This window comes from Rhinoraja longicauda, chromosome 2 (genome assembly GCF_053455715.1).
Source record: "Rhinoraja longicauda isolate Sanriku21f chromosome 2, sRhiLon1.1, whole genome shotgun sequence".
In the NCBI taxonomy this organism is placed as follows: Eukaryota; Metazoa; Chordata; class Chondrichthyes; order Rajiformes; family Arhynchobatidae; genus Rhinoraja; species Rhinoraja longicauda.
This window is the reverse complement of record NC_135954.1, coordinates 89453798-90607230: the sequence shown is the minus strand read 5'-3', so window position 1 is coordinate 90607230 and position 1153433 is coordinate 89453798. Positions and strand designations below refer to the sequence as shown.

The window sequence follows — 1153433 nt, the reverse complement described above, 5'->3', positions numbered from 1 at the left end:
GGTCAAGTCCTGCTGAGCATTTTGTGTCTATCTTCAGTTGAAACCAGCATCTGCAGTTCCTTCCTCTATCCTACTCACTTTATCTCTAGTTGGAATTGACGGTTGGAATTACATTACTACGGGACTGCCTCTGCTACTTATCCAAATGAGTTGTCTCGATAGATTGGTATACAACATTATAGCGTTTATTATATGTAATATGACTTCACTTAATTGTATTTATTCCACCCAAACACCCACACATTGTCAATAGGAAGTTCAACTGGTATTTTAGTCAATTGCTATAATTTGTTGCTGTGAACTAGCACTAGAATTTTCAAATATATTAATATAAGCTAATGCAGTTCTAATACCTGGCTATATTTGGATAGTTGGTAATTTGTATACTGACTATGTGAAAACCCAAGGAGTAATGAAACAAACTATTAGCTTTACTGCACTCATGACTGAGATCAGTTCACGCACATGCAGAAATAGGACAGAAGCAATTTTAATGGGTCATTAACATTCCACAAATTTTGCAGCATTAGTACTGCTCAGCCTTCCCGATCCAAACACGAGTTAAAATTCCACAGGATTTCTTTTGAAGCAATTGTGCAAACTAACTCACAAAGGGGGCAGTGGTGGAGCTACTGTCTTACAGTGGCAGAGACCCAGGTTAGATCCTGACTACGGGTGCTTGTCTGTACGGAATTTTTACGTTCTCCCCTTGACCTGCGTGGGTTTTCACTGAGATCTTCGATCTTCGGTTTCCTTCCATACGTACAGGTTTGTAGGTTCAGTCTGAAGAAGGGTCTCGACCCGAAACGTCACCCATTCCTTCTCTCCCGAGATGCTGCCTGACCTGCTGAGTTACTCCAGCATTTTGTGAATAAACAGGTTTGTAGGTTAATTGGCTTGGTATCAATGTAAAAGTTTCCCTAATGTGTGTAGGGGAGTGTTAATGTGTGGGGATTGCTGGTCGGTGCAGACCTGGTAGGCCAAAGGGCCTGTTTCTGCGCTGCGAATCATGGTGGAATAAAGGGCTGGGCTGGTGGCTAAGCGGCAAATGGAGAGCCAATTTTCTGAATGTGTGACCCCCACAGAAGGTTTTGTCTATTGGGAACACACATGGGAAAATAACAGTGCCAAACCCTTTATTCCCTCCATTCATTGCAACGGAGTGAAAATGAGGAAGTGAGCCGTGATTTTCTTCAATACTGTACATTGCTGATAGATAACTTCCCATTCGGGGGGGGGGTGCACATTCAGAAAATCATTTGCCTGTTGTTTGCCTTAGAAGTTCTTCTGTTTCTTTGGATGGGAAGTTCCAACAACTTGATTTCAAAAGGAAGATTCAGCTTGTGCGCGTATGAAGATGAAGATGATGTTCAGGCCATGCTAGAACAGGATTGAAACATTCAGCAGAACCAAACATTTGCCAGCTCAGGAGATGTCAGGGGTAGAACCCTTCCTAGAAACAAAGAGGCATTGGACCGTATTATTGACATATCCTCTCTTTAGACTTTAGACCTTAGACCTTAGAAATACAGGACAGAAACAGGCCCTTCGGCCCACCAAGTCCGCGCCGACCACTGATCACCTCGTACACTAACCTACACACACTAGGGTCAATTCTACAACTTACCGAAGACTGAACGTCTTTGGAATGTGGGAGGAAACCGGAGCACCCGGAGAAAACCCGTACGATCACAGGGAAAACATACAAACCCAGTACAGAGAGCACCCATAGTAAGGATCGAACCCGGGTCTCTGGTGCTGTGAGGCAGCAACTCTACCATTGCACCACTGTGCCACTCCAAATCCTCCTTGAGGATTCAGTAGCGTGAAAATGCTCGAGTGAATTAACCAGAAGAGTGTCATTTCATGTGGATCGAAAGGGACACGGCTTGCTTGAGTTGATAAAATGTTTGCAATCTCTGGACAGTTCTCCCCCTGGATCCAAAAACTATCTGAAGGCCCACTCAAGGAACACAGTGCTGGAGTAACTCAGTGGATAAGGCAGTATCTGTGGTGGACATGGATAGGTGATGTTTCGGGTCGGAATCCTTCTTCCGACTGATTGTAGTGTGGGGGAGGGAGAGAAAGCTGAAAGAGATGTACAATCGGGACAAAGCCTGACAAGTGATGGATGGACACAGGTGAGGTTGCGGGGGGGGGGGGGGTTATTGGCAAATGGATGTACAACGGCAACAGGTGAAAAGGAGGCAAATGGATTGCTGGTCAATGCGGACTCGTTGGGCCGAAGGGCCTGCTTTTGCGCTGTATCTCTAAACTAAACTAAATTAAGATCTTTCTCTTCCTTGAGTTGGTCCACAATGATGGGGTCCATGGAAGGAACTGTCCAGAGATCCAGATAATTAAAGACATCAACTCAAGCCATCCTCCCACTGATGAGAAGCTGCACTTACTTGATTTCCACTGGAGCCTAGTGCTCGTCTATGTCAGTTACACGAGAACATCAAAGGTGAACATGGATAAAGAATGTATAAATGCCAGACATCTGCTGGAACCCAGTGAAAGAAACGTGATTGTCAATTAATTCAAGAGGGCCCTTTAAACGCCAAGGTTTGTCCTTGAATAAGTTTCTCAGAAGACATCTGCTGAATTTATTTTCACAATTTGTTCATATCTTAAAGGGTTAAACAATGAAGAGGGAAGAAGCTTAGACATTACTGCCTTCCATCACGGTGAGGAATGTGGGGAATCCACTGTCGTGGATGTTTATGTTAACTGTTATGTAGTTATGTGCCTTGTAGCTTTTTTTTAGTATGGCTGTAAGGTAATTCGAATATCGATGACCCTTAATTGGTACACGTGACAATGAAAGACCTTTGAAACCGTTGAATTTTGATAACCATACATTTAGATATTGTCAAAATCTCCTGTTTCCCATACGTTGCAAATATTAACGTATTTGCTCAACCCTCATTGCTTCAATTATTGACAGACACTTTAAGCATGTGTGGAAATTTCCATTTGTAAGTTTATCTGGAACAACCTGTGTTTGCTGCCAAGTGAGCCCTTGCCTGCTATTCCTCTTAAGTGCAAATTCAAAGCAGGGGAGAATCATGTTCAGAGTTTCCCTCTTCTCACTCGGACAGCAGCAAGCCTTAAACTGTGTTCAACGTTAAGAAGTGGTCACATGCAAGGGGAGCACGTGTCAGCTTTGTTTCCCCATTCCAAATATGGAGAGGCCCTCACCACGGGTTGTCTGCTGGTCATGGTCCTCCATTCTTGTGCCTTGTGATGTAATGGCTGCCAAAGCCTGCTCGACTGTCTGTGGTGATGTATTTTTAGGAGCAGTGGGTGATATTCAATTCCACCACCAGCTGCCTTTTATCACAAGTTGCCTGGAGCAAAATATAGCTCCAGTAATCCTTGGCATGTGGTTGAACTGAAGATGTGAAGTAGACCCAGTACCATCGAGAAGTCAGGAGAGGATCTGACGTTCTCGCATTACAGCACAAGACTACTGGTGACTGCTTTCGCAAAGTTAAAAGGAAAATGCTCTTGCCTATAGGCTGGTTGCCTCATGTTTGCTATTTTATGCGCTGATTTCCATCTCCTTTCCTGAAGATGGTTCCTGAAAGTTAGCTAATGTGGCCAATTTGTCAATGGATTTCTCATGGAAAGTTTTGTCCACAGCTATTTGCATATGGAAATATCAAAGTCAATTGTGTTCTTGACCTCAGCCTTCAATGAACACTTTATTGATTGGAACAGTGACCCTGATTATTTGATTAATATTTCACAGATCCTGAGATTGAGGGCGGCACGGTGGCACGGCGGTAGAGTTGCTGCCTTACAGCGCCAGGTTTGATGCTGACTATGAGTACTTGTCTGTACGGAGTTTGTACGTTCTCCCTGTGACCTCCAATTGTGTTTTCTCTGGGATCTCCGGTTTCCTCGTACACTCCAAAGGCGTACAGGTTTGCAGGCTAATTGGCTTGGCGCCATTGCAAATTTTCCCTGGTGTGTAGGATAGTGTTAGTGTGCGGGGATCACTGGTTGGCACGGACTTGGTGGGCCGAAAGGCCAGTTTCCGTGCTGTATCTCCAAACTAAACTAAACTGAATTAGAGGGATTGCTTCTCACTGCAGAGAATAATCAACTACTTCAGCTTGGGTCAGAGATCAAACTTGAGACCTTCCCTTCAGGTGTGGCTCAGCATGTATTCACGAACTGGGATTTCAGAGAAACACTAACATACTCTGAACAAGCAGACTCACAGACTTGACAGACAGTCACCATGCTCGTCCCGCCAGTGTGTGAACAGGCATTTTATATTTGTACTCTAAGACCTCTTCATGCACAAACAATAAGACACTGGCCTGTCAGCAGATCAGTGGCACAGATTTTAGATACATTGAGTATTTACCTCAAAGTATTTCATGGTTCAAATTCCATGGTGATAAAAATAGTAACTTTTCAATGATAAAGGTTTAAAGGGGACTAGACGACCCATGGACCTGTTGGGTCCAAACCTCTCCTGCGGGCCCGGCAGCCCTCCCCCAACTGACGACCCGTGGACCCGTTGCCGGCCGGGGAGTCTCCCCCCGGGCTGGGGGTGGGCGAGGGGGAAGAGGAAAGGGGAGAGGGAGCCACTCACCCCGGCCCCGGGCGGCCATCGCGGCGGCCAGCAGTAGGAGAGCGCCCGCAAGGCAACCCTCGCACAACCGCACACTCGGGGATCTGGCGGCCATCTTACCATTGTGATGCAAGATGAACACGTAAGTATTAGATCAACGGGCCCCAACTGCAGGCACAGCTGCCGGACCTATTCACAGTATAAAGTTTATAAATAATAATAATAATAATAATAATATATTCCTTTATTTGTCCCACACCGGGGAAATTTGCAGTGTTACAGCAGCAAAGTGGATAGCAAGAGAGCATTCATCATAAATAAAAATAAAGACAAGGATAAATTGTCATAATTTACTGCGTATTCCTTTACTGTTACAGTTGACTGGTCTGCTAGTAGCGCTAGTTGTGCAGTCTCACAGCAGCGGGAAGGAAGGACCTCCAATATCTCTCCTTCGCACACTTGGGGTGAAGGAGTCTGTCACTGAAGGAGCTACTCAGTGCAGTAACAGTGTCCTGCCTGGGGTGGGAGTCGTTGTCCAGCAGCGATGTTATCTTTGCCATCATCCTCCGCTCTTCCACCGCCTGTACTGAGTCGAGGGGGCAACCCAGGACACAGCTGGCCTTCCTGATCAGCTTGTTGAGTCTCTTCCCCTCCGCTGCTGAGATGCTGCTACTCCAGCAGACCACTCCATAGAAAATGGCTGATGCCACCACAGTGTTGTAGAAGGTCCTTAGGAGTGCCCCTTGCACTCCAAAGGACCTGAGTCTCCTCAGCAGATAAAGTCTGCTCTGGTCCTTTTTGTACAGTGCATTGATATTTTCGGTCCAGTCAAGTTTATTGTTGAGGTAAACACCCAGGTACTTATAAGAGTTCACTCTCCCGATGTCCATTCCCTGGATGTTCACAGGTGTCGGAGGGACATGGCTGCGCCTGCGGAAATCAACCACCATCTCCCTGGTTCTCCCCGCGTTGATCCGGAGGCGGTTCCGCTGGCACCAGTCCACAAACTCCTTGATCAGTTCTCTGTACGCCCTGTCATCGTCGCCTGTCATAAAGTGAATTACTTTAAAAATAGCGCAACAATTTGAACAAAACTTGCTACTGAACACCGCAGGGCAATGGTGAGTAAGGTGGGCCTAAAATTGTTGCCCTATCATATACCGTTTTGGCTGTATTTCAGGAACAACATACATGAATGCAAGATGAGAGATTTAGTAATATATAGATAGATGTGCACGGTAAGTCTTTTACACAGAGGGTGAGTGCCTGGAACGTACTACCAGGCATTCTGGCAGAGGCAGATACGATAGTGGCTTTTATGAATTTTTTAGGTACGCACATGGATATGCAGGGAATGGAGGGCTATGGATCAGATACAGGCAGAAAATTATTCGTTTAACTTGGTGTTTTGTTTGACACAGATATTGTGGGCTTAAGGGATTGTTCCTGTGCTGTACTTTTCCATGTCCTATGTTCTATGTCCCCAGTATGAAGGACATAAGCACATTTTACGATATTACTATTTTTGCCACCCAACTAGAATGAGGCAGAGAGTGGAGGGGACTATTTCAGTGCTGCCTCAGAGTGAGCCACTTCTTCAGGTTTCTCTGATGTTTGAGGTGCCTGTGGAGGCAAAGTGCTGCAATTTTTCCTTGCCAGAGCCACTGCCAGCCATTTGTAGAAAGCCAGCTTTTGCTTCTTTGGCCACCAGCACACCCGGTGCCGAGGTGTGGTTCCAGTTCCCCATCATCTGTGTAAAAAAAACAGCACTGGACGTCTCATTTAAAATGTTATCAATCATCTAAAACGTACGATTTCTGTCATGATGGTATTTGAACCTGAAATTCTTTTGTAGTAAAATTCGACTGTCATTTACTAAGGAGCATCTTTTGTGAGCATGTTTGGGGCAGGTGAGGGGGCACTCTGAGAGGGCGAGGCCCACCAGGAGTTGCTTAAGTTCTTATCCCCTGGATTTCATTGAAATAAATCAATGGCGGCACATTGGCGTAGCGGTAAAGCTACTGCCTTACAGTGCCGGAGACCCGGGTTCGATCCTGACTACGAGTGCTGTCCGTACGGAGTTTATACATTCTCCCTATGACCTGCATGGGGTTTCTCTGAGATCTTAAGTTTCTTCCCACACTCCAAAGACCGTACAAGTTTGTAGGTTAATTGGCTTGGTGTAAATGATTTTTTTAAAATTGTCTCTAGTGTGTGTAGTGTTAATGTGCGGGGATCGCTGATTGGTGCGGACTCGGTGGGCCTAAGGGTCTGTTACCGCACTGTATCTCTAAACTAAACTATATTCCAGATAGTCTCTTTGCATGAAGTTAGATTGATAATAATGACAACAGAATGAATGACATTTTGTGTTTGCAACGGAGTATTTGCTGGTCCTCATAAGTTTCATTCACCTGAAGATAAAAATGTTCGGCAAACACAAACTAATTGGTCACTGTTTAGATTAGTGTAGTTTAGAGATACAGTGTGGAAACAGGCCACCGAGTCTGCACCAACCAGAGATCCCCACACACTAGCATTATTCTATACAATAGGGACAATTTACAATTATACCAAAGTCAATTAACCTTCAAACCTGTACGTCTTTGGAGTGTGGGAGGAACCGGAGATCCCGGAGAAACCCATGCAGGTTATGGGGAGAACGTACAAACTCCATACAGACAGCACCTGTTGTCAGGATCGAAACTGGGTTCCTGGCGCTGTAAGGCAGCAACTCTACCACTGTGCCACTGTGCCGCTCTGATCTCACTGATCCTAAAGATGTCTGTAGGACACTGGTGCATGCGCAATATCTGCCAATCAGCTCATGGCATTGCCCTTCATTTTAAATGAGGCACTTTGAGAAACGTGGAATGACACATTATTAATGAGATTATCTGTTCATTAATCCTCAAATTTTAATTAACCATGAGATCAGACTATTCCTTCAAATTTTACAGGAAACCGCCTTCACTTTGCATGGAAACCAATACGGTCAGAAATCGCATTGATTATAATTGCCTTTGGCTATTTGATATCTTCCTGCGACTGTCTGACCAGCTGACTCTGCAAACAATTTCTACCAACATAACAACGTGCTTCAAGCCATGTCATGTCCCTCCCTATCCCCATCACCAAATGTATATGCAAATGTGCTGGCAAGTATACTCAAGTAGAGCATCGCCCCACATTCACTGAAAACACACTTTGTCAGTGAACCAAGGAAGTTTGATCCTGATTAGCACTAATTCAACAATCTGGTTTACAGATAATGGAGACATCATCTGAGCATCTTGGGAGTTCGAGGGACATTGTGGTGTCATTGCATGCAAGATATAAGTGCTTGACTTATACCATTCCTGATGCTTTTGTGGGGCACTGGGCGATTTAAAAAAAAAATCTAATTACTCAGCACTTTGTGTCTTTTTGTGTATTAACCAGCCTTTGTAATTCTTTGTTTCTGCATCTTCACTGCTCTGCAAAATCGCCTCAAGATATGCCTACCTTGAAGAAGTTCTCCTCCTCTCTCTGACAAGAGTTCTGTGAGAACCTCTCCCACTGCTTCTACCGGAAATATTCAACAGGTCAGGCCTCGTCCACAGAAGAGAGAGTCAACATTTCCTTATTTCCACTCAAAATATCTAAATTATTTTTTTGACTATTCAGAGTGTATTTTTGGTATGTTTGCTAACTTTTCATCTTCCGATGACAATCTTACACCAGATGGAAGAGCTTTGATGCTGTTACCTGGGGACCTGATATATTTAGAAACTTAAATTGATTTGTATATATTAAAAAGAATGTCCCTTGCCCCATTACACCCAATTAGTAAAGGAACAAACAATGGTATTTTGAAGAGAAGGATTGCTAACAGATTTAAGATGAAGATAAAATATGCCACAACTCCTGAGGAAAAGAAAATGAGAAAGCAGACTGCATGCAAGGGGCCTGAGGCAATAGCAGCATTGGTGGTGAGAGGCTGTTGCTCCTGTGTGTGTGTGTGCGCGTGTGTGCTGACAGCTGAAGTGAATGATCCGCATGATCAGCAGGAATAATAATAATAATATATTCCTTTATTCGTCCCACACCGGGGACATTTACAGTGTTACAGCAGCAAAGTGGACAGCAAGAGATCATTCATTATAAATAAAAGATACATAAATTGTCATCAGTTTTCTGTGTGTTCTTAGCTGTTATTGTTGACTCATCTGCTGGGAGCAGTGCTGGTTGTGCAGTTTCACAGGAAGAATTAATGCAGGGTGAACGTGGTGAGGAAAGCAAAGGTAATAAGAAATGCAACAACCTGGCGGAATGCAACATCAAGCATGAATGCCCCAAGATACACAAATGCTCTATTTGTTCAGTCGACGGATATCAGAAAAGGAGGGTAGAGAAGTACTCCAGTACCTTTAATACTAGAAAGAAATTCAGCTGCTGAAGATCTGAAATGAATATGAAATAACTGGCTTGTTCTGAATCTCCAGCTTGTTTATTTTTTTCTCGCTCTACTGCCTTCATTCCTCATTCCTCTGTCTCTATTTCAGCTTCTCCAGGCAGATCAGTTCTCTCTCCTGGAGGGCACCAAAAGCAATTGTGTCACTAGGACAACTGTGGTCTCCATCTTTGCACAAACATTCTTCCTGTTCTCTTTGCTCCCCCTCCCTCCCCCTCCCTCCCCCTCCCTCTCCATCTCCCTCCCCCTCCCTCCCCCTCCCTCCCCCTCCCTCTCCATCTCCCTCCCCCTCCCTCCCCCTCCCTCTCCATCTCCCTCCCTCTCCCCCTCCCTCCCCCTCCCTCCCTCTCCATCTCCCTCCCCCTCCCCCTCCCCCTCCCTCTCCATCTCCCTCCCCCTCCCCCCCCTCCCTCCCCCTCCCTCCCCCTCCCCCTCCCTCCCCCTCCCCCTCCCCCTCCCTCCCCTCCCTCTCCATCTCCCTCCCCCTCCCTCTCCATCTCCCTCTCCCTCCCCCTCCCCCTCCCTCCCCCTCCCTCCCCCTCCCTCTCCATCTCCCTCCCCCCCCTCCCTCCCCCTCCCCCTCCCTCCCCCTCCCTCTCCATCTCCCTCCAATTCTTCCTCTGCAACTTAAAAAACACTTCTCTTCCCAATTTTGCAGTTCTGAGATAAGCAATCAACCCTAAACATCTCTCTCTCTCTCTCTCTCCACAATGCTGCTTGACCTGCTGAGCATTCTCAGGATTTTCCCTTTTATTTGCTGTTGTCATTTGTTCATTGGACAAGCGACAACAGGACATGCATTTAGTTTAAATAGGACATTTAAACTGGAGGTTTTTTGTGCAGGTTTTTTTTCCAATATCCACTTAAATAGGACATTTAAACTGAATATTGTGGAACATAATAACTGAATATTGTGGAGCATAGTTAGCCAGAAAGAAACCATATTATAAAAAATATTTAACATTCCTTTTACGACCTGTAGCTGAGAGAGTGAAGGCAGTTGATGTGATGACAGAGATTGTTGGCTGGGCTGAGTTGGGTTTTTTGGAGTGGGTTTTTCGTCTGAAGCTGCCATAGTGATGATGCTTTTCCATTCACATTTTGGGGGCTTATGTGTGTTCATTAAAATGTTTACAGTTTACATTTTTGGAAGCATATGTGATTTTGTTGGAGTAGATAATTGGAATAACCAACCTAAGTTTGTAGAAATTAGAATGACATGATCTGAGTTCTAAAAACAGTTTACATTTAAAAACACAACGTGCTTTGTGGTACAAGAGTAACACAGCGGGTCAGGCAGCATCTCTGGAGAACATAGAAAGACAATATTTCAGGTAGGGACCCTTTTCTTTCGACAGTTTTCATTGTTGGATCGTCAGCGACATATCTAGCTTATGTTTAAGGCTTGGTATTTCATTGAAAATTTTAATAACGCCTACATTCAGGGCTAAATTCTGCTCTGTTGATGCAAAGGCTGTGTGCATTATTGTTTTAATTACCAGTTCCATCCTTCCCCATTTATAAACGGCAACTCATTTGAAAGCAATTTGTTAACATTGCTTCTTTTCTTCGAGTCATTTGACTGAAAAATCAAAAGTGCGCAGCGTTTTGGAGTAAGCTCTTTGCTCTCCTGTGTGTGTGTGGGGCGTGGGGTGGGAGGGGTTCTTGCATGCAAGGCATGTCAGGGATCATATTGTGCAGATGCCATGAATCCCAAGTATTAAATGCAGTTACAGGCAGTCACTGTGCATTATTACATCAAGGGCCACAGTAGAAATGCAAACTATTGATTCAATTTACTCTTAAAAAAGCAGTTTTTAATTGGGAACCATGTAGCGGGCCACAATGAGAATGCCCAAACCATGAGTGGCGGGTTAGAGAGAAAGGCAGACACTTGTCCAATGCATAATTGGGTTTTTTAGAATCTGACGTAGTGTTAGAGTATTCTGGACTGTTCACCTCCTGCACCCACTCCACCCCACCCGGTCTGCTGACTGAAATCCGTTAAATGAAACATCAAAAACAACTGTATCTATGCTTCCATCGCCACAAGCAGTGACATCCAGCATATACTGCGCATGTACTAGCCTTCCATGCGTAGGTGCATTGTGGCGCAGAAGCCAGGAACTGAGTCTCCCAATATGCGTGCATGGAAGTGTGAATTCATTGAATCTAACTATTCATGTCCGAGTATTCAAAAAGTAAATACTAAATGTTTTAAATTATAGATTTTTAAAAAAAATGTTATACTACCCAGGGTCACAGAAGGTATATTAGTAACACTAGAAACAAGTAATTACCAATACTACATTAAATATTTCCAAATATCTACAATTACTTGCAAAGATATTATTAATTTCTGTTAATACTCAGCTCTGGAGAGTAGCCTGAGGAATCAGTAATCCAGAGGAAGATACAGAGGAAGATACAAATATTTCATGCTTACTTAAAGCCTTTGCTTTTTGACAAAACAACTGAATCATTGCTTGCTGATGGTGTAACATTAATGAGCCATTTACTATTTTCCAATGAGACACACTTCATTTCCAATATTTAAATACATTGCTCAGCTTGGAATCGGCACTAGAGGGGAACATTCAACTTTGTTGGGGGCATAATCTTGGGAATTTGGACTGACTTCCAATTGGATCACAAAAGCAACAGTTGAAACAATTTTTATCACCAAAAGGCCAAGTCTCAATCGAAAGATAACCTCTTTGAAAATTGTAGCACCCCCCATGAAATCAATATAACTTGGTGCTTTGTCTTGAAGTCCTGAAAGCACAAAGAGGGAAATGCAAGTTTATTTCTGGGGATACCAATGAACCTGGTAGATAATGTTGGATTTCACCTTGCTCACTATACAGGAGTAAAGTTGGAAAAACATGGGCCAGTTTTAGGGACACGTTTCTGCACCATATAGAAGCCTGAAGGAAATCAGGCAATATGGTGGTGCAGCATTGCAGTTGCTGCCTGACAGCGCCAGAGACCCGGGTTCGATCCTGTACGGGTGCTTGTCTGAATGCAGTTGGTCCTCCTCTGTCCATTTCCCTCTGCAGATGCTGCCAGGCCCATTGATTTCCTCCAGTGGGTTTTTTTTTTGCCCAATTTTAGAATATGCTTTGGCTGTTGGTGCATGGTGACTCAATGATTCTCTGTGAGACTAGATATCTCTCTTTGTAGCATATTATGATTATGAATATGTCAGTAGTGAACCCTCCTCAAAAACTGCGATTCACTCATAGTCTTAGCAGGTCATACAGCATGGAAACAGTCCATGTGGCCCACCACGTGGCCACCCATCCACATCCATCTCATCTTCCATCACTTGTCCCATAGTCTTCTCAACATGGGCGATTGAGGTGCCCATCCATATTTCATAAATGGTGACATTGACTGTACTTCCACAACACTCTCGGGCAATGCCTTTCAGGTACTCATTACTATCAGATCCCTTGTAAATCTTTAACCCCTTACCCTAAACCTATGTTTTAGTCACCTAAGGGGAAAAAAGTCGTAGTCTACATAATCTACACCCCTCATCATTTTAACACTCCATCTTGGCAAACATCCTGGTGAATCTTCTTTCCGCCTCCTCCAGCACTATTACATGTTTCCTATTGTGACATTCTTCCTCACTCTCAGTCCCTTTCTGCAGGATAGATACCCAAAGCCAAATGTGCAAATAATTCTGTTGCTCAACCTGAGTGGGATCATCTCTGCCACTGATCATCGTAACCTTTATTCCCTGCTCCTGGGTATGTGTGAATGAAGTTGGATCATAAAAGCCAAATTTGCTCCGAGAGGAAACAACAGAATTGAAAGTGAGGAGAAAAGCTGTTAAATTTGGCAATGACTTAAACGTTGGGATGGATTACACTTTGTCTCAAGAAGTATTCTCTCCTCAGCCCTGCTCTATGCATTTAGTGAAGCAAAGAGTTACTCAACCTGTTTCCTCAAATATTTTCTATTTCATGTCTATTGCTTTTGCTTTCTCAGTTGAAATTCTTATTGCTTCTTTTTATTAAGAACAACATTTATTGCATGCAGTTCTGGTAGTCCCAATGCAGGAAGGATGTGGAGGCTTTTGAAAGGGTTCAGAGGAGGTTTACTAGAATTATGTGTAGGAAGGAACTGCACATGCTCGTTTAAACTGAAGATAGACACAAAAATCTGGAGGAACTCAGTGGGTCAGATAGCATCTCTGGAGAAAAGGAATAGGTGACGTTTCGGGTCGAGACCCTTCTTCAGACTAGAATGATGCTTGGTTAGAGGGTATCAGCTGCAAGAAGAGGTTGTTCAGACTTGGGCAGACTTATCTGGAACAACATTCCACTTTTGGAATTTAGCAAATATTCTCAACCTGTTAAAAACTGTCCATTCAGGCAACTATTCAGATGTGCTCAGTAAATGATGCTTTCCTCAAGCTGCATTACTCATTCCGTTGTTTTTAAGCCATCCAGGTAAGGGAGCAGAGACTTTATGTGTAGAGTGTATTACAATGAAACAGTAGTTCAGAACCAACAGTCAATCTATCCCAAGTTCACACATCTATGGATATTGTTTAGGTCTTCAGAAGCTGTGGCCTTACTAAGATCGAGCTTTGAAATCGGCAGTTGTACAGATAGGAGTAAAGGGGAATGAACGAAAGGAAAACTACTCACTAGTCAATAGACAATAGACAATAGGTGCAGGAGGAGGCCATTCGGCCCTTCGAGCCAGCACCGCCATTCAATGTGATCATGGCTGATCATTCTCAATCAGTACCCCGTTCCTGCCTTCTCCCCATACCCCCTGACTCCGCTATCCTTAAGAGCTCTATCCAGCTCTCTCTTGAATGCATTCAGAGAATTGGCCTCCACTGCCTTCTGAGGCAGAGAATTCCACAGATTCACAACTCTCTGACTGAAAACGTTTTTCCTCATCTCAATTCTAAATGGCCTACCCCTTATTCTTAAACTGTGGCCCCTTGTTCTGGACTCCCCCAACATTGGGAACATGTTTCCTGCCTCTAACGTGTCCAACCCCTTAATAATCTTATACGTTTCGATAAGATCTCCTCTCATCCTTCTAAATTCCACAGAGTCAGTAAGTGCATAGGCACAGAATGCAAAGAAATAACACTACGTTGGAAATAGTATATTTAGTTTAGTTTAGTTTAGTTTAGTTTGGCGATATAGAGTGGAAACCCTCCGAGTCTGGGCTGGCCAACGAAGACCCACACACTTCTTCTATCCCACACACCAGGGACAGTTAACCTACAAACCTGCATGTCCTTAGAATGTGGGAGGAAACCGGAGCACCCGAAGAAATCCCATTCAGTCACAGGGACAACGTACAAACTTCATACAGACAGTATCGTTAGTCAGGGTCGAACCAGGATCTCAGGAGCTGTAAGGGAGGGAGCATCTGTGGAGAGAGAAACAGAATGAATGTTTCAGATCACTGAAATGTTTTCTCCGTTTCTCTCTCCGTATATGCTGCCCATCCTGCCAACTACTTACAGTATTACCTGTTTATATTTCAGATTTTCCCCATCTGCATTCTTTTTATTTTCAAGAATAAGTTATCTTCTTCCAGAAGAATCCAACATGATGATGCAAAGGAGATCTGTGACAGTTAAGGAAGTGATCACCTATTTGTGACTCATTCCAATGTATACATTTCACATGGCAATAAAAATAAGCTTTGATTGAGATTCAGTTATATCTGCAGCTTCACACAATACCAGCGAGGACATTGGCCATCAGTCGGAGTATTGAGTATAGAGTAAGAAGGAACTGCAGATGCTGGTTTAAACGGGTCCTGACCCGAAACGTCACCCATTCCTTCTCTCCAGAGATGCTGCCTGTCCCGCTGAGTTACTCCAGCATTTTGTGTCTATATTGAGTATAGAGCTTGGGAGGTCATTTTGAAGTTGGAAGAAAGATATTGATGAGGCCACCTTTAGAGTATTGTGTTCAGTTTTGGGCATCATGTTATAGGAAAGATGTTGTCAAGCTGGAAAGGGTGCAGAGAAGATTTACGAGGATGTTGGCAGGACTCGAGGGCCTGAGCTATAGGGAGAGGTTGAACAGGCTGGGACTCTATTCCTTGGAGCGCAGGAGGATGAGGGGTGATCTGAGAGATGTATAAAATCATGAGAGAAATGCTTCGCGTAGACACACAGAGCCTCTGCCCAGAGTAGGGGAATCAAGAACCAGAGGACATAGGTTGAACGTGAAGGGGGAAAGATTTAATTGGGGTAACTTCTTCACACAATGGGTGGTGGGCATTTGGAATAAGCTGCCGGAGGAGGTAGTTGAGGCTGATACTATCACAATATTTAAGAAACATTTAGACAGGTACACGGACGGGCCAAACACAGGCTGGTGGCACTAGTGTAGATGGGATATGTCGGCCGGTGTGGGCAAGTTGGGCCGATAGGCCTGTTTCCACACTGTAAGACTCTATAACTCCATGGCTCTATGACAATTAAATGAAAATCACAACAGAGTTAATGTAATACATTCCCCAATAATTGACTAAATTAATGTTTTTCTCTGTTGAAATCTCATATAATACACTTGACGTCTGAATAGTCACTTACTGTTTGCTCGAATCTGACATTGAAATTAGGAAAAATTACGGAGAAATCATTGCAAAAAATGTATGTCATGGGGGACTCTTATCATTCCACGCAGAAATATTTATTAAATATTTCCCTAATTTGTAACATCAGAGGGGGAGGGCGAGTTAAATCTCTTCAGTTTAAATCATTAATTTACATTTTCACTGGCATTTCAAATTCTTTTTCACTGTATAATTAACTTATACAGGCGGCGGGTGATGGAATCGTCATGACAACGTGGTCAGATGCTGACAAACAGCACAGTACCAGTAAACACCAGCAAGGTCTGAACAGCCCAAAAGCACATAACACTCCTATTCAAAATAGCACCTTGTATCTCGGTACAGAATAACTTTGTTGAGGATACTTCCAACAAACTGGGAATCTCTTGAATTAGATTACCTAGATTTTCAGAAAAATTACCTGGCAGGTGTCCTAAACAACCCATAGGACTTGATACAAAACTGCTCAAAGCAAAAGAGAATTTGTATGTAGTTTATGAGACTGTTGAGAGAGTTGTGGGTGCTCTCCAAATGCAACTATGGAATCTTGTTGTCTTCCTTCCATATCCGGATAAGCATGACAACAAACTAGACAACAAAACATACCTTCAAATTAGGTAGGAAGGAACTGCAGATGCTGGTTTACACCGAAGATAGACACAAAATGCCGGAGTAACTCAGCGGAACAGGCAGCATCTCTGGGTAGAAGGAATGGTTGACGTTTTCGGTCAAAAACCTTCAAATTAGCTCTTTATACCAAAGTAAGAAAAATGTTGATCGGCAGATAATTGGCCAAAGATTAAAACTGACGACAAAAGGATTGAAGAGCTGCAAATTGTGAAGCCATAGGATGAAGGGGAGGGTATGGGTGGAGGGATGATGATAGAAATAGGTGCGAGTCCAGGTGGGTGTGGGGGAGAAAGTGGTGGTACCTCCTGCTCCACTCACATTCCTTCCTATGACTTCATAGTTCGCAACTCTTCAAACCTTTTGTCACACACCTTCCGTTTTAATCTCTGGCCTTTATCCAGCCACCTGCCTATCAAATCCCCCTCTGCTTGTGTTCACCTACTATCTGCCTACTATCCTGCCTTTCCTCCCTCCCACCTCCTCCCCCCCCCACACAATCAGTCTGAAGAATCCGACCCGTAACGTCACCTATCCGTGTTCTACAGAAATGCTGCTTGACCTACTGAGTTACTCCAGCACTTTGTGTTCCTTTTAGTAAATCAGCATCTGCAGTTCCTTGTTTCTACAGCTCACTATGCGTTGTTAGATCTTCGGTCCACTCATCAGGGAGCTGACCCCTTCCCCATGAAACCCACCTTCTAATTCTTCAGTGCTTCAAAAGGTCTACTAAAGCAGTGCCATTGGGTTCTCACCAGCTCAGTCCACTTCTCCCAAGAGCTAAGTTTTAATATGTACAAAGCCTGGGCGTACACCTGAGCGAAGGTGTTAGCTATGTTTCAGTGAGGAACTCTTTTTAAAGACTCATCTTTGAATTGTTAAGGCTGATGATTTTGCATCCTTCGGTCCACTATAAAATGGACATCTGGAAGTCCAATTTTGGAAGTCATGTTAACATTGGACACATCACGACTGTCTGCCTATCATTGCACGGGGCAAGCCCCGGTTCTCTGGGTGGGATATGATAGGAGTTAGGCATGTAATGATGGTTCCATGGTCGATGTGGGAGGTCGAATACAATATGGGAACCCTAACGTCAGCAATAAAACTGGTGCGGATGAGTGAGCAGAGTGAAGGAAACACCAGGTAAAATACCTCTGTGGAACCTACCGGCGCGAATATCGACAGCTCGGACTCCCAGATTCACAACCAGTTAAGCATGGCCTCCTATAACTAAACGGAATCACTTTACAACCCTTCATTCGTGGACTGTTTCTGTGTTCAATGTCTCGGCTGCGCGTCCACCTCACAGATATATATAAATTCCTGGTGATCTCCACATCAAACACAAAGGACAAGAGTTACTTTTGGAAGCATGCGACCCGATCCTATTTCCTAGTCGTGTTTCACATTATCTTCTTTCATGTAGTACAGTGCTTTTTGCAAGAAGGCGTCTGGCATGAGAGCATTGCTACTTCACCCGCTGAGAGGAGGTAAAGCTTTTCAAACAGCGGGTGGCGCCGTGGCGCAGGGCTTGTCGCATCAGGCTGTTGCACTGGTGAGAAACTGCAAAGCCCAGTCGCTCTCTGTGCCATCAGAGTGCAAAGGGTATCCCAGGAAAAGGCAGGCTTCTCCCACCAGGATTGGAGTCAGGGTATTATCACCCTTCCTTTCTGCCAGTGGCCTGTAAAAGTGATAACCACCCTCCTCTTAGCGCAGTGAGAAAATCGCACGGAGGCCCTTAACATAAAGAGAAAATAAATCTGCAAACAAAATAAAACCTGAGCAGATGGAGGAGCAAAGACCTCCAGGTCTAGATCGCATTGCAACATTCGGATAGCACTGGGAGATCAGGTGCAAGCCATGACAAAAGTACAGAAAGGGCATACTGTTTGTTGTCAGTGATGGTGAGGGACTAGGGAGGGAATGTTGTGGTGATGATGGCGAGCCTTCAGTGTTTTAGTTCACTCTAGAAAGCCTAAAGAACACAGAAACATAGAAAATAGGTGCAGGAATAGGCCATTCGGCCCATTGAGCCAGCACCGCCATTCAACATGATCATGGCTGATCATCCAAAATCAGTACCCCGTTCTGGCTTTTTCCCCATATCCCTTGATTCCATGAACCCTAAGAGCTAAATCCAACTCTTTCTTGAAAACATCCAGTGAATTGGCCTCCACTGCCATCTGTGGCAAAGAATTCCACAGATTCACAACTCTTTGGGTGAAAAAGTTTTTCCTCATCTCAGTCCTAAATGACCTACCCCTTATTCTTAAACTGTGACCCCCTGGTTGTGGACTCCCCCAACATCGTGAATATTTTTCCTGCATCTACCCTGTCCAATCCTCTAAGAATTTTATATGTTTTAATAAGATCCCCCCCCTCATCCTTCTAAATTGCTGCGAATACAAGCCGAGTCGACCCATTCTTTCATCATACGTCAGTCCCGCCATCCCGGGAATTAACCTGGTGAACCTACACTGCACTCCCTCAATAGCAAGAATGTCCTTCCTCAAATTAGAAGACCAAAATTGCATCCATTACTCCAGGTGTGGTCTCACCAGGGCTCTGTACAACTGCAGTAGGACCTCCTTGCACCTAAACTCAAATCCTCTCGGAATTAAAGCCAACATGCCATTAGTTTTCTTTACTGCCTGCTGCACCTGCATTCTTACTTTCAGTGACTGATGTACTAGCACACCCAGGTCTCGTTGCACCTCCACTTCTCCTAATCTGACACCATTCAGATAATAATCTGCCTTCCTGTTCTTGCCACCAAAGTGGATAACCTTACATTTATCCATGTTATACTGCATCTGTCATGCTTCTGCCCAACCTATCCAAGTCACCCTGCAGCCTCATAGCATCCTCATCGCAGCTCACACTGCCACCCAGCTTTGTGTCATCCGCAAACTTGGAGATGTCGCATTTAATTCCCTTGTCTAAATCGTTAATATACATTGTAAATAACTGGTCACTGCCTGCCATTCTGTAAAGGACCCATTAATTCCTACTCTTTGCTTCCTGCCTGCCAACCAGTTCTCTATCCATGTCAATACCCTACCCCCTATACCATGTGCTCTAATTTTGCACACTAATCTCTTGTGTGAGACCTTGTCAAAGGCTTTTTGAAAGTCCAGATACACCACATCCACTGGCTCCCCCTTATCCATTCTACTTGTTACATCCTCAAAAAATTCCAAAATATTAGTCAAGTATGATTTCCCCCTCATAAATCCATGTTGACTTTTACCGATCCCGTCACTGCTTTCCAAATGCGCTGCCGTAACATCTTTAATAATCGACGCAAGGTAAAAGAGCCATTAGGAGGCAGTGATCATAATATGATATGTTTTAATCTACAAATTGAGAGGGAGAAGGGAAAATCGGAAGTGTCAGTATTACAGTATAGCAAAGGGGATTACAGAGGCATGAGGCAGGAGCTGGCCAGATTTGACTGGAAGGAGTCCCTAGCAGGGAAGACGGTGGAACAGCAATGGCAGGTTTTCCTGGGAATAATGCAGAAGTTGCAGGATCAATTCATCCCAAAGAGGAGGAAAGATTCTAAGAGGAGTAAGAGGCACCCGTGGCTGACAAGGGAAGTCAAGGACGGCATAAAAATAAAAGGGAATAACATAGCAAAGAAGAGCGGGAAGCCAGAGGATTGGGACTCTTTTAAAGAGCAACAGAAGATAACTAAAAAGGCAATACGGGGAGAAAAGATGAGGTACGAAGGTAAGCTAGCCAATAATATAAAGGAGGATAGTAAAAGCTTCTTTAGGTATGTGAAGAGGAAAAAAATAGTTAAGGCAAATGTGGGTCCCTTGAAGACAGAAGCAGGGGAATTTATTACGGGGAACGAGGAAATGGCAGACGAGTTGAACAGGTACTTTGGATCTGTCTTCACTAAGGAAGATACAAACAATCTCCCAGATGATCCAGTGGCCAGAGATCCTAGGGTGATGGAGGAACTGAAGGAAATTCACATTAGGCAGGAAATGGTGTTGGGTAGACATGGGACTGAAGGCTGATAAATCCCCAGGGCCTGATGGTCTGCATCCCAGGGTACTTAAGGAGGTGGCTCTAGAAATCATGGACGCATTGGTGATTATTTTCCAATGTTCTATAGATTCAGGATCAGTTATCCCACTTTTTAAGAAAGGAGGGAGAGAGAAAACAGGAAATTATAGAACAGTTAGTCTGACATCAGTGGAGGGGAAGATGCTGGAGTCAATTATAAAAGATGAAATTGCGGAGCATTTGGATAGTAGTAACAGGATCGTTCCGAGTCAGCATGGATTTACGAAGGGGAAATCATGCTTGACTAATCTTCTGGAATTTTTTGAGGATGTAACTAGGGAAATGGACAGGGGAGAGCCGATGGATGTAGTGTACCTTGACTTTCAGAAAGCCTTCGACAAGGTCCCACATAGGAGATTAGTGTGAAAAATTAGAGCACATGGTATTGGGGGTGGGGTACTGACATGGATAGAAAATTGGTTGGCAGACAGAAAGCAAAGCGTGGGGATAAATGGGTCGCTTTCAGAATGGCAGGCAGTGACTAGTGGGGTACCGCAAGGCTCGGTGCTGGGACCGCAGCTATTTACAATATACATTAATGACTTGGATGAAGGGATTAAAAGTAACATTAGCAAATTTTCAGATGACACAAAGCTGGGTGGCAGTGTGAACTGTGAGGAAGATGCTATGAGGTTGCAGGGTGACTTGGACAGGCTGTGTGAGTGGGCGGATGCATGGCAGGTGCAGTTTAATGTAGATAAGTGTGAGGTTATCCACTTTGGTGGTAAGAATAGGAAGGCAGATTATTATCTGAATGGTGTCAAGTTAGGAAAAGGGGACGTACAACGAGATCTGGGTGTCCTAGTGCATCAGTCACTGAAAGGAAGCATGCAGGTACAGCAGGCAGTGAAGAAAACCAATGGAATGTTGGCCTTCATAACAAGAGGAGTTGAGTATAGGAGTAAAGAGGTCCTTCTACAGTTGTACAGGGCTCTAGTGAGACCGCACCTGGAGTACTGTGTGCAATTTTGGTCTCCAAATTTGAGGAAGGATATTCTTGCTATTGAGGGGGTGCAGCGTAGGTTTACTAGGTTAATTCCCGGAATGGCGTGACTGTCGTATGTTGAAAGACTGGAGCGACTAGGCTTGTATACACTGGAATGTAGAAGGATGAGAGGGGATCTTATTGAAACATATAAGATTATTAAGGGTTTGGACATGTTAGAGGCAGGAAACATGTTCCCAATGTTGATGGGAGTCCAGAACCAGGGGCCACAGTTTAAGAATAAGGGGTCGGCTATTTAGAACAGAGATGAGGAAAAACCTTTTCAGTCAGAAAGTTGTAAATCTGTGGAATTCTCTGCCTCAGAAGGCAGTGGAGGCCAATTCTCTTACTGCATTCAAGAGAGAGCTAGATAGAGCTCTTAAGGATAGCGGAGTCAGGGGGTATGGGAAGAAGGCAGGAACGGGGTACTGATTGAGAATGATCAGCCATGATCACATTGAATGGTGGTGCTGGCTCGAAGGGCCGAATGGCCTACTCCTGTATCTATTGTCTATTGTCTATTGTCTATTGTCTATTGACTCCAGAAGATATTCAGAATGCAAAAACGCAACCTTTTCAGAGAACCACTTTTTTTTAGTTTTTAGTTTTAGAGATGCAGCGCGGAAACTGGCCCTTCGGCCCACCGGGTCCGCGCCAGCCGGCAAACCCCAAATATTAACACTATCCAACACACATTAGGGACAATTTTTACATTTACAAAGCCAATTAACCCACAAACCTGTACGTTTTTGGAGTGTGGGAGGAAACCGAAGATCTCGGAGAAAACCCGCAAAGGTCACGGGAGAAGGTACAAACTCCGTACAGACAGCACCTGTAGTTGGGATCGAACCCAGGTCTCTGGTGCTGTAAGCGCTGAAAGGCAGCAACTCTACCGCTGCGCCCTCCACTTCACACCACAGAAAGTGGTATATGCAACGCACAAAGAGAATAAAATCACGAGTGATTACACAGTTACTCAGAATAGGGGAATCATGAACCAGAAGACATAGGTTTAAATGAGAGGGGAAAATTGCAATGGGAACCTGAGGGACAACTTCTTCACTTAGAGGGTGGTGGGTATAAGGAATGAGCAGCCAGAGGAGGTAATTGAGGTAGGTACTATAACCGCATTTAAAATAAACTTGGACAGGTACATGGATAGGAAAGGTTAGATAGAGTGGGGCCAAATGGGGCTAAGTTAGATGGAAGGTCAGCATGGTCGAGTTGGGCAGAAGGGCCTGTTTCCATGCTGTATGACTCTATGATACCGTCTATCAACACTCGAGGCACACAAAAGTGATTCTAAAGATATCCACAGAGGTCATACAACTGCTCAGTCTAATTTAGAAAAAAAAAAACTGAACGGCATAATTTGCTAATGGTTTCAGTGTTGTTTAGGTTTCGACGCTCAGTATTCTCCAGTTCTGCAACAGATCTACGAAACAGATCCTCCCCTTGGCTGGGCTGATGAACATACTAAATTAAAATAGCCTGGCTCATAATGTTTGAGGTGCACGTGGACCTTAGGTGACGTAGGCAGGTACCACAAATAGAAAGCAAATAAAAATAGCCTTTGTCTAAACGTGGAAGGGAAGTAAATATAGTAGTAGTATCACCTTACCACAGGAGCACTGACATGAAGTTGGAGAGAAGCTTTTTATAGATTTGCACGCATCACAGTGCTGGAAAAGAAACGAGTGCTAAAATTAACATTAGAATTCACAGTGAAAGAAATGCAATTCGTCTGTATTTTCCAGAAGATAGTGAGAGGGGGTGGCCTGGCTGGGTTTTGAATAGCATTTGATTATGTAAAGGATACTTGAGAATACGTGTAGGAAAGAACTGCAGATGCTGGTTTAAATCGAAGATAGACACAAAGTGCTGGAGTAACTCAGCGGGACAGGCAGCATCTCTGGAGAGCAGGAATGGGTGACGTTTCGGGTCGAGACCCAAGGGGTCACCCATTCCTGATCTTCAGAAATGCCGCCTGTCCCGCTGCGTCACTACAGCATTTTGTGTCTATACTTCAGAATAGGTGCCTGCTGCTCACAGAAGGCTGCTGAAGCCGTCCAGCGCCTGACGTTGCATGAGCCGAGAGTGAGCATTGTCGTCACGAGAGAGGGCGTAAACAAAGGCAAGAGATGGGGACTGGCAGGTTCAGAAATAATCACACAGGCTTGCCGAGTAGTTATCACATGTTACAGCCGAGTGCTCTGCTGGATAGACTCGGCTTGTACTCGCTGGAATTTAGAAGATTGAGGGGGGATCTTATAGAAACTTATAAAATTCTTAAGGGGTTGGACAGGCTAGATGCAGGAAGATTGTTCCCGATGTTGGGGAAGTCCAGAACAAGGGGTCACAGTTTAAGGATAAGGGGGAAGTCTTTTAGGACCGAGATGAGAAAGTTTTTTTTCACACAGAGAGTGGTGAATCTGTGGAATTCTCTGCCACAGAAGGTAGTTGAGGCCAGTTCATTGGCTATATTTAAGAGGGAGTTAGATGTGACCCTTGTGGCTAAAGGGGTCAGGGGGTATGGAGAGAAGGCAGGTACGGGATACTGAGTTGGATGATCAGCCATGATCATATTGAATGGCGGTGCAGGCTCTAAGGGCCGAATGGCCTACTCCTGCACCTATTTTCTATGTTTCTATGTTTGTAAGAATAAAAATTCAAATTTTGTAAAACACCCAGTCTGAATCCTGTGCTGTTCGTTTTCATGCCTATTGTAAGGGCCCGCTTCTGTGCTCTACTGCTGTATCACTCTATGGGTTTAATTACAAACAACCTACTGCCTTACACTAATGTAACAGTTTTGGGAAATCGTCTGGCTGGATACTGTATGAATAAGCAGTTTTGATAAACACTTTTGAATCTGTAAAGTTGGAAGCAAACATCGGCTCTACGGAATTGCAGATTTTTCTTTTGTTCATAGCAAGATAGCTGCAGACTAGACTCATGGCAAAAAGCTGATTTCAGGCAACATTTTTTAGCCGAAGATAGACACAAAAAGCTGGAGTAAGCGGATCAGGCAGCATCTCTGGAGAAAAGGAATGGGTGGCGTTTCGTGTCGAGCCCCTTATTCAGCATCTGCAGTTCCTTCCTAAACATCCTAGACATTTTTGAGCCCTTTAATAATTCCAAAGAAATGTCCTACATGAACCTAAATCACTCCTCTTCTTCTAGTTTAATTGATGGATTGTGTGGGGTGTGTTGGCCTGTCAGATTTGTGTTAGTCTTGGGGGAGGATTGAACAAGACTTGTGAAGATATCATTTCTTCTTAACTGTATGGTGCCTTTGATTTCATGAAGGTAACGTGTCGGATAGGAAACCCCCTGCTCGTTCCCCCAACCTTCCCTTCAGGTTAGTGCAGTCGTTCTGCCAGTTGCCCTCAGACTCACAGATAAGAGCTGATTCAGACACTGCTCAGTACTGGCAAGAAACGTAAAAACCGTTGAAACATATTTGTGGAAAGGAACTGCGTGGGTTAGAACAAAAGCACTACAATCAAAGCATTGGTCTATTTATAGAAAACTATGTCGATGGTGTGATCTATTCTGGTGTTAAAAATTCCTTTCAGGAGATTAGCATCTCTTCAGTGCCCTGCTTTGCTACTTTAAGAGCAGCAATCTCTATCAAGAAAAATCATACCTGCTTATTTTTAATCCGGTGCCGGTAGCTTTCAAAAAGTCCCAGCAAATGTTAGCGGATGGTACTCAAAGCAGAGACTGAGACTTCAGTTGAACAAGTCCCATTCAGGGGCTGTCCCCACAGTACAATGAGTCAATGCATCACCTAGAAAGGGAACTGAGCTGCAAAGGACCGATTCCATCCAATTCACCACTAATCTGAGTTGGAAGCATTAACGTTATACTCAAGGCCCACAATCATAGAGGTTGTGAGACAGTTTATTTGTGCACCGTCTACTGAATCCCACTGGTCAGAGTTTCGGATCAGATTGACTTTGTGTGAAGTCACTGTATTCGGTACGTCGGCAAATACTGCATTGGACGTCTACAGGTGCACGGTAGGGAACATTCTGAGTGGTTGCATCACTGCCTGGTTTGGTGACTGAAACGCCCAGGAATGAGGGAGATTGCAAACAATTGATGGGCATTGCCCGGTCCTTCTCGTGTCCTGGCATCCCCACCATTCAAGGGATCTATTGGAGGCACTGCCTCAAAAAGGCAGTTCATAAGGGTGACATGGAGGCACAGTGGTAGAGTTGCTGCCTCACAGCGCTAGAGACCTGGGTTCGATCCTGACTACAGGTGCTGTCTGTACGGAGTTTGTACGTTCTCCCTGTGACCTGCGTGAGTTTTCTCCGGGTGCTCCGGTTTCCTCCCACACTCCAAAGATGTAAAGGTTTGTAGGCTAGTTGGCTTGGCAAAATTGTAAATTGTCCCTAGTGTGTGTAGGATAGTGTTAGTGTGCTGGGGATCGCTGGTCGGTGTGGGCTTGGTGGGCCAAAGATCCTGCTTCCACGATATATCTCTAAACTAAACTAAACTAAAATATCATCAAAGACCCACATCCCCCTAGCCACACTCTCATCCTCCTAATACTAGCAGGAAGAAGGTACAGGAGCCTGAAGACTGTGACTTCCAGGTTTAAGAACAACTTCCCAACAATCATCCAGCTGTTGAACACTGCACAACACTAAATACAATCTCAGCAACTATGACATATTATGGACTGTGTTTGAATTGCATTATGGACTTTGGTCTTGTACTACTATGGTCTGGTTACCAAGTATTACTGATCATTCATTTTTTTGTATTATTGATTATAGTATAATTATTTGTATAATATAATTAATCATTAACGGGCCCTGCAAAGCTGTACCAAGGGAGCCCCTCCTGGTGGGGGATGGAAGTGCGGAAGGACTGAACGCCCATGGTAAAGATGAGTTAAAGGGTGATGTTTCTTGGACATAGGTGGGAAGGGATAGGACAAGTGGGGATAGGATGGTATTGGATAGAATAGATAGATTGAATAGGATAGATCTCACTATCTCCTTCACAGGCGACAGACTATTGACTGACATCTATTACAAACCATAGCTATCTAGACTACACTTCTTCCCACCCTGCTTCCTGTAAAGACTCTATCCCCTTCTCCCAATTCCTGTGTCCATGCTGCATCTGCCCCCAGGATGAGGTTTTTCATACCAGGTTATCGGAGATGTCCTCACTCTTTAGGTAACGGGGGTTCCCCTCTTCCATTATAGATGCTCTCACTAGGGTCTTCTTTATATCCCGCAGCTCCGCTCTTGCTCCCCCTCCCCTCATTCGTAATAAGGACAGAGTCCCCCTTGTCCTCACCTTCCACCCCATCAGCCGTCGCATACAGCATATAATCCTCCGATATTTTTGCCACCTCCAACGGGATCCCACTCCTGGCCACATCTTCCCATCTCCACCCCTTTCTGCTTTCCACAGAGACCGTTCCCTCCGTAACTCCCTGGACAACTCGTCCCTTCCCACCCAAACCAACCCTCCCCAGGTACTTTCCGCTGCAACCGCAGGAGGTGTAACACCTGTCCTTTTACCTCCCCCCTCGACTCCATCCAAACACCCCGACAGTCTTTTCAGGTGAGGAAGAAGTGTCAACTCCTGTATATCGGCAAGACCAAGTGCAGTCTCGGGGATTGTTTCGTTGAAAAACCTCCGCTCAGTCCGCCTAAACCTACCTGATCTCCCAGTTGCTCAGCACTTTAACTCCCCCTCCCATTCCCAATCTGACCTTTCTGTCCTGGGCCTCCTCCATTGTCAGAGTGAGGCCCAGCACTAATTGGAGGAACAGCACCTCATATTTTGCTTGGGTAGCTTACACCCCAGCGGTATGAACATTGACTTCTCTATCTTCAAGTAGCCCTTGCTTTCCCTCTCTCTCCAACCCCTCCACATTCCCAGTCCCCCCACCAGTCTTACTGTCTCTGACTGCATTCTATCTCTGTAATGCCCACTGCCCTGACATCAGTCTGAAGAAGGGTCTTGACCCGAATCGTCACCCATTTCTTCTCTCCAGAGATGCTGCCTGACCCGCTGAGTTACTCCAGCATTTTGTGTCTACCTTAGGATAGTATTGAGATATGTGGAGATGAGTTCAGTGGGGCAGGAGCAGACAGAAACGATAGGCCTGCCAGGGCAATTCTGCTTGTTGATTTTCAGGAGGAGGTAGAGGCAGGCCATGCAGGGCTGAGGAAAGTTGGCGTTGGAGGCTGTGGAGGGCAGATCGCCAAAGGTGGTGATATCCGAGATAGCCTGTGAGACAATGGTCTGGTGTTTGACTGTGGGGTCATGGTCAAGGGGTAGGTATGAAGAGCTGGCAGCTAACCTCAGCACGGTGAGGTCAGACTACAACAGCACCTGCCTTGTCAGCGGGTTTGATGATGATGTTGGGATTGTTGCAAAGTGAGCGGAGGGTTGGCGTTCAGAGGGGATAGGTAAGGGGAGTAGAAACGTCAAGATGGCTGATGTCTCGCAGGCAGTTAGAGATAAGGGCAAGTTAGAGATGAGGGCAGCAAGAGAGGGTAGATGGCTGTCAGGAAGAGTCCAAGAGGAGGGGGAATGTTAGAGATGGGAGAAGGTGTCATCACTGGGTGATGAGGACTCCTCCCCATAAAAGAAGGCACTGAGTCGGATCGACGGAAGAAAAGCTCTACTTCATGGCGAACGCGGAACTCGTTGAGGTGATGTTGTAGGGATACAAAGGTACAAAGTTAAGGCCTCTATTGAGGGCAGACCTTTTTGTCTCGGTAAGGGGGAGATTAAGGAGGGGTGGTGAAAACACGGCAGGGGTGATGGCTGGGGTCAGGGGAAGGCAGGGGGGTAGAAGGAGGCTTGGGTGAAGTACTGTGGATGGATGATGGGGGTTCAGAGAGGAGGGGGGGCGTGTGGAGGAGTAGTGTACGGACGAGGGGCAGTAGTGGTAACGTGGTTTAAAGAGGGGGGGAAGGGTAGCGAGACCCAGTGGCACCATTACTGAGGTTCCCTCAATAAATGCCTGTTTGTCTTCCTCATAAACAAAAGAGGGGTTTAAACAGATTTCCACAAAATATTCTTCAGAAAAGGGACCAAAGCAACAAGCAAAGGAGAAAAAAAGAATGGTGATAGAATGGTGCTTTCTGACTGACAGTAGCTGTCACCCAGAGAAAGGCATCAAGTCGGATTAATTAAGAACTGGGAATGGGGGTTGTATAACAGCAACCAAGACAGCTCAGGGCACTGTGCAAGCGAATATGCTCCTGCTGCTAAGGGCAATGTCAGTCACACTACACTGAGGTGTTATTTAAAGGAGCCCACGTCTTCTTTCTCTTAACTAAGATGCCAGACAATGAAACCCAGAAAATACATTATTTTAAACAAGAGATGATCACATGTCAAATTATGTACAAAATTAATCGTAAATGCATCAGTGCTGTAAAAAAAAAGTGGAATTGCATAACGATCGATGACTAGGTGTGAATAGGAAGGAAGGCCCGTCATTTTAAATTAGATAGTGAGTAATATCAAAGAAACGCCAATTAAACCAGCTTAGGTCAGGAGTCGTTCGTATATATGAAGCCCAAGATTAAATCTCACAATTTTTTTTACTTGTGGCCATTAGTGACAATCAACCATTATTATTTTTTATAACACAGTATACTAAGGCGCAGCTTGAAGATAACAGGCTACATGTAGAGTTTAAGTAGCATTGATCGATAACCAGGAACTTTTATGAGTTCATCACATTCAAAATCTTGCCACATGGTTCACAGCGGGTTATGATGCAGGGAATAACACATAGCATGGAGTGTGTTGAAAGCCAGAGGGGGTTCAGCTGATATAACAAAACAGAAGATCAAAACTCAGGAGGTGTATTAGCTTTACCTGAACCCCAGATATCATCCGTCCTTCAAACAATATTAATCAATTTTAGCAAGTACTTTTGTACTCTTTAGTTTGAACGTCAGTGTTTTGGGTTCAGTTATCCCTCATTTTACAAGACACCTTGTGTACATCACAGAAAGAATAACAGATGGTTGGGTGTTGTTCCAAGAATAAAATAGTCTTGATGGATTTGCATATCATCAGAGTATCATTCACTTCAGTGCATTATGAACGTTATTTAGTCATCAATGCACTAAGAATGGATTTTAGATCTAGAGTCGTCCTTTTATTCGTTATAATATTCATGACCCTTTATGGTCCTTCGCAATATTTGGGGTTGCAGTAGAGCTAGTGCCTTACAGCACCAGAGACCCAGTTAAATCCTGACCATGGGTGCTTGTCTGCACGGAGTTTGTACATTCTCCCCGTGACATGCGTGGGTTTTCTCCAAGATCTTCGGTTTCCTCCCACGCTCCAAAGATGTACAAGTTTGTAAGTTAATTGGCCTGGTATAAAATGTAAAATTGTCCCTGGTGTGTGTAGAATAGTGTTAATGTGCGGGGATCGCTGGTCGGTGCTATTGGTGGGCCAAAGGGCCTGTTTCCAAGCTGTATCTCGAAACTAAGCTAAATATTACGTTTTTTCCCACCACTGTGATTTATATTACTGGTTCCAATTCTGACTGGGTCATGAATTGCCACCATTGTAAATTGCGCTGTCTTGTGCCAGATCGTGGCAGGGTGGTATGTATTTTTAAGGTTAAGAGAATTGCAATATCAGGAAGTGACAGGGAGACAGCACCATTAATACTGATTTATACAAATTTATGAGAGGAATACATTGAGGTTTCTTTTCGCTCATAAAATAAATGTTATGATTTACATTATATTAAAAAATAATATATTAATAACATCTTTACTGTACGTTAGATTGAAGGTTGTATACATTGCTACTAAGGTTATGTTCCCTCCAGAATCCCTTACTAAGAATAAGCTGACGTCATGGGTCATTATCATGCAATAACATTTGATGAAGAAGCTGATTTTAGGAAATTAAAAAAAGATTGTGTTTAATCAGGCCATCTCAATGTCAGAACTGTCTGCACAGTGCTTTACAGCACCAGAGACCTGGCTTCCATCCTCACCTTGGCCGCAGTCTGCAAGGTTTGCACGTTCTCCCCATGGCCACATAGATTTTTCCTCTGGGTATTCCAGTTTCCTCCCACATTCCAAATATGTGTGGGTTTATAAATTAATTGTCCTCCGTAAATTGTCCTTTGTATATAAGGAGTGGGAAATTGGGACACCATAGAACTCGTGTGAATGGGTCATCGATGATCAGCATGGACTGAGTGCGCCACGCTGTATAAAAAAATACTGTCAGCCAACTTACACATAGCAAGTTCCCATTAACATCAATAATCAACAGAACTGTTTCATTGTAATGTGGACCAAGTACTGGCAGGATACTGCATGTAATTCTTATTCAATGCATTGGCATGGGATTGTTTATTCCCATCTAAGAGAGAAGTCAAGGCCTTGGTAAAACAATTACTCAAAATGATTTACTTCAAGAAGTATAGCATTTCTTTGGTACTGAACCGTGTAGTCAACCTGAATTGTTATGATTTAATTTTTATCGTAGATACACTAAAAGGTACAAAGACATTAAGTGCACGATGGAGCAGGATATACATGACCTGTGGAATGGCATGCTTAAAGGCCAGTTAGCCTTTTTTTCTCAAATATTGTGTGGTTTTGCGATCAGGAAAAACAAATTCCAATGCAAAATGTTAGAAATTGAATAAATATCCTAACATCCAGTACAATTTCAGTTCGTAATAATTTTTGCTGCTAATTTCAAAGAGTTTTACCCAAAAATAATGCTATCCAGGAATAGCATAGATAGGTACTCACTATGCAGCAGGGTCCTGATCTGAAATATCACCTATCCATGTCCTCCAGACATGCTGCATGACCGACTGAGTTACTCAAGCACTCTACGTTACACGCATGATACTCCAGTACTACACGCAAAATTCCAGTATTTGCTGTTCCTTGCATCTGCACAGATTAGTGCTTGACATGTACATGGACCAAGGACTCGTGTTGTATGATTCTAACACTATTATTGTAAAACTCCACTGCAAATGCCACATTGAAGCAGCAATATTCTGAACTTCAAGGATGGCACAGTGGCACATCGCCAGGGACCCAGGATCGATCCTGAATATGGGTGCTGTCTGTGCAGAGATTGTACTGTATGTTCTCCCTGTGATCAAGTGGGTTTTGGCCGGGTGCTGTGGTTGCCGCCAACAATCCAAATACATACAGGTTAGTAGGTTAATTGGCTTCTGTAAATTGTCCCTCGTGTCTAAGATAGATCTGGCATACAGGTGATCGCTGGTCTGTGTAAACTCAATGGGCCAAGGGGCATGTTTCCATGCTGTATCTCTAAACTGACTCTTAGTGGAGCGGACTGAAGTAGGTCTTGACACGAAACGTCACCCATTCCTTCTCTCCAGAGATGCTGCCTGTCCCGCTGAGTTACTCCAGCATTTTGTGTCGACCTTCCATTTGATTCTTAGTCTTTTGTTGAGTAGATAATAGGATGGCTATTGTAGCACTTTGCATTTACATTGGTAGAATTCAATGCAGCATGCTAAAAACTAAACTAATGATCTTCGTAGTTAGCAGTTATTAATGATGTTAGGCACTAGCACATTAGGTAGCAGTCCAAAGGTCTTGCATCATATGGGCCATTTCACATTCTTGGCTATTGATATTTTGGAAAGTGAGTAATCCAGTCAATTTGAAGTCAAGGAAATGAGCAAATTCCTACACAAGAGAATTCAACCATAAACTTGGTTGATATTCCTGGCGTATTTTTACCCCATAGTTTGTCCTACTCATTGCTCCTTTTGCTTACAGATACATCACAACTCCTCCCATGTCCATGACTCGAAACAAGCCTCATTTGCCTCATGATCACATTGAATGGCGGTGCTGGCTCGAAGGGCTGAATGGCCTCCTCCTGCACCTATTGTCTATTGTCTAGTGTCATTAGAAGCAGTCAATAAAAAGTATTCTCCAGTGACACATTGAAATTCATCCTTTTCATAGTTTCACTGAGTTGGCATAATATTGGACTAATATATGAATGCTCACATGGGCCATTTGGCTACCCAAACTGAACGGAGAGATTACTCCAAAAAATGTTCATCCCGAGAGTTAATCAAATTTGGGCAGGAGTCACTGCGAAGAATTAATGTTTAAATGCTTTAAAGCTTTTGGCTAATCTTTGGTCATGTTTCATGTGAAAATAACTCAGTATAAATGTGATCACACTTGTGAATTACTCAGTTTGACCTAAAGGTCAATTTTACCTAAAGGTCAATTTTATCTATAAGTCCTCCAGAGATGATCCAAGAGTCAAGAGTTGTTTTATTGTCATGTACTTCAGTCATATTCTTGTCATATTCTTTAGTCAGAGGGTGGTGAATCTGTGGAATTCCTTGCCGCAGAAGACTCTGGAGTCCATCAATGGATATTTTTAAAGCAGAGATAGATAGATACTTGATTAGTGCAAGTGTCAGGGGTTATGGGGAGAAGGCAGGGGAATGGGGTTAGGAGGAGAGAGATAAATCAGCAATGATTGAATGGCGGAGTAGACTTGATGGGCCAAATGGCCTAATTCTGCTCCTATCACTTATGACCTTATATGTCCCAAACAGAACAATAAAATTCTTACTTGCAACAGCACAACAGAATATGTAAACATAGTACACTGTAAATAACATAATAAATGAGAAAAAAAAGTTGGATACATGTGTACATATACACATACTGACATATATACACACACACGCACACATCCGTAGACATAAAAACAAACAATAATAGTGCAATAATAACAATAGTAGACTATCAAATCAGAACTTATTTGGAGGTTGTAGTGTTTAATAGCCTAATGGCTCTGGGGAAGAAGCTGTTCCTGAACCTGGACGATAGTTTTCAGGCTCCTGTACCTTCTTCCCGATGGCAGGGGTGAAATGAGTGTGCAGCCAGGTTGGTGTGGGTCTCTGATGATGCTGGCTGCCTTTTTGAGGCAGCGACTCTGGTAAATCCCTTCGATAATGGGGAGGTCAGGACCTGTGATAGTTTCCATTAAACAACTTCAAAGCATCCAGCGCTAACAATACAAATAAATTACTCAGAATTCACCGTGTGGCAGAGGTCAGGCTCCAATCTGTGCAAAGGCACAATACTGCAAATCCTGCAAGCCTGAAATAAAAGCAGAACATGCTGGTAAATCTCACCAATTAATCAGAAAGAAAGGGAATTAAGTTTCAGGCCAAAGAATTTTATCAGAATTCATCAGCCTCAAATATTAATTCTATTTCTCTCTCCACAGATGCTGCCTGATTTGCTGAATAAAGACAAATGCTACTCGACTTTCAGAAAGCCTTCGACAAGGTCCCACATAGGAGATTAGTGGGCAAAATTAGAGCACATGGTATTGGGGGTAGGGTACTGACATGGATAGAAAATTGGTTGACAGACAGAAAGCAAAGAGTGGGGATAAATGGGTCCCTTTCGGAATGGCAGGCAGTGACCAGTGGGGTACCGCAAGGTTCAGTGCTGGGACCCCAGCTATTTACGATATACATTAATGACTTAGATGAAGGGATTAAAAGTACCATTAGCAAATTTGCAGATGATACTAAGCTGGGGGGTAGTGTGAATTGTGAGGAAGATGCAATAAGGCTGCAGGGTGACTTGGACAGGTTGTGTGAGTGGGCGGATACATGGCAGATGCAGTTTAATGTCAAGTTAGGAGGAGGGGGAGTTCAACGAGATCTGGGTGTCCTAGTGCATCAGTCAATGAAAGGAAGCATGCAGGTACAGCAGGCAGTGAAGAAAGCCAATGGAATGTTGGCCTTCGTAACAAGAGGAGTTGAGTATAGGAGCAAAGAGGTCCTTCTACAGTTGTACCGGGCCCTGGTGAGATCGCACCTGGAGTACTGTGTGCAGTTTTGGTCTCCAAATTTGAGGAAGGATATTCTTGCTATGGAGGGCGTGCAGCGTAGGTTCACTAGGTTAATTCCCGGAATGGCGGGACTATCGTATGTTGAAAGGCTGGAGCGATTGGGCTTGTATACACTGAAATTTAGAAGGATGAGGGGGGATCTTATTGAAACATATAAGATAATTAGGGGATTGGACACATTAGAGGCAGGAAACATGTTCCCAATGTTGGGGGAGTCCAGAACAAGGGGCCACAGTTTAAGAATAAGGGGTAGGCCATTTAGAACGGAGATGAGGAAGAACTTTTTCAGTCAGAGAGTGGTGAAGGTGTGGAATTCTCTGCCTCAGAAGGCAGTGGATGCCAGTTCGTTGGATGCTTTCAAGAGAGAGCTGGATAGAGCTCTTAAGGATAGCGGAGTGAGGGGGTATGGGGAGAAGGCAGGAACGGGGTACTGATTGAGAGTGATCAGCCATGATCGCATTGAATGGCGGTGCTGGCTCGAAGGGCTGAATGGCCTACTCCTGCACCTATTGTCTATTGTCTATTGTCTATAAGTGTGAGGTTATTCACTTTGGAAGTAAGAATAGAAAGGCAGATTATTATCTGAATGGTGTCAAGTTAGGAAGAGGGGATGTTCAACGAGATCTGGGTGTCCTAGTGCATCAGTCACTGAAAGGAAGCATGCAGGTACAGCAGGCAGTGAAGAAAGCCAATGGAATATTGGCCTTCGTAACAAGAGGAGTTGAGTATAGGAGCAAAGAGGTCCTTCTACAGTTGTACCGTGCCCTGGTGAGACCGCACCTGGAGTACTGTGTGCAGTTTTGGTCTCCAAATTTGAGGAAGGATATTCTTGCTATTGAGGGCGTGCAGCATAGGTTCACTAGGTTGATTCTCGGAATGGCGGGACTGTCGTATGTTGAAAGGCTGGAGCAATTAGGCTTGTATACACTGGAATTTAGAAGGATGAGGGGGGATCTTATTGAAACGTATAAGATAATTAAGGGATTGGACACATTAGAGGCAGGAAACATGTTCCCAATGTTGGGGGAGTCCAGAACAAGGGGCCACAGTTTAAGAATAAGGGGTAGGCCATTTAGAACGGAGATGAGGAAGAACTTTTTCAGTCAGAGAGTGGTGAAGGTGTGGAATTCTCTGCCTCAGAAGGCAGTGGAGGCCAGTTCGTTGGATACTTTCAAGAGAGAGCTGGATAGAGCTCTTAAGGATAGCGGAGTGAGGGGGTATGGGGAGAAGGCAGGAACGGGGTACTGATTGAGAGTGATCAGCCATGATCGCATTGAATGGCGGTGCTGGCTCGAAGGGCTGAATGGCCTACTCCTGCACCTATTGTCTATTGTCTATTGTCTATTGTCTACTAAGAAGATTTGTCTCAAGCAATTAAATTTGGCTCATTGGCTATAGATAAATCTATGTTCCCTAGGAATGCCAACGTAGGCCATAACATTCAGTTTAGTTTCGTTTAGTTTAGAGATATAGATCCTTCAGCCCACCGAGCCTTCGCTGACAAGCGATCCCCGCTCACTAACACTATCCTACACACTCTCGTGACAATTTACAATTATACCAAGCCAATTACCCTCCATATCTGTACGTTTTTGAAGTATGGGAGGAAACCCACCCAGGTCACGGGGAGAACGTACAAACTACTTACAGGCAAGCACCCATAGTCAGGATCGAACCCGGGTCTCTGGCGCTGTAAGGCAGCCACTCTACCGCTGCGCCAAGGTGCCGCCCATCTGGTTAATTGACCATGAACACCCTCACAACAGAGTGTGATCTGATGGAATGGATCACCCATCGTATGGTAGATCATAATGGATTTTTAACCAATTGAAATAAATGATTTGCAGTCTCAATATTGGCATTTAACATTACCGAAATAACACCCCTCAAACTGCGGCTGTTGGCTCGTATGTAAGGTTACCCAAAGATCCATGAGCACTTCTACAAAAGCCGAGGAGTCATAGTTCTCCTTTGAAAGAATTGTTACCATGTCACTGGAAAGACCTGGAGTGTTGCCAATCAGAGTGCCTTTCGTAATACATCAAGGCCTGCAGAGAACGAATGAGAGTGCCAGTGTTGAGGGGAAAACATAAAGCTCGTCTCATTTACAGACTAGGTTGCAGCTGGCCTTTCACCTCTGGAACAAGGATTTAAATTCAGTATAACATGAAGAGAGAGAAGTCTTCACTCTTATAGTCATAGAGTCATGCAGAGTGGAAACAAACCCATCAGACTAACTTTCTCATGCCGACCAATGTGCCCCATCGACACAAGTCCCACCTACCTGCACTTGGCCCACATCCCTCCAAACCTGCTCTGTCCATGTACCTGTCTAAATGTCTTTTAAATGTTGTTATGGAACCTGCCTCTACTACTTCCTCTCATATATACCATATACCCATCATGAGAATTTTATATATTCTGTGTTAAATGAACATGCATCTCTCAAGGAATTTCTAGTGGTTGCATGGTGTGGGAATTGCAAAATTCACGATAGTGCAGTGAGGTAGGATTTTTAGGATAGACATAGATTGGTTTAGTTCAGTTTATTATTGTCATGCATACCGAGGCCCAGTGAAAAGCTTTTTTGTTGCATGCTATCAAATCAACGGGAAGACTATACACGATCAAAAATCAAGCCATCCACGTGTACAGATACAGAATAAAGGGTATATTATTCAGTCCAAGTTAACTTCCAAAATGTTTGATTAAAGACAGTTCAAAGGTCTCCAATGTGGTTGATGGTAGGTTGGGACCGCACGCTAGTTGATAAGAGGTGGGAAGAAACTGTCCCTAAATCCGGAAGTATGAGTTTTCAAACTTCTGTACCTCTTGCCTGATGGGTGAGGGGGAGAAGAGGGAGTGACCGGGCTGAGACGTGTCCTTGATTATGCTGGTGGCCTTGCTAAGGCAGCGTGAAGTGGTGATGGAGTCCAGGGATGGTTTGCGTGATGGTCTGGCCGACTTCCACAACTCTCTGCAATGGAGTGGATGGAGTTGTTCCCAAACCATGATGTGATGTATCCTGATAAAATGCTTCCTATGGCGCATCCGTGGAGGTTGGTGAGGGTTGTTGGGGAGATGCCAAAGCTCTGACTCATTCGATGGAAGTAGAGGTGTTGGTGTGCTTTCTTAGCCATTGGTTCGATGTAGCTGGTCCAGGGCAAATTGCTGGTGAGATTTACTCCTAAGAACTTGAAGTAGAATAGAAGGAATTCAGTTCACTCTTACCGATTTGTCCACAACATGTGTGTTGCAACTCTGGATTAACTTAGGTAACTTAGGTACATTTACATCACTGATTATTATTATCTCCTGACTCTCAGTCTAAAGAAGTGTTCTCGACCCGAAACGTCTCCTATTCCTTTTCTCCAGAGATGTTGCCCGATCTGCTGAGTTACTCTAGCATTATATATCTATCTTTGGTTTAAACCAACATCTGCAGTTTCTTCCTACACACATGTTCAGTTAGAAAGTATCGGACTTTATTTTATTTCTTCTTTTTCTCTTCTTCTTGTCTCACTACCCATTGATGCCAACATTTCCCGTGGACGAAGGCAGCCAGAACACTTATTCCTCAACTGTTCCTAGACCTTTGCCAATTTACATTCAAACTAGCACTATGCTGTGTGTTATTGGACTACTTACAGGTTGTTGGGACATAGGTGCAATATTCAGCCTCACCGGACAATCGTGCAGTGATAAAATGACTCATTGAAGGCTATAACATTACTCACAAACACATTAGTGTAGCTAAACTACCATAATAAAAATCTTATCATTCAGCGCTAATAGGTTCAACCATTTCCAGCAATAAGTCATTGCACCCATTAACTCTGCAACTTCAATTATAAGCTAATAACCATCAGTACAGAACCAGTTGTCACCAGTCAACTCCTGTTTACTTTGTTTGATGATAGGGCAAAGTATCAATGGAAAAGAGAGAAGAGGGGACAACAGCAAAATGCTTCTTGTGTTTTAAGAAGTTTTCCAAAGAACATAATACAGAGGCTTCCTAATATTTATTAGGGGCCGTACATTCACATTACTAATAATAGATATTACTTAATAGAGTCATAGAGTCATGGAAACAGGCCCTTTGGCCCAACTTTCCCACAGCGACCAACTAAACTAGTCCCACCTGCCAGCTTTTGGCCCAGATCTCTCGAAACCTACCCTATCCATGTACTTATCTAAATATTTCTTAAACGTTGCGATAGTACCTGCCTCAACTACCTCCTCTGGCAGCATGTTCCATACACCAACCACCCTTTGTGTAAAAAGTCAGTCTGAAGAAGGGTCTCGACCCGAAACGTCACCCATCCCTTCTCTCCCGAGATGCTGCCTGACCTGCTGAGTTACTCCAGCATTTTGTGAATAAATCGATTTGTACCAGCATCTGCAGTTATTTTCTTATACCCTTTGTGTAAAAATGTTACCCCTCAGGTTCCTATTAAATCTCCCCCCCCCCCCCCCCCCCCACCTCACCTTAAACCTCTGGTTCTCAATTCCCGTACTCTGGGCAAAAGTCGATTCCCCTACTCTGTGCGTTTCCAGATCTATTTCTCTCATTATTTATGTACACCTCAATAAGATCAGCTTCTTGCGCTCCAAGGAAAAGAGTCCTAGCCTGCTCAACCTTTCCCTCGAGTCCTGGCAACATCCCGGTGAATCTTCTCTGTACCGTTTCAAGCTTGACAACATCTTCCCTATAACATGGTGACCAAAACCAAACACAATACTCTAAATGTGGACTCATCAACGTCTTATATTACTGTAACCTGACCTCCCAACTTCTGTACTCAATTCTCTGACTGATAAAGTCCAATGTGCTAAAAACCTTCTTGACACCCGTATCCACCTGTGACACCACTTTCAAGGAACTATGCACCTGCACTCCTAGATCCCTCTACTCTACAACACTCCCCAGAGCCCAACCATTCACTGTGTAGGTCCTGCCCATGTTAGACTTCCCAAAATTCAACACCCCACATTTCTCGGTATTAAATACCATTAATTATTCCTCAGCCCACCTTGCCAATCGATCAAGATCCTGCTGGAATCTTTGACAACCATCTTCACTATCTACAACACCATCCACTTTAGTGTCATCAGCAAACTTGCTAACCATGCCATATATGTTCTTATCCAAATCATTGATATAGATGACAAACAGCAATGGGCCCAGCACCAAACCCTGAGGCACACCACTAGTCACAGGCCTCCAGTCCAATAAACATCCTTCCACCATCACCCTCTACTTCCTTCCATGAAGCCAATTTTCTATCCATTTAGCTATCTCTCCTTGGATCCCATGCGATCTAACCTTCCAGTGGAAGGTTAACACATGGAACCTTGTTGAATGCCTTGCTGAAATCCATGTACACATCTACAGCTCTGCAAATCATCAATCTTTTTGGTCATATTCTCAAAAACTCAATCAGAGACACGACCTCCCATGTACAAAACCATGCTGACTATCCCTAATCATCCCTTATCCTCTAAATGCATGTATATCTTATCCCTTAGAATACTCTCCAGTAACTTTCTGACTACAGATGTTAGGCTCACTGGCCTGTAGTTCCCAGGCTTTTCCCTGCAGCCCTGCTTGAATAGAGGCACAACATTTGACACCCTCCAGTCTTCTGGCACCTCATCTGTATTTAATAACGACTTGCAAATCTCATAAATCTTTATGTTTACCATTTTGAAAGCACTTTGTTGCCAAACTTTGACTATCCAAAGCTAAAGATTCAAGGACCTGATGAGTGGTGCATGTATAAACAGACAATGTGCTTAATGTAAAGTCGGAATAATACTTAAATTGCACCAAATAATTATTTCATCATGACTGATTTCATGCAGAATGACGCAGAGGTCACGGTGAGATTAATTTTCTTTTGTTAATGATGCAGTAAAAGAGCCAGATTCCAAAGTTTGTTAATTCATCCGGAACCACTTGTAATTGGTGTTTTATTTCATCAGAATCCAGAGTTATGCTTCTTTAAATAAAAATCCATAAACAGCTTTGTTAGAATTTGTATCGCTCCCACCAAGGATTATGGTGAACACAGCTTCAATCTAACTTCAATCATTTTCCAGAGGAGAAAACAAAACTAGAAAGGCCACACTTAACTTTCTGGCTGTTGTTTGTGTGCAGCTGATGAGGCAAGAGTCCACTGTCACAAAGCACACACTGTTTTTTAATGGAGACAAAAATAAATAAATGATATATATATAGTTGTTGATATGTTAGTAGCCCTGAAGGTTCCCTCATATTCTGCCTTGCTTGGAATGTGTAATTACTTTTAGCTTAAAAACAACTGGAGTAACTCAGCGGGTCAGGCAGCATCTCTGGAAGGTGTGGATAGGTGATGTTTCGGCTCAGGACCTATCTTCAGCCTGATTGTACCCTGACTACAATCGGTCTGAAGAAAGGTTCCGTTGATCATCTATTCACACTAGTTCTGTGTTATCCCACTTACTCATCCACTCCCCACACATTAGAAGCATTTTGTTTTACCGACAACTATTCACCTACAAACCCCTACACACGTCCATGGGATGTGACAAGAACCCGTAACACACACAGGAAACCTGTGTGGTCACAGTGAGAATGTGCAACAATAGCTGCCAATGTGATTATAAATTAAAGGTGTCAAGCAAAAAAGGTGTCCACGTCACCATACATGCAGGAATCTTAGATTTTATCTGGCGCTCTGTAAAGCTGCTGTGATTTTTATAGAGAATCACTGGTGTTAACCCAGACCACAACGATCTGTTCTGCCTTGCCACTGTCTGCAATAGATTCTTGTTGCTGTCATTCCCTTTAGCAAAAAGAAACACAAATGCAAAGTGGAATAAACAGATATTCTCTCCAATGTTTTTACAGATTTCCCTAAAACACCAGTTGACATGAAACACCTGCAATGGAAACCATTGTGAAATAATTGAAGTATTTCTAAGAAACAAGATGATAAAGTAATGTTCATTTTGAAAAACACTAAGAGAGTTTACCAGATACAACAAGAGAATCAAGTGCACTTGATTTTTTGGAAGTGGTTACAAAAATATGATTTCCTAAATTCCTTTCTGAAGAATGGCCCCGACCCAAAATGTCATCAGTCATCCCGCCTACTCCCAGCCTTGGTGACTGTCTCCACGTTTCTCTCCATCACATGGATCATCTGCCAATCAACCTTCCCACGATCCACCTTTCATTAGAAGATATATGCAACAAGCTGGAGTAACTCAGCGGGTTAGACAGCACCTCTGGAGAAAAGGAATAGGTGACGTTTCGGGTCGAGATCCTTCTTCAGACTGAAGAAGGGTCTCGACCCGAAACGTCACCAATTCCTTTTCTCCATTGATGCTGTCTAATCCGCTGAGTTGCTCCAGCTTGTTGCGCCTGACTTCAGTTTAAATCAGCATCTGCAGCGTCTTCCTCCACCTTTCACTTGTCAGCTCTTGCCGTACTGCTTCCTCTCACCCATTTCTACCAACTATCTCCCCTCTGCTCCAGCAACCTGAAGAAAGGTGCAAACCTGAAACACTTCACGGTGGAGCAGCGATACAGATGCTGCCTTGCAGCGCCGGAGACCCAGGTTCGATCCCGACTATGGGTACTGTCTGTACAGAGTGTGTACGTTCTCCCTGTGACCGTGTGGGTTTTCTCCGAGATCTTCGGTTCCCCCCCCCCCCCACACTCTAAAGACGTACAGGTTTTTAGGTAAATTGGCTTGGTATAAGTGTAAATTGTCCCTAGCGTGTGCAGGATAGTGTTAATGCGTGGGGATCACTGGTCGATGCAGACTCAGAGGACCAAAGGGCCTGTTTCCAGGCTGTATCTCCAAACTAAACTAAACTAAAAAACAACATATGTCCATTTCCCTCCACAGATGCTACCTGACCCACTGATTTCCTCCAGCAGTCAGTGTTTTGCTCAGGATTCCAACATCTGCAGTTTCTTGTGTCTGTTTTCTCTTGTCCTGTTGAAGAGCTGTTTTCATCCCAACATTGTACTGCGTAACTCAATGGCAATGTCAGGTCACATTAAGTTATTTGCCGAGGGTTCTAAAATCTGATGTTCTCTATAGGTTCCTACAAGCAGCAGGTTGCAGGAACCCATGACCAGCTTCAACCACAGCTGACTGCAGCCCCTTAGCTCCTGCTCCTCCACTGATTATCACTGCCAGAGTTGTCGTCAGGCCAAGATCAAGCTGGGGTGGCACTTATCTTCATCTACATGAATTCCATTACAATTATTAGTCCACAAATCATGGGTTCCAAACTACGGGTGCTACGTTTCCCCATTGTTTAGGGAATTCAAATAACAAAACATTTAAACAATATCACTGATACCCAGCGCTCTGGTCCCACATAAAACCGTGAATGTGTGAGGGAGCACCTGGCAGCAGCTCAAGAAGATGCTGAAGCATCACCTTCACCCGAGGAGGATAAATACACTCAGCATTACAGTCAGAGGGTGGTGAATCTGTGGAATTCTTTGCCGCAGAAGGCCATGGAGGCCAAGTCACTGGATATATTTAAGGCAGAGATAGACAGATTCTTGATTAGTATGGGTGTCAGAGGTTATGGGGAGAAGGCAGGAGAATGGGGTTAGGAGGGAGAGATAGATCAGCAATGATTGAATGGTGGAGTAAACTTGATGGGCTGAATTCTGCTCCTATCTCTTATGATCTTATGATGATCTTACTCTCATGGGGCAGCTGTTAGAAAGGTGCAATTAGAAAGACATTCATTCATTTTGATTTTATAACTGACTTTTTTTGCTGCATCGTCCCAAACAAAGTAGAGCAACCTATGTTTAAACTATTCTGTAGTCTGTTTAACACTGCCTAACCACCCTCACTGCTAACATTTTCCTGATGTTCATACATCTGGATATCCCATTTCCTTTCCCCATCGCTCTTATGTGCATAACTTGGAGCAAGATCAGAGGTGGAGATTGCACTGTTTTTTGACTCTGGGTAAAACTGTCCGTAGTATTTGGAAAGACCATCAATTATGAATAATTGAAAAGCCGTGGATCGTAGTGCAAATGTTCTCAACTCCTGTTCCACTTCCAGTGATGTAGTAGTACAAGGCTTTAGCCTAAAGTCGACTCTCATGGCAAATCACTGGGATGGGGTTAACTGAGTGGTCAGGCAAGTGACTTGTTCCCCCAAGGCTAGAAGTGAGGCCCCTGTAGGTAGTGAATGAATGAATACATTATTGTCACACATGACAAGTCACAGTGACATTCCTTGCCTGCATACCCAAGGTACGCAATAGTCGCCACATAAAGGACGCCAACAAAGTTACAAACATCCGCGCCAGGTCCTCCTTTGTTCTTTCCCCCCCCCCCCCCCCCCCCCGCCCCATCGCCTCACGGCGGCCCCCCATGCCGGGTCCTCCATTGTTCTTTGTTCTCTTCCCCCCCATCGCCTCATGGTAGGTCCTCCATTGTTCTTTGTTCTCCTCCCCCCCATCGCCTCATGGCGGGTCCTCCATTGTTCTTTGTTCTCTTCCCCCCCATCGCCTCATGGCAGGTCCTCCATTGTTCTTTGTTTTCCTCCCCCCCATCACCTCATGGCGGGTCCTCCATTGTTCTTTGTTCTCTTCCCCCCATCGCCTCATGGCAGGTCCTCCATTGTTCTTTGTTCTCTTCCCCCCCATCGCCTCATGGCGGGTCCTCCATTGTTCTCTGTTCTCCGCGCCCCCCCCCCCCCATCGCCTCATGGCGGTCCCCCCACGCCGGGTCCTCCATTGTTCTTTGTTCTCCTTCCCCCCCTTGCGGTGGCCATCCCCTTTGTTCCTCCCCCTGGCAGCGGTGTCCTCACTCCCACACGGTCCGTCTTCATCCGTCGGTCTATCCGGAGGCCCGGAAATCTGAAGAATAAATCCTCCTGCAAAATCTAATTTCTGCCCCTCCTTGTAGGTCAGGTGTGGAGATGTAGAGGACTTTTACCAGAAGCAGAAACATCGAAGAAAATGTCCCTCCTGTAGCCACGTAATGCACATTCAATGAAGTTCCCACAATTTGTACGTAAAAACTACACAGATGGGAAACATGCCATGGGAAATAGCACTGAATCCCAGCAGCACATGAGATTGAAGGATGAAGTAACTGAGATATTTTAAGTGATAGAGAGGACTCAAGAGTCAATATCAAGAGTGTTTTTGTCCTGAAACGGAACAATGGTGAAATTCTTACTTGAAGCAACACAACAGATATGTAAACATAGTACTCTGTAAACACCATAAAATAACAACAAAAAGTTCAGTATATACATTTTTTTTAAACTATAATAGTGTAATAATAGGGATTCTGTGAGATAGCTCCATTTATTCTTTGGTAATGATCACAAAATAGGAGAACGTTTTCTTAAAATTAGCAAGTCTGTTTGCCAGTGCCTCACAGCATATTTTGTACTGCTAATCAGTTAATGAACTGCCAGGCAAAGATTCTCACGTAATATTTATTTATAATCTGGAAGCCACTCCACCAAAATTTGATGAAAGTGGGGTCGAAGGTTAATTGGCTGGGTAAATGTAAAAATTGTCCCTAGTGGGTGTAGGATAGTGTTAATGTACGGGGATCGCTGGGCGGCACGGACTTGGTGGGCCGAAAAGGCCTGTTTCCGGCTGTATATATATGATATGATATGATATGATATGATAACTCAGATTGTTGGGTGACGTTATTAAAGAGTGTTGTTCAAAGGTTGGTCAATGCATTAATCTGCACATCAGCCATGATCTAACTGAAAGATGTTACAGTCACGATGTTCCTGTATTTCTTGAATATAGTGCAACATTATTATGAAGTTGGGTCAAATTACGGAACTGACTTCTATTATCACTGTTCACTTATTTTTCTTGTTGTCTAACCTATTTGATGACCTTTGTAAATTATCATTAATTTTGCTCGTTAACTAATACTATTTTTACGACATCGTAACTAGGGCAGCATGGTGGCGCAGCGGTAGAGTTGCTGCCTTACAGCGCCAGAGACCCGGATTTGATCCTGCCTACGGGTGCTGTCTGTACAGAGTTTGTATGTTCTCCCCGTGACCAATGTGGGTTTTCTCAGAGATCTTCGGTTTCCTCCCACACTCCAAAGACATAAAGGTTTGTAGGTTAATTGGCTTGGTATAAATGTAAAATTGTCCCTAGTGTGTGTAGGATAGTGTTAGTGTGCAGGGATCGCTGGTTTGTGCACCGAAGGGCATGTTCCCACACTGTATCTCTCAAACTAAAAACCAAAACTAAAATTGGTTGACAATTCGACTCCAAATCTGCCCCAATTGTGGGTAATAAATGTTCTTATATGAAGTAATGTTGAATCTTATATCAGAGAAAAAGCTGCAAGATACGTCAGATAAAGAACAATATGCTACAATGGTGTGGATCAAAAACAGAAAACAGGAAAGCGTGTTGGAAACATTTAGTAGATCAACCAGCTTCAGAGAGTCAAGGCTGTGCACTTCAGATGGAAGATAGACACAGAAAGCTGGAGTAACTCAGCGGGTCAGGCCGCATCTCTGGAGAGAAGGAATGGGTGACGTATCGAGTCGAGGCCCTTCATCAGACGGAAGATGCAGACTCAAAGTGACCCAGCATTACCCACTGAAAACTTCTTTAAAATTTTTGTTTCAGAATATAAATATTTGTGGTAAGACCTGCTGACAAACTTTTGTGTACGTCAGATCCAAAACCAAGCAGTTGCAGTTCACCGCTGCAGTTGACTTGTGCTACCACGAAGCAAGTAATCAGGTTCATTTCAGTTAGCTGTTCTGTTTAAGGAGTCCAGATGCAGTGCTGCAAAGCTGCAGGGTACAATGTCACTGAGGTATATTTACTGCCCACAGATCCTGCAACTAGTCCACTGGTTGTAAAGCATGTGAGAAATATCTTAGCCCAGCTGTTCTCAGTGATTCACCCTGTGAATGTGTTAGCTTATGTTGAGAGTTGGGGAAGCGATGGCTTTCAGTTCTTGATGCTTTTAAATCCAACTTCTCTTTGAGAGAGCCTGTCAAATAATTTTATTTTCCTTTGACTCCCTCAGTGACTTCAAATTCACTAATTGTTCTCATTTGGGAGAATAGCTGCAGCCAGTAAATGGCAGCATTGACTCCACAGTTAAAATACAAAGCCATGCTGAAGCTAATTGAATGTAAGTCAGAGCACAATGGATTAGTAAGGTGATCTGTGGCTGCCTGGGCCCGGCCATTGCCTGATTACCTAATTTACTTCTTGCATGGACAATCGCAGCACTTGTTTGAATCACAAAAAGGTTTCATGTGTTAAATAAATTCATAAAGCTGAGAAACTGATTTAGAGCTGAAGAAATGTTTTGTTCAATTGTACCTAATCTACAGGAGAAAATTCAGAAATCCTTTATTTAAGAGAAAATGTTAGTTTTGCTTTAGTTCATGTTTTAGATGAAGTCAGAATTACTTTCACAAGTCTTTTAATTCCAGTTCAAATACAATTTGTTTGAAAAAGTGACCTGCTTCTTATTTTCTTCTCCTCTTAAATTGCACTTCTATCCACTGTGGTTCTCCAGGGTTGAAGATCCCCACAAATGTTGGTCAAACTGCAGGCAACACAAAGAGACAATGCTGTCCACTCTGCTCTTTCTCTCCTCCCAGATAGACAAGTGGAGACTAATTGAACTCAGCCTGAAGGGAAAGTCAGACCTTGAAATCTCCGGGAATTCTACAATAAGAAAGCATGCTTTTTTTCTCCGTTAAACAGGAAGAGACCTGCGGGCATGTTATTCATGAAAGACTTCAAACAGCGTGGTTGTTAGGTTTGCAGCAATAGCTACTTCACAACTTGTGTTTGGTTTAGTCTAGTTTAGAGATACAGCGCGGAAACACGCCATTTGGTCCTGCGAGACCTCACCGACCAGCGATCCCTAGCGCATTAACGCTATCCAACACACACTATTCAATTATACCAAGCCAATTAATCTACAAACCTGTTTATTCACAAAATCTGGGAAGGGCCCAGATCTCCCTCTATCTTCCTGTCTCCACCTATATCCTTCCTTTGTCCCGCCCCCCTGACATCAGTCTGAAGAAGGGTCTCGACCCGAAACGTCACCCATTCCTTCTCTCCCGAGATGCTGCCTGACCTGCTGAGTTACTCCAGCATTTTGTGAATAAATCGATTTGTACCAGCATCTGCAATTATTTTCTTAATCTACAAACCTGTACGCCTTTGGAGTGTGAGAGGAAAGCGAAGATCTAGGAGAAAACTCACACGGTCACGGGGAGAATGCACAAACTCCGTACAGATAGCACCCGTAGTCGGGATCGAACCCGGGTCTCTAGCGATGTATGTGCTCTAAGGCAGCAACATTCATTACATTCATTTTCAGACATGGCAGCTGGTAAATGTTTCAGATTTTTGTTAAAGGGTCCCATGGTTTGCTTATTAATTTCATGCTAAGATAAGAGCTTTAAATGTTAGCACATCTTCTTATTCTGGCACTTTCTGATATTGTTCTCCAGATCTATTTGGGTATAATGTCCCGAATACGGAGACCTTGATGGACATACAGCCAAAGCCCTGGTGATCTCTGTGGCATGGATTTCACCTCCCTCTCTGACATTGGATGTAGCTGGTCATCAGTTCATGGAGATATCTGTCAATTGCCAGCGGGACGTCAGCTTTTTTCTACAGAAAATCACAATGAATAATTCTCAGACGTAGCGAACATGAAAGGCAAAGGAAAGGTTTTAATTTTATTACCCAACGAAGAGTTATAGAGTTGCACAGCATAGAAACAAGCCCTTCAGACCACTCTGTCGACCATTGTGTCTATGTATTCTAATCCCACTTGCCTGCATTAATTCCATAACCCACTATGCCTTGCTCATTCAAGCATATGTCTTAGCTGCCTCTTAAGTGTTGTTACTGTTCCTGCCTTCACCACTTTCACCACCTACTCTGGAAGCTCATTCCCGATACCAACTGCTCTTTGTGTGAAGAATTTACAGCTTAGATCTCCTTAAAACCTCCTTCCTATCACCTTAAACCCATGTCTAGCTTTAGAAACTCTACTTTATTTATGCCTCTCATAATTGTTTAAACCTATGATCTCTCAGTCTCCTTTGCTCCAGCGAAAACAGACCCAGCCCATGCAATTTATCCTGGTAACTCAAAGCTTCCATTACAGGTAGCATCGTTGTGAATCGTTTCTGCACCAACTCTGCATGAAACACATCTTTCCTCTAGTCTTGTCGACCAGAACATGGAGTAAACATCTTAACAAATGTCCATGTTTAAAGTGAAAGGCAACACTTCATAACTAAATAATTTCTTAAACAATTTAAAATTTTAAATCCATTGTTTTATGAAATATTAGTGTGAGAGAATCACAATCAACATACTGAAACATTTTTCTTTTCCACCCCTGCAATTAGTCTGAGGAAGAACGTCATCTACCCATATCCTCCACGGATGCTGCCTGACCCGCTGAGTTACTTCAGCACTTTGTGTCTTTACTGGAACATTAGTTTATTATTTTAAAGATTAATACATTGCGAAGCAAATATTACAACTTTCTTCATAATTACAAACTCACTGAGATCTCAGACTACACATTCTAACAACGTCAAGGTATTTTTCAGCAATCCAATTTGTAAATAGTGGAAATGTTGACCAAGTGGACAAATGTTCCTCTGTTGTAATGTTGGAAAACAGCCTGTGACAGAGGCTGGATCATTGTCACCAATTTGGGAATCTCCACATTTAGTTACACATGTGTGGAAATCCCAATGTTGTTGGCAATTTCACAATGTAATAATGGCAAATACCAATAGTTTTGCTCTCTGGACAAATCTAAAACAACCTGGGCTGTCCCATTGAAAGTAGGAAAGTGAGGAACGGAAAGAAATGACTTTTATTTGTATGAACACAAAAAGCTGGAGAAGCGCCTCGACCCGAAATGTCACCTATTCCTTCTCTCCAGGGATGCTGCCTGTCCCGCTGAATTTTACTGAATCTATCTTCGGTTTAAACCAGCATCTGCAGTTCCTTCCTACACACTTGTATTTGTATAGTTGACTTCTAAGCTCAGGATTTCCCAAAATGCTTATGTCCCAATGCCATACTTTGATGTGTAGGCGTATTACTACTGTTGTAAATACAAAGACTATACCATGTGTACTTCTACTGCTGTAATACAGAGAAAGTGTAAGTTGTTAGTCTCAACCAGTAGAGCACCATTTTTATTGCAGCATATCTGGATTCTAAAATTGAGACACAGTCAGGGAAATGCTCTCAGAATATTGGAACATGTGTGGGCGCTGCTGATGTGAAGCTACAGGTGAGGTTCCCACACAAAAAAAAACATTTACATAGCCAAAGTTGCTCCTGTAATTCACCATAACCAAACATGCTTGATTTTCATCTGCAAAGGAACATTTTGTGACTTAAATAATAGACAATAGGTGCAAGAGTAGGCCATTCGGCCCTTCGAGCCAGCACCGCCATTCCATGTGATCATGGCTGATCATTCATAATCAGTACCCCGTTCCTGCCTTCTCCCCATACTACCTGACTCCGCTATCTTTAAAAGCTCTCTCTAGCTCTCTCTTGAAATCATCTAGAGAATTGGCCTCCACTGCCTTCTGAGGCAGAGAATTCCACAGATTTACAACTCTTTGACTGAAAAGGTTTTTCCTCATCTCCGTTCCTACCTCTAAATGGCCTACCTTCCTCATCTCTAAATGGCCTACCTCTTATTCTTAAACTGTGGCCCCTTATATGTTTCAATAAGATCCCCTCTCATTCTTCTAAATTCCAGTGTATACAAGCCTAGTCACTCCATTCTTTCAACATACGACAGTCCCGCCATTTCTGGAACCTAGTGAACCTATGGTGCATGCTCTCAATAGCAAGAATGTCCTTCCTCAAATTTGGAGACCAAAACTGCACACAGTACTCCAGATGCGGTGTTGAAATAAGTTGAAAGGGATGGTGTTCCACGATGAGACATTTTCAGAAGCTGATACAAAATACTTCACTCTATCTCTCTGTAATCTTTTTACAGTCACATGTTATGCCCAGCCCAACCCTACCCTGTCTTTGTAAGAACAACAATCTACAAACTGTATTGATTCAGCGTTCCCCTATCTGCTAGTTAAGTCATTGACGGCAGTGGCTGACTAGCAGTCTGTCCGTCTTTTTTTTCCCTTTTTTTGTTGTGTGTCGGTGTTGGGATGGTTTTTATATATATTTTTTGGTTGTGTATGTGTGGGAGGGGGTGGTGGTGTGGGTGGGTGGGGGGAACTTTTCTCTTCCTCACGGCGCGGGGTGCGGCTCGGCTGCGGGGCCTAACATCGCCCGCTGCGGCTCGGCCGCTGGACTTTACATCACCCGGTGCGGCTTGGCCGCTGGACTTTACATCCCGGTGCGGCTTGGCCGCTGGACTTTACATCCCGGTGCGGCTTGGCCGCTGGACTTAACAGTGCCCGGTGCAGCTCGGCTGCGGGGCTTAACATCGCCCGGTGCAACTCGGCTGCGGTCTTGACATTGCCCGGTGAGGCTCGGCTGCGGGGTTTTTCATCGCTGGTGCGGCTCGGCTGCGGACTTGACATCGCCCGGTGCGGCTCGACCACGGGACTTAGCTGCGCAAGGCTTGGTCGCGGGCCTTTCATCGTCCGGTTCGGCCGCGGGACGTTTCAGCGCCCGGTGCGGGGACTGTGCGGGTCGGTCGGGGACGAGCTGTCTGTCCGTGGGCGTGGGGAAGAGAGTGGAAGTTTTGTTGCCTCCATCACAGTGAGGGGGTGTTTGGAGTCACTGTGATGGACGTTTGTGTTGGGGTTATGTGTCTTGTGTTCTTTTTTTTTTCTATGACTGCTATGTAGTTTCGTTCGGTACTTCGGTACCGAACGACAAATAAAGCTCTGTTATACCTGTTATAAAGAAAGAGCAATGGAAATCTATTCCGTGAAAGTCATGATTTTTCATCTCCAAATATGCTTATTCATAAAAGTGAGAATCAAGCCAAGAGTAGGACTTAGATCATTCTCAATTATACTCCTTTGATGCATTTTTTTTAACTCAAATGAATGTGATTACCTTTAAAATCTAATAGTTTGCCTCTTAAAATGTTATCAAAGGGGTATTGTTCAAAGGCCGGTCAATGCATTGATATACACGTGAGCCATGATCTAATTGAAAGGTGTAACAAAGTTGCCACAAAGGTTGCCATCTTCTTTACCCTCCTCCTGTGCATCTACCCTAGCTCATCCAATTTGTTCATCCAGATCCAACCAGATCCAAAAAACTATTTTCAACAAGTGCCAGAAACATAAGTGGAAAGGTCCGTAAGATGGCATTGCTGCTGGAGTTGTAAGTCATTGCCTCCATTTTCCAGTTCAGGAGGGCCATGAGATTCTCCCGGGATGTTGCTGCTGGTCAAAGGTGAAGAGCACAGGCACCGAGGGGACGGAATGTTCCTGTCAACAGACACTGAATGTGAAGCAAACAGCCCGATGTTTGTTTATTAACGATTACTATCGGGATCTCACAGTGCAGTCTGTGCACTCCCAACTCAAGCATGTGGAGGACAGTAGGCTACTACTTCACCGTTCCTATGCCTTCCCTTAGTTTTCACCATGGAAACGGTGCCATTGCAAAAATCAGAGGAATGGATAGTTTTCAAGTTCATGCATACAGGTCACTCTTGATCTGTTGTCTCTTTACGACACCCACTGAAGGGACTCCCCGTGGGACCCTATCTGTAGTTTTCCTGCAGATATTATGTAAGAAGGCTACGATTTCCTTATAAGGTCATGTATTCCATCAGAGGCCAAACATTGGCTCTGACTGCAAAGGTGACCACCATTTACAAATTGAAAGTGACACGATGTTTACATGTAGCGTCATTTAAATCAATTAGGAGTAAATAAAACAAGTAATGGAGGCCTTGATTACTCGGGCTGCGGTCTTTCTAACACAGAGTCCCATTGTCATCAGCGATGAAAATTCCTTCTGGACATTGAATAAAATATTCTTCTTGACTGAGATCTACTGATTTAACGATTTTGAGATATAAATGGTGCCAGGAATGTTCATTGCACTGTTAAGGCATGGCAAAGGCTTAAGGCATTCTCATTATGACAATCATAGCGAGCTTCTGGGTGCCTTTGTAAACCACCAGGGATGGCTTACTGGTCACTGCGGGATCTATTTTGGGCTGGCAACAGCCCACAGGCAAGTCATGCAATAGAGAGAGAGAACAAGGGTAGATTTAGCTCAGTCTTGCATTAGGTCCCATTGCTATTTTATTTTGTAACATCGACGTGCAACATTTCTTGTGAAAGAGAAATAAATGCAAATAAATAGGCAAAACATAATTTGAAGCAGTCAACAAGATTTTAGAAAAGTGGATTGTATCTGCTAAATCATACAGTTTTATGAAAATAATGGGCAGGGTAGAAACATAGAAACAGAAAAATAGGTGCAGGAGTAGGCCATTCGGCCCTTCGAGCCAGCACCGCCATTCAATATGATCATGGCTGATCATCTAAAATCAGTACCCTGTTCTTGCTTTTTCCGCATATCCCTTGATTCCTTTAGCTCTAAGAGCTTAATCTAACTCTCTCCTGAAGACATCCAGTGAATTAGCCTCCACTGCCTTCTGTGGTAGAGAATTCCACAGATTCACAACTCTCTGGGTGAAGAGGTTTTTCCTCCTCTCAGTCCTAAATGGCCTACTCCTTATTCTTAAACTGTGGCCCTGGTTCTGGACTCAACCAACATCGGGAACATTTTTTCTGCATCTAGCCTGGCCAATCCTTTAAGAATTTTATACGTTTCTATAAGATCCCCCCTCATCCATCTAAATTCCAGTGAATACAAGCCCAGTCGACCTATTCTTTCATCACATGTCAGTCCCGCCATCCTGGGAATTAACTTGGTGAACCTACGCTGCACTCCCTCAATAGTAATAATGTCCATCCTCAAATTAGGAGACCAAAATTGCACACAATACTCCAGGTGCGTTCTCACCAGGGCCCTGTACAACTGCATTAGGACCTCCTTGCTAAACTCAAATCCTCTCACAATGAAGGCCAACATGCCATTAGCTTTCTTCACTGCCTGCTGTACCTGCATGCTTACTTTCAGTGACTAATGTACAAGCACACCCAGGTCTCATTGCACCTCCCCTTTTCCTAATCTGACACCATTCATTAATAATTTTCCTTCCTGTTCTTGCCACCAAAGTGGATAACCTCACATTTATCCACATTATAGGAGCCAAGGAGCAGGAATAACTGTTGTACTTGTGGGAATGTGGAATTCATTGCTGGAGATGACATCATCGCACGCCATGAAGAGAGGTAGGTGGTAGAAGAAATAAAGAGTAAATGAATATAGGAAAGAGACAGAGATGTGGAACTAATCATAGGAAGGATAGGCATCATTGTTTCTAGACGTTTATTCTGTATGTATTAAATATTGCTACCAAACAATTATAAATGATGACCAAGTCTTGCCTTCTCATAACATCATCGGTGGGGGACTTGCTGTTAGGCCTCCATCAATTCTGCTTTATAGTCCCTAATGGGAGATCTGTACAAACATCTCATTGAAACTGGGCCTTTGATGCTCCCGCTCTCTGTAGGAAACACCTGGCTCCACTTTCTGCTTTCCTTGGAAAACAAATTGAGGTCGTGAACTTACGTGTAATGTGCTGTGTCATGAAGTAGTTCTTTAAAAGCTGTCTGGGATTTCCTCATTCTTTTGAACGATTCCATCAACAAATCATTGTGCTTCACGTCAGCTCATTACATGACTAATGTCCTTTGTTACAACATATATCCAAATTATTCCATGTGAATGTCTATATCATTGCAGTCTGTAACAACTCAACCCTCATATGTTCCCATGTATTTCGCAACTTTCTGTGCAAGTTACTTGTTCTTCAGTAGTTTTTAGATTATTCATGAGTCCAGACTGATGTTGAGTTCTTCTTTCTTGTTAATCAGAAGGGCAGGTAACATGGACAGAACGTCTAATTTATTAATAGTGAACACCATTTAACTAACATCAGCCGCTAATGTCAGAAATAGTAACACATGGAATGTAATTCTTCAAGATTTAGACACTATATACTACACAGCTTTCTTTTTAATAAATGTAATAAATCCATAACAACAACTGCCCACATATATTGTTTTTGTCGATTTATGTTTTACATCCACATTTTTTTAAAATGTATTCAGTCTGGAGTCCCTAAATACGTCTGAACTGAGGAGGCAGTTAAGAGGCAATGTAACGGCCAGACCACGTGAGGATGGCAGATTTCCTCTCCTGAAGAACAGCAATTAACCAGACAGGGTTTTTGCAATTCAGTGGTCCCAGTAGTTTCATTCTTTCTACTACTGCAACGAGATTTTCTCCGTAATTCCATGTTGACAATTACCTGAATTTAAATTCCCCCACTGCGGTGCTGGCTCGAAGGGCCGAATGGCCTCCTCCTGCACCTATTTTCTATGATGTGGAAGGGATTTTAACTCGTGTCTCTGATGCGCCTAGAACTTAGGCTGCTAGGCTACTTCATTGCCTACTCAGATAACAGCAAACAAAGTATCTTGCAAACAAACATATCAGTGTAACCAAATATAAATCTACTTATTGTACAATCCTATCCACTACAGACCCACAACAAACATTAACAACTCTACAGTGTATATTTTTGATATTGATAAATCCAATGATAATTTCTAAATTAATGTTTCCTCAGTGTTTTCCATTTTCTTGGGAAATGTGCCTTCATACACATTGTTTCATATTGCAGTTGTGAATGTGTGGAATTCTCTGCCACAGAAGGTAGTGGAGGCCAATTCTCTGGATGTTTTCAAGAGAGAGTTATCCATTTCTCAGATGAACCTTTTAAAATAGATTCCCAATGTACACAATTCAGCCAATGTGATTCGCAGCCTCTCTGAATAGGCATCAGTGCGTGCCAGTCCGTGGAAACATCATGATGAGATCTTCAGATGGATTAAATCGTATCCACCTTGCAACACAATCTTCCCTGAAGACATTCCTCTCCAAGATCTGCATGTTCCGTTCCTCTCCATAAAACAAACTCCACCTCTCTGTTCTCCGATTTCAGTGCAGGGATGGTATTCCAACAGGATCATTCTGCAGCTTTGCAACTTTGCACCAAGACAAAAAAAGACCGACATCCTTGCCTCCAGTTCCTCGTGGAATGTGTCCTTTACAGAGGCAGTTGAAACAATGGACCTTTCTGAACACAGATTATTGGGTCTGCATGGCCTCCACAACAGCCATAGCATTCCTTTTTTGACATCTCTGGTCCCACTATTAGCAATAGCATTGCTTTGACCTCTTCATATGCAGCCATGCTGTTCTGTTTCTTAGTTTAGTTTAATTTAGTTTCGTTTGGAGATACAGGACGGAAACAAGCCCTTTGGCCCACTGAGTTCGCACCAACCAGCAATCCCTGCACATTAACACTACCCTATGCACACTGGGGACATTTTTTACATTTTACACCAAGCCAATTAACCTATAAACCTGTACGTCCTTGGAGTGTGGGAGGAAAAGGAAGATCTCTGAGAAAATCCATGCAGGTCTTGGGGAGAACATACAAACTCCGTACAAACAAGCACACGGAGTCAGAATCAAACCCGGGTCCCTGACGCTGTAAGGCAGTAGCTCTACCACTTCGCCACCGTGCCGCCCTCCTCTATCCTCCTCTGCGTCCTATAATTTTCTCCCAGGAACATCTCCACCTGCTCAGTGTAGAGATCATCATCATCGGTGGTCACTCGAAGCGAGCATGACTGTCCTCTCCATGGTGGATGCCTGTGCGTGACTTTGTTTAACGTGGGCAACTGGTGCACAGATAGCCACCACAGGGTCCTTGACAGATCTGGGTCAGGATCCAGTGAAAGTTGAAAATATTTATTAATGGGAGACATTAAACATGATATGTGTCAGTAGTCCTACATACCTTTTTCAGCCAGAGAGTTGTGAATCTGTGGAATTCTCTGCCACAGAAGGCAGTGGAGGCCAATTCACTTGATGTTTTCAAGAGAGAGCTAGATTTGGCTCTTGGGGCTAACAGAATCAAGGGATATTGAAAAAAAGCAGGAATGGGGTGTTATCATATCATATCATATCATATAAGAAATACAACATGGAAACAGGCCCTTCAGCCCTCCGAGTCCACGTCGGCCATCGATCACCCTAGTTCTATGTTATCCCATTTTCTCATCCACTCCCTACACACTCTGGGCAATTCATAAAGACCAAATAACTCACAGACCCATATGTCTTCGGGATGTGGGAGGAAATCGGAGCACCTTGAGAAAACCCCACGCAGTCACAGGAAGAACATGCAAACTCCACACAGACAGCACCCATGGTCAGGATCAAAACTGGGTCTCTGGAGCTGTGAGGCAGAACCTCTACCAGCTGTGCCATTGTGCCGCACTATGGGCCAGTTCATTCCAGTGCAACACAACTAGGAAGTCAGGGCCAAGCTGGAATATTTCCATCCTCCTGTCTTGCTGCTGCAGCCAAAGCAGATCTAGGACAGAGTTGAGTTGGGAGCAGTCCACATCTGACCCCCGTCACTATTTTCGGGGAACTAGGTATTTGTATTCCTTTGGTCTCTCCATTCTATATATACTCTCCAGGGATCTGCCAGTTACAGCGTAAGACCAGCCTTAGTTTAACTTACTAAAATGCAACACCTCACACTTGTCTGTGTTACTTCATTTGCCATTCTATGTCCCACTTTCCCAGTTGTAATCTCATATTAGATTCAGTTATAATATCATATCATATCATATCATATATATACAGCCGGAAACAGGCCTTTTCGGCCCTCCAAGTCCGTGCCGCCCAGTGATCCCCGCACATTGACACTATCCTACACCCACTAGGGACAATTTTTACATTTACCCAGCCAATTAACCTACATACCTGTACGTCTTTGGAGTGTGGGAGGAAACCGAAGATCTCGGAGAAAACCCACGCAGGTCACGGGGAGAACGTACAAGCTCCTTACAGTGCAGCACCCGTAGTCAGGATCGAACCTGAGTCTCCGGCGCTGCATTCGCTGTAAAGCAGCAACTCTACCGCTGCGCTACCGTGCCGCCCTTTGATTCTGGATGATCAGCCATGATCATATTGAATGGCGGTGCTGGCTCGAAGGGCTGAATGGCTTACTCCTCCACCTATTTTCTGTGTTTCTACAAACTACATAAGTGCATCCTTCTTCTCAGACAATCTAGTAATCTTATTCTGCTAATTCCGGTACAAGCAGCTGAAAGCATTCACTTTCAATGATGGGCTTTACTCATTTCCTTTAACCTAAGCTTTTTAAGCTTCTCCTCGCAAAGATAAACTCCAACACTCTTGCCTCATCTATAATACTAAAACTCTCGTTTGTTTGTTCCTGATCTACAGCCAAAACGGCAATTCTAGGCCCATCTTACTCACCGTCGTCCCTTTGGTGCTAATGGAAGAAGTTTCATTGAAATCGGTTTTATATTTTTAAAGTTATTCACATTTTAAAGTTTAAATCCATCTCCTAGGGAGGGAGGTAGGGGATGGAAGGAGGGGGGAGGGAGGGAGGGAGGAGGGGTGGAGGGAGGATAAGGGGGGTTGAGGGGTATGGAGTAGGGGGGAGGGAAAGCGGGGAGGGGAAGGAGTGGAGGGGAGGGGAGGGGGGTGAAGGGGAGGGGGAGGGGAGGAGGGAGGGAGGGGGGAAAGGGGAGGGGTAGGGGGAGGAGAGGGTGCTGCACCAATGCCATGTGATCTTCCACTTAAAATATCCATCGCCCTGATTCATCGAGAAAATCACTAGATAATGTTTGCCACTCTGTTTCCAACTGGTTGACTTCATGTGAAAGCAATGTCTCTCCACAGAATTAGAGCCCTTCATTGCCTGAAAACAAAGCAATAACAATCAGCCACACCTTTAAATCCATCATCATATCTAACTTATTTAACAGAAAAATTAAGACATTTCAGGAGGGATATTTTATTTGTTTATTTACCGCTGATTAAAAAACACATTGACCTCTTTGTTTGTCACCTTCGCAGTAGGTCATAAGGTCATAAGTGATAGGAAGGAGCAGAATAAGTCCATTCGGCCCATCAAGTCTACCCCGCCATTCAATCATGGCTGATCTATCTCTCCCTCCGAATCCCATTCTCCTGCCTTCTCCCCAAAACCCGTGACACCTGTACTAATCAAGAATCTATCTATCTCTGCCTTAAAAATATCAATTGACTTGGCCTCCACAGCCCTCTGTGGTAGGCCAGTAGGTTACAGGCGATGTCAGTGAGCTTCTTATATTGTACTGTGGCGATAACATAAGCTGAGGCTCTCCATTTCCCCACCACAAGGCAATTTCACTGTGTTGCTGGTTTCACAAGCTGTTGGCCTCTCCTGGAGTAGAGGGGGCAGAGGACAGGCAGGTGAGTATGGGAATGGGAAGGGGAATTAAAGTGACTTGTAATCGGGAGATCCAGCTGGCCTTGGTGGAAAGAAAGCAGGGGTTTGGCGAAACGATCACCTATTCCACACATGGTCATACCCTTGTAGAGGAGGTCACAGCAAGAGCACCGAATGCAGTGGACAAGGCTGGAGCAGGTGCATGTAAACTTCTGTCTCATCTCGAAGGGTCCTTGAATGGATGTGAGGGTGAGGAGGGGGGACAGGTGTCTCCCCCATTACTAGAGTGAGGCCACATGCAAACTGGTAGGACAGCACCCCATATACTGCGTGGGTAGCCTACAACCCAATGGTGTGAACAATGGATTCACCAATTTCAGGAACCCCCCTCCCCCCTTCCCTCTTTCTCAGCTGCCAAGCTGGCCCTCCACCCCCACCCCCTCCCCATTACCACCACCACCACCACCATGCTGAACTATCTTTCCACCTCCCTTCAGCGAGTTCCTTTCCCTTCCTGCACCTCAAATCACTCATCACACACTCCTTCCTCCAGGTGCCACGTTTATCTTGCTGTTTACAAACCAGCCGTGATGGCTGTTTCCATCCTCCTCTCGCTCACATCAACCTCTCCTTTCAGGTGAGCTGGAAACGTCATACATCTGTTTCACTCCACAGATGCTGCCTGACCAGTCGGTGTTTTTTTTGCTCAAGTTTCTGCAGTCTCTCGAGTCTACATTTATTTTGTCTTTGTGATCTGAAAGCCCCCGTTCAAAAATCGACCGAAGCTCATGTAAATTAAAATGCCGGCTCATTAGGAATGCATGAACATCCGTGGTGTTCACAAGGACCCAACCATTTTAAGGTACATCATTTTGCAAATATTGTATTTAATCTCCTCATGCCACAGGTAGCATTTGTCATTTTGCGAGACCAAACACAGAATTGTTGGGGTGTAGTGTGAGAGGGCTAACAGAAGCAGAGGAGACATACCAGCATCTCATGTAAATGGAAAGAGCTCGCACCTTTTTTTTAATGATGATCAAACTGCTGTCATCAGCATCCCTGTTACATTGCATCACATCAAGAATGTACCTGTGGCGCTTGTACATGATCTGCAAGGTTGCTTTTGGTGATTGAACCCTCAATCTCTCCTGGTCACATGAATCCTGGTCCATGTTTTAGGCAGCTTTATGCGCGGAGGCCCTTAGAGGGAATGTGCCACTGCGAATTATGAGTCACCAGTTCTTGCTCTGCCCAAGTTCTTGTCTTGTGTGTGCCTGTCAAGATTCATCTCCGTCTTCATTGCCCCTGCGGCAAAAAGTCAAATTGTGTTTTTTGCTCACTTGCCTGATTCTTAGCATATCGCCCTCCCGTAAATCATTGCTAGCTTCTATCTTGAGACCCTTGAAGCACTGAATTGTAAGGTGTTTCCTCTACGCTCCACTTAAAGCTCAAATCTGTTATTTCCTTCCGCAGATCTCTCATCTGCCCGCTGAAATCAAAATGTAAATGAATTTCACCTCAAAAACATCCAGCCTCCAGATAATAGCATGGGTTCAGGATTGTGAATTATATGTCTGCATTTTAAATTAAATGCTCTTTACTTGGAGCTGCATTTTTGTCGTGTTTATTTTCATCTTTTTTTCTGAGATTATTGGACAATTCCAATCTCCCTGTAGCTAATAAGGAAGCTGATGGGTTATTGATAGCTGAGGCTGCAAGCAAATGGATGTGTGAGCAGATGATAGTGAGGTGTGAGAGATGGCTGATTAACCGTGCTCTGGTAATGAAGGAATTAGTCAAATGTATTAGGGGGCTGAAATTTTAAATAGATGTACTGCATATTTATGGGAAGGCAACAATTTATAAATTAAATCACAAATTTGTAACCGGGGTAGAATTCGCACGGTTTCTCCACTCGGGGCCCCTGGCAGTTTACTTTTTTTTGCCCCTCATCCTTCAGTTTTAGAATATTGTGGACTACAAGTTGCTGAAGTGTGAGGTGAGAGAGGGGCAAGAGGGACTTTAGTGAGCTATCAGACTGATCGTTTCTTAATTGAAGGATAGAGAAATAAACAGAGCCAACAACAGGGGGAAATGGGGACACGAGGAACTGCAGATGCTGGAACCTTAAGCAAAACACAGAGTGCTGGAGTAACCCAGAGGGTCAGGCAGCATCTGTGGTGGAAACAGATAGGTGACATTTTGGGCCAGGACACTTCTTCAGTCAGATTGTAGTAATGGGGGGAAAGTTGGAAAAGGGAGGACAAAGCCTGATAAGTAATAGGTGGATATATGTGAGGGAGGGGGAGGGGGAGGGGGGGGGGTGAATTGGTGGATGGATGGAGTGAGGGACAAAGGCTAGAGATGAAAAGGAGACAAAGGGTGGGACAGATAAGGAGAGAAGATGAGTGAAATGTATAGCCAGAGAGAGGCACAAAGGTGGAAAACTGAATTAAAATTGCATTGAATTAAGAAGAAAAATAAAAAGAAAATCAAGGCCAAAAGAATAAAAGAAGCAGAAACCTTTTTCAAAAATAATTTTAATTTTAAAGTCTCTCTCAAAATTATTACTTGCAGGAGTGAAATTTCATGATTTCATTTGTTCCCTTTCTGGGTTGAATGCCTTGCAGTAACATACATTCAATTTCTTTAAAATATCCGTGCAATGTAAAACACCTCCCCCATTTCTGTGGAGAATGTAACCATTTTTAATGCTGAAATGTAGCAATTTTTTGAATCTCATGAGGAAATTAATGGCAGGCTTGTCTAGTGGCTAGGATAAAAGTGGAATGGTGTGTCCTACAGCAAAAACTCACTTTGCAGTTTTTCTCATCACAAAGCATTGGGTTATTTACATACAAATAACAACTACAGCCTCCTGAATATAGACCACCTTCTCTGAGAGGCAAAAAGAAAATAATCTACATGCAACAGACTTTACCCAACACATAGAAGAATCAACTCTCAATAACACATTTTTTCTTCATTTATACTTTAAATTCTTCCAAATGTCTTACTTTAGAAGGATGTAGCTTTATTAACAATCAGGGTTCCTCTTCCAAATAGTTCCCGACCCCACTGAAGATGAGAAGGAAAGTGAAAATGAAACAGGGGCTTGGAAGAAATCTCTGGTGCTCCTGTTTGAGGTGAATTTATTAGTGCTACTTGGCACTAGATAAAACTAGTCATTTGTAGGCAGATGTGCTGTCTTCATCCAAAATCCTTCCCTGGCCCCCTAAGAAAAATGTTCATTTCTTTCATACAGGCTGTGGTGTAGTTAGTGTTAAAATACGTGGTTTAATATGAGCTAGAGTTGACAGATTGGATAAATGATGACGCAGCCTTCAGGAAACTTGTTTCTGACATGTCTTTTCACAGATTTCACATAAGGAGTTTGAATGTTTTACACAGAGTCTGCCATCAATGTTGATGTACAAACCCATTATTGTCCCTTTGAGATCGACCATGAATACATGATGATAACAGGTCTTTTCATGCGTCTTTCTCATTTTGGATGAGAAAGGTCACCTGATAGAAATTGTAAAAATATTACTTCGACATCCTGCATGCTGGAAGAACTGCCAGAACTCTCAATCAAAATCTAAAATGATGTCTGTGGTTAGTATCTACTCTATTTTCAAGGAACACATCTTTAAAGTGTCAAAGAGAGGTTTCAGGATGAGCGGGTAAAGGACCAGATGCAGAAACAATGTGTGCTGAGGAGGAGAAGAAGCATCGGGCAAGGCCTTATTGTTCCTTGAGCTTGGTTCACCATTCAGCTAGAATGTGATGAGAGAACCACAGAAACCTTGATGATTACCATCACAGGTTTCTCTAAGAAGGCAAAGAGCAAGTGGTCTAGATGCACAGTCAGGAAATGGAGGGATGCAGACCATGTGTTGGTAGCTGCGAATAGTTTAATTTGGCACAATAGTTTAATTTGGCACGATGTCGGCACAGATATTGTGGGATAAAGAGTCTGCTCCTGCGATGTATTGTCTGTGTCCTACCTGCAGGAAGCTGCATTCAACCCATGAGACCAACAGGCAAGACTCACTGTTTCAAAAGCATGTTTGGCGCATGGACGTGCGGAGTCAAAGAGCTGTGCAGCACCGACAATGGTCCCTCAGCCCCTCACACCCATCCCAATCTCTTTGCTCATCTGAAATATAGAACACTGACAATACAACACAGACACCAGGCCTCTTAAATCTCCTTCAAACTTTTCTCCTCTGAGCCAAGCCCATTTCCATGGATAGATATTGCTCTATCTATGTCTCTCATAATTTTACAGATTTCTATCAGGTCATACCTCAGCCTCTGACACTCCTGGAAAAATTATCAATTTTTGTCCAACCTTGTGGTACTACTCTGTAATCCAGGCAACATCATGGTGAACCTCTTCAGCTGCTTCTCCAAAGCCTCCATGTCCTTCCTGTAATGCAGGCCACAAAGTCAAATTTTTATACAAATCGACTTCCCAACTTTTATACTCAGTCCCCCAACCATGGAAGGTAGGTGTGCCATGGAAGGTACGTTTTCTTTACCATCCTCACCACTTGCCTTGCCACTTTCCAGGAGCTACAGACTTGCACCCTAACATCCCTCTGTACACCAATGCTCCTGAAAGTCCTGGTATTCACAACATATATTCCTTTTACATTTGACCTCCCAAAGAGCACTTCTCCAGGCAGGCTTGAGCAGATCTCTGCAACCACCACATTAGGATCTGATACCTACTGGCACAGGAACACACATCATTCCGGTTGTCTTCAAAGTTACAAAGAGTCCGAATTTGTAGTGGCATGTTAAAGTGTATATCAGCTACAATTCACAGTCCACAATTGACTGCTGCATAAAGCGGATGACCAGCGCCTCTTTCACCAGGGTAAACAGTAGGACAAGACTCAGCAGGAGAGACGTGTGGCATTTCATGTTAGCTGGATACCCCGACATGCAGGGTATGATTGAGTATACACATGGCTGTCAAAGCACCCGAACACAAACCAAGAGCAGCGAATAGGAAAGGATACTCCTTTACATATGTGCAGTCAGTGGCTGAACAGAAGAGCAACATGGTGCAGGTTGCTCAGTTCAATGGGAATATGAATTTGGAGAGATGTAAGTAATGTGGGCTGCCACTTCACCCTCAACCACTTTCGCTATCACACAAAGTCAAAATTCCCCCCTCTGAAGATGTCATTCTGTGTTAATGTCCACCTAAACAATAACAAGCTCAGTCTTACTGCCTGTCATTGTTCTTTACGTTCAGACTTGTACCAATCCGTGAATTTGCATTTAAGAAGAACTGCCCTCAAAAAACATAGGGCCATTTATATATTTGTCTGTAGAACAAGAGAAGACATTCATGGTAGATGTACGTTGCAGATAATTAAAATATGGCAGCAGCTTCCCTGAATATCTTTTTTTTTAAAAGCACACTGTAAGCTGTTTGAAATATAAGCTATTTCTCTGTGCTCTTTTTGTAAACAGAAAGGTGCCGGTCGTATATCGTTCCTTGCTGTTGGTATTTATGGCAGGTTGTCCTATAAGCTTCTTAAGTTGTTTAAGGGCCTGACTGTCCAATTTAATTAACACATTTTATTTTTAAATGTTAAGTAATCTTGACAATTCTAAAGATTTGAACATTTAGAAGTGCCGTTACACCGCACCGCAGGTTTGGTTTAGTTTAGTTTAGTGATACAGTGTGGAAACAGGCCCTTCGGCCCACCGAGTCCGTGCCGGCCAGTGATCCCCGCACACTAACACCACCCTACACACACTAGGGACAATTTACAATTTTACCAAGCCAATTAACCTACAAACCTGGAGTGTGGGAGGAAACCGGAGCACCCGGAGAAAACCCATGCAGGTCACAGGGAGAAGGTACAAACTCCATACAGACAACACCCGTGGTCAGGATCGAACCCGGATCTCTGGGGCTGTAAGGCAGCAACTCTACCATTGCACCTCAATAGACAATAGACAATAGGTGCAGGAGTAGGCCTCCTCATACATCACCTCATATTTCGCTTGGGCAGCTTACAGCCCAGCGGTATGAACATTGACTTCTCTAACTTTAGATAGTTCCTCTGTCCCTCTTTTCCCCTCCCCCTTCCCAGTTCTCCCACTGTCTTCCTGTCTCCAACTATATCCTTTCTTTGTCCCGCCCCCCCCCTGACATCAGACTGAAGAAGAGTCTCGACCCGAAACATCACCCATTCCTTCTCTCCAGAGATGCTGCCTGACCTGCTGAGTTACTCCAGCATTTTGTGATACCTTCGATTTGTACCAGCATCTGCAGTTATTTCCCTACACTCCTCAGCAAGCTTGCTCAACTCAGAAAATGACCTGCGGGTTGGTTCTATTTTCAGGACCAGCCTGCAGGTCAGCACCAAAAGAGGGAGACAGAAAAATGTAAGGGAAATGTAAAAAATGATTCTTACTTCTAATTGACTGGTTCCATCAAAATGCAGTACAGAACGCTACAGGAGATCCTACTTGCCTGTGGCTATCAAACTGTACAACCCCTCCCCCTTCTGTCGTGGGATAGACCGACTCACCTCCCCGCCGCCCTCCACGATCTTTGCACATCCCCAATCCTTTCCACTCGTCACTTTAATTTCATGTTTCATGTATTTTGTGCTTTATGACTGTTGGCAAATCAATTTCCCTCCTTGATAAATAAAGTTCCGTCGTATTATATCGTAACGTATGGTAAAATTGATTCAAATCAATTTTAAAGCTTATGGAGTTGTGATCACTATCCCCAAAAGGCTTTTGGCACATTGGCCTTCATTAGTAAAAGTATTGAGTATAGAAGTTGGAAGGTCATGTTGCAGTTATATAAGATGTTAGTAAGGCCACATTTAGAGTACAGTATTGTGCTCAGTCCTGGGCACCATGTCATAGGAATGATGTTATCAAGCTAGTAAGGGTGCCGAGAAAGTCCTAGCCTGCTCAACCTCTCCCTATAGCTCAGGCCCTCAAGGGCCATAGGTATAGGGAGAGGTTGAGCAGGCTAGGACTCTATTCCTTGGAGCAAAGGAGGATGAGGGGTGATCTTATAGAGGTGTACAAAATCACGGGAGGAATAGATCAGGTAGATGCACAGGGTCTCTTGCCCAAAGTAGGGGAGAAATTTAATAGGAACCTGAGGAGTAACTTTTTCACACAAAGTGTGGTGGGTGTACGGAACATGCTGCTGGGGAATGTAGTTGAGGTCAGGTCTATCGCAACGTTTAAGAAACATTTAGAAAGGTACATGGATAGAATAGGTTTTCAGGGATAGGGGCCAAACGCAGGCAGCTGGGACTAGTGTAGATGGAACATGTTGGTCAGTGTGGACAAGTTGGGCCGAAGGGCCTGTCTCCACTCTGTATGACTCTATCACTCTACGACTCTACATTGCTTCAGTGGATGAACTCTTCAGTGCGTCCTCTCTGAGTGGCAGTCTCCCTGATTAATAGCACAAATCCTCCACCTCATTTGCCTTCCTCTCATCGAACCTTCAAAACTCCGAAGCATTGAGTTGCCAGTCATGTTTCTCACAACCACATTTCCACAATAGCCACAACATCATAGTCCCAAGCACCGAGCGAGGCTCTAAGTTCATTATTTAAAATTAAATATTTTGTCTTTTTTTTTCCAATCACTTCATGTGCAGCACGTGAGGCATCTATATACCCATTAGTTCACATCTCAACCAGTTACGAGCCCGCCATGCTGTCTAGCTCTTCTTTTGTCACCTCCTCCTCTGTGCCTTGTTCTCTAGCAAGGAGTCCTGGCCCCCTAGTGAAGACCCCTTCTCTCATCTCCAACACTCCTTCTCCTTGTGGACTCCCCCCCCGCCGGCCTAATGCAATCTTCCAAACTGAGTCTGAAGAAGGGTCCCGACCCGAAACATAGTCTGTCTATTCCCTCCGCAGATGCTGCCTGACACACAGTTCCTCCAGCACATTATTTTTGCTCAACATTCCAGTTTTTGTCGTTCTTATGTCTTTGCAACTAATAATTTATCATAATATTATTTATTGCGCATTCATTTGTTAATGCACCTGTAAAGTAAGACTTGCATTGTTCTGGCCCTGGTGTATGTGCCAATTAACAACCGATATTCTTGTTTCCAGCCCGGGACATGTTGAGCATAATTAAACGATGGAGCGTTCCAACTAATCCCTCAGCTCATTCGCACAGACCCCAAATCTTCCTACCTGCTGATTTGGCAACTTATTCTGCTTTTTCTCTTCTTATGTGGCGCGTCGAGAGAGGCCTCCTCCTCAAATGCCCCGAAATACCCGGCTCCTCGCCTTTATTTCGGGCCTCTCTCGACGCGCCACACTTACATCCAAACCATGGGTTAACCCCTGTGCTGAAGTCGCTGACTAAAACATAGGAGTTGAAGGCAGGAAATGCTGCACCACAAGTCGGATGAGTGACTTACAGTCAAAAGTGACGGAGCACCCTTGGCCACTTCACCATCGGCGCAATGGTCCGTTTATTCTATGGGGCATTGTTTGATGAGGATCAAAGACATTCTGCAACGTGTTGCGTGGTGCGGAACAGTAAACGATCATTCCCCTCGGACCTTTGGCGATTTAAGAAAAAAATTAATTTGCGCTCAAGGGAACGATCTGGGCTGCAAAAATTATTGTCACTGACACTAAATAAAAAAGATTAATTTGTTCACAGAATAAAGCAATCACTTATGAGCTGGGGGTCATCATGGTCATGACCTCGCCTGAGGTCATCATTAGGAGCCCAAATATGGGAGCACCATAATGAGACTCACAGGTTGAGTGCCCAATGTGCCCCAATAAAGAGATTACTAATTCTAATATTAACTAATCTTAACCACGCATTCATTTATGTAGGTTAATTGGCTGGGTAAATGTAAAAATTGTCCCTAGTGGGGGTAGGATAGTGTTAATGTACGGGGATCGCTGGGCGGCACGGACTTGGTGGGCCGAAAAGGCCTGTTTCCGGCTGTATATATATGATATGATATGATATGATTTCCTCCCGCCTAGACTACTGCAACTCCCTATACACTGGGATCAGTCAATCATCCCTGCCCCGCCTGCAATTGGTCCAAAATGCCGCAGCGAGACTCCTGACGGGTACCCGTAAAAGAGACCACCTCACCCCGATTCTGGCCTCTCTCCACTGGCTCCCAGTACAGTACAGAATCAACTTCAAGCTCCTCCTATTCACATACAAAGCCCTAAATGGGCTTGCCCCCCCCCCCCATATCAAAAATCTTCTAACCCACCACTCTATCTCCAGGTCCCTCAGGTCGGCCGACTTGGGGCTACTGACTATCCCGCGGTCTAGGCTTAAGCTCAGGGGTGACCGCGCTTTTGCGGTTGCAGCTCCTAGACTGTGGAACAGCATCCCTCTCCCCATCAGAACTGCCGCCTCCATCGACTCCTTTAAGTCCAGGCTCAAAACCTATTTCTACTCCCTAGCGTTTGAGGCCCTCTGAGAGGGCGCTGTAAATTGTTTATGTATGTGCTGTTATGTTTGTGTGCCATTGTAAGTTCTTTCTTCGTACCTGAACTGATGTACAGCACTTTGGTCAACGTGGGTTGTTTTTAAATGTGCTATACAAATAAAATTGACTTGACTTGACTTGACTATCTTAATACTGCAGAGTGAATGACTAATAAATGAATAAATTACCTTAATGAATGTAACCCTTAAAACCCCATGGTATTGAATTGTTTTCATTAAAATTGAATACATGCAAGAGATGATGTAGCAATTTTGTTAAATTGCAATTTTGAAAACTTTCACATGTGAACATTTTGTTGGGTAAAAGTGCTAATTCATTGAACAGGAGTCAGTGATGTTAGGCCGATACCTCGTGACGGGTCCTGTAGCCATGATTTTTTGTTTAGTCACTAATGAAACATCTGAATATTTTGTGATTGGAAGTCTCAGGTGAGTGTTGGTATAAGTGACAATATGGATAACCTGAACAATCTGTGAACTATTCAGAGAGCAATATTTCATTAGCATGAAGAGATCTCAGGCATAAAGAAAAGAACTACCGCCCAAGAGAAGCTTCGGAAATTCGCAAATGGATGTGTTACATGTCAATAAAAAAAATGTAATCTACATTTGCCGATATCCATAACATATCAGGCAATTCTTCACCGATGTATAACAAAACATCTTACACTTATTCTGTGTCTCGACTGTAAACAAAAAAAAACATTCCGCAGCAGTAGAGTTGCCGCCTTACAGCGAATGCAGCTCCAGAGACCTGGGTTTGATCCTGACTGCAGGTGCTGTCTTTACGGAGTTCGCACGTTCTCCCCGTGACCGCGAGGGTTTACTCCGAAATCTTCGGTTTCCTCCCACACTCCAAAGACGTACAGGTTTGTGGGTTAATTGGCTTGGTATAAATGTAAAAGAATAGTCCCTAGTGTGAGTAGGCCAGTGTTAATGTGTGGGGATCGCTGGTCGGTGCGGACTCGGTGGGCCGAAGGGCCTGTTTCCGCGCTGTATCTCTAAACTTAACTAAACTTCACGTTGTGAACAGATTGGATCAAAATAATTATGGAGCCGAAGAAAATTACTTTGGGGGCAAGGGAATGGAATTTGTGGTGGGCTGAAGTCTTCCCAACGTTTCACTGGCAGTAATGGTGACTGATCTTTCATTGGGTGCTGCACCAATGCAGTGGTGTGGATGAACGCCTTGCCTGAAAGAAATTCACACATTGCATGTGGCTTTTCACTGTTCTACTTGTGGCCTGGATTTTATCTTTTGTGATCGGCCGATTGCCTCCGTGGTGATGAATCACCTGGTCCCAACAAGGCCGTTGGCTAGATGATTAGGTGAAATGAGTTATCAGCCTTGGGATGTTTCATTAGCAGCTGAACAAGTGGGTAAGGGAAAACCTCATTTATTATTAGTCAGCAGATTGATAATTGGACCATAAATGGACTCAAGGTGTGTTTATTGTAGCTTTTAGTGCCAAGGGAATTATTGGTTTCCGCAAGAAAGGTTCGAGAGTAAAGCAGCCCTGGCTTTGCTGTAAATGAAAATTAAACAAACTAAAGATGCTGGAAATCTAAACTAAAATAAGAGAGAAAATTGCCACCCTACTAGGTCGGGTGGCAGGTAGAAGACCTCTTGAGAAAGGACATTCTTGCTATTGAGGGAGTGCAGCGTAGATTCATGAGTTTCATTCCCGGGATGGCGGGACTGTCATATGATGAAAGAATGGAGCGACTGGGCTTGTATTCACTGGAATTTAGAAGGATGAGATAGTATTGTGTGCAGGACTAGTCACATTCATTACATGTGACAATAAAGTACCATACACTCATTGAACAGGTAACCTTGTATTGCTTGAGTAAAATACAAAGTGCTGGAGCAACTCAAGAGATTGATGCAATGGACAGGTGAGACTTTAGATTGAAGCCCTTCTACAGATTCAAAAGGGTCTGAAAAAACCTATAAAATTATTAAGGGATTGGACACGCTAGATGCAGAAAACATGTTCCCGATGTTGGGGAAGTCCAGAACCAGGACAGTTTAAGAATAAGGGGTAGGCCATTTAGAACAGATGAGGAAAAAGCTTTTCACACATGCAGGGCTGTTTGCATTGAAGTTCCTATCGTTAAGCCTGTCACTTCTCCTACGCTCTCTCACCAATCTCTGGTTGCTCTCCCCATGAGACCTGCCTGCTCCATTTTCTACTTATGCTTCTCTCTCCCTTCCTGCTACACCGTCATTTTGGGTCACTCCCCAACCCCCCTATCTCTCGCGTGTCTAGTTTAAACCATCGTGAGCAGTACTGGGGAATATCCCTGCCAGAGTATCAGGTTCCCCTTAAATGCAGCCTGCAATCCACAGGTCACCTCTGCCCCAGAAAAGGTTCCAATTCTCCAAATCGCTGAAGAACTTCCCCCTGCAGTTCTGTCTTCCTATTTCTAAACTCACAGGAAGTTTGCGTTTGGTTTCTGCAATGTAGAGGAGACCACAATGAGAACATTGTACACAATGAGAACAAAAATAGTACAACCGACTGGCAGAAGTGCTAGTGAATCGCTGCTTCAAGTCATGTTTGGGTTCCTGGATAGCGGAAGGGAAGGACCAGTGTTGCATCACCTGTGGTTGCAAAGGGAAGTGCAGTAGGAAAGGTAGAGGTGGGTGGGTGGGAACGAGCGAGTGGACCTGGGAGTCCTGCAGGGAGAAGTCTCTGTGAAATGCTGAAAGGGAAGAATCTCTTTGGTGGTGGAATCTCTTTAAGGTGAGAGAAACAAAGTTTAAAGGAGATGAGTGGGGCAAGCTTTTTACACAGAGGGCGGTGGGTGTCTGGAATGTGTTGCCAGGGATGTGTGATGGAGACAAGTAATATAATGGCATTGAAGAGGCTTTTAGATAGGCATCTAGATATTTTGGGAATGGAGGGATATGGAACACGTGCAGGGAGAGGAGATTAGTTTAACATGGCATCATGTTTGGCACAGACATTGTGGGCTGGAGGGACTGTTCCTGAGCTGTACTATTTTATACTTTTAATGTTCTATGTATTTTATTTCTAGAATTGCCTACTCTGCTAATTTAAAAGATTATAAAACATAAATTAAAAACAGGTACATGGATAGGAGAGATTTAGTTGTATATGGGCCAAATGGGCAGGTGCGTCAGGTGTTGATGGGGCATGGTCAAGTTGGGACAAAGGGCCTGTTTCCATGTTGTATGACTCAATGACCCTAAGTGGAGAACATGTCAGGGGTCATCCCGCTCTGCATTTCCCAACTCCTGTGATTTTTATCTCTGTTCTCATTCTTTAACTGCTCCATTGACCAGATAGTCTTCTTTACAGTTAACCCCCATGATCACCTGGGTTTTTAACCCGACCAGAGACATCCCCTACTCCCACCTTCCCCACAGATGAATAAGATCGTAAGTGATAGAATTAGGCCATTCGGCCCATCAAGTCTCCGACCATGCCGAACAAGAAATTTACTCCGCCGTTCAATCGTAGCTGATCTATCTTTCCCTCCCAACCCCATTCTGCTGCCTTCTCCCCGTAACCCCAAACACTTGTAAGGGAATAAGCTTCCTTTCTCTCCTTCCCGGTTCTGACGAAGAATCTATGAACTACAAACTGTTTTTGTTGCACTGAAGACTTTGGGTCTTTTTGCAATAATATTGTGGGTTTTTAATTCATTTAATTGTTTTTTCTTATTATGCTACGAGTACAGGCCTGTTATTCTGCAAGTACGAGTTTCGTCGTTCAGTACACACGACAAATAAACACTCTTGACTATTGATCATCTACCTGAAATGTTAACTCTATTTGTCTTCCCACTGATGGGGCCTCACCTGCTGAGAATTACCAGCTTTTTATTTTAAGCAAACTCTGAACAAGGTAAACAAACTTATTTGAATTCTTGTGCTAGCAGCTGACTGTGAATATATAGATATGCATTTCCATTTATTTTTAATTACATTTTTGTTCAGTTATTTTCAGCTGCTCGCTGTGATTCTCTTGATTCCACAGCGGCAGCAGCAGTGGTGGCTCCATTGCAGAACAATGGATGCTTCCGTGGTTTGCAGGGAGGATTTAGTTCATTGAGCGTTTAAACAACACTTTTCAGCTAATCAGAGCCCTTCTTAATCCTCGTTCATAATTCAATTAACAAGCCACGCTTGGGGGCCTATCATGCAGGCTAAGCTGGGAAGGAAACAGTGTTGGTGATAAGCTAACCATGCCTCCTGCAAGATATATGAATTATGACAGGTGTTTTTTTTCCCTGACTTTTGTACATCTGTCACATGAATAGATTTATTCTTATTGTTTTAATCCTTGATCTAACATGGGTCTACAGGCAAATGGAAATGTGAAATATGCCAATGGGCATATTGTTGTCATGGCAGTAAGAGATGAATTCAATATTAAGACCTACTTATATTTGAACAAAATAATTTTAAGCATGAATCACATTATTTTATGCATTCAATTTGGTGTTCAATATATTTCCTGCAAACAAAATAAAACATTAAGATTTGTATTTTTCGTGACGCTGTGGCTGATGTCAGTAACGCTTGTTCAAGGTGCCAGTTGACAAATGCAATATTGCAATGTGATTTTATACAATGTAAGTTAGAATTGCAATTAGAATTAATGCATTAGTTGTAGGATTTCAGAAACACAGCCACTTGACCCACCGAGATCTTCCAGCGTTCTGGTATTTGTTCCAGATTCCAGCATCCGCAGTCTCTTTTTCCTATAAAGTTTATCTGTAGTATTCAACATTATGGTCAAATTAAAGTGGATAAATTGTTCACCTTTTGGCAAAGGTTGCGAATGTCGGAAGATTAAGTTAACAATGAGGAAACGGGGAATAAGAAAGCAATTCAGAGTATCTTTTTGTTTCGGAATGAGGTTGTGAAACATTAAAGGACATAAAATGCCGGAGTAACTCAGCAGGTCAGGCAGTGTCGCTGGAGAACATAGATAGGCAGCATTTCGGGTCGGGACCCTTCTTCAGACTGGTTGTTGGGGGAGGGAATAAAAATAGAAGAGAGGACAAAGTGTGACAGGGAATAGGTGGACACAGGCAATGGGAGATTTGAAAGACAGATGGTTGGAACAGAGGCCACAGATAAAAGCAGAATGTGTGAGATAGGATTGAGGAGTTACAAATTGTGAAGCCAGAGGAAGGAATACAGGAAGAGGGTGAGGGGAGATTGGGTGATTGTGGGGGAGAAAGGGGGGGGGGTTGTTAGAAGCTACAGAAAACTGTCCAAATGGGTTTTTGGGTTGATCAGTTATGTTTCAGAAGACAGCAAATTATAGAACATAGTACAGCACAGGAACAGGCCCAATGATGCCTGGACCAAATCTAATCTGCCTGCACATAATCCATACCTCTCCATTCCTTGCATATCCATGTGCCTATCCAGAAGTCTCTTAAATGCCCCTATTTTATCTGTCTCCCCTACAATCCCCAGCATCTCATTCCAGGAACTTACCTCTCTATGCAAAAAGAACTTGCTCGACACATCTTTGAATTTAGCCCCTCTCGCTTTGATGCTCTCTCGTATTCGATATTTCCATCCTGGAGAAAAGGATTTGCCTGACGACACTATCTGTGTCTCATAATTTGATATAGTTCTATTAGGTCTCCCCTCGTACTCTGGCGTTCCAGAGAAAATCATCCAAGTCTTTCCAATTTATCCCTGTAGATAGTATCCTCTAACCAAGGCAACATTCTGGTAAACCTACTCTGCACCCTTTCCAAAGCTTCCACATCCTTCCTGTTCTGGGGAGACTAGAGCTGCATTTAGCACAGCAAATAGAACTGCATTTAGTAGTTTACCAAATAGAGTTGCATTTAGCGGTTTACCAAATAGAACTGCATTTAGCAGTTTACCAAATGCAGCCTAACCAAATTCCATGATAAAGCTATATCATGATTTCCTGCCTCGTATAATCAATGTCCCGTTGTAGGCAAGCATACCATATGCCTTCTTTACCACGTTATCTACTTGCATTGCCACTTTCATGGAGTGACTGTGGAATGGCGAGAAATTGGCTGGTTACAAGGTAACTATAGAAATAGAGCAGGTTTAGTGAGCCTGAATGCCTTGACTTTTCTTTAAGTTTATTTGTGCTTTGTTTGTGTTCATTATCGATTTTGCCACGCAGAGCAACCTGCTCTACTCTCCTTATACTCACAACTGTGTAGCCCCAATGCCACTTAGAAATTTGCCAGTGACACCACAGTGTTTGGATAAAGCACAGGTGGTGATGAGTCTGTGTACAGGAGAGAGATAGAACAGTTGAGTGATGTTGCCCAACCTCTCACTCAAAGTCAGCAAAACCAAAGAATTCATTGCTGACTTCAGAAAGGGGATGTCAGGAGACTGCATGTTAGTTTTCATTGGTGGATCAGCCCACCCCATCATGGCCCATCCTCTCTACCATTGAAAGCATCTATGCGAGGCCGTGCATCAAGAAGGCAGCACCTATCATCAAGGATCCCTACCATCCTGGCCTTGCTCTCTACTTGCGGCTACCATCAGGCAAGAGGTGCAGAATGCTGTTCCACACCAATAGGGCTTTATTATTTGGAGCGCAGGAGGCTGAGGTGTGATCTTATAGAGTTGTACAAAGTTACGAGGGGAGTAGATAGAGTGAATGCACAGACGAAGTTCACCCAGAGTTGAAGAATCAAGAACCAGAGGACATAGGTTTAATGAGCGCCAGGAAAATAATCAGAAATGCAATAGCTGGGCGAGGAGTTGAAGACGATGACAAGACTAAAAGGGGATGTTATTTCATTTAGTGATTTAGCGGTCGGAAAAAGGCCCTTCGACCCTGCAAGACCGCACCGACCAGTGATTCCCACACATTAACGCTATCATTCTTTAACAAAACACACACTCAAATGTATTATCCAAAGAAATTAGTGTTGGAAAATAACTGCAGATGCTGGTACAAATCGAAGGTATCACAAAATGCTGGAGTAACTCAACGGGTCAGGCAGCATCTCAGGAGAGAAGGAATGGGTGATGTTTCGGGTTGAGACCCTTCTTCAGACCTTGTGATACCTTGTGATATCCAAAGATATTAAATCTTCCATTGGCCTCAATATCTTTGCGGTGGAAGAGGGGGGAAGTGGGTAATGGAGTGAAAGCATTCACTTCTGCTGAATATCAGTCTTCATCCCCTTGCCCTGCACTGGTTAACGCAAGAGCCATTAAATGGAAGGCAAATTATTTTACTCAACCTTTGCAAAGGAAATAAAGCACGTTAGAGAAGTCCTTTGCATTTAATTCAGGCCTGTTGTTCTTAAATAAATTCTACCAAAATGTAGCAGAAGAGCATCAAACATATGTTTTACTTTGTCTGAGGCAGTACAAAGCAGCCAAGAGTCGCAAGCAGCTGACTTAATTAACACAATTGGGCATCATTTCTGTTAGAAAGAATAATTATGATGAACATTGCTATGATGGTATATAAATCGTTCAGGTACTTTTAAAGTTTTTGTTTTTCCTCAATTGGCAGATTATTTCAATGAGGCCAAGATAATAAACGGAGAGCTGTGCTCTGAAATCACACTGATACTTCATAGTACTACCTAACCTATTAACAGCAGCACACATCTGGAAACACCATCTCTGGAGCCTTCTATTCCTGCAGAATCTCAGGAAAAAAACATATTTTTTAATGAATGTTTATCGCCCTTGTTTCTCTGGAACAAGGTACAAATTTCATATAGACATTAAAAATGAATAAGAAGCGGCTTATCATTTTCTTGATTGCTTACTAATTAAGATGATCTCTTTGTGTGGTGCTATTTACCCATATCTTATAATGAGTAAATGTACATTAAAAAAGCATTATCCACCACGCCCCCTTAAGTTTCCATTTACCTTTCTTGCTTCTATCCGGGGCTGGCACTGTGGCGCAGCGGTAGAGTTGCTGCCTTACTACGCCAGACACCCGAGTTCAATCCTGATTACGGGTGCTGTCTGTAAGGAGTTTGTACGTTTTCCCTGTGACCACGTGGGTTTTCTCTGAGTGCTCCGGTTTCCCCCCATACTCCAAAGACCTACAGGTTTTTAGGTTAATTGGATTCTGTGGACTGTAAATTGGCCCTAGTGGGTAGGATAGTGCTTGTGTATGGGATGATCGCTAGTCGGCTTGCACTCAGTGGGCTAATGAGACCTGTTTCCATGCTGTATCTTTAAAGTCCATTGAATGATCTCTCTAGCAGTTTATTACAACCCTCTCTTGCTTCTGTCCTAAATCCACCCTTGTCCTCTCCTAGTTCATTCTGTGATGTCTTTCAGTGCCATTCCTAACTGCCCAGCCTACCATCTCAGCCCCCTCACTCACCCATCACCATTAGTTGGGCAAAGCTGTCCTTTCTTTGAAAATTGTTGCCTCCACCCTGCCGCACAAAATAATCCTGCCCTCGTCCTTGAGAAAAACACAAAGTGCTGGAGGAACTCAGTGGGTCAGGCAGCAACAGAAGAGGGAGGGAATGGAGAGACGTTGTTTCAGGTTGGGACCCTTGAATAGGACTGATCGTTGTCCTGACCCCAAAACGTAACCTATCCATTTCCTCTACAGATGCAGCCTGACCTGCTAGGTTCCTCCAGCACTTTGTATTTTGCTCAAGATTTCCACCGTTTGCAGTTCTTTTTGACTCCGGCCCTCAACCTATCTGGACCTAAACCTCTGGCAGTAGATCCCGTATCTCTGTTGCTTGAGGAGTAACTGTGCCTCAGTTACTGGCCTTCTTACCTTGCAATTGGAAGCTTGTATTTTCTTGTCTCTCCGAAGGTTTGAGCACAAAACCTCAGGCTGCAAATTAGAACTACGTTGAAGGAAATGGTGCCTCTTGAATGACACGGTAAACCAAGGCCCTGACAGCTTACCTTCAGTGGATGTAAATACTCAACATGCCGCTGCTGCTTTGACCTACATTTCAGTGTTACTTTGCCCTTTGTCCATCTTGCTGTTGCTTCCAAATTTCTAACATCACAAAAGTAACCTCAGCCCGAAACTGTTTCATTGGCACTGAGGCAAGTCGAGATATTCTGAAAGAGGAGAAAAGGTATTTTAATAAATATTAGACCAAGTGGACACGTTGGGTCCAAACCTCTCTCTCCTCTCTCCTTCATTGGTGCAGCACCCCCTCCTCCCACACTCCCCCTTCCCCTCTCCCCCCCCCCCCCCCACTGCCCACTCCCCGTCCCCTCTTCCCACCCCACTCCCCATCCCCTCTCCCCCCCTTCCTCTCCCTCCCCCCTCCCCCTCCCTCCCTCCCTCCCTCCCCCCCCTTCCCCGAGACCTCCCCCCCTTCAATAGACAATAGACAATAGGTGCAGGAGTAGGCCATTCGGCCCTTCGAGCCAGCACCACCATTCAATATGATCATGGCTGATCATTCTCAATCAGTACCCCGTTCCTGCCTTCTCCCCATACCCCCTGACTCCGCTATCCTTAAGAGCTCTATCTAACTCTCTCTTGAAAGCATTCAGAGAACTGGCCTCCACTGCCTTCGGAGGCAGAGAATTCCACAGATTTACAACTCTCTGACTGAAAAAGTTTTTCTTCATCTCTGTTCTAAATGGCCTACCCCTTATTCTTAAACTGTGGTCCTGGTTCCGGACTCCCCCAACATTGGGAACATGTTTCCTGCCTCTAACGTGTCCAACCCCTTAATAATCTTATATGTTTCAATAAGATCCCATCTCATCCTTCTAAATTCCAATGTATACAAGCCAGTCTTTCAACATACGACAGTCCCGCCATTCCGGGAATTAACCTAGTGAACCTATGCTGCATGCCCTTCAGAGCCGGCAAACCCGCCCCCAAGAGACAGGCGGCCGAGCCCTGCTCCTACCCGAGATCAATGGGCCCCAACTGTGCAGGCGCAGACACGTTTGTTCTGCACATACGCAGATGCAGTGGTCCTTTTACGTAAGTACCAGATCAACGGAGCCCCAAGTGAGCATGCGCGTTTTTTTAAACTTAAAAATGTGAATAACTTAAAAAATATAACACCAATTTCAATTAGACTTCTTCAATTGGGACGACGGTGAGTAAGGTGGGCCTGAAATTGTCACGCTACCGTGTACTGTTTTGGCTGTAGTTCAGGAACAAACAAACTAGAGTTTTAGTATATAGATGTAATTTTACCTTTAAAATTCCATTTACGTGTTCCTCCTAGATCCTAGATCACTTCTCCAATTAGATTTCTACTCCTACGATAGAAATGAAACAAACCTTACCAGTGGGCATTCTCTATAACTTTCCTACCCTTCCAGTCCACCTTGACTTCCCCAGTGCTCTGCCAAAGGTACATCATCCTCCCTTTTTGTCTCTTTCTTTTGGCTCAGTTTTGTAAGATTGCTCCTGGTTTGTTATGATCATAATTATCTAATGGCCTAAAGTGAGAATGGTTTATCTCCCAGCCCTGGGGCGATATATTTATAAACTGTCTTTCCTTCTCTTTCAGAATATCACAACACACCTCAGAGCCAATGAAACAGTTTTGGGCTGAGGTTACTGTTTAGATGTGAGAAATTTGGAAGCAACAGCGAAATGCACAAAGGGCAAAGTAACACTGATCAAATAATGGGTTTCTTAAATGCCTATTAAGGGATCTATGTCGGTCAGGGCAGCATAAGATCATAAGTGATAGGCGTAGAATTAGGCCATCCGGCCCATCAAGTCTACTCTGCCATTCAATCATGGCTGATCTCTCTCTCCCTGCTAACGCCTTTCTCTTGCCTTCTCCCCATAACCTCTGACACCCTTCATGGATCTCCCTCTCCCACTCCTGCATGCTGCAGGGCTGGGTGAAGCCAATCTCACTCAAAGCCATTAGATAATCATTATCATAGCTAAGTGTGGTGTTGGGGTTCGGCACTCGCAGTGGGGTGAACTCACGTGATGTGTTTCGTTTAGTTGCAGCTACAAGAATGTCCAGGACCCCATGGGGCACTGTCTGGCATCATCGGGGCGCATGTGTGGCAAGGCTGTTGATCTCAGACTTGTCCCAGCAGCCCAGTCATGGCCTCCAAGGAGAAGGCGTGGTGATCTCAGGCTGCTCTCTGCAGTTCACCCTTGCCTCAGGCTTAACCTGGCCACTCAGCTCTGGGCTTGAAGAGACAGCACTGGCGGTCTCTGGATTATCCTGGCGGCTCAGCTCTGGACAGCACTGGTGGTCTCTGGCTTATCCTGGCGACTCAGCTCTGGGCTTGAAGAGACAGCACTGGCTTATCCTGGCGGCTCAGTTGTCACCTCTGTCTGTGGGCGCAGTCCCTCACTCAGTCTTCGCCTTAGTAGAGGTACTGGCTGTTTAGGGCATCTTCCTGGCAGTCCAGTCTTGATTAAGTGGTGGCGCTGGTGATCCTGGGGTTATCCCAGTGCCGCAGTCTTCCTCAATCCTGCAACGGGGCAAAGCTGTGCCTCACATTTTCTCCCTTCTTCCCTCTCATTTATCTTCCGCCTCCCCCTCTACCACTCCTTCCGCCCACAGGCTTCATATCCCACCCGCCCACCACTTGGTTCTGGTTCCATCTGCAATCCACCTCTCCCCTAATGGCTTCTACTTTCATGGAGATACAAGAAACTGTAGATTCTGGATTCTTGAGTGCTTGAGGAACTCAGCAGGTCTGTTGAGGGAAAGAAATGGTTGACATTTTGGATCAAAACCTTACAATCAGCAGGAATCGCTGGAGCGTGAAGAGAGCAGAACATGTCCTCTAGCTTCCCTTTTCCCAAACTCAAGGAGACTGACACTTGCCCAGAGTAGGGGAATCGAGGGCCATGGGACATAGGTTCAAGATGAAGGGGAAAAGATTTCATTGGAATCTGAGGGGTAACCTTTTCACACAAAGGGTGGTGGGTGCATGGAACAAGCTGCCAGAGGTAGTTGAGGCTAGGACTATTCCAACATTTAAGAAACAGTTAGACAGGATAGGACAAGTTTGGAGGGATATGGACCAAACGCAGGCAGGTGGGACTAGTGTAGCTGGGACATGTTGGCCCGTGTGGGCGAGTTGGGCCAAAGGTCCTGTTTCCACACTGTATCACTCTATGCCTCTATCTATGACTCTATGACACATGCTGTACTCCCTGACTCATCCCCATGCCCCACTTCCTCTCACACACCTTATGCAGCATCAAACAAGCTTTTCTCAGCTGTTTGGTTCAATTACCTATTTAGATAAATTCAGAGCTTCAATAAACAACTCCTGTTGTGTTTTAAACATGTCCATGTTGATCTTCATAATTTACTGACCACAATGATCTGATGAAAATGAACTTTCGGTGAAATCAATTGCTCCACTTGTTTCTTTCTCAACAGTTCTGTAATAGCCCATGCTTCTCGCCGTATCTGCAATGGGACATTGTGTGTGACGGCCATTACTGTTGTTGGCTGGAAAGATGAAGGTGATTGTATTGCTAGACATTTGTAAAGTGCACCCTGGGTTCGTGTGATTCTGCAGGTCAATGTGTCAGTGTTTTATCTCCCATGCCATTAATTCGGGGAAGTTGATAATACAAACTTGTACATTTTATAGCTTGTGGTCTTGTGCCAACTGGGTGATGCAGCTAATTTAGCAAGACTTTGGTGCACTGTGTAATGGAGCTGAAGACCAAAGTTCAAACCTCACCCTCTCCTGACAGTCACACTCAGGTTGGCTTCACATATCCAGATCTCAACTTGTCTTTAACCACTGCACAAATCTCAAAACTCACACTTTGGGTTTAACAAATAACTTGGAGAGAGGAAACTAAAAATAAACTATTGAAACTGTCTGTGTCACCAGCGAACGATCCCAGTGAACACGCTGTTGTTTTAATTAAAATTTGGTGTTTTTGTTCTGGAAACTATAGGGTGGTTTACAGATTATTCCCAGCCAGCCTTTGACCCAGGGTTCCTGCCTTTCAGAAAATCAATAACACTAAAGCTCTCTCTAACACAAAGGTTATGACTAGCACATTGGAGAGACGTGGCCATTAAGTCAATGTCAAAAATTCTAGTTCAGTATCATTCATTTCCTATCTCCTGTATACTTTGTATAATATCGTTGGATCCTGTCCTTCCACAAGATTTTGCGTTGTATGATCAGTGGAGAGTGAACTTTTAAGTGAATCTCACTTTAGTATCGAATGTAATTTTTGACTCTTTACATTCTTTTAAAGGCCTTACACCTACCTCCTTCTGCTCTTCAATGACAAAGCTGCATCCCTGGGGCTCCAGGCTGATCTTAATGAGAATACTGTAAGTGGGTTTGAAGCTAGTGTCTTTCTGGCAAAGTGCTCATTAGCTTTCTTGGCACCCTTGCTTCCTGCTGGTTGTCTACTGACCAGATGATAATGCAGCCTACAAGTGAGTGTGCACCTGGTGGAGATTAACGCGCAGTGCCTTCAGTGGAAGACTGCACCTCCCCCAGTATTGCAGATTATTAAGCAGAGCAGGACTGAGTACAAAGGCAGACATTCAATCATTGTACATTTCTAATGCTGTGCTTATACCGACCGCCTTGCTTGTAAAGTAACATTTCCGGATGTTTTCAAAGCCATTAAAAATTTCATCTGCAGCAAAAATCAAACTGCTGGGAGAACTCAGCGGGTCAGGTAACATCTGCTGGGGGAAAGGAATGGTCAACGTTTCAAGTCAAGACCTTGCATCAGGACTGAGTGGAGAGGGAAGGTAGCCAGTAGGAAGTGGTGAGGCAGGGCCCGGTACCAAGTGGAACAAGGTGCGGGGGGAGGACGATGAGCAGATGAAGCTAGGTGAGGGAAAGGGAGGAGGACGGAGTTAGGGGACATTAGTTGCTGGGTAATAGGTAGAGACAGATAAAGGAAAACATGGGCAGACAGAGCCAAGTTGGGGAAAGGACGTAGAGACAGCAGCAAGAGTCAACAGTGTTTTATTGTCATATGTCCCAGATAGAACAATGAAATTCTTACTTGCTGCAGCACAACAGAATATGTAAACATAGTATGCTGTAAACAATACGATAAATGAGATAGAAAAAAAGTTCAGCGTGTATATGTACACACACTCACAAGTACACACTTATATAAACGTACAAAATTATAAAAGGACTGGACAAGCTAGATGCAGGAAAAATGTTCCCAATGTTGGGGGAGTCCAGAACCAGGGGTCACAGTCTAAGAAAAAAGGGGAGACCATTTAAAGCTGAGATGAGAAAAAAAAAATCACCCAGAGAGTTGTGAATTTGTGGAATTCTCTGCCACAAAAGACAGTAGAGGCCAATTCACTGGATGAATTTAAAAGAGAGTTAGATAGAGCTCTCGGGGCTAGAGGAATCAAGGGATATGGGGAGAAGGCAGGCGCGGATTACTGATTGTGGATGATCAGCCATGATCATTTTAAGAAATGTTTAAGAATTGGTTGCTTGAAATGGAATCATTCAAAGGTGGAGGAAGCAGGAGAAAATGTTTGACTATAAGAAGCATACTTACTCAACCAAATGCTTAAAGGTGGATTGCAAGGTTTCATGATATTTTGCTGATAAAATCTTCCTGATCATAAAGTCCTGATATTGATAGTCATTTCATGCTTCGTGAAGCTAACTAGTGAAGTAATTGCCATTTATCCAAGTGTAGAAAGTGGGAAACCTACGTTGATTTAATCAGAGCAACTTATATGAATCACAGCGAAAATTGTTTTACATTTTTAATAGGGTGAGTTTTAGTTTGTTGGCATTGGATCCAATGGCAACAAACTAAAACTCACCCTATTAAAAATGTTTCGTTTAGTTTAGAGATACAGCACGGAAACAGGACCTTCAGCCCACCGAGTCCACGTCAACCAGCGATCACTGCATACTAACACTATCCTACACACACACAATTTACAATTATACCAAGTCAATTAACCAACAAACCTGTATGTCTTTGGATTGTGGGAGGAAACCGGTGATCCCGGAGAAGACCCTCGCAGGTCACGGGGAGAACGTACAAACTTTGAATGGACAGTACCTGTCGTCAGGATTGAACCTGAGTCTCTGGCGCTGTAAGGCAGAAACTCTACCGCTGCGCCACAGTGCAATGTGTACTATTATTTATGAAATCAAATCAAATTTTAACGAAAGCTAAAATTACAATTTAAAACTTTAAACTTTCATGTTTGCATATTGAAAATTTCTATCTGATTTTTTTTCTGTTCTTCTGGCCAAATTATTGAGTGATGGTGCATCTCGGCAACTGAGGTTTGAGGTGTTGATTCACTCCACGAGGAAGAGAATATAAAGCTGAGTTTCACATCGGGGAATGTTTCTGTGCCTGCCCCTCTGTGCACTGAGACAGAAATAAACTGAAATCTAGACAGTCAGACAGGGCCTTCACAATAGTAAAAATGTGCCGCGGCGGAATAGATCATTTATACATATTGAAGAACTGAAGTGCATTCTTTCCATTCACACCTCCCCCAAAATGATGGCCAGGCACCAATAATAATATCACCTGAACGCAGACAATAAATAATTGGTCTTCCTCTCCACTCTTCTTAAATAACAGTGATGCTATCGAATCATTAGCAATACAGAAATACAGAAAATTATGCAGTGGTGTTGAACTAGCATATGGAGGTTGGACAGATGAGGAGTTGATGAGAAGCCAACAAAAAATGGAAAATTCACATTAATGCTTACAGTATGAACTCGGCAGTGCCAATGGGGAAAATAAGGCATGGATTATCTCTCATGTAGTATATTAGTTTTAATAGACTTACATCACTAACAGGCTGTCCCTGGTAGTGAGATTTGCTAGGAGTTACACCAACCCACCAAAGCGGTTACAATTTGCAGTGGTATACACAGAAATGATGTTACTGCCTCATATGAATCCAGCTTTTCAGGCTAATAGGTTTATTTCCCTTTAGTTTATCTTGCTTTGCCCAGTAATAGTACCAACCTAAGATAAAACAATTTCCTCAAGGACTAGGGAGTAGTCACTTTTGCCATTAGTCAGATGTACAGGCATTTAATTTAGATTAGTTTAGTTTAGAGATACCGTGTGGAAACAGGCTGACAATACAATACAATACAATACAATACAATACAATATATCTTTATTGTCATTGTACAGGAGTACAACGAGATTGGGAATGCGCCTTCCACACGATGCAATAAATTAATTAGCTAATCAGTATAAATTTAGACAACCCAGTGAAACAAAATTAGAAACAGTTTTAAAACAGATTAAAGTTCAAGTAGGTCTGTGTCGGTTCACTGTGCGATGTGACCATCCCGCTCAGCAGGACCGGTTCATAGCAGCTATGGCCCCGGGGATGAAACTGTTCCTGAGTCTGAAGGTGCGGGCATAGAAGGCCTTGTAGTATCTGCCCGATGGTAGAATTTTGAACAGATTATTGCAGGGGTGTGAAGAGTCTTTGTGAATGCTGGTGGCTTTTCTGAGGCATCGTGTGTTGTAGATGCCCTCCAAGGCTGGTAGCTGTGTTCCGATAGTCTTCTGAGCTCTGTGGAGTACCCGCTGAAGAGCTCTCCTCTCTGCCTCCGTGCAGCTGAAATACCACACAGGGATGCCATGCGTTAGGATGCTCTCTATGGTGCAGCGGTAGAAGGTCATCAGCAGCTGTTGGGGCAGACCAGACTTTTTCAGTGTTCTCAGGTAGAATAGTCGTTGCTGTGCCTTCTTGACTAGCGCAGTGGTGTTAGTGGACCATGTGAGATCCTCTGAAATGTGAGTGCCCAGAAACTTGAAGCTGGACACTCTCTCCACACTGTCCCCATTGATAAAGATCGGAGCGTATTCCCCATTGTGTGATCTACGGAAGTTGATGATCAGCTCCTTGGTCTTGGTGGTGTTTAGGGACAGGTTGTTATCTGAGCACCAGTCTGCCAGGTTCTGCACCTCCGCTCTGTAGTTTGTTTCATCACCGTTGGTGATCAGCCCGATCACCGTTGTGTCGTCTGCAAACTTGACAATGGTGTTGGTGTCAAATGCAGGAACACAGTCGTGTGTGAATAGGGAGTAGAGCATGGGGCTCAAAACACAGCCCTGCGGTGTGCCGGTACTCAGGGTGATAGAGGAGGACTAAGTGTGTGCTGATCAATGATCACCTGTACACTGGTTCTATCCTACACACTTGGGACAATTTGCAGAAGCCTACAAACCAGCACGTCCTTGGAATGTGGGAGGAAACCAGAGCGTCCGGAGTAAACCCACACAGTCACAAGGAGAATTTACAAACCTCACACAGACAGCACCTGAGGTCAGGATCGAACCGTAGTCTCTGGTGCAATCAGGCAGCAGCTCTACCGCTGTGCCACTGTGCCACCCTTGTGAATTTAAATGTATGAATTGTGCATTTGTCTCCTATTGCAGATTCTTCCAGCAGTTTATTTTTTTGTTTGTGAATTCAAGTAATTAAATAAATCTGCAAATAAACTACTGAACCGCTGTTAGAAAACCATCTGGTTCATGTCATTCAAGGAAGGAATCTGCCATCCTTAACTGGTATGGCCTATCTGTGACTCTGGCCAAAAGTGATATGGTAACTGACTTCTGAAATGACCTGGGAAGTTGATTGGCTTGGGGGTGGGGAGAAGCATATTTAAAATCAGGCAACAAAAGCTGCTCTTGTCAGCAACATGCACACACATCGGGGTGTTGAGGGAAGGTGAACATTTCTGCATAGGGTATGTCAGGCTGAGTGAAGTCAGAATGGAGATTAGAGACAGACAGACACAGACAGACACACACACAAACAGACAGACAGACAGACAGACAGACAGACAGACAGACAGACAGACAGACAGACAGACAGACAGACAGACAGACAGACAGACAGACAGACAGACAGACAGACAGACAGACAGGCTAGGCAGACAGACAGACAAACAGACAGGTAGACAGACATGCAGGCAGGCACACAGAAAGACAATCAGACAGACAGACAGACTAGGCAGACAGACAGGCAGACTAGGCAGACAGTCAGACAGACAGACAGACAGACAGACAGACAGACAGACAGACTAGGCAGACAGACAGACAGACAGACAGACGGACGGACGGACGGACGGACGGACGGACGGACATTATCTATGTGCATTGTGTTTACAGGTCTGTTATTCTGCCGAAAGTCATTGTTCTGTTGTCTGTACATATGACAATTACACCCCCTTGACTCTTGAGTCTCCCTTGAGAGCATGCGAGGTTGCTCTATGATTGTATGTGTGGATTTGAGTGTGCATTTGTGTGTGAGTGTGCATCATGCGTGTGGGTGCATGTGTGTGTGTACGTGTGCGTGTGTTATAAACCAGAGCTTGGTCTGCAGGCTTCCTGAATCTCCTTGCCTATGGCCCAAGACTGTGTGGGTGCTGGCATGAGCGGCTGCTCCATGTTGAAAGGGTTTTGCACTGCATCTTTCACTCCACAGAACTGGAATGGAAACAAACCATCCTCGACCCCAAGGGAGAGATGCCTCAGAAGAGAAAACCAATAAACCAAATTTATTATCAAGGAATGAACACTTTTGCAAGGAAATCATCCAGAAACACGAATCAGAAATTTCCAACTTGCATTACTTTCCACCGGTGATGACTGCTGACCTTTGACCCACTCTGGAACAATATTCATGGTCGCAACAAAATTGATTTTTTTTTTAATTGATTCACATCCAGCCCTGGAACTGGAAATTGCAAATTGTTTGACGTCATTCATGTGGATCCGCTTGGGAATTTGCTGGCTGCCAATGAGAACTGGAAGAGTACATGCGATCTGAACTTGGGATGAGGTCCGTGCTGCTTCACGTCATATTTATGGCTCGAGTGCCCCATGAAAGTGTAATTCAGCACCAGCAAAATGGAGAACTATTGCTTGAAGTTTGTGCCTGAGGTTTTCCTCCGGTTTAACTCCTAGAGTAGGATACAAAGATAAGTCCCACCCACAGCCATGCTCTACACTCATCAAAAGACCAGCCCCTACTTTGGCTCCCAACGAAGGATACTATATGTATAAGAAAATAACTGCAGATGCTGGTACAAATCGATTTATTCACAAAATGCTGGAGTAACTCAGCAGGTCAGGCAGCATCTCGGGAGAGAAGGAATGGGTGACGTTTCGGGTCGAGACCCTTCTTCAGACTGGCAGTGGAGGCCAATTCTCTGGATGCTTTCAAGAGAGAGCTAGATGGAGCAGAGTCAGGGGGTATGGGGAGAAGGCAGGAACGGGGTACTGATTGAGAATGATCAGCCATGATCAGGTTGAATGGCGGTGCTGGCTCGAAGGGCCGAATGGCCCACTCCTGCACCTATTGTCTATTGCCTATTGTCTAAATATATTTGGGGGAAACAGCTGGAAGATGTGGATGAACTAGACTATCCATCGGTGTTGAATTTCTCCTGGATAGCTGGAAAATCAGTGTCAGCAGGGACCTGTGCTGTGTCCACTGTGTCACATCATCTATATTAGTGATTTGAATGCAAATGTAGTTGGCGTAAGTCGCCGAGAACAGGGCACAGTGGCGCAGCGGTAGAGTTGCTGCCTTACGGCGCCGGAGACCCGGGTTCGATCCTGACAACGGGTGCTGCCTGTACGGAGTTTGTAAGTTCTCCCCGTTACCTGCATGGGTTTTCTTCAGGTGTTCCAGTTTCCCACCTAGTGTGTACAAGATGGTGTTAGTGTGCAGGGTTGGCTGGTTGGCGCAGTCTCGGTGGGCCAAAGGGCCAGTTTCCGTGCTATATCTCTAAACTAAGCTAAACACCGAAATTGGAGGTGTAATGGATAGTACTGAAGACTAACATGAGATAGGGCGGCACGGTAGCGCAGCGGTAGAGTTGCTGCTTTACAGCGAATGCAGCGCCGGAGACTCAGGTTCGATCCTGACTACGGGTGCTGCACTGTAAGGAGCTTGTACGTTCTCCCCGTGACCTGCGTGGGTTTTCTCCGAGATCTTCGGTTTCCTCCCACACTCCAAAGACGTACAGGTATGTAGGTTAATTGGCTGGGTAAATGTAAAAATTGTCCCTAGTGGGTGTAGGATAGTGTTAATGTGCGGGGATCACTGGGCGGCACGGACTTGGAGGGCCGAAAAGGCCTGTTTCCGGCTGTATATATATGATATGATATGATATGATATTATAACTGAATCTAATATGAGATTACAACTGGGAAAGTGGGACATAGAATGGCAAATGAAGTAACACAGGCAAGTGTGAGGTGTTGCATTTTAGTAAGTTAAACTAAGGCTGGTCTTACGCTGTAACTGGCAGATCCCTGGAGAGTATATATAGAATGGAGAGACCAAAGGAATACAAATACCTAGTTCCCCGAAAATAGTGACGGGGGTCAGATGTGGACTGCTCCCAACTCAACTCTGTCCTAGATCTGCTTTGGCTGCAGCAGCAAGACAGGAGGATGGAAATATTCCAGCTTGGCCCTGACTTCCTAGTTGTGTTGCACTGGAATGAACTGGCCCATAGTGCGGCACAATGGCACAGCTGGTAGAGGTTCTGCCTCACAGCTCCAGAGACCCAGTTTCGATCCTGACCATGGGTGCTGTCTGTGTGGAGTTTGCATGTTCTTCCTGTGACTGCGTGGGGTTTTCTCAAGGTGCTCCGATTTCCTCCCACATCCCGAAGACATATGGGTCTGTGAGTTATTTGGTCTTTATGAATTGCCCAGAGTGTGTAGGGAGTGGATGAGAAAATGGGATAACATAGAACTAGGGTGATCGATGGCCGACGTGTACTCGGAGGGCTGAAGGGCCTGTTTCCATGTTGTATTTCTTACCTAAACTATAAGGAGAATGTCACTGACAGTTCCCTGCCAGACCGCTAACAAAACATAAAGGCGTCCAGGCCCATCACTGGCAGTGATCAGCATAATGAATAGAAAATCTTTCCACCTCTGCTGATGACAGAGTCCAAGCCAATATCGAGCGGTTTCAAACATGAAACCTGGGCCTGGATCTGAAAGACATTTGATACAATAACATCAAATGGCTTCATCTTTCTTCAAATGTGCTGGTGAGATTCGGTTATGGCTGCTGATGTAAGAAATTTAAATAAGCAAAGGCCATATTATTAAAAGGGACTTGCAACCTGCCCTTGCAGGCAAAGATCAACAAATCGTTAATTATTAACAAATTGCTGAGGTGAGAGTTTGAAATTCAGAATCCTAGAAAATGTACATTCACAAAGGGGCTGCACCAATAACTGAGAGTGAATATACACATCACAACAAATCCAAACTACTGCAAAAATCACACAGTCGGTCGGGTCATTTCTAAGATCTTGCAGCATTTCCCAGCGTCCCTCGAAGAAAACCTAAAATGTTCAAAGATGGAAGGTTGTGTATTTTATGCTTACCATTTTAGCATTCATCTAAAGAAAGAAGCACATCAAACCTGTGGGTTGCAATGGGGGTTCCCGCTCACAGCCTGTCAATTAAAAACAATTGGATTGGGTGGAGGTGGTCATTTGAAGACCGTTGAAAATACATATTTCATTGAACGGTTCATTTTAGTGGCATAACAAAGCCAGAAATGCTAACACAGAAATGGCTAACAGTAGTACTCTCATCAATAAAAGCCATGTTTGCTCCTTTGTATGTTGATTGCGTGCATGTTATCCACATGTAACACAAGACGTTGCTGGCTCTGTGCACTTTCAAAACAACAAACAGCCTGCAAGTGAAAAGTTGCAATCGTTCATTGGTTTAAATTTGTTTGATTGTTTTCTTTAATTTCTTTTGGAGAAGATTGCATCTTAATTCTTATTCTTCAGGGTTGTATTTAGACAGATCATTGTAGCCGCTTCAAGGGAGAGTATGTATTTTAACACTGGAGGTTATTCAGGACTTAACTGTCCCTATGGCAACATGTGAGAAAAGATGTTGCCGTGGGGACAGGAGAAGCCCATATAAAACTTCAGTCTTTATTAAGGTACATTTTAGAAAGGCGATTTAGCAGTTATTAATCTTGTTAAATCTGTCACTGATCATTCTCTGATTTCTCTGAAGCTCCTCAGCTACAGGTTAATTCAGCAGAAACTTTTCTTTCAGGGCCGAGGGCAGCCTTCCAGATGACTTGTTCGGTAAACGTGTTAGGCTGGTGTGTGCAGCACTCTGAGTCTACCGCACCTAATGCACAGACCTCCTGCACACTGCCTTGGCAGCAGCCTCCCGAGAGATCCTTAATCCCCACCGTTGGATTGTATCCCCACAGCTCCATTTTACTGGAAGCAACCTGTCAGAAAGGATTTCTGAATTACATGTTATAGTCACTCCTGCACAAGGATATGAAGGGCAAGGCATCCCTGCCATCAGAATCATGAAAGGAAGGAAAAGATAAAACCTCACATGTAAATCTTATGTATCTGGAATTATTTTAAAATCTTGTAAAAATTGGACCTAAGATAATGCTCTAATTTGTTTTGTCATTTTATTGTTTTTCACTGCTGGATAACTGTTCAGATATTGGAAACTAGGCAACGGGGATAACATCTGACATTGAAGCTGTGCACTAAGGCGTCAGATTTATAGAGCTATACAGCATGGAAACAGGTCCTTTAGCCAACCCATCCATGCCAACCAAGTTGCTTTTAGAAGGATGAAGAGGGATTTCATTGAAAACCCACTGGGTAATGAAAGTCCTAGATTGAGTGGATGTGGAAAGAATGTTTCCAGTAATGGGAGAGTCTGGGACCAGAGGGCACAGCCTCAGAATAAAAGGATGTATCTTTAGAATGGAGATGAGGAGGAATTTCTTTAAGCAGACGGTGGTGAATCTGTGGAATTCATTGCCACAGGCAGCTGTGGAGGCCAAGACATTGGGTATTTTTTTAAATGGAGATTGACAGATTCTTGATTAGTAAGGGTGTCAGGCATTATGGGGAGAAGGCAGGAGAATGGGGTTGGGAGGAAAACATAGATCAGCCATAATCGAACAGTGAAGCAGACTCGATGGGCCAAATGGCCTAAATCTGCTCCTATGCCTTATGGTCTTAACCAAACTAGTCTCACTTGCCTACACCTGGCCCATATCCCTCCGAATATTTCCTAACATGTCCAAGTGTCTTTTAAATGTTATAATTGTATCCCCTCGCCCACCTCCTGTGACAGCTTGTTTCATGTACATATGTGAAAGACAATAGCTCCGCAGATTCCTTTTAAATCTTTAACCTAGTTTTAGACCCCAGCCATTCAGTTTTAGACTCTCCTACCCTGGGGAAAGGACTGGGGTTGTTCACTTTACCTATGCCCATCACAATTTTATATAAGGTCACCACTCAGCCTCAAAAGACCCAGCCTCTCCTTAGAGCTTACAGCCTCCAGACCCAGCAACATCCTTGGGAATCATTTTGCACTCATTCCAGTTTAATGACATCCCTTCCATGGCAGGGCGACCAGAACCATACATGGCACTCCAAATGTGGCTTTGTCAATTATTCGTAAAGCTGTAATAGGATGTTCTAACTTCTGTACTCCATACCCCGGACCTAGCTTGCCAAACACATACTTTACCACCCGGTACAACCATACACCTTCACTGGAACACATAGCAAATCCCCCGGAATTTGCTATTCTTTTATGCTCCCTACAGCTCTACCATTTACTCTTTAAGCCCTGCCTGGGTTTATCCTACCTAAATGCAATTTATTTGCAATTTGCAATTTATTTGATTGAACTCCATCTGTCATTCTCCAGCTCATTGGCTCAGTTGTCCAAGTTTCAGTTGTAATCAGAGATAGCCATTATTCCACCGATTTTAGTGTCATCTGCAAAGTTACGAACTAACCATCCCACCTACAGTATATAAATATAAATAATGAACGACAGGAGACCCAGCACCAATCCCTGTGGTACACCACCCACTACAGGCCTCCAATTTGAAAAACTCCGCTCTATCGCCATCCATGTACTTAGCATGGCTAAAATGAATGGAGCCGTTGGTTTTCATGAAATTAAACTGTGTACTAGGAGACTTCACTGAAAGGAGATGAATACAGTTTATGGTACAGGTAGCTGATCAGAACGTTCAAGTGCTTAGATCGCGCTTCTGACAATCTTTCTTTATCACCAAATATTTTCTGACAAGTCTGTATATAATTGAGCAATTACAGTTTTCCATAAATAAAGGAACTACAACATGTCAAGAGTCAAGAGTATTTAATTGTCATTTGTACCAACAATAGAACAATTAATTTCTTACTTGCAGCAACTTGAAAAGCATCCACACACAATACGTGCAGATAATACACAATAAACAAAAAAATGAATAAATTAATAAACACAATACTGGTGCAGAAAAACCCAGACAGTCAAAGACAGTCCAAAGAATTTCATCTGTTGGGTTGGGAAGAAACATAGAAACATAGAAAAATAGGTGCAGGAGTAGGCCATTCGGCCCATCGAGCCATTCAATATTTATCATGGCTGATCATCTAAAATCAGTACTCCATTCCTGCTTTATCCCCATATCCCTTGATTCCTTTTGCCCTAAGAGCTAAATCTAACTCTCTCTTGAAAATATCCAGTGAATTGGCCTCCACTGCCTTCTGTGGCAGAGAATTCCACAGATTCACAACTCTTTGGGTAAAAAGGTTTTTCCTCATCTCAGTCCTAAATGGCCTACCCATTATTCTTAAACTGTTCCCCCAACATCGGGAACATCTTTCCTGCATCTAGTCTGTCCAATCCTTTAAGAATTTTATATGTTTCTATAAGATCCCCTCTCATCCTTCTAAATTCCAGTGAATACAAGCCCAGTCGACCCATCCTTTCATCATATGACAGTCCCGCCATTGTCTATGTATCTGACCCGATGAGCAAGAGGTACTGGCTGATTAGAATGATGACTCTTGTGTGGTCTAGAATCTGCAAATGAGTGTGCTGGGTCTATCCATACCTTTGAATATGTTCTCTGGATTAATTGCATAGGCTGCAGGTCCCAAATGAAAACATTTAGTCTCAAGAAGGATCTTGACCCAAAACGTCACCCATCCATGTTCTCCAGCGTTGCTGCCTGATACGTTGGGTTACTGCAGCATCTGCAGTTCTATCTTTCCACACGAGAACATTGGTGTTTGAAGTAAATTTGTATCATATACTGTTCCTCACTGGTGCCTGAGGTGTTGACTATGGCAGAAGTACTCATCAGCTGTTAGGTAAGCCATTGGCTCCATAAACCGCCCACTGTGGCCCCGAAGTTCCTGGACTGTGGTGTGACGCTCCATCTCCAACTTTATCCAGCAGAGGGGAGACTCAAATCACAGTCTATTTTGCAGAATCCATTCAAAGATTTAACTCTGGTTTGGCTCACCATTCAGAGTCAATGAGAATTTGAATTCAGAGCTGCAGGTTCCCAGTTTGGCAAAATGTCATGTTCTAACCTTGTAAACTAATGTAGGTCACTGTATATGGGAGTGAGGATTAGGTGAGACCTGAACAGAATTAAGGGAGGGACAGAATTTTTAGATCAGTTTAGTTAGGGGTTGAGTTTGGTGTTGTCAGCACACACATAGAACGTTATAGTTTTCTAATAATGTCGCTGAGGAACAGCACATGGGAAATAAGAGAGGCCCAGCATAATTCCCAATGGGTCCATGGAGAGAGTGATATGGGACTGTGAAGTGAAGTTACTGCAGTTGATTCTCTGCTTCTAACTGAACAGGTCAGAATAGAGACACAAAAAGCTGGAGTAACGCAGCGGGACAGGCAGCATCTCTGGAGAGAAGGAATGGGTGTCACTTTGGGTCACGACTTCCACATCCCTATCAGAATACGTTCTACATTCTATCAGAATAGAGGTCTGGAAAGAGAGAAGTAGAATAAATGTTTCAACTTGATGACCTTTCCACTGCAAACAAGGTTTGTTATTAGGATGCTGGTGCATCTCTTGACAGAGGGAATGAAGGCTGTTCTAAAGCAAAATGTAAACAGGTGTGATGTCACGACAACAGTTTACTGAAGACAGGAAGTAGAACTTACACCTCCGTCCTAACATTATACAATATCATCTTGTTTAAAATATTGAACACAAAATGAACGCATTTGTTTTTTCTTAATTAACAATGACATTTTTACCCCATAAATACAGATGCAGGGATAGGAACATATTTTGAACCAAAGCATTTCTCCTTTGATATTCCTTTTAACGTCTGTATACGTCAGTCAAATGTTTTCTCTTTTTGTGGAACATTTGTGTGCCCATCCAAATCCACGAATCCTTAAGTTTGGCATGAATGTGAACTCAAGAAAAATCCTGTGAACTAATAGCATCCCATGCCTTAATTAGAAAAAATGAATCCAAAATATTTTAGAAGTTAAGCTGTGAAAAGATAGATTATAAAAATACGAGGTTTATGAAACTGGAAATATATAATCTTTAAGGAAATAAAAGTACTAGCATGTTGTAAAAAGCATACCCCTGGAAGTGTCTCGACCCGAAACGTCACCTATTCCTTTTCTCCAGAGATGCTGTCTGACCTGCTGAGTTACTCCAGCTTTTTGTGCCTGTCGTTGGTTTAAACCAGCATCTGCAGCTCCTTCCTACACCTACCCCTGGCTAAAATGCTTTCAGTTCTTTGCTTATGTGAAAAGCACATGTCAACAGGTTTGGTGCTATTGATGAAGTTATTAGCAAGTATTTTACACTGTATGCATGGTTCCATTGGAATGCTAAGTCTCTGTGCTTTTTCACTTGTGGTTACTGTATGATAGATTAGAAAAGGAGCTGTCAAATATTTACACATCAGCGAAGCAGGAAGGAGCAGGGCTGAAGTAATGAACTGATTCCTTCGGACAGACACCATATGAATTATGTCATGGTAAATGGCTCACAAATCTGAACTGTGCCAGACGTGGGCTCGGGAGTTTGATAACTGTTTATAGATACCCAGACAAGGAATCCTCCACACATCAACAATAAGGCTGTGATCTAAATATTGACTTAATCCTGGTTCTTCCTGTGGGCATTGTGTTATTTATTTCCTTGCTTGCAAGCAAATAGAGGAAATCGTCACTGGGGTAGGACAATTCATGAACATGCAATCAGGTCAAAGGTCTGAGCATACCAAGATTTACAAATGTACAACAGTCATAGAAATTCTATCAGAGGGCTTGTGTTCAATGAATTCAATACAAATTCATTGTGAGACAGTCCGACTGGAATAAAGATATCAATCATGTTTGACTCTTTAGTGACTCCGAACTGCTGGGCTGAATGTTTTCATTTCCATTGCTATGAGGCAAGATCACTGACATTAGAAACAGCCTGAGCTCCTCTCAGAAGAAAGAGTGCTTTCATTTCAAGTGTTGGGCCCTCTACTTGGAATCTGGAAATGTTGATATTTGCATAATATTTCAAGGGGTGTCAAATATTCTGTGACATACTGAAAGGGATGTTAACAGCGCTATGTAAATACAAGCTTCTCTCCTTCCTGTTCATTGCTCCGCCAGTTTGCAATTGATGCAGACACCCCTTCACGAGCATGACTCGGGTAACATCCACCTATATCATTCCTCTACACAGGTTAATGCAAATGCAACAACCACTTGAATCGCAGCGGGTTAAACTATGCCTCCACTCGATCCAGCATCAAATGTACATTCTGCAAAATTGAGTTGTGGACATTCCACAGATAAATTATGTTTCTCCTGGTCAGCTTCTGCCTCCAAAACATTTACAATCCATTCTTTGAATGAATTTTTATAAAGCCTTCCATAGTTGTTCGGAATTGTCTATATTTTCTTTTGCAACAAAACGATCGCAGTCTGAAGGAAACCAGCAATCCCTTGAAGTTCCTTCCCCACTTCCTCTGGGAATGCTGCCAACAAATCACATGCTGAATTTCAAACTTCATAAGGAGATGTCCTTATGTCTCCTTATCTGAAGAGCAAAACTGATTTTGGATTTCACTATTTGTGATATTATATAGTCTTAGAGTGGTAGACTCAATTTGCCCATGCTGATTGTGCCATCTTCGCTAGTGCCACCTGCCTGCATTTGCATATCCTTCTCAACCTATCCTATCCCTGTATCTGACCAATGTCTTGATGGACAGGCTTTAAGAAGGAAGAGAAGACCAGCTGTTATGGCATACGCTTTGTAAACTAAGAGCTTTACAGCAAAGGAGCTGCTAATGTAATGTAGGAACAAGCCCAGTTGATTCCTGGAATCCTTCGCCCATGTCCACTCAAAGCCGAGATGGAATATTGAGGGTACTGAGAACCTTGAAGCCACACATCAGGAGAACAGTGGAAGAAGTGCACCGTCTCACAAACTAACCCCCTCCAGTCTTGCCATCCACCTCCTGTCCTATCTATGACAGAGCCTGCAGTTCCCACATCAGCCTCATCAGCCATTTCAGGGTAAAAAAAAAGACTGAAGATGAAGAGGAAACATGTAATCCTCAGTCCCGAAGGACTGCCTTAGAATGTAAGAAGGACAGCAATCTGGGTAGTGCTCTATAGCTCTTCTTTGAAAATAATGTGGGCTCTTACCTCAGTTGAGATGGTAAACGAGCTATTGTTTGAAGGCAGCACCTCACAGAAGGGTCAGCCTACTGCATGAAGCAGAAGAGGACATTACATCACAACCTTCTAACTCAGAGCAGTGTGAAACAAGTTAAGCTGGTAAATAAATAGTCTGAAGGGTCCCGACCTGAAATGTGCCCCATACATGCTCACCAGAGATATTGTCAAGTGTTTTGTGTTTTTTGCTCAATATTCCAGCAAGTGCAGTCCAGTGCCTCCAGTTAAATAAATAGGCATATTCATTTTAAAAGACATTCCCAAGCAATGAAGTTGCAAGCACAGAGATTTGGGAGGATTGTAGACATTGTGGGAAAATACCAAAATAAGGCAGGTGACACCATGATACTATGTGACTACAAAGAAGAAAACTTTAAAATTGCGTGTTAGCAGCGCAATAAGCTAATGTAGGTGAGCAAGAAAGTGGGTGGCAAATGTGGCAAATGAGTGGGATTTGAATATAAACAGCAGTGTTCATATAAGCTGAAAGCAGGCATCAGGCCCTTTAGATGAAGTTCCTATCTTTCATTGGCATAGATTAACATTGTCCAGATTCTCTACATCATTTCATATCTGGTGAGAAAAAAATGTGTCCAGCCGAAGGCTATAGGTCATAATTGTAAGGAGAATTAGCTGAGAGGAAGATTCTAGTTGTACAATGGAATAATATCTACATTTTATAGATGAAGTGCTACAAAGGAAAACCACAAATCTCTAGTTGGAGATCAGACTGCCGATGATGCAGTAAAGTTATTTAAATCAGAGCTGTCCCGAGCTTTTACATCTTTCACTGGTTTGTTTTGAGTTCTTAGCTGAAGAATACAAACAAAGAACTATTGTTGCCTTGCAAGCACACAGGCTGTTCTGTCATCACATTGCACAGTGCTTACAACTATGCTTCTTGTGATAGATGGTGAGCTTGGGCTAAACTGAAAATAGTATTATGAATACCCTTGTCTGGAAAGAACTCATAACGTAATACCATTACCCACTTTAATCTGATTTATTTCTGAGGTATCTCCTGTTTCTGCAGTCTTAAAAAGAATCATTAATTCTGTGTGTGTGTGTGCGCGCATGTGTGTGTATATATATATATATATATATACACACACACACATGCACGCACACACACACACACACATATATATATATATATCTGAAGAATATATATATATCAATCTGAAGAAGGGTATCGACCCGAAACGCCACCCATTCCTTCTCTCCAGAGATGCTGCCTGACCCGCTGAGTTACTCCAGCACTTTGTGATACCTTCGATTTGTACCAGCATCTGCAGTTATTTTCCTATATATATATATATATATATATATATATACAGTATCAGTTAACATAATAATTGGAGACACAAGAAACTACAGATGCTGGTTTACAAAAGAGGCAGAGTGCTATATGCTATACTGTACCTCAGCAGGTCAGGCAGCATCTCTGGAGAACATGAATAGGTGACGTTTCGGGTCAGGACACTTCTTCAGAGTGGGAGAAGGGTCCCAATCAAAAACATCACCTATCCATGTTCTCCAGAGATGCTGCCTGACCTGTGAGTTTATCCAGCACTTTGTGTCCTTTTTTTTAACAAAATAATTGAATAGCCTCAGGTTTCATCAGAGAAGAAACAAAAATCTGAGCGCTGGAAGAATCCGCAGCATCAATGCTGGTATGAATCAACATTTTAGGTCAAGCTCCTAAATCCTACATCAAGACTCAATTTTAGCATCTGCAGCATTGTTTCTTTTCATTAGAGATTGCTTTTGAATTGTATTGAAATAATTCAAGTGTGTTTACTTTCTCTAAAGTAGTTTCTCTGTAAAATTGTTTACTGTTTGAAGTTTAGATATTCCTTGTAGCTCCTCTCACAAGAAAAAGCATCATTGTATTAAAGGGGACTTTTTCTGGTTGGCTGCCAGTGACTAGTGGAGTTCCGCAGGGGTCAGTGCTGGGGCTGCTATTCTTTACGTTGTATCTTAATGATTTGGATGAGTGGATTGAAGGCTCTGTGGCCAAATTTGCAGATGATACAATGATAGGCGGAGGGGCAGGTAGTGTAGAGAAAGCAAGGACTCAGGTTGGGTTGGGAGAGTAGGTAGAGCAGTGGCAGATTAAATACGGCTTATTTGATGGGCCAAATGGGCTAATTCTGCTCCTATCACTTACGTACATAAACTTATATTGGCAGCACAGTGATGCACTGGTAGAGCTGCTGCCTGACAGAGAACCGGGTTCGATTCTGACCTTCGGGTACTCTCTGGAGTTTGTACGTTCGTCCTGTGACTGCATGGGTTTCCTCCGGGTGCTACAGTTTCCTCCCATATCCCAAAGATGTCAGGGTTTGCAGGTTAACTGGCTTCTGGAAGTTGCCCCCAGTGTGTAGAGATTGGATCTGAAGGTCAGATAACATAGTGTGAACAGGAGATGGATGATCGGTGTGGACTCGGTGAGGTTAAGGACCTGTTTCCATGCTATATCTTTAAATTAATGAGTCAGTTTGCTTACGTACCTGTTAATGAATAGGTGGTAAAACTGTAGCAAATGGAAGCAGGGGGTAAGCCATGAGCCTGTTGGTCCAGTTGATGAGTCAACCCATGCTATCAGTTCCCTGTGACTCCTGGATTGCCAAAACTACATAAAACTCATACGTGATCTTAAACCATAAGAACATGATAACATAAGAGAATAGGAGTGGGAGTAGGCTAGCCAGCCGTACAAGCCTGCCTCACCGTTCAATATGATCTTGGCTGCTCCGCCCTAGGTCTCATTTCCTAATATATTGTCATATATTAAACCTTGATACTTATGGCTGTATGTAATGTTACATAGTTACATATCTAATGAACCATTTTAACCCTGGGCAGTTTATACCTGCTAAACACTAGTGTCTCCCTCCATCTGGTTTGATAGGAACAGGGCAAGCCTTTCAGTCCTCGAGCATCCTCGGTGATAATTGCTCCTTCCTGTCTTTGTTCTCTATCCCTTGACAAACTTGCTACACAGCAAAACAGTGGGAGTGCCTTCACTGCAAAGAATGCAGCGGCTGAAGGTGTTGACTCGGCACCACCTTCGCAAAAGCAGTTAGGGAAGGGCAATAAATGTGGATTCTTGACAGCTATACCCACACCCAGTCAATGAATAGAAAAAACGCAAGTCATTACAAGCCTGGACCACAGGTTGTCCTCATAATTTAACCCTTTGGTCTCGATATGTAGAGAATTACACATAGCTTATTTTGCCTTCCTTATACAACACAATACAATACAATACAATATATCTTTATTGTCATTGTACAGGGGTACAACGAGATTGGCATCTGCATTGATTATGTATCTGCATCGGCAGACCCTAGGAGGAGATAGCAGTGGTGAATGCAGTGGCTATAACACAGGTTCCCTATGTGTACTGACCACTGCATGATAGCGGTGCATCATCCCCAGGAGCAGTGGCACTCAACAGTGACTGGTTGTAGATATTGTAACAGGGTCAGGTTTAGTTTTAGCTTTAGTTTAGTAATAGGGCATGGAAACAGGCCATTCGGCCCACCGAACAGGCCATGCCGGCCATCCATCATGCGTTCACACTAGTTATCTATTATCCCACTTTCACCAACACTCCCCACACCTTAGGGTACATTTCTCACAGAGGCCAATTAAACCCGCACGTCTTTGGGATGTGGAAGGAAACCAGAGGACCCGTAGGAAACCCACGCGTTCACAGGGGGAACGTGCAAACTCCACACAGATAACCGCAAGGTCAGGATTGAACCCAGGTCTCTGGTGCAGTGAGGCATCACTCTCCCAGCTGCTCTACTGTGCTTCCTTGGTGCTTTCCCAGAATGGTAGGTGAAATCAAAAGATAGGTTGTCACCCAAAGATTCTCTTGTGAAGCTCAACGTAGGTGAACTAACAACACTCTGGGCCAAAATAACATCTAGAATATACAATATCAGAAATGAAAGGAGGGGAGTGCATTCGAAGTAATAAATTTAAAAAAAACAATTGTATGATTTTTTTTCCTTTTTCTGGTTCTTACTTCGAGAGAGGAGACTAGTTCTCTCTTTTGAGGCAGATTCTCCTGAGGTTTCATTAAATGCATTTGCCCGTTTCTTCTTTGATTAAGGCCAGATTAGTGCTGTGATTGGGACTCTCAACCCCACTTCATTTCTGACCTTTACAGCCAGCAAAGAGAGGTATTATTAATCAGTGCAGTACCTGGTGCACAGACCATGGTAGGTGCAAGCCTGGTCTGCCTCTGTTACTGGGAGTATCAGCTCCAAGCTCCTTCATATTGGCAAGGCCAAACGTAGACCAGGAGACCGTTTTGCCAAACACTTGCGCTCAGTCTACCACGGCCTGATGATCTTCCAGCTGCCGACCATTTTAACTCCCCTTCTCAATCCAATATCGAACTTTCTGTCCTGGGCCTCCTTATATACTGGGTAACACACAACCCAATCATTGAGCATTAAATTCTTCAATTTTAAGTAACAGCCCCCCCCCCCCCCAACTTCCCCCTTCTCTCTCTCCTGAACCCCCACCGCAGTAAGCAGCCATTTCTCCCATTATTCACCTCCCTGTCCCCTTCCACCTATATATATCCCTCCTTCTGGTTTTACATTTCATCTGCTTCTCTCCTTATCTGACAATGTTTTGTCTTCTTTCATCTCCAGTGTTTGTGCACCCACCAAATAAAACCCCCTCACCCGTATCCACCTGTCACTTCCTAGGTTTTTACTCACCCCCACTTCTTTCCCAGTTTTTTCCACTCTACTACGATCAGTCTGAAGAAGGGTCCCGACCCAAAACATCGCCTATCCATTCCCTCCACAGATGCTGCCTCTCCAGCAATTTGTGTTTTGCATCTGCAGTTCCGTATGTCCCCAAGTTAGAACATGGTGGGTTAACATCCACCATGGACCTGACTACACTGACTATCTGCACTGTACTGCTTTATCAGAAGGGCTAACCTGTGGCTACAACCGCCTACTCGAATAGATGCATAAAATCAAGAGAGGAATAGATCGGGTAGATGCACAGAGTCTCTTGCCCAGAGTAGGGGAATCGAGAACTAGAGGATATGCGTTTAAGGTGAGGGGAGAAAGATTTAATAGGAATTTGAGGGGTAACTTTTTCACGCAAAGGGTGGTAGGTTTCTGGAACGAGCTGCCGAGAAGGTAATTGAGGCAGGTACTATCGCAACATTTAAGAAACATTTAGACAGATACATGGATGGGACAGGTTTAGAGGGATATGGGCCAAATGCAGGTAGGTGGGACTAGGATTGATAGGACATGTTATCCGGTATGGCCAAGTTGCACCGAAGGGCCTGTTTCCACGCTGTAATACTCTATGACTCTATGACTCTTTGTAAAATTCGCATCTCAGTACCTGCCTGCACTTATTTTTAAACAAGACTAACAATTCTAGATTGTAAATTGCAAACACCTCCAATTCTCATTCCTTTGTACCACTCAACCATTTTTATGTTTCTCAATGTGCCATGAGGGAGAATGAAACCTGTGGCAGTCTGAAGAAGGGTCTCGACCTGAAACGTCACCCATTCCTTCTATGCAGAAATGCTGCCCGAGTTACTCTAGCATTACTCCAGCATTTTGTGTCTATCTTCGTATTCTATCCGATCTCATCTGTATTTGGGCAAAGCAGAGATCCAATGAGCATGCATCCAGAGTGCTGCTTATTTTTTAACATGAAAAGCCCAGGATAAAGGGACAAACAAACAGCAGGGTTTAAAAAGATGAAGCGAATCATGGGGCGATGAGGTGACATCAAACATGAGCTTTAAAAACCTGTAGGAGGAAAGTAAGTGGAAGTAAGATGAAAAGCTTGCAGTTTTGACTTGTCAACTTCTGTGAGTGAGATTGACTTAAGAGACTACAAAGAGTTCCTGCACTAGATAACTCCTTTTATTCATTAAAGTGTGAATGGTGTCATAGTGGTTACTTTTGATATCAAATCACCTTTTCTCTGTAGGCTTTATGCTAATGGATTTCGGCTGATTTCGGCAAAACGGTGAACCGTAGCGCCACAGTTTTTGCACCGCCTTAATCATCACGCTGAACGCTGGTGGAAAATGATATTTTTATTTAATTTGGTTGTATATTTTTTAAGTTACAGAGGTTTTAAAGTTAAAACTTTTTTTTTCTAAGCGCTTTATTGAAGGCCTTCAGCGTGTGACGTCACAAAGCCCCTGTGAGATGAGCTCGCGCTGCCCCCCCTCCTACTGATTTATTGAAGGTTTTCAGCGTGGCGCTGCTGTGCGTCTGTGCGTATGACGTCAGCACGCACGCGCGTCCTCTCCTCACTCGCACCATCAACATGGACGCCCTTAGTGGAGCCGCCCGCTCCCGCGATCACCGGCTCACCTCTCCTCTCTCCCATTGCTTCTCTCCTCTCTCCCACACCCTGGAGACCCTCTCCCCGCTATCGCACGAACCCAGCGCGGCGCCGCCCTATCCGTCTCCAGTAGTCCGGGCTCGGCCACGCCACAGTAACGGCCGCGCTCCGCAGCTCCCTCCTCTCTGCACGATCCGTAAGTGCTTTTCGCCGGGACCACAGGGGGGAGGGGGGTGGGGAGAGTAACGGTGGGGGCTGGGGGGGGGGGGCTGGTAGGGAAAGAGGGGGGGCTGGTAGGGAAAGGGGGGTGGGGGAAAGGGGGGTACTGGGAAAAGGGGAGGTCGTGGGGAAAGGGGGGGTGTGGGGAGAGTAAGAGTGGGGCTGGGGGAGGAGAGAATGGGGGGTGTGGGAATGGGCCCAATGGGCCCGCTTTACTAGTAGACTACTAAAACTCTCATCTTGTTTGTTCCTCCGTATGTTTGTGTTCCTCCGTGTGTTTGTGCCGTATGCTTGTGCCGTTTTTTTGTGCCGTTTGCTTGTGTCCATTGATCCGACAGACAAAACAGTACACGATAGCGCGACAATTTTAGGCCCACCTTACTCACCATTCTCCTGGGGTCTGTATTACCCAAGTTTCATTTAAATTGGTCTTATATTTTTTAAGTAATTGACATTTTGAAGTTTAAAAAATCACCTTCCAATTTTACCTGGCCGTCAGCCGCGTTCAACGTCACAATGAGACCTACCTGAGTGACAGGAGGGGGTAGGCCAATGTGGGAGGGGGGCAGCACCTCCTTTTTCCACCTGGCCTGCCCGTCAGCCGCGTTCGACATCACAATGGGACCCGCCAGAGTGACGGCCAATGAGGGGGTGGGGGGGGGAAGCTGAGCCGTCAAGCTAAAACTTAGACAAATGTGCTCCCCCCACCCCGGCAGTTGGACTGATACCCATCCCGGCGTGCCCTGCACCTGGCCTTCCTCCTGTGGTGCAGCGCGGCGGCAGAGGGTTAAACAAGATGGTCGTGGCCGCCAAGAGCTGCCACAGCACAAGAGGTTTCTACCCAATGTGCCCAGGGCTCGCTCTGGCTGACGCAATGGCTGCCCGGGGCCGAGGTGAGTGTCTCCCTCTCCCCTTTCCTCTCCCCCCTCGCCCGTCTACGGCCCCGGGGGACACTCCCCGGTCGGCAATGGGTCCACGGATCGTCAGTTGGGGGAGGGTTGCCGGGCCCGCAGGAGAGGTTTGCATGGAGTGTTGCCGGGCCCGCAGGAGAGATTTAAAAATCACTTTTTAAACTTTACGTAAGATGGCCGCAATCACTTTTTAAACTTTAATACTTATGTAAGATGGCCGCCGCATCCGCGCATGCACAGCTGGGGGAGGGCTGCTGCTCGGAGGGGGTGGGGGGGGGGGTGAGGAGAACTCCCCTGCTGCTGGCCACAGGAGAGGTTTGCACGGAGGGTTGTCGGGCCGCAGGACAGATTTGGGCCCAACGGGTAGTATTAAACTAAAGACAGAACAAAAAGCTGGAGCAACTCAGTGGGTCAGGCAGCATCTCTGGAGAAAAGGAATAGGTGACGTTTCGGGTCGAGACTGTTATTCAGCCTATATGTTTCTGTGAGATACTGATTGATCTGCTGAGTGCAGATAGCAATTTCTCTGGTTTATTGTTACTGAACACTTTTTTTCAAGGGAACTCAAGGTGTGCAATGACAATCTTTCCTGACCTCTCCCACCCCTCTCACACCACTTCAGTTTACATCAAAGCAAATTTCCAAATTAATTGTTACATTAATTGTGTCAGAGATTTTGTTCCATTAAAAATCCTTCATGCAGCAAATAGAGGAAGGAGACTGAAAACAGCAAATTCCTTCCGAATCCCTCCTGAACTTTCCTCAGTTGAAAAATTAATTTGTTTCTGAAGGTTGGAGTGCGTTTTCCACAGATCCACGGTTTAAATCAGTATTTTCTCATACGCTTCTACTTAACACATTGAACTAAAACTTGCAATAAGCTGCACATCAACGGATATTAGTAAAACAAACAATGAGGTAAAAAGATGTCCATGGTCAATCATCAGTGATATATTCCATTGCATTTGTAAAACCGCTAAATTCATATATCTTGTTTAAACAAAACAATCTATGACAAAGAACCGTGCTCTCTGGTGATCCACTGATGCTTTTTCATTAAGACGTGGGCTTTCTGCCCATTCATTACCGTTAAATAAACAGTAAAAGCATGGATGTGACAGATTATGTCAGCACTTTTGCATAACTATGAATTTAGAGCAAAGCATAATCACAATCTCCAGTGTTTTTGCCAGTCACTAGCTGCGTCAGATTCACCTTACTTTGCCATCATCATTTCATGTTGTGTTTTCAAAGAGGGAATCAAAGAGCTCTAAATATAGAGCCTGGGCAAACAAATGACTGAAGCAATCAAATGACTGTTCAACTGGTGGTATTCACTCACATAGCCACAGTGGGCCTGTTATAATCACTGAGAAATATTACTCCTCATTATCATTAAGCCAACAGATTTGCCACTGTCTGTGTGTGCGAGAGATCAAAGACATTTTTTAATATGAGCAGTTGTTTTTGCTAGTGTGAGCTAAATTTTATGTTCCCTTTATGGTTCACGAGACTTTTTTACAATTATCCTCTCAACCAGTGGCAGTAAAAAAACAGTTCTAAAATCTTACATTCTGAAGTGCGACAAACGATAAAAATATTGTTTGGGATGTCATGTGCTGCCATTTCATGAAAGCTCACACTGAATTTTCTGAGAAAAAACCTCAGGATGTTAAATATATTTGCGAATTGCACAATCTAATGCCTCACTTTGCCTTCATTCTCGACATTACCAATAGAACTATACTTAAGAAATAAATTCCCACTATAGCCGGGAAAGATTTTTGAGTTGGCAACTACAAAGATCCTGATATTCTTATTGACCTGAAATTTTAGTGTGCAATTGAAGCACCTACTGAGGTGAGATTCATAATCATATCACCAATAGTCAGGGGGTACGGGGAGAAGGCAGGAACGGGGTACTGAGTGTGCATGATCAGCCATGATCACGGTGAATGGCGGTGCTGGCTCGAAGGGCCGAATGGCCTACTCCTGCACCTATTGTCTATTGCCTATTGTCTGTCGTCTAATATTTAACGAGAATTTTACTTAGGAGTTCTACTTATTTTGACTTAGGGTGGCACACTGGTGCAGCAGTAGAGTTGCTGCCTTAGAGTGCCAGAGACCCAGGTTCAATCTGAATATGAGTTCTGTCTGTATGGAGTTTGTACGTTCTCTCTGTGATCGCTGAGCACTCTTGTTTCCTCCCACATTGCAAAGCCATGCAGGTTTTGTAGGTTAATTGGCTTCTGTAAATTGTCCATAATGTGTAGGATCGGACTAGTGTATGGGTGATCATTGGTCGACATGGACTCGGTTGGTCAAAGGGCCCGTTTCCACGCTGCATCTCCAAACTAAATAAAGTGTAGACAGGGGAGGCTATTCGCTTCCACTTATGTTATGACTCAAGGGGGAACTAACAAAAAAAAATCCAATATTCCAGCAATCATCAGAGTATGAAGAAGGCAAGCAGATAGACATAGCTGGGGGTAAGATATACATTGGACTTTTCACTTACAGTTTTCAGTCTCCCAATATTCTCTGAATTATTTTAATAGTAAATGGAATTGAAATCATTGGAAGCAAATTGGTATTGTACTTTCTTAAAGAAGATCAATAGCAATTTAATACTATCAAAATAATGATTTGTACATTTACATGTGATCAGATATAATACAGCTTGAGATACTGAGACACTTCCTTCACTCTACACGTTAACATAAAAGGGAAAAGGACTTTCTACTGCAGAAATATGACGTATCTTATCTCATCAATCTGGGCTGAAATACCAAAAACGCAAACAGAACTCTTGGTTCCTGCTGCAATTTCCACTTCCTTCAAGCCTATAACATCATAAGAAATAAGAACAGGAATAGGCCATTCAGTCCTTTAAAGCTGCTTCACCACTTTGTAGGAACCAGATTTCCTCAGGTTTCACTTACTGTTCGAGTAATTATCTAACCTCTCCATCTTAGCTTCAAAGTGATGCAAGGTTTCAACATCTACCATTTTCTGAGGCAAGGAATTCCATCTGAGAGATGATATTCTGCCTCTTTTAAGGCTGAACTAGCACCCCCTTATTCAGATTTCATGGTCTCTGGTCTCATGTTTCATGAGAAGAAACATCCTCCCATCATTTACTCTGTTCGGCCCCCTAAGAGCCTTAAATATTTCAATAAGATTGCCCGCGTCCAGATAATACTAAGCCTTGGCTCAGAATCCACAATGACCACAGTTGGGATCAGGTAGGGAATCCTTTTGGGCTAATGTGCCCCCTGATATTACTAGATCTTGTGTAACGTTATGGGAATTCCCTTACAAGCAAGGCCACATTTGGAATATTGGGAAGGATGTACTGGCTTTGGAGAGGATCTAAAGGAGGTTTAGGAGAATGATCCTGGGAATGATTGGGTAAACGTTTGAGGGGTGTTTGAGGGCTCTGGGCCTATACGTGCTGGAGCTTAGAAGGATGAGTAGGGGTCTCATTAAAACCTACCGAATGATGAAAGCCTAGCAGATGCGATGGTCCAAATGGCCTCATTCTGAGTTTGTGTTCACTTTATTGTCACGTGTACCGAGGTACAGTGAAAAGCTTTTGTTGCTTCTATGTCTTCTGGTCTTGTGGTCGTACAGTACAATTAAAAAAAAGGAGGACATGTATATGGATAGGAAAGGTTTGAAGGGATATAGCCAAATGCAAAGGCAAATAGGAATAGCTCAGTTGGCAACTTGATTGGCATGGACAAGTTGGGCAGGACGATCTGTTTCTGTGCTGTGTAGCTCAGTAACTCTATGACTAAATCTATTCATCTTTTCTTTATCATAACTCTTTCATAATGTTAGCAGTTGAATTCCAGAGATTCACCACCCTCTGTAAAAAGAAAGTTCTATATTTTTTTAATGACTCTTCTAACTTTTTTTATGACTCTTCTGACTTTTTAAATTTCTCTTGAAATGAAAGTCCCCTCATTCAAGACCCGCTTTTGAAAACATCTCGATATCTACCCTGCCATGCCCCTTAGCATCTTATATGTTTCAATAACATCATCTCTAATTTCGCCTCTAACTACCCTTGAATGCTCATGGTCAAGGCAGTAATGTGATGATGATGATTTACTTGGGCAAGGGACTGGAGACTGGAGACACTAGGCGCCAAAGGAACAGATCTCAGCACACCAGTGCCTGGAAAGAAAGACTGGAAATATAAAACGCAAACTACTATTAATAAAGTTTTAAAAAATCTTTGCATTCTCCAACAAATCTTTGCATTCTCCAACAGAAGTTTTTTTTATTTCAAAAAATGTTGACCGTATCTGTATTACAAGGCAATAAATACTATGCTTCTGTCAGTTAAGTAGCATATAAGACAGATACAATAATGGCATTTGAGAAGTTCTTGGATAGGTGCATGGGCAAGCTGGAAATTGAAAGGTATGGATCATGTGCAGGCAGAGGAGATTAGTTCAACTTAACATCTTGTACAGCATAGACACTGTGGGCCAAAGGGCCTATTCCTGCGCTATACTGATCTATGATCTATGTTAAGTAATAGTGAGGAAGTTACAGCTACATTTAACTGCTACATTATAACCCATATGATCCACTGACAGCACAGCAAGTTGTTAATAGTGGGTTCCTGCTTCGGTATTTTTACACCATTCATATTTCCTGCTTCACGATACCTATCTTGCACACGCTTGTGCTGAAGAGTTAACATTTAAAGCAAATTGAATGAATTTTATAACTTTGTGCACTGGTCTTCCTGAGCCCGAGACTGCTTGACTCATTCTTTTACTATCATAATGGAACAGGGGCTTGCTCAGTGAGAATAAGTTCTCACAGTTGCTCAATCTTCCGCATTCAGTAATCGAACTGAGAGCTGAGAGTGGGTTGTGACATCACCAGGCTGGGTATTGGATACATTTGCCTGCCGTACGACCCACAGCCTACACAGAGAGGAAGTGGTTTAACGCAGCCTGGACAGATTAAAGAATGACATCAGGTTACGCTCGTCACTGCTGCTTCCAATTCCTTGGTTTTAGAGGAACTCGGAAAATAACATTAGTGTGTCACATGGCATGGGCATCACTTTCCGTTCACTGAAGAAAATAATCGTCTGCTGTGTATTCAGCTGTGTGCCGATCACAACCCAAGCTCCCCAATGACGGCACGGCAAGTTATTAATAACAGGTTCCGTACCAGTGAGGTTTTCACACAGATAGCTGTCAACTATTATTCCATCCTAAACGGCCTTTTGCAAATAATTTTAAAAGTCTCCAACCCCTTGAAAAGTGAATGGTTTATTTTCCTGATTTCTGAAAAAGTTTTCCCATTGCGCGTTTATTCAAAGTTTCATTTTGTGGAAACGACACATTGCCCCTGATAGTCCCTCAGCACCATTCACCAACCCACCCCATCCTCTCCTCACCCCCAACCCTCTGGGATCACCACCTATGAAAAAGGTGGTGCTGAAATGGGCAACCGTAGCCGGTGATTCAGTGTGGGGTTATCCACAGATTTGAATCCTGGACCTGACTCATATCCAGGTTTACTCAGCATTTATTCACAAAATGCTGGAGTAACTCAGCAGGTCAGGCAGCATCTCGGGAGAGAAGGAATGGGTGACGTTTCGGGCCGAGACCCTTCTTCAGACGGGTCTGAAGAAGGGTCTCGACCCGAAACGTCACCCATTCCTTCTCTCCCGAGATGCTGCCTGACCTGCTGAGTTACTCCAGCATTTTGTGAATAAAAACCTTCGATTTGTACCAGCATCTGCAGTTATCTTCTTATTTACTCAGCATTTGATACAATGAGCTGTGGTTTAGTGGAATCACAAAGGGCTATGGGGCAGTCCCAGGGCCGTTTTTACAGCATTATGGGCCCCCGGGCAAAGCAGTGTACTGGGGCCCCTACCGTTACTCTCCCCCACCCCCCTTTCCCTACCAGCCCCCCCTGTCGTGCCGGCGAAAAGCACTTACCGAAAAACACTTAGCGATGGACTTAGGGTGCTACATTGTTGCGAAAAGCACTTACAGATCGCTGTGAGAAGCACTTAGTGACCGAAAATGTTGCGAAAAAAGCACTTATTGAACCTACATTTTTAAAGTAGTATTTATTTATTGCAAGTCACTTAACATACACAGATCAGCATGGGGCCCCTATGCTCGTGGGCCCCCGGGCAAGTGCCCATCAGGCCCATGCGTTAAGACGGCCCTGGGCAGTCCACTTGTGCATCTCTTGGAGATGGTTAAACTGACTGGCCCTGTAGAAGCACATATCCTGTGTGTCGTTTAGGCCAAGGTGCAGAAGCTGGCTCTGAAAGTGACCAGCGCCAACCCTGAAGGAGTTATTATAGTAATAGGAAGTGGCAGGTGTAAACTTCCCCTAATACTCGATACTTAACATGCAGTGATAACAATTACACCAAGGCATGGATGGAACAAATCAGTATAAAACGGCTTTGACTTCCGAGAAGGGAGTTTTTCAGACAGACTCAGTTGCTGGAACTGTCTGCAGTGAAATACCCACATTTTAGTCACGTTGATGTAATGCAGAATGTGAATTAACAATCTCAACCCATTGTGTGCAGGTTCATGGCTATAAAACAAAACTGGAATGAATAATGTAATAAATCTCAGGGTGGCACGGTGGCACAGTGGTGGAGTTGTTGCCTCACAGCGCCAGAGACCCAGGTTCGATCAGACTACGGGTGCTGTCTATTCGGAGTTTGTACGTTCTCCCCGTGACCTGAATGTATTTTCTCCAGGATCGCCGGTTTCCCCCCACACTCCAGAACCTGGGTCTCTGGCGCTGTGAGGTAGCAACACCACTGCTGTGCCATCAAGCCACCCTGAGATTTATTACATTATTCATTCCAGTTTTGGCTAATTGGCTTGGTGTAATTGTAATTTGTCCCTCGTGTGTAGGATAGTGCTAATGTGCGGGGATCACTGGTCGGCGCGGACTTGGCGGGCTGAAGGGCCTGTTTCCGCACTGCATCTCTAAACTAAACTAAGATTGCCAAATACACGCACTAGAGGCTAAAGGATAGCACCTTGGAGGAACAGAGCAAACGGAAAAAAGGAGGGAAAGAAGCAGATAGAGAGATACAAATATTAGAGTTTAAGGTATTGCCGCCACCATGGATGAAATTTAAAACAATAGTAATTTTCAAAAATCCAGATTTGACAGCAGGAGATCATCTCAATGGGACGTAGAGTTCTGCCACACTAACGTGGTGGTCTGAGAGTGGGGCTAGGTTTCATTAAGCACCATTAAGTCATTTCTGTATCCAAACCCTACCTTCAAACTGAATCCCAACCACCAGGCATTTAAACTAAGCAAACATAGGTTCAAAAAATCACAAGCAGTTGATTAGTTGGGGCGAAGCAAAAGAATTGCAAAGTAATCAACCCGGTTTTCTCTGGCTGCTCTGGTTTCCAATCCATGTTTCCCTTTACACAGGCCCTGGAATCGTATAAAAGGAAGACAGGTTCTGGCAGGGTGGCCACTTTAGAGCAGCCATTGTGAGGATGGCACAACCAAGGAGAGCAGCTGGAGGAACTCGATGGATCAAGCAGCATCCGTGGAGGGAAGTGAGTAATCGTTTGCTTGGGTCAAGACCCCACTTCCAGTCTGATGAGTGGAGGGGAAGTAGCCATTACAAAGAGATGGGGGGAAGGGGTGGGGTAGGAGCTAGCGATCGGTGGGTCCTGGTGAGGAGGGGTAGTTCGGCCTTGCTATATTCTCCATCCACTCTCACAGCCCTAACCTTTATGGTATCACCAAAAATCTCACAAATGTGACATTTGGTCCTTTCTGCCCAATTATTAATACAAATGCGATCTCTGCAGTACTCTAGTAGTCACCGCCTGCCATCCAGAAAATAATCAATACATTCCCATTCTTGATTTCTGTCTGAGAAACTATTCTTAAACCGTGTTTGTGTGGTGCCTCCAACTACCTACACTCTAACCTGTTGACCAAACTCCTGGTGTGGAATTTTATCATCAGCATTCTGTGGGTCCAAACATATCATATCATATCATATCATATCATATCATATCATATATATACAGCCGGAAACAGGCCTTTTCGGCCCACCAAGTCCGTGCCGCCCAGCGATCCCCGTACATTAACACTATCCTACACCCACTAGGGACAATTTTTACATTTACCCAGCCAATTAACCTACATACCTGTACGTCTTTGGAGTGTGGGAGGAAACCGAAGATCTCGGAGAAAACCCACGCAGGTCACGGGGAGAACGTACAAACTCCTTACAGTGCAGCACCCGTAGTCAGGATCGAACCTGAGTCTCCAGCGCTGCATTCGCTGTAAAGCAGCAACTCTACCGCTACGCTACCGTGCCGCCCATAACACATCCATTGATACCCCGCTTATCTAATCATGTTCTCAAAGAACTCCGGTAATTCAGTCAAACACTATTTGTTTTTCGTAAGTCCATGCCACACCGTTAAGTTCTTCTGCTGCATTTTTTGTTCGCGTTTCCCACTGGCTCGACACAAAGTGCTGGGGTCAGGCAGCATCTGTGGCGGGATTGACAGGCGACATTCCCTCCACAGATGCTGCCTGATCCGCTGAGTTACTCCAGCACTTTGTGTTTTGCTCAGGGTTCCAGAATCTGCAGTCCCTTGTGTCTCCAGCAAGATAAATATATAAGGGAGATTTTGGATGTAATGAAGTTTAAGCAGAGTGCAAAGTGGGATCAGGCAGGGGAACATTGGGTTGTTGAGACAAGAAGGCACAGCAGCATGGGCTGAGCCACTGTTGTGGACAGATACTCTATGAGTTGATTTGGTACCAGCACCAGAAAACAATATTAAAAACTAAGGTAGAAACAAAGAACTTCAGATGCTGGTTTACAAAAGGAGACGCATGGATAGGTGACATCTGAAGAAGGGTCTCAACCCAAAACGTCACCCATTCCTTCTATCCAGAGCAGCTGCCTGACCCGCTGAGTGACTCCAGCATTTTGTGCCTATTTTTGGATGTGACTCACCTGAAGAAGGGTCTTGACACAAAATGGCACCTATCCATGTTCTCCAAAGATGCTGCCTGACCTGCTGAGGTACTCCAACAGTTGTCTTTTTGTGTCTTTTTGAAGATTACTTTCCAATTCCACATCAGCTGTGTCTGCAGCAGATTTCACTGAAATGAGTGGTTGTCTATTACAACACTTAACTTTCCATCTTTCCACCCCCAAGACCAGTATAGAAAACCTGCAAGATTTTGTTTTCCACTGATGGCAGAGTAAGGCAGATCAGTAAGAGAAATTCATACTTGCCACGGCTTTTAAATGTAAAAGTAACAAGGGGCCCACACACTTCTGTTGAACTCAGCTTGCCAACATATTTGCCTACCTCCCACAACAAAAGGCACCTCCTGGTAGCAGTCTTTTAGCCAAGAGGCATATACACAGTTTGCTCCACTCTAAATACATCACAATGTTCCTTATGTATAAGAAAATAACTGCAGATGCTGGTACAAATCGATTTATTCACAAAATGCTGGAGTAACTCAGCAGGTCAGGCAGCATCTCGGGAGAGAAGGAATGGGTGACGTTTCGGGTCGAGACCCTTATGATGTTCCTTATGATCTTGAGTACTAAGCCCTGGGAGCAGTAGCCAATAGTAATGTGTAGGAAGGAATTGCAGATGCTGATTTACATCAGTTAGACACAAAATGCTGGGGTCTGGAGGGTCTCGACCCGAAACAACACCCATTCCTTTTATGCCTGTCCCACTGAGTTACTCCAGCATTTTGTGCCTATCTTTAGCAAATAGTAATGTGGTCTCTAACTTTGTGTAAGAAGGAGCAACAGATGCTGGTTTAAACCGAAGAAAGACACAAAAAGCTGGAGTAACTCAGCGGGACAGGCAGCATCTCTGGAGAGAAGGAACTGGTGTCGTTTCAGGTCGAGACCCTTCAGACCCCTGCATTTTGTGTCTATCTGGTGTAAACTAGCATTTGCAATTCCTTCCTGCACATTACTATTGGCTACTATTCCCCGGGCTTAGTACTCAAGATTATAAGGAACATCGATCGTCTCTAACTGAGCATCATTGCTCATGTGCTGAAGGTAAGAATTGAACACAAGAGTTAAAGGACAAAGAGGAAATATGAGTAAGAACCAGAATATGCAGACGAAAAAGCAAGAGAGATGTGTGATGATAGGAAAAAAAATGAGAAAGGGAGGTCAAAAATAGCACTTAAAGGGAAGAAGTGAAGGAGGTGGAAATGATGCAGTGAACGAATTCAAGAAATCAGAATAGACAAGTAATTGTACAGGGTGTTAGCCAAATAACCACATGATTTTAATTTAGTTTAGAGATACGGCACAGAAACAGGCCCTTCGGTCCACCGAGTCCGCACCGACCAGTGATCCCCCAACATTAATACTATCCTACACACACTAGGGACAATTTACACTTATACAAATCCAATTAACCCACACGTGTTTGGAGTGTGGGAGGAAACCGAAGATCTTGGAGAAAACCTACACGGTCACGGGGAGAACGTACAAACTCGTTACAGACAGCATCCATAGTCAGGATCAAAACCGGGTCCCCAGCACTGCAAACGCTGTAAGGCAGCAACTCTACTGCTACGCCACCGTGCCGCCCGACTAGAAACAGATACGGACCATTTGATTCAGCAGCAATTTAATCAGATGCAGGCTACTCAAGGGTCATGCCAGTTGGATTGGTATGACCTTTGAAAGTGACCTAGAAAGTCTGGAGCCAGGTCCAGACCTAGTTGGGAGCTATTATGTCTGGCTTAAATTCAACACAGCCAAAGAGAAAAGAAATTTTCATTCTCCACTGATAGCCTTTACCTTAACACTCATCTCTTTAGAAAGACCACAAATAAAAGAGCTGGCACTTGAAAACTGTATCGATAGGCATCAAAAAGAACATTGGTGATCAAGAGTTGCTTGAAGGATCAGGTACAGACTAATGTTGGAAATTATGGCAAAGATTAAAGGAGTTGTGTGGGTCAGGTTTATTAGACAGAGAGTGCACTGCCCGAGGTGGTGGTTGAGGCAAGCAATGGCAGCAGTTAAGGTGCTTTATGATAGAAACATGGATATGCTGGGAATGGAGTGTATGGATCATGTGCAGGCAGATATGACTAGTTTATCTTAACATCATATTCAGCATGGACAGTGTGGGCTGAAGGGCCCGTTCCAGTGCTGTACTGTTCTACATTCTAGTGATGTTGAAAACTGAATAGGAAGTCCTCATATCCCTTAATCTCATTCATATCTAAAACAAATTAACCTACTCCTGTTCATTCCGTGTTGCTGTTCTTCATCCAAATTACATTTTCCTATTGAAAACCTTACGCGAATCTGCAGAAGCCTTCAGTGAGAGCACCTCAGACCTGCACTTCCTACATAGAAACATAGAAAATAGGTGCAGGAGGAGGCCATTTGGCCCTTCGAGCCCACACCTCCATTCATTGTGATCATGGCTGATCATCCAAAATCAGTAACCCGTGCCTGCCTTCTCCCCATATCCCTTGATTCCACTAGTCCCTTGAGCTCTACCTAGCTCTCTTTTAAATTCATCCAGTGAATTGGCCTCCACTGCCTTCTATGGCAGAGAATTCCACAAATTCACAACTCTCTGGGTGAAAAAGATTCTTCTCACCTCAGTTTTAAATGGCCTCCCCTTTATTCTTAAACTGCGACGCCTGGTTCCTCCATCATACTGCCTGCAAGCAAGAGCAGTCCAGAATACCACCACTGCCAGAAAAATATTTTCATAATTACACTTCTTGAAACCTTCCCTCAATTAATTTTCCATTCCTCAAAAGCATAAGAATTAGATATAGGCACGGGCCATTTGGTCCAGTGCTTGCTCTGCCATCATTGATCTTTTACCTCAACACCACTTTCCAGCACTAATCTCATATCTCTTGACCCCCATATCACATGACTATGCAGACCATGAAGCCAAATTAAACTATGAATGAACGAATGAATGAATGAATGAATGGATGAATGAATGAATGAATTAATATTTTATTGTAATATGTGACAAGTCAAGGTGAAATTCTTTGCTTGCAGAGCAAAGGTATGCAAATAGTCGCCACATAGAGGGTGCTAACAAGTTACAAAGTACCTCCGCACCAGTTCCCCCTTTGTTCTCTCCCCCCCCCCCTAATCTGGCTGTACATGGTCTGTATCCTTCTATTCCCTGTCTATTCAATGCCTCTTGAATGAAGTACTATTGTATCCGCTTCCACCAACACCATCTCACCTCCTACAACTCACCAACTTCCCCAGCTACCAGCAGCTTGTTCCAGACACCTAATACTGTTTTACAACGTTGCCTCACGTATCTCTTTAAACTCCCCCCCCCCCCCCCCCCCCCCCCCCCTCCTCTCACTTTCAGGTGATGCCCACTAATATTTGACATTTTACACCCTGAGAAGAAAACTGACCATTTACCCTAACTATGCCTCTCATCTTTTTATATACTTTTATTAAGTTGCCTCTCAGCCTTCACATCCTTCCTGTCATGGGGCGATCTTGTGATAAAAGGCCGAAACACCCAGTGATGTTGAGGTAAACAACTGAAGATGTGTCGGAATGGTAGCAACATTACCTAGTGGTCACCCCCAAGAACAACACCAGTCAATTGTAGTGCAAACCTTAGGGATTGTAACATCTAGTCCTACTAATCAATCAGCTTCCTCTGGTCATCTTCCCATCCAGTTTCTCTCCCCACAATCCCTAACACCCAATCTTTCCCTCTGATTAAATTCTCCACTCGATTTTCCAATCTTTTTTTCTGATATGTGTAGGAAGGAACTGCAGATGCTAGTTTAAACTGAAGATAGACACAAAAAGCAGAGTAACTCCAGTAATTGGAGTAACTGGAGTCAGACAGCATCTCTGAAGAAAAGGAATAGGTGACTTTTCAGGTCACAACGTTTTGGGTCTGAAGAAGGGTTTTCGACCCAAAACGCCACCTATTCCTTTCCTCCAGAGATGCTGGCCGATCGCTGAGTTACTCCATCCTTTTGTGTCTATCTTCTCTTTTCTAATATACTCTCCAATCCTTTAAGTGATGATGATTGTTGGGAAGCTAAAAAATTACTTTGACTCTGAACCATCTGAACTCTTTCAGAGCCACAAGTTTGGTTCTCGTTACCAGATGGCAAAGGAGCAAATTGAGGGATTTAGCAAATGTAATCTTGGCACGCTCCTAGATGGAACCCTAAGGCACAGGTTTGTGTGTGGGTTATGTGATGAGAGAACACAGGCCAAATTCTCCACTAGACAAGACCGTAGTTTTGAGAAAGCAATGAGTGGTGTAGCTGTAGCTTTGACAGGGAGATTCGAAATTTCAACGAGTTTCACACCAATGTCAACTTCCTCTCGCCGCTCAATTGCAAATGTGAAGTTGGTGGGCAAGGACACAGGGGGCACTCTTGTTCACATCAACCCTGACAGACTTCCCCGTCACACAATCATTTAGGGCAACGTCATTTGTGGGAAACCAGCTAACCAGGGGAACATGAGAGGTTGGAAATCCACGCATGTCATCACTGCGAATGACAGGAGGCTCTGTTAATGATGTCATGGAAAGCATGCAGCCACCATCCACCTCCTGTTATAATGATAATAAGATTTGAGATCTGGCAGCAGCTTTAGAGGCAAAGAGAACATGGCTGAGAATTGGAAGTTAACAATGATGCCATTAAGTAAATGGTCTACGTCCGCACCCGGGTGGTGTTGGAGAGGGACTGTGCTCCGTCCAGGATGCATCCAATCCCTCATGGATACCCGCTGGGCACCACGGGGGATTGGATGCATCCTGGATAGGGATTGTAATATAGGTTTAATTTGGTATATTTGTTTGTATTGTATTCTGGTGGTGGGTTCAGTTTTGTTTTATTGCATTGTAAATATTGTTTTTAAATAATTCAATACATTTTTTGATATTTTTTTTAAAAAAATGGTCAGGATGGTGTAACGTATTGAGATTGCACTGGCCAACTCAGTAATGGAGCCAGGTTTCCACCGACATTACTGTGGACATGTGCTGATAAAAATCAGTAAAGCCCTGTGAGCAGGGAAAGCATTCAACATCCTCATCCAGTGGAAGACAATGTTGTTTCCTCTCAAGAACAGGCACTGTGAACCACCCACAGTGAACCAGCTGCTGTGCAGATACCAGCCACAAAGCTGAGACTCCTCTTCCAGTTGAAATGTGATAACTGCAAAACTTTATATTTGAAAATAAAAGCAGAAAGACTCTGTGGCTGAGGTAGCATCAGAGGAAAGGGAGACTGTGCCAACATTTCAGATCAGTAGCCTGTCAGCAGAGTCTTTCCTCAAAATGTGCACAGTTCTGAGAAAACGTTTCTATTTCTTTGTATTACTGCTAATGCCTTTCATCACAGAGAAACCTTGACCCAACTCATCCATGCCTACCAAGATGTCCCATCTAAGATAGTCCCATTTGCCCATATTTGGCCCATATCCCTTTACATCTTTCATACCAAGTAGCTGTCCAATCGTCTTTAAATGTTGTTTTTGAACCTGCCTCAACTATCTCCTCTGGCAGCTCATTTCATACACCTACCATTCTCTATGTGAAACAAATACACCTCAGGTTCCTATTAAATCTTTCCCCTCTCAGCTGAAACCTATGTCCTCCAGTTCTTGATTCCCCCACCCTCAGAAAAAGACTGCCCTTCACGTTTTTAAACACTTCTATATGCTCACCCTTCAGTGCCCTGTGCTCCAATGAATAAAATCCTGCCTTGCCCAACCTTTCCCTATAATACAGGCTCTCTAGATCTAGCAGCATCTTCATAAATCTTCTTTGCACTCTTTCCAGCTTGCTGGCATTTTTCCTATGGCAACGTGAACAAAACTGAACACAGTACTCCAGGTGGTGCAGCGGTAGAGTTGCTGCTTTACAGCGCCTGAGACCCGGGTTCAATCCTGACTATGGGTGCTATCTGTACAGAGTTTGTATGTTCTCCCTGTGACCATGGGGTTTTGCCAGGTGCTCCGGTTTTCTCCCACACTCCAAAGACGTACAGATTTGTAGATTAATTGGCTTCGGTAAGTTGTAAAATTGTCCCTAGTGTGTAGGATAGTGGTCGTGTACTAATGTTAGCGATCACTGGTCGGTGTGGACTCGATGGGCCGAAGGGCTTATTTCCACGCTGTATCTCTAAAATCAGGTGCTGCCTCAGCAATGTCTTGTACAACTGTTACATAATGTCCAATCTTCTACATTTAAAACCCTGACTGATGAAGACCATCATACCTAGAGCCTTCTTCACCATCCTATCTACCTGCACAGAAAAATACACAGCAGGAACAGGCCCTTCAGTCCACAGTTTAATCAATCTAACCTGTGACACCACTTTCAGGGAACTATATGCCTGTACTCCTAAATCCATCTGCTCGACAACAATCCCCACGGCCCAACTATTTTAATGTACAAGTGCTGCAATGGTTTAACTCCCCAAATTCCAACACCTCACACTTATCTAAATTAAACTCCATTAGGCATTCACCATCCCATTTGCCCAACTGATCGAGGTCTTGCTTTTTGATAACCATAAAACTTCCAATAAGTTTTCTTTGTCTTATTCTGTCAATATAATTTATCTTTTCTCATTCTTTAAAAGACCCATCTTAATGTGAAAGCCATTTTCTTTTTACATGCCTGTAAAAGATTTAACCATTTGTTATTATGTTTCTCACGGGATTACTCTCGCTTTCTGCTTTCCTTATTCACCTCTTAGTTAAAATCTGAAAATGTCCTAATCCTCATTTTTATTGCTTTTTCAGGTGATGTTATAAGTTTTTTCGTTTGATCTAATACTCTCTTTAAGATCTCTTGTTCGCCACAAGTGGACCACATATCCTGTCGGGTTTTTGCATCTTAAAAGGTATATATTTGCTGTGTTTACCTGCTACTTATGTGCTAATTCTTTCAATTGTTCATTTACTGGCATATCATTTAATTTAGCTTAATTTAGCTTTCCAAGCTACCATTCTTAGCTCAATCCTCATACCATCATTTTTTTACATTTAAATTTAAAAGACTCCCAAATACCTTTTAATCTTCATAGAAAAAAGGCACTAAAAAGATTTTATGATTACTTTTCCCAAAAGACTTTTTGGCTCCTAGGTTATTAATTAACCTTGTTGCGTTAGTCAATAGTATAGGCTAAACCCAGACAATTGGGTTTAGCATGATGAAGCATCTTGGTCAGCTGGCTCTATGACTCTACGACAAGATAATAGTACTCTACGACTAGATAATGGTTATGCTGCACAACTACCCAGTAAAACTGTGACACATTATATCCGATGATTGTTCATTAGACAATAGACAATAGACAATAGGTGCAGGAGGAGGCCATTCGGCCCTTCGAGCCAGCACCGCCATTCAATGTGATCATGGCTGATCATTCTCAATCAGTACCCCGTTCCTGCCTTCTCCCCATACCCCCTGACTCCGCTATCCTTAAGAGCTCTATTCAGCAATGAGGGAAAGACTAAATGAAGACTAGATAAGGCATACATTTTAATTAGTTGAGTTACCAACTATGTATTTAATTATTTTGAAGAGTCCCTAGCATTTTATTTATTTTTTCTAATTTATTAAAAAAAAGTGAATTGTTTTAATTTTATGATTGATTTTTGAATGTTTCTGCATATTTCAATGTCAGAAACGTTCACAAACATGAACCAAGAGTCAACGGTCAAGTCAAGAGTGTTTATTTGTTGTATGCACGGAGACCAGAACAATTACATTTTTACTTGCCACTGCTTTACAAGCACATTAATGCCACAGCACAACAGATGCAGTAAACAACAATAGGATTAATTATCAGTTCGACCAAGGCACCGGACAAGTAAAGCGAGGCACTAAGTGCTGGAGTAACTCAGCAGGTCAAGCAGCATCTCTGGAGAACATGGATCATGTTCAAGTCGAGACCCTTTTGAAGGGGAGAGAAAGCTGGAAAAAGCTTTCCAGCACCAGCAGTTCTTTGTTTCAACAAATAAAGTGAGGCCATTTCCTATGGCTGAGGAATGGTATCTAGAGCCAAGATAAGGGGCAGAGTGAGATTAATTTTTCAACCATCAAGTTATTTTAACCTGTGTTTTGAAAAGAGAGTAAACTGGGATTTAAATACAGAGAAATGCGAGGTGTTGCATTTTGGGAAGTCTAACATGGGCCGGACCTGCACAGTGAATGGTGGGTCTCTGGAGTGTTGTAGAGCAGAGTGATCAAGGAGTGCAGGTGCATGGTTCCTTGAAGGTGGAGTGCAGGTAGAGAAGGTGGTCAAAAAGGCTTTTGTAACATTGACCTTCATCAGTCAGATTATTGAGTATAGAAGTTGGGAGGTCATGTTGCAGTTGTATAAGACGTTGATGAGTCCACACAGTGTATTGTGTTCAGTTCTGGGCACCATATTATAGGAAATATGTCATCAAGCTAGAAAGGGTACAGAGAAGATTTACGACGATATTGCCAGGACTGGATGGTCTGAGCTATAGGGAGAGGTTGAGTAGGCTGGGACTTCATATGAGCACCAGAGGATGAGGGGGTGATCTTATTAAGGTGTATAAAATCATGAGAGGAATAGAGTGGGTAGATGCACAGTCACTTGCCCAGAGTACGTGAATCGAGGACCAGAAAGCCTTCGACAAGGTCCCACATAGGAGATTAGTGGGCAAAATTAGAGCACATGGTATTGGGGGTAGGGTACTGACATGGATAGAAAATTGGTTGACAGACAGAAAGCAAAGAGTGGGGATAAATGGGTCCCTTTCGGAATGGCAGGCAGTGACCAGTGGGGTACCACAAGGTTCGGTGCTGGGACCCCAGCTATTTACGATATACATTAATGACTTAGATGAAGGGATTAAAAGTACCATTAGCAAATTTGCAGATGGTACTAAGCTGGGGGGTAGTGTGAATTGTGAGGAAGATGCAATAAGGCTGCAGGGTGACTAGGACAGGTTGTGTGAGTGGGCGGATACATGGCAGATGCAGTTTAATGTAGATAAGTGTGAGGATATTCATGTTGGAAGTAAGAATAGAAAGGCAGATTATTATCTGAATGGTGTCAAGTTAGGAAGAGGGGATGTTCAACGAGATCTGGGTGTCCTAGTGCATCAGTCACTGAAAGGAAGCATGCAGGTACAGCAGGCAGTGAAGAAAGCCAATGGAATGTTGGCCTTCATAACAAGAGGAGTTGAGTATAGGAGCAAAGAGGTCCTTCTACAGTTGTACCGGGCCCTGGTGAGACCGCACCTGGAGTACTGTGTGCAGTTTTGGTCTCCAAATTTGAGGAAGGATATTCTTGCTATTGAGGGCGTGCAGCGTAGGTTCACTAGGTTAATTCCCGGAATGGCGGGACTGTCGTATGTTGAAAGGCTGGAGCAATTAGGCTTGAAAACACTGGAATTTAGAAGGATGAGGGGGGATCTTATTGAAACATATAAGATAATTAGGGGATTGGACACATTAGAGGCAGGAAACATGTTCCCGATGTTGGGGGAGTCCAGAACAAGGGGCCACAGTTTAAGAATAAGGGATAGGCCATTTAGAACGGAGATGAGGAAGAACTTTTTCAGTCAGAGAGTGGTGAAGGTGTGGAATTCTCTGCCTCAGAAGGCAGTGGAGGCCAGTTTGTTGGATGCTTTCAAGAGAGAGCTGGATAGAGCTCTTAAGGATAGCGGAGTGAGGGGGTATGGGGAGAAGGCAGGAACGGGGTACTGATTGAGAGTGATCAGCCATGATCGCATTGAATGGTGGTGCTGGCTCGAAGGGCTGAATGGCCTACTCCTGCACCTATTGTCTATTGTCTATTGACATTGGTTTAAAGTGAACAGGAAAGGATTTAATAGGAATCTGATGGGTAACTTTTTCACACAAATGGTGGTGGGTGAATGGAACAAGCTGCCAGAGGAGGTAGTTGAGGCTGGGGCTATCCCAATGTTTTGAGAAACATTTCGATAGGTACATGGATAGGATAGGTTTGGAGGGATACGGATCAAATGCAGACAGGTGGGATGAGCGTAGCTGGGACATGTTGGGTGGTGTGGGCAAGTTGGGCCCAAGGTGGTGGTTTCCACGCTGTATCACCCTATGACTATGACTCTATGTAACTTTCAAAAAAGTTCTGGATATTTGGAAGGGAAATTTGTTGCAGTCTCGGATGATGGGGCATAGGACTGGGATTCATTATTTAGTTTGTCCAAAATGCTGGAACAAGTAACCTCCAATGATGGATGAAAAAAGTATGCTTGAAGTGATTTATAAAGAAAAGGAGAAGAGTAATAATGCAATGGGGAAAATGGAGAGTAGTTCAATTACTCATCTGTGATTGAATGAACCATCTGTGATTGAATGAAAAGAAACACAACGGGGTTGCAAAAGAGTCCAGGATGGTTGGAAACATAGAAAATAGGTGCAGGAGTAGGCCATTCGGCCCTTCGAGCCAACACCGCCATTCAATATAATCATGGCTGATCATCCAAAATCAGTACTCTGTTCTTGCTTTCTCCCCATACCCCCTTGATGGAGGTTGCTGAGATGGAGAAGAGGAACTGTGGAGAAAATGGTAAGACATTTGACTTGGGGACGAAGAGCTAGTGGCAGCTCTTCAGATGAGAGACTCACCTCGGATTGGCAATAACCTCCCAGATCTGAACTTTCTGATGTAAGTACCTTTTTTGCTTTGTTCATGGTCAACTCTGTATTAACTCATTGTGGGCTCCACCTTTCCTTGATCTTTGGTGCTGGCTTTGATTTGTCCCTTTGCATATCTTTCATTCATTTATGCCATGGACCTTTTCATCTCTCTTGTTTCCCTCTCCTCTGACTCTCTTATCTGAAGAAGGGTCTCGACCCGAAACGTCACCTATTCCTTTTCTCCAGAGATGCTGCCTGACTCGCTGAGTTACTCCAGCTTTTTGTATCTATCATCTGTGTTGAGGGACGTTAATTAATTGAGGCTAAAGATTAAGTAATTTATCTACATTAGAAAATCTGCAGTGCATTCAAATGAAAGATATTGTGTGAGTTGGGAAGGGGCAGTTGTCATGGCAACAAGATACATTGGGTATTCAAATTTTGAGATCCCCATGGAGGACATGCATGACAGTTTCTGAGCAGAGGATAAATCATGAGGCTTTAGTTTAAGTGCTGTGTAGAAAATGGCACTGAACTGAGACAAACAATATCCTCTGTCTCACTGTTGCTTCCACCCTTATATCCAGGAGCCAAATTCTGCTTTTCCAGGTGCATCCTCACTGCTATCCTTTCCATCCTACTCCCAAGTCTGCAATACTCCATTCTCCATGCCTACCATCCGAGATTGCATTTGCTCCTTCATCTCATCTGAAACAATCGTAAAGACGTCAACTACTGTATGTTCTTTGTCCCATCCTAGGTTCCCAAATCACATGAATGATCATATATATTATCTTACTGTACATTATGCATTATACATTATTATCTTATCTTTAGATATCATTTCCTGATGAAAGTCTCACCTTTCTTCTCCATTTGTATCCCATCCAAAATCATCCTTCTGTTCTTCCGATTCTCTGTGAGGTAGTTCTCTGGTTACGGTACTGGATGAAAAAAAACCCACAGATTGTGAATTTAAATCGCATCATGTCTTGTTATGAAACTGCATTCATCAAATCAAGTAATTCATGAATTGATCCCAGCAGGAAATGAACATGATCGTCAGATTGTCAGCCTGCCTGTGAGATTGTCAGAAAGATTGTCATAATTGCATGGCTAATTGCCTTAGTAAAATGCCTTACCTGCCTTCGCCTGCATGTGACTTTAGTTTCATATATGTGATGTGTAATTGATGCTCCTAGCAATCAGGGATGGGCAATAAAAGCTACCATGTCATTATTTACTACAAAATTATTGTTTTAGAACTGTTGTGTCAATACATTGGAAAAGTATTTTTAGAGCCTATCTATTTCATTGTGCCACAGGCGTCTGCCTTCAATTCCCAACATCCTGTTGGTGTTAGCCACGCTCCTATGAGTTTTAGAATACCGTGTCATATTTAGAATAGTGGGTAAGTGAATGCATGCAGTTCAGCCACTGCTCTCCAAAGCAATATGCTTGCTTTCAAAAGCAAATATAAATACAAAAATGTAACACATTATTTATGAACTGTGTTTATGAACTAGGTAGCATGGAGGTGCAATGGGAGAGCTACTGCCTTACAGCGCCGGAGACCCGGGTTCGATCCTGACAATGGGTGCTTGTCTGTACGGGGTTTGTACGCTCCCCCGTGACCCGCGCAGGTTTTCTCCGATATCTTCGGTTTCCTCCCACACTCCAAAGACGTACAGGTTTGCAGGTTAATTGGCTTGGTATAAAATCTAAATTGTCCCTGGCATGTGTAGGGTAGTGTTAGTGTGCGGGGATCGCTGGGCGGTGCAGACTTGGTGGGCCGAAGGGCCTGTTTCTGCGCTCTATCTCTAAACGAAACGAAACTAAATTAAATAAACTAATGGGATAAATAGATTCACTGTGCTCTTAATTGGTCTGGTATAAAATGCTCCCTGGATTCTGCGATGCTGTGATGGGAGTTTGCCTCCAAGCAATAGGAGAGGAGGAAAAGGCAGAGGGAATGTCAGCTAAACTGACTGGTTCACACTTACTGGGAGCTCATCTCCACACACCAGGTTTCAAGTTATTTCCTCCATCCTCTGACAAGAGTTGCAAAAGGAGGGCCAACACAAAATATAATAATAATATTCTGTTTTAATTTCATATGATTGTCTTTATGTGAGTTTATTGGGAAACGTCACATCTGTGCACCCTTTTAGTTTAAGATTTTATGCAACCTATTAAATAAAATTGGCCAGTATTTACATTCATTTTCCATCAGCAACACAAATCTGAGTTGATTACCTTAAAAATTGTTGTCATTCTTCAATGCCTAACATACATTTCCCTTACTGTTTGTAATCTACATTAATGATCTGGATGTCAACGTACAGGGCATGATCAGCAAGTTTGCAGATGACACAAAGTTAGGGGGGGTGGTGAATAGTGAGGAAGGGATCTGCAAGCTGCAGGAAGATATAGATGAGATGGTCAGATGGGCGGAGCAGTGGCAGATGGAATTTAATCCTGAAAAGTGCGAGGTGATGCAGTTTGGCAGGAATAACTTGGAGAGGGAGTACACCATGAATGGAAGGACCCTAGGGAAGACAGGGGTACAGAGAGACCTTGGAGTACAGGTACACAAGTCCTTGAAGGCAGCAGGACAGGTGGACAGGGTGGTCAAAAAGGCATATGGGTTACTGGCCTTCATTAGCCGGGGCATCGAATATAAAAGTAGGGGGGTAATGATGGAATTGTACAGAACACTGGTGAGGCCACAGCTGGAGTATTGTGTACAGTTCTGGTCACCACATTATAGAAAGGATGTGATAGCTTTGGAGAGGGTGCAGAGGAGATTCACCAGGATGCTGCCAGGGATGAAGGGCCTCGGCTATGAGGAGAGACTGAGCAGACTGGGGTTGTTTTCCCTGGAGCAGAGAAGGCTGAGAGGGGACATGATCGAGGTGTACAAGATCATGAGGGGCATAGATAAGGTAGATGGCGGGGAACTTCTTCCACTGGTGGAAGGTTCAACAACGAGGGGACATAGATGCAGGGTAAGGGAAGGGAGGTTTCGGGGGGATGTGAGAAATAACTTTTTCACCCAGAGGGTGGTTGGAGTCTGGAACTCACTGCCTGGGGTGGTGGTGGAGGCGGGAACACTCACAACGTTTAAGAGGCATTTGGATGGGCACTTGAAATGCTACAACATTCAGGGCTACGGTCCAAATGCGGGAAAATGGGATTAAAATTAGACTGTGTTTGGTAACAGGCGGCACGGACACGATGGGCCGAAGGGCCTCTTTCTGTGCTGTATGACTCTATGACTCTACGACCATTGTAATTTGCAAGATGTTTTTATTTGCTTAAGGCTTCATATTCTTAATTTTATACCACAACTGAAGTCAGTATTTACTCAGCAAGTGGGTTCGCTGAATACCTCCGCTCAGTCTGCCTTGGCCTACGTGATCTCCTGGTTGCCAAGCACTTTAACTCCCCTTCCCATTCCCATACTGACCTTTTAGTCCTGGGCCTCCTCCACTGTCAGAGTGAGGTTAAATGCAAATTGGAGGAACAGGACCTCATATTTTGCTTGGGCAGTTTGCAACCCAGCGGTATGAATAGTAACATAGAAAATAGGTGCAGGAGTAGGCCATTCGGCCCTTCAAGCCTGCACCGCCGTTCAATATGATCATGGCTGATCATCAAACTCAGTATCCCGTACCTGCCTTCTCTCCATACCCCCTGATCCCTTTAGCCACAACGGCCACATCTAACTCCCTCTTAAATATAGCCAATGAACTGGCCTCAACTACCTTCTGTGGCAGAGAATTCCGCATTCACCACTCTGTGTGAAAAAACACTTTCTCATCTCGGTCCTAAAAGACTTCCCCCTTATCCTTAAACTGTGACCCCTTGTTCTGGACTTCCCCAACATCGGGAACAATCTTCCTGCATCTAGCCTGTCCAACCCCTTAAGAATTTTGTAAGTTTCTATAAGATCCCCCCTCAATCTTCTAAATTCCAGCGAGTACAAGCCGAGTCTATCCAGTCTTTCTTCATATGAAAGTCCTGCTATCCCAGGAATCATTCTGGTTCCCCTCGCATCCCCTCTCTCTCCGTCCCTCCCCCACCCTAATCGGCATATTAGTTTCACTTTTGTCCTGTTGAATTTCACTGTTTGTTCAATTTGTTATCACCTTGCCCACAATCAACATTGGATGGACCATTGTGGGCTCCACCTTTCCTTGCTCATTGTTACTTTTTGCATATCTTTCATTCAATTGTTCTATATCTCTCTATATCCGAATATATCTCTCATTTCCTTTTCCCCTGACTCTCTGTTTGAAGAAGGGTCTTGATCCGAACCCTCACTTATTACTTTTCTCCAGAGATACTGACTGACCCACTGAGTTACTCCAGTTTTTAGTGTCCATCTTCGGTGCTAAAATAAAGAGCATTTGAAATTGGTAGGACACAATAAGTTAAAAAATATATTTGGGGTCAACTCCGCCCTGCACGATCATTGCAATTGTTAACAACTTTGGATGTGAACTGCACTCAATGACTGGAATGAATACTTATCAAATGATGTCTCTATTTAAATGCAACTATTATTTTTATTTCTGGAGTCAGATGCCACAAAACATCACCATGACAAAGTAACAAAGTACAATTTCACTGAGTGCAATTAAATCAACACGAGTAAAATATTCCACGTGGGAAGTCTTAATGGTCTGTTTTGTAAAACTTAGCAGTTTTCTCTCAACAGAACCTTGTGTTGTGCTAAATGCAAATGCATGGTCTCGTAGTCTAACAGCGCATTAAATTTCAGAAAGCCTCATGTGTCCTATTGGAGAGGTGAATAGCATTCATTTTACAAACACTACAAACAGACATTGGACATTCGCTTGTAAGTATTGCAACAGGAACAAAACTGCTCTGTGTGTTTCGCAGTCACCATAGTAATTCCATTGTTTGAAAATCAACAGAGTGCAAACATCCAGCAATGCCTTTGTTAGATTTCAGGTGGGGAGCTCTGCAGGGCAGGAACAACGTAACAAAGTCTGAAATTACAACGGATCTACATGCTGATGTCACTCGGAGCATGTGTGACATCTGAACTCCAAGGGCCGCATTGTGTGTTAGTCGGTGACTCATTGTTTCACAGCCGATAGCAGATCTGTGATGCTGTGAAGACTTGAGCTCATGTCACTGCTGTATAAAAACCTTCTTCCCACATATGCTGCTAATCCGCTCATGCTCTTCTTTTAGGAGCTACATACTGTCTCATTAAAAATGAATGAGGCACTTGAAACTCTGTGACTTCAGAGTGTCCCATTTTCTCAAGCACCTTCATCAAAACAACCCTCACCCAGTCAGTAAATCTATCAGGGCGAGAAGCTGAAGAAGGGTCTCGACCCGAAACGTCACCCATTCTTTCTACCCAGAGATGCTGCCTGTCCCGCTGAGTTACTCCAGCATTTTGTGTCTATCTTTGGTGTGAACCAGCATCTGCAGTTCCTTCCTACATGGTAAATCCATCAGATTGCACTTTGGTTTATGAACTGGGGAAGGGTGGATTTTTTTTTGTCATTAGAAGAGAGCAGTAAGGCTTTGCTCTATTTGGAGTGAGATTGTATCTGTGAATTTATGGAGTCATCAAGTCAAACAGAAACAGGTCCTTCAGCATAACTTGTCCATGCCAACCAAGATGCCCCATCTGAGCTAGTCCCATTTGCCTGCATATCCCTTTGGCCCCATATCCCTTTACACCTTTCCATGTACCTATCCAAGAGCCTTTTAATTTTGCTTGAATATTCTATTATTTACATAGTGAGTGTCATTGCAACTGCTTTGGCGCTTCCCCTGCCCATCCACTCAGGCAGGAAGACTTCAGAATTGGGGAATAAATAAATAAATTGAAAATGTACTTTGCCTGACGCACTAGAGTGCGATCTTGCAGCTAGTTTAACAGCAACCGTTTTACATTTATTATTGATGACAATAGACAATAGACAATAGGTGCAGGAGTAGGCCATTTAGCCCCTTGAGCCAGCACCGCCATTCAATGTGATCATGGTTGATCATTCATAATCAGTACCCCATTCCTGCCTTCTCCCCATACCCCCTGACTCCACTATCTTTAAGAGCTCTATCTAGCTCTCTCTTGAAAGCATCCGGAGAATTGGCCTCCACTGCCTTCTGAGGCAGAGAATTCCACAGATTTACAACTCTCTGACTGAAAAAGTTTTTCCTCATCTCCGTTCTAAATGGCCTACCCCTTATTCTTAAACTGTGGCCCTTGGTTTTGGACTACCCCAACATTGGGAACATGTTTCCTGCCTCTAACGTGTCCAATTGCTTAATAATCTTATGTGTTTCAATAAGATCCCCTCTCATCCTTCTAAATTCCAGCATATACAAGCCTAGTCGCTCCAGTCTTTCAACATACGACAGTCCCGCCATTCAGGGAATTAACCTAGCTGCACGCCCTCAATAGCAAGAATGTCCTTCCTCAAATTTGGAGACCAAAACTGCACACAGTACTCCATGTGTGGTCTCACTAGGGCCCTGTACAACTGCAGAAGGACCTCTTTGCTCCTATACTCAACTCCTCTTGTCATAAAGGCCAACATGCCATTAGCTTTCTTCACTGCCTGCTGTACCTGCATGCTAACTTTAAGTGACTGATGAACAAGGACACCCAGATCTCTTTGTACCCCCATTTCTTAACTTGACTCCAATCAGATAATAATCTGCCTTCCTGTTCCTACCACCAAACTGGATAACCTCACATTTATCCACATTAAACTTCATCTGCCATGCATTTGCCCACTCACACAACCTGTCCAAGTCACCCTGCATCCTCATAGCATCCTCCTCACAGTTCACACTGCCATCCAGCTTTGTGTCATCCGCAAATTTGCGAATGTTACTTTTAATCCCTTCATCTAAGTCATTACTCAAGAAGAGTATGGTGGAGAAATATGGTGGAGAATGTTTAAAGGAGATGGGAGAGGCAAGTATTTCACATCGAGGTGCCGGGAATGCACTGCCAGGAGAGTTGGTTGAAGCTGATGTGGTAGCAATGTTTACGAGGCATTTGGACAGACATGAACAGGCAGGGAACATATGATATGGGCCATTTTCTGTTTTAGCTGTTTCTCTCCTTTCAGATGTTGGGCGTTTCCAGCATTTGTGTCCTGATTTGCTCGGGGGTCATGGTTGGTGCAGACACGGTGGTCGCTCAATGTTCTTTGCATAATTTTCCAGCCCATCTCAACCCCAGTCATGTTGACTTCAGCACATCACTTGGCACGTTAACTCTATCATGTGGGAGTGTGGGGAAGGGGATGAGAAGAGCTTTTTTTGTGATGGCATGCGTCAGTATGGCAAACCAGCAGCGCTAACAAGATAAAAAAGCAGATTGCAGTAGGCATTAGCGTTGTGTGAATTGTTTATGCCTATTGACCTGCAAAAAAAGCGCTGGGGAGATGGAAAGATTTGCAGTTGCTCAAAGGTAGGCACATGGCGTTTCTCACAACTTTGGGAGGCTTGAGATTCAGTTCTTTGACTTCACACGGAACTAGTTATCGGCAATTATCCTCTGACATTTCCGTCACATCCTACTGCATCCCACTACTAATTACATCTTTCCATCTCCCCCCTTTCTTCCATCCGCAGGGACCACTTCTCTGCAACTCCTTGGTTAACTCAGCCCATCCCACCCAAACCACCCCCTCCCCAGTACCTTGCCCTGCAACCATAAGGGATGCACAACCTTATACCTCTTCCCTCGACTCCATCCAGGGACATTGACAGTCCTCAACAGGTGGCACAGAGGTTCACCTGTACCTCCTCTAATCTCAGCTACTGCATCCGCTGTTCATGATGTGGACATCTGTACATCGGCGAGACCAAATGTAGACTCAGCGACCGTTTTGCTGAACACTTGCGCTCGGTTAGCCAAGGCCTACGGGATCTCGCGTTTACCAACCATTTCAACTCCTCTTCCCAATCCCATACTAACCTTTCTGTCCTGGGCCTCCACCATTGCCAGAGTGAGGCCACACGCAAATTGGAGGAACATCTCCTCATATTTAGCTTGGGTAGCTTACAACCCAGCAGTATGAACGTTGAATTCTCTAATTTTATACAACCTCCACCTACAATCCCTTCCCTTCCCCACTCCCCCCTCCCCCTTTCCTCTCGCCTCGTTGTTTAACCAGTTCCTCAGCTCTCCACGTTGTATTTGTGGCTGGCCCACATTAGTCCTGGTCCTTTCTCACCTCCAGCTTTTCAGCCTCCCCCAACGCTTCTTTCAGTCTGAAGAAGGGTCATAAGTGATAGAAGCAGAATTAGGCCAATCGGCCCATCAAGTCTGTTCCACCATTCAATCGTGGCTGACCTATCTCTCCCTCATAATCCATTCCCCAAAACATCACCTATCCTTTTTCTCCAGAGATGCTGCCTGGCCCACTGAGGTACTCCAGCACTTTGTGACTATCTTTACTTATTAACCACACTTCTGGCTCGGAGCAGTTTTAGTTATTGGCTGGCAAATGGAATGGTTGGATGAGGACAGACATCAAGCAGTGGAGTTGGCCAAGGCATTCTGACCATCCAAGGAACTGCATTGCATCAGCTCAAGTTAGGAAGGGGAGGATTTGTTATCCCGATGTCTGATACATTGGTGGGTAAAAGCTAAATGAACATCACAGCACCTCGAGCAACCAGAAGCAAAACCTCCCATTGGAGTCAAACTGCACGGAAGCAGGCCTTTCGGTTCACCTCATCCATGATGATTCTTGCATGAGCATCATCTCCTTCTCCTCTTTCTCTTTCAGCAGATCAGTTAAGGCACGTGACAAATCAATGCTTTGCCCCTTGGGAATTCTTGGTGTCGAGTGAGTTTGATTGCCTTATCCTGAGCCTGTTTGGTTGTGTCCTGCAAGGGTGTTTCCAAGCAGGCAGTCAAGGGACCTGTCTGGAGATGTGAAAAGATTGGGGGTGGTGGCGACCAGAAAATCACCTCTCTCTTGCACAGGTTTTTAGATCTTTTTTAGATTTAGAGATACAGCGCGGAAACAGGCCCTTCGGCCCACCGAGGCCGCGCCGCCCAGTGATCCCTGCACATTAATACTATCCTACACACACTAGGGAATTTTTTAAAAACATTTACCCAGTCAATTAACCTACATACCTGTACGTCTTTGGAGTGTGGGAGGAATCCGAAGATCTCGGAGAAAACCCACGCAGGTCACGGGGAGAACGTACAAACTCCGTACAGACGGCGCCCGTAGTCAGGATCGAACCTGAGTCTCCGGCGCTGCATTCGCTGTAAGGCAGCAACTCTACCGCTGCGCCACCGTGCCGCCCACGCTGTTAGGGAGCAGGAGTTACTGTTCTTTGTCATCAAGCCTTCCTCCTCCTTCCTCCTTCCGCAAGAGAGAGGAATAGCCACAGTGAACTCCTGGATCCCAAGGAATAACAACGCACGATGCATCCCAACGCACGATGCATCCCAACGCACGATGCATCCCAACGCACGATGCATCCCAACGCACGATGCATCCCAACGCACGATGCATCCCAACGCACGATGCAACGCTGCAATGTGGAAGGAGGAAATGCACAGCTCCAATGATTCAGAGGTAGCCGACAAAGTTCGCAAACATTAATTCCAACAAACTTCCTGCAGAGTTTTCTACACAAACTCCTGGCATAACCCCTTTGATAAAAAGCTTTTCAGGGAAAGCAACTGCATTTAACACAGAATATAGAACATCACAGCACAAGAACAGGCCTGGGTCTGGGCTAAACGTAGTGCCAGGATGAATTAATTTATTCTGCCTGCCCATGATCCATATCACTCTATTCCCTCCATATCCACGTGTCAATCTATCTGCCTCCATCACCACCCCTGGCAGCACATTCCAGGCACCCACCGCTCTATATGTATAAAACGTGCCCCACACATTTCCTTTAAGGTTTACCCCTCTCACCCTAAAGCTACGCCCTCTGTTCTTTGACATTCCCATCTTGGAAAAAAGGTTCGGGCTCTACCATATTTATGCCTGTCATAACTTTATATACTTCTGTCAGGTCTCCCCTCAACCTCCTGAACTTCAGAGAAAACATGCCTGGATTGTTTTCTTGCCTAATTTTGTAGCTGTATCCTTTCCCCTCCTGTTCGGTATTGCCACACTTTCACCTTGGTTTCCCTAGTGAGCTCTAGAACCATGCGAGATGAACGCTCACCAAATTAAAGTTGCAGTCTGATGTTAATGTCTCTCATAACCAGTGACACAAAATTGCCAATAAACGTTCCTGAGGGATTTTCCTACGTACCATCTGCCACTTGGTTTAAAGGGGTCGAAGAGATGATGAGAAAAAGCAAGAACGAGCAAGGTAAGGTCCACAAGAGGTGAATTAAAACAGATAGGTCTAGTGGGGAGAGGCCACATTGGGGTGGTCATTTTGAGACCAGCTGCCTCTGAGATTGAAATGCAGTGACGGAGGTCAAAGTGCAAAAGCTCTGATTCTGAGTGGCAGAGAAGGTAACGCAAGGCAAATGTTTCCTTATCCCTTGCTAGAGGGTTAGTAATGGCAGTCAGCAGAATGGTACACTCTTCCTGTGAAATATAGAGGGTCAGGGAGAACTCAAAAGACCCTGGGGACTAGGTCTGCAGCAACTGCCCAGATGCAGTTACTCTCACATAGCATGGTTGAAGTGGCAGTTGGATTCACTAAGCAGCATGCAGGAGGCAGAGATTGTTATAGGTGGGAGCTTCAGTGGAGGTGGTCACACCTCAGGTTCATTGAAGGAAGATAGGTGACCACCAGGAGGGACTGGCAGTGCAGGAGTCCACTGCGGTTATTCCCCGCTCCAAAACTTTGGGTATTATTGGGGTAGGGGAGGGGGGGGTGGGGAGAGGATGATGGCCTCTGAGGGAAAAGTAGCAACAGTCAAATCAGCCAAATCAATGGCTCTGTGATTGGATCTGCAGTAGAGGAAGGAAAGTCAAATTGTAGATGAGCAGTGGTGGTAGGGGACTCTGTAGTTGGGGACGGGCAGGCATTACTGTTGGTACGAGTGAACCTCCGGGATGGTGTTTGATCTTCATGGTACCAGGGCCCAGGAAATTCATTACAAGGCCTTATCATTCAACCTCTTCCCCAAAATCAACCCACCCACATATTAATTTCACAATATGAGAAGCGGGAGGGGGGGAGGGGGGGCATTTTAAGATCAACAACGTGTACAGAAAGAAGCAGCAATAGGCCATTTTTAAACTGTGAAACAAAGATTTATCACATTCCAACAGCAGAGCTAATGCATGTGGTTCTTGAATACAAATAATGTATCAACACACTCCTGTAGCACAGTTTGTTTTCCAGTGTGGCTGTAAAGCACAATGAAATTGCTTTAGTCTGAGAGTGGCATCATTTAAATGCCAGTCTTTCTTTCATTTTGCATGCGAACAAGAAATACAAATGACAAAATCTGACCTGATTTTATTTACCGTTTCTCTTTCGACGTTGAAAACAATGGCCTTGTTATTAAAGTTCTCTCACCAAAGTGCAAATGAACGTTGCAAATCAATGAAAATCGCAGATGCTGGAAATCTGAAATAAAAAGCAAAAACTACTGGAAATACTCATCAGCATCTGTGAAAAGAGAAACATAAATGTTAATATGCAGACACAAGAACTGCAGATTCTGGTTTAAACAAAAAGATATGAAGTGCTGGGGTATGTCAGTTTGGTTTTATCCTGCCCCCACCTCTCGTCCAGTTTTCTCCCACTTACCACAGTCTGAAGAAGGGTACCGACACAAAATTAGACTCTATTCATGTCCTCCCGAGATGCTGTGTTATTTCAGCACTTTGTGTCCTTTTTTAACAGAGATGTTAACTCCGTTTTTCATTCCACAGATGTTCTCAGAGCAACTGAGTGTTTCCCACGGTATCTGTTAAGAACAAAGACCAGTATAGCACAGAAACTGGTCCTTTGGCCAACAATTTATAGAGTCATAGAGTCACAGTGATACAGTGTGAAAACAGGCCCTTCGGCCCAACTCACCCACACCGGCCAACAATGTCCCAGCTACACTAGTCCCACTTGCCTGCGCTTGGTCCATATCCCTCCAAACCTGTCCTATCCATGTACCTGTCCAATTGTTTCTTAAACAATGTGATAGTGCCAACCTCAACTACCTCCATACACCCACCACCCTTTGTGTGAAAAAGTTACCCCTCGGATTCCTATTAAATCTTTTCGCCTTCACCTTGAACCTATGTCCTCTGGTCCTCGATTCCCCTACTCTGCGCAAAAGACTGTGCATCTATTCATCTCATGATTTTGTATACCTCTATAAGATCTCCCCTCATCCTCCTGCGCTCCATGGAATAGAGTCCCAGCCTATTCAACTTCTCCCTATAGCTCACACCCTCTCGTCCCGGCAACATCCTCATAAATCTTTTCTGAACCCTTTCAAGCTTGACAATATCTTTCCTATAACATGATGCCCAGAACTGAACACAATATTCTAAATGTGGTCTCACCAACGTCTTAAACAACTGCAACATGACCTCCCAACTTCTATACTCAATACTTTGACTGATGATGGCCAGTGCCAAAAGCCTTTTTGACCACCTTATCTACCTGCAACTCGACCTTCAAGGAACCATGCACCAGTACTCCAAGATCTCTCTGCTCTACAACACTATCCAGAAGCCTACCATTTACTGTGGAGGTCCTGCCCTTGTTCAACATCCCAAAATGCAACATCTCACACTTCTCTGTATTAAATTCCATTAACAATTCCTCTGCCCACCTGGCCAATCGATCCAGATCCTGCTGCAATCTTTCACAACCATCTTCACTATCTGCAAAACCACTAACTTTTGTATCATCAGCAAACTTGCTAATCTTGCCCTGTATGTTCTCATCCAAATCATTGATGTAGATGACAAACAGTAATGGGCCCAGCACCGAACCCTGAGGCACACCATCCACACTAGTCACAGGCCTCCAGTCTGAGAAGCAACCTTCCACCATCACCCTCTGCTTCCTTCCATGGAGCCAATTTGCTATCCATTCAGCTATCTCTCCTTGGATCCCATGTGATCTAACCTTCCAGTGCAGCCTACCATGCTGGAACCTTATCGAATGCCTTACTGAAGTCCATGTACACAACATCTACAGCTCTGCCCTCATCAACCTTTTTGGTCACGTCTTCAAAAAAATCAATCATATTTGTGAGATATGACCTCCCACGTACAAAACCATGGTGACTATCTCTAATCATCCCTTGCCCATCCAAATGCCTGTATAACCTATCCCTCTGAATACTTTCCAGTAACATTCCAACTACAGATGTTAAGCTCACCGGCCTATAGTTCCCAGCATTTTCCCTGCAGCCCTTCTTGAAAAGAGGCACAAAATTTGCCACCCTGCAGTCTTCCGGCACCTCTCCTGTATTGAAGGACGACTCGTAAATTTCAACCAGGGCTCCTGCAATTTCCTCTCTAGTTTCCCACAATGTCCTTGGATATATCTGATCAGGCCCTGGAGATTTGTCTACCTTCAAACACGACAGTACCTTCAGTACTTATTCGGCAGTAACACTGACTGCTCTCAAGACACTTCCAGTGACTGCTCCAATTTCCTCCGTCCTACTGTCTTTCTCCTCAGTGGTTAGTCCACTTTGATTCCTGAGAGGTCCCGCTCACTCTCTAGTTACTCTTTTCCCCCTTATGTATTTATAAAATCTTTTGGGATTTTCCTTAATGCTGAAGAAGGGTCTCGACCCAAAACATCACCCATCTCTCCTGAGATGATGCCTGGCCCGCTGAGTTACTCCAGCTTTTTGCATCTCCCTTCTTCAGGTAGATTGTTAATCATTCAGTGGGTCGGACCCGCTGAGTTCCTCCAGCATTTTGTGTTTGCTCAAGATTCCTGCATCTACAGTTCCTTGTGTCTCTGTAATCCAATGTCATTGAAGACACATTGTGACATTGAGGTATTTTTGAACTGTGACAGAACTTCTCCACACACACACACACACACACACACACACACACACACACACGTGTATTTTTGCACACTTTTTGTTTTGTACCGATTTTTTAATTCCGAATAATAAAGTTGATTTTTGAAATGAAAATATTCAAGTTGAAATCGACACCCTTCCAACTGCCTCTAAGGAAACAAAGTCACCCACACGTAAGCATGCACACAGAGCTCTCTCTGGTACTGGCCTCTGATTTATAGGCGACTGAGGTGTTGCCAACTACACTGAGGTGTTGCCAACTACACTTCACATTCAGCGGCTTCCCTTCTGGACAGACCAAAGCAAGAAATACGTCAAATTAGCCTGGTGACCATCCAGCAGAACCGATCCGTGCTTGGCGCTAACACATACCTTCCTCGCTGTTTTTAAGTGCAATCTCCACAGCTACAGGTTGCCTTTTGGAAATGGCAACTTCAACTAATGCACGTTTTACAAAGAAGGCTGCAGGCGATCACACGGGCTCTAAATATGCAGCACCCAGTTCAAAACTGACAGGATACGGAATAATTCTAAGTGAATGTTAATGACAATGTTTTACAGCCTCTGGTGTTTGCGGTGCCGTCGGATAAATGCGCACTCGCTGGAGTATTGTAGCAGTACCACATACTTGCGAGTAACGCTGGGGCACGCCGTGAGTCATTTACACTACCTTCAATGCTCCTGTTCCGAAACAACACATCACTCAGGCCAGTGTACAGAAACAAGATAGACACACAAAACTGGAGTAACTCAGCGGGACAGACAGCATCTCTGGGGAGAAGGGATGAGTGAGACCCTTCTTCAGACTATGACTTTGTTCCCTTCGTGGTAGGGTGTCTATTTCCTACTGATTTTTTTTTCATTTCATAAAATCAACTTTATTCGGAAATGTTATTAAAAAAAAAAAGATTGCATTCCAGACGTGTATGAGCCGTAATCCAGAAGCAGTTGGCAGAGGGAACGGAGCCCTGGCACATAACAACGGGCTTGGAGTATTTTGCTGACACGCTCACTTTAATCTGCTTCACCCCACGCACACTGGCGAAGGCAGCAGCAGCTGCCGCACTGTGTGTTATGTTCATCAGAGCCCATTAGCGGGAGCGCTGTGTGAGTCACAACCAATCCTTCATGTTGTTTGCTTGGCTGCGGCAGTCCGTGAGCGTTTGGCCAAGACAGGATCAGATGATCTCCAACTAGTGGCTGTGCCCAGAGGCCCCTTCCCTTCCCTTCCCCACCCACCCACCCACCCACTCACTCACACATGGACCTCCAGCGCTGCGCTTCCCATCCCAGCCAACTCATTTACATGCGGCTTCCCTGCTCCAGCAATACCAATGAGTAAGGTCCCAGGTTTAGGAATCCCCTGACCGATCAGAGTCAAATCTAGGTCAGATTTCAAACTTGACAAGGGAGGCTTGACTACAGCTGTGAGTCAAACGGCTCAGCTTTTTTTTTCCACATGAACTGCAGTCAAGGTGGAAATCCCTCTAATTCCCATCCCAGGCAATTCTGTGAGAGTCTCTCACCCCCCCCCCCCCTCCCCTCCCCTCCCCCTCCCTCCAATCAGTCTGGAGAAGGATTCCAAACCGAAATGTCATCTGTCCATTTTCTCCACGGATGCTGCCTGACCCACGGAATTACTCCAACACTTGGTGTTTTTACAAAAGCCTCATTCAGTACAGATCCTCTGACATTTCGGACCATTCCGAGCTGCCAGTCCCAGTGACGAGAACGTCTGAAAATGCATAATCAATCCTGTATTGGAATGAATAGTGAGAGAGGGAAGTGGCAGCTGGTCCATGGAAAAAAATAGTCATTTATGTTTGTGCTTAATAACTGTAAAAGAGGGCTGGGAACCCAGGGTGGGGTGGGGAGGGAGGGAGGGAGGGAAGGAGGGAGAGAGAGAGAGAGAGAGAGAGAGAGAGAGAGAGAGAGAGAGAGAGAGAGAGAGAGAGAGAGAGAGAAAGTTGTTGCTATCAAAATATAGTTTTGTTCAAACCTGCACAAAAGTCTGCCGTATGATTTCTTGTGTTTTGGAATTCTGATCCCTTCTAATCATTTGCCAAATGTGGGCATGGCTGGCAACATGCATGGACCAATGCTAAGGTACTTCATGAGTTATTTATGCTGCCTTTAATGCTCCAGCTCTGAAACGATAACATTACTAAACCCAGTGAACAAACGCAAGATTGCATTTCAGACATGTATGAGTGGCATCATAAAATGGTTGGCAGAGAGAATCAAGAAGCCCTGGCACAAAAATAACAGTCTTGGAGCATTTTGCTGACACACATTTACACCCACCCTTAATTGTTCTACGACTCCTGCAACCTTAAACATTGGAAGAGATTTCACTGAATTGCGGAAATGTAACTGAGTTCACATAGTTGATGTATTCCAAGCCAGTTCATTGTTGAGCACCCTGTGGATCCCATTCTCCCACCTTTTTTCCTATTACCTATAAATAATTTTTCCCTCGTGCCGATCCAATTTCCTGTTGAAAGCCCTGTTTTTGCCATCCTGTCTGGCAACAAGTTCCACACCTATCACTGACCTCTGGGTAAAAACATAATCCTTTTGTCAGCTTCAACCATACTTTAAAAGTTCAATACCATCCGGGACAAGCCACATCCATCACTCTGAACATTCATTCTGCCCACTACTCTCACATTGTGGCTGCAGTATACATAATTTATAAAATGTGCTTTTGTTACTCACACAGGCTATTCCAGCAGTACCTTCCATGGCTGAAGTGCCAAGATGGACAAGGGCAGCATGCACATGGAACATGATCAGCTACAGACAGCATGTCTGGAGAGATGGAATGGGTGATGTTTCGGGTCGAGACCCTTCTTCAGTCTGAAGAAGGGTCTCGACCTGAAACGTCACCCATTCCTTCTCTCCAGAGATGCTACCTGACCTGCTGAGTTACTCCAGCATTTTGTGTCTATCTTTGGTTTAAACTAGCATCTGCAGTTCCTTCCTACACATAACCAGCTACAGATACCTCTGCAAACTATTGTGACTTGGAAACATGTCACCATTCCATCATCACCACTGAATTTAAATCCTGGAACTCCCTACCCAAAAGCACTGGGTGAGTACCTTCACGAGAAGGGCTGCAGCAGTTCAAGAAAATGCTCACTACCATTTTCACAAAGGTAGTAAAGTCATTATATGTTTGCCTCGCCAGAGATATCTGCATCCTAAAAATTGAATAATATCCTGGCATGTTATATTCGTCATTTTAAAACTGCATCCCTCGATCCTTGAGCCATCCAATAATGGGACACAAGAAATTGTGTTTGCTGGTTCTCTCTATTTCCCCCATCTAAATCACTCGTTGTCTTGTACACTTCAAAAGAGTCTCCTCTCAAACTTCTTTACTCCTTAGTGTGTAACTCTAGCTTCACCAGTCCAACCCTGAGGTGGAAATTCCTCTTCTCTGGAATCATTCCAGTAAATCTGTTGTGTGAGTGGGCAGATGCATGGCAGATGCAGTTTAATGTGGATAAATGTGAGGTTATCCAGTTTGGTGGCAAGAACAGGAAGGCAGATTATTATCTGAATGGTGTCAAGTTAGGAAAAGGGGAAGTACAACGAGATCTGGGTGTCTTAGTTCATCAGTCACTGAAAGTAAGCATGCAGGTACAGCAGGCATGAAGAAAGCCAATGGAATGTTGGCCTTCATAACAAGAGGAGCAAAGAGGTCCTTCTGCAGTTGTACAGGGCCCTGGTGAGACCACACCTGGAGTATTGTGCGCAGTTTTGGTCTCCAACTTTGAGGAAGGACATTCTTGCTATTGAGGGTGTGCAGCGTAGGTTCACAGAGAGTTGTGAAGCTGTGGAACTCTCTGCCTCAGAAGGCAGTGGAGGCCAATTCCCTGGATGCTTAGATAGTTAGATAGAGCTCTTAATGATAGCGGGGTCAAGGGATATGGGGAGAAGGCAGGAACGGGGTACTGATTGTGGATGATCAGCCATGATTACCGTGAGTGGCGGTGCTGGTTCAAAGGGCCGAATGGCCTACTCCTGCACCTATTGTCTATTGTCTATTATAAATCTCTTCCATTTTTAGGAACACTGTGGAGGTTCTGAAAGTGTGGTGGTACCACATTTAGTCTCAGTACTTAAGTTGTGGCCTAACAATACATTATAAAAGTTCAACAATACTTCCTCTGACACAGTTAAATTGTTTGCTAGGTAATTTCAGTGTACTGGGTGGCACGGTGGCGTAGAAGTAGAGCCTACAGCGCCAGAGACAAAAGTTCGATCCTGACTACGGGCACTTGTCTGTACGGAGTTTGTACCTTCTCCCCATGACCTGCGTGGTGTTTCTCAGAGGTCTTCGATTTCCTCCCACACTTCAAAGACATACAGGTTTGTAGGTTAATAGGCTTGGTATAAAATGCAAAATTGTGCCTAGTGTGTGTAGGTCAGTGTTAATGTGCGGGCATCTCTGGTCAGTGCGGACTTGGTGGGCTGAAGGGCCTGTTTCCGCTCTGTATCTCTAAAACAAAAAAACTTTAAAAACTAAATAGACAATAGACAATAGACAATAGGTGCAGGAGTATGCCATTCAGCCCTTCGAGCCAGCACCGCCATTCAATGCGATCATGGCTGATCACTCTCAATCAGTACCCCGTTCCTGCCTTCTCCCCATACCCCCTCACTCCGCTATTCTTAAGAGCTCTATCCAGCTCTCTCTTGAAAGCATCCAACGAACTGGCCTCCACTGCCTTCTGAGGCAGAGAATTCCACACCTTCACCACTCTCTGACTGAAAAAGTTCTTCCTCATCTCCCTTCTAAATGGCCTACCCCTTATTCTTAAACTGTGGCCCCTGGTTCTGGACTCCCCCAACATTGGGAACATGTTTCCTGCCTCTAATGTGTCCAATCCCCTAATTATCTTATATGTTTCAATAAGATCCCCCCTCATCCTTCTAAATTCCAGTGTATACAAGCCTAATTGCTCCAGCCTTTCAACATACGACAGTCCCGCCATTCCGGGAATCAACCTAGTGAACCTACGCTGCACGCCCTCAATAGCAAGAATATCCTTCCAAAAATTTGGAGACCAAAACTGCACACAGTACTCCAGGTGCGGTCTCACCAGGGCCCGGTACAACTGTAGAAGGACCTCTTTGCTCCTATACTCAACTCCTCTTGTTACGAAGGCCAACATTCCATTGGCTTTCTTCACTGCCTGCTGTACCTGCATGCTTCCTTTCAGTGACTGATGCACTAGGACACCCAGATCTCGTTGAACATCCCCTCTTGATGTGCCCTCCATAATACAGTGCAATACATAATAAGCAAAGATACAGTGCCCTCCATAATGTTTGGGATAAAGACCCATCATTTATTTATTTGCTTCTGTACTCCACAATTTGAGATTTGTAATAGAAAAAATCACATGTGGTTAAAGTGCACATTGTCAGATTTTATTAAAGGCTATTTTTATATGGTTTGATTTCACCATGTAGAAATTACAGCTGTGTTTATACATAGTCCCCCCATTTCAGGGCACCATAATGTTTGGGACACATGGGTTCACAGGTCTTTGTAATTGCTCAGGTGTGTTTAATTGCCTCCTTAATGCAGGTGTAAGAGGGCTCTCAGCACCTAGTCTTTCCTCCAGTCTTTACATCACATTTGGAAACCTTTATTGCTGTTTATCAACATGAGGATCAAAGTTCTGCCAATCAAACTCTAAGAAGCCATTATAAGACTGAGAAACAAGAATAAAACTGTGAGAGACATTAGCCAAACCTTAGGTTTACCAAAATCAACTGTTTAGAACATCATAAAGAAGAAAGAGAGCACTGGTGAGCTTACTAATCGCAAAGGGACTGGCAGGCCAAGGAAGACCTCCACAACTGATGACAGAAGAATGCCCTCTATAAGAAAGAAAAATCCCCAAACACCTGTCTGACAGATCATAAACACTCTTCAGGAGTCAGGTGTTGATTTGTCAATGACCACTGTCTGCAGAAGACATCATGAACAGAAATACAGAGGCTACACTGCAAGATGCAAACCGCTGGTTAGCCGCAAAAATAGGATGGCCAGGTTACAGTTTGCCAAGAAGTACTTAAAAGAGAAACTACAGTTCTGGAAAAAGGTCTTGTGGACAGATGAGATGAAGATTAACATATCAGAGTGATGGCAAGAGCAAAGTATGGAGGAGAGAAGGAACTGCCCAAGATCAAAGCATACCACCTCATTTGTGTTAGGTTAGGTAAGGGGGAGGTGCAGCGAGACCTGGGTGTCCTTGTACACCAGTCACTGAAAGTTGGCGTGCAGGTACAGCAGGCAGTGAAGAAAGCTAATAGCATGTTGGCCTTCATAACGAGAGAATTTCAGTATAGGAGAAAAGAGGTCCTTCTGCAGTTGTATAGGGCCCTGGTAAGACCACATCTTGAGTATTGTGTACAGTTTTGGTCTCCTAATTTCAGGAAGGACATCCTTGTAATTGAGGCAGTGCAGCATAGGTTCACGAGATTGATCCCTGGGATGGCGGGACTGGCATATGAGAAAAGATTGAAAAGACTAGGCTTGTATTCACTGGAGTTTAGAAGGATGAGAGGGGATCTTATAGAAACATATAAAATGGACTGGACAAGCTAGATGCAGGAAAAATGTTCCCAATGTTAGGCGAGTCCAGAACCAGGAGCCACAGTCTTAGAATAAAGGGGAGGCCATTTAAAACTGAGGTGAGAAGGAACTTTTTCACCCAGCGAGTTGTGAATTTGTGGAATTCTCTGCCACAGAGGGCAGTGGAAGCAAAATCACTGGATGGATTTAAGAGAGAGTTAGATAGAGCTCTAGGGGCTAGTGGGATCAAGGGATATGGGGAGAAGGCAGGCACGGGTTATTGATTGTGGATGATCAGCCATGATCACAATGAATGGCGGTGCTGGCTCGAAGGGCCGAATGGCCTCCTCCTGCACCTATTTTCTATGTTTCTATCTGTGAAACACGGTGGTGGGGGTGTTTTGGCCTCGGCATGTATGGCTGCTGAAGGTACTGGCTCACTTATCTTCATTGATGATACAATTGCTGATAGTAATAGCATAATGAATTCTGAAGTGAAAAGACACATCCTATCTGCTCAAGTTCAAGCAAATGCCTCAAAACTCATTGACTGGCAGTTCATTCTACATCAAAACAATGATCCCAAACATACTGCTGAAGGAACAAAGGGGTTTTTCAAAGCTAAAAAATGATCAATTCTTGTGTGGCCAAGTCAATCACCCAAACTGAACCCTCTTGAGCATGCCTTTTATGTGCTGAAGTGAAAACTGAAGGGGACTGGCCCCCAAAACAAGCATAAGCTAAAGATGGCTGCAATACAGGCCTGGCAGAGCATCACCAGAGAAGACACCCAGCAACTGGTGATGTCCATGAATCGCAGACTTCAAGCAGTCATTGCATGCAAAGGATATGCAAGAAAATACTAAACAAGACTACTTTCATTTACATGACATTGCTGTGTCCCAAACATTATGGTGCCCTGAAATGGGGGACTATGTATAAAAACCGCTGTAATTTCGACATGGTGAAACCAAAATGTATAAAAATGGCCATTATTAAAATCTGACAATGTGCACTTTAACCACGTGTGATTTTTTTTTCTATTACAAACCTCAAATTGTGGAGTACAGAGGCAAATAAATAAATGATGCGTCTTTATCCCAAACATTATGGAGGGCACTGTAGCTAAACAACTGGAATCATAGGCATGATTCCCTCACTTTTGCTGATACTGGCCTTTTATTTCCATTTTATTGGTACTGTGGTCTGTGGAATATCAATATAGTAACATGACCCCAACTTTACTGTATCCCTTTTACAAAGCATTAACAATGGGCATCAAGCAGAGACTATCTTCGACTACATAGCAATCCCTCTACTTAGCAAATATTCAGTCGGAAGCCAAGTTCTGAGCAGCTGTATAGTTACCCAACCATTCCATGGGATTTTGTGACATGTTTTTTCACAGAAGCACTTAACTGAAGAGTCAGTGCTTAGTGCAACATGGTGCTGAGCCTGAGTTGATGTATATACATTTCAGTATTGAACCTATTTAGCCTGGTGATTAAACAGAAATTGTGAATGTGGAAAGAAGATAGTTCAAAGGTGGCAATAAAAAAAAAGCCGTAATGCAATCTAGAAAATACAGCAGTAAGAGAAATTTTACTCCAGCACTGACCAAGCACTTCCTCTTCACTTCCCATGCTTGTTGATTTACTATTTGATTTTTCAGTCTCTTTGAATATGAAAATATTTTGAGTCAAATATTTTGAGTCAAATGGGTCAAGATAATTGCCAATCAAATATCAATAAAAAAACTGCATGGAAATTAAAGGCTTTGTTCAAGGATATTAGCACAGGAAGAATTAAAAAAAACAAAGGATGAAATAAGCAAGGTCTCTCATACACAGTTGTCGAAGTGGTCAGCTCCTGCATGTGATCAGAAAATAGGGGAAAGTTATCCACTCACTATTTTAGTCAGGTTTAGAATTATGACGAAATTAATTTAAAGCAAAATAAAAGATATTCTAACATCTCTGATGTAAAAAAAATGTCTGTGTTTATTCCTTCATAGATGCTCAAAACAGGTACAGGATTCCCATGAATCTTTGACGGTGCCAAGTGTCACATCTCTCCAAGCCCATACTACTGAAACCAGCCACAGACAATAAAATCACTGTGTGTTCTATCTTTTACCTATTGGAAGCATTATATGCTGGGCGGCACGGTAGCGCAGCGGTAGAGTTGCTGCTTTACAGCGAATGCAGCGCCGGAGACTCAGGTTCGATCCTGACTACGGGTGCTGCACTGTAAGGAGTTTGTACGTTCTCCCCGTGACCTGCGTGGGTTTACTCCGAGATCTTCGGTTTCCTCCCACACTCCAAAGACGTACAGGTATGTAGGTTAATTGGCTGGGTAAATGTAAAAATTGTCCCTAGTGGGTGTAGGATAGTGTTAATGTACGGGGATCACTGGGCGGCACGGACTTGGAGGGCCGAAAAGGCCTGTTTCCGGCTGTATGTATATGATATGATATGATATGATATGCTCAAAATTGCAATTAATATCAATTGTTTTTTTCAACCTATTATCATCATTACAAAAATTCTCCAAAACAAATTTATCACAGATAGCAAAAAATTATGCCAATCGAATTGTTAAGGATGAGTATGGCCTACAAGCTAATATTTTATAAATCAGGAAATCTCAGGATCCATTTCTCGCATTGAAGTTCTTTTTGAAGAAATCTAACAGACATACAGAAAATTAATTTCAACATGATAAAAATTTTAACAAACTAAAATGAAATCATTTGCAATATGAGTCGGAATGCACAGCACAATTACAGTTCTACAACACTCAATAGACAATAGACAATAGACAATAGGTGCAGGAGTAGGCCATTCAGCCCTTCGAGCCAGCACCGCCATTCAATGCGATCATGGCTGATCACTCTCAATCAGTACCCCGTTCCTGCCTTCTCCCCATATCCCCTCGCTCCGCTATCCTTAAGAGCTCTATCCAGCTCTCTCTTGAAAGCATCCAACGAACTGGCCTCCACTGCCTTCTGAGGCAGAGAATTCCACAACTTCACCACCCTCTGACTGAAAAAGTTCTTCCTCATCTCCGTTCTAAATGGCCTACCCCTTATTCTTAAACTGTGGCCCCTTGTTCTGGACTCCCCCAACATTGGGAACATGTTATCTGCCTCTAATGTGTCCAATCCCCTAATTATCTTATATGTTTCAATAAGATCCCCCCTCATCCTTCTAAATTCCAGTGTATACAAGCCCAATCGCTCCAGCCTTTCAACATACGACAGTCCCGCCATTCCGGGAATTAACCTAGTGAACCTACGCTGCACGCCCTCCATAGCCCTCGAGAGATTAAGTCTAACCACGTTGCATTGGAGCAAGGACTAAAATGTTCATTGAAACAAAATGATCTGTCTAAAAAAAATAAACAAGTATAAAAAATTTAAATGTAAGTGCTTGAAATGCACACAGTTCAACATTTGAGAAAAGTTATGTCAACATGCATTTAGATGGACAAGGGCTGATTAGGGATAGTCAGCATGTTTTTGCACGTCGGAGGTCATGCCTCACGAACATGATTGAATTTTTTGAAGATGTGACCAAAAAGGCTGATGAGGGCAGAGCTGTAGATGTTGTAAATATAGATTACAGCAAGGCATTCAACAAGCTTCCGCATGGTAAGTTAATCTAAGGAAGGTTAGATCGCATGGGATCCAAGGAAATATAGCTGGATGGATTGAAAAGCAGAGGGTGAGGGTGCAAAGATGTTTTTTGAACTGGAGGCCTGGTGTGCCTCAGGGTTCGGTGCTGGGCCTATTGCTATTGGTCATCAATATAAATGATTTCAATGAGAGCATATATGGCATGATTAGCAAGTATGCAGCTGACACAAAAGTGAGTGGTATTGGAGGTAATGAAGATGGTTGTCAAAGAATACAGCAGGATCTTGATCTGTTGAGCAGGTGGGCTGAGGATTGGTTAATGGAATTTAATACAGAGAAATGTGAGGTGTTACATTTTGGGAAGTCTAACATGGGCAGGCCCTACACAGTGAATGGTAGGGCTCTGAGGAGTGTTGTAGAGCAGAGGGATCTAGGAGTGCAGGTGCATAGTTCGTTGAAAGAAGTGTCTCAGGTGGATAGGGTCCATTTGGCTTTCAGAAGAAGGCAAGAAGTCTTTCGGCACATTGACCTTCATCAGTCAGTGCATTTAGTATAGTCTGAAGAAGGGTCTCGACCCGAAACGTCACCCATTCCTTCTCTCCCGAGATGCTGCCTGACCTGCTGAGTTACTCCAGCATTTTGTGAATAAATCATTTAGTATAGAAGTTGGGAGATCGGGTATATACAGCGTTGGTGAGGTCATATTTAGAGTATTGTGTTCAGTTTTGGTCACCATGTTATAGGGAAAATGTTGTCAAGCTTGAAAGGGTTCAGAGAAGATTTACCAGGATGTTGCCAGGACTTGTGGGACTGAGCTATAGGGAGCGGTTGAGCAGACTGGAACTTTGTTCCTTGGAACGCAGGAGGATGAGGGGTGATCTTATAGAGGTGTACTAAATCATAAGTGGAATAGATCGGGTAAAAGCACAGTTTTTTTTTGCCCAGAGTAGAGCAATCAAGAAGCAGAGGACATAGGTTTAAGGTGAGGGGGGCAAGATTTGACAGGAACCTAAACTTAAACGGGTAACTTTTTTTACACAAGGAGCGGTGGATGCATGGAACAATCTGCCAGAGGAGGTAGTTGAGGCAGAAACTATCACAACGTTTAAGAAACATTTAGGCAGATACATGGATAGGGTAAGTTTAGGAGGCTATGGGCCAAAAACAGCCAAGTAGGACTAGTTTAGCTGGGGCATGTTGGTCGGCATGGGCCGAAGGGCATGTTGCCACGCTGTATGACTCTATGACTCTAACTTTTTGCAGGTGACTGTTTGCTGAGTTAGATTTCTACAAACCATAATGGAGCAAAGAAAATACTGGTCGACATTATTCTACAAATAAATCAGTGATAATTCTGCAATAAGATCATGTGAATCATTTTACACCCATTTTACAAATGTCTGTTATAGCTGTTCTTGAACCTGCCAGTAATGTATCTCAGGCTCCTGTACCACCTTCCCAGTGGTGGCAATGAATAAGGGGCATGGCCAGAGTTGTGTGGGTCGATGGTGATATTAGCTATCTCCTTGAGGCTGTGCTTCCTGTAGATGCCTTCAATGGTGGAGAGGTCAATAGCAATGATGGACCGGGTAATGTCCACCGCATTTTGCAACCTCAACTAGTATTCAAGTGAAGTGCCAGCTTAAATTATGAGTTTAAATATCTATGTTGTCATTTATTCCAAAACATTCTGATCCAGAGGTGAGCGTACTACTACTGAACCGACAAAGAAATAAAGGAAGAGAAAGTTTGAGGTTTTAATTAGTAACCTACTGACCATTGCATTTAAAAATGATAAATCACAATGGGTTTGCACCTTGGCCATGTAGCTTAAGTGTGTAGTATTGGTTGAAATTTGAAATTGGAACAAATTCTGCTCTGTCTGCGAGGTGTAAGAGTCTTAATAAACAGAGACTTATCATTGGCATTTTCATTCAGAGTCACCATAAAATGGTTGAATTGTAAAAACACAGTGGACAAAAGGTTAAACCCACATCTCAGGAATGAAGAGCCAGTGTGCAAACTCATAGAGTGTTGTCACTTTTAGAGCTGTTTCGTACAATAATCAGTAAACTCTCCTTTTCTGTGTACATTTTTAATTTGCCCTTTTATGAGTGAGAAAGGACGTTCTCAAAATCTCTTTGAAAATGTGTAACATTCCTGTTGGCTCCTGGAAATCCCTGGTCCCTGACCACTCAAAATAGAAAAGCGGACAGACATTCAAGAAGCTTGAGTTCATCCTCTGGGGGGCATGTAATTGGACAGCAGAATGGATGAAAAAACACACTCCCTCACAAATTACCCCCCCCCCCAATCTTTCTATCAAGCACTTCTTGCACCCCTTCCCCCACCCAGGTTTAGTTTAGTTTAGTTTAGAGATACAGCGTGGAAACAGGCCCTTCAGCCCACCGTGTTAGACAATAGACAATAGGTGCAGGAGTAGGCCATTCGGCCCTTCGAGCCAGCACCGCCATTCAATGTGATCATGGCTGATCATTCTCAATCAGTACCCCGTTCCTGCTTTCTCCCCATACCCCCTGACTCCGCTATCCTTAAGAGCTCTATCTAGCTCTCTCTTGAATGTATTCAGAGAATTGGCCTCCACTGCCCTCTGAGGCAGAGAATTCGACACCAACCAGCGATCCCCGCACAATAACACTGGGGACAATTTTACATTTATACATTTATACCAAGCCAATTAACCTACAAACCTGTACATCTTTGGATTGTGGGAGAAAACCGAAGATCCCAGAGAAAACCCACGCAGCTCACGGGGAGAACGTACAAACTCCATGCAGACAGCACCCGTAGTCAGGATCGAACCTGGGTATTTGACACTGTAAGGCAGCAACTCTACCGCTGTGCCACCATGCCACCCTGCCTGCAGGTCTGTGGGTCCCACATTAGTCATGAAAAACTCACACAACCGGAGTAGAATCAAGTCATCCTTGATATCGGGAGGTCATTACCTGGTCGATCTGATAGGGCTTCACACTCCCAGCACTAATTCTATCCTTAGCTTCTACACCAGTTTTTGATGCCAATTCCTGTGGTCTGAAATGACAAAATACTTTACTTTGCAGCAATGACATTCCAGGGTATTTGCCCAGGGTGCAAATGTGAGAGTGCTTTATTGTCATATGCTCCGAAATACTAACAAGCACAGCTTTAAGGTGAGGAGGGCAAAATTTAAAGGAGATGTACGGGGCACATATTTTACACAGTGGGTGGTGGAGGCCTGGAACATGATGCCAGAGGTGGTGGTGAAGGTGGATATGATAGTGGCGTTGAAGATAGGCTTTAGCAAGGCACATGGGTATGCCGGAAATGGAGGGATATGGATCATGTGCAGGTAGAGGAGATTAATTTATCTTGGCACTATGTTCAGCAGTGATATTGTGGGTCAAAGGGACTTGCTGTGCTGTGCTGTTCTATGTTCTGCATTAGTTCTATGTTCTGAATGTGCACAATTCACCAAAACAGTGGAATGTATTATAAATGTTGGAAACGTGGTTCTGCAAAAGGAATGACAACAAAATAACAAGTACTTTTGCTGTTGACTTTACACTGGGAGTTTGATATCGGCTGGATGTGTAATTCCTCCAACAGAACAACGGATATGCATAAATCAGTGTGACGTGTTTGCTTTATTTCAGCTGACTAAATCTTCTCATTTCTATTTGCATAATTGAAATGATGTAGTGGCTCCTATATTTTCAGGTGCAGACTAAGGTTTGGAAATTAGGATCTTGCATTACACCACACATGAAGTCATAACCAACAGCTATTTCTGTATTTCCTTTTTGCAACTAGTGGTAATAACTGAAATTGTAATTGTTAATCTGTGTGTGTGAAAGATACATCTTCTGGATGCGCTGGGACGCAACCTCAGTGATGTGACCTGGGGTCATCGGGTGTTTCGGGTCTCACAACATCAGACACCCTCGCCCAGGCGACCCAGCCGGAGTTGATCAGGCCCCGACTTGCGTCCCAGCAGCAACCGCCCACGGATCAGCCCTCTTAATCCAAAGCCATCTAGTGGCTTTCTCTGCGGCTTCACTTGCGGATTGAATGGCCCTCTTCTTTGCCGGCCCCGTAATGCCCAACTGGTTGAGGACTTTGCAGAGTGAGCGTCCTGCAAAGCCTCCACAGCCCACCTCTGTGGGTTCATAGTATTGCTTCCAATCAATCAATCCATCAATACATCTTTATTGTTGTTGTACAAGTACAACGAGATTAAGAATGCCACTTCCATATCGATGCTATAAAATAAATAAAACACGGCGAAAACAAAAACAACAAAAAGAAGGGAAAAAAAAAGAAACAAGGTAAAGTGCAAAAAGGTTCCTGCAAGGATGTTCCAGCCTCTGTGCCGGCACATCTCCACCAGCTCCTGGTACTTTGCACGTTTCCTCTCATTAGCTTCTTCAATACGCTCTTCCCAGGGCACTGTCAGCTCCAGAATGATCAGCTATTTTGTCACTTCGGAGGTGATGATCATGTCCGCCCGGAGTGATGTTGCTGTGATGTGCTGTGGAAATTTCAGCTGTTTGCCCAGATCGATGTGCAGCTGCCAGTCAGTGGCCGTGTAGAGGAGGCCCGCCCTTGTTTTTGGTTGTGGCCGAGGTTTCTCTCCAGCTTTGACAAAAGTGATTGAGTTATAACAAAACAGTTCCTACTTTAACCAGATCAGTGCAGCAAAGTTTGTCTCTAGATGCCACAACTTCACTTGGCATCGGGACAAATAACGTCAAGAAAACCTCATGCAGACTTATTACCTGTAAGGATCATATTACCTGTGAAGATCATATTCACGTCATTATGATTCAGAAGTGACTCAGCGAGACAGGCGGCATCTCTGGAGAGAAGGAATGGGTGACGTTTCGAGTCGAGTCCCTTCTTCAGACCTTTTCTGGTCACCCATTCCTTCTCTCCAGAGATGCTGCCTGTCCCATTGATTTACTCCAGCACAGAGCCGTCTGTACTTTCTGAGGAGGCTCCGTTCTTTCAATGTCTGCAGTAAGATGCTGCAGATGTTCTACCAATCGGTGATCGCCAGTGCCATCTTCTTCGCTGCCGTGTGCTGGGGCAGCAGGGCAAAGGCCGTGGACGCCTACAGAATTAACAAGCTCATCAGGAAGTTTGACTCCATCCCGGGGATGGAGTTGGATTCACTGGAGATGGTCTTGGAGGGTCATCTTGAACAATACAGCTCACCCCCTCCATGACACACTGGCCAACCTGAGGAGAAACTTCAGCAACACACTGGTTCCAACAAGATGCAGCACAAAAGGTCACAGGAAATCCTTTTTACCTGTGGCTATCAAACTGTACAGCCCCTCCCACTTCTGTTGTGGGGTAGAGTGACTCCCCTTCCCCTTCTCCTCTCCCCACCCACCCCACCCCCTCCCCAATCTTTGCGCATCTACAATCCAATGTATCTTGACTGTTGGCAGACCAATTTCCCTCCGGGGATAAATAAAGTTTCTATCGTATCGTATGGTAAAATATTACAAAGCATTTTTGTGGCAAAACGATTGATAACTGTACACGAATCAATTATAGACAATAGACAATAGACAATAGGTGCAGGAGTAGGCCATTCGGCCCTTCGAGCCAGCACCGCCATTCAATGTGATCATGGCTGATCACTCTCAATCAGTACCCCGTTCCTGCTTTCTCCCCATACCCCCTGACTCCGCTATCCTTAAGAGCTCTATCCAGCTCTCTCTTGAATGTATTCAGAGAATTGGCCTCCACTGCCCTCTGAGGCAGAGAATTCCACAGATTCACAACTCTCTGACTGAAAAAGTTTTTCCTCATCTCTGTTCTAAATGGCCTACCCCTTATTCTTAAACTGTGGCCCCTGGTTCTGGACTCCCCCAACATTGGGAACATGTTTCCTGCCTCTAACGTGTCCAACCCCTTAATAATCTTATACGTTTCGATAAGATCCCCTCTCATCCTTCTAAATTCCAGTGTATACAAGCCTAGTCGCTCCAGTCTTTCAACATATGACAGTCCCGCCTTTCCGGGAATTAACCTAGTAAACCTACAATTATGAAATACAACAGAAGATCCTGAACTTGCTCTGGTGGTGAATCACGCAGATACATTTTGATTGTCATCAACTGTACTCTTAGCACTGACTCCACTAGCATGGGATGAGTAGCTTCACATTAAGTTGCTCTCTAAAACCCACTGCCTCAAACAAACAAGAACGTCAGTCTCCTCTGACACTCAGCACCATTTCAACAAGCTAAACAAAGGAAAACTTTCACCCAGAGAGTTGTGAATCTGTGGAATTCTCTGCCACAGAAGGCAGTGGAGGCCAATTGACTGGATGTTTTCAAGAGAGAGTTAGATTTAGCTCTTAGGGCTAAGGGATTTGGGGGGAAAGCCAGAACGGGGTACTGATTTTAGATGATCAGCCATGATCATGTTGAATGGTGGTGCTGGCTCGAAGGGCCGAATGGCCTACTCCTGCACCTGTTTTCTATGTTTCTATGTAACATGCAAGGACTTTCCTTTTTTATTGCCACCACATTGAATGCACGCAGTGCTTGTTTGACTAGATCTTAACCACATCCCACAACACAACCTTTATTCACATCGCATCTTTAAAGCGGTCAAACATTCCAAGACATTTCATGTGAGTATTGCTAATTAGAATTTGATGGTGGCTCACATAAAGTTACAGCAATACAGGTTAGCAAGAAAACAAAGTGCAGGAGGAACTCAGCAGGCCAGGCAACACCTGTGAAGGGAATGGACAGGCAACATTTTGGGTTGGGATCCATCTTCAATGGTCAAGCGTCAAGGGTGTTTTATTGTCATATGTCCCGAAATGGAACCATGAAGTCGGACTGATAGTATTAGGGGGGGAGAAAGTTGGAAAGGTTGGGGTAGTATTAAGTCTGGTGTTAGGTGGATACAGGTGAGGGGGGGGGGGGGTTATTGGCAGATGGAGTGAAGTATGTGACATGTTCTATGGGTGAAAAGTAGACAAAGAGTGTCAGATTAGGAGAGAAGAGTAATGAAATGTCAAGCCAGAGGGAGGGATATAGGTGGAAGGGGGACAGGGGAAATAGGGGGTATAAAGGGGAAATAAGGAACACAGGGAAGGGAGATGAGATTGAAGGTTTGATCCCATGGGATTCAAGGAGAGATAGCTGAATGGATAGACAATTGGCTTCATGGAAGGAAGCAGAGGATGATGGTGGAAGGTTGCTCTACGGATTGGAGGCCTGCGACTAGTGGTGTGCCTCAGGGTTTGGTGCCAGGGCCATTGCTGTTTGTTATCTACATCAATGATTTGGATGAGAATGTACATGGCATGATTAGGAAGTTTGCAGATGACACTAAAGTGGATGGTATTGCAGATAGCGAAGATTGTTGTCAAAAATTGCAGCAGGATCTTGATCAGTTGGACTGAGAATAGGCTGATTAAATTTAATGCAGAGAAATGTGAGGGGTTGCATTTTGGGAGCATTAATGTGGGCAGCACCTGCACAGTGAATGGTGAGGCAGTGATCGGTGTTGTAGAGCAGAGGGATCTATGAGTACAGGCACATAGTTAGTTGAAAGTGGCGTCACAGGTAAATAGGGTGGTTAAAAAGGCTTTTGGCACATTCTCCTTCATCAGTCAGAGTAATGAGTATAGAAGTTGGAAGGTCATGTTGCAGTTGTATCAGATGTTGGTGAGGCTGCACTTAAGAGTATTGTGTTCAGTTTTGGGCACCATGTTAGAGAAAAGATGTTGGAAAGGGTGCAGAGACGATTTACGAGGATGTTGCCATGACTCGAGAGCCTGAGCTATTGGAAGAGGTTGAGCGGGCTTGGACTTATTCCTTGGAGTACAGGAGGATGAGGGGTGATCTTATAGAGGTGCACAAAATCATGATAGGAATAGATCGGGTAAATGCAAAGAGTCTCTTGCCTAGAGTAGGGGAATCGACAACCAGAGGACATAGGTTTAAGGTGAGAGTGGAAAGATTTAATAGGAACCTGCCGGATGAGGTAGTTGAGGCAGGCACTATCGTGACATTTAAGAAACATTTATACAAGTACATGGATAGGACAGGTTTAGAGGAAGATGGGCCAAATGCAGACAGGTGTGACTAGTGTAGATGGGAGATGTTGGCTGGCATGGGCAAGTTGGGCCGGAGGGCATGCTTCCATGCTGTAAAACTATGACTATGAGTGTAGAAGGCGGGGAAAGGAGCAGGTGACTGGGGTGGTGGCGGTGGGTGGGGGGTTGGGGAGTAGGGAGGTGTTCCTGGGTCTCAAAAGTTAGTATTAGGGAGTTTCTTTATAGAGCAGAGAGATGGAAATTTAACTCAAGTTGTAGGAGTCGGGCTAATTAAAGCAGACTAAACAACTAAAAAGGTTGCAAAAGAAGACAGGAGTGTAAAGATGTCAGGAGTGGGGACAATCGCAGAGGTGAGGAGGCTCAAGCCAATGCAACGGTTTGAGCAAAAGGGCAAGAATTTTTAAAACAAGATGTTGCCCAGCTGGTGAATCAGCAAATGGCGAGTGGGATCTGGTGTGAATTGTTTTAAGAGCAGCAGAAGGTTTGTTCGGTTCGGCACCCCTCTTCGTGCTGTATCTTGAACACCAGGGCCATATTTGGAGAATGAGCTTGAACAAACTGAAAGTTTGGCATTTGTACAACATTAAAACAATGGAGCAGGAGAAGCAATAATGTGGATTGTTGCCCGGGGTAACTGGACAATCGCAGACTCCCCTGGGACTCTGTTCATGCCTCCTGGGGATCCAGGCTGCGGCCCTCGACTGCTGAGCATATCTCTCACTGCTAGTTGCCAGATGACTGCCCTATGCAGCAGGCAGCAGTTCCTGTTCCTACCAACCAAGTATTCCATGTCAATAGACCGAGGTTAGCACAATAATAAAAGACATCTTTACCTGCAGCCAACTATCCCTGGACATTCTGCTTTTGCACTCTTATATTTGCATGTTGTGCAGATATTGCAAATTCCTTGACCTTGATGCCTCCTGCTCCTTCATGCTGCTGCTTTTACACTCACTGGGTCCACCTGCATTGCCAGAGTGAGGCCACACGCAAACAAGAGGAATAGCACCGATCACTTCACTTGGGTAGCTTACAAGCCGATGGTTGAACACCAAGATCTCCAACCTTCGACAATGAACCATCTAACCCCGCCCCAGCCCCCATCCACCCCCGTCTCCCCTGCATCTTTTTCTCTCCCCTCCCTTCCCTGTGCTCCACCTGGATGTACACTCGTTGCTCTGACTAGCCCAACCCCATTGCCCTTCCTCCTGTTCCCTTCCATCACTGGCCTCACAATTCATGCTTTTCCTATTCTTGTCTCACATCCTTTTGCCTTCTTTCCATCTCTGACCCTTGTCCACCCATCTGCCAATTAAATGCCCTCTCACCTGTATCCACCTATCACCTATCTGAAGAAGGGCCTTGACCCGAAACATCACCCATTCCTTCTCTCCAGGGATGCTGCTGCCTGTCCCGCTGAGTTACTCCAGCATTTTGTGTTTATCCACTTATCACTTGCCTGGCTTTGTCCAACCAACACCCCTTTTCCCAATTCCTCCCCCCACTACAATCAGTCTGATGAACGTTTCCGACCCAAAATGTGGCCAATCCATCTTCTCCACGAAGCTGCCTGACCCACTGAATTACTTCAGCCCATTGTGTGAATACTCTGACTGATGAAAGCCAATGTGCCGAAAACCTTCTTGATCACATGATGACAAAAATCAGTGGGGTTCCATTCTGACCTTTCCAGCTACATACCCATACCCAATTAATGTAGGCATCAAAAATATTGCTCCTTTATTTCCCTAACAAACATCTCACCACAGACAAAGTTCAAACATTTTGCTTCATCCATTAAACCTGTGCCATTGACTGCAATTGCAGAGTAATGCTGATAAACCTTGTGTTTGTGTACTGATTTTGCAAACATCATGTCATCAGATTTTATCCTGACCTCATGGAATGAGGATGGGAAGTAAGAATTTCCAAATGACACAATTAAAACTTGCCAATAGTACACTAGGGGTGTGGATCTGCTGGTCTCCTCTCCTGATTTGTATGTTTTCTGCAGGATTAGCAGAATTTGGAGAAGCAATGCTATATTTAACATCTTCTGCTATTTCTCCAGTTAGGCATTTGCCAGAGTTATTTGCCAGAACTGACCAGCCTGTAGAAGGATCCTGACCCAAACGGTCAGCTATCCATGCTCTGCAGAGATGCGGCCTGACCCACTGCGTTATTATTTCACTTCATGTCCTTTTGTGTAAACCAACATCTGCATTTCCTTGTTTCTACATGTTGAAATACTCCAGGAGAATCCCAAAGCCACCACTTGTCCATTCCCTTCACAGATACTGCCTGACCCACTGAGTTCTATCAGTTCTTTGTGTTTTGCTCAATAATCCATAATCTACAGTTCCTTGTCTCTTCCATCGTTAGTTTCCTGTATCTGCCATACACTTTCTTTTTTTCTTTTGATCTAACCTGACATTTCATTTACAGTAACATATTGGCCTTGAACCTCCCATTGCCCAGATGTGTACTTACCAGCAAAGGGATGGTCCGAAACTACATTTACAACACTGTTCCTTATGTTAATAATTGGCCTCCACCCAATTTAACACCTATGTAATTGATCCATCCCTATCCCGTTCCATTATTACTTTAAATGTACAGACTTCCAGACATTATTTCCAAAAAGATACACCACTAACACTACCTCCACAAATACTACAAATCCCCTTTGCCTGTCACCTCAGTTTAACCTTTGCCCACCAATACCAGCAAGCCTCCAAGTAAGGACATTGTCCCACTCTGGTACAAGTCCCACCTTTCCCAGACGCAGACCCAATGATACTGGAACCTGAAGTCCATCTTCCTGCAACATCCTTTCAGCCACACATCTATCAAACCTGTCCGCCTTTTCCTGCACTCACCAGGACTTGTGACACTAGAAGTAGTCCAGAGATTGCAACCTTTGAGGTCCTGGTCTTTAAATGGTGGCCTAGCTATCTGCACTCATGCTGCAGGGCCTCATTCCTTCCCCTTCTCCTGTCATTGGTACTTACATGCATCACTCCTTCAGGCTGCTCACCTTCCTGACATCCTTGGCCCTCACACTAGGGAGGAAACGTACCAACCAGGAGTCCCTATTGCAGCTACGGATACATGTATCTTCCCCCTAGAATCTCCTTCTCTATCGTTCTCCCAATCCTGTTCTCTACTGTACAGCACCACCGTGATGCTACAAAAGGACTGTTGCAGCCCTTCTCCTCTGGGACCATCCCCCTCCACAGTACACAACACCATATACTTGTTAAAGAGCAGAATGACCCACAAGGAACTCCTGCACAACCTGCCCGCCCTGATAGCCTTTCCTGGTGGTCACCCATCTTCTCTCTTTCTGTACCTGCACAGTGCAAGCTCACTAAAGTTCCTCTCTACTACATGCTTTGTGTCTTGGGTGCTCCACAGCAAATCCTCCTGCAGCTCCAACCACTCTAAATGATCGGCAGGAGCTGCAGCCGGAAACACTTCCTGCAGGTATAGTCATCGTGATCTTTGAAAATATCCACAATTTCCCATCTCCTGCAGAAGCAGCACACCACTGCTCTATCTGCAAAACAATTATGATTACACATTTTGTCCAAGGCAGCAAGAAAGAAGGATAAAAAATCAACTTTGTCACTAAAGCCCGAATCTCACCAATACCCACACTTTGACCTCAATGGCAGCACTTCCACTTCAAGACAGCTCCTTTCAAAATGGCCACTTCAAAATGGCCACTCCCACAAGAGCTCACCTCCCTTTTATATATTGCCAAGCAGACCAAGGCAAGAACATCTGCCAGACAGTGATTTAGAATTTTCAGCAATGGGAAATATATGCAATCATTGACAGTGAGCAGTTCTGATGAAAGCTCTGCAACAGGCTTGGGAAAGGCCTGTTCACCAGAGCATCAGAACAATGGTGCTGTCAACACAAAAATCTACAGATAAGATAGCAGGCAAAAGGTCAGCAAGGAGTGCTGCGGCAAGGTAATTATAATTGAGTACGGTGATGACAATATTACTGCAGAACATGAGTCTGTCTGTGCCAGTTCTGGCGGAGAGTTATGTCCACAAGGCTTTAACAGTGTGCAGTCTTGCTGAATGGCCTGAATTATGAACTGACTGAGTTGTAAATTTTAAGAAAGGGTCACAGGGGAATGTGGAGATAGTTCAAAATGTCTGAAGATCCCATGAGGATGTTACAGTAAATATTGACTCACAGATGCCTGCCCAGTACAGTGTTGTGATAATCCTCTCGACACAGGAACTTTGATCCTGCCTCGATGCGGCCCTTCAGTAACGTGCTGCATTTTCTAATTATGCTTTTGTACAAATATCTTGTTTTTTGTATAACATTTTTTTCTTCTTTTTTTTTTAGATTTAGAAATACAGAGCGGAAACAGGCCTGTCGGCCCACCGGGTCCGCGCCGCCCAGCGATCCCCGCACATTAACACTATCCTACACACCCTAGGGACAATTATTATTTTATTTTTTACATTTGCCCAGCCAATTAACCTACATACCTGTACGTCTTTGGAGTGTGGGAGGAAACCGAAGATCTCGGAGAAAACCCACGCAGGTCACGGGGAGAACGTACAAACTCCGTACAGACGGCGCCCGTAGTCAGGATCGAACCTGAGTCTCCGACGCAGCAGAACATTCTTTCTTTTAGAATTTTATGTGCAATTTGTGTCTGATTTTTTCTGTGTTTCTCTGCGTCTATGTGCCTATATGATGCTGCTGCTGCATGCAAGAGTTTTCATTGTGCATTTTTAAACACATTTCCACATTTGACAATAAACGAAAAACTTGAATTCATCTCAGCCTTCTAGATTACAAAAACATACTCTGGTTTACCGGGGCCTGTTTTCACCACTCGTTTAATTAGGAAACACTTACATTTTTTTCTGTCCAAGAGGAGTAGTATATTGACAAGGAATGCTGCTGGAGTAGAGGAAATAACAATCCAGTTTTGGTAACATTCCTCAGAATGGAAGTCATAGTCTTCTTATCAGTAGCACAGTGGCGCAGCTGGTAGAGCCATTGTCTCACAGCACCAGAGATCCCAGTTCGATCCTGACCTCGGCTGCTGTCAGTGAGGAGTTTGCACGTACTCCCTGTGAACGTGTGGGTTTCTTCTGGGTGCTCCGATTGCCTCCCATATCCCAAAGACTTACAGGTTTATAGATTAACTGGCCTCTGTAAATGGGCCCTCATGTGCACTAAATGCGTGAGAAGGTGGGATAACATAAAACTAGTGTGAATGGGTGAGAGATGGTCGGTGTGGTCTCGGCGGGCTGAAGAGCCTGTTTCCATGTTGTATCTCTAAACTAAATTAATCTAAACATTAAGTTCCCTGTCATCTGCTAAGAGGTTTGCTAAGAGAGGCTTGTAGGTGTTGGATGGTTTTGGCTAAGCCACAGGATTCAGCTATGTGGACACTGGGATCTGTTTGTAGGTCATTTGGGAAAGCCTGAGGAAAAAGACTTTGAGACTCCATCCATGATCTTGCACCTCACAGTGAGGTCAACCCACAGCCTCCTATGCTCCAAAGAAAAACTGTCTCAGCCTATCCAACTTCTCAAGCTCTCAAGCCCAGGAAACATCCAGGTGAATCTCTTCTGCATCCTCTCCAACTTAATCACATTATTCCTATAGCTGAGCAATCAGAATTGCACAGAGTACCCCAAATGTGGTCTCACCAATGACTTGTACAGCTGCATCATGATGTTCCCAATTTTGCACTCACTCACCTTCACAATGAAGGCTGGCATGCCAAAGGCCTTGTACAAACAAGGAACTGAAGATGCTGGCTTGGCGTCTGAAGAAGAGTCAGAACCCGAAATGTCACCTATCCATGTTGTCTAGGATGCCGCCTGACCCGCTGAGTTACTCCAGTATTTTGTGTCTTTCCATGCCAAAGGCTTCTTTCGCTACACTGTCAACCTGACTTGTCATCGCTGATTTTTAAATGGGACCTATTCTTTCTCCAGCTGCCCTTTTACTCTATTTATACCTGTAGAATCTCTTGGAATTTTCCTTGCGGGGTTGAGGGATAAAAGCTGGATTGCTCAGCAAAATGGCTTTGCAGCACCGACCAGAGTTCCTCCATCTCCACTTCCTTACCCAACCCCAAGCACACATGCCCTCCTGCAACCAATGAAACTGTCTTCCAATGGCAATAATCAGACCCATCCGCCCACTCATCCCATGATTGCAATCACCTTGTTCTGCAGTTGTCATGGAAATTAAAAGCTACAATTACTTGCCTCCAATCTCCTCCATTTCCACAATCCTGTGCTATTCGCCAATTAAGACCTCTTGCCACTGTTTGTTTTCTTTTGTCCCGCCATTGAGAACTGTGCGTACAGCTGCCACAGCCTTGTACAACCCACCCTGGATATTCCATTGCAGTAACATAGCCTTGCGCAATAATTTCATCCAGAGATAAAAAGAAGAGCCCGAATCTACAAATGGAATGGGACATGGCCAGCGAAAGGAATTGTAAAAGTACATTTGGACTTTTAGTAACTTAACTTGAAACTACAAATGACTTTGATAGAGGAAGAGGGAGTGGTCTGGCTCAGTTACTGTGCATTCCAGGCACTCAACACCATTGCAAACAGGGCAAAAAACAGCTTCAATACTTCACTTTTCCCATATTCTTAGCATAGAGCTCTGATATTTTCAGATAATTCCTCTTCTCCATTTCATACTTCTTCCAAAACTACAGATACTCAAGGCAAGCCAAGTCAAATTTAGTGTCGTATGCACAAGTATGGTGAGATGTAGGTATAATGAAACTCTCTTGCAGCAGCATCCACAAGCACATAGACTCAGGCAATACACAAATATATATTATACAGACATTTTACGTCTTTTTACAAAAGACTGCGCTCAAACAAGACAAGACATTCGTGCAAGACACAATTAGAAACCATGCCACTGGTAGGGTAAAGGGTGATCCATGGTGTTCCCTTCCGGAGGTAGGATTAGGGTTGTACAGATGGGTTCAGTTACCTGATGGTTGTAGGAAAGTAGCAGTTCCTAAACTGGTGGTGGAGGCCTTCAGGCTTGACCCTCTTGTCCAAGGGTATCAGCGAGAAGAGAACATGGCCTGGATGGTGGGAATCCATGATTATAGATGTCGCCTTCCTGAGGCAGTGGCTCATGTAGATGCTTTCCATGTGTGGAGGACTGTTCCCATGATGAATTGAGTCCACCAGTCTCTTCCGTTCCTAATATTCCTGCACATTGCAATTGCTGTACCAGACCACGGTGCAACTTCTGCACTATAACCACTTTTGGCATGACAAGGTAGACATGGAAAGGATGGTTTCCCTTGTGGGTGAATCTATGGATGAATGTTTCAAAATAAAAGGTAGGCCATTTAAAAAAGTAATGCGGTAAAAAAAATTATCTCTCAGATGGCTGTGAGTCTTTGGAATTCTCTCTTGCAAAAGGGTGATAGACCTTCCTTTGAATATTTTTTTAAGGCAAAGTTGGATGAATATTTGATAAGCCAAAAGGTGAAAGGTTACTGAAGCATAATTACTCAGTTCTGTCAAATAAGAACCAACTTGTTCATGTTTTATATTTCATTCTTTTATTTATTCAATCATAGTAAGCAGACAAGGCTGCAATGCCAGCACCTATTGCTCTGTACATGAGGAGGCAGTGAAGTATCAACTGGATCTGTGGCCTGGATTTACTAAAAGACCAGAAAGCATTAGTAAATCTGATGGTTCTTTTTCTCAAAAATCCACTAGCTTTAAGGTTACATTTAATGAGACTCTTTCCTTTAAATTCCAGATTTAATTAATGACTTGAATTTCAATTCCCCGGGTGCCAAGTTGGAATAGAACATATTTGTGGATAAATAATCCAAATTAGCTGCTTGTGCCAATAACTCAACCACAGTACTACTATTCTAGCATTCAGGTATGCGTTACACTTATATTAAACCCTGAACATCCTTCCTATAATCTACTGAAATCTTAACTGAAAGCATGTTGGCCTTTATATTGGCCATTATGACAAGAGGAGTTGGCCTTTATGACAAGAGGAGTTGAGTATAGGAGCAAAGAGGTCCTTCTGCAGTTGTACAGGGCCCTGGTGAGACCGCACCTGAGGACTGTATGCAGTTTTGGTCTCCAAATTTGCGGAAGGACATTCTTGCTATTGAGGGCGTGCAGCGTTGGTTCACTTGGTTAATTCCCGGAATGGCGGGACTGTTGTATGTTGAAAGACTGGAGCGACTAGGCTTGTAAACGTTGGAATTTAGAAGAATGAGAGGGGATCTTATTGAAACATATAAGATTATTAAGAGATTGGGCAAGTTAGAGGCAGGAAACATGTTCCCAATGTTGGGGGAGTCCAGAACAAGGGGCCACAGTTTAAGGATAAGGGGTAGGCCATTTAGAACGGAGATGAGGAAAAACGTTTTCCGTCAGAGTTGTAAATCTGTGGAACTCTCTGCCTCAGAAGGCTGTGGAGGCCAATTCTCTAGATGCTTTCAATAGAGAGCTAGATAGAGCTCTTAAGGATAGCAGAGTCAGGGGATATGGGGAGAAGGCAGGAACGGGAACTGATTGTGAATGATCAGCCATGATCACATTGAATGACGGTGCTGGCTCGAAGGGCCGAATGGCCTACTCCTGCACCTATTGTCTATTGTCTATTAACGTTTTATAGAGGCCCTCATCATTAACCAAAGGTTTTCATACTTTCTGCCTTTTGGTGATAAAACCTAACAATACATGGAGATTTCAAATATCCTTGTTAATTCAAGTTTTTCATATCCCATGAACCTGTATCCCACCATCCCTTAAAGCACTCCCCAAATTCCTCTATGAGTCCTTATCACCAAACCTAATTCTGTTCAGAGTACAAACACTATTGTTTTCATCTGAACCAAAATGCATCACCTAACACCGAACTGAATTCTGTCTCCTATCATTTCCTTCAATCTCCCGTCATTTTAGTACCACTTTGTGGACTTTTGTTTTTCTAAATAATTAACTCTTCCTTTTTATTTGATACTATCTGAGAGTTCTGCCTCTCTAAGGACCATATGCTCTGGCTCCCTAAGGACTATATTCAAATCTCCGCTGCTTAGAGCAGGCACCCCAATCCACTACAAAGATGTCATCAATGCTTTCTCTGCAAAATCTCCCAGATCCACTGGAATGATGAACAAGCCAACGCCTCCTCCCAGGCTAACTTCCCCAAGCATTATGGTTCATCCTACTCTTGGTCAACTCAGTTGGACAGGTCATGCCATTCACATTCATGATACCACTCTTCCAAAGCAGACACACTATTCTGAGCTCTGTCACAGGCAGATATTACCAAGCAGATAAAGGAAAAGTTCCAAGGATATGTTCGGTGTCTTTCTGAGAAAAGCCACAATCAAATTTACTGCTAAGAAGGAGCATTAGGAATTGGTACTGACAGCCTGCAGATCATGTACTAGGAGCGCACAATCCCTGCATATGTGCAAACTACCCATCACCACCCTCTCCATCAGGTATGTCTGATGCATCTGTGGAAGAATTTGCAGTTCCCATATTGGTCTCGGTGGAGTGGAAGCAAGTCAGCCTCAACGCTATGGACTGGTTCAGAAGATATCCAGTTAGAAAGAGTTTCAGAAACAAACTGTGGCAGATTCCATTAGCCACAAACTACACTGTAGTTATGCAAAACGGTTCTTTTGTCCTATACAGTTTCCTCCTTCTAAACAATTTTAAACATAGTTTGCTATCTTCCCTGATTGCACCTCACTATTCTGTTTTGGTAAACTCCCGTAAGCTCCACTTTCTAAGCCTTTCCTACTATACTGACGGATTTATGCACAGATATTGAACACTGGCTCTGCCTGGTGTAAAATCCTCCATTTACCTGTCTGCTCTGCTCTCAGTTTTGATAAAGGTCGTGCTAGCTTAGTTAGTTTAGCTTAGTTTAGTGTCACGTGTTCCAAGGTACAGTGAAAAGCTTTTGTTGCGTGCTATCCAGTCGGTGGAAAGAAAATACATGATTACAATCGAGCTGTCCACAATGTACTGATACAAGATAAAGGGAATAACGTGAATAAAGTATAGTGCAAGATAAAGTCCAGTAACATTCGGTCAAAGGTAGTCTGAGGGTCTCCAATGAGGTAGATAATAGCTCAGGATGACTGTCTTGTTGTTGGTAGGATGGTTCAGTTGCTTGATAATAGCCGGGAAGAAGCTGTTCCTGAATTTGGAGGTGTGCATTTCACCTTTGGTGAGTTTGGAGTGAGTGCAAAATTGGTCTGGGTTGCGTCCACAAGTCTCTGCAATTTCTTTCGCTCTGGGAGCTGTTCCCAAACAATGCTGTGATGCATCCCGATAAAATGCTTTCTACGGCTCATCTGTAGAAGTTGGTGAGAGTTGTCGGGCACATGCCAAATTTCCTAAGCCTTCTCAGGAAGTAAAGATGCTGGTGTACTTTCTTGGCCATTGCTTCAATATAGGCGGTCCAGGACAAGTTGCTGTCCAGGACAAATTTATACCTAGGTTGATCCTCACACATGGAAGGTACAATTATTACTCTTGCCTTTTTTTATAATAGAAATGGAGAATTATGTAGACAAAACATTCTAATAGTTAAACTTGTTGCAAACTTGATGAAATTCTTGAGGTGTTTGAATATTAAAATTTAAACCTCCTGAAAAACTAACCATTGAAGATTGCAAGAGTAGATCAAATAAAACAGGACTTTGTAATGTTCTGCTTACATTCAGAGATATTCATTTTCAGTTCACACTGGAGAGGAAAACCGTTAAGCAACGAGTTTCTGTTTCCTTCCCTTGGCCACAATTCAAAGTAAAAAGCCAAACCACAAAAGCCTCCACTTCTCTAATACGTCTCGATATTTGTGAATGTCTGAAATTAATTTTCAATTCAATAACCACATCTCTTGAGTATTTTAACACTATTATAATAAAGTTGTTTACCTAATCTGCTTTGACCCACCTAACCCAATCTTCATTCATGCTTCTTAATGATTTTGTTTCTCTGTAAGCTACACTGGGTTCTTTAAGTCAATCATTTTACTGCTGCTTTAAGAAATCAACATTAGGACTATTTCTTCCAAATGTTATAAAAATCCTTACCAAATACTGCGTGGGTCAGCCACATGGTACTTTGGGCTCTGAGTCACCACCGAGACAGGTACTATTCCCCAAATGACCAAGCTTTCCAAACATTGCTCCCTCTGGCTTTACATTTCACTCCTGTCCATTCTTTTGTCTCCTTTTCACCTCTATCCTTTGTTACTTGCTTCACCCATCTGCCAATGAAGCCCCCCTCACTTGTAACCACCTACCACTTGCCAGACAATTTCCTGAAGCGATTATACTTTTACTAAGTATTAATTGCTAACTGCGGGGCTGTGTGGCCATTTTCTAATGTAAAACCATAAATGATCTTGAATATATCAAGCCACACAGTTAGCTGAATGCACGGGACACGAAAGGGTACTCTCCAGGTAAGGTCTTACTCAAATGGATTCAAAAAAAGCTGTGGTTATCTCGCCATTACAAAAGTACATTTACCTTGCTACTTTATGTTCCTTATTCATTCTTAAGTGCCATTGGAAAGGCAGTTTAAATTGAGCAAAACAAAACTCAAAGAATTTGAGGAACAAGTGCGGCAGCATTTCCAAATTAACCTTTAATAATGCAGGAAAAAATCCCAATCTTGATGAATTTTCTGTCCGCCGATAAAATAGATCAAAATCTTGCTTGGTTGTCAACTATTAAACGTGAGCAAACTAATTTCTATTTTAAGTTTACCAATAATGGAATTTAGTAGAATAGCAATAGTGCCTTCAAAATAGGAAAATGAATGTATTTATAATATCTCATAGCAGTGATATAATTAATCTACTTTATTTTTCTCTCAATAAAAAATAGCAGTAAAATAGAAAGAAAGAAATTCAAAGCAAATTAAATTACAGTTAACATCAGAATGTATAGATCAATAACTTGATTTTGCATGTGGGAAGAAACTGCCCAACAGCAGATTGTATGCCCTGTAGCTTTCTCTCGAGGAAAGTTCCTCCTGTTTGAGGCTTCTCGTCATTTTATTAATATACTAGACCAAGTTGACCCGTTGGGCCCAAACCTCTCCTGCATTGGTACAGGACCCTCTCCTCCCCCACTCCCTCCTCCCCCACTCCCCCCTCCCCCCTCCCCTCTCCCCCCAACCACCCCACCTTCCTCCCCCCTCCCATCCCCACCCTCCCTCCTTGCCCTCCCCTCCCTCCCTCCTCCCCTCCCTCCCCATCCCCTTCTCCCCCCCTCCCTCCACCCCCCTCCTCTCCCTCCCTTCCCCCCACTCCATCCCCCTTATCCTCCCCCCACCTCCCTCTCCCGCTCCCTTCGTCCCTCCCCCCTCCCTAGGAGATAGATTTAAACGTTAAAATGCAAATAACTTTAAAAATATAACACCGATTTCAATTAAACTTCTTCCATTAGCACCAAAGAGACAACGGTGAGTTAGGTGGGTCTAAAATTGTTGCGCTATCGTGTACCATTTTGGCTGTAGTTCAGGAACAAACAAACAAACAAACAAACGAGAGTTTTAGTACATAGATATCACTAAACATAAACATTACCAAAAATTCGTAAACCAGATCTGATTTTCAGAATACCACAGCTGAGTGCTGGAAGTATTGTCTGATCATTTTGATTTATCAATCAATTTTGCCTTTCAGCTTGATGTTTAAAAATTCAAAAAGGAGCTGAGTTGCCTTTTTTAGCCTTTCAAACGATACAAGACATGCAGGATGTGTCATTTTTCACAGGAACGGATGTAAACTAAACCTAGCATGTTCCACCAGGCTCCAAAGCGAATTCTTTATAGAAATTATTTAGCCTGGTGCACTCACTTTCTGATATTGAACTCCATTGACTTTGATCTAAAGCCTGAAACTTAAGCAAGATTCAGCTTGTAAAAGTACAGTGTACTTGTGACAAATTATAATTTTATTAATTATAAAGGCCATGGGAAATTGAACACTTATTAAAAAAATGTTGCAATATTCTTTTGAAACTTCAACAAAAAAAACAATGTGAAGGCTTGAGGGTGTGGTGCATTGCTGCCTCAACATATTGTGCCATGATGTGAGAAGATACAGGTCTGTGGTGCCCATGAGAATGCTGTCAGATGAAAGAAGAAGGAATGCAGAATGTACATATATCTACCTACACAGGAAATGGTTAAGTATTTTGAACCATGTGCATTTTTAAATAAAATGAAATTGTACCAAAATCAGAGGTAGAATTTGTTCTCACTTAGTGCAAGGCTTTCTTTTACAGCTTTGTAAAAGAGAACATTTTATTTTCGCCCTGTTTTGATACCGCATTGGAAAAATATATTCAAAAATTGCAATGCATCTCCTCCATTTCATGGTCTTGTTGTGCCTCTGTGGTTAAAGGGACTGTCCCGGCTCAGACAACATGCAAATATAGTTCATCTTGGGGAGAACCCAAGCCTCAGTGACAGACCACAAGCAACTGGAGAAAATTAAATGAAAAAATAATCCAATCCATTAATTCTTTGGCATATGGAAACGGTAGTTGCTCACTAAACTCAAGGCTTTATAACAACAATGAGAAGGCAAGAAAAGAATCAGACAGAAAGTGACACTCAGTTAATACAAACAGTTTCTTGCACTGGGCGGTCTTCCCTAACACGGTGCCATCATGGTCATGCAAAATATGTCCTGCAACTTAAAGTAAAATGACAGATTTCTTTAGGACTCCAACAGTTAACCGTACCATCGCACAGACACAGTTCTTTTGCCAGTCTCACAACCACAACTTGTACATGCTACTAGCAATTCAACCTGTATGTCTAATCAAGCAAATATTTTCTCTCAGCTGCAGAAAATGGGATGCACCCACAGGCACCAGCAACCAACCATGGGGAAGGGACCTGATGGTATGCTCTGTTGGAGCCAAAACCATGGTCAGCAATGAAACTGAATTCATTGAAATGAGGCTATTCACCCTACTTCTCATGTCACAATTTCACTTCAATCCAAACTATCTTCCAACGATGGTCCATGCTCCTCCACAAACAGGCAGCTATTTTTTTCTCTTTCTCTTCACCACAACTGTACCCTTGTACCATTTTCTTCAGCTGTTCCCAAGAGGTTCTTTATGGCTTGTGTTTGGGGGAAAACCAAGAACAGCGGTTATTGCAGCAAGCTCGGGTCTAGGCTTTATTAAGCCCGTGTTTAGTTAAGGCAAGCTAAGTATGTACAGAATCTCAGATGCACAGAGGTGCATCTGAGTAGAGATGCAGTGCCATGAGCAACAAACTTGCCATTAATGGCATCACGAAACAGAGGGAAGCCACCGTTGTTTAAACCTCTATCCTTGCATCACTTAGTTGTTTCTGGAAAGACATAATGAAAGTAGAGTGTTTTTCTTTGAATAGATAGCCTCAGCAATCTCCCTTGGGCAACAGTAATCTAGAGAATCTAACCTCTCCATCGTCAGCCTTGAATAAACTTAAGAATAAAAATGCATGACCATGGTTACCTTCTGAGGAATGTGCTTGGCAGCAGCATTTAACTAATTTCAGTGAAGAACTCTTTTAGGGAATAGATTACTCAAATGTTAGTTGTCTCTTAGGTATTTGTAGAAAACGTCCGCATTGAACACCTTGGGCTGATACGCCCTCCTGCTGAAATGCTTCTCCATTTCATCCTCCTATCTCTCTGAGCAGCTTGCTCTGCTCTGTATGATCCCTGTTCATTCTCCAAGTAATTTTCAAACTAAACGGCAGATGCACCTTTGGGGTTTGTTACAGACGGAGGTAGTGTACTATTGCAAAACCCAATAATTTACACGCGAATCTAGTCAACGATTTCAGCTAAGGATTAGGGCACGAATTATTGATATGAATGGCAATTTGACTGACATAACCACAGTCACATACACAGCTTGCCCTCGGTTTCAATTAGTAGCAAATAGCTGCATCTTTTCTGCTCCTTCTCAAACAGCTAACTGTGATCCAGGTTTTTTTTAAGGACTGGACTTTCATACTGAGATATTGTACCACATTGTAGTTTGTGGCAAGTTTGTAGGAAGTCTTGAGAAGAGGCTCTGCTCCAGCACGAATCTCAACATTTGAGTTTTATTTATGCAAAAAAACCTTCCGTTTCTGGTATCAGAATGCCTCACCTAAGGTAATCAATTGTACTAAGAGTAAGAGTAAGCTGACATTGGAAAGTTTGAAGTGGAAACGATGGGTCGCAGGGCACAGGAGTCATAACATCTGAATGTTCTCTGACATTGCAAATTATCATAAATATCCTGGGTGAAAAGAGCTAACAATAGGCAGAGAGGGGATTGATGCTCGGTGATTCTAATGTGACAACTTTGACTACACTTTAGGAAGTAGTTTGGCTGTAAAGCACATTGTGAAATGCTAAGGCTATGAAAAGGGACTAAATAAATGCAACTTTCAAAGTTCCAAAGGTACAGACGTTTCTTGTCATTGCCTTCGTAGATGGCTGACACAGTTCTAGCCCAGTGTCATTGTGCTTGCACTAACATTTAACTAGTCAGCTGGGAAATATTACATTACTATTGATCACTATAGTGCAGAATTTACAGATTTAGGATTGTAGAGGAAAGTTTATTTTTAATAATAATTTCCATGTATAATTACCATTGTTAATTATGCTGTCCATAATAGCTTAAATGATTATTTTTGAAAGCATGCCTCGTGGATCCTGAATTATTTACTCTGTAATCCTCTTAGTGGTCACATGCTGATTAGCCTCAGATAGCATAATTAATGACCCAGTTATGCTGCAGGTACAAAAGCAGTATGAGACCGGTATCTGCTCCAGTGGGTGCCAGTGAAGCTGTAGTCAGGGAAAGGAGGGCATTTGATATCTGAAATTTTTTAAGAGGACGCGCCATTAATTTTACAAGCAATAAAAAAATTGTGGTGAAATAATGGCAGCAGGATGAATAAAGGTGTAATACAGAAAATAAGTACATCAAAGAAGGTAGAAACAGAGAAACACAAGTAGGCTATTTGGTTCCACAAGAATGTTCTGCAATTCGATGAGATTTTATTAGATCGGTAACCTAACTCAACATGCCTACATTTTCTCTATATTTTAGTGAATAAATCTAGAGGTTTCAGAATTAAAATGTTTAATTGATGAGGCATTAATTGCTGTTGCGGAAGAGAATACAAGACATCTATATCTTATTTTTATTCTGAAAGGCTTGGCTCCAACTTTCCCAATCAGCAGAAATAGGTCCTCTCTGCCTGTTTTATCAGTTTTCCTTAATATTTTGAAAACCTAATTCAAATCACCACAATCAACCCTCTGAATTCCAGATAACAGAACTTTAGTTTAATTAATTGTTCCTCAAAATGCAACCCTTGGCATTCAGCAAACTGTCTGATACATCAGTGCTGCACTCCCTCCAAAAATTTAGTTTTGTTGGGATCTTTAGTGTTGATATTGTCAGCTAAGAGTCTTAACACTCTGACAGTACAAATCAGATATTTAAGTGTCTTTCCAAAGTTACAAAATCAGACCTGACAAATGGCAAGGAATAAAACATGGTAATAAATGAAGCAATAATACTTTATAATCAGATCTACGTAAAACATAAAAGATAACCTAAGTCTTGATCTGGAAAGAAGGAATGGGTGATATTTCGGGTCGAGACGCTTCTTCAAACTGACTCAGTCTGAAGAAGGGACTCGACCCGAAACGTCACCCATTCCTTCTAACCAGGGATGCAGCCTGTCCTGCTGAATTACTCCAGCATTTGTGTAAACAAACATCTGCAGTTACTTCCTACACACATCTTGATCTGTTGTTTTGTCAAGTTTCAGCAAATTCATTGTGGTGATTTTCTGGCGATACAATTGTGACATCTCAGCTATTTTAATAGTTCTTATACAAGAAATTATTGTTATGTCATTGTGAGTAGTTTTGAGCCCCATATCTGAGAAAGGATGTGCTGGCATTAGCGAGGGCCCAGAGCAGGCCTACAAGAATGATCCTGGGCATGATTGGGTTAACATATGAGGAGAGTTTAATGGCTCTGGGCTGGAGTTTAGAAGGATGAGGGGTGCAGAAATGTGTGATAGTGACCTCTTTCGCACATCTAACATTCACCACAGTTAACAAAATTATTATTATTCAGATTATTTTTACAGAAACCTGGTAATTTCAAAACAATGATAAACTGTTGATTTTATTTTGTGAATGCTCCAATGAGGAGCTGTACTACTCTAACATCTCTAATCCTAAATCTAATGGACATGGTGCCACACCTGTCAAGCCTCTTCAACGTCATGGGCACATGGTCCATAAAGTTGAAAAGAAAGCAGAAATATGGCTTCAAAAAAAGGTCAGTGCTTTGAAACTGTTCCTTGGTATAAAGCGGAAAAGGGTTAAAAGGCATTGGATGGACCATGAAAATAAATATTTACAAGATTAGTTCTTTATGCCTATTTTCATGTTTTAAAATCCGAGTTTGAAGTCTGGAGACATTTTGATAGAAAGTCATTGGGATAATATTATGATGTTCGATTGTTGCAACAACACCATTGTAGAAAATGTGCTGGGAGTAATGTTGCCCATTCATTACTTATTACATGAAGGCGTCAAGATGTCATGTGGGAAACATTTTACACAATTCCAATTGACATTATGCTTCTAAATGGCAATTTTATAATAGAAAATCTGTAATTAGAGTAGATTGGGAAATACCATGCTTTGCTCAGATATAATGTTTTAAATTACATAATATTTCAAATGAGCATCAACTAATGCATTTAAATACACTTACTCACTTCATCCTGGAAAATAAAATGTGATCACTCAAACATTGTATTGATTTTGATTTTGGTTTCATACATGATCCTGTAGATAAAGTTGCAGCCACAGAATAATAACCTATATAATAACTGTTTTATACAGAAATATGATTATTCTTCCAAAATGTCGCAGGGGCAGAATTACATAATGATTCTATCATTTTGCCTGTAATAATAGAGGATTAATCATGTTTTTATTTCAATGTTATATATTGCAGAACAAAGCCAATATTATAAACTGAAGTATCTTTAAGCTTTTAGTCTGTTTTCTAGGGTACATCATAGCGTTGTTCCTCCCATATTCCTGCTCGACTAAAGAGCAAGACTGCAGGTTCAAATATTGATGGGGTGTTGGGCGCGGGGTGCATTGGATGTGGTCCCTATTTGCCAAAAAACATTGGTTTATAGTGAGGGAGTCTTTTTAAATCTTACTTCAATTTAGTCATACTTTTCTGCCTTACACATGATTACAGACAAGTAGCAGGCTGCACGGTGGCGCAGCGGTAGAATTGCTGCCTTACAGCGCCAGAGACTCGGGGTCAATCCTGTACGGGGTTTGTGTGTTCTCCCCGTGACCTGCGTGGGTTTTCCCTGGGAACACCGTTTTCCTCCCACACTCCAAAGACATACAGGATTGCAGGCTAATTGACAGTGAAAATAGTAAATTGTCCCTAATATGTGAAGGATAGTGTGTTAGTGTGCAGGCACTGCTGGTCGGCGTGGACTCGGTGGGCCGAAGGGTCTGTTTCCTTACTGTATCTCTAAACTTAATAAACTAAGGAAAACAGAATTGAGGACCTATAGGGGAGTATGGCAGAGGGAAAGCTCTGGGTTTAATTTAAGAAGGATGAATATTAGGGCTTTGGCTGGTGGGGAGCATAGATTGAGTTTGTGATCCTTTTTTCATCTAATAAGCTTTTACCATACACAGGACCTTAGTGATGCCACACTTCAAGTATAATGCGCAGCTTTGGTCTCTTTATCGATAAATGGATATATTTGCTCTGCAGGGATAAAACAAAGACTTACTGGACTGGTTTCCAATAAGTGTGAGTGCCAGATGAGTAGAGATTTAGTTGGCTGCTACATTGCAGAGTTTAGCAGAATGAAAAGAGATCTCAGTAAAATGTACAAAACGTTTTGTGTCTATCTTAATTGTAAACCAGCATCTGCAGTTCCTTCCTACAGATTGGACTCAGATTGGTCTTATTCAGCACACATTCTCTTGGCACTTACTGACAAAGTCAGTCACAGAAGTGGAATACTCAATCAGGTTGGCCACAGATGAATATGTACCAGTCACCAGTCCACTGACTCAAAGCATCGCATGGCATGTCGAGTAGGGTGTCAGCTGCCATCCCTTAACTCAAATTTTACATCTTTATCCTGCTGCTTTTCTAAATAGATGATAAGGCAAAGTACGTGGGTACTACAAACCTTCCAAAGACTTGTTCAGATTGCTGGTACTCGAATCTGAAAGAAGTACATAAGAAACAGGAGCAGAAGTAGATCACGCAGACTTTCAAACCTTCTTCACCAATCATGAATGTCATGCCACAAACAGCCAACAGTCAGTGATTGCAAGGTATTCAACAAACAATGAAGGACGTACCAGTAAAAGTAACTGCACCCTCACCTGGTGCCACCCTTCTTGGTCCTTTATCATATCTTCAACAAACAAGCAAACGCACAAAATCCACAACCTCTTATGCCAACAGTTCCCATCACTTTGTGTTACTTAAGTCATTAGACCCAGTTGGATTGAAGTGGGCCCCATAATAAAGCAGCAAAGATATGGTGCCTGTCCTTGCCCCTCCTTGAAATTCTGATGATGCTCAGAGGAGATATGGATTATCTCATGCACTCCTTTTTGACTTCAAGAATCCAGGGAAGAGTCTGAAGAAGGGTCTCGACCCAAAACTAATTTCTCACCTATTACCTTTTTCCAGAGATGCTGTCTGACCCGCTGAGTTACTCCAGATTTTGGGATCATTTGACTTATACACAGCGGCCTTGGCCTTCACCATGGTTCATCCATGATTTCCAATTGGGATTGACTTTAGACACAAAATGCTGGAGTAACTCAGCGAGACAGGCAGCATCTCTGGATAGAAGGAATGGATGACGTTTCGGGTCGAGAACCTTCTTCAGACTGGTCGCATAGGTCTGAAGTCTGAAGAAGGTTCTCGACCCGAAACGTCATCCATTCCTTCTATCCAGAGATGCTGCCTGTCCCGCTGAGTTATCTTCAAAGAGTTGTTTGTTACTGGCTGAGAAGTGTATTGCTATTCTACAAGCAAGGTTGTGATAGTTTTCAGAATGACTTACCAATATTGCAAAGAATGTACAGCGTCTGCTTTTCATGAAGTTTCAACAAGGAATAATATTCCAGAGCAGAAACTTTGGCTGCAAGACTAATTGGTAGAAGATTATACCTTCTTGACCTTATATTGAATCTCTCAATTGCATTTGCACTTCTTTCAACTAAAGAACACAAATTAGATCTGTCACCAGGAATGAGTGCTAGATTGTGCTGCATGTCTGCCAGGAACTCGGAGAAATGACAGTTGGTGCCAAGAGATGACAGTTCTTCCAGTTTCACGAGAATATCAATGTCATTGGTAACTAATCCAACCGTAGGTGTTAGGCAAACAATGAAATGAAATGGGCTTGGAAAGGTCTCTGGATCTTTAAAACTAATCCAATAGCTCACAACTCTTGAGTATTATTAACGCTTATTAAGCACCAATTTAAAATGCTCAATTATTAGGTTAAGATGCCTGAGTTAATGTGTGAGGAAAAGGGGGAAAAATGCATCTTTCGCAATGAAGGTTTGACATTAACTATGCTCTGGAGATGCCAATTATTCCCATGGACCACAGAAAGGAAGAATAAAGGAACTAATAAAGAAAATAACACTGCAACAGCCGAGGAAATGACTAAACCAAGCTACTCGTTCTAGGTGAAAAATTTAGAGAAGCAGAAGAGGTAAATCAGAAAATAATGATCATATTAATACAACTTAGATTGTTGAGGCCTAAAGAGGTCAAGGGAAGCGTGAGGGTGATATGTAATTTCAGCACCCTGGAAATATATACTTTTGTTCAGTGAACAACTCTCTGCTTTAATATAGGGACAATGCAATGCAGAGGAAGAGTACATACAATAACAAACACTTAACAAAGCAAAGCAAGGTTCAACATAATCAATTGTGAAAGAACTGAAAATGGAGATCAGTATATAGTAGTCAGAGTATTTAACTTCTCGGCGATTAAAATTAAATATCAACATGTAAGATTTCCAATAGAAGGGCAGCATCGTAGCGCAGTGGTAAAGTTGCTGCCTTACAGTGCCAGAGACCCGGGTTCAATCCTGACTATGGGTGCTGTCTGCATGGAGTTTGTACATTCTCCCTGTGACCGAGTGAGTTTTCTCCGGTTTCCTCCCACATTCCAAAGACCTACAGGTTTGCTGGTTAATTGGCTTCGGTAAAATTGTAAATTGATCCTAGTGTGTCGGATATTGCTAGTGTACAGGGTGATTGCTGGTCAGCGTGGACTCGGTGGGCCGAAGGGGCTGTTTTCACGCTGCATTTCTTTAAAAAAATATGGCCTTGTACGGATGTCCCAACTCATGTAGTCAATACACTGACCAATGAAGGCAGACATACCAGATACCTTCTTCACCACACTGTCTACCTGTGTTACTATGTGTAGGTTGCTGAAGCATAACAAACCTACGTGCAAGTACCAACCTTCTAGGCTCGATTGCTCCTCCTGTAGCCATCCTGCATGGCACTCTTCAGCCAAGAAAACTGCACGGGAAGCAAGGCATTCTCAGACTTGCAGATCTACCCAAGAGGAATATCCTGAAGGGTCACCGTAAATCAGAACTGACCCAGCTACATAAATGCAATAGTTGCCAAAGCAACATGCTCAAGTGATTGACTCATTTTCTGATTTCACAAAACCACCCACACATCAAGTATTATGTAGCCATCCACACATGTCTGCATGACTGCATTGCCAACAACACCCTGGAAACTCAATACCGTCCAAACAATGCAGTCCATTTAATCAGCATCCCACCACCGTATTAATTCACTCAACTACCAAAATGATATTGCTGCACTGCATATTATTTGCAAAATAGGCACTGCAGCAGTTCATCAAGAAGCAAGACTTGATTATCAGAAAGAGCCAAAAGGTACAAGGAACTCACGAGTACCAAGTCACACACTGTCCCAGCTTAGAAATATATATTACCCATACATCGATGTACCTGGGCCATGTGACAAAATATTCATCATAAAGACTGCGGACGTTTAGGAAGTCAGCTCAACACCAGACTTCCAAAAGGGAATGCGTGCCGTTCAATAAATGCCTGCCTTTGCCAGCAGAGCCCATATCCTGCAAATGAAAAATGAAAATAATCACATCACCTGTGACCAGAGAGTGCCACTGCCTCAATGTGACACTTGGGTGATATAAATTCCAATGTGAGAATAACTTGTTTGGTTAGATATTAAAATTAATAACTTTTGGTCTGACTAAATAAATGTTTAGTCTGAAGAAGAGTCTCGACCTGAAACGTCACCCATTCCTTCTCTCCTGAGATGCTGCCTGACCCGCTGAGTTACTCCAGCATTTTGTGTGTACCTTCGATTTGAACCAGCATCTGCAGTTATTTTCCTACAAATAAATGTTTCTGATACTGATTAAATACTGAGACCACAGCTCCCTAATGTCTGGTTGCGTGCATTGCCACTATCTTGTAGTGCAGCTTTTGTGAGAAAATATTACTAAAGAAATCATTTTAAATTATAAAGAAGTTTATTTATTAGATTGCATTTAAAATAATTCCTTTAAGTGAACTTTTCATCTTTGAGGCAAATGACTGAAAAAAATAGGAGAAAGACCAGCTGATTTACTCCAGCTTTTTGTGTCTATCTTCAGTTTAAACCAGCATCTGCAGTTCCTTCCAACACAAGTAGGAGAAATATTATTTTGGTGATGTGGGTATCTTATATACACAATGAAACAGCTGGAGGAGCTATTGCCTCACAGCGCCAGAGACCCAGATTTAATCCTGATCTACAGAGATGTATGTGTAGATTTTGCACTTTATCCCGAAGATAGACACAAAATGCTGGAGTAACTCAGCAGGACTATCCATATGGGTTGGTACATTAATTGACCACTGAAAATTGTCCCGAGTGTGCAGATGAGTTTTATGATTTATACGGGGTAATTGATATGAATAAAATAGAATAAAAAATTGGATTAATATTGGATTAGTGTACATCGATGGTTGATGGTAGGTGTAGCCTTGGTGGGCCGAAGGGCCTGTTTACCTTCTGTATCTCTCTATGATCACGACATTTCTCACTTTTCTATTTCGATTCAATCATGCCGAGTCTTTTATAGACAATAGACAGTAGACAATAGACAATAGGTGCAGGAGTAGGCCATTCAGCCCTTCGAGCCAGCACCGCCATTCAATGCGATCATGGCTGATCACTCTCAATCAGTACCCCGTTCCTGCCTTCTCCCCATACCCCCTCACTCCGCTATCCTTAAGAGCTCTATCCAGCTCTCTCTTGAAAGCATCCAACGAACTGGCCTCCACTGCCTTCTGAGGCAGAGAATTCCACACCTTCACCACTCTCTGACTGAAAAAGTTCTTCCTCATCTCCGTTTTAAATGGCCTACCCCTTATTCTTAAACTGTGGCCCCTTGTTCTGGACTCCCCCAACATTGGGAACATGTTTCCTGTCTCTACTGTGTCCAATCCCCTAATTATCTTATATGTTTCAATAAGATCCCCCCTCATCCTTCTAAATTCCAGTGTATTGCAGGAGTACTGGAACATCCAGGCTATCACAGATTGACATACATTTTAGTCAGCCAAATATATCTGAGGACACTGTGGGAAGCTAGAGAGGAAATGCCAGGTGCCCTGGCTGAGATTTATGAGTCATCATTAAGTATGGGTGAGGTGCTGAAAGACTGGAGGGTGGCAAATGTTGTGCCTCTATTTAAGAAGGGCTGCAGGGAAAAGCCTGGGACTCTAACATCTGTGGTTGGACAGTTACTAGAGACTGCTGCAGGATAAGATATACATGCATATAGATGGACAGGGGTTGATTAGGGATAGTCAGCATGGTTCTGTATGTGGGAGATTGTGTCTCACAAATTTGATTGCGTTTTATGAAGATGGGATCAAAAAGGTTGATTAAGGGAAGAAATGTAGACGTATATATGGATTCCAGCAAGGCATTTGACAAGGTTCCGCAAGTCGTTTGCGAAGGCTCTCTTTCACCCCCCACCACCCTAGTGGTCCTACTAATTCCACTGTTCGCATCCCTGTTTTCCTTCATTATCACCTCTTCCCCAGCCAACAACGGGCCATTATGGGCACCACCCTTCCTTGGTTATCTGTTGCCGGCCCTGGATTATTCTGGCCTTTTCCTACCTACAAGTTCCACTCCACCACCCTACTTTCAGTCTGAAGAAGGGGTCTGATTCAAAACGTCACCCATCCTTTTTCTCCAGAAATGCTGCCCGACCCACTGCGTTACTCCAGCACTTTGTTTCTATCTTCCGTATAAACTGGCATGCGCAGTTCCTTCCTACATGGGATCCTTACTTCCTTCCATCCAGTCCATCTCCCTCCCGAATCATCATCTCTTTCACACTCCCTTTCTTGATGTGGTGCCGGCCTTATATCTATCTCATTTGGTTATTCCATTAATGCATATTAGTTATTTTGTACATCTTCAGATTACACTGCAATTGTTGCACCATTCTGCCGTTTTGCATTTGTCATTGTGTTTCTTGTATTTCTCAGTGTTTGTTGTGCATCCTTACAGGAACGTACAAGGAAGTTCATTTCACTCTGGTGTACATAACATGAAGCTAATCTGAATATGAATCACTGTATTGTGGGCAGAAAATTTTCCCAATGGTTGTACCTGTGCCTGGTCTAATTTGGCACAGATTCAGCAGGAGGTTTTCCCAGCCTAACAACTGGGAAATATGAAGTATGTACTGCTCAGCCGGACTCCATGAAGTATCTGTCAGTGCAGAGAACTGTCTGGGGGCCGACTCCTAACTGGAGCAGAAGCCTGTTTTTGAGCCAGTGTTCAGGAGTCTCAAGTTTCTGCCTAGTTAATTGCTTAAAAGACATCAGGTCTGAGCGGACGATGAGCCATATTTTTCCTAATGTAGCTGTTGGAGAATTTCAGCAGGATGGAATATCCCGGATCCCATGTAGGAATTTAGTTTAGTTTAGAGATATAGTGTGGAAACAGGCCCTTCGGCCCACTGAGTCTACGCTGACTAATGATCCCCGTGCGCCAACACTGTCCTACACACACTAAGGACAATTTACAATTTTACCAAGCCAATTAGCCTACAAACCTGTACGTCTTTGGAGTGTGGGAGGAAACCGCAGCACCCGGAGAAAACCCACGCAAGTCATGGGGAGAACGTACAAACTCGGTGCAGACAGCATCGAACCTGGGTCTCTGCCACCGTGCCACCCCAGCATTGTAAATCCGTTCAGAAGTTCAGGACATTTTGCCACATGAGGGGAGGTTCAGGGCTTAGTCCACTGAAGTAAGAAGATGCTGGTGATTTTATTTGAAATTGCTGGCATTTATTAGCAAATTCTAGGCTATTATTACTATTTGTGAAGTATAATAGACCAAAGACCATTTACCTTAAGTGCACAGAAGAATGAGTATGCAGTGAGCTAATGTCTCCCTTTTCAAATATTATTCCTTTGGATCTGCTGTTCAGGCTCAGACTTTAATCCAACTGATTGAATTTTAGTCAAATACAAAATCATAAATGATCAGAGCCAAAGATAGACACGAAATGCTGGAGTAACTCAGCAGGTCAGTCTGCATCTTTGGAGAAAAGTAATAGGTGACGTTTTGGGTCGGAACCCTTCTTCAGACTGGAAGGTGTTCCTCCAATTTGTATATGGCCTTACTCTGACAGTGGAGGGATCCAGGACAGAAAGCTCCATATGGGAATGGGAAGGGGAGTTAAAAAATGTTTAGCAACCAGGAGATCACGTAGGTGAAGGCAGACTGTGTAACTATTCGGAGTAACAATCGCCGATATGTAGGAGCCCACAGCGAGAGCACCGGATACAATAGATGAGGTTGGAGGAGGAGCAAATAAACCTCTGCTTCACCTGAAAGGACTGTTGAGGTCCCTGGATGAAGTCGAGGGAGGATGTATAAGGACAGATGTTGCATCTGCTGCAGTTGTTGGGGAAAGTCCCTCGGGAGGAGGTGGTTTGGGTGGGAAGGAATGAATGCGGAAAGCAGAGAGGGGAAGATGTGACTAGTGGTGGGATCCCATTGGAGGTGACGAAAATGTCTGAGGATGATGTGTTGTATGCGACGGCTGACAGGGTGAAAGGCAACGACTAGGGAGACTCTGTCCTTGTTACAACTGGGGGGAGGGGGAGTAAGAGCGTAACTACGGGATACCGAGGAGACATGTGTGAGGACCTCATCTATGATAGAAGGGGGGAACCCCCATTCCCTAAAAAATAAAGACATCTTGGATGTCCTGGTATGGAACACTTCATCTTGGGAGCAGATGCAGCGTAGACGGAGGAATTGGGAGTAGGGGATTAAGTCTTTGCAAGTGGCAGGGTGGGAAAAAGTGAAACAACATGTTTTGGCGCCATTTTCAAAGTCCAGTCCACGCTCTAGTTGTTATGAGCGGTGCCCGTTCCAGGGAAGCTGCAAGCCTCCAGCCGTCACCTTCCTTGTACGTGTGGTTCGATCTGTGAACCGACATCCCTCTCCTCGCCTGTCCACTTTTGCCCCCTGGGACACCTCCCGCAGCAGACGTTGAGGGTGCGGTAGGCTAGACCCGGTGCCCTTGAGGGAGGGAATACAAATATGGTAATCACACCATCTCTCAGAGGAGTGGTTATGAGGGAAGTGGTAGCATGGTGATTTTTCCACATTCATTCATGCTTCTAGTCTACCTGCTTTTCTGTTCTTGGGAGTAGGATTCCAGCTCATCTGCCCACAAATTGCTGTAAAGACTGGTCGTCACTTGGGTATTGCTGAAGACTGAGATGCTAAAATAGGCTCTGATCATTGGACCTCTTTAACAGCATTCACTATTTTTTTTCATTTCTCAATAGAAAGTGAAATTATATTGTCTGGTGACCAAACTAATAGTTATTAGAAAAACTCAGTCATCTGCTGCAAACTATGCTCATTATTTGTGGTCAGGACCTCAGGGATGTCTTGCAAAGAAATCATTCTTTTGCAAATTACTGCAGATGAATGGGTATTCACTACAAAGTCTATTTCCAAAAAACGCTTTAAAATATAATCATTTGTAAGCAGCTCACAAGGGTGGCACAGCGGTTTAGAGCGGCACGGTGGTGCAGCGGTAGAGTTGCTGCCTTACAGCGCCAGAGACCTGGATTCGATCCTGACTACAGGTGCTGTCTGTACAGTTTGTACGTTCTCCACATGACGGCGTGGGTTTTCTCTGAGATCTTCGGTTTCCTCTCACATTTCCAAGACGTACAGGTTTGTAGGTTAATTGGCTTGGTATATGTGTAAATTGTCCCTAGGATAGTGTTAATGTGCTGCGGACTCGGTGGGCCGAAGGGCCTGTTTCCACGCTGTATCTCTAAACTAAATTAAAACTAAACACAATGTAACCATGTGTAGGAAAGAACTGCAGATGCTGGTTTAAATTGAAGGTAGACACAAAATGCTGGAGTAACTCGTCGGGACAGGCAGCATCCCTGGAGAGAAGGAATGGATGATGTTTCGGGTCAAGACCCTTCTTCAGACTGAACGTAAACATTTTCTTTCATTGTAGTCCATTCTTTAAGCAAGTTGCTTACTAGAAATCCAGTGGCTCAGGTATCTTTATTTATTCCACCATGTACTATCTCAATTGAATAGTACAACTTACTATCACTCTGTGTCTTTCCACATTAACTCAATTGGGAGGGATCATGTCTAATCTTCAGTATCCCAATCAACTACTGTATCTATCAACCAGCATTTTCAACAGCACATCTAAGGGTATCTCCTTAGATACTTGAAAAAGAGTCAACAATGCAAACTAACATCAAGGATACTTTTTTTTTTTTTAAAAGCTTACAGTGTCAAGACAATAATTTCTTACTGAGGCATAGTTTCCTGGAGACATACAGCTTCTGAGGAATTCCACACCCTGCAAAGTTGCAACCCACATCACAGTCACGTGATATAATCCTTGAAGTGGTAAAGCCTTAAGACATCAATGATTGTTCACAACCAATATTGCATATGACACGTGTGTTTCAACATTTCCTCAGTTGTGCCACTTTGACACTCTAAAACTCTACTGAATGGGCAAATGATGGTTGTCTGACCTAAAACCTTCCTTACAAACTGTAATACAGAGCCAAAATGGCAGTAGTCTTAGTTTTTTTTTATGGCAACATTACAATATGTAGACTGCCTGTTGCTTGTGGTGTTATGGAGGCTTACTTAGAACATAGAAGAGCACAGCACATGAACTGGCCCTTTGACCCACAATGTCTACACCAAACATGATATCAAGTTAAACTAATCTTCTGTGCCTGTACGTGATCTATATCCTTTCATTCCCTGCACATCTGTGTGTCTATCCAAAAGCCTCTTAAATGCTACCATCATATCTGCCTCCCCCACTCCTGGCAGCACATTCCAGGCCACTCACCACCGTCTATATAAAAAGAAACTTCCTTTTTAACTTCCTGGTAAGCAAGATACATGCTCGGAAGGAGAGCCACATACAATGGACGTACAGCAGAGAAATCTAGTGCTAACTGGTGCTAACTATTGACAAGTGATTATCAAAGAGTGGATGACAGTCATTAATATTAACAGGCAGCATGGCGCCACCATTCAGCTTTTATTTTCATTGTGCATGGTGTTTGTTGCATTCAATATCAGGTCTAACATCCATAAAATATCCATAATGCAAATCAGACCTTGGTAAAGAAGGAGGCAGATCGTTGGAGACTGGAAGCTTCCACGTTTGATTTCTATCTAGGAAACAACCAGATTGGCCAATCACATGAGAATGTAAAAAGTCATTAACATCCATAAAATGCTTTTAAAAGTACTTGATAGCAGTGTTCCCATGGTTCAGTGCATAAATATTATGCAATACCAAAATTATTAGGGTGGTTTCAAGGTAATTCTAATCTCTTCTGAACTAATTATCCTGAATTAAATTTGGCTCACGGCCATTAATTTCAGTATCCCCAGTCCAATAGTCCAGGATTATATAATCCTCTTAGAAGATACTATATATTCAACCCCTGTTAAAAGTTAGTTCCTGACTTGTCAATTGTTATAGTTTCATTTGGAATGACACATCTTTTTAGTCATAGAATCATAGAGTGATACAGTGTGGGGAAAAAGGCCCTTCGGCCCAACTCGCCCACACCGGCCAACAATGTCCCAGCTACTCTAGTCCCACTTACCTGCGCTTGGTCCATATCTCTCCAAACCTGTCCTATTCATGTACCTGTCTGTTTGTTAAAAGGTGGGATAGTCCCAGCCTCAACTACCTATTCTAGCAGCTTGTTCCATACACCCACCACCCTTTGTGTGAAAAACTTACCCCTCAGATTCCTATTAAATCTTTTCCCCTTCACCTTGAACCTATGTCCTCTGGTCCTCGATTCCCCTACTCTGGGCAAAAGACTCTGTGCATCTACCCGATCTATTCCTCTCATGATTTTGTATATCTCTATAAGATATCCCCTCATCCTCCTGCTCTCCATGGAATAGAGACCCAGCCTACTCAACCTCTCCCTATAGCTCACACCCTCTAGTCCTAGCAAGATTCCTGTAAATCTTTTCTGAACCCTTTCAGGCTTGACAATATCTTTCCTATAACATGGTGCCCAGAACTGAACACGACATTCTAAATGTGGTCTCACCAATGTCTTATACAACTGCAACATGACTTCCCAACTTCTATACTCAATACTCTGACTGATGAAGGCCAAGTGCCAAAAGCCTTTTTGACCACCTTATCTACCAGCGACTCGACCTTCAAAGAACCATGCACCTGCATGCTTAGATCCCTCTGCTCTACAACACTAGCCAAGGGCCTACCATTTACAGTGTTGGGCCTACCATTTACAGTGTTGGTCCTGCCCATGTTCGACGTCCCAAAATGCAACACCTCACAATTAAATTCCATCAACAATTCCTCTGCCCACCTGGCCAATCGATCCAGATCCTGCTGCAATCTTTCACAACCATTTTCACTATCTGCAAAACCACTAACTTTTGTATCATCAGCAAACCTGCTAATCTTGCCCTGTATGTTCTCATCCAAATCATTGATGTAGAAGACAAACAGTCATGGTCCAACACCGAACCCAGAGGCACACCACTAGTCACAGGCCTCCAGTCCGAGAAGCAACCTTAAACCATCACCCACTGCTTCCTTCCATGGAGCCAATTTGCTATCCATTCAGTCTCCTTGGATCCCATGTGATCTAACCTTCCAGAGCAGCCTACCATGTGGAACCTTGTCGAATGTCTTACTGATGTCCATGCACACAACATCTACAGCTCTGCCCTCATCAACCTTTTTGGTCACTTCTTCAAAAAAATCAATCAGATTTGTGAGACACGACCTCCCACGTACAAAACCATGCTGACTATCCCTAATCAGTCCTTGCCCAACCAAATGCCTGTATAACCTATCCTTAGTCGTTGATTGCATTTCATTTGATGATCAAAATTATTTTTGGAAATTGATTAACCTCATACGATTGGTCCAGAAGATTCTGCTCTAAATTTCTTTTGCATTTGGGCAGTTAACTCAATGTTGATCCTTGGTTTTGCATCTGCAGTAACAAATGGAAAAATACTGAACTACAATGGCAATGCAACTACTAAAATTCATTTTCACTGAAAAATGTAAGAAATTAGCCTTCTGCACTATTTGTAATCCATTTAATTGTTAATTTGAACTTTGCTTTATATCCTCATTGTTACCAATATATCAGATCATTAAAGTGAAAAGCATTGAATCTCTACACAGATAATTTATCCTGTTTAAAATTGCCACTTGGAGGGATCATAGGTAAAATGTGATTTCTGTTCATAAATTCAAAAAGAAATCTGATAAGGCGCAACTTGCACCGCAGTTACATTACTCATTAAAATATGATATATTATGTAACATGGAGCCCTTTTGTGCTGAAATACTTCAAAACAGAAAAATATTCTCTTCTGGTGCCAGGAACAGAAACTTATTCTTCACTCGTGGTATCGGCACACAATTGGCAAATCGGGTAATGCCGGTTGGATATTTGTCTGATCTTGCCGCTGTTGTGAAACAAACAATTTCAATGAAATGGTACAATTTCTCACTGCTCCTTTAATGTTAGCAATTGCTCAACAGAAGTTGATGCTTCTTATTGCCTCCAGCAACTGTGTTACTTTGAAGTGTCTTAAACTTACTGATGTCTGGGGGAAATAGAAAGTAGAAAATATTTTTTAGACTGAGATTCGACCAGTCACTTTTTTATTGAATGGTCGATCAATGTGGAGGGGCAGACTAACCTACTCCTGCTTTTGATTATGCTGTTATGCATGGGCAGAATGCTGTTATGCATGGGCAGAATGCTGAGTGTGGCCATTGAACATGGAACATAAAACAGTGCAGCACAGGCCCCCTGGCCCGTGAAGTCTGTGCAGAACATGATTCCAAGTTAAACTAATCCTTTCTGTATACTCATCATTCTTACTGCTCCATTCCTTTCATATTCATGCAGAACCTTGTCGAACGCCTTACTGAAATCCGTGTACATCTACAGCTCTGCCTCATCGACCTTTTTGGTCATGTCTTCAAATAAATTAATCAGATTTGTGAGACACGACCTCCCACGTTCAAAACCATGCTGACTATCTCTAATCAGCCCTTGCCCATCCAAATGCCTGTACAACCTATCCCTCAGAATACTCTCTAGTAACTTTCCAACTACAGATGTTAAGCTCTCCGGCCTATAGTTCCCAGCATTTTCCCTGCAGCCCTTCTTCAAAAGAGGCACATTTGCCACCGTCCAGTCTTCCGGCACCTCTCCTGTATTTGAGGACGACTTGTAAATTTCAACCAGGGCTACCGTAATTTCCTCTAGTTTCCTGCAATTTCCTTGGATATATCTGATCATGCCCTGGAGATTTGTCTACCTTCAAACACGACAGTATCTTCAGTACTTCTTCGACGGTAACACTGACTACTCTCAAGACACTTCCATTGACTGCCCCATGTTCCTCCGTCCTACTGTCTTTCTCCTCGGTAAATACAGAGGAGAAATACGAATTTAGGACCTTGCCCACTCCTGTGGCTCCACACAGAGGTGACCACTTTGATTCCTGAGAGGTCCCACTTTTTCTCTCGGTACCCTTTGCCCCCTTATGTATTTATAAAATCTTTTGGGATTGTCCTTAATGCTACCCACCAGAGCTCTCCTGGCCCTTTTTTGCCCTTCTGATCTCCTTTTTCAGTTTACTCCTTAGTTCCCGAAACTCCTCCAGGGATGCACTTGATCCCAGCTGCCTATACCTGTCCCATGCATCCTTCTTGTTTTTGATCAACGCCTCAATTTCCCTCGTCAGCCAAGCTTCCTTATACTTTCCTGCTTTGCCCTTCACTTTAATGGGGACGTACATATCCTGAGCATACTTTTAAAAACATTCCACTTGGCCGATGTTCCTTTCCCCTCAAATAACCTGCTCCAGTCAACTTGAGGGAAACCTTCTCTCATCCCTCAAAGTTGGCATTACCCCAGTTGAGTGTTTTGACACGTGAACCCTCTCCGTCCCTATCCATAACAATCTTAAAACTAATCGAACTGTGGTCAGTGGCCCCAAAAGGCTCCTCCACACACTTGCCATTCATTAACTTGCCCTTTCCAAATTCCCAATACTAGATCCAGCGTAGCCCTCTCGTGTGTGGGGTCCTCTACGTACTGCTTAAGAAAACTCTCCTGAACACTTTTGAGGAATTGTGTAGAACTACAAGAGATGTGGAAAGATATGAAATAAATACTTCCCATCATTTTTTTTACAGAGGAGATGCTGGAAACTAAGGAATTGAGGCATTTGAGTAGTGATGTCTTAGATCATATACAAATTACTAAAGAAGAGGTGTTGGCAGTTTTAAAGATCATCAAAGTGAATAAGTCCCCAGGCCTGACCAAGTCCATCCTCAGACCTTGTGCGTAGCTAGGAGGGAAATTGCAGAGCCCTAGAGGGTGTTGTAAAACAGAGATCTGGAAATACAAATGCATGGTTCCCTAAAAGTGGCGAGTCAAGTGGACAGTGCGGTGAAGAAGGCGTTTTGCCACTGCCTTCATTGGGAATGAGTACAAAAGTTGGGATATCACAATTCAGCTGTACAAGTCATTGGTGAGACCACACAGAGTGTGCAGGCTGGTTACCCAGCCACAGAAATTATGTCACTAAATTGTAATGGTTGCAGAGAATTTCACCGGGATGTTATCTGAGCTTGTGGGGTTGAGTTATAGAAAGGGGACTTTTTTCTTTGGCGCACAGGAGACAAAAGGGTGACTCTATTGATGCGATCATGAAGGGCATGGATAAAGCCAACCCTTAAGTCTTTTTCCCGGGGCAAAGGATTCTAAAACTAGAGAGCATAGGTTTGAGGTGAGAGGGGAAAGATTTAAGAGGGACCTCAGGAACAACCTTTTCACTCAGAGAGTAACCAATATCTGGAACAAGCTACCAGAGAAAGTTATAGAAGCAAATGCAATTATGGCTTTAAAAAAAATATTTAGATATATAGACAGGACAGGGTTACAGGCTAAGGGCCAAATGCAGGCAAATGGTACTAGCCCAATGTGCCCATTTCATCAGCATGGACAAGGTGTGCCAAAAGGCCTATTTTAGTGCTGTATAGCTCTATGAGTCTATGCATCTCAATAAACTTGAAACACATTACCTTGTCCTTATCTTTGTTTTGCTCTTCACTGGATCTTAGTATTCAACAAAGCCCACACTTTGACCTACCTGCAGCATTTCCACATCAAAACAATCCTTCTCAAAGTGGCAGATTTAAAATTGCAGCTCTGGTAGAGGCCTGGTTCCCTTTTACTTGCTGCTAAGGCTAGTGAGTCTGAAAACACCATGTCCTTACCTGCACACAAACTTTTAAATTGCCCTAGTTCCTTCTCTTTGCTGTTCCAGCTGTCAGGCTGAAAAACAACTCATTTTCTGCACATATTCCTTATGCAATGCTTTGATTCTTCTTCCAATTTACCACAGCCCACTCCCTTGCTCACTGGGCCTTCCCAGTCAACTGTAAGCAGTACAACATCTACTCTTTTACCTCTTGTCTTCCTATCTTTCAGGGATCCAACCCCTTCTTCCAGATGAAGTTGTGATTCATTTGCACCTCCTCCAATTTCATGCATTGCCTTTGGTGCTTGTAATGTAGCTTCTCCTGCGTTGGATACATATAAAATAGATTGGGTGACCAATTTACTAAACAATTCAATTCAATCCTCAAGAGTGCCCTTCCAATTTGCTCATCGTTGTGCTTCTCCATCCTATTCCTACTCAGACCTCTTTGTTTTTGCCCTCTCATTCCATCCCAATAAAAACCCAGGGTAAACTCACGCAACATTTCATCTTCCAACTTGGCAATGTTCAGCTCTTTATCAGGACTTAATCACTGAACACTGAACAGATCCAGAGCCATGAGACTCAGGCGGAGAATTGATCCCCTCCCAGTCACTTTCTGCACCCTTCCTACTGCCAGAATGAACCCCTCTTTATCTGGATCCATCAGTCACCATTGTAAAAGGAAGCAAATCCAAAGGTTCTATAATGTAAACATGTTTGCAGCAATCGAGAAATTCAGCTGGGCCCTCATAAATGCCGAGACTCGCCCCAAAGACTGAAAGGAGAAAAAAAAATCAATGTAGCTTCAAGACACGGCTAGTGAAATCACATCACACTATTCCAGAGTACAATTAAGCCATTCACAAGTGCAACAGGTAGTAAGTACATAGAGGAAAATACTAGTGTGCAGAATATGGTGTTACAATGAAGCTTCAAGACACATCTAGTGAAAAAGGAGACTTCTACAACGTCTTCGCATTTTAATTACAATTTTCTTTACTTCGGCTTATTCCATCAAATGGTTCAAGTGAATGGTTCAAGTTGAGACCATTGACTAAGAAATAGGCTACCTAGTGCTGTCCCAGAGGAGGATCCCTGGGATTAGAATACAGGTATATCCCTCAGAGTTGAAGATAAAGAGACATTTAGATCACAGATATCTTGTGAGAGAATTGCAAATTACCCTGACAAAAACACACCAACTTCATTGATTTCTAATAAAATTAAGGATGGTGACCTCACCACAACTAATTATCCTTCGTTCCTTTATTATCCAAGGCCTTTGCACGTCGTGTAGCAAGTATTCAGGGCACACTCTGAAGTAAGTAGGTGCTGCATATTTACGTTCCCTTTAAAGGTCACAGTATCTCTAAACATGCTCCGATGCAGATGCTCGCATTTCATCTGCTTAAGGGCTTTGGACGTTTACTTGGGATTCATCAAATTTAGGCTGAATGGTATAGGAGAAATATCCAATATTGTAACGTTTGAAGAAATCTGAGGATTCCAGGACATTCCGTAAGCTACTGGGAACATGGTTCCAGAGTTTGGATGGTGATCAGTAGAAAGCACAGTATTCTGTTCAGTGCTTGCCGCAAATGTCCATCAACTTTGGATAACCTTGTGTCACTCAGGATAAATGAATATCATCGTTAAGGTCATATGGTCATAAGCGATAGGAGCAGAATTAGGCCATTCGGCCCCTCAAGTCTACTCCGCCATTCAATCATGGCTGATCTATCTGTCCCTCCTAACCCCATTCTCCTGCCTTCTCCCTATAACCTCTGACACCTGTACTAATCAAGAATCTATCTATCTCTGCCTTAAAAAATATCAATTGACTTGGCCTCCACAGCCCTCTGTGGCAAAGATTCCACAGATTCATCACCCTCTGACTGAAGAAATCCCTCCTCATCTCCTTCCTAAAGGAACGTCCTTTAATTCTGAGGCCATGGCCTCTAGTCCTAGACTCTCCCACTAGTGGAAACATCTTCCCCACATCCACTCTATCCAAGTCTTTCACTATTCGGTAATTTTCAATGAGGTCCCCTCTCATTCTTCTAAACTCCACCGTCAAATGCTCATCGTATGTTAACCCATCGTTGACAGGCTACAAATTGTAACTTGTACAAGCGTCAAATTATATTTTAAATGCCCATTGTGTCTCAAGATGTAATTATTCCGATCCATCCATTCCCCACCCCCTCGCCTCCAACTAATCAATCTGAAGGGTCCCGAGTCGAAATGTCGCCTCTTCTTATCCTCCAGAGACACCACCTGACTCGCTGACATCCTCCAGCACTATGTGTTGCTCCTTAACTTTATTTCCGCCTGATATCGGTGATCGTGTTCGCGCAGCGGATTGCACCAGCGCGATCCGAGTGCCCCGTTGTGTAAAGCTTGGTGCGGTGAGCCTCGCCTCCTGTAGGGTGGTGTAGCTTCGCTTCATGTGTGGCAGAGAGGACCGCGGCACCGGTATTATCATTGGGATCCAATGTCACGCCATTCAGAAACTCACTGATTAGCAATGTCTTCAATGTTGCCAAATGATCGGAGAATCTTGTATCAAAATACAACCATGTTTACTAATTCTAGTCATTTGTACAAAGGTGTTTGATTCATTTCTAAATACACCTCCAGATAATGATAATTTGTTTAGCTGAACTATGAAACTGCAGGAAGTAAGGTTGTCCTTCTTCAAAGAGTTAACAAAGCGGGATTTTCAGAAGTCGCGTTTAACGTTTGGGGTTATTTACGATGGTGTGACTGTCTTTCCTGTTGCCTGCGCCGGTTTACACCAACCTCTCCCGCCTCCCTGCTGACTCGAAACATGTACACAACTCTTGCGTTTGTTTTTACTAGACGTCGGAGACATTTCTGCCTCAGTACCTGTGCGGAGGGAAGTACTTTTGTTCTCGAGTTCTCTGAAATTGGGGATCCCTTCCACTCCTTTCAAATTAGTTTTATCTAGGGTTGTGTAATGAAATTGTTTTGTGGCCTGCAATTACTTTAATTAGACCACTGTTGAAATCGTGCCAGGGCCTTGCATTACGTGTCTCCATCAGCAAAAGTGGGAAGGCGTGGAAAATGTAATTAATGCTTTATTCCACTCTCCTACTTCCATTTTTAAATTAGTATCGTGTTAAATCCATTACAGCTTTTTAAATATCTATAGTCGGTTTGTTCTATTTTAAATAATTTTAACTCAAAAAGCACTTCACTGTGTCCCGCGAGTTTTGACACGCTACACGTTTCTAAAGAGAAATAAAAGTCAAAATATTTAACTTTACTCCTTATGGGATATAAAGTACGTTTGAAATTCAGAAGATAGCAAAGCAGTTAACAGTCTCATTCTTAAAAGCACCAAATGATTAGGCTCGTTAATTTTCGCCGGAGCTGGTCAGAATTCATTTTGCAATAATGTTCTTTCGACGTATATTAGGCTGCCAGATTATATGTCTGAAGAGGAGTCCCGATCCCAAACATGGCCTATCCGTGATCTCCAGAGATGCTGCCTGCCCTGCTGTGTTACTCCAACACTTTGTTTTTTTGTCGTAAACCAGCATCTGCATTTCCTTGTGTCCCTTAAGGTCAACTGCAATAATACGATTAATTAAAATAAACACATTCAAAAGAGTTTCTTCAACCAACTTTCTAACTTAGCCAAGAGAAAGAATGCTGATTCAGTTCTTTGAATAGTAGATGTCTGGGCTTGTATATTTTCAAAACATTTTGGCTCCGAATGCACATTTCATTATTTGTAATGTATTTGCGTAATGCTAAATATTTCTGTTCGAAATGTAAGCAGATTGTGGTGACTCAGAAATTAACCGGAACAACTCACTTTTATGGATAAAAGATTTCCGAAAAAACGTCTGTCTGGTGGTGGTAAGACTTTTTAGAATTAATATGTTTTTACTGTAGTTTCACATGGACGCTCCATAATTGCGAGTAATCCGTGACAATCCTGAAGATCGAATATGGTCCTGTATTGGTGACAGGGGAAATCCAGGACACAGACTTCATGCTGCCAACGATACTACCACAAACCATCCAAAAACGTAGTAAATCGTAATATGATGCGATGCACTATGTATCTATTGTCAGCAAACTCTCTGTCAATAAATCAAAATAATCGTAAACATCCTAGATTGGATGGGGCATCTTGGTCGGCATGGATGAGTTGGGCAGAAGTGCCTGTTTCCAGCAGTATGACTATGATTCTAGATTTTTTTTTAAAAATCAAACACATAGGTCAGGCCTCATTGAACGGGGAAAGACTAGTTTATAGAATGAAAACATTCCTTTCAAAGTTGCCCTGTTGAGCCTCATTGACTGTAACTCGTTTTCACCCAGCCCACAGCTAACGAAGGCCTGTTTCCTTGATCATCGTTACTTTTTGCATATTGTTAATTAATTTGTTCTACATCACTCTATATCACCGTCCACATCTCTCGCTATCCTTTCCCCTGACTCTCAGACTGAAGGATCCCGACCCGAAACGTCACCCATTAATTTTCTCCAGAGATGCTGCCTGACTCGCTGACTTACTCCAGCATTTTGTGCCTGTCTTCCTTTCATAAGTGAGTTGGGCTCTATAAATACTTCTAGAATTTTCTGGTTTGGCTCCATTATTGGAATTCCGATTAACTTCAAATCTCACTTTTACAGCTAATCACAAATGAAACCATTTGTACGGAATTTATGTTGTTCATGCTATGGAGGGCGTGCAGCGTAGGTTCACTAGATTAATTCCCGGAATGGCGGGACTGTCGTATGTTGAAAGGCTGGAGCGATTGGGCTTGTATACACTGGAATTTAGAAGGATGAGGGGGGATCTTATTGAAACATATAAGATAATTAGGGGATTGGACACATTAGAGGCAGATAACATGTTCCCAATGTTGGGGGAGTCCAGAACAAGGGGCCACAGTTTGAGAATAAGGGGTAGGCCATTTAGAACGGAGATGAGGAAGAACTTTTTCAGTCAGAGGGTGGTGAAGGTGTGGAATTCTCTGCCTCAGAAGGCAGTGGAGGCCAGTTCGTTGGATGCTTTCAAGAGAGAGCTGGATAGAGCTCTTAAGGATAGCGGAGTGAGGGGGTATGGGGAGAAGGCAGGAACGGGGTACTGATTGATAGTGATCAGCCATGATCGCATTGAATGGCGGTGCTGGCTCGAAGGGCTGAATGGCCTACTCCTGCACCTATTGTCTATTGTCTATTGTCTAACATCTTTGTACGTTATAAAATAATCAAACGTCAGTTGCTCTATGGGGCTCTGGGGGCCAACTATGTTTGGGATGTGTACAATAAGTTAAAAGAGAACTCACATTTAAACGGTAACAGAACGGTAACATATCACTTTGAACTGATAAAACTTTTCACATGTCGGCCACAAATTCTTATTCTGCAAGGGCTACGTAATATACTGTTCAGAGTACGATGGCATGTCACATATAAATCTACTTTTATCGACATGCTGAAGCCGGCCGTATAACATTTTAAAAATGCGAAATAAATCTGCAAAATATTGAAACCAAAAAATACACAAATCCGGTTTTATTAATAATAATAATAATAATGCATTACATTTATATAGCGCTTTTCTAAACACTCAAAGACGCTTTACAGGGTTTAACTAAAACATAGAAAATAAAATAAATAGATAAATAAGTAAACGAACAGAAAAGGAAAAAGAAGGTGAGGTGACGGTCAGTGATTGAAGGCAGTGTTGAACAGGTGAGACTTCAGTGATGTTTTGAATGTGGTGAGTGAGGAGGAGTCTCTGACGGTTTGGGGTAGTGAGTTCCAGAGGGTGGGAGCAGCGATGGAGAAAGCCCTGTCCCCCCAGGATCTGAGTTTGGTCCGGATGGGGGGGGGGACAGGAGGTTAGCAGCAGCAGAGCGGAGGGTACGGGTTGGAGTGTGTCTGTGGAGGAGGTCAGTCAGGTAGGTTGGGGCCAGGTTATGGAGGGCTTTGTAGGTTATTACTCCGTTATAAACCCCTGGAACGTTAGTCACGATTTGTGATATAATTTGAACCGCTCCATGTAATTATATCCTTGCGGATCCTCCCACATCTTCAAATACTATCTCTGAATTTGTAAATAAAAAGAGTAAATTGACATTTGAACGATCACAAGTTAATGAAATGATACCCAATGACAATCACAACAATGTTTCCTGTAACTGGAATTGTAGATTATTCTTATCTTTTCCATCATGTATTCCTATGGAGATTAAATTGCCGATTATATTAAGCAACGCCTCTTCATGCTTTTTTAACGATGGTTATTTTGAGCACAAAAATCTGGTAGTTTTATTGCCCATTGCATCAAGCTGTTGAAATAGGTTGACAGGGGAAAGCTGCATATTTACATTGACAGTTATTGGCTTTAACATTTTGATATAATAAGCATCATCTAAATGCAACAATTATTTATTAAACCTCTTTATAGCAATCATTAATCAAGCCACTAAAGTAAATTATTTTTTGCTCTGAGAAAACTGGTCGTTATAGAAGATTTCTGTCGGAAAATATCAAACCCCCCTTTAAAATGGTTTTGAAAAGCGACGGATTTCAACAAAAACACGGTGCGTTACAAAATTGAATAAAAAGAAAACAAAACATCTTTAACAATCTTTATCATCAAAACAAAACATGCATTATACTTGCCACAGAAATCTAATACACTAAAACCACTTTGAACAAGCAGATACAATTTCTTCCCACGGACCAGTAAGCATAAAATGAAGTCTATCATTTAGTGCAAAAATATTTTTTGAATATTAAGGTTAAATCTGCACAATGTTTTCAGTTCTGTAAAAATCTGATCGACAAAGTGATGGTTAAAATGTGTAATTGGAATCCTACCCGGAAGTTAACCTCGTGGTGCCTGCGTCCTACGTCAGCATGCGTCTCTTGCGTGTGACCACGCTCCTTGGTCATAATCTGCATGCGTGCGTAATAGGAACGTTCCCTTCCGTCTGCCTATTTATAAAATGGAACAAGGGTTCACCACCTCCCTCACCTGCCAAAAGCCTCGGGCACAGTGCACAAGCTGCCAAACCGCAACACTTCCAACACAAGATTCTCCTCGAATTGGTCAACCGCCAAAACGCAATGATGGAATTAAAACATTCACCTCCCCCCCCCACCCACCCACCGCACTCGTCTCAAAAGCTTGCCTTCGGAATAATACAACATCGGAACGTCCCATGAAGCAATAACGCGAACGTATCAACTTTGTAAAAGCAAAGGCGTGTTGGCAAAATTACAAGAATGTTCCGATTGTTTAAACACAAGGGTGGAATCCAAATTATTTTCAATGTAATACATTTCCCATTGCTTGATTTATTCCAACTCCTGTCTTATTCGTCATTGCGATAAATTACAGCTTTTGCATCACCTCTTCTAAAATACTATACCCACGTTGAACCAAAAATGAAAATTTAGATATAAAATATACTATTATTATTATTATTATTAAAGGCACTGCAATTAAAAGTGTATAACAGTATAACTGTAACTGTAAACAGTATAACTGTATTTATCCAAGAAAGGTGGAAAACTGCACACAAGCGGATTAAAAGGCATTATAAAGAATAGACGTAATAATCACTCCATTGGTATAATCTGAAATTAAACTGTGTAAAGAGAGAAACAGCATTTCTGAACATCGACAAAAAGAGATTGCTACGACTAAAAATAGCGATCCACAACTATATTTGGTTCCACTGGATCACAAAATAGTTCCTAAAATAAACGGTACGCCCCAGAAATGAATGAGATCTGCGCTCTCTCAATCGATGGATTGGCCGGTGTGCTAAATTTAGCAGCAGCGTGCGTCAATGACGTGCGTCAGCGGGGCGCTCTCACGCGCACGAGTTGCAGACGGCCCTCCCCTCCCCTCCCCGCCGCGCCCGGCGACCGCAGCCTCCATTGGCCGGAGTCCGGAAGGTGTGGCCGCGGCCGGGGGAGGGGGTCGGCGTTCCATGGAACGTCCGCCCGGCACCCCGCCATTGGACGCCCGCGGGCGATGTGTGGGGAGGGAGGAGGGGGGTTTGCATCGACAATGTCAATAGAGGAGCGCTCCCCCTTTTTCAGCGGCTCTCGTCATCGTCCCAGCGCGTTGCACGCGCACTCTCGCGGGCGCGCGCTCGCTGCATTCCAACAACACAATGGAGCACAGAGGGCAGCTGACGTGTCGCGCCGTGACGTGTACGGCACGGAGACGTCACAATTGACGTCGGCTGCATTCCAGCCGCTCTTATGGAGATGCCGGCGTTCGACCAATCGGCGAGCAGCTCCTGCAACCCCCGCCCCCTCCTCAAACATAAATGACGCTCACAAAGTCAGGGGATTGTACCGATATCTGTCCTGTCTGCACATAAACAAAGGCACATTGCAATCGGAGGAGCGTTCACAACACAGGAAAAAAAGGGGCAGAGGAGCAGTTTCAAGCACTTTAATCCACTGATGAACCGCGTGAAGGAGAAGAAGACTCCGGACCTGCACCAGAACTAAATCATTCATTGGGAGTGATATTTTAAAGACAACTGTCTCTGGATAATACCCATGATTATTAAGCTTGGACATCTCGCAACTTGGAAGGCTATTTGATTACATGTAAAGACGGAACCGTCACAGCAAGCAAGTACGTATCAATAAGTTACTAACTGGACATCATAAAAGTTAGAAAGGATATGCTGTAGGACGAGCAATTCAAAGAGAAGTAATGGTTTTGCTTTGTTAACGCTGATTGGAACATGCCATGGAACTTGTCATTTTATGCCGTCCCCTGTGCCTTGAGAATTTATGGGTTAATCAACTGCTTTCCGCGTGTGTGACAATCGGAGATCGGCGGGTATTAAGGTATTTCTGGTAGTTGTCATGGTAATGCAATGCTGCAGACTGGGTGTTTGGTATGGTGTTGTGAATAGATGCGATTTGCCTTACACTTTTCTGTGTATATAAATAGTTCTCGTGAAAGTGTAAGGATATTTAGTGTCTATTTGATTCCACTGCAAACGTATTGTGAAGTGGTTATCGTGCCGGTTTGTTTATAAAGCTGATATGTAGTGCCTTGGAATAGAATTAACGCTGATTATTATTCCGCACGTTGGTTTGGGACGTGGTCCTAAATATTCAAAGTTTCAGTTAAGAAATATCGCCGCGTAATTGTAGACTCTATTTATCCGACACGTATGATCATCTATGGATCTGGTCTAAGTTTTGTCTTCAAATGTTTATGTATTTTATTAATAGTTTCGCTTTCAGAAACGCGTCTGCTTAACTTTTACTTTTAGTTGAGTAATATTTTGTAACAGTAAGATAAGCACGTTTCTTGTAGATTGGGTATTTAAATTGGACTTTCCAGTACTGGAATATTGAAATACATTCTTATTGTCGAAATTAGAAAGTGTAAGGTTGCGAGCGGACGATTCAACAGTCCAAATGTTCAATTGACAGATGGCTGTAAATGTCATATTTCAGTGAAGGCCGAGCCCCGGCACGACACTGTCAGTTTGTGAATCTGCGAAAGTCATTAAATGGGGACAGGCCATCGTATATAGTGCCATAGAATATATTAATTGGGAAATCAGCAATCAAACATCATTACGCAGTCCCTATAACCCCACGGTAACTATATATTCCATTGTGCCATTGTACACCTGGTGGATATCTTGACAGGTTTCTTTGAAATTGAAAGGACAGTAATGTTCAGTGCATCGTATCTGCTGGAAGTAAGGTAGCGGATTGGGAGACTTTAATAATTTTCTGGGACATGCTTTACGCAACTAGGTGACTTGTAATTGTGTTACAAGTATGGCCACTCAGCCATGAAAACCTCTTGCTCCAAGGGCATGTGACGCTGATTCAATTTGGTTGTATTTCATACGTTTAGCGCATTTAATTTCTCACAATTGTTAATTATACTTCCCTGCCACGGGCGGTTGTCTGACGCCCAGCGAAGCTTGTGTCTTGGTCTTTTTGAAAGAGGGTGCAATAAGTTTTCTCTCACAATCATACTCGCACTCGCACATAATTTACGCTAAATTAAGATATCCCCGCGGTTTGTATTATGGCCCGGCTGCTGTATGGGAGAAGGGGGCAGCTGGTAATGAGGAGAATGTTTAAAGAGAGCTTGCCAGTTCTCTAGGTAACCAGCTGATTTAGAGCATTCCTCTGAGGGAGACATAATGTGCAAAAGAGTCAACCAATATATCGTTAAATGTAGTTTTGACGGAGTGAGGTTTTTTTAAAAACTCAATTGCAAACTATTAAGAACATTTCAAGAAGTTAAGGAGGGGGCGGTCTGGAAAAAGAACGAATTCCCTTTAACGTGAATGTAAAGGATTATAGACGACAATGTAACCCCGAATACGGTATGTCCTTTCCTATTTCCAGGGAGGGTTTCCTGTAGGCGCGGGTGACGGTGGGTGTGAGGATGGCAGGGATAAAACTTGCACGAAAGCGCCTCGGTGCGGTTTCGTACCCGGGCCAGCATTAAACTGTCCAGGGAACTGTTCTCTGAATACCCGGGCAATCCTGATAGGGAAGAATTACATTTTTCAAGAGATGGGAAAAACGTACGGAAGAGAACGTCTTTTGGGCAGTCATTTCAATTAGGATCTCTAATTCTCTCCTGAGATGCTGCCTGGCCTGAGCGAGTTACTCCAGCATTTTGTGAAATAAATACCTTCGATTTGTACCAGCATCTGCAGTTATTTTCTTACAGGATCTCTAATTGGTTTATATTTTATGGGTGCTTTAAAGTTGTCACTAAAATCTTAGCCTTCGTCATATAAAGTAGACACAAAATGTTGTAGTAACTCAGCGGAACAGGCAAAGCATCTCTGGAGAGAAGGAATGGGTGACGTTTCTGGTGGAAACCCTTCTTCAACATCCTTGTCGACCCGAAACGTCACCCATTCCTTCTCTCCAGAGATGCTGCCTGTCCCGCTGTCTGTCTGTCTGTCCGTCTGTGTCTGTCTGTCTGTCTGTCGGTTTGCTGCCTGTCTCGCCGAGTTACTCCAAAATGTTGTGAACCAGCATCTGCAGTTCCTCCCTACTCTTATAAAGGAGTATTCACAAAATGCTGGCGTAACTCAGCAGGTCAGGCAGCATCTCGGGAGAGAAGGAATGGTGACGTTTCGGGTCGAGACCCTTCTTCAGACTGATATTATCTTCTAAAAACCTTCGATTTGTACCAGCATCTGCAGTTATCTTCTTATACTACTTATACAGGAGTACGTTGATTGGCACTGTTTTGGCTAGCCAACCGGTAGATGTTTGTTAAATTTAAATGTTACCGTGTTATGTCCTTGTTAAACTTGCCATAAAGATAAAATAAAGACATCTCTTCAACTTTGGAAAGTTTCGAGACGGGCGTCACATTAAATAAATTGTGAGGGGGCGCTACAACTCCACCAGCCGAGATCGATTCCTGGCGATGAGTAGGACAAACGATGGCAAAGGTTAAATGGTCCGCGCTTAATATCGCCGTGGGCGTTTCTGTGAATGCGTTTCAACCCATTGATTTAGTAAAAATGCTCGGTGATCAGCAGGCATGTCGGACAGTCGTGTTTCTTCCCATAGCGACACATTACATGGAGAGTATGTGCAGCGACACTGGCACTTAACCCTAGATACCAGAGACTGGGCCACTCTGACATCCCAGCGAAGGCAGGAAGCACAAGAGTAGCTGATATTTGCCAACTTTCCCTAACCATCGCTGTGCAACTCTAGTCGAGGGACAGTAACTATTTCGCCGTGGTCTCTGCACCAACCGAGAGTAGGGGGGCTCGCTTCGACTAGACTGAGTTGAGTTTCTATTCGGATAAGTTTCCGCTGTACTGAATCGTCGTTCATACATTTGTGAAGAGGGGCTGGTATTTTAAGTTGGTGCAAAATGCAGTCAATTTGAGGCAGTAAATTTTCTTGACAAACATTTTAGAATATATCCCACGTTCGTTCTTATGTAGGTGGTCAATTTTAGAGTAGGAAGGAACTGCAGGTGCAGGTTTAAACCGTCTGAAGAAGGGTCTCGACCCGAAAGGTCACCCATTCCTTCTCTCCAGAGATGCTGCCTGACCCGCTGAGTTACTCCAGCATTCTGTGTCTATCTTTGGTCAGTTTTTTAGAGAATTGTTTTCCTGGTGTTTCTATTGAACTCTTGATGTTGTGTGATCTTTTGTGAGGGGTCCCATTCTCAGATGTCTCAAATCTGATTTTCCTTTCACTGGTCTGGACAAAGGGAAGGACATTTCACAATTCCTCCAACTCTGACGCCTTGTTGTTCTCTGCAGATCTTGGTTCGCAAGAACTTCCCCCAGCGAGTCCGAACGCCGACTCAGTGCCTCCAAGTGCCGAGAGCGGCCAATCCACAGACTACGCATCGACAGCGGCCGAGCCTCTGGCAGCCCACCGAGCCAACATTCAGCGAGCCACATATCTCCCTTCCTCAGCACACACAGGTACACACTGGAGGCTACATGGTTGTATGTAAACAGCAGCATACACCCACAAGTGTATTACACACGTGAAGGTTCGTTGCAAAATCAGGAGATTTTCCATGTGCCTTGTTGTGGGGGGTGGAAACTGCTGTTCAGGGGCACATCCATCACTTTATTTTTCGTTCTCGTGGCATTCCGTTATTTCTCGGCTGTTTACTTTCCTGTCTCGCATTCATTCTTCTGTTTGTTTTCCCCATTTCCACTTTAATGTCGTATTTATACTTTCTCAGTGGATCACTTGGAAATGTGGTAACATTACTGGAAATCGTTGGATTTTCTGGTCTTAAATCTAGAGGTCTGGGAGGTGCGTTGGCTAGGGGTCGACATATCCTAAAATCTGACCAAGAAAAGAAGAACAAAAGTATCCTGAAAATAATCGCCGCCCCTCTATGTAGAAACAAGCACGTATACAGACAGGGCCCTTATTATTTTATTTTAAGTAGAAACGTGCCTATTATATCCAACGGTCAGATACATAGACAATGGCGGGACTGTCAGATGGTGAAAGACTGGAGCGACTGGGCTTGTATTCACTGGAATTTAGAAGGATTAGAGGGGATCTTATAGAAACATATAAAATTATTAAGGAATTGGACACGCTAGATGCAGGAAACGTTCCCGATGTTGGGGGAGTCCTGAACCAGGGGGCCACAGTTTAAGAATAAGGGGTAGGCCATTTAGAACTGAGATGAGGGGAAAAAATGCCACCCCAGAGAGTTGTGAACCTGTGGAATTCTCTGCCTCAGAAGGCAGTGGAGGCCGATTCATTGGATGCATTCAACAGAGAGTTAGTTAGAGCTCTGAGGGCAAGCGGAATCAAGGGGCATGTGGAGGAGGCAGGAACGGGGTACTGATTGTGGATGATCAGCCATGATCACATTGAATGGCGGTGCTGGCTCGAAGGGCCGAATCCTGCACTTATTTATTATCTATGTATCCATGACACAAAAAGCTGGAGTAACTCAGCGGGTTAGGGGTCTCCGTGCATGAAGAACTTTATGTATCTATGGACTTTGTGTATAGCACCCTGCATACATCCACGAGTTTAAATACGAACAAAGCTCTATTTATACAGAACTTTATTCAAAAATAAACGTAGACAGATAAACCCTCTAAATGTCACAAGAAACAACAGAGGAATATACAAACCTAAATGCGCAGACGTCCCTATAGCTGAATATAACAAATGCGCAGACAGACCTTTTGCTCCGATTATGTATCGATAAAGGCGAGTGAACCGACTGTAACATAAACCAATAACACCTGAATGGCTGGTGTAGGAAGGAATGCAGATGCTGGTTTACACCGAAGGTAGACACAAAGTGCTGGAGTAACTCAGCGGGTCAGGCAGCATCTCTGGAGAGAAGGAATGGGTGACGTTTCAGGTCGAGACCTTTCTTCAACACCCTTCTCGACCCGAAACGTCATCTATTCCTTCCAGCCTGAATGTCTGGATTATCTTGTTAAATCAATTTATCTACAATTGTTTATCTAATCTACAGACCCATCTCCAGTTATTTGTTCTTTATGAGTCGTTCTACCTGGTATCGTCTATTCATTCCTAGTTAGTCCAGGAATTGTTGGATATACGCTGTCTCTTTTATAGTGGAAACTAGAAGTAGATTTCGATAAATATCTTGTCGAAATATGACGTTCTTTTGCGCATTTCTTGCTAGAAATCCTCTTTGCTCTTAACTACACTTGGTTGGTGATTTCGCTTCTGTCAGGATCATTTCGAACAATCTATTGCTGAGTAACGCATTGGTAAAACTAAGATCATATGACTTCTGTTTAGTCACACCCTGCGAACGGTTTGGTTGACAGGGGGCAAAATTCATAAGGAGCAGAATTAGTGTTAGGAGCAGAATTAGGCTATTCGGCCCATCAAGTCTACCCCGCCATTCAATCATGGCTGATCTATCTCTCCCTCCTAACCCCATTCTCATGCCTTCTCCCCATAACCTCTGACACCCGTACTAATAAAAAAAAATCGTCGTTGTGACTAATTTCAAAAATCATTGCACGTTTCCGAAGTCCGGCTCTGTGAGCTTATCTCATCACTAAACGGAAATCTTTAAGTGATCTGGCAATATTACGCAGAAGATAATTTACTTTATATAAATGTTAGTACAGAGTGAGCAATAACGCCCCTTCCCCAACGCCGGGCGCGCGCAGGTATTTTCTAATACTTTTTTTCGCAAGTTTTCTGAGAGTAAAGGACATACGTAGGGTTATGCACCAGGTTACGATATGTGCAAAGCGCAGTGTCATAGATGCAGTTATCCGCCGTTTTGCATTTAAGAATAAGCTCGGTTAAATTGGAGGCTATGAAGAGTTATATATATATAATATATCAGTTACTACCAAATTAATGCCGAGAGTTTTAACCTTTGAATACAAGGAACTGCAGATGTCGGTTTACAAACACAAAAAAAAAGCCCACAAAGTGCTGGAGTAACTTAGCGGTTCAGGCAGCATCTCTGGAGAACATGGATAGGCATCGGCTGCTGATCTGAATTATAACTTTTAATGGGTGAATTCCATAAATGAGGATTAACTACAAGAGGAAAATGTGCCAGTGAGATGCAATTATTTTCATAGGATGTAATGAGCGCGTTAAAGTTAGAAATATACACCTGATCTGTCTGGTTAGTTTTCATAGAATAACGATTCTTTTCTACAACAGTGTGAATGTACACAAAGCAAGCGGTGTAGATGCTAATTAAAAATAAAACGAATGCAAGAGATTATAACAAATTAAATCTTAGTGTTCCCACATTTTAATTTCGTAATGTTTGTTTCTCCTTAGACATGCCCTGTGTGCAGACTCAGTACAGCTCGTCGCCACAAGGTGCCAGCTTTGCAGCCCAGAGTTATGCTTATGGTGGAGATTACAGCTCTGACCTGGTGCACACTGAATCCCCCTACATGAAGTTTGGCATGGACATGGGCAGCACTGAAATCACAGCCACTACGTCCTTGCCCAGTTTCAGCACCTTCATGGAGACTGGCTACTCGGGCAGTTACGAGTTCAAACCATCGTGTGTGTATCAAATGCACTCTTCCTCATCGCACAGACCCCTCATTAAACTGGAGGATGCCTCCCACCACAGCTACCAGCCACCGATTCAACATCAAACCGAGGATATCATGCCGTCGACCTCCATTTACTTCAAGCAGTCTCCCCCATCAACTCCCACAACGCCGCAGTTCACAACTCCGCAGTCGTCCATATGGGATGAGCCTCACACGTTGCCTCCAGTGGCCCAGACTTGCATGGCCTCGGGTCACATCTTGGATGCCTCATCTTTGAAGAGCGCACCGCCGCGGTTTCCAGTGTTCGCCTTCAAGCATTCTCCGCCACACACTCCGGCCTCCAGCAGCCACATGTGTTACGAGCCCACACTGAACATGCCCATAGGAGCCGAGAGTGCGTCTGCACAGTCCGTCATGGACACTCATCAATACCCGCTACACTTGGTCAAGGGGTCCGGTTTGGGCTTCCACCCAATGGCTGTTGGCCAGAGTAGCCAAAGCCTACCCTCTCCCCCGAACAGAGGGTCATCTTCTGCAGAGGGGATGTGTGCTGTCTGTGGAGATAATGCAGCCTGCCAACATTATGGAGTCAGGACCTGCGAGGGATGCAAGGGGTTCTTCAAGGTACCGCTTCTCTTAATGTTGTCAAATACATCCCTCAATCACGTATTTTGCAAAGGAAGTTTTTTTTAAACTGTGTAGTTGCTTGCAAAGGTAAACAATAGATTACACAAAAAAAAACAACACAGCTTGTGGGCAAAATCACGTAATACCGCTGTGGTGTACATACCATTCGAATGCTGACATTTTAAGATAAGTTGAACTTGTTTACTTTGGTGAACCGGATTGCGAGGGGATGCACCCAGTGCTTTTAGAAGTGGTAGCAAGTCCTCAGTGTAAGTTGCAACGAGAAGAATCTCAAGGCCAATAGCATGTTGTTGGGCGCTTGTGACTACAATCTAATGTTAAATTTAAATCGGCCCTTCATTTTTCAAATAATTTTTGGATATATCATGCTGGAATTGTACATTTTTATTACTGCTTGTCATCTTTCTTATCGAATGCAAATACATTCCAGGAAATGAACAACGTTTAAGAGGTAGACACACAAATGCAGGAGTAACTCAGCGGGTCAGGCAGCATCTCAGGAGAGAAGGAATAGGTGACGTTTCGGGTCGAAACCATTCTTCAGGCTGATGTCAGGGGAGGGGGCAGGACAAAGATAGGATGTAGTCGGAGACAGGCAGAGGTGTTTAGACAGGCATATGGATAAGCAGGGAATGGAAGGATAGGGACCATGTACAGGCAGATAGGAGTAGTTTATGGCCTCATGTTTGGCACAGACATTGTGGGTCGAATGGCCTATTACATGTTCTATAAATGAAATATTTAGGGAGAAAACACACTTGTTGACGAGGTTAGGGTTCATTGTGCACCAACCATCACCACCAAAGCAGGAAAGTGGTTTGACAAGAACTGGTTGAGCAATTCCCCATTGGCGACCAGTTTAGGGCCACCTTGTAGAAAGGTTGTGAAGGCATTTGAAAGGTTCTAGAAAGTACCAGGAGAATGGTTCTTGGCTTGAGGAGCAGAGTTACTAGGACAGGCTGGGCCTACTTTCTTTGAAGAGAATGCCTAGGGGAGATGGGATAAAAGTTTATAAACTGACGAGAGGTCTGGACAAAATGAATAGTGGAAGGCTGTGACCATTATTGGAAGGGTCGTGGTCTAGCAGACACAGGTATAAATTAGGGGGGGGGTGGAAAATTAAGAGTACATGAGGACAAACCTTTGTAGAATGCACTGTCTGCAGATGTGGTGGAGGAAAGTTCCATTGTGGAACTAGACAAATATAGGTTATGGCAAAGTCAGCAAGGATATGGAGAAAAGGCTTGTGGGTTGATCTGTTACAGCAGGCACCAGCATGATGGGTAGAATGGTTTCCTCTGCTGCAAGCATTCTCTATGCTTTATGAAAAAGCGCTTCATGAATAATATTACAAATGACTGCTGCGGTCTGGAAAGAGAAAATATTTCACAGTAATTTAAGATCTGGAAAGAACGCTTGGTTATTACAAAATGAATTACTAAGATGAACATGCTAAAACACTAATATAATTGGAAATGAAATACCAGAAATAAACGAGTATCACCAAAATAGTAAAATGCCATACAGCGTTTCTCCACCTTATTGTAGAAACTGTGTCTTCTGCTAACCTGTAACATGTACACCTGAACAACGTATTTGGAAATCTATCTTATTCTTCATATTTGCACTTATCGCAGCCAGAATTAAGTCTAATAGGATATGAAATGCACTAAACAGCTGCGCTGTAACTTCAGACTGGCTGGAATAATACCTCATCTTAGGTGCAAGGGCCGAGTCTCACTTACAAAATTGTGAATCAGATGTTTCATCTTCGGACAGAATAGAATGAAAAAATCTCCCAAACAGTTCATTGTTGCCAAGAATTAATTAACTTAATTTGTCAATTTAACCTATCTTCCTACATTTATAACAGAACTGTTTTTGTTTGTATAGACACAGTGATTCAGCATTTTTTCAGCCTGATCAATAATCCTGTCTAAACAAGCAAAATGGAGATTCCCTAATTCCAGACTATGTAAACAAAAAGTCTATTCTCTGCCCAGAAGCAGGTTTAAATTCCGTACAGCTAACTTAAACCGTTAGCAGTAATCTAGCTATATCTTGCTTTTTGTAAAAAATGAAAGATGTATAGTATTTAATTAAAATTTGACACTGAATGTGATTTGAAATGTACTGATCACTCTTGATTAGCAAAATCCAGACTAGTTTCATTTTTATTTTAAAGCTCTGCTAGTTAAAGAAACGCTACTACATACCATTTCAAATTTCTTTAATAAGGCCAGTAATCACCCCGGGAATAAGCCAAGTGGAAAATGATCCCCGAAGGTATATTAGAAGAGAGGGATATTATGCTCGGCGGTATAATGTGATGACCCGGTAATTTCAGAAATAATTCTATCATTTAAAGCTGCCTGTCTCTTGAGAGTTTCTCCGCCACGAATCTGACTGATTCTCATTGTCAGGAGCTAACACCAGTAAAATTGTTTTCCTGCAGGCTAACGTGTTAGGAAATTAATTTTATCTAATTATCCGAGTAGCTTTGGCGCATTTCATATCATAATTAGAGTCAGCTTTGTCAGCTAAATTTTGCTCGGGAAACATTCTGTATTAACATTTGTTTTTCTCTTTGCAGAGAACGGTGCAAAAAAATGCAAAATACGTTTGCCTAGCGAATAAAAATTGTCCTGTGGACAAGAGGCGGCGCAATCGATGCCAGTACTGCAGGTTCCAGAAATGTCTCAGCGTAGGGATGGTCAAAGAAGGTGAGTGCTGTCAACTGTCAGAGTACAACAGCAGCCTCCCAGGCCGATCTAATCCACTCTACCCTCTTGTTGTAATGAAACACTAAAGGTCAGACCGTGGGGGTTAACATTTGCTTGTCGATGATTTGCCACTGTTCTGAATGGGTGTGCTAATGACAATTTAGAGTAACAGATGGATTAAACAGGATAATGCCAATCTACAAGTTTTAACAGTCTACTCTGTACATTTCCTGTTTTCTTAAAAACATCTTCAAAAGCATGCTGCAAATAGCTAGTAGGCCAGGAAGGTAATATAGGCTATTCGGAATGTACCAGAGAGGAAATCCAAATAACAAAGAGCCAAACCACAATCCATTCTGATTATATATCAAAGGCAACATAACTTTAATGTTTTATCAAATTAAAGATCCCTAGTTTTGAAAAGGCTTTACAAAAAAAATTACACTGTGCAGCATAAAATATAATTGCAATACATTTAACCCACATTCCAAACAATGTGGATGCTAATACGGAAAATGATATATCTTAACTCTATTTGAGTTATTTAATTCTCAATCTTTATGATATGTGATTTGTATGTTGGAACTGTTTTTTGACTTGGTCTCTCTTTCTCCAGTGGTCCGTACTGATAGTTTAAAAGGGAGAAGGGGTCGACTGCCTTCCAAACCAAAGAGCCCTCTCCAGGAGCCATCCCCACCCTCTCCTCCAATCAGTTTTATGAATGCCCTTGTGCGGGCACTTGTGGACTCCACCCCCAGCAGTCACAATTACTCCCAGGTAAGCAACGATCTGTACAAATGTCAACATTGTGAGAAAAGTACATTGCATCTAATACCACTGGCAACAAAGCTGCCATTGTGAAACGAGAGGTGCATTACTTTTTTAATTCATTGATAATTGCTAGTACGTGTTATTTTGTGATCTTCTATCAAAATCCTTAAAACCCTGCGCTTCTGATTTAGAAATACAACTGTGTTGTCTTACGTTGCATTGTAGAACGGAATGAATATACATTTTTATGGAAAAGTAGTCATTGTTCCTGGGTCATTTGGTAAATGTCATGGTATCTAATAGCTTCAGTTTCACTTCAGTTTATTGTCATGAGTACCGAGGTACAGTGTAAAGCTTTTGTTGCTTGTTATCCAGTCAGTGGAAAGAGAATACATGATTACAATTTAGTGATTACAGTGTATTGGTACATGATAAGGGAATAACGTTTAGTGCAAGGAAATGAAATAACGTTTAGTGCAAGGTGATGAAGCAAATGTTACACAAATCCATATGATCCCAAGTTTATAAACAAACATTTTCTCCGGTTAGCAGGATCTTTATCATAAAAGATTTAAGATTTCAATTAAATGATCAGATGGGAAGTAGATGGTTGAAGTTCTTTATGTATTCTGCATTAACCCTGAAATACATCTAGAAGTATCAATATTTCTATTATTTTCCGCTGAGAAGTTGTACCATTTTTCCACATTTGATGTCTTCAAAGTTTATTTTATTTGCAAGAAAAAAGAACAATTATTTGCATAGGTGCCCATTGTTAATTGTTTTCAAAGACAGAAACCGAAGTGATTTTTGTATTTTAATAGTAAAAAAAAAACCTTTGCCCTGGCAATGAAGGACAAAATTGTTCCAGTAAATTAAAATCTACGTCCAACAATAAAACTTGCAATTAGTACAAATGGATTTTAGATTTTTTTTTAGTGTTGGAATTTTTAGGGTATTTTGAAATGGAAGCTCAGAATCTTTAATGCTCTTCCTACTGTGCTTGGTGGTGTCTGGCATTATCTTTAAAACATATTTCTTCAGAGATATTTTGTCATTTCATCAATAGTCTTATTGACAATTTAAAGTTTACAGAATGTTTCAATTGAATACAACTTGGAAATTCTGATAATTTCCTAGAATATTGTTTGCTCAAATCAGTAGGCATTGAAGCGTCTTTTGCATCTGAGTAGACGATGAATGTCTGTGTAAATGTATATGATTGTCACATGCTTCTGGAGATTATATTTCAATTCAATAAGTTTGTTCAATTATCGTTAACAACTAAAAACTGTTTTCTTAAGTACAATTTGGATTTGTTGTTTATGCCCTACAATAATGCTTTATGATGTACCCGAAACTGATTTCTAATAATATTGAAAATTATCTCCTTGAAAAACTGAATAATAGAATCAATTTTCTATTATTAGAAAAAGGATTTCCAATAATAATGAAAATAAACTCCATAATTCTATAGTGAAATAGAATGTTTTGTAGCTCAAATCCTTTTTGCTCAATAATATCTTTCAAAAACCTTGTGAATCTCTTTATTACTTATTGCAATTTTGCCTTTTGGAGAATTAAATTTGCTTTCATGACTTTGACCGACATATTATTCCTTACTTGCAGTTCTGTGCTACTGAACAGCCAACAACTGGAAACGATTCTGAGTATGTGCATCAGTTCTATGAACTCCTTGCTACCTCGATGGAGGTCACTCAGAATTGGGCTGAAAAAATACCTGGATTCAGTGATCTTCCGAAGGAAGATAAGACTTTACTCATTGAATCTGCCTTCCTCGAACTCTATGTACTGAGACTTTCTCACAGGTAAATTTGATGGTTTCCAAGTGTAAAATTATATTTTATAAGAAGTTTTTCACAATATCAGATTAGAATATACCCTTTAAATGACAATGCACAATTTATTGATGCCCCTCCCACTGAAAATAATCTTCTGCAACTAATCAGTGGTATATGGAAGATATTTTTAAAGGATATGCATTATTTTTTATATACAGTAAACTCTTGTGAGAATGGGCCGTAGAGGGGGGAAATGGTGTCCGTTATTGACGATTGTCTGCTATAACCAAGTAAGGTATTATCATTGTACATCGTTGGACAAAGAACGGCAGATGACAGTCAATACACAAAAGGGCACAAACTACTCGAGTAACTCAGCATCTGGAGAACATGTATGGGTGACATTGTGACCCTTCATCAGACTGATTCAGTCTGCCGAGTTACACCAGCACTTTGTGTTGTTTTACCTTAAAACGAGGTGCCAATGCCGCTGGTCTGCACCAGCAAGTCCTTCTTCACCAGCTATCACAAGGTCTGGTTGATACAGCTATTGTTGCAGCTCACATTGTAGCTCCCGGCCATCAATTCTTTGGTTAGGCCGCTGCTAACGACAAGATGTGCTCAGTCACCATGGGGCTCTCTCCCCTCTCACCAGCTGCCACTACTTCCTGTCGGCCGTCACTTAGTCTGCTCCCCGCTCCACCGCCTCCTCTTCCTCCCTCTCCCCGACAGTCACCAACATCTTCCAAGATGGAGTATGTCGGCGACTCCGGCGGAGAAGGAAGAGGCATTGGCTATGGAGAGGGGGCGAGGCGGAGTGGATAGAGCGTCGCGAGGAGGAGCAGTGGAAGGGGGAGCGGACAAAGCTACGGCTGACAGGAAAAAGTGGCAGCTGGTGAGAGGGAACCCCACAGTGACTGGGCACGTCCTGTTGGTGGCAGTGGCCTGAAGAAAGCGCTGTTGTCAGGAGCTACAAAGTGAGCCACATTCACCGGACTGTGCGGTGAATGAAGAAGGGCTCGCTGGAGGACCTTGTGAGCCAGAGGTGGCATCAGAAGCCGGGCCTATAAGTGGCCAGGGTAGCTGTGTGAGCCAGGGGGTGGCATCAGCAGGTCCGTCCGCTATCACCAAAATCTGTTATGAAGGCGTCCATTAAAATGAGGGTTTACTGTATTGGAAATGTGCAGTAAATCATTTACCAGGTAAGGAAAATAGATCAGAGATGGCCTTTTTATTGCTTCAACTTTAGTACATTGCATTGCTGGATTTGTTGCAGTAATTTTACTTGCACGCATAAATGGAATTTCTTCCAATCTCCTTGTAAAGTTATGAAGCTTATCAGCTATAACAAATATTTCTAACATTAATTGTCATGAGAGCATGTGAGATGGTCATCCCATTTAACTAATTTTATTTTCTGTTGTAAATTGGGAGATTACTCAAAAGATTTGTATCATTCCTTTCCTCTTTGTGTTGTGTGGCAGATATTGAGCAAAATTTTACTCTGGAGTTTCTCTTTGCTTCGTATTTTGTCGCTTGTTTTAATCAACGTCGGCTTGAAATGGATCTCTGTGGCAAGCAAAGTGAAAGCAAAACAAAATAAACTAGGCAACAAATAATTAACTAAGGAAGTGTTGTTCAAATTAAACCAAATCATTGTTTCAAATTTTCTAAAATATGCATTATAGTTTCTATCTAAAGCAATTAGATGTTGAATAATTCAGGAAGTGGATGCTACAGAACAATCTAACTTTGATATCTGATGCAATATCTTTTTTTTGTGCTAAATTTAAGATGCTGTGTGGCACCACATACTTTATTCTCCAGGATTAGAAATCGGGCCTTTTTCAAAGCCCATTTGCCAATACTGTGTCACTGTCTATTTCTATAGATACTACCTGTGAAGAATGTAATGTACATCAATGTGTTGTAACCAAACAAGAATTGTAATAGCACCTATATTGGTCGAATATGTTTTAATGGTTTCTGTAATGGTACAGAATGTGGAATGTATGATTATATTTGTTAAAAATTGTCATATAATGGACACAAATTATAATCCTGTAATTTTAATAATTATTTACAGATCTGTCCCAGCAGAGGACAAGTTTGTGTTCTGTAATGGACTTGTTTTGCATCGACTTCAGTGCCTTCGTGGATTTGGTGACTGGCTTGATCCAATCAAGGAATTCTCTACAAATTTGCAAAGCCTTAACTTTGATGTTTCAACATTTGCTTGTCTAGCAGCTCTCGTTATGATTACAGGTAGGATTTTCCAACTTTTTTTCAGGATCTTCCATTGATTCTCATACTAGTTGTCACAGTCTCCTCACTCTCTATCTTAAGTTAAATGTTAAGGTTGTGAAAATCAGTATTGTTTTTGATATTTAAAAACTTTGATATCTGATGCAATATCTTTTTTTTGTGCTAAATTTAAGATGCTGTGTGGCACCACATACTTTATTCACCAGGCCAGTCTCTAAAAAGTTACTAATTTTGAAATTGAAACTACATACATATGGGTAGCATTCAATTTTTTTTTTCTCATGACATTATAGAGCTCAGGTACCACAGTAAGTACTAAACAATTTGCAATATTACCCAGAAATAGTTCTCAGTTATAGTCTCAAAATTACACTCCAATGTGGCTTATACATTAAACACTGATTGATATAAGAATATTCTTTCTATTTGTATAGGATCTTTGATGAGGAATTTGGAATTAATTCCACTATCCTGTTCTCTCCCTATCTCTGCTTCCAACCAATTATCTTTTTTTTTCTTTAAGAGATGCAGCTGTCTCTATTTTAAATTGCTGTGTCAACCAATAAATATTTTGCAGAAAATTAGGCGATGTGAAATTATCCTAATAGTCAAGGATGTGCCTATGATGGATCTTTCCATCTTTTCAGCTTAACAACAAATTTAGTAAGATAAGGAATGGGAAACATCAATACTGCTGTGTTCATTTCAGTAGCAAGTGTACTAAAAGTTGGGCAGCATAGTGTCACAATTGATAGAACAGCTGCCTCACTATCTCCTGTGCTATATGTGTGAACTTTGCATGTTTTCTTTGTGACCAAATTGGTTTCTTCCTGGTGCTCCAGTTACCGACACCCCCCTCCCCCCCCCCGACCCCCAATCTTGCCATATCCCAAAGGTGTGCAGATTGGTGGGTTAAGTGAATTGCCCCCAGTGAGTGGATGAGTGGTAGATTCTGTGTGGGGAGGGGGAATGTAGTCAGTTAAGTGAGAAATCGGGTTTATACAGGATTCATGTAAATTGATAGTTGTCATGGATTTGGTGGACTAAAGGATCTGTTTCTGTGCTGTATGACTCAATGCATGTAAAAGATTGCTTCATTTTTGTTATAAAAAGTCTTGGTTCACACAGTAAAAATCAATCCCATATTTTTCTTAAATATAATTTTAGATTCAACAATTTTCTGGTGTTTTGAGATTATATCTTTTAAAATTGTATTCAATGGGTGGTGGGTATATGGAACGAACTGCCACGTGTGGTAGTTGAGACGGGTATTATTGGAGCATTTAAAAAATGTTTGCACAGATACATGGATAGGACAGGTTTAGAGGGATGTGGGCACTTAGAACTAGGTTAGATGGGACATCTTGGTCAGCATGGACGAAGTGAAGCAAAGGGCCTGTTTCTGTGCTGTATGACTCTATGACCTGTGACAGCACCCTCTCCCTTTGGATGTCGCTCTGATCCCTTTAACTGGCGGCAGGCCAGACGAGGCCAATTCCCAGCATTATTGCTATGGGTTGGCCACTTGAACTTGGTCAGCCTACTTTCTATAAACCTAGGCATTCGAGTCAAAGAGACTAGACTACCTGGAAAGAAGCCCTAGACTGCCAGCGCCTCTACCTGAGGCTAATTCTGAGTGGCCAGGACAAGCCTGAGATGCCAGAACCTCTTTCTGCCCAAGACAACGAGGGACTGTGCTTGCACAACCACAGAGGCAACAACAAGCCGCTAGGATAATCCAGAGATAGCTATTGTCACCTCTCCAAGCCAAAAGGTGAGCTGCCAGGAAGTCTATCTGTACCATCAGCCACTCCACCCGAGGCTGGGGCAAACTGCAGGAAGAAGCCTGAGATTGCCACACCTCCTCCTTTGAAGACCAAAACTAAGCTGCTGGGACAAGCCCGAGATCGCCAACATCATTGCACATGTGCTCTGACAGTGAGGGACAGCGCCCCCATGTGGTCCTGGACTTTCTTACCACTGTAAATAGAATAAACCATATGGGTTCACCCGAGTGTGAGTGTCAGTGTGGTCACTATCGAACCACCATGTCGTTCCCTTGACGCCACAGACTATTATGTTAAATTAATTCAAAGTATTCTAATTTGGAAGTTTTTTAACTTTCACTTATGGGTTTTTGAATGTCATGCCCACAGCAAATCCCACAGTCCCTCATTTGCACCATCTTCTATTCATTATGTCCATCAGTCTTCCTACTGTCTCAAGAGTCGACAGTCAAGAGTGTTTCATTGTCATATGTCCCGAAACGGAACAATGAAATTCTTTCTTGCAGCAGCTCAACAGCTTCTCCCCTACAACCATTAGACTATTAAACATTACAAACTCCAAATAAGCTCTGAACCATATAGACTTGAGGCCATTATCTTTGTCTTTGGACAGTTATTGTTTGTATGTGTGTGTGTGTATATATATATATATATATATATATATATATATATATATATAATAACAGTGCAAAGACAAAAATAATACCCCAATATCTTCATTAATGGACATTTCCGTCATCGAACCAGGCCATGATGCATACAGTCACCATGCTCTACTCTACAACTGTAGAAGTTCAAGAGAGTATTCTTTGACATACCGAATCTCCTCAAACTTCTAAGGAAGTAGAGGCATTGATGGGCTTTCTTTACGACTTTACAATTGCATCAATGTGCTGGGTCCTGGACAGATCTTCAGAGAGATGCACACCCAGGAACTTGAAGTTGTTGACTCTCTCCACCGCTGTCCCGTCGATGAGGGGACGTTGTCTTGGTTCACCCAAGGCTTCTGGTTGGGCAATACTGGGAAGGATTTAGTGGGAACACACTCCTCCACACATTTCCTTATGAAGTTGTTAACAACTTTGGTGTATTCATTCAGGTCCTCTATTCAAGAAATGTCTGTAAAGCATGCAAAATAATTACATGGCCAATATCATTTTCTAGCACTATGTCCATAGTCCTAGACATTACAGGGCTTCAAATACACACCTTATTACTTACATGTGACAGGCGGTTCTACCTCTATTATTCTTTCAGGTAGTGAATTCCAGGCTCTTCCCAAATTCTGGGTCAAAAATATGTCCTTCTACCCATTACTAAAGAACATAGCAAAGGACTGCACAGGAACACGCCCCTCAGCCCACAATCTCTGCGCCAGACATGATGTCAACATAAACTAATGTCATCTGCAGGACCTCGTTCTTTCATCAACCAACATCTGCAGTATTCATTTTGACCTTGACCTTTTGACATTTACCCTCGTCCTCAAGTTTTCTGCATTCAGTCAGTGATATCCTTGACCTTACACCAGGGAGGCAGCATACTGACCTAAAATCAGCTCTGCAGCATCATTAATGTAGTATGTAATCCTAAGGTATTTTAGAGGAGCATTATCAATTAAATAATTTATATTGAACCCCCTTGGGAGGAACAGGGCAGACCTTTTGGAATGTGGTGATTTGGGATTTAAGGAGTATCTGAAAGGAGGAAAGAAAGGCATAGAACTGGGGAGTATCAGGTAGGGCGTTAACTGTCTACTTCCTGAGAATATATTTTACTATTGCCTTGGAAGAACTTATTCTCCCTTTGTTCCACCATTACTCATTCCCAGTTTCAATGAAGGGTCCCAGACCTGAAATGTTAACTGTTTCTCTTTCCGTAGATGCTGCTTGACCTGCTGAGTTTCCAGTACTCTCTATTGCTATTTCAGCATCTACAATTATTTTTGATTTCTGCTCCCCATTTCCCCTGCCTTTCAACACCCAACCCTGCCATATTAGAAACATAGAAACACAGAAAACAGGTGCAGGAGGAGGCCATTCGGCCCTTCGAGCCAGCACCGCCATTCAATATGATATTGGCTGATCATTCAAAATCGGTACCCCGTTCCTGCTTTCTCCCCATATCCCTTGATTCCTTTAACCCTAAGAGGTATATCTAACTCTCCCTTGAATACATCCAGTGAATTGGCCTCCACTGCCGTCTGTGCAGAGAATTCCACAGATTCACAACTCTCTGGATGAAAAAGTTTTTCCTCATCTCAGTCCTAAATGGCCTACCCCTTATTCTTAAACTGTGTGCCCCGGTTCTGGACTCCCCCAACATCGGCAACACTTTTTCAACATTCCAATGTCTGCCTCATAATATCATCATCCTTGTTAGCCCCCAAACAGAACATGCTGCCCTACAGGATTTGTGGAGAGAGAAACCACAACAATGTTTCAGGTTGCTAAACTTTCATCTAAATAATTCTTGACCTGAGATGTTAACTATCTTTCTGTATCCACATATGCTATCCACCCTGCTGATTACTTCCAGCATTTTCAGTCTTTGTTTCAAAATTTTCATTTCTACATTATTTAGTTTTCCCTATATTTTTGTATGTAAAATTCTAATTGGAATGTATTTACCATCTGAAAAGCAGGGGAAATGAGGGAATGAACATTAAAAATCAGATACTGTAAATCTTAAATGGAAATAGAAAGTGCTGGAAACACTTAGCAGATCAGTGAAAAGAGAATCAGTTAACATTTCAGTTCCGGGACCCTTCGTCAAAACCAGGAATGGGAATTGGTGGAACAGAGGGAGAATAGATCTTTGCAAGGTGACAGAGTAAATGAAATACATGACAGAGAAGGGTAGGAGAAAGTGTTCATAAATTAGTTCTACAGCAGTACTCGGCGACCAGAGCTGTCAATATACTTGGGTGACAAGGACAATAAATATTTTTTTTAATTATGAAAGGCAAAGTGCCAACTTAAGTGGCAAGCAAAGTTTTAAGTGGGAAGTAAAGTTGCGAATGTGAGGTATATGATCTTAATCTAATGATATTCTTGTGAATGTTGAAATCATAAGATCACAAGTTATAGGAGTAGAAGTAGGCCATTCAACCCATCAAGTCTACTACACCATTCAATCATGGCTGATCTATCTCTCCCTCCTAATCCCATTCTCCTGCCTTCTCCCCACAACCTCTGACACCCGTGCTAATCAAGAAATTGATCATCAAGCAGATTGATGACGGGCTATCTCTTGAGGAGAGGTTATGAGTCACCTTTTCTCACGTGGACATTAGAAGAATGAAAGGTGATCTCATTGAACTGAATACGATTTGATAATGTTGGATGCTGAGTGGCTATTTCCTTTGACTACGGAGTCTAGAACTATGGATTTGATCTCAAGATAAGAGGCTGGCCTCTTAACACCGGGACCAGATCTGGAACCAAAATCGAGGTTCTGGAAACTAATAACGACTTGCTAATTGAATGTATCCATAAAATGGTATAATTAGGATTGAATATTTTGAAAAAGTCCTAAATTAAATGCAAACAAACCGTGTGGATATTGCATATCTATTATGAGAGGAAAATATTTAACATATTGACAGTAATATTATCTGTTTTGTCTGCACAGATCGCCATGGGTTAAAAGAACCAAAGAAAGTGGAAGAGTTGCAATCCCGGATCATTGGTTGCTTGAAGGAACACGTGTTTAACAGCCCTGGAGAAAGCAAAGGGCAGGCGTTACCCAAGATAGTGGGGTTCATACCTCAGCTGCGCTCCCTCTGCACACAGGGGCTCCAACGCATTTTCTACCTAAAACTGGAGGACCTGGTGCCACCCCCAGCTATCATCGACAAGCTGTTTCTGGATACACTGCCTTTTTGAGATGTGTTGCCTCTTTTGTTTTTCTTGACAAATACACACTTCTGCAACCAAGTGGATTGTGTTTGGGAGGGAGGGGGGGAGGGGGGAACAGCTGGTGCTCTGGCCTCTGTACTCAACAAAGCAGCTCTTAATGTCCATATCCAAGAATATTTCCTGGCTCTTTATTCTGGAGGATCCTACACGTTAAACGGTCCGCTTGCTGCTTTTGGGAATGCTAACACAGCTCCTTGGGAACGAAACCTGATTGAAATGGTTATCTGACTTTTTTTTTCAATCTGCAAACATATCTTCCCAAAATTCTTGGGTGACTGATATAACTTTTTAAAAATGTTAACAAAAACGTTGTTACAAAGATAGTATGCTTTTTATTGTGATTGATGCCTTTAGTATAGCTCCTGATGTGTCATATATACAGCAAGCGGTGGTGCAAGGAGTCATCTCTGTTGAAGAGTTCTGTTTTTAGAATGCAGTTATGAAAGCCCATCGGCTCACATGTCCAAGTGCAATTTTTTTGAAAGTGCTAGAAACTTCAAGAAGTTTATTTTGATGGGTTTTTTTTTTTCAAACTCTAATTTATTGTAATACTAAAGGAATTTGATGAAATACAAGAAATTATTGGCACTAACTTTACTGACAAAGTTACCTGAACTTCATTTATAGTGATAATGTGTACCAATTTAAAAGTACAATTGTTGCAGGGACACTTTCTGAACCAGAAGAGCATCCACGGATGCTTAGAGAGAGGAATATATGGGAGTCAGGGGTGGGTGGGTGGGTGGGCATGGGAAACCCAGTTAAATTTTTACAATCTTTTACAAAATGTTTTAAGGATGATTGTGTACAGTTTGGACAGAAGGATATCAAAATAAAGGAAAGACCAGATCTACTAAGTCAGAATTAGTTGTTCCACCAGCCGACTTTACAAATCCAGCAGGTCCTACTGAATACTGTAGTTGTAAGAATGTCGGTGCTAGTAGGATGCAGCCAGCTGCATTAAACATTCCGTGTTCGTAAAAGTTTTTTGTATGATGTTTATACTGTCGATGCCATATACTAATACAAAAATACTTTTGTTGCATAATGTCTTTTTCTATAAAGATTACATGCATGTTATTGTAATGGCTTTTGCTTGTATTTATTGCGACGATTGTTGGTTGCTCAGAGTGACTCTGCAGGCTGAATTCAGGAACCTTAGCTGTTAAAGGGGCAGTGCCTTGCTTTTGACAACAGAGTGAATTCACAAACCATCTCTGTGCTCCCTTAGCACCCAATAGTGTTCTATTGTGTTAACCTGTGTGTTTTCAAATGTTGAGTACATTGTACATAGATATGTAAATTAAAACATTAAATTGAATAACATTTTATCATAAGACACTTGACTTTGGAGGATTCTCTGAAATTCATCTCGTGTGCACAATTTATGCATCATTTCTGATTATGGCACTTTACACCTATCTCTTAACTTATATTTTAGTTTTTATTTAAACAAAAGTCAAGACAATGAACGAAAATGTTTAAACTTGTTATTAATTAGTTTAGTCACCTTCAATACATTATTTCTCTATTACCTCTGTCTACAGATGTCCCTTCACCAGGAACGTTCACCGATAACCACAAGATGTAATATAAAAGTAGCCAAGGAGGTATCTAAGATTTATTAGGGTAACTAGATTAGTTCACTGATGCTTGACTGCTGGTCAAAATGTGCCTTACAGGATCTCGCAGACTAGAACTTTGTGTTCTTAATATCTTAACGTAAATACAATCAGTGTTCATAGATGGGGTGCATTCCATAAATTTTAGTATAATTATAATCTCTAAACTAAACTAAACTCAAAGTGGCACCTCACCAGCTACCACACATGTTCTGTATGGTCAACAGGCTGCCTGCATTGACACCACCACCCCTGCCAGTGGGCTGGATGCCAGAAATTGTGCCAGAGAGCACAATGAACGAGCAGCGTGGCCCAGGGGCAGGTAGCCAACAATTTCAGAGCAATAAATGATTGATTATTATTATTATTTAAATCGAACTATGGGCCTGCTGGAATTTCTATTTTTAACAACTTCATTCTAAACACTGCACTGTGAAATATTTTATTACTAAGGATTACCTGATCTGTGCTTTATCACTTTCTAATATTGTATTCATTTATAAAATTTTAAATGAACGGCATATCATACAGGTCAATATATGGAATATAAATGTCACGATGCACAGCTTGCCAAGTGAAATTTAAGTTAAAATTGTTTTAATTTTGTGTTCACATTTATTATTCTTTAACCTTTGCTCTTCCTTGTCTTGCTCTGAAGGAATCAGATTACACATTCCATAAAGTTAGTGTTTTTTATCTAGATTCTCACAATATTTATACATCTCACATTAGCAACTGACGATGGTATTTCTGATAATATGTGATAGAAAGCATATGAATATCACCCTGTTTAAAAATTCAGTATCCGTCTAACGCAATGGCTCAGCTTATTCATAGAGGAGTCTGTACCTATGAGACCACACCTGGAGTAAATGTGCACTTTTGGTCTCCTTGCTTAGGAAAGGATATACTTGCTTCAAGGGAAATGTGTCATAGGTATATCAGATTGATTTCTCAGCTTGCAGGGCTGTCGTATGAGGTAATGTTATGTCAACAAGTTTGTATTGTGAGATGTATGTTAGTATGTATCAAAGATTGCGTGTTACATACAAAACAGGCTCACTGTAAATGTCTTTTTCAGAAGGGATGTAACTAGTGTAGTGGAGTGCCCCAAGCATCTGTGCTTGGCCTTCCATTATTTATACTATTTATACTACTAAGCTGAAGCGGGAATGGAGGGTAAGGCAGCCAAGTTTGCTGATAATATAAAAATAGGTGAGAGGGCATGTTGCAATGAGGATATTTGGATTCTGCAAAAGGGTATAGATAAGTTCAGTGATGGGTGGAAACGTGATGAGTGGAGTTAGTGGTTGAAGGTGTGAGGTCATGCACTTCAGCAAGAAGAACTGAAAGGCAGACTGTTGTCTTGTTGTCTTTCTGCAAATGAGTGGAGTACAGAGGGCTCTATTTGCTCTTGTGTATGAATTCCAAACATTAGCCAGGGAGGCAAATACTTAGGAAAGTAAATGGCATAATGGGTTTTGTTGCAAGAGGGTTAAACTTAGAAATAGGGAAGTATTGTTTCAATTGTATAAGATGTTGGTGAAACTACACTTGGGTTTACAGGGCAGTTTTGGTCTCATTGTTTGAGAAGGGATATACAGTATACTAGCATTGGAGGCAGTCTAGAAGATATTCATTAAGCTAATGCTATGGATGAGAGCGTTGTCCTGGCTGGAGAGGCTAAAGAAGTGGATCTGTATTCTTTAGAAGAGTTTAGGAAAATGCGGCCTGATCTTTCTGAAATATATTGGTCTCTAAGAGGCATGAGTGAGTACATGATGTAATGTTTCCATGAGTGGGGGAACCGCAAACAAGGGGACAAAGTTACAAGATGAGGAGAAGGTCATTATAACTGAACATAGAACAAGACAGCACAGGAAACAAGCGCTTTGATCCACAATACCTATCATGAACATGATTAAACTAATCTGCTCTGCATGCACATGTTCTCGTATCCCTCCATTCCCTGCATATCCATTTGCACATCTAAAACCTCAAAAGCCTCTATTGCATCTGTTTCTGACAGCACATTCCAGGCCCCCACCACTGTGTGTGTGTGTGTGTGTGGAAAAAAACCTGCCCTGCATATGTCTTTTAAACTGAGGTGCATATGAATTTCTTCTTAGAGAAGATGGTGAAACTCTGCAATTCTCTACCCCAGTGGATGTTTATTTCAGTATAGAGATATAGCACGGAAAAAGGCCCGACAGCCCACCGAGTCCGCACTGACCAGCGATCCCCGCACACTAACACTATCCTACCCACACAAGGGACAATTTCTACATTTATATCAAGCCAATTAACCTACAAACCTGCGCGTCTTTGGAGTGTGGGAGGAAACCGCAGATCTCTGAGAAAACCCATTCAGGTCCCAGGGAGAATGTGCAAACTCCATACAGACAAGCACCCGTAGTGAGGATTGAACCTGGGTCCCTGGTGCTGTAAGGCAGTGACTCTACTGCTGCACCACCGTGCTGCTATGGAGGGGATCATGTTACATCTTTAAAGTGGAAGTAGATAAAGTTTTGGAAGATCATGGATGTGAAAACTGGGGAAATTAGAAAAATTGAAAACTATGGCAAAGGAGAGAAGTTCAGGTTTGGGGAATATCAGCCATGATTTCATTCAATGGCACATGAGGAGCCAAAAGGAGCCAGGTGGCCTATTCTTAATCTTTTCTTCATATGTATCTTGTGCAAATTCCTAGGAGATTTGAAGAATGAGAGCAGATCTCATTGGATCGTGTAAAATTCTGGCAGCACTTAACAGTCAGGAAACGGAGAAAGTTTTCCGAGGATGAGGAATGATGGATGAGGATCAAAGTCTCGGGATGAGAAATAATAATAATAATAATAATAAACATTTATTTTATATAGCGCTTTTCCAAATGCTCAAAGACGCTTTACAAAACAGTCAAGACATAAAAACAAACAGACAAACTATCCTGACGGAGAAGCGGCGAACAAATAGCGCCAGCGTCCTCTCACGTCAGGGTCCGGCAGTAGACAATAAAGAACACAAGACACACAATTACAATTTTTAACACAAACAGCCATCACAGTGATTGCTCCAGGCACACCCTCACTGTGATGGAAGGCAAAGAAAAGTCTTATCTCCTCCTCATTCTTCTTCTAGTTTATTAACCTAGAGGGTGGTAAATGCTGTACTCTGGGAGACAAAACTCCATGGCATTGTCATCTCTTCCAATGATTCTCTCAAGAGGTTGGGCATTGCACTCAATATATAACATATATAACATATATAACAACTACAGCATGGAAACAGGCCTGTCCGGCCCTACCAGTCCACGCCGACCATTCTCCCTGACCTAGTCTCATCTACCTGCACTCAGACCATAACCCTCTAATCCCCTCTTATCCATATACCTATCCAATTTACTCTTAAATAATATAATCGAGCCAGCCTCCACCACTTCCACCGGAAGCCCATTCCATACAGCTATAACCCTCTGAGTAAAGAAGTTCCCCCTCATGTTACCCCTAAACCTTTGTCCCTCAATTCTGAAGCTATGTCCCCTTGTTGGAATCTTCCCCACTCTCAAAGGGAAAAGCCTACCCACGTCAACTCTGTCCGTCCCTCTCAAAATGTTAAAAACCTCTATCAAGTCCCCCCTCAACCTTCTACGCTCCAAAGAATAAAGACCCAACCTGTTCAACCTCTCTCTGTAGCCTAAGTGCTGAAACCCAGGCAACATTCTAGTAAATCTCCTCTGTACCCTCTCCATTTTGTCGACATCCTTCCTATAATTTGGCGACCAGAACTGCACACCATACTCCAGATTCGGCCTCACCAATGCCCTGTACAATTTCAACATTACATCCCAACTTCTATACTCGATGCTCTGATTTATAAAGGCAAGCATACCAAACGCCTTCTTCACCACCCTATCCACATGAGATTCCACCTTCAGGGAACAATGCACAGTTATTCCCAGATCCCTCTGTTCCACTGCATTCCTCAATTCCCTACCATTTACCCTGTACGTCCTATTTTGATTTGTCCTACCAAAATGCAGCACCTCACACTTATCAGCATTAAACTCCATCTGCCATATTTCAGCCCACCCTTCCAAAATGTCCAAGTCTCTCTGTAGACTTTGAAAATCTACCTCACTATCAACTACTCCACCTATCTTAGTATCATCTGCATATTTACTAATCCAATTTGCCACACCATCATCCAGATCATTAATGTAAATGACAAACAACAGTGGACCCAACACAGATCCTTGGGGCACTCCACTAGACACTGGCCTCCAACCTGACATACAATTGTCAACCGTTACCCTCTGGTATCTCCCATTCAGCCATTGTTGAATCCATCTTGCAACCTCACTATTAATACCCAACGATTTAACCTTCTTAATCAACCTTCCATGTGGAACCTTGTCAAATGCCTTACTGAAGTCCATATAGACAACATCCACAGCCTTGCCCTTATCAATTTCCCTGGTAACCTCTTCAAAAAATTCAAGAAGATTAGTCAAACATGACCTTCCAGGCACAAATCCATGTTGACTGTTTCTAATCAGGCCTTGATTATCCAAATAATTATATATATTGTCCCTAAGTATCTTTTCCATTAATTTTCCCAACACAGACGTCAAACTAATAGGTCTATAATTGCTAGGTTTACTTTTAGAACCTTTTTTAAACAAAGGCACAACATGCGCAATGCGCCAATCTTCCGGCACCATCCCTGTTTCTAATGACGTTTGAAATATTTCCGTCATAGCCCCTGCTATTTCTGCACTAACTTCCCTCAATGTCCTAGGGAATATCCTATCAGGACCTGGAGACTTATCCACTTTTATATTCTTCAAAAGTGTCCGTACCTCCTCTTCTTTAATCCTCATAATTTCCATCACTACTCTACTTGTTTCGCTTACCTCACATAATTCAATATCCTTCTCCTCGGTAAATACCGAAGAAAAGAAATTGTTTAATATCTCCCCCATTTCTTCCGGCTCAGCACATAGCTGTCCACTCTGACTCTCTAATGGACCAATTTTATCCCTCACTATCCTTTTGCTATTGACATATCTGTAGAACCCCTTGGGGTTTACTTTTACATTACTTGCCAAAGCAGCCTCATATCTTTTTTTCGCTTTTCTAATTTCCTTTTTAAGATTCCTTTTACATTCTTTATATTCCTCAAGAACCTCATTTACTCCCTGCCGCTTATATTTATTGTATATCTCCCTCTTTTTCCGAACCAAGTGTCCAATTTCCCTGGAAAACCACGGCTCTTTCAAATTATTATTCTTTCCTTTCCACCGAACAGGGACATAAAGACTCTGTACTCTCAAAATTTCACCTTTAAATATCCTCCATTTCTCTATTATATCCTTTTCATAAAACAACAATTTGCATTTCACTCCTTTTAAATCCTTTCTCATCTCCTCAAAATTAGCCTTTCTCCAATCCAAAATCTCAACCCTTGGTCCAGATTTGACCTTCTCCATAATGATATTGAAACTAATGGCATTATGATCACTAGACCCAAAGTGCTCCTCAACACATACCTCCGTCACCTGACCCATCTCATTTCCTAACAGGAGGTCCAACACTGCCCCTTCTCTGGTAGGCACCTCTACGTATTGCTGCAAAAAACTATCCTGCACACATTTTACAAACTCCAAACCATCCAGCCCTTTAACAGAATGTGATTCCCAGTCTATATACGGAAAATTGAAATCACCCACAATCACCACTCTGTGCTTACTACTAATATCTGCTATCTCCTTACATATTTGCTCTTCCAATTCTCGTTCCCTATTTGGCGGTCTATAATACACCCCTATAAGTGTTGCTAAACCTTTCTCATTTCTGAGTTCCTCCCAAACAGCCTCCTTAATCGAGCCTTCTAGTCTGTCCTGCCAAAGCACTGCTGTGATATCCTCCCTGACAAGCAATGCAACACCCCCACCTCTTGCCCCTCCGATTCTATCACATCTGAAACAATGAAATCCTGGAATATTTAATTGCCAATCGCAACCCTCCTGCAACCATGTTTCACTGATCGCCACAACATCATACTTCCAGATGTCAATCCAGGCTCTAAGCTCATCCACCTTTCTTACAATGCTCCTAGCATTAAAATATACACATTTAAGGGACCCATCATTTCTTATTCTCAGTTTATTTCTTTTCCCTTCTTTCTCTCCTACATATTGGGTCTGAGTGTTTCCCTTTTCTGCCTCCTGCCTCACACACTGCCTATTAGCTATCTGTGTTTGAGTCCCTCCCCCCAACCGTACTAGTTTAAAGTCTCCGCAGTTATTTTAGCAAATCTCCCCGCCAGGATATTGGTTCCCCTCGGGTTCAGATGCAACCCGTCCTTTTTGTACAGGTCATACTTCCCCCAGAAGAGGTCCCAATGATCCAGAAACTTGAAACCCTGCTCCCTGCACCAGTTCCTCAGCCACGTATTTATCCTCCACCTCACTCCATTCCTATTCTCACTATCGCGTGGCACAGGCAGTAAGCCTGAGATTATTACTTTGGAAGTCCTTTTTTTTAACTCTCTTCCTAGCCCCCTGAATTCTCCTTTCAGGACCTCTTCCCTTATCCTACCTATATTGTTGGTACCTATATGTACCACGACCTCTGGCTCCTCTCCCTCCCCTTTCAGGATATCCTGGACACGCTCAGACACATCCCGGACACCGGCACCAGGGAGGCAAACCACCATCCGGGTCTCCCGACTGCGTCCACAGAAACGCCTATCTGACCCCCTCACTATAGAGTCCCCTATTACTACTGCTCTCCTCTTCCTTTCCCTACCCTTCTGAGCAACAGGGCCGGACTCCTTGCCAGAGGCCCGGGCACCGTCGTTGCCCCCAGGTAGGCTGTCCCCCCCAACAGTACTTAAACAGGAGTACTTATTTCCAAGGGGTACAGCCACCGGGATACTCCCTAGTCCCTGCCTCTGTTCCTTGCCCCCCCTAACAGTGACCCACTTGTCTACCTCCCGTGGTCTAGGAGTGACCACCTCTCTGTAACTCCTATCTATAACCTCCTCACTCTCCCTGATCAGACGGAGGTCATCAATCTGCCGCTCCAGGTTCCTAATACGGTCCCTTAGGAGCCCCATCTCGTCACACCTGGCGCAGATGTGGATGTCTGGAAGACTATCAGACCCCCAGATTCCCCACATCCGACACCCAGAACAAAAAACTGCCCTGGCAGTCATACTCTCCAAACAAAGCCCCGCGCTCGGTTACTAAACCTACCGCCCGGCCGCTACTCCAACCGCTCCAACCGCCCACCCAAAAGAACTGAGTGATCTCCTGGGAGAGGCGAAAAACCGGATAAAAAACCCAGGCCAATTTGGGAAAAAATCCGGGAAATTCCTCTCCGACCCCAAGCTAGGCGATCGAAACTAGTCCGGGAGATCACACAGGTCTTACTCCTTACTATCCCCACACAATCCCCACACACTACTTCCCAAGCAACACAGCTTGGTGCTGCTTGCTGCTGCTTGCTACTGCTGCTGCTTGCTGCTGCGACTGCTGCTTGCTGCTGCTGCTACTGCTGATGCTGCTACTGCTGATTGCTGCTGCAATATGGGCAAGACCACGATCCTTTCTCAACCTGCCCTGGTAAAACTGGATTGCCCTCCTACAATAAAGGTTGACAACGGGACCCTAGAAAATATGGACTACTTATGGTTTCTCAATCACCACCTCTGGACATAAGGTGACATTAAGCCATCACAGATAATGTAACAGGGAATGACAGTTTCTCAAGGTAGTAGCACCCCATCAACCTGTAAGTAATACTTTCCCAGCAGCTAACCATAAGGACTCAGAGAGAAAATCAATTTTATTTTTGCCCACAGCATGGCCTCCTTTTTTCTTTTAGCTTCCTAAAGTGCCAATAGGAAAGTATTAAGAATGTTATGGTTTGCAAATTGTGTTTTGAAAAAAAGGTTTAAATTATCAATAAAAATGACAGGCCTGAAAGTTATCCCCTAGTAAGTAGTGAGCAAGTCACTTAATTAGCAGAAGACCCATGACGTTCATATGTCCAATGTGAAGTGCATTATTGTAGCACAGGGAAGGAATTGCCAGAAGAAAAAATCCAAGTTTATCCACACTTCCCACAGGCCACCAGCTGCCAGTGTTCTCTTTCCTTCCAAACAGCAGGGGGAAGTGCATTCCAGGTGAAAGTTGTTGGCCAGAATTGGCTGTAGGACAACGCATCAGCCATTAGTCAGGCTGAGTGCTGAACACCAGCTCAAAATAGTTTTGCATACTAAATCATTAAAGGAGTGAACATGGCAACGAGCCAAGTAACTCCTAAACCACCAGATTGGTGGATTAGAAAATAAATAAATCAGTAACGAATTGAGTGGAAGTGATAACCAAAGATACTAGAGGAGCAAGATATACCACTCAACCCTAAAAACCGGAGTATGCCATGGCACCATTTTAGTCGGCAGAAACATTTAAAAAGAAAAATAACAAAAATCTGTGAATTGATAGATGAAATATATTCTGCATTTTTATGGTATCATCACACATACTGTTCCCCCAAAACACTGATTACACTGTGAGAGGCATAGCGAACAGCGGGTTTTGCCTACTAAAATGGCGGACATTCCGCTCCTTTGCGTATTACTCTTCAGTATACGCAATTTCAACGGGGTGGTTCATCTTGCTCCTCTAGTATCTTTGGTGATAACACAAAGGGTGGATTTCTTTATTTAGGGAACTCAAGCACCTGAAAACCTGGAACCAAAGTGTTGATAGGAAGAAACCTGCAACATATATTGAATTTACATGATTGGACTTTTGCTGAGATTTGCCAGGTGGAATTTGATCCAATCATGATAGCTCAATCAGTTGACAGAAGATACTTCAAAACAATAGTCCTTTGAAAAAGGAAAGAGCAGCATAAAAGAATGCAGCAGTGTTAGAAGGTTTCCATCTGCAGCTCACCAACACACCAAAGGGCAAATGGAGAGTAATGATTTCCATTCAGTGGGTGGTGGATTGATATATTGTAACCAGCAGTGCTAATGCCTTATGTGGCAATTCTGGCTGCCAATATTATTTTGTGGACTCACACATGGCTGCAGGGCTGTGAATATCATGAAAACGCCTTTGAACAGATTTATACACCCTCCTGAATTCTGAGGAAGTCAAGACGTCCAGTTGAGTTTATTTATTCACAAAATGCTGGAGTAACTCAGCAGGTCAGGCAGCATCTCAGGAGAGAAGGAATGGGTGACGTTTCGGGTCGAGACCCTTCTTCAGACTGAACTCAACTTCAGTTGAGTTTATTGTCATGTTCACAATGTACAGATACAATAAAAACTTTGCTTGCAGCAGCACAGGCACATAGATTCAGATAACATTTAAAAACAGAAATTATACACAAATTATACTGAAATACACATAATTCACACAGGCAGTGAAAAGGAAAGACAAGACATTAGTGCAAAAATACACAATTAGAGAAAATGTTCATGGTAGGGCAAGAGGTGGTCGGTAGTGCTCTGTTACTGATGTAGGAGTAGAGTTCAAGAACCTGATTGTTGCAGAAAAGTAGCTGTTCCTGAACCTGGTATGTGGAACTTCAGGTTTCTGTATCTCTTGTCCGACGGCAGGAGTGAGAAGATGGCATGGCCTAGAGGTTGGGGATCCTTAGTAATAGATGCCTCATTTTTGAAGTAGTAACCTCATTTAGATGCTTTTGATGGCGAAGAGGACTATGCTTGTGATGGACTGAACTTAGTCTACCACTCTCTGCAACCCTTGTGTTCTGTACATTAGAATTGCATCAGCAGGACATGATACAACCAGTCAGGATGTTTTGTACAGTGCAACTGTTAGAGGTTTATTATCATTTAGTGACATGCCGAATCTCTTAAACTTTCAGGAAAGTAGATGAGAGTCAGTGAGATAGTGTCTGCTGTTGATCTGTAATGGTGAATTGAAGTGGACCCAGGTCATTGAAGTTGATCCATGTTAGGAGTTGAATTATCAATGAGCCAAGGAATTAACTGTGTTGAACTTTTCAATGGATGAAGAGCATTCTCTTCTCCAGAAGGGTCAATATGGTCTTCATTAAGTGGGAAAAAGATATGCAAGGGAAGAAAAACAAAACAGACAATCAAATATGATGGCAGTAAAACAGTTGCACAAACATTCAAAGGACTTTTAGTTGAAATTAGTTATTGTAACCATATCAGAACATCTTTGATTGCCCTCACTACATACAATGAGCATATTGTAATATCTTATCAGTTTCTCTACTATCATTACTCTGTATGTTGAATTGGACAAGTAGGATGGGACTTTACTTTTAGAGCACAGGAGCAGAAGGTAAGGAATTCTTTATGACTTTTGCAAATAACTCAAACGTAAATCTAAATTCCCACACTCCAAAGACATTCAGATTTGTAGGTTCATTTACTTCGGTAAAATTGGAATTTGTCCCTAGTGTGTGTAGGATAGTGTTAATGTGCGAGAATTGCTGGTCGGCACGGACTCGGTGGGGGGAAGGGCCCATTTCTGCGCTGTATCATTAAACTAAACTAAACCTTGAGCCTTCATTGGAATTATAGGACACCAGCCACAAAGAACTTTCAATCAATCTGTTGAACATACTAGAACTTTTGTCAGGTCAGTCTCCGTGCTGTATCTCTAAATTCTCTTCTTAATACAAGTGTAGTGGTGGGAAATGTGCTGAAAGGGATTCTGAATGACAAATTTATCTTGCTTTGGAAGGGCAACGACTGATTAGGGATATCCAGCATGGCTTTGTTCATGGGAGATCATGTCCCACATAAATCAGATTGTGTTTTTAGAGGAGCTGACAAGGACATGGCAGTGAACATTGTCCACAAGGCCTTTGGCAAGGCTTTTGACAAAGTTCCATGTGGTAGGCTAATTAAGAAGGTTGGAATAGGGATCAAGAGTGAGAAACCAATTGTGATACAAAATTGTCTTAATAGAAGGAATGAAAGGGTGGCAGTGGAAGTTTGCTTTACAGATTGAGACCTGTGATCACCAGTATGCCACAGGGATCGGCCCTGGGTCCCCTGGCGTTAATTATTGATGGTTTTATTGAAGATTATTAAAGGAATTAAACCAATATTAATGTAGGTGGTGTGATTAGTTAAGTTTGCAGGTGACAACAACATTGGTGGTATAGTGGAAAGGAAGGTTGTGCAAGGTTACAATAAAGTATTAATCAACTGTGAAAGTGAGCAAAGGAATGGCAGATGGAATTTAATTTAGACAAGTGAAATGTGACGCGTTTTGGGAAGTTAAACCCGGCCAGGAGATACACAGCGAATGGCAGGCCCCTGGGAAGAATTGTAGAACAGAGGGACCTTGAAGTATTAATACCTAGACCCCTGAAAGTGACCACAAAAGTAGAAAACATGGTGAGGAAGGCATATGGCATGATTACCTTCAATGGCTGAGAGATTATAAGAATTGGGCCATCATGTTACAGGTACATAAATCATGAACAAGGCTGCACTGAAAGTATTATGTGTAGTTCTGGACCACAAGTTATAGGAAGGATGTGATGCAGAAAAGATTCACAGGGAAGTTGGTTTGACTGGTGGGCCTGTTATAAGGAGAGATTGCATAGACTGGGACTGTTTTCCCTGGAATGTAAGAGGCTGCAGATGATCTTAATGATACTTATAATATTGTGTGGCATATTCAGGGTAGATAATCAGAGTCTTTTTCCAAAGCCAGAGTAAAACTGGGTGGCATATGTTTAAGGTGAGAGGGCAAAGATGTGAAGGAATCTGAAGGGGAATTTTTTCACACAGATGGTGATGGGTACATGGAATTAATTGTTAGAGGAAGTAGTTGAGGCAGGTGCAATTACAAAATGTAAATGCCATTTGGACCAGTACATGAATAGGAACGGTTTGGAGAGATATTGGCCAAATGCAGGATTTGCATAGATAAGTTTCTTGGTCAACATGGATGAATTCAATACGCTCATAAGTTATCAGAGCAGTATTTGGCCCTTCGGCCCATCAAATCTACTCCGTCATTCAATCGGCTGATCTATCTCCCTCTCCACCCCATTCTCCTGCCTTTCCCCCATAACCCCTGACACCCTTACTATTCAAGAATCTTTCAATCTGCATCTTAAAAATACCCTAGGACTTCGCCTCCAAAGCTGTCTGCGGCAATGAATTCCACAGATTCACCACCCTCTGACTAAAGAAATTCCTCCTCATCTCCTTTCTAAAGGTACGTCCTTTTATTCTGAGGCTATGGCCTCTGGTCCTAGACTCTCCCACTAGTGGAAACATCTAAATTAGTTATAGGAAGGATGTGAAACGTTCCTGTGCTAACGTTATGAAAAAAACAGAAAATATAAAATAAAGAATGATTGTTAATAATGGTCTCTAGGCTGAGATATTGACGTCCATATTTACATCCACCAATTTCAGTGGCATTCAAAATAATTGCTGAGAAACAAACCTGAACTTTACTATAACTATAATCAAATTATAATCATTTTCAGTTCTTCATTCATTATATATTAATATGAATGAATAATATCATGGCTACTGATTACATTACTGCCAGATACTTAACCTTTCATTTAACTTGTTCTTGTTGTTTTTCACTCTCCCCTCAGTCACCTTGATATTTTGAATAATAGTGTCTAGCCCAGAGATTTAAAAGTAAAATACATACCCCAGTTTCCCACTCATCTCCCATCATATTCAAATGCTAGTAGAGTAATCCATTATTCCGCACAAGAATAGTTTTCATCTGTTTGACAAAATGTAGGTTATTATTTTCCTATTTTACATTTTCACCACAGAGCAAACTCAGTAACATAATAAAAAGCAAAAAATGTCTGTGTGAGTGGTTGCTGTATCTATTCATTATTGTGGTTGGAATTAAACGATACTGACTTGTTGGTATAAATAGATGGCATCTTTTACTGTCAACCAGAATAGTATGATTTGTGGTATTGTGTTTCTTTAAATTCACCATCTGCAATTACTGGCTGGTATTTTAATGGTTTGTGTGCATCGATATTACAGGTTATCAATGATCATCACAATATTGTAGTAAATTTGAAACAACAAATACACCTTAGGAACAAATGCAAAACCAGCAAATACCATTTCAGTCACTTGGCTGATCAGAATTGAAATACAGAACTAATATTTATCAATGGATTTCCTTCTATCTAAAGTTTATTGAAAATCATTTTGTAATTACTGTCCTCATGCCTTCATACACTATTAAAGTAAAATAAAAACACTCAAAGTATTTATTGAAATCCAATGTATTTTTCAGTAACTGAACTAACTTGATTAGAGGCATGGTCAAGTCTGTAGATATGTCATTAGTAGTGTAACTGGAATGTTTTAGTAAGGATGGCTATATCTCGTGCTCTCAGCCACAACTTAATTCCACAAGGAAGGAACTGAACCGACTGAAGACTGGCTCCTGCGGTGATGAACACCTCAGAAGGAATATGAGATTGATCATCCACTGGCTTTTAATGGATGAAGATATTTGCAATTATGACATCCTTTCCTTTTGTCAGCAACTGGGGGCTCCTTCTTTATTAACGATGGTGATATTTTTGGAGCCTCTTCCTACTAGTTGTTTAATAGTTTACCACCATATCACCTGAAAGTATTAGGATGTTAGAGCTGTGATCTGATCTGTTAGTTGATGGATCACTTAACTCTGACGATTGCATATTACTTTCACTATTTAGCATGCATACATTGGTATGCATGGGATCTGGTTGGTACCACATATTTAGCCTTCCGATGACTCTGGCATGCTCTTCACTTCTCCTTGGAATAAGTTTGGTCCCCTGGCTTGACAGTTGTGGTAGAAGGATGGATATGTTATTGTTGCTGATTATGCTGGAACCATGATGTTGTAGATTATGGTCGAGTACTTTTGTGAATGGACCGTAACAATTTATCGACTTACTGGTCTGAGCTGCCAGATCTGATTCATCACGAAAGCAAGGATGGTAGGTGGTAATCAATAAGCATCTTTACCCATGTTTGACGTGAGGCCATGACATTAAATAGGACAAAAGTCAGTGCTGAGGACACCCAAAGCCACTACCTCCTGATTATCCACCACTGTGTTGCATTCAAATAGGCCTGTCCTTAGGGGACAGAGTACACCCAGGAATTGTAATGGGGTCAGGAACATTGGCTGAAAGGGATTGTTCTATGGGAATGACTATATAAAGCTGTTGATTTATGCTTGGAGACACGATTCCAAGAAGAAGAACTCCAGCGTATGCTCATGTGTGGACTTTATTAAGTCATGCACAACATTCCAAACTTTAGCATACATCCATGAATATGCATATATCACAACAATTAGTATACAACCATGAATAACATATAACATATATAACATATAACATATAACAACTACAGCATGGAAACAGGCCTGTCCGGCCCTACCAGTCCACGCCGACCATTCTCCCTGACCTAGTCTCATCTACCTGCACTCAGACCATAACCCTCCAATCCCCTCCTATCCATATACCTATCCAATTTACTCTTAAATAATAAAATCGAGCCAGCCTCCACCAATTCCACCGGAAGCCCATTCCATACAGCCACAACCCTCTGAGTAAAGAAGTTCCCCCTCATGTTACCCCTAAACCTTTGTCCCTCAATTCTGAAGCTATGTCCCCTTGTTGGAATCTTCCCCACTCTCAAAGGGAAAAGCCTACCCACGTCAACTCTGTCCGTCCCTCTCAAAATTTTAAAAACCTCTATCAAGTCCCCCCTCAACCTTCTACGCTCCAAAGAATAAAGACCCAACCTGTTCAACCTCTCTCTGTAGCCTAAGTGCTGAAACCCAGGCAACATTCTAGTAAATCTCCTCTGTACCCTCTCCATTTTGTCGACATCCTTCCTATAATTTGGTGACCAGAACTGCACACCATACTCCAGATTCGGCCTCACCAATGCCCTGTACAATTTCAACATTACATCCCAACTTCTATACTCGATGCTCTGATTTATAAAGGCAAGCATACCAAACGCCTTCTTCACCACCCTATCCACATGAGATTCCACCTTCAGGGAACAATGCACAGTTATTCCCAGATCCCTCTGTTCCACTGCATTCCTCAATTCCCTACCATTTACCCTGTACGTCCTATTTTGATTTGTCCTACCAAAATGCAGCACCTCACACTTATCAGCATTAAACTCCATCTGCCATCTTTCAGCCCACCCTTCCAAAAGGCCCAAGTCTCTCTGTAGACTTTGAAAATCTACCTCACTATCAACTACTCCACCTATCTTAGTATCATCTGCATATTTACTAATCCAATTTGCCACACCATCATCCAGATCATTAATGTAAATGACAAACAACAGTGGACCCAACACAGATCCTTGGGGCACTCCACTAGACACTGGCCTCCAACCTGACATACAATTGTCAACTGTTACCCTCTGGTATCTCCCATTCAGCCATTGTTGAAACCATCTTGCAACCTCACTATTAATACCCAACGATTTAACCTTCTTAATCAACCTTCCATGTGGAACCTTGTCAAATGCCTTACTGAAGTCCATATAGACAACATCCACAGCCTTGCCCTTATCAATTTCCCTGGTAACCTCTTCAAAAAATTCAAGAAGATTAGTCAAACATGACCTTCCAGGCACAAATCCATGTTGACTGTTTCTAATCAGGCCTTGATTATCCAAATAATTATATATATTGTCCCTAAGTATCTTTTCCATTAATTTTCCCACCACAGACGTCAAACTAATAGGTCTATAATTGCTAGGTTTACTTTTAGAACCTTTTTTAAACAAAGGCACAACATGCGCAATGCGCCAATCTTCCGGCACCATCCCTGTTTCTAATGACGTTTGAAATATTTCCGTCATAGCCCCTGCTATTTCTGCACTAACTTCCCTCAATGTCCTAGGGAATATCCTATCAGGACCTGGAGACTTATCCACTTTTATATTCTTCAAAAGTGTCCGTACCTCCTCTTCTTTAATCCTCATAATTTCCATCACTACTCTACTTGTTTCGCTTACCTCACATAATTCAATATCCTTCTCCTCGGTAAATACCGAAGAAAAGAAATTGTTTAATATCTCCCCCATTTCTTCCGGCTCAGCACATAGCTGTCCACTCTGACTCTCTAATGGACCAATTTTATCCCTCACTATCCTTTTGCTATTGACATATCTGTAGAACCCCTTGGGGTTTACTTTTACATTACTTGCCAAAGCAGCCTCATATCTTTTTTTCGCTTTTCTAATTTCCTTTTTAAGATTCCTTTTACATTCTTTATATTCCTCAAGAACCTCATTTACTCCCTGCCGCTTATATTTATTGTATATCTCCCTCTTTTTCCGAACCAAGTGTCCAATTTCCCTGGAAAACCACGGCTCTTTCAAATTATTATTCTTTCCTTTCCACCGAACAGGGACATAAAGACTCTGTACTCTCAAAATTTCACCTTTAAATATCCTCCATTTCTCTATTATATCCTTTTCATAACACAACAATTTCCATTTCACTCCTTTTAAATCCTTTCTCATCTCCTCAAAATTAGCCTTTCTCCAATCCAAAATCTCAACCCTTGGTCCAGATTTGACCTTCTCCATAATGATATTGAAACTAATGGCATTATGATCACTAGACCCAAAGTGCTCCTCAACACATACCTCCGTCACCTGACCCATCTCATTTCCTAACAGGAGGTCCAACACTGCCCCTTCTCTGGTAGGCACCTCTACGTATTGCTGCAAAAAACTATCCTGCACACATTTTACAAACTCCAAACCATCCAGCCCTTTAACAGAATGTGATTCCCAGTCTATATACGGAAAATTGAAATCACCCACAATCACCACTCTGTGCTTACTACTAATATCTGCTATCTCCTTACATATTTGCTCTTCCAATTCTCGTTCCCTATTTGGCGGTCTATAATACACCCCTATAAGTGTTGCTAAACCTTTCTCATTTCTGAGTTCCACCCAAACAGCCTCCTTAATCGAGCCTTCTAGTCTGTCCTGCCAAAGCACTGCTGTGATATCCTCCCTGACAAGCAATGCAACACCCCCACCTCTTGCCCCTCCGATTCTATCACATCTGAAACAATGAAATCCTGGAATATTTAATTGCCAATCGCAACCCTCCTGCAACCATGTTTCACTGATCGCCACAACATCATACTTCCAGATGTCAATCCAGGCTCTAAGCTCATCCACCTTTCTTACAATGCTCCTAGCATTAAAATATACACATTTAAGGGACCCATCATTTCTTATTCTCAGTTTATTTCTTTTCCCTTCTTTCTCTCCTACATATTGGGTCTGAGTGTTTCCCTTTTCTGCCTCCTGCCTCACACACTGCCTATTAGCTATCTGTGTTTGAGTCCCTCCCCCCAACCGTAATAGTTTAAAGTCTCCGCAGTTATTTTAGCAAATCTCCCCGCCAGGATATTGGTTCCCCTCGGGTTCAGATGCAACCCGTCCTTTTTGTACAGGTCATACTTCCCCCAGAAGAGGTCCCAATGATCCAGAAACTTGAAACCCTGCTCCCTGCATACATACATATATCACAACAATTAGCATACAACCATGAATATGCATATATCACAACAATTAGCATAAATTCCACAAATATGCATAGATCACAACATTCTCCCTTCTTTCAAAAGAGAGAAAACTGTCAGATATACTGTGAATGTTGTAAAAAAAGTTGTTTTCATTACGATGACAACTATCAACTTCTTTACCATGAACTTATCATTTATTAAAAATATGCACCATCAATCATGACAACTGACACTGACAAATCAATATGCAACAAAGTCTCTGAGATACTTTGGCATCCTCACAGTTCGCCCTGAGCAGGTTTTCACTGGTTTGTCCGCGTCACTTATTACCTGTCCATTATCTATGTCCTTATTTTCAGGTTGCCCTGTAGATGTTTTTTCTTCCATAGATGCTTTTCCTTCAGTAGTCACTGCCTGTTGTTCCACCGTCTGCGTCGCGCTAGTTGCGGTAGTAGATGCGCTCCGGTCATTGATGTTACGGCCTTGCTTCGCGTGTTGACTTGCAACCAGCTCATCTGGTGGGTTCTCGCTGATCTTGTGGAGATGTACCCGACTGCGACAGTAGATGCCAGATGGGGTCTGAACCGCATATGATCGCTCATCAAGCTGGCGAGTAACGACCGCTTTCTTGCAACCCTTTTTTCCTTGTACGAGGGGTTGCATTCGGACTGTATTCCCTTTGTGAAGTGGGAGAATGTCTTTGGCTGACCTGTTGTAATTGCCAGCCTGTTGCTGCACGTGCTGCTTCATGCGTTCATGTTTCTGTACTACTCTAGGTTTGAGTAGGCATCCGGTAGTGGGTGTTATGGGAATAGCGCACCCGGCGGTGCAGTACCGGGGATATATTACCCATGAGGCTGTAGCGAGAGTGATCCTGAATTAAAATGGCTGAACCCAAGACTCGAGTGTAATGCCTCTGTTAATTAGTTGTGTAGCTGTACTGTAGCAGGTTACAGAAAGGAAACACACTAACAAAACATGGTGTCAGAAGTGGGGCCTGCTTCAGGATCAATCGAAAGGACGACAGCAGACGACGTTTGTGAGTAATTACTGCTGAGAGACGACTGTGGGGCCTACATTGTTTCCATTGATAGAGGGGCGGATTTATCAGGAAAATGGAGCAGCTGAAGCCCCCTAGGCAAATGAATTTTGAGGCAAGGGACCTGCCAATGGAGTGGAGACAATGGAGGGAGGAGTTTGAGCCCTATGTTGATTTGAGCATGGAAGGGAAGGAGGACAAGACAATGAGGAAACTGCTAATGTACCTAGTTGGACCGCAAGGGAGAGAGCTCTACCAGACGCTCGAGACACGGACGCCGGAGGACAACGTACAAGAGGTTACGCTAGCGCAGGCACTCGATGCTTTCGAAAAGCATTGTCAACCCGTGAGGAACGAGACCGTCGACAGGTATAGATTCTTTATGCGGAGCCAAGAGAGAGGGGAGACTTTTGATTCGTTTGTAATAGAACTGAAGCTCTTGGCAGCTCATTGCGGTTTCAGAGAGTTGAAGGATTCACTGATACGTGATAGAATAATATGCGGCATAAGGGATGACATGCTGCGGGAAAGACTTCTCCGAGAAACCTCACTTGACTTAGAAAAGTGTGTGAAGGCATGCCAGGCTTCGGTGCTGGCCAAGACCAGAGTTGATGTCCTGGTAGGGGACCAGCGACAAGATGTCTGTGCAGTGAGACATGAGGGGAAACGATACCAGCCAACCATAGAGTGCAAATACTGTGGATACAAACATGAGAGAAAGAAGGAGAACTGTCCGGCATATGGCAGGGAGTGTTTCAAATGCCATCAGAAAGATCATTTCGCCTCACAATGCATGGAAAAGCAGGGGCAGCAGAAGAAAGAAAAGAAAGGGAAAAAACCTGTGCATGCAGTGGTGGAAGTGGAGAGTTCCAGTGATGAGTGTGATGACAGTCAAGAGGTTGATGAAATTCACACAATGGAACTGCAACCAGAAGCAGGAAAAGCAGAAAGTGTGCACAGGGTTGAGAGACTCAATTCCCAAAGAAAATCTTTGCGACCATGATGCTGAAAGGGAAGGAAGTAAAATTCCAGGTGGACAGTGGAGCCACATGTAACATCATTCCCAAGATGTATGCGAAGGATGTGGATGAAACCAAGCAAGTATTGTCCATGTACAACAATACGACAGTGGTGCCTCTTGGGAAAAGCTTGATGAGACTGGTGAACCCGAAGAATGGAAGGAAATACAAAGTAGAGTTTGTAGTCCTGGAGGAAGACTGCATTCCAATCCTGGGAAGCAGGGCATCCCAGCAGATGGGGGCTCATCTCAGTGTGTACAGAGAACATAATGACACTGAATGGCAGTGAAATCCCTCTGACCAAGGAAAGATTGATAGCGGAGTATGCTGATGTGTTTGAAGGGACAGGTAAATTTGAGGGCAAGTACCATCTGCTGGTAGCTGACAGCATAACGCCGGTGATCCACCCACCACGAAGAATCCCTGTAGCCTTACGGAGTAAGCTGAAAGAGGAGTTAGGCAGACTGACAGAAGCGGAAATAATTGCCCCAGTAGAGACCCACACACCATGGGTATCCAGCCTTGTATGTGTAGAAAAGCCCAATGGGAAGTTGAGAGTGTGTTTAGATCCGAGGGATCTGAACAAGGGGCTTAAAAGAAGTCATTACCCAATGACGACGATCGAAGATGTCCTCACCGACCTGAATGATGCCAAGGTCTTTAGCACGTTTGATGCCAAGAATGGGTTTTGGCATGTGGAACTGGATGATGAGAGTTCTCAGCTTACGACATTTAACACACCGTATGGTAGATATAGGTGGAGACGCATGCCGTTTGGTCTGTCCACGGCCCCTGAGGAGTTCCAGCGACGACAGAACCAAGTGCTGGAGGGCCTGGAATGAGTGAGGTCTGTTGCTGACGACATCCTAGTGTTTGGGAAAGGAAAAACGGCAGAGGAAGCAGAAAGAGACCATGACAGGAAGGTTAAAGCTCTGATGGAGAGATGTCGTGACCGTCACCTGAAGCTGAACATAGAGAAGACAAAGCTGAAGGTGAAGGAAGTCACTTTCATAGGACATAGAGTCTCTGCTGCAGGACTGAAACCAGATCCAGGGAAGGTAGAAGCCGTGCTACATATGCCTAACCCAACGGATGTCCAAGGAGTTCAGCGATTTATTGGCTTTGTTAACTACTTGAGCAAATTCCTTCCTGGATTAAGCGACCTATGTGAACCGCTGCGCAAGCTGACACAGAAGGATGTAGTTTGGTGGTGGGCACAGGTGCATGACAGGGCGGTGATGGACATAAAGAAGCTAGTAACTGCCGAGCCAGTACTCAGATACTATGATCCATCCAAGGAGCTGACAGTACAGGCCGACGCGTCAGAAACTGGACGGTGCGGCGCTGATGCAGGAGGGCCATCCAGTTGCCTATGCCAGCAGGGCCCTGACGGATGCGGAGACCAGATATGCACAAATAGAAAAAGAATTGCTGGCAGTGATGTTTGGTCTAGAGAGGTTCCATGTGTACACATATGGAAGGCCAGTGAATGTGCAGTCAGACCATAAGCCACTGGAGATAATCGCCACAAAACCACTTCATCGGGCACCAAAGAGATTGCAGAGGATGCTGGTGAGGATGCAGACCTATGATGTGACAATAAGATACAGACCAGGGAAGGAGATGCAGCTTGCAGACACGCTGAGCAGAGCATATATTATGACTGGCAAGACTGACAAGACCATGAGAGAACTGGAGACTGTAAACCTGGCAAGGCACATCCCAATAGCACAGCCTCCGCTAAATGGCATAAGGGATGCAACAGGAGAAGATGAGACTATGCAGAAACTGCAAGAGGTTATCAAACGAGGCTGGCCAGAGAACAAGAAGGATGTTGACCCAAAGCTCATCTCCTATTTCCATGTGAGGGACGAGCTGAGTGTTGGAGATGGTCTCATATTTAGGGGAGAGAGAGTAATCATCCCTAAAGCCAGGAGACGCGACATGCTCACAAGAGTACATGATTCCCACATTGGTGTGAATGGTTGTCTAAGAAGGGCAAGAGAATGTCTGCACTGGCCCGGAATGAGTGCAGAAATCAAGGACTTCATACAAAAATGTGAGACATGTCAAGCTCAAGGGAAAGAGCAACCAAAAGAAACGCTGCATTCCCATGAAATTCCAGAGAGACCATGGGCGAAGGTGGGTGCAGATTTGTTCCACTTGGATGGAAGGAATTATTTGATCACTGTGGACTATTTCTCAGGATATTGGGAAATAGACTATCTAGAGAAAACATTGGCAGTGAATGTCATCCATAAAATGAAAGGCCAGTTCGCAAGATATGGAATACCAGATCAGCACATCACAGATAATGGGCCACAGTTCACAGCTGAGGAGTTCAAGAGTTTTACCAAGAAGTGGCAGTTTGAACATACGAGCACATCACCCTATTATCCACAGAGTAATGGAAAGGCGGAGAGCAGTGTGAAAGTTGCGAAGTCATTGCTGAGGAAGGCTAAGGCTGCCGGAGCTGACCCTTACCTGAGCCTACTAGAATCCAACTAGCCTCTGTACACCTTGTACACCTGAGGGTGCTGGCATGTTGACAGCATCGGCGACATTTTTTGGGTCAGGTTGCATCCTGTGGTAGTGATCACATGCCCTAAGAAGGGTATCTCGGTAGCTCTTTAGACAGACTTGTCTCTGTTGAGCTTGATGTGTTGCTGTACACATCGCTGAAGCAACTGCTCGAGCTTCAAGTCATGGCGATGATCGCGTCTTCCCTCGCCTCTCCTTTGCCATAGAAGAGGATGTCGTCTGCAATGCAGATCACTCTAGGTAGCCCTTCGAGGGCCTGATGCAATCTTCGTTGGAAGATTTCCGATGATACTCTCATACCGAATGGCAGTCGGCGCCACCGATATCGACCAAAAGGCATGTTGAATGTCGTTAGTTTGCTAGACCATTCGTCCAGCTTCACCTGCCAGAAAGCTGAGCTCATGTCCAGCTTAGTGAGGACCTTCGCTTGGTCGAGGTCTGGTAAGATGTTCTCAATGACTGGAAGCGGGTAATGTTCACGCTTCAATGCTTTGTTTAGCTGTCGTGGATCGATGCACACCTGGAGATCACCATTCTTTTTCTCCGCGACCACGAGCTGGCTGTCCCAACTTGTCGGCTCGTGCACTGGTGCGATCACGTGACGCTCTACCATGCAATCCAGCTCCTTCTTCTGCTTTATCGCATGAGGTAAACACTGTGACGGTAAGACTGTCGGTTGCACTTCCTTGTCAATCTGCAGGTGGGCTTCACCTGGCAGCTCTCCCAGTGCACCGTCGAACACCTCCGCATAGCGTTCGTCAGCCTTAAGCACTTTCTCCTTTACGACAGACGATGTGTGTACACGGTGAAAACTTTCGTCATTCACTGTGATCAAGTTCATTCGCTGAGTAGCTTTGCTCCCTAGCACCGGGGTGAAGTCATCACTGACCACGATGAACTCAACGAATTACTTGTGGTTTGTCTTGGGGTTGAGCAGCTTAACCCGGCAAACTCCTTCCGTGTCCATCGTCGTCTTATTCCACGTCATGAGCTTCTTATGACATGGGGCCAGTGTGTGATCTACACCGTGGAAATATCTGCGTGGCAAAATGTTCACGCTCGCTCCGCTGTCCACTTGGAAGTCGACCCGCTTCCCATTGACGAGTATTGATGTGTAGACGTCATCTCTAGGCTGCACCGTGTTGACTGTGAGCTTGTCGATGAACACTGTGCTCATGTCACTGCCAGTCTGGTCGTCCGTTTTGTGCACTTTACTCTTACTGCACACTTTGGCAAAATGGTTACGACTGTCACATGCCGTATACGTCTGTCCGTAGGGTGGACAATGCTGTTAGTTCCTTGCATGCTCCTTACCACAAAACCTGCACGCTTTCATTTCCTGTAGTGCCCCTCCCCTCTTGTCGCTCTGCTGCCTTATTTTGTGGACTGTCGCAGCAGACCTGCTGCTTCCACCGTCGGTGAAAGCTTGGAGATGTGTCTCAGCCGTCTCGGCACTCTTGCAAATGTCCATACAGCCGCTGAGAGTGAGCCTCCTCTCTTGCAGCAAACGTTTCCACATCTGTGAGTCGCTAATGCCAAGTACAATTTTGTCATGGAGCAAGCTGCCCAACATGCACTGGCAGAAATTACAGGACTTCACTAGTGTTCTCAGGCTAGCGAGAAACGATTCAAAACTCTCTCCTGCTTCATGCTGCCTCTTGTTGAAGAGATACCGCTCATAGGTTCCGTTATTTTCGCCCATGGCGTAGTTCTCAAACGCTTGAATGATCTCGGCCATGTCCCGGCCCTGCTCGTCGCTGGCGAACGCAAAACTGTTATAAATATCTAGTCCTGACGGGCCAATTGTGTGGAGGAACAATGTCGTCTGGTAGCTGCAGTCTGCCTGTCTAGCTGTGTGACCAGCTGTAGTTAGTCCACATCTGCCGCCATGTTTTCCAACCCTCAATCACTCCGCGATTGACGATCAATGGGGTTGGTGGCCGTATCCCGCTCATGGGAGGCGGACTGGCAGCGTGCAGTGGGTCATGACCGGTTGCTAGCTGTGCCTGCTGCTGGCCGCTCGTCCCCTCAACGCTTGCACTCGTCGCAGCGTGCTGCTGAACGGCCGTCTGCCCCTCCCCGAGTGTAGTCGTTTCTCTCCGCGGCCGGAATTGCTTTTACTTAGCTCGGATTCTGTTTCCACGCTCGTCCCTCGGCGCTTGACACTGTCGCTAGTCATCAGCGGTCACGTGTCCTAGCCGGGACCCTCAGGTTGCGGGGAAAAATGATTTTCAAAGCTCCGCCGCTGCCACCATGTTTGGAGACATGATTCCAAGAAGAAGAACTCCTGCGCATGCGCATGTGTGGACTTTATTAAGTCGTGCCCGCAACATTCCATTACATTAGCATACAACCATGAATATGCATACATCACAACAATTAGCATACATGCCATGAATAAGCATACATCACAACATCCCCCCTTTTTTCAAAAGAGAAATACTGTCAGATATACCGCGAATGTTGTAAAAATGTTTTTTTTAAATTATGATGACAACTATGAACTTCTTTATCATTTATCTTTTTGTGAGCACCTATTCAAATTAATCACTAGTGACTGGATATTAATCATCTTCTATTCTGAGGTCCACTAAGCTGAGTCTACCTTTGTTGTATCTGAATCAGTTTCACCGATGACTGTATGGAATTTTTTTTGTGTTTTCATTATGTGGTTTGATACATCCATGTGACTCGCTCGATCATTGCCGCGCACAGAGCCACATTAATGTGAGTCTGGAATCCAATATAAGACATATTGAATAAGTAGGGTTTCCTTTTTAAACATGGCCCATGACACTAAAGTAGGTTGGGCTGCGGGATAGGAATGTTCCCAATGAAAATTTACACAGCCCAACCCAATTATTGCAGAATAAACATAGACTTCAGGATGAATGCAGCACAAAGAATGGCTGAGCAGCATAACTTGTGTCTACCCGAGGTCCCGTTTAACTTCTAGTTGAGGGCTCCTCTTGAGATTCTGTGAGCAATCCCTTTTTTGTTACTGGGCCAAAATTGTTTGTGATGCTACAGCGACAAAACAAAAACAAAAAATCACTGGAAAGTGCCAGGTATTTTCCTGGATCCTAAGCACTTATTGTGCAGCTTTCATCCTTGCAACTGCTATTAAACGAGTGACCTTTTATTGACTCTTGATATTCAAAATAGGTGTGAAGTACAGCTTTGTAGATGTTGGGTTTTTAAGGCCATTTGTGGAGTCTGTCTTTTAGGTTAGTCTGTTAATTTGCATGTATGGAACAGAAGGCGTTATATAAAATAATCAATGGCTGAGAACAATTTATGAATTTATTTGATGACCAGCCTTTGCTTAGGGAGTGTTTGAATGTTTGAATAGAATATGTTTGAATAGAAACAAATGCAAACTGGGAAACAGATATTTTTGTCTGCTTGTTTCAATCTTGCCAATCTTTTTTTATATTTGGGTTACTGAGCAATCTTGACATTTATCATCTGGATAACTGTCACAAGCACCAAGCTGGATTATAAATGTAGGCAATCTGATATTAGGCAGGCATCGCTCACTGACAGATCATATTAGCATCAAGGTATTTAGGCTTGTCTAAAACATTACAGACACGCTCATTCAAGTCTTCTGCCTGCCTGCCCTCCCAACTAGGGAACAGTGGGTAGCAATATTAAAGGAAAAGTTTTAAAAAGTGAAAGGCAAACATTATTTCCGTTTGAACAAATTACATTTTGTCTTGTTGGAACTGCTGTCTAAAAGATTAATAAAATGACATTTCAATTTATAGAAATAGCCCTAAAGTTTCAGCAGTCAAAATCATCTTTATTTGAAAACATATGCATGCTTTACGCCTACAAGATCTTGAAGCAGATAAGCCTTTTTCACTATAATTGTGGGTTTCAAAAGTTTTGAACAAATTTTTGCAATAAATTAAATGCCACAACAGTTTCAGATTAATATCACACCTCGACCATTGCATGTCACAACAATTTTTTCACAAAGGGATACAGCTCTTTTATTGAATTCTACTGTTAATTTTGAAACTTATATTATCATAATGTTAAACTAATACATAGCAATTATATTTGGTTACATGAAATGATTTTGGTTGCAGTTATTTTAGTGAAGGAGAAACATATCTGTGGACTGAGTGTAAAAAATTGTTCTTTTCTTCAAAACTGGCTCTACTTGGATTATATTTTTTGTCAATAGTAGCAAGCAGTCTGCTCTGTCAGTTTCCCAGGTTGCACAATTCTGAGCCAATGTAAACAGGCTAGTACTTAAATCAAGTTTTACATTTTATTAAACTGTAGAAACAGGAAAGCAATTTGTAGCTTGAAGTTTTTCCACGCACGTTATGGTTTGAACCTGAAACTGATATAGGGTTGGTTCTTCCTTTGCAAATTTAGATCGATGCATTAGTGAGCACTTAAAACAATAATAACCAACACTATGCCAATCAAATGTGGAGGAAGGAACTGCAGATGCCGGTTTAAACCGAAGATAGACACAAAAAGCTGGAGTAACTCAGCGGGTTACTTGACCCTTGAAAGGTCTCGAACCGAAACGTCACCTATTCCTTTTCTCCAGACATGTTGTGTGACCCGCTGGGTTACTCCAGCTTTTTGTGTCTAACTGTGGCAGTCAAATTGTTGATATTCAATTTAATGCTGGTGTTGGCGTCCAGGAATTGGGAGAAAATTGTTGACTTCCATCGCAGTGTGCAAAAAGAAACATGCTGCTCATGCTAAGCATTAGGATAGCACTTAGCAAATGAGTTTTACTTAATTGGAAGAAGAGAGTACAGAGACTCACGTATACGGATGTTCTGAGAAGATTGTGCTTGTGATTGAAATTCTGTAAGAGGAAAGGTAAAATGGCAAAATTGATAAATATGGCGCAGATAAATTACACAATGCATAACACCCTCACACAGTTCAATATCAATACTGTTGCATTCTCTTTGCTGTTATCTAGGTTATTTCAAGTAAGCGTGCAGGTACTGCAGGCAGTGAAGAAAGCTAATGGCATGTTGGCCTTCATAACAAGAGGATTTGAGTACAGGAGCAAAGAAGTCCATCTGCAGTTGTATAGGGCCCTGGTGAGACGATATCTGAAGTAGTGTGTGCAGTTTTGTTCTAATTTGAGGAAGGACGTCCTTGCTATTGAGGCAGTGCAGCGTAGGTTCACGAGGTTAATCCCTGGGATGGAGGGACTGTCATATGAGAAAAGATTGGAAAGACTAGGCTTGTATTCACTGGAGTTTAGAAGGATGAGAGGGGATCTTATAGAGATGTATAAAATTATAAAAGGACTAGACAAGCTAGATGCAAAAAAAATGTTCCCAATGTTGGGGGCGTCCAGAACCAGGAAATACAGTCTAAGAATAAAGGGGAAACTGAGGTGAGACGAAACTTTTTCACCCAGAGTTGTGAAGTTGTGGAATTCTATGCCACAGAGGGCAGTGGAGGCAGATTCATTGGATCAATTTAAAAGAGAGCTAGGTAGAGCTCAAGGGACTAGTGGAATCAAGGGAGATGGGGAGAAGGCAAGCACAGGTTACTGATTGTAGATGATCAGCCATGATCACAGTGAATGGTGGTGCTGGCTCAAAGGGCCAAATGGCCTCCTCCTGCACCTATTTTCTATGTTTCTAATACAGTAACAAATATAAATGACTTTTGGCTTAAACAACCCCCTAAATGTAAACACATTTTCAAGGCAAAATGAGTGGAGTGGTGTACTGACGTTGTGTTATTTATGTAAAACAACGCGTTAGGCATTTTCTTCGGATAATTTGCACTAGAAGGAGACAGGTTACCAATCAGCAGGCTGTTTCCACTGGCAACCGGGCAGACGGTTCGTGGGCCCGGCGAAGGCGGGTCCGGCTCTCGGGGGCGGTGTTATGAGGTGACACGGGAAGTGGACGTGTTGTTGTGGTGGTTGTGATCGGCGAGCGCCGTGTGCGTGGGTTGGGAGCGGTGGCGGCGGCCGGGGCCGGGGCCGGGCAGAGGTACGCTCTTTCAGTTCATGCCTCTTCACACAAAGTTGTGCCACTTTGTCCGTGCGTGTAAAGCAGCCCCCGGAACTGCTGCTGCATGGTTTGGTTGCCCCAGATTCACAACAAGCCGCTGCAATGGCCAATGTTGTCCGGGTTGGGGGCCGCTGGTGGCGGCGTCGCTGACCAGGGCAGGGGGGGGGGGGGACGGACACACGAGTGGACTCGGTCTCGGTCTGGTCTCGACACGAAACGTCGCCCATTCCTTCTCTCCAGAGATGCTGCCTCTCCCGCTGAGTTACTCACTCCAGCATTTGTGTGCCTATCTTCGGTCCAGGCCTGGATGAGTAATTGGATGCCACCAAAACATATTGCAACACCTTCCTGCTCGACGGTGCCAGTAATAAAACACAACTGCGCTCCCAAACTACAACACCCCGCTTTCCAGTTAAACCTACAGATTGTATAAGAAAATAACTGCAGATGCTGGTACAAATCGAAGGTATTTATTCACAAAATGCTGGAGTAACTCAGCAGGTCAGGCAGCATCTCTGGAGAGAAGGAATGGGTGATGTTTCAGGTCGAGTGACCCGAAACGTCACCCATTCCTTCTCTCCTGAGATGCTGCCTGACCTGCTGAGTTACTCCAGCATTTTGTGAATAAACCTACAGATTCCTAGTTTGAGATCTTGTAGTAGAGAGCGACATAAAGAGGGGCATTGCTGGTCATCCAGAAGAAGATGACAGCTCTAAACATGACAGATCGGCAGACTGTCAGGCCTTAAAGATCCCACCCACCCGGGGTGTTTACGTTGTGGAAAGTATTACATCGCAATAATGGATGGACTAGTGGAATTAGTAGATTTACAGGAACATTGACAGAATCTTGATGTCAGATTAAACCAACCTCCTATGCCTGAACATATCCCACCATTCACTTCATATCCATGTGCCTATCGAGAAACCTCTTAAATGCCACTATTAACCATATAACCATATAACAACTACAGCACGGAAACAGGCCCGTTCGGCCCTACCAGTCCATGCCGACCACTCTCTCTGACCTAGTCTCATCTACCTGCTCTCAGACCATAACCCTCCAATCCCCTCTTATCCATATACCTATCCAATTTACTCTTAAATAATAAAATCGAGCCTGCCTCCACCACTTCCACCGGAAGCCCATTCCATACAGCCACCACCCTCTGAGTAAAGAAGTTACCCCTCATGTTACCCCTAAACTTTTGTCCCTCAATTCTGAAGCTATGTCCCCTTGTTGGAATCTTCCCCACTCTCAAAGGGAAAAGCCTACCCACGTCAACTCTGTCCGTCCCTCTTAAAATTTTAAAAACCTCTATCAAGTCCCCCCTCAACCTTCTACGCTCCAAAGAATAAAGACCCAACCTGTTCAACCTCTCTCTGTAGCTTAAGTGCTGAAACCCAGGCAACATTCTAGTAAATCTCCTCTGTACCCTCTCCATTTTGTCGACATCCTTCCTATAATTTGGCGACCAGAACTGCACACCATACTCCAGATTCGGCCTCACCAATGCCCTGTACAATTTTAACATTACATCCCAACTTCTATATTCGATGCTCTGATTTATAAAGGCAAGCATACCAAACACCTTCTTCACCACCCTATCCACATGAGATTCCACCTTCAGGGAACAATGCACAGTTATTCCCAGATCCCTCTGTTCCACTGCATTCCTCAATTCCCTACCATTTACCCTGTACGTCCTATTTTGATTTGTCCTACCAAAATGCAGCACCTCACACTTATCAGCATTAAACTCCATCTGCCATCTTTCAGCCCACCCTTCCAAAAGGCCCAAATCTCTCTGTAGACTTTGAAACTCTACTTCATTATTAACTACACCACCTATCTTAGTATCATCTGCATATTTACTAATCCAATTTGCCACACCATCATCCAGATCATTAATGTAAATGACAAACAACAGTGGACCCAACACAGATCCTTGAGGTACTCCACTAGACACTGGCCTCCAACCTGACATACAATTGTCAACCATTACCCTCTGGTATCTCCCATTCAGCCATTGTTGAATCCATCTTGCAACCTCACTATTAATACCCAACGATTTAACCTTCTTAATCAACCTTCCATGTGGAACCTTGTCAAATGCCTTACTGAAGTCCATATAGACAACATCCACAGCCTTGCCCCTATCAATTTCCCTGGTAACCTCTTCAAAAAATTCAAGAAGATTAGTCAAACATGACCTTCCAGGCACAAATCCATGTTGACTGTTTCTAATCAGGCCTTGTTTATCCAAATAATTATATATATTGTCCCTAAGTATCTTTTCCATTAATTTTCCCACCACAGACGTCAAACTAACAGGTCTATAATTGCTAGGTTTACTTTTAGAACCTTTTTTAAACAAAGGCACAACATGCGCAATGCGCCAATCTTCCGGCACCATCCCCGTTTCTAATGATGTTTGAAATATTTCCGTCATAGCCCCTGCTATTTCTGCACTAACTTCCCTCAATGTCCTAGGGAATATCCTATCAGGACCTGGAGACTTATCCACTTTTATATTTTTACAAAAGTGTCCGTACCTCCTCTTCTTTAATCCTCATAATTTCCATCACTACTCTACTTGTTTCGCTTACCTCACATAATTCAATATCCTTCTCCTCGGTGAATACCGAAGAAAAGAAATTGTTTAATATCTCCCCCATTTCTTCCGGCTCAGCACATAGCTGTCCACTCTGACTCTCTAATGGACCAATTTTATCCCTCACTATCCTTTTGCTATTGACATATCTGTAGAACCCCTTGGGGTTTTCTTTTACATTACTTGCCAAAGCAGCCTCATATCTTTTTTTCGCTTTTCTAATTTCCTTCTTAAGATTCCTTTTACATTCTTTATATTCCTCAAGAACCTCATTTACTCCCTGCCGCTTATATTTATTGTATATCTCCCTCTTTTTCCGAACCAAGTGTCCAATTTCCCTGGAAAACCACGGCTCTTTCAAATTATTATTCTTTCCTTTCCACCGAACAGGGACATAAAGACTATGTACTCTCAAAATTTCACCTTTAAATATCCTCCATTTCTCTATTATATCCTTTTCATAAAACAAAAAGTCCCATTTCACTCCTTTTAAATCCTTTCTCATCTCCTCAAAATTAGCCTTTCTCCAATCCAAAATCTCAACCCTTGGTCCAGATTTGACCTTCTCCATAATTATATTGAAACTAATGGCATTGTGATCACTAGACCCAAAGTGCTCCTCAACACATACCTCCATCACCTGACCCGTCTCATTTCCCAACAGGAGGTCCAACACTGCCCCTTCTCTGGTAGGTACCTCTACGTATTGCTGCAAAAAACTATCCTGCACACATTTTACAAACTCCAAACCATCCAGCCCTTTAACAGAATGTGATTCCCAGTCTATGTACGGAAAATTGAAATCACCCACAATCACTACTCTGTGCTTACTACTAATATCTGCTATCTCCTTACATATTTGCTCTTCCAATTCTCGTTCCCTATTTGGCGGTCTATAATACACCCCTATAAGTGTTGCTAAACCTTTCTCATTTCTGAGTTCCACCCAAACAGCCTCCCTAATCGAGCCTTCTAGTCTGTCCTGCCAAAGCACTGCTGTGATATCCTCCCTGACAAGCAATGCAACACCCCCACCTCTTGCCCCTCCGATTCTATCACATCTGAAACAATGAAATCCTGGAATATTTAATTGCCAATCGCAACCTTCCTGCAATATGTTTCACTGATCGCCACAACATCATACTTCCAGATGTCAATCCAGGCTCTAAGCTCATCCACCTTTCTTACAATGCTCCTAGCATTAAAATATACACATTTAAGGGACCCATCATTTCTTATTCTCAGTTTATTTCTTTTCCCTTCTTTCTCTCCTACATATTGGGTCTGAGTGTTTCCCTTTTCTGCCTCCTGCCTCACACACTGCCTATTAGCTCTCTGTGTTTGAGTCCCTCCCCCCAACCGTACTAGTTTAAAGTCTCCGCAATTACCTTAGCAAATCTCCCCGCCAGGATATTGGTTCCTCTTAGGTTCAGATGCAACCCGTCCTTTTTGTACAGGTCATACTTCCCCCAGAAGAGGTCGCAATGATCCAGAAACTTGAATCCCTGCTCCCTGCACCAGTTCCTCAGCCACGTATTTATCCTCCACCTCACTCCATTCCTATTCTCACTATCGCGTGGCACAGGCAGTAAGCCTGAGATTATTGCTTTGGAAGTCCTTTTTTTTAACTCTCTTCCTAGCCCCCTAAATTCTCCTTTCAAGACCTCTTCCCTTATCCTACCTATATTGTTGGTACCTATATGTACCACGACCTCTGGCTCCCCTCCCTCCCCTTTCAGGATATCCTGGACACGCTCAGACACATCCCGGACAACGGCACCAGGGAGGCAAACCACCATCCGGGTCTCCCGACTGCGTCCACAGAATCGCCTATCTGACCCCCTCACTATAGAGTCCCCTATTACTATCGCTCTCTTCTTCCTTTCCCTACCCTTCTGAGCAACAGGGCCGGACTCCGTGCCAGAGGCCCGGGCACCGTCGCTGCCCCCAGGTAGGCTGTTCCCCCCAACAGTACTTAAACAGGAGTACTTATTTCCAAGGGGTACAGCCACCGGGGTACTCTCTAGTCCCTGCCTCTGCTCCTTGCCCCCCCTAACCGTGACCCACTTGTCTACCTCCCGTGGTCTTGGAGTGACCACCTCTCTGTAACTCCTCTCTATAACCTCCTCACTCTCCCTGACCAGACGTAGGTCATCAATCTGCCGCTCCAGGTTCCTAATACGGTCCCTTAGGAGCCCCATCTCGTCGCACCTGGCGCAGATGTGGATGTCTGGAAGACTATCAGACTCCCAGATTCCCCACATCCGACACCCAGAACAATAAACTGCCCTGGCACTCATACTCCCCAAACAAAGCCCCATACTCGGTTTCTAAACCTACCACCCGGCCGCTGCTCCAACCGCTCCAACCGCCCACCCAAAAGAACTGAGTGGGCGGTTGTATCTGCCTGCACCACCACCCCTGTCAGTGAGGTCCAGACACCCATCACTCTGTGTAATAAAACTTGACCAGCACATCTCTTTTAAATTTTGCCCCTCATCTGAAAGGTATGCCCTGTCTTTGATATTTCCACTCTGGGAAAAGTTCTTAATGCAAATGCTCTGCAAAGCGATCACCCAATCTGCAACTCTAGACACTAAACTGGACATAGTGTGAGTGAATCGCTGCATTACCTGGACAGATTATTTGAGAGGGAATGAAAGAAGTGAAATAATAGATATGCATTTCCTGCAATTGTATGCAGGAGTGTCAAAGTGATGGGAAGGTGGGGACAACTGAGTGGACCAGGCAGTTGTGAAATGATTGATTCCTTCAAAATGCCAAAAGAGGAGGAGAAAGTACTTCTAGTGGTAGATTCTTGAACATGGCTGAAATTGTGAAATCAGGGGTGGGAGGGGGTGGGGGAGGATGGGTGGGGGGGGGGGGGTGGAGGAAGGGAGGGGGGAGTGGGGGTAGGAGGGGAGTGGGGGTGGGAGGGGAGTGGGGTGGGAGGGGGTGGGGGTGGATGGGAGGGGGGGTGGGAGGGGTGGAGGAAAGGAGGGGGTAGGAGGGGAGTGGGGGTAGGAGGGGAGTGGGGGTGGGAGGGGGGTGGGGGAAGATGGGTGGGGGTGGGGGTGGAGTGGGGGTAGGAGGGGAGTGGGGGTAGGAGGGGAGTGGGGGTGGGAGGAGGGTGGGGGAAGATGGGAGGGGTGGAGGAAGGGAGGGGGGAGTGGGGGTAGGAGGGGAGAGGGGATGTGAGGTGGGTGGGGGAGTGGAGGTGGGGAGGGGAGGGCGGGAGTGGGGGGGAAAGGGGAGTAGGTGGGAGTGGGGGGGAGGGTAGTTGGGGGGTGGGGGGACATGGACTGTTGTGGTTTGCTGTTGAAGACCACTGGAGCAAGTATGTCTTCAATGAAATTATATATGTGCATTTTTAAATGAAACTTTCTTCATAACTTAGTCATACATTTTGTGTAAAGAAAAAGCAAAATAGAGAAAACAAAACAACAACTTTTTCTTTGTGTTGTAAAAAATATTTCTGTTCAATAACCTTTCTATAAATAGCTGAATATACTCACGATAGGCCTGACATTGTACATGTAGTCCAAGAACTACAGACTGTTGGAAATAATAGTCGTTTTTCACACATGAATGTAGTAGCGCAATGCGTACACGCATTTGGCGTGCATACCTTTTTTTGCTGAAAAGTTGCATTACGCTCCATATTATGAATTTTGATGTAAAATTCTGAATTTTGGACATCAAAATTCTGAATTTGTAAAATTAAATGTTGGGAGGTCTGCAGATGGAAGACACTGTTTATGTTGGGCCTACTATGGCAATGGAAGAGACCACAAATAATCAGGAATGGGATTGAAAATTAAAGTGCCATGCAACAAGAAGCTCACGATCACCCTGCAGATTGTGCAAATTTTAGTATGATTTCTTCAATCTATCAAACATGTGAACACTAAATATAGTAGAGTAAATTGGAAGAAATGCAAATGAATCACAGCTTTACCTGTCATAATTGTTTGGTTCCCATTATAGTGGGAAGGGAAGAGGTGAATGGACAAGTGTTGCATCTTCTTAGGGTGCCTGGAAAGATGATGTAATGCGGGGAGTGGTGGGTGGGGATGGAAGAGCAGACAATGGAGTGACAAAAGTGAGCAGTCCCTACAAAATGCAGAAAGGGAAAATGATGTGAATGGTGGTGGGATCACGTTGGACCGGAGCCAGAGACATTTGCTGAGGAAAGAAGTGTGGCCAAGGAAGTGTATATTATTCAGAAACTTATCAAAGACAAATAAGGAAACATAAACTATTCAGGGCGAACAGTGTGAAAGAGACTGTTGAAACTTGTGAAACTTTCCTGAAATACCGAACACTCTTTATTTTGAAGAGTTCTTGAAAGCAAGGATATCGGATCTCAATTACCATCATCCAGTCTTGAACAAGCCCATTCTATCTGGGCCAGATTTGGAAATATGAAAGCCGCTCTTTTCTGTTCTCATTTACAAGTTACCACCAAATCTCTGCCACATCTTGACCTTTTGTGCTCTAGTTGATCTTGACAGCCAAAAACATCTTCCCATCATTATTTATCTACTTTATAATAAGAATGAATTACATTGTTTTACTGATTATTTATTGCGCATTGATAATATGATTATTACCATCATAAGGTTAATGATTGAGGATACAGAACATTTATAAGTATATTTACTCATAGATATATCCACTAATTCAGGTAAGCAGAGAGTATTCTGTCATGTTCCAGATCTACCTTGCAAATGGTGAAAAAAGTTGAGTCAGTTGCAGCTGGATTTCCAATCTCTGGCCTTCTCTCATTGTCACGGTATTTATATTGTGGTCCAGTTGAGTTTCTGGTTAAAGATGATCCCAGAACCTTGATAGAGGGCAATACAACAGTGATACCATTGGTTTAGATCTCTTGTTATAGATGTAATCGATTTGCACTTTTGTGGAATGAACATTACTTGCTGCTTATTAACACGTGTTCAAATGTTATCCAGGTCTTGCTGAATATCGGCATGGGCTGCTTCATTTGCTGAAGAGTTTTGTATGGAATTGAACATTTAGCATTCATCCGTGAATGTCACAAATGCTAAACATATGAAAGAAAAAGGTAATTGATAAACCAGATGAAGATGGTTGAGCGTAAGATGCTGTTCTGGGGAAATCGTGCAGTCATGTCCTAGAGCTGAGATGATAGGTGTCAGTAATGACAGCCATCTTTTATACAACATATTTTGATATCCATGCTCCAAGATGGCATAAGCTTAAGTTGCGAGGAAGGAATTTTGAAGGGGATCTGGAGTAAACTTTTTTTTTAACATAGAGAATGATTGATATCTGGAATGCACTATCAGAGGAGTCAGATACATGACTACATTAAGTCAAGTTGTGGTTATTTTCATATGCACAAGTCTGGTGAGATACAGATACAATGAAAATCTGGCTTGCAGCAGCATCATAGGCACAAAGACAAAATACAAAAACATTAATCTACCTATATACTAAAACTCTCGTTTTTGTTCCTGAACTACGGCCAAAATGGTACACGACAGCATGACAATTTTAGACCCACCTTACTCACTGTCATCCCTTTGGTGCTAATGGAAGAAGTTTCATTGAAATCGGTGTTATATTTTAAAAGTTATTCACATTTTAAAGTTTAAATCTACTAGGGAGGGATGGGGGAAGAGAGGGAAGGGGGTGGAGGGAGAAGAGGGAGGGAGGGGGAGGAGGGAGGATAAGGGGGGTTGAGGGGGATGGAGTGGGGGGAGGAGGAGATGGAGGAGAGGAGGAGGGGGGAGGGGGATGGAGGGAGGGGGGAGGGAGGGAGGGGGGAGGGAGGGGGTGGAGAAAGGGGGGAGGGAGGGAGAGGGGAGGAGAGGGTGCTGCACCAATGCAGGAGAGGTTTGGGCCCAACGGGTCCACTTGGTCTAGTTATATATAAATTCCACAAGACAGTGAAAAGTAAAAAATACTATGCAAAAAACATCTGTACTGTTCTATGTTCTACAGGTTCACGTGTAAAAATACGCAATTAACGAACAAGTCCGTACTGCTTCGTTACTAAGGTAGGATTGGTTCTAGAACCTGATGGTTGTAGGAAGGTATCTGTTATGAACGTGATGGTGTGGGACTTCAGGTTTCTGTACCTCCTGCCCAATGGTAGCAGCAAGAAGTCATGACCTAGTTATTGGTCATCCTTGATGATAGATGACTCCTTCTTGAGTATCTCATATAGATACTTTTATGATAGGGAGGGTCTTGCCTGTGATGCACTTTGTTCTGATGCCTGTGAGGCATTTGAAGAGATAGGGCATGGAGGGAATGTGGACAAATGTGCTTAGTGTAGCTGGGCAAAATAGTTCGTATTGTTGTGGTGGGCCGAAGAGCCCGTTCCTGTGTTGCATGACTCTACGACTATTGAAAGTCCTCAATTAAAATTTAAAACATTTGATTGACACCATGCACGATATTCAGCAATACTTTGTTATATCCTGGCTTCTATGTGATTCAAGCAACCGAAAGTAGAGTGCAAGCAGGGGATTCCCCTCTGATAAGACGGAAACTTTATGTGGGAGAAAACCCAGACCACAACCTGCTCTCCATGCATGCAATTCAATAGGAGTCGTTTAAAGGCATGGTGCAAATGTCTGACTAGCATTGTAGTGCGTTGGTGCTCTGACGAGCTGAATCACAGAGAATTAATATGAGTTTACGCCCACGATTCTTCGTCTGGAAAGTTAACAATTTTGGTTGGGCTGGTTTGTGAACATTTCAAATGATAGCTGATCTCAAATATCTTGGGTAATTGCATATAAAGATGTGGATAATTGGACATTAATACTGGTTATAAAATTCCAAGCAGTTTCAAGGCACGTGTGCTTGCTCAGTTATGTCTTGCTCACATTTCCCCTTTCTTTGATATCTGTTTGTTAATCCTTACACCCAAATGTATTTCAGCTTAGTATAATAGCCCCATTGTTACGTATATGGGTCTGCAAGGGATTTTCATGAAATTAGATGGTCCGAAAATGGGTATTAAATTAAATACAGAATTTAGAGCAGAAAGGAGCAAAATCACTTTTCTATTGTTTTGTAATGATTTTTTAACATTTACCATTGTAGATCTGCTTTAAATTTTAGTTATTTTTTAATGCAACTTCCTTATGACTTCATTATGAATCACACAATATTTCTAATTGCCGATCCTTAATTTTGCATCATCAGTAATGGTTAGATTCTCCTAAAAAATAATCTTCATGCATAGAAAGAATATATAACTTACCTAGGGCTCCAGATTCACCGATGCTCTATGTTGATGTTGAATTTAAGGCAAAACAGTCCTAATTTCAGATATTACAGCAAAGCTTTGGAAGTAACAAACCACCTGATTTAAAACAAATAATAGATTACTGGAAAATATAAAATTAAACAAACGCCTTCTAAAGACCTTCTAAAAAAATCTTCTAAAAAGACCTTCTAAAAAAATAATTCCATAAGTTTAAAGTTATGATATGAAACTTTTAAAAAATTGGATTATTTTCAGAGCTAGGTAAGACTATATTCAAACCAGCAACTGCGTAAATATGTTTCTAGGTCAATGCAAATAATAAAAAACCCATTGCAGTGCCTACGTGTAGTTCAGTTCATGGGGTGTGGTTTACCACATTTACCATGATACCATCCCTGCTTAGGCAGAAGAATTATACGCCGATCACCTTGATAGAACAAATTTACTCAATTTACCTTTTGACATATACAAATAGAATTTACGATTCTTTTATCACAAAGAAATTTAATATAAAAAATACTTCAAGTTGATGTCATCAACAATCGAGTATCTCTCAATGCAACAATAATGTTTCGTTGTTTAACATTATTGCATGCATATTAATTTTCAATTTAACATTGTTTTTTTCATTTCTTTTTCATACTTAATTGGTCCTAATTGTACATAATGGATGGTAGGTCAGAAGATTGGATGGAATAACTAATTATTAAGTAAAATTAGCATGAAAACTTTTGAATCATAGAGTCATACAGTGTGGAAACAGGTCCTTGAGTCCAACCTGCCACACCAACCAACATAGACCATCTACACCAGTCCCACTTGCCTGCATTTGGCCCATACCACTCTAAACCTGTCCTATCCATGTACCTGTCTAATTGCTTCATAAACGTTTCGATAGTCCCTGCCTCAGCTAACTCCTCAGGCAGCTTGTTCTATACACCCACCACCCTTGGTGTGAATATGTTACCCCTCAGATTCCAATGAAATCGTTCCCCCTTCACCTTCAACCTATGCCCTCTGGTTCTTGATTCCCCTACTCTGGGCAAAAGACCGTGCGTCTACTCAATCTGTTCCTCTCATGATTTTATACACATAGATGTGTAGATCATCACTCATCCTCCTGTGTTCCAGGGAGTAGAGTCCCAGCCTGCTCAACCTCTCCTTATTGCTTGAGTCCTGGCAACATCCTTGTAAATCTTCTCTGCACCCTTTCCAACTTAACAACTTCTTTCCTATAACATGGTGCCCAGAACTGAACATAATGCTCCAAATGCGGTCGCACCAATGTCTTATATAACTGCAACATGAACTCCTTACTTCGACACTCACTACTCTGACTGCTGAAGGCCAATGTGCCAAAACCCTTTTTGACCACCCCATCTACCTGTGACACCACCTTCAAGCAAATATGTACCTGCACTCCTAGATCCCTCTGCTCTACAACTCTTCCCAGAGCCCTACCATTCACTGTGTAGGTCCTGCCCATGTTGGACTTTCCAAAATGCAACACCTCACATTTCTCTGTATTAAATTCCATCAACTATTCCTCAGCCACCTGGTCAAAATGTTGCTGCAATTTTTGACAACTATCTTCACTATCTGCAATACCACTCACTTTTGTATCATCTGCAAACTTGCTAATCTTGCCATGTACATTATCATCCAAAATATTGATATACATCGATCAGCCAAATATGCTGTTGGTCCTCCGTGTGCCGCCAAAACAGCGCTGACCCGCCGAGGCACGGACTCTATAAGACCCCTGAAGGTGTCCTGTGGTATCTGGCACCAAAACATTCAAGTCCTGTAAGTTGCGAGGTGGAGCTGCCGTGGATCGGACTTGTCAATCAAGCACATCCCACAGATGCTCAATCAGATTGAGATCTGGAGAATTTGGAGGCATGGGCAACACCGTGAACAATTCATCATGTTCCTCAAACCATTCCCAAACAATGTGTGCAGTATGGCAGGGTGCATTACCCTGCTGAAAGTGGCCACTGCCATCAGGAAATACCATTGTCATGAAGGGGTGTACCTGGTCTGCAGTGATGTTTAGGTAGGTACACGTGTCAAATTGAAGTCCACATAAATGGCAGGACCCACGGTTTCCCAGCAGAAAATTGCCCAGAGCATCACACTCCCTCCGCCGGCTTGTCGTCTTCCCACAGTCGGTTTGGACCAGACGGGATAGCCTTCGTTGCCCTCGCGCATCGATGAGCCTTGGGCGCCCAACACCCTGCCTTCAGTTTGTGGTTGGTCCCTCCTCGGACCACTGTCCGCAGGTATCACTGCTGACTGGGACACCCCACAAGCCTTGCCGTTTCAGAGATGCTCTGACCCAAGTCGTCTGACCATGCCAATTTGGCCCTTGTCAAAGTCGCTCAGGTCTTTACTCCTGCCCATTTCTCCTGCGTCCAACACATCAACTTCAAGAACTGACTGTTCACTTGCTGCCTAATATATCCCACCCCTTGACAAGTGCCATTGTAACAAGATGACCAATGTTATTCACTTCACCTGTCAGTGGTCATAATGTTTTGGCTGATCGGTGTAGATGACAAACAGCAATGGCCCCAGCACCGAACCCTGAGGCACAACACTAGTCACAAGCCTCCAATCCAAGAAGCAACCTTCCACCATCACCCTCTACTTCCTTCCATGAAGTCAAATTTCTATCCATTCAGCTACCTCACCTTGGATCCCATGCGATCTAACCTTCCAGAGCAGCCGTTCATGTGGAACCTTGCTGAATTTGAGCATGAGCAAAGCTAGCCAAAAATGTAGAAACATGAGAACTGAGAGTTTCCAATGAGATTTAACAAGAAGTTATGTGAATGTTGGTCTTCCTCAGGAAATGTGTCAGGAATTGATAATGGTAAATAAAGAAATGGCAGGTGGACTCAGCAGGTATTTGCATCAGTTTTTCCTGTAGGATTCAAGTAACATCCAAGAAATAGGAATATTACAAATACCAGGGAACTGGTGCTGAGCAAACTGTTGGAACTGCTTGCTGACTAGTCTATGGGTCCTGATGAACTTACAAGCATTTTTTAAAAAGTGGGTGGTGAAATAGTTAATATATTGGTATCTCTATGACTAATTTTGTAATTCCCCAATGTGATGGAAGCACATTTTTGGATATTTTTAAGGCAAATAGATTCTAGATAAGCAAGGGGAGAAAAGTTATAGGGAGTGGGGGCGACTATGAAGAATGTGGGGTTAAGGTTACAATCAAATCAGCCATGATCTTATTGAATGCTCGAGCTGATGTGAGCAGTAGAATGGCCCACTGCTGCACCTAATTTACCACTTTGTATGTTTGAATGAGTACTGTATTATCTAAATGAATTATCAAAGACATACTTTGACACCTATATTTGAGGTGATAAGCATAAACACATTTTAGCATTTTACCTGAACAATAAATTACATTTCCTGAAATAAATTAGGAATGTTTAAAAATCCAGTATCTTGAAAATCCATCGATATTTTGTCAAATAAGTCTTTTGCGCTATTTGAAAAAATCATAATTTGACTCCAATTTACTTACTAGATTTACTAAGACGAAACGTCAAGTTTGTAAAACACTCTGCCGTAGTCATGTTTACCCTTGAACCCATGTTTTAAATCTTGAATTAAGGTCCTGATGTATCTTCAATCAGAGGACCCAAATTACTGTTTGAAAGCAGCATGGCAGAAGGTCCTGCAAAATTGAGATATCGACGGTTGGAACCAACTATCCAGAAATTTGTTAAAGTTGCAATCCCAACTGACTTGGAACGGTTACAGAAACACCAGATAAATATTGAGAAGGTTTGTGGAATTATGTTAATGTTTTTGTGCTGTATATATTTTCAGTTTGTGGTATGTATTTATATTGGACTATTAATAACATCAAAAACACACTGAATAACTACAATACTTGGCGTGAGATGTGCAAAACATAAGAAATTAGTTTACATGATACAATCTGCTGGAGGGTCAAGCAGCATTTGTGGGGTGGGGGGTGTGGGGGAAGGAATCGTTGATGTTTCAAGTCAAAACCCTGCATCAGGCCTGAGAATGGAGAAGGGAGAGAGCTAGAAGAACGAGAAAAGGGGGACACGGGGGCAGTGGCGTATCTAGAGTATGCCCTGGGCGTCACTTGAAGGGGGGCGCCACAGAGCAGTTTCTATTAAAGTCGGACAAGCCAAGCTCGGACAGTGAAAAAAGAATGGGACTGTAGGCATTCTCATCCCAAACACCCGCACCATGAGGCCGGTCAGTCGCCCATAACACCACTTTGGGAATCCCAGAGCCAAACGCTGGTCCTTGGTTAGCTAGGACATTTGAGCAGGTCGACGATCACCCTTACCAGTTATTACATGCAAAATGTATTTAGTTTATGGAGGCTGACGTGAGTAGATGTAGCGGGCCTCCAGGTCGAAGGTGTGTGCAATTGAAACATAAACACAGAATGGGGCGGCGGGTGGAAACCATCTCCGTGCAGGCATTGCCTCGCCGTGCCCACCCGCTGATGGCCGCCACCGGGAAACGCGCGCCCAGAGATCCCTTGATTGTAAAAATAATCCCTTGGCTCGTCTAAAATATAAATAAAGCAGGCAAGCAAGGTCGGAGGCGGCTGTCTGCTGCCACGGCCGCAGGCAATGAATGTTTAACCCCGACCCTGGAATGATTCCGTAGGGAAAAATGTCCCTGCTTCACGCACTGACCTGACCGACGGCAGACGTCCGCTCTTGTTTCAGACCTGCCGCTTTGGTGTTTCCCCCTGCCCGCCTTTGTGTGGCTAAAGTCCCTGCTTCACAAACTCGCCGTCAAAACCCTCTGCTGACGCGGTCTCTCCGAACCGCAGGCCAACTCTCCTGGGAACCCATCCTCCGCACAGGCTAAGGCGATTAGCCGGGTGTCAGATGTTTGGACAGGGGTGCAATTTCAGTGCTTGCCATAGGTGCTATTTTACGTAGATACGCCCCTGCATGGGGGTGACAATGGAAATTATTAGGGAGAGAATGGCTGGTGGAACATGAACCATATGGAGGAGGGAGGGGAGCCTGTTGGTGAACTGTATTTTTAATAGATTAGTAGAAACAGAAGGGGGTGGCAACAATAAAGAGTGATGGCGAGGCAGAAGAGGTGGGTATGGGAAAGGAGACAAAAGTGGGGAGACTGGAGGCGGATCGGAAGGGAGGGAGAGAGGGGAACACACCGTAGTAAAGGCTTGTGTAACATTTTCATACCACTGGATTGTAGGCTACCCGGGAATAATATGAGGCATTGGGTGTTCAGTTTGTATTGGGCTCATTCTGGCGGTGGAGAAAATGGAGGATAGACCAGTTGATGTGTGAACGAAAAGGGGAATTGAAATGGCACGCAAATGTGAGCTTGGATTGATCATTGCAGACAGCGCATGGGTTCTGCAAATCAGTCTGTGCAGAGCCACAGAGGAAGTGGTCCCTGTGGAAGGTGGAACTGCTTGGGAGGAGAAAATATGGCTGGTGGTAGGATCTCGTTGCAGCTGATGGAAACAATAGACAATAGGTGCAGGAGGAGGCCATTCGGCCCTTCAAGCCAGCACCGCCATTCAATGTGATCATGGCTGATCATTCTCAATCAATACCCCGTTCCTGCCTTCTCCCCATACCCCCTGACTCCGCTATCCTTAAGAGCTCTATCCAGCTCTCTCTTGAATGCATTCAGAGAGTTGGGTGAAGCGGTGAAGGATAGTGCTTTGAATGCAAAGGCTAATAGGGTGAAAAGTGAAGACTAGGGGAACATTATTTCTGTTCTGTCAAGAGGGAGGTGGGATGAGAGCAAAAGTCCGGGAAAGAGATGAAATGTAAGAGCAGGCTCCAATAAACTACAGGAGAATGGAAGCCTGAAAAAGGAAATTTCCTGAAAAAGGAAATTTTAGGTTCTGAAATAGAAGGTCTCATTTGGAGAGATAAATTGTGGAGATGCAGAAACAGGAAGAAAAGGATGGCATCCTTGCAAGAGACTAGGTGAGAAGAGTGTAGTCAAGGTAGCTGTGGGAAACCATGGGGTCACAGTAAATGTCAGTGGATAGACATTGACATGGCTTTTCTTCTACTGTGGCATCCTACCATTTGATACCTAAGCCACCATCTTCAAAGCACATCAAGAGCAAGATGAAAATATTGTTCATTTGCTTCAACCCCAACGCCATCCAGCACTATGTACCACCCTAAGCATTCATTTGCTCCACTACTGATACACCTTGTCTGCACTGCATGCCATCTACAAAATGTACTGCCATGACTTGCCTCGGCTGCACGAATAGTACTTCCCACACCACACTTTCTACCAGCAAGCAGGGCATAGGCAGGAAGTACACAAGAACATCTCCACTGCAAATTACCCTCCAAGTCACGTGCCCTTTTAACTTGGAAATATATTCCCATTCTTTCATGCTCATTAGGTCTCAATCTTTGTCCTCTTGACCCGCAGCATGTGGGAATATTTTTAACAGAATGACTGCAGCAGTCCAAGAGAGTGGTATCCTGCCTCCTCATCAGGGACAATTACAATTATGTAATAAATGTTGTCCTAGCAAATAACGCTGACATTCTTAAAATCAATTAAATAATTAAAACGACTACTTGGCTTGCATCTCTTGATTAAAAAAAATAAAAAAATTCCCTTCAATTAAAGTGTTAAAGATGAAAGAGTATGAGATATGTAGATACAAAATAAATATTTCCATTGATAAGAAGTAGCAGCGATGCATCTCGCCCGGACAAGCTCAATGCTTTCTATGCTCGTTTCTGGGTCTTTGCTGGTCTCCATGCAATTGGATCCTCGATCTCCTTGTGAGTAGACCACAATCAGTACGGATTGGCAACCACACTTCCTAATCAATGACCATCAACACAGGAGCACCTTAAGGTTGGGTGTTCAGTCCCTTGCTCTACTCTCTATGCCCATAACTGTACCCAGACACGCCTCCAATGCCATCTTTACATTTTTGGACAAATAAAGGGTAACGATGAGTCAGAGTACAGGAGGGATAATCTTTTTGAGTGGTGCCAGAAGAACGATCTTGCTCTCAACGTTAGTAAGACCAAGGAGCTGATTGCTGTCTTTAGGAAGGGAAAGCTGAGTATCCATGAACCTACCTTCGTTGGTGGGATCTCGGTGGAGAGAGTCAATAGCTTCAAGTTCCTGGGTATGCATTTCTCTGAAGATCAATCCTTAGCCAAGCACATTGACGCAATCTAAAATAACGTTAATCAACACCTCTATTTCTATAGATGATTGAGGAAATTAGATATGTCACAAATACTGTATTGAACTTCTACAGGTATATGGTAGAAAGCATACTGACTGGTTGCATGATGGCCTAGTTTTGCAACTCCAATGCACAGGAATGAAAGAGGCTGCATTAAGTAGTGGACATAGCCCAGTCTATAATGGATACTGACATCCCCACCATCAAAGCTATCTACAGGATTTCACCATCCCCAACACTTTTATAAACTTCCAGTTAGAAAAATACCTATCCACCACTGACCTTTACTTGTTTTTATCAAACTAATTCTGATCTATTTTGCCTTGCACCTCTTGTACCTTAACCAAATTTAATGAGTTTGTACAGAATGACAATAGACAATAGGTGCAGGAGTAGGCCATTTGGCCCTTCGAGCCAGCACCGTCATTCACCGTGATCATGGCTGATCATCCACAATCAGAACCCCGTTCCTGCCTTCTCCCCATATCCCTTGACTCCGCTATCATTAAGCGGAATATGCTGAAAAATGCCACATACAATGTTAAAATCCAAATTTTTGTTGGGCAAAGCAGGCAATCTTACAGAAGATGCATCTCTTGTTTTCAATTTCACTTTCATATTTTCTTAAAACCTGTTGAAACCATAGAAAGCATTCAGCTTGTCTGGGCGAGATGTATCGCTACCACTTCCTATCAATGGAAACCTAAGATCTATCTTTAATCTGACTTTATTGGACTTCATCTTGCACTAAATGTTGTACCCTTTATTCTTTATCCACTGTGAATAGCTTGATTGTAATCATGTAACGTCTTTTCTTTGACTGGATAGCATGCAAACAAAAGTTTTTCACTGCACCTCGGTATACATGACAATAATAAACTAAACTAATCTGAAACTACTGGCGCTTATTAACGCTTGCATGTTTTGGGATTCCTGCATGAATGTAGAATCCCAATTCCATTGACTAAGTTCGGCCAATAATTTCCTGATGGCACTCCACTACTGGACTCTGCCAAAAGCATCCAGTTGACATTTTAATTATTGGAGTGGTGAGTACAGACTGGGCAAAATCCAGGCCAGTGAGTTTGATGATGGAGGCCTTATGAAATATGCACCCAAAAAACTGGTTATGAAAGTTCCAAATATAGAACAATTGTCAATTAGTTTCCATAGCCTCTAAGAAGTAGATAGATCACCTTTTGTAGAACCTATCCTGCCTAAGTCAATGTTTGAGTTTCAGTTACTCATATCTTCACTGTCTGAAACTTGTACTTGAAAGAGTGTGAATTTATAAATCAATTATACAAATAGTTTGAAGTAAGTTGCATCTAATCTGAATCTAAAATTGGAAATTCAATATATGGGTGTAAATTTAACTTTTTGTTTATTCAACTGCAACTGTTAGAGATTGCCAAACACGATCTAACAAAGTAATTCAGTCAGTGCAGAGTCCCTGTGCAGCTGTGGTCCACTCTTTGTTTATGAACTAACTTTTCAATGTTGCTGTGGTCTACCGCTGTTTTAATTCTTTATGGAATATTGAAGTTATAATTTTTTGATATATTGAAATGCAGTTTAGATTGCGTTGTCAGACAAATAGTATTGCAGTTGTAATATAATAATAGACATACAAACCTCCCGCAGACAAAATTAGTTAATATGTCAGCTAATATCACCACAAAAGGTCAGCAGCAGATGCTATCATACTGGCTCTTCATCCCACTCTGGACCATCTGGATAACAGGAAAGCACATGTCAGGCTGCCGTTCATCAACTACAGCTCGGCATTCAACATTATCATCCCCTCCAAACTCATCATCCCTGATATAATGATGATTAAATATATTCTGATACTCTGTGTAGCATTTGAAACAAATACAGATTGGACACTTTCAGAATATGATAAATATAAATGAGTGCAGAATCTAGAAAACTGCAATTCTTAACAGTGCTAGTGTTATTGAGTTATATTTATTTTCTTCAGAATAGCACCCTGATGTATCTGTTCATTTTGCATTATAGTATCAGCGAATCAGTCATTGGGACAAGCTGCACCAAGAGCATATTAACGCAAGCCGTACTGTGCAGGTAAATACAGTTTGTATACTTTATTGCTAGGTTATAATGTACCATATGCTGCACACCATGACTGTTTTAGCAAATAATTTTCTCTTTTTTATGTTTGTTTCTGTGTGTTTCCAATGAATCTTTATTTGGTATGGCATGGTACTTTATTTGTCACATGTACCGAGGTACAGTGAAATTCATTTTTGTATACAGTTCAGTACAAGTATCACAAAACATAAGAGATACATCTTGGATAAGCATCTCAGATACAATACAAGTGTATTGCAGTAGTACACTGAGACAGTATACAGTGTCGCCAGTTTGGCACCATTTCCCAGTTATTGGAAGTGCAGGTTTCTTGACCTGACTGAAGGTCCATTGTCCTGGTGGTGTTGCAGGGTCGGCCTGGCCAAGTATAGCCGTGGTGTCCTCCGCTGCTGCTCCACCGCTGTAGGCCACGTCCAGTTCATGTGCTTGGCTTCTAGTCCCAGGCTGTTGCAGGACCTCCAGCGGCCTACTCCAGCATTGAGGCACTGCAGTGCCTCCTGCAGGCCTCCTGCAGACGGTCTGCTTGCCGGCCCTCCACCCGACTTCTTCCTCTCTGAACGGGCGAGCTGGGCCTTCCAGGTGGGTTCCCAGTCTGCGGCGCGGATCCTCGATGTACAGCGGGGAGTCGGCCCCACTGGATGGGCCCTTCCTCATGTGTGGGCGAGTTCCTGGCCTGCGACAGGTGAGCCGTGTGTTCTGGTTAGTTTCCGGTGTGTGTCGCGGGTCCTCTCTCCGCGGCGGGCGAGTCGGCTGGGTCCTCTGTTCACGGCGGGTGAGAACTCGGTCTCCAGTACGCGAGCCGGGCGTTCCGGGCAAGTCCTCCTTCCTTGGTCCGTGGTGGGCGAGCTGGACCTTCCAGACAGGTCCTCAATGGATAGCATCTGCTGGTGGGTCTGGCTGCGACGTGACGGGATACCCCTTCCGCGCACGACTTACCGGGATTCCCCTGCCACACACAGTTTCCCGGGATACTCCTGACTAAATGAAAAGTGTTATGAAATACCAGTGGTATGAACATTTAAATCTCTAATTTTAAGAAACGTCTATTAATACTCCCCTTCCCTTGCCCCCTTGCTCTACCCTAGTCGTTTGCACAGTTCACCACATTGTAACTCTCTTGAGATCACATCTTCCCTAGCCATCAATTGGCCAACCAGGGCACCAGCCTGCCTGAGATTTTTTGCCAGCCCTGATTTGTCCTGGTCTTTTATCGCCTCTCTCCCCCATCTCTTACTTTGAATCTGAGGAAGGGTCACGATCTGAAATGTTACCTCTCCTTTTTCTCCAAAAATGCTGCCGGGCCCACTGAGTTACTCTAGCAGTGTCGATGAAATTGGATGTTTGGTCTTATTTAAAGTTCCTTTATAATGTACTTGATGAAGTTGATAATGGATCACTTCATTATTTCAAAATTCTTAGAAATTTTAAAGTAAATTATTTAAGTTTGATTAAGCATTACACTGTTATTATTTTCTGGAGCATATTTATTGAATTAGAAAGTTGTACACTGAATTCTTTTTTCATTTTAATCTGCCATTTATGAATCCTATTTTGGAATGTGAATTCAGTTAGCTGAGCTGAGTTATTTTGAAGGCAGTTCTGGCATAATAATATTATATGATTGGAGATAAATTAATTCTGGTGGGAATAAAGGGAAAAAAAACTATCATCTTGCTATTTAATCGATTTTTATCTGTAAAGACCCAAGCCCTCCATTTTCCCTTTTATTTAAAAGCTAAAGTGTTAAACCAAAAAATCTTGAAATAAGTCATGGTGCCATAGTTTAGATTCTCAAATGCCTCTTGGAAGTTTCACATTTAGCTGTTAAACATGACTTTTCAGACAGAAATAGGCCATTTCATCTCTTGTGCCTGCTATTTCTTTCAATAAACCAGGATTGAACCTTTACATTATATCTATTTGCCCAAATGATCACTGTACTGTTGGAGAACAGTTTGAAGAACATTTAATTCAGAGCATGTAAGACTTCTTAGTGAGTCTATCAGAATTAAGGATGACTTGCTTCCACACTATCACGACAGATACATTGCAAGACGGGTAGGCATGTGGCTAGTTTTGGGGGTGTGCTTCTTCCTCTATACAGGTATGCTCTGAGAAATAGTTCTTAACACCATCCTGAATACTTTATCTCCTCTTTAAACAGGAACAGACTAAAGGCCCTCTTGAGTTTGTGAGATGTTACACTTCAGTTTTAAGAAAATGCTTGAATCTTTTCATCTGTCCATCTGGTAATTGCGTGATGGAACTGGAATAATGTCATTTTTGAAGTTTGGCATCCCGTATTAGAACAATGTGGATCACCTGTTGGACCTGACTGAGTGTATTTATGGCCTCAGTGCTGGGTGGTTGCTGACATTTGGTCACTTATCCTGCCACTTGATTTTCAAGGTTTTGGGAATTCATGGGACCTCTCCGGTTGATGGGACCTCTCCTTTGACATGTCTACAGTTGATAAGCCATGTCTCAGTAACATACAGATCTTCACTCTTTTCCTCACACAATAAAGGCTACGTCGGTAAACTGAAGCTGATGGTGAATGTTATCATTGATGAATGCCTGTGATGTTGATTAGAACTGGCTCCTGAGATATGGAAAGTGGTCAATGTTTTCTAGGTCTTGTGGACTATAATTGTCAAAGAGTGATGTTGCATTAATAGGGGCAGACTGTTTTGCAACTGTTAAGTATTAAATCAATTCCCTTGTGTTCTTCATCAAACAACTTGACATTGATTTGGAACTTAGACTATGGAAGTGCACAAATACAAGAAGAGGCTTCATTCTGCATCTTGACTACTGAGGTTGGGGTGACATTGGTTGTGTAGTGGAAGAAATACAGATTGAACAGCTCCGCTCCTAGCAGCATGTCTTCTTACCCTTTGTATTCCAAACCCTTTGCCACAAAGGCTAACATTACATTTGCTTTTGTAATGATTACTGGATCAGTTTGTTAATCTTTCTGTGATCTTTGCAAATAGACACACCCATTTGAATACTAATGCCTATAGACTCTCACACTTTAATAAATATAACTGTTTTACGACTTTTTCTATCAAAGAGTTCATTTTATATGAATGTTGCTCTTTATAATTTCTGGTTGTCAAAATTTTTATTAAGAAGGGAATAAAATTCTCTGCTCTTTTGGGGTGAGTATTATTTGAATGATAGAAATATTTATGCCTTGTGCTTAATCATTGCAAAACTAAATAGACTAGTTATTACTAACTCATACATTTTTAGTCTACTCTGTAATGTAAAATTACACATCCAGCTTTTTCATCAGGTTGAATAGTATAGTGGATTTAATAGGAGGAATGGGACGTTTCGGGTCGAGACCTTTCTTCAGTCCTGTTTCAGATCTCTTGCTCCCCTTGAAGTTGGCACAGTCTGCACTTGTGCTGGGAGATCCCATTCCTCTCCCTGTTCATGTCCTTTGCAGCGACAACCAAAGCACAAGAAATAATTGATCACCCATTCCTTCTCTCCAGAGATATACTACCTGCCTCAATTAACAGCTTGTTCCATACATCCATCACCCTCTGTGTGAAAAAGTGACCCCTCAAGTTCTTATTAAATCTTCCCCCCTCGTCTGAAACCTATGTCTTCTGGTTCTTGATTCCCCTACTCTAGGCAAGAGACTCTGTGCGTCCACCCGATCTATTCCTCTCATGAATTTCACTTCTTTCAGATCATCCCTCATCCTCCTGCCCTCCAAAGAATAGAGTTCTAGCCTGCTTAACCTCCTCATATAACGCAGGCCCTTGAGCCCTGGCAATATCCTTGTAAATCTTCTCTGCACCCTTTCCAGCTTGACAATGTATTTCCTATAACATGGTGCCCAGAACTGAACACAATAATCTAAATGCAACCTCACCTACTGTTATATAACTGCAACATGACCTCCCAACTTCTACTTAATACTCTGACTGATGAAGTCCAATGTGCCAAAAGCCTTTTCGACCACCCTATCTACCTGTGCTGGCACTTTCAATGAACAATGTACTCTTGCACTTCTGATCCTCTGGTAGACACAGAATGCTGGAGTAACTCAGTGGGACAGGCAGCACCTCTGGAGAGAAGGAATGGGTGATGTTTTGGGTCTCAACCCGAAACGTCGCCCATTCCTTCTCTCCAGAGATGTTGCCTGTCCCGCTGAGTTATTCCAGCATTTTGTGTCTACTTTCGATTTAAACCAGCATCTGCATTTCTTTCCTACACTCCTCGATTCTCTGCTCTACAATGCTCGCTAGAGTCCTACATTCAATGTGTAGGTCCTGCCCGTGTTAGTCTTTCCGAAATGCAACACCTCACATTTCTCTGCATTAAATACCATCAGCCATTCCTCAGCCCAACTGCCCAACCCATTAGGATCCTGCTGCAATTTTTGACAACCATCTTCACTATCTGCATTACCACCCACTCTTGTGTCATCTGCAAACTTGCTAATCATGCCATGTACGTTCTCATCCAAATTGTTGCTATAGATGACAAATAATAATGGGCTCAACACCGAACCCTGAGGCACAGTTCCTTGGTTTTACTGACAATGAGGGCAAGGTTGTTGTTCCAGCACATTTCAGTCAAGACTGTTGTCCTCCTTCCTATACTCTGACTCATCTTTATCCATAATTTGTCCATCAACGATGGTGTCTTCAACGAATTTAAAGATGGCGTTGGAACTATGTCTGGCTGAGCAGAGCAGGGGTCTGAGCACACAGCCTTGAGGTGCCCCTGTGCTAATGGGTCCCAAGGAGGATGTGTTGTAATTTTGAACTGATTATGTTCTGTTGATGAGTAGTTGAATAACTGGAATCAGGGAAATAATAGTTCCTTCTTCAAAAAATGTAAAACATTTAATTTCAAATTACAGTAATTGGGGACCAATTCTCAGCTTTAACCATTCATTTAAAAAATTTGAAATTTAATTTGTAGTCTGATGGGCAGTTACGTTGGTGGTTGTTAATTATCAAAACAGCTAAATTTATGAGCAATATTTATGCAGTCAAACCTTGAAGTTGTTAACTATTTTATCAAAGTTCTAAACCCTTTACTTATCGAACACACTGGTTTTTTAAAATTATTTTTTTATATAATGGGAACAGTTTCATTAACAATTAAAATGGCCTACAAAAGAGTTTACTTAATTAATTTGGGGGGAAAAAATTGACTTGAACCTTGTAATGACATCTTCATGTAACTACTGAAATTTTTGTCTATATTTTGGAAAAAATGTACATAATTTGTGGTGGATGTGTGGGCTGGGGAATGAGAAGATTTATGCCATTGTTGTTGACATTTCTAATTGATTAACTGTTGTAATGTTGTTTTCACAAATAGAACCAAAACCACAGAGATGAAGGTTATTACAAGTGACTGATTTTGTGGCTATATTTTGCAATAACAGTCATACACCATTTATCTGTAAAATACATATGCTCTTAGATTATGTAAATTTAAAAAATATATATACCAGAGGATTTACATTGTGAAAAGTAATATGTACGAATAATAGCCAGTGAAGAATATTATTCAGAACGAAATAAATAGTTTTGTAACTATTTTCAGGATATTTCTTATATGGGATTTTGATATTATATGATTTGCAAGAGTATTACCATCTATATCAACAATTTGGATAAGAATGTGCAAGGCATAGTTGGTAAGTTTGCAGATGACACTTAAATAGGTGATACCGCAGACAGTAAAGATGGCTATCAGGAATTGCATTGGGATCTTGATTAGATGGGTTAGTGGGCGGAGGAATGAAAAATGCCATTCAACTCAGATAAGTGCGAGGTGTTGCATTTTGGGAATCCAAACCAGGGTAGGACTTTGACAGTGAAAAGTAAGGCCTAAGGGAGTGTTGTGGAACAGAAGAATCGAGAGTACAAAGTACAAAGTTCCCTCAAAGTGGCGTCACTTGATAGGGAAGAAGGAGCTTGGCCTTCACCAGTCAGTGAATTGAGTATAAGAGCTGGGACACCATGTTGCAGTTGTGCACGATGTTGACGAGGCCGTACTGGGAGAATTGTGTACAGCTTTGGTTACCCTGCTATAGGAAAGACATCGTTAAGCTTGAAAGAGAACCCAGCAGGTGGTGGGATTTGAGTTCCTGAATTATAGGGAGAGGTTAGGTAGGCTAGGAGCTGGGGGACTGATAGGCAACCTTATCGAGGTGTATGATATCATGAGGAGCACAGGTAAGGTGAATGAACACTGTCCTTTCCCCAGGAAAACAGAATGAAAAATTAGAGGACATAACCTTAAGGTGAGGGTTAGGATAATTATTTTAAAAGAACCCGACGGACAACTTCTTCACGAAGAGGGTGGGGCATATATAGAATGAGCTGCCAAAGAAAGTAGTGGCATCAGATATAGTAACATTTAAAAGACATATGGACAGGTTTATGGATAGAAATTATTTGAAGGGATATGGACTATGGGCTAATATAGACAAATGGGACTAGCTTAGATGGGAATCTAGTTTGGCATGTTCGAGTTGGGTTGAAGGCCGTTTCTGCGACTATATAACAGGTATAACAGAGCTTTATTTGTCGTTCGGTACTTCGGAAACTACATAGCAGTCATAGAAAAAAAAAAGAACACAAGACACATAACCCCAACACAAACGTCCATCACAGTGACTCCAAACACCCCCTGACTGTGATGGAGGCAACAAAACTTCCCCTCTCTTCCCCACGCCCACGGACAGACAGCTCGTCCCCGACCGACCCGCACAGTCCCCGCACCGGGCGCTGAAACGTCTCGCGGCCGAACCGGGCGATGAAAGGCCGGCGACCAAGCCTTGCGCAGCTAAGTCCCGCAGCCGAGCCGCACCAGCGGTGAAAAGTCCCGCAGCCGAGCCGCACCGGGCGGTGTTAAGTCCCGCAGCCGAGTTGCACCGGGCGGTGTTAAGCCCCGCAGCCGAGTTGCACCGGGCGGTGTTAAGCCCCGCAGCCGAGCTGCACCGGGCGGTGTAAGTCCAGCGGCCAAGCCGCACCGGGATGTAAAGTCCAGCGGCCAAGCCGCACCGGGATGTAAAGTGCAGCGGCCGAGCCGCACCGGGGGATGTTAGGCCCCGCAGCCGAGCCGCACCCCGCGCCGTGAGGAAGAGAAAAGTTCCCCACACCCACACCCACCCCCCACACACCACCACCCCCTCCCACACATACACAACCAAAAAAATATATATAAAAATCATCCCAACACCGACACTCAACAAAAAAAAGACGGACAGACTGCTAGTCAGCCGCCGCCACGCCATATGACCATCAAATATAAAGCAAACTGCTTGAATGACACACCCTAAACTTCTACCACCTTAAACATAAAATGTCTCTGCTGCTGGTGAAGAGTGGTTGCAATAAATGATGTTTACATAATGTACTGCAGTTGCTAGCCTAGACTACTGATCCTTCAAATCTACATCTTCTGTCACCAAGAATGACAAGCACAGCAGGTGCATGAGAACATCGCCACCTACAGGTTCTTCACCAAGTTGCAATCCATTCTGATTTGGATATAACTCACCATTCCTTCATTATCATATCATATCATATATATACAGCCGGAAACAGGCCTTTTCGGCCCACCAAGTCCGTGCCGCCCAGCGATCCCCGCACATTGTCCAGAGTCAAAACCTTGGAGCTATCTATCGAGAATATTATGGGAGTGCCAGCAGCAGAAGGACTACAAATTCAAGAAGCAACACAATTCGCAGAAGGTGTAAGAACACAAGAGTTGTCATAGTGGGAGATTTTAACTTCCCAATATTGACTGGAATTGCCTTATTGTAAGGGGCTTGGATGGGGTTGAATTTGTGGTTCATCCAGGAGAGTTTTTGAGGCATTATGTAGATAGGTCTGAAGGAGGGTCCGGCCGGAAATATCGCCTTCAGCTTTAAGATCAGAGGGAGGGAAAGCTTACATCGTGCAGGGTAAGTTTTTTTTTAAAGGGAGTTTTGGTGCTTGGAACCCACTGCCTAGGGTGGTGATGGAAGCTAATATGATAGTCAAGTTTAAAAGACTTTTAAATAGGCACATGGATTTACAGGGAATGGAGGGATATGGATCGCGTGCAGGCAGAGGAGATTAACTTGGCTCATGTTTAGCTCATACATTGTGGATTGAAGGACCTCTTTGTCTGCTCTACTGTTCTATGTTTTCAATTTTGCAGTAAATCTGTTTTGCAAAATGCTAAACCGCACAACGGTTCAAAAATACGCCGTGTTTGGGTAATGAGGATGTTGCCAGGACTTGAGGGAGAGAATAGAGAGAGAGTGTGCAGGTGAGGACTTGGAGCGCTGGAGGTTGAGGGATGATCTTCTAGAGGTGTATAAGACCAAAAAAAACAAAACCTGAAATATCCTTTTTTTCCCTCTGGTCTAACCAGTAATACCCAGATCCTGTGATTGAATGAAAAATATCAATTTTTTCAGCTTTGCTTTACTCTATCTTCAACGTGTTAAAACTTATTGAGCTGGACATTTGCTGATATTGATTACCATTGGCCACTTTTCTTTATGTTCTGCTTTCATAGGCAGTTCTTGGAGTTTCTTGTTATCATTGGAGCTAATCACTATGCTTGCTAGCTTAATATTGTTAGCATATATGGACACCATTCCTTTGTCTAAATTATATATGAACAGTGCATAGAAATGATGCTGAAATGAATGCAGACTAACATCTTCAGTACTTAAAATTATCATTAGTCTATTGTTAATCCTTTTTCTCTACCCCCTGATGTAGTTTGATATAATTTGCAAAAAGTTCCCCAATTCTGTTCTCCTTAATCATCTCCTGTACTTTGTTGAATACTTTCAGAAATGTCATATATCTATTGTAATTACCCATTTATATTTGTTGCAGCTTCAAATAAACCAATAAGTTTATTCAATATATTTTTCTCTTTAAAAATGTATTTGTTTCAAAATATGTTCTCTTTTTGGAGGCATTCAGTAATTTCATTTTGGGTTAATGCCAATGTGGAAGCATGTGCCACGATAACGGTTTTAAGCAGAATCAGCTACCAATTGTTTTCATTGCTCTCACCTGCAATTAGTGGTGTTGATTCACTGCAGGCCGGCTTTTTGTAGAAAAAGCTTTTACTTCTCTGCAGGTCTTGGTTCCCTTAGTGAATTGTAAGAACTTAATTTGGGTCCATGTGCGCTAAAACATTTTCTTTTTGTAGTTTTTAGTGATTTCTGAGCAAACGTCTATCACCTCCTTCATACTTTTGTTCTTGGGCACAGAAATTCTGAGTCACAGTAGCTGCAGGCTAAAATGCAAAGTGCACTCACATAAATGCTAAGTAGTTAGGGTATAAAATGTAAAATTAACCTTTTTTGCTGAACAGTATGAAGTGAGCAATTTAATTACATCGTTTAAATTATTATATCAGAAGAGAGGGTTATGAGCAAAAATTTGTAAAATTCATCCCATGCTGGCCAGTTTTGTAAATTGGTTCTATTAATTGAAGCACGATCGTAAACTGCGAGAGTTCGCTGGATTTGAATTCCTATTTTTCTTTATGAATAATGAATAAGAAACACCAAGAACACGTTGGGCAAACTAAACGTGCCTTTTCAGCGCACATTCAACAAAAAAAGGAAGTTTTTTTTTGCTTGGGAAATCATTTGCCAGGTAGGGGTTCTGGATTTTTAAAATGTACTTAATATAATTTTTTTTAAGATAAACTTAATTACTAGTAAAATAATCAAAGTGCTTTATCCTTCAAGATACTGATGTGTTTCTCATTGTGGTGCTTGTAATTTCCACTCTTAAAAAGTTCTAAGGTAGGAGCTGCAGTATGCAGATGAAGCTTGTTTCAGCATCGGCAGACATTAATAATGAGCTTCACATCAGCTTTGGTGGGCTCGCATATTCTTTTGAGTATCTCAGGAAAAGGATGTTCATAGTTCAGGGCCTCAAAGCAGTCACAAAACTCAGAATATTGAGCAGCATGATCCCTGTCTTATTTGCTTCTGCAGCGGGCACCTCAAGGTACTGAAGGTATACCACTAACTTTGTATCTGTGGAATTTTCTGAACGATTCTCTGACTTTAAATGACTTTAAATGAAAGTGACTTTCTTTTGGTGGTCACTGGAATGTGAGGTGGGCTGGTATTGTAAATTTAAGCCTTATAGTTAAGTTGATGGAATTGTTCTAAATGAATAATGACTTAATGAAAATAAACTTCAAAGGAGGTTTAGCGAATAAGTGTTCATGGATAAATAAAAGTAAATGCTTACAACAGATCATTTCAACTGGTTTCACCTTTTAGATTTATCAGGCACAGCTATAAGTTTTTTTACTCTGCCAGAGGACATTGTGATGATTGTCAAGGAATTCAAATGCACATTTACTTAATGTCAGGGCTTGCTGGAACTATTTTAAAAAGGTCTGGAATTAAAAACAAATGTTTTATGGTGATATTTTTATTTATATGGGTTGATATTTTTTCTGCGTTGGAGGTTAAGGCAAGTTGTTGGGCAGAGTGAACAAGGATTACTCTGCCTCTGGCATTGGTGTGCATCAGCTGAGAGTTGTTGATAATGATATTAGATAGGGGGGGGGGTGCTACAGCAGTATGTTTATCGTTTTTGTGATTCTAAAAGTTTACCAAAAGATAAAATAACTTCTTAAAGCTAATTAACTGCAGACTCCTCATTTCGTTTCACAGCAACTACAAGCTAACATGAGGGAAATGGAAACAATATGCCTTCGAGTAAGAGATGAAGATTCCGAAACGTTGGAGAAGATAATAAGCCCTGCAAAGGAACGGGCTGCAGCAGCAGTGGAGGAGTTCCTGAAAGTCCATTCACAGTGTTCAGAAGTGTCCAGTAACCATGGAGGTGCAGAGAATTCACAGGACCCACGCTCATCTCTAGTGCGGTCCCAAACGATAGCAGGTAATATATTCTTGGAAATAAGCCCTTTGGCCCAACTTGCCCGCGCCAACCAACATGCCCCATCTACACTAGTCCCAACTGTCTGCGGTTAGCCCAGAACCCTCTAAACCTATCCTTTCCATGTACCTGTCCAAACGTCTCTTAAATGTTGTGATGGTACCTGCCTCAACTACCTCCTCTGGCAGTTCGTTCCATACACCCACCACTCAGGTTCCTATTAAATCTTTCCCCCCACACCTTAAGCCTATGTCCTCTGGTACTCGATTCCTCTACTCTGGGCAAAAGATTTTGTGCATTTACCCGATCTATTCCTCTCGTGATTTTGCACACCTCTATAAGATCACCCCTCATCCTCCTGCGCTCCTAGGAATAAAGTCCTAACTTACTCACTCTCAGTATAGCTCAGGCCCTTGAGTCCTAGCAACATCCTCATGAATCTTCTTTGCACCCATTCCAGCTTGACCACATGTTTCCTAAACACAATACCCTAAGAGTGGCCTCACCAATGTCTAGTACAACTGTAACATGACATCAAACATCTAAACTCAATACTCTTGACTGATGAAGGCTAATGTGCCGAAAGCCGTTTTGACCACCCTATCTACCTGTTATGCCACTTTCAAAGAACTATGTACCTGCCCTCCTAGATCCCTCAGCTCTACAATATTCCCCAGAGCACTACCATTCACAGTGTCCCTAGTTAGACTTCCCAAAATGCAATGCCTCACATTTCTCCGTATTAAATTTCATTAACCATTCTTCAGCACACCTGCTCAACTGATCAAGATTCTGCTGCAATTTTTGACGACCATCTTCACTATCTACTATACCACCCACTTTAGTAGCATCTGCAAACTTGCTAATCATGCCCAGTACATTCTCATCCAAATCGTTGATATAGATGATAAACAGCAATGGGCTCAGCATCAAACCATGAGGCACGCCACTAGTCACAAGCCCCCAATCCGAAAAGCAACCTTCCATCATCACCCTCTGCTACCTTCAATGAAGCCACTTTTCTATCCATTCAGCTAACTCTCTTTGGATTCCATGCTATCTAACATTCCAGAGCAGCCTACCATAAAGAACCTTGTCAGACGCCTTGCTGAATTCCATATATACAATGTCTACAGCTCTGCCTTTAGCGACCTGCTTGGTCACATCTTTGAAACACTCAATCAGAATTCGTGAGACACGATCTCCCACGTACTAATGATCTCTAATCAGCCCTTGTCCATCTAAATGCATGTATATCTTATCCATGAGAATGCTCTCTAGAAATGTTCCGACCACAGATGTTACGCTCACTGGCCTATAGTTCCCAGGCTTTCCCCTGCAACTTTTCTTAAATAGTGGCACAACATTTGCCACCCACCTGTCTTCTGGCACCTCTCCTGTATTTAATGATGACGTAAATCTCAGCCAGAGCACCTGCAATTTCCTCTCTAGCTTCCCACAGTTTCCTCGCGTACATCTGATCAGGCACGGGAGATTTGTCTACCTTCATACGTGTTGTGACCTTCAGCACCTCTTTGACCATAATAGGGACTGTCCTCAAGACTCTTCCATTGACTGCCCCAAGTTTCCTGGTCCTCATGTCTTTTTCCACAACAGAGGAGAAATACTCATTGAGGACCTTGCCCATCTCTGTGACTCCACACAAAGTTGACTGCTTTGATTTCTGAGGGGTCCCATTCTCTCTCTGGTTACCCCTTTTCCATTAATATACTTATAAAATATCTTGGGATTCACCTTAATATTATCTGCCAGAGCTATCAACTGCCCTCCTGATTTCCTTTATTAGCTTGCTCCTCAGTTCCCAAACCTCCTCCAGGGATACACTTGATCCCAACTGCCTATATCTGCCCCATGCCTCCTTCTTACTCTTGGACAGAGTCTCAATTTCTCTCGTCACCCAAGCTTGCTTATGCTCACCTGCCTTGCCTTTCACTCAAGAACATGCACGTAGTGGACTTTTGTTAGCACACCTAGAAACATCCCACTTTCCTGACATTCCTTTTCCTTCAAACAACCTGCTCCAATCAACTTGAGCAAGTTCCTGTCTAAATACCTTCAAAGTTGGCTTTGCCCTTATTTAGAATTTTAACTGTGGGCCCACCCTGTCTCTTTCTCTAACTATCTTAAACCTAATAGAACAGTGGTCGCTGGTCCCAAAAGGCTTACCCACGAACACATCCACTTGGCCCTCCCAATTTCTGAAGACCAGATCAAGCGTTGCCCTCTCCCATGTAGGGCCCTCAACACATTGCTGGAGAAAACTCTCCTTCATGAGTGCCAACTGCAAAATCTCTTATTTTGATTTTTACAAAGGACAGGATAATAGAATGACAAGAGTCAAAAAAATAAATAAATGTTCATATTGTCTGCTTTATTAAGCATAAGGCAAATCTGGAAGTTGCTGACTGAAATGCCATAATAGCAATGAAACATAGAAAATGGGTGCAGGAGGAGGCCATTCGGCCCTTCGAGCCAGCACCGCCATTCTGGCTCGAAGGGCCAAATGGCATCCTCCTACACCTATTTTTTGTTTCATTGCTATTATGGCATTTCAGTCAGCAACTTCCACTGAAATTAGCCTTGATAATCCTGCCATTTTGTTAATGGAAGTCATGGGGAGAAAGAGTCACACAACATTTTCAATTTTGCTTTACCGCATTGTAGTGCACTCTGGCAGTGAGCCTTAAAACCTTTCTGAATTCCAATAAAACCTTTTCTGAATTACAGAGTTTTCAGTTGTCTGGATATCTGGATGAATCCATTGAGTTGAGTTAATGCTCGACAAAATCCTCTTCGATTTATTTCATACTGTGATCTCATATGATTTTTCTGTAAATGTTTGGCAGGATAACTGCAGTAAATTTTGTGCAGTTTTCAACTGGTATAGAATAAACATTAATAAAGTAAGCACGCAGTAATGATATCAACATTGTAATTAGAAAGTAATCCCTACATCAGTAAGCTTTTCCACAGACATTTTACTCAAGGTTTGTGGATACTATGCAGGCTATCACTAATCAAGGGCTTCAATAAAAGCTCATCAATTTAAGTAAGGCAAGTCAATAATGTGATTAGGACTAAGCATGTTTAACAATTCCTAAAGGATCTTTGTATTTGGTTAAATGATTGGCCCTTACCTGAACAATAATTTGCATTTACTTAATGGCTTTAATGAATAAAATCACCAAAGTTGCTTTGCAAAGTGGCTGCAATAGGTTAAGGAACAGACGCTTGGCCAATAAGGATGAGCAAGGTGGTTGAAAATTTGATCAGTGTTTTGAATGGATGAAGGAAAAATGTATTATATCTGGAGAAGTTTCAAATGGAGGTTGAAAACCCTATAAGCAATGATGAGTTAAATGGCAAACAGGACATGGAGAATTTAGCTAAATGAATTAACAAATGAGGCTGTAAACCTGAAGGCAATTTCAGATGAAGATATCGCCCTGGGTGTGAAAGGAATAGAAAATGCAAATGTTAAATTTAATTTTGTACTAGATAGAAAAGGATGATGAGCAAGTAGCAATGAGTGAATTAAAGTTTTGGTCAGTTTGAGGAACAGCAAAGAGGATATTTGAGTTGTAATGTTCAGATCATCTAAGCAAAGGTATAGGATTCAGAAAAAATATTTAAGGGAGAGGGGTGCTGAGTGGAGATTACTGATATGAGATTGAAAAATATGTAATTGTGGAGATGGTTAGGATGTTAGGTTTGATATTGACTTTGGGTGCTAACAAGAAAACGGGTTCATGTGCTGCAGTTTATTCTGTTTTAGTAGCTGAGGAGTGAGGGAAAGTGCTGTTGGTGAGGGGTTGAAGAACATTTAAACACACTGGTTTGGCATCAGGTAGGCATCAATAGGAATCAGAGCGGGTAGAACTGGAATCCTCACTTTATGTAAGGAATCACCTGCATGGTTATGCATTCATTGCAGGATAGTTATCTTTCAGAAAAGGAAGCGTGACAAGATCTATTCTTGGAATATTCCAGAGCAAAATATTTCAATCCTTATTTTTAGGCATCCCACTTTAACCAAATGGATCATCCATGTGACCAAATATACATAGTGGATGTAGTGTACCTTGACTTTCAGAAAGCCTTCGACAAGGTCCCACATAGGATATTAGTGGGCAAAATTAGAGCACATGGTATTGGGGATAGGGTACTGACATGGATAGAAGATGATTGGTTGGCAGACAGAAAGCAAAGAGTGGGGATAAATGGGTCCCTTTCAGAATGCCAGGCAGTGACTAGTGGGGTACCGCAAGGCTCGGTGCTGGGACCGCAGCTATTTACAATATACATTAATGACTTGGATGAAGGGATTAAAAGTAACATTAGCAAATTTGCAGATGACACAAAGCTGGGTGGCAGTTTGAACTGTGAGGAAGATGCTATGAGGTTGCAGGGTGACTTGGACAGGTTGTGTGAGTGGGCAGATGCATGGCAGATGCAGTTTAATGTGGATAAGTGTGAGGTTATCCACTTTGGTGGTAAGAATAGGAAGGCAGATTATTATCTGAATGGTGTCAAGTTAGGAAAAGGGGACGTACATCGAGATCTGGGTGTCCTAGTGCATCAGTCACTGAAAGGAAGCATGCAGGTACAGCAGGCAGTGAAGAAAGCCAATGGAATGTTGGCCTTCATAACAAGAGGAGTTGAGTATAGGAGCAAAGTGGTCCTTCTACAGTTGTACAGGGCCCTAGTGAGACCGCACCTGGAGTACTGTGTGCAGTTTTGGTCTCGAAATTTGAGGAAGGATATTCTCGCTATTGAGGGCGTGCAGCGTTTACCAGGTTAATTCCCGGAATGGCGGGACTGTCGTATGTTGAAAGACTGGAGCGACTAGGCTTGTATACACTGGAATTTAGAAGGATGTGAGGGGATCTTATTGAAACATATAAGATTATTAAGGGGTTGGACACGTTAGAGGCAGGAAACGTGTTCCCAATGTTGGGGGAGTCCAGAACCAGGGGCCACAGTTTAAGAATAAGGGGTAGGCCACAGAACGGAGATGAGGAAAACTTTTTCAGTCAGAGAGTTGTAAATTGTGAAATTCTCTGCCTCAGAAGACAGTGGAGGCCAATTCTCTGAATGCTTTCAAGAGGGAGCTAGATAGAGCTCTTAAGGATAGCGGAGTCAGGGGGTCTGGGGAGAAGGCAGGAACGGGATACTGATTGAGAATGATCAGCCATGATCACATTGAATTGTGGTGCTGACTCGAAGGGCCGAATGGCCTACTCCTACACCTATTGTCTAGATACATCGATAATATGTGCAGGAATAGGCCATTCGGCCCTTTGAGCCAGCACCGTCATCCAATGTGATCATGGCTGATCATTCACAATCAGTACCCCGTTCCTGCTTTCTCCCGATATCCCTTGATTCTGATCGCCCTAAGATAGATAGATAGATAGATAGATACATCCATCCATCCATCCATCCATCCATCCATCCATCCATCCATCCATCCATCCATCCATCCATCCATCCATCCATATAATTTTCAAACTATAAATATAATTACAGATGCAATTAAACTACTTTGATTAAATTCTAAAAGGAAATATCATAGCAAAATAATATTTTAACGTAAATTTTTGGTGGCATTGGTAGCAGGGAAACCAGAGGAGGATAGGATGTTGTTTCAAGGAACAGCAGGTGCTGGTTACAAACAAAGACACAAAATTACTCAGCGGGCCAGGCAGTGATCATAGTTTCACAATTTACCCCTCTTCTATCCTTATCTCACACCTTTTGTCTTTCATTCCTGGCCTTTGTCTGACCACCTGCCTATCACCCCTCTCCCCCCTCTATATCCACCTATCACTTGCCAGGCTTTATCCTGCCCCTCCTCTCTTCCAGCTTTCTTCAACTTCCCCCACCCCCTCGCTCCCCCTCAAGCATTAATTAGATGAAGGGTCCTGACCTGAAACATTATCAAGTTCTCCAGAGATGCTACCTGATCTGCTGAGTTACTCCAGCCCCTTGTGGATCTTTTAGGGATAAGACTTAATTGTGTAAGAAAGATAGTATAAGAAAATAACTGCAGATGCTGGTACAAATCGATTTATTCACAAAATGCTGGAGTAACTCAGCAGGTCAGGCAGCATCTCGGGAGAGAAGGAATGGGTGACGTTTCGGGTCGAGACCCTTCTTCAGACTGATGTCAGGGGGGCAGGACAAAGGAAGGATAAGGGTGGAGACAGGAAGATAGAGGGAGATCTGGGAAGGAGGAGGGGAAGGGAGGGACAGAGGAGCTATCTGAAGTTAATTGTGTGACTGAATATTGTAGATTTCTGGCTCTGACCTGCTTTTATTGCTGTAGGGACATTCGCGAGTACCCAAGACTCTGGCACATCACTGCCCCAACATTCAGTTCAGCTCAGTCTGCCCCTGCCACAGATTCCCCAAGATCATGACGCAGCTGAATCATGGGAAAACCTTGAAGAGGCAAGTACTTCTGTCTTAAACGTAAGACAACAACGATTAATTGTTGGTATGGTGGTGGTACAGAACTTAAATTTCTGGACTAGGAATCCAGAGATGTACACCAGTTCAAATCCCAATCACAGATTAGTTAGTTTAGGTTATTGTCACATGTACCGAGGTACAGTGAAAAGCTTTGGTTGCGTGCTATCCAGTCAGCAGAAAGACAATACATGATTACTATCGAGCCATTTACAGTGTACAGTTACATGATGAGGGAATAACGTTTAGTGCAAGGTAAAGCCAGTAAAGTCTAATCAAGGATAGTCCAAGGGTCACCAAAGAGATAGATAGTAGTTCAACACTGTTCTCTGGACATGGTAGGATGATGCAGTTGCCTAATAACAGCTGGGAAGAAACTGTCTTTGAATCTGTTTTTTTTAAATTCCAAATTATTTTATAATCACAAACTGCCAGATTGTTGTTAAAATTCACCCTGTTCAGTTTGGAGGAGGCAATCCATTGTTCATAACCAGTCTGCCTAATATATGACTCCATACCTATAGAAAGGTGTTTGTTCTAAATAGACTAGTTGTTTCCTAACTGCTCCCTTGAAACAGGAAGGGGATATCTCCCAGCATTGACCGAGGCACTGAATTTGGACATGTTAACCATCACCAGGAGCAACTTGGTAGCATCACACCTTGGTGTCACGTTGTGAATGCAGGAAATAGTGGGAGAAGCAAATTGAGGAATAATCATATTTGACTTTCCCTTTATCATAATTGATGGATGTAAATGCTGTACAAACCCCGTTGCAACAAAATCATAGAAAAATAGGAAACATAGAAAAATAGGTGCAGGAGTAGGCCATTCGGCCCTTTGAGCCAGCACCGCCATTCAAGGAATGAAGAAGGGTCTCAACCCGAAACGTCACCCATTCCTTCTCTCCAGAGATGCTGCCTGTCCTGCTGAGTTGTTCCAGCATGTTTCTATAAGATCCCCTCTCATCCTTCTAAATTCCAGTGAATACATGCCCAGTCGACCCATTCTTTCATTCATATATCAGTCCCGCCATTCAATATGATCATGGCTGATCATCTAAAATTAGTCCCCGTTCCTGCTTTTTCCCCATATCCATTGATTCCTTTAGCCCCAAGAGCTAAATCTAAGTCTCTCTTGAAAACATCTAGTGAATTGGCCTCCACTGCCTTCTGTGGCAGGGAATTCCACAGATTCACAACTCTCTGGGTGAAAATTGTTTTCCTCATCTCAGTCCTAAATGGCCTACCCCTTATTCTTAAACTGTAACCCCTGGTTCTGGACTCCCCAACATTGGGAACATTTTGCCTGCCCACCTCCTCTTCCTTTCTGTCCATCCTTCCTGAATATCGAATACCCCTTGCAAGTTTAGCTTCCAGCCTCGGTCACCCCGGAGCCATGTCTCCGTAATTCCAACTATATCATATTCCTTAACTACTAACTGCACAAACAATTCATCCACCTTATTACGAAGCTCCTCGCATTAAGGCACAAAGCTTTCAGGTTTGTTTTTCTTATCTCCCTTCTACCTTTTGCTTCTGTCCTCCTTTTATGTCCCTGTCTCCTTGCATTGGTTTCCATCCCCCTGCCGTTAGTTTAAATATGACCTTTCCTACACTCTCTTTCCCGTTAACAGCACACATGTGCTTCCACGTTGTTGACTCTACCGCCCCACTGTTTAGTTTAAACCCACCCGTGTAGCATAGCAAACCTGCCTGCCTACCAGAATGTCAGTCCCCCTCCAATTAAGGTCACCCCTGCCCCAGAAAAGATACCAGTGATCTAGAAATCTAAATCCCTGCCCCCTGCACCAACTCCTCAGCCACACATTCAGATTCCCTATCTCCCTGTTCCTACCGTCACTAGCACGAGGTACTGGAAGCAACCGAGATAACCACTCTAGAAGTCCTGCTTTTCAGCCTTCTACCTAGTTCTCTATACTCGCGTTGCAGAACCTCCTTCCTCTTCTTACCCACATCATTTGTGCCTACATGCACAACTACCTCCGGCTGTTCACCTTCCCTCACGAGAATGTTCTTAAATCCCTCTGTTGAAAGGCACTACCGTGGTGCTCTTGGATCGACTCAGTCCAGGCGTGGCTGGTAAAACTGCAATCTGTGAGGTTTTGTGGCTTTAATTAGCTCCGGTACAAATGGAAAACACACCATTGGTTTGAGCCACCTCTTGTACACCGGAAGATTGTTGTGGTTGTTATAAGGTCATAAGGAATAGGAGTAGAATTAGGCCAGTCAGCCCATCAAGTCTACTCCACCATTCAATCATGGCTGATCTATCTCTCCCTCCTAACTCCATTCTCCTGCCTTCTCCCAAATACTTCCCTCAGAGGTAAATTGTCGCAGCCCCAGGACATCATGTGTAAAAGTCCCTCAGGATATTATCTAATGTAAGGGCTCCCAACCTGGGGTAAATTTGTTGATTCTGGATTTGTACATATTGACTGACTGTGTTTAGTTCTGGTATCCTGGTATCAGTTCATCATTAGTTGTTCATAAATAAGTGAAATAACATTGTTATGTGCTATTATTGCCATATGCCCAGACGGCGAGGATCTTTGATGATAGATGCCACCTTCTAGGGGCAGTGCATCACGCAGATGCTGTCAATGGTGTGGAGGGAGGGCTGTGCCTGTGCTGAGTCCACCTTTTCTGCTGTCCTTGGAATTGGCATTGCAGACCATGATGCAACCAATCAGGATACCTTGTACAATGCATCTGGAAATGTTTGTGAGAGTATTCGTTGACATGCCCAATCTCTTCTGAAGAAGGGTCTCGACCCGAAACGTCACCCATTCCTTCTCTCCAAGATGCTGCCTGACCTGCTGAGTTACTCCAGCATTTTATGATGCCCAATCTCTTCAAATTTCTCAGAAAGTAGAGGCAGTGCCACGCTTTCTTGCTGATTAAATAAATGGCAGGCATCTTTGAAGCATTGATGTACAGCGAGGCCTTGTTGTGCAAGTCCAAGGGCGCGCCTATTTTGTTTTACATCTGTGTGTTCGGCCCAGGACAAGTCATCCAAGATGTTAACACCAGGGGAATTTGAAGCTGTTAATTCTCTCCATTGCTGACCCACTAATGAAAACTGGCAAGTGGTCTCCAAACCTCCCCTTTCTAAAGTCAACAATTAGTTCCTTGGTTTTTGACTGCCACTATCTAGGAACACTTGCGGCCACTGTAATGAAGTGGCTCGAGAGTTTGGTTAAAGCGTGAATCAACTCCTGCCTCAGAAATGTCCTGGATCCACTTCGACTTGCCTATTGCGAACGTAGGTAACAGCAGATGCCATCTCAATGTCTCTCCACTCTGCTCTGGACCATCTGGATAACAGGAACCCAGGTTAGGCTATAAGAAAATAACTGCAGATGCTGGTACAAATCGATTTATTCACAAAATGCTGGAGTAACTCAGCAGGTCAGGCAGCATCTCGGGAGAGAAGGAATGGGTGACGTTTCGGGTCGAGACCCTTCTTCAGACTGATGTCGGGGGTGGGACAAAGGAAGGATATAGGTGGAGACAGGAAGATAGAGGGAGATCTGGGAAGGAGGAGGGGAAGGGAGGGACAGAGGAGCCAGGTTAGGCTGTTCATCAATTACAGCTTGGCATTCAATGCAATCATATAAGATCTCACCCATTGCAACCGGATCCTTGACTTCCTCATCGGCAGCCCAACACTACCGTAAGGGTCAACAGAGACGGGCATAAATGTTGAGCTTCCAGTGAGACCCACACCCGCACAAAATGAGCAAATATAAAGAAAAGACATTATGAAGAATTATTTTTAATATCACAGATGTGGAATAATACCCGTGTGTGGATTATTATTTAGTTTCCATTTCAAAACTGTTAAGTGTCTATAATGTTGTGTTCTGATAATGTAAAAGGGAGTTTAAAGAATTATTCGGGCTAATGAAGACATCTTGACATTTACCTAACTAATTTTCTCAGGAGTCTGAGTGATTTGTAATGTTAATTTACATCATTATTTTGCAGAACTTAATTGATCTTAATAACTTGGTGATTGAATTTTCCCAGCAGCTTCATGTAAGTATTTATCCTAGTTATTTGGTGTATGGAATAAGGGAAATATTTATTTATTTAGGATTACTAAGTTTAGGATCTGCAATATACATGCCCAGATAGTTGTATTTAATTTTATCAATTAAAACAGATGTTCTAATTTGACATATAATTCAGCTGAACATTTGGTTTGAGAGAACTTGGATTTCAGACCAGTTATGTTAGCATGGAGATCTCCAGTGCCAAATTAAATGTGACCACACATCTGTTGAGTTTATTTTTTACAGGAGATGAACAACTTTTGAGCTGTACAACTGCAAAAACTCTTCTAAGCACTCCCCGATTTACGCAAGTTTCCATCCCTTGCATGCATGTGTCAGATGTTATGCATATTGTAAATTTAAATTTCCTACTTAATGTAGAGACCACATGCGAGATACGACACAAACTGTTGGAGCAACTCAGCAGGTCAGACAACATCTCCGGAGAAAATGGACATGCAATGCCTGGGATCGGAATCCTGCCTGAGACTGAGAGTCTGGGGAGGGGTTCTGACCCGATGCGTCACCTGTCTCTGGAGATACTGCCTGATCCGCTTATTTGCTTCAGCATTTTGTATCCATCTTTGGTATAAACCAGCATCTGGATTTCCTGCTTATTAAATTTTGACCACGTTGGAGGTCTGACACAGAGACCAAAGAACAGCAGACTGGCTTGTGGAAGAACACTAGCGCACTGCTACCGAGGCTACTGAGACACTCAACTCAGAAATAAAGCAATGGGTTTAAGGATTTGCTTATATGATTGCGAGTTTAGTTGCTTATTACGTAAGTCAAGGAGTGCCGATAACTATTTTGTCACTAAAACAAATTTATATTGGAATTAGGATTTCCTATTGCTTGCCAAATACCTTAGTTTAGTTTTGAAATACAACAGGTAAACTGGCCCTTCGGGCTGCTGAGCCCACACTGACCACCGATCACCCGTTCACATGTTCATTGTTAACCATGTCCCCATCCACTCCTGACATGTTAAGGGCCATTGTACAGAGGCCAATTAACCTACAAACCCGTTCGTCTTTGGGTAGAAACGCGCGTGGTCACAGGGAGAATGTACAAACTCCACACAGTCAGAACCCGAGGTCAGGAATGAACCCGGGTCTCTGGCCCTGTGAGGCAGCAGTTGTGGCACTGTGTTCCCCTAATTCTTCTGTTTCAATTTCCCTGATAAACCCTATGCCCATTTAAAAATATATATTTATGTACATAATTCCTCCAATGAATTTTCCTAGTTGTTGGAATCTTTAACTTACTTTAGCTTAAACCTATTTTAATTACCCTTATGTTGCAATATTTTGCCAATCCAAAGTGTAGGAACTGTTGGACGTTTCATAATATTGCATTTACAGCTTTATTAAATAAGCAACTAATGCCATGTAAATTGTGATTATTTGAAGCAGAGATGTCTCATTTGAAGTCCCCATTTCCTAAATATTTATTTTTTGTAAAGATACTTTAAGAATTAAAACACATTTATTTATTTTGTAAAATAATATTTAAACAAAAACATGGACATCCAGCAGCCCATCAATGCAGAGCAATAAAAAGGAATAAAAGTTGTACATTTGGATTAGAAGAGGGCAGTGCTGCATTGCATTAAATATTTTGCTCTGATTTTAACTCGTGAAGGTAATTTTAAAGTATCGGGTACTTCCTGAGGTTGGTAATTGATATTTGTACATTTTCTGGAATGGTGCTGCTAAGATGCATAATATTGGATGAATGTATAAATAATTATTACCGAGGAAGTTTGTTCCAAAAATATTGCTTAGATTAGCTTTTGCCAAATGTTTTCCCTTGTGATTCCAGTGAAGCAAATCCAGCCCATACTGGTCTTTAGATTTATATCAGAATCAGATGGTATTTGGGTTTTTTTAAGCATACTTTAAAGATTAAATTGGTGATATGCATCCATTAAAATCATACCATTCAATTACCTTTTTAATAAATGTGGTTAACTTTATGCATTTAATATAAAAAGTTAGAAAATACCCTTTTCTCTGCCCCACCATATGTAATAGTAGGTAATCAAGGGCATTTTGTTTCAGGAAGACTCATTTTCTCCAATGGATTCCCCAAATTTTGCATTAAATGTCTTATCCTTACTTTCAAATCCTTTAGCATCTTCTAATCTGCGGCCCCGTCATCGTCTGCATACCTGTGTGTGTATAATGCCAGCCTCCTCAGTATCCCCACATTAAATTGCTCGACCACAACTGCTGGCCAATTAGCTGCTGAGGGCCTACGAGCCTCTACCGTTGCTTCCTCCTTCAAGATGTGTCTTAAAAATAGCCTACCTCCATCTGTCCTTAATGTCAAATTAGCTTCATAATGCTCCTTGGGATTGCGATACTGACAATCTGAAAAACTAAATTCTAGCACAACTGCCAGTTTCAAAGTTTTATATTCACATTTGTGATCTCAGAGGTAATTTGGGAAAGAATTGGAACAGTACCACACTCTACACTGCCATGCAATGTGCAAATGGAGTGCTAAACCACTCACCTGTGCAAGATACAGCAAAAAACGTTTGTTGCGTGCTATTCAGTCAGCTGAAAGACAGTACATGATTACAATCGAGCCATCCACAGTATACAGATACATTATAAAGGGAATAAAGCGAATAATGTTTAGTGCAAGATAAACCCAGTAAAGTCTGATCAAAGATAGTCTCACGGGTCTCCAATGAGGTAGATCAAAAAGCCATAATCTAACACATTACCTCTTGAAAATTTACATCAGCACTAGTTTACAGTATAATGGTCAACAGCACCAAAGTGAACATGGCTCAAACAGGACTAGGAGTACATTGTGTGACCAGAGCATTGTGACAGCAACCTTTGAATTCGATGCTTATCCCAAAAAAAGCATGCATAGATTAAATAAAAGGAACCCATGTGAAAACTTCTCCTTTAATATCTTTAACTGCCTATATCAAATGAAAGAACAGCAGCAGATATTTAGTTTAGTTTGGAGATGCAGTGTGGAAATAGGCCCTTCAGCCCAAGCTGACCATTAGTCACCCCTTCACACTAGTTCTGTTATCCCACTTTCATAACCAATTCTTTACACACCAAGGGACAATTTACAGAAGCCAATTAACCTACAAACCGGCATGTTGGTATGTGGGAGGAAACCAGAATATCCAGACCAAACCCACGTGGTTATCGGGAGAACTTGCAAACACCACATAGACCGTACTAGGGATCAGTATTGAAACCAGGTCCTCTGGAACTGTGAGACAGTTGTTCTATCCACTGCATCATTGTACCAATATTGATTCGATGCTCCAAAATGTTATTTTACATAGATTTTAAACCTGTAAGAACATCTTTCTGATAATGTTATTCCATAAATGACTGGATTTGTAAAAACTGTCTTTGGGTGGAAATTTATCTCCTTGTACACTTGAAGTCTAACTGTGACAGAGTACAGTAACAAGTTTGACCAACCCTTTGCGACCACTTATAATGCAAAAAATATTCTTTACCAGCAATATATTTTGAACTCATTTTGTAATACGTGACAATTTAAGTATTGGAATTTACTTCTCAAGTCGTTGACAGCTTTTACCAGCCCCCCAGACCCCTTCAGCTTTAAGTGCAGCAGGGGGTCTGGACTTCAATTTCCCTGCCTCCACGAGGGCACAGCTGATAAAAGAAGCCACATGCGCCTGTGTGTTAGTGTTGTCGTGTCCCTGTGATATTCTACTTCATGGAATGTGAGAGAGGGGAATATAACTAATTTATAGAGTAACAGCATATAACCAGTGTGTGTGGATTTAAATAGTATAACTCAATAATTATTTTTAAAATGCACCGAGGTGTTGATAAATATTTAAACGTTCAGCAAATTGTGTTAACTATTTACCATGCGATACTGTTAAGAAATTGTACATGTATTGACCGGAGATGAAAGATTCCGAAAACTTTAGGAATTATAATTGTATGTATGGGTTGACTGCTGCTTCCCAGCTGGAGTGCCAGTGTAATCCCTTTGAATCTAGACCCAACAGGAGAAGATTGACAGCATTGAAGACCATGTCAGTACTGCTGCTGAGAATGTTGAAGAGGGAACCAAGAACCTGGCGAAGGTAGGGATCTTTGCCTGCTGTGTAATCAATGGCACAGTGCCTGCCAGCAATACACTAAATTAACCCAATTGATTGATCTGGGCTTTCTAATGTTGAGGGAAATAGCAATTAAGAAAATAAGGGAGAAATGACACACTGCTTGTCAAAAAAAAATCAATCTGTATTGTGATGGTTTTGTGCAGTGAAACCAACTAGCACTGCCTTGTACATAGTAATCATCCATGGAACAGCTGCACTAAAGAAAGACTTTACATTGATGGATTGGGACCTGCTCTTAAGACAGCAAGAAATCACACAATAACTGACAATCTAGTTTGTGTCTTTGTTAAATCTGTTTCTTATTGATTTTTCAGGCCGCTAAATATAAACTTGCAATGTTGCCGGTGGCAGGTGCTCTCATTGGCGGTGTGATTGGAGGACCTATTGGTCTCCTGGCAGGCTTCAAAGTGGCAGGGGCTGCAGCTGCAGTTGGAGGAGGAATACTGGGCTTCACAGGAGGGAGAATGTTGCTGAAGAAACAGCAGCAGAAGATAGATCAAGAACTGGCACTTTCTTCCAGCTGCCCAGAGCTGAAGACTAAAGCTGAAAAAAAATCTAGCTGAGTTGACTTAAGACATTGACACTTGCAGAAAAAAAAGAGCAAATTATATACGTTTTTGTAAACAGAACACAAGCTGTCAACATTATAGGTGCTCCTCAGTTACGATGGGGTTCTGTTCTGAGAAACCCATCGGAAACCGGAAATATTGTAAGTTGAAATGCATTTAATACACGCGATCACGTGGCCGGAAGCGAGCTGCAGCTCGCTATGGGTTGCTGCCATTTGCACCATCGCAAAGTCGAACTATTGCAAGTGGAAGCATCGTAAGCCGGGGAGCACCTGTATTCATTATCCAACAGGCAATCTTACTGAAAATGATCAGTCTATTCGACGATCAGTTGTTTTGAACATTTTATAAAATGTTCAATGTTTAAATGTTGATTGTTTTGTATATTTTTAGGTGCATTAATAAAATATTTACTATCTAATAACTAATTGAAATGGAAATTGTCTGATGATTGCTTCAACAAAATCTCTCAATCCATCATGGTAGGCCATTTATTTTATTTTTTTCCTCAAATTAGAGATCAACACATTCTCTCGATAATGGACACAAACAGTAACACCTCAAGCCACTCCCACCTAGCAAGTTGTACATGAACACTTGCTCCTCATTTAAAGAAAACTGTAATCAACAAAATGTGGAAACAGAACCCCAAAAATGATTCCCTTTTTAATGGGGCATTGCAAATATGTAGCAAAGTTACTCCTGGCAATTCCACACTGACAAATACAGATATGGCCTTTTATTAGAAAAAGTTAGGATCTCCAACCAATTGGTGTTTTCTGGCATTTGTACACTTAACGATCTTATTAAAATCTACTACAATGAATAACCACAGTACATCAACATATTCACAAGCCAGGGAAGCAAAGGAAAACAAAACCCCACAATTTGTCTTACATTTGTTTTCAGTTTTATCCAAAATAAAAACTGTACACACAGACTTATGAAAATATAGGCTTAGTATTTCTGCCGTATCAGGCAAAGCTCTTTGATTTCTGGTCTTGTACAGTTCCTTCAAAGATTTACAATTCGTCTCTCTCTCTCTTGAGAATGGTATATCTGTGTTCACTTGGAGCCAATTTCTGGAATGAGCTTTCTGGGGGGCTGCTTGCAACGTCTTCACTTGGCTAGGTGTTAAAATGAAAACAAGGATGTGCATATGAATAGAGGCAGAAATAAACTTTATAGAATAGTCTGACACTAAAATTAGTGACATTTAAAACCTCTTTATCAATGATTGCTGCTATCGTTAAACGATGGGCCTATTGGTCTCTTGGCAGGTTTCACAGATAGATTTGCAAAAGATGCGTTTGACTAATTACTTTTTGTAATGAATTGATTTTTAAGTTGATCAATGAAGGGTTGAAGGAATAGAAAATACACTTGGCTAAAACCGTTCATCAATAATAGGAATAAGCATAAACATCAGCTAAATGGGCTGAATAGTCCCATTTATAATTGCTCAAATTCTAGGAGCAGAATTAGGCCGTTCGACCTATCAAGTCTACTCATGGCTGATCTATCTTTCCCTCTCAACCCCCTTCTCCTGACTTCTTCCCATTACCCCTGACATTCTTACTAATCACGAATCTGCCAATCTCCGCCTTAAAAATATCTATTGGCCTCCACAGCCATCCGTGGCAATGAATTCCACAGATTCACCACCTTCTGACTAAGAAATTCTTCCTCATCTCTTTTCTAAAGGTACGTCCTTTTATTGTGAGGATATGGCCTCTGATCCTGGACTCTTCTGGACATCCTCTCCACATTCACTCCATCTAGGCCTTTCACTATTTGACAGTTTTAATGAGTTCCCCCCCCTCATTCTTCTAAACTCCAGTAAGTGCAGGGCCAGTGCCGTCAAATGCTCATCCTATGTTAACCCAATCATCCCTGGCATCATTCTCATAAACCTCCTCTGGACCTTCTCCAATGCCAGCACATCCTTCCTCAGATATGGGGCCCAAAACGGCTCACAATAAGCCAAATGCGGTCTGACCAGTGCCTTATGTAGCCTCAGTATTACATCCCTGTTTTTGTATTCTTGCCCTCGAAATAAATGCTTGCAATGCATTCGCCTTCCTTACTACCGATTAGATTTGCAAATTAACTTTTTGTGAACCCTGAACCAACACACTCAAGTCCCTTTGCACCTCCAATTTCTGAATTCTCATCCCCAGTTAGAAAATAGTCTATGCGTTCATTCCTACTACCAAATTACATGACTCCACACTTTGCTACGCTGTATTCCATCTGTCACTTCTCAGCCCACTCTCTCAACTGTCCAAGCCCTTCTAAAGAGTCCATTCTTCCTCTTCACTACCTGCCGCTCCACCTATCTTTGTATCATCTGCAAATCTGGCCACAAAGCCTTCAATTCCCTCATCCAAATCATTGATATACAACGTGAAGAGTAGCGGCCCCAGCACCAACCCCTGCGGAACACCGCTAGTCACCGGCAGCCAACCAGAATAAGCCTCCTTTATTGCCACCCTTTGCCTTCTGCCATCCAGCCAACCTGCTATACATGCTAGTATCTTCCCTCTGATACCACGGGCTCTCATTTCCTTTAGCAGCCTCATGTGTGGCACCTTATCAAAGGCCTGAAAGTCCAGGTAATCCACATACCCGACTCTCCTTTGTCTATCCTGCTATTTACTTCGTCAAAGAATTCCAACAGGTTTGTCAGGCAAGAGATCTCCCTTTCACAAAACCATGCTGACTTCGGCCTATTTTATCGTGTGCTTCTAAGTACTCAGAAACCTCACAATTGCTACCAAAATAAAACAAATTTAGGATAAATGGGTATTGGTCAGACAACAGCAATGTGGTAAGTTATTATCCAATCGCAGACAGCTTGATTTTCTGCAGGGAGTGCAGACAGACCACAAAATTACTGCTAAAGGCCACATACATTTAAGTTTTTTTTAATGTAAACATGCTGATATTTTTAATTTCACATGGAGATATTGTATTTTCACATGAAGCGTCAAATGTTAAGAGTTTAATACCACCATTGATTCTATTCAGATTGCTACAAAGCAATAAGCCAATAATGATTTTCTTATTTAAAATGCAGGGAATAATGATTGGTAATTATATATTTGACTAAGTTCTAAAATAATTTATGCCCATTATCAGTCTTAAACTTAATATCTGGGTTTGTGGTCATTTCAATTATTTCAAAACATTCTGTGCTCTACAAATTAAGCGATGCCATACAAAGTATATGCAAGTTAGCCTTGCTGCTGCATTTTCTCTCCAACTAACTTTTGGCCACTTGTATCTGTTTATTAATTGCTAAATAATTACACAGCTCTGAGACCGGATTAACTTCTTTTCATTGAAACCTGTTCTGCGTAAATTGGACAAAAATTATATATTTGCAGTTCGAATTTCTGTGGAACTTTAAAACTTAAAAATAAGTTACTTATGTATTTTAAGTTCTTTATTTCTTACCTGTCCAGGAGCTACATCAGTGGGATCTGGGCCATGGTGAAATTCCCTGTGTAATTTGCCAGAGTGCAGGTCCAATACAAATTGCTTCAGTGCACCTTGGGTGCTAAAATTAAAATAAAGCAAGACATGTATTTGGGTAAAGTACAGAGCATGAAAAGGGAAATAAATTAAAAAGTCAGTGACACAAGAGACTGCAGATTATGGAATCTTGAGCAATAAAACAAACTGCTAAAGGAACTCAGCAGGTCTGGGCAGCATCTGAAGAAATGTCCTGACCCGAAATGCCATCTGTCCATTTCCTTCCACAGATGCTGCCTGACCTGCTGAGTTCCTCCATTGGTTTTCTTTTGCTTTTTAAAAAAAGTCAATTTCAATTGATCCTTTTTTGTTTGTCAGAGGCTATTTAATTGAAAGGGATATACAAGACAAGCAGCAGTCTGATCTTAATGCTAGATCCCTGGATTTTAGGAATCTTCCCCCTCCCTTCCCCCCCACCCGAAGACACACAGCAATTACAGTCTATTGCTGGGCCAATAATAACTCACACGGTGCAGAGCACCTGCAACAGCCTTTCTGTGTAACAGCCCAAAATGTCAGCAGCATGTGTCGAACACCGAGTTAACAAATACAAACTCCAGGCAGGTATGTGGTATTGACTGCTTTCAAATATTCCTCTAGTGTGGAGTAATTGCATTCATACTAGAGATAAATGCTGAATGAAGATCAATTTAAATTTCATCTTAGATCATCTATTGTCTCTACAAAGTACTAAAATGCAGAAATCAATTTTATCTATAAAATGTCAAATTTGCCACTGAAAAATGTATCTTATACAGTGGGCCGCTGTTAAACTACTAAGTGTATTTTATGGATGTTCTGAACATCACATCAGATGGTACAGGAATTGCTTTAAAAAAAAATGCATCTTACTGCAGTAAATTTGTAAGCACATCCTAAACATCATAGTATATAAAGTATGGCCATATTTCAAGGGCACACCAATTAACCTTTCAACTCATGGTTGCATAATAAACAATAAAAACAGAAAATGCTGAAAATACTCAACATTTCATGTAGTATTAGTGGAGTTAGAAACAATAACATTTCACATCAATTATTTTCTGAAAGGACAAGGAAAAGTTAGAAAATAGCTTATGTTTTAAATGAAGAAAAAGGTGAAAAGTGGAGAGAGCAAAAGGGGAAGGTCAAGGAGAATTGGGTGTGATGTTCCACTTAAGTAAATTGCAACCTAATGGAACGAACAGAGTTCTCAGATTTAAGGTAACTAACCTCAACCCTACCCCCCACCCCCGGACGCACACCCATTTCTCCCATACCTCTCCCACCTATATTCCTTCCTCTGGCTTCACAATTCGCACTGCTATCCTATCGCACACCATTTATTTAGTTTAGTTTACAGATACAGCATGGAACCAGGCCCTTTGGCTCACCTAAGTCCGCATATACCAGCGATCCCTGCACGCTTACACTATCCTACACACATTAGGGATAATTTATACTTATACCAAGTCAATTAACCTGTACGTCTTTGGAATGTGGGAGGAAACTGAAGATTTCTGAGAAAACCCACGGGGTCATGGGGAGAACGTACAAACTCCGTACTTACAGCACCCGTAGTCATGATGGAACCCAGGACTCTAGCTCTGCAAGTGCTGTAAGGCAGCAACTCTACCGTCTTTGCATCGCTGGTCTTTGTCCAACCACCTGCCTGTCAAACCTGCCTCACCCCCTCATCTGTATCCACATATAACTCACCAGGCTTTGTATTGCCCCTCTATATTTCCAGCTTTCTTCCATCTCCTCTCCCCCACATCATGCTGCCTGACCCGCTGAGTTTCTCCAACACTCTGTCTTTATTTTTAAGTGTCAAGTGTTATTGGTGCCAATGAATGAGGGTGGTAAGGGGCGAGTGAATAAAGCTCCACTAGATCTGGATGAGGTGTAAATAGGGAGATGACTTAAACCTAACATTGCCAATAGAAAAGTCGCAGAAAAAGTTCCTAGAGATTCAAATAAATATAAAAAGCTTCTGAAGTCACCCATGCGGTACATAGAATGCCGAAAGCAAATAAAGAAGATGGAATAAAAATGGAAAATGCAGGTCTGGTGATTTCTCTGGAAGTAGAGACAGAGTTAACATTTCAGGATGATGACCTTTCATTGCAACCGGATTCTCCAAAGATGCTACTTCACTAGCTGAGCATTTTCAGCACGTTTTGTTTAATTTTACATATTTCAGATCTCTAGCATCAGCAATGAAGAAAATGCTGTAAATAACCGTGGAGAGAGAGTTAGTGTTCCATTCGAACAATCTCCCTTCAGAGCAGACTTGTTTTATGCTTTCAAGATGGGGAAAGAGATGGAGAGAACAAAGAGAATGTCTGTGGTAAGTTGTAGATCAAAGGAAGTTGTATGCTGCACCAGTTGCTGTTGGCTGAGAGAGTGTATTGATCACTTGTTAATAACAGTTTATCTGACTGGAGGAAATTGGAATGGAGGGATATAAATAAGAACAAAAGATAAAAGCAAGACTGGAACTATGAATAGAATTTAACAGAAAACAATAGTTGATGGAACACTGAAATAAAAAGCAGTGCTGGCAATGCCCAGCCAGTCAGACAGCTTCTAGGGATAGAGATAAACAGTTAATTTTACAGGTCGATTATTTTACCTCAGATCTAACCCAAACTCGAAAGTCTGGTAATCTGAAATTGTTCAATTCAGTGTTCAGTCCTGAGGGCTGCAGTGTGATAGATACAAGATGAGATACTTTTAAGAACATAGGGCCGTACAGTGCAGGAACTGGCCCTTTGGCCACAATGTCTGTATTGAACATGATGCCAAAATAAACTAATCTCCTCTGCCTGCACATGGTCCACAACACTCCATTCCTTGCATGTCCACATAGCTATCTAAAAGCCTTTTAAGCACCATTATTGTAAATGCTCCCACCTTACCCCCAGACAACCCACGACTGTGTAGAAAATAAAATGCCCTACATATTTCCTTTAAACTTTGCCCCTTTCACCTTGAAGCTATGGCCTCTAGTCTTTGGCATTTCCACCCTGCGATAAAGTTCCGATTGTCTACCCTATCCATGTCTCACATAATTTTGTATACTTTTAGCAGGTCTCCCTTCAGCCTGCGAATCCCCAGAGATAACATTCCAAGTTTGTCCAATCTCTTCTTATAGCTAATACCCTCTTATTGAGGCAGCATTCTGGTAAAACTTTCCTAAACCCTCTCCAAAGCCTACATATCCTTCATCTTATGGGGCAACCACAACAGCACGCAATACTCCGAATGTGACCTAACCAAAGACATATAAAGTGGAACTTTATGATTTATTTCAATGCCCTCAAGGTTACATTGAGTTTCATCAAAACTTTGCAAAAGACCAAAGACAGGTAAGAATACAACTGGGACTGAGAATTAAAGAGACAGGCAGCTGGAAACTTCGGGTCACTCTTGTGGACAGAATAAAAGCATTCTGCAAAACTGTCACCCAGTCTGTTCAATTTCTCCAATAAAGTAGACATTACCTGAAGGAGGGGAAGTTGCAAATTGAAATTCATATTGTGACTTTGCGTAACACAAAACCAGGTCTTCTGCACTTGCATCAAGCGATGAGAGTTGAAAAAAATTGGCTTCTATTTACGATGTTTTCATATTAATTTTGGAAGAACAAATTTTTATTCAAAATCCCATTAGCTGAACTACCTTGGCATAGGCTGTCGCCCACAATGTCTGTTCCAAACAGAGTATAAATTAAACTCATCTCTTCCTGCACATGATCCATATTCCTCCATCCACTGCATATCCATGTGCCTATCCAAAAAGCTCTTAAATCACACCTCTCCTTTAAACTTTGCCCTTCTGATGTGAAGGCCATCAATATACTAAAACTCTCGTTTGTTTGTTTGTTTGTTCCTGAACTACAGCCAAAACCGTACATGATATCACGTCAATTTTAGGCCCACCTTACTCACCACCATCCCTTTGGTGCTAATGGAAGAAGTTTCATTGAAATTGGTGTTATATTTTTTGTTATTCACATTTTAAAGTTTAAATCTATCTCCTAAGGAGGGAGGGGGGGGAGAAAGTGAGGATAAGGGGGAGGGGAAGGGAAGGAAGGGGGAGGGGGAAGGGAGGGAGGGGATGAAGGGGAGGAGGGAGAGGGGAGTGTGGAGTGTGGAGTGGGGGGGGGGAGGGGGGAGGAGAGGGTGCTGCACCAATGCAGGAGAGGTTTGGGCCCACTTGGTCTAGTGCCCTCTATTTTTTTGACATTTCCACCGTGGGAAATAGGGAATTTGGAATTTTCTTTTTTTTTTGGCAGTCATGGAATAACAGGGATTGCAAAACAAAATATAATATTGTAATTGAGCAATGAAATTTAAGATCTGCAAGACATTGAGAAGCACCAGTGAATATATTTCCTCAACATATTAGGTTGCACAAGGAAAAGTTATACTTACTCTATGTCTTTATAATCTGGAAAGACATACATATGCCTAAAACTGTCAATAGCGATAACTGGGCAGTCTTCTGGCGTCTTGTGTATATGCAGGAGAGGATGACGAAACTTGTCACAGTCAGCATGTAGGAAGTTTATTGTACCTGGATGATTTAATCATGGATTAACATTGTAAACACTGTGAGGTTCTTTAGCTGAATCAAGTTAGTAAACTAACAGTGCATTTACAGTCAGATGATAGTCATTTAAACATTCCTATAAAAGCTAGACACAAAATGCTGGAATAACTCAGCGGGCCAGGCAGCATCTCTGCAGAAAATAGATAGGTGATGTTTTGGGTCGGGACCCTTCTTCAGAGAGACTATGTCTCCTTACTACAATCAGTCTGACGAAGGGACCCACCCAAAAAAAATGACAAGCAAAAAAACTGATACAAAGTTTTCATAAAGTAAAAAGGATGGCATATGATCTCAATTAGTAGCTGGAGCTGTAAAACTTAACTTGGATATTGGTGCCTTTTTTCCCCAATGGTGCAATGATTTTTCTACCATTATTTTTTATATGGAATCTTTTCATTCCAATATTTTTCATTCATGAACAGAGAGCTCTATCAAACATAGAAGAGAAGCAACATTTCCTGTAAAAGGATGACATTCAACATGTCTTGGAATGCAAGGGTGCGTCTTGAAAGTAGATGCGGCTGAATTGAAGAAATCGGGAGAAAGGGATGCCATCCTTACAAGTGACAGGATGAGGAATCAGTGGGTTTATAGTTAATGTCAATGGATAGTTTGTCTCAGAGAAATCCAGAAAAGGAACAGGCGCTGGAAATGGTGATACAATTGACAATCAAATTCTCTTCCTTGCTTCGTGATTTTGCCTTCTATCTCTAAAATCCTGCTTGTTATTCCACTTGTTAAACCGTTACTTTGGATCTGTCTTCACTGAGGAAGATACACACAATCTCCCAAATGTTCTAGGGGCCGGAGAACCTAGGGTGATGGAGGAACTGAAGGAAATCCACATTAGGCAGGAAATGGTTTTGGGTAGACTGATGGGACTGAAGGCTGATAAATCCCCAGGGCCTGATGGTCTGCATCCCAGGGTACTTAAGGAGGTGGCTCTAGAAATAGTGGAAGCATTGGAGATCATTTTTCAATGTTCTATAGATTCAGGATCAGTTCCTGTGGATTGGAGGATAGCAAATGTTATCCCACTTTTTAAGAAAGGAGGGAGAGAGAAAACGGGTAATTATAGACCAGTTAGTCTGACATCAGTGGTGGGGAAGTTGCTGGAGTCAATTATAAAAGACGAAATTGCTGAGCATTTGGATAGCAGTAACAGGATCATTCCGAGTCAGCATGGATTTACGAAGGGGAAATCATGCTTGACAAATCTACTGGAATTTTTTGAGGATGTAACTAGGAAAATTGACAGGGGAGAGTCAGTGGATGTGGTGTACCTCGACTTTCAGAAAGCCTTCGACAAGGTCCCACATAGGAGATTAGTGGGAAAAATTAGAGCACATGGTATTGGGGGTAGGGTACTGACATGGATAGAAAATTGGTTGACAGACAGAAAGCAAAGAGTGGGGATAAATGGGTCCCTTTCGGAATGGCAGGCAGTGACCAGTGGGGTACCGCAAGGTTCGGTGCTGGGACCCCAGCTATTTACGATATACATTAATGACTTAGATGAAGGGATTAATAGTACCATTAGCAAATTTGCAGATGATACTAAGCTGGGGGTTAGTGTGAATTGTGAGGAAGATGCAATAAGGCTGCAGGGTGACTTGGACAGGTTGTGTGAGTGGGCGGATACATGGCAGATGCAGTTTAATGTAGATAAGTGTGAGGTTATTCACTTTGGAAGTAAGAATAGAAAGGCAGATTATTATCCGAATGGTGTCAAGTTAGGAAGAGGGGATGTTCAACGAGATCTGGGTGTCCTAGTGCACCAGTCACTGAAAGGAAGCATGTAGGTACAGCAGGCAGTGAAGAAAGCCAATGGAATGTTGGCCTTCATAACAAGAGGAGTTGTGTATAGGAGCAAAGAGGTCCTTCTACAGTTGTACCGGGCCCTGGTGAGACCGCACCTGGAGTACTGTGTGCAGTTTTGGTCTCCAAATTTGAGGAAGGATATTCTTGCTATTGAGGGCGTGCAGCGTAGGTTCACTAGGTTAATTCCTGGAATGGCGGGACTGTCGTATGTTGAAAGGCTGGAGCAATTAGGCTTGTATACACTGGAATTTAGAAGGATGAGGGAGGATCTTATTGAAACATATAAGATAATTAGGGGATTGGACACATTAGAGGCAGGAAACATGTTCCCAATGTTGGGGGAGTCCAGAACAAGGGGCCACAGTTTAAGAATAAGGGGTAGGCCATTTAGAACGGAGATGAGGAAGAACTTTTTCAGTCAGAGAGTGGTGAAGGTGTGGAATTCTCTGCCTCAGAAGGCAGTGGAGGCCAGTTCGTTGGATGCTTTCAAGAGAGCTGGATAGAGCTCTTAAGGATAGCGGAGTGAGGGGGTATGGGGAGAAGGCAGGAACGGGGTACTGATTGAGAGTGATCAGCCATGATCGCATTGAATGGCGGTGCTGGCTCGAAGGGCTGAATGGCCTACTCCTGCACCTATTGTCTATTGTCATTCCAACCTATTGAGCATTGCAAGTTTTAATTGCTTCAGAAATGGCAGATGTCCCCAGCTGCCGAAGTTTAAATTCTGGAAGTTTCTCTTAAAATATTCTGCCTCTCATTGTAACTATCCCTTTACAGCTCCATTCTTTGAATGCTGTGTCAGTAAATGATGGGGGGAAAGCGTGGTTATGCCAGATTGGGGCGTGCATTGACGTATTCGGAAGCTCACAAGCTTTCCTAATTTGGTGCCATATTCTCTGAGCATTGGACAGAGTGAAGTGATCCTCTCTAAGAGAGGTGAGAGATCTGGGTAATGAAAAAAAGAGAGCAGGGAGAGAAGTTTTTGGGGTTAAGCTTTTTTCAATCGCCAGCCAAGGGGGCAGGTCATATCCAACTCCCCGTTCATATGCATACTGCCAGTATACCATGCCTCTAACATTGGCCGCCCAATAGTAATATAAAAAGCACGGTAACCCCAGTCCCCCATGTTCCCTTGTTTTTTGAAGATAAGCTTTTGAGATCCTGTGTGCTTTATATCCCCAAATAAATGGCATAATGATAGAATCGATTAACTTAAAGTAGGATTTGGGGATAAAAACAGGGACATTCTGAAATAAATATAGAAATCTCGGCAGGGAGACCATCTTTACTGCGTTCTTTGCCATGTGGTAGGGGCAATCATTGCTTAAGTGAACATATGATTTACAGATTTAAACAAGTAATTACATATACCGCATGTCGTCATAGATTAAGTAGTACAGCAGAATCACCTTTTTCACTGATCAACTGTCGTGCAGTTTCATGCTGGAATTTTTCCAGGCTTTCAGTGTCCTCTTTCATGTGGAACAGTATAAGGAATGGCAGGCCCTCTTCCGTTAACTCCTAAAATGTAAAATAACTCATTAAGAATATTCAGTCAAAAATAATCAGTCTTCAAATACATTTAAGATCAGTTCCATTTTGACAGCTGTTAAAATAAGCAAGACTTTATAATGAAAGCCCAAAGCAAGAACATTTAGTCAGTGGAGCTACCCCCCACTTCTACCTTAATCATCTTGCTACGAACAACAAATGCCTTTTCAACCAGCGAATAAGTGCGAAAGATTCTTCCAAATATTTATTACTGAGTGCAGTCGCCATTTGTATTATTCACTTGAAAAGGATTGTTATTCAAAGTATGCATTGTCAGAGCTTTTCCATACATTCTACAAATGGAGCGATTGCCAGCAAGTCATTACTCTAAAATGTTGTAAAATATGTCTGCAGTCTCACCGTTGCAAATTATGTCTGCAGTCATTCCTGGCCATAATAAAAACACAAGAAATAAAAGCAGAAATGTGGCATTTGGTCCTTCAAGCCAGTTGCACCATTTAATAAGATAACATTGATCTCTTATTTCAAGTGCCACTTTCCTGTACTGATCACGGATCCGGTGATATCTAAAAAAGAAAACCAAGAAAACTCTATCCTAAATATCCTCAGCAACTGAGCCTCTATTACCATATTGAGTTGTGATTTCCTACGATTCATCATTGCCTGGATGAAGAAAGGTATGACCAACACCTTATTTTGGAAATGTGACCTAGTTCGAGGCTACTCCTCTCCAATCTTGAAAGACATATTGAATGGTGGAAGGATAGAATTATAACATTCACTATTTGAGAGCAAAGAGGAAATATATTTCTGAAATATAAGTTAAACATGGGCAACACGCGTTATTGCATCAAGTTACATCTGCATTGGTACCATTGTGAAACTAATCAAATGTGAACTACCTTGTGATCATGCTTGCTGGCTTTTCATGGGATTATCAAAAGAGCAGTTTAGAATAGAGATACGTTAGTAGACTTAACTTCGATGCATATTCATAATAATGTGGATGGTTTGCCTTTAAATTTTCAAAATTATGCCCAAATATAGTGTTCTTTGGGCTAAGCAATGGATCCCAATGAAATTTATAACACTTAAAATAAAGTCCATATTTTGTTGAAATCTAATATACATGCAGATTAAATCTATGCTTACCTCTCCATTTTCAAAAGTTATTTCTCTAACCAATGGAACACATTTATCCTGAGTCCAGGCAAATGCCAGGTCAAAGTTGGTTAACGAACCTAAGTAGACCATATCAGGAGCATTCACCTGCAGAACAGAGCAACATATGGACATGAAATTAGAAACAAATAAAGTGTTATACTGAAGCACGGCTATAAGAAACGACATCTTAATGTTTGTCCAAATATGACGAGAAGGGGGAATTTTGTTAACATAAATTGCGTAATAAGAATAATTACTGACAAAGTGAGTTATGAACTTACCCCAAGTGGCTTGTAAATTATGTTGTCTCCACTATACCTCTCTGGTTTTGCAACGCTCCTAAAACAAAAAGAATTAGAGCAATCAGGACATATATCATGCATGATAGTTCAAAGCAAGTAGTGCCAGACTTAGTATAAGAAAATAACTGCAGATGCTGGTACAAATCGATTTATTCACAAAATGCTGGAGTCACCCATTCCATCTCTCCCGAGATGCTGCCTGAACTGCTGAGTTACTCCAGCATTTTGTGAATAAATCAAAGTGCTTGATTTAGGATTAGTCACGGGTAATTTGTGCAGTGTACAAATGAATTATCCCCTGTAAGGCATTGTCTAATCCATCTCCCTGACCCTTCAAGGAGATACTGTAGATGGTCAGGGTTTAATGGACTAAAGGTAATTGAAAAATATTTACCCATTTCCCTTTTCAAATGATAAACAATGAACCCCTAGTTTGTGGGTAGGTTAATCCTCATCCTAATAACGAGGTTAAAAAAACCTAACAGCTTTGTTCTTTTCAAAGTGATACATTTATGGCCACCCATTAAAGTAATTGCACTGAAAACAAATATTCCTCATTCACCTCAGCAAATCCTATAAAAGGTTTTTTAATCATTTCTGATTTCCTTACAAATAGCACTTCTTTGAGTTTCTTTCAGAAAACAAAGTATCGTGTTCCCAGCATCATTCTGCTGAATTTCTGGGACACTGCGTGAAGGTGCAGAGTTCTTCTGAGAGCAATACAGCCAAAAATTGAAACTGAATTCTCTGCCACAGAAGGTAGTTGAGGCCAGTTCATTGGCTATATTTAAGAGGGAGTTAGATGTGGCCCTTTTTGCTAAAGGGATCAGGGGGTATGGAGAGAAGGCAGGTACAGGCTACTGAGCTGAATGATCAGCCATGATCATATTGAATGGCGGTGCAGGCTCGAAGGGCCGAATGGCCTACTCCTGCACCTATTTTCTATGTTTCTATGAATTGTCTCACATGTGGAATTCATTCTGTTTTGAACATGTGCTACACAGGTGCAATGTTAGTGATGGCACCCAATCAAAAATAAATCATGAAAATGGCAAAAAATAAGTTGAAAAAAACATTGGGGTGATTTTTATCCAGAAACCCCAGCAAAAACTATACTTATGCGTTTCCTGATAGTTGCTGCATGTAGAGTGCACGGCTGCTATGGCTTTACTGCGTTGACTGCTGGAAACCAGTGTGGCTCTGCAGTAGCAGTGGTACAGCGAGGATGATGTGAAGATGAGCTAAAACAGGGAAAGGCAATGGAAAGCGAGGAAACTAGGGTACGTCAATCTACTCTGATGGAAGATTATGATTTGTGTGGTCACAAGCCTTCACAATGGACAGGCTCATCAAGGGGCCAGGTGGAATTCATTGCCACAGACGGCTGTGGAAGCCAAGTCATTGGGTATCTAAAGGCGGAGATTGACGGATACCTTATTGGTGATGGTGACATGGTGACCAGGTTGGGAGCCTGGTTCAGGAAATATGCGTTGGGGTTAAAGGCCACCTTACCTCCCCTTTTTCTCACCTACTCGCTGTCATGGTGTTGTGACTAGGGCATTATGGCATAGTGTTATGGAGCACAGAACAGACCCTTCAGTCAAATGTGTCCATGACCACCAGGGTTTATAGCTGAACGTATCCCATCTGCCTGCATTAGGCCCACATCTCTTCATCCTTCCCTATCCAGTTACCCATCTAAATGTTTAACTTCGTTTATTATTGTCACGTGTACCAAGGTACAGTGAGAAGGTTATTGTTGTGCGCTATCCAGTCAACGAAAAGACTATACATAATTACTATCAAGCTGTCAACAGTGTTCTGGTACAGGATAAAGGATATAACATTTAGTGCAAGATAAGGTCTGATCGAGTCTGATTAAGGATGGTTCAAAGGTCTCCAATGAGGTAGATGGGAGGTTTGGATCGCACCTCTCTCTGAAGTTGCCTGATAATGGCTAGGAAAAAACTGTCCCTGAATCTGGAGGCGAGATAGAAAAGGGAGTGTCTGGGGTTAAACTGGTCCTTGATTATGCTGGTGGCCTTGCCGACGCAGTGTGAAGTGTAGATGGAGTCAATGGAAAGGAGGTTGGTTTGCGTAATGGTCTGGGCTACGTCCACAACTTTGGAATTTTTTGCAGTCTTGGATGTTCCAGACTATGCTGTAATGCATCCCTATGAAATGCTTTAGTTTAGTTTAGAGATACAGCGTGGAAACAGGCCCTGCAGTCAACTGGGTCCATGCCGACCAACGATCATCCATACACTGGTACTATCCCACACATTAGGACAATTTGCAGAAGCCAATTAACTACAAACCTGCACGTCTTTGGAATGTGGGAAGAAACCTAGCGAAAACTCGCGTGGTCACAGGGAGAACGTGCAAACTCTGTTCAGACAGCACCTGTTGAACCCGGGCCTCTGGCACTGTAAGGCCGCACTCTACCACTGTGCCACCCTCTAAAATATATTTTAAACATTGCCATTGAATCTACCTCTAGTTTCCTCTGACAGCTCATTCCATGTACACACCACCCCAGGTGAAGAAATTGCCTCTCCAGTCCCTTTTAAATCTTACAATCTACGTCTGGACTTCCCTACCTCAGGAAACAGACTGTGACTATTCAGCTTAACTATGCCTTTCATGATTTTCACATAAATCAAGGTCACCCCTTAACCTCCTAGACCAGGGAAAAAAGTCCCAGCCTCTCCCTGGAGAGACCTTGAATCTGAACAGGGTGTTCACCAAGACTCAAGACCTTGACCCTGACGAATATTTTCTGCACACTTTCTTCACTATCACTAAGCTCACTATCTTCACCCTGTCTTTCTGTCACGGCTCACTCTTTGCTGGGAGAATTGCCCACTGGAAAGATCACTGGGAGGTTAAGTTGAAAGTTACTTTTGAAGTGCTCCAAGTTGAATGAAAGCATAGCTACTGTTTTTCTTGGGCCGGGTTCAGTCTCTGAACACGAGTTGACCGAATTATTAAACTCAGAGGAAATATACGACACGGCAACAATCCCAAAGGGGATAATCAATTTATTTAATTACAAGGTAGCTAATCAACATGGGACTGTTGCCAACTAAATTGTGTCCCATCAGCTTCAACATTCATTGATCAAGCTCTGTGATAGCTACACTTCCAACGAAGTCACCATTAAATATCTATTTCCCCCCTCTCCCAGCATAGTTAAGGTACCTCTGTGATCCCCTGAGCCACTCCTCAATCGACCTAAACAGACCTGTACTTTCCTTCATTTGTTTCCGATACAAGTGGAGGCAATGCAAGACTTGTCCTTGCCTGGTACCATTACTGCCATCTTTCACCTTGTGCTATTGTCTCATTTCATTTATCCTGTTCTTCCTTGTTTTTTTGCAGACTTTTTCTTTCTTTGCTACCTTCATGTTACAGACTCTGCACCAGTTTTATCTCTATCTCTTGCCAATTATAATCAAAGGTCCGTGATCTTTAATTGTTTCTCCTTGGATGCTGCCTGACACAGCGTTTCCAGCATTTACTACTTCCATTAGTCAAACAACATATCCCAAAACACAGCCTTAGCTCTGACAGATAGAGAGCAGTTGCATGTCAATTCTCGTTTGATCCAAGAGGACTTGAAAGCAGCTAAAAGTTTGCTAAATTTTAAATCAGGACTTTGAACCCTACAGATTTAAATTATAGCATCTGCTTGCAAAATTCTGTGTTGTATTTCCTTCAGTTTAAAAGGCTGATGGGGGGTCTCAGAAAACATTTTACTAGCTGAACGAGCTGATTTTAATAGGTTCAAGGTGAAGGGGAAAAGATTTAGTGGGAATCCGAGGAGTAACTTTTTCACACAGGTGGTGTATGGAACAAGCTGTCAGAAGAGGTAGTTGAGGCTGGGACTATCCCATCGTTTAAGAAGCAGTTGGACAGGTACATGGATAGGACAAGTTTGGAGGGATATGGACCAAGCGCAGGCTAGTGTAGCTGGGACATGTTGGCAGGTGTGGGCAAGTTGGGCCGAAGGGCTTGTTTCCACTCTATATCTCTATGAACATTTTCCCATTAAACAGCTTTTGGAACAGGATGTAAACGTGCCCTGATATGCTGCTCAGTGATCCATTATCCATCCTGTATCATTTTGGAACAGGGTGTGCTTGCAACTTCAAGTAACAGGTCGTTACCAATAGGTAACAGCAGGTTATGCTGACGGCAAAGCCTGAATTTAATTATTCCCGGACTTACTGAATATTATCAGGCTAGCTAGAAAATCTGTTGCTCCACTTTCTTACACATCAGGCTAGCAGTGGTCAGGTACTTATAATTCTTCAACTCCCCCACACCCCAAATATCCATTCACAATAGATTCAGCAAATGCAATTGGGCCATGCATCATCTTCATTCAAGTACTCAAATTCAAAACAAGTCAGTCAATGTCACATCCTTCAGCAATGCACCAGTGAAATGTTTGGATGGTTATTACACAGGGTCTAGTCCCTCAAGAGTCCACGGTGGCTGGCACCCCAATATGGTCTTTCTTCTCATAGCTGCTATTGTGGGTGTATGAGACTTTATCATATCCCTCAGCACATAATCCTGCAAATGGGAACTTGCCAGTCAGCAACATTCATTCACGGATGTCTGAAAGGCCAATAAACAGGGAGACACGAGTGTATCTTTCGTTGAGTTGATGATCTTCCAGCGGCAGTTGATGTTTGTCACAAAATGCTGGAGTAACTCAATGGGACATGCAGCATCTCTGGAGAGAAAGAATGGGTAACGTTTTGGGTCAGACCCAAAATGTGACCCACGGATGCCGCCTGTCCTGCTGAATTACTCCAGCATTTTGTGTCCATCTTCAGCATCTGCAGTCCCTTCCTACACAGTCTCTGTACGTCCCTGGGAACAGCCTGCAGAACCCAGTCCTTTCTGCAGCTGCTCAAAGCTGGACGGAGACTACTGCTTTCCTTTCCGAATCTTCTTTGCAAACAGACAGTCCATACGAAGGTGGACGGTCATATTATGTACATCACATCCACCCCGAGAGCAACATATAGTGGGATGGAAACTCCAACTTCGATTGGGAGAGCCCTCTCACCATTAAGCAAGGTCTCGGTGCTAAATTGAGATTTCTGATGACAAGGGATTCTGCCAAAACTCTTCGACAGTCTGCTCAGGGAATCTTAGGGATGGAGATGCACAACCAAGCAAACAATCTGTGACAGTGAAGACTAATACCCGTGGATCAGGTGTAGGAAAGAACTGCAGATGCTGGTTTAATTCGAAGGTAGACACAAAATGCTGGAGCAACTCAGCGTAACAGGGAGCATCTCCGGAGAGAAGGAATGGGTGACGTTTCAGGTCGAGACTTTTCTTCAGACTGAAAGGTCTCGACCCAAAACGTCACCCTTCCTTCTCTCCAGTGATGCTGACTGTCCCGCTGAGTTACTCCGGCATTTTGCGTCTACCTGTGCATCAGGTGCTAGGCTGTATTATTTAGTATTTAAAGTAATGTGAACCAAGCTGTTCCAATGCATGGTTTGCACAAAGATGGATTCAAGCTCCGCACATGCCTCCCTCTGACCTAATCTCAATTGTATATTCCTCTGTTGCTTTCTGCAAGTGCTTCTCTAACTTCCCCAAATGTTACTTATTTTAGCTTCTACTATTCCTTGTGGTAGCAAGTTCCACATTCTGACCACTCTCTGTGTTTTGCCCAAATCTACTCCTGGGTTTATTTGTGGCGATTTGAGATTTTATGGTATCCCCCCAAAACAAAACTACTTTTACCAATCCCATTCATTCATAACTTTAAACACGTGTACTAGGGCCATCTTCAGTCTTCTCTTTTCTTGAGCACATTAAGTTTTTCAAGAGTTATACAATCTCAGTTCTGTAAACCTGTCAATATTTTACTCTAATATTATTTAAACTATCGATTAAAAACAAAAAAATGCTGCATATATTCAGTGCCTATCATCACAGATGCTACCAGACCCACTGTATCTTCAGCACTTTGTTTTTATTTCAGGTTTTTACAGCATCCAGATACATGTTGAAGAACTAAAACCCTAGGTTGAGCTTGTAATTGTTAACAAATGTATAATTTAAAAAGGAGCCAAAACCAAAAAGTCAAAGATCAAACTTTAAGTTCCACCATCGCGACAAAGGCTTATTTAGAATGATCTCTCCTGCAGTGAGCATATCTAACTTCACTTTTCTCTTCATCTGCCACGAGTCTTCAATGGTATTAGGCACATCGTTCTCCAGTGACAGTTCTCCAGATTTATAGTTGAGGTTTTTCTTTAGAAAACTAATTTTTGGGATGTGGAGAGGATGTTTCCTTCTGTGGGAGAACCTAAAATTATTTAAAAATAAGGGATTGCCTATTTAGGACAATTTTCTTTCATAAAGGGTCGGTCTTTGGAACTTCCTTTCCCATAGGGTGATCGAAGCAGAAACCTTGAGTATTAAAGCAGAGGTATATAGATATTGGGGATGAAGAGTTATCACAGACAGAATGTGGAGTTGAAACCAGCCAAGGTCTTATAAAAGGCAGGAGGGGGATGTCTAGGACAGTCGGGTAGCTTTCTGGTGCTAATTCGCCTTGACCTTATCCACCCAAACTTACATTTAAACCCAATTATGCTTGAGTATGTAATTCTCTTTGCATCAATACCCAATCCCTATTACTTCGAATGAAACTGCCTCCACTGCCAGACCACCTCTTAAACTCTTTTCCCATTCTTGTGAACTTCCCTGACTTTGATCCACTATCCACAGCGGTGCTTTTAACAGTCTAAATGTTCCTCTCTATACCTTTTCACCTAGTTGAAAAATATTGTGACAAAGGCTTATTTAGAATCACTCCTTTTAACGGCAGTGAGCATCTTTAACTTGGCTTAAAAACAACTTTAGTGTACAAGCTATTTTATATTTTCACTATTAAAACCATATTTGTCTTAGCAAAACCCAATGAAAAATACAAAATAATAATTGTTCTGCATAAACGTTGATGCTTTAAAGTATCAAAGGATATGGGATTAATGCAAGAAACTTGCACTGATGCAAAAGATCATCCAAGATCTTAGTGATCGGCAGAGCAGACATGAAACTCCAAAAGGCCTCACCTAAGTTCAATTTTTTAATGATCTTAGAGCAATCTAATTCTATCCATTCTAAGACTGATAAATTACCAGAATACCCAGAATAAAGCTGAAATAGGAGGGAATATAGCCTTAGAACTAATACCATTTCTATGAAAACAAAGTGCTACTGGGAGCACTAGGCATATTTACCCAATGATGCATGAAGAGTGTTGGGAGGGTAACTGGCCAATGGCTAGTTATTTATGGTCAGCTATTTATGGACTCTTCCCACAGAATATAAAAGCTCAGAAATGCAAATTGAGATTTATTTATTTTTTAAATTCTCACCTTGCAATGTCATTTTGTAATACAATTTATAGTAAATGGCATGGGAGAATTTTATAAATACAGAGTACAAGTAATATCAGTGCTGCATTGATATGGATACTACTTTTTGCACCGAGGTATCCTGATGATTTTTAAAGGCAGGCTCAGTACCTGTCATTACACGGTTGAGAGCACAATTTGTTAGGTATTATTGTGTGACATATGCTGGCAATCCCTATGTAAATTCGCACGGCATATTATAAGATTATATGTTAAGCAAGTTATTTTCCTGACAAAAACAGTCCAATTTTTGTTCTTGATAAGTGTACAACAGCTGCAAACAACACTTAATTATCAGTTCTGGAAGAGCATTATTGGTTGTCACAAATCCCACTGTGTCTGTGTAGTTTGAAGAGATGCAAGCTTTTATTTGAATCATTATTTATTCAAATGCTTAACCCGTGCCTGATAACAGCATATTCAACTGCCTGTTCTCTTTTTAAGTGGATATGGTCAGACTGACACTGATCACAACATCATCTTTAATTCACATTTGTCTGTATAATTTTTTCTCCACAAAATTCTGAACTTCACTGACTGCTTAAACAAGTAGAGAAAATAATTTATCTTTTTGCTGTGTGTACTGAATAGATTGCTTCAGAATTCATTTAAATTTTTGTCACATAATATGCATTAAGAATATCTTGTCTCATGTCATTGAATAAACCAAAGTACGCGATATTTCAGCACAGTGAATCTTAAAATACTGCACTAAATTTGAAGTATTGGCGGTGATGTGGTGTGATATCACAAAGCACTATTAATTAACTTGATGATCTGAGATGACAGGTCGCCCTAACACAACACTGGGAACACCCATAAGATGGTTGGGGGAGTAAACAGTAAAGTGATCTTGCACTGTTACAGAGAAGCTCTGGTAAAGACTTTGATGCAGGCCAAACGTCTAAGTTCTCATGCTATGACACTGTATGGTCCAAGAAATATGTAGGATAATAAATGCCTCAAACTCTCAAAAAACAGAGACAATTATTGGAACGTTTAACTAATTCTTACCCAAACGCAGCCAAAAAGACGCAATCATCTCGTAAAATATTGGACACTTTCTCAAAGACTCTGTAGTTGTCTGAATCTTTCTGCTCAAAAAATCCAATGATGTTTCGCTTGCTGCGCTGTAAAATATAACAGCCAAATAGATATACATGTTGAACAATTTGGTATTGTTTTAAAGGCTGTGGATCAGTAAAATGATTCACAACCAAGGTAAACACAAATTCCAGAAGACAAATGTTTATTTTGTGAATTAACCAAAACAGCCTAACAATTTGGAATTCGACATCAAATTAATTTAAAGAATTTCTGGAGTGCCTTTCCATACAAAACTATTAATTCCACCTTGCCTCCCTTGTACCACCAACCCTATTCAGCATGCCAAAACTGCTAATACTTAACAGGTAGGCATTAACGTTACTCTAGGATGGCAACCAAACTTTGACTTCCATTTCAGCTGTTTGAAGAAACATAATGCAAATTACATACTTAGCAGAACAGCTAATCAATTAAATCCCTCTGTCATGCCATCATGCAAAATTGCTTTATTGTTCAAAGTGACACAAACGACAAATTGCTTCACTACTATCTGGAGTTAACACGTGAACCCCAAAGTAAGAATACAGTGGCGACCTCCACGATGCTCCATAATTATATCAATATCGCAAGGACAAACACCTTATGTGGCAAGAAGTAGAATATGAGTGAAATCCTATTGCAATAAAATAATGATTAAAGTTCTACGTAATATGTTCAGATCACAATATTTGATCTCTGGTCACTTTGTTCGTGATGTGTTGATGAAATTCTGACCTTATTTCAATTTACATAAAGTATTTGATTGCAAAAGACTATCAATTACTAAAGTTCAACAACTGTTATATTTCACTGATCAGGTGCAGAAATGCTTGGTTGCTTTTAAGGTCATGGATGGGATTGGGGTTCGGGAAGACAAGAATGATTTTAGAGGGATTAACTGGCATAGCTGTTCTAAATTCGGCAAGTCTGTAAGGGACATGTTTGTAACTGCCTCATACTCAAACGTTCTGACATTCAACTCAAATATTAGCCAACAAACATTTTCCTTTGTGTACCACTCTCATATCTCAAAAAGCTTGTACAGTAATCTAGGATACATTTATTATGGAAAGATGCAAGTTCTTTAGCACTGGCATGGCAAATTGGTTCACAGGAAGTTCAATCGTCTCTTCATTGGTAAAGTAACACATGAATATTGCATTTTCTTAGAACTTTATTTCCAGAGTGGAACACTAATGCATAATTATTTACAATGCATCCCAACTACATTACTCCCTTATTGAGGATTCTGCATTGCAATTAATGATGCCCTTCAATAGCATTTGCTGATGTATATAATACAAAAAATACTTCCTTTAACACCTTAATGTTCTAAACTCTTACTTCCGTTATCCTATTCCATTTGACAGAAATACTGCTATCCATCTATTTGTAGAAGATATGGCTGCAGACTAGTAGATTTTACACAGAAGATCCAAGATTTCATGGGATGCACAGCCCTCTTGTTTTGGCAGATGGGAAACTGGAGACACTGTGATAAAGGCTAGTGAATGAACCCTAAAGCACCAATATGATAAGAACTAGATATATGAACACTATGATATGAACAGTGCTTCTGGTTCTGCCAGTTTCTTCCTTTCTTTCCTGTATATTCACCAGAATAGAAGAAGAAAATTGTTATTGAAAAGATAGAAGAGCAAGAAACCACCATGCCAGTAAACATTGACAGTGAGGGGAAGATGAAGTCAGTCTCGTGCACACCTACGACCTTTTGCCCAGTGTTCCTCAGTGCAAACACGCCCACCTTTTTCTGTACAATTTTGCTTATTTTCTCCCATGCTTCCCGTTAAAAGAAAATGGTGTCATAATGGTTAAATGACTGAAGTAGTAATCTAGAGGCTCAGGCGAACAATCAGAAGCACAACTTCAAATTCCAACCCACAAATGGAGAATTTCCATTTTAGAGGAATTTAGAGGGAAAGAAATTAGCTGGTAATTGGAGATTGTAAAACTACCAGAATATTATAAAGTCTCATTTAGTTAGACAAACTTTCTCCAGGGAGAACACTTAGTGCCTTTACCACTCTGATTCAGGTGTACTACCGGCACCAACAGGACAGAATCCGGGTTCTCCTCTGAAGTGACCTCTGGCAAGCTACTGTGTTGCATGAAAAACTATAATATTTTAAAAAAATTTAAAAACCCTAGATAAACTTCCTGGCAACAACCCGGCACCAGATTTGGACATGGATGAGTTGCTTTTGGTCCTGGAATCTTGCAAAATCTGTTTCACAACAGCCCGAGGACTGATGTCAAAAGTGAAAGATTTGTACCAGAGTAGTCAAGTACCGGCGTAACATGGTCTTACTCATACATTGAAGGACATCAGTCAAATACTGGTGTAGAAACTGCGACTGAATGAATATTTACTCCTCTCCCTTAACCAATGACCTATTTCTCTGCTATGATGAGAAACATTAGTTGGAAATATTGACAGTACCAAGTGATTACTATACAGGGGCTTTAATATGCACCAGTGTTGACTGAGTCTATGAGGTCATCGTTGTTTAGTTTAGTTTGATTTATTGTCATGTGTACCGAAAAGCTTTTTGTAGCTTGCAGACCAGCCAGCGGAAAGACTATGCATAATTACAATTGAGCTGTTCACAGTGTACAGATACAGGATAAAGGGAATAATGTTTGGTGCAAGATAAAGTCCAGTAAAATCCAATTAAAGATAACCCCAGGGGCTCCAATGAGATAGATAGCAGCTCAGGACAGCTCTCCAGTTGTTAGCTGGATGGTTCAGCTGCCTGATAACAGATGGGAAGAAGCTGTTCCTGAATCTGGAGGTGTGCGTTTTCAAAGTTTTGTACCTCTTGCCTGATGGGGGAAGAGGAGAAGAGTGAGTGAGACTCGTCCTTGATGATGCTGGATGCTTATGTAGATGGAGTCAATGGAAGGGAGGTTGGTTTGTCTGAGGGTCTGGGCTGCGTCCAAAATTCTCTGCAACTTCTTGCAGTCTTGGATGGGGCTGTTCCCAAAGCATGTTATCAGGAAACATCACGGTATGATTGCCAGACTTACTCTGTTTGGAATGATAAATAAACCTAGATTACCCCATCCTTACCTAACTAGCTGACACAAGAGAGTATTTGCAAGTGTAACAGTCACACAGTACTCATGGAAACAAAGCAGTGGCTTCACTCTGAGGATATATTGTGCGGCACTAGTATATTGAATGGTATCGATTCAGAATGGACATGGCAGCTAAAAGCTGGACATCTGTTTGCAAGTTGGACCAGCGGAAGAGGTAGAATGGTAAATTTCCCCCAGTCTCTGAAACGCCATCATTCCGCATGTCCAGCTTGCGCGATAACTAGAAGTACCAAGTATCACCAGCATCATGGGGCCAGCGTTTAACAAAGTTTACTCACTCCACATCAAGAAAAAGCTCAGAGCTTTGGATAAAGCAAGGCCCACCTTAGAAATATCGCAAAATGAAAAGCCCATGCATATATGTAGTAAAACCTGCCAGTATGCTGGATTTAATAGGAATCTGAGGGGTAACTTTTTCATACAACGGGTGTTGGGGGTATGGAACAAGCTGTCAGAGGAGGTAGTTGAGGCAGGGACTATCCCAATGTTCAAGAAACAAATAGACAGGTACATGGATAGGACAGGTTGGGAGGGATATGGACCAAACGCGGGCAGGTGGGACTAGTGTAGCTGGGACATGTGGGCAAGTTGGGCCTGTTTTCACACTGTATCATTCTGTGACTCGAAAGACAGTTGCCAACAAATGTCTCGCCATCTATTCTTGACACATAACAGCTTTACCACCTTAATGGCAATTTTCCTCCAAGTACATTGCAAAGTTTCCTGGTGGGGATTAGGGATGGGTGTGGCCAAGTTTGCCTTGAAAATATTCCATAATTTTGTCCCCACAATGCTCTGGTTTACAGAATTGCAAAGGTTCAGGGCTCGGAGATAAGAAGTCTCTTTTCAAATTAAATGGGCTACCCTTACTTCACAATTATGCTCCACAATTCTCATTCTGAATATCCTACAATTCTCTCCACTATTTAGAAGTTACAAATCACGACTGCGATGGAGATAATTCCACTTGCTCAGATGCGTGCAACTCCATCAACTCTCAAAAGTACACCTTCAAGTTCACATCTGCTAGTTTGACTGGTAACACTTCTATGCGCCTAACATCCATTGCTTCTTCCGAAGGTACTCGACTCACCAAGCCCATCTCAAAAACAGCCCCAAAACCAGCAATTTCTACTATCTTGAAAGAACAGATGCAGATGAATGGAAAACAGAACTCAACTGTGTGCCGGAATCATTTTGTGCTTATTTTAGGTGATGTGAAAATGGTTTGGATTAGTTTGAGACATTCTGGCACGACCTGCTATGTTATCTACGTCAGTTTAACTGTGTTGATGCCAGGGGGGCTGAGAGTTTTAAAGTATCAATTTCAAGACTGACAGCATCAGAAATCAGCTCAGAATGTGCATTCATAAATGTTGGCTTCCAGCTTGCCTTGATGCCATAGTCAGGCAAGTACACATCTTGGGCTTGGAATGTCTTTTATTGGTGTCAGGTCTGACTTGGCGGCTGTGTCCAAGTGGGATATTCTCCAAGTTGCTCCAAGTCATGTCACATAAGGAAAAAAAACTATAGTTAGATTGGGTTTGAATTTTATGCCTATGAATGCCTCAATTGCACACTTGAAATTCCCTTCACTAACCAAATTTGGAAAGATAATCACCATTTCTTCAGCACTCTCAATTCTAAACCCTGGAATTTTCTCCCCAATCCTGAGAGCAGTTTCACCAGAAATACTGTAGCAGTACAAGCCGAGGCTCACTATCATGTTTAAAGAGGAATTGATGATGAATACGAGAAATTAAATACATTAAATGACAATGTTCAACAAGGGGAGTTGAGAGCAGAGAAGCACTCGTAGTGAGAAATTGGTGAGAATATGCATGCCCTGACCCCCAAATCCAAGTCTAAGAAGGCAGCCTATGATTTTCAGTCTTGGAACATGCTGTGCATGGGAAGTATTTGAAAATAAATATTCAGCACATTATCTGTATGTGTAAAAAAAAAGGTTTTCCTGTTATAGAGTCAGAGTTGTGCAGCAAGAAAACAGGTCTTCTTTGTCCATGCCAACCAAATTGGCACATTGAACTAGTTCCATTTGTCTGGATTTAGTCCCATTTGTCTGGATATATCTGTCCAAATGTTTCTTTAAGTCATAATTGTACCTGCTTCTATGGCTTCCTCTGGCAGCTCATTCCAAATACACTCAGAGTGAAATCATTGCCTCGGAGGTCCCTCTGTAATCTCTCTCTTCTCACCTCAAGCCTATGCCCCCTAGTTTTAGAATCCTCTATCCTGAGAAAAAAACTATGAGCCTTCACTTTATTCATGTCCCTCATAATCTTGTACTTCTCCAGAAACATACCCTCAGCCTCCTGAAAAAAAACTCTCCCTATAACTCGAGACTGAAAACCCTGTAAACATCTGTAGAATCTCTTCTGCACCCTTTCTAACTTGACATCCTTCCTGTAACTGGGCAACCAAATCTGCACGCAGTACTCCAAGTGTGGTCTCACCAACGACTTGCACAGTTGCATCATAATGTCCCAAAATTAATACTCTTCTCAATGAAGGCAGGCGTGCCAAACGCCTTCTTTAACACATTGTCCACTTGACCCACCACTTTTAAGGAACCGTATCCTTTGTACGGTTCTTGTACGGATCTCTTTGCTCTTCAACATTCTCCAGGATTCGACCTTTTCTGTATGCAAGTCCTGCCCTGGTCTGACATGCCAAAGTGCAACACCTTACACTTGTTAAAAGTTAAATTCCATTTACCCTTCCTTGGTCCACCTTCTCCACTGATCTAGATCTTCTTGTATAACAGGTATAACAGAGCTTTATTTGTCGTTCGGTACCGAAGTACCGAACGAAACTACATAGCAGTCATAGAAGAAAAAAAAGAACACAAGACACATAACCCCAACACAAACGTCCATCACAGTGACTCCAAACACCCCCTCACTGTGATGGAGGCAACAAAACTTCCACTCTCTTCCCCACGCCCACGGACAGACAGCTCGTCCCCGACCGACCCGCACAGTCCCCGCACCGGGCGCTGAAACGTCTCGCGGCCGAACCGGGCGATGAAAGGCCCACGACCAAGCCTTGCGCAGCTAAGTCCCGTGGTCGAGCTGCACCGGGCGATGTCAAGTCCCGCAGCCGAGCCGCACCAGCGGTGAAAAGTCCCGCAGCCGAGCCGCACCGGGCGATGTAAAGCCCCGCGGCCGAGCGGGGATATCCTTCCTCAATGTCTACCACACCACCATATTTGGGGTCATCTGTAAATTTACTAACAATAATAACTACATTGTCATCAAATCATAACAATAAACAATAGGTGCAGGAGTATGTCATTCGGCCCTTCGAGCCAGCACCGCCATTCAATGTGATCATGGCTGATCATTCACAATCAGTACCCCGTTCCTGCCTTCTCCCCATACCCCCTGACTCCACTATCTTTAAGAGCTCTATCTAGTTCTCTATTGAAAGCATCCAGAGAATTGGCCTCCACTGCAGAGAATTCCACAGATTTACAACTCTCTGACTGAAAAAGTTTTTCCTCATCTCCGTTCTAAATGGCCTACCCCTTATTCTTAAACTGTGGCCCCTGGTTCTGGACTCCCCCAACATTGGGAACATGTTTCCTGCCTCTAACGTGTCCAATCCCTTAATAATCTCATGTGTTTCAATAAGATCCCCTCTCATCCTTCTAAATTCCAGCATATACAAGCCTAGTCGCTCCAGTCTTTCAACATACGACAGTCCCGCCATTCCAGGAATTAACCTAGTGAACCTACGCTGCACTCCCTCAATAGCAAGAATGTCCTTCCTCAAATTTGGAGACCAAAACTGCACACACTACTCCAGGTGCGGTCTCACCAGGGCCCTGTACAACTGCAGAAAGACCTCTTTGCTCCTATACTCAACTCCTCTTGTCATAAGCTTTACTCAACGCCTCTTGTCATATGCCATTAGCTTTCTTCACTGCCTGCTGTACCTGCATGCTAACTTTAAGTGACTGATGAACACTAACCTACACACACTGGCGACAAGTTACAGTTATACCAAGCCAATTAACCTACAAACCTGTACGTCTTTGGAGTGTGGGAGGAAACCAAAGATCTCGGAGAAAACCCATGCAGGTCACAGGGAGAACGTACAAACTCCGTACAGATATGCACCCAGATAAGTCAGGATTGAACCAGGGTCTCGGGGTGCTGTGAGGCAGTAGCTCTATCGCTGTGCCACTGTGCCAAGCCATGTGAAATAACATGTAGCGTCAAGTAAAAAAGTGGCAATAAGACAAAAAGGAACAAAAGTCCGAAGAAAATGCAAATAGGATTTTTTTTTTTTTTAAATCACCCCAAATTAGCAGAAAACTGAATGAGAAAATCTGAAACTAAACTAGTGATTGTATGAAGATAGTGAATTCAATAGACAATAGGTGCAGGAGTAGGCCATTCAGCCCTTCGAGCCAGCACCGCCATTCAATGCGATCATGGCTGATCACTCTCAATCAGTACCCCGTTCCTGCCTTCTCCCCATACCCCCTCACTCCACTATCCTTAAGAGCTCTATCCAGCTCTCTCTTGAAAGCATCCAACGAACTGGCCTCCACTGCCTTCTGAGGCAGAGAATTCCACACCTTCACCACTCTCTGACTGAAAAAGTTCTTCCTCATCTCCGTTCTAAATGGCCTACCCCTTATTCTTAAACTGTGGCCCCTTGTTCTGGACTCCCCCAACATTGGGAACATGTTTCCTCCCTCTAATGTGTCCAATCCCCTAATTATCTTATACGTTTCAATAAGATCCCCCCTCATCCTTCTAAATCCAAGCTTGCACTGTCTGGAATAAGCTTGCATTTTAATAATTGAGTACACATGCAACGGGGTAAAATGTTTCCTATGCTGTACCTTTCTTAAGACATAAGAGCAGAATTAGGCCAATCAGCCTATCAAGTATACTCCACCATTCTATCCTGGCTGATCTATTGTTCCTTATTTTTGATCTATCTACCCAATTGTCCTGCCTTCTTCCTGCAAAGTTTAATACCCTTCCTATTCAAGAATTCAGCAATCTCCGCTTTAAAAATACCCAACGTTGTGGTTTCCACCGTTGTCTGTGGCAATGAATTCCACAGATTCACCACCCTATGGCGAAAGAAATTCTCTCTCATCTCCATTCTAAAGGCACTTCCTTTTATTCTGAGACCGTGCTCCCTTGTTCTAAACTATCACATCAGTGGAAACATCCTTTCCACGTCTACTCTACCTAGGGCTTTCATTATCCGGTGGGTTTTATGAGATCCCCCTTCAATCTTCAGTGCTCCAGGGAGTACAAGGCTAGAGCCTTCAATCATTCCTTATACATTGTCCCAATCATTCCTGGGATCATTCTGGTATTCCAAATGTGGCCTCACCGGGTAAAGCCTCAGCATTGCATTTGCTTTCCGTACGACCAACACGCAAATGAACCTTTTTGGAATCCTGCACCAGCACTCCTATGTCCATTGAAACTCCGATTTCTGAATCATCTCCCCATTTAGGAAGTAATCTACTCCTTTATTACTTCTATCAAAGTTCCACCATTCCTTCTACTCCTTCCTGCACTTTAAATCTTCGAAGCATAGCATTTCAATTTGCATTCACTAAATATAGTGCTTAAAAAATTAGATTTTAGGTAATTTCAGACGAGACCATTATTGTAAAATTATGGTGTACACTATATGGCAAACTAAAACCATATAAATAGTAATAAATTGAATGATGTCCCGATTTAGTTAATAATCTGAGCATCTGTAAATATTCTTACAACCCCCCTCCCTAATTTAACTAAATGGACTGCAGAATACATATCTGGTCTGTTTGGATTAGGCCTAATATTTATTGTACTAGATTGGAAACTTGAATTGACCAGATTGCATCCTTCCTGATGAGTTGATTCCTCGTCCTCTGGCCTTTTCCACTATATCCAGTACCATGAACAACCGAAATACAGGAATGGTCAGCAATTTTTTATTCTCATCAAATGGAGGTTTAAAAGTGATTATGATCAGTAACTTCTTTCATTTTTTAAATTGTTTGGCAATCTTTTTAGATAACATGCAGGCAGAGGGGATTAGTTTAACAATATTATGTTCAGCACAGATTCTGTGGGCCGAAGAGCCTACTCCCTTGCTGTACTGTCCTATGCTGTAAAGTACAAATTAGGTGTAAAATTAATTGAACAAACTGTTGGAATTAACTATTATTTGTTTTTACCATGAGTTATTTGACTGAAACGACAAAAAAAAAAATCATTTTGGGGGAAAAAAATATAGCTCATTATTTCGTAACATGAAAAAAATCAACTTTCCCGAGAAAACCTTTGAGTTCAGATCACAAATTGTTTAAAGTTCCTACATTGCGGTATGTAAACTTACATCAAGTGTTTCCAATTCATTCAGGTTCAGAATCTCTTGAACAGGATCATTTTTCTGTTGCTTGACAAAATCTGCAAGGGCGCTCACTGATCTTTGACCTCTGTACTCTCTCTTCATCATCATTCCATTCCGGAATAATTTCAATGTTGGGTACTTACTTATTCGATATCTTTGTGCTATATCCGCTGCAAAAGGTATCAGAAAAGTAAAATTAATTTAATAGAAATAAAACGAAGCATCATGATTTCAGAAGGAGTCAGTACAGCAATACAGCGCGTGTCCCCACCAACTGCATGTTGTCCCTTTCTGCCCACCTATGTCTAAGAAGCCCACTTCCTAGACATAAAACCAGTCCGTTCAAAAGGGAAATAAAGTCAGTAAACTGGATCTATTGTTGACTACATGCAGTCAACAAGCTTAAATACTGAATTAAATTTAAATAATACGCTTAAAACAAGACATAAAAAACAAATTATATTCCAAATTTTAATGATTGCCAAGGTCTGTATATAGCCTTTTTCTGCAGTTCATCAAATAATTCAAAATAGTTCTTACCATTAACTAATGGTAGTTGTATTAAAATAATTAAATATACCCTTTGTAAACTGAGCAAATGAAAAAGTACAAATATAATGTTAAAATCCAGGTTAGCAGATAGAAGAGCCTCCAACTGCTGTTAAGTATTTGTGGATTGTCTTACTCTAAGATAACATCTTATTCCCATTTAACTTTTAACAGACATTCACTCTCCAAGTAGCACATGAGATTAATTTGTCCCAATTCTGAAAATTCGCTTCATTTCAACTTTGAGAATTTCAGGAAACATTTCACATTAACGAAACTGGTCGAATACAGTTTAGTGAAGTCAATCTAATTTGTTGATTTTGAGTACCATTTTGATAGTCACATGACATGGTAACAGAAATGCCATAAACTCAATTTTTATTGGTTTACAATAGGCCCAAAATAAAAAGTTCAAACTAAGCACAAGTGAACTGACAGAATGACATAATGGTCAGAAATATTCCGTCTTTGGTGTGACATGTAGCATGGCCTTGCCTTGTACACAATAATGATTGAAGCAAAGGATATACACAAAAAGCTGGAGTAACTCAGCAGGTCAGACAGCATTTCTGGAGAAAAGGAATAGGTGAAGTTTCGGGTCGAGACCCTTCTTCACACCCGAAACGTCACCTATTCCTTTTCATCGGAGATGCTGTCTGACCTGCTGAGTTACTCCAGTTTTTTGTGTGTATCTTCGGTTTAAACCAGCATCTGCACTTCCTTCCAACACATAATGATTGAAGCAACCTGACAAGTTACCATAACTAATTCAGATTATTTTGTTCATGGAAGAGCTGTTTTCCAAAATTATGTACAATACTATTGGAGCTTCTAAAACACAGAACTTGCAGATGAGCACAAAATCTCAATTTCAGAGAATACATAAGGTAGGGACCTCCCTTTCACCAAGACTTTAGAATATGGCTTGATTTGTAATTAATTATTGGGAATTTAGGGTGGTTGGAAGTAAAAATAAACAGCATAGCCATAATTTCTGGATTATTTAATGTACAGAAATAATATTGTATCAAAACCTTATTTTCTTATACTACTACTGCTCCATTAATGTTGCACGTTTATTTACTCCAGACATCAAACGTAGAATAGTATGGCACAAGCAAAGGTCTATCGGCCCACAATGTCTGTGCCAAACATGATGCCAAAGCCAACTCTTATCTGCCTGCACATATTCCATATCCCTCCATTCCCTGCATTTCCATATGCCTACCCAAATGTCACTTAAATGACACGATTGTATCTACCCCACCATAATCCACGGCAGCGCATTCCATACACTCACCGCCATCTAAAAAAACTTGCCCAGCATATCTCCTTTAAACATTGTTCTTCACACCTCACAGCTATACCTCGAATATTTGATTTTTCATCCTGGGGAAAAACAGTTCAGGCTACCTTTCCTATCTATGCCTCTCATAAAGTTATATACCTCCATCAGGTCTCCCCATAACCTTTGGTGTGCCAGAGAAAACAATCCAAGTCTGTGCAACTGCTCACTAGAGCCCCTCGTCCAGACATCATTCCTCTGCACCCTTTCCAAAGCCTCTACATCCTTCCTGTAATGGGGTGACCAGAACTGCACGTAATACACCAAATGCGGCCTAACAAAAGTACTACATGATACTATAAAACTGCATCATAACTTCCTGATGTATACTCTTAATGCCCTAACCTATGAAAGCAAGCATACTATATACCTTCTTTATCACTCTATCTCATTGTGTTGCTACTTTCAGGATTATGGACTTGGACGCCAACATCCCTCTGTATATCAATGCTATTAAGGGTCATGCCATCAATTATATATTTTTCCCTTATATGTCACCTCTCAAGGTGCAGCACATCTTTCACTGACCTACGCTCACTGTATACTTTGACAGTCGTCTTCACAGTCCACTACCCCAGCAATCTTGATGTCATCTGCAAACTCGTCTAAATTTACGCCCAAGTCACTAATATATATCACAAACCTCAGAGGTCTCGGCATTGACCCCCACAAGACTTCACTTGTCACGAATCCCCAGCCTGGATATTATCTGCAATGCAATGACCAAAACTGTACACAGTCATCTAGCTGTACCCTTTAGAGTGCCGTGGAAAAAAAAATTACATCGTGCAACAGCGAGTTTCGTCAAATAAATTCATAAATTAAGGGTTTCCCCATTACAGTTTATTGCAAGTATCCCATTCACCATCTTACCCACCTTATTTATCTCCCTGTCCTGTTAATTTCAGAGTCATGCACACCTAACCAGCCCATTCGATTCTTCCTCTCAGCTAGACCCTATTTTCCTTACTAACAAAGACACTGTCAATTTTGGTATCAGCAGCAAACTACTTTATTGCGGCCCTTATATACAAGAGTGAATATACAAATAAACAGAGAACAAGCATGCACGTAGTTTTCCAATCACCAAAATTCCCATCGAAAATTTAATAACAGTGATAATATGGACATAAAAGTAATTGTTCTGTGACATTTGGCAATCTTTAAAATAGAATGTTGGTTAAAAAAATATTATTGTTTGATAGACTATTGTTTCGGAAGGAACTGCAGATGCTGGTTTAAACCGACGATGGACACAAAATGCTGGAGCAACTCAGCGGGACAGGTGGCATCTCTGGAGAGAAGGAATGGGTAACGTTTTGGGTTGAAACCCTTCTTCAGACTATTGTTTATTTATTTCACATTTTGTGTTCAACCTCATCAATTTATATTGTTTGGCTACTCACCATGTTGGTCACAATCAACCCGAGCAAAGACCACGTGCTTTTGGTTTGGAAATTCCTCTTTTACAACTGAAGAGGCTTCTTCAAAGATCGGATGTAGCATTTGACTGAATCTACACCTAATGATAAAAAAGTATATTCCACAGTCAAAAGCATAAAAAGTAACAGTTTCCTTATTACTCATTATTTTGACTTCTATCTTACTTTTAAGGTAGGCAGCATCTCTGGAGAACCAGGATAGGGGATGTTTTGGGCTGGGACCCTTCTTCAGACTGATTGCAGTGGTGGGGGGGGGGGGGGGGGGGCAGGGAGCGAAAGCTGGAAGTGAAGGGGGTGGGGGGGGGGAGTATAAATTGAAGGGTGGATACAGGCGAGGAAGGTTTCTGATAAGTAAAAGGTTGGACAAAAGCCAGAGATGAAAAGGCAAAAGGTGTGAAATACAGATAGAAGAGTTGTGAATTATGAAGGTAGGGGAAGGAATGTAGGTGGGAGGGGAAGTAATTGCAAATTCAGGTGGGGCACAGTGAAAGGGGCAGTGGGGAATGCATCACAGGCCAAACCGGTTTCATTTCTGTATTCAGGTAAATGGTTGGCTGGGAGTTTAAGGATAAGAATCATGTATAGGATTTGGATGGGGTCCCAATCTGGTACTGATCTACTTTGAAGATTTACTTGCCCAGGGAGCGACTAAAGAGATTTGTACAGGTGAATGATGTAATTGGATGTGCATTTGATGGAGAAAGAAGCAGGACAATATTTCCAAGCTCCAACCTCTGGAGTGACATGAAATGACATTGAAATATCTGTTGTGTAGGAAAATAACTGCAGATGCTGGTACAAATCGAAGGTATCACAAAATGCTGGAGTAACTCAGCAGGTCAGGCAGCATCTCTGGAGAGAAGGAATGGGTGACATTTCGGGTCGACACCCTTCTTCAGACTGATGTCAGGGGGGCAGACAAAGGAAGGATATAGGTGGGGACAGGAAGACAGTGGGAGAACTGGGAAGGGAGAGGGGAAGAGAGGGACAGAGGAACTATCTAAAGTTAGAGAAGTCAATGTTCGTACCGCTGGGCTGCAAGCTGCCCAAGCAAAATATGAGGTGCTGTTCCTCCAATTTCCAGTGGGCCTCACTGTGGCACTGGAGGAGGCCCATGACAGACTGGGATTGGGAGGGGGAGTTGAAGTGCTCAGCCACCGGGAGATCAGGTTGGTTGAGGCGGACTGAGCGTAGGTGTTGAGCGAAACGATTGCCGAGCCTGCATCCTGCCCCCTGACATCAGTCTGAAGAAGGGTCTCGACCCGAAACGTCACCCATTCCTTCTCTCCAGAGATGCTGCCTGACCCGCTGAGATACTCCAGCAGTTTGTGACACGTAGAAATATCTGTTAATGCATTTCGCTTTATTGCAAGTACATTTTGTATTGCACAGCAGTGAAATAAATTGTTCTATACAATCTAATTTTTAAGCACCACATCTGCATTTTCTCAGCATTATGTTTCTTTGAGTCGAGGGAAAATATTTGGAAAAATAAAGCACCAAAGGATGTATTTGCAGGCAGAAAACAAAATTGCTGGGTCGCATGAGACCTTACTTGTGGAGGGAACAAATTATTGCAAGGACAGAAAGTAGCAGCACAAATAGGCCGCTAGTACCCTTAAACCTGTCCTACCAATCAATATGATCATGGCTGATCAAATCAGGTCTCAATTACTCTTTTATGGCAGTTTCCCATAACCCTCAAATCCCTGCATTTTCAAATATTTATCTATCCCTACCTTAAATATATCTAATGTCTTGGCCTCCACTATTTCTTTTATTTACAGACCTTTTTTAGTGGCGCAGCAATAGAGTTGCTACCTACAGCACCAGATAGCAGGGTTCGATCCTGATTATGGGTTTTGTCTGTATGGAGTATGTACGTTCGCCCCGTGACCTGCGTGGGTTATTCTTTGGTACCCCGGTTTCCTCCCACATTCCAAAGACGGACAGGTTTTTTGGATAATTGGCTTGGTAGAAATTGTAAATTGTCCCCGGTGAGTAATGTTAACTTGCAGGGGTCGCTGGCCAGCACGGACTCAGTGGGCCGAAGTGCCTATTTCTGCGCTGTATCACCGAACTGAACTAAATGGTCTGACCTTTCTGTCATGGGCCTCCTCCAGTGCCAGTGAGGCCCACCGGAAATTGGACTCTTCCAGAGTGAGAACTATTCGAGATCAAACCCTCCCCGATGTATCTTTTTGTAATTCATGAACTCACTTGAGCACCTATGTGGTCACTATTTTCTTCCAAAAATAAAAATAAAAGTTAAAGAATTGCTTTAACATAATCAGCAAAAGGGGAAGGGGAAAAAGACAAAATTCCAGTATCACAAGTGAAATAATTTCCTTCGAGCATTCTTATTTTACTGTCGAATGTATTTATTCACAAAATGCTGGAGTAACTCGGCAGATCAGGCAGCATCTCAGGAGAGAAGGAATGGGTGACGTTTCGGGTCGAGACCCTTCTTCAGACTGATGTCAGGGGGGCGGGACAAAGGAAGGATTTTATTTTACTGTCAATTGATTAATATTCCATTTTAGTACTCAGCCCCACTACTTATATATTTTATGTAACACACCTTTATTTCTCTGATTATATTAATACACCCACTTGCATGTCATTTTCATTTTGGAAAAATGCATATATCTGTTTCTCCCTCCAAAAATGTTAATTAGGCATTTGCAATGTTTTTATTTGACTAGGTACTGATCCATGAAGATAGGATGAATGCTTCCTTTCTGCACTTAAACCACTATCACCACACCCTTCCCCACTTATATTATAACTAGATGATGTACAATAAATATCTACTGATAAATTGCGTGTGATTAACCTCAAAATCAACAAAGCGGGTTAAGCAACTAACTTAAATGCATACTTTGTGCATTTAACTTCAGACAGTTCCAGCAAAATCATTAACACTGTTTCAGTCTTGGAAATTTCCCCCAAATAATCTAATTTTAAAAAGGTGACACTGATAAGGACAATGCTCCTTATGGGAATGTTTTTTTTTTAAACTTGATACAAATAAAAAGCTGCCATATAGAATTGAAAGGTGCCCCAATTTTGTCAACTTACCAGAAATCATTATTTTCACTAACTGGATTGTAAAATTGTCAAGAGCAGCACATTCATTGCATGCGTGTAGACCTCAAAGGGGAAAAAAAAGTCAAGACTGGAGCTGAAGCTGTGACTCAATCTTGTACTTAATTTTCAAGTATTTAGAATCTTTTTGTTTGCAAGAAATATTTGTAACCGATCAGTTAGTATTAATTACTTGCAATTACACAATGGGCAGGATATACATACACATGTCAAGATGACTTTGACAATTCTTTCCTCTACCTCTTAGAAAGCAAAAGAACAGACAGGATACGAGAAAACTATTATTTTGCAGTTTCATTTTGTTATTATTTGGGGCTTATAATTTCCAGTTTACCATCTTAGATGCGGAAGCACAGCGCCATTAGATCTTAAAAGGTTGCAAGAGAAGGCACACCTCTGGACTACATAGAGTTTGAAACGAGTATACTAAAAGCGAATATTATATTATTTAAAACATGTTTTCATATGCCACACTTACCAATCTGCATAAAAATTGACTAGAGCAACATCTGCATTTCCTGAGGGGCAGAAACCAGAGAGCGGAAAAGAAAAGGAATTAAAAAAAAATACAAGTTAAAATTTCTGTGCAATCAAACAAGTCAGATTTAAAATTTTATACAACTTTGGTCCATACATTGTGTTTGCATACACAAATATTATTTGCACAAACCATGTTAAATATAGTGGTGTTAACAGTGCAGAACGTGAAAACAAAATTCAGTTTAGTTACAGCTTCCATACTACTTATACGCAAGACGATTATTTTACATTTATCTCTGGGTGGATGCACAGCTCTCGCCCAGATTAGGGGAATCGAGAACCAGAGGGCATTGGTTTAAGGTGAGGGGGAAAGATTTTACAGAAATCTAATGGGTAACTTTGTCACGCATAGGGTGGTGGGTGGATGGAACGAGCTACCTCGGAGAAGGTATTTGAGACAGGGCCTATTGCAACATTTAAGCAGCAATTAGACAGGTACATGGATAGAACAGGTTTAAAGGGATACGGGCATTACACAGGCAAGTGGGACTAGTGTAGATGAGGCATGTTGGTCGGAATGGGCAAGTTGGGCTGAAGGGTCAATTTCCACACTGTACGACTACAGGTTTCACCACTTGGTGCCACAAGATAATTAAATTATAAAAATCAAAAGCTCATGAAAATTCAGATGAAACATACTCTATAGATAGGAATGTTATTTTTGAATTCTATCTTATGTTTAACACCTTCACTATCATACAATCTTTAAGTCACAGTTTACAAAATACAATGTTCATAATGATAAAAATGCTTCAAATCATTATCAACTTAAGTTCAAAGTGGCAAAAACTGGGATATTGATTACATATGAAAATCATAAAATTTGAAAACTATCATTCTGTTACATCATCACTAACTTTATCTAACAGAGATGGGCAGATGATGAAAAAGAAACACTACTAAAAACCTCAAAAACCATTAGTGCAGTGGAGTGGTGGCCTGATAAAGTGGTAAAGAGGCTATGTCAGAAAGCAATTTTCTCCTAGAATTTCACAGCGAAGAAAAGGCTATTCAGTCCACTTTGCCATCATGAATCTATACAACACATTTGAATTCCCTGGAGATTTTCCCATATACTTTCAAATATATGGCCTTGGGCAGAATAGGATCCAAATCAATTCTAATTCCAATCCCCACAATTACTTGTAAGAAAACCCTACATGAAATTATGTAAAGGTACTTACCTAAGATGTCATCAATATTTGCACTATCAAGATTTATTATTTCACTTTGTGCTGAAGTACCAAACCACACGGCCTGAAAGAAATAGAAATTAAAGTTTCTTTAAAATAACGTTTTTGTTTTATTTATTCGATGGCAGCCAAAGAAAGATCATTCACACCAGTTAACAATCAGCAAAGAACGGGAAGTATAAACGGAGCTTAACTCTAATTTTGAACCCAAAGAGAATCACATCCGTCAATGTGTTTCAGTTTGTGATTCCAGTACATCATATTTCAAAAGATAGCAAGATTTTCCATGCTGACCCAACCCTTCAACAACTTCTTGGCTAAGACTATCGTTTTATTAGCCAAAATATTTCAACTGGAAACATAATGTCTGATTGTTCAGTCTGCTTTTTTCTCCCTTTCTCCCCATGCCTATTCTTTGTTCTGGTTGTTTTGGAAATTAAAAAAAATCTCATTTTAATTTGTGATGGGATATTCCTAATGTTTTTCAAAAAAAGGAAACAAGAACTGAGCTAGTCCAACTTACCTGCACCAGGCACATATCCCTCTAAATCTTTCCCATCAAGACATCTGTCCAAGTGCCATTTAAATGTTGTAATCATACCTGCCTCTATTGCCTTTACCACTTCCTTTGCCACTTGTTCCATGTTCGCACCACCCTCTGTATAAAAGTGTAAGAAAATAACTGCAGATGCTGGTAGAAATCAAAGGTATTTATTCACAAAATGCTGGAGTAACTCAGCAGGTCAGGCAGTATCTCAGGAGAGAAGGAATGGGTGACGTTTCGGGTTGAGACCCTTCTTCAGTCTGAAGAAGGGTCTCGACCTGAAACGTCACCCTCTGTATAAATGTCGCCCTCAGGTCTCTATGAATTTTTTTCACTTTGATCCTATGCCTTCTAGTTCTGGACTCCCCAACCCTGGAAAAAAAATTGACTATTCACCTTATTTATGTACCTCATGATTTTATTCACCCCTATTGGATCATCCCTCAGCCTCCAACACTCAAGAAAAAAAGAAACCCAGCTTCTCCTTATAATTCTAGAGCCAGCAACATCCTTGTAAATGTTTTTTGCATCCTTTCCAGTTTAATGATATCCTTCAAATAACAGTGCAACCAAAATTGTACACAGTACTCCAATTGTAGTCTAGCCCATATCTCACAACAGCATTCAGCCCACGATCTCACTTAGTTAACATGACATCTGATGGTCAGCATGACGCCCCAACTCCTGGACTCAGTGCCCTGACTGATGAAGGGAGGGATGCTAAACACCTTCTCCTCCACCCGAACCACTTGTGTTGCCACTTTCATGGAACCATGTACCATGTTTAAAAAAACACTATCAAATTGGCGGGACACAATTTCCCATGCACAAAGTCATGTTGACTATCGCTAATCAGTTACTGCCTTTCCAAATGCAAGCAGATCCTGTTTCTCAGCATCTCTTCCAATGCTTTACCCATCAATGATATTAGGCTCACTGTTACCAGGATTTTTCCTGCAACCTTTCTTAAATAGAGGCACATCGTTAGTTACCATCTAGTCTTCTGGCACCTTAACCATGACCAATTAATGATACAAATATCTTTGCCAGTGGCCCTATAGTTTCTTCCCTAACTTCTTGGATTTAGCCCAGGTCCTTTGATTTATCGCCCTCAATGCTTTTTTCAATTTCCAGCACCTCCTCTTTTGTAATATGGACACTCTTCAAAAGATAGAATAAGACACAAAGTCTTTCAGCAGGTCAGACAGTATCTCTGTAGAACATGGATAGGTGACTTATCTGGTCGAGACCCTACTTTAGACAAGAGATCATCATTAACACGTTCCCAAGCATCAATGTCTTTTTACACAGTAAATACCGATAACAAATATTTAATTAACACTTTACCAATCTCCTGTGCCTTCACACATAGGGGTATGAAAGATATTTTGAAGACAACCTTTCATGGATTGTAAAATCATTAAAAAGTTTATTTCTTATTAATCAAGCCTTAGCCTCTACAATTGCCACAAATAAATATACGATGGAGTTTTTCCCCTGTCAGAAACCTGCCATAACATCAGAATTGTACTCTAAATTAATTCATCTATGGCAATGCAGGTAAGGAGCAACTGTTCAGGTACAAATAAACCAGGCCCAGAAATATATATTTTTAAATAGCCAGTGGATCAGGGCAATGCGAAGATATCTTACTCCAGATGATATTTTGGGTTGCTAGATAAAGTAGCACAAACTTCACTAATAATTAATTTATATTTTTGTAATGAACAGAACTTGTTACCAGTGCTGAATGAAACATCAAGCCAAGAACCTAAAGAAAACTGGGTTGCGTTATAGGTAAAGATACGAGGTGTGGATTTTGTTAAAAAAAAGTGTGATTTAGTGGAAGTTAAATCGATCGCAGTTCAAGTTGTGCTTGCTTACTTCCACAATGGCCGTCTTGGGCCTTCAATCCCAGGCTTTGCATTAGAAGCAATATGCAACTTTCCTTTAGCCTTTGACCACTTGTCATTTGGTTAGCCAGAGACAAGCACAGTTGTAGTTGAGCAAGATAACATGCTTTCCAGATCAACATTTTATGGATGCTATACAACGGTTCAAACAACCACACGCTTCCCAAGACTTTTCATATATATCCATGTGGTCTTTACAGCATTTAAAAGTAAAAACAATCCTTGGCTTAATTTTAAAACCAAGGTAATTTTATCATTTCTGCCCACCACGGACTGCTGGAGCTCCTGGTTGCTGGCCATTTTAACTCTCCTTCCCATTCCTAAACCAACCTTAGTCCTCTGCCTCCTCTACTGCCAGAGTGTGACCATATGCAAACTGGAAGAACAGCACCTCGTGCTTCTCCAGGGGAGCCTACTACCCAGCTGCATGAACTATTTAATTTCAAGTAAATCTCACAACCCCCCTGCTCATCCCCATTCCCCCAAATGCAAATCTTTCTCCCACAACCCTTATCACATTGTTCCTTTCTCCCCACTCTTTCTGATGCCACCTTCCCTTCTCTAAGTCATGCATTCCCCTGATCTACCCCTTTCCCTGCCCTCTGTCCCCATACATCCCTCCCTGTGGCTTTACATTTCACTGCTCTTCCTTCCTGATGTGTCTCAATTTACCTCTGGCTTTCATCACTATTCCCACCCATCTGCCAACCAGCAGCTCCCCTCCACTACACCAGTCCCAACCAGAAACATCGTCTGCCCATTTTCCTCCACAGTTGCTGTCTGGCCAACCGACTTCCTCCAGACTTTATTTTTTGCTCAATTTTATCGCCATCTGCTTTAGATTAGCATCTTATGACGAACTTGGTAGGTGGAAAACAAGGATTAATCTTCTTTTTAAAATAGTTTCCCTCTTGTGATCCACATGAACTGACCATGACTCAATATGTATTCCTTCCTGGCAATAATACATCCACCACTAGGACCCTTATTAGTAAGTACTGTGAAAGTAGCATTCTCCCTGAATGGAATAATCACTGAAATCTTATTGAATCATTCAAAATTATTTGGTGTTCCATTTCATGAAATTGTAGTTCTTCAAACAATAGGTAATTTAGTTTTGCAATGCTACAATTTCTATAGTCTTGTTCTTACAGAAGGGTAGGAATTTAATTCCCAAAGAAATCAATATCAAATTAATATCCCAAAGAAATCAATCTATATTGTGGGGCAAAATAGTTTAACCTATGTACTGAATCATAGAAAATGTATTTATTTATTACTGAGATTGAATTGAACCATCAGTTGAGAAGGTTTTTAGACATTTTGAGACACTTATGTGTATAACTCTATTCCAACACTCGGCCTTATTTCACATCAGATATAATGACCATGACATAATAAGAACATTTAATATGTGTCACTATCCCAAGGGCTCTGGTTGTAGGTGGGAGGGAATTTGCAGCTGTCGTTTGCTCAGCTGCCACACCAAAAACAGCAGAGATGAAGTGCTTCACTGCTTGATATAAAAACAAAATCCTATTAGCATTTCTGCCACTGGTTAAGAGAACTGCATTTTTTTTAACTCAATGCAAAACAAATCCAAACCCTGCTTTCGAGTAAGCTTTTGGCTTTTAAAATCTATTTTCATTGAATTTGTTAAAACAAGGTGCAAGAGAATTAAATACTCCAACATATGTGACATCCTTTCAATTACTAAAGCATTTAATGGACTGTGCCTTTAGTTTTATAACGGATTAGTTTGTGATAAAAATAATAAAAAAATTGTCTCCCACATCAGTAGTGACCTGAGATTTTAAGACTACAAAACAAACAAAACATATGGAGCTAAGGCAGTCAATTGGAACTGATAGATCATCTTACTTTAGGTGAATGGTAGAGTAGGCTTGAGGGGTGAAATGCCCAAATCACGTAATACATTTAGAAACAAAGAAAAATAGGTGCAGGAATAAGCCATTCGGCCCATCGAGCCAGCACCACCATTCAATATGATCATGGCTGATCATCTAAAATCAGTACCCCGTTCCTGCTTTTTCCCCATATCCCTTGATTCCTTTAGCCCTCAGAGCTAAATCTAACTCTCTCTTGAAAACATTCAGTTAATTGGCCGCCACTGCCTTCTGTGGCAGAGAATTCCACAGATTCACAACTCTCTGGGTGAAGTTTTTCCTCATCTCAGTCCTAAATGGCCTACCCCTTATTCTTAAACTGTGACCCCTGGTTCTGGAATCCCCCAACATTGGGAACATTTCGATCACTCTCCCAGGCAGAGTATTCCAGGTATTTGCCACAGTCTGGGAACATTTATGCCTGCATCTAGACTGTCCTATCCTTTAAGAATTTTATGTTTCTATAAGATCTCCTTTCATCCTTCTAAATTCCAGTGAATACAAGCCCAGTCGTCCCATTCTTTCATCATATGTCAAACCTGCCATCCCAGGAATTAACCTGGTGAACCTACGCTGCACTCCCAGTAGCAATAATGTCCTTCCTCAAATTAGGTGACCAAAATTGCACACAATACTCCAAGTGCGGTCTGAAAAAAAATTCAAGTTACAGGTGTTGTTAGATTGCTATACTGACTGCAGATTTAAAGTGGATCATGTCTCATTGGTTCACAAAACTGAGATTGATGCAAAGTCTTCATTCGAACCTCTACTTTAGACTTTAGAGATACATGGGAGAAAAAGGACATGAATATGTGTAAATATGATTCAAATCCCACATGTATTCTATTCTTCCAGTAAACTTCCAATACTGATACATAATCTTAGTTTCTGTGAAACCACTGAATTTTCGCACCATGAGCAAGCGTCGAGTTTATTGTGCTAATGCCGGCTTTTTGCAAGAGCAGTAAGGCACAATCCATGGGTTTTCTCCCATATCCTGCCATTTTTCGTATATATTTTCCCAATTCCTTTTCATAACCCATGGCTGACTCTTGCTCCTTCAGCAGCAAGATCGTAATTAAAACTGTTTAAAATAAATAGTTTTCCTGTCACCTTAGGTTCTTTTGCCAATTCTCCTAAATTTTGCCCTCGGGTTCATGACCATTCTGCTAATACTAAGTTTTCTTCATATACAAAATCTGAAGCCTCTAACTTGAAGACATCAAATGACCTGTTAGCCACCCCTCATCCAATTGCAGCTTTTCCAGTATATCCAAGTATCCAAACTCTGTGTTGAAGTTGAACAAAGTTTCTTTACTTTTGTACTCTATGCCCAATTAATAAAACCAGGATTCCATACGTTTTTTATTTTCTCGACCTGTCCTGTCACATACAAAGATTTATCTTTGCAGGTTTTTCTGATCTACAGTCCCTTTAGTATTGCACCCTTTAAATGAAACAATCCCTCTTCAATCTTCCTATCAAAATTAATCTTTGCTCTTATTAAACAGAGGTAAACAGGTTAAACATCACCTGCCCATTCCAACAGACTGTGTCAAGGTCTATCACCAATGCCTACCACACTTGGCAAATTGTGAAAATACTTTAAAACAATTTTTTTGTTTAGTTTAGTTCAGAGATACTGCGCGGAAACAGCCCCTTCGGCCCACCGAGTCAGTATGCCCAGCGTTCCCTGCACACTTATTATCCTGCATGCACTAGGAACAATTACCAAGCCAATTAGCCTACAAACCTGTACGTCTTTGGAGTGTGGGAGGAAACCGCAGATCCTGGAAAAAACCCACACGTCACGGCGAGAACATACACACTCCGTACAGACAAGCACACATAGACAGGATCGAACCCTAGTCCCGGCGTTGCAAGGCAGCAACTCTACCGCTGTGCCATCAGAATTTTTCAAAATTCTCTGAATCTCTGAACTAAACTAAACAAAAAAATAGTTTTAAAGTATTTTCACAATTTGCCAATTTTCAAAATTATGTTTTGAAAATAGTTGTATTGTGCACCTTACATGCAAATGAAAATGAATTGCCTCCAAATCTTTCTTAGCCATCACAAGAATTATTTTTTCCACTTAAGTCAAGCAGCTAAATTGACAATAACCTGGTCCTTAACACCAAGAAGCTCATTGTGGACTACAAAAGGACTAGGGGTGGTACGCACACCCCCATCCATATTAACGGGACTGAGGTGGAGCGTGTTTCCAGTTTCAGGTTCTTGGGTGTCAACATTTCTGATGACCTCTCTTGGACCCACAATACCTCAACACTGATCAAGAAGGCTCACCAGCGTCTCTTCTTCCTGAGGAGACTAAAGAAGGTCCATCTGTCTCCTCAGATTCTGGTGAACTTCTACCGCTGCACTATCGAGAGCATCCTTACTAACTGTATCACAGTATGGTATGGCAACTGCTCTGTCTCCGACCGGAAAGCACTGCAGAGGGTGGTGAAAACTGCCCAACGCATCACCGGTTCCTCACTCCCCTCCATTGAGTCTATCCAGAGTAGGCGATGTCTGCGAAGGGCGCGCTGCATCGTCAAGGACAGCTCTCACCCCAACCACAGATTGTTTACCCTCCTCCCATCTGGGAGGCGCTACAGGTCTCTCCGTTCCCGGACCTGCAGGTTCAGGAACAGCTTCTTTCCTGCGGTCGTTACCATACTTAACTCTGCGCTTCGGTGATTGCAGCCACCCCCCCACAACCCCCCTCGGGCACTCCTAACATCAGTGACTGATCTCGCTCACCGGAATTTCCACTACCGCTACTGAATTACTGTATATATTATATGTTTGACTATTCCATCGCATGCACTCTGGTTAAGATGCTAACTGCATTTCGTTGTCTCTGTACTTGTACACTGCACAATGACAATAAAGTTTGTATTGTAAATTACATGGAACTATCATCCCTTTCTCTCTCTCTCTCTCTACATGCCACCCACACCATGCTCCCCATCCCCAAGCTAATACTAATTTAAACTAATGAAAATGGATTTAAATTGCACCTTTTTCTCATTGCAGAAATTAAAAATATATCATACCCAACTGAATTGTATTTAAACCAAATTATTTTTGTTTTCCTATTGATGGTGCTCTTGACATCTACTGACGCAGAAATTGACATACTTATTGCAATGGCATTAAATTCATTTACATATATGAAAAAATCTTAAATGATACCCTCTAGCATGTAGTAGTGTCACTCTGTAACTACAGATTACATTATATTAATTATATTTGTAACCCCCCTCCCCAGGCATTGGTTTAGCATTGCAGCCTTCTAATGCAATTTGCACGTACTGCCTTTCCTCCACAATTTATTCAATAAATAAAAAAAATAGGGAATTATTATTATAAAATGCCACTTAATGCCCCATTTGTTTTCAATTCCAGTTTAATTAAAATAAGCTGCACAAAAGGCACAAGATTTTAGTCAGTACCATTGTAGAAAGCCCGGTTTAATTCCTGGAAACACCATTGTTTTTTACTCAAATATGCTTAGCCTTTTAAACTGGCTTGCCATGCTGTGCTGTCAGTAATGGAGTAGTGACAGGCTTTCCAGTGGTTCAGTGCATATAAAAATTTATATCATGTAATGTAGGTTTCACCTCTAATGCATTGTGCCAAGGGGATATTAGTAATCCACTCTCCCTCTAGCAGTGGGTTTTCTAATTAGCATTACATTTGGTTCCCAGCATAGTTCGATTGCTTAACTAATTTCTAGCAAATCTGTTTTCACTGACTTTCTTTCTGCAGGGAGATGCTAGAGATCCAAAGTACAAACTATTATAATGAATATTTCCGTAAAATTTAAAAAGCCCTTCAGTTATCTTCCTCAATCCTAATCCAGATTGACATGTTGAAGATAGCGCCTTGAGGTACAAGCACACAGGTGTCCACAGATCACTGTTGTCCCTGATGCTCTTGCTCTGCCTTGCGTGTTTATCTTGTTGTGCTTGGAGATTGAGCATCTACCCTCAAGAGCTGGGTAATAGGCTTGCATTCTATTGTTGTCTTCCAGTTTTATGCAATAGACCCTAAAGTATGGTACAACCACCCCCGAATTTTGTCTGAAAGTCATCAATCAACATGCAAAGCTCTGGGATTCCCTGCAGCATTCCGACAAACAGCAGGTTTTAACAAAAAGGCACATAAATTGTGAGAATTCTTGCCCATCAACTGCTAAGTAGCTTGAATGACTTAACCACTGACATCTACACTGCTATTCCCTTGTGTTGCCTGTTAACTCTTCTTATGCACATTTATTGACACAATATTTGAAGTAAAATGTGTTGTTCAACTGCAACATTTACACTTGAGGTTTTTGTTTGGACTAGTGTTTAAAAAAATTAAAGGGGTTGTGAAAAAGAACCTGACATTTACAATAACAGAAGAGTGCCGTTGTCATGAAACATCCTAAGCTAGATATCTTCAAGATATGGTTTATGTTGGATAAGGACCGTGCATTGGCACAATGGCATGGAGACTTGCAGAGGAGATTCAAACGAAAGTAGAAAAAAAATCTAAGCATAATGTGCAATAAAGACAAACAAAATTTGAAAGCGAATTAAAATTCTTGGTGGCAAGTCAGCAAAAGAGTCTTTTTCCAACAGCCAGGGATTTTAAATAGAGTATGGCCTCGTGCATGCCCAGAAACACCTCTCCAGATCTGATAACACATATTTCAGTAATACAGAGGCTCGTTCGTGTTAGAGGTGTTAAACATCAAGGCGGCTGGGGAGCCAGAGCAATTTTGTGCCAAACGCTCGCTCCTGCAGAAACCATAAATTGTGCTCTTTTACGTCAATCTTGGAGGGCCTCTGCTTCCAATAGATTCTACGGTGCAAAGCATACAAGAAAATATTAAAGTAATGTTCATACTTCAAAAAAATGTACATATATATGTGTGAAGTGTACTGGTAATAAAAAGGAGTCCCATAGTGTTGGACAATAGGAAGGATCCTGTCAAGTGCTACATGTCAAATTGAGATTAGTTCCTCTTAGAAGAGTGATAGAGGATGTAATTTTTGGCTTCGGAAGTTACTTCTTCTTCATTAACATTCAGTACTGGAGCATCTCAAGGCTGCGTGCTCAGCCCCCTGCTCTACTCACTCTATACTCATGAATGTGTAGCCACACACAGAGCGGCTCCATCTTTAAGTTCGCTGACGACACCACCGTTGTTGGACGAATTACAGATGGTGATGATTCAGAGGATAGAAGTGAGAGCGACCGATTGACCAAATGGTGCCAGCCCAACAACCTGGCTCTCAATATCAGTAAAACCAATGAACTGATTGTGGACTTTGGAAGAGGAAAGATGAGGACCCACAATCCTGTTTATATCAACGGGACGATGGTGGAGAGTCAAAAACTCAAATTCCTGGGCTTGCTTATTTCCGAAGATCTTTGCTGGACCCACAGTCTGGAAATTTAGAGGGGATCAGAGCGGGGCCTTTTTCATCCAGACTGTGGCAAATATCTGGAATACTCTGCCTGGGAGAGTGATGGAAACAGTTGCTGACTACATTCAGTGTCTAGATAAGCACTTGAATCGTCCAGGCACAGAATCCTATGGGCAAGGGTTGTAAAATGAGATTAATTCCTGATGGGTCCCCACAGGTATTGCTTAAGGCTTTTCTGGTTATCTATTAGAAACATAGAAAATAGGTGCAGGAGGAGGCCATTTGGCCCTTCTAGCCAGCACCGCCATTCATTGTGATCAAGGCTGATTAACTACAATCAGTAACCCTTGCCTGCCTTCTCCCCATATCCATTGATTCCATGAGCCCCTGGAACTCTATCTAAATCTCTTAAATTCATCCAGTGAATTGGCCTCCACTGCCTTCTGTGGCAGAAAATTTCACAAATTCACAACTCTCTGGGTGGAAATTCTAATGTGTTTTGAGTTCAATGTTAAGACTTTGTTTAATAATCTTTAAGTAAAGCATTTTAGGACATTTTGCATGTTAATGATGTTGTGTACATGCTAACACATTGAAGGGTTTGGTAAAGAAAAAAGGGGGTCTCAAACATCAGGTACTTGTTCAGAGTACAACATTGAGAGGTTGAGAACATCGTAAGCTGGTCTCAGGACAAGCTCTCCCTCAATGTCAGCAAGATAAAGGATAGTGATTGCCTTCAGGAAGCGAAGCAGTGCACATATCCTGGTATACACTGATGGCACCGAAGTAGAAGTGGTTGAAAGCTTCAAGTTCCCAGGAAGAAATATCACCAATAATTTGCCCTGGATCAGGCACATTGAAGCCATGACTAAGAACGCACACCAACACCTCTACTTGAATTGAATTGAATACTTTATTGTCACATGTGACAAGTCACAATAAAATTCTTTGCTTGCCTACCACGCCAAGGTATGCAAATAGCCGCCCACAAAGGGCACTTGCAAAGTTACAAACCATCCCCCCCCTCCAGTTCCCCCTTATTCTTCTCCCACTACCCCCTCCCTCACGGTGGTCCCCCCCCCCACACCAGGTCCCAATAGTCCATTGTTTTACCACCCCCTCCTCAAGGTGGTCCCCCACGCTGGGTCCTCCTTTGTTCTTTCCCTCGGCAGCAACGTCCTCACTTCCACATGTCCGTCCTCGACCGTTGGTTGGCGCCATCAATGGCTGCCACACCGACCTCTCCTCTAACGCTGCCGGGTCCTTTCTGGACGCCTCCGTGGCGTCGACCCAGGCCCCAGCTGTGGGCTCCGTCGACCCAAACACCCATGGCCATGGGCTTCACCGACCCGCGAGTTTCCACCGCTGGCTCGCGGGGTCCACCTCCGACTTGCGAGGTTCTAGCTCGCGAGGCTCCGACTTCTCAACGGCAGCCCAAGTTATTCCCTCTTCTCCCCGCTCCCATCAGGCAAGAGGTACAGAAGTGTAAAAAAGTATACCTCCAGATTCAGAGACAGTTTCTTCCCAGCTGTTATCAGGCAACTGAACTGTCCACTCACTAGTTCGAGAGCAGAACTGGCCTCCATTTACCTAATTGGAGGAGATCTTTCAATTATCTTTAATCAAACTTTATCATGCACTATATGTTGTACCGTTTATTCTTTATCTGTACACTGTAGACAGCTTGAATGTAATCAAGTATGGAATTTTCTTTGACTGGATAGCCCGCAACAAAAACTGTTCACTGCACCTCGATACACATGATAATAATAAACTAAAGACATGTAGTCCCAGAATAAATTCTGCAGCTTTTACATTGTCTGATTTACATTAATGAATCAAATTGTTGTAAATGAAATTTGCACATCATGCTGAAATTCAGGAGAGCTAGGCAGTGAACTTCAACAACGCAGTTAATGAATTGATGATGGCCTAGGTAATATTTGCAAATGAAATTTAAACCAAAGTCGTGCTTACCAGTTGGAAATAGGATATTTGGAATGATGTTAAGCTAGATTTGGAAGGGACTAAAAGAGGCCAGATTAGTACATCGGGTACAAATAACACACCAATTATCTTTTCATTGCAATTCGACCAAACAATGCTGAGATGCGTTACCACATCAGTAAACTTAAGCCAGCCACTGTCTGCAAAAACTACATGAAACAATTCTGAAAGGACTGTGGCAAAGGACCACACAAACTAAGTCGTTACTTCAATTTTAATGTGGGAACAGGATAAAGAAAGCAGTGCTGTTTGGATACAAGAGCACCAGGCTCCTCCAATTTGACAGGTCAGCTTCATTTGCCCATTTCTTGGTCAAATAAAGATGCGGATGTATGCAAGTTAAAACGGGATGGAGATTATTTCAAGGTGTAGGGGGGAAATTCCAGTCAGGAAAGAGGGGGTAATCATGAGACAGTAGAAGTACTCTTATGAATCTAAAGAAAAATTAAAAGCCAAACATAGCGAGCCACTTCCAACCCTGAAGCCAGCTCTTGGCAAGGTTGACCGGGGAAAATGCATTGCAAAGAGAGATTACTCCCCCTGGCAAAAAAAAAGACACAAAGTACTGGAGTAACTTAGTGGGTCCGGCAGCATCTCAGCAGAACATGGGTAGGTGATGTTTCAGGTGGGAACTCTTCTACAAACTGTAGTGTGGGTAAAAAGGTGGAAGAGATGGGGGTTGTGACCAAGTCCGGCTGACTCATTAAGTTCTGACAGCAAGTTGTTTTGTTTACTGTCTAATAAATACTTACATTTAAACAATTGTGACCCAGATAAAGCTGGAGGAAGGTGGTTGCTGGGCAACAACTATATGAACTAGGGACTAACTAACAGCAGAAACCAATTAGAAGAACAGGGCAGGCTTGCTACCATGATGCATCATACAGTTTCCAATGCAAAAATGATGTCAGAAACACAGCTGGAATTTGTACAGGTTTGAGAAAAAGTCCTTTTAACAATTAGAATCAATTTATAAATAGGAAAGCATGAGTGCCCACAATGAAGGCACTGTTATATAGAAAAGGCAAAATTATGGAAGGCAAGAGGAACATGATGCCAGCTAACCAGGAAGGGAACAGGTTATCAAATCAGTAAAGCAAATTTCAGCAAAACTGGGTATAACATAAACTTGTCTAGAAGTGGTCGCTTGGAAGAAGTATGCGAACGAGCGGATATTACAACTAAACCAAAACAAGATAAAAGTGGTGTTAAAAATGTGAAATTAAATGATTGAGAAAGCAGAAATTGAAATGAAAAGATGAAATGGGTGATTGTATAAGCCGAGTAAAACAAAAGGATCAGGCTCCAAATCAAACAAGGGAAACAATAGTGGATTAAAATATGACACAATAATTAAACATTGTAAATTGCAAACAAAATTAGAGAATTGACAAGTCGGAGGGTATCCAGAAGGAAAATGTAATGTTTCAAATTAATGATGATCAGATTTCTTCATAGTCTCTCCTGATATGGCCAAGAGATTTAAATCAGGGGCATTAGAGTAGTTAAGGAGTGTGGGTTTCAATAAGTTGAACAGAGATAGCTGGACAGGTAACGTACTGTAGTTGCAACGTATGGGATCTGCTGATTCTACAGTAATTCAGTGGCCACATCTGCAGAATGCTTTGGATGTTTAAGTCTGTTGGAAGGTTAGATTGCATGGGATCCAAGGATAGCTGAATGAATAGCAAATTGGCTCCATGGAAGGAAGCAGAGGGTAATGGTGGAAGGTTGCTTCTCAGACTGGATGCCTGTGACTAGTGGTGTGCCTCAGGATTTGGTGTTGGGCCCCTTACTGTTTGTCATCTACATCAATGATTTGGATGAGAACATACAGGGCAAGATTAGCAAGTTTGCTGATCCTGCTGCAATTTTTGACAACCATCTTCACTATCTGCAATACCACCACTTTTGTATCACCTGCAAACTTGCTAACCATGCCATGTATGTTCCCATCCAAATCATTGATATAGATGGCAAACAGCAATGGGCCCAGCACCAGACCCAAAGGTCCACCACTAGTCACAGGCCTCCAGTCTGAAAAGCAACCTTCCACTATCACACTCTGCTTCCTCCCATGAATCCCATAGAATCTAACCTTCCAGAGCAGCCAACCCTGCAGAACCTTGTCAAATGCCTTAATGGAATCCATGAATACAACATCCACAGCTCTGTCTTCATCAACCTTTTCGGTCAAATCCTCTAAAAACACAATCAGGTTTATGAGACATGATCTCCCATGTGCAAAACCATGTCGACTATCCCTAAACAGACCATGTCTATCTAAATGCACGTATATCCTATCCCTCAGATTACTCTCTTGTAACTTTCAGACTGCAGATGTTAAACTCAGTGGCCTGTAGTTCCCTGCAACCCTTCTTAAATAGAGGCACAACATTTGCCTCTGTCCAGTCTTCCGGCATTTGCTTTAAACAAGTTCTAACACTACAATTATAATTTACAGTTTAGGAAATTAGCTTGGATCCAATCTTTATTTCTTGTCGCTTCCACCTTTGGCACCCATGTCCCATTAAAATTATTTTTGTCATCTTATTTTAAATCAACATTTTTGTCCTTGCTTTCTCAGTCCTGTTCACTTTTAAAGTTTTGACAAATGATTTGTACAGTAATACCTTGCTAAGGACTCTCTTCTAAGAAAACTAATACTGGTATAATACATTTACATTTTTCCCACCACCCCAATCATCCTGCTGCTTCAAGTTCCATCCCAGAATTCAACATTTCCATTTTATTCCTCTTCTTTCCCTTGCCCCTCCCCTTCCACCCATATTACCCCCTCTGATTTTACATTTCATTCTTCCCTTTTCCTTATGACACCCTTTTGTCCCCTTTGCTACGTCTAGCACTTTGTCACTTTACTCCACCCATCTGATAATCACTCCCACCCCGTCACCCACAGCAGAAAATACATGTGAAAGTGTCCAGCAGTATTCAAAGTAAAAGTATCTAAAGTAAAAACTGCAAGAAAATCATAGCTTAATGCTCCCTGTCTGAATGCATGTAGATGTGTAACAAAACGGGAGGGACGACGACAAATAGAAACAAATAACATTTAATTTAATACCCATGACAATGATTTGGTTGCAAGGGAACCAAGTCTGGGAACTCAGTGTTCCAGATTGAAGTTCTAAACGTTTATATGGGAAAAAAAAGAAATGACATGGAGTAATATTGTTAATCAAGGAAGGTGTCACTGTACTGCAAGTAAATGATAAAGGCGCAGTGCATCGTGGGGGGAGGGGGAGTAAATAAGTGGAGAACAGAGTGATCGAGATGTTCTTGTTCCTGAGACACAAAGTTAACAGGCAGGTACAGCATGTAATTGAGGTGGCAATTGGTATAATGCCCTGTATTGCCAGCAGGTTAAAATTTAAACATAGATAAGCATTGTTACAATGGGTAATGATTTGATGGCGGGACAATGAGGCAGCAGCTCTACCAGCTGCACCACTGGATATCATATAATCACATTATCACATATCACGTCTCTCCCATTTTGGTTTACACGATGCTGCCCTTCTTTAATCAGAGGGTGGTTAATCTGTGGAATTTGTTGCCAGAGGGCTGTGGAGGCCAAGTCAGTGGGTATTTTTACGGCAGAGATAGACAAATTCTTGATTAGAACGGATGTGAAGGGTTATAGGGAGAAGGCAGGAAAATGGGATTAGATCAGCCATGATTGAATGGTGGAGTTGACTCGATCGGCCGAATCTGGAAGTATGCATGTTCAAACACCTATAACTTGTGAACATCGAACTCAGAATCAGAGTAAATGGGTCTTTTGAGACCCGAATGACTGCTCCTATTTTCTTATGATTAAATGAGAAAGCAGGTGATAGCTTAGTTTAATTGAGAGCTACAGTGTGGAAACAGGCCCTTCAGCCCACCGAAAAGCAATCCCTGCACACTAACACTATCCTACACACACTGGCGACAAGTTACAGTTATACCAAGCCAATTAACCTACAAACCTGTACGTCTTTGGAGTGTGGGAGGAAACCAAAGATCTCGGAGAAAACCCATGCAGGTCACAGGGAGAACGTACAAACTCCGTACAGATATGCACCCAGATAAGTCAGGATTGAACCAGGGTCTCGGGGTGCTGTGAGGCAGTAGCTCTATCGCTGTGCCACTGTGCCAAGCCATGTGAAGTAACATGTAGCGTCAAGTAAATAAGTGGCAATAAGACAAAAAGGAACAAAAGTCCAAAGAAAATGCAAATAGGATTTTTTTTTTAAAAATCACCCCAAATTAGCAGAAAACTGAATGAGAAAATCTGAAACTAAACTGGTGATTGTATGAAGATAGTGAATTCAATAGACAATAGGTGCAGGAGTAGGCCATTCAGCCCTTCGAGCCAGCACCGCCAATCAATGCGATCATGGCTGATCACTCTCAATCAGTACCCCGTTCCTGCCTTCTCCCCATACCCCCTCACTCCACTATCCTTAAGAGCTCTATCCAGCTCTCTCTTGAAAGCATCCAACGAACTGGCCTCCACTGCCTTCTGAGGCAGAGAATTCCACACCTTCACCACTCTCTGACTGAAAAAGTTCTTCCTCATCTCCGTTCTAAATGGCCTACCCCTTATTCTTAAACTGTGGCCCCTTGTTCTGGACTCCCCCAACATTGGGAACATGTTTCCTGCCTCTAATGTGTCCAATCCCCTAATTATCTTATGTTTCAATAAAATCCCCCCTCATCCTTCTAAATTCCAGTGTATACAAGCCTAATTGCTCCAGCCTTTCAACATACGACAGTCCCGCCATTCTGGGAATTAACCTAGTGAACCTACGCTGCACGCCCTCAATAGCAAGAATATCCTTCCTCAAATTTGGAGACCAAAACTGCACACAGTACTCCAGGTGCGGTCTCACCAGGGCCCGATAAAACTGTAGAAGGACCTCTTTGCTCCTATACTCAACTCCTCTTGTTATGAAGGCCAACATTCCATTGGCTTTCTTCACTGCCTGCTGTACCTGCATGCTTCCTTTCAGTGACTGATGCACTAGGACACCCAGATCTCGTTGAACCAACAGAGTCTAGAAATAGTGTGCTTTATCAGAATGTATTTTGTTTTAAGTTTATATGGAGCTTAGTTGGTACATCGAGTGCCCCATGAACAGGGACTAGAGCGGATGAAGAATTACACTGACTGCAAGCTCAGGCTCACTGCTGAAAAGTGACATTTTCTACAAAGCATTCAGCCAATCTACAACTGTAAAATTAAAAGCACCATACACTGCTGGACAGTGGAAAGGCTGTGGTGCTAGAACATGCCTCGAGAAGAGCGGGTTTCAGTGCAAACACAAGAGCAAACCAGAAAACCCTGAAGAGAACAGGGGGAGGAAATTATCATTGATGCTGATGATACTTTGTGGGTGTCAGAAATTGCAAAGCATTGTGATGACCTCCAAGCAGGTAGATTTGTTGGATAAAAGGTACAGCACGGCAAAGAGAGAAATGGAGGAAAAGCATTGTGGTAATCACACACAGCCTTGCTTGACAATGGTTTAAACCGAGAATTGGTCTGCTATAAAGTCACACAGCACGGAAACAGGCCCATCGGCCCAACTCATCCATGTTGATCGTGATGCTGCATTTAAACTAGTCCCATTTGCAGACCTCCGAACATTTGATTTTATAAATTCATAATTTTGATGTCCAAAATCCAGAATTTTACATCAAAATTCATAATATGGCGCGTAATGCAACTTTTCAGCAAAAAAGGTATGCATACCAAATGCCCGGACGCATTGCGCTACATTCATGTGTGAAAAATGACTATTATTTCCAAAAGGCTGTAGTTCTTGGACTACATGTACAATGTCAGGCCTATCATGAGTAAATTCTGCTATTTATAGAAAGGTTATTGAACAGAAATACTTTTTGCAACAAAGATTTTGCTTTTTCCTTACACATCCCAATCCTCTCGGGATTGAATAAAAGAACAATGGTCATAAAATGTATGACTATGAAGAAAGAGTTGATATATGAGACTCGACTAAGCATACAGAAGTACTTATTGAAGTAAATTTGCACATTAATTGATAATCAGCCCTAAAAGGTGATAATTGGCTTTTCTGCTGTGCTTTATATTTTAACCCCATCTCAATTAATTAATATAGTTATATAATCTTGCACTTAAATTTAATATTTACTCATTACAGTTCCACCACTGGTTTTCTGGCACCCTTGGTTCCAGAGCTTTGCTGGTTTATCCAGCCAGCCAAGGAAGTCGGCTCTGGGGATAGATGTGTTGGCTCCAGCTGGGCTGGAGTTCCAGAGCCCCAGCCGCAGGTTGCAAATCCACCGATTGGCCATGGAAGTCCCAATGAGGTTGAGATTGGCTGCCCTGCCCAGCCTGGGTGCCACATTTTCTGGGAGACCCAGGGCGGGGGAATTCTCGTGGAACCCCTAGCGACTGAATTGACAAATTGGCCATGGAAGTCCTGATGAGGTCGAGATTGGCTGTCTTGTCCAGCCTAGGTGCCACATTTTCGGGGAGACTTCCAGGGCGCAGGATATTTCTCGCAGAACACCTGGCGACCGAATTGAGAAATTGCAATTACCGACTGTTTTGCGGAAAAATGTGAGGCGAAATCGGAATGGCGGAAATGAAATAAGAAAACGGAAACTTTCCACCAAATTCGGAAGGGTTGGAAGGGGTGCATTTGCCTGTGTTTGACTCATACCTCTTCAAAACCTGTTATTCATGTACTTTCAAACTACGCCATTTACATTTCACACAGCCAAAACAATCAAAGAACATTCACACACCTGCCATTCCCTCTTCTCCCCTTTCCCGTCGGGCAGAAGATACAAAAGCTTAAAAGTACATAGCAACAGCTTCTTCATCACCGCTATCAGACTATTGAACGGACCTCGGATAAGCCAAGGTAAGTGTCCCGATCTCCCTATTTACCTGGTTGCACTCCCTGCACCTGGCTTGATTTCACCCATACACGGAACAAATGTGCCTGCATGCAAAGTATTTCACTGTATCTCAGTATGCATGACAATAATGAATTAATAGCTTAAACTAATGCCCTCTAGTTCTTGATTCCCCACCCCTGGGAAAAACCCTGTGCATTCACCCTTTTTATGTCTGTTAGGGAGTCATAGAGTCATACAGTGTGGAAACAGACCCTTCGGCCCAACTCGCCCACACAGACCAACGTGTCCATCTACACTCGTCCCATGTACAAGACCATGCTGCCTAATCCTAATTAGCCGTTATCCATCTAAATGCATGGGAATCCCTGAGAATAATCTCCAGTAACGTTCCGACTACAGATGTTCAGCTCACTGGCCTATAGTTCCCAGCCCTTTCCCTGCAGCCCTTCTTGAATCGAGGCACAACATTTGCCACCCTGCAGTCATCCGGCACTTCATCTGTAATGAATGATATAAATTATAGCCAGCGCTCCCACAATTTCCTCTCTAGCTTCCCTCAGTGTCCTCGGATATATATCCTCTCCCGCCCGGGAGATTTCACCTTGCCCAGCTCCTGTGGCTCCACAGAGTTGACCGCTTTGATTCCTGAGAGGTTCCACTCTCAGTTGTGAATCCTTTAGCCAAAATCAAGGTTTACGTTCCATTATGAAATAGATACAAAGTGGAGAATTCCTGCAGTAGCCAAATTTGACACATGTATTATCTACAACAAGTATCTCAAGGTAGACACAAAATGCTGGCGTAACTCAGCAAGACAGGCAGCATCTCTGGATAGAAGGAATGGGTGACATTTCAGGACGATACCCTTCTTCAGACTGATGTTGGGAGTGGGTGGTACAGAGATTAAATGTAGTTGGAGATAGTAAGACTGGTGGGAGAACTGGGAAGGGGGAGGGGATGGAGAGAGGGAAAGTAAGGGCTACTTGAAGTTAGAGAAGTCAATGTTCATACCGCTGGGGTGGAAGCTACCCAAGAGAAATATGAGGTACTGTTCCTCCAATTTGCACTGGGCCTCACTTTGACAATGGAGGAGGCCCAGGACAGAAAGGTCAGTTCGGATATGGGAGGGGGAGTTAAAATGCTGAGCAACCGAGAGATCAGGTAGGTTTAGGCGGACTGAGAGGAGGTGTTCAGCGAAACGATCGCCGAGCCTCTCGCCAATATACAGGAGTTGACACCTGAAACTGCCCTGCGGTAGATGAGGTTGGAGGAGATGCCAGTGAACCTCTGCCTCATCCGTAAAGACTGCCAGGGTCCTTGGACGGAGTCGAGGGGAAAGGTAAAGGGACAGGTGTTGCATCTCCTGTGGTTGCTGGGGAAGGCACCTGGGGAGGGGGTGGGTTTGGGTGGGAAGGGACGAGTTGACCAGGGTGCTGCGGAGGGAACGGTCTCTGCGGAAAGCAGAAAGGAGTGGGGATGGGAAGATGTGGCCAGTAGTGGGATCCCGTTGGAGGTGGCGATTATATGCTGTATGCGACGGCTGATGGGGTGGAAGGCGAGGACAAGGCGGACTCTCTCCTTGTTACGAATAGGCGGGGGGGGGGGGGATAAGAACGGAGCTGCGGGATATCGAGGAGACCCTAGTGAGAGCCTCATCTATAATGGAAGAGGGGAACCCCTGTTCCCTAAAGAATGAGGACATCTCCAATTACCTGGTATGGAAAACCTTATCCTGGGTGCAGATGGAGGAATTGGGAGTAGGAGATAGAGTCTTTACAAGCAGGGCGGGAAGAAGTGTAGCTTTGGGAGTCAGTGCATTTGTAATAGATGTCAGTCAATAGTCTGTCTCCTGTGATGGACACGGTGAGATCTAGAAATGGTAGGGAGATGTCGGAGATGGTCCAAGTGAATTTGAGTGCAGAATGGAGATTAATCGTGAAGTTGATGAAGTCAGTGAGTTCTGCATGGGTGCAAGAGGTAGCACCGATGCATTTGTCAATGTAGCGGAGGTAGAGTGTGGGAATATGGGCAGTGTATGCCTGGAACAGTGATTGCTCGACGTACCCTACAAAGAGGCAGGCATAGCTGGGGCCCATAGCTACGCCTTGGATTTGGAGGAAATGGGAGAAGTTGTTAAGGGTAAGGACCAGCTCTACTAGGTGGAGGAGAGTGTTTGTAGATAGAAATTGGCTGGTCTGTGGTCGAGGAAGAAACGGAGGGCTTGAAGACCTTCCTGGTGGGGGATTGAGTTGTAGAGTGACTGAACATCCACAGTAAAGATGAGGGAGTGGGGGCCTGGAAAACGAGGTCTTTGAAGAGACGAAGGGCGTGTAAGGTGTCTTGGACATAGGTAGGGAGGGATTGGACCGGGGGAATAGGAACGAGTTGAGGTATGTGGAAATTAATTCAGTGCTCATACCCCAGCGGATTGTCCTCTGTTGAAGAAAATAATACACATTGGATGCAATAATGTGGACGGTCACATCAAACAAATGCAATGGAGACAGAAAATGGAAGCATGGAATGGAGACCATTACTACCAGCGAGGTACAAGTATAGTCAATTTTCATGTTTCCTTGCGACATAGAAAGGAGAGGGGGTCATTCATGATAGTTCGGATCATTCAAATTCCCTCACAGGTTTGCTAATCTGTTCTCCCTGTAAATTGTTCTTACAAACTTACCTTCAACTCTCCCTGCTGCCCCCCCATCCCTCAAATTCTATTAGTCACAATTTACAGTGGCTAATTAACCTAGCAACATGCACATTTTTGGGATTTGGGAAAAAAATAAGAGGAAAGCAACATGGTCATGGGAGATATCCCCCATAAACAGCAGAGATAGTATTCAACAGAGCTGATGCTCTGGAAAAGCAGCCTGACCAGCTGTACCACTCTGTTGCTCACAGATCACTGCAGAAGACAGTGGGCTTTCTAAACTTCTCAAGCTTGAACTTGAAAATCTCATCTTCACTGCTGCCAATTGTCACCTGGCTTGAGTTATTCACATTTGGTTTAGTTTAGAGATATAGCATGGAAAGAGGCCTGGAATCCGCAATGTGAGATAATGTTTTACAAAAAATGGACAAGCATGGAGGGACATTGGCGAGCCGTCGCCCAAGAGTGAACAAAGAGGTCACTAGACGTGGGGGTGGGGTCGGTGAGATCAATGAGGGATTCAGGGTGTGGGGATGGAGAAGAGGGACTATACCGAATACTTTTGTAACCTTGTCAGCCTCTTTGCACACTTGTGTACTTTATGCAAAACAAATAATTTCCCTGTACCAAGTACACGTGACAATAAAGTAACAATTAATCTTAGATATGACATAAGCAAAATTTGTTAGCAGACATACTTTGTCAAATGATTTGCTATCTATTCAATCATTATTATAAACACCAAGGTGAAAGCCAACAATAAATTTTAAGCAGACATGAATGCAGTTTGCATTAATAGGAAGGAATCATTTATTTATTTTGGCAAAGATTTTCAGGTGCTATTTGTTCACGGCAACATCCTTAAAATGCAGGATGTTCATAATATACACGTTCAACTGGGTAGAAGGCAATTTAGCTTGTGTTCAAATACTAAACTTCAATATGGAAAGCATGCCAGTTACAATTAAAGTGAAAGAATATTGTTGAATCACAAAAATTTATAGCGTGAAGCAGCCATCTGAGCCAACATGCCAGTTCTCCAAAGATTTATTGACTTTTGTTCCAATTGAATTTCTCTTTTGCAAATATTTATCCCCTTCTCTTTGAAAGGCCATAATCAATTGTCTACTAGTGCTTTTCTTAGACATTCCTTACTGTAACAACTTATGAAAGGTCATCAACTTGAGTCATTAACTGCTTCCCTCTCCACTGATGCTGCCTAATTTGAGAATCTCCAGCATCTTTCGTTCCCTCTCATCAGATCTCATTTTCTTCTGTTTGTAAGAGTCTAAGTTCTTTAATCTCCCTTCAAAACTAAATTCTCACCTTTACTATTGTAATAGAAATCTTTTATTAATTTGCCCCAAATGCATCATCTCGTATTTCTCAAATAAATTTTGGAAAGTACCGATCTGTCTAACATATTAACCTACCTATATTCTCGAGACTCTTACAACCCTCCAGATTCACCATCAGAAATTTATCAAGTTGTCCATGATATACCTATGATGTTTCCTCTATGCCCAAGTCCAAATTTCACCCATAGTAAACATAATATAAAAAGGAAAAGGAAACAATACATGGAGAAAGTGTAGGCAAACATCACTCGTTGTTTTCGACTCATCTGTCTTTTATTCATCTATTACTACTGTCAATTTCCTTCAATATCATGCATCTTAATCTATATTGCTTGCTGGACACATTTAACATGCAACTTTTGAAATCTATTTGCATAGCATTCGCCAAATATTCTTCACTAAAGAGTCACTTTGGCCTTAATAACACCACTTAAATTTAACAGACATCACTTCCTATTTACAATCCCATGATGGTTGTCAATCAATGTTGGTGTCATCACACCAAGTCTATGTTTTAAACCCATCGTAAAGCTGAATCAGAGGCACTATCAGAAATAGAATAGAATAACCTTTATTGTCATCCAAAAGAGATTTTGTCACCCACAGTCCAACAGTAAGAGCAATAAAAATAAACAATTCCACATACAATCACAAACCAACACAAAACAAAAAAAAGAAACATCAATGTGTTCCAGAACACAGAGTTCCAACTCAAAACCACATTCTCAACCAGTTTCCCCTGACTTAGTAAGGGTGCACATTTATCTTGATGTTGAAGAATGAATGAATGAATAAGTTTATTGGCCAAGTATGTGCATATATCATATCATATATATACAGCCGGAAACAGGCCTTTTCGGCCCTCCAAGTCCGTGCCGCCCAGTGATCCCCGTACATTAACACTATCCTACACCCACTAGGGACAATTTTTTACATTTTACCCAGCCAATTAACCTACATACCTGTACGTCTTTGGAGTGTGGGAGGAAACCGAAGATCTCGGAGTAAACCCACGCAGGTCACGGGGAGAACGTACAAACTCCTTACAGTGCAGCACCCGTAGTCAGGATCGAACCTGAGTCTCCGGCGCTGCATTCGCTGTAAAGCAGCAACTCTACCGCTGCGCTACCGTGCCGCCCATATACAAGGGATGTGCCTTGATCCTCCACTCACAAATGACAACACAAACATACAGTTAACAATGAAGAATAAAGCATAAACACATCAAAACAATAAGGATACAATATTACGGTCTAAACATGTGGGTGGAAATAAACCAGAGCAAAAAAAAAAAGAGACTACAGACTTTGGTTAGTGAGTAGGACTACTACTTGTGGGGAAAAAAGCTGTTTTTATGTCTGGCTGTGGCTGCTTTGACAGTCCGGAGTCGCCTTCCAGAGGGAAGTGCTTCAAAGATTTTGTGGTCAGGGTGAGAGGGGTCAGAGAAGATCTTGCCCGCTCACTTCCTGGCCCTTGCAGAGTACAGTTCGTCAATGGGGGGGAGGTTGAAGCCAACAACCTTCTCAGCTGATCGAACGATCCGTTGCAGCCTCCGCTCAACATAATGTTGACTCAAGCTCACACACAATGGGGTCAGTAGAATCTGGGTTCACATCCCTCTGGTGACTTCAATCCAAAACTAAGTGTATAATTTAAGCACAATAACAAGTCATAGCTGTACCATCAGTGATGCTGCTTTCCAGGTGACATATCTAAATTTACTCTTTGCTAAATGTTAAAGACCATACGCTACTATTCTAAAAACATACAAACTCTGTCTTCTTCAAGATGCATTTGTCAACATAACATATATCTGAAGAAGGGTCTCAACCCGAAACGTCACCCATTCCTTCTCTCCAGAGATGCAGCCTGTCCTGCTGAGTTGTGTCTATCTTTATTTGTTCAATAGCTAGTTTATGTTGTTGATTGTTATTCTGAAGTTAGCTGACATTTTCCTGCTCTATAATAGCTATTATATGTCATTTAATTGAATTGCAAATTTTTATCTTGTCATCAATGCGCATTATTTTCTTTCTACAAACGGTAAAATATTAAAAAAGAAAATGAAAGGAATGAACGTGATGGGGTTTCAGAAAGATGTACGAGATGGGGTTTCAGAGGGGAATAGAGCAACATTTTGACAGAAAAAAACAGAATGGAGGAGGTTCCTAAAGTTGCATAAAAGAGTGCTTCAAGCTTTGAAAGAGACAGAGCAGCGAAAGAAAGTGGTAGAATTTGTGGAAATCCATCAAAGCAAGGCTTCTACTATCAACTTTTTAAAAGCTTTTACTTTAATTACACATCTTAGAGTTCCCTCAGAATTTCATTTCTGCTGCATCCATTGTCTTCAATTTTCTCCACTATTTTGTAAAGCTTTCCATGTAGCCCAATGGATCACATCTCCTAATAATTTCACAAATCATGGTCGCTCATTATCTCACTCTTGATTTTCCACCTCATCCTTTGCAAATTACTTGTTTTCCAGTTATTTGATATCTCAAGATTACTGAATGATAATTTATTTATTTTCTTCCCTGCACTTTATTCCAACATTGCTTAACTGCCATTATTTTAAATTTTGAGATAAAGACTAAACGCAAACTAATAACCAAAAATCATAATTAACTGCTGTCAAAAATTAAATTTGTGGCTGTATGAATTAACATTAAAAAAAATTGTACATTATTCAGTCAAATACAAACCACTTCTGCAAAAACACTAGTCTGAATTTACTATTTATGTCAGTTATGGGCTCATGAATGATCTCTGTCTACAACAATCATCTATCTTTGACCCACCTACCATTGGCTTGAAAAAAATTAGCCCATGATTTCCAGAGTGTCATGTTGGTAATAACTGAACTGTTGATGTGGTTAGTTAGTTTTAACCCTTGGCACTTTTAATTAACTTGGTTCCAATCATTTGTGAAATGTATCAAAGTCAATCACATACAATCCTGTTATCTGCGGTTCATGGAAGAGAATATTTGGCAACTGTTCAAAGTGATTTGGACTTGAAGATTTCCTTTAAGAAACTCAAAGTTTTTTTTTTCAAGCACCAAAGAGTTTTAATTGTATACTTTTCCATGTCTTCTGGTCTTTCAAGCATTTACCCACTCCAATCAAAGATGATTTTGGATGTGCTTCCATTATCATCTTGTATCTTGTGGTCCTCACTTCCGAAGAGTCCACCAGGGACTATACTGGAAGTATCCTATACCCACTAGGGACAATTTTTAACACTATCCTACACCCACTAGGGACAATTTTTACATTTACCAAGCCAATTAACCTACAAACCTGTAGGTCTTTGGAGTGTGGGAGGAAACCGAAGATCTTGGGAGAAAACCCACGCAGATCACGGGGAGAACGTACAAACTCCGTACAGACAGCATCCATAGTCAGGATCGAACCCGGGTCTCCAGCGCTGCATTCGCTGTAAGGCAGCAACTTTACCACTACGCCACCGTGACCGCCCGTATTATATTGCATGTATTATAGCTGCATGAGCTTTTCCATAAAATTTCCTATTTACATTGATAGTTTGCTGGATGATTTTAATTTTATCAGGTTTCTGTTGATTCAGGATGTTTTGTTTAGCATTTCATTCTGCGCTACCGAACTAAAGGTGTTATACTTGAATAACTGAACTAAAGGTATTATATTTAAATGCACGCGGTATAAAGAACAAGGTGGATGTGCTTGTAGCACAATTAGAAAATGGTAGGTATGATGTGGACACAACAGATCCTGAAAGAGGATCAGAGTTGGGAGCTGAAGATCCAAGGTTACATGTCTTGCCAAAAAAACAGATAGGTAGGCAAAGGGGATGGGGTAGTCTGCTGGTAAGGAATTTAAATTTAGTCCTTAGCAAGGGGCAACATAGGATCAGAAGATGTAGAATCCTTGTGAGTAGAGCTAAGAAAATGCAAGGGTAAAGAGACCCTGATGGGACTTATCCACAGGCCCCCAAATAGTAACCAGGATATAGGGTACAAAGTACATCAGGAAATACAATCAGCATGTAAGAACGGCAATGTCACAGTGGTCATGGGAGTTTTCAAATATGCAGGTAGACTAGGAAAATCAGGTTGGTACTGGACCCCAAGAGAGGGAATTTGGAAAGTCCATCGCAATAGAGCAGCTTGTAGTGGAGCCTTCCAGGGAAAAGTGAATTCTGGAATTTGTGTCGTCTAAAGATCCAGATTTGATTAGGGGCCTTAAGGTAAAGGAACCACGAGGAGGTAGTGACCATAATATGATAAAATTCTACCTGCAACTTGAGAGGGAGTAGATGACATCGGAGGTGTCGGTGTTACAGCTGAGCAAAGGTGCTCACAGTGGCACGAGGTAGGAGCTTGCTAAAGTTGATTTGAAAGGGACCCAAGCAGGATTAACAGGGGAACAGCAATGGCAGGAATTCCTGGGAACAATTCAGAAAATGCAGGATCTTTTCATTCCAAACGGCAAGAAAAATTTGAGGGTGAGAATGAGGCGACCATGGCTGACAAGGGAATCAAAGTCAGCATAAAACTAAAAGAGAAGGCATATAACATTGCAAAGATAAGTGGGCAGCTAGAGGATTTGGAAGCTTTTAAAAAACAACAGAAGGTAACTAAAAGGCAATACGGAGAGAAAAGATGAATTTTGAAAGTAAGGTACACAATAATCTAAAAGAAGATAGAAAACATTTATTCAGGAAAAGAGCAAGAAAGAAACAAGAGTGGACATTGGACCACTAGAAAATTATGCTGGAGAAGTAATAATGGGGAGTAAAGAAATGGCAAAGGAATTAAATTACTTTTTTGCATCAGTCTTCACAGTGGAAGACACCAGCAACGTGCCTGAAAGTCAAGAGAATGAGGGGGTGGAAGTGAGTGGTGGCTACTACTAAGGAGAAGGTGCTTGGGAGGCTGAAAGGTCTGAAGGTGGATAGGTCAACCGGAACAGATGGATTGCACCCCAGGATTCTAAAGAAGGTGGCTTGAGAGATTGTGGAAGCATTAGTCATGATCTTTCAAGAATCACTAGAGTCAGGAGGGTAATGTGTGATAGGATCAGAATTAGGCCATTCAGTCCATCCTCTTGTCCACCATTCTATCATGGCTGATCTATCTCTCCCTCCTAACCACCTCTTGCCTTCTCCCCATAACCCAAGAATGTATATCTCGTGATGCAAATCATGAATGTATATCTCGGCCTTAAAAATATCCATTGACTTGGCCTCCATAGCCTTCTGTGGTAAATAATTCACCACCCTCTGACTAAAGAAATTCCTCCTCATCTCCTTCCTAAAGAAACATCCTTTAATTCTGAGGCTATGACTTCTAGTCCTAGACTCTCCTGCTTTTGGAAACATCATCTCCACATCCACTCTATCCAAGCATTTCACTATTTGGTAAGTTTCAATGAGGTCCGCCCTCATCCTTCTAAAATGCACTAATCTTTTTACAGAAAAGTGTATGCAGCATTTGGTGCCATGGCATTTCAAGCACTTATCCCAATTTTTTTTGCATCCACCTCCCACTGACTGGATAGGATCAGGAAGCAGATGGCAGAGTATTTGTCATTGCTAATTAATGGAATATTGAAGGGAAATAGTTAAGTCATGATCTAGCATTTGTACAAAAAGGATAATAAATGGAGCTGGTGAAACACAATGGAGGGAAGAAATAAAATTATTGAAGCAGTGGTTGAAAAATTCCTGCTGATAAGGGCAGTGATGCAGCTAGCAAAGCCCCTGGTTCACAGCTCCACCACCAAAGTTCAATCCTGAGTTTCGGTGCTCTCTACGTGGAGCGTGCACATCTTTCCTGTAACTACGTGGGTTCCTCAAGTGCTCTGGTTTCCACGTACATCCCAAAGATGTACAGGTTGGAAGGTTAATTAACCTCAGAAAAATTGTCCTAAGTATGCAAATCGGTGGTAAACATTGGGGGAAATTGATGGGAATGAGAGAGAATAAAGAGAGATTAGTGTAAATGGATGCTTAATGGACTTGTTGCGTCAAATACTTGATAGTTCCTGAGCTATATGACCCCAGAGGTTGTGGGTGAAGGCAACTGTCTTCAACCATTATCTACCTTTTGCCAAACAAGAAGTTAACCTGTAGAGATATCTCAATTGGTGGTAATTTTAAGCCAGGATTTATTGGTGCCATATTCTGTCAATTGCTGACTGGATCATAAGGGCAGTTAATTCAATTTGAGCTCTAGGATTTAGTTATTGACTTTGTGTACAGCAGGGGTTGTTATGTGGTTCTGACAAAACACAAGTTGGCCACCAGAGACAATATGTCACTTTGCTGAAAGTTGGGAGTTGGACAATGGATTAGTTTTCGATTGATTGAAAGATGCAGAATGGAAGCAGGCCTTTCAACGCACCGAGTCCATACTGACCATCGATCACCCCATTCGCAGTAGTTCCTAGTAACTGGTCAGATTTTCTGGAAATAACATATCTCATCAATCTTCCTCATTCTTATCAGATGGCAAAATTCAAACCAAACTGGAAGTGCATAACTATATACAGATCACAAAAAAACAGATATTATCATGACAATCCTGTATTGGACCTCACAAGAAGCATTTGTGAGACAAACAATCATCCTGACAAAAGGTCTACACTCTTGATATTAATTTCCCTTCAACCATCTACCATTCAGTTAAATTGTTCCCAAATTCGCAAAACCAAATAATCTTCTGACTGCAAATTCTCTTCAGTACAAAAATAGCCTACTTCCCTCTCTCCTTCTTCCTCAAGATCAGATGCCATTGACATTCTAACCTACATCTTTGCCATGTCCATGTTCCCACTTATTCAAAATAAATTCCTTGCTACCTTCCATTAAGCAGATGGCTCAAAACTGTACATATCTATTCAAGACCAAGTTATACTTTGGAATCACAATGCATTAAATTTTAAAGTTTAGAACTCTTTGTGGTCTTGCTATTTGCCTATCGAGCACCAGAAACTTAATTTCCTCAGCGTTTTTTTCTTGTACCCACTATACCATAAGCCTGTGACTTATCTTGGAATTCTTTTCATAATACTCCCCATCTGCATACATTCCTTCTCCCTTAAATCTACTTTTCATCCAACCTTTGTCCTTTAGTCCCATTCCTGTCTTTGTCCGAATACTTTCTCTGCGATTGTTTGGTGTCATGTCAATTCAATTATCTGATGTGATCGTTTTCTAAACAAAAGTGGATAGATTTCCCCACAATAGACAATAGGTGCAGGAGGAGGCCATTCGGCCCTTCGAGCCAGCACCGCCATTCAATGTGATCATGGCTGATCATTCTCAATCAGTACCCCGTTCCTGCATTCTCCCCATACCCCCTGACTCCGCTATCCTTAAGAACTCTATCCAGCTCTAATCCACATTAATTCAATTGAAGGATATGCGGATTAAGCAGGACAATTTTACCAGATGGTAGAACATTTAAGGGGGATTAAAAGGATCAAGTAATTTCAATAAGCCTTTCATAGAAGCTTCTCCATGCCAGAGATCAACGTTGGTGTGGCTCAGAGAACATTCCGTTTCCGGGTGCCTGGACCAAAAATATCAGCCTATGAAAGGCGGACACAACAACCGGCCGGTCGGTCGGTTTAACACACAAGTTCCGGGAGAGACCGAAAACGGTTCAAATACAGTTGATGACGGCTGGCTTTACTTAGCGAAACGATAACATTTAATTACACTATTTTTTTTATATGTCCTGTTTCCGTCCCTATATAGGATGGGAGAGAAGAAGAGACTCTGCCCTGATGCTCGGACCTGCAGGACATGGCACTGCCTGAGTTGCAGCTAAGCTCAGGCCGGTCAGACAATGAAGCGGAGCACAGCCTGGGTGTACGGCACAGACGGAGATCTCTGCTTCAGCCCGCGGAGGCGGCGGCAGCTCCGAGTCCGGCTCATCTCCACTTCTCCCCCGGACCGGCGCTAGCCTAGGCCGAGGTCCCGCTCCGAGCTTCAGGTACCGAACCGAGAGATAGAAAAAGGACACGATGCTCACCAGCAGAAGGAGGATGTGTCCGATGGAGTCGCTGGGCAGCAGGGGCGCCGACGGTGTCATGGTATTGATGCGGGGGGTGCTGACTGACCGCGCGCGCTCCACACTGCTTCACCGCTCCCCGAGCAACCCCGGAACTGCAACCCGCGGCCCGACGCTGCAGGGACGACGCGGATAAAGCGCTTCCGGCGTGGCGCACTGCATGCAGGGAGCTGTAATGCCGAGTCCCGCCCTCGGTGGTGGTTATGATCATAGACCAGGATGCGCAGAGACTACAAGAGCCACAATGCAGCGCGCCCGCCGACGCTGCACAAGAGGGGCAGGTCAGGAGAAAAGAAATATTTTTTTTTGTTGGTGTGAAAAATAAATGGGGCTTAATTTCCAACCGGAGTCTGCTGCCAGACAGTAAAGTAGTGAGTTGATTTATTTATTTCGGACGTTTTTCCTGTGTTGTCGCATGAGTGAAGGAAATAGAGCTCGAAGTTGTAAAATTAGCTTCAAATTTTTTTTGTCCCTGGGCCTGGGGCTTTTGATTTGGGTGTAAACAACGACCTACCAATAATACATAGTGTAAGCAAGACGATTAACGGCGCCGTGTCTTTTTAATCCGAAAATAATTTGTAATTCCGATTAACTTTGCATCATTTTGTTTAAAATCATGTTTATCGCGATACTATTTAGAGTTTGGAAAAGCTAGCTCGTATTAAAACTACCAACAACAAAAGGCCTGTTCAATTCAGCGAAGAGTAGCGTTTGCGAATGTGTAAGCCCAGCCGTGCTAAATAGGAATATTTCGCATATACTGACCATAATATTTAATTCGACGTGTAGAGTTTTTTTTGCATATTAAAAATCTATCGGTTAACGGCGTTACGTCCCTAATTTCCCTGATGGTAGCCTTGTTCTTGAATATCTACTGACTTGATGGAGAAGGTGCTCCAGCGATGCTGTTGGAAGTCATTACTTTACTGAGGCCTTCTGCCGAATTTACCACCATATCCGGAGCAATCCCAACATTATCGTAGCATGACGACCAGACCTGCACACAGTAGCCCAGCTGCTGCCTATCCATTGCTTTATAGAGTTGTACCACAACCCTTGTATTCTACGCCTGGGCTAATGAAGGTAACTGTCATTCATACCTTACCCACCAAACCTATTGAGTACCACCTTCAAGGTTCTTTAGACTTTTACATTTTGTTTCAATATTTCCTAAGGCACTGAAGATAGACAAAAAATTACTGGAGTATCTCAGCGGGGCAGGCAATATCTCTGGATAGAAGGAATGGGTGACGTTTTGGGTCGAGATCTTTCTTCAGACCAAAGGCATTAACGTTCATTGTGAATGTTCTGCCCTGAGTAGACCTCTCAAAGTTCTTCACCTTGCACACCATAGAACCATTAAAAAAATAGGTGCAAGAGTAGGCCATTCAGCTCTTCGAGCCAGCACTGCTATTCAATATGATCATGGCTGATCATCTAAAATAAGTACACCGTACCTGCTTTCCCCCCATATCCCTTGATTCCTTTTGCACTAAGTGCTAAATCTAACTCTCTTGAAAACATCCAGTGAATTGGCCTCCACTGCCTTCTGTGGCAGAGAATTCCACATACTCACAACTCTGGGTGAAAAAATGTTTCCTCATTCTTTATGTTTCCTTATTCTTAAACTGTGACCCCTGGTTCTGGACTCTCCCAACATTGGGAACATTTTTCCTGCATCTAGCCTGTCCAATCCTTTAAGAATTTTATGTTTCTACATAAGATCCCCTCTCGTGCTCGCTTCGGCAGCACATATACTAAAATTGGAATGATAGAGATTAGCATAGCCCCAGCACAAGGATGACACGCAGATTCGTGAAGCGTTCCATATTAAAAAATAAAATAAAATAAATGATCCCCTCTCACCCTTCTAAATTACAGTGAATACATGTCCAGTCAACCCATTCTTTTATCAAATGTCAGTCCTGCCATCCCAGGAATTAACCTGGTGAACTTACGCTGCACTCCCTCAATAGCAATAATGTACTTCTTCAAATTAGGAGAACAAAATTGCACACAATACTCCAGGTGTGGTCTCACCAGAGCCCTGTACAACTGTAGCACGACCTCCTTGCTCCTAAACTCGCATCCTCTCGCAATGAATACCAACATGCCATTAGCTTTCTTCACTGCCTGTCATGCTTACTTACAGTGACTGATGTACAAGCACACCCAGGTCTCGTTGCACCTCCCCTTTTCCTAATCTGACACCATTCGGATAATAATCTACCTTCCTGTTCTTGGCACCAAAGTGGATAACCTCATATTTATCCACATTATATTGCATCTGCCCACTAACCCAATCTGCCCAAGTCACCCTGCAGCCTCATCGCAGCTCACACTGCCACCCAGCTTTGTGTCATCCGCAAACTTGGAGATGTCACATTTAATTCCCTCGTGTAAATCGTTAATATATATTGTAAATAACTGGGGTCCCGGCACTCTACTAGTCACTGCCTGCCATTCTGAAAAGGACGTTAATTCCTACTCTTTGCTTCCTCTCTGCCAACCAGTTCTCTATCCATATTAATACCCTATCCCCAATACCATGTGCTCTAATTTTGCACACTAATCTCTTGTGTGGGACCTTGTCAAAGGCTTTTTGAAAGTCCAGATACACTGCATCCACTGGCTCTCCCTTATCCATTCTACTTGTTACATCCTCAAAAAATTCCAGACTTACATCAGATTACATACCATCTGCTGTTGTTTTGCCGATCATATCAACCCTTCTGTATGTTGCTGTAGTTTTAGACTCTTCTCATTATCAACACCACCAGCATTTTTTTCCTGTCACCTGCAAACTTTCTAAAATCTTATCAAAATTGTTGATGTCTATTATATACAGTAAGGGTCCACTGATCCCAGTGGTGCATCACTGGTCACAGCCTTCCAGTCCCTAAAACAACACTCCACCAACATTCTTTGGAACAATTTTGGGATCAAATTGCCCGGATTTAACAAACTTTAACCTGTAGGTAGTATATCACCTGTTGCTTTTCCTCTAAGAACTGTGTACCATTAATGAGTAAATAGGTAAGTATTGTAAACTATCATGAAAGAAAGTAGGGTTAGAAGCTCTATCCTGTTCACTTGCCTTACTGAAGAGCAGTGTAAAGATGTAATAGATGGAGAATTCCATGATTTAGATTCTGCCACGATGAAGGAGCAGTGATATTGTAATATGGAAGTATAATGTCTATCAGGGAGGATTCTTCAGTTGGTGATTTTCTGATGCACTTGCTGCCCTTGTCTTCGAGATGGTAGAGGTTGTGCGTTTGAGACATTCTCTGAGTTACCAAAGTTTATAATTGTGAAACATTTTGTAGATGGTGCATATGCTATAACTAATGACCAGCTTTGAGGGAAGTAGTTGGATTGCGTGGAGGATTGTTGCGAAATTGTGCTGCTTTAACCTGGATAGTGTTGAGCTAGTGCTGTTACAGGTGGTCTAATCCAGAGCCAGGGATTTTCCAGATTTCTCCTTCCTACTCCGATCAATCTGAAGAAGTGACCCAATGAAACACCACCTGTTCCTTTCCTCTACAAATGCTGTCCGATCCACTGAGTTCCACCAGCACTTTTCTTTTGCTCAAGATTTTGGCATCTGCAGTTTCTTGTGTCTCCTTTCATTATGAAAAAATGATCTACTGAACATCTTCTGCACTGCTGAAAGGCAGTCCCAAAGTAAGGAGACCAGAACTGTACATGGTATTCCCACCCTGCTTCCTGCAAAAACTATCTCCTATTACCAATTCCTCCGTTTACATCGCAACTGCACCCAAGGTGAGGTGTCCATACCGGGACATCCGAGATTTCCTTATTCTGTCGGGAATGGGGATTCCCCTCTTCTATCAAAGATGAGACCCTCACATGTGGCTCCTCAGTATCCCGCAGCTCTGCTCTTGCTCAATCTCCTTCCTAGTTGCAACAGGAACAGAGTCCCCCTAGTTCTCACCTTTCACCGCATCAGCCGTCGCATGCAATGTTTTTGCCGATGTTTAGTCACATCTTACCCTCTCCACCCCTTTCCGCTTTCCACAGAGACACTTCCCTCCGTAACTCCCTGGTTAACACATCCCATCCCACCCAAAGCACCGCCTCCCAGGTATGTACCCCTGTAATCACAGGAGATGCAACACCTGTTCCTATATCTCCTCCCTCGACTCTGTCTAGGGGCCATGACAGTCCTCGGGCGAGGCAGATGTTCACTTGCACGTCCTCCAACTACCGTATCTGCTGTTCCAGGTGTGGATTCCTATATATTGGTGAGAGCAAGCGGAGACTCGGCGATTATTTCGCTGAACACCTTCGCTTAATCCACCCTGGCCTATGTGATCTCCCGGTTGCCAAACACTTTAACTTATTCCCATACTGACCTTTCTGTCCTGGGCCTCCTCCATTGTCATAGTGAGGCCAAATGCAAATTGGAGGAACAGCACATCATATTTCACTTGGGCAGCTTACAACCCAGTGGTTTGACAATTGATTTCTCTAACTTCAAGTAACCCTTGCATCCCCTCTCTCTCCGCCTCTCCCCCAACCCTACTCATTGTACTAGTTTTACTGTCATCCTGATTAGTTTCACTGTCTGTATAAACTCGTTATCACCTAGCCCACAGCCAACAATGGACTGTTGTAGATTCCACCTCTCCTTGATCATCGTCACTTTTTCATATCTTTCATTCATTTGTTCTTTATATCTCTATAATCACCGTCTGTATCTCTCATTTCCCTTTCCCTAGATTCAGTCTGAAGAAGGGTCTCGTCCTGAAACGTCACTTATTCCTTTTCTAAAGAGATGTTGCCTGAACGCTGAGTTACTCCAATTTTTTGTGTCTATCTTCAGTTTAAACCAGTATCTGCAATTCCCTCCTACACACAGTATATAGGGTACAGACTCACTAAAGACTTGGACATTAATAGCCAAATTCTCTAATTTTGTGTTCCTTCTGCTGAGCAATAATTTCCATGTAAACTATCTGCAGGCTAACTTTGTGTCATGTACATGAGGTCACCCAGGTCACTTTGAATATCAGCATTTAAAAGTTACACATCACAGATATTTTTTTACTTTTCCTACCAAGTACAGTAAGCCCTCTGGAGAACATGAATAAGTGACATTCCTTCCAGCACCAGATAGTCCTTCTTCACCAGCTGCTGCACAGTCCACTTGATGCGGTTGTTGTTGCCGCTCCTCCCCTTGTAGTCCCTGGCCGGCAGCACTTTCTGTGGGTTACCGACAGGACTGGGTTGCTCACCATGGGGCTCCCTCCCCTCTCACCAGCTGTCGCTTCTTCCTGTTGGCCGTCGCTTTTTCTGCTCCACCATTGCCTCCTACTCCTTCTCTCCTTTTCCCCCACAGTCGCCAAAGTCTTCCAAGATGGAGTATGTCAGCGACTCTGGGGAAGCAGAAGGAGGAAGAGGTGGCAGTGGGGGGAGGGGGGAGAGACAGACGTTGAGTGGACAAAGTAACGGAAGAAGATGGAGGAGGAGGAGGCGGCGGCAGTGGGAGTAGTTGTGAGAGGCTGAGTGGACAAAGTGACGGGCAAAAGGAAGAAGTGGCAGTTGGTGAGAGGGGTGGGAGTTCCCTGGTGACTGATCCCGTCCTGTCGGAGCCTACAACGTGAGCCGCAACAACAGCTGGGTCAACAAGATGGTGTGGATAGCTGGTGAAGAAGGGCTGGCTGGTGCACCTTGTCGGTCTCTTTTTTTTTTGCCTCCCCTTTCTCCTTCTCCCCTGGAGTCGCCGACATACTCCACCTGCCCTCCTGCTCTACGACCACATTTTGAAATTTTCATCTCCAACTGCCGGCGTGACATTAACCGCCTCAAATTCTCCACTACCCTGACTAACTCTAACACCTCCCCTCCTAAACGTGCAGCCCTCCACTCACTGCAACAACCCTGACTTAGTCATCAAACCCACTGACAAGGGAGGTGCTGTGGTAGTCTGGCGGGCTGACCTTTACCGGACCGAGGCCAGATGACAACTCTCAGACACCTCTTCCTACTTACCCCTGGACCAAGACCCCACCGACGAACACCAGACCTTAATCATCAGCACCATCAAGGACCTCACCATTTCCGGCGATCTACCCTCTAATGCCTCCAAACTTATCGTTCCCCAGCCCCACACGGCCCAATTTTACCTCCTACCTAAAATCCATAAACAGAACTGTCCCGGCAGACCCATTGTTTCTGCCTGTTCATGTCCCACCGAACTTATTTCCATCTACCTCGACTCCATCCTATCCCCCCCTGGTCAAATCCCTCCCCACCTACGTCCAAGACACCTCATATGCTCTCCATCTCCTCGATAACTTCCGGTTTCCAGGCCCCCACTCCCTCATCTTTACCATGGATGTCCAGTCACTCTACACTTCCATCCCCCACAAGGATGGTCTTGAAGCCCTCCGTTTCTTCCTCGACCGTAGAACCAGCCAATCCCCATCTACTAACACTCTCCTCCACCTAGCAGAGCTGGTTCTTACCCTTAACAACTTCTCCTTTGACTCCTCCCACTTCCTCCAAACCAGAGGCATAGCTATGGGCACTCGCATGGGCCCTAGCTATGCCTGTCTCATTGTCGGGTACGTCGAACAATCCCTGTTCCAGACGTCCACTGGCCCCATCCCCAAACTCTACCTCCGCTACATCGACGACTGCATTGGTGCTACCTCTTGTACCCATGCAGAACTCACTGACTTCATACACTTCACTTCCAATTTCCATCCTGCTCTTAAATATACTTGGACTATCTCCGACTTCTCCCTTCCGTTTCTGGACCTCACCATCTCCATCACAGGAGACAGACTAGTGACTGACATCTACTATAAACCCACTGACTCGCACAGCTATCTGGACTACACTTCATCCCACCCTGTCTCCTGCAAAAAATCTATCCCCTGCTCCCAATTCCTCCGTCTACGCCGCATCTGCGCCCGGGATGAGGTGTTTCACACTAGGGCATCAGAGATGTCCTCATTCTTCAGGAAACGGGGCTTCCCCTCTTCCATTATAGATGAGGCTCTCACTAGGGTCTCTTCTACATCCCGCAGCTCCGTTCTTGCTCCCCCTCCCCCCATTTGTAACAAGGACAGAATCCCCCTCGTTCTCGCCTTCCACCCCATCAGCCAGCGTATCCAACAAATCATCCTCCAACATTTCAGTCACCTACAACGGGACCCCACTACTGGCCACATCTTCCCATCCCCTCCCCTTTCTGCGTTCCGCAGAGACCGTTCCCTCTGTAACTCCCTGGTCCACTCGTCCCTACCCAAACCACCCCATCCCCGGGCACTTTCCCCTGCAACCGCAGGAGATGCAACACCTGTCCCTTTACCTCTCCCCCTCAACTCCATCCAAGGATCCAAACAGTCTTTCCAGGTGAGACAGAGGTTCACCTGCGCCTCCTCCAACCTCATCTATTGTATCCGCTGCTCTAGATGTCAACTTCTTTACATCGGCGAAACCAAGCGCAGGCTCGGCGATCGTTTCGCTCAACACCTTCGCTCAGTCTGCCTTAACCAACCTGATCTCCCGGTGACTTACCCATTCAACTCCCCCTCCCACTCCCAGTCTGACCTATCTGTCATGGGCCTCCTCCAGTGCCATAGGGAGGCCCACCGGAAATTGGAGGAACAGCACCTCGTATTTCGCTTGGGCAGCTTGCAGCCCAGCGGTATGAACATTGATTTCTCCAACTTTAGATAGTTCCTCTGTCCCTCACTTCCCCTCCCCCTTCCCAGTTCCTCCTCTATCTTCCTGTCTCCACCTATATCCTTCCTTTGTCCCGCCCCCCTGATATCAGTCTGAACCCAAAACGTCACCCATTCCTCCTCTTCTGTGATGCTGCCTGACCTGTTGAGTTACTCCAGCATTTTGTGAAATAAATACCTTCGATTTGTACCAGCATCTGCAGTTATTTTCTTACACCATCTTGGAAGATGGCGGTGAATCTGGGGAGAAGGAGGAGCAGGCAGCAGAGGAGTGTACAAAGCGACGGGAGGAGGAGGCAGCAGTGGAGTTGGGAGCGGAAAAACCGATAGCTAATAGAAATCGGAGGAGGCAACTGATGAGAGGGGTGACCGAACCTGTCCTGTCGATGGCAGCGTCCTGAAGAAAGTGGTGTCCCCAATCGCGTCAACCAGACGGTGTGGGCAACTGGGGCTGAAATAGGCCTGGGAGGTGGTGCGGGCCGAGGTCTGTGCCCTATAACTAAAACCCATGATAAGGTCTGTTAAAATGTGTTTACTGTGCTTAAATATCTCCACATCCTGCTTATCCATCTTTTTAGCCAGCTCACTTAACCAGTTTGATTCCTTTTTGCAAGCTCTTTGATCTTGCTCACAGTTTGCTATACTTTGTTAAGGGCCTGTCCCACTTTAGGCGATTTTAATGCGACTGCCAGCGACTAGGCTGTCGCCGACAGTTCGCTGGGTGTCGCGGGCATGATCGTGAGGGTTGTAATCTACCCAAATGGACTAAGAGGTGCTGTTCCTCCAGTTTGTGTGTGACCTTACTTTGGCAATGGAATGACCAAAAAGGCTGGAATGGGAAGGGGAGTGAAAATGATTAGCAACCTGAAGATCCAGCAGAGCTATGTGAACCAAATGCAAATGTTTGGTGAAATGGTCGCCCAGTTTACACTTGGTCTCGACGATATAAATGCGAACACTTTGGGAGCATCAAATCCAGTGGATGAAGTTAGAGGATGTGAGTGTACCATTTCTTGCTTGAGTTTATCTCTCTGTCTGAATAGAAAGGACCTGGCTGATGCTGAGTGAAGGACAAGGTGTGCATGAAAGAGCTGGGAAGATCAGAAGGAGCAAGATGGCTGGGGATTTTAATCTAGGAGCAAATCTTTCTGTAGATCAATTAATTTCTTGCTTGGTGCAATGACCCAAGAAAGCACACCAATGCCTCAACTTCCGTAGAAGGCTAGGAAGATCAACATGACTCCAACAACTCTCACCAACCTCTACAAATGTGCTGCAGAAAGCATTTATCAGGATGCATCACATCATGGTTTGGGAACAGCTCCATCCAAGACTAGAACAAATTGCAGAGAATTGTGGACGAAGCCCAGACCATCATACAAACCAATCTTCCTTCCATTGACTAAATCTACACTTCACACTGCCTTGGCAAGTCCACCAGCATAATCAAGGATGACTCTCTCCTCTGACACTCCTTCTCCCCTCTCCCATCAGGCAAGAGGCAAGATGGGAAAACTCATACCACCTGATTCAGGGACAGATTCTTCCCAGTGTTATCATCCAACTGAACCATCCTATCATCAACTAGAGAGCAGTCCTGAGCTCCCATCTCATTGGAGACCCCCGGACTATCTTTAATTGGACTTTACTGGACTTTATCTTGCACTAAACATTATTCCCTTTATCTGTATCTGTGCACTGTGGACACCTTGATTGTTATCATGTACAGGTGGTCCTCAACATACGATGGGGTTACAATGGGGTTCCAGGAAACCCATTGCAAACCGAAAATATCATAAGTCAAAATGCATTTAATACACCTGACCACATGGCCGGAAGTGAGCTGCAGCTCGCTATGGGTCGCTGCCGTTTGCACCATCGCATAGTTGAAATATCGTAAGTCGAAGCATCGTAAGTCGGGGAGCATCTGTACAGTCTTTCCACTGACTGGATAGCATGCAACAAAAAACCTTTTCACTGTACTTCAGTGTACATGACAATAATAAACTAAACAAAATGTAGTTTTAGTTTAGTTCAGTTTGGAGACGCAGCGTGGAAATAGACTACTCAGCCCAAAAAGTCCACACTCGCCATCGATCACCTGTACACTGGCTCTATGTCCTACACACTAGCAGTAATTTACAGAAACCAATTAACCTACAAACCTGTACATCTTTGGGATGCGAGAGAAAACCGGAGCACACACTGTCACAGGAGAACGTGCAATCTCCGCGCAGACAGCATCCGTACTCGGGCAACTGCTCTAAGTAGAAAACACAGCAGCCAAATTACACACATCTAGAGGACAACAATGTGATTAAAGACCAGAGGATTCAATGTTCGTGCCCTTGGGTTATAGGCTACACAATCAGAATATGAGGAGGTTGTTCTTCCAGTTTGCATGTGGCCTCACCCTTGAAGGACCAACTGGTTGGTATCGGATTGGGACTGGGAAAAGGAATTGAAATGGCTGTCAACTCTAATTACTCTGAGCAGACAGATCACAATGTTCGACGAAATGGTCGTCTAGTCTACGCTTGGCCTCACTTGAGAGCATTAAATGCAATAGGCGAGGTTGCATTGGTGATCATTTTCCAATGTTCTATCAACTCTGGATCAGTTCCTGTTGACTGGAGGGTAGCCAATGTAACTCCACTTGTTAACAAAAGGAGGGAGAGAGAAAATGAGGAATTATAGACCAGTTAGCCTTGCATCGGTCGTGGGGAAGATGCTTGAATCGATTATTAAAGATGTTATAGCAGTGCATTTGGAAAGCAGTGACAGGATCAGCCAAATTCAGCATGGATTTATGAAGGGGAAATCATGCTTGACTAATTTCTGGAATTTTTTGAGGATGTGACAAATAGAACGGATAAGGGAGAGCCAGTGGATGTGGTGTATCTGGACTTTCAAAAAGCCTTTGACAAGGTCCCACGCAAGAGAGTAGTGGGCAAAATTAGAGCACATGGTATTGGGGATAGGGTATTGACATGGATCGCGAACTGGTTGGCAGAGAGGAAGCAAAGAGTAGGAATTAAAGAGTCCTTTTCGGAATGGCAGGCAGTGACTAGTGGGGTGCCGCGAGGCTCGGTGCTGGGGCCCCAGTTATTTACAATACTTATTAACGATTTAGACGAGAATGTGACATTTCCAAGTTTGCGGTTGACACAAAACTGGGTGGCAGTATGAGCTACGATGAGGATGCTATGAGGCTGCAGGGTGACTTTGATAGGTTGGGTGAGTGAGCAGATGCATGGCAGATGCAGTAAAATGTGGATAAATGTGAGGTTATCCACTTTGGTGCCAAGAACGGGAAGGAAAATTATTATCTGAATGGTAGACACAAAATGCTGGGGTCACAGGGGTCACAGTTTAAGAATTAGGCCATTTAGGACTGAGATGAGGAAAACCTTTTTCACCCAGAGTTGTGAATCTGTGGAATTCTCTGCCACAGAAGGCAGTGGAGGTCAATTCACTGGATATTTTCAAGAGTGAGTTAGATTTAGCTCTTAGGGCTAAATGAATCAAGGGATATGTGGAAAAAGCAGGAACGGGGTACTGATTTTAGATGATCAGCCATGATCATGTTGAATGGCGGTGCTGGCTCGAAGGGCCGAATGGCCTACTCGTGCACCTATTTTTCTTTGTTGGTGGAAGTCTCATCTGGGAGGGCTGTTTAGCTCCCTGAATGGAGATGAGGAAATTGATATAGGAACAGGTGTTGCACCTCTTGCGGTTGCTGGAGAAAGTGCCTGGGGAAAAGGAGGGAAGGGTGGGTAGTGATGGATGATGATGGATGAGCAATCCAGGGAGTCATGGAAAGAATGGTTTATGCTGAAAGCAGAAAGAGGTGGAGAGAGGAAAATTTGTCTGCTGGTAGGATTGCATTGGAGCTGGCGGAAATGCCCGTCCGTGAATGATGTGTTAGATCGGGAAATGCAGTATGTGGAATCAAATTTTCTAGAAATTTCCCACATATATGGAAAGCCATCACTTGCTAAGGCAAATATTGAAGATGAAATTCACCACTGCTGCCTTGAATGCGTCAGTACAATCTGGTCTTAGTTTAGATTAGAGATACAGCGTGGAAACAGGCCTTTTGGCCCACTGACTCCACGATCACCTGTACACTGTTTCTAGTCTTACACATTAAGGACAATTTACAGAGGCCACTGAAATGACAAACTTGCACGTATTTAGAATGTGGTAGAAACCCTGAGCACTCGGAGGAAACCCATGCAGTCACGGAGAACATACAAACTCTGTGCAGACAGCACCCGTAGTCAGGATCTAACGCAGTCTCAGGCGCTGGAAGGCAGCAGCTCTACCACTGCAACACATGCAAACTGAAAGAACAACCTCCTCATATTCCGCTTGTGTATCCTAGGCACGAACGTTTAATTCTTTGGTCTTTAATCACATTGTTGTCTTCTAGATATATGTAATTTGTGGAAAGAAAAATTGAAGATTGAGAGTTAGATCATTAGCTCTATTAAGAGGTGATCCCTGCCTACCTTTGTGCATGTGAAACCTTGACTTCCTACAGTAGGCATCTCAAGACACAGACAAAACCCTTTTTTCAACTCTGGAACAGAATCTTTGCTGCAACGTTTGTTGTGGGAAAAGGTTTAAAAAAAGTGCTCAAAAAAGCTCTTCCTTGAAGAAATGCAAGGTTAGGATAATGTTAGGAATAGCTCTTGTCACAAGTTTAAGAAGCTGCTTTAATTTCTCAAGTATTCTATTGTTCCCCGTGACACACACGGTAACTGGGATGGACACAAAATGCTGGAGTAACTTAGCGGGACAGGCAGCATCTCTCGAAAGAAGGAATGGGTGATGTTTCGGGTCAAGACCCTTCTTCAGACAATGAAACGTCACCCATTCCTTGGCTTGGACATGTACACAGGATGGAAAAGGGATGCATCCCCAAAGATGTGTTATACGGGGAGGTTGCCAATGCATGGCGGTCAAGATCTTCGTTACAAGGATATGATTAAAAGAGACAGGACAAATTTTAACATTGGCAGTGACAACTGGAAAGCGTCTGCTGAGAACTGGGGGAGGTGGAGAAAGGGCCTCTAGGCAGGTATGAAGCACAATGACAGCCTGCAGGTCAGGCACCAACGCCACAAAATGGCCAGTAGCAACAGTAACACACGTCCAACTCCAACAGCCAGAGACAGCTTCACCTGTGGAAGCTGTGGGAGGGTCTGCCTGTCAAGGAAAGGCCTAGACACCCACAGCAAGAAATGTAACCGCAGATAAAACATTCCTCTCTCCAAGCAGAACAACGTCAAAGCTGCACCATTATCTCTCGCAGATGGACGGATGCCAACAATTACTCCTTCCCAGAAAGGAGTGACTAACGTTTACCTTTTTAGTTTTATTTAGCTCAGTCTTTAGTTCAGATATATCATCCCCTTTGCTCTATCGTATGAGTTTGTCTTGATCGTATTCATGTGTAGTATGATCTAATCTTCGTTTAGAGATACAGTGTGGAAACAGGCCCTTTCATCCACCAAGTCTGCACTGACAAGCGATCCCTGTACACTCGTTCTATCCTACACACGAGGGACAATTTACAGAACCCAATTAACCTACAAGCCTGCAAGTCTTTGCTTTGGGAGGAAACCAGAGCGCCTGGAGAAAACCTGCGTTGTTTGGATAGCATGCAAAACAAAGCTTTTCACTGTACCTCAGTGCACGTGACCATAATAAACCTAAACCTAATTGATTTCCCTCCTCTGGATAAAAGACTGTGCATTTACCCCATCTATTCCTCTCATAATCTTATACGCCTCTATAAGATCACCCCTCATTCTCCTGCACTCCAAGGAATAATGTCCTACCCTGCCCAACCTCTCCCCTATAGCTCAGGCTCTCAAGGCCTGGCAACAGTCTTGTAAATTGCCTCTCATTCAGATTTTTGCTCCAATGTTGATTTGTTAAAAATAAATAGGCTTTGGTTGGACAGTTGTTAGATCTGAACATGCAGTTTGTATGAATTTGCATTAAACTTCAAGATTGAAATAAAAGATTGGCTTCCGTTCATCCACAGTTTTTTTCCAAAACACCAAACAAATTGGACAGATAAAATATGACCAGCTGTTATTTTTCAGTAAGCTACTCAATTTTAAAAAATTGCAATTTAACAGTGGCTTTGTATGATAAATTCTTCTCCTGTTCATATTTGAAAAATAAAACAAAGATTAATGATGAGGGAAAGGTGATTTAGTGAAATTTTACATTGTTTAAATTGTTATATCACTTGCGATGTGAAATATTTTTTATTAGACCCACTTGTGAACCTGATTAGTTTTAATTATTAATTAGATGTTTTGGCAACAGAATATTTATTTTAGAGAGATTTTTGTCTCTATTGTGTGGGCAAGGATTATCACATGGGAGAAAGGCAATGAAACAATCAGGTGGAGATGATTGTATGCTGGTGATTGATCATGTTTTATATATGTGTTAAATGTACATTGCAAATTTTCTTTTTTTACTGTCATTAATTGCCCATTATTTACATATTGTTGTTAAAATGCCTAAATGTTTTGTCGAAATTATTTAAAGCAGTTTAAAAGATTGCTGACAGCACCTTCTGGACGATCATCAAGCATCAAATGCTTTCAGTTGGATAGATAAAAGATATACCAGCCATGGTAAGCCCATCATTCTTATCATTCTTTGTTTAATGTTATTTATGTAAAAAGTAAATTATTGCACTTTTTAAACAAAATGTTGCTTTATTGAAGCAATATTGTAAGCTCTGATTGAATATGTATATTTGCACGGGCATCAAAATCAGTTTCACAGTGCATGATTTTTGCATATTTATGTTGTACCGTTCAAAATGGCAGTTGAGGCATGAGTATGGAATTGTTATGTAATTGACGAATGTATGTAGGGCAGACAGATTGTAATGTTTGTCGGTGTACAAGGGTGATTTAATGCCTGTGTCCCATTTTGACACTTGAAAACTCTTAATCTTGCACAACCAAACACAGATTCGCCAGGAGAGCATTCCACAGCACGATCAAAAGGTTATTTTTGATTAATTTCTAATGAATAATGTTACAATTGAACAAAAGTTAGGTGCTTTTTGGTGGTGTTGAAAGTTACTGAAGTCTTCATACAAGGACGTGTTTCGAACCAAAACGTCACCAATTCCTTCTCTCCAGAAATGAGTTACTCCAGCATTTTATGTCTATCTTCGGTGTAAATCAGCATCTGCTGTCCCTTCCTACACATTTGGTGTGCTGAAATCCGGTTTCCAGATTACCCTGGATACAGTACTCAGTGTAGGAAATATCAAGATGTGAGGTGACCTTCTAGGTGCTGCATGACGAGCCTAAGGTGAAAGGAGAGGCTAAAGAAGAGGCCTGACCTAAAACGGCACCTATTCATATTCTCCAGAGATGCTGTCGGACCTGCTGAATTACTCGAGCATTATGTGTCCTTTTGTGTAAACCAGCATCTGCAGTTCCTTGTTTCTATGGTCTATTTGCAAGACCCATTGTTACTTGGGTAAGGTGATACTATAAGCACAAATCTATAACTTAGTTCGAAAGGAACTTGGTGTACTTAATCTGAAGAGACCCGAAATAACAGCCTCCACAGCTTTATCGTTTTATTTGAGAAGTATTTACAGTCCATTTGGCCCAGTGCCCTTGTCTGTGTTTATGCTCTACACAAATTGCCTGCCACGCCTAATGCCTTCAGTATATGCTAATGTATTTTTCTTCCAATCATCACGGTGGACAAAGTAACTTTGCAGGCATTCCTTATTGGAATCGTTAGACTGTTTTGCATGTCTGCTGTAAATAAAGCAATAGCCTGAAACTTATTCTGATTTATATGCTTTTTTGAGCTAATTGCGCACAATGGATCACATCAGTAACCACGAGTGAAGAACCATTAGAAAAATGGTGCATTCATGTCAGGTTATGATTTGACTTGAGTGCTGCTGATGTTTACTTGACATTGTTAAGTTAATGTTGGTACAGATCATGCAGCACATATTTTCTCCACTGCGATAAGAAATTGGAGTTTTTGGAGAAACCTACACAGAAGAAACTAGAGTCCATTGCACAAAGCTTGCAAATGAGATGTCAATTTAAGGTTCTTTATGCTAAAGGCCTGCACAATGTGTCCTAACTTTGCTTTACAACACCCATGAGCAATCTCAATCCCTTGTGACCTGTGTGTAGCAATTATTGACTTGTTGATTAGCTACCTTTGCATAGTGGCTTGGAATCATGTGAAGCACAAGTTGCAAGGGCTAGCTCAATGCATAGGGGTGGAAGGGGACATGCTCACACAGACGGCAGAGAGCTATGCTTCCTTCTCCCTACCCATCCTCCCCCCTCCCTATCTGTTTTCCCTTGCATCCATTTCTAGCGCTTTACTGTGGATGCAGTGGAAAGACTTCTTTAAGTACTAATTTGCTTCCAGCAGTCAGCATAGAGATCCTGTTTCCGGACATGATTTGTATTAAATGTGCATCCTACTTTACATGTAAGAATCGCCAATTTTGTGATAGGTAGGAGTGGACATGAATGTTTCACATACAACATATTTAGCAAATCAAAATGTGGTGATGCATTTCTAGTCAATTAAAAAAATATATCTGGTTTATCAAGCCTTTGGTTTGTCAAGAAATCCATGACTTGCGGATGTTTTTAGGTAATTACTCAGTCTTTTTTTTTACACAGGATAGAGCTACAACCTGTTCAACCTGTCCTGAGGTATTAAGCCACAGTCCAGATAACTAAATTTGCATCTTATTTGCATAAGAAAATTTGCATCACTTCATGGACTGATATACTGTGATACTGTGTTGCGTAAATGAAAATATCATTCATTACTTTTGTAAATTTGAGAGCCTTGAGCCCTTGAGAAAATTTGCGATGAAAATAAGGAATTTACACAGAAAAAATAAATACTGCTTTGCAAGCTTAAAACTTTGTTCAGATTAGATGTAAACGGCAGTATGATTAGAAATATTCTCCAAATTCTCAAGACAAAATTAAAAAACAAAAAATAATTATGAAGGTGTGTGGATTGGTGTGTATATCAATGCCCATGGGACAGCTTATAGAATTGCTGAGCTCTAAGTACAAATTGTGGGGTAAGATTACTGTGGAGAGATAGTAATGGAAAGAAGGGCAGCATTGGGTGGTTCTTATTACTCAACAAGTTCAGGATTGACAGAGAAGTTGAGGATGTAGACCTATTGGTTAAAGATACGGTCTTTAGTTAAAATCATATACAAGATGGTTCTGGATCTAAATCTTTAATTTGAATTGTGAGGGGAAGTAGTTACATTGCAGGGAGTTTTACGTGGAGGTAGGAAATCAGATCTCAGACCCTTTTAAGGGAAAGTAGAATAGTAATTTCAGAAGGTAGATTAACATGCTAATGTTCAGAATTTCTGGCAGTTGATATAAATTCTCAAACAAGTTGTCTGAAGTTGTGCAGTTAACATTAAAACAGTTAACATTGTGTTTGGATATGAAGGACAACTGGAATGGGGTGCTGTCGGAGATCAACCTAGCAGTCCATTATGACCACAAAGAATAGTTTACTATATTTATGGAAGGCCAGGAAACATCAATAGTAAGAATGCTGAATGGAGTATGACTTTTTTTTGGTTATTTAAGCAAAGGATATTGAAAAGCAATTTGGAAGAGAAAGCAGTATTAAAGCACTGAAGAATGGGAAATATTGGTGTCCCAGCACTTCCGAATTTGGCAGAAAGTTTCCGCTTTCTTATTTCATTTCCGCCATTCCAATTTCACCTCACATTTTTCCGCTAAACAGTCGGTAATTGCAATTTGTCCATTCGGCCGCTAGGGGTTCCACGAGAAATCCCCCACCCCCTGGAAGTTTCCCCGAAAATGTGGCACCTAGGCTGGGCAAGGCAGCCAATCTCGACCTAATCGGGACTTCCATAGCCAATTTGTCAATTCAGCCGCAAGAGGTCGCTAGGGGTTCCGCGAGAAATCCCCCCGCCCTGGAAGTCTCCCCAAACATGTGGCACCCAGGCTGGACAAGGCTGCCAATCTCGACCTCATCGGGACTGCCATGGTCGATCAGTGGGTTGAATTTGCAACCTGCGGCCGGGGCTCTGGAACTCCAGCCCAGCTGGAGCCAACACATCTATCCCCATAGCTGACTTCCTTGGCCGGCTGGATAAACCAGCAAAGCTCTGGAACCAAGAGTGCCAGAAAATCAGTGCTTGAACTGTAATGAGTAAATATTAAATTTAAGCGCAAGATTATATAACTATATTAATTAATTAAGACGGGGTTAAAATATAAAACACAACAGAAAGGCAATTACCACCTTTTTGGGCTGATTATCAATTAATGTGCGATTTTACTTCAACAAGTACTTCCGTATGCTTAGTCGAGTCGCATATATCAACTCTTCTTAACTTAATCATACATTTTATGACCATTGTTCTTTTATTCAATATCAAGAGAATTGGGTTGTGTATGAAGAAAGCAAAATAGAAAAAGTAAAACAAAACAATTTTTTCTTTGTGTTGCAAAAAGTATCTCTGTTCAATAACCTTTCTATAAATAGCAGAATATACTCATGATAGGCCTGACATTGTACATGTAGTCCAAGAGCTACAGACTGTTGGAAATAATAGTTGTTTTTCACGCATGAATGTAGCGCAAAGCGTATGGTGAAAAGTTGCAATACGTGCAACATTATGAATTTTGATGTAAAATTCTGAATTTTGGACATCAAAATTATGAATTTGTAAAATCAAATGTTGGGAGGTCTGGTGTACAGGTTAAAGCCAGACATATTAATTTTGAATAGAAAAAATAGTGTTCAAAGCTAATACTCCATGGATGATGAAGGAAATAAAGGCACATTACAAATAGTAGAGGCAACGTTTGGTTAATGACAAGAAAGGTTATGGAAAACACAGAAGGAACACGACCTCAGGCAGAGCCGTGGTAGCAGGGGACTCCATCGTGAGAGGTACAGACGGGTTTCTGCGGCAACAAGCGGGATTCAAGGATGGTGTGTTGCCTCCCTGGTGCCATGATCCAAGACGACACGGACTGAGTGCAGAGCATCCTCAAGGGTGAAGGTGAGCAGCCGGAAGTGGTAGTGCATGTTGGCACAAACGACGTTGGGAAGAAGAGGAAATATATTCTGCAGCGTGACTTCAGAGAGCTCGGTAGAAGGCTGAAAAGCAGGACCTCCAGGGTGGTTATTTCTGGTTTGCTTCCAGTTCCTCATGCTGGTGAGGGCAGGAACAGGGAGATAGGGGATCTGAATGTGTGGCTGAGGAGCTGGTGTAGGGGGCAGGGATTTAGATTCTTAGACCACTGGGATCTGTTTCGGGGTAAGGGTGAATTGTGCAAAAGGGACGGGTTGCACCTCAACAGGCGGGGGACCAGCATTCTGGCAGGCAGGTTTGCCACTGCTACACGGGATGTTTTAAACTAAATAATGTGGGTGGGTGTCAAATGGGATAGACAAGGATGGAGTTAAAGGGAAAGAGGGTATAGGAAAAGTTAAGAAAGACCCCAGAATTAACAGGACAGAAAGCTTACAAAGGGATAGGAGAGTATGGCCAAGTATAATAGGAATCGATGTGAAAGGTGAGATGAGTAATGGATTAAAAGTATTATATATGAATGCACGAAGTATAAGAAGTAAAGTGGATGAGCTTGAGGCTCAGTTAGAAATTGGTAGATATGACATTATGGGGATTACCGAGATGTGGCTGCAGGAGGATTGGGACTGGGAAATGAATATTCAGGGTTATACGTCCTATAGAAAGGACAGGCAGGTGGGCAGAGGAGGTGGGGTAGCTCTGTGGGTGAGGGATGGAATTCAGCCCTTTGTGAGGGTTGACATTGGGACTGACGATGTAGAGTCACTGTGGATAGAGTTGAGGAATTGTAAAGGTAAGAACACACTAATGGGAGTTATCTACAGACCCCCAAACAGTAGCCCGGATTTAGTTGTAAGTTACAGCAGAAGTTAAAACTGGCATGTAACAAAGGTAATACCACTGTGGTTATGAGGGATTTCAATATGCAGGTAGACTGGGAAAATCAGGTTGGTTCTTGACCCCAAGAAAGGGAGTTTGTAGAGTGCCTCTGAGATGGATTCTTAGAGCAGCTTGCACTGGAGCCTGCCAGAGAGAAGGCAATTCTGGATTTAGTGTTGTCCAATGAACCAAATTTAATAAGGGAACTCAAGGTAAATGAACCGCTTGGAGGTAGTGACCATAATATGACTAGTTTTAATCTGCAATTTGAGAGGGAGAAGGTAAAATCAGAAGTGTCAGTGTTGCAGTTGAACAAAGGGGACTATGAAGGCATGAGAGAGGAGCTGGCCAAGGTCGACTAGAAAAGGATCCTAGCAGGAATGACGGTGGAATAACAATGCCGGGAATTTCTGGGCATAATTCAGAAGATGCAAGATCATTTCATTCCAAAGTGGAAGAAAGATTCTAAGGGGAGTAGGAGGCAACTGTGGCTGACAATGGAAGTTAGGGATGGAATAAAACTAAAAGAAAAGGTGCGTAGCATATCAAAGAGTAGCAGGAAGCCAGAGGATTGGGCAACTTTCAAAGGACAACAGAAAGGTAACAAAGGGCAATACGGGCTGAAAAGATGAAGTACGAGGGGAAGCTGGCCAAGAATATAAAGAAGGACAGTAAAAGCTTCTTTAGGTATGTGAAGAGAAAAAGATTAGTAAAGCCAAATGTGGGTCTCTTGAAGCAGAAACAGGTGAAATTATTATGGGTAACATGAAATGGCAGAACAGTTGAACAGGTACTTCAGATCAGTCTTCACTAAGGAAGACACAAACAATCTCCCAGATGTACTAGAGGATAGAGGATCTAGGGAGACAGAGGAACTGAAAGAAATTTTCATTAGGCGAGAAATAGTATTGGGTAGACTGATAGGACTGAAGGATGATAAATCCCCAGGGCCTCATGGTCTGCATCCCAGCGTACTTAAGGAGGTGGCTCTAGAAATCATGGACGCATTGGTGATCATTTTCCAATGTTCAATAGATTCAGGATCATTTCCTGTGGATTGGAGGATAGCTAATGTTATCCCACTTTTCAAGAAAGGAGCGAGAGAGAAAACGGGGAATTATAGACCAGTTAGCCTGACATCAGTGGTGGGGAAGATGCTGGAGTCAATTATTAAAGAGGTGATAACGGCACATTTGGATAGCAGTAAAAGGATTGGTCCAAGTCAGCATGGATTTATGGGGAAATCCTGCTTGACTAATCTTCTGGAATTTTTTGAGGATGTGACAAGTAAAATGGATGAAGGAGATCCAGTGGATAAAGTGTATCTAGACTTCCAGAAAACTTTTGATAAGGTCCCACACGGGAGGTTGGTGAGCAAAATTAGAGCACATGGTATTGGGGGTAGGGTATTGACATGGATAGAGAATTGGTTGGCAGACAGGAAGCAAAGAGTAGGAATAAATGGGTCCTTTTCAGAATGGCAGTGCCGCAAGGCTCGGTGCTGGGGCCGCAACTATTTACAATATATATTAATGATTTGGATGATGGAATTAGAAGTAACACTAGCAAATTTGCAGATGACACGAATCTGGGTAGCAGAGTGAACTGCGAAGAGGATGTTAGGAGGTTGCAGGGTGACTTGGACAGGTTGAGTGAGTGGGCAGATGAATGGCAGATGCAGTATGTAGATAAATCTGAGGTTATCCACTTTGGTGGCAAAAACAATGAGGCAGATTACTATATCAATGGTGTCAGATTAGGTGAAGGGGAAGCACAATGAGACCTAGGTGGCCTTGTACACCAGTCACTGAAAGTAAGCGTGCAGGTACAGCAGGCAGTGAAGAAAGCTAATGGCATGTTGGCCTTAAAGAGAGGATTTGAGTATAGGAGCAAAGAGGTCCTTCTGCAGTTGTATAGGGCCCTGGTGAGACCACATCTGGAGTATTGTGTGCAGTTTTGGTCTCCTAATTTAAGGAAGTGCAGCGTATGTTCACGAGGTTAATCCCTGGGATGGTGGAAAGATTGGAAAACTGGGCTTGTGTTCACTGGAGTTTAGAAGGATGAGAGGGGATCTTATAGAGACATATAAAGTTATAAAAGGACTGGACAAACTAGATGCAGGAAAAATGTTCCCGATGTTGGGGGAGTCCAGAACCAGGGGCCACAGTCCCTATAAAGGGGAGGCCAATTAAAATAGAGGTGAGAAGAAACTTTTTCACCCAGAGAGTTGTGAATTTGTGGAATTCTCTGCCACAGAAAACAGTGGAGGCCAATTCACTGGATGAATTTAAAAGAGAGTTAGATAGAGCTCTAGGGGCTAGTGGAATCAAGGGATATGGGGAGAAGGCAGGCACAGGTTACTGATTGTGGATGATCAGCCATGATCACAATGAAAGGCGGTGCTGGCTCGAAGGGCCAAATGGCCTCCTCCTGCTCCTCTTTTCTATGTTTCTATGAAATGAAAAAAATTATGCAGATAATGAAAAGTAGCTTTAGAATTATATATATGCAGTTAACATTAAACTGGGACCCAAAACATTTTTAAAGAAATATAAAATGTAAAATTATCCAGGGAAATATTGAACTTTTGTCTTCTGAAAAATATGAATTGGTTTTAAGAGTACATTGAGAGGAAAAGGAGAGGGACAAATTAAACTGGAGAGAGACAAATTACAAGTGCTGGGGATGGAGAATCAACTATAATTAGAGACGAAGAACTATTATTTGAAAAGGAATAGGCGAGTGAAACTTGCAGGAAAATAGTAGTGTGCTGACTTGATCTGAGTTTGTTGAGCTAACAGTGATGGATGATCCAGCTATGTGGTATAATTATTTGTATAATAATTTGCTGGACATATCTAATTGTAATGAAGGTGGAAGATAGCAAACTGTGGAAAGTAGCAGAATAACATGGATACAAAATTTAGACATTAACAGGAAAAGGGAAATGGATGGAAGTTTTTGACACTTGTGATTTACATTGATGTTCTTCAGGGTCAATTTCATGTCCATTGCTATTTTTTTTATCTAGTAGTGGGACTTAAGTAGAGGGAGCTATATTTTAAAGTTTTCATAGTACTATTTGTGTACCTGTGAAACCTCAAATAACATTTTCACTTTTCAAATTGTATTCAAGAGGTTGTTTTTGATAAATCTATTAAAGATGATTGAGTCTTTTGCACTGGCCTGAAAAATCTTGCTGCAATGTCCTAGTGGTGAGGTGATTGATATCCACAGTTTTTGTGCTTCGTATGACTTGAGCCAGTGAATTCAATGTTAATAGGACTCATTAATGTCACAAATGATCTAAAAAGTTGCATTCGCTTTCATCAAAATTGACAATTACAACAGATGCATTGGAATACAAGTTTGGGTTCTCGCCAATTTGCGCAACATTGTGATGCGGTAGTATTTTCCTAATTCTTCATTATCACTGGGTGAAAATCTTCGAACTCTATCGATAAAACTGATCAGATCCAGGTTAGTTTACTGTCATATACACCAGGGTATATTGGATTTCTCGTTTACATGAAGCTTGAAGAAAAAACAATATTAATCAATGAAAGATACACTAATAAAAATGACAATTAATGCAAAATGGCGGAATGGTGCAAAGATCGCAAGCAGTCTGAAGTACTGCAAAAAAAACTGCAGATACTAGAAAGAAAGAAAGACACAAAAGTAACTCCAGGCTAGGCAACATCTCCGGAGAACATGCAAACCAAAGTGCAACATTGGAATAACGGAATTAGATAAAATTAAGAGTCGCGTATATGACAGCAACTTTGGGAAATGGAATGTAAAAGAATTGGAGACACGACATTGCAGATGCTGGAATCGTGAGTTTAAAAAAAAACCAAATCACTATAGAAATTCAGTGGATCAGACAGCATCTGTGTAGTTAGATGACTGAGGACTGAAGTGAGCCATTTGGTGTCAGAAGATTGGAAACTATGAAAGTGGTGGTGTCTGGGAGTTTTGCAAGTGTTGGTAGGAAGAGATGAGAGGAGGGGAAAAAATATAGAATCATGGAAAAATGAACTCTTGGGACAAAACCAAGCTGAAATGAAAAGTCAACATGCTGCTTGGCAATCATAGCGAGGACGTAGAGACGTGAGTTAACTAAGTGTGATTGAGAAACTCTAATGTTCCTCAATATCATAGTTAAAGAACATTATAGAGATGATGTTGATAGAGAAACTATAGACAAAAAGAATTCAATGACTTTCTGGAAAACAATGGGCTGATGTTCCCTGGTGGGTCATAGTCCAGAGGAAATTATGAAGAGGGGCCAGAGAACTGGTGTTCAGGGGTTAGTTAGTTTGCAACAAAATAGCCCTCTGCCCAATGCATGAACATTGAATTTTCCAATTTCAGGTTAATCTTCCTCTACTTTCTTTTCAACCACCCAGCATTCCCACTTGCACACCAGTCTTTCTACTCCCCCCATGCCTATCACTCAGTTTCTTTCCCTTCCTTAAACTCCTCCAGCTGCTCATCTCTTTATCCCGGGTCTCCCATTTTCAGTCCTCCCTCCCCACCATTCTCTTCTACTCACCATCCCTCCCCCTGGTTCTGCATCTCATTGCCAATCTTTTCTCCTTTCCACCATTTGCACCCTTTTTGTTTTCTCCAACTCCAGCCTTGGTTACTGTTTCCACCTTCTCTCCCCCACTTGACTCATCTGCCAATCAACCCCTCTTCACTTAGATCTACATCATACTCGCTAGCTCTTGCCCCATCTCTTCCTTTCACCTCCTCCTACCAGCTATCTGCCCTCTACTCCACCAGTCTGGAATGTCCCGACCAGAAACGTTTGTCTGTCTATTTCCTTCCATAGATGCTGCCTGACTTGCTGTGTTCCACCAGCAGATTACTCTAAATAATATCCACTCCTAATAAATGTTCCTAGAAAGATTTAGATTTTTGTTCACAAAATTCACTATTTAAATTTACATCTCTGATTTATTGTGAAAAGATTTCATATTTTAGAATTTTTTGGAGTAATCTGCCCATCATTAATATTAGATTTAGCGGCTGGTCTTGTTTGTGCCATTAAAGATACTGCTCAAAGTTCGTAGTTCCACTTCATCCTTCGCCAGGTTCGCTCGTGTTTCAAAATAATATTTTCCTTTGAGTGTTAATGATCCAATACTCCTTCAGATCTTATTTTCCTCTGACTCTCCCCTCATCCTATCCCTGTGGTGTTTTCATGTCCCTTCAGACCCATCCCTTCTTCATCTAAAACAATCAGTCAGTCATTAGCAGAGTTTGCAACTTCCTTCACCCTACATTGCCATTTCATTGAATTCCAAAAGCAATGTGACGTTCGTCTCCCATACCGAATCAGACTGGACCCTTTTTCTGGAACTCTCTTTCTGGGTGCTTCTTCAGGTTTATTCATTTCAAAATGTCAGTGTTATATGAACCACCTCAATTTTCCTACTCCAGCTACGTACACCAATCTACCCCACTTCGTACATGGAACACTTTGCTCAGAGAAGAAATAAAATCAACAATATCATCAACTATTGACCACTTATCTCAGGGATTGTATTTTTATTTTAAATGTCATTAATTCTTATTTAAATTACTATTGTTTCTCATTTTACCAGTGTTAATTCCCTCATATTTCCAACTAAAACCATCTACTTATATATAGCTCTAAAATTACCCCACACACATACACAATTCAATTTTGAAATGCACAAGAGGTTGCATCTTACATGAAATTTCAGACTGCTTTTGAGAATAGATATGATTAATGATGTTAGCTGGCCCTTTGGGCCTTAATATCCATACAATTAATCACACAGTAACAGATGGAATGTCACAGTTGTGCAAAATCTACAAAACAAACATTATCTAATAAAGCCATGGCAAATAAAATTTCTAGTGCTTGTATTGAGTCATTTAAAAAGAATTGGTTTGCACTATGTATTTTTTATGGGAGGCCGAAAGCCATAAAAATCAGCATTTTTCTTTGGGTCTAAACCATCAAAAATTGGACTGGACAGTCAAATTAGGTTTAAAAAAAACTGCAACAAGTTTTAATTAACCACTCTCTCATTTGCTTCAGGATATGTGGAGATGAGTTACTATAGAGATGGTAAAGCATTCCAGCTTTCTTTTTTTTCCTTCTTGCATCTCTTTCATTTGCCCCTCTTCATTTTTGTACAGAATATCCTATTTTATGCATCTATTATGTAAAAGATGTGCTTTCCAAATTATATGAACTGAATGAAAAATGTTATGCTGATTTCTGTTCAGTTGACTTCTTTTGAGGTATACTTGTAAAGTTGCTTAACTTGCATGCGCTGGTTATTTGGGATCCTATATGTATTTACTTTAAGACTTTTGGCAATTATGATTAAAAATCATTGGCTTTTTTCACAGAATATTCTTGGACATGTAAAATCTTGTATGTTTTATGGGGAAAAATTTTAATCAAAATTAGTTATTTCCCCCAGACGGATTATGTTTGTTTATTCAATGATGTGCAGATGGGAAATGATTGAAACATTTTAAAGAAATTTAAGCATTTATTTTCGAATAAATGTGTTTCTTTTAAAGTTGCCAATGCAGCACCTTTGTTTGTTTATTTATATTTTATTTCAAACATGTAAAACAAAAAAGATAAAAACAAATCAAAATAACAATTATATGAAATGAATGATAAACCTATATTCAACTCAATGACTAAATTCTCATAAACAACACAAATTAAATCTTGCATGTTTGAAAAGGAGTAGGAGGAAGTATACACTTATTTATTCCTACCCCTTCACTACTCATCTATTAATTCACATCCTTTATCACACGCACGCACACGCACACACACACACACACACACACACACACACACACACACACACACACACACACACACACACACACACACACACACACACACACACACACACACACACACACACACACACACACACACACACACACACACACACACACACCCCCCCCCCCCCCTCTCCCCCCTCTCCCCCCTCCCCCCTTTATTCGTCCCACACTGGGGGAATTCACAAAATACATACACGTGTATATATACATTTATTTTGTTCAGGGAAAATCATGAAACAACTTTTGGACACAGTTAAAAAGGAAATGGAAACCTTAAAGAAGTGGTTTGATACTAATAAATTGTCATTAAATCTAAGTAAAAATCTAACAAGATTTATTAGATGTGTGACTGTAAAATGGGTCAATTTATGGAATAGTTGCAACAATGAATTAAAAGAGTGTAGTAATTCAAGAAAATGTTCAAAAATATTATATTTGAAAGATACAAAATATGTGATCAGCACTGAGAAATGACTGACATGACAGAAATGATGGTTCTTGACTATATTTGTGTTTCTTTCTATGTTTTGTTTATCTGCTTCTGACTTATGATGTCGTGTTTTTTAAAATTATATTTTGTTAAGTATTAAGGGTAGGCACAATAAGCCTTGGCTTCTGCCTCCCCCTTTTTTTTCGGCCAGAAAATATCATGTGTGTTTACATTGTTTTATTTTTGATACAATGATTTCATACTATTTAACTTTCACAACTGTATGGTCAATCTGTTGTATTGACCGGAAATAAAAAAATTAAAAATAATATATATATATATATATATATATACAATATACACACACATTTTATATAAACATAGCACAAAAAGTAAGGAAATTTGTGTTTGGTAGATTATTTCTTTGTTGTAACAATGCTTCTTGGCAATAAATCTATACCGTTGGAAAGCCTGTTTATTTCCCTTTTAAATGGTGCAACATTTGTAAGGAACATGCATTTGTGGGATGAGCAGCAGAGCTGAGTATGTGGGTTGCGCCCATGAAAAATCTGCCAAATCTTGTCTGCCAATGCCAAACAGCTTATTCTGCCATTGACTCTTGTTCGGTGTTGTTTGGTGGATTGGATGATTGAAGTCTGAAGAAACAAGACATATTGGCAATTTAACAATTTATTCATTTAATAAACAGGAGCCTCAGTAGCGTGTGGAAGAACCATACACAGCTTCAACAGCCTGGCACCTCCTCCTCATGCTGGTCACCAGCCTGGTCACACACTGTTGTGGGATGGCATCCCATTCTTCAACCAGCATTTGTCGCAAGTCAGCCAACGTGGTTGTGTTGGTCACTCTGGCACGAACAGCACGCCCAAGCTGATCCCACAAGTGTTCAATGGGGTTGAGGTCAGGACTGCTGGCAGGCCATTCCATCCTCTCCACTCCCAAATTCTGGAGGTAGTCTCTAAGAAACCCTGCTCTGTGGGGGCGAGCATTATCATCTTGGAGGATAGAGTTCGGTCCCAGACTGTGGAGATATGTGATTGCCACTGGTTGCAGAATCTCATCTCGATATCTCTCTGCATTGAGATTGCCTCCAATGATGACAAGCCTCGTTTTTCCAGTGAGGGAGATGCCGCCCCACACCATTGCACTGCCTCCACCAAAATATGTTACTCTATCGGTGCAGCAATCAGCATAGCGTTCTCCGCGTCTTCTCCACATTTTGACCCTATGATCCAACTGCCGTAGGCAGAATCTGGACTCATCGCTGAACATAACGTTCCTCCACATGTTCAGGTTCCAGTGCACGTGTTGCCGACACCAGTGCAAACGGGCCTGACGGTGAAGGGCAGTCATGGCAGGCCTCCTGGCAGCCCTATGAGACCGGAGATCGGCTGCGTGCAGTCTGTTCCGAATTGTCTGGGCAGAGAGCCGTCGGCCATATCGTCCTGCAAACCTTGACTGCAAATCTGTAGAAGACAGCCTACGGTTCCTAAGTGCTGACAGGGTGAGGAAACGGTCTTCTTCGGGTGTCGTCTTCTTGGGACGCCCACTTCGCGGCCTGTCTCTGACATCCCCCGTTAAATGGAACTTGGCCTTCACTTTGGAGATGGTACTAGGGCTCACTCCAAATAACGCCGCAACTTGGTTTTGCGGAACACCAGCTTGAAGTTGCCCTATCGCACGGGCCCTATCCAGATCAGTCAAACGTGGCATGCCGATTCTTGGAGCAGACACCTACTGGCCACTGTAGCAGGGCCCATGCTCACAGATGCTGCCAATCAGGTGCCAATCAGGCACCTGATTGTCAGCACCTGGGGGTACCAGAAGCTCAAAACAAGAGTCAATAGCAACAGCAGAATAAGCTGTTTGGCATTGGCAGAGAAGATTTGGCAAATTTTTCATGGGCGCAACCCATATACTCAGCTCTGCTGCTCATCCCACAAATGCATGTTCCTTACAAATGTGGCACCATTTAAAAGGGAAATAAACAGGCTTTCCAACGGTATAAGATTTATTGCCAAGAAGCATTGTTGCAACAAAGAAATAATCTACCAAACACAAATTTCCTTACTTTTTGTGCTATGTTTTATATATATACTAGACCAAATGGACCCGTTGGGTCCATTCCTCATAGAGGGGGGACAGGGAAGGGGAGAGGGTGTCACTGAGTGAGCCCTGGACCCAAAGCCTCTCCTGTATTGGTGTAGCACCCTCAGCCCCCCCACTCAATCCCCCTTATCCCCCCCCACCGACCCACTCCATCCCCCCTCCCCCCGCCCCACTTGCCCCTCCCCTGCCCCCAACCCCACTCTCCCCAGCTCTGCCTTTGCCCCCCATTCCTCCCTCCCCACCCCTATTCCCCCTCCCCCTCCCCTTGCCCCCACCTCCCTCCCCTCCCCCGCCCCCACTCTCTCTTCCCTCACCCCACTCTCCCCCCACCCCCACTCTTCCCTCCTCCCCACCCCCACTCTCCCCCACCCCCACTCTTCCCCACCCCCACTCTTCCCTCCTCCCTACCCCCACTCTCTCCTCCCCCACCCTCCTCCCCATCCTCTCCTCCCCCCACTCTCTCCTCCCCCACCCCCACTCTCACTCTCCCCCACCCCCCTTCCCCCCCACCGTGTGTGTGTGTATAAATGTGTGTGTGTATATATATAGTCTGAAGAAGGGTCTCGACCCGAAACGTCGCCGAGTCTGAAGAAGGGTCTCGACCCGATACGTCGCCCATTCAATCTGAAGATGGGTCTCGACCCGAAACGTCGCCCATTCCTTCTCTCCTGACATACTGCCTGACCTGCTGAGTTACTCCAGCATTTTGTGAATAAATACCTTCGATTTGTACCAGCATCTGCAGTTATTTTCTTACACTATGTATATGTATGTATATGTATGTATATGTATGTATATATATATATGTATATATATGTATATATATGTATATATAAACATAGCACAAAAAGTAAGGAAATTTGTGTTTGGTAGATTATTTCTTTGTTGTAACAATGCTTCTTGGCAATAAATCTTATACCGTTGGAAAGTCTGTTTATTTCCCTTTTAAATGGTGCCACATTTGTAAGGAACATGCATTTGTGGGATGAGCAGCAGAGCTGAGTATATGGGTTGCGCCCATGAAAAATTTGCCAAATCTTCTCTGCCAATGCCAAACAGCTTATTCTGCTGTTGCTATTGACTCTTGTTTTGAGCTTCTGGTACCCCCAGGTGCTGACAAGAATGGGATGCCATCCCACAACAGTGTGTGACCAGGGTGGTGACCAGCATGAGGAGGAGGTGCCAGGCTGTTATGGCTGTGTATGGTTCTTCCACACGCTACAGTGGCTCCTGTTTATTAAATGAATAAATTGTTAAATTGCCAATATGTCTTGTTTCTTCAGACTTCAATCATCCAATCCACCAAACAACACCGAACAAGAGTCAATGGCAGAATAAGCTGTTTGGCATTGGCAGAGATTTGGCAAATTTTTCATGGGCGCAACCCATATACTCAGCTCTGCTGCTCATCCCACAAATGCATGTTCCTTACAAATGTGGCACCATTTAAAAGGGAAATAAACAGGCTTTCCAACGGTATAAGATTTATTGCCAAGAAGCATTGTTACAACAAAGAAATAATCTACCAAACACAAATTTCCTTACTTTTTGTGCTATGTTTATGTATATATGTATATATGTATGTGTGTAAATGAGATAAAGTTTATGAATTAATAGATGAGTAGTGGTAGGAATAAATAAGTATATATTTCCTCCTACTCTTTTTTGAACGTAAAATTTAATTTGTGTTCTTTATGAGTGTGTGTTAATTTATGCTCACCTATCTTCACAAACTGTTGCCTGTTTCTTAAATAGCTTCTCAGCCAATTCAACACCACCCCACTGATACCGTACATTTCCAAATTATCAAGTAATATATTGTGATCAATGATATCAAAAGCCTTTTCTAGATCTATAAATAGTCCCACTGCATACTTTTTTTTTGTCTACACAGTTAGTAATTTCTTCTTTTAATTTGATTAGTGCTATACATGTTGATCTGTTTGATCTGAATCCATACTGACTGTCAGTCAGCAATTTGTGCTTCGCAATGAATTTGTCTAGTATTTCAGTAAAGTTTTTCCAGTATCTTGGAGAATTGGGAAAGTAAGGAAACAGGCCTGAAATTTGTGAAGTGGTGTCTATCCCCAGTTTTATATAAAGGTATAACTTTTGCAATTTTCATGCTGCTGGGAATTTACCAGTTAGAAACAATAAGTTACAGATGTGCGTTAGTGGTTTTGCAATACCATCAATGACTTTCTTGACTATTGTCATGTCAATTTCCAGTCAGTAGAAGTTTTGTTCTTACATTTGTTTACAATATTCATGATTTTGTTTTCTTCTAGTGCTCTTAAAAAAAATGAGCTTGGATTTCTTTCTCCATAATCATCATCAGTCCCCTCTTTGGGTGTCTCTGGATCATTGATTTTTTCTGCCAATTTTGGACCCACACTTACAAACAAATTGTTGAAACCACTAACCACATCATCCATATTATTTATGGTCTTATCGTTATCGATGAAATACTGAGGGTAACTTGAGTTTCTAGATCCATTTCGAATAATACTGTTTAACACACACCATATACCTTTAATGTTGTTTTTATTTTTATCTAATATTTCATTATAGTATTCTTTCTTACATATCCTCATAATATTGTCAGAGTGACCATAACAAAACCTTTTTGATTTTGGAAGCACAGGGCGATTACCCTTTTATAAGATAGACTATAGATGTAGTTAAGATAGACACAAAAAGCTGGAGTAACTCAGCAGGGATAGGCAGCATCTCTGGAGAGAAGGAATGGGTGATGTTTTGGGTTAAGACCCTTCTTCAGACTGATGTCAGGGGAGTGGGCGGTACAGAGGTAAATTGTAGACGGAAACAGTAAGACTGGTTGGAGAACTGGAAAGGGGAGGGGATGGAGAGAGAAGGAAAGCAAGGCTACTTGAAGTTAGAGAAGTCAATGTTCATACTGCTGGCATGTAAGCTACCCAAGAGAAATATGAGGTGCTGTTCCTCCAATTTGCGCTGGGCCTCACTCTGACAGTGGAGGAGGCCCAGGACAGCAAGGTCAGTGTGGGAATAGAGGGGGGAGTTAAAGTGTTGAGCAACCGGGAGATCGGGTAGGTTTAGGCGGACTGAACGGAGGTGTTCAGCAAAACGATCGCCGAGCCTGCGCTTGGCCATGCCGATATACAGGAGTCCACTCCTGGAATAGCGGATACAGTAGATGAGGTTGGAGGAAGTGCAAGTAAACCTCTGCCTCACCTGAAAAGACTGTTGGGGTCCTCGGACGGAGTCAAGAGGGGAGATATAGGGCCAGGTGTTGCATCTCCTGCGGTTGCAGTGGAAAGTACTTGGGGAGGGGGTGGTTTGGGTGGGAAGGGACGAGTTGACCAAGGAGTTGCGGAGGGAATGGTCTCTGCGGAAAGGGATGGAGATAGGAAAATGTGGCCAGTAGTGGGATCCCGTTGGAGGTGGCAAAAATGTCGGAAGATTATGTGCTGTCTGCAACGGCTGATGGGGTGGAAGGTGAGGACAAGGGGGACTCTGTCCTTGTTAAGAATGGGGGGGAGGGGCAGCAAGAGCGGAGCTGTGGGATATCGAGGAGACCGTAGTGAGAGCCTCATCTATGATGGATGAGGGGAACCCCCATTCCCTAAAGAATGAGGACATCGATGACCTGGTATAGAACACCTCATCTTGGACGCAGACGCAGCGTAGATGGAGTAATTGGGTGTAGGGGATAGAGTCTTTACAGGAAGCAGGGTGGGAAGAAGTGTAATCTAGATAGCTATGGGAGTCAGTGGGTTTATAATAGATGTCAGTCGATAGTCTGTCTCCTGTGATGGAGATGGTGAGATCTAGAAATGGTAGGAGACTTGGACCATCTCCGACATTTCACTTGAACAATCTCCGACATCTCCCAACCGTTTCTAGATCTCACGGTCTCCATCACAGGAGGCAGACTATTGACTGACCTCTATTATAACCCACTGACTGCAATACTCCAAATGCAACCTAACCAAACTGCTATAAATCTGCAGGGTGACTTCCTGACTCTTACACTCAATGAAATCGAGCATACTTTACCATTTTGTCAACTTGTGTGCCATTTTCAGGAATATGAACTTGGATCCCATGATCCCTCTGAACATCAATGCTGTTATGGGTCATGCCATTTATTATATATTTTCCCCTTGCATTGACCTCTCAGGTGCAACACTGCCAGGGCCAGAGACCTGGGTGTGTCTGTACGGAGTTTGTACGTTCTCCGCGTGACCTGCGTGGGTTTTCTCCGAGATCTTTGGTTTCCTTCCATACTCCAAAGATCTTGATTGTGCTGTCTTTAATACCAATGCTTTTGATATGCCTTCCTTTATTCTCAATTGAAGATAGCCTTTCATTTTACTTGAGTGCCATTGACCGTGTCTGTTCCATTTTCTGCATCTGCTCTCTCATTTTAACTCCCAAAACCTTGACAGGTTCTCCCTTTCCATACATTTCAGCCCACCAGTATCTTTGTTGATCACATTTTCTGCCATTATTTCTGCTACCTCCAACATGAGGCTGTCTTTAAATGCATCTTGCTCTCCCTTCATCGTGTTTTTAATACTTGGTGAATAAACATACTTGGCTAATAAATTAATTACAATACAATACAATAGATTATTATTATTTAACACCTTGAGTCCTGTATCAATTTTTCCATGTGCCATATTGAGACTGTAAAAATTTTTAAAGACAGTAGAAAGAAAATTAACACACCACCTCCATCTAGTGGTTGATTACACAAAACGGAGACGAGAGTATATTGAACAGAATTTCAACTCTGCTGGATTGTACTGTGAGCAGTGTTCTGCAGTGCATTACATTTTATTCTGTATGATTTCAGTTTGCAGCTTGGTGTATTGTCGAAAACACCATCTTTTGTATTGCATGTCAAGATATTGTTCTAGTGCAGTTGGTTGTTTAATTGCAGTGCAATCATCAAAATGTTTATTTAATTTTGATGTTTGTGCAACAAGGTGCTAGAGGAGGTAGTTGAGGCGAGTATCTTAATATTTACAAGGCATTTGGACAGGTGCATAGATAGAAAAGAGGAATATGGGCCAAATGCAGGAGAGTGGGAGTAATGTTGATGGGATGTCTTGTTTGGCAGAGACAAGTTAGGACAAAGGGCCTGTTTCGGTGCTGTATGACTCTATGTATGAAGCTCTTTATTTAAAGGCCTTTTTCTCAGTTATATCTATTTGGACTCTTATTTTAGTTATTTATTTGGCACTTGTTTATTTGCTCGGTCAAGGAAGATTGTCATGTATGTTATGGACATCTGAGAAATCTTAACAAGAAGACAACTAGGTTTGAATTTAAAGTCTGCTTTCCAATCAGCATTTCCATAGCAACCCTATGGTTGTAATTATTGCTAATCTGTATCTATTTGTATAATGCATTCAACAATGCTAATAGATAATAGACAATAGGTGCAGGAGTAGGCCATTCGGCCCTTCGAGCCAGCACCGCCATTCAATGTGATCATGGCTGATCATTCACAATCAGTACCCCGTTCCTGCCTTCTCCCCATACCCCCTGACTCCGCTATCATTAAGAATTCTATCTAGCTCTATCTTGAAGCCATCCAGAGAGTACATTCATTTGGAAAACATTCTATTGCATGGATTGGATGAACTTCAATGAATGAAATAGAATTTCATTTTTGCTAAAAACACAAAATTTAGAAATGACACAACAAAGATATAATTTTACCCAGGAAAAGTTTGGAGACAGAATTGCATTGTTTTGGGTCGTGGTGGAGGCAGTGTGTGAAAGGAAGCTGGATGTGTATCTGAAGAAGAGATTACAAGGCTGTGGAGCGGGAGCATGAAAGTGAGACACTCTGGGCTACTTTTAAATAGAGATAGTAAAGACTTGACCTGTTAAATGGCTACCTCCTGTCCTGAGTTCTGTTCCTATTCCGCGATACTGAATGTCTGACGAGCAGAATGACAAGTTAGAGCCCATGTAAATGAAGGTAGTGGTGGTGAATTGGAGCTGAATGTGGCCTGTGTTTGGATGGACCTTGACACTTTTAGCAGATGTCACTGAGAGGGAAGATTTGAGAGAGATCTCAAAGATTCCCTGATAGCAACACAAGTCAATATGGAGTGAAGAAGGGCATATGGTATGCTTGCTTTCCGAGGTCGAGGCACAGAATATAAGAGTAGAACATTATTTTGCAACTTTCAAAAACACTGATTATGCTGCACTTGGAGTATTGTGTGCATTTCTCTGCAATCTTGTAAACTCTTTCCTTCAGGATTGATGTCGTTGCACAGGAAAGAGTGCAGAGGAGATTCACCAGGAAGTTGTAGGGATCCAGGGAGAGCTAGCTGACCGGATAGAGAATTGGCTTCATGGAAGGAAGCAGAGAGTGATGGTGGAAGGTTGGGTTTTGGACAGGAAGCGTGCGACTGGTGGCGTGCCTCAGGGATCGTGGGATCTTGCGATCAGGGATAGCAAGGTGCTGGGCCCTTTGCTAATTGTAGTTTATGCAATGATTTGGATGAGACTGCCGAACGCATTGTTAGTAAGATTGCAGATTACACTAAAGTGGGTGGTATTGTACGTAGATGGTTATCAAAAATCACAGCAGGATCTTGATCAGTTGGGGAATTAGGCAGAAGAATTGTTAATGGAGTTTAAACCCTTGTTTTAACAGACCCCTGTGTAACAAATTTTGGATATGGAGGATGGATCTCTTGATGCGATCCCTGGCTCACACCGCCTCCCTGGCCAATTAGAGCCCAGTCCTCTGACGCTCTCCCCCCCCCCCCCCCCCCCGACTTGCAAGGTGCACCAGACAGCCCTTCCTCACCCACCGCATGGTCCGGTTGACGTGGCTGTTGTTGCAGGGGATAGAGCTTTTTTGGGCTGTCACCATCTGCAGGACGCACTCAGTCACCATGGGGCTCCCTCCGCTCCCACCTGCTGCTGCTTCTTCCGGTCAGCCGTCGCTTTGTCCACTCCCCTTTTGACTGCTGCCGACTCTTCCCCTTCTCCCGTCGATCTGTCCACTCGGCCTGTTTCCTTCAGTTTCCTTCGCACTGCTATAGGAAACTGGAAAGAGGATTTATGAGGATATTGCCAGGACTTGAAGGACTGCACTCGAGAGAGAGAGAGAGAGAGAGAGAGAGGTTGGGCAGGCTAGGACTCTATTGCTTGGAGCGCAGGAGGATGAGGGGTGATCTTATAGAGGTGTATAAAATCATAAGGGGAATACATAGGATAAATGCACAATCTTTTACCCAGAGTAGGGGAATCAAGAACCAGGGGCCATCGATTTAAATTGAGAAGGGAAAGATTCAATAGGGGCAACTTTTTCACACATAGGTTGGTGGGTACATGGAACATGCTGCCAGAGGCGGCAATTGAGGCTGTTACTATAACAGCTTTTAAGGTATCACAAAATGCTGCAGTAACTCAGCAGGTCAGGCAGCATCTCTGGAGAGAAGGAATGGGTGACGTTTCGCATCGAGACCCTTCTTCAGACTGATGTCAGGGAGGGCGGGACAAAGAAAGGATATAGGTGGAGACAGGAAGACAGTGGGAGAACTGGGAAGGGGGAGGGGAAGAGAGGGGCAGAGGAGCTATCTAAAGTTAGAGAAGTCAATGTTCATACCGCTGGGCTGTAAGCTGCCCAAGTGAAATATGAGGTGCTGATCCTCCAATTTGCAGTGGGCCTCACTATGACACTGGAGGAGGCCCATGACAGAAAGGTCAGACTGGGAGTGGGAGGGGGAGTTGAAGTGGTTAAGGCAGACTGAGTGAAAGTGTTGAGCGAAATGATCGGCGATGTAGAGAAGTTGACATCTGGAACAGCGGATACAATAGATGAGGTTGGAGGAGGTGCAGGTGAACCACTGCCTCACCTGGAAAGACTGTTTGGGTCCTTGGATGGAGTCAAGGGGGGAGGTAAAGGGACAGGTGTTGCATCTCCTGTGGTTGCAGGGGAAAGTGCCTGGGGAAGGGGTGGTTTGGGTTGGAAGGGACGAGTGGACCAGGGAGTTACGGAGGGAACGGTCTCTGCAGAAAGCAGAAAGGGGAGGAGATGGGAAGATGTGGCCAGTAGTGGGATTCGGTTGGAGGTGACGGAAATGTTGAAGGATGATTTGTTGGATACGCTGGCTGATGGGGTGGAAGGTGAGGACAAGGGGGACTCTATTCTTGTTACGAATGGGGGGAGGGGGAGCAAGAGCGGAGCTGCGGGATATAGAGGAAGCCCTAGTGAGAGCCTCATCTATAATGGAAGAGGGGAAGCCCCGTTTCCTGAAGAATGAGGACATCTCTGATGCCCTAGTGTGAAACACCTCATCCTGGGCGCAGATGCGGCGTGGACGGAGGAATTGGGAGTAGGGGATAGACTTTTTGCAGGAGACAGGGTGGGAAGAAGTGTAGTCAAGATAGCTGTGGGAATCAGTGGGTTTGTAGTAGATGTCGGTCACTAGTCTGTCTCCTGTGATGGAGATGGTGAGATCCAGAAATGGTAGGGAGATGTTGGAGATGGTCCCAGGTATATTTGAGAGCAGGATGGAGATTAGTGGTGAAATGTATGAAGTCAGTGAGTTCTGCATGGCCACCAATGCAGTCGTCAATGTAGCGGAGGTAGAGTTCGGGGATGGGGCCAGTGTACGTCCGGAACAGGGATTGTTCGACATACCTGACAAAGAGGCAGGCATAGGTAGGGCCCTTGCGAGTGCCCATAGCTACGCCTCGGGTTTGGAAGAAGTGGGAGGAGTCAAAGGAGAAGTTGTTGAGGGTAAGAACCAGCTCTGCTAGGCGGAGGAGAGTGTTAAACAGCTTTTAGAAGACATTTGGACAAGTATATGGATAGAAAAGGTTTAGAGGGATATGGGCCAAACATTGGCAGGTGGGAATAGTGTAGGTGGGATATCTTGGTTGGCATGGGCAAGATGGGCTGAAGGGCCAGTTTCTGTGATTTATGACTCTATAACTACAACTCCTATGACTATAATTTGGATGACTATAGTTATGACTAGAGATTGGATGAACTGGGCCTATTTTGTTTTGGTGTAGGAGGCTAAGGGGTGACCTGGTACGTGTGTAAGATTATGGGAAGCATTGATAGAGTAGATGGCCAAAATCTCTTTCCTTATAAAAAACAATAGATCATCATTTTAAAGAGTGAAGGAGATTTTATGGGAATATTCGGGGTAATTTTTAAGTACAGATTGGTTGATATCTGGAAAGTGTGGCCAAAGGAGGTGCTGGAATTTGATACAATTACTATGTTTAAGACTCAATTTGATAAACTCCTAAATGTACAGAGGGATATCGGTTCCAGAACATAGCTCCCTGAAAGTGGCAACGAGGTAACCTGTGCCAATCAAAAGTCCCTCACCTGTATCCACCTATCATCTATCAAGCTTTATTCCCCCACCTTTCCTTTCCAACCTTCTCCCTCCATTCCCCCCCCGCCTGCCCGCCTCCTTCTAAGGTCTGAAGTAGAGTCCCAACCTAAAACATTTGCAGATCTGCCTGACCCGTTGAATTTCCCCAGCACATTGTGTTTTGGCCAAACAGGTTGTTTTATGGAGCATGTTATGAAAGAAAATAAACTTTAAGGTAGTAATGGCAGAGATCAGGACTTTCACAATGGACACTCTGATTACCAATTAGTAATCCGGTTAATTAGGACTGTCGGAATAGGACAGCACTGTTAATGGTTCTTGACTAGAGAAATCTCCGGAAGACATTCACATGGCAATCGATCCCTCTGAGAAACTCCCACCAGGTTCCGACCAACCATGGATAACCTGCTGCAGTCTCAACAGACTGAGGACAGGCATGGGGAGGAGCAAATCGAACATGAAGTGGGGATATGAAGTGGGGATCTACTGAAGATGCGGCAGACTGCGAGTGTGGACGGGGCCTCCAGACTATGGAACATCTCCTGAGCTGTGACGTGCTGCATGACACATGCACTGTAAAGGATCTTGCAGAGGCCAACGACGTGGCACTAAAATTTGCTCGCTATTGGCAAACAGCGGTGTGATGTCATAAATAAATCTTTCCGATGATGTTTTATATGAGACATACTTCACCAAAAGAACAAAACATTTCATCGGTGATAGATTTTTCCTACAATCTACCTCTTTATAACTGTTATGAAGGTTCATCACAAATTTGTGGAGGCAGCTTTCAACTGGCAATTGGGTCACAGAACATAAATGGACAGGCTGAAGTCTTAAAATATATTTTTTATGTTCTTTAACACGACTGTCACATCTGAATTACAAGGTAGATCCTCTAATTGGTGATCTAAAATATTAACACTAGATTGTGAAGCTAAATATTTGATGTGACTTTAAGAAATGACTGCTTGCTGAATTGACATGAAAGGAAACCTTTGCTATATTTGGGAATGAGAGTGAATGTTTCTGTTTTTTATTGGGTGGGAATTTAATCTTGGGTTTTAGTTAAATAAAGTGATAATTTCCCTGTTGATTTAGAGGGATGGAAGAATTTGAGGGGATGAAAATGCTAACTTGAAATTTGCACTTTATAATGTTGAGCTCAAATACTAAATGGCAGATATGATTCACAGTCCAGAAAGAGCTTGTGTTCTTCCAAAATTACTTTTGTTGTTTTTCCAGATACATTAGCTTAAGTTTTGTTACAGGTAAAGGTTTGGAGAAGTTGGAAAGTTTAATAACAGTTATAAAATATATCTTCCAAGCAGCTTAATAACTTAATATATACAACAGTTGCAGAAATCATCGTGTTTACTCTTAAAATTTTTGGCACAGGCATGCTCCTCTTCTTTCATGTGAAGTTTTGATGCATTCCGATGCAGTTGCTAATAGTCAAGTCTGTGGGAGGGAGGCTTAGTAATTGAGTTCCTATCACGCAAGTGTGCTGAGCAGTGAATGGTTTGGTAATAATATGGTTGACTCTATGACGCTTGTTGGAGAAGACACAAAATTACAAGAGTTCAAATACCACCAAAAATGTGGATTTCTTCAATGAATGACCACTTGTGGAATTCTCATGAATACCATCGTGCTTTAAAAGAAACATAAACTTTGCGTGTTCGCAATGGTAACAGAAGATTAAATAGCAGATTCTCAAGTGCCAAAAGCTGTTTTCGGTATAGCACATATGAAAAGAGAGAATTTTTGAATATTTTTTTTAAATTATTTGACATTGTCACAATACTTGTTGAAAACGGACCCACTTTCAGTGGCATTTATTAAGATGTGTCAAATTGGGCGGTGGTGGGGAAACAAGAGGACATGCGTGCGCAGGGAGAGGGGGTGGGAGGCAGTGGGTGTAGAGCGAGGGAGCTCCTGCCCACCCCACCCCCAACCGAACGACCCTCCACCCCATCCACCCGCACCCTTCAGCATCCCACTTCCCCGCTTGAGAATATGAGGCTTGTGCCAGGTCAGCCAAGATCATATAGACTGGTAGTGCCGGCATGTTCCCTCCCCTGAGATTCTGCCTGCTGGTTTGAGTATCTCCACTACAGGTTGAACACTGATTTACCGGCAACTGATGCCCCCCCCCCCCACCCTTATAATCCGGATGAAATTAAGACTCAGTTGAAATTCCCTGAGTGGCCACAGATGGCATTACAAGTGGTGAGCGCTCTTTCAGGTCATATGGTCATAAGAGATAGTAGAATTAAGCCATTCGGCTGATCTATCTCCTTCCTAACTCCATTCTCCTGCCTTCTCCCCATAACCTCTGACACCTGTACTAATCAAGAATCTATCAGGTCACGTTCCTACGTCGTGAAAGAATTAACCATGCCCTCAATCTTCTCTTAACTGTTTTACAAAGACAGTACAGTAAATCCTCGTTTTAATGAACCCTTATAACAGATGTTCGATATAGTGGACGGACCTGCCGACTCGTCCCCGGCTCGCACTATCCCCACCCATTTGGAGCCCTGGCCTCCAACGCCACCCCTGACTCACAAGTTGCGCCAACAAGCCCTTCTTCACCCACCGAAAGACACAAAGTGCTGGTCAGGATCTCTGGTGAACACGGATAGGAGACATCGGGACTCTTCCTCAGACTGATTCAGTCAGCTGAGTTACTTAAGCATTTTGTGTCATTTCACTCTGGAGTTGCCGACATACTCCGGCACGGTGGCGCAGTGGTAGAGTTGCTGCCTTACAGCGAATGCAGCGCTGGAGACTCGGGTTCGATCCTGACTATGGGTCCCGTCTGTATGGAGTTTGTACGTTCTCCTCGTGGCATGCGTGGGTTTTCTCCGAGATCTTCGGTTTCCTCCCACACTCCAAAGACGTACAGGTATGTAGGTTAATTGGCTGGGTAAATGTAAAAATTGTCCCTAGTGGGTGAAGGATAGTGTTAGTGTGCGGGGATCGCTGGGCGGCCGGGACCCGGTGGGCCGAAGGGCCTGTTTCTGCGCTGTATCTCTAAATCTAAACTCCACCTTGGAAGCGACAGCAGGTGAGAGGGGAGGGAGCCCCTTGCTGACCGAAGGGGCACACTGAAGAACTCCAACTACAACTGCTGTGTGAACCAGTGAAGAAAGGCATGGCATCGGCGCCTAGTTTCAAAGGGAAACAACACAAAGTGCTGGAGTAACTCAGCCGACTGAATCAGTCTGAGGAAGGGTCCCGATTTTTGCCTTCACGTAATCTCCAGAGATCCTGACCCGCTGACTTACTCCAGCACTTTGTGTCCTTTCAGTGTGTGAAGAAGAGTTTCTCTGGTGCACTTTGAGAGACAGAAGTGGCATCAGAACTGGGGCTCTAAATGGCCGTGGAGACGGTGTGAGCCGGGGATGAGTCAGCAGGTAATTCTATTCGCATTCAGTTTTCCTTTTACTATTTGTTTTTTTTAAGTTTCTGGCACTCCATGGTGTTTTAGAGACGGGGAAGGGTGTCATTAGTGGGTAAGTTGTGTATTGTCGTTTCATTTGAACTTTGTCGGTCCGGAAAAACAGATAATCCAGAAAGATTGTGCAACTGAGGGTGCAGCAAAATCAGCGTTCAACCTGTATTTCCTGTTTTATTTAAGATTGTTAAGATTAAAGTCTGACAGCTCTGATAAAATTACACACAATTCTGTGATCATGTTGTTTCTCCAGGCTGGAACTTTGCTTCGTCCTGACAGAAGTACAAGTGGTACGGAGAGCTGGGTACCAAATGCCACAATGCTGACCTCCCAGTTACATGCAGCTGCAGTCAATGGAGACAAATGTGCACTGCATAAGCTCATAGCAGGTGAGCCACTGTATCAATAGTAAAGTGCTAAAAAAATGCATGATACGTTTTTATTTCTAATAGGTTTAAAGGAAAGGCCTATTTAATATCTATATACTAAAACTCTCGTTTGTTTGTTTGTTCCTGAACTATAGCCAAAACGGGACACGATAGTGGGACAATTGTAGGCCCACCTTACTAACCGTCATCCCATTGGTGCTAATGGAAGAAGTTTCATTGAAATCGGTGTTATATTTTTTAAGTTATTCACATTTTAAAGTTTTAATCTATCTCCTAGGGAGGGAGCGGGGGGGGTTGAGACGGATGGAGTGGGAGAGGGTGGGGAAGGGGCGGATGGGAAGGGGGAGGGGAAGGGAAAGGGGAGAGGAGGGAGGGGGGAGAGGAAGGAGGGCGGAGGAGAGGGTGCTGCACCAATGCAGGAGAGGTTTGGGCCCAATGGGTCCACTTGGTCTAGTTGTTATTTCTGATTCTCCCACCTGGCAATGCATTCCAGGCACCTACCACTCACTGTATGAAACCAAAGCTTTTGTCACAATATCATCTTTACACTTTCCCTCCCTGACTCTGTCCTACTACCCTATCGATGCCTTCCATAACTTTATATACTTCTACCAGATTGCCCCTCAATCTTCAAATTAATATCCAGAAAAAACTGTCCAGGTTTGCCTAACCTACCCTTAGAACTAATAGACTCCAATCCAGAAATGTCCTGGTGGAGGATGGAAGAAGGAAGACATTTCAGAGGTATGTACATGGAAAGTCTGGTCATCAGAGCAAATAGGACAAAGCTGGATAAACTCAAAGAATGCAGCTGAGTACTTAGAAGAAGAGGGGGCTGAAGTGTAGTCTGGATAGTTGTGGGATCCTCATGACAATAAATGGATGCTCGCCACTGACCTATCCTCTGAGACAGTGACGAAGCCACAAAAGAAGGGAGTGGGTGAGTGAGGAAAAATATATTGTGCGGCCTGGCGGCTGTAACAGCTTTGATAGTCCAGTCTGAAGAAGGAAATGTCGCCTATGCATGTTCTCCAGAGATACTGCCTGGCCTGCTGAGTTACCAGCAATTTGTGTCCTTTAAAGGCAGGGAAGTGTTGGAGATGGACCATGTGAAGATGAGGGCAGGGTGGAAATTTGACATGAAATTCAATGACATTTTGAGTTCTGTCTGAGTTGAAGAAGACGCATCAACATATGATGTACTGAAAGAGTTGAAAGAGGAATTGATTAGGACTGAAGCAAAGATTGCCGACATATCTCACAAAGAGAAAGATGTAGCTTCGGTCCATGCAAACCTCATAGCTATACCATTCAACATAAAGAGAACAAGGGTAACCAGAGGGAGAATGGGACCCCTCAGGAATCAAAGCATTCAACTGTGTATGGAGCCACAGAAGATGGGCAAGGTCCTCAATGAGTATTTCTCCTCGGTTTTTACCATGGAGCAAGACGTAAGGACTGACAGACAATGGAAGTGCCTTGAAGGCAGTCAGTGTTACGGTCGAGGAACTGCTGAAGGTCCTGATGCGAATTAAGGTAGACAAATCTCCAGAGTCTGATCAGATATATCTGAGGGCATTGGGAAGAGAGAAAATTGCAGATGCATTGGCTGAGATTTATGTGTCATCATTAAATACAGGTGAGGTGGCAGAAGACTGGAGGGTGGCAAATGTTGTTCCTCTATTTAAGAAGGGCTGCAGAGAAAAGCTTGGGAACTACAGGCCAATGAGCCGAACATCTGTGGTGGGAAAGTTACTCGTGAGTATTCTGAGAGATAAGATATACATGTATTTAGATGGACGAGCTGATTAGAGAAGTTGGGAGGTCATGTTATAATTGTATAAGACATTGGTGGGACTATTTGGAATATTGTGTTCAGTTTTGGGCACCATGTTATAGGAAAGATGTTGTCAAGCTGGAAAGGGTGCAGAGAAGATTTACGAGAATGTTGCCAGAACTCGATGGCCTGAGCTTTAGGGAGAGGTTAAGCAGGCTCGGACTTTATTCCTTGGAAGTGGGGTGAGGTTGTTAGGAGGATGAAGGGTATCTTATGTAGGTGTACACTATCATGAGAGGAATTGATAGGATAAACTAGTTTTTTGCCCAGAGTATTGGGGAATTGAGAATGAGGACATAGGATTAAGTTGAGGGGGGAAAGATTTAATAGGAACTTGAGGGGTAACTTTTTAACATAAAGTGTGGTGGGTGTATGGAACGAGCTGCCGGCGGAAGTAGTTGAGGCAGGTAGTATCATAACGTTTAAGAGACATTTAGACAGGTACATGGATAGGATAGGTTTAGAGGGTTATGGGCCATATATGGACAGGTGGGACCAGTGAAGATGTTGGTTGACTTGGGCAGGCCTTGTTTCCATGCTCTACGACTCTCTGACTCTGGCAAAGCTACGTGGAGTTAAAGGCGAAGCTAATGAGGTGGTGCAAGTCACTGAAGCATCAGTGAGGTAGCACTTTGTGATAAGTGACCATATTTCTCTTTCTTTTAAAGCATATAGATAGGATTGGTTCCACAGTAAACTTTGTAAATTGTGGCAAAGCCAATTTTTGAGGCATTAGGTGGGAACGCAAAGGTTGATTGGGTGAGTCGGCTCGCAAGTAAGGGACAGCTGTCAAGTGGGAGGCTTTCAAAAGTGAGATGGGAGGAGTACAGGGGCAGCATATTACTGTTAGGATAAGAGCAAGGGTGGCAAATTTTGGAAACCCTGGTTGACGGGAGATGTTGATGTTCTGGTCAGGAAAAAGTGGAAGGCATACATTAGATGTAGGAGGTCCAGATTAAGCAAATCCCTTCAGTGTAAGAAGTGTTGAGGTACACTAGAGAGGGCAATCAGGAAGGCAAAAAGAAGACATGAAATGGAGCTGGCAGGCAAGGTAAAGGAAAATAATAAGAGGTTCCACTGGCATATTAAGAGTAAATGGGTGGCTAGAAAGAATAGGTACCCTGAAAGATCAGCATAACCATATTTGTGTAGAGAAGATCTTTGAAGCTATGGATTTAAGGCATATGAGTTCATATCATATCATATATATACAGCCGGAAACAGGCCTTTTCGGCCCACCAAGTCCGTGCCGCCCAGCGATCCCCGTACATTAACACTATCCTACACCCACTAGGGACAATTTTTACATTTACCCAGCCAATTAACCTACATACCTGTACGTCTTTGGAGTGTGGGATGAAACCGAAGATCTCGGAGAAAACCCACGCAGGTCACGGGGAGAACGTACAAACTCCTTACAGTGCAGCACCCGTAGTCAGGATCGAACCTGAGTCTCCGGCGCTGCATTCGCTGTAAAGCAGCAAATCTACCGCTGCGCTACCGTGCTTATGATGTCTTAAACCATATACAAAATACCAAAGAGGAGGTTTTGGCAGGTTTAAAGCACATCAAGGTTGATTAATTTCTAGGGCCTGATAAAGTTCATCCAAGGATCTTGTGAGAAGTGTGATGATTTTGCAACACTATTTTCAGAGAAAGATGTATTTGTACTCCCAGATCCCGCTGCTCTACAACACTTCCCAGTGCCCTATTGTTCACCTTGAAGGTCCTTTCCTGGTTTGACTTTCCAAAATACACCAGCTCACATCCGATTAAACTCAATTTGCCATTCCTTGGTCCACCTGCGCAGCTAATCAAGATCCATCTTGATAACTATCTTCATTGTCTACACGACCATCTATAACAGTGTCATCTGCAAACTTACTAATCATGCCTTGTACATTTGCAGTTAAATTGTCGATGTAGATGACAAACAGCCATGGACCAAGCACGGATTTGTGAGACACACCACTAGTCACAAACCTCTAGTATGAAAAACAACCTTCCACAACACTACCCTCTGCTTCCTTCCATGAAGCCAATTCCGTATCTAGTTCGCTATCTTTCTCAGGAATCCATGGACTCTACCCTTCCAGAGAAGTCTCCAATTTGGATCTTTCTTGACCAATCTAAGAAGCAGTGCATGCGAATAATTTAAAACCTTTGGGGGAAAAAGATATAGGGTTAATATTTCAGAATGATGAGTTTTCACTAGATCTCTGTGGTTCCAACCATCAGGATATACTCTGTATAGGATAAAGAAGGCATGCATGCTTATTGGACTCAAAGCTCCCACTGTCCTATTGCCCTATAAATATGTTTAAGAGGCATTCAGACAGGTATCTGAATCGCAAGACTTAGAAGGATATGGATCTAATGCAGACAAATGGAGGTCGTTCGAGATTGGTTATTTGTCTTATGCCCTGGATATGAACTAAAACAATGAAATTCTCACAAGCTGCAGATTTTAAAATAAACCAGGCTATCATTTGCAAAACCAAAGTTTGGAATGTGGAATATACCAATTGTAGTGCAATGTCTGCAGCAGTTTGGTGCTGAGGCAGGGTTGAGGATATGATTGTTCAGGGTAGTTTAAGAACCTGATATTAGTTGGAGGAAGCTTTCTTGAACCTGGAGGTAACAGTTCTTCTATACAACTTTCCCAAAGGGGGCATCGAGAAGAGAACAAGGCCAATATGGTGTAGGTCTTTGGTGATATTAGCTGCCTTGAGACAATGCTTCCTGAGGTGATTTTCCCTTTTTTCCTAATGTCCAAATGTTCCAGCACAGAGTAGAGGCAGCAAGATTGCATCCATTCTTGATCTGTTGATCACTGTTGATCTGGTGGATGGCAAATTGAAGTGGGTCCAGGTAATCACTGGTGCAGAGTTGACTTGCATCTTTGCCAACCTCCTTGAAGCTCTTCATCACAGTAGATGTTAATACCACTAGCCAGTAGGCTTTGAGGGATGTCACCTTGCTCTTCTTGGGCACTGGCATTATGTCCTTTTAAATCTGGTGTATACCTCTGATTGTAGTAGAAAGATTGAAGATGTCTCCAGCCAATTGGTGTGCACAGATTTTGAGAACACGGTCAGGTACTCCATTAGGGCCAGCTGCTATCAAAGGTTCTCCCTCAATGTATCTTCAATGTTGGCCTTGGAAACTGAGATCACAGTGTCATTGAGGTTGTGGGGCCTGTTAAGGTTCATCGATTTTCTCATTGAGCTCATCTGGGAGTAACACCTCACTGTCACTTGGTCTACTTGTTTCACCTTGTGGGAAATGATGGCATGCAGGCCCTGCCACAATTGTCGAGGATCCGATTGAGCCCCTAGTTTAGTCTGGAAGTGTCTCTTTGCAATCTTGATGGCCTTTTGAGAGGTCATACCTTGAGTGTTGTAAGATTGTGTTCGGCTGATTTGGACGTCACTGTAAGATGAGCATCTGATGGTTTGGCAGCATCTCTGCCTAAGACTGCAAGAAATTGAAGAGAGTTCTGGATATAAATCAGTCCATTAGACAGTCTAGCCTCCCCACCATCAACTCTATCTAAACGTCACATTGCCTCAGAAAAGCAGCTAAAGTAGTTAGGACCATTTTCACCCCTATTGTTCCCACTTCTCCCCTTTCTCGTTGGGTAGAAGATGCAAAAGCTTGAAAGGATGTACCATGAGATTCAGGAGCAGGGTTTCCTCACTGTAATCAGACAACTGAACAGTTCTCCCATCAGCTAGGGTGTAGGCTCCGATCTTCTAACCTACCTCATTGCAAACCTTTGATTACTTTTCTGTAGCTGAAAAGCTATAATGCTGTAACATTATATTTTGCACTCTGGTATTTTTCTTTTTCTACTACCTGTTGTATTTGTGTATGGCTTGATTGTCCTTGTGCATAGTGTGATTTGACTGTACAGCACGTAAACAAGGTTTTTCACTGTATCTTGATACACGTGACAATAATGAACCAATAGTCTAAATGGACAAAATGGTTGGCATGGAAATGGTGGACCAAAAGGTCTGTTTCTGTGCTGTATGATTCTGATGGCAGTCAAATGTGTTCCTGCATGAAAAATTCACCTCTATTAGCCAATAAATCATCTCTGGATTCAACATCCTGTTCACAGAGTTCCAGGAGATCACAATTAATGACACCATTTAGTACTGGTTGAAGGGGTTTGAAGATTCCTCAGAGGATGTCCTATAGTTCTAGACAAGGCTGGATGATTTGGGCAGACAGGCTGCTGGGTCTGGGAATTGGGGGATAGGTGATCACCAATGGTGGAGTGGCCCTGAAGAGGGAAGCTTCTTTTTTGGACAGAGAGATCAGTTAAATTCTGGAGTGCGAGAGAGGCTGGGAATGTAGAAAGAGTGAGAGTGGGAGAATGGAACGGAAAAAGAAAAGCAAGGGGCTGAGAGGCGAAAAAGTGAGTGAAAGCGAAGGGAATTGAGTTGGAGTAGTAATGTGAGTAAGAGAGGGTAGACACAAAGTGCTGGAGTAACTCAGCGGGACGGGCAGCATCTCTGGAGAGAAGGAATGGGTGACATTTCGGGTCGAGACTGAAGAAGAAGGGTCTCGACCCGAAACGTCATCTGCTGAGTTATTCCAGCATTTTGTGTCTACCTTTGATTTAAACCAGCATCTGCAGTTCTTTCCTACACATGTGAGTAAGAGATACTGAACATAGCTCTGGGAAGAGGAGGGGAAGAACTAAAGGAGGCAGGGGATCAGGATGTGGTGTGCTAAGGACGAGGGCTGAGAAAAAAAGATTGATTGTGTGCCTGTATGTTCTAAAATTATGCATGCATTCATAAATATTCATATGCTAAATGTGCAGCAGAGCCTGGTCTCCGTTGTCTTGGGTCTTTTTGTGACTGGGCCAAAACTTCTAGTTGGAGAGCAGAGGCCACATAATTTTAAAACAATTAACATGCGAACGGATTGGAGTGGAAGCCTGTAATCCTTGATCTCGAAACTGAACTTCTATTTAATGATATCTTTTAGGCAACATTTTGTCATGGGTGATCACGTTTCTAAATGCAAATTTTCTTGAATAGCAAATGTACTGTTTGTAAAAAAAAAGTGCACAATTTACATCCTACATTTGCTCATCTATGTAGGTGAGATTTTCAGATGGTTGGATTTCCCCACTTGCAGAATGCAATTGGCAAACTACTAGATGTGAAATGTCTTTAAAATAATAAATGTTTTCAGCAAATGTGATTTTCAGTTGTACACTTTGTTCATAAAGTTTCTCGTATGTTATTTTTGAGAGGATTCACCAATGATTTGTTCTGATAATTTTCTGTAACCATTATTTAGGCATAATGTAAATTGTATTTTATTACCCCCCCCCCCCCTTTTAAAAAAAAAAGGCTAATGTCTGTAATCCATCTGTCACTCCCTTAATGGTATGCCTAAGCTCAGGGGCACACTCTGAGAATTTGGTCTCTTGTCAAACCTGCACTGTAATTTAGAATTTGCAGCTGAAATATTGTGCAGTAGAACTCCAGCTCTCCATCCACATCTTAGTTGATGGAAGAATGCTGCTGAGTAGCATCCATTTTATTTGCATTTAATTAATCTTGAAAGGAAAAGATGGCATCTTTTTTTATTGAAATGATATATTAATTTCTGAACAGTCTTTTAAACCATATACTGTTCAAAATGAGTTTGTACTAGTGAAATAGTGAAACATTTTGGATTGCCATTGGTTACAAAATGAAATAATGATGGAAATGAGCATGACTTTGAAACGTGACATTTGTATTAACATCAATAAACATTAAATGTGATGATTTAGTTGGATAGAAATGTTTTGGTACAAAACAGTTGTTTTATTAAGGACAACTAATGGGTACACCGTGCAAAATGTGGACTAAATTCTAGAGTTTTTTATGTATTTTGGTTATTTACTTTCTATTTTGAGTTAAGAGGAAGTCAAGAAATCATTGGTGTCAATTAATTTAAAAACAATAGGTTAAAAATCAAATATCAAATTAAGCAATATGTTCTTTTTGTGGATTTTTTTTTTTTTAATCTATTGTACAGAAAATTAATTGACATCCACAACATTAACAGCATTTAATTTATTGTTATTTCTAAAGGCCCTCTCTTCTTATCAGTCAAGATAAGGAACAATCTACAGTTCCTTCCTACACAAGATATTTTTAACCCAGTAACTTCTACTGCAATATGGAAAGTACAGTTACATTTTGTTTGATATCACTGTTTCTTAAGATATATATAATACAATAATTGGAAATTCAATGATTTTCAAATAACTAAATTGTGATATACATCTACTTTTGCCAACAGAGATACAAAATAATTAGAACTAGTTTCTATTTGTGCAAAACACATCTTTTTTGTTAGGTGATCTTATTTATACCAGTATGTTTAAAATAAAAATCCCTGGGATGGTTTGAGCCACGTGGCAAATTGAAAAGGCCGGATACTAAGATTGAGAGGGGGTAGTGTGAATTGTGAGGAAGATGCAATAAGGCTGCAGGGTGACTTGGACAGGTTGTGTGAGTGGGCGGATACATGGCAGATGCAGTTTAATGTAGATAAGTGTGAGGTTATTCACTTTGGAAGTAAGAATAGAAAGGCAGATTATTATCTGAATGGTGTCAAGTTAGGAAGAGGGGATGTTCAACGAGAACTGGGTGTCCTAGTGCATCAGTCACTGAAAGGAAGCATGCAGGTACAGCAGGCAGTGAAGAAAGCCAATGGAATGTTGGCCTTCATAACAAGAGGAGTTGAGTATAGGAGCAAAGAGGTCCTTCTACAGTTGTACCGGGCCCTGGTGAGACCGTACCTGGAGTACTGTGTGCAGTTTTGGTCTCCAAATTTGAGGAAGGATATTCTTGCTATTGAGGGCGTGCAGCGTAGGTTCACTAGGTTAATTCCCGGAATGGCGGGACTGTCGTATGTTGAAAGGCTGGAGCAATTAGGCTTGTATACACTGGAATTTAGAAGGATGAGGGGGGATCTTATTGAAACATATAAGATAATTAGGGGATTGGACACATTAGAGGCAGGAAACATGTTCCCAATGTTGGGGGAGTCCAGAACAAGGGGCCACAGTTTAAGAATAAGGGGTAGGCCATTTAGAACGGAGATGAGGAAGAACTTTTTCAGTCAGAGTGTGGTGAAGGTGTGGAATTCTCTGCCTCAGAAGGCAGTGGAGGCCAGTTCGTTGGATGCTTTCAAGAGAGAGCTGGATAGAGCTCAAGGATAGCGGAGTGAGGGGGTATGGGGAGAAGGCAGGAACGGGGTACTGATTGAGAGTGATCAGCCATGATCGCATTGAATGGCGGTGCTGGCTCGAAGGGCTGAATGGCCTACTCCTGCACCTATTGTCTATTGTCTATTGAGAGGAAAAATTAGATACAGTGCTGAGAGATCAAGCGTGCTGGTGAGAAGCTACTAAAAAAGCTTGTATGTTAATGGATCATCCGCTTTATTACACATGATGCCCCAGAATTCAAGTAGTTTTAAAAAAAATAATGTTTAATATTTTATAGTCTGTGATTGATGAGAATTGAATTTATTTTTCAAAATAATAGGGAAATATTTGTGTTTTGAGTTAAGAGGAAGTCAAGAAATCATTGGTGTCAATTAATTAAAAAACAATAGGTTAAAAATCAAATATCAAATTAAGCAATATGTTTGTTTTATATGAAACATACCTTTGTAAACAATTTCATATCTTTTTTTTAATTAATTTCAGAATATTGGGGGAATGCAAGGGATTTGATGTATATTGATATATTTCAGCAATGGTGTGTTTTATAGAGAGTCATAAAGTCAAAAAGCCTGATAAAGGCATTTTGCCCTAACATGTCCATGGGTACCGATGTATACTAACCCCGTTTTCCATCACTTGACCTATAGTCTTCTGTATACTTCTAGTATACATTTATGTATACTTCTAAATATGCATCAAATGTAATGAGACTACCTGCTTCCACCACTCCATAAGGCAGCATGTTCTTATTTTCAAACTGCCTCAGTGTGGAAAAGAATTCTATGTAAAATTCCTCTAAATCTCTTATCCATTATCTTAAACCTAAGCTGTCACAGACACATCTGATAAGGGGAAAAGTTTCTCACTATCGACCCTATCAATGCCCATCAGAAGTTTGAACACCTTGCATTAGGTCATCCCTCAGCATGCTTTGCTCAAAAAAAACGCAGTCCAGCCTATCCAGTCACCCCTTATATCTGAACTGCTCCGTTCTGAGTGAATCTCCTTTCAAAGGAGGATTATTGGATTTCAGTATATTGGTCAAAGAAATGCTTGGTTATGTAGCACTGAGAGGAAGATGAAGAATGGGGGCAGGACTTCACTGTGTCACAGAACAAAGCGTGATCATATGTTTATTACATCGGCTTGAGACCTGATCAGGAGCTTCCAATATCCTTAAAATGATGTATTAGGCCTTGATTAGTATTTCCTCTGTGCCGAAAGAAGAGATGGATAAAAGTCCTTCAAAATATTATCTGCTTATTGATTCATTTACTGCTGATGATACAATGGTTTGTGCAAATTGTTTGCCACATTTGCCTGCACGGTATAGCAAATTAACTGTAGAGATAAATGTCCGTTGGAAAACCTTTAAAGCTGTGAAGAAGTTTTTGAAAAGATGCAATTGGGGAGGTTAAGCTAAATAGAAGAGTAGGAATTAAAAATCTGCAAGTGTTATTCAGGAGGAGTCTTAAAAATTAGGCAAGCATTGGACATGCTGGATCCTGATCTTATTAGTTGCTGTACAGGTCTTTGTAAGGGGGCAAAATCCTATCCACTGCAAGTGTGGTCTGTACAGGTAGTTAGATAAAAAATGAGAATATCCAATGTCGAGTTTTCATTTTGCCCATTTGCTAAGTGGTTACGTTGACCATCACCAAGCTAAAACACTCGACAAGGGCTTTCCCTCCCTTAATAGTTTATTGTGGTTACTCAGCCAAATGTGAGGTGAGATTTATGAATCATGTTGGTACACCAGTTCATGTTCGATTCACAGAAGCACGGTTTAACAAAAGATAAATGGAAACAAATTGTTCTCAATTCTTACTCGAGAGTAATGTCAGCCCAATTGCACAGTGCCGCAACTTTTCTATAGACTGTAAATCTATTCGAGCTAATTCTCAGAGTTATAACAATTTGTTTTAGTGAAATAATTAAATTGTCTAACCCAACATTTAAAACAAATTAATTTGTTCCTTCTCCCAAATGTTTTAATCCAGCAAATCCAGACTTAAAGGAGACAGAGGACCAGTTTGGCCGGACTCCACTGATGTATTGTGTGCTTGCTGACAGATTGGACTGTGCTGAAGCACTCCTTAAGGCTGGAGCTAATGTCAACAAAGCAGATCGCAGCCAGAGGACAGCTTTACATCTTGCAGCACAAAAGGTGAGTATGATTTATGAGACCCATATCAAAAAAGTGAAAAGGCATTTTACCTGAAGTACCCATGATATTTATTGTGATGGGTCTATTTTTCTATCTGCTCCTCTCTTGAACAGACCTCTCATGCGATGGAGGAATTTCTTGATCTTCCAACCTACCTCGTTGCGGCACTTTCACTCTAACTGTAACACTATCTTTGGCACTCTGTTTATATTTTTTTGCGCCACCTGATGTTTTCATATATGGTATGATTTGCCTGCATAACATGCAAAACAAAGTTTTTCACAAAATCTTGTGACAATAATATATCAATGCCAATAAAGAATCCTAAAAACTCTCAGGATTTATCCAGTTATCCCACATTTTTACTAACTTATATCACATAAAGCTATTTCTCACATTGTCATATAATGTCTCAAATTTTAGATTTTTAGTCTTTCGCTGGAAAATAGGAGCAGGAGAAGACCATGCAGCATGTTCTGCCTTCCATACAATCATGGCTGATCCCTTATCTAAATTCCATATTCCTACTCTCTGGTATCTCGATTGATATCTCTTGTGGCCAATGGAGGAGCTGAATTCATTAGGTTATTCAGTGGAAATAAAAATATTGTATATGCTCCTGAGAGTTGTACTCAAGAGTTGTTACATAAAACTTTGGATGGTGGGGTTAGATCAGGGAACGAGCTCTTTCAACAAGCAGAAAACTATTTGGGCCACATGACATTTAAACTGTTTTCATGATAGGTTATTATTCCTGAGAGGTTACATTTGTTGAAATATGTAAATATGTATTCAAGCCTTTTCAAAGAACCACACAGGCAGATATTTTAATCTGTTTGGTGTTGCCCTCTTTGGGAATGGGGATAAAGTTTGGTCGGGTCAAATCAATTTGCGTGTCTGAAAGCTTTCTAAAAATTATGGTCTAGCCAGCTGATTTTTATGAGTGGTGAAAAAGAGAAAGAAGCAACATGTAAGTGCTGCAGTTATGATTAAAAGTTAATTTCTTTTCAGGTCAAATCTAAGTTTATTAGTTCCTGTAAAATCCACATGGAATGATTGGTACTATTCACGTTTGTTTACTATTCAATAGATTTGTTTGTAAGTTGAAGATTTTGTCATTGTCGAGTATAGTATTCTGTCAACTGATATAAAGAAAGATTCTTGATATTAAAAAATAGTTTTTTTTTTAAATGGCACTGAAGTATGGTGGCATTTTGCTTGCAGCAGGGGAGGATAATCTAAAATATACCCATTTAAAGTTACTAACTGTAAGAATGGCACTAATCAGTGCGGTAATGTACAGGTTTCTGGATTATTTAAATGAATTAGCAATCTTGCATTTGCCCGTCGAACACAGATTCTAACCCTGCGATATTTAGGCACAGTCAATACAGTATCTGGAAGCATCCAGGGAGGCCTTCATTGTGCCCACAAACGTGTCGCCAGGACAACTTCCAAGTAAAAATGAAGTGCGGGGCCTGTAGTCCAATCTCCTTCCCTCGCATCCTCTTGGCCAATGTACATTCCCTAGAAAATAAGATTGAGGTCTGAAGGTTAAGATTATTTTACTGAAGGGACATGGAAAGATGCTGTGATACTGAGTAAAAGAGACATGCCTCACCCACAGCTCCCCAGGCTCTGTCCTCCAATCCGAAGATTTCTCAATCCATTGCATGGACTGGATGGCGTTATCGAGGAAAGTGAGAGATAGTGGCTTTGCTTCATGGTTAACTCTTCATGGTGCATGGATGTGGCCGGATTGTACGACTTCTTCTCCCTCGACCAGGAACATTCAGCAAGAAAGTTAATCCCTTCTACCTCCCAAGGGAACTCACCTCCATCATCATCATCCCCGCAGATTACATCCCACCTCAGACAGACGCTCGGCTCGCACTTGAGGAACAATACGCCGTGGTCAGTAAACACAAGACGGTGTACCCCAATGCTTGAAGAAGATACTTACAAACTACCATAAGCATGTCTCTTGCAACACTGATGATGAGAGTACCAATGTTGACGGTATTTCATCCTTCAGAGGTGTCTGTCGCTCCAGCCTTTGCCTGCATGTTGGAAAATCGACCGCCTGGCTCTGCTCTTTCTTCCTGTTGAAATACGTCTCCGGTGAAGCGGATTGCACAAAGCTGGTTAGGGAAGGCAGGGAAGTGACTTTGCGAATGTTTGGACTTGGTAGACTGGATGATGTTCAAGGACTCGGCAATGAACCTGAATGAATATGTGACGGTTGTTACTGACTTCAAATGGAAATTTGAAGAGGAATTGTGTTCCTACCATGATGATCTGAGTGTTCCACAACACGAGGTCTCTGATGAACCAGGTGATCTGCAATGATCTGAGGATCAGATCTGTGCTGTCCAAGTTAGGCGATCCAGGTGTGACCTTCAGAAAGCCATTGTGAACATAAAGAGATACTTTGGGACTAAACCAGAGACTCTGATGTACTCTTGGCAACTGTGGCAGGGTTTGCACGTCATCACTTCCTATAAGGTGAAACCAAGTAGCTCAAATGGCAGCAACACATAACTTCCAGACGAGCTCAATACTTTCTATGCTGTCTTTGACAGGAACCTTCGTGGCCTCCAGAACCCTCAAAGTTACAGTGATCTCTGTCTCCAGTTGCTGATCCAGGTTGTGATGCAACCAGTCAACATGCTCTCTACCATACATCTGTAGATGTTTGATGGAGTATTCTTCCGTGTACCAAGTCTCCTCAAACATCTGAGGGAATAGAGACATTGATGGGCTTTCTTTAAGATTGCATCAATGTGCTGGGCCCAGGATAGAGCTCCACAGCTTACAGTAACCAATTCATTAATTTTGAAATTATACCACCCTGCAACCAATTTGCAATAAAACGTCCAAGAAAATCAGATAACTATTTTCAATGGAGCATCATTTTGGTTAGGATATTTCTACAAATTCCTGTTCTTCTCTGAGACCACAAAATATTTTGCATCAAATCAAAGTGACATATAAGAAGAGATGGGATAGGAGCATTTCTTCAGTTCTGCATTGAAGCATCAATCTGTAAGATAAGCTCTAATTTGGAGTAGGAATTTCCATACGTGCAAAAAGCACAAAATTGATTTTTGTTCACTAATAGTGCAGGGTACTGTATGCAGCTGCATGGATACAATTATGTGCTTCTAAAATCACAGTTGCTTATTAAATCACTATTATCTGATATATTCAATTAAAACATTTTTATTGCAATATAATATACTTTATGAAATGGTTTTGTGTATTTACTTAAATAAATGCTTACTTTAGGAATATTTAACACTCATGCTAGTCAAACAGTCTTGCCTCTGCTTAAAATCATTTTGTGGCAGAGAGCACTTAATTTACCATACGCATTTACTCAAGCTGATTGTCTTCTTAACCCCACAATCATTAGTGTTTGTGTTTTGGATCATTTTAATCACATTTCAGAGCCTACTACCAATTTAAAATAGAAGCAGAAAATGCTGGAAGGATGCGTAAGGTTAAACAGCATCTCTGGAACAATTTTACCAGTGTACCGTCTTTAAATATGATAAACTTTAAGATATTAATTTAATTTGCTATTTTGCACAGATTAAGTACTTTACTATTTATTTATAGAGGCCAGGACAATAAAATGGATCTTAAACCAGAAATTGAAACATAACTTGAAGACAGAGAGCATCTTTGGAGATTTAGTCGAGACAAATACCTGTCATGTAGGCTGCTATTGATGAATGCAACCTGGTATTGACATTGTGTCCCTTGATGATAGTTGCTTTCCAGGCTTAGCTTCACTGGTCAAATTCTTAATTGTTCTGGCCTTTCATTTAGTCAAAGCTGGAACAGCACTATAGGAAAAAGAGGAGGAGCAATTTTATTACTCGTCTGGCAAAGCACACCATCTGAACTACTGTCAACAATCAACCTGTCATAATGTTATGATTTGTTCATTTCTATACCTTTTATTAGCTTTCAATTGTTTTGCCATTTGGCCTCCGGAACAGCTGAAATGCTGTCTAATTTAAGACGTTCGCTTTTTTCAGAATGGCCTCAGCAGGGGCAGTGTTAACCGTCATGACAAATAATCAATACCTGTCCTTGTCATGTAGAACGTGTAGTTGGGCCTCTCGTCTAGAGGATTAGAGGTCTAATTGGATTGAGAATAGGGAAGGTGGGATGTTTCTCCATCTTGTCAGTGCCGTGCAACTGTCAGTTGTCATCCTTACACGAAGAGAGAAGCAGTGGACTAAAGAACGATCAAAGACTTGCAGAGTATTTTGCATGAAGTTCAAAACATAATTAAGAAATGTATTAAAAAAAATACATGACAATCATTTTTGAAGAGCCAAATTATTGTTATTATAGAACCTCTGATTATCTCTTGTTATTCTGAATAAGAATATGTCAGAATATTTTTTAAATGTGGATCAAGTGATGCAAGTATTCAGCAAAAATCTGCAAAGTAGTCTAAGCAGTTCATGTTAATAAAATAAGAATTCCCTGCAATAGAAACTTTGAAAATATTGCCTGTGTTTAAGATGGTTAAATGATACAAATGACTCCCGAGTGCGACATAGGTTTCAAACAGTCTTGAGGATTCAAAATACTGTTTTAATGTGGGTAATGGAAATGTGTAATATTTACATCCTTAACTGTTATAATCATCAGATAAAGCCTTTATTACCAGATTCATTATGCATGTATTCATTTGAGAAGTTAGTTATTTATTCATTTGGAAAAGCTCAGTCTAAAGCAGGGTTTGATTGCTATTTCATTGCCATGTGGAGTTTTATTCTCGTAACAGCGACTGCAATATTGAAATTTGATATTTTTTCTCTGTATTTCACATAATTGATGCAGCTGACATCCGTTTGCAGTCCCAATTGTAACTCATCATAAAAGGAAGTTTAAAAAATATATATAGATGGACACTATTCAAAGGTTTTTGCCTGTTTTTAAATTTTAGTATGAAGTGCTCCTAATATCACTAACTTAAAAAGTTATTAAAAACAGGAGCCATTTTCTGGATGCGATTGTTTTGAATTCTTGCCTTTTCAAGTGTTTTGTAAATTTATTTTTGAAAGCCACAATTACAAAAGGAAATGTGGTGACAAGAGAACTTTCTTATTATATTATACCTTATATAATGAAAAATAGTTATTGTGAAGTTTGCTCTGGAGCCTCCTTTGTCATTTACTTTGATTTTTAGACAAAGAAAATGTGGCAGCAGTTCACAGGCGTGAGCATAATAGCAGGGCTAGATATTTATGCATGATAAATGGCATGTTTGTTTATTTTTGTTATCAGCAAATCAGTGGAGAGTTTCATTAATCACCTTGTCCATTCACCGTGGTTCAGCCATGTCTTGTTAATAAGTGTTTTTGGTCCTTTATTTGTTTATTAAGTAAATTAATAGTCCAGAATTCCGGTCTTTCATTGAAAGTGTTAAATGCGAATGTGTGAGGGGGTGAGTGGGATGAAGTGTGATCTGAGGTGTTAACCTTGGATCCACTTATGTAAAATGATGTTTGGAATCAATCAGGTAAGATTTAGAATATCACGCAGAAGGTGTAGTTTAATTGAAGAGAGTGGTGATCCTGCGTTATGTATGTATTGAGGACCAGGCAGTGTTAAATAATATTTTGCTGAACAATCATCATGGAGAAGGTGAAGAGTGTGTACAACTGGTTAAAGAAAAAGAAAGGCAAGGGTTCATCTGAGGAGATGTTTGTGAATAATTGAGGTTGGTTTGATTGATTTAAGCATTGGAGTGTTTGCAGTACCAGCAAAACTGTGAGTGCTGATATACAGACAGCGCATGAATTCCCTGATTCACTCAAGGCCATTGTGGGAAGTGGCAATGATTCTTACCTGTGTTTAATTTAGAGGAGACATGCTATTCTGCATCAAGGTTCAAGGTCACCATGGCCTCCTTATGTTCTGGGGGGGTAGTCATGTTTCAGGAAATGTTAATTTGAAGCCCCTCTTTGTCTTCCATTCAGAAACACCATCAGTGAAGAAGGAGTGGTCTAGGGAGCATTTGGGTGTCATATGAAATCAGAACCCCTTGATGACATGCGGGATTATTTTTGCCACTCTTCAAGGAGATATTTGGGAGCGGCCGTGTTGGGAGAGATGCTGTGTGGTGGTGAGGGCTGTGTGGAGGTCAGGTGTGAGTCTGGCTCTCAAGAGTTTTCAGAAGGAGGGTGGGAGGTGGAGAGAAGGATAAGGCACACTCTGCTCTTTTGTTTGGCTTGTTTTTTTATTTCTCTCTTTTGCAGGCATGTGAAATTTCCGCGTTTCCGCGGATTTCTGCGTTTTTAAAATCCATTTTCCGCGCCTTTTGCATGATTTCCGTGTTTTTCATTTTGCCAAAAAAACTGAGAAATCGGAATGAAAAAAAGAAAGAAAAAAAAAGATGTATAGACTTGTAATGAACACTAGGGCTCCGTGAGAGGTCGCTAGGGGTTCCGCGAGAGATCTTGCGCGCCCTGCAAGTCTTCCTGAAAATGTGGCACCTAGGCTGGGCAAGGCAGCCAATCTCGACCTCATTGGGGCTTCCATGGCCAATTTGTCAATTCGGCCGCTGGAGGTCGCTAGGGGTTCCGTGATAAAACCCCTGGCGCCCTGGAAGTCTACCCGAAAATGTGGCACCTAGGCTGGGCAAGGCAGCCAATCTCAAGCTCATCGGGACTTCCATGGTCGATCAGTGGGTTGAATTTGCAACCAGCAGCCGGGGCTCTGGAACTCCAGCCCAGCTGGAGCCAGCACATCTATCCCCATAGCTGACTTCCTTAGCCGGCTGGATAAACCAGCAAAGCTCTGAAACAAAGAGTGCCCGAAAATCAGTGGTGGAACTGTAATGAGTAAATATTAAATTTAAGTGCAAGATTATATAACTAAATTAATTAATTAAGATGGGGTTAAAATATAAAACACAGCAGAAAAGCCAATTACCACCTTTTTGGGCTGACTATCAAATAATGTGCGAATTTACTTCAAAATGTTATTTGTATACAGTGACATATTCACATTATTTTGTAATGTCTGTTTTTACTTGGAAATGCACTAAAAGAGGCTTGAAACTAGTAATTTTGTGTGTAAATTTCCAATTTTTTGACCCCCCGTTGTACACCTCACGCACGCCCTCGGCCCTATCCCTCTTTTTTTAACGTGACTCATGCCTACTTTTGTGATTCAGTGGCAGTGGTGATGGCAGCTAAGTTAGATAGAAGTTGGGAGGTTATGTCAGAGTTGCATAAAACATTGGTCAGATCATATTTTGAGTATTGTGTTCAGTTTCGGGCGCCATGTTAAAAGTAAGATGGTGTCGGGCTGGAAAGGGTGCAGAGAAGATTTACGAAGATGCTGCCAGGACTCGAGGACCTGAGCTATAGCGAGAGGTTGAGCAGCCAAGGACTTTATTTCTTGGAGCTGTACAAGGTCCAAGAGGTGTACAAGGTTCGGAGGAATAGATTGCTTAGATGCATTGAGTCTTGTGCAGAGTAGGGGAATCGAGAACAAGAGAACATAGATTTAAGGTGAGGGAGGAAAATTTTAATAGGAACCTGAGGGGTAACCTTAATACAGAAAGGGTGGTGGGTGTATGGAGCGAGCTGCTGGAGGAGGTAGTTGAAGCAAGTACTATTGTTAAATTAAGAAACGCTTGGACAGGTACTGGGACAGGATAGATTGAGAGGGCTATGGGCCAAGCATGGGCAGATGAGACGAGTGTGGATGTGCATGTTGGTAGATGTTGGCTAGTTGGGCCAAAGGGCCTGTTACCATACTGTATGACTCAATTACTCCATACAGTGAGGAGGGCTGTTTCAAACCCAAGCCAGTGTTATTTCGCATTAGCCCAAGACATGTGAAAAACCTCAGCTGATGGAGGTTCTGATCCACACTTCTCTTACTTTAGCATGACTTTCCCCTCTCTACACCTGTGGATAAGTGTGTTATTGCCATTTTCAAGACATATTACCATCGACACAAATTCTAGTTGGTCGAGTTGAAAGATGGACATCAGATGGGCTTGTGAAAGATATGCAATAAAACAAAGGCAATATCAAAGATACAGGAAGAATTTATAGCCACCTCTACAAATGGTGTTTGTTGGAAGGCATGACAGGGAGCGTCAATAATTTTGTCTGTTTGGAGGAAGAGATGCCAACAGTGACCTATGACATTGCCCCAAGGGCAGAACTTTAAGACGTCATTGTAGATGATGATCATGTAGAGAAACTGACTAGCAAAGCATTGCATGAGCTGGCACAGCAGTGATTTGCAGATGTGACTGCAGAAGCACTGCTGAGAGAACCCTCAGGGCTGTTTCTGTCTGAGAACTTGAGATGATGGTCATAAGAGGCTTTCCCAGAAAATGAACTAGACTGAGAGCACAGCAGTGCTGTTCAATGAAACTGCAACAAACTGTTCTGCACAGCATCTCCTGCTATCAAGGGATACGTCAGGACAGGAAGAAAAGCATGGCAATCGACCTTTGATGCCTTAGGAAAGATCTTAACCTTCACATGATGCGCCACTGCCTGGTCTGTTTAGGAATCTCACTCTTACTGATGCACCCTGTGTATGCCACCTCACACCCCACTCTGGACAACTCAAAAGAGTAGGAGTGATGGGAGGCAAATGGCATCAGAGGTCAACAAAGTAAACACCAAGATATGTTGGTAATTTTTCATTTTGTTTTAGTTATTAATCATTTTTACACCATTTTATACTGGACAACTCTTGTATGTACATCTTCACTGAATAAATTATTGGCAGGACAAACTTTAACAAAATCTGGTTAACGTATCTCCACATTGCAAAATGTTCACACCTATCCCAATGTACATTATATGAGTGCCTTCTCTGTATCTCTATCCAGTAAAACAAAGTGATTTCTAGGTGTGCCACCCTATAAAATGGCATAAAGTAGAATTAAGAAATTTATGGAAAGATTTAAGTGCACAACATTATTGCACAATAGATGATACTTTCAAAGCACTCTTGATTATTCCTGATATATCAGTTTAAAAAAAAATTGTGGATCTTTGAAGGGTCTGCAATAAATCAGAAAGATAGAACAAGCAGTTCAATAACATGAAATGCAATAATACAACTGTTATTTCAGGCAGTGTTTCCATATCATGTCTACTAATTGCATTAAAATTATTTTCCTTTTGAAAGCACCTGACATCTGTGTATTTTGGATTTCTCGACGTGCTGCCAATATCTGTATCATTATCTTGTATTTTGTTTCATTTTCTTGCAATCGTGCTTTTGAATGCGTATAAAATTCCATCTCCACTTTCTCTGCTGTAAGAGAAACAAACCCAGTTTCTTCAGTCCGTACCCATTCATAGACACTGGCCATTATGTTCTTCTAATGTTTCCTGGTAACATGAAACATTTGTGCTAAAGGAGTAACTCCTTTGTTTTTATAATAGCACATTTGGTAATTTAGCTAACATATTCTGACTTCTATTCCTTTTTCTTCTTGCATTCTATATTTATTGAAGCAAGTACCTTGGTGGTTAATTAAATGCTTTCTGTTCAAGGTAGGCTGGTTAATCAAATATCACAAAACTGAACTTTCAGAGTAAGGGAGCCTTAAAACAAGAAGATCTATGGTCTTTTCTGAGCATGTTCTTTTAGTATGGTTATGTAGTTAACAAAATAAGAACTATAATCAATGTGGTTAGAGAAATTGGGCCCAGCCCACATTTGGGCCCAGCCCACATTTGCTAATATATCATTTACAGATTTATAATCCTAGAGCTATACAGCATGAAACAGGCCCTTCAGCCCAACTTGTTCATGCTGACCAAGGTGGCAATCTGAGTTTGTCTAATTTTCCTGTATTTGGCCCATATTCCTCTAATCCCTTCCTATCCGTATATCTATCCAACTTTGCTAGAAACAACAAGAAAGTAATGAGGAACAGTGAAACCAGCTTTGGAATGACTTGGGTCAGTGGATAACTGAGTTCTCGGATTCTGTCTAGGGTGCTTTTTTAAAATCTGGCCTCTTTTAACAGAGGTTATCATCGCTCTTAACTCTTGAAATTCTCCATTTACGGATTAAGTATTTAACATAAAGGAAAAACTGAGGAAGTGACGTCAAACACTTGGTGTTTTTTTTAATTGGAAAATAAGACTTTTCTTTAGGGATGTATTTTCAAGTACATGGAGGCAATCAATAAAATTGAACTTCGCAGTTTGTCATTATGGCAAAAAAAGGGGAAAATGTTAGGTTAGCCATTAAGAAGAAACATCTTAATAGATTGGAGAAAAATTAACAAATGATTTCAGAATATATTCGCAAAAATTGATTAGCAGTGTTCCTGAGATGATAAAAATCTGACAACTCAGATTTTACTAGTTTACAGAACTGCACATTCTTAAAACATTCATAGATTTGTTGGGTCCACATTTTAAAAAGAGACCTGCCAGCCCATTCTATCTCATTACCACTTGCAGTCTTATCAAAAATAAAGGGGCATTATGTATAAATATGGCAAGTCCTGACTACGCACAATTATTGGCAGCAGGCAGTATTGTATGGAACGTTATTGAAAGCTATAAACTTGTCAATTAATGTAATTTTTTTTTCTGTCTGGGATGCATGGGCCTGGATTTTACGGTAAATGATTTTTTACTGCATAACTGCCAATATTTATTGGTGAAAAGAGAGTGCTAGGGTTCCAAGTCCATATTTCCCTGAAAGTGGCAAAATGGGTCGATAGCGTGGCGAAGAAGGCATATGACATGCTTGTCTTCCGAGGTCGAGGAATAGAATATAAGAGTTGGGATTTTACATTGCGAAGTTACAAAACACTGATCAGACCAACTTGGAGTGTTGTGTGCAGTTCTGGTTGTCACACAATAGAAATAATGTCGAGAACAAGGAACTGCAGATGTTTGAAGAAGGATCCCACTCTGAAACGTCACCTATCCATTTTTTGCTGAGATGCTGCCTGACCCGCTGAGTTACTCCAGCATTTTGTGTCTATCTATGGAACTGCAGCTGTTGGCTTACAAAAAAAAAAGACACACAGTGCTCGAGGAACTCAGCGGGTCAGGCAGCATCTCTGGAAAAGGTAGATAGGTAACGCCACCTATCTGTGTTCTCCGATGTTACTGCTTGAACCTCTGAGTTACTCCAGCACTTTGTCATAGAAAGGATGTGGTTTTTCTGGAGAAGTGCAAAGGGTATGCACCAGGATGTTGCCTGTATTGGAGGACTTCAGTTATGGGAAGAGATTGGAAAGGCTGAGCTTGTTTTCCCTGGCCCAAAGGAGCTGAGGGGTGACTTGGTGAAAGTATATAAAAATGTAATAAGCCCAGATGTGGTAGATGGTCAGATGTTTTTACCAATGGTAGGAGTATCAGAAATGAAGGCATTAGTTTGAGGTGAGAGGGAAAAGAGAATTTGAGGGGGGAAACGTGCAGCCAGACAAAGTGGTGGAATCAGATGCAATTATTACATTTAAGAAGCATTGAGACATTTAAAGAGGGAAGGCATAGAGGACACGGTCCTTCCTGGAGGCTTTTTGATAAGCACATGAATATAGGGATGGTGACCATAAGATTAGTACTGATAGGTATTTCCTGGTCAGCAAGGACATGGTGAGCCGAAGAGCCCGTTCCTATGCTGCATGATTCCATGAAAGAAGACAAGTTAAATCAGCAGATCATCTAAACATACAAAAACTAGTAAAAATCACAATGACAATCAACGATTCACAATCATGACAGTAAATTGATCAACACTGCAGCAGAGTTAAGCAGATACCAGTGAATTAATTGTATGCTGGCCACAACTAAATCAATCAATAATAAAAAAAATTACAAGCTGGAAGAAATTAATAAATTAAATGAGAACAGCATAAATGATTTAGATTCATTGCTTGTGTTAAAATCATTAATACAGCAGCATACATCAGAGAATTGACAAATTAATTGAAAAGTGAAATGTAGTAAATCAAAAATTCATAAAGCAGTAGGCAATAATTTATTGAAAAACATACAGAGGAGCAGGCACCAATGGAATAATAACTTGATAGGGCAGCAGGGTATGTAACTAAATCAATAAATTTACAGACAAGGAAACCTGTTCTGCCTCATTTATCTTGTGGTTTGTAGTATCTGTCTTGGAGGCAGACGTAAGGGAACTGAATGGAAACAATAAACTGAATGTAGGAAGATAACCAGGAAACGGGCTGTGAAGATGTAAATGGGCTCAAAACAAAGTCTCTAGGACAATTATTTGTTGCAGATGCAAGTACAGAAGTAGAGCCATATGAAGGCTTTATGAAAGTAGGACCACAGTGCAACATTAGCTCGGAAAGATATAAGCTGATAGAAAATTCAAGTATTCAAGAGAGAGCTAGATATGGCTCTTAGGTCTAACAGAATCAAGGGATAAGGGGAGAAAGCAGGAACGGGACACTGATTTTTGGATGATCAGCTATGATCATATTGAATGGTGGTGCTGGCTCGACGGGCCGAATGGCCTCCTGCACTTATTTTCTGTTTCTATATTTCTAAAATAAATATTTCATTTGTTAGTGGTTCGTTTGTGGTTCACTTGCATCCAAGTCAAAATGTTGTGGTTTAAGCCCACTCGAGAGGCTTGTGCGCAAAAATTCTACATTGATAGTATTATGGGTTATGTTGATGGAGGCCCAGTTTCAGGTCTGTTTGTTTGTGGGCCTGAAAAATTGCAGGAACACTATTTTAAACATAAGGGGTGTGATGCCCAGTGCTGTGGCCAAAATGTATCCCTTGATGTCACTGGAGATTATCTACTCTATCTACACACAGAGAGTGGTGAATCGGTGGAATTCTCTGCCACAGAAGGTAGTTGAGGCCAGTTCATTGGCTATATTTAAGTGGGAGTTAGATGTGGCCCTTGTGGCTAAAGGGATCAGGGGGTATGGAGAGAAGGCAGGTACAGGATATTGAGTTGGATGATCAGCCATGATCATATTGAATGGCGGTGCAGGCTCGAAGGGCCGAATGGCCTACTCCTGCACCTATTTTCTATGTTTCTATGTTTCTACTCCTTCAGTGCGATCATCAACTGCAGGCTTTCCTACCCAATATGGATGGCTGGCTAATTATCAGACAGGAACTCTGAAATAAAGGTAAAAGTTTCTCAGAATTTTTGGAAATCCATCAATAACTGAATGTTCAAATTGTTAAATGTTGCAGCGAATTTTTCAAAGTGAAGATCGTACATATTTGGTCAACCTTTTTCATGGTGAAGAAAGACAATTATTAGTGATTGTGATCTTGCTCGCTAACAAAAAATTGTAATTTTTTTAAAGTCTCAGTAATGTCTTTCATCCTTGACAAATATTGTCAGCGTAGCCATTACAAATGACGTAATTTCTATACCATGCCATGTTCCTAACATGTTCACAATCAAACAAGGAAGTAAGTATCGTGGGTTCCTCACTTACTGAATAGTGAAAGGCCTGGATAGAGTGGATGTGGAGAGGATGTTTACACTAGTGGGAGAGTCTAGGACTAGAGGTCATAGCCTCAGAATTAAAGGACGTTCCTTTAGAAAGATGAGGAGGAGTTTCTTTAGTCAGAGGGTGGTGAATCTGTGGAATTCTTTGTCACAGAAGGCTGTGGAGGCCAAGCCAATGGATATTTTTAAGGTAGAGATAGATAGATAGATAGATTCTTGATTAGTACAGTTGTCAGAGGTTATGGGGAGAAGGCAGGAGAATGGGGTTAGGAGGAAGAGATAGATCAACCATGATTGAATGATGGAGTGGACTTGTTGGGCCCACTGGCCTAATTCTGGTTCTATCACATGACCGTATGACCTTATTTCCTTGCCTATGCTCCTTCCTAGCTTACTTTCCAACATATTGACAAAGAAGTACCCAATACAAATTGAAATGTGCTACACCACAGTCGTAAACAAATAACACAGTCTGTAAAATGCATTAAATTCTGAAAAAGAAAATTTTAATCATGTAAGAGGATAGACACAAAATACTGGAGTAACTCGGTGAGCCGGCAGCATCTCTGGAGTAAAGGAATAGGTCAAGTTTCGGGTTGGAACCCTTCTTCAGACTCGCTAATCATGGAGGATTCTATCAATGCCTAATCTTGTTTCTTTGTATGAATGTGTGTATCTATTATGATGAGACTAAGCAGTGATCAAGGGTTGCTGGAATGGCTTAGAATGGATTTTTACGTGAAAATGTAAGTCGGGGCACATTCAACATTTGGAGATAGCTTGAGGGAACAAAGTGTAAGAGGTGGACTGTGTTGGTCCATTGTCAAGGTTGGGGTTAGTGTTGTACTGGATTGTGTTTCATAGCCTTCCAACCTGAAGATGACCTATTGATTCCTATTCTCCATTCTGTTAATGAATTGCTCATTCGCAGTGTTATCCCGAATAGCATGTGGTTTAATATTATTTACCTCTCATACGGCACCTTATTGAAGTCCTTCCAAAAGACCAAATATATCACAGCTACTTGTTTGTCTTCATCTATTCTGTTAGTTACGTGAAAAATATTCCAACAGATATTTCAAATGTGATTTTCTCCATTATGAATCTATGTTGACACTCCACAGTCCTATTATTATTTTCCAAGTTATTTTACTACCTACAGTTGATTCCAGCATTTTTCGACCACTGATGTCAGGCAAACTAGTCTCTAGATCCCTGTTTTCCTTTTCTTCTTTGCTCAAATAATGAGTGTGATTTGCTACTTTACAATTTATGGGAATCATTCTAGGTTGACATTTTTGAAGTTGACAACCATTGCATCCACCAATTCCACTACCACCTCCACAAGGATAGACGTCAACAGATTCTAGAGATTTGTGAACATTTAGTCCCACTACTTTCTTTTTTATGAATGCCTTTTTATTAGATTTCCTCATTTACTTTATTATTTGCAGGAGGTATTTGTTGTCTTCCATGAGATAGGCTTGTTTAATTTCTCTGCCATTTCCTTGCATCACAATATGTCTCAGTCAGTAAAGGACATATTAACTTTTGCTAATCTTTTCCAATTAATTTAACAATTGAGGTTCTTTTACTGCATTTCCAACATTCTGATCCATGATCATGTTGCACTTTATTTTTTCTTATCCATTTCTTGGACCTGCTTTCTTGAATTTTGAAATTGATTTATAGTGTTCCCAATGTATGTGAAAAATTGTTATGTGGATAAAACGGTAAATGTTCCAGCATATCAATGAAAATAAGAGTTTATAAGAAAATAAGAAAATAAAATTCATCCTCTCGATAGATCACTTCATAGTAATGCTATTAATACATTGGCTATTTTAATAAAGGGATTAATGTTTCTTACACAAATAATTTTAAAAAATGGTTAGTACAACTATCTGAATAGGAATAATATCACTTAACATCTTCATGTTCCCAATTAGTAATTAAGGCTCCCAAAGACATTATAACATTGATTCCTCTGTGTTCAATTTATTTAAATCTAATACTTCTGAGTTACTAGAAATTGCCCCTTACAGCTACATGTACAAGAGCATCAACTTAACCAGTAACTCTGGGAGAAAGCGGTGGAACTTAAGTAATAGGAATTAAACTACCTCACAATACAATTACCTTTTTTTCCTTTGTAGTTGTAAATTACATATCATTTGCCATTTTTTCACATTTCTGGGGCAAAGCGAAATACCGTGCATGTTGGCACTGGGAAATAAAAGCAGGATTTTCAGATCTGATCGAAGATCTGAAGCATTTATTCTCTTTCCACATTGCTGTTGATTTGCTGAGTATTTCCAGCAGACCTGTTTACACTCAATCATCAGTAAATTGAAGGAAGTTATTGTCAGTACTATTAGATGAAATTTAAGAACCGCTTGACACCAGATTTTATTAGTCTCAAATGGGATTTCTATTTGCAATTTGCCTTTCATGGGTGAATATCAGGAAATGTAGTTAAGATATGAGATATATGGGAAAGGACTACAGTAGTGGCAAGGGTCTCTATGTTTCAACATGTGACTTTTAGTTAGGAATTCACAAGTAATAGAAATAATTGTCAATTCAAATGTGGAATCTGATTGTAATTTTGCTGTTGCTGGTGGATGGAAATTGTCAAAGTATCTGCAATTCATACGAGACCATTAAACTTCTTTCTGCACTGAACCATGTCCTTGGGGCATCACTCACATCTACACTAGGAAGGTAATTTAATCCCTCGAATCTCTCCCACCACTCAACATGATCATGGCCTCTGCCTGCTTTTGGCCTTAACTCCTTTGGCTTCAATTTCCACATAGCCCTTAACTCCCCACTTTTCAGAAATGTATCAACTACCTCTTTAAATACCTCCATCAACTTAACCTCCACAAGCCTCCAGGATAGAACATTTCAGAGACTCTCCAGCCTCTGCAGGAAGAAATTCCTATGCACCTCAATTTTATCTGTCTGCTCCCTTGTTTCTTCGACCCTTTGTTTGAGACATCAACTGTATTGAAAATAGCAGCATCTATTCTGTGAAGTTCACCAAAGATGAAGGAGTGAAGGGCACAGTGAAGAAGTGAAGGACACAGCTGCCAGCCCTGGAGGACATCTACAAGGCACGCTGCCTCAGGAAAGCCACCAGCATCTACAAAGACTCCACACACCCATGCCACCGTCTGAACTACTTCCATCTGGCAGACATTACAAAGCCTTCTACGCCCACACCTCCAGACTAAGAAACAGCTTCATCCCTAGAGCTAAAGCTGCTCTGAATTGGTCCTGCTGAGAGCCCGCCATGATCTGTCTCTGCCCTCCGGGTCATCTGGCACAACTGACCCCTGCATGAACTTTTTTTTGTTGCACTTTACCTTGTTCCCCCCTTTTTTTTCTCCCCCCCATTGTTGTTTTCATTTTCGCAGTGATTTATTTATATATTTGATAGCATCGATATGGAAGTGACATTCTCAATCTCGTACTTGTACAATAACAATGAAAGATATTGTATTGTATTGTAGATCTCTCAGTAAGATCACCTCTCATTATTCTAAACTTCAAAGAATACAAATGTTATTATTTGAGCAGTGTTTGTGCCGGAACTATTCAGCAACGCCTGCCCTCTCTTAAGAAGAGTCCCATATTATTTCCATTGCTACATCCTTTCAGTATGAAAAAGACCCATTTATTTTGACACTGTCTTCTGTGTGATAATCAGTCTTCAATCCATTTACATTTACTTAGCCCTGTGAGCTCGTATTTTGTGCACCAGCCTTTTAAGTTCTACCGTGTTACACAAAAATATCTTCGGGATATTTGCAATATCCTCCACTATAAATTCTGATGCAAAGTATTGGTTTAAATTATCTACCTTTTCCTTGTTTCCCGCTGTTAATTCCCCAATCTCACTCTCCAGAGGTGCCACGCTTATTCTAGCTGGCCTCTCCATTTCATATAATCTTTTGAAATATTTGTTGTTTGTGTTGATATAACTAGCCAGGTTGTTTTTTTAAATCATAATCACATTTCTCCCTCCTTATTTTCTTTAATTTCTGAGGGATAGGATGTATACATATTTGGAAAAGCATAGCGTTTTTAGAGATAGTCAGTAATGACCTTGTGTGGTTGAGGTCTTGAATGCTACTGACTTAGACATCACCTGGGTGTATGTGTTTTTGGTTGGGCAGGGGACGTGTTGACAGTATTTTGGTTGTGCTCTCCTGATGTTGGCCTGATTGAAGACCCTGGCCATTGTGAACAAAGCCTCAGGGTACCTTGTTTCAAGGCTGCTGGTGATGGTGAAGATTGTGCTTGAGGAACGACACATTGCCACCTGTAGCTTGCTGTGTAGTTTGCCAGCCTTCCTCAAAATCTGTGACCTCATTAACTCCACTATCTATGCCAGTCATGAACGGGTGTTATTCTGACTGGATGTCAGTGGCCAGTGGTGTTCCACAGAGATCATTGGTTGGACCTGTGCTGTTTGTAAAATATGTAAAATAATTTGGACAGAAATGTAGATGGGTTGTTGACAAGTAAGTTTGCTGATGGAGACACTTGATGGAGTTGTGGATAGTGAGGAAAATTGGCAAAGGATACAGCAGGATTTAGATCAGTTGAAATTATAAATAGAGAAATGGCAGATGGAGTTTAATCCAGGCAAGTGTGAGGTGTAGCACTTTGGAAGGTCACATGTAAGAGCGGGTCATTCAAGTGGGGATTGAAGAGAGAAATGTAGTAGTTATAAATACAATAACTATAATAATAGATACAGTTAGGGAAACACACAATTCTCTGGAACATATAATGTCTGGAAGTCGTGTCACCTGCCTATTGCCAGGGTTAAATGCAACTCTTCGGGGCTGGAAAAGAACTTGGAATGGCAGGAAGAGGATCAGTTATTTTGGTTCATATAGGCACTAAACGCATGTGTAGAACTGGGAAGGAAAGTTTGCTGAGAGGTTATGAGCACTTTGGGGAAAATTCAAAACAGAAACACAGTAGTGATAATCTCTAGATTATTACCTGAAATGTCAAAGCATAACAGAAAGGACAGAAAATATAAATACAATGTGCAGTAGGAAGTGAATCCAGAGAAAGTAATTAAAATATGAAAGAAATCACAGCTTATTGTCTGAATGCTTTGTCTGAATGCATGTAGCATTTGTACCAAGATAGATGAGTTGATGACACAAATAGAAACAAATGAGTTTGATCCAATAGCTATTACAGAGACAGGGTTGTAGGCTGACCAGGTAACTCGCTATTCTAGTTTGATGTTTCCAGGGAATATGTGAAAAAGGAAAGGGGTTGTATCAGTTATTAAGATATCAATACAGTGCTGAATAATGATATAGTGATATAGATGCAAAGGATAGCAATGTGGATTGGTTTGGATGGAAATAACGAATGGCATGGAAATAAAGTATGTGTGGATGCGGTCTGTAGGTCTGCAAAGTGTTACATCCAGATGGCACAAGATAAAGCAACATCCAATTCATCCATGCTGACCAGGTTTTATAACTGAGCTACCCCCATTTGCCTGCGGGATTTGTCCGAGATCACTCTCACGGTTCCTATCCATATACCTGTCTAAATGTCTTTTAAACATCACCATTGTGCCTCCACTGACAGTTCATTCCATGTACACACCACCCTCTGCGTGAAAAAATTGCCCATCAAGTCTCCTAAATCTTTCCCCTCATCTTAAAAGTATGCCCTCTTATTTTGAACTATTCTACCTTGGGTAAAATAACTGACCATTCACCATATCTATGCTTATCATGATTTTGTTTACCTCTATAAAGTCATTCCCCCTGCCTTTTGTGCTCCAAGGAATAAAGCCACTCCTTATCCAGCCTCTCCTTATAACTTAAGCCCTGGAGACCTGATAAAATACTGGTGAGTCTTTTCTGCACCTTTTCCAGCTTAATGACATCCTTTCAATAGCTGGGTGACCAGAACTGCACATAGTACTCCAAATGTAGTCTCACCAAAATCATGTACAACTGTAGCACGATGTCTGAACTCTTCAAATGAATACCCTTACTGACGAAGGCAAGCATGGAACTAGGTATCGGTACTCTTAAGTTTAGTTTAGTTTATTATTGTCACATGTACCGAGATACAGTGACCAGGTTTTGTTTACAGTCAGAGAAAAGACTATAGATGAAAACAATCATGCTCTCCACAGTGCACGAATAAAGGGTAAAGAATTTAATGCAAGATAAAGTCTGATGAAGTCCAATTAAAGATCGTTCAAAGGTCTCTAATGAAGTAGATGGGAGTTCAGGACCACACTCCAGCTGATGGATGACCGTTCAGTTGCCAGATTACAGCTGGGAGGAAACTGTCCAGAATCTGGAGGTATGCATTTGAGTCAATGGAAGGGAGGTTCTTTGCCTGATGATCTGGGCTACATCCACAACTCTCTGCAATGTCTTGCGGTCTTGAATAGAGCTGGTCCTAAACCAGGCTGTGAAACATCCTGATAAAATGCTTTCTACTTTCTACACAGCATCTGTAGAAGTTGGTGAGGGTTGTTAGGGGCATGCCAAACCTCCTAAAGGGCCTGTCCCACTTAGGTGATTTTAAGGCGACTGCCGGCGACTAGGCTGTCGCCGACAGTTATCGAGAGGAGTCTTCCAAAGATCGTAGTGGATCTCGGCGCGTCGCTGAGAAATCAAACGGTTTGAAATTTCTCGGCGACAACTGGCTTGTCGCCAGGTATCGTAGCTTATTGCGGTTGCTGTCGCATGCTGTCCCCATGTTTGATAGGTTCTCTTAAGATGCATTTAGAAGCACATAATATTAAAATAAGTAAAGTCATTTCAAAATACCATAAAATGCTTGTGTTTGACGAATTTATTTACCGTTGGGTCATTTGACAGGTAGATTGGAGGCGACAGGTAAGCGTGGGAATTTTCACGATGTTTTTGACCTCGGCCATTACATTTAAAGTGAGCTCCAAACCCAGATATGCAACCCAGAAACCAGATATACATCTCCCTTACATTTTCAAAGAATGCCCACATACTTTTCACAAAAATCCACTGAACCACTTTAAAAAAAAATGTTTTTAATACAGCTATTAGTAAACTGGAAGTAAATCCGGTTTATTCCTTGTTACAGTGAAGCTTGGTTTTTAAGTAACCCATACAAGGTGTTATAGTTCAAAACTCTTGTACTTACCGACTTGTCAGTGATTTCAGCGAAAATTAGGACGCCGGAGAAGCATTGACAGCGTGGGAATTTTCGTGATGTTTCAGTAGATACTGTAATCTCGCCTTGACTCGGCATTGTCGTGGTCACTGTCGTCGGGTAAAAGAAAAGTTTGGCGATCTGCCTCGACTTTGACAGTTGCCGGCAGTCACCCAAAAAAATTGCCTAAGTGGGACAGGCCCTTAAGCCTTCTAAGGAAGGAGTTGTGTTGGTGTGCTTTCTGGGTCATAGCTTCGATGTGGCTGGTCCAGGACAAATTGCTGGTGATATTTATTCCTGGGAACTTCTGGGAATCTCTACTTTTGCACCAACGTGCGTCTGTGTGTGTGTGTGTGTGTCTGTGTGTGTATGTCTGTGTGTGCGCGTGTGTGTCTCTGTGTGTGTGTGAGTGTGTCTGTGTGTGTGTGTGTGTGTCTGTTTGTGCGCCTGTCTGTGTGTGTGTCTGTGTGATTGTGTCAGTGTGTGTCTGTGTGTGTGTCTGTGCGTGTGTCTGTGTGTGTCTGTCTGTGTGTGTCTGTCTGTGTTTCTGTCTGTCTGTGCGTACGTCTGCGCGTGTGTGTGTCTGAGTGTGTGTCTGTCTGTGTGTGTGTGTCTGTGTTTGTGTGTGTCTGTGTGCCTGCGTGTGCGTATGTGTCTGTGTCTGTCTGTGTGTGTCTGTCTGTGTCTGTGTGTGCGTCTGCGCGCGCGTGTGTGTGCGTGCGCGGGCGTCTGCGTGTGTGCACGGGCGTCTTCGCGTGTGCATGTGTGCGTGCGGGATTCTGCGCGTATATGTGCGTGCGTGATTCTGCGCGTCCGCGTGTACGTGCGCGTGGGCTTCCGTGCGTGTGTGACGGCCCGGCCCTTGATATCAATACGAGAGAAATTTTTTGGTGCTTTGAGTGAAAAAAAATTCTACTACAGTACTGTTTGAAAGTTATTGAATCCATCCATAGTTGTGCAAATAAAGATTTATTTGGCCATTTCCATATACGAATGTTTGGAATTAATTTAGAAGGCTATTAATTGTTCCGATTTAAAAAAAAATTATCATCAAAGATTTGTGTGATGACCTATTTCATTCATTATTATATAAATGTGCAGTTCAGTCAGTACAATATAATGTGCTTTGTAACACTAAAGTGAAATGGGGAAATTTTAATACCAGCTGAGAGGGAGAGTGAAAGAGAGATCATTTTGCCCTCTATAAAGTGAAGATCAAGATCTATTCATGGCTTTATGAATATATTACATTGTAACCAGTCATGATGTAGTCATGGTGATTTAGATAACAAAGTAAAGGGAATGCTTGATCCAGATGGCAATCTTTTCAACGAGTAATGTATTTGTCAATTTTCATTGCTTGGCATTTACAGGCAACAGTGTTTCAAGACACTAGTCAGGTATTTAGTTAATTTATCGGAGACCTTTTCATCAAAAACCATTGTAAAAAAAACCTGAAACTTAAGAAGTTTAATGATTTTCTCTCAAAATGTCCATTAAACGATGTCAAGACTGTTCAAGAAAAAGTCAAAATGGTTTTACTTGAATTGCAGATATTACCGCAGGATGTGGATCAGATACAGGGATTACTCAGTTGCTGACTGTGAAATATTATTTTAATTTCTCTGTGACTGATAATTTGGGGGCAAATTGAATGAGATAAATTATTCACTTTTGGGAATCCAAAATAAACTAACTTTACCTCAAGGAATCACTGCATATGCTCACGGTGCTCAATTTTTTGAAATAATGAAGCAAATCCATGATCTCAGTAAATAATTTCAAATGAACACAGCAATTAAAAGCTGAAAAGATGGATATTTGCTTATCCCAGTATGAACAACATTCTTTGTTCTGGAACTTTGTTCATTTTAATTGACATCTTTGGAACTTACTGTAATTTATTAACAATTCAACGATTAATCATTATGATTAATCTTCAACAATTATCAGTCTGCTTTTGTATTTGTAGAACATCTTTGTGTTAATGGGATCAATCAGGAATAGATGTTGCATTTGCATTAAGTAGTAGAAATCGGTATATAAGAAATTACAGAGAAGGTTAATTTTAATTTGGGTCTAATTGTTATTGATATTTTTATGCGTAAACAAACATGATGATAAGTGACTTTATTTAGATTTCAGGTACATGGAGATAGGTTACCACAGAAAGTAACCAATGCCTTCAGTGAATGCAGAGTGTATGGAGTGTACTTCATTGAAACAAAGCCAGCAATGTAGCTATATATTTAAAGAATTAATTCACTTAAGCGAATGTTATAACATTCTTCTGACCAGAAGAACCTCAGCTCCAGGTTTTAAGGGTTTGAGAAGCAGCTAATGTCATTGCGATTCATGCACGAGGCTGTGTGTTTTATGGTTAGCATATTTCACGATGTGGTTACTCTGCAGTCAGGCAGCCAGACAAGCAATGAAAGAGCAGGCTTGTGGTTTAGGAGATCTTTGAGGCATTATCTTCTCTAGAGATAATTAACTTCTGTTGGAGAAGAGGGTTCCCCGAGAAAAGTGCAGTCTTTCTCAGGTCCATCGCACCTAATCTGCGCAGGATGTGAGGAAAAAGATGAAGACGGTTACATTTGTATGTCTGCCATCATCATGGCAGCAAATAGGTGTTACTGCTTTGGTTAGAGATCTGCTTCTGGATTGACATATTGCCTGCCTTGTTCACAAACTGCACTTCAGTGCATTTTGGAGGAGGAGGCTGAACAGCCAGATGATATACTTTATATTAGATTCCTGATTCCTAGTTCAACCAGCACAGGACTAACTGATCTGGGACAATTACTTTTGGTTTTCAGGAGATTGGGAACCTGCACAAAAAAAAAAGAACCAGAAATTCAGGCAGAGAAAACAAAGGTTAGAAGATAGTAAAAGGGAATGTTTTGTACATAATGCTACATATTTGATAAAGGAGTGTTTTGGTATTGGTTCATTAATATCGCATGTACCGAGAGACAGTGGAAAAAAATTATTTTGAGTGCTCTCCAGATAAATCATATGTATATAATCAAAACATACATGAGAATGACAGGTAGTGCAAAAAGAGAAAGGAAACAGAGTGCAGAATGCAGTGTTGCAGCTACAGAGAAAGTATAGATAAAAATAGGGCTGCAGTGCGGTGGGTTGGTAGACTGGGAGATCAAAAATACATCCTGGTCTTGAAAGAGGACCAATGGATCTACAAGTCAGCACGTCTTTCGGATCTGAGAGGAAAGTGGAATGCCCTAAGGAATCCCACGCAGTTATAGGGAGAACTCCTAAACTCCACACAGACGACACTGGGGTCAGGGTTGAACGAGGGCCACTGTTGCTGTGAGACAACGGCTGAACCAGCTGTGCCATTTTACTGTCCTTTTTAAAAATATTATCACAAGATTTGTGTTGCTCTATAAAAAGAGGAGGGATGTCAAATCTGGTGCCCTTTCTAACAAGGTTAAGCTAAAATGGATCTAATGTTTGAGAGATTAATATATCAGAAAGATTGGGTGAATGTCAGACAGGAGGGCCGTGGACCAGAGAACCAGAGGGGATGATGGAGGGAGCCGGTGGACATGAGAGCAAGAGCCAGTAAGAGAGTGAAACAATCTTGCCTTCCGCACCCTCAAGGTCGGCTGTGAGAGGTGCCTCCGGGGCACAAAGGCTGAAGATGGCCAAATGAAGAGAGGACGATGGTGAGCTGGATGGAGGTGATGGCTGGAGGCCCTGCAACAGCCTGGAGCTCACCTGGATCGCGTGCCACTCCAGAAGACTGGACCGAACTGGATCCTGAAAATTGTGCCAAAACCTAACGACTCTTTCATGCGGTCTCAGTGGACTATTTCTCTGCACTTTGTACTAATCAGGGGTTGTGCTTAAGTATGGCAGTACTTTACTGAACTGGATGCAAAAAAGGAATTTCACTGCATGTTTGTACATGATAATAAAGAACCATTGCCCATTGGCCATTGAAATTATAGGAGTGAAATGAGAAAGGAATTTTGGAAAATAATGATGTGTAAACAAAACTGTCAGATAAAATAAAAGGAAACCCAATGATTTTTATAAGTGCACAAAGAGCAAGAGGATAACTAAGGAAAGAGCAATAGCCTATTTAGTGCCAAAAAGGGGATTTGTGTGTGGGGATGGAGGATGTGTGTAATTTTCTTAATCGATCCTCAAAGGGTGAATGATACTGAATGAATTTGAATGATTCCAGATAAAATACACCACTAACTCAGTCACTGTTTGAATACTGTACCCTTTTGGTCATCACGTTTCTGGAATGATGTAATTCAAGTGGAAGGGATGCAGAGCGATTTTTTAAAGATTTTTTTGTTAGATTTTTAGATTTAGAGATACAGGCCCTTCGGCCCACCAAGTCCGCGCCGCCCAGCGATCCCCGCACATTAACACTATCCTACACACACTAGGGACAATTTTTACATTTACCCAGTCAATTAACCTACATACCTGTACGTCTTTGGAGTGTAGGAGGAAACCGAAGATCTCAGAGAAAACCCACGCAGGTCACGGGGAAAACGTACAAACTCTGTATAGACGGCGCCCGTAGTCAGGATCGAACCTGAGTCTCCGGCGCTGCATTCGCTGTAAGGCAGCAACTCTACCGCTGCGCCACTGTTATGAAGATGCTACCACAACTGGAAAATTATAGCTATGAGGAAAGATTGGAACTGGGAAATAAAAACACGAATACTGGAAGTACTCAGCAAACATGTTTCATTAATGCTTCCAACTCCATTGAAAATAGAAAGTTAGAGCAGGACATCTACCAATAGCCATTTCTGTGTACATTTTTGAGCTTGCAAAATGAGAACCTACAGAGCAGACTGGGGTCACAACAGTTTTCAGGTATATAGTAGGACCAATTGCAGAAAGTCAGCCAGGGATGAGTTATGACATCAGTGACCCCATAGGTAGACTCATTTTTGCATATAGGTTAATTAGTATGCAGGATGTTTCCTAGAATCCAGAAATATAGAGTTGTGGATGTAGCCCAGTTCATCACACAAGCCAGCCGTCTCCCACCCTTCGTTTCCGTCTACACTTTGTTACCTTGAGAAAGTAACCAATATAATCAAGGACTATTTAAAGCGTGGCCAGCCCCTCTTCCCTTTCGGGCAGAAGATACAAAAGCTTGAAAGCACGTGCCATCAGATTAAGAAACAGCCTCTTTCCTGCTGTATTCATACTACTGAACAGTCCTTTCATAAGTTAAGGATGTAGTTCCAATCACCCTACCTACTTCATTGCAGGCCTTGCATTTTTTTTTAAACGACACTTTCTCTGTACCTATAATACTATATTCTGCGTTCAGATATTTTTCCCTTTGCATATTGCACATATTATACGTGTATGTCTTGATTATACACATGTTTAGTATGATTTCACTGGATTGAACGCAAATAATATTTTTCAATGTATCTCAATACATGTGATAATAATAAACAAATATCGATTATGAAATTTCGTTGGAAGGAGGCAGGAATTTAGGTAATTCTGTTATAGGTAAAGACTCTTTCCTCTAACATTTAATTTACAACGTGCCCTGGTCTGCCGCGATACTTTGGGTGGGACAAGGTGATGGGGGCAATCTAATATTTAAATATCTAACCAGAATGTGCATGTTTATTTGGTGTATCAGATCCAACATGTAGTGCAGAAATATCATTTGAATGGGGTGTCAGAGTTTATTTGTTCAGTGGTTAGCTGTTGTATTTAATAGAAAACAAGCTGCAGCCACTGAGGAACAGATGAAGACTTCCAAAGAAATTACAATTTATTTTTCTGATGATTTAGATGTTTTTCAATTCAAGTTATTCAATAATATGACAACCATTTAATAATATATACATTTTATTGTAACTGTTAATTTATTGTGAGGCAAAAAAAAAAAAAAATCTTTGTGAAATAAGAGGGAGCGTATTTCAAAGAAGAATATTTTTCTCTTTGGCCAGGGAAATTATCGCTTCATGAAGTTATTGCTTGGACGGCGTGCAAATTGGATGCAGAAGGATCTTGAGGAGATGACTCCACTTCATTTAACTACTCGGCACAAAAATCCCAAGTGTTTGGCTTTGCTGCTTAAATTTATGGCCCCAGGAGAAGTGGACACCCAAGATAGAAACAAGGTATTGGAAATGTAATGATAGGAGTGAAGCTTATTAAAAGAAAACACAGTTTAAAGTGCTAAATTCAGAATATACTGTGGATAAAAGCTCTTTGAAGAATGTGTTTTCTTCAAATTATTACCTTCCTTTTGGTTGCACAATTATTCCAATTTTGATTCTGCCAGGTGGTGCTTCTTGAAAGAAGTCAAATGTAAATTTGAATTTATTGTCAGGTTGATCGTGGTATTCTACCTTTTGAACCAGAAAATTGTGAACGCAAGCCTGCTTTTGAATACATAAAAGTCCTGGTTGTGTATCTAAACACCAGAAGGTGCTATCACTTTCATCTTCATGTGTCAAAGAGTCATATATCATAGAAACAGGCCGTACCCCATCTACACGTCCCACCTGGCTGCGTTTGGCCCACATCCCTCTAAACCTATCCTATCTATGTACCTGCCTAAATGTTTTTTAAATGTTGTAATCGTACCTGCCTCAACTACCTCATCTGGCAGCTTGTTCCATATACCTACCACCGTGTGTGTAAAAATGGTTGCCCCAAAGGTTCCTATTAAATCTTTTCCCCATCACCTTAAACCTATGGTATCTCAATGATTTCTTTATTATAACGTATACCAAGATACAGTGAGATTCTTTTTTTTACATACAGATCAGTAAGATCATTACCATACATAAGTACAATCCCTGGTTCAGTACATAATGCATAGAAACAGCCTGCTGAGCCTATATGCAAGAGTTATCAGGTTTTGGTGCTGCTTCTGGATTCCCTTACTCTGTGCATGTACCCTATCTATTCCTCTCATGATCGTATGCACCACTATAGGATCACCCCTCATCCTCCTGCAGTCCAAGAAATTAACTCCTTGCCTGTTCAACTTCTCCCTATAGCTCAGGCCCGCAAGTCCTGGCAACATTCTCGTAAACCTTTTCTGCACCCTTTCCACCTTAACAACATATTTGCTATAACATTAGTGGAATTCTCAGCCACAGAGGTCAGTGGAGGCCAAATCACTGGATGAATTTAAGAGAGAGTTACATGGAGGTCTGGGGGCGAGTGGTATCAAGGCATATGGGGAGAAGTTGGGCACAGGTTACTGATTGTGGATGATCAGCCATGATCACAATGAATGGCGGTGCTGGCTCGAAGGGCCGAATGGCCTCCTCCTGCACCTATTTTCTATGTTAACAGGGTGCCCAAAGCTGAACATAATACTCTTAAATGTGGCCTTTCCAATGTCTTGTGCAACATAACCTCTCAATTTCTATACTCAATACTCTGACTGATGCCCAATGTGCCGAAAGCTTTCTTGATTACCCCATCTCCTAGATCTCGCTTCGTTATAACACTTCCTAGAGCCTTGACATTCACTGCGTAGGTTCTGCCATGCCTTGTATGTTTTCATCCAAATCATTGATATAGATGACAAACTGCAATGGATCCAGCACTGATCCCTGAGGCACACCACTAGTTGCAGGCCTCCAGTCTGAAAAACAACCTTCCACCATCATACTCTGCTTCCTTCCATGAAGCCAATTTTCTATCTAGTCAGCTAGTTCTCCTTGGATCCCATGCGACCAAACCTTCCAGAGCAGCCTACTGTGCAGAAACTTGTCAAATGCTTTGTTGAAATCCATATATACATCTACAGCTCTTCCCTCATCAACCTTTTTGGCCACATCTTCAAAAAACTCAATCAGATTCGTGATACACAGTCTCGCACATGCAAAACCATGCCGGCTATCCCTATTCCGGCCTTGGTTATCTAAATGCATGTATATTTATCCCTTAGAATACTCTCTAGTTACTCTCCGACCACAGATGTTAGACTCTGACATTGACTTGGGGGCTAACATGGAGGCTGATCGACCATTGAATTGTGTGTGGGTTTCCAGATGGACATGTTTGAGCTGGACCTTACCAATTCCCTTTTTCCCATGGCAGCTGTTATTGTTGCAGTGACATCCATTGTAAATGTTCTTTTAAGGTTTGACTCATTCACCTCAGAGGTGGGCATGAAAATGGCACTGTCATTCTGAAACACAGATCAAAATTTTGCATGTGATTCAGGGGGGTGTCCACCTTTGTGATTTGTTACCCAGGTTTTTCAGCATTCTTCCGATTTTTTTTTTCTCTTGCAGATCACCCAGTTGGGTGCTAGAACAACATGCCTTGCCTTTTCAGCACATTAAAAATGTTGGACTCCAATTTCTAGACAAAAGAATGTTTCCTTTGCACTGGGATTAAAATTGATGAGGAGGAGATTCTAGAATGGCTAGTTTTGCTTAAAGCAAACAAATTGCCTGGTCTGTAATTTGATGTAAACCAGATTAGATTAGCAATAAAATTATTATTTCACATGATGCTCAGAGTTTTTATAGTTTTGTTTACTAAGGTACAGTGAAAAGCATTTTTGTTGCGTGCTATCCAGCCAGCGGAATGACTACATGATTGCAATAAAGCCGTGTACAGATACAGGATAAAGGGAGTAACATTTTAAATAAAGGGAATAACATAAGGAGTAGTAGGGACAGAAATTGTTTATAGGGTTGCCATAGTCTTTTAATCTTGGCTAAATACAGGGGAGGTGGCAAAGCACGAGGAGTGACAAATATAATACCATTATTCCGGGAAGGATAAAATGGTTACTGCAGCTCAGCTATAGGGAAGCTTTTGAAAATGATAATCAGGAAAGGAAAAAAAAATGCACTTGAGAATGATTGGGCTAACAAAGGAGAGGCAGCATATATTTATCAAAGGCACAATGTATTTGACTAACATTAATATTTTAGAAGGGAGAACTGAGCAGTTTGATAAAATGAATGAAAGCTTTTGATAAAGTTCCAAGCACAAGATGTTGACAGAGTGGACACCATGGGATTCAAGGGTTGGTAACACCATACCTGGGGCAAAGTTTCCTGGAGTAACTGTTGATTCTCCTTAACCATTCTCCTTAATCATTGTTCGTGGATTAGAATGAAGATACTTGTATATCTGCAAATGTTGATATAGTGCTGAATGGAGAACTCAATTTGGAATAATTTGGAATAATTAATACTGTCAACTTCCACTAACAAAATACAGTTGAAAGAAAAATTGTTATAGGGAATCTAGATAAAGAAAATGTGGAAATAAAATCTCTTGTCTGATATTTAATGTGTTCAAAATGTTTAATTGATTTGAGTTTGTAACGTGTTTCACTTGGCTCACTTGGAAATATTTCTTATAATTTAATGCAAAAGTGATTGGTACATCAAAGGGTCTACCAAATATGCATTTTCTTGTTAATATGTTTAAATTAGCACAATAATATTATAGACAATAGACAATAGACAATAGGTGCAGGAGTAGGCCATTCAGCCCTTCGAGCCAGCACCGCCATTCAATGCGATCATGGCTGATCACTATCAATCAGTACCCCGTTCCTGCCTTCTCCCCATACCCCCTCACTCCGCTATCCTTAAGAGCTCTATCCAGCTCTCTCTTGAAAGCATCCAACGAACTGGCCTCCACTGCCTTCTGAGGCAGAGAATTCCACACCTTCACCACCCTCTGACTGAAAAAGTTCTTCCTCATCTCCGTTCTAAATGGCCTACCCCTTATTCTCAAACTGTGGCCCCTTGTTCTGGACTCCCCCAACATTGGGAACATGTTATCTGCCTCTAATGTGTCCAATCCCCTAATTATCTTATATGTTTCAATAAGATCCCCCCTCATCCTTCTAAATTCCAGTGTATACAAGCCCAATCGCTCCAGCCTTTCAACATACGACAGTCCCGCCATTCCGGGAATTAATCTAGTGAACCTACGCTGCACGCCCTCCATAGCAAGAATATCCTTCCTCAAATTTGGAGACCAAAACTGCACACAGTACTCCAGGTGCGGTCTCACCAGGGCCCGGTACAACTGTAGAAGGACCTCTTTGCTCCTATACTCAACTCCTCTTGTTACGAAGGCCAACATTCCATTGGCTTTCTTCACTGCCTGCTGAACCTGCATGCTTCCTTTCATTGACTGATGCACTAGGACACCCAGATCTCGTTGAACTCCCCCTCCTCCTAACTTGACACCATTCAGATAATAATCTGCCTTTCTATTCTTACTTCCAAAGTGAATAACCTCACACTTATCTACATTAAACTGCATCTGCCATGTATCCGCCCACTCACACAACCTGTCCAGGTCACCCTGCAGCCTTATTGCATCTTCCTCACAATTCACACTACCCCCCAACTTAGTATCATCTGCAAATTTGCTAATGGTACTTTTAATCCCTTCGTCTAAGTCATTAATGTATATCGTAAATAGCTGGGGTCCCAGCACCGAACCTTGCGGTACCCCACTGGTCACTGCCTGCCATTCCGAAAGGGACCCATTTATCCCCACTCTTTGCTTTCTGTCTGTCAACCAATTTTCTATCCATGTCAGTACCCTACCCCCAATACCATGTGCCCTAATTTTGCCCACTAATCTCCTATGTGGGACCTTGTCGAAGGCTTTCTGAAAGTCGAGGTACACCACATCCACTGACTCCCCCTTGTCAATTTTCCTAGTTACATCCTCAAAAAATTCCAGTAGATTTGTCCAATCTATATTCAAAACAAGTTATCTGTTACATAATATTTTAATACAGCAATGTGTTCCCTCTTGATACTGGCTGCTGCTATAAATAAAGTGAAATAAAAGGTTGTTACAACGTTATTTGTATTTACTGCAGAGATTTGTATTCCAAACTAGAGCAAGCTAAAAGCTTTCCAAGCTAAAAATGCTGAGATAAATATCATCAGTTTATTTAGATGTTTTAAGAACAAAATATTGAGCAGAATCAAAACAATTAATTTCACTTTAAAGAGACTGTGGTTATAATCTGTAATGAACCAAGTATGTTCAAGGTGGAATCAAAGAAAACCACAGGCATTGTGTTGGTCATGAAAATAATTCCTTCTCTGTTAATTTTCTGTTAATGAACATTATTGATAATGAATATCCTTCTAATTCCAAATAACGTATTCATATTTTCTGTTCTCTTTCTTGCCTTATCCCTATCTATCATGTAAAGATTTCCTAGATGATTAATCAACATCCAGGCCTTTTTTGCTTTAATTGCTGGGAAATGCATAACTGCTTGAAATTGCATAACTGCTTGAAATTAGGTGATTTTAACTCTTCCTGGAAAGGAGCACTGGGTGTTTAGCAATTATTTACAGCCAAAAACAAGAACTGACATTAACAATTTGCTGCAGAGAATTAACCCTATTGTTAATTGTTGCATTTTTATTAACTAATAAACATAATCACCTAGTACCTACGGTAATCTGATGTGGCTTGTTTTTGATTAGCTTTGTTAATTTTTGTAGCAAACAGCACTGCACTGGAGTGCCTACTACAATCATCCAGAGCACGTGAAGTTGCTGATAAAGCATGATTCCAATATAGGCATCCCCGATATTGAAGGCAAAATTCCACTTCACTGGGCTGCCAGTAACAAAGAAACCACAGCCATTCACACAGTGAAATGCATTCTGGTAAGCATGATGCTTTAAACACCCCTGTGAATGAAGACATTACAGTCCATGGTTTGTGAGATTGAAAGAAATAGGGGATTGTGCTGCTCTATCGTAACTTCAGTCCATTTTAATAATTAAATGTCATTTGTGCTGTATACAATTAAACAAATGGAATCAAATTATATTTTGATTTATTTTTAAGATGGAGTACTAGAGTAAGTCAGCATCCCTGAAGAACATGGATAGGTGACCCTTCTGCAAACTGATGTTCCCCAACCTGAAACATCACCTATCCATGTTCTCCAGGATGCGTCCTTGTTTTGTAAACCAGTATTTGCAGTTCCTTGTTTCTACATTCTGGATTTATTTTTAATTCGGTTCCAAATCTATGAATTTTACAATATGAAATAAAGGGTTCTTCAAATTTTAAATTGGGGGATAATTAGTGGAGGGGATTAGCCTCAGATTTGTTTATATGGATTCTCTAACCATTCTGGGTTATATTAATATGTAATAACAAGGAACTGCAGATGCTGGTTATACCAAAGAAAGACACAAAATGCCGGAGTAACTCAGTGGGTCAAGCAGCATCTCTGGAGAACACGGATAGGTGACGTTTTGGATCTGGTCCCTTCAGACTGATTGCAGGGGTTGGCAGAAAAGAAAGCTGGAAAAGAGGGGGGGGGGATTGAGGAGGGGGGGGGGGGGGTGGGTGGCTACACAATTCACAACTTTTCTAGCCATCTGGCCTTTGTCTAACAATCTGCCTATCAGAAAACACCCCACTCCTGTGTCACCTCTTATCCACCATGCTCTCCTGTCCCTTCTCTTTTCCAACTTTCTTTCTCACCCCTGTGTGAAGAAGGGTCCCAATCCGAAACGTCACCTATCAATGTTTTTCCAGAGAAGATGTCTGACCCACTGAGTTACTCCAGCATTTTGTGTCTTTCGTTGATGGTAATATATAATTTTTTTAAAGACACTCAGATACTACCTACCATTTTACCCTTACTGAGGTAGGTTTGCTTCTGGATCGACTTTAGAGCCGAAACATAGCCCATCTTCTTTGCCCAAACAATGTCAGAAATTGGTCTTGGAGCTTCACTTACAAATATGGGACAAATAGAGAGCTCATGAAAAATCAATTTTGGACTACAAGCCTGACTAGCATTGAAACTTAAAAATTGTTTTGGGTTGCAAATTGGTCGTGAGGGCTTTGGTGCTAGTGGGATGATAATCAACTTATGTGTATACAGTGTGATCATATTTGAACATATAAAGTATTAATGATATAAAATATTCGGATAACATTTACCTTTCTGGTTAATTTTACTCACGATGAACATTTAATAGCTTTAATAGATTTTGGGGCTGAGCAGAGTAATCATAATCTCTTTGTCTCATATACTTCATTATTTCCACCGATATACTTATCTGGCTAGTCTGTTTGAATCCTCTGTGGTGTCTAGGTGGGAGGATAATTATTTTGTAAAATTGCTATATGAACCTTTGTGTGTAATTTGAAACTATGACTGAATCTTTTGAAGTCTGATTATTTTAAACTTTAACTTTTAGATTTTCTAATTTTAAATATGTTGCCAGAATATATTGCAACATACTGTTCTTTCTACCCATCTGATAGGAGGCTGCTCCCACTGAATCACTGCTGAACTGGCAGGACTATGAAGGGCGAACACCACTGCACTTTGCTGTTGCTGAAGGAAATGAAGCTGTGGTTGATGTATTGACGTTGTATGAAGGATGTAATATAACATCTTACGATAATTTATTTCGAACTCCTCTACACTGGGCAGCTTTATTGGGTAAGTAATACTGAAAGTAAGCTGATGACATGTTCAGCAAATCACATTATTATTATTGTGCGTACACAGATCCAGGTCAGATTTAATACTATCTGTTATTAATAGTTTTATACTCTGGGCGAAGAGATTTGGCTATAGCACAAAAAATTGTTGTGCTTTCCTTTTTTAAAAAAAAAATCATAATGTATTTTATGGCTGAATTTCAACGAATAAAATAATTGAAATGGTTACAGTCATTTCTAACAATTAATTTGTTGCGACTAATTTAGGAAGGAAAAAATGAGGAGCGGCAAAATGGAAACCAGATCATTTTGAAATAGATATAAGAAAGTCAAACTGAAAGATCATTTGATCATTTGTAAAATGTGAGCTTGAAGGAGGCAACTAAGAAAGTGAGCACGAGATCTTTTGATTCTATTTCATTCACTCTTACTTCCCTTTCTGAATATGATGCTTTTATGGTACAGAAGTGTGAAAGTATACACCTCCAGATTCAAGGACCGTTTCTTCCCAGCTGTTATCGGGTGACTGAACCATCATCCTACAGCAACTAGAGAGCAGTCCAGAACTACTATCTACCTCTTTGGTGACCCTCAGATGATCTTTGATCAAATCTTACTCGCTTAATGGGACTAGCTCAATAGGGCACCTTGGTCGGCATGGATGAGTGTGCCACAAGGCCTGTGTCTGTGTTGTATATGTCTCTATTTCGATCTATTTCATTCATGCTTTGAGATCAAATGGAGGATTGGCTGATAATTAGGAAAAGGCAAAATAAGTGATAAACGTGTTATACATTTTCAGTTGAACTAAATTTCTCAGTAAACATTTGGTAAATTCAAGCAGTAAAAACAGCCTATATGATTTCTGGGGAAAGAGAGAGGGTGATTGATTTTTTTTTTAAATCAGCATAACAGTGGCTGGCTGAATGGTTGCTGGTATTGTTTCCTTTTTGGCAAGTTACATACGGTAGAATGGAGGCACAAGCAGCTGCAGATGCTGAAATCCTGAGGGGAAAAAAACGCTGGAAGAACTCAGCAGGTCAAGCAATGTCTGTGGAGGGAATGGACGTGTGATGTTTTGGGTCTGGACTCTTCTTAAAAGGGATCATGACCTGAATTGTTGTTTCTCCATTCCCTCGGCAAGTTGACACGATGGCGCGGGGTAGATTTGCTGTCCTACAACGCCAGAGACCTGGGTTTAATCCTGACTATGGGTGCTGTCTGTACAGAATTTGTACGTTTTTCCCGTGACCACATGGGTTTTCTGCGCACACTCCAAAGACGTACAGATTTGTAGATTAATTGGTTTTGGTAATATTGTAAATTGTCTCTAGTGTGTAGGATAGCGTTAGTGTGTGGGGATCGCTGGTCAGCATGGTGAGCCAAAGGGCTGACTCTGAGCTATATCACTGAAGGGCCTGTCCCTGTTACGCGATTTTTAAGGCGACTGCCAGCGACTGTCAGAGTCGTAGCAGATCGCCGGAATTTTCTTTTACCCTACGACAATGACCACGACAATGCCGAGTCAGGTCGATACAAGTTACTTTTTTTGTGAAACTAGTACCTGGCTAAGAGATTACACCGTCTTCGGAAACATAGCGAAATTCCCATGCTTACCTGACCGTCAAACTGTCGCCTCCAATCTACCTGTCATATGTCCAGACTGTAAATAAATTGGTTAAACAAAACTATCTTCTGGTATCTTCAAATGCCTTTTCTTAATTTAATATTACGTGCATCTAAATGCATCAGCGACAAGGGTTTTTCAGTGAATAAATAAATAAATAAATGAAAAGAGTTCTCATAGTCCAGTGCCTGTGTCAGCGTTTTATTTCATTGGTCAAAATAAATGAAACTAGAATCTTTGAATGAGATGCCATGATAAAGTACTGAGAAACACAATAAATTCAGACTCTAATTTTTTTTTAAATCACAAAAATCAACTTTATTACAACAAACTATATTCCTATGAAAGATGGGTAACTACATGCCAAAATCTTTTTTTTTAAACGGACACTTCAAACGATTACAAAATGTGCCTAAACATTTCACTGGCCGGACCTTGCTGTTGGTTTGTTCAAGTGTTCACCCACCTTTGACAGCATCGCGGTCTCCGCCCCCATTCCACACCTGGCTGTTGCAGCTGCACTTCTGTCAGCTGTCAAAACGGGTTTTGACAGTTCCTGTCGGACCTTGTCTTCTCCTGATCCCGGTACCTGTCTCTGGTTGACGTTGGTAGTTGACAATGAAATTCATCCGTCCTCAGTACCGGCGACAACCTAGCAAACCTGGGGACAGCTTGCGACAGCGCCCGCAATAAGCTACGATACCTGGCAACAAGCCAGCTGTCGCGGAGAAATTTCTCGCAGGTTAAATTTTTCCGCAACGTGCCGAGATCTGCTACGATTCATTGAAGACTCCTCACGATCATGCCTGCGACACCCCGGCGAACGTTCGGGGACAGCCTAGTCGCCGGCAGTCGCCTTAAAATCGCCTAACTGGGACAGGCCCTTAAAATAAACTGCTGTCTGTCTCGCTGAGTTCCTCCGGTACTTTTATTTTTATATGGGTGAGAATATTTGCTTTCACATTTGGAAATTCGTCATTTACTGTGCTAGTGCACTGCTTACACTACCTGGCAATGTTCTTGGTCCTGGAGTTCACAGCTTATTGCTCGTACCCTTCCCCACCCACCATATATCATAAAAGAATCTGCTGTAATGATAATTTGTGTGGAGTGAACCACGGAACAAGTATTAATGGCTGCCTGTGAGGGCTGGTGGTGGCCAGTCTAGGATGAGCAGTGAGACTGCTCAGCAATGAGACATAAGGCTCAGGGGTATTTGTCACTGCATATTCTGGATGATTCCATCCCCAAAAGCGTAAACACAGCAAGGAACCTGCATCCTGCACACATGCAATCAATTTTCATGCCGTATGCAAACAAGTGGCACTATGCGAAAGAATTTCTAGACCTTTATCTTTCTATCTATTTCTCATAGATCCCCTTTCGACAAGTGTAAACCCACGTATAAAACCATGCTGGTTTTCTTGTCACCTGAATAGAATCACTGAATTCTCAATGATTTCTTCAGTCCAGTAGCAGTGTATAATTTTTTTTATTTAGGCACAACGGTCATACAGCTTCAGAGCCAAGCATTAAAATATCTTCAGACCTTAACTAAAACTGAACATATCATATCTCACGAAACAATAAACTATGGAATTATAACCAAAAGACTAAAGACTGAACATAACTATCAGACAAAAAATACTGGACATTCAACTAACGACTTTCACACAAACACACTGCTGAAAAACAGGATTCCTTAGCGATATAGGGGACCAGGATGTATATAGAACCTTTGTACTAATAAGGGGTTCTTGTTCACAGTACAGTCTGCCTTTTTATCAGTTGTAGATTTGAGATCACTAGCTTTTTTTGTCACTGTTTACAGCAGTTCCATTCTCAAACAGTTAATGCCTTTTAAAATAAACTAATCCCATCAATTTTAGACTAACCCCATCAATTCTCTACCAGACCCTAATCCCATCAATTCTCCGCAAGCCCCTGCACCTGGTTTAAACTCGTAGTTCAAAAGAATGAATAAAAGGCAGCTGTCCTGTGGCTGAGGCTGGGTCCATTGTTAAAACAAGATTTGTATCTGTGATTTGGTTGATCCGAGATGTCAAGGATCATTATTCCCAATTTGGTCAGTGAACTTTACCCAAGGATGCATCAGCCAGCTCCTGTATAAGAATTTATTCCACATCAGAAATCTTTACATGTAGATTACAGAAAGTGTTTCATAATACTTTCATAGTAGTGTTTCATAGACTTAATAGACTGCAGATGCTGAAATTTTGAGCAGAAAACTTTTGGAGAAACTCAGTGGACCTGCGGAGTTCTTTCAGCAGTTTGTTTTATGCTTGAGTTTTTCAGATCAGCCTGTTATCCCTAGAAATATTTCTTGATGAGAAATGAACTGAAAGATATAAATGATGGCCAATCATCGAGCAATATTCTATTTTGTACTTTGCTCTTGATCGTTTGAAGTACATGACTTCTGCTTTTTGTTCATAATTACATTTTGTTTTTCAAATCTTTGAATTCTAGCATATCCAGTATATTTTAATAGAATGCTGCACCAGTAATTCATTTTGCTGGCTGAGTGCATTATTTGCTGATGTCATCCTTGTATTTCTCTGATTTAATCATAGATTTTATACCTGTATTTAGGTCATGCCCAAATAGGATATCTTCTGTTGGAAAGAAATAAATCGGGTACCATTCCATCAGATAGCCAAGGAGCCACTCCTCTGCATTATGCTGCTCAGAGCAACTTTGGGGTAAGTCATGCCTCTAAATCAATAATCTATCAAATCTGATGCTAATCTAGAAATGTATAAATTATGCTATTGTATACTTTATTTAAAATGAGCTGATGGGTTTGATTATTGGGTTATTTTAAAGTGGGAGAAGGCCTCGAGCTGTGAAGTGGCAGTAGCACTAATTGCTGCACTACCCAGCTATTGCAAAATTCCCCAGAGCTGTTCCCCGACATTAAACTGATGTAGATGTTTGTGCAAATGCCCCACCATGACTGCAATTTACAAAAGAGCAATAAAACACTTAATGATGCTGTTGAGATATTGCATTTGCATGGCTTTATACAGTAAACCCTTGTTATAACGGACCATGAGGAGGGGGTGTCTGTTATTGCTGATTATCTGTTATATCTGGGGGTGAGTTATTACCATTGTATGTATCATATCATATCATATATATACAGCCGGAAACAGGCCTTTTCGGCCCTCCAAGTCCATGCCGCCCAGCGATCCCCGTACACTAACACTATCCTACACCCACTAGGGACAATTTTTACATTTACCCAGCCAATTAACCTACATACCTGTACGTCTTTTGGAGTGTGGGAGGAAATCGAAGATCTCGGAGAAAACCCACGCAGGTCACGGGGAGAACGTACAAACTCCTTACAGTGCAGCTCCCATAGTCAGGATCGAACCTGAGTCTCCGGCGCTGCATTCGCTGTAAAGCAGCAACTCTACCGCTGCGCTACCGTGCCGCCATGTAGTTGAAACAAAGAACTATAGATGGTGGTTAATACAAAAAAGAGACACACAGTGCAGGAGTATCTCAGCGGGTCAGGCAGCATCGCTGGAGAATATGGGTAGGTAATGTCAGTCTGCTGAGTCCAGCATTTTGTGTCGTTTGGCTGGATCTTTCCCTCCGACTCCCAAGATCCTCTGTGGGTCAGACAAGATGTCCTGAACCCGGGCACCAAGCAGGCAGCGCATTCTTCATGACTCTTGATCGTTGTGACAGAAAATAGTGTCTATTCCCTTAACTATACAATCTCCAATGACAACTACGTTTTTCTTCTTTTTTCCCATCTTGAATATCCCCCTGAACCACAGAGCCCTGGTCCAGTTGTTCACCCTTCCTGCAGCCCCCACATTGGTCTGCTCAGGGAGCAAGAATCTCAGACCTGCTTGACAAGCTCAAGGCTTTTGTTCCTTTAACACTGTCATTACCTCTATTCCCCTGGCTGCCTGGCTTGCAGTCACACCCTCCTCCTGACCATGGACCACGTTGGAAGCAGTTACTCTAATGGATGTGACTGCCTCCAGAAACACAGCATCCAGGTAATTCACCCCGTACCTGATGTGCCGCAGCATTTGAAACTCAGGCTCCAGGTCGTCAACTTTGAGCTTCAGTTCCTCAATCAACCAAGATTCATCAAGGGATCTATCTGCTCCCACATCATGCAGCTATAGCACATCTCATGATCCTGCGTGCCTCCCTTTTGTGTTTCTAACTTCTTTGTATGCTTCCTGCTTGCTGCTGCTCTGCTCTGGGCTTGGCAGGTCAACACTCCTCTCTTCAGCCCTTCTCCCTGAAGTCTCTTGAGCCAAAGCCTCAATTTTGCACCACCTCAACATGGCTGCTCCCAACAGGCAGCTGTGCTGGTATAAGAAAATAACTGCAGATGCTGGTACAAATCGATTTATTCACAAAATGCTGGAGTAACTCAGCAGGTCAGGCAGCATCTCGGGAGAGAAGGAATGGGTGACGTTTCGGGTCGAGACCCTTCTTCAGACTGATGTCGGGGGTGGGACAAAGGAAGGATATAGGTGGAGACAGGAAGATAGAGGGAGCTCTGGGAAGGAGGAGGGGAAGGGAGGGACAGAGGAGCTATCTGAAGTTGGAGAAGTCGACGTTCATACCACCAGGCTGCAAACTGCCCAGGCGAAATATGAGGTGCTGCTCCTCCAATTTCCGGCGGGCCTCACTATGGCACTGGAGGAGGCCCATGACAGAGAGGTCAGACTGGGAATGGGAGGGGGAGTTAAAGTGCTGGGCCACCGGGAGATCAGTTGCGTTAATGCGGACCGAGCGCAGGTGTTCAGCGAAGCGATCGCCGAGCCTGCGCTTGGTTTCGCCGATATAGATCAGTTGACATCTAGAGCAGCGGATGCAATAGATGAGGTTGGAGGAGGTGCAGGTGAACCTCTGTCTCACCTGGAAAGAATGTTTGGGTCCTTTGATGGAGTTGAGGGGGGAGGTAAAGGGACAGGTGTTGCATCTCATGCGGTTGCAAGGGAAAGTGCCCGGGGTTAGGGTGGTTTGGGTAGGAAGGGACGAGTGGACCAGGGAGTTGCGGAGGGAACGGTCTCTGCGGAACGCAGAGAGGGGAGGGGATGGGAAGATATGGCCAGTGGTGGGGTCCTGTTGTAGGTGACGGAAATGTTGGTGGATGATATGTTGGATCCGCTGGCTGGTGGGGTGGAAGGTGAGAACGAGGGGGATCCTGTCCTTGTTGCGAGTGGGGGGATGGGGAGCAAGAGCGGAGCTGCGGGATGTAGAAGAGACCCTAGTGAGAGCCTCATCTATAATGGAGGAGGGGAAGCCCCGTTTTCTGAAAAACGAGGACATCTCGGAAGCCCTAGTCTGAAACACCTCATCCCGGGCGCAGATGCGCCGTAGACGGAGGAATTGGGAGTAGGGGATAGACTTTTTGCAGGGGACCGGGTGGGAAGAAGTGTAGTCCAGATAGCTGTGCGAGTCGGTGGGCTTGTAATAAATGTCCGTCACTAGTTTTTCTCCTGTGATGGAGATGGTGAGGTCCAGAAACGGGAGGGAGATGTCAGAGATAGTCCAGGTATATTTAAGGGCAGGATGGAAATTGGAGGTGAAGTGTATAAAGTGTATAAAGTCCAGCATTTTGTGAATAAATCGATTTGTACCAGCATCTGCAGTTATTTTCTTATACTACTGGTTGCTCCACTGCGATTTCTCTTCGAGGTATGTCCACTTTGAAGAAGTTCTCCTCCTCTCTTCGACGAGAGTTTAGCAACATGATCTCTCGCTGCTCCCCCTCTGTGATTTCTCCTGCCCTCCTACTCTACGACCACATCTTGACCCAGACTCGCTACCACAGCCACGGCCTGCGCCTCCATCTTCTGCCTCGTGGTTTCCAGCTCCGTTTCCAGACCTCCCAATTCGGACCCAACCCGGACTACCGTCTCCAACAGAGCATCTGCCACTTCTCTGAACAGTTTTTGTTCCGTGCCCTGCGTTGTACCCTGGCTGGGATGCGCAGGCACCAGAAGGCCCTCTCTCTGACTCTCCCACAGCTCCGGGCCTCATTCACCCACACCTGCAACGGGCCCCAACTATACTTCATCCTACGCCGGATCCACGCCCTCAACACTCGATTCTTCACCTACCTGGACTCCACCAAGGCTCGCAAACTATCCCGCCTCCAGACGGATGCCTCCACCGACACTCCTCGGCAGCGACTCGACCGCCCGCAGGCCCGCAACTCCACCGCTGCTCCGCACTGCCGGCCGGCACACCACGAGGCAGAGGCCCGCGGCGCCATTACTGCCACCAGGTGCAGTACCGCTCCTCACCGCCTCCCTGGGGCCGCCGACTGCCGAGGCCTACCTGAGGCCATCACCACCCACCGCCTCCCCGGGGACGCCGACCTCCACCGCCTCCCCGGGGCCGCTGCCGCCGACGCCGACCTCCACCGCCTCCCCGGGGCTGCCGACGCCGACCTCCACCGCCTCCCCGGGGCCGCTGCCGCCGACGCCGACCACCGCCTCCCCTGGGCCGCTGCCGCAGACGACGACCTCCACCGCCTCCCCGGGGCCGCTGATTGCCGAGACTCACCTGAGGCTGCCGCCGCCGACCTCCACCGCCTCCCCGGGGCCGTTGCCGCCGACGAGCGAGGCCTCTGCACCGCCACTGCCGCCCACGTCCTTCCCGACCCCTTCACCGCTGCCGCCGACCTTCCCGACCCCTTCACCGCCGCCCACGCCCTCCCCGGCCATCCGCTGACCGAGCCGACCGTCACTTACCCGGACTCCAGGTCCCCGCGGGCCTCCCCCAGCGACCGTGCTGACCCGCGCCACTCCACCGCCCAGCAACAGGTCACAGCCGTCGCTGTACCCGGCCCCCGGGACCAACAACAGGCTGCAGCTCCACCTGGACCACACACACCGCGCTGGGCCCACAGCCCCCACCAGGCAGAGCCCCTCAGCACTGCTGGGTCCTACTGCCCACCCTCTACTACAGGTAACTGCAGCAGGGGTTCCACTGGGTCTCCCCCTTCCCCCTCCAGCCAGGCGACCCCCAGTACTCCCCACATCGGTTCTCATGCCCCCCTCTACCCAGCTAACCCACCACTCCCCCACCATACATCCCCTCCACCTGCCCCCCTGCCTCCATCCGACCCCAACCCCCACCATTGCCGGGTGTTCACCATCCCCTCTGACCTCCCCCTTTCAGACACCGAACGGTCGGTCCTCAGCAGAGGCCTTACCTTTGATCCCCTCCGCCCCCACATCAACGAGTTCCGCGTCCGCCATGACGTGGAGCTCTTCTTCCGCCGCCTCCGCCTCCGAGCCTTTTACCATGGCAAGGAGTCCCGACCCCGCACTGATGACCCCTTCTCCCGTCTCCAACGGACCCCCTCCACTTTTACCCCCCAGTATGGCCTAGTACCCTCACTAGAACTTTTTATTTCAAACTGCCGGCGTGACATCGGCCGCCTCAAATTTTCCACTCCCCTGACTAACTCCAACCTCTCCCCTCCTGAACGTGCAGCCCTCAACTCACTCCGCAACAACCCGGACTTAATAATTAAACCCGCTGACAAGGGAGGGGCTGTGGTAGTCTGGCGTGCTGACCTCTACCGCACCGAGGCCAGACGACAACTATCAGACACCTCTTCCTACCTATCCCTGGACCATGACCCCACCGATAAACACCAGACCTTCATCAGCAGCACCATCACCGACCTCACCAACTCCGGCGAACTATCCCTCAGTGCCTCCAATCTCATAGTTCCCCAGCCCCGCACTGCCCGATTCTACCTCCTACCCAAAATCCACAAACACAATTGTCCCGGCAGACCCATTGTCTCTGCCTGCTCATGCCCCACCGAACTTATCTCTACCTACCTCGACTCCATCCTATCCCCCCTGGTCAAATCCCTCCCCACCTACGTCCAAGACACCTCACACGATCTCCATCTCCTGGATAACTTCCGGTTCCCAGGCCCCCACTCCCTCATTTTCACCATGGATGTCCAGTCACTCTACACTTCCATCCCCCACAAGGATGGTCTCGAAGCCCTCCGTTTCTTCCTCGACCGTAGAACCAGCCAATCCCCATCGACCAACACTCTCCTCCGCCTAGCAGAGCTGGTTCTTACCCTCAATAACCTCTCCTTTGACTCCTCCCACTTCCTCCAAACCAGAGGCGTAGCTATGGGCACTCGCATGGGCCCTAGCTACGCCTGCCTCTTTGTCGGGTACGTCGAACAATCCCTGTTCCAGACGTACACTGGCCCCATCCCCGAACTCTACCTCCGCTACATCGACGACTGCATTGGTGCTACCTCTTACACCCATGCAGAACTCACTGACTTTATACACTTCACCTCCAATTTCCATCCTGCCCTTAAATATACCTGGACTATCTCTGACATCTCCCTCCCGTTTCTGGACCTCACCATCTCCATCACAGGAGAAAAACTAGTGACGGACATTTATTACAAGCCCACCGACTCGCACAGCTATCTGGACTACACTTCTTCCCACCCGGTCCCCTGCAAAAAGTCTATCCCCTACTCCCAATTCCTCCGTCTACGCCGCATCTGCACCCGGGATGAGGTGTTTCAGACTAGGGCTTCCGAGATGTCCTCGTTTTTCAGAAAACGGGGCTTCCCCTCCTCCATTATAGATGAGGATCTCACTAGGGTCTGTTCTACATCCCGCAGCTCCGCTCTTGCTCCCCATCCCCCCACTCGCAACAAGGACAGGATCCCCCTCGTTCTCACCTTCCACCCCACCAGCCAGCGGATCCAACATATCATCCACCAACATTTCCGTCACCTACAACAGGACCCCACCATTGGCCATATCTTCCCATCCCCTCCCCTCTCTGCGTTCCGCAGAGACCGTTCCCTCCGCAACTCCCTGGTCCACTCGTCCCTTCCTACCCAAACCACCCTAACCCCGGGCACTTTCCCTTGCAACCGCACGAGATGCAACACCTGTCCCTTTACCTCCCCCCTCAACTCCATCAAAGGACCCAAACATTCTTTCCAGGTGAGACAGAGGTTCACCTGCACCTCCTCCAACCTCATCTATTGCATCCGCTGCTCTAGATGTCAACTGATCTATATCGGCGAAACCAAGCGCAGGCTCGGCGATCGCTTCGCTGAACACCTGCGCTCGGTCCGCATTAACGCAACTGATCTCCCGGTGGCCCAGCACTTTAACTCCCCCTCCCATTCCCAGTCTGACCTCTCTGTCATGGGCCTCCTCCAGTGCCATAGTGAGGCCCGCCGGAAATTGGAGGAGCAGCACCTCATATTTCGCCTGGGCAGTTTGCAGCCTGGTGGTATGAACGTCGACTTCTCCAACTTCAGATAGCTCCTCTGTCCCTCCCTTCCCCTCCTCCTTCCCAGAGCTCCCTCTATCTTCCTGTCTCCACCTATATCCTTCCTTTGTCCCACCCCTGACATCAGTCTGAAGAAGGGTCTCGACCCGAAACGTTACCCATTCCTTCTCTCCCGAGATGCTGCCTGACCTGCTGAGTTACTCCAGCATTTTGTGAATAGGCCGCTGTGCTGGACCTTGCTTTCTTTTTATTCTGTACTCTGTCTCTTACCTCAGCCAATCGGACGCCTGCGTCGATCTAGGTCCCGCCTCCTCGATGAGTAACAAATTGAACTCAAAGAAAAAAACACCACTCTTTCACTTTTTCCCACCGTTTTTTTAAAGTTGATTTTTTTCTCTAGCAAGATGGCTGCTCTCCCATTCTATGTTCAGCTTCTCGAGGTAGAAGAAAACCTCCAGAATCCTGGGGCACATTAGGCACATTCATGTGCAAAATTAGGTATATTCTTTAAAGATAAGCTGTTAACTGATGCAACTGCAAGGGTATCAGTAAGGTTGGCATATATATTTATTTAAGTTCTTGCCTTCAGCGTGCTATGTTTACAGTATTCTGCTAATTTTCTGTTTGAACTAATGTGTCTGATTATAGAGTTTGTAGTGTTTTGCTACATACATCCGTGACTTTAATTCTTTTGGTTTAGTGATTAACATTGTACTTTATATTCAAGACAAGATCTAACAAGAACAAATGTGATTTTAGTACATCAGTGTGTGCTTCTCTAATCTGTCGTCTTAATTCAATATCATCTTTGTCGTATTGATTAAACTCTGTGATGCCATGCCATAGATCGGATCCACCAAATATTCCTTATTCTAACTCTAGCTAGTCCCTTGGGATTCAGGATCACTTGCTTCACCCTAGTTCTGTAAATTCTGATATGATTAATGAGGCTGATGTGAGAACTTCAGGTCCTCCACAGATGAGGCTCGAGGTGCTGGACAGCTTAGTGCACTCCTTCCTCTACTCAGACTTATCTTCCGTGGACTCTCAATGTCTGGACTTGAGATTCTCAGTTGCATGTTTAGTTTAGTTCAGGGTTGCAGGGTGGAACCAGGCCATTCGGCCCAGCACACAACCGCAATCACCCATACGCTAGTGCTATCCCACACACTAAGGACAGAAGGCAATTAATCGATCAATGATACTTTATTGTCACATGTACCTTGGTGCAGTGAAATGCTTTGTTTTGCATACAACCCAGTAAAATCTTATAGCAGATCTCACCTAGGTTGCGTACAAGTGTTGCCATGTTTCTGAGAAAGTTGCAAAAGTTCACCGAACAGTCCTATCCTTTCCTCCCGCAGCACTTGGCAGCAGATGGTCCCCCGCCGGTTCCCCCTTCGTTCTTGTTGGCCCCCCACTGGGCAGCTCTCGACGGGCCACCCACGCTCTCGACACCACCCCTCCCCCCACCCCCTCCCCCCGCTGGATCCCAAGGCATTTGTACCTTCATTATACCTACATTAAAAACAAGGGTAGGACCACACGAGGCCAAAGATGGTCATTTATGCCTGGAGCCATAAGAAATGGGCGAGTATTTTGCATCATTATTCACCAAGGAGAAGCACACAGAGTGAGGCAAGGTCGGAAAGGGGTACACTGTTACTCTAGGGCATGTTGCTTGCAAAAAAGGTAGTAGGTCTTTTGAAGAACATTAAGAGAGATACATTTCCAGTGCCTGAAAGAGGCAAGAGGGAAGAGGGAAGCCTTGACAGAGATCTTTGAATCTTGTTTAACCATCAGCCCTCCATCAGTGGTGGGGAAATTATTGGAGAAGAAAGCTATATATGGGATTTACTCACATTGAGAAAAGCATGGGCTTATTAGGAATAGTAAGCATGACTTTGTTCTGGTGAAATCTTGATGAAGATGATTAATGATGGAGGGGAATGGATGTTATCTAGCTGTACTTCAATAAAGCTTTCAATATGGTCCCTCGTGACAGGCTGATCCAGAAGATTAAGGCACGTAGGATCTATGTAGACTGGGTAGATTACTTTCAAAAGTGGCTTTGCCATAGAGGTCAGAGGGTGGTGATGGAGGGGAGTTATTCGGACTGGAAGTCTGTGATTAGTGGTGTTCTGCAGGGATCAGTGCTAGGACTGTGATATAATAGACAATAGACAATAGACAATAGGTGCAGGAGTAGGCCATTCAGCCCTTCGAGCCAGCACCGCCATTCAATGCGATCATGGCTGATCACTCTCAATCAGTACCCCGTTCCTGCCTTCTCCCCATACCCCCTCACTCCGCTATCCTTAAGAGCTCTATCCAGCTCTCTCTTGAAAGCATCCAACGAACTGGCCTCCACTGCCTTCTGAAGCAGAGAATTCCACACCTTCACCACTCTCTGACTGAAAAAGTTCTTCCTCATCTCCATTCTAAATGGCCTACCCCTTATTCTTAAACTGTGGCCCCTTGTTCTGGACTCCCCCAACATAGGGAACATGTTTCCTGTCTCTACTGTGTCCAATCCCCTAATTATCTTATATGTTTCAATAAGATCCCCCCTCATCCTTCTAAATTCCAGTGTATACAAGCCTAATTGCTCCAGCCTTTCAACATACGACAGTCCTAAATATACCTAAATGATTTGGCTGAAAAGGCAGGTTTGGCTGATTAGTAAGTTTGTAGATGTCACACAAGTTGGTGGAATTGTGGAAAGCGAGGAAAGCTGTCAAATGATACAGCCTGAGACAGATCATTTGGAAATCTGGCAGAGAAATGGCAGATGGAGTTTAATCCAGACAACTGCGAGATGTTGAACTTTGGGCATTCAAATGGAAGAGGAAAATATACAGTGAATGGCAGGAGGAAGGTCTTGGAACGCAAATGCATTTCTTCCTGAAAGTGGCCGTGCAAGTGGATAGGGTGGGAAAGAGGTTGTACAGAATACTTGCCTTTATTGATCAGGGCTTTGAGTTGAAAATTTAGGAAGTCATGTTGCAGCTGTATAAAACTAGTTAGACCACATTTGAGGCATTGTGTGCAGTTCGGGTCATCTCATTATAGGAAGGATGCAAAGGCTTTGGAGAGGGTGCAAAAGAAGTTCATCAGAATACTGCCTGGCTCAAAGAGCGGTGGAGAAATTGGACCAACTTGGATTGTTTTCTCTGCAGCATTGGAGGCTAAGGGGCGACATGAAGAACGAGGAGGAGATAAGACTTTGCCTTCCATCACAGTGAGGGTATGCCTAGAGCAATCACTGTGATGGCTGTTTTGTGTAAAAAATTGTATCTGTGTGTCTTGTGTTCTTTAATGTCTACTGCTGGACCCTGACGTGAGAGGACGCTGGCGTTGATTATTCGCCGCTTTTCCGTCAGGATAGTTTGTCTGTTTGTTTCTATGTTAATTGTATTTGTAAAGCGCTTTGTGCATGTGTTAAGGCGCTATATAAAATAAATATATTATTATTATTATTATTATTATGATAGAAGTATATAAAATTATGAGGTGTAGATAATCAGAGTCTTTCAGTGTGAAAATGTTAAATGCTAGAGGGTAATACTTGATTTAACTTGAGAAGTGAAAGTATAAATGAGATTTGTAAGGCAATTTTTTTTAATGCAGAGACCAGTAGGTGCCTGGAAGGTGCTACCAGGGGAAGTGGTGGAAGTACATACGACGACTACATTCAAGGGGCATTTAGACAAGCACATGAACAGTCAGGGGATGGCAGGATTTAGACCATGTGTAGGCAGATATGATTAGTTTAAAATGGCATCCTGGTTAGTGCAGACATGGTGGGCTTTAGGACCTGGTCTTGTACTTGATGCTCTATATTCTATGACGTATGTGATTACCACAGTCTGATGTGTCATCTTTCATGAAGCCGATTATGATTTTCTGAGGTGGTAACATTATGAATAAAGCTCCTCACAACAGGTTTCAGAACTTCAGAAGGGATACTGTCTATTCTGGAGGCCTCAATTTTGAGTTAGCACGTGGCTTTTTTTAACTGCTTTTCAGTCAAGAACAATGGCAGTGTGAGACCATAAGGACTTCTGTTGAATGGAGTCGAGACCACTCAATGTAAAGAATAGTGTCACAGTTGAGGACAGCATTGAAGTATTAGAAGAATAATTTCCTGTTACTACTTTAGATCCACAATGAAATTCTCTTGTCTACCTTTACAGCTCCTGCTATACAATCTTGTCCAATCCAATTTTTGTGGAGTATATTTTTTGACCAGGTTTAAAAAATATTGAAAAGCCCACGTGTGGTTTAAAAAATAAAAATAAAGAGCCATGCAGGATGAAACATCTAAAAAAAGGAGGAATTTGAAACTTCTTTTTTCGTGTCCATCATTCAAATGTTACGTCACTGTCATCGTCCGTCCTGAAAAGGGCGCAAGCATCTGGCGACAATCAGTGGGAACCATCCCTTGTACAGTACAACTAAAAATCCAGGTTAGGGATGATATCAAAAGAGCTCTGGCAACTACATGAAACTGGAATCATGCCCTTACCATAACGGTAATAAGTAAGTCTACTTTTAATCCAGCCACCCAAATAATTGAAAAATTACAGTAAAATCTGGCTCAAGGATTCTAACAGCCTCATTTCAACCAGTGTCTGAAAGTCTGACTGCCATTTCCCTACTAGATGCCTCACCCCACGAGGCAAAATCATTTGATAACAGCCAATCAGAGGTATAAATTGGCAACATGCCAGGAATTTCTCCGCCATTTATTACCCTTTCTAGTTCCCTTGCTTTCTCATGCCACCATTATCCATAAGAATCATTCAACACAGAAACGGTCCTTTGGTCCACCAAGTCTGCACCAACCATTAAGTACCTATTTTTTCCACTAATCCTACATATATATATATATATATATATAACATTTTCATCCCCCCCCCCATATTCCCATTAACCCCTTACAGATTCTGCTGCTCAATTACACAAGTTGTGATTTACAATTGACCAATTGAACTGGGATATGTGTAGAAACTAGAGCACCTGGATGGAACCCACATGGTCACAGAGTGAATATGCAAACTGCTCATAGACAGCAGCAGAGGTCAAACTTGAACCTGGGGCTCTAGAGCTGTGAGGCAGCAGCTATATCACCTGCACTACTGGGCCACACTTATTCTCATTCATCCTTTCAGATTTCACTCAGTATTCTTCTCCTTGTCCTTTTATCTCTTCCACATTTCCATTGTACTAGTCCCTTCTTTCCCTATCCCACAGCCAGTCCCTTGCGTTCCCTCTTTCTTCCTTTCATCCTCACCATTCTCATATTTATCTCTTCACCTCACATTCCTCCCTTGCCACATTTCCCTTTGATTTGATTATTTCCCAGCTCTCCTGAGAAGTACTCGTGGTAATTTTTTCTCGTGTGCAAGAACAGGGAAGATGTAGCAGTTTAATAAATAATAGTAAATAGATAATAAATAGCTGGGATTTGCATCCTTTAATAAATGCCAGCAAAGTTTAGAAGATCTAAAGAGTGGTTACGAATAATAAACATAAGAACGTGAGTGTGAATAACTTGTAGTAATGATTGCACACTAGGGTAATAACTGGTTTTGACCTGTGTGACAACAATAATTTGTGGCAATTGTTCTTTTAATCGGTTAGACCGTAGTTACTAGTTATTAGCGCCGCATATTTTATTTTTTGAAACATTTACACAGAGAATCTTCACAAAAATGGATAATTGCTAAGGAATATTCTCAAAGGTATCACCTTGGCAGAAAAAGGGGGACACAATTGTTTTTTCTATATTTATATTTATTCATAAAATAAATGACTAAAGTCTTGTTGTACCCCTGGGTACAATGGGTACAATGACAATAAAGATATATTGTATTGTATTGTATTGTATTGTCTAAAAAGGTAATTGGTACGGTGGGTAAAATTAAAAAGATTTTTTTTGTATTTTCCTTTTGTTGGGGGAGGGGATGTTGATGGGGAGGTTTAGCAAGGATTTTGGAATCTTTTTCCTTGGAGTTAAATGCATTGTGGAGGGTCTGTGTTAATTGACTTCTACATTTTGTGTAAAACTAAGCAGAGCTGAGTTGTTTTGAAGGGTTTTTGCTTTTGTGTGTGATTTACTTCACAAATTTACAGTGGAGTTTTGACAAAATAATTAGAGTACAATGATTTTCTGGGGCTTCAAAAAAATAGATGGATCGTTCATATGTGATACAATGTGAAAGTATGAGTAAAATGCTGGGGATGCTGGAAATCGGGAATAAAAATAAAAATGCTGGTTCAGGAAATCAGTAGAAGCAGTATTTGTGGGGAGCAAACCAGTTACATCAGAAAATCTGGAGCTGTAACAGGTTAGTATTGAGGGGAAACAGAACTGGGAGGAGAATAACAAGCATCTATTACTGGAATGTACAAGAGATTAAATGAACAGAGGGATCATGGTGAAAGGCAACTGAGCAAGAAAAGAAACAAGAAGATATATCTGGATAAACTGCGAATGGCAACAGCAAATCATTGCCAGTAAATGTCTGAAACAAAATCAAGACAGTGATAAGTGATGGATTGGTGAAAGATAGATTTTTAATATATTGTATGCAAATTATATGAACTGATTTCAACTACTTTGTTGTGTAGGAGACCGTCGAAGTATTCTTGAACCATCCATCTGTGAAAGATGACCCAGATTTGGAAGGGCGCACTGCATTTATGTGGGCTGCTGGGAAAGGCAGTGACGATGTGCTCCAAACCATGCTAAGAGTTAAATCAGACATTGACATCAACATGGCAGATAAATATGGTGGAACAGGTCAGTCTTCCAATTAATATTGGCGGATTATTTTGTACTCTGGATAGCATAATTAATGCAACAAATGATGTTACCTTTTTGTTGGAGAGATGGTTATCTCGGGTAATACCCACCACAGTTATCCATTGGAAAGTGGTAATGCAGTCCATGTGTTGAAGAGATGCCTACTCTGCTGTTGGGTAGGGATTCCAGGATTTGATATAGAGATGATGACGAATCCTTGTTGAGTTGCTGCAGCATATCATGTAGATGCTGCACACTGTAGCCATGACATGTGGGTGACAGAAATAATAAATATCTAATGTAGTGATGAGGTACCAGTTCAGCAAATTGTTTTGTTCTGGATGATGTAGGGTGTTTTTTATGTTGCTGTACTTGTACTCATTTAAGCAAGTGAACAATATTTCATTGCATTCTGCTTTGTGCACAATGGAAGGACTTAGGGAATCAGTAGGTATAGAACAAACAGCCTCCAAACAGCTTTTTGTTGAGTTTGACTAGAAATCAGTGCACTATAGAACTGATATACCATTATCTGTTGTGGAAATGCATAGCTCCCTTTTACACAATATTCCATATTTGTAGCTTTACCAGGTTGAGATCTTTTGGTTGGTTGCTTTTTAATGGATTGGCATGTGGTAAAGTTAGCATTTGAACAAAATACTCAGGATTCTTTTCTTTCTTTCCTGAAAAAGTAGGTGCAAGTTCCGAGACTTGCAATAAGGGAAAGATTGGTATCCCTATAGGTAATAACTGAAGTTAGTGCTCCACAAGGCCTTTGTATTACTTTTCTCATACTTTGAAGATGGATTTACATTTTTTCATGCAACTTTTCACTTTCAGTATGACTCAAAGTGCCTTAAATTAATGAAATATAATTGATGCGTTATCACTGTTATTTTTGGGAAAAATATCAGCCTTTTTCCAAAACTGCCAGAATCACATGGGTGCAGTTTTTACCTCAATAACTATGGGCATAAATAATTACATGGCCTGGGTTTACAGCCTTCTTCGGACCAAAACCTATTTTTTTCAACTGACACCGTTAAATTAATGGAAATATTAGACAATCTTTATTAAAACATGCTGCACCACCAGCACACTTTGTATATTTCTTCTGGCTATACCAACAATTCTTGTATATTCTTTCTTAAATAAGAGAACCAAAATCTTACACCTTGAGTGGTCCAATTTACACAAACTTTCTGTACATTTGGAACAATACTTCTCTATTTAATTATTTCAAAATCCAAACAAAAAAGGACAATTTGTGATTTGTCTTAATTGCTTTCTGCACCTGCTTGCCAGCTTTTATGTTTCATGCACAACAACAACTTGATTCCACTTTAATTTACTTATTTGCTATCACTCCGTTTCAATAAAAATGTGCCTTTTGATTCCATCCGCAGAAGATCATGACCTCACATTTCCCCACTTTCCCCCCCATTTTCCAAATTTTCACTCAGCATATTAATTGTTCCAGAAATGTTGATTCCCTCCCATCCATTTTTGTGACATCCGAAAACCTGGATGTCTCACACTCTGTTCCCTCCTCCATGTCATTAATATATATCGTAAATAACTGAAAGCCAAGAACTGATCCTTGGGGCATTCCATTAGTTGCATTCCTTTTGCTTGAAAAACAGCCATTTATTCGGACTCCTCTGTGACATTTATTCATCAATTTATGTAAACATACTTCATGCAATACTCTGAGATTATCTTGCACATCAGCCTTTTATTTTTCACCTTATCAAATGTTTTCTGGAAATCTAAAATATGCCACATCTACAGTTCCCCTCTATAAACTCTGCTTGATATATCCTTGTAGAATTTTAGAACATTTATCAAATATGATTTTTCGTTCTTTGAGCATGTTGACGTCGTTTGCTTGCATTAAGCTTCTCTAAATGACTCGCCATTTTGTCTATGAATATAAACACTAGCATTTTGCCAACCACAGAAATTAAGTTAACAGGACAAAGGTTACAAGCTATTTATTTCCATTTTGACAAGAGAGTCACATTTGCAGCTTTTCATTCCACAAGTATCATCCCAAAACTTGGCGAGCTTTGAATAGTTTTATCCTGTGGCCTCTACTATTTCAGCAGCCATTTCATTTATGCCATTGTGTCCTTGTCTCCCATTAGTTTTTTCCAATACCTAGCTTCTCTTCAATTTGGTGAGTATTTTGCTATATCTGGTTGTGTGCTAAATCCTCCTGCTTACTCTGCACTCTAAGCCAAATTGACCTGGCTTGATTCTCTATTAGTCTGTTAACTAAATTTAAAAGTTTCGTTGTGTCTGCACTCCGGCTCAAATCACCATTCCTCTGAATTTTGTATCACCTTCATTCTGTATCTCCCGGAACAAACTTCCTCCTTATTCCTGAGCCTGGAAATCATCTCGGCATCACTGGCGGTTCCCTTGCGTGTCTTGCAGTTTCCTACTGGATATAATATTCTAAATATTTCCAGATCTTCATTTATCACTCTACCTTTCAAAATATTTTTCCAGTACCCATTCTTCCCACAAAAAAAATTATGGCTTGACTTTTATTCCTTCGATCTCAGTTTAATTTCATCTCTCCTTCAAATGATTTTACACGAAACGTACTGCATAAAGTTAAGTTATTGTTATCATTTCACGTAAAAAAAACCTGCTTGGGACGCATAACTGCACACATTATAACCCGAGGATTCTAAACCTTGGGAAAAATAATCAGTCCATGAATATGTGTGTGGAGTTTAGAGTGAAGGATGTGACCTTCAGAATAACCAGGCAATTTACATGCCCATGGAATAAGGGTACAAAATGAAATACCGGCACGTAATTTTTAATACAATTTATGCATGGTTAGAGTTAAATGTATGAGCGGTTCTTGGTTGTGGCAAGATGCAATGCAGTACATATCCCCCTAATAGGCAGAGGGGTATTTTGAGACGAGAAATAGAAGAAACTAGACAAAGTGGACCCGTTGGGCCCAAACCTCTCCTGCATTGGTGCAGCACCCTGTCCTCCCCCCCCTCTCTCCTCAACCCCCCTCCCCTCTGCCTTTTCCCCTTCTCCCCTCCCTCTTCCCCCTCCTTTTAAACTTTAAAATGTGAATAACTTAAAAAATATAACACCGATTTCAATAAAACTACTTGCATTATCACTAAAGTGACAATGGTGAGTAAGGTGGGGCTAAAATTGTCGTGCTATCGTGTACCGTTTTGGCTGAAGTTCAGTCACAAACAAGATAACAAACAAGGGTTTTAGGATATAGATGTGAACATAAGTAAAAGAACTACACTTCTTGAAAGAAACTGAGGTACAGAGAAATGTCCCTGCATACACCTATGTAAACTTGAAACAGCCATGAAGATAAATTTCAATGGACTGTGTCCCGCTGATATGCAGTAATCATGTTGTGAAAAAATGGGGTTTCTGCAGCTCCAAGTTACAGCAGACTACAAGAGGAATATTTGCGGAAATTCAAATCCTACCTTCCATAGAGGAAGACACACTCCGTCTCTCAAGTGAAGGGAAACAAATGAAGCCTATAACTACACAGAAAATGAAAAGATCATTTGAGGGAGATATGCAGCAGCTTGTATTCGAGCCACAAATATTATTAGTTATGGAACTATAACGATAATCGTGTGCATGAAGGAACTGCAGATGCTGGTTTAAACCAAAGATAGACACAAAATGCTGGAGTAACTCAGCGGGACAGGCAGCAGGTCTGGAGAGAAGGAATGGGTTTATTCACAAAATGCTGGAGTAACTCAGCAGGTTAGGCAGCATCTCGGGAGAGAAGGAACGGGTGACGTTTCAGGTCGAGACTCAGGTCTGAAGAAGGGTCTCGATCTGAAAGGTCATCCATTCCTTCTCTCCAGAAATGCTGCCTGTCCCGCTGAGTTACTCCAGCATTTTGTGTCGATAACCATAACCATCTGTATGGATAATGTACAGGGAGAGAATATGCAGGAGCACTCAAATGTGTATCATTGCAAATCACCTAATATTTAAAGTTAGAAAGCACCAGCTTATGATGTGTTTTTGGAAATCACCAGGAGACAAATAGGATTGCCCAGAAAAGGATACAACAGGATGGGTTCACAGTTTTCTATCAGGAAACCTTAACCAGTATTATTTTGTGGTACATGTTCTGGGTGCTAAACCTACAACAAATAGCTATTTCGTAAAATATATAATCAGGTTTTTATTCAGTAGCATGGCTCATTCAAGCCATTAGGCTGCTTGCACGTTGAATTAAAGAAGAGTTAGGGTGCCCCCTTTAGTAACCACAGGCACTGCCATGATTGCTGCAGACTGTGGCTTTAGCTTCTCGCATAAGTAGTGCTGCAGCACTGAACTCAGGGTGTGTTCATTGCCAGTGTTGTCTCGCATTGCTTAGCTCCATGGTGACAAATGAATACTGTGCCATAAGAAATTCAATCCATCTGTCTATCCATAGACACTGACAGCACTGAAAGCTTTTCATTGTCTAGCTTAATGGTGAAAGTGAAATTCCTCCTCCTTAGTGTCGGAAACAAGTAACACATTTGCAAAAACTGCTCTCCAGTGCTGTCGTCAGTCACTGGACATGACGGTAGTTGAGCTAGCTGTTCAAACAAAGCCCTTTTTGTATTTGCCTGGCCCGAGAATCCTGCTGGTCACTGTGACTCCATCATTGAAAATTGGAATTACAAGACGACTTGTGTACTTGGAGTGGGAAACAAGCAAACAACATCAGAGAGACCAATGTTGGGAAAAAAGCAGGCCATGCTGACACAGCAGCTCTTTATTGTTGTGCCATTATGGGCATCCCATATGTTACTTGTTTAACAGATTAACAATAACCATTTCATAAGTGGAGGAGCATTAAGCACAATTGAGAGATCAGAAAGGTCAGAACTTGCCAGCAAAAGGCATGAATGAGCAAATCTTCTGAACAGCAAGATATCACTTTTCTAATTCTTTATCCCTTTGCAGTTTCAGAGCCTGTTGAACATTTGACACGAATCCACAGCTAAACAATTGGTTGTGGTGTTTTGTTCTTTACAGTGACAATAAAAGACTGAATGCGTGGACAAATAGAAAAGGCGTCTCAAAAAAATATTGCTAGGTTCCTTCATAGATGTATTTACACTTCCCAATGCGCTATCAAAACATTTTTCTTCTATATCACTCTACCAAACCTTTAATCTCTATTAAAAATGTGACCATTAAATTTCATGAACCAAAGAAATGCTATAAAATAGGTTGAAATATGAGTTACACACTTTTGCCTGCGTGCAGTCTTTTATGTATCTTGGCTCAACATGATTTTGTCATGGGAAGGGGTACATTTACCCTCTCTACCCTTTGAGAAGATGTATAATTAAAGGCTTGGGATCTAATATTTCACACGAACATTCAGAAAGGGAAAAGTGATAAAATAGTCTTTTCAATTTGCCATGGTCAATTTTTCTCACCCTATAATGCTGACATGCATTTTCTATTGTGCTCATGATGTGGATATTAAACTCCTGCCTGTAAACTGTGAGAGTCCTTAGATTCTGCTTTAATGAAACATAAATCATTTCATAATACCTCCGAAGGCCAATTTCACTTGAAAATACCCATTTAGGATAGTAGTCTTCATATTAAGGAGTTCCTGGGGTTTAGAGGTGACTTGCCTCGACTCTAGTTTTGGGGGGTTTGAGGCACCTGATAAGGCTAATGTGGGAATATAGTCCACAATAAAGGTATATCACTTCTCGGCCTTTTGGCTAAGACAAAGTATTAATGATCCACTAACAGCAGCCTGTTCTTATCAGTGCAGTATCTGTATCTGAGCTTGGTTGGGTCGAGGATGAGGATTGTGGACGAGGATCGTAGATCAAGGACGGTTTGAATTGGAGGTCACGTCGGTGAACAGGAGTCTGGCTTAGGGGTGGATGCATGCTGGTTGGATAACCAACCTAACACCCTTATCCAGGCGGGACGGCGGCAGGAAATGGAGCGGGAAGACAGGGTATCCGCAATACCTAGCGAGTGTCGGTGAAGGACCTCAGTGAGGGAACTCCCTTCTCACGGGACCGCTTCACCAAGAAGATCCTGCTAGAGGCCTGCAAGTTCCGGGTCGAGGACATTTACGGTCTCCAGGACTTCCCGGGTAACGGTTACTTTGATGTTACCTTCAAGTTCCCGGCGGGATGGCAGAAGATGCTTCAAGACGTCCGGGAGAAGGGGATCAAAGCTCCGCTGTCGCTGCTGAAGGTGCAGCCGCTCTTCACCCTTCCCACCAAGAAGGAACGGATGATTAGGGTGCACGTGTTCAACCCGCATGTACCCGTCGTGGATGTCCTCACCTTCCTTGCTCGTTATGTCGAAGGGGCAGGGGACTGTGTGGATGTGAAGGACTTGCTCGGGATCTGGACAAGAAAACGGCAAATGAAGGTGAAGCTGAGGGTGGACGGGAAGGGAGCCATCATCCACCCTCCCTTGGTGTTCGCTATCGGAGGGAACTAAGGCTACATGTCCTATGCGGGGCAACCCAGGGTGTGCAGGAAATGCAACAAACATGGGCACGTGGCGGCCGAATGCAAGGCAGTTGTCTGCAAGAACTGCAAGCTGGAAGGCCACGACACGAAGGACTGCAAGGAGAGCAAGAGCTGCAACCTGTGCGGGGAGGCAGGCCACCTCTACAGGGCCTGCCCGAAACGAGCCTGCACCCATGCACAGGCGACAAGAGGGACTGCTGCCAACACCCCCAGGGTGGTCGAGACGCCTCCCACCACTGCCAAGACCCCAGAAAGGGTGAACAGGAGTGACGACAGCCTGACCACCTCGAGCCCCCAACCACATGGGTGGTGGTGAAAAGGAAGAAACACCAGAGGACTCTGCCCAAAGAGCCGAGGCAGGAGGGAAAGGGCTAGTCCAAGAAAAGAGACAATAGACAATAGACAATAGGTGCAGGAGGAGGCCATTCGGCCCTTCGAGCCAGCACCGCCATTCAATGTGATCATGGCTGATCATTCTCAATCAGTACCCCGTTCCTGCCTTCTCCCCATACCCACTGACTCCGCTATTCTTTAGAGCTCTATCTAGCTCTCTCTTGAATGCATTCAGAGAATTAGCCTCCACTGCCTTCTGAGGCAGAGAATTCCACAGATTCACAACTCCCTGACTGAAAACGTTTTTCCTCATCTCCGTTCTAAATGGCCTACCCCTTATTCTTAAACTGTGGCCCCTTATTCTGGACTCCCCCAACATTGAGAACATGTTTCCTGCCTCTAACGTGTCCAACCCCTTAATAATCTTATACGTTTCGATAAGATCCCCTCTCATCCTTCTAAATTCCAGTGTATACCAGCCTAGTCGCTCCAGTCTTTCAACATATGACAGTCCCCCATTCCGGGAATTAACCTAGTAAACCTACGCTGCACGCCCTCAATAGCAAGAATATCCTTCCTCTCCCAGATCAACGCCAGCAACCTCTCCTTGTCGGAGGATGAGGCATACATCGAGGACCCGACGACGGAGGCAGAGGAAGAAAACAGGGGAGGAGAACGGACAGGGAAAGGACACGCCTGTTGTCCCCCAGCTCCAGGAGAACGGGAGCATTGCAACGGTCAATGGGCACCAGCTCCAAGAGATCAGGAGCAGTGCAGCGGCCAATCGGGCCCAGCTCCGTGAGACCAGGAGCAAGAACTCGGGCACCGTACGTACTCCAGCTACAGGGGATGGAGGGGGCGGTGCGCCCAGAAGAGGCTGGAACAAGGAGGGCCCCTCCGACAACAACCCCAGCTAAACCAGAGAACAGCCCCCTCCCTGAGGAAGCCAGCACCCAGCACCTGGGGCTACTGAACGACTGGCCGTTCTCCAGAAGCTCCCACCGCTGCTGGCCATGTCCCGGCCGCTCGTTCTGGCCGGTGAGTTCAACTGCATCATCGATGCGGCTGGACGATCCGGCAGTGCCGACCAAGACTGGACAGCACCTCCAAGCTCCTGATGGAGACGGTCAAAGACGCAAAACTGCGCGACGCCTTCAGCGACCCTGCAGGCGGGTCCCAGCCGCGGTTCACCTGGTCGAGACCGGACGGTTCAGACTTCCTCTTCATGTCGAAGGCCGTCATGGTAGACACGCCGATCTCACGCCGGTGATCTTCTCTGACCACTGCTTCCTTCAGGCTTCCTGTCACCTACAGGAGGACCAGAAGGCGGGCAGAGGGATGTGGAAGTTAAATGTGGAGTTGTTGACTGCAGAGAACATTGAGGAACTAAAGAGGGACTACGCATGTTGGAGAACTGTGAAGCCTCTCTTTAACTCCCCGACACACTGGTGGAAAGCAACCAAGGAGAACATCAAGAAGTTTTTCATCTCCAAAGGGGTTCAGAGAGCAAGACAGAGTAAGAGGGAATTGTGTCAACTCCAGACAGATTTGCAGCAACTGCTCCTTCTGCAGTCGGGAGGGGTGGATGTGAGGGAGGAACTTAGAGAATTGAAGGGCTGACAAGCTCGGCTCTTTACCTCCGAATCCTCCAAGATCATCTTCCGGTCCACCACATGGAGCAGGATGAGACGTGCTCACGCTTCTTCTTCCATAAGGTTCACAGGGGGAGCTCTGTGATCAACAGCCTAGGGAGGAGGACGGCTTGGTAACATCCTTGCAGACAGACATGCTGAGGATCTGCAGATCCTTTTATAAGGATTTGTATGAAAGAAAGGCCGCAGACAGCACCACCTCCCAGAACTTCCTGTCCTCTATCACGGAGGTCTTGGACGACAGCAAGCAGGAGAGTCTGGACCAACCAGTGACCCTGGAGGAGCTGATTGTCTCCATCCGTTCCGTTGACTCAGTAAAACTCCTGGAAGCGATGGCTTACCGGCAGAGTTGTATTGGGCTCTGATTGACTGGGTGGGCCCGGACCTGCTGGAAGTGTACAATGACATGCTTCTAGCCGGCAGCATGTCAGACTCTATGAGGAAGGACAGCATCACCCTAATCTACAAGCAGAAGGAGGAAATGAATGATATAAGGAATTGGAGACTCATCACTTTGTTGAATGTTGATTACAAGATCCTGTCTAAGGCCATCGTCAACCGGGTCAAGTCTGTTCTGAGACAGGTGATCCACCCGGACCAAACCTGTGCTGTACCTGGCAGGAAAATCTCAGACAGCCTGGCGCTGCTGAGAGATACCATTGCCTACGTGCAGGCAGACAGGTGGATGCCTGCCTGGTCAGCTTGGACCGGAAGAAGGCCTTCGACACGTACATGAGGGACGTGCTCTCCAAAATGGGCTTGGGGAGGGAATCAGGAATTGGATCCAACTACGCTACACCGATATCTGTGGTGCAGTCCAAATCATTCTGATGGTCACCTTCGTGTGTGGCTGCATCAGGCTAAGCATAGAACCAAGGCACGTGGGCACCAAGTGTCACTACCTGCTGAGGTTCTACCTGTCCCCGGTGTTGCGAAGGATGGGCCTGGCGCAGATGCCACGCAATGTGCCAGTCAGCTGGATATTGCCGCACCATCTGTCGTTCGTGGAAAGGTTCTTCTGGACCAACACCTTTGGCCACAAGTCCATCGGGCAGTGGTCAGCACGGAACGTCCTGCAGGCACTTCAGGGAAATGACTCCATGGATCCTGTGGCATGGTTCCCAGAGCAGACTGCCCAGCTTGTCTGGCGAAATGCCTCATCGCCAGAACACCCACAAGCACCAAGACCTGACTTGGCTGGCGGTGAGGAGAGCCCTCCCAGTCAGATCCTTCCTGCCCCGCCGGAACCACATTACCAGTGCACGCTGCCCTCGGAATGGCTGCTATGGAGAGGAGACCGTTGCCCACCTCTTCACAGAGTATGGCTTTGCAAAGGGAGCCTGGAGAGGTTTGCAAGAGTCCCTGTCACGATTTATTCCAAACAGCTCTGTCACAGAGGACTTGGTGATTTACGAACTGTTCCCAGGGACGCATTCAGAGACTGACATCGAGTGTGATGTCCTCTCCCAGGCCAACATTCTTGGTATCGATGCCCTAGTTGGAATGGTGATGAATGATGTTTAAGCATCTGCAGAAGAACAGTCAGAGTGTTCAGGAATGGTTTTGTTATCCCAGGACGTCGCAGAGGCATAGCGGTAGAGCCCAGGTTTGATCCTGAACATGGATGCTGTCTGTACGGACTTTGTGCATTCTCTCTGTTACCGTGTAGGTTTTCATCGGGTGCTCCAGTTTCCTCCCACACTGCAAAGACGTACAGGTTTGTAGGTTAATTGGCTTTGGTTAAATTGTAAATTAGAGTTAGAAATACAGCGCAGAAGCAGGCCCTTCGGCCCACCGGGTCCGCGCCGCCCAGCGATCCCCGCAAATTAACACTATCCTACACCCACTAGGGACAATTTTTACATTTGCCCAGCCAATTAACCTACAAACCTGTAAGTCATTGGAGTGTGGGAGGAAACCGAAGATCTCGGAGAAAACTCATGCAGGTCACGGGGAGAACGTTCAAACTCCGTACAGACAGCACACATAGTCAGGATCAAACCTGAGTCTCCGGCGCTGCGTTCGCTGTAAGGCAGCAACTCTACAGCTGCGCCACCGTGGCGCCCTAGAATTGTCCCTAGAGTGTAGGATAGTGTTAGTGTATGGGGTGATTGCTGGTCGAAGCGGACTCAGTGAGCCAAAGGGCCCGTTCCCACGCTGTATCTCTCTCTCTAAAAGATCCCCCCCACATCCCTTCCGCCCACATCGCTAGATTTACGTTTAATTTCCCCCCTCCCCTCACCTTATCTGACATCCTTTTGTCTCCTTTTCACCTGTGGCCTTTGTTTCTTACATCACCCACCTACCAGGCACCCTCCTCCCATCTCCCACTTACGTATATAAACCTATCACTCGCCAGCTTTGTCCCGCACACGGTGTGGTCTTCTTTACATTGGTGAGACCAGACGCAGTGTGGGTGACTGTTTTGCGGAGCACCTGTGTTTTATTTGCAACTAGACCAAGTGGACCTGTTGGGTCCAAACCTCTCCTGCATTGGGGCAGCACCCTCTCCTCCCCCCCCTATTCCCCTCCTCCCCTCCCTTCCCCTCCCCTCCTCCCCTCTTCTTTGAAAGAGCTTTCTTAAAATGGATAATTCTTTTCATGATCCACAAGTCATGCTTTCCTGTATTAAAAATGAAAATGCTGGAAATATTAAGCCAGGCAGAATTTGCCGTAAGATTAATGTGTGTAATGTTTCAGGTCTGTGACCTTTCATGAAAACTAAGGGCATGATAACTCCACTTATGTTGGTTTTATTTATTTCATCATGGATGCAGCAGGACTTACAAAGCGTTTTTTGGTAATTTATGGTTTTATTTCAGATATCCAGCATCTATGGAATTTTGCTTTGTGAATGTGTGTGTGTGTTTCTACTTATTCTATATGTTCAGCTTATCAATGAACTGCAGATAAATCATTAAAGATCATAAGACTGCTGATTGATAGTGGACAATTAACATCGACTCATTAACTTTTCTTTGAAAACATACCCAACGTATTTTAAGAACTGTACTTAATGGTATTTATTGGCCATGAATAGATATAGTGTGCATTGTAAATGTAAGAAATTAAATTGGAAGGGTTTATTTGTGTATATTTGTCAATATGGTCCTGATCAAAAGTTGAAATTCCATTTGAAAATGTTTGGTGTTTTTATTTTCCACGTCTAGCTCTGCATGCTGCAGTTCTTGCAGGTCATGTCAGCACAGTGAAGCTGCTGTTGGAATATGGGGCACAGGTAGATGCCATGGACGTGATGAAACATACACCACTTTTCCGGGCTTGTGAGATGGGCCATAAGGAGGTGATCCAGACACTCATTGAAGGTTAGGTTTATTTGTTATTGTTGTAAGTGCTGCAACAGAATAATACTTGTGAGTGCAGGTATACAGTGTCCTCCATAATGTTTTGGGACAAAGACCCGTCATTTATTTATTTGCCTCTGTACTCCACAGTTTGAGATTTGTGATAGAAAATAATCACATGTGGTTAAAGTGCACATTGTCAGATTTTAATAAAGACCATTTTTATTCATTTTGGTTTCACCACTAAGAAATTACAGCAGTGTTTATTCATAGTCCCCCCATTTAAGGGCACCATAATGTTTGGGACACAGCAATATCATGTAAATGAAAGTAGGCATATTTATTATTTTGTTGCATACCCTTTGCATGCAATGACTGCTTCAAGTCTGCGATTCATGGACATCACCAATTGCTGGGTGTCTTGTTTGGTGATGCTCTGCGAGGCCTGTATTGCAGCCATCTTTAGCTTATGCTTGTTTTGGGGGGCAGTCCCCTTCAGTTTTTTATTCAGCATATAAAAGGCATGCTCAATTTGGTTCAGATCGGGTGATTGACTTGGCCACTCAAGAATTGACCATCATTTTGCTTTGAAAAACTCCTTTGTTGCTTCAGCAGTATGTTTGGGATAATTGTCATGCTGTAGAATGAAGCACCGGCCAATGAGTTTTGAGGCATTTGTTTGAACTTGAGCAGATAGGATGTGTCTATACATTTCAGAATTCATTATGCTACCATCAGCTGTTGTATTATCATCAATGAAGATAAGTGAGCCAGTACCTTCAGCAGCCATACATGCCCAGGCCACAACACCCCCACCACAGTGTTTTACAGATGAGGTGGTATGCTTTGGATCTTGGGCAGTTCCTTCTCTCCTCCATACTTTGCTCTTGCCATTACTCTGGTATAAGGTAATCTTTGTCTCATCTGTCCACAAGACCTTTTTCCAGAACTGTGGTTGCTCTTTTAAGTACTTCTTGACAAACTGTAACCTGGCCATCCTATTTTTGTGGCTAACCAGTGGTTTGCATCTTGCATTGTAATCTCTGTATTTCTGTTCATGAAGTCTTCTGCGGACAGTGGTCATTGACAAATCCACACCTGACTGCTGAAGAGTGTTTATGATCTGTCGGACAAGTGTTTGGGGATTTTTCTTTATTATAAAGAGATTTTTTCTGTCATCAGCTGTGGAGGTCTTCCTTGGCCTGCCAGTCCCTTAGCGATTAGTAAGCTCACCAGTGCTCTCTTTCTTCTTAATGATGTTCCAAACAGTTGGGTTTGGTAAGCCTAAGGTTTGGCTAATGTCTCACAGATTTATTCTTGTTTCTCTGTCTCATAATGGTTTATTTGAGTTTAATTGCCAGAACTTTGGTCCTCATGTTGATAAACTGCAATAAACGTTTCCAAAGGTGATGGAAAGACTGGAGGAAAGACTAGGTGCTGAGAGCTCTCTTATACCTGCATGAAGGAGACAATTAAACACACCTGAGCGATTACAAATACCTTTGAAGCCATGTGTCCCAAAATTTATGGTGCCCTGAAATGAGGGGACTATGTATAAACACTGCTGTAATTTCTGCATGGTGAAACCAAAAATATATAAAAATGGCCTTTAATAAAATCTGACAATGTGCACTTTAACCACACATGATTTTTCCTAATTACAAATCTGAAATTGTGGAGTACAGAAGCAAATAAATAAATGATGGGTCTTTGTTCCAAACATTATTGAGGGCACTATATTTATGAATACCTTCTCTTCTTTTTATCAGCATATCCACTTGACCTCACTTGAGTGTACCATGTCTATTAGGAGAATATCCATAGAGTGCTTTCAAATTCTCAATTGCTTATACTTGGTATGTGGTTAATAGCCTAATCTGTCCTTCTTTATCTGGGTAAGAGGCATATTTCATGATAGTTGTACTGTTAATATAAATTAAAATTGCTCTTTTATTTTAAGAGGTAAACCAAATCATTTAAAACTGAGGTGAGAAGAAACCTTTTCACCCAGACAGTTGTGAATTTGTGGAATTTGCTGCCACAGGAGGCCAATTCACTGGATAAATTTAAAAGAGAGTTAGATAGAGCTCTAGGGGCTAATGGAATCAAGGGAAATGGGGAGAAGGCAGGCACAGGTTACTGATTGTGGATGATCAGCCATGATCACAATGAATGGCGGTGCTGGCTCGAAGGGCCGTGGCCTCCTCCTGCACCTATTTTCTATGTTTTCTATGTTTCTATGTGTTTTGCATTGCAGCGGTTAGGTCAATGCAAGAGAAATTAAGAGGAAAAGTTAAATGCCTTGATGTAAAAAGGCTTTCCAGAGTGCACTCTATGATTTCTTGTGGATTTAGGCAGAGCTGTTGCATCTCAAGCTGTGATGCATCTCAATAGGATGCTTTCCACGATGCAACTATAGACGTTGGTAATAGTCGATGGAGACATGTCCAACTTCCTTAGACTTCAGAAGCAGTTGAGGTGTTTGCTAGTTTTCTTGAGCCATAGCTTCAATGTGGTAGGTCCAGATAAATTGTTGGTGATATTTACACCTGAGAACTTAAAGCTCTCGACCGTCTTGACTTTGGCACCATTGATGATGACTGGGACGTGTACACCACCTCGCTTCCTGGAGTCAGTAACAAGCTCCTTTGTACTGATGGAGAAGATGTTGTCTTGATACCGTGTTACTAACTCTCTATCTTTTTCCTGTACTTCATCTTGCTCAAGATCCAGCCCACTCTCGTAGTATCATATGCAAAGTTATAAATGGAATTACTTTGGAAAGCAGAATTTGGCCACACAGACGTGAGCATATAGGGAGTACACTCAGGGGCTGAGAACACGTCTGTATGAGGCACTTATATTGAGAATTATTGTTGAGGATATTTTGACTGATTGCGGTCTATGGGTCAGGAAGTCAACGATTCAGTTGCAGAGTGGGGTGCAGACTCCTAATTCCAGGAATTTGGAGGTGATTTTGTTTGGGATTGTGGTGTTGAAGTCAGAGCTACAGTCAAGAGCAAGAGTCTTTTATTGTCATATGTCCCGGAACGGAACAATAACATTCTTTCTTGCAGCACCACAACAGATATTATAAACAAAGTATTCTGTAAACACCATAATAAACAACAAAAAAGTTCAGTATATGAAAAAACAAGCAAACAATAATAGTGCAAAGATGAAAACAATGCCCCCCAAGCCTGTGTAGTTCAGAGCTTAGTTACAGGTTGCAGTGTTTAATAGCCTGATGGTTGTTGGGAAGAAGTTGCAACTGAACCTGGATGTCAGTTTTCAGGGTCCTATCCTTTCTTGCTGATGGCAGGAGTGAAATGAGAGTGTGGTTTGGGTCACTGTTGAAGCTAGCTACCTTTTTGAGGCAGTGATTCCTGTCGGTCCCTTTGAAAGAGAGGCGGGGAGGTCAGTACCAATGATGGACTGAGCAGTTTTTACCTCTTTTTGCAATCTTCATCGTTCCTGGGTATTCAAATTGCCATGATGCAACCAGACAGTATGCTCTCTACCATGCATGTGTAGGAGTTGGAGAGAGATTTCGTCGACATACTAAATCTCATTGATCTTCAAAGGCATTGATTGGCTTTCTTTATGATTGCATCAGTGTGTTAGAACTAGGACATATCTTCAGAGATATGCAGGAATAGGAATTTGAAGTTTTTGACACTCTCCCCCACCTTGATGAAGACAAGTTGCAGATCCTCAGTCTTCCTCTTCTACAGTCAACAATCCTTTCCTTGGTTTTACTGACGTTGAGAGCAAAGTTGTTGTTCTGGCACCATTCGGGTCAGTCGATCGATCTCTCCCCCCCCCCCCCATACTCTGACTCGTCATCATCCATAATTCGTCCAACAGCAGTGGTGTTGTCGCCGAATTTGAAGATGGATTCGGAATTGTGTCTGGCTACACATTCATGGGTATAGAATGAGTAGAGCAGGGGGCTGAACACGCAGCCATGAGGTGCTCCTGTGCTGATGGTTATTGAGCAAGAAGTGTTGCTGCTAATTCATACTGATTGTGTTTTATTGATGAGGACGTCGAGGATCCAGTTGCAGAGAGATGTGCAGAAACCCAGTTCCGTGAGCTTGATAACCAGTTTGAAGGGGATAATGATGTTGACACCTGTAGTCTATGAACAACAGCCTGATGTATGCGTTTTTATTGTCCAAATGTTCAATAAATAGGAGTCTGATGAATGTGTTCTTGTTGTTAATTAAATTTAATTCTCATTTCTAAAAACTTTTGTTATCCTTAACATCATACTCGCAGATCATATGCTGACCCGGGGTGGACAGTTGCTTGCCCTTGAACCACACTATTTAAGTGCAGAGAGTGGTACAGGGCGATCCCATTCTAACTGGCTGGCAGTGTTTTCAGAATGGCTTTGACATCCACAGATGTCCTTGCCCCTGACTCACTTGCTATCTAAGCACTTATTGAAATTGAATATTTGTGAATGTCTTCGACAACAAACATTCCAAGAAACTGTGGAGCTAATAAAAATTTAAAAAACTATTCAAACATTAAAATTTGTGAAAAATACAAATACTCTCATACTTTTCAAACTGGTCATAACATTAAACCGCAAGAGATCCAGAGGAATTCAATGGCCCAAAATGTGATAAAATTATAAAATGAGCACCAGGAAACAAATTGGTAATGGGTTCAGTTCTGTAACATTCATAGAATTAATTGGACAAAACTCATAGGCAGTCCCTAGGAATTTGAAATTAGTGGTGAAGCTGTGGCATTTACCATTAGCGTTGAAGAAAGCTTCTCATGGTGAAATTATTTTGTGAGCTCTGTGGTTTTTAACCATAACTGTAACTGTGGAGTGCAGCATGCTGCATCCACTGTTTAACATGTACACATTCCTCTTTTATAGCTTCAGCAGCCTAGTTTTATGTCAAGCTGATACTACTGGTATGCTTCTCTGCAATGAAACTGTAGAATGAGGAAAATGCCAGGCCACATGGCTGCAGATGTCGGTAAAATACATTTCTGCCACTACTATTAACTATGGATTTTTTTGGTGGTTCATTTCTTTGAGCTACCATACTAGATTGGTTTTGAATCTGTCCCATGCTGCTTGATTATAATTCACCATCGCACATATGCACAGAGTGAAGCTCCTATAACTTCTATGTGAGTACATCACTTCTGAAGGTGATGGAAACATTTTCAAGTAGTACATTTTCAAAGGTATTGGAATATACTTAAAGTGAATTCTTGCAGAGGAAAAAGCAAAAAAGTGAAATATTTAAATAGATTTACATAGATTTTAAATAAATTTTACGAAATGACATAGGCACAATGGGTAAATGGGTAGATGAAATGGCATGGTACACAAGTTGCACAAGTCATGTGGTATATTAATGACCTTGATATTCCATGTTAGAAATAATTAGAAATGTATACATTTCTTTTTCTTAATATTGACAAAGTCTCCTATTTTGTTTGTTTATATTATTATAGGGGGTGGCAGAATGGATTTGATTGACCAAGATGGACACAGCCCTTTACATTGGGCTGCTCTTGGAGGAAATGCAGATGTATGTCAGATCCTGATTCAGAATCAGATCAACCCTAATGTGCAAGATTTTGCTGGGAGAACCCCTTTGCAGTGTGCGGCATATGGAGGCTACATCAACTGTATGGCGGTGCTCATGGAAAACAAAGCTGATCCCAATAGACAAGACAAAGAGGTATCATACTAAAGAGGGTCCTGAAGAAAATACTATTTGAACAAAAGAATAACGCAATTATCTCAAATAGGCTCTTAATCCTGAGGATTAAGGTACATAGATAGGTAAAGTTTAGAGGGATATGAGCCAAACGCAGGCAGGTTGGATTAGCATCGATGGGGTATCTTATCAGCATGGGTACGTTGGGCTAAAGGGTCTGTTCCTGTGCTGTATGAGTCTAATTTGTGTTCAATGAAATTCAGTTCTACAAATGTTGATTTATTTGCATATCTTTTGATTTTGTCAGCTTTTTTTTTAAGGTCATAACGGGATATGAACCTTCTGAATCGTGGATAACCAGTAGATGGTAGGCTATGGTCCTTAGTTGGATCATTTTCTATAGGGATGTCCATTTTCTGTTATAACTTCTCCATTTGGATTTTGGCAGTTTGAGTCTAACCTGAGAATGGAATAATTGACAAGTTACAATTGTGGCTGAAGTTTCACCTTCTACTGCAGGGCAATAGAGACAGAAGGAGGTCATGGTGAGGTTTCAAAATGAAGTGAAAGTTAAATAATTTTTCAATAAATGAAAGATAAACCAAGCTGAACTACATGTATGTTGCTCTGCAAAAGCCAACTGCAAACAAGTTACTTCAAATTATATCTTCAATTGTCATTTGAAGTAAAAATGCTTTGTAAATGTAATTCAAATATTGAACATTGCATTAACATACACTGCATTAACATACATTGTTTTTCTGTTGAAACATTAACAATTAAATTTATGTCATCTGCAATCATTACCAAAGTAAATGCTGACTTTTTCTCGCTTGAGGTAAATAAGTATCCTGATAGGACTAACCTGACTATGTTTGTCTAGGATATCGTAAAGGCTTTTTTTCCCCTGCCTCTTCTACCTGATTTGTGTTCCTTCTCTCGCTTCCAAATAATCCATTACACCAGATCTCCAATTATCTCCTTTACCAATTTTCAATTGCAAATTCCACCTAGCATTGGAAATATCACCTTAAAAATGGAAAGGAACGAAATTATGTGATTATTTCATATTTTGGAGTACATATAATGATCACCTCATTCATGCTAAGAATACATCATATCTGTATAAAGTAGACAATAAGCACTGTTAGGCAGAAAAAGTGAAATTTTAAAAATGCAGCAGCTAACAACCTATTAACGAACTTGAAATATTAAACTTATACATTGGCATGTGTTATAAAGGAAAGAAAGATTATTGATGTTTAACTTTTCCTCAATACTGGAAGATAAATATACCTTATGGAATGACTATTTGAAATTTCAAGTGATCTTCCTGACAGTTTGTTAAAAATAGATTCAGAAATATTTTTTTTAAAATAAATGGATTAATGAGGTATAAAATATTACCATGGCATGAGGAGACACCAAAGAATAGTTTTAACTGGTTTGACCTGACATGGAGCCAGTGAAGACTTGGAGTGCATGGGCACGTGTTCATTCTGATGATTCTATGCTTGTGTTTTCAGTATGGTTGGAAAAGAGGAAGTGGATCAGATGCATTAACATTTCATAGTTTTTTTTGTCAAAATCATCAAAAGCAATTTAAAACAAAAGCATAGCACTGAATTTTATTTTGAGAGAATGCTGTTCAATTAATGTATTTCATTATTTCTCTCTCTGTGATCTCAATAGACAATAGGTGCAGGAGTAGGCCATTCGGCCCTTCGAGCCAGCACTGCCATTCAATGTGATCATGGCTGATCTCAATTCCCTCAATGTCCAGTTTGCAGCTATGGTGGGTAGACTTGTTTCAGCTCTGGCAATGAGGTAGGTTGGAAGGTAGGGACAACACCCTAGCTTATAGCAAGATCATTCAGTAGTCAGATAACAGCAGGGAAGAATCTGTTCTTGAGTATGGTGGAGCATGCCATCATGCTTTTGTATCTTCTGCCCAACGGGAGAGGGGAGGAGGGAGTGACTTCGCTGAAAAAGACCCTTGATTATGTTGACAGCTTTCCCGAGACAACGTGAAATGTTGATGGAATCACTGGTGCGGAGGCCAGTCTGTATGATGGACTGGGCTATATCCACAACTCTCTGCATTTTCTTGCAGTCTTGGGTATCAAGTGGTGATAAATCCATATAGAATGCTTCTTACAGTGCATCTTTAGAAGTTGGTAGGAGTTGTTGGAAACATGCACAACTTCCTTTGCCCTCTGAGGAAGGAGAGGTGTTGGTGTGCTTTCTTGGCCATAGGTTCAATGTGGTCGAGTGAGTGGTTCATAAGTTAGTGAGGTTTCATTTGATAACAGATCAGAATACCACTTCCAAATTGAGGTAATACGATGAATACTCCTTTCTAAGTTTCTGTAGTTACACATGAGAGAAAAAGGTACAGCTTTTGTGCATCCACACTTACAGGGCTGTGGAACTTTGCATTAGTATTGGAATAACAACAGAGACGGTGAGTTGTAATTCTGGTTATCAACATCAGCAAGGTTTATTTGATTGCCCTCAAGTGCTGGAATATGAAATTGAGAGGAAAGGAAAGATTTATTTTCTTTGCCTCTTTTTGCCAGTTCAGGCCATGTGATTTTCAGAAATCCTTCAAAGTACTTGAGACATTTAAAAAAATGCATTGATCAGTATTCATCTCCAATACTTCTTTACCACTGTTTTACATTCTTCAGCTCAAAGCGGTGCCCATGTTGCATAAATAACATGCAACTCTTGTCCTTTATTTCAGGGACGAACGGCGCTACATTGGTCTTGCAACAACGGTTATCTGGATGCTGTTAAGCTTTTGTTGGGCTATAATGCCTTTCCTAATCACATGGAGACAAATGAAGAAAGGTAATATGTTAGTATTTATTTTGAAAGGACTAGAATATAAAAACAGAGATGTAATACTGAGGCTTTATAAGGCACTGGTCAGACCGCATTTGGAGAATTGTGAGCAGTTTTGGGCCCCATATCTGAGGAGGGATGTGCCTGCATTGGAGAGAATGGTGGATTATACTCGATGGGCTGAATGGTCTAATTCGCCTCCAATGACTTATGAATTTATAATATCCAAAATATCTTGACATTCTTGCTCCTTGTTTACTTAATGATTCTATCATTTTTAAAGTAACCAAAAAATCTCATATACTGCACCTTTGCAGAGTTAGACAAATTCTCATATCACATTATATTGCATTATTACAAGTCACTTTCTGTTAATTCATAACAAATGTGTAAATCCACATAACAATTGCAGAATAAATGCGTCCTACATCTGTTAGTTGGCAAGGTAATCTGTGAAACAACTTTGAGGTATTTTTAATCTAGTTTAAGGTTTACATTATCGCAACATAAAACTATTCCTAAGTTTGTTATCAGGCATTTTACTTCAGAGAAGTCATTTACCCAAACATAATGTCACAAGGTCTAAGAGGGGTATATTAATGTCAGGTATTAAAATGTCTCATTTGGGAGCTGAGTAAGGCTTTGTAGAACCGGAAGCTCGTGTCAATGTTAAAAGGGGTCAAGAGCACAACTGGTGTTTGTATTGGGATGATCAATTGGTATTCACAGCTCATTGGGTTTGTGCAAGAGACAGCCTGGGCTCAATTTAAATTGAGCTGCAGGCTGTGTCTTTGGCCATGTCTTTACCTTGAGCTGCCCATTTCACATAGAAGACTGGCATGTATTGATTTTCTACTTCCTTGGTTTTGTTCTAGTTTTTAGTTACCACGCTTAGTTGAATCAATCAGTGTACTTGATCTTTCAAACTGCCTGAAAAATTCACATGTCTCTCATTAACCACATTCTTTGGCATGTTTTGGAAGCTGCCAATATTAGCACTGTCCCTCAAAGCAGGAGAATCAAAGTCATGTTTGCACCTACACCATTAACAACAACTAAGCCTTTAAGCATCAGTAAGTAGCACTGCCTGCCAGTCCACATAGCTTGTTTGACTACATAGTTATCTGCTGCCTCTTTCTTAATTAATGTAGGTAGCAAGAGGAGAGAAGGTGGCAGGTTTTAATGTGAGCTGAATAAAACACATTAAATTAGATTATGATAAAGTATTTGTTGAATTAAAACCTTTATCGTTAATGCATTTTATTTATTGTGTATTTCATAGAGTAATACTGTATCTATAACATCTGCTACATATCAGCAGTAGGGCGTTTTACTCCTTAAGAGTGGGGAACAGTGCCTGGAATTGGAGTCCACTGTCCCATAATCAGAATAAAGTTTGCAAAGCCCCTATTTTCAGATAAGGCATTAATTCAAGGTCCTATAATTTTTCATTGTTGATCTAAAAGATCCAACAGTACTATTAGTTTTTGCCTTTGTAGATATATAATTCCCAATCAATTTCACTGGCTATTTTGCATTGTTGCTTATAAGGTCTTCCTGTGCACAAATTGGCTGTCAAATTTTCTTACTTTACACCATTGACTTCACCTTAAAATTATACAATTGACTGTTGGAAGTGTTAGAATGTCATCAGGTCATGAAAAGATGTAATATGAATACAATTTTAATTATTCTTCCCTTCATTTCAGAATATTTGTGTGTTATATATGGCTCTGTTTTCCTGAACTTACCTTTAGTACTTCCATGTACAAGATAAGTAAGACAGGTGTTTGACTTGCCATTCACTTGTTAGAAAAGATTGGAACCTTGTCATGGAATCATGGTGCAAAAGAAGACCATTCTGTCATTTGAGACCTGCTGGCTTTGTGTAGAGTAATCATTTTTTCCCTGTTCCCCTGCTCTGTAGTCGTAAAATAATTTTCCCTTGAATGCTGTGCTAAATACTTTTCGGATTCACTATCTAACTCTGTTTCTACTATACCCAAAGTCAGTGAATTCCAATTCATCACCACTCTTTGTACAAATAAAAAGTATTTGCTTGCAATTAAGTTAACCATCACCTTGAATTTGTGTCCCAAGTCCTTGAGCCTTCTGCCAATAGGAACAGCCTCTCACTGTTCACTCCATCTAAGCCTGTCTTGATCTAGCTGATCTACCCTCAACCTCCTTTAATCCAAGGAGAACAAAGCCAGGTTTGTTGAAATCTTAAGGTCATTCGTGATAGGAGTAGAATTAGGCCATTTGGCCCATCAAGTCTACTCCGCCATTCAATCATGGCTGATCTATCTTTCCCTACTAACCTAACCCCATTCTCCTGCCTTCTCCCCATAACCTCTGACACCTGTACTAATCAAGAATCTACCTATCTCTGCCATAACAATATCCACTGACGCCTCCACAGCCCTCTGTGGCAAAGAATTTCACAGATTCACCACCTAAAGAAATTTCTCCTCCTCTCCTTCCTAAAAAAACGTCCGTTAATTCTGAGGCTCTGACCTCTCGTCCTAGACTCTCCCACTCGTGGAAACATCCTCTCCACATCCACTCTATCCAAGCCTTTCACTTTTTTGTATGTTTCAATGAGGTCCCCCCTCATTCCTTTAAACTCCAGTGAGTACAGGCCCAGTGCTGACAAACTCTTGTATTCTCAAACCAATCAGTGCCTGCATTGGTGGAAAGTGAAGAAAATCATGTGGATGCAAGCCTCTGCATCACATACTGCTGATTCCATTGTAGAAAGTCTGAACATTAGAGAAATATCTCAATCAAGAAGTCTGAGCATTTTTTTTTGTCTCACATTTGATTTCCTTACCCATAGAAATAATGCATAGTTGCAGCACAATGATAATTTGTAATGTAATGATACTTAAGTAAGTGTGAAAGTGTGATGGGCTGTACATTTTTTTGTAAGATTTTTTCAGTGATACAGCGTGGAAATAGACCCTTCGAGTCCATGCTGACCAGAGTTCAAGCATACACTAATTCTATCTTAAACGCTAGGGACAATTTACAGAAGCCAATTAGCCTACGAAACCTGCATGTCTTTGGAATGCATGAGGAAACCGGAGCAAACCCACATGGTCACAGGGAGAATGTATAAACTCCATACAGACAGCACCCGTAGTCAGGATCCAGCGTGGGTGTCTGGCGCTTTAAGGCTGCAACTCTACCGATGCGTCATTGTGCCGCCCTGTAATGAATGTGGTACTCATTTTTGAGAAAATGAGTGCCACATTTACAAAGCTTTTACTTCAATACTGGCAAACAGATTGTGCTGATACTGGCTACATTAATCAACAAACTCTCCTCGGGCAGCACAGTGGCGTAGCAGTAAAGCTACTGCCACACAGCGCCAGAGACCCGAGTTTGATCCTGCCTGCAGGTGCTGATCGTAAGGAGTTTGTACGTTCTCACTATGACCATGTAGGTTTTCTGAAGTGCTCCAGTTTCCACCCACACTCCAAAGATGCACGGGTTTCTAGGTTAATTAGCTTTTGTAAAATTGTAAATTGTCCCTAGTGTGTAGGTTAGAGTTAGTGTATAGGGTGATCGCTCGTCAGCGCGGACTCGGTGGGCCGAAGGGCCTTTTCCGCGCTGTATCTCTAAAGTGTTAGCTTGCTATTGTGCATTTAATACAGGGTGGGTTTAATCCCAAATAGATTCACCATCTGTAGAAGTACAGCAACAAAATGAGTGCAATCGAATTTGGAGCAAAAAAATATAGATTCTGGAAATTTGAAAAAAAAACAGAAAATGATGGAAGCACTCAGCAGGTCAATAAGATTTGCAGGTAGAGAAATCGGTAGTGTATTAAATCAAGGATTCTTTTACAGAACCATGAAAATGAGAAAACAAGCTTTTATATTACAGCCAAGAAAGCACAACAACACCACAACTTCCCCAGAAGACTAAGGAAGTTTGGCATGTCTCCAATGTCTCTTACCAATCTCTACAGAATCATTTCAGAAATCATCCTGTGACATGCATCACAACTCGTTTTGGCAATATCTCTGCTCAAGATGGCAAGCAATTGCAGAGTTGTGACTGTTGTCCAGTCTAGCGTACAGCCACTTCACGCTGCCTCTGGAAAGCAGCCAACATAATCCAGGACCGTTTGCACCATTGTCATTCCCTTTTCTCCACTCTCCCACTGGACAAATGATACAAACGCTTGAAAGAACATATCACCAGATTGAGGAACAGATTCCTCCCCACTTTTTCAGTCTCTGAACAGAATTCTCATAAACTAGAAGTTCAGGAGGAAGCTCTTCAAATAATGGAGCAGTGGTTACAATCTCAGTAAATGTTCAGAGTAATTCAGTTCAGAGTAGTTCAGCTTCCATTTGAAGAATGTTAATTAGTCCCGACAGTATGTCTGGAAAATAAACCACCTCAACCAGGACTGCGGGTGGCATTTGTTAGAGGAGCCTGCACTCTCTCATCTGGCTACATATAACATTTTAAAGTTTGATAAAAATTTGCTGTAATTTTAAGGAAGCATATTGTAAGCCCAAATTAACACATTTTGTTGACCTTTTCTTAATTGGTGTTTCAGGTTCACTCCACTTGACTATGCCTTGCTTGGAGAACATCAAGAAGTAATCCAGTATATGCTGGAACATGGAGCACTGTCTATTGCTGCAATTCAGGACATTGCTGCGTCCAAAGTCCAGGCTGTTTATAAAGGTTACATGGTTCGTAAGGCTTTCCAGGAAAGAAAAAATCTTCTCATGAAACATGAACAACTTCGAAAGGATGCTGCCAAGTAAGTATTAGGTCTCAAGAATTACAAAATCAAATTCATGCTGTCAGTTTAAAAAATATACATATATCAGCACAAGGAAGCAAAGGTGGAAATACATGGAGGTACATTTGCATCGTGAATTGGTTTAATGGACTAACATTCAGTTCTCACCAATTGATCCAAGGACATGAGTTTGAATCCCACTCTGGCAGCAGAATTATTTAAAGACAAGCAGTTATATAAATGTGGATTTAAATCAAAAGCTTGTCACAGCAATGGTAAGCATGGAATGACTGGATTGTTGTAAAAGAGAAATCTTGTTTACTAATGTGCTTCAGAGACAAAAATCTGCCATTCTAACAATCTGAACTGCATGTGGCTTATCAGAGAAGTCAAGAAATATTTTTAATCATTCAAATAACCAACAATATTTTTTTTCATATTGGGCAGCAGAGACACTGATTGCTCTGAATTTTTGCTAAAATTGGGATAACCGCAGCTAAGTTGAACTTCCCACGTCATTTGCATAAATTTGAGGCAGAAGGCATTTGCATTTCAATGGTGCCAAGTACCTGTCCAGTGGTTGTTAATGCCTGCACCTTTCACCTATAGTTTCCCAGTATCAACGGCTTTTCTCAATCATCTGCTTTATTTTGTTCACCAGAGTCCATTGATCTCCTTTACCCCGATCTCATCAGTGGGTCATGGCTTGGGTTTTTTGATTTGTTTCTCAAAGAGGTGGCTAATTTAGGCCTTTGCCTCCCCTGTTTCCACATCATCCACTCTCTCCCCTTCTAAAATTGGCTATTTTATTTCCTGAACGCTACGTGGTCATGGTCTGAAGAAGGGACCAACCTGAAACACCGCCTGTCCATTCCCTCTACAATTGCTGCCTGACTCGCTGAGTTACTCCAGTACTTTGTGTTTTAATCAATATTCCAGCATCTGCAATTCCTTGTGTCTCCATGGTCATGTCTTATTTGTTCTGTCCCAATACTGAACAAATGCATTCCCTTACATGTACACATGAAGGAACCAATTATCTTCCGTTATAAAAATGGTGATCAGTTTCTAAATCATTAACTTGGTTGCCAGCTGTGACTATGCAGCTGCTGTTTCTCATAGCGTGATCTTACCATATGCAGCTACACCATGTAATTTAAAATAGCAATTAGTCCTTCAAGTATCAATACATTCAGTAGAAGTCATCTAGATGTCTAGATGTTATCTTTGTTTCCATCGGTAATTCCTATATTAACAATATACCATCTGAATATGTCTCTGTATTCCCTACCAGGACATCTGGTATCACTAAGAGGCAGGAAACATGTTCCCAATGTTGGGGGAGTCCAGAACCAGGGGCAACAGTTTAAGAATAAGGGGTAGGCCATTTAGAACGGAGATGAGAAAAAACTTTTTCAGTCAGAAAGTTGTAAATCTGTGGAATTCTCTGCCTCAGAAGGCAGTGGACCAATTCTCTGAATGCATTCAAGAGAGAGCTAGATAGAGCTAGATAGAGCTCTTAAGGATATATGGGGAGGGGGTATGGGGAGAAGGCAGGAACGGGGTACTGATTGAGAATGATCAGCCATGATCACATTGAATGGCGGTGCTGGCTCGAAGGGCCGAATGGCCTACTCCTGCACCTATTGTCTATTGTCTAAACAGGTAAAGCAGTTCTTTGGTGGCACAGGCTTGAGAAGCCAGGTGACCTACTCCTGCTCCTGTCTTTTTGTGTTGACTAATCAGATTGACAAATTATTTTTGAGGCATGAAACTGCAAATAATGTTAAATGGAAAGAAAGCACATTTAAATCTCGACAGAGGCAAAATTAAAATTGGAACATGGCACTCTACAAGAATTTCCTTTTTTTAAATCTCAAAATCCAGGCCATTTTCAGTGTTATATTACAGTACAAAATATCTTTTCTAGTATGTGTAATGTTTAAAATTCATAATTCTCTCAAGATTTCTCAGGATGGAAAATACTAGAGGGCATAGCTTTAAGGTGATTAGAGCAAAGTTTAAGTGAGATGTGTGGACAACATTTTTACACAGAGGCAGATGTGTGCATGGACAGCACTGCTAGGGTTTATGGTTAAGGTATCACAAAATGCTGGAGTAACTCAGCGGGTCAGGCAGCATCTCTGGAGGGAAGGAATGGGTGACGTTTCGGGTCGAGACCCTTCTTCAAACTGATGACTTAAGGTAGATATGATAGTGGCATGTAAGAGACTTTTGGGTAAGCATGTGGATATGCAGGGAATGAAGGCATATGGATTATTTGCAGGTAGATAAGAAGAGACGGTCTTGGCATCATGTTCGGCACAGACATTGGAGGGCGATGGACCTGTTCTTGTGTTCAAAAGATCATTACGAATAGGAGTAGAATTAGGCCATTCCGCCCATCAAGTCTATTCCACCATTCAATCAATAGAGAGATCCATTTCTTCCTCCTAACCCCATTCTCCTTCTCCACATCACCTCTGACACCCATACTAATCAAGAATCTATTGATCACTGCCTTAAAATCTCTGTGCTGTCCTGTTTTATGTTCTATGATTTCTTCTTTTGTGCTGCAATAGTTGTTTCATACTGATCCTAATGCCATTAAATTGTGATTGAATGGTTGTTTCTAAAATTCAAGGGAGTTTTATTTGTATTCAGATGGAAAAACGTACAAAAAGGTTTTTAGTTTTTAAGTCAGAAGCAACAAAGGTTTGAAAGCGTGCACACCAGTGCTCCATGCTCCTTGGCATCCAAAGCAAACTTTCTGATACGTTAACATATACATAATTTCATGTAGGTGCCCATTAGCTGCCATCCGTAGCCTAGTTGATTGTGGACTTCATCCGAACCCCTTGAAGCAGAACCTATATGCATTTGACACTTATATTATCTGGCAAACCCACTCCCACCCACCCAGGCCCAATTAGGCCAGAAGGGTCTCGACCCGAACCGTCACCCATTCCTTCTCTCTAGAGATGCTGCCTGTCCCGCTGAGTTACTCCAGCTTTTTGTGTCAATCTTCAGTTTAAACACACACTGAGTCTGCCTGATTGATGGATATTATTAGTAGGTGATTGATTGATGGATGGTTGGAGCATTGAGCTCAATGATACAGATGATGGTATAAGACATTTGAAAATATATTCATTAACTTTGACCACCCACTCCTGTTATGAGATCATTAACACAACTACAAGATCAGATGCTTTGGCAATATTCTTAGCATTGACTCTAGCAATTGGCTGGAGGATCTGACCGCTATAGATGCAAACATCTCATCTATTTTGTGTCTCTCCTCTACAGTGCCAGCCAGTCAAGTGTCCGTAAAGCTTGGAGTCAACTCCCCCACATTGTGCCATCCTTCATTGTTTCTCCACTTACTGCACAAGTGTGTGCTGTACCTTTTTATGCTGCACTCATTTTTAGTTCCTCGTTTCTAGTTTATTATACCCCTTCCAGATGGTCAATATTGCAGATTATATCTCCCTGGTACAACCGAGCTTTGGTCATAATCTTTAGTTGTTTCTTTCCTCCTCTTCCCCTCATGCCACCTACTGCCTCTACTCCTCCCAGCTTGGGATAATCTGTAATTTTTTATTGTGGGAAAGAGCTGGAGCATGTGTGGACAAAATAGTACCTTCATCCTAATGTTATCTGCTGCACACTGTCTCCCTGTGCAATTTAACGTAATTAGAGAGAATGAGGGCCTTTATTGCTTTGACCAAATTTTCTGAGTAAAGATCAAAGAATTATATCAGATTGTAATTTTGTTCTCTGATTTGTGAAGCACAATGTTGGCACTAATTCTGGATAATTAACTTTCATGACTATTCTTAGTTCATGCTTCCATGAAGTAAAGATAATGTGGCCTTGTTTAGTATAGGCTATCTGTTTAATTCCAGACCATTTTTTTCTTGTCATGATTTAAGCCTCATTTATAAGCCGTGGGGATAGATTTTACTGATAGACACGAGGAGTTAAGTGCATGAATCTATTCCCCATTTCACTGAGAAGGAAGAATTACAATCTTTATATTGTGTCAATACTTATATTTAACTGTAGACATTCTGATTAGAACTACAGGGAATGCTGTTGTGCATTACCTGCCAAACACCCAAGGTTAAGATCAATTAATTTGATCGAAAGGATTGGCTTTAATTAGTTCCCTCTGTGGAACAAATACGGCCAGAGAGCATTGATAAATAAGGTTTGGAGTCTACCTTGACAGGTAGCCCTGAATAGACATCAGTTGTCATTGGCATGGATCTTGGAAAATGATGATGACACATTACATAAGTAGCTTGTCGTTTGCAGGAGTTTCTGCTAATGTGTTGACAGTCACATTTTCCTGTACTAACATTAAACAATCACCAGCAGAACAGAATTCAACACTTGCTGTCTGTAAGCATTCTATTGATGAATTGCAAATAACAGACGCAGCAGAGTTATTGAAATATAATGCCCTGGGTTACATTTGAAAAACATTGTTCCACATATGTCTGTGTAACTTGTGATGTGCAGAATATACGTTGTGCCTGGTGTGACCCAAACCAAATCGGCATGATGTAGATTGAGTGCTGCATCTGTGATGCATAACTCCTTTGCTTGTTAATTTAGTCCTGTTGGTTTTCATTATGAATTATTGAGTGTAATATGAGGCAACATATTCAAATATTTATATTATTTTTGTGTCAACATTACACACCCAATGGTGTAACCATGACAGAATTTAATGCAAATAATTTGGCAGACTTTTCATTCCAATTTGATATTGGTTCACCTGCCAATATTACATTGATTATTAGCTTATCTTCTTTTGAGGGTAATTGAAGTTTTATTGTAGAAATAACACATGATCAAGATGTTTATCAGCTTCCTCACTTTACGGTCATTGAGATTCTCCCCAGTGTACAGTGTGTAGTCAATATTAACCCTGAGGGTATAGTATGCATGTTTAACCTCTTTCGCTGCCATTGATTGCACAATCAATCATAATGATTACAGCTCTCTTGCTTTTTAAGTATTTGTTTTAATTAGTTATGTAGTACTATTCTCCAGTTCTCATCCAACTCAAATGACGGTGATTACACAGAGTGCCATGCAACTTTTATAAATTCCAGGTTCATCCCAGATTTCACTGGACATCGCAATTAAGGGCAAAGGGATAACAGAGAAAAGTAAACTAGTACTTCTACTCTTGGTTGTTTTATTGGCTCACCAGAGTATGCAAGTTAAGACTTGCTCATACATAACAGAAACAGATCCTTCAGCTCACCATGTCAATGTCCACCATCAAATGCCCATATATACTAATCCCATTCACCAACACTTGGTCTGTATTCTTGAATATCTTGATGATTCAAGTGCTTGTCCAGATACTTGTTAACGTTGTGTGAACCTCCACCATCCTTTCCGTCAATGTGTAACAGATTGCAATCACTCTCTGGGTGAAAAATAATTTTTCAGATCCTTCCTAACCCTTTTACTTTTCATCTGAAGCCGGTACTCTGTGGCTTTAGATGTCCATGTTATGGGGAAATGTTTATGCTATCCACCCTCTCTGTGCCTCTCTTAACATTGTATATTTCTATCAGGTTCCATCTGAACCTCCTCTACTCCAAGGAAGACAACCTGGCCCACCCAGTCTCTCCTTATATATAAAAAGTTCCATTTTAGACAACATTCTGGTGAATTTCCCACCTGTGCATTCATGTCCTATCAATAGTATAGTGACTTGCACTGCAAACAATACTCCAATTGTGCCCTAGCAAGTTATGTTGAGTTTATTGCCATGAGCACAAGTATGGTGAGGTATAGGGACAATGGAAAAACATTTTGTATATATCTATTCATCTTAGTCCATGTGCTTATTTTCTATCTATTCAATTGTAGGAAACGTGAGGAGGAGAATAAAAGGAGGGAAGCAGAGTTTCAAAAGGAAAAGAAACTGGAATCCGAGTTAAATGTACAACAAAAAGTTGGAAAATTTAATTGTCATATTGAAGATGTAGATTCAACCAATGAAGCATGCTCTACCACAGCCATCGTTTCAGAGGACCAAGTGGAGCAGAAAGTTAGTGAGGATTCGAGGAGGCAATCTAAAAGCAGATCTGAAGAGAAACTTTGGAGGAATATAGATACCATTCAGAGTCGCCCTCCACCTGCTGGACCTGGAAAAAGACAGCTTAAAAGGAGAAAAGGTAAAGCAGTACATTGTTTATGCACATATTGATTCTTGGAGAAACTTTATTTAATACTAGACCAAGTGGACCCATTGGGCCCAAACCTCTCCTGCATTGGTGCAGCACCCTCTCCTCCCCTTCCCCCCCACCCTCCCTCCTTCCCCCTCGCCCCTCCTCCCTCCTCCCCATTCCACCCCCCTCAACCCCCCCTTATCCTCCCTCCACCCCCCTCCCTCCTTTAATCCCTTCCCACCCCCCCCCCAGGAGATAGATTTAAACTTTAAAACGTGAATAACTTAAAAAATATAACACCAATTTCAATGAAACTTCTTCCATTAGCACCAAAGGGATGACGGTAAGTAAGGTGGGCCTACAATTGTCGCGCTATTGTGTACCGTTTTGGCTGTAGTTCAGGAACAAACAAACAAACAAACGAGAGTTTTAGTTTAATTGTTATAGATGCTACTGGATCTTTCAAAGTATGGCTCAGTTAATCAAAATACGTGAGATGTTACATAAGATTATACATAGTTTATTAATTTCCGATTCTCAGTGTGGTTTTTTGAAGATGTGATCAAAAGGGTTGATGAGGGCAGAGCTGCAGATGCTGTTTCAGGAGTTTTAGATGGAATATAGATTTCAGCAAGGCATTTGACAATGTTCCACATGGTAGGCTACTCTGGAAGGTTAGATTGCTTGGGATCGATCCAACGAGAACTGGATAAAGAATTGGCTTCAAGGAAGGAAGCAGAGGTTTGATGGTGGAAGGATGTTTTTCAGACAGGAGGCCTGTGACTAGTGGTGTGCCTCACGATTCAGTGCTGTTTGTCACCTATATTAATGATTTGGATGAGAATGTACAAGGCATGATTAGTAAGTTTGCACGTGACACTAAAGAGGGTGGTATTGAAGATAGTCGTCAAAAATTGCAGCAGGATCTTGATCAGGTGGGCAGTAGAATGGTTGAAGGCATTTAATACAGAGAAGTGCGAGGTGTTGCATTTTGGGAGGTCACACCAGAGCTGGACCTATACAGTGAATGGTAGGGCTCTGGGGAGAGATGTAGAGCAGAGGGATCTAGGAATGCAAGTACATAGTCCCTTAAAAGTGGTGTCACAGGTAGATAGGGTGATCAAGAAGGCTTTCGCCGCATTGTCCATCAGTCAGGGCATTGAGTATAGACATTGAGAGGTTATGTTAGTTATATAAGACATTGGAGAGGCCACATTTAGAGTATTGCCTTCAGTTTTGGTCACACAGTCTTTTACCCAGAGTAGGGGAATCAAGAACCAGAGGACAAAGAATAAGACGAGGGGGAAAGATTTAATAGGAGGGGCAACTTTTGTTTTACTAAAGGGTGGTAGGTATATGGAATGAGCTGCCTGCGGAGGTAGTTGAGGCAGGTACTATCACAACCTTCGAGAAATATTTAGACAGGTATATGGAAATGATAGGTTTAGAGGGATATGGACCAAACACGGGCAGGTGGGCCTAGTGCAGATGGTGCATGTTGGTCAGCCCAAGTTGGGCTGAAGGGCCTGGTTCCACATGAATATAGGCTAGGAGTCGTGTCATAAGAGTCTGGCCACTTATTCATCAAAACAAAATCATTTTAGTAAACGTCAAACATGCCAAAGGTGCTAAAATCCAAGAGAAATTGTGCAGTGATTTCAGAAATATAGTGCTGGAGTTACTAAATGTTCTAATTTTGAGGTTGTATCACTCTATTTTTGTGAGAAGTGGTATTTACAGATGAGCAATGTATTTATAAATCGATGTTAATGTAATTTTCTGTATGGACTAATAAGTTGATTCATGTCTCAGTTAGGAATCTTTTATCATTTCAATATAATATAAATATAATCATATTTAGCAGATTGTAAGGATCATATTGGTTCCTGTGAAAATGTTTTGTAAAGAAATACTATCCCCATTTAATCAAAAGAAAAAAATACTGTAGATTCTGGAATTAAAAACAAAAGCAAGATAGGGAGTATCTTTGTTAAAAAAAAATTGACGTTAATATTTCATGGAGATGCAAGAAACTGCAGATGGTGAAATCTTGAACAAAACACAAAGTGCTAGCGGAACTCTGGGTCAGGCAGCATCTGTGGAAGGAATGGACAGGTGACGTTTCGGGTCATGATACTTCATCAGACTGCAAATACAGTTGTCAAAAGTGTTTCCTTCCACAGATGCTGACTGACCCACTCAGTTCCTCCAGCACTTTGTGTTTTGTTCAAAGTTAATGTTTCACATTGATAAAAGGTCATCAGCTTGAAGAGTTAAATCTCTCTTTGTCTATTTATAGCATAACTGTTTCATTCAAAACTTTTAGAAATGAAAATGTTGTACAACATAACAGAGGTTGAATTCTTCAGGTTAACAGACATTCTGGAGTCAGAGGTTAACTATTGATTACTAAAGTGACGTACATATGACCAAACAATGTGTGCAATAAATGGAAGTTACCTCACTATCATAAACTTAAAAATTGCTGAACTTTAGAATTTATAGATTTCTTCCAATATATGATGCTTTTATTGATAAATATTTTTATTAAATGTCTTATAAAGTAATACAATTTCACCATCTCAGATCTTAACAGGAAGAATTCCAAAAATAATAACCTCAGTGATCAACAGCAGTTCAATGAAGAAAGTGCCTCAGGTGAACTACATGCTTCCAGACAACTCATGCCTTCAGAAAGTGATGATAGAATTGATAAAAAGATGCCTGAAATAAACAACGGAATCAGTTGTGGTCGGTCAAAGCCTGCTGTCCTTCGCTCAATCAGTACAACCAAAAATCTAATGAAGCAGCAGAGTGCATCTCTATTACTTTGCAGCAGACATCATAAAATTAAATCTGACAGTGAGGAGCCAGGAGGGCTGAAGAGTGGTCGATTCTCACCTGCTGGCTCAAGCCGACCTGGAAGTGCCAAACCTATTGTAAGCAATATTGATAAAACTGGTCATATTGGCAGCCATGTCCCTGAGAGCATCACTCCTGTTTTGCATCCTCCAAATTCCCCGAAATCTAAAATGACCAATTCTTTAGCAACAGCTGGAAAACATGATACTATTGAAAAGCCACCTCAGAGCGCGACTGGCATTCCTCGATCTCTTAGCCCTGAAAACTGTTCCTGCACTCCCATGAGTCATCAGAGTTCTGATATTCTTCTTATTCCATTGGAAGTCCGAGTACAAATAGTGGAAAAGGAAAGACTCAGGAAAGAGCTTTTTCGAAAGAAGAATCGTGCAGCAACAGTAATCCAGCGAGCCTGGAAAAGGTAGGAGCCCTTTGTTATCTTGAACTGCTGCAATGTGAGGATTGATCTGCTTTTAAAATATACTACTTTTAACTTAGAAAAATATCATATGATATTTTACAGAGACTTAATGAGACAAAAATAGATAGAGACTAGAAGTGCAAGATTCTGGCAGTGGTTATATAAGTCATAGAGTTGTACAGCCCAGAAATTAGCTCTTTGGCCCACCACATTCAGGCTATGATTTTGATTGACCATCCATACTAGTTAAAGAGCTGGGTTTTATGGATTGCTTTGATGGAGGAAGATAGGTTTTGAATTGGAATGGTTTAGGAAGAGAATTCCTGAATGTCTGACTTAGAATGCTAATAACACGAACTCCAATCATAAGGCAAAGAGAAGCAGGGATGGATTAGAGATCAGATTGAGAGGAACAGAGAAAGGGCTTGAGGGTTTTATAGGCATGCAGAGGGATGAAACCAAGGCATCAACATAAGGGTGAGAATTTTAGTTTTAATGTATTCTGCGACGGTGAGCTAGTGTACATCACTAAATGAAGAAGTGAAGCCGAAGCATTTAGTTAGAGATATGATGCAGGCAGCAGAACATTGGATGACTTTAAATTTTCAGACCATAGAGTTTGGAAAGTTAGCCAAGTATTGAAATAAAGGCATGGATAAGATTTTTGGCAACTGATTGGCTGAGGGATTGATGGACGGACAACATTATCAAGTAGAATTAAACATTTTTTTTGGCAGTAAGGAGAATAGGCAAATTTAATTGAGGATCTAAAGGAAGAATAAGGGCATGAACAGTCTGGTTCATCCTGATTAGCTAGGAAAGAGGATGGAATCAACGGCAAAGGTGACTAATTCATTGATGTTAACCTATTGTATATTCCCGGTATGTTAATGATACTTGAAAAGGTAGTCCATACCAAAAAGACAGGACACTAGTTTTAAAAGATGGAGTTCTCAAGGTTTGACATCTTATTGCACATTTTTACATAAGGGGTCTATGAACAGCTTTGAGAATCTGAAGAGGCAATTTGGTTTGAATAATGATGATTTTTATTTTTTTTATTTTTTTATTTTTATTTTTGAAAAGCATATGTACAAATAGAAATAAAAGACAAATTTGTTACAAAATTCTTACATAGCTTCAATTTTTAAATTTTTAAAGAGAGAAAATAAAAAATAAAGAAGAAAGAAAAAAAAAACTATAAACTATTGGGAAGAGAGAATAAAAAAAATTTAAAAAAGGTATAACTATAAAAATTAAAGGGGGTAGATCCGGGAGACAATAACCACAGTTGTACATCCAACCCTAAACTCAAGTTTAAATTTTAAATTTAAAATTTTTATTTTAGTCCTGTGCCAATAAAAATTCAATAAATGGAGACCATATTTTAAAAAATAACTCAGGTTTGTCAATTAAGGCAAATCTTATTTTTTCCAAATGCAGGGTCTCTGTCATTTCCGTAGTCCACATTTTAATTGTGGGGGTTATTGTTTTTTCCCAAAATTTAAGTATTAATTTTTTCGCAGTTATTAAACTGTAATCAAGAAAATGTACCTGACTTGTTGTAAAGTTTGTAGTATGTTCTGATAATCCTAATATAATTAATTTTGGATCCATATCCAATTGCTTGTTGATAACTTTAGAAACTATTTAAAAAATCTCCAACCAGAAATTTTGCATTTTTATGCAAGTTACGAAAATATGAGTTAAATTAGCTTCTTGAAATTGACATTTATCACAAATAGGAGAGATACTAGGAAAAATCCTATTTAATTTCGTCTTCGAATAATGTAATCTATGTATTATTTTAAATTGTATTAAGAAATGTCTAGTATTTAATGAACATTGGTGTATATGTTGTAAACTTTCATCCCATATATCTTGCATTATGAGTTGATGATTTCTATAGATACCTTCAAATTCGCCATTATATAGATCAAATACAAAAGGAATGTGCAGAAGTAAAATGGGATAATATTTTGTTAAATGTATTTATTGATGCTTATCATGGAGGCTCAAAACAGAAAACCATCTCAAAATTATACAAGGGTTTACGGCAGAGAAAAAGCAAATCACTGTATGTAAAACAGAAATGGGAAAGGGAAGGTAATCTGGTTCTAAAGGAAGAAACCTGGGAGAGCTTATGTGAGATACAATGGGAAAACTTCAAGTTCAAATGTTTGGCGGGTGTTTTGTTGGAAAACCCTTATTAGGTTTTTTATTACACCAGTTCAAAAAAGGCATTACACAAATTCTTCTTCATGCTGGCGACAATGTGGGTGCCTTGAGGCAAACCATTTTCACATATTTTGGTCTTGTGTATCAGTGATCCCATTTTGGCAGGAGATTCATAAAGTTTTACAAAAAGTTTTTTATATGGATATTCCATTTAAATTTGAGTTTTTATATTTTGGTGCTTTACCAGTACAAAATGCTTCTATTAAAGATAAGTATCTTTTCCAGATCTTAAGTGCTGCCAGCAGAAAAGCTATTACTAGGAAGTGGTTGAAACCTGGAAAACCTAATGTGGATGACTGGATTAACATTGTATATGATATTTTTATAATGGAAAGGATAACTTTTGCTTTAAGATTGCAACAGGGAATATTTTTGAAAAGGTGGGAAAAATGGATGTTGTACATCATGCCCGTACGGCCATCATTCGTTTAAAGCGGATTTTTGTATCCTACTTCCGTGTCCTATCTCATTTTCCTTGATTTCATACCGCTCCAGAAGTAGTGATGAAATATTATAGAGGTATACCCCAAATGTTGGTTTTAGTTGTTTTTGTTTTTGTTTTTGTGTGTAGTTAAGTTTTGGATATGATCAAATGTCCAGTAAGTCATTACCCATCCTTGTAGTGCTTCCAATACCTGTGGTATGCTTTATTTTGGGATATGCAGTATTTGTTAACTAAGGAGGGTTTAAGGTGAATGAGAATGTGTATCATTGCGGAATGTATGGAACTGGAAAATAAAAATAAAAATAGGGAAAAAAAAGAAGAAAAAAAAAGAAACAGTAGTCCATTCAAACCTACAAGTGACACTCCATTGAAGAAATAGAAGGTTGGAGGTAGTTGATGAAGAAGTAGTGCTGACTCTGGGCAGATTACACATGGAAACTGACCTTGTTTTGTGATTTAAAAAAATTGAACACCAAAAGGAAGAACAGACCTTGCAGTCAAAGGGTGCTCCCAATGTAATTTGCACTTAGTCTTATCTGTGTTTTTAATTCCGTTGCCTATGTCACAGAAAAAAAGTTCCAGAGCAGATGGTGCAAAAAGATACTGGAATTTGTATAGGGAAAATAATTGATAAGGCAGGAGAGCAGTAAAATATGGTAAGAGTAAAGAAGTGTTCAATCGGTTATTTTTATTGAACAATGGAACAAATCATTGTGATATCGGTTGTGTGAAGTCAGTCAGTAGGCTCGAGCAACGAAGAACTCAAGTTTGGAGACAAGCATGAAAAAACAAGTCCCAAACCTGAAAGGCATTGAAAAGCTGAATATAAAGTGCTGGAGTAACTCAGTGGGTCAGACAGCATCTGTGGAGGGAATGGACAGGTGATGTTTTTGTTTTTTGCATATTTCAGATACAGCGTGGAAACAGGCCTTTTCGGCCCACCAAGTCCGCGCCGCCCAGTGATCCCCGCACACTAACACTATTAACACTATCCTACACACACTAGGTATCCTTCTTCAGACTAATTGTAGAGGGGAGGGGAGAAAGCTGGAAAAGTGAGGTGGGGGAGGGACAATGCTGGCAAGTGATAGGTATTGAAAGGCAGAGACTGTTTTCTTTCATCCTTCTTTGGAGCTGCAATGTTCAATTAATGTGCAACAAATTCCTCTTTTCTGTTTTCAAGTTGTGAAGATAGGAATCTTATTTTTTGTAAGTGAAAGTAGACTTGCATTGCTTGTAACCTGACTGTATAATTGATATTTACCTGTTGATGGTGCATAAACTTTTTCCATTTTTCCAGTGACCCAAAGAACTACATGTGCTGGTTTACAAAAACAATACACAAAGTGCTGGAGTAACTCAGCAGGTCAGGCAGCATCTCTGAAGAACATATATAGGCAGCGTTTTAGGTTAGGAACCTTCTTCAGACCCAAAACATGATCTATCCAGAAATGTTGCCTGAGTTACTCCAGCACTTGTTTTTTTTAAAATTATACTTAATATTAAGTTAGAAACAAAGTAACCTGATGATGTCATTCTCCACCAGTGGAAGGGAAAGAGGACAAAAGAGCCATCACTCAAAATTAGAACATTTTGTAAGGCAGTCAGTTTTATTTACAAGTGGGTGTGGATGTTGCTGGCAAGTCGAACATTTAATGCATATCCTCAAAATGGCTTGAGTAGATAGACACTGTTATCTTAAATTCAGCCTTGGTGAAATTACAGCCACAAGCATGTGTCTGTGGCAGGTGTCTCAACATTTTGACCTGAGAAGTATGTTATATTTTGTCATGCATTTTTTTAACATCTGGTTAGAGGGAAATGTTAATCAAAAAATGGGATGACCTTGGACAAATTTTGATATGGAGTAAAATAAAAGTGAGCTTACCAAAACAAAAATTATTTCTGCTTATTTTGTAATTTCATTCAATGCAGTTTCAAAACAGGCCATTCATCCCATGTAGGAATTTATGCGGCACTCAAACCTCCTTCTGTCAGTTCTTGTCTAAATACCTCATTATAAACATCTATTCCATTGCCTTTACATGCTTGCCCAGCCTCCCATTAAAGTCCACACTATTAACTTCAAGCACTCGCTATGATAGTGAGCTCCACATTCTCAACCACTCCTTGGGGAAACAAGTTTGTTTTAAGAGGTCATCAAGATAAAATACTTATCTTGATAACCTCTACTAATGCTTTCTCTATAAATGGAAACACTGACATGGTATCAAAAGAGTTCATCATTTTATACACTGCAATTTGTTCCCCCCTTCGATTCTTCTTTTCTGGGGCAGCACAGTGGTACCGGCCTTACATCGCCAGAAACCTGGGTTCAATCTTGACTATGAGTGCTGTCTGTATGGAGTGTGTACATTCTCCGTGACTGCTTTTGTTTAGTCCCATACTCTAAAAGACGCACAGGTTTGTTGGTTAATTGGCTTCGATAAAACTGTAAATTGTCCCTAGTGTGTCGTGTATGAGATGATTGCTGGTCGGCGTGGACTAGGTGGGCCAAAGGGCCTGTTTCCACACATTATCTCTAAAAGTGTTGGCTGAAAGAACCGAAGACATGGTTGGTGAATTGCTGATGTTTGATGAGAGCAGAGTTGCAGGTTGATGAGGACAGAGCTGTAGACATTGCACACGTTGGAGATCATCTCACAAATCTGATTTTAGAGTTTTTTTGAAGATGTAACCGAAAAGGTTGATGAAGGCAGAGCTGTAGATGTATATATGGATTAAATGAAGGCTGCTATGAAGGTTAGATTGCATAGGATCCAGGGAGAGCTAGCTGTCTGGATAGAAAATTGACTTCATGGAAGGAAGCAGAGGGTGATGGTGGAAGGAGGTTTTTCAGACTGGAGGCCTGTGACCAGTAGTGTGCCTCAGGGTTCGACATTGGTCCCATTGCTGTTTATCATTTGTATCAATGATTTGGATGAGAACATACAAGGCATGATTTGCAAGTTTGCAGATGACACTAAAGTGGGTGGTTTGTAGACAGTGAAGATGGTCGTCAAAAGTTGCAGCAGGGTCTTCAGGTCGGAGCTCTTCTTCAGACTGCAGATAGGTCTCGATCCAAAACATCGCTTATCCGTGTTCTCCAAAGATGCAGCCTGACCCACTGAGTTACTCCAAAACTTTGTGTGTCTTTCTGTAAACCAGCATCTGCAGTTCCTTGTGCCTGCAGACCATACCGTACATGAGTACACCAGGTAGAGCAAAATGGAAAATAAACAGAGTGCAGAATATAGTGCCACAGTGTAAATGCAAGTTTAAAAATGTTCAATGGCTGCAGTGAGATAGATTGGAAGATCAGGACTACATCCTGATCTGAATGAGAGGTCCATTCACAAGTCTGATGACTGGGGAAAATGCTGTTATCAATTTGATGGTACATGTGTTCAAACGTTTGTATCTACTGCCTGACTGAAAAGGAGAGAAGAGAGAATAACAAGGGTGTAAGTGGTCCTTGATTCTGCTGGATACTTTCCAAAGGCAGCTTGAAGTGTACATGGAATCGATGGGGGAGAGGCTGGTTTACATGATGGCCTGGGGCTGCATCATGACTCTGCTAAAAGATTGTGTTTCTTTCAGTTTTACTAAAGCACACTGACGTTTGCCTTGACTTGAGGCTGTTTTATATTGAAGTCTTTTATGAGTTCACAATGGAACTTCTGTTATGTTGTGTGTGGTATGTTGGAAAAAGTCATTATCCTCCACAGTGCATTAGTATTATGAGACATACAAATAGTAGATATGAAGATGAAAAACTAGTAAGAGGGTTTGGCTTTTTCATACCACACTGGAAGGATTGGATGAAGGTGTATACATTTGTATGCCCCTGTCGGACTAATGAGTGTCATCGAGCTGGTGTGGATAATAGCACTGCACAGCATGTTTGACATCTCATATTGTACATTTATGATTATTTTGGAAGTTAATTTTTGCCTCTCTTTTGGATAATCTATAAATGTAGCCATCTAGGGCTTTATTAATAAAGTGGTTGAACTACCTGTTTAAGGTCACTGGTTGATTTTCTTTTCTGTTCCCCACTGTTTCCCTGACCACTGGTTTAAAAATATAAGAACTAGGTCCGAATGAACAGATTTAACTTTAATCACGGTGACCTTGTAAGTTATGGTCCATGATAGGCAAGCTTGTCACACTGTTCACTGCATGCTAGAAAGTAAAATAAGCAACAGAAAGAGAAAAAGAACATCATTATGCTGCCTTGGCTAAAAATTGTCGACCAAACCCTTCATATTTCCCAAACTGTACATGTCGAAACTGATTACCAGTAACGAGTAGTCATTCTTGAATGCGAAAGATAATCATTAATAATTATTGATAGGGAAGTCTGCAGCTTATACATCTGGAAATATGTTGCTAAGAGCAGCATGCAGAATTGATCTCTAAGCAGACTGCCAAAATCAGTCAGAGAAGTTTTGATGGCAAGGAAAGCATGCTAAAAGGCAATTAGAGAAAGCCCTGAGGAGTGGAATTTGTGTCTTGTGTGATGGGAGGAGTCGTGCATGTAGCATAATTGATCTCCAAAGGGGAACAAAAAACAGCAGGTTGCTGAAAAGGATTAGGAAAATTATAAAAAATAGTAATCATGGCAGGAAAGCATTTAAAAAACGATTCAGTCAGCAGGAAGCTCCAGAGAATGGAACTGTCCAGTGGGGAAGGAAGGCGTTGACAGGAATAGCTTTCAAAATTGATCTTCAAAAGAGGAAAAATGTGATAAGTTGCCAAAACAGTCAAGAAGTTTTAAGAACATAAATCATGGTGGCGAAAGCATTTCAAAGGGCGATGAGTTGAAATAGCCTAGGAAGTACTTGGTGGAGAAATAGATCCCAAAAGGCACGGAGATGGCAAAAACAATCGACAGAATCAATCTCTCATACGGCACATCACTCAACAAATTTACGTGGAAGTATTTACTTAAACGTTGTCAAGGAGCACTATAGCATGAGAGGAGGAAAGTGTTCTCGACTTTAGTGTGCAATATGAAAGTTGGGAATGTCCTTGCAGCTGCAGTGTTGTCTGTATTATTCTTTCTCTATGAATCTATGAAGTTGAGCAGCAGCATCCAGAGGTACAAATGTTTAACTGTAGGAGTGATAAGGCACCATAAAGATGACGAAAATAAACGTGTACAGCATGTGCAGCAAATTTAACATACCATTATATTCGTATTTGTTTATTTTATTTTATTCCTTCTTTAAAATTCCTTGGAAATTTAGACATTTAAAGTTTTATTGATAAACTGATACAGCAAATTTTTAGGAGTTGCTGAATAATTGTTTTATTTCTCCCCTTCATTTCACCGCTGTTTTCCTGAGTAAAAAATTATTACAGATGATGGCAATATTTAAGTCTGATAAGGGTTCTGACCCAAAACATCACCTGTTCCTTTTCTCCAGAGATGCTGTCTGACCTGCTGAGTTGCTCCAGCAATTTGTGTCCATCTTTGGCAATATTTAAGTTGGATTTCATTTTTTGAAGCATGATAGTCCGGCCTTGACAATTAATAGCACTAGAAGCTAATAGCAACTGTTCAATAATTATATTCTGCTGAAGAGGGCAATTGAGATAATTATAAATCAAAATAATGACTGCATGAACAAAATTCAGACTGTATCGCAAGTCACAATGGATGAGTTTTCAAACAGGAAAACTCCAATAATCTGCTATTCCGTTCTTCAGAATTGTTATCAGGCTCACCAGATTCTGATTATCACACTCCCTTTAAAGAGGCTTTGCTTTCTGGACTCTAATCAAATTTGCTAGGACCCTGTTTTCCTCCTTTAAACATACTTAGTTCCCATTTGTTATGCTGTTTTGAAAATGATTGGGCCCCATTATCCACACTCATTTTAAGCTGATATTTAACTTGGAGGTAATGCTTCAGGGTCTTGTACCTTATTCCCAATGGGAGCAATGTGAAAAGAGCATGGCCAGGGTGATGTGTATCTTTGATAATCTTAGATGCTGCCTTGAGTCAATGCTTCCTGTAGATCCCTTCAATGGATGGGAGGTCAGTACCCGTGATGGAGCAGGCAAAGTCCATCACTTTCTGCAGCCTCCTTCATTCCTGATTGATCGAATTAATGAACCAATCTTTTGCATCAAAGTGCTTGGTCTAGAACAGATCATCAGAGATGCTAAGCCCAGGAACTTGGAGCTAGTGACTTTTTCCACTGCTCTCCAGCCAATGCAAATAGGTGCATGGTCTCTCAGCTTTTAGAAAATTCATTTCCCAGCCAGGGAGGGAAGGGTGGAGATATCAACAGAGATGAGGGGGGATCTCATTGAAACCGGATAATGAAAGGTCTAGATAGAGTGGACGTGGCAAGGATGTTTCCAGTAATGGGGGAGTCTAGAACTAAAGGCAGAATGAAAGGATATACCTTCAGAATGGAGATGAGGAGGAAGTTCTTTAGCCAGAGGGTGTTGAATATGTGGAATTCATTGCCACAGATGGCTGTGGAGGCTGTCATTGGGTGTTTTTAAAGCAGAGATTGATACATTCTTGATTAGTAAAGGTAGAAAGGTTTAGGAGCCTGTGAACTGTAATGTCCAGGTACAGGAACGGCTTCTTCCTAATAACCATCAGGTAATTAAAGACTACAACCTCCAAATAAGCTCCAAACTACATAGACTTGGGAGGCAGTGTCTTTCTCTTTGCGCTATTATTGTGTTTTTTAATCTATATATTTATATGATGCGTGTATATGTATGTTCATTTTTTTTGTGCTTGCTTTAAATCCAAGGAGAAAAACACTTGATTAAAAGGATGCACAGTGGCACAGCTAATAGACGTGCTGCCTTAGTGCCAGAGATCTGGGTTCAATCCTGACCTCGAGTGCTGTCTGCGAGGAGTTTACATGTTCTTCCTGCGACTGCATGGGGTTCCTCTGGGTGCTCCAGTTTCCTCCCACATCCAAAAGATGTGAAGTGTTTGGAGGTTAATTGGCTCTCTGTAAATTGCCATAATGGATGTGAAAGTGGGATAGCAAAAACTAGTGTGAATCGTCGGTGTGGTCTTGGTGGGCTGAAGAGCCTGTTTCCATGCTGTATCTTTAAACTATACAAAATGGAGGATTATTTTTTGGGGGGGACAGGATATAAAATGAAGTTCACTTTGAATATGGCTAAAAATGGACGAATGAAGCCATTCAGTATCAGGACCTCCCAGCCTGAAGGATCCCGATCTGAAGTGTTGCCCATCCATTCCCGCCACAAATCCGCTAGGTCACACGGGCACTTTTTGTTTTACTCTAGACTACAGCATCTGCACTTCCTTGTGTCTCTAGTATCAGCTCCTTTGTTTACAAAGAGCATGAATAACCAGGCAAATTATAGGCCAGCGAGCCGATAATAAGTGGTAAGGAAATTATAAGAGAAGGTTCTTGGGGAAAGGATTTATTCACATCTGGAAAAGCATAGACTTAGTAGTGATGTTCATCCTTATCTCCCTTTTCTATAATCCAAGGATATCAATGGTATCCTTTCTCCAAAGAATTTGGTAAACCAGCATCAGGAGCTCCTTGTTATTCCATTTTGACTTATTAGTGATAGTCAGCTATGATTTGCGCAGGGAAGGCTACAGTGCCCTCCATAATGTTTGGGACAAAAACCCATCATTTATTTATTTGCTTCTGTACTCCACAATTTGAGATTTGTAATAGAAAAAATCACATGTGGTTAAAGTACACTTTGTTAGATTTTAATGAAAGCCATTTTTAAACATTTTGGTTTCACCATGTAGAAATTACAGCTGTTTATACATAGTCCCCCCATTTCAGGGCACCACAATGTTTGGGACACATGGCTTCACAGGCCTTTGTAATTGCTAAGGTGTATTTAATTTCCTCCTTAATGCAGGTATAAGAGAGCTCTCATCTTTCCTCCAGTCTTTCCATCACTTTTGGAAACTTTTATTGCTGTTTATCAACATGAAGACCAAAGTTGTGCTAATGAAAGTCAAAGAAGCAATTATGAGACTGAGAAACAAGAATGAAACTGTTAGAGACATCAGGCAAACCGTAGGCTTACCAAAATCAACTGTTTGGAACATCATTAAGAAGAAAGAGAGCACTGGTGAGCTCACTAATCGCAAATGGCAGGCCAAGGAAGACCTCCACAGCTGATGACAGAAGAATTCTCTCTATAATAAAGAAAGATTCCCAAACACCTGTCCGATAGATCAGAAACACTCTACAGGAGTCAGGTGTGGATTTGTCAATGACCACTGTCCTCAGAAGACTTCATGAACAGAAATACAGAGGCTGCACTGTAAGATGCAAACCACTGGTTAGCCGCAAAAATAGGATAGCCGGTTTACAGTTTGCCAAGAAGGAATGAATTCTGAAGTGCATGGACACATCCTATCTACTCACGTTTAAACAAATGCCTCAAAACTCATTGACTGGCAGTTCATTTTGCAGCGACAATGATCCCAAACATACTGCTAAAGCAACAAATAAGTTTTTCCAAAGCTAAAAAATGGTCAATTCTTGACTGGCCAAGTCAATCACCCGATCTCAGCATGCATTTTTTTATGCTGAAGAGAAAACTGGAGGGGACTAGCCCCCAAAACAAGCATAAGCTGAAGATGGCTGCAATACAGGCCTGGCAGAGCATCACCAGAGAAGACACCCTGCAACTGGTGATGTCCATGAATCGCAGACTTCAAGCAGTCATTGCATGCAAAGGATATGAAACAAAATATTAAAAATTACTACTTTCATTTACATGACATTGCTGTGTCCCAAACATTATGGTGCTCTGAAATGGGGGGGGGGGGACTATGTATAAACACTGCTGAAATTTCTCAATGGTGAAACCAAAATGTATTAAAATGGCCTTTATTAAAATCTGACAATGTGCACTTTAACCACATGTGATTTTTTTTCTATTACAAATCTCAAATTGTGGAGTAGAGAGGCAAATAAATAAATGATGGGTCTTTGTCCCAAACATTATGGAGGGCACTGTATGTCTTACAACTGATTTTATTGGAAACCATTTGCAAGCTCAAACTGCCAGAATACATTTTGGTTTATGTACAACTAAGAATATAGGAATTGTCCTCCCGCTTGGATACTATAATATTAGATGTAAGTTTCTGTATGTTCCAAGTTTTTGTCAAAGCTAAATGATGTGCAGATCGGATGGGAAATAAAGACAAGAATAGTTAAAGATTGGAAGCGGGCCTTATTCAGTTATTATGTAACCAGATATAAAAAAAAGGATTCATTATTACCCATTGATAAATGTCTGCAGAGATTTCTGGACATTTGTTTCAAATCACAGTAGAACAGCTGTGCTTTTCAATCCATATTTTTAGATTAGTAGCAAGCAGCACAAGGGAAATGATTGAAGTGGATATTTATTGCATACTCCGGACAGCTCCAGGGAGATCCTGTTATATGTTGTTTTGATCTCTTTGGACTAAAACGTTCCTGCATACTATATGCATTAGAAACTGCTCTGTCTCGTTATCATTTGTGAGGTTCTTATTTTGCTGCTAAAAGTATTTACTTCATCTCAAAATGATCAATTCTGCTTAAGCTTTATCATTGCTGATTTTTCTTTAGTGTTTAGATATACAACAGTTATATCATAGTTGGTCAAGGATTCAAATGTCAAATTGTGTAATACTGTTTAGTTTAGCATAGAGATACAGGATGGAAACAGACCCTTTGGCCCACCAAGTCAGCACCGACCAATGATCACCCGTGCACTAGTGCTATCCTCTACGCTGGGGACAATTTACAGAAGCCAATTAACCTACAAACCTGTACATCTCTAGAAGGTGGGAGGAACCCGGAGCAAACCAACATGGTCACAGGGAGAACGTGCAAACTCCGTACAGACAGCACCCGTAGTCAGGATCGAACTTGGGTCCCTGGTGCTGTAAGGCCGCAACACTACTGCTCCGCCACTGTGCTGCCCCAATCTTTGAAGTGGGAACAATACCTGGCAAGGTGAATTAGTTGTACTAATAACTTTGACGACGATGAAAAGTTTGAAAATGAAATTGCAATTTTTAAACTTAAGATGGGGTTAGTCACTTTTGGAGAGAACAATTTTTAAAAAGCAACCTAATTTGAAAGCAAGATAGACCCCAATTGCTATCCCTGAGAGGAAATTATCTTTTTATTCACTGAAATTCCTGGTTGGAGTACATTTCTAGAGATGTAATTCATTTTGTATCGGAAAATAAATTGATAAAATTGATAAACAGACCCTTCGACCCACCGCCCGCACTGATCAATGATCACTAGTGCTATCCTGCATACAAGCATACAGAAGGCAATTAACCTGCACGCCTTTGCAATGTGGGTGGAAACCAGAACACCTGGAGAAAACTCACACGGTCACGGGGAGATCATACAAACTCCAAAGAGACAGCACCCCAGGTCAGGATTGAACCTGGATCTCTGGCGCTGTGAGGCAGCAAATCTACCGCAGCGAATCTGAGGAGCAATCTTTTCACACAGAGGTTAATGGGTATCTGGAATGTGACGTGAGAGGAGGAAGGGAGGCAGCAAACGATAACAATATTTTAAAAGACATTTGGACAGGTACGTGGACAGGAAAGAGAGGGCTATGGGCAGGTGGAGCACCTTGGTCAGCATTGGCAAGCTGAGCCAAAGTGCCTGGTTCCGTGCTGTGTAACACCTTGACTCCATGAGCTGAGTATTGCACTCATAACAACCTTACATACAACGCGTAAAACGTGGAAAAAAACTGCAAGAATTTTAGGTTTTGTGGAAAAACAAAGGAGAATTGGTTACATTTCAGAGAAAATGGTAAAATAGGATATCAATCTTTAGTAACTGCCTTTTGGATGTCAGAGTATTTTCATAAAATGTACTTGCCCTATGTTCTGAAGATTGTGCTTTTTTAAAAATTAGTTACAGGATACGCAAGGGGTTGCTCCTGCTCTTTCATTGGCGACGTCAGAATGGGGACAATGTTGATGAGATGTGGAAGCAGGAGATGGCTGCCTTCACCATCCAAATAGCCTGGAGGAAGTTTCTCAGTGGCAGTATCCAGAATGTTATTTCCTGCAAAAGCCGCCAAACATTTAGCCCCGGGAGTTCAAGTATTAGGACAACGAAGCAGCACTCAGTATTAAAGCAAATTTATGGTAACTCGTTTTCAATATCTTCCTAATAAGGTTTGTTTATGCGTGCAATAGAAAGAGGGATTAAAAAGGACAGATTGAATCTTGTTAAAGTATTATCAGTATTCCTATTGGATGACGATTAGAGTCCTGAAAATTAAACAGCTACACGCAGACATATTGATCTTATGCCATGCATAAATTAGTATTTACCTGAGTAGCATTGTTAATTATTGTAATGTAGTGCATGCTATTTATAAAGCTTGTAGGGATCACACAAGGAATTAATTATTTGTTTCTGGTTAATTGTCAGGGAAACCTCGGGAAAAAAAAGGGCACAATTCACAACGATCATTGCCTCTTAAAAACAGTCAAGTATCTGTCCGGAAAGCCTGTAAGTACTGAAAGATATTTTGGATCACCAGCCATTTCAACACTACCTTTGAATAAATAGCAAGTGTGAAAATATATATATGTTCTGAAGTCATGGCAGCCACTAATCCAAAGTGAAAATCTACATCAAACATTGTGTTTGGTATTAGTTAGTTTTAATCAGAAGATATTGCAAATAATTGATCTTGATAAATTAATTGTTTTGTAATGACATCGGTATTAAAGGATTGTATTATGTAATAGAAAAGCAAAATGCTGCGGATGATAAAAAATAACAATAATGCTGGAAATACTCAGCAGGTCAGGCAGCATTGATGGAGAGAACAGATTTCATGTTTTGGGTTGATCATAAGATCTGATGAATGATCATTGACTGGGAAATGTTAACCCCACAGTTGCTGCCTGACCTCCTGAGCATTTGCAACATTTTTTATCTTCATTGCATTAAGTACTGACACAGTTGTACAGCAGAGATACAGATGTTTCCACCCACCATGCCTGTTTTGATCATTGTACTTATCCCATTGTACTTATCCATGCTGATCCCATTTACCTGCATTTGGTGCGTAGCCTTCCATGTTGTGCCGATACCTGGTTCCTTTCTGGATCATGATGCACCAGATCATTAACCAGCAGATGAAATGTAGTCTCTTTGGTCGGAAATCCTCTACTTTTCTTTGAATAGTACAATGAGAATATATATGTCATTAAGCCAAGAGAACAGTTTATTATCTCATTGGAGTGATGCCAACCTCAACTCTCAATATCGCACCAAGGTTGCAGTCAGGTTACGTGTTTCCATCTTGAGGTGAGACCTGAACCCGCAACTGTATGACTCGGAAGTAAGAGTTTACTAATGAACCGAAGTCCCCTCTGCCATATAGAGTAAATAGTATAGCGTATGAAATGTGACAGTTCTCTGTGTATTTATGTGGATAAGGAGATCAGATCACTTTATCCAGGTTAGCTAAAGATGGTAACAGTATGGGCTGTGAGGAGATGCAGGGAGGCTGCAGTGGAAATTGAAAGGCTAAACAAATAGGCAAGGATATGGTGGATAGAACATAATTTGGGGAAATTGTGATATCAATTTTGGTTGGGAAATTAAGATAGGTGGAATATTTTTTTAAATGGTGACTGATTGAAAGGGGCTGCTGTTCAGGGAGACCTAGCTATTGTGGATAAATCGTTAAAAACCAAATGCAAATTCAGCAACATTGGGAAAGGTAAACACTTTGTTAGTTTATTTTGCAGGAGAATTCAAGTGGAAGAATTGAGATGTCTATACGATAGGCATTAGACAGGAATTTGCTCAAGTTGATTGGAGCAGTTTGTTTGAAGGAAAAGGAACATCCGGAAAGTGGGATTTTAAACAGTGTTCTGACCAGAGTCTGGAACCTGCATGCTCCTGTTAAAGTGAAGGGCAAAGCAGGTGAGTGCAGGGAAGCTTGGATGACAAAGGATCTGGTCAAGGATAAGAAGGAAGCTTGGGGCAGATGTAGGCTGCTGGGATCAAGTGTATCCCTAGAGGAGGTTGGGAACTGAGCAAGCCATAAAGGAAATCAGGCAGGCGAAAATGGGACAGGAGATAGCTCTGGCAAATAATATTAAGGATAATCCCAAGAGATTTTGTAAATACATTAAGGGAAAAAAAGAGAGAATGGGGCCCCTGACAATTAATACATGTGTGGATCCACAGTAGTTGGGCAAGGTCCTTAATGAGTATTCTATTTTTCTGTGGAAAATAACATGACTGGTAAACTATGGGCAGTTAATGGATGTTTCTTGAGGGCATTCAGTATTATGGTCGAGGAGGTGCTGAAGGTCCTGACATATATGAAATCTCCCAGACCTGACGAGATACATCCGACTCTGGGAAGCTAGATAGGAAATTGCAGTGGAGATTGAACTAATTAGGCAGAGCACCCCAAGGATTTTGGGAAGGACCATTGTTAAGGAGGAGCCCGTTCTGCCCCTTGCAGGGCTTCTGAGTTAGATCAAGGCTGATCTTTTATTCTGTGCCATTTTCTGCACTAACTGCATTGTCCTTAACGCTTTACATGTTTAAAAATCCATTGCCGTATCTTGTATATACTCAGCAACAGAGTCTCCACAGCCTTCTGCACTAGAGCATACCAACAAATGAAAATTTTCTGTGTGAAGAAATTTCTTCTTGCCTCTATCCTGAATAGCTAACCTTTTAGTTTGAGACTCACCCCTGCTTCCAGCCTGGGTGAAAATCAATTCCACATTTACTCTGTCAAACCCAGAAGAAAATTTGTATATTTCAATGGGAACATTTCTCTGAGCATTGCTTCATTTCTTTTTATGTGACAACCCTGCTTTTCGAAGAATATCTCGTGAATCAAAGCTGTATTACCTCTATTGCAAGCTTTTCCTTCCTTCAGTAGAAAGGTCAAATTGGAGCATAATATTCTGTATGTGGTCTTCGCAGGGCCTAAATAATTGCAGCAAGGCTTTTCAACTCTTGCATCCAAATCATCATCCACCATCTATTTAAATGCACCTCCATGTTAACTTCCAGTGATCAATACAAACAATTTCCAGATCACTCTGCACATGACATTTTGAAGGAAATATATCTCAGTTAGGTGAAAGTGGCAACATTCTATATCATTCTTTATCACTGCAATTTGAAAATTAAAAAGGATCTCATAGAAATATATAAATTCCTTAAGGGATTGGACAGGCTAGTTGCAGGAAATATGTTCCCGATGTTGGGGAACTCCAGAACCAGGGTCACAGTTTAAGAGTAAGGGGTAGGCCATTTAGGACTGAGATGAGGAAAAACGTTTTCACCCAGAGAGTTGTGAATTTGTTTAATTTTTTTGCCACAGAAGGCAGTGGAGGCCAATTCATTGGATGTTTTAAGAGAGAGTTAGATATAGCTCTTAAGGCTAATGGAATCAAGGGATATGGGGAGAAAGCAGGAACTGCAAGGTACTGATTTAGGATGATCAGCCATGATCATATTGAATGGCGGTGCTGGCTCGAAGGGCCGAATGACCTACTCCTGCACCTATTTTCTACGTTTAATTGAGATTCTTAGTCGTTTCCAATGGCCAACAAGCAGACGCTGAGATCAATAATTCAATATTTACTTGCTCAATATTTATACTGGGAAGTTTTGCACTTGTTTCTTGTTACATATTCACCTTTCCACATTGAAACATTTTTATTTCATTCTGATTTAGTTGGGATTTAAATATTTGATTTAAATAGTGAAACATTCAATAATAATCAGTTTGCAGTATTAGAAAATATAAGGGCAAGCTAATCTGATCTGGTCTGCACCAAGCTGTCATTACCTTCAGGTGTTAATAAGGCCACTAATGAAAGACTAAAGAGAAGCTACACATTGTATTTAATAGCAGATGCCATTTATCCAGCAATTAGATTTTCTCAGTTCTGTTTAAATGTTTCAAAACCCCCAGGGTGTCCTGGAGATCGCTTTCCCTTTGCCATTCCATTGTTACTGTTGCTGGGATTGGAACATATTCCCTCGATGCACTGGGGCAACAAATCAGATTAGTTGATTCATAAGTCCAATTTATGATTAATTATTACTTTGCTAAAGGCGAAGAATGTTATCCAACTATTTGTTTTAAATGGGTAGTGTTTTAAGTTTGTGTAACTGAAAGCAGCAAAGTACAACTTGTGTCATATTTGTTTATCATGTGGGAGATGGTATCTTGACATTTTGTTTCGGTAACTTAATTCACTGTGGACATGCTTCCTGCTAAAAACATTTCTGGGTTAATAGACCAGTCAATTTAATTTGTTTCAAAATTCTGCAGTCCCACACTTGAAATAACAGAGATAAAATGCTCCATTTGCCAGCAATCTGAACTAAAATAGGAATTGTTCAGAAGGCAAAGCAGCATCTGTAGAGGGATCCTCTGTTTTTACTGTGAAGAAAAGCATGAAGGCTAGGGAACTTGGGACAGTTAATGGAGATGCCTTGAGGACAGTCTGTGTTATGGTTGGGGAGGTGCTGGAAGTGCTAAGGTGTATAAAGATAGATATATCTTCCGGGCCTGATCAGATATATCCAAGATGCTGCAGGAAGATAGAAAAGAAATTACGGGAGTCCTAGCTGCGATATATGAATCATCAGTAGATACGAGTGAGTTGCTGGATGATTGGAGGGTAGCTAATGTTGTACCTCTTTCTAAAGGTGCAAGGAAAATCCTATGAATTATAGACCAGTGAGCCTAACATCTGTGGTAGATAAGTTACGAGAGAATTCTAGGGAGTAAGATATATATATATATATTATATGCATTTGGAGAGACGGGCTAATTAGAATAGTCAGCATATTTTTGTCTGTGGGAAATTGCATTTTACGAATTTGATTGTTTTTTTTGAAGACATAACCAAGAAAGTTGTCAAAGGCAAGGCCGAACACATTGTCTATATGGCCTTTAATAAGATTCCACATGGTAGGTTGCTCTGGAAGGTTGGATCATGTAGGACCCAGGAAGAGCTAGCTAACAGGATGGAGAATTAGCTTCATGGAAGCAAGCAGAGGGTTGTTTTTGGGACTGGAGACCGATGACCAGTAATACTGGGGCCATTGCCGTTTGTGATTTATATCAACAGTATGGATGAGAATGTAAAAGGCATGATTAGTAAATTGCAGATGACACCGAAGTAGGTGGTATTGTAGACATATCAAAAAATGTAGCAGGATCTTAATCAGCTGAACAAGTGGACTGAGGAATGTCTAATGGAGTTTAATGCAAATAAGTGCAAGGTGGTGCATTTTGGGAAGTCAAATCAAGGCAGGATCTTCACAATGAATGGCAAGGCCCTGGCGAGTGTTGTAAAACAGAGGGATCTAGGAGTACAATTATGTTGGTGAGGGTGCATGTGGAGTACTCTGTTCAGTTTTGGTCACCCTGCTCTAGGAAGGGTGTCGTAAGCTGAAATTAGTGCAGAGATTTACTAGGAGGTTGCCACAAATCAAGGGTCTGAGCTCGGAGAATTTAACTATTTCATGGCTGAGGGATGATCCTACAGAGGTGTATAAAATCATGTGGATAGGGTGTATGCGGAGTCTTTTCCCCAGGGAGGGGAGGCAGGGGGAGGAGGAATCAACAACCAAAAGACAAAGGTTTAAGGTGAGAGGGGCAACATTGTCATTCAGAAGATGGTGGGTATATGGAATGAGCTACCAGAGGAGGTAGAGGCAGGTACTATGACTTTATCTGTCCGTGGACTTAAGCTCCGCTTTTAACACCATTGTGCCAGAGCTACTACACTACAAACTCTCCCAGCTGACTGTGCCTGAACCCCTCTGTCAGTGGATCATCAACTTCCTGACGGACAGTGTAGATCAGTGCATGTTCCTTTAACATAGTGACCTCACCACTACTAACCACTCCCCATTGTCTCTTGTATAATTGTAGCTTCCCCACCTCCAGCTCGCTCTCTAGTTCCGGTGATGACCACGGACAGCTAGGGCATAACATGTGTGTAGTGAAATTAATAAACAATATCCAGTAAAAGACTCTGTGTGCAAAGGACGTCTCTTTACATGGTGTCAGAGCGGTAGACTTGCGTCTCCTGTTTATCGGGTTTTTATTTTTAGCATTTGTTCGTCCCAGTTGTGTCCCATCCTTCCACTTTGCCATGGCTCCCTCGTGTCGTCGTCCGGACACGCTTGTTTTTGATGAGGACATAGTGCACCGCTGGACTGTCTTCCAGCGGGACTACGAGCACTATATAGCGATTGCCCATCCTGATGCAACTGCTGCGATAAAAGCTCACCTGCTCCTCAACCTGGCTGGTCCGGAGGCAATGGAACGCTATGCGTCGTTCGAATTCGTCCCTCCGGAGGACCGCAACGACCCGGTATGTCTCATGGCTAAGTTCACTGCCCTGTGCGATATACCCACCAATAACATTATCGAACGTTTCAATTTTTTCTCACGGCGTCAGACTCCAGGGGAGCACGTTGACGCCTTCATTGCATCTTTAAGACATATGGCTCGGCGGTGCCGCCTTCAAACGATTACACCCGACGAGATGATCAGGGACGTCCTGGTCAACGGTCTCCTAAACTCTAAGCTGCGGGATGAGCTCCTGATGAAGCCTGACCTGTCGCTAACGGACGCCATACATGCCGCACGCATGGCCTCTGCTGTTGGCTCAGTATCTCGGCCGGCGCCCCAGGACATAAATTTCACCGGCCGCCGGCGATTGAATGACCCGCAGACCAGGGTCACCCCCTCCGCGCCCACTATGGTCACCCCTCGCAGATGCCCAAACTGCAACTTCTCGTCACACAGGTATAACGTTTGCCCAGCGCAGGGCAAAACTTGTAATTCCTGCGGGAGGCAGAACCATTTTTCTGCAGCTTGTCGTTCTCGTGGGAGACCTGTCCCTGCTCCTAGAGGGAGTCTAAACAACCTTGCGACCGATGATAGCGCAACCGGTTCCCGGTACCAACATGAGGAACTCCATGGCTCAGATACGACTTCCTCCCATGGAGACTCTATGCTGTTTTCGCTTTTGGGTGCACCTGCATTGATAACGGATCCATCCGTGCATGTTACAGTCAATGGACACTCCTTCCCTGCCAAGGTCGATACTGGGGCTTTTGCAAATGTTATGTCTGTGGGCCTCTTCGAGCAGATAAGCTCGGGGGAGAGGGTTACTCCTGACAACTCCCGCCTCCATGCCTATGGGGGAGGCGTTCTGATTGCCGTGGGAAAGGCAACGGTTATCTGTACTGTTCTGGAGACCTCTCGGCCCCTCACGTTCCTCCTGCTAGCATCTGACAACGTCACCCTGCTGGGCGCCCGTGCATGCCAGGACTTTGGTTTGGTCTCATTCCACCGCGACATCCACCTGGTGCAGGCCCCCATGGACCCCCTGATCGAGTACCCTGACCGATTTGATGACGTCCTGGGGAAGCTGCCCTGTGCCTACAAGATCGTTGTGGACCCGGGGGTCGACCCAGTGGTCAGACCGGCCCACCGTGTGTCTTTTGCCATGAAGGGCCGCGTGGAGTCCACACTACGTGGCATGGTGGACATGGGCATCCTCAAGGAGGTGAGTGCCCCCACCCAGTGGGTCTCCACCATGGTGGTCGCTGCCAAGAAGGACGCGAGCGAGATCAGGATCTGCATCAACCCCAAGGACCTGAACCTGGCTATTAAACGCCCGCACTACCCCATGCGGACGGTGGAGGACGTCGCGGCACAGGTCGGTCCAGCCACAGTTTTCTCGGTCCTGGATGCCAAGAGCTCCTTTTGGCAGATCCCGCTGGATGCACGTTCCTCCTTCCTGACCACCTTCAGCACACCGTTCGGCAGGTTCCGTTTCCTCCGCATGCCTTTTGGGATCAACTCGGCAAGCGAGGTTTTTCAGCGTACGATGGAGCAGCTGTTTGCTGGGTTGCCGTGCGCCATCATTGTGGATGACATCCTGGTGTACGGGAGGGACGTCGCTGAGCATGACCGACACCTCCGCCAAGTCCTGGACAAGGCTCGTGAGATCAATCTCAAGCTTAATCGAAGGAAGTGTCGGTTCCGCGTTGAGGAAGTCACCTACGTCGGCCACGTTTTCACGGCGGGGGGCCTGAAGCCAGACCCCGAGAAGACGGCGGCGATCACCAAAATGCCCGCTCCCACTGACGTGCCCGGCCTGCAGCGCTTCCTGGGCATGGTCAACTACTTGGGTAAGTTCATACCCGACCTCAGCGAACTGAGTGCCCCCCTGAGGGAGCTGACCAAGAAGGACAATGCCTGGGTCTGGCTCCCGCACCACCAATCGGCCTTCGTGGCCCTGAGGTCCAGACTCGCACGGACCCCCACTTTGCAGTTCTTCGACCTGAACAGGCCAATCGTCCTCACCTGCGATGCATCTCGGTTCGGCCTTGGTGCTGCCTGCCTGCAGCTCTACGACGACCGACAGCTGCCCGTCTCCTATGCCTCTCGCACAATGACCCCTGCTGAACAGCGCTACGCCCAGATAGAAAAGGAGCTCCTTGCCGTGGTGTTCGCGTGCTCCAAATTCAGAGACTACGTTCTTGGAAAAACTTTCACCATCGAAACTGACCACCAGCCGCTGGTCTCTATTTTAAACAAGCCCATCCACGCAGCCTCGTCCCGCTTGCAGCGAATGATGCTGCAGCTGCAGCGTTTCACATTCAAAATCGTGTACCGCAAAGGCAAGGAGATGTTCGTGGCAGACACTTTGTCCCGTGCCCCACTACCTTCCACTTCCCGCCATCCGTACGAATCGGCTGACCTGATGGTGTTGAACGTCAACATCGTTCCATCTTGGCAGATGCAGTCACTGGTCACACACACTGCCGCTGATCCGAACCTTCAACAGCTTGAGGGCGTCATCCGCCGTGGCTGGCCTGAACGACGGTCTTCCCTGCCGGCTGGTGCCGTGCCCTACTTCCTGGTTCGGGATGAACTGGTGCTGCACGCGGGCGTGGTGGTGAAGGGTCACAAGGTTGTGGTGCCGGCTGCGCTGCGAGATCACTACTTCCAGACTGCCCACAACGGACACCCAGGGGTGGAGGCCACGTTATCCCAGGCCCAAGCACAGTTTTACTGGCCTGGCATGGTCAAGGACATCCGGGACAGGGTCTCCGCCTGCGCTGCCTGCAACAGCCTATTACCTCATCAGCAGCGCCAGCCTCTCCTGCAGCAGCCGGCTCCCGAGTTGCCGTGGATGGCTGTTGCCGCCGATATTTTCGAGTGGCGTGGCAAACACTACCTGGTCCTGGTGGACTCCTACTCCAGCTGGTTCGAGGTGGACCTGCTGCCGTCCCTCACGTCTGCTGCCGTCATCGGGAAGCTTCGCCGCCACTTCTCTACCTTTGGTTCCCCGGCATCCCTCCAGTCCGACAACGGCAGCCAGTTTACCAGCGCGGAGTTTGCTGCTTTCGCCACCCGGTGGAACTTTCGCCACATCACCAGCAGCCCCGAGTACCCGCAAAGCAATGGACTTGCAGAGCGCGCTGTCCGCAGCGCTAAGGAACTGATGGAACGTTGCCGGCTTGACAGTTCGGACTTGTACCTTGCCCTCCTCAACCTCCGCAACATCTCCCGGGACCCCGCGCTCGGTTCCCCTGCCCAGCGCCTCATGTCCCGCACCACTAGACCCCCTATCCCCGTCTCCCAGCAATCCCTGCAACCCACGGCTCGGAGCCCTGCCGCTGTCAGGGAGCGCTTCACTGAAAAGCAGCTCATTCAGAAGCGCTCCTTTGACAAATCGTCCCGTCCCCTTCCACCTCTGTTCGCTGGCCAGGTTGTCCGGATGGAGTCCACCTCCGGTCACCACCGGCTGGCCGTGGTCGTCGGCAATGCTGACTCTCCACAGTCGTACCTGGTCAACTACGAGGGCACCGTGTATCGTCGTACCCGCCAGCACCTGATGCTGGTAAACGAGCCTGCACCGCCTCCCGCGGTCCCGTATTCACCTCCCGTCCAGTCCCCGGTGCCTGATGTGCCTCCTGCTCCGGTACATCCGCAGTCGCCCCAGCCCCCTTCCCCTCCCTCGCCTGCGCGTGTATCGCTTCCCAGTCCTCCTCCTTCCCCTGGTTCCCCAGCCTCTGTACCCGCACCCGTCCATGCTGTTCCTTCGACCGGAGGGGATGGTGGGTTGCGCACCCGCTCTGGGAGAGTGGTCAGGCCGCCTGTCCGGTACGGTGTGTACGAGTAGTCTGTGTTGTGCTGCATTCTATCTGCTCCCTGCTTGTAGTTTGAGCCTAGCGCATGAGCCGTGGTCACTTTTGTTTCCAAGAGGAAGGATGTAGATCAGTGCATGTTCCTTTAACATAGTGACCTCACCACTACTAACCACTCCCCATTGTCTCTTGTATAATTGTAGCTTCCCCACCTCCAGCTCGCTCTCTAGTTCCGGTGATGACCACGGACAGCTAGGGCATAACATGTGTGTAGTGAAATTAATAAACAATATCCAGTAAAAGACTCTGTGTGCAAAGGACGTCTCTTTACAGACAGGAAGCAGCATGCGAGGCTGGGAAAGCACATCTCGGACCCGCAGACCCTCAGCATAGGAGCTCCGCAAGGCTGCGTACTCTCTCCTCTCCTTTACTCTCTCTGCACCAACGACTGCACCTCCACAGACTCCTCTGTCAACCTCCTCAAGTTTGCGGATGACACTACCCTGATTGGACTGATCCAGGATGGGGAGGAAATGCCTACAGATGGGAAGTGACACAGCTGGCGTCCTGGTGCCATCGCAACAACCTGGAGCTCAATGCTCTCAAGACAATGGAACTAATTGTAGACTTTCGAAGAGATCCCCCTCCCCTCCCCCCACTCACCATCAACAACACCATAATCACATCTGTGGAGTCATTTAAGTTCCTTGGAACCATCAACTCCAGGGACCTTAAATGGGGGGCCACCATCGACTCCACAGTCAAAAAGGCCCAACAGAGGATGTACTTCCTGTGGCAACTGAAGAAACACAATCTGCCACAGGCAATGATGGTCCAATTCTATACTGCTATCATTGAGTCCGTCCTCACCTTCTCCATCATGGTCTGGTTTGGCTCAGCCACCAAGCACGACATCCGGAGGCTGCAACGGATCGTTTGCACAGCTGAGAAGGTTGTTGGCTGCAACCTTCCCCCATTGATGAACTGTACACTGCAAGGGCCAGGAAGCGAGCGGGCAAGATCATCTCTGACCCCTCTCACCCTGGCCACAAACTCTTCGAAGCACTTCCCTCTGGAAGGCAACTCCGGACTGTCAAAGCAGCCACAGCCAGACCTAAAAACAGCTTTTTTCCCCACAAGTGATAGTTCTACTCAATAACCAAAGTCTGTAGTCTCTTTTTAGCTCTGGTTTATTTTCACCCACATGTTTAGACCATAATGTTGTATCCTTATTGTTTTGATGTGGTTATGCTTTATTCTTAATTGTTAACTGTATGTTTTTTGTTGTCATTTGTGAGCGGGGCACCAAGGCACATTCCTTGTACATGCATACTTGGCCAATAAACTTGTTCATTCATTCATTTAAAAGCCACTTGGACAGGTACATGGGAAAAAAAGATTTGGAGGGATATGAGCCAAACGCATGCAAATGGGAGTAGCTTAGATGGGACATCTTGGTCAGAGTAGATGAATTGGGGTGAAGGGGCTGTTTCCATGCTGTATAACTGAGAAAATTCTGCCTGACCTGTAGAGTACAAAAGAAATAGGAGTGGATGTGGGCTATAAGGTGTTTGACAGATTTGTTATAATTCTTTTGAGTTTCTCCCTAGCAGAATACACGAGGATGCTCGTGTAATAGGATGTCTTTGCACTTCTATTCTTGGCTACTTAATTTTTTTAACATTCCAAATGCAAAGGAATATTATTGTTAATACAGAAGTATTATGTAAATAAGTACTCTTCTGTATTAACAATATACATTTTTGATTTTCTATTATTGACTCAAAGATAAATTATTATTGCTATTATCATAGGAAGATTAGATTCAGGATAGGGTTAATTTATAGAGTAGAAATATGAATGATTAAAAAATTCTTACAATATTTACAGGTTTAAATATTTGTTTAGTTATTGGGGAAAGAGAAAAAGTTAAATGTACGACGAGAATAGAGTTTGATCAAATCCTCACCTTGTGCTGTACACCCCTGTGAAAGGTGTGTTTCGAAGAGTCAGATCAGCATGCAGTTCATCTCTCAGTTCCAGGAATCATTCCCAGGTTATGTTTGGCTTGACTTCCTTCAGTGGGAATACTCACTGTAAGTACTGATTTTTGGATGAAAAAATCTTCCGGGTATTTTTTTTGTTAGCCAGACAAAGCAAAGCATACTTAGAACTCTAAGGTGGTATCGGATATTTTCTGAGTCTATGGGGTGATAACAAGAAAATTCTCCAGGATTTCAACCTATTTACTTTTTAGAATAGAATAGTCGCTTTGCGTCTGTGGTTTTAAAATGATGAAGGGATTGGTACTGTGAGACTCCAGCTGGATGATTAATATTTGATCCTGTAAACTCTTCACCTTTGGAATATGCGTTACACGGCTGATTGGGTGTTCCTACATCACTTTGCACTCACACATTTCTCACTGACTCCATCCCCCTTCTCCAATCTTTCAGGCTGAATCTGATATTTTTAGTTTTAACATTCAATTCATCTTTCATCAAGCTTCTGGACTATAGACTTGTCATGTTCTCATAAAGCTGCCTACTTTCATAATAACAGGAAAAGGCTGGAAACATCCAGCAGGCAATATCTGTGGAAAGAAATGAGGTTAAGTGATCTGTTGTTGCTTTTGAAAACCTAAGTCATATGTGATAGGTATTGAACAAATCAGAAGACGTACAGGTATGTAGGTTAATTGGCTGGGTAAATGTAAAAATTGTCCCTATTGGGTGTAGGATAGTGTTAATGTACGGGGATCGCTGGGCGGCACGGACTTGGTGGGCCGAAAAGGCCTGTTTCCGGCTGTATATATATGATATGATATGATGATAGAAAGAGAGTCACCAATATCAAATCATAAGGCACAGACTGTTATGTAGAAATGGCAGAATTATATTGTTGCTTTTCTCTCTTCTTCAATTCGAGCATCTGGTTCTGTGAATTCACATCACAGATGCCTGCTCTTCTCCTGATCCTCATTATGCCCAACAAGGTTCTTACTTCAGAAAACATCCAAAACATTATCTGGTATGGGAAGGAACTACAGATGCTGGTTTACACCGAAGATAGACACAAACTACTGGAGTAACTCAGTGGGACAGGCAGCATCTCTGGATAGAAGGAATGGGTGAAGTTTCAGGTCAAGACTGTCAGTCTGAAGGGTCTCAACCCAAAATGTCACCCATTCCTTCTCTCCAGATACTGCCTGTCCCGCTGAGTTAGTCCAGCATTTTGTGTCTAAACATTATCTTCATTTTTTTTTAGTATTTTGTGACATGACACAATAAAACATATGCTTGAAAAGAGCATATAATTTTAGACTCATGGTTTCCAAAACTCATTGGAGTTTTTTAAATCTGTATTTACCAAGGAGAAAGACAGTAGGACGGAGGAACTTGGGGCAGTCAATGGAAGTGTCTTAAGAGCAGTCTGGGTTATTGACAAAGAAATACTGAAGGTACTGCAGTGTTTGAAGGTAGACAAATCTCCAGGGCCTGATCAGATATATCCGAGAACGTTGCGAGAAACTAGAGAGGAAATTGCAGGAGCCCTGGTTGAAATTTACGAATCGTCCTTAAATACAGGAGAGGTGCCGGAAGACTGGTGGTTGGCAAATGTTGTGCCTCTTTTCAAGAAGGGCTACAGGGAAAATGCTGGGAACTATAAGCCGGTGAGCTTAACATCTGCAGTTGGTAAGTTACTGGAGAGTATTCTGAGGGATAGGATGTACAGGCATTTGGATGGGCAAGGGCTGATTAGGGATGGATAGCAAATTGGGTCCATGGAAGGAAGCAGAGGGTAATGGTGGAAGGTTGCTTCACAGACTGGAGGCCTGTGACTAGTGGTGTGCCTCGGGGTTCGGTGCTGGGCCCGTTACTGTTTGTCATCTACATCAATGATTTGGATGAGTACATATAGGGCAAGATTAGCAAGTTTGCTGATGATACAAAAGTTAGTGGTTTTGCAGACAGTGAAGATGGTTGTGAACAATTGCAGCAGGATCTGGATTGATTGGCCAGGTGGGCAGAGGAATAGTTGATGGAATTTAATACAGAAAAGTTTGAGGTGTTGCATTTTGGGATGTCAAACAAGGACAGGACCTACATAGTAAATGGTAAGCCTCTAGGTAGTGTTGTAGAGCAGAGGGATCTAGGAGAACAGGTGCATGATTCTTTGAAGGTCGAGTTGCAGGTAGATAAGGTGGTCAAAAAGGCTTTTGCCACTTTGTCCTTCATCAGTCAGAGTATTGAGTATAGAAGTTGGGAGGTCATGTTGCAATTGTATAAGACGTTGGTGAGACCACATTTACAATATTGTGTTCAGTTCTGGGCACCAAGTTATAGGAATGATATTGTCAAGCTTGAAAGGGTTCAGAAAAGATTTACGAGGATGTTGCTAGCACTAGAGAGTGTGAGTAGGCTGGGTCTCGATTCCATGGGGAGATCTTATAAAGGTGTACAAAATCATGAGAGGAATAGATCGGGTAGATGCACAGTCATTTGCCCAGAGTAGGGGAATCAAGGACCAAAGGACATAGGTCCAACATGAAGGGGAAAAGATTTAATGGGAATCCGAGGGGTAACTTTTTCACACAAAGGGTGATGGGTGTATGGAACAAGCTGCCTGAGGAGGTAGTTGAGGCTGGGACTATCCTATCGTGTAAGAAACAATTAGACAGGTTTGGAGGGACATGGACCAAGTGCAGGCAAGTGGGACTAGTGTAGCTGGGACATAGTTGGGCCGAAGGGCCTGTTTCCACACTATCACTCTATGATCAGACTCTGTATTGGGCTACATTACCCCAAGCTGTGAGCACAAAAATTGTAACATCTCTAAAAGTGTTTCCCCTTCATCAACCAATCTTCCAACAGTGCAATGGTTACTACAGAAGGATGGAAGCAGGTTACCTATTTTCCCCTATTGAACTGCACCTAATAATCAAAACAAACTAACGGACAATTTTTGTGCTTTCAGAAGTTAAGAACGAGAAAATTCCCGAATAATGGAATATTTGTAACAAAGTTATGCTTAAAATGAACAGTTTTGATGTAATCTTGTCTGCTTTTGTCCACAGTGAGTACCTTTCAAAGTGTTCAGCTCCTTGGAAACACTAGAAATTCTAAACAGTTCTCCTACAACATGCGACCGCACACATCAAGTTTGTCACATAGAACTAGATCTGAAGAATAATGGAGCAATGCAGGACTGCTAACATTGCATATGCTGCAAGAATGGCCTTTTCAGCTCTTTTAACTGCATGGATATTCCTAAAGAAAAACAAAATAAGAAAGACTTTTCTGGACTTTTCTCAGAAGCTTGCTAAAGAGTGTATTTCGGGAGACATGTTTAAGGAAACTCCATATTTAGGATATAAATTACTGATTATATCTAAGAAAACAAAAACTTATATTTTCCTAGATCAACTGGCTGAAGCCATAGAAGTTGCGCCACAGAAAGCAGCCATTCATTCCATTGTTCCTGTGAAAACAATCAGAAAGATATACCTACCTATTCCCATTATCCTGCTCATCTCCCATACCATTTAAATGATTTCAGAAATGTATCTACTTCCCTCTTTAAAAACTGTGTTTAGAGTGTGCAAGCCATTACAGAATACAACATTATCTGAAACAAAAAAGAAATACTCGGACCCAATTCCATGTACATTACCGATATGGTTCGATTATGTACTGCCAAACGAGCTAGAATGGGATTTTTATAAGTATCACATAATATAAATGGAATAATTCACTAGCAAGCACCAGCTATAAACTGTATTACGCTTCATGTTTGTGGAAATAAATCCAAATATAGAAAATTGGTTATAATGTAGCAAACAGCAAAAGTACGTTTAACATCCACACCTTACCAGATTTCTTCTGTATTTATGCTCCAATTCATCTCAGCTTAACGTGGAGAAAACCATGTTATCCACTTAAACAAGGTTTTGAATCAGAAATGTCTCATGATATTACCAACATGTTATTTTTGTAATTTTTATTAAGTGTATATACATGTGAATAAAGTTTTTAATTATTATTGTTTATAAGTGTAACAAGGTAAATGATTGCAAACAAAAACTAACAAATCTTGAAATTAAACAGAAATTGGTTAAACGGATGGAAGGATACATAATTAAGATTCATGTTTGAAAACTTAGTTTATAAAAAGCTGCACAAAAAGTATGGGATATTTCCGTAAACGTATATGATGATAACAAACTAATTTTAAACTTGCTGTACAGCAATAAGCATTGGTGTAGTTGATTAAGAAATTGGGATAAGAGAACACTTATGGAAGTTTAGTAAAATCTTAGACCTTCACTCACTGAGCAAAACCTTGAAAAGTTATTATTTTAAACACAGATTCTCAGCGAACACATTAAATACATGCAAAGGAAATTATCCAACAAAATAAGGAGTGTATTACTATTGATACATGTTACATCACCCTCAACCAATGGACATGTTTAACTTCTTATCCTGAAGTATTTAAAGATAAACACACTTATCCCAAGGAACAACTGAGAAACAAGACTTCCATCTTATTCTCTATATTTGTAAACTTTGCTCTATAACTATCGAGATGTAAATCCTCTATACACATCTTTTGATTGATGCAAGCACTTAAAGAGCTGGTATTATAATTTTCCTGGATTTCATTCTTTAATAGGTAACTGGGAGACTGGCTGCTAGGTAGATTCTGAAGTAGTAATGGAGATCAGTTAACCACTGCTCTTGGAAATCATCAGTCTTGAAGTTCTGAGAAAAAAAATAGTTTCATAAAAAATATAAATAAACAAATTTACTGAAGGGCAACCTATTTCAAACATCTTATATCCTGAAATACAAAGCAAAAAATGATCAGCAATAGTTGCTGAAAACAAAACCATGCATTTCCATTGTCTGGATGAAATGGAATCCACCTATAAGGTCTCAGTGATCCACTGCCAACTACATTACTTAACACCTTACACAAACAAATCATAAAAGAGGAATTAAAACTAATGTTCAATTATATATATAAAAAGCAAACTCTTGTACATACATAGAATTGACCTCCCATATAGACCTGACTAGCCATTGTAAATGTTGGTAAATGCATTTCAACTTCTACATACAAGGTAAAGTCAAACATTAAAGCAATAATCTCTATCTTAGTAATTTTGGCATGAGTACATGTTTTATTGGTGGAGTTCGCATTATCTCAGCAGAAACAATTTGAAGATAAATGAAAGTTTCTTTGTTTCTATATTCAGTAATGCACCATAAAACTACTACAGCACAAGGGTAAAAAAAACTAAATTACCACAAGATATTCTTCAGTCTACTGTGGAAGTTGGTCAATTTACATGCAACTCAATGTGGACAAATAAGGAGGAACATGATAATTTCAGAAATTACTAGATCTTCTTAAATTCTGTCTTCTAAATTTAAACATTATATATTGTTTGAAATATGCTACTTCCTTAAATCCTGGAATATTGAAAACATTATTCCGGCTTCCCTAGTTTCCATAAAGAGACACAAAAGAGAAAAGTGATGTATCATGGTAGAATTTTACAGATGTCCAATTAAGCTCCAACTGGTTATTTTGTATAATTCTGCTAAAAATTCAGTGACTTTTAACAGCTAATTTCTGTGGCCAAAAACACATGTCAGTTGATGACTTCCGAATTTGCATTAGAGTTCACAAAACTATTGAGATAAAACTCACTATCTTGTGTACTTTGAGCAAATCTCCTCTCAACTTTCTTTGCTTCAGGTACAATGTAGTGTAACCTTACAGTGGAAATCTCTCTGGGACCATTCCCGTAAAAAATAAATTTATACACAAAACAACAACTGTATTTAGCGAGTGGAGAATAGAAACTGCAGAGATTTCACCCAACAAAAGCAAGACATTTTCCCCGGAAACCCCCCCACCCCCCCATTAAATAGTGGTTTGTTGATCAGAAAGGAATACTTCACAGAGGCCAAGCTAGAAGGGAGAAATGTATACCCAAAGCTGCAAGACAATAAATCGCAGTAGATATTCATGAAAGCACAAGATGATAATACTCTTGGAATACTGTGCAGAAAGGCAGCAATACCGTGATATCCTGAATGACATGTTGCACCATTGCTGCATTTGCCACCATGTGTTGTCTAAGCTGAGTTTGCTGAAGCAGAAGGCGAAGGATCTGTGCAATAACAGGAAGTTCCCCCTGGCAGGCACCGTTCACTCGCAGATTCTGCAGCATCAGTCGAAGCAAGCGTGGGATGCGGGCCAGTGCTGTTAGGCATGCTCCCCACAGAAATTCTCTGCAAAAAATATTTTCAAAACATAATCCTTTCAACACCACCAGAGAAAACAGGCCATAAAAAAGATAGCAAAAACAAAATAATTATTCACATTTTTAAATCACTTAATACGCAATAAATGTTCAGGACGTTGCTGGAATTGTGGGCAAATTTACAGGAAAAAGTCCAGCCTTTGATCTTGATCAAATATTTGATGCTGCCTGACCTGCTGAGTTCCTCCAGCATTTTCTGTGATTTGCTCAAGATTTTAGCATCTACAGTTTCTTGTGTCTACATAGAATATCTGTTGTTCACCAAAAATACACAAATCTGAATCTTAAATATATAAAATTATATGTCATGTATAGCCTTGCACAAAGGGCAGATAAATGAATATGAGAAATAGACTCCAATATATCGGCCTCCTACAAAAATATTATAAGGATGACGTAGTGGCGGCACGGTAGCGCAGCGGTAGAGTTGCTGCTTTACAGCGAATGCAGCGCCGGAGACTCAGGTTCGATCCTGACTACGGGTGCTGCACTGTAAGGAGTTTGTACGTTCTCCCCGTGACCTGCGTGGGTTTTCTCCGAGATCTTCGGTTTCCTCCCACACTCCAAAGACGTACAGGTATGTAGGTTAATTGGCTGGGTAAATGTAAAAATTGTCCCTAGTGGGTGTAGGATAGTGTTAATGTACGGGGATCACTGGGCGGCACGGACTTGGAGGGCCGAAAAGGCCTGTTTCCGGCTGTATATATATGATATGATATGATATGACTTCATTAAAATATTAATGACAATTAAAATTGCAAAATCATGCCCCAGGTACTTTCCCTGGAACAGCAGGGAGATGTAATACCTATCTCTTTATTTTCTCCCTCACATCCATCCAACAGAAATTGCAGGCAAGATGTGTGGAATTGTTGGTGATTATGGGGAGTGCAGTGTAGGATATAGAGGTAAGTTACTTTTAAACAGTTGGTCTCATATAGTAAATAATAATTTTTCTGAACATAAACATTTACAAAGTGAACAACCTAAAGTATTTCATAGATCAAATATAAAATGATGCAAAACCACATGATATTAAAATGTGATGGTTTAAAAAAAGTTCAAAAAGTAAGAAATAAACAAACATACAAATAATCCATAAACTGCTAAATAGAAGGTATCTCACAATTATTCTATGCTGCACCGACAGTTTTATTTTTTTCTCTGCATTCTTTGATATTTCTGCGTTTGTCGATCAGAAGCTTTGTCTTGTTATTGGTCTACATCCAATTAAAAATGGGAAGAGCCATAAAAGCACTCATGAAATTTGGGGTTGTGGGATATTGATTACGAAGTTGCAAATTACATAACTTGTGTAAAATTATTATTTTGGGTTTTCAATATGGCATATTGATGTGGGCTTCTCATTATGTGAAGCATGAGTGACCACTGGGAAAAGCACATGGTCCCAGAAACTGACCTTCCTGGCAATCAAAGACAAATGTGAGTGAATCTAGAGAAATGAGAGCAAAAAAATCTAAAGTCATTTTAATGACCTTTTCTGTACATTTCCTTTGTTGTTCCTTTCCGAGGTTAGGATGAAGTAAAGGAGGCTGTAGCAACTCCCGACAAGGAAATTCAACAAACAATCATTGGGAATAAAGGCTGGATCGATGAGTTGGCCAACAGTTTTTAGGATTGACCCTGCTGTGCTGTCTGGTAAAAGATTCACACCCACCTGAGGAGACAAAACACAGTTCATATTACAAAACAAATGACTACTTAGCAATGAAAATCCACAGCTAAATTAAAAAACCTACTCGAGATCCAATCAGAACATGAAAATAAGAAATACTTATTAATTTACTTTATTTCAGTTGATAACAACTAACTTGCAAAGCTCTAGCATTCTGATATCATTGCTGATGCAAGGCTCTGCTAGCAACAGATACTGGGAAGGAGGAGGTGGTCTTAGATTTCCAGGTGAATGCCCTATTTTACCATCCATTAGGTTGATTGAGCAAAGAAAAGGTATAGTTTTAATCATAAGTTTGCTCCAAAGTTTGCTTTTGGGGCATGGCCACTCTTAAGGATGTTTAAAATAAACTCCAAGATCCTTAGTGCATTGTCTGAGCATAAATGATCAACTGACTTTATGTTAACGGAAATAAATTGCTGAAATGATTAATTGCAGATTAAACCAGAGATGGCCGTAATGGTAAGCCGACAGAGTTAACATTCAAGAAAAATGTGATTAAATACATTAGAACTTTAATTTGAACTTCACGATGCATGTTTTTTTTTAAAGTAAAATGGTACAGCAAACAATACCAAATCCTACACCCACTCCTATTTAAGGCTCTTGTTTTTGGTCAGATATACTTTCCCTACCACAAATGGATTAGGTTATATGTGGAATTTGCAGACACCCAAATGCATTGTGCTTCCGAATCTGGCTACTTCATTTTGCGGAAAAGTTTCTACTGTGCTGAAAATAGATAATTAGCTCCACGTCATACAGAAAGCAAACAGAAGCAATGCTCTGATTTGCTCATAATACCGTGAAGCTTTGAAAGGATCAGCTGTGTATGATCTTAAAGGCAAGCCACGCTTTAAACATTGAACGTCATTCGTGTACGTTTAAGAACAAAATAATAAACTTTTTAAGCGACTTTCAAATCATTCAAATATGAATTCAAATTCATTTCAACTTTAAATTTGTTTTTTTGGAGATAAAGCTTTAAGAAAGCTGGTTTTACATTACATTCAAATCACCAACACTTTCTGTTTGAGGCTATCCCTTCCAGGTTATTCGCTCAATACTTTTTTAGCTACAGGGAATTATAACTTGGCTATTAAAATAACAAGGAAATGTTGTACCTCGTAGTAAAAATAAAAATTGGGAATTCCATGTAAGACAGTGGAAACATTTATCTTTCACTAAAAATGAATCGTCCTAAAAATAATTCAACATAACATTTTTATTAGTGTCATTACATCTATTAATTACAGTTCATGGTCAAAATTTTGATTGAAGAATTTCAGAAATGGATAACAAATTTGCAATAAGCCTTTTTTAACTTAAGCATTTGCCTGCAGTAGTCTAAAATTAGATGTGATATATAGTCTTTAAATAAAATAATGACATTTAATTACTTATTTGAAAAAGAACAAAGAGCAAAAATATGAATTGCCAACTTTGTTTCAAAATGAATTTTAGCAAAAAATATTCTCAAATTGTAACATGATAATTTGATCAAATTAACATTACTTTAAGAAGAGTTTCACTTGTCTCATTTGTTATGTTGCTTTGAGGGACTAGAGGTTCCCTCTTTAAAGCAAGCGTAGTACATAATTTTTAAAAATTGTTTCAATAAAATCAGCAGCCATTTCATTGTCTATGTGTTAAATAGAACAAGTTTGTCATAAATAGTCAGAATTAGGAAACTAAAATTGAACAAAGCAGGTTTCTGGTACAATATGAATAGAGCAAAGAAAATTGGAGCGCCATTTAGTACTTCCTTGAGAAAATATATGTACATGGTCTATCTACATATGTGTGCAAATAACACAATGGAAAGTACATGCCTCGTTTGCATCAATGGTGCTAAAGTGATGGTCGAGAATTTAAATTTCCTAGGTATAAATTTCGCAGACAATTTGACATAGCTCAATCATATAGAGGATACGGTCAAGATTAGGGACTCAAACGGCCAGAGCCAATTGCAAATCGTCACCGGAAGTGGAAACAGAAGGGCAAAAAAGTTTCCTTAGACCAGATGTTCTCCTGGATAACAAGGACACCTACATCAGACTCGTAATTATTGACCTATTACTCAGTACCCTCCTCTGGAATTGGATCCATAACTTCTTGACCCATAGACCGCACTCAGTAAGCATCCTCCATGATAACTCTCAACATTAGTGCTCCACATAGCTGAGTTCTCAGCCTCTTACTATACTCCCAATATACTCCAGACTGTGCTGCCAAATTCTTTACTTGTCTATTTATAAATTTGTAGATGACACCACCGTAGTAAGCTGGATCTCACACAATGATGAGACAGTGTACAGACAGGAGATGGAGAGCATAGTAGCATATTTTCAAGACAATAACCTCTTAATGTCAGCAAAACAAAGGAGCTGGTCATTGACTTCAGTACATGCCCTCGTTTGCATCAATGGTGCTAAAGTGGAGATGGTTGAGGATTTCAATTTCCTAGGTATAAATTTTGCAGACAATTTGACATAACCCAATCATATAGAGGATACGGTCAAGAAAGCACACCAATGCCTCGACTATCTCAGACGAAGGAAATTCAGCATGTCTCCATAGACTCTTAACAATTTCTAGACACACCATAAAAAGCATCCTGTCCAGCACATCACAGATCGGCATAGCAACTTCTCTGGCCAAGACAGCAAGAAATTGCAGTGTTGTGAAGGCAGTCCAGTCCATCAAACCAACTAACAACCCACACCCCGTCATCTATACTTCAAACTGCTTTGGGAAAGCAGCCAACATAATCCAGCACATTGTAATAACAAGGAACTGCAGATGCTGGTTTTAAACCAAAGACACACACAAAATGCTGCAGTAACTCAGCGAGTCAGGCAACATAGGCGACAGTTTGGGTCAGGACCCTTCTTCAGACTGATCAAGGACAACTCATGTGCCAGTCAGTCTTTTTTCTCCCCTCTCCTGTGGCGCAGAAGATACAAAAGTTTGAAATCACATACCACCAAATTCTTCCCCACTTATCAGAGTCTTGAATAGACCTCTCACAGGATTTTTTCATCTACCTCAGTGCGACCCTTTGTTTCATCTGCACTTTCTCTGAAGCTGTGACATTACATTCTGCACCCTGTTTATTTTCCCTTTTGCATTTGCAAAGTATATCACGGTATCATAAAAACCTTAACGGTACTTGTGATAATAATAAACTAATACCAATATCAAAAAAGTTTTTTTTTTTTACATGGTTCACCAAATTCCTTCAGGAAAGTAGATTTGCTATTTATGTTTCCTGTTTATGTTGTGTTGTTGACTCTGAGCTACTCTCTCATGTGGCTTCTCAGTTCAAGTCAAGGATAGAGGTTTAGAGATACAGCGTGAGAACAGGACCTTTGTGCCGCTGAATCCGCGCGACCAGCGATCATCCGTACACTAGTTCTATCCTACACACCAGGGACAATTTACAGAAGCCAATTAACTTACAAACTTGCACATCTTTGGATTGTGGGAGGAAGCCAGAATACCGGGAGAAACTCCACGCGGTCAAAGAGAGAATGTACAGGCTCCATACAGACTGCACCTGTAGTCAGGATTGGACCCGGGTCTCTGGTGGTATAAGGCAGCAACTCTACCGCGGTGTCACTGTCCCGTCAATAAATAAATAAACAGATACATAAATTACCATTATGCCTTATACTATGAACCCTAACCGCCTGTGAAATTCAAGAAACTTTGAGTGTTGAAGAAAACAGAAATTTCCTTTCCAAATCAAAATCAGTCCTCTGGCCTAGGTTCTCTTGATCTACATTATAGTTCATTGAACTTTAGCCATTTCCCATGATGACTATTCACCTTTGCTTTCCTGTCTTTCATGGCACGTCTTTGGCCATCCATTAAGTTTGTGGCAACACCCTCACACCCCCCCCCAAATTTTTCAGTGTTTGTTAAAAGTATTTGGTGTCAACTTTCTGCCTTCTTGCAGCATTACATCTCTTTTATGCTTGGATGGCTAGAAAATACAGAATTCTACATTAATATTGAATTAATATTGAGTGATTGCATCCTTTTTGTCTGCTGCAACAGTTAACTAAATACAGCAATGCTCTTCAGGCCTTCACATTAAAAAAAAACATTCTCAAACAATTATTCATCCATAATAATTTAACCGATTACCAGACTTACTAGATGTTTGCAGATAGCACTTTGTAGGATATCACAGCACTGGATTCTAGAAGGTACTGATGATAAGCATTGGCATGCCACCTGAAAGGTAAAGCATCAAAGCAGTAAATAACAAACAAGGGACTCGTAGACAATGGCATTATGAATGCCAGTTATTTTCCCAAATATAAAATCTAAATTATACATAGGCAGACAACTCAGATTTAGCACTAAACATTAGTGAAGGTTAGACCCTGTAAGCCTAAATATAAATATATGAAAATGTGCACCAAAACCAAAATGTACTTTCAAGCCTCCAACCTCCAAATGAAACAATAAATGGTTGTCACTATGTATTGTATATCTGCTCTGTGCAGATAACATGCAGAACAAAGTTTTTCACTATACAATGGTACATGTGACATTAATAAACATAAATCTAAAGATTGGCATGATCGAGTTGAGCCAAATGACCTATTTTTTGTTCTATAAATTCATGACTGTAACGTTATAATACCGACATCTGACATTGCCTGTATATTGTCCATAGTATACAGAACAAACCTTCCCTTGCTGGGAAATATGCTTTGTCATGTCTGATTCGTGTGTTCAGGTCAGTAATCCATTAAGACTATTGTAGCAGCTTTGACAAAACTGACAGGCTTGTGGGCTTTTTCAGTGTGCAATCTATGTTCTAATTTAGAGTTAACCATATTGCTATTGATTGGCAGTCACGTATCTGCTGGGGTAATACAGGCTGATGCACTTTCCTCTTATACACAAAAATACAATATTTTCCTCACAATCACAACATTAAAAATAGCAACAATAACTACATTACTTTTCTGAAAACATTTTAAAAATCTATTGTTATTGAGTTATTTTGCATTCACAAGGCAAATCAATTTCCAATACAGGCTGTGCTGGTTGGAGATGCCTTTGCTGCTAAGAATATATGTGGACTGCAATTGGAAAGCTCTATCTCAGTAAGCCATTCAACAAATGAATGTCATGGTTCGGATATTTAATTGTCAAAGTGACATTAATATTTCTCACTACTTAATTTATTTGGGATTCTTAGATCTTGAAATATTCATATAAATAATTTCAATTGACATATTTTACTTTTTGCTTACAATCGTAGTGACAAAATACATCCTTTCATTTCATTTAGCAAATAAAGACATGCACAAAGTTTGTTTAATGGACTAAAACAGAAAAATTGCAAAGATTGTCAACATGCTAAGAACAGTTATGCACTGTTCCATAGAGCATTAAGATTGGAGTTCTGTTCTGTACAAAGTGATGTTTTGAAAACAGAAATGTAAAGCTTTTGTGGACATAAGACAATTCATAAAGAAGCCTACTAGTTCCACTGTTCTCCTTTATCTCTTGGCTGTCACCTCTTCCCCAGTCAACAATGGGCCATTATGGGCTCCACCCTATCTTAGTCATCTGTTCCGGTCCACCTTTGTTCTGGCCTTTTCTTACCTGCAGTTCCCTCCCCTCTACTTTCAGTCGGAAGAAGGGTCCCGACACGAAATGTCACCCGTCCTCTTTGTGCAAAGATGCTGCTTGACCCACTGAGTTAATCTAGCACTTTGTGACTATCTGAAGCTACTATAACTTCTTCACCAACATTTAGGGATATGTCAAAACTGGAAGAGTTATCCCAAAGAGTAATCAAACAACGGTCATAGATACAAGCACAAAATCATAGTGACCAGTCAATAAACCATAATTCCTGTATGTATCTTAATCAGGAGGTTCAATCCAGTAGGAGCTGGCAGCCGAGGCTGTGGAAATCTCAGCATTAACTCCACAGCACATTACGTTCGATCGAATCAAGACAACAACAAGCAAAGAAACTTCCTGACTGTCTTATATATCAATGTTCATGCCTTTTGAAGGGTAGCAGTACGGTTGGTTTGAACATTTTAGGTAAAGGAAAGATGCATCAGGATACAGAAGCAGAGAAGGGAGTGAGTAAAAGAAAATTAGGAAGGATAAATACCAGTGCCTCACAACATTACATATAATAGTAGTACAGTAAATTGAGAGGGAAAATTAAGCACAGCTGGCCAGCATAGTGGTCCATTGCACATTTATTAATGCAAAGAAAATAAAAAGTTAAAATATTAAGAAACGTCTAAAATTCAGGAAATTTGCTAATTGCGCAAAAAACAAACAATTTAATTTTCACTTAAAGTCACTTGCCTACCTTACAAGATTCACACAATATTTATATAAACATGATTTTTATTTTAAAATGCTCAAGTTCTAAAGAAATTACAGGATGTTATTATTTATCAAGATAAGAACAGGTTATTGTGGGGGGGAAAAAAGTCCATGTCTGATTCAGAAGAAATATCACACTTCAAAACTTTTGAAGAACACAAACTGTTCATAATATAATGCAATTTGCTGAATAAATATAAAGCACGTTATTGTGTCCACATGGTATCTCTTGACATCAACAATATCCATACTGTGACAGCTGTCATTCACTATAAGCGTCACTGCAAATGCAACGAATTACCTCAGTTATCTCCCAGTGGTGGACAAACTGGTCTAGGTCAGTCACATAAAGATGGATTGACGAAAATTGGGACTGACTTATATGAGGATTACTGCTGCTGTTCTGAAGCCAAGTCAATTCTTCTCCCGAGAATCCTGCAACGCATAAAAATGGTCAGAAAATAAAAATATTGTAAACCAAACTTCTTAGTAAAACACATTTTATAAAATGTGTCCATTCTGATGCTACCTCTGGTGTGTCATGCAGAAAATTAAGTTAAAAATGGACTTCAAAAATTCTCACGGTGATTGCATTTAGCAAACTCTTTCGCGTAGCACAATGATGCAATCATAAAAGAAACCCATCAACTTTAAGAGCCTCTACTTCCTTAACAGGTATTCATACAGTCGGGAGCATCAAGGCCTGATTCAGCAACTCAATCACTCAGGAACGAAGGAGGTTAGACACCGACCAGTCCATCACAAGTGCTGACATCCCTACCATTGATGGGATCTATCAGAGGTGCTGCCACAAAAAGACAGCCAGTATCAAAGACCCACACCACCCTGCTTACATTCTCATTTCATTCCTACTATCAGAAAGGTGGTAAACAAATCTAAAACCATGTCTACTAGGTTCAAGAAATGGTTCTTCCAACGACCATCATGCTCTTGAACTCTGCATAACACTAACCTCAACTATGAACTATGGATTGTCTTTGGCTGCACCAAGGACTTTGGGTTTACATTTGCACTTGTACTGAGGTTATTAATCTATTGAATTTTTGTTTATTATATATTATCTGTGTGTATTGTTTACATGCCTGTCAGGCTGCCGCAATAATTTAATTGTTCCATTATCATTACATATGACAATTCAACACTTGATTCTTGACATCTGTATTAAAGCAAAGTCAATTTAACTAATCATGAAAATGTCAATAACCATGGTAAAACAAGGGAAATAAATCTGTGATGCAATATTTGAGCATAGAAGTCCTTTAGGTCTCCAATGGAAAAACCTGATTATGGGGTTCAAGTTGGGATTTTGCACATATACCCACTGCAGTCAAGGTCATCCTTTGGAAGGAGTAAGTGTTTTGAAAAGTGAATGGAGTGCCCGTCAAGTAGGCTGCTTTATCTTGTATGGTGTTTGTATTTCTTGAGTGTTATTGGAACTACATTCATCCAGTCAAGTGAAGTCCACATAATTACTGATCTCTGCCTAGTAAATGGAAGATAGATTTTGGTAAGTCATTTGGGAATTTGTTCATGCACGACATCCAGCCTCTGACCTGTTCATGTAGACAGATCTTGTGGAATTTATAATCACATTGTTATGATGCCATGGATAGGTTGGAATTGGTTGACTATTTCACATTTTAGCAGGCTTCATTCTTGCACTTATTCGAGTTTTCCAAATTGATTCATACCAACCCACACCTAAATTCCAAGCACAATTTTCCCTGTAAATCAGGAGCTTATATTATCAATACTAGGATAAATAATTTCTTGACTAAAAGTTTCTTGTTAGCTCCAAGTCAGTCACTGGAAAGAATCTAACAGTACCCCAAAGATAACTCATATCTAACGTCTCTCCGATATCACCACCTCTGGCCATCTTCCCTCAACAACCTCCAAACTTATGGTTCCCCAACCCCACACCATTTGCTTCTATCTCCTGTCCAAAATTCACAAACAAGGTGACCCTGATAGGTCCATTAGTTATGCCTGCTACTGCCCCACAGAACTCATCGCCAAATAACTTCAAAGATAGCTACAAAATGGTGGAGTAATTCAGTGGGAAAGGCAGCATCTCTGCAGAGAAGGAATGGATGTAAGGCAGCAACTCCACCACTGTGCCACTGTGTTGCCCAGTTTAGAGACACAGCCCATCAAGTTTGCATCGACCAATGATCACCAACGATTAGTTCTATCCTTTTGGACCACTGAGGCTTTAATAATAATGATACTTTTTTTTAAAATCACTAAAGAAAAGCACAAAATGCTGGGGGGCGGGAATGGGGGTCAGGCAACATCTATGGAGGAAATGGATAGACATATTTTCGAGATGGGACCCTTCAATCTGAAGAGCCCTGACCTGAATCACATGTCCATTCCCATCCCAATATTACCTGATCCATTGAGTTACTCCAGTACTGTGTGTTTTTGTCAAGATTCCAGCATATGCAGTCGGTTGTGTCTACAACTGCAGAACGCTTGAATGCAAACAAAGACTTTTAATATTAAATACAAAAGAAGAAATTTAAATTGTTCACACCTGTCAATGTAGAAAACAGAAAACTGAAGTAATCCACATCAGTGACCAAGCTGTTGGGAAGTGAAGGACCCCATCCACCAAAATAGGACCTAAAATTAAATAATTGACATAAAGTACTTTACATTTTTTAGTTCTCCACATAAATACCTACAAAAACCAATTAGGATGTATTTTCCTTAATCTTATAGTTTTGATAAGTAAAGAGAAAACAACTCACAAGCACATTTGAAAAATAAAGACTGATTGAGATTGGAATAAATCGTGATCTGAGTGCCTCCAGGTTAAAATTTAAATGGATCCATTTTTAAAATATGATCATAAAGTTATAGCCTCTATTATAGACAATAGGTGCAGGAGGAGGCCATTCGGCAATTCGAGCCAGCACCGCCATTCAATGTGATCATGGCTGATCATTCTCAATCAGTACCCCGTTCCTGCCTTCTCCCCATACCCCCTGACTCCGCTATCCTTAAGAGCTCTATCTAGCTCTCTCTTGAATGCATTCAGAGACTTGACCTCCACTGCCTTCTGAGGCAGAGAATTCCACAGATTCACAACTCTCTGACTGAAAAAGGTTTTCCTCATCTCAGTTCTAAATGGCCTACCCCTTATTCTTAAACTGTGGCCCCTTGTTCTGGACTCGCCCAACATTGGGAACATGTTTCCTGCCTCTAACGTGTCCAACCCCTTAATAATCTTATACTTCGGGAGCTCCAACCGCAGGAGCTTCGACTGCCCTGATCGCGGGAGCCTCGATCGCTCCGATGCGGGGCTTCGATCGCCCCAACTGCGGATGCTTCGATCGCCCCGACCACGGGAGAAAAGGAGGAAGAAATGCGAGGTCGCCAAAAAACAAGATGGACGTGTTGCCTGCGCTGGTGAGGACTTGGAGGGAGTGCCGCGAGTGCAGTGATCTCGGTGTTTGCGGGGACATCACACCATGAGAACATCCTGGAGTCTGGTGCAAGTGTGGACAGCTTTCTAACTGTTCGGGCGGACAGGGACTGCAGAGAGAGTGACAGCGGTCGGTACAACTCTGATCACATCACGGTGAAGGAGCATGTGTGTGGCCCGGACATTGAACTGATGGCAGTGGGTCTCTGCTTATGCTGCGTGCCCGAGGGATTCTCACACACTGCTACGGTGGCTGTTTATGTTTAATCTTTATGTAGTTTTGTATCTTGTTGCTTTTTTGGTATGACTGTATGGTAAATCAAATTTCACTGTAGCTCGGTACATGTGACAATAACGGACCATTGAACCATTGAGTTAGGACACTATTGCATTAGTGTTTTTAAATACGAGACCTCATACGTCGTCAGGTTGTTGTTTATGGACTACAACTCGGCATTCAATAGTATCATCCCCTCCAACCTTCCTTCCATTGACTCCATCTACACTTCATGCTGCCTCGGTAAGGCCACCAGCCTCACCCCGGACAGTCCAACTTCTCCCCTATCCCAACAGGCAAGAGGTACAGAAGTGTGAAAACATACACCGCCAAATTCAAAGACAGTTCCTTGCCTGCTGTTATCAGGCAAATGAACCATCCTATCATCATCTGTCCCACTGGAGATCCTCAGATTATCTTTAAACGAAATTCTTTAAATGGAATTTATCTTGCATTAAACGTTATTCCCTTTATCTTGTAGCTGTACACTGTGGATGGCTTGATTGTAATCAATGTATAGCTGGATAGCACACAACAAAAAGCTTTTCACTGTCCCTAAGTACATGTGCCAATAAATTAAACAATAATTAAACTAAACTAAGGGCAAAGGCCTTATAAAGACTCTTGTGCTCCAGCTTTCTAGGCTTTATATGTGTTACATCATGTTACGTTTTTGATGTGTGCATACATTTGGCATGGCATTTGGTATCAACAAAACAGAGGTGCATAAAACCTCAAGGAAATGCAGATGCTGGAATATTGAGCAAAACACAGTTATAATTTTATGCGATCAATTTTCAATTTTACCTTCTTCGCTCGCTGAGTCACCTATTATTTTGTTATGATTTTGCACCACATGCCAACATTGGGTTAATATCCTAACCATGTATCCAAATCACAGAAGGAAACCTTGAGCAGAACCAGTCATCACTAATTGCTCAAATGGTTGCTGAAAAGACATCCAGTCCCTTGTTAGCACAAACAATGCTATTAAAATAGCTGCCAGAAATGATCAAACATGCTTTTAGATATCACCAGACTCTTTATGAACCTCAGAAAATTGTCCTTTTAAATATGACCTCACTTTCTTGATTTGTGTGTGGAAAACCACGAAAATCTGTCCACAATACCCGTTGGACAAGAAAGCTGCAGAATAAAATACTACCACCTACAGGGTAAAATGTTATAATGTATTATAAATTAATTTCAATGACTGGGTTAATTAGAAACCATCAGATTTTAGATCACAGTTCAAAGGAAATTACAAATACATGTCTTGTATCTCAATATGCAAGTACGCTGTTGAATGCGATACAATTCTATACTGATTTCAAGAACAAAAATACCACTTATCAGCACGCCAACTTTCCTACAGTTCTAATTGAGCAGTCAAACCATCAGAGCACAGGTAGGCTATCAAGTTGAGGGCTTGTATGCAGCTGCCGACTTAATAATAATTTCAAATTTTAATGATTTCTTGGTGCCTACCCGTGGTTACTCCGCCATTATATTATATGATATTTCTATACTGTCTGCATGCCCACTGGTGGTCACTGTATTTTTTCTGATTTATAAATAATTGTATACCTACAGTATATATATTCCAATATTTCAAGCTCTTTAAAAAATTTGAATATTATTTATTTGTTGCCATATAAACCTCATTAAATTTATAAAACTGACATTTCTTTATTTTTTTATATGGCCTGCAAAAATGTGGCAAATATATAATGTGGCCCTCATGCTGAAAAGTTTTGAGGCCCCTGGTTTAAACCAATAGAACTACTTCCCTGATGATAAACTGGATAAATGAGGAACATCTCCAAAAGTGCAATGGTCGATGTTTCTCACTCGCACTCGTTTTGCACCTGCCTGCAATCTCCTGGCATATTTGTTCTCCTAATTCCTGATGACTATTTGGGAGCCTGTAGTGCACTCCCAAAAAGGTAATCATTCCCTTTTTCTTACTCAGCTCCTCCCTTACAGCCTCACCGGACGAACCATCAATCATGTGACCTCAGATTACTGCCACGACATTCTCCTCAATGAATAAAGTAATACTCCCTCCTCTTTTACCCCCACTTCTATCTCAACCTGTAGCCACTGCACCCTAGAACATTAAGCTGCCAGTCATGTCCCTCTCTTACTCAGGTTTCCATAACCTCCCAGTCGTACGTACCTATCCACACCCAGAGTTCATCCGCTTTTCCCATCATGCCTCACGCATTAAAATAAATCCAATTCAATCATCTCCCTGCCATGCTCCTTCCCATCCTGTCCACCGAACTTTCTTTCATCACCTTCCATACTGAGTTCCAGCCTCTCGCCTGTCTCAATCTTGCATTGGATCCTGCAATCTGGAATTTTTTGAGGATGTGACAAGTAAAATGGATGAAGGGGAGTCAGTGGATGTAGTGTATAGAGACTTTCAGAAAGCCTTTGATAAGGTCCCACAGGGGAGATTGGTGAGCAAAATTAGAGCACATGGTATTGGGGGTAGGGTGTTGACATGGATAGAAAATTGGTTGGCAGACAGGGAGCAAAGAGTAGAAGTAAACGGGTCCTTTTCAGAATGGCAGACAGTGGCGAGTGGAGTGCTGCAAGACTCGGTGTTGGGGCCGCAACTGTTTACCATATATATTAATGATTTGGAAGAGGGAATTAGAAGCAACACTAGCAAGTTTGCGGATAACACAAAGCTGGGTGGCAGTGTGAACTGTGCAGAGGATGTTAGGAGGTTGCAGGTTGACCTGGACAGATTGAGTGAGTGGGCAGATGCGTGGCTGATACGGTATAATATAGATAAAAGTGAGCTTATCCACTTTGGCAGCAAAAACAAGGAGGCAGATTATTATCTCAATGGTGTTAGGTTAGGTAAGGGGGAAGTGCAGCGAGGCCTGGGTATCCTTGTACACCAGTCACTGAAAGTTGGCGTGCAGGTACAGCAGGCAATGAAGAAAGATAATCCTCTCATATTGAGAGGATTTCAGTATAGGAGTAAAGAGGTTCTTCTGCAGTTGTATAGGGCCCTGGTAAGACCACATCTGGAGGATTGTGTACAGTTTTGGTCTCCTAATTTGAGGAAGGACATCCTTGTAATTAAGGCAGTGCATCTTAGGTTCACAAGGTTATTCCCTGGGATTAGGGGAGGCCATTTAAAACTGAGGTAAGGAGGAACTTTTTCACCCAGAGAGTTGTGAATTTGTGGAATTCTCTGTCACTGAGGGCAGTGGAGGCCAAATCACTGGATGGATTTAAGAAAAAGTTAGATAGAGCTCTAGGGGCTAGTGGAATCAAAGGATATGGTGAGAAGGCAGGCACGGGTTATTGATCAGACCTCCCAACATTTGATTTTACAAATTCAGAATTTTGATGTCCAAAATTCAAAATTTTACATCAAAATTCATAATATGGCGTGTAATGCAACTTTTCAGCAAAAAAAAGTATGCACGCCAAATGCGCATACGCGTTGCACTACATTATTATTTCCAACAGTCTGTAGTTCTTTGACTCCATGTACAATGTCAGGTCTATCATGAGTATATTCTATTTATAGAAAGGTTATTGAACAGAAATACTTTTTACAACACAAAGAAAAAATTGTTGTTTTGTTTTCTTTATTTTGCTTTTTCTTTACACAAAATGTATGACTAAGTTATGAAGAAAGAGTTTCATTTAAAAATGCACATACCTAATTTCATTGAAGACATACTTGCTCTAGTGGTCTTCAACAGCAAATCACAACAGTCCATGTCCCCCCCACCCCCCACTCCTCCCCACTACCCCCACTCCTCCACTACCCACCCCCCACTCCCACTCTACCCCTACTTCCCCCACTCCCCTACCCCATTTCCCCCGGGGCCAGCGACGAGGCGAGGCCAGCGGCGTGAGGCGGGGCAAGGCGAGGTATGTGTTTTGCAGAAAAATGTGAGGTGAAATCGGAATGGCGGAAATGAAACAAGTGGAAACTTTCCGCCAAATTCGGAAGGGTTGGGAGATCTGATTGAGTGTGGACGATCAGCCGTGATCACAATGAATGGCGGTGCTGGCTCGAAGGGCTGAATGGCCTCCTCCTGCACCTATTTTCTAAGTTTCTATGTTTCTATCTCTGCCAATCTAATTTAAACCCACCCAAGTAGTACTAGCAAACCTGCCAACAGGATATTGGTTCCCCTCCAGTTCAGGTGCAACCCACCCCTCTTATAAAGGTCACCTCTCCCCAGAAGAGATCCCAATGCCCCAAAACTCTGAATCCCTGCCACTGCACCAACTCCTCAGCTATGCATGTCCTATCTTCCTGTTCCTATCCTCGCTAGTCCTGCGACATTCCCTTGTAAAAAGGATTGGAAGATTATGGCATGCCCTTCCACAATCTCCCCATTTGACTAAACTAGGATCCTTTTCCATCAATTACGAATTTGGCTTAACTCTAAGTTAGTTTTAAACAACAGTAAATCCCACTTATTGTATATATCTTGTATCATTGTATCAAACAGCTTTTCCCATTTCTGCTCATGATTGAAGCCTCCCATTCCAGAGATTATCACAATAAATTTCTCCATTGTCTTAACATTCACCCAATTTCCCAATAGCCTATACAATAGCAACTTTATTGTTTTAACATCACATTGTCAACAGCACTGGAAAAAACCTAACTTCAAGAATTATAAACTAAAAATGTTGTTAAAAAAATAATTTCTAAACTGTAAAATATGCTGCATTCTACTCTTTTACTCAAAAATATCCTATTATCTACTTTTGATTTTCTTCAGAAAGCAAACATGCAGAAAAGACACATTTTTATAACTTTGGTACAAAAGTAAAATCAAAGATAGACCTTACTGCTACACTTCACTTTATTTTTTATCCACTCCCCATCCTCCTCAAATTCTTCTCCATGGAGAAAGAAGGAATTCCCATTTGGGAAAGTAATAGCTGCTGCCACATTTCTTTCACCAGCTCACAAACAGAAGGTCAAAAGCCACTGTCTACTGAGATGACATAATTGTCACTTTGAGCAAAAAGGGCATTTTAAAGGTTATGTCTATTGTATTGTCCTTGAAAATAGCACAGAAACTGGAGAAGTTCATCCAGACAGACAGGCGATTTTCTTTTAAATGACTGACAAGAATGAGATTGAACCCATAACCTCTCCTTTCAATGCTCCATATCTTGATAGATTTTTTAACAAACCACTTCTACAATCTCAACTAAAATTGGCTCCTGTATGACCCAGTCCTTTCATATTCTTTGAATTAAAATAAGAAAGCACACAATGGCTTAATTAATTTATCAGTTAAATCAGAACAAATGGTTGGTTTTAAAAGCAAAAAACAAACTGCTGGAGGAACTCAGCAGGTGAGGCAGCATCCGTGGAGAGAAATGGACAATCATGTTTAAGGTAGAGACTCTTCATCTGGACAGAGTCAAAATGAAATGTCTCACCCGAAATGTTGACTGTTTATTTCTACCCTCATATGCCAAATTCCTCGAGCAGTTTCTTTTGTGTTTCCATCGTTTAGTTTAATTTATTATTATTGTCACATGTACCACAGTACAGTAAAATGCTCTTTTGTTGCATGCTAACCAGTCAGCGAAAATACTATACAGGATAACAATCAAGTTGTCCACGGTGTACAGACTCAGGATAAAGAGCATAACGATTAATGCAAGATAAAGTCCAATTACAAGTAGTTCGAAGGTCTCCAATGAGGTAAATAAATGTTAAGTCATGTCTGCTCTCTAGTTGGTGATAGGACAGTTCAGTTGCCTGATAACAGCAGTGAAGAAACTGTCCCCGAATCAGGAAGTATACATTTTCAAACTTCTGTACGTTTTGCCTTATGGGAGAGGGGAGAAAAGGGAGAGATCGGGGTGAGACTCCCCCAACATCGGGAACATGTTTCCTACCTCTAGCGTGTCCAATCCCTTAATAATCTTATATGTTTCAATAAGATCCCCTCTCATCCTTCTAAATTCCAGTGTATACAAGCCCAGTCGCTCCAGTCTTTCAACATACGACAGTCCCGCCATTCCAGGAATTAACTTAGTAAACCTACGCTGCACTCCCTCAATAGCAAGAATGTCCTTCCTCAAATTTGGAGACCAAAACTGCACACAGTACTCTAGGTGTGGTCTCACATGTACCACAGTACAGTAAAATGCTCTTTTGTTGCATGCTAACCAGTCAGCGAAAATACTATACAGGATAACAATCAAGTTGTCCACGGTGTACAGACTCAGGATAAAGAGCATAACGATTAATGCAAGATAAAGTCCAATTACAAGTAGTTCGAAGGTCTCCAATGAGGTAAATAAATGTTAAGTCATGTCTGCTCTCTAGTTGGTGATAGGACAGTTCAGTTGCCTGATAACAGCAGTGAAGAAACTGTCCCCGAATCAGGAAGTATACATTTTTAAACTTCTGTACGTTTTGCCTTATGGGAGAGGGGAGAAAAGGGAGAGATCGGGGTGAGACTCCCCCAACATCGGGAACATGTTTCCTACCTCTAGCGTGTCCAATCCCTTAATAATCTTATATGTTTCAATAAGATCCCCTCTCATCCTTCTAAATTCCAGTGTTCAAGCCCAGTCGCTCCAGTCTTTCAACATACGACAGTCCCGCCATTCCAGGAATTAACTTAGTAAACCTACGCTGCACTCCCTCAATAGCAAGAATGTCCTTCCTCAAATATGGAGACCAAAACTGCACACAGTACTCTAGGTGTGGTCTCACTAGGGCTCTGTGTAACTGCAGAAGGACCTCTTTGCTTCTATACTCAACTCCTTTTGTCATGAAGGCCAACATGCCATTAGCTTTCTTCACTGCCTGCTGTACCTGCATGCTTACTTTCAGTGATTGATGAACAAGGACACCCAGATCTCTTTGTACTTCCCCTTTTCCTAACTTGACACCATTCAGATAATAATCTGCCTTCCTGTTCTTACCACCAAACTGGATAACCTCACATTTATACTTAACAAGATTACATTGTATTAGATTCTAGATAAGAGCATTATTTTGCCTCTATGGTTCAGAAGAAAACGCAAATTTTAATAAATTCTAATTTGCAAACCTACCTTGTGTGCAGTATTCGGATTAGATTAATAGCAAGTTTGGTGGATAACCTTCCCATAGTGCAACAACGACTCAGACAGGACAGTAACTCTGATGAAATACGTGGCAAGAAATATACAAGTTGCACCAAAGAATGTTGAGTTTCAGATGGAAGCAGCACTAAAGTGCCATCTTGTGGATCTAAACAAAGATTACAATATCAATTAGATATCTTGGGATATTCCAGCATTAAGACAGTGGCTAGTTTCATAAATCAATAATGAACTAATTATAAAAAAGGCTCCAATAATATTTGCTGACATAACCAATTAAAATTGGTTGATCTAAGGTGCAAACAAAGGAAATATCTGGGTCAGGCACAAAATGTTGGAGTAACTCAGCAGGACTGATAGCATCTCTGGAGAGAAATGGGTGACGTTTTGGTTCAAGACCCTTATTCAGACTGGGTCATTTGCTTACTAAAAAAACTGTTCTGGTTTCCTCACTGATTTGCACCTTTCTTGCTCCCATCATTAGCATGCAACTTCTGCATCAAAAGGAAACATGTAGGCACATATGAATTCTTATAACAAAGAAAAATCCAGTTTTTAAATGTCTACTTTGGTATATTTGGGAAAGCAAAAAATATAATATAAACATAGCACAAAAAGTAAGGAAATTTGTGTTTGGTAGATTAATTCTTTGTTGTAACAATGCTTCTTGGCAATAAATCTTATACCATTGGAAAGCCTGTTTATTTCCCTTTTAAATGGTGCCACATTTGTAAGGAACATGCATTTGTGGGATGAGCAGCAGAGCTGACTGAGTATATGGGTTGCGCCCATGAAAAATTTGCCAAATCTTCTCTGCCAATGCCAAACAGCTTATTCTGCTGTTGCTATTGACTCTTGTTTTGAGCTTCTGGTACCCCCAGGTGCTGACAATCAGGTGCCTGATTGGCACCTGATTGGCAGCATCTGTGAGCATGGGCCCTGCTACAGGGGTCAGTAGGTGTCTGCTCCAAGAATCGGCATGCCACGTTTGACTGATCTGGATAGGGCCCGTGCAATAGGGCAACTTCAAGCTGGTGTTCCGCAAAACCAAGTTGCGGCATTATTTGGAGTGAGCCCTAGTACCATCTCCAAAGTAAAGGCCAAGTTCCATATAACGGGGGATGTCAGAGACAGGCCGCGAAGTGGGCGTCCCAAGAAGACGACACCCGAAGAAGACCGTTTCCTTACCCTGTCAGCAATTAGGAACCGTAGGCTGTCTTCTACAGATTTGCAGTCAAGGTTTGCAGGACGATATGGCCAACGGCTCTCTGCCCAGACAATTCGGAACAGACTGCACGCAGCCGATCTCCGGTCTCATAGGGCTGCCAGGAGGCCTGCCATGACTGCCCTTCACCATCAGGCCCGTTTGCGCTGGTGTCGGCAACACGTGCACTGGAACCTGAACATGTGGAGGAACGTTATGTTCAGCGATGAGTCCAGATTCTGCCTACGACAGTTGGATCATGGGGTCAAAGTGTGGAGAAGACGCGGAGAACGCTATGCTGATTGCTGCACCGATAGAGTAACATCTTTTGGTGGAGGCAGTGTGATGGTGTGGGGCGACATCTCCCTCACTGGAAAAACGAGGCTTGTCATCATTGGAGGCAATCTCAATGCAGAGATATCGAGATGAGATTCTGCAACCAGTGGCAATCCCATATCTCCACAGTCTGGGACCGAACTCTATCCTCCAAGATGACAATGCTCGCCCCCACAGAGCAGGGTTTCTCAGAGACTACCTCCAGAATTTGGGAGTGGAGAGGATGGAATGGCCTGCCAGCAGTCCTGACCTCAACCCCATTGAACACTTGTGGGATCAGCTTGGGCGTGCTGTTCGTGCCAGAGTGACCAACACAACCACATTGGCTGACTTGCAACAAATGCTGGTTGAAGAATGGGATGCCATCCCACAACAGTGTGTGACCAGGCTAGTGATCAGCATGAGGAGGAGGTGCCAGGCTGTTGTGGCTGTGTATGGTTCTTCCGCACGCTACTGAGGCTCCTGTTTATTAAATGAATAAATTGTTAAATTGCCAATATGTCTTGTTTCTTCAGACTTCAATCATCCAATCCACCAAACAACACCGAACAAGAGTGAATGGCAGAATAAGCTGTTTGGCATTGGCAGAGAAGATTTGGCAGATTTTTCATGGGCGCAACCCACATACTCAGCTCTGCTGCTCATCCCACAAATGCATGTTCCTTACAAATGTGGCACCATTTAAAAGGGAAATAAACAGGCTTTCCAACGGTATAAGATTTATTGCCAAGAAGCATTGTTACAACAAAGAAATAATCTACCAAACACACATTTCCTTACTTTTTGTGCTATGTTTATATGTTGAATTTTGGTTGTAAATCATTAACAAAAACTGTTTTTCATTTCTGAATGACATCAGTTTGAAATATTGCCCAGACTAAAAACAGCTAGACCAACAAATGCGAGGGTCAAATTGAATGCTTCTCTTATTTCTCAAAAATCAACTCCCCAAGGAAGTGGAATGAACACGAATACATCCTGCATAGCAATCCACTATCTTCTTGCACTCAGCCATCATGAGAATTATTTTCAAAATGCAAAATTCAATCTGCTCAATAAAATACCTGATTTTCAATGAAACTGTACTTTTTCTACCAAATATTTATATATGGCAGTATAATATTTCCTAATATCCCGTATTCAAATTATGTAAACACAATTCAATGGCTGTTGTCCTAATATTTAATTGGATCCCTACTATTTAAATCCAGTTTTACATTAACGTCAGCTAACAGTTTTTCTCTTCCCTTCATTTTTGAACATGAATGATCAAGAGAAATCAATCACATGCAGGCATTAGAAATCTGAAATGAAACCCCAAAATGTTAGAAGCATTCAGCTGGTTGGGCAGACTCCTGAGACAGAAACAAAATTAACTTTTCACGAGTTTAAAAAAATTGATCTTTTCATGAGAATTGAAAAAGGTGAGAAAACAAGTGCGATGCAGAGAAAGAAAAAGAGAACATCTATGTTTGAGTGCCATCCAGGTGACATAATGCTTTTGGTGCTGTCTAGTTAATTGATGAATTACATACGCAACAGGCAACTTGCATAAACCCACACTTATGTAAACAATTCACAATAAGTAGCCCCATTTCCTCAATGACCTGTTATTGCAACGGGAGGAAGACGAGGACTTCCCGTCCAAAGTGCTGAAGTAACTCAGCAGGTCAAACAGCATCTCTGGAGAATATGGATAGGTAATGTTTTGCGTACGGTCCCTTCTGTAGACTGTAGTCGGAAGAGGGATCCCGACCCAAAACGGCACCTATCCATGTTTTTTTGTAATAAGTGCAGTTCTTTGTTTTTACGTAGTTTTAAGGTGATTCCAACTCACGTAAAGGTTTACGGAACATAACCCTTACATAAATCAGGGGGTGCTTGTACTTGATATTTCCAGCATTCCCTTTTATTTCAGGTTTTCAGTAGCTGCCGTCATTTGCCTCCCACAGTTCCAGCAAGTTTCTTTTTAAATGATCCCCCCCTCAACCTGCCCCTGTCCATTCACACCAGACAGTGCCAAAAGTATTGTCAACCCCAACACAAATATTCTTTCTTCTCTCCATCCTTCCCCTTTTGTGCAATCAAACTTGGTTTCTCCAATTCTAATGCTACTTTCAATGCTGAATGTTGTTCTTTACACTATAACTATCCTAACATGCTATCCTAACATGCTATCCTAACATGCTATCCTAACATGCTGACATATCATCCCAACATATTTTACGACAACATAAGAAATGGCCTGAAATGAAAAAACTTAACATTTACAAATTCAAATAATTAACTATGAAAAGTTAAAATAATTTAAATCATTAACTACGAAAAGCAGTACCATTTAGCACGTGTATAAATTTAGAATTCTAACCATGAGAATATTTTATTAACTTGTAAATGAACATTATTTGATGTGCTAAATTCCATCTGAAACAGGAGATGTCTTACCATATAACCTATAGACATTACTTTGAAGGCTCTGAAGTAGCTCTTTGTTTGAATGGGCAGCTGCCACATGTATTACATCAATAAGTTGTGCTGAAAGAAGTGGATTCTTTGAACCAAGTTGTGCAAGTTGTAATGGCAACCCAGCCAGCCAACGCGATAGCACTTTACTTCTACTCAAAAGAAACATCAGTCATCAACAAAAGGCAGAGCAGTTCAAGAAGTAATTGTTGATAATTATTGAATTAAAGAAACACTTGTAAAGGTCCGGTACAAAATCAGATTTTAAACTAAAGAAATGAAATAAACCATTACATACAAAACTCTTCATCCACATGCAATATTAAAATGTTTCATATCAGTGACCTATTATTTGAAATGTGAACTTCATAACAACTCCTACTATTGAACAAACTTATGGCATTATATATACTAAGAAATCACTTCAATTAAGTTTTAGTAAAAATTTAGCTGTGTTTCTGTGCGTTTCAACCAGACTTTACAGGAAGACACTAGAAATGATTGATTGCATCCAGGGAATTCCGGGCAACATGCTTGTAACAATAGACATTTTCTCTTTGGTGATACTCAACAATAGAGAAAAAGTTTATTTTCTGAAGAGTATATCCAATTAGATTTATCTGCAAAATATTTATCATTTAAAGTATCATTTTCTCACAGCAGCTGAAGATGTAAAATCAATGGGAAATAGTATGATGGCACCACTGGAGGAGATTGGATGGACATGGATCACGTGCAGGTCTGAAAGAGCCTGTTCCTGTGCTGTGCTGTACTGTTCTATATTTTATGTCACTCCCCCAGTAACTGAGCTCTGGACTAAATACAGAAATGAGAGTTCAAATTCCATCACAGTGGCTGGCTAATTTAAAAATCAATTATTTAAGGAAATCATGAGCTAGCAATTGGATTTCATGAAGAAAGGAGGTTTCCTTGACTGGTCTGACCTAAATATGATTCCAGATCCACAACAATATGACTGATTCCCAACTAACAACTGATATGTTTTAGTTGAGTTTAGTTCAGTATGGAAAATTGCCCTTCGGCCCACCGGTTCGCGCCGACCAACAATCACCAATATACTAGTTCTATCTTACATGCTCGGGGCAATTTACAGAAACCAATTAACCTACAAACCTGCACGTCTTTGGAATTTGGGAGGAAACCGGAGCACCCAAAGAAAAGCCACACGGTCGCAGGGAAAACGTGCAAACCCCACACAGACAGCACCAGTAGTTAAGATCGAATCTGGGTCTCTGGTGCAGTAAGGTAGGAACTCTACTGCTGTTCCACTGTTCTAGAAAGCCTCTTATTTGAAACAAATGTAGAATTGATCAAGGCAACAACTTCATTTGGTTCACTGCAGCTGTTGTGTAACCAATCACTACTTAAAGAGCAATGAGCTGCAAGCAATAAATACTGGTCTCTACACCAACGCCTAAAAGAAACATTATATTAATCAAAACAATGCTGCCTGCGTATTAATTAAAAAATGGCAACCTATGAACAGCACCGTGATCCCAACACAACAGATCAGAACAACCCTCTCCGTTACTTATCACTTAAGCCAAGAACAGCAACAATGAATCAGGGGTCGCGTTGAAAAAAATTAACTGCTGGAGGAAATCAGTGAAGCAGGTCTGAAAGCTTATCGAAAGCAGAAGGTGGGAGGGATGAGGCAAGGTTGGGAGGTGATAGATTGGTGTTGTACAAGGGGAAATCAATCAGTGTAGACATTGTCACATATAATTTAAGGAAAATCTTGACCAAGGATACAGACATAATTGTAGTCATATTTTTATATTTTCAATTTTTAAAAATAATCTATTTGTAATTAAAACTGTCCAAGCATATTTATCAGTCTGTTATTACATGTCAGAACTAGAATTAGTCGTGCATTGGATAGATGAGTAATTTACAAAATCAAATAATAAAATCAGATAGGAAAAAGTTAGAAACTCCATACATTACCGAGCAATCTGAAGATTAGATGTTTTCTCTCTCAAATAAAGACCACTAAAGAAGTTGAGCAACATGGTGCGAACAGAAAGAGCGAGACCCTGTTGTTGATACTGTGTGTAAACTGCCCTCAATAATTCCTCTGTAGCACCTGAATTACAAAATCAAGAAAAACAAGCTACTAAAAGATCCAAACTCTCCAAGATTTAACAAGATGCATGTTGCTAATTTCACTCAAAACAAGACAACTGCCCCAAAGATCCAGCATTATAGAACTTAATTAATCTGACAGGCCCTCTCTCAGCCAATCCCTGCTATGAATACATATTCATGTGAATGTCCCATGGTATGGACGTAGGACGAAGCTACATGTAAAATGCAGATAGCTAAACGTCTGTTGATGCCCATCTAGCTTTGTGCACATGGATGGGCAACATTGCAGAATCAAATATTGATTCGGAAAAAAGGAAACAATTGGAAAGGGGGAGAGGGAGGGGAGGGGGAGAGGGTGCTGCACCAATGCAGGAGAGGTTTGGGCCCAACGGGTCCACTTGCTCTAATTTCTTTATAAATTACTTAAATACCTTCAAAACAACAAACTGTTTTTTAAAAATAACAAACAGGGTCTGGCATGTTAAGGCATAAAACCATTTAAGAAATGGTTGGTTTATCGATGTTCCATGTCTGATTGTCACAGGTATCTAGTTGATTGCACAGACCCAGCAGATATGCAAAAATGGATAATACACAAGACTGCAAACAAAATGCTGAATTTTACCGATAAAATGAATGTTTTATTCAGTACTTCCTCACCTCGGTTGTGCTGTATCAGTACAAGCCTCCACACCAACACCAGCATCTCACTCAGCTGCTGACAGGCCAATCTCCTGCCATCTGACAAATTTTCTGTCACAAATTTTCGGATTTGCTCTAACCAGTCAGAATCCTGATGGACTGTTGCAGAATTGGTGAGAGACACCATGACTTGACACAACGCCAGATTCAATGCAAGAGAATGGTCTGCAATGTTCATAAATGTTGCTGCTTGTTTGTCCCTAAAAATAAGGGATAACATTTTAATGATATTCTTATTCTTAATGCTTCACATTTAATGCAGAGTAAAAATAACTTCATTAATAAAACCTTCATTAATAATACCTTCAGCCAAATTAATATGCTTACTGTTTTTAAACAAATGAAAGATATTCAGATGCTCTTATCCAAAAGTACCAACTGTCTGATAATGAAATAAATCAATTTTATATTTCCTAACAACGATACAATATGATAGAACTTTATTTATCCCAGGAGGGAAATTGGTCTGCTAACAGTCATAAAACACAAGAAGATACATGAAATATGAAATTAAAGTGACGAGTGGAAAATCCAGGATTATGGATGTGCAAAGATTGGGGAGTGGTGGGAAGGGGAGTCAATCACGAGGAGACCATAAGGCCCATCAAATGTATGCTCACTCCATGTAGTCTATTCTCTCACACATGGACAATAGCAACCTCATTTCCACACCAGTGATAATTTACAGTAGGCAAGTAAACTACAACCAACATGACTTTGGGACATTAGAAGAAACCCGAGCATCTAGGGATAACCACATAAAAACAGGAAGAACAAGCAAACCACGCAGGCAGTAACGGATATCAAAATTGAACCCGGACTGCTGGAGTTGTAAGACAATTGTACTACTTACAAATGCACTTCGACAGCCAAGAAGAAACTGTCCCTGAATCTGGAGTTGTGCAATTTTAAACTTCTGTACCTCTTGCCTGATGGGAGAGGGGAGAAGAGAGAGTGACCAGGGTGAGAGTGGTCCTTAATTATCTTAGTGGCTTTGCTGAGGTAGTGTGAAATGTAGATGGAGTCAATGGAAGGGAGGTTGATTTTTTTTTATAATGGTCTGGGCTATGTCCGCAACTCTCAGCAATTTCTTGCGGTTTTGTATGGAGCCGTTCCCAAACCATGTTGTGCTGCATCCCGATAAAATGCTTTCTACTGTGCATCTGTAGAAGTTGGTGAGGATTGCTGGGGACATGCCAAATTTCATAAGCCTTCTAAGGAAGTAGAGGCGCTGGTACGCTTTCTTGGCCAATGCTTCGATATTTTACTCCCAACACTTTGGGGTTAAATTGCAAATGAAAAGAGGACGCTAAACTGTGGTACACCTATCATTTAACATTAGCTTCTTGCAAGATAGTAAATCAAGTTTAAGCAAGATCTGTTGTTTACTTACTTTCTATCCCAATCTTTCTTTCTGTGTCTAAGTGTCTCCAACATAGAGTAAGGAAAATGTTTCATGAAATTATTTTTAAAGTCACCAAGATAGTGGTTCCGTAGCCAGAATTCCTGAAAAACATGGAAAGTCAGTGATGTTGTTTACCTGGATTTTCTGAAGGCGTTTGGTAAGGTGCTGCACATGAGGCTGCCGAAGAGGATGAGAGCCCATGGTATTCGAGAGAAGAATCTAGTATGGATAGAAGGTTGGCTGAATGGCAGAAGGCAGAGTGGGAATAAAAAGTTTTTTTCTTTGGTTGGCTGCCATTGACTAGCCGTGTTCTGCAGGGGTCGGTGCTAGAGCCGCTAAACTTCATGTTGTATATCACTGATTTGAATATGGGAATCGAAGGCTTTGTGTTCAAGTTTGTGGATGATACGAAGGTAGGTGGAGCAGCAGGTAGTGTAGAGAGAGCAGGGACTCTGCAGAAGGACTTGGACAGGTTGGGCAAGTGGGCAGAGAAGTGGCAGATAGAATACAGTGTAGCAAAGTGTGGAGTCATGAATTTTAGTAGTAGAAACAAAGGCGTAGACTATTTTCCACATGGGGAGATAATCCAGAAATTGGAGGTGTAAAGGGACTTGGAAGTGCTGGTGCAGAATTCCCATAAAGCAAATTTACAAGTCGAATCAGTGTTAAGAAAGGCAAATGCAATTTAAACAGTTATTTCAATGGGACTACGGTGTAAAAACAGGGATGTAATGCTAAGGCTTTATTAGGCACTGGTCAGACCACATTTGTAGTATTGTGAGCAGTTTTGGGCCCCAAATCTGAGGAAGAATGATCTGGCGTCGGGTAAGTTCTAGAGGAGGTTTATCAAAATGATCTCGGGGATGAATGGGTTAACATATGATGAGTGTTTGACAGCACTGGGACTGTACTCGCTGGAATTTAAAAGGATTTGGGGGGAACCACATTGAAACTTACCGAATAGTGAAACGCTTGGATAGAGTGGATGTAGAGGGGATGTTTCCACTAGTGGGAGAGTCTCAGATCAGATGGCATAGCCTCAGAATTAAAGGACGTACCTTTAGAAAGGAGATGAAGAGGGTAGTGAATCGGTTGAATTTATTGACACAGATGGCTGTGGAGGCCAAGTCATTGGGTGTTTTTAAGGCAGATTGACAGATTCTTGATTGGTAAGGGTGTCAAGTTATGGGGAGAAGGTAGGAGAATGGGGTTGACAGGGAATAATAGATCAGCCATGATTGAATGGCAGAGTAGACTTAATGGGCCAAATAGCCTAATTCTGATCTGATGACTGATGAACTGAGAAGAGACACAGAAGAGTAATGGGTGAGAGAGCCATCTATGACAGCCAGGGGAAGCTACGTTCACATTAACAGCACGTAACATGGAAATATGTGCATGAATCCATTCAAAGGAATATAAGTGGACATCTAACAAAAAAAGCTATCAACAAAGTCACTACTGTAGCGCGTCGATAAAGGCAAGGAGCCAGGTATTTCGAGAAGGTATATTTTATTGTTTAACAGGTATCAGACGGGTCTAGTCTGCCGGAATGGCTTGGCGCCCAAACCTTGTCCTTATATACCTGGTCCCGGACCGCCTCCCTGGACTGGTCCATTCCCGTGCCGAGGGGTCGGTAGAAGTATGGCCCGACCCTTGGGAGCCGCCACACTACATTCTTAAATGTTAAAGATGGAGGTGAAGTTGTAAAGAGTTTGGAAAGTGATTTCCTTATGTAGGTCAAAGCTAAATATTTCAATACTGGAAATCAAAAGAAGAAAATGCTAAGCAAGTCAACCAACATCTGTGCAAAGAGACAGAGATAAATTATAATTTCAATGGAAATACTTACTTATACATGTGTTTTGATGCACAGAAAGATGAAAGTGAAGAGAACAATAGGGAAGATCACTAATGTGGTAGAATGTAGGAGATAAAGGCAAACATAATAGAAGGTAGATACAAAATGCTGGAGTAACTCAGCGGGACAAGCAGCATCTCTGGAACGAAGGAATGAGTGAACAGACAAGGCAAAAATTATGTTTTTTTTCCAATTCCACTGTGCCCTTTGCCACCAGAAACAAACTATTAAGTAGTAACAGATGGTAAGTAAAGTAAACCAAGTAAAACAATTAACTTGTGTATCCCTCCTTACCAGTTTCTCAGTCTCATCTTGGTGCTGCATTAATTTCCACAACAGTTGGATGATGCCAAGGACCTGCAGTTTAAGCTGCATGGCTTCTGGTTCAAGTAGACTACCTGGAGTAGGTCCAGTAAGCTGACCTGGAGAGGATTCCACCCAACACTCCAAGAGAAGGGGTACTAGGATTTGAATGAAGCCTTTCAGATTCTCCACTGAAGACAAACCTTCTTCGGCACCAAGTGAAGGCCTAGTGTAAATTAATGAAAAAAATAATGAATTGATGCTCATCATCATCAGAACACACGATAAACAAGTACGAGGCCAATCGATCGCTTAATTAATTCCGCCATTCAAGCAGGTTTTTAACCACAGTGCAACTTTCACGCACTAATTTCACATCCCTTGTTTACCAATATATCTAAAAATCTATTGATCTCAGGCTTCAATATACCCAATGAATGACCCCTCCCGAGTTTCATGTGCGGTGCATTCCAAAAACTCGCCAGGTCCCTCTGAATATCAGCATTTTTCAATTACATGCCATTCACAAAATAATCCGCCTTTCCACCAAAGTGGACAAGCTCACATTTTTCTACATTATATTCCATCACATATGTTCTTGACAATTCACAGCCTTACTATATACCTCCCACGATCTACAGTGGCACCCAGCATAATATCATCAGTAACGTGATCCATTATCTAAAAATGTTGCAGCACCCCGCCAATAACAGTCTCCCAACCCGACCCATTACTTCCAATGGTTGGTTGCCATTCATTAACCCAACTTCAATCCAGGCCAGACATCACCCCCAGTGCAATCTGTTATTTTTTTAAAATAATCTTCTCCAACAACCTACGAGAACACACACAGCACTGTTCCATATTTCCATTTTCATTTCTTTGTTACATGAATGGTAGTTGTATACTGCTGGAGACTAGGAGGGGGACGCTGGGAACGTATGCAAGGCGTGCACCCAGACCCAGTATTTATGAATGGGGGGCTCGGGATCAGAGCCTATGATGGAGCGGGGATGGTTGTGGATTTAGAGATAGGGATTCTGAAACACAGGGAGGTGTGTGGCCAGAGCAGGTGTAAAAGAGTTGGGGCAAGACAGGGAACGTGGGCTGGTGTGCAACCAGAACAGCATCTTCTTGTGCAGTTAAAGCTGGGGCCATGATCATGGACATGGCTTCAACTCAGGTTGAAAAGTGAGGCAGGCAGTGGGCTAGCCATGCAGGAAAGGCTGGCCTCCAGTTAATGTGGATCCTCTAGCCAGTGGTTCAAAATCTCACCCTGAAGTATGTGTGGTAGGTGATATATAATGACTACCCCACATAATATAATTTACAGGTAGCCTCCACTTCACAATATGAAGTTCAGTATCAACAACATTGTGACCCTCATGGACAATCCCAAGAGTGATAGGCATGAATGCCGCTCTGTTCTCTTAGCTCAGGAACTTGCTTGCTCAGACATCTACGCACAGGTTCAGCCAACTTAAAAGAAAAGACCATATGTAATCTTGTAGAAGAGTAAATCAGAAGAGGAACATGATTTTCTCATCATGATCTTTGACATCAAGAATGAGCTAGTCCAGCATCTCAGAGATCCACTCTGTGGAATTAGAAAATGTTTTATGACCCTTAAGCTCACAACATGGAACCGACATATTTCAGTCATCAGTATTTGCGCCCCAAGCCCTAGACGACGCAGATGAGGTGTGCCTAGAAGGAATTTACGACCATGGAAAATCCTAGACCTGGCTGAAGTGGCGGCGCCTAACGGCTGCGGCTCGCTAGCAGTCTGTTCGTCTTTTTCCCTTTTTTTTTTGTTGTGTGTCGGTGTTGGGATGGTTTTTGGTTTTTTTGGTTGTGTATGTGTGGGGGTGGTGGTGTGGGTGGGGGGGTGGTGGGAAACCTTTTCTTTTAGGTCTCTTCCTCACGGCGCGGGGTGCGGCTCGGCCGCGGGGCCTAACATCGCCCGGTGCGGCTCGGCCGCTGGACTTAACATCGCCCGGTGCGGCTCGGCCGCTGGACTTAACAGTGCCCGGTGCGGCTCGGCCGCGGGGGCTAATATCGCCCGGTGCGGCTCGGCCGCGGGGCTTTACATCGCCCGGTGCAGCTCGGCCGCGGGACTTTTCATCACTGGTGCGGCTCGGCCGCGGGGCTTAACATCGCCCGGTGCGGCTCGGCCGCGGGGCTCTACATCGCCCAGTGCGGCTCGGCCGCAGGGCTCTACATCGCCCGGTGCGGCTTGGCCGCGGGACTTAACATCGCCCGGTGCGGCTCGGCCGCAGGGCTCTACATCGCCCGGTGCGGCTTGGCCGCGGGACTTAACATCGCCCGGTGCGGCTCGGCCGCGGGGCTCTACATCGCTGGTGCGGCTCGGCCGCGGGGCCCAACATCGCCCGGTGCGGCTCGGCCGCGGGGCTTTTCATCGCTGGTGCGGCTCGGCCACGGGACTTAACATCGCCCGGTGCGGCTCGGCCGCAGGACTTAGCTGCGCAAGGCTCGGTCGCGGGGCCTTCCATCGCCCGGCTCGGCCGCGAGACGTTTCAGCGCCCGGTGCGGCTCGGCCGCGGGGACTTCCACCCCCTTGCGGGGACTGTGCGGGTCGGTCGGGGACAAGCTGTCTGTCCGTGTGCGTGGGGAAGAGAGTGGAAGTTTTGTTGCCTCCATCACAGTGAGGGGGTGTTTGGAGTCACTGTGATGGACGTTTGTGTTGGGGTTATGTGTCTTGTGTTCTTTTTTGTATGACTGCTATGTAGTTTCGTTCGGTACCTTGGTACCGAATGACAAATAAAGCTCTGTTGTTGAACTTATAGGGAGAAAAACTGATCACCCCCTCCTTTGGGTATTTGAACACCAGGGTGGGAAGAGATGTCATGGGGTGATTGGTAAGGAAGAAGTAGAGAAGACCAACTCATTGGCAGGATCCTTCTCATTACAAAATGCTTGGAGCACAACTGCAGTTGAAGACTGCGTGTTATATGAGACCCGGTCCAAGCACAGGACCTTTTAGATGTCTATCCCGTTGTCCAACCTAGTTTGTGTCTACCTTTTAGATTATATCATCTGAGTACAAGACTACAAAGTTGTTCCTATCACCTATGCCATAGCATGCGCAGTGCTATCAATATCAGCATCAATAGAAATATTGCGACAAGAAGGTACATGTGAAAGCTGTGAAATCCCCCAAAACACATCTCTTCTCAAACAGTACTCTACAGACAACTCTGCAAAAGCATCCACACCTTATGGGTTGCTCTTAGTCCACCAAATGTGCATCTGTGAAGAGACTCTTCCAAGTAAAATAATGGACTGGTTTAATGCAAAGATCAAGGAACGAACTGAAATGGAAGCCGCATATATATTTTAATTGGGATAACAAACAGCTCGAGAGGCACCTGAAGGCAGGGTCAGCAAAGATTCTATAACCTAAAGAACAGATGGCGGGTGGATTGTACAAGATTCAACAACTCACTGACAACCACAACATGTATGATTTTACAGCAACTATAAAATCCATACACGTACCCACAACCCCACCAAGCTGAGAGCCAGAAATGGGGATGAAGTCATTGGGGGCAAAGAGACAGTTAACATTCACTGGAACCGTGATGAAAATCTAAAACTCGGCAGTAAATAGTGGAATGCAAGGGTTAAACAGACTGTGTCACTAAAATGGAATTGTCAGATAACAGCAATGCTTTCAGCTAAATTAATAGCACTCAACACACACAATAGCAGGCTTGCTTAGAAAAACAATTAGATGAATGGGAAAATGCATGGGCAAACTAGGACAAACCTGTAAATCATGAGGCCACCTGCAAGGTCACTGAGATAAACTTTTACCTTCTCAGAGACATCCAAGACTAGCACAGCATCTAATGTGACAAATAACTATTGTTTTCGACACTAAGGAGGACACCAGTTTTAAAACAGGCACCTGTTGTTCTTAGATTAGGGTGGAAGTTCAAGATTTCAAGTATAAAAATGGCTGTTACACATGAGCTGACGGGACTTCACCTCGGACCAGATCAAAATGGTGCCAGGACCCTCACGTTCTCCAGATCAGTTATTGCAAGCAGGAATCCCGGAATGGCAGAAGGGGATGAGATTTGTTTCTATTTTTGGGTGAACTTCACCTTCGGGGGGAGAGAGGGAGGTACGTCAACTTTTCGAAAGATCACCGGTCTAAGCTCCTAAACTGAGTGTCCAACAAGCTTTTGACGTTACAACCTTCAAGGCTGAAGGATATTATGAGATTCAGTGTTTATTTGCTATTCTCTGCTGTTATTTATATTGACATTTATTTGTGTTTTTATTGTTGCTTTAAGTGAAGTTGCATTGGTATTCTATTGCTATCTTCTCACAACTTGGTTGTTGCTTTAACGTTGTTTTAATAAATGTTTTTTGTTTTAAAATTTAATATTGTCCGAGTGTTTTTCCTCCATCACTGATCCAAATCCTCGAAACCTGCTAGTATCCCATTACAAAGAGCTATATTCACAAATCCATAATCTAATCATTCACAGATAGACACAAAATGCTGGAGTAACTCAGCAGGACAGGCAGCATCTCTGGAGAGAAGGAATGGATGACGTTTCAGGTCGAGACCCTTCTTCAGACCCTAACATCATGAAGAAGGGTCTTGACCTGAAACGTCACCCATTTCTTCTCTCCAGAAATGCTGCCTGTCCCGCTGTTACTCCAGTATTTTGTGTCTTTCTTCGATTTCAATCAGCATCTGAAGTTTCTTCCTGCACATCTATTCATTCACACCTGGAAAGAGAGGACATACCAGATGTCAAAGATATAGCAACTGTGATGATTTTCAAGGAGGCAAACGTCTTCCACCTGTCAGATTCCTCCTCAATTGCCTCCTCCCTGTAGGATGCTGATTGAATTACAGCCATGAATACATCCACGTTGAGGCAGGTGGATATGATCTTTTCCACATGACACCTCAGAGGGGACAGCAACAGCCATCATAAATGGTTTTCTTTGACCTGGCCGAGGCCTTCGATTCCATCAATCAAGAGGCACCCTCCACAAATCCAGCTGCTCACAGAAACGAGTGCCCATTCTTATGCTTATACCATGATAGCATGTAAACTACAAATCGAACAATTAGATGTTTGGGAAAATACTTGGGCTCACTTAGAACCAGTGAATCATGAGGTCACTGAAATGAACTTTTACCTTTGGAGAATTCATCGCAGTGACGATCTGTGTCAAACAAGGATGTGTTGTTGCCCCTGTGTTTTTCTCAATCTTACTTACCAATGTTGCACTTCACTCCAACATATTTCCCACTAGAATTGACCTAATGTTCAGAACTAATAGAAAACTGTTTAACCTAATGGCAACAATACTCCAGAACCAAGTTCACCCAAACCTCAATGGTCAGGCTACCATATGCATACTGAATGCTCGTGTTGGCATATGTTCATTTATCAAAGCATGCAGGAGAACCTGTCTTGCGCTCAACATCCATAAGACAAGGATCCTCTAACAACCTGCCCTGCACACCACACTACTCTCTAACCACAAAGCTTCATGGTGAGATCCTGGAAAATATGAAGCATTTCCCAGATCTCACGAGACTCCTCTTGACAAAGACAAATACTGATGATGAAATTCACCCTAGCATTCGACACACCAGTAGAGTCTTTGCTTGATAAGAGTAGCTGAAGTACAAGACCCAACGCAAAACTTGCTGTCTGCCATATAGGCCTGCTATACGCTTTCAAATGCTTAACTACCGAGAGCGGGTATCTCATGACAATTGATTGCATAATGTCCGCAAAATCTTCAAGGAGAATAAGCGTACCATCATCAATATTCTCTCCCAACATCAGTGATTTTTCCCAGGCCAAATCGCACAGCACTGAAGCCCAAGTTACTCACAGCCAGCTATGCTGGGCAGACTCAACATGAGCATGCCTGACACCAGACTCTCAAAACTGACTGTCTATTCTGAGCCCTGTATTGGGAGATTACCAGGCAGGAACAAAAAAATCTTCCTCCTACTCATTTTAAGTTAAAATGTATTCATTTAGAACTTCTTAATGGGAATTAGGAAGTGAGTGAGGGAAAGAAACATTCCAAATATATACATTGGCCCAAATACAAAACAGCACGTCCATGCCAAGATTTGCTCAGAATGTCTTACCTTAGCCGAAATGGAATCACGGTCATAGGCTGGGATCCAGAGTGCTCATATAATTGTATGTGCTGTTGTCCAGTTACATAATTATCCCATTTGACTTGCAATGTAGTCACGTGTTCAGATCCAGTCCTGGCATCACTCTCAAAAGTAGCTTCACTTTCCACTGACTGGGTTGAACCCTCAACAACTGCCTGCAGAAATTTTCTCAACCTGCTTAGTACGTTAAGTCGCCATAGCTGAGATGTAACGCGGCGGTTGGGGTTGACAGACAACATCCAAGAAGGCATCTTCCCTCCAGTTTTCAATCCCTTTGACAATCTCTGGTGTGAAATGAGCTCCAGAAAATTCTTCAACAGGATGTTGCAACAGTCTGTAAGAAGCTCAGGATAATGTTCCAACAAAATGTCTAATATCTTCAAGGCATCCTCCTGTATTCCTTCAAAAATGTGAGTCATTGCACTGGAAAGGTGTGCACTAACCAAAGGAAAAAAAGGCGCCATCTGATCACTGGAAATTTTCGGAGTAATAAATTGTAATAGCTGGATTGCCGCTGATCTGACTGTGGGGTCTTTGTCTGTGAACATGGGTGCTAAATCACTGAGAATATTAGAGAGATGCGATGCAATCACTGATGGATGCTGGGATACAAGATCTTTGAGGCCAGTTAGAGCACCCTGTTTAATTCCAGAACTATAATGGTGCAACTGCGTCAACAAATCCTATTGAGAAAAAAAAGCTAGGTTATTGTCAGCATACTTACGTCACTAATAAATTCAACTTCCACCTAAATGCTTCTCAACCTCTCTGAAGGCGAACCTATTCAATTTGGTGAGGAGAGGATTTATGTTGAGACACAAGACAGAATACTAATTTCTCATCTTTAGATTGATATGAATCTTTAATATGAACATTAAATTCTCCATTTTTTGGTAATTAACATACAAACAATAATAATTTATTTTTGAAAAATAATAATTTATCTTTGAAAAGGGACAATGCACATTAATTAACATTCAAACAAGTGTAAATGTACTCGAATTAGCCGATAGGCTAATTTTTAATCGATAAACAACTCTATCCCTCTCTTCCCTTTGCCCCATCAAGATTCACACCCATTTCTTCCCTTCCCCCCACATTCCTTCCTCTGACTTCACAATTCACAAAACTTCTATTCTTATGTCACACTTTGGCTTTTCATCTCTGGCCTTTGTCCAACCATTTGCCAATAAAACCACCCTCCAGTCTGACCTATATGTCCAGGGCCTCCTCCATTGTCAGAGTGAGGCCCAGCGCAAATTGGAGGAACAGCACATCATATTTTGCTTGGGCAGTTTACACCCCAGCGGTTTGAACATTGACTTCTCCCACTTCAGGTAATCCCTGGTTCCCCTTCCCAGTTCTCCTACTAGTCTTCCTGTCTCTGACTACATCCTATCTTTGTCCCACCCCTTCCCCTGACATCGGTCTGAAGAAGGGTCTCGACCCGAAACGTCACCCATTCCTTCTCTCCTGAGATGTTGCCTGACCCGCTGAGTTACCCCAGCATTTTGCGTCTTCCTTCGATTTAAACCAGCATCTGCAGTTTTATTTTTTTCCTACTCACTCACCTGTATCCACATATCGCTTGCCAGGCTATGTCCTGCCCCACTGCCCTTCCATCTTTTTCACCCTCACTACAATCAATATGAAAAAGAACCCCAACCCAAAATATCACCTCTCCATGTTCTCCACGGATGCTGCCTGTACTCTGGTTTAATGGCCACATGTTAATATATTGCATAAATCTTCATATGCCAGTTTACATTTTATAAGGCTAAAAGCAAAATTCAAAAAATAGGTCAATGATATGCTTTGAGATGCAGGTTATGTAAAGCTTTCAGTTTATCACCATTTTTTCAAACTACTTTCTCCAGAATTTAACTAGTTTAATTTATTGTCATGTGTACCAAGGTATAGCAGAAAGCATTTTTATTGCATGCTATCCAGTCAGTGGTGAGACTATACAGGATTACAATCAAGCCCTCCACAATGTATAAATACAGGATAAAGGGAATAACGCATAGTGCAAGATAATATTCAGTAAAGTCCGATTAAGGTAGTCCGAGAGTCTCCAATGAGATAGATGGTAGTTCAGGACCGCGCTGTAGTTGGAGACAGGATGGTTAAGTTAACTGATAACAGCCGGGAAGAAACTGACGATGAATCTGGAGGAAAGCGTTTTCAAACTTCTGTACCTCTTGCCCGATGGAAGAGGGGAGAAGAGAAGGTGTCCAGGGTGAGAGTCATCCTTGATTATTCTGGTGGTCTTGCCGAGGCAGCGTGAAGTGTAGATGGAATTAATGGAAGGTAAGTTGGTTTGCGTGATGGTCTGGGCTGCATCTACAATTCTCTGCAATTTCAAACCATGCTGTGATTCATCCCAATAAAATGCCTTAGGTGGCACATCTGTAGAAGCTGGTGAGAGTTGTTGAGGACATGCCAAACTTCCTAAGCGTTGTAACGGAGTAGAGGCATTGATGTGCTTCCTTGGCCGTTGCTTCGATATGGCTAGTCCAGGACAAGTTGCTGGTGATATTTCCTCCTAGGAACTTGAAGGTTTCAACCATCTCTACTTCGGCCCCTTCAATGTATACTGTGGTACGTGTACCGCTTCGCTTCCTGAAGTTGATCACAATTTCCTTGTCTTTTTGACATTGAGGGAAAGGTTATTGTCTTGACACCGTTCCAAAGTTCTCAATCTCTTTCCTGTAAGCCGCTTCATCATTATTTGATATCTGGCCCACTATGCTGGCACCGTCCACAAATTTGGAAAATTGAGTTGGATTTGTACTTGGCTGCACAGTTATGGGTGTACAAGGAGTAAAGAAGGAGGCTGAGAATGCATCCTTGCAGAGTACCAGTGTTGAGGATTATCATAGAGGATGATTTGCCCCCTATCCTCACTGATTGTGGTCTGTTGGTCAGGATGTTGAGGATCCAGTTGCAGAGGAAAGTGCTGACACCGAGTTCCACATGTTTGGAGATGAACTTGGATGGGATAATGGAGTTAAAAGCAGAGCTGTAGTCTATGAATAGAAGTATGATAGAGGTATCTTTCTTAACTAGGTCTCTCTGAATGGTCAGGGAGATGGTATCAAGGCTGTATCAGTCTTGCATTATAACAACACCATACATAGAAGCGGTCAGGCCATGTGGCATGAGTATAGACTTTGGGAGGTCATATTACCGTTAAACAAGACATGTTTATACAAGACATACAAGTTATATAAGACATTGGTGAGGCCACATTTAGAGTATTGTGTTCATTTTTAGTCACCATGTTATAGGTTAGATGTTGTCAAGCTGGAAAGAGTGCAGAGATCTACGAGGATGTTGCTAGGACACGGGGGCTTGAGCTACAGGAAGAGGTTGAGCAGGCTAGGACTTTATTCCTTGGAGCGCAGGAGGATAAGGAGTGATCTTAATGAGGTGTACAAGATCATGAGACGAATAGATCGGATAAATGCAGAGATAATCTCATAAGAGACATTTGGACAGGTACAGGATACGTTTAGAGAATTATGGGACAAGCATGGGCAGGTGGGACTGGTGTGGATAGGGGCAAGTTGTCGGCACAGATAAGTAGGTCTGAAGGGCCTGTTTCCATACCGCATGACTCTATGACCCTCCAGACTATTTGGTTGATAATAGCTGATCTGTAACATGGCTTTATTTAGCAGTCTTTGTTCCATACCATCAATGAAAACTTCAATGACTTTGCAGAATACTTCTTGGGGAGCGAGTCCGAAACAAAAGTCTTTTGTTACCTTTTGAATGGCGTAAAATATTTCCATACCTCATTCCTAGTTTTAATTTTATGATTATGCTCCTTGTTAACATATAACATATAACATATAACAACTACAGCATGGAAACAGGCCTGTCCGGCCCTACCAGTCCACGCCGACCATTCTCCCTGACCTAGTCTCATCTACCTGCACTCAGACCATAACCCTCCAATCCCCTCATCCATATACCTATCCAATTTACTCTTAAATAATAAAATCGAGCCAGCCTCCACCACTTCCACCGGAAGCCCATTCCATACAGCCACAACCCTCTGAGTAAAGAAGTTCCCCCTCATGTTACCCCTAAACCTTTGTCCCTCAATTCTGAAGCTATGTCCCCTTGTTGGAATCTTCCCCACTCTCAAAGGGAAAAGCCTACCCACGTCAACTCTGTCCGTCCCTCTCAAAATTTTAAAAACCTCTATCAAGTCCCCCCTCAACCTTCTACGCTCCAAAGAATAAAGACCCAACCTGTTCAACCTCTCTCTGTAGCCTAAGTGCTGAAACCCAGGCAACATTCTAGTAAATCTCCTCTGTACACTCTCCATTTTGTCGACATCCTTCCTATAATTTGGCGACCAGAACTGCACACCATACTCCAGATTTGGCCTCACCAATGCCCTGTACAATTTCAACATTACATCCCAACTTCTATGCTCGATGCTCTGATTTATAAAGGCAAGCATACCAAACGCCTTCTTCACCACCCTATCCACATGAGATTCCACCTTCAGGGAACAATGCACAGTTATTCCCAGATCCCTCTGTTCCACTGCATTCCTCAATTCCCTACCATTTACCCTGTACGTCCTATTTTGATTTGTCCTACCAAAATGCAGCACCTCACACTTATCAGCATTAAACTCCATCTGCCATCTTTCAGCCCACCCTTCCAAAAGGCCCAAGTCTCTCTGTAGACTTTGAAAATCTACCTCACTATCAACTACTCCACCTATCTTAGTATCATCTGCATATTTACTAATCCAATTTGCCACACCATCATCCAGATCATTAATGTAAATGACAAACAACAGTGGACCCAACACAGATCCTTGGGGCACTCCACTAGACACTGGCCTCCAACCTGACATACAATTGTCAACCGTTACCCTCTGGTATCTCCCATTCAGCCATTGTTGAATCCATCTTGCAACCTCACTATTAATACCCAACGATTTAACCTTCTTAATCAACCTTCCATGTGGAACCTTGTCAAATGCCTTACTGAAGTCCATATAGACAACATCCACAGCCTTGCCCTTATCAATTTCCCTGGTAACCTCTTCAAAAAATTCAAGAAGATTAGTCAAACATGACCTTCCAGGCACAAATCCATGTTGACTGTTTCTAATCAGGCCTTGATTATCCAAATAATTATATATATTGTCCCTAAGTATCTTTTCCATTAATTTTCCCACCACAGACGTCAAACTAATAGGTCTATAATTGCTAGGTTTACTTTTAGAACCTTTTTTAAACAAAGGCACAACATGCGCAATGCGCCAATCTTCCGGCACCATCCCTGTTTCTAATGACGTTTGAAATATTTCCGTCATAGCCCCTGCTATTTCTGCACTAACTTCCCTCAATGTCCTAGGGAATATCCTATCAGGACCTGGAGACTTATCCACTTTTATATTCTTCAAAAGTGTCCGTACCTCCTCTTCTTTAATCCTCCTAATTTCCATCACTACTCTACTTGTTTCGCTTACCTCACATAATTCAATATCCTTCTCCTCGGTAAATACCGAAGAAAAGAAATTGTTTAATATCTCCCCCATTTCTTCCGGCTCAGCACATAGCTGTCCACTCTGACTCTCTAATGGACCAATTTTATCCCTCACTATCCTTTTGCTATTGACATATCTGTAGAACCCCTTGGGGTTTACTTTTACATTACTTGCCAAAGCAGCCTCATATCTTTTTTTCGCTTTTCTAATTTCCTTTTTAAGATTCCTTTTACATTCTTTATATTCCTCAAGAACCTCATTTACTCCCTGCCGCTTATATTTATTGTATATCTCCCTCTTTTTCCGAACCAAGTGTCCAATTTCCCTGGAAAACCATGGCTCTTTCAAATTATTATTCTTTCCTTTCCACCGAACAGGGACATAAAGACTCTGTACTCTCAAAATTTCACCTTTAAATATCCTCCATTTCTCCATTATATCCTTTTCATAAAACAACAATTTCCATTTCACTCCTTTTAAATCCTTTCTCATCTCCTCAAAATTAGCCTTTCTCCAATCCAAAATCTCAACCCTTGGTCCAGATTTGACCTTCTCCATAATGATATTGAAACTAATGGCATTATGATCACTAGACCCAAAGTGCTCCTCAACACATACCTCCGTCACCTGACCCATCTCATTTCCTAACAGGAGGTCCAACACTGCCCCTTCTCTGGTAGGCACCTCTACGTATTGCTGCAAAAAACTATCCTGCACACATTTTACAAACTCCAAACCATCCAGCCCTTTAACAGAATGTGATTCCCAGTCTATATACGGAAAATTGAAATCACCCACAATCACCACTCTGTGCTTACTACTAATATCTGCTATCTCCTTACATATTTGCTCTTCCAATTCTCGTTCCCTATTTGGCGGTCTATAATACACCCCTATAAGTGTTGCTAAACCTTTCTCATTTCTGAGTTCCACCCAAACAGCCTCCTTAATCGAGCCTTCTAGTCTGTCCTGCCAAAGCACTGCTGTGATATCCTCCCTGACAAGCAATGCAACACCCCCACCTCTTGCCCCTCCGATTCTATCACATCTGAAACAATGAAATCCTGGAATATTTCATTGCCAATCGCAACCCTCCTGCAACCATGTTTCACTGATCGCCACAACATCATACTTCCAGATGTCAATCCAGGCTCTAAGCTCATCCACCTTTCTTACAATGCTCCTAGCATTAAAATATACACATTTAAGGGACCCATCATTTCTGTTCAGAATATACCCAATAGAAGCCAAAGTTCTCTTTACCGACAAATGTTTGATATTGATTAGATGCCCACTAAATATGCGAATTCAACAAAGTGTAAGTCAATTTCATGCCCACTGTGGTCTCAATGTAATTTCTTTGGCACTTCATGACCAACATGTCACTTCAGTTTCTGACATCAAAGTAGAAGCCGGCAGTTTAGATAGGGTTCACTTTATCTGCCCTGGCCCCTTTTCAATTTCCTGCTCCCAAATGCACATTCCCCTCTGCCAGTTTAATCCAAAAATGGTAATATGCAACTGTTATTTCTTTGTCCAATCAACATTTCCATTAAAAAGCCAAGACCTCTACGGGTTCTGGGGAAACACTATTGGTGATGCCCTGCCAGAGAACTACCTTTACTCCCATTTGGTCTATTATCTCCCAGTTAACAAACTCTGCTTCAAATTTGTCGCATCTTGCTATCTAACGATATCAAAATGAGTCTTACATAATTATGCACATGAAAAATATTCCTCATATCTGCAAAGCACAATCCTGTTCATATATGATAGATTAAAAAGAATATCCACCTCTTATTCAAAACTCTGCCAAAACTGTGCTGGGCCACCAATGCCCACCCTATTCAAAAGGCTCAATATTTTGAGAACAAAGGAACAGGAACAGTTAGTCCTTCACTGTTCAAAGCGATCAGTGATGATTAGTGACCCAGCTCCAGATACCTTGCTTTGCTTCATATCATTTAATATCATTGGTCCCTCCCCCCCTGAAAAAAATCAATAAGCCAGAATTAAAATGAGAAATTCTAATATTAATTCCCATTTGCAGAGATTTCCAACAACCCATACCATTTTCCTGAGCCCTGTATACTGGGCGTCCAAGTATCTCTAGACCACTGTTTCTAGCTTTTGTGACCATTCAAACTGTTCTATCCTTTTGACGTTCAAACTTAGTGACTTTACTTTAGCCCACCTGAACAGTGGGGGTTGTTAGGGGCACTAAAGAGAATAGCTACAGGGAGATAAGTTTGGAATGGGAATTGCTGTGAGGGCTAGCATAGATTTGATGGGCCAAAAGGCCCCTTCCTAATTTATAAGGAAAAATGTATTATCCATATCTTCTGGAAGCTCCATAAATAATCTCTAGACAATGCTTTCTCCAAACAATTAATGATTCATCTTTTTCAAATCCACGTTGACTTTCCATAAGCATTTATTGGAAAAAAATAACATCATAGACTCAGAGAGTGTCATGCACAAGAGAAAGACAATTAAAGCATGCAATATACTAATTTAATCAATGTCAGTCAAGGAAACAAATGGGGCAAAATAGCTGACCTGGGACTTCTAAAGGAAATCAGATTTGATCAAGGGAAGTACACGTAATTAAGTGAGAATTAAGATCAGGATTTGGCACAAGTGCATGCTCAATACAGTGCAAATTGCCTGATCATACTCCCTTTCTTGGCAACACATAACTAGCACATGGGTGATCAACAAACAAGGCAAAATGCCTTCAGGAAAGAGAGAAAGTAAAGATTAATGAAGGGGTATATGCAGCATGTTATTCCACTCTAGGCTGTCAAGCACAGCTGATTGCTAAACGTACCTTTACGTTAAGTTTGCGGTAATTTGTTGGCAGTAATGCATCACTCGTCAGTTGCTCTGGAACATGGATGGCACGTGTTTTGAAGCTTGTATCGGTTGCATTATCTGCCTTTGGTTTTATTTTGCCAACTTTTAATTTAATCTTTTGAAAGTCATCTTGACGCTTTCGTTTCTTCGTCATCTTGTTTTACCCTGCATTAAAGAACGTGTATTCTTAACTAGTCAAGATAATTAAAATGTAAAATAATTCTATTCTATAATTCATAAACTATAAAATAGCAAGGGTTATCTTAGGATACATACATACGTATCAATTGCCTGATTTGTTATACTAGAAGCTTTAAAATACCTGCAGTAAGAAGACAACATTAAATTAACTTAGAAAATGAACTCATAGAATTTATTTTTTTAAATCGGAATCACCAAACAAAAATCTGCAAAATGCATGGCTAAACTTCTGCTGGGCCAGGTTATTTTTAATGGTGCTTGTACATTTATCCAATAGCATTTATAATTGATTGTGTTTCATATGTTTGAAAGGGAAAAGCAGGAAACATTCTGGAAGTAAACGCAAGTCGGCAAATAACTGTTACCGTTACTACAATTTTCTGAAGTTCTCCACTGAAGAATCATAACTTTAGATTGGAAAATTACGCAACAGAGAGCCATTTAAGAATAATATAGAACGAAAGACAGGGATTTATAGATCAGATTCTGTTGTTCAGAATCTCATCTATAATTAACTATTGAAAACTAAGTATCTTTAAAATGCTCAATTTATTAAGGAGCAAGAACATGCAAAAGGACAGACATGAGTAAATGTCTAATCTTTGAAATGGTCAGAGTGCTCTGAGGCAATGGATGATGAGATTGGCAAGGTCACAGTGAGTGATGGATGTTTCTTTTTTTTGTGTTTTGTGTTGTTTGGGGGTGTGTAATTTGTTTATTTTATTGCTCTTATTGTTGGACTGTGGGTGACGAAATCTCGTCCAAAAGACTTGTTTTTTGGATGACAAATAAAGATATCCTGAGAATAAGGGGTAGGCCATTTAGAACGGAGATGAGGATTTTTTTTTTCAGACATAAAACTGTTCAGACATAAAACACATAAAAGTTATCAGACATAAAACTGTGACTAGTGGGGACCAACGGGAATCAATGCTGTTACTCTAAGTTTTTCTAGTTCAATAATTGGCTGAGCATACCAAATGTCATATTTCCAGTTTGCTCGAGATACTAATCCAAATGGAATTGTGAGTAAGGAAAAGAGGTTCCAAGGAAACGTTGAGTGAAAGTGTGAGAACATAGCATGTGGAATATAATGTAAAATAAAGCATCATCCATTTTGGTGCACATTTGTTAAATGGCAAAATATTTGGTAGTGTTGACTAAAAAAGTGTCCTTAATGTGCTTATATACAATTTGCTGAAGGCCAATAGGGTGCAGCAAGTGATTAAGAGTTAAAATAGTATGTTAGCCTTTATTACAAGAGGATTTGAATGTTAGAGAAATGAAGCCATATAGATGAGAACACTCCAATAGTTCTGTGTATTACTTTGGTCATATAGGGAGATTGAAGCCTGCCACTGACCCAAATTGAAGAGCCTGAACATTAAATCATGGTTTCAAACTAAATAGGAGAAACTCCTTTGCTCAGAGGGTGATGAATTTTTGGAATTCCCTCGCACAGAGGTTTGAGGAGTATCAGATATCGCTTTCATTCAAAACATAGACTGTTATATTTCTGTACGTTAAGTGAATCAAGGAACGTGGGTTTTGTGTTGGAAAATTATGCATAGGTGGGTAATAGGCAACGATCTTAATAAATGTTGGAGTAAAACCGAAAGGCTGGACGACCTGTACCCCTGCTCTTCCTTATTTTTTTCCTTTTTCTCTCCCATCGCGACACCACTTCCCTGCACCCCCCCCCCAGACCCAACACCATCTCCTCTCCCTCCCACCCTCCCCCCCCAGACCCAACACCACCTCCTCTCCCTCCCTCCCTCCCAGACCCAACACCATCTCCTCTCCCTCCCCCCCTCCCGCAGACCCAACACCATCTCCCCTCCCTCCATCCCCCAGACCCAACACCATCTCCCCTCCCTCCCCTCAGACCCAACACCACCTCCTCTACCTCCCCAGACCCGAAACCATCTCCTCTCCCTCCCCACCAGACCCAACACCACCTCCTCTCCCTCCCTCCCCCCAGACCCAACACCACCTCCTCTCCCTCCCCCCCAGACCCAACACCACCTCCTCTCCCTCCCCCCCAGACCCATCACCATCTCCTCTCCCTCCCCAGACCCAACACCACCTCCTCTCCCTCCCCCCTCCCCCAGACCCAACACCATCTCCCCTCCCACCCCCCCCAGACCCAACACCATCTCCTCTCCCTCCCCCCCACACCCAACACCATCTCCCCTCCCTCCCTCCCCGACCCAACACCACCTCCTCTCCCTCCCCCCCAGACCCAACACCACCTCCTCTCCCTCCCCCCCAGACCCAACACCATCTCCTCTCCCTCCCTCCCTCCCCCAGACCCAACACCACCTCCTCTCCCTCCCCCGAGACCCAACACCACCTCTCCCTCCCCCCGAGACCCAACACCACCTCCTCTCCCTCCCCCTCCCCCAGACCCAACACCATCTCCCCTCCCACCCCCCCAGACCCAACACCATCTCCTCTCCCTCCCCCAGACCCAACACCATCTCCCCTCCCTCCCTCCCCGACCCAACACCACCTCCTCTCCCTCCCCCCGAGACCCAACACCACCTCCTCTCCCTCCCCCTCCCCCAGACACAACACCATCTCCCCTCCCACCCCCCCCAGACCCAACACCATCTCCTCTCCCTCCCCCCCCTCCCCCAGACCCAACACCATCTCCCCTCCCTCCCTCCCCGACCCAACACCACCTCCTCTCCCTCCCCCCCAGACCCAAAACCACCTCCTCTCCCTCCCCCAGACCCAACACCACCTCCTCTCCCTCCCCCAGACCCAACACCACCTCCTCTCCCTCCCCCAGACCCAACACCATCTCCTCTCCCTCCCCCAGACCCAACACCACCTCCTCTCCCTCCCCCCCAGACCCAACACCACGTCCTCTCCCTCCCCCCCAGACCCAACACCACCTCCTCTCCCTCCCCCCAGACCCAACACCATCTCCTCTCCCTCCCCCCCCCAGACCCAACACCACCTCCTCTCCCTCCCCCAGTCCCAACACCACCTCCTCTCCCTCCCCCCAGACCCAACACAATCTCCTCTCCCTCCCCCAGACCCAACACCATCTCCTCTCCCTCCTCCCCCAGACCCAACACCACCTCCTCTCCCTCCCCCCCTCCCCCAGACCCAACACCATCTCCTCTCCCTCCCCCCCCCCAGACCCAACACCACCTCCTCTCCCTCCCTCCCCCCAGACCCAAAACCACCTCCTCTCCCTCCTCCCCCCGCAGACCCAACACCACCTCCTCTCCCTCCCCCCTCCCCAGACCCAACACCACCTCCTCTCCCTCCCTCCCCCCCAGACCCAACACCACCTCCTCTCCCTCCTCCCCCCGACCCAACACCACCTCCTCTCCCTCCCCCCTCCCCAGACCCAACACCACCTCCTCTCCCTCCCTCCCCCCCAGACCCAACACCACCTCCTCTCCCTCCTCCCCCCGACCCAACACCACCTCCTCTCCCTCCTCCCCCAGACCCAACACCACCTCCTCTCCCTCCTCCCCCAGACCCAACAACACCTCCTCTCCCTCCTCCCCCAGAACCAACACCACCTCCTCTCCCTCCCCCCCCGACCCAACACCACCTCCTCTCCCTCCTCCCCCAGACCCAACACCACCTCCTCTCCCTCCTCCCCCAGACGCAACACCACCTCCTCTCCCTCCTCCCAGACCCAACACCACCTCCTCTCCCTCCCCCCCAGACCCAACACCACCTCCTCTCCCTCCCCCCCAGACCCAACACCACCTCCACTCCCTCCTCCCCCGACCCAACACCACCTCCACTCCCTCCTCCCCCCGACCCAACACCACCTCCTCTCCCTCCTCCCCCAGACCCAACACCACCTCCTCTCCCTCCTCCCCCAGACCCAACACCACCTCCTCTCCCTCCTCCCCCAGACCCAACACCACCTCCTCTTCCCCCCCCCGACCCAACACCACCTCCTCTCCCCCCCCTCCCCCAGACCCAACACCACCTCCTCTCCCTCCCCAGACCCAACACCACCTCCTCTCCCTCCCTCCCCCCCAGACCCAAAACCACCTCCTCTCCCTCCTCCCCCCGCAGACCCAACACCATCTCCTCTCCCTCCCCCCTCCCCCAGACCCAACACCACCTCCTCTCCCTCCCTCCCCCCGACCCAACACCACCTCCTCTCCCTCCCCCCTCCCCCAGACCCAACACCACCTCCTCTCCCTCCCTCCCCCCCCCAGACCCAACACCACCTCCTCTCCCTCCCCCCCCAGACCCAACATCTCCTCTCCCTCCCCCCCAGACCCAACACCACCTCCTCCCCTCCCCCAGACCCAACACCACCTCCTCTCCCTCCACCCTGACCCAACACCACCTCCTCTCCCTCCCCCCCAGACCCAACACCACCTCCTCTCCCTCCTCCCCCAGACCCAACACCACCTCCTCTCCCTCCCCCCCAGACACAACACCACCTCCTCTCCCTCCCCCCAGACCCAACACCACCTCCTCTCCCTCCCCCCCAGACACAACACCACCTCCTCTCCCTCCCCCCAGACCCAACACCACCTCCTCTCCCTCCCCCCCAGACCCAACACCATCTCCTCTCCCTCCCTCCCTCCCCCAGACCCAACACCACCTCCTCTCCCTCCCCCCCAGACCCAACACCACCTCCTCTCCCTCCCCCCCAGACCCAACACCACCTCCTCTCCCTCCCCCCAGACCAAACACCATCTCCTCTCCCTCCCCCAGACCCAACACCATCTCCCCTCCCTCCCTGACCCAACACCACCTCCTCTCCCTCCCCCCCAGACCCAACACCACCTCCTCTCCCTCCCCCCTCCCCCAGACCCAACACCACCTTCTCTCCCTGCCCCCCCAGACCCAACACCACCTCCTCTCCCTCCCCCCAGACCCAACACCATCTCCTCTCCCTCCCCCCCCAGACCCAACACCACCTCCTCTCCCTCCCCCCAGACCCAACACCATCTCCTCTCCCTCCTCCCCAGACCCAACACCACCTCCTCTCCCTCCCCCCTCCCCCAGACCCAACACCATCTCCTCTCCCTCCCCCCCAGACCCAACACCACCTCCTCTCCCTCCCCCCCAGACCCAACACCACCTCCTCTCCCTCCCCCCCCCCCCCCGACCCAACACCACCTCCTCTCCCTCCCCCCCCCAGACCCAACACCACCTCCTCTCCCTCCCCCCCCGACCCAACACCACCTCCTCTCCCTCCCCCCCCCAGACCCAACACCACCTCCTCTCCCCCCCTCCCCCAGACCCAAAACCACCTCCTCTCCCTCCCCCCTCCCCCAGACCCAACACCACCTCCTCTCCCTCCCCCCCCCCAGACCCAACACCACCTCCTCTCCCCCCCCTCCCCAGACCCAAAACCACCTCCTCTCCCTCCTCCCCCCGCAGACCCAACACCACCTCCTCTCCCTCCCCCCTCCCCCAGACCCAACACCACCTCCTCTCCATCCCTCCCTTCCCCAGACCCAACCTCCTCCCCCTCCACTACCTCCCTCCCTCCACTGGGGCCTTGCACACTCACAGTTACTCCCCCCTCCCCCAACACCTCCTCTCCCTCCCTCCCTCCACTGGGGCCTTGCGATCACAGTTACGCCCGCCTCCTTCTCTCACATGGCGCCTCCATCTCTCACATGGTGCCTCCTTCTCTCACAAGGCGCCAGCTCCCCAGGATAGACCCCTCCATCCATTCCTCCCCCCCCCCCCCCCCCTCAAAAGTCTCGAACCACCTCCTCGCTTCTTTGCGAGAGACCCGCACTCCAACTCCGGGCCCACTCGACCCCGTCCCTCCTCTTGTCCCTTTGGACGCGTCCGTCTCCCCTCCCCTCCCCTCCCCTCCCCCTCGGCCGGGGCCTCCTCACTCAGCCAAAGCCTGGGTTTCCCCCTCCTCCCCGCACAGTCGGGCCGGCCCCGTTCCCCCTCTTACCAGAGGCAGCAGCAGCAGCAGCAACGCCGTGTCTGTCGCTGTCTCCTCCTCTTCCTCCAGCCGCCCGCCAGCACCACGCCAGCCTCCCTCTCCCCACATGCACTGTAGCTGCCCTCTGCCCGCCAGCCTCCCTCTCCCCACATGCACTGTAGCTGCCCTCTGCCCGCCAGCCTCCCTCTCCCCACATGCACTGTAGCTGCCCTCTGCCCGCCAGCCTCCCTCTCCCCACATGCACTGTAGCTGCCCTCTGCCCGCCAGCCTTCCTCTCCCCACATGTACTGTAGCTGCCCGCCTCCCTCCTGGCTGGGCTGGGCTGTGCACCCAATTCAACCCTTTAAAAAAAAAAATTATTAGGAAAAAAAACCAAAAAAATTCCCGTCCATTGGCTTGTGCTGATAAAACCGCGGCCAATCAACCTGATCCCAGCACTTTATTTTTTAAATCTTAAAAACCTGGGTCCTTCCAAGCGGGTTTCCTGGGAAATGTAGTCTTCCAGAGCGTTTCACCCACTGCTGGTGGCACTAGGAGCAAAGATTAGGTATCACTTAATGCTGGAGTAACTCAGCAGGTCAGGCAGCAGCTCAGGAGAGAAGGAATGGGCGACGTTTCGAAGCGTCACCCATTCCTTCTCTCCAGAGATGCTGCCTGACCAGCTGAGTTACTCCAACATTTTGTGAATAAATACCTTCGATTTGTACCAGCATCTGCAGTTATTTTCTTACACTACCCTTCTTCAGACTGATGAGCAAAGATTATCTTTGCCCACTAGCAGCATAGAAACATAACATAGAAACATAGAAAATAGGTGCAGGAGTAGGCCATTCAGCCCTTCGAGCCTGCACCGCCATTCAATATGATCATGGCTGATCATCCAGCTCAGTAACCTGTACCTGCCTTCTCTCCATACCCCCTGATCCCTTTAGTCACAAGGGCCACATCTAACTCCCGACTACATGTGTAGGAAGGAACTCCAGATGCTGGGTTACACAAGGCTGGAGTAATTCAGCTGGTCACATCTCTGGAGAAAAGGAAAAGGTAACGCTTCGGGTGGAGACCTTTCTTCAGACCACTAGTGGCATGTTTGTTCAAAGGAATTGCCCAGGATAAACCGGCATTGCAAGTAATGACGATGCACACCAAATATATATACTGTGTATAAAAAGATGGATGTTTATTTTGAAGATCACGTCCTAATTCCACCCATTTTACATGCTGAGACATTATAAAATGCTGCAAACTATGTGAAATATTTTGTGTTATTCATGCCGCAAGGATGGTTACAGAGAAAACCCAAAGTATTTCAAAGATTCATATCACCCACTGTATTTTTATATTCTCACAACATTATGGTTACATGTGGATTTTACATTTTTGAAATAATCTACCAATGTCTCTGTAGCCCTTCATCTTTGTTTTTTTTTACCCAGTTATCTTTAGCATTCTGTTTTCGGTCATTTAGAAAATCACATTTAAAAAATCATAAAGTCAAACAAATATGTGCAATAAAGGACCCTAAATAATCAGTTTTATTACCCTCAGCTTAGTTTATAGCCTCCGATGTATATTTCAATTTATGGCTGTGGCATCTAAATACAATGACAAATATTTTTATTGCCTCACCTAACATCTTTAAGTTCCCTTCAGGATGTTGGCCTCTTTTCGCATCATACTTCCCCAGTATGTAAGCTGTTGGGTTAAACAAATTCCAAACTACTCATCTTTCTTAGAATTTTCAGAATTTCCTACATCAAAGGCCAATGTACCTAAAGCCTTCTTTACCACCCTATCTACCTGTGGTGCAACTTTCAGAGAACTCTGTACCTGCACTAGATCTCTACACTCTACATTTCCCAGGGCCCTGCCATTCACTGTGAAGATCATGTACATGACATGATTAGTAAATTTGCGGATGACACTAAAGTGGGCGGTATGGTAGATGATGAAGATGGTTGTCAAAAATTGCAGCAGGATCTTGATCGGTTGGGCAGGTTTTTTTGATTACTTTAAAAAGCAATCAAATTCATAAGAATCTATCTCCCACATACAAAACCATGCTGACTATACCTAATCAGCTATTGGATATCCAAATGCGCATATATCGTATCCTTCAGAATCCTCTCCATTAACTTGCCAACCACAGACGTTGGTCTCACAACTCGTAGGCTTTTCCTTGCAGTTTTTTTTACAAGGAGATACATTAGCCCACACTCCAGCCATCCAGCACCTCACCCGTGTCTAATGATGACTCGTATACCTCAGCCAGCGCACCTGCAATATCTTCTCCAGTTTCCTCCGATATGTTTGATCAGGCCTGGGAGAGTTATCTATCTTCATAAGCTGTAGGACGTTCAGTACTTCCTCGACCGTAATACAACTGTCCTCAAGACATCTCCATTAACTGTCCTAAATTCTCAAGACTTCATAGAGCCATACAGCATGGAAACAGGCACTTTGGCTCAACTTGCCCACACGGAGCAACATGCCCCACCTACACTACTCCCATCTGCCTGCATTTGGCCCATAACCCTTGAAACCTGTCCTATCCATGTTCCTGTTGTCTAAATGTTTCTTAAATGTTGCAATAGTACCTGCCTCTACCTCTTCCGACAGATCGTTCCATACACCCACCACCCTATGTGTAAAAAAAGTTACCCTTATAAATAAAATGAATTCCCATTAAATCTTCCCCCCCCACCTTAAACCTCTGTCCTTTGGTTCTCAATGCGTACTCTGTGCGTTTACCTGATCTATTCCTCTCATGATTCCTCTACAGGATCATCCCTCATCCTCCTGCGCTCCAAGGAATAAAGCCCTAACCCGCCCAAACTCTCAGGCCCTCGAGTGATGGCAACATCGTCAAAATCTTCTCTCCACCTTTCCAGCTTGACATCTTTCTATAACATGTTGACCAAAACTGAACACAATACTTTAAATGTAGCCTCACCAATGTTTTCTATAAATGCAGCATGACTTCTCTACTTCATACTCTGACGGATGAAGGCCAATGGGCCAAAAGCCATTTTGACCACACTATCTATTAGTGACACCACTTTCAAGGAACTATGTACCTACACTCCTAGATCCCTCTGCTCTGCAAACCTCCAAGAGCCCCCATTCACTCTGTCGGTTATGCCCATCTTTGACTTCCCAAAATGCAACACCTCTCATTTCTCTGTATTAAATTCCATTAACCATTCCTCAACCCACCTGCCCAACTGATCAAGATCATGCTGCAATTTTTGACAACCATCTTCATTATCTACCATACCACTCACTTTAGTGTCATCCGCAAATTTACTAATCGTGCCATGTACATGATCTTCACAGTGAATGGCAGGGCCCTGGGAAATGTAGAGATCTAGTGCAGGTACAGAGTTCTCTGAAAGTTGCACCACAGGTAGATAGGGTGGTAAAGAAGGCTTAAGGTACATTGGCCGTTGATGTAGGAAATTCTCCCCTCCCCTCCCCTCCCCTCCCCACCCCCACTTCCCTCTCCATCCCCACTCCCCCTCCCTTCCTCCGCCACTCCCACTCCCCTTCCCCCTGACTCCTACTCCCCCCCTTCCCCCTGACTCCTACTCCCCTCCTCCCCAACACCCACCCCCCATTCATTCATCCCATTCCTTCTCAACATTAACGGGCCTCACGCTATGCGGCGAGCGGCGAAGCATGTGTTTTGCCAAAAAATGTGAGTCAAAATCGAAATGGCGGAAATAAAATAAGAAAGCAGAAACTTTCCGCCAAATTCAGAAAGGTTGAGAGGTCTGCTAATAGGAACATGTATGCCTTGAACTCTCACCATCACTCTTTTAAAACCCCCAAATTCCAGATGTCCCTTTTCCTGCAAACCTACTACTCCCATCAACTTTGGCAAGTTCCTATCTTATACTATCAAAGTTGGCCTTGCTTCAATTCAGAACTTTAACTTGTGGGCCTGCCCTGTCCTTCCCCATAACCATCTGAAGCTAATGGTCCCAGAAGGCTCACCCATAGATACTCAATCACTTAACCTTCGAGCTTTGCCCTCTCTTGTTGGGCCTGCTACACATTGCCTAAAAAAACTTTCCTGAGCACGAGACATATTTCACCTTGTTTAAGTCTTTGGCACTATAACGGTCCCAGTCTATATTGGGAAAGTTAAAACCCTACTACAACAACCCTATTAGTCTTGCAGCTGCCTGTAATCTTCTGGCATATTTGTTCTTCTAATTCTCGTTGACTATTTGCAGATTGTAATACACTTCCAACTAGGTGATCATCCCCTTTATATTATGAAAAATGAAGAAGGGTCTCGACCCGAAACGTCACCCATTCCTTCTCTCCTGAGATGCTGCCTGACCTGCTGAGTTACTCCAGCATTTTGTGATACCTTCGATTTGTACCAGCATCTGCAGTTATTTTCCTACATCCCCTTTATATTTCTCAGTTTCTCCCATATAGCCTCACTAGCCTCACTAGACAAACCATCTGTGATGCAATCTGAACCACTGCTGTGACATTCTCTTTAATAATTTTTTTTCTTGTCTGTCACACCTATAGCCTTGAACGTTAAACTGCCAGTCCTGTCCCTCCCTTATGACAGGTTTCGGTAACAGTATAATATCCTAGTCGCTCACATCTATCTATGCCCCAAGTTCATCAGCCTTACGCACCAGTTCTCTCGCATTTAAATAAATGCAACTTAATTCAACAGTCCTACCTCTCTCCTTGCAATGTTTCTGCCAACCCTGTCTATTAAATTGCTTTCATCGCTTTCTGTACCAACTTTCATCCTTCTACCTGCTTCACTACTTCAATGAATCCCTTCCCACTGCCAATCTAGTTTAAACCCTTGCAAGTAGTACTAGAAAACCTGTCCACCAAGATATTGGTTCCCCTCCAGTTCAGGTACACCCATCCATTTTTTAACTGGGGATCTCTTCTGGGGCAGAGGTGACAGTGATTAAAAAATCTGTATCCTTGCCCCTGCACCAACTCCTCAGCCACAAATTCACCCGTTGTATTTTTTTTATTCTTAAGTCATGAATGAAAAGAGAATATCTTTGAACAATGTTGAATTTATTTATTTTGGTTCTTATACATCACAAAAATTAAGTAGCAGTGATAAAACAAGTCTGAACTATTAAAAAAAAACAGAATTGAGATCATTTTCAGAGCGGGTTAACATTTTAAACATCAAATTGTTGCTTAACATCTACTATGCTTTCAATTAATTTTCACCATCAAAACTATATCCTTTATACTTTACATTGCATCTGTTCAGTCATGTACAGGTCCTCCCTGGGTTACGAATGCCCAATTTATGGGCAGCCTGTACATACGAGCTGTGGGGATACAGGCATCTTTTGCCTTGTGGGAACTTGGTTCATGGCTACGATTCTGACTTGCGAACTGTTCGGGTTATAAACAGCTCTCTGTCACAACCTGGGGAGGACCTGTAAAGTACAGAGTTGAAAAAAAATGTTTCAGTGACATTTCGATTGTGGAAATTACCACCAACCTTAGCCCAAAAGATAATCAGGGATATTTTATACACATCATTTAACAGATTTATTCAGTAAGAGCAAACAGCTGCTTGCTGAATTCAGGATGGGAAAGCCATTAAATCTGGTGACTAACAGGTATAGTCTGAGATGCACAAAACTGATGCTTTGCAGTAAAATAATCCAAAATAAACAAGAAGATATTCCAAATTCTGTAAAAATATCCTTGTCAGAAACACAAATCCATACATTTTGAGCCTTTAATGCAAGTTTGTATATTTTACCAATTTAGATGGCACATATGATCATGAGACATCTTATATTTATTAAAGTATTGTAATTTAATCTCCATTTTAATGTACAAAAACTTATGGGTTCAGATTACTTTTCTTAACTCAGTGGGTTTCCCAGACTCTAGTTCGGATGAAAGAATCTAATTGGGACTTTTCACGTTATCTGAGGTACCTGCATTTATGGCCCTTCTCTGTGATAAAGTATACTAAAATAAAACTACAGCGGAACAAGGAAAAATTAATTCCCTACATTTACAAACACAAGCTGTTGACGGCAATTAAATTCCGTTATTCTTCCTTTTCTTGTTTGCATTTTCAAACAATAGTCCAGGAGGTGAAAACTCCATCCAGATTGTAACTTCTTACCAATTTTCACCTGTCCTTGTCACTTTGTATGGGTTCCAGTGACCAAAGAGTGTAAACATTTGGCAGGTAGGTTTATCAGGATCTTTTTTTAAAAATGGGTTAGCTGTAGGAAGATACTCTAGTTGAGATTAATCCTATTGCAACTCAATATTGACAAGCAAGAATTTACAAAAGGATTTGTTGAATCGCAACCCAGGCTAAGAGGCCCAGCCAATATTCCCTCTCCCTATCATGGGTGTTGCATACAGGTTCCTTAATTTCAGTAAGTCAATACCGACCGGTAAATGAATAAAACTGGAAGTTTTTACTTGTCTTGTCAACTGGAAGTTTTATTCTGGTGGGAAAACTGGTCATTAAAAGGAGCCCCTTAATTTTTTAAGTCAATTTAGCAATACATTTTGAATACCTCTTTGAAAAGCATTGAAAAGCTTTGAAAAGAATAAACATTGTCCTTGCACTTAATTGCAGGATTGAGAAGTCCTGATTTGGTTTAAAATAACATCTCATTTCAATATTGGAAACTATCTTATTTAAGATATTTTGCACGGAAAAATAAAGGCGGCACAGTGACACAGCAGTAGAGTTGCTGCCTTACGGAGCAAGTGACCCAGTTTCGATCCTGACTATGGGTGCTGCCTGTATGGAGTTTGTACGTGTTCCCAGTGACCACAAGGGTTTCCTCCCACATTCCAAAGACGTACAGGTTTGTAGGTTAATTGGCTTCAGTAAAAATTGTAAATTGTCTCTAGTGTGTAGGATAGTATTAGTAGATGGGGTGATCGCTGGTCGGCTCGGACTCGGGCCGAAGGGCCTATTTCTACGCTGTATCTCTGAAGTTTAACAATGGTTATTCCATATTATAAAACCTTGAAATATGCATTTACAAACATATGCATATCTACACAAATTGATTGAGAGTGAAACAAGTTATAACTCTGAAAATAATTCGCAATACCTGCGTCCAACTGTAGAAGTCCAACTGTAGAATGATTTATGATCATGCATACATCCCTATTTATCTTTTCTGATATGAGATATGTCCTGCAGAATTAATATACACAGATATAACTGACAAAAAACTTGTTCCATTTAAAAGTTACAAGGAAAATCCAATATCAAACAATCAGGTAACATTTACACAAAAATAACTATAAGCATTAGGATTCCTACATTTGGGTACATATGTCCCCATATTTTTGAAATTAATTTTGTTAATCAATGTATTCAGGCTAATTAAAGCAACATTAACAAAATAAACAGTGCACCATTGTGTTTATGCCCAGCAGAATATGGCTTCTGCAACCCAGATTTGTACATCACAGAAATACAAATCGCTCTCAAGCAATAGCTTTTTTTTAAAACAGATATTAAACAATCATGTTTTTAAATGACTGTTTTCCAAAATAGTCTCATCTCCCACATTCAGGTAAACAACCGGCACTTCCACATCGTTCAAGAGAAAGAAAACATACCATGTCAAAGCATAATGTAAAATATTCAGGTGTAGAAACAAGCAAGTAATATGAATAGATGGCTATTTGAACTGCTTTATAAGCATTACATTTGAATGTTTCCATTATTATCCTGAAACCATCTATAATTGTATAAACCTTTTACAGCCATCAAATCATACATGTTTAATTGTATGCATCAACAGTAAGCTTTAATGTGCAACTGTATAAGATTATCATGACCAACAGAGCCTTGGGAGAACTTAACATTCTTGTTTAATTATACATTCTTGCTGGTTTTCCAGGCTTTTCACAAATTTGCATACAGGGAACCTTTCTCTCAATATCAAGATAATTCAAGTCAATATATCACTGGTTTCTGCTCTCTTTTCTGAACGTTACATCAAATTAGCATCTTGTGAGCCAGAGCAAGTATGTCTGAAGGAATGACATAGGTGTGTCTTCAATTTAAACTGGAAGAGGGGTGAATTTTGGATATATTGGAATAAATAAGATTGTTGAAAAAAATGTTGAAAACAGTACATGAAGCTACTTAACCTATTTATGGTTGATTTGTTTAGAAAATGTCTAATTGTTTGATTGCATTATAATTGATCATTCCTTTGGCTTTCACCCAATTGTTAATTGTAATGTGCAGTCTCAAGTTGGACTTCAAAATGCAGATATGTGCAACTCTCAATACCCTACACTCGTGATAATACCATAAGGATTTGCCGGTCCAGTAAAAACAAAGTTAGTTGATTTTCGCTCACACAGCAGTGATCTGTATGGCACTGGTTAAGGAAGATAGGAGTTGGAGAAGGGAGAAGAGAAAGAGAAAGGCAGCCAAGAGTCCTGCTTTGGATGTCACCAATAATACCTAATACAAATATATTTATTGATACCATTTGAGGGAAAATGGAATGCACACCAGGATTTAAATGTCCACATGCCAGGTAGATTGAAGGAATATTGATGCCTTTAGATTTGTTCTCCTGAGACTAAACTGAAAAAAAAGGGGCATCAGAATGAATATAGAAAATCAAAAGGGGAGAAATTATTAGCTTCAGTCACTACTATGGCTTATCTGTTGATGGATCATGTGGGTTTCATCAAGTATATTTGTGTTTGGGGGTTTTGGTCAGGAGTTGGGGGCAGCAGGGAGAGGGGAAATGAGAAAATATATTGTTTAATTTCACTTCAGCTCGATTGTATGTAATTAAACAGAACGAAGACCGTTACATAATCTCTGGATCACAACTTATTTAGGTTGAAGATGCTGAGAATTTAAGGTAAATCCAAAAAGTATGCAGATGTTAAAAATTAAAACAGATAAATCAAAGGAAAATATGTACTTGACTCTCATTAGTAGCAGTGTAGTGCAACACTGCAAAATTCAAATTGATATTCACATCCTTCCATTATTCCCTTTATATTACCCTTGCCATGAACTTAACGACTATAAAAGGCATTGCTTGCATTTGGTCCCCAGTTTACATCCCGAGTATTGGATTTATAATCTGTTGAATAGCGCTTGTTTGAAGAATACAAAGCCGAATCTTTGCCAGGAGTGGTAGAAGACTGGTACGAAGTGGGATCATGTGACTGTCTCAGGGTTGGTGGCAAAGAATCCTGTTTCCAATCGTAAACACCTGAAAAATAAAACAACATGTGCTGGTTTGGTTATAATAAAATAAATGGACTTTGATTCTAAGTCTGAAAAATTTCCAACACCTCCTTTCATTAATGAAGCAATGTAAGACAGTATCAATTGCTACAAGTTGCATTTTCACCTCCCTAGACAATGTGTACAGTTGAATTTGAGCCCAGACAAATATATTAAGATTTCAAAGGTCTTTTATTGTCACATGTACCAATTAAGGTACAGTGATATGCGAATTACCATATAGCCGCACGAAACAAAAGCAACAAGACACACAACTACATAAAAGTTAACATAAACTTCCACCACACCAGATTCCTCCACATTCCTCACTGTGATGGAAGGCAAAAAATCCAATCTGCTTCCTCTTTATTCTCCCACGGTCGGGGCAGTCGAACCATCCGTCGGGGTGATCAAAGCTCCCGCAGCCTGCGGTTGAAGCCCGTGTTGGGGCGATCAAAACTCCCGCATCGGGGCGGGCAAAACTCCCGCGCCTTGGAGTTTCCGAAGTAGGTCTCTGACCCGAGATCGCGGCCTCCGAGATGTTAAGACCACAAGCACCCACAGTTGGAGCTCTGAGGTCGATCCCTGGCAAAGGGATCGTGAGCGCTACGATGGTATGTCCGCAGGCAACCGCGATGGAGCTTTCAAAACTCCGTCTCCAGCAAAGGCCGCCAACTCCTCGAAGTTAGGCCACAGTGCACACGGAGATACGATACGGAAAAAAAAAATCCCATCTCCGTCGAGGTAAGAGATTAGAAAAAGTTGCCCCCAACCCCCCACCCACATAAAACAAGCTAAAGAACACTGAAAACATACATTTAACACATACAATTAAAACATAAAGAAGGAAAGGACAGACAGACTGTTGGCGAGGCAGCCATTGCTGGCGCCACCCTTTTACACCAAATGATAAATTTGTAATCATCATTACAAAAATTATCTGTTCTGATCAAAGCAATGGGAAAAAAATATTTTTTCAAACAAACATCTTAAGAATCAAGTTAGCTGTCTTCACTAGTTCTCTGCCATTTAAAACTCTTTGAGGACACGTTTATTAATTGGGTAGCTTGAGAACGTTACCATGAGAATGTGGTTCCACTTAAAGTGTCTTATATCCACATGCAGATCTGGGAGATCCAATTCCTGTGACGTTAGTTTATTGTCACATGTAAAGAGGTACAGTGAAAAACTTTTGTTGTGTGCTATCCAGTCAGCAGAAAGGCAATACATGATTACAATTGAGCCCTTTACAGTGTGTAGATACATGATAAGGGAATAACGTTTAGTGCAATGTAAAACCAGCAAGGTTCGATCAAGGATAGTGCAAGGGTCACCAAAGAGGTAGTTAGTAATTCAGCACTGATCTCTGGTTGTGTTAGGATAATTCCATTGCCCAACATCATTATGTGCATGGTTTCTACAACATAAATGCCACCCATAAGGAAAATTGCACACAGAAATGCTCTGGCTGGTGTTCCATTGGGTGCAATCTCATCCTGAAATGATTACTGGTACGACTACCAGAGATAATAATTGCTTTTGTGCACAATTTGCAAGGGCAAATCGAAGTGTACAAATCGATTCCATTTCCAGACAACATTAATTTCCCACTTAAAACAAATTGGCGACATGAACAGGTGAACCATTTTGGAAAATAGTGGAAGTGTTCCACTAGCTTAATGCTACCAGGTAACCGAATCCCAATTACTTTTCTCAAAGAAATTGTACATGGACAAGATGATGAATGTTGCTGACAGCATGAAGCAAATGGCATTTGCTGATGTTCCTCAGATAGATGTTAAAGTTCAACCTTGTGCATAAATCTCAAGACTGAGAGGAATTGGTCAAACTTGTCCTCTTTCAAGAGATGGAGGACTTTGACAGTCATGCCTCAGCAAATGGAGAAAAGCACAGGAACTTTTTCCAATCAGCATTTTCTTTTGTAAAGGACTTTTATACTTATAATCTTTTGGAAATCTTCATGCAACTCAAATTGAAACCTGCAATTTTTTAAAAATTCAAATGGTGCAGCCACACAATCTGAGTCAGAAGGAATGGGATTCCAATTACTTCAGGTAGTCTGATCCATCAATTTGAATGGCAATTGAAGAAAATCACAAAACTTGAATTTCCAATTTTGTCAGTTCCTCAACATTACAGAATATTATAAACACTGATGCAAGGTTGAGAATATCTGTTCAATAAAGCTAAACAAATCTGATATTGAACAGAGGTTCAATATTATAGAAAAAGATAGTTTTCTTTGACATAGAATAAAGTATTCTGGTATTTTCTATCTTAAAAGCCCATTGATGGGACTTCCGGTGGCACCATGCAGTGGTGAAGGTGCAGCATTGAACTCAGCTCCTGCTAAAAATCGTGTAAAAAGCTGTTTCTAAAGTCGGGACCGATTTAAAAACATCCACCGGCGGCAGGTTGGTGTCGTGGGAGTAATATCAGCAAATAATGTCGAGAAATTTGAGCTTTAAAAGGATCTTTTAGATGAAAAAGTTAAAACATCAAAGGGGACCTAAGAAATCCACTATCAGACTCCGGCTGGAAGAAGATTTGGCAGCCCTCCAAACAGCAACTGAAAGTTCAGATGAAGAGTCTGATTCTCAACTAGCAGTATTTGAAATGGCTACGGGAGGAGGGACGAAAAGGACAGAAAAGGAGAAAGAGATGAAGCAGTGGGAAGAAACGGTAAGAGCTAATCTTACTAAAGATCTTACCGTAGATCTTACTAAGGAATTCTCCAAAATGCTTACTAATATGAACAAGATACTGGAGAGTAAATTATCTAAAATGGAGGTTAACCTCTCCAAGAAAACAGAGGCTGCACGTGCTGAATCAAAGGAACAGTTTGAATTTTTGGAGCGACAGCTGTCGGATCTGGATCTGAGGACAACTCAGGAATTTGTGAGAATGGATAATGATTATAAGAAGAAATGTGATGAATTGAAGGAAGGAGTTGATAAGTCGACAGAAGATATGAAGGTGGAAATACGTGAGATGTCTCGGGAAATATCGACACTGAAAGAAGAACAAGGGGTTAATCGCGAACAATTGAATAAATTGACAGACAAAATTCAACACTTCGAAGCTAGATCAAGGAGACAGAACTTGAGGATTGTAGGAGTAAAGGAAGGGCAAGAGCTAGGAATTTTAATGACTGAGCTCGTTACTAAAATACTCAAAGATGTCTTTAAGTTGAAGGAAAATCCGAGGATTGATGTCGCACATCGGGTAGGTCGCTTCAGAAGAGAATTAAATGCTCCCCCAAGACAGATTATTGTGAAATTTTTGGACATTTCAAGTTTGGATAAACTTATGAAGATGATACCACATGGGGAGAGGCTTACAATTGATGGAGAAATTGTCAGATTCTACAGAGACTACCCACGCGAAATACTGGAAAAAAGAAATAATTTTAGAAGAGCAAGCAGCATTCTGCAAGGTAAATCGGAGGTGAGATATGGAGTTGTGTTTCCCGCGAAAATGAAAATTTATTATAACTCTATTCAACGCGCCTTCACGGACCCGGATTTGGCATTTAATTACGCACAAGAAATTGTAAAGAAAATAGAAAAAATAGAAGTAAAAGCGGATGAATAAATGTCTATTGGGAATCCGTGCGGTAATTAAGACGATGGAACTGCTCTAGACATTAACCAGACAGGCTTATCTGTCAGGAATGTGTATGCAATGGACAGGCCCTGGTTTCAACCTTGAACAGATAAGGAGAAGAGAAATAACTGAAAAAACATTTTGAAACAATACGATCAGATTGGAAAGAAAATCAAAGGACATTATGGACTTAAAAAATGGTTTGTAATACAGTATATATGTAATGTAAAGAATTAATTAATTATATAAACTTAAGATCACTAATCAAGGGTTACGCTAATATAGTAATGTTACACTAATAAGAGGAACCAAGTTATTAACCCAATGGATTTAGGGGATAAGGGGTATATAGAGATGATTATTATTAATAGATATATAAGGTTAAGTTGGTTGAAAAGAATTGAAATATAATTTAGGTTGTACGCTAACACATTATAATTAATGAAAAGGGGTATAAGAATATTAGAACACCATAAACTTGTGGGAAGAAAGAGGCGCTAATGATCTGGAAACGTTCCAGAGGTTTGGGCTGGAAGATGGTTGTATTTAAGATAAGAAACGTAACCCTTGAAACAGGCTGGTAATCAAGGTATTGATGAATACTGTATATTTGGACAGAGACAGGGCAGGTGTTCTCAGGTTTTTGAATTGTAGGACTCGGGGATACCGAGCAAGTAACACAGAAGGTTTAAAATTGGGGTAGAAATGAGAACACTTGAAATATTAAGGATTAAGGAGTCCCTTAGATATATTAAGAAAGATTAAGATATAGTCAGAGGAAACGGCTTGTAGTTATAAATTCTATAGTATTCAGGTGGCTGAACTCAATGTATAATTCCATCTACGGAGGTCTATCAATTTTTAGCCATCATAGATGGCTTCTTGTATTTAGGGTATCACCTTTTTGATACCTTAAAATCACGTGTTTTTTTTTTTTTTGGTTGTAGCATTTACTTTTATGTGGCTTATTTAATTATTTTTCTTGTTTTCATCACTATTTTTCAACACATCTTTTTCTTCTTCTTATGGAGGTTCAATATACGGAGGAGAGGTAAAATAATGTCAGAAGTGTGGGATGATACCCACATACACAAAAGGCTGAGGTACCTAATTACACCACAGGAAATAAAATTACTAAAACTTATTTATAATGCAGGACAATAAAGAGAATGGAGGAGTCACATTTTGTAGTTGGAATATTAGGGGTGCGAATGATCCAATTAAAAGGGGCAAAATTATGGCCCATTTAAAATCTTTGAAGGTGGATATAGCGTTCCTGCAAGAAACGCATACGAAACTACAAACACAGATGAGATTTAGAGCAAATTGGATAGGCCAAATGTATCATTCGTCATTTACTGCTAAAGCTAGAGGTACGGCTATTATTATTCGGAAAGGTATACCGTTTATATTAAAGAATACAATATCTGATAAAGAAGGAAGATACACGATAGTGGCGGGAGAAATTTATTCCACGCCACTCACTTTGATAAATATTTACGCTCCAAACTTTGATAATCCCCAATTTTTTAAGAAAATTATGGATCAAATAGATGAGTATAATTTTCAAAATATAATATTAGGGGGGGATTTTAACTGTGTTATAGATTCATATTTAGACAAATCAACAAAATTTAGGAAGGGTAGTGCTAAATCCAAGTCTAGCGAATTCTTAAATACTTATATAAAAAATACTAATATAATAGATGTATGGAGAATAGCTAACCCAACTGGAAGGGAATATTCGTTTTACTCATCAGTACACAAAACCTATTCAAGAATTGATTATTTTTTAGTGGACTCAAAACTAATACCATATACGATTAATTCTAAATACCACAATAGTATTATTTCTGATCACTCCCCGCTGACTTTTACTTTAAAACTTGAGGGAATGCCAGGTACAAATTTTTTTTGGAGATTTAACACACAAATAGCTAACGACCCACAAGGTTATGAGTATTTAAAACAACAAATGAAATTTTTTTTTGAAATAAATGAGACACCAGGGATTTCACCATCTTTATTATGGGAATCTTTTAAGGCTTTCATTCGTGGAGTTATAATTTCGTATCAAAGTTTTCTAAATAAAAAAAACAGGACAGAACAAGGGACGTTAGAAAAGGAAATTAAATTATTAGAATTAGGAAACGCAAAAGACCCAACAATAGATAAACATAATAAGATAACATTACTGAAATTTAAACTTAATCGAATATTATCGGCAAGAGTAATAAGATTATTTCAGATCACAAAACAAGTACAATTTGAATTTGGGGATAAACCACATAAACTTCTAGCACGACAATTGAAGAAACAAGAAAAGGAAAAAACAATTAGTAAAATCAAATCAGAGAACGGGGAACTATTAACTTTACCTAAGGACATTAACAAAAGGTTTGCTCAATTTTATCAAAATTTATATACATCTAAAACTAACATTGAAGACAATAAAATTATAAATTTTTTAGATAAGTGTAACTTGCCAAAATTGGATATCTTAGAACAAGAGGAATTAGGAACCCAGATTACAAGTGAAGAAATAAGAGAAACAATAAAAGAATTGAAAAATGGGAAGACTCCAGGGCCTGATGGTTTTAATAATGAATTTTATAAAAGATTTCAGGAGTTAATGGCCCCACGATTACTTAAATTATACAGGTACGCTTTTACCGATAAGAAATTACCAGAAACTTTAGCAGAATCCACAATTATGCTTATACCAAAAAAAGATAAAGATTTAGAAGATCCGGGCTCGTATAGAGCTATAGCACTGTTAAATACAGACCAAAAAATTTTAGCAAAGATTTTAGCAAGAAGATTGAGCAAATATATTAATAAATTGATAAATCAGGACCAAACGGGGTTTATACCCAAAAGACAATCATTTAATAATTTGAGACGACTTTATAATATAATGTATTCACATAAAGGGGAAAAGGAAGACTTAGCAGTTATATCTTTGGACGCAGAAAAAGCATTTGATCAGGTAGAGTGGCAGTATTTATACATAGTACTCCAAAAATTTAATATAGGAGATAATTTTATTAGATGGGTAAAATTATTATACGATAAACCAACAGCAAGAATATTAACTAATAATACGTTGTCTCAAAAATTCCAATTATCACGGGGCAATAGGCAGGGATGTGTTTTATCACCCCTGCTATTTGCCCTTATGATAGAGCCACTGGCGGAAAGGATAAGAACTCATCCGAATATTCATGGATACAATACTAAGGACTCTAATAATAAAATTTCATTATACGCGGATGATATACTTTTATATATTACAAATTCAAAAACGAGTATCCCGAACGTATTAAATGTAATAGAGGAATTTGGCTCCTTTTCTGGATATAGAATAAATTGGAATAAAAGTGAAATTATGTCATTACATCCTCAGAAAGCGAATCATCTATTAAAATTTCCATTTAAAATTGCAACGGAAAAATTTAAGTATTTAGGTATTCAAGTTACCAGAAGATATAAATCATTATTTAACGCTAATTTTAGTCCTCTGTTAAATAAATTGAACGCTTTGATTATATTTTGGAAAACGCTCCCACTATCATTAATTGGCAGAATAAATGCTATCAAAATGATAGTGCTACCACAAATATTATATTTATTTCAATCCATACCAATATATATACCAAAATATTTTTTTAAAAAACTAGAGTCAAATATTACTAATTTTATATGGGACTACAAAGCACATAGAATTAAAAGAAATCATTTGTGTAAACCTAAAGATGTAGGGGGACTTGCACTGCCTAATTTTTTATATTATTATTGGGCAGTGCATATTAAGAATATTATTTATTGGTTGGAGTGTCCTTCTCAACAGATGGAATGGATAAGAATGGAAAAAGAGGATTGTCTGCCTTATGATTTAGGAGCGATCCTCTTCTCCCCGATAAAATTGAATAATATATTATATAAGAAGAATCCAATTATACACAATATAATTCGAATTTGGAAACAAATAAAATTAAATTTAAAATTAAGAAACTTATCTTCATTAACACCAATAGTGAATAACCCGGTATTTAAACCAGCTATTATGGATAAAACATATAGACAATGGGAAAGACAGGGAATTAAAAAGTTGGGTGACATGTATGAAACGGGAAATTTATTATCATTTCAACAATTAAAATCAAAATTTAATCTCAATAATAACCAATACTTTAAATATTTACAGATATGTGACTTTATAAAAAAATATATACCAAGATCACAGAATATAACGATAGACCCACTGGAAGAAGCAATGAATATTAAGGCGGACTCACAAAAATTAATATCATATCTATATAACAGTATTCTTAATAGAGAATTGCCTTCCACAGAGGCAATTAGAGAAGACTGGGAAAAAGAATTACTGATAAAAATTTCTAAAGAAACATGGGAGAGGTATTTGATATACATACATAAATGTTCGATTAACTCTAGACATAATTTAATCCAATTTAAAATATTACACAGACTATATTACTCAAAAGTTAGGTTGAATAAATTTTATTCAAATATCTCACCCATTTGTGATAAATGTCTTTCACAAAATGCCAATCTTACACACGCTTTCGTTTCGTGCATAAAACTTCAAAGTTTTTGGGGTGATATATTTGATGTATTTACTAGTTTATTTAAGACAAAAATGGAACCTAGCATGGAAATGATTATCTTTGGAGATGTAAATAAATTAAATAAATTAAATATATCCCAAATCGCATTTTTGAATTATGGTTTAATAATAGCGAAAAAACTCATACTTAAATTGTGGAAAAAGTCTACTCCACCAACACTTAAAATGTGGATTGGTAATATGTTGGAAACAGCACATTTGGAAGAAATGAGACTCCTCCTAATAGAAAAAAAAGACCAATTCTTATCGAGTTGGTCTCCATTTATTGACCTTGTGGAATCATGCGGTGTAATATCAGCATAAAATTAAAAATTCTGGGTTTGATTGAAAATTGATTAAGAATCTCCTTTCTGCTTTACTTTCGCACATTTCTTTTTTTTTTTTTTTTTTTTTTTTTTTTTTTTTTTTTTTCTTTCACTCTATACTCACTAATTTATTCTTTACTCTTCACTACTTCTTTCTTTCTCATTTCTTTTTAAAAAAGGAAGTTGTACAAATAATGTTTTAATAATTCTTGGCACCTGTAAAAAGGAACCATTAAAATGTAATGTGCTTACTTCCAAAGAAAATAAAAATTAAAAAAAAAAAAAAAAAAAAAGCCCATTGATGGATTGGTTTCTGGATATTGGGCAGCTGCATTCATATCGATCTCAATGATGGCAATTACGTCTCTACAACAGCTAATGCTGCCTTTATGGGATGAGTAATTTAGCCTCGGAGCTTTTGATCTATAAAAAATGTCTGGATTCCAATTTAAGCAGTGGCCAGATTTTGCAGCTGGGAACACAGCTTCAAGCCCACTAATAGAAACCATTCATACACACAAAAAGCTGGAGTAACTCACGGGTGCTGGTTCGAAGGGCCAAATGGCCTCCTCCTGCACCCATTTTCTATGTTTCTATTTTCTATGGCAGACAGCATCTATGGAGACAAGGAATGGGTGACGTTTTGGGTCGAGACCCTTCTTCAGACTGAAGCCATTCCCCAGGTATTTCAAATGCTGTGCAGGCAATTGAGGGGGCATAGAGAGTCAGCTAAACTTCAGCAGCACCTTGTAGGATTTTATGCCAACTCATGTCGGATGGTTTTTGCAGATTGTGGCATTCATTTCTGGGTCCTTGATCTAGGAAAGTAGAATGATATGACAGAGAAAAGACACAGGTTTGAGTAAAATATTATGCATTCAAAAACAATCACCACATTTGAACGATTCCCAAGGTTTGACAATGCTTGCGCATATATATATATATATATCTTGAGCAACTGTTGAGGTCTCAAAGATCAGTTAAGCAAAGTCTGATCTTAAGGAGTTCCTTGGACATCAGGATCAAAGTGACTGCAAATGCTTAAAGTTGATGGTGGTGTTTCTACAACAACAACTAGCATTGCCTGAAGGTAAAGATTAAACAGTTCAGCCGTAAAACTTAAATCCATAGATGGAAAGGCAAATTTTGTAGCTGGAAATTCAGCTCCAAATCCACCAATGTCCCCTGGTACAGCACAGCACCAGAGATCTGCATTCAAAACTGTCCCCAAATGCTGTTTTGTGTAGGGTTTCCACATTCTCCCTGTGACTGTGTGGGTTTCTTCTAGGTGCACCATTTTTTCTCACGAATGTATGGGTTTGTAGGTTAATTGGCCTCTGTAAATTGCCCCTAGCATGTGCAGGGAGTAGATACGAAAGTGGAATAACATAGAACTCATATGAACGGATGATTGTGGACTCAGTGGGCCGAAAGCCCTGTTTCCGTATCTTGCTGCATCTTTCAATAAATCCATTAAACCTTTGTGGATCTAAGTGAGCTAGGAATGTATCCAAGGTTGCTAACGCTGCAACAACTCGATGATGTAGCTTGCGGCAAATGTCTCTTATGATGTCTGGAACCAACTGGTTGATCCTTGATCTTCGAAACTACAGCGATTCTTATAAGATGAATAGAAGCTTGGATACAGAAGGGTACATCTGAGTAACAATTTCTGAAACGGGACAACATACCAGATCAAGCCAAAGCACACTGATGTAATCTGAAGGTTTGTCGTTGATTGTAAATTTGTTTTTTTTTAAAGAAACGTGTCTTTGGGTATTCCTGTCATCCCACTTACCCGAAAATCCAAATCGACTTCAGAAGATTCCCAAGTGATCAACTGAAGTCAATGGAAAGACCATCACATATGCTAACAGGTAACATGATTTGTATGGTGTCATATGTAAATAGTGATGTTGGTGATAATGTTGAAATCTGAATTACCTCTGGAGCTTTCTGAGACTCGCACCGCTGAAGTTGACACATCAGGATTATATCTGGAATAGTCGTTCAGTGCACCGATGGATCTTGTAGCTCTCTGATCAAATGTTGCCTTTATGGCTGGGTCCTTTGAGATTGGGCAAGGGAAAAAATGTTTGAAATGGGAGATAGCAAGAACTATATGTAGACACTGCTTAGTTAAAAACAAGGCATAATTTTTTTTCTAAAGAAAAAATCCAGTTAATTTATTTACTACAACTTAAGATATTCAAGGCATGATAGTAAATCAAGATTTTTTTCAATTGTCCATCATGTACCAATGGTAATCAATAAGATTTGAGTAAGGTATTTGAGTTTTCAGAAAAAGCAGATACACAATGATATTGATTTCCAAACTATATTCAATAACTATGTTTCACTGAGAAAAAAGGGAAACCTGAAATTAACTGCGAAAATATGAAATTCTGAAATTAAAACTTTAAAACTATGATTCGTTCTGGTTAAACAATGTTGTCTTTGAAAGACTCAGCAGATAGTACATCTGTGGGAGAAATTCCCATTCCACTCACACAACCTAACTTATTTTAAAGATATGTAGCAAGAAGGAACTGCAGATGCTGATTTACAGAGAGACGGAAAGTGCTGGAGTAACTCGGCAGGACAGGCAGCATCTCTGGAGAGAAGGAATGGGTGACGTTTTGGGTCGAGACCCTTCTTCAGACTCATTGTTGACCATTATTCATCCAACTTTTCAGGTATTGTCAGTGGATTTAAAGATAACGTTAACGCTGTGTCTGGCTACACAGTCATGGGATAGAGAAAGAAGAGCAGGTGGCTGAGCACATCGCCTGTTAATGGTCATCGAGGAGTGTTGTTGCAAATTACTAATGGTGGCTTTCCAATGAGGAAGCCGAGGATCCAATTGCATACAGACAAGTAGAGATCTAATCCCGGAGTTTGATGTTTAGAAGTGATGATGGTGTTAAACGCAGAGCCAGAGTCAATGAACAACAGTCTTAGATATGTGTTCTTATTGTCCAAGTGGTCTAGTGCAGAGTGTAGAGCCAACTATATCACTTCTCCTGTCGATAGGCAAATTGTGAGTGTCCAGGTCCTTACTCAGGCAGAAGTTGATATGCGTCATAACCAACCTCTGGAAGTACTTCATCACCATGGACATCAGTATCACCTGTTGGTAGTCTTTGAGGCATATCACCTTGCTCTTCTTGGGCACCGGTATTATGGATGTACTTTTAAAGCGGATGAAGTGCCTCAGACCTTGGTAGTGAGAGGATGACGATGTCAGCAAAATCTCTTGCCAGTTGGTTGAATGTGGCCAGGTATACCACCGGGACCAAATATTTTCGGAGGATTCGTCCTCATGAAGGATCTTCTGACATCGGCCACAACCACTGTGATTACAGTGTCACTGGGACTGTGGGGCCCCATCGATGACTCAAACTGGGAATAACATAGTTCGTGACATTTTCCTCATGTGCAAAGCTCGAGCAATCATAATGGATAACATCAAAGAAGATGGCCGCCGGATCTGCACGTGCGTAGTTGGGGAGGGTTGCCATTTCGGGACCTGCACGAGTGACGGCGAATGGAGGGGGGTGAGGAGAGCTCTCCTGCTGCTGATCGCAGGAGAGGTTTGCACGGAGGGTTGCCGGGCCTGTAGGAGAGCTTTGGACCCAACGGGTCTATGTCCGTCTAGTATATATATATATATATATATATATATATTACTAAATCTCTCATCTTGTTTGTAAATTGTGCGTTTTTCACCCGTAAATTGTGCGTTTTCTTGTGCGCATTTTTGATCCCTTTGTTTATGTGTGGGTGGGGGGAGTGGGGGTGGAGAAGGGGGAGAGTAGGGGTGTGGGGGAGGGGAAGGGTGGGGGTTGGGGGGGAAGGGGAGTGGGGATGGAGGGGAGGAGTTGGGGGGAAGGGATGGGAAGTGGAAGGAGAGTGCTAGACCAATGCAGGAGAGGTTTTGGGTCCATGGATAGCTCTGGTGCAGCGCTGGTGGCACGGGGCCGAGGTGAGTCGCACCCTCTCCCCTTCCCTGTCCCCCCTTGCCCGCCCACGGGAGACACTCCCCGCCTGGCAATGCGCTTCGTCAGTTGGAGAGGGTTGTCGGGCCCGCAGGATCGTCAGTTCGGGGAGGGTTGCCCCAGGAGAGGCCCACAGGAGAGATTTGGACCCAACGGGTCCATTTCAGTCTAGTTAGTTATAAAACCATCCAAGTATTGATGTAGTTGGATGAAATCTGCGCAGTACAAGAATGCCCGTTGCCAATAGTCATTTGCACTGCGTTCTAAAGACGTCAGAACAGGAAAAGGATGTTAGTAGTTCACACCAATCGAAACCAAAAAAGAAATATAGAACTAAACAAAATAGTAGCATCCATTCAAGACAAAAAAAGAGAATTCTCCAATTTTAAATATTAGGTCGAGATGGTATAGAAGGAAGGATTCAATTTTGTGGCAGATTTCCACTTATTGAATACTGGACCAAGAATTAATGTCAAAACTTTATTGCTGATAAAATTTGCAAGATTTAATGGACAGATAATCCATTCAACAGCAATTTGCTTTATTTTGGAAAAACTAAGTGTGAGTGTTCTCCTTGGCATAGAAGATGGTAAGGTTTACACGCACATCCTGGTGCAACTCTACTATAACAATGGGTCCCATTTTCGTCAAGAGATTGTAACACATATCCACACACACACATCTCAACTTGGTGGTTCTGCAAAAATTAAACTTTAGTAAATGAGTCACTCCAATTGGTGGCATTGCAACTTTCTCTGGAGAAGACACCCATCGCAGCAAATTCAAATCTACTAATTCTTCTTGCCAACTTTGCTGTATTATCTTTCCAGTTTCCGAATAGTCTTTGTGCAAGTATATATAAATTGCAAAATTTAGTGGCCTCATTAAAATCAGATTTCCCACTCCCTGGGAAAATAATTACCTGATTGTGATTGGAGTGTCTCTGATGAAAGGTCAGGTGTGAATTCTGCACAGACAGTATTTTCTTTCTCTCTCACTTCACGTATTAATCTATTAACCAGATGGCTAACAAGGTGGATAATCAACAGTTCATCACTATGGCAACCCCAGTCGCACCCTACCAGGGATAAACCCTACGTCCTATCAAACCTCATCCACCCTTCATCTTGAAACCAACTTGTCTTCTCATGTTCCAGTTTTGATGGAGTTTGTGACCTGAAACATTCACTCTGCTTCTTTTTCCACATAATGCTGCTTGACCTGCTCAGTGTTTCCATATTTTCAGGTTTATTTCGACATTTCGTATTTTTGTTTTACAATTTCCATGTTCTTCATTCAGAAAGCCAATAGCAATTACAGAATATTAACATTATTTATTATCATTAATAACTTGTTATTAAATTCAACTCTACAATATCAAACATCAAAATATCTTTCTCAAAGATCCATTCTACTTATAGGTTGCTCTACCAAAGTGTAAAATTCTTAAAATTCACAACTGAAAGCACATTTATGTTCACAAAGATTTGTGTACAAGGGAACTATATTTACTCAATATGAAATATTTATGTTGTTCGTTTAGGTTTAAAGAGACAACTATTAATAAATAAGAATAAATTGCAGATATTAAACAGGATGTTCAACAACTCAAATGTCATGTACACATTCCATTAACCAAAATATATGTTGCTGATTTCTCAAAGATATTCAATAGTACGTGTAGAATGAAAATGGCAAAAATAATTACGTCTTCTTAATCCAGGGACTGATTATTTTTTGCAACTAGATCCAAAGTAACAATTGTGACACAACCATGTTATGTGTACCCATGGATCATTCTGTAAAATAATTTTAATACTCACATTTTCTTTTCTTTGATAGTAACGGATTAAAGCATCCTTGAAAGCTTTTGTGACTTTCAGAACAAAACTGGCATCATCTTCACTTTTTATCTTAAAGCTTTGCTGCAAATAGATAGTTACATTTTCAAACTAAAAATAAATTATTAAATGTCAGTTGAAAAAATGCCATGAATGATTAGAAATTTCATTGACCACAACTTGCTAAAATCATCCAAATTAAATCTTATTAATTGATTTACTAAGACTCATACACCATTGTGTTCAAATGCGTACTAATTTTATACATGAAATCTGGCAATTACCAAATCATGACTCGATGACCAAAAGAAAGTTATTTTGTTAACATCTGTACTAACTATTCTAGATATCGGCTTAGATCATGAACATAATACATGGGAGCTGGAAGATACCTATTCCTTTGCCATCTTAATTACTAATGCCACCTGCACACTAACATTTTATTTTGCGTACTATGAGGAGCTACATTCTGTAGTCTCTTCCCATTTTAATAATGCTTCATCGTTCACAAAGGCTGTGGCTGATCCGATCTAAGCATGGGCTCAGCTCTACCGTCTAGGTCTTTTGCCAAAACCCTCGACTTCCCTATAAACCAAAAATGTCATTGCCTTTCAAATGAATATATTAAATGATTCAATCTCCAAAAGGTGTTTGTTCGTGGGGGTGGGGGGGGGGGGGGGGGGGGATTGATTTTCAACGTTTCTTAATTCTCTACAAAGCAAAGTATCCTCCTTATAATCTTAAATGGATGGCCCCATTATCCTTAATTAAAGGCACCTCCAGTTATAGATTCTCCCACGAAGGAAAATATAATCTCAGCATCTATCTTGTCAAGTCCACTCAGAATATTCTGTTTCATGAGATCATTCTTCTGAATTGTTCCTCATAAATGAGCTCATTATCACAATCAACCTTATCTTGTCTAATGTAAATTATAGTATATTTCTCCTTAAAGCAGGTGAACAAAATTGTACACTGCCTCAGAGGCAATCATCAACAGCCTACACATTTACAGCAAGACTTCTTAGTTTATATTCCATCTACTTTGTAATAAACACTGACAATTCATTTGCCAGCTGAAATACTAATTTCAACCTGCATGCTATCATTATGTTTTAAGTACAATGATGAGCAACATTCTGTAGTCTCTTTCCATTTAAATAATTATCCTGCTATTCTTCCTGTAAGTAGTCATGCTCATATTTCCCCACAATTTATATTTATTTTAAATGTTTAATCTACTCAATACCTCTTGCTTGCTTTCCAACCTATCTTCATATTGCCAGGAATATTTACTATAAAATAACTTAAAATATCTGGTAGCCCAGAAATAATTCCTGCGACAAATTCTCAACAGTACTCACAGAACAAACGAATTATTTTTTTGACAGTGAAAGATCCATGATCTACCACTAGGTGGTAGAGTGCACTTGAATTTCAACACACACAACCGCCATCCCATAAAAAACAGCAAACTTTTAGTACTGACAGAGAGAGGTCTTAAACAAAGGTTTCAAAGGTCTCTTTATTGTCTCGTGTATCAATTAAGGTAGTGTAGGGACATACAGCATTGGGTGGCCCGTTTCGGCGTACCGGCTATCATCTCCACAGCCTCGGGCCTGCGTTTGGAGCAGGTGGCGTATGGCCCCACAGGTACCAAGTTGTGATGTGACGTTTCCCTTTCACGCCCTCGCCCGGTGGTGCCTGCCGCCCTGCGGCGTAATGTTTTTGAGGCCATTCACGGCCTGGCACATCCGTCCATCAGGGCGACTTCGGCCATGGTGGCCGCCCGGTTTGTCTGGCACGGCCTGCGGAAGCAGGTGGCAGCCTGGGCACAGGCCTGTATTCCGTGCCAAACCTCCAAAGTTCATCGCCATGTCCAGCCCCCATACCAGAGTTTCAAGGTTCCCCCAGTCCGTTTTTTCCACATCCACGTGGATTTGGTGGGTCCATTGCCTTATTCCCGGGGTTATATTCATCTCCTGACGGTGGTGGATCGGTTTACACGTTGGCCGGAGGCGCTCCTATTGTCGGACACCTCGGCGGCCTCCTGTGCACGGGCCCTGGCGTTGCATTGGGTGGCCCGTTTCGGCATACCGGCTATCATCACCACAGATCGGGGAGCCCAGTTCACCTCCTCCCTCAGGGCCGCGCTGGCACAGTTGTATGGGTCTCGTTTACAGCAGACCACCGCCTACCATCCCCAATCCAACGGGATGGTTGAGCGCTTCCATCGGCAGCTTAAGGCGTCCCTCTGTGCCTGACTGACCGGCCACGATTGGGCTGACCAGCTGCCTTGGGTCCTCCTCGGCATTCGTACGGCCCCAAAGGCCGAGCTAGGCATATCCTCGGCCGAACTCGTCTACGGTTCGCCCCTGCGGGTACCAGGTGACATCCTCCCTTCCGCCCCCGCTTTGCCACCACCCGTTACGTCGGTGTTGGGTTCCCTCCGGGCACGGGTAGGTTCTCTGGCTCCAGTCCCGACCTCCTGGCACGGAAGCGCGGCGATCCACGTCCCGTCGGACTTGCGGGATTGTGATTTCGTGTTCCTGCGGAAAGATTCCCACCGCCCCCCTCTTCAGCCGGTTTATCAGGGCCCGTTTCAGGTACTTAAGAGAGGGGCTGTCACTTTTACCTTACAGGTGGGTAATCGCCAGGAACTCGTTTCCGTATCCCAGCTCAAGCCGGCCCATTTGGACCAGGACCTCCCTGTGTCGGTGGCCCAGCCGCCGCGCAGGGGCCGGCCTATGGCCGCCCCCCTGGTGCCGCCAGCGGCGCCTTGTTTGCCACCCCTCAGCCCCCCGCCGCCTATGGTTGGGCCCAGGCCCTCGTTCCCGATCAAGCGCTCTCCGTCGCCTATGCCCTCCACTTCCATGGCCCCTCCATCGCCTCCGGCGGCGGCGGCCTCCCCGCCTACCGTCACATTGGCGGTATCGGGTTCCCCCCTCCGTACGCGTTCCGGGAGGGAGGTCCGGGCACCCGTGAGGTACGGTTTCGAGGGTTCTGGGGGGGGGGGTCATGTAGGGACATACGGATTAGCGGGGGGGGTCTCGAACCCTCGGTTGGGCTGACGAGTCACGAGAAGCGGGAGCACGGGATATAGTTGTGTCTGGCGACCAGCTGGAAAGATGAGATTAGATTATAATACCTAGTTAAGTAGTGTGTGTCCAAAAGCTGCTGTCTGTTTTGCAAATACCTTCGAATAAAGACTTTGAACAAAGACGCTCGTTGTGGAATCACTACAGTAGAGTGAAACTCGAATTACCATACAACCATACTAAAAAAAAGCAACAAGGCACAGAACTACATAAAAGTTCACATAAACATCCACCACAACAGATTCCCCATATTCCTCACTGTGATGGAAGGCAATAAAGACTAATCTCCTTCTTTATTCTCCCGCAGTCGGGGCAATCGAACCATCCGCAGTCTGGGCGATTGAAGGTCCCGCAGCCGGCGATCGAAGCTCCTGCGTCGGGGCGGTCAAAGCCTCCACGATCGGGGCGGTCAAAGCTCCCGCGATCAGGGCGGTCGAAGTATCATATGAGTTTGCTCTATTGTGGACAGTGGGATAGCCTTGTATATTAAGGGTTCTGAACCAAGTCAGAGTTGAGATATGGATCAATTATAATCGGACTGTAGGCCAGTGCTTGAGGAATTGATTGTCAAGGACCAGAGATTACTGGGTAGAACACATCTTATTCTGGCAAAAAGTGAGCAAACAATATAATCCAACTTTCTACCTCCAATCAATTAGCAATGCATAATATGCATACTTTGAATTCCAACAGATTAAACGCTGTTCCCAGTTACATTACTTTGCTGGCAATAGCAACATTAAATTATGCTTACCAAATAGTCATACAGATTTTTTCTTTTCAAATCAATCACATCTGAAAAATTCTGTGGTTGGGCAAAATCACACTGCAAAATGGAAGGAAAAAAAATTAAAGATGGCATTTTGCTTTCACCAGATATCTTCATAGCACATTCAACATAAATGACAATGCACCCCTGACTACGCTATCCTTAAAAGCTCTATCTAGCTCTCTCTTGAATGCATTCAGAGAATTGGCCTCCACTGCCTTCTGAGGCAGAGAATTCCACAGATTCACAACTCCCTGGCTGAAAAAGTTTTTCCTCATCTCAGTTCTAAATGGCCTACCCCTTATTCTTAAATGGTGGCCCCTTGTTCTGGACTCCCCCAACATTGGGAACATGTTTCCTGCCTCTAACGTGTCCAATCCCTTAATAATCTTATACGTTTTGATAAGATCTCCTCTCATCCTTCTAAATTCCAGTGTATACAAGCCTAGTCGCTCCAGTCTTTCAACATATGACAGTCCGCCATTCCGGGAATTAACCTAGTAAACCTACGCTGCACGCCCTCAATAGCAAGAATATCCTTCCTCAAATTTGGAGACCAAAACTGCACACAGTACTCCAGGTGCGGTCTCACTAGGGCCCTGTACAACTGCAGAAGGACCTCTTTGCTCCTATACTCAACTCCTCTTGTTATGAAGGCCAACATTCCATTGGCTTTCTTCACTGCCTGCTGTACCTGCATGCTTCCTTTCAGTGACTGATGCACTAGGACACCCAGATCTCGTTGTACGTCCCCTTTTCCTAACTTGACACCATTCAGATAATACTCTGCCTTCCTATTTTTACCACCAAAGTGGATAACCTCACACTTATCCACATTAAACTGCATCTGCCATGCATCCGCCCCCTCACACAACCTGTCCAAGTCACCCTTCAACCTCATAGCATCTTCCTCACAGTTCACACTACCACCCGTATTGAATGGGAGATTTCACGTTTTCTGTATTAACAAGGTATGTGTGTGAGTGATTCACGTGCTTTGTAGTTACATACATTGGGAATTCCAGGACCTTGTTGAAAAATGCAGACAAGGCCAAATTTTGGGTGGCTTTTTAAACGAAGCATGCATGGAAACAACGGTCCTAATAGCTACTCTGCAATGTGCAGCAAAACCCAACAAATCAGACCACTCAGATCCATTTATACTGTGACTTACCTTCTGCTCCATGCAGTTCAACTTCCTGCAATATATAAATATTAAATGTTGAGCACCTTCATACATTTGGAAGCTTTCATTAATTTGAGCATACAACAGAATATCATGTTTGAAAATTATTTTGCAACAAAAATTAAAATATATTGCTGATTATAAGAGTGATCAAAGTTTGATTACAATTAGAATAGTTGAAAATTGTCTAGATAACACATACATCGAATACCGATAGTATAAACAATGTTCTTGATATATCCCAGAACCTATCACATCACTCCAAAGACGTACAGGTATGTAGGTTAATTGGCTGGGTAAATGTAAAAATTGTCCCTAGTGGGTGTAGGATAGTGTTAATGTACGGGGATCACTGGGCGGCACGGACTTGGAGGGCCGAAAAGGCCTGTTTCCGGCTGTAGATATATGATATGATATGATATGATAAAAGGAGCAAATATTTCCAACCTGCACTCAAATTCACTTGAACCACCTCAGACCTCCCTCTTCTTTATTGATCTCATCGTCTCCATCACAGGAAATAGACTATCGACTGACGTCTATTTTAAACCAACTGATTCCCACAGCTATCTAGACCACACTGCTTCCCACCCTTCCTCCTGCTTCAACTCCCAATTCTTCCATCTCCACTGCATTTTCTCCCAAGATGAGGTGTTCCATACCAGGACATCCGAGGTGTCTTCATTCTTTCGTGAATGGGGGTTCCCCTCTTCTATCATTGATGAGGCCCTCACACACATATTGTCAGTATCCCGTAGTTCCACTCTTGCTCCCCTCCACCTCAGGGGCAGAGTCCCCCTGGTCCTCACCTTTCAGTCCATCAGCCATCGCATATCCTCTGGCATTTTCACCACCCCCCCAAACGGGTTCCCACAACTACTTTCCATCTTCACTGCTTTCCACAGAGATCGTTCCCTCATCAACTCCTTGGTTCATCCCATCCACCCCAAACCACCCCCAGTTCAAGTACTTTTCCCCCCGCAAACACAGGAGCTGCAACACCTGTCCATATATCTCCTCCCTCGACTACTTCCAAGACTCCTGACACCCCTTTCAGGCGAGGCAGAGGTTCACTTGCACCTCCTCCAGCCTCATCTACCATATCCGTTGTTTTCAATGTGGACTCAATATATCAGCGAGACAGAGCGCAGACTGGGCGATTGTTTTGCTGAACACCTACACTTAATTCGCCTTGGCCAAGGCGGTCTCCCGGTTGCCAAACATTTTAATTCCCCTACACATTCCCATACTGACCTTTCTGTCGTGGGCCTCCTCCATGTCAGAGTGAGGCCACATGCAAATTGGAGGAACAGCACTTCATATTTCGTTGGGCAACTTACAACCCAGTGGTTTGAATATTAATTTCTCCAATTTCAAATAAACCTTGCATTCCCATCTCTTCGCCCCTTCACCACCTTAGTCGAAGAAATAGGTGCGAGTCCAGGAGGTCACAGGCTCTAAGGGCTGAATGGCCTACTCCTGCACCTATTGTCTATTGTCTAGTCATCCCGTTAGTTTCACAGTTCATACCCCTTCGTTATCACCTCCTCTACAGCCAACAATGGAGCTATGTGGGCTCCTTGGCCATTGGTGCCAGCTGATTTATTCACCACCTTTTCATACCTCTACTTTCCCTCTCCCTTGACTGCAATCTGAAGGATCTCATCCCAAAATGTCACTTATTCCTTTTCTCCAGAGATGCTGCCTGACCCGCTGAGTTACTCTAGCATTCTGTGCCTATCTTTAGAGAGTCTTATATTGGCTGAAGATGTTAATCAGATTGAGAGAAGGACCTGTAGTACATCAAATAAACTTGTATGCTAATTAATTCATGTGGTTTGTAGTTGCATGCATTGAGAGTTCCAGAATTCATACCAGAATTCAGAAGCAATGAAGTTGGGGAAGGCTGTGGAGACATTGGGAAGTGTTGCCAGAGAAGCCCAGTTAGGTAATTACCTAATTAGGTAATCAGCAGTGTATTTTCTCGACGGTACATACTGTGTGCCAAGGAATTAATGTTTAGGGTGGCACCAATCAAATGAGCTGCTTTGTTTTAACAGGTGCCAAGCTTCTTAAATGTTGGTGGGGTTGCAAACACTCCCCCGATTCATGTCTTGCAGATGATGGAAAAAAAATTGGGTGGCAGTAGGTGAATGACCTAGCCTACACCGTCCACCTGCAGCAACGCCATTTATGTGGCAAAGTTGAAACCAATGCTTGTGGGATCACTGTACTTTGTCTATTGCTCCCAAGTAAATAGCTTCATCAGGTTCATACCTGATTTTAAGGCACACCAAGCTGTACGCTACACTAATCCTCATTGAACCAAGAATGATCTCAATTGACAATAATGGTGAGGGATAGGACAGATCATGAGATTGCAAATGTTATGGTATATGCTTCTAATGTCCCATAACACCTCATGGATGCTCAGTTTTGTGCTGCCCAATTGGTTCCAAAACTATTCCCATTTAGCGTGACATGTAACACAATAATGGATGGCCTTTCTGTGAAGATGGAAGTTGGTCTCCACAAAAACTGAATTGTGGTCATGTCTACCATGCATGTATCTATCTGTCACAGACAGATTAGCGAGTGTGAGATCATGTAGCTTTAAATCATAATGTTGATTTACCCTCTACCTGCCACAGACCCAATGTCCATCAGAATTACATAAGCCGCTAGTGAAAGTACTGCTAAGCCAGCCTTGAAAATGGTCCAAAAATTTCCCCAATCTGGAGTATCTTATGCACAGTTACTTTACAGGGTTTGTCCTGCCCCCCTTCTCTTCCAGCTTACCCCTTTCTTCCAGATCCCCCCCAATCAGTCTGCAGAGTGGTCCCAACCAAAAATGTCACCTATCATGTTCTCCAGAGATGCTGCCTGAACCACTGAGTTGCTCCAGCACTTTGTATCCTTCGTGGTAAATTGGCATCTGCAGTTCCTTGTTTCTATCAGGAGCAGGAAAAGATCATTTGCTTAACCTGCCATCAGCAAAATCATGGATAATGTTCCGCCTCAGCGTCAATTTGTGCTTTCTACCACTAACCTGTTTGCTTTGATTCCCTTAATATTCAGATATCAACCAATCTTTGTTTTGTGTAAACCCAACAACTGCGCAATGGAGTAAAGAATTTGAAAAGCTTCATCATACTGCATCAAGATACTTTCCTCATCTCAATCCTAAAAGACCTATTACTGTTGTAAGACTGCTCAGCCAGGAAAAATATTTTACCTGGATTCAACTAGTCAACTCTTGAAATAAGTTTTAAAATCTCAGTAGCTTTTATAGTAATTTTACAGCTATCCGATTTTCAAATTTATGAAGTACAAGACAGATCAATTTCAGTCCCCCAATCAATGCTAAGTTCTCACAAATTGTGTGGAGGTGTATGCTAATGAAAGAACATATAATAGGCAATTGCTGCAATGTAGTAAAACAAGCTCATATCCTTTTCTTTTATTTTTAAAAAGGGGATTGGAACGGTAGTAACCTACCCTGTTTGTTCTCTTGCACTGTATTCATCCTCATATTTTCGGTCATCTTTCCTGTAGTCAGTGCCTCTACCAGCACCTTGATATAGTGGCTGCTCATCTTTTCTTACATTCGAATACCTATCTGAACTTCTAAAGTAATTTTCAGATTCCGGTTGGTGGACGTTTTTCCAATCAACATATCCAGGTGCTTCTTGTACGCGATCTTCCTGTAGTCCTCCTCTGTCATATACACGCTGGTTAGAATATTGATCATAACTTACAGTGGATTCTACATATGGTTCCTTTTTGTCTCTATTCCAGTCAGTGTATCCACTCAAAACATTTTCTCTGTATTGCATTCTCTTATCTGTAAATCTGTCAGTAGCTCCCATATTTTCTTCACGCAAGTCTCTACCATCCCTTCTCAAATCAGAATATGTATCGGAAGTTCTGACATCTGCTCCATACTGCCCATCTCTTGGAGTGGAAAACATAATCTCATTTCTCATAGATTGCTCTCTTAGGTTTCTTATACCTTCCATCAAATTTTGTTCCATTTTTAAGGGGTTTTTCTCCCATTCCTGCTGCCAACCTTATCCAAAAAAATAAACAGCAGTTAAATGATGTTTCAATAAAACTGAAAATTCAGTTACTATGATTATTAATTAATAGTCTAGGTTATTCCAATGCTAATCTGGCTCTCATGAAAGCCTCCCTCTGTTTGGTACTTTACAAATTTTTCCTTAGCTTACTAAAGTGCCACCTATTAAAATTATAAGCAACGGTTAACAAATTTAGCAGCATATCCAAGATCATTTTTGAAAAGTTTCAAATCAGAACATCTTAATGCGTTCAAAGTGATTTTCTCAGAAAAAGCATGTAATTTTTTTTTATAAACCATGCAAAGATGGGTATAATACAAAAACAAAATTATATTTTATAAATTCAGAGATACTGGAAACGCTCAACAGGACAGGCAGCATCTGTGGAAAGAGCAACAGAGTTACAATTTCTGATTGAAGATACTTCATAAGAACTGGAAAAGAGCGAGCAATTTAGTTATAAGTTCTGGAGATGGAGGAGGGATGTGTAGGACACAGGGAATATCTGATAGGCGAGACCAGTGTTGCCATGACAATTGCATGTACAAAATCCTCAAGCTGGTAAATTAATGAAGGCAGCGGGAGAATTAAAAGAGTTTCCTTTTGGAGGCAGGATAGGACGAAATATAGGTAATGCTGAAGTAGGAACCTGAGGGAGCCTGTCACTAACTCCTTTCCCTGGGATGGAGACAGAGATACAAAAAAAGAATCAGAGAGAGACCAATCAGAGAAAGATGAGAGCATAGTGGAAATTGTCAGCAAAAGTAATACATTTAAATTCCACGTGAGTGCAGGAATCATTCATCCCTTTATCTCATCCCTTCCCAGAATCCAGGACCCAAACAGTCCTTCAGGTGTTGCAGTGATTCGTTGCTCTTTCTTCACTTTCAGAGCTCATGAGATGGTCTCCTCTAAAACAGAGAAACTAAACATAGAACTCAGTCCACAAGGATAACCCTGGGCTTCCAATTATCTGTCACTTTAATTCTCAATTCCATTCTCACCCTGACCTGTCTAACTGTGGCCTTCTGCACTGTTCCAATGATGCCCAACATCAGCTTAAAAATCAATGTCTTGTCTTCTCTCTGGGAATGTTGCAATCTTCAGGATTCAATAAGGGATTCAAAGAAATCAGGTAACTTACATTCTTGATACTAGCTGAACTGGCCAGTTTCAGTGCATGGTTATATCTGTAATATTAAAATCTTAACTTAGTGTTTTGTCTGATGACATTGCCTCATCTGCATGGCTATTCCAAGATCCTCCTTTCAGACCAGTTCTCAGTAAAAGGGCGGCACGGTAGCGCAGCGGTAGAGTTGATGCTTTACAGCGAATGCAGCGCCGGAGACTCAGGTTCGATCCTGACTACGGGTGCTGTACTGTAAGGAGTTTGTACGTTCTCCCCGTGACCTGCGTGGGTTTACTCCGAGATCTTCGGTTTCCTCCCACACTCCAAAGACGTACAGGTATGTAGGTTAATTGGCTGGGTAAATGTAAAAATTGTCCCTAGTGGGTGTAGGACAGTGTTAATGTACGGGGATCACTGGGTGGCACGGACTTGGAGGGCCGAAAAGGCCTGTTTCCGGCTGTATGTATATGATATATGTATATGATATATATGATATGATAATAGCTCTGACATGCTCTTCACTGTTTATGCACGTCCATTCATTTGTTTTTTCTAACTATCCTGACCAATCTTTCGGATGGCTTTATAAACAGCATATCAGATGGCATCTCTGGCCTCGCCCTATAAAAGATATTCCCTTTGTTCTACACATTTCCATCCCTTCCCACCCTCTCTACAATTTAAAACAATCTTGCTTTCTCACTTTTCCAGTATTCATGAAGAGTTGTCAACCCCAAACTGTAACTGTTTCTGCATCTACACATTGTGCCTAATGACAGCTTCAGCATTTTCTCTTTTTATTTCAAATTTATACTTATATAAAATATACTTTTAGACCCAAACTCTTGGTAGGAATGCTGTACACAACTTTGTGAATTAATTTCCTCTTGCATTCTATCATTAGGCACAGGATTTCCCATGCTTCCACAATGATCTAATATCTGAGGAGTTAGGTCATGTTTAGGTAGGTTGTGGATGATTTGCAAATTGGCCAGCTAGAACAAAAATATGTTAAGACAATTAATTATTTGTGCTGTGTATATGAAATTCAGAAAATTCAGAAGACAAAAGGACAATTGCTCCAAGTGGTGCTTTAAAAAAATGCCTGCTACTATACAGCTACCCAAATTTGTCGGGTAACTACAATTAACTGCTCCATGAGTTATACAATAGCTGGATTGGACGCAATATCAAAGTGATTGACAGTCAACAAAATTGCACCCACGATAAATTAAAAGAAAACAAGCTGGAACCAAAGGAATTAAATGCCATTTGGAGTAACTTACTAAAAACGTTAGGAAACCAGGACTCTAATGAGAAAGAGACGTTGTAGGAAATAGTATTAGTACAAAAAAAGTGCTGGAGAAATAAATGGCACTGAAAACTGGTAAACCATTAGGGCCTGATAATCTGCATCCCAGAGTACTTGATGTAGAAGTTATGGAAAGAGTAGATTTATTTCTTGACCACGAAATAATAATATATATTCCTTTATTCGTCCCACACCAGGGAAATTTACAGTGTTACAGCAGCAAAGTGGATAGCAAGGGCAGCATACAAGGAAGGCTCACCGGACTGATTTTTAGACCCGAGAAGAGATTAGGTCAATTGGTTTCGTTAGAGTTTAGGTTAGAGACATCTCATAATTCAGTGCACAATTCTGAGAGGAATTCTGAAGTCATATAAATTAGACAATTTCTGTATGGGGAAAAAAAAGGATTTTGGAAACTAAGAATATGCCATTTATATAGACAATCAGCCTAATTGTATTGAAAGGCAGAGCAGACACAGAGCACTAGACAGCCTATTCTTATCTTCTAAAATAAATCAATTATCAAAGCAATTTTCCGATGCAACGAAAACAGAACATTGATCACAAACAATGGGAATCAAGTGTAGTCACTGTGATATTACATTAGACATTAAATGAATACACAAATTGTGCTGAAAACATACAATTAAGAATATAAAGAATTAACTAAAATTTAAACTGATGTTAAATCATCAAGATTTCATAAAATGTTTCTGCTCAAATTTTTTGCAATCCTAACATCGCAACTTAATTCTTCTTATCAATAAGATTTTGGTAGATATTGAAAACAATATAATGATGTTTACTTACTGTTGCCTGGAAGTGGAACTCTTTTAACCATACCAACAGTGCTGGGCAGATCGTGTCCTCTGACAACCTAGTATTTTCCAAATATTCAGAAATCAATTCAACTGAACAAAATAGTTGACCTGGTGCATTTCTTTCTTTTTTATTGTATGCTTATTACAGTTAAAATATTGGAGAAAAACAGTTGAAGGGATATAGCTTGATCAGTGTCAAAAGCTGAGATAGAGCAGAATTTGTGAGGCATATCCAATGGGTTTTTTCAGTATTCCAGTGGAAGAGCATTTTGAGGATGGTGATCACAACTCCATAATTTTTTAGATTGCTTTGAATAGTGAGAAGGCTGGACCTTGGGGGAAGGTACTAAATTAGAGTAATACAAACTGTTATGTTATTAGACAGGAGCTCGGGAGGGTGCACTGGGAGCTTTCTGGTTGGCTGCCATTGGCAAGTGGTATTCCCCAGCAGTCAGTGTTGGGTTCACTACTTCTCACGTTGTATATTAACAATCTAGATGAGGGAATTGAAAGCTTTGTGGCCAAGTTTGCGGATGATGCAAAGATAGGTGATGGGGTAGGTAATGTTGTAGAAGCAGGGAGGCTGCAGAAGGACTTTGACAGGTTGGGAGAGGGACGTAGTAAATGGAATGCAGCACAGCAAAGTGTACGGTCGTGCACTGTGGTAGTATGAATAAAGACGCAGACTACTTTTAAATGGGGAGAGGATTCATAAATCTGAGGCGTAAAGGGACTTGGGAGTGCTGATGCAGGATTTCCAAAAGGTTGGACTTACAAGGCCAGAGATCCGGGTTCAATCCTGACTATGGGTGCAGACTGTATGGAGTTCTATGTTCTCCTGGTGACCGCGTTGTGGCGGATCAGGCTGTGAGCTCCTGCCCACAGCGTAGTTCTCCTAGGGATAAGATACGCCTTCCCTTGGTCTGGCTTTTAACCCCTTTCGCCTGTCCGTCACGTAACGAGGGGGCTGACCCAAGGAGTGGCCTGATCCGCCACAGGACCCCCCCCAAGAACCGGAGGTACAAAACGGACAGGAGGGCGCACGAGGCGACCAGCCCGGGTGCGCACCATGACCGGCGCAGGGACCGGCGACTGACCGACAGGTGGAGGGGTCGTAGCAGACACTGGAAGGGGTAGCTCCAGACGGTGGGCGCCTCAGCGAGTACGGGTTGTCAATCAATACTTCCAAGTGCCGTTTTGGGGAGACGGCCATCGATTTCCTCGGCCATCGGGTGACCCCACAAGGGGTGGTACCTCTTCCGGACAGGGTCGAAGCTGTCCGCCGTTTCCCCCGACCGACCACTGTCAAGGGCCTGCAGGAATTCGTTGGGATGGTCTCGTTCTATCACCGCTTCCTGCCGTCGGTGGCCAGAACTATGCGCCCACTCTTCCACCTCATGGCTGGTCGCCGCAAGGAGGTCGAGTGGGACGACGAAGCAGGAGCGGCCTTTGAGCAGGCTAAGGAGGCCCTAGCCAGGGCCACGATGCTCGTCCATCCTAAGGAGGATGCCCCAACCGCCCTGACCGTGGACGCTTCTGAGGTGGCGGTCGGTGCGGTGCTAGAGCAGCACATCGACGGGTGTTGGCGGCCACTCGCCTTCTTTAGCAGGCACCTCAGCGGGGCCCAACGGCATTACAGCGCGTTCGACCGGGAGCTCCTCGCCCTCTATCTCGCGGTACGCCACTTTCGGTACTTCCTAGAGGGGAGACCCTTCACCGCGTTCACAGACCACAAGCCACTCACCTTTGCGTTCGCCAAGGTTTCGGATCCGTGGTCTGCGCGGCAACAGAGACAATTGGCTTATGTTTCGGAATACACCACCTCAATTCGGTTCGTGGAAGGAAAAAACAACAGGGTGGCCGAAGCCCTGTCTAGACCCGCGATCCACGCCGTCCTACAAATGGCCGGGAGGATCGACTATTCCGCCCTAGCAGCCGCGCAGCTGGGGGACGAGGAGATGGCCGCCTATCGTACAGCCGTGTCCGGCCTGCAGCTGGAGGACATTGTCTGTGGCCCCGGGGATACAACACTGTTGTGCGACACCTCCACTGGCCTGCCTCGGCCCATCGTCCCTGTCGTCTGGCGTCGCAGGGTATTCGAGGTGCTCCACGGGCTGTCTCACCCCTCCATTCGGGCGACGGTGGCCCTTGTATCCTCCCGTTTCATGTGGCACGGGCTGCGTAAGCAGGTCGCACACTGGGCACGCACCTGCATCCCGTGCCAAACTTCAAAAATCCAGCGACACGTGCGTGCGCCTCTGCAAGAGTTTCGTGTCCCTCGGCAGCGCTTCGACCACATTCATGTGGACATCGTGGGGCCGCTGCCGCCGTCCCGGGGCATGACCCACCTCTTCACTGTGGTAGATCGCTTCACGCGGTGGCCGGAGGCCATTCCGCTGGCAGACACCTCGACGGCCACCTGCGCGCGGGCCTTGGCGGCGCACTGGATCGCCCGGTTCGGGGTGCCACTGGACATTACATCCGACCGGGGGCCACAGTTCACTTCGGAACTGTGGTCGGCTATGGCAAGACTCTTGGGTGTCAGCCTACACCACACTACGGCGTACCATCCACAGTCGAACGGGTTGGTGGAACGCTTTCACCGCCAGCTGAAAGCTGCCCTGAAGGCTCGGCTCACGGGCCCAGACTGGGTGGACGCCCTGCCGTGGGTTTTGCTGGGGATCCGCACCGCACCCAAGGAGGACTTGGCCTCCTCCTCCGCCGAGTTGGTGTACGGGGCCCCCTTGACGGTTCCCGGGGAGTTCATCCCACCAGCGCAGGGTCGAGTGGAGCAGCCTTCTGACGCCCTGCAACGTCTTCGGCAGACGGTGGGCAGGCTGGCACCTGTGCCCACGTCACGTCATGGGACATTCCAGCCACACGTCCCTGCCGCTCTGGAGGACTGCCAGTTTGTGTTCCTGCGCAGGGACGCACACCGATCACTTCTCCAGCGGCCGTACGAGGGCCCCTTCCGGGTCCTGCAACATGGCTCGGCCACATTCGTTCTGGACATGGGGGGTCGCAGAGAGACTGTTTCGGTCGCACGGCTGAAGCCGGCACACGTGGACATTGATCGGCCGGTGCCGGTTGCACAGCCCCGCCCGCGCGGTCGCCCCCCGTCCAAGCTACCCCCTCCAGTGTCTGCTACGACCCCTCCACCTGTCGGTCAGTCGCCGGTCCCTGCGCCGGTCATGGTGCGCACCCGGGCTGGTCGCCTCGTGCGCCCTCCTGTCCGTTTTGTACCTCCGGTTCTTGGGGGGGGGTCCTGTGGCGGATCAGGCCACTCCTTGGGTCAGCCCCCTCGTTACGTGACGGACAGGCGAAAGGGGTTAAAAGCCAGACCAAGGGAAGGCGTATCTTATCCCTAGGAGAACTACGCTGTGGGCAGGAGCTCACAGCCTAATAAAAGAATCTTACTAAACACTGCCTGGCGTCTTCCCTTTTCTCTGGCCTCCGCCAGGCCACTACAGCGTGTTCTTTCTCTGAGTGCTCCGGGTTCCCCCCACACTCACAAGATGTACAGGTCTGTAGGTCAATTGGCTTTGGTAAAAATTGTAATTTGTCCCTATTGTGCAGGATTGCTGATTGGCATGGACACAATGGATCGAAGGACCTGTTTCCGCATTGTATCTCTAAACTCAGATAAAGTGAGGAGGAATGAAATATAAAGCTAGACAAAGGGATATAGGTGGATGAGGGAGGGAGAGTGAGAGAGAAAGGGGCAGGATGATTGGGGAAATGGTCTGCATGTGGGTGAGGCACAGGTCGGGGGAGGGGTGGGGGATAAAAGAGAGATGATTTATTACCTAAAATGTGAGAATTTAATGTTCATACCATTGGGTTGTAAGCTACCCAAGTGAAATGCAAAGTGCTGTTCCTCCAGTTTGCATGTGGCCTCATTCTGGAAATAGAGGAGGTCCAGAACAGAAAGGTTGGTATGGGATTGGGAAAGGGAGTTAAACTGATTAGCAACCAGGAGATCCAGCAAGCCTTAATGAAGCGAGCGCAAGTGTTAGTCAAATAGGCCGCCAGGTCTATGCTTGGTCTCTTCATCGGGAGCACCACATGCAGTAGACGAGGTTAGAGAAAGTGCATGTGAACTTCTGTCTCACGTGAAAGAGTTGCTGTGGTCCCTGGGTGGATATGTGAGGAGATGGAGATACAGGTGTAACATCTCTGCTTATTGGGTAAAATTAACTCAAATAACATCTATAATAGGTGTAAGTGTACGAAGTAACTGTTTAACGTAAATGAAAGGGAATTTCACATGTTCTTCCGTTTTGAGAATTTAAACAAAAAGTTACAGAGAAAGCATGAGAGTTCTTTGCAATTTTAAATATATGCTCAATTGCAGTATAAATGTATAAACATCACAATGTTCTTCTCATTTTCAAAAATGGTAATGAAAGATGCTAGCTATTTTTACTTCCAAAGAGCTTCTATTCTTAATTACTAATTCACTGAGCACAGGCTATGCAAGTATACAAATTCACAACTTTATTTGAATTTACTGACTTGGGAGTTAAAGAAAAAAAGAGACTGGTTTTACCTAGTCTTCAAATGGGAATATTTAGCAATTTTAGAACCAACCATTATGACCAAATTATAGACCGAACCAATTCAAATCTAGAAAAAAGGTTTTTGCAACAGCAATTAAACTAAATGATTTCAACTAAAACTGCAACTTAAAAAAATTAAGTGGTAGCCAATAGTGAATAGAACCAACAATTATCTTAAAAATAATAAATGTAAATGAAACAAATTTAAAATCAAATTGATCACATACAAATACATCTCTAAGTTTGCGGATGACACGAAGCTGAGTGGCAGTGTTAGCTGCGAGGAGGATGCTAGGAGGCTGCAGAGTGACTTGGATAGATTAGGCAAGTGGGCAAATGCATGGCAGATGCAATATAATGTGGATAAATGTGAGGTTATCCACTTTGGCGGCAAGAACAGGAAAGCAGAGTATTACCTGAATGGTGACCGATTAGGAGAAGGGGAGATGCAACGTGACCTGGGTGTCATGGTGCACCAGTCATTGAAAGCAAGCGTGCAGGTGCAGCAGGCAGTGAAAAAAGCGAATGGTATGTTGGCATTCATAGCAAGAGGATTTGAGTTTAGGAGCAGGGAGGTTCTACTGCAGTTGTACAGGGCATTGGTGAGACCACACCTGGAGTATTGTGTGCAGTTTTGGTCTCCTAATCTGAGGAAAGACGTTCTTGCCTTAGAGGGAGTATAGAGAAGGTTCACCAGATTGATCCCTGGGATGGCGGGACTTTCATATGAAGAAAGACTGGATAGACTAGGCTTGTACTCGCTGGAATTTAGAAGACTGAGGGGGGATCTTATAGAAACATATAAAATTCTTAAGGGGTTGGAGAGGCTAGATGCGGGAAGATTGTTCCCGATGTTGGGGGAGTCCAGAACCAGGGGTCACAGCTTAAGGATAAAGGGGAAGTCTTTTAGGACCGAGATGAGAAAACATTTCTTCACACAGAGAGTGGTGAGTCTGTGGAATTCTCTGCCACAGAAGGTAGTTGAGGCCAGTTCATTGGCTATATTTAAGAGGGAGTTAGATGTGGCCCTTGTGGCTAAAGGGATCAGGGGGTATGGAGAGAAGGCAGGTACAGGTTACTGAGCTGGATGATCAGCCATGATCATATTGAATGGCGGTGCAGGCTCGAAGGGCCGAATGGCCTACTCCTGCACCTATTTTGTATGTTTCTAACATACCCGTAAATGAAGTTAATAATTATTGTCAATAAACTATTGTAATATTATTTACCTGTATGCTCTTCTTTCCTTCCAATTTCTGAATAATCACAGCTCTTTCTTTAATAATATCACACAATTCCTCGTGCTTTAGTTTACTTGTATCCAACTTCATCATTTCTGGATATTCTTTCGTCTTAGATAAAAATTACAGTAAAGGTTAATATTGGTACTTATTAACTCTTAATCTCCATGTGCCATCATGACGGTAAACATAATTTTATAATCAAAGCAATATTGTTATCAGGGGCTTTACCAAAGCAAAAATATTTGTAGCATATACAGATGAAAGGAATAATGGACCAAAACATACAACATCTCCACAAAAAGATGTTGAAATTCCAAGGCCTTGTTTTTGGAAAATACCCAACATTGACAGAAGGCAAATTTGAGGGCAGAATTAGGGCTGTGTCCAAAATATCAAGGAATGTATATTTATAAATCTCTGACATTTGGAGGCATTTAAAAGCTATTATACTTTATATAAATAATGAATAAGATAAAGTTAAAACAGAAAAGAAAGTTCTATATGTATTTATAAAATTCCATAAAAATCATTAAAATATTAACATGAGGTAAAATACTAAACATAAATCATCCCACATTTCAAGAGGCCAAGAATTTCAAATGAACAGAGTTTCCAGGCCTAATGCAGAGAATCCAACCAGGCTATAGCAACAGAGCGGTAATGAATTCGGCTGCATCTTTCATTCAATGAGTCCTGGACTTACAGCAGAGCTGTAACTGAATAACTCCAGGCCCAATTCAATGCAAATGGCTAAACATCAGCAACTGTAACAGCAATTTGGCTCATTGGTTGAAAAAGATCAGAAATAGATTTAGATTAAGAGATTACAGCACAGAATTAGGCCCATGGGACCACTTTGTCTGCACCGACCAGCAATCACCCCATACACTAGATCTATCCTACACACTATGGACAATTTACAATTTCACCAAAACCAATTAACCTACAAATCTGTAAGTTTCTGGAGTGTGGGAGGAAACCGGAGCACCCAGAGAAAACCCACACGGTCATAGGGAGAACGTACAAATTCCGTACAGACAGCACCCGTAGTCAGGATTAAGCCAGAGTCTCTGGAGCTGTAGGGCAGCAACTCTACCACTGCGCCACTATGCCATCCCCTTCAGGACCTTCATAAAATTCTGAAAATTCAGTAAAACCATGGGGAGCTGAATTTTTCAGTCAACTATCAAGTTTGTCAAAAATCAAAAATACAAGATATCAGCCATTTCTAACTTATGACAATCTGGCCAACTACCATTGATAGTCAGAGACAGTACCATCAATGAGTTCCTCATTCTTAATCAACAACATGGGAATCAGTATCGACTCAACTGAAATATCTATGGTAGAAACTTATATACGCATCTTGCTGCACATACAAAACTGCCTGCGAGAACAGGTTTGAGGCCAGTCATCCTGGTGTGAATAGTTCATCACCTGGCATCCCAAAGACTATCCATCATCTACAGGCCACAGGTTAGAGGTATAATGAAATATTAAATATTTGCCTGGATGAGTGCAGCTCTTACAAAGTTGAAGGTAATGCCATCCAGGACACAGCGGCCTGCTTCATTTCGACCACACCCACTATCCTGGACATCAATTCCCTCCACCACTGGGGTACTCTGGCCGCAGTGTGAATTCCACCATGGCCGATTCTTATAAAATTCAATGCAATTATTCACCTAGCTTTCTCCACCAGATCAACAAAATTCAAAAAACTTACCACCAAAAACAATGCCAGGAAGACCCAGGAACATTGTCACTTGCAGGTTCGCTCTAAGTAACACAATTCTTAACTGGCCTTTATCCTTCAATAAATCGCTGCGCAGCTTGGCCTGGGAGTGACCATGAGGCTGGGGCAGTGGCCTTTTAAAATGTGAGGCTCTGAGTGGGTGAGTACAGGACATTACTGGTGATCAGAATATGTTTCATGTAAAAGGACATAAGGTGCCGGAGTAACACAGCTGATCAAGCAGCATCTCTGGAGAACATGGAAAGGTGATGCTTCAGGGCAGGATCCTTCTTCAGATTGACTCACAATGTTACCTTTCTATGTTCTCCAGAGATGCTGCCTGACCCACTGAGCACTTTGTGTCCTTTTGTGTAAACCAGCACCTGCAGTTCCTTGCTTCTACCAATTTCATGTGTAAACAAGTCCAACAGTCGATGCTGGCCCTTACGTTTGTTACCACAGAAAGTCCATGATTTAGCAGATCAGTGCAAATGCAGCAGCGTCCATGATAACCACCAGGTGATAATGAGATGTAGGAAGGAACTGCCGATGCTGATTTACACCGAAGATAGACACAAAATGTTGGACTAACACAGTGGAATGGGCAGCATCTCTGGAGAAAAGGAGTAGGAGATGTTTCAGGTCCCTTCTTCAGATTGGGCTAATAATGTCCTTGTGTTGACAGAAGAATCGAGCAGTCAGTCAACACAAGGATCTGTGCTGCCCCCATCAGCCACCCAAGTCCAGTCCTCAGAGCAGCCACTTCACACTGAGCTGCGGCACAATTCACACCAGGATTCTGGTACAATAGTGTTATCAATTTCATTAATACACTGTCTGGAAACACACGTTGTAATTTAAGTAAGGTACCAGTGGTATGAATATTGATTTATTTCACTTCAGGTAGCCTCGGCATTCCCTCTCACCATCCCTCCCCCACCCAAGTCGCACTAGCTTCTCATTTTCACCCGACAAACAGCTTACAATGGCCCGTTTCCTTTATCATTGTTACTTTTTTGCATATCTTTCATTCATTAGTCTTTATCTCTCCACATCACCGTCTATATCTCTCGTTTCCCTTATCCCTAACCAGTCTGAAGAAGGGTCTCGACCCGAAACGTCACCCATTCCTTCTCTCCAGAGATGCTGCCTGTCCTGCTGAGTTACTCCAGCTTTTTGTGTCTATTACCAGTATACATCCTTTAGGTTGGATACAAGGAACTGCCGATGGTTTAAAAAAAAAAGAGAAAGTGCTGGCTTAACTCAGTAAGTCAGCAACATCTCTGGAAGACATGGATGGATAAATTTTTTTGTCTAAATAAGGTTCCCGCCTGATACGTCAGCTATCTATGACTTTCAGAGATGCTGCCTGACCTTGTGTGTCTTCCTTCTTTAGTTTGTCTGTCCTCTCCATTCTTCTTGTCTCTTCCACCCAATCTTAGTAATATAGCCGCATGCATGCAAACCAAACCTCATTACATATGTTCTTACCATATAATTCATTCTGTGCTTGAAACCAACAAGGTGTAAAACAAATATGTGCATGTATCCTGTAAAGTCACATAACATGCATTCATACATTGGCTCTCTTCCTCCATCACGTTGGTATTCAACTATATAATTGAGTCCTGAGTGATCACAAAGTAACAATATTTTAAGTTAGTATTCATCAAAGGTTACTTATTTGCACTAATATTGTTTACGAAAGTATCCATCCTCATATATTTCAACAATTCTCATCCATTGCCCGACAATGGTGCAGAAAATTTGTGCAGAGCATGATGACAAACGCATTTGGGAGACATCAAAATACTGCATGTTTAGCATCTTATCATAGCATCCACATTTACGTGGAATTAGACTTGACTATTTAATTGGACCTCTGGACATCCTGCCATATTCTATATTAACTTGGGTCGTTCAAAATAGGCGGCAGGCCCTGTTCATTCCCAGAATTACTGATTTACAAAATGTGCCAGTCAGCCAACTATCTCAATCTTCTCTCAAATGCCGTGCCAAATGTCAGCACCATAGTTTCCACAAGCACATAAAATTAGGAAAATGTGTTTTCCTCCAGTTTCAGTCACTTGAACACCAGTAAATTTAATTGCTTCACATCTGCCAAACCAATAATTTCAGGAGATTCTATTCTCTGCATTTATTTTTAAAGCCTACCTCTTTGACTGAGCTCTTCTGGAATTTACCTTCATATTTCTTTTGGCTGTTTGGAGGAATAATTCTGGACCTGAAATGTTTACAGTCTCCCTTTCTATAAATGGTGCCTGACCCACTCAGTTTTTTAGCATTTTCTGTTTTTATTTTTAATCTTCTTCTCTGTGGCTTGTGGTTGTAAACATGAAAGTTTAATATACCTGAGATTACATTTTTAATATTAAACTAGAAGGGCACGGACCCGTTGGGTCCAAATCTCCCCTGATGGGCCCTCCTGCGGGCCGCACAACCCTCCCGGAACTAACGATCCTGTAGGTCCGGCAAGCCTTATCCGTAGAGCTGTTGCCGGGAGGGGAGTGTCCTCCGGGGCCGTCGGCGGGTGAGGGGGGACAGGAAAAAGCCACTGACCACGGCCCCGTTTCTCCTGCGGGTCTCTCCTGCACGCCGGGCAACCCTCCCGCAGCTGACGATCCTGCGGGCCCAGCAACCATTGGACCTGTTGCCGGGTGGGGAGTGTCCCCCAGGGCTGTGGGCGGGCGAGGGAAGAAATGGCAACAAATGGATAATGATTGTGCCTGTCGGCCTGATTAATCGCCTGAATGCAATAAACAACCAGGATAAACAGTTACTGGATTAAGACAATAACTTGTTCTGGACAACCAGAACAATGTGCAAGTATTATCCTGAAAATGGAAATAGGATTAGCCATTCATTGTATTTTGATCCAAAAAGATGTAATAGAATTCTATGTTCCAGTGCCAAATCCACCCAGACAGCGTTCCATATATCTACTTTCACAGAATAAAATCCAAGCTCTGGAGGCAGTGTGCAAGTATGGGCGATGAGGAAATGGGCGAGGTTGTACACCTGTCAAACTGTAACCTCAGTGTCCTAAGAGATGCTCGGGGATCAGAATAAACGATGAGTTTGCCTATTTAATAATGCAAACCCAAGAACAGGTAATACGCAGCATTTTGTGATGTCAAAGACATTGATTGGGCGATTTTCGCATTTCAATCTTACTTATTGGGACTGTTTCCTTGCTACGGATCCAAAGAAAGATACCTTGAATTTATATTGCACTCTCATCTCATTCCAGTGATAAAAATGAAGTACCATTGATGTGTAAACATCCTTTAAGGAAGGGATTTAAAAAAAATACTATTTGTCGAGCAGCTTTCAATCATGCTAACATGTGGTGATATTTGTTTATTCATAAATCTATTCCTCCAAAGGAAAAACACTCACCAATTAAGGGTTCATCTATATTCCAATTCATAATGTACTCATCTAGGTTCCGTGTATCAGTACTGTTCATTGCAGGATCTAAAGGATTGCCCACTTTCTCACCTGCAATTCAAATAGTCATGAAAAACTGTAATAGCTATTTTATTTTGACACGAGACTAATATAATCAAGATTAGTCATATAAAGCAAACAAATTTTGGTTTTCCTGAATATTAGTAAAAAATATGATACTGACAGAATCTTAAAATATGACATTTAATGAATGAAAGAAGCCTGCCAGATATATTATGGATCTATCCAAAAATACCTTAATGCTGAAAAATCAAACATCTTGATCGGAGATTTAATGTTGCTTAAGTTTTTTCTACTTTATAAAAGCACTGATTGATTCCAATATCCCAACTAAAGAGCCCAATTATACTCACCTAAGGTTTCTTGTAAAATTTGTTCAACCTGTTAAGACACAAGAATATTCCAAGGGCATGATTAAAACAAAAACAAAAAAAACGTTTTTGATTACTTTGAACAGAAAATTGAAATATATACATTATAATTCTCAAATTACAGTTATGGATGGGAATAAGATTTCAATTATACTTTATTGTCACATGTTCATAGGTACAGTGAAATAGGTGCGAAAGAAAATTCATACTCAGAAGAGTAGGGCTTGTCAATCAGAACTCTGGCTGACGAAGGCTGTAATCATTGCAGGAATATTAAAAAACTGATTTTCTCCACTTTCACATTTAAGATATTTTATGATCCCACTTTAGATGCCCTTATGACGTGGAGTACTCCCACCACTGCAGGGGCTTATTCATCTACTGCCACAATTGGATCTCAACATCCAACATGGCCAATAATCAAGCCATTCTACTAATCCAGGATTATTGTTTCTCCAATCCCCTTTTCCCAATCCCAACATGAATTGAGTCCTGTTCAGGTTCCTAACAGTTCAAAACTGAATTTGTCACAACACTCCAGTAAAAGAATCCTTGGTCTTTTATCTTCTCACGCTCCATTTCATGTTCCTAAAGTTCGCAGAAGTCAATGTCAGCGAGCACACATTCATCTGCTCTACCCTTGTCCTTTAAATAGTTTCAATACACTCCATTCACATGTACCAAGACTGGCTATAATAATATGGGAACATTATCGCTATTCGTCTTCTTGAATGCGGTAGGCACAAGGAACTGCAAATGCTGGAATCTTGAGCAAAAAACACCGTGCTGGAGTGATTCAACAGGTCAGGCAGCATTTCCCTGGAGATGCTGCATGATCTAAGTTACTCCTGCACTTTGTGTTTTTTGCTCATTCATCCACTCAAGTTTGTTCCATCATTCAAATAGTTCATAGCCAATTGTATTGAAGCTAAAATATGCCTAGATTTCAACTAATTTTTATATTAATATAAGTGTTACTTAACACATCTCTGAAAGGCTAAGCTCTAAGTTTGTTTTTAGCTTTCTTATTCAGATTCCAAAGGATCCTGTGTCGAGAAATATTATATACATTTTAACAAACATATTAAAATTCCTATTAATTTGATAAAGTTAAGGAAATATAATTCTCATAATTTAAGCTTAATTAATAATTACAGTAAATATCTGATGCACCTATTCCATGTCAAAGCTTGGGAAAAATTGCAGAATCCTTGCAGAGATAATTGCTTTATCTTCAGCCATAGCAGAAGTTCTAGGAGACTGGGAAGCGGCTAACATTGAACCCTTATTTAAGAAAGGCAGCAAGGACAAGCAGGAAACTATTAGCTGTGGAAATTTTCAGAGGGAAAATTTAGAGACAGGATCTACTAGCATTTGGATAGGCACAGACTTTTATGGATAGTCAGCGTGGTTCTCTTTGTGGGAAATCATTTCTGACAAATCTAATGAGCGGTTTTTTTAGTCACCAATTTATGCCCAATTTAGCAAAGCCTTTAACAAGATCCCACAAAGTAGGCTAGTCTGGAAAGTTAGATCAAAGGTAAGCTAGACAAATGGATTCAAAATTGTTTGGAGAAAGAGTCAAAGGGTAATTGTGGACGGTTGTTTTCCTGATTGCACGCCTGTGAACAGTGGAGTGCACAGGGATTGATGCTGGGTGTTGTTTGTTATACATATTCATAATTTGGATGACAATGTAGTTAACATTGTCATTGCATTTGTAGATAACACCAAAGTTGTTGGTGTAGTGGACAGTGAGGAAGGATTTCTAAGTTTTAAAAAGTCTCGATCAGTTGGGAAGGCGAGCCAAAAACACAGCAAATGGAAGTTAACTGACAAGTGTAAGGTGCTACACTGAGGTATGTCAAACTAGGGCAGGGCTCACAAAGTAAATGGTAGAGTCCTATAGAGCGCTATAGAACAGAGATCGAGAAGTACGTGTGCATGGCTCCCTGAAAGTGGTGGTGTAGGTGAACAAATGGTGAAGAAAGGGTACTCTAACAAGCTGCCAGAGGAAGCTACATAAGTGGATACAACAATGTTCGGAGATGAAATGTTGTAATTGAGAGTAGGTGTTGAGACTTTGATCCGAGATGCTGCAGTGGAGAGGCTGAGCAGAGGTTGATGGCAAGACAAGGTCTTTCAAAGTCTTTCATTTTTGTAACTTTGTCTTTAGTCTACTTGTAGTCAGGATGCTAATTAGGTTACTGGTATGCTCCTTCTGCAGGATGTATGAAGTTAGGGGCACTTCCAAGATCTCTTGGGACTATATCTGTGGGAAGTGCGTCCTGTTGCAACTCCTAACTAACCATGAGCGGGAACTAGTGCTGGATGACCTTAGTATCACCCGAGAGAATGAGAGTGTCATGGAAAGGAGAGATAGTGAAATGGTCATATCCAAGGTGCAGGCAGAACGTAGATGTGTGACCACCTGAAAGGGTAAATGGGTGGGTGCAGAAATCTCCTGTGGCCATTCTCCTCGAAAACATGTACAGTAAACCCTCGCATTAACGGACCTCTTTATAACAGATTGAAGTTGTAGTGGATGAATCTGTTGTGGACAGAGTTTGTTGTTTCACGGAATGACCACTAGGTGGATGGAGCGATTCTTGGTTTAGTTTAGTTTTAGAGATACAGGTACTGCACATTGATAGACATAAAAAGCTGGAGTAACCCAGCGGATCAGACAGCATCTCTAGAGAAAAAGGATAGGTAATGTTTCAGGGGTCAAGATCTGCCCTCAAAAACTTCTAATCCCACACCCCAGCTCAGATCGTCCATGGACTCCTACAGATCAATGGTAAAGATTTTATGCATTCAATTTTAGCATTCTGGAACTTGTTCTTAAAACGATTAATTTTTTTTAACTTCCTACCCATCTTCTAAAAACTCCTGAATGCTATGCAGAAAGTTTACATCAACTATTTCCCCTCATTCCTCCAAAATTAATTGGAATCTTAATCATCTCTGCATAATACAAAGTGGAATCTATACATATATATATATAATATATATATTATTATATTACTAAAGCTCTCATCTTGTATATTTGTGGGTTTGTGGGTGGATTTGTTCCTGAAATACAGCCAAAACGGTACACGATGGTGCAACAATTTTAGGCCCACTCTACTTACCATTCCCCTGCGGTCTCAATTGATCAAGGTTTGTTACATTTTAAAAACAATTAACTTAATAAACTTTAATAAATGTGCTCCCGCCGCAACGGGTCCACAGATTGTCACTCCCCGGCCGGCAATGGGTCCACGGATCGTCTGTTGGGGAAAGGTTGCTGGGCCCGCAGGAGAGGCTTGCACCCAATTGGGGGTTGTCGCGCCCGCAGGATACATTTGCACGGAGGGTTGCTGGGGGTTGCCACACCCACAGGAGAGATTTGGACCCAACGGATCCACGCCTGGCTAGTAAAAACTAAAATTGCTGCAAGTATTCAAGAGAATCGTACTGCTTGGAAACAGGCCCTACTGCCCAATTTATTCATGCCAATCAAGATGTTCATCGACGTTAGTCCCTGGCAGTACTGTAATGGAAATAAACTAAGACCATCAATCTGAAACATTAACTCCGTTCCCCCCCCCCCCACAGATACTGATGTCCTGCTGAGCATTTTCAACATTTTTCCATTTTATTTCAGATATCCATTAATCTCAGTGTTGTGTTTTTGGATTATTGTCATGGATTCAATATAATCACAGTACCTGCACAAATATGTTTAATGTATGCAAGTGACCCCATGAAAATTTCTGATTTGTATACTGATATTCATAAACATTCAGTTGTGCAAAGGAAAGAGATGAAGGGAAATATTGTTTTAGAGATGTTGGCCCACCATACCGACCCTCAATTACCTGTTCACACTAGTTCTATGTTGTCCCATTTTCTTATTCACGCCCTACACACCAGGGAGAATTTATGAAGGCCAATTAACCTAGAAATCTGCACGACTTTGGGATGTGGGAGCAAACAAGAGAACCTGGATGAAACCCACAGGGAGAACATGGAAACTCCACACAGACAACACCCACTGTCAGGATCGAACCCGGGTCTCTGGCTCTGAGGCAACAGGTCCTCCAGCTGTGCCACTGTGTCGTCGCTTGCATATTCATCAATGATTTAAGCCAATGCGATATCAAAGCCCAGAAATATTATGGAGCCAAGAAGAGAAATACATATTTGTGAGTTCTAATGATTTTCTTGCAGGACTATTTTTTGAAACTTATTCTTTTAAAAAAATGCAGTGTAAAATTATTGAAGGATTTGTTGGATTCAACGGTTATAAAATAAATGTGGTTACTGTGTAAATCTTAGCATCTAGAAACATAATATCTACAACTGATGAATAGAGTTTGCACCATAGCAATACCTATTGCCAGTGTAACACAATGAAATGAATAAACATATTAACCTTAGTACTAAGCTGAGCAGGGGAGATGAGCAATGGGGAGGTGGATGGAGTGGGGTGAGATTTATGTTATAAATTACACATTGCAATTGAGTGGGAAGCCTCAGATTGCAAAATTGCATCTCAAATCTAGTTTAAAATGAGAAGATTTACAACTGGACGTAAACATATATTTGTGCAGGTGAAGTTCAGTTATTGTAGCCAACCTTACCTTACTATGATGATAGCCTCTTCTATGTATTTGAAGATCTAGAGGAGATGCACAAGCTATTTTGCAAATCTAGAAATACATAAAACATGTTTATTTCTTAACATCTTTGATCTCATTAGTCGTAGACCTATCTGACTTAAGACATTGCATCACGAAAATAACTGCAAATATAATTTTAAGTTTTGTTCTTGATTATAAATTATCAAAGTAACATCAGAATTAAGTTTCAGATGAAAAGTGTAAACGCATAAATATATAATTCACGATATAAATTTAATAAGAAAGTCAACAGAAAAGGAATTTGAGTATCAAGAACCAAGATGACATTGAAATGAATGTGTATTACAATAATCCTAATTAATGCATTACTCATCTCTCAGATTTATCTGTGTGTAAAGGTTAAACAGGCTTTACAGCTAAGATCTGGTTGTCTGCTAACAGCACCATATGTCAAGCAATTCACTAACAAAAACATTTAGAAGCTTGGGAAAATACTTGGGCTTACTCAGAATAGACAATAGGTACAGGAGTAGGCCATTCAGCCCTTCGAGCCAGCACCGCCATTCAATGTGATCATGGCTGATCATTCTCAATCAGGACCCCGTTCCTGCCTTCTCCCCATACCCCCTGACTCCGCTATCCTTAAGAGCTCTATCTAGCTCTCTCTTGAATGCATTCAGAGAATTGGCCTCCACTGCCTTCGGAGGCAGAGAATTCCACAGATTCACAACTCTCTGACTGCAAAAGTTTTTCCTCATCTCCGTTCTAAATGGCCTACCCATTATTCTTAAACTGTGGCCCCTTGTTCTGGACTCCCCCAACATTGGGAACATGAAGAGCTAGTAAATAATAATGCCTCTGAACCACAGTTACAAGAAGACAAGAAGCTGCATGAAGATTTTTTTTTATTTCTCAGAGACTGGCTCGGTGCCCGATGTAAGAAATAATCCTTGTTTTTAGCAATTGCAAAGAATAGCTAGTTCCAAAAACATAATTAACTGTTGTTTTTAGATTAGGATCAAGGCGTGAGCTTATTGATAATACTGCAAACTTCACCTCGGCCATGATCCAGAACCCAGATTTTAAGATACAGCTGTCGTAATGAGAAGTTCCTGAAAAACCTTTGTGAGCTTTTACATTGAAGGACGTGTGACACTGTGTTTATTTGCTGCTTTGCTTCTGTACATTTGCAATTTTATTCGTTTCAGTAAATGTCTTCCTATTAATTTGTTCTTCCTTCATCATTGATCCAAATCCCCCAAATATTTCCATATTCCATAAACCCATATTTTGTTACACTACAAACATTATTTACCTTCAAACATTATTTCTAACACATTTATATAAATTATGCTGAAACACATCACTGAGCCATATGTAACTGAAAATATCAATGCCTCTTCAAACCCTGCTTTGCAATTTATTTAGCTCTGTACTTTTCTGTCTGCCAACTGAAAGGTGAAAAAGATTGCGTTCTGACCAAGACAATTAGGGTCGATCCTAACTAGCATGAATCTGTTCATCCAATGTCTTTCCCATATTTTTAATAATTTCTACATTCATTATCTTTCATGAAGACACAGTTCAAGTGTGGATTTAATATAGTCTTATAAGGATGAAAATCTTTATTGAGTTTCTTCAATAACAACAGAAACATTAAAATGATGCAAGGTCATTTTGAATGCTGATCATAATAAATCAAGATTTATTTCAATCCTACAATTCAGTAGGCAATCAAACAAAATAAAAAAACAACTGTTTAAAGAAACAATGTTTAAAGGGAAGGTTAACAAATTTGCATAAGAAAATATTCAAAGATGATAAAATCAGAAGCATTATATTAGTTCTTAAATAAAAGGCAAAAAGAAAGAGGGAAATAATTAAAGGCCAAAAAGGAATCCAGTTTGTTAAGACAGAGGACACGAGTGAGTTACTGAATCTGTGTTTTGAAATTTATCTTCACAGAAGAAAATAAATCTGCCGATGTCATGGGGAAGAAGATAAATTGGTTCGGAAAAGTAGAAAAGACTAGGGGCTTAAAAGTTAGATAGCACTCAGGCTGACGAGTTAGTTGGTCTAAATAGGGCAATTACCTCAGCCACAATCAGTTTGTACCGTCAACTTACTTGGAAAAGTTCAAACACATGTCAGAGTACAATAAGCATAACCAAACTTATCTCTACCTACCTCGACTCCATCCTATCCCCCCTGGTTAAATCCCTCCCCACCTACGTCCAAGACACCTCACACACTCTCCATCTCCTCGATAACTTCCGGTTCCCAGGCCCCCACTCCCTCATCTTCACCATGGATGTCCAGTCACTCTACACTTCCATCCCCCACAAGGATGGTCTCGAAGCCCTCCGTTTCTTCCTTGACCGTAGAACCAGCCAATCCCCATCGACCAACCTCCATCTCCTCCGCCTAGCAGAGCTGGTTCTTACCCTTAACAACTTCTCCTTTGACTCCTCCCACTTCCTCCAAACCAGAGGCGTAGCTATGGGCACTCGCATGGGCCCTAGCTATGCCTGCCTCTTTGTCGGGTACGTCGAGTACGTCGAACAATCCCTGTTCCAGACGTACACTGACCCCATCCCCGAACTCTACCTCCGCTACATCGACGACTGCATTGGTGCTACCTCTTGCACCCGTGCAGAACTCACTGACTTCATACACTTCACCTCCAATTTCCATCCTGCCCTTAAATATACCTGGACTATCTCCGACATCTCCCTCCCGTTTCTGGACCTCACCATCTCCATCACAGGTGACAGACTAGTGACGGACATTTACTATAAACCCACTGACTCGCACAGCTATCTGGAGTACACTTCTTGCAAAAAGTCTATCCCCTACTCCCAATTCCTCCGTCAACGCCGCATCTGCGCCCGGGATGAGGCGTTTCACACTAGTCTTCCGAGATGTCCTCGTTTTTCAGGAAACGGGGCTTCCCCTCCACCATTATAGATGAGGCTCTCACTAGGGTCTCTTCTACATCCCGCAGCTCCGCTCTTGCTCCCCCTCCCCCCAATCGCAACAAGGACAGAATCCCCCTCATTCTCACCTTCCACCCCACCAGCCAGCAGATCCAACATATCATCCACCAACATTTCCGTCACCTACAACGGGACCCCCACCACTGGCCATATCTTCCCATCCCCTCCCCTCTCTGCGTTCCGCAGAGACCGTTCCCTCCGTAACTCCCTGGTCCACTCGTCCCTTCCTACCCAAACCACCCCAACCCCGGATACTTTCCCCTGCAACTGCACGAGATGCAACACCTGTCCCTTTAACTCCCCCCTCAACTCCATCCAAGGACCCAAACAGTCTTTCCAGGTGAAACAAAGGTTCACCTGCATCTCCTCCAACCTCGTCTATTGCATCCGCTGCTCTAGATGCCAACTTCTTTACATCGGCGAAACCAAACGCAGGCTCGGCGATCGCTTCACTGAACACCTGCGCTCGGTCCGCATTAACCAAACTGATCTCCTGGTGGCCGAGCACTTCAACTCCCCCTCCCATTCCCAGTCTGACCTTTCTGTCATGGGCCTCCTCCAGTGCCATAGTGAGGCCCACCGGAAATTGGAGGAACAGCACCTCATATTTCGCCTGGGCAGTTTGCAGCCCAGTGGTCTGAACAGCGACTTCTCCAACTTTAGATAGTTCCCCTGTCGCTCCCTTCCCCTCCTCCTTCCCAGATCTCCCTCTATCTTCCTGTCTCCACCTATATCCTTCCTTTGTCCCGCTCCCCTGACATCAGTCTGAAGAAGGGTCTCGACCCGAAACGTCACCCATTCCTTCTCTCCCGAGATGCTGCCTGACCTGCTGAGTTACTCCAGCATTTTGTGAATAACTCAATGGTTAATTGAGTGCAAAGATCATAATTCTGTGATTACTTTAATTTCTTAATTGATAGTCTTTCACATCCTAATTAATGTTTTCCCATATCACAATCCTCCAACAGATTTCTCCAGCAGTCTGAGTGCTGTTAGAAAACCCACCTGCAACTACCAGGTTTATTACTCATCCTTTAATTTGAACAAAGAAGCAACTTTTTCCGAAGATTCAGGCAGTTTTCACCACATCCATAGAAATAGTATTGGGAGAAAATGAAACTGCCCAAAAACTTTTGCCCCAACTGCTTAATTTTTTTCAAAGTGTATTTTTTATTTTATCTAATACCATGACTATCCTTTAAAGTACAATAGCTTTACAATCTCAGTACAATTGTCTTCCAGGTGAAGACAAGAGCCAAGTATTTGTCAGCCTCAGCCTCGAAAATACTCAGCAAGTATCCAAAGTTTAGTTTATCATTGTCATGTGTACTGAGATATAGTGAAAGCTTTTATTTGGGTGTTATCCAATTAAAAAAAACTATATATGAAAACAACGAAGATGCCCACAGTGCAAGGTTAAAGGATACAACATTTAGTGCAAAGATATTACATTGAAGTCCGATAAAGTCCGATTAAAGAAAGTTCAAAGGTCTCCACTGATGTTGATGAGAGATCAGGACCGCACTCTTAACTGAGGACCGTTCAGTTGCCTGATAACTACTGGGAAGAAACTGTTCGTGAATCTGGAGTTATGCGTTTTCAAACTTCTATATCTCATGCATCATGAGAGAGGGAGTGACCGGGGTGAAACTGGTACTGAATTATGCTGGTGGCCTTGACTAGGCAGTGTGAAGTACAGATGGAGTCGATGAAAGGGAGGCTGGTTTGTGTGATGGCCTGGGCTACGTCCACAACTCTGCAATTTCTTGCGGTCTTGGATAGAACTGTTCCAAACCAGGCTATGATGCACCCCAATAAGATGCTTTCTACGGCGCATCTGTAGAAGTTGGTGAGGATTGTTGGAGATGTGCCGAACTGGTCCAGCAAGTTGGGTATCTCGATTGAGCATGCGCCAGAAAAGCTAAGCATTCTCGCCGGCTGATCTGCTGCGTGTATACAGACCTGCGTTTCATCTGTATTTTCCAGTTTTGCTTCGTAGAGGTAAGAAAATACAGCTTTAAAAATATTAATTAGGTGTATTTATGGTTAATTTGAACTCCGGTAGACACAAAATGCTGGAGTAACTTAGCAGGACAGGCAGCATCTCTTCAGAGAAGGAATGGCTGATGTTTCAGGTCGAGAACCTGCAGGAAGGGTCTCGACCTGAAATGTCAGCCATTCCTTCTCGGTGTAAACCAGCGTCTGCAGCTCCTTCTTACACGTTAAAAAATCCCCACGCTTGGTGCTTCATTGCAGGTTACAGAGCTCCCTCCCAACCCAGGCAATGTCATTTGTGCCGCCGTCCTGAGGAGATATGGGCGCTGCACAAACTCACCCTCATTCCACACAAATCTCGCGCCTCGTCACCCCTACGCCGCTCCCGGGGATGGCGGGGAGCCCGCAGATGCTGTGTTCGCCAGCGCTGGCTCCCTGTAGCCGGTTGTCTGGGTCTTCCTCCCTCAATCACACCCCCGCTGCACGTTTCCGATTGCAACACCTGTAACCTGACGAAGCGGCACCCTACAGGCTCAATCCTCACAGCCAGCACTGCCGTGAGAGTGGTCCCCGGGACAGGCGGGCATATACCTCCCAGACCTGTCGGGTGCCGCTCCTCTCCCCTCCTCTACCAGCCGACACTGCTGTCTCCTCTCCCCGCACGATCTGATAGACACCCCCTCCCCCTCAGTGCCACCAATGACCGGGCTCCATTTCCGAGCTAGGCAGCCTGGGCCCTGGCTTCAGGACTTGTTTTGATCTGCTCCCGACAGGTCTGGGGACCACTCTCACGGCAGCGCTGGCTGACTTGAGGGGCACCTTTTTTTTTTACACAAAAATGGTAGGTATATGGTGCAAGCTGCCAGAGGAGGTAATTGAAGCAGTTACTATCACAACATTTAAAAAAACATTTGGTCACGTACATGGATAGGAAAGCTTTTAAAGGATATGGGCCAAACACAGGCAGGTGGGGGCAAGTTTTGCATGTTGGTCGGTCGTGGGCAAGTTGAGCCGAAGGACCTAGTTTTACGCCGTATGACACTATGATGTGCTAAAAGCTATCTATCTGTGACGCCACTTTCAAGGAACCATGTACCTGCACTCCTCGATCCCTATGCTCTACAACTCTCCCCAGAGCCCTGCCATTCACCACGTAGGTCCAACCGATCAAGATTCTGCTCCAATTTTTGAGAACCATCTTCACTGTCTACAATACCACACACCTTAGTGTCATCTACAAACTTGTTTATCATGCCTTGTACATTCACATCCAAATTATTGATATAGATGACAAGGAGCAAGGGACCCAGCACCGAACCCCGAGTCACACCACTAATCACAGGCCACCAGACTGAAAACCAAGTTTCCACCATTACCCTCTGCCAAGCGATCTAACCTTCCAGAGCACCCCATCATGTGAACCCTTGTCAAATGTTTTGCAGAAATGTATATATACGCAAAGTCCACAGCTATGTCCACAAAATTGTTGGGGACATGCCTCGTCAACCTTTTTTATCACATCTTAGACACATACATACATAGACAATAGGTGCAGGAGCCCTTAAAGCCAGCACCGCCATTCAATGTGATTATGGCTGATCATCAACAATCAGTACCCTGTTCCTGCCTTCTCCCCATACCCCTTGATTCCGCTAGCCCTAAGAGCTCTATCTAACTCTCTTTTGAACGCATTCACTGATTCGGTCTTCACTCCTTTCTGAGGCAGAGAATTCTGCAAATTCACGACTCTCGATGTGAAAAAGTTTTTCCTCATCTCAGTTCTAAATGACCTGCCCTTTATTCTTAAACTGTGGCCCTGGTCTCCCCCAACATTAGGAACATGTTTCCTGCATCTAGTGTGTCCAATCCCTTATCTTCAAAAAACTCAATAAGATTTGTGAGACACGATCTCCCATATACAAAACCATGTTGTCTATCCCTATTATTACATCTATTACAAACTCACTGATTTCCATAGCTATCTAAACTACACTTCTTCCCACCCTGCTTCCTGTAAAGATTGTATCCCCATACTCCCAATTCCTGCGTCTACGCCGCATTTGCACCCAGGATGAGGTTTTCCATACCAGGTTATCAGAGATGTCCTCATTCTTTAGGAAACGGGGGTTCCCCTCTTCCATTATAGATGAGGATCTCACTAGGGTCTCCTCGATATCCCACTGCTCTGCTCTTACTCCCCCTCCCCCCCACTCATAACAAGGACAGAGTCCTCCTTGTCCTCACCTTCCACCCCATCAGTCGTCGCGTACAGCACATAATCCTCCAACATCTTTGACACCTCCAACGGAATCCTAGCCCTTTCTGCTTTCCACAGAGACCGCTCCCTCCGCAACTCCCTGGTCATCTCATCCCTTCCCACCCAAACCACCCCCTCCCCAGGTACTTTCCCATGCAACCACAGGAGATGCAACACCTCTCCCTTTACCTTCCCCATCGACTACATCCAAGGACCCAAACAGTCTTTTCAGGTGAGGCAGATGTTCACTTGCACCTCCTCCAACCTCATCTACTGTATCTGCAGTTCTAGATGTCAACTCCTGTATATCGGCGAGACCAAGCGCAGGCTCGGCGAACGTTTCGCTGAACACTTCCGCTCAGTCCAACCTGATCTCCCGGTTGCTCAGCACTTTAACTCCCCTTCCCATTCCCAATCTGACCTTTCTGTCCTGGGCCTCCTCCGTTGTCAGAGTGAGGCCCAGCGCAAATTGGAGGAACAGCACCTCATATTTTGCTTGGGTAGCTTACTCCCCAGCAGTATGAACACTGACTTCTCTAACTTGAAACAGCCCTTGCTTTCCCTCTCACCATCCCAGTTCTCCTACCAGTCTTACTATCTCCAACTATATTCTATCTATGTCCCGCCCATTCCCCTGACATCAGCCTGAAAGAACTCAACCCAAAACGTCACCCATTCCTTCACTTCAGAGATGCTCCCTGTCCCGCTGAGTTACTCCAGCATTTTGTCTATCCCTGATCAGCCATTGTCCATCTAAATGCATGTTTCAGTTTAGTTTATTGTGACGTGTATCAAGGTAGTGAAAAGCTTTTGTTGTGTGCTAACCAGTGAGTGGAAAGATAATACATGATTACAATCGAGCCATTCATAGTGTACAAATGCATGATATGGAAATAACATTTAGTGCAATGTAAAGCATGTAAAGTCTGATCAAAGATAGCCCGTGGGTCACCAATGAGGTTGGTAATAGTTCAGGACTGTTGAAGTTGGTGAGAATTGTTGGGGACATGCCGAACTTCCGAAGCCTTCTAAGGAAATAGAGGCATTGGTGTGTGTTCTTGGTCGTTGCTTCAAAATGGGTGGTCCAGGAGAAGTTGATGGTGATAGTACTGACTCACAGGAATTTAAAGTTTTCAACCATCTCTACTTTGGCTCAGTCAATGCAATCTGGGGTATGTGTGTGGCTTCGCCTCCTGAAGTCGATCACTATCTCATTTATCTTGCTGACATTGAGAGAAAGGTTATTGGCTCAACACCAGGACACGAGGTTCTCAATCTCCTTCCTGTACTCCATCTCATCATTATTTGATATCCGTAAATGTAAAAATTGTCCCTAGTGGGTGTAGGATAGTGTTAATGTACGGGGATCACTGGGCAACTCAATGCTGACAACTAAAAAAAATGGCTGCAACCACATGGTCTGGCTGCATACTTACACATTGTGTACAGAGTTAACCATCCCTTTGTCCTGTGCAGCGCCACCTGCTGCATGGGAGGAGCAATGGGTCCTCCCACCCCACACGGTCCACCAAACATCACAGATTATCCTTATTATTAACTGCCAGATTACTTACCTATTACTTACTTATTAATTAACCATCTCCTGTCCCTTTTTTGTCCTCATGAAGAGCATTCTTCATTTTTCTAAACTCTAGAAATATATGTACGTTCCACTCAAGCTTTCCAGATTTCCAAAGAATCCATCAAATAATCCCCTGCAGCATTGATACCAAACCGGGTATATTCTACCTAACATTATTCAATGGAGTACACACTAATCCAGGTATGGTGCTGAAATAAATTTCATGCATGTAAGGCTCTTTATTTATTTGTATAGAACAGTAAATGCATGTGTCGGCAAATTAATCTTTAAAAACACTTACGTCACACCAGTACTTGCTACAAGAGACATCTCTTGCACCATCTTCAAAGTGGATTTTGATGCCAGAAACATTCATTTTTTTCAAATCTGAAGAAAAAAATGATATGTCACATGGAATTTGAAAAAAAACACTTTGTGTTGAAGCAAGACCTCCATGTTTTGGTCCAAAAAATGTATTCAAAATAAGTCTGCCATATAATAAACAGCAATGTCGATTATTCCAAGACAATATCTCATTATTCCAAATACCTCCATTCAGCATAAACATATCCAATGTCTGCCAAAATTATAATTTGCTTGGTCTTGTTCACTGCTGATTCATCCAAACAGACTAAACAACTGCTGAATTTTAAAATTCTCAGCCATGTTTTCACATCCCTCTGTGATCTCACTTGTCCATACCATCAATCTCATTCAGCGTTCCAGAATTTAACTGCTTTCTCATGCATTTGAAAAGATGAATTAGATCAATTTTAGGCTAACTGGAACATATAGTAATATTTGGCTAACTGGAACATATAGTAACATTTACTCTGGGAATAAAGGGTGTACAGAGCTTTCCATCTATTTTGGATGATCACGTTTATGCAGAATGAGGGAAGATGTCCAGATGTCCAATTCAATAATCGTTCTAATTTCACTTGTAAATTTATGTAGATTTAATTTAGTTTAGAGATACAGCGCGGAAACAGGCCCTTCGGCTCAAAACGACCAGCAATCCCCACACACTAACACTATCGTACACACATAAGGGACAATTTACATTTATAGCAAGCCAATTAACCTACAAACTTGTACGTCTTTGGAATTATGGGAGGAATGTGGAGCACCCGGAGAAAACCCACACTGGGAGAAAGTAGAAACTCTGTGCAGACAGCACCCATAATTGGGATCAAACCTGGGTCAGCGGCAAGCACTGTAAGGCAGCAACCCTACCACTGTGCCACAATGCTCTGATAAGATGCTTAACGTGCAGTATTCCGATGTTTCCCAAAAAACTTTTGTCATCATGCTCTTCATAAATTTTCTACGCGAATTGTCGGGCCGAATTTCTACGCAAAATGGCGGCGCTGCCATAGCAGCTGCGGCTTACCTGCGGTCCATTTGTCTTTGTGTTTTGTTGTTTTTTTGTGTCTTAATTGTCGATGTGATGTCGTGTTTTTGTGTTTGTGTACTATGTGTGGGTGTGGGGGGGAGGGGGGGAACTGTAAAATTGTAAATATGTGTCCCTTCCGAACGGAGACCCGACCTTTGTTTTCTGGGTGGTTTCTCCGTTCCTGCTGCGGCCTACAATCGGCCCAACTCCTGGAGCTGGCGGCCTCCAGGGCTCTGGTTCGCAGAGCCCGCGGATCGGACTTACCATCAGCGGAGCCGGCCGTCCTCGGAGGCTGCGACTCGCCTTAGGCTCGGGCTGTGTGGATGCCGACATCAGGAGCTCCGGCAGCGGCAGCGTGTTCGCCCGCCCCGGATCGCTGGGCTTGGGTCGCGGACATTTCACCGTCCGGCGCGGCCTAAAATAGGCCGCGGGATTTCTCTCTGCTGGGCGGGGGCTTCAATGTCGGGAGCCACGACCGCCCCGACGTGCAGCAGCAGCGACAGCGTGTTCGCCCGCCCCAGATCGCGGGGCTTGGGTCGGCCCGCTGCGGACCTTTCACCGTCCGGTGCGGCCTGCAGCCACAATACAACACAATATATCTTTATTGTCATTGTACCCAGGGGTACAACGAGATGGGGAATGCGCCTCCCATACGATGCAATAATTTAAGTAATTTAGACAGCAGCAACCCAACGAAACGAAACAGTTGTAACAGTTTTGGACAGGGTAAAGTGCAAGTTGATCTATGCGTTGTGGCCATCCGGCTCAGCAGGACCGGTTCATAGCAGCTATGGCCCTGGGGATGAAGCTGTTCCTGAGTCTGGAGGTGCGGGCGTAGAAGGCCTTGTATCGTCTGCCCGATGGAAGGAGTTCGAACAGACTGTTGCAGGGGTGTGAAGAGTCTTTGTGGATGCTGGTGGCTTTTCTGAGGCATCGTGTGTTGTAGATGCCCTCTAAGTCTGGTAGCTGTGTTCCGATGGCCCTCTGAGCTCTATGGACTACCCGCTGTAGAGCTTTCCTTTCTGCCTCCGTGCAGCTGAGGTACCACACAGGGATGCCATGCGTTAGGATGCTCTCGATGGTGCAGCGGTAGAAGGTCGTCAGCAGCTTTTGGGGTAGACCAGACTTTTTCAGTGTTCTTAAGTAGAACAGTCTTTGTTGTGCCTTCTTGACCAGCGCAGCAGTGTTATTGGACCATGTTAGGTCCTCCGAAATGTGAGTGCCCAGAAACTTGAAGCTGGACACTCTCTCCACACTGTCCCCGTTGATAGAGATCGGGGCATATTCCCCGTTATGTGACCTACGGAAGTTGATGATCAGCTCCTTGGTCTTGGTGGTATTTAGGGACAGGTTGTTATCCGAGCACCAGTCCGCCAGGTTCTGCACCTCCGCTCTATAGTTTGTTTCATCCCCGTTGGTGATCAGCTCGATCACCGTTGTGTCATCTGCAAACTTGACAATGGTGTTGGTGTCGAATGCAGGAACACAGTCGTGTGTGAAGAGGGAGTAGAGCATGGGGCTCAGAACACAGCCCTGTGGTGTGCCGGTACTCAGGGTGATAGTGGAGGACAGGTGCGGGCCCATTCTCACTGCCTGCGGTCGTTCCAGCAGGAAGTCCAGGATCCAGTCACATAATGACGAGCTGAGGCCTAGCTGGTGGAGTTTGGTGATGAGCTTGGTGGGGATGACCGTGTTGAAGGCGGAGCTATAGTCTATGAATAGCATCCTCACGTACATGCCCTGTCTCTCTAGGTGAGTCAGGACAGTGTGAAGAGCCAGAGAGATGGCGTCCTCTGTGGATCTATTTGCCCTGTATGCAAATTGATGTGGTCCAGTGAGTCAGGGATGCTGGATTTGATGTGTGAGAGGACCAGCCTCTCAAAGCACTTCGCGACCTGACCGCGGGAGAAGACGGCAGGGGAAGGGAAAAGACATTGTGGCCTTCCATCACAGTGAGGAGAGGACTGGAGGAGACTCACTGTGATGGATGTTTCTTTTTTGTGTGTGTTTTTGGGGTTGTGTAATTTGCCTATTTTAATGCTTTATTGTGTAATCTGCCTAATTTAATGTTTTATTGTTGGACTGTGGGTGACTGAATTTCGTCCAAAAAAAATCGTTTTTTTGGATGACAAATAAAGCTATCTTGAATCGTGAATCAATGGGCGAGAATTGTTGAAATATTTGATGATTCACTCCCTTTATAAACAATATTAGTACCAATAAGCAACCTTTGTTTAGGATTGATGAATACTAACTTTCCCCTAACTCTCAGTCCGAAGAAGGGTCTCTACCCGAAACGTCACCTATTCCTAATCTCCAGAGATTGCTCCATTTTTTTGTGTCTATCTTCGGTTTAAACCAGCATCTGCAGTTCCTTCACACATATATCTTCTGCTCCACTGCGGAATCTCCTCAAGGTATGCTTACTTTGAAGTTTTCCTATTTTCTCTGATGAGTTCTGCACCATCCTTTCTCTCTGCACCCCCTCTGTGATTCCTCCTGCTCTCCGACCAGATTTTAATCCAGACTCAGAATCATTTGTTCTATATCTCCCTATATCACCGTCTATATCTCTCAAAACAGAAGATAATGGTGAAAGGTTACTTCTCGGATTGGGGACCTGTGACTAATGGTGTGCCTCAGGGTTTGGTGCTGGTCCCATCTCCTTGTCATCTTTATCAATAATTTGTATGAGAACGTACAAGGCAAGATTAGCAAGTTTGCAGAAGATACAAAAGTACGTGGTATTGCAGATAGTGAAGATGACTGTCAAAAATCACAGCAAGATCATGATCAGTTGGCCAGGTGAGCTGTGGAATGGTTGGAATTTAATACAGAGAATTTTGGGAAGTCTAACATGGATAGGACCCACACAGTGAATGGTAGGGATCTAAAAGTGCAGATGTTGTCAAGTTGGAACGGGTACGGAGAAGATTTACACGAATGTCGCCATGGGATGAGGGTCTGAGCTATAGGAAGATGGAGAGCAGGCTTGGATTCTTTTCCTTGGAGCGCAGGAGAATGAGGGGTGATCTTATTGAGGTATCCAAAATTATGAGAGGAATAGATTGGGTAGATGCACAGAATCTCCGTGCCCAGAATGGCAGAATCGAGAACCTAAGTTTCAGGTGAGGGACTTAAAGGGAGGTAATGTTTTCACACAAAGGGTGGTGGGTGTGTGGAACAAGCTGCCAGAAGAGGTAGTTGAGGCAGGGACTATAACGACTTTCAAGAAACAATTAGACAGACATATGGATACGATAGATTTAGAGGGATATGGGCCAAACACAGGCATGTGGGACTAGTGTAGATGGGACACTTTGGTTGGTGTGGGAAAGTTGGGCCGAGGGGCCTGTTTCCACGCTGTATGACTCTATGACCTTGCTGGTTTCAAGCACAGAATTAATTATATGGTAAGAACATGTTGTTTGCATGGATTGGTTTGGTTTGCCTGCAGCTATATTAGTAAGATGGGGTGAGAGAGACACAAGAAAAAAGGAGAGGACAAACAAACTAAAGAAGGACGACACAAAGAGCTGGAGTAATTAGCAGATCAGGCAGCAACTCCAGAAGTTCCAGGTCAGGGGCCTTATTCAGACCCAAAATATCGCTCATCCACATCTTCCAGAGATGTTGCTGACTCACCGAGTTACTCCAGCACTTGGTTTTATTTTTAACCAGCATCTGCAGTACTTTGTTTCTAACCTAAAGAAGGATGTATACTGGTACCTCAGTTAACATACAGCATGTGTTTTCAGGCAAAGTGTATTAATGGAATTGGAGCTATGAGGGTGCTATTATACTATTTGCACAGAAATACGTTACTAACACTATATCAGAATACTGGTAGGAACTGTGCCACAGTTCAGAGTAGAGTGGCTGCTCTGGGGACTGGACTTGGGTGGCTGGTGAGAGCAGCACGGATCCTTGTGTTGACACTCCTGCCCCACTCATTATTAGCCCACCAAAGAAGGGTTCCAACCCAAAATGTCACCTACTCCTTTTCTCCAGGGATGCTCTCTGACCCTTTCAGTCACTCCAGCATTTTCTGTCTACCTTTGGTCTAAACCAGCATCTACAGTTCATTCCTGCACATTTTGTCTCATCCATGACAATCATGTTGTTTGCCTGAGTTATATTCTCATTTGGCAACTTTTGGCACATAATTCCCTAAACCTTTCCTATCCCTGCACTTGTCTAAATGTCTTTTAAACATTGCAATTGTACCAGCCTCCATAACTTACTCTTGCAGTTTATTCTACAAGTCCAGTACTCTCTTTATGGTAAACCTGCCCTTTGGATCCCCTCTCACTTTAACCCTATGCTCTCTAATTTTAGATTCTTCTACCCTGGGAAAAAGACTATGACTATTCACCTTATTTATGCCTTTCATGATTTTATACTGCTGTATGATTACCCCTCAGACTCCACCGGACAGGAAAAAAAGCCCATCTATCTATCTCTGCTGGTTAGCAAAACCACCCAGTCCCAGCAACATCCTTGTGAATCAGCAAATCTTTACTCTAAATGTGTTTCCACCAATGTCTTCCACTGTTGTTACATGATATCCTTATTCTTGTACTCAATGTCCTCACAGATAACAAGTGTCCCAAATGCCTTCTGCAGCCCCTGTCTGCTTGTGTCACCACTTTCAGAGAAGTATGTATTTGTACCCCTACATTTCACTGTTTTATAATACTCACCGGGGCCCTGTCATTTAATGTGCATGTTCTACTCTGGTTTAGATGAGAAAACGGGATAAGACCGTCTTGGTCATCTCTTCAAACTGAATTTGTAGACATGATGTCCCACATACAAAGCCATATTCTCTCTAATAAATATTTTCAAATCCAAATGCAGGTAGATCCTGTCCATCAGCCCCAGTAAAATTCCCAACAGAGATGTTAGGCCTACTGACCTACAGTTCCCCCAGGCTTGCACTTGCAACACTTAAATAAACACACAACATTAGCCACCCATGAGACTTCCAGTACCTCATTGTGTTTAAACCCCTCCACGTTAGAGTCCTCGACCCGTAAATTGATACCAGCCCATCAGCTCGCCATGTCCATGGCAACCATCCACTACCCATCTATATTCATCTCATTTACCAACATTTGGTCCATAGCCTTTAATACTGTGATCCAAGTGCTCTGCCAGATACTTTTCAGATGTTGTGTCTCTGCCTCCATAGTCCTCTCAGAAACAAAATCTTAAACTCCAACCACCCTCTTGGTGAACAACCTTTTCATAGAAACATAGAAAATAGGTGCAGGAGTGGACCATTCGGCCCTTCGAGCCAGCACTGTCATTCCCTCTGTAACTCCCTGGTCCATTTGTCCTTCCCACCCAAACCACCCCCTCCCCAGGTACTTTCCCCTGCAACCGTAGGAGATGCAACACCTGTCCCTTTACCTCCCCCCTCGACTCCATCCAAGGACCCAAACAGTCTTTCCAGGAGAGGCAGAGGTTCACCTGTACCTCCTCCAACCTCATCTATTGTATCCGCTGCTCCAGATGTCAACTTCTCTACATCGGCGAGACCAAGCGCAGGCTCGGCAATCGTTTTGCTCAACACCTCCGCTCAGTCCGCCTTAACCTACCTGATCTCCCGATGGCTCAGCACTTCCAACGCCCACTCACATTCCCAATCTGACCTTTCGGTCCTGGGCTCCCTCCATTGTCAGAGGGAGGCCCGGCCCCAGCACAAATTGGAGGAACAGCACCTCATATTACGCTTGGGCAGTTTACACCTCAGCGGTATGAACATTGACTTCTCTAACTTCATGTAGTTCCTCTTTCCCTCTCTATCCCCTCCCAATTTTCCCACTAGTCTTCCTGACTCCGACTGCATCCTATATTTGTCCCGCCCCTTCCCCTGGCATCAGTCTGAAGAAGGGTCTCGACCGAAACGTCACCCATTCCTTCCTTTAGAACGGAGATGAGGAAGAACTTTTTCAGTCAGAGAGTGGTGAAGGTGTGGAATTCTCTGCCTCAGAAGGCAGTGGAGGCCAGTTCGTTGGATGCTTTCAAGAGAGAGCTGGATAGAGCTCTTAAGGATAGCGGAGTGAGGGGGTATGGGGAGAAGGCAGGAACGGGGTACTGATTGAGAGTGATCAGCCATGATCGCATTGAATGGCGGTGCTGGCTCGAAGGGCTGAATGGCCTACTCCTGCACCTATTGTCTATTGTCCAGAGATGCTGCCCGACCCGCTGAGTTACTCCAGCATTTTGTGTCGACCTTCGATTTATTCCAGCATCTGCAGTTTTTTTCCTACACATATTGACAGTTCAATATGTGTAGGGTCTCGACCCGAAACGTCACCCATTCCTTCTCTCCCGAGATGCTGCCTGACCTGCTGAGTTACTCCAGCATTTTGTGAATAAATACCTTCGACAGTTCAACATATCGCTGTCGGGTCATCCCGAAAGATGGCAGGCCCTGTTTTTCCACGCTAGTTGTTCTTCCAACAATAAATACACGCACTTTTGTTCCTGTTTACCGTAATTTTACTCACCACTGCACAATGCCGACGATGATCGGTAACCGCCAACTCCACCTCGACACTCTGAACTAACCGGTGTCTTTACTTCGTCGTATTCCAATCTCCGGCGCGGTTTTACATCATTTACCTCGCCTGTAACGACGCGTAGAATAGTTTAGGTCAATCTTAAATATAACTTGGCTTTTGGACAAAAAAAGTAAACTATCGTCTGTCGAAAGGGCAATTCCGTTCTTAGTTCTTACAGCAAGGGAGATCGAGAACATTCACTCGCCGTAATTCCCGTTTCGGGGGATCATGAATCGAGCGCCTCCATTATGCGGTGACGCGATTACGATGGAAGCGCGATGACGTCGCGTTCCGTGGCCCCGGGACGTTCCGTGCGGTGACGCGATTACGCCGGAGGCGCGATGACGTCGCGTTCCGTGGCCTGGCCCAGGGACTCTGCTCGCACTTGTGGTGACGCAGTTCGTTTGAACATCTCGGTGATTTTCGGCCGGATCGGGCCGTGTGACGCCGGGCAAGTGGGGACAAACCTCCCTTTTTTTTTGCGGACAGTTTTTATTTTTACTTTTGTGATTTTCTTTTTGGCCGTGAGCGTCGAGTCCGTTTTTGTGTGCGGTTAAAGCCATCGGATTGACAGACGACGTGTAAACAAACGCGTTCTGTCCCCGTCCCCCCCACCACCGTTTGCTCTCGCCGGCTGAGGCTGAGCCCTTGCCGAACGTGCTCTGGAGCTGGAAACCAAAAGGATGGGCGACGGATGTCAACAACAAATCGGGCCGAATCCCAAGGTCGAAAACGAGGCTAAAATTTTCTACTGTAAGGTGCGCATAAAGATGCCGAAATTGTGCAAACATGGCCACGCAGCGACAGAGCCAGGGGACCACGCCACGGGATCTCACCACTAATGTCCAGTAATAGGAGCACAATTCGGCCCATCAAGTATACTCCGCCATCCAATCATGGCTGATCTATTTCTCCCACCTAACCCCAGTCATCTCCCCATAGCCACATCTTCACCGCTTTCCGCAGAGACCGTTTCCTCCGCAACTCCCTGGTTAACTCGTCCCTTCCCACCCACCTCCCCAGGCCAGGAGGACCTTCCCCAGCAACCACAGGAAATACAACACCTGTCCCGATACCTCCTCCCTCGACTCCGTCCAAGGACCCCGACCGTCCTTTCAGATGAAGCAGCGATTCACTTGCACCTCATCTAGTGTGACCACTGTTCCAGGTGTGGACTCCTATATATCTGCGAGACCAAGCACTGGCTTGACGACCTCCGCTCAGTCCGCCTAGGCCTACGTACGTGATCTCATGGTTGGTCAACACTTTAACACCCTGTCCCATTTCCATACTGACCTTTATTCACAAAATGCTGGAGTAACTCAGCAGGTCAGGCAGCATCTCGGGAGAGAAGGAATGGGTGACGTTTCGGGTCGAGACCCTTCTTCAGAGATGCTGCCTGACCTGCTGAGTTACTCCAGCATTTTGTGAATAAATCGATTTGTACCAGCATCTGCAGTTATTTTCTTATCCATACTGACCTTTCTGTCCTGGGCCTCTTCCACTGTCCAACACAAATTGGTGGAACTGCACATCATATTTCGCTTGAGCAGCTTACAATCCAGTGGTATATTGACTTTTCTAACTTAAGTAACCCTTGCTTTCCCTCTCTTTCTCTATCCCTCCCCTATCATAGTTCTCCAACCATTCTGACTGTTTTCCTGATTTGATTTTACATTGTATGCCTTGTTAGCGCCCAACAATGATCTATTCAACATTTTCCTTGAACCTCATCCCCGTTCATCTTTCATTTTCACACCTTCCCCTTCGAAATCTCGTTTCCCTCTCCCCTGACTCTCAGTCTGAAGGAGGGTTTCGATCTGAAACGTCACCCATTCCTTCTATCCAGAGACATAGCTTTGGACCTGCAAGGCCTGTCTTAAGATTCGGCACAGTAGGTTCTGGGCCCATTGCTATTTGTCATAGAAACATAGAAAATAGGTGCAGGAGTAGGCCATTCATCCCTTCGAGCCTGCACCGCCATTCAATATGATCATGGCTGATCATCCAGCTTAGTAGCCTGTACCTGCCTTCTCTCCATACCCCCTGATCCCTTTAGCAAAAAGGGCCACATCTAACTCCCTCTTAAATATAGCCAATGAACTGGCCTCAACTACCTTCTGTGGCAGAGAATTCCACAGACTCACCACTCTCTGTGTGAAGAAATGTTTTCTCATCTTGGTCCTAAAAGACTTCCCCCTTATCCTTAAGCTGTGACCCCTGGTTCTGGACTCCCCCAACATCGGGAACAATCTTCCCGCATCTAGCCTCTCCAACCCCTTAAGAATTTTATATGTTTCTATAAGATCCCCCCTCAGTCTTCTAAATTCCAGCGAGTACAAGCCCAGTCTATCCAGTCTTTCCTCATATGCAAGTCCCGTCATCCCAGGGATTAATCTGGTGAACCTTCTCTGTACTCCCTCTAAGGCAAGAACGTCTTTCCTCAGGTTAGGAGACCAAAACTGCACACAATACTCCAGGTGCGGTCTCACCAAGGCCCTGTACAACTGCAGCAGAACCTCCCTGCTCCTAAACTCAAATCCTCTTACTATGAATGCCAACATACCATTCGCTTTCTTCACTGCCTGCTGCACCTGCATGCTTGCTTTCAATGACTGGTGCACCATGACACCCAGGTCACGTTGCATCTCCCCTTCTCCCAATCGGTCACCATTCAGGTAATACTCTGCTTTCCTGTTCTTGCCGCCAAAGTGGATAACCTCACATTTAAGTAACCTGACATAATCTAAGTCAATGATTTGGTTGATAACGTACAAGCATGTTTCATAAGTTTGTAGATGACACTAACATAGGTGGTATCGTAGACCATGAAGATAGTTAACAAGAATTATAATCAGGATCTTGATTAGCCGGGCAAGTGAGCAGAGGTGTTACATTTTGGGAAGTCAAACTTAAGTCAAACATAAGTATAGAACTTGGGGCCTTATTTTACAATTGTACAAGACCTGTGGAGGTTTCACAACTAGCAATGGCCACAGACCATAAGGTATCTCAGAAAAATGAAAAGAGGGAGTTTGAAAGTGGTGTACGTAGTGTTAAAGCAGCAGAGACCTCGGGAAAACGTGTACACATCTTTGACAATGCAAGTTCACTAGGCTGTTCCAAAAGTTAACGAGTAGTATTTTTAGTTTTATTAATAATAGAACCTTAATATAAAAATACAAAGATGTCGTGCTTTCGAAGATTTGGGGTTAGTCAATTTTGATACTACATATTAGAAAGAGTAGCAAAGCCTTGGATGTCGATTTGTTAAAATTCTGAAGAGGAAATGCAAAAGACTCCGGATGTAAAAATGTATTAGAATTCTAGCAGGGATTAGTTAAAATTATAATGAGAGTCTGGTGAAACAAAATGTCTTCCTATGAATAATGATTGAGTAAATTTAATGGCAATGCCTCACATAGCAAAGGCTGGCAAATAGCTCTGTAATCAGATAGAGATTTAATTGATTTGGGGGAGATTTCAGGCAGTGAAAGATCTAATTTTTACATGCTGTGTTGTGATCTCGAATCGTGAATATTTGTATAGAAATTGTTTCCAAACTTTTTGACCTGAGGGTTATCCATTGAATGGCACTGTTCGAGCATTTCATGCTTAAATACCTTAGATCTGTATTTTAATTTTAGATCTGCGATGTTCATTGTTCATCGGAATTAAATCTTAAGATGCATTTTACTGGTATGAAGCACGGAAAGGTAAGTAACAAAGATGAAAACTTGAATATATACCTTAGAATCTATTATACATTGTACCTAAATTGATTGCAATTTGTTTTGCTCTATCTGAAGTGTAATACTAACTTAATGGCATGGAATCATAAGTCTGAGACAAGGTGTTATTTTATTTTGTGCGCTTATGGTTTAATATAGAAAGTAATAGGTTTGCTAATTCTAAGTGCTGTTCATGGTACTTGAAACAATGGAGCGTTTGCTTCTTTATTTACTTTTATTTATGAAGATAATTTACAGTTTTTTATTTATGTTGGGGCATACGTTTAACCTCTATTGCTGAGGCTCTCTGGCATCCTTTTTTCTTGTTCTGAAAATTAAATTGTTATTGCAAAATTATCTTTTGAAATGGCCATGTCTAGGTTATCACAGATTAGAGACCAGTGAGTTCGCTAATAAAATAAGAATCATTTGAACATTTCATCACCTAAATCTAACCACTGACACGTGGTAACAATGAACTGTTATAATTGATCAATAAACACTTTCAAAATCAAAGTTGTGCATTGTGAATGAAGCTAAAGAATTTGGTCTCAGTTTGATACTCGTTGGAAAAGATCTCTTACCACCATCAAGTTGAATGCTTCATGGTAAAAAAATAACTTTGCAGTCCCTTTTGACAGAGCTGAAAGGTGCAAGCTAACCTGGGATTCTTGTTGGAAGTAAAATCTTTGTGAATACTATATTGTTACTTTATTGTCACAGTAGAAACAACGAACTGGGTGCTATCAAATTTCTTAAGACTGGAAACACCAACACATCTGTCCGAATGGTCTCGACCTGGAACGTCGCCCATTCCTTCTCTCCTGAGATGCTGCCTGACCTGCTGAGTTACTCCAACATTTTGTGAATAAATACCTTCGATTTGTACCAGCATCTGCAGTTATTTTCTAACACATCTGTTAGTTGAAGCTCTTTTTTTTTTTTAACTGCCATAATCCTCCACAATAAAACCTGCATTTTAACCAAGGAAGCAAAATCATGACATATTATTCTTATGCAGAAACTTACAGGTCTCAATCACGAGACATGAATCGCTTCACATGAAATTCACTTCTACTAATGGTAGGTACACAATAATATTAAACTACTGTAATATTTTACCAGTCTTAAGAACCAAGGAACTGCAGATACTGGTTTACACAAAAGGACACAAAGTGCAAAAGGACACAAAGTGCTGGAGTAAATTTGCAGATGATACAAAGCTGGGTGGTAGTGTGAACTGTGAGGAAGATGCTATGAGGTTGCAGGGTGACTTGGACAGGTTGTGTGAGTGGGTGGATGCATGGCAGATGCAGTTTAATGTGGATAAGTGTGAGGTTATCCACTTTGGTGGTAAGAATAGGAAGGCAGAGTATTATCTGAATGGTGTCAAGTTAGGAACAGGGGACGTACAACGAGATCTGGGTGTCCTAGTGCATCAGTCACTGAAAGGAAGCATGCAGGTACAGCAGGCAGTGAAGAAAGCCAATGGAATGTTGGCCTTCATAACAAGAGGAGTTGAGTATAGGAGCAAAGAGGTCCTTCTGCAGTTGTACAGGGCCCTAGTGGGAGACCGCACCTGGAGTACTGTGTGCAGTTTTGGTCTCCAAATTTGAGGAAGGATATTCTTGCTATTGAGGGCGTGCAGCGTAGGTTTACTGGGTTAATTCCCGGAATGGCGGGACTATCATATGTTGAAAGACTGGAGCGACTAGGCTGGTATACACTGGAATTTAGAAGGATGAGAGGAGATCTTATCAAAACGTATAAGATTATTAAGGGGTTGGACACGTTAGAGGCAGGAAACATGTTCCCAATGTTGGGGGAGTCCAGAACAAGGGGCCACAGTTTAAGAATAAGGGGTAGGCCATTTACAACTGAGATGAGGAAAAACTTTTTCAGTCAGAGAGTTGTGAATCTGTGGAATTCTCTGCCTCAGAAGGCAGTGGAGGCCAATTCTCTGAATGCATTCAAGAGAGAGCTGGATAGAGCTCTTAAGGATAGCGGAGTCAGGGGGTATGGGGAGAAGGCAGGAACGGGGTACTGATTGAGAATGATCAGCCATGATCACATTGAATGGCGGTGCTGGCTCGAAGGGCTGAATGGCCGCCTCCTGCACCTATTGTCTATTGACGTCAGGCAGCATCTCTGGAGAACGTGGATAAGAGACATTTCAGGTCGGGACCTTCAGACTGGAGTTGGGTGGACAAGGGCCAGAGGGAAAGAAAACAAAAGGCTGTGAAATAAGGAGAGAGGATGCACGAGACATGTAGTCAGAGGAAGGGATATCAGGAGGGCAAGCAAAATAGTGGGAGAAATGGATGCAAATCCAGGTTGGGCACAGGGAAACGAGGGGTTGTTGTTGGTTAGTTGCCTATAATTAGAGAATTCAATGTTCATTTCATTGGGTTATGAGTACCCAAGCAGAATATGAGGAGCTGTTTGTGTGTGACCACACTCTGGCTATGGAGGAGGCACAAGACAAAGGTCCAAGACATTTGGTGGATCACTAAATTTGCAATGTTTGTCGTGTTTCAAAGTTTTTATTCAGGCACAATGGTTGTACAGTATCAGAGCAAAGCATTAAAAGATCTGCAGATCTAAGAGCTGAACATATCATAACTAACAAAGTTTTTTAAAAATGGAATTACAACTACAAGACTGAACACGACTAACAGACAAAAGATGCTGGCCATTTAACTAAATACTTTCAAACAGAACACACTGCTGAAAAACATGCTTCTTTATCTATTTAGGATGATTACGATGTGTACCTTACTACCATGAAGAGATTATTGTTCACAACTCTGTCTAGGCTCTATTCACAAAATGCTGGAGTAAGCATCTGCAGTTATTTTCTTATACTATCTGTCTAGGCTCTTATCAGTTGTAACCTTGAGTTGACAAGTTGTTCTTTGTCACAGTTCAGCATACCTGTTTTCAAGCAATTAACTTTTTTTTAGTTTAAGCAATAAACTAATCTCATCAAATCTCTACTACCCCCTATAGTCCCTGCTTCAATTCTTCGTTCAATACCAGCGAGAATGAATCTCCAAAATAAGAATTTTAAGGAAAAGTAGCACAAGCACACATCATTAGATATCTTTAATGATCTCCATATTTTAGAGACAGCTTCCGATAGACCTAACAAATCTACGTTTGTCTAATTATGAATCCATTTTGTGGTGAGAGGAGGGACATCTAGAAGCCTGGAGGGATGAAATGTTAGCGGGTGTGTCTACCGTTTGCAATAATATTTAATAAGCCGTAAAAGACAACACAAACTAAAAAAGATAAAAATAAACAAGATCAAGCTGTGAGCTATGAAGGTTCCCAAAGAACCCAGCCAGTAACCTCACTCAACCAGGTGAAGGGAGGAGGCTGCTTGAGCATATCTACATGTTTTTGTAGTTATGCAGAATATATGTGAACTATTCCACTCAGGTCAAAACACAAGTATTTCCCTTCCCTGCCAGGATAAAGTCGATTTTTTTTTTTGATTCTGAAGACCACCCATGTGGTCTAGTTTGTCATTTATGTTGGCCATAGAATGGGCTGTGTCATTGGTCACCTTCACAAGCACAGAATGCCAGTACATCTGGGTATTGTGTAGAGTTTTGGTCTCCTAATTTGAGGAAGGACATCCTTGCAATTGAGGCAGTGCAGCGCAGGTTCACGAGATTGATCCCTGGGATGGCGGGACTGTCATGAGGAAAGATTGAAAAGACTAGGCTTGTATTCACTGGAGTTTAGAAGGATGAGAGGGGATCTTATAGAGACATACAAAATTATAAAAGGACTGGACAAGCTAGATGCAGGAAAAATGTTCCTAATGTTGGGGAAGTCCAGAACCAGGGGCCACAGTCTTAGAATAAAGGGGAGGCCATTTAAAACTGAGGTGAGAAGTAACTTTTTCACCCAGAGAGTTGTGAATTTGTGGAATTCTCTGCCACAGAGGGCAAGTGGAGGCCAGGTCACTGGATGAATTTAAGAGAGAGTTAGATAGAGCACTGGGGGCTAGTGGAATCAAGGGATATGGGGAGAAGTTGGGCACAGGTTACTGATTGTGGATGATCAGCCATGATCCCAATGAATGGCGGTGCTGGCTCGAAGGGCCAAATGGCCTCCTTCTGCACCTATTTTCAATGTTTCTATGTACAGTTGTCCAATACTGAGGAATCAAGATTGTGAAGAATCTCGACATTCGTGAGATCGCATCATTATCGGGTGAGGTGGAATAACGGATCTAAGGCAACTCATACCCCAAATAGCAGGATCTTGTCCAAAGATTGGGTATCCAAGGATAAGCCTTGTGGCCACATGTGAAATATGTACCATTGTCGGAGGTGAATGATTTTATGAGAAAGGAGAACTATGACGTTGAAAAGTCTCCAATTGGTGCGGTTGTGAAATCCTATACCATAATTATATAGATTACCCTCAGAGATGTTAAAATAATGGGAGCAAATGCTCTTCCCTACCTGGTCACCTCCTTTCTGTGTTCTAACAAAGCATAGTACCCTCCTGATGTTTTAGTGATGGTTAAAAATGGGGAAGGCAAACTGGTTGTATTTGGGCTCATACCACCACGGAGAAAGCTGCTAAAGGATAAAATGTTGCAGCATGCGTGGTCAGAAGCATCTGAAAAGGACCTTCCCACTTAGAACCCAATATTTAAAAATATATATTCTTAACATAGACCCGTACGCCTGGAACTATGTTGTGGCCTCCTTCTGGTGGGTTACCCCAAGAAGCCAATTCCTGTTGGGAGGCGGAACAGATAGCTTTTGTCAGGCTTGCACAATATTCTGAAAGAGCATCACTCATAAGATGACAATCAGCTTTCTGCAAGTCTAAGGTTGGGTGACAACAGTGGTGCAGTGGTAGAATTGCAGCCTTACAGCTGCAGAAACCCAGGTTCATATTTCATATTTTCATATTTCAGATACAGCGCGGAAACAGGCCTTTTCGGCCCACCATGTCCGCACCGCCCAGCGATCCCCGCACATTAACACTATCCTACACCCACTAGGGACAATTTTTACATTTAACCCAGTCAATTAACCTACATACCTGTATGTCTTTGGAGTGTGGGAGGAAACCGAAGAACTCGGAGAAAACCCACGCGGGTCACGGGGAGAACGTACAAACTCCGTACAGTACAGCACCCGTAGTCAGGATCGAACCTGAGTCTCCGGCGCTGCATTCGCTGTAAGGCAGCAACTCTACCGCTGCGCCACCGTGGCCACTTCGGTCAGTGCTGTCTGTATGGAATTGGTACGCTTTCCCTGTGACTGCATGGGTTTTCGCCGGGTGCTCTGGTTTCCTCCCACACTCTAAAGACATACAGGTTTGTGGGTTAAATGGCTTCTGTAAATTATCCCTAGTGTGTAGGATAATAATAATATATTCCTTTATTCGTCCCACACCGGGGAAATTTACATAGTGCTAGTGTACAGGATGATTGCTGGTTGGCACAGACTCATGGGCCAAATGGCCTGTTTCCACACTGTATCTAAAGTCTAAGGTTCCTGCCATTGATATCAACTTGCCAGTGATAACTTCAAAGCGATCAGACCTGTTGTTTGATTAGGTATGGCCCCAATACTACTTAAGACAATGGACAAGTCCTGTGCCCTGACATTCCCTCTTGGTGATATTTAGTTGGGCAATCCTTAATTGTGTGATTCATGTGTTCAGCCAGTCCAGAAGACTGCAGATGATGAGCACTATGTAAATCCCAGGTAATATTCAGGAGTCTGCACACTTCCTTAAACTGTACTGGTAAAGTGTGTGCCCTGACGAGAGTCAGCGGTAGAGGGGATACTCCACTGCCAGCTAAAGTCTTTACACAGCACTTTAGCAGTGTTTGAGGCTGTATCCAGTCTGGATGGGTCTAAAATCTGTCAAAAATGCACAAATCATCAGACTCCCCATGGCACTTCGGAAGGGAAATATAGTCAACATGTAAATTCTGGAAAAGCCATGCTGGGGCAGGAGTTCATAATGGGGGCAGGGCCAAAATTGGTCCTGTTTTGGACATCTGTTAAGCCACACCGGTGAAATAGACCTGCTGACCATATTTTCAGAATCCATGACCCCACCAGCTTATTTGGAACCGGGATACCATTTATAACGAAATCAGATGGCCACAGGATTGAATTTGGTGAGCCAAATCAGGCATTAATCCTTGTGGAGCAACTGGCCATCTTTGTGACTCCATAAGCCATCGAGGCGCACTTTAACAAATTCAATCCAAGTCCACTTTTCTCGACCAGTTGTCTTGCATTTCTTTCAAGTCTCAACCTATATCTGGATTCTCAATCTTGTAGAGTCAGTATGGGAAAGTAAAGAGGCAGCTTTCTGAGCCGCTTGGTCAGCCATTGTGTTTAAATAGCCCTCGAGAGTATCATCTTTTTTATGTGCCTTGCATTTAAGAAAAGCAACTTCTTGTGGTAGGCAAATAGCTTCCAGAACATGCTGTACTTCCTTCCCATTTTGGATAGGCTGCTGTTCGGATAGACAATGCTGTGAGGTAAGCTCTTTTCCACCACACCTGTGCAAAGTTGTGGACAACTGCAAAGGTATATCTGGAATCGGTGGATGTTAGCTGTTCTTCCTTCTGCTACCCGACATGCTTCGTCTAATGCTCATAATTCTGTATTAAATGCCCGCTGGTAGCAACCTTTTGCCATTATCTCATGCTGACTTGTAATTGCCTATCTTGCTTTTTGGACACCATTGTCCACAAAGGAAGAGCCATTAGTATGGAGAATCAAGTCCAGATTTTCCAGCGCTTTCTCTGCTGCTAGGCTGAATTCTTCTATTTCTTCCAAAATTTCAACAGTCATGACCCCCCTCCCTCCCCCCATTGCTTCTCGCCAATCGTGATCATAGTTGAGGGTTTGACTGAACTAGCATGGGTAATGCAGAGGTATGTGGCTTCCATTACTGCCGTCCATCTTGTCCGACAAGCAGCGGTCAGACTGTGAGACTGTTCATGGAGAGCAAAATGTGCACTGAGTGAGGGCACTTAACAGTTAATTTCTGATACAGCTCCAGACTTATTGTCATGACAGTACGGCAAGTAGCTTCAGCACCTCGCAGACAGTTTCTGAGTGAGAGCTGCTGTCATATATCCATCTTTCTTGTGGACAAGGTAAAAGGTTTTTCATTATCAGGAAACTGGTGTGGAGCGAAAGACTTCCTTAAGGGAAATGAATGCGTCAATAATGGAGATCCTTTCTCCTGATGCCCGTTTTCCTTTCAAGAAGTCATTTTGAGGCTGTGCCGACTGAGTTTATGCATCAATCCACTGCCAATTAAAGTTGCATGGGCCTAGAAAGGACCTATGTTCCTGGATAGGAATGGGCTGTTTCACCTCTTGGGTAGCAGCAATCCGATCCTTGATAAGTTCCCTCTTCCACTGGGAGATTTTTTGTCCCAGGTAAATAACTTCTTGTGCAATTTTGGCTTTGGCGAGGCTGGCTTTGTAGCCCTTAGAGTAGAGGTAATCAAAGAGTTGGTGGAGATCCCATTCATGCTGCTCCTCAGTCACTGAAGCAAGAAGAATATCATCCTAATGCATGATGGTGGATTGGATAGGGGGTAAGTCCCATAGTTGGGTCTGTAATGCCATGTGGAAGACCTTGGGCAACTGTGGAATCCCTGCGGAAGTCGAGTCCAGGTATATTGCTGTTGGTTTACTATGAAAGCTGCACCTCTGGAGCCAATTGCACTAACCAAAATCTGTTGGGCATGTCACCATTATTCTGATGTAAGCGCATAAATGATTGTTAACTGACTCTTGTGATCAATACACTGATTTGCTTTCTGAAAGCCGATGGTCAATTGCCAGGTGCATTAGGTTTCCAACTGGCCGTACTGGGCTGTTAGAACAATGCATTTTAGCAAGAGCATCCCTTTCTTTCATATGTTGAAAGACTGGAGCGACTAGGTTTGTATACACTGGAATTTAGAAGGATGAGAGGGGATCTTATCGAAACGTATAAGATTATTAAGGGGTTGGACATGTTAGAGGCAGGAAACATGTTCCCAATGTTGGGGGAGTCCAGAACCAGGGGCCACAGTTTAAGAATAAGGGGTAGGCCATTTAGAACAGAGATGAGGAAAAACTTTTTTAATCAGAGAGTTGTGAATCTGTTGAATTCTCTGCTTCAGAGAGCAGTGGAGGCCAATTCTCTGAATTCATTCAAGAGAGAGCTAGATAGAGCTCTTAAGGATAGCGGAGTCAGGGGGTATGGGGAGAAAGCAGGAACGGGGTACTGATTGAGAATGATCAGCCATGATCACATTGAATGGCGGTGCTGGCTCGAAGGGCTGAATGGGCTACTCCTGCACCTATTGTCTATTGCTCTATCACAGGCAAAATGTCGGTGATGGCCACGACACTAACACGGTACTGTTTAGTGCACCAATGGGTTCTCCCAGTAAACATTGCTGGCTTCATTTGCAAAAGGCCGCACTCATTTTTCTTCCTGGCCCAAATTGGACCGTACTACAATTCCTCCGTAGCCTCCAAATAAACCAAACAATCCATCCATTCTCAAAATGCAGTGAAGAATTCAACTGAGCAAGGAGGTCCATTCCGAGGAATGCTTGCTGTACGGGTCCCACCCATTCTGGTACTAGCGATTCGTGAGGACTAAAGTAAACTGTCAAGTAAAATGTAGTTTGTCAATGCCTGTTCAGTAAAAAATAGCAGGGAGTATTGTTTACCCAATACATTGTACTGCTATTTAGTACCACACTGCCTTCTAAGCTTCAATTGAGTAAGTAAGTCTGTTTAGCATCGAGCAATTATGCTGATGTAAGCGCATAAATGATTGTAGTGGGTTCTGCCGTTAACTGACCCTTGTGATCAATACACTGATTTACTTTCTGAAAGCCGATGGTCAATTGGCAGGTGCATTTGGTTTCCAACTGGCCATACTGGGCTGTTAGAACAATGCGTTTTAGCAAGAGCATCCCTTTCTTTCAACTGCTCTATCACAGGCAAAATGTTGGTGATGGCCACGACACTAACAGGGTACTGTTTAGTGCACCAATGGGTTCTCCCAGTAAACATTGCTGGCTTCATTTGCAAAAGGCCGCACTCATTTTACTTCCTGGCCCAAATTGGACCGTACGACAATTCCTCCTTAGCCTCCAAATAAACCAAACCATCCATTCTCAAAATGCAGTGAAGAGTTCAACTGAGCAAGGAGGTCCATTCCGAGGAATGCTTGCTGTTCGGGTCCCACCCATACTGGTACTAGCGATTCGTGAGGACTACAGTAAACTGTCAAGTAAAATGTAGGTTGTCAATGCCTGGTCAGTAAAAAATAGCAGGGAATATTGTTTACCCAACACATTGCACTGCTATATAGTACCACACTGCCTTCTAAGCTTCAATTGTGTAAGTAATTGTTTAGCATCGAGCAATTAACAATTCTCAATCTGTTAAATGTGCTTTAATTGTTATTAAAATACAGTAAAATCCCTAATGTTAGTAATTACTAATGCTAGTAATTTTACTGAATCAGTTTTCTGAAATACAAAAGTCCATTTTCTGGACACTTAAAAAATTAATATTCTTGTTTTATTTTCTGCTGTGGTCTGAAAAATAAAAGGCTCATTTAAAATTTTGCAGAATATATCCAGAATGGTTACTTTTCCTATGTAGAAGAAATGAAATGATTCCTTCTGGAGAAAAAGGCAATCTGCAAATATCATTATTAATGAAATCTTTCAGTTTTGTGTCCCAACAGAAGCACTGCTAATTTTCTTTCTATTCATTTTTTCGATGGTTCATCTCAAACTTCGTATGACAGAATGTGGAAGCCCTTAAAAATGGTAAGTACTGCAAGACTCTTGAAGAATCTTGTTATCTTCTTTTCAGACACTATGGAATGTCTGGTTCTCTTAAACTTCATTATAAACTGAATGACACACCCGGACAAGTTAACTTTCAGTTGAAAATGCAGTGGTGTATCTTGCCATTTAGAGTAACTGAACATTTATGTTTCAGTTTACATCTGAGCCACAAGGTAGACTTATAGTTCCAAACTTTACTCCTTATCCCAATCTTATCCAAGTTTGGGAAAAGAAACAATGTTATACTTTGGTTTTTCATCCAATTATTCTTTTTACTCTTTTAATTGAAATTATTACCGCAGCCTTGCTTTAAAGTTTTTATCCCTCTCTTCCACCTTCAGTTTAAGAGTACTGATGGTGAAGGGAAATAAATCATTTTTTAAAAACTTGGTTCTATTCAATGCTGAAATAACATTCTATGTCACCAGTGTAAGTGATACAGCAAGCTGTGGTTTTGCACACTGGTTCAAAATACAACACCACCACTATCACAGGTATTGTGAATTTTGGTCACTAATTTCTATCTGGACTTAATACCAAATTTAAGTCCATGGGATACTATTAAAATGAAATGAAGTCACTTCTGTTACCAGAAGTGCTGGGAAATGCTGTGACATAAACTTCACCCACATTTCTTAAATGTTTATGCGTTGATGTAACATTTTTCAGGGCTTTAAAATAAACTAGACCAAGTGGACCCGATGGGCCCAGTCCTCGTAGCGGGGGACAGGGAAGGGGAGAGGGTGCCACTCACTGCGTCGCCAGCGCTGCAGCCAGTGTGGCCGTGGACCCAAAGCCTCTGGTATTGGTCAAGGACCCTCACCCCCTCCCAATGCCCCTTATCCCCCTCCTCCCCCCACTCCATCTCTCCCGAACCAACCTCGACTCCTCTCCCCCCTACTCCCCTCACCCCCAATCTCACACTCCCCCACTCTCCCCATCCACTCCCCTCCCCCCATTCCCCCTCCTCCACCCCCCCCCTCAACCTGGGCATCAGTCAGATCCCCCTTCCCTGCAAGAGATTAATATATATTGAAAGATATACAATATATCATTTTACATTCTTACATTAATATATTTTAAGTATTATTATATTATTATTACCCTGTGTGTATGTGTACGTTGGGGTTGTAATCCGGTGATTGTCCGGTGCTCTGGGGTCAGGCGGGAGCTGGGACTATAACTCCCGGCGTGCAGCGCAACAGCAGGAGGTGCACACAAGATGGTGGAGCGGGAGGTTGAGAAGAAGGAGAGCAGCCGCCATTTTTGTTGGAGTCGTTGAAGCGGGCGCTGGAGGAGACGCAGGAAGAGGAGAAGAAGCTGCCCACTGGGGTTGTAGTCGGTGATGGTCCAGGGCACTGGGAACAATGAGACGCTGGGTTGGGGACCATCCTCCTGCTGGGAATCTCCCCCGGGGCCGGGTGCGGGCGAGAGGGGTTAGGAAAGGGGAGAGGGAGCCGCTCATCCCGGCCCCGGGCAGCCATCGCGGTGGGCAGCAGCAGGAGAGTGGCCGTCCTGTCAGCGGCCATCTTCTTTCGCCTTCTCTCTGCCGCACGCTGCACCACGGGAGGAAAGTCAGGCGCGAGGCACGCCCGTCCCAGCATTTTTCAGGGCTTAAAAATAAATATATGTCCAGTTGCGAATACATAAAATTCACTTATCAATGACAGATGTTAAGTTGTTAAGTAGTGTCCTTTTCTTGATGGTGCCTTCTATTGGGAGAAGAAAAAACTCCCAAAGTGCACAAGAACATGGGCAGAGCGTGTGCTCTATTCATAATAAAGTAGGTCGCTTATAACATTTTGAATACCATGAATGGTAAAGTTCAGCAAGAATTATCTTGCTGTCAAAATAGTCACTGACCATGGTCAAGTTTTAACTACTGGCTCATAGAGCCTTCTAATGAAGTAGAGGCGTTGGTGTGCTTAGGCATTGCTTCAATATGGGTGGTCCAGGAGAAGTTGTTGGTGATATTGACTCCTAGGAATTTGAAGCTTTCAACCATCTCTACTTCGGCACCCTCGTTGCAAACTAGGGTATGTGTACCGCTTCAGTTCCTGAAGTCGATCACTATCTCCTTTGTCTTGCTGACATTGAGAGATAGGTTGTTGTCACTGCACCAGATGATAAGGTTCTCAATCTCCTTCCAGTACTCCATCTCATTAATATTTGATATCCAGCCCACAATGGTAGTGTCGTCTGTGAATTTGTAAATTGAATTAGATTTATACATGGCTGCACATTCGTGGGTGGACAAGGGGGCTGAAAATGCATCCTTGTGGAGCACCAGTGTTGAGTTGACGTTATCATCAATCCACGCTGATTGAGGTCCATTCATGTGGAAGTCAAAGATCCAGTTGCAATGGAGGCCCAGGTCTTGAAGTCTGGCAATCAGTTTGGAGGGGAAGATTGTGTTGAACAGTGAGTCGTAATTGATGAATAGCAGCCTGATGTACAGGTTCCTAGTATGCAGTGGTACAGAACAGGGTGGTGAGCCAGTGACATGGCATCTGCTGGTGATCTGTTGTGGTGCCAGATAAATTGAAGTGGATCCAGGACATTTCTGAGGCAGATTATCATGCATTATGGTGTACGTGTGTACTCTCAAACAAACGTCACTGAGGCAGATCACCATGCTCTTTGGCAACGGTACAATGGATGTCCTTTGAAGCAGGTTGGAATCTCAAACTGTAGAAATGAGAGGTTGAAGATGTCCTTGAATAATCCAACCAGTTGTTCTACACGGGTCTTTAGCTCTGAGAGTCATACAGTGTAGAAACATGGTGGCTCGTGGTTGAGCTAGTTCTGAGGCAGGAGTTGATACCTGCTATAACCAACTTCTCGATGCGTTGCATTATGGTGTACGTGTGTACTACCATAACGTCACTGAGGCAGATCATCATGCTCTGACAACGGTACAATGGATGCCCTTTGAAGCAGGTTGGAATCTTAAACTGCAGAGGTTGAAGATGTCCTTGAATAATCTAAACTGTTCCACACGGGTCTTTAGCTCTGAGAGTCATAGGATCATACAGTGTAGAAACATGGCTAGCGGTAGAGCTAGTGTATTACAGTGCCAGAGACCTGTGTTTGACCCTGACCATGGATGCCTGTCTGTACGGAGTTTGTACGCTCGCATTGTGACCTGTGTGGGTTTTCTCCAAGATTTTTGGTTTCCTCCCACACTCCAAAGACGTACAAGTTTGTACATTAATTGGCTTGGTATAAATGTACATTATCCCTAGTGTGTGTAGGATAGTGTCAGTGTGCGGGGATCGCTGGTCGACGCGGACTCGATGGGCCGAAGGGCTTGTTTCCGAGCTTTAAACTAAACTAAACAGACCCTTTGGCCCAACATGCATCTACACTAGTCCCAACTGCCTGCATTTGGCCCAAATCCCTCTACATTTATCCAATCTATGTACCTGCCAAAATGTTTCTCAAACGTTGTAATAGCACCTGCCTCAACTATCTCCTTCAGTTTGTTCCATATACCTACCACCCCCTGTGGGGGAAAAAGTTGCCCCATGTTTAATGATGACTCATAAATTTCCAGCCAGGACACCTGTAATTTCCTCTCTAGCTTCCCACAACATGGATATAACTGATCCCCCTTGGATATAACTGATCAGGCCCGGGTGATTTCTCTACATTCATATGCGTTAGGGCTTTCTGCACCTCATCGACAGTAACACTGACTCTCAAGACACATCCCTTGACTACCCCAAGGTATAGGTATGCAAACTAGACTGGATGCTTTGTGTGCATTTGCCCTCATGAAGGATGCTCTGACAATGGCCTCAGAGACTGAGATCGCAGGGTCATCAGATGTTATAGGACCTTGTGTTGGTTTGTCATTGTTGATCCTTTCAAATCACACATAGAAGGACTCGAGATCATCCAAAAATAGTGCGCTATTACCACTTATGCTGCTTGGTTTTGTCTCATCAAAATCAGTCAAAGCTACTTTCTGAAGGTCATGCATTAATCTTCTGCCAGGACCTCTTGATAAAATGACGTAGTATATGTCTGGCAGGGATTAAGATTTCCTTCTCCTATGAGTAATCTGCTGACACTTCGCATGAAGGATTAAACATAAGAGATTGCTTGGCTGAAGCACCAAATTATATTCTTTATACATTTAGGATGTCAGGCTTTCAGACAAGGAAAGTGAGATAATTGTTGTGTCAGGATTAACCCTCTGAAACAATGACATGTATTTGCACATTCATTGACATTTTGCATCATGTGCTTAAATGTAGTATTTTCTCGAACAGTTATTAACTCAAATGGAATATTTATTCTATACTTAAAGGCTATGCCGCTATATCCTAGCCAGCAGCTGAATGTGATAATATAAGTCACTTTGCTGGAGGGAATGGCATTCCCATTTTGTTGCTTGGTCTATACTGTATGTCGAAGCCACAATTGGTAATTGATTGCTATTCCTCAATTTTTTCCTGAATTTACCAGATTATGATACAGTATGAATGGAAGAAGAATTCGGGGGGTAGTTGAAGAGATATGGATGATGAATAGTTGCTGAATAAGATATAGTGGAGGAATGGGACTAATAGGAATGCTTTGAGGGTAGTATAGACTCAGTAGTCACCACCCATGTTGGAAGGAAATATGAGGGAAAATTGCGAGTTTCCTCTTTTCATGAATGTAAATATATTTAGATGTTCTGCCCAGCCAATTGAATTTTGCACCAACTAGCAACGTAAAGTAAATTACTTCAATTTAATCCATTAGTGCTTTGAAACAGTTGTGAGAAAGATGATGCTTGAATTGTAAGTTATGGCCTCCAGCATCCTTTTGGGTTATTCCTAAATTAATAACCATTAATCTTTGCCCTGGTCCTCATTATAAACCTCTCATTCAAGAGATTTCAGTGTCACTCCACTCCACTCTCATTCAGTGTCACTCCACTGAAATCCTGCATAATTCTATGTCCAGGTGTATGGTTGAAAATGTGTTGATTTTGTTTTAAATAAACTTGGAGCTCTAAGCCTTGCATTTACGCGATCCATAAATTGGCCAAACAAGGTATTTTTTAAAAAACTTTCATTTTCACCTTGAATATCCAGTGAATATTACATGAGAAAGAATTAAATAGCATGCTTTCTAGCTATCACATGTAGTATAGGCCACTGAAAAGGTTATAAAATACAAGTCCATTCCTAAATTATTTTCAGTAGTTCAGAAAATGTGCTAAATAAATTACTCAATGCACTTTTTGCCACCAAACAATCTGTCTGTCTGTCTGTTTATCGTATATATATATATCTCTGATATTTTGGAATTTGAGATTTGGTTGTGCACATGTGGACCTACAGCCAAAACGGTAAACCATAGCACCACAATTTTAGCACCACCTTAATCACCACTATTTATAACAAGTTTTATTTAAATTGGTCTTATATTTTTTTAAGATTTTAAAGTTTCAAAATTTCAATTCTAATTTCATTTCTAACCAAATTCTTCAAAGTGCTCTGCGTATGACGTCACCGTAGGGCACGCACGACCTCTCACCTCACTCGCTCAAACAAGATGGATGCCATTAGTGGGACCGCCCGCCCATGGTCAATGCCTCCCCTCTCCTCTCTCCCCACTCTCCCACACCCGGGGGACACTCCGAGCAGGAGGGACATGGTCGGACTGATGGTCCACTGATCCTTCCCTTCCGTCCCTTCAACCCACGGCGTCCTCTAGTCCCCGCCCAGGTCCAGCGCCCGCACCATTATCGCAACACAAGCACCAGCGGACACTTCTTCACCTCCTCCTTCAGCGGCCGATTCCACCGACGGCTCCGTTGCGACTCCAGAAAAATGGCGGCCACTTTCCTCCTCCTCACGCTCCGCCATCTTGTGCGCGCTTCCCGCCGCCGGCCTCCAGTAATCCCAACTCGGCCGGGCCGCAGCATCGCTGTCCGCCTCCCACCTCTGCCAGGTCCCATCGTCGCCCGCCTCGAGTAGTCCCAGCTTGGCCAGGCTGCCGACGCGCTGCCCGGCTCAAGTAGTCCGGTGCTCCCTCCTCCCTGCACGCACGGCTAGTGGTAAGTGGCTTTCGCCACCAACGCGTCCACGGAGGGGAGTGGGCGTGGGGGCCGAGTGGGTGGAGGGGAGCGTGGGGGTAGGAAGGGAGTGGGTGGGGGGGGAGGGGAAGGGGGGGTGGGGGAGGGGAAGGGGGGGTGGGGGGGGAAGGGGGGGTGGGGGAGGGGAGGGGGGGTGGGGGAGGGGAGAGTGGGGGAAAGGGCGGGTAAGGGCGGGTGGTGGGGAAAGTGGGGGTGGAGAGATGGTGGGGGGGGAGGAGGGCGGGGTGGGGTGGGGAGGAGGGAAGAGTGGGGAGGAAACAGAAACAGAAAATAGGTGCAGGAGTAGGCCATTCGGCCCATCGAGCCTGCACCGCCATTCAATATGATCATGGCTGATCATCCAGCTCAGTAACCTGTACCTGCCTTCTCTCCATACCCCCTGATCCCTTTAGCCACAAGGGCCACATCTAACTCCCTCTTAAATAAAGCCAATGAACTGGCCTCAACTACCTTCTGTGGCAGAGAATTCCACAGACTCACCACTCTGTGTGAAGAAATGTTTTCTCATTTCGGTCCTAAAAGACTTCCCCCTTATCCTTAAGCTGTGACCCCTGGTCTGGACTTCCCCAACATCGGGAACAATCTTCCCGCATCTAGCCTCCAACCCCTTAAGAATTTTATATGTTTCAATAAGATCCCCCCTCAGTCTTCTAAATTCCAGCGAGTATAAGCCTAGTTTATCCAGTCTTTCTTCATATGAAAGTCCTGCCATCCCAGGGATCAATCTGATGAACCTTCTCTGTACTCCCTCTAAGGCTGGAATGTCTTTCCTCAGATTAGGAGACCAAAACTGTACACAATACTCCAGGTGCGGTCTCACCAAGGCCCTGTACAACTGCAGCAGAACCTCCCTGCTCCTATACTCAAATCCTCTTGCTATGAATGCTAACATACCATTCGCTTTCTTCACTGCCTGCTGTACCTGCACGCTTGCTTTCAATGACTGGTGCACCATGACACCCAGGTCACGTTGCATCTCCCCTTTTCCTAATTGGCCACCATTCAGGTAATACTCTGCTTTCCTGTTCTTGCCGCCAAAGTGGATAACCTCACATTTATCCACATTATATTGCATCTGCCATGCATTTGCCCACCCTCCTAATCTATCCAAGTCACTCTGCAGACTCCTAGCATCCTCTTCACAGCTAACACTGCCATCCAGCTTCGTGTCATCCGCAAACTTAGAGATATTGCATTCAATTCCCTCGTCCAAATCATTAATATATATTGTAAATAACTGGGGTCCCAGCACTGAGCCTTGCGGTACCCCACTAGTCACTGCCTGCCATTCCTAAAAGGACCCGTTTATTCCTACTCTTTGCTTCCTGTCCGCCAACCAATTCTCTATCCACCTCAACACTGAACCCCCAATACCGTGTGCTTTAAGTTTGTACCCCAATGTTTGTAGGAGGGTTGATGGGGGACATCGGGTGAGGGGTGGTGGTGGGGGAAGGAGGACAGTGGGGGTCAGGGGAGAGTGGGGGTGGGGAAGGGGGAGGGGGGGTGGAGCAGGAGGGGGATGGTGGTGGGAGGAAAGATTGGGGGTGGGGAGGATGGAAGATTGTGGTGGGGGCGAGAGTGGGGTGGGGACGGGAATAGGGGTGGGGAGGGGGGAATGGGGGTGGAAGCAGGGCTGGTGGGGGTGGGTGTAGGGGAGGGGCAAGTGGGGGTGGGGTAGGGTGGATGGAATGGGTTAGTGGGGGGAGGAGGGGGGATAAGGGGGATTGAGAGGAGGGCTTGAGGGTGCTACACCAATACAGGAGAGGTTTTGGGTCCAGGGCTCACTCAGTGACACCCTCTCCGCTTCCCTGTCCCCCTCTATGAGGAATGGGCCCAACGGGTCCACTTGGTCTAGTATATATATATCTTACTAAAACTCTGTTTGTTTGTGTGTATGTGTCCACCATAACTTTTTTGCTTCGCACAGCCAAAATGGTACACCATAGCGCCACAATTTTTGGCCCACGTTACTCACCATTTTTTCTCACCACGTTACTCACCATCCTGGGCATAATGTCTAACAACTCTCATTCAAATTGAAGCTACATTTTTAAAGCTAGAGAGATTTTAAAGTTAAAAAAATTCCTTTATAACCCATTTCTTGGCGTGTGACGTCAAAATGGCACCTGTGAGAGATGAGCTCCCGCTTGCCCCCCCCCCCCCACGCCGGTATTCAGCGTATGACGTCACAATAGGACACGCACGACCTCTCTCACTCGCCCAAACAAGATGGCCGCCGTTAGCGGGGCTGTCCGCCCCGTCTCAGTGCCTCCCCTCTCCTCTCGCCCCTCTCCCCGCTCTCACAACCGGGGGACACTCCGAGCAAGAGGGAGATGGTCGCACTGATGGTCCTCTCATCCTTCTCTTCCGTCCCTTTAATCCACGGCGTCCTCGAGTCCCCGCTCCCGCCCAGCCCCATCACCCCGCACCATCACAGCGAAACAAACACCAGCGGGCACCTTGTTCCCGTCCTTCAGCGGCCGCCTTGTTCCCCTTCTTCAGCGGCCGTTTCCACCGACGGCGTCGTCGACAAGGGCCACTTCCACCGACAGCCCCGTCGCGATTCCAGTAAAATGGTGGTCGCTCTCCTCCTCACACTCCACCATCTTGTGTGCGCCTCCTGCTGCCGCCAGCCTCGAGTAGTCCCAGCTCCCGCCCGGCCCAAACGCCGCCGCCAGCCTCGAGTAGTCCCAGCTCTCGCCCGGCCCAGGAGCCGCCGCCGACCTCGAGTAGTCCCAGCTCTCGCCCGGCCCAGCCGCCGCCGCCGCCGCCGGCCTCGAGTAGTCCCAGCTCTCGCCCGGCCCAGCCGCCACCGCTGGCCTCGAGAAGTCGCAGCTCTCGCCCGGCCCAGCCGCCGCCGCCAGCCTCGAGTAGTCCCAGCTCTCGCCCGGCCCAGCCGCCGCCGCCAGCCTCGAGTAGTGCCAGCTCTCGCCCGGCCCAGCCGCCGCCGCTGGCCTCGAGAAGTCCCAGCTCTCGCCCGGCCCAGCCGCCGCCGCCGCCAGCCTCGAGTAGTCCCAGCTCTCGCCCGGCCCAGCCGCCGCCGCCAGCCTCGAGTAGTCCCAGCTCTCGCCCGGCCCAGCCACCACCGCTGGCCTCGAGAAGTCCCAGCTCTCGCCCGGCCCAGCCGCCGCCGCCGCCAGCCTCGAGTAGTCCCAGCTCTCGCCCGGCCCAGCCGCCACCGCCAGCCTCGAGTAGTCCCAGCTCTCGCCCGGCCCAGCCGCCGCCGCTGGCCTCGAGAAGTCCCAGTTCTCGCCCGGCCCAGCCGCCGCCGCCGCCGCCAGCCTCGAGTAGTCCCAGCTCTCGCCCGGCCCAGCCGCCACCGCTGGCCTCGAGAAGTCCCAGCTCTCGCCCGGCCCAGCCGCCGACGCCAGCCTCGAGTAGTCCCAGTTCTCGCCCGGCCCAGCCGCCGCCGCCGGCCTCGAGTAGTCCCAGCTCTCGCCCGGCCCAGCCGCCGCCGCCGGCCTCGAGTAGTCCCAGCTCTCGCCCGGCCCAGCCGCCACCGCCTGCCTCGAGTAGTCCCAGCTCTCGCCCGGCCCAGCCGCCACCGCTGGCCTCGAGTAGTTCCAGCTCCCGTAGGAGGGATGGAGTGGGTCAGTGGGGGGAGGAGGGGGGGATAAGAGGGATTGAGTGGGGGGGTTGAGGGTGCTACACCCCTACAGGAGTGTTTGTGTTTATGTGTCCAATATAACTTTTGTGGTTCGCACAGCCGAAACGGTGCACCATAGCGCTACAATTTTTGGCCCATGTTACTCTACATTATCCTGGGCATAACATCTAACACCTCTCATTCTAATTGAAGCACCATTTTTAAAGCTAGAGAGAGTTAAAAAAAATCTTTTCTAACCCATTTCTTGATGGTCTTCAACGTGTGACGTTACAATGGGACCCGTGCGCCTGTGAGAGATCAGCTCGCGCCCCCCCGCCCGCCCGCCAGTAATCTGCGTGATGTCACAATGGGACCTGCACGTCTTCAAGAGATGAGCTCGCTCTCGCCCCGACCCCCCCCCCCCGAAGACCTTTAACTAAAGCGCTTCTTTCCCCCCCCCCCAGACCTTTAACTAATGCACTTCCTTAACACCTCCCCCCCCCCCCCCGAGGACCGCGGCCCGTCCCGGCATCCCTCACGCATGACATTACTCAGATCGGGCAGCGCTGACCGTCGGGAGGTGTGGTTGCGTATCCCGCTCCGAGGGGGGGGGGGTCGCCCAACTGACGGGAGTGCCGTGCTCAGTAGATTCCTCTCCCCCTCGCACGCCCCCAACCCCGGAGGAGCTTTAAGTGGCGTTGCCAGGCCCGCAGCCAAAAAAAAGGTTAACAACCCCGGGGGGGGTCGCCCAAGTGGCGGCAGTGGCCAATGGGGGGTGAGGAGAGGAAAGGGGGGTGACGAGAGCGTCAGGGAAGGGGAGGAGGAGGAGAGGGTGAGGGGTGGGGATGAAGTGGGTGAGGGGAGTAAGGGGAAGGAGGAGGGGGGCATGGGGTGAGGAAGAGGGGGGATGGAGTGGGTGAGGGGGGGTGAGGAGGAGGGGGTCGAGTGGGGAGGAGGGGGTCGAGTGGGTGAGGGGGGGTGGGGGAGGAGGGGGAGGGGGGGTCGATTGGGTGGAGGCAGGAGGGGGGTGGGGGGAAGGGTGTCGGGTGGGGGGAAGGAGGACAGTGGAGGTGGGGGGCAGGTGAGGGGGTCGGGGTAAGAAGGGGGGAGGGGGCAGTGGGGGCGGGGAGAGGTGGGGGTGGGAGGGAAAGGGGGGTGGGGAGGAGGGAAGATTGGGGGAGGGGAGGGAATAGGGGTGGGGAGGGGGAAATAGGGGTAGAAGCAGGGCTGGGGGGAGTGGGGGGAGGGGAGGGGGATGCAGTGCATCAGTGGGGGGAGGAGGGGGGATAAGGGGGATCGAGTGGGGGGTTGAAGTTGCTACACCAATACAGGAGAGGCTTTGGGTCCAGGGCTCACTCAGTGACACCCTCTCCCCTTCCCTGTCCCCCCTCTACAAGGAATGGGCCCAACAGGTCGAATTGGTCTAGTAGTAAATATATCTTGTCCTGTACTTGCAGACTAATGCTTTAATCCAGCAATATTTTTATATTCTATATATATATACAAGCTATCTCCATCTTTAGAGAGGATATAAATTTTGGAATATTTATTACCAACAACAATGTCAATGTGCTGAAGGTGGGGCAGGCTATAATAGCTTGCACTAAAAACATAAACATTTCTCCAGTAAACCGTTTGAACAAATAAAAAGCAGAGTGATTTCTCCAGAAAAAGGCAGTGAGTGGAGAATAATTGCATTTAAATCAAATGCATAAAATCAATTTTGATTGAGGATTTATCCACTCATCACACTGGCCAGCTTTACAGTCTAGCCAGGATATACACGCTTTAGGTTTTAGATGTTTAGTTTAGTTCATTGTCACGTGTACCAAGGTCCAGTGAAAAGCTTTTTGTTGTGTGCTATCAAGTCAGCGGAAAGACAATAGGTGATTACAAGCCAGCAAAGTCCAATCAAGGATAGTCCGAGGGTCACCAATGAAGAAGATAGTAGTTCAGGACTGCTCTCTGGTTGAAGTAGGATGATTCAGTTGCCTGATTTCAGCTTGGAAGAAACTGTCCCTGAATCTGCTGGTGTACGTTTTCATACTTCTACACCTTTTGCCTGATGGGAGAGGGGAGAAGAGGGAGTGGCCAGGGTGCGACTCTTCCTTGATTATGCTGCTGGCCTTCCTGAGGTCAGCGGGAGGTATAATATGCAGCGTGAGGTATAAGTGGAGTCAATGGAAGGGAAATTGGTTTATGTGATGGTCTGGGCTGCATCCACATTTTGCTGCAATTTCTTACCGTCTTGGATGGAGCTGTTTCCAAACCAAGCTGTGATGCATCCCGATAAAATGCTTTCTATGGTGTATCTGTAGAAGTTGGTGAGAGTTGTAGGGGATATGCCAAACTTCCCAAGCCTTACAAGGAAGAAGAGACATTGATGTGTTTTTTTTGGTTGTTGCTTCAGTATGAGTGGTCCAAGGGAAGTTGTTGGTGATATTGACCTCTAGGACTTTGAAGCTTTCAACCATCTTTTCTTCGGCACCATCAATGCAAACTGGTTTCATGAAGTCGATCACTATCTCCTTTGTCTTGCTGACATTGAGAGAAAGGTTGTGGTCTTGACACTGGGACACAAGGTTCTCGATCTCCTTCCTGAACTCCATCTCATCTTTATTTGATACCTGGCCCACAATGGTGGTGTCGTCGGGGAATTTGAAAATTGAATTACATTTGTACATGGCTGCACAGTTGTGGGTGTACAAGGAGTGAAGAACCTCCCTTCCATTGTATCAAATCGGGTGGCGCCGTCAGCGATGGCAGCCTCGCCAATGGTCTGTCTGTCTATTTGTTTTTTTTGTTATTTACAGTGTGTTTTAAAAGTATGTGTTAATGTTCTCTGGTTTGTTTTATTGGGGGGAGGGGTCAGAGGAAACTTTTTTTTCAATCTCTCACCTTGCCGGAGATGCAATTATTTTCCAGATCGTATCTCCGGTCGCTCTGCAGCGTAACATCATGGAGCTGGAGGCCTTGCTCGAGACTGACTTTGAGCCCCACCGCAGGGCGTTGGACTGACCATCGGAGCCTGCGATCCCTTGCCTGGGATCGACGCTCCAACCATGGCCTGCGGATTTCAACATTGAGGAACTCGCAGTCTCGGGTAGAGACCGATGTCGGGAAACTCCAAAGTCGCAGGAGATTCGACTAGCCTCGACCAGGGGTCAGATTGCCGGCACAGGGGAGCTGAGATTCCCCCCCCCCCCCCCCCCCCCGATGCAGGAGCTTGATCGCCCCGACGCAGAGGGCCCGACCACCGGCTGCGGGAGACAACATCGTCCCTTCAACGGAAGGATCGAGGTCCCCGACCGTGGAAGAACAAAGAAGAGAAGAAGCTTGAACTTTTTTTTCCTTTCCATCATAGTGAGGAATGTGAAGGAGTCACTGTGGTGGATGTTTATGTTAAAATGTATTTTGCATGTTCTGTTGCTTTTTATTGGTATGACTGGCAAAACAAATTCCTCGTCTGTTGAAAAACATACTTGGCTAATAAAGTATGATTATGATCTCTTATTCTCCCTGTCGTTCCTTTAGAGAAATCTGGAGAATCCATTTTGGGTGGGGAATTTTTTTTAACATTCAGGGTTCTGAGTTAACGTTTTCCAATTTAGGGTGGTGAGATACCCCAGTTTCTGGTAATTGTTTTGGACTCGTTCCTTGAAATGTGATGCTGCTACTTATATCAGAGACCAGTGTGAAAGATTTTGCCTTTTTCAGAATGATCGTTGTGATATTGCTTAAATTTAAAAAGAACATTGGTCTATCTTTGGAAAGTCAGGTTACAATATATAAGATTACTCTCTTCAGTATACTCAATAAAGACTTCTTGTTTTATTCGAGAGCTATTGGTACATCACTTACAGTGCCCTCCATAATGTTTGAGACAAAGACCCATCGTTTATTTATTTGCCTCGGTACTCCACAATTTGAGATTTGTAATAGAAAAAATCACCTGTGGTTAAAGTACACATTAGCAGATTTTATTTGAGGCCATTTTTATACATTTTGGTTTCACCATGTAGAAATTACAGCTGAGTTTATACATAGTCCCCCTCTTTCAGGGCATCATAATGTTTGGTACACATGGCTTCACAGGTGTTTGTAATTGCTCAGGTGTTTAGTTTAGAGATACAGCACGGAAGCGGGCCCTTTCGGTCCACCGGATCTGTGCTGACCAGCGATCCCTGCACATTAACCCTATCGTACACGCACTAGGGACAATTTTTACATTTATCAAGCCAATTAACCAACATACCTGTACGTCTTTGGAGTGTTTAATTGCCTCTTTAATGCAGGTGTAACAGAGCTCTCAGCACCTAGTCTTTCCATCACCTTTGGAAACTTTTATTGTTGTTTATCAACACGAGGACCAAAGTTGTGCCAATGAAAGTCAAAGAAGCCATTATGAGACTGCGAAACAAGAATAAAACTGTTAGAGACATCAACCAAACCATAGGCTTACAAAAATCAACTGTTTGGAACATTGTTAAGAAGAAAGAGAGTACTGGTGAGCTTACTAAAATCGCAAAGGGACTGGCAGGCCAAGGGAGACCTCCACAGCTGATGACAAAGAATTCTCTCTATAATAAAGAAAAAGCTCCAAACACCTGTCCAACAGATCAGAAACACTCTTCAGGAGTCGGGTGTGGATTTGTCAATGAACACTGTCTGCAGACTGTCATGAACAGAAATACAGAGGCTGCGCTGCAAGATGCAAACCACTGGTTAGCCGCAAAAATAGGATGGCTAGGTTACAGTTTGCCAAGAAGTACTTAAAAGATCAACCAGTTCTGGAAAAAGGTCTTGTGGACAGATGAGATGAAGATTAACTTATATCAGAGTGATGGCAAGAGCAAAGTATGGAGAAGAGAAGGAACTGCCCAAGATCCAAAGCATACTACCTCATCAGTGAAACACGGTGGTGGGGATGTTATGGCCTGGGCATGTATGGCTGCTGAAGGTACTGGCTTACTTATCTTCATTGATGATACAACAGCTGATGGTAGCATAATGAATTCCAAAGTGTATAGACACATCCTATCTGCTCAAGTTCAAACAAATGCCTCAAAACTCATCAGCCGGTGGTTCATTCTACAGCAAGACAATGATCCCAAACATACTGCTGCAGCAACAACGGAGTTTTTCAAAGCTAAAAAAATGGTCAATTCTTGAGTGGCCAAGTCAATCACGCAATCTGAACCCAATTGAGCATGCCTTTTATATGCTGAAGAGAAAACTGAAGGTGACTAGCCCCCAAAACAAGCATAAGCTAATGATGGCTCCAATACAGGCCTGGCAGAATGTCACCAGAGAAGACACCCTGCAACTTGAATCGCCGACTTCAAGCAGTCATTGCATGCAAAGGATATGCAACAAAATACTAAACATGACTACTTTCATTTACATGACATTGCTATGTCCCAAACATTATGGTGCCCTGAAATGGGGGGACTATGTATAAACACTGCTATAACTTCTACATGGTGAAAACAAAATGTATAAAAATGGCCTTTATTAAAATCTGACAATGTGCTCTTTAACCACATGTGATTTTTTTTTTCTATTACAAATCTCAAATTGTGGAGTACAATCCGTGAAAGGTGAATTTATAATGGGAAACAAGGAAATGACAGAACAGTTGAACGAGTACGTTGAGGGAGTGCAGCGTAGATTCACCAGGTTAATTCCCGAGATGGTGGGACTGACACATGATGAAAGAATGGGTTGACTGGGCGTGTATTCACTGGAATTTATGATGAGAGGGGATCTTACAGAAAAATATTAAATTCTTAAAGGATTGGACAGGCTAGATGCAGCAAAGGTGTTCCTGATGTTGGAGGAGTCGAGAATGAGGGGTCACAGTTTAAGAATAAGTGGTTGACCATTTAGGACTTGGATGAGGAAAACCCTTTTCACCCATAGAGTTGTGAATCTGCAATTCTCTGCCACAGAAGGCAGTGGAGGTCAATTCACTGGATGTTTTCAAGAGAGAGATTTAGCTCTTGGGGCTAAAGGAATCGAGGGATATGAGGAAAAAGCAGGAACGGGATACTGATTGTGGATGATCAGCCACGATCACATTGGATGGCGGTGGTGGCTCAAAGGTCTACTCCTGCACCTATTTTTCTATTGTTTGATTTACATGTGTAAGAGGCTACAGTGCACTAAATCCAATCTACATATAGTTCCATCTACAGTTGGAGATGGAATGACATAGCTACAAAGCTTTCCATACATGGTTGTGTATAACCTCCAATTCTAGCCCCTCTCAACTTGCAAATGAATACAAGTTAATTTGCATTCTGTCTTGAACTTGGTATTTTCTTTCTCAGTTTCTGGACCAAACGAACAGCACGAAAACTTGGAGGATATGACGCTTAATTTTGGTATGTCTTTTCTGCTTATTTTTAAAGGAAATTATATTTTAAATGGATGATATTTCTTGCATTATTTTGAATCAACTCTAATAGCAATATCTTTGTGTTGTAGACCAAAAAAAAGATTGATGCTCTCTCCATTTAGCATCTTCACAAATACAGTTTCTTCTGAGATTGTGACTGTACAAATGTGAAAATAGCAATTATTTGAAGAAGTGATGATATGCCATATAAACTACCTATTAATGTTTTCACTGTCGAGGTGAATTCTGCTGTCTCAAGGGTCAATTATTAATGTCACATGTCGGGTCATAGATATGAGTGTTTACTCGTAACCAATTGAATTTTCACAGTTCAAGTTTACCAGTTCTCACCTGATTGTACCCTGGTGTACAGCCATTAGGCACGTAGTAAATACAGCACAGATTGTTTTTATACAGGATATTAATATGGACGGGAAAGTTCTGCATTCATTCAGAACTCATTAATAAAAGTCATTTGGGCCAGTACATGAAAAGGAAAGATTCAGAGGCTTCTGGCCCAACTGCCAGAAAGGGGGGTAGGGCATCTTGGGTGACATTGAAGAGTTTGGCGCTCTATATTTCTGACACCAAGAAGAAAGGGAGGTGGAATTTATTTGACTAGAGTTGGGAAGCATAATGGATATGATCGCACTAGATTCAAATTTAAGTTATTGTTATGCCAGCAAACAATTAAATTTATTTTCCACATGCAGTACATTTATAGTAATAATAAATACAAGTGTCAGGTGCAAAATCGTAGAATGATGCAAGGTTGTTGTGCAGCAGGAATTAATGCAAAAGAATATTAAAGTACAACAGCAGGATAACTGCAGGAGATTGAGTTAAGAGTATCTGCCAGCACCTCTATGAGTGGGGTATTAAAGAGGTGACTGGTTAGGTAGTTTTATACCAATGGGTAAAAAGATATTCTTCAGTGAGGACGTATGTTATTTCAAGCTTCTGTGTCTTTTCTCAAAAGGTTGTAGAGAGAAAAGGCAATGGCTGCGCTGACAGGCATCTTCAGCGATACTTCCCGTCTTCTTGATAATAGACAATAGGTGCAGGAGTAGGCCATTCGACCCTTCGAGCCAGTACCGCCATTCAATGTGATCATGGCTGATTATTCACAATCCGTATCCCGTTCCGGCCTTCTCCCCATACCCCCTGACTCCGCTATCATTAAGAGCATCATTGATGCAACATATTGTAATGTTGGAATGGATAGAAGAAATGAGCCAGTCTTTAACTCGCCACTCTCTGCACGTTTGGGTCATCTAGAGCCCCTTCTCCAAACTTGACCCATGATACTCCTCCACCCCTCTCCCACCACATCTGCGGTTTCAGGCAGTGAGTGGTGAACCAGGCTATAACCAGACTGAAATGCATCCTACCACAATGCTTTTTATAGCGCATTTGTAAAGATTCAATTCTGTTCAGATACCCAAGAGAGTACATACACTAATGCACTTCCTTGATTACTATATCAATCTGAGAGGACCAGGTTGGATTCCTGTTGAAGTAGAAAAAAGGAACTGCAGGTGCTGGTTTACAAAAAGGAGTGATGAAGTGCTCGAGTCACTCAGCAGGTGATATTGCTGATGATATAGATGATGAGGAACCTGATGATGACCATCTTTACAATGCTCTGGTGCTAAAGACAAGGTTGTGTTCACACATCCACTCCCACTGCTTGCTTAGGTCATTAACCAACTTTTTGCTGGCATTAAGTGCTAGGTTGTTGTCCTGACACCATGATACAAGGTCCTCGATCTCTCGCCCGTACTTCGCATTATCACAGTTGGTCAATAGACAATAGGTGCAGGAGGATGCCATTTGGCCCTTCGAGCCAGCACCGCCATTCAATGTGATCATGGCTGATCATTCTCAATCAGTACCCCGTTCCTGCCTTCTCCCCATAACCCCTGACTCCGCTATCCTTAAGAGCTCTATCCAGCTCTCTCTTGAATGCATTCAAAGAATTGGCCCCCACTGCCTTCTGAGGCAGAGAATTCCACAGATTCACAACTCTCTGACTGAAAAAGTTTTTCCTCATCTCAGTTCTAAATGGCCTACCCCTTATTCTTAAACTGTGGCCCCTTGTTCTGGACTCCCCCAACATTGGGAACATGTTTCCTGCCTCCTACAGATGTGGTATACTGATGTGCTGTACAATGCATCTGACAAGATGCATCTCCGCCTGGTAGGAGCAGCTCTCCTCTTGATCACTTGAACATGCAAAGTGGAGTGGTGCATACTATCCAACCCCTTAATAATCTTATACGTTTCGATAAGATCTCCTCTCATCCTTCTAAATTCCAGTGTATACAAGCCTAGTCGCTCCAGTCTATCAACATATGATAGTCCCGCCATTCCGGGAATTAACCTAGTAAACCTACGCTGCACGCCCACTAGGGCCCTGTACAACTGCAGAAGGACCTCTTTGCTCCTATACTCAACTCCTCTTGTTATGAAGGCCAACATTCCATTGGCTTTCTTCACTGCCTGCTGCACCTGCATGCTTCCTTTCAGTGACTGATGCACTAGGACACCCAGATCTCGTTGTACGTCCCCTGTTCCTAACTTGAGGAGACCCACAACAGTGGTATCATCGGCAAACTTAAAGATTAAGTTGATTGGGGTATACTTAGCTACGCAGTCATGGGTATACATACATTTGAGAATATTTGATATGATTCTCTAATGCCTACAGATGTGCTATACAATGCATTCTGACAAGATGCATCTCCGCCTGGTAGGAGCAGCTCTCCTCTTGATCACTTGAACATGCAAAGTGGAGTGGTGCATACTATCCACTCTATCAAAGGCTTGTCACTTCCTTCCATGCAGTCCATCTTCATTGTGTGTTGCCACTGGAAAGCTAGAAGTATTGTCAAGGATGCCTGCCACCCTGGCCATTCCCTTTTTTCTCTTCTACCTTCTGGGAGAAGTTACAGCTATTTGAAAGCTTAGATGTTCAGACTTAAGAATAGCTTCATCCCCACTGCTCTCCGACTCCTGAACCAATCGCCTCTTTTATACCCCTTTCCCGGACGTCCTGCCACGTACTTTTACTCATAATTACCTCATTCAGTTATTCTGTTATTGCACTTTAATGTTCTTTAGCCTGACTCAGATTTTGCACCATTCTACTGTTATGTTGTATTTATTATTACTGTATGTATCCTACACCGTACTAGAAAACCAAGTATTATTTCCACAAAACTATCTGGGATGCCTAGCAAGAATTGGAAAATAAGCTAGAGCTCAATTCGATCAAACAGATACTAGGCAACTGTAGCAGGGGCTGAACACCATCATGCATCACGTTGAAATCATGGGCAGTTTCTGGCAATAACACATCTCCACTGGATATGCCTAATGTCCATTTTGAGAGAGAAACAAAGGACCGCCAACACACATCACCCCAAATTCCGCTGACTCCCTCCCATACATCTCGGCGGCAATGGTTCAATGATACTTTATTGTCACGTGTACCAAATTAAGTTCCTTTTTTGCATTTTGTTCAATGAAAATGTTACTATACGTAGGCACAATCATAGTACGTACATAGTACAAGTTTCACAAGAAATGTGACTCCACAGCACTGAAATGCAGAGCTCAGGGTTGCATTCTAAATGGCATGATACATGTGGGCCATTGCTGCTCCAAACATTAATTGATTACCTGGATCCCATCTTCAACCCTCCCACCCACATGTCTTTGGGCTGATTGCACCAAGCCCACATTGTGTTGCTGAATGTTCACATCACAGGCCTCAGCCCACTTGACACTAGCCCTCACAGGCAGCCTCTGCACATTGACTCAATGGTTCACTCTATCCTGAGACACACAGCCCAGTTGTTTATTAAAGTAAATCGAGAAATATACATCCGTGTGTTCAAACTCCTGGAGCAAGAGTACTGAACTATATTTAGCTACACACTAGTACCACTAAGCAGATAGCATTATGTATCAAATTCATCCTGAACATGGAATGAGGTACGAGTATATTTTAATGCAATTGCCACAACAGATAAATGCTTGTCAGCTGCTATGTTGATCTATAATTACGCAGAGTTGAATTTTGTATTCTGTTATGGTAGAAAGAATTGTTCCAGCAATTGATGTACGACTTCTCCATGGGTCATCTGCTTTGGAACAACATTTAAGAGATGTGGATGTACAAGATCCTGTACTTGGTATGGTTGTTTCTCAGTTTCCAGTAACATTGTTTATGCCATATAATATTCTTTTAAATTAAGAATTTATTTTGGGAATGAGCAAAAAGCACAACATTAATTACAACAATAATGCTGCCAAAAATATCTTGCAACTGATCAATGGAATTAGTCGGTATAAAATGTAATCAGGATATGTTTGATATTTTGACATTTTATTCAAAATTCGCATTATGCTGAATTTGATTATAAAATCCTATTAGCCAGTTAATCTAGTGGAGTCTAGGAGTGTTGATATGGCACATGGAAATGGAAGAATGTGGTTCTCAGGCAGGCAAAGCAGATTAGTTTACTTGGCATCATGTTTGGTTCAGACGTTGTGAGCCTATGGGCCTGTTCCTGTGCCGTAATGTTCCCATTCGCGATGCATATTGAAATCCATGTTTCTGTTCAGATGTAATTTCATCCAGGAATTAAATTCTGGCTGCTCAGATATACTCTGTGTACCCCATGGTCATGTTCAATATATCATGGAAGATATGTGTAAGAAGGAACTGAAGATGCTGGTTTAAACTGGAGATAGCCACAAAATGCTGGAGTAACTCAGCGGGACATCCAGCATCTCTGGAGAGAAGGAATGGGTGACGTTTCGGGTCGAGACCCTTCTTCAGACTTCAGATTTAGAAGCTTTCTTGTGTATATTTATTGTGGTCAAAAAAGTATACATTTCTTTTGAATATCAAAATACCATTACTGCTGTGGGTACTGGCTAAGAGATGATCCATGATAAGCCACTAGCTAGATACAATATGTTCAATGCTGGCACATAATAATGTAAATTTCTTGTTTAAGCAGAAAGCTAGGTGATAGAAAAATCATACTCTTTGTTAAAAAAAAACACATATTTTTATCAGCCAGCTCTGTTTTGGAATATTCTTCCACTTAGGAAAAAAATAGTTATTTGTGTTCCCCTGCTCTGGAGACCATCTTGGTAGAGTGGACTGTGTTTGCATTTTTGACTTGGGCATGTTTGTTTCCATCCATTTATCATGATAGATGCCACAGGGTAGATAATGAAATGTTTGCTGTCACCAGGCACTTGGTAGGAATGGGCGTTGCATTCCTTTAGACCTGTAGGCTTAATGCTGTTTCTAGATTGCAACAAGGTACTGAGAGTAACTTTTATTTTCTTTGTTGCAGAATGTTGAGCTTTGTTTTTGTATGCTTCTCAAGTGGTGCACTGAGATCATAAATTTTGCGGTGTCCTAGATTGTTAGTCCATTGACTTTATTTTTGGCACCTTAAACATTTTATATTTTTAATCGTATAGAAATTGAAATTTCATAGTTACTGATGGCCGGGTGTAATGGGTTATGCCATATTATGATCGGAAGCAACCTTGAGATGTGGGATCAAATATCATGAACATACCAGAAGAGGACATTTATTCAAGGTGTCTCTAAGATGCCATTTGGGTTTAAAATTTGTCTCAACCATTACTATTATGTAGTAAATGTTATTATTAAAAATGGGTTTTGACCTTCTCTGTGTGTTTTATACAGGATTAAACTACGTGATTGAATATCATTCTGAAGGGTCACCAGATCCAATGTTCCTTTGTGAACTTTGCGATTGTCGTGGAAAATTTTTCTCTTTCATTTCGCACGTACTTGGATTTAAGCACAGGTTGAATTATGTGGTAAGCTTTTATTTATGGAATCACGCTAAAATGCTTCAAATCTATAATCTTTCAATTTACAAATGATAAGTAATAACTTTAAAACACCGGAACCATGATGTGGCCTACAATCTGAAGCTACTACAGACACTCCCAACTTGCGTAAGCGTTATGTTCCATAAACTCTTATGTAAGTCAGATTTTACACAAATTGACTTCACATTAAAACTAGATAGAAACAAAGAACTGCAGATGCTAGTTACACAAAACAACATGCAGACACAAAGAGATGCTGCCTGACTTGCTGAGTTACTCCAGCACTTTATGTAATTTAATCTCAAAAATTAGTGCTGGTCTGCACCCTTCTTTACAGCTGACACGGCTGTTCTTATGGATCACGTTGTAGCCCTTGGAATATGTTGGCGACTCGGGGAGAATGAGGAAGAGGAGCCAGTAGGGGGTGATGCCGCAAAGTAGACAAAGCGACAGGATGAGGATGAGAAGGCAATGGTGGATGAGGAAGTGGACAAAGTGATGGCTGACAGGAAGAAGTGGCAGCTGATGAAATGGTGGGAGCCCCACCGTGACTGAGCACATTCTGTTGGAGGCGTCAGTCTGAAGGATGCGATTTTGGCCAGTGACGACAATGTGAGCCATAACAACAGCCGTGTCAACCGGCAGCTGGTGAAGATGTGCTCGCTGGTGCATCTTGTGGAAGATGTCAATGACTCGGCCAGAAGTAGCGGGTCACGGCCTCCCTCGTTTTCACTCGCTTTCCCAGTGTTGCATTGACAGTGGCTGAAATTGGAAGAGTAGGGAGCACACAGAATGCCTTTGTATTTATGGAGCTGACAGGAAGCCCTTGCCAACCTCCAGTTGCAATAACACAGGTCATTCTGGAAACGGGACCACGGGATATGTAAAATTGTTTACATATGTGCGCGTTTACGTAAGTCACCTATCAGGTAAGTCAGGGAATGCCTGCATTTGGTTTCAGTTGCAGAAGTGCAGCAGTAGGGAACTACAAAAGTACTCGTGCACCATTTTCAAGTGACCAGCACATGTATCTGTATGAGGTAACGTGTTTGAAAGAGGGGGAAAAAGAAATGAATGCTGTGGCCAGGGGAAGGTATGAATGAAAAAAACATGAAGTCCTGGAGTAACTCAAAGGGTCAGGCATTATCTCTGGAGAATATGGATAGGCATGAAAGACGTCTTGCAGCAATGGATCCAGTACTTGTCCAAGTTTGGTTAATAATTTAAAATCTCAACTGACATACATTTACACAACTTGGCACCTAAGAGTTTTTGGAATTGAGAGTGTAATTTAGATGCAATCTGGCCTTAACAAGAGACAGAAGCTCAAAGAGTTTAAGTGGCTGATTTGAAATACTCTTGATAATTAAAATACAATATGGATTCTGATTTAATCAATGCTCAGGACATTATTGCATCTTTGATTTAAAAAATTTTAAATCATCTTTTGACTGAGCTGAGAACTAAATCTGTGCTCTTCATTTACATAATAAATTCCAGAGGCATCTATGAGCACACAGACACAGGTCCACCACCGATTTTCTGGCACCCTTGGTTCCAGAGCATTGCCGTATTAGAGGTTATGTAATAATGATACAACCATATACCTCTGATCCATTAATTATACCCCTCCCGTGTTTCCAGGGCACCATCGACTGCTAAAAGTGTAAATAAATCAAATATTAAATGTAAATTAATTTTACAGTGAAACTTGCCATTCTTGTGCAGGCAGCCTGGGAACCAGTTAACAAGTTGCCCTGCAAAGTCGCAATAAGGGCCAAGGTGCCACTTTCCCAACAGGACTTCCACCCACCTCTGATTTGAAGAAAATGCTGAAAATCTATGGTCTTGGGACCGAATTCCGGAGCCTCGGATGCTGGGGAAAATTTGATCCGCCGATTGGCCACAGAAGCCTCATCTGGCCTAGACGTCACATTTTCGGGGGGATTTCAAGTGTGCTCACCTTAATATATCCAGATTAAAGGATGTGCTGGACCATATATTGCCGGAAAATCGGTGGTACAAGATAATGGGAAATCTAATCTGATGAAACTAAAGACAGACTAGTCACATTTAAAGAAAACTATAGGGTGGACCCATTGGGTCCAAACCTCCCCTGAGGGAGCCACGCACCCCAGCCCCGGGCGGCCATCGGGGCGGGTCCTGCCTCTTCCGCTCTCCTGCCCCCCTTCCCCCTCCCCATTGGCCACCACTCCCATCACTCGGAGGCCATCTTGGGCACCCCCCCTCATTAGCCGCCACTCAGGCGGGTCCCAAAAGCAGACATTTTGGGCACGGCAAGTGGAGACAGGATTTAAGTGACTTTTTACAATTTAAAATGTCAAAAACTTAAAAAATATAACACCAATTTGAACGAGACTTGCTACTGCACACCCCAGGACCCCTCCTGCGGGCCCATCAACCCTCCCCCAACTGGCGATGCTCACTAACGCCCTCCCCCCCTGCCCCCTCCTCCCCTGCCCCCTCCTCCCCTGTCCCCTCCTCCCCTGCCCCCCTCCTCCCCTGCCCCCCTCCTTCCCTGCCCCCCTCCTCCCCTGCCCCCCTCCTCCCCTGCCCCCCTCCTCCCCTGCCCCCACCTCCCCTGCACCCCTGCCCCCTTCTCCCCTGCCCCCTTCTCCCCTGCCCCCCTCCTCCCCTGCCCCCCTCCACCCCTGCCCCCCTCCACCCCTGCCCCCCTCCTCCCCTGCCCCCCCCTCCCCTGCCCCCCCCCACCCCTGCCCCTCTCCACCCCTGCCCCCCCCCCCCTCCTCCCCAATTCTCTGCCGTGGAGTGTTGTGGAGGCTGGGTCATTGAATGTGTTTGAAGAGGAAGCGGATATATTTTTGAAGAATCAGGGAATTGAGAGCTCCAGGGAACTCGCACAGAAGAGGAGATGAGTCCCTGGGTAGACTAGCCTGATTACTCTGATACACTAGTAGGATTGAATGCCCTACACCTGCTCACATTTTCTTGCATATGTATGCGTTGGCTCTGGGAGATATTATAATAAGTGTGTCATTCCATCCTTTTATTCGTCATTATATAAATCTTTCAGACAAAGATACATCCAAGTCTACTACAACTTGATGGACCAAAGTTAAAACATGCAGAATGGAATGCAGTAGTTAAAGGAAAAGCAGGATTTATTGAAAAGATTGATGGAAGGGGTAATGTTAAGGTAAATATATTTTAAAACTTTCTTGTGTATATTTATTTTGGTCAAAAATGTATACATTTCTTTTGAATATCAAAATACCATTACTGCAGTGGGTACTGGCTAACAGATGATCCATGGTAGGCCACTAGCTAGATACAGTACACCAGTCAGTATGTTCAATGCCTACACATTATGATGTGAATTTCTCAAATATGCTGGCGGCCAGATGTTAATGCAACTTACCTGTTGCTCTTCTCCAAACTCTTAATGGAACCCAAATTGTTTGAAGCAGAAGGTTAAAAATACTTCATTTAAGCTGCCATATCCAATGCAACTGGATGATTTAAATGGAATTCTCAGCCTAGGTGGCAAAGGTTTATTTTTTCTTTACTTAAAGAATCTAAAGTACTTAGAAAAACAGATGGGTATTGATGATAATTTAATCATTTTATAGTTACCATTATATTGAGTATGATGAGGCCAGGAACTAGCCTTTTTCAACTTGAATTTAAATCCTACAGCCACAATAATAATGGGATTAAAACTTTCATCTAAGGGACAAAAAGAGTAAAACGGAAAGTCTGTATTGAATGAGAGTACAACGGTAATTATATAAAGAATATAATTACTCTTGAGAGTAACTATATTCTCTGGCGAACAGATGAAACAAAAGGGTTTCATATATTCACATTAAAAAGCTTTAATAAGTACTGCAACAATTGTGTTCCAAGGGATGTAAATGGTATTAGTAGAACTACTTTTATCTCCTGGTGACAAGAAAATGAAAGTGATGCTTATATTTAAAACTGTTGAAATTCAAAATGCTGCCAAAGATTGTAAATCTCCAGAGGCGATTCCTTTGTGCTGGTGTAGGGGTTCACCAAAAATTGATGGTGTTTGCAAAGAATTGCTGAATTTGTTACAAACTGCTGACTCCTTGAAAAAGAACAGTTTGTAAACTTGAGCACAGAGATAAAGAGTAGTTGTGAACTCAAGGTTATATAATTGATAAAAGCCTAGATACTACTGTGAACAACAACCCCTTCTCAGGACAAAGGTAATGAGGTAATGCCTACCTGTCCCCTGGGTCAGGACCAGTAAGGAAGGGACACAACATGGGTTGACTGATTTTGAGCCAGTAAGAAGCATCACAGCGTAATCATTTATAGACCTTCTACAGGTCTTTGTTTGTCTTGACTTCTCATGAATATGTAATAATGGTCAGCTGTGCATAAGAAACTTTGAAAACTATCAACAGACTCTGAACATGATTAAAAAGTGAGTTCTAATAGCTGACAAATTTTCTATCTGACATATGGGAACCAATTAATTACCCATTTTCATCCTCGATAGGAAGAACATTAAATGTAGGTGCGCCAAAGTAAACGTAGATTGTTTTTATTTATTTTTTTGAAGACTTGCTGTCAGTTTATTTTATTTTCATCATTTTTTGCTGGCTGCTAAAAATGTTCCCTTCTGGCCTCTTCGCTAATCTTCGCAACATTATATGCACCTATCTTTCACACTGAAGTTGTGTGACGAAAAAACAGAGCTCCTTACCCTTAGGCTAAAAGAAGCACAGGAGAGATTTTTGAGGAGATAGCAAAGACAAAAGACTTAACTGAGGTGTAGAGAAGAGCAAAGCCTGATGGAAATCAAGGCACATCTGGTGACTACACCAGTTGTAAGCCAGATACGTTCTGATTATTGCCTCTCGGACTTTCCGGAGTGCATATGATTCTTCTAACACATTCAATTGTATGAATTTCAGGTCGTCCAAGGTGAAATCCCAGTTAAATCTTCAGGAAAAAAGACTGCCACTAAAAGATCGTTAGATGTCTGTAAGTTACCTGGGAAGATTCTATTTAACTTTATCTTCTCCACAGCTAAATGCTTGATTCCCTTGATTGAATGGAAAGAATATCTTTCTTAACTCATAAGAAAATCTATTATTTTTTGAACCGTTATGTAAATACCAGACTATCACAAAAACCAGCCTCTCTTCCATTAACTCCATGTACACTTCACCCTACCTTGGCAAGGCCACCAGCATAATCAAGGACCAGTCTCACCCCAGGCACCGTCTTTTCCCCTCTCCCATCATGCAAGAGATACATTGGTTTGACAATGCATACTCAATCCTGTACAGTTTTTCTTTGACTGGATAGCAAACATAGGTACACGTGACAATAATAAACTAAACTAAATAATTTAACTTGTTTGATCTTTCAAATTTGTTACAACACTAGATTCTTGGACATGTCATGCCAGTTTCTGTGTGTTGTCAAGAAAGCTACTAAAGTATTAAGTGATATAAAAAGAGACTCTTGCGTAGATCACCAAATTATCCCAACAGTTCTTTAGGAAAAAAATTTGCAGATACTGGTTTAAGTCGAAGGTAGACACAAAATGCTGGAGTAACACAGTGGGCCAGGCAGCATCTCGGGAGAGAAGGAATGGGTGACGTTTCAGGTCGAGACCCTTCTTCAGACCAACAGTTCTCTAGCATCTTAGTGAAATGATCCACAAATGTCAGGGACCATTTTGGACATAGGAATTAGAGAAGATATACCAATCAGCCAAAACGTTATGACCACTGACAGGCGAAGTGAATAACATTGATTATCTTGTTACAATAGCACCTGTCAAGTGGTGGGGATATATTAGGCAGCAAGTGAACAGTCAGTTCTTGAAGTTGATGTGTTGGATGAATGAGAAATGGGCAGGAGTAAAGACCTGAGCGACTTTGACAAGGGCAAATTGTTATGGCCAGAGGACTGGGTCAGAGCATCTCTGAAATGGCAAGGCTTGTAGGGTGCTCCCGGTCAGCAGCGGTGACTACCTACCGACAGTGGTCCGAGGAGGGACAAACCACACACCAGCGACAGGGTGTTGGGCGTCCAAGGTTCATCGATGCGCGAGGGCAACGAAGTCTATCCCATCTGGTCCAAACCGACAGATGGTCTACTGTGGCACAAGTCACAGAAAATTTTAATGGTGGTCACGGGAGGAATGTGTCACAATACACGGTGCATTGCACCCTGCTGCGTATGGGGCTGCACACGGAGGACCAACAGCATATTAGGCAGGTGGTCATAATGTTTTGGCTCATCAGGTCATAATGGTTTGGCTGATCAATGTATATAGCCAAGCAAATAAAAAAAAGTGAAATTATCAGTGGAAGAAGGTATACTTTTGAGGCATGACATAAGGAGTGGAGCAGGATTGACATTTTCAAATCATGTAATCACATGGATTTTGTGTATTTCAGACGGTCAGATATTTGGACAGAACATGAATACTGTAAGTTCAAATTCCTGTCAGTCAAGAAAATCACGATCACAAGGTAAGGGGAAGACTTTTAAACATATACAGGAAAAAAAGCTCATGGTCTTCCAGAAGTAAAGTTTTTTTTCACATTCTGCTTTTATTGTTTCAGAAGGCCCTTTTGATGCCATCTTTTCACCACAAGAAAACTATAGAAGTAGTTTCCATGGTGATATAGAAAATTTTTATGGTGCAAAAATGCTACGATCACAAGGCATGTTTATCAACCATGTTTTAAGATTATCTTTGATTTTTTTTTGGAATTGTTTGGTGCAAATAATTAATTGTATTCTATGTTCGGTCCTACAGATGGGCAGTTGGAAAATAAGTTTTCAAGACATGAGAACTTTGGAAGTAATTTTGGCAGTCATCTTAACAGGGGACATTCCAATTCCGATGAATCTAGAGGGCCATATTCTCAAGGTAGAATAATAACATTTCAGAACGTCAAATGACTGATTACATATTTAAAGATTACATTGATATAAGATTTTGTTTATAGTTGGACCTAATAGATCATACCTCTAATTAGTAATCAAAATCATCTCCAGGTGGGGAAAATACACCAGGTTTGGACTACTTGCTCTTTGACTTTTTTTCAGCAACTGAACTGGAAAGTGCCGCACTACATTTAATTCCTTTCTGCGATTAATTCTATATCTTCCCGCAAAGGAATTGATTTGGAGAACGAAGAACAGTACAGGAATGAACTTGCAGGAATTTTTGAAGTGGACTGCAAAAGCTGCTACAAATTGATAAAAAGAAAACGACTGGATAAGTCAAGTATAGGTACCCTACAGTCAGAAACAGGATAGTTCATTACAGGGAATAGGGAAAAGGTGCACAATTAAATGAGGTTTTTATTGATGAGGACTGCAATAAATGTGCCAGGTTAGGATGACTTACTCCTTGATTTGCCCTTGAAGATGTAAACGTTCCATTTCTGTTGCTTTTTCCTGAAATGTTAGTCACAATGAAAGCAAAGGATAATCTAATGAAGATCAGAATTTAAGGAAATAGTGGTGGAGAAATAAATGACACTAAATGCAGATAAATCACGAGAGCTTGATAGTTTCCATTCAGAATATTAAAAGTAGTAGTGGAAATAGTGGATGGTTTACTATAGTCCAACATTTTATAGACCATAGACCTGTTCCTGGATATTAAATGTTTCTTTCCTTAATATGTGAAAATGGAAAATTACAGACCTGTTAGTCTTGCATCAGTTGTGGAGAAAATGCAATTGTAAAGGATTACAATAGCCTAGATATATTTCGGGGGGGCAATTTCTGGATTTCTCAAACCTACTGAGGATATAACTGATAAAATACAGACTTTCAGAAAGTGATAAAATTCTACAATAGTTATTAGTGTGTAAAATTGAAGTTTTTGTATTGAGTATAATGTATTGACATGGATTAAAAATTGGTTGCCAAAGGGAAGGCAGTGCAGCAAATTTAGTCTTTTTTTTAGAATGGCAGACTAACAGTGGAGTACTTGAGCCTCAGTATATACACAAACGGATTTAGGTGAGAGGATGGACAATGTAATATTTCAAATTTACTGACTGCTGACACTAAACTGGATGGGATAGTGAATTGTGAGGAGAATGCAAAGAGGCGTCACGGGAACTTGGACAGGTTGAGTGAGGGGGCAATATATGCCATGTACAATGTAGACTTTAGAGATACAGCGCGAAAACAGGCCCTTTGTTCCACCGAGTCCACATCGACCAGCGATCACCTTATACACCAGCACTATCCTACACTCTAGGCTAGCCAAAACAAAGCCGATTAACATACAAACCTGTATGTCTTTAGAGTGTGCGAGGAAACCGGAGCACCCGGAGAAAACATATGCAGTCACAGGGAGAATGTACAAACTCTGTACAAACTGCACCCGTAGACGGGATCGAACCTGGGTCTCTGGCGCTATAAGGCAGCAACTCTACTGCTGCACCACTGTGCCACAACCCTGTAATGTGGATAAATATGAAATCAAGGAAACGGAAAGGCAGTGCATTGTTTAAATGGTTTTAGATTGAGAAGTATGGTGGACAATGTACACCAGACTTGAATGTATTTGTACACCAGTCACTGAAAATAAACATGCAATTCATTAAGAAGGCATACTGTATGTTGTCCCGCGTAGCAAGAGAATTTACATACAGGAACAAAGCTAACTTGTTAAAATTATATGGAGAGCCTTGGTGAGACTACATCTGAAATATTGCAATTCTGGTCTCTCTATCGAAGGAAGGATGTAAATGCCAGAGAGTGTTATGTAGGCTTACCAGACTGATTGCTGGCATAATGGGACTGGAAATATGAAAAGCGATTAGGTCATTATAGAGTGAATCCTGTAGGAGCTGCTGATTTCCTTCAGCAGTGTTTTTTGTGCTCCAGATTCCATCTGCAGTCTTTTATGTCTCCTTGTATTCGTTATAGAGTAGCAGAATGAAATTAAATCGAATTAAAATGTACAGAATTCTGACAGGACTAGACAGACTGGATGGGTGACTACTACAAAATGATTACGATCTCATGTAATTGGACAAGAGATTTGATCAATTACCCCTTTTTCTATTAAAAAACCTTTGCTCGATCCTTTACTACTAGTCTGATACTACTTGTCCAAGAAATATTTCATTAATTTATCTGAGCAAAATTGAGAAAATATTCCAATTTACCCAATACTTTGCCCAATCTTGCCACATGTGACTGAACATTTTTTCTCTGTCTCTTCCTCCAATTAATGTGTACAAATAGTTATCTTGCCATATTCTCTTCAAATTGCATTCCCTCTTGTATTTTTTTAAGATTACAGATCCTCTGGCAATGTTTTGCAAGATAGTTGGAGAAAAGATACAAAATCTAAAGTGCCAGTTATGGATTGGAGCTCTGTCAATACACTTAACTTTGGTGAAGAGTGCAGAAGTGGAGATCTAAAGAGGTAATTCAGGTTAGGGGCAATATTGTTTGTTAAAGCATATGATGATTTCTCTTGAATAATCACAATAAAATGCAAAATGCCCGTCAAGTCAGGCAACATCTGTGGAAAGAGAAACAGAGTTAATATTTCTGGTCAAAAACACTTCTTCATATGAAATCTACAGGTTATCACAATAGCAACTTGGATCCCATAGATGTCCAGTTTGCCTTTTTCAACCATCATGTATGAGTTACCATCATGTATCCCCGTTGCAACTTTAACCTTTTGCTTTGTTCCCCATTTCCAGTAAAGGTTCTTCAATCTGAAATGCTTACGTAATTTCCACAGATGCTGCCTGACCAATTGGATTCTTCTGGCCTTTTCTCTTATTATCTTTTAAAGTCAAGGCCCAACTCATCCATGTTGTCCTATCTAACCTAGTCCTATTTAGCCACACTGGGTCCATATATATATATATATATTCCTCTAAACCTTTCCTATCCATGTACCTGTCCAGATGTTTTTTAAATGTCTTTCTTGGACCTGCCTCAACTATTTCCTCTGGCAACTTGTTCCATGTACACAGCACCCTCTCTGTGAAAAACACTGCCCCTCAGGTTCCTACTAAATCTTTCCCCTCTCAACTGAAACCTATGCACTCTAGTTCTTGATTCCCCTTCCCCTGAGAAAAAGGTGTATATCCATTATACTCTGCACCCTATTTTATGATTTATGAATTGTAAAATCCCTTCATGATTATATACACCCCTATCCACGCCTTCATCACCTCCCGTCTGGACTACTGCAACAGCCTCCTCTATGGCGCACCCTCAAAAATCATCAGTAAACTTCAATACATTCAAAACTCCGCTGCCCGTCTACTCACCCACATCCCGATCCGTGACCATAACACCCCCGTCCTTTACAAACTCCACTGGCTCCCTATCCCCCAGAGAATCCAGTACAAAATCCTCCTCATGACCTACAAAGCCCTCCATAACCTGGCCCCATCCTACCTGACCGACCTCCTCCACAGGCACACTCCCACCTGCACCCTCCGCTCTGCTGCTGTCAATCTCCTATCCCCCCCACATCCGGACCAAACTCAGATCCTGGGGGGACAGGGCTTTCTCCATCGCTGCTCCCACCCTATGGAACTCACTACCTCAAACCGTCAGAGACTCCTCCACACTCACCACATTCAAAACATCACTGAAGTCTCACCTATTCAGTACTGCCTTCAACCACTGAAGGTCACCCCACCCTCTGTCTCCTTTCTCTGTTCGTTTACTTATTTATCTATTTATTCACTTCCCTATGTTCTCCAAATCCCTGTAAAGCGTCTTTGAGTATATGAAAAGCGCTATATAAATGTAATGTATTATTATTATTATTATTATTATAAGATCATCTCTCAGTCTCCTGCACTCCAAGGAATAAAGTCCAACTGCTCCTTATAGCTTAGTCCCTTGTGTCCAGGCAACATCCAGTAAATCTTCTCCAGATCTTGTACAGTTTCTTTAACATTACATCCCAGCGGCTCTACTCAATTCCTAACCGATAAAATGCTCGACCCGAAACGTCACCCATTCCCTCTCTCCGAGATGCTGCCTGACCTGCTGAGTTACTCCAGAATTTTGTACGGCCAATGTGCCAAATGGCTTCCAACCTATGATGCCACTTTCAGGGAACTATTTACCTATACTCCTAGATCCCTCTATTCTACAACACTCCACAGGACTGTGAATGTCCTACCCTGCTTTGACTTCCAAAAATCCCACATTTTGCACTTAACGTAATTAAACTCTATTAGAAATTCATGAGCCCACTTGCTCAGATAATCAAGATCCCGCTGTAATTCTTGATAGCTTCCTTCATGGCACCCTTTAAATCTTTACCTTGCTGGTAGGGTGGGAATCTAGTTTTGTGTAACCATTTGTGAAGCACCTTTGGGTACTCTGTTCATTAAAGATCCTGTACAAGGGTAGCTTACAACCTAACAGTATGAACATTGAATTCTAAAATTTTAGGTAAATAACCTACAAACATCCTTCCTTCCTCCCAGCCCTCTTCCCAGTGCCCCACCTGAACTCTCATCCATTTCTCCCCTTCCTTTCTACCAATATTCCGTCCTCTGACTTCATACTTCATATCTTATATCCTTATCTCACATATTTTGTCTTTTCATCCCTGGCCTTAAACTCCCCTCAACTATATCGACCTGTAACTTACCAGGCTTCTACATGCACCCATCTCTCTTCAGGCTTTCCCTTCTCCGCCATAATCAGTCTGAAGAACGGTCCTGATCTGATATCGTCACCCTTCCATGTTCTCCAGAGACCCTTCATGACTCGCTGAGTTACTCCAGTCTCTTTTTGTCTCTCTTTGTAAGCCAGCATCTGCAGTTCCATGTATTTACAAGTACATTTATTTCTGGCTGTTTTTGTGGAATTTCAATTGTATAAAGATATCTATTTGGTTGATTTATATCAACAACAATTTTTTTTCAATGCGTTATAAAAAATATCCTAGTCATGTCAATGAAATATAATGTTTGTTTCTTGCCTAGGGAATTTTTGAATAATTATGGTAAGACGCCTGATGTGGATAATCGTTGGATACAGAATGAGGCAAGTTGTGGCACACAGTTTACTGACCACTTGTGTCAAGTGACTCCCTGCTGTAGGAGAACATACTTTGTTTAAATAGCTGCACCTTTTGATTAGAAAACCAGTCACCATTTATGTTTCAGTACATTCAGCCAAAATAGTTCATTCTCTAAATTAATTTTTAATTATGTAAGTACTTTTAAAGTCACTTAATTATTCAAATGCTCTAATGTGTTTATGAATGCCAGTTGTTGCTTTTTGGAACATTAAGGCATATTTATATCAATTTGGGAAGTGTATTGGACAGAAAGGAGAAAACATGATATTTACGGGAAGTCTGTTCCTATTCTCTTGGATGATAAGTGTATTTTTTTCCATGTCTTGCCCTCACCATAATTCCTGAAGCTGATGGTTTATCCTGGGATAAAGACAATCCTTCAGTATACAAATAAAGTGCTCAACCTTTGTATCTAAATCAAAATGGTGATGCTGTGGCGGTGCCTGGGGGTTAGACCACTCCCTGGGTCATTCCCCTCGGCACTGAGTGGACAGGGGGGATTAGGCCACTCCCTGGGTCATCCCCCTCAGCACTGAGTGGACAGGGCTGTAAGGGGTCTGGTGCTACGGGGTTTACCTGCAGGGGCTGGAGTTACTCGTGAAGGAGACTGAAAAGAGTGGATGTTCTGATGCTGCATTAAAGTTATTGTTAATCCTTACCTGGCGTCTTGCCTGATTCCTGCTGCGTCCAGACCCACTACAATGCTATCGAATTAATAGTGAATGGTATCAGAAACTGTTCTCACTTGATATTGGCAAACACCACACTTAAGCACTTTTGGGTATGTATGTTTTGTCAGAAATTTAGATGACAAAGATAAAGAAAAATAAACCTGTAAGTAGAATCCTGAAGTCTGAAGAAGGGTTTCAACCTGGAACGTCACCAATTCCTTCTCTTCAGAGGTGCTGCCTGTCCCGCTGAGTTACTCCAGCATTTTGTGTCCACAGTAGAATCCTGATGTACAGCTATAATGAATAGAAGCTTCCAAAGTTTTCTTTAGATTTTTGTTCGACCTCACATATTTCTATGGTGTCAATCAGCACATTATGGAGTACTTTGGAGAGGAATCATATTTTCCTGTAGCAGGGTTTTATCCTTGAGCTGGCAACTAGAAATTTGTTATGTATGATATTTGGTCATATTTGAAGAAATACTAGGGGACCGAGGATCTAATGGGAGGGAGGAACTGAAGGGAATCCACATTCGTCAGGAAATGGTGTTATGTAAATTGTTGAGCTGAAGGCAGATATATCTCCAGGGCCTGATGGTCTGCATCCCAGAGTACTCAAGGAGGTGGCCCTAGAAATGCATTGGTGATCATTTTCCAATGTTCTCTCGACTCTAGATCCTGTGGACTGGAGGGTAGCCAAAATAACTCCACTTTCTAAGAAAGGAAGAAGAGAGAAACGGGGAATTATAGACCACTTAGCCTTACATCGGTAGTGGGGAAGATGCTTGAGTCAATTGTTAAAGATGTTATAGCAGCGCATTTGCAAAGCAGTGACAGGATCGGTCAGTCAGCATGGATTTATGAAGAAATCATGCTTGACTAATCTTCTGGAATTTTTTTAGGATGTAACAAGTAGAATGGATAAGGGAGAGCCAGTGGATGTTGCCGGACAGGATGCTCTCTACAGCCCCAGAGTAGAAGCAATGAAGGATCCTCAGAGACACTCTGAATTTCCTCAGTTGTCTAAGGTGGTAAAGGCGCTGCTTAGCCTTACCCACCAGTGCGGCAAGGCTCGGTGCTAGGACCCCAGTTATTTATAATTATATATTAACGATTTAGACGAGGGAATTTAACATTTAAGATTAAGGGGTAGGCCATTTAGGACTGAGATGAGGAAACATTTTTTCACCCAGAGAGTTGTGAATCTGTGGAATTCTCTGTAATAGAAGACAGTGAAGACTGGATGTTTTCAAGAGAGCGTTAGATTTAGCTCTTAGGGCTAAAGGAATCAAGGCATATGAGGAAAAAGCAGGAACGGGATACTGATTTTAGATGATCAGCCATGATCATATTGAAATGCGGTGTTGGCTCGAAGGGCCGAATGGCCTACTACACTTATTTTTCTATGTTTCAAGGCCCTCAGTATCTTCTTCACATAGAGACCCACTCAATTTCCCTCTACTAACACTCCTTCACCTGTCGGTACTTGGCCAACTTCTCTTTTGACTCCTCTTACTTTCTCCAAGTTAAAGGTGTAGCCATGGGCACTCACATCACACATCAAACAGTCCTAGTATCATGCATTTCCTAGCACCACCCCAAACCTTTCTCAATTACATCAACAACTGCATCGGGGGTGCCTTCTGCACCCACGCAGAACTCGTTGATTGCATTTACTTTACCACAATCTTCCACCTCAATTTCACCAGGGCTATCTCTGACACCTCTCTCCTCTTTCTTAACCTTCTCCATCAAGGGGATAAACTTGACTGACATCTACTACAAATCTCCTGACTCCTACTGTTATCTGGATACACTTCCTCCCACCCTGCCTCTTGCAAAGGCACTATTCTCTACACCTGTATCCTCCATCTCTACTGCATCTGCTCCCAAGATGAGACTCTTCATTCTGGGACATTGAGGTCCTTTTTCTTTAATAAACATGGTTTCCTCTCCTCTGTCAGATACATTCCTCTCCTCTGTCCAGTGGTTCTGCTCTCGCTCCCTCTCCCCACAGACAGAACAAGGATACATGTGTTGGAAGGAACTGCAGATGCTGATTTACACTGAAGATAGACACAAAATGCTGGCGTAACTCAGCAGGACAGGCAGCATTTCTGGATGGAAGGAATTGGTGACGTTTTGGGTTGAGACCCTTCTTCAGATTCTGTCAGTTCAGTCTGAAGAAGGGTCTGGTACGATACGATAGAACTTTATTTATCCCAGGAGGGAATTTGATCTGCCAACAGTCATAACAACACAAAATACATGAAACATGACTCGACCTGAAAAGTCACCCATTCCTTCTATCCAGAGATGCTTATCCTGTTGAGTTACCCCAGCATTTTGTGTCTATCTTTGGAATAAGGATACAATTCCCTTGGTTGTCCTCATCTCCATTTTGAAGGTACATCCTTTTATTCCAAGGCAATGCCTTCTGGTTCCATTACTGAAAACATCGTTTCCATGTCCACTCTATCTACGCCTTTCATTATTCAGTAGGTTTCAATGGGATCTACAGTTATCCTTCTAACCACCTGTGAGTACAGGCACAGAGCCTCAAATGTGCTATTTTGTTAGTCAATTTATTCTAGTCAAAGAAAGAGGTTTCTAATGTATCTTCTGATGCAATTTGTGAATTTGGTTTATGTAGTTTCTTTTGCAGCTTTCCTTAGTTCTTTTTTTTTGTAAATTTCAGCTTGAAACAGATAGAGTGGATGGTTCCACATTTGCCCGTTTAAATGAGGAGCTCTTTAAATATTTGGTGAGTACAATTGTTTTCTGTTTGTAATCTGTTAATGTATGCTAAATACTGCCTTCAAAACAACAAAATAGTTTTGATTGTTGAAAGGACTAATTGTTAAAATTGTATCTACATCAAAAATATTCCTTGGAGGAATTTCTCTGCAACAGACATGGATATAGGAAACTGAGGTCTGGTGATAAATTGATTTGCACGTGTCATTGATTTTGCTGTGTTTTATATAATGAGATAATAACCAGATTAAGTATTTGGATTGAACGGTGAACCTCAATAGGAAGTTTGAAGATTTCGCCAAGGTGACTTGTTTGGGTTAGTCGAAGCCTCAAGGTTGAAAGATACTAAGGAGACATTGAATCCTGTCTTTGGCTTCTTGTATTCTTCTAACGAATCCCAACATAAGATTAAGGAAAAGCATCTCGTTTTCGAAATGGGCACATTTTTGGATAATCAACCTTTATATCAGAACAGGCCAGTTCTGACGGAGGATTATTGACTTTAGCATTAGCTCCATTTTTTCACTCCAGCGTTCTCCTTTATAACTGGGTTTTCTGGTTTAGGTTTATTATTGGCAAGTGCACTGAGGGAGAGTGAAAAGCTTTGTTTTGCATGCCATCCAATCAGATCAGATACAAGATACATAAATACAATCAAATCAAACTCAAGTACAGTAGTTAGAGCAAAAAGGAAGATAGAGTGCAGAATACAGTTCTCAGTATTGTAGCACACTAGTTTCAGGGAAAAGTCCTGTCAATAATGTGGTAGAGGTGAATTGGATAGTACCCTTGCTTATGGAAGGACCCTACAGAAGCCTAATAATGCGGGGTAGAGGCTGTTCCTGAGTCTGGTAGTGCGTGCTCTCAAGCATCTGTATCTTCTGCAGTACTGTATGAATCAACACTATCCAGCACAAAACAACCTGTTTGATTGGCACTCTGGCAATTGCATTAATTCCCTCCTCCACAAGTAGTGCACTGTGACTTGAGTGTATATCATCTACTTGCATTTACTTCACCAAGCAACTGACAGCTACCTGCATGAAGGATAAGACTAGCAAGTACCTGGGAACACCATCATCTGCAGCAGTGTCAGGAGTGGTTCCAGACGACTAGAAAATTGCAAATATTACTCCACTGCTTAAGAAGGGAGCAAAGCAGAAGAATGGAAACTATAGGCCAGTTATCCTGACTTCAGTGGTTGTTAAGATTTTAGTCCAATACTAGACGGGTGTGCACCCGTTGGGTGCAAATCTCTGCTGCGGGCGGTCCTGCAATGTTCCAATGTTCTATAGATTCAGGATCAGTTCCTGTGGATTGGAGGGTAGCTAATGTTATCCCACTTTTTAAGAAAGGAGGGAGGGAGAAAACAGGAAATTATAGACCAGTTAGTCTGACATCAGTGGTGAGAAAGATGCTGGAGTCAATTATAAAAGACGAAATAGCGGAGCATTTGGATAGCAGTAACAGGATCGTTCCGAGTCAGCATGGATTTATGATGGGGAAATCATGCTTGACTAATCTTCTGGAATTTTTTTGAGGATGTAACTAGGAAAATGGACTGACTAGGAAAATGTACCTTGACTTTCAGAAAGCCTTCGACAAGGTCCCACATAGGAGATTAGTGTGAAAAATTAGACAATAGACAATAGGTGCAGGAGTAGGCCATTCGGCCCTTCGAGCCAACACCGCCATTCAATGTGATCATGGCTGGTCATTCTCATTCAGTACCCCATTCCTGCTTTCTCCCCATACCCCCTGACTCCGCTATCCTTAAGAGCTCTATCTAGCTCTCTCTTGAATGTATTCAGAGAATTGGCCTCCACTGCCTTCTGAGGCAGAGAACTCCACAGATTCACAACTCTCTGACTAAAAAAGTTTTTCCTCATCTCTGTTCTAAATGGCCTACCCCTTATTCTTAAACTGTGGCCCCTGGTTCTGGACTTCCCCAACATTGGGAACATGTTTCCTGCCTCTAACGTGTCCAACCCCTTAATAATCTTATACATTTCGATAAGATCCCCTCTCATCCTTCTAAATTCCAGTGTATACAAACCTAGTCTCTCCAGTCTTTCAACATATGACAGTCCCGCCATTCCTGGAATTAACCTAGTAAACCTACGCTGCACGCCCTCAATAGCAAACTGTGGCCCCTGGTTCTGGACTCCCCCAAGATTGGGAACAGGTTTCCTCCCTCTAATGTGTCCAACCCCTTAATAATCTTATATGTTTCAATAAGATCCCCTCTCATCCTTCTAAATTCCAGTGTATACAAGCCTAGTCGATCCAGTCTTTCAACATACGACAGTCCCACCATTCCGGGAATTAACCTAGTAAACCTACGCTGCATGCCCTCAATAGCAAGCATATCCTTCCTCAAATTTGGAGACCAAAACTGCACACAGTATGCCAGGTGCGGTCTCACCAGGGCCCTGTACAACTACAGAAGAACCTCTTTGCTCCTATACTCAACTCCTCTTGTTATGAAGGCCAACATTCCATTGGGTTTCTTCACTGCCTGCTGTACCTGCCTGCTTCCTTTCAGTGACTGATGCACTAGGACACCCAGATCTCGTTGTACATCCCCTTTTCCTAACTTGACACCATTCAGATAATAATCTGCCTTCCTATTTTTACCACCAAAGTGGATAACCTCACATTTATCCACATTAAACTGCATCTGCCATTCATCCGCCCAATCACACAACCTGTCCAAGTCACCCTGCAACCTCATAGCATCTTCCTCACAGTTCACACTGCCACCCAGTTTTGCATTGTAAAGCATTGGACATGTTGGAGCAGATCTTGAGGTTTTTTAAATGTTGTGCCTATAAAGGGGCTGCAAGGTGGTGCAGTGGTAGAGTTGCTGTCTTACAATGCCGGAAACCCGGGTTTGATCCTGACTACGGGTGCTATCTGTACGGAGTTTGTACGTTCTCCCCATGATCGTGTGGGTTTTTTCCGAGATCTTCGGTTTCCTCCCACACTCCAAAGACATACAGGTTTGTAGATTATTGGCTTGGTGTAAGTGTAAATTGTCCCTAATGGGTTTAGGATAGTGTTAGTGTGCGGCGATTGCTGGTTGGTGTGGGCTTGGTGGGCCAAAGGGCCTGTTTCCACGCTCTATCTCTAAACTAAACAAAAACTAAAATCTGAGTTCCCTGAATTTAAAAAAGATAAAATTTAATACCACTACAGAGTATAATGCAAGCTAGAGAGATCATGTTACAAGCGAATTTGTCACTGGAGAGACCACGGATTGTAGAATTATTGCTGAATAGATATGTTTTTGCTGGATGACTTAAAATGAACAGCTACACCATTGATCCAAAATTTAAAGAATTCACATAAGATTTCAAAATAGAAAGGGTAAAGGAGATGTACAGTGCCCTCCATAATGTTTGGGACAAAGACCCATCATTTATTTATTTGCCTCGGTACTCCATAATTTGAGATTTGTAATAGAAAAAATTGCATGTGTTTAAAGTGCACATTGTCAGATTTTAATAAAGGCCATTTTTATACATATAGTATAAGAAAATAACTGCAGATGCTGGTACAAATCGATTTATTCACAAAATGCTGGAGTAACTCAGCAGGTCAGGCAGCATCTCGGGAGAGAAGGAATGGGTGACGTTTCGGGTCGAGAACCTTCTTCAGACCATTTTTATACATTTTGGTTTCACTATGTAGAAATTACAGCTGTGTTTGCATGGTCCCCCCATTTCAGGGCACCATAATGTTTGGGACACATGACTTCACAGGTGTTTGTAATTGCTCAGGTGTGTTCAATTGCCTATTTAATGCAGGTATAAGAGAGCTCTCAGCACCTAGTCTTTCCTCCAGTCTTTCCATTACCTTTGGAAACTTTTATTGCTGTTTATCCACATGAGGACCAAAGTTGTGCCAATGAAAGTCAAAGAAGCCATTGTGAGACTGAGAAACAAGAATAAAACTGTTCAGAGACATCAGCCAAATCTTAGGCTTACCAGCTTCAACTGTTTGGAACATCATTAAGAAGAAAGAGAGCACTGATGAGCTTACTAATTGCAAAGGGACTGGCAGGCCAAGGAAGACCTCCACAGCTGATGACAGAAGAATTCTTTCTATAATAAAGAAAAATCCCCAAACACCTGTCCAACAGATCATAAACACCCTTCAGGTGTGGATTTGTCAATGACCACTGTCTGCAGAAGACTTCATGAACAGAAATATAGAGGCTACACTGCAAGATTGACTCCATCCACCTCGGCAAGGCCACCAGCAAAATCAAGGACGAGTCTCACGCCGACCACTCCCTCTTCTCCCCACCCATCAGGCAATAGGTACAGAAGTGCAAAAACACATACCTCTAGATTCAGGAACAGTTTCTTCCCAGCTATTATCAGGCAACTGAACCATCCTATCCCCCACTCGAGAACGGTCTTGAGCTACCATCTACCTCATTGGAGACCCTTGGACTATCTTTAATCAGACTTTACTGGACTTTACCTTGCACTAGATGTTATTCCCTTTATCCTGTATCAGTACACTGTGGGTGACTTGATTGTAATCATGTATAACCTTTCCTCTGACTGGATAGCACACAACAAAAATGTTTATCATGGTACCTTGTGATGCGTGGCAATAAACTAAACTAAACTCGAGATTGTGGCGGTCCCTGGGGATCAGGCCACTCCTTGGGTCAGCCCCCTCGTCACTTGACGGACAGGCGTAAGGGGTTAAAAGCCAGCCCGTTGGGAGGTGTGGCTCATCCCTAGGTGGACTACGCTGTGAGCAGGAGCTCACAGCCTAATAAAGACCGTTATCTAAACCTGCCTGGCGTCCTGCCTTTTCTCTGGCCTCCGCCAGGCACTACACTGGTGACCCCGACGTGATTTGAACACGCAGCCTTCAGCCGCAACCGCCCTGACCGTGGACGCTTCTGAGGTGGCGGTCGGTGCGGTGCTGGAGCAGCTCATCGACGGGTGTTGGCGGCCACTCGCCTTCTTTAGCAGGCACCTCAGCGGGGCCCAACGGCGTTACAGCGCGTTCGACCGTGAGCTCCTCGCCCTCTACCTCGCCGTTTCGGTACTTCCTGGAGGGGAGACCCTTCACCGAATTTACAGACCACAAGCCACTGACCTTTGCATTCGCCAAGGTTTCGGATCCGTGGTCTGCACAGCAACAGAGGCAATTGGCGTACGTGTCTGAGTACACCACCTCAATTCGTTTCGTGGAGGGCAAAAACAACAGGGTGGCCGATGCCTTGTCTAGACCCGCGGTCCACGCCGTCCTACAAATGGCCGGGGGGATCGACTATTCCGCCCTAGCAGCCGCACAGCTGGGGGACGAGGAGATGGCCGCCTATCGCACGGCCGTTTCGGGCCTGCAGCTAGAGGACATTGTCTGTGGCCCAGGGGACGCAACGCTGTTGTGCGACACCTCCACTGGCCTGCCGCGGCCCATCGTCCCTGTCGTCTGGCGGCGCAGGGTTTTCGAGGTGCTCCACGGGCTGTCTCATCCCTCCATTCGGGCGATGGTGGCCCTCGTAGCCTCCCGCTTCATGTGGCACGGGCTGCGTAAGCAGATCGCACACTGGGCACGCACCTGCATCCCGTGCCAGACCGCAAAGATCCAGCGACAAGTGCGTGCGCCTCTGCAGGAGTTTGGTGTCCCTCGACAGCAGTTCGACCACATTCATGTGGACATCGTGGGGCCGCTGCCGCCGTCCCAGGGCATGACCCACCTCTTCACCGTGGTCGATCACTTCACGCGGTGGCCAGAGGCCATTCCGCTGGCGGACACCTCGACGGCCACCTGCGCTTGGGCCTTGGCGGCGCACTGGATCGCCCGGTTCGGGGTGCCACTGGACATTACATCCGACCGGGGGCCGCAGTTCACTTCGGAACTGTGGTCGGCTATGGCACGCCTCTTGGGTGTCCGCCTACACCACACTACGGCGTACCATCCACAGGCGAACGAGTTGGTGGAACGTTTTCACCGCCAGCTGATGGCTGCCCTGAAGGCTCGGCTCACGGACCCAGACTGGGTGGACGCCCTGCCGTGGGTTTTGCTTGGGATCCGCGCCGCACCCAAAGAGGACTTGGCCTCCTCCTCCTCCGAGTTGGTGTACGGGGCCCCCTTGACGGTTCCCGGGGAGTTCATCCCACCGGCGCAGGGTCGAGTGGAGCAGCCTTCGGACGCTCTGCAACGTCTTCGGCAGACGGTGGGCAGGCTGGCACCTGTGCCCACGTCGCGTCATGTCACCTTCCATCCACACGTCCCTGCCGCTCTGGAGGACTGCCAGTTTGTGTTCCTGCGCAGGGACGCTCATCGATCACCTCTCCAGCGGCCGTACGAGGGCCCCTTCCGGGTCCTGCAACACGGCTCGGTCACATTTGTTCTGGACATGGGGGGTCGCAGCGAGACTTTCGGTCGCACGGTTGAAGCCGGCACATGTGGACATTGATCGGCCGGTGCCGGTTGCGTAGCCCCGCCCGCGCGGTCGCCCCCCGTCCACGTCACCCCCGCCAGTGTCTGCTACGACCCCTCCACCTGTCGTTCGGTCGCCGGTCCCTGCGCCGGTCGTGGTGCGCACCCGGGCTGGTCGCCTCGTGCGCCCTCCTGTCCGTTTTGTACCTCCGGTTCTTGGGGGGGGGGGGGGGGGGGTCCTGTGGCGGTCCCTGGGGATCAGGCCACTCCTTGGGTCAGCCTCCTCGTCACTTGACGGACAGGCGTAAGGGGTTAAAAGCCAGCCCGTTGGGAGGTGTGGCTCATCCCGAGGTGGACTACGCTGTGAGCAGGAGCTCACAGCCTAATAAAGACCGTTATCTAAACCTGCCTGGCGTCCTGCCTTTTCTCTGGCCTCCGCCAGGCCACTACAAGATAAAGGTTTGTCACAACCAATTTGTTAATCCATTATATTATCCATATTCCTCTTAACCTTTCCTTTAGATTATAGATGAGTATTTGGAGATAATATACTTTACTCCAGAATTTGTTCAATGAGTAAAGTAGTTTGAATAACATTAAATTTACATATTGCATCAGTAACGTGCATCAGCCTTTGAGGTATTTTGCTGCAATACAATTACTTGGTTGCAATTATGGTTAATTAATTTGAAATAGGTTATTGATAGATTAGAAAATAAGCACAGGTGTAGGCCATTCAACCTTTGACGTCTGCTCTGTTGTCCAATACAATCGTGGTTGATCATCTAATTACCATATTCCCTTTCTCCCCCATTCATGATTAAGATTGTTGGAGATATTCAAGAAAACTTTAATTTATCAACAAATTCTTTACTATATATCCAACATAATCCGATTGCCTGGAGATGTGAGCTTTCCATTTCAGAATGCAATTTGATTTAGTCCAACGTCCAGAAAATATAATTCTCAAAAACAATCTATTATGTAATTTATTTTTAGCTTGATTTATTTGCTAATTTTCAAATAAATACTTTTTAAAAACCTATCTTGTAATTAATATTTTAAAAAACCCATGTTTTTATATTTCAGCAAGGTTTTGAGATTTTCAGTGACAGCGATGCAAGTTTTGTTTTGAAGATTACACAGAGTCTCATGGGTGGATTAATGGAATACCACCAAAAGACAAGCACTGGAATTGTAAGCATTGAATCGATTCTTTTTTTACATGCGAGGGAATCTTCACTATAGCTTGCATAACACTTGCACTACAAAAACTCACTGAGGAAAGGAGTACCAGTGAAATGGCAGGCTTTAAAGGACTGTAACATGCTATTGCTGATGAATTTTGATTGTGATGCAATTACTCAGTTATACAGCATGGAAACGGGCCCTTCTACCCAACTCGGCCATACCAACCCCATCTAAGCAAATCCCATTTGCCCGCATTTGGCCCATATTCCTCTTAACCTTTCCTTTCCATATACCTGTACAAATGTCTTTTAAATGTTTGTTATTGTGCCTGCAAATTAATTTTAAATGTTGTTGGGCCTACCAAGTAATCATTTTTTACATTATAGAATGGCAACATAGATGGCAATTTGTTTTTATGGAAATAAAGGGTTGAATGTTTGGTATTGGACGGTTCACATGCAAGTTAAAGTACAGGAGCAGGTTGCTTAAAGTGAAGTCATCAACTTGTGGTCATCAGGCTCTCCCAGAATCATTACAGTGGATAAATCTATTAGTTCCAAGTAGTGCAATCCCTTCATTTGCATTCCCAATGGCCCTGCAATTTTTTCTCTCAAGTTCCTATCCAAATGAAAAGAAACATTTTATCAATAAGAGATTTGTGGGAATTTTTATATTTCTGTATTTTAGTTGGCATTTACATCTACAGTCTATTCAGCTGAGGGGATCAAAATATATTGCTTTTAATAGATCAAATGGGTGGTGGCCAATTTTGTAGAAAAGATGTACAAATTCTTATCTGCTACATAGAACTACTTTTAAGATGATGTTTCCCTAGGCTCTAATTACTGTTAGAATTTAGGTTTAATATTGTCATGTGTACCAAAGTATAGTGAAAAGCTTCATTTTGCATGCTATCCAAGCAGATCATACACAAATAGAATCAGTCAAACCCAAGTACAATAATTTGAGTAAAGTTCTGATTAGAGTACAAATATAGTTCTTAGCATTGTAGCGCATCAGTTTCACATACAAAATGTAATGTCCACAATAGAGGTGAATCGTACAGTACCCTAGCACATGGAAGGACCATTCAGAAGCCTGATAACAGTAGAAGAAACTGTTCTTTAATCTGGTTGTAAGCACTTTCAAGCTTTCCAATTGAAGATGCAGGAACTTTGAGAACTTGGGATGTGCCATGGACCAAAATCTGGAAAGTGGGCCATTTTTAGTCTATACTAGCACAAGTGTGCCCGTTGGGCCCGTCCTCGTAGGGTTTCCATTGTAACCGGGAGGGGAGTGGGGGGGAGGGAAGGGGGAGGGAGGAGGGAGGTGTGGAGGGGAGGGGGGAAGGGAGGAGGGAAGGGAGGAGGGAAGGGGGGGAGGGAGAGGGGAGGGAGGGAGGGAGGGGGACCTCCCCTTTTCCCAGTACCCCTCTTTCCCCGTTGGGCCCGTCCTCGTAGGGTTTCCATTGTAACCGGGAGGAGGGGAGGGTGGGAAGGGGAGGGTGGGAGGAGGGAGGTGTGGAGGAGAGGGGAGGGAGGGGGGAGGGGAGGGAGGGGGGGAGGGGGGAGGGGGAGGGAGGGGGGGAAGGGGGGAGGGAGGGGGACCTCCCCTTTTCCCAGTACCCCTCTTTCCCCGTTGGGCCCGTCCTCGTAGGGTTTCAATTGTAACCGGGAGGGGGGGAGGGAGGGTGGAAGGAGGGGGGAGGGGGAGAGGGATGGAAGGGTGGAGGGAGGCGGGGAGGGATTGGGGGAGGGATTGGGGGAGGGAGGGATGGAGGGAGGGGGGAGTTAGGGGGGAGGGGGGGAGGGAGTGGGGATGGAGGTGGGAAGGAGGGGGGATGAAGGGGTTGAGGGGGGACCTCCCCTTTTCCCAGTACCCCTCTTTCCCCGTTGGGTCCGTCCTCGTAGGGTTTCCATTGTAACCGGGAGGGGGGGAAGGAGGGAGGTGTGGAGGGAGGAGGGGAGGGGGAAGGGGGAGGGAAGGGGAGGGGGGAGGGGAGGGAGGGGGGGAGGGAGGGGGATCTCCCCTTTTCCCAGTACCCCTCTTTCCCCGTTGGGCCCGTCCCCGTAGGGTTTCCATTGTAACCAGGAGGGGGGAAGGGAGGGTGGAAGGAGGGGGGAGGGGGAGAGGGATGGAAGGGGGGAGGGAGTGGGGGAGGGTGGGATGGAGGGAAGGAGGGGGGGAGTTAGGGGCTGAGTGGTGATGGAGGTTGGGATTGAGGGGGGAGGGAGGGGGGGAAGGAGGGGGGAGGAAGGGGTTGAGGGGGGAAGTGGGACCTCCCCTTTTCCCAGTACCCCTCTTTCCCCCACCACCAAGCCCCCTCCGCAACGACCCCTGTTGTCCCCTCCCCAGTCCCCATTCTCAGACCCCCCCCCCCCCCATTCTCTCTCTCCCCCAGACACACTCTCAGTGCTTTTTTCGAAACACTTGCCCCGGTGGCCCACGAGCATAGGGGCCCAATGCTGATATGTGTATGTTAAGTGACTTGCAATAAAAAAAAAACTTTAAAAAAAGATAAGTGCTTTTTAAGTGCTTGTTTTGAAACATTCGCGGTCACATAGTGCTTCTCACTGCGATCTGTTAGTGGTGCTTTTCGAAACAATGTAGCACCCATCTCAAACAAGCATTGGGAGGATGGGAGGGAGGGAAGGGGAGGGAGGGAGGAGAGAGGTGTGGAGGGATGAGGGGAGGGAGGGAGGGGGGGGAGGGGGGAAGGGGGAGGGAAAGGGGAGGGAGGGGGGGATGGGATGGGGAAGGGGGGAGGGAGGGGGACCTCCCCTTTTCCCAGTACCCCTCTTTCCCCGTTGGGCCCGTCCTCGTAGGGTTTCCATTGTAACCGGGAGGAGGGGAGGGAGGGAAGGGGGAGGGAGGGAGGAGGGAGGTGTGGAGGGAGGAGGGGAGGGGGAGGGAGGGGGGGAGGGGAGGGGGGAAGGGGGGGGAGGAAGAGGGGTAGGGGGGAGGGGAGGGGGGAAGGGGAGAGGGGAGGGAGGGGGACCTCCCCTTTTCCCAGTACCCCTCTTTCCCCGTTGGGCCCGTCCTCGTAGGGTTTCCATTGTAACTGGGAGGGAGGGAGGAGGGAGGTGTGGAGGGAGGTGTGGAGGGAGGAGGGAAGGGGGGAAAGGGAGGGGGGAGGGGAGGGAGGGGGATCTCCCCTTTTCCCAGTACCCCTCTTTCCCCGTTGGGCCCGTCCCCGTTGGGTTTCCATTGTAACCGGGAGGGGGGGAGGGAGGGTGGAAGGAGGGGGAGAGGGATGGAAGGGTGGAGGGAGGGGGGAGGGAGTGGGGGAGGGTGGGATGGAGGGAAGGAGGGAGGGGGGGGAGTTAGGGGCTGAGTGGTGATGGAGGTTGGGATTGAGGGGGGAGGGAGTGGGGATGGAGGTGGGAAGGAGGGGGGAGGAAGGGGTTGAGGGGGGAAGTGGGACCTCCCCTTTTCCCAGTACCCCTCTTTCCCCCACCACCAAGCCCCCTCCGCAACGACCCCTGTTGTCCCCCTCCCCAGTCCCCATTCTCAGAACCCCCCCCATTCTCTCTCTCCCCCAGACACACTCTCAGTGCTTTTTTCGAAACACTTGCCCCGGTGGCCCACGAGCATAGGGGCCCAATGCTGATCTGTGTATGTTAAGTGACTTGCAATAAAAAAAATACTTTAAAAAACAATCAGCTGCTTATTGCAACAATGTTGCAACCATCTCACACAAGCATTGTGACGTCACAAGCTGAAGACCTTGAAAAAAAAGGTTAAAAATAAAAAAATGTAAATTTGTAAAGAGTAGACACCCAATAGCAGCTGCTTGTCCATTGTGACGTCACACGCTGAAGACTAAATCCGCACCGCAGCGCCCCCTATAGGACCATCAATAATTCATGGGGGGGGGGGGCAGCGCTTTAAAACCTCTGTAACTTAAAAAATATGTGTCCGAATTAAAAACAAACATCATTTTCCAGCAGATGTCCCCTTGGTGATTAAGGCTGCGCAAAAATCTTGGCGCTACGGTTTACCGTTTTGGAGAAATCAGCGAAATCAAATATACATACATATATATTACCATACAAGATCTGAGTTTTAGTAGTATACTAGCAAAGCGGGCCCGTTGGGCCCGTCCCCACACCCCCCATTCTCTCCTCCCCCAGCCCCACTCTTACTCTCCCCACACTCTCCCCTTTGGCCCGTCCTCTTAGGGTTTCCATTGTAACCGGGAGGGGGGGAGGGAGTGAATGGAGGAGGGAGGGAGAGGGAGGTTTGGGGGAGGGATCGAGGGGGAGGGAGTGGTGGAGGGAGAGAGGTGTTGAGGATGGAGGGGGGGAGGGTGATGAGAGATGGGGTGGTATTTGTGGAGGGGGGAGAGAGTGGGGGGGAGGGGAGGAGGGAGGGATGGGGGAGAGGGGAGGGATATGGACCTCCCCTTTACCCCTCTTTCCCCCACCACCAATTCCCCTCCGCACTACCCCTGTTGTCCCATTCCCCATTCCCCATTCTCACCCCCCCCCCCCCAATCCCTCCCGGGGGGGGGGGTGCGGGGGATCGGATTAGTGAAAAGTCCGGGGGGGGGGGGTGCGGGAGATCGCATCATTCAAAGGCCCGGGGGGGGGGGGGGGGGATAGCGGGGAGATGTTCTCCCGGGTGTGGGAGAGAGGAGAGAAGCAAGGGGAGAGAGGAGAGGTGAGCCGGTGATCGCGGGCTGGCGCCGCTAACGGCGTCCATTTTTTTGGTGCGAGTGAGGAGATGCCGCGCATGCGTGCTGAGCACAGAGTGAGGAGATTCCGCGCATGCGTACTGACCACAGCCGCACCGCAGCGCCCCCCTTCTGTCAAAACTTCGATAAATGAGGGGGGGCAGCGCTTTTAAACCTCTGTAACTTAAAAAATATGCGACCGAATTAAATAAAAACATCATTTTCTAGCAGCGAACCGCATGGTGATTAAGGCGGTACAAAAATCGTTGCGCTACAGTTCACCGTGGTGCCGAAATTGCCGTATTCAGCCGACATCAGTGAAATATATATACATACAAGATCTGAGTTTTAGTAGTATACTGGCAAAGCGGGCCCGTTGGGCCCGTCCCCACACCCCCCATTCTCTCCTCCCCCAGCCCCACTCTTACTCTCCCCACACTCTCCCCTTTGGCCCGTCCTCTTAGGGTTTCCATTGTAACCGGGAGGGGGGGAGGGAGTGAATGGAGGAGGGAGGGAGAGGGAGGTTTGGGGGAGGGAGGTTTGGGGGAGGGAGGTGTGGAGGGATCGAGGGGGAGGGAGTGGTGGAGGGAGAGAGGTGTTGAGGATGGAGAGGGGGAGGGTGATGAGAGATGGGGTGGTATTTGTGGAGGGGGGAGAGAGTGGGGGGGAGGGGAGGAGGGAGGGATGGGGGAGAGGGGAGGGATATGGACCTCCCCTTTACCCCTCTTTCCCCCACCACCAATTCCCCTCCGCACTACCCCTGTTGTCCCATTCCCCATTCCCCATTCTCACCCCCCCATCTTCTCTCCCCCAGACACACTCTTAGCATCAGTTAAAGGCCCGGGGGGGGGGGTGCGGGGGATCGGATTAGTGAAAAGTCCGGGGGGGGGGGGGTGCGGGAGATCGCATCATTCAAAGGCCCGGGGGGGGGGGGGGGGGGGGGGGGGATAGCGGGGAGATGTTCTCCCGGGTGTGGGAGAGAGGAGAGAAGCAAGGGGAGAGAGGAGAGGTGAGCCGGTGATCGCGGGCTGGCGCCGCTAACGGCGTCCATTTTTTTGGTGCGAGTGAGGAGATGCCGCGCATGCGTGCTGAGCACAGAGTGAGGAGATTCCGCGCATGCGTACTGACCACAGCCGCACCGCAGCGCCCCCCTTCTGTCAAAACTTCGATAAATGAGGGGGGGCAGCGCTTTTAAACCTCTGTAACTTAAAAAATATGCGACCGAATTAAATAAAAACATCATTTTCTAGCAGCGAACCGCATGGTGATTAAGGCGGTACAAAAATCGTGGCGCTACAGTTCACCGTGGTGCCGAAATTGCCGTATTCAGCCGACATCAGTGAAATATATATACATACAAGATCTGAGTTTTAGTAGTATACTAGAACAAGTGTGCCCGTTCAAAGCGGGCCCGTTGGGCCCGTCCCCACACCCCCCATTTTCTCCTCCCCCAGCCCCACTCTTACTCTCCCCACACTCTCCCCTTGGGCGGAGTCCCACTCCCCGGTCCCCATTCTCAGTCCCCCCCCCATTTTCTCTCCCCCAGACATACTCTTAGCATCATTTTGGGAGAGAGGAGAGAAGCAAGGGGAGAGAGGAGAGGTGCCACGCTGAAAGCCTTCAATAAATCAGTAGGAGGGGGTTTGTGCGAGTTTTTTGACGTCACACGCAGAAGGCAATTGAAGAAACGGTTTTCAGTGAAAGGTCCGGGGGGGGGGGGGTGCGGGAGATCGCATCATTCAAAGGCCCGGGGGAGGGGGGGATAGCGGGGAGATGTTCTCCCGGGTGTGGGACAGAGGAGAGAAGCAAGGGGAGAGAGGAGAGGTGAGCCGGTGATCGCGGGCTGGCGCCGCTAACGGCGTCCATTGTTTTGGTGCGAGTGAGGAGATGCTGAGCACAGAGTGAGGAGATTCCGCGCATGCGTACTGACCGCAGGCGCACGCACCGCAGCGCCCCCCTTCTGTCAAAACTTCGATAAATGAGGGGGGGCAGCGCTTTTAAACCTCTGTAACTTAACAAACATGTGACCGAATTAAACAAAAACATCATTTTCCAGCAGCAAACCGCATGGTGATTAAGGCGGTACAAAAACCGTGTCGCTACATTTCACCGTTTTGCCGCAATTGCCGTATTCAGCCGACATCAGTGAAATATATATACATACAAGATCTGAGTTTTAGTAGTATAATAGACCAAGTGGGCCCGTTGGGCCCGTCCTCGTAGGGTTTCCATTGTAACCGGGAGGGGAGGAAAGGGGGAGGGTTGGGGGAGGGAGGGGGGAGGGGAGGGGGGAGGGAGAGGGGAGGGAGAGGGGAGGGAGGGGGGTAGGGGGGAGGGAGGGGGGATGGGAGGGGGGAGGGGAGGGGGGAAGGGAGGAGGGAAGGGGGGGAGGGAGAGGGGAGGGAGGTGGGTAGGGGGGAGGGAGGGAGGGGGACCTCCCCTTTTCCCAGTACCCCTCTTTCCCCGTTGGGCCCGTCCTCGTAGGGTTTCCATTGTAACCGGGAGGAGGGGAGGGAGGGAAGGGGGAGGGAGGGAGGAGGGAGGTGTGGAGGGAGGAGGGGAGGGGGAGGGAGGGGGGGAGGGGAGGGGAGGGGGGAAGGGGGGGAGGGGGGAGTGAGGGGGTAGGGGTGAGGGGGAGGGAGGGGGGAGGGAAGGGGGGGGGAGGGGGGGTAGGGGGGAGGGGGAGGGAGGGGGAGGGAGGGGAGAGGAGAGGGGGGAGAGGAGAGGGGGGGAGGGGAGAGGGGGGAGAGGAGAGGAGAGGAGAGAGGGGAGGAGGAGAGGGGGGAGAGGAGAGGGGGGAGAGGAGAGGGGGGAGAGGAGAGGGGAGAGGAGAGGGGAGAGGAGAGGGGAGAGGAGAGGGGAGAGGGGGGAGAGGAGAGGGGGAGAGGAGAGGAGAGGGGGGGAGAGAGGAGAGGAGAGGGGGGGAGAGAGGGGGAGAGAGGAGAGGGGCCTATTTTACTTTAAAATAAACAGCATCCTTTGTTGAAAAAGAATTTAAACTTATTTATAGAGCAGCAGCTTATGTTTTTGTTATAAATGAAATTAAACTTATGTGAAATAAATGTTCTTTTGTTAAAAAAGAAAGTAAACTTATCTATGAAATCTCTGTCTTTTATCTTTTTTTAAAAATAAAATTAAATGCAATGGAAATCTCGTACCGTTTAAAATAAATGTAATTTTTCTGTTGGAAATGATAAGAAACTTATCTATAAATATTCTTTCTGTATTTGGATTAAACTGCCCTCCTGAGCGATGCTGGAGCCTGTCCTCAACCAGCAGCAGCGCGGTGGACTGTTGGTTACGGCAGTTGGTGTCAGTTCAAATCAACTGCTCCACCCACATCAAGTGTGAGGTTGGAGCCAATCACTGCACCCCACGTAGAGACCCAGCCAATCGGGCGCTAACAGGGAGGGTGGAGCCAATCACTGCACCCCACGTACAGACCCAGCCAATCGGGTGCTAACAGGGATGGTAGAGCCAATCACTGTACCCCACGTAAAGACCCAACCAATCGGGCGCTAACAGGGAGGATGAAACCCAATGACAAAAACCGCGTTTTTACTTTAAAATAAACAGCGTTCTTTGTTGAAAAGGAAATAAACTTATCTATAGAGCAGCAGCTTTTTTAAAATAAATAAAATCAAACTTAATGAAAATCACATTCCTCATTTTAAATAAATGTCTTTGTTATAAATGAAATCAAACAGCGGGAGAGGCGACGGCGACTACACTTCCGCTTCGGGGAGAGGAGGAGGGGGAGAGGAGGGGGGGGAGAGGAGGGGGGGAGGGGGGGAGGGGTGGGAGGGGGGAAGGGGGGAGGAGGGAGGGAGGGAGGGGGGAGGAGGGAGGAGAGGAGGGGGGAGAGGAGAGGGGGGGAGGGGAGAGGAGAGGGGAGAGGAAAGAGTGGAGGGGGAGAGGAGAGGGGGGAGAGGAGAGGGGAGAGGGGGGAGAGGAGAGGGGGGAGAGGAGAGGAGAGGGGGGGAGAGAGGAGAGGAGAGGGGGGAGAGAGGAGAGGTGTCTATTTTACTTTAAAATAAACAGCATTCTTTGTTGAAAAAGAAATTAATCTTATCTATAGAGCAGAAGCGGGAGAGGCGACGGCGACTACACTTCCGCTTCGGGGAGAGGAGGAGGGGGAGAGGAGAGGGGGGGAGGGGGGGAGGGGTGGGAGGGGGGAAGGGGGGAGGAGGGAGGGGGGAGGAGGGAGGGGGGAGGAGGGAGGGGGGAGGAGGGAGGGGGGAGGAGGGAGGGGGAGAGGAGGAGGGGGGAGAGGAGGGGGGAGAGGAGAGGGGGGAGAGGAGAGGGGGGGAGGGGAGAGGAGAGGGGAGAGGAAAGAGTGGAGGGGGAGAGGAGAGGGGGAGAGGAGAGGGGAGAGAGGAGAGGGGGGAGAGGAGAGGGGGGAGAGGAGAGGAGAGGGGGGGGAGAGAGGAGAGGAGAGGGGGGGAGAGAGGAGAGGTGTCTATTTTACTTTAAAATAAACAGCATTCTTTGTTGAAAAAGAAATTAATCTTATCTATAGAGCAGAAGCGGGAGAGGCGACGGCGACTACACTTCCCGGCGGTCAGCGCTGCGGGGAAGGGAGGGAGGGAGGGATGAGGTAGGGAGGAGAGTGGGGAGGGAGGGAGGGGGGAGAGGGGAGGAGAGGGGGAGGGAGGGTGTAAGGGAGGGGGGAAGGGGGGAAAGGGAGGGGGAAGGGAGGGGGAGGGGGGAGGGAAGGGGGAGAGGAGAGGGGGGGAGAGGAGAGGGGGGGAGAGGAGAGGGGGGGAGAGGAGGGGGGGAGAGGATGGGTGGAGAGGAGGGGGGGAGGAAGGGGGCAGAGGTGGGGAGAAGGGGAGGGAGAGGGGAGTGGAGGGGGGAGGGGAGGGGGGAGGGGGTGGGAGGGAGGGGGGAAGGGGGAGGGGGACCTCCCCTTTTCCCAGTACCCCTCTTTCCCCGTTGGGCCCGTCCTCGTAGGGTTTCCATTGTAACCGGGAGGAGGGGAGGGAGGGAAGGGGGAGGGAGGGAGGAGGGAGGTGTGGAGGGAGGAGGGGAGGGGGAGGGAGGGGAGGGGGGGAGGGGGGAGTGAGGGGGTAGGGGGGAGGGAGGGGGAGAGGGGAGGGGGAGGGAGGGGGCTCTCCCCTTTTCCCAGTACCACTCTTTCCCCGTTGGGCCCGTCCTCGTAGGGTTTCCATTGTAACCGGGAGGAGGGGAGGGAGGGAAGGGGGAGGGAGGGAGGAGGGGAGGGGGAGGGAGGGGGGGAGGGGAGGGGGGAAGGGGGGGAGGGGGGAGTGAGGGGGAGGGAGGGGGAGAGGGGAGGGGGGTAGGGGGGGGGAGGGGGAGGGAGGAAGGGGGGAGGGAGAGGGGAAGGGGGGAGGGGGAGGGAGGGGGGAGGTAGGGGAGGGGGGAAGGGGGAGGGAGGGGGGATGGGAAGGGGGGAGGGAGGGGGCTCTCCCCTTTTCCCAGTACCACTCTTTCCCCGTTGGGCCCGTCCTCGTAGGGTTTCCATTGTAACCGGGAGGAGGGGAGGGAGGGAAGGGGGAGGGAGGGAGGAGGGAGGTGTGGAGGGAGGAGGGGAGGGGGAGGGAGGGGGGGAGGGAAGGGGGGAGTGAGGGGGTAGGGGGAGGGAGGGGGAGAGGGGAGGGGGGAGGGAGGGGGCTCTCCCCTTTTCCCAGTACCCCACTTTCCCCGTTGGGCCCGTCCTCGTAGGGATTCCATTGTAACCGGGAGGAGGGGAGGGAGGGAAGGGGGAGGGAGGGAGGAGGGAGGAGGGGAGGGAGGGGGGGAAGGGGAGGGCGGAAAGGGGGGGAGGGGGGAGGGGGGAGGGAGAGAGGGGGAGGGTGGAAAGAGCATCCCTCTCCCCATCAGAACTGCCCCCTCCATCGACTCCTTTAAGTCCAGGCTCAAAACCTATTTCTACTCCCTAGCGTCTGAGGCTCATTGAGGAGGCGCTGTGAACTGTTTGCGTGCCACTTTCATTTTTTTCCTTAGTACCTAATCAGATGTACAGCACTTTGGTCAACGTGGGTTGTTTTTAAATGTGCTATACAAATAAAATGGACTTGACTTGACAGCTCTTCGCAACAATGTAGCACAGGGGCATTGTGACGTCACACGCTGAATACCGCTGGGGGGGGAAGGGGGGTCAGCTCGAGTTCATCTCACAGGGGCATTGTGACATCACAATCCGCACCGCAGCGCCCCCCTTCTGTCAAAACTTCGATAAATCAGGGGGGGCAGCGCTTTTAAACCTCTGTAACTTAAAAAATATGCGTCCGAATTAAATAAAAATATCATTTTCCAGCAGCGAACCGCATGCTGATTAAGGCGGTACAAAAATCGTGGCGCTGCGGTTCACCGTTTTGCCGGAATTGCCTTCAGCCGACATCAGTGGAATATATATACAAAAACGGTACAAGATCTGAGTTTTAGTAGTATATAGATAGACTAGAACAAGTGTGCCCGTTCAAAGCGGGCCCTTTGGGCCCGTCCCCACACCTCCCATTTTCTCCTCCCCCAGCCCCACTCTTACTCTCCCCACACCCTCCCCTTGGGCGGTGAGGTAGTGGTGGAGGGAGGGAGGTGTTGTGGATGGACCCGGGGGGGGGGGATAGCGGGGAGATGTTCTCCCGGGTGTGGGAGAGAGGAGAGAAGCAGGGGGGGAGAGGAGAGGTGAGCCGGTGATCGCGGGCTGGCGCCGCTAACGGCGTCCATTTTTTTGTTGCGAGTGAGGAGATTCCGTGCATGCGTGCTGAGCACAGAGTGAGGAGATTCCGCGCATGCGTACTGAGCACTGCCTCACCGCAGCGCCCTCTATCGAAACCTCAATAAGGGGGGGGGGCATTGCATTAAAACCTGTGTAACTTAAAAAATATGCGACAGAATTAAATTAAAAAATCATTTTCCAGCATTGGCCCGCGTGGTGATTAAGGCGGTACAAAAATCGTGGCGCTACGGTTCACCGTTTTGCCGTATTCAGCCGACATCAGTGGAATATATATACAACGCTACAAGATCTGAGTTTTAGTAGTATATAGATAGATAGATAGATAGATATAGATATATATATTATATATATATATATCTATAGGCGAGATAGTTTGAACGACTGCCTTCTGCGCCTCACATGCACTCATTGCAGGAAACGGTAAATGCATTTTTTTGCAGGTGGATATTATTCAGAGGATTTAAGTCACTCAATTTTATAATTTTAAATATTACTTTTCAGAATTCAGAGAAAATGCCTCCATTGCATGAAGAAACAAGACTATCTTCTGGTATACTGGAAGATGGAATAAAAAGACCCATTGGTATACTAGATGGAGGAATAAGACAACCCTCTGGTATAATGGATGGAGAAAGAAGACTACCCTCGGGGATAATGAATGAAGGAATGAGAGGACCCTCTGGTATAATGGATGGAGAAAGAAGACCACCCTTAGGGATACTGGATAAAGGAATGAGACGACCGTCTGGTATAATGGATGGCGAAAGAAGACCACTCTTAGGGATACTGGATAAAGGAATGGGACGACCGTCTGGTATAATGGATGGAGAAAGAAGACCACCCTTAGGGATACTGGATAAAGGAATGGGACGACCCTCTGGAATGATGGTTGGAGAAAGACCACCCTTAGGGATACTGGATAAAGGAATGGGACGACCCTCTGGTATAATGGTTGGAGAAAGACCACACTTGGGGATACTGGATAAAGGAATGGGACGACCCTCTGGTATAATGGATGGAGAAAGACCACCCTTAGGGATACTGGATAAAGGAATGGGACGACCCTGTGGTATAATGGATGGAGAAAGAAGACCACTCTTAGGGATACTGGATAAAGGAATGGGACGACCCTCTGGTATAATGGTTGGAGAAAGACCACTCTTAGGGATACTGGATAAAGGAATGGGACGACCCTGTGGTATAATGGATGGAGAAAGACCACCCTTAGGGATACTGGATAAAGGAATGGGACGACCCTGTGGTATAATGGATGGAGAAAGACCATTCTTAGGGATACTGGATAAAGGAATGGGACGACCCTCTGGCATAATGGATGGAGAAAGACCACCCTTAGGGATACTGGATAAAGGAATGGGACGACCCTCTGGAATAATGGTTGGAGAAAGACCACCCTTAGGGATACTGGATAAAGGAATGGGACGACCCTGTGGTATAATGGATGGAGAAAGACCATTCTTAGGGATACTGGATAAAGGAATGGGACGACCCTCTGGTATAATGGATGGAGAAAGACCACCCTTAGGGATACTGGATAAAGGAATGGGACGACCCTGTGGTATAATGGTTGGAGAAAGACCACCCTTAGGGATACTGGATAAAGGAATGGGACGACCCTGTGGTATAATGGGTGGAGAAAGACCACCCTTAGGGATACTGGATAAAGGAATGGGACGACCCTGTGGTATAATGGATGGAGAAAGAAGACCACCCTTAGGGATACTGGATAAAGGAATGGGACGACCCTCTGGTATAATGGATGGAGAAAGAAGACCACCCTTAGGGATACTGGATAAAGGAATGGGACGACCGTCTGATATAATGGATGGAGAAAGAAGACCACTCTTAGGGATACTGGATAAAGGAATGGGACGACCCTCTGGAATAATGGTTGGAGAAAGACCACTCTTAGGGATACTGGATAAAGGAATGGGACGACCGTGTGGTATAATGGATGGAGAAAGACCATTCTTAGGGATACTGGATAAAGGAATGGGACGACCCTCTGGTATAATGGATGGAGAAAGAAGACCACCCTTAGGGATACTGGATAAAGGAATGGGACGACCCTGTGGTATAATGGATGGAGAAAGAAGACGACTCTTAGGGATACTGGATAAAGGAATGGGACGACCCTCTGGTATAATGGATGGAGAAAGACCATCCTCTGGTATAATGGATGGAGAAAGTAGACCACCCTCTGGTCTAATGGATAAAGGATTAAAACGCCCATTTGGGATAATGGATCAAAGAATAAGACCACCCTTTGGTACAATGCATGGCAAAATAAGACCACTTGTAAATATAATGGATGGAGAAAAAATACGACCTTATGGTATAATGAATGAAGGAATAAGACAACCCTATGGTACAATAGATTATTGTTCTGGATTTATTTATTTATTTTATTTTTTCCGGTCAATACAATATAACAGATAGACCATACAGTTGTGAAAGTTAAATAGGTCAAAAAACATTGTATAAAAAAAAAAACCCCCAATATAATCACACACATTTTCTGACCGAAAAAATAAATAAAGGTGTAAGCAGAAGCCAAAGCTTATTATGCCTACCCTTAACACTTAACAAACTATAATTAAAAAACACAACATCATAGGTCAGAAGCAGATAAACAAAACATAAAAAGAAACACAAATATAGTGAAGAACCATCATTTCTATCGTGTCAGTCATTTCTCAGTGCTGATCACATATTTTGTATCTTTCAAATATAATATTTTTGAACATTTTCTTGAATTTACACAAATTACTACACTTTTAATTCATTGTTGCAACTATTCCATAGATTGACCCCTTTAACAGTCACATCTATTTTTCACATTTGTTCACCCTCATTTTTTCAAATATATAATTACCCCTGAGTGGATACCTGCTATCCCAGATATCTGAGATTTCCGAGACTCTGCAAACTATGGACCTATATAAACATAGCACAAAAAGTAAGGACATTTGTGTTTGGTAGATTATTTCTTTGTTGTAACAATGCTTCTTGGCAATAAATCTTATACCGTTGGAAAGCCTGTTTATTTCCCTTTTAAATGGTGCCACATTTGTAAGGAACATACATTTGTGGGATGAGCAGCAGAGCTGAGTATGTGGGTTGCGCCCATGAAAAATCTGCCAAATCTTCTCTGCCATTGCCAAACAGCTTATTCTGCCATTGACTCTTGTTCGGTGTTGTTTGGTGGATTGGATGATTGAAGTCTGAAGAAACAAGACATTGGCAATTTAACAATTTATTCATTTAATAAACAGGAGCCTCAGTAGCGTGTGGAAGAACCATACACAGCCACAACAGCCTGGCACCTCCTCATGCTGGTCACCAGCCTGGTCACACACTGTTGTGGGATGGCATCCCATTCTTCAACCAGCATTTGTCGCAAGTCAGCCAACGTGGTTGTGTAGGTCACTCTGGCACGAACAGCACGCCCAAGCTGATCCCACAAGTGTTCAATGGGGTTGAGGTCAGGACTGCTGGCAGGCCATTCCATCCTCTCCACTCCCAAATTCTGGAGGTAGTCTCTGAGAAACCCTGCTCTGTGGGGGTGAGCATTGTCATCTTGGAGGATAGAGTTCGGTCCCAGACCGTGGAGATATGGGATTGCCACTGGTTGCAGAATCTCATCTCGATATCTCTCTGCATTGAGATTGCCTCCAATGATGACAAGCCTCATTTTTCCAGTGAGGGAGATGCCGCCCCACACCATCACACTGCCTCCACCAAAAGATGTTACTCTTATCGGTGCAACATTCAGCATAGCGTTCTCCGCGTCTTCTCCACATTTTGACCCTATGATCCAACTGCCGTAGGCAGAATCTGGACTCATCGCTGAACATACCGTTCCTCCACATGTTCAGGTTCCAGTGCACGTGTTGCCGACACCAACGCAAACGGGCCTGACGGTGAAGGGCAGTCATGGCAGGCCTCCTGGCAGCCCTATGAGACCGGAGATCGGCTGCGTGCAGTCTGTTCCGAATTGTCTGGGCAGAGAGCCGTCGGCCATATCGTCCTGCAAACCTTGACTGCAAATCTGTAGAAGACAGCCTACGGTTCCTAAGTGCTGACAGGGTGAGGAAACGGTCTTCTTCGGGTGTCGTCTTCTTGGGACGCCCACTTCGCGGCCTGTCTCTGACATCCCCCGTTATATGGAACTTGGCCTTCACTTTGGAGATGGTACTAGGGCTCACTCCAAATAATGCCGCAACTTGGTTTTGCGGAACACCAGCTTGAAGTTGCCCTATCGCACGGGCCCTATCCAGATCAGTCAAACGTGGCATGCCGATTCTTGGAGCAGACACCTACTGACCACTGTAGCAGGGCCCATGCTCACAGATGCTGCCAATCAGGTGCCAATCAGGCACCTGATTATCAGCACCTGGGGGTACCAGAAGTTCAAAACAAGAGTCAATAGCAACAGCAGAATAAGCTGTTTGGCATTGGCAGAGAAGATTTGGCAAATTTTTCATGGGCGCAACCCATATACTCAGCTCTGCTGCTCATCCCACAAATGCATGTTCCTTACAAATGTGGCACCATTTAAAAGGGAAATAAACAGGCTTTCCAACGGTATAAGATTTATTGCCAAGAAGTATTGTTACAACAAAGCAATAATCTACCAAACACAAATTTCCTTACTTTTTGTGCTATGTTTATAAAGGTAAATGGAATAAAAACTTTGGAATTCCTAGACAGCCTTGCTACAAACCTTTCTACAACAGAATGTAAATGCAAGTATATTGAAGGCAGAGATCAGTTGTTGATTGAATTGTTATGGAATCCAGGGATATGGAATTAATAGGGGAAAACGATGTTCAGGTAGGATTTTCACCATGATCGTGAATGGTGGACTAGGTACAAGGATCCAAAAGCCCTGTTTCTGCATTTAATTCAGACATTAAGACATTATTTGGTAATGTTAATCAGCTATAGAATTGGGCAAAGAATTGTTGGCTGAAAAATACTACTGATCTGTTTAAAATATTTTGCAATAATCAAAATGTGTGGGGAAAAAAATTGCGATAAATATAAAGTGATTGGTCCATGCCAAAGGTTTTGGTGTTCATATCACTCGGTCTTGGCATTTTGGCAATTCCTTTTAAGTCTCGAATTAAGTACTATGTTCATTTTTGACCACCAACTACAAAAACGTAACAGATTGTATAAAAAAAACAGAACAGAATTTTAGAATAATCCCAAGCAAAACAGTAATGCATTATAAACTGTGCTCTAATTATATCGTGTAAAGAAATGGTCAAGGAGTTGATCTTAATGTTATTAATTTATCCTATTTGCTTCCTTAAAGGATTGTAGGCCAGAAAGGGAGCTGGTTAAGTAAATGAAAACTAAATTCAAAAAGTGTTTAAACTGTTACACAAAAAGTGATTAAAATAATGGAAATAATGCTAGGGGGAATAACTAAAAATGGACTGGATGGGGTAAATGGAAGAGTGACTGTACAAGAGTTGTTTTAATTGTCTAAGTCATGCTTGTGTGCTGTTGAAAATGTATTTATTATCTTGTGAATGGCACGGGCTGCACTAGCAATATATTAATGTAACCCATTAACCTTTTTTTGTGCTTTTTTTTGCAGGTGCTGTTAGGTTGAGGAATGCAATTGGATTGCAGGTTACAACAAATAGCAAAAACATTTTTTTTCAGCCAAATCATAAAAATATTAAACCCACACCATGCAATACAGGAGTGACAAAGACAAAAGGCAATACTATTCTGACCCCACACCTGCTTAAGGCTATTGATGGAATGGATATTAATGAGGCCACAAAAACACTGACTAAACTATCAAAAATCAATCCATCATTAAAAGGTAATTTTTGTTTTGTACATTAAAATCGAATGGCATTTGAACACTTGTCTTTAGTCTTAAATACAGTAAACCTTTGTTATAAATGACCATGGGGGTGGGGGGGGGGGTGGATGATGTCCATTATTACAGATTGTTCACTACGAGTAAGCTATTATTGTATGTAGTTGAAACTAAGAACTGCAGATGGTAGTTAATACACAAAAGGACACATAATGCTGGAGTAACTCAGGGAGTCAGGTAGCAACAGTGAAGATCATGGATAGGTGAAATTGGAGCACAATTACTCCAGCACTTTGTGTCGATTCACCTTGAAACTATGCGCCTATGCTGCTGGTCTGCACCAGTGAGTCCTTCGTCACCAACTGCTGCCCACCCCGTTGATACTACTGTTGTTGCGGCTCACGTTGTAGCTCTTGACCAGTGGCGCTTCTTCAGGCTGCTGCCATCGACAGGACGGCTCGGCCTCCCTCCCCTCTCACCTGCTGCCACTTCTAAGGTGAATTATGTCGGCGACTCCGGGGGACAAGGGGGAAGAGCCGGTGGAGGAGGACAGGGGGTTAAGAGGCTGATTGGACAGAGCGATGGAAGAAGGAGGCAGTGACAGTCGGGCAGGACATGGGCAATGTGACAAGCTGACAGGAAGAAGCAGCAGCTGGTGAGAGTAGACCCCCACGATGACCGAGCGTGTCCTGTCGATGGCAGAGGTCCAATGAAAGCACTGGACCCCAGGGGCAACAACGTGAGCCACAATAACGGCCATGTCAGCGGGACGGTGCAGTGGGTGAAGGGCTCGTCTGGGTACCTAGCGAGTCGGGAATGATGTCAGAAGCCAGGGTTCTAAGCGGCTGGGGAGACAGTGCTAGCGCTGGGTGAGTTGTCCACTATAACTATACTCCATTATAAAGGGGTCTGTTAAAATGAAGTTTTACTGTGGTATCATTGCTGCAAGATAATAATTGCAATCGGATTTTAACTTTTCTTATTCTGATGTTTAATACTGGGTTAAGGATGTATGGTAGTACACCCTTGTGAAAATAATTTGAATCAATCATACACTCGGATATCAAAGTCTGAGGGCTGCCTTTTATTCATTACCATCACACCATTATGTATTTAGTAGATTATATGTCTACCGCAGTGCTTTATCAAGTCAGTGACATGATTTGCATGAAATTGTCTAGAGTTTGAGGATTTTTTCATCTCTATACCACAACTGAGTTTTGGCCTCGACGAGCTTCTGTTTCATGATACAGTCCTTTCCTTTCAGTCTCTCCCCGACATCAATCTTCTTTAGTTTAGAGATTCAGCATGGAAACAGGGTGTTTGGCCCACTGTGTCCACGCTGACCATTGATTGCCCATTTGCACTTTCTCATCAACTCCCTGCACACTCGGGGTTATCTACAGTGGCCAATTAACCTACAATCCTGCATGTCTTTAGGATGTGGGAGGAAACCAGAGCACCTGGAGGAAACATGCACTGTCACAGGAAGAACATGCAAACTCCACACTGACAGCATCTGAGATCAGGAGGGAACCCAGATCTCTGGTGCTGTGATGCAGTGACTTTACCAGCTGCACCACTGTGCCACTCTATGCAATCCATTGATATATTGGCGGCGATCTCATCACTCCATCACCTGGGTACATCGGACCAACACCATGGTAGCTGAAACAACCGCAGAACATCATCTTTTCAGGATGCTTGACAAATTGGTTGATGTGGATTTTTCTCACTGGCTCACTGACTAATCTCCGAACATGTTGGCTATGTTGGCCCTGAACCAGAAAATGGCTTTCATCACGAATAACATCTTTCTCCAGGCATCATATATCCAGTCTTTACATTTTAAGGCCACTGGTATCGTTTCTACTTCATCGCTGCACCGAGAAATTATTTTTTCACGGGTCTTCTGGCTATATGACAGGCTTCAATTGGCGCACAGTGCTTTAGCTTATTGAGACTCCCACTGCCTTCAAATCTTTCTTCAGGGCATCGCTTGTCTTTCTCGGATCCTTATTACTTTCCTGAATTTGCAAGGCCTCATCTCTTGGAGTCATCTTCCTTTTGCAGCTGCACCTGCCCGTCGTGGACAGGAAAATCCGGTTGTGGATTCTTGCTTGACAATGCTGGTGACAGAAGCTTGGCTCACCCCTACCAACTTTGCGATTTCCTGCTGTGACTTTGAGCAATGTTGATGCAAGTTCATGACCTTTGTTCCCTTCCTTGGAGTGAGAATCTATATGTCTTTGGAGTGTGGGAGAAAACCCATGCAGGTCACTGGGAGAATGTACAAACTCCATACAGACAGCACTCGTAATCAGAATGTAACTCTGGTGTGGCGCTGTAAGGCAGCAATTCTACCATTGCACTATGGTGCCGCCCATACTTCTCTTTGCGTCATGCTGTCCACTGGAATTTATGCATTTGGTTTACCAGAACAAGGACCCTTGTCTTTGTTCTCATTTTTAGCATGGGTGCATTTGATTTAAATTGCTTTACATTTATTTTTGGGAAATTCACACATTTTTAACTTCAATTATGCTTGGTTTTGTTTTTAGGTATAAAGGTCTCCTTCTTGATTGATGTGCTGCTGGAGGCTGGTGTGCTGACACGTGCTCGGACTTGAGGACTTTCGATGATTACCTAAAGTTGGTGTATTCTAGAGAATATTAACAACACTGTAATAACAGTCTAGAGTTCTGGTAGTTGCAAGCCATGACATTTTTTTTAGGCTATCTTGCATAGCAGTTAACCACTGAAATTCTCATTACATCCTTTTTTTTAATGTACATTGCTAAAGTGAGAAATGTTTGTTAGAATATTTTTGGGTGAGGATTTATTAAAATTTAAAGTATCAGGTTTTATTGCTAATCACATTATTTGATACTGGAATAGGGTGGACCCATTGGGCCCAAAGCTCTCCTGCATTGGTGTAGCACCCTCCCCTCTCCCACTCACCCACTCCATTCCTCCCTCAACCCCCTTTATCTCCCCCCCCCCCCACTCTAAGGGGCTCTCCGGCACTCCCCCCTCCTTCCCACTCACCCCCTCAATCCTCCCCTCCTCCTTCCCCCTCAACTCTTAGGAAACATACATACAAAATGAGTTTTAGTTATATACTAGCAAAGAGGGCCCGTTGGGCCCATTCCCACACCCCCCATTCTCTCCTCCCCACACACCCCCTTTCCCCACCACCTCCCCTTTTCCCAGTACACCTCTTTCCCCCACCACCAAGCCCCCTCCGGACGACCCCTGTTGTCCTCCTTCCCAGTCCCCATTCTCAGACCCCGCCACCATTCTCTCTCCCCCAGACACACACTTACTCTCCCCCATCCCCCCTTTCCCCAGCACACCCCTTTCCCCTACTCTCTCTTGCCCCCAGCACCAACAGGTCCGAGGGGGGGGGGGCGAGGCGGGGAGCGCATCAGTGAAAGGTCCGGGGGGGGAGCGCATTAGTGAAAGGTCCGGGAGGGGGGGCGGGGGTGCGCATCAGTGAAAGGTCCGGGGGTGCGCATCAGTGAAAGGTCCGGGGGGGGGGCGGGGGTGCGCATCAGTGAAAGGTCCGGGGGGGGGGGGGGGGTGCGCATCAGTGAAAGGTCCGGGGGGGGGGGGGGGGGGAAGCGCATCGGTGAAAGGTCCAGGGGGGGGGGGGGGCGATATCGGGGGGAGGGTCTCCCGGGTGTGGGAGAGAGGAGAGAAGCAAGGGGAGAGAGGAGAGGGGAGCCCATACGCACAGACGCACCACGCTGAAAGCCTTCAATAAATCAGTAGGAGGGGGGTTGCGCGAGCTCTTGTCACATGGGCATTTTGACGTCACACGCTGAAGGCCATGGAAAAAACGGCTGTAAATTCCTTTTTTTTACTAAAACCTCTGTAACTTAAAAAATACACGACCGAATTAAATAAAAATATCATTTTCGGCAAGCGTCCAGCGGTGTGATTAAGGCGCTACGGTTTACCGTTTTTCCGAAATCAGCCGAAATCACTGTTATATACATATACATATACACAATGTATATACATATACACAAGATCTGAGTTTTAATAGTATAACTAGCGAAGAGGGCCCGTTGAGCCCATTCCCACACCCCCCATTCTCTCCTCCCCAACCCAAATCTTACTCTCCCCACACCCCCCTTTCCCCACGACCTCCCCTTTTCCCAGTACCCCTATTTCTCCCACCACCAAGCCCCCTCCGGACGACCCCTGTTGTCCCCCTCCCCAGTCCCCATTCTCAGACCCCGCTACCATTCTCTCCCCCGTTGGGCCCATTCCCACACCCCCCATTCTGTCCTCCCCCAACCCCAATCTTACTCTCCCCACACCCCCCCCCCCTTTCCCCACGACCTCCCCTTTCCCCCCACCACCAAGCCCCCTCCGGACGACCCCTGTTGTCCCCCTTCTCAGACCCCGCCACCATTCCCTCTCCCCAGACACACTCTTACTCTCCCCCCTTTCCCCAGCACACCCCTTTCCGGGGGGGGGGGTGGGGAGCGCATCAGTGAAAGGTCCGGGGGTGGGGGGGGGGGGGAGCGCATCAGTGAAAGGTCCGAGGGGGGGATAGCGGGGAGAGGGTCTCCCGGGTGTGGGAGAGAGGAGAGAAGCAAGGGGAGAGAGGAGAGGGGAGCCCATACGCACAGACGCACCACGCTGAAAGCCTTCAATTAATCAGTAGGAGGGGTTTGCACGAGCTCTTGTCACATGGGCATTTTGACGTCACACGCTGTAGGCAATGGAAAAAGCGGTTGGAATTTTTTTTTTTTACTAAAACCTCTGTAACTTAAAAGATACACGACCGAATCAAATACAAAAATCATTTTCCAGCAGCGTTCAGCGTGGTGATTAAGGCGGTGCAAAAACCGTGACGCTACGGTTCACCGTTTTTGCCTAAAATCAGCCGAAATAAGTGAGAGAAAAAAAGTCTTGACTTTTAAACCTCTGTAACTTAAAACATAAACGACCGAATTAAATAAAAAAATCATTTTCGGCAAGCGTCCAGCGGTGTGATTAGGCGGTGCAAAAATTGTGGCGCTACTGTTTACCGTTTTGCCGTAATCAGCCGAATCAGTGAAATATATATACAAGTGAGGAGATGCCGCACATGCGTACTGAGCACAGCCGCACCACAGCGCCCCCCTAAAAACCTTCAATAAATCAGGGGGGGCAGCACTTTAAAACCTCTGTAACTTAAAAAATATGCGACCGAATTAAATTAAAAAACCATTTTCCAGCAGCTGTCCGCGTGTTGATTATTTGAAGGTTTTTGTGATGTGTTTGATGTGATGAATAAAAAATGATTTTTTTAATTTGATTCGGTCGTGTATTTTTTAAGTTAGAGGTTTTAGTATAAAAAAAAAATTCCAGCCGCTTTTTCCATTGCCTACAGCGTGTGACGTCAAAATGCCCATGTGACAAGAGCTCGTGCAAACCCCCTCCTACTGATTTATTGAAGGCTTTCAGCGTGGTGCGTCTGTGCGTATGGGCTCCCCTCTCCTCTCTCCCCTTGCTTCTCTCCTCTCTCCCACACCCGGGAGACCCTCTCCCCGCTATCTCCCCCCCCCCCCCCCGGACCTTCACTGATGCGCACCCCCGCCTCCCCCCCCCCCCCCAGACCTTTCACTGATGCGCTCTCCGCCCCCCCCCCCCCGGAAAGGGGTGTGCTGGCGAAAGGGGGGAGAGTAAGAGTGTGTCTGGGGGAGAGAGAATGGTGGCGGGGTCTGAGAATGGGGACTGGGGAGGGGGACAACAGGGGTCGTCCGGAGGGGGCTTGGTGGTGGGGGAAATAGGGGTACTGGGAAAAGGGGAGGTCGTGGGGAAAGGGGGGGTGTGGGGAGAGTAAGATTGGGGTTGGGGAGGAGAGAATGGGGGGTGTGGGAATGGGCCCAACGGGGGAGAGAATGGTGGCGGGGTCTGAGACTGGGGAGGGGGACAACAGGGGTCGTCCGGAGGGGGCTTGGTGGTGGGGGAAATAGGGGTACTGGGAAAAGGGGAGGTCGTGGGGAAAGGGGGGGTGTGGGGAGAGTAAGATTGGGGTTGGGGAGGAGAGAATGGGGGGGTGGGAATGGGCCCAACGGGCCCTCTTCGCTAGTTTATACTAAAAGTTAAAATTTGATTTTTAATTTTGATTTTTTAAAATATATTTAAATTATATTTTTTGCTAACTATTGAACTTTGAGTAACTGAAAGGTTTTTTAAAGCATACCACTCTTATAAGATTACACTTATTATTGTTTATACTTTTAGTATTGTTATAAAGGTTTAATCTAATACCACCAAACCCTCCCAAAGTGTGGCAATTATCAGGTGGTGTCTCAAGGGAGCATTTTCATCAGTTTGCATCAGTACTTTTTTAAACCAACATTGCTCACAGAACATTGCTCAATCCCAACAGCAATAATTTTGAAAAACTGCCCAATGTTACAAATGTATAGATGAACAGGTGCCCAAGAATGCAAATACATAATTTCTGCAAAGAACACTTGTAGCACAAAAAAAAGTCCTGATGAGGTGCCATGGATGCTGAATTCCTACAAGTGTTTTTTTATCTCTAAATTACATCACCCACAGTCTCTTGTGACTCCAACTGTCCACTACATTTAAAGCTCGTGAACAGAATTCAGCACTTGCAAAATTTAACTTGGAGCAAATGAAACGATATAGGGTTAGTGAGGGTGAGTTGTAAAGAGATAATATCATGGCTGATCTATCATTGAATTGTAGAGTAGGAAGGAGATGCCAAATTATTATTTTTTAATTGTTCTGTACATACAAGAAGTGTTCGGGCCTCCAATGAGAACAAGATACAATTTATGTTACATCCTCCGCACTCTCCTGCCTAAGTACAGCCAAGGTTAAAAGAAAAACAAAGAGAGAGACAAACACAGGGAACTGCAGATGTTGGAAATTTTGAGTTGAGCTTAAAAGTGCTGGACGAACTATGTGGTTTAGGCAGCATCTTTGGAGGGAATTCCTTCCCAACTTCCCACTGAGTTGCCCCAGCACTTTTGTGTTGTATTCAAGGTAAAACAAATGTCTCCCTTACCTTGAGCTGGAATATGGCGTTTGCCCATGGAGAGGAGAGGAGAGGAGAGGGGAAAGACATCCCTGCTCACGCCATGCACTTAAACGTGAATGTCCCACTTTCCCCACCCACCCCCAGCAAGGGCTCTACTCATCAACCCGCCATCAGTAAAGGAGGTCCGGTGGGGGGAAGGAAAGCAAGAGAGAGAGAGAGAGAGAGAAACTAAGGGGAGGAGGAAAAAGGCACCAGAGGCGTTACAAATGCGTGATGGAAACCTGGCTTTATTTTGTGTAGGAGGTTTTGGGGGGGGGGGGGGGGGATTTGTTATTTTTAAAGATAATGCCGACCAGTTGCGCGGCCTATGGATGCACGAACATGTACACCAGCTTCCACAGGGAGGGGAGGGGTGGATGGAGGGAGGGGTGGATGGAGGGAGGGGGAGGGATGGGAAAGGGAGATGAGAGGAAAACTCCTCGGGTGAGTCAGTGTTAACCCGGAGCCTGCGGCCAGCGCCGTTGCCATGGGTGCCGCTGCGGCCTACAGCGCCGTTGCCATGGGTGCCGCTGCGGCCTACAGCGCCGTTGCCATGGGTGCCGCTGCGGCCTACAGCGCCGTTGCCATGGGTGCCGCAGCTGCCGGCGGGTCCCGTCCCTCCACCCTGTAAAAAGATGGTGATGATGTTTAATGAGCGAAAAAAAAAGGGGCAGTGTAAGAAAAGAAGGTGAGGGAGTGTGAGATCAGAATCCTCCCCTCGGCGTGGGCGGTGGAGAGACGCCCACCTGCGGGCGAGTAATGCATGATGAGAAGAACACCTGTGTGACGGCGGCGAGCATTTTCATTGGGGACGGGGGAACCAGGGACGCGGCAGCGGCAGCGGGTTGTCGGCGCCGCCAACCCGCCGCTGCGCCATGGCTTTAAAAATATAGATTCAATTTGAATGAGAGTGGTTTTAATATATGGCCAGGATAATGGTGAGTATGGTGGTGCAAACATTGTATCGCTATGGTGTACCGTTTTGGCTGTGCGAGCGACAAAAGTAATGCTGCACACATACACACGGACAGAGTTTTAGTAATATAACTAGCACAAGCAAAAGGGACCTCCCCTTTTCCCAGTACCCCTCTTTCCCCATTGGGCCCGTCCTCGTAGGGTTTCCATTGTAACCGGGAGGAGGGGAGGGAGGGAGGAGGGTGGAGGGGGAGGGAGGAGGGGGGAGGGGGAGGGAGAGGGGTAGGGGGGGAGAGGGAGGGGGGGGGAAGGGGGAGGGAGGAGGACCTCCCCTTTTCCCAGTACCCCTCTTTCCCCGTTTGGCCCGTCCTCGTAGGGTTTCCATTGTAACCGGGAGGAGGGGAGGGAGGGAAGGGGGAGGGAGGGAGGGAGGTGTGGAGGGAGGAGGGGAAGGAGGGGGGGTGAGGGGGGGAGGGGGGGGGAGAGGGGAGGGAGGCGGGTAGGGGGGGAGGGAGGGGGGAGGGGAGGGGGGAAGGGGGGAGGGATGGGGACCTCCCCTTTTCCCAGTACCCCTCTTTCCCCGTTGGGCCCGTCCTCGTAGGGTTTCCATTGTAACCGGGAGGAGGGGAGGGAGGGAAGGGGGAGGGAGGGAGGAGGGAAGTGTGGATGGAGGAGGGGAGGGGGAGGGAGGGGGGGAGGGGGGGGAGGGAGGCGGGTGGAGGGGGGAGGGAGGGGGACCTCCCCTTTTCCCAGTACCCCTCTTTCCCCGTTGGCCCGTCCTCGTAGGGTTTCCATTGTAACCGGGAGGAGGGGAGGGAGGGAAGGGGGAGGGAGGAAGGAGGGAGGTGTGGAGGGAGGAGGGGAGGGGGAGGGAGGGGGGAAGGGGGGAGGGAGAGGGGTAGGGGGGAGGGGGAGGGTGGGGTGGAGGGGAGGGGGGAAGGGGGAGGGAGGGGGACCTCCCCTTTTCCCAGTACCCCTCTTTCCCCGTTGGGCCCGTCCTCGTAGGGTTTCCATTGTAACCGGGAGGGGAGGGAGGGAAGGGGGAGGGAGGGAGGGAGGAGGGATGTGTGGAGGGAGGAGGGGAGGGGGAGGGAGGGGAGGGGGGTGGAGGGGGGAAGGGGGAGAGAGAGGGGAGGGAGGTGGGTAGGGGGGGAGGGGGAGGGAGGGGGGAACGGGGAGGGAGGGGGACCTCCCCTTTTCCCAGTACCCCTCTTTCCCCGTTGGGCCCGTCCCCATAGGATTTCCATTGTAACCGGGAGGGGGGAGGGAGGGTGGAAGGAGGGGGGAGGGGGAGAGGGATGGAAGGGTGGAGGGAGGGGGGAGGGATTGGGGGAGGGAGGGATGGAGGGAAGGAGGGAGGGGGGGAGTTAGGGGGGGGAGGGGTGATGGAGGTGTGGAGGGAGGGGGGAGGGAGTTGGGGAGGGAGGGGGAGGAGGGGGGAGGGAGTGGGGATGGAGGTGGGAAGGAGGGGGGATGATGGGGTTGAGGGGGAGGGGGGAGGGAGAGGGGAGGGAGGTGGGTAGGGAGGTGGGTAGGGGGGGAGGGGGAGGGAGGGGGGAACGGGGAGGGAGGGGGACCTCCCCTTTTCCCAGTACCCCTCTTTCCCCGTTGGGCCCGTCCCCGTAGGATTTCCATTGTAACCGGGAGGGGGGAGGGAGGGTGGAAGGAGGGGGGAGGGGGAGAGGGATGGAAGGGTGGAGGGAGGGGGGAGGGATTGGGGGAGGGAGGGATGGAGGGAAGGAGGGAGGGGGGGAGTTAGGGGGGGAGGGGTGATGGAGGTGTGGAGGGAGGGGGGAGGGAGTTGGGGAGGGAGGGGGAGGAGGGGGGAGGGAGTGGGGATGGAGGTGGGAAGGAGGGGGGATGATGGGGTTGAGGGGGAGGGGGAGGGAGAGGGGAGGGAGGTGGGTAGGGGGGGAGAGGGAGGGAGGGGGGAATGGGGAGGGAGGGGGACCTCCCCTTTTCCCAGTACCCCTCTTTCCCCGTTAGGCCCGTCCCCGTAGGATTTCCATTGTAACCGGGAGGGGGGAGGGAGGGTGGAAGGATGGGGGAGGGGGAGAGGGATGGAAGGGTGGAGGGATTGGGGGAGGGAGGGATGGAGGGAAGGAGGGAGGGGGGGAGTTAGGGGGGAGGGGTGATGGAGGTGTGGAGGGAGGGGGGAGGGAGTTGGGGAGGGAGGGGGAGGAGGGGGGAGGGAGTGGGGATGGAGGTGGGAAGGAGGGGGGATGATGGGGTTGAGGGGGGAAGGGGGACCTCCCCTTTTCCCAGTACCCCTCTTTCCCCCACCACCAAGCCCCCTCCGCAACGACCCCTGTTGTCCCCCTCCCCAGTCCCCCCCCTCCCCAGTCCCCCTTCGTGGATGGGGGACCGAGCTCAGGGGTTACCGAGCTTTTGCGGTTGCAGCTCCTAGACTGTGGAACAGCATCCCTCTCCCCATCAGAACTGCCCCCTCCATCCACTCCTTTAAGTCCACGCTCAAAACCTATTTCTACTCCCTAGCGTTTGAGGCTCATTGAGGAGGTACTGTGAACTGTTTGCGTGCCACTGTATATTTCATTTTTTTCCTTAGTACCTAATCAGATGTACAGCACTTTGGTCAACGTGGGTTTTAAATGTGCTATACAAATAAAATTGACTTGACTTGACTTGACCAAGTGCTTCTCACGGCGATCTGTATTCGCAACAATGTATCACCCATCTCACAGGGGCATTGTGACATCATAAGCTGAAGACCTTCAATAAATCCGCACCACAGCGCCTGTATTCGCAACAATGTATCCCCCATCTCACAGGGGCATTGTGACATCATAATCTGAAGACCTTCAATAAATCCGCACCACAGCGCCCCCTATAATTTAGGGGGGGGGGGGGAGCGCTTTAAAACCTCTGTAACTTAAAAAACATGCGACCGAATTAAATAAAAAACAATTTTGCAGCAGATAACTGCGTGGTGATTTAGGCGGTGCAAAAATCGTGACGCTACGGTTCACCGTTTTGACGAAATCAGAGAAACCGCTGTTACGCGCATATATATATATATAACACAAGATCTGAGTTTTAGTAGTATACTAGACAAAGTGGGCCCGTTGGGCCCATTCCCCACTCCCCCATTCTCTCGTCCCCATCCCCACTCTTACTCTCCCCACACTCTCCCCTTTGGCCCGTCCTCTTAGGGTTTCCATTGTATCCGGGAGGGGGTGAGGGAGTGAAGGGGGGAAGGGAGGGGGAGGGATGTTTGGGGGAGGGAGGTGTGGAGTGATCGAGGGGGAGGGAGTGGTGGAGGGAGGGATGTGTTGAGGATGGAGGGTGGTGGGATGGGGGAGGGTGATGAGAGATGGGGGGTGGTATTTGTGGAGGGAGGGAGGGGGGGGAGAGAGAGGGGGGAGGGAGGGATGGGGGAGAGGGGAGGGATATGGACCTCCCCTTTTCCCAGTACCCCTCTTTCCCCCACCACCAATTCCCCTCCGCACTACCCCTGTTGTCCCATTCCCCATTCTCAGCCCCCCCCCCCCAATTTTCTCTCCCCCAGACACACTCTTAGCATCAGTTAAAGGCCCGGGGGGGGGGGGGGGGGTGCGGGTGATCGGATCAGTGAAAAGTCCGGTGGGGGGGGTGCTTCGGGAGATCTCATCATTCAAAGGCCCGGGGGGGGGGGGGGGATAGCGGGGAGATGTTCTCCCGGGTGTGGGAGAGACGAGAGAAGCAAGGGGAGAGAGGAGAGGTGAGCCGGTGATCGCGGGCTGGCGCCGCTAACGGCGTCCATTGTTTTGGTGCGAGTGAGGAGATGCCGCGCTTGCGTGCTGAGTACAGAGTGAGGAGATTCCGCGCATGCGCACTGAGCACTGCCGGACCGCAGCGCCCACCTTCTGTCAAAACGTCGATAAATCAGGGGGGGCAGCACTTTTAAACCTCTGTAACTTAAAAAATATGCGTCCGAATTAAATAAAAATATCATTTTCCAGCAGCGAACCGCATGCTGATTAAGGCGGTTCAAAAATCGTGGCGCTACGGTTCACCGTCTTGCCGGAATTGCCGTATTCAGCCGACATCAGTGGAATATATATACAACGCTACAAGATCAGAGTTTTAGTAGTATATAGATAGATAGATAGATAGATAGATAGATAGATAGATAGATAGATAGATAGATAGATAGATAGATAGATAGATAGATAGATAGATAGATAGATAGATAGATAGATAGATAGATAGATAGAATATAGAAGAAGATAGATACTAGATAATATAGTAATATAGACCAGGTGGGCCCGTTGGGCCCATTCCTCGTAGAGGGGGGACAGGGAAGGGGAGAGGGTGTGACTGAGGAGCCCTGGACCCAAAGCCTCTCCTGTATTGGTGTAGCACCTTCAACCCTCCACTCAATCCCCCTTATCCTCCCACTGACCCACTCCATCCCCCCTCCGCACCCCCACTTGCCCCTCCCCTGCACCCACCCCCACTTTCCCCTGCCCCCACCAGCCCTGCCTCCACCCCCATTCCCCCCTCCCCACCCCTATTCCACCCTCCCCACTCTCCCTGCCTGCAACCCACTCTCCCCCCCAGCCCACTCTCCCCCCACCCCAATCTTCTCACCTCCCTACCCCCACTTTCCCCCACCCCCCTTTCTCCCCACCCCCACTTTCTCCCCACCCCCACTTTCTCCTGCCTCAACCCCCCCCCACTCTCGCCTCTTCCCCATTGCCACTGCCCCCCTTCCCCCCACCCCACTCTCATCCCCCACCACCTCCTCCCCTGCCCCCCACTGTCCCCCTTCCCCACATCCCTCCTCCTCCCCACCACCACTATCCCCACCCCCACTCTTCTCTCCTCCCCACCGCAGCCTGCCCTCCTCTCCAGCTCCACTGTCCCCCCACCCCCCTTTCTCCACCCCCCCCCCCACTCCCTCCATCCCCACGCCCTCCTTCCCCACTCTCTTCTCCCCCCTCCTACCCCCACGTTCCCCTCCACCCACTCGGCCCTCACGCCCACTCCCCTCCGCGGACCCGTTGGCGGCGAAAGCCACTTACCGAGCGTGCAGAGGAGGAGGAGGGCCCTCCAGAGTGTGGCCGTTACTGTGGCCTGGCCAAGCCCGGACTACTCGATACGGATAGCGCGGCAGCTGAGACCCGGCAGAGGTGGGAGATGGATAGCGCAGCTGGGCGGCTGGGACTACTCCAGGCCGGTGGCGCGCACAAGATGGCGGAGCGGGAGGAGGAGGAAAGCGGCCGCCATCTTTCTGAAGTCGCGACGGGGCCATCGGTGGAAGTGGCCGCTGAAGGAGGAGGAGAAGAAGCCTCCCGTTGCAGCTTGTGTCCGGTAATGGTGCGGGGCGCTGGATCCGGGCGATAGCGGTGATTCGTGGACGCCGTGGGTTGAAGGGATGGAAGGGAAGGATGAGTGGACCATCAGTCCGACCATCTTCCTCCTGCTCAGGGTGTCCCCCGGGTGTGGTAGTGTGTGGGGAGAGGGGAGAGAGAGAGAGAGAGGAGAAGGGAGCTCCTGATTGCGGCGGACGGCTCTGCTAACGGCGTCCATCTTGTTTGTGCGAGTGAGGAGAGAGGCCGTGCGTGCCCTATGAATACGTCATACGCACAGCACTTTGAAAATTTTGTTTAGAAATGAAATGTTTTAAACTTTAAAAACTATCGAACTTAAAAAATATAAGACCAATTTAAATAAAACTTGTTATAAACAGTGGCCAGGAGAGTGGTGATTAAGGTGGCGCTAAAATTGTGGCGCTATGGTTTACCGGTTTGGCTGCACAACCAAATGTCCACAACCAAATCTCAGAGAAATATACATACATACAAATATATACAAGATCTGAGTTTTAGATAGACAGACAGACAGACAGACAGACAGACAGACAGACAGACAGACAGACAGACAGACAGACAGACAGACAGACAGACAGACGCACAAACAACAGTAAAACCAGACATGGATCTACATCCCCCTTCTTAAGCATAAGCCCCCAAACTAGATAAGAGTGCATAAAGCCACTACAATACGAAAATAAAAACTACAGCCTACCGACATCCTAATATAAGGGATGAAACCGGCAACAACGACAAACGCTAAGCAGAGGAGGATACAAATTGAGTAAGATAAATGAAAGGGAACGGTAAGGACTGTAATTAATCAGAGTCCATAATAAGTGTCTAGCCACAGTCGTAGTACTTGGGATTAGGTTTACAGACCCGTCCTGCACAAGTACGATACAGGCCATCCGCCGTACCCATTGTAGGTGGCAGCACCGTGGGTGGTGGTTCAAACGGCATCGGTCTTTTGTACAGGAGACTGCACCGGTGACGTCACGGGTGACTATTGGCGATTTTATGGGTGATTCCATCACCAGCACCAGCGACTCCTTTGTTGGTATAAAGACCAGCTTGCGGTCTGCCGATGCCTGGCCTCCATCGGTCTGTAACCTGCCATCTGCGACCTCTGTGTAGCCATGCGGACGCGGATGGCGCCGGCTCATTCACCGGTAGAAGGTGTTTTCCGTTCCGCCGGTAGGTTCAACCTTCCGATTGGACAAGGTAGGACTGTGGCTCCTGGCAGGACCCACTAACTACGCCCAGACGATCATGACCCTTCTGGGTCTGCAGACGGACCATCTGACCCTCCGACAAAGGCTGAAGAGGACGGCTAGACCTGTCGTAATACGCCTTCTGGATCTGCCGTCTGTTGTAGCTGAGCTTGAACAGATTGGGGCTCGTGAACACGGAGCTGCAGCAGGTGTCTTGCAACAGGAAGGGTGGTACGAGTTTGTCTGGACATCAAACGTTGGGCCGGCGAACCCAACACTGGGTCACATTACGGAGATTGAGGAGGTCCAGGAATACATCGGACCCGGTTCTTCTGGATCTCTCCATGACCTGTTTGCCATTACGGACAGCCCTCTCGGCTAGCCCATTCGACTGTGGATACTCCGGGCTGCTGGTGATGTGTTTGAAATCCAATGCAAAGTGTCGTCCTCCGCCGTGTGTGCCACTAACATGTCCAGACAAGATGAGGAGAGATGATCGGCCATCATTACGTCAAAATAATCCATCTCGGCAGCATGCTGGTATAGGTCTTCCTGGGCGCAAGGGACAGGGTGTCAGCCAGGTGCATGTCCTTGCCGGGTTTGTAAATTAGTGTAATGTCGTATTTTTGGAGACGCAGCAGCATCCGTTGCAGTCTCCCGGTGCAGCATGGAGTGGTTTGTTCAGTATGGAAATCAGTGGTTGGTGATCAGTCTCCACAGTCTTGCTGAAAATGTTGTCATTGAACTTTTTGCACGCGAAGACAACTGCCAACAGTTCTTTCTCGATTTTTGCGTAGCGTGTCTCCGCGTCCGTCATGGTCCTTGAGGCATAAGCAGTGGGCTGGCCATCCTGCAGTGCAGGCACACAGCGCCGAGGCCATACTGGGATGCGTCGTAGGTCAGTGTAACTGGTCGATTGACATTAAAATATGCTCGGGTGGGAGGACACGACATCAGGTGTCAGAGAGTGTCAAAAGCTTGCTGTTGTTGCTCATGCTATGTCCATGCAATGTCTTTGTGAATAAGCTGTCGCAGTGGAGTGGAGAGTTTGATAAAGAGGAATAAACTTGCCAAGATAGTTGACCATGCCCAGGAACCTCTGCAGGCTGGTGACGTCAGTCGGTACTTGTTGGTGTTGGCTGTATAATAACAGAAGCTGTACACCTAGATGATAAACCTTAGACTTTATTAACTACATAGCAAGCATGACCTTACGCCTGCACGTTGCACTTACACTAACCCGAATCACCCAAGCAGCAGTCACTCAAAAGCCAAAGGGGCGGAACTACAAAAGCATGACACATAACATGAGTGACACCATTACACTAATCTACATCCCCCCTCTTAAAGAATCAACAACGATACAGACACATAAACTGAGCACGTCATGTATAACAATCGGTGACAAACTGGAGGAAAGTTAAACATAGTCCGGATACTTCACAACCGGCCTGCAAACACGACCAGCACGTGTACGATAGAGACCATCTCCATTCCTCTTATCTGGGGAGAGAGCAGGTGATTCCACAGGCGAGGGAGACTGAATCAACGTCCCTGGAGACGAAGCAGCAAACTGTGGAACAGGCGATGAATATGGAGGCAAAGATGGAACAGGCAAAGGAGCTGTTACAGGCATGGATTGCCATGCTGGCAAAAGCATGCGAGTGCCAGTAGGCGCAAACGGAAGCGAACTTGTACCATCTGGATTATATTGAGGAGGAACTGGCTCGTTCACAGGCAGGATGTGTCGCCTGTTACGCCGGTAGGTACCGCCATCGGCACTAACGATATATGAGCGTGGCTCTGAAGCAATTCCAGAAATGACTCCGATACGGTCATGGCCTCTGTCAGTCTGTAAGCGGACTACCTGCCCTTTGGTCAGCGGTGGCAGTGGCCTACTTGTCTTATCAAACCATCGTTTTTGAATGTCACGCTTCTGTTGCAACCTGGATTGAACCTCCTCCGGTGGAAACACTTTTTTTTTTTTTTTTGATAATCTTTATGATAAGGTGCGCGATGAATTACTGCGGGAAGTTGACCTAACCTTAGCGGCTGCTGAAAACCGCTGTCGCATAGCTGAATTGACTGATGCTCACATTAAAACTCTGGGACATTCTGCTGCTCGTGAAATTAATGCAGCCAGCATGTCTTATCAAACTTCTCCGTGTTTATCTCAACTGCCAGTCACCAAATTAAGATTGATCGATAATTGCTTCAACTGTGGAGGTTCACATGTCGCGGTTCGTGATCGTTGCCCTGCGTATGGAAAACTATGTCGGCTTTGCAACAAACGAAACCATTTCATTAGGTGTTGTCGATCACGCAGTAACAGATTTCAAACGAGACAGTCAGTTAACTCGCTTGCCCATGATGAAGGTTCAATCTCTGAGTTCTCACACCCAGTTCCCATGATTGTACGAACAGCTGGCAAAAGTGCAGAGATTGATATACATGCTTTGTCTAAGTCAGTGCACCAACAGCTAGATCCCAAGGTCGCATTGCTCATTAATGGTAAAACCCTTTATCTCAAAGTCGACTCGGGAGCGCGCTGCAACGTTATCTGTTTGGCTGTCTTCCAGAAGCTGAAAAACACAGAAACCTTATTTCCAACAGTTACATCACTTGTCTCATTTGCTGGAACTCGAGTACACCCCATCGGCCAAGTTGAGTTACGTTGCTGTCTCAACTCACGTGCCCACATCCTGGATTTTTACGTGGTACGTGAGAATGTACCATCCCTACTGGGTGCTGATGCATGCCTAGATATGGGTTTGATCACTTTCAGCCCTTCTGTCTGTCCTCTGACTACAGACTGTGATTTTACACGTCAAATTCTCACACAATACAAAGATTTGTTTAACGATAAGCTGGGCAAGCTGCCTGACAGGTACACAATTACCATTGACCCTGAGGCAATCCCAGTTGTTCGTCCAGCTCATAGGATTCCCCACGCTATGCGGGATCGTGTTCAAAGTGAACTTAACAGAATGGTGTCTCTGGGTGTGCTTACTCCCGTATCTGACCCCTCAGACTGGGTCTCCACAATGGTTGTCGCTGCTAAGAAGAACAAAGACGAGATACGGATTTGTATCAACCCCAAGGACTTAAACGCAGCGATCAAACGACCACGTTATCCCATGCGCACTGTGGATGAGATTGCTGCGCAGATGGCTGAAGCAACTGTATTCACGGTGCTAGATGCCAAGAGCTCATTTTGGCAGATTCCACTGGAACTTAACTCCTCTAAGCTGACGACTTTCAGCACTCCATTCGGACGTTATAAATTTCTTCGGATGCCTTTTGGTATATGTTCTGCCAGTGAAGTATTTCAACAAGCCATGGAGCAGTTGTTTGCGGGCTACCCGTGCTCCATTGTAGTGGACGATATCCTCATTGCTGGAAAAACGGTCAACGAGCACGATGCCAATCTGTCGCTAGTGTTGAAGCGTGCCCAGGCCATCCATCTCAAGCTAAATCCTCTGAAATGCAAGTTCAGAGTGAATGAGGTAAAATACTTAGGTCATATATTTACCAAAGACGGCCTCAAAACTGATCCAGCGAAAACTAGTGCTATCAACGAGCTTCCAGCACCCACAGACATGCTCAGTTTGCAGAGATTCCTTGGCATGGCCAACTATTTGAGCAAATTCATTCAGGACTTCAGTGAAATTTTGGCCCCATTACGCCAGCTTACACACAAAGACACTGCTTGGACTTGGCACGAGCAACAACAGACAGCATTTGACACTCTTAAAAGGCGGATGTCTAATGCTCCGACTCTGGCTTACTTTGACCCTAAATTACCGATTACTCTTACTTGTGATGCCTCACAACACGGGCTGGGCGCTGCATGCCTTCAGAATGATGGCAATGGCAATAAGCCTGTTGCCTATGCTACGCGCACCATGACTGACACAGAACAACGATATGCCCAAATTAAAAAAGAACTGTTAGCGGTTGTTTTTGCCTGCAAGAAATTCAACGATTTTGTCTTTGGCCACACTGTCACAATTGAAACTGACCACCAACCTCTAATCAGCATTGTCAACAAACCTATCCACACCTCTCCAGCGCGCCTACAACGGATGTTACTGCAACTTCAGAAATATGACATGGTGCTGATCCACAAACGCGGTAAGGATATGCACCTGGCCGATACTCTTTCGCGTGCACCCCGCAAGATCTGCATCAAACACAAAGTAGAAAAATAACAAACTAAGATAATAACAAGAGGAAAACAATAGAATTTGGCGTAAGTTCGTACACTTCTGACACCATGTTGGTGTTGGCTGTATAATAACAGAAGCCGTACACCTAGATGATAAACCTTAGACTTTATTAACTACATAGCAAGCATGACCTTACGCCTGCACGTTGCACTTACACTAACCCGAATCACCCAAGCAGCAGTCACTCAAAAGCCAAAGGGGCGTAACTACAAAAGCATGACACATAACATGAGTGACACCATTACACTAATCTACAGTACTGCCATCTCACTGATGGCTGCTGTCTTCTCAGAATCAGCTTTGAGGCCCTTACTGGTGAAAACATGTCCCACATAGTTCACCTTGTTGACACGGAACCTGCACTTGTTGGGGTTGAGTTTTAAATGTACCTCCCTGGCACGATTGAGTTACGTTAACATCGTGCTCCTGCACGTCCTTACCCGCCACGATAATGTAATCGACAACAATTGCACAGGGGAATCTGTCGAGCTGCTCCATAGAGCGTTGAAACACTTCACTGGCCGCGTTAATCCCGAATGGCATCCGCAAGAATCTGTACTGTCCGAAGGATGTGCTGAAAGTAGTGATCAGAGATGATTTGTGGTCCAGGGTAATTTGCCAGAACGAGGTCATGGCATCGAGAGTCGAGAACACTGTCGCCTTGCCCATGTGTGCGGCCACCTCCTCCACAGTGCGCATCGGGTGATGAGGTTGCTTGAGTGTAGTGTTTAAATCCCTCGGGTTGATGCATATATATGTGTCTCCTGCTTGTTCTTGGTGGCGGTGGCCACCGTTGAGGATACCCAGTCAGTGGGCTCCGTAACAGGAGTAATAACTCCCAGAGCTTCCATCCTGTTGAGCTCTGCCTTAACCTGGTCTCGCATGGCGACTGGGATGCGATGAGCAGGGCGGACCACGGGTCTCACATCCGGGTCAATAGTCATTGAGTATGCGACAGGCAGCCTGCCCAGTTCGTCGCTGTAGTCCGCGAGGATACGTCGTGTGGAGTTTGAGACTGGCGCAAGCTGATGCACGGCCTTGCCGAATGAAACCAGTCCCATGTTGATACATGCATCAATGCCAAGGAGAGGCATGACTCTGCGATCAACGACGTAGAATTGCAAATTGTACGATTGTGCCGCGAGGTGGCACTGTAGCTCCACCACTCCAAGAGGAAGCACTTTGTTCCCTCCATATGCTGTGAGGGCTGCGTCGCATGTTTTTAATTCTTCAGCTCTGCGAAGCCTTGAAAACTCGGCATGAGATATGACATTGCATGCCGCACCTGTGTCTATCTTCACAACAGGCACATTGTTTATCTTTAATGTGACCATGGGATCTTTGTGCTTAATTAACTGGCCCCGGACAGAGTGTGTATTGAAGCGAACTCCATCCACTGAAGGCATACTCTCTGGAAAGTTTACAGTATCACTATCAGATAAGTCGTGTGAAGGCTCCGGGTGTATCAAATGTACAGCTTGTTTTGTCTCAATCGTATTGGAACTTCTGCAGCATTTCCAGAAATTATTTCTTCATTTGCAACCATGACAAATCTGGCAATGTCCAAAAGCCGGGCAGTTCTCCCGTTTGGCTATATGAGAGTAAACACAATTAGTGCAATCGTTAACAAATCTTATGCCAGACCTGCCAGGCTGGGCTTGTGTCACTTTGAACGGTCGACGTTCCTTTCTGATATACGGTCCTGTCGAGTCAATGCGGAAAATAGGCTGAGGGGCACTCAAAGATTTTGCGTGGACATCTGTCAATTCATAAATCCGACAGGTGCTGATTGCTTTAGCTAGAGTCAGATCGCAATCACGCAGAAGGTCCCTTTCTCAATTTGTCATTAGTGATACCACACACCAGACTGTCTCTAGTGAGTTCATCAGAGGTCACCAAATCTGCAACTCGGCGTGGCGTGTTTCAAAGAGTTTATATAGGCTTCAACTGGCTCACCCGGTTTCTGGGCACATGCAAATAATTTGTGCCATTCCATGATAAGGTTACTCTGTGGATCACACAGCTGCCGAAATTTATTCTTAAGGCACACAAGGTCATGAATCGTCTCGGCAGGTGTGGTAATTGCGCCAGCCACATCCAGCACAGCCTCAGCATAAACAAAAGGTTTCGCCCGATGGATTGCTTCCAAACCTGCCAGTTTGAGGAGAATGGATGCTTGTACGCGGGGAGTTTTGTCGTGGTGTGCAGCAGCCATGAATGCATCGTAATCCTCCTCGAAGGTGCGCCAACATTCGCCGATGTTGCCATCGAAGACAAGTGGATCAGGCTTCCGAAAAGATTCAGCCACGGTTAGAGACGTCACAAGTCTTGAGGAAACAAATGGTGGTGACTCAAAAAGCTAAATTATGACCACTTCTGACACCATGTTTGTGAGTGGGTACATTCAGAGGCACTCCGGTGTATATAAGTCCTTTATTAGCAGATCATTGGCAGTACAGATGCTGGCTACCGTTACCTCCAGCCCTCAGGATTGTCTCCTAACTAACACCAGGATAACGCAGTACAAAACCCGGCCTGGATTATGGACCGAATGCACAACAGTAAAACCAGACATGGTTCTACACCCACCCCCACTCTCCCCCCCCCCCCCACCCCACTCTCCCCCCCCCCCCCACCCCCCTTTCTCCACCCCCCCTTTCCCCCTCACTCCCACTCTCCTCCCCCACTCCCTACTTCCCCACTCTCTCCTCTCCCCTCCTACCCCCACCCACTCGGCCCACATACCTGTAATGTATTCATGCATATTCATGTGCCATGTTAATGAGTGGGTGTTCCTTATTAGCCGAGAATGCTGGGTAAATAAAGGCTGGCGCGATTCAGGCAACGAACGTGTGAGTGTACTTTATCTTTTTGCCGTGCTGAACATAACAATACCCACTCCCCTCCATGCGGCGAAAGCCACTTACCGAGCGTGCAGGGAGGAGGGAACTCCGGAGTGCGGCTGTTACTGTGGCGTGGCCGAACCTGGACTACTCGAGGCGGATAGCGCGGCAGCTGAGACCAGGCAGAGGTGGGAGACGGATAGGGCGGCGGGGGCTGGGACTACTCGAGGCGGTTAGCGCGGCTGGGCGCCGGGACTACCCGAGGCGGGCGGCAGCGGCGGGAGGCGTGCACAACATGGCACAGCGCGAGGAGAGCGGCTGCCATCTTTCTGAAGTCGCGATGCCGCCATCGGTGGAAGCAGCCCTCGTCGACGCCGTCATCGGTGGAAGCGGCCGCTTGTAAGGAACATGCATTTGTGGGATGAGCAGCAGAGCTGAGTATGTGGGTTGCGCCCATGGAAAATCTGCCAAATCTTCTCTGCCAATGCCAAACAGCTTATTCTGCCATTGACTCTTGTTCGGTGTTGTTTGGTGGATTGGATGATTGAAGTCTGAAGAAACAAGACATATTGGCAATTTAACAATTTATTCATTAATAAACAGGAGCCTCAGTAGTGTGTGGAAGAACCATACACAGCCACAACAGCCTGGCACCTCCTCCTCATGCTGGTCACCAGCCTGGTCACACACTGTTGTGGGATGGCATCCCATTCCTCAACCAGCATTTGTCGCAAGTCAGCCAACGTGGTTGTGTAGGTCACTCTGGCACGAACAGCACGCCCAAGGTGACCCCACAAGTGTTCAATGGGGTTGAGGTCAGGACTGCTGGCAGGCCATTCCACGCTCTCCACTCCCAAATTCTGGAGGTAGTCTCTGAGAAACCCTGCTCTGTGGGGACGAGCATTGTCATCTTGGAGGATAGAGTTCGGTCCCAGACTGTAGAGATATGGGATTGCCACTGGTTGCAGAATCTCATCTCGATATCTCTCTGCATTGAGATTGCCTCCAATGATGACAAGCCTCATTTTTCCAGTGAGGGAGATGCCGCCCCACACCATCACACTGCCTCCACCAAAAGATGTTACTCTATCGGTGCAGCAATCAGCATAGCGTTCTCCGCGTCTTCTCCACACTGACCCTATGATCCAACTGCCGTAGGCAGAATCTGGACTCATCACTGAACATAACGTTCCTCCACATGTTCAGGTTCCAGTGCACGTGTTGCCAACACCAGCTCAAACGGGCCTGACGGTGAAGGGCAGTCATGGCAGGCCTCCTGGCAGCCCTATGAGACCAGAGATCGGCTGCGTTCAGTCTGTTCCGAATTGTCTGGGCAGAGAGCCGTCGGCCATATCGTCCTGCAAACCTTGACTGCAAATCTGGAGAAGACAGCCTACGGTTCCTATGTGCTGACAGGGTGAGGAAACGGTCTTCTTCGGGTGTCGTCTTCTTGGGACGCCCACTTCGCGGCCTGTCTCTGACATCCCCCGTTATATGGAACTTGGCCTTCACTTTGGAGATGGTACTAGGGCTCACTCCAAATAATGCCGCAACTTGGTTTTGCGGAACACCAGCTTGAAGTTGCCCTATCGCACGGGCCCTATCCAGATCAGTCAAACGTGGCTTGCCGATTCTTGGAGCAGACACCTACTGACCACTGTAGCAGGGCCCATGCTCACAGATGCTGCCAATCAGGTGCCAATCAGGCACCTGATTGTCTGCACCTGGGGGTACCAGAAGCTCAAAACAAGAGTCAATAGCAACAGCAGAATAAGCTGTTTGGCATTGGCAGAGAAGATTTGGCAAATTTTTCATGGGCGCAACCCAAATACTCAGCTCTGCTGCTCATCCCACAAATGCATGTTCCTTACAAATGTGGCACCATTTAAAAGGGAAATAAACAGGCTTTCCAACGGTATAAGATTTATTGCCAAGAAGCATTGTTACAACAAAGAAATAATCTACCAAACACAAATTTCCTTACTTTTTGTGCTATGTTTATATAAATAGATATAGATAAATAGGTTTACAATATAACATTTTATATTTGTATTTTAAGTATTGTGTGTGTGTGTGCCGTGCTGCCCACTAAGGGTTGTAGTCAGTGGAAGGAGGCACACACAAGGTGGCAGTGCGGGAGGAGGAGAACGAGAGTGATCGCCATTGTTGTTGGATTTGGCGACAACGTGGGAGGTGGAGAGCGGGTGCCGTTGTTTTGAGTCGTTGGCGATCGCCATCGGCTGAAGCGGGCACTGGAGGAGACGGAGGTCGTCGGTTGAAGCGGCCGTTGGAGAAGATGGAGGGGAACGATGACCATCTTCCTCCTACTCGGGGGCAGCCGAGGGGGGGGGGAAGAGGGAGCTGGGCGGCCAGCAGCAGAAGAGCGGCCTGCCACCAGCCATCTTCTTTCGTCTTCTCTCTGAGGCCGCGCTGCACCACAGGAGGAAGGTCAACCCTCCCCCAACTGCGCAGACGCAGAACCCCTCATTGGCCACCACTCACGTCACTTGGGCAGGTCCCGTCCCTGGTGGCCATCTTGGGCACCCCCCCTCATTGGCTGTCTCTCGGGCGGGCGGGTCCCATTTCAACGTCGAACGCGGCTGACGGCCAGGAGATTGGAAAAGGTGATTTTTAAAGTTTAAAAAGTGAAAAAGTTTAAAATATGACAAACATTTGAACTGCAGGACAATGGTGATTAAGGTCTTGCTAAAATTGTTGCACTATCGTATGCCGTTTTGGCTATATTTCGGGAACGTACTAAAATGCAATATATACGCTTATATATACAATATATGCAAGATACATCTTCTGGATGCACTGGGACGTAGTAATACAGATATAATGTGTTCAAATACTGTAGAACAAAGTTGTGACTGAGTGTATTGTACCTTAGTTTTATTCTTCATTTTGTCAAAGGAAATCTATTTGATTAGCAGAGGTTAATAGTCCAAAGTTTAATTTTGAGTATATAAATTTCATGTTTTGAAAGTATCACTTTTACAGTAAACTCCAAACCTTCAAGGTCAGAACTCGAAAATTACTGTGGTACTGCTACTATTCTAAATCTTGTGTTATTAAAATTTGCTCGGTAATAATTCTACATTGTTATAGAGTTATCCAAATTTTTAGACATTTGTTGCAAGATACTATTTTATAAGTCTACAGTAATTGATCAGTTAATGTAAACATATCCGAATGTTACAACAGATCTAATTAGATCAAAGCTGATTGGAATTCATGTATAGTTACATTGTCCAGTACGTTTTGAAAAGTGCTATTAAACAAAATCTTGTTTAAATATTTGCCCTTTTATTATGCCTCTATTAGTTGTGATGAAATGGCATTTAAAAACATTTTATTGATTTGCTACTGATGTTGATTTTGAATAGGTAACCACTGCTTCTGATTTTGTGCAATAACATTGTAGGAGCCATTTATGCTTAATTCAGTTATTGTCATTGTGTTATGGCTATGTTTTAATATTTCTAGTTTATGTCTTTTTTGCCTGCTTGTGGGTGTGACTTAATGCGTAATTGGGAGTGTCTAGATGGGAGGAGGCTAGCGTGTCGAGAGGTTGTGGGTCAGTTTAGACTCGGAGGATGGTGAGCATACAGTTCTTTACCACTCGCGCTCGTACCATACGCTTGTATCATCTATATTTGTAAGAACCATGCGGTAATAACTGCAAGAATTCTAGATATTGTTTGAAGAAGAAATGGTTGATAAGGTACGAAAAGTGATGAATTACTCTATGATTTGTGCCATTTTAATAAAACCAATTAATGAAGAAAAGAAGTTTGGAAGATTCGTTTTGTCATATCAGGGTGCGACGTGTGCGTAAGCTCTAACTACATTTCATCCCCGAGAAGTAATGGCTATCGAAGTGGGATTTCGAGATGGTATAGAAACTGCCATTACAAACATTTAAAATTTATATTCTTATTGTGCATTGTTTGTAAATATATTTGTTTGTCAAATTATGGTTAGCAGTCATTTTATAATGGAACTGGATCCAGCAAAGGCACCTGGTTTACTTTCTACCAAGAATCATTATTTTGTTCACCTCAACCCACCACAGAAAGCATGGCGCACATTTTCTTTCAGCGATTTCACAATCTTGATTTTGTGAAATTATTGCTGAAGATTATGCATTTGGACAAAATAATTTTAATGATGAAAATTACCAGGCCTAGCTGGAGACGAACCATTCTTCATTCTCTAACCCTCTCCAACTACTCAGCTTATTGACATTTACCAGTTCTGTTTTAACCATGCCGTGCTTTGTCTTCTGCTTTGACATTGCATTCTGGTATAATCATGGAGTAAAATCCACTCTTTCTGTCATGAACGTTTTTCTCAAACTACTCTGATCTTTGCTCTTTATTCATCTCAGACATTGACTGGAAATAAAAACTATAAGTTGAGATTCTGTGCCTCTGCATTTTCTTATTGCGTGGCTTGGCTCTCTTGCATCCCTGCAGTAAGGTATTTTGTGTTAATTCTACAAATATTTTATGATTCCGTTCCTTATTCTTCCCACCCTCAACTCAATAAGCAAAAGGAAAATAGACTTTACAAATAGACTTTACAGGAAATAGTCATGTCGTTTATTATACTCATTAGCAAAGAAAAAATACACCATCAGAACAAATAAACCACTTGTATTGAAAGTCTCAATTTTTGTGGCATTTGAAAAAGGGGCATTATTTATTAAAGGTAGATGCTGTCAAAAATTAAAGTGAGCTTTAAACTGTTTTCAGACACAGAAAGGTAATTTAGCTTTATTGTCAGACTTAGTGGCTGCGCTAGTCATTGGCTCAGTAATACTTTAAAAGGGTAATTAATGTTAGTGGAAAAGATCTTGAGACACTGGCCCAATCTGGTCAAGTCCTCCAGAAAGCTCCCTGAAAACTGGCAACACTATTTCCAGCCACTTTTCTTAATTTTACTTAAAACAGTAGCAACAAAGATTGTTCATTTTATCCCATTCGAATCAAGCAAACAGAATTTTAAAAAAATATAAGCGACCATGGGATTATTCAGTTCTATAAAAAAAATTGTTGTTTACTTTCTAATCCAAGAAATCCTCAAATTAATTTAAACTCATTAAGTCAAAGTTAGCTCACAAAAAGTAGTGTGGACATTTTAAGGGACACAAGTCTGAAAAATAATATTATTACTTTGTTTTTATAAACAAGTGATGGTATCTCTCAATAGATGTGTACAATGTTGGCAGTCAACCTAGATGAGCAATACTACCAGAATGTCTAACTAAAAATCCTTGGAATCACAATGATTTCAGTTAGCAATTTTGTGCAGTTAGAATTAAAAGACTTGCATCAAAGTTGTAAACCAACAATATTTAAGGTAACTTTGCTCTACAGCTATTTTAACTGCCATCTTGGAATGCTGCTACAAATGTTTTCTTTAATCTAGGCTTATGAAGAAAGTTTTAAATTTTTGTTAAATTAAATCATGGATATTGCCCAACATCCATGAACATTTCCATATTTTCTTGTGGATCACCCGGTAAAAGGACACTGTTGTAGAATATCTTAATTTGGCCTATGGCTGAGAATACCGGCCTCCATCAATACAGTAACCAAGGTTGAAATCCTGATGCCTAGAAATAAAACAGCAAGTTGTTAATTATGGTCTCTGATGATCATTAACTACTGAATAACAAATGTATTCCAAATGTTAAAAATCCTATCATTATTACTGTAAGAAAGGTTAGAATACAGATATTACATATAACCATTGAAAATTTTTAAAATGGAGAAATTAAACCAGAAAATGCTGGAAATGCTGATCAGATCAGGCAGCCCATAGAGAATTCTTATTTCAGGTTGAAAACCTTTGGTCACAACTTCATTTATCTGTTACATTCATTGATTGTGAATTTTCCAGCATTTTCTATTTTTATTGCATGTGATTTTACCATTTCCTGAAATACAGAATATAGACAAACAGAGGTTGACAATTAAAAATAACATTCTTGCATCAGAGTACTTTCATTCCTCAATTAGCACCACTGGCCATTTATTTCACTGTTCTTTGTGGAACCGTATTCTACTTTCCTCCATAACAATAGATTGTGAGGCACTTGGGAATGAATACGCTTTAAAAATTACGGTTCTATTTTTTAATTAATGAAGTTTAAAAGGCAGCTTACCTTCAAATGCAGGGTTGTTGGCAGCCAACCGTGTGAGAGTACTGGTAACTGTATTCACATCCATTCCATGGATGGAATTCAGTAGTGATGGAGTCAAAAGATCGCTTTGTATCGATGACATTGATGCAGCAGCATTTTGTCTTACAGGTTGATCTGTAATGGTTTAGGGCACAAAGGATGATAATTTAGATCTTTTCCATAGAATGTAGATTTGCTTACCTCAGTCTGATAGATGCTGCACTTCACTGTATAAGACACACAATATTTATTGCACCGTTGTTTCACAGGTTTTTGGATATGTCATCCGTAAAATGTCCATGCACAATCACCTGGCTGAATTGAATGAGGGATATGCTAGACCATGAGATTACAGGTTCAGATGAAAATCAATTATGTTGGCGCTGATGGCTAAATGATCTGCAACAGTCTGCACCAAATGTTTAGCATGTTCAATTCTAAAGCATAGGACTATTTCCAATAAATCAAAGCATGTAAAGGAAGTCTGTTACAAAACAGATGAGCACATTTCAGCTTGGCACAGTCTGTGATACTAACAGCAATGCATTCATGATCCTGGGCACTTCATTATACTTATTCATAATTAACTGCGAAATGTAATTAAAAACCTCAGTAAACTAATTTACATTATACAGATTTCATAAATTTTACCATGAACTTGAAGCTCAAATTACCTGAGTAATTCACCAAAGTTCCTGCCCCTCGAGAGTCATATCTGGAATGTTGATCTGCCAAACTGGGTTGTTTCATTTGTTCACTTAGTTTCTCAGCAGAACCCTGAACAAAAAGAAGTCTATTCATTATCAGATATATTATGGATTCTAAAATGTACATATGTCACACAAAATGTAAATAGTTTGTATGGGTCCTTTCTATCTAGCAACCAGAATAATAGTAACATGGCTACACTAACATGATCAAGAAGTGGGGAAAAAACTGCAGAGGCAAGAAACCTCATGTCAACATAAAATTATGGAAATACTAAGCAGTTCAAGCTGCATCTATGGGAAGAGAAACAGAGTCAACATTTCAAGTCAGAAACCTTTCATCAGAACTGAAATAAACACCAAAGCAGCTTATAATGCTACGGGGAGAGTCCTATAGTTAAACCAGGGAGACTGGGATAAGCTATAAACAAAGTTAGCTAGTCAATGAGTGAACGGGAGCAGATAGAGAGAGGAAACATAGACAAAAGAATGTGGAAGTTGCAAAATGCAGAGCAAATGATTTGTTAGGAAAGGAAAAAGAACGAGTTGACCAAATACTCCATAGGACAGTAAAACACAAGAAGAGGATCTTCAGCCCAAAATGTCTGCGAAACATAATGCCTTGGCCATCACTTATCTACCTACAAATAACCCATATCCAGATACATGTACAAAAGTATTTTAAATACCATTTACGTATCTGCTTCGACCAGCACTGTCGACAATTTGTTCCAGGCACTTACCACCCTGTGTCAAAAACTTAGCCCCATTCACCTTAAAGCTATGCTGTCTACTATTTCATTTTCCCATCCTGAGAAAAATATTCTGTCTACACTATGCCTCATAATTTTATATACTACTATCAGGTCTCCTCCGACCTTCCAGAGAAAACAATCCAAGTCTATCCAATCTCTCCCTGGATTTAATACCCCCTAATCCAGGCATCATTTGAGTAAATTTCTCTGCACCCTTTCCAAGGCCTCCACATTCATCCTATAAAGCAGCATTATAACTTCCTGATTTTTATACTCAATCCCCTGACCTATGAAGCAAGCAAATCATATGCCTTCTCTACCACTCTATCTAAGTCTGTTGCTACTTTCAAGGAGTTGTGGACTTGGACCCCAAGATACCTCTGAACATAAATGCTGGTAAAGGTGATGCCATTTCCCCTTACATTTGACCTCCCAAAGCGCAGCACCTCACACTTGCTCGGATTAAATTCCACCTGTCATTTCTCCGCCCATTGCAGAGGCTGATTTATATCCTGTTGTGTACTTTGACAACCTTCCTCAGTCTGCGACCACAGCAATCTTGGTGACATCTGCAAACTTACTATCAAATCGGTTTACATTTACGTCCAAGTCATTAATATATATCACAAGATCCCTGCGGATTCTACTGGTCGCAGACGTCCAGCATGAATATTGTCCTTCCACAACCCTCCATCAGTAAACCAGTTTTGAACCCATACGACCAAGTCACTATTAATCCCCATGCATCGTAATCTCTGGATCATTTTACCATGGGGATCTTTATCACATGGCTTACTAAAATCCAAGTTGATAACAGCGACTGCCCTACCTTCATCATTTACCTTCATTATCTCCTCTTAAAAAAACTCGATCAAGTTAGTAAGCCACGACCTGCCATGTCCAAAGTCATACTGACTGTCCCTAATTAACCTATTCTCTTCTAAGTGCGCATAAATTCCGAATAATTCCCTCCAATAGTTTTCCTTCCACTGACATGAGGCTCACCTTGTAATTCCCTGTATTCTCTCTACTGACCTTCTTAAATAAAGGAACATTAGTTACTCACCAGTCACCGGAGAGATTAAGAAAAGCTGAAAGCTAAGTAAATAAGATTTTGCCAAAAAAATCTGTATTTGTATTAGGATAAAGGGATACAAAATATAATGAAAAAGGTATAGGGCCTAACATTAGCTCAACAAACAGAATAGCTCAATGGTGCACCACATGAGTCAAAAGATTATTAGGTTTGAATCTGGTTTTCTAAGTTCTGAAGTGAAAGGTAAGGCAGGTGAGTATTTTGTGAGGCTTATGTGTAATCCTGATGTACAGTCTCAAGGTTATACAGCGATAGAGCTGTGCAACATGGAAACAGGCCCTTTGGCTAACCTCATCCATGCTGATCAAACTGGCATGTCAGGCTAGCTGGCATACCCTCTGAGAGAAATAATTGTTCCCGAGGTCCCTCTTAAACCTCTCCCTTCTCATCTTAAGCCTATTCCTTCTAGTTTTAAATTCCTCTCGTCTGGGGGTTCATTTCAGACAATAGGTGCAGGAGGCGGCCATTCGGCCCTTCGAGTCAGCACCACCATTCAATGTGATCATGGCTGATCATTCACAATCAGTACCCCGTTCCTGTCTTCTCCCCATACCCCCTGACCCCGCTATCTTTAAGAGCTCTATCTAGCTCTCTCTTGAAAGCATCCAGAGAATTCCACAGATTTACAACTCTGACTGAAAAAGTTTTTCCTCATCTCCGTTCTAAATGGCCTACCCCTTATTCTTAAACTGTGGCCCCTGGTTCTGGACTCCCCCAACATTGGGAACATGTTTCCTGCCTCTAACGTATTCAACCCCTTAATAATCTTATATGTTTCAATAAGATCCCCTTTCATCCATCTAAATTCCAGTGTATACAAGCCTAGTCGATCCAGTCTTTCAACATACGACAGTCCCGCCATTCCGGGAATTAACCTAGTGAACCTACGCTGCATGCCATCAATAGCAAGAATATCCTTCCTCAAATTTGGAGACCAAAACTGCACACAGTACTCCAGGTGCGTTCTCTAGGGCCCTGTACAACTGCAGAAGGACCACTTTACTCCTCTTGTTATGAAGACCAACATTCCATTGGCTTTCTTCACTGCCTGCTGTACCTGCATGCTTCCTTTCAGTGACTGATGCACTAGGACACCCAGATCTCGTTGTACGTCCCCTTTTCCTAATTTGACACCATTCAGATAATAATCTTCCTTCCTATTCTTACCACCAAAGTGAATAAGCTCACATTTATCCACATTAAACTGCATCTGCCCACTCACACAACCTGTCCAAGTCACCCTGCAACCTCATAGCATCTTCCTCACAGTTCACACTGCCACCCAGCTTTGTGTCATCTGCAAATTTGCTGTTACTTTTAATCCCTTCATCCAAGTCATTGGTGTATATTGTAAATAGCTGCGGTTCCAGCACCAAGCCTTGCGGTACCACACTAGACACTGCCTGCCATTCTGAAAGGGACCCATTTATCCCCACTCTTTGCTTTCTGTCAGCCAACCAATTTTCTATCCATGTCAGTACCCTACCCCCAATACCATGTGCTCTAATTTTGCTCACTAATCTCCTATGTGGGACCTTGTCGATGGCTTTCTGAAAGTCAATGTACACTACATTCACTGGCTCTCCCCTGTCCATTTTCCTAGTTACACCCTCAAAAACTCCAGGAGATTAGTCAAGCATGTTTCCCGTTTGTAAATCCATGCTGACTCGGAACGATCCTGTTACTGCTATCCAAATGCTCCGCAATTTCTTCTTTTATAATTGACTCCAGCATCTTCCCCACCACTGATATCAGACTAACTGGTCTACAATTTCCTGTTTTCTCTCTCCCTCCTTTCTTAAAAGGTGGGATAACATTTTATCCATAACTCTCATGATCTTGTCCATTCCCAATAAGATCACCTCTCAGGCTCCTAAGTTTCAAAGAGTACCAGCTTATCCAGCCTCTCCGTACAACTCAAGTTGCTTCTCAGTACCATTCTTAATGCTTCTTCTAGACTTCGGGCCAGGCGTATTATGGAATCAGTAGAGTTGTATTTCTTCAATGAGGCTTTAAGCATAACCTTGAATCTTTTCCTCATCAACTTGGTACACAAAACAGTACAGCACAAGAATAGGCCTTTTGACCCACAAAGTCTGACCGCAATGTCAATCAAACTAACCCCATTTGCCTGCATATGGTCAGTATCCTTCCTTTTCCTGGCTGTTCATGTGTCTGTCTAAATAACTCTTAAATATTGCTATTGTATCTGATTCTACCATCTCTTCCGGCAGCACAATCCAGGCATTTACAACTGTGTAAAAAAGACCTGCCTTGCACATCTGCTTTAAACTATCCCCTTGAACCTGTGCTCTCCAGTATTTGACATTTGGACCCTGGGGAAGAAGACTATCTGCCTAATCAATGCCCCTCATAAATTTATATACTGTTAGGTAAGTGATATTGTACCTGCCTGAATTACTTCTTCTGGCAACTCATTCTATATGTCCATAATTTTGTGCAAGAAAGATTTGCCCCTTGGGTGCCTATTAAATCTTTCCCCTCACCATAAACATATGCCCTCTACTTTTTGATTCCCCTACCCTGGCAAAAAGACCTAGCCCCTCAGGGTTTATCTTGCTCGATTAAGGTCTTCCCTCAGCCTTCAGTGCCTCCAAGGAATAAAGTCAGCCTGCCATAGCCCTCCCTATCGCTTAGGCTTTCAAGCCCTGACAACATCCTCGTAAATCTTCAATGTACTCTTTCCAGCTTGATGGGATCTTATAGCAGGATAACCAAAACTGAACACAATACTCCATGTCTGAACTCACATCTTAGAAAACTGCAATATAACATTGCAACCTCTACTCTGAATTCCCTGTCTGATGATGGCCTACATGCCAAAGGCCTTTGTCACCGCTACTGCGATACCACTTTCAGGGAGCTATGTACTCTACATCCCTCTAATCTACAAAACACTCCGGGCACTGTGAAAGTCCTGCCCTAATTTGACTTCCCAAAATATAACACCTCATACTTATCAAAATTAAATTCAATTAGACATTCCTCAGTCCACTTGCGCAGCTAATCACAAAGATACACACAAAGTGCTGAAGTAACTCAATGGGTCAGGCAGCAACTCTGGAGAAAAAAGATAGGTGACGTTTCGGGTCGGGACCCTTCTGATTGAAAGCAAGGAATGTAAGCGAGAAACCCGCTGTAATTCTTGATAACTGTCTTCAATACCACCTATTTTAATCTCATCTGCAAATAGCAATGAGCCAAGCAACAATCTGAGACACACCACTAGTCACAGGCCTCCAATTTGAAAAACAACCACTGTCACTCTCTGCTTTCTATCATGGAGTTCGGGATACTTATGGTGTCTTGACCTAGGTCACTGCCTCAAAAAGAGAAATGCATGAAAATTGGAAAAGAATAATGTAACAGAATAAAACTTTTCTTTTAAATATTTACCGTCAACTGCATAGCTCTTTGACCAAATTGCAGGAGTCGGTTGCTGAGCTTGTACATGATCCCATTAACATATTCGGCATCTGCATCATTAAGAACCTTGAAATTGGCCTGAAAACATAGGATAGATTATTTCCAAACAAAAAATTGGTTCTTATCAAACTACTTTCCCAAATATTATTGGACTTCAAGATGAAATGTGTACCTTTACAAATATTTAAATCTACACCTGAACAAGGTCCCACAGATCATCTTGTCCATGAAACAAGATTCTTCACCGTGACAATTTTATTAAATGGTCAACTACCCAATCTCTCTTCCTTGGAGGAATCACAATAATAACCACTCACAAACTCCACCCTCACAAACTTGGGTGAGGCTGTTCCTATTTGGTCCTGTTCATCTCCAACTCTTCGTGGCCAGGAACTCACCTGCTACGTTTTGTGTGGCAGCTTTTACATTTGAATTTCCTATTTTCAGCCAACATGGCTCTATTCAATTCCTCCCTCTCCCACCCATCCAAACTATTTCTCATCAAAACCAATGTGAGGTTCTATATAGCAGCCAGTAAAACAATTCTTTCTTGCCATCAACCCTGTCAGACTTCAATTTGTTTCATCAACATCCACAGCCAAATAAGGATAGGTTCTTTAAATTAACTATCGGAAGAATGCAGATATTTCTTCAGTATCAAATATCTCTATCTCCTTTTAAGCCACTCCAGAAAACCTACTTCTTTGTTGCCAAATTTGATTTGATCATGCCCTTGTTAATCATCTTGGCTGTTTTACTACACTAGAGTGGCGGTATAAATGTAAGTTGATATTGTTGATGAGGTAGATCTTAGTGCTAGCAGAATCTTCTCATATTGAGGAGCATGTAAATGCTACAGTAATATCTAAATCTTCCAGCACCCATAGCTAAGAGCAGCGGAGTGAAAAAACATAGTTCTCATTAACGGGCCAGTAAAGTTGGTGAAAAGGGGTATCATTATACAGATTCATAGGGTCTTACACTTCCTGACATGCAATAAGAGAACATGAAAGCTATTAAAAAATGTCCCGCAACATCGTGCAAGATTGAGGAAATTTGTGTAGAATATTTTTCTACTCTCACTTATCAATACTGAAACAAAATTCCTTGTTCCACTCTAGATAAAATGTTTGGATTTTAAGCAGTACTTATTTTATAAGAAAATTAAAAGTTAAATACTTTAAACATACCAAAAATCCCAAAATTTCCTTCTTTACTATATCTTCAGGTCTCAATGAAACATACTGCAAAATACAAAGAAAATATTTTTTTGCTGTGGGTGTAAAGACCAGTGTTATGGATTAATTTGAAGCTCAATGAGAACTACACATTAAGTACTGGAAAACTTTATTTGATGCATGATTGTTTTCCCCTAACTTTATTTTGACCTTATACAGACAGCTTAAAACAGAAATCTAAATAAAATAAAGCTGGGCACATCACTCTTTCCATGATGTGCCACCGACAGGTTTATCTAAGTACAACACATTCTGGCAGCTGCCACCGTGGCATTAATTTGTCTCTGAGCTGGGCTGCTCGCATCCATCAAAAGATTGTCTCGAGTCACATGACCAAGACCGTTTCTGATTCTGATTTATTGCGTGATAAAATAACCTTTCAGCAGGTTTTTGATCAACAAAACTCATAAGTGGTGTGTGGAGTCAGATGCAAGAAAATGACTGAATTACTTTATAGGAAGAAACATTTAAAAAGGGTAAAAGATAGATTTCATGGGGGGTAGCGAATAAATAAATACAAAAGGAGAAAGAACAAGGAATCTACCAAAATGTTGTTTCAAGTTACTCCACCAGAAGAATTAAAATCAGAGTCCACACTGAAATGGAGTTGGCGGATGAAGAACAATTTGATCAAGGAATACTAATGTAATGCATTGGGATGGGTTGAATAGCAAATGGGTTAACAAGGTTAGTTCTGAAGGAGTATGCCAGCCATAACAGAAAAGGATGGGAATCCTAAGGAATCAGTTGTAGAAAATTTAGGGGTAAGCAGAAAGTCATATCAGGAGACACTACAGGACAAACTTGGTAATTCAACCCATTTGAGATCTAGTGTCCTATCCACCTAAGTGGAACAAAGCTTAACTTTAAAAAAGCTGCAGAAATATTAAGAAAAAACAGATTAATTAACTTTAAATAGGAAATTGTGAAAATACTCAGCAAGTCATGCAGCATCTGTAGAGAGAGAAGCAGAGGTAATATTTCAGATCAATGACCTTTCAACAGAATTAAATTAATGTCAAACATGGTTTAATTTGCATCTTAAAACATATCTGACTTCTAATTGTTTTTAATGCTGATGATAGGTCATTAACTTGAAATGATATTTCACTTTCTGTCTCTGGGCACAGTCGAGCATGTTGAATATTTCAAGTATTATATTTTAATTGGTGATTTTTTTCTTTATTGCAGTTTACTTCTTCCCAGTTACTAAATTATCAGTAATACTAAAGCATGAAGTAGAATATGTGGCAGAAAACTGAACTGTGATTGTTAAAAGGTGGAAAGAGACAACTTGTCTTAAAAATAAATTGATGACTTATTTTATTGAAATCCAAAAGTTTTTTCAATGAAACATCCAGTTACAAGAATCTGTGAAGATAATGTATAATAGCATTACTAGAATGTTTCTTGATTGTTTAACTTACCTTTTCTGGTGCCCAATAACGAGCAGCATGTTCTTGGTGATCATTGTCTCGATAGCTCCTATTAAGAAAAGCAAATTCATTTTCAGGTTCTCAATTTATCACTTAAATATTGGGTTGAAGCAGAGCATAATGAACTCATAGACACTATTTTCCAAGAAATCAACTAGATGATTACTTTCATTAGAATTTTGTATTTTTTTTTCTCTCTGTACTTAAACAAGGGAGTACAAACTACTGCTCAGTGACTATCAACTAAATCGTGGAGATATGAAAACAAGACATTCATCAAAGACATAAAAAATACTTTAATCACCACACCAGATTTTTACAATGCAAGTAAACCGTAGTCCAGTTCATTGGGAGCACTCTTGCCTGTGTTCCACTTCTTTCTATCTAACCATAACCAACAGTCAAGGCTTCTCATCCCTTTACCACTCTTTTACTGCTAGTGCCCCACAAGAATTTATATTTGGCCTCCTCTCCTATGTTTGAATAACAGTATCCTAAATAATACCAGTCTGATGAAGGGTCTCACCCCAAAACGTCACCTATTCCTTTTCTCCAGAGATGCTGCCTGATCCGCTGAGTTACTCCAGCATTTTGTGTCTACCCTACATGATACTGTTCAACAACCTATTCACATGCAAGGCTTTGGTTTTTACATGTATGCTATGAAACCTAGTGCTTTCCCTCATCTCTAGACTACTCCATAACTGCTCTAAATTGTCAGACTGCTTGTCTGATGTTCATTGGGCAAAAGCATTCTCCAACCATCAGAAAGACCAAAACTATCATCTGTTCCTTAGCCTAGAGCTCCATACATTCCCCTGTCAACTGCTCACAATCTTCGAGTCACAGTTGATCCTGGCATGAGCACCATAGTATATCTCCACCATTAATGTTAATTTACTTCCACTTTCCCAGTATCTCATGACACCATCACAGCCTCACTTCATCAGCTGCTTAACGTTCATCCATGACTTCCACTTTTGACCATTTCATTGTATTTCTGGAATACCCTCATTTAAGTCATTCAAACATCCCTTTTCTTAATTTGGAAAAAAAGAAATCCCTTAGTCATCACCCATACTGAATAACATTTGGGCAACACCTCAATTTTAATTGCTTCCTGAAATTGGCGACAAGGATGGATGAGGTAATGAAGGAGGCTTTTAGTTTGCTTCTCTTAATAGGCCATTGCATTGGGTAAAATAGTTGGGATGTTATGTTGCAGCTGTATAAAGCATACTTGTGTACAGTTCTGTTGGCCAACTACAACAAAATAGGAGCAAAAGAAATTCACCAAGATGGGGGTGGGGGGGGTTACAATTATAAGGAAAGATCAATAGGTTGGGTTTGTTCTCACAGGAATGTAGGAGGCTGAGAGGGTGACCTTATAGAGTTTATAAAATTATGAGGTGCATCGATAAAATAGACTTTTCCCCGCTGCAGGGGAGCTTAGAAGTATAAAGTGAGAAGAGAGAAAATTAAAGGAGATCTGAGGGATATGTTTTTCACATTGAGCGTGATTGTTATCTGGAATGAGCTGCTGGAGATGGTGGTAGATGTAGATACTATTTGAAAAGTTCAGGAGGGATTTGTAGAGACACTTGGATAGGAAAGGCAAAGAGGGATTCGAACCTAATGGAGGGAAATGGAATTAGCATACACAGATTGCAGTCGGTCCAGAAGAGATGGCCCAAAAGGGCCTATCTTATACAGTACGAATCCAAGGTCATTTTTTCACACAATGGATTACCTGGATTTGTCACTTTTTATGTAGTCATCTCTAAAACCCCATTTGCTTTCTTGCCACTCGTTGCTCTCTATAGGAGAATATATAGATTTTTCTCTTTCATCACCTCTCGAACCCCATTTGCTTTCTTGCCACTCGTTGCTCTCTACAGGAGAATATTTAGATTTTTCTCTTTCTCTTTCATCATCCACAAGTAATTTTGACCGTTTAATAGATCGTTCCCATTCATCTTGCCAATCTTCTCCAGAATGTCTGATGTCTTCAAAAACAGTTTTTAAGAAGGTGAATATCCATCTGAGGCATAATTTTTACAAAACACATGCATAGAACATTTAAGATATCCATTTTATGCTTGGAATAAAATGTTTTATCCCACTCTTCTACCGAATAATCACTGAAATGTTGCAGCACAAAAGGCTATTTATCCTGCCAAATATGTACAAGATTCAAATGATACCGATTAAGGCTGAGTAAACATGTAATTCCCCAGCTAAGAGATACACAAAGGGAGTCTTCTACTCCCTCCGTATGGTAATAATGGTTTGCAAGTGCTCTATAGTCTTATAACAGATGTCCCACCATGTCCCATATGTCTCACCATGTTAACTGTATTTTTGAAGATATATCGATTAACTCCTAAACAATTTGGCAATACAGGTATTTAAATATCTGACCATATCAATAATCATAATAATTAAATTTGTACTACCTTTAAAGCTTTCTCGTTTCCTGGTTATGTCACATTTAGTTGTTGAGGATACATGTTGAGAATATTTGGGATCTGACCAAGATCCAGCTGAAATCAAATTCATTGTTGTGAAAATTTGTTAGCCTCCTGCATTTTAAAATAATACACACTCTGTGTGTTGCAATTCATCACGCCTTACACGAGCCACCATTTCTTCCACCTACAAATTTCTGCTCTGCTGCTCATATCCTATCCCATGTTAAAACTATTTACTCACCATCTATAACCACACAACCTTTGAAGTTTACATTTATTTAGTATAAAGATACAGCATGAACAGGTCCTTCCGTCCACTGAGCTCACACCGACCATCAATCACTCATTCGCAATAATTTTACATTATCCATTTTCTCATCCACACCTTGCACACTGGGGACAATTTACAGAGACCAATTAAACCTCAAACCCGTATGTCTGGCTCGAAGGGCCGAATGGCCTACTCCTGCACCTATTGTCTATTGTCTGAGAGGTGGAAAAAACCGGGACACCCAGAAGAAACCTATGCAAGATTTTGTTCATTAGCTCAGTCTTATGCCATTTACGTGCCTAATGGATGCATTAGATGTTCAAGACGTTATTTGAATGTATCTCGTTTTTGTAAATCTGAAGAATGCCAAAACAGATTAAGGGAGAAGAAGGGTCTCGACCCGAAACGTCACCCATTCCTTCTCTCCCGAGATGCTGCCTGACCTGCTGAGTTACTCCAGCATTTTGTGAATAAATCTATTTGTACCAGCATCTGCAGTTATTTTCTTATATTAAGGGAGACAGATGGGTTGCAGGCAAAGGATCATTCAGAACCACAAGATTCCTTCCAACATTGTACACCTCACCTTTGCCTCTGATCTTAAGACACCTCTACCATGAGGAATAGTTTTTTTCTATTTACCCTATCTCTACCTTTCATATATGCCTGCTGCAAGGGAAACACAATCCAGCCTCTCCAACTGTCTCCTCTTAATGGATATATTCCATCCAGGCAACATCCTGATGAGTCTCCTCTGCACCTTCTACAGTGCAACCACCTTTGTTTCATGCAACAACTAGACATACACATGATATTCCAGCTACCATATGTGGAAAAATAATGTTAACGTTTCAGAGATTGACTGTCAGAAATAACACCAAGGGTCTAGGATCTGAAACATTAACTGTTTCCCTTGCCACAGATATTGCCTGGTCTGCTGAGACGTTCTAGCATTTCCTGTTTTTATTTCAGATTTCGAGCATCTGCATTTCTCACTCTGCCATCAGTATCACAAATTTAAGAAGAATATTCTGGAACTCAGAACTTGAAGGATGAGGTTCTGATATTAATGGCACTGCCAATAGAGGCTGAAAATTGAATAGTAGTCTTGAATGGAGGTAGCTACAAAATTCTGCTGTGATGCTGCCAAACTAAACTAAAGAAAACTATCAAGTCAGATGGGAGACAAAGTCCAATATTTTAATGTCAATAAATTGGTGGGCAATTGCCAACAAGGATCTGTGAAGGTGCAAATGATGGGTATGTGAACTTTGTTCAGACTGCAACAATGTTATTTAACTCCATTGGTTTGTATAATAAGCTACCAAGAGAGGCACCTGACTTAAAATATCAGAAAGCATAAGCATAGATGAAAAGATTCAGGGATATCAAAGTTAACTCAGAATTCAACATACAATGTGGAAGTGGAGAATGTTGACCTGATAATCAGGGGTTTTGATGACAACATTAACTTGGGTAATTCAAGTTAAATTTGCCTTCATGAGTGTTCATTTTTTGCATATTTTGATTTCTCACATCTGTGAAATTCTATACCTTTTTATTTTGTGTATTTTAAAATTATTCTTATTTTGTAAGTTTCCTACAGCCTTGAAGACACGTTATTGCCAGTTATCACAAGCAGGAGAGTGGACAGCTTTATAGTTAAGACAGAGAAACTGATAGAGGGGATCAATATAATAACGACAAGCCAAAAGGTAGTTACACTACAGCAATCTTCAACAATATTTTAACATGTCCTGCCAAACTGAATATACATATACAGTTGCCAACAAAGGTATAAAAAGGGCCAAAGACACCCACAGGCAATGGGTGGAAGACCACTTCAATACCACGGACACCAGAAGCATGTGGTAGGGTGTCAGGGACATCACTGGCTACAAAAGCAGCCCTGCCTGCCCCCACAGCGATATCACACTAACCAACGAGCTAAACACCTTCTATGCCCGCTTCGAAACTGGCAACACCACCTTGAGTGGAAGAACCCCAGCCGAGGCGGAGGGACTGGTCTTGCAACTGAGCACCCAGGAAGTACAACGCGCTCTGCAAAGGGTCAACCCACGCAAGGCTGCAGGCCCGGATATAGTTCAAGGAAGGGTACTTAGGGACTGTGCTGAACAGTTGGCTGAGGTATTCACCAGGATCTTTAACCTGTCACTATCTCTGGCTACGGTTCCCAAGTGCCTGAAGTCGGCTACCATAGTGCCGGTGCCGGAAGAAGCAAAGATCACCAACCTGAACGACTACCATCCAGTTGCCCTAACTCCTATAGTCATGAAATGCTTTGAAAGGCTGGTCCTCTCACACATCAAATCCAGCATCCCTGCCTCACTGGACCCACATCAATTTGCATACAGGGCAAACAGATCCACAGAGGACGCCATCTCTCTGGCTCTTCACACTGTCCTGACTCACCTGGAGAAACAGGGCACGTACGTGAGGATGCTATTCATTGACTATAGCTCTGCCTTCAACACAGTCATCCCCACCAAGCTCATCACCAAACCCCACCAGCTAGGCCTCAGCTCGTCATTATGCGACTGGATCCTGGACTTCCTGCTGGAACGACCGCAGGCAGTGAGAATGGGGCCGCACCTGTCCTCCTCTATCACCCTGAGCACACCACAGGGCTGTGTTCTGAGCCCCATGCTCTACTCCCTATTCACACACGACTGTGTTCCTGCATTCGACACCAACACCATTGTCAAGTTTGCAAACGACACAACGGTGATCGGGCTTATCACCAACAGTGATGAAACAAAATACAGAGCGGAGGTGCAGAACCAAGACCAAGGAGCTGATCATAACTTCTTTATCAACGGGGACAGTGTAGAGAGAGTGTGCAGCTTCAAGTTTCTGGGCACTCACATTTCGGAGGACCTAACATGGTCCAATAACACTGCTGCGCTGGTCAAGAAGGCACAGCAACGACTGTTCTACCTAAGAACACTGAAAAAGTCTGGTCTACCGCAACAGCTGCTGATGACATTCTACCGCTGCACTATAGAGAGCATCCTAACACATGGCATTCCTGTGAGGTATCTCAGCTGCACAGCGGCAGAGAGGAAAGCTCTTCAGCGGGTAGTCCATGCAGCTCAGAGACTATCGGAACACAGCTACCAGCCTTGGAGGGCATCTACAACACACGATGCCTCAGAAAAGCAACCAGCATCCACAAAGACTCTTCACACCCCTGCAACAGTCTGTTCGAACTTCTACTATCGGGCAGACAATATAAGGCCTTCTATGCCCGCACCTCCAGACTCAGGAACAGCTTCATCCCCAGGGCTATAGCTGCTATGAACCGGTCCTGCTGAGCCGGATGGTCACATCGCACAGTGAACCGGCACAGATCTACTTGCACTTTATTCTGTTTTAAAACTGTTCTAATTTGTTTCATTGGGTTGTTTAAATTAATACTGACTAGCTAATTAAATTATTGCATCGTATGGGAGGCGCATTCCAAATCTCGTTGTACCCCTGTACAATGACAATAAAGATATATTGTATTGTATTGTATTGTAAAGGACTGACTTTAGTTCAAAGAAGAACACGCCTCGAGTAGAACCAGGAGCATCTAAAAATGAGGCATCAATGCTGTGAACCTCAGCATAGCACGTATGGTCGGAAGCAGAAACACCGTGCTGCAAACAGATTTACACAATCCCTGATATCAAAGCTATTTGGCTCTTGGAAATGTCGGTGTGTATGGGTATAGACAATTGAAAACATAACAGGAAGAAGTAGTTCAATCTTGGCTTCAAAGGAAAGAGAACCCAGCGTAACAGACAAGGCTACAGCAGTGTACTATTTTCACCCAGAAATAACAATTCTTAAAAACTGTCGATGTTGGAAATTTGAAACAGAAACAGAAAATGTTGGAACAATGCAACAGGCCAACCTGTGAAAAGAGAAACAGCTTTTCCATCATTTTCTATCTTTATATCACCCAGAAGTTACCTATCCAAACCAAGACAAATTATTTAGCGTTCTTAATCTATTTATCTTTATCCAATCATTGACGCGCATAAGGAATTGTTGAATTGAGTCGGTATTGTTTGAAACATTTTCAAGCATAATGAAAATAAACCTAGATGGAATTTTCAGGTTTGCACCATGTAAGCAAAGATAGAGAACTCACTTCAGAACAACCTGCTGAAGCAAACTTCTCTCTGTGGCACAGTGTATTGTTTATTTCAGTTGATATTAAAATGAAGAAACCTACCTCTTGAGGAAGTTATTCTGCTAGAAGGTTTGGAACTTATGTTGGCATATGGCTTTCTATATCTCAGATCTGAAGACTGAGAGGTTTCCACGTTAGTGCACTGATCTTGGTCAAAGCTACTGTATTCTGGGCCAGGCAGCTGATTTCCTAAAACTAAAAAGAAGGCACAGGCTTTCAAATCATTAAAACTTAATCTTTCAATAAAGTATATACCAACTGAAACATGGTAGCTTCAAGTAGCAACATTTGCAGTCAGATTTAAGCAGATACATCTAGTTTGCTAAAATAATGTAACTTGGGCTGGCTACTGTCCAACTGCAGATGCAAAAATGTACAAGAATAGGCTACCATTATATTTACTGTCTGTGCAGTGCTCCACTTCCTCTTCCCAGATGATAATTTCACGCCAAGAACCCAGAAAAGCATATTTTCATAAAATGTAACATAGATTATTCCAATTGTTAGACACAAAATGCTGGAGTAACTCAGCGGGGCAGGCAGCATCTTTGGATAGAAGGAATGGGTGACGTTTTGGGTCGAGACCCTTCTTCAAACTGAGCGTCAGAGGAGAGGGAGTTACAGAGATAAGGAAGTGTAATAGATCAAAAAAAGATGACGATCTCTTACATTCTATCTAGGGATGCTGCATGTCCCACTGAATTACTAGAGCATTTTGTGGTATAAACCAGCATCCACAGTTCCTTCCTACTTATTCCAATTATTCTTATATATATTGAAAAATTCAAGGAATTTGGAACATAGAAATGGCATATGCTCTAAGATGGGTCATGAGCACAGGAGTATCTTTAAAATAAAAGAATATTCAGACACTCTTGTATTGTTTTGCATGTTTTTTTACTGTCCTAAGCAAATGTGTGTATTTTACCTTTTGTTGCAGCTACCTTTTCTCTAAGTGGAGGTCCATCATAATCTCGGATCACCTGAAAATTAAAAAGAAAATCATTTTGAAGAGGAAGCAATGTTATTAAAATAACAATTTTATAGAAATCATTTTGCAACATTCATCTATCACTTCTTGCCTTTCTGCAAAGCCACAATGCATCGCCTTAGCAGAGAAGTCATAGCAGTTCAGTAGGTACAAATTTAATTGTTCATGGTTCATAATTCATCAGCAAAATCTTCGAGATACTCCACAAAATATGGGGAATGACCATTATTAAATATTTAATATTCAATATTGTCATGACAGCAATTGAGAAGTATCTGGACGAGCACTTACTTCCCCTAGGCATGCAAGGCTATAGACCAAGTGTTGGAAGATGGGTTTAATAATAATGAGTCCCCAATGGCAAGAGTGAATATGATGGGCCAAATGGCCTGTTTCATAGAAACATAGAAAATAGGTGCAGGAGGAGGCCATTTGGCCCTTCGAGCCAGCACCGCCATTCATTTACCATCAGTGACCTATAGAAACATGGATACACGCCTATTTCCATGCTGTGGAACTCTATTTAACTTTGCAACCTTCACCATGGAAACTAAGCTATGTGGGGGCTCACGTTGTCGAACTCCCCGTGGTGAGCCCTGTCAGCTGACCTCAGTCAGGCAAACGACAACAAACAGAGACAGTAGAAGCAGACGCAGCTTCATAACTTCTGCTGCCTCAAACGTAAGAAGAAGCTATGTTGCTGTGTTCTGTGGAATGAGTCATACAGCATGGAAACAGGCCCAACAGCCCAACTTGCCCCCGCTGGCCAACATGCCCCAATTACACTAGTTCCACCTGCCTGTGCTTGGCACATATCCCTCTAAATCTATCCTAGCCATGTAATTGTCCAAATGATTTTTAAACATTGTGATAATACCTGCCTCACCTTCGTCCACTGGCACCTCATTCCATATATCTATTACCCTTTGTGTAAAAAAGTTGTCCCTCAGGTTCCTATTAATCTTTTCCCCCCTCACCTTAAACCTATGCCCTCTGGTTCTTGATTCCCCTACGCTGCATTTACTTTATCTGTTCCTCTCATGACCTTCTACTCCCTGTAAGATCACCCCTCATCCTCCTGCACTCCAAGGAATAGAGTCTCAGCCTGCACAACCTCTCCCTATAGCTCAGGCCCTCAACTCCTGGCAACATCCTCATAAATCTTCTCTGCACCTTTTTCAGCTTAACAACATCTTTCCTATAACCGAGTGATCTTCTTCTTGCGTATGGCGAGCACAGCCTTAAGTTGCAGGTCAAAGGTAGATATCCAGGCCAGGGCAACATCAGTTGCTGGGTGGATGGCCTTAATGCCACCAGGGAAAAACCTCAGTGAGCAGTCATTCACAATGTATGGAATGTTCTGGTCTGGATATCCGCAGTCGCAAGCAGGGCTGTCTGTCATCCCCCACGTGTGCAGGTGATGGGCTGTTCTTGCATGGAGGGTGCGGATCCTGTTCAGGGTTAGCCATTGCTTGCGATGGAGGTCAGATCCTGGTGGTTTCACTGTGGGGTCTGCGATGACCTCTCCGTTGTTGGTATCTATCTCTCCAGGCTCTGCGCCACTCAGTCTTGGGGTCAAAGTCTTCCAGGGATTTGGCTGAAGACCAGAAGGGTTTGCCTTCAGGCGCATGTTGGGCAGATTGAAGTCGGCATGGATGGGAAGATCAAGGTTAGCCTCGATGGTGCACCAATCTTTCAACATCCTCTCCCTTCTGCGTATGCTGGGAGGGGCGATCTGAGACATTACATAGTTAAGGACAGTGTCAACCCGTTTGATGTGGCATCTATTAGACCAAGCTGTTGAGTAGACTCGGGCTAAGCTTGCGGTACGGAGGGTGTGTACATTGGATCCCCAGCTGTTGCCTGCAAGTTTCCTGATGATGTTGACTCTTGCTTTCAGTTTATCAGCCACCCTCTTCAGGTGTTCACGATAGGTGAGGGTGCGGTCCAGGGTGACTCCGAGGTACTTGGGGAATTCCTCATTCTTCACCGGTTTACCACAAAAGGACACTCGGAGCTTTGCATTGGCGAGCCGATTGCTGAGGTGAAAGGCAGTGACTGTTGTCTTAGAAGGGTTGGGGCGAAGGCACCAGTTGGTGAAATACTCTTCCATCCCCTTCAAGCCTTGGGTTAGCATGCTGCTGATATCCTCAAGGTCATCTGCATATGCAAACTTCCTGGACGAGGTAGTTGGCATGTCACTCACATAGATGTTGAAGAGTAGGGGAGGTAGGACAGAACCCTGGGGGAGGCCACCATTCAGGGTCCTGACAGAGCTGGTCTGGTCCCCAAGCGAGACTCTAAATCTACAGTTGCTGAGGATGGATGAGAGGGCACGCATGGTGGTTTGGCACTTCAGGATTCTGGAAGTTTTCAGCAACAGACCATGTCTCCACAGTGTCGTAAGCTGATGACAGATCGATGAGAGCAACATCAGTTTTCAGGGCACTTTGGAAGCCAGCCTCTGTATTGGTAGTGAGGGCAAGGACTTGATCTGCGCAGCTTCTACCAGGTCTAAAGCCAGCTTGCTCTCTGGGCAGAACAGGTTCTATCAAAATCCTGGCAAGCAAGAGATGCTCAAACAGCTTGCAGGATGTACACAAGAAGAAGATGGGTCGGTAACTAGCTGGATCATCAACAGATTTTCCAGGCTTGAGGATGGTGATGACCTTAGACTCTCTCCAGGCCTTAGGGATAATTCCTCTCCAATGGACATGGGTGAAAAAAGCAGCCAGCCAGTTGTGTCCTTGGGGGCCAAGGTTCTTCGGAAACAGGGTGATCAAAACTAAACACAATATGTTCACAACACTGCGCCACTGTGCCCAGGGCTCAGATATAAACGTTTTCTTCATCCAAATATTTTGAATTCTCTACCCAACAGAGCTGGGTGGTTCACTAGTTAAGTATATTGAAGACATGGAGAGATTTTGGGATGTTACAGAAACAAAGGGACATAGGGTGAATACTGCAAAGTGGCACTGTAAAACGATAAACGTTAAATAAAAGACTAGGTGCAAGAATTTGAATAGCCTACCATTTCTTGTGTAATAATGATCATTTAATGCTGTATATTTATTTACCTTCACTGTTCCTCTTCCATCAATCTTTTCCATTTCTGCTGCTATTTTCTTGACAATTTGTCTGAGTTTTCCTCCATCTGTTTTCAATACATCTGGATACTTTCTTTTCTGGAAAACACAATGTACTCAGTGAATGGAAAATCACAGCTGGTAACAAAGGTTTGGCATTCAAACATGGCCCACATTTACCTAAATCTTTGAAGGCACAAGAAATTATAGATGGTCGAATCTTGAGCAAAAAACTGGAGAAGGTTGCTGCTGCCTGCACAGCTGAGTTCCTCCAACAGTTTGTTTCTTAACCAAATCTTTGAAGTTTTTAAATGACCTAACTTGCATATCAGGTTAACTATGCTATCTTGCAAGTAACTAGTGGTGAGACTTGGTGTTTAGAAACTTAATTTAAGCTTTGCAATTGTATAATTTCTTGGGCCACATTCCAAGGGCATCAAGAAAATAAACAACTTTTTTAGCCCTTAACTGTTTCTGACAGGTATGCTTGATAGAGGGAGGAGTGAAATGGTGCAAGGTTGCTAAGAACAGAGATCATACTCTGGTTGAAATGTTTTTATTTTCGAAACTCCAAATTCATTACCTGAATTTGTTTCCAGCAACACTGTCAAAGCCATCGGCATCAATAGGTTAATCTTTGAATCCAGAGTGGTCTCATTAGAAATAATATCATTCCACAAAATATAACTATCTCCAATCGTTCTTCGAGGACCCATTCACAGCTCAAATGAACACATAAACCTTCAAAATTTGAGAAAGGATCTTCTACAAACTTGCAGTATTTGTACTATCCTATCCCAATATCCAACACCACCCACACAAAACATGGAACCGCACAGCACAGGAACAGGGCCTTCAGCCCATAATGTCTGTTCTGAACATGATGCCCTATTAAACAAATTCCTTCTGCAGTCACATCATCCATATCCATCCATTCCTTACATATTCTGGTCCCTAACTAAATGATTTGTACATGCCACAGTTGTTATCTACCTCAACCAACAGTCCTGGCAGCGGGTTGGAAGCACCTACCACTCCGTGTAAAAATCTTGCTCCACACATCCCCTTTAAACTTTATCCCTCTCACCTTAAAGCTATGCCCTCAGGTATTTGACGTTTCCACCCTGGACTGTCTGCTCAATCGATGCATTATGAGTCACACAATTTTATAGACTTCTATTAGGTCTCCCTTCAGCCTCCGATGCTTCAGAGAAAACAATTCAAGTTTGACCAACCTCTCCTTATAGCTAAATCTCTCTAATCCAGCCAGTATCCTTGTAAACCTCTTCTGCACCCTTTCAAAGACTCCACATTCTTCCTGCAATGGGGCAACCAGAAGTGCATAAAGTACTCCAAACGTAGCCTAACCAAAGTTTTATTAAGCTGCAACAAAATAAGTATAACAAATGTGTATTAAATGAAAATTTTAGAAGTTAGTCAGAGGGAAACTCAGTGATGAAAGGGAGATGTTGGCATTTCTATGACTATGACTTCATGACTATGAATTCATAAATTAAGTTTTTAAAACTGTGTCTCATGTTTCAGTGATTAGTGCAGGACTGTGTATTTCTTAAAAAAGTAACAGAATTGAAATGTAAATAATAGACTACATTACGGGAGAAGAAGCTGCACATCTGGATTGCAGAAAATACAGCTTTGTGGGCACCCAGAACCCACAAGCAAACATTTCAATAGTCGGTGTCTCCAGTTTGAATTTTGCTGTCTCAGACTCATCAAGCAAGCATGAGAATTGGATGTAGTCCAACACCAAGGAAAAGGTTAAGATATCTGGATCTCCTTCACATTTTTTTTAATATAAGAAGGAACTCACAATTGTGAAAAGTTTAAATAGTTTAATCCACAGTTCAAATAGAAATCATAATTTGTATAATATAGTAAACTTTATTTCTTCCTCATTATGACAAAAAAAAGGTCATTTGGTCGTGGGAACTTATGCAACTTCCACTAAAATAGCACCCAAATTCAGGACTGAACCCATTCCCTGGTGTTGTGAGCCTCTTTGTCACGCTCCTCCCCCCCCCCCCCCCCCCCACCCACGCACCCCATTAATTTTTTACTCTCCCTGAAATGAATATCTTCCCCAGGCAACAGAGCAGTTTCAGAGCTATTACATTGCAGGATATCACATTTTGTATACTTACTAAATAATTCGTCTTGTGTTTAAGTCCAAAGATATGTGCCAAAATACACTGAAGATTCAACTCACAATTGCACAACTCACAATAATACACTGGTTCAGTTTTTCCTTTATAATGATATTCAGTCAGAAAGTCTAGCCCTGAAAAGTAAAGCATAAATACCTTAACAATGTTAAAACAACTAAAGCTTTACAGAATAGTTAATTAACCATGACAGCATTAACACCAGTAATCTTCGAGTCTCTCCCCATCCTTTAATGTTCATTTACACACAATTTCTCACTCTAATTAGTGTAATCCCAAATTTGTATAGGGGTTTCTAAATAAAAAGACAAGGTATTTCAGCTCTTAAGACTGTAATTTGGCTAACTTTGTCTGCATTGGCTCTTTTTAAAGAGAAATCCTTCAGGTGTCACTCCTCACATTCCATTGTTCCTTCTACTTCCAATATTGAAAATATACTTTTGAAAATACTGTCACACCTTATCCATCACTCTCTAAACCTCTGAACATTTTTCCACCAACCTTTCGCCTCTGATTCTATTTCCATCACACTCTTAGCTAGTCTGTTTCCACCACACACTCAAGTTGTGTTTTTTAAAATTCTAATCAGACATTGCATTAAAAATATTCATGCATTTTCTACATCCTTTGCCAGCCATCTTAACGTACCCCTTCTCAATATCAAACCACTTTAGAAACTTTGTCACCTTATTTATACTATCTAATCAATTTATGATTTGAAAGTCCATTAAGTCTCTTCCTCACCTTCTCCACTCCAAGGAGAACAAGGACAAACTTTCTGTGCTAATCAAAAATTACCTGTCATGATTTCTAAGAACCTGAAACATTAGTTTGGGGATTCTTTGTAATAAACATAATTCAATAAAATAGACGCAAGCAACACATAGGAAATCGTGCAGAAACGAAACAATAAAAATGTAAAAAAACACAAACCTATTATTATCTCCTGAATATTCAATTGTTTGACGCGATCTTCTAGAGCTTTAGATCCTAAGGAACCTAGTAAGTTTTCTGTTACAGCTGTTTAAAAAAAAAAATAGGCACATAAGAATGAGTATTAATAACCCCATCCGCTCTAATTTTCCTTCCCCTCTTGCAGGAGTGGATAAATCCCAGGAGCAATAATGCTAAGTGTAGGTAACATATTGATACCTCTCTCAATAAGACACCCTTCACATGCAAGGATACAACTGAGGATGGCAGTCATTCAGCCAGTCACATTTCTGATATTCACTTTTCAAGGAAAGTCATGGATCAATTGCAAAGACCTCTTTTCCAAAGTAATGAAAATTGAGGCCAAATGTTGTCCTGATTGCAGAGCTGTGTCAACATGGCAACCTTTCTAGCCGAGAATCAACCATAATCACTGTTCAGATTCAATATGAAGTATATTTTGCAATTTAATTTCATTGTTCTTCTAACATACAATAGCTGAAACAATCGAAGGTATCACAAAATGCTGGAGTAACTCAGTGGCTCAGGCAGCATCTTAAGAGAGAAAAGAATGGGTGACACTTTGGGTCGAGACCCTTCTTCAAAAGGGATAATCCAGAAAGGCTCTGGAACCAAGAGTGCTGGAAAATCGGTGTTGAACCTGTACAATAATAACATTTAAATGTCATTTAGACAGTACATGGATAGAAAAGGTTTTGGGGATCACACACAGGCAAATGGGACCAGAACAGATGGGTATCTTGGTTGGCATAAATATGTTTGGCTGAAGGGCCTGTTTCCATGGTGTACGGTTCTCTAACACAAAGGACATGATCAGCAAAGATATGGGAACACTACCATCTCAAAGTTGCAATTTAAGCCATGCACTATCCAAGTCCATCCCTTCACCATCGCCAAGTCTAAATCCTGGAACTCTCCCTAGCACCATTGTGGGTACACCCACACTCTAAGGATAGCAACAGTTCAAGAAGAAGAAAAAGGCACAAAGTGCTGAAGTAACTCAGTGGTCAGGCAGCAGTTTAACGGTTCAAGAAAGTAGGTCACCACTTTCTGATGGTTATTTATGGATGGGAAATTAAATGCTGGCTCAGTCTCCAAAGCTTACATTCATTTAATCAAGAAAATAATGCGTAAAGTAAAAACTTATAATGAGCCTTTTGATTTAGTTATTAGACCCTATGATTTAATGCAGCTCTGCATTTTGCAGCTTTTATTTTCCTTTACTTGTGTTTCCTCTTTAATTTCTACATTGCACAATCTTCATCCTCATTCACAATCTTCCTTTAGACTTTCCTAGAGCATCTGCAACTACAAGGTACACTTTAGCAATTCATCAAGACTTCTCAGACAGAGGAGTGATCTCTGAGTGATCTCATAGAAGTGTAAAAAATCATTGGGGTATAAATGCAGTCTTTTTCTCAGATTGGGCACTCAATCACAAGAGGGCATACATTTAAGTTGAGAAGGGAAGGATTGAAGATTTTTTACAAGATACATCATGGGAACAGATCCTCATTCTTTATAATCTTCCACTTGCACAATCTTCAGCCTCTAATCTAACTCTATCTTCCCTTTTGGATATCTGCTGCATTTCAACATTCAATATTCCATTGGCCAAGTAAATTACCCCTTCACTGTAATTCTCCTGGAAGATTGTTTTAAATATCATCTCATCATCTTTAATATCCCAGAGGGACTGAAAATTCATTAAAAAAATAACTGATATGATTCAAGTCAACTTCTATGCTCTATGCAATATTGAAAGCTTCAAGCTGCCTTGTTTGAATATAAGAATATGTTTTTTAATTTGTAACAGCTGCATCAGTACAAGCTGATAACATATTTCAACTATAAAGAAGGCACAGGAAGTTCAAAAAATTATTAAAGGTAGAATCTAAGCACTGTTAAACAATAACGCACTGCAATTGATTCAGAATGACTTTGATTTGTCTGGACTAAAAGTCCAGAGGCTGGAATAATGATGGGGAAGTATAGTTAATAAATTAAAATCCATGTAAGTAAATAAATAAATACATAATTAATAGTTAACATCAATTATTATAATAAAGAAGCTAAATGATCATCATGAAAATCCATCTTGATTTCCAATAACTAAAGGAATCTACTGCTCACATTCATTTTGGTCTCTATTAGCAACAAACCAGTAATGTGGATAATTAACATCTTGCTGAAATGTCAGCTTTATCAAAATTTACCACAGACTGCAACAAGATGACAACTTGCAACCACAATCTGTAGGGCAATTAGGGATGGATAATTAATCATGGCCTGATCAGTGATGAGCTCTCATAGAAAATTGGAGTCACATCAAGCCAAAGTATTTTATGTCACATCACAAATCATTTGCAAGAGTCCTGAAAAATACATATTGAGGACAAGCTTAGACGAGTCACTATGTTTTAAATGTAAGCTGAAATTTTCCCTTCATCTTCCCAAGGTTCAACTGAAAAATTGGAGTTCTTAAGGAAAGTTAGAGCTAAACATTGTCCTTAGAAATTACAGAATTGATTGTGTCGGTTAAAGTTGGCAATGGACATGACCAATCATCTTGTTCCCTGCAGGCATTCCATTAAATGTGAAGATAGAAAGCACCATAAGTTCAGTCACCGTGAATATCTGGATCTTGACGGGACAATGTCTGTATTTTTTGTTCTTGAAAGAAACCAGGTGTGAGGAATTTGAGCAGTGTTAAGAGAAAGAAAACAAAAGAGAAGGAGGGAGAGTGAGAGGGTTAAATTGGAAAGCAATATATCTTTCAGGAGTGGAAGATTAGACATTTTTTTGAATTGCTGGAGGAGTTGACAACAAAGAAAAAGCAATGTAACAAAAGATCACCTTTAAAAGGGTCAATAACCATACCTGAAGTAGCTTTGGATTTCTGCCATTTACATTTGGGTTCCACAACAGCTGAAAAATAGAACCAGACAACATCAGGCAAAGAGCTTTTGACAAAGAAAGTAATTTGGTTGGATAGAACCTCGCATTCTCCCATCTTCCAATGGAATTTGCTGCAGTGAGCCTTCCATAATCTTATTCTTAGTTTGGTACATCTGTTAACAATGTGAGCTTCTCTAGCATCATACAGATGTGCCCTATTACTTCACATCTAGCTTCAGAATATTGATATCAGAATAGATATTTCAGTAGACACTGCTGCACATTAATGTCATTATCTGTACGAACTAGACTTTAGGTTGCTCTTACACTGAACTTTGCATACCATCGCAACAGATCAATGGCAGATGCCATCTCCCTGACCCTAGTCATCTGGATCACAAGGGCACCCACATCACACTCTTATTTATTAAAGATAACTCTACCTTTAACACCATGATCCTAAACAATCTCCAAAATCCTGAATCTGGGTATTGACACGTAATGCTGGAGTAACTCAGCAGGTCAGGGAATGACTCTGGAGAAAAGGAATCGGGGATGTTTTGGATTGAGACCCTTCTTCAGAATTTGGGACTCAGCTACCCACTTTCAACTGGATGCTCAACTTCCTTAACAACAGACCACAGTCAGTGAGGATAGGCAAGAAAACACACTCAACAATATTTTTTAACGCTAATTCTCAGCCCCTTATTATGCTCACTATATGCTCACAGCAAAACCTTTTTCATTTTATGAAGTTGCAGGTGTCACCACTATAGTGTACCAAATCTTGATCAATTATGAAACAAAATACAGGAAGGGGAAAGAGAGCTTAACAACATGCTGTCAAATCAACAACGTTTCCCTCAATGTCAGTAAGATGAACGAGCTACTTATTGACTTTGGGAAATAATGAGGTGTACATGTCCCAGGCAACATCAGTGGTACTGAAGTGGAGACGGTCAAGAGCTTAAAATTCCAACAATTTGTCATGGTCCAACCACACTGAAGCCATGGCTTACAAAGCACACCAATGCCTCAAAAGATTAAGGAAGTTCGGCATGCCTCCATCGATTTGATCAACATAATCAAGGACCATTTCACCTCTCTGACAGAACATGCAAACACTTGAAAGCAAGTATTACCATATTCAGGAATAGCATTTTCACTGCTGCTTTCAGATTCCTGAATGGCCCTCCCATAAGATATTATGCCGATCCCCCAACCTACGTCAAAATAGACCTTGCACTTTTTTTATCTGTACTTTGTGATTGTAACATTACAATGCCGGAATACCATATTCTGCACTCTGCGACTTTTTTGTGCACTATCTGTTGTACCCATACATATGGCGTGATTGTACTCAAAGTTTGACTGGATAGCATGCAAAGGTTTCCAATGTCCACATTACAATAATAAACCAATACAGGTAAATACAAGATAAAAGGTAAAAGCAGAATTCTGATAATATGTCTTATCTTACAGAAATATTTTCCTCTTCATATAGATTACCTTGAAATATTTAGTGCAGATTCATCCTTAATCTATAATTCCTTTGTGGGTTAACTATCCGCTTAACTCATTCATGATCCATCTAGATCTATCCTACCAACATATCAGCAACCTCAAATGAATACACATAGTCAGTCTACTTTATCTGCACCCAAAACATGTACACGAACATTATTAATTTGTTAAGTTGGGGGCTGGACATAGATTAAATTAATAGCCTTAAAATTTGAGCTGTTGCAAAAATCATGCTAGAATAAACAAAAAGAACCCGGCGGTAGAGTTGCTGCCTTCCAGCGCTTGCAGCACTAGAGATTCGGGTTCAATCCTGACCATGGGTGCTGTCTGTACAGAGTTTGTATGTTCTCCCCGTGACCTGAGTGGGTTTTCTCCAAGAACTTCGGTTTCCTCGCATACTCCAAAGACGTGCAGGTTTGTAGGTTAATTGGCTTGGTAAATGTGCGGGGATCGCTGGTCGGTGCGGACCCGGTGGGCCAAAGGGCCTGTTTCTGCGCTGTATCTCTAAACTAAACTAAACAGGAATCAGGAACTAGCTGAATTGTTCTTCAAAAGAGTCAGTGCAGGCTGAAATATATTCATCTGTACTCTGCAATTCCATGACACTATCATTTTCTCTTCCTTGAATAGCATTCAACTGCACATCAGCTGCAAACCTTTCAAAGTTCCCCTGTGATAGCTGCCATGGCAAAGTTCACAAACTGCATCATTTGACACGGTAGGAGTAGATAATATGAATCTTAAATAAATGATTTTACTTGGAGTGAATAAAAAGTTATGAATGAAATGTAGGTAATTTCCCAATAACCAAGGTCATATTTTAGGGGCTCTAACATGTATTTTGATGCTGAAATTTAACTTAGCAACAATAGAATCACCAGTCTGAATACCAATCCATTTTCACAAATGTGATGAACTTAAAATTATTATTTTTTAAATTGATTTTTGAATGTTGATCAATGTCAATATAGGGATTAAATGAACACATCCTGATAGTGTACAGAAAACCAAAATTTAAGGTTGAATTTAAACTTGATCTTGATGTCAAAACAGTAAACAGAAAATAGTTTGCTTGAAATAAATTTATTCCTTGCATAGAAAAAAAATCAAAGCAGATTATAAAAATAAAGATAAATATGAAAAAAAAAGGCCAGGAAAGGGTTTTTGATGGAAAGCTGCTGGTAACTTACGTTGATCAGCAACTCTTTTTACACCAGATTTTTCATTGGCCTTTGGGCCTATTTTCTCGAAGACAACCTGAAATTTAAAATATAACGAACAGTGTAATATTTCTGAATTTAATTAAAAAAATATTTAGAATGCCTATAATGCTTTTCCTCATAGTTCTCCAGAATATTATGTTTCTTCTACTCCCCACATTTCTACAACATATCAAATGATGCCTTATACTTTACTGACAAAGACTTTACAAATAAACAAGCTCTGAAAATAAAATGACAGAAATTGTAATCCTCCATTTAGAATATCATGATGGAATCAACAAAGTAATACAACATTTGAAATAATTTGTATTTTATCATCAAGATATCACAATTTTTTCACACCACTTATCATTTTTGTAGCCAATACATAAGACTATTCGATTAATGCACAATACGATCTCACAAGTAACAAATAATCAGCTAATCTTTTTTGCTACAGTGCTGGCTGAAATAAAGATGTTGGTAACATCTTTTACTCTTCATCAGGAAGTGGATTAGCAACTTTCTTTTGTCCTGACAGGTAGCCAGCAATGATTGTTTTCAGGTTCTATTAACATAAAACTGAGAAAGCAAGCTAAACAAAAAGATTAACAAATAGCTTGCTACTTTTAACAAAGTAATCAATATTAAGCATCAGGAGGGATTATTTTGAACTCTGAACAATGGACAACATTCTTGGATCTTTGCCAATTAATCCTTCAGCATCCAGAATCTGAAGTGACCATGACCTCATGACTATCTGGGAAAATGAGAGCTTCTTGGACAGAATGTACAGTGAGGTTGTCACACCGAAGTCCAGGAAGAGAGAAGGTGGGTGACCATGAGGAAGGGAATTAGATGTGGAATGGAGGAGATCCCGGTAGCTGCACCTCTTCAAAACAGGTTCATGAGTCTCAGCCAGAAAGGGCATCTTCGACCCACCGAGTCCATGCCTACCAGCGATCCCCACACATTAACGCTATCCTACACACACTAAGGACACTTTACAATTATACCAAGGCAAATAACCCAACGAAAATATGGATGACATGCAGACAGAAGAGATTAATGTAATTTGGCACCATGTTGGCCGAAGGGCCTGTTCCTGTGCTGAACTGGTCTATGTTCTATTAACTGAATTAAACTCCATTTGCCATTCATTGGCCAACTTCCCCAGTTAATTTCGATCCTGCTGTAATCTTAGATAACCTTCTTCACTGTTCATTATGCCACCAATTCTAGTGTCATCACTAAACATACTAACCATGTCACCTACATTAACAACCAAATCATTACTTTAAGTAATGGACAACAGTGAATGTAGCACCGATCACATGGCATGCCACTCGCTACAGGTCTACAATCTGAAAAACAATCATCGACCATCACCATTTACCTCCACCACCAGCAAATATTGTATCCTGTTGGCTAGCCACCCTGGATCGCTCGTTATCGAATCTTCCAAACCAAACTACCTTGGTATCTTGTCAAAATCCTCGCTAAAGTCCATGTGGACACCATCGACCACACTGCACTCATCAATCTTCTAGCTCACTCTTCAAAAAAATTAATTAAATTTGTGAGATATAATTTCCCACAATAAAGCCATGCTGACAAAACAGTTTGTGTCTTTCCAAATGCACATAGATCCAGTCTCCCAGGATCCCCTTGAATAACTTACCCGCCACTGATATTCAGCTATAGAAAATAGAGTTGTAAGTTTTATCTGCACACCTTAAAATTTAGAACTGCCCCTATGATTCCTGCTGTGAGTGTATACAACTTGTGCAAAATATTACAGTAAACAATCGCACGTGTATCAGAATAATTTGTAAACAAAATTATCACAAAGTATACTGTACTTTGTACTTACAGATACTTTTCCTCTTCCACTTTTTTTTTCAATTTCCAGTGCTTTCTTGTTGACAAATCTTTTCCATTCAGAGGATTTTAGTTTTCCTCTTTCATTACTGAGACTACCTGGATAATGCTTTTCCTGGAAAGAACCACCAGATCATCAATTGCCAACTAATTAAAGACTGTTTCATTACAGTGCTGACAAAGAAATATGTTTCTCCTCATGCAATTGAGTACAATTCACTATTCTTTATAAAGCTTACATCAAGCGCGAGGCTTGGCACTGTATGATTAGGCAAAGTACAGGTCAACACTTTGCATTTGCATTGCACCTTTTCCCTTGTAGTCTTCCAAGTTGCTCTGCAAAAGCACAATCAAGCAGAGTTTGACATGAGCAATGCAAGGGCAGATGACCACAAATGTGGTCAAAGTACTATACGTAATTAAGGAATGCTTAAATGATAAGAACTGGAGTCCGAGGACAGGATTTCAAAGCATGGGAATGGCAATGATGTTAGTGAAGGCCCGAGGAGCAGAAAGATCTCAAAGTGTTGCTGCACTGGAGTATGCTCTGGGAAACTGAGGGAGAGATGATATTTCAAAACAAGGATAAGAATTTTAGTATTAAGGAGACCTAGATTACCATGTACTGGGTGAATAGGACTGAATGTAAATTAGGACATCGGCAACAACATTTTGGATGCTCAAACAATTCTGTTTTCTGTTAAATTGCTGGCTCAACTTAAATACATGACTCATTGGTGCAAGTAAATACATTTAAACTGAAAAGTTTTAAAGGAACTTTATAGATCATGGACAATTTATTTAAAATAGCCAGATGAGCAAGTAGTTTGTATAAAACTGTAAGAAATTCACATAGTAATTATTTTCACTGTTATGCACAATATTTAAAGCAATTACACCACAAACGTTTTTTATACTTGCCAGATATCTTGTCGTGTGATTTGTTCCCAGGAGGTGGGGGAGAAACCATGTGAGTTCTGTTTTACAATGGCACAGTTTACAAACAAACTGTGAATTTGTCTTTTGGTCATAACGATATTCAATCACATAGTCAAGACCTGTGGATTTAAGAATAACCATCAAAAGTGGAGTTTGCATATTCTCCCTGTGACTGCATGGGTTTCCTCCGAGGGCTCTGGTTTACTCTCACATCCCAAAGACATGGGGGTTTGTACGTTAATTGACCTCTTTAAATTTTCCCTAGTGTGTAGGGAGTGGATGAGAAGTGGAATTACATAACACTAGTGATAACGGGGCTGGCTTGGACTCGGTGGGCCCTCCTGTATCTCTATACAGGAGGCCCTATACAAACATCCACTAAGAAATATCCCTAAACATCCCTTTGAGGAGTATACCTTTAAGTCATTGAGCCAAGGGAGTACAAGAAACGTAGAAATACACTTAAGTAGAAAATCAGAAGGGCAAAAAAAGGGGTCATTAAATATCCATTGCAGATAAGATAAAGAAAGATTCTAAAAGATTTGCTTTGTATACTAAGAATAAAAGGCCAGCTAGCAAAAGAATAGGTTCTCCTTGAGAATCTGTGTAGTAAGCCATATGTGCATGGGTGAGCTGTTAAATTAATATTGTTCATCTGTATTTACTGCAGAGAAGGGCAAGAAACCTGGCGAGTTTAGGGGAGAAAACAGTGATGTTCACATTGTGAAGGAGGAGATTTTGGAGGTGAAATGCATAAAATTCGCTAAATCTCCAGAGTCTGGTCAAGTATATTGTAGGACGTCAGTGGAAGCAAGAGATTGCTGGGGCTGTGGCAGGGATTTTTTATATGTCTTAGCTGCAGGTGAGGTACTGGAAGATAGCTAATATTGTGCCTTTATTTAAGATGGCCAGCAGAGATAAGCCAGAGAACTACCTCAGTGGTGGGAGTCCTTGGAAGGGACTCAAAAGAGAATGGATTTATTTTCATTTAGAAAGGCAGAGACTGATTAGGGATAGTCAACATGGGAAATCATGCTGTGCATGGAAAATTACATCCTACAAATTTGATTTGAGTATTTTGAAAGGGTGACCAAGAAGATTGAACGGGGCAGGGTTTTAGACATTATCAACACGGACTTTGACGAGGTCTTTGACAGGGTCCTGCATGGTAAACTGGTCCGGAAGGTTGCGATCCAGCATAGTTTGAAGCAGAAGAGGCTAGTGGAGGGTTATTTTTCAGATTGGAGGCCTGACCAGTGGTGTGACACAGAGATCAGTGCTGGGTCCACTGATGTTTGTCACATATACTGATATGGATTAAGAATGTTGGTGGCATGATTAGAAAGTTTGCAGATGGCTCTAGTTAGTGAAACAGTGGACAGTGAAGAATGTTGTTGATGTTTACAACAAATATAACTGTGAAAGTGGGAACAAGGAACAGCAGATGGAATTTAACTCAGACAAGTATGAAGTGATATATTTTGAGAAGATAAACCAGGGCAGAATATATAGTGAATGGCAGGGCCCCGGGGAGTGTGTTTGAACGGAGACCTTAAGAAACAAGGGCATAAACCTCTGAAAGTGGCAATACAGAAGTACAGAGTTGAAGGTTGCACATGATATGCATGCCTTCCTCAGTTAAGGCATCAGGAACCAGAATTGGGATATCATGTTACAATTACAAAAAAAGATTGGTTAGCCCATATGTGGCCCACTGTGTGCAGTTCCAGTCGCCACACGACAGGAAAGGTGTGAATAGGTGTGAAGGGTATAGGAAAGATTCACAAGGATGTTGCCTGGATTGGTGGTTTGAGTTACAAGGAGAGATTGGGTGTGTTTACCACAGAACAAAGAAGGTTAAGATGATATGAGAGTGAGAGATATAATTATGAGAACCAAGATAGGGTAGACAGCCAGAGTTTGCTTTTCATGATGGGGATGTGTAAAACTAGACAGTAAGGGTTCAGGGTGACAGGAGGGAGGTTTAAAGGGGATCAGAGGAGTACATTTTTAAAGAAAAGTTGGCATCTGGAATGAGCTGCCAGAGGAGATGGTAAGGGGAGGAACTGTAACAACATTCAAGACACAACTGGTCAGGTGCTTGAATGAGCAAGGCAGAGGGATATGAAATTACTGATCAAGAACCTGTCAATCTCTACAACCATCTGTGGCAATGATTTCAATTTTCTTTCAGTATTATTTTCTTTCAATTATCAAGTAATTTTCTTTCATTATTCAAACGGATCAATATAATCAGCTAAAGTTTCATTAAACATTTTTAATAGTAATTAATTATTGCTAACTGCCTGATGGCTCACAGTTGGATAGAATTTATTCTTCAAGAGATAAGTACTGTTATAGAGCCCCGAAAAATGAAAAAAAAACAATGGCTTAGTATTTTTTAATTCTACATTCCTTACAAATGAGGAAATGTTATGGAAATCACGTTAAAGTTTTCCAACAAATCGAATGTCTGCAAAAAACTGAGTAGCTTATTTACTAATGTTTAAAAATGGAGAAATGGGATTTTGTTGCTTTAATTATCTTCATAGTTAACTCGTGTAGGTTTTCATATAAGATACACCAAGAAATACTATATTTACACAAACACAAAGAAACATAGCACTGAACAGCATACCTAGTACAGCTTTATTTAGCTTCATTTTACCAAGAAGATCTTCCAAAGTCCTTGTCACCGCAGGAGCTTGAAATTCATCTTCATTAACTTTTTCGCCTTTGTTGACTGGAACCCAAAATGTGTACGTTATTAGATCTGCTATGTGTTACGTACATGAAAAACATAGCCAAGATGAACTCAAGCTCATGATAATGCTCTTTAAATATTACAGACAATACTATTTAAAAATCAAATTTAATGCTCTAAAGTCTGCATGACCAAGTCTTACATTTTCATACTTTTGGATCACAATTTAGAAACAGCAGAATATAAAAAATCCTATTACTCGCTACTTCTACATTAATTTAAACAGCCATACATTCAAAACGTTCTTAATTAGTAAATCATTTGAACATTGTACATCAGCAATGCTCCCCCCCCCCCCCCCTCCCCTTCACCATTTATTTTCTTCCCCCATAAAATCATGAACTCCTTGCCGGGTTAAAATTCTCTGGGTGATCTCTGACATCTTGCCTATCAATTCAAGAGGAATAATGTCTAAAATTTATTTAGCAGACTTTTCATTCAGACATACTTTCAATACTACGCACATATGCAGATGTAATGGGTTAAGTAATCCTATGTACCATTAACCACATTATTCAATGAATTTCATCAAGGTTTCTTTTCCACCAGGTCACTCAGAGAACATCGAAGAGTACAGCAAAGGAACAGGCCTTTCGCCGCCAATGTTTGCACCGAACATGATGCCAAGTTAAACTGATCTCCATTATCTTCTATTCCTTCGAGAACCACACCTTACCACGTTTTTCATTCTCCTTCAAAATTACACGTTCCTTCACTTTCAGCCTTGGCTCAGTGTTAATACTTTTACTCCCATATCGAGTTAAATTTCCAGAGTACTTAATCCTGGTGCTCAAAGAGTAAGAGAAGTTACACCAATAATCCATGTGCTATCTTGGGTATATCCAAAAGTCTGAAGAATGGTCCTGACCCAAAACACCACCTATCCATTCTCACCACAGATGCTGCCTGACCTACTGAGCTCCTCAGGCACTTTGTTTTTTGCTCAGGCCTTGTGTTGGATTGGAGATCATATCCATATTGATGGGGATATATGGCCAGCTAAATAGAATAATTTTTATATAACTTACTTCAATGATTTTAATTTCCAAGAACTTCAATGAGTTGTTAATTAAGTTTTAATTTCTCTTCTAATTTTTTTTACACAAATCAAAGTAGTTTTTCAATGTCTGAAAGTCAGACATTCGAAAAACTATTTAAAATAGTAAAATAGAATAGAAACAAAGAAAATAGATGCGGGGGTAGGCCATTCGACCCTTTGAGCCATTCACCAGACAATAGAAATAGTTGGCCATTCGGCCCTTCGAGCCAGCACTGCCATCAATATGATCATGGCTGATCATCAAAAATCAGTACCCCATTCCTGCTTTTCCCCCATATCCCTTGATTCCATTAGCCCTAAGAGCTAAATCTAACTCTCTCTTGAAAACATCCAGTGAATTGGCCTCCACTGCCGTCTGTGGCAGAGAATTCTACAGATTCACAACTCTCTGAGTGACAAGGTTTTTCCTCATCTCAGTCCTAAACCTTACCCTTTATTCTTAAACTGTGACCCCTGGTTCTGGACTCCTCCAACATCAGGAACATTTTTCCTGCATCTAGCCTGTTCAATCCTTTAAGAATTTTATATGTTTCTATAGGATCCCCTCTCATCCTTCTAAATTATAAAGCCCAGTCGACCCATTCTTTCATCATATGTCAGATCAACCATCCCGGGAATTAACTTGGTGAACCTCCGCTGAACTCCCTCAATAGCAAGAATGTCCATCCTCAAATTAGATCAGTTATCTGAATGTATTCACATTTGTCTTCTGTGGTATGCCACAGGAGCAATACGAGTTATATCAAGTTTAATCATTTAAGTAGATTTTTTTGATATACTATTACAAAAGTACAATCAAATAAGAAAAATAATAACTGAAAATATATATATATTTCTAGATTAGGAATAAAATACGCTTCAAAAAGTTGTCAATATCAGACTTCTAAAGTGTTGCCAATGATGGTAAATTTAAAAACTAACAAGAGACTTATCTCTTGCTGTAATTTCTGACCATCTTCTGATATTGTTTTGGTAAATTTCTAATCACATCTAGCTGTTCAATTTTAAAGGCCAGTGAAATAGGAATAAAATAGGGTTTTTTTCAGATTGTAAAGATTTTTAGCAGCTAAAATTATATTTTTATAGTACCATGTAATGTGTAAAACTTGTTAATTTTTTTTAAATTCCAAAAATAATCGAGAAAACAATAGGTGAGGCAAAAAAGAAGGAATAGTTGAGTGTTAATAATTTTTGTTCTTTTTTTCACCCAACACTTTTTTTGATAATGATATGGAAGCAGGACTTTTGTCAAAGGTTAAATTAATGTCAAATATACATTCCCTGTCCGGCCGAGTTACTTCAGCATTTTGTGTCGCATCTTCGGTGTAAATCAACATTTGTAGTTCATTCCTACACATTTATTTATTTATTGTTCATATAGATGTTGAGGCATATTGTCTGTTTCATGGGAAAAGATAATGACACTTCCTAAATGGTTACAAACAACCTACCTGTGAAAGAGGAATTCATCATGGACTGGGAGTGTCAAGCTTAAGACCGCTCAAGTATATGTATGATTTTGCACGAATGCAGGTAGCGAAAGCACAGCAATGGCTATCTTTCGCTGATTGATTGACCTGGTTAATGTTCAATCCATTAGGACATTTGGTTACAAGGTTATCTGGAACTGAATGGGAAGAATCACAGCACCTGGGTTTACTCTGCCAAATCTCTTCAATGAGTAAAGCCGGTTGGTGACTCATCCATCATGCTATGGACCTGCCTGGCAAAAGGATTGAATACTTAATCTACCAAAGAGGATCTACTAAGTTTCAATCTCTTATCACCAAGCATGTCATCTGAACAAATTCATGCTCAAAAGATGTTTACTAGCTCTTCTTCCTTCCTCATTAGGTAGTCATTAATGTAAAGTCAAGCGAATGTATGAGCCCTTGTTCGATTGACAAGTGCTGAGAACTCTTTTTGAGCCACTGTGAATTGCACAATTCAAAATATGCTGTAGAGGTTGTTTTCTACCTCTTCAGGCGCAATACCTTGTTGGCTTTGGAAACTGCTCAGAGAAACATAATTGTGTTCCATGATGATGTTGATGCTTGCAAAATGGTTTGCTGCGGAAATTGATGTGATCACCTTTTTTGTTTATAACAGCAACTTTCCTCACACGCTGAGAGAATGCTGTGAATGCAGTAACGGTGGCAGCAACTTAGAAATTCTAAGCTATGCCAAACATGACATTGCATCCAACACTCAAAAGGGACGCACACCAGGAATCCAGCTTCAATGAAATCTAAACCATTTGATATTTTATGTTTCTTCTTAAGTTCACTTGAGAAAACATTGTGAACATCAGAAACCCAAATAAGTTTAGTTTTAACCACATGAAGCCGAAGACCAAAGTGCTGACCTTAATGCCTTCATTTATAGAAATACCCTATTTCTTAAATCCGCGTGCATTTCCTTTGTCTAAGCCAACTGCAGTACATCATATGTTGAATTGGGCCATAAAAACTCAAGCTCAAGAAACAGAGGTTGTGGAGGTGTTTGTTTGAAAGTGTATTATGCATTTGTTCGCATGGTATATGCGAGAGCAGATGGGATGTTATTTTATGATTCAAATGAGAAATATTATCAAACATGTGGTATGCTGCCACCACGGTCCCAACTAGATACCACACCAAACAAGGAAACTGATCAATGGAAAGTTTCATGAAACTATCCAAGATAACTTTTCTCAGACATTGTGTTCATTTTACCATGCAATGGGTGTTCAACTTAGAAACAAGAAACACAACATATTTTGTTCAGCTATATTTGTCGGAATTCAACTATGATCTACACAAAAAAATTAATCAATATTTTAGAAATATATTCAGATTACAAGGCAAATTGATTACACTCTAAACCTGCACAATATATAAAGTTAGCAATAATATTTCAAGGTGTGAGCAGGATTTGAATGCATCTTAGCAAGTTTAGCAAAGCTGAGCAATACATTTTGTAAACTAAAAATATCATACTCCAGATGATAATTTTTTCTTTTGCAGAAGAGGACTTTACGATTATGAATTTATTTTTGAAGATTCGAATTAAATATTTTGTAAAGTTCCCACTAAAATAAATAGTTTGACAAATGTTTAATAATTTACAGATTTATAAATGTACAATAAAATTAATTTATTTAGGGTACTTTCCTAAACTACAATTTTTTTTAAATTAGAAAAAAATCCCCTCAATATTTTAAAGCATAGATTCAGTGTAGCTCAAAACACACACTGAAACAACAAAATCCAACCAGCACAATTGTCCAAGTGACAGAAGAATAGTTCACTCTTCTAGAAATTAGGATACAGATTTAGTTCCAAGTGATTTTTAAATTGAAAGAATACAGCATTAATTCTAAAAAACTGTGATCATATTTTACCTATTTTTGCTACTGCTGAAAACAGGAAACAACAACATAGATTCAGCATAATTTTCCTCACTAATACCTATCCTCCGTTAGACCTATTTGTTTAGTTACTCCAGTTTGCTTTTGGAATGCAGCATCTCTTTTAGTAATATTTTTTAAAAGGAATTTTAATCTACCTAAGAAATATTGGGAAAAATTTCTCTACCAAAGGGCACGATAACAAAAAATAATGCATAACAATCCTGGCTGGATCGGGCATAGTTGTGCTTCACAGTTCAAAAACTATTTATTCACCAAAATATTAAAAGCTCTGAAATGCCCATGATTGTTGTTTTTACTGCATGGCATCCCCCCTATGCCTTGATGGGCTGCCCAAAAGATCACAAATACTTTTCCTAATTTTTACTTAATTCCTTCATAAATTTAATTGCCACTGAGAGGTAAAAAAAAAGAGACATTATAATATAACCATAACTTTCATTACGGGGAAGTTCATGGTGTTGCTTCTCATGTGCAGTAATGTGGACAGTGAATGCGGACAGGATTAGACGATGTGTCATCCCTTTGATAGCAGCATGCTCTGTCATGAATAAACAATACTGAATGCTATTTCAATCAGATATACAGTGTTTCTGAGACAAAATTTGAGTAGAGATAACATGAGGAAGACAACCTAGTCACGCATTAATGTTTCCCTGGCTCAAATGACAGGCAAGAGAATATTTCCATTAAGCATACCACCTTGTTTTTATTTATCAAAGGTCAGGAGCAATTCAAAACTGAGATACCCTCAAATAGTTGTGTATTGGAAGCAATGTGCCAGTATGAGTGGAGAGCAATGTTAAAGCATTGTTTTTCATTTTAGCAATTTCAAGAATTGACCACGCAGAATTTGGGGGAAATAAAATGTCTGCACTCTTTCAGACTTGTGCAATAAAATTAGAAGTCCAAATTATTGTGTTTTTTTGCTGGTCTATCACTTTCTTAGAACTGTTAAAATAAAACTTAAAAATCACATTAGTTATAATAAACAGCAATAGTTGAAACTAAGCCTCAAAACATTATGAAGATTTTACATGTGTAATATCTGTAGAGATGGGAACAGGAGCCAAAAGGAATCCTGTGATACTTACCATTCAACTTTAAGGCTGCTTCAATCTGCCATAATGATGTTTGGAGAGAATCAACCAGGAAAGGGAACAGAAAATGTTAGCGAAATTGTTTCTGTTGGGACATAAAACTGAAATATTTCATTATAAATGCTCCTTTTGTAAATTTTGATCTGAGGGCCAACATTTTGTTACTTTTTTAAGTTAAAAAAACCTTGTGGCTGCTCAATACAAAAGCAAAAATATAAAGACAGTGAACATACAGCCAAATGCATAGACCAAATGGACATTAAAGACCTTGTGCAGAAAAGGCTGGTAGTTATGGCTACAAACTAGGAATCAATTCGTTGCAATGCTTCTACACTATTTAATATAAATCAATACTGTTTTGTGAAAGTGACCATTTTGTGATCCAAATTGCAATTAATTAAAAAGTTGCTGCCAAACACAATTGTAGCTGGGAACTTTCTGATCTTGCAAAAATATGAAAAGTGTCCTTTCAGAATAAATATTTTCTATTTCAGGGCATTTAGTTTTTCTTCAACAGTATAATTTGAAAATGTTGAAATGTTCTGCATATTTACAAATTATTTTATGACAAATTATTGACTACATAATTGTAAGTCTCCGTCATTATTAAAGGTTCTGGAATCATTTGTACCAAAGGTTGCTTTTTCATGAAAACAAATGTAGACATATTTAATTGAAATGCTCATGCCAATATCTGAACCTTTCAGAAGACAATTATTTTTAGTATTGCATATGTGCATATCAGTCAGTTACCAGGATAATCATGCATATGATGTTTCCTCAAAGAAAAATAAAGAGCATGATATTAATTAAAAGTCAACATAATTTAATTTCACTTTGAGTGTTGCAATTTTCCATCTTCTTACAACATAGGAAGCCTCTTCAGTCCACTAATTCCAGGGTGACGAATAGAGCAATCACATTTGCCCATTAATTTCCCCTGCGACCTGTTCTGCACACACACAACATAGAACAGGACAGCACAGGATCAGATCCTTGTAAGTAAATGTAGATGGTTTGGTTAATCGAGGTCTGATAGAAGTATGTAAAATCATAAGAGGCATAGAGAGGGTACACAGTCAGAACCATTTTTCCAAGGTGGAAATGTCAAGGACCATGGGAAAAAAGGTCTATGCCTCTCACAATTTTACATACTTCTTTCAGATCTCCACTAACCAAACCATCTAATTTACATTTACTTCCAAGTAGTTAAATATATCACAAACAGGGGTCCCAGCACAGATCCCTGCAGAACTATTGTTCAAAGACTCAGAGCCAGAATGACATCCTTTCACGACAACCCTCTGCTTTCTATGAGTAAGCCAGTTCTGAATCCACATGACCAAGTCACTATGTATCCAATGTATCTTAATCTTCTGGATCAGCCTACAGCGAAGGAATTATTATATGCCTTACGAAAATCTATGTAGACAACATCCACATTCCTACCCTCATCGATCAAAAAACTCAATCAAGTTCATAAGACATAGCCTGCTATGGATAAGGCTATTCCGATTGCCCCTTTTTAGCCCATTTTCTTCCAAATGAGAGCAAATTCTACCGCAAAGAATCCTCTCCAGTAGCTTCCCAACCACTGCCGTGAGGCTCACTGGCCAATAATTTCATGGATTATCTCTACCTTCCTTCTGGAACAACTTTGGCTACTCCCCAGTTCTCTCCTGTGGCTAGTGAAGGAAAAAAACATCTTTGTCAAGATCCATGCAATCTCCTCTCTTGCCTCTCAATAACTAAGGAATGATCCCATTAGGCCTTGTTGATGTCCACCTTAATGCTTCACGAGCCCCAATCTCCCCAACTTCTTGATCTCAAACTGCCTTTGCATTTCAGTATTCCCCACACTGATCTCACTGTTCTCCATCTTCTCCTTGATGAATACAGATGTTTATTATTCATTGAGTACCTCATGTAAATCTTCTCACACCAAGCATAAATTCCCTCCTTTATCCTTAAGCGGTCTTACCTTCTCCTTGCTTACCCTCATGTTTAATGTATGTATACAAAGCCGTGGGATTTTCTTTAAACCAATTGACATTCCCATCAACATCCCCCAGGTTCTCCCACTCACCTTTCTATTTGGAATAATTTACAGTGGCCAATAATTTATTATCCTACATGTCTTTGGGATATTTGAAGAAATCTGCTTAATCATAGGAAAAACCTGCAAAATCCAGAGGGCAGCACTAAACAGGGTCACTGTAAGGCAGCAGCTCCACCAGCTGCATCACAGTGCAGACGCAATTAAATCCTGAACCAACAAATTTGATTATTACAAGTTCCACAAAATTCTCGTAATACATTTTGTACGAGGGTTGTGTGCTTGAAAAGCCGCAAGCAAATAAAAAATTAAACATATATGCGACTAAGCTGTCCACTATAAATTTGAGCTCATTATTCCAAAATTACTAGCATATAAATCAAGCTTAAAGGAACAAACGCCTTATTTCTGAAATGTACAAATTAACATGCATAAAACATTAGGTGCCTGTACATACTCCACTGCCATCACAAATAGCTCTCTCACTAGCAAAGCCCATTTGCCTCTCACTCAGCTGAGAGACAAAATTTAAATCGAAAGTCACAGCAGAGATTATTTCCATCATATTATTTACAGTCTTTATCACTTCAGAATAAGCAAGCCACAAATATGATAGCTATGGGAGCATCTACAGACTCAATAGGGGACCTTCAATTAGAATTTGATAGGTTTGCATTAAAGTGATCATTATCAAAAATAAATTTGGTTTAGAAATTGGCTGTAAGGAAAATAATAGATATCGATTGACAGAATGTGTGATTCACCACCCGTGAGGTGTGCTCTCTACCTTCATTGATTTGAATGAAGGGACAGAATTTTATATTCAAGGTGAAAAAACCTTAAATTAGAAAGGAGAGCAAGTAGCACAAGAGAGCATTGATAGACTTACCATAACAAATGAACAAAAAGCAAAGTGTTGGAGAAACCCAGGGGTCAGGCAGCATCTATGATGGGAAATGGATAGATAACATCTCAGCAAGGAGGGGGGATGGAGGCAGGGGCATTCTTCGATCCAAAAATGTCATTTGTTCCTTTCCCTCCACAGATGCTGCCTGAGCTGCTGAGTTTCTCCACTACTTTGTTTTTTGCTCAAGATTCCAGAATCTGCAGTCTCTTACAAGAAATGGAATTCAATGTTAGCAAAGGGGTGATCTTCCTTTTGTACACAAAAAAATATATAGATTAATATTAAACTAGAGAAAATGAAAGCATTTTGGATCCAAATAAATGTATAAAAATCTATGGATATAATTAATTTCTTAAAATTCGTAAGGAGAGGTTACACAGTAATGATGAAGAAATGCTTCAATTTTCCTGAGCCATGGTCAGACTCTACCTGGAGTAATGTGTTCAATTTTAGGAGTGCACCTTTGGAAAAGGCGTAAAAATGATTCACTTGAATGGTTGGTTCCAATATCATTAAGTCAGTTGGTCTAAATTTGGCTTTTATTCCCTTGAAAATGGAAGATTGACCTGAGAGTCACACAATGTTAAACTCAAAGACAAGCAACTTTGTTGGTTAATTGGACTAGTATGGTAGGGAGTGGCTGTGAAAGTGCGATAACATAGAAACAAATGTGAATAGTCGATCGATAGTCGGCTTGGAGTCGGTGAGCCGAAGGGTCTGTTTCCATGCTGTATCTTTTAATTCAATCAATGAATTTGATACAACACATGCATATTAATTTCTTCCACTGAAGAAATCAAGGTTATAGAACATAGAACATTACAGCACAAGAAAAGGCCCTTCGGCCACAATATCCATGCCAAACATGATGCCAAGACTAATTCTTATCTGCTTGCACTGAAACCATATCCCTCTATTTCCTGCAAATGTACGTGCCTATCCAAAACTCCCTTAAATGTCACGCAGTATTGTGGATTTATTTAACATTTAACCTTTTCTTACTTTGCTGATATGACTTCATTGCATTTAAATAATAATGCAGCATTAAATAATTTAGAGTCAGGTAAGATGGACCAACTTTCAAACTACGCCGATCAGCCAAAACATTATGACCTGATGAGCCAAAATATTATGACCACCTGCCTAATCTGCTGTTGGTCCTCTGTGTGCAGCCCCGTACGCAGCAGGATGCGATGCACTTTGTATTGTGACACATTCCTCCCGTGACCACCATTAAAAGTTTCTGTGACGTGCCACATTAGACCGTCTGTCGGTTCGGACCAGACGGGGTTAGCCTTCGTTGCCCTCGCGCATCGATGAGCCTTGGGCGCCCAACACCCTGTCGCCGGTTTGTGGTTTGTCCCTCCTCGGACCACTGTCAGTAGGTACTCACCACTGCTGACAGGGAGCACCCCACAAGCCTTGCCGTTTCAGAGATGCTCTGACCCAGTCGTCTGGCCATAACAATTTGGCCCTTGTCAAAGTCGCTCAGGTCTTTACTCCTGCCCATTTCTCCTGCGTCCAACACATCAACTTCAAGAACTGACTGTTCACTTGCTGCCTAATATATCCCACCCCTTGACAGGTGCCATTGTAACAAGATAACCAATGTTATTCACTTCACCTGTCAATGATCATAAAGTTTTGGCTGATCAGTGTATGTTCCAACATCAGTGCGACTTTGCAGCTTAAAATTTATGAACGAAAAATATTATTAGTATGCCATAAGGTGTGAATATTTCCACTAGGAACTTTTACTTAAAGGTCCAAAAAATAAAGTTCATCTACTTTCACCATGAAATGAATGCAATAGACTAACCTACCATAAAGGTATCATTGACTTAGCAAGATAAACCATCTGAAGGATAATGCACAGGATTTTGGTACCTCCGAAATACATTTTTCAGACGACAAATTCTGATTTCATCCTCGTTAAGTCAAAATGCCAAGTAGTTTTGTTGAGAATACTAACTCTCAAGAGTGTGAAATCATTCTGTACACTGCATAATAAGGCCAGTTTAATTAAATTTAAAAAGATCTTCAATCTGCGGAAGGATTTTGGTGAAAATGGCAAATCCGTATTCACTTTTGTTTCAGAATAAAAATGGGATTAGTACCTGGATTACTAGAATTTTCATACAAATTGAAAAATAAAATGTTTGACAAATTTTCCACAAAAATAAATGTGAGCTACCATATTTTGATTTTCCACAGGAAAGTCTCTGCCATTGTTGTCAAGATTATTGACATTCAACGTTTTAACTTTCTTGTAGTTAACAGATGCAAAACTATCAGCACTGAGCAAAGTATTTTCTGTCAATAAATATATATATCATCGTTTCCAAGACTGGTTGTTGCGCATGTCAAAGAAAATCCAGCCGTCGTGGAGAGAGTCCAGAAGCTCCTCTTCTTTTCTTCCATCCTATGATCCATAATGTATAGAAAGTGCAATGGTCAATCCACGAAGATCTTCACATATGCTTTTATCACCACTCCTTGATCAACCATCTAAAAGGCACATCAAGGAGCAGGGTGATAACTCCCTCAGTGGATTCCTACTTCTGCTGACAATTCAAGAAGATTGGCAAAAACTGATGTGTGTAGGAAGTCTGAGAGTGAGTATCTGTTAAAATGGTATTTAAATCTTGGTGGTTACGTTGTTTTTTGGCAACCATAGTGCAATCCATTCAGACCTTTAAATCGATTGTGATATTGATGGCAAAGCAACCAGTCCAGCTTTCAATGGTATAACCATTTTTTCCTGGCCATTCATATGCACCAAAAGGTGTAATGGTGCACCAAGAAAAACGTGTATTGCAGGTTTACAAAATATAAAATAACAGCAATGATTTGCAATCTTTTTAAACTTGGGAATTAGGTGACAATGTTGAAACATACTCTCAAGAGTAACACTGTGGACTGCAATCATTAAAAAAAGTAAATTTCCATGTAAATTAGTAAAATTCACAATCATGTTTAAACAGGTTGTTTTCATTTGAATAACCAACAGTGGTTAAACAAACATTAAAAAAATATAAAGTTATTGTTGGTTAAAATTTAACTATCAGCAAGCTCCATTTAGGTAACGAACAGCGATGCCATAATAAAATTTACTAAAGTTTACTGCAATGACTGTCATGAAAGAATGTCACAGGAAAACAAAGCTTCCAACATTTAGTCTTAATGTGAGCAAAAGAAGCAAAAATCAATCCACAAATACAATCCAGTACAACACGGTGATCTTATTCTTAACTTTTAATATTCAGCATGATGAATAATAATTTTCATTTTACTTAGTTCTGTACCAGAGATTTCTTCAATAAACGATTCTAATGAATTAGTTATCTGAAAGCAGAAACTTTAATACTTGTAGTACTAAACAGGTTTGTCTTGGAAAATTATAAAAAGTTAAAGGAAAACAGATTATACAGAATTCTGTTGATCAACTTCAATAAAAATCCAAGCAGAAACCTGAGATTTATATTAAACTTCAAGATTTATATAATGCAGCAATTTAGTTTTGCACTCTGAGTACAATGAAACCTCAACCGTGCCTCATTGACAAAAACCTACCGCCAGTTCAGTAGCACATATTTGAGTCTTAAGTGCTGCTACTCTATTAAGAGTTGTTCATCCAAATGTTAATGGCTCCAACAAGTCATCTCTGTTGGTTGCTAACCCAATCATGAACAAGTGCTTTCCATTCACACAATAATTGTCGTGTTTTTGGTGCCATCTTGTACCCTTCAAGTGCAAACCTTTCAAAAATATTAGTCTTAACTTGCCCATAATACTCATAATATTTATACATAAACAGTGGGACATTAATTATTCATATAATTACTTGGTTAATTCTTAATATTGAATTGTAAGCAGAATGGCTGGGGTTGCAGTGCTATCCGAGAAAATTATTCCAGTGCTATCCGATTTCTTTAGATTAATATAATTTTAATTAATAGTGAACTGAAGGAAAGCATTCTGATAAGTGTAAACAGGACACTTGCTATCAATTTCTGATTTCAACCCAAGATTGATTTTCCAATCTGAATGGAAGGTTTTATCGTTAGCAGATATCCCAGCAACTGCAATTGGTCTTAAGATCTATTGCAACCCCAGCCACTCTGCTTACAATTCAATATTAAGAATTAACCAAGTAATTATATGAATAATTAATGTCCCACTGTTTATGTATAAATATTATGAGTATTATGGGCAAGTTAAGACTCTAATATTTTTGAAAGGTTTGCACTTGAAGGGTACAAGATGGCACCAAAAACACGACAATTATTGTGTACTGACTCTTATTCTTACAATGATTGTACTTATGTGTAGTAAGATTGTCACTGAATGGTATGCAAAAATGAATTTCACTATACTTAAGTACACATGACAATAAAGTGCCATTGACCATTAATATATTTCTCTTTTTTCCAAGAAGGAATTCAGTGCTGGAATAAAGGAGTAAACTGGTCACATCACAAAGAATGATTAATATACACATGATTTTTTTCTTACCTTTTTATGTTTAAAGCCAAGGAAATGCATTTGCAGATTCAGGGCAGAGGTGCAAAATACTTTACAAATCTAGAATTAAAATATGTTTTTAAATTATCAAAATTATTATTGAAAATTAAAATATTTAAGCATGAAAAATGTCAATGAATTACACGAAAAGCATCTACACTTGAGCATTGGGTTTGACCACATTTTTGAATAAAATAACTAAATATTATCCATTACTGCAAAGTTAATAATAGACATTGCTATATTAGGGGTCTTTTAAATAAAAATAGACTGCGCATTAAACAACTTGCATTTGATAACAATCTTAAAATAACAAAACATCAAAGGGACTTTATGGGACCATCATCAAACAACATTTTATATTAACCACATATTAGAGATAGTAAAGATATTGATTTTTATAGAGTATTTTAATTGGTTAAAAAACAAAGTGGGCAAGAGAAGAGATTTAGAAAAGAATTGTAGAGCTCAGGCCTTGGTAAGCTGGGGTATAACTGCCTATGGAATGAACAAATACATTTAAAACCCATCCATGTTCTCCTGAGATGCTGTCTGACATGCTACTCCAGCACTCTGTGTTTTCTTTTGTAAACCAGTATCTGCAGTTCCTTGTTACTACACTTAAATCCAACATGAGTTAACAATCTTGATAAGTCTTCATGCAAGTATTGACACTGATATCAAAGATTTGCTGGACCTCATGTTTATGAAGGGTTTAAAAGCAAAGTAACCATCCTAATTGCATCTAGATTGGTTATTGTTTCTTAGGCTGCAAAACAAATTTCCCAAGAAACCTCTGTAAACAGGGCTCCTAACTCTCTCCCAGCCAGTGGTGTGTTCTGCTCAGAGCCTTTACAATTTCTTCCTTGGCTTCTTTTGAGAGAATGTGATACATTTTATCCCAACGATTTATCTATTTTTGAAGATGCTAGACTCCTAATATTTACAATGTTTAACATATTAACAATCAATGTTTCACGCTCTTCCTCCTTAATGTTATTGTCTACAATACCCACTGTACTGGGACAAAAATAAGCACTCTTTGGAATCATATCCATGTTTTACACCTGCACTCCCGGATTATCATTTTGGTTTCTTTTTTTTCCCTTTATAATCTTCTTTCCTGTCACTTATTTACAAAACATCTTGGATTTTTCTTGGTTTTAGCTAAAATCCCAACTTTCCATTTTTTCTTCATTTCACCCCAACATGTTCTGAACACTTTAAAGTCTTTGTTCAGTTCTCTCTGTTAATCATTTACTTTATTTTCCTTTGCTTTATTTGACTATGCATGCATGTCTACACCCAAAGAGATTGAGGTATCTTAATCTAGGAGTTTGGTTGTTAAGGGAAAGACAATTAAAAATACAGTGGGAATTAGTCCCAATATTATTATCATATATCATAATATTACCAAGTTAATCTGAACACAGGCTATTACAATGTTGGAAGGATACTGCAATCACTTCAATATTACACAGAACATACACCTAGATGAACATATTTAGAAACTGAAATAATTCACAATAACTGTACTGTTCATTTCAATTGATGAACAAGCCTGATGTAACCCTAAAATATTGCAATACAAAATGTAGCAGATCAAAACAATGCAGAAAATATGTGTAATCTTTTATCAAGAGATATACTACTTACATCACACCAAAACATCATCACCGATTTACCCTCTTTAGTAGCCCGAGTCCTATCACTTGCAGGAGGCCCAATGCTCACAGTAGACACATCTCTGTTTGCTGGGAATTGATCTTTATCCCTCACACTTGTTTTCGCAGCTGCAGTGTTTTGAGAGTTATTTATACTGTTTATCGTTTCAGCACTCAAACATTTTTTATCCCCAACTGGCTCAGATTTAACTTTTGCTGCCACTGGAGCATTTAACTTTACATTTGCAATACTTTTAGTTTGGAATTTGGTTTTGGAGGGTGCATTCTCAGCCTTAGCTTGGCCTGGAGTATTTATTGCTCGTGCTTTAGTTAATGTGCCGGAACCTCTTTTGATTGTAAATTTTCTCTTTTTTTCTGTAGAAGTTGGGGATTTTGTTCCTGCAAGCAGACCGGCTCTTCCAATCGTCGGCTGTGATTCCATTTCACACACGGCACCTTTAGCTTTAACTTTTTTAATATCATGGGTCACAGGTTGATCTTGGCTTGTGCCACTGTTAGTGTCATCTTTTTCATCATTATAAATTTGACCTTGGCCTGATTCACACTGAACCTCACCTTGTCCCACCTTATCAGCCTGATCCTGCTCTTGTTTTTTCTCACTCTGAGCTTCATCTTGTCCATTGGTGGAATGATTTTCAACTTTATCCAAATCGCACAGATCTTTATTTTTTGTATTGGTAAGTTCATTTTCAACTTGCTCCAAATCACTGTAAGCTTTATCTTGTCCACAACCGGCAACCTGATATTCAGCTTGGCTCAACTCATTCAGAGTTTCATCTTTTTGGCCAAAAGTAGGTTGATCCACAACTTGACTTGATTCACTCAGAGCTTTGGTATGTTCACAACAGGTGGATCGACCTTGAACATCACCTGGTATACTTAGAACTTCATCTCGTACATCTCTGTTTATTTGTTCTTGAATATGGTTTGCCTCACTCCGAGCTTCACCTTGTCCATCATCAGAAGCTTGAAATTGGATTTGCACAATCTCACTCTTAGCCATATCGCTTTCACCATTATTATTTTGAGGTTGGATTTCATCCACATTATTCCCAACTGTGTCTTCCACACTAGTATCATCCTCAATATGCACCTGGTCCATAGCTTGATCACTTGTTGCATTGTTAGCTTCAGTTTGGGCTTTATCTATGTTACGCTCACTCTCCTGTTGTCCATTACCACTAGCTTGAGCTTGGTGATGACCCGAAATAGCCTTTACTTCATTTTGCCCATTCAGGAACTGAGTTTGGACTTGGCTTTCAAGGTTCTCAAAACGTTCACTATAATCTTGATGTTGCGGGTCAGGTGAATCTTTATTTGTAATCTCTTTTTCATTATCATTAGTTGGCTCTTCACTTGCATCATTCTTAAATGCGTCTCCTTCTTTGAGTGCATGGACAATTTCATCGGCATCACTCATGTTTCAATGGTAAACCTATAACATAAATTAAAAGGATTTTTTTAAATGGGGACGTTTAAAGTACAACTCAGTCAAATTCTGATACGACTATTCCAAAGCATTAACTCTGGAGAAAAAAATACAAGCGGGTCATTGTTTATGTTGTGGGTGTGGAGAAGGTCGCCTTCGTAGCGGCTTTTCTTTATAATTTCTTGGTGTGATTTAAATTGCAGGGAGGTCGGATCGGGGTCACGCAAGACCCAGGGGGGAAAGGATGGGCGGTTTAATGTGGTCGGCCAACAGTGCGCAGCAAGGCAAGGATCCGGGATCCAGCAGTGCAGTACCTGCCTTTTTCACCCCTTCGATCTCCGCCACACGGTAACGCAAAGTGTGTACTGGTTTAAACCGAAGAGAGACACAAAATGCTGGAGTAACTCAACGGGACAGGCAGCATCCCTTCCTGAAGAGAGGGAATGGGCGGCGACGTATCGGGCCGAGACCCTTCTTCAGACTTAACGCAAAAAAGCCAGGCTGCGTAACGCTTCCTCGCTCTCGCCGCCGGTGAGGAATAATCCCGCGATCACCGACCCGCCGCCGCCAAGACCAAGGCCAAGGCCAAGACCAAGACCGACCAACACCAGGAGCGACCAAGAACAAGCCGACAAATCCCCCAACCGTCACTCCGGGGAATCACGAAGCCTCTTCCGCTCCCCTCCTCTCCCCCCGACCGTCACTTCCTCCTCAGTGATGCCGACAAAAGCCTCTCGGCGGAGGGAAGAACTGCAGGCGCTGATTTAAACCACAGGCAGACACAAAAAGGCAACTGATGATAAAAGCCTTTCTGTCCTGGGCCTCCTTGATCAGCCATGATCACATTGAATGGCGGTGCTGGCTCGAATGGGCCTACACAACGACCTGCTTCTCGCCATCGACACCGGCGACTGTGCAATCCTGCTCCTTCTCGACCTCAGCGCAGCGTTCGATACAGTGGACCACACCATCCTTATTGACCGTCTCCGGTACGCGGTTGGCATTGATGGCACTGCCCTGAGCTGGTTCGCTTCGTACCTCAAAGATAGGAGTTTCGCCATCAACATAGGCAGTTATTCCTCTGCTCCAGCTAGCCTCTCCTGCGGAGTTCCACAAGGCTCCATCCTAGGCCCCATTCTCTTCTCTCTATACATGCTCCCCCTTGGCCAAATCATTCAAAGGCACGGCATTTCTTTCCACTGCTATGCCGATGACACTCAGCTTTACCTCCCCCTGAAACCCAACAACCAGTCAAATTTAAACAGCCTCTTACACTGCCTTGAGGACATAAAATGTTGGATGGCACAGAACTTCCTCCAATTAAATGAGAGCAAGTCTGAGGTCATCCTATTCGCCCCCCCCCCCCCCCCCGACTCCATCAAATCGATAACAGGCAGTCTTGGAAGTCTATCCTGCCTAGTCAAACCGCATGTCAAAAACCTCGGCATGATATTTGACTCTGCATTAAAATTTGATAAGCAAGTCAACGCTGTGGTAAAAGCCAGCTTCTTTCAACTTCGAACCATAGCTAAAATCAAACCTTTCCTCCAATTCGACGACACAGAAAAAATCATTCACGCTTTCATTTCCTCCCGCCTAGACTACTGCAACTCCCTATACACTGGGATCAGCCAATCTTCCCTGTCCCGCCTGCAACTGGTCCAAAACGCCGCAGCGAGACTCCTGACGGGTACCCGTAAAAGGGACCACATCACCCCGATTCTGGCCTCTCTTCACTGGCTCCCTGTACGGTACAGAATCAACTTCAAGCTCCTCCTATTCACGTATAAAGCCATAAATGGACATTCCCCCCCCTGCATCAAAAATCTTCTAACCCCCCTCTCTAACTCCAGGTCCCTCAAGTCGGCCGACTTGGGGCTACTCACTATCCCGCGGTCTAGGCTTAAGCTCAGGGGTGACCGCGCTTTTGCGGTTGCAGCTCCTAGACTGTGGAACAGCATCCCTCTCCCCATCAGAACTGCCCCCTCCATCGACTCCTTTAAGTCCAGGCTCAAAACCTATTTCTACTCCCTAGCGTTTGAGGCTCATTGAGGAGGCGCTGTGAACTGTTTGCGTGCTACTGTATGTTTCTTTTTTTTTCCTTAGTACCTAATCAGATGTACAGCACTTTGGTCAACGTGGGTTGTTTTTAAATGTGCTATACAAATAAAATTGACTTGACTTGACTACTCCTGCACCTATTGTCTACTGTCCTCCACTGTCAGAATGAGGCCAACGGCAAATTGGAGGAACAGCACCTCGTATTTCATTTGAGCAGCTTACACCCCAACTGGTATGAATATAGATTTCTCTAACTTCAAATAACCCTATCTGGCATTTCCATCTCTCCATCCTTCCTCCTCCTAGTTCCATGGTCCTGATTAATGTTACTGATTGCGTGCTTGGTTGTGATCCCCCTGCCAACATTCGACATTTCCTCGATCTGTTTGCTGTGATCTGTCGTTCTCACACCTTACCCTTCCACATCTCTAAATTCCCACTGCCCTGACTCTCAGTCTGAAGAAGGGTCTCGACCTGAAACGTCACCTATTCCTTTTCTCCAAAGGTGCTGCCTGTCCTGAGTTACTCCAACATTGTGTCTATTTCTGACAAAAGTATTTCATGCCAGCCAACAGAAGTGAGAACTGTTTGCTGCCATAAGGTGGAGTATGTACAGTAAAGGGATGATTTTTTAAAATCCTGTAATTTTGTTTTAGTTATTTGGGGGTTCTAATTTCTTTGAGAATAATTATTTAGATAGATACTTTATTATCATGTGACAAGTCACAGTGAAATCCTTTGCTTTGCAGATCATTCCTGCACCTTCGGAGTTAATACAAAATTACCCAAGATATATAGAAAAACAAAGAACTGCAGATGCTGTTTATACCAAAGATAGAGCAAAGTGGTGGAGTAACTCAGTTGGTTAGGCATCAAATCTGGAGAAAAAGGATGGGTGACGTTTCGGGTCTGGTCCCTTCTTCAGACTGAAGGGGGAGTGGAGGGGGGGTGAGGACCTGGAGACGAGAATGACCAGGCCAATCATGAACCTGCAGTTTGGAATGAACCTGTAGGCGAGATTCCCTGAGACATCTCGCTCTGCTGGGAGATCAACAAGTTTTGTGCAGACCAAAGAGCATCTTTCACTGAGTTGATAATCTTCCAGCAGCACTTGATGTCCGTCTCCGAATGTGTCCCTGGGAACAGTCCATAAATCAGTCTACTCTGTTACGAAGCTGTTTGGGATAAACCGTGACAAGGACACTTGCATTATTCTCCAGATTCTATTCGCAAATCCACTGTGAAAAAGGTGAGCAACTGTCTCCTCTCCATAACAAGGGCAGCATGCACTGGTAGTAAGATTCCGTAGGTGCAGGAAGGATCTGACTTGGAGGGGCCCCCTCATCGCCAGCCAAATGAGGTCTTGGTGCTTGTTAGTGAATTCTAGCGATGAAACATTTTGCCAGACAAGCTGAGCAGTCTGCTCAGGGAACCAAGCCACAGGATCCCGTTTTCTCACAATGCCTGGAGGATGTTCCGTGCTTGATGAACGTAGTCAAAGGTGTTGGTCTGCAAGAACCTTTCCACGAAGGACAGATAGTGCAGCAATGTCCAGCTAACTGATACGTTGTGCGTCATCTGTGCGAGGCCCATCCTTCGCAACACCAGGAAAATGTAGAACCTCAACAGGTAGTGACACTTGGTGCCCACCTGCTCTGACTCTCCTGGCAGTGCCATCCAGGCACCCACTGCTCTCTATGTAAAACACATGCCCCACGCATCTCCTTTCAACTTTCCCCCTCTCACCTTAAACCTATGCCAACTTGTATGTGACATCTTTACCCTCGATAAAAGTATTTGACTATCTTTGCTTTTCAACCTGATCTAGGACACAAAGCTTACATATTGTCCCTGTGACTGCCTGGGTTTCCTCTGGATGCACCAGTTTGCTTCCACATCCGAATACCTGAGGTTTGTAGGATGACTGACCACTGAAAATTGTGTTGGTGAGTGGCAAAAGCTGGGGGAAGTTGCTGAAAATTTGGGAGGAATATATAAAAAGGAATTAATGTAGAATCAGTGGAAATGGGTGGATGATAATCAACAGAGGCCTATTAGGCCAAAGGACCTGTTTCTATGCTGCATCACTTTATAACTCTATACACATATGGGAAATAACAGCAGGCTTTGGTGATTACCTGGCTTTGGTGAAGAGGGAAAACAGCAATAAGTTTAGTTAAGTTTAGTTTATTGTAACGTGCACCAAGGTACAGTGAAAAGTTTTTGGTGCATGCTAACCAGTCAGCGGATAGACTGTACGTGATTACAATCGAACTATCCAGTGTACAGATACATGATAAGGGGAATAATGATTAGTGCAAGATAAATTCCAGTAAAGTCAATAGACAATAGGTGCAGGAGGAGGCCATTCGGCCCTTCGAGCCAGCACCACCATTCAATGTGATCATGGCTGATCATTCTCAATCAATACCCCGTTCCTGCCTTCTCCCCATACCCCCTGACTCTGCTATCCTTAAGAGCTCTATCTTGCTCTCTCTTTAATGCATTCAGAGAATTGGCCTCCACTGCCTTCTGAGGCAGAGAATTCCACAGATTCACAACTCTCTGACTGAAAAAGTTTTTCCTCATCTCAGTTCTAAATGGCCTACCCCTGATTGAATTAACATTTTGTTCAAGATGGCCGCGCCGTTGTGTTTGGCTGCCTGCCACTGTATGTTTCTTTTTTTTCCTGGTCAGATGTGCAGCACTTTGGTCAACGTGGGTTGTTTTTAAATGTGCTATACAAATAAATTGACTTGACTTATTCTTAAACTGTGGCCCCTTGTTCTGGACTCCCCCAACATTGGGAACATGTTTCCTGCCTCGAACGTGTCCAACCCCTTAATAATCTTATACGTTTCGATAAGATCTCCTCTCATCTTTCTAAATTCCAGTGTATACAAGCCTAGCCGTTCCAGTCTTTCAACATATGACAGTCCCGCCATTCTGGGAATTAACCTAGTAAACCTACGCTGCACGCCCTCAATAGCAAGAATATCCTTCCTCAAATTTGGAGACCAAAACTGCACACAGTACTCCAGGTGCGGTCTCACTAGGGCCCTGTTCAACTGCAGAAGGACCTCTTTGCTCCTATACTCAACTCCTCTTGTTATGAAGGCCAACATTCCATTGGCTTTCTTCACTGCCTGCTGTACCTGCATGCTTCCTTTCAGTGACTGATGCACTAGGACACCCAGATCTCGTTGTACGTCCCGTTCCTAACTTGACACCATTCAGATAATACTCTGCCTTCCTATTCTTACCACCAAAGTGGATAACCTCACACTTATCCACATTAAACTGCATCTGCCATGCATCCGCCCACTCACACAACCTGTCCAAATCACCCTCAACCTCATAGCATCTTCCTCACAGTTCACACTACCACCCAGCTTTGTATCATCTGCAAATTTGCTAATGGTAATTTTAATCCCTTCATCCAAGTCATTAATGTATATTGTAAATAGCTGCGGTCCCAGCACCGAGCCTTGCGGTACCCCACTAGTTACTGCCTGCCATTCTGAAAGGGACCCATTTATCCCCACTCTTTCCTTTCTGTCTGTCAACCAATTTTCTATCCATGTCCGTACCCTACCTCCAATACCATGTGCTCTAATATTGCCCACTAATCTCCTATGTGGAACCTTGTCAAAGGCTTTCCGAAAGTCAAGGTACACCACATCCACCGGCTCTCCCCTGTCAATTTTCCTAGTTACATCCTCAAAGAATTCCAGAAGATTAGTCAAGCATGATTTCCCCATCATAAATCCATGCTGACTCGGAACGATCCTGTTACTACTATCCAAATGCTCTGCAATTTCGTCTTTTATAATTGACTCCAGCATCTCCCCCACCACTGATGTCAGACTAACTGGTCTATAATTTCCCGTTTTCTCTCTCCCTCCTTTCTTAAAAAGTGGGACAACATTAGCTACCCCACCAATCCACAGGAACTGATCCTGAATCTATAGAACATTGGAAAATGATCACCAATACGTTCACAATTTCCAGCGCCACCTCCTTAAGTACTCTGGGATGCAGACCATCAAGCCCTGGGGATTTATCAGCCTTCAGTCCCATCAGTCTACCCAACACCATTTCCTGCCTAATGTGGATTTCCTTCAGTTCCTTCGTCACCCTAGGATCTCTGGCCACTAGAACATCTGGGAGATTGCTTGTATCTTCCTTAGTGAAGACAGATCCAAAGTACCGGTTCTACTCGTCTGCCATTTCCTTGTTCCCCATAATAAATTCCCCCGCTTCTGTCTTCAAGGGACCCACATTTGCCTTGACTATTTTTTTCATCTTTACATACCTAAAAAAGCTTTTACTATCCTCCTTTATATTATTGGCTAGTTTACCCTCGTACCTCATCTTTTCTCCCCGTATTGCCTTCTTAGTCATCTTCTGTTGCTCTTTAAGAGTCCCAATCCTCTGGCTTCCCACTCTTCTTTGCTTTGTTGTACTTTTTATTTTTATGCTGTCCTTGACTTCCCTTGTCAGCCTCTTACTCCCCTTGGAATCTTTCCTCCTCTCGGGGATAAATTGATCCTGCAACTTCTGCATTATTCCCAGGAATACCTGCCATTGCTGTTCCACTGTCTTCCCTGCTAGGACCTCCTTCCAGTCAATTCTGGCTAGCTCCTGCCTCATGCCTCTGTAATCCCCTTTGCTATATTGTAATACTGACACTTCCGATTTTCCCTTCTCCCTCTCAATTTGTAGATCTGATTAAAGTCTGATTAAAGATAGTCTGAGGGTCTCCAAGGAGCTAGATAGTAACTTAGGACCACTTTCTAAACATAGCACAAAAAGTAAGGAAATTTGTGTTTGGTAGATTATTTCTTTGTTGTAACAATGCTTCTTGGCAATAAATCTTATACCGTTGGAAAGCCTGTTTATTTCCCTTTTAAATGGTGCCACATTTGTAAGGAACATGCATTTGTGGGATGAGCAGCAGAGCTGAGTATATGGGTTGCACCCATGAAAAATTTGCCAAATCTTCTCTGCCAATGCCAAACAGCTTATTCTGCTGTTGCTATTGACTCTTGTTTTGAGCTTCTGGTACCCCCAGGTGCTGACAAGAATGGGATGCCATCCCACAACAGTGTGTGACCAGGCTGGTGACCAGCATGAGGAGGAGGTGCCAGGCTGTTATGGCTGTGTATGGTTCTTCCACACGCTACTGTGGCTCCTGTTTATTAAATGAATAAATTGTTAAATTGCCAATATGTCTTGTTTCTTCAGACTTCAATCATCCAATCCACCAAACAACACCGAACAAGAGTCAATGGCAGAATAAGCTGTTTGGCATTGGCAGAGATTTGGCAAATTTTTCATGGGCGCAACCCATATACTCAGCTCTGCTGCTCATCCCACAAATGCATGTTCCTTACAAATGTGGCACCATTTAAAAGGGAAATAAACAGGCTTTCCAACGGTATAAGATTTATTGCCAAGAAGCATTGTTACAACAAAGAAATAATCTACCAAACACAAATTTCCTTACTTTTTGTGCTGTTTAGTTGTTGATAGGATGATTCAGTTGCAGCTGATAAGTAACTGTCCCTGAATCTGGAGATATGCATTTTCTCAAAATAGACACAAAATGCTGGAGTAACTCAGCGGGACAGGTGAACCTCTGCCTCATCTGAAAGGACTGTCGGGGTTCCTGGATGGAGTCGAGGGAGGAGATGGAGGGACAGGTGTTACACCTCATGCGGTTGCAGGGTAAAGTACCTGGAGAGGGGGTGGTTTTCCCCACTTCTGCACCTCTTGCCTGAGGGGAGAAGAGGGAGTGACTGGTCCTTGATTATGCAGGTGGCCTAAGACAGAATATTACACAAGAGATCACTTAAAAAAAATTAGTTCCAGATAAAAGGTTTGTATATGTATTTTTTTAAAGCGTGGAGTTAACAAAGAGAGTGTTAGTCCCAATGATAGAGAGTCTGGGGAATTAATGAAAAAGAAGATGACAAATGAAAGCAGACATTTTACATCAGACTTCACTATGAGAATACAGGTAACATCCTAGAAGTGATTGCAAACCAGGAATTGGAAGGATGAACTCTGTAAAATAGCATTCCATGGTATTACTGAGCAAATTATGAGCTGACAAGTTGTGATGAACTTCACCCAAGGTCTTAAAATAAATAATGTTCATGCATCGATATCAATTTTTCTAAATTCCCATAATTTGGAGGTTCTGCCAGATTCCAGGGTCCTCCCAGTTTACAAAACTCAACGTGTGTACAATCCGTACATACCAATGAGCGTATCGGATTTGATGCATTTCAGACTCAAACGGTTGGGATTACGCAACAATGCCATCGTGTTTCACATTAAGATTGTGTCAGCTTTTAAATTGGTTTTCCAACATTTAATAAAATTAAAGCTGATTTGATCTTTAGTCTCCTCTCTCAATTTCCTGAGTTTCCATTACCCTCAATTCCCTTATTGTTCCAAATTCTCTGCAGCATATACCAGTGTTCACTGCTACTTTTAGAATTCTAAAAGGATTCGCACGTTGGAAGAAATTCCTCTCTACTCAGTCTTAAATGGTTAACTCTTGACCTTACACCATGTCTCCTTATTTTAGATTTTGTTACTGGGATAAACATCCTAACAGCATTTACTTTATGAACCTGTCTAAGAATCTTTAATGTTTTTTAAAAAGTCATTTTTCATTCTTCTCAATTCCTGCATATTCTTCTCAATGCTTATTTATGATTCATGTTGTGGGGTTTCATAGACTTCAGCCTCATGGTCATTCAATGGCTGGAGCATCTGCTTAATTTGGTCATCTACATTGCATTATTTAACTTCAATAGTAAAAAAAAAACAGGCCACCAAATGTTAAGCTATAAATTCCTAGCTATTAACGCCATATAGCTGTATAGATGAAAAATTGCATCAATATATTTGATAGGTCACCAAGACTGCACTTAATTCAGTTTGACAATAATTGATTGAAAGTATACAGCACGGAAACAGGCCCTTCAGCTCATCAAGTCCTCACTGATCACCGTTCACACTAGTGCTGTTATCGCACCTATCCATCTACTTGCTCCACACTATGGGCAATATACAGACGCCAATTGACTTACAAACCTGCATATCTCTGGATGAAGGAAGGAAACCAGAGCACTCGGAGAAAACTCAACACGTTCAGAGGGAGAACGTGCAAACTACACACTGACAACACCCAAGTCACGATCTTTGGTGCAGTGAGGTTGCAGCTCTGCCAGCAGCACCACTCTGCCAGATATTCTGTGCAAAGCATCTTAGATAAATAAAGCATCTTAGATAAATAGAGATTGAAACCACTGATGTATTTAAGAATCAAAAGGAAGTCTTGAGATGGTACAGAAGCTTTTATTCAGTTCTTTTGAACAAATGCATACAGCTTACATTGTTATGCAAAAATAAATAACTGATCAGTAAATGGAAATCACCAGTTGTGGCACATCCTGTCAGCAGTGGGAAAGTACATCTATTCCTGCATTTCTCCAGGGCATCGAATATCATCAATTTTTAATATCATTTTCACCACTTGGGTAGCCAAAGAAAGTTGTTGCTTCTTTCCAATAAGAGTCTCTATGACATGCTGTTTTTTCATATCTAGAACGAATAGTAAAGCAATTACTGGACTGAGTGAACAATTTATTCCACAACTTCACTGTATTCAAGTGTCTTCTATTAAAATGAATCAATGGCATTTGTAGGCAAGATAGAGTAGTCAATGCATAATACCTCAATCACATACACATTTTTAATTTTCATTGTACATCAACAGTATACAACACTTATTGAAGGCAATTGCATTCGTAAGCATCCGAGTGTTATAGAACTTATTAATTTAATCAATTCCATTCCCAACTTGTCCTCACTTGAACTATCTCTGAAACATCTCACTTTTACGATCTGTTTCCATCATAGGGAACAGACTATTGACTGACGACTATTACACCCTCCAAGTCCCAGTTACCATGCCTACACCTCATCCCATCGTGCCTCTTGCAAGGGTGACAATTCTTTCTCTCAATTTCTAAGCATCTGCTCCCAAGATAAGGCTATCTATTTTAGGACATTAGAGATGCCTTTTTTCTTCAGAAAATGTGGCATATCCCCGTGCTGTTTTGGATGGATCCGTTACTCATGTATCCTGTCCCACAGTTCTGCTCTTGCTCCCCCTTCCCTCAGATGCAACAAGGAGTGTGTTCTGGTCCTTGCCTTTTACCGGACCAGCTTCCATATCCAACACATCATTCTCCAACATTCCCACCACCTCCAACACAATCCCACCACCAGTCACATCTTCCCATCCCTACCTCTTTCCACAGAGACCATTACCTCTGCAACTCCTTTGCTGACTCTTCCCTTCACACCCAACTGCCCCCTCCCCAGATACTTCCTGCAACCATAGGAAATGTAATACCCGTCTCTGCACCTCCTTGCTCACTTCCATTCATGGAGCCCCAGTGGTCCACATCTACAAACCTCATCTACTGTGTTTGGTGCTGCCATTGTGACCTTTACATTATCATATCATATATATACAGCCGGAAACAGGCCTTTTCAGCCCTCCAAGTCCGTGCCGCCCAGTGATCCCCGTACATTAACACTATCCTACACCCACTAGGGACAATTTTTACATTTACCCAGCCAATTAACCTACATACCTGTACGTCTTTGGAGTGTGGGAGGAAACCGAAGATCTCGGAGAAAACCCACGCAGGTCACGGGGAGAACGTACAAACTCCTTACAGTGCAGCACCCGTAGTCAGGATCGAACCTGAGTCTCCGGCGCTGCATTCGCTGTAAAGCAGCAACTCTGCGCTACTGTGCCGACCAAGTGAGACCAAGTGTAGACTAGGTGACTGTTTTGCCGAACATTTGCACTCAGTCCTGCTGAATCTCCTGCTTGCTAACATTTTAACTCTACTAACCAAATCAACCTTTCTGTCCAGTCTCTTGCCAGAGCGAGACAACACACAAACTGCAACTATTGGGTAGTACACGTGGGTATCTTACATTTAATTCTCCAATTTAAGTTATACCTACCGTTCCCCCCCCCCCCCCCCTCTTTCCTGTGCATCCTCCCAACCCCAGTGCACATGCATTTATCCCACTATCCTGGCCCTTTCTCCTCTCTCTGCCATCTCCCCCAATCCACTCGCCCCATCCCTTCCACCTGTATCTCTCCCTCTAGCTTTACATTTTCACCATTTGCATATGGAAGCATACAGACCCCATTCAAATTGACTAACATTCCACCTTGTCGCTCTAGTTTCCATGCCATTTTAAATGGTACCAATTACTCAGATGTTTACACTTGCCTATACACCATCCAAGCTAATATTTCATGAAAAAACAATTGGTCAGCTGGTCAAATGCATTGCTGACTTTCTTTGATCCAAAGTGCTCAATTATGTCACCGAACATTTTCAATCTTTATTGCAATAATTTTGGTAACTCCTTCAACAGAGCTTGGCATGTCCCTTAAATTGTCTAATCAAATCAAACAATACATATTGTGGCTGTACTTCCCATGCTCATCCTCACCAAACTTCTTTAAAATCTTTAAGTCATCCACACCATCTTCCTCTCTTGCCCATGTTAGTACTGAAACACTTCCATTAATTTATTTAGAATTTAGAATACCAGACCCTGCTCCCCATCTGCTTCTCAAATATACATTGCTATTCAATAACAATCTGCCAGAATACCAGGTTCTACATGTACTCAATTCTTATCACACCTGCTGATCCTGACCACTCCATGGTCTTGGTTTTCATAAGGATGTCCAAACATGGAAAGCCATGATTTGCTCCATCTAAGTAATGGGAAAACTGAACTATTTTGTCTTACCACTGTTTCTAATTATGACAATGTGCATTGTCTTAGACGAATGAGATTATAACCAAGTGTCCTATTCAATACTGCACTGAGCTTTTTGGGTAATTTTACCTGATAAAAAACAAAGCATGCAATTTGCACATTATGCTCCCATATACGGTAATGTTGATATCACTTTAGTGTTGTTGATCCCTATAAAGACCGCCTACTTTCACTCCTTCATTGCCAGTTTACTTTAATCATTGCCAGTTTTAGCTCCTGCCATACTCATCCTTTTTGGAACAGACTCTGGAAGTAACAACTTTGTTAACTTTCTTCCTATATTTCATACTATCAACTAGGTCATCTGAAATTCAAACTTACATTTATCAATATTTTTGACAATTACTTTCCTTTGAAGCTTTTTGAACCGTTAAACCTTGTTAATGGTTCTATATCAATTGAAATTATTGCAACTTTGATTGAGGCGCATCTCAATACAAAACATCAACAATAACAAGTAAAAGATCCATAATACATATTGGCTAAATTGTAAGCCATTTATCCTTACATGCAGTTTAAAAAAAAGGTTACATACCATTTGTCCCCTTGTGTAAACAATCTATCCCCAGTGCAGAGTTGTTCTCCTTCACCTGCTTAGCTCGAACTTCTGTCATTGTCTGGATCGGGTTGTAACCACTGTTTTCTGCCAGTGACATTGGAATGACTTCTAGGGCATCAGCAAAAGCTCTCATTGCATATTGTTCTAAAGTAGGACACTGTATAACAAGAGAGACAGAACACAAAAATACTGAAATGCAACTGCCAGTATTACACATGATCAGAAAAAAATTGTGGAATATTCTCTCTAGGTTAATCAATAATTCTTGAGGATACTTGGCATATATATTAAAGAACAAAAATAGTCACAGCAAATGAAAATCTTGTTCATTGAAGCCAAGAACATAGAACCACCCAAAAAGAAAAGATGTTTTTAAATATTTCATTCAATTAGCATTTTACCTTGTCAGCTGCCTCATTTACAGCCAAAGCACAGGCGATCTCTCCAGCACCACCACCATATACAATACGATTATCTTTCACAAGATTTCGGATTACACACAATGCATCATGAAGTGCTCTTTTTGCCTCTTCAATTATCTGGAATAAATTGTAGTCATAATTAAATCAATGCAAATTAAATCACAACACAATTCCACGTTGATATATATCCTGGTCAACAATCTTGAAATATGGCACAGTGCGCATTATTTTGTCAGTAAAAAGCTAGGCGAGAAAGATAAATTACCTCTAACAGTGCATTCAATAAAGTTAAAAGACACCATAACAGGTAGCAAAAATGCCAAAATCAAACAATCCCAAAGCTGGTTTACTCAAAAAGCAAGCACACACCTTTTACCATGAATCTATACTTATGGATATATGAAAAACATGTCAAGTCAAGTTTATTTGTCACATATACATACAAGATGTGCAGTGAAATGAAAGTGGCAATGCCTGCAGAATGTGCAAAAAATTACAATTACAGCATAAAAATATAAAATTAAAAAAATTAGTTCCTGGAGATATAATAGTTAACAGTCCTGATGGCCTGTGGGAAGAGGGGTTGCTATTGAGGGCGTGCAGCATAGGTTCACTAGGTTAATTCCCGGAATGGCGGGACTGCCGTATGTTGAAAGGCTGGAGCAATTAGGCTTGTATACACTGGAATTTAGAAGGATGAGGGGGGATCTTATTGAAACATATAAGATAATTAGAGGATTGGACACATTAGAGGCAGGAAACATGTTCCCAATGTTGGGGGAGTCCAGAACAAGGGGCCACAGTTTAAGAATAAGGGGCAGGCCATTTAGAACGGAGATGAGGAAGAACTTTTTCAGTCAGAGTGGTGAAGGTGTGGAATTCTCTGCCTCAGAAGGCAGTGGAGGCCAGTTCGTTGGATGCTTTCAAGAGAGAGCTCGATAGAGCTCTTAAGGATAGCGGAGTGAGGGGGTATGGGGAGAAGGCAGGAACGGGGTACTGATTGAGAGTGATCAGCCATGATCGCATTGAATGGCGGTGCTGGCTCGAAGGGCTGAATGGCCTACTCCTGCACCTATTGTTTATTATTGAAACTCCGTCTCATCCTCTCCGTTTTCACAGCATGACAGCGGAGGCGTTTGCCTAACCGTAGCAGCTGGAACAGTCCGTTGCTGGGGTGGTTGGGGTCCCCCATAATCTTGCTTGCTCTTGATCTGCACCTCCTGATGTATAGTTCCTGCAGGGGGGCGAGTGTAGTTGCCATGGTGCATTCAGCTGAACGCACTACTCTCTGCAGGGCCTGCCTGTCCTGGGCAAAGCTGTTCCCAAACCAGACTGAGATGTTGCCAGAGAGGATGCTTTCTACAGCCCCAGAGTAGAAGCATTGAAGGATCCTCAGAGACTAAATTTTCTCAACTGTCTGAGGTGGTAAAGGCGCTGCCTTGCCTTACCAACCAGTGCGGCAATGTGTGTTGTCCATGTCAGATCCTCTTTGATATGGACTCCCAGGTATTTAAAGCTGCTTACCCTATCCACAGTAGACCCATTTATTTCCAGTGGCGTGTACGTCCTTGGGTGTTGAGCCCTTCTAAAGTCCACAATCAGCTCCTTCATTTTTTTGACATTCAAGAGGAGGCTATTGTCCTGACACCAGAGTGCCAGATCAGCCACCTCCTCCCGGTAGGCCTCATCGTTGTCGGAGATCCGGCCCACCACCAGTGTCATCAGCAAACTTGATTATGGAGTTTGAGCTGAACCTGGCCACAGTCATGTGTGTACAGGGAGTACAGTAGGGGGCTAAGGACGCAACCTTGAGGGGATCCTATGTTCAGGGTGAGGGGGCTAGATGGTTTCCCCATCCTGACCACTTGGGGCCTGGTGGTGAGAAAGTGCAGGACCCAGGCACACAGAGGAGTGTTAAGCCCCAGTTCCAGCAGCTTCTCAGCAAGTCTGGTGGGGACTATGGTATTTAAAGCTGAACTAAAGTCAATGAACAGCATCCTCACATAGCCCCCCTTCTGGCTGTCCAGATGAGAGAGTGGTGCCACTCTTATTGTAATTGCAATATAGGTCCCTCGTTCTGGAGTTTAACCACCATGCGAGAAGGTGAAAACAGAATGAAACCCAGCAAACTCAACAGAATGCAAGGAAAATTGTTAAGAATCACTTTGTTTAATTCAAATAAGGCAATCCTATGTTTCAAACATGTCTGATCACAAATTGGTGGTGCTGAATGTCTGTGATTCTTCATCTGGAAGTTGCAACATGCATTTTTATGTATATAAATTTTCAAGATCAAGAAATTGATGACAACATGGAACTGAATCATGATGGGTTAACGCTTGAAGCACATTAACCATGATATTAAATGGTGGAACAGGCTTGAGGAGCTAAGTGGCCCACTCCTACTCCCATTTTTTTGTGTTCTGTTCATTCATGTGTAATTAAGCAACATCTGGCTTATCTCAAATTCAATCTCTGGGTAATGTCACTAACTAAGTATGCACACAATCTGGAGCGGTGGGATTGATGAAGTTCTAATTTGTTGATGGAATGTAGAGATAACATGAAAAGGGTGAAACCTGCAGCTGTGAATACAATCATTTCCTTACTTCAACAAACCATGATAATACAACTACACAATTATAGCACTATTCACCTGGATGACCAAAGAAATGTTGACAGACGATGACACAATGTCTAATTAAATGATGGAAAGAGGTTGAAGAATGTGAAATGCATTATTGTCCTTCCTTGATCGTTGTCACAAAGGGCATTCATGACAACAAAAAAACAGGCTGGAAAGATCTACTATTCAAAATACCATTTGGGATGAACAGTGCAACAGCATCTGACATTCCAAAGTCAGATTTAATAAATGATTAGGATAACTGAAGTACATTCAACATTAACAACATTCGAATTAAAGTATTAAAGAAATTAGATCATTTATTAAAACCCACCATAACCAATATTATTGCACATTTCCATATAGAAAAAGCTTTGTTTTGTAATACAAGTTCAAAGCACCGATACGATCTAATATTTCATTATCACTTTAACATTTACTGCAAAACAAAAATATAAATAACTGATTTGATGAAAAAACAATATATAAACTGAAAGGATAATTCAAATTTAGTTCTCTAAATTACTACACATACCAAATAGAAAGTGCTGGAGGAACCCAGTGGATTAAGCAGTGTCCGTGGACGAAAGGACAGGTAACATTTTAGATCAGGACCCATCTTCAGACACCACAGATGCTGCCTGACCCACTGAGTTTTTTTGTTCAAGATTCCAGCATCTGCAGCTTCTTATGTCTATCCCACATACCATTTTATTTCCACCTCTGATGAAGATAGTCACTGCCCTCGAGTTCTGGCACTCTTCAATCACAAGCATCCTGTCCTTAGTAGTTCCAAAAGATATTTCTCTTACGATACCAGCACTGCCGAGCTTTTCAGGTGAAAGTTCTGAAAACCGAGGAACAATGCGCCCCCCAGTGGCAATAGCTATAAGCTGAACACAAAAAAGTTTTAATGGTACTCTGTGCTGAAAACACTGGCACTCTACTAAAATATGAAGCAACTGTACTCACCTCAATTTCAGGCCCACCAACCCAACGTATAGCCGGAAGCTTATTCTGGAGGAGCAAATGGTTTGCTTCATCATCAAATCCCCACTGGCAAATAGCTAGATTGGCACCGGTAATTTTTACCTGATAAATAAAATATAATGCCAAGAATTAGTGCACAAGGTTTATCACAAAATTTTAGTCTGATCAGGGATGCATTAACTGACCTGATTGATCATTTCTGCGAATTTATCCTTTTCATATTTTTGCAATGCTTTGTAATCTTCCACAGAGGTCACATCAAGCTTATGCTTGGTTTTTGGTTTTGGTGGTTCAAATGGGCACGTCAAAATTGCAAGCTTTGCATCTTTTACCACCTAGGAAACAAGATATTTAAATATGCATCTTACAAAATTTATAAAGGCTTATTGTTATTTCAAGACTACAATCGAAATAAATTTTAAACTGCACTACAAATTATGCAAAGAGTAGGAATAAACGGGTCCTTTTCAGAATGGCAGGCAGTGACTAGTGGGGTACCGCAAGGCTCATTGATGGGACCCCAGCTATTTACAATATATATTAATGATTTGGACGAGGGAATTTGAATACAACATCTCCAAATTTGCGGATGACACGAAGCTGGGGGTTAGTGTTAGCTGAGAGGAGGATGCTAGGAGGCTGCAACATGACTTGGATAGGTTAGGTGAGTGGGCAAATGCATGGCAGATGCAGTATAATGTGGATAAATGTGAGGTTATCCACTTTGGTGGCAAGAACAGGAAAGCAGACTATTATCTGAATGGTGGCCGATTAGGAGAAGGGGAGATGCAACGAGACCTGGGTGTCGTGGTACACCAGTCATTGAAAGTAGGCATGCAGGTGCAGCAGGCAGTGAAGAAAGCGAATGGTATGTTGGCATTCATAGCGAGGGGATTTGAGTATAGGAGCAGGGAGGTTCTGCTGCAGTTGTACAGGGCATTGGTGAGACCACACCTGGAGTATTGCGTACAGTTTTGGTCTCCTAATCTGAGGAAAGACATTCTTGCCATAGAGGGAGTAGAAAAGGTTCACCAGATTGATTCCTGGGATGGCAGGACTTTCATACGAAGACTGGATTGACTCGGCTTGTACTCGCTGGAATTTAGAAGATTAAGGGGGATCTTATAGAAACGTACAAAATTCTTAAGGGGTTGGACAGGCTCGATGCAGGAAGATTGTTCTCGATGTTGGGGAAGTCCAGAACAAGGGGTCACAGTTTAAGGATAAGGGGGAAGTCATTTAGGACCGAGATGAGAAAGTTTTTTTTCACACAGAGAGTGGTGAATCTGTGGAATTCTCTGCCACAGAAGGTAGTTGAGGCCAGTTCATTGGCTATATTTAAGAGGGAGTTAGATGTGGCCCTTGTGGCTAAAAGGATCAGGGGTATGGAGAGAAGGCAGGTACGGGATACTGAGTTGGATGATCAGCCATGATCATATTGAACGGCGGTGCAGGCTCGAAGGGCCGAATGGCCTACTCCTGCACCTATTTTCTATGTTTCTATTTCTAAAAAGTATTGTTGGCAAAAAGATGGTAACACAATGACAAATTTAGGTTATGCAAATAGTTATGGTGTGCATGCCTCACTTTTACAATGCAAAAATGTCATACCTTTGGCATTTGTGGATGGCTAAATTCTTTGTCCACCACAACTCCTTTAATTAACTGTGTGTCCTCAAGTTTTCCACCAACTTTACCTTCCACCTTCATCAACTCAAAATCTACATCCTTGCGCTCCATATCAGCAACAGATAGGACTGCATTCACAGCTATTTCTGCCATTTGCCTATGGCAACGATTAATACTGTAAAAAGGAGATTTTTTTTTAACATTGGGAGAACAGAAAGATGAATTGATTGAAAGAAACAGTATCGAAACAGGCCTTCAGCCCACCTTATTCATGCCGATCATCAATGTTCACACTAGTTCTGTTATCCTACTTTCAAATCTACTCCCTGCACACTAGGGGGAATTTACAGAGGCCAATTAATCTACTAACACCCGAGCCTTTGGGATGGCGTAGGAAACCAGAACACCCAGAGGAAATCCACGTGGTCACAAGGAGAATGTGCAAACTCCACACCGACGGGACCCATGGTCAGGATAGAACCCAGGGTCCTGGCGCTGTGAGGCAGCAGCTCTACCAGCTGCACCACTGGGGTTGAATCATCTTGAGTTCTCAGTTTCGGTATTCAATTTTGAGTACATACAAAATGATGACCACTAGGATACCAATTCCCAGCAGATTCAGCTTTCAAATCAAAGCTGCCATAAAAATCTGAAGTGGCAGAAATTTTGACAATGTCACCATTTAACTCACAAACCTAGCAATCATTGAGATGTGACCCAACAACCACAAAGTCTTTTTGGAGGAGAGCGCTCCTGGATTTAGATCCAATAACAACAACACATTTCCAGATTAGAATGGCAAATGACTTGGAGTGCTGGTGGTGCTGCTGTTTCCATGCACATGCTACCCTCATCCTGTTTGATGGCGGAAGTCTCGTGCTGTCACCCGAGTAGCACAATGGATTTTGTGGTTTGCACATTCCAGTCACAGGTCATCGGTAGCTGAGAAATTAATGTGGCAGTTGTGCTCTCTGTTCCTACCCAAGAAGCTGGATATAATTTTTCCCAAATTCTTTGTCTGCTACACCCATTTCCCTATGCAGGAAAGAACTGCAGATGCTAGTTTAAAATCGAAGGTAGACACAAAATGCTGGAGTAACTCAGCAGGTCAGGCAGCATCTCTGGAGAGAAGGAATGGGTGACGCATTGGGTCGAGACCCTTCTTCAGACTGAAGCTGCCTGACCCGCTGACCAGCATTTTGTGTCCACATCCATTTCCCTCTTATCTTGTCTTACTTGGGCAAAGCAACTGTAATAGATCATCTGTGAATTCATCACCAACATTTATATTCTACCCTTCCAGCCCTTGAATAGCCCTCTTTATGATGATGACATTGTCTGCTCATTATCCTGGCAGCCCTTTCCCCTGCCCTCGAAGTTGGTACTGTACAGACCAAGATAAACAAACTTTAAGGTTATTGTACCTTCATGACCTTCTCAACATCTCTTACTTCTTCACTACCCAGCTTCCCAATAGATACCTTTCCATTCTAAACCCCCCAGACAAGTGCACACCCACAAGTATGTCTAAAATGACAGATCAACTCAAATGACCAGGGTGGAATTTAGTGATTGACATCAACTGAATGATAAACCTATAAAACCAAAATAATGCATTCTAAGGCAGAAGAATTTGTCACCACACATATGAAGTGGTCATCTGAGCTAGCAATTAGAAAACTCTCAATGCAAAAGACCGAACAGGCTAATCATTGATGTCAAAAATGTTTGAATTATAAGTAGGGAAACAAAACTTTCATACTGGAAAAGGTAGACGTGGTGAAAGGTTTGAGATTTTTTGAGAGGTGGTGTAATGAAATAGATAAGATGGTTATGTGGAGAAAAAATTACAAAGATCCCCTTATCCTTTTGATGCAAAACTGATCAACGCTTAGAATGAGGAACTGACTGGAGTAGAAGAGAATTATTTAAGGAATATTTACAAGCCAAGTCACTCCACAATCCAGAAACGAACTACAAAATCATTTCTGGGGAACTCCAAACACGTTCGTGAATGAGCTAATAAATAATTCACAAGTGTGCAAGAAAAGATCAATCAAACCACATATATGGTAATGTACCTAGTTATCACATGCCTTTTAACTTATCACAATTTCAAATTACTTTAATAATTTTAAACTTTTAGCACCTTCAGTAACTGATACAATACATGCAATTTATACTCACACTTTAGAGCCAAGTGCCGTCATAGCTGTTTGAATCAGGGGCTCTTTGTTGTTTGGATCCACAGGAAAGCTGTCACTGATCTTGTCCAGTTGTTCAATAGCAATGCGGGCAGCCAATTCGTAACCATCAGATACGCGTATAGGATGAATACCACGATCCAATAATTGTTCAGCTTGTTCCAACAGGGCACCAGCAAGAACTGAAAAAAAATTGCCCATTTAAGCTTCTAAAGGTGTAGTTCATACAAATGGAGTTCCAATGCATTAATTATTTGGCCAATCAAATGTTTTGTAGACGACTAAAGCTTTAAACTCGAAATATATATTATATAAATAAATGTAAAACATCTAGAGCTTACCTACAACACCTGTGGTACCATCGCCAATTTCATCATCCTGAGACTTTGAAAGCTCCACCATCAATTTAGCAACTTGATGGTCTACATCCATCATACTTAAAATGGTAGCACCATCATTGGTGACCGTCACTTCTCCATCCTTGTCCACCATCATTTTGTCAAGCCCTGAAATGGAGTAATGGTAAATGTGTAATGACTCATTTCTAAAGCAAAAGGATCAACCGAATACTGCCAAGGTAGCTCATCACTACCCAGTTAAACATTTTTCATTTTGATGAACCAGGGAGTGTGTTTATCGCCAACTGTCATTTGTCGCAAGTTGTTGCAGTGCAGCATTATGTAAAAGATCAGGTGAAGTGATTTTGTTTCTGAAATGCTACCCTTGGTAATAGGAACTGTACCACAGAACACATCAGCTTTGGAAACGGTAAGCGATGGTTTTACCAAAATATTATGAGGCACAAAGAATTTTAAAAGGAACTTGATAATTGATCATTTGAGAATTTTTTGAATTAATGGAGTCTTGAAATATTCTACAAAGAGAAAAACAAAAATCTGACATTGGCCATGAAGAGAAATTAGGAAACAGTTATTCACACAAAAGGGATAAAGAAACATGGAGCGCTTCCACAACATTTGAAAACATAAGATTTCATTGGTCAGGGCACCAAGTATAAGTGTCAGGCGGTCATGATGCAGCGTTATAGGATTTTGGTTAGGCCGCATTTGTTGTATTGCATACAGTTCTGGTCGCCCCATTACGTGAAAGATGTTGAGGCTTTGAAAAGAGTAAAGAGGTTTCCCAAAATTATGCCTGGATTAGAAGGTATTAGCTACAGGGAGAGGTTGGACAGACATGGAATACTTTCTCTGGAATGCTGGAGGTTGCAGAGAGACCTGATTGAAAGTTATAAAATTATGAGAGGCATTGAATTGTGGGGAGAACTGATTAGGAGTATATAAAATTATGAGTAGCATGGTGGACAATCAGCACCTATTTCCTGGAATAGAAATATCAAATATTAGAAGGTACTAGTCAGGCGTGGACCCGTTGGGTCCAAATCTCTCCTGCTGGGCCGGCAACCCTCCGTGCAACCCCCCCCCCCCTCAACCACCCTTATCCCCCCCCCTGCTTCATCCCCCCTCAACCACCCTTACCCCCCCCCTGCCTGCACCATCGCAAAGTTGAAATATCGCAAGTCGAAGCATCGTAAGTCGGGCAGTATCTGTGTTAAATCAACGAGCCCCAACTGCGCACGCGCTGGCCTTCCCCCTTTGTGACGTCAAAAACGCAGCCCGGGGGCGACGGCCATCTTGTTTCACCCTCTGCCGCCGTGCTGCACCATGGGAGGATGGTCGGGCGCGGGGCACGCTGGGACAGGCCCCAGTCCTCCCGGCGGGGGGGGGGGGGGGGAGAGAGAGAGCATTTATCAAAGATAGCGGCAGCTCATCGGCTCAGCAGCCCCCCCGCCCCCCCTTCATTGGCCACCATTCCCATCACTCTGGCAGGTCCTGCCCCTGGCGGCCATCGTGCCCCCCCACCCCCCCCCATGGGAAAGCAGGGACAATCTGAAGTTAGAGAAGTCAATGTTCATACCACTGGGGTGTAAACTACCCAAGCAAAAAAATCTTCAGTCTGAAGAAGGGTCTCGACCCGAAACGTCACCCATTCCTTCTCTCCTGAGATGCTGCGTGACCTGCTGAGTTACTCCACCATTTTGTGAAATAAATACCGTCAAGCAAAATATGAGGTACTATTCCTCCAATTTGCGCTGGGCCTCACTCTGACAATGGAGGAGGCCCAGGACATCTTGACTACACTTCTTACCACCCTGTTTCCTGTAAATACTCTATCCCCTACTCCCAATTCCTCCGTCTACGCTGCATCAGCGCTCAGGATGAGGTGTTCCATACAAGGGCATCGGAGATGTCCTCATTCTTTAGGAAACAAGAGTTCCCCTCTTCCATTATAGATGAGGCTCTCACAAGGGTCTCCTCAATATCTCGCAGCTCATCTCTTGCTCCCCCTCCCCATATTCGTAACAAGGACAGAGTCTCCCTTGTCGTCACCATCCACCCCATCAGCCGTCAATACAACATATTATCCTCCAACATTTCCGCCGCCTCCAATGGGATCCCACTATTGGCCACATCTTTCCATCTCCACCCCTTTCTGCTTTCCGCAGAGACCGTCCCCTCCGAAACTCCCTGGTCCACTTGTCCCATCCCACCCAAACCACCCCCTCCCCAGGAACTTTCCCTGCAACCGCGGAGATGCAACACCTCCCCCCTCGACTCCATCCAAGGACCCAAATAGTCTTTCCAGGTGAGGCAGAGGTTCCCCCGCACCTCCTCCAACCTCATCTACTGTATCCGCTGTTCCAGGTGCCAACTTCTCTACATCGGCGAGACCAAGCGCGGGCTTGACGATCGTTTCGCTGAACACCTCCGCTCAGTCCGTCTTAACCAACCTGATCTCCTGGTGGCTCAGCACTTCAACTCCTCCTCCCATTCACAATCTGACCTTTCTGTCCTGGGCCTCCTGCATTGTCAGAGTGAGGCCCAGCGCAAATTGGAGGAACAGCACCTTATATTTTGCTTGGGTAGTTTACACCCCAGGGGTATGAACATTGACTTCTCCAACTTCAGATAGTCCCTGCTTTCCCTCTCTATCGCCTCCCCCTTCCCAGTTCTCCCACTAGTCTTCCTGTCTCCGAGTACATCCTATCTTTGCCTGCCCCCTCCCGACATCAGTCTGAAGAAGGGTCTCGACCCGAAACGTCACCCATTCCTTCTTTCCAGAGATGCTTCCTGACCCGCTGAGTTACTCCAGCATTTTGTGCCTACCTTCGATTTAAACCAGCATCTGCAGTTTTTTCCCCTAAAGTTTAAATGAGGTGTGTGGAGCAAGTTATAATAGAGAAATGGAGGATATTTAAAGGTGAAATTTTGAGAGTACAGAGTCTTTATGTCCCTGTTCGGTGGAAAGGAAAGAATAATAATTTGAAAGAGCCGTGGTTTTCCAGGGAAATTGGACACTTGGTTCGGAAAAAGAGGGAGATGTACAATAAATATAAGCGGCAGGGAGTAAATGAGGTTCTTGAGGAATATAAAGAATGTAAAAGGAATCTTAAGAAGGAAATTAGAAAAGCGAAAAAAAGATATGAGGCTGCTTTGGCAAGTAATGTAAAAGTAAACCCCAAGGGGTTCTACAGATATGTCAATAGCAAAAGGATAGCGAGGGATAAAATTGGTCCATTAGAGAGTCAGAGTGGACAGCTATGTGCTGAGCCGGAAGAAATGGGGGAGATATTAAACAATTTCTTTTCGTCGGGATTCACCGAGGAGAAGGATATTGAATTATGTGAGGTAAGCGAAACAAGTAGAGTAGTGATGGAAATTATGAGGATTAAAGAAGAGGAGGTACGGACACTTTTGAAAAATATAAAAGTGGATAAGTCTCCAGGTCCTGATAGGATATTCCCTAGGACATTGAGGGAAGTTAGTGCAGAAATAGCAGGGGCTATGACGGAAATATTTCAAACGTCATTAGAAACGGGGATGGTGCCGGAAGATTGGCGCATTGCGCATGTTGTGCCTTTGTTTAAAAAAGGTTCTAAAAGTAAACCTAGCAATTATAGACCTGTTAGTTTGACATCTGTGGTGGGAAAATTAATGGAAAAGATACTTAGGGACAATATATATAATTATTTGGATAAACAAGGCCTGATTAGAAACAGTCAACATGGATTTGTGCCTGGAAGGTCATGTTTGACTAATCTTCTTGAATTTTTTGAAGAGGTTACCAGGGAAATTGATAAGGGTAAGGCTGTGGATGTTGTCTATATGGACTTCAGTAAGGCATTTGACAAGGTTCCACATGGAAGGTTGATTAAGAAGGTTAAATCGTTGGGTATTAATAGTGAGGTTGCAAGATGGATTCAACAATGGCTGAATGGGAGATACCAGAGGGTAATGGTTGACAATTGTATGTCAAGTTGGAGGCCAGTGTCTAGTGGAGTACCCCAAGGATCTGTGTTGGGTCCACTGTTGTTTGTCATTTACATTAATGATCTGGATGATGGTGTGGCAAATTGGATTAGTAAATATGCAGATGATACTAAGATAGGTGGTGTAGTTAATAATGAAGTAGAGTTTCAAAGTCTACAGAGAGACTTGGGCCTTTTGGAAGGGTGGGCTGAAAGATGGCAGATGGAGTTTAATGCTGATAAGTGTGAGGTGCTGCATTTTGGTAGGACAAATCAAAATAGGAAGTACAGGGTAAATGGTAGGGAATTGAGGAATGCAGTGGAACAGAGGGATCTGGGAATAACTGTGCATTGTTCCCTGAAGGTGGAATCTCATGTGGATAGGGTGGTGAAGAAGGCGTTTGGTATGCTTGTCTTTATAAATCAGAGCATCGAGTATAGAAGTTGGGATGTAATGTTAAAATTGTACAGGGCATTGGTGAGGCCGAATCTGGAGTATGGTGTGCAGTTCTGGTCGCCAAATTATAGGAAGAATGTCGACAAAATGGAGAGGGTACAGAGGAGATTTACTAGAATGTTGCCTGGGTTTCAGCACTTAAGCTACAGAGAGAGGTTGAGCAGGTTGGGTCTTTATTCTTTGGAGCGTAGAAGGTTGAGGGGGGACTTGATAGAGGTTTTTAAAAATTTGAGAGGGACGGACAGAGTTGACGTGGGTAGGCTTTTCCCTTTGAGAGTGGGGAAGATTCCAACAAGGGGACATAGCTTCAGAATTGAGGGACAAATGTTTAGGGGTAACATGAGGGGTAACTTCTTTACTCAGAGGGTGGTGGCTGTATGGAATGGGCTTCCGGTGGAAGTGGTGGAGGCAGGCTCGATTTTATTATTTAAGAGTAAATTGGATAGGTATATGGATGAGGGGATTAGAGGGTTATGGTCTGAGTGCAGGTAGATGAGACTAGGTCAGGGAGAGTGGTCGGCGTGGACTGGTAGGGCCGAACGGGCCTGTTTCCGTGCTGTAGTTGTTATATGGTTATATGGTTATCTCTTGTCTTAAAAAAAACAGAAGCTTACCTTTTGGTCCAAGGGATGTTCTCAGTGTATTTGACACTGCTTTTGCGGCCATGATATGCGACTGCAACAAGCAATAACAAAACTATTAGAATTTGAAACTTTGATTATGAAAAAGTTTTCTATTGAAATATATTCCTGCATGCAAAATTAAAATTGCAGTTTTTTATTATACATCAATTCAAATAATCACATTGATTAACCAGATTTCTCAATTATCATGTTTTTTCAAAAAAAGTTGTTCACGGTAATATTCAAATGAGACCAACTGGAAAATCTTTGTTTATAGCATAAAGAAATAGGACATTTTGAGCAGAACACAAAGTACAAATTCAATTATTTTTTCCAAATATGTTCCCTGCGTTTTCATTCAGTTTGATATTGGTGCAGAATAAAGTCTTGCTTCTGAAATTATACTTACTTAGAATCTAGAGTATGGACAGATCCAATACAATATATTGACGTGGGTGTGCTGTTGATGCGGCCAACACTGACCAGAATAAAGCTTTTGACAAGCAAGGTGTCAGCTACAAAATGCACAGCAGCAACTCATCAAGACTCCTCAGACAGCACGTTCTAATCTCAACCAGCTAGTATGGGCAAATGCAGAGCTTTATTACCATCATGTGTTGGTACACTAAGATACAGTGAAAAAGGTAGGATTTCCCTTCCCAGCTCCCCCTAATGGAGGTGTCAAAATGCAGGCGCCAGAGTTAGAGGATTTCAGATGTCCACCTCTTCCCCCCTCCCCCGAACCCAGAGGATGGTTGCAATCTGTATATGTTGCTCGAGAAGATGTTGGAGGCAGTAACTCACATTTATAAAAATATCTGGATGTGTACTTGCCTACCCAACGAATAAAAAGTTGGTCAGACTAAGTGCTGGTAAATGGATTACTATTAAATAGGTATTTGATGGTTGGCATTTTCAAGACGGTCATAAGGACCTCTATGCTCTATGACTACATGTTTAAATCTTTCTTATAGTTTTGTTTCTATTGGGTGGGGGAAAATTGATTAATGATAGAAAAAGATGTGTATTTGAAGAAGAATATCGTAAAGTATTTTCAGTACCAAAATTTGAGGAAGGATATTCTTGCTATGGAGGGCGTGCAGCGTAGGTTCACTAGGTTAATTCCCGGAATGGCGGGACTGTCGTATGTTGAAAGGCTGGAGCGATTGGGCTTGTATACACTGGAATTTAGAAGGATGAGGGGGGATCTTATTGAAACATATAAGATAATTAGGGGATTGGACACATTAGAGGCAGATAACATGTTCCCAATGTTGGGGGAGTCCAGAACAAGGGGCCACAGTTTAAGAATAAGGGGTAGGCCATTTAGAACGAAGATGAGGAAGAACTTTTTCAGTCAGAGGGTGGTGAAGTTGTGGAATTCTCTGCCTCAGAAGGCAGTGGAGGCCAGTTCGTTGGATGCTTTCAAGAGAGAGCTGGATAGAGCTCTTAAGGATAGCGAAGTGAGGGGATATGGGGAGAAGGCAGGAACGGGGTACTGATTGAGAGTGATCAGCCATGATCGCATTGAATGGCTCGAAGGGCTGAATGGTCTCCTCCTGCACCTATTGTCTATTGTCTACACCATCAAAACATTAAAAATGAGACAGTTCCTCAGGAATCACAAGAAACTGCAAATGCTCGCAGCTTAAGCAAAACACTAAGTGCTGGAGTATCTCAGCAGGTCAAGCAGCATCTGTGGAGGGAATGGCCAGATGTTTGGCCTGAGAACTCTTCTTCAGACCCTTTTCTCAGTGTGTTTTTCTGCAAATGCACATCCCTGCAGCAATAACATGTACATTAGTATTTATGTTGAAGAAGGGTCTCGACCCGAAACGTCACCCATTCCTTCTCTCCCGAGATGCTGCCTGACCTGCTGAGTTACTCCAGCATTTTGTGAATAAGTATTTATACCAAGATGGCTAATCTCAGCAGCAATTATTCTCAAAAGGTAAAAAATAGTGTGCCTTTATTTCCATTTTACTGGCTGCAAAGAGAATTGTGCATATTCTAGTAATAAAATGCATTAATATTAATAGATTATATTATTTGGGTGTCATTAATAATGGCAAGTATGTGAATGACCTGGAAAAAGTATAGATGAAATATTATAATGGTTCCAGGTGTAAGGGACATAGCCAACATAGTCGACTGAAGCAGTTGGGATGGTTCCAAAGAAAGGTCATCATCTGAAATATTAATTCTCCTCATGGATGCTACCCGATTTAAATATTTCCACTATTTTCTGTTTTAATTTCAAAATTCCAATTTCTGCAGATTTCGGGTACGAGGTTATTTTTGATTGAGAAAATATTTAAGATAGTAGACACAAAAAGCTGGAGTAACTCAGCAGGACTACTAGCAGCATCTCTGGAGAAGGAATGGTGACATTTCAGGTCAAGACCCTTCTTAGAATAGACAATAAAACTGTTCCTATTAGAAAATCTTTCAGGGAACGGGACATTATTAACAATTTGAGCAGGGAAGACTTGTTTTTTTTAAAAATTGCATGCATGGTAAAAACTTAATTAATCAGGGCTTCCAAAAGTTAACTGAACAGGCACTTTCAGGAAAAAATACCATTAAAAATCAGGCACGCAACCAAAAGAACAAAGACAATGAGCCAAAAGATTTGCTTCTTGTCAATTTTCTGGATAGATATCCACTAACGACAGAATGTTTGATCCACTGGTAAACAAAATTAGGATTATGTTTTTTTAAATGTAGTTAGACATGGCATCATGGTGCCACCTAATATGCATTCTCACTGCTGGATATAATTTCAATCCCAACCTTTCAGATCTGTTAAAGGCGACCATTTTTCGCTCGTCGTTACAGTATATATGCTGATGAATTCTAGTCCTTGATCGTCCAAATCAATGATTTAAAAATATATGAAAGGAAGACGCCCTGAAACCCATTGACTAAATATTCCAGCTACTAAATCCCTTTTGATCTCGCCATTTTCAGGTCTTGTTTCGGGCTGCGGATCGATGGACCGGCGACATTTTCGGGGGCTCACACTCTCCGCCGATGGAAAGTGCGGTCACCTGAGCCGATCGATGCCCAACAGTGCTGCGGCCGGGATGAAATGTTCAGCTCACCCAGGGCCCCGACCGCTTCCCCCGCCCCTCTACTCCATTTTCAACCGGGCCCACCGTGCTCCCCCTCACATCCGCTCATAACCCAGCGCGGTGTCACCGCCTTCACTCGGGCCCGGGGCGACATGAGGCACGTTCTCTCTGTGGAGCCGTGGATCTGTGTGCGACCCGGCCATTGTGGCTGCAGCCACGTCTGTCTCCCCACTTCACTGCCCCCGCTCCCCCGGCCAACGGCAACCATGCGGCGGCGGCGGCTACCGACCGACCGGCAGCACATGGGAGCGAGCAGCGCTCCGCTGAATGCGGCTTCTTCCCGCTTACCTTCAGCGCCTCCAGCCCCGTCAGCCGGGTCTTGCTGTCCTGGTCCTTGATGATGATGAAGGGTCGACCATATTCATCGAAAGCGAGCGTCCCGATAGCCGACATGTCGGCGTTAGGTCGGTCGGTAGGGCGATGGCGATGCAGGGAGGTAGGGGAGGCGGGACCCAGGCTTCTGGAAGCGTCTGCCTGATTGCACCAACTGCCCCATCCTGGGAAGGGTGGAAGGGGAGGAAGGGAAGATCACCCCACCCTACAGCCGAATAAAAACCACGATCAAATCCCCAATATTCCTATTTTTTCCCCGCTTATCAGAAATAATGTTTTAAAGCAAGTTTAATAGTTAATGATGTGATGAAGACAACTGTTAAATGTAACTGGTGAGGTGTGTGTCAGTATGTGATGGTTTGGTCCGCGGTCACGTGGGTGGTGAACACGAGAAGCGTCGGCTCGTGCGAGGCTGCCTGTGACGTAACGACGCAAGTGACGTCCAGAGGCGAGGTCGGATGAACCGCCTCCCGCCAAAATAACGGCGGCGCCTCGGGTTGAACGGAATCGGACATCTTTGCCGCGCGCGGCTGCGGGAACCCGGGCCCAGGCGCGGCTGCGGGAACCCGGGCCCAGGCGCGGCTGCGGGAACCCGGGCCCAGGCGCGGCTGCACCACCCCTCACGGTATAAAACATGGAGCTGAAGGTCTGAAGAAAGGCCTTCAACCCATTCCTTCTCGCCAGAGATGCTGCCCGTGTCGTATCTTTTGAGCTGAGGATGAAGTCAGTCACTGTTACAAGATCATAAATTAGAATTAGGCCATCGGCCCATCAAGTCTATCCCGCCATTCAATCATGGCTGATCTTTCCCTCCTAACCCCATTCTCCTGCCTTCTCCCCATAACCTCTGACACCTATATTAATTAAGACATAAAAGATAGATCCAAAGTGTTGGCATAACTCAGCGGGTTAGGCAGCATCTCAGGAAGAAAAGGAGATGGTGATGGTTTGGGTTGAAACCCTGTCTTCAGAGAGAGGGAGAAGGGGGCAGTGAGGAGCTGGGGGCGAGGACCATACAGGGCACAAATAGTCTCAGGCAGGGTAAGCTCATTGTTCAGGAAGGTGTGATCTCAACCTGGAAACAATGTGGAGAGGGGCACAGCGGTAGAGTTGCTGCCTTACAGTGCCAGATACTCAAATGTTCGATCCTGACTGGGTGAGGTGAACCTGGAAAAAACCTTGGCATCATCCAGGTTTACCATGAAGTCCTGGATGTGAGGGACGGGGTTTCGGTTGGCTGTTGTGACCTCGTTGAGACAGCGGTAGTCCCTGTGGTATTATGGGAATAAGAGTGTAAGGAATGCGGTGGCCGGAGGTGACGTGGGGACCCGGGGTGTGGCAGTGAGGGAGTTGCCCGGGCATGCAGACAAGCAGGCGGCTGCTGTACAGAGTTGCTAATTAAAGGTATACTCCGTTTACGTCGTGGTACGAGCTTTATTATACAAATAAACGCGACATGGTGTCAGAAGTGGGATCCTTGTAAGCAAAAATATAAAAAAAAAAAAAAAGAGGAAGGGGTATCGTTTGGCGCGAGATGGGAGACGAGCCTGCAGATATGGCGCAACCCACACCAACTGCTACGTTCACAATACAACCTCCAGAGCCATTCGATTTCACCAAGCCTCAAGAATGGGAGCGTTGGATCAGGAGATTCGACCGCTTCCGGCTTGCAAGCAATTTAAACGCGACGTCAGCAGAAAACCAGGTGAACACGTTAGTGTATTGCATGGGCGATGAAGCTGAAGATGTGCTAAAGGGGCTAACGCTAACTGCAGAGGAGAGGAGGGAGTACACAGATGTCAAGGCGGGCTTTGATGCATTTTTTGTACCTAAAAAGAATGTAATCTATGAAAGAGCCAAGTTCAATCAGCGTGTGCAACTGCCAGGTGAAACGGTGGATTCCTTCATCACTGCTCTGTACGGATTAGCTGAACACTGCAACTATGGACAGTTACAGAACGAGCTGATCCGCGACAGGTTAGTGGTCGGGCTGAGAAACGTCTCATTGTCAGAAAAGCTACAGCTAGACAGAGACCTAACCCGTGCAACTGCAATAACAAAAACAAGGCAGTCTGAACAAGTTAGACGACAGTGGTCTGACTTAAGAGGAGAAAATAGCGGTGCTAGCAAGTGCTCTAATGTTGATGCAGTATATGCTAAAAGCTACAGAAAACCCAAATTTCCCTCAAAGCCTCAGCCACAAGCACAAACACCAAGCAAAAATAGACTTAATACACGGCCTCAGCCAGGTTCAAAGGCCTGTTATAGATGTGGAAAAATGCCCTCGCATGGGAAATGGGAATGCCCTGCTAAAGATGCTGTGTGTCACAACTGTGGCAAAAAGGGACATTATGGTAGAGTGTGCAGAAACAGTGCAAAATCTCTCAATGCTGTCACTACAGAGGAAGAAGAGAGCTTTTTCCTGGGAGCCGTGGATGCTGGAAGAGACCCGTGGACGGTGCAGCTAGAAGTGAGACAAAAAAAAGTGTGCTTTAAAATAGACACTGGTGCTGATGTCACCGCCATGCCAGCCGAGGTGTACTATGACATTACAGGGGGGCATGATGTGAAACGCCTGGCAGTGTCGACACGCCCATTGTTTGGGCCAGGGGGCGATGCACTCTCTGTCCTGGGTGTAGCCAGAGAAACACTGCGCAGAGGCAGAAAGAAAGCCATAGAGAACATTTATATAGTAAAAGACCTGCACACTGCACTGTTGGGAAGGCCTGCCATAGAACGACTTCAGCTTGTGTGCAGGGTTAACGGCATCACCGTGGAATCAGTGAAACAACAATATCCGAAGCTGTGTAGCGGCTTGGGTCTTGTTCGGAGGCCATACTCAATTAAATTGAAGCCAGAGGCTGTGCCCTTCTCTCTCCACACGCCACGCAGAGTCCCTCTGCCGCTTATGGGAAAAGTGAGGAAGGAGATAGACCGTATGGAGAAGATGGGCGTAATCACCAAGATTGAGGAGCCGACTGATTGGTGTGCCGGGATGGTGGTGGTGCCGAAGAAAACAGGTGATGTTCGCATTTGTGTGGACTTCACAATGATGAATGGATCAGTATGCAGAGAAAAGTTTATCCTGCCTTCTGTCGAGCACACTCTGGGCATGCTAGCTGGCGCAACAGTATTCAGCAAATTAGATGCCAACATGGGCTTTTGGCAAGTACCATTGACAAAAGAGTCTGCCAAATACACCACCTTCATCACGCCTTTTGGGCGCTACTATTTTAACCGTCTACCCTTTGGCATAGCATCAGCACCCGAGCACTTTCAAAGGATGATGATGACAGAAGTGACCGGTGGCCTGGAGGGGGTACTGTGTCACATGGATGACATCCTGGTCTGGGGACAGACGCAGGAGGAGCATGATGTGCGGCTGCATGCGGTGCTAGAGAAGGCATATAAGGCCGGCATTACGCTCAACATGGACAAATGTGAGCTCACACGCCACACAGTCAGATTCCTGGGTCATGTGATTTCAGCAGATGGAGTGAAGCCAGATCCAGAGAAGACGAGAGCAGTACAAGAAATGGATGCACCCAAAAATGTCAGCGAACTCAGGAGTTTTCTGGGCATGGTCAATCAGCTGGGCCGCTTCTTGCCTAACCTGGCCGAAAAAGACAAAGTGCTACGAGACCTGCTGTCCAAGAAGAACCACTGGTACTGGGGGACAGAGCAGCAGGCCGCCTTTGATCGGTTAAAAACAGAGCTGTCATCCACACCAGTAACAACATCACCCAGCAGAGAGGGCCCCACCACAGAGACTGTGCGGACCAGGTGTGGGAGAGAGGTTAGAAAGCCGAAGAGACTTGATTTGTGATTTATTGATCTGTTTTCTATAATAAAGGAAAAGAGAGGGTGAAAATGTTCGGTAAACCTGGTACATTTACCTGAAACCTGAGAGTTTAAGTTTTGAAGAACACAGCCTGCTAAAGTAATAGTTCACAGTATGGTAACGCGGAAGTTATTTTATTTCTATTTTGCATGCTTGAATCAGGGACAGGTCTTCCAGCAAAAGGGCAGAATAAACCCCTTAAGACCTGCAGAGACAAAGGTAGTCCACCCTTTGTTCTCAAAGAAAGGGGGATGTGGTATTATGGGAATAAGAGTGTAAGGAATGCGGTGGCCGGAGGTGACGTGGGGACCCGGGGTGTGGCAGTGAGGGAGTTGCCCGGGCATGCAGACAAGCAGGCGGCTGCTGTACAGAGTTGCTAATTAAAGGTATACTCCGTTTACGTCGTGGTACGAGCTTTATTATACAAATAAACGCGACAGTCCCCACAGGGTCTCCAGCCCCCAGACGCTTTGGGGACCATGTGAAGCGAGGATGCCCACAGGCTGTGTGAGCGGTGCACTATGCCCATTTACTCCATCTTGCGGAACTCGTCTTTGGCCAGTTGGAGCTTGTCGGGGAGCACCCTGCGTGCGAGTGCATGGAGTGGCGGTCCGGTGGTGGGGATATGTGCTTCACCCCAAGCTTGGGGCTGGCCATTGTGAACTGGGCAGTTATGATGTTAGGGAAATCGGCCAAGATCCTGGCCTACTCGTCGGAGAAGGTCACCGAGCCGAGGTGGGGCGCAGTCAATTCGGCGTGGCGCAAGGCGATCGACTCGAATGTCTCAGAATTAATGAGACGTTGTCCTTTCACGTCCACCAGCAGGGAGTGGGCCCGGAGGAGGCTGGCGCCACCGGCAGTTGTGAGACATCAGCGATGGTAAAGGTCCATGAAGCGACAGAAGTTGAAGTTGAGCGGGATCGTGCGGACCCCTATGTTCATCGATGGCAACCTCACCGACAGTTTGTCCTTTTCATCCTTTTTTTGTTATTTTTGTTGAGTTTTTAAAGTTTGTGTTAATGTTCTCTGGTTCGTTTTCTGTGGGGAGTGGGGGTCGGGGGAAACTTTTTTTCAATCTTTTACCTTACCGGAGATGCGATTGTTTTCCGGATCGTATCTCCGGTCGCTCTGCGGCCTAACATCGTGGAGCTGGAAAATAACTTTGAGCCCCCCACAGGGCGTGGACTTACCATCTGAGCGTGCGATATCTTGCCTGGATCGACTCTCCAACTACGGCCTGCAGACTTTAACATCAATGAGCTTGCATTCTCGGGTTGAGACCGAAGTCGGGAGCTCCAAGTGGCACTGGTCCTGACCAGGGGTAGATCGACCGGCACGGTGGAGCTGTTCCCCCCCACCCCCGGATGCAGGAGCTCAATCGCCGCAACGAGGAAGGGCCGCCACCGGAAACGGGAGTCAAGATCATCCCGTCAACGGAAGGTTAGAGGCCCCTGACCACTGGAGGGCAAAGAAGGCAGAGATTGAACGTTTTTTCACCTTCCATCACAGTGAGGAATGCGGAGGAGTCACTGTGGTGGATGTTCATGTTAAAATGTTTTTTGTGTGTCCTGTTGCTTTTTGTGTGTCCTGGCGTACTCGTCTGAGAAGGTCACCGAGCCGAGATAGGGCATGCCGCAAGGCGATCGACTCGAACGTCTCAGAATTAACAAGATGTTATCCTTTCACGTCGACCAGCTGGGAGTGGGCCTGGAGGAAATCAGCGCCAGCAGTGGTTGTGAGACGTCGGTGATGGTAAAGGTCCACGAAGCAACAGGAGTTGAAGTTGAGCGGGATCGTGCAGACCCCGTATGTTCAACCACCGGGTGGCTCCGCGATGGCAGCCTCGCCTGCAGTCTGTCCTTTTGTTGTTATTTTTGGTGAGTTTTTAAAGTTTTTGTTAATGTTCTCTGGATTGTTTTATGGGGGAGGGGGGCAGGGGAAACTTTTTTTCAATCTCTTACCTTGCCGGAGATGTGATTGTTTTCCGGATCATATCTCCGGTCACTCTGCGGCATAACATCGTGGAGCTGGAGGCCTTGCCTGGGACTGACTTTGATCCTCTGCGGGGCGTGGACTTACCATCTGAGATTGCGATTTCTTGCTTGGATCGACGCTCCAGCCATAGCCTGTGGACTTTAACATCAAGGAGCTCGCAGTCTCGGGTTGAAACCGAAGTCGGGAGCTCCAAGCTGTAAGAGGTTCAACTGGTTCCGAACAGGGGTAGATCGCCCGGTGCTGGGGAGCTGAGAACTCCCCCCACCCCCGATGCAGGAGCTTGATCGCCCCGACGAGGAAGGCCCGCTGCCATCTACGGGAGTCAAGATCGTCCCGTCCATGGAAGGTTAGAGGCCCCCGACCACTGGAGGACAAAGAATGGAGAGATTGAACACTTTTCACCTTCAATCACAGTGAGGAATGCGGAGGAGTCACTATGGTGGATGTTCATGTTTAAATTTTTTTGTGTGTCCTGTTGCTTTTTTATTGTTATGACTATGGCAAATTAAATTCCTTGTATGTTGCAAAACATACTTGGCTAATAAAGTATGATTGTGATTGTGATTGATTGTGATGTTGCTGCAGTTGGCGGCGGTCAGGGGATGCATGAGTGTCGGTGCCCGAGGGGGCAAGACACTGACCACTGCTCCCGTGTCACAAGAAAATGCCGCCCCGAATGACGATCCCAGATGTAGAGGAGACAATGTTTTTGGCCATCCGCAGCTGCTACTACCGATGGCCGGCCGAGCCGTTTCCCGGATGCGTGCAGGGTGGTCGGCATCGGCGGGCCTCGGAGCCCCGACTTTGGTGGTGGTAGCACCATTTGTCCTTGCTGACATCGTTCGTGGCCCTGGATCGACACTGCAACCACGGCCTGCGGACATTAACATCAAGGAGCTCGCAGTTTCGGGTTGAGACCGCCCCCCCCCCCCCGGATGCAGGAGCTCGATCGCCGCGATGAGGAAGGCCCGCCGCCACCTACGGGAGTCAAGATCGTCGCGTCAACGGAAGGTTAGTGGCCCCTGATGGCTGGAAGACAAAGAAGGAAGAGGTTGAACTTCATTTCGCCTTCCATCGCTGTGAGGAATGCGGGCAGGAGTCACTGTGGTGGATGTTCATGTTAAAATGTATTTTGTGCATCCACAGCACGTCTGCAAGGGCTGCCCGCCGTCGGGGGTTGGTGAAATCGTCATCCGCGAGGAGCAGGCGGATGTCCTCGGGCATCTGCTCGAGGAAGACTTGTTCGAAAAGGAGGCAGGTCTTGTGTCCATTCATCAGGGCGAGCATTTTGTTCATGAGCACGGACGGTTTGCGGTCGCCTAGGCCATCCATGTGCAGGAGTTTTGCCGCCCTGTTGCGGCAGCTGAGACCGAAAGTGTCCTGAAGTAGCGTTCTGATCTCTTCGTACTTGTCGGCTGGTGGCTGGCGAAGGTATTCGATCAGGCACCCGGCATTGTCCTGGTCCTGCCCACTAACCACCGAGTAGTATTTGAAAATGCTGGAGTAACTCATTAGGTCAGGCAGCATCTAGGAGAGAGGGAATGGGTGACGTTTCGGACCCGATTTGTACCAGCATCTACCTTCGATTTGTACCAGCATCTGCAGTTATTTTCCTATACATACCTAGTAGTATTTGGTGACATCGGAAGTTATCTGGCGGATGTGGAATTGGGCTTTGGCTTGTTCAAACCACACTGGGGGCTGTGATGTCCAGTTTGAGTAAAACTGCATTCTGCTGATCTGGGTTGCATGATGAAATACAAAAGACAAAATTTGGGTCATCACTGTAGAGGTTCACGTGTTGTATAAATACTCAGTTTAATATTTAAACAATACAGCTCAACAATTGGTACAATAAGGCAAAGTGTGTGTTAACGTGTTGACTGTGAGATGAAGACTAGCTCCGTCGTCCGCTGCACACCGCCAGCAAACCACCCAAGTCGGTGTTGATTGATCACCCAGGTCCATGAGAGTGCTCGAGCTCGACGAACGATGGTTCGAGACCAAAACGGCTCAGCCCGCCACACCCTTCAAAGCCATGTTCCACAATTCTACTTCAACCATTTTAAAAGTAGAAATATCCAATCATAGGTCAGCTATAACATAGAGCTGTGCTGAGCTTTATGAGAAAATTTTTAATGTGTTCAGTTGTAATATGGGAATGGCAAGAAACTTGTTACTGAATCCCCTATCACAGATATATATTTACAAACATACCTAGCGATCTCTGTGTCACGATTCCCTCTTCCTCCTATCATCAGACTACTGAACAGACCTCTTGTAAACTATGGGTACAGTCTTGATCTCTCAATCTACCTCATTGCAGCCTTATTGTTTTATCTGTGCTTTCTCTAGCTGTAATGCCATAGCATTCTGTTCTGTACCCACCTGTTATACTTACGTATGACTTCATTGTATTAATGTATCGTATGATTTGACTTTTCACTTTAACTCGGTTCACATGACAATAACAAAACAATGCCAATTCTCAAGCATCAGTTCTCCAAGATCCCTGTCCAGTAATCAAACTAACCAACCAATTATTTTGAAGTTGGCATCGTACACAGTGAAGAAGGTTATCAAAAATTCTGTTGCCTGTTTCACAGTGTTTTAATTTTTTTTAAATTATCCTCACATCCTTCCATTTCCTCAATAGTGTCTCTCTAATCACTGGTTTGACAGCCTTCCATAAACTTTGCACGTCCTTGATTCCAAGCAATCCAGTTTTTATCATTCCATCATTACTGGCAGTACCTTGTAGCTAGAAGGCCTACACTGGTTATTCTCTTTTTAAAATTGTTCCTCTACTCAATGTTAAACCACTCAGCCACTCCATTTCTCTTCCTCCTTATAATGTTCCATATACTCATGCTAAGATACCCTTTGAAACTTTCATAATATGTGACTCAATGTCAATTTGGTCATTATTGTTATTACAGTAAATGTGCTTGTTTACAAATCCTTGAAGTCCGTCAGTTTGGACTTTTCACTGTATTTTCAGTGGCATCACTAAAATATTCACATAACATTGGAATTTCAACCAGAACAATACTTAGGCTGAGAATACTTTACTCTTTAGGAGGAGAGGAGCACCCCTGTCCCCTGTCTGCATCAATGGTGTGGTTGTGCAGTTTACCAGGGAGTACAAATACCTTGGAGTGTACCTGGACAGTAAACTGGACTGGTCCAGGAATGCTGAGGCCCTGTACGAGAAGGGACAGGGCCGGCTGTACTTTTTGAGAAGGTTCTGCTCCTTCAACTTCTGCAATAAGATGCTGCCTATGTTCTACCAATCGGTGGTAGCCAGTGCCATCTTCTTCGCTACCATGTGCTGGGGCAGCAGGGCAAAGGCTGCGGACGCCAATAGGATCAACTCATCAGGAAAGCTGGCTCCGTCCTGTGGGCGGGGTTGGATTCATGGGAGGTGGCCTTGGAGGGGAGGATGCACCTCAAACTGTGGAGCATCCTGGACAATACAGCTCACTCCCTCCATCACACACTGGTCAACCTGAGGAATACCTTCAGCAACAGACTGTTTCCACCAAGATGCAGGACAGAATGCCACAGGAGATCCTTCTTCCCTGTGGCTTTCAAACTTTATAACTCCTTCCCATTCTGTCTTGGGGTACACATCCTCCAAGCCTTTCCACTCGTCACTTTAATTTCATGTTTTATGTATTTTGTGTTTTTATGACTTGGCAGATCACTTTCTCCTGGGATCAATAAATTTCTGTTGTGTCGTATCGTAAAAGGGACATCTCATTGATGTTGATAACAAGTGGTTTGAGATCTTATTTGCATTATCGATAGCAATACTTTGATCTGAATTCTTGTACCTTTTTCTAGTTAGCTGTTCCAAATTATTCACACCGAGTACTGTAGCTACTTTATTTTCCAACTTTTGCTTTAAACCTATTGTAAAAGAAATTTGTCTACACCACTACAGATGATATCCTATAATACCTCTCAGTAAGAATGATGCTCATATCAATTTGAATACACAACGTGTTATAGAAACATAGCAAATAGGTGCAGGAGTAGGTCATTTGGCCCTTCGAGCCAGCGCCGCCATTCAATATGATCATGGTTAATCATCCAAAATCAGGACCCCGTTCCTGCTTTCTCCCCATATTCCTTGATTCTGTTAGCCATAAGAGCTATATCTAACTGTGACGGCACAGCCAAAATGAAATAGATTGTATGCTTGTAAATTAGTAAAATGGTTGCCTCTTTGTCTGAAATTTGTGATCTCAACCCAAATGCATAATCTTGGCTGAGACTTTAGTGTTATGATAAGGCACTACATCATTGGTGCTCCAGTGCTTTAAATAAAGTGGATAAGTTATTAAATAAGAGCAAATAATTTCAGCAGTATTATCAAAACATACGGTGGCGCAGCTGTAGAGTTGCAGCCTTACAGCGAATGCAGCGCCGGAGACTCAGATTCGATCCTGATTATGGGTGCTATCTGTACGGAGTTTGTACGTTCTCCCCGTGACCTGTGTGGGTTTTCTCCGAGATCTTCGGTTTCCTCCCACACTCCAAAGACATACAGGTTTGTAGGTTAATTAGCTGGGCAAATGTAAAAATTGTCCCTAGTGGGTGTAGTATAGTGTTAATGTGTGGGGATCGCTGGGCGGCGCGGACCCGGTGGGCCAAAGGGCCTGTTTCTGCGCTGTCTCTCTAAAATCTAAAAATATATATATATATGCTTTGTGAGAAAGTGGAAAATATGTTTTTGCTTTGAGTTGATGAGGCATTCCTTCCAAACCTGGTCATAATTGTTAATCACACCATCACCAACCAAAAGTGATTTAACCTGATTTCCACTGTTTGACTGTTCAAGCAAGGCTTTCCATGTTGAATCTTTTTCAAAACTTGAGATTGTGAGCTATATGTTCATCAAATTGTTTTTTCTGAGGGATCAGTCCCCAACAACCTCTGTGATGCTGGAAGTGTGGAGGTAGAAGAGAAGCAGCATAAAATCCACTACTTGTGGCTGCAGATGTCATGGAAAGCAAGATCACATCTCCTGAAACATCCCATGTATCCTCAAAGTGTAATCCTTATTTCTGGTCCTGTAGCTGCCATCTCATTGACTCATCTCATTTTATGTGTATAGATCAAACCCTTGCTTTACGACAAATATTAACAGCAACATAAATTAATAATTACACAATAAATTAAGCAACATGCATATCAACAATTCATGTCAAGTTTATTATATGCACAAGTAGAGCGAGGTACATGTCCCACGAAGCATCACAGCCACATACTCAAACAAGCATACAAAATCATAAATTAGACATGACTTACGTACAAAAGTCTGCATGACAGAAAAACCCCCCACTGCAAATAAAAACAAGACATTTGTGCAAAATCCAAGCATAGTACTCCCACAAGATTTCCTGTTCTACAAAGCAGGTACACAGCCAGCACGGATAGTTCTAGATTACACTTAAGGACCAGAAAGTGCTGGGGTAACTCATTGGGTCAGGCAGTATCTCTGTAGAACATGGATAGGTGATGTTTTCGGTCAGTACACTTCAGACTGACATCTGCAGTTCACTTTTTCTGGATAACAATTGATCAATGACAATGGATCTTTTGTTACTTTGATGATTAAGACAGATTGTTGGGCAGTAATTAGCCAGATTGGCTTTGTTGTGCTTTTTGTACATAGGATGTAGCTGTGCAATGTTTCTCATTGTCAGTAGATGTCACTGTTGTAACTGGACAGGAACTTTGCTTGAGGAACATCAAAATCCAGAGGACAAATCTACAGGATGACAAATAGGGTATTTGAGGCCCCTTTGGCTATCCTGTATCCAGTGGTCCCACCCATCTCCAAGTACAAATTCAGATGTACCTATTACAAAATCAACAATAAGCAAGACCCAACATGACAGTAGACCAAAAGAGCCACATGATTTGCTTGCCCAGATTGAGAATCCATTTGCATCAGAATCATTCCTTTATAGTGCAATGAGGGACACTAAGTTCATCAGCCAATCTGTTGTTCATTGATGCAACAAGCAAATAAGCAATACATTATTTACTTTGACTAGCAAGTTAATATATTTTCTTTTCAACGTTTTACATCAGGGGAAGGTAGATGTTCATAGTGTCCACGATTGCATGCAAAATAAAAAATGTGGTCCTTTACTGAATTCCGTTAACTTTCTGAGGAAGAAATATTGTTATCTTGTAGGGACATACGGATTAGCGGGGGGGTCTCGAACCCTCGGTTGGGCAAACGAGTCACGAGATGCGGGAGAGTGAGGTATAGTTGTGTCTGGCGCCCAGCTGGAGAGATGGGATTAGATTGTATTGACTAGTTAAGTAGTGTGTGTCCAAAGTAAGCAGTTTGTTACGGTTACCTACGAATAAAGACCTTTGAACAATAACGCTCGTTTTGGACTCACTACATTGGTGACCCAAACGCGAAGAACACGCAGAATGTCGCAAGTGGGAGCGAGCGCGGGCGAGGTGCACCTACCGCCGTTCTGGGCCCATCAGCCGTACCTGTGGTTTGTACAGGCGGAGTCGCAGTTCCATATTAAAAAGGTGGATAGCGAACTGGAGAAGTTCCACCACCTTTTGAGCTGTCTGCAGGCGGATGTGGCGGCGAGGGTCAGTCAATATCTGACCAGTCCACCCCAAACGGAGCAGTACGTGGGGCTCAAGAGGCCAGAACCAGCGGGCTCTGAGGCTGCTCCATCTACCAGCGCTGGGGCAGCGGCTGCCGTCCGAGTTGATGACGGAAATGCTGACCTTGGTGGGCGACCATCAGCCGTGCATGATGTTCGAGGCGGCATTTCGAGAGAAACTACCCCAGGACGTCAGGCTGGTGTTGGCCGACGTCTCGTTTGACGACCCGGAAACGTTCGCCGAGAAAGCCGACGTGCTCGTCAGGGAGCGGCACACCCGGGACGACTCGGTCAATCTTGTCTCGAGGCCCAGCGACAGTCGGGGGAGTGGCCGGGAGAGCGACGGCTCGGCCGCTATTTCGCAGTCTGCCAGGCAAGAGGGGGCTGCAGAACATGTTTATTGGTCGCGGGCACAACCAGCACGGCAGAATAAAAGCGGCTGGTGTTTCTTCCATCGGCGGTGGGGCAGTGACGCCCGAAGTTGTAGAGCCCCGTGTATGTTTCCGGGAAATGCCTGGGCCGATCGAACGTAGAGGCAGTTTCGATTGGCCGTAATTGCCGCCTCTACGTGACGGACCAAGAGACCGGGATCGTGTTTCTGGTGGATACGGGAGCGGTTGTGAGTATTGTGCCTCCCTACGGCTGTGAAGTTCAAGCGGGGGGGAAGGGGCCGCCCCTTATTGCAGTGAACGGTAGCGCCATACGCACTTACGGTAAGAGAACTATGTCCCTGTCCTTTGGGTCTAGGACCTACCGTTGCAATTTCATCGTGGCGGATGTGGGCCAGGCCATTTTGGGTGCAGACTTCCTATGGGCGTTTTCGTTGGTCGTAGACGTCCACGGTAGCGGCCTGCAGCCCTCGGCCGACGTACGGCCCCGAAGTACGGGGCCTGCGGCCCCTCCAAGCGCCGCCCCACCCAGTTCAGCGATCCAGGCCATCACGGCCCCCGGTCAGTTCAATGCGGTCCTAGCCAAGTTCCCGCAGCTCCTCGTTCAGCGGTTCGATGCACCTTCCGAGAAGCATGGGGTGGTGCATTTCATTCCGACCGAGGGCCCGCCGGTTTTTGCCCGGGCACGGCGCCTCTCACCCGAAAAGCTGGCCATGGCTCGAGAGGACTTCTTGAGCTTGGAGAGGCTGGGAATTGTGCGGCCTTCAGGTAGTCCGTGGGCCTCACCCTTGCACATGGTTTCCAAAGCATCTGGGGGGTGGAGACCATGTGGGGATTTCCGACGACAACGCGGCAACACGGCCGGACCGCTACCCGATTCCGCACATACAGGACTTCTCAGCTAGCCTGGAGGGGGCTACAATGATCGATCTGGTGCGGGGGTATCATCAGATCCCGGTCCATCCGCCGGACATCCCAAAAACGGCTACCATTACTCCGTTCGGATTGTTTGAGTGGTTGCGTATGCCTTTCGGCCTTAAAAACGCAGCTCAGGCATTTCAGCGTCTCATGGACCGTGTGGGTCGAGGTTTGCCGTTCGTGTTTATTTATCTCGATGACATTTTGACTGCTAGCCGTTCGGTCCAGGAGCACTTAGTCCACCTCCGCACTATATTCCAGAGGCTGCAGGACCACGGCCTGATTCTGCACTCGGACAAATGCCAATTCGGCCTGTCGGTGGTAGATTTTTTGGGTCACCGGGTTACATCGGCCGGAGCCACCCCTTTGCCAGCTAAGGTGGAGGCGGTCCGCTCTTTTCCACGTCCTACTACCATCAAGGGATTGCAGGAATTTGTAGGCATGGTGAACTTTTATCACCGGTTCGTGCCTGCATCAGCTCGGGTCATGCGCCCCCTTTTTCCCCGCAGAGTTGGTATGGTCCGCATCTGCAGAGACGGCTTTTGTCGCGGTCAAACAGGCCCTTGCCAACGCCACCATGCTGGTGCACCCGCGCTCCTCCGCCCCCACTGCGCTGACGGTGGACGCCTCAGACGTGGCGGTGGGTGGGGTTTTGGAGCAGCAGGTCGAAGGAGCAGGTGGCGTATGGCCCCACAGGTACCAAGTTGTGGTGTGATGTTTCCCTTTCACGCCCTCGCCCGGTGGTGCCTGCCACCCTGCGTCGTAAGGTTTTTGAGGCCATTCACGGCCTGGCACATTCGTCCATCAGGGCGACTTCGGCCATGGTGGCCGCCCGGTTTGTCTGGCATGGCCTGCGGAAGCAGGTGGCGGCTTGGGCACGGGCCTGTATTCCGTGCCAAACCTCCAAAGTTCATTGCCATGTCCAGCCCCCATACCAGAGTTTCGAGGTTCCCCCAGTCCGTTTTTTCCACATCCACGTGGATTTGGTGGGTCCATTGCCTTATTCCAGGGGTTATACTCATCTCCTGACGGTGGTGGATCAGTTTACACGTTGGCCGGAGGCGCTCCTATTGTCGGACACCTCAGCGGCCTCCTGTGCACGGGCCCTGGCGTTGAATTGGGTGGCCGTTTCGGCATACCGGTTATCATCACCACAGATCGGGGAGCCCAGTTCTCCTCCCTCTGGGCCGCGCTGGCACAGTTGTATGGGTCTCGCTTACAGCAGACCACCGCCTACCATCCCCAATCCAACGGGATGGTTGAGCGCTTCCATCGGCAGCTTAAGGCGTCCCTCTGTGCCCGACTGACCGGCCACGATTGGGCTGACCAGCTGCCTTGGGTCCTCCTCGGCATTCGTACGGCCCCAAAGGCCGAGCTAGGCACATCCTCGGCCGAGCTCGTCTATGGTTCGACCCTGCGGGTACCAGGTGACATCCTCCCTTCCGCCCCCGGTTTGCCACCACCCGTTACGTCGATGTTGGGTTCCCTCCGGGCACGGGTAGGTTCTCTGGCTCCAGTCCCGACCTCCTGGCACGGATGCGCGGCGGTCCACGTCCTGTCGGACTTGCGGGACTGTGATTTCGTGTTCCTGCGGAAAGATTCCCACCGCCCCCCTCTTCAGCCGGTTTATCAGGGCCGGTTTATCAGGGTACTGAAGAGAAGGGCTGTCACTTTGGCGGTATCGGTTTCCCCCCTCCGTACGCGTTCCGGGAGGGAGGTCTGGGCACCCGTGAGGTACAGTTTCGAGGGTTCTGGGGGGGGGGGTCATGTAGGGACATACGGATTAGCTGGGGGGTCTCGAACCCTCGGTTGGGCTAACGAGTCATGAGATGCGGGAGCGCGAAATATAGTTGTGTCTGGCGCCCAGCTGGAGAGATGAGATTAGATTGTATTGGCTAGTTAAGTAGTGTGTGTCCAAAGTAAGCAGTTTGTTACGGTTACCTACGAATAAAGACCTTTGAACAATAATGCTCGTTTTGGACTCACTACAATCCTATGTATAATTCTATCATATTCTATAGTTCTATCGTATCGTACAATAGGTTTGGGTTTCCGTGCTCAGTATATAGCATTTGTGTACAATAATTCAAGCTGATTTTCATTATTCATTGGAACCACACTAACTTATTTTGGCAATCCATTATTCTATAATGGGGCGGCACGGTAGCGCAGCGGTAGAGTTGCTGCTTTACTGCGAATGCAGCGCCGGAGACTCAGGTTTGATCCTGACTACGGGTGCTGCACTGTAAGGAGTTTGTATGTTCTCCCCGTGACCTGCGTGGGTTTTCTCCGAGATCTTCGGTTTCCTCCCACACTCCAAAGACGTACAGGTATGTAGGTTAATTGGCTGGGTAAATGTAAAAATTGTCCCTAGTGGGTGTAGGATAGTGTTAATGTGCGGGGATCGCTGGGCGGCACGGACTTGGAGGGCCGAAAAGGCCTGTTTCCGGCTGTATATATATGATATGATATGATGATGATGATAATTGTTTTCACCACATACTTGAATGCGTGAATGCCTGCTAGATGATTATGGTTACAGTGAATAATCACTAGTTCAAAACATTTTCCAATGCATGAGTACTAGGGTGTGAAGAGATTTAATAACTTGCTGTATGCTCCACAATGTAACATTTACTGAGGACTCCATCTGGAGGAGGAAGAGGAAGTTGAGTGGTGATGGGAAGCCAAGGCTTTGCCTTGTCAAGTTATAGAAAACTGCTTGCTGCCTGAATGATACAGTTCACAATGAAGGTGTTATTATAGCTAACTCTTGCAAAAATCTTAAATACAATTCTGGCATAATGTTGAACCTGTTCCACGAACAAGAAATTGTTAATATCTTGGAGTTCATTCTCACAAATAATAACCAATGATTTTTTGGGGAAAAATCAATAATTCACTCTTCAAAGCACACCACATCAAAACTGTCCAGTAACAACATGTGAGTGTCGTGTATAGTGTAGTCAATTCTGGATGGATATATTTCTTAACATTTATAAGATGACATCATATGTATAACTGCATAACCTTTCATCTCCAATGGTTTTATTATTAACAATAAAGTGATCAATGGAGATTTAATCTCACTCCTGTATTCCTGCAGCATGGCCCAGTAGATTGAATTTCTAATTTCTGGATAATTTTAAACCAATCCTAGGTACACTTCCAAAAGATTTGCACCATAGAATAAATGGCATTTGTTGTTAAATAGCCTCCTGTGGCAAACATAGTGGGAATAAGAAGACAATTATCAATGCTTTATTGATGAGTTGTAAACTCCTTTCTGTTTCTCTATATAGCTTTATTTTGTACTAGTGACCAGATGGTAACAATAAACTCTAACGAGGTTTAGTAGATATCTGTCACAAGGAATTTGCCACATGGGTACTGAACATTGTGGGAAAAATATTTTTCAATGCTGAGCTGATAGCAGTGTGGCATGTAATTTAACTACTTCACAGTCTATAGCCAGCCTACCAACCTATGTCTGAATAAACAATAATAAGCTATGCTTTATGCCCATCACTGAATGTTATTTTATAACTGAGAGGAAAGACGCAAGATCCCATCAGCAACTATTTTACTTGCTATTCTCTTACAAATATAGCTTTTACAAGTTACCCTGTATTTTCAGGTAGTTCTGCTGTAATGCGTGTTTCCATAACACAAATTGGATGTAACATGATTGATGAATGAGGGAATGCAGCTTGTGTTGCGCAGGTCAAATTGGTTATCATACAATTTTGATTGTAGAGACCATTTGGTAATTGACAAATAGAAAAAAAACACCTTAGAAAATAAACTGTTTCCATGTAACCTCCCCAGCGTGATCAGACATTGTTTCCTGAGAACATAGTTGCAGTGGGATTGGCCACTGAAATTAACAAACAATCATTTCTATTGACACTTGTTAAGTACAGGTGGTTACAAGGGTTACGGGGAGAAGCCAGGAGAATGCGGTTGAGAGGGAAAGGTAGATCAGCCATGATTGAATGGCGGAGTAGACTTGATGGGCCGAATGGCCTAATTCTGCTCCTATCACTTTTGAACTTGTGCTTTAACTTTGAAATTTAAAAATGTAACTTGGGGCCTTCATTTATTTTAGCTTGCAGTAGGTAAAATAAACTTGTAGCTATTATAGAAGATCTTTAGTTTTGAAAGTTCTCCAGGAAAATGTATAATTATTGTGAGTCAGAAAATCTCTAGCCCCTAACCCCTTTTTCCATTGACATAATTGTTTTTATAACTAGATTTTCTTAACACTAGATTTCTTAGAAACACCACCACCACAATATGTACTTTAAATTAAATAGGTTTGTTACCAGAGGCATAAAATCACATCTTTTCATTCAGGTATAGCTAACGCTATCCTAGATATCGGTATGTTATTGTTAATAATAACAGGAATCCAATTACCATTCTGCTAAATCCAAGCCACACTTTTTCCAAAGACAATATCTTTCCTAAGGAGTGGAGGCCAGAACTGCTCACTTTATTCCTGGTGTGATCTAATCAAGATTACGTATAGCTGCAGCATATCAGTAGCATATCGTTACACCTAAGATACAATGGAAAATATTCAAATGGTTCTTTTCTTTTACCAACTGTTTTAATAGCAACTGTTTTAATGTGATTAAAACCCCTGTCATTTTGGACTTCCTATTACATCTGCTTGTCATTTCCAATACTTAATCTTTTGCATGTGAAGGCGGATGGTGATGCATTTACCTACTGTAGGTGCATTTCGTGACATCCTGGTGCAGGAAGGTGTAAATTAACTGACTTTTGATTTCTTGTTGTGTAGAGCTACGCTTGACTGAGGAGAAAAAAATATCTCCAAGCAGGGATTTAATTACTCTTATGGTAGTTTGTAATTTTTTTTTGTGAACCCAGATTGCTAAGTCTATCTCCTTCACAATACCTGCACATTTCTTTTTTGTAGGCTTTTAACTTCTGGTTCCAAATTAACAACCTATATATTTTCTTTTTACGATAATTAAACCTCCATCATTGATCTTGAAACTTGGTTTTGTGTTGTGCTTGGCCACTTTCAAATAAACTTGCAGCACAACCTGATGTTTTAGCTTTTGTTTATACTCAAAAGACTTGCCCCCATGAGCTGTATAATTGCTTCAGTGTTAGAGTTAGTTGGTGGAACCTTGGCTGCTGATACCTCTCTGTGAGAGTTTGATCTTAGATAAATTGTCAGGTCATTGACAACATCAAAGTGTAATGAACTGAACTAAAAACAGAAATTTGATGGTTTTGTTATAGGGAGAATGATTTTTCGGTAATTAGCTAATGCTATATTTCCTCTTGTTCCTGTTTTATTCTTAATAAGGCTGATACATCATTTGCGTAAGTTTTCATTGTGTTCCTCAAGCAGGTTGAGCTGGTTGCTACTCGGATTGATGACACCTGGGAGTTCCAGGTTTACTATCTAGGAAAACAAATGTTACAACCAACAAACTGAATTCATATTCCAACAAGAATCTGAAGACAATGCATACATAATATATAATATATATATATATAGTTGTCAGTGTTCTGTGACCAATTATTGAAAATATTTGAATAGTGTTCATATTTATATTGTGCAAAATGCAGTTCATCATTAATCCAATGGCCTATTGTCCCTAATTACTTGGCAAATGAAGTTGCATCTATATTCAAAAAGTTGCACATTGAATAAAACTTGGACATGGTCACTTGAGGTTATACCACAGGGATTAATGCTGGACCCATTGTTCTTTGTGATATACAACTTGCATGTGAATGTAGGAGGTATGGTGGTATGTCTGCAGTGGTGCAAAGTTTGGTCAGCCAGTACTTGAAAGGAAAATAATTATAAGATCAAGGTCCAAAAGTTGGATAATGATACTAATTGTATAACTATATTAAGGAGCTGATAGTTGGCCTTGAAGCTATCCATGCATCTAAACATCCCACTGCTTTCAGACTGCACCATGGCTAACGTAAAAAATGCGCTTCAGTAATTCAACGAGTGTTTTCGCTGGCATCCCCCAAACATATTGCCTTATACTAACAAGAAAAGTACATGGAAACATCATCACATCCAAATTACTCTCAGTCATGTCTTGTTTTAGAGTGCTCATTTATCATTGACTCTTACAGCAAGACATGTTGGCCTTCCGACAACCCTTAGATGATCCCACCGCTAATCACATCTTCCCATCTCCACCCCTTTCGACCCTCCGCAGAGACCGCTCCCTCCGCAACTCCTTGGTTCACTCATCCGTTCCCAAACCACATGCCCTCATACCTCCTCTCTCGACTCTATCCACGGACCCCGACAGTCCTTTCCGATAGAAAGAGGTTCACATGTACCTCTAACCTCATCTACTGCATCTGATGGTCCTGTACATGGCAAGACAAAACGTAGACCTGGCGACCATTTTGCTGAACACTTACACTCTGCCTAGACCTACACGATCTCCTGGCTGCCAACCATTTCAACACTCATTCCCAAACTGACCTTTCTGTCCTGGGCCTCCTCCATTGCCAGAATGAGGCCAAACACAAATTGGAGGAACAGCATCTCATATTTTGCTTGGGTAGCTTCCAACCCAGTGGTATAAACATTGCATTCTCTAATATTAAGTAACTTCTACTGTTCCTGTACTGTACAATGAACAGAAGGGAAATATAAAGTGTTATAAAACAGCAGAACATAGTACATGTTGTGGCATCTTGGTTGGTATGAACGAGTCATCTGAAGAACCCGTTTCCGCAATGTATTACTCTATGGCTCTAAAAATGTTGGGTTTCTTGTACAAAAATGACAGAAGGTTAGCACATGAGTGCAGCAAATGATTAAGAAGGCAATTGATTTTCATTTCAAAATTAAAGTTTATGCAAAATAAAAATTATAATACGTAACAAGAACTGTGCAATAACTCTTCAGACATTCTCAGCATTTATACATTGATTAGAGTCATATTTAATAAACAACTATCTTTAAACCAAGCACCATCGCCACTCATGTGGCTCCCTGGGGTGATATTCCTTCCCATGGTTCCCCACCGCGTTGACTGCACCAAGCTTCAGTAAGTCCCTCAACATGTACTCTTGCAGTCTTGAATATTCTCTGACGGACGTGTGGCCGTGCTGGGAGACCACCAAGTTTCAGGCAGACCAATAGTATTTTTCATCGAGTTGATGATATTCCAGCATAACTTGATGTCTGTCTCCAAATGTGTCCCTGGGAACAGACCGCAAATCAGAGTCCTCAGTTGCGGATCTGCTTGGGATGAACCATGACAAGTCAAGTCAAGTCAATTTTATTTGTATAACACATTTAAAAACAACCCACGTTGACCAAAGTGCTGCACATCTGAGGACCATTGCATCATTCTCCAGACCTAATTGAATTGTGGGCTTTATCGTAAAGTGCTACAGCTGTCAAGGGAATTGAAGAGATCATATTTGAGGGACTGTGTACCGTTTTGGTCTTATTTGGGATGAGAGATTTGCCTTGTAGGCTACTTAGAGAAGGTTAATTGGATTGAACCCCGAGTTGAACCAGTTGTCTTATGAAGGATGATTGTATAGATTTGGCCAGGGGTGCAGTGCTGCCAGAGCTCCGGCACCTCTAAAAAAAGCCAAAACAGCAGGGAATTTTAACTAGCGGGGAATTTAACAGCGGCCGCTCCGGCACCGGTGACAGCTCTGGCACCTAAAACGTTTGCACTGCAACACTGGAATTGGCCTTATATTTGCTTCTTTCAAAGAATGAGATTATGTTATTGAAACATATAGTCCTGATGGCAGATAGAGACGTTGAACGTTGAGATGTTTACGCTGGCAGGTGAACATAGGTATAGGAAGCATAATCGGAGGAAAAAGTCACCCATTTAATTCAGAGGTGAAGGATATTTTTTACTCCCCAATCAGGTTTGGAACATTCATCACCAGACAGCTGTAGATACTGAGTCATTGAGAATATTAAAGGCTCAGATTGTTTACTCGGAAACAACGACGAATGCGAACAGTTGAGGACAACAATTCGGCCATTCACAAACGTTTTCAAATAGAATGACAATCAGACTCCAGGGTCTGTATGGCCTGAATGGTAAAACCCAAGTGGGAACAGCAGAGCAAGATTAATACAGCGGGAAGAGATTGCTTTCAGAAAAGCCCCCCCCCCCCCCCGTGTTTAAATGTAAGGTTGGCAACCTCGGTTTCCCCTCCACATGTCACAGCCCCGTCGACATAGTGTAGAGAAGGAAATGCGGGCCACAGTATATTTTTTTGGGAGGTTTATTTTCTCTCCGGGGACAGAGGATCTGCTTTGCAGCGCCACCCATTCCCACGACAGCCGAGCGGACCGCATTCCCTGTGGCACCATCTCGGTGCAAGCGTTCCGTCGCGGTAAATTACCGCCCGCCCGCCCGCCCGCCCTGCTGGATGTCTGCGGGGACCGCGACTGACAGCCCGGTCCCCGGGGGAGGGAGGAGGAGGAGGAGGCCGCGGTGGGGACTGGTGCTGCTGGGCGCAGCGGGCGGCGCTGTCGTTGCTCTGTACGCGGCGGCCGCTCCGTTTGTGGCTCCTGCACTGAGGCGGGTCTGCCTGCCCTTCGTCCCGGCTACCCCGGCCCAGGTGGGGAATGTGCTGCAGCTGCTGAGCGGCCGACCGGGACCCCTGGTGGACATCGGCAGCGGCGACGGCAGGATCGTGAGTCTCTGCGAGCAGAGTTCAGATTAGTTCAGAGATACAGCGCGGAATGAGAAGTGATGGAGAGGTGGTGGAGAAGGGGTGGGTAGAGTTGGCGATGATGGAGACCAAGCGAGGGGTGTGACAGGTCGGAGAACACCTGGAGAAGGCCCTTGCTTGGATAGAGTGGATGTGGAGAGGATGTTTCCACACGTGGGAGAGTCCAGGACTAGAGGTCATAGCCTCAGAATTAAAGGACGTTCTTTGAGGAAGGAGATGAGGAAGAATTTCTTTAGTCAGAGGGTGGTGGATCTGTGGAATCTTTACCACAGAAGGATGTAGAGGCCAAGTCAGTGGGTATTTTTAAGGCAGAGATAGATAGAGTTTTGATTAGTACAGGTGTCATGGGTTATGGGGAGAAGGCAGGAGAATGGGGTTAGGAGGGAGAGAAAGATCAGCCACGATCTAGACTTGATGGGCTGAATGGCCTAATTCTATTCCTATCACTTATGACTTTATGACCTTAAGATACATAGATACTGAGTTCATCCAGCTGCTGCTCCAGTTCCCCAACACGTTTATTCAGGAGCTGCTCCTGGACGCAATTTCTGCAGGTGTAGTTTCCAGAAGCACCAGCCGTGTCCCTGACTTCCCACATCCTGCAGGAAATACACTGTACCAACTTGCCCGCCATTTCTTCAGTGGACAAAAAAAAAATCACAAATTTCAATCAAGTGTGGCCTCCTTGCCGAAGACTCTCGAGCCAAAGACTCACACTTCACTCACCAGGGCATTTCACCCCAACAGGCCACTCCCCCTAGAGCAAGCCTGGTTACTGGTTTTTGAATGACCCGCTCTTGAAAACTCACCAAGGCTTTAACTTCTGCAGCCAATTCCCGCACTCGTTCCTTCACCTGCCACTCCTACATAGATAGGAACATAGAAAATAGGTGCAGGAGGAGGCTATTCGGCCCTTCGAGCCAGCACCGCCATTCATTGTGATCATGGCTGATTGTCCCCAATCAATACACCGTGCCTGCCTTCTCCCCATATCCCTTGATTCCACTTGCCCCTAGAGCTCTATCTATCCTCTGCCGACCTTGAAGGTATGTGTTGCAGGCTGGCCCCGACCGGTTTTTAAATGACCCGCTCTTGAAAACTCACCAAGGTTTTAACTTCTGCAGCCAATCCCCGCACTCGCTCCTTAACCTGAGAATTAATTGAACTGAATCAGTGCAGTCTGCAGCTAACCCCAGGAAACTGAGATTTTAACTTTAGAGAATGGTCTCAAGTATTATCCTTGAAGGTCGCAAGAGTTTGTATCCAAAACCATGATATTGCAGGTGCCCTAAAATAGCCAACAGGTCCAGGGAATAGTCAGTAAGTATCACTTTCGGCTGTCTGCCCTCCACAGCCTCCAACTATATCATTTCCCAGCCCCTAACGGCCCGGTTTTACCTTCTCCCCAAATTCCATAAACACAACTGCCCTAGCAGACCCATGGTTTCTGCCTGCTCCTGTCCCACTGAAATGACTTCTACGTATCTCAAATCCATCCTCTCCCCCCTGGTCGAATCTCCCCCGACCTATGGTGCACGGTGGCGCAGCGGTAGAGTTGCTGCTTTACAGCGAATGCAGCGCCGGAGACTCAGGTTCGATCCTGACTACGGGTGCTGCACTGTAAGGAGTTTGTACGTTCTCCCCGTGACCTGCGTGGGTTTTCTCCGAGATCTTCGGTTTCCTCCCACACTCCAAAGACGTACAGGTATGTAGGTTAATTGGCTGGGTAAATGTAAAAAAAAATTGTCCCTAGTGGGTGTAGGATAGTGTTAATGTACGGGGATCGCTGGGCGGCACGGACTTGGAGGGCCGAAAAGGCCTGTTTCCGGCTGTATATATATGATGATGATATGAATATGCCTCACACAACCTTTATCTCTTTAATGACCTGCTTTCCGAGTCTCCACTCCCTTATCTTTACTATGGACATTCAGTCACTATACCTCCATCCCACACTAGGAAGGCTTTAAAGCCCTCCATTTTTTCCTCGACCACAGAACCAGCCAATTTCCCTCTACTAACACTCTCCTCTGCTGGTCCTCACCCGTTACAACTTCTCCTTTTACTCCTCCCACTTCCTTCAAATCAAAGGAGTAGTTATGGGCACTCGCATGGGCCCCAGCTATGCCTGCCTCTTTGTAGGATAGGTTGAACAATCCCTGTTCCAAGCGTACACTGGCCCTATCCCCAAACTCTATTTCTGTCACATTGACGACTGCATCAGTGCTACCTCCTGCACCCATGCAGAACTCATGGGCTTTATTAATTTCATCCACCAATTTCCTTCCTGCACTCAAATACACTTGGACCATCTCTGACATCTCCCTCCCCTTTCTCCGTCTCCATCACAGGAGAAGGACTATTGACTAATGTCTATTACAAACCCATTGACTCCAACAACTCGACTACAATTCTTCCCACCCTGCTTCCTGCAAAGACTCTATCCCCTACTCCCAATTCCTCTGTCTATGCCGCATCTGCGCCCAAGACTAGGTGTTCCATTGCAGGACATCTGAGATTTCCTCATTCTTTAGGGAACAGGAGTTCCCCTCTTCCATCATAGATGAGGCCCTCACACATGTCTCCTTGGCACCTTTCAGTTACGCCCTTGCTCCCCTTTCCCTGAGTCGCAACAGGGGCAGAATCCCCCTCGTCCTTGCCTTTCACCCCATCGGCTATTGCATACAACACATAATCAAACATTTTCACCACCTCCAACGGGATCCCACCACTAGTCACATCTTCCCATCTCTACCCCTTTTCGTTTTCCGCAGAGACAATTCCCTCCCAACTCCCTGGTTAACCTCAACCCTTTCCACCCAAACCACCCCCCCTCCCCAGGTACGTTCCCCAGCAACCGCAGGAGATGCCACACCTTTTCCCATACTTCCTCCCTCGACTCTGTCTTGAGACCCTGACAGTCCTTTCAGGTGAGGCAGAGGTTCACTTTCACCTCCTCCAACCTCATCCACTGTATTCATTGTTCAAGATGTGGACTCTTATACATCGGCGAGACCAGATGTAGACTTGGTGATCATTTCGCAAAACACCTTTGCTCAGTCCACCTGGACTTACCTGATCTCCCGGTTGCCAAACACTTTAACTCCCCTTCCCATTCCCACACTGTCCTAGGTCTCCTCGATTGTCAGGGTGAGGCTAAACACAGATTGGAAGAACAGCATCTCATATTTCGTTTGGGCAGCTGAGTTACTCCAGCATTTTGTGTCTATCGTCTAGCCAGTAAGAATTTCATTGTTCTATCTGGGACATATGACAATAAACCACTCTTGACTCTTGAACAGCCATAGAGAGAGAGAAACAACGAATGTTTCAGATTATTGCTCCTTTGTATAGTGTATTCAATGTAACATAAACATGTAGGGTGATTAAATCTGACGCCAAGCCATAGAAAGAAATACTGAGAGCAGTTGATCACAGACTTGGTTAATTACAAGTTTTAAAGAGTGTCTTAAAAGAGCAAAGCAAGGTGTCGGAAGACGTTCCGGGGCTTGACTTGGCAATTGGAACCACAGCTACAAAAGGTGGTGCAATAAAAATTCTGGAATATTCCAAGGCCAGAACTGGATGACCATATAAATCCTGAAAGTTAATATAGCAGGATATGATATCCTTTGGAAGAATATGAAAGTTGAGAATATTAAAATCTGAGTACTGTGAATGTCAATGCAAAACGGTGTGGTTGATATCACTTGAAGTAGCTGCGAATAAGAACATGGCAATGGACGATCTTTTAGATATCTTGGTTTACATAGCAAGTAAGGAATGGGAGCAAGAGTAAGACCAGCTGACACCTCCAAGCCTGCTGCACCATTCAACAAATAATAATGGCTGATCTAACCGTGGTCTCCCCACTTTCTCCCCATACCCTTTACTGTTACAGTTTAAACGTCTCAGCCTCCATCCTGAATAAATTGAGCAATTCTGCCTTTCAACAGCAGCTGTAGCTCCCATAATGACACAAGAAAGATGGCAGCAATTCAATTTTTTTAAACTGAAAACCCTTGTTTATTTTTGACATTATCCAGGGTGGGTGATAAATGCTTAGTTTGCCAGTGACACCCAGGTCTTGAAAGTAGATTTTTTTAAATGAATTAGACAGTGACAGAATTCCGTGATGTTATGATGTAGCAATAGATTCTGTAAGATGGTGGAGATGTGAGTCAAAGCTTACCTCTGGTCATATGCCTATCATATCACAGAATTTGATGCAAAGGTTGCAAATTACTTGGTTCAGTATCAGACAATTGTTGAAGCAAGGGATAGAGTTTGAGGAATGGAGTTACTGACAAGGGCACATATCAGAGTTCCCCAAATTTAGTTGGAGGAAATTGCTTTGTTCAATTGTATATCCAGCAAACAGTACAACAATTTAGACACAGAGTCCTGTACATAAATAGGAATTATGACTTTTCCAAGAGCAGAAAGATACTAAACTTTTTAACGTCCCTTCTAGAATACTGCTGGCATAATTCACACCCATTAGCAAGAGAAGCATTGAAGGTTAGATGTCAAAATGGAAGGGGAAGGTTGATATTCTTCATCCAATTTTAGCAAAGTGGTTATAAATATCCAAAATACAGTGAAGATAATTATTTTTAGAAAAAAATGCTATTCAGTAGTAAAAGTTAGAATTGGCATCTAAGTTAAGCGTAAAATTATTTGATTTTATTGATTTTTGCATTGATGTGTATTTAGGAACCTATTAAAACTGGCATTAATTGCAATAAGCAAACATTGTGCAAGGAAATACAGTTGTGAGTTCTGGAAAATATCAGAATACTGTAAATAATCGTGAAATAGTTTTTAATGAGGTTTGAAACATGCATACAAATGATAGATTGATAGATGAGAATGAATACATATCAATGATTTAATCGGATAATGAAGGAAGAAGAAGCAAAAGCTAAAGAGAAACACTAGCTATTTTGTTTCCTGAAATGTCTTTTGGACAGAAAGAATGATCCTACATTTGTACTGTATCTCGCACATTCCCAAGAATCACAAAATCTAATCATTTGAGAAAGTTTTAACTACATGCTGAGTTTGCATAAATGTAGGAATTTATAATAGAAATTTATAATAGAAATACAAAAATTACCGTGAATAAACAACTGAAACAGTACTTTCCCGTGACATAACACAATATTGGGTCCTGGGTGCTATTCCATGAGAAACCAATCTATATTGCACTACATATTTGATTTGTTGGCACATCCTGCCTTGCAGATTTGCTAGCTAAATATAGTTCATGGATACAAAAAACTAAATAGTGTTGTAGAAGTGAGAGTTTTTTACCAGATAGAAACTTGATGCATATCGACAGCTGGAATATTCAAGTTAAATATAGACTACTTGATTTCTACAATTTTATTTGGACTATTTTGTAAGGAAAAGTGAGTTTCTTGTTCACATCAAAAACAAATTTGCAAAGCAACTTGGAGTAATGTGGAAGCATCAAAGTTAATTTGTTGCCTTGAAAATATTCTACTAAAGGTCGATAGATAATTAGAAACTAAGTAACTGTTTGTCAGATTTTATATTAATGTACTAATAGGAATCTGACGGGTAACATTTTCAAACAAAGGGTGGTGGATGTATGGAACAAGCTGCCAGAGGAGGTAGTTGAGGCAGGGACTATCCCAACATTTAAGAAACAGTTAGACAGGTACGTGGATAGAACAGGTTTGGAGGGATATGGACCAATCGCGGGTAGGTGGGACGAGTGTAGATGGGCATGTTGGGCGGTGTGGGCAAGTTGGGCCGAAGAGCCTGTTCCCACGCTGTATCACTCCATAGCTCTATGATTTTTAAACTTGTGTTGTTTTACCTTTACTTTAATCATAGGTAATTGCAGCAGCAAAGCAAGGTTTTCGAGCCGTTGGTTATGAACTGAACCCTTGGCTGGTTTGGTATTCCAGATACAGAGCAAGGCAGCAAGGAGTGCACCACAATGCCAGGTTTTATATCTATGACATTTGGAAGGTACATGTGCTTTTGCATCATTCACACAGACAATTCCATTCAATGTATTTTCAAATTCTATTTATTTAATGTAGAGGTTAATTTTCTTTTTTTTTTGCCCTTTTTTTCCAGGTGAATTTCTCAGAATTTAATAATGTTGTTATATTTGGAGTTCCTCAGATGGTGAGTTAAAAGCAAACTGCTGATTGTTTGCTGGTAAATTGTGCACCACTCTACTCCTGGCATGCTATGAATATACATTGAACACATTTTTATGAAAGTTTCAAAAAAATTATAAAGTTCTAGTTATATTAGAACTGAAAAAAATCTGAGGTAAACTCCATATATTTGAGGTTGAGTTTGATGATAAGGTGGATTAGTACACTTTTTGCACCTTGAACTTTGAGTTTAAATCTAGACCAGTATGGGTTTGACTGTAAATTGTAACAATCTTAATTGAAATCAGTTCTCCTGCCTGACCTAGTACCTAGTGGACACAGGTTTGTAACACACAACCGCTGTTCATTTTGCAGTCAAGGTTTATGGATGGATAAAAGCAAAGTTTATGCTGGTGTGGCAGACGGCAAAAACCACGAATGACAGTGTTTTCAGATATTATAATAAACATAAATATTAACTCAGCGGGACAGGCAGCATCTCTGGAGAGAAGGAATGGGTGACGTTTTGGGTTGAGACCTTCGGCCCGAAAGGTCACTCTCTCCGGAGATGCTGCCTGTCCCGCTGAGTTACTCCAGCTTTTTTGTGTCTATCTTCAGTTTAAACCAGCATCTGCAGTTCCTTCTAACACAAATATTAATTGTAGATCCACCATCAGTTGGCAAATAGTTTTTCAAGGCACACAGACAGATTGAATTAGTATCTGAAGAATTTGGTGCAGGAATTGGCATTAAAAGGATAATTTTCCTTTAAAAATCAGGATTTGTCTGAATCGTTTTGTCCTGTGTCTAAGAATGACTTGATGGCCATTCTTGGCAAAATAGCATTAATTCAAATTTTTTTCCCTGAGGTGTGAGCTCTGAATTTAGAAGATTTTTATTTTAAATTAGGAACAGGTTATGCTTTGAAGTTGACATCTGGGTTTACTGTTGTTCCAGATGGAGTCCTTAGAGAAGAAACTACAGAAAGAGCTGAAAGACGATGCCAAAATTGTAGCGTGTCGCTTTCCATTCCCCAGCTGGATTGCTGTTCATGAATCTGGAAAAGGAATCGATACAGCCTGGTTGTATGATGCAAAATCATTTAAAACCACTGCAAGAGAAGAATTTCCTAATTAAAACAAGGGAAAGGACAAGAGTTGTATCTTGCTGCAGTGTGGCTAAAATGTGACTGGAAATTAAACAGAGGAAAGACTTAAGAAGTGATCTTGCATTAGCCAACTCAAAGTAAGGAGTGTCCACAGTTCTAAAAGATTAACATGTTATTACTGTCTTCCACAAGTGACTGAAGTCTATGATTCTTGAGAATATCAATGCAGTTTGGGAATGCTGCATTGCTTTTAAGCCCATCAGAAAATGGTGAACTCTACGGTTGTGAACAAAATTTTCCACCTCCTGGATTCGGAAACAGGAGAAATTGAAATGAACTTTCTCCAGGTGTTTTTGAAATTGCATCTTTAACATAGCAAGGCACCTTTATAGAAGTACAGGTATACCACCGATTTTACGATACCTTTGGTTCAAGAGCCTGGCCAGGTTATCCATTTTGCCGGACCAACAGTGGTCACATACTAATGAAACAACAATGCACTTACTAATTATACCCCTCCCTTATCTCTAAAGCACCATGGACTTGCTAGAAACTTAAATAAAACAAATATTAAATGTGCTTATGCTTGGCACCATGACTGTCAGTTGGACCTTACTTTGAAACCAATGCTAAGGTTAAATGTACGCAAAATAGGCTAAGAATTGCACAAAACCAAGGGATCACCAGCAACAACTGCAGATGTAAACAAATAATGATTTCGGGACGGAGGGACACGTCCCGCAAGAGAGCACTTCACACACAATACTATCCGTAGCTGCCCAGGAAATTTTGAGTTTGAGTTTAGTTTGAGTCTGTATATCTTTGATCAGACTTTACAGGCGTTATCTTGCACTAAGTGTTATTCACGTTATTCCCTTTATCATGGATACTGTGGATGGCTCGATTGTAATCATGTATTGTCTTTCCGCTGACTGGTTAGCATGCAACAAAAGCTTTTCACTGTACCTCAGTACAGGTGACAATAAACCAAACTCAAACTCTATCAATCATTGGGTACTTGTTGGTACAGGGTTTGATATGGAATTACTGGTCACTCTCAACTTGTGAGGCTGAGGTGTTGAAGAGTCACGTTAACCATTCTGAGCTTCTCCTGTTCTGAATTTTGTGGCTCATGCTGACCTAACTGGAGGGTGGGTAAAGTTGCAGGAAGATTTTTAAAAAATTCATTTAGATTCGCTTGCAGCTGCTTTAAGCCAACAGGATTTGTGAACAGCATTTCTACAACCCCATCTTAAAAATAAAATCAAGAACCAACCTTTGTACGAAAAGCAAATTATTTAAGCAGCAGTAGAATAAACAGGTAGGACCATATTCATTAATTATTGTGTGTTCAATTTTGGTTAGTTATGCTAATAATTCTCTGCAGAGTAGATACACTGTTCTGCAATATAATGATGTTCCTGTGGAGCAGGAAAATGATTGGTGAAGGTGCTAAATAAAGCATCAGTTTTGTTTTGCTAAAATGAAATTTGATTTTTAATTTTCTTTCTCAGTAATAAACCATTTTACTTAAAATGCTACTGGTGCTGCTTCTGATAACGTATCATAGTGTAAACTACTTCATAAGTGTGCATTTAAAAATCAATATTAGGAACAAAAAAAAAATAATATTGAGTAGACCTTATGGACTCTGGCACAAATACAAGCATTATTATCATGACAGAATCAGCAATGTGCCCTTTCTACACAATCCCTACTCGATTTTAGTGTGGCCCTGACCCTCAACACTGGTGCCTCTCAGGATTGTGTGCTTAGTCCATTGCTCCAACTCCTGCACACCCATTATGCTGCCAAGTACAATGCCTACTCGATCTATAAGTTTGTTGCACGAAATCTGGAGAGGAACCAATATACTGACCAGCAGGTAGGTTTGCTATTGCTACACAAGTGGGTTTAAACTAGATTGTCAGGGGTGGCGGAATCCAATGCAGAACTGAAGCAGACAAAAGGCTCGAAGTTAGTATGGAAGATGTTGAAAGATAATTCAATTGACAGAATGGATAGAGCATGGCAGGGAGTGAGGAAGGACTGGGGCATTTATTGCATTTATTTTATGGCAAGGGGCCTGACGGGTAAGGTGAGTGAACTCGGGGTGTGGATAGTTACATGCGACTAGGACTTGTAGTCATTTCAGAAAGTAGGCTGAGAAGGGATCCAGACCGACAGCTTAGTGTTCCAGAGTGAAGGTGCTACAGAAAGATAGAGGTGGAGGTAAAAGTATGTCACAGCTGTAGTCCGCGATGACATTACTGATGGTTTGTCCAGTAAGGCTATATGGTGGAGCTGAGAAATAAAAAGAAGATGGTCTCCTTGTTGGGAGTGTGCAAGTGGCCCCGAAATAGTCAACAGTAATTAGAAGAGCAAATATTACAGGCAGCTGCAATACAAATAAGGTTATTTTAGAGGATTTTAACTTTGCCAATAAAGACTCGGATTGTCATAGTGCCAAGTGCTTGGACGGGGTGGAATTTGTCAAATGTGTGCAGGAAAGTTTCCTCAGGCAATATGTAGAGGGGCCTACAAGGGAGAGGAAATGCTTGGTCTACTCCAACGGTTCTTAACCTTTTTGGCCCCACGTCCCCATCAGACATTCTTGGTCAGTATTCTGACCCCCGAAACAAAAATTGAAAAAAACCCAGCCCAATTGATGAAAACATGTCTGCCAATACTCAGTCAATGGGATGGGATAATTTCATTTATGACCCCTTCATGACCCCTGGAAAAACCCCAAACGACCCCCATGGGGTTCATGACCCCCAGGTTAAGAACCGCTGCTCTACTCTTAGGAAATTGGAAAGGGCAAATGACTAAAGTATTGGAGGGCGAGCCTTTTAGGACCGGCGACCACAACTCTATCAGCTTTAAAATATTTATAGATAAAGAAAGGGCAGGCCCACAAGTTGAAAATTGTTTAGCATGTAGGGAGCGATAGATACATGGTCACTGAACAAAGTCCAAGTCTTGCTGCATATTCTGTTAAGTAATTTTTATTGTAAATTCAGCTCTTGTTTTCATTCTTTGGCAGATGTACAAAATTAACATCCAAAAATGCCACTTAGCAAGGTTGAACCTAATAATTCTCAACCAAATTGGGATATTTTTCACATTGAAAATATTCTAAGAGAAAGATGAAAATGAAATAATTTGCTTTGAAAATGGAAAGCAAACACAATAATCCAGAAATCCTAAATATACCAAATCACTGTTGTAGAATAATTCAATTAAAAAATAACTGTGAAGGAAAGTAGTCTAATCAGATCTGTGTGTTGAAGAAAAATTGCTTGGAATGTCACAATAAATTTCCAAAGGGATGCTTTAATTTTACAAATTATCTAATTAAGTTAAAATAATTAAACCATCCTTGCTATCTCTCCTCATTGCAGATAAGATATAATTCAGAATTAATCAATAGGAAGATGACCTTGTTTGAGGTTAGATAAAGTTCCAAGTTCTACTGCAGTATTTCCTCATTCCTTGTACATCACAAACTCTCAAAAGGTGATGTTTGATTGTCACTACCTACTGAACGGAGCTAAATTTATTTTGTGTCACTGAAAAGATCCGGTAACATTTCAGTCCATATGTCATTGATTGAGGTTTAGTTAATATGCAGAAAAAAGTTAGTGATTTATTTGAGGGTTAAGAAGGAGTGAGTTTAAAAAAACATATACATGTTCTGAGATCTGTGCATCTCTGAACAGGGAAGGCCAGCATTTCCTGCCGAAACCTGATTATCACAAGAAAGTGATGAGATCCCTTCTACTGGTTAGGGTGCCCCCCACACTGCTGTTTGAGAGGGAGTTACATTTCCAAGGCAGGATGTTTAGTTTAGTTTAGAGAGATGGCGTTGCAACAGGCCCTTCGGCCCACCAAGTCCATGCCGACCAGTGAACCACAAACATTAACACTATCTTACACACACTAGAGACAATTTTTACACTTTAACCAAGCCAATTAACCTACAAACCTATACGTCTTTGGAGTGTGGGAGGAAACCGAAGATCTCGGACAAAACCCAACTGGTCACAGGAAGAACGTACAAATTCCGTACAGACATCAGACATTCCGTACAGCATGGATCAAACCTGGATCTCGGTGCTGTAAAGCAGCAACTCTACCGCTGCACCACCATGCTGCCCTCATGGTATGGTTGGTAGAGAATGGTATGTAACTTGAAGGTACTGACAGTGGTGGTGTTCATAGGCACCCACTGGCCTTGTGTTTGGTGGTAGAAGTCACAGGTTTGGGAGTCTCCAAGAATAGCTTGTATGAGTAACTGCTGTGCATTTCGTAGGTATCTACATCACAGACGGTGCACTGGAGTTTGAGAGAATGAGTGTGCCAATCAATCATGCTTCTTGGTCCTGAATGATTATGAGCTTCTGATTTGAGACTTGTAGGTGCTGGAAAAGCTTTGGAAGTCAGGAGGTGGCGGCACGGCTATTGGATGCCAAGGGTAAGTAGTTATGGTCTCTCTTGTTTGAGTCGGTTATTGCCCATCACTCCTGTGATGCAAATATCACCTGCACTTACCATCCATTAATGAATGTTGTCCAGGTTTTGCTAAATGCAGGTGTATACTGTTTTGTTCACTGAGGGGATGCAATCACCAGCAAACATTCCCACTTCTGACCTAGTGCTGTAGATGGTTTGGCTCAGGACACTGCGTTGCTGAATGATGTCCTGGGCTGGGATGATTGATCTCCAACATCCTTTGTGGAAGGTAAGACTCCAAACATTGGAGTATTTTCCCCTTCATTTCAGTTTTATAGGGATCCTTGATGGCACTCTCGATCAGATGCAGACTTCATGCCACTTTCACCTCACCTCTGGGATTCATTTTGTTCCATACTTAGACCCAAGAGTATGAAGAGGTCTGGAGTTAAGTGGCAAAACACAAATTGGGCATTAGTGAGTAGGTAATTGGTGAGTAGGTAATTGGTGAGTAATTGCCCTGTGATATCGCTATCAACCACAGCTTCCATCACTTGGCTTATAATGGAGTGTGCTGAATAGATAGCCATTAACGAGAATTAATTTGTTCAACCTTTTGTGAACAAGACTTATCAGTCATTTTCCACATTGTCAGGCAGATGTCATTATCATAACTACAGGAACAGCTTGGTTGGAGACAAAGCTAGTTCTGTGGTGCAGGCCTTTACAACAACGGCTGAGATATCTTGTGCCTTAGCCTTTACTGTGTTTTGTGCTCTGAGCCATGACTTGACTTCATATGGAATGGATTGAATTGCACGGTCTTACTTCTGTTATGCTGACAATCTCAGTAAGAAGCCAAATTGACTATTTGGCATGTGGCTAAATGTGCTTGTGAAGTGGCTTGCTAGGTCATATCAGAGGCCATTTGGGAGTCAACATGATTTTTGATAGATTTGGGGTCTTGCGCAGGCTAGATTGGGTAAGGGTGACAGCTTTCCACCATCTGGAGGTGCTGTAGGGATTGGTGACACAGACCCCATCTGTTCAAAGATATGACGAGGAGAACAAGTGTATGTTTGTATCCCACATTGCCAAAGCGATGGTGGTGTGGGTTGTGAGAAAGCGTCAGACAATTTAGATAGGCTAAGCAAATGGGCAAGGAAACGGGAGATCGAATATAACATGGAAAAATCTGAAGTCATCCACTCAACAGTTTAGGAGAGTGAAAGGCAATCTTATTGAAAGGCATAACATTGTTAGACTGGATAGGTAGATATAGTGGTTTCATTTCACCTTGGGTGGGGTATCTATAATCAAGGTTCAAAATAAGGCCACAGCCAGTCAGGACCATGACGCGAAGACACTTCACCCTGAATTTCAGAATTCTCCCAACAATACGTAGTAGAGAGTAATGAAATAGATCATCTTTATGAATATAATAATGGGAAGTGAGGGACATAGTTACAGGAAAGTGATGTTGGTCAGCCACGATCTCATTGAATGACCGAGAAGTTACAAGGGGCTGAATGGTGACTTCTGGTTTATTTATTGTGTATCCACTCCCCTTTGATCTTGCTTAAACAGCACTGCTTTTGTCTTCACTGATCTAATTTGTGCAATTCGTGACTCCATTCAACACTAGACATCTCTTAATTACAAGCAAATGAGTAGTTTTGTATGTTTTATTTAATCTGTGATCAGTCCAATTGCTTCCCACTAGTAATTGGATCAAAGGCAGCAAATTATTTTGGTTCTCATTGATTGCTACTACAAATGGATTCAATTATTTAGTTCCATTGTGACTTTGAAGAGCCTGAGTCCATCAGATTTACAGATTATTTCATTATATAAAGACATAGACAACAGAGCTATACATATCAAAGTTTAACAGACATTCAATTCTTCGTAATATATCAAAAGGTAACATTTAAGCTCCAACACAATTTTAATTCATAATTTCTGCTCCCCAGCACAACCACAGCTTTATCACAAAGGGTTGGAATTGATATGATTATTTAGAAAGACAAAAGTCTGAGCATAAAAACGTATGATTTTCCTATAAAACATCTGTTTAATCCAAGTTGGACCCTCTTTGATCTCATCTATATTTAACAACTCTGAAGTCGTACATGCACAGTTTTATATTTTAATTTCCATACTAGCAATGCCTTCTGTTTCTATGAAAACCATATAGATTTTGTACGAGGAAAAATGTACAGTAAGATGGTTTGCCCTCTGGCTCATCTGGTGATGTTCCTCCATTCTCTTAAAACACGTGGGTCTTGGTTCTGAAACATTCCTGAAACTGTCCAGAGTGCCAGTTTCATTACTCCTTTTAAACTCACCAACTCGCTACTTTTCACAATCCGCTGAGATTCAGAACTGATCAGGAATCAAGTCTGAGGCATTCTAAATTATGATGCTGATGATTTCCTGCCTTAGTTTAATGGAGACTTAGTAGAGCTCAATGCATTGCATATATGTTCAAGGTACACAAATGAACATCCAGTGTCCCAAATATCCAGGTGCACATCATTCGAGGTGTAATGGCTAGCTTCTCGTCTTCCTTATAAAGCACAAAAAGCACCTTACCCTTTCACGTAAAAACGGGAGCAGATACCTTTCTTACGCAAATAACAACAGAGAGATCTTCACGACGTAGTAGTTAGACGTTTATTTGAAGTTGCAATAAAATATATTGACATATCTCTTGTCATTGGCTTATTCTGACTTCTTGTTAACTTGTAGTGGTAAAAATCTAATATCTAATTGTCGTTCCTACGTAACTTATGACTTACTAACATTTTATTATTTTAGCAAGCTTCTATAATTAACATTCTGCTTGCTGACCTTATTGTCAACAGGTTTATTCGTTGTCATACTAAAGCATTACGTAAATGTTAAGCAAGTTATACTAAGGATCTGATCCCGCCCTTGGCACCTCCCAGTCCATACGTAAGCATAATATTAACCCCTTGGTGTCCAAAAATACAGCAGGATGCAAAGTAATATAATAATATGCAAAAAGAACTAATAAATGCAAAATGGCTCCTACACAAGGTTTCTTTGTTGAATATAAAAGGCACAACCTTTAGGTTTAGTGGTGCAAATTTCATTTTTGGATGCCTTCCAGGCATTAGTATCACCTTTGTGACTTGCCTGCGGAAAGAAGAAGCAATCTTTTACATAACATTTTTTTGCAGAATTTAATGGTTTTTAACAACTTAAAGAATTATTAGATTTTCATTGAAGGATTCATATGCAATGACATAACCCGCCTTCACAGATTCTGACTGACATACTATATTTATGTTTTGAATTTATTCCGGACATTACTAGAATTGCATTTATTCAATATGAAACAGTTCAATGCAATGCAATGCAATACGGTGGTGCAGCGATTGAGTTGAAGCCTTACAGTGCCAGAGACCCAGGCTCGATCCTGAATACAGGTGCTGTTTGGAATTTGTACGTTCTCCCCATAACTGCATGGGTTTTCTCTGGGTGTGCCAGTTTCCTCCCACATTCCAAAGACGTGCAGGTTTGTAGCTTAATTGGCTTTGGTAAGAATTGTAAATTGTCCCTAGTGTGTAGGATAATGCTAGTGTACGGGTTGACCACTGGTCAGCACGGTCATAGTCATAGAGTGATACAGTGTGGAAACAAGCCCTTCGGCCCAACATGTCCACACCAGACAACTTGTCCCAGCTACACTAGTCGCACCTGCCTGCGCGTGGTCCATATCCCTCTAAACCTGTCCTATCCATGTACCTGTCTAACTGTTTCTTAAACGATGGGATAGTCCTAGCCTTAACTACCTCCTCCGGCAGCTTGTTCCATACACCCACCACCCTTTGTGTGAAAAGGTTACCCCTTGGATTCCTATTAAATCTTTTCTCCTTCACCTTGAACCTATGTCCTCTGGTCCTCAATTCCCCTACTCTGGGCAAGAGACTCTGTGCATCTATCCGATCTATTCCTCTCATGATTTTGTACACCTCTATAAGATCACCCTGCGCTCCAAGGAATAGAGACGCAGCTTACTCAACCTCTCCCTATAGCTCACCCCCTCTAGTCTTGGCAACATCCTTGTAAATCTTTTCTGAACCCTTTCAAGCTTGACAATATATTTTCTATAACATGGTGCCCAGAACTGAACACAATATCCTAAATGCGTTCTCACCAAAGACTTATACAACTGCAACATGACCTCCTAACTTCTATACTCATTACTCTGACTGATGAAGGCCAATGTGCCAAAAGCCTTTTTGACCACCTTATCTACCCGCGACTTGAGCTTCAAGGAATTATGCACCTGCACTCCTAGATCCCTCTGCTCTACAACACTCCCCAGAGGCCTACCATTTATTGTGTAGGTCCTGCCATTGTTAGATGTCCCAAACTGCAACATCTCACACTTGGTGGGCGAAGGGCCTGTTTTCACTCAGTATCTATAAACTAAATAAAAAATAAGTTCTGAAAGTAGAGAATGTCTACTGACTTGCCATTTACAATGAGCTTTCCTAAATTCTTTAAGTTGTTAACAAACAGTTCAGACATTTAGCCATGTGTGTTGGAAATCAAAAACCATTGACAGCCAGATAATAAAACAGGCCAATGCTCCAACAGTTGGATATAATGCAGAGGTATATGACATAAGTCCATTTATTTGCACTTAAATATGGGTTAGAGCAGATAAGGGCAGATATTTTGAGTCTCCTTCCGTCATTTGAACAGATCTATGCACTTGGACAATTATTTGCAGGAAATATGGCTTGTGAGCTCATTGACTGCAAACTGTAAAATATGACAAACCATATAAATAGCTACTATTGGATTTGGGTATAATTACCACTCTGGGAGTGACTTCATTGCAGTTTTTGACTTCAGTGTAGTTTTCAGCATCACACCTGCAATGGAGTCATACCTAAAGATTATTCCATTGACTAACATATCTTTGAAAACATGCGTTACACCATAGTTAAGGCAGCTGACAATTATAGAAAGACATTAAAAGCTACGAACGGGCCACATACGTTGTTGATTTGCACTCTTCAGGAACAATATTGAAGGTGAATTTGGAGGCATGGTAACTGACACTAGGCAACAAGTTTCTTTAAGGAATGGATAATAATGATTTACTTTAATTGTGAAAAAAACAAAACCTAAAATGGAATGCGGTGTTCTTGTAGAATCATGGCTGATCGTCCAAAATCAGTACCCCGTTCCTGCTTTCACCCCATATCCTTTGATTCCATTAGCCCTAAGAGCTATAGCTGACTCTCTTGAATACATCCAGTGAATTGGCCTCCACTGCCTTCTGTGGCAGAGAATTCCACAGATTCATAAATCTCTGGGTGAAATTTTTTTTCCTCATCTCACTCCTAAATGGCCTACCCCTTATTCTTAAACCGTGACCCCTGGTTCTAGACTCCCCCAACATAGGAACATTTTTCCTGCATCTAGTTTGTCCAATCCCTTAAGTATTTTATGTTTTTGTAAGATCCCTTCTAAATTCCAGTGAATAAAAGCCCAGTCGATCCATTTTTTCCATCATATGTCAGTCCCACCATCCTGAGAATTAACCTGGTGAGCCTATGTTGCACTCCCTCAATAGCAAGAATGTCCTTCCTCAAATTGGGGGTCAAAACTGCACACAATACTCCAGATGTGGTCTCACCAGGGCCCTGTACAACTGCAGTAGGACCTCCTTGCACCTATACTCAAATCCACTCGCTATGAAAGCCAACATGCCATTTGCTTTCTTCACTGCCTGCTGTACCTGGATGCTGACTTTCAGTGACTGATGTACAAGGACACCCAGGTCTCGTGGCACCTCCCCTTTTCCTATTCTGACACCATCCAGATAATAATCTGCCTTCTTGTTCTTGCCACCAAAGTGGATAACCTCACATTTATCCACATTATACTGCATTTGCCATGTATCTGCCTACTCACCCAACCTATCCAAGTCACCCTGCAGCCTCCTTGCAGCTCACACTGCCACTCAGCTCTGTGTCATCTGCAAACTTGGTGATGTTGCGATCAACACATTTTCCAAATTGTGTAAAAACAGTCGACTTTCCAAGTTTTAAGCTTTTTTCCAGAAAAGAGTGGGGAATTTTTTGAGTTTTGGGTGCCAAGTTTTAAAATAATGTAAATTTGAGTACAATCAGAAGCAGTGGTGAATGTTTGAGTCTTCAATTATAACAAATTGTGAGGAGACTTCTTCATAAAATTTGCCTCTGCTACACTCCTCTGTGCCAGCACACTAACTCTCGACTTCATATAAGTGCAATCCCAAGTTTTCTCGAGTTCCACATTGATGAGAGGATCAATAAATTTAGTACATTAAGCAGTCTAATGAACATCAAAACCTGTGACTGAGTACTAATCTCTTTCTGTGGATCCAGTATCAAACAGGATATCACTTTTTGTGGGTTCCCCCTCTGATACCAATATTTCAGTTGGGAGATTATAAACTTTTTGGAGAAATAGGATTTGTTGAACTACTTTACTTAATAGCCAGAATTTTGGGGGGGAAAGAGTAGCTATTTGACTGATAAGATCAGGAAAATAATTAGTTGCACAGCCCTTCGAAACTCTGGCTACAGGGAAATACTAAAAAAACACACAGCTCCATTCCTGCCAATCTGTAGTCCGAGCATTACTGGTTTTAGCTGCAGATAAGCTTCCCATTAGATCTGAGTGAAAGATTCATTAATAAATGCAAAATCTGTCTGACCTCCAACCATATCCCCATGATGTCTTCTACCTCTTGATTCCTGCTGGGAGCTCAAATCAGTCCCATGGACAATCTGTCAGTTTTAAATACAATGTGACCCTTGAACATAATTGTTACTCTATTTTTCTTGATGCCTATTAAATTTTTATGCATCTTGCTTCCGGAAAATTACTTCAGTTAACCGGCTGAAAGAGTGAGGGATGGATGTGAGAGGATGCGTGAAAGGCAGAACATTTAGTTAAAACCACAAATAAGTGCTCTCATTATTAACATAGGTTACTTTGTTATAGTATTAAATACTGGGCAGTGCATTATATAGATGGAGGCCATTTCGCCCATTGACCCCAGGGCAGATCTCAGAGCAATTTCATCATTCTTAATTTATTTCACTGTAACCTATTCACTCTCACATATCCTTGATTCTTGCACCAGCCACCTATTTGAGATGGGATTTTACAGCAGCCAATTAATCCAACCACCAGCCTGCCTCTGGGATGTGGGGGGAAACTGGAGCACCTAAAGGATACCTGAAGGAGCAAACTTTACACAAAGAGCATAGGAAGTCAATATTGAACCTAGGACACTGGAGATGTGAGCCAGTCTCACTACCTGCAGTACCAATGTGCTGCCCTTTGCATGAACTCTGCTATTCAAAGAGAATATCTGAGTAAGATATTCAGTATTTTACTGAATATCTTAGTCGGTAAGTGAGCGTACAATCCGTGGAGACAATATTAACGTGGAACCAAAGGGGTTGGAAGCACTTAACACTCGTTTTAATATGGAAATGCTGGCCAGCACAATTTTTAAATGGGATAGCTGATGGGCCCAAAGTGTCACATGATTCAAATGTCCTACGAACTTTAGCAGTGGCAAGATTATGGATGCCTGATAAAATAAATTAACATTGGCCCAGTCTGCCACTGGTAAGATATATTTAGACAAGTGTTTGTCAATGATAGAATAATGTTTTGGGAAAAATAACGAGATGTTGGACTATCAGTAACTACCAGTTAATGATGGGCTTAATTAATGCTTTTTTCTTTAATTCATTCATTTACCTTGCTGACCTTACCTTGTATAAATTGAAACTAATTTCACCCTTATAAACTGAATAGAATAGTTACAATAGAAAACTTAAAAGTTCCAGTAGTTTGAGCCTTTCTTTAAGCATAGGGTGTGGTGCAAGTTTATGTTGCAGAATATAATCAGACTTCAAATATAAAAAACACTAAATGGCATAATACTCCCAAGTGCCAGAAAATGGGGGAAAGCAAATGAACTCAAAACACTTCTCATTGTTTTTTCTCTCAAATTATGTGTGAGTATTTTTTTCCCATTATACTGTAAATGTAATATTCCTTATAACAGAATGTCTTTTCTTATGCAAGCTGTCTTGGGTATGGTCTCGACCCGAAGAGTCACCCATTCCTTCTCTCCAGAGATGTTGCCTGGCCCGCTGAGTTACTCCAGCTTTTTGTGTCTGTCTTTGATTTAAACCAGCATCTGCAGTTCCTTCTTACACACTGTCTTGGGTATGTAGAAGTGCCAACTATGTTGGAAATGTTTTTGTTTTATCATTTAATTCTTCAGTTCTCAAAAGTGAAGTTAAAAAATGGTGAATTAGGATAGAACAAAGGCATATCAGACTAAGATGGCTTACTTATTTCCTTTAAATATTACTGCTGTATTTCTAAACTGAAAATATTCTGCATTGGTTTATTATTACTGATTTATTATTGACATGTTTACTGAGATACTGTGAAAAGCTTTTGTGTGCTATCCAGTCAAATCAAATCATGAGTGCAATCAAGTCGTACAGAGGTACAACAGGTACTTCAGCAGAGAGAAATATACCACAATGCAGAATATTGTGTTACGGCAATGTAGCAGAACGTTCCGGACAAGCTTATTGGAGTAATTTGATACCAGAGGGGAAGAAGCTGTTTCTGAATCTAGGGGTGGATGCTTTCAAACTTTTGTATCTTCTGCCTGATGGGAAAGAGGAGAAGAGGAATGACTGGGGTGAATAGGTTTCATGCTTATGCATTCACGAGACACTGTAGATGAAGTTGACAGTGGGGAGTCTGGTCTGTGTGATACATTGGGCTACATCCACAAGTCTCTGCAATTTCCTGTGGTCTTGTCAAAATTGACAGTGCATCTGTCAAAATTGATAAAAAGCCATTTGACGCATGCTACATTTCCTCAGTCTTCTGAGGTATTGGAGGAGTTGGTGTGCTTTTTGGTCCCTAGTGTTAATATGGATGGAGAAATTTTGTTCATGTTAACAAATTGTTGTTAATATTTATGCCAAGGAACTTGATACTCTGACCATTTCTACTTTGGCACCATTGATGCTGATTGGGGCATGTTCTCCACCATGCTTCCTGAAGTCAATACCTAGCTCCTTCATCTTACTGACATTGAGGGAGAGGTTATTGTCTTGAAACCATGTTGTTAAGCTCCCTATCTCCTTGCTGTACTCCATCTCATCTTTGTTCAAGATCCCATCCATTACAGTAATGTCATCTGCAAATTTGTAGATGGAGTTAGAGCAGAATTTTACCACGCAATCATGAGTGAGAAAAGACAACGTAAACAGGAGAACAACCAACAATGCCCTGCCGCCCAGAACAACCAACCCAGTTATGCCAATTGCCTTTGTTCGGGAGGGGGAACAAAAGCAACGGAAAATTTCACCGACAAGATTTGGACAGCTGGAGGCAGCCCGGGACTGGCAGATGCTGGTGGATGTGAACCAACGGCTTACAGTTCTACCAGAGATAGCCATCACCAACTTGAGGCCTGATCTTGTCCTTTGGTCCAACTCTCAGCGCATGGTGTATTTTGTGGAGCTCACAGTCCCTTGGGAGGATGCTGTGCAGGAAGCCTTTGAAAGAAAGAAACTGCGCTACACAGACCTTGCAGCGGAGGCAGAACAGTGGGGCTGGAGAGCAAAGATCTGCACGGTAGAAGTTGGATGTCGAGGATTTGTGGCAACATCTACCGTAAGACTGATGAAGGACCTGGGGATCAGCGGACAAGCCCTACGCCAGGCTATCAAGGAAACATCACAGGTGGCAGAGCGGAGTAGCCAGTGGCTCTGGCTGAGGAGGAAAGACCCCATCTGGTCTCCCAAATAAGCCGGCTAGGCAGATGCAGAGGGGGGTGGTTCTGGGATGCCAGAATGCACTGCTGAGCCTACTGGAGACGTCGTGGGTCCAATCAGCGAATCGTCGATGAAAGTAGGTGCCCACTTGATAACCCCAATGACGTGTCTGCCTAGCCTTTCTCAACATCGGAGGAGCATAGGTGAGTGCATAAGCCTCCCATTACCACCGGGAGCAAGTTGACATTTGGCACTTTGGATTTCTAACATCTTGTCCTGTGTATTTGGAAACTTGCTCACTTGGCAATTCTTTCAAAGTCCAGCAATGCTAGATTGTGATGCAAGAGTTGAGCAGTGAGGGCTTTCCGAGCCCAGATGAGACAATGCAGTGCTGAAGAAGGGTTGTGGTCTGAAACATCACCTATTCCTTCTCTCCAGAGATGCTGTTACTCCAGCAATTTGTGTCTATCTTTTGTGTTGGACATCAGTGCACCCACAAGGCCCTATGGCCAAATAACCCCATTCTGCTTCAATTTAAGTTCTCTCTGTGACAGATGAAATGGGAATGCTTTCCCTCATCCAACTCCCCCGCACTATTGCTTCTAATCAGTGATTTTTGGTGTTTCTTGCAGTGTTAGTTTATTATTATCACATGCACTGAGATATAGCGATAAACTTTGTTTGACCAAGGTGCATATCTTCCAATCAATGGTCACAGATTTTTTTCTTTGCTAACTTTTTCCAAGAGAGGTATCATTTTATCATTCAAATAACCTGTGCAAATATTTACACTGATATTTCTAGTTTACAATATATTTCTGCTGATAAAGCCACTGTGGACTCATTTTGCGTGCTAACATAATCCTTAATGCATCAGCATATTATGAATAAAATATTATCCACAATTTAATTAGAATGTAAATAAATACAGCAGAAACTATTTACACCTGAATAAGTAAACATGTTCTCCCCTACTCCATTCCTGAAGATGCCAGAGAGCAGCTTGTCATCTGAAATTATTGGTATTGTTAAATAGTTTAATTTGAAGGAGTGGTATGTAAAGTATTACACAGCTGGATTTATAAATATGCTATTTATCTTTAATAATGGTACTGTAGTTCAGCATTTAGACTGGTTTACTGCAGATATTTCTCGGTTATATTCAGGCTCATTATGTTCCATGAGGAAGAGTTTAATATACATGCTATTCTTAAAATTGATGTACCAATAGAGCTCTCTCTTTGCCCCATGCCCGGGATGTAAAGAGAAAAACAGCATGGGTGCGATTTGGGCCCATTATTTTCTCCCCCCACATATTTTACTATACGTACTGCAACAACGGATGTGTCTGACTCATTATAAATTGTTATTTTAAAGATTATGTATATCTAATTTGCATCAATGTGAATCAATACCAACCATTTTCCACATTTTCCTCACGGTTCTGTTCACTATTAACAATTGTGAATTGTGAGGAAGATGCAATAAGGCTGCAGGGTGACTTGGACAGGTTGTGTGAGTGGGCGGATACATGGCAGATGCAGTTTAATGCAGATAAGTGTGAGGTTATTCACTTTGGAAGTAAGAATAGAAAGGCAGATTATTATCTGAATGGTGTCAAGTTAGGAGGAGGGGGAGTTCAACGAGATCTGGGCATCCTAGTGCATCAGTCAATGAAAGGAAGTATGCAGGTACAGTAGGCAGTGAAGAAAGCCAATGGAATGTTGGCCTTCATAACAAGAGGAGTTGAGTATAGGAGCAAAGAGGTCCTTCTCCAGTTGTACCGGGCCCTGGTGAGACTGCACCTGGAGTACTGTGTGCAGTTTTGGTCTCCAAATTTGAGGAAGGATATTCTTGCTATGGAGGGCGTGCAGCGTAGGTTCACTAGGTTAATTCCCGGAATGGCGGGACTGTCGTATGTTGAAAGGCTGGAGCGATTGGGCTTGTATACACTGGAATTTAGAAGGATGAGGGGGGATCTTATTGAAACATATAAGATAATTAGGGGATTGGACACATTAGAGGCAGGAAACATGTTCCCAATGTTGGGGGAGTCCAGAACAAGGGGCCACAGTTTAAGAATAAGGGGTAGGCCATTTAGAACGGAGATGAGGAAGAACTTTTTCAGTCAGAGAGTGGTGAAGGTGTGGAATTCTCTGCCTCAGAAGGCAGTGGAGGCCAGTTCGTTGGATGCTTTCAAGAGAGAGCTCGATAGAGCTCTTAAGGATAGCGGAGTGAGGGGGTATGGGGAGAAGGCAGGAACGGGGTACTGATTGAGAGTGATCAGCCATGATCGCATTGAATGGCGGTGCTGGCTCGAAGGGCTGAATGGCCTACTCCTGCACCTATTTTCTATTGTCTATTGTCTACATCACAAATGGTTTCTCCTGTATTAATGCTTTAATTTCACGGTTGAGAAATAGTTTGTGATCTGTACCTCCCAACAGAATATGATAAATAATATTAAAACAAGGAGATTCAGATCTGCCTCGGTAGACCCTCTAACATTTCAACTTATAATAATGAGCAAAACACATAAGTAATAAAGAAGCATTTCCTAAGGGTAGTATTTTGCAGGCCAGACTCTTTCAATGCCTCCTGTGGCTTTATAAAGAAAACATAGTCATGGTTTATTTAAATTTAGAGTGGAGAGCTGGAGTACATAGTTATAAGCTGAAGAAAATGACAGCAAATTCAATTTAAAAAAAAATTTAAACTTAGTTTGTGATTAAATATTCAGGGCATTTTTATCAACACTTCACAGCAGAACTTTCAATTGATGATCTCATTTGTCCATAAATTTGATGGAGCAAGACAGGGAACAGGCCCTTTTATCACAAAGAGAAGATTGCATTACCAGATTCCCTGCTCCTGGTCTGACAGTGGCAGTGGAAAATCTTTGCAAGTATGCATGTAAGTACAGGGAATTGGTGAAAGACTTCCCTGCACCTTATCAGTTCCTCTTCCAACACGCTATTGCTTGACTTCAAGTCGAACAACAGAGAAACCAAAAGCCTATATTCTAGTGTGTAGGAAGAAACTACAGATGCTGGTTTAAACCGAAGATAGCCTAAAAAAGCTGGAGTAATTCAGCGGGTCAGACAGCATCTCTGGAGAAAAGGGATAGGTATTGAGACTCTTTAGACAGGTATATTCTAGTACCTGGTACACAGGAACACAGTAAGTGGTGCAAGAACCTGCAAATACTGAAAATCCAAAACATGAGCAGAAGCACTCAACAGATTGGGCAGCATCTGGACAGAGAGTAATAAAGTCAACATCACAGGTCAGTGGCCAAGTGGACAGGGCTGGAAAAAGTGTGGTTAACATTGCAGAAATGGGGTTGTATGAACAGAAGAAAGAGTATGTCCATGATAGCTGCAGGCCAAAGTCATCAAGGAACCTCCAAAACAAAAGTCATATGTTCATAAGTTATAGGAGCAGAATTAGGCCATTCACCCATCAAGTCTACTCTGCCAATCAATCATGGCGGATCTATCTTTCCTTCTCAACCCCATTCTCCTGCATGTCCGTGAGCCTATCCAAAAGCCTTTTAAATGCCACTGTTGTATCTCCTTCCACCATCACCCCTGGCAGCACGTTTCAGGCACTCACCACTCTGTGTGTACAGAACTTGCCCCACACATCTCCTTTAAACGTTGCCCCTCTCACCTTAAAACTATGCCTTTGATTTCCACCCCAGAAAAAAAGGTTCTGACTGTCCACTCTATGCCTGTCATTATTTTATATACTTCCATCAAGTCTCCCCTCAGCCTCTGACGCTCCAAACAAAGTGATCCATGTTTGTCCAGCCTCTCCTGATAGCTAATACCCTCTAATCCAGGCAGTATTCTGGTAAACTTCTGTACCATCTCCAAAGCCTCCACATCCTTCCTGCAATGCGGTGACCAGAATCATACACAATATTCTAAATGTGGCCAATGTTTTCTCTTTTTGACTTAATCCTCTTGGGCTTTATGAAAACTGAGCGGCATTGCCTTTGCTTAAAATTGGATAGTCAGAAAGGGAGGAGGTATTCAGATAGATGGGATTAATTTTCCCTACAACTCAGACAAGTAGAACAATGAGCAATTCGTTTCACCATTTTTTTTTATTATCAAAAAATGTACCCACTTATTTAAAAACAATATTTACAATACAATAAAACAAAACATAAGCCACCACCAGAATACAATACAAACAAATATACCAAGTGAAACTATTATACAATTATATTACAATCCCCATCCAGGATACATCCAATCCCCCACGGTGCCCAGCAGTCCCGGAAATCCTCCAGAGTATCCGTGGACAGCGCGTACTCCCTCTCCAACACCACCGGGGTGCGGACGTAACCCCGGAAAAGGGGACTCGTTTCACCACTGTAGCAACCAGGAAAACTCTAAACCCTCATGCAGTGATCTCTCATTTTGAAATTCTGTCAGAATCTAAAGGCCTAACCAGCTTCTCAAAATCAAATGATTGAAACTAGCTGGCAACACAAGTCACAATTAACCTTTTAGGTTTTCCTTTTGCAGTATAAAACATTCTAAAATTAACCAATGTGTTTCTTCAAGCACAGGGTGTGGCGCAACTTCATGCTGCACATATTTTCTAAATATAAAAAGCAATGAAGTTGCTTTAAACCCCAACTGCTAGGAAATGGGGAAAGCAAATGGACTCAAAACACATTGTTTTTCCTCTCAAATTATGGTCCATTGTTCGTTGTGGGCTAGGTGTTAACAAGTTATAAAGACAGTGAAACTAACCAGGACGACAGTGAAACTAGTACAATGACTAGAGTGGGGGAGGGACGGAGAGAGAGAGGGGATGCAAGGGTTACTTTAAGTTAGAAAAATCTATATTCATACCGCTGGGCTGTAACCTGCCCAAGTGAAATAAGGTGCCGTTCCTCAGTTTGTGTTTGGCCTCACTCTGACAATGGAGGAGGCCCAGGTCAGAATGGGAAGGGGAGTTTAAGTGTTTGGCAACCGGGAGATCACATAGGCCCAGGCGAGTGAGCAAAGGTCTTCAGCGAAACGATCGCCCTGTCTGCGTTTCGTCTCACCGATGTATGAGAATCCACACCTGGAACAATGGATACAGTAGATGAGGTTGGAGGAGGTTCAAGTGAACCTCTGCCTCACCTGAAAGGACTGTCGGGGTCTCTGGACAGAGTCGAGGGAGGAGGTATAGGGACAGGTGTTGCATCTCCTGCAGTTGCGGGGGAGGGGGTGGTTTGGGTGGGAAGGGTTGAGTCAACCAGGGACTTGCAGAGGGAACAGTCTCTGGAAAACAGAAAGTGCTAGAGATGGGAAGATGTGACTAGTGGTGGGTCCCATGAGAATGTCAGAGGATTATGTGTTGTATGCGATGGCTGATGGAGTGGAAGGTAAGGACTCGGGGGACTCAGTCCCTGTTGCGACTGAGGGGAGGGGGAGCAAGAGGAGAGCTGCGGGGTACCGAGGAGGCACGTGTAAGGGCCTCATCTATGATGGAAGAGGGGAACTCCCATTCCTTAAAGAGTGAGAACATCTTGGATGTCCCGTATGGAACACCTAATCTTGGACGCAGATGCGGCATAGACGGAAGAATTGGGAGTAGGAGATAAAGTCTTTGCAGGAGGCAGGGTAGGAAGAAGTGTAGTCTAGATAGTTGTGGGAGTCAGCGGGTTTATAATAAACGTCAGTCAATAGTCTATCTCCTGTGATGGAATCGGTGAGATCAAGAAAGGGGATGGAGGTGTCAGAGATGGTCGAATTTAATTTGTGTGCAGGATGGAGATTGGTAGTGAAGTTAATGAAGTCCATGAGTTCTACATGGGTGCAGGAGATATCACCAATGCAGTTGTCAATGTAGCAGAGATAGAGTTTGGGGATAGGGCCAGTGTAGGCCTGGAACAGGGTTGGTTCAATGTACCCTATAAAGTGTCAGGCATTAGCTGGGGCCCATAACTTTGCCTTTGATTTGGAGGAAGAGGGAGGAGTTGAAGGATAAGTTTTTGAGAGTAATGGACCTGCTCCGCTTGGCGGATGAAAGTCCTAGTGGAGGAAAATTGGTTGGTCTGCGGTCGAGGAAGACAAAGGGCTTTAAAGCCTTCCTGATGGGGGATGAAGGTGTAAAGTGACTGGAAGTCCACAGTAAAGATGAGGGAACAAGGGCATTGGAAAACGGAAGTCATTAAAGAGACAAAGGGCGTGTGAGGTATCTTGGACATAGGTTGGGAGGGATTGGATGGTTGGGGGGGGGGGGGGGTGGCGGATATAGCATGGTGTTGAGGTACATGCAAATGATTGCAGTGGGGAAGGAGCAGGCAGGAACAAGGGTTCTGTCAGGGCAGTTGTGTTTATGGATTTTGGGGAGAAGGTAAAACATTTATACTGAGCCAATTAACCCACAAACTTGTACGTCTTTGGAATGTGGGAGGAAACAGAAGATCTCGGAGAAAACCCACGCAGGTCACGGGGAGAACGTACAAACTCCGTACAGACAGCACCTGGGGTCAGGATCGAACCCAGGTCTCTGGCGTTGTAAGGCACCAACTCTACCGCTGTGCCACCCCTGAGGAGTGCAATCCAGTTAAATCCCCACCAATAATAATGTTTTAAGAAAATTACTGGAGTGTTTTCAGTGTATTTTAATCTCTTCACAACACACTATATTTTCACAAACTGTATTTTAATTAAAATTCAAGAGCATGAATGTAAGAACAGGCACTCCCCGACTGGTGCAATGAGCGACTTGCGTAAACTCACACTTACATTCTTTAAGCAATTCTTTAAGCCCACTGCATTATTTCTGAGTGGCACATTTCGGTAGTCTCAGTACCGGTGCGGTACTACTGTCGCATGTAGTCGCTTCCGCAGTCAGCTGTTCTGGTGGATGATCCCACATTTTGTCCGGTGGGGGGCTCCCACATGGTCTCCATGGATGAGCTCCCACATCCTCTCCCTGTCTGAGCTCCCAAAGGGTCTCTGTGTTGAATAGTAAATTTACACATGCACTGCAGCTCTTCCGTTTCCAACTTGCTTGCGTAACATTTGAGTTATGCAAGGGTCTGTCGGACGTAACCCTGAAGTATGTCAGGGAACGTCTGTAGTTGTTTCGGGATATACTTCATATTTAAATAATTTTTCCAAGTTGTCTTCAGTTAGCTGCTCTGGCACCAGGAAATGTAAAGCAAGACTTAGCAGACAATTAAAAGGTCTTGTTCAAAGTTTTATCAAGAATGCCACATTCAAACTTTTAAGCAGGAGTTATTTTCAGAAACAGCAGGAGTTATTTTCAGAAACAGCAGGAGACAGGTGGGTTTGTCTGTTGTGTTTTTCTCGTGATGTGTGTACAGAATACAATCACGTTGTGAAACAGAAGATTGCAGGGAAGACACTAAACGGTTTGGTTCTGAACTGTAATCTGACTGTCTTTGTCAGATCCTTTAAGTACCCAAGACAATCAAAGCTTAAGCACGGTTGGATGAATCCAGAGTTATAACCTTTCCCTTATTGCCAAATCCATCTCATATTCTAGATCTCCACCCATCAAAACCAAAAATCTGAAATCCTCACATTTTCTGTCATCATATCAGAACATTGACTTTAAATAGATTGCCAAATGCTATTGCAGTATTGACAACAGGTTTTATTGATGAGTCTTTAAAATATCTTAGTCCGACTTAACCTGTTTTTAAAAATAGAAATCATGTTTTGTAGTGATGTATTACAGTTCCCAGGTGTATAATTAAGTATTGATTTATGTCAGTTTTGAATTACAGCAAAAATATACCAATATAATGCTATTTTTTAGACCCAATCCCAAAAGCAAAAAATAGCAAAATGTGACTCTCATTTGATTTTGAAGACATTCACAGATACTTCAGTCTTTATTTTACTTATAACCCAGGAGATTACTTTTGTTCTCTCATATGCTCGGTGAAATAATTATTCAAGGAACCAAAAGATCTTGGAGAAATATTTGCTTGGATAATTATTAACATTTTCACTTTATTATGCAGGTAACATCCTGCTGGTAAAGTACAAAGTATCAAAGATATGACATAAATTTGCACAAAGTGTTCAAGAACATGCTTTACTTCATGGCAAAACAACATGAGAAGAAAAAACAGTGAATGGTTCAATTAATTACTTAGTTTTAATTGAAACAAAAAATGTTTCTTTAGAAACATTTAAAGAATATTTAAAAGTTCTTTAAACATTCTTTGAAAATTGTTTAGATTTATAGATATAACAGAAATTTTAAGTAATCTAGATCTGGGGAAAGTAATTACAGTGCCCTCCATAATGTTTGGGACAAAGACCCATCATTTATTTATTTGTCTCTGTACTCCACAATTTGAGATTTGTAATAGAAAACAATCACACGTGGTTAAAGTGCACATTGTCAGATTTAATTAAAGACCATTTTTATACATTTTAGTTTCACCATGTAGAAATTACAGCTGCGTTTATACATAGTCCCCCATTTCAGGGCACCATAATGTTTGGGACACATGACCTCACAGGTGTTTGTAGTTGCTCAAGTATGTTTAATTGCCTCCTTAATGCAGGTATAAATAAATGATGGGTCTTTGACCCAAACATTATGGAGGGCACTGGAGCTCCCTGAAAGTGACAACGTAAATAGATACAGTGGTAAAGAAGGCAAATTGTATGCTTACCATCAGTCAGGTCACGGGGTACAAGGATCAAGAATCCTGCTGCGGCTTTATAAAATTTTGGTGAAGCTGCATTTCGAGTTCGTGTGAGGTTCCAGTTGCCCCATTAACAGGAAGGATGAAAGAGTCATAGTCATACAGCGTGCGAACAGGCCCTTTGGCCCAACCTGCCCACACCAACCAACATGCCACATTTACACTAGTCACACCTGCCTGCACTTAGCCCATATCCCTCTAAACTTATCCTATCCATGTACTTGTCCCATTGTCTCTTAAACATTATGATGGTATCTGCCTCAACTACCTTCTCCGGCTGCTTGTTCCATATACCCACCGCCCTTTGAGGAAATAAGTTGCGCTTCACGTTCTTATTAAATCTTTCCCCCTCACCTTAAACCTACGTCCTCTGGTTCTTGATTCCCCTACTCTGGGCAAAAGACTGCATTTACCTGATCTATTCCTCTGATGATCTTGTACACCTCAATAACATCACCCCTCATCCTCCTGCACTCCAAAGAATAAAGTCCTTGTCTGCTCAACCTCTCCCTATAGCTCAGGCCCTCGGGTCTTAACAGCATGTTTACATATTCTGTTGTTTTTTGCTGCAAGTAAAAATTTCACTGTTCTATCTGGAACATATGACAATAAAACACTCTTGACATCCTCAAATTTCTCTGCACCCTTTCTAGCATGACAACATCTTTCCTATAACATGGTAACCAAAACAGAACATAATACTCAAAATGTGGCTTCACCAAAGTCTTATGCAACATGTAACATCACCTCCCATGTTCTCTGACCTATGACGGTCAATGTGCTGAAAGCCTTTTTGACCACCCTATCTACCTGTGATGCCACTTCCAAAGAACTATGTACCTGAACTAGATCCCTCTGCTCTACAACATCCCCAAAGTCCTGCCATGCACTGTGTAGGTGCTGCCCTTCTTAGACTTCCCAAAATGCAACACCTTTAATTTCTCTATTAAATTCCAACAATCATTCCTCAGCCCACCTGCCTAACTGATCAAGATCCTGCTACAATTTTTGACGACCATCTTCACTATCTACAATTCCACCCACTTTTGTGTCATCTGCAAACTTGCTAATCATGCCTTGAATGTTCTCATCCAAATCATTGATACAGATGATAACCAGCAATGGGCCCAGCACTAAACCCTAAGGTACACCACTAGTCACAGGCCTCCAGTCTGAAAAGCAACCTTCCTCAATCACCCTCTGCTACTTTCCATGAAATCAATTTTCTATCTATTCAGCTATCTCTCATGGATCACATGCGAACATGGGATGGCAGGACTTTCATATGAAGAAAGACTGGATAGACTCGGCTTGTACTCGCTGGAATTTAGAAGATTGAGGGGGGTTCTTATAGAAACTTACAAAATCCTTAAGGGGTTGGACAGGCTAGATGCAGGAAGATTGTTCCCGATGTTGGGGAAGTCCAGAACAAGGGGTCACAGTTTAAGGATAAGGGTTTTAGGACCGAGATGAGAACGTTTTTTTTCACACAGAGAGTGGTGAATCTGTGGAATTCTCTGCCACAGAAGGTAGTTGAGGCCAGTTCATTGGCTATATTTAAGAGGGAGTTAGATGTGGCCTTTGTGGCTAAAGGGATCGGGGGTATGGAGAGAAGGCAGGTACAGGATACTGAGTTGGATGATCAGCCATGATCATATTGAATGGTGGTGCAGGCTCGAAGGGCTGAATGGCCTACTCCTGCACCTATTTTCTATGTTTTTATGAACCTTCCAGAGTAGAATCTTGTCAAATGGTTAGACAAATTTAAGTTACTTTCTCTGAACCATTGGAAGTTGTGGGGTAATCTGATAGATATATATAAAATTATGAGACTCATATGAGACACACAATATTTCCCAGTTTGAAAGATCTGGCTACAATCTTTAAACTATGCCCTAAGTTCTAGACTAAACAACCAGTTGAAGTAAATCTTCTTTCATTACCCAATAAATTCCCATAATATCTTAACATTTTAGTTCAAGTTGCCCCTTCTAAATTCCAGAGAATATTACTCCACTTGTATCATCTCATTGTGCAACCTTACCCTTGGAATCCTAGATTTACTCTGGTAAATTTACATTGCACTCTTTCGGAAATGTTTTATGAGCTCGACTAAAATCTATAATCTCACAAGACCTTCAATGCTTCCCACCACATCATTTAAAAAGCACTTATGTTTTCATTTTAAGCTCAATGTGGATGACCTCGCATTTGCCCACATTGAAGCCCAATTACAAGAATTTGGCCCATTTATTTAATCAATGCCTTCTTCTAATTTAGTGCTTCTATCTACACTGCTTACAATGCTCATCCTTTGCCAGTGATAAACCAAGCTCACAATCTCATCTAAATTGTCTATAATTAAGATGAATGGCTATGACCCCAAACATAGATCTATACAGCACCCTATTAGTCACAATGTGCCAGCTTGAATACTTGCTCATTATCCTTGCTCTCCATCTCTCGCCATATCAAAAATAAAAGAAAGTTTAGATTAAAGGAAGAGGCACATATTATTGCCAAAAAAGTAATAGGTGTGAGGACTGATTGTTTTATAATTCAGCAAAGGATTACAAAGAAATTAAGAAAGAGAACAGGAGAAATGTTTCTATTAGGTATATAAAAAAAGATAAACTAAAGCAAAGGTTCTTATTTATCGAGAGATGGAATTGCTACTCTTTCACCTCCTTTACCATTGTAGTATTTTTGGTTGCTGAGTGGCACGTCAACTTCCACCTTGATTGGTGCTGAGTGGGAAGTCTTAAATTAACAGCCACTAGAGTGTGGGTGTGCTGTGACTATTGGTGAGTGGGTCCAGTCGCTGCATTGATTCAGCATTGTTGGCCATTTTCAGCATTACATTGTGCTAACAGCATGGAGAGGCATGAAGAGAGAGCTAGACAACACTATTGACCAGATTGTGCATTGTTCTCTTATCATACTCTTCATCATTTTCCTCTTCCTCCTCTTTAGAATTAATGGGGGAAAGAATACACTCTAGCTTTTACCCATCCACAATTCCAAGTCTTGTGGCTGCATGCAACATCACATACTAGCAGATGCATGCTATAGGACATGTCCAGATTGGTATATTCACCAACAATCCTCCTTCAGTGTGCTGGTGACATATTTAATGACACATCTGATGACCATATGGCACTGTTGGTCTTCATTATCAAGTTTCTGATGGATTTTATTAACCACGTTTGAAGTAGATATCCACACTACTTCAATATTCTAGATATTGATTTCAAGTCTGAAGACTTCTGCATGAAAACATTCTGACAGATTTTAGTTTCTGCATGGCAGCAATATATTTTTTGGAATGAAATAGAAGCAGGATAAATACTCCAGGTTGTTCTGGAAAGTACAGATTGCTATGTGAATGTGTGTATTTGTCTGTTGGGGCGCAAGTGTCAACAGCACCTTGCACATGAGAAGTCAGAGGGATACAGTATCCTAGTGATTAAGTTGCCGGACTAGTATACAGAGGTCAGCATCATTGATCCAGAAACACAAGATTGAATCCCAAGCAGGCAGCTGGAGAATTTAGATTTACATGCTTAAGTAAATCAGGAATATTAATAGAAAATTTTAATCTATAACTACTGTGGTGATCATAAAAACGTCTGTAGCTTACTAATGCTTCTCAGGAAAAAATGGTATTCATTGAGTCCAGACCTCAAAATGCCACAACTCTTAACTGTCCTCAGTTCAGTGTGATTGTGGATGGACAATACATGCCAGCACTCTTGTGACTTCATTATCCCCAGAATAAGTAAATGAAGGCATGCAAATCTAAAGACTGAGATGCAAGAATTGCAGGTGCTGGAATCTTGTGTCAGGCAGCATTTCTAGGTGACATGGATAGGCTCAAAGTCTGAAGGAAGATACCAAACTGAAACTGCTCATCCATGTCCTCCAGAGATGAAATCTAAGCATGTGTAGGAAGGAACAGTTGGTTTACACCGTAGATGGACACAAAAAGCTGGATTAACTCAGCAGGTCAGGCAGCAGCTCTGGAGAAAAGGAATAGGTAATGTTTTGTGTTGAGACCCTTCTTCAGACTGAAATCTAAACACCTATTCTTTCATATTGATGTCATTACAAGAAAAAATTACATAACTGTTGACCCTTGCCTTATATAAACTCCCAAAGGACAGATGCTAGAAATCTGAAATGAAAACAGAAAATGCAAGAAACACTATGCAGGTCAGGTAGCATCTGTGGAAAGGGAAACAGAGTTAACATTTCAGGTTAAAGAACCTTCATCAGAACTTGCCTTCTGCCTTTGAAGTCACTGACTGGAAAATCCTTGATTGTGCCTGGAACGATATGAAGATGACGTTTAGCGATTCAGCAACTGTAACCTGTGGGTTTTAGGATCAACAGAGAGCTGGGCTTCTTCTGACAGCCTGCAAACAAGAGTCCAGAACCAGGGGCCACAGTTTAAGAATAAGGGGTAGGCCATTTAGTACGGAGATGAGGAAAAACGTTTTCACACAGAGAGTTGTGAATTTGTGGAATTCTCTGCCTCAGAAGGCAGTGGAGGCCAATTCACTGGATGCATTCAAATGACAACAAAAAAAATGGATAAGCTATTTACTCTAGCTTAACTGTCAGCAACCAGAAGATATAAAAATATTTAAAAGCATTGAAGTTTAGAAAGGAAATCTGGAGTGTAGAATAAGATGGCTGAAAACTCTGCATAGAGCTCTTAGAGCTAGCGGAATCAAGGAGTATGGGGGAAGGCAGGAATGGGGTACTGATTGTGGATGATCAGCCATGATTATATTGAATGGTGGTGCCAAATGGCCTACTCCTTCACCTATTGTCTATGTATCTATGTCTCATCTGACACGCCTCACTGAAGTGTGATTTTTCCGACCAAGTAAAGGAAGTCCAGCCTCCAATATTTATCTGCAACTTTCAATAGCGGCTTGGTGCTTTGTTTAATGCAATTTTGCTCCTTGTCTAATGCCAAATTAAATGCAGGAAGACACCACAAATCCTGATGTGATCTAGGTAAAATGTCAGCAAATTGTTTCTGCACACAAGTATAAATAGTTGTAATTATTGTGTATTTATTTCTGTATCTCTTCCCGTTTTATTCATCTACCCGAGTTGCTATTGCATTATTTTATTTTCTTTACTGGTGAGTTTCATAATACAACATTAATTTTTTTAAACTGCAACTTGGTGATCTACGTCTCCCACAAGGTTTGCATTCAGGCAGCCTAATGCTCTCCAGTTTAACAGAGCAAGAACAGATGTCCCCTTGCACTCACATTTCACCACTTTTACTTGCCTTCAATTTTTGCTTAAATATATTATTCTTAGTTTACATTATTTTATGTTCTGTGCTCCCAGCACTTGGCATGTTTATTTTATTGTTGATTGGTTTCGACATTCCCCACACTCTACTCCTTCATCTCTTGAATTCCAGAGGTCTGCGGAGGGGAATAGATAACAATTCCCAGGCCTCACTGATGAGATTTATGTGTTGCACAAGAATATTTTAGAATAACTAACCCTTTGGCTTTTTTATCATCTCACCAGAGGAAATTCATAAATTTTGCTCATTGTTACTGTACTGCACCCATCCTCCGCATACCATTGACCCAAGTACTCATCACCCATTTATCTATGCTAATGTTTCCCGTATTACTTCAATTTCCAGATGATATCCAATTTGGTTCCAGTTAAACATACTGTTGACATATGACTTTGCTACTCTGTCAAATTGCACCCTAAATATCTTACACATTTTCAAAAAATGCGGGGAATCTCTTTTGTCTGGTTCCTTTCCAATCACAATTGAAATCACAATTTAGTCTTCATTGTGAGGCCTCAATTATTTCATTCCTTTACTAATGCAACTGATGCAGTGAATATCTAATATATGCCCTCTGCTTTATAAACTCCAGCTTTCTTAATTTCTTTACATCAAACGTTCTCTCACCCGGCCTTGGCTGCAGAGTTGTCAGCCATCTTATTCTATACTCCAGATTTCCTTTCTAAACTTCAATGCTTTGAAAAGTTTTTATATCTTCTGGTTGCTGACAGTTAAGCTAGAGTAAATAGCTTATCCATTTTTTTTGTCATTTAGAGACACAGCGCAGATACAGGCCCTTCGGCCCACAGAGTCCGCACCAACCAGCGATCCTCACATATTAACACTATCCTATTTTGTTTCAAAAATCTTTCCTAATTAAGCCTACTCCACTTAATCTCCCTCTAACTTTCTCTGCGTCAAGTAGAGCAATCACTTCTTCAGCAGACTCCACATAACTGAAGTCCCTCACCTCTGCTTACATTCCAGTATCCCTTCCCAGAGCCTTGACATCTGCCCAGATTCTCCAGCCGAGGCCAAATCAGTGAATTATGAAGTGTAACCTGACTGCCTCGGTTTTGTTGTCTGTTCTATTGGTTATACAGTGAGGAATCCCATGTTGAATTTTAACAGCTTTCTCAACTTGCCTTCTGGTTTCTGCACCAGAATTTCCATATTGCCTCTGAAAGGGAGATTACCAAGAATTAAAAAATGGTCCCCTCACACTTACTTACCACTTTCACATCCTAGAGATCAAATGCACCCTAAAAATAAACAATTGCTTCAATAAGACACTGTGGCAATTATATTTAATGTGCACTGATTATACTGCATGCACTTGGACCCCAGATCCCTCTAAACATTAATGTTAAAAATTGTGCCATTACCTATTACTTTCCCCTTACATTTGACTTCCCAAAGTGCAAAACCGGACACTTTCTCAGATTAAAATCCATCTGCCATTTTGTTCACCCATTTCTGTAGCTGGACACTTCTATATCCGCTGGACACTTCGATTTTTTACTGTCTGCGACTCTATCAATTTTGGTGTCGTTTGCAAACGTACTAATCTGACATAAATACACAGAACTCCAGAAAGAATGTCCCCCTTCCATCCCCACCGTCTTCTATGAGTAAGCCAGGTTCTGAATCCCAACGACTAAATTACTGTGGATCCCATGCATCTTAATCTTCTGGATCCATGAATCCAACAGTGATGTAATGACATGTTGAAGAATAGGTCCAACTGCATTTTGGGAAAAATTAAGCTTAGAATCCATTTGTAGCTCAGGGGTGATTCTGGACATGGGACCCCGTGGTGCTGAGCCTGAGCCACGATGTCCATGCTGCTTAGCTTTCCACATTAGGCAGAGGTACATGCGGGGAGTAGAGAGAAACTCTGGGGAGTGGAACAATCCTGGATGACCCATTCCAATGAAATGGCTAATTAAAGTATCACTGTCGAATCTGCTTGTTTTCCAGGCCATATCATACTGTGTCCTGAAACCAACATTTTACCAAGTTAATAATGGGGCCAGTGATTTTATTAATTAGATGGAGAAAGGAAAAGAATCCATGAATGCAGCAACATTTTAATTTTGGAAAACATACCGTTTCATCAGCAGTATAATATACTTAAAAATAATGGAGCTTCAAATGCATAATCCCAGCATTCAGTGTTTAGCGAAGAAGGAAATGAGACACAAAGTTAATTGTTTCCATTATACCTTTATTTAATCTGAATACATAATAATATTTCACTGATGGCACAGTGGCACTGTGGTAGAGTTGCTGCCTTACAGCTCCAGAGACCTGAATTTGATCCTGACCTCGAGTGCTGTCCGTACGGTGTTTGTACTTTTTCTCTGTGACCACGAGAGTTTCCTCTGGGTGCTCTAGTTTCCTCCCACATTCCAAAGACGTGCGGCTTTGTAGGTTAATTGACTTCTGTAAATTGTCCCTAGTGTGTAGGATAGAACTAGTGTACTGGTGACTGTTGGGCCGAAGGGCCTGTTTTCACGCTGTATCTCTAAAACTGAATAAGCATTCAGTGATAACACTGTTGGGATTATAAATCCCATTTCCTCTTCTTTTGTAGGATGTCCGTGGATGTTGCAAAATCAGAATATTAAAAAAAGAAAATAAGAGTGATTAATAGCAATTCATTTTCAATTCACATAGTTATTGTTGGAAATCTAGATGAAAAATAAATGTGAATCAGGAAATGGATGGCATTTTTGCATCAGATAAATTCAGATCCCCTTAATCATCATTTTCACAGGAACAAAAAATGTACAGTATTCCATAATCATCCACCATACCTTTAAATTGCTTATTAAAGAACTAAAACTTTACTGAAGAAAACATATTTTTAATACATTCCATCATAGTAATTATTAAAAATTACTACCATTATTAAAAATGTGATTTATCTATTTTAGCCACTTTAACAAACTACAATCAAATTAAGCATTTAACAATTTCAACGCAAAACTCTTTACTCGGTGGAAGTTAAATAAATGTGAAAGTAAGAAAACAGAAAAATATGAATTATGATATTGGTGTAATACTTTAAGCATTGTAAAATTATCTTTCATATATAAACTTAAATAGTTGTCAATGGTTTTGTAGCTTTTCTAATGAAATTAATTACGAATAATAAGTGGAACTTACCTTCTAAAATTACACACAATCATGGGACCAAACTTAATAGCACCTCGTCCATAGATGATGTTCACCATGAGAGAGGTTTCCAGGGATGTTGCAAAATCCAGATGTAAGACAAACAAATGTAAATAGGACTGATTAATATCAATTCATTCCCAGTCTTGTACATATACCAATTGAGGCATGGAGACAAAAACAGTGCAAATCAGGAAATAGATGTTGCCATCTGTTTAGGTTCCCTCAAATCATCATTTTCATTATAGAGATAAATACACTTCATCATGTTTACCGTTGGCTGTTATTGAAGTACTTGTTTCCAATGTTAAGCAGCAAACTGTCGAAGGAGCTTGATGCATGAAAATTCATGGCCACAGTCAGCCGGCAGCTACTAGCTAGGTGGTCCTTGTCCGGATCTTTTGTGACTGGATCAAGTGACACATCTCACAAAGGATCTCACTGCACATTTCAACAGAGTATCTTCTTTTTTCTTTCTATTTTCCAGAATCCTCTTCTGATGAGCATGGTGTCTGTTCACCCCGTGTCTACCAATGCACACATTTCTAGGAACAGAGGAAAACTATTCAGCATCCATCACATCACTCCCATTTAGCGAATTAAAGTGTGTACCAATCATTTGCAGAAAAATAGTACCAGCCTGTGTTCACCAACCAAGAATCAGCCTGTGAGTACCTTATGATACCTTTATTCAACACTGTTGTGTGGACAGGCAAGCTTCTTCTTGTTGCTGAACATACATTCAGCTGGGTGAAGTTGAGGGAGGATGTCTGAATCTCGAAAATGGCAGAGCTAGTTTTAAACCAGTGTTACATCACATCACGATATGTCTACTCTGCATACTTCTAGTGACAATCCAGATATGCACCTGCATGTCCTCACTGATACAGTGTCTGGCACAATATATGCCACAAATGTGTCTGGATGTGCACTTTGGAAACTACAAACAGAGAATTGCAAGCATAATGGAATTTTGCATCCTCTGTCCTCTGCATCACAAAACATCTCTGCATATGTGATACCAATTCACTGCCACCAATTCAGTGCCCACCATATTCCCAATAACACTGATACAAAACCATATTCTATGCCTTATGTAAGCCCCTTTAGATAACCATAATGATCCCCTTACTTAGGTTAGATAAACATTGTTTATAGTCACCAAGTCTCACTATTTCTAATCATAGCTTGGCAGTCCTACGCATCTAGTTATGAATACTGATGAACAATTAAGCAATTGAAAGAAAAACATAAATTTAAGCAATCCTCAGTGAATATCCGTACCCCTGACATTTGGATGGAAAGAAAGTCATTGATGATGAAGCTGTCAGGACACTGCTCCAAGAAGCTCCTGCAGCAAAAGGATATCCACTGATGATTGGTTAAATCTACGTCTCCTTCTGTTAGCATTCATAACCAGTCGTACAGAACATCCCTGTCCTCAACAATGGTAAAGCCTTGTATGTGTGATAAAGACAAGACTGAAGCATTTACAACCATGCTCAAACAAAGCTGCTGAGTGAGTGATCCATCAAGACTCCTTCCTGAGAGCCCTGTCATGATACAGCCAGTTTTTGGTCAATTCAATTCTCTCCATGTTAATGGGCCAAAGACATTTTGATCCAGTATTATCTGTGCTACTAGCCAAACTGTTCTGTACTGTTAAGATACTGCCATCTAATATTAATAATAATAATGCATTTTATTTATATAGCGCTTTTCATATACTCAAAGACACTTTACAGAGATTTTGAGAACATAGGGAAATTAATAAATAGATAAATAAGTAAATAAATAAATGAACAGAGAAAGGAGACAGAAGGTGAGGTGACCTTCAGTGGTTGAAGGCAGTACTGAACAGGTGAGACTTCTATTATCAATATGGAAAATTGCTCTGGTATCTTGATCTCAAAAAGCAAGACAAATCTCATTAGGCTGCTTATCAGTCATTTACAGACATTGTTGTCAAGTGTCACTTGCTTACCAGTAACCTGATTACCAATGCCCACTTTAGGTTATGCCCAGACCATAAGGCTTCAGGCCTCAGTACATCCTTTGTCCAAAATATATGACTGTCTTTCAACATCAAGGCAAATTTTGAGTGAATACAGCATTTCAGTGCCCCGGTAACATAAGTTCATGAGAAAATACTGCAATGGTAGAAGTCCTGACTTGCACAAATGAAGATAGCTTGGAGGTCAATCATCCCAGCCTGGGGACATCACTGCAGGGATATGTTAAGGCAGTGTCCTGCAGTGTCCATCCATCATTCACTCACATTCATAACCTGATGTGCCTCTTCATCAATAACCTTCCTTCCATCGAAATGTTAGGGGCTGGGATATTCACTGATGATTGCTTAAACCTATTTGCAATGTCACAGCAAATGAAATAGACCATATCTGCATCCAGCAATAAGCTGGACAAAATTTATATTTGGGCTGATAAGTGGCAGTAACATTCATGCCACAAAATACCAGACAATGTCCATCTCCTTCAAGAGGGAGTCTAACCACCTTGATGTTGAAGCTGTGCAATTTATTCAAAGTTGATATAAATAAGGTGATTTTATATTCATGAATAAATGAGGTTTCCTTGCCTGTTTGTGTTAATAAAAAGAAAAGCCACAATATTGAGATCGCAAATCATAGGATCTTATCCATTATGGTATGGTTCTCTAGGGCTGTTGGGAGAGTCCAGATATAAAAACGTAAAAATAAGAATGACTGATGCTAATTGATTTCTAACCTAATGTAAATTCTAATGGAAGTTTAAAGAACCCCACAATAAAATAAAGAATCAGAAAATAGATGGCATCTGCAGATAATTACAGATTCCTCAAATCATCACCATGTATTCCATTAAAATCAGTACAGTTATTTTTAATGTAGTTGCTATTGAAGTGTTTTAACAGAACAAGAAAAATGACATTTTAAACTGCTTTGTAAAAGATGTTCATGAAATTAATGTCTTGCTGGGTTAACAGTTGATTGTTTCTTCTCTAAATCAAGAGCTGGGATAGAGGAATATGTTCTTGGAGCTAAGATTAAACAGACACCACCTGTCTTCTGGAGTTTAAAAGAAGAAGTGATGTGACTGAAAAGTATAAAATAATTTTGGGGAAGAGTTAATTCCCTCAGAATTATGTTTCCTTTAGTTGGCTCTCAGAAGGCAAGGTTCACAGTCTCAAACTGAGGGATTGGCTGTTCAAGACTGAGATGAGAAGAAACATTTTCATCCAGAGGGTAGAGAATCTTTGGAATTATCTTCCTGAGAGATCTGTTGACATTCAGTCACTGACTATATTTAAAACAGAGAAGTGAAGGGAATCAAGGGATTTGCAGGAGAGTGATGCTGAGGAAAAGGATCAGTCATGACCTTACTGAATTCTGGAGTACTCCTGCTGCTTCTACTCATGTTCTTATATCTTTATGGCTTAAATTATTTTGGCTCACTGCTTTCAAGAGGGCAATGAAACTCTCCTCTCAATTGACCTTGCTGTCGGTGTGAAATGAGTTCATGCAATCATCGGCAAGAGATCATATTGTACAAAGTTGGCATTTGAATGGCATTCTCTGAGAGCTCTTAGTTACACTGTTTCTGTGGGAAATGGAGCTGGCACAGAAGTATGTTAGAGGATAATCTTTTGAGGTTGGGATTGGAATACACTGGATAGAATAGAAGAAGATATTTTCACACCTGAGGAATCTCTGATGTGAAGTATCTGGAATTTTGCAAAAATGATCAGGCCTTTTGTACCTTGAAAATGAACTCCAGATCCATTTTGACTTCAAAAGGATACAAAGTGCTGGAGTAACTCAGCAGGTTAGGCAGAGCTGACCGACATGCTGAGTTACTCCAGCACTTTGTATTCTTTTGTGTAGTAACCAGCATCGGCAGTTCCTTGTTTCATTCTCCCTTTTGACTTCTTTGGGAGATGTCGTGCGTGCTCCTTTGAAATGTGCAAATCATCAACCACTGAGGACCCAAAACTCAGAAGAATTAAGAGGGGGAGAAGATTTAGATACAGCTCTCAAATATCAGTCCATATGTTTGGTACAACCACGGTTGATTTTCTCATATATTGGAGATGTCTGATTTTGGCTTTGAGCTTTTACTATGTCACGAAAATAGATCCTGCATTTATTGTACTACAAACAGAAAATGTCGGAAACACTGCATGTCAGGCAGAATCTGTAAAAAAAAAGAAACCAAGTCAACGTTTTACATCTGAAATTCTTTGCTGCAACAGGGAAAAGATGCGTTTATACTGCTGAGGCCTGCAGTTTGAAGGGTCTCAGAATCTAAATACAAACATTCCTGGAAAGCTTTTTGTACAGGACCTGTGAGCATGTTAACTAAATTCCATGCCATGCCAGCTCCAGTGACCCACTGACCTCCAATGCTGTCTGTGTGGAATTTGCATGTTCTGTGACTGCATGGGTTGCCTCCAAGTACTCTGGAGTCCTCCTAACCCCTCAAAAATTTGTAGGTTGGTGGATTAATTGGCCACCTAAATTGTCCCTAGTGTGTAAATGATGATATAATTGGGAGGATGAAGTAGATGGAATTGTGAGATGAATAGTTAGGGTATGGTTAGAGTAAAATGGATACTTGATGGTCTGCATGGGCTAAGCGAGCTGTAGGGCCTGTTTCCATGCTCTATCCTGTTATTCTTGACATTGCCAGTTTTGAATTAATTTTTCTGAGACAAAAAATTATCAATGCAGAGTCAATTTCTGGAATGTAAAAAAGCATACTATGAAATGGAAAAACTGAAGAACAAAAAGAAATTCTCTATACCTATAAATATGTAAGATTGCAGATGTGTGTATCAATGCAATATTTTATGAATTGAATTATAAGGAGAGGCTAGCTAGGCTGGGACATTTTCTGTTGGAGCATAAGATGCTGAGGGCACTTTATAGAGTTATAGAAGTTGGGAGGTCATGTTGCAGTTGTACATCGCTGGAGGATGAGAGGTGATCTTATAAAATCATGAGAGGAATTGATCGGGTAGATGCAGAGTCTCTTGCCCAGAGTAGGTGAATCAAGGACCAGAGGACATCGGTTTAAGGTGAAGGAGAAAAACTTTAATAGAAATCATAATAGAAATTATGCAAAAACTTTAATGATTGTTTTAGAGAATGGGGATAAACCAAAGTGCTGACTGCTTATATGTCTGCCTACACTCTTCCTCCCTTGTCTGTAATCAAAATTTTGATTTTTTAAAAATTTATTTTTTAAACTTTGTATTTGTTTTACTAATGTCAATGTTTATCTCTGCATCTGGGATGGGGTGGGGGGTGGGGGTGTATCTTTACGCGTATTGTTTGTTCATTGTTGAAATAATTGTAAAAACTAATAAACAGATTAAAAAAATCAAAAAAAATCTGAGGGGTAACTTTTTCACACAAAGGGTTGTGGGTGAATGGAACAAGCTGCCAGAGGAAGTAGTTGAGGTTGGGACTATCCCAACGTCTAAGAAACAGGGGATAGAACAGGTTTGGAGGGATTCTGGACCAAACGCGGGCAGGTGGCACTGGTGTAGTTGGGACATGTTGCGCTGGAGGGACGTGTTGGGTCGGGGGGCACGTGTTGGGCCAGGGGTGGGACGTGTTGGGCCGGGGGGGGGACGTGTTGGGTCGGGGGGCATGTGTTGGGCCGGGGGGGGAGGTGTTGGGCCGGGGGGGGGACGTGTTGGGCCGAAGGGGGGAAGTGTTGGGCCAGGGGGGGACGGGGGATGTGTTGGGCCGGGGGAGGGGGCGTGTTGGGCCGGGGGGGGGGGGGGGGGGGAGTGTTGGGCCGGAGGGGGGACGTGTTGGGCCAGGGGGGGATGGGGGACGTGTTGGGCCGGGGGGACAACGTGTTGGGCTGGGGGGGACGTGTTGGGCCGGGGGGGGGGGGGGAGTGTTGGGCCGGGGGGGGAGGGGACGTGTTGGGCCAGGGGGGGACGGGGGGGACGGGGGACGTGTTGGGCCGGGGGGACAACGTGTTGGGCCAGGGGGGACGTGTTGGGCCGGGGGGGGGGGGAGTGTTGGGCCGGGGGGGGACGTGTTGGGGCAAGGGGGGGGTGGGACGTGTTGGGCCGGGGGGACAACGTGTTGGGCCGGGGGGGGACGTGTTGGGCCGGGGGGGCGGACGTGTTGGGCCGGGGGGGGGGACGTGTTGGGCCGGGGGGGGGGGGCAAGTGTTGGGCCGGGGGGGGGCACGTGTTGGGCGGGGGGGGATGTGTTGGGCCGGGGGGGCACGTGTTGGGCCGGGGGGGCACGTGTTGGGCCGGGGGGGGGGACATGTTGGGCCGGGGGGGGCACGTGTTGGGCCGGGGGGGGGACATGTTGGGCCGGGGGGGGACATGTTGGGCCGGGGGTGGGGAACGTGTTGGGCCAGGGGGGGGGGGGGCACGTGTTGGGCCGGGGGGGCACGTGTTGGGCCGGGGGGACGTGTTGGGCCGGGGGGGGGACATGTTGGGCCGGGGGGGGGACGTGTTGGGCCGGGGGCACGTGTTGGGCCGGGGGGGCACGTGTTGGGCCGGGGGGGGGGGGCACGTGTTGGGCCGGGGGGCACGTGTTGTGCTGGGGGGGAGGGGGGGGGAGGGGGGGGAGACGTGTTGGGCCGGGGGGGACGTGTTGGGCCGGGGGGGGGGGGGGGAAGTGTTGGGCCGGGGGGACGGGACGGGACGGGGGGACACATGTAGGGCCGGGGGGACGTGTTGGGTCGGGGGGGACACGTGTTGGGCCGGGGGGCACGTGTTGTGCCGGGGAGGGGGGGGGAAGTGTTGGGCCGGGGGGGGGGGGGGGGGGGACGACACATGTAGGGCCGGGGGTCACGTGTTGGGCCGGGAGGGGGTCACGTGTTAGGCCGGGGTGGGGGACGTGTTGGGCCGGGGGGCCTGTTCCACACTGTCTCCCTCTGGGTACATGAAATGATGAGGGGCACTGCTAAGGTGAGTGACGTAGTGGCGATGAAGTGGCTGGCAGGGCTTGTCGTCACGCCGGTGACGTTGCTCGTTCTGCCCCCGCCCCGGGGATCCAGGGCCACCCTGCAGACCCCTGGGTTCAATGAATGAACCATTCAGCGTGCAGCAATCTGGTCCTAATCACCACTGGGCATCGCCAGCCAACTCCACGTCACTGCAAACGGTATCGTTCAACCAACAGTTAATACTGATGATGAAACGTTAACTCTGTTTCTGCCCGGCAGTCGTTGCCTGAGCTTCTCAGTGTTTCCAACATTTTCTTTTTTTTTGTTATTTTATATTGTTGGCTTCGCTCAGTCACTGGTATTTTAACCCAGAGCTTCGTAGTGTTTCCAGCATTTATTCTTTTTTTGTGTCATTTTATGTTGCTGGCTTGGCTCAGTAACTGGTATTTTAAGATGACACGTAAAGGATAACGCGTCAATGAAGGACGGGGTCGCCCGTTACAGCAGATGTGATTCTGATAGTTACATTATTTTAGCATCCACTACAATTACAATTTCATTACCATTAAATAATTATTACAACGCAACGTCGGCCATTTGGCCCATCGAGTCTATGCTGTTTCCTTGTGGAGCAATTCCTAAAGTCACAAATAACGTTTTTTTAATCCTAAATAAACGTTTTCTAATTAAGTTTGCAACACCCCAGCAGGTAGTAAATTCCACACCACTACTCGAGTTTTTTGTGTGTTCCCCTTGTATTTTTAACCCGAAACTTTATATTTTTGTGACAGCAAAATATGTTAACAGGTCAACTTCTCTCTATTACCCACCCCGTCCCCTTCTAAACCAGACATGGTCATATTAACTTATTTTAGATCTCCTCCAAAAGTTTGCTCTAATGTGAATGCCAGCTTTTCCAGACTTATTTCCCCTTTAAAACCTCTGTAATCTTTCCGATAAATATTTAAAGAATGATTGAAACAGTAAAACTTTCATATTTGGTACAGCCCACCAAAAGAATAAGAAATGAAAATACAAATGTTTTGTTTGTAAATGTAGAAACGGTCTAAGAGTTATTTATAGTTAACTTTATAAGAAATGAAAAAATAATTAATATTACAGATGTCTTCAGCTGATATAATATAATGATGTAATTAAAACATCCAGTGCATTCGTTGCGATAACAATTTGCATCAAAAATACAGTAAAAAAAGAAAATAGATGTTAAATGTTCTAACAAAGCAAAACTTTCCACTTTTAACAAAAGGACCGTTGTTAAACTTTCAGCAGAATTACAATATCAATAAGAAATCCAAGTTCAAAATCATAAAAAATTATCTTAGATTTGATATACTTATATATAACTAAGTATAGTTTGAATAAATGTACCTGTGGAAATTGCAGAGTTAGGCTGGGACCGAGCAATGCCACGTCTCAGAGGCTGCAAACTGTTGGAATGTGCGAACCCGAACTGCGGGGGTCCTGCTCCACTCTCATAGGGAAGGAAGATTAGCGACGAGGCAACTATATGCATCTCGCGGCATGTATGATATTTAACCACTGAAAGTTACAGTTAGTTTTACTGGATATTAGCGGCATTAGCACTGTAAATACGGTGACTTTGATGTATGTTGTGAAGCACTCCCCTTTTCGAGACGGCACCATTTAATAGCGTCCTTCTTGTGACAGGACTGGCAAGAGCGAGGAGAGTGAAGCAGGGAGATTCAGAGAGGCAGTAGCAGGCACAGCACATGTAGCCACTTCTACCCCAAACTCCTCAGCAAGTTTTAACTCCGGATTGTGCTTGCATTGTATTTCAAAAACTATATCTACGTTTGGGAAGTTGGAGTATTTACTCGGTGAGTCCTGGACTTACATATTTAATACAACAATATCGGGATGAATTATTTTGCAAAAGGAGCTTTGAACTGCTTGTGTAGTGCGAGGAAGTTTTACAACAATAATGCACGTATAGTGAACGCGTGGAATCTGATCCCGGTTCTGAATTGCGTTCGGTGGCTGAGAGGTTTGTTATTTATAGAGACATTTACTCTAAAATAGATTTGATGTTGTACTGGAGTTAATAACATAATGTCCATATATTATGAACCATTTTAATTCAAGCAATACCATATTTAGATAAGTAATTCTCATTCAGGTGTCATTTGTTTCAGTTGATTCGTGTTAAAGTCGCAGTTTTAATTTTGAAATGAACATATCAATTAATTACTTAAGAATGCCAGTGCAATTTACTGGAACTATTTACTGCAAATTGTGGATTTATTGAGTAGATTGGCAGTTTGTAGAATTAGATCTCTGCGGATATTTATAGAGCAGTTTAAAAGTAATTTGAGATAAATTAACACTTTATAAGAATTCCCATTTCGAAAGAAACAGCACGTTTAAGGCTCGAACACATATATTTCCATAACTTAGTGTATGCTTATCTTTATGGGGTGTGGGGTAGGGTGAGGGGTGTGTGTGTGTGTGTGGGGGGGGGGTAGGGTGAGGGGGGGGTGATGGGGTAGGGTGAGGGGAGGGGGGGGGTGAGGGGTGTGTGTGTGGGGGGGGGGGGTGAGGTGTGTGTGTGTGTGTGTGGGGGGGGGGAGGAATTTAACTCCCTTCTACTTCTCTGCTTTGAAAATATTTAAATAGGGTGCATTCTTGCTTGAAATCAGCTACGGATCCGCTCCGTTGCTGATGCTTGATCATACAAATCTGTTGTTTGCACGCGTGCATTTAGTCCAATTTGTGAGCTCCACGATGAACTCAATTATCTCTGTCATTAAAAGTGGCAGTGTTAAATGCATTTTCGCGGAGGATTATTTTTTACAACTTGATGCTTAATGTTCATACGTTTTGTTATTTCCTGGTACAGAATTGTAAGGTTTGGTGTAAAACATATCTTCTTTCTAAATTATCGACTACAGTTATAGTGTAACAATACTACATTCAGATTTTGGTATTGCTGAAGAGACTGAACGACCCAGACTCCTGTTTTGGAGACAACTGAAGACTGACGTTAGCACAGCCAGGGGTCACTGTTGCATTTGATGAGGAAGGATCAGATAACAAGCAAACTCGAAACACTGAAAACCAAAACCTGTCGGATTTGTATCGTCGAGACTGTCATCGCTGCATCATTAACTTGCTTTAAAACACGTTTCGTTTAAATAAGATCCGAGTGTTCGGTTTAGTAGATGAAAGCGGCGCATGTTACATTCAGTATGTGGTTTTAATTATTCATATTAATGAGGTGGAGTGTTAGAACACGCTTGTCTGAATTTTAACCTAGAATGCAATTCACTATGGACGTACTTCAATTTAATCGTAAATACCAGAAATAAAAACACAGAAGGATCATTATGCAAAAGAATGAGATAATATGTAATTTATTTTAAAATCGAGATCGTTCCAGTTGAGAAGTAGGGGTGATAGATTTTTAAATCTTCACCGGTACATCTATTTTATCGTGTAATAGTTTCGTACAATCATGCGTTATATTGTTCAGCAGATATTCTAGAAATTATTAGAGTTCCAGTCTGCATATGTTAGCTAAACGAATATTTTCCAAACGTGTGTGACAGCTAATCTTTGCTGAAGTATGTGGAATTCTTCGCGAATGGTTGTCATGCATCATACTTTATGTAGATTGAAATAATAGGGTACACCTTGCGATAAACAGTATTGCATCTTTTTTATGCCAACTTTGAGTCACTTTGCTTTGGAAATTTGCCGTGACATACTGTACGACCACGTCAACAAAGTCCCTTTATCAGAAGCGATCAGCTTAGCGGTCCTGAATTGCAAGAAATCAGTTGTTTAAAATGTTCTGGCAGCATTACTGTGTGGCTGAACATTCTCCAGTATTAAGACCCAATTTTGTTGTGAAACAGGTTGCAGTTTGAATCAGTCTGTACACTGCGATATCCCTATTTCTCTTTTTCATACATCTGTCTGAGTACAATAGAATGAATGTCGCTGTTACACTTTTGAAAAACCTATTGTTCCTAGCTTAAACAACTTAAGCTAGGAACAAGGCGATTGACTTGGTCATTAAAATGAGGATAAATTGAATATCTTTTGAGAAAAATCTAGCTCTTTGATTTTCCTGTGCTAATGGATACATTATTTTATCTGATTTCGATTTTAATGTTTATTTCTTAACTTTGAAAGTAACAAGTTTTCATGCGTGATGTTACAAATTGAGTCAAATAACTGGTATTTTGAGAAACATGAGTTACCTAGAATTTATTAAATTTGTGACACAAAATGTACAAAGACTCCTTTCTGCACTTAAGAATAAATATCTGATAAAACTGCATAGGCATATTTCATAAAACTAATACAAATTACTGTCTTCTGCCTTTGTCAAATTGCATTTGTTATCTGCCATCATTAAATTCTTCTGTCAGGAGGAGGTACCTGTGTATTGCTCCAGATTAATGTCAAATAATGACATTATTTTGTTGCTGATTTTGTTTGCTTCAAATTATGGTGTGGGTGACTGATAGCTCTGCTGCCTTTTAAAATGTACTCTAGGATTTCTGAGCACTTTCAATGAAGTGGAAATGGAAAAGGTAAACTAATTCTCTAAAGGCATGAGTCATTCCAATCAATCCATTCATCACTACCTTTCTACTTTATGATTCATTGCATGAGTCATTTGATATTTTCAAAGATCAAAACAAAACATGTGCACAGAGAAATCACTTTAACCATCTTTATTTATGTCGTAATTGCATAAAATTGTTTAATAGTGTACTTGCTAGTCAGAAAATAAGACTTTAGTAATCTGAACAAAACTGAGCCCTTTACTACAGCCATTATTCCAAAGTATAATATAATATGTTGGAACGAGAGAGAGAGAGAGAGAGAGAGAGAGAGAGAGAGAGAGAGAGATGCTACTCTACACTTGATCTTTTATCAGTGGTAATCACCAGTGATTCACTCTTTCAGACTTTTGAAATATGTTGCAGTGTGACTTTTGCAATTCAGAAAGTTATGCCTCTTACTATTTGAGCCATTGTCACTTTAATATTTGAAGGAATACTTCTGGGATACTAAAAGGAAAGTTATGAAACTGGATGAAGCCAGGTGCTTTTGTTGTGTTGCAGTTCAATGCTGTTTAAAATCGAATTATTTGCCTCGATTACCTCAGTAATAAGTGTGGGTCTAGTATGACAATCTATATATGTATCATAGATTTTCCATTCATTTTTTAGACATTGCTCTGTACCAGAAAAGCACAGTCTTGGGAATTTACAAAAAAAATGAACGATTCTTGCTCATCGTAACATTAAAACAAAAAGATAATTTAAAAATTCATGTTGTCCAAACTATATAATGGGATAAATATTTGAATAAATTACATTGTAGATGTTACAAAAGTGTCATGGTAAATAAATGAAAACAAGAATTATGAAGTACATTGAGGAAACTGAAATGAACATGGAAAGCATCCAGGAGGGTTGAAACTATTGTGGAGACCATGAACTCCAAGATGTATGCTGATAATTTTTAAATATATATTTTTCTCATTTATTATTGTTTACAGAGTACATAATATTACATATTATGTTGTGCTGCTGCAAGTCAGAATTTCATTGTTTTCATCTGGGACTTATGACAATAAAGCACTCTTGACTTGACTCTTGATAATAAGGAAATGGGAAGAGGTTCAGGTGGCTGAATGCCGGAGCACAAATAACTAGGATAATTTGACTTGCCTTATTCTTCCCTTTTCTCGTAGGCAGCCCTAAACCACCCCATCCCATTGAATGGGTTCACCAATCATGTGCCAGATGTAGGATCCAATCATACTGGGGAATTGCAAAATCCTGGCTGGCCTTTGAACTCCATGGAGTGTCGAGTGACAGATGGAGCTGGGAAAGTGCTGATAGAGCTTGGCAGTAGGTTTGGGATTTCCTATTTTTGTGTGTGGGTGTCCTGAAATTTGCCAATGTATGTGGAATTGTTGATGAAACTTTTATTTTATTTGTAACATTATGTCGATCTTAAAAAATGAGTTTGGAGGGAAATCTTTCAACTGTATAAAACATTAGTTCAGCCACATTTGGACAACCGTGTGCAGTTCTAGTCAAGAGTGTTTTATTATCATATGTCCCAGGTAGAACAATGAAATTTCGTACTTGCAGCAGCACAACAGACTATGTAAACACAGTACACTGTAAACAATATAATAAATGAGAAAAAAAGTTCATTATGTGTATGCACACACATACGTACACACACACACACACACACACACACACACACACACACACACACACACACACACACACACACACACACACATACGTACACAAAAATAAACAAACAATAATAGTCACTACTATAAGAAGGAATGTGGAGGTTTTTGACAGGTGCAGAAAGGGTCACCAATATATTCCCTAGATTGGAGTGTATTAGTGAAAAAGAGAGGTTGAACAAACTTGAATTATTTTTTCTGAAGAGTCAGAGGGTGAGGAGCAATCTTGGTATATAAAAACTATGAAGTGTAGATGGGGTAGAGCTATTTTCCAAGGATGGAAATGCCAAATACTTGAGGACAAAGGTTTAAAGTGAGAGGAGGAAAGCTTAAAGCACATTTGCAAGGCAAGTTTTTTTTTACATAGTGCATTTCAGCCACTCACAGCTCTCCATCAATGGAGGTGGTAGATTCAGATGTGATATAATATGGTATGGTATAATAACCTATATGGCATATTGGTTCCAGTATGATAAGGTGTCTAGTACATTAATTATCTTGCAACACGATTGATGTGTTTCAGAGCTATTTTTGACAGTGAAGCTTGTGTGTGAGACACACCAGTCATTATACAGGATGTGGATGTCATTTGCAAGGCCGGCATCTGTCATTGTCTTATGTAGGCATTAAAAACCCCAGATAACTTCAAAGCTCCATTTATTATAACATAATGTTATCTATGTTAATGAAGATGAAGTCAACTCTTGCTTTCATTGCCTTGGTATATTATATCTCATTTCTTTAAAGTTACAATTTCCACATGTCAATCAGGATTTACAAATAATGTGCACATGCAATCTGAGCCTCCATTCAACCTTAAAATGTAATCTACGTGAATGAAAAGGCCTCTCTTTTCTTCATTTACTAATAATCTACATTGTACAGCCTCAATTATAATTAAAAATAACAAATTGCTGGAGGAATTCAGTGAGTTGGTTAGAATCTCTGGAGGGAAATGACAGGCATCAATTCGAGTCAGGACCTTTCTTCGCCCAACCTGGAACGTTATCTGTCCATTTCTCCTCACGAATGGTGTTTAATCCACTGCGTTTTTACAGCAGTTTGCTTTTTACTCAAGTTTCCAGCATCTGCAATCTCCTGTGTCGCTCTCTTGCAGTTAACTGTAGGGTTGTGTTGAACAAATATTGTAGATTATTATATATTTTTATACACTTTAAGTATTACAAATTTAGACAGATTAATTTACTTAGGGTTTTTTTTTACATAATATGACTTAACTAAATTTAGCAATTAACATGAATTAGAATGATCCTTGTGTTATAACTGGGAGAGCAAAACTTAACTAATCTTCAGCATTTTACTGCGCAAAATCTTAACCTTCCTTTTCATATTGTTTGAGCTGGAAAGTCAAAGACACCATAGGTTATGGTAAGAAAGTTATTAATTAACAAATAGTAATAATTCTTTGATAGAAAATAATGTGACAGAAAAAGCATTTTTCAGAAGTATTAATATCAAATGTCCAGGTAAGATAAATGTTTAAACTGTGCACAGTTGTGCACCAAGCTACACTTGAGGTGGCCTTGTAACATTTCAGAGAAAATGACATTAATTAAGGTGAGGCCTGTGAAAAATCTTATCTTTTCATTTGTTTTACTGCATTTCATCAAGCTTGCAAACTCAGAGTTGCCAGTTTTGTAGATTAATCTAAAAATTTGCATGCAAAACCTTTGTAATACAATTTTGTTCTGATCAGCTGAAGGGAAAAAAAGCAGATGAATTAATTGCAATGTTCTCACATTTTTAATGGATATAAATGTAATGTTTCATGATAACGATATAGTTCATGTTTATATGAAATTTTACTCTTTTGTGTCATGCTCCATAATCACTGATGCCTATTTTGGTATTGATTAATATAATTTCAAACTATGCAAGCAAGTAGAAAATATTTTCTGATATAATTCCTGTATGAGGCATATTAGTCATTATACAGGATGTGCTTGTCTTTGGAAGGTTGGCATCTATTGCTGATCATGAGCTGTTCTGGTGAGTTAGTTGTGGGTGTAGTTGGAGTATAGCGTGAGAGTTTGATGTGTTTTAGTGATTTGTTAAACTGGTTCGTAGGGCAGTTACAATGCATCATATTTTCACTTAAAATCATTGGGATGAACCTACAAAACTACTCGACCCTACAGTTTGCTTCACCAGATAATACAGCTATGACAGATCTGATTGTAACCTTAAATCTACATTCCTAACTATCTGTGGTGATCTTTCACTCCCTTGTTTATCATGTATCTGCCTTTAATAATTGACTCCACTTCCACCATACTTTAGGAAGAGAATGTCAAAGGTTCTGAGAGAAAAATAAATTCTCATTATTAATGATCATTTTTAAACAGTGACTTGTTCTAGATCTTCCCATGAGAGCAGCAAAACCCCATCTTTATCCAATCTGTCAGGATCCCTCAGGATCCCATGTGCTTCAATCAAGATGCCTCTCTCACTTCTGAATGACTCCCATTCCCATACTGACCTTTCTGTCCTGGGGCTCCTCCATTGTTAGAGTGAGGCCTAATGTAATTTGGAGGAACAGCATCTCATATTTTGCTTGGGCAGCTTACAACCCAGCAGTATGAATATTGATTTCTAACTTCAAGTAATCCTTGCTTTCCCTCTCTCTCCATCTTTCCCCCACCCTCGCTCACCGACTAGTCTGACTGTTCTCCTGATTAAGTTTTGCATTGAATGCCTCGTTGTTACCTTCCCCTAGCTGACAATGATCTATTCTACATTTCATCCCTTTGATCTCTCGTTTTCACACCTTGCCCTTACATAACTCTTGTTTCCCTCTCCCCTGACTCTCGGTCTGAAGAAGGGTCTCGACCCTAAACATCACCCATTTCTTCTATCCAGACATGCTGCTTGTCCAGCTGAGTTTTTCCAGCATTTTGTGTCTATCTTCGGTGTAAACCAGCATCTGCAGTTCCCGCCTAGCAACACAAGCCTATTGTGTTCAATCTTGTCTCACGAGAAACCCCACCCATTCCATGTATTTGTCCAGGAAGCCATTACTGAATTATGACCAATGCATTAAAATCCTTCCTTAAATAAAAGACCATTAGTCAACACTGTATTCCAGAGACTATCTCACTCTTTATCATTGAGGTGTAATCCCTCCTCCAACTACCTGTCTATCCAATTACCTTGGCAATAAACAATAACATTTTGTTACCTTTCCCAATTATTTTCTGGACTTGTTTACTTGCCTTTTGTAAATCAAGTATTTGGATTCCCAGTTCTATTTGCAACAATGAGCTTTGCAATCTATCATTGTTTAGATAATAAGTTGTTCCATTTTCCTTGCCAAAATGTATAATTTCCCACATTCCACAATTTACTTCATTTGCCAGCTCTATGTCCCCTTTGTTTCCATTCCAACTTGCTTTCCTATCTGTCTTTGTATCATTAGAAAATTCAGCAATCATACATCGATGTGTTTATTCAAATTATTGCTGTATATATAAATTGTGATAGATTGACACCCCCTCACCTAACTAATCTATTAGACAATGCTCAGTACAGATGTCCAACCAGACAAGGTAGACGCAAAATGCTGGAGTAACTCAACGGGTCAGGCAACATCTCGGGAGAGAAGGAATGGGTGACGTTTCGGGTTGAGACAGTCGGGTCAGTCTGAAGAAGGGTCTTGACCCAAAACCTCACCGATTCCTCTTCCGAGATGCTGCCTGACTCGCTGAGTTACTCCACCATTTTGTGTGTACCTTCGATTGAAACCAGACAAGAATAATTTATGCCTGTTCCCTATTTGCTTTTTGTTCGCCAGCCAATCTTCTACCCAGACCAGTATCTTACCACTGTAATGTGAGCATTTACATTCTACAATAAACTTTGATGCAGAATCTTAATAAATGCCTTCTGGTATCATCAACTGGTTCTACATTACTATTCAAAGAAATCTTTTTTTTTAAAATTGGTCAAACATGACTTCCTGTTCACAAAGCCATATTGACTTTGGTTGATTACTCTGAATATTGCTACCCTGCTATAATGCCCCTAATAATAGTTTCTAACATTTTCTCCATGACAGGTGTTAAGCTAATTGGCCTGTAGTTTCCTGTTTTCTGATTGCTTTCCTGTTTGGTTGCCCTCCTATTTGAATAAAGGTGCCACATTTGTTATTTTCTAGATTTGTAGAATCTTGCAAATTTTGGACAATTAAAACCAACGAAACCCCTACCTCGTAATCCCACCCTTTGTCATAGTGTTATTTGCAATGTTATTTGTTTAAATATAAATGTATTTGTTTTTATTATAAAATTAAAACATTATTTTCTTCCTGTTTTCTAATTTCAGTTTGCTTCATTGTATTATATTTATGCTACTCAATAAGTCTCTTAGAAGGACTTTTTAAAACATCTAATCTCCACCTAATCCCAAGTTTTTCTATTCGTCTACATTACTGATATCCCCTATCCCTTGGACCACTTTTATAAAAAAATCTACACACTTTCCGGGGCTGCACATACTTCCTGTGGGAGGCAGAATTGGATACCATGTCAAGTTGCAGCCAAAACAATATTTAAAATAAGTTCAACAATCTTTTTTATAACCCATTATGTACTCATGGTTATGCACATCCGGATCCATATTTCACAATTGGAAACAGTTGGAAATTTGCTGTTTTAATTACTAGTTGAGTTTCATGCATCTGCCATTAACTAAAAAGAACTTCAAAGTAACTTGGTGCAGAGGCTTTTAGATAGGCAGATGGATATGGAGGGATATTGATTAAGTGCATTCCGAGGAGAGTAACTTGCTGTTGTGTTCAGCATGGATATTGTGTGGGATGAAGGATTAGTTTAAATGCTACACTGTTCTATGTTCTCTATCATTTTACTTTGGAGCTACATTCTTTGTATTATAAGGAAATAACTGCAGATGCTGGTACAAATCGATTTATTCACAAAATGCTGGTGTAACTCAGCAGGTCAGGCAGCATCTTCAGTCTGAAGAAGGGTCTCGACCCGAAACGTCACCCATTCCTTCTCTCCCGAGATGCTGCCTGACCTGCTGAGTTACTCCAGCATTTTGTGAATAAATTCTTTGTATTATATTCATTTCCCTCATTCTTTCTATTAGTATGTATTACTTCACACTTCTTTGCATTCAAATCCATCTGCAATGCATCCTCCACCCGTAGCACTATTACTTCCATACTCGTGCGAAATTGGTGAGCATCCACCTCTCCATTTACTATGCTTCCAAATACAGTATTGTGTTATCGGCAAATTCTAAAATTGTTCTTCGTACAAGTGCAACGTTATTGGTTTCGATTTTGTGATGAAATGTTGATGCTTCTGTGTATAATTGCCCACATTTCCTTGCTTAAGAGCCAAAATTGCTGACAGCCAAGTCCTGATGTTAAAACTCTCACTGAGCCCAATGTTGGAATGCAAAATTCTGATCTTTAATTCAAAATTGACTGGTATGTCAAGCTAAGTCAAGTTGTCATTTGCGCCAGCATGGCGAGGGGCAGGAACAATGAAAACCTTGCTTGCAGCAGCATTGCAGGCATGGACACTGATATGTATGGCGTACTTTATATATTCACTTATTTAATGCAATGGCAAAACGGAGGACTAGGTTTTGCATAACTTAATAATTGTATCACTACAATAGGGTTGTTGCTGACACATGATCACAAGAATATCCTTTCATAAAAGGATTAATACATAATCCATTTAATTATAAAGATATGGACATCACAGGCTAAAACCACATTTATAATGTTCTGAATTATTTTAATCCTTTTTAAATGTTTCTAAATGCCGGAAAAGTTCTTGGTTGTAGTGGAATTGTCGTAAATTGAATTTTCAAAATATCCCACAATGTAATGTCTTCTAACCTCAATCAATCCCATCCCTCAATACCTCCAAATCTCTGCACTTTAATCAGTGTTGATTTAAAATAGGCATACACCCACCAGTTGTTGCCAGTAATTTTATTTATAATGGTCTTTCCTTTATGCAACAATGAAAACAACATATCCAAACTAACCAGAAGTGACACCAGCGCCAGTGACACCCGCCATTGTTGCCAGTGACACCCACCATTTTGTGAAACCACTCCTTATTTATGGAGGGTCAGACTGCCTCCAATGTCAGTTAACTAATTGTGAACACATTACATTTGCTGGTGTTTGTGGGGTTGTAGGGTTATTAATTTTATGATATGGTATGATAAAACTTTATTCACCCCCAGAGGGAAATTGGTCTGCCGACAGTTACAATATACAAGGTACACGAAAACATGAAATTAAAAGTGAAAAGAAAAAGAAAAAGACAAGCGACTGTTGGCTGGCTGCCTTGTGCACAGCGCCTTCACCGGAACAAATTAACAAACAAACACAGACTTATCCCCTCAGCAGATTCTAAACTAGTGCCACCCCTCCCCTTTGTTCTCCCACCGTCCCTCACCGCGGCCCCCCACGCCAGGTCTCCATTGTCTTCCCCTCCCCCCTCACGCTCATCGACCGCGAGGCCCCACCGCCACCGAGTCTCTCGCTGCCGCTGCCGAGTCTCCCGCTGCTGCCGCAAAGGCTCCCACCGCCGCTACCGCTTTTGACTGCTATTCTGCAATGACTAATCTAAGCTTTTCACTGTACCTCGGTACATGTGACAATAAATAAACTAAACTAACTCAATTTCAACAGGATTCTGATATAAAGGATAGCCTTTTGTTTGAACAGATGCCTACTGCTTATGCAATATAGAAAATAGCTTGTAAGCTATTAACTTCTGTCGAAAGTAAAATTTTGTGTTCATTTTAATAATATATGATTTTTTAGAAGGATCAACAGGTGATAAAAAACATCAGTTAAACTCGATAGATAAGGTGGCATTATATTTGGTCATATTTGTTTTCATTGAGGATTATCATCAAAGCTTTACTGTTTCTCCAACTGATTTTGGTCTACAAGCAACACCTACACCCATTCTTTTTCTAAAGCACATTTCTTGATGCATGCACGGATGATGCAACTTTGCATTATGAAAAATCATAACATGGATTATTTTCTAGGAACGCTGGGGTTGCCTGTATTCTCCTCTGTATCTGTAGCTCTTCATTCTTCCATGTCTAACCCTGACATCTTTATCCAACCTGCTGATAAAGGATACTCTGGCAGTTAGATAATTTCGGGCTTTTCTAATCCAATTAACCCCTTTCCTCCATGTGTGTATAATGTCTCTATCTTTTTGGGATGAATCCTTTAAAAGCCAGGAATGAACACTTCATTTGCCAAGATTCTTCTGTGCCTAAGTGAAATTCTGGTCACTCTAAACAACATGTCAAATCAAGTTTATTGTCAAGTGCACAAGTACAATGAGGCGTAACTACAATGAAAATCTTGCTTGCTGCAGCATCACGGGCACATGGACTCCGGCAACACATGAAAGCATAAATTATACATAAATAATAACTAAATTACACAATTTCTGGAAGACAGTGAAAGGAAAAAGACAATGCAAAACAACTTTGTGGGAAGGAACGGCAGTTGCTGGTTTACACCTTCAATGCAAAAAGCTATAATTGGGGCAGAACACAATTAGAAAACCGAAACAATGCTAAAGGAACTCAGCGGGTCAGTCAGCATCAGTGGAGGAATGGTCTGATGATGATTTGGGTCAGGAACCTTTTTCAGAGTCTGAAGTAGAGTCCTGACCTGAAACAGCCCCTGTCCATTCCGTCCACAGATGCTGCCTGACCCATTGAGTTCCTCAAGCACTTTATTTTTGCTGAAGATTGCTGCAACTGCAGTCTCGTGTGTCTACAATTAGCAAACAAGTCCATTGTAGTGCAAAAGGTGGTCCGTAGTATTTTGTTGCCACTGTAGTATTACTGTGGTGTTAGTATCAAGAATCTGATGGTCGTAGGAAAATTGCAGTTTCTGAACCTGGTGGTGTAGGACTTGAGACTATTTGTTTGACCTCTAGAAAATATACACATATTCTGTTGGTGAATTGTGCCATCTGGATCCTTAAAATAAATTGCAGGTTTTCGACAAACCTGACAATAATCATTGTGCAATTGATGCATTACTTTATTATTAGTGATGGGGTAGTAAAGAAGACTTTGGTACAGTGGCCATCAGTCAGGGTATTGAGTAAAGCAGTTGGGACATTATGTTACAGTTGTATAAGACATTGTTCAGGTCACATTTGGAGTTCTGTGTTCAGTTTTGGTCACCCTGCTATACAAAGGAATGCAATTAAGCTAGAAAGAATGCAGAGAAGATTTACGAGGATGTTGCCAGGACTTCAGGGTCTGAGTTGTAGGAAAGGTTGGACAGGCTAGGACTTTATTCCTTGGAATGCCGGAGGTTGTGGTGTATAAATGCAGGTAAATAGATTGGGTGAATGCACAGAGATTTTATCAAAGAGAGGAAAATCAAAATCAAGAGGATACAAGATATTAAAGGTGAGAGAGGCAAGATTTGACACAAACTCAATGGGCAACTATTTTACTTGAAGTGTGGTGGATGCCAGAGGAGGTAGTTGAGGTAGCTACTTCGGCAGCATTTAAAAGATATTTAGACAGGATTGAAAAGGTTTAAAGGGAAATGACTGATTTATAATTTATTGTCATGTGTACTTGGTACAGTGAGATGCTTGTTTGCACACAGAGTATGCAAGAGTCACCACATAAAGGGCACCAACAAAGTTACAAAAGTATTCAATATAATCCCTTTTCGTTCTCCCTCCTTTGCCCCCGATGCCGTGTCCCTCTTTGTTCTCAATGGTCTCCTAGTTCTCGATGGTGTGTCCTCCAGTGACTGCCGCGACTGACACGGGCCTGTCCTCGGTCGACTGCCGGCGCACACACACGGGCGACGGCTCCCCGGCCCTCCACTCTTGCCGACGTCCCTACTCGCTCGCCTACATCTATCCTCGCTCTGCCGGCAGCCTGGCCCGATTGGCTCCTTGGCCGGGCCTGGTCCAGCACAGCTATGCTGTGCTCGCCAGGAGTGCTCTTGCTTACATCGGACATCTTGGTTGGCAAGACAGCAAATACCCATGAAAGGGTGGTGATGTCAAGTGACATAGTTAGATTTTAGATTTTTTTAAGATTTAGAGATACAGCGCGGAAACAGGCCCTTCGGCCCACCGGGTCCGAGCCGCCCAGCGATCCCCGCACATTAACACTATCCTACACACTAGGGACAATTTTTTTAATTTGTTTTTACATTTGCCCAGCCAATTAACCTACATACCTGTACGTCTTTGGAGTGTGGGAGGAAACCGAAGATCTCGGAGAAAACCCACACAGGTCACGGGGAGAACATACAAACTCCGTACAGACGGTGCCCGTAGTCAGGATCGAGCCAGAGACTCCGGCGCTGCATTCGCTTGTTTTGAATCTATTTAGTTAATAGATGAATGAAGACAGCAAATAAAGTATTTAACTACATGTACAAGGATTTCCATTTTGGTGTTTGGGGGTGGGATGGGAGTGTGTGGTGGATTGGTGGTTAATGACATGGAGATGAGTGGCGATGGGAGAGGGAAAGGATGAATCTTGTACCTGTCAAAATTAATGACCAAGAGCTAAGAAAGGGAGCACTGTTCTATATTTTGCACCCAGTCTCAGTATCAAGTATTCCCATATTTGGATATGAAGTCAACGGGCTGTTTATATTCTCCCCGTAATGATATGCTGTAACCACTGAACTCAGAATTGCTTAGTCCCTGGAGTGCTATGATACACCATAAACAATGTATATTTGTTTTGACAATATGAAACTCTATGCACAATGATTATATGACTCCCCACTGTGGTAAATATTAGGTGTAGCTTGAGAACACAGTCTGGCCACCACCAGTCTGCTTCAAAACTAATGTATCCTGATCAGGAATCAAAAAAGACATTAGCAAAATAGCATTTTAAATTTTGTTGTATATTTGTAAATTGCAATGTTTCTGCGTTGATGAATAATCTTTTTTTATGTACAAGATGACATAACGGTTGGGAAAAGGAATGCAGAAATCTATGTGTTGCCAGTGATTACATCATTGAAGATGTCCTTTAAATTTAAAATGAGCCATGCGATTTGAACTGCTAATAGTTGACCAAGAATCTGGCACGGTTCTGGAGAAGGAATTGCATGACTTACATAAATTTTGGAACTCATTAAATTCAAAAATAGAATTCAGACACTAATAAAAAAAATAGGTTTCAGTAGGGAGTGTTTCTTGCCATAAGGAATCCAAAATTATGTCTCACTTGTGCAGTGAAGAATGCTATGATGCCATCTTGATAATGACATGAGAATGTCATTTTCTCCGAGATCTTCGGTTTCCTCCCACACTCCAAAGACGTACAGGTATGTAGGTTAATTGACTGGGTGAATGTAAAAATTGTCCCTAGTGTGTGTAGGATAGTGTTGATGTGCGGGGATCGCTGGACTTGGTGACTTGGTGGGCCGAAAAGGCCTGTTTCCGCGCTGTATCTGAAATATGAAAAATGTTTGCCAATGGTCCTGAATGATATAGATTGATGGTAGACAATGGAAATGTGGTGACATAATTTGAGCAGAAGTGCATCCATCGAATGTGACATTTGTCATGTTTACCAAAACGGAAGAATGAAATTCTGATTTGCAGCAGCATAACAGCCTATGAACACAGTACTCAATAACATGATAATAAAACAAGCAAGAAGTTGTTCAATAAATTTAAAAACAATATTAGTGCAAAACAAAAGCCCAAAGTCCCTAGTTGTAACCAAGACAGTTCGTAGTTTGAAGTTTAGTCGGTATTTGTAGTGTTCTTTTGAAGAATTCCAAAGCAGCAGACGGTAATCATTCATCAGGAACATCTTTGTTACTGAGGATGCAATTAGCTCTTTGTTCATGACTCATTTCTTTAGTCTTTCTAAAGTTATGTTTAGAAGTCTGTACTGGTCCCAGGAAGTTGGTGAATTTCACAGAAACAATTTAGACAGAAGAAAGGTTGTGAAAGGACAAACCAGTATGAAAATTGCTGGAGGAAAATAATTTCTGCATTGCCAGCAGGACTTAATCCATTAGGATTTATTCTTGTGCTTGTGGGCAAATACCTAACACCTGGCTGCAGGTGGACTTGGATAATAAGTTAGATTGTAGTTCAATCTGTACATCAGTTCATTTTATAGTCATTGCTCCATATCGCTCATCCTTAATTATATTACCATTTCAATTAATTCAATATCCACAGATTTCTGGTGGGAACATTTTACATTCCATTGGCTGAAGAATTGTTTTCTGGATTTACTTGCTCCTCCTGCAGGATGTCGGTAGTCGATGGAAACTTCCAGTGTTCCTGAGGGCTACATCTGCTACAGCTACAGCTCCTGACTGACCGAGTGTGTGAACCCGAGCTGCAGCTCAGCCACCTCTGGATTGTCCCGAAAAATGGGAGTGTCTTAGATAGGAATTAGGGTAAGGTGGTCATTTAAGATGTAGGTAAAAAGTGGGAGTGGGGTTCACTAGGAAAGTGAGTAGGCAGAGAGTGGAGGAATCCCTCCACAACAAAGATATCCTTTTGGATATTGTTTGGAAGAGATGAACATTCAGAGGAGAGCAGCAGCAGACATGCCTGGCTCTAAGGCACAACAGGGTTAGGTGAATTCAGACAGTGCTCTCGTGAAAGAATATTCGCTCGTGAAGGGAACAGGCAAGACATTCTGTGGCAGCAAATGGTACTCCAAGATGGGGTGTTGCTTCCTTAGTGCCAGGGTCCAGAATGTCACAGAACATCTGCAGAATATTCTCAAAGGGGAGACTGAGCAGCCGGAAGCCATTGTGCACATCGGCACAAATGGCATAGGTAGGAAAAGAGATGGTCTTGCGGAGTGAAGACAGAGAGTTGGGCAAAAGGTTATAAAGTCAGTGACAGTAATTTCCAGATTATTCCTGGTGCTGTGTGCTATTGAGCGTAGGGATGGGACAGATGAATGTGTGACTGGGGACAGTGTTTCAGATTTTTGGACCTTTTAGGTTCTCTTCTGGGGCAGAGATGACCTGTGCAAGAAGGACAGTTTGCACCTGAACTGGAGGCTGATCAATATTCTGGCAGGGGAAATGGAATCCAATGTAGGAGTGAGGCAGGTGGAAGGCTAGAAGGCTGTACAGGTCAATTACAGCAAGCTTGGTAGATAGTATAGGTAGAATATGACAGGGAGTGAGGAGAGACTGCTAGATTAAATTGCATTTACTTCAATACTAAAGGTCTGACAGATGTGGCAGATTAACTCAGGGCGTGGATAGGTAGGTGCGACTGGGATGTTATTCCCATTATGGAGACCTGGCTAAAGCAGGGACAGAACTGACAGCTTAATGTTCCATAGTACATTGACTGTAGGTGAGAAATGAAATGGCAAATGAAATTTAATTGAGATAAGTGTGTGGTGTTGCCTTTCGGGAAGTCAAACCAGGGCTGGACCTTCACAGTGAAAGTAAGTCCCTGGAGGAGTGTTGTAGAATAGAGGGATCCAGGAGTATAAGTACATACTTTCCTGAAAGTAGCATTGCAGTTAGATAAGGTGGTGAAGAAGGTTTTGGGAACATTGGTCTTTGTTGGTCATAGATTTGAGTATAGAAGTTATGTTACAGTTGTAAAGATGTTGGTGAAGCCACATTTGTAGTATTTTTTTCAGTTTTGGTCAGAATGGATGTCATTAACTGGAAAGAGTGCAGGGATGATTTACTAGCATGTTGCCAGGTCTCAAGATCCTAACCTGTAGCGAGAAATTGGGCAGATTAGGACTTTATTCCTTGGAGCATGGAAGACCAAGGGGTGATCTTACAGAGGTGTATAAGAACCCGAGGGGAGTAAACAGAGTGAATGCACAGGGTCTTTTTCCCCAGATAGGGGAATTTTGAACCAGAGGACGTGGGTTTGGTGTGATTGGGGAAAGATTTAACGGGAACCCGAGGGGCAAATTACGCGCTCAGAGGATGGCAGGTATATGGAATGAGCTGCCAGAGGGACATCTTGTTCAACAAGAATGTGTGGGCCGAAAAGCCTGTTTCTGTGCTGTGTGACTGTGACACTAATTCAATGTTTAAGATTCTTCAATTTGATCTGAGCTTTTCAAGCTTGGGTTTCCAAGGCACATGTTTGGCTTCTATCATTCTTGGTGTCCAGTATGTTTTACCTATTCCGAATGGATCGGAGTATTGGGGGAAATGTATGAATTTATGAAATGAACTTGTTGATATTGCCTAGTCTTAATTTGGTTTGTCAATGCAGAGATTAAAGGAATGCACATATTTAGGACTTAGTAAATCACAGTGGAGTTCTCTAAATTCCCTGACACCACAGTCCTGTTAATAAAGATAATGAGAGTCAACTTCTGTATGCGTGTGGGGGAAAAAAAAGCAAAGAGCCTGCTTAAGGGAGTAACTAACACCTCATTGACTAACTCCCAAAACCAACAGTGTGTTTTTGTTTGAAGATTGGATTGTGCTGGAATGCTTTTCTTAAATACTACTATCTCGAATCAACACAATTGGGACTCATTAGTAAAGTCCTGGTTTAACAATAAATTGAAATAAAAATTTTATTGTGAAAAATTGTCAACGCAATGGTCTAAGTATAGAAACTAGAATTACAATATCATTATGAATTTATGCTGATTTATTTGGTAAATCTGGCCAACTTCATTGTGATTGAGAAGCACATTTTAGTTTAGTTTAGAGATGCAGTATGGAAACAGGCCCTTCGGCCCACTGAGTCCATGCCGACCAGTGATCATCTGTACACTAGTTCTACCCTATAACTGGGGACAATTTACAAAAGCCAATTAACCTACAAACCCGCACGTTTTTGGAATGTGAGAGGAATCTGGAGCACCCAGAGAAAACACATGCGGGCACAGGGAGAATATATAAGTTCTGTACAGACAACACCCGTAGTCAGGATCAAACCCGGTTCTCTGGCGCTGTAAGGCAGCAACTCTGGTGCTAAAGGCAGCAACTCTACTGCTGCACCACTGCTCTACACATTTTGGAGGTTGGTAATCTATAATTTTACTTTGCTGTGCTGAAAAGGTGGCTGTAAAGGGGATTCATGATCTACAGTGAAATTAATTGATTGTTGTTTTGAGCCTATCTCTTGGTTTTAATCTGCGAGTGGTCTGAGTTGTTGATGGCATGTTGTGTTGAGAAGGACCCAGGTGTACTATTTTATTACATTTGGGGAGTGTTTTGGGGAGTGTCAAGAGTGTTTTACTGTCTTATATCCCGAGACAGAACAATGAAATTCTTACTCTCAGCAGCACAACATAGTAAGCATGGTACTCAGCAGATAACATAATAAACAACAAAAAGAAGTTCAATACATTAAAAAAAATATATAGTACAAAAACAAAGTTCAATGTCCTGAGTACAATCAAGGCAGTTCTGAGTTTAGATGGAATTTATTGAGCGTCAGAGTTGGGTGCTGCTTGTTTTTCAAAATAGTACATTTAGATTGAACTTTTCCGGTTAGTGTTGCCCCATTGTTAACAGACAGACAGAAATTATAGAACTTGCATGTGCCATTCAAAATGTCTTGAGGATCCTTCCCATCAATGTGGTAACCACCGGCAAATCGGAAATTATTGGAGGGCCTAGAGAATACAGGGAAGTGGGATATGAAGAAGGAAGAGGCCACACTCTTTTTGCTGCTACCATCAGAAGACAGTTCAAAGAACAGATTTCCATCATCCATCAGGCATAACCCTAGCTCAGCAACAAACCACAGCAGATTTTTTTTTTAGCATTGTCGTAATTGCTCTACATAGTTTTTGTTGCACTATCATGGTCTGGTTTATTGAGAATAACTGATAATTTATTATATGTTTGGTATTGTTGTTGCTTCTAATGTGCCTGCAAAGCTGCAGCATGTAAGAATTGCTTTGTGCCAGTTCAAATGACAAACATCCTTGAAAATAAATCTATAACATAGAAGTGTGACTGTTTTCTCTCGTTTTCCATTGGCACAGATTATGCAGGTTTGAAAGCTGCCATGGTAACGCAAGTGGTGTGTAAAATGCTGTTTTTGTCTGCCTGATCCCATTGTTTCATAAATAATCATGAAGGCAGCCAACTTAACATAAAATGGAAACTTGTAAGCTGTATCTGCTGGAGACGGATTAATTTTAATAAAGCCTTCCATGGGGAAAGAAGAAAAAAGACCTCAAACTCATTGGGGTGAAATTGGCTTCAGAAAACCATTTATCATTTATTCATTAGTTTGAAAAAGTTATAGTAGCTAATCTAAATACTAGTGTTGCTCTGAATCTTTCTTATATATATACCTGTCCAAATACTTCTGTTAAATGTTATTATTTTGCCTACATCAACTACTTTCTCTGGCAGCTCGTTCCATACACCCACCACCCTCTGGTTGCTGTTAAATCTTTCCACTCTCAGCTTAAACCAATACATTATGGTTCTTGATTCCTCAATTCTGGAAAATAGTGTGAATTCACCTTATGTATGCCCCTTGTGATTTTAATTTGAACACACTTCCCAAGTACTATTTGGAATAGAGTTTCAAAATTTGATGAAGTGGCAAAGAACAATGACATATTTCCAAAATCGGGATGTTGTTTCATTTAAACACGAGTAATGCTGGCACTGTGATCTTAAGATCCTACTACCTTTGTACTTCTAGAAGGTAGAGGTTGTAAATCTGCCAGACCTGCTGCAGCCAGTATATTCTACCTGTGGCAAAGAGAATGAATGATCAAGACGGTGAATTGTCCAGTTGAATTTATTGTCAGATGCATGTTTACTCTGTGCATGGGTTATACATAGATTCCTGATAGGGTGGGGCTTCATGCCTGAGAGTAGCAGCAAGAAGGTGGCATGGCCCGTGGCGATGATACTGGGGATTCTTGACAATAGAGGCCATTTTCTTGAGGCCTATCTTTTAATGATGGGGAGATTAAGCCCTTAATGGATTGGGTTGGATCCACCAGTCTCTGCAGCCTTCTTGCAATCCTATGTGCTGGAATTGCCATCTAACCCACAATGCAGTCAGGATACTTTCTACAATACGTCTGGGATATTATTCAGAGACATGCCGTAATCACTTTCAACTTCTAAGTAATTAAAGGCACTATAAGTTTGATTCAGGACAGGTCGTCCAAAATTGTAATACCCTGAAACTTGAAGATGCTAACTCTCTCCACTGCTGACCTACCAATGAAAACCGTCACATGGTTTTCTGGCTTCCTCTTTCTGAAGTCGACAATAGTTGCTTGGTTTTGTTGAAATTGAGTGAAATAATATGAATTCAACCTCAATGTTGAATTGTGTTCAACCTCAACTTTATCCTGGTACCACATATAAATTCAAAGTGTTAGAACTGGAACGTCCCCAATTCAATAATATGCTGTAAACGGCAGGATCTCCTGACAGTCTTGCATGGAAGCTGGTCAATGTAACTAACAGTTCCTGATGTATGATGAGCATTTGATGGCTCGGGGCCTGCACTCGCTGGAATTTAGAAGGATGAGGTGGGATCCCATGGAAACCTACCGTATAATGAAAGGACTGGATATAATGGATGTGGAGAAGGTGTTTCCACTAGTAGGAGAGACTAGGACCAGAGGGCACAGGCTCAGAATAAAAGGACGTACCTTTGGAAAGGAGATGAGGAGGAATTATTTTAGCCAGCGGACGGTGAATCTGTGGAAATCATTACAACAGGTGGCTGTGCAGGCAATGTTTTGGGTTTTTTTTGAAGCGGAGATCAGTAGGTACTTGATTAGTAAGGGTGTCAAAGATTAAGGGTAGAAGACAGGACAATGAGGTTGAGGGGGAAAAATTGATCAGGCCTGATTGAATCATGGAATAGACTTGATGGGCAGAATGGCCTAATTCTGCTCCTATGACTTATGAACTAACAAAGCAGATTGGCCCGACTCTTGAGGCTACAACATGGCTCGAAATCAGTGAGGATCTTATTCAGTCAGATTTGCCTGCATATTGCTATTCACTACGAATTATAACCAGAAGATAAATATTGTAGGTAGATAAATAATGATCCTCCTCACTCTTCCAGCAGTTTGATCTGTTCTAAGTGTTCTCCCCGTAACTTGCCCTAACACGTTGATCTTTGACAGAGATGGAACTGAAGCACAAATATTTGAGCAGCTGAATACTATTGAAGCTTTCGGGGGGAAGACAAAATCCCAGCTTCACCCACACCACCTCTTGAATGCTTCGCGGTCTATAGTGACCTTGTTGTAGTGAAAACAACAGACTAAAATAAAACCCTCTATTGAACTCGATCTACAAGTACACCTCCCTTTAAATAGCACGGGAGAAGAGGGCTGCCTGCCATACGTTGGATCAGGCCAGTAAATTGAACACATGGCATTAGCTGTTTTACTAGTTCACTTTGACAGTGATCTTTTCATATCAGCAGAACAACAATTTTTGCCATGATCTGCCTATTCCATTGTCCTGGTATTGCACACCTGTATCTATCTGAGTATCACAACTGCTGCAAGCTATGTCAACGTGAACTTAAATCAACCACAAAATGGTATAGCATGTTTGAAATTATTAGCAGCTTTAAAGTAAGATAGAGCATTTAATTCAAAAATCATGTCATAACTATTTAATATACCGGCTGCTGAAAATGAATTATCCCAGAGACTTCTCAGTACAAGGCTCATTAGAAATCATCTGAGTCAGCCAGAGACTCTACCTGAAGGCCTGTTACCACCGATGAAGCCGAGGACTTCATAATGCACGGCTTTTTGACCCAAGAGGTTTGTGTGCTGAATGATCCAGTGCTGACCTTTGGCTGCAGTGCTGAATAAGCCTCCAGCCCCTGCACACTTCTTTATTTAAATGGTAATTAAGGCAAAATTCAAATTTAGACTTTGTGTAAAGTATGTGTCACTATTGGAACATAAACAGTACTCATTCTTTCACTTCAAGCATAAATTACCAAAAACAAAAACCATCAAAAGTCAAATGATAGTTCGGGTGATATTAAACACAGGCATCGATATTTATAAAGCTCAAAATCTACGCTATTCAGATTGAGAGATATGCGTCAAAAGCGGGCAAATGGGGCTTGCACACAAGGGTATATAGCCGTGCATGAATGAGTTGGGCCAAAGGGCCTGTTTTTTGTACTGTAAGAGTCAATGACCACAGAACTATAGCAGTTCAAGAAGACAGTTCAGATTAATTTCTCGTGCATTTTGAGGATATTGCCTGTGAACCCAGATTCCAAACTTGAATGAAGCTATAAAAACAAATATCATGCATGTGATATTTTACAGTTTCTTCAGTGAAAAGGTTGTAGAAACACTAATCAAGTGGTTCTGGTGCACTTGTATGATGCCTTATTATGCTGCTGAGCAGTGACTATGATTGCTTAAATGAATAAATTTAAAGGTGTGTTTGTAGATTAATATGGCAACCAATTTATGCGAAGAACGGTCCAAAAATTGCTCTGGTTATTTGGTATTTGGAGGGCAAAATGTGGCTTTTGTCACACGGAGGGCGGTTTGTTCTCCTTGGGAATGATAATTAAAACATTGCACTGTTTTATTTTAGAACAATTGTAAAGGGATCATAAATCTTACTTCAGCCTCTGATCCAAGGGGTTGCACTGCCCTGCATGCTTCAGCATCCAATGTTTGTGTAAATTCTTGAGTGTTCTAACTTGAAGGAGTTGTGTGCCTGTTTATATTAGAGCACAGAGGAAATGAAACATAAAACATAAAGATGCTATGTTAAGAAACAAATACCAACCAGAAATGTTCAAAGCGATTTAAGAAATCTTCTGTTATTTTAAGAGTGAGACCTTTTGACTTGAAAGGGGACTAAAATTATCACATTCAAGAGTAAATAGCTTAGCTTGGGTCGTTTAGGATCCTCCATTAGTTTCCTGTTCTTTGTTTAACTCCCACCTAATTTTGCAGTTTGCAAAAGAATTTTCAGGAAAAATTGACATGAGATGCTAAAGAAATCATTGGCCTGATCTTGCTCCCAAGAATATACAAGCATCACTATTTTTAGGAAGCAGGTGTATTAAATTACAGCTGTCACACTAAACAGCTTGTGCCAGTTTTTTTGTGTGGAAACTTTCATTGAACAGCTGCACCTTTTAGTTTTGCTTCAAAGGAAATTGAAATAGGAGAAATGGCAAGTTGTGGCCTCCAGAGATCCCCCTGTGTATAAAAACATTGAAGTTTGGGAGCACCAAAAGAATTGTCTAAACATGCTAGGACAAACACCTGGGCAGCTCCAACTGAGCACAGGAGGTGAATGGGATTGGTATCTGTTCCAATGGGAAGTACTTGAAACATATATTTCAACATTTCAGCAGTTTTTGGTAGGTATCAAAAACATTAGGTATATTTCCTAACAAAATTCAAAGTGTTGGATTAAAAAGCAAGTCAGGCAGCATCTCTGGAGAGAAGGAATAGGTGACGTTTCGGGCCGAGACCCTTCTTCAGACTATCATTTTGGGTCGAGACGCTTCTTCAGTCTGAAGAAGGGTCTCAACCCAAAATGTCACCCATTCCTTCTATCCAGAGATGCTGCCTGTCCCGCTGAGTTACTCCAGCATTTTGTATTTTGTTAGGAAATATACTTAAAGTGCTGGAGTAACCAGCAGGTCAGGCAGCATCTCTGGAGGATAAGAATGGGCGCCGTTTTGGGTCGGGACCCTTCTTCTGAGTTCAGATTCTGATCTCGCCTATCCTTGACCCCAGAGATAGACACAAAATGCTGGAGCAACTCAGCGGGACAGGCAGCATCTCTGGATAGAAGGAATGGGTGACTTTTCGGGTCGAGACCTTTCTTCAGATTGAAGAAGGGTCTCGACCCAAAACGTTAGTCTGAAGAAGGGTCTCGACTCGAAACATCATCTATTCCCTTTATCCAGAGATGCTGCCTGTCCCACTGAGTTACTCCAGCATTTTGTGTCTATCTTCAGTGTCAAGTCAAGTCAAGTCAATTTTATTTGTATAGCACATTTAAAAACAACCCACGTTGACCAAAGTGCTGCACATCTGATTAGGAAAAAAAAGAAACATACAGTGGCAGGCAGCCAAACACAACGGCGCTGTTCAGTCCCGCGGCCGAGCCGTGCCGAGTGATGGAAGGCCCTGCGGAAGAGACCTAAAAAAAAAAAGAAAGATTTCGTACATAGAGGCGGTTGCGATTGGCCAGAACTGACGCCTCTACGTCCGAGATCGATTCACGGACACGGAATTTTTGGTTGACACGGGAGCCATAGTCAGCATCGTGCCGCCGACCGACCTCGAGACCCGATCGGGTAAGACAGGGCCTACCCTCATCGCGGTTAACGGCAGCCCCATCCGCACGTATTGTACGCGGACAATGTCCCTGGCTTTCGGCACCCACACGTACGAATGGCCATTCATCATCGCGGAAGTCGGTCAGGCGATCCTGGGCGCAGATTTCCTCTGGGCCTTTTCACTAGTCCCCGATGTCCACGGTAACGGCCTTCGACCCTCCGCCAGCAGTGATGAGCCCGCCGCTCCGCCGGCCGCCACCCCGCCCAGCCCGACTGTCCAGGCCGTTGTCGCGGCCCCCGACCCGTATGCTGCAGTACTGGCGGAGTTTCCGGAGCTGCTCGTCCAGCGGTTCGATGCCCCTTCTGCCCGGCACGGCATAGTCCACCACATCCGCACCAAGGGGCCCCCCGTTTTCGCTCGGGCCAGGAGGTTACCGCCCGACAAGCTGGTGGTGGCGCGAGCAGAATTCAGGAAGATGGAAGAAATGGGCATTGTCCGTCAGTCCGACAGCCCGTGGGCCTCGCCGTTGCATATGGTCTCCAAAGCATCTGGGGGGTGGAGACCATACGGCGATTACCGGCGCCTCAATGCCATCACCACGGCCGACCGCTACCCCATACCGCACCTCCAAGACTTCTCGTCTGGGCTGGAAGGTGCCGTGGTTTTCCCCAAGATCGATTTGGTGCGGGGCTACCACCAGATCCCTGTGCGCCCGGATGACATACCAAAGACTGCCACGATCACTCCGTTCGGGTTGTTCGAATGGTTGCGTATGCCTTTCGGTTTAAAGAACGCGGCACAGGCTTTTCAGCGACTCATGGACCGTGTTGGTCGAGATTTGCCTTTTGTTTTCATTTATTTAGATGATATCCTGGTCGCCAGCCCCTCGGAGCAGGAACACCTCGCCCACTTACGGACGGTATTCCGGCGGCTCCAAGACCACGGGCTCATCATCCAACCCTCCAAGTGTCAATTTGGCCTCCATTCTCTTGATTTCTTAGGGCACCGAATCACCCCTGCCGGCGCCACCCCTTTGCCCGAGAAGGTGGAGGCTATCCGTGCATTCCCGTGGCCCACCACAGTGAAGGGGTTGCAGGAGTTCGTGGGCATGGTGAACTTCTACCATAGGTTCATCCCGGTGGCAGCACGGGTCATGCGCCCGCTCTTCCAGTGCCTCGCGGGCAAACCTGTGGAGTTAGAATGGTCCGCGACCGCTGAGTCGGCCTCTGCAGCTAAAGCGGCTCTGGCAGACGCCACCATGCTTGTCCACCCGAGCGCCTCCGCCCCCACGGCCCTGACGGTCGATGCGTCGGACGTGGCGGTGGGAGGGGTTTTGGAACAGCAGGTGGGTGGCCTTTGGCAGCCCTTGGCGTTTTTCAGCCGACAGCTGAGTTCGGCTGAGCTGAAGTATAGCGCCTTCTGGCTCTCTATTTAGCCGTCCGTCACTTTAGGTATTTCCTAGAAGGCCGCCCGTTTGTGGCCTTTACGGACCACAAACCGTTGACTTTTGCTTTTTCCAAATTGTCCGACCCACGGTCGGCCCGCCAGCAGCGGCACCTGACCGCCATCTCAGAGTTTACTACCGATTTCCGTCATGTCGCGGGTAAGCTTAATGCCGTTGCTGATGCCCTGTCTCGGCCTGCCGTTTCCCCCATTTCAGCGGTGGACTGCGAGGTGGATCTCCAGGAGCTTGCGGAGGCACAGCTCCTGGCAGACACCACCTCGGCATACCAGTCCGCCACTTCGGGGTTGAAGTTGGCTCAGGTGGCCTGCGGGCCTGCGGGCACAAAAGTCTGGTGTGATGTTTCCCTTCCCCGCCCCAGGCCGGTGGTGCCGGCCTCCCTCCAGCGCCGGGTGTTTGATGTCATTCACGGGCTGGCACACCCGTCCATCCGCTCCACCTCTGCCTTAGTGGCCGCTCGGTTTGTGTGGCATGGCCTGCTAAAGCAGGTAGCCGCTTGGGCCCGTTTCTGCGTTCCTTGCCAGACCGCTAAAGTTCACCGCCATGTTCAGCCCCCGGTGCAAGAGTTCGTGGTTCCAGCGGTCCGTTTTTTCCATATTCATGTGGATTTAGTTGGACCTTTACCTTCCTCCCGGGGCTACACTCATCTGCTCACGGTGGTGGATCGATTCACCCGGTGGCCGGAGGCTTTCCCGTTGTCCGATACCTCCGCTGCCTCTTGTGCCCGGGCCCTGGCCCTCCATTGGGTGGCCCGTTTCGGTGTTCCGTCCGTCATTACCACTGACAAGGGATCCCAGTTCACCTCTACCCTCTGGGCCACGCTGGCGGAGCTGTACGGCTCCCGGTTGCAACACACCACGGCGTACCACCCACAGGCTAATGGGCTCGTGGAGAGGTTCCACCGGCAACTTAAGGCGGCCCTTAGTGCACGGCTGGAAGGCCCGGACTGGGTAGACCAACTTCCCTGGGTCCTTTTGGGCATCCGGACTGCTCCTAAGCAGGATCTCGGTGCTTCGTCCGCGGAACTAGTATATGGCTCGCCACTTCGAGTGCCCGGGGATTTCCTGCTGGAGTCCTCTGGTCAGCAACCTTCAGTCCCGTCGGTTTTGGCATCACTCTGGGCACGCGTGGGTTCCCTGGCTCCGGTTCCTACTTCGCGTCATGATGTTTCATGGTACATGAACCGCCTGCCTTGAAGGACTGTGAGTTTGTGTTTCAGCGTAGGGATGCCCATCGTTCCCCGTTGCAGAGGGTCTATGAAGGCCCGTTCTGCGTGTTGCGTAAAGGGACGGTCACCTTCACCTTGGATGTGGGCAGCAGGAGTGAGCTCGTCTCGGTGTCCAGGCTCAAACCTGCGCACTTGGATCCGGACAGCCCTGTCCTGGTCGGCCAACCGCCTCGGCGGGGCCGTCCTCCTGCAGTTCCACCCGATCCGGGACCCCCTGCTCCTGTGGTTCCGGCAGCCCCTCTCCTTACTCGTTCTGGTCGCGAAATCCGGCTCCCTACTAGGTTCCGTACCTCGGGTTCTGGGGGGGGGGTCATATAGCGACCATAGAGATTGGTCCTGGGAGTCGAACTGTCAGATTGGCCAGCAAGGTCACGTGTGGGTGCGACCGTAGGGATTGGTTCAGGGAGTGAGTCCGCTGATTGGACAGCGTCGTCACGTGTGGTTTTGGCGCCCAAAATGAGTCAGTTAGGAGAGTTCTTTGAAGTGAACAGTTAGAATTAATGGTTGTCTAATCTCGTTCGTTATACTTTGTGATCGAATATTGCTGTCGCAATAAACTTCTTCAACAAAGAACGAGCCTCCAGACTCGCCATACCTTCTTGTAATTTTATATACTTCTGTCAGACCTTCCCTCTACTCCAGAGATATCCAACTTTGTTCAACCTGTTCTTATAGTTAATGCTTCTAATTCAGGCAGCATTCTGGTAACCCTGCACAGCCATCCTGTTATGATACTGTCAATCACTGGAATTAACTTGGGCAATAGAATATGGGGAGGGGGGGGGGAGGGTGAAGAAGAGGAGGGAATTGTAGGCAATATGTCTTTGTTGCATTTGGCCATGCACACTTTTTCTTGTATTATGTGATCTTGCCATTAATGATCAGTTTCTTTCCAACAGATTAACATGGGGGTTCTTTCAGATAGTAACATTGACCAGGTTTGCTCACAGTAAAAAATATTGTTTCCCTTTTTAAAAAAAACAGCGATGGGTTAGAAATAGCAAGCCATTCTCTCTGTGAAAATGTTATTGCTTCCTTACCCATTTTAAGATTAACTCGCACTCTTGATATAAGTAGATGCTTACGTTTTTGCACAGGTTGCATGGGTAAAGAATTAAGGCAGGGGTCACAGATGAAGAATATGGAAAATTACGCTGCACATTGCAGTTGAGCAAAGCTTAAAAATGTTAACTCCTGGCTGCGAAGCTTGTAAGTTGTGATCTTTGTGGATATAGACATGGTTTCCTGTAGCACAGAATCAACCTCTTTGTCCTACTGTGATGACCATCATGCATTCATCGGTGCTAATCCCGTTTAGTTTTCCTTTCATGCCCGCATTAATTCTTTTTCCCCCTCTCTCAATTCGCCTGCCAGCCACCTCTTCTAGCTGCAATTTATAGTAGCTAATGAAATTACCAACTAGCACGATTTTGGCATGTGAGAGAAAACCAGAGACCTAGTGGAAACCCACATGGTTGCAGAGAGAATGTGGAAATTCCCCACAGACGGCATCAGAGGTCAGTATTGAACCCAGGTCTCCTGGAGCTGTAAGGCAGCATTGTTAATCAGTGTGTTGCTGTTCTATCATACAGAGGTTACATGCAGGCCATCTGAAGTTTGTATAAGTTGTGAGGAGATTGTTAGAATAGTGGTAAAGTTCTTCTGTGTGCCAATATCTGAAATGTTGCCATGTTGTTGAAGTGAATTCTAGAAAAAGTGTGACAGCTGCAGGATGATCTGTATATCTCCCCCAGTTCTTTGAGAAATCCTGGAAAATGTGTGGGTTCTTCATTGAGAGATGAATGAAAGACTGCAGTTTTTTGTAGATTATGTTGAGAAGTACAAATCATGCAGATTGCAGAATTTATAGAGTAACATCACAGTAAAGAGTTTCAATTGATTTTTGTTTTTCAAGAATTTCTCCTTTCACAAATTTGTTCATTTGCTTATTGGAGGTAACCAGAATTTGCTTTGTAACACAAACCAGGAAGGTAACGCTAGATTCTCTGCAATTTCCTTTCCCAACATTGTTAAATGTTTTGTTTTCTTATGTCTTTCTCTCATTACTTTGATAGTCATCTTTGTTATCTGCCTGACTTTTTCCCGAGCTCAGCTTTTCTATATTAACCTCTCTGTATTCTGTACACATTTTGAACATACCCATTGCATGATATAGTATGTGTTTAAGCAATGTCAGAATTGGTTTAATCGGCGTTTATGGAAGTGTTAAAGTGTTCATATTCTGGAAGTTAACAAGGTAGGAGGACTGGAAATTGTAGGGGAGACCTACTGATGATGAAGTCTTTGAGGTAAATCTTTTGTGAGGGATTTGAAACCAGATTTTGTTTAATTTATTGTCAAGTGTAGTGAAAAGCTTTTGTTGCGTGCTAACCAGTCAGCGGAAAGACAATATATTATTACAATCGCGACATTCACAGTGTACGGGTACATAATAAGGGGAATCACGTGAATAACATTTAGTTATTAACGATTAGATAAAGCCAGTAAAGTCTGATCAAAGATAGTCCAAGGGTCTCTAATGAGTAGATCGTAGTTCAGGACTGTTCTCTAGTTGTAGTGGAATGGTTCCATTCCCTGATAACAGCAAGGAAGAAACTGTCTCTGAATCTGGAGGTGTGCGTCTTCTACAACCCGGAGGTGTGCATTTTCTCATCTCTACTTGTGATAGAATGACTAAAACTGGGATTGTCCACGAGGGAAAATCAAGTACTTGAACTTGTTATACTATTTACCTGACTCCATTTTGTAAATAAATAATTTACATCAACATTCCAAATTTGTTTTCATATGTACATATTCCAAATAAAGGAATGGGAACTATTTACTTTGGACTTTAGCGATATTGCACAGAAACAGGCCCTTCAGCCCACCTAGTCTGCTCCAACCAGTGATCGCCCCGTACACCAACACTATCCTATACACTAGGAACAATTTACAATTTTAATGATGCAAATTAACCTACAAACCTTTATGTCTTTGGAGTGTGGGTGGAAACCGGAGCACCCGGGGGGAAAAAACCAACACAGTCACAGGGAGAACGTGCAGACAGCACCCGCATTCAGGATTCAACCCGGGTCAACCCGGCGCTGTAAAGCAGAAACTCTACCACTGCCCCATTGTGCTGCCTCCAAAATGATGTGGACTGATTAAAAGTTAAACAGTCTGGATCGTGGCTTTGTAATTAGATGGTATGAATCTGTACACTGATTAGACCAGATCAATTTGATGGATTTATTTTCTCTTCGAGATACTTCATTAATTTGAGTTTCATTGCTGTGTCTTAAATGCAGAATTAGTCAATGAGGATACTGCCATTTTCTCTATTCTGAATTGGTTACTGCCTTGTTTCAGATTATCTGGACTGGTTGCAAAATTTATCACGTTGTCTCAGATATTGAATTAGTTTGTGATGTGATTGCTTTATTGCACAAAACCTGCCTGTTATATTAGAGGATCTTGTAAAAATGCAGAACAGAGGGAACTAGGTATTAACCGAAAATGTTGTACTAGAAAAGTTAGTGAGCTTGAAAGCTGATAAAATTCGACAGAATGGCTTAAATCCAAGCATTTTGAAAAAGTCTGCTTTGTTTCTGTACCTGCTGTGTGACAAACAATTTATTACGTTTTTATTTGTTCTTAAAGATTTTTTTTTCACCCCACTAAATTTCAGTAATCTAAGTTAATAATTAAATTTTGCAGAAGGTTATGTTTTGGCTGTAGTTATCTCGTCAGCACTGCACCAAGAATGACATCTTCATGCCATTTTGTACAGACTAAAGGGTAGTGTTGGATAATATCATGTCAAAGCTGTGCTTTGCTCACAACAGTCACACCCTGTGATTGTACTTAATGCAGAGAGAAAGCAGTTGTTTATAATTTTAAAAAAGAAGCTAGAAAATGTATTTTAATTCTAGCATTAAAATAATGCAGCACCGAGGGTCTAGTGTTAGGGTTTTTCAAGCAATAATTTGCTTGACGAATATTACAATAAGCCAAAATATTTTGGCACAAGGCCGAAAAGTAAAAATCTTATCATACTCAAAGTAGTCAATTTCTTGAGCACCACTCCGATTGTGCTTGGTAACGTGTGGAATTCGAGAAAGGCTGGGGAAAATGTTGCTGTTATCTTGGAAGCTGACGAGTTGAAGCTCCGTCTGCACCAATCAAGCGAAGCCCGAAAATAAGAAAATGACTTTAGAATATTGATCTAATAAACTATCCATCTGTCACTTATAGCAGAACTGCGCCTTTCTCTTCGAAGAAACGGGGATGAGATTGTTGGGAGCTGGATAATTCTCAGAAATAAGTATTCATAATGTTTGCAAATTTACCATGGTTTTCATCAGGTTGTTTTTATGAGTTGATAGGAGAAATGACCAGAAAGTAATGCACGTTGGAAATGGCACAATGTTAGACAATAGACAATAGGTGCAGGAGTAGGCCATTCGGCCCTTCGAGCCAGCACCACCATTCAATGTGATCATGGCTGATCATTCTCAATAAGTACCCCGTTCCTGCCTTCTCCCCATACCCCCTGACTCTGCTATCCTTAAGAGCTCTATCTACTCTCTCTTGAATGCATTCAGAGAATTGGCCTCCACTGCCTTCTGAGGCAGAGAATTCCACAGTGAGAATAAGGCGAGAGGGAGGAGCCAAGAGGGCCCACTCACGTGGAGCCACTGAGACCCAAATCAACACCTGCAATGTATAGTAAGCTCTCCTAATATTATGTTGTCAATTTTTTTTTGTCCTTGATTGTAGCAGTTATGTTACATTAACTAAATCTTAAATAAAATAGCAAGTTCTTTTCGTATGATATCCCTATGTATTACAACCTTATTCTGACCTGTCAGGGCAAGGTTTTCTCCATTTGGGTTAACTTTGCTCTGAGCAATTTCACCACTGACTTGTGTTCTCTCTGCCCTTGCACTTATAAATGAGCATTGTTTATTTAATTTCTTTGTTGATTTTCTTAAGAGGATGAAAAATGTGATTCTACATATTGAGCACGAAATGAAACAATTATCGGAGTAGGCTAATTTGTTTTTTTTCCCTTTAATTTAAGTTCAACCTGTCAGATTGGGCAAGCCTTGAGTCTTCTGACATGCTGGAATCTTGATGCTTAAGTGTCTAAATAAATTTGTTTTTGATAGAAATAACGAGGGAGATTGAAGGGAGGGTGGTGGATGTTGTTTGCATAAATTTTAGTAAGCCTTTTGATAAGGTCCCTCGTGGTGGGCTGATCTAGAAGATTAAGATGCACGAGATTCATGGTGACTTGGCTGTATGTATTCAGAACTGGCTTATTCATAGAGAACAGAGTCTAGTGGTGGAAGGAAGATATTCTGGCTGGAGGTCTGTGACCAGTGGAGTTCCGCAGAGATCTGTGCTGGGACCTCTGCTGTTTGCGATATATATAAATGCCTTGGACCTGAATGTATTTGGGAGTAAGTTTGCTGACAACACCAAAATTGGAGGTGTTGCAAACAGTAAGGAAGGCTGTCAGAAGATACAGCAGATATAGATCAGCTATAGAAATGAGCAGAGAAATGGCAGAAAGAGTTTAATCCAAGCAAATGTGATGAGTTGTAATTTAGGAGGTTGAATATAAGGGGAGGGTATAGAGTTAATAGTAAGACCCTTAACAGCATTGACGTGTGGAGAACTCTTGGAATCTTAAGCTTCTAAAGGTGGCAGCACGTAAATGGGGTGGTAAAGAAAGCATATGGTATGCTTGCCTTCATTCCTAGGGGCATTGAGTATAAGAGTCAGAACATCATGATGATCCTCAATTAGACTGGTTAGGCTGCATTTGCAGTATTGCGTGCAGATCTGGTCATCCCAATGAATGGAGGATGTGGAGGTTTGGGAATCTTGACCTGAAATGAATTTTCATGTTGATATTGCACTTATTTTATACACCAACAAACCACCTTTTTTAAAGCAAGAAAGTCCTGGCTAATGTAGTAGCTCCAACTAAAAAGCGCAGATGTGCTGCAGTAACTCAGTGGGTCAGGCAGCATTCTCTGGAGAACATGGGCCGGTGACGTTTTGGGTCCGAACCCTTCATCAGTTTGAAGAATTATCCCGACCCGAAACGTCACAATCCATGTTCTCCAGGGATGCTGTCAGACCTGCTGAGTTACTCCTACACTTTGTGTCTTTAGACAATAGACAATAGGTGCAGGAGGAGGCCCTTCGGCCCTTCGAGCCAGCACCGCCATTCAATGTGATCATGGCTGATCATTCTCAATCAGTACCCCTTTTTTTGTAAACCAGTATCTGCAGTTCCATGTTTCTACACAGTCGCTCCAACTCCGTGTTTTAGATCTAGTGCACAGACTGGATTCAATTGGTTCATGTCGCAATAAATTGGTCGCTGTCACATTTGATTTATGGCCTTATTTACTTCAAGGCTGCTAAATTTAGAGCCCATTAATTTCTCATTGGCTAGTTATTGTCACATTCTGGAGCTTCAGTCCATACTCCAGGCCTCTGGTTATTAGTGCAGTATGCTTACTATCCCTTGGCGATGTTGTAAAATGTGCTCAGATTTCAAAGGCTAGGTTGTTGTGTCCCTGTGATATTCTTTTCCACATTAGTGCAACTCGTCCATGTTGACAAGTTGTCCAACTGAGCTAGTCCCACTTGCCTGCACCTGGCACATATTTCTCTTGACCTTTCCTCTCCATGTACATGCCCTCTGGCAGCTCATTAAGTAATTATGCCTTATTGACCTATTCTGTCTCTGGTGGTAGATTGTCTTGTTGAAATGGCACAATCTTAGTGCAGTACTAGGTAGTGCCCAATGGAAAGATAAGCAATTGCATTGATGAGGAGGTGCCAGGAGTACCTTTCAATCCTCTTGTCTGCCAATATTTGAAAGAGCCCAAAAGATTAGAAGGTGCACATCTGCCTCCATGCCATCAAGGTGGATTTTTACAGCTCCTTTAGAGTTGTACCAACTGGTGAATGCTTTTGAGTGGAATGAATCTGCAGAGTTTTACTGGCCGCTTCGTACAAGATAACAAATGGATGAATTGAAAGCTAGACTTGCCTACCTTGGGGAACTGAGGGACTGCTGTGTGCTCTGCTTTACAGAGACATGACTCGCCCCTGCCTCACCTGACTGTGTCAATCAACCGGAGGGCTTGTCGCTGCACCAGATGGACTGCATGGTGTCCTTGAGCAAGGTTTTGGAGGAGGGGCAGCTTTCTATTAACTCCTTGATGCTTTGACATGCAAGTCCTGGCAAACTCGTTTGTCCCAGAACTGAAATGTCATACAATGAAGTGTCATCTGTACTACTTGCCACAGGAATTCATTTTGGCTGTCCTGACAGTAGTCTACATCTTACCCCAGGCCGATGCTAGGCTTGCACTTGAGGAATTACACAACATCACCAGTAGCCTTGAAACAAAGCACTCCGAGGCCTTGTCCATAATAGCCGGGAACGTCTATCAGGCCAACTTCAAGTATGCTGCCAAAATACTATTGGCATATCTACTGCCGAACCAGAGGCTGCACAACTATCAAAAATGCATACAATTCTATTCCCAGACTGCACTTTGTTAAATCTGATCGCCTGGCCATGCTTCTAGTCCATGCTTACAAGCAGAAACTGTAGTGGGAAGATTCGGTACAGAAAGTTTTGGAGTGCTGGTCTAGAAACAGATGACATCCTTCGTGACTGCTTTGAGTCGGTGGACTGGTCCTTATTCGACTAACCAAGATGAATATGCTGTTACAGACTTTATTAGCAAATGTGTAGAGGCCTGTATATCAATGAAGTTGAAACGTGTATTCCCCAACTGGAAACAATGGATGAATCACAAGGTCCACTCCCAGGTGAAATCCAGGACAGCAGCATTCAAACGAAATGATTCCAAACGATACAAGAAGGTAAATAGGGTGGTCAAAAGGCTCTTGGCACGTTGGCCTTCATCAGTCACAGTATTGAGTATAGAAGTTGGGACGTCATGTTACAGTTGTATAAAACATGAGTGTGTTGGAAATGTAACAAATCTATAACTTGTTTGGCATAATCAGTTACAGTACAATTATAACAACACTGAGGGGCATCATGAAAAGAATGCTTCACATTTGTATCTCAGCTGGAACAGCTGCTCTGAGGGGATGGTGCAGTCAGCTCAGAAACGACAAGCGTGCTGAAAACAGTATTTTGACATGTGTATCTCATTGTATTATTCTCTGTTAAAAGTATTCATGTTCACTCATTGGCTTCAAAGTAGATACATTTACAAAATGCTGGAGTAACTCAGCAGGTCAGACAGCTTGACCTGCTGAGTTAGTCCAGCATTTTGTGAATAAATACCTTCGATTTGTACCAGCATCTGCAGTTATTTTCTTATAGATACATTTACAACCTGTGTCCAATATTTGCAATCTTTTAACGTTAGGGACCAAAGATCATTTAAAAAAAATGTGCTGAACCTCCAACTTTTTCTTAGTTGAAATGGAAGTTTATCATCCTGAAATCTTAATTTCTGTTTCTTTCTCCCCAGATGCTCGCAAACCTGTTTTGCATTTCTTGCACTTCCAGTTTTTAATTTGGATTCCCAGCATCTGCAGTGTTTTGGTTTTTGTCTTTTCATTGTATTCAATGGAAGAGATGTAACAGCTAGAGGACTCATGGACAAGCATAATATTTTTAAAAAGATTACTTGATTCTTATTCTTGGATAGTTAGGCAGTTGTTAATGTAGTATGTGGCTTTCTGGTACTGTTAGATATTTAATCCATAGTCAGCTTTGTACACTAGGACTCATTTTGTTGGAGGACAGTGAGAATAAATGCCTTTGAACATTTTTTTTTAAACATCAGTTAAATTAGTTTAGGCCTATGTCATCTTATGCATGGGGATTGGGAAGATTTTGAACAACTACATGAAAGATTTTGTTTCTGCTTATCTGGTTTGTACAGGAATTAGGATGTGTCATTTTTCAGCTTGAGCTTCTGTTTCTTACTGCTGCTACGTCTGTAAATCACTAACGTGTTGAGGGAGCATTCAGGGCAAGTATAAATATGTTTGCCCTTTGAGGACTCATTCTACTTATTGTGTGATTTATTGAATTCTAAACAAATTCCACAGGCACCTGGATGTGAGCTTCATCAGTCTATTAAAAAAAATCTGTTCAGTCCTGTCTCTGTCATCTGAACAAATACTAGTTCTCTGTGCTACTTCATCCATCCATCTGTCACGCTGCACAAAATGTTTTGCCAGTGTCCATTCAGAAAATTCCCTTAAGAAATGTATTCACAACTATTGCCCCATATTTCTTGGTTAACATTTTTTATTTTCTTGAGCAGAGCTGAATTCCATTGAATCACATCTTTCTAATGGGTTATCTATATACTAAAACTCTTGTTTGTTTGTTCCTGAACTACAGCCAAAACGGTACACGATAGCACAACAATGTTAGGCTCAACTTACTCACTGTCTATTGAATTGAACCACCAAGTTAAAAAGAATGTTGGATATATAGTTGTAGTGAATATAAGAAAAGGAATCGTGTTTTTCGCAAGCTTTTTACAGTTTAAAGTCATCCCATTGATCCCACAAAAATGAACATGTCGGTGTATCATGGGATTATTACATAGTTTTAGGGATCTTTTTGGGTACAGGAATTCGGTGTGAATCCTCTGTGTGCAGTGATGTTATTTGCCTGTATCTGTGCTATGGGTACAAAGCCTGTAAATGCTTAGGCAGGTTAAACCAAAGAGTTCAAGTCTGTTTCGGTATGAATGATCTGGCTGCAGCCGATGAGTCAACAGTATGAATTTTATCCCAGTTGATACCTTTAAGTTTTCATATTTTACTGATAGTCACCAACCCACTCGCAATTAATCCCCAGATTTTGGGAACTTCAACTTTTCTTCTTGCACCAATTTCAAACTGGCTCTCATGTCATTCCTGCCTTCAAAACCTGCCTTCTTTCTCCTTCAGCTCCCCACTTTGCTTTTCCCTGCTAAACTTCCCTTACTGCAAGTTTCCCCCTCCCCACTGAATTGCAATCCGAGTTGCCCCCCTCCACTTCCAAACATACTCCAGTGGTGCTGGCTCGAAGGGCCGAATGGCCTCCTCCTGCACCTATTTTCTATCTCCATTCTTTGTAGTGAGATACTTCTGATGAAAAGCCATTGCATGAATTTAGTTGTGCAAGGTCTGTTCCACTGTTCATGTTACCTAAAGGTCTTGTGTCATAGAATATGCAAGTCCGGAGGCTTTGGTGCAAACCTCTCTGACGTAACTCTTTTTATCATTCTTACAAATATGTATTCAAATATCTTGGCTAAAGAATTCAAATAATCACATTTATACAAATCCTGTAATCCGACAAAATTAAGCTTTAGAGAGCACTTAGAATGACCATGGGCCATTTATGAATCTGTACACACTTGACATTGGATGCACAAGTATAAATTGCACTGCTGTATTTTTTGAGAAAGTCACATCCAGCCAGATACTGAAATTGTCCAAATTAAACTAATTCATTGATTTAACCAATTTTCCAAATAATATTATAGTGGCCTAATTAGGGTCATGCACCCAGCAAAGAAACAGTCTTTTCAACCCATCATATCTAGACTTTGGACTATTTCTATATTGAGCACGAGTACCCATCTAAACCAAACCCATTTTTAGCACTTGGACTGCAGTCTTCTAAGTGTTGACAATTCAAGTACTTGTCTAGATACTACTAAAATATGGTGAGAGTATCTACCTTCGTAACCACCTTGAGTAGGGCATTCCAGAATCCAACCATCTCCTGATTGAAAGAATTATCCCTTCGATCCCACCAAATCGTCCATCCCCTTTCATATACCTATCCACTTTTATTTTATATCCAGCTTTGCCTCTCATTGTATAATTTACTTCAACTGGGTCACTCTCAGCTTCCTGCTTTCAAGGAAAACACACTCAGCCTATCTTTCTTGACTTATTCTTCCCAGGCCACATCAGTTGCTAACCATTATAATTCTCCTTTCTATATCCTTAATGACCTTTCTGTCCTTGCCTCCTCCATTGCTAGAGTGAGGCCACATGCAAACTGAAGGAACAGCATGTCATGCTACGCTTGATTAGCTTACAACCTAACGATATAAACATTGAATTCTCCAACTTCAAGTAATACCTCCGCTCCCAACCCAATGCCCCCAATCCCACCCCAGTGCATTCCTATTTCTCCTACATCTTCCACCACATCCAGCCACCCTGCCTTCTTCCCCTCTTTCACTCATCTTCCATCTCCAAGTCCTCCATTTTATCCACCTTTTTCCCCTCTCCGTCTCCTTCCAGCCACATAATTTATCCGCCTTTACAATTCACTCCTCCCTTTTTGTCTCCTTTTCACCTCAAGCCTTTGTCACTTACCGCACCCATCTGCCAATCAAACACTTGTCTGTATCCACCTGTCACTTTATCATACCCCACCTCTGTTTCAGCTTTCTCCCTCCTATTCCATTTAGCTTGAAGAAGGGTCCTGACTTGAAATATTCTCTGTCCATTCCCCTCCCAGTTGTGCCAGACCCTCTGGGAGGCTCGGGGGAACTGGAACAGAAGAAAAAATGAAGTCTGGGGCAGATCATACATAATCGCATTGAATGATGGGGCAGGCTTGAGGGACCAGCTGAGTTTCTCTGGCACTTGATATTCTGCCGTATCCTTTATAGTTTAATGACAATCTTCCTATGGAGTATCAATCTGTACTGCACACTGTACTGCATTTGTGGCTTAGCCAATATTTTTAATTTATACCACACTTGTATTCTGTGCCTGGGCAAATGAAGGTAAATATCCCACATGCCGCCATATACCATGATATCTACTGATGCTGTTGCTTCTGTGAACCAGGTACGCCAAGATCCCTCTGTTCCTCAATACCTCCAAGGTCTCACTGTTCATTTTGCATATCCTCGATTTATTAGCTCAGTATTAGCTCGTAGTTACCACTATTAAATTTCATCTAACATTGTGCTTCCCTTCTTGCCATCTCATCAATATTGTGTCAGTTGATAATATGCAGTATACTATCACAAGCAGTTAAGAACATTTGATGTATATACTTTAGCGTTGAGAAGTTTGAGGGGTGATTTTATGGCAACAGATTTAAGAGAATTTGACAGGTGACCATGTGTTTCCACAGGTGGGAGACTCTCAAATGAGTTCATGTTCATAAGTTGTAGGAGGGAATGACCATTCAGCCCATCGAGTCTATGCAATAGGGAAATGAGGGGACCTGGATTCAAGATAAGGAGGCAATCATTTAAAACCGAACTGCGTGGGAAATTGGCGTAAAAACGGTGAATCCAGAATTATCAATCTTGGAGGGTTATGGAGGCTAGATGATTGAGGGTATTTAAAGAAGTATCAGATTAGCTTTTGAAAAATTGAGGGCTCAGAGGAACTGGAACAGAAAAGACGAAATGAGGTGTGGGGCCGATCGTACATAATCACATTGAATGGTGGGGCAGGCTCGACAGTCCAAGTGACCCACTCTGTTCCACACGATATTCTTTTGGTAGTCTTCAAGCTCACCAAATGCAAATGTTAAATTTTGAAACAAAATATCTCGTAACCAGGAGGCTTGGGAGTGAATTCCCCAGTCAACAAGTTGCAAACAAACCCCTATGTAACCTGTTGCAGTTGTTCCTCGTGCAACTTGCTGGCAGAGTGCTACTGGCAAGGCATGCCGCTTAACATTTGCATGGGCAAACTGCTAACTTATGCCAAGAATGTTAATGAAGTGTGAGGATCAACTTTCATTGAACCTTGGGGCTCTCTGTTCAACTAGCTGCTAGTTGTGCAGCACTGATACCGAGCCTGCAAATTTATTAGGTTAATCTTGAAGCCAAAACCTTTGAAATTTGAAACATCAGAATTTTAAAATAGTAAAACCTAAAACATTCAGATTGAAATGAGTTGGTCAAAGACATCATGTGTGCTGGCTGAAGAGAGACACAAAGTGTTGGAATTACTCAGTGGGTCAGGCAGCATCACTGGGCAAGAAAAGGATGGGAGGCATTTCGGGTTGGGACCCTTCTTCAGACACATTCTGAAACATTGCCCATCCTTTATTTGCAGTTCCTTTATTCACGTATGTGCTGGCTGTTTAGAAAATGCTCAATAATTTATGTGTACCAGCTGCACTTACAACTACAATAAAATGTTTTTCCTGGGCCTACTGGTCCAGTTTGACAAGTTAGTTTTGTTACTACAGGCTAGTTTTACAACAGGATACACATAATTTTATGGGTTACTAGACCAAGTGGACCCGTTGGGCCCAAACCTCTCCTGCATTGGTGCAGCACCCTCTCCTCCCCCTCCCATCTCCCCCCCTCTCTCCCTCTGCTCCCCTCCCCTCCCTCTCCTCCCCTCTCCTCCCCTCCCCTCCCTCTCCTCTCCTCCCCTCCCTCCCTCTCCTCCCCTCCCTCCCTCTCCTCCCCTCCCTCCCTCCCTCTCCCCCCTCCCTCCCTCTCCCCCCTCCCTCCCTCTCCCCTCCTCCCCCCACTCCCCCCACTCCCCCCACTCCCCCTCCCCTCCCCTTCCCCGTTCCTCTACACTATCCCCCTCAACCTCCCTTATCCTCCCTCCCTCCCTCCTTCCCCCCTCCCTTCCTAGGGGATAGATTTAAACTTTAAAGTGTAAATAACTTTAAAAATATAACACCGATTTCAATTAAACTACTTCCATTAGCACCAAAGTAATGACGATGAGTAAGGTGGGCCTAAAATTGCTGCGCTATCGTGTACTGTTTTGGCTGCAGTTTACGAACAAACAAACAAGAGTTTTAATATATAGATGATTAGTGACTAATCTTGGTATTTTTCCAATGTGATCATCCTAAGGTTTGGCATCTATTGGCTCTAATACAGAATTCACTGAGCTGTTTTCTGGTCTCTGCATTAATAATGCAGTTGTTAAATTTTGAGATATTAAAATTTGTTTATTGGGCTTTCAAGAATTTGTGATAATATTGCAAGCATAATAAACGGAAAACACCAATCAGCCACCTGCAATGTCATACAGCTACTGTATTAAACATACAAGTTTGCTTCAATTTGACTATAATCTAAACCTGGTTCTTTAAATTTAAATAAGTAGGGTGCATGGGGTCAGATTACAAGAGACCCATGCTTAACTAAATATGAAAAAATACAATCTTAACATATTAAATTTATCATATTTTATTTCCTGTTTTTATTGTTATTTTGGTCCATCTGAACACTTAATTTGTATAAAACTGTGGTTAACATGTAAAGTAAATATTTCCCCTATAGACCTTTTATCCTTGCAGATCCAGTTATGCTCTTCAGTGTTCTTAAATTGTGCTTTCCAAATGGTATGTCTGACTCTGGGAGTTGAACTAGATTGTCCTCTTGGCCTGCTGCCCTAGTTGTACATCACACATCCAGACCCAGGACTAATTACAAGGGTGCAGCCTAGAATTCTTTGGGTAACATTACATGATATATTACTTTTTTTAAATTGTTTTGCAAGCTGATGTTTTGCCCACAGTTCCAACATTTCCACAGTTATGCATTCTTGTATAAGTAAAGTCAGAGAAAACAAAAGATGAATTTAAAAACGAAACATCACAACAAGAACTTACATTGTTAAATATCTATTCTCTCATGCAATATATAAAAGCAACAATTGGAAGGAGCTGTAGCTGAGAATAACATCCCCTAATTAATTGTGCTGTATTTGTTACAGAATTAAAACAAAATTCAGAACCTAACAGATGGGACAAAGAAGTAGAAATAAATAATTAAGATGAGAAGAAAGACAATACCTTGTGTGTAAAGAATTAGGAAATCATTTATTTGATGAATGTTCTTGCCACAAAGAACTGCAGATTTCATATATTCAAGATAAATAAAAAACTTTAAATATCTTGCTGCTACTTCTATGATATAGTATTCTCTATTTTCACTTCTATTTATGATCAATTCATCTTTGATTTTGTTTTTGATATCATCTCATGTTCTGATGTGCAAAGAGGGGGAAGAGGGAAGAGGCATTGGTCTACCCCACAACAGAAGGGGGAGGAATTGTACACAGGGAAAAACGATCTCCTGTGGCATTCTGTGCTTCATCTTGGTTGAACCAGTCTTTTGCTGAAGGTGCTCATCAGGTTAACCAATGTGTCATGGAGGGGATGAACTGTATTGTCCAAGATGCTCCGCAATTTAAGGAGCATCCTCCCCTCCAAGATCACCTCCAGTGAATCTAACTCCACCCCCAGGACGGAGCCAATCTTCCTGATGAGCTTGTTAATTCTGTTGGCATCCGTGGCCTTCGCCCTGCGACCCCAACACACAACAGCGAAGAAGATGGCACTGGCCACCACCAATTGATAGAAGATGACACAAAATGCTGGAGTAACTCAGCGGGACAAGCAGCATCTCTGGAGAGAAGGAATGGGTGACGTTTTGGGTTGAGACCCTTCTTCAGACCAACATCTGCAGTTCCTTGCTACTGGTTGATAGAACATCTGCAGCATTTTACTGTAGACATTGAAAGAGCAGAGCCTTCTCAGGAAGTACAGATGGGTCTGTCCCTTCTTATACAGTGTCTCAGCATTCCTAGACCAGTCCAGTTTACTGTCCAGGTAAACTCCTGTCCAGTTAAACTCTTAGGTAAACTGCACATCCACACCCTGGATGGAGACAGGGGACAGGGGTGTTCCTAAAGTCCACCCCTAACTTCTTAGTCTTGTCAGTGTTGAGCTGCAGGTGATTCAGCACACACCACTCAACAAAGTTGTTGACTACACCTCTGTATTCAGCTTCCCTCCCCTCGTTGATGCAGCCCACAATTGCAGGGTGATCTGAAAATCTGTTGTTGGGGAAACAGTGTACAGTCTCCTGAGGTCTCCATCCATACTATATGTTATCAACACAGAAATTTATGTAACTGGTAACACAGTCTGAGTCCATCAATGTCCTCTCCATGGGGACTATAGAGTGCGTCAGAGTCTGCAACCTCAAAACAGCCCTGTTGAACATCACAGACCTCCTGTGACCACCTCCTCACTTACCTTGTGGTCACAGGCAGCCTCTTAACCATTGGCTTATACCTGGGTATAACGTGAACCAGATTGTGGTCAGATCTTCCTAGTGGCGGAAGGGCTATGGAGCCATACGTCTCTTTAACATTGGCATACAGCAGGTCCAATGTTTTCATATCCCTGGTGGGACAGTCAACAAACTGAGTGAAAGGTGGTAGGGTAGCGTCCAAAGTCACGTAGTTGAAATCCCCCGAGTTTGCGATGAAAGCACTTGGGTGTTGTGTTTGGAGTCTCGCGGTGACTGTGTGGATGGTGTCACATGCGGGCAATGGGTTGGGGAAATGGAGGAATGTAAACAGCCACCACACTGGCGTGTGAGAATTCCCTGGGCATAGTATGGACGGAGATCCACAGCCATCAGTTCAATGTCCGGGCTACACACACACTCCTTAACAGTGATGTGACCAGGGTTGCACCACTTGTTAATGGGAATAGCAAGTCCCCCACCTTTACACTTGCCACTCTCTCTGCAATCCCGCTCCACCCGAACGGTCTAAAAGCAGTCCACACTCTCACTAGACTCGGGGATGTCCTTGTGGAGCCATGTCTCCGTGAAGCACATCACAGTGCTCTCGCGGTGCTCCCTCTGAGTCTTCACCAGTGCAGCTAGCTCGTCCGTCTTGTTAGCCATCGATCTCACATTCCCCATTGTGATCGAAGACAAGTATGGCTTGTATCTCCTTTTTTTCCCCGACCGGCATCCCCTGTATTTCCTCCTCAGTTCCTTGGGGATTTCTGATGTAACCCTGGCGAAGCAAGCTGGTCGGGCGGGGCGGTCGTAGCTCCAGCAGTTGGTCCCTGGTGTAGACAACAAAGAGAGACCGCCAGCTCCTTGTTGTTGCAGCCACAGCACATAGACAGAGATACGGTGAAAACGTATCTCCCCGATGAGGAAAGAGATAAAATGTTTTCCCACCATCACATGGTGCGAAAAACGAACTAACCAAAAAAATACAAAATAAATAGGAATGAAATAAGTTTTTAAAAAAAGGAAAAGACAAGCGACTTGGCTGGCTGCCATGTGCCCAGCGCCAGAATCCAATTCATGCAACTTTGTATCATAAATATGTGAAGGACTAATGGTGCACATCGCAAATGCTGAAACAGGTCTTGTCTGAAAGTCTGAGGCATTGTTATTAGCCTCTGCTTGCTGTGCTGCCAGAGATCCGGCGGGTAAAGATTCTTCAAGTTTGCATTGATATCCCTTGAAATAATTTTCTATTTCTTCTCATTAGTCATGACCATACCCAGCCCCCCTGACTCCCACACCCTCTTTTGTGATTAACTTGCCATAATTCTAATGACTCCTTTGGCCATGTACTTTAACCTCTCCTTCTTCGCTTCCTCGAACATCACACAGTCCTGTCATGTCACTAGCCATCCTCCAGCCTTCTTATTAATTTCTTCTATCCTGACCTGCCATCTTTGCCCTATTATTTACCTCCCCTTCTCCCATAATCTTTCCACCAATGCTTCCCTTCCCTACCCTGTCCCCCACCATGGTTGGAGATCAAAAAGGAATGGTCTTGTGCGTGATTATATACGGGTTAAAATCAATGGAACCAATGGTTGATTACAGACAATGGTTATTGCATTCCTTTGTTTCCAGTTAAAGATAATACTTCCCCCCTCAGTCTAAGAGCAGTTTGACTGGGTGCACAATCTGGCTGGGATTGTGTGTCACAAACAAAATAACTGATGTAGGGTAACTCGTTTCAACTTGGAGAGTTTAGAAAGTGTGCAGCTCTCCACTGATTAAATGGGGTCTAGATCTGGTGATGAAATCATTGTGATTTGCAGCAACTATATACATGTCAAAGGGCTGGTACGTAAACTGTTAAATCATCACTGTTGGTGTTGTCCATCCAATCCAATTCTCAATGCACAGGCCATGTGCTGAAGACTTTAGAGTCTACTAGACCAAGTGGACCAGTTGGGCCCAAACCTCTCCTGCATTGGTGTAGCACCCTCTCCTCTCCTCTCCCTCCTCCCCTCCTTCCCCTCCCACCCCCACTTCATCCCCCTCAACACCCCTTATCCTCCCTCCTCCTCCCTCCTCCTCCCTCCTCCTCCCTCCTCCTCCCTCCTCCCTCCTCCCCCCTCCACCCCCTCCCTCCCTCCCTCCCTCCCTAGGAGATAGATTTAAATTTTTTAATGTGATTAACTTTAAAAATATAACACCGATTTCAATGAATCCTCTTCCATTAGCATCAAAGGGACGACGGTGAGTAAGGTGGGCCTAAAATTGTCGCACTATCATGTACCATTTTGGCTGTAGTTCAGGTACAAACAAACAACCAAACTAGAGTTTTAGTGTATAGATTGTTCATATTTGTAAACAAACATTCTTTAAATGCATGATTACTGTCATTAACTGGAAGCAGCAGATGTTTAATGGCCATCAATCCGGACAATACATTTTATACACCACTGCTTTCCATTGAGTGACCTTTAATAAGTCTACGCAGTGTATTGCCTGAGAGGGAAAAAAATGTTATTCTTGCAGGTCACATTTATAATTGATTTACTGAAACATCTTGCACATTTTGTAGGCTATTTGTGGAAGAAAAGAGATTTTAGATTTCTTGTGATTTGAAACAGTGCGCAGGTGGCCTGGAGTATTAATACAATTCTGTAGCAATTATCTCTTATCTGTGAGTCTGAGAGAGAGCAGAAATGTTTGTGGAATTGTTTGCATTGCTTCATATTCCATCATGTCAGTAGCATTGGAATGGGCCATTCGACTGAAGCAGGCTGCAATGCCCCATGAACATTTCTATTTTCTCCTCTTCATCTTACAGTTTAGTATACCATTTCATTCTGTTTTCTTTCATGGACAGATCCATTTTCCCTTTTAATACCTGTTTACAATTTGGTTTATAAATCTGCATCCCTACTTTTAGTCATAAAACACAGGCAGAATGGGGAAAATGGAGTTAACGTCTCAGCTCTGGTCTTTTATGAGACCTAGCTATGACTGGTAATTTCATATTTCTGATCCCTTATCATCCTCATTTTACATTATTATTGTCAAAACTATACCTGATCTGATTGTTCTTCCTGCCAAAATGTTATGATATTGAAAGTTATTTGCTAATTAAAAATCATCCTACAGGTTTAATAAGATTTTGTATTTTGTTGCATTCATCATGTGTGTTAACTGTACCTCCCAATTTTTTTTATTGACCAAAATGTAGTTATTTTTCCAGTCACGTTGTTAATGAAAATTGTAACCAGGTATGGTCTCTACATCAATTCCTGGAGAGCAACATTTAATACCGCTTGCCAGTGTATACGTTTCTTTTTGTTTTGCAGCCAACTTGCTGTTGGTTCAACTATTTGGCGTCTTTCCTCCGTGTTGTAATCCTGGTCATTATTTTCAATGTGATTGGTTATCAAAAGCCTTGAAGGTATTCGTGTATTATTATCAAGATATGGTGACATTTTGTTTTCCATGCCATTCGGGCTAATCATGTCAAACATCTGTATAATAGGTAGTGCAAAAGAGAAAAGAGACATAGTGCAAAGTATCGTATTATGGTTACTGAGGGGTGCAGGTAAAGAAGTGCATGGGTTACAGCACAGTAGTTTGGGAGATCGTGAATATATCCTTGTCATATGAGAGATCCATTCAAGAGTCTAATAACAGCAGGGAACAAGCAGTTCTTGACTCTGGTGGCACATGCATTCTAGCTTGTGTATCTTCTGCCTTATTGGAAAGGGGAGAAGGGAGAAATACCAGGATAATACCTTGATTATGTATGCTACTTGCCCAGGGTAGCATGATGTCGATGGAGTGGTGGTGGGGGAGGAGGTGAAGGTGGGGGGGGGGGTTGGCTGGTTTGCGCGGTAGACTGGGTTGCCTTCACAACTCTCTGCAATTTCTTGTGGTCTTGGACAGAGCAATAGTGATACCAAACTCGATAAGATACATCCCAAATGTGAAATGTGTACGGTAGAGAGCACACTTATTGATTGCATCGCAGCTTGGTTTAGCAACTCGAACGCCCAGGAAGGAAGGAAATTATGGAGGGTGGTAGCCCGCTCCATCCCAGGTACTGAGCTCAACATCTTTGAAGAGATCCAGAGGAGGTGCTTAAAAAGGTAGCCGATATCATCAAAGACCCACACCACACTGGCCACACTCTCATTTTGCTACTCATTTTGAAAGTGCAGAAACCTGAAATTGTGTCCACCAGTTTCAAGAACAGCTTCATACGAGCAACCATCAGGCTATTAATTGGTGAATTGATTGAATGGTCCAGCATGGAAACATTCCCTTCAGCCCACGAAGTCCACACAAACCATCAATCACACCAGTTCTATGTTATCCCACTTTCTCATCTGGAAGGAACAAGCATGTTTATAAATGGACATGATAGTTGCAATTGGTGTGAACAGTTTTTTTCATCTGAGCTGAGAGAGAAGTGGGCAGGCCTTCAAATCTTATTTATTAAAAACCTAAAACTTCTAATGCTGGAAAGGCAAGTTATAAATCAATGTTGAAAAGATTAATTGGATAATTAGAATCTGCAGAGACCAGATAAGATGGTGGATTAGATTTGAATTTATTGTCAGTACCTGAAGATGTTACAGATGGACAATTTTTTAATGAGAACCAGAACAATAGAAAGTGGAAGGGACCAATTTAATACAAATATATGCATTTATGTGAAGAAGCAAAATGATGTCTGAAACTGTTGGGATAACAATTAAAGTAATGAAATGGCTGAAGTGTATTAACATTAACATTAAATAATGGGATAGTTCCTTTATATGAAAAAGTTAAATATTTTTTAGCAAATTGATGCAGCAAATTTGCTCTCCAGCAAATGTGCAGCTATTGTTTCTTTTCCAGCTTTATGGAAGTAGAAATTATTACTTTTTTTCTGGAGTGATGCAGGAAAATTATCATTTGATGTGTCCTGTACAATCTGATTGATCACTTTTTCTTATCGTTCACCCTTATGATGTATTCCCTCTCTCCACATGATTTCTGCAGTGGGGCCCAATAGGATGGGCTAATTTTACTGCATAACATTCTCCTTAAACCAGCAGGACTGAATTGAGAAATGTGCAAGTAAATCACTTGTTTATCTACTTGGCCTTTCACCTGCACTAAAATGACTTCCACCAGCTCTCCACAACCTCTGGATAGCTCCTGTGACCTCTTCTCTTTGTCAAACTTGAGCCTCTCATTTCTCCCTTCTGTTCCATAACAATTGCCCAGCCTCCCATTTCTATCCATATCCCTTCTCTCCCCGGCAAACAGTCTCTTCTCCCTATCCTGCGTTTAGCCCTCATGACAATAGGCTGGTCTTTGTTCTTCCCTACCTCCACCCTCTCCCAACTGACAGACTTCAGGGTTGATTGGTGAGAGAACAACAACCTTGGTGTCAAGGTCAGTAAAACCAAGGAGCTAATTGTGGACCAGAAGAGGAAGGCCAAGGATGGACAAATCTGTCTTCATCGATGGGTCAGTGGTGCCGAGAATCAACAGCTTCATGTCCCTGGGTGTGCATATCTCCGAAGATCTGAGCTGGACCCAGCACATGGATATAATCATAAAGAAAGCCCGTCAACACCTCTAATTCCTGTGAAGATTGAGGAGATTCAGTATGTTGACAAATAGTCTCTTGAACTTCTACATGTGTACAGTGGAGCGCATATTGACTGTACGGCAACTGATGGCTATTTAGCTTCAATTTCCCTCCCCTCTTTCAGTCTAAAAGGTCCCGATGTGAAACGTCACTCATCCTGGACACTGCTCAGCCCATTAGGGGTACTAACATCTCCATCAATGAAAGGGTCTAAAGGAGATGCTGCCTCAAAAAGGTCACCAGCATCATCAAGAACTCATACCACCCTGGCCACACTCTTGGTTCTTGGTTCTTGGTCCTCCAAAATATTCCAAATGGAATTTAAACTGGAGGTGGCGGAGTATGGACTTAAGCAAGTAGGGCTTCTTGGAGAAGAGCTGCCTTAAATTTAGTTGCGTCTGGTTGAATAACTATAGTAGGGTGAAGACTATTCCATGCTTTAATTGTGCGAGGGAAGAATGAATTGCTATACACATCTGTCTTGAAAGCTGGTATCTCAAATTGAATCGAATGCCCTCGTCTACTCCTGATAGGTTTGGGTTTGGTGTAGATGTGGTAATCTATGTCGAGCTGACCATTTAACATTTTGTAAAAACAGGTCAAACGGTGGTCTATCTTGGAGATAGACAATAGACAATAGACAATAGGTGCAAGAGGAGGCCATTCAGCCCTTCGAGCCAGCACCGCCATTCAATGTGATCATGGCTGATCACTCTCAATCAGTACCCCGTTCCTGCCTTCTCCCCATACCCCCTCACTCCGCTATCCTTAAGAGCTCTATCCAGCTCTCTCTTGAAAGCATCCAACGAACTGGCCTCCACTGCCTTCTGAGGCAGAGAATTCCACACCTTCACCACTCTCTGACTGAAAAAGTTCTTCCTCATCTCCGTTCTAAATGGCCTACCCCTTATTCTTAAACTGTGGCCCCTTGTCCTGGACTCCCCCAACATTGGGAACATGTTTCCTGCCTCTAATGTGTCCAATCCCCTAATTATCTTATATGTTTCAATAAGATCCCCCCTCATCCTTCTAAATTCCAGTGTATACAAGCCTAATTGCTCCAGCCTTTCAACATACGACAGTCCCGCCATTCCGGATTGTCCCGCCAATTGAGATTGTCCACCCCAATGAATTTAGAAGTTTGGTAACACTCGCTTCTCTCTCATAGGTTTTGTAACAAAACGAGCTGCCTGTCTTTGGACACGTTCGATCGAAGAAATGTTTTTATTTGTGTATGGTCCCATGCTGCAACTGCGTAGTTCAAATGTGGTCTAACAAGGCTCTCATTTCACTCCTGCCATCAGGAAGAAGGTATACAGATCTGAAAACCATGACCTCCAGGTTCAGGAAAAGCTTCTTCCCGTCAGGCTATTGAATACTACGAACACCAACTAAACTACGAACTGTCTTTGTGGCACCATGGACTTTGCTTTATTTTGCACTATATTGAATTTTTTTAATTGATTTTTTTTGTTTGTTTATTATGTTATCTATTGGATACTGTGTGTACAAACCTGTTGTGCTGCTGCAAGTGGGAACTTCATTGTTCCGTTTCAGTTTGTATGACAATTAAACACTCTTCACTTTCCCAGCCATGTTGCTATATGGACCTTTTCTGAGCTTATGGAGAGGAATGGATAACGTACCCTGCCAGTGGGTCAATAAACAAAACAGTTGTTGACTCATAGTGATCGTGCTATTTTTAAATTTCCCGTATGCGTGCACCTGTATTTATAGACCCTCAGATATTTTTTCATTCTAATAAATTCACGAAAATCAGTAGGAGGCATAGCTACTGAGCTCAACGTGATACTGGGCTGTTGCTCCTCAATCTGCCGTTGAGATTTTATCTGCTGATTTTCTCTTTTGATGCTTTGATTTTCCAAGCTTATCCTTTTTCTTTCTTTCTCGTGATCGAAATTTGAGTCAATTTAGAAATGACAGAAAACTGAAATAAATGCATAATCTACTGTGCAATGTTTATTTGCAGATTATTCACAGAAGAACAAAGTTCTTAAATGTGATCATTTTAGGAACTGAAAGAATCTCTCATAAATTTAAACTTTAAAGAAACAGTGCGGGAACAGTGCAGGTGACACAAGAATTGCTTGTGGTCAGTGAAGAAGTTTTTCAAAGGATACAGCAAGATTCAAATCAATTGTGGGTAAGGGTAGAAAAATGACTGATGGATTTTAATCAGGACGTGTGAAATGTTGCACTCTGCTGCTGCTGCTGGTGGTCCGCGGTGACCAGCAATCACCCTGCACTATCCTATACAATAGGGAAAAGTTACAATCTTTTAACAAAAGCCAATTAACCTACAAACTTGTACATCTTCGGATTGTGGGAGGAAACCAATGCAGTTACGGGAAGAACGTACAAACTCCGTACAGCCTGCACCCGCAGTCAGGATCGACCTGGGTCTCTGGTCCTGTAAAGCAGCAACTCTGCCGCTGCACCACTGTACCGCCCTTTAATCCAAATTATTGGATTTAAAATTCATGTGGTCATTGAAGATAGAAGGGGGTAATGGAGGGGTGTTTCTTTGATTGGAGGTCTTGTGTTTCACAGGGAGTGGTGCAGGGACCTCTTTGTGTTGTATAAAAATGACTTGGACCAAAATGACCTGACTGGTAAGTTTGCAGGTGACACAAGAATTGCTTGTGGTCAGTGAAGAAATTTTTCAAAGGATACAGCAAGATTCAAATCAATTGTGGGTAAGGGTAGAGAAATGACAGATGAATTTTAATCAGGACGTGTGAAATTTTGCACTCTGCTGCTGCTGGGCTGGGGGGGTGGGTGTATGGGGTGGGGGGGAAGCAGATATGATCATGACGTTTAAGAAGCATTTAAATAGACACACAAAACAGACAGGGAGTGGATGGATGCAAAACGCTGTAGTAACTCAGTGGTTCAGGCAGCACCTCTGGAGAAAAAGAATACGTGACGTTTCGGGTCGGATCCCTTTATCAGACTCGTGGATGGATATGGATTATGAGCAGGCAAATGGGATTAATTTGGCATCATGTTTGGCACAGACATGCCTCTTCCTGTACTGTTCTATGTTCTCTGGTTAATTTAAAAATAGATAAACCTTTCATGGGTTTCTTTCTATAACAGATTTTATGCTAGGTATTTGAAAGTGCATTGAAAAATTCTGGTGTTTAACAGAATGCATTGATTCAGTAAACACAAGTGGCACAATTCAGATCATTGTTTGATCTGATTCGTATTCCTGTGTTTGCAGCACAGAATTGAAAACTAATTATCAGTTCAAAGATTTTGAATAGCGAATCTCCAAGATTGTATCAACCACAGAGAACGGCACGGTGGCGCAGCGGTAGAGTTGCTGCCTTACAGCGAATGCAGCGCTGGAGACTCAGGTTCGATCCTGACTACGGGTGCTGTACTGTACGGAGTTTGTACGTTCTCCCCGTGACCTGCGTGGGTTTTCTCCGGGATCTTTGGTTTCCTCCCACACTCCAAAGGCGTGCAGGGACGTGCAGGTTTGTAGGTTAATTGGCTGGGCAAATGTAAAAATTGTCCCTAGTGGGTGTAGGATAGTGTTAACGTGCGGGGATCGCTGGGCGGGCGGGCCAGGTGGGCCAAAGGGCCCGTTTCTGCGCTGTATCTCTAAATCTAAAAAAAAATCTAAATCTAACTTGAAACAAACTAACTTAAATCATTGAGACCCGGGATAAATAAGGTGACTTAGTTATTCAGCAACTTGTGGTAGTATGTAGGTTGGTGTATTTCGATGTATATTAATGTCCTTATCAATGTCTCTGACTGAAACTGATAAAAGTATCATACCGTAAAAGCTGAGTAGAAATGCATCCTGTGTTAATTGAAATGTGTATCAAAATCATATCAGCTCCAGGTTGATGGGGCCATGTACTGCAGCTGTCGTATCAAAAAGGGCAATTGTATGCGAACAGGAGCATGGGCTGGCTTAGTTTTGTCCCAAATATTTGCATTTGTAAGTTTTCCAAACAGTAATGAAAAAGTGAAAAATGGCCACAACATTACATTACTGCAAACAAGCATGCCTACAGGTGGACTTGAGGGATATATCTGAGTAATAATTAATGTTGGTTTCCATGTTATTGAGAGGATGGGTGCAATTGTTATTTTTGGAGACAATGTGTTTAGAAAGTATTTTAAATTAGACGATAGTTTAAAACTATTGGAGCTGAGAAGTCCCAAAGCACAAAAACGGGTCTTCGGCTGAACTCATCCATGCCAACCAAGATGCCCCATCCAAGCTAATTCCACCTGCACCTGGCTCATATCCAGCTAAACTTTTTCTATCCATATACCTGACAAATATCTTTAAAATATTTTTACTGTATGTGTCTCAACTATAGTAGCTTGTTTTATATTTCCATCTGTTTGGAAAAAGATTTAGGAATAAAGGCATAGACTATTTTCTAAATGGGGAGAGAATTTGGAAATCATAGGTGCAAAGGGACTTGGGAGTGCTGGTGCAGGATTCTTAAAAGGTTAATTTGCAGATAGACACAAAAAGCTGGAGTAACTCAGCGGGACAGGCAGCATCTCCAGAGAGAAGGAATGGGTGATGTTTTGGGTCGAGACCCTTCTTCAGTCTGAAGCCTGTCCCACTGAGTTACTCCAGCTTTTTGTGGGTATTTTTAACGCGGAGATTGACAGGATCTTGATACGAAAGGGTGTCAAAGATTATGGGGAGTAGGCAGGAGAATGGGATTGAGCGGAAAAGATAGATCAGTCATGATTGAATTGCAGAACAGACTCAGTGGACCAAATGGCCGAATTCTGATCCTGTGACTTATGACATTAAATCTTTTCCCTCTCATCTTAAACCTGTGCCTTCAGGTTCTTGTTTCCCTATCCTGGAAAAAAACTCTGTCTATGAGATATAGATCATGTATACTCTATAAGATCGCTCCTCAGTTTCCAGCACTCTGAGGAATAAAGTCCTAGCCTGCCCAATTTCTCCCTATAGCTCAGGCCCTTGAAACTTGGCAATATCCTCATAAATCTTCTCTGCACTCTTTCCAGCTCAATCAATCTTTCCTACAGCAGGCCAACCAAAACTGAACACAATATTCCAAGTGCAGCTTCATTAACGTCTTATACAACTGTGATATAATGTCCCAACTTCTGTATTCAATTCCAGACTGATGATTGGAGAAGTCATACTGTACTAATGATGACAAATATAGTTTTATTGTTCTGAATCTGACATTAAACTTTATACATATAAAACTGTTTGTATGCAAAATGATTTAAGTCCTACTGTTGTTTACATTTTGTTACAGGTCTATCCAATGCACCCAGGAAAGGAGTAAAGTGAGTTGGGAAAGACCATTGCCAGGCATGCCATGGCTCCAGTCAAGAGCAATTGGTTCTGGACACTTCTGGTTGGCTTTCAGGCTCTCTTTGAGGTGATTGGAGGAGTTTGGAGTGGTGGGCCCTCTGCTTCAGTGGATCATCTGGATTGTCAGCGAGCCGAGCATCCTCTTGTAACTCACAGAGGTGAGTGCACAATGCAGTGAAAGGGAGAACCAATGATGAATACTGTTTTACCGAAGTGGTTCTTTTCATGCCTGCCTTCTTCCCTTTGCTAGTTGTCGACCTTGAGGAATTGTAGGGAAAGAGGCTATCATTTAAAATGTCCGTGCAATAGTCCTCCGAATATGAGCTCCAAGTAGGAATTGCCACAGAAAAATGGCCGGGGTTGAATTTCTGGGCCATCTTCTCTCTATTCATTTGACAATTCTAGTTCACCCTGATGGCTCCAGTAGATGGTGTTACACAGGATGCCTTTGTTGTAAAGTTCTCTTTCGCACTTTTGAAATTTAATCTGGGAGTCAAAAGCCCAGACTTCAGAACCAAGGCAGAGTTGGGAGATTTGGATGGTTGGTGACTTAAGACCAATGGGGATCCTTGTTGTTTGAATGTGAGCAGTGGAAAGGTAAAGATCAAGTTCGGTACAGTGGTGTTTTGGGTAAATAGAATGATTAACGTCTGCGGCTTTGGTTGGGTATTGGAGAGATGAGTAAGGGAAAAGGATTGGGGCACATGCTAGGTTTGGGTGGAGATAGGAAAAAGGATTGGGGCCAATGGTGTGGTTGGGTGGAGATAGGGAGGAGGATCAAGGCCTGTGATGAGGCTGGGAAAGCCCTGAGTGCACCGTTAACTTTTCTAAGTGGTTAGAAAACCTGGGAACAGGAGTTTAGTTTAATTTCGAGATACAGCATGGAAACAGGCCTTTTGGCACACTGAGTCTGTACTGACCAGTAATCCCCACACGTTAACACTATCCTACTACACACACAAGGGACAATTTTACATTTACACCAAACCAATTATCTTACAAACCTGTTTGTCATTGGAGTGTGGGAGGAAGCCGAAGATCTTTGAGAAAAAAACATGCAGATCACTGGGAGAACCTACAAACTCCATACAGACAAGTACCTGAAGTCAGGATCGAACTCGGGTCTCTGGCACTGTAAAGCAGTAGCTCTACTGCTAAGCCCGTTTGTAAAAAAATGTTTTTTCACATACCTTTCAATTGAACTTCTCCGCAAATGCATTTAAGTTCCCATATCAGATAAACATCTGAAACAAGAAATACCTCTCCTTTCTGCTTTTACATTTACCTTTTGCAGTAAGATTGCCATTCAGTGTCATAGAAACATAGAAAATATGTGCAGGAGTAGGCCATTCGGCCCCTTGAGCCAGCACTGCCATTCAATATGATCATGGCTGATCATCCAAAATCAATAGCTCGTTCCAGCTTTTTTCCCATATCCCTTGATTCCCTTAGCCCTAAGAGCTAAATCTAAATCTAAATGGATGTTTTGAACTGTGGGCCTACAGCTATTGTTATTGAGGGAGCGCAACGTAGGTTCACGAGGTTAATTCCAGGGATGGTGGGACTATCGTATGTTGAAAGACTGGAGCGACTAGGCTTGTATATGCTGGAATTTAGAAGGATGAGAGGGGATCTTATTGAAACATGTAAGATTATTAAGGGATTGGACACGCTAGAGGCAGGAAACATGTTCCCGATGTTGGGAGAGTCCAGAACCAGGGGCCACAGTTTAAGAATAAGGGGTAGACCATTTAGAACTGAAATGAGGAAGAACCTTTTCACCCAGAGGGCTGTGAAGCTATGGAATTCTCTACCTCAGAAGGCAGTGGAGGCCAATTTTCTGGATGTTTTCAAGAGAGAGTTAGATAGATCTCTTAAAGATAGCGGAGTCAAGGGATATGGGGAGAAGGCAGGAACGGGCTACTGATTGTGGATGATCAGCCATGATCACAGTGAATGATGGTGCTGGTGCGAAGGGCCGAATAGCCTACTGTCTATTGTCACAGTTCATTATGTAGGAGACAGATGGAGAGAATTATCACATAATTACAATTTTCCTGTATGGTTCACTTTTTTCCCTAAATTCTATATTTCCTGCGTTTCTTTGGAATTGCCACATGTGAAGATGTGAAATACTGAGAGAATGTATGAAATGTTCAAGTACACTTGTTCAAGGTCTCGTTTCGAGTTGTGTGAATAATATATCTTACAAAGTTTAATTTACAGATTTTCATTTTTATTCTTTGTCTTTTACACTCGTCTTTTCTTTCTCTTCCTTTGCTAAGCTATGTTGACGATTAACCCTCCAATTCTGAAATTTAAAATTCCTTCCTGGGAAGTAAAACCTGTCTTGTTTTGAGAATTGGATTGATCAGGTTTGTATTCTTCTTACTAAAGATGAATATAATGGGTGTTCCAATTGAAGTGTTAAATTAAGCAATTTGGTAGGTTGTAGATGGTATAGAAACATAGAAACATAGAAAATAGGTGCAGGAGTAGGCCATTCGGCCCTTCGAGCCTGCACCGCCATTCAATATGATCATGGCTGATCATCCAACTCAGTATCCCGTACCTGCCTTCTCTCCATACCCCCTGATCCCTTTAGCCACAAGGGCCACATCTAACTCCCTCTTAAATATAGCCAATGAACTGGCCTCAACTACCTTCTGTGGCAGAGAATTCCACAGATTCACCACTCCCTGTGTGAAAAAAAACTTTCTCATCTCGGTCCTAAAAGACTTCTTATCCTTATCCTTATCTGAGGAAGGTACCTAAAGCAACAAGGTGCAATCCTAAAAGGGAGGCATTCTCTTATGACCTCAACCCGGCGGCTATTCTTGAAGTCAGTTGAGAGTCAAATCTGAGGCAGATAGATTTTAGTTAAGCAAGAGTAGATTTCAGTTAAGGCATTGAAAATGATTGGTGCTATGACTGAATGATGGAGCAGACTGCTCCTGTACCTACCCGCCATTTGTAACTTCTTGCTCAACACTTCAGCGTCAGTCAACCTCTGACAACTTCTCCTTCACCAACCCTGGACACTCTCCTCTTACTCATCCAACCCTTGGTGGCCAGGCCTTATTAACTATTGCCCTATTGCTTTGTTGCTACATTGTGTCATTGTTTTGAGAAATATCTTTTATTTCTGTGAAGCCCCTTGGGTAATTTTCTTCTGTTAGGAAAGGACCTCAGATTTAGTTTTTTTTAAATTTTAATATCCAATTCCATTATTTTATTTTATTGTTTTTCTCTCTTCGAATATGAAGTTTAGATCAAGAACAAAAAGTTAAATTGTGGCATTGGTAAGAGACCATTGTTGAATTTCCATGTGTGATGCTGTGCTGTTCCTGATATTGTCTGGTTCAGCATGGTTTTCTCAAGATTCCCATTGCTGTTGGCATTTAGCCCTGCACCTGTGGTTGGGCAACCAGATTTTAAAGGAATATACCACAATAGATAAAGCACTCTGTCAGTTGGCACGGGCAATACCACTAAATTAATGGATGTTCATGTCATAGGAGCAGAATTAGGCCACACAGCCCATCGGGTCTACTCTGCCATTCAATCATGGCTGATCTATCTTTCTCGCTCAACCCCATTCTCCAGCCTTTTCCCCATAACCTATGCTAAACTAGAACGTGCCAATCTCCGCTTTAAAAATGCCCATTGACTTGATCTCCGCAGCCGTCTTTGGCAATGAATTCCACAGATTCACCACATTCTGGCTAAAGAAATTCCTCCTATCTTTCTAAAGGCACATCCTTTTATTCTGAGGCTGTGCCCTCAGTTCTGGACTCTCCCACTAATGGGAACATCCTCTCCACATCTACTCTATACAGGCCTTTTATTTTTGATAACTTTCAATGAGGTCCCCCCTCATCCTTCTAAGCACCAGTGAGTATAGGCCCAAAGCCTTCAAACGCTCATCATGCATTAAGCCAATCATCCCCTGGATTGTTATTGCCTCTGGACCCTTTCCAACACCAGCAGTTCCCTCTTCAGATATAAGGCCCAAAACTGCTCACAATACTCCAAATGCGGTCTGACCAGAGCCCTTTTAAGCCTCAGCATTACATCCCTGTTTTTTATATTCTAGGGCTCTCAAAATAAATGCTAACATTGTATTTGCTGCCTTTACTATTGATTCAACTTGCAAATGAACCTTTTGGGAATCTTGCATCAGCATTCCCACGTCCCTTTGCACCTCCGATTTCTGAATCTTCTCCCGATTTAGAAAATAGTTTACGCCTTTATTCCTACTATCAAAATGCATGACTGTATACTTTGCTGTGCTGCATTCTATCTGCAACTTCTTTTCCCATTCTCCCAACATGTCCAAGACCTTCCACAAACTCCCTGCTTCCTCCATACTACTTACCCCTCCATCTGTCTTTGTCTCACCCGCAAACTTGGCCACAAAGCCACCAATTCCATCATCCAAATCATTGATGTACAACGTGAAGAGTACTGGCCCCAACACCAATCCCTGTGGAACGCAATTCTTCACTGGCAGCCAATCAGAAAAATGCCTTCTGCCATTCAGCCAACCTTTTATCCATGCCGGCATCTTCTCTCTAAAACCATGGACTCTCATCTTGTTTAGCAACCTCGCATGCGCACCTTATCAGAGGGCTTCTGAAAATGCAGGCAAACAACATCCACTGACTCTCCTTTGTCTATCCTGCTACTTACTTTAGACTTTAGACTTTTTAGAGATTCAGCGTGGAAACAGGCTATTCAGCCCACATAGCCTGTGCCGACCAGTGATCGCTTCCTTAAAGAATTCCAACAGATCTGTCAGGCAAAGTCTTCCCTTCACAATACCACGCTGACTTTGGCCTATTTTATCGCATTGCAATGGCGGAAGGTGGCTGAGGCAATGCTTCCAGATTCAAAAGGGATCTGGACATGTTATGAAGCATGGTGCTCTCCTAGTGTACAGCCAGGTGTTTTTCAGATGTTTACCAGAGGGCTCTTTGTAAGGCTCTGAGTGCAATTTCTGAATGTTTGCATTTTTGGGAAGCCTGCAGTTCAGTAAAGTGGTTGAAGTTTTCTCTCCTTATATAAGGAGCTTGAGTGGCCTCTGTAATACAGCAGCAAACAGCAAACTGAGGTTTGACATAGATCAGCAGCAGCCAGGAGGAATCCAGACATTTGGATGCTAAGAAAGACCAAGTGATTTTCCATATGAAGCCAGTTTTGAACTTCAGATGGCCATTGATGTTATTGATCGACACTTAAATAGTTTGAGAGTTAGCCCTATAAACAGAATGGTTTTGAGGGAATGGGGTCATAAAACCTGAAATAAAATGGAAAATACTGGAAATGTTCGGCTGGTCAAGCTATATTTGTGGAGTGAGAAATAGTTAATATTTCAAGTCATGACGAGCAATATTGCAAGATAAACATTTCACAGAGTATCCATCAATGTAACAGAGGCTTGATGGTCCCAAATTATCCACTACTATCCTGAACAGTCTGATCTGACCAAAAATGACTTTCAGCAGAGGTCACAGAATAGATCAGGAAAGAAAGTGCTGAATTTCTTTCCTCTTCCACCCCCCCCCCCCCCCCCCCCCCACCCCCACACACACATCCCTGCAAGCCAGAGGTGGCAAGAGAAGTTTATTTCTTCAGCAGTATCAATAAACGGAGTGAATATAATTGATTTGAACCTCAGACTACTGTGCGTTGTTTCAGGACTTCACTGCCCAGATCATTTACTTACACAAGCAGAGCATTTGGACTGAGTACTTCTCAAAAATACTAAGCAATCCACTTGCATTTTATAAAATAGAGTTAACATCTTTCATTAGAACATTCTTTTATAATGAATATACTGTGAATTCCTCATTTGTCATATTTTGCATCAAATAATTATGGGTCACTTCAATACCTTAACCAATTAGTTTTATTCTCCTGGTAAGTTGTAGAGTAGGTTAAGGAAGCAATTGAGTCCTTGATTTCTGCCCATTTATCTGATTACAACTGGGGCAACATTAGTGACATTAAGGCGTAGACACAAGGAACTGCAGAGGCTAGTTTACAAAAAAGTCACAAATTGACTGGATTAACTTGGCAGGTCAGGCAGCATCTGTGGAGAACATGGATAGGTGACGTTTTGGATCAGGGTTGTTATTGAGACATTAATTCAATTTTAGTGTTACTGTGAATAAAACCAATATAGCAAATCAGATATTCTTGCTTTTAATTTTCATTGCTGAATGCACCTGAAGTGTGGGTGGTAGGGTTTCCTGAACACAGGAAACTTGCCTGACTTGTCAAAGCTCAAAACTCAATGGCCATTTGCTTGAGCAAATGGTCAACAAATGGAAAAATAGGCAGAGCATGTCATTCGCACTTTTAGGTGTGGAGGATCAAAGTCACTGATAAATTTACTTTAAATGTCCCATTTTTTTTCAACTTTCCTTTGAAAGCACATTCTTCTCCTTCCCTCCACTAGTGCATTTCTTACAAGCAGTTCCTAAATATGTAGGCTTGCCTATGGAGCTAGGAAATCAATTAACTGATGACAAGTGTTAGAAAAGATAAAGACAGTCATAAAGTAACTGGAGTTTGAAAATTATATTAAGTTGCAATTTTATTCTAAAAATATTTTAATCTAATATTTAAGTGCAAATGTTAAGAATTAAATAACTAAATTATAATTATATATCTGCCAACCTGTTCATGAGCTATAGACCAGGGGATTTGTCTGGGATCGGCATTTTAAGTGTACAATGATAGCCATGAAGCACTGCCCAGTTCTCCACTGAATTTTGTTTATTATCCTGTTTTATTTGTGAATCGATAGTAGAAGAAAATCCAAATCCTAACTCAAAACTTTCTAAATTCTAATCTTGCTGTCAATTTGGGTTTTTGTTAACACTACTTTTTGCTCATGTGCTCGGAAGTCTTAAGATTCTGCAAAAACAGTCCTTTTAATGTTTTGTTCATGTCAACCGAATGAAATATCTGAAGTTTTAGTGTAGCTTTGCCATTTGTTTTGTTAACTTGATCCTGTCAGCCAGATCCCCATGGTTAGAAGATTGATGGAAGCTTGATCAAGAGTTCCCTTTTTTCCTCTTTCTTTGAACAGCAAACACTTAAAGTTCATCCAATATTTCACTTTTTAAAAACCTCTCTTCTGATACTCTATCCTGTATTCAGTTATATACCACTTTTTCAGTTTTTGAGAAAATATATGAAAAAAAATACTCTTTCCAGTGCCTGCCCACGAAATGTTTAATTGGATAGTTTTTTAAAAATGCATTTGAAGTAAGTTTAATTTGCGCAAAAACAATACAACCTCAAAATAAAATTGTTTCTGCTGTGAAGCATGTCAGGGCACTGGTCCCCAAAGCCCAGCAGATGCTGAATACTCTCCTTGTCCCGTCACTCACCAGGTGGGATGGATAGTCGTCATACTGCTAGGACATGTAAGGAGCTAATTCATTAGTCAAAGGAGCGGAATTAGGTTATTCAGCCCATCGAATCTAATCTGCCAATCAATCATGGCTGATCTATCTTTCCCTCGCAATCACATTCTCTTGTCTTCTCCCCATAACCCTTGACACCCTTACTCATCAAGAATCTCTGCTTTAAAAATACCGCATGACTTGGCCTCCATAGCCATCTGTGATAATGAATTCCTCAGATTTACCACCCTTCAACTTTAGCCAGGCCCAAGAAAAACCTAATGAGGTTCCACTCCTTTCTGCACTGGACACCCAACCCAGGCCTGGGCCTGAAGTGCAACTAATAACATCAAAAGGATCGTGAAAATATGAGAAAGCTGCCAAAAAGAGGGGGGAAAGAAAATAAGATTTTGAGAGTGATTACAAACTGATGAGACTCAGAACAAAATACTTAACTGTCAGTTTAATTTTTGGAAAGCTGATGCTGTCTGACGCACTCCAGCACTTTGTGTACTTTTGTGTATTAACCAGCATCTGCAGTTCATTGTTTCTTCATCTGGAAGTTTTCTTTTATCTGTTCCACTGTGCTTCAATTTAATCCCGAGGGGCTTCTTGGAGAAGGCACTTGGGTGATAATGTTGCTGTAACTCTGTCAAGACAAATGCCTCAGTGACAGGTTGAAATAAACTGAGGGCATAATTCTGGCACATTTAATGATGAGGTGTGTTTTGCAAGGGCCTTTGTGTCAGATTTAGTTAATCTAGCTCACTGCATTTCAATTACAGATATTGACACGTCTATTGATCACTACCTATGAAATTTGTTGCCAGCTGGATTACATGTTTTTCTACTCTTTTTCTTAGACATTGCGCCTTGGCTACACACATTTAAAGCTGCAAATGTAACAGACTACTCTCAGATGACCTTTGACTCCACTCAAAAAGAGTTAATCATTGGTGCAAAGTAAGGAACATTTCTCTTTCCTATTTATTTGTGGCCCTTGATGTTTTTTGGAAGTTGTGATTTTTATATGCTTTGCAATGTTCCAACTTGAATGACTACTTCTTTCAATCACCAGTACAATCAGCTTTGCCTTATTTACTTGACTGCTCTCATCTACTTAGTTCAGTCTTGATTATTTTTTAAGATGTTGTAAAAAAGTATGATCTGCGCTTTAAAAGGCTTAGTATTGATTTTTTTTCTTTGGAGAATCCATTGCTGTTTAAAAGTAATTTTCCACTAATGGCATCAAGTCTCTTAAATGGAAGATATAATATAACAACCTGACAGGCCTTGCTGACCATTAATTTGTCTGCAGACTTGTGCTCCCTCACATTCTTGATATAGTTTATATGCAAGCAACTTCGAGGATTTGTACAACTTTGGGAGCTGCCTTAAGACATGTTCCAAATTGCCCAAACCTGCTAATGACAATTCATGCCTGTTCGTTCTCTGACTAATTGCCTCACAGAATGCCTTCGTCACCCAAAACATTACCTCTCCAGCCTGAAGAAAGATTCCGATCCAAAACACCATCCATCTATTCCCTCCACAGATGCTGCCTGACTCACTGAGTTGCTCCAGCGTTTTGTGTTTACCTCACAATATGCCATGCTGCAAACGCCAATTTTAGTAGCAGTATTGGCCAAAACTTTAAAGGGAACTGTGAATTTTAAACAAACACAATGTCTTTCCAAAATTATTTTGGAAAAAGGGTGCAACCATAAAAAAAATGTAATAGATTTTCTGCAACATTATTAACATTGTAACGCAGGATCCATAATTACATTACACAAAAAACAAAGAATACGTTAATTAAAGTTACATAAAGGCAGAGTTCCCATAACATATAATTTATATATTTCAGTTTTGTGCAACCGCTTCAATCCAATGTCAAATAATTAAGAGATGATGTGAATGAGGCTTAAAACAGTCAAACATCCGATGAAGCTGGCACCATAAAAGCCTGAGGATCATAACATCAAGGCCTCAGTAAAATAATGTTGGTCCTTCTCTCACTGTGCAACTGGCAAAGGACTGCCCAGCTGATGCCTTGAGGAACATTAGGAGCATGGGCAATAGGTTGGTCCTTGGGGATGGTCCCCAAGGGTCAGGAAAATTAGAAAATTAGATAAATTACCTCTTGTGACTGGGATGCTCTGGATGACAGGTGAGTAGGTGGGAGAGGGCACGAATTGGGGCTGGATGAAAGTTTTTGTGACCAGCTTTCGAAAGATCCTTGCTTTCACCCAATTGCACAAGGAGAGCACAATTTTAAATATATTATTGAATTATTTGCTTGTTTATGATGGACCAATTGGATTTCTATTATGGACTGTTTTTAAAACAAAAGAAATTGTGTTTATGAAGGATTCAGACTCTCTTCCACGATGGTTCCTTGGTACCATCCTCCTGCCTATTGTGAAGTTTTTGATAGTGAGCAAGAGGAATTGTATCATGGAGCGAGACATAAAACATAGAACAGTGCAGCACAAGAAGGGGCCCTTCGGCCCATGCTGAATATGATGCATACTTAAACTAATCCCTTGCATGTGATCCATATCCCTCCATTCCCTGCATATTCATATACCTATCTAAAATCTCTTGAATCTCACTATTATATCAGCTTCCATTAGCACCCTTGGCAGAGCATTCTAGGCATCTACCACCCTTTTCTCCCTCTAAAGCTAAGCCCTCTAATTTTTGACATTTCCATCCTAGTGAAAATTTTCTGATGGTCTATCCTATCTATGTCCTGCATAATTTTATGAATCCTATCAGGTCTCCCATCAGCTTCCGATGCGTCAGAGAAAACTGTCCAATTTATCCAACATCGCTTTACAACTATTATCTTCTGCCCAACAGGCAGCATTCTGGTCAACCTCTTCTGCACCCTATCCAAAGCCTCCACACCCTTGCTGTAATGGGGCTAGGTCTGCACACAGTAGTCCAAATGCTGCTTAATCAAATTTATTATAAAGAAAGGATAGTAACATAATGAAATGTGTAAACATGGACTCCAAAACTGAGAATGAAAGTTCATAATTGCGATAAGAAGCTCAAAAAGTTAGATTCATTTAATTTACAGGCTTTCCCCAGAGGCTACGACAGGATTCTGCACCTGAGAACAGTTTGTAATGAGAACAGTTCATAACTTGAACAGTGCGCAAGTTGGAAAGGCAACATATTTAAATTATATTATAGTTAAACCAGGTCATTTAACTCATCCTTTCAGATTTCTATGCAAGCTACAATGGTATTGCTACATGCAGAGTTTTCACCCAGAAGGAGATGCTTGCTGTTTCCCAACAGCAGACAAACCCATCCTGCCAGTCTCCCAAGTGCTTGTTCATTTGTACATAAGTCAGGCATTCATTACCTGGGCAAGGGTGTAATTGCACACATTGTGCTAATTATAGAAGCAACTTGTTGTAAAATTGTGATTGTGCTTTAATATTCAACTATTGGGGACTTCTTTGTGACCCTTGCTTATGGTGCCTGCAACACATTTCTTTGGAGCTGGTATAAATTGGTATCTGTGTTGTAGAAAATGTTTTAATCACATTGGACTTCAAAAGGGGTTAGAATCACCTAAACCCTTTTTCTTTCAGGAATGACCTCTTTAGACTAAAACAGGAGGATCTGACTTTAATCCAGGTGTGTGAATTCATTTTCTACTTGTTCAACAAAGATGACTTTTTTTTGCTGTGAAAGTAAGTCAATATCCGGCATTATAAACCAATTTTCAAGAGTTTCAAAGATTAGCATCTACTTCCTGATTCTGATTTCCAAAAGTATTGCTTATATTACCATATTACTTCAAATAGGTTAGGATCACAATGTTTGTTTAACATGAATTTTGTAACTTAAGTACAGCTTTTCTAACTTAAGTACGGCTTTTCTGTCTTGTTGCTGTGACACAAATTTGCCATAAAAAGATTGTACGATCTTTTGTGTTTGGTAGAAACTGTGTGAATTATCTCATTTGCATTTAAATATGTCAGAAGAAAGAGGAGGATGTAGCCTACTCCATAATTCAATAAGATTTGTGGTCATACAGAGATACAGCAGAGAAGCAAGCCATTTGGCCCATCAGTTGCATGCTATCAACCATCTATTTTGTCCGATTTGATATTGACTCCAATTTTTCTGTCAGTTTTTCATTAACTCTTGATTCTACTGTGGACCAAAAAAATCTGTCTTGGCCTTGAAAGCATTTGATGGTTTCGTCTCTACACCTCTCAGGGTTAGAGAATTCTAAGATTATTGGTCTTTTGAAAAAAATTAATTCCTCATCATCGCCATGGAATAAATTAGCATGGCTTTAGTATTTTCAATTGCAATAGCAATGTTAATTTTCTATCCATCTTTTCATAATTTTAAGTATTTGCGACTTAAGCAGTTGTACTGCATCAGCAAAAATGTTTACCGTACAGGTATGTAGGTTAATTGGCTGGGTAAATGTAAAAATTGTCCCTAGTGGGTGTAGGATAGTGTTAATGTACGGGGATCGTTGGGTGGCACGGACTTGGTGGGCCGAAAAGGCCTGTTTCCGGCTGTATATATATGATATGATATGAATGGCAAGGATGCTAAAATATCGATCCAATAGTTTGCAGGGTTTCTTCCACGTGCATTCCTTTACTAAAATCAGCCAGGACAGACAGAATTGCAGAAAGTAATTATTCCATTCCAATACACCATTATTATGTAGTAATATATCATTATTATACCTTGATGAAAGCATTTATTTATAAACTGAAGGAAAATACACTAAATTTCAATTTTTTCCTCTTGACCACAAACCAGAATGATATAAATGAAGAAAATCATGTTTTGGGATGAGTGAACACAGACCAAATTAAACTTGGGACCATGTATGTATGACTGAATACAACAAAATATAAAATACTCGTTCAGCAAAAAAAGGAGACAAATCTTCATTTCCTACAAACAAAGCTAGCAAGGAATTCAATTTGTAACATGTGGTGTTGTTTAATAGAGCTTGTTTTATTTCACAATATCTATTTCTTTTCTTTAGCTCACATAAATCAATATTTGACACAGTGGAATAATTTTCCATGGGTGACTTATTGTGCAAAAGCTCAGTTATTTTATTTCAACTTAACAACTATGGAATTCTTAAAAGTACAGAGATGAATAGCTAAAGGAGCAGGAGAATGGAAGTTGGTTGATTCTGAGAAAGTCACTGAGAAAGTCACTGAAAGGAAAGGCATTTTGTATTTTGTATTTTGTATTCAAAGGTATTCTGCACCCACCACTGATCGACAGGTATTCTGTTTACTTCTGCACCCACCACTGTTTCTGACACCAGACCAGCCGATTGCCGATATCCAATCTCGATATCCAATCAAATAGGACTTGCCCTTTTCATCACTTTCTGTGTTAGTGATAATGCACTTGTGAATATGCGTTTGTCCACCATTAATTTTATCATACGACATGATACGATACGATAAAACTTTATTTATCCCAGTTAGGAAATTGATCTGCCAACAGTCATAAAATACAAGATACATGAAAAAAGAAATTAAAGTGATGAGTGAAAAGGGTTGGGGATGTGCAAAGATTGGGGAGTGTGGGGGGGGGGGGGGGGGGGTGGAGAGAGTGGAGTCAGTCTCAGATGGGTGCCCACTGCTGGGTATGGATGTGGTGGGATGAACGGCCTGTTGGCATAGTGCTTATCTCTGAGTCTAACTCCATGACCCTGTCATCTGGATTGTAACATTTAAAAATCAGGTAAATATAATGTAGTTTAAAAGCAAAATCAAATATTACCATAACGAAATTACATTATTCCTTAAGTAATAAATGCAACTCCCCCTATTTCCATAGTTATGTTTTCTCATTTTAAACAAGTGGTGAAGAGGAGAAATCTAGGGGAAATACTTCTGATTTAAAGCAATATGTTTTTACAAAAAAATTATAATTATTCCTTAAATATTGATCTAATTATCCAAACTGCTTGATTTAGTGCTGATAAGGAGCCAATCATGTTATCAATATTTGGTGAGCAAAATATGTCCAGTGTATTGATTATTGTTAAATGCCCTCTGAAAGGGCATAGATAGTTGCTCAGTTCAAGGGCAGTTAGGGATGGGCAAAAAATGTGGCCTTGCCAGCGACATGCAATTTCCACAAATTAATTCAATTTGATAGGCAGTTGGTGTACTATTTTCAGAGGGTTTTGGAAGGTTTAATATTTGCTCGAGCCATGACCTAAGAACTGTTTACTCACTTGAGTTGTTGGTAGAGAGATTTACATGAAAAATGAAGTTAAATTCTATTCTTGGAGTGGGATTTTCATTATCATATTTGTACAGCAGTAAGTGATATTAATAGTATAAACAAATGTTTATAGAGTTAGCCTATACCATGCTGAGAAGATTGAAATTGAAATGAATTACTATTTCTATTTTGCAATTATTTATGTTGCATTTTGGATGCTGCTACAACAAAACTAACAAGTCTTTCCTATAGGGACAATTTGTTACCTTCCATGCAGAACTACTGCAGTTCCAATGGCAAAATAAATTACACCAGACATTAGATGGGTCTAGAAGCTAGAAAACAGCCATGCAAGTGCACTGATCTTTGTTATTAATTAATACATTTGTTATCTGAATTAATTCAGATGTGATAATCTGGATTGATGGGTGGAGGAATGAATGAAGGAAATTTACATGATTACCATCTTAACCAAAGTCTTACTCTCTGGCTTATTTATGTCAAAATGACATTTCAAATGTAGTACAATAAAAAATGCACCAATTTCTGATGGTTCCAAATAACAGTCATTATATATGAGGGATATTATTAAGTAATGTATTTGACATATAATTGTGCAGTTGTATCTATTCAGACGTACTTTTGGTTGTAATTAGTTTGGTCTGTTTTTTGTAATCGTCTGTCCAACAAAGAGGCTGACTTGAAACCCAAACTACACAAATGTCATAAAGGGAGTAGATTTGGAAAGGGGACAATAAAGAAACTGGTGTAAGATGGAATATGTTGGCTCTATTTTGTTTCTATCCTGTCAGTAATCTTTGAGATTGTAGTTGTTGGTCTGTGAAGCTTTGCCAAAGTCATACCTTCACATCTAATTTATAATATCTTGAGAAAGAAATGCAGTATGATTTGAAGAGAAAGAGGTTGCTCACCAGAAGCTTTACATTGCCAGACAAATGCAGGAACCTGAAATTATTGGTTTTAACTGGAGAAATATTGTATTTCTGTGCTATTGCACAGCTGGAAGTGAACTGTCAGCATGTTATTGAAAGGCAGTTTCTACTGCCAATTATTTTATTCGTATTCCGTAATTCAAACAGCTGCTGAGTCCACAGGTTAGCCACTTCCAGCAGTCACTGGAGTCCTGCCATTTCAATTTGTTCAGAATACATTATACCACAAGCCATATACAATCCAGCAATGTTTTCATAAGACCTCGTGCACAGTTGCTGCAGTAAATCTGCTTTGTCCGATTTAGACCAAACTCCAGTGCCGAAAGCTGAGCTCACAATAATTTAGGAAAAAGACTTGCAATTAATGTATTCTTAATTATCTCAACAAAATTATTCACCAAAAATATTTGTTGGCTTTTATTTTGTAAGCCTTGCAGTCATTTTAAATGTATTCTAAGCATTTCTGTTCCTCTTCTGCAAAGTGGACAAACATCTATGCTTTCAATGTTAAAGTAAATGATTGTTTAAAGATAGTGCTTCCCTTCAGTAGTGAATTGCCTTCCCCTGTGATCATTATTCCTACAATAAATGACAACCTCAAATAAAGAAACAAAAGTTCCATCTTGGAACTGCAAGCTCACTTCTCTCCTACTTTTAAGTAGTAGTTGGCTGGGCCAACTACAATTCTCCCACACTGTATGGAAATCAGTGCAGAGAATACAAGGTTACGCTTATTTAAAGATCCTTTCCGAGATGTTGCCAGGGTCTGAGGGCCTGAGCTATAGGGAGAGGTTGAGCAAGCTAGGATTTCCATCCTTAGAATGCAGGAGGATGAGTGGTGATCTTCTGGAGGTGTGTATAAGATCATGAGGCGATTAGATAGGGTAAATGCACCGACTTTTACCCAAAGTGGGGGAATCAAAACCAAGAAATCAAGGGGACATATTCTTAAGGTGCCGGGGAAAGACTTAATAGGAACCCGAGAGGCAACTTTTTTTACACAAACGGCGGTGGGTAGATAGAACAAGCTGCCAGAGGAGGTAGTTGAGGCAGGTACTATCACATTTAAAAGACATTTGGACAGCTACTTGGATTTAGACAGGTTTAGAAAAGTATGGGCCAGATACAGGCAGATGGGACTAGTACAGATGGTGCATGTTGGTGGGCATGGGCAAGTTGGGTTCAAGGGTTTGTTTCCATGCTGTATGTATGAATCGATTTCTTCTAGCAGGGAATGTCACTGAATTGTGGTGTTTTGAAAAGGTCATTTAAGTAGTCTTAGAAATATCTTTTTTTCTTCCTGCAGTGCTTGTTCCAATTTGCTCTTCAAATTAGGAAATTAACACAATGCATGAAGAATGACGTATATAACCATCTCAGGATTTTTAATGCTATTTTTGTGCGTTACCAGTCAAATGGGCACTGGGCCATTTGGTGATCGCCACAGAAATTTTGCATACCTTGTAGAACTGAATGTACTATTTAATCACCGAGCTAGACATTGTTTTATTAGTATAGTAATCACTACATTTAACCATACTTAAATATTGGGCTACATAACCATCAAAAATACATATTCTTCAAACATACTGCGGCTAACTTAGATGAATATGCACTGCTGTTATATACTTCATCAGTAAGTATATAGAGGACTGTGTACCAAAGAAAGATGGTACATGTGTTCCCCAACTGGAAACCAACAGGGTGATTTACTCCCAGGTGAAGTCCAAGTCTGTAGCTTTCAATGTCGACCGCTACAAGAAATCTATCTATAACTTGCACAGAGGATGCTTTGAACAGAAGGTCAGTGGTGGAATGTCTCCCACCCTGCCAGTCTTGGGGGCGACTGTATGAATGGTTACTGTGGCAGATGTAAGATCAGGCTTTTTGAGAGTAAATCTGCAACTGGCCTGAATGGAATCCCTGGCCGCATCCTCAGGACTTGTACGGATCTGCTGGCAGAGCTATTCACAGACATCTTTAACTACTTACTATTCCATTCTGATGTCCCCACCTGATTCAAGATGATCATTATCATTCCAGTGCCTTAGAAAAGTAAGGTTGTGTACCTTAATGACTACTGTCCAGTGGCTCAGTCATCCACAACCATGAAATGCTCCAAAAGACTGGGGACAGAGCACATTAACTCCAGGCAGCCTCAATTCACTGCAGTTTGCTTATTATCACTGCAGGTCCACATCAGACGCCATCGCACTGGCCCTGAACCCATCTCTAGAATATCTAGACCACAAGGAGTTTTGGACTCGTATTTACCAATACTAACTCTGCCTTCAACACTATAATTCCGTCCAAGTTCATCTCCAAACTCCTAGATCATGGAATGATCCTCCTCTTCCCCCTCTACCACTGGTCACTCGGCTTTCTGGCCCACAGACTACAAGCAGTGAGGATAGATAACAACACCTCTGCCACAATAATTCTCAACACCAGTGCCCCACAAGGATGCGTTCTCAGTCCGTTACTACACTCCCTTGTAGATGGAGATGAATTTCAGCAGGCTGCCGAGGAACGCATTCCATTTTTGGATGTCTGAAGAAGGGTGTCGACCCGAAACGTCACCCATTCCTTCGCTCCTGAGATGCTGCCTGACCCACTGAGTTACTCCAGCATTTTGTGTCTACCTTCCATTTTTGGATGTGGTCTTAACTGTAACTTCTTTCCCTTATTCAGAAGGTGGAATGGACCTCGGATGAAATGACGAAACAAATCTGCTTCAGTAAAGGAAAAACTGAGGTAGGTGGCAATTGTTCTCCCACAAATTGGGCAATGCTCTGCCTCACAGGGTAAACAAGAACTTGGACTGCACCCATGTTTATGCTTTTTCTCGCAAAAACTTTCAGTATAGAAGCTCAATAAATTGTGATTGTATCAGCTATATTTGGAAGGAACCAATTAAGTATTTAAACCAATTCATACTATCCATTTTGTGCTTGAAAAAATTTGGATTTCAACATTAAAATGTAGATCACTGCTTGTTTCTAGATATACATTCTGAATGGCTTTTTAATTTATAAATGTGTTATCTGGGCAGAATGATAAGGTGGTGAATTTATATTTCTAATAAAATCATTGCTACCACATAATCATTTGTTGGCTAAATATCTTGGCCTTTTAATTAGTTGGAACAAATTTGTGTTCCGTATAATGGATAGTGGCATATCCACCCAAGTTTACTTTCTTAATAATTTTGGGTGTTGGAACTTGATTGATTTTGTTTTTGTAATGGATTTTTTTCTGGTATAAAATGAGATAATACTAAATGACTGGGGCATTCACAAAGCTAATGTGGGTTATCCTGCATGTACTTAACTTCATATTAATAGCTATTTATTTAAATTCAGTGCTTCCTAGATCTACATTGTTCATGACTGCAGGGCAGTAACCCTGACATGGGTGAAGATGAGCTTTTACCATCTGACCCAGGGAGGGAAATTTGCTGTTTATTTCAGGAAAGGCGCATAACTGAATACCTGACCTGTTGAGTCCTTCCTCGTCTCTTGAGACAGTCTTATTATTGAACTAAATTACTTTTGGGAATCAAGAATGAGCACCGATTACTGTCCATCCATTTTCTTAGCATTAAGCACGGTAGAAAACTCAATGCAACCAAATGGCATCAAAATTGCGGTAAATACGCCAGCTATTTCAAGATAGGCTTGTTAAGAAACAATCGGTACCAATAAATGTGGTATAATTTGTTCAGTTGATTAAATTGCTTTGTGATGATAGTTTATGTTTGGCTGAATCTGTTATTAGAGACATTTGGGAACAAATGCATTGAAAAGTTTTCCATTTGTGATTTTACTGAAGCTAAAGTGTCATTGCAGGAAGAATGTCAAAATTACATTCGGGTACTCCTTGTCAACAAAAACACCATCTTCACCTGTGGAACAAATGCATTTACTCCTGTATGCACCAATCGAACGGTAATTACAATCAATTCATTTTTTGTATATTTAATTAAGTATAATATCAATTAAACCAGACTTATAAGGACTCGTAGATCCAAGGTTAGGGCTGGTGCTGTTTTGTATTTGAGAGAAGGTTAGGGCGGCATGGTGGTGCAGTGGTAGAGTTGTTGCCTTACAGCGCCAGAGATCCAGGTTTGATCCTGACTACAGGTGCTTGTCTGCACAGAGTAAGTACTTTCTCCCCGTGACCTGCATGAGTTTTTCTGGGATCTCTGGTTTCCTCCCACAATCCAAAGACTTATCGGTTTGTAGGTTAATTGGCTTGGTATAATTGCAAACTGTCCCTAGTGAGTGTAGGGTGGTATAAGTGTGCTGGGATCGCTGGTCGGCGTGGACTTGGTGGGCCGAAGGGCCTGTTTCAGCGCTATATCTCGAAACTAAACTCTAAACTAAAACTAAGATGGAGCTGTTGGTTCAGTTCTAAAATGGAATCCAATATACATCTTCGACCCGAGGTAAGCCTGACAACAGCATTTCAGTGAATGCAATAGTGTGCATATCACATTAGTGTCCAGTCAGGATTGCACAACCAACCATGCCTGTTGGAATACAAAATGACCGGGAGAATAAGCAGTGATGGCAAATGGCACAGAAAGCTACTGAATGAGGGAAGAGATCATGGAGAATGATGACTGCTACTAGGAGCTTAAATATATTTGGAGTCCTTGGGGATTAATTCCTCTCTCAGGAATGTTGGCGTAGAATTTCCTTGGCAGTTAATATTGTGCATTAAACAGTTCTCTCAGCAGGCCAGACTATTTTAAGCTGGGGCTGCTGTGTGGGAATTGATTGATGCCTGAAAGCCATGGCTTTGGGTGGTACCAGGCCTGTCCTTTGTGCATAGAACCAGTAAAGATTGTATAGAAAACCCAGCTGGGTGGGGTCACAAGTTCTGTGTGGCAAGAGGAACACCTGTGTTCATTGGCTGATGGTATGAGTTGGTGAGTCACGATGGCTCTGGTTGGATAGGTGATGGATCATTTGAGGGTTCCAAGAGTGTCTAAAAACAGAGCTAGTAAGTAACTGGGAACATTGTTTTAGATAACTGTAGTTACTTACTAGAAGGAATCGGTGATGTTTCGGGTTGAGACATCTTCACTACGTTTTCCAGGCCCCCACTTCCTCATCTATGGATGTTCAGTGTAAATTAAATCGTTCTACCCTTCTTGGATCACATTTGTTTTCGACAGTAAATGAGCAATCATAACTTCTGGGATAGCTTCAAATTTAGAAAATAATATCCTTTATTTGGAGGATATAAGAATTTCTTTCAGATTAGTCATTAATCTGTACTGCATCATAATTTCTGAGAACTGTTAATTTAGCAGATTACATTTTTACAAATTCCTTTACCTAAGATTCCCTCTATGGAGACCAAAATTAAACTAAGGGACTGGTTAAGAAACCTCCCTTCTGCACCTTTGTCCATATTCATGTTGAAAGCAGTGATGATCTGTTTTCCCCATCAAGTGTAAAGACTTGGGGCGGCACGGTGGCGCAGCAGTAGAGTTGCTGCCTTACAGCGAATGCAGCGCCGGAGACCCGGGTTCGATCCCGACTACGTGTGCTGTCTGTACAGAGTTTGTACGTTCTCCCTGTGACCTGCATGGGTTTTCTCCAAGATCTTCGGTTTCCTCCCACACTCCAAAGACGTACAGGTTTGTAGGTTAATTGGCTTGGTAAATGTAAAAATTGTCCTTAGTGGGTATAGGATAGTGTTAATGTGTGGGAATCGCTGGTCAGCGTGGACCCGGTGGGCCGAAAGGGCCTGTTTCCACGCTGTATCGCTAAACTAAACTAAACCAACATAAAATTAAATGTGTAAGAAGGAACTGGAGATGCTGGCTTACACTGAAGATAGACGCAAAATGCTGTAGCAACTCAGCAGGTCAAGTTACATCTCTGGAGAAAAGGAATATGTGATGTTTCGGGTCGAGACCCTTCTTCAGATTGAGAATCAGGGGAGAGCGAAACTAGATTAATGAAACGGTGCAGAACAAATCAGAGCGGGCACCGATGTCCCAGGAAAGATGGAGTCCACAATAGCTCATTGTTGTCTGTGGACACGGTGAATAATATGGATTGTTTTATGACAAAAATATTTCAGATTATAATTAAATTGACACGTTAGCTCACAGCACCCATTAGGATGGATAACTTGAAAGATGAGGGGCTAAATGTTCTCTGCCTGTTTGCAGCGTCTCTGACAATAATAACACTTTCCTCACCAGAAGTAGTTACAAGTAACAGAGGCTGCAGCTTCACATTTACTGTATCTGTGTTTGAAATATGAGTGTTTTCCCAGAATGGAAAAATCAAACACTGGAGGGCATAGCTTTAAGGTGTGAGGGGCAAATTTTAAAGATGTGTGAGGCAACGTTTTTACAGAGGGGGTTGTGAGTGTCTGGAACGTGCTGCTTGGGTTGGTGGTTGAAGCAGATACGGTATTAGCATTTAAGAGGCTTTTGGTTAGGCATTTTGGATATGCAGGAAATGGAGAAGTATGGATTATGCGCAGGTAGATAAGAGATGGGCTTGGCATCATGTTCGGCACAGACACTGTTCTATGAGAATCGTCACTGAAGATTGCAGTTTTCACATAGTTAATATGTGATATTTTAATGCATGCATGCATACACACATGCATATGCACTACAGCGTCATGTCAAATGAACATATAGTATCAGTGAGACTTGGCGCAGGACTAAGAATGTGAAATGGTGTTCAATGTATATTAGTATTGGTAATTCTGAAAGGTTTATTGGATATTTTTTTGTTTTGCAGCTCTATAATCTAACAGAAGTCCATGATCGCGTCAGTGGTATGGCTCGGTGTCCATACAATCCACAACACAATTCCACTGCATTGATTACATCTACAGGAGAACTCTATGCTGCCACTGCTATGGACTTCCCAGGGAGAGATCATGCCATCTACCGCAGCCTGGGAGGGCTTCCCCCACTACGCACTGCTCAGTACAACTCAAAGTGGCTAAATGGTAAGTGCTAGCTTGGTCAGGGACCGGAATAACTATGGATGTTAATTTATGATGGTATATAGGTCCTTATCAGTATACCGAATAGGAGCAAATGGTTTATTCTGAAAACTCAGGCGCAAAAGTTGTCATATCTGAGCATAATACATCTGTGCGACAAGAGTAATAAAGAATATGCAATATCCAAAAGGTACCAGGACTTATTTTTATCATATTGTTAACATTTTGTTTTGTAGAGCCAAATTTTGTGTCATCCTATGATATTGGAAACTTCACCTATTTCTTTTTTCGGGAAAATGCAGTGGAGCATGACTGTGGTGAAGCTATTTTCTCCAGAGTAGCCAGAGTATGTAAAAACGACATTGGAGGGAGATTTCTCTTAGAAGGCACCTGGACAACATTCATGAAAGCTCGACTGAACTGTTCTCGACCTGGTGAAATTCCATTTTATTACAACGAGCTCCTAAGAACATTCTTCTTACCTGAGCAAGACATTATTTATGGAATCTTCACTACAAATGTGTAGGTATCCACTTTAACCTTTTCCATAATTGAAGGCTCAATTATGTTTTTTTTAAAAACAAAAAATGATAGAACTACTCACTTGGTCAAGTATCATATTCGAAAGAGAAGGTGCAACCTAAAATAAATGTTTTCTCTTGCCTCTAATGCTGAGGAATGCTATTCAACCTAAAATGTTCATTCCAATTATCTTTCCATGCATATAGCTTTACCTGAATGTTTCCAGCATTTTTGTTTTTATTTCAGAATTTGAAAATCTTTTTATGAGTTTCATCGACTTTTGGTGTACTCTCCTTAATGCAGTTCTTTATTCTTCAGATGTATTTATTTAGCGATCAAGATGAAATCACAAAGCAAAATGAAATTATTAAGAAAGAGCAAGATGAAATCTTATTTATCATTATTATTTATTATATATGGGTATGTTTCTACAGGAACAGTATCGCTGCTTCAGCTGTCTGTATGTTTAATCTAAGTGCTATTACTCAAGTTTTTACGGGGCCATTCAAATACCAGGAGAATTCCCGTTCAGCGTGGCTACCTTTTCCAAATCCTAATCCAGATTTTCAGGTATTTATAACTCCGTGATTTTCAGGTGTTAATGACTAAACTCTGAAACTTCTCACAACTTTGCTTTGTACTAAAGAACATATTCATCTTATTTGTTAGATTTTGCTGTAATATCCCATGGTAATTATTTCAAATTGTGTTCATTAATTTTGTTTGCTTTATAAATACTGAAACTTTCCTTTTTGTGTTTTTTTAAACTTTATTAGTGTGGTACTATCGATTATGGTCCTTACATGAATCTCACAGAGAGGAACCTCCAGGATGCTCAAAGATTTATTCTAATGAATGAAGTGGTGCAGCCAATTTTTCCAGTCCCTTTCTTCATGGAAGATAATAGTCGATTTTCCCACATAGTGGTGGATGTTGTGCAGGGAAAGGATATGCTCTTCCATGTTATGTACTTGGCTACAGGTACCACAAATTAATTCCCGGTGTAAGATTAAAATGCTTTGACCTGAATACACATTCTTATGGCAAGGAACAGCTCAATGAAGTTTGGTAAACAGTTATACATAATAGGCTTGCACTTACTCGATATAAATGATTGCATATTTATGTAATGGTGTCTTACCTTGATAAATATTTATTGGTATCGAAAAACTGTGATAGTAAGGTTCAAGACTATTGAATGAGTAGGCTGTCTTTCTTATTTTTAATATTTAAAATCTTTAAACTATTTGTAGTTGGCAGATTTTAAAAGTTATTCAATCGCATTGTCAAAGACTGTTTGTTAACTCAATTATTTGATCCCACTGTTACCAGCTCAAACTCTTTCATACCTAGTCATTAGCTTCAGGTTATCTTAAAGTAAGTTGTATATTCGAAAAAACAATGGCAGTACACTGCATATTTTCAACTCAGTTCCTTGTTACACTGAATGTATGACTACTTTTATTCCATTTAAATGTCCCATTAATTCTCCATTGATTGACTCCAAGTTTTGTTGAGGTGAATTATATGATACATTCTGTTAGCTTCCTTGTGATATTGTAAAGCTTGTCGCTTTACAATATCAAAAAAATGGATTTGGGAAACAGTAGCTTACATCAGCGATAATTTTTATTTTGACACTAGCGTATAAGAGGAGACATTGATTCAGTTGTCTATTATATACATCCCCCAATCATAATGGTTGGCTAATGCTTGTTATTTTACGTTATTGTCAAAAGTCAACATTATAGGATGATTCAAGATTTTACCTCCAGTCTTTTTGGTTTAATCGAAACATTTTGAGTGGGTTTTCCAATTTCATTTAAAAAAATGAAGGATGGTTAGATTTAAAGCCGACAGTGAAACATTGTCATGTGTTGACCAAATGATTTTGAAACTGTTTAATTTAGTTGAAACTGAAAAAAAAATTGAATTAAACACACATTCTGTGTAGAAAATAATATTTGGCAATACGCCTGGTGCCATGCTGCCAAAATAGTGAAAGACTCAGGAATTCCTCAAGTAATTTATAGCCAATGGAGTACTTTTGATGAGTCATCAGTGCTGTAATTTGGGACATAGGCCAGCCAGTTGCTACAATGCATGTTCAACAGATAACATTATGAGAGAGACGTAATCTTTTCTTTAATAACAGTACAGAATAAATTTTACTTTAGAGATACTGCATGGAAACAGGCCTTTCGGCCTACCGAGTTAGTGCCCACCAACAATCCCTGAACACTAACACTATCCCACACACACTCGGGACAATTTATAATTTTACGGAAGCCAATTAACCTAAAAGCCTTTACCTCTTTGGAGTGTGGGAGGAAACCGGAGCACCCGGAGAAAGCCCATGCACATCACGGGGAGAATGTACAAACTCCATTCAGACAGCACCCATGGTCAGGATCGAACCCGGTCTCTGGCGCTGTACAGCAACAACTCTATCGCTGTGCTACCCATTGTCCGGACAAAAGGGGGAAACTCTCCTGTTGTTTGGCAAAATGTTGCTATGGGAACATTTAAGTCTTATGAAAGGGCAAAAAGAGTCTGAGTTCACCCTTGCCTCTGAAAAACTACACTTCTCTCTGTTTTGCATTGGAGGTTCACCTGAGATTTCTGAGATTGCAATTGCAACCAACCAATGCCCATTCAGATGGGTTGCTTAAGAACTTGCAGCTGCGTGTCATTATCACAATATCAGAGACATACCACCACACATCACAATTTTATGAATGGCCAGCACAAATACCAGCTTGATCAGTCTGCACAAGGCAGCATACCTCGTTTAAAGGGGAGAAGCATTGTGACTGCAGCAGTTGCTGCATCGTTCCAAAGGTTATTTCAGTGTAATTGGAAGCATTGGTCAATGAGATATAGAATTGTAGCAGGAGGCTGAGCATGCACAAAATGAAATAGCTTTGGGAGAGGATAGTTGTGGAGACAGAACATAAAACTGTACAGCACAGGAACATGCCCTTCGACCCACATAGTCTGTGCTGAACATCCTGGTAAGTTATCGAAACAAGGAACTGTAGATGCTGGTTTACAAAAAAAGACACAGTGCTGGAGTAACTCAGCAATTCGGGCAGTATCACTGGAGAACATGGATAGGTGATGTTTCTGGCGGGACACTTCTTCAGACTGGCAAGTTAAACTAATTTCCCCTGCCTACATGTGATCCATATCCCTCTATTCCCTGCATACTCATGTGCATGCCTAAAAGATCCCTAAACACCACTATTGTATTTGCCTCCACCACCATCCCTGGCAGCTTGTTGCCGGCATCCACCACTCTCTTTCCTTTCCTGTAAACCTTTAAACTTTCTCTTTAAACCTTTCCCTTCTGGTACCTTATACCCTCTAGTGTTTTACACTTCCAGAAAGGTTCTGACTGTCTACCCTATCTATCTACGCCTAGCATTTTTTTTTCTTCTATCAGTTCTCTACTTAGCCTCTAATGTTCAGAGAAAACAATCAAAGTCTGTCATAACTCTGCTTATAGGTAAGTCGTGAGGGAGATGCTAGGCACAACCAGCATGTGTAATGGACTAGGGTCTCGACCCGAAACGTCACCCATTCCTTCTCTCCTGAGATGCTGCCTGACCCGCTGACTTACTCCAGCATTTTGTGTTTACCTTCTGTATAATGGACTGCTTCATCTGCCTACTCTACACATTTCCATTCTACTCGAACATTGCCTTTGTTAGCAAAGTGCACCCAGACATATTTTGTAGAGTGATCTGCTACCAAACAATTTTAAAGGACTTTGAGTGGACCTTAACACGGTGAAATATTTTGGCTGGTTCAATGCATTTAATTACATAATCTTAAAACCTGCTACAGTAAACAGCCAACAGAAACACAAATTGTAACGATCAAAGATCGTATGAAAGCAGTTTCAGCTGGTTTTGTTCGGACTTCTAAATCTTAGAACTGAAAGATACTTAAGTTTGTTATAATGGATGGGTTAATTTTGCTAAATTTTAAATTCAATTTCTGGTTGTGTCCTTTAGTAAAAACAGATTTTCAAAGTTATATATTGCTTGCCATGGATTCACCTAGATTGGTGTCACATACTGTTGGTGCTGTTTGTAATGGCATATAATCTGTTATTACAACATTGCTTGGAAAGCTATTACTTGACTTATCATTTTGGACTTCTAGAACATATCAGAAAGGAAAAAAATAAAGTTAGCCAATAGATCCCAAAACTGTGCTAAATGCCTCGAGTGCTTTTTGTAAAATAAATTATGATTTATTGCACAGTCCTTTAATAAATAATTGGTTCTTTATCCATGTGCTCTGGAAATATTGGAGCAGAAAAATATTTTGTTTTTACATAAGACACAAATTTAATCCATGATTATCCCAACCACATTTTGACTTTGGGGTCCCCACATGGTCTCCTGGACTGAGTGTTTTTTCCATTGTCTTTTCCCCCAAAATGTAAATGTTCATTATGCACATGTGCTTGTGATAAACATAAGAAACAGGAGTAGAAATAGGTCAGAACATGCTGGATACTGATGCTGGTGGGGTGAACGGTAAGGACTGGGAAACTCATTCCTTGTTCCGCCTTGGAGGAGAGGGAGCAAGAGCAGAGGTATAGTCCAAATAACAATGGGAATCAGTGGATTTATAGTAGACATCAATCGATTGCCTGTTCCCTGTGTTGGAGAGAGAGTTTGAGAAAGGGGAGGGAGGTGTCAGAGATCGTGCAGGTGAAATTGAGGGAAAATGGAAGTTCTGCACGGGTGCAGGAGGCAATACCGATTCAGTTGTTGATGTAGTAGAGAAAGAGTTGGGGGATGGTGTAGGAATGCATTAGTCAGCCACTCAAGCATTACCGCCAAGTTCAATCCTCGCCTCCGCTGTTGTTTGTATGGAATTATCATTGAGCGCGGAAACAGGCCCTTCGGCCTACTTGCCCACACCAACGACCATGCTCCATCTACACTAGTCCCACCTGCCCACACTTGGCCCATAACCTTCTCAAACTATCCTATCTGTGCATCATGTTCTCCCCGCATGGATTTCCCTCGGGTGCTTTGGTTTGCTGTACATCACAAAGATCTGCGGTCCTGTAAAATGTCCCAGTATGTCGGTGAATGTGGGTGAAATTGATGGGAATGTGGGGAGAACATGTTTGACATGATGAGGAAAAATAGCCACTTGCAATATCATGAGGAAATATGGACTGGGCCTCAACAGCACTTTCCTGCACATTTCCCCAACCTTGACACCCTTGTGTTCAAATGTCTGTCAATTTTTCGGTTCAATAGTTTCATAGGCTCTGCCCTCCAGATTTCTTCAGGCTAGAGAATGTCAGAGATTCACAACAATCTGGGAGTCTCTCTCTGAAATGGCCAACCCATTATTCTGAAACAATGCCTGTTAACTACCCCTACTAGGAGAATCACCCAGTCAGCATCCACCCTGGTAATCACCATCAGAATATTGTACATTTCCATAACATCACCACTCGTACTTTTAATCATCTATGAATATTGGGGCATTTGCTCAACCTCTCTTTCTGAGAACAACTTTTCTGCATATCCTGATACACTCCCATTGATTCCCGTTTCATCCACTCCCTGCCCTCATCTGTAACATCCTCAAAATGTGTTAAAAGCGATTTCCCTTTCATAAAAACAGATTAACACCGATTATTGCATTGTGATTTTCTAAATGCAACTTCCTGTGGGACCAATGTTCCATTAACTCTTTAATAATAGATTCCGACATTTTCCTGGTGAAAGAGATTATGTTGCTTATAGTTTGCTTGCTTTTCTCTCCTTCTTGAATAGTGATGTTGCTTTTGCAGTTTTCCAATCCTCACGGACCCTCTCTGGAATCTGGGGAATTTGGAAAATTGCAGCCAATGCATTGTCTGTCTCTGTCATGACTTCTTTAAAGACCCAAGAGTGCAGGCCATCAGATTCAAGTGGCTTGTCAGCCTCATTAATTGCCTAGTACCTTTTCACTCGTGATAGTTGTTTTCAGTTCCCTCTAGTTCTTTGATTAACCACAGTGTTGGTGGACAACTTCAACATCTCCATTATAAATCAAGCTGACATCTAAATGCGCACCCACATGGACAATTTGAATAGATTTACTCAACGTGCACCCTCATTCCTGCCATTCAATCTCTATTGCTGTATTCCCATTGTGACAATTTGAAGAAGTGGCCCACAGTGTTGATTTTTCTGATCCTCTTCCAGAATCTATTGCTAGCTCGGTACTACTGTTGTCAGGGGGACATTGACAAACAAAGATCTATTTCATTTTACTGGAAATACTTTTGCCTCTGAAAACCTAGAATAGAACCACAGACAGCCTTGGGGAAGACATTCTCTCTCTGGGAGAAGAAACGTAATCTCTTTCTTAAATGGTTTACACCTTACCCTATGACCCCTGGTCTTGGATTCCCTACTGTGGGGAATATCATATATCCAGTCTGTCTAGTTCTGTTAGAAGTTTATAGGTTTCATGTTGAGTCTTCTTGTGGAGTGCTTTTGGCGATCAATTGCAAACAAACTCAGACAGCTAACAAAACGCTGTATGATGCTTTCATTTCTGAAGCTAGATTGTGCCTACTCGTGACTGATGTCACCTGATCCATTTATGCCATTGAAGCAAATGTTCACCATTTCACTCTGCCAACCGTGACATGTATATCAACCAATCTCCCTTCTATTTGTTTGCTTGTCAAGGTAAAGAATGGTTCTGCAGGCAATGAATCTTTTGTTTTATTCTACTAAATTAGTTTGAAGATTATGACATCCCTTGCTTGCTCACGAATGTGGAAAGAAAATTATGCATCATAATTGGGGAAGCCCGGATAAAAATCAGTCATCAGAAAATACTTTTTGTGTCAGCCCAAATAGCCATTGTAATGATGTCATCCAACGCCCGTGGCAGCAAATTTATTCTGAGAAATTTCATTAGTTTAGTTTAGAGGTAAAGCGTGGAAACAGGCCATTCGGCCATCCGGGTCTGCTCCGATCAGCAATCTACTGGCACTAACACTATCCTACACACTAGGAACAATTCACAATTTTTACCAAAGCCAATTAACCTACAAACCTGTACGTCTTTAGAATGTGGGATGCAATCCTAGCACACGGGGATACCCCACGTGGTCACAGGGAGAACGTACAAACTCTGAACAGACAGCTCCCGTAGTCGGGATCGAACCTGGGTCTGGCGCTGTAAGGCAGCAACTCTACCATTGTGCCGTGCCATAAAGACAGTCAAATCTTTACTTTCAGCATTTAACCTTATAGCGTGATAAATCTCATACAGAAAATGCTCAAATCCATCCTTAACAATGCAGGGTGTAGAGGGCAGATCAATGTATTTGCATTGTCGTAGTTGGGAGATGTTTGATAGACTTTGTTTGTTTACTCTGGAATGTCACAGATTGAGGGGAGACTTGATGGTAGGCCTGGTTAGAAAAAATAATCAGAACCTTTTTCCCAGGATGGAAATGTCCAGCAGGGCAGAATTATAAGAAGCACAAAAGACTCCACAGAGACCGCTCCCTCCACAACTGCTTGCTTCATTTATCCCTTCTCACCCAAACCACTACCTCCCCAGGTACTTTCCCTTGCAATCGCAGGAGATGCACCACCTGTACTTATACCTCCTCCCTTGATCCTATCCAGGGACCCTGACAGTCCTTTTGCTTGAGACAAAGGTTCACAGGTACCTCGTCTGATCTCATCTACTGCATCCTCTGTTCCCAATGGACCCCTGTACATCGGCGAGACCAAATGTAGATTTGGCAACTGCTTCGCTGAACACTTGGAGCATTCGGTCCATTGGATCCCCCAGTTGGCAGCCATTTCTACTCCCCTTCCCATTCTCACACTGATCTTTCTGCCTTGGGCCTCCTCCATTGCCAGAGTGAGGCCACATGCAAGTTGGAAGAACAGCATCTCATATTTTGTTTAGGTAGCTTAAAACCCAACGGTATGAATTCTCTAATCTTAAGTAACTTTTACCTACACTCCACTCCCCATCCCACCTCCCATTCCCCCCCCCCCCCCCATGTGCTCTTCATATTGCATCCCTCTTGAGTTCACACCTTCCCTAACCACCAATAGCCCGCCAGGGCACCACACGCCTTAGGTCATATGTGGCTGGGCTTGATGAGTCCTGGTCTTTTTGCACCTCCAGCTCTTCACTTGTTTCCATTCCCCCCGCCCCCTCCTGTCTTCAAGCTGCACTCATATCCTTCTGTCATTTTTCTAATTCTCTCAGCATAACACTCAATCTCCTTCTCTTGTATTTGGTTATCTAGGATCCCCATTGAAGCAACTATACTATTTTCCTAAACTGCTACCAATGACGGTTTCACTCGTCTCTTTCTATAGAAGTTTTTTTTTTTTAGTTCATTGATGAAACATGGTTAAGCTGAAGGTTTCAGCTTTAACTCTGACTCCAGAGAATTGACCAAAATGTGAGCTAACCATTGCTGTTAGACAGGGTTTGCTACATTTTTGGATGTGCCACATATGAGTCGCTAAACTGAGATTTCATCTTTAAGGCACATATAAAAATCCCACGGCACTAGTTTGTGGGACAGGTGTTATCTCTGCTCCCAATATTTATCCTCCAGCCATCAACATGTGGGTAAATGACATTGCAAAGGTGACAACATATTCAGAGTATTTTACAGTCCAAAGCTCTCCAACACCCTAAAGAATTTGGGAGGTGATATATAAATGCAAACCTTTCTATTTTGCATAGGGATTTGGTTGTTTTCTTTTAACTACCATTAATAATGTGACTACTCTTTGGATTCCTGGCCATGTTTAATCTTCCTACTTAAATAAGGCTGTAATACAATCTATGCGGCTGACTACTTTGCGGTAATGAATTATTAAACATGTATTGCAGAATTTTGGTTACCGGCATCTTAAAACGCATTGAACGTGCAATTGCAATTGATCTAGACCAGTGAATTTATTGCACTCAATTAGTTATTGACGGGGTCAAAGCAAAATGCAGAACATTTATCTTATGCATTCTTAGCAATGAGCATATAATTTAAATACGTGGATAATGCACATAACGCAGCCCATTTGTTTTTTGTCTATTTTGTTGTTTACTCTGCACATGAGCAAAATGTTCTACATTATATTTACAGTACCCATTATCCTCCTGTTATCCACTTACCTGAAGTAGTCCTAAATGTTGATGATGTTTCTGACTTGCAACTAAACCCATAAAATACCATCCTATCAAGTTGACACCAAGACATTTACTAACTTTGATACATGGATATTTGTCTTGATCTCTCAACCACTGGAACATGACTCTTTTATCTATTGGCACAATTTTATGTGGCTCTGTCTTGCTATTCATTAGTCTGGATTTTTTAATGAACAAAACTTCAATTTTTCAGATGTCTTTCATTTGATATCCTATTGCATTTACACTGTAGCTTCACTCATCTTGTATCCTTCCTGGAGTTTGGAGCTGAAAACTTAAACTTATCTTGACCTTAAAGAAGTAGCAGCTATCAGAGAAAAAAATATTGGATTGAATTTTGTGTACCATTTTAATATCTTCAGATGTAAATTTCACTGGAGCTTTCTTCGGAGAATTAATGAATTGGTTTTAATTAATATTATTAATGGAACATTACAATTTTGAGAGCACAGATGTGGCCAAATTTGAGTATTGACAATCCACACACTACACAAAAGGAGCATGGGTAATCGTTAAGTGTCTCCTGGCAAGGACAAATGTTCCATATTCAAATCCTGACTTTTGTGGCATGCAAACAGTGTAGTTATGGGGAAAAAAATTGGATATTTTTCATGATTTGTATTAGCTGAACAATGGAAACTATGCAACTAGAATGTATCACTTCATCTACTGTACTAGTGCTGTATTTCTTTGTTCCTGCTATAGTTTAGTTTAGAAATCTCATGTGAGTGCTGCAGTGTTGATTACTTGATGACAGGTTTTTAATTTATGCCTGTAAATTATCTGTCATATATTCCAGTCTATTGAGAAAAAGTTAAAACTAACATGCAACTATTATCTCAGTACTTGGCCATTATTTCATCAATTCCTTTGATCAGAACCTTTCTTGTATATCCCTTGCAGACTATGGAACCATCAAGAAAGTTCTCATCCCTGTGAATGAAAGCGGGAGTGGCTGTTTGTTGGAAGAAATAGAACTTTTCCCTGCTGATCAGCGTGAGCCCATAAGGAACCTCCAAATCTTACACAGCCAAAGCGTTCTGTTTGTTGGCCTGCGGGAACACGTGATAAGAATCCCCCTCAAACGCTGTACCTTTTACAGAAGTCAGAGGTAACATCTTTAAACAGCTGTAACATTTTGCAACTTGTGAACAACGGCATTGTCGAGAGGTCCCGTTCTGCTTTTGGTTTTGAAAAGCCTCAAAAGGCATTTGAGAAGACAGGAGAATCGCTTATCAGTTAACACTTTTCATCTACACTTGCATTGAAATATCAGCATTCCATTTACATGGTTTTTAATTGCTTAGGCTGAACAGATTCCATGATTCCTTAATGGTTGTGTTTGAAGATGAATTTTGTAGTTTAATTTTATTGAGAAACTGAATTAAAAGACCTTAGTGTGTAGTGTAAGAAATTATCAAAGTTGGGAGGGGGGGGGGGGGGGGGGGGGGGGGGGGGATGAAGAGAATTAATAGAGCACAAGTGATCAGTCAGAAAATCAGGACATGTAGTGACACTAATAACTGCAAATGATAGATTCCAGAGCAAAAACAAAAGAAATGCTGGAGGAACGCGGCAGGTTGAGCAATATCTGTGGAGGCAAAGCGATGGTTCACATTTTGAATTGAGAGCCTGCATCAGCACTGAGTGTGTAGGAAAGATGGCCAATATAAGGAGGTGAGAGGGAGGAGCGAGGCAGGGGCTGGCGGGTGATAGGTGGAATCGGGTGAAATGGGGGATGATGGTTAGGTGAGGGAGAGTATGGGGCATTTAGAGACTGGTAGGTAATGAGTGGAAACAAGTGGGGGTAAAAGTGACCTTGGAGTTTTAAAGTAAGCAGGTTATAGAATGAGACAAAGGCAGGTAATGCATTCTGAAACTTTGTCCGGGGAAGGACTGAGGAAGAAAAGATTGGGCATTAAAGTATTGATTTTTAACACTGAATCTGAATCTCACCAATCGATATCCTAAATCCTGCTTCCATACTCCCAATTTCTCGCTCCAGTGTTACAATTTGTCCAATCCATGCCTACTTAATTTCATGTCGAGCCATCTGCCAATACTCATCATTGATGTGTGGGAGCACTCGATCAGTGTGGTAGGAGGAGGAGGAGGTTCAATACTGTGGAGCAAAGGACAACAATTTCCAGCAGACAAATGAATGCTTTTGGTCTCCGGCCCAGTCTACCAGACATTATGGATAACTTAGGATAGCACTTAGTCTGGATGGAACCGATCTGACCCACTGGCTCCCCTGGTTTCCCTGTTAATTTTCATCTTACTGCTGCAATTTATTTGAATAATTCCAAGAGGCAAAAATCATCCAGCAAATTTTGTATGCATTGAATCAATGATGGAAAGACAAGTCGCTTGCAGGAAAGCTATACCTGTCCAGCAAACGGTACCAGGAGAATGTAGGTTTTTGAAGATATTCCATTAATCATGGTCAGTGCTGGCAGCTCACAATTTGTTGTGTAGTGTTAGTAGAACGATTGTGGTTGGTTCACAATGGCATATTGAAGAGACCAGGGTTCAGATAATATGGTGAGTTTATCTTATTTGTTTTCCTTGTCTGGAGTGGAAAGTGCTGACAGCCACTGTTCACTTCAGTGTACTCAGGGGATTGTGGGCATTGAGTGGTGAGCACTAAAACCATAGGTTGATGATTCCAGTTTCTTCCTTTTCAATTTTCTCAGCTATTTGGAAGCTGACGGCAGAAACCACTCAACAGCACATTCCGGCTGAGCCAGCACACAGAGGTACTTAATGATGTATTGACAGTCATAGGCTTTTCATCTGCTGTCGTCCATCAAACTAGCCTCTCATCAAAGGAGCTTTGTGGGCTTTTTATTGCAGTTTGCATTTTGTCTCTCCTATCTCAGACAGTCAGCGGACATTAAACCTCATTTGGATTAGAGTTTTCAAAGCGGAGATCACAATAGTTATGTCTGGGTTGCTCTGGCACTGTTAATCAGCAGAAACATTAGGCCATGGATTAATGAGAAGAATTATGAAAAATAAACTTTACATGGTTGAAATAATAATGGAAGTGTTTGACATGTTGATGAATGCAATAACAATAAGCACTGTGTTACTTCATGTCGGAATTATTTGCTGAATTTTGAAATTATTTTTCATTGTACAAAATAATTGCATTACAAAACTTAGGTACATTGTATTTGACTCGGGATGACTCATTCAGTTTCTTTTAATATCATTTCAATGGGCATTAGTCTCTGCTTTTAGGTGCAGGCTTTTATTAAAACACAAGATGTTCTGGTTTGAGATGCTGGTTGGTGTCTATCATGTTTACTAAACTGATAATGATAGCTGATTATACGTGCTTAAATATATGTTGCTGCGATAATGCTATAATAATTATTTATCTGTTAATTGTTTCTGCCATGTAGGTTTCTGTGTAGAGCTCAACTTGAGGAAGGGTCTGATATAATTAGACTGGACTCTTTGTTTTAAACCTTTACTGTTGTGCATTGGAAATTAACCTTTGGCCACCTCGATGGCAGGCTACTGCTCCAGTATTCCAGTTATAGCGTTTGATGGATTCTCCTATTTTGTCCTTGAAATTATGGTGTCCAGTTATATTATTTGAAAAATGCTGACTCTCAGATTTAGACAATGTCTAAAGTAATGCATTCTCACTGATGCAGAGAGTTTAAAGAACTTTTACATCCAATTATTTTGAATCTCCAGGTCCAGTCTGCAGCTGGCAAAATTCCTAATTGCTTAGGGTTTGCAGCATTACTCTTGTTCCAATCCTGGTTTAGTGAGGAACTTGATGTCGAAATGCAGGTTAGAAATAACAGGCTGGGCTCAAGATTTCTGCGTTGGTTCAGGAATGAGGAATGGTGGAACATACACTGAGAAATACCAACAGTACAGAACAGAACTGGCATTCTTAAGTTTGTTGTGGTTCTCTGCTTTGATCTGATTTTTAAAATATTCTAGACCATGTGGACCCGTTGGGCCCAAACCTCTCTTGCATTGGTGCAGGACCCTTTCCTCCCCTGCTCCCCCTCCCCTGCTCCCCCCCTTTCCCCTTCCCCCTCCCCCTTCCCCTTCCACCTCGCTGCCCCCCTCCCCTTCCCCTTCCCCCACCCCCACCCCAACCCCCACCCCCTCCCCCACCCCCCCTTTCCCTCTCCTTCCCCTCCTCCCCTCCCCCTCCCCCTTCCCCTCCCCCTCCCCCTTCCCCTTCCCCTTCCCCTCCCCTTCCCTTCCCCTTCCCCTCCCTCCTTCCTCCCCTTCCCTCCTCCCCCTTCCCCTTACCCCTCCACCTTACCCCTCCCACCTTCCCCTTCCTCCCCCTTCCTCCCTCCCTCTAAGGAAGGAGTCTTAAAGGGGTTCTGGGGGGTACATTTTGTACCCATAAAGTGGTTGACATATGGAATAGGCTGCCAGAAGAGGGGTGAAATTAGATACAATCATGGCATTTAAGAGACATTTAGCTAGGCACATGGATATGCTGGGCATAGAAGAATACAAACATAATATGGGCAAATGGGATTAATGTGAATGGGCAAGCAGATTGGCATGAATATGATGAGCGAAGGGGAAGTTTAATTCTGTGCTGTACAACTCTCTGATTCTACAATGTCTTAAGTTTCCAACCGGCACTTCCATGATTGTGCTTTGAGGGTTGAATTTTGTCCTTCCAGCTTGACCTACCAAACTGACCTTCCAGCATTACCCTTTGAACATTTTGCATTTTAGAGCATACATATAACTGAATGGGATTCAGATTCAGAGATTCATGGTATCCTGTTGTTTTATTACATACACTGCCACCAATACTAAGCAGGTAAAATAAATACTTGTGGTGTCTGTGTTCCTCTTACTGATCATAAATCATACTGATAAGCTTTTCAACTGTGTTGATAGCTGTAAAAACAGTTGAGCTCGGCTACAATTTTTTTAGGACTTCTTTTGTCTCAAATTGCTGACCTTATGACTTTGGGACAAAGAACAAAAGACACATCTAACTAGCCCAAATATGTGCACATGCATACATTTCGAAGTTCCACATTGTACTGATGTGTTTCATGATGTGTTCTGCATGTTTATGAGTAGGTTAAAGCCACAAAATTAAAAGATGATCTCTTTATCCTGCAGTTCGTGTGTGGGAGCTCAAGACCCCTACTGCGGCTGGGACTTAGTTCTAAAGAAATGTACAACATTAGAAGAGAGTATGAGTATGAGCCAGTGGGAACAAAACATCAGCTCATGCCCAGTGAGTATAAATAGAATAACCTCATCCATTGGCAAAATTCCCTTATTCTTGCAAAGTTCAGAATTTGTGTAATAGAATGAAAAGTTAAAATGGTCAAAGCAAAAATTACTTGTTGCCTGTTCTCTATTAATGTTCAAATCGTCACTGAAGATTTATGGATGAAGTTAATGCAGGGAAAGATTTGATTTTATAAACTGCTGTGTCGGCTCATCTCACTTTTACATTTTCCCCTCTCTTGAGCATTGTGTTTTTTTGTTGGGGTGGGGAGCATATTTGCGCACTAACTTTGATCAAGTGCATATTCTGTTATGTATAAAACCAAATAGTTTGCATTCACAGGCTCTCTTAATTGTAAAAGAGGTTTATAAATGAGTGTATTCTCGGTCACCATCGCCTTCTGTGTTGTCTAGTTGAGTTCAGGTTCTGTTGGGTGAAATCCCCTTGGTGAAGGGCTGGGGTGTGTTTTCTGTCCACTGCCCAGCCTCACAGAGAGATTGATCGGAAGTCAGTCCCCGGTGCATTTCTGCCAGATAAAAGATGTTCCCAATTGACAGGGACAAATGAAGTGTGCTGTTGCAGTGCCGGACAGAGAGGCTGGCACATTCCAACCGTCCCAACATTCCTTTTGTACTTTTACCCGAGGCCTAAATATGGTGATTGATTAAAACAGAAGAGAATGGCAGGTGGCCCACAGTTAGATCTCTGCCTTTCAAAACAAGCTTAAGTCGTCTTACTAACACTTTCCCAGGATGCGGTGCCATTAGTTACCTTCCAGTAACTTGGGTGGTAGTGGTACCTTCAAATAGGAAAACTTGTGATTTAAAACTGTTGACTTCTTGACCTTTGCATGTCTACTTTGATTTAAATGCAGCAGGGCGAGGTCAACATTTTTGGTACCTATAGAGAAGAGAAAAAGAAGAAAATTGTTCAGTATTATTTTCATGGTATTTATTGCAAATATCACAATGTGTGATGTGTCCATTCAATGGGCATTTGGATACCACTTGCTGCACCTTTCATCTGAACAAAATCAACCTGTGGTTCTTTCAGCAACATTCTTGTATTGCAATCAATATTAGGAACAGGAGATATCTGGCATAGCTTAGTTAAAGATTGGTGCATTGGTTCTTTTTTTATATTTCATGGTATTGATCAGCTCCAGCAAGTGACTGTCATCTATTCTTTCTCAATGCAATTCCTGCTCTCAGGTTTTGTTCAGATGATAAAATTGCTTCAGAGGTATCACCAGAAGAAGATTAGATATTTTACAATTGCCTTTACTGATTCTCAAAATAAGGATACACAGTTAATATTGTGGTTCCAAGAAGCATATAGATTACTCACCACTCAAACATCTTTGGGACCTGCTCCAGAGTACATAGATCAATCCTCCACTGGGACATAGATGTAGTGATTAGGGAGGAAATACACATTCAGGCTTTCATGTGGGCAGAAGGCTGATATTTTATTAAATGATTAAACCAAGGTATTTCAAGTAGAATGGAATAAAAAGGTGGGATTATGGTTGAAATAGAAATACTTCCCCACGTGTGATTCTCTCTAATGATGTAAAAGAAATGTAATGCTTTTGAGAGGTTAAATAGCATTCAGCAGAAATGTTGACAACATTGCCTTATGTCCTCTTGTAATCTTTTGTAAGTCCAGTACCATGCAGAGTAAACGCAAAAGAATTCAAAAGGAAAGGAGCAAATTTTCCTATTTTCTGAATTAATTTTTAATATAATTTTGTGGTCACTTCTGATGTGTCATTTTACTATCTTGAGGTGGCATGTGTAGCATTGCTTGTCCTCCACCTCCACTCCCTGATGGAGCTTGGCTATACGCAAATTGTGAGTGGATCTATGTTTTAGAGTCAAGGAATTGGATCAAAATAGAAAATAATCAGGCTGCATCTCTGGAGATTTGTTAAAATTGCTGAGTTTATGATACGCATATACAAGTTTAGGATGTATTCAAGGTAATATTATGAAGTTCTAGTATGGAGCTTCCCAAGGAAGCATTACAAGGGGAGGTGTGGAGTTTATGCATCCAGTTCAAGACAATATATGGTTTCTGACTTTAACTTGAGAGGCCACCATTGCCTCATCGTGGAAATATTCTGGTGCAGACTACTTGAAGGGAAGGACAGTAATATTTTAACAGTGCACATGAAAGATTGTGATAATGAAGAAAAAGAAGAGAAACCAATGTACCAGTTGACTCTCTGTAAGGAATGATCCCAAACCAGTTTGGCACTAACTGTGATCCTCGGTTATTGGGCAATGGTTGAGGGGCACGAACTCTGGTTATTCAGGAAACAGATATAGAGCTGCACAATCGCCTTTACTGAAGTGGAACTATTATTGGCAATTGACCATAGTCCTTAACTTCAGTGGTTTTGGCTCTCCAGTTTAGCCTTGAAACACTCGGGGACTTTACTAATTTTGCTGATTTGCAGCTTTGTCAACGAGGCGAAAGTTGCAGATTTCAGCAGGTTCTACTCCTTCAATTTGCAGCTGGTCAATGAATAACAGCACTGTATTAAAGAAATCCAGAGGCCAGGCAGCATTGAATTTAACAAGTTTATTATCCTTACCAGAGATACCCAAAGGCAGTCTCAAGCGTGAGGAGTGATCATGTGGAGAATGTGCCTGATATCTTCAATGATGCCTTTGCAGCATCCAGCAGTGGTTTGTTACTGTCATGTGTTCCGAGATACAGTGAAAAACTTTGTTTTGCAAACCATCCAGGCAAATCATACCACACATGAGTACATCAGGTACTGCAAAAGAGAAAATAAACAGAGTGCAAAATATAGAAGTACAGCTACTTGGAAAGTGCAAATTAAAAAAATGTGCAAGAGACACAATGAGGTGGTTTGGAAGATCGGGCATTTGTTCCTAACATATGAAAGATCCCTTCAAGAGCCCGGTGCAATAAGAAAGACATTTTTCTTGAATCTGGTGGTATGTTTTCAAGCTTTTATATCTTCTGCCTACTGGGAGAGGAGGGAAGATAGAATGGTTGGGATGTGGGCGGTGACTGATTTCCCGAGGCAGTGGGAAGTCCAGATGGAGTCAATTGTGGAGAGGCTGGATTGGACTGAGTCCACAAGTCTACAATTTCTTGTGGTTTTCGGCAGAACAGTTGTCGTACCTAGCTATAATGCGTCTGGTTAGGAATCTCTGCAGAAGTAGGTGTTGGTGTGCTGCTTGGGCCATTACATCAATGTAGTTGGACCAGGACTAATTGTTGGTGATATTTAGCTTGACGTTCTAACTATTTCCACATCAGCGCCATTGATACAGACTAGGGGATGTACTTCACCCTGCTTCGTGATGTCGATGACCAGCTCCTTCCCTTGTTGACGTTGAGGGAGAAGGTGTAGTGATTAAACCATGCTACTAAGCTCTACTTCCTGTATTTCATCTTGAATGTTTGCAATCTGCCCCCCCCCCCCCCTACCGTGATATCATCTGCAAAATTGTAAATGTAGTTAAAACAGAAGTTAGCTGCACTATTGAAAGTGTACAGGTAGTAAGGAGTTGTAAACGCAGGCCACTGGTGTTGAGATTTATCAGGGAAGGTGTTTTGTCTTCTATCCTTGTTGATTGTGATCTATGGGTCACTAGGCTGAGGATCCAGTTGCAGAGAGCAGTGCTGATTCCTCGCACCTGGAATGATAAGGTCTCGACCTGAAACGTCACCCATTCCTTCTCTCCAGGGATGCTGCTTGTCCCTCTGAGTTACTCCAGCATTTTGTGTGCACCAGGAATGATGTTTGGTTGGAATTATGAAGGTGGAGCTATTGTCAATAAATAGGAATTTAATGTTGGTGTCCTTGATATCCAGATGTTTGAGCATGAGTAGGGCCCGGGAAGTGGTGCTAGGCTCTCTGGGAGGCTGCAGGGGATGTGTGCCATGACAGGGCACACATGGTAGTCATTAAGGAAAACTAACTTGTCTTTGCACTGGGATAATAGTGGTCATCTTAAAGCAGATGGGAACCTCAGATTGGAGTAGGAGAGGTTGAGGTTGGCTGCAAATTCTGTCAACTGGTCTGCACAGGTCCTGAGGATGTGGCCGGGAACTCCAACCAGCACTGTTGTTATCTGTGGCTCGCTCTCAGGAAGGACAATCTAATGTCTGTGGCGACGAACGCAGGTATAGGTACACCCGAGGCTGTCGGTGAGGGTGACGTCATTCCGTGACCTCCTGTTCAAAATATATGTAGAATTCATTGAGCTCATCATCTGCTGCCTCTGATCAGCACTGGACTACTTTCTGCACTGAATCTCTGCGCTTTTAGTTTCTGCTTAGAAGCAGGGAATAGGGACATGATCTGATAGATTTTCCAAGAAGAGGGTGGGGGATTTGGCAGTTGGTGCTTCCTGACATTTTCCAAGCTACTGCTCAGTTAAAGTTTAATGGTTGTGTAGCTTTATAGTCCTCTGCTAAGATAGGAAACATGTTGGTAGTATTTTGGTAGCACATAATTGAAGTTGGCCTGGTTGAAGTAACCAGCTGTGATGAGTAAGTCCTTGGGCTACTAGGAATTAAGGCTATTGGTCACAGTGTGTATTCATCCAGTGCAAACCATGTCCACGAGGGGTGGGATGTAATTAAAGTCAGGTTAGCCGATGTGAATGCTTAAAGCTAGTAGAAAGGACAGCACTTCACAATCAAAATATTCCAGGTTTGGGGAGTAGGAGCTTATTGGGACTGCCACATCTGAGCATCGGGTGGTGTTGCAGACCCTTCTGTTTCTTATCGTGCCTGAGAATGCTGGTGAATTGTGAAGCCCTCGGGTTGTTTGGCACGGGTAGGTGAAACAGATGTGAGCCATGTTTCTGTACAACAGCACATGGCTGTCAGTTGAAGTGTTTCCTGTATAATTAACTTGATTATCAATTTCATTTTGAAGCTGTGCTTCAGATATTTAAATAGATCAGAATCTTCTTATTATACCAATTTGCAAGTTCTCTGATTTTCTGTTTGGCATATGGTGATGCATACTTTGCATAAAACTTTAACAGAGGAAGAGGAAGGTAAGAAGATTTTATTGCAGTAGCCTGGAAAATGTCAGGAAGCATGAAATTGTAGATGATAGAAATTAGAAATAAAATTAGAAAAGACTAGGTTACACATCTGTACAGCAAGATCTAAAGTTAACCTTTCAGATCTACACTGTAATGAAAGACCTCATAAGTTGGCCGTAATTCTCTATGCCAAATGCACAACCAAGATGCATTTGATAAAGCGACTCTCCTATGCACGTGAAAGTCCAAATGTGCTTCCAGTAAAGGTTTTCAATTTCTCTGTGCTTTCCATAGGCAAATGGTTAATGATCAATTGGCTCAATTTACTGTGCTCCTATTATATTGTCCACAAGTAGAAATCAATCCACTGAGCAACATTCACATATAAAACACTAAGTAAATTAGTAAAGTGTAAGGTAGACATAAAATGTTGGAGTAACTCAGCGGGACAGGCTGAGTAATGTAATATACATTAATAAAATGTAAGCCTAATATGAGTGATGCTTACATATTTTCCCTGGTGTGTGACTGCAATATACACCGTCTATCCTTGGGAGCCAAGGACAGTTCAGAGGGGAAATTCAGGGTAAAACTGACAATTGGTGAGTAGCAAAATAATTTAATTGGGCAATATTTTCTAGCTTAGAATGGAAGATCAGAAGGCTAGACTGACCAAACTAGACAGTGGAGGAGTAATAGCATGATTTACAGTCAAAGTTACAGAGAAGTCTAAGGACAAGGAAAGATAATGCACTACCACCATAAGCGCATGATTTTCGTTAATATGGTTGTAAATATATACTGGGCTTCCACAAACAACTTTTATTTTGAGATAACATGATTAACTTGAGAATATTTATCTTTTTAAAATGTAAAAAATAAACATGCAAACTTCACTTATGCATCAATTGATCTCAACAATATACATCCTCCCTTAGTTGACTTAAAAAAAGTTCCTGCTGATGACTTTTTCAGATTTATGTTGCATTTAAAGAAAGAAACAATATGAAGTTCACCAAATAAATACTAATCAAATTGGTAGTGCAAGAGATTGAATGGGCATGATAAGAGGTTACAGGGAATATTGAAGGGTTTTGAGCTGCCCAGGAGAGGGGCATGTAGAAATGTCTCTTAATGAAGTTCATACCAAGGAAAGAATAGTGCTAACAGAATGTCCAGGAAAGAACTGCAGATGCTGGTTTAAATCGAAGATAGACACAAAATGCTAGACTAACTCAGCGGGTCAGGCAGCTTCTCCGGAGAGAAGGAAGAGGACGTTACCCATTCGTTCTCTCCAGAGATGCTGCCTGTCCCGCTGAGTTACTCCAGCATTTTGTGTCTATCTTCTATTTAAACCAGCACCTGCAGTTCTTTCCTGGACAATCTGTTAGCGCTATTCTTTCCTTTACTCCAGCATTTTGTGTCTACCTTGGTGCTCATAGAATGCTGAGTTATATAGCCATATATCAGCAGTATAGCTTTGAGGTATTCAGATGAGTTGACAAAATTTCTGTTCACTCCCCAAATAAAATTATTCATCTGCTGTTCGCTCAAGATCTGGTGGCATTGCAGAAAGATCACCAGGTTGAGCCTGAGCAGCATAACATTATGAGAATTGGAGAGAAATATACAGACTTTGAATATTGGAAGGTGATTGAGGCCTTATGGCTACGTGTTCATGATAAATGAAGCAGAATGGATAGATAATTCAGTACTGAAATAAAGAGATGGTAATATTTAGGTAATTCTCTGATTTTAAATGGGGAGCCATTGGAAAGGAAGTGAAGTTGGTGAAAGGGCTATAATATATTAGCACTGCTGCTATTGCAGACAGTTCCAATGTAGAGGGATGCCACAAAAATGGTGTTGCTTGTTCACAAAACAGGAACAGATGTAGGCCATTTCGGTTCATGAGTGTGTTCTGCCATTTACTGATGTCACGGTGAATTTGTTCATCAGTGAATCAGCCTGATGAAGGGGCCCAATCCGAAAGGTCGTCACTCCATTTACCTCTACAGATGTAACCTGCTCTGTTGATTTTTTTGCTGTTTATTTATTTGGAAGACTTTGGAAAAGTAATTGTAAAAACGTTATATCATGAATGAGTATGTAACCCATTAAAATAACTCCAGAAGCTGCTTGTCATTTGGTTTTGGTAGCTCCTAGGAAAATATGAAGTGGTTGATGGTCATTTATGTCGTGAACAGATTATTCTTTGCACATTTGCAGGAAATGTGTCCAATTATCTTTTGCCAAGGAGACAGCATCACTTGGTTTAACTTAATCCACAGATTAACTTTCTGCACAGACTGATCTGTGCCCTAATTCTATCGCTCTCATTTCCCTTCACGGTTTTGGTTCACAACAACTGCTCACTCAAAGGTATTGTGAATGCAGCTGTCTAAACACCAACTCTGGATTTCGTGGCTGTCTGGACATTTGAGGGGAAGGGCCTCCTTGTTGCATTACTGGAAATCCTGTTGCCATTGAGAGCACGGTATTGGACTCTTGAAATGCAAAGTAAGTTTCCCATTGTCTGAACATGGTGTAAGGGTGGGAAGAGTGATGTGGGTGGCAAATCTGGATGCAAGGAACTAGGCCAGAAAATTTGGCCCCATGAATTTTAAAAATGAATGCTTTTCGTAATTTTGCTTAAGCTGTTTGAGCCTGTAGCCCCATGAAATTTCACCTTCATTTTATGTTCTAAAATATTTAATATTAGACAAAAGTCCTGTGTCTTTCTTCCTTGTTTGCTTTCCGTGAGAAGGATGGTTATCAAGGGTTTGCAGCTAGAGTTGTGAGTAGATGCAGAGGGCAGCTGATTTCCAATTACCTGCAAACAGTTTAATGGATTACTCCAAATTTGGACCCCAAGAGAAGTAATAATTGAGTTGTACTGCAGTGGGACCTGCATTCTATCGGAGCCTGACAAACCAAGCAGAAAAGTGTGCTTTAGGAATTGCACCAAGGCAATGTGTTTGCTGATCCATATTAAACCTCTCTGCAATGAATGGTAAGACCTACTTAATAGGTTATAAAATCTCTACTGAAATTAGTGGAATCAAACTAACGCCAGTACTATCCAGTTACTGTTATCTGTTTTTTTTGCCATAGAGGTCACAAAGTGCTGAGAAGATAAAGCATTTGACCTAATTAACTTTTTATCACTAACAATTCCCATTATTCTAACAAGAATACAACCCCAAACATTAAAAACTGTGTGAATAAATGCTTCAGGACATTGGCTACATTTTGAGCTCATAACAGTTGAAGAAAGCTGATTAACAAATATCTATTGCTCCCCGTTCCAATATCAGTTGCTGCCAGGAGCCAGTTCAAGGCACATACAGGCACCCTGTGAATATGATACTATTAAGCTTGCTGAACAGCCACTCATATTGAAGAATTAGTCACAGCGGCATACAGCATCGGAATAAATCCTTCAGCCCAGTTCGTTCATGCCCACCAAGATGTCCCGTCTAAACTAGTCCCATTTGATGCATTTGGCCTATATCCCTCTAAACATTTCTTATCCATATACTTGTACAAATGACTTTTAAATGTTGTTATTATACCTGCCTCAACTACTTCCTCTCAACTACTTCCTCTGGCAGCTGCATCCATATACCCATCCACCCTGTGTGTGAAAATGTTGCTGCTCAGATTTCTAGTAAAGCTTTCCCCTCTCATCTTAAACTTATCGTTGTCCTTTAGTTCTTGATTTCCTTACCCTGGGAAAAAAGATCCCTATCAATACAACCTCATGATTTCATACTTTTTTTTTAGATCACCCTTCAGTGTGTCCTGCACTCCAAGAAATAATGCCCTACCCTGCCCAACCTCTCCTGATAGCTCAGGCACTCGATTCCTAGCAACATTGTCATAAATCTTCTTTGCACACTCTCCATATTGATGGCATCTTTCCAACCTCAAGGTAACCAATATTGAACATAATACTCCAAGTATGGCCTCACTTACATCTTGTCAACTGTAACATAACATCTCAACTTCTATACCCAATTCCCTGTCTGATGAAGGCCAGCTTGCCAAAAGCCTTCTTTCCCATCCTGTCTGCCTGCGATGCTACTTTCAAGGAACTATGTACTTGTATTCCTAATTACCGTTGCTCTGCAACACCATTCATTCTGCTCCTGCCCTGGTTTGACTTCCCAAACTACAACACCTCATGGTATTCTGAATTAAACTCCATTTGCCATTCCTCGGCCCACTCCAGCTGCATTCCCCAAATAGATCAAAACACACTCCTCTACATCCACCATGGATCCCTAACTGCAGAGGTATTAAAGGCACTGCACACATTTCCAGTACTCTCATATACAGTTCAGTGAGCTGAACAGAACTGCTGACATTAAAATTATTGCTAATTGTGCTGGTGTAAACGTAAACCTCTGGAGGTCGATGGCTGGTCTGAGACCTGAGCTCGTGAAGGAATGAGTCACGGAGCTGTGAGCTGAGAGTTCCGCTAATCCTGTTACGCTTCTGGTAGCAGATCATTAAATGATGCCAGTAATGGAAGAGCAAGCTGTAAGAGAGGATGGAGATAGATCGTTGGGGAACTGTGGAGTAAACAGCCTTGAGCTTAAATTTGCAAGGAACCAATTGATCTGCTTTCACACATTACTGCACGAGGTGCCAATGAAGCAGACACGGGCCTGGTTATTTCTTGGACTCAAGGCTACCCGAGAACATCAGGTGTAGGCAGTTTATTTATTACACGAGGAAAATGGTGATCCAACCAGCAGGCCGAATTCATGAAACTCGATCCCATTCCTTATGCCAAGAAAAATTGTGAAATCTTGATATTCTGCCAGTTCCCAGTATTTGACAACAATTTATTCCATGGAACAGGAAATTGCAATTTGTGTATATCCAGGAAGAATTCTCCCTCCAGGAACATCCATAATCTCACTGCAAGGACTTCTATTCCACAGGTTCACCAACAAATGTTTGGTAATTTGCCTGTCCAATCTCGTCCACATATTTCTCCTTGGTACTTACCATCTGCTTTTAGACTTTAGAGATGCAGTGTGGAAACAAGCTCTTTGACACACCAAATCAGTGCTGACTAGCATTCACCCCATACCCTAACACTATCCTACACACTAGGGACAATTTTTTTACAATTTTACTGAAGCCAATTAACCTAAAAACCTTTACGTCTTTGGACTGTGGGAGGAAACCAGAGCACCCGGAGAAAACCCACGTGGTCAAAGGGAGAACGTACAAACTCCATACAGCCAGCACCTGTAGTCAGGATCGAACCTGGGTCTCTGGCACTGTAAGGCAGCAACTCTACCACTGCGCCACTGTGCTGCCCCAGGGTTGCCCCAGGACTTCCTGCCTTTCTGTTGAGCAATTTAATTAGGAGGATGTGTAGGAAGGAATTGCAGATGCTGGTTTAAACCGAAGAGAGACACAAAAAGCAGGAGTAACTCAGCGGGTCAGACAGTATCTCTGGAGAAAAGGAATAGGTGACATTTCGGGTGGAGACCCTGTTTCAGTGGGAGAATCAGAGGAAAGGGAAATTAGAGATATAGACGATGAGAAAAAAGATGTATGAATGAAAGATATTCAAAAAAGTAACCATGATAAAGGAAACAGGCCATTGTTAGTTGTGGACTAGGTGGAAACAAGTTACAATGAAGCTCAACAAGATGACTTTGAACCAAGTACAATGACTTGGGTGAGGGAGTGACGGAGAGAGTGGGGATGCAAAGGTTACTTGAAGTTCAACCCAACCTGAAACATCACCTATTCCTTTTTTCCAGAGATGCTTTCTGACCCGCTGAGTTATTCCAGGTTTTTGTATCTATCTGGAATTAGGAGGATGTCCTTTCGCCTTTCTCCTAATTAAACAAGCATTTATTTTTAAACTGAAACATTGTCAAACAAAGTACACATCATAATGCTATAGACCTCAAGTATCAAGTTATGACACAGATATGAGTTAATAGATTATTTTTCAAAAGCTGAAAACGTATCTCAAAGAATTTCTAACCTGTTGTTTTTAAAAGTTACACAAGTTACAGGTTAGATATTCCTTGAGTGTGTTTACATAGGTTGTAATTCATGCCGATTAGAGAAAAGGGCAGTCTATGCTAATTTTGTGTGAGGCCAATCAAGATTGGCTCAAAATGAGCGGTAAAACCAGGCAAATCATCTCCTTATGCTCTGGGCTCTCCTCGATCATGACCAAGTAAGAGGGGGCTGGGAGAAGTTTGGGGGTGGTGATGATCAGTTGGAGTGAAGATCATGATGGAGAGGGGAGAGAAAGAATCAGCAAGTCAGATAGCAGCTGTGGAGGGAAATGCACAGAAAATACTTTAGGTTGGGATTCTTCAAGATCATCTTGAAGAAGGGTCTGAATCCAAAATGTCATCTGTCCATCTCCCTCCAGATGCTGCCTGACCTGCTGAATTCCTCTGAGCAGTTTTAATTTTTCAGGTGCCTGAGTCTGCAGTCCAGATTAGGAAATATCCTCAGGATCAGATGGGAAAGTGATCAACAAGGTGGAGTTGAATGGAAAATCATTGAAGGAATGGGCATTTGCTCAAATTGTCAAGGAGAAAATGCAGAGGCAAATTATTTCCGAAATTCTTGACTGCCAGGCTCTCAAGGTGGAAGCCAAGTAAGGACAGATAAGACCTGTGCCTTATGTCCAGATTTGCACAGTTTGCTAGCCCCACAGCTGCAGAGAATTGCACTGCAATTTGCAAGAATGTTCCAGACATGCATAAAGTACTCTGTTGTGATTGATGATAGATTTTAGATAAAGGTCTTTTGTGCAATCTGTAAAAATGTTACCCCAACTATGAAGGCATGTTGTCCAGCATTTTTGCTAGCTAATTGTGTTTTGATTGGACTGGTATTCTGTTTCATTGACTATATTTTGCAAATGTATAATTTCAACCCAGATGATCAGAAGATAGTGTTGAGTGGAATGATACATTCCAGTGATAACACAAAATGGATTGCTACTGTAAGAACCATCATAGATTGGAATACAATTATGACACAAATCAAAGCACATGAAATTATTTCAAAATATGAAAAGACTTCTGTTTGATTTTTATTTCAACAGCAATCAAAAGTAAACTATTTTTATTTTATGTCCTGATATTTTATTGGTTTGCCTTTTAGATAAGAAACATGACAATGAATGGTGCTTTTGGACCCTGGTCACCATGGAGACGCTGCAAACAAACAGATGGCAATGTAAATGGAGTGTGCATCTGCAGGTCTCGTTCATGTGATAGTCCAGCTCCAAAGTGTGGAGGGCAACAATGTGATGGTCCCAGTATGGAGGTTGCAAACTGTTCCAGGTAAGAAGAGTGGAATTAATACCAAGTATTTTAAATGAATAATATGCCAGTCACTTTTCCTGATTTACACATCTTAATTTTTTACACTTTAGACTTTACCTTCGAGATACAACATGGAAATAAGCCCTTAAGCCCACCGAGTTCGCATCAACCACCAATCACCCCGTACACTAGCACTATCCTACACACTAGGGACAATTTACAGAAACCAATTAACCTACAAACCTGTACATCTTTGGAGGGTGGGAGGAAATCAGAGCACCCAGAGAAAACCCATGCGGTCATCGGGAGAACATACAAACCATACCGACAACACCCGTAGTTGGGATTGTACCCGGATCTCTGCCGCTGTAAGGCAGCAACTCTACCGCTGCATCACTGTGCCGCCCCCATTAATGACCATGTCCAGATATTGACTTGAATATTACTAAATATTGGTTAGTTGAAAATAGAAGTGCACTTCAGTTTATGTAGGATGTTTGCCAAGATTCACGAGCGCAATGAATCTTCATCCACACTCACTTCTTTCCATCGGCCAAATGCAATTGTTCAACAGGAATGGTGGTTGGATTCCTTGGACTTTGTGGTCTCCTTGCAGTACAAGTTGTGGGATTGGATTCCAGGTCCGACAGCGGTTTTGCAGCAATCCGACTCCTCGACATGGAGGGCGCGTCTGTGTGGGACAAAATCGGGAAGAGCGGTAAGTCCAAGACTTCAATGATTCATTTTATAGAGCATTTCTCTTGCGGCTGTGATAATGTCACTATGTGTATATGTATATATGTATATATATATATATATATATATATATATATATATATATCCCAATTCCCATCAACTCACCTCCAAATGTTACCACTGACTTATACATGAACATCAATTTACCAATTAACCTACCAAAATGCATGTCTAGATGTGGAAGAAAACCCACGCAGTCATAGGAAAGGTTTGAAAAATCCACACAGCATCACGGGTAATCAGGGTCGAACTCGGTCACTAGAAGTTGGAGGCAGCTGCTCTTCGAGCAGCACCACTGTGCCCATGCATTTGTACCTCATCAATTCCCTTTCTGAATCTTGTATGTTTCAATAAAATCACCTCATTGTTATAGATCCCAATGAATTGTATTTAAGAATTATTATGTCTTTCCTCTGGGGGTAAATCTCTTGTCCCAGGAATTGTCCTTGTGAATCTGTTACTTGACTGTGAAAGCAATATGGCCTTCCTTGGGTATGAAATGAAACTGCATGGTACATCAAACCCTGTAGAGCTGCAAAACGATCTTACTCTTGTAACGTTACTCTTTTGTAATGAAGGCCACCATGCCATTTGCCTACAGTATTCTACGTTAATTTCCTGTATTTTGAGGATCATCAAGATTGGTCAAAAAGTGCCAATGTGACCAAAGATCTGATCTGATCTTTTTGAATGGCTGAGAAGATTCAAGGGATCATACAGGCAACTTCTACTTGTTATGTTTCTTTGGATAACCGTATTCTAAGATTCTGCTAATTTCCTGTCATCTAAAATATATATCTGTTTTTCGTACAAAGCGAATAACCTCCCAACTTCCTTGCAGCCTGACTTCCTATTGGGTTTTGTATCATCATCAAATGGGGATATATTATGTTCTTCTTTTCATCTATATCATTAATTTTGCTGACAGAGCTGTGGGCCTAGTACAGATTTGTTTGGAGCCCCACCAGGATGTTGGCCAGTATGAAAAATAACTTGTTTATTTCTATTTTCTGTTCCTTAACCAAACTTTTCTGCTAATATATTGCCTCAATCTGGGAGCTCTTATTTTTGTGGGTTTCTTGAAAAATGCATAAATCTTTTCAATCTATTAATGAAAACTGTCAAAAATATATTAAGTTACAAATCCTTTTTAAACCAATACATTATAAACATTTCAGTTTCTTTTGAAGCTGTACATTTAACCTGTACTCCAGATTCAGCAATTTTGTAGTGTCACTATCATGTTTCACTAAAGGCATAAATCACAGCAGTCAACCTGACCTGAATTGGGTTCATGCATTATGATATGTCTCCTGTGAAAATGTTACTTTTTTAACGTTGTACATACAGTCATGTTGATTTTAAGCAGGCTCAATTGTGTGTAATGTGCATAGAAGGGCCACATTAAAGATATTTTTTCCTTTTCATATAATTTAGTTCAATCCTTTATTTTTAAATCAGAAGATTTTGAAGGTTTGACAAGATGTTAGCCGAGCTATGATTAATGAACTATTCTATTCGGGGGTCCTAAAAATTGCAAATTTATTCTAGCCATGGAAATGATACAAAACAAATTCACAAGAATGATACTACGGTTGAATGCTTCTGCATTTCTGCTCTACCAGAGGGGTCACTTTCATTGCGAACATGTCAGAAATAGGTCTACAACATTGATTTTCTAGGCTGTGACCCTTGTAAGATTAGGTCTCCATTGGTGGTTAAGAAACATCGACAGAGTTCTGATGGAAGAATAGAATGCTGTAATTGGTAAGGTGGAGCAGGTGGGTGTGGGGTGTTTTGTCCATGGTGTGGTTGATGCTAGGGAAAAGAAATGGAGAAGTTAATTGGAGGGGTGTTTTTCCAAAGGATTTGTGGAATTTGTAGTTAAAACTGATTCCCATAAATCAGTGAAATGAGGATATAAAATATAGGATAGGGTTTGCTTTAAAAGAACACCGAGAATGTTGGTCAGAAGATTTTTCCCCCAAATTACCAGAAATAACTGTAAATGAGCGCTGAAGCAAGCCAATAATAAATCAGAGAAAATCTTAACTGCAGAGTTCAGTATGCACTAATTCATTGTGGTGGTTTGGACAGGTTGAGCAGGATTGACCTCGGGTGGACTATTTTATGACATCCATGGAGCTGTGACATGTTGTTTCTTCCTTTATAGGGATTGCACCTATCTACATCAAACTTCACATGGCACAATTTCACCACCTTGCACATTTTAGCTGATTCATTCTGCAATTCTTTGCAATAAATGTCACCCCCTTGTAATTAATGCTGTGTCCCAATTTCAGAATTTGTTCGAGTTTCTTAATTAGAAATAGATAGTACAACACAAGAATGGCCCACTTTGGCTCACAATGTCTGTGCCAAACATAATGCCAAGAACAACTCTTTTCTGCCTGCACATAATCCATATCGCACCATTCAATGCATATCCATATGCCTATCCAAAAGTCTCAAGTACCACTATCATATCTGCCTCAACCACCACCCCCAGCAGCGTCTTCCAGGCACTTAACACATGAATGAATGAATGAATGAATGAATGAATGAATAAGTTTATTGGCCAAGTATGTGCATATACAAGGAATGTGCCTTGGTGTTCTGCTCACAAATGACAACACAAACATACAGTTAACAGTTAAGAGTAAAGCATAAACACATCAAAACATTAAGGATACAACATCACGGTCTAAACATGTGGGTAAAAATACACCTGAGCAAAAAAGAGACTACAGATTTTGGTTATTGAGTAGAACTACTACTCGTGGGAAAAAAACTGTTTTTATGTCTGGCTGTGGCTGCTTTGACATCAATGGTTTAAAAGAAAAATCTTGCCCCACACATTTCCTTTAAGCTTTTGCCCCTTTCACCTTAATGCTGTGCCCTCTAGTATGTGATTTTTCCATTTTGGGAAAAAGGTTCTGACTTTACAATACATGAACTTTTGCCAGGGCAGCACGGTGGCGTAGCGGTAGAGTTGCTGCCTTACAGCGAATGCAGCGCCGGAGACTCAGGTTTGATCCTGACTACGGGTGCTGTCTGTACAGAGTTTGTACGTTCTCCCCGTGACCTGCGTGGGTTTTCTCCGAGATCTTCGGTTTCCTCCCACACTCCAAAGACGTACAGGTTTGTAGGTTAATTGGCTGGGAAAATGTAAAAATTGTCCCTAGTGGGTGTAGGATAGTGTTAATGTGCGGGGATCGCTGGGCGGCGCAGTCCCGGTGGGCCGAAGGGCCTGTTTCTGCACTGTATCTCTAAAAATCTAAAAAATAAAAAAAATTACCCTAAAAATTTGCCTCTCATCATTTTATATACTCTACTAGGAATGCCTCTCATCATTTTATATACTCTACTAGGAATGCCTCTCATCATTTTATATACTCTACTAGGAATTCCTGCAACTTCTGGAATTCTGGAGAAAACATTTCAAGTCTGTTCAACCGCTCCCTGTGGCTAATAGCCCCTAATTCAGGCATAATTCCGGTAAACCTCCTCTGTACCCTTCCAAAGCCGCCACATCTTTCCTGTAATGAGGCGACCAGAACTGCACATGACACTGCAAATGCGGCCGAAACAAAGTCCTATAAAGCTGCATCATGACTCCCTGACTCTTGTACTCAGTGTCCTGACCTGTAAGCATACCATATACCTTCATTGCCACTCGAAACACCTGGGTTGCCACTTTCAGGTAGTTATGGACTTGGCCCCTAAGACTCCTCTGTACATCAATGTTGTTAAGGGTTAAGTGTTACATATTTTTCTCTGCATTTGACTTCCCAAAGTACAACACTTAACAGTCTCCCTTTCCACCTTCCTCTCCATTACCGCACTGCTAACATAAGCCTAAATTCTAATCCAAGTTTGGTTCATCTGCTTTCACAATGATACATCTCGCATTGAAATAAACACACTTTATTGTCTGTCAACATCACCATATTCCTTCACCTCTTCCTGCCTGCCCTTCCTTTGAGACTTACTGGTCATAACCTCTGCCTTCCCATAACTCCTTCCATTTTCTGATCTAGTACACTGGTTCCCACTCCTCTGCCTCTAATTTAAACCCTCCTGAGTAGCACCAGCAAACCTCTCTGCAAAGTAAATCAGCAGGTCAGGCAGCATCTCTGAAGAGCATGGAGTCTGAAGAAGGTTTCGATCCCACCTATCCATCTTCTCCAGTGTTGCTGCCTGACCTGCTGAGTTACGCCAGCACTTTGTGTCCTTTTGTGTATTAACCAGCATTTGCAATTCCTTCTTTCGACTGCAGTTGCTGGTTTACAAAAGTCCTCAAACTGCTGGAGTAACTCAGCAGGTCAGGTATCATTCCTGGATAGGTGAAGGCAGTCTGAAGAAGGGTCCCAAATTGAAATGACACCTTTCTATGTTCTCCAGGGTCCTGCCTGACCTGCTGATTTACTCAAGCACTTTTTAGCTGTTGAGTAAAGACGTTCATCATTAGGCATGATGACTTCTTTTAAATAACTTGCTGACACTTATCACCTAGATTCACATATCAAGAATGAGCATTCATTACAGCATCAGAGGCCTGCCAAAATCCATCAATATTTCAGCGAGATTCAATGACTTTTTGGGAGTCATAGGCGAAAGATAATTTGCACAAAGAATGTGATAAGATATGAGGGTAAAGATTCAAAATAATTTTTAGAATTGGGCTCCAACAAGAAAGATGTTTGTAAATGCCAGGGTTCAGTATTTGCTGATCAGACAATGGCCACTTCTACGCATTCTTAATTGGAGACAGATTGGCAATTAAAAATGGTCCCAGGTGGGAGACATTATTTAAACTATATAACTCCGATGTTTTAGATATTGTCAGTCTGGAGATTTTTTTTTTAACTAGATGTGTTATTAATGACTGCATCGGCAAGGAACCACACAAAATAGGTGAAGAAATATGATGGTCCAGGTGGTTTGCTTCATAACACAGTGATCTGCCAGCAAGTATAGGAGTAGAAATCCTGCCTGACAAATTACTTCTGAGACTTAAATCTGCCTTTTCACTAAAAAAGTAACATGGCAAGATTTTCCAGATATTTTATTTAAGCCAAAAATGACTTTTAGCTTAAAAAAATGTTAGATGGCATTTTGCAATTCCTTGTTTTTTTCCTCACTAGATGCAGTTTAGTGCAGTTTTTTCATTGTTTGCAAAATAAAATCTTTTTTATTGTGTTCACGTCCATTTTGTTTGCAAATCTTTCCTATTGGAGTGAAAGGAAACTATTACTTTATATCAAAAATACATTAATTTAATTCCATGTTTAAATTCCAAGGATGCTATTCACTAAATGTAACTCAGCCTTCCATATCATACTACCAACTAAGCTCATCCCTAAACTGTTGGATCTTGGCCTTGGGGCCTCCAACTGCAAATGGCTTCTGTCCTTTTTGACCAGCAGACCTCCATTGGTTGGAATTTATCATGGCCTTTCCTCACCATGATCCTTAACACTGGTGCTCATCAGAGGTTTATGCTCCGTTCCATGTTCTACTCCCTGTACTCCCATGACTGTGTGGTCATGTACAATGCGAATTTGATCTTTAAGTTCACCGATGATAGCATTGTTGTCAGCTTGATCTACAACAAATGTGAGATATACAGGAAAGCGATTGAGAATCTTGTGTCATAGGGTCAAAAGAGTAAACTAGTCCTGAACATCAGCAAGACAAGAGATCTACTTGTTGACCTAAGAAAGTGAGGAGGTGAGCACAACTCTGGCAACATCAATGGACCGGTTGTGGAGATGGTTAAAAGCTTCAGATTCGGAGGCATCCATATCACGAACAATCTAACCTAGTCCCTTAACGCGGATGTCATGATCAAGAAAGCACATTAGTTTATTTATTTTCTTTAGTTGACTGAGAAGATTTGTCCATGAGGATTGTCTCGAACTTCTATGCATGCAGTATAGGAATTATTCTTACGGGGTACATCTCAGCTGGTATGGCAACTGCTTTGCTCTTGGCTGCCTGAACCTGCAGAGAGTGATGAACACAGCTCAGTCCATCACAGGTTCATTGCTTCTGTCTGGTGGTCCACCTTCACAGATCATTGCATCAGGATGCTGGAGACCAAGAGCACCTGCCACCCCTGCCGTTCTCTTTTCACGTTATTACAGTTGCAGTGGGATGGACAGAGACCCAGTTCTGTGAGCATGGTAACCAGTTTGGAGGGGGTGGTTGTGTTGAATGACGAGCTGTAGTCTGTGAACAATAGCCTGACATATGTTTTTTTAAAATTGTCCAAGTGATCCAGTGCAGAGTGGGGAGCCATTGAGCTTCAGGTACTCCAATGTGGGGGTAGGCAAATTGTAGTGTGTCCGGGTCCACTGCAATCTGGCATCATTCTACTGCCTTGCACTCATTGTTCTACTTCGTGTTGTGTTTGTCATTACTGTATGTTTTCCTGTGTACTCTGAGCTTCATGTGAAAAGGAATTTCATAGCACCCTGGTGTATATGACAATACTAATCTATAATTATTGAGGCAGTAGGTGTAGAGATTTGGTCTTTAACGCAATAGACTGCAGTCTATCTTGAAGTGCTGCCAATAGAACTTGGAAACTTGGCCATTATTTTTAATTTGGAGCTGTGCTGTGGGATTTTTTCAGTAATCGATCTTAGGTAGAAAAAAAAGTAATGCTTTATGAACCTGCATAGATATTTTAGAAATAAATGTGAACTTGTTAAATGGGTAACTCAGTACCTTGGGAAGAAAGAGGTCTTTAAGACAAAACCCTCCCCATTATTTTTCATGCATATTATTTTAATTCATCCAGAATCCTTGATGATTTCATTTTGTACAGTTTGAACAATATTTGCAAGAAAGGAATTGTGTTTTATCTATAAAAGGCTCTGTCTATACGGTGTGATTATACTGTATTAAAATCCCTTTGCTGTTTTATGTTTTATGTTTCCATATGTCAGATGGCTGTGATTAGCAGAATCCTTTGCGTGCAGCTGCTTGGCAAGTTCACAAAACCTGAGCAGACAGCAGCGTTTGTAGAGCACTGAGGCCCCATGGATTGTTTTGAGCCATGGGGTTTGCCAAGGTCTGGGTGTATTAGTCCTTGTTCTATGTCACTTATGCCCTGCAGCTGCTAGAAATCAGCACTTTAGTTTATGTTCTTATTGTGAGCCTGCTTACTATTTTATTTTCCATACATGGATATTATTATAGCCTTCAGAGATGCTGTAGAATTTTCATTGGTGATATGCAAGCATCTGAGCACAGAAAATCTAATGGGTGCAAATAAGATGTATAAAGATTTTATGGGGTCGGGAAGGTTTGAATTATAAGGAGAGGCTGGATAGGCCAGGTCGATATTCCTTGGAGCGTAGGAGGCAGAGTGGTGACTTTCTAAGGTTTGTAAAATCATGAGGGCAGAGATAAGGTGAATAGTTAGAGCCTTTTCCTCAGGAAAGGGTACTTAAACTAGAGAGCACAGGTTTAAAAGTGAGTGGGGAAAGATTTAAAAGGGTCTGAAGGGCAGTTTTTTTCACACAGTAGGGGAATATGTGCATGGAATGAGCTGCCAGAAAATGTGGTAGAGGCAAGTAGAAATATGACATTTAAAGACACTTAGATAGGTGCATGGGCAGGAAAGAATTGGTGGAATATTAGGCAATGTGTTTGGCATGGGTGAGTTGGGGGAAAAGTTCCTGTTTCCATGCTGCATAGCTCCATGACTCCTTGACTTAAAGGAGGAACAGCCTATAAATATATTAGTCAGGATGCTAAAGATCTTGGTGTTCATTGCATCAGAACTGATTCCCTAAAGCAAATGGAGCTGTAATGGAACAACGAGATTCTGTTTTTTACTCATGGCTGTGGTGAATCAAGCTGGATTGAGCCTGCCACATGCTCACACTTGCCTAGGCTGGATGGGATAGGTGGATCTAGCTGCTTGCATCCAAGAGGCATCTGGCAAGGTGTGGCAAGGCTTTTGGTAGCATGTGGCTGAGGCCCTGCCTCCAGATGTCCCAACAGCCTTTCTCCAAAACATGATGCTGGTGTGAAATTTGTTTTGTTAACAGTGGTAAGCTTTTTGAATAAAGATTCTAAATGCACTCAGAGGTTTGCAAAAACCATTTCTTTTAAATTAAAATTTAAAATTATAAAAAAAACAAATAAAATGCCCTTGGTTGAAAACCAGTTTTAAAAAAAACTGACACTCTCCACCTGCACTCTGGGTTCCAAATTCCTATTCATATGAATGGGGAAATTTAATCCTATTTAGGGCCTCACCTGCATTATCCACCTCGATGCACGTCCTTAATCCTTAATTATTACTGATGGGTGCTTCCACTTCTAATCCAAACTTGCTGTTTAAATACAGGATTATATGTTTAAGAATTGGAAATGAATTTGGTAGTATCAGGTTTGATAAGGTTCTACAAGGTAAAATGCTCTGGAAGGTTAGTTGTATGGAATCCAGGGAGAGCCAGCTGACTGAATAGAGAATTGGCTTAATGGAAGGAAGCAGATGGTGATGATGGAAGATTATATTTCAGACTGGAGGCCTGTAACGAGTGGGATTCCTCTGAGATTGGTGCTGGAGCCTTTGCTGCTAGCAGTTCATATCAATGATTTGGATGAGATTAGACATGGCATGTTTAATAAGTTTGCAGAAAACACTAAAGTCAGTGGTATCATAGATAGTGAAGATGGTTATCAAAAATTATCGCAGGAACTTCAGCGGTGGATGAGGAATGGCAGTTAAGAGCAAGGTGTTGCATTTTGGGAAGTCAAACCAGGGCAGGACCTTCACAGTGACTGGCAGGGCCCTGGGGAGTGCAATAATAATAATAATAGTCTACTGACGTTCAGAGCTTATTTGAGGTTATAGTGTTTAATAGCCTGATGGCTGTAGGGAAGAAGCTGTTCCTGAACCTGAACATTAGAGTTTTCAGGATCCTGGATTGTGTGTTCTCATCTTTCCTCTTCCAAAGTCCACAATTGTTTCATTGGTTTAACTGATATTGAGAGCCAGGTTGTTGTGCTGGCACCATTTGGTCAATCGGTCGATCTCACTTCTATCCTCTGACTCATCACCATCTGTAATCCGTCCAACAACGGTGGTGTCGTCGGTGAACTTGAAGATGGAGTTCGAACTGTCCGCCTACACTGTCATGAGTATAGAGTGAGTAGAGCAGGGGGCTGAGCACGCAGCATTGAGATGTTCCCATACCGATTGTTAGAGGAAGAAGTATTTCTGCCAATTCGAACAGACAGTGGTTTGTGGACGAGGAAGTTGAGGATCCAATTGCAGAGGGATGCGCAGAGACCCAGTTCCTGAGCTTGGTAACCAGCTTTTTTTTTTAATCAAAAATATTTATTCAAATGTTAAAATAAAATTTACAATACAATAAAACAAAACAGAACCCACCACCATAATACAAGACAAGCAATAAACTATTGTACAACTATCTTACAACCCTTGTCAAGGATGCATTCAACCCCCTGCAGTGCCCAGCGGTCCCGGAAATCCCCCAGGCGCCCGTGGACAGTGCGTAGTCCCTCCCTAACACCACCTGGGCGCAGACGTAACCCCGGAAAAGGGGCAGGCAGCTGGCTTGGGCAGAGCCCTCTTCAGCCAGGCGCCATGACTCGCGGATGGCCAGCTTGGCCGGTCCTTGGTAGGCAGTTTGGAGGGGATGCTGGTATTGAATGCCGAGCTGTAGTCTACAAACAACAGCCTGACGTAAGTGTTTTTATTGTCCAAGTGGTCCAATACGGAGTGGAGAGCCAGTGAGATCACATCCTCCGTTGATCAGTTGTGACGGTAGGCAAACTATAATGGGTCGAAGTTCTTGTTGAGGTAGGAGTTGATATGCACTATAATCAACCTCTCAAAGCTTTGAGCGGAAGTCCCTTTTGGTCGCATCTGGACTTCTTATAGACCTCTGCGTTGCCAGACCTGAATGCCCGGGATCTGGTCTTCAGAAGAAGGCGGATCTCCTGGTTCATCCAAAGCTTCTGGTTAGGAAACACTCGGATGGTTTTTTAAAAAAAAAATATTTTAAAAATTTTTATTTTTGAAAAGCATATGTACAAATAGAAATAAAAGACAAATTTGTTACAAAGTTCTTACATAGCCTCAAATTTTAAATTTTTAAAGAGAGAAAATAAAAAATAAAGCAGAAAGAAAAAAAAAACAAAACTATAGAGAGAATAAGAAAATTTAAAAAAAGGTATAACTATAAAAATTAAAGGGGGTAGATCCGGGAGACAATAACCACAGTTGTACATCCAACCCTAAGCTCAAGTTTCAACTTTTAACTAAAAAAAATTATTTTAGTCCTGTGCCAAACCCATTTACTTTTCTAAAAATTCAATAAATGGAGACCATATTTTAAAAAATAACTCAGGTTTGTCAATTAAGGCAAATCTTATTTTTTCCAAATGCAGGGTCTCTGTCATTTCCGTAGTCCACATTTTGATTGTGGGGGTTATTGGTTTTTTCCAAAATTTAAGTATTAATTTTTTCGCAGTTATTAAACTGTAATCAAGAAAATGTACCTGACTTGTTGTAAAGTTTGTAGTATGTTCTGATAATCCTAATATAATTAATTTTGGATCCATATCCAATTGCTTATTGATAACTTTAGAAACTATTTTAAAAATCTCCAACCAGAAATTTTGCATTTTTATGCAAGTTACGAAAATATGAGTCTTCAGAAGATCTGGTCTTCAGAAGAATGCGGATCTCCTGGTTCATCCAAAGCTTCTGGTTAGGAAACACTCGGATGGTTTTTTGTAGGAACACAGTCCTCCGCACATTTCCTTATGTAGTCTGTAACGACTGTGGCGAATTCATTCAGGTCCTTTGCAGAGTCCTTGAACATTGCCCAGTCTACTGACTCCAAGCAGTCCTGTAGTTGTTCGTCTGCCTCCTCAGACCAACTCTGTGCAGTCCTCACCTCTGGGGTGCGCTCTTCAGTTGCTGACTGTATGCAGGAAGAAGCAGCACCGCTGAATGGTCGGATTTCCCGAAGTGAGAGAGAGGGATGGAGCGATAGGCATCTTTGATGATTATATAGCAGTGGTCAAAGGCGTTTAATCCTCTGCTGCTGCAGGAGACATGTTGGTGGTAGTTTGGGAGTGATTTTTTCAGGTTGGCTTTGTGGAGGTCCCCGGCTATGGTGGTAAAGGCTTCAGGGTACGCAGCCTGGTGCTTGTTGACCACGGCGTGCTGTAGCTCCTCCAATGCTGGATGGACGCCTGCCTGGGGTGGGATGCAGACCGCGGTCGGGATGATGGAGGTGAATTCCCTCGGGAGGTAGAGGGGGCGGCACTTCACCGCCAGATGTTCCAAGTGCGGAGAGCAGGAGTTAGACAGAACTGCCACGTCTGAGCACCACGAAGAGTTGACCATGAGGCAGATGCCCCCACAGTCGTTCCCAGATGGATGCGTTCGGCCCATACCTTGAAATGGGGAAACCTTCAGGCTGGACGGCTGAGTCTGGGGAGCTGGGGGTGAGCCATGTCTCTGTGAAACAGAACACGCAGCATTCCCTCAGCTCCCTTTGATAAAGCAGCCCTGACCTTATGTCCAACACTTTATTTTCCAGTGATTGTACATTGGCTAGTAGGATGGTAGGGAGAGGGGGTCGTAGTCCCCTGTGCTTCAGTCTGACTTGTAGGACTGCCCGTCGGCCACGTTTCCGGACACCATGGAGGCCTTCCCGGTGTTTCCAGGCACAGTACTTACTGTTCCTGCGATCCTCCACCAGGTCGGGGATTCCCCAGCGATTGGGAATTCCCTTAGTCTGCAGCTCTGTTGCTGCCGGTAGATCATAATAGCGCTAATGCGTTTAAATGTATCAGCAGCTTGTCAGTTACAGCTCTGGTTTCTGCTGTTTTTTTTACAAGTAAGCTGCGAACTATTATATTTTCTGCTGTGCTGCTGGCAACATGTCGCCACAAAAGGCACCATCTTGAAAATAAAGTTTGCAGGTGACACCAGTGTAGTGGGGCAGAAATCAAATAATGACCAGGTTGCATACATGAAGGAGATTGAGAACCCCATAACCATAAGACAACCTCTTCCTCATTGTCAGCAAGACATGGGGATTGTTATCGACTTCAGGAAGCGAAGCAGTACACATACATTGATGGCGCCGAAGTAAAAATGATCGAACGCTTCAAGTTCTTAGGAGTAAATGTTACCAGCAACGAGGAAGTTTGGCATGTCCCCAACAACTCTCATCAACTTCTACAGTTGTGGACGGCTTGATTGTCGTCATTGTATAGTCTTTCCACTGACTGGATGGCACGCAACAACAAAAAACATTTCACTGTACCTCGGTGCACGTGACAAGAAACTAAACTAAAAAAACTTGACGAAACCAAACCATGTGACCTTTGTCCCTTAGTCATCTCTCCATAAATCGTTCCTTTGGTGTTCTGTCAGCAGACATTCTTCTGACATTTCCTGCCACCTGATCTGTGATTATTTCTGCCATGTATAAATGCTGGGGAGGATTGTTTGCAACGGAATCTGTCTGATTAAACACAGTAGAACATTTCCTTGCCATGTGAAGGCTGTCAGGCAGGCCATGCAGAAGTGGTTAAGCTGTTACTTTAAGATGATATTCCTTATTTTGTGTTTGATTCCTTTGCCAACCTAGTGCAGATCGCATCTTCCTACTTAATATATCCAAACTCTTCACGGTTGAAATACCTGTCTCTTATTAGCCTTTGTTGCTCGGAGGCAAAATTCATCACGGTGGCATGGCCTGGAAAGATAGACAAAATAAAAACAAAGAAAAATATTACCAATAATTCAGAATACCTAAGTTTTACTTGCATTAAAATGTTGGCAGAAGTGTGGTCACGTGCTCATTATACACCAGTGATTTACCAATCTACCATCTCATCATTCAACAGCATTCACAATTAGATATGATAGATGTCTCTGAGAAAGTTTTTCATAATAATGTTGCCAGATTCAGCAAAACTTCCTTTCAGTGAATCATTTGATTATCATGCTACCATTGTACTTAATCAGCTGTACTGAACCAAAGCTCCATCATACTCAACAAAATCCTAAAGCCAGTGAGCTGTTCATTACATTCCAAGTTCTGAGGGAGAGTATGAAGGCAGCCTCTTTTACTGATGTTGGAAACATTAATCATCCGTGGTTAGACAGTTTTATTGTTGTGTTTAATTCCCATGTAATATAATTTTAAAGGTACTTTATTTTCATTATAGTGTCACATTTATGCCTGCATTGCAAAGTTTTCTTCCAATTTGTACAATACTGGCGATGTCTTTTGAGTTCCTTATATTATCTTATCTTAAGAAGGTACTGCCTTAGTTTTAGTGTTTAGTTTCGAGACAGCGTGGAAACAGGCCCATCAGCCCACCGAGTCCACACCGACCAGCGATACCCGCACACTAACACTATCCTACATGCACACACTAGGGACATTAACCTACAAACCTGTACATCTTTAGAGTGCGGGAGGAAACCGAAGATCTCGGAGAACACCCACGTAGGTCTCGGGGAGAATGAACAAACTCTGTAAGACAAGTACCCGCAGTCAGGATCGAAGCCGGGTCTCTGACGCTGTAAGGCAGTAGCTCTACCGCTGCACCACCTTGCTGCCTTACTTTTACCAAATGAACAGAGAGTGCGAGTTATATCAAAAAGGAAGTGAGGCTATAACGATTCGCTCTTTATTTTCTATGATAATCACTCTATGAGTGTGTAATTTGGCGTGTTTCCTTTCTAGGTATTGCAATGAGCATCTACAGTGCCCTCCATACACATTCTGGACTCCTTGGGGTTCATGGGAACGTTGCACTGCACAATGTGGGGGAGGGGTTCAGGCTCGGAGAAGAACCTGTCAGAATGGTGACGACTGTCTGGGTTGCAACATGGTAAGCTTATCGTTATAACATCAAAGGATATTTGCATCCTTTTCAATAGCATTCCATGACAGACTTAATTGAACATTGTCCAGGTTATAATTATTCTTTCAAATGCCAACACTCTCTGCTTTGGCTGGAATATGATCTTAATTTAAACAAATAGTGTGCAGCAAATTGAGTGTAAAGTTAATTTTACTCGGTGAAAATAGCCAATAAAGCAAAATCTTTTCAGTATCACCTAGTGTACAGAATATGCCACAGTGTGAAAAATCGAGATGTCAGCTGAACTCATTTCAAACAAATAAAAATTACATAGCGATTAGAAGAATTTCCATTTTGTTTTAACAGTTAAAACCAGTGACCTTTTCAGGACCCCATTCTTTTGAAGTAGCAACATGCATTGAAATTCATAAATCCAGTTTCATTTATTTTCTTGCCTGATCTTGCAGTCAGTGATGGTGTGATTGGATTCCTGAATAAACTTTGAACAACTCAGCCCTGTTTTCGGATGGGTGATTCATTTTGTGAGTTTTAGTGTAGGAAGGAACTGCAGATGCAGGTTTAAACCGAAGAAAGACACAAAAAGCTGGAGTAACTCAGCGGGATAGGCAGCATCTCTGGAGAGAAGGAATGTGTGATGTTTTTGGTCCAGACCCTTCTGCAGAGTCTGAAGAAGGGTCTCGACCCGAAACATCATCCATTCCTTCTCTCCAGAGATACTGCCTATCTCGTTGAGTTACACCAGCTTTTTTTGTCTATCTAATGAGTTTTAGTGATGCACTGCAGGTTGTTGCTCAGGCACATCAGAAAGACCATCGGCTCTTCAAAGTGGCAGTGGTTGGGGTGTGCAGGGTGGGGGCTATGTTTACTGATCTTACAATAAGCATGTATAATAAGCATGGTGTCACCGAGAGTCACAGGCACAGGTGTTTGACTAAAATGGTTTGAGTGAATTAAAAGATGTTTGATTTTGCATTGTCATCTATGGGTATTTATTAAATAGTAAGGTGGCAATCTTGATCTCAACTGCAGTGGTTCACAATAATGAAGCCATGCTGCTGTTTCTTCAGATTCAAAGAGCCACCTTGCACTGACTTTCAAATATCAGAGTTGGTAATAGATTCATAAAGCTGTAGAACATGGAAACAGGCTCATTGGCTTGCCTTGTCCATTCCATCATTAGCATACTGTGCTTGCCCCATTTGGCCCACGGCCTTCTAAATCTTTCTATCCATATCTTTTAAGAATTATAATTGTATCGACTTCTACAGCTTCGATTGGCAGTTCATTCCAGATACAGACTACTCGCTGAGTGAAAATATTGCCCCTGAGTTCCCTCTTAAATCTTTCCCCTCTCACCTTAAGTCTGTGCCTTCTAGTTTCAGAATACTCCGCCATGGGGGGAAAAAGACCGTGAGCGTTCATTTTAGCATTGCCCCTCATGATCTTGTACACCTCAAAAGGTCGCATCTCGTATGCGGGTTGATGGTTATATGGAACAAGCTGTCTGGGAAGAGATATGCAGAGATGCTTACAATTTTTAAAAAGGCATTTGGTCGGGTATTTGAATAGGAGAAGAATAGAGATCAGGGCCAATGCTGAAAAATAGGATTAGAATAGATAGGTATCATGGTTGGCATGGACGAGTTGTGCCAACGGGCTTGTTTTTGTTCTGTATAGCTCTATCTCTCACATCAGGAGGCTGCTGCCTCAATAATATAATTACTATACCAGTTTGGTTTTGGGGATAGTGCCCAAGTTATAGGTATGTGAACTACAATAAACTCTGCTTGCACTGCCTTACCTGCCTCTTACAGCGGCGGCTGCCTGTGCCACCCCTGGCTTGCGCCGTCACCATAGCCTCTTGCAGTGTCGGCTGGCTCCCTGCTGCCCCCGGCTCGTGCCGCTTCCAGGCCATGCCTGTCACCACCACCGCTGATCTTTACCTGCACTATGACCGCCTGCGGACTGCGGCCATTGACTCTATCAATCCTGGTGGCCAGCTGGCCAGGGCCGTCAACTCACTTGGATTCCAGGCCTGGTTCTGGACCGAGAGTCTGAAGGAGAGTCTCGACCCAAAGGTCACCTATCCATGTTTTCCAGAGATGCTGCCTGAACTGCTGAGTTACTCCAGCACTTTTTGTCCTTTTGTGTATTGTCCAGCAACTACAGTTGTTTGTTTTTACTACTTATACAGTGATAATTCCTTACTCTGTTATCGTGGCAATTAGTAACACCAAACCCCCTTTCGTCTGTTGTTATAATGAGATTTGCACCTGTATTTTATCAGACACAAGGTTCTGTTTATTTCTGTTTTCCTTCTTACCTACACCATCTTTAATCCTTCTGCACTTCCATTTTACCTTTCCTGTATGAATCCCTCAATTCCTTGCTTCTTCTTTGTGTCCTTCAGCTCTACAATTTATCCCAACTATTTGCTTCATTTGAGTCTAGTCATCTGTCTCCCTCCTTCCCTTCATCCCACTATGTGCTGCCACAAAAAGCAACACTTAGACCAAATTTTTGGCCAAGACTTCCCACCTCTTTTGTATCAGATTACCTTGCGGTTAAAGCAATGTGAATCAAATTTCCAATCTGAAAGTGGTAGATCATTGCAATCTGTCATTGTTATCAAAATACCGTCAGATGATCCCTTGGTAAATTTTGGAGTATATATCTTTTATGATTGCTGCCTCCGCCTCCTCTCTTATTTTCTGGCTGCAAAAGGACCAAGTGCAGGGCTTCAGGCTGAGTTCTTCTGCAAACCATTCACCCCAGTTCATGGAGAAATGGGAAAATGAGCCATGGGAGTAAAAAAATCCTTTCAACCTTCATTTTTAAATTGCTGCAGCTCTGATCTTCTACAATAACATTCATTCCTCTAGAAGATCCCCAGAAATCAGGACTGGTGCAGACTTAGTCTCACTTATCCATTGCCATTTCAAGTGCTCCTGAGAAGCTTCATTGCTGCAAAAATCAATGCAGAAATTGTGGATGGTTGAACCATGATACAGATACTGAATGCATTTGTAGTAAATTCTCTTTCTATATACCAAATGACTTTAAATGCGCTTTAAAGAAAATCCTATAATAACATTATCAACAACAGCTTTTATTCTAGTTTCACTAAAGTGACTTGAGATTCGATATCAGAGAAGATCTGGCAAGATGTGTTAGAGCATGTTTTGGTAAGACAGCCATTTTCCTTCTAGCGGAGCGGGCAACTATGAATCTACTGTATCTTTGAGGTCAGAATTGGCTGAGGGGGTGGATAAGCCAAAAGGGGAGTTGTTTTGCTCTGAAGTTGACTTTAAACACAATCTGGTCCCAGTACTGGAACAGTGAAATCCACCCTTTTATCTTCAAAAACTGGCAGTCATTCAAGATATATTTAGAGCTGAACATTCGTTCCTGAACTAACACAAGGAAAGTTTTTACAAGACTCCTTTCATCAAATGAAAATATCTTCCTAAACTAGAATAAGAAAAAAAAAAATGCTTCTACGCTTGTTCAACGATTTAAAAACATTAGCTTAGACGTGCCATTTAAAAAAAATTATATTGAACCAGTTCTTGGAAAGGCAGCTGGGAAACATCTGTCTAAACCTGGCCGCTAATGGTTCAGGGATATGGAAATTAACTAAAGGGCAGTTATTTAAGACATCTTGGGGCTAAATTGCTAATGTATGACAGGGATACAAGATACAATATTCTTGACGTCTTCTTGACATTGAATGCAGCAGGAGTTGGAGCTTTGGATCACCTTTATCTAGTCAAATGGAAAAATACTTGACAATAATGTCACAGGTCCCTTTTGGGGGACTTTCAGCAGGATGGGGTAGAGCATTTTTTTTCCTCCATTTTCCTTCACAACACTTTTCCCACATTCTCTAATAGAGGGAGTAAGACAGGCTATCATGGAGTGAAGTTCCAAAATCAATGAGCAGGAACAACTAGGGATGAGAGTGGTAGGATGAAACATAGAAAATAGGTGCAGGAGGAGGACATTTGGCCCTTCGAGCCAGCTCATTGTGATCATGGCTGATCATCCACAATCAGTAACCCATGCCTGCCTTCTCCCCATATCCCTGAATGAGGATGAAATGTCTCTGGCTAAAAAGGACAGTTTTTAAAATCTTGTACTTAGGGTGATATATAAGAAACTGTGTGGCTCATTAAGCCCACTCTGGCTCCCATTAGTCCAATTCCTTTTACTATTTTCCTTGGCTGCTGCTATTTATTTCCTCTCACTGTTTACAATAGTCAATTAAACAACTAAAGCATTTTTATGGAGCTGGAGTACTTGGGGGAAACCCACGATCTAGTCTTAGGAAATTGGGAGGGCCAAGTGGATAAGTGTTCATGGATGAGCCAGTGACCACTGTTTTAATGTTTATTCACAAAATGCTGGAGTAACTCAGCAGGTCAGGCAGCACCCCAGGAGAGAAGGAATGGGTGACGTTTCGGGTCGAGACCCTTCTTCAGACTGATGTCAGGAGGGCGGGACAAAGGAAGGATATAGGTGGAGACAGGAAGATAGAGGGAGATCTGGGAAGGGGGAGGGGAAGAGAGGGACAGAGGGACTATCTAAAGTTGGAGAAGTTGATGTTCATACCACTGGGCTGCAAGCTGCCCAGGCGAAATATGAGGTGCTGTTCCTCCAATTTCCAGTGGGCCTCACTAGAGGCCCATGACAGAAAGGTCAGATTGGGAATGGGAGGGGGAGTTGAAGTGCTCGGCCACCGGGAGATCAGATTGGCGAACGCAGACTGTTCTCATGTTCATAAGTGATAGGATCAGAATTAGGCCATTGGCCCATCAAGTCTACTCTGCCATTCAATCATGGCTGATCTATCTTTCCCCCTTAACCCCATTCTCTTGCCTTCTCCCCATAACCCCTGACACTTGTACTAATCAAGAATCTATCTTTTTCTGCCTTAAAAATACCCATTGACTTTATATGTTTCAATAACATCACCTTTCATTCTTACAAAATATAGATCTAATTTCTTTAGCTGCTCATGATAGGGCAATCATCCCAGGTATTAACCTTGTCAATGTAGGATCATTGCACGTGGATATAGTGCGAAGCACTTGGAACCTCTCATTAAGTATGTACATATTGGATAGATAAGCACAGATGAGTGAGATCTCTATCTGCAATCCCCCTCCCTCCCTCACCCAACTGATGTAAACATTGTGTGACATTCAATCCAATTTGCCATTGAGTTCCTGTCAAGGCTAAGGTGGCATTCTTGAAAGTCAAGCAGTCTCCCAGCCTAGTTCCAAAATATTATTACATTATATGATAGGATTGCACAAGTTGGAGTTACAACAGATGTTACTGCAGATGTGGAGAGATATAGAACTTAAGAATTTTAATATTTAACACCAGCAAAGGTCTAGCCACAAACGATTCAACATAAAGAAGAAACAAAATAGTTGGCAGAAAACATCATCATCTGAGTAAAAGGGACTTCTGCTTCTAAAATGAAATGCTATTTTGACAGAATGTTTCCTAATGTAAAACAAAGAAATCATATAGTGCAGAGAGTGAAAAAGGGTAAACATCCCAAAAACCAATCCAAATGGAATTGTCTGGATTGGTTATGCGGATGTTAACAACCTCTACACTTTTTCTGATTCTTTTTATTAATACAGTTTATAATTACATGAAAGTTCAATTTTGGTGTTTGGACCTAGAATTTTTTGGTTTTCTTGAATAAGCTTTTTTTATTATCAGACACAAAAAAAAAAAAGTGGATTGTTCAGTATGATATGTTAAATTTTCAAATTAACATTTCTCTAGAAAAACAAATGCCACATATAAGAATTGTGGTTTCAGACCCCCACCACCCCCAAAAAAATTGTTCTTGAACTCGTTTTCCAGACTTCAGCTTCTAATTTGTACTTGCTTGAGGTGGGTATAAACAACCTGACACTGGGATCATGACCACAAAATGTACGTGAGGCAAAACACAATAATATAATATTGTTAGGATCATTGCCTTTTTTATATTTTCCATTATTTGCTTAAAATATTGTTGTAATATCACTCAAGGAACCCATTTCTTTCTGATTGAGAACTGGAATGAATTCCATCCTCTTGGTAGGATATGTTGAACCAAATGTGTTGCACATTCTTTACATTAGAAGTGATTAACTTTCACTGTGTCGATATTCTCTTTTTGTGCTCTATAAAAATATAAATGCTAACTTCAACTGTGCAAAACTAGCCCATTGTTGCCTTAATTTTAATCATGAAAAAATTGTGATTCTTATTTTGTTTTTATAAACCCCACATAGGAATATCAACTTTGTAATACTAACCTATGTCCAGAACTGAAGAAAACCACTCCTTGGACCCCCTGGACACCTGTTAACATCTCAGACAATGGAGGTCATTATGAGCAGAGATTTAGGTACACGTGCAAGGCACGCTTGGCTGACCCAAATTTGTTAGATGTTGGCCGTCAGAGGATTGAGATGCGCTACTGTTCCAGCGATGGATCAACAGGCTGCTCTGCAGGGGGTGAGTAGGCAACTGAATTTTCGGTTTTAAAGTTATTTGACTTCCCTAAATTGTGAAATAATTGGGAACATTCATTGATTTTGTGTATCTGAAATAACAGAAAATCATCTTCTAACAAATTATATGAATCTGCGAACAACACAAGTATATGGTTAGGATAGAGTTGCAGACACCAGAGTTTTTAACAAACAGTGGGCATTATCAATGTTGTCACTTAATATGCTCATAACGTTTCACTGGTTTTTATTTTAAAAGCTTATCTATGAATTAATGCATCTGTTAAAGTATGGACAGGTGTATTAGGCAAAAACATGACAATAATTTAGTCCTAAAACACTCCAATTATTTTTGGACACTTGTTAGATAAAATCTTGACAGTTACAATAAAATTGATATGAGAGGAAAAGGAAGTCTTTGTAATTCCGATTCCTCCCAGTTGCAGTCTTCTGTTTCATGATCAACAGAAAGCAGTTTGAGCATTTTATGCACTAGGGACACGAAAACAAATGCAGTTCATTCCTTTTAGAGTATGATGAATTATTAAATTACTAATCGGGGAACTGAAGACATCACAGTTTTTCAACTCTCCTGTCCTTCAACTAATTGGCTATTTTGTATAAGTGAATGCAGAAACCAGACAACTAAAGTACAACCCAGGGAGAATCACCATGGTCTCAGCCTAGTTTATATCCAGCAGGAACAAATTGATAGAAATTAAGAAAGGAAATCTCTCTGGTTTTTCTTTTTAACCCAGAAAACATGAGCTGCAGAGAATTGTAACAATACACCAACAACCTGGCTGATCTTGGCTAAATCATCACAGGCTTGTGACTGAGCCTGGAATTAGATTGGCACCTACAAGTATGCTCTGCACAAAATCAACTACACAAACTCTTATTGACCTGCATTTGATATCGGAAACATTGACGTGCTGAATTAGATACAAAATAGAACAGCTAGCAGGAGGAAATATTAAGAGGATATTGGTTATCAGATAATTGATTTGTACCATGGGTAGTGAAACAAAAAACTTCAATAGATCACATCAGCACAAGATTGTAAAACTAATTGACAATTAGATGAAATTAATATCACAATTATTTCATTACAAAATTCACTCCATCTGTCCTTATTTCCAAAATGTAGGTTTGTCCTGCTGACTAGCTAAAGGTTCTACTAGCTGGCTGGTAGCATGTTCTGAACATAGCATAGAGCAGCACAGAAATTGGGAAGCAGCTGGAGATCTGATGCATGCATCCAACTTTGCATTCTGCCCTTCGTCTCACCATCAATCCAACAGTGTTGTGTAAATTACTGAGCCGAGCACCAGGCACACTTTATATGTGATCTGTTAGCTTTACACAGCCACACCTGGCATATTCAGCACAACCCCATTCATTCAAGCGTGGTTGGCAATTTTCATTTAAAAGATATTTTGTATTTTTATTGTATATTTTAATTAAGAGAACAAATTATAACAAAAAATTAAGAAGCAAGAGGCTATTTGGCCCATCAAGTTTATGCCAGTTGAGTAAGAGCTATTGGCATAATCTATCACATCACAGCACTCTGTCGTTTTGCATGCCACAGTTTTTGAAAAGCAGGTTGAAGCTTATTTTTAAGTGTGATTCGTGTTTCTGCAACCATCACTCTTTTAGGCACTGAGATTTTAGACTCCTATCACCTTTATCTCCCTTCTCATCCCCCTTTAAATATGTTTAATGGTTTTTGACTACTCATCAAAGGGAAATAATTTCTTCACACTTGTCGATGACCTTTGTCATTTTACACACGGGTTTATTTATGTCTCGTGTATCGAGGTGCAGTGAAAGGCTTGGTTTTGCGTGCTATTCAATTAGATCAGATAATATACATAAATAAAATCAAGTTAAATTCAAGTACAACAGATAGAGCAAAGGGAAAGATACAGTGCAGAATATAGTTCTCAGCATTGTAGCGCGATTGTTCTATAGACAAAGTCCAATGTCTGCAATGGAGTAGAGCTAAATCTGACAGTACTCTAGCTTATGGAAAGATCTGTTCAGAAATCTGATAACAGAGGAAAAGAACTGATCCTGAGTCCCATAGCAGCTTCTGCATCTTTTGTCCAAAGGGAGCAGGGGAAAGGAATGACCGGGATGGGACAATGCTTTGATTATATTGGCTGCTTTTCCGAGGCAGTATTAAGTATAGTTGGAGTCAATGGTGGGGTGTCTTGCTCCCCCTTCCCCCAGATGGAACAATGATACAGTTCCTCTGGTCCTCGCCTTTCACCTCACTAGCCTCTTCAACACATCATTGTCTAACATTTCCACCAACTGCAACGTGATCCCACCAGCATCAGTCACATCTTTCCTTTCCCACCCCTCCACTTTCTGCAGAGACCATTTCCTCCACAATTCCTTGGTTTGCTCGTTCTTTCCCACCCGAACTACCCCCCTCCCTGGGCACTTACCCTGCAACCGCAGGAGATGTAACAGCTGTCCCTATACCTCCTCTCACCCATCCATCCTGGGACCCCAGCAATCCTTCCAGGTGAGACAGAGATTTACGCTCACCTCCTCTAACCTCATCTACTGCATCCGGTGTTCCCAATATGGCCTCCTTTTAAATCGGCACGATTTGGCAATCATTTTGCCGAACACATGCGTTCAGTCCACCAAGGCCTACTGAATCTCCTGGTTGCTAACCATTTTAACTCCCCTTCCCATTCCCATACTGGCCTTTCTGTCCTGGGCCTCTTCCATTGCCAGAGTGAGGCCACATGCTAAATGGAGGAACAGCACCTCATATTACGCTTGGATAGGTTACAAGGTTATGGTATGAACATTGATATCTCCAATTTTAGATAACTACCAACAATCTCACCTCCATTCCCCCCCCCCCCCCTCCATCCACCCTGTCCCTGTGCTGGACGTGCACCCATTTATCTCCTTCCCCTTCCCTTCCAACTATATTCCTTCCCCTGATTTCACAATTCACACTCTTCCATGCATATCTTACACCCATTTTTCTTTTAATCTCTGGTCTGCATCAAACCATCTACCTATCAAAAACACCTCTCTCACTTGTATCCACCTATCACTCGCCAGGCATTGTCCTGCCTCTTCTCTCTTCCAGCTTTCTTCTGTTCCCCTAAATCCTTCCCCCACCATAATCAGTCTGAAGAAGGGTCCTAACAGGAAATGTCACCTAACCATGTTCTCCAGAGAAGCTGCCTGACCTGCTGAGTTATTCCAGTGATTTGTGCCTTTTTTTGAAAGCTGAGTATCTGCAGTTCTGATTTTTATTTTTGTTGCCTGAATTTAGGACTTTTCAGGACTTTGGTTCTATGACTTTATCCCCTTGTTTCTTAAAGGGTTTTCTGGAAGCATCTTACGGTATGGCAAATTTTCTGCTTACGCAGTTAACGGGGCTTGGTCTGCCTGGCTGCCATGGACACAGTGTAGCAGAGACTGCAGCCGAGGAATTCGAAGCCATAAGCGAATGTGCAATAATCCTGAGCCAAGGAATGGAGGACTTCCCTGCCTAGGACAATCGATTGAATACCAGGAGTGTAATATCATGCCCTGTCCAGGTACATTCTGCTCCTCTGGTGCCATAAAAAGATATGAATGCGACAAATTCAAATTGCTGTTTATAAATGAACCGAATATTTCTAGTCTTCGTGATCATATCATTTTGCATGTATATTGTACTTTAAAGGGAGGGGGGGGGGGGGGGTTAGGAGGTGAGGTAAAGTAAAAATGTGCACATGCCAACATTGCTAAATATTATTATGATTTGATATTAATCTTTCTATTGCTTGGGAAATCTAAAATTTGTATATAAGATTTGTGTGACACTTCACATTTTACCATTTCCACCTCTACTACCCTGAAAGATCACATTCTTTTGTCTGCCTTAGACGTGTGAAGGATTAAGTGAACCATGTTGATACTCGAATTCTGAGCATTAATCTTAATCAGCAATCAGACGAGTTGCTTGTGTTCATATGCAAAAGTAGAATAAAAAGATTATTAGCTAGCTTCACAGTTTGCAGCTATACATTCCTCTTGGGGATGTCTCCATTGTCACCCTCCCTCCATTATCTTCAGAGATGCTGTCTGACCCGCTGAGTTACTCCAGCATCTTATATTTGCGTTGGTACTATTATTACATTGCCTATTATTGAAAATAATCAATGATTCCAAGTAACAATCTGCCTGTCAGGGAACCCCTTCAGTTTTGGAGCTATTAAAGCGCATGGAAAACAGCAAACTTTTGTTTATGTTGGTGTATTAAAGGTGATAATTTCTCATTATGAATATCCCATAGATAGTAATATTTATTTAATGATATTTTTACCCATCAAATCTACTTTTATATGACAAAGGTTTCTTTAATTTGCCTGAAAACAGAAATTATTTTGCCTATCAATGCTTTAAGTTATGCTTGCTGCTGCTTGCTGCTGCAACTGACTTGCTTCAGATGCTGTTTCTCCCATGCCTTACAATGATCTATAGTTGGCTAGCTATTCCAGGCTGGTTATCTAAAATACAAGAATTGTACCTAGACACTGGTCTATTTATAAAAGGAGCTTGCAAGTTCTTGTTCTTTTGACAAATTCTGGCATGAAATAAAAGGGTATTAAGGTTGCCAGTTGCAATGATGGAAGATTAAAAAAAATATTTTTGATGAGATGTTGTAATGGAATGGAACACAATTTAATCTAATCCAGGATCAACCTTCTGACTCTATGTAGCGCTGAACTCTGCCATCAACCTTCAGAGAATCTGGGACCTGTATTCATCTAAAATGTATTTTTTCATCAGCCCAAGCTAATGTTAAATAAACTGAATCCCAGATGTCACATTCTTAAAATTTTGACATTAACACATCTGTTCTGTGATTCAAACAATATCCTACATCTGCCACAACCTGTGAAGAAAATACACATTGGAATCAGCTCCAGCTCCACAGGAATAATTGAAAAATTATCAGTGGCTGAAATGAAATATATCTACAGAGAATTTGGCAGCCCCCAATTGGTGCTGTGCTGTGAGCTTCACTGTCACTGCAGTTAGTGTCTGATTAAATGCACAATCTGCAGACTGACTTCTGTAGTCTATAGCCTGCCATTGCATAAAACATTGTTTGAGAAAAGACTGTGCTTCTGATTTACATTTGCACATTAATGTAGTCCCCATTTTCTTTAGACACCTATTTGCAGCATTCTGAATAGAACAAATAACAGCACTTTGTATACCTGGAAGATTCCCTCATCATATGAGCAGAAAAGGTCCAATTCAGAGAGAGAATATTCACATCTTCCTGTCACGTGTTAGGTGTTATCAATGCCTTTATCCCTTCATTTCCGATCGTCTTTATAAATCCCTTTTTGTAGTTTAAGAATTGTTATTGCTCTATTGGAGGCATTGTCCATTCTACTGAATGTCTCCTTGTATTTATAAAGGATATTTTGGAGTTGTTTGGCAATGTGATAAGCCTGCGCTTTATGTTTTGCCAACATTCATTACAGAATTCTGAACATGGGTGGCAGGCAGACTGTCCCTTGGATGTTGTGCTGGCAGAAGTGAAATCATTTTCATGTGACTGTGCAAATGTGTTTTTGTAGTTAAGGTATAAAACTCTTCAAGTGAGGAATAAATGCTTTGAACCTGACCAACAGAAATAACACTACTTGTATGTTTTCATAATGTGCATTAAACATTTAAGGCATCATGTCCACTTGTTTGTTAACTATTATATGTTCTTCCGGCTGAACTGGTGCAGTGCAAGACAATATCAGCTGAATGTCCTTAAGGGGAAGGCTTTAAAATGGTGCATTTGACACAAATAGAAACATCCCTCCAGGTCATTTGGTTTCTATAGTAGTTACATAACCTTTTTTTCTGAATTTTGTTTTCAAAAATGTGTCTGAGTGGAATAAAAGGATGTAATAAATAGGAGCATGAGTTGGCCATCCACTCCTTTGAGCCATTCATCGATCATGGCTGATCTTCTGCCACTGTCAATTTTCCTTGATTTCCTTAACATCAAGCAATACCTTGAATGAAATCAATGTCTGAGCCCATATAAGTCTCTGGGATAGAGAATTGCAAATGTTCAACTTCTTCTCAAACCCGCCGCTAATGGCCTGCACCATGTTCTGAAACAATGCCTCTGATTAGACTTTTTATTCTCGGAAAACGTCATCCTGTATATAGCCTGACAAGCTCTGTAAGAATTTTCTAAGTTTTGCTATGCTCTCCTTTCATTCTTTTAAACTTGAGTGATAACATTTGGTTCCCTTGGTTAGATTGTTGCATCATTCTGATCACCTAAAATTGGGCTCATTGAAGCTGAAGACAATAAAAGCACTAACTCAGTATGATTATTTGCCCACTGCAATATCTCTAAACTACTATGCAAGAAATCCAAAATTTAAAAAACTGAAAATACTGGAAATACTCAGCCGGTCAGGATGCATCTATGGGAAGAAAGATTATTATGATTTTTCAGGCCGCAGATCCCTCAACGGAAAAGTTATTGTTTTTGTTTTTTTAAGTGGATGGTGCCTGGTCCTGTTGGGCATCTTGGTCCAAGTGCTCAGTTACCTGTGGAGGTGGACATTGCATGAGGACTCGGTCCTGCAACAATCCTGCGTCTGCCTATGGCGGAGACATCTGTCTGGGTCTGCACACAGAAGAAGCGTTGTGCAACACACATCCTTGTCCAGGTAGGGAATGTAGAATACCTCAGGAGACTCTTAAATACTCTTATGAATTCTTTTGGCAATTGTAGGAACAAATTATTTCCAAAAATGAATTCTGTGCAAACTTGTGATAATGACTATAACTTGGAGAAATGTGCAGAATGTTAGTGTTTGCACTTTTTTCCCCTGCAGGATGGAAGAGTGGTAAGTTACATTCTGTAAAGTTCCAGTCTGTATTAAAACATTTACTAATGAAGTGAAACACATAAACTCTCAGTTACATGTTTCAGAATTTCAGTAGGTAAATGAGGGTCCGCTATTTAATGTTTGGAGGTGCCATCGTTAATCTAAGAATGTTTATTTATCATTTTTCTCTTCCCTTTGCAGATAACTGGTCAGAGTGGTCATCGTGGTCAGAGTGTGAAGGGCCAGGTTCACAACGACGTACTCGGCACTGTAAAATATTATTTCCAGTGGGTTTCCAGTGTTCGGAGAACAGCAGTGAGAGTCGAGCCTGTGCTTATGACTCCAATTTCATTCCAGGTACGTATGTATGCTGGCTAAATGCAGGCAGGAAGAGGTGACTTTAGAATTACCCAAGCTAAATGGAAAACCAATCCATATTTGTTTATGAAGTCAAATATTCATTTATCTCACCGCTTTGACATTTCTGGGGGTGATATTTAGATTTGACATGGATGCAATCAACCCTCTTCTTTGGATGCACACTTAATTTCTCATTCCAGTGCAGCGGTACAATGATAAAAAGAAACAATAACATTCAAGATGATCAATACTGACCCAGCAAATCATCTACCTCCACAAAATATTTATTTTCCAACATTGTGCAAATGAATATTGATTTTTTTTTTTTGATGTGAAATGCAATGACAGTGATCTCAGGTTGTTTCACCAATCTGTTCCTGTTGCGAATTTTGTTTGTACAGGTCAGCAGTTTTTTGTCAAAAGCATGCATAATGAGATCATTCCCTGTGCAATGCTCATTGAGAACAATGCCAGGGATAATTAGTTACTCTTGTTCTGAAGCACTTTGCACTGGGGACTTGCAGCTTGGTCTGTATTTCATTGGCACAGCTTGAAAATAAACAATAGGTGCAGGAGTAGGCCATTCAGCCCTTTGAGCCAGCACTGCCATTCACCGTGATCATGGCTGATCATGCACAATCAGTACCCCGTTCCTGCCTTCTCCCCATATCCCTTGACTCCGCTATCCTTAAGAGCTCTATCTAACTCTCTCTTGAATGCATCCAGAGAATTGGCCTCCACTGCCTTCTGAGGCAGAAAATTCCACAGCTTCACAACTCTGCGAGTGAAAAAGATTTTCCTCATCTCCGTTCTAAATGGCCTTATTCTTAAAGTGTGGCCCCTGGTTCGGGACTCCCCCAACATCGGGAACATGTTTCCTGCCTCTAGCGTGTCCAATCCCTTAATAATCTTATATATTTCAATAAGATCCCCTCTCATCCGCCTAAATTCCAGAGTATACAAGCCCAGTCGCTCCAGTCTTTCAACGTACAACAGTCCCGCCATTCCTGGAATTAACCTCGTGAACCTACGCTGCACTCCCTCAATAGCAAGAATGTCCTTCCTCAATTTTGGAGACCAAAACTGCACACAATACTCCAGGTGTGGTCTCACTAGAGCCCTGTACAACTGCAGAAGGACCTCTTTGCTCCTATACTCAACTCCTCTTGTTATGAAGGCCAGCATTCCATTGGCTTTCTTCACTGCCTGCTGTACCTGCATGCTTCCTTTCAGTGACTGATGCACTAGGACACCCAGATCTCGTTGTACTTCCCCTTTTCCTAACTTGACACCATTCAGATAATAATCTGCCTTCCTGTTCTTACCAGCAAAATGGATAACCTCACATTTATCCACATTAAACTGCATCTGCCATGCATCTGCCCACTCACATAACCTGTCCAAGTCACCCTACAACCTCATAGCATCTTCCTCACAGTTCACACTGCCACCCAGCTTTGTGTCGTCTGCAAAATTGTTAATGCTTTAATCCCTTCATCCAAGTCATTGATGTATATTGTAAATAGCTGCGGTCCCAGCACCGAGCCTTGCGGTACCCCACTAGTCACTGCCTGCCATTCTGAAAGGGACTCATTTATCCCGACTCTTTGTTTCCTGTCTGCCAACTAATTTTCTATCCATGTCAGTACCCTACCCCCAATACCATGTGCTCTAATTTTGCACACTAATCTCCTATGTGGTACCTTGTCGAAGGCTTTCTGAAAGTCCAGGTATACCACATCCACTGGCTCTCCCCAGTTCATTTTCCTTGTGGAAAAATTCACAGAAAATTCCAAGAAATTCTCAAAAAATTCCAGATGATTAGTCAGGCATGATTTTTCCTCCGTAAATCCATGCTGACTCGGAACGATCCTGTTACTGCTATCCAAATGCTCCGCAATTTCTTCTTTTATAATTGATTCCAGCATCTTCCCCACCACTGATGTCAGACTAACTGGTCTATAATTTCCTGTTTTCTCTCTCCCTTTCTTAAAAAGTGGGATAACATTAGCTACCCTCCAATCCACAGGAATTGATCCTGAATCTATAGAACATTGGAAAATGATCACTAATGCTTCCACAATTTCTAGAGCCACCTCCTTAAGTACCCTGGGATGCAGACCATCAGGCCCTGGGTTTTTTTCAGCCTTCAGTCCCATCAGTCTACCCAAAACCATTTCCTGCCTAATGTGAATTTCCTTCAGTTCCTCTATCACCCTAGGATCTCTGGCCACTAGAACATCTGGGAGATTGTTTGTGTCTTAGTGAAGACAGTACCTGTTCAACTCGTCCAAAGTACCTGTTCAACTCGTCTGCCATTTTGTCTGCCATGTGCCAATAGCTTACCATTGTACTTCCTTCCGGGCCTAATTCACCACTTGTTCCATGGACTGCTGATCCCTGATCTCCAAATCATCATCCCAGCATCTCCTGCTTTTGGCCCACATATCTCACCACTCCAACATCTCCACAGCCTGCCCCACGTCACTTTCTCCATTGATTAGACACCAGTCCCACAATTCACCATTTGATTTCTTGCCAACTTGCTTTCCCTGACAATCCAGGATCCCAAACACGCAACCCACATCTCTTAATTTGCCCCATTGTAGATGTCAAGGCAGTAATAGGCCAAGTCAACTTCAACCATATTTCAAGGGCTTACCAGACATCTGTCCCTCCGATTGATGACTGCTTTGTTATCCATACATCCTGGGCCCAAATCTGGATTGGCCCATTTCTCTTTATGCACTTGGCACTGGGTGAGGAAAGGATCTCTGGGCCTTAGTGGTGTGCTCTGCCTTCGGCTTGAGCTGCTAATGAACCTACAAACAGCAGTCCCATGACCAGAACAGTTACTGGCAGAATGACTATAAACATAACCCTACAAACCTTTCCTATCCATGTACCTGTCACAATGTCTCTTAAATGCTGCTATAGTGCCTGCCTCAACCACCTCATCTGGCAGCTCTTTCCATATTCTCACCACCCTCTGTGAAAAAGTTGCCCTTATAGTTCCTATTAAATCTTTCCTCTCTCATCTTAAACCTATGTCCTCTGGTTCTCGATTCCCCTATTCTGGATAATAGATTCTGCGCATTCACCCTGCATTCCCCTCATGATAAGGGACCACATTGAAGGCAAGCACACAAGATAGAAGCTCATGATGTTGGGGGATGTGAGTTAGCATGGATCATAGATTGGTTCAGCCATGACCGAGGGGGGTCTAAGAAGGAGATTGGTTCTCACAGAGGTCATGATGTATGGGCCTTTCTGTGGGTATGTAACTAGGTCCACGATTTAGATCTTGGACCTTAATTATTTACCATTTTAATTAATGACCTGTAGGAGGGTTTGAGTTTACCATTGACATGGAAATAGGTGAGAGGACATATTTCAAAGAAGATATTTAGACTCTGCAATAGGATATAAATAAATTGGGTGAAATACAAGATGAAAACCTGACCAATGGAGTTTGAGGTGGGAAAGTAAGAGGAAACAAAAGGCAGTATCATCTAAATGAATAAAGATTGCAGATGAGTGAAGTACAGCGGAGACAAGTTGCCCAATCAGACAAAACAATAAAAGTTAACAGGCAGATGCAGCAAATGGTGAGAAAAGTAAATGGGATATTGACCTTTATTGTAAGAGGATTGTAGATTAGAAATGGGGTACATTTGGTGCTTGGATTTGGCATTCACAAGCTGAATTGAGTCTGTGCTCTAGCCGGGAGAAGAAAGGAAAAGCAAGGGGGCGGCAAGTGCGAATCAGGAAATAAATTGGGAAATGGTATGGTTGTGGGATATGCTGTGGGATGCAAAAAAGTAATGGGGATCACCATATGAGCATCAGTGGTAGTGAGGAAGGTGGTTGATTTGAAATTGGAGCACAGTATTTGAGCAATCTAGGGTTGTCATTTTTTGTTAGTGTTTGGTAGATGGGTTGGAGATCTTGGGAACAAGCTTGTGCAAGAGGAGGCAAAGATGAAGTAAAATAATACACCTACATGGTAGATATCCCAGTCTGGCGTTGTGCTGGTAAGACTATCCCTCTCCTATCCCATTCGTGAGCTTTCTGTCCTGTTAATTCAGGTGTCTTTCTTAAATTTTCCTATCCTCTCTTTCCCTTTAACTTCACCCTCGTATTTCCAATTTGCCTCCTCCCCCCCGCTATTTTGTTTAAACCCACCCATGTAGCAGTGGCAAACCTGCCTGCCAGAATGCTGGTCCCCGCCTGTTAAGATGCAACCCGTCCCTTTTGTACAATTCATCCTTACCCCAAAACAGATCCCAGTGGTCTAAGAATCAAAATCCCTACCCCCTGCACCAGCTCCTCACGTCAATCTGATAAATTTCCCCTATGGATTCAAATCCTACCGTTAGACAACATCCTTTCCCTCAATGTCAGCAAGACAATGGAGATTGTGATAGGCTTCAGAAATGAAGCACATTCACATACCCTGGAAGACATTGAGAGTGTCAAAGTAGAGATAGTTGGAAGTTTCAAGTTCTTAGGAGTAAATATCACCAGCAACTTGTTCTGGACCAGCCATATCGAAGCAATGGCCAAGAAAGCACACCAATGTCTCTACTTCCTCAAAAGGCCCAAGAAGTTCGGTATGCCCTCAACTCTTCTCACCAACTTCTACAGATGTGCCATAGAAAGTATTTTATGGGGATGCATCACAGTATGGTTTGGGAACAGCCATCCAAGACCACAAGAAATTGCAGAGTGTTGCGGATGTAGTCCAGACCATCACACAAATCAATCTCCCTTCCATTGACTTCCATCTACACTTCACGCCGTCTCAGCAAGGCCAGCATAATCAAGGACTAGTCTCGCCCTGGTCACTCCCTCTCACATCAGGCAAGAGGTACAGAAGTGTGAAAATCTTCCAGATTCAGGTACAGTTGCTTCCCAGCCGTTACCATGCAACTGAACCATCCTATTACCAACTAGAGAGTGGTCCTGACCTACCATCTACCTCACTTCAGACCCTCGGACTACCTTTTATCAGACTTTACTGGCCCTTATCTTCCACCAAATGTTGTTCCCTTATCCTGAATCTGTACACTGTGGATGGCCTGATTGTTATCATGGATAATCTTTTCATTGACTAGATAGCACGCAACAATTGATCATAGGTTTCCAAATGCCATTTCAACATGATGATAAACAACTATTTTGAACGTTGTTTACATTTCATATTTCTATTGTATGTTAGTAACTGTGATACAAATATGTATTTTCTGTCCAGTTGCTTAACAGTAATTTGGCCAACAAATAAACCTTATTATTTAGTAACAGGATGTAATTTTGCTTTAAAAAAAATTATTATTAGTAAATAATCAGGAATGAAAAGCAGTTTATTAGATTTTGCATTGCTTGACCAGTTTTATTTTCTGAGCAACTTTACTCCACCAATTGGAGACATAGGGAACTACAGATTCTGGTTTACAAAAAAAAATGCATCTGCAGACTGAGGGCACTGACCTGAGTTACTCCAGCCTTTTGTGTCTAACTTCAGTTTAAACCAGCATCTGCAGTTCCTTCTTACATCATTCTTTCCAGAGATGCTGCCTGTCCCACTGAGTTACTCCAGCATTTTGTGTCTATCTTCAAAATATACCTTAGCGGGTCAGGTGATATCTCAGACTGATGAAGGGTCCCGACCCGAAACCTCACCCACCTTTTTTTTCCCAGGGATGTTGCTCCAGCTGCTTTGTGTATTTCTTTACTTATCTATCTTTACTTAATAGCAGGTATTTATTCACAAAATGCTGGAGTAACTCAGCAGGTCAGGCAGCATCTCAGGAGAGAAGGAATGGGTGACGTTTCGGGTCGAGACTCTTCTTCAGACTGATGTCAGGGGGGCAGGACAAAGGGTCTCGACCCAAAATGTCACCCATTCCTTCTCTCCTGAGATGCTGCCTGACCTGCTGAGTTACTCCAGCATTTTGTGAATAAATACCTTCGATTTGTACCAGCATCTGCAGTTATTTTCTTATATTTACTTAATAGCACGTTCTTTCCTTCTGGGCAAAGTTATTGGAAAATACGCAGGAGCAGGTTCACCATTTCACTCAATGGGGCAACACTGATAATAGTCTTCATTGTGACATATTGGATCAGGTAGCTAGATAAATAAGATAGACAAAAGTTTCTTAGGTTCAAATGAATAGATTAACTGGCCCATTGAAGGAGGATTTTTGACAATACTTAATGTTTCTTTTGAAAATGTAAATAATTCTAAAACATTTTCTTTAATTATTCCTTTAGAAGTGTACATTGCTAAGTCCAGTTCAGCGGAGAGAAGATGTGGTGGTAAGTTCTAACTTCCTGGTCAGCAATTTCAAGAAAACTGATAAACAAGTTCAGACCTTGCTTAAGTAGTACTCGACTGAATCTTTTTTATAATTCTTTGCAGAATTCAACATATTCCATATGATTGCTGTGGGACTCAGTTGTTCCATCTTAGGCTGTCTCGTAACATTACTCATATATACTTACTGTCAGCGATATCAACGGCAGTCTCATGATGCCACTGTTATCCATCCAATTTCTGCAGTTCCCCTCAACACCAGCATCACAAACCACGTCAATAAACTCGATAAATACGATTCCGTGGAAGCCATTAAGGTGAGATATTCTGGCTTTGAAATTTGTCTTTTTATTACTTGCAGTTTGGCATATAGTCAGCCGATATCAAACCATGCAAATAATATTCTGGTTTGAAGTTACCAGGGCTAGATAGCGTATTATGAAAGTAAGACAAAAATAGTTTCCCTGCAGTGTTTGTATTTTTTTTAAATACTTGTGGGCCAGAAACCTTAAAAGTGAAGATAACTTGGTTTTCTCTAACACTAATGATTTACATGAGAGAAATTACACCACTAAAGCTATCATGTTAGACTAAAGGGCATCTTGCTCCAAGTAAATTTCACTTCCTAATTATGAAAACTAATTAATTGGAATTTTTCTGAATTTTTATGGAATTTGGTGTTTACAGCACCAAAATATTTCCTCTTTGTCCTTTTATAATAGAGAGAGAGCAGTATTAGACCTTGTTTGATTGCTGGAATGGTAAAGCTGACTACAATGTAGTTTGTTGTATTTATATACACATTGATGTGGTAGAACGGAAATAAGACAAACAATCCGTTCACTGTACCCTTTTATCTTTGTTATTTAAGGTGAAAAATTACCCATGAGTATTTTAGAGAAAAAAGAGCAGTTATGCCTTTTGGGTTTTTTTTAAGAAGCACTGGCAGGAATTTTTGAAAAAAGTTTAATTTTTGGTGGATTACTGTTCAAATTTTGATTGGGGAATGGTTTAATCAGTTTACGGGATTGAGGTATGTAGAATGTGCACATTAAGCTGAATATTAAGGGCACTGTGTTATCAAATTTATTATTAGCTGCAAATGTTCTATATTGCCACAGCTAACCAAATGTAATCAGTATTGAATGCAGAAAATCTGTGTGCATTGTAACAAGAGTAAAAGTTGCTGCCAGGTGGGAAATTTCTGGTTTTAAAAATAGGACAAAATTTGAAAGCCTTCAAAGTGGTACAGTGAGTACACTACAAGTTATACTGCCTAGAGAGTAGTAATAAGCAATATCTTTATTTTCCAGGCCTTCAATAAAAATAACTTGATCCTTGAAGAAAGAAATAAATACTTCAACCCACAGATACATCCAAAGTCTTTCTCCAACACCTATTTCACGGACCTGAATATGTATGATGACTATTAGAGTGAACAAAACCTCATGTTAGACTGAACTACAAATTAAAGATCCCCCTTTTTGAATCTGGACAGAAGATGAGATCGATATTTCCATTCTTGCCTTTTGCTCATCTGCAATGTTAGCACCAGAAATTATCCAGAGAGTGGTGAATTCTCAGCCAAATTGGAACTAACCTGTTCTGTTCTGCAGTGGTAGAAGTGAAGATGAAAATGAGTATTATAAAGTAAGTAAACAAATGCAAATAGTGCCTATGAACACAACATTGATAGTTGATGAATGATGTGTTTTAGCAAGTCCAATGATGTGGCAGCAAGAACCAGAATTAATTCATTGAGTTTTTGGAAGAAAATTGTGACAAATGGAACCAGTTTCTGTGGTGCTCATATGAGATCATGGCAGTCTGCTTTGTAATAATAGGAATGTTCAATTGTGTTCAATGTTGCCCACTTCATGCCATTCCAAAGGCCCAGCCAGCTGCAACTTGTCGATCGAAGTCTATTCTTATTCAATTTTTCCAAATTAGTGAAAAAGCTGATCTTAAATGTGGCTGTGTTGCTCTTTCATTTCTATGGTCTCATTACTGACCAGTTTAATTTTAACCTTTGAGAATGCAGACAATCATGAAAATACTTTCCATGTGAAACCTCAAACAACTGTAAATAACTGACCAGACATATGGATAGTGCAAATGGTTAACTGTGCATATAGTTTAATAACATGGTCAGTGGACCCATTGACTGCATTAATAGCTGTAATGCTGAATATAAAAGTGACTATGGTACAGTCCACCCGCTGTAAATACTTGCAGCTTAGTTGCATTTAGGCTAATTATCCTATTTCTGGTTTTGTGTAGAGGTTCCTATAGTTGCAGATTCAGATTGCTTCCCACAGTCAGTAGTTTCTGCATGAGATAGATTACTGTAGTTGCAGAGTAATTTTCTGCCTGATTGTTGTGTTTTATGGGGCTTCTGGCAGCTCTGTATCAGATGTGAGTTTTGTGCTTTACATTATATTCAGTGTTATGCTAAAATTTTAGCAGATGTGCAGCAATTTAATTTAGTCAACAAATGATCATTTGGTTTTAATAAGCTTTTAATAGAGAATCAAGATAACAGCAACTTCTCTATTGAACCCTTGACAGTTTGAAAATCCAATAACAGCAGAGAAGGGGGTTCAATTTCCACTATTGCAGCTTTAAATGTTCTCATCAGATTCCATTGTGCATTATTTTAGTGTATCTGCAATATCATTACTATATCTGGGTTAACAAATTCGTTAAAATATTTCCCATATAATATTTATATGAAAGCATAAGTAGCATGTTTTCAGCTAGCAAACCCAGATATTTATTGAAAATTGAACTGGTAATTGTCAACTCTTTGCTTTCAAATCACGTCAGCAGCTGAAAATAACAAGGGCTAGAAATTGTCTTGTGTTGCAAAATCTGTTAAGCACAGTGCATTTCATGCAAAAACTGATCATTACACACAATCAATCTTTAGTATGTGCATTGCATACTCTCACAATTTTGACCTGAGCCATCAATGTGGATGTGCATTTGTGCGCAGTGCTGTCAATCAGCTGCTTTGCACATTTTGATGTCAAACCTGCCTAAAATTAATTTGCCTTGACAAAGACCCCCCCAAATGGCACAAGCTATTTATACCAAATCGGGCCCTATTTGTAAATTTAAAGGGATCAATTGCATCTTTCCCAATGAGAAGAATTTCTAGCCCTGCGATTTTTTTTTGCCATTACCACACGAGAAAAAAAAAATTGTGGAATTCCTGAAAGTAACTTTTTCTCCCCGTAAACAACAAATCCACCAAAATAATATTTACACTTTAAGCTGAAAGAATCACAACTTGATCATTTAAAAAAGAGAGTAATGGAATAAGGAAATAAAAATGAAAAATATTGTTAAATATCAGATCAGGCAGTATCTGTGGGGAATAGAAATAGAGAGAAACGAAGTGTAACATTTGTAACAGTGGCTCGAAGGGCCGGATGGCCTCCTCCTGCACCTATTGTCTATTGTCTTCAGATCAAGGAAAGGACTGCACTCCCTTAAATTCCAGACCCCAGCCGAAATATTTGCATGGAAGATCACTGACCTGAACCCTCAATTTTGTTTCTCTTTCCACAGATCCTGCCTCATCTGAATATTTCTAGCAGTTTCTATTAACTTATAAATCTCATTTAACATGCCCCACACTTTGAGAAAAATAATATTTTCAGAAGTCATGTTTCAACATAATCCATTCCTGTGCTTTCACTAGCGGGGAGACACAAGAAACTGCAAATGCTGGAATCTTGAGCAAAAACCAAAGTGCTGGAAAAATGCAGTAGTTCAGGCAGCATTGGAGGATGGAAATGACACGTGCATTTTGGGTTAAGACCCTTCTTGAGATTGGTGAAGGGGGAGAAAGCTGGAAAAGAGAGATAGTGGGACAAAGCCTGGCAAGTGATAGGTGAATACAAGTGAGGGGGGGAGGGGGGGGTTAGCAGATGGGTGGAGATAGTGACAAAGGCTAGAGATGAAAAAGGTGTCAGATAAGGAAAGAAGAAGAGTGAAATGTAAATCCAGAGTGAGGGATATTGATAGAAATGACATTGGGTAGGCATGGTGAAATGGGAGGTGGGAAGGTAGGGTGTGGGGTGGAAGATGAGTTTATGGAGGAGCACAAAGAGGCAGGGTTACCAAGATTATGGGAGAAATGTGCACACATTGGCCCCCCCCCCCATTTCCCCAACCTCAATCCCCCCCCCATCTCACTCCGATGCGCACACGCCTACTGCATTCGGTGTTCTCGATGTGGCCTTCTCCAGCAGGAACAATCGTAGAATGGGCAAACATTTTTGCCGAATGCTTGTATTCTGTCTGCCAAGGTCTGTTGGGCATGTGATTACTAACTATTTTAATTCCTCTTCCCATTCCCATACTGACCTTTCCGTGCTTGTCCCTCCTCTATTTGTCAGAGTGAGACCAAACGTAAACTGGAAGTACTAGACCTGATATTCCGCGTATCTGACACCCTTTTGTCTCTTTTTCATCTCTAGCCTTTGTCCGCCCACTTTGATAGCTTACATCCCAATGCGTGAACACTGCATTCTCCAATTTATAGTAATTCCACCCCTACTCCCCTTCACTTTCCCTGTCCCCATCTCAGTGTGCATACATTTCTCTCACCATCACCCCACCACCTCAGTCACCCTGCTTTTTTTTATCCCTCCTCTGCATGCTCCTCTCCCATCCCCGAGTCCCATATTTTGTCTTTTTCCTCCACTCAACCACAGACCCCTTCCACCCACATCCCTCCCACTGGCTTGACTTTCCACCCTCATTTTCCTATCGGACATGCTTTTGATTCCTCTTCAGCCCCAGCCTTCATAATTTATTCCACCCATCTACGAATCACTCCACCTTACCTGCTTCCACCTATCAATTGTGTAAGAAGGAACTGCAGATGCTGATTTAAACCAAAGGTAGACACAAAAAGCTGGAATAACTCAACAGGACAGGCAGCATCTCTGGAGAGAAGGAATGGGTGATGTTTCTGGTCGAGACCCTTCTTCAGTCTGAAGAAGGGCCTCGACCCAAAACGTCACCATTCCTTCTCTCCAGAGATGCTGCCTGTCCTGCTGAGTTACTGCAGCTTTTTGTGTCTATCCACCTATCAATTGCCAGGTTTTGCCCTACCCCCACCTTTTTCCCCGCTACTCCTATCAGTCTAGGGTCCCGACCCAAAATGCTGTCTGCCTGTTTCCTCTGCAGAAGCTGCCTGGCCCATTGAGTTCCTCCTGCACTTCGTATTTTGTTGTGATTTGACTACTATTATTATTTAGGACGTAAAACAAGGTTTCTCTATTTCCCTTCACAGTACCATGCCTGAGAAATTGCAGGAGCTCATCACCAAAATTGGTAAATGTATCAGATAATTTAAAGGTGATACCACAAGTGATTGTTAAAAGTGGCTTGACTTTTTGTGAAGAATAATGTTAAGAAAAGCATTACTTTGGATGAGAATCAGCGGGATAACTAACATGAACAAGTGTTATATGCTATTGTCAAATAATTTTATATGTAATTTGATATTTATAGGGACTGATAATCAATCCTCTTGAATCAGCTATGGTAAATATGGGTTTCCAGCTGTACTTATTTTCTATATCCATGTGAAGGATGATCCCACACCTTGTACTCTTTGTTGATACATTTGGAAATTCCTCAGCTAACACAGCTCCACTAGTGACCAAAGCATAGGACAACAGTTAGACGTAGATCTCTATCTGTGAATGTATTGTGCAAACATGTTAAACTGTGTAGAAAAACCTCCAACAAATTTCCTCTTATTTCTAAGAAGCCACTATACTGCAAATACAGCTTTAAAAAAGTTGCAATTCATAATGATTCATATCTTTGAATGCTCAACATGCCACAGACCAAATGATCGCACTTTAGTGATACAGTTATGCAGGGTAGCCAAAATAAAACCACAACAACCACTGGCATGCCTACTAACACAAGTGAAGCATGAGCATTCACATATTGACTAATTTTCATGCATCTTTCTAATCTACTTGGCTTTACCTAAAACTATGCTTGGAATAAGAGCTGTGTTATTAACTTAATCCATCAAATGTTGTGACTCCAATTGTTTAAATATAGGGCAGTAGTTTTGGCCTTTCTGGCTGCGGAAAATTTACACATCGTTTCCAATGTGTGCGTTTTAAAAAAAGAATTGTTAGGGCACTTTTACACTTGGTAATAATTCGCTAACCGCATTTAGTGCTTAGTTTATATCCGTAAAATAATTTGACGGAAAGCTGCATGGGACTTACTGAGGTGAATCTTGGCTCTTCCCATTGTCTTTAGAACTAGACTGCAGAGAGGGAATAATTGAGTAACTTTCTTCATGGATCTGCTACTGCCAGTTCGCTATTAGATGACAAACTTCATCACTTACCACTGTACTTCCATCTTTGTTATTAACGCTTGTGATTTTATCCTTCAATTGGTCAAATTAAAAATACGTAGCCCTTCATATGAGCATTCAAATGATTAATTTGGTGGTACATTTGTTCCAATTGGCCCCAAAAAAAGCCACAGTAATCACTAGCGTGCTCACTCAGAGTTTTAAATAGCTTACTTCACTGATGTGTGATGATAATTTTATGTTGAAACCACATTTCTATAAGTGACCAGAAGTCAAAGCAGTCAAATTCCTTGCATCAGTAAGTGCCTACTTCAGCTTCTGATGGGCCTGTTTCTCAAATGCAAAATGAGCTCTCATCTTCCCAAACAATTAAAGAGGCAGAGCAAAAATCAACAGATATATTGTGAAATTAAAACTGTTCAAAGGAAAAATCATGAAAAATTCATACAAGAGATCACTGCACTTTTTTTCCAGATGGTATATGGAAATAAAAAAACAATTGTGAAGAAGTCACGTAATTTTATTCATGTACATGGTTTTCTGTGGCAGCCACTATTTTGGAGATCCCTGCAATAGTCGTTTGTTTTTGATATGATTTGCATGGAAAACAAAATTGGTAATTTGTCACAAGGCTCCTACATTGAGCACTGTCTGTCATCTGACCTTTGGAGAAAGACCGGCAAAAAACACACAATACACCAGAGTCCACACCTGATTTAGCAAATCTTACAGGGAGAAATTACTAGGAGAAAAGAAACATTAACTTTACTGTGTACAAATACCTGCTGGAACTTCAAAAGAACTGCTCCTTGGGGTGATGGAACTTTTGCTGGAAATTGTTAATAGCCCGTGGAGTGTGATTTGGTCTATTGTTGCTGTGTATGAAGTAATATGTATGTAATGTATTTCAGCACAATCTCAATGTAAAATAATTGTATTATATTTTTGTATTTTAGCTAAATGTAAATAATGTTTCTTGAACCAGAACCGTGTGTGACCATCAAAAATAAAAATGTTTATAAATATGTCTCATGAACAAGAAGCAGAGCAGATAATGTGAAAGAAAATTATGTAAGTAGCAACAGACCTGAAAATTGAAGTTTAATTTGCACTTCAAATAACATATTTCCCTTATGATTAATGTTCTCTGTTTGTTCAAATAAAAGCACACTGCAAATTCTTAAATTAATGACAGAGACTGAAAATTGAGACTAAACTAGTGCCAGGGGTCAGCAATTGGTTAGAGTGGGTATGAAAGGCTTCCTTCTCTGATTGGTGAGCTTGTAAGTAATTGAATAGCAAATATCTGCTCCAGCAATCTGAAATAAAATGAAAAATTATTCATCTCTTTTTGATTTTGGATCTTGGGATAATGGATTAGGATTCCACTGACTTGAACCAGCTTTTGTGTCGTTTGCGACCTGCGGGTGGGTGGGAAAGGGACCTCAAACTAGATTTTTTAAATGGGTTTTTGATTCTGATGCAAATTTAAAATTATCCGTATCTCAAGAACGCAGAACTAACAAGTGGTTATTGTATTGTAAGTGGTCTGAATCTGTATCACCTCATTTCATGTGCAGTTCTGATTGTCATACTGATTGTCATACTGTAGGAAGGATGTGAGTAAGCTAGAGAGAGTTTAGAAACGATTCATAAGCATGTTACCAAATTGGAGGGTTTGATTTAGAGAGGAACATAGATGGGCTCTGGCTGTTTTCCCCAGAACAAAGGCAGTTGAGGGGCAATGGAGTTTTACCAAACAATGAGGAGCACAGATAAGGTGGATAGTCACAGTCCTTTGTCAGGAAGTCAAGAAATTGGTTTCAGTTCAAGATGAGAGGGGAACAATTTAAAGGGGACTAAAGAAGCATGTTTTTCCACATAGCATATATGGAAGAACTGCCGGAGACAGGTACAAGTACAATGTTTAAAAAGAACATTTGGACAGGTGCATGGATAGGATAGGTTTGGAGGAATATGGGCCAAAGGCAGCAAATACAACTAATGCTGGTAAGTACCTTGGTCAGCATGGACGCTTGGACCACAGGGCCCATTTCCTCACTGCATAACTCTATTACATTATAGACAATAGTGCAGGAGTAGGCCATTCGGCCCTTTGAGCCAGCACCACCATTCAATGTGATCATTGAATTACACGTCTATCCTCTTCACTTTCACTGCGTCAAGGCTTCATCATTCAAAATAGTCATGGTGGATTTGTCTCAGTATATTCTTCCATATCCCTAGCTCCTTCAACATTTAAAAATATATTTACTCCTTTTTTGAATATATTTAATGACTTGGCCTCCACTGCTTTATGTCCTAGAGAATTTCATAGGTTTACTGCAACCTGGGTGAATAACTTTGTCCTGATTTTGGTTCTTAATGGGTGATGTTAGTGCTCCTGAAACTCAACACCTAACATTTCTCTGCATTAAGTTACATCAACCATTCCTCAGCCCACCCGATCAAGATCCTACTGCAAATTTTGACAACCATCTTCACTATCTACAATCCCACCGTGTTAAACCACACCTTAAACCATAGATTATACTGATTACACAAACAATTACTGCATTGTTAATATTTAGTTGCACAACTAACTGCAAGACTGAACTGGTTCTACCAAACTAAAGAGACAATTGATGTGCAAATCCAACTTGTTCTTACAAAAGAACCGTGAAGCAAATGATAAAATGCTTGTTTTTTAGACTTGACAATTAAATCCAGCAGATTTACATCACATGGTCTAACTCTTTACATGCTGAATTTGCTGACTGATGACATATTAAAGACAACATGTGTAATCTACAAATGATAATACCAACAAGAGAGAGTTAGATTTAGGTCTTGGGGGGGAAAAAAACAGGAATGGGGTACTGATTTTAGATGATCAGCCATGATCATATTGAATGGTGGTGCTGGCTCAAAGGGCCGAACGGCCTACTCCTGCACCTATTTTTCAATGTTTCTAACATCTTGCCAAAAATAAGGACAGAAATGAAAGGAAATATTAATTGTGGCTGTGTACAAAGCCTCAATATTTCAACATATCAGTTGATCCATAACAAAGTTTTCCTCATTTAATACATGCTATTTTAATAAATTTAAATAATATTTTTCTTCCTGCCCAGAATGATCAATATTATCAAAATGACCATGAGGTTGTAGAAGTAGAGATGAGTAACCAGGTTAAACTTGTAGAACATAAAAGCAATTATGATGGGACAATGGGAATTAGTTGGGATTAATCCGACTAAATCACATTTTATGGTCTTCGAAATTTATGGCCAGCGGTGTTAAATAAACAATAGAGAACAAAATAGTGCTCAGTCCAATTTGTCATCCACATGCTATGCTGACAATACAATATTATTTACAGATATGCAATTTGCCAGTATCTGTTAGTTCTTTTATATTGTTGCAAACATATTGATGGAGGAAAAGCTACAAACAGATCATCCTTTATTGGAAGCCATAACTCTCAACCAATAAGCAATATCTGGTATAATAAAGTCCATCGCTCCACCCGTAAAAAGCAACTAAACCATTGCATTCAATTGAGGTTCTTTGCATATAGGAAGTTGCCCTTGTTAACTATTTGCATTCATATGCATATTTTATACAGTACATCCAAATTATAATTTATATTTCTCATGCCTTTTTTCACATAAGAGGTGGCTGTTTTACCATTAATTTATGCTGGCTCTCTATTTGCATAATTTTCCTGTTTAATTTTCTCATATATGCTCATGCCCCATCCCTTGACTCCTACCTAAACACTATGGCCAATTTAGAGTAGCCTGTTTAACCTAAATGCCTACACTTCTTTGAGATTTGTGAGGAAATGAGCATGAGGAGGAAAAACATGTAATCATGGGGAGGACCTGCAAAGTCCACATTGAAAATATCAGAGATCAGAATCAAATCAAACTTGCTGGAGGTGTAACATCACTATGCCAGATGGTTTAAATGCAATCAATTTTAAATGCAAATTATCAAGGAGTTTCTTGTCCTTTGATCTCTTGACTGCAAGGTGCAACTGACATCTCCAAAATATCCATTCAGTCCAATGGATCACTTCTTCATGTCGGCCACATCCCACCTGGCCTCACATCAAGTCTGCAATCTCAACTAAACATATATCATATATAAACTGAATAAATTGTATTAAATATTCTGGATTACTTTTTTCAGTCTTATCTCTCTACACATTACATATTGTACATGCAGTATAATTGTACATAACTGGATACCATGGACCAACTGGCTGGAGTATTTACAGACATCTTTAACCTCTCCTTACTAAGATTGGAGGTTCCCAGGTGCTATAAAAGGGCATCAAGATGACCGATGCCTAAGAAGAGTAAGTTGACATGCTACAATGATTACCGACCACTGACACTAACATCCATGGTGATTAAGTGCTTTGAGATTGGTTATGATACATTTCCACTCTTGCCTTCATAAGGACCTGGACCTATTATAATTCACCTACTGCCACAACAGATCAACAGGGCATGTCATGTCGCTAGCTCTCCACTGGACCACTTGGACAATATGTCATGCTGCTATTCATAAACTACAGCAAGGCTTTCAAAACCATTAACCCTCCAAACCTTTTATAAAACTTTGGAAACTAGGTCTCTGCTCAGTCCTATGGAACTGGATCCTCAACTTTATCATCAGCAGACCATGATCAGTAGGAATGGTAACAGCATTTCCTCCTGGATAACCATCAGCATCTCAAAGCTGGGTGCTCAGTCCCCAGTTGCATAGACAGGCAGATGGTCAGAGGGGGTGGAGTAATTCTTCTGGCAAGGAATGAAATTCAGTCCTTAGCAAGGGATGACAGGATCAAAACATGTAGAATCCTTGTGGGTAGATCTAAGAAAGTGCATGGGTGAAAAGACCCTGATGGGAATTATATGTAGGCTGTCCAACAGTAGTCAGGAAGTAGAGCACAAATTACATCAGGAGATACAATTGGCACGTGAGAAAGGCAATGTTACAGTGTTCATGGGAGATTTCAATATAAGAAGGTATACTGGGAAAATCAGTTTGGACTGGACCCCAAGAGAAGGAATTTGTAGAGTGCCTCCGAGATGGTTTCTTAGAGCAGCTTGTAGTCGCACCTAATATTGAAAAAACAATTCTGGATTTGGTATTGTGCAACAAATTAGGTTTGACTAGGGAGCAAACAGTAAAGGAACCACTAGGAGGTAGTGACCAAAATATGTTAAAATTCAAACTGTCATTTGAGGGGGAAAAGATAAAATTGGATGCATCAGTATTATTGTTGAGTAAAGGTATCTTCAGAGGCATGAGGGAGAAGCTGGCTGGAGTTGATTGGAAAGGGACCCAAGCAGGAATGATGGTGGAGCAGCAATGGCAGGAGTTTCTGGGAATAATTCGGAAGATGCAGGATCTTTTCATCCCAAAGAGGTAGAAAGATTCTAAGGGAGAATGAAATGACTGACTGGCTGATAAGGGAAGTCAAAGACAGCATAAAACTAACAGGGAAGGCATATAATATTGCAAAGATTATTGGGAAGCTCGAGGATTGGGAGGTTTTTAAAAACCAACAGAAGGGAACTAAAAAGACAATTCAGAGAGAAAAGATGAAATATGAAGAGAAGCTCGCCAATAATATAAAAGAGGATAGCAAATATTTCTTCAGATATACAAAGAGTAAGAGAGAGGCAAGAGTGGACATTGGACTACTGGAAAATTATGCTAGAGAAGCGATAATGGGGAATAAAGAAATGGCAGATGAATTGAGTAAGTTTTTTGCACCAGTCTTCACAGTGGATGACACCAGCAACATGCTTGAAATTTAATAGGGTCAGAGGACAGAAGTCAGTGGAGTGGCTATTACGAGGGAGAAGGTGCTTGGTAAAATGAAAGGGACTGAAGATGGATAGGTCACCGAGACCTGATGGACTATATGGATGAAAGAGGTGGCTTTAGAGATTGCGGAGGCATTAGTAGTGATTCTTGAAAGATCACTATTAGAGTCTGGAGTGGTTCCAGACGATTGAAAAATTTGATAATATTATCCGCTGTTCAAAAAGGGAGCAAAGCAGAATAGTTGAAATTATAGGCCGATTAGCCTGAATTCAGTGGTAAGATGTTATAGTCCATTATAAACGATGAGGTTTCAGAGTACTTAGAAGCACATGATAAAATAGGCAGGTCAGCATGGTTTTGTAAAGGGGAGATTTTGCCTGATGAATTTGGTGGGATTCTTAGAGGAAGTAAATAGCAGGATTAGACAAAGGAGTGGATGTTGATATCACATGATATCCATGTGTTTTACCTGGATTTTCAGAAGGCTTTGATAAGGTGCTGCATGTGAGGCTGCTAAAGAAGATAAGAGCCTATGGCAATAGAGGGAAGATACTAGCATGGATAGAAGGTTGGCTGAATGGCAGAAAAACAGAGTGGGAATAAAACAGGCTTTTTCTGGTTGACTGTCAGTGGCTAGTGGTGTTCCACGGGGTTGGTGCTGAGGTCACTATTCACCACGTCATATATCTATGATTTGGGTGAGGGAATTGAAGGCTCTGTGGACAGGTTTGCGGATGATACACAGATAGGTACAGTGGCAGGTAGTGTATAGAAAGCAGGGACCCAGCAGAAGGGCTTAGACAGGTTGGGAGAGTGAGCAAAGAAATGGCAGATGGAATACAGCATAGCAAAATGTGCAATCACACATTTCGGTGGGAGGAATAAAGGCTTAGATTATTTTCTAATGGGGAGAGGATTTGGAAATCAGAGGTGGAAAGGGACTTGGGAGTGCCGGTGCAAGATTCCCAAAAAGTAAAATGCAAGTAAATTCTGTAGTAAGGAAGGCGAATGCAATGTTAGCATTCATTTTGAGAGGACAGAATATAAAAACAGGATGTAATGCTGAGACGTTGCTGGATTCACAAAAAGTTGATTTGTAAGTAAAATCCACAGTAATGAAAGCGAATGCAATGTTAGCATTCATTTCGAGAGTTCAGAATATAAAAACAGGGTGTAATGCAGAGACTGAAGCACTGCATTTGGAGTATTGTGAGCAATATTGGGCCCCATATCTGAGAAAGAACGTGCTGGCATTGGAGAGGGTCCAGAGGAGGTTTATGAGAATTATCCCGAAGAAAATTGTGTTAACGTATGATAAGCGTTTGACACCACTGGGCCTGTAGTGGCTGGAGTTTAGATGGATGAGGGGGGACCTCATTGAAACTTAAAATTAAGTTACTTACAGTGAAATGCCTGAATAGAGTGGATGTGGAGAAGGTGTTTCCTCTAGTGGGATAGTCTAGGACCAGAGGGCACAGCCTCAGAAAAAAAAAAAAGGTTCCTTTGGAAAGGAGCAGAGGAGGAATTTTGTTAGAGGGTGGTGATTGTGTGGAATTCATTGCCACAGATGACTATGGAGGCCACATCATTGGGTATCATTGGGTCACATCATGCCTTCTTCACTGTTGTATTCAATGGTCTGACCAAAGAAGGCAAGCATCTCATATGCCATCTTTACCACTATGTCTACTTGTGTTGCCACTTTTAGTGAGACATTGACCTAGACCCCAAGATCCCTCTGCACATCAATGCTGTTAAGGATCTTGCCATCAACCATTTTAATTGCTATTATTCAACAACAGTTTAGAAAAAAACCCAACAATGAATCATGCAAGGCCCTCCTGCTTCATAACATAATCAAAGTACTAATCATTCCTACAAATCATTTCACCAGGACTATAGAGAAAACAGATTTTTCTTTTCATTTCAAGAATGTGAATAGCAATTGTTCTGGTCACTCTGTGCAGTAAGTTTGTACATTGTATAAATTGCAATTCTGAGAGTTTGTAACCCCTTGTAGTAAGTTTGACATTATGATTCCTTGTGGTAATGTAATAAAACTAGAAAAAGATCTGAAATAATGCTCAGTTGAGGTACTTCATGAATGCATTTTCAATGTCAACCATTTAAATTCTTATTTTCTATTAACGCTAAAATGTTATCGAAATAATGTGAAAAAGACAGACTGGGAAACTGGAGAAATAGAAGAATATTTCTATTTAAAAATGTTGAATTTATAATGATTCTATGATGTGGAAAGATTTTATTAAGAACCTGAGCGGCAACCGTTTTACTCACAGGGTGGGAGGTATATGGAATCAGCTGTGGGAGGAGGATAATAAGCCAGTGGAGGACCTTGTGTCCTGGTGTCGAGACAACTTTTCTCTCAATGTCAGCAAGTTAAAGGAGATCGTGATCGACTTCAGGAAGCGAAGCGTTCACACACCCTAGTTTGCATTGACGGTGCCGAAGTAGAGATGGTTGAAATCATCAAAGTCCTAGGAATCAATATCACCAACAACTTCTCCTGGATCACCCATATTGAAGCAACGACTAAGAAAGCACACCAATGCCTCTACTTCCTTAAAAGGCTTAGGAAGTTTGGCATGTCCCCTACAACTCTCACCAACCTCTACAGATGCACCATAGAAAGCATTTTATCAGGATATATCACAGCTTGGTTTGGTAACAGCTCCATCAAAGATGGCAAGAAATTACAGCGAATTTCAGACACAGCCCAGACCATCACATAAACCAACCTCCCTTCTATTGAGTCCATTTAAACCTCACGCTGCTTTGGCAAGGCCAGTAGCATAATCAAGGATGAGTCGCACCCTGGCGACTCCCTCTTCTCCCATCACCCATCAGGCAAAAGGTATAGGTGTGAAAATACACACTACCGGCTTCAAGGACAGTTTCTTCCCAGCTGTTATCAGGCAACTGAATCATCCGACCACAACCAGATAGCAGTGCGGAACTATTATGTACCTCCTAGGTGACCCTCGGACAATCCTTGATCAGCTTTGCTGGCTTAACCTCCTTGCACTAAATGTTATTCCATCATCATGTATCTATACACTGTAAATGGGTCGATTGTAATCATACACTGTCTTTCTGTTGCCTTGTTAGAATGCAACAAAAGATTTTCACTGCACCTCAGTACACGTGACAATAAATTAAACTGAAGAACAATTGAGGCAGGTACAATAACAACATTTAAAAGACATTTTGACTGGTACATGGATTGGGGTGATTTAAGGGGATATGGGCCAAATGCAGAAAAATGGGATGTGGCACCTTGGTCGGCATGGATGAGTTGGGCTAACGGATTTGTTACTGTGCTGTACAAATCTATGATGGGACGGTACAGTTAATTTTTTTTTTTCCCAAAATTAAGTTTATTCAAAATAAAAATACACAAAACAAAAACTGTAACAAATGTTCCCTCTGTAGAATTTGTAGATATAAACCATTATAAAATTCACTCCATGAATAAAATGGAACCACATATTTATTTCAAATTATTTCAGAATCCTAAACACTCATATTTGACGTGCAGGTGAAAATATGTTACCTTGGATAACAGCATCTCGATCAACTGGGAAAGTGGGCAAAGGAATGGCAAATGGAATTTAATTCAGACAAGTACAAAGTAATCCATTTGGGGAATGTAAATCAGGGCAGGACATGCATTAAGGACCCTGAGAAGTGATGTTGAACAGAGAGAGACCAAAGGTACAACTACATAGTTCCCCGACAAGGCCAGAATCAAGTGTTTAATTATCAGCAACGGAACAATTACATTCTTACTTGCTGCAGTTTAACTGGCCGGTAAACTCAATAACACACAGAATTATATAATAATCATTAGTACAATTAATTAAGAACTAACATAAAAGTAACCAGGTGGACAGAGTGCAAAGAAGGTGTACGATATGCATGCCTTCAAGGGTAGGACATTGAATCAAGAGTTGGAAGTTCCGTTACAGCTGTGACAAGACATTAATGACTTAGATGAAGGGATTAAAAGTACCATTAGCAAATTTGCAGATGATACTAAGCTGGGGGGTAGTGTGAATTGTGAGGAAGATGCAATAAGGCTGCAGGGTGACTTGGACAGGTTGTGTGAGTGGGCGGATACATGGCAGATGCAGTTTAATGTAGATAAATGTGAGGTTATTCACTTTGGAAGTAAGAATAGAAAGGCAGATTATTATCTGAATGGTGTCAAGTTAGGAAGAGGGGATGTTCAACGAGATCTGGGTGTCCTAGTGCATCAGTCACTGAAAGGAAGCATGCAGGTACAGTAGGCAGTGAAGAAAGCCAATGGAATGTTGGCCTTCATAACAAGAGGAGTTGAGTATAGGAGCAAAGAGGTCCTTCTACAGTTGTACCGGGCCCTGGTGAGACCGCACCTGGAGTACTGTGTGCAGTTTTGGTCTCCAAATTTGAGGAAGGATATTCTTGCTATTGAGGGCGTGCAGCGTAGGTTCACTAGGTTAATTCCCGGAATGGCGGGACTGTCGTATGTTGAAAGGCTGGAGCAATTAGGCTTGTATACACTGGAATTTAGAAGGATGAGGGGGGATCGTATTGAAACATATAAGATAATTAGGGGATTGGACACATTAGAGGCAGGAAACATGTTCCCAATGTTGGGGGAGTCCAGAACAAGGGGCCACAGTTTAAGAATAAGGGGTAGGCCATTTAGAACGGAGATGACGAAGAACTTTTTCAGTCAGCGAGTGGTGAAGGTGTGGAATTCTCTGCCTCAGAAGGCAGTGTGGGGAGAAGGCAGGAACGGGGTACTGATTGAGAGTGATCAGCCATGATCGCTTTGAATGGCGGTGCTGGCTCGAAGGGCTGAATGGCCTACTCCTGCACCTATTGTCTATTGTCTATTGTCTATTGACATTAGTGAGACGACACGTAGTCTTGTATGCAGTTCAGACCACCATACAGTAGAAGAATGTGGTTAAGCTAGAGTGGGTGCAGGAAAGATTCATAACAATGTTGTGGAGCTTGAGTTATTAGGACTCTTTTCTTTCAGGGTAGGGGAGTCTAAAACCAGAGGTTATATGTTACAGTGAGAGGGGAAAGAGTTCAACAAAACTTGAGGAGCTGTTTTTCCACCCAGAGGTACATGGCACTAGCTGTCACAGGAGGTGTTGAGTATAGAAGTTGGGAGGTCATGTTGCAGTTGTATAAGACGTTGGTGAGACTGCATTTATAGTATTGTGTTCAGTTCTGGGCACCATGTTAAAGGAAAGATATTGTCAAGCTTGAAAGGGTTCAGAGAAGATTTACGAGGATGTTAGCAGAGCTACAGGGAGAGGCTGAGAAGGCTGGATCTCTATTCCTTGGAGTGCAGGAGGATGAGGGGTGATCTTATAGAGGTGTATAAAATCATGAGAGGAATAAATCAGGTAGATGCATGGAATCTCTTGCCCAGTGTAGAGGAATCGAGGACCAGAGGACAGAGGTTCAAGGTGAAGGGGAAAAAATTTAAAAGGAATCTGAGGGGTAACCTTTTCACACAAAGGGGGGTGGGTGTATGGAGCAAGCTGCCAGAAGAGTTAGTTGAGGCTGGGACTTTCCCAATGCTTGAAAAACAGACGGGTACATGGGCTAGGACAGGTTTGGAGAGATATGGACCAAACGCAGGCCGGTGGGACTAGTGTAGCCAGGACATGTTGGCCGGTGTGGGCAAGTGGGCCGAAGGGCCTGTTTCCACCCTGCATCACTCTGTGACTAGGTGGTAGAGGCAGGTACTACTAAAAATGTTTGAAAAACATTTGGACAGGTGCTTGGACATGAACGGTTTAGCCAAAACACACAGAATTATACCAGAAGTTATGGGCCAAAAGCAGGGAAATGGGGCTGGCACTGTGGCTGGCATAAACATTGGGCCGGAGAGCTTGTTTCCATGCTGTGTGACTTTGTAGCCAACCATAAGAATCTGCACATTTATAATGATCATTGCCACACGTAACCATTTTTGGTGGCTAGTACTTGACACTCTAATAGGATTTTCATTGTTAACTGCTCTGCAATACTGCTAGCACATTGAAACTGCTTCAGGTTGGTTGAATTGCATGCCACTTGTCACTAGTTGAATTGCATGCCACTTATGTTACTATGTAGAATTTTACTCAAGCTCAGTAGTAAATCTCTATACTGTACCAACCCATTTCTATTAATTATATATTACAATTTAATTGTTAACAATATAAATGACTTGGTTTAGACTTTCCTCCCAATCACTGCTTCTTTGTTCTCACTGCTGTTGGCTTGTTCACAGCCACATTCAAAACATTTATTTTTAAACCTTGCTGAAAGGAATGGAAGGCGATAAAGCCAATTATGTAGAAAATACATTTTCTGTTGAAAATGTTATCAGGGAGTGATAATGGGAATATGATATTTTTAATATGTCCAGATCTTTGAACAAATTGGAAATCCTCTTTACTTGTATGTGAAGCGATTTTCAAAAACAAAATGAAGTTTGACAGAATGTATTCAGAAGGCATAATGATAGGAGCAATAAACACCAGTTCTATGGATAATACCAGGGCGTTTTCAGTTGAGCCTACCACACTGTTGTTATAAAGCCAGAGCTCTCATTCGCATTCTTGGCTCCAATTGCTTTGCCCAGCCCAACCTTTCACTCCTGACTGCCCAAGGAAGGATCCTGTTCCAGGATCAACATGTAGCAATGTTAAAAACAGAAGCAGAATGTGGCCATGCACTTCCTTGAGCCTGCTCAGCGAGAAGGTGGCTGATTCTATATCTCAAATTCACTTTTTCACCTAATTTCCAAGCTGCCAAAATTCTCATCCTTTGGGATACACAATTGCAAAGGTCAGCGATCCTCTTGAAGAAAAACATTTGGTCACTTCTATGCTAAATGGCCACCACAGACCTACCCTGAGATTATGTTTCCTGATTCTATGTTTTCCAGTCTGAGGAAGTAGCTTCTCAAGATGAATCTATATTACATTGCTGTATGTTTCAATATCACACACCATTTTGGTAAATTCCAGTGGGCCAATTTCACCCTCTCTGTTCATATGGCAATTCCCTCAACCTGGGAATCAAACTAGGGAGTCCAGGCGGCTCTGATTCTGAGGAAAATACACCTTTCCTTTGGAACAGTGCTCAACACTGCACGTAGCAAACAGGTATAGTTTCGCATGTATAATTGCAGACTTGCTTGATTGGAAACTGCATTGTGCAGATCCATTGAACAAATTGGAAATTTGACCATTATATAATCTAATTTTGACAAAGAATGAAATAAAATTGAAAATTGGAAACTTCAGGTGATTTTAACATCGATCCTCTGTGCATCTCACATGCCAAGATGTGGAGGAGTGGATGTGGGCACTGGTTTGAATGGCGTGTAACAGACATCTGGAATTATTTCAAGGTACTTGAAGTGGGCTTTCACAGCACTTGCAAAGCCTGATTAAAGGAGGCCTGAACCCTGGCCAGCATTAGGAATTTGGTTCTGAAACTGAATTCCTGTTTGAAGCAGTGAATGTAATGGCAGAGTGAAAGATATGTTAGAACATGAGGTGATTGATTTTAGAAATGTATATTTTTGCTGCTGTTGACAGCACCTCTGAATCCCAAAATATGATCTGCCAGATCTGTTCAGAGGCGATCCCATTTAGTATGATGGAGATGAAACAAAATGTGATGCAGGATGTCCTTGGAATAAAAATGGGATGTTGTTTCCACAAGCACTGCATTGGTCACATTTATAACTGCTGTCATCTACCACAGGACTTGAGGGGACAAGATTAAATCTGTGTTGCTTCACTCACTGCCTCCCATAGTGCTTGTGCTCCTAACAACAATCAAAGGTACAATGTCAGTATTTTTTTTTTTCTCATTGGAAGGAATCCATTCTGTAAATTCTGCAAAATCCACTCGTATATCCACCACTACACCTCGACTCTAGAACATAGAACAGCACAGCACAGGTTCACTCCCTTTAGCCCACAATGTCTGTGCTGAACATGATGCCAAGACCAAATCTTATCTGCCTGCACATAATCCATAAACGTCCATTCCCTGTATATCCATGTGCTATCTAAGAATCTCTTAAATGCCACTATTGTATCTGCCCCCACCACCACCCCCGGCAATGCATTCCAGGCATTCGCCACCTTCTGTATAAAAAACCCATACATTTCCTTGAAATTTAGCCCCTTTCACCTTAAAGCAATGCTCACTAGTATTGGATGTATCCACCCTGGGAAAAGGTTCTGCCTGTCTACCTCATCAATGCCTCTCATAATTGTTTCTACCACTACCAGGTCTTCCCTCAACCCCTGGTGTTCCAGGGGAAACAATCCAAGTCTGTCCAACCTCTCCCTGAACCTAATACCTCCTAATCTAGGCATCACTCCAGTAAACCTCCTTTGCACCCTCTCCAAATCCTCTACATCCTTCCAGTAATGGGGTGACCAGAACTGCATGCAATGCTCCAGATGCAGCTTAACCCAAGTCCTATAAAGCTGCTTCATGACTTCCTGACTATTATATTCAGTGGCCCAACCTATGAAAGCAAGCATTCCATATGCCTATCGACTTGTATCGACTCTATCGACTTGTGTTGCCATTTTCAGGAGGTTTTCAGAAATCTTGGAATCATCTTTGATCAAACCCTCTCCTTCGACAAACACATCAAACACATCACCAAGACAGCCTTCTTCCACCTCAAAAACATCGCCCGTCTCCGTCCGTCCCTCTCCTCCACAGCTGCAGAAACCCTCATCCACGCCTTCATCACCTCCCGTCTGGACTACTGTAACAGCCTCCTCTATGGTTCACCCTCAAAAATCATCAATAAACTCCAATACATCCAGAACTCCGCTGCCCGTCTACTCACCCACTCCCTGATCCGTGACCATATCACCCCTGTCCTTTACAAGCTCCACTGGCTCCCCATCCCTCCAGTACAAAATCCTCCTCATGACCTACAAAGCCCTCCATAACCTGGCCCCATCCTACCTGACTGACCTCCTCCACAGACACACTCCAACCCGTACCCTCCGCTCTGCTGCTGCTAACCTCCTGTCCCCCCCATCCGGACCAAACTCAGATCCTGGGGGGACAGGGCTTTCTCCATCGCTGCTCCCACCCTCTGGAACTCACTACCTCAGACCATCAGAGACTCCTCCTCAGTCACCACATTCAAAACATCACTGAAGTCTCACCTGTTCAGCACTGCCTTCAACCACTGACCGTCACCTCACCTTATTTTTCCTTTTCTGTTCGTTTACTTATTTATTTTTATTTTTTCTATGTTTTAGTAAACCCTGTAAAGCGTCTTTGAGTTTTTAGAAAAGCGCTATACAAATGTAATGCATTATTATTATTATTATTATGAACTTGGACCTTAAGATCACTCTGTACATTAATATTAAAGGTCTTGCCCAGAATGGTAAATTTTCTCCTTACATTTGGCCTCCCAAAATAAAATCCCTCATATCTCATGCGCGGATTAAACTCCATCTGTCATTTTGGTACCTGATCTATATACTTTGACAGACTTCCTCACGACCTTAGCAATCTTGATGTCATCTACAAACTTACTAACCAATTAATCTACATTTATGTCCATAATGTAATAAAAAGAAACTGCAGATGCTGATTTATACAAAAGATAGACACAAAAGGCTAGAGTAACTCAACGGGTCAGGCAGAATCGCTGAAGAACATGAATAGATGATGTTTCGGCTTGGGACCCTTCAGACTGATTGCAGTGGGGGGGGGGGGGGGGGGGGGGGTGAGGGATAAAAATGGAAGTGAAGTCGCAGGACTAAACACGGTCGGCAACAGATGACCTCAGCGGGTTCCTTGATAGGCAGATTGTTGGACAAAGGCTAGATATAGAAACAGCTGTGAGCCCAAGCCAACGATATGAACATTTAACATCCAATTTTAGGCAACTTCTACAAACACCTCCTTTTCTCTCATCCCGCTCCCCCACTAAAAGTTTGTTAACTAGCTTCACAGTTCACAACTATGTATCCCTCTTGGGCGCACACCTGTTTCTGTATCTAGCCTTTGTCCAACAATTTGTCTATTAGAGAACCCTTTCGCCCGAGGTTATTTGTTACCGGCTGTGACGTGTCCTGCCTCTTTTCATCCGCTCCCCCTACCACAATCAGGCTGAGGATGGATCCCGACCTCAAATGTTAGCTAAACCTGTTCTCCAGAGTTACTCCAACATTTTGTGTCGATCTTATGTTTATGTCCAATTTGTTAATATCTATCAAAAACAACAGTTCAACAGTTCAACAGAGCTTTATTTGTCATTCGGTACCAAGGTACCGAACGAAACTACATAGCAGTCACACACAAAAAAGAACACAAGACACATGACCCCAACACAAACGTCCATCACAGTGACTCCAAACACCCCCTCACTGTGATGGAGGCAACAAAACTTCCACTCTCTTCCCCACGCCCACGGACAGACAGCTCGTCCCCGACCGACCCGCACAGTCCCCGCAAGGGGATGGAAGTCCCCGCGGCCGAGTCGCACCGGGCGCTGAGATGTCTCGCGGCCGAACCGGGCGATGGAAGGCCCCGCGACCGAGCCGTGCGCAGCTAAGTCCCGCGGCCGAGCTGCACCGGGCGATGTTAGGCCCCGCGGCCGAGCCGCACCGGGCGATGGAAGGCCCCGCGGCCAAGCCGCACCGGGCGATGTTAAGTCCAGCGGCCGAGCCGCACCAGCGATGAAAAGTCCCGCGGCCTAGCCGCGCCGGGCGATGTTAGGCCCCGCGGCCTGGGCACTGTTAAGTCCAGCGGCCAAGCCGCACCAGCGATGTTAGGCCCCACGGCCGAGCCGCACCGGGCACTGTTAAGTCCAGCGGCCGAGCCGCACCAGCGATGTTAGGCCCCGCGGCCGAGCCGCACCGGGCGATGGAAGGCCCCGCGGCCAAGCCGCACCGGGCACTGTTAAGTCCAGCGGCCGAGCCGCGCCGGGCGATGTTAAGTCCAGCGGCCGAGCCGCACTGGGCGATGGAAGGCCCCGCGGCCGAGCCGCACCCCGCGCCGTGAGGAAGAGACCTAAAAGAGAAAGGTTTCCCCCCCCCACACCACCACCCCCCCACCCACACCACCACCCCCCACACATACACAACCAAAAAAAAACAAAAACCATCCCAACACCGACACACAACAACAAAAAAAGGAAAAAAGACGAACAGACTGCTAGCGAGCCGCAGCCGTTAGAGCCAATAGAGGCCCCAGCGCAGATTTCTGCAGAACTCCATTGGTTACAGACCTCCAAGCTGAATATTGCCCTTCTCCTGTAACCCTCTGTCATCTAAGTCAGTTCTGAGTCTGTACGACCAATTTATCGTTAATACCATACATTTTAATCTTCTGGATCAACCTACTATGGGGAACGTTAGCAACTTCTGTACAAAAATCCGTGGAAACAACAGCCACCACCCTAAACTCACCAATCACCTTCATCACCTCTTTGGAAATATATCTTGGATATATTTTGGAAATTTTAGCTACGATTCATATGTATCTGTTAGATGCCTCACAGATCCAGTGTTTGACAACTATCAAAAATGGTGTCACTGCATTGTCAGTGTTAATGGGGTAAACCCATTTTAGGCCTATAACCATGCTATTATTATGAAGCTTAAATAGTTAAAAGATCAATCCCTGATACTCGGGTAAATTGACAATGAAAAAAAAAAAATTTAGACACAATCTACATCAGAGATTCATTCTCATAATGATATCTGGAAACAGCCACACCTCCCTGGATACTGAACAAAGAAACTTGGTAGATCCAACAGTGTCTGCTGTCTGGAAATGAAATATTGATTTAACCCATTATAAATTGCCAAAGGGGTTTAGAGAATATATCTACCAGACTATTGATTGGCAGGTAAAGATATCACGAGAAAAAATTAAAAGCTGTTGGTAACAATTGTCTCTGGCATGGATTATTGACTTTGGGATCCTTAGAAAATAACTGCAGAATGAATGTATACAAAGGATGCTCTCGTTTGCATCGAGCACTACATTTGACCACATGGTGAAAGTTGACATTTACAATTTAACAAATGTTTCTGCACAAAACAGGCAGAGAATGCAGAAATTACTCAGGCAACTTTTGTGAAAAGACAAAGCAGTGAATTTTCAGGTTGACAAATTTCCATCAAAGAAGAGAAATATTAGAGCTAAACAGTTTTTTAAAAAAGATGTCAAACAAGTGATGCAGAGGAAACGATACAGGGGAGGCTCCATGATAAGATGAAAGGCAGGATTGATCATACTGTATGAGGAAAAGTCAATTAAAAAAATCTGAAATTAAACATAAAATACTGGAAATACTCAGCATGTTAGGCAATAGAATATATTAGCCTTAAATGACAAAAGAAAGGGATTGAGTGCAGTTGAGAATTTTATTTCCATTTAATGAATGGGATAGGGACGGAGAATTAAAACAATGTCTTGGGGTCATTGGTAGTATTATCAGAACAGATGAGGTGGAGGCAGTGGAACCGGAAAATGCCACGGGGAGCTAATTGGCCAAAGCCAGTAAGATGACAATCTCAGCTTATTCTAAATGGCCCATATCCCTCTAAAACCTCCCTATTCATGTTATTGTCCACTTCTTTAAAATATTTGAAGTGTTCCTGCCTCCGTCATTTCCTTTGGGACCTTTCACCCCATCAGCCATCGCATACAGCACATAATCCTCCGAAATTTTCACCACTAGTCACATCTTCCCATCTCCACCCCTTTCCGCAGAGATCGTTCCTTCCGCAACTCCCCCATTCATTCATCCCTTCCCACCCAAACCACCCCCTCCCCAGGTACTTTCCCCTGCAGCCACAGGAAATGCAACACCTGTCCCTATACCTCCTCTCTCGACTGTCCAGGGACGGCGACAGTCCTTTCAGGCAAGGCAGAGGGTCACTTGCACCGCCTCCAACCTCATCTACCATATACGCTGTTCCAGTTGTGGACTCCTATATATCGGCGCAACAATGCGTAGACTGGGCGATCATTTCACTGAACACCAATGCTCAGTCCGCCTTGGCCCACGTAATCTCCTGATTGCCAAACATTTTAACTTCCCATTTCCCACACTGACCTTTCTGTCCTAGGCCTCCTCCACTGTCGGAGTGAGGTCACAGGCAAATTGGAGGAATAGCACCTCATATTTCGCTTGGGCAGCTTACAACTCAGCAGTACAATTAGTGATTTCTCTAATTTCAAGTAACCCTTGCTTTCCCTCTCTCCCCGTCACTCCCCTACCATAATCGTCCTGTTAGTTTCACTGTCGTAAAGTTAGTTTCACTGTTTTTATTTGTTTGTTATTACCTCGTCCATGGCCAACTATGGACCATTGTGGGCTCCACCTTTCCTTGGTCGACCCGAAACATCACCTATTTCTTTTCTCGATAGATGCTGTCTGTCCCGCTGAGTTACTCCAGCATGCTGTGTATATCTTGGATTGTCAATGTAACTGGGGAGAAAGTCAATGGGCTTATAATGAATACCGGCCAATATCCCATCCAATGGAGGTATGGAAGTCAATGTAAGGAAGAGGGGAGTCAGAATTGATTCACATGGAGGGGAGGGAAAAGCAGAAATTGGAAGTATAGCTGATGAAATTTTCCATTTTGGGATCAGTACCGGATCCAGTTACACATCATGAACATACCAGAATAAAGGATTGTGGTTTTGATTACATAATCAATGTATTATGGCTTGAGCTGTATTAATTTGTTGCATTACCAAAAGGTGCAATTTGTTTGAAGAATATTAGATTTTTGCCAAATCCAAAGTTTTTCTTTTTGATATTCCTTCAGCAAGCATTACAGCATTTCCTCAGCAGATGAGTATGACCTGGACTGTTGACAAGTTAAGATGAAGTTCTTCACCATTTTAACTAAAACATAGCACAAAAAGTAAGGAAATTTGTGTTTGGTAGATTATTTCTTTGTTGTAACAATGCTTCTTGGCAATAAATCTTATACCATTGGAAAGCCTGTTTATTTCCCTTTTAAATGGTGCCACATTTGTAAGGAACATGCATTTGTGGGATGAGCAGCAGAGCTGAGTATGTGGGTTGCGCCCATGAAAAATTTGCCAAATCTTCTCTGCCAATGCCAAACAGCTTATTCTGCCATTGACTCTTGTTCGGTGTTGTTTGGTGGATTGGATGATTGAAGTCTGAAGAAACAAGACATATTGGCAATTTAACAATTTTATTCATTTAATAAACAGGAGCCTCAGTAGCGTGTGGAAGAACCATACACAGCCTCAACAGCCTGGCACCTCCTCCTCATGCTGGTCACCAGCCTGGTCACACACTGTTGTGGGATGGCATCCCATTCTTCAACCAGCATTTGTCGCAAGTCAGCCAACGTGGTTGTGTTGGTCACTCTGGCACGAACAGCACGCCCAAGCTGATCCCACAAGTGTTCAATGGGGTTGAGGTCAGGACTGCTGGCAGGCCATTCCATCCTCTCCACTCCCAAATTCTGGAGGTAGTCTCTGAGAAACCCTGCTCTGTGAGGGCGAGCATTGTCATCTTGGAGGATAGAGTTCGGTCCCAGACTGTGGAGATATGGGATTGCCACTGGTTGCAGAATCTCATCTCGATATCTCTCTGCATTGAGATTGCCTCCAATGATGACAAGCCTCGTTTTTCCAGTGAGGGAGATGCCGCCCCACACCATCACACTGCCTCCACCAAAAGATGTTATTCTATCGGTGCAGCAATCAGCATAGCGTTCTCCGCGTCTTCTCCACACTTTGACCCTATGATCCAACTGTCGTAGGCAGAATCTGGACTCATCGCTGAACATAACGTTCCTCCACATGTTCAGGTTCCAGTGCATGTGTTGCCGACACCAGCGCAAACGGGCCTGATGGTGAAGGGCAGTCATGGCAGGCCTCCTGGCAGCCCTATGAGACCGGAGATCGGCTGCGTGCAGTCTGTTCCGAATTGTCTGGGCAGAGAGTCGTCAGCCATATCGTCCTGCAAACCTTGACTGCAAATCTGTAGAAGACAGCCTACGGTTCCTAAGTGCTGACAGGGTGAGGAAACGGTCTTCTTCGGGTGTCGTCTTCTTGGGACGCCCACTTCGCGGCCTGTCTCTGACATCCCCCGTTATATGGAACTTGGCCTTCACTTTGGAGATGGTACTAGGGCTCACTCCAAATAATGCCGCAACTTGGTTTTGCGGAACACCAGGTTGAAGTTGCCCTATCGCACGGGCCCTATCCAGATCAGTCAAACGTGGCTTGCCGATTCTTGGAGCAGACACCTACTGACCACTGTAGCAGGGCCCATGCTCACAGATGCTGCCAATCAGGTGCCAATCAGGCACCTGATTGTCAGCACCTGGGGGTACCAGAAGCTCAAAACAAGAGTCAATAGCAACAGCAGAATAAGCTGTTTGGCATTGGCAGAGAAGATTTGGCAAATTTTTCATGGGCGCAACCCATATACTCAGCTCTGCTGCTCATCCCACAAATGCATGTTCCTTACAAATGTGGCACCATTTAAAAGGGAAATAAACAGGCTTTCCAACGGTATAAGATTTATTGCCAAGAAGCATTGTTACAACAAAGAAATAATCTACCAAACACAAATTTCCTTACTTTTTGTGCTATGTTTATAAGATTAATACTCTGTCCAAAGGTTAGACATTCCTTATTATCATGCATTTGCTTCTCGTATATCAAAATGGATTGTTATTTATTGAATGAGCTTCCAACACATTCTATTCCAACATTAGAAAATACATCCTAAGGAGTAGCTATTTCATCAACAATTAAAAAAAAAAATTCTTGTCTATTTCTCATTATTTTGAATAATCATTCTAGTACGATTATTCGGATGGAAATTAAAAAAACATTGTTAAATAAAAATCAAAGTCACACCATAATAGTTCTCCCATTTGCAAGATGAGTAATGAGGCAATTAATTAGCTGGAATTTGCAAATCTTCATTATGGAGCCGAATATAACATAAATATTGTGTTTAGTGACTCGGTTATAGATTAATAAATCCAGGAATTTTTACCTATGTTTATTCCTTCATCACTGTGTAAACAAAACAGCTGTTTGTACCAGTATTACTATTTGTGAATCTGCTCCTTGCTGTACATTTGATAGGGCTTATCACCAGAAACCAGATACATATCCTTCTAGAACAAGGCTGTATTTAGTATGTGACTGGGTTACAAACGAAATGGGTGAACAAGTGCAGCCGTTGTTAAAAGCAGCTAATTAACTATAGCCGTGAACCTTCAGTAAAGCTTTTGCTGGAAGTTGACATGGAATACCTAAAGCTAGAAATATGGGCGCATCAGTTACTGAGGTACACATGGGCTTGCGTCTCAATCATAGAAGAATCTTGATGGTGAGGGACCAACAACCAAACTGGTTGTTGTGACATTGCAACAATGTGATTCAAGAGCACCAAAATCCCTTGGCAATTTAATGCTGAATGGAAATCATATTGGGCAAGAGAGGGAAGGAAAGATCAGAAAAGAGATAGACACTCGGGAAGGCAAGACAAAAGAGACAATTTATTGGGTAGGAAGAAGAGAGACACTTAAAATATAGTACCAAAGAAAGCATATTGTACATTTTTACCCTGGACCCACCACCTCATTTGGACATGGATGGGAAACATTAGAGGGGTATGGACCAGGAGCAGGCAAATGGGACTAGCTCAGATAAACAGCTTGGTCGACATAAACGAGTTGGGCCAAAGAGACCGTGTCTGTGCCATATAACTCTGTGTCTCTGTGAGTGGAAAATCGAAAGAAGCAGATAAAAAAGATTCTCACGAAAAAAACAGATCAAAAATATTAACCAACTTTCTAAGTTGCTTCAATTTTATTGTGCTTTCAATTATTTTATTATTTGAAATTTTACTTATTTAAAATAATAAAATGGGCACCATATTTATATTAAAGCACAAACTGCAAAATATTTGCTAGTGCATTGTGAATTTGGCACTTGATTACTGGTGCAATCCTGCCACATCTTTGCATTAGGTTAGTTTTTTGATGACTAGTTTGGAATGACTAATTTCTACATGTTTTTTTAGCCATTGTCACTGATTTTCAGGTTAGGGCTCTCTTGCATCTTCCATGGTTTATAGTCAGAATTCCGCATTTTTACAGAGTACCTTCGGACAGTGTGACGACACGTCCTCCCTAAGGTCTGGTCCGATCCCTGTCACCAACAGATGGGCCAGAAGAAGCCCATGAAGAGTAGCTGGCTGCTGGAAAACACCAGCATTCTGCAGTAAACTGAGCTGGAGCTGATCAATGGTTAATGGACCAATTAATCTGATCCTTGTCAGCCCCACCCCTTATAACCCCAGTGGTCCAGCCAGATAGGAAGCTGCAAGTTTGCCTGTGTCTCCCCACTGAAGACAAGGGGTTGTGCTCTTTTGCAGACTGGGACCTTCTAGGCCCTGTTGTTTGTCATCGAAAATAAAGCCTAGTGGGTGAGTTCACCTTACATGCAGTGCGGTCATTGCTGTTCTAGTGGCATGACTGATGCCACAACAGACAGACAGTAGCAAAATGCACAGATGAAAGAGTGAGTCAATATAAAGAAACTAAATCTTTGCAATAAAGTGTCCCTGTTCACAACACATGGACTTGGACCAATTATTGACGTTAAAGTAAGCCTTCTTTAACAATAATTTTATAGTCAGACTCTGGGAAATTGACAGGTTTTACCCAAATGGCCACTTTGTTTTGCATTTGGGATGACAGATAACCTTCCATCAGAGACTAAGGGACTAAGTGATAAAGCACACTAATTGCAACAAAAAAAAAAAAATCTTTACTGTTGTCAGTTTGCACACCCTAACAATATATTGGATCAATGTACTGCAGTGTGCTTGCCAGTAGAACCTGCAGTACAAATCATTCCTGGGATTGGTTATATTGACAAGAAAGAGTAAGTAACTGGCATCTCATTTTTAGCACCATCTGACCTGTGTACATTCTGTTACACCAATTTATCCAGTATTGTGAGTTCAACTGTGCAATGCCAGAACAGAATTAAAAGCCAGACGTGCAAATGAGGACCTTTGTTCCAGAGATAAAATTAGAGAATTAATTGCCTTTTCACTGAAAAGATGATGCGTAAAATTCAGTTACTTGCAGGAAGACTACAAATCTGTCTTGTCTGCTACCATTAAATAAAACTTTGCATTGGAATGCGCGAAGTATAAGAAATAAAGTGGATGAGCTTGAGGCTCAATTAGACATTGGCAAGTATGATGTTGTGGGAATCACTGAGAGATGGCTACAATGGACCAGGGCTGGGAGCTGAATATTCAGGGGTACACAACGTACAGAAAAAACAGGCAGGTGGGGAGAGGGGGCGGGGTAGCTCTGTTGGTAAGGAATGATATTCACTCCCTTGCAAGGAGTGACATAGAGTCAGGAAATGTAGAATCAGTATGGATAGAGATGAGGAATTGTAAGGGTAAAATGACCCTAATGGGAGTCATCTACAGGCCCCCAAACAGTAGCCTCGACATAGGGTGCAAGTTGAATCAGGAGCTAAAATTGGCATGTCACAAATGTAATGCTATGGTGGTCATGGGAGATTTCAACATGCAGGTAGACTGGGAAAATCAGGTTGGTAATGGACCCCAGGAAAGAGAGTTTGTGGAGTGCCTCCGAGATGGATTCTTAGAACAGCTTGGTGTCAAATATCTTGTCATTTCTGCAGTTCATATGGTCATAAGTGATAGGAGCAGAATTAGGCCATTTGGCCCATCAATACTCAATTCAATCATGGCTGATCTATCTCTCCCTCATAACCCCATTCTCCCTGCATCTCCCCATAACCCTTGATACCCATACAATTTATCTATGCCTTAAAAACATCCATTGACTTGGCCTCTGCAGCCTTCTGAGGCAAGGAATTCCACAGATTCACCACCCTCTGACTAAAGAAATTCCTCCTCATCTCCTTCCTAAAGCAATGTCCTTTAATTCTGAGGCTATGACCTCTGGTCCTAGACTCTACTACTAGTGCAAACATCCGCTCCACATACACTCTATCCAAGCCTTTCACTATTTTGTAAGTTTCAATGAGGGCCCCCCTCATCCTTCTCAATTCTAGCGAGTACAGGCCCAGTGCTGTCAAATGCTTTTTGTTTAGAGGAGTTATTTTTATTAATGTGAGTTGCAACTTATTTTCATATTTTTCATATTTCAGATACAGTGCGGAAACAGGCCTTTTCGGCCCACCAAGTCCGCGCCGCCCAGCGATCCCCGCACACTAACACTATCCTACACACACTAGGGACAATTTTTACGTTTACCCAGTCAATTAACCTACATACCTGTACGTCTTTGGAGTGTGGGAGGAAACCGAAGATCTCGGAGAAAACCCACGCAGGTCACGGGGAGAACGTACAAACTCCTTACAGTACAGCACCCGTAGTCAGGATCGAACCTGAGTCACCGGCGCTGCATTCGCTGTAAAGCAGCAACTCTACCGCTGCGCTACCGTGCCGCTGAGAAAAAAACTTCTGCTGAGAAAAAAATCAGCAACTTGAAGTAGTTGCATTGAGTTTAATGGGGAGTGATGATTAAAAGCAAACACTTTTTTTGTTTGAAAGACCATGCTATGATCTAGGCTGCATGGGTAAAAAACTGATGGAAATAGAATTAATTTCCATGTGGGAAATCGATGAGTATTTGGATCTAGGATAATGTACATGACTATGAAGAAAGGGCGAAGGAATGATACTAATTGGCCCACTTCAAGAAGCTGACAAACGCACAATTATCTGAATGGACTTTGTGCTCCATCATGGATTTCAAGTGACAAGCACATTTGTTGCTTTAATTAATTGTTGTTATCACAAAATGCTGGAGCAACTCAGCAGGTCAGGCAGCATCAAGGAGAGAGGGAATGGGTGACTTTTCGGGTCAAGACCCTTCGTCAGTCTGAGCGGGGCAGACTTTTAAATAATTCAGTATTTTTTATGTTTATTCATGTTGGCTGATTCAATGAAAAGCCATCAAGCAGCACTCCAATAATGCAGGGTAGGTTAATTATTGTCAGGCTTATTTTAGTGTTACAGATAACATACCGCAGCTGAAGGCAAATGTCAGTGTGGTTTTGAAAGGATAAATTGGTACGTTGGTTGCCAAACTGGCAATATTTTCCTCATGTTTACATTTTGACAATACAGAAATCACTGCAATCATCTCTATTATGCAAAAATAAAACTGACAGTCTTCTCTCCTCAATTTGAGCAACTGTAAAATTTAAAGGGATGTTTTTCAACCGTCTTGGCCTGGCATATTTGCTGTCATAAATGAAGTTGATAAAACTTACTGCCAATGTTAATACTGGGAAGTGTGGGTTCATTTTGTAAAAGATTGATTGTTGGTGTCCAAATACCCAGGTGTTTCAACCTCCTCATCTCTGCCCCCTTGCATGAGAATGGGAACTCTTTTTACACTAGACACAAAAAGCTGGAGTCATTCAGCGGAATAGGCAGCATCTCTGGAGAAAAGGAATGGGTCAGACTGAAGAAGGGTCAAGACCCGAAACGTCTTGACCCGATCCATTCCTTCTCTCCAGAGATGCTGCCTGTCCCATTGAGTTACTCCAGCTTTTTGTGTCTGTCTTCGGTTTAAACCAGCATCTGCAGTTCCTGCCTACACACTTATTACACTACATTGGAGAAAGCAGAGAAGTCTTGGAGGAGTTGCAGCGTCCTTGCCAATACTTATTCTTCAGCCAACATCACTTAGAAAACAGACACAAAATGCTGAAGTAACTCAGCGGGTCAGGCAGCATCTCTGGAAAGAAGGATTGAGTGACTTTTTGGGTCAAGGCCCTTCTTCAGTCTGAATAATGATTAGATTACCTGAGATTTTCTAAGTGATGTAGGAACGGCAGATGCTGGTTTAAACCGAAGATAGACACAAAATGCTGGAGTAATTCAGCACGACAGGCAGCACCTCTAGAGAGAAGGAATGGGTGACGTTTAGGGTCGTGACCCATCTTCAGTCTGAAGAACCTCAGCACTTTAAAAGTACTTCCAAAGCATTTTTAGAGATTAAGTGGCAAAGTTACGAGAGGTGCTATGCAAATGCACTGGTTTCTTGACTGGTTTCCTATAATGTAAATAGGACTTTGATCACAGCCAACCAATTTAAACATAGAAACATAGAAAATAGGCGCAGGAGGAGGCCATTCGGTCCTTCGAGCCAGCACCGCCATTCATTGTGATCATGGCTGATCATCCACAATCAATAATCCGTGCCTGCCTTCTCCCCATATCCCTTGATTCCACTAGCCCCTAGAGCTCTATCTAATTATCTCTTAAATCCATCCAGTGATTTGGCCTCCACTGCCCTCTGTGACAGAGAATTCCACAAATTCACAACTCTCTGGGTGAAAAAGTTTCTTCTCACCTCAGTTTCAAATGGCCTCCCCTTTATTCTAAGACTGTGGCCCCTGGTTCTGGACTCGCCCAACATTGGGAACATTTTTCCTGCATCTAGCTTGTCCAGTCCTTTTACAATTTTATATGTCTCTATAAGATCCCCTCTCATCCTTCTAAACTCCAGTGAACTCCAATTTCATAGATGAAGAACTGAATAAGTAAGTGTCATATTCGATCTGAACTGTGGAGGGGTAGATGGGTTTGTGGAATGTGGGCCCAATTGTGGAGTGGGACCACAGCCAGTCACATGATAGACTTGCTGTCCGTGAAGGACGACTCCATCTACAGTAAAGTCTCTCAATAATGGCTGCCCCACCTTAACTTTTGGACTGCAATCCACCAAGCACAATTCTGCTTCATAACACACTTGCAAAATTAAAGAGGATCATAATATCATCAGACTCTCTTTGCCAACAGGACAGATCAACTGTTGTTCTTCAGTAATCCAAATCTGAAAACTGACCCGACTGTTTTTTTCAATTCAGACACTAAAGTGCAGTCGAAATATATGTGGTTTTGTCTCAATATTTTTAAATCATTTAGATTAAGTATTTCACAAATTCACAAAACGATTGTGTTCTCTCAGTCTGTAAACATCTCTCACCAGTTAATTCCATTTAGTTTCTAACTGACTTTTTCCTGTTCTATGAATCACAATTTTACCATGAAGTCACTCAATAAAATATAAGTCTGGTGAATTGTCATTCCTACAATGAGTAATTTCCATCCACCCTCCAACATTAGATTAGCGATGTACTGGGGTTGGTGCAATGTCAAAAAAGTATCGTTGATGCTGTTTATAGATACTTGAAATCTAATATTTTAAAGTGCCTAGAAGCACATTCAAGCAAAAAATAGGGTTGTAATATTCAAGAACTGCCTTTATTTGCCACAGTGCTTCTAATCTTGTTGTGTTATTTTTCTATTGTTGATCTCATGGCACCTAGTGCGACATCATATTGACCTGGACACATTTTGGTCTGATGAATTCTCTGCCACAAACGTGGCATCTAACATTAAACCTAACCTTAACGAAGGTTAAACCATAACCTCAAGACTTTGTTCAAACAAGACTAATTATAGACAGGTTGTGAGAGTGGGCGGACGCATGGCAGATGCAGTTTAATTTGGATAAGTGTGAGGTTATCCACTTTGGTGGTAAGAATAGGAAGGCAGATTATTATCTGAATGGTGTCAAGTTAGGAAAAGGGGACGTACAATGAGATCTGGGTGTCCTAGTGCATCAGTCACTGAAAGGATGCATGCAGGTACAGCAGGCAGTGAAGAAAGGCAATGGAATGTTGGGCTTCATAACAAGAGGAGTTGAGTATAGGAGCAAAGAGGTTCTTCTGCAGTTGTACAGGGCCCTAGTGAGACCGCACCTGGAGTACTGTGTGTAGTTTTGGTCTCCAAATTTGAGGAAGGATATTCTTGCTATTGAGGGCATGCAGCGTAGGTTTACTAGGTTAATTCCCGGGATGGCGGGACTGTCGTATGTTGAAAGACTGGAGTGACTAGGCTTGTATACACTGGAATTTAGAAGGGTGAGAGGGGATCTTATCGAAACATATAAGATTATTAAGGGGTTGGACACGTTAGAGGCAGGAAACAAGTTCCCAATGTTGGTGGAGTCCAGAACCAGGGGCCACACTTTAAGAATAAGGTGTAGGCCATTTAGAATGGAGATGAGGAAAAACTTTTTCAGTCAGAGAGTTGTAAATCTGTGGAATTCTCTACTTCAGAAGGCAGTGGAGGCCAATTCTCTGAATGCATTCAAGAGAGAGCTAGATAGAGCTCTTAAGGATAGCGGAGTCAGGGGGTTTGGGGAGAAGGCAGGAACAGGGTACTGATCACATTGAATGGTGGTGCTGGCTCGAAGGGCCGAATGGCCTACTCCTGCACCTATTGTCTATATTAATATCTCATTATCCAACTCATAAGGTCATTAGGAATAGGCGCAGAATTAGACCATTTGGCCCATCAAGTCAACTCCGCCATTCAATCATGGCTGATCTATCTTTCCCTACTAACCCCATTCTCCGTCCTGCCTTCTCCCCGTACATTAAGCATGTGTATGTTTTAAAAGAGAAAAAAACATTCATTTGAACTTTTTCATACATAACTTGTTGCCAGTCTAAAATCGAGCAGTGGAATATATATTTTAAATGTTCTTTTTGAAATGGCCATAATAGTGGCTTTTCTTAAAAAATGCAAGGTAATTTTAAAGTGTTGAGGAAAATGTAGGCTCTGCAGCTTTTTAAAAAATCGTAATGATGCGCACACACACACACAGTGCTATGCAGTGTATTGGATGCCCGAGGATGAAGAGTGCTTAAGCAGAGTAAATAAATCTACCAGAAATGGAGAGAAGAGACCTCTGCAGTAGACGATTTCCCCAGGGGCAATTAAAGAAGCGTATCCATGCCTGCACTTCAAGAGCAATGTTCAAGCTGTTTTCACTTCACTAAAGCAGAGATCATTGAAATCTGTTAACTGTGGCAGCTGCAGCAGCCACAATTCCAACCTCTAGAACTGGATTTCCTATGGTTGGTGGGGTAAGCATTGCCATGAAGTTAAGTGTCTGCATAGAAAGTGGCTAAACAGCATAAGACTTAATACCTTTTTTCCCATTAACTACCACTGACGTTAAGCTCAGTGGCCTATGAAGGTGATGTCAAGAGGTAATAAAGGCATCGAAGACTTTATCCAATGTCCCAGCAAAAAAAAAGATTCTGAGGCAGGGTAGTGACATGTGTTAATAAAAGGTGGAAGTAGCTGTCTTATTGATGAAGAAGTTCTGCCTAGTGTGATCCAGCTGATAAAACACTTTCAGTTATTTTTTTTAGTGTTATATGTGAATTGAACGTCAGATGAATAACATCTGTTGGTATTAATGTGTGTGTATTGCACGTGATGGAGATAGACATTTCCTGTTCCGCTGCGATGATTTTGATGGAACATGCATCACACCCCCAGACTATAAAAGACAAATAAATAAAGCTAGTTATTTATTGCTTTCATTACTGTCACCGGCTTTTCCGCAACCCCTCCACAGACTAGCCTCCCCACATTCCCCACCACCTGGTGCAAATAGTGGATAGAATTCTCTACTTTGCCAGATGCAGGAAATGTAATGAACGGCTGATGGTTTAAAGGACACTCGGCTGTAAGGCGGAAATAAAAAAAGCTGCAAAAGGATACAAATCGGTTTAAAACAGATGAATAAAATGGCAGATGGAAGAAGTTATGTGAAAATATGGGTGTCCTTAACTTGGTAGAAAAAATGGTGAGTCACAAGCTAATGGTGGTGTATAAAGGCATTTTGATGTGCTAGTTCATGAAATACAAGAAGGAAATGTGCAGGCAAATAATTGGAGCTAAATATTATGTTGTGTTTTATTGCAAAAGAGCACAAGCAAGGAATTCATGTTATGGTTGCACGCTACTTTTATAACACCTCATGAGCAGTACAGTGTGCTTATTTGGTCTCCGGGCGATGATGAGACTTTTGATGTTTTTAAATACACAGGACGTGATGTTAAAGTCCAAAGTGCCAAATGTCAACTTGCGCGCGGTGGTGATGGGAGGCTTATGCATTCACCTACGCTCCTCCGATGTTGAGAAAGGCTGGGCAGACACGTCATTGGGGTTATCAAGTGGTCACCTACTTTCATCGACGTTGACATTATCTCCCAACTGAAAAATTGAACTAAATAAACACAGGAAGTGGGCCAATGTGGACAAGTAGAAAAGGCAAAGAGTAGGCGAGGAGAGAGGAGGGCAGAGGAAAGGTTGTACGTGGCTCTTCGTTTTTCTTCTTGTAGTGGCATTTACTTTACGAAGAATCTTCATTATTTCCATATTTCTAAACAGCATAAGAGGTGGCCATCTGGCCACTGGGTCTATGATGACTCACAGAACAAGCACATCCCCTCCACTTAATTTTCCCCATGAACTATACTCCCATCAACTCTCTATAGATTCTACACACTTACATACTAGGGACAATTTAGAGCAGCCAATTAACTGACCAATCTGCCCCTCTTCGGGAACTGAGAGGAAACTGGAGGGAACCTAAGGCCATAGGAAAAATGAGCAAGCTCCACACAGAGAGCACTTGAGGACAGGATTGAACCATGATTGCCGGAGCTGTGAGACGGCAGCTCTACAAGCTTTACCACAGTGTTAATCAAAGGATTTTGATTACACACTATTTTAAAAATCATATAGAAATGTTCATACTTTCAAACAGGTTGGCATTCTAAAGTCTAATCATTTTCAATAATCAACCAAAGTTTTCAGTGAACTGATGATAAAAAAAATTCTCTACATCCTGTAATACTTACCTGGCACGAACCTATAGCATTATATAAATTATATATAAGGACATTTACCATAGCCATAAATTGCAAAATAGCCCCTGAGGTCAGATCTGATTTCAATAAAAGACAAGCTGAATTTGTAATTTGAAACTGTATAATGTGTTGTGGAAAGCATATGGCCATGAAGTTCTGTGAACTTTGTTCCAAATAGCAATTAGTGCAGAGGTGACATGGAGGGAAGATTCCACGTTGAAGGGAATTCCTCAGACCATTTTGTGTAGTGGCTTTGTAACCCAGTTAATGAATAATTTGCCTGTTCTGCAATACTAACAAAATTGTAAACACATTCTGCAAGAAATGCTGAAGAACTTTCTTAAGGACATTTAGTTAAATTAATCACCAGCATTTTACATGTAATAATTTCCCAAACTATTTGTACTGCAGTCTTTACTGTTTGCTGCAAAAGTGTGGCAGTCAACAGTTCATACTGCGACATTGTGGCAACAACCCCCATGATTTTCCAGCCATTACTTTAATGTTAATATTCTTGGATGGAATTTTATGGGAAGCATGCCCAACATTTCCCAGTGTGTGTTCCCTGCAGGAAGTCCATAGTTCCAAAATTAACACATCAATTTCAACCTGTTCTGGCAGCTTGTGCTGTGGCTTGGATGTGAGAGATAATTATCTGCCAGTCACATCATTAAGCAAGCTGCAAGCTTCAAAGTGACTTGACTTTGTAATTAGCAATGAACCCACCTTCCCGCCCGGACATGGTTTTAGATTATTTGAAAGCTTGGAAGCGTCAGATCTTCACTGGATCAATAACAAAATGGAAACACCCACTCCCAAGATGTGTGGCCAGCAGAAATTAAAAAGAGACAAGCATAACTCAAGAAGTGTAACAATGGCAGTCACTCTACACCTCCATCCCCCACAAGGATGGTCTTGAAGCCCTCCGTTTTTTCCTAGACCGTAGAACCAGCCAATCTCCATTTACCAACACTCTCCTCCTCCTCCTTACCCTCAACAACTTCTCCTTTGACTCCTCCCACTTCCTCCAAACCCGAAGCGTAGCTATGGGCACTCGCATGGGCCCTAGCTATGCCTGCCTCTTTGTCGGGTACGTCGAACAATCCCTGTTCCAGGCGTACACTGGCCCCATCCCCGAACTCTACCTCCGCTACATTGACGACTGCATTGGTGCTACCTCCTGTACCCATGCAGAACTCACTGACTTCATACATTTCACCATTAATTTCCATCCTGCTCTTAAATATACTTGGACCATCTCCGACATCTCCCTACCGTTTAGATGGTAGACATTGACTCATTCACTGATCACTGCCAAGAGGAGGAGTTAATCACCAGCATTTTACATACTTACAAACAAGAGGAGTTGAGTATAGGAGCAAAGAGGTCCTTCTGCAGTTGTACAGGGCCCTAGTGAGACCGCACCTGGAGTACTGTGTGCAGTTTTGGTCTCCAAATTTGAGGAAGGATATTCTTGCTATTGAGGGCGTGCAGCGCAGGTTTACTAGGTTAATTCCCGGATTGGCGGGACTGTCATATGTTGAAAGACTGCAGCGACTAGGTTTGTATACACTGGAATTTAGAAGGATGAGAGGGGATCTTATCGAAACGTATAAGATTATTAAGGGGTTGGACACGTTAGAGGCAGGAAACATGTTCCCAATGTTGGGGGAGTCCAGAACCAGGGGCCACAGTTTAAGAATAAGGGGTAGGCCATTTAGAACAGAGATGAGGAAAAACTTTTAATCAGAGAGTTGTGAATCTGTGGAATTCTCTGCCTCAGAGGGCAGTGGAGGCCAATTCTCTAAATACATTCAAGAGAGAGCTAGATAGAGCTCTTAAGGATAGTGGAGTCAGGGGGTATGGGGAGAAAGCGGGAACGGGGTACTGATTGAGAATGATCAGCCATGATCACATTGAATGGCGGTGCTGGCTTGAAGGGCCGAATGGCCTACTCCTGCACCTATTGTCTATTGTCTATTGTATCTCACCATCTCCATCACAGGAGACTAGTGACCGACATCTACTACAAACCCACTGACTCCCACAGCTACCTGGACTACACTTCTTCCCACCCGGTCTCCTGCAAAAAGTCTACCCCCTACTCCCAGTTCCTCTGTCTACGCTGCATCTGCGCCCAGGATGAGGTGTTTCACACTAGGGCATCAGAGATGTCCTCATTCTTTAGGAAACGGGGCTTCCCCTCTTCCATTATAGATGAGGCTCTCACTAGGGCCTCCTCTAAATCCCACAGCTCCGCTATTGCTCCCCCTCCCCCCATTCGTAACAAGGATAGTCCCCCTTGTCCTCACCTTCCACCCTGTCAGCCAGCGTATCCAACAAATTATCCTAGTTGTGTAGGAAAATAACTGCAGATGCTGGTACAAATCAAAGGTATCACAAAATGCTGGAGTAACTCAGGAGGTCAGGCAGTATATAGGAGAGAAGGAATGGGTGACGTTTTGGGTCGAGACCCTTCTTCAGACAAATTATCCAAGTATCCAACAAATTATCCAAGTATCCAACAAATTATCCTCCAACATTTCCGTCACCTCCAACGGGACCCCACTACTGGCCACATCTTCCCATCCCCTCCCCTTTCTGCTTTCTGCAGAGACCATTCCCTCCGTAACTCCCTGATTCACTCGCACCTTCCTACCCAAACCACCCCCTTCCCAGGCACTTTCCCCTGCAACCGCAGGAGATGCAACACCTGTCCCTTTACCTCCCCATTCCTTCTCTCCAGAGATGCTGCCTGACCCGCTGAGTTACTCCAGCATTTTGTGTCTACCTTCGAGTAACAATGGCAGTGATCAGTGAATGAGTCAATGTCTAGCATCTAAAAAATAATCCATAATTGCACAGGCCCACCAACACCACAGCTGTCTGCACAGTCTTTGTCCCATATAAAAAGCAAAAGGTGCTAACATCACAGCTGAAGACATGGCTTGCAGTTTTGCTGGTGAGGTCTAGGTTGAAAACTCGTACCAAGGAAATCCTTTGATATAGCACACTCAATCTCTTTGGTTTCTCTCAGCAATAGACAAGTAGATCCCTTGAATTTTTGAGGTTAGAGATGTATTTTATTCTATTTGGGAAAATAAATGTTTCACGATATAGAACAGTATATCACAGGAACGGGCACTTTGACCACAAAGTTTGTGCTGAACATGATGCAACTGATCTCACCTACCTGTACATGATCCATATTTCTGCACTCCCTGTACTTCCAAGTGCCTATCTAAAAGCCTCTTGAATGCCACTATCGTATTTGCCTCCACATCCACCCCTGGCAGGATATTCCAGATCCCAACTACTATGTGTAAAAGAAAAACCTGACCCACACAGCTGAAATAAACTTCCCCTCTCTCAGCTTATAGCCATGCCCTCTAATGTTGGATTTTTCCACCCTTGGAAAAGAATTCTGACTGTCTATCCTATCCATGCTTCTCGTAATGCTATCAAGACTTCCCTCGAATGCCAATCATTCAAATTTATCCATCCTCTCCCTGTAGATGAAACCTTCTAATACAAGTAGCATTCTAGTAAAACTCCTCTGCACCCTCTCAAGTCTCCACAACTTTCCTGTAATGGGACAACCAGTAACTGTGCACAATACTCCAAATGCAACCGAACCAATGTCCTATAGAGCTTCCTCATGACTTCCTGATTCTTATATAAAATGCCCCAAGCAATAAAGGTAAGCACACCATATGCCTTCTTTTCCATCCTATCTACTTTTGCAGTGACCTTCAGTGAGCTATGAACTTGGACTCCAAGATCCCTCTGTGCATCAAAGCTGCTAAGGATCCTGCCATTAACTGGATGCTTTCCCCTTACATTCAACCTCCCAAAGTGCAACACTTCACACTTGATCGGCTTAAACTCCATCTGCCAGTTCTCAACCCATTTCTGCAGCCGATCAATATTCCGCTGTATCTTCTGACAGCATTCCTCACTGTCTGCAACTCCTCCAATTTTGGTGTCATTGGGAAACTCACTAACCCACCTACAAATATGTCCAAGTATATACCTATATCCTTCCTTTGTCCCGCCCCCCTGACATCAGTCTGAAGAAGGGTCTCGATCCGAAACGTCACACATTCCTTCTCTCCTGAGATGCTGCCTGACCTGCTGAGTTACTCCAGCATTTTGTGAAATAAATACAAATATGTCCAGGTCATTTATATTCATTTATACTTCTCTTTGCAAAAATGTTTGTTTTATTTTTTAAATCATACAGCTTTTAAACATTGTTCTGTTAATGGTACTTTCTAATCTATTCTACTTTACAATCTAAATGTGTCCTTGATGTTTTGGCACTGTTGGAGGGGAAAGGTGGTTCTAGTTCATATTGTAATTTTTGCAGTGAGCTACAGGGATGAAAGTAGCTGACTGGTGATAGGAGGCCAGACAGGTCTGCAGGGAACAATGAGATTACACTGGCTCCATACAAAAGCAGTTTGCAATCCTTGATTGTTGAGTTTACACTGTTAGGCCTTTAACCCTTTAGGACCTGAACGTTTTTACTTGTGCATTTTGTGCTTATTTACTGAAAGAATTCCCACCAAAATCATGAAATCGGTAAAGAGAGAGATTTAAAATAGAGGGTTATGTACAAACATTTTTTCATCCGCAAAGCTGCCAGGAGATGACTATTTAACTATGCACCTGGCTCAGCAGCTTGGTCCTTTAATAAATATTAGCTACAACACAATTGAGAGCTCTCTCGCCCAGAAATTCAGATGCTAAAAAGATGATGTGCCTTCAAAACAATTGGCGACCATGCAAGGAAGTAAGTCAAGTGAGAAGATTTATAGCAAAAAACATACTGTTGGAGAAACTCGGTGACTAAAGCAGCATCTGTGCTGGGAAAATCACAGTTGGTGTTTTGGGTCAAGACCCTTCATCTGGACTGAGTAAAAGTGGAGAGCTGTAAAAAGAGGTGAGGGGAAGCAGTAGGGCAAGTGCTGGCAAGTGTTAGGTGGGTTCAGTTGAGATGGGGTGAATTGGCAGATTGAGTCAGATGGGAGAGGAAGGATGGAGATAGTAACAGAAGTTGGGAGAGGCGATAAGCGGAGACAATGGTTCACATCTGTCCAGCCTCTGTGTCACTTTCTCCACTTTTCTCCCTCATCTTAGTCCACCAATCAACACCACCTCACCTGGTTCCACTGATTGATTGTCAGCTCTTGCTGCCCCTCCCCTTTCCCCCCCTCCCTCCAAGCCCACCTATGTACACTGGCAATCTCCCCTCTCCTCTTTCAGTCCAGATAGTCTTGACTCACAATGCCGACCGTCCATTTCTGTCCACAGATGCTACCTGACCTGCCGACAGGTTATGAATTCCAGCATCCTCTGACAGGTTATGAATTCCAGCATCCGCAGCCTCTTGTGTCTGCAGAACATTCATAACCTGTTTTTACGTTTCTCCCAATTTATATTTGGATTGATTCTATTTGCTATCTTCTATATTAATCTAATTCCCACAATCAAAGTTACCCTGGAGACACAAAAGACAGCAGATGCTGGCTCATTGAACCAAAACATCGGCTATCTCTTTGTTCCTATAGATGCTGCTGGATTTACTGTCATTCTTCAGCAGTCACTTTATTGGGCAAAATTACCCTCTTGGTTTTCAGGCAAAAGATAGAGAAATAGTGATGTTGTCTGCTTCGACTCGTGGTGATATTATTTCTCCGATATCCCAAAATAAAAGGTTTGTTTCTGATTCATTGTAGTGAAAGATGCTGTTGAATTGTTCAGATGAATTGGCAACAAGACAGATCAATGCTGTTCCTCTCTTTATTGATCCTCAGATTATGAAGGTGTATCAAGAATAGCTTAAATGTTAGATTTGATATGGTAATTGAAAAATGTGAGATAAATGAAGAAAATTATGCTGGCTGAAACAACTCATCATATAAATTTATATAAATGTTATTAAAAATTGATGGTGAAAATGCAGTAAAAGGAATCTTTTTCCCTTTTTTCAAATTCTTTAAGCAAGTGAAAATCTTCAACCATTTGTTCCAGATTGGAACACATTTTCTATCTGATATTATTTTAAACTCCCAGATTAGAAAGATTATATTTAGAGTTCCTTTCATTCTGTTCTAACAATGCTGCGATGCAGTAACTTTGCAAATATTTCTATGAATGCTTCCTTCCCTTTAGAAACTCTATCAAAAATACTCCAACAAGATCAAATTTAGGATTCCTTTGCAAATAAGGAAAAAAAAACCTAAAATGATATGATAAAATGTTTCTGAACACCATCCAAACAAAGAACCAAAAGGAATTGAAGATCGACACAAAATGCTGTAGTAACTCAACGGGTCAGACAACATCAGGGAGAAGGAATGGGTGATGTTTCGGATCGAGACCCTTCTTCAGACTCAAAACCAAACGGAATTGTTTGAACCCATCCTAGATCACATAATTCTTACTGCGGTCATTCTTACAACCATAAATTGACTTAAAATGTTGAACTGCCTGAATTGTGATCTTCCACCAACTGGGAACACAGTTCAGACTGTACACATATCTAATTTTATAACCTTTACAAGCTTGGAAAGAGGGAAATATTGACTTCTCTAACTTCAGATAGTTCCTCTGTCCCTCTCTTTCCCCTCCCCCTTCCCAGTTCTCCCACTAGTCTTCCTGTCTCCGACTACATCGTATTTTTGTCCTGCCCCCTCCCCTGACATCAGTCTGAAGAAGGGTCTCGACCCTTCACCCATTCCTTCTCTCCAGAGATGCTGCCTGACCCAATGATTTACTCCAGCATTTTGTATCTACCTTTGAAATATCTCATCAGGTCACTCTGGGCTACATTCAAACTAGTGGTGAAAGTTCACATCTAAACCTCTTGCCCTGTTCCTGATATTTGATTGAAATCCTGGTGTAAAATGTTGCTACTTAAGCTATTGCAGTTTGAATACTGGCATTTTATGCATCAGGCATTTTAATTTGCACTTGTCCTGAGGTGCTGTTGATCTACATCATTAACTATGCATTTAAATGGTGAATGCCAAATACTTTAAGCTTCCTCTGCAGTCACAGTATTGGGAGTCATATAAGTAACAAGGCAAAGCAACTCAATGAATGTTAGAAAATATAATTAACAGTAACATTGTGCATTTTGTGGAAAATGATTCATTAACAGATTGGCATTTCCATAAAGAAAATATGGCTATATGTGTGAATCAAATTTGACACTAACCAAGTTTCTTTAATTTGCATTCTGCACAATTATACATAGCTTCCCATCAAGATTTTTGCTATATGAATGAATCCTCTAAATTCAATTTCTATGAGAGACAAACTAATTCATCTTATCAAGCCTGTTTTCAAAGGCTGGTGGAAACCTAACGTCTATAAAATTCAGAAACAATGACCATGCATTTCCCTGGACATTTGTGACGGCTTCTTTGGCTTGCTAATTGTGTCTTTGTACTCTTCACTGAGTTACTGAGGATCTCTGGATCTGTCCTTCACTAAAGGGCACATATATTTAGTCAGTCTGCATAATAAGTTCCATGTTATTACTGCATTGCATGAACTGCAAACTCATTTATTCATTCATACCAGGGAAAAAAGAAATTGAAAGAAAAACAATGTTATAAAATTTAATCCTGATATTAGTGTCTGCTTCTATTAACTATTGCAAGCCTACACATCAGCTTCTGCATTAGTAGAGTAATTCAGTGAATGTAATAACCTGCAGGGAATATCTAAACAATATTTGGACATCCTGCGAAAATGCAAAAATTAACCTTCACAATACAATGGCAAATATAGATAATGCCTCAAGAACATGTAAGCTTATTATATAGATAATGCCTCAAGAACACGTAAGCTTATTATATAGATAATGCCTCAAGAACATGTAAGCTTATTATATAAACACAAGCACAATTGTGCCCCACAATCTAACTAACAATTCAACCAGCGATAATTTCACTTAAAGTGTTTATCCTTGTCATGGATTACACTTCATCAGGGATGGGATGTTCAGCAATGGCACAATGGAAAGAGACTGGCTGACAAAGTAGAAAAGAGACACTTGGAACCATTGGAATAGTCACTCATCTGATGGAAAGTAATTAAAGATAGCTGCAGATGCTGATACAGCTGCAATGATCATATTGCACCATCACACATCGTCCACATAGTTCAGAAACTCAGTGCAACAATTGCATTTTCAGACCCAACCTTGTGTTTTGAGACTTGGTCTATTTTTGCTCCAAATAAAATCCACATACTTGATAAAGGATTTGTACTTCATTGCATCACTTTTAACATCACAGCTTTAGCCACAATAAAGGAACAACATGATCATCTTGTGTCCCTAGACCTTTATGCCTCTGCCACAAGAAGGGTCAAAGTCAAGAGGCATAAGAGGGGACAGGTGAAGACAAGGCAACCAGGAGGAATACAAAGGGGTCTAGCTATATAGTCCATACCTAGGAAGAAAGCTGGCCACCATTTAATTAAAGACCACTACCGAGAGGTAATGGGCTGGGAACCCATTGAGAAGTCTGCCTTCATCTTCATAACCCATTCCTGAAAATAAAGGTCCAAGTACCACAATTACTATCTGCCTCAAACAAACATTAGTAATGAAAATAAGGCATTTCCAAGAGCCATTTACAAACATTCAATATATGAAAACTCTCGTTTGTTTGTTTGTTTGTTTGTTCCTGAACTACAGCCAAAATGATACACGATAGCGCAACAATTTTAGGCCCACCTTACTCCCTTTGGTGGTAATGGAAGAAGTTTCATTGAAATCAGCGTTATATTTTTTGTTATTCACATTTAAAAGTTTAAATCTATCTCCTAGGGAGGGAGGAGGGAGGGGGCTGGAGGGAGGAGGGAGGGGGCTGGAGGGAGGGGGGGGGAAGGAGGGAGGGGGAGGAGAGAGGATAAGGAAGGTTGATGGGGATGGAGTGGGGAGGGGAGGGGGGATGAGAAAGGGGAGGGAGGTGGGAGGGGAGAGGATAAGGGTTGAGGGGGATGGAGTGGGGGTGGGAGGGGGGTTGGGAAGGGGAGGGGAAGGGATGAGGGAGGGGGAGGGGAAGGGAGGAGGGGAGGGAGGGGAGGGGAGGGGGGAGGACAATAGACAATAGACAATAGGTGCAGGAGTAGGCCATTCAGCCCTTCGAGCTAGCACCGCCATTCAATGCGATCATGGCTGATCACTTTCAATCAGTACCCCGTTCCTGCCTTCTCCCCATACCCCCTCACTCCGCTATCCTTAAGAGCTCTATCCAGCTCTCTCTTGAAAGCATCCAACGAACTGGCCTCCACTGCCTTCTGAGGCAGAGAATTCCACACCTTCACCACTCTCTGACTGAAAAAGTTCTTCCTCATCTCCGTTCTAAATGGCCTACCCCTTATTCTTAAACTGTGGCCCCTTGTTCTGGACTCCCCCAACATTGGGAACAGGTTTCCTGCCTCTAATGTGTCCAATCCCCTAATTATCTTATATGTTTCAATAAGATCCCCCCTCATCCTTCTAAATTCCAGTGTATACAAGCCTAATTGCTCCAGCCTTTCAACATACGACAGTCCCGCCATTCCGGGAATTAACCTAGTGAACCTACGCTGCACGCCCTCAATAGCAAGAATATCCTTCCTCAAATTTGGAGACCAAAACTGCACACAGTACTCCAGGTGCGGTCTCACCAGGGCCCGGTACAACTGCAGAAGGACCTCTTTGCTCCTATACTCAACTCCTCTTGTTATGAAGGCCAACATTCCATTGGCTTTCTTCACTGCCTGGGGAGGGGAGGGGGGGGGGAGGAGAGGGTGCTGCACCAATGAAGGGGAGGTTTGGGCCCAACGGGTCCACTTGGTCTAGTCTATCCCTAAAAGCTGGCTGATAAATGCTCTTGTCTGTGTTGAGCAGCAAGATGGACTAACAGTTTAAGAGGACAATTCAGATGTCTTCCAGTGGCATTCCCAAAAGGCAATAAAAAGCAAGAATTAGCAGATATAGTAAAGCTTTGATATAACCAACCATAGTGGCGGACATGTGTCCATTATGCTGCTTGTCCACTATAACCAGATTGCTTCACCTTAAAACTAGGTGGTGATGCCGTTGGTCTGAACCAGCGAGGCCTTCTTCACCAGCTGCCTCAGTTATCGTTGAAGCTTCACGTTGTAGCCCCTGCTGACAGTGTTTTCTTTGGGCTGCTGCCACCGACAGGACCCGCTCGGTCACCATGGGGCTCCCTCCCCTCTCCCCTCTCACCTGCTGCTGCTTCTTCCTGTCGGCGGTCACCTCGCTTGATCCACCGCCGGCACCCCCCTATTTCTCCCCCACAGTGGCAACATGGTGGCAGTGGAGCGGAGAGTGGCAGAGTGGACAAAGCAACAGGAGAAGGAGGAGGCGTTGGTATGGGGAGAGGCTGAGTGGACAAAGCGACGGCCAGCAGGAAGAAGCGGCAGCTGGTGAGTGGGGAGGAGCCCCAAGGTGGCATCGGCCTGAAAAACACGCTGCCATCCAGGGGCTACAACATGAACTGCAGCGACAGCCGCTTCACCCAGCTAGTGCTGCGGGTGAACAAGGGCTGGTGCATCTTGTCAGCCGGGACTGGCTTCAGAGGCCGGGGTTGTGTGTGGCCGGAGAGGCGGTATGAGCCCGGGATGGCATCGACAGATCCTTCCACTATAAGCACAATCTGCTGTCTAGGAGTTTGTTACACTGAGGATTTACTGCACAAGGTCCATCGGAGTGTCACGTTAATAATACTTGAGGCGAAACAAAAATAACTTTGTTACAATAGTTGTTCATATGGTTAGCTATGGAAAGGGGGGGATGGGGGAGAAATGGGTTTGCAATTAGGTGGAGCACAGGAAAGAAAAGGGGGAAAAAAGGGGAGAGGAAAGAAAGCAGGAGGGTTGTAGGTTTTCTGATGTAAAAATGTAGGAGATTTCTGATGCAGGGCATTTGACCGATCAAAAAAAGCGCGATGCAGCCCACTCCTTCCTTTCAGCATCAGGTCACTAATGCTGCAAATTACAGCTCTTCAAGAGGACTTATAGAACGGGATGAAGCTTTTTTGCTGCTTTCACTCTTTCAAGCAGCCGGTCCCAGACATCAATCATTCTCTAGCTGAAATAATATTTAGCTATTCTCATACATTTACCAATTATTTGAAATCTAGACCACTCCTCACCTCCTCCCCCACTGATTATCCCTCTCCAGTAAAAGAAATAGGTCCATCTTATTTACTCAGTTCCAACCCCTCATAAATTTTACTTATCTCAATTAAATCTCCTCTCAACCTCGACAGTTCCAAAGAAAATAACTTTAGCTATCTGATCTTTCCTCACAGCTAGTTTTCCAGTCCCAGCAACATCTTCATAAATCTTCTCCGTCCTTTCCACTGCGCAATCACGTATTTCTAGTAATGCTGGGTCCAATGTAGACCTCAAAATATGGTTCATCTACCAATAACATCACTTTTCTTATATTTCTTGCCATGGCTACTGACTAGATCATCTATTATGTGCCTTCCTTCCTCATTGTTGAGCATGTGGCCAGTTTTCCCTCTCTCTATTTGTATAAACCTACTAGGATATCATATCAGCAAACCTAGCAAACAGCTAACAATGGCCTTTCCTTTATCTATATACTAAAACTCTTGTTTGTTTGTTCCTGAACTGCAGCCAAAACGGTACACGATAGCGGGTCAATTTTAGGCCCACCTTACTCACCGTCGTCCCTTTGGTGCTAATGGAAGAAGTTTCATTGAAATCGGTGTTATATTTTTAGTTATTCACATTTTAAAGTTTAGATCTATCTCCTGGGGAAGGAGGGGGGGAAGGAGGGAGGGGGGGAGGAGTGAGGATAAGTGGGGTTGAGGGGGATGGTGGGGGGGAGGGGAAGGGGGAAGGGAGAGGAGGGGGAGGGGAGGAGGGAGAGGAAAGGAGGGGGAGGGAGGGGGAGGGAGGAGGGAGGGGGGTGAGTGGGGGGGGGGGGGAGTGAGGGGGGGAGAGGGATGGGGGAGGGAGGGGGGAGGGTTAGAGGAGAGGGTGCTGCACCAATGCAGGAGTGGTTTGGGCCCAAAGGGTCCACTTGGTCTAGTCATTGTTAAATTTTTGCATATCTTTCATTTATTTGCTCTATATCCCTACATCATCGTTTATATCTCTCGTTTCCGTTTTCCTGTGACTTTCAGTCTGAAGAAGGGTCTCGACCGGAAACATCACCCACCCCTTCTCTCCAGAGATGCTGCCTGTCCCTGCTGAATTACTGCAGCATTTTGTGTCTATGTTCGGAATATCACTCAGCCTTGCCATGAGCAATAAATAGCCCAGTCAAAGGAGTGTGACCTCACCCAATCCATATTTCTTTTGTCCCATCTAACTGTCCTATTATCATTTCTCCAAATTAAATCCACCAAATTTATCTTTTCTCTCATTTAAGTAAAGGGCCTCTGTCCTGAAACATTAACTGATTTCCTTTCCACAGATGCTGCCTGACCTGCCAGGTCTCAAGCATTTCTGTTATTACTGCAAATTTCCAGCATCGACTGATATTTTAATCATCTTCATTACCAATTTTTGTATCATCTAGCATTTTCTTCATTCACACTTTGTGTTTTACTGTACTATATTGTCACTGCTCCTAGTAAACCACAGCCTGAAAAGTAGATCCTCTTTTCATATATTCCCAGGCACATTCCCATATGCATGGTAATGGAGAGTGCAAGTGTGTTTGTCTCCAGTGTGAGCTTGTTTAGTTTTTAGCTTTTTTAGTTTTAGAGATACAGCACGGAAACAGGCCCTTCAGCCCACCGAGTCCACACCGACCGGCGATCCCGCACATTAACACTACCCTATACACACTAGGGACAATTTAAAAAAACATTTATACTAAGCCAATTAACCTACAAACCTGTACGTCTTTGGAGTGTGGGAGGAAACTGAAGATCTCGGAGAAAACCGATGCAGGTTACGGGGAGAAAGTACAAACTCTGTACAGACAACACCTGTAGTCAGGATAGAACCCGGGTCCTGGCGCTGTAAGGCAGCAACTCTACCGCTGCACCACTGCTTTGCCCAAGAGCAGGAATTCCCAGCCTTTTTCGTACTGTTTACCCCTGGCAACTTTTCAAAAGTAAATTTACCCCCACCCTGTTTTGTTCAGTAATTCGAGTTTACACTTCTACCATAATAAAGCAACCAACAAAGGGGAAATTTTAAAATATTGTTTTTAACATTATTATTTTGTTCAAATTTACCCCCTGGGGTAGGCAAAATTTACCCCTTGGGGGTAAATTAACCCCAGGTTGGGAACCCTTGCCCTAGAGAGACATGTTTTAATGCACTTTTTCAATCCCAAACAGGGGAGGACATTGCAAAACATTTTTAGAATACAGTAAACCCTCGTTATAACGGACCATAGGGAGGGGGAATGGTGTCCATTCTTGCCAATTGGCAGCTATAATCAAGTACGGGATTATCAAATAACATAGTATAATACCATAAGTTGTAGAAACAAAGAACTGCTGATGCTGGTTATTGCATGGAATTACACAAAGTGCTGGAGTAACTCAGCAGGCCAGGCAGCATCTCTGGAAAAAAATGGATAGATGATGTTTCTGGTCGAGACCATTCATCGGACTCTAGGTATGAAACTGGGCCTGGAATCCAGGTGAGTTGACAGCGGGGGGAGAGGTGAGGATTGGAGGAGGCATGGGTCCCGGCCTTTGGGCGGCTGGAATGGAGGTAAATGTTGGCAGTGGCACTGGCCTGGAAGCAGCCTTGGAAGCTGCATGGGCCAGAGGAGGCAGCAGTAGGTCCAGCCTGGAGCAGCTGGGGAGATGGTGAAGGCCGGCGTTGGCAGCCTGGCCTGGAAGTGGCTGGGAAGGTGGTGCGGTCTGGGGATGGCATTGGCAGCCCGGCCTGGCTGTGAAGGTACGCAGGTCCATCCGCTAGAACTGAAATCCACTAACAAGGGATCCGTAATAAAGAGAGTTCAACGTATTTTACTGTAACAGCCAAAATAACATCGGGGTCTGCTTTTGCACTTGTAATGTGCAATAGACAACAATTCTCTGAATGAGTCTTTTGTCCATTAACATCTGGTAATTATTACTTTGACATTGCCAAAATCCTAAATTCACTTTATCCAATCTCCACACAAAATTTCACATAAATGTATGAGGAAAAATTAATCAAGTCAACAATGCAAAAACATGGTTAAAGCAATGTGAATGTTCTGCACATATTAGTGCAGTAGGAGGTTTAAATGCATAGTAAATCAGTAACTGGGCAGTTACACAAAGCCAAATTTCATGTGTGACAATATTTGAAATACCAGAGTTAGACAGGGGGTGGTGAAAGAATGGTGTTGAATATATTCCCAATCTCCTTAAAAACATGGTACATACCATAATTTAAATTTAGTGTTGGATGGCCATGCATTAAGCAGAGTTCAATGATCTTCACATTAACATTGGCAAAGCACTCAATATAAAACGTAACAACAGAATAACCGCTGGAGCAAAAAAAGATAAACAAGTTGCTGGAGTAACTCAATCGCTGGACATTCATTCTGATTTAGCATGAGGACCAACAAGAAATAAATCAATGGAATAATACATTTAACAAATGTGGATTATGGAAATCCAGTTTAGAACTTTCTTAGGTGTAGGTTTGCAGTGATGTGTGGTCGGATGCAACTCTGGGCGATGTCATATGAAGGACAGGCTGTTGCCCATGCAGCACGTCCCCCCTCTCCACATTGCTGATCGATCCAAAGGAACAGCAGAGCCGTTACAGTTTGGCACCAGCGCCGTCGCAGGAGCTGCCAGAACGAGGTTGTAGACAACGACGAACTGCCTTAGGAACTCCGACTCTGGATTTTCTTGAGGTTTACTCCTGGAGCCTTTTTCCATGACTGGATATGGCCACAAGGCTGTGGAGGTTTTAGATCAGAGTTTTCCTTCTCCTACATGGACTGCCTTCCCAGGCTGACGAGCCTCATCTGCCCGAGACTCATGGGGGCAGGAGCGTCTACCTTCCCGTGCAGGTCTATAACACCTGCCCACTGCCCACCGTTTAGAACAATATACATAGAATAATACAGCTGAGGACCAGGCCATTCAGCTTATGACGACTGTGCTGACCATCAAGCCAAGTTCAATTATTTCCATCTTCCTGCACATGGTCTTTATCCCTCCATCCGCTGACTGTTCATGAGTCTATCTGAATGTCTTTTAAAAGTTGCTGTTGTGTCAGCTCCCACTACCTTTGCTGCAGTGCATTCCAGGCACTTCTCACTCTGAACAAAACCTTGCTTTGCAAATCTCTGTTAAGCTGCGCCCCTCTCATCAGAAACCTACATCCTCTCATCTTTGGCATTTCCACCCTGAGAAGATCAGCAATGATCATATTGAATGGCAGGAAGGCTCAAGGGGTCAGGTGGCCTACCGCTGTGGCCACTTTCTTGCATTCTGTGGCAGTGTTTACTGAAAACAGCTCTCAGGTGCAAAGAGATTTGGGTGGGCCAGTGCATGATGTGTAAGAGGCAAGACATTGAAAAAAAACAACAATATTATTAACTGATGCCAGGAGAAATGAATACAAATGTATGGAGGTTATGTTTTAGTTATAAAGGGCACTGGTGTGACCACTTCTACAACATCTTGTATAGCATTGGCCATCGTATTTAAAGAGCAAATAAATGCAATGGATGCAGTTCAGAAATGTTTAGGCAGGCTGTCTAATGAACCAAATTTTCTCAAAGTTGGAGAGAGAGAGAGAGAGAGAGAGAGAGAGAGAGAGAGAGAGAGAGAGAGAGAGAGAGAGAGAGAGAGAGAGAGAGAGAGAGAGAGAGAGAGAGAGAGAGAGAGAGAGAGAGAGAGAGAGAGAGAGAGAGAGAGAGAGAGAGAGAGAGAGAGAGAGAGAGAGAGAGAGAGAGAGAGAGAGAGAGAGAGAGAGAGACAGACAGACAGACAGACAGACAGACAGACAGACAGACAGACAGACAGACAGACAGACAGACAGACAGACAGACAGACAGACAGACAGACAGACAGACAGACAGACAGACAGACAGACAGACAGACAGACAGACAGACAGACAGACTGACAGACAGACTGACTTCCGGCTAATTTCTTATTAAATTCTTTTTAAGGGTATCAAAACAATCCTGAAATTAAATATTTCCAATTCTTATTCGCTTTTCATATTCAAAATAGTAAAAGGAAAAGAATTCAACTCTGAAAATAATAAAACGTATTGAATTATGGAGGCTTTAACAAAAGAAATCTAAATGAAGATTTGAGACTGAAGCAATAGTTCAGACATTAAAATCTGACTGGGGCAGATGGATGTCTTATTATTTTACCAACTAGTGCATTTAATTTGAATGGTTGCAATCCAATTGACTAGAGGTCATTTGAGTTCCAGAGCAAAAGCAAATGAAATAAAAAATATTTTAAGGTTTTTCTTGAAATGGTGTTTGATGGATCTAATTTCCTTCTGTATTTAATCTGAATTGGTTTCTTCAAAGGTTTCCTTTGAAATCATTTGGAAATAATGACGGTATAGACAGCTAGAGCAGCGGTGATCGATATATTAAAACTCTCATTTGTTTGTTTGTTTGTTCCTGAACTACAGCCAAAATAGTACACGATAGTGTAACAATTTTAGGCCCACCTTAGAGTCCTAACTCTAATATTTACCAATCTTATATTATTGCCATGCTATTTTGTTCTCCCACATTCCCTCGCAAAACTCTCCTTTCTAAAAAAAATAATTGTATGTTGATTGAAGTAACTTTTTGTTACTTAAAACCAAAGGTTGGGTGGAGAGAAGGAGGGGAAAGGGAGGAGGAGGAAATATATTGGCAACTATATTTTCATCATAGAGCAGTAATCTTGCTTTCAAATGTTGGGAATATGTTTCCAAATCTATTTAAAGTCCAGTGTTAAATGATTTATAACTATGGATAATTAAGATAATTAATTTTCGTCTCAATTAATTTTGTTGAGAGCATTTATCAGCATGAAATTATTCATATTTAACAGAACAATGGTTTATTTCATCTCTGGAACTGACGTTGAAAAGCTGGTCATTTTTTTCTGTAATTCCCGAGTATAAAAATTAAAGATAACATTTAAAGACTGTGTGATGTTAGCATGCAAGGTTCGTAATATCTCAAAAGCAACAGTTGTGTTTCATCTGTAATGAAGATGTCTTTGGGCTAACCAAAAAGACTATTTGAACAAAAAACCTCGGGTTAAAATAAAGAGCCAGTCATAGAGTGGAAGGATTGTGCCAGGATCTTCCATCCAGTGTCACTGTGGTGACAATATTATCAATGGGGGTCCGATTCATTGTCTGAGAATTGGGTGGTGTGTTTCCACCACTATACGACTGCCAGTACTAATTTGACTGGCAGTTTATTTTTCAGTCGTTTGTGATGCTAATGGAGGGTCATTATGGCAGAAAATAAGCCAGCTGCGCAAATTTTCCATGCATGGTTTCAACATGTCTTCCTGGCAGCTTTTACATCAAGTTGAAAAACATGTAAACAATGCATGAAAAGCATATAATCTTCAAGAAACATCACCCTGCCATATCAGCTTTTAGCTGACGCCAAGACCCATGTGGGCCCAGGTTTCAGGTTGACAATGACAACAATCTCTTCCACTTTTACAGCAGCTTGAACAAAGTAAAAATATTGCTGAGCACCACAATGTAATATTAGATCATATGACCAAATGCTTGGTCAAGGAAAGTAGTCGCCACATTTCTGTGCCACTATTTTCCCCAGGTTATTGTGACTCTCATTACTAACTTTGTGTTACTACAGCTGAAAACCTTTGGTGAACCAGTGGGATTTTACTGTTTCCCCTTAAAGCTCAGCTCCTTCTCACCAAGAGTACAATGATCTCTCTGATGATCACATTTCTTCAGTAATATTCCTCCAAATCTACTCAGTGCCCTTTTAACCCTTTTGACATTAGCATTTTAAAATAGTTTTAGTTTAGTTATATATCGCAGAAACAGGCCCTTCGGCCCACCGAGTCCAGGCCGACCAGCAATCCCCGCACACTAACACCATCCTACACACACTAGGGACAATTTACATTTATAGCAAGCCAATTAACCTACAAACCTGTACGTCTTTGGAGTGTGGGAGGAAACCGAAGATCTTGGAGAAAACCCATGTGGTCACGGGAAGAACGTACAAACTCCATACAGACAGCACCCATAGTCGGGATTGAACCCAGGTCTCTGGCGCTGTAAGCGCTGTAAGGCAGCAAGTCTACCGCTGTGCCACCATGCCGCCCACCTTTATTTTTTTAATGCTCTGGTTGGGATCCATTTTGTACGGCCTCCTCCCCAACCCCCTGTGCCTGTGCCCCACATGGGCACTCGGTGTTGTGTGTTGTGGTTTTCTTACTTAGTTTTTACTTTCATATTTTAAATTTTGAGGTAGGAGTAATAATTTTTATCGTTTTCATGTGAGGAAACACAATAATCTTGGATTCATGTTTTGAATTTACACATTGCTTTACAGTGCTTTAAATGTTATCACCATGAATCTCTGTAAAGCGTCTTTGAGTATATGAAAAGCGCTATATAAATAAAATGCATTATTATTATTATTATTATGAATACCTATAAATTAACCATCTACACCTATTTTCTTAGCATAACAATGTCTTAATACAATTCCACTAGTTCATTAGAAACTGGACCGGTCATGATCCTGGATAGAAGGAATGGGTGACGTTTCGGGTTGGGACCCTTCTTCAGACTGAGAGCTCAGTCTGATGAAGGGTCTCAACCCAAAATATCATCTATTCCTTCTATCCAGAGATTCTGACCATCCTGCTGAGTTACTCCAACATTTAGTGTCTATGTTCGGTGTAAACCAGCATCTGCAGTTCCTCCCTTTATGATCCTCCTTACTTTGCCCAACATTTCCCTAAAGAATGTGCATCCCATCACATGCGTTTTCCCTTCTCTCCACAGTGGCCATTTATGTAGTTGGTTTTGGTTTGTGAAAATTAAGTGAAATTCAGTTTCCTGGCACAAGTTCTTAATTAGATTTTTGAATATTTTATAAATCAGTTTCCTTCTCTTAATTTTGCGATTTCACCTCCGATGGCTGATTGAAATGTTTACTTGAATGTTTTCCCTGCACTTGTTTTCAGATTAGGATTGAACAGAGCTGTAAATCGATAACTTTAATACTTTAATGATCTACGGGAATACACAGAAAAGGGCTAAGAATGCAGAAATGTAGGCCATGGACAAGGAGTGTGGGCTCACTGACATCTGGGCTGAAGAGGCCGAGTTGAAAATTTTGCAAAAGTGGAGACTGTCCAGGAATATAAATAGCTAACCACAAGGAAGCAGGGCCGGTAGAATGACCCTGCTGCTAATGGGCAGTTGTGCATGCCTGTTTCGTACTGACTTATCTGACAAGGCTTGCAATAAAATAGATTTTTAGTTGCTGAACAATTAGTCCTCTATCAAGCTCTCCCTCTTCCTGTCACTCTCGGGCCTCGAGAGCCATAATTTATTAGGCATTCCTCTCAAGGTGAACTGATCTTTCGAAAGGTAATGGACTCTCTCCCCTTGAAATACATTACTAATTAATGTGAACATGTAGTAGGCACAGATGCCCCGATGAGTATAACATTCTACCTCGTGTGAAAGAGTGAAAGTGGCTACGTTGACTGGGCGAGAAAAGAAAATGCACAGCAAAAGACACAATTTACGTTTGCTGCTTGATGTAGTAATAGCGACCATATGGACATGTATACATATTCTTTTCTAAATTATGGAATGAGACCTGTGGTAAAGGACTGGAAGCTGCCCTGCTGATGTGGCACATTGTTGCATGAGGTCCTGAACATTTACATAAAACTAAAAATACAAAGCATGCCGGAAACATTCCAACATCTCTCAGATGGGTTAAAAATAGAGTGAAGTGAAATACATAGGGTGCAGTAAGACTGTCACTATCTAGGATAACAAAATAAGTATGGGTCTAAGTATATTACACCTTTTGGTATTTAACTATTAGCAGAAAGACAGCTTCATAATTACATCAGCTGTTCGTAATGAATTCACAGCATCTATTCGAGTTAAAGTGTTGTGGGCAAGACTTCATTCTTTCGACTCGAAACGCCACCCATTCCTTCCATCCAGAGATGCTGCCTGTCCTGCTGAGTTACTCCAGCATTTTGTGACGATCTTTGGTGTAAACCAGCATCTGCAGTTCCTTCCTACTCCATTCTTTTCAAAGTACATATCAGCTGGTACAGTGCAAATATTTTCCACCATATTTAAATCTTTGTAGCACATTTTCTTTTGACCTTTATTCCCACAGATTCTCTGAGTGCAGGGAACCTGTGACTTCAGAAAGAATAAGCTCAGATTCTTGGTTGTATTTGTGATATAATGTATTGTGAACACATCAGCTGCAAAGGGGTGTCCAGGGAGGGTGGGTGAGGGTTATTTTTGTTGTTATATATAAAGAACAAAATGGAGGGGAATGTAATGCATTACGTTTTTTGTATTGTATCTTTCCTTCAATAAAAATAAAGATATATTTTTTAAATTTAAAAAAAGGAGAATCAAGCTGAGATGTCCTTTTTTTGCAGCCAATTTGTTGCTGGATGCACTGCTGTACAAATGTTAATCTGGTAGTGGGATCATTTGACACCAGAGATACACATACATGTCCATGCTATATTTTTTCATCAGATCTTTAAATAACAAGCTCAGTGTGTGTTCATGTCATGCCAACTCCCATTCACAAAAGTGTGAATTCTATTCAGGTACCCTTGATTTCAATCTTCTGGTACTTCTGCAATCTCTTCCAAGCATATAAAATATAATATAAAGCATATAATATAAATATGGAGACAAAAGAAATTGCAGGTGCTGGAATCTTGATCAAGAAACAAACTACCGGAGGAACTCAGGTGGTCAGGCAGCATTTGTGGAAAGAACTTACAGATTACATTTTGTGTCAGGAAACTTCTTTAGACTGCTTATTTTGGGCAGGTGCAGGCAGAAACAACGGGTCTTGCTTGTTGACTTTAGAAAGGAGATAGAAACAGGCATTGGAAGGTTAGGGAACTACCATGTTAGAGGCTGTGTTTGGAAGATTGCCATGGGTGATAAGATCAGTATGATTTGGAAGATGGTGGCTGTCAGTGGGGTCAGAGTGAAGGGGAGGTATGAGGAGGTTTAGTTTAGATAGTTTAGTTTAGAGAGACAGTGTGGAAACAGGCCCTTCGGCCCACCAAGACTGCACAGTGGTACAAACATAAGTCCTCTGCTGAAGACAGACCGTTCCGCCCAGAAAAGGGGCAGATCGTGGGAGGATGGTGAAAACACGTTAGGACTGAGGTCAGTTACAAGATCTGAGAAGGCCGAAGGGAGATGGGGCCTCAGGGGAGGTACCGTGAAGGGAGGAGGGTTCTCAGAGAGGGGTGTGAGGGTTGGTAGGAGAAGGGCCATGGTAGCTCTCGAGGAGGGACCCAGTGGTGTTGGTGTCAAGGACTCTGGTCTGTAGTCGGGCGGAAAACCTGTATGACCCAGCGACATCGACATCCCAGGCCTGGAAGTGGCCGAAGGAGCTACAGCACCCAGCGAACTCACTTTCTTCAGCAGTCTAATGAAGTGTCTCGGCCCAAAATGCCCTCTGTCCTCTCCCTCTCCACTGCCTGCTCCACTGTGTTCCAATAGCAGATTGCTTTTGGATATAAATTAAGACATGTGCTACTCAAATTCTGACACTTTGATCACCTCTGTTTGATTTTGGCACCACAGTTGTGCACTTGCCAATGCCCTAAACTCTGGAGATCCCTAACAAGATCTCTTTGCTTTTTTGCTTTAAATCTGCATTGAATTTTACATTTTTATCTAACCCTTGCCTCCTCTATTCCCTCTCTCTCTGTCCAATTCATCTCTGTTTTGTTCCCTTTGCCAAATCCGCTCACCCCCTTCCTCCTCCTGGTTACTACCCACACACCTGACCCACTGCATCCCCATCCCATCTGCCCTGCAATTCTCCTTTAAATTGTTTCTATTATCACCTTGATTATCACTTTTAGTCTCTGTGCCCCTGCGTATCACACTCCAGCTTGTCTTCCCTTCCCCACCTGGTTTTATCTGCCCCTTTTTTCCGCTTATCTGATTCGTCCTATTACCCATCTGACTCTGTCTCCCAATTCCACCCCTCCCCCTGCCCGACTTGGCTCCTTCTGTGATTATCCCTCACCCTTCCTGCAGCGTAGGTTCACTAGGTTAACCTCTGAGTTCCTCCAGTAGTTTGCTTCTTGCTCCAGATTCCAGCCTCTACAATCCCTTTTGTCAGTTTTAGTAAGTGTGTAAGTTCAAAAAGAAAACATGTCCTGCTCTATTAATTAACTTTTGCCTACATTTTCATTGATCTATTCTATTGATGTATGGCTCGCTCTGTTAATTACTGATTCAGTTTGCTCACTGGACCATGAAAGAATTACAATTACAACCTGTGAAGATGCCTGCTGTTTTACTGATTATACCAAGCTCTGTTTAACCACCTTCCCGTCTAAATTGTTAAATTGTTTGAAGAACAGCATGCAACTAGACCAAGTGAACCCATTGGGCCCAAACCTCTTCTGCATTGGTGCCGTACCATCTCCTCCCCCCTCCCTCTCCCCCCTCCCTCTCCCCTCTCCCCCCTCCCTCTCCCCTCTCCCTCTCCCCTCTCCCCTCCCTCCTTCCTCCCCTTCCTCCTCCCCCCTCCTTCCCATCCCTCCCTCCTCCCCTCCCCTACCCTACTCCTCCCTCCACCCCTCCCCCTCCCTCTCCCCACCCCACCTCCCCCTACCCCTCTCCCACCACTCCATCCCCCTCAACCCCCCTTATCCTCCCTCCCCCCCTCCCTCCCTCCCTCCCTCCCTCCACCCTCCCCCCTCCCTCCCTAGGAGATAGATTTAAATGTGAATAACTTTAAAAATATAACACCGATTTCAATGAAACTTCTTCCATTAGCACCAAAGGGACTACGGTGAGTAAGGTGGACCTAAAATTGTTGTGCTATCATGTACCGCTTTGGCTGTAGTTCAGGAACAAACAAACAAAAAAGAGTTTTAGTACATAGATAGATGTTGCAACTAGGCACACAACAGCTCCCAGAACTTAGCATTGAATTCAACAATGATTAGTGATTAGTGGATCCAAGTAGCATCGTTACTGAATGGTCATCAACCTGCCATTTGAATCTGTCTCCATAGATGCTGCCAACGGCGAGTATTTCCAGCATTCCTAATTTTCATTATCAGACTCACTGTTAGACATCTAGTACCAGATAATCAGGCATTCCTCCAGTTAAATAATGAAAAAATAGAATTAGTTTTTTTCGCTGTCCTCTACAATCTATTCCCTGGCCATTAATTTAATTGATCTGACTGAAAACTATCTGGTACTCCATCAAACTCTGTACAATCTTAGTGTATTCTTCTTGAAGTAAACTTTAGACCTCATGTCTTTTTCAACATAGTTTATGGCTATGAAAGATGTGCTGATTAAATCTATGAAAAAACAGAAAGTCATGCAAGAAAAACTGACTGATTTGGAAGGACGGTGTAGACGAAACAACATTCGCATCTACGGCGTACCCGAAGAGAAAGAAGGCAACTCCATGTCTGAATTTGTGGAGCAACTTTTGAAAACTGAACTCGCAATAACAACATACGGATCCAGCGCGCCCACGGAGCTTTGGCTCGCAAACCGGAACGCAACGCACCGCCTAGGTCCATAGTGGTAAATTTCCTGGAGTTTAATACCAAAGAAATGGTGTTGAAAAAGGCCTGGGGAAAGAAGATAATGATTGACGGACGACGTCTATCATTCGACCATGACTATGCAACGGAGGTTGTCCAGAAGCGCAAGGCATACAAGGGAATAAAGAGGGCCCTGAAGGAGAGAGGTATCCACTTCCAGACCCCCCCCGGACAACTGGGCATTCACTGGGACTCAGGGACACGCACATACGATAGTGCACAAGAAGCAGCGCAGGAGCTGAGGAGGAGAGGCTACTCTGTGGAGACACCAGACCACAGCGCTGAGGAGCCTGCGGACCCAGAGATGGAGCGTCTTCTCCAGGCTATGACATGGCAGAGCGCTGGGAAGAGGAGCGAAGACGGGAGTGAGACTGCGCGTCGAGCAAGAGAGCGACCACTGGAGTTTGAGCGGATCCCATCCAACTAGCTTTTATTGTGTCACGACCTCTTTTGGACTACAAAATAAGTGCTATTGGATGCCATTGGACTATAATGCGTAAAATGGCGTGTTTCACCTCTAGTGAGGAGCCCTCTGGGAGGAGGTTTTCCCCTCTACCTGCCAACGGACACTCAGGGTGGTGAGGAATCACCCTTACTTCAAAATCAACTGTTTTCTCTTTTTCTTTATTTTCTTCATTTAGCACACGTTGTCCAGATGTTCAGGCCTGCGCAGTTCCAAGTTGTCTGGAGATTTATGAATGCAATACAGAACTGGATAAATTAAATGCCACATAATACTATACAATTGGTGTCACTTAATGTAAATGGGATGAATAATCCAGTTAAAAGGAGCAAGGTACTGGCTAAACTAAACTAGACATAAACTTAAAGAAGGACTCAAAGAGGGCATGAAAACCGAACTCAAAGATCTGAAGCAGGGAATGTACCACAAACCTTTTGTGCATGGGTGAAACTTTTATATACATCCCCAACAGCTAGAATATTAACTAATCAAATGCTGTCATCTAAATTTCATTTATCTAGGGGTTGTAGACAAGGATGTCCACTATCACCACTTTTATTTGCCCTTATTATAGAACCACTTGCTGAGAGTATTAGATCAAATTCAGATATTTATGGCTACAACACTAAACATACAACCAATAAAATTTCTTTATATGCGGATGATGTATTAATATATATTACAAAGCCAGAAATTAGCATTCCGAATTTATTAAATCTCATAACTCAATTTGGTTCATTTTCAGGTTATAGAATTAACTGGTATAAAAGTGAAATTATGCCAATAATGGAGCATAATCCGGCCATACTTCAACAATTTCCTTTTAAAATTGCCTATGAAAAGTTTAAATATCTTGGAATTTACGTGACTAGGAAATATACTTCTTTATTTAAATCAAATTTTCCTCCTTTACTTGCTAAATTACACAGAAATATCCAATTTTGGAAAACACTTCCTATATCATTAGTTGGTCGTAGTAATGCTATAAAGATGATCTTTCTTCCACAGCTACTATACTTATTTCAAGTAATTCCGATCTACCTTCCAAAAAAGTTTTTTTTAAAAATTGATTCAATTGTTACTAATTTTATTTGGGACTACAAGACTCATAGAATAAATAAAAGACACTTATGTAAGTCTAAAATTAATGGAGGAATTGCTTTACCTAACTTTTTATTTTATTATTGGGCGGTTAATATTAAAAATATAACCTGCTGGTTGGATGATTCTGATCAACAACCGGATTGGTTAAAGATGGAGAAAGAGGATTGCTTACCATTCGATATTGGTGCGATCCTCTTAGCTCCAATAAATTTAAATAAAAAAACATATGGAGGTAATCCCATTATACATAGTGTTATCCGTACCTGGAAACAATTAAAGCTTACGTTAAAATTGAGTAAATTATCTGTTTTCCTTCCTATTGCGAATAATCCTTCTTTTAAACCGTCTGTCTTAGATAGAGGCTTTGCTCAATGGAAAAGTTATGGAATCAAAAGGGTGGGAGATCTTTATCATAAGGGAACTTTTCTTTCGTTTCAGGAGTTACAGCAGAAGTACGGATTACATGTTAATAATTATTTTAGATATTTACAACTTAGAGATTATGTAAAATCACATATGCAAGAATATAAGTTTAGAGGTCCAGAAACACTTGATGTATGCCTGAATCGACATTATAACTCAAATAAATTAATATCTTTTATTTACAATATTCTCCTTGACATTGACATTCCGTCATCAGAATCTTATAGACGAGCATGGGAGGACGAATTGAATCAATTTATAATGCAAGATATATGGGATGAAAGTTTACAACATATACATCAATGTTCATTGAATACTAGACATTCCTTAATACAATTTAAAATAATACATAGATTACATTATTCGAAGACGAAATTAAATAGGATTTTTCCTAGTATCTCTCCTATGTGTGATAAATGTCAATTTCAAGAAGCTAATTTAACTCATATTTTCGTAACTTGTATAAAAATGCAAAACTTCTGGTTGGAGATTTTTAAAATAGTTTCTAAAGTTATTAATAAAAAATTAGATATGGACCCAAAATTAATTATATTAGGATTATCAGAACATACTACAAATTTTACAGTAAGTCAGGTACATTTTCTTGATTACAGTCTAATAACTGCGAAAAAACTAATACTTAAATTTTGGAAAAAACCAATAACCCCCACAATTAAAATGTGGACTATGGAAATGACAGAGACCCTGCATTTGGAAAAAATAAGGTTTGCCTTAATCGACAAACCTGAGTTATTTTTAAAAATATGGTCTCCATTTATTGAATTTTTAGAAAAGTAAATGGGTTTGGCACAGGACTAAAATTAAAAAAAAATAAATAAAAAAATTTAAATAAAAAGTTGAAACTTGAGTTGGGGGTTGGATGTACAGCTGTGGTTTTTGTCTCCCGGATCTACTCCCGTTAATTTTTATTGTTAGATCCTTTTTTTTTTTTTTTTTTTTTTTAACCCTCTTACTCTCTCTTCCCAAGTTTATAGTTTTATATTTTTATTTTTACTTTCTCTCTTCAAAAATTTAAAAATTGAAGCTATGTAAGAACTTTGTAACAAATGTGTTTTTTAAAATTTCGATTTGTAGATATGCTTTTCAAAAAAAATAAAAATAAAAATAAAAATAAATTAAAAATAAATAAATAAAAGGAGCAAGGTACTGGCTAAACTAAACTAGACATAAACTTAAAGAAGGACTCAAAGAGGGCATGAAAACCGAACTCAAAGATCTGAAGCAGGGAATGTACCACAAACTTTCTGCTTAACTCCACACGAATCCACGTCCGCGAAACTAGACTGGACAAAGCATGATGGGATGGTGATGGGATGGGGGCAGCACCCTCTCCTCACCCCCACCCTCTCCTCCCCCCTCCCTCTCCCCCCCCCTTTCCCTCTCCCCCCCTCCCTCTCCCCCCCTCTCCTCTCCCCCCCCCCCTCTCCTCTCCCCCCCTTAAATTCAGAGAATTTAGTCTGAAGGTCATCAGATCCAAATGCAATAATTAAGAGCAGACCTTGGAAATCTCTTTGGCTTTCCTGTTTGAAATAAATGGTGTCAGTTTCCACCTTAGTGTTTAATGGACTTTCACTAAAACAAGCTCAAAGACTCATTTGGAATATTTCAAAATATATTGTTGTTTATTTACAGTGATATCAATTGGTCTGCAGATTTTCTGAGTGTGACCACCTTAAATATTTAATTCTCACGCATCCCTGACAAAATAATTTTTATGTTGATGCTTTGATAAAGTAATTCTTTTAAAAATGTGGTTCATTTATTATTTTTGAAAAGCAGACATGAATGTTTGTAAATTGCATTTCAGAGAGAAATAGTTAATGGATGCATTGTAAAGGAAAAGATTTTTTCCTTTAGTGCACACTAAAATCAATATGCTTCACTAAAATCTTTCCATTGAACATATTTTACCAGTTCATCAAAAAATGAGATGAAAGGTCAATGCTCATGAAGCAGTGTGCTGTTGTTAAGGAGAGATGTTGTTATTCAAAGTCAGTCATGAACTTTGAAAGCTTGTAGAATGTGGGAGAAAGGTTAGACTAAGGGAATTAAGAGGCAATACAGTCTGTGGCCCAGACACAATAATGTATTAGGAGATGCATAATTAAAATGCATATCTTTGGATAGATGCACTGTTACTCAATTGAAAAGTCTGAGGCAATACTTTTAAGTGCATTGTAGAAGTTTGTTTTTAGTTTAAGTTAGAGATACAGCGCGGAAACAGGCCCTTCAGCCCACCGAGTCCGCACCGACCAGCGATCCCCGCACATCCCAATACACATCAGGGACATTTTTTGTTTTCACACGTACACCAAGCCAATTGACCTACATACCTGTACGTCTTTGGAGTGTGGGAGGAAACCGAAGATCTCAGAGAAAACCCACACAGTCACGAAAAGAACGTACAAACTCCATTCAGACAGTCTGAAGAAGAGTCTCGACCCAGAATTTCACCCATTCCTTCCCTCCAGAGATGCTGCCTGTCCCACTGAGTTACTCCAGCATTTTGTGTCTACCTCCACTGAGACAGCACCCATAGTCGGGATTGAACCTGGGTCTCCGGCGCTGCAAGTACGGTAAGGCAGCAACTCTATCGCTGCACCACTGTGGCCACCAGCTTCACGAATTTGCATGTCATCCTTGCGCTGTTGCTACTGAAAATATGATCAAAATTTAAGATTATAAAGATAACGAGTTCTGATAAGGAAACTCTTTGTTTTAGATTATCGAGTCAGCGTGATACAGAAATAGGCCTTTCAGCCCCTTGAGTTTGCGCTGACAATTAATCACCTATTTCCAATAATCCTACATTAGTCACATTTTGTTCTTAACACATTGTCAACAACTCCTCTCAGGGTGAAAGAAGTCAAGAACTTTTCTTAGTTTTTTTCTTAGGTTTTCTTAATATTGGCTCTGAGATTTCCTGGAGACCTTGCCCAGAGGTACAGAAGAGAATTTTTGGACTTTTGTATTTTCTAACAGTGATTGGCTGCTGTAACTGTGCCATAACAGCTTACTATAGCCATCGTACCTTCAGTGAGCTTTGTATTATTGATCACACTGGGCCTCAGGGGAAAAAATATCAACTGATGTTCCCCCTTCTAATTGCCAATAGCTTACAATGGGCAGTGCATTTATATCATATCATATCATATCATATATATACAGCCGGAAACAGGCCTTTTCGGCCCTCCAAGTCCATGCCGCCCAGTGATCCCCGTACATTAACACTATCCTACACCCACTAGGGACAATTTTTACATTTACCCAGCCAATTAACCTACATACCTGTACGTCTTTGGAGTGTGGGAGGAAACCGAAGATCTCGGAGAAAACCCACGCAGGTCACGGGGAGAGTGTACAAACTCCTTACAGTGCAGCACCCGTAGTCAGGATCGAACCTGAGTCTCCGGTGCTGCATTCGCTGTAAAGCAGCAACTCTACCGCTGCGCTACCGTGCCGCCGTCGACAAGGAATGAAGACAAATTTAGATCTATTAGGATGTACCCATATTCACTTTGGGAATTAAGTTTACTTGAGCAAGGAAAGGGTATCGACCCGAAATGTCACCTATCCATTTTCTCCAGAGATGCTGCCTGACCCCCTGAGTTATTTCAGCTTTCTGTGTCTACTTTTGATATAAACCAGCACTTGCAGTTCCTTTTTATTACTATGGATATCTATCTTTTTTAAGGATCACCATGTCACAGTCTGGAGGAGAGATAAGGATGGCAAGGTAAGGGAGCCGCCGATGACCAAAGAAGTTGGAAATTTGGTCAAAAAGAAAGAGGAACCGAATGCAAGTCTTAAGAAGATGAATTCAGACAGGGCTTTTGAGTAATATAAAGCAAGGGGGAAAGAACTCAAGCGGTCAATTAGCCGAGCCAAAAAGGGGCCACAAAATGTTTGTGGGAGTCAGATTAAAGAAAATTCCAAGGGTTTTTTTTTCATGTATATTCGAAAACAAGAGGATTAGCAGATAGTGGGAAGGGCCGCTCCAAGATAAAGGAGGGAATTTGTGATTGGCATCAGGCTATGAAAATGACTGATGAAGATAGGACTGTGGATGTTATCTACATGGATTTTAGAAAGGCATTTGATAAAGTCCCTCATATTAGGCTGAGCCAGAAGATTAAATTGCATGAGATTAGACTTGGCTTGTTTTTTCTGGTAGGCTGGAGGTCGAGGGGAGACTTGATATGATATATAAAATTATGAGAGGCATAGTTAGGGTAGACAGTCAGAACCTTTTTCCCAGGGTGGTAATGTCAGAGTAGAGGGCATAGCCTTAAGACGAAAAGGATACGTTTACAGGATATGTGCAGGACAACTTTTGTTTACAGCAAGAAGGTGGTGGATGCCACAAGAGTGGTGATGAAGACAGATATGACAGTGGCATTGAAGAGGACTTTGGGTAGGCATATGAAAGTGCAGGGAATGGAGGAATATGGATTATATGCAGGTTGGTATCGATATCATGTTCAGCACAGATGTGGTGGGCCGAAGGGTCGCTGCGCTGTTTCTGTGCTGTACTGTTCTATGTTCTGTGTACTGAAAGTGCCCCTGTACTTAACTTCGGCAAAATTCAAGGTTGAAAAGGAAATGCAAGATTATTTCAGGGATTTGCAAGTGATAAGGAACAGGCATATTCATTGATTAACTTTCAAATGATAAAGGATTTATAGCCGTTCGCAGTGTCTAATTGTCTTTTAAATGTCACCATTGTATCCATCTGTACAGCTCCCACTGACAGGTGGTTCCATATACACACCACCCACTGAGGGAAGAAATTTCCCCTCAGGTCTCTTTTAAATCTTTCCCTTAATCCTATGTCCTCTAGTTCTGGACTCCTCAACCTTGGGAGAAAGAGATTGTGGGGAAAGACTGCTCCTGGGAAAATCGTCCGAACGTAAAGCCTCTTTAATAGCTGATGAACATGAACTCCTTCATGAAAAGAAGATGTTTATGCATCAATTTTGAAAGCCATCCTGCTCTTGCAGTTTATGTGGACCGAATACAGCTTGACAAAATCCTGAAACGTTATACGTTCGTTGCAGTGGATGATATTTGGCAGTTTGAAGGAAGTGGCATGACCATTATGGAGAGAGGCTTGGAAATAATTCATTTAAATTATGCCAAAGCTTAATAAGCCTCTTGATTTGACACTGGTTTGGGCATTCCAGTGTGGTACTGGGAACTCATTGCATTGCTGTTCTGGGATCTGGAATTTAATGGAACAGTGCAATAGCTCAGTGCAATAACACAATGAATCCCTGAGACTGCTGCTCAAGGCTAGGAGCTGGAGATTTTTCAGTAGAAATGTGGAAACATCTAACTTTTCAAGTAAACACTTTATGTGATTTATGGATTCAACCGAAGATAGACACAAAAAACTGGAATAACTCAGCGGGTCAGGCAGCATCTCTGGAGAGAAGGAATGGGCGACCTTTCGGGTCGAGAACCTTCTTCAGACCTTACTGCTATTGAACTGTTTAAGTATTAAAATAATGCTTTAATCACATTTTTATTTCTGGTTTTATTACATTAATAACTCACTAAATATAAGAGAGACACAAAAAGCTGTAGTAATTCAGCGGGCCAGACAGCATCACTGGAGTAAGGAATGGGTGACGTTTCAGGTCAAGACCTTTCTTCAGACTAAATATAAATTATATAGCTCTGCAAATGCTGGCACTCTGGTTTCTGAGCCATAGGCTTATGAGCTGAAATCCCACAGTGGATAGCTGAGCACGTTTATTGATCTGCCAGTCCAAGAGCAAAAGAGCTGCACTTTGTGATGCTGATCATCAGGTGAGATGTTTGACTGAGGCCTGAATGTCCTCTCGAGGAGCATGGTAGATTCCACTGCACCCTTCAGTGGATGGATGCTCCCAAAGCTTGTGGTACCTTACTGTGTGGTGCGTTTTTTTAATTTATAGAACAATGAATCCTGTTTGAGGTACGTCACTAGTTATGGTGCACTTCGTCCTTGTGCTGTGAAAGGTGCAGGTCTTGTTTTGATTATTTATCTCCTCTGTGCAGGTGTATTTTATCTGGTAAAGACAAGGACTGTGTTGCATTGTTCAAGCTGCCATGATTTGGCTGAATATTAACAATACAATTCCTGACAATGAATTAGGACATCATTGGAATATAAGACATAGATGCAGGAATAGGCCATTCATTGCCTCTTCTCTGCTCTGTATTCAGTAAGATGATGACTACTATCTAACCACAACACCATCTAACCCTTTATTTCATTCATTTGTTTCGTTCAAGGGATAAAGCAGTCGACACTTTGCAAATTAGGCTTGATCATTGATAAGCAGTATCACTTCTAACATTTTAAGTTGTTGAATTTTCATCTGAAGTGGGAAAGTTATTTAAAACAAAATGGTGGCCTGAGGATGAAGACCACTCCTCTCTCCTGCAACCCCCCAGAACTGGCACACCTTCTCCCGAGTAGTAGTCCCAATAGTAGCCCAGAATTGGCAAAGGGCATTGGTGATTCATCAGAAGTATTACAATGTTCTAGTTTGTGTTCATACAGCTATTGCAGAAAGGGCTGGAGAATGGTGGGGTTGGCAGTAGGTGCTGCTAGTTGGTAACATAACAATTCTCTCGGGAGCATTGATTAACAGTATCATGATTCCTACATCATGGACTGGTTTTAAGTATTAGCATCATTTGCATTCTTGTTTCCATTATAAGTAAAGTAAGCTTTCAATTATGTGACCAAAAAGGTTGATGAAGGCAGAGCTGCAGACATTGCATGTATGGATTTCAGCAAGGCATTCGACAAGGTTCCACATGGTAGGCTGCTCTGGGTTAAAGCGCATGGGATCCAAGGAGCGATAGCTGAATGGATAGAAAATTGGCTTCATGGAAGGAAGCAGGGGGTGATGGTGGAAGGTTCCTTTTTGGACTGGAGGCCTGTGACTAGTGGTGTGCCTCAGGGTTCAGTGCTGGGCCCATTGCTGTTTGTCATCTATATCAATGATTTGGATGAGAACGTACATGGCATGATTAGCAAGTTTGCAGATAACACAAGAGTGGGTGGTATTGTAGATAATGAAAATGGTTGTCAAAATTTGCAGCAGGATCTTGATCATTGAGCAGTTGGGCAGAGAAATGATTGATGGAATTTAATACAAAGAAATGTGAGGTGTTGCATTTTGGGAAGACTAACATGGCCCGGACCTACACAGTCAAGGCTCTGGGGAGTGTTGTAGAGCAGAGGGATCTAGGAATGCAGGTATATAGTTCGTTGAAAGTGACTTCACAGGTAGATAAGGTGGTCAAAAAGTTGTTTCGGCACATTGGCCTTCATCGGTCAGAGTACTGAGTATAGAAGTTCATGTAAGACATTGGTGAGGTTACATTTTGAGTATTGTATTCAATTTTGGGCACCATGTTACAGGAAAGATGTTGTCAAGCTGGAAATGGTGCGGAGAAGATTTACGAGGATGTTGCCAGCACTCAAAGGCCTGAGCTGTAGGGAGAGGTTGAGCAGGCTAGGACTTATAGAGGTGTATAAAATCATGAGTGAAATAGATTGGGTAAATGCACAGTGTGGCTTGCCCAGAGAAGGGGAACCGAGAACCAGAGGGTTTAAGGTAAGGGGAGAAAGATTTAATAGGAACCTGAGGGCTAACGTTGTCACACAAAGAGTGGTGGGTGTATGGAATGTGCTGCCAGAGCAGGTTTAAGAAACATTTCGACAGTTAGATGGATAGGATAGTTTTAGAGGGATATGGGCCAAACTCAGGAAGGAGAAACTCATGTAGATGTTTAGAAAGGAACTGCATTTAAACTGAAGATAGACACAAAATGCTGGATTAACTCTGCAGGACAGGCAACATCTCTGGAGAGAAGGAATGGGTGACTTTTGGGTCGAGACCCTCCTTCAGATGTTGGTCGGTGTGGACAAGTTGGGCTGAAGGATCTGTTTCCATGCTGTATGACTATAACTATTAGATCTTTTCAGGGTGTGTAAATAAGGTGCTCGTGTTACAGTAACATTAACTTTCCATTTCTAAGCGCACACACAATTGCTTGTACTTTTACCCGAGTTCCTGCTCAAGATGAGCAACAATGTGCAAAATCTTGGATAGTGGTCATCTGTGGAACTACATTCCTCGTAAATTCCTCATAAAAAGGCTTGAACATCCCATGGACTGAATCAATAGACAATAGACAATAGACAATAGACAATAGGTGCAGGCGTAGGCCATTCAGCCCTTCGAGCCAGCACCGCCATTCAATGCGATCATGGCTGATCACTCTCAATCAGTACCCCGTTCCTGCCTTCTCCCCATACCCCCTCACTCCGCTATCCTTAAGAGCTCTATCCAGCTCTCTCTTGAAAGCATCCAACGAACTGGCCTCCACTGCCTTCTGAGGCAGAGAATTCCACACCTTCATCACTCTCTGACTGAAAAAGTTCTTTCTCATCTCCGTTCTAAATGGCCTACCCCTTATTCTTAAACTGTGGCCCCTTGTTCTGGACTCCCCCAACATTGGGAACATGTTTCCTGCCTCTAATGTGTCCAATCCCCTAATTATCTTGTATGTTTCAATAAGATCCCCCATCCTTCTAAATTCCAGTGTATACAAGCCTAATTGCTCCAGCCTTTCAACATACGACAGTCCCGCCATTCCGGGAATTAACCTAGTGAACCTACGCTGCACGCCCTCAATAGCAAGAATATCCTTCCTCAAATTTGGAGACCAAAACTGCACACAGTACTCCAGGTGCGGTCTCACCAGGGCCCGGTATAACTGTAGAAGGACCTCTTTGCTCCTATACTCAACTCCTCTTGTTATGAAGGCCAACATTCCATTGGCTTTCTTCACTGCCTGCTGTACCTGCATGCTTCCTTTCAGTGACTGATGCACTAGGACACCCAGATCTCGTTGAACATCCCCTCCTCCTAACTTGACACCATTCAGATAATAATCTGCCTTTCTATTCTTACTTCCAAAGTGAATAACCTCACACTTATCTACATTAAACTGCATCTGCCATGTATCCGCCCACTCACACAACCTGTCCAAGTCACCCTGCAGCCTTATTGCATCTTCCTCACAATTCACACTACCCCCCAGAATCATGAAGGATAGAACCATACAGCACAAGAACAGACCTTTCAACCCATGAAGTCTGTGCTGAACTTGATGCTGTATGAAACTGATCGCTTGTTCCAGTATATGACACATATCCCTCCATTCGCTGCATATTCATGGGCCTATTTGAAAGCCTCTTGAACACTACGATTGTATCTGCTTTCACCACCATCCGTAGCAATGGGGTTCCAGCACCCACCACCTAATGCTGAGCATCTTGTGCTGCTGGCCTTCCAGAAGTATTCAGATTAATGTAAGTTTCACAACTAGCACTGTTTTGCTGGACATTCACTTCAAAATATTCTATGGTGGAGAGTCAGAGGCAATGGCTCTCACTGCCAAAGTGAAACCAGAGCCAGTGAAAAAATGGAAGGTGGACACGATGTCATGCAGGGCAAGCTTTGGTTGAACAATAATTCATAGCAGCTTATTGTAAATTGAATGCAGAATTGGGCGGCATGGTGGCACAGCAGTAGAGTTTCTACCTTACAGCGCCAGGGACCTGGATTTGATCCTGACTACTGGTGCTGTCTGTACGGAGTTTGTATGTTCTCCCCATGGTTTTCTCCGAGATCTTCAGTTTTCTCGCACACTCCAAACAGGTTTGTACATTAATTGGCTTGGTATAAATGTCAGTCCCATCAGTCTACCCAACACCATTTCCTGACTAATGTGAATTTCCTTCAGTTCCTCTATCACCCTAGGTCCTCTGTCCACTAGTACATCTGGGAGATTGTTTGTGTCTTCCTTAGTGAAGACAAATCCAAAGTACCGCTTCAACTCATCTGCCATTTCCTTGTTCCCCATAATAAATTCACCTGTTTCTGTCTTCAAGCGACCCACATTTATCTTAACTAATTCCTTCCTTTTCACATACCTAAAGAAGCTTTTACTATCTTCCTTTATATTCTTGGCAGCTTACCTTTGTACTTCATCCTTTCTCCCCTTATTGACTTTTTAGCTACCTTCTGTTGATCCTTAGAGTTTCCCAATTCTCTGGCTTCCCGCTCATCTTTGCTATGTTATATGTCTTCTCTTTTATTTTTATACTATCCTTGACTCCCATTGTCATCCACGATTGCCTCTTACTCCCCCTAGAATCTTTCTTCCTCTTTGGAATGAAATGATCCTGCATCTTCTGGATTATTCCCAGAGATGTTCCTAGGCATCATACGTCACTGCAGCTCTGACACAAAAAATGTTTGGTATGCTAGTCTGTTAATGCAGCCACACTGAAAACGACATTGCCTCATTTGTCCTCTACAAATTCATGCTTGTTATCTGTCTTCTGCTCCACAGAATTAGATTTTCAGTACACAAATAAATAGAACTGACAGCCCTTTCATATGCTTTTCCTTTCTAGGATTACACCTCAAGAATACTCTGTGCTGGTGAGAGGAATAGCAATGATTCTGACACAACTGCTTTTCATTTGAACTGAACCACTGAGGCTGAAGGTGAAAATGAATGTAACTATCAGCAAAAAAATAATCCTATTATGTTCAAACAAAGATGAAAGTCCAGGATTTACTGATGGCCAGCTCTAAACCATTACAACCCAGGAATGGAGACTAATGCGAGTCAGTGGGAATCTGCCACCTCTGAACCCAACAAAGTAAATGTTCTGTCTTTCACCCTGAGAATTCCTTTGGAGCTGCCACTTCCCATTAGGCTGAGGATGTGAATGTTTGTGAAGTCTCCTCTGCACTCTCCTCTTATACCTCGCGACACTGAAAATACATTGGAATCTCCCAGCTTGTGGAAAGATTTTGTTTCTTTTTTTCAACCCGAAAAACATAAGGCATTCTTTGATTTTTGTTTTGTTTCCGAAACTCCCTTTCAGTTGTAGATGGAAGAGAAGACAGTTGGGGGAGGGAGCGGTAAGGTCCTGGGAATGGAGCAGTAGGAGGCTGTGAACATAGAACAGTGCAGCAAAGCAACAGGCTCTTGGGCCCACAATGTTCATGCAAACATGATGTCAGTTTAAACTATTCTCCCCTGTCTGCACGTGATCCTTATCCTTGCATTCCCTGAATATCTATGTGCCTATCCAAAAGCCTCTTCAATCCCACTATTCTTTCTGCCTCCATCACCACCCCTGGAAACGCATTCCAGGCACCCACCATTCTTTGTGTAAATAAAACTTGGTTCGTACATCGCCTCTAAACTTGCCCCTCTCACCTTAAAACTATGCCCTCCAGTGCTTAACATTTCCGCCCTGGGCAAAAGGTTCTGACTGTTTACTCTAATATACGCCTCTCATAATTTTATCTGTATCTATTCAGTCTCCCTCAACAGCCAAAATTCCAAAGAAAACTATCTAAGTTGGTCCAACTTCTCTTTACAGGTTAAACCCTCTAATCTAGGCAACATCTTCTGCACCCTCTCCAAAGCCTCTGCATCAGCCCTGTAATGGGGCGACCAGAACTGCACACAATACTCCAATTGTGGCTAACCAAAGTCCTATAAAGCCACATTATAGCTTCCTAACTCTCCTGGTTACCAACCATCTTAACGCCCCTTCCCAATTCCATACCGTGCTTTCTGTCCTCTGCCTCCTCCACTGCTCGAGTGAGGAAGCATGCAAACTGGTAGAAGAGTTCCTCATATTCCGCTTGGGTAGCCTACAGCACAGTCATAAGAACACTGAATTCTCCAATTTCATGTACACCTCTCAATCTCTCAATTTATTTCTCCATGCACTCTTTTCTCCTACCAGCGCTGTCACCCTGTTCCTTTCTCCATCTTCTTCACTTCATCTCCCACCCCTCCCTACTCCAGCACTCCCTTTTATTGCCCTTCCTTTACCCCGCTCCCTGTGTCCCCTTCCACTCATATCCCTCCCCCTGGCTTTATATTTCCCTCCTCCTCTTATTTCCTTAGTTGATAGACTTTAGTCTCCATTTCACCACTAGCATTTGTCACTATCTCTGCCAATCACCTCTCCTCATCTGTATCCACTTATCACTTGCTAGGCTTTGCCCCTTCCCATCCTCTCTATTCCAGTTTTCTCCACACACCCCCCCCCCACCCCCCACTCTATCAGTCTAAAGAAGGTAAAAACTGAAACATCATCAGTCCATTTCCCTTCAAATCCTGAGTTCATCCAGCAATTTCATATCTTGCTCAAGAGTCCTGAAACTGTAGTATTTTTAGTCTTTCTGTGGACTTAATTCTGCAATGTTCTAGCTGGTTAAAGAGCATGCCTTACTGGAGAGTCTGTTTTCAGGTAGCTGAGAATTATGGCTTTTCCCAATGGTGGAATTGGCAATTATATAACTGCTATTATGTTCTTGTGCGTGTTCCCTTCAGGTACAATAAGACGCTTTAATGAATCTATTTGTTTGTAATGAATAATTCCATTTGTTTGCTGAAGATCAGAATTGTAGCTGGAGATACTGAATATAGTTCTGATGTTCCTAGTGAAAAGCATTGGGAATAAGTGGTTTAGTTTAGTTTAGTTTAGAGATACCACATGGATACAGGCCCTTCGGCCCACCGGGTCCGTGCCAACCAGCGATCCCAGCACATTAACACTGTCCTACACACATTAAGAACAATTTTTACATTTACCAAGCCAATTGACCTACAAACGTCTTTGGAGTGTGGGATGAACCCGAAGATCTCTGAGAAAACCCGCGCAGGTCACGGGAAGAACCTTCAAACTCTGTACAGACAGCACCCGTAGTCTGGATTGAACTCGGGTCTCTGGCACTGCAAGCACTGTAAGGCAGCAACTCTACCGCTGTGCCACCGTGCCGCCCTTAAAGGTTCTTAAAGGTTGGCAATCCTTTTTAAAGGCAAGAAATGTTAATGCAAATCTTCAATTATTTGTTCATGCTGCATAGGCTGCTGATGACTATTCTGTCCTTTAGAGGATGGCCAGAACTTCACAGTAGGTTTCACTATGGGCAAATTAAGTGAGATCCATTACAACTGAAATGCAGAGCTGTAGTCAGTCAGTAATTTCTGACTGGGAGACTGATGGCAATGCAAAACTAAAGCTTAATATGAGGGTACTGGCTGCCCAGATCTATGACTTCCCTGCCTGATTGGGCGATCTAATGGAAAGTTGATCCTTCCTTTTGATAAATTGTACAAAAGTCAACAGGTGATTGCTAGTCAGAAGAAAAAAAAGGAGGCAGGCAGTTCAGGAGAGTGCAAATTGCTTTCTAACTGGTATTTGGCATTGATGTGGGAGAGGGCTCTCAAGGGGAATACAGCCAGTTAAGAGCAGGGCACCATAGACACCTCAGTTGTACAGGGAACTGTACATGAGAGCAATAGCTGCAGGGGATTCCCTGGTTAAAGAAGCAAAACAGATGTTTCTGGTGTTGCAGAAGTAATTTAAGGCTTGCTGGCTCTCATGTTGTCTCTCTAGCATGAGGGCTAAAGTATCATTGATTGGCTGCATAAAATGCTAGTGAATAGCCGGGCCTCATGGTTCATATTAATTACATCGGCAGAAAAATGGACAAAGTCCTGCAAACAAATTTTCTGAAAATAGGAAAGCATAAAAACCAGATCCTCAGAAAAAGTAATCTTGAAATTGCTCGCTGTGCCATGCACTATTTGGTACAGGAAGATAGCACAGATGAAGATATGCTGGAGAGATGGTGCAACGCAAAATCATAGAATCATAGAAAATAGGTGCTGGAGGAGGCCATTTGGCCCTTTGAGCCAGCACCGCCATTCATTGTGATCATGGCTGATCATCTACAATCAGTATCCTGTGCCTGCCTTCTCCCCATATCCCTTGATTCCACTAGCCCCTAGAGCTCTATCTAACTCTCTTAAATTCATGTGAATTTGCCTCCACTGCCTTCTGTAGCAGAGAATTCCACAAATTCACAACCCTCTGGGTGAAAAAGTTTCTTCTCACCTCAGTTTTAAATGGCCTCCCCTTTATTCTTAGACCGTGTCCCCTGGTTCTGGGCTCCCCCAACATTGGGAACATTTTTCCTGCATCTAGTTTGTCTAGTCCTTTTATGATTTTATATGTCTCTATAAGGTCCCCTCTCATCCTTCTAAACTCCAGTAAATACAAGCCTAGTCTTTCCAATTCTTCCTCATATGACAGTCCCTCCATCCCAGGGATTAACCTCGTGAACCGACGCTGCACTGCCTCAATAGCAAGAACGTCCTTCCTCAAATTAGGAGACCAAAACCGCACACAATACTCCAGATGTAGTCTCACCAGGGCCCTATACAACTGCAGAAGAACTTCTTTGCTCCTGTACTCAAATCCTCTTGCTATTAAGGCCAACATGCCATTAGCTTTCTTCACTGCCTGCTGTACCCGCACGCTTACTTTCAGTGACTTGTGTACAAGGACACCAAGGTCTTGTTGCACTTCCCTTTTACCTAATCTGACATCATTGAGATAATAATCTGCCTCCTTATTTTTGCCGCCAAAGTGGATAACCTCACATTTATCCACATTATACTGCATCTGCCATGCATCTGCCCACTCGCTCAACCTGTCCAAGTCACCCTGCAACCTCTTAACATCCTCTTCGCATTTCACACTGCCACCCAGCTTTGTGTCACCTGCAAACTTGCTAGTGTTACTTCTAATTCCATAATCCAAATCATTAATGTAAATAGTTGCGGCCCCAGCACCGAGCCTTGCGGCCCTCCACTCTCCACTGCCTGCCATTCTGAAAAGGACCCGTTTATTCCTACTTTTTGCTTCCTATCTGCCAACCAATTCTCTATCCATGTCAATACCCTACCCCCAATACCATGTGCTCTAATTTTGCTCACCAACCTTCCGTGTGGTACCTTATCAAAGGCTTTCTGAAAGTCTAGATACACTACATCCACTGGCCCTCCTTCACCTATTTTACTTGTCACATCCTCAAAAAATTCCAGAAGATTAGTTAAACATGATTTCCCCTTCATAAATCCATGCTGACTTGGACATTACATTTCTAGAGAATTGAGAAATTGAACCTTTAAGGCCAGACAATATGAACAGAAATGGCAACCAATGCCTTCACAGGTGTGTTATTTTTTGCTGTGAAGGAGATTTGAACTAATTTAGCAAAGAAATGGGCATTGCAATGCATAATTAAAGAGGAAAATGTGCACAAAGAACTGATAGAGATTAGTAAAACCAGAACAACTGGAGGTAACACCAGAATAAGAAAGAGATTGCTTTTATACAGCACCACACTAAGAAACCCTACTAAAAGATTTATGGCAGATTTATTGTGCATCAACAAAATATAATGCAGTGGAACAGAGGGATCTGGGAATAACTGTGCATTGTTCCCTGAAGGTGGAATCTCATGTGGATAGGGTGGTGAAGAAGGCGTTTGGTATGCTTGCCTTTATAAATCAGAGCATCGAATATAGAAGTTGGGATGTAATGTTAAAATTGTACAAGGCATTGGTGAGGCCGAATCTGGAGTATGGTGTGCAGTTCTGGTCGCCAAATTATAGGAAGGATGTCGACAAAATGGAGAGGGTACAGAGGAGATTTACTAGAATGTTGCCTGGGTTTCAGCACTTAAGCTACAGAGAGAGGTTGAACACGTTGGGTCTTTATTCTTTGGAGCGTAGAAGGTTGAAGGGGGACTTGATAAGAGGTTTTTAAAATTTTAAGAGGGACGGACAGAGTTGACGTGGGTAGGCTTTTCCCTTTGAGAGTGGGGAAGATTCCAACATGGGGACATAGCTTCAGAATTGAGGGACAAAAGTTTAGGGGTAACATGAGGGGTAACTTCTTTACTCAGAGGGTGGTGGCTGTATGGAATGGGCTTCCGGTGGAAGTGGTGGAGGCAGGCTCGATTTTATTATTTAAGAGTAAATTGGATAGGTATATGGATAAGAGGGGATTGGAGGGTTATGGTCTGAGAGCAGGTAGATGAGACTAGGTCAGAGAGAGTGGTCGGCATGGACTGGTAGGGCCGAACGGGCCTGTTTCCGTGCTGTAGTTGTTATATGGTTATATGGTTATAAGAAACATACTTGGGGGAGCTACAGATATAATGAAACATGGGTTTATGATTTTGTGGCTATAATAGAAACTTGAATAAGAAAAGGGCAGGACTTAAATATTCCTGAGTACCACAATAAGGAAAGAAGGCAAGGGGAATGGCAGTACTGACTAGGTGGAACAAACAAGGATAGAATTAGAGACAGGCTTCTACAATAGTTTGACCGTCAGGAACAGGAAAATGGTAAAAATATTTGCATGGTACTTTTAGCTCAAGACAGTTGCAAATACTCTGTTTCCTCCACTCTTATGCTGAATTCTAAACTGTCTGAGAATGGGCAAGTTCATGGCTTCTCCACCGATTAGTTGCAACCAATTTTCTCAAGTTCACTCCAAAGACGTACAGGTTTGTAGGCTAATTGGCTTGGTAAAATTGTAAATTATCCCTAGTATGTGTAGGACAGTGATAGTGTGCGGGGATCGCTGGTCGGCGCGGACTCGGTGGGCCGAAGGGCCTGTTTCCACAATATACCTCTAATCTAAACCAAATTAAACTACATCTGATGAGTACAAAACTTTGCAGAGGTTACAGTTTCTTTTTGGTCCGAAAGTATTGAGCTCTTTCATTGTCTCTGCTAGTCATTAGTGTTCCTTATTGTCCTGGATCGGAGCATTTTTAGATTGTCCCTTGGCAATCAGGTTCCTGTTAAGTCTTTCTTCATTGCACATGAAAATAGATTTTGGCGGACTGTCAGCCAATCTGCTATCACCAATTCCTCAATTACAACCTCCCCCACTACCTCTGTTGAAGTTAAATTTGACCTTCCTAGATGACTAATGTTCCACTATCATTCCCACATTTCACACATATAATAAACTGTAAAATTATACTGTATATAATTTCATTGGCATTTAACTTCTATTCATTTCATAAATTTCCTCGATGGATAGTTTGATTTTAATATTTAAACAGCTAATATTTAGATTAAGATCTTCCACCTTTAACATTACTTGAATCTAATGTACAATAAATATTGTTTAAGTTGACAACAAATTAGGAATGTAGCATAATTAATGTCAGAAGGTTATTATTAATGTATGAGCTTGGAAATAGCTTACACAACATATCTGGTCACCTGAAAATAAATACTTTCTTGTATTTAGGCACAAAACTAACTACAGTAAGGTAATGCATAAAAAAAACATCATATGTAATATTCTGATATGTTCAGGATATTTTTGAATTTTAAGTTTTTCCCCTTCCCAATTCTTACACATTTATAAAATAATTTCTTTTAAAAATCTCTTGTGGATACTTTTTCTTGAATCGTTTACAGGATGTGGACATCATTGACAAGGCCAGCATTTAATCACTATCCTTAATTGCCCTTGCAAAAGTGCTAGTGAGTAGCTTTATGGACTGGTGCAGAGTTGTTTATCAGATTAAGTTGCTATAATAGTGGGAAGTTTCTGACTCTCCTGTGCATGTCAGTTCAAGAGCCCAATGGATTTATGAGCAATAGTCAGCATAGCTTTGTGCAGGTTAGGTCATGTGTTGCAAACTTGATTGAGTTTAGTTTAGTTTCGTTTAGAGATACAGCACAAAAACGAGCTGATACAGCTGACACAGATACAGCCCACCGAGTCCAGGCCAATCAGCGATTCCCACACACTAACACTATCTTACACACACTAGGGACAATTTACAATAACACCAAGACAATTAGTCTGCAAACCTGTATGTCTTTGGAGTGTGGGGGGAAGCCGGAGATCCTGGAAAAAACCCATACAGGTCACAGGGAGAACGTACAATCTCTGTACGGACAAACACCCATTGTCATGATCGAATCCGAGTCTGTGGCACTGTAAGGCAACAACTCTACTGCTGTGCCACCATGTTATTGTGGTGACAAAGAAGATTAAAGGCGGTTGGACAGTGGATGATGTCTGCATGGACTTTAGTAAATCATTCGACAAGGTCCCTCATGTTACGCTGTTCCAGAAGATTAAGGATATCCGATTCGTGGAGACATGGTAGATTGGTTTCAAAATGGCTTGGCAACAGACACAGGGAAGAGTGATGGAGGGGTATTGTTCTGATTGAAGAATTATGACCAAAGTACTCCATGGCATTTAGTGAAGGATCTCTATTAATTGTTTTTGATTTAATTTGAATGAAAATGAAGGTGGGCTGGTTAGAAAGTTTACAGGTGTTGCGACAATCGGCATATATATTGATAGCAAGGAAGGTTGTCAAAGAATACAGCAGGATAAAGATGTGTTAGAAACATGAGCAGAGAAATAGTAGATGGAGCTTAATCCAGAGAAGTGTAAGGTGTTGCACTTTGGAGATGAAATATGAGGATGGTATATAGTAAATGGCAGGACCCTCAGAAGCTGAGGAATGGCTAATGGAGTTCAATGCAGATAAGTGCGAGGTTTTGCATTTTGGGAAGTTAAACGAGGGCAGGACCATCACAGTGAATGGTGGGACCCTATGAGTGTGTTAGCACAGAGGGATCTAGGAAACAGGTACATAGTTCACTGAAAGTGACATCACTGGTAGATAGGGTGGTCAAGAAGGCTTCCGGTACATTGCCTTTCATCTGTCAGGATATTGAGTATAGAAATTGGGATAGACATAAAATGCTGGAGTAACTCAGCGGGTCAGGCAGAATCTCTGCAGGAAAGGAATAGGTGATGTTTTGGGTTGGAACCCTTCTTCAGACTGGAAGATAGAGAAGGTATATATATATATATAAGGGCAGGTTGTGTATATATATATACACAAATAATCATTGGATCAAAATTTTGAATTAATTGTAGAAATAAACTCAGTACAAAATTCTATAATAATTAAAATGGAAACCACAGCAGCATCTTTCAAGCACTAGGTTGTTCAACAAATTTATAGGAGTTTAGTATAGTTTAGTTTAGTTTGGAGAACAGCGGGGGAGCAGGCCCTTCGGCCCATCGAGTCTGCACTGACCAGTTATCCCCGCACAATAATAGTTTCCTATACGCACTAGGGACAATTTATATTTATACCAAGCCAATTAACCTACAAACCTGTATGTCTTTGGAGTGTGGGAGGAAACCAAAGATCTCGGAGAAAACCCATGCAGGTTACGGGGAGAACATACAAACTCCATAAAGACAGCACCCATAATCATTGAACCTGAGTCTCTGGCGCTGTAAGACAGTAGCTTGACCGCTACGCCATCGTGCTGCCCAATATCCTGAAAATCCTTGGAATGGGATGGGAATTCCCATGAGAATGGGAAATCATTCACTTCTGAATTGTGACCAGCTGAGCGTCATAGAGTTGTAGAGTCATAGAATGATACAGTGTGGAAACAAGCCCTTCAGCCCAACATGCCAACACCGGCCAACATGTCCCAGCTTGCACTGGTCCCACCTGCCTGTGTTTGGTCCACCTGTCCTATCCATGTACCTGTCTAACTGTTTCATAAATGTTCGGATAGTCCCAACCTCAGCTACCTTGTCTGGCAGCTTGTTCCATACAGCCACCACCTTTTGTGTGAAAAAGTCACCCCTCAGATTCGTATTACATTTTTTCCCCTTCTCCTTGAAGCTATGTTCCTCGATTCACTTACTCTGGGCAAGAAACTCTGTGCATCTACAGTACCTGATCCATTCGTCTCATGATTCTATACACCACTATAAGATCACCCCTCATCCTTCTGTGCTCCAAGGGATGGAGACCCATCCTACTCAACCTCTACCTATAGCTCAGGCCCTCTTGCCCTGGCAACATCCTTGTAAATCATCTCTGTACCCTTTCCAGCTTGACAACGTCTTTCCTGTAACATGGTGTCCAGAACTGAATATTAATACTCTAAATGCGGCCTTACCGACGGCAACATGATTTCCCAACATCTATACTCAATTGCCTGACTGATGAAGGCCAATGTGCCAAATACCTTTTTGATCACCTTATCTACCTGTGACTCCACCTTCAAGGAACCATACACCTGCACTCCTGGATCCCTCTGCTCCCTAACAGTCCCCAGAGCCTTACCATTCACTGTGTTTTTCCTGCCCATGTTAGACTTCCCATAATGCAACATCTCACAATTCTCTGTATTAAATTACATCAACCATTCCCCAGCCCACCTGGCCAATCGATCAAGATCCTGTTGCAATATTTCTCAACCATCTTTATTATCTGCAAAACCACCCACTATTGTATCTGCAAACTTGCTAATCTTGCCGTGTATGTTCTCATTGATATAGATGACAAACAGTAATGGGCCCAGCACCAAACCCTGAGGCAGACCACTAGTCACAGGCCTCCAGTCCAAGAAGCTAACCTCCGCCATCAGCCTCTACTTTCTTTCATGAAGCCAATTTTCTATCCATTCAGCTATCACTCCTTGGATCCCATGAGATCTAACCTTCTAGAGCAGTCTACCATGCGGAACCTTGTCGAGTGAAGTTGATACTTTACTGATAATCTTGCATTCACTTCAAACTGGCCATTATGCAAAATTAAGTAAATTCTTTTTACACGAGTTACAATTATAACATTGATAGACCGGGGTGAGCTGAACTACTTAATTTCCCTGCTGTTTTTGTCAACTTTAGTTTACTTTAGTTTATTGTCACATATACTGAGGTACAGTGAAAAGCTTTTGTTGCATGCCAACCAGAGAGCGGAAAGACAATACATGATTACAATCAAGCCATCCGCAATGTACAGACACATGATAAAGGGAATAACGCGAATACTGTTTAGTTCAAGAAAAAGCCAGTAAAATCCGATCAAAGATTATGAATATTACGAATATTATGAATATTGAACAGACCTTCGAACAGGTCAGGAAATCGGGTGAGGAAGTCACCTCATTCCATGTGACCTATAAAGCAGCTCTGATACTTACACACACGAGGGATTTACACATAACCTCTTTACGTACTATTTAAAAAAAAGTTTTGATTAAGTTGGAGTGACATGAAAAATCTTACTCTTTATTAAGCACCATAAACATACAGTGAAAGTATTCGGAGCTGGTTTTCAGTCAGCAACAGGCCTCTCTGCAGAATGGATATATGAGGTGTATTAAGGGATTTCTGGATATACGTTGTTAATCTTGAAAATTATTCTAAAATACTTGATGCCTCCAAGCAACTGTTAAGTGTATAGGCAAGGTTTTCTTAAATGCTGCATGATGATCATGTATATAATTACACCAAATATTTTCAAAAGGAGAGTGTTCTGCAGATTGACATAATTGCAAGGGAAATGAATTTTAGAATGCCCAGACTTCCAAATTACTAAATGGGAGGGTAGGTGTGGAAATCGATCAGCAAATATGGAATACCCTGTAAAAAGCATTCAGTAAATGTAATTCTACTATATTATTTATGACTTGAAAGCCATTATAATTCCTCTTCCTGTAATTGTTTTGAGGTTAGCATTAAGATCAATTATAGAAGGTAAACAATTTAGGTTAAAGTTAACCTTAAGTGGTTACGTAAACAGTTGAGTAAAAATCTGAAACAAATTTTTTTAAGAAAACTGGTAATTTAAAAATACACAGCAGGTCTCTCAGTCTTAGTGCAGAGAAAAAGAACAAGACTTTCTATGTCGCTCAACTTCCTAGTTGCCTTCTTTGCATTCTTGCGTGGGGTGAAATCTTTCTTGCCCGGTCATGGACAATGAGGTTACGATGAGAAGCCATTAAACGCTAGAACAGAAATCCAGTTGGAAAACTAGTAGAAAGAAATAGGCAAGCATGGTCCAGGAAAAGATGAGCGGAAGTATGGCTGAGATGACTGGGAAGGGAGGTGGGGTAGGGAAGCTGGGGCTAGGACCAACCTGGAAGTAGGAAAGTATGGACCAGCATAACGCTTGAGTAAAGACTAGTGAAAGAGAGAGAGAAGGGAGCAAGAATGGGTATGACTGATGAGAGAGCATCTCCCAGCAAGGGGCTTGGGTATGTAGAAGGGCCGCAAGAGATAAGGTCAGGATATGTGCAAAGAACAAGAGTGGATGATGGTGGTGATGGAATGAGGCGTGGAGATAGCATGGACCATTAGATGGGGTGGTGAGTCAGCAGAATTTTGGGGATCCAGAAGAAACAAATGTGGTAAATGAAAGCAACGTGTTCAGTTGATATTTGCAACTCCTGCTTGGTTCAAACGAAATCTAAACCTTAAAATATTCTTGGTCACCAGGTTATCTGGGTTTCCCAACTTTATACCAACTATGGACAGATGTCAATAGTGCCCCCATTGGCTCATTGGACACTATATGGGATACTAGTAAATGAATTATAGTAACATAGATGATTTATTTTTCCCTCTCAACCCCATTCCCCTGCCTTCTCCCCATAACCTTTAACACCCTTACTAATCAAGAACCTGTCAATCTCCGCTTTAAAAATACCCAGACTTTGCCTCCACAGCCATCTGTGGCAATAAATTCCACAGATTCACCACCCTCTGACTAAAGAAATTCCTCCTCAGCTTCTTTCTAAAGGTACATCCTTTTATTCTGAGACTTTGCCCCCTGGTCCCAGACTCTACCATGGGTGGGAAGATCCTCTCCGGTCCAGGCCTTTCATTATTCTGTAAGGTTTAATGAGGTGCCCCCCTCATCCTTCTAAACTCCAGTGAGTACAGGCCCTGTGCCATCAAATGTTCATCATACGTTAACCCAATCATCCCTGGGATCATTCTCACTCTCCAGAGGGATGTACAAACTGCACACAATACTCCAAATATGGTCTGACCAGTGCTTTATAGAGCCTCAGCATTACATCCCTGTATTTATATTCTAGTCCTCTCAAAATAAATGCTAACATTGCAATTACCTCCCTTATTACCCATTCAACTTGAAAATTAGCCAGTTAGGAATCCTGCACCAGCACTCCTAAGTCCCATTATCCCTCCGATTTCTGAATCCTCACCCCATTCAGAAAATAGTCGACCCCTTTTCCTACTACCAAAGTGCATGATCACAAACTTTGCTACGCTCTATTACATCTGCCACTTCTTTGCCCACTCTCCCAAGCTGTACGTCCTTTTGCAGATGCCTGCTTCCTCTACACTACTTGTCCCTCCACCTATCTTCATATCATCTGCAAACGTGGCCACAAAGCCATTAATTCCATCATCCAAATCATTGATGTCCAACACGAAGAATAGCGGCCCCTACACTGAGGAACACCACCAGTCACCAACAGCCAACCAGATAAAGCCCACTTTATTCCCACTCTTTGCCTTCTGCCATTCAGCCAACCTTCTATACATGCTGGTATCTGCCCTCTAATATCACGGGCCCTCATCTTGTTTAGCAAGAATCCGCGGAAAGGAACTCATCCACATGGAGCCTGTCTGCGTTCTATGGACCTGTGCAGATCAGCTGGCAGAGGCAGCCACAGACATCTTTAACCATTCCTTACTCCACTCTGCGGTCACACCTGCCTCAACCATCATCTTCCTAGTGCCTAAAAATAGTATGGTAGCATGCATTAATACGTACTGTCCACTGGCTCTGACATCCACCATCATAAAGTGCTTCAAGAGACATGTGATGGCACACATTAACTACAGGCTCCCAGTCAGTCTTGATCCACTGCAGTTTGCTTACTTTTGCCACAGGTCCATAGTGGATACCATCTCCTTGTCCCTGTTCTTCTCTGGAACAGCTAGACAACAAGGACTCCTATTTATTAACCATAGCTCCACCTTCGATACTATAATCCCATTCAAACTCATCTCCGAATTCTTGGACCTAGAAATCAGTACTCCCCTCTGCCTCTGGATCCTCAAACTTCAGACCCATTTCCTACATACCTCGGGGTGAAACTAGATCGGCAGCTGACCTACAAGCAACACCTTGAAGCTCTCCGTGCTAAAGTCTCAGCACGGAACAACCTCCTGCGATGCTTGGCCAAATAGTCATGGGGCGCCAAGACATCTACTCTCTGAACCAGTGCTCTTGCACTCGTGTACAGCGCCGCTGAGTAAGCCGCCCCAGCATGGTGCCGCAATGCTCATACCAGCAAGCTAGACCCCACCATCAACGACACCATGCGGATCATCATCGGCTGCCTACGCCCTACTCCAATAGATCTCCTGCTGGTGCTCACAGGTATCGCACCCGCCAAGCTTCGCAGAGTTCTTAACTCATAGGCTGGTGTGCAAGGTCCCATCGGACATCAAACATCCTTTGCACCACCTCGCCCAGGATTCACAGCAACTGGGACCTCAATGCCTGTCATCTCGTCACCCGCAAAGAGTGGGTCGCCCTGAACCGGCTCCGCACAGGGGTCGGCCGGTTCAATGCCAACATGCATCGTTGGGGGTTGTGTCCATCAGCAGCCTGCGTGTGTGGAGCAGACCAGCAAACAGCGCAGCACGTCATTTTCGACTGCGCTGTCCTCCGTCCCCCTGGTGGAGGGGTAGACCTCACGGCCCTCGACAACAGCACATTGCATTGGCTACAGCGCCTGGAGGGCATCACATAACATCTGCTGCCTCAAACGCAAGAAGAAGAAGACCCAGAGACCACAATCAGTGAAGATTGGAGTCCAGCCCTCCTCCACAACAATTCTGAACATGGGTGCCCTGCAGGAATGCATCCTCAGTCCAATACTATACTCCCTATACAGTCACTAATGTTTGGACAAATTTGGCTCTAACTCCACCTACAAGGTTGCAGATGTCACCAGTGTGGTGAGCCAGATCATGAACGATGTTGACACAGCGTTCAGGAAGGAGATAGAAAATTTAGTAACATGGTGCCAGGACAATAATCTCTCCTGCAATATCAGCAAGAGGTAGGAGCTAGTTATTGACCTCTGCAAGCATGGTGGAGTACATGCTCAATCAGCATAAATGGTGCTGAAGTGGAAACGGATAAAGCTCAAGCTCCATGACATTAATATTACCAATGATCCTTTGTGGACCAACCACATTGATGCAGCAGCCAAGAAGGCACACCAACTCACCAACTCACTTCCTGAGGAGACCGAGGAAATGTGGCATGTCCCCAATGAGTCTTGCAAACGTCTGGGAGGCATACTGTCAGGTTGCATCATAAAGACACAGTGCTGGAGTAAAAAAGTGCTGGAGTAACTCAACAGATCAGGTATTTATTCACAAAATGCTGGAGTAACTCAGCAGGTCAGGTAGCATCTCAGTAGAGAAGGAATGGATGACGTTTCGGGTCGAGACCCTTCTTCAGACGTTTTGTGAATAAATACCTTCGATTTGTACCAGCATCTGCAGTTATTTTCTTACACAACAGATCAGGCAGGTTCTCTGGAGGACATGGATGGGTGATGTTTTGGGTCGGGTCATTTCTTCAGACTGATTGTGGTAGGGTGGGGGAGAAAGCTGGAAGAGAGGAGGGGCAGGGCAAAGGCTAGTGTGTGATAGGTGGATGCAGGTGGGGAGAGCTTTGATATATACATGAATGAACAGTTCTACTTAAGACTGCACAAAATTGCAGTGTAATAGATATTGTCCAGTTCATCATACAGACCTCGGAAAAAGGCTTTGTGCATTCACCCAACCTATTCCCCTCATACTTTTATGCACATCTATAACGTCGCCCCCTTACCCTACTGCGCTCCAAGGAATAAAGTCCTAGCCTGCCCAACCTTTCCCTCTTACTCAGGCCCCCATGTCCTGGCAACATCCTCGTGAATCTTCTCTGCACTCTTTCCAAATTATGACATCTTTCTTTTAGCAGGGTGACCAAAACCACCATGTGCTGGAGAATCTGACGTGGATCCTACACACAATTGGAGCTCGGCCACTGCAATAATCCTAGCTTCTTGCAACAATCATGGGATTATTTATCCGGAAGAAAACTGTGTGTGAAAATTAAGGTTCCAGCAATTGTTCCCATGGATATTGCAGTCTGGCAAGTGAACTTTAAAATGTTGACAAGAAGTTAAATTAACTGCAGCAAATGCAGATACAATACCCAGAAAAATACACATTTGGCACATTATCTGGAAGATAACACTTAGATGATTAACATGGTGGAAAGGATATCGCCAGTGACAGCAAAGGGAGCAAATTGGCAAGGAGTGGACCAGTTGACATATTTAGAATAATAAGTTTGCAGCGTATTGGCCTTTGGGAGGAAATGGGTGTTTTTGGCACTGTCAATGTCATGTGAGTGAATGCAGGATAGCAATGAGTGGATCAGCAAGCAGAAGCAATCTAGAGCATTAGCCTGGGCAGGTAGTCTTCCACAATGACACATTGCAGCTGTCCACATCACATAACCATATAATAATATAACAATTACAGCACGGAAACAGGCCCGTTCGGCCCTACCAGTCCACGCCAACCACTTTCTCTGACCTAGTCTCATCTACCTGCTCTCAGACCATAACCCTCCAATCCCCTCCCATCCATATACCTATCCAATTTACTCTTAAATAATAAAATCGAGCCTGCCTCCACCATTTCCACCGGAAGCTCATTCCATACAGCCACCACCCTCTGAGTAACGAAGTTACCCCTCATGTTACCCCTAAACTTTTGTCCCTTAATTCTGAAGTTATGTCCCCTTGTTGGAATCTTCCCCACTCTCAAAGGGAAAAGCCTACCCACGTCAACTCTGTCCGTCCCTCTTAAAATTTTAAAAACCTCTATCAAGTCCCCCCTCAACCTTCTACGCTCCAAAGAATAAAGACCCAACCTGTTCAACCTCTCTCTGTAGCTTAAGTGCTGAAACCCAGGCAACATTCTAGTAAATCTCCTCTGTACCCTCTCCATTTTGTCGACATCCTTCCTATAATTTGGCGACCAGAACTGCACACCATACTCCAGATTCGGCCTCACCAATGCCCTGTACAATTTCAACATTACATCCCAACTTCTATATTCGATGCTCTGATTTATAAAGGCAAGCATACCAAACGCCTTCTTCACAACCCTATCCACATGAGATTCCACCTTCAGGGAACAATGCACAGTTATTCCCAGATCCCTCTGTTCCACTGCATTCCTCAATTCCCTACCATTTACCCTGTACGTCCTATTTTGATTTGTCCTACCAAAATGCAGCACCTCACACTTATCAGCATTAAACTCCATCTGCCATCTTTCAGCCCACCCTTCCAAAAGGCCCAAGTCTCTCTGTAGACTTTGAAAATCTACTTCATTATTAACTACACCACCTATCTTAGTATCATCTGCATACTTACTAATCCAATTTGCCACACCATCATCCAGATCATTAATGTAAATGACAAACAACAGTGGACCCAACACAGATCCTTGGGGTACTCCACTAGACACTGGCCTCCAACCTGACATACAGTTGTCAACCATTACCCTCTGGTATCTCCCATTCAGCCATTGTTGAATCCATCTTGCAACCTCACTATTAATACCTAACGATTTAACCTTCTTAATCAACCTTCCATGTGGAACCTTGTCAAATGCCTTACTGAAGTCCATATAGACAACGTCCACAGCCTTGCCCTTATCAATTTCCCTGGTAATCTCTTAAAAAAATTCAAGAAGATTAGTCAAACATGTGTTGTGTGACTTTGTTGGTAATACATGCAATGAGCTGCCTATTAAAAAAAACTGATTATAAGATATTATTTACTGGAAGCAAAATCTGTAATCTATCTAAAGTGAAGAAGCGGCCTAAAAGTTTATTTTTGAAAACAAAAGTTGGCAAAACTGTGTTGAATAAACCCAACACGGTGCTGACGTGTAATGCTGAAATGAATTGAAAATTTTTAAAACTCTAAACCCCTTCTAAAATCCAGTCACATTCCACTTCGACCCATACTCTGGCAATGGAGGAGGCCCGGGACAGAATGGTCAGTTTGGGAACAGGCAGAGGAGTTGAAATGGTTAGTAACTGGGAGATCCAGTAGGCCTGGATGGACTGAACACAGGTGCTTGGAGAAATGATCACCGAGTCTACACTTCATCATGCTGATGTACAGCAGACACATCAGGAACACTGGATGCAGTAGATGAGGTTAAAGGAGATGCACACAAACCTCTGATTCACCTCGAAGGAATGTTGGGGCCACTGCATCCCCGACCACTCCCAGGCCGGGCCTACCAACACTGAATCCACCACCCACCCTTGCCTGCACTCCGGCTGCATGTGGGCCCAGGCCATTGACTCTGCCGATGCTCACCTCCCCCCCAGGCCGCTGGGCAGACTGGCATCATCAAATCAACTGGGTTCCAGACCCAGTTCCTCGCTGCCTGCTCCAACTGTTTCACGTGGGAAGGGCAGCATCTCCTAGGTCCTACTGCTCACCCCTTCCAACAGGAGACCTCAATAATGGCACCACTGGGTCCTGCTGCCCTTCCCCCTATGCCAGGCATGCTACGTTTGCTACCCCCTCCCCATTCCGACACCAACCCTCACATCCCCCTCCCTTCTGAGTCCCCAACATCACCCCACACACAATACCCTCCCTCCGCCCTTCTGCTATCCTCAGAGCCTGGGTATGACCCCAGCCCGCACCCCATTCAGGTTTTCACCAACCCCCACCCCCCTTGACACAGAGGGGGATATGTAAATGGAACAAGCTACTGGGGAAAGTTGCATAGGAGTGGACAATTAAAATGTTTAAAAGATATTTGGAGAGATATGTGGATAGAAAAGGTTTAGAGGGATATGCTCCAAACGCAGGCAAATGGGACTAGCTCAAATGGGAACATTGGTTGACATAGACGTTGGGTTAGTGAGCTTGTTTACACACAGTGTGGCTCTATAAACATCCACAAGAATATGCATGTTTACTACATTCATGGACGGCATGGAGAACTAAAATTAAAATGAACTTTCCAAGTCTATTTCTTATATTGAACAATAAGTAATGCAAAATTTGCAAGTAAAGGCGAGTTATTTTGTAAAAATATTACTTGAACATTGTAGGGATATGTAGAAAATAATGTTGATAGCAAATACCATTTAATCTTCTTCCATATTCACTCCACTTATTCACTTCTACTGAGCATACGTTCCAGTACAGAGACATACAAATTTTTAGGAAGTTCACAACAAATGTGATTTGGTTACAATGCAGTTTTCTTTATTCTCCATATGCAGCAGAGAAGCAATTTCGCTATCGATGTCCCACATATGTCATACAATCAGTTGTAAGGAGAGGCATTTCTACCCCTCTAGGCAGCAAAAGGGACATTTTGGTGACAATAAAAAGATTAATCTGAGTAGTCCAAGGAGCATGTATAAAATAGGAGGCGACAGAGAGAAGGGGAGGCCAGGGAATTGTTGTTCAAATGATCAGTTCCTTCCTTCTTTCAGCCGGGAAGTTAAGTATAACAGATGTCACACAAGCCACTTTAAAATTGAAATGTAATGGACATAATATCCATCCACTGGAATGGCTAGAGGGTGGATTTTAATAATGCACATTTTCTTGCATTGCAGCCCATTGTAGAATACATGACCAGGTAAAAAACCTCAGGTTCCACTCTGCCACTTATGTCTCTGGTTTGTGGGTTGTGGCAGAATAGATAAAGCTGGAACAATGGATCCAAAGATCTCATGTGTGAGTGGACACACTGAACCCGAGTCTAACAGTGGGAGGAGAATGGTTGGAGTTAACACGGACAAGGAGATTATCCCACTGTATCCTCCCACAGTGACTTTACACAAAACAGAAAACATAACCAAGGATTCTCTCCAACAGACCTGGCAGTCTGCCATTGCAAGCTGCAGGTCAGGATAGCTGAAGATCGACTGCAATCTCAATTTATATTCAACACACAGACATATACTTTCATCTGGCAGGTCTATTAAATCCTCAAAAACATCAATAAATGTGCTTGTCCTGACCTGTGTTTCATAAAATCTTGTTTTCCAGGATTTATCGTCTGCACTTCCAGAATGCACCAAAGACCCACAAGGTTAATACTGCTGCTCAGTCTATGACGTTTCTGCCTGTCCTATGATAGTATTGATCAGCCTGAGAGTACCTTATTGAAGCAGGGATGTCATTAAGGGCATGATTGGCTGTCAGCTGGTTAAACCCAGTTTAAAAGCTCTAATCTCCTGATAATATGTCAGTAAGAGGCTCGTAGCAATGAACTTATGGCAGTTTTTTTCCATAGAATACCTAATTTCCAGCAAATCACAATTTACCTGACTGAATCTTTTCCAAAATTTAATTGCCATGAATATCAGTAGTAATTCCTTAATTTCCCCTATAACTTTGGTAGGGGATCAATGTAACCAAAATGAAATGATGAGCATGACCACTTTGTGCCCTTTCTCTGAAGTTTCTGCTGACCAACAGTGCACTGTGAGAAGAGCATCGAAGAAATTCTACCTGTATACTTTGACTATTTATGTGTTAGCACCACATTACACAGGCATCAATAGTTAGTGTTTTGAAATCTATCATGTTGGATGAGGGGAACATCACTTTTTACCCTTTGCTTTTTCTGAGTTGACTTTTACTGCTCACACACTGACAACTGCTGCAGTTATTTGTCTGAAGGTTCCCAGGGGAATTTATGACTCTTCAACAGGACACTGTGTATATACTGATGTCCTTTTTTGGAAATCAGTTTGTATCTTAAAATCTAAACTTAGTATCATTTTACATCACATCACTGATTCCCACAGTTTTTGAATTTCCAGCTATTTTCATCTGCGCCATATCAAGAAATCATTAACATATCATCAACTACTCCAACCTAGGCTCTGCAGGAAGAATGTTGTACTAGATCTGAACCTTAAATCCAAATTTAGTTAATATATTCTTTAAAAATCAATGTGGATTTCCAAATTGGAATTGTGTGTCACTAAAATCCTTCATAACCTTATCAGCCCACAATGAAAAAGTCCCATTGACACATCCTTTACTTCCAGTCCATAATTATTGTGCTTTCTTTCCAAATAATCACTTAGCAGACGCTGCAGCTTTCTTTAAAGGTCCACAGATTTGTTTAAAGTCTCCACAGAACAAGAACAGCCTGTTTAGAAAAAAACAACTTATCGCTACTCTGAACCAATATGCATGCTTGCCGCCCCGTCCCACTGAAATTTCTTTCTAGTTTTTCAAACTCTGATTTCTTATAATATTTGGGGAAAAAAACATCACATAATTAGAAACATAGAAACATAGAAAATAGGTGCAGGAGGAGGCCATTCGGCCCTTCGAGCCGGCTGATCGTTCACAATCAATAACCCGTGCCTGCCTTCTCCCCATATCCCTTGATTCCACTAGCCCATAGAGCTCTATCTAACTCTCTCTTACAACCATCCAGTGATTTGGCTTCCACTGCCCTCTGTGGCAGAGAATTCCACAAATTTACAACCCTCAGGTGAAAAAGCTTTTTCTCACCTCAGTTTTAAATGGCCTCCCCTTTATTCTAAGACTGTGGCCCCTGGTTCTGGACTCACCCAACATTAGGAACATTTTTCCTGCAATGAGCTTGTCCAGTCCTTTTATAATTTAATATGTTTCTATAAGATCCCCTCTCATCCTTCTAAACTCCAGTGAACACAAGCCTAGTCTTTTCAATCTTTCCTCATATGCCAGTCCCGCCATCCCAGGGATCAATCTTGTGAACCTACACTGCACTGCCTCAATTACAAGGATGTCCTTCCTCAAATTAGGAGACCAAAACTGTACACAATACTCCAGATGTGGTCTTACCAGGGCCCTATACAACTGCAGAATAACCTCTTTACTCCAATACTGAAATCCTCTTGTTATGCAGGCCAACATTCCAAAGCTTTCTTCATTGCCTGCTGTACCTGCACGCCAACTTTCAGTGACTGGTGTACAAGGACACTCAGGTCTCACTGCCCTTACCTAACCTAACTCCATTGAGATAATAATCTGTCTCCTTGTTTCTGCCGCCAAAGTGGATAACCTCACATTTATCTATATTATACTGCATCTGCCACGCATCTGCCCACTCACTCAACCTGTCCAGGTTAACCTGCAACCTCCTAACATCCTCTTCACAGTTTACACTGCCACCCAGCTTTGTGTCATCCACAAACTTGCTGGTGTTGCTTCTAATTCCCCCTTCCAAATCATTAATATATATGGTAAACAGTTGCGGCCCCAACACCGAGCTTTGCGGCACTCCGCTCGCCACTGCCTGCCATTCTGAAAAGGACCCGTTTACTTCTACTCTTTGCTTCCTGTCTGCCAACCAATTTTCTATCCATGTCAACACCCTACCCCCAATACCATGTGTTCTAATTTTGGTCACCAATCTCCCGTGCGGGACCTTATCAAAGGCTTTCTGGTAGTCTAGATATACTACATCCACTGGCTCCCCTTCATCCATTTTACTTGTCTCGTCCTCAAAAAATTCCAGAAGATTAGTCAAGCATGATTTCCCTTTCATAAATCCATGCTGACTTGGACTTATCCTTTTACTGCTATCCAAATGCACCGTTATTACCTCTTTAATAATTGACTCCAGCATCGTTCCCACCACCGAAGTCAGGCTAACTGGTCTATAATTCTCCGTTTTCTCTCTCACTCCTTTCTTGAAAAGCGGGATAACATTAACTATCTTCCAATCCACAGGAACTGCTCCTGAATCTATTGAACATTGGAAAATGATCACCAATGCGTCCACTATTTCTAGAGCCACCTCCCTGAGGACCCTGGGATGCAGACCATCAGGCCCAGGGGATTTATCATCCTTCAGTCCCATTAGTCTACCCAATACTATTTCTCGCCTCATGAAAATTACTTTCAGTTCCTCTACCCGCCTAGATCCTCTGTCCTCTAGTACATCTGGGAGATTGTTTGTGTCTTCCTTAGTGAAGACAGATCCGAAGTACTTGTTCAACTCTTCTGCCATTTCCTTGTTATCCATAATAATTTAACCCGTGTCTGCCTTCAAGGGACCCACATTTGACTTTGCTACTCTTTTTCTCTTAACATACCTAAATAAGTTTTTACTGTCCTTTATATTCTTGGCCAGCTTCCGTTTGTACTTCATCTTTTCAGCCCGTATTGCCCGTTTTGTTACCTTCTGTTGTCCTATGAAAGTTTCCTAATCCTCTGGCTTCTGGCTACTCTTTGCCGTGTTATACATCTTTTCTTTTAGTTTTATTCCATGCCTAACTTCCCTTGACAGCCACAGTTGCCTCCTACTCCCCTTAGAATATTTCTTCCTTTTTGGAATGAAATGATCCTGCGTCTTCCGAATTTTGCTCAGAAATTCCTGCCATTGCTGTTCCACCGTCAATCCTGCTAGGATCCCTTTCCAGTCTACCTTGGCCAGCTCCTCTCTCATGCTTTCATAATCCCCTTTGTTCAACTGCAACACTGACACTTCCGATTTAACCTTCTCCTTCTCAAATTGCAGATTAAAACTATGATCACTACCTCCAAGCGGTTCCTTTACCTCGAGTTCTCTTATCAAATCTGGTTCATTGGACAACACTAAATCCAGAATTGCCTTTTCTCTGGTAGGCTCCATTACAAGCTGCTCCAAGAATCCGTCTCGGAGGCACTCTACAAACTCTCTTTCTTGGGGTCCTGAACCAACCTGATTTTCCCAGTCTACCTGCATATTGAAATCGCCATCACCACAGTTGAAAACAATTTTTGAAAACCTTTTAGCTACCTGCTGTAGGATTATAAATAATTTCTAAAGCCCATCATTTATCATTTGCCTTAATCTAAAATGTCCATGATCATTCTAAATGTATTGTTCAGGTGTGTGTTCATTCACAATGTTTATATAACCAAAAGGAAAGTGGTTAATATATCCTACTTACTACCTGATTGTTTCATTACAATTGATTCCGCTCCTATTTACATAATCTTCTGCCTTCGCACCATGTCACATTCCTTCATTTTCCATTTCTGATCTTTGCCCTGATTATGTCTTAATGCTTCCATTTCAATTCATTCAGTTGATATGCTCATTACAAGTTGTTTTCTACTCAGAGAGCACCTTCATCAATCTGTTATTATCTCATCTGTGTCGAATCATCTTTACACTGCTTCTTACTTAGCCAATTTCACAATAATGTATGCCATTCGAGCCACTGTTAAAAAAGCAAGGCTCGCTTCCATTTCGCTCTTCATCGAGCCCATGTAAAGAAATAAAAATAGAAAATGCTGGAAATACTCAACAGGTCTGGCATCACTTGCGAAGAAAGAACCAGAGTTAACATTTCAGCTTGATGATCTCGTAACAGAAATGGAAAAAGAAAGAATAATAATCAAAATAACTGAATTATGTTTTCCTCTTTTTATTAATACTGGTGTTCTATCATGCTGAAAACAGTGTGATTGTTCATTCTTCAGAGAGGCTATGCATTTTAGTTTCCCCACTGGAACACTTAAAATTTATTAAATTTTCCTCGTAATATCCTGTGATTTTGCACCAATGACATGTTAAAATCTGTTAATTCACTTTGGCAAAAGCAAATAATTGTATGTTATGAAAAAATGCAGGTGCTTATTGCCAAAAGAAATGTTATGTTTGAAAACATCAAATCTCATTATTTTGCCCGAGATCAAAAGCCCTTGAGCTTGTTCTTTAATAGATTTAGCATTGGCATTTCCCACATTTTATTATTATTTATATTCTTCCCTTTCCCCAGATGCACAGATGTTATTTAGCTCATTAACTGGTGGTAGGGACGAGGTATTCCCAGACTCGCCAGGATTGTTGGACTTTAGTATGGAGAAAGATTTGCCATATGAGTCAGGCTCCCTAAATTAGAATATGTCATTTTGCCTTGTCGATCCGAACAGATCAGATATACTATACAAAATACAATCGTTAAACACAAATACAATAGGGGGAGATACAGAGAGCAAGAATATATTCTCAGCATTGTAACGCCTTGTAGCACATCAGTTCCATAGACAAAGTCTAAGGTTCCCTAGACTACTTACAGTGTGGCGGACACCCATTCAATTTTTCACTACCTTCCCCTGCAGATGTACCATTGTGAGCCTATTTGGCACTCACGTTCGGAAACTCACAGCTCAAGCTGGCCCAACTGGAGGCACCTACTGCAGATGTAGTGATGTAATCATGCAGACTACAAGGACTGTTCCAGAATTCCCACACATTGCAAGCTGTACAACACACTTGATTGAAGAGGGTAGCACAGTTGGCCAGCGGTAGAGTTACTGCTTTAGAGCGACAGAGACCCGGCTTTGATTCTGGCTATGGGCACTGTCTGTATGGAGTTTGTACGTTCTCCCCGTGACCATGTGGGTTTTCTCTGAGTGTTCTGATTTCCTCCCACATTCCAAAGATGTGCAACTTTGTCAGTTAATTGCCTTCTGTAAATTGTCTCTGCTGTGTCGGATAGAACTAATGTATAGGTGATTGCGGTTGGCATGGCTTGGTGGGCTGAAGAGCCTGTTTCAATACTGTAGGAAAATAACTGCAGATGCTGGTACAAATCGAAGGTATCACAAAAAGCTGGAGTAACTTAGCGGGTCAGGCAGCATCTCAGGAGGGAAGGAATGGGTGACGTTTCAAGTCGAGACCCTTCTTCAGTCTGAAGAAGGGTCTCAACCCGATACATCACCCATTTCTTCTCTCCTGTGATGCTGCCTGACCCGCTGAGTTACTCCAGCTTTTTGTGATACCTGTTTTAATACTATATCACTAAACTAAACTAAGGTCTCTTCTAATTCACAATGCAGGCATAAGGAACTGCAGATGCTGGTTTCCCCAAAAAAGACACAAAGTTCTGGACCGGCAGAGTTACTCCAACATGTTGTGTCTTTTTTAATCTAGAAAGAACCAGCTAAAATATAATCCAATTTGTTCCCATACTTTATGTGAACCACAATAAAGCAACAAATCGCCCCAACCATCCATCTAACATGCAACAATATTATACTATGCAATCTAGGGCCAGCAATGAGATAATTTCACAGGCTTCCCTCCCCAAAGTCCATTCCTCCCTGAAGCCAACACCCAGAGACTATCACACTCTGCATTCTGCCTCAAAAACCACATCATACCATTGTCAAAATCTCCACTTCTGATCAATATTTTAAAAATTACTCATCACACAAAGTGCTTTTCTGTGCCAAATTATATCCTTTTTAAATCTCCTTTTTAATTTTTATAAGTTATTTTTGTCAAAATCTTTTGTCAGTTACCAGTTAAAATGGAAACCTCCAGTCAAACACAAGCACTCCTTTAGGTACATTTTATCTGATTTCAATGCACATTTGACATGCAACTAAATTATCCCAGTGTCTTTGACACCTGTCACATTGGTAAGAAACCTATTAATTAAGATCAGTTCTGTCACAATCAAAGCTCTACAAAGAAATCCAGAAGACAAACTCTGTCACACTCCAATAGGCAGCAAATCTTTAAACTAAGAGTACAATAATAGGCAGCAGCTAGATCTACTGCAATTAAAAAGGTAAACTTCTCCTTCATTAACTTTCTGTGTGTTTTTATGCATTAGTGCTAATTACTGTTAGGTACTTATTTGTGTTAAGTCTTTATAATCATAGATGTTTGTCATTATTTACTGAAGAAAGCTATTTACCCATAATTTTTAAATGTTAATTCATTCTCATATTGAATTGAAGCTAGGAAGAATTGCCAGAAATAAAAATTCTCTGAACGTCTCCTATTTTGTTGCTTGAAAATTATTTCATTTATGATTCATCCTGGAAAGCAATTTTCCAGTGTGGGCTCAGAAGGTTTACTTTTTCATTTGCACTTCAAAAAATTGCTTCTTATTTGATTTTAAGTAGTTCAAATAGAGCAGCAATTGACAAGATGTTAATTGGAAATTAAGATGTGAACCTAATTTTCAGGTTGGATCTTTTGGGAAATAACTCTGAATCAATATACAGTCCTCACAATGATTGTGGACTGTGCCTGAAGATGTAGTGGTTTATCATTAATACAAACAAATCATCGCGGACATATTCAGCATCTGTGAAAAGAAACCAGATAATGATTCAGGGCAGTGTCATTTTGATGACCTGGTGATAAGGCTATCTGAAACAAAGGGCTGGAGTTCTGTCAAGAACAAAGGGCTGGAGTTCTGTCAAAAACAAAGTGCTGGAGGAACCCATGTGTGGAGGGAAATAGACTGACGGCATATAAGACCCGAAATGATGTCTGTCCATTTCCCTCCAGTGATGCTGCCTGACCCGCTGAGTTCCTCAACCACTTTGTTTTTTGTTCAGGATTTCAGCATCCAAACAAAGGACATGGAACAGTAACAGGCCCTTCAGCCCATAATGTCCTTGTCAGACTGCCTGCTCAGCTCACTAACAACTTATGTACCTCCGTTTTGAAGCACAAAAATTAAAGACAAGCTGGAGGTCAAGGTATCGCGATTTATTTCAGAGCACAATTACTGAAGTAAATTAGAAGAACTAACGAGAATGGTGGTTTGGAGCTGCGTAGGAAAATGTAATACTCAATGTTTCATTAAATCTGAAAAACAATTCTGAAACGTCAGTTACCGTGAAGGTAGATAGCATAGCTTACAAAATTGATTATTTTGTTTTATATTCATTCATAGAATGAGTCTGTTAATGACAATTATTACCCATTTCTATCAATGTGTTGCGCAGTTAGTTACAATGCCGTTAAGAAGAGAATTTCAAGATTTTCACCTGATTGTAAATGACAAATCAACCAGCACCAAGTCTGCTCATTGTGTAACGACGTTAGGAACTTGACTGTGATGGTGTTCCCAGATGATATTGTCTTTGTCCTTATAGTTGGGAGAAGTTGAAGGTTTGAGTGGCATCTATTGATAAGTGGACATCATGGTTCTTGAAAATGGTACATCACGAAAAGATGGTGAAAGGCAGAGGGAGGGTTAATGGCAGTGGATTTAGTGCCAATGAGCCAGCTGCCTCAATCTGACAGTGTTTATATAATCAGGTATGTTAAGACGGACTGAGCGGAGGTGTTCAGCAAAACGATCGCCGAGCCTGCGCTGGTGTGTCCCTTTACCTCCCCCCTGACTCCATCAAAAACCCAAACAGTCTTTCCAGGTGAGGCAGAGGTTCACCTGCACCTCCTCCAACCTCATCTACTGTATCTGCTGTTCCAGGTGTCAACTTCTCTTATATTGGTGAGACCAAGCGCAGGCTCGGCGATTGTTTCGCTGAACACCTCCACTCAGTACATCTTAACCTACCTGATCTCCCGGTGGCTCAGCACTTCAACTCCCCCTCCCATTCCCAATCTGACCTTTCTGTCCTGGGCCTCCTCCATTGTCAGAGTGAAGCTCAGCGCAAATTGGAGGAACAGCACCTCATATTTTGCTTGGGTAGTTTGCACCCCAGCGGTATGAACATTAACTTCTCTAACTCCAGATAGTCCTTGTTTTCCCTCTCTATCCCCTCCCCCTTCCCAGTTTTCCCACTACATTCCTGTCTCCGACTACATTCTATATTTTTCCCACCCCCTCCTCTGACATCAGTCTGAAGAAAGGTCTCGACCCGAAACATCACCCATTCCTTCTCTCCCGAGATGCTGCCTGACCCGCTGAGTTACTCCAGCATTTTGTGTCTACCTTTGGGTTGTAAGCTACCCAATGGATTTTGAGGTAACTTACAACCCTATGGTATGAACATAGAATTCTCCAATTTTAGGTAACTAACCTGCAAAAAACCTCCCTCTCCTTTCCCCTCATCCTCTTTTACCTGTGCTTTCCCCTCACCTGAATTCACCTGGCATTTGCCAGGCTTTGTCCCCCTTTCACCTCTCTTCCAACTTTCACCTGCCTATTACAACTGGTCTGAAGAAAGGTCCCAATCTGTTGCCCATCCATGTTCTCCAGAGATGCTGCTTGACTCACTGGGTTAAGCACTTTGTGTGGGGTTTTTGTAAACCAGCATCTGCAGTATTTACGTTGCTGGTTCAGTTAAGTATGTTGTCCACAGTAATTCCAATGATCTTTATGGTGGGGTACTTGTGATGGGAAGATGCTGTTGCAGAGTGTCATTGCTGCCATTTCTGTTGTTCAGGTCATTTTGACTGATGGTTCTCAATGGCACACAATGTTGTCTTGGCATCAAGGACGGTCACTTTCACTTTTGCTCGAATCCATCTCTTTTCACCATGTGTCGACTAAGATTATAATGAGATTCACTGTGATAAAATATAGGCAGGCACTTAAAGACATGGATAGGTTTAGATGGACAAAAAAGATGGCTTGGATGTCATGCAAAACTCTATGACTAGACTGCTGTGGCCATGGAGGAGTTCAGGCAGAGGATCATTGAGATGTCTTATGTGTTTGCTGCTTCATCCACTGAGTTCCTCCAGCCATTTGCTCAAGATTTCAACATCAGCAGCCTCCTGAGTGTCCATTTTAAAACTCACTGTGAAGATTCCACAAAGTGTGCCCATTTTGCAGAAGTGTCCACTCCTCAAAGTGTCCTGGCATGAAATGTCGTCTATCCATTTATCTCCACAGACACTGTCGGACTGAGTTCTTACATCAGTTTGAGTTTTTGCTCAAGATTCCAGCATCTGCAGTCTTTGAACCATCATTGGTAAACATCAAGGATTTTTGGTATCTGTCAGCAGTTAGATTCATAGATTTCATGATTTGTGGCATGATAATAACTCTGTTTAGAGTGGTAAATTGAATCATAATTGCATTTGGGTGAGGTAGTGGAGGAACTGCAATTATGTGTAATCAGAAAGCAGTAAAGTAACCTTAAGCAGTATGTTATCAAAAACAAATCAATATATTGAGTGACAGTTAAACCTATACATGCTACTGAAATAGAATTGTTTGCGATGATTCACAGAAATATCTTTAGACTTTCTTATCTGATAATCTTGAATTTGTCATCGGACCGTAAATATATTATTAATGTGCTGCACTTTTTATTTGAAGGCTCCCTTAAGGAATAAATGGGAGAATTCATAGATTTATCCTGAGATTTACAATAGTTCTCAGTACAAAGGGAGCATCAGACCTTAGATTTAGCCATATTATGGAATGGATTAAAATGTTTGTTATTTATTGATTTATTTTGCTGAGGAAAATATTTTTTGTCTGTTATCAGCAACCTTCAACCACTTCACTTAATATGGTTTGAATTTATTTTCCCATAGACTTTACCAGAGAAATAAATGGAATTGGTTGTTATATTTAGTAGGAGTTGAAGCAAACCATGCATAATAAAGACTGGTGTTAGTGTTGCATGTTGTAATTCATCCATTTTACATTAGCAAGCTAATAATTTTGTTTCAATGGTTGATAAAGGGATGCACACAGGTATTTTCATTGCAACACAGGATGGTGCATCCGTGGTGTCTGATTCATTAATTTGGTCCTCTTCATACAGCGCAATCATGGTCTCATTTTGACGTGGAATATTCAGGAAATAAGGATTAGTCTGAACACTGCTATTAGCAAACATAATCATATTATGGGACACAATAAGAGAGGATTCATAAAAATTTGAGGACACCTCTCTGGCAGAAATATACTAACTCAAAGTGTTACGAATTGCCTGCCCTGCCATTCAATAAAATCATGGTTGATCCGACTGAAACCCATTCCTGTCTTTACTTGGTGAACTCTAACCTGTTTGTTTATCAATGTTCTATCTGTCACTGCTGGGAAAATATACACATTGCTTCCGCAGCCTTTTGAGGAAGAGAATTGTAAAGATTCATGACCCTCTGAGGGAAAATAAATTCACCTTAACCCTGTCTTGAACGAGTGACCCCTTAATTTTAACAAGTGACCCCCAGTTCAAGATTTTCCCACAGGAGGAACCATCCCCCCCAACCCCATCTGCCAGGGCCCCTCTGGATCTTAAATGTTTTAATGAAATTGTCTCATGTTCTTCCAAACTTTGGCTGATACAAGCACTCATTAGGCAAACCTCAAATATTAGATGTCAGTTTTGTAATCTTCTCTGACTGCATTCAAAACATTAACATCTTTCCTTAAATAAGGAGACCGATTCCAGACACAACTCTCCATCAATGCTTTGTGTATTCAATCCCCCTTGTATTCAGTTAGCTTTTATTAATTACTAGCTGTACACGTACACTGGCCTTTGGTGAATCCTGCAGAAGGACGTTCAGGTCCCTCTGCATCTCTGAGCTCTGCAAACTTTCGCATTTAATTAGTGTGCCTCTTTTTTTATTTTTCATCCCAATTGACACCTTTACGTTTTCTCATTCTATACTCCATTTGTCAGATCTTTGACCACTCACTTAACCTGTCTGTATCCCTTTGAGGCCCCCCTTACATCCTCATCACAACTTAGTTTCCTAACTATCTTTCCATCATTGATAAATTAGGAATGATATCCTTACTGCCTTGGTCATGCAGCACAAACACTAGTCCCTCAGCCTACCATGGAAGGAAGCAGAGGGTGATGGTAGAAGGATGTTTTCAGACTGGAGGCCTGTGAAGAGTGGTGTGCCTCAGGGATCGATACAGGGACCATTGCCGTTTGTAATTTATATCAGCAATTTGGATGAGAATGCACGTCATGATTAGTAAGTTTGCAGATGACACTAAAATGGGTGATGTCATGGATAGTGAGGATGGTTAA

General features: G+C 42.6%; 11 protein-coding genes, 2 long non-coding RNA genes and 2 other non-coding genes across 44 annotated transcripts; 7 read left to right on the top strand and 8 right to left on the bottom strand.

Annotated features, from left to right (window-relative positions):
- Nucleotides 1–92712: 92712 nt before the first annotated feature.
- On the bottom strand, nt 92713–135523 carry LOC144610457 (uncharacterized). The gene is made up of 3 exons (XR_013549422.1): nt 135448–135523; nt 124831–124911; nt 92713–94505 (listed from the first exon to the last, which is right to left on the bottom strand). It is a non-coding gene; the product is annotated as an uncharacterized LOC144610457 (long non-coding RNA).
- Nucleotides 135524–198686: 63163 nt separating this feature from the next.
- On the top strand, nt 198687–220588 carry nr4a3 (nuclear receptor subfamily 4, group A, member 3). Of its 3 annotated transcripts, XM_078429151.1 has the most exons (8): nt 198687–199050; nt 202706–202873; nt 205722–206572; nt 209190–209319; nt 209936–210096; nt 211720–211919; nt 213979–214157; nt 219578–220588. In XM_078429151.1, the coding sequence occupies exons 3-8, from the start codon at nt 205724–205726 to the stop codon at nt 219829–219831; spliced, it is 1773 nt and encodes a 590-aa protein (XP_078285277.1). In that variant the 5' UTR covers nt 198687–199050; nt 202706–202873; nt 205722–205723; the 3' UTR covers nt 219832–220588. The 3 variants fall into 3 exon arrangements, with proteins under 3 accessions (XP_078285277.1, XP_078285288.1, XP_078285299.1); XM_078429162.1 differs by lacking the exon at nt 202706–202873; XM_078429173.1 differs by lacking the exons at nt 198687–199050; nt 202706–202873 and adding an exon at nt 202909–202944.
- Nucleotides 220589–230855: 10267 nt separating this feature from the next.
- Nucleotides 230856–249732, bottom strand: LOC144607040 (uncharacterized). The gene is made up of 4 exons (XR_013549048.1): nt 249502–249732; nt 248496–248537; nt 234196–234273; nt 230856–231580 (listed from the first exon to the last, which is right to left on the bottom strand). It is a non-coding gene; the product is annotated as an uncharacterized LOC144607040 (long non-coding RNA).
- stx17 (syntaxin 17) lies at nt 249591–295579 on the top strand. Of its 4 annotated transcripts, none has more exons than XM_078423565.1 (10): nt 249591–249693; nt 257303–257415; nt 258318–258373; nt 263237–263409; nt 268865–268930; nt 279636–279885; nt 286232–286356; nt 290385–290435; nt 294477–294563; nt 294917–295579. In XM_078423565.1, exons 4-10 carry the CDS (start codon nt 263287–263289, stop codon nt 295163–295165), a joined length of 951 nt encoding a protein of 316 aa, XP_078279691.1. In that variant the 5' UTR covers nt 249591–249693; nt 257303–257415; nt 258318–258373; nt 263237–263286; the 3' UTR covers nt 295166–295579. The 4 variants fall into 4 exon arrangements, with proteins under 4 accessions (XP_078279691.1, XP_078279708.1, XP_078279718.1 ...); XM_078423582.1 differs by having other exon boundaries at nt 279657–279885; nt 294917–295577; XM_078423592.1 differs by having other exon boundaries at nt 294445–294563; nt 294917–295112.
- Nucleotides 295003–365239, bottom strand: erp44 (endoplasmic reticulum protein 44). Its single transcript, XM_078423552.1, has 12 exons — nt 365092–365239; nt 334337–334409; nt 333091–333130; nt 329469–329584; nt 326154–326338; nt 316578–316693; nt 308083–308140; nt 307790–307906; nt 306535–306646; nt 303127–303268; nt 298631–298733; nt 295003–296298 (listed from the first exon to the last, which is right to left on the bottom strand). Exons 1-12 carry the CDS (start codon nt 365149–365151, stop codon nt 296194–296196), a joined length of 1227 nt encoding a protein of 408 aa, XP_078279678.1. The 5' UTR covers nt 365152–365239; the 3' UTR covers nt 295003–296193.
- Nucleotides 365240–365375: 136 nt separating this feature from the next.
- Nucleotides 365376–535266, top strand: invs (inversin). 11 transcript variants are annotated; one of them, XM_078423427.1, is made up of 19 exons: nt 365376–365501; nt 379428–379516; nt 406985–407090; nt 407385–407520; nt 418610–418776; nt 445434–445607; nt 450963–451130; nt 452755–452935; nt 457178–457287; nt 470513–470684; nt 482373–482528; nt 487995–488224; nt 490950–491056; nt 495627–495836; nt 501717–502024; nt 504605–505298; nt 518916–519151; nt 519441–519521; nt 534271–535266. In XM_078423427.1, the coding sequence occupies exons 3-19, from the start codon at nt 407079–407081 to the stop codon at nt 534384–534386; spliced, it is 3258 nt and encodes a 1085-aa protein (XP_078279553.1). In that variant the 5' UTR covers nt 365376–365501; nt 379428–379516; nt 406985–407078; the 3' UTR covers nt 534387–535266. The 11 variants fall into 11 exon arrangements, with proteins under 11 accessions (XP_078279553.1, XP_078279590.1, XP_078279608.1 ...); XM_078423447.1 differs by having other exon boundaries at nt 365446–365501; nt 379431–379516; XM_078423436.1 differs by lacking the exon at nt 365376–365501 and adding an exon at nt 366091–366213.
- On the top strand, nt 366864–366965 carry LOC144611135 (U6 spliceosomal RNA). The gene has a single exon (XR_013549488.1). It is a non-coding gene; the product is annotated as a U6 spliceosomal RNA (small nuclear RNA).
- Nucleotides 535232–587641, bottom strand: tex10 (testis expressed 10). Its single transcript, XM_078423502.1, has 15 exons — nt 587515–587641; nt 581374–581564; nt 572990–573705; nt 566821–567055; nt 564654–564766; nt 563219–563460; nt 562418–562556; nt 560432–560601; nt 556417–556594; nt 548166–548254; nt 545907–546040; nt 543389–543469; nt 539028–539209; nt 537289–537499; nt 535232–535957 (listed from the first exon to the last, which is right to left on the bottom strand). The coding sequence occupies exons 2-15, from the start codon at nt 581551–581553 to the stop codon at nt 535862–535864; spliced, it is 2766 nt and encodes a 921-aa protein (XP_078279628.1). The 5' UTR covers nt 581554–581564; nt 587515–587641; the 3' UTR covers nt 535232–535861.
- Nucleotides 587642–592587: 4946 nt separating this feature from the next.
- LOC144606894 (uncharacterized) lies at nt 592588–657598 on the bottom strand. Of its 6 annotated transcripts, none has more exons than XR_013549001.1 (15): nt 656363–656699; nt 648750–648835; nt 639619–639687; nt 634973–635000; nt 634548–634649; nt 632619–632755; nt 629378–629500; nt 623579–623645; nt 619747–620317; nt 616237–616261; nt 615048–615119; nt 611178–611279; nt 607301–607424; nt 594612–596759; nt 592588–592949 (listed from the first exon to the last, which is right to left on the bottom strand). XR_013549001.1 is itself a non-coding variant. In XM_078423383.1 (15 exons), the coding sequence occupies exons 3-15, from the start codon at nt 648822–648824 to the stop codon at nt 596560–596562; spliced, it is 1695 nt and encodes a 564-aa protein (XP_078279509.1). In that variant the 5' UTR covers nt 648825–648835; nt 656363–656482; nt 657493–657598; the 3' UTR covers nt 592588–596559. The 6 variants fall into 6 exon arrangements, 5 of the variants coding, with proteins under 5 accessions (XP_078279509.1, XP_078279501.1, XP_078279492.1 ...); XM_078423383.1 differs by adding an exon at nt 657493–657598 and having other exon boundaries at nt 592588–596759; nt 656363–656482; XM_078423375.1 differs by adding an exon at nt 657481–657593 and having other exon boundaries at nt 592588–596759; nt 656363–656482.
- LOC144606873 (uncharacterized) lies at nt 656708–735209 on the top strand. Of its 4 annotated transcripts, none has more exons than XM_078423337.1 (18): nt 656708–657174; nt 660064–660132; nt 669981–670002; nt 686039–686092; nt 690210–690305; nt 691847–691983; nt 695054–695176; nt 696927–696996; nt 698427–698501; nt 698595–698696; nt 698792–698905; nt 701302–701434; nt 703983–704043; nt 707449–707514; nt 715011–715118; nt 726992–728843; nt 732120–732353; nt 734915–735209. In XM_078423337.1, the coding sequence occupies exons 1-18, from the start codon at nt 657100–657102 to the stop codon at nt 734980–734982; spliced, it is 3459 nt and encodes a 1152-aa protein (XP_078279463.1). In that variant the 5' UTR covers nt 656708–657099; the 3' UTR covers nt 734983–735209. The 4 variants fall into 4 exon arrangements, with proteins under 4 accessions (XP_078279463.1, XP_078279454.1, XP_078279472.1 ...); XM_078423328.1 differs by having other exon boundaries at nt 656710–657174; nt 726992–728876; XM_078423346.1 differs by lacking the exon at nt 669981–670002 and having other exon boundaries at nt 657108–657174; nt 726992–728876.
- A 22810-nt stretch (nt 735210–758019) lies between these two features.
- Nucleotides 758020–811010, bottom strand: LOC144606855 (uncharacterized). Of its 2 annotated transcripts, none has more exons than XM_078423290.1 (22): nt 810651–811010; nt 808879–810342; nt 807214–807282; nt 799730–799754; nt 794041–794145; nt 791385–791521; nt 790456–790578; nt 788571–788637; nt 785839–785886; nt 782938–783024; nt 781984–782120; nt 779813–779920; nt 776670–776724; nt 775784–775936; nt 771255–771341; nt 770549–770804; nt 768790–768847; nt 767315–767368; nt 766095–766202; nt 760794–760896; nt 760102–760254; nt 758020–759549 (listed from the first exon to the last, which is right to left on the bottom strand). In XM_078423290.1, exons 2-22 carry the CDS (start codon nt 810325–810327, stop codon nt 759482–759484), a joined length of 3450 nt encoding a protein of 1149 aa, XP_078279416.1. In that variant the 5' UTR covers nt 810328–810342; nt 810651–811010; the 3' UTR covers nt 758020–759481. The 2 variants fall into 2 exon arrangements, with proteins under 2 accessions (XP_078279416.1, XP_078279406.1); XM_078423280.1 differs by having other exon boundaries at nt 810655–811010.
- Nucleotides 811011–819755: 8745 nt separating this feature from the next.
- cct5 (chaperonin containing TCP1, subunit 5 (epsilon)) lies at nt 819756–839749 on the bottom strand. The gene is made up of 11 exons (XM_078423263.1): nt 839560–839749; nt 836129–836189; nt 831069–831233; nt 830711–830909; nt 828506–828698; nt 827080–827229; nt 826877–826996; nt 826612–826797; nt 823258–823395; nt 822833–823013; nt 819756–820017 (listed from the first exon to the last, which is right to left on the bottom strand). The coding sequence occupies exons 1-11, from the start codon at nt 839662–839664 to the stop codon at nt 819890–819892; spliced, it is 1626 nt and encodes a 541-aa protein (XP_078279389.1). The 5' UTR covers nt 839665–839749; the 3' UTR covers nt 819756–819889.
- A 22046-nt stretch (nt 839750–861795) lies between these two features.
- Nucleotides 861796–870897, top strand: atpsckmt (fATP synthase c subunit lysine N-methyltransferase). The gene is made up of 4 exons (XM_078429122.1): nt 861796–862094; nt 867999–868136; nt 868248–868298; nt 869231–870897. The coding sequence occupies exons 1-4, from the start codon at nt 861828–861830 to the stop codon at nt 869408–869410; spliced, it is 636 nt and encodes a 211-aa protein (XP_078285248.1). The 5' UTR covers nt 861796–861827; the 3' UTR covers nt 869411–870897.
- A 29550-nt stretch (nt 870898–900447) lies between these two features.
- On the bottom strand, nt 900448–900516 carry LOC144611171 (small nucleolar RNA SNORD123). Its single transcript, XR_013549492.1, has one exon. It is a non-coding gene; the product is annotated as a small nucleolar RNA SNORD123 (small nucleolar RNA).
- An 8934-nt stretch (nt 900517–909450) lies between these two features.
- sema5a (sema domain, seven thrombospondin repeats (type 1 and type 1-like), transmembrane domain (TM) and short cytoplasmic domain, (semaphorin) 5A) lies at nt 909451–1055616 on the top strand. Of its 6 annotated transcripts, none has more exons than XM_078423235.1 (23): nt 909451–909701; nt 913595–913754; nt 964125–964341; nt 972465–972564; nt 975213–975258; nt 981495–981557; nt 982652–982750; nt 985580–985793; nt 986027–986312; nt 986747–986882; nt 987089–987293; nt 996441–996648; nt 1000668–1000785; nt 1012986–1013167; nt 1013766–1013867; nt 1027675–1027822; nt 1034119–1034344; nt 1037703–1037921; nt 1040895–1041065; nt 1041429–1041584; nt 1047864–1047908; nt 1048012–1048223; nt 1049220–1055616. In XM_078423235.1, exons 3-23 carry the CDS (start codon nt 964188–964190, stop codon nt 1049337–1049339), a joined length of 3210 nt encoding a protein of 1069 aa, XP_078279361.1. In that variant the 5' UTR covers nt 909451–909701; nt 913595–913754; nt 964125–964187; the 3' UTR covers nt 1049340–1055616. The 6 variants fall into 6 exon arrangements, with proteins under 6 accessions (XP_078279361.1, XP_078279325.1, XP_078279316.1 ...); XM_078423199.1 differs by having other exon boundaries at nt 909452–909701; nt 913599–913754; nt 1013724–1013867; XM_078423190.1 differs by having other exon boundaries at nt 909452–909701; nt 1013724–1013867.
- The last annotated feature ends 97817 nt before the right edge of the window (nt 1055617–1153433 follow it).

Bases quoted from the DNA above. Each gene is read 5' to 3' on its own strand.
- nr4a3 (XM_078429162.1), top strand. From the start codon at position 205,724: ATGCCCTGTGTGCAGACTCAGTACAGCTCGTCGCCACAAGGTGCCAGC. The intron at 206,573-209,189 runs GTACCGCTTCTC...TTCTCTTTGCAG, and splicing joins GATGCAAGGGGTTCTTCAAG to AGAACGGTGCAAAAAAATGC. The intron at 214,158-219,577 runs GTAGGATTTTCC...TTGTCTGCACAG, and splicing joins AGCTCTCGTTATGATTACAG to ATCGCCATGGGTTAAAAGAA.
- invs (XM_078423427.1), top strand. The intron at 502,025-504,604 runs GTAAAGCAGTAC...TCACCATCTCAG, and splicing joins ACAGCTTAAAAGGAGAAAAG to ATCTTAACAGGAAGAATTCC. The intron at 505,299-518,915 runs GTAGGAGCCCTT...TTTAAAAATTAG, and splicing joins ATCCAGCGAGCCTGGAAAAG to TTACAGGATACGCAAGGGGT.
- sema5a (XM_078423209.1), top strand. From the start codon at position 964,188: ATGGCTCCAGTCAAGAGCAATTGGTTCTGGACACTTCTGGTTGGCTTT. The intron at 982,751-985,579 runs GTAATTACAATC...TTTGTTTTGCAG, and splicing joins CTGTATGCACCAATCGAACG to CTCTATAATCTAACAGAAGT. The intron at 986,313-986,746 runs GTAGGTATCCAC...ATGTTTCTACAG, and splicing joins GGAATCTTCACTACAAATGT to GAACAGTATCGCTGCTTCAG.
- LOC144606855 (XM_078423290.1), bottom strand. From the start codon at position 810,327: ATGAGTGATGCCGATGAAATTGTCCATGCACTCAAAGAAGGAGACGCA. The intron at 790,579-791,384 runs GCAAGTATAAAA...GGTTCTTTCCAG, and splicing joins ATCACACGACAAGATATCTG to GAAAAGCATTATCCAGGTAG. The intron at 779,921-781,983 runs GTAAGTATACAA...TGTGTTTTCCAG, and splicing joins AACACAAGACGAATTATTTA to AAAAGAAAGTATCCAGATGT.
- tex10 (XM_078423502.1), bottom strand. From the start codon at position 581,553: ATGACGAAGAAACGAAAGCGTCAAGATGACTTTCAAAAGATTAAATTA. The intron at 573,706-581,373 runs GTACGTTTAGCA...TTTTCTCAATAG, and splicing joins ACCGCAAACTTAACGTAAAG to GATTTGTTGACGCAGTTGCA. The intron at 556,595-560,431 runs GTAAGACATCTC...ATCTTTGTTTAG, and splicing joins TAATGTCTATAGGTTATATG to ATCCACAAGATGGCACTTTA.
- erp44 (XM_078423552.1), bottom strand. From the start codon at position 365,151: ATGACACCGTCGGCGCCCCTGCTGCCCAGCGACTCCATCGGACACATC. The intron at 333,131-334,336 runs GTAAGTACCTTT...TCTGCCCCTCAG, and splicing joins AAATATTGATGACATCTTAG to GAAATGCAGATGTTGCTCTA. The intron at 316,694-326,153 runs GTAAGTTTACAT...TATATTTTACAG, and splicing joins ATGAATTGGAAACACTTGAT to CGCAGCAAGCGAAACATCAT.
- stx17 (XM_078423565.1), top strand. From the start codon at position 263,287: ATGGCAGAAGGTCCTGCAAAATTGAGATATCGACGGTTGGAACCAACT. The intron at 268,931-279,635 runs GTAAATACAGTT...AATTAACTGCAG, and splicing joins ACGCAAGCCGTACTGTGCAG to ACTCCTCATTTCGTTTCACA. The intron at 290,436-294,476 runs GTAAGTATTTAT...CTTTGAATCTAG, and splicing joins AATTTTCCCAGCAGCTTCAT to ACCCAACAGGAGAAGATTGA.
- cct5 (XM_078423263.1), bottom strand. From the start codon at position 839,664: ATGTCGGCTATCGGGACGCTCGCTTTCGATGAATATGGTCGACCCTTC. The intron at 831,234-836,128 runs GTAAGCTTCTGT...ACTCCATTTCAG, and splicing joins AACATCCCTTGGACCAAAAG to GGCTTGACAAAATGATGGTG. The intron at 827,230-828,505 runs GTATGACATTTT...CTTGTTTCCTAG, and splicing joins GCCATCCACAAATGCCAAAG to GTGGTAAAAGATGCAAAGCT.
- LOC144606894 (XM_078423383.1), bottom strand. From the start codon at position 648,824: ATGAATGTTTCTGGCATCAAAATCCACTTTGAAGATGGTGCAAGAGAT. The intron at 635,001-639,618 runs GTAAGGTTGGCT...GTGTCTTAACAG, and splicing joins GAGGCTATCATCATAGTAAG to GTTGAACAAATTTTACAAGA. The intron at 623,646-629,377 runs GTAAATAATATT...GGAAAATACTAG, and splicing joins AAGGAAAGAAGAGCATACAG to GTTGTCAGAGGACACGATCT.
- LOC144606873 (XM_078423328.1), top strand. From the start codon at position 657,100: ATGGGCGACGGATGTCAACAACAAATCGGGCCGAATCCCAAGGTCGAA. The intron at 695,177-696,926 runs GTAAATATATTT...TATGAATTTCAG, and splicing joins ATGGAAGGGGTAATGTTAAG to GTCGTCCAAGGTGAAATCCC. The intron at 698,906-701,301 runs GTAGAATAATAA...TATTTTTTTAAG, and splicing joins TAGAGGGCCATATTCTCAAG to ATTACAGATCCTCTGGCAAT.
- atpsckmt (XM_078429122.1), top strand. From the start codon at position 861,828: ATGTCTGCGGGGACCGCGACTGACAGCCCGGTCCCCGGGGGAGGGAGG. The intron at 862,095-867,998 runs GTGAGTCTCTGC...CTTTAATCATAG, and splicing joins GCAGCGGCGACGGCAGGATC to GTAATTGCAGCAGCAAAGCA. The intron at 868,299-869,230 runs GTGAGTTAAAAG...CTGTTGTTCCAG, and splicing joins TATTTGGAGTTCCTCAGATG to ATGGAGTCCTTAGAGAAGAA.